This window comes from Globicephala melas, chromosome 10, assembly GCF_963455315.2.
Source record: "Globicephala melas chromosome 10, mGloMel1.2, whole genome shotgun sequence".
Lineage (NCBI taxonomy): Eukaryota > Metazoa > Chordata > Mammalia > Artiodactyla > Delphinidae > Globicephala > Globicephala melas.
The window spans coordinates 40,013,802-41,050,585 of record NC_083323.1 but is presented as its reverse complement, the minus strand read 5'-3'; the positions used below and the strand labels follow the sequence as shown (position 1 = coordinate 41,050,585).

The 1,036,784-nt window shown below is 37.6% G+C and overlaps 1 protein-coding gene and 2 non-coding genes across 9 annotated transcripts; all 3 read left to right on the top strand.

The window, feature by feature from the left end:
- Positions 1-16,377: 16,377 nt before the first annotated feature.
- On the top strand, positions 16,378-16,488 carry LOC115858785 (U6 spliceosomal RNA). The gene has a single exon (XR_004041790.1). It is a non-coding gene; the product is annotated as a U6 spliceosomal RNA (small nuclear RNA).
- Positions 16,489-193,564: 177,076 nt separating this feature from the next.
- Positions 193,565-1,029,359, top strand: NAV3 (neuron navigator 3). Of its 7 annotated transcripts, XM_030866220.2 has the most exons (39): positions 193,565-193,733; positions 438,930-439,336; positions 775,655-775,772; positions 776,402-776,454; positions 803,964-804,036; positions 807,894-808,077; positions 830,492-830,560; positions 833,721-833,860; positions 844,226-845,252; positions 859,398-859,513; positions 875,738-875,846; positions 876,514-876,897; positions 887,193-887,312; positions 937,597-937,729; positions 938,386-938,656; positions 939,571-940,279; positions 942,316-942,804; positions 946,745-946,786; positions 948,187-948,347; positions 953,420-953,608; positions 956,509-956,561; positions 962,207-962,230; positions 964,415-964,492; positions 973,497-973,580; positions 987,819-987,930; positions 993,586-993,707; positions 995,369-995,541; positions 997,105-997,258; positions 998,722-998,896; positions 1,003,780-1,003,877; positions 1,006,381-1,006,476; positions 1,006,754-1,006,922; positions 1,008,073-1,008,308; positions 1,014,593-1,014,747; positions 1,015,793-1,015,864; positions 1,016,448-1,016,644; positions 1,017,584-1,017,702; positions 1,021,742-1,021,945; positions 1,026,524-1,029,359. In XM_030866220.2, exons 2-39 carry the CDS (start codon positions 439,265-439,267, stop codon positions 1,026,641-1,026,643), a joined length of 6,900 nt encoding a protein of 2,299 aa, XP_030722080.1. In that variant the 5' UTR covers positions 193,565-193,733; positions 438,930-439,264; the 3' UTR covers positions 1,026,644-1,029,359. The 7 variants fall into 7 exon arrangements, with proteins under 7 accessions (XP_030722080.1, XP_060161640.1, XP_030722082.1 ...); XM_060305657.1 differs by lacking the exon at positions 830,492-830,560 and having other exon boundaries at positions 193,566-193,733; XM_030866222.2 differs by lacking the exon at positions 946,745-946,786 and having other exon boundaries at positions 193,566-193,733.
- On the top strand, positions 590,722-590,828 carry LOC115858783 (U6 spliceosomal RNA). Its single transcript, XR_004041788.1, has one exon. It is a non-coding gene; the product is annotated as a U6 spliceosomal RNA (small nuclear RNA).
- Positions 1,029,360-1,036,784: the final 7,425 nt, after the last annotated feature.

Genomic DNA, 1,036,784 nt, shown 5'->3' with positions numbered 1-1,036,784 from the left:
CATGCAGTAAAGGGCTGCCAGATTCATCTTCCTGCTCTGACCAGACCGCCCCCCTGTTCAGAAGCCCGTGATGATTCTCCATTGCTTTCTGAGGCGGACCCCTTAGCCTGGCATTCAGCTTAGCTGGCTGCAAATCACCTTTCCAGCCCTGTCTCCTGTTATTCTCTGGCATATGCCCTGTATTTATATCTATGCCTCTAAACACAGTTTGAGCGTTCGTGTCACTTTGACCTGACATCACACTCCTATCCCATACATTCAAGTTGTCCCTGTCATTCAAAAGCAAACTCAAATGCCAGTTCTTGTACAAAGTTCTCCCTGGCCCCTCACAGCTAGAAGTGATCCCTCCTGCTTTTAAAGCACGACAGCTAACACTGACACGCATCTTATTCTGTGTTAGGCACTCTCCTCGAGCTTTTACATATATTAACTAATTTCACCCTTATGCCTCCTATAAGGGAGGCATAGTTATTGTCCCTGTTTTATAGTTAAGAAAACAGAGGCATATCCTTATCTTGCCCAAGGTTACACAGCAAATAACTGGCATAGTTGTGATTTGAACCAAGGTATTCTGACATCAGTATCTGTGCTGTTACCTGCTCTGTTATGTTGCCTCTTGTGCAGTTTCATATTATTTTGCTCCTTCCTAATGGGACTTAGTACTCTTTTTTTTTTACATTTTTATTAGAGTATGATTGCTTTACAATGGTGTGTTAGTTTCTGCTTTATAACAAAGTGAATCGGTTATACATATACATATGTTCCCATATCTCTTCCCTCTTGCGTCTCCCTCCCTCCCACCCTCCCTATCCCACCCCTCCAGACGGTCACAAAGCACCGAGCTGATCTCCCTGTGCTATGCGGCTGCTTCCCACTAGCTATCTACCTTACATTTGGTAGTGTATATATGTCCATGCCTCTCTCTCGCTTTGTCACAGCTTACCCTTCCCCCTCCCCATATCCTCAAGTCCATTCTCTAGTAGGTCTGTGTCTTTATTCCTGTCTTACCTCTAGGTTCTTCATGACATTTCTTTTCTTAAATTCCATATATATGTGTTAGCGTACGGTATTTGTCTTTCTCTTTCTGACTTACTTCACTCTGTATGACAGACTCTAGGTCTATCCACCTCATTACAAATAGCTCAATTTCGTTTCTTATTATGGCTGAGTAATATTCCATTGTATATATGTGCCACGTGTTCTTTATCCATTCATCCGACGATGGACACTTAGGTTGTTTCCGTCTCCGGACTTAGTACTTTTAATTTGATTGCTTGTAGATTTATCCTACTTGCCTGCTCTGCTTTTACCCCTGGTGAATCCACCTATTGTCACTGGAAATGAACCCATTAAGGGAGAATTCAGGGTATCCTGTTTCTGACAATGGCCAACATCCTTTTAAATTTTCTCCTAGTCTAGTCTTGGTTCTTACTTCTTGCTCCATTATTGCATTTACCTTACCTTTGTCTGCATTCCATATATTGGCCTTTGTGCTTGCTTCTTGTACCCCATGACAATTTAACTTCTCACATTGTTTCTTTATTTCTTTTCCTTGCACATATTTTAGCACGTGTTTCTGTCCTCCTTGAGTTGCTACTGTTCTTGACTTTCAGCCCTCAGAACCTAGGCTGACATGGGCCAACCTGGCTGGCCCTCTTCCCCCAGCTTCTTTTGGGAGAAAGAATCAGAAACTGCTAGATTATAAATTCTTAAAAGTAGATATTGTGTCAGACGTGTACCCCACAGAATAAGTATGGTGTCTTAGACGTAGGAGCTCAATAATATTTTACTGAATAAAAGGACGAGCAAATGAAAGGGGCCAAGGTCAGCTTAGTTCTCCTTGACTGCCCGTTGTGCCTTTTCTGATGACTTTTACTTTTAATCTATTTCTCACACTAGCCTTTATGCTGAATTCAGATTCAGCCTCAGCTCTCCAAATCTGGTGGCTCCTCCCGTGACACAGCTGAGTTAAAACAGCAGGTGCTTATTGAATGCCATTATAGGCAGGGCACCAACGGAACATGATGTAAAATGCAGCTACTGGTTTTAAAATAATTTCATTATCATTGTCTAATTAAAACTCAAATAGATAAAAAGTTGTTATGTTAGAATTCTAAGTTAAAAGTTTCAGACAAAGGTAGTTGTTCCAAGAAAGCACATGACTAAGCAACAAGTAAAAGAACAGACAGTAATTTGGGGGAAGAGGGCAGGGTTACTTCAGGCAAGGAAGGCTGATTGCAGAAGAATGTAGAACTTTACAATTTTTATTTAATTATTTATTTGTTTAAATTTTATTGGAGTATAGTTGATTTACAATGTTGTGTTAATTTATTTTTTAATTGTGGAGGAAAAAAAGCATAAAATTTACCATTTTAACTATTTTTAAGTGTACAGTCAGTAGCATTAAGCATATTCACATTATTGTGCAACAGCTCTCTAGGACTGTTCTGCCTTGCCAAACAGAAACTCTGTACCTACTAAAGGACAGCTCCCCCTTTTCCCCTCCTCCAGGCCTCTGGTAACCACCATTCTACTTTCTGTTTCTGTGAATCTGACTATTTTAGATCACTCAGAGAAGTGGGGTCATACAGTATTTACCTTTTAAAGAAGAATGTTGATTTTGAGCTATGTATTTAAAGATGGGAGGACTAAATAAGCAGAGATAAAAGTGGCTACATAAAGTACATGGGTTAGTATCATGTGAAAGCATGTGTTTTCTTTTGTTTACATCTTTATTGCACTATAGTTACTTTCCAATGGTGTGTTAGTTTCTGCTTTATAACAAACTGATTCAGTTATACATATACGTATGTCCCCATATCTCTTCCCTTGTGTGTCTCCCTCCCTCCCACCCTCCCTATGCCACCTCCTAGGTGGTCACAAAGCACCAAGCTGACCTTCCTGTGCTACACAGCTACTTCCCACTAGCTATCTAATTTACATTTGGTAGTGTATATATGTCCATGACACTCTCTCACTTTGTCCCAGCTTACCTTTCCCCCACTCCGTGTCCTCAACTCCATTCTCTAGTAGGTCTGCGTCTTTACTCCCATCTTGCCCCTAGGTTCTTCATGACCATTTTCATTTTTATTTTTTTAATTCCATATATATGTGTTAGCATATGGTATTTGTTTTTCTCTTTCTGACTTACTTCACTCTGTGTGACAGACTCAAGGTCCATCCACCTCACTACAAATAACTCAATTTCGTTCCTTTTCATGGCTGAGTAATATTCCATTGTATATATGTGCCACATCTTCTTTATCCATTCATCTGTTGATGGACACTTAGGTTGCTTCCATGTCCTGGCTGTTGTAAATAGAGCTGCACTGAACATTGTGGTACATGACTCTTTTTGAATTATGGTTTTCTCAGGGTATATGCCCAGTAGTGGGATTGCTGGGTCGTATGGTAGTTCTATTTTTAGTTTTTTAAGGAACCTCCATACTGTTCTCCATAGTGGCTGTATCAATTTACATTCCCACCAACAGTGCAAGAGGGTTCCCTTTTCTCCACACCCTCTCCAGTATTTATTGTTTATAGATTTTTTGATGATAGCCATTCTGACTGGTGTGAGATGATATCTCATTGTAGTTTTGATTTGCATTTCTCTAATGATTAATGATGTTGAGCATTCTTCCATGTATTTGTTGGCACTCTATATATCCTCTTTGGAGAAATGTCTATTTAGATCTTCTGCCCATTTTTGGATTGGGTTGTTTGTTTTTTTGTTATTAAGCTGCATGAGCTGCTTGTAAATTTTGGAGATTAATCCTTTGTCCGTTGATTCATTTGCAAATATTTTCTCCCATTCTGAGGGTTGTCTTTTCGTCTTGTTTATGGTCTCCTTTGCTGTGCAAAAGCTTTGAAGTTTCATTAGGTCCTATTTGTTTATTTTTGTTCTTACTTCCATTTCTAGGAGGTGGGTCAAAGAAGATCTTGCTGTGATTTATGTCATAGAGTGTTCTGCCTATGTTTTCCTCTAAGAGTTTGATAGTGTCTGGCCTTACATTTAGGTCTTTAATCCATTTTGAGTTTATCTTTGTGTATGGTGTTAGGGAGTGTTCTATTTCATTCTTTTACATGTAGCTGTTCAGTTTTCCCAGCAACACTTACTGAAGAGGCTATCTTTTCTCCACTGTATATTCTTGCCTCCTTTATCAAAGATAAGGCGACCATATATGTGTGGGTTTACCTCTGGGCTTTCTATCCTGATCTATTGATCTATGTTTCTGTTTTTGTGCCAGTACCATACTGTCTTGATTACTGTAGTTTTGTAGTATAGTCTGAAGTCAGGGAGCCTGATTCCTCTAGCTCTGTTTTTCTTTCTCAATATTGCTTTGGCTATTCGGGGTCGTTTGCATTTCCATACAAATTGTGAACTTTTTTGTTCTAGTTCTGTGAAAAATGATGATTTTTGCTCGATGCTGTTTGCTAGTATTTTGTTGAGGATTTTTGCATCTATGTTCATCAGTGATATTGGCCTGTAATTTTCTTTCTTTGTGACATATTTGTCTCGTTTTGGTATCAGGGTGATGGTGGCCTCCTAGAATGACTTGGGAGTATTCCTCTCTCTGCTATATTTTGGAAGAGTTTGAGAAGGATAAGTGTTAGCTCTTCTCTAAATGTTTGATAGAATTCGCCTGTGAAGCCATCTGGTCCCGGGCTTTTGTTTGTTGGAAGATCTTAAATCACAGTTTCAATTTCAGTGCTTGTGATTGGTCTGTTCATATTTTCTATTTCTTCCCGGTTCAGTCTCGGAAGGCTGTGCATTTCTAAGAATTTTTCCATTTCTTCCAGGCTGTCCATTTTATTGGCATAGAGTTGCTTGTAGTAATCTCTCATGACCCTTTGTATTTCTGCAGCGTCAGTTGTTATTTCTCCTTTTTCATTTCTAATTCTATTGATTTGAGTCTTCTCCTTTTTTTTTCTTGATGAGTCTGGCTAGTGGTTTATCAGTTTTATATTCTCAAAGAACCAGCTTTTAGTTTTATTGATTTTTGGAATCGTTTCCTTCATTTCTTTTTCATTTATTTCTGATCTGATCTTTATGATTTCTTTCCTTCTGCTAACTTTGGGGTTTTTTGGTTCTTCTTTCTCTAATTGCTTTAGGTGTAAGGTGAGGTTGTTTATTTGAGATGTTTCTGTTTTCTTAAGGTAGGATTGCATTGCTATAAACTTCCCTCTTAGAACTGCTTTTGCTGCATTCCATACGTTTTGGGTCATCGTGTTTTCATTATCATTTGTTTCTAGGTATTTTTTGATTTCCTGTTTGATTTCTTCAGTGATCTGTTGGTTTTTAAGTAGTGTATTGTTTAGCCTCCATGTGTTTGTATTTTTTACAGATTTTTTCCTGTAATTGATATCTAGTCTCATAGTGTTGTGATCAGAAAAGATACTTGATACAATTTCAATTTCCTTAAATTTACCAAAACTTGATCTGTGTCCAAAGATATGATCTATCCTGGAGAATGTTCCATGAGAACTTGAGAAGAATGTATAGTCTGTTGTTTTTGGATGGAATGTCCTATAAATATCAATTAAGTCCATCTTGTTTAATGTATCATTTAAAGCTTGTGTTTCCTTATGTAATTTCATTTTGGATGATCTGTCCATTGGTGAAATCGGGGTGTTAAAGTTCCCTACTATGAATGTGTTACTGTCGATTTCCCCTTTTATGGCTGTTAGTATTTGCCTTATGTATTGATGTCCTCCTATGTTGGGTGCATAAATATTTACAATTGTTATATCTTCATTTTGGATGGATCCCTTGATCATTATGTAGTGTCCTTCTGTGTCTCCTTTAGTAGTCTTTGTTTTAAAGTCCATTTTGTCCGATATGAGAATTGCTTCTCCAGCATTCTTTAGATTTCCATTTGCATGGAATATCCTTTTCCATCCCCTCACTTTCACTCTGTATGTGTCCCTATTTCTGAAGTGGGTCTCTTGTAGACAGTATATATATGGGTCTTGTTTTTGTATCCATTCAGCCAGTCTATGTCTTTTGGTTGGAGCATTTAATCCATTTACATTTAAGGTAGTTATTGATATGTGTGTTCCTATTACCATTTTCTTAATTGTTTTGGGTTTGTTATTGTAGATCTTATCCGTATCTTGTGTTTCCTTCCTAGAGGAGTTCCTTTAGCATTTGCTGTAAAGCTGGTTTGGTGGTGCTGAATTCTCTTAGCTTTTGTTTGTCTGTAAAGGTTTTAATTTCTCTGTCAAATCTGAATGAGATCCTTGCTGGGTAGAGTAATCTTGGTTGTAGGTTTTTCTCCTTCATCACTTTAAATATGTCCTGCCACTCCCTTCTGGCTTGCAGAGTTTCTGCTGAAAGATCAGCTGTTAACCTTATGGGGATTCCCTTGTGTGTTATTTGTTGTTTTTCCCTTGCTGCTTTTAATATTTTTTCTTTGTATTTAATTTTTGATAGTTTGATTAATCTGTGTCTTGGCATGTTTCTCCTTGGATTTATCCTGTATGGGACTCTTGTGTTTCCTGGACTTTATTAACTATTTCCTTTCCCATATTAGGGAAGTTTTCAACTATAATCTCTTCAAATATTTTCTCAGTCCCTTTCTTTTTCTCTTCTTCTTCTGGGATGCCTATAATTCGAATGTTGGTGTGTTTAATGTTGTCCCAGAGGTCTCTGAGACTGTCCTCAGTTCTTTTCATTCTTTTTTCTTTATTCTGCTCTGCAGTAGTTATTTCCAGTATTTTATCTTCCAGGTCACTTATCCATTCTTCTGCCTCAGTTATTCTGCTATTGATTCCTTATAGAGAATTTTTAATTTCATTTATTGTGTTGTTCATCACTGTTTGTTTGCTCTTTAATTCTTCTAGGTCCTTGTTAAACGTTTTTTGTATTTTCTCCATTGTATTTCCAAGATTTTGGATCATCTTTACTATCATTATTCTGATTTCATTTTCAGGTAGACTCCCTATTTCCTCTTCATTTATTAGGTTTGGTGGGTTTTTGACTTGCTTCTTCATCTGCTTTGAGTTTCTCTGCCTTCCCTTTTTCCTTAACTTACTGTGTTTGGGGTCTCCTTTTTGCAGGCTGCAGGTTCGTAGTTCCCGTTGTTTTTGGTGTCTTTCCCGAGTGGCTATGGTTGGTTCAGTGGGTTGTGTAGGCTTCCTGGTGGAGAGGACTAGTGACTGAGTTCTGGTGGATGAGGCTGGATCTTGTCTTTCTGGTGGGCAGGTCCACATCTGGTGGTGTGTTTTGGGGTGTTTGTGGCCTTATGATTTTAGGCAGCCTCTCTGCTAATGGATGGGCTGTGTTCCTGTCTTGCTAGTTGTTTGGCATAGGGTGTCTAGCACTGTAGCTTGCTGATTGTTGAGTGGAGCTTGGTCTTGGCATTGAGATGGAAACCTCTGGGAGCTTTTCGCCATTTGATATTACGTGGAACTGGGAGGTCTCTTGTGGACCAGTGTCCTGAACTTGGCTCTCCCACCGCAGAGGCACAGGCCTGATGCCTGACTGCAGCACCAATAGCCTGTCATCCACATGGCTCAGAATAAAAGGGAGAAAAGAAAGAAAGAAAGAAGAATATAAAATAAAATTATTAACATAAAAAATAGTTATTTTAAAAAAATTTAAGTCATAAAAAAAAGAAAGAAAGAAGAGAGCAACCAAACCAAAGAACAAATTCACCAATAACAAGTGCTAAAAACTATACTAAAGAAACTCCAAAAACACAAACAAAAAAAACGGACAGACAGAACCCTAGGACAAATGGTAGAAGGAAAGCTATACAGACAAAATCACAGACAGAAGCATACACATACACACTCACAAAAAGAGGAAAAAGGGAAAAAATAATAAATCTTGATCTCAAAGTCCACCTCCTCAATTTGGGATGATTCGTTGTCTATTCAGGTATTCCACAGATGCAGGGCACATCAAGTTGATTGTGGAGATTTAATCTGCTGCTCCTGAGGCTGCTGGGAGAGATTTCCCTCTCTCTTCTTTGTTTGCATAGCTGCTGCGGTTTAACTTTTGGATTTGGACCTGCCTCTGCATGTAGGTCACCTGAGGGCGTCTGTTCCCCCCCACCCCCCCGCTCCCCGGACAGGACGGAGTTAAAGCAGTAGCTGATTCGGGGGCTCTGGCTCACTCAGGCCCGGGGGAGGGAGGGGCACGGAGTGCGGGGCGGGCCTGCGGCGGCAGAAGCCAGCGTGACGTTGCAGCAGCCTGAGGCGCGCCATGCGTTCTCCCGGGGAAGTTGTCCCTGGATCCCGGGACCCCAGCAGTGGCGGGCTGCATAGGCTTCCGGGCGGGGAGTTGTGGAGAGTGACCTGTGCTCGCACACAGGCTTCTTGGAGGCTGCAGCAGCAGCCTTAGCATCTCATGCCCGTCTCTGGGGTCCGCACTGATAACCGCGGCTCGCGCCCATCTCTGAAGCTCGTTTAGGTGGTGCTCTTAATCCCCCCTCCTAGCGCACCCCGAAACAATGGTCTCTTGACTCTTAGGCAGTTCCAGACTTTTTCCCGGACTCCCTCCCGTCTAGCTGTGGTGCACTAGCCCCCTTCAGGCTGTGTTCACATAGCCAACCCCAGTCCTCTCCCTGGGATCCGAACTCCAAAGCCGGAGCCTCGGCTCCCAGCCCCCACCTGTCCCAGCGGGTGAGCAGACAAGCCTCTTGGGCTGGTGAGTGCTGGTCGGCACCGATCCTCTGTGCAGGAATCTCTCCGCTTTGCCCTCCGCACCCCGTTGCTGCACTCTCCTCCATGGCTCTGAAGCTCCCCACCTCTGCCACCCACTGTGTCCGCCCACGAAGGGGCTTCCTAGTGTGTGGAAACCTTTCCTCCTTCACAGCTCTCTCCCACTGGTGCAGGTCTCATCCCTATTCTTTTGTCTGGTTTTTCTTTTTCTTTTGCCCTACCCAGGTACGTGGGGAGTTTCTTGCCTTTTGGGAGGTCTGAGGTCTTCTGCCAGCGTTCAGTAGGTGTTCTGTAGGAGTTGTTCCACATGCAGATGTATTTCTGATGTATTTGTGGGGAGGTAGGTGATCTCCACGTCTTACTCTTCCGCCATCTTGAAGCTCCTCCAAAGCATGTGTTTTCTAACATGTACTGAGATAGAAGCCAAGTCATCATCTTTCTTATTTGTTTTCCTTGGGGCAATTTCCTCTTAGGTTATGGATATTTTGATTGCTGTTTACTGTGATTGTCTATATGTGACTTTAGCTGCAGTTCCCAACTCAGGAGGGATCTTTGGGCATCAGTTATATGACTTTTCAGTGTATATTGTGGTCCAGAAGACAAAGAAGTACCTGCCTAGGGCCTAAAAGCCTGGACACTGGGTTCGTTTGTTTTCACTTGAACTGTGATGGAATGGAGTATTTTGATTTGGCATTGAAAGAAGGGTTGTTTTTTTCTTTGAAGAACCAGAGCATTACAATGGGAAATTTATGCATGGGTTTATACGATAATGAGCACAGGCACATGTATAACAAATTTCAACATGTGTTTTACTGTTGTACTATTCTTTTAATCAACAATTCCATGTCATTGGGAAATGGTAAATATTTTTAATCTATGGTTTGCAAGAGACAAGGCTCTGACATAGTTCTGGTTCTTTTAAGCTACAGTCTCTTCTTGAGTTTTGTGCTTAATCTTTCTGGACAGGACACGTGACTCTCCTTCACATTTGGGCAGGAACAGACCTCTTATGAGGCACCACCTTAGTGTGGATTAGGAAAAGTAGCTTCTTCCTCAAGACACATACATACTTTCTCTCTGACAGAATATTGTCTTGACAGAGCAAAATGCTTTGCTGCCACCTGCTAGAACATTGTAACAATAACTCAGTCAACTATATGAAAGATGGCCTCTAGGGTTGTGCAGTATACAGCTTGCACAACTACATGCAAAGGTCCTTCAAAAGCACAAAGGCAGGGAACAGAAATGTAAGGGTCACTCTCTGTAAAGACACAGGCATTGACACACACAAATCTGTGTCCTGTAGATGTGTCAGAGGGCAGAAACAAGAAACCCGGAAGCTGGGTCTCAATATTATGAGATAGGCAGAAAATGAGAGCTAAGTGTGGCACCAATATGGGGCCCTGGGAAGTTGGGGTTGCCAAGAGCTGGGACTTAGGTGGTATTGAAATATGCATGTATGCAGAAACTTCGGACAGGGAATGTAGGTATTTGAAGCAGCTTTTTACGGAATCATAATGCCAGTTTGCATAGCAGTGTATAGTTAATTTAAAGTAACAAGAATAGGGCAGATATCAGTCATGTCCTCAGTAGTAATAATAATAATATTAGCTGACATTTGTGCAGTGCTTCAGAGTTTATAAGGCTTTTTAATGTTTTTAATGCACATCTCATTTTGATATTTTCATGTACCTTTTAAGGCAGGGGAACTGTTATTTATCCCAATTTTATAAATAAGGATTAATAAGTTTACATGACCAGTGTAAGGTCATATGTTTGACAAAGATAGGTTTTTAAATCAAATTCTTCTGAGTCCATGATATTTTTTATTATACTGTGATTTCTTTTTTCTGATAAAGTTCCACCAAAGCATGCTGGTTACACTGTTCCGTAGACTTCCATTGCAAGGAATCAAATTTATTTCCCTTTATTTCTGGGCACAAAATACAGACCCCATTCCCAGCCAAATTACTAAATGGGAGAAACTGATATTGGCCACTTCCAGGCCTGGCCCACAATGCAGTGCTTTTCTCCTCCTCTCTTACCCTCTTCATGTCAACACCCCTGGCAGCTTTAGAAACCACGTATTGCAGATGGGAAAGCCTCCCTCAACTTGAGTCTTTGCATACTTACATGGAAAAGAGCCCTTCCTGTTCTAAGAGATAAACTTCTATTGAATTTATTGAGTAAGAAATAAACTTCTATTAAGCCACTGGGCTTTGGGGTTTTATCTGTTTCTTACAGCAGCTAGTATTATCCTAATAAGGTACTCTCTTTACATTATTTACATTTAGCCTCTACTGTGTAATCATTTCTCTCTTAGTTGCTTATCTGTGACTGAGGTTATTTAGGGTAGGTGCCTACCTTTTCCCTCAAGACTGCTTTTATACCCTTAATTCCGCTTTCTCTCTAGTCCTTTGAAGCACATGGAATTAGGCTGTATCGCTTTGCCCCCCAACCTCCCCGCCTTTTTTTTTTACAGTGATCTACTTTATTCTCCATCACTTGCCCCATGCATTAAGGATTTCAGTCATTAGTTTACTAAATTTCTCACATCACTATTTCTGTCTATTGTTTGACCACCTCTTCTTACTTCTCCAGTTCACTTACTCTAGGGTAAGTGAGTAAGTAGAGAATGATTCTGCTCCAGTAATTCTTGGACACCATTAGGAACCCCAGTCCGTTGACCTTCCTACCATCTCACTGGCGAATATCCATCTTTACCTGGTTAAGATTTCTCAGTCTGTTGTTCAATAGTTTCAGCTCCCTTGCCCCGCTCCTTCTGTTTTTGCCTGGCAAAATTCCAACCCTCAGTAAATTCAGCTTTCTTCCTATTTCACTCCGGCATCAGCACAACTGAACATAACTGGAAAAAATGAAACAGTGCTTACTGGTCTAACTTTAAATTTATGCCTACAAACCTCAACTGAATTTGGTGTCTGACCCTTCTCTACTTTCCACATACTTTTTTCCCTCTAGTGCTGTGGCTTTAAAGATGTCATATGTGATTGACTCCCAAGTGTATATACCCTTGGTCTGTTACAACAACTCACCTCTGCTCTTGTAGTATGAAAGCAGTCACAGGCAATACCTAAATGAACACATATAGCTATGTTCCAATAAAGCTTTATTTACAAAAACGGGTGGTAGGTCACATTTGACTTAACAGGCGCAGACTGCCAACCCCTGATTTAAATCATTATTGTTGTATGGCCTGGATTAAATGAATGACCAAACAAGTGAATGGACCAGTGAATGAATGACAACCTCTTTGACAGCAGCCAGCCTTCTCCTGCTTTGGTCCCCTTAGTTCTGTCATGAATATTCATGAGACTGCTAGAAAATCACATCACTGCATGAGGGAAAAACACCACAATCACTCTTTAGGGCTGAGTGAGGAGCACATGGGGACAAACCTTACGAGTGTAGTGTTTTGCTCCCAAGATGGGTCAGGTGAGCAATGTCCTTAGCTCCTTGAGACTCTACTTGGATGGCTAAGGGATCTAAATTATAACTGTCTGTTTAGGGAAACTGTCCCCTCCCGGATGAAGTCCTAACATTTCTCACCAGGACCTTCACGATCTGTCCGTTTTTACTTGTCCAGTGTGATTATTTTCTCCCCTTTGCCCGCTCACGTAACATGGGAGAGCTTGCAGGTCTGGGGACATGCAGGCTCTCTCTCACTTTTAGGTCCATGTACATCCTATCCTTTCTGCCTGGAAAACTCGTAACCACCTCCCTTCAATGGCCAGGCTCACCATAATTTGTTCTTTAGGACTCTGCTTGGATGCTATTTTTCTTCTGGAAATTGTTCTAAACACTCCATGACAAGTGGTTGTCCTTGCCCTGTGTCCAATAATCTCGTGCTTGTTCCAGTAGTAGCTTTTATCGCTTTGCATAGCAATCGCTCTTTTGCTAGTCTGTCTCCCTAATACTGTGAGTGTATTGAGGGTGGGTGCTATCTTGTGCTCATTAAGTCCAGCACATTATACAGTGCCTGGCATGGAGCAGTCCCTCAGTAAATATTTATTGAATGAATGATTGACTACGTGATAAACCTCAGATTTTTTGTAGGAGTGGCTGATGTTCCGTAAACCTTGATATCTCAGGTGGGAGGAGGGATGCCCTCTCGTCCTAGCTCAGCAGACTGGGTAAATGACTATGTCTACTTCTAGCTGGGAAGTATAAGTATAGCACGTGTCTCTCAAGAGTCTTAACCACCTGGAAAAGCAGGTTTCTTGGAAATAAGGTTGGGTGGCTGGCTGTAGTCCTAGAGGTATATAAAGTCAGTGGCTATGTGTATGTAGGAAAAGCTTGACCATGGAGTCAGACTAATTTAAGTTCATGATCATTTTTTTCCACTTTTTAAGTTTTCTGAGGTTCAATTTCCTGATCTGTAAAACAGGGATAACAATTTATGTCCTGTAAGATTTCAGCAGTATGGGAAAGGGGTTAAAGATAATATACCTATTACAGTGTCATCTGGTAGGTCCTAATCACGATTGGTAGCTTCAGCCATTGAGTCTTATCGTAACCCTTTGATCACCACATTAGGGAACCCCTGTGTCAGGATTGCTTACAAAAAATGAAGAGACTGTCTTGAGTCAATTTCATGACACCACCAGCATTTAATAGCAGCAGCTTCAGATGGGGATCGTCTGCACTGTTGGATTTTCTGTCCCTGGTAAGGTTGAGGCAAACATACAAGGCTCTAAAGTTCTCATAAGTATATTTTATTATTATTTTTTAATTAATTAATTTATTGGGCTGCGTTGGGTCTTCATTGCTGCGCTTTCTCTAGTTGTGGCGAGTGGGGGCTACTCTTCGTTGCAGTGCGTGGGCTTCTCATTGCGGTGGCTTCTCTTGTTGTGGAGCACGGGCTCTAGGCACGTGGGCTCAGCAGTTGTGGCACACGGGCTTAGTTGCTCTGCGGCATGTGGGATCTTCCCAAACCAGGGCTCGAACCCGTGTCCCCTTCATTGGCAGGCGGATTCTTAACCACTGTGCCACCAGGGAAGTCCCCCGTAAGTATATTTTAATATGTAAGTCTTGGCTACTTGAAAACAAAGCATGTGAACCCACGCATGTGCTCATGTGCGTGCACACACACGCACACGCACACACCCGAGAATTTCTCCATTTAATTTGTTTTACCTTCATTTGCCATTGTTTAGGAATGTGTTAGAGACATGAGAGACTGATTACTAAGTCATATAATATTTTTCTTCAAAACAACAGCACTGAGATAAGTGCTGGTGTTACTTCCAGCTTCTCCTTGCTGATATTAAAATTTACCCAGGAGGTGGTCAGTTGGCAGAAGAGCTCACCACTTGCAAGGAGAGTTTTGGAGCAAGAGCATTCCTTTTCTGGTGGATATCTGTGAGGCTGGGGAGGAAAGCTTTTCAGGTGTTTTCCATGGCTGCCAATTCCCCTAATGTCTTGGGTGCCACAAATGGATTTTCCTCTGCCAGCACATTTAGTTTACAGGATGATCCTTGCACAAAACACTGCGGTTACATTTATGAGAACATATGTAAAATTAAACCACTGACCCAGGAGTCAAATAAAACTTCCCATCAGTTAGTGAGCTTGTTCTTAGCTTTCATTAAAGCAAACAAGCCCTTTGTCCCTTAATTTTCCAAATAAATGCTCTTGCAACAAATAGGAGCTTCATGGGTTCAGAAGGGGATGCGAGCAACAGAAGTGTGGCTGCCCAGGGAGATCAAAGACTTCCCTCTGCTTATTGGACACAGCTTAGGGCTCTTGTGTCTCGTTCTACTAACACAGGTCTGGCATCTGTGGCAGCTCCTTGAGACATTCCTTGGTAAATCAGAACCCTAGATAAGTTGGACATAAGGTCTCACGATGACTTGGACTTCACTCAGGCAGGCCTCAGGTAGAACCTGCTCCATGTGGTGACTTATGTTAAGCAGATAAAATGCCATATTTGGTACCAACAGGAGCCTCTGTGTTTCTTCATGGGCAGCGTAAATAAAGAACACATATGTTAGCCTACCCGCTATCATCTGCAATACTGTTGGGAAGAGAGAATGGGAATAGAAAATAAATAGAACGTATTTAATAGGCTATCCTGTCCACCAACCACACTTTTCACAGAACTTCTAACACATGGAAAAATCTTGTGATTTTACCACTCTGGTCATCTTTGGAGAGTTTCTGTGTTTGTTATCATCATTATTATCAATCATCTAATGAGCTACTTGCAGGACACTGTGGCAGGAGCTAAGGGGGATACCAAGCAAGAAGTATGAGACATAATACTTGCTGGGGATGACATATCCACGTGCTAGTGGTCAGAGCTGGCTGGGGGTAGCCTTCTGGGAGGTGGGAGTGGGACAGGGAGCTCACTGGGCCCTTGAACTCAGATAATTTGGGACTTTGAAACATACGTCCAGGAATCCTTTTTCTATAGGACATGCAAATCTTTTTAGAATACTGGCTGGGGAAAATTGTTGGGGGGGTGCTTTGGCCCTGGTAAGTCAGCCCCCCAACCCTTGATTATTTCCAAGGCTGGTGAATGAAAACCAAAGTGAAAATATATCTACAGTATAAGGCAGGATATCACGTGTGCATAGCGGTGCCCACGTGCAGTACCCCGTAGGAACTTAGATTCTTCTATTTGCTTTTGGCTTTTGAAAATTTATGCCTGTTGTCCTATATATGTCCTGTGGCAAGCCATGCTTTGATCTTGAGTCCTTCTCAAGTTGTCTCAGGCCTTCTTTTCCTGTATTTAATTTTCTTTAACATTTCCTGCAGCTCTCACAGGAAGGTGGAGACATTCAGATGCCTTTTATAGCAGGGAACTAATGTGCTCAGGTATGATGGGAGCACTTTTTCCAGGTTTTCTCCCATAGACCTAACTCTGAACCGACAACTTCCTCATTCCTCATGTGTTTTCATTCTTTCTCCCTCAGCACTTCGTATAATACTTTGTTGCACGTATGAGCTTAAACTTCTGTCTACTAGATTGTAAACTTCTTGAGGGCAGGAACCACATCTCTTCACTTCTGTATACCCAATGCCTAGCACAGTATCTAGTAAGGGACCCTCCCCCCACCATTCAATATCCGTGAATGAGAATTTAGGAAGCGTTCCCCGATTATGGGAAAGGACTCATCCGAACCTCACCCTCCCTGATTATTCTTGACAAGTGATTATTTCTACATTACGACAGGCAATTCAATATCAGCATAAACTGAGGGAACAAGGAATGTAGTGACTCTAAAATCATTATTATATGGTCTCAGAGTACATTGGTGGTAGCATTGCTTTACTTTCATAGTAAGCTAGATTATTATTAGTTAATGTCTGTCTCCAGCATGCACTTCAATTAATGGAAGGGGAAGCAACTCTCAGGTGTGTTGGATGAGGGACTAATGACTGTTGTTAACAGTTCAATTGGAGAGTTTACATGTGGTTGAAAATCTATACTATGTACACCTTGATAGAATATATGTTTATTATTTTCAGTATTTTTCGACTGCCTACTGTGTGCTAAATACTCTCTTGGCAGGCTGTTTCCTGAATGAGTTCATAATTTACTTCAGAGATTTGGCTCTGGATGTAATTTAATGTGATTGGACAGAAAAATGACTCCATCAATCAAATTGATATATTTGTAAATTAAAATATATGAACCGGGATTTATGCTCCTACAGTACATTTATTATAATAAATATTAGAAGTCTAGTGCTCGCTTTGGCAGCACATATGCTGAGATTGGAATATATTTTACACTGAAGATTAGCATGGCCCTTGTGCAAGGATGACATGCAAATTTGTGAATCAGTCCGTATTTTTAAAAAATATATTAGAAGTCTACATCTAGGCTACATAAAATTAATGAATATTTTAATAAAAGAAAAGGTCATTTAAAAAATTTACTTTCAAGTCAGAAAGAGAAAAACAAATGCCATATGCTAACACATATATATGGAATCTCAAAAAAAAAAAAAAGGTTCTGAAGAACCTAAGGGCAGGACAGGAATAAAGATGCAGATGTAGAGACTGGACTTGAGGACATGGGGAGGGGGAGGGGTAAGCTGGGACGAAGTGAGAGAGTGGCATGGACATATATACACTACCAAATGTAAAATGGATAGCTAGTGGGGGAAAAAAAATTCACTTTCAAGTTATTTAGCTTATAAGATTTGTCCTAAATCTACTCATAATTTGAGAACATATGTGTAGGCTGTGTTTTCTTTGGAATTTGACTGTTGTGTAAAATGATTATCTAGTAATTGAAATAGTGCAGAACTTCCTTTACTTTGAAGTGCATGTATGTTTGGGCACATTTCTGCTGAGGTAGTGCAGAGTGATCATTTTCTTTGCTTTTCTTGTATTAATACTGCAGAAACTTTTTCAATAAGAAAAGCTGGTTGCAATTTCAGCTGTAAAATAGGAAAAGAAGAACTTTCTGAGCAAAACAAAGTTCTCTTCTATTTAGTTGACCAGAAGGAGGCTCCCTCCCACCTCACTGTATAAAGTTAGACTAAAAACTTCTAAACTTACTTCTTCCTAGGTGGTTCTAATATTTCCCAAGCCGTCTCTATCACTGGTGGTGGCAGCACAGTGCCCTGAAATTTTCCCTGGAGGAACAGAATTTAACTTTGCATCATGGATAAGAAGTGAGTATAAAGTGTCCTTTCCTTCCACCAGCTCAGTCATATATTTCTCTTCTAGTTGAATAACAATTAATAAAAGTGTTAGGCTAAAACTCTCCTCACTAACTTGGGCTATGTCAGCATTCCTTAGCTTAATTCTTATGGCTTTGTTTTTCAAGATTGTCCTTAAATATCCAATACAGTATTTAAAAAATTAATATTTTGAGATGAATCAGTAGGTGTTTGGATTTTTGAAAGTGTAGTTATTGCCTCTACCTACCAATCCCTCTTTGTATGTAAGAGACATTCTATGTATCTATAAGTAAGAGGCATTTCTGATGTTTATAACATAGGATAACCACATTCACCCCAGATGCTCTAATTACATTGCTTTTATCAATAAAGAAGCCATTAGTAGATTCAGAATACTGAGCAAAAGGTCCAAAATCCTTGGAGAATAAAGAAGGGTGTGAAGATGCAACCATCAGTACATAGTCCACCGTATGATGTCGTGAGATCATTTTTAATCAGTTGGTTTTTGAGTTGTCATGGAGGGCAGTTTATGAGGTTACTGCAAAAAATAGGATTGTTGCTCTTCTGAGAAGCCTTGGCCTTTAATGATGGAGCAGAGCTGGTTATGAAATACCCAACTGTGACTAATTTTGGAGGAGTAACATCTCACATAAACTGTCTCCTGGAGATGCTGTCGGAGCCAGCGAACAGAATGATGAGTTTGTCTGTGCTAATTGTGCCTTTGAGGGCTTATTCCTAGACAGCACAGACTAGATCAGTGCTGAATTTCTAACTTCTCCTTGCCGTGAAGATTCTGGTTGCTGAGAACTGTGGTAGGCAGAATAATGACCCTGAAGACGTCTGTGCCCTAATCTCTGGAACCTGTGAATATGTTATGTTACATGGCAAAAAGAGCTTTGCAGAGGTAATTCAGGTTATAGATATTAAGAGAGGGAGATGATCATGGGTGGACCCAGTCTAATCACATGATCCCTTAAAAGCAGAGAACTTTCTCCAGCTAGAGGAAGATGCAGCAGAAGGAAAAGCCAGAGAATGCCAAGTGTGAGAAGGATTCTATATACTGTCAGTCATTCTGAGATCTAAGGGGTCACATGTGAGGACTGAAGAGCTAAGGACCACCCCTGGTTGACAGCCTGTAGGGAAATGGGGACCTTAGTCTTACAACCCCAAGGAACTGAACCTGGCCAACAACAAGAATGAGCTCGGAACTGGATTCTTCTCCAGACCTCTAGGTAAGGAGTGCAGCCCTGCCAACACCTTGATTTTAGCTTGGCAAACCCCATGTGAGACTTACGCCCTACAGAAACTGAGATAATAAAGTTGTATTGCGCAAAGTCACCAAGTTTGTGGTACTTTGTTACAGTAGCAACAGAAAACTAAATCAGAAAATATTTGGAAATTAGCACCTTTTTGTTAATTATCGCTTAGTAAATTTTGTATCCTACATGAACATTGACTTGCAGAATGGGACATTGACTCCCAGTTGTACGGTTGGTCTTGGGCATCTGTGGACCCATCTACACACATTCATTTCAAGAACAAGTTCATGAGGATTCAGAATCATACCAGTTAAAAAAAAAAAAGAAAGAATCATACCAGTTCACTTAGGACGCTATTATATCTGCAGTCCCTGTTGTATGAGATATTCTTGCCTTTAAATAGAGGATTCAAAATAAACAATGAAAGCATAGTGATTGAATGGCTTCGACTGTGTCATTTTATGTGATGACTTGGAGTTTTATCTGTGTTTAAAATTTAAAACAGTAATGCAAGAGGAAAAAGAATAAAAATATTTGGAAGGCAACGGTACTTGTGTTGGATTGTTACTTCGTAGTGGACTGTTACAATGAATCATGCCTCCATGAATTGAGTCCAGTGACTCTGGGCTTTAGCCACGGGATATTAACAAAGGGAATGATAACAGAGGCTTGACAAATGTATTTGTTTCCCATCGATTTTTTAACAAACTACACAAATTTACTGGCTTAAAACAGACTTACTATCTTATAATTTTGTAGGTCAGAAGTCTCACTGGGCCAAAAATCAAGGTGTCAGCAGGACCACATTCCTTCTGGAGGCTCTAGGGGAGAATCGATTTCCTTGCCTTGTCCAGCAGTAGAGGCTCCCTGCATTCCTTGGCTTGTGGCCCCTTCCTCCATTTTCAGAGCCATCAGTATAACATTATCAAATTTCCCTTACTCTTGCCTCCTTCTTATAAGGACTCTCGTGATTACATTAGGACCATATGGATAACCCAGGCTAATCTTCCATCTCACCTTAACTTAATCACATCTGCACAGTCTCTTTTGCCATGTAAGATAACATATTCACAGGTTTTGAGGATTAGAGCATGGGTATCTTTGTAGAGGGCATTATACTACCTACCCCCAAAGTGTTGCATGGTGGGTTTCTATTCTTGGAATGCTCACTCTTTGAATTCCCTTTCCTGAAACACAATTTCTATACTGCGAGGAAGTCTAAGCAAACATGTAGAGAGGCCTCCATAGAGAAGAATCAAGGCCTCTGGCCAACAGTCCTATCTGAGCTCCCAGCAAGCAGCCAGCAGCAACTCCCTGCCATGTGAACAAGGCCACTGTAGACCTTCCAGCTGACCCAGTGCCCCAGCCATCCCCACAGCGGCGGAACTGCCTGGTCAGCACACAGAATGATGAAAGATAATGAACGGTGGTTGCTCTTTTAAGCTCCTAAAGTTTGGGAGTGGTGTGTTATGTAGCAGTGGATAATTGAAATAATGTTGTGGTCTCTTTTGTAAACTACCTAACTACCTGAAATTGAAGGATTCTGATTTGAGGAAGATGTGTTCTTCTATCTCTTCAGATGAAAGAGATGACATAGGTCAAAATACATAAAGTCCGTAGAGCAGTGCCTGGCACATAGCAGGTGCTGTAAAATTATAATTAGCTTTTCCCAAGCAGTCTTTCTGTTGTAGACATTTCTACCTGCCTCCCTATTAAAAGAGAAGATTTCTTTCTGTTCGAGGTGTATTTGATTTAGCATATAACAAAATATAGTGTGTTATCTGATCATTTTGCTTGGTGCTCCGTAATTTAAAGTCATAAAGTCTTAACCTGAACAATGTCTATATTTGTTCCAAAAATATCGTTTCTCAGAAAATACATCTTAACTAAAATTTGTAATATGAAGTAGAGTCTTGCAGTTTATATTGTTTAATTGCACTGTCACATGAGATTTTTAGCATTTTTCTTAGTTTGTTCAATTGCTGTAAATGACTTCTGAAAATAATATAATTATAACTTGTAATGGTAAATGCATTCATAGAATTCATGGAGCAAGCTGAATATGAAACTGTTCATTTGGAGCCAAGTTGATTACCGTTTGAAAACAATTAATGGAGTTGCTGATTAGAATACATTGCAAAGGGCTTCCCTGCTGGCGCAGTGGTTGAGAGTCCACCTGCCGATGCAGGGGACACGAGCTTGTGCCCTGGTCCGGGAAGATCCCACATGCCGCAGAGCGGCTGGGCCTGTGAGCCATGGCCGCTAAGCCTGCACGTCTGGAGCCTGTGCTCCGCAACGGGAGAGGCCACAACAGTGAGAGGCCCGTGTACCACAAAAAAAAAAAAGAAAAAGAATGCATTGCAAAGAGTCATGATTTAATTTTACATCACCTAGAAAAATCTGATGCCATGCGTATTAATGGAAGTTTTGAGGGGCATAAGGACTGACACGTTTCCCTGAGCTAAACGATGTGGCCGTGCTGACTCAGTGAAAAATGCACATTTCAAAATACATGAAGTCGGTAATACAGCGCAACCTCAAGTGATTAAATTCACCACCTGAGTATTAAAAATGTGAGCGAAGTTTATAAGTAGGGATTAAGCTCATTTAAAGCAATGCACTGTGAGATTTAAGCAGAAATCCAGCTCAATGGAGGCTTTCAAGTTTTCATAGCATACTACTTGAATGGGTTATGTTCACTTTGTGTTCAACCTGCTTTTCTTCCTCCCCAGCTTGGAATCTCCACATTGAAGCTAGAGAGATTTTTGTTTTTAAACTCACAAGTCTGTCCTGTCAATCCCCTGCTTAAAGCTCTTTAGTGGTTCCCTCTTGCCTCCACATAAAGCCTTAGCTCAGCATATAGGACTCTGTTTGATCTGCCACTGCTGATCCTACAGTCTTATCTCTTAACAATTTTTCTTACCTTCTATGGCTCCAGACCTGGAGAAGAACTTATAATTCCCTAACCTCTTTTGTTCTCTAGGCACCCGGCCGGGCTATATCCAGGACATCTGTAAAACCTTGTTTAAGTGTCACTTCATCTAGGAAGACTTTCTTGACCCTCTTCCCCAAGTAGCCTAAGAGCAACTCTCTGTGCACCTGTAGTACCTGTTTTACTCATTTGATGGCACTGATCAAGCTATATCACAATTGCTTGTTTAATTGCCAGCTTCCCTCAGTCGAGCGCAAGTGCCCTGTTGGGAGTACTGTGTCAGGTTCACAGTTGAATCAAATGCCATGTACAGTGCCTGGCACACAGAGGACTCGATTCAAATTCGCTGAATGAACGATGGATGTATTTGTTCACAGGGAACAGAGTATAAAACAACCATTATCAGAGTCTGGTATTTAGTAGGCAGTGGGTATGTGTTCACTCATTCATCCCTCATCACAGATCAGCACCACAGGATTCATCGTTAGTTGTCTGCCATTTCCCACGGGTTTACCATGTGTTATTTACAAAGCAGTAAGCTGTTTGATTGTATGGTAACATCTTATAGAGCACTTTTCTTGGAATAAAATAGGCTGGTCTTTGAAACTGTAGCTTCTCATTTCTAGACCTTGGTTTCTTAGGACCTTTAATGTGCTCCCTTTCGGGTCTGGTTGGCTCCTTTCAATTTAGTTCTCAGCCCAAATGGTTTCTCCTTAGAGAGCCTTTCTTGGTTACTTACTCCAAATTCCTCCCCTTATCCTGTCTCCAGTTGATTTCTGCTATTACATCAAGTGGATTTAGTGTTTTGCACTATACTCATCACTACATAAACTTATCTTGCTTATGTATTTCTTTTGCTTATTGACTATAACCACCTTCCAGAATGAAAGGCTGTGAGAACAGGGCCTTGCCTGTTGCTCCAGTGCTTTGAACACTGACTGGCATGTGGCGGGTGAATCCATGCGCAAAGGAACCTTGGAGGAAAGCTTCCTCCAGTGTTTCTATGTAGGCCGGTATTCCTCAGGATCATCTCAGGTGCCATTAAACAAACAAGGGTTCTCACCAGACAAATACTCAGATGCACACCTGAAGTGATATACATGATAAAATTTGCACATCCTATGATGACTTTCTATCAAGTCAATAGAACAGATGGCTCATGCTATCATTATAATTGTTAGTGACTTTCACTGTGGAAGAGAGAAAATGGCCAAATGATCTTGTGTAATCTATTAAGTTTGGAAAGTACTGTGGCAAAACAATAGAATTTCTTTTTCTTTTTAAGAACACAAGTAACATGAAAGCATTATGATAAATTTTCACAAAATCAGCTTTGGGGGGAATACTTAGTCATCTTTTCTTTGATTTTCTTGAGAAGCCTGCACCCTAAACCCTGAAAGGAGGGCAGTATTGAAGGGAAAATGTCCTGATTTTCTCTATGTCACTCGCTGATTTCTTTCTATATGACATATTGATTGGTGAGATGGGGTCAGGAAGTCATTCGTTGGCTCATGGTAACCAGTGGGTGAAGTCACCATGCATCCCTGTCTCTGACTTGCCACAGGGGATATTATAGCCCATGATGCTCCACATGGGTGTTTGGCTAAGAGAGCTCAGTAGTTTCAACCTTTCCCAAGATAGACTTCAAGGTCTAAATTAGGGGAAAGAGTGGGACAAGTATTAGGGAGCTTTACTAGTACTCTAATGTAGCCAATACCAGAGAGTGCTAAATCCATTCAGTAGTTTTTTTATCCTCATTTAGTCTCCCTTAATTGTTTTTCTAGTTCATCAGAACCCATAGGGGAAAGGATGAAAGAGGAGGTTTTCTAGAACCAATAATTCCACTTCCTTCACGATTGGGAATGTTTCTTTGGTTTCTTAGCAGAAGAAAAATTTAGAGAATATGAGAATTACATGTTACTACCATCAAAAAACATTGGAATGATAATAAGTAACTGAAAAGTGTGTAATTTAGAAATGGCTTTTTATTCAGAACCTGAAGTTGTGACATTTAAATGGTACCTGTAGTTCTATGGTGATTCATACCATGTGGAATCTCGAGCCAGGCTCAGTAAGAGGCCGTATATAACAAAAATCAGCAAAGCGTTCATGAACAAACATTTCTGGCTATCAACTATTAAGTAGTGTACTGTTTCTCTTTATTTTTACTAATTCGATACACTTCTGTAATGTGATGGTGGAAAGTGCTTGTGATATTTGCTGGGTTTCTATATTTGTTTTAGGAAATTGACCCTTCAGAAACATCAAAGTGCTGTTTCATAGGTGCTTTGTTTCCAAATATCTAGAAACCTAATAATCATCACTATCATCACTCGATTATAGAGAGACAGGAAGTATAATAGGATTGTCTCATTATTTTCACTTTAATTTGACCCCACTCTAAACTCCTAGGACTCTTACATCTCATTTAACTATAATCCAAATTGAAACAAAGGGCCAAAATACTTTAATATCTAAGAATATAACATAAAAACCTATTTTAAGTTGACATTAAACTCTTCTTTTGTATAAAGATGCTCAAGAAAAAGTACCACTTAACCAGTGAAGGGCTACTCCCCGGAGGAGATGACAAAGGAATAGAAAGTGGCAAATGCTACCTTGTCTTAGCAAAAAGCCCCTCATCTTTTAAATTTCAAAAATGGGATATACCAAAAGTTATCTAAAATTTTGGAAAGTGAAAGATTTTAACCCAAATCGTAGTATTGATTATTTTAGTTCAGCCTGTTACATTTCTTATATAACGTTCAATTCTTATCATCTTCTGACTATAATATGCAAGAAGACTGATAAATAAGGGTGCAGATCGTTGTTTTTCGTTTTCCTAGGCTTACAGAATCAGAAGTTAAACCTGCCTGTTTTGTGATCTAATCGATTTTCTTTGGTTTTAACACCAAGACAGCCCCTTCTTAAGCTCTTCCAGCTTATTTGAACTTAGCATTTTAGTAATTCACATAAAGCCTTTCTTGCCAGTTTTATATTTGAAAATGGGTCCCAGCTGCTCTGGCTTTCTTAATCCCTCCCAGAAAGGCTTATGTGACAGCGTCTCCCCCAGGGAGATAGCAGCTCCAAAGCTTTCTCTCTAGGTAGCGAAAGTGCTAAGCCATACACTGTTATCCTGCTCACTTCCACTGCTGGCTAATTAGATCAATACATGTTTTATATTTTTTATGAACAGATACAGGAACATAAGAACAGTGTGTGTGTGTGTGTGTGTTGTGTGTATACACTTTATGATTATGGAAAACGTCATTCAATTAGTATTTTTTAAACTTCTATCAGGTCCTAGCATTCAGTAAGGGTTCAATAAACATTGAATGAATGAATGAATGTGTGAAGAGATAAAAGTATTAAGTAGCCAACACAGGGAATTCTCTGAATAAGTTTAAATGTTTCACCATAGTTTATTTATTTTTCGGTACGCAGGCCAGTCACTGTTGTGGCCTCTCCCGTTGCGGAGCACAGGCTCCGGATGCGCAGGCTTAGCGGCCATGGCTCACGGGCCCAGCCGCTCCGTGGCATGTGGGATCTTCCCGGACCGGGGCACGAACCCGTGTCCCCTGCATCGGCAGGCGGACTCTCAACCACTGCATCACCAGGGAAACCCCACCATATTTTATTTTTAAAATAAGGTTGAAAGCTCTTAAGTATTTGACTTATATCATATATTTATTAATCCAGAAGACCTTAACAGTTATGGGTTTTTTCTCTATCTTCTTATAATTATATAACCCTGGTTTTGAACCTGCTCCCTAAGAATTTTAAAATTGTTGTCTCTTATCTACATTTAATATCATTAAATCATTCAATTTCACATTTAGAAATTTCTAAACCAAAGAATTCATAGGACAAATTTTTACTTTGAACACTTACATCGCTCCAGAATAAAGTTATGATAATGGACTCCATTCCTATATTCTAGATTACATCAGTAATATATACTTTATTTTTACTCAGAGTAGGTACTTATATTCTTCCAATACACGTAGAAAAGATTAAAATAATCAATTTGGAATAATGGGGTTCAAATTCTATTCTTAAAGCTTAAAAAACATGCAGACTGGCCCAAGATGGTAGAAAATATGACTGTGAAAGGAATTTATCAAAATGTAGATAAAGTAAGCATTCTGAAGCATTAAATCTATGTCTGAGACAATGACAAGCAGGCATTTCACCAGTGCTGATTTGTCTTATTCTATTGATTCAAGCTTTATTGGACATTCTATTGTCTCTTTGAGGGAGGGCATAAGTGGAATACAGAGTAGTGAATGAAGGCTTATTCCAGATAATGTTATGCTCATGAATCACATCACATACTAGCTGCAGTGTTTAGACAATGTAGAAGCTAAAGCATCTTTTCCAAATATCTTAGTAAAAGGTATCTCTCTTTGTATATGGAAGTTGAGACTTGTTTTGTATAATCGCTCCTTGGTATAATAACATTTGAAAACTTTTAAATGCACTCTCTATTTTAAATACATTCTTTCATAGCTGAAAAAAATTTTCAAGTCAACATAATCTTAATACTTAGTCATCTTTTTTTTAACATTTTGAATGAATAAAAGATCATTCTCTCTATTACTACTTATTGCTGCTTGTCTAACTGCACACTGTTTAAGCACATTGTTGAGTGAGGATAAAAAAGAGTGCATTGTATTTGTGCAGTAAAAGCATCAGGGTATTATATGCTCAAGAGAGCAAAAGACATTTTTGAAGACAAATGGAGTGGTGATCTCGTTTTTCATCCTTATTATAGGCTAACCTTAACAGTCACAGTGTTTCCATGACCATCTGAGCAACTGATTTACATTTCTCCTTCCCTACATTTTTTTGCCTTGGTTGACATAAATGACCTGAAGCGTATTTGTCTAACTCATTGCTCTCGGGAGTGCTGGCTTCCTATTTTCTCTGCAATTAGAAACACCAAATCTTGCTTTTTTACATTAGTATCATCTACTAGGTGTCAGTACAAAGCCTTTAAATACAGTGCTTTGCAGAAGAGGCTTTCAGATACATGGTTTCCAGAGTTAGGAAGAGGGTAGCCCTAGGTACCCCTGTACAAAAATTTACAGTTCTGCTTAATATACCTATTGACCATGGCTTCATTTTATTTTAGTAAACCTTAGGTGAGAAGGGAAAATAAGCTGAAATCCTGACGTCTCACCTCTTTGTGTGTCTTTCAAATGGATTAAATGAGGGAGGACTGTTAGTGCAACAGAGTGAATAGAACAGCAGGATGGCACAAGAGCTGGAAAATGCGTTCTTAGAGTATCTCAATGGGATTGAAAATTGGTAATACTCCTTCATCGAAAAAGAAAATAGGGGGTCTTAAATAAAGTTCACAGTATCCAGTTGAGCTATCTATTATTAATCTAATAATAAATATTATTGCATTTATTTTGACTTATAAGTAATTAAATTTTTGTTTTGAATGGATCAACACACAGGTAAAAAAATATATTTTAAAGCTATTTCTCTTTCTTTCAGTATTAAGATGGAGGGACGAGTCTGTTTGTCTTCTTGCCGGTTGAGTCATTTCAGTAGAGAGCATTGTCTGGCTTTTACCCGGTTTATTAGATTTTCACCTTACTAATGGAAGGTGCTCTCTTGTGGTAAACAGGGAAAAATGTAGCTTTATCTTTAACCAAACCATATGGAGGCTGCCTAGAACAATTCTGACTCTTCTATTTTCATCAGGCAGTACATGTAGGCTAAGACTAGGGACAGGCCGTGTTGTGGCTAAATACTCAGGAGAGATGGACAGGAAGGGAAAAACAATCTGATTTTCACTAATTTACTGTATTATTGTAAAAACAGCCTTTTAGATGCACACAGTGTTAGAAAGATCACTTGGTTCAACCCATTGATAGTACAGAAGTAAGCCCTGATCCCAGAGAGATTAAATAAGGGGCACTAACTCAAATGTGAGTGAACTTGGCTATTGGAAATGGGGGATGGTGGGCAGTGCCCTTTTCTCAGCTCTAGTTCATTGATAGGAAAGAAAATGGGACCACTGTTGTCAGATCATCAATTGAAGCCAAACATCCAGATTTTAATGTGAAATCTCCCAATTTTTAAATATTGGTGACTACATAATTCAAACTTTTTGAAACGTTAAGCCACACAATTACATACCTGTTGGTCTCCAATTTGTAGCCTTTGGGTAAAGGCACATGATGTAGTCCACGAAATTATTCTTTATCTAACAACTATAAAAATGCAACAGATGTTTTGAACAATTTTAATTCATTGAACGCTTGTTTAGTACCTGTTGAGTGCCTTGCATTTTATTTGGTGCTGTGGTGGATATGGAATAAATAATTTTAGCAGATTATGATTTAGTTGGGGAGAAGCAACCAAGTATCCATGGAACAACCAGAAGACATAAATAAGTGTATGGCTTCATGACTTTGAGATGAGTAATTATCTTGCCTACACTGTAGGAAAAGGCCAGAATAATTCATCAAAATGCCCAGTGATCTTAGGTTTGCCATCTTTAATGGTATAAACTATGAAGGTCTGGTTTGCTGCACTTTCAATTTTATTTATATATATATATATATATATATATATATATATACACACACACACACACACATATATATGTATGTATATATATATATACACTCATTACATGTAGTCTTCCAGTGTTGATATCAAGGGTAGATCCAGTCCTGCTTATATACTCCAAACCCACATACTGAAAGGTCTGGATTCACATATCCTGCTCTCTCACAAAATGGGACTCAATTTTTTTTGACTGCTAAACCTGTTTCCTTCCTCTGTCATTTAGGATGCTTTCTTACTCAAGTAAAAAAAGACATCCAGCTCAAGCTGACTTAAGCTATAAGGAGATGTATTATCTAACATCATGATTGAGGGTGGGGAACTGGGATTGTTTGATTCAGCAGCTCAGAGAAGTTGCCACGGTCCTATTTCCTTTCACAGTTTGGTTCTTTCATCCTCACTGGCTCTGCCCTCAGATTGGCCTCCCTCTTGTTCATAAGATGTCCGCAGAAGTTCTAGGCATCACATCCAAACAGTGTTCAGAGGGAAAAAAACCGTTTCTTCCTTTGTCTCTCTCCTATGGGGAAGGAACCTTTCATGGCAGGTCTCTAGAACATTTCTCCTCATCTAAAGCTGGTCGGGACAGAGCCCCAGGTCTATTCCTAACCCAATTATTAGTGCATGGAATGGGATTATCATAACAGGCCTAGGCCAGGGTTTCTCAACAGGGTGTATTGGTGCTTCAGGCAGGACAGGACAATTCAAATCTTTGTTTTGTGAGCCTGACCCATGCATCTCACGGTGTTTACCATTCTGGAATGCTGAATGAAAAACACTAGTAAACTTCTCAGTAGGAAAAGCCCAAACTTCCCCAACCTCACATTTTTCTAAGACCCCCGACCCTGGGGCAGTGGGGGGCGAGGGGTCGGAGAAGAGCATGCCTTGTTTAGGACTACTGGCTTAGATTAATCAATTGTAGGAATGAAGGAATGAATTGAAGAGATTCACCATGAAGACTATGACACTCTCCCTTTCATATTTCCCCATTTCAGCGCCACTTCCTTTGATATTCAAGCCAGAAACTCAAGTGAGGTTCTTCAAACATGCCTCTTCCCCACCCACAATATCTAATAATGATTAACCAAGTCCACTAAAGGTTACCTTAACTCTGGCCACTGCTCTTCATCATCTCTGGTTTCATCATAGCCCAGACCATCATTAGCTGTATGGCTTCTAACTGGTCTCCCTGCTTACCTTCCTGCCCCTTGTTCTCACAAGCAAATATCATCCTAAAATATATTCAGTATATTAATTCCATTAAAATTACATAGTGAATTCCCACTGAACTTAATAATTATTTGTTTAAAAATTTTTTCCCTCTTACCTGAGCTCCATGAGCACTCAGTCATGCCTTCATGGTAGATTGGATTATTTTTTCTTAATTCTTTTGTTGCTTCTTGAATAAAAAATTTTATATCCATATCTTTTGCCATGTAACCTTTTAGCCCCTCCCACTAGAGCAGGCAGATTTTATTTCCTTATCACACTGATGTTGGACTTAGCCATATGCTTTTCTTTGGCCAAGGGAAAGTAAGTAGACATAACTGTTTCTAGAATTGTCCTTGAGAGGAATGGTGTGTTTCCACTCGTCCCTCCTGCAGTCCTCTGTGGGAAGCTTATACTATGAGTAGCTCCTGGTCTCAGAATGAAAACACTTGGTGTAAACCAGAACTCAATACAACCTGGATTCAAGCCCAGTTGAACCCTTAATGATGTGCAGATCTATGATCAAGAAAATTACATAAATGCTGTTTAAGCAACTGAGATTTCGAGTTTATTTTTCTTATGCAGAATTATTGCACCAATAGTTGACTAATTAAATTAGCAATAGTTAACAATAGCTGACTAATCTTATTCAGGGTTTCAGGCTAGTTCTTTGGCATATAGCAAGTATTAAATAAATATGTATTGAATAAATAAAGATACACATTATTAAATTAGTTTTATGATAGGTAACTACATTTGAAATTATTCAAACTGTTTCATCCTCATTTTTTGTTAAAGCCATGTCAGATTTCTCTGAAAATGTTATTCCATTCATATTTGGCATAGAAGGAAAATATCTCAACATAATAGAGGTGATATGACATGCCCACAGCTAACATCATACTCAATGGTGAAAGGTTGAAAGCTTTTCCTCTAAGATCAGGAACAAAGACAAGTGCCCACTCTCACCACTCTTGTTCAACATAGTATTGGAAGTCCTAGCTAGAACAATCAGGCAAGGAAAAGAAATAAAAAAGGTATCGAAATTGGAAAAGAAGAATTAAAATTTTCTCTGCAGATGACATGATTTTATGTATAGAAAGTCTTAAAGGCTCAACCAAAAAACTATTAGATCTAATCACTGGATTCAGCAAAATTGTAAGATACAAAGATAACATACAAAAATTGTTAGCATTTCTATACAAAAACAAAAAAATTTCTGAAAAAGAAATACAGAAATTGATCCCATTTACAAAAGCATCAAAAAATAATTAGGAATAAATTTAAGTAAGGAGGTGAAATATCGCATACTGAAAACTACAAGACATTGATGAAAGAAATTGAAGAAGACACAAATGAAAATGGAAAGATATCCTGTATTCATGGATTAGAAGAATTAATATTGTTAAAATGTCAGTACTAGCAAAAGCCATCTATATATTCAATGAAATCCCTGTCAAGATTCCAAAGGCATTTTTCACAGGAGTAGAAAAAACACTCCTACAATTTATATGGAACCACAAAAGATCTGGAATAGCCAAAGAAATTCTGAGAAAGAAGAACAAGGCAGGAGGTATCACACTTCAAGTTATACTATTAAGCTATAGTCATCAGAACAGTATGGGACTGGCATGAAAACAGACAACTAGATGAATGGAACAGAATTGAGAGTCCAGAAATAACCTTAAGCATATACAGTCAACTAATGTTTGACAAGGGAGCCAAGAATACTCAGTGGAGAAAAGACAGTCTCTTTGATTAATGGTACTGGGATAATTGGATATTCACATGTAAAAGAATGAAACTGGACCCATACATTATACCACTCACAAAAATGAACTTGAAATTGATTAAAGACTTAAATGTAAGACATAAAACTCCTAGAAGAAAACATAGGCACAAACCTCCTTGACAGGGGTCTCTGTAATGACTTTTCAGATATGACACCTAAAACACAAGCAACAAAATAAAAAATAAACAAGTGGGATTACATCAAAATTAAAAGCTTCTGCACAGCAAAAGAAACCATCAACAAAGTGAAAAGACAGCCTATGGAATGGGAAAAATATTTGCAAACCATATATCAGATAAGGGGGTAATATCCAGAACATACAAAGCACTCATACAACTTAATAGCAAAAAAACCAAATAACCCAATTGAAAAATGGGCAAAAGATCTGAATAGACATTTTTCCGAAGAAGATATACAAAAGGCCAACAAGTACATGAAAAGATGCTCAGCATCACTAGTTTTTAGGGAAATGCAAATTAAAACCACAAGATAACACCTCATGCCTGTTAGAGGGCAATCATCAAAAAGATGAAGACTTCCCTGGTGGCGCAGTGGTTAAGAATCCACCTGCCAGTGCAGGGGACATGGGTTCGAGCACTGGTCTGGGAATATCCCACATGCCATGGAGCAGCTAAGCCAGTGCACCACAACTACTGAGCCTGCACTCCACAACTACTAAAGCCCACATGCCTAGAGCCCGTGCTCTGCAACAAGAGAAGCCACCGCAATGAGAAGTCCGCACACCGCAACAAAGAGTAGCCCCTGCTCGCCACAACTAGAGAAAGCCCGTGAGCAGCAAAGAAGACCCAGCACAGCCAAAAATTAATTAATTATTTTTTTAAAAAGACGAGATAACAAATGCTGGTATGGATGTGGAGAAAAGGAAATGCTTGTTCACTGTTGGTGCGATTGTAAATTGGCATAGACACTATGGAAAACAATATGGAAGAACCTCAAAAAATTAAAAATAGAACTGACATATGCTTCAGCATTTCCACTTCTGGGATTATATCCAAAGGAAATGAAAAGACTAACCTAAGAAGATAGCTGCAGGGACTTCCCTGGAGGTCCAGTGGTTAAGACTCTGCGCTTCCAATGAAAGGCGTGTGGGTTTGATCCCTGGTTAGGGAACTAAGATCCCACATGCCATGTGGCATGGCCAAGAAAATAAAAATAAATAAATAAATAAAATAAAAAGCTGCACCCCCATATTCATAGCAGCATTATTTACAGTAGCCAAACATGGAAACAACCTAAGTGTCCATTGATGGATGAATGGATAAAGAAGTTGTGGTACACACACACACACACACACACACACACACAGAGGAATATTATTCAACCATAAAAAGCTAGGAGATACTACCATTTGCGACATGGATGAATCTTGAAAGCATTATGCTAAGTGAAATAAGTCATACAGAGAAAGACATATATGATCTCACTTACATGTGGAATCTAAAAAAAAAAAAAAAACAACAGAAAGGGAACAAAAAAGTGGTTACCAGAGGTGGAGGATTGGGGGAGGGCGAATTGGAGGAAGGTGGTCAAAGGGTGCAAAGTTCCAGTTATAATAAATAAGTACTAGGGATGTAATGTACAACACAATGACTACAGCTAACACTGCTGTATGACATATAGGAAAGTTAAGTGAGTAAATCCTAAGAGTTCTCTTCATAAGGAGACATTTTTCCTTTTTCTTTTCTTTCCTTTTTACTGTGTCTGTATGAGAAGATGAATTTTTGCTGAACCTACTGTTATACATCATGTATATAAATTAAACCATCATATTGTATGCCTTAAACTTAAACAGTGATATAGGTCAATTATTTTTTATTAAAACTGGAAAAAATGTTATCCTATTGATTATGTAGATCCTTTTGGAAAACAGGATTCTAAGACTCTTCAATTAAAGTTCATTCACATTTTCAGGTCTATAATTCCAGTGTTGATCAGATACAAGGTATAGTTTCATTAGGGCCATGTGGAAGTATGTGCATTGGGTTGTTCTGCATAAAAGTGAATTTATTCCATCTTGGAGTCCCACCATTCAGCATGCCAGTTTCTCAGCACAAATGTATACCTCAGTGCAGTCTTTGGTAGACACCTCTGTCCTTTGGAATGGAGAAAAAGCATACATTCAATTCACAAACATCTCGTTAAGGCTGTACTAAGTGAAAACTGTGTGTCCACGTCTGGGCAGGATGGTCACAGGGAAGTGATAGGAAATGCTGGCTCTGCCCTCAGAGAGCTTACAGTTTCATGGGCATTAAGATCAGTGCCTAGGGAACCATTTTGAACAATGCCAGACAGTTCACTTGCGAAACAAAATAATCTTTTGTTCACTTGGGAGTAGCTTTTTAATTTGTATAATTCTCATCACTCCAATGACTTTGTTTAACAGGGCCCACTGTGTTGATGGCTGTCTTGTAGACAGTATCCGAGGGATTTCCCTATTTAATGTTTACACTGATGGTTACAGATGGGGTTCCCTGCTTCAGTGAGGCTGCTGGGAATTTTGTTCAAATGGCTCCATTCAGGCATACTTATTTTCTAATTGAAGGATCAAGGGAAACTTAGCCCAGAGGAAAGAAGACAGAGGGGGGCATGGTGGCTGCTATCAAGTATTTTAAAGCCTGTCATCTGGAAGGATTGAATATGATATGGGGAGACCAGACTGAGTGTAAGTTGTGTTTGACATAGGATTCAACACTGCCTGGAATGGCCTGTAGGACTTTATGGAGGTTGGGGGAGGGACTAGTACTTCCCAGTGTCCATTTGTAAGAGTATAGTCATGGTTTTCATTACCCTCTACCCTTGGTGTAGAGTTCGTCAATGTCCTGAGTCTGGTCCCAAGGTCCTGGACTTTCTCACCTTCTGATAAGTGGAGCAGCAGCTCTGATGGAACCTCCCTCCCTTCCTGTTAGGTGTCCAGGAGTGTTGCTGGGGAGTAGCAAAGTCTCCAGGGCTGAAAGATGATGATGGGGTATGCTAGAGGAGGGTGACCAGAGAATCAACGTAAGGGAAGAGTAGCTGCCTCACTGGGTGAGTCACCTCTTCTAAACTAGGGTGCTGGGATTGGGTCCTCTAGGCTGGTCTGAGCTGGCATCACGGCAGCATCATGTTGTTCATGGCAGACCTGCCCATGACGCCTCTTACACCTTAGATGGATCCCAGACCTGGGCTCAGTTATCTGCTCTCTCTCAGACACAGAGCATCACCCCCTTTCCTTTCTATCTTCCTCCCTGGGTACCACTGTGCCACTCCCAATCAATCCTTAACTTACAAGCAATGCTCATCCTATTTCTCTTCCCTAACAATAGATCTGTTTATTAGAAAAAATACAGACATTAGAAACCACACAAAAGCTCATTTACTCTCCCCTTGGAGGAGGGATATCTTATGTGTTTCTCTATGGTTACAAGAGTTTTCTGACATTTCAAAAAAAAAGTACAAGTTAAGTCTTTACCTGGAACCCTTGCTCTCACTACATGAGAAGTTCAGGTGCTTTGGGGGAAAGAACTAATTCCCAAAGAAGATAATTGAGTTTGCAACAAATTGTTAAGGGCAGGAAGATATGTCTGGGAAGAATTACATGGGAGGTTAACAAGAAGACGTCAAAGGTCTGTAATTTAATGAATTAGGCCAGATTCTGTCACATGGATCGTTGTGTGTCTCATCCTCTACAGACTCATATTTAACCCCTTAAAGATGCCAGTCACCATTTAAAACAAAAAAAGCATAAGCAAAAACTTCTAGAGTTGGCCTGTCATCAGCTCTGTAGACCTGTAGGGCTCGTGAGTCTGAGTTGACCAGGGAGCTCTGAAGATCTGGGCTAGCTACTCTCAGCTGACCAGGCTCACAGGGACCGTAACTACCATTCCCAGCCCCCCCCCACCCCCGCCCCGCAGCATCATACTATTGCAGGATCTATTGAGGCCTAGGTCATAACTGTTACAATAGGATTTCTGACACTTCTATTGGTCAGGGCAAGCCAAATGGTCAGTCCAGATTCTAGAGGTGGGAAAATGTACTTCTTGATGGGAGAAGATGCAAGTATACATAGCAAAGAGTAATGGCTACAAGGAAGGAAGAAATTGGAGACATTTTTGCAATTTGCTGCAGTAGGTTACTTTCAAGTGCTTTCATTTATATTATCTTTTTTTTTTTTTTTTTTTTTTGCGGTACGCGGGCCTCTCATTGTTGTGGCCTCTCCCGTTGTGGAGCACAGGCTCCGGACGCGCAGGCTCAGTGGCCATGGCTCACAGGCCTAGCCGCTCCACGGCATGTGGGATCTTCCCGGGCCGGGGCACGAACCCGTGTCCCCTGCATCGGCAGACTCTCAACCACTGCGCCACCAGGGAAGCCCCTATATTATCTTTTATGATCTTCCCAAATAAGTCAGTGAGGTGAGTAGTACAGGTATTACAATTCCCTTTTTACCTAGGAGCAAACTAAGAACAGTGAGATTGAGCGGTTTTAATGGATCACAAATGCTGGAAACGGCAAGAGCTCAAATGTATTTTAAAAAGCATGAAACTGAAGAGAGATGTTACTGTGATCAAAGGGAGGTTTTCAACACTTTGACCCAGGCACACATTGAGCCTTACTTAATTAACTTTTGGGAATTGGGACGATGGAAGGTTGAATCTTTTCTAGATATTGTCTAACTTTAGATGTTAACATAAGGGTGTAAATTCAAGTGAAGGAGCTTCTCGAAGTCCAGTTAGTGTGGGGATATTGTGACTTCTTTCAAGATCCTTTGATCCACTTTATTTCTAACTGCAAGAGATTTATTTTACAATCTCCTCTCTTGAGCTGTATGAGCAAAACACTTGAAAAAACCCACTCACTAGGTTGTTCCTAAACTGTATCATTCTGCTAAAGATTGGTAGAGAAGTTTCAGCAGAGCAGAAGTGAAGAATATCTTTACATCTTTTATTTCCCTTAGGTGCAGCTGAATTCTATCCACAGATAAATATTCTTTGGGGTTTGCTTTCATATATAATAATTACGCTCTTTGGACAGCTCTCAAGACTTCAATTCCATGACACATGATTTTACAAAAAATATAAGTTTCCAAGGAGCTGAATTCTAAATTCTCGTTTCTAGATTCTTGATATCTTCTTAATCATCAAGAGGACACAGAAATGTCATAAACTGGCCCAAGTTTTAGGACTCACTCACAAACTGAAGTTCTACCTTTAGAAATGCATTCCTTTTTGAGTAATTAAATGAAATGATTTAATCCATATGAAATCCCTTAGCACACTTCTTGATATACATCAAAACTCTAGTTGAAAGGCAAATGTCCCAAAGTTAATCTTTCAGAACATTTTCAGTTAACACATTTTCTCATTAATCACCATATTTATGATTGATACTTGGGTATCACTCAATTTTCACAATACCTTTGTGAGGGGTATATTATTTTAATTTTATGAAAGAGAAAATTGGACTCAGAAAAAATACATATATGTTAGGGTAAGCCAGGAAATGACCGGGTCTTGGACTGAAATTCTGATTTCCTTGACTCCCAGCGTCCCATTCTCTTTCCTCTGTACCACAGTCTGCAACCAAGAGAAGGCTAGGTCCTCTGGGAGTGAGATATGAGTTGAGTTTTTTATGAAGTAAAGGCAGGAAAAAGATATTGAAACTGAGATTGAAGAGTCAAAGTTACAGTCTTCGAGGGTCAGCCTCATGAGGGACATGAAAGCCTCCGCTTTACAGTGGAAGAAGCTCGTTTATACTACATGGAAGTGGTAAATAGGAAATCAGCATGATTTTCTGTTTCTCCTATGCAATAGAATTGCCTCTCACATTTTTCTGTATATACCAGCTACTCAATCCTTTTTAGAATCTCTTCAGTAGAGGACTGTAGGTCATTTCCCTTTTTTTGTCACATTTTCTCCACCCGCATATATGTTGTTTCTTGCCTTTTTTTAAAAAAATCTAATTTTTTTGTACTGGTTGTTTTATTTCCTACAGTGATTTGGATTCCTATCCAAATTTCTTCCTGATTTTTGTTAATTTAAGCTGATGTTATAAACCTAGACTCTTGCTTTCTGTCTCCTGTTGTAAATTATCCCTTTTACTTTAAAGCATTGCATTTGGTGATCAGCTCTGTGTGTATACCTAAAACAATTACTGGTATTTAGGTGTATTTTAACTTTAATGTCAGCTTTTTTTTTCTATGACATTTTTCTTAATTAATCCTTGGCCTCATGTTCCCACCCCATTGTTTTGCACTGGGTTAGATTTTTTTCTGGAAGAATATTTAGATGGCTGTTATATTTTCTGAGTCCTTCCATAGCTGAGATTGTCTTTTAGTTGACTTCACACATTAATGACAACTTTGCCAGGTATTGAATTCTGACACCATTACCCTTTAATTTGTAATGGTAAAGATACTGTTACATAGTGTTCTATGATTGAGTGTTACTGAAAGAAGACTGTATGCAACTTGATTTTATTCCATTTTGGGCCATCTGACTCTTCCTTATTTTGTAATTTGAAAATTATACTAAGTATGATTTTGTTGATTAGGTTTTCTTAGGACATGAAGCACATTATGAATTTTCAGACTCAGGCCTTTCTTCCTTTTATTTTTATTTTTATTGGTGCAAAATTTACATAGAGTGAAATACAAAAATCTGTTGCAAAATATTTGGGTTGTTATCAGTTTGGGGGTATTATGAACTAAACTTCTATGAACATTCTTATGCAAGTCTTCTATGTACATACGTTTTTATTTCTCTGGGAAAATATATGGGCAGTGGAGTAGGTGGATTTTTAACACTGTTAGAAACTGCCAAACTGTTTTCAGAAACAGTTGTACCATTTTACACCACTGTCAGAAATGTATGAGAATTCTAGTTGTTTCACATCCTCAGTTTGGGATTGTCAGTATTGTTTTATTTTATCCATTATAATTTGTAGTATGTACTTGTTTGGTTTAATTTTGCGTTTCTCTAATGTCTGATGGTATTGCACAAAATCCTCTTTCTCATTGCTATTTGAGTATCTCAGTTGTGAGTTGTCTAAGTCTTTTGCCCATTTTTATTGTATTGTTTGTCTTTTTATTTTGAATTGTAGGAATTTCTTATATATTCTGGATATACATACCTTGTTATATATTAGTACTGTGAATATTTTCTTCCAGTCTATGGTTTGCCTATTCATTTACATAATGGTCTTTTGATGAGCAGTAGTTTTACATTTCTGATAAAGTCTAATTTTTCAATTTTTTTCTTTTATGGTTATTGCTTTGTAAAAAATAATTTCCTTACCTCAACTATACTTGTGAAAATATTCTTCTGTGTTTTATTCTAGAAGCTTTATAACTTTAGCTTATAAATTTGGTCCTGCACTCTATTCTGAATTGATTCTTTGTATGTTATGGCAGGCAAAGATCAAGATTCTCCACATGAATAGCCAATTATTTTTCTGCTATTTTTTGAAAAGAATTTCCTTCCCCCCATTGAATTGATTTTTCCCTTTGTCAGAAGTCTTTAGAACATATAAGGGGGAGTCCATTCTGTATTCCTCAGTCTGTCCCAATACGTTACAGTATTTGTCTGTTTTTATGGCAATACAGTACTATCTTGAATACTGTAGCTTTATAGGAAGTCTTGTAATCAGATAATGTTAATCCTCAACTTGGTTCTTTTTCAAGTTTGGGGCTTTTTTAGATGCTTAGAATTTTCATATGTAAATATTAGAAATGGCTTGTCAATGTCACAAGTAAAGCCTTATATGAGCAAAGTTTTCTGCTATTATTATTTTGGTTATTTTCTGTCTTTCTGGAATTCTGGAATTCCTATGAACCACAGGTTGAAGCACCAGGATCTCTCTCTCTTCCTCTCTCTCTCTCTCTCTCACCTATTTTCTCTCATAGTTTACATTTTTTAGGGCTTTCATGGGAGTTCTGGGTGAATTTCTCATATTTATCTTACAATGGTTTGATTTTCTGTGTTTAACTGCCTCCATTGTGGCTTTAATTTAGTGACTTCGCTTTCATTTTTCAATGAGTTTTTAGTCTTAGATTTGTCCTCTTACTGCACTATCAACTCACTGGTCCCTTAAAACTTGCTGATGCACGGATTAGACATTTTCTAAAGGCTTATTTGATCCTGGTAGTAAATCAATATTTGAGGTAGCCAGCTACTTCCTCAAAAGAAGGAAGATGTCTGGGCTGGTGTATTTTCTTTTTTCAGCTAGTACAGTGTCTGGCACATGCTAGATACTTAAAAAATACCTGTTGAGTCAATGGATGTGTCATTTTTCTAAGTGCTTCCCTTCACTTATACCCTTAAAAATTTTAGGTCTCATGATTTTTTAGTTTTCTTTTACTCCCAGAAGGTTATCTATGCTTGCCAACCTTTGCAGGAGTTGAGTGGTTACTAATAGAAATTGGTATGCTTCATCTTCTCCCAAAATGTTCTGCAGAGTTCCCTCAAGTCTAAACAGAAGGAGGTAGGGAAGAAGCAAACAACCAAATCAACAAAAATACCACAGTAAATTACCAGTATGACAGGGTCAGAGAGGGAGCTGGGTCTTGGGGACATCATGGCACAGAGCTATGTCTCTGTGCAATATTATGAATTAGTTGTTTCCCATATTTCGTATGCCTACTTCCATGACTGCTTTGGTTCTACCTGTGCTAGAAGCAAACCATGCAACCTTCCATTGTTGGCCCTGTGGTCCTGTGCTGTTAGTCTATAACAGCAGACAGAAGAAATCTACCCATGGTCATGTTTTCTGCCCTTGTCTCTAGATGTTCCCTATAGTTAATAAGCATGGTTGAAACATACCCTTACTTATTACCCAATATTTTGATTGCCACAGGAGCTGTCCATACTTTTTTATTTCTGATATGGAGCGATGGAGATCTCCTCTAGTACATAGTGCTAAGGCAACATTTCCAATTTGAATATTCCATTGGTCAGGCTGCTGCAGGCAGCCTGGTTTTAGGAAGACCAGCTAGGTGGCTGACAGAGTCTTGGTGCTCCAGCCGGGTGGCAGGCCTGAGCCTCAGAGTTGGGAGAGTCAAGTTCAGGACATTGGTCCACCAGAGACCTCCTGGCCCCATGTAATATTAACGGCAAAAGCTCTCTCAGAGATCTCCATCACTGAGGCCCAGCTCCACTCAATGACCAGCAAGCTACAGTGCTGGAAACCCTATGCCAAACAATTAGCAAGACAGGAACACAACCCCACCCATTAGCAGAGAGGCTGCCTAAAATCATAATAAGTTCACAGACAACCGAAAACACACCACCAGATGCAGTCCTGCCCACCAGAAAGACAAGATCCAGCATCATCCAACAGAACACAGGCACCAGTCCCCTCCACCAGGAGGCCTCCACAACCCACTGAATCAGCCTTAGCCACTGGGGGCAGACACCAAAAACAATGGGAACTGTGAAGCTGCAGTGTGCAGAAAGGAGACCCCAAACACAGTAAGTTAAGCAAAATGAGAACACAGAGAAATACACAGCAGATGAAGGAGCAAGGTAAAAACCCACCAGACCAAACAAAAGAAGGGGAAATAGGGAGGCTACCTGAAAAAGAATTCAGAGTAATGATAGTAAAGATGATCCAAAATCTTGGAAATAGAATGGAGAAAATACAAGAAACGTTTAACAAGGACCTAGAAGAACTAAAGAGCAAAAAAAAAATGATGAATAACACAATAAATGAAATTTAAAATTCTCTAGAAGGAATCAATAGCAAAATAACTGAGGCAGAAGAATGGATAAGTGACCTGGAAGATAAAATAGTGGAAATAACTACTGCAGAGCAGAATAAAGGAAAAAGAATGAAAAGAATTGAGGACAGTCTCAGAGACCTCTGGGACAACATTAAATGCACCAACATTCCAATTATAGGGGTCCCAGAAGAAGAAGAGAAAAAAAAAAGGGACTGAGAAAATATTTTAAGAGATTATAGACGAAAACTTCCCTAATTTGGGAAAGGAAATAGTCAGTCAAGTCCAGAAAGTGCAGAGAGTCCCATACAGGATAAATCCAAGGAGAAACATGCCAAGACACAGATTAATCAAACTATCAAAAATTAAATACAAATAAAAATATTAAAAGCAGCAAGGGAAAAGCAACAAATAACACACAAGGGAATCCCCATAAGGTTAACAGCTGATCTTTCAGCAGAAACTCTGCAAGCCAGAAGGGAGTGGCAGGACATATTTAAGGTGATGAAAGAGAAAAACATACAACCAAGATTACTCTACACAGAGGGATCTCATTCACTTTTGATGGAGAAATTAAAACCTTTACAGACAAGCAGAAGCTAAGAGAATTCAGAACGACCAACCAGCTTTACAACAAATGCTAAAAGAACTTCTCTAGGCAGGAAACACAAGATAAGGAAAAGACCTACAATAACAAACCCAAAACAATTAAGAAAATGGTAATAGGAACACACATATCGATAACTACCTTAAATGTAAATGGATTAAATGCTCCAACCAAAAGACATAGACTGGCTGGATGAATACAAAAACAAGACCCATATGTATGTTGTCTACAAGAGACCCACTTCAGACCTAGGGACACATACAGACTGAAAGTGAGGGGATGGAAAAGATATTCCATGCAAATGGAAATCAAAAGAAAGCTGGAGTAGAAATTCTCCTATCAGACAAAATAGACTTTAAAATAAAGACTATTACAAGAGACAAGGACACTACATAACGATCAAGGGATCGATCCAAGAAGAAGATATAACCATTGTACATATTTATGCACCCAGCATAGGAGCACCTCAATACTTAAGGCAAATACTAACAGCCATAAAAGGGGAAGTCAACAGTAACACAATCATAGTAGGGGACTTTAACACCCCACTTTCACCAATGGACAGATTATGCAAAATGAAAATAAATAAGGAAGCACAAGCTTTAAATGATACATTAAACAAGATGAACTTAATTGATATTATTAGGACATTCCATCCAAAAACAACACAATACACTTTCTTCTCAAGTGCTCATGGAACATTCTCCAGAATAGATCATATCTTGGGTCACAAATCAAGCCTTGGTAAATTGAAGAAAATTGAAATCGTATTAAGTACCTTTTCCGACGACAATGCTAAGAGACCAGATATCAATTACAAGAAAAAAATTTGTTAAAAATACAAACACATGAAGGTTAAACAGTACTCTACTAAATAACCAAGAGATCAGATGAAGTAATCAAAGAGGAAATCAAAAAATACCTAGAAACAAATGACAATGAAAACACGATGACCCAAAACATATGGGATGTAGCAAAAGCAGTTCTGAGAGGGAAGTTTATAGCAATATAGTCCTACCTCAAGAAACAAGAAACATCACAAATAAACAACCTAACCTTACACCTAAAGGAATTAGAGAAAGAAGAACAAAAAACCCCCAAAGTTAGCAGAAGGAAAGAAATCATAAAGATCAGATCAGAGGTAAATGGAAAAGAAATGAAGGAAATGTAGCAAAGATCAATAAAACTAAAAGCTGGTTCTTTGAGAAGATAAACAAAATTGATAAACCACTAGCCAGACTCAACAAGAAAAAAAGGGAGAAGACTCAAATCAATAGAATTAGGAATGAAAAAGGAGAAGTAACAACTGACACTGCAGAAATACAAAGGGTCATGAGAGATTACTACAAGCAACTCTATGCCAATAAAATGGACAACCTGGAAGAAATGGACAAGTTCTTAGAAAAACACAACCTTCCTAGACTGAACCAGGAAGAAATAGAGAATATAAACAGACCAATCACAAGCATTGAAATTGAAACTGTGATTAAAAATCTTCCAAGAAACAAAAGCCCAGGACCAGATGGCTTCACAGGCGAATTCTATCAAACATTTAGAGAAGAGCTAACACCTATCCTTCTCAAACTCTTCCAAAATATAGCAGAGGGAGGAACACTCCCAAACTCATTCTATGAGGCCACCATCACCCTGATACCAAAACCAGACAAAGATGTCACAAAGAAAGAAAACTACAGGCCAATATCACTGATGAACATAGATGCAAAAATCCTCAACAAAATACTAGCAAACAGAATCCAACAGCACATTAAAAGGATCATACACCATGATCAAGTGGGGTTTATCCCAGGAAGAATCCCAAGGATTCTTCAATATACGCAAATCAATCAATGTGATACACCATATTAACAAATTGAAGGAGAAAAACCATATGATCATCTCAATAGATGCAGAAAAAGCTTTTGACAAAATTCAACAACCATTTATTATAAAACCCCTCCAGGAAGTAGGCATAGAGGGAACATACCTCAACATAATAAAGGCCATGTATGACAAACCCATAGCCAACATCGTTCTCAATGGTGAAAAACTGAAACCATTTCCACTAAGATCAGGAAAAGACAAGGTTGCCCACTCTCAACACCATTATTCAACATAGTTTTGGAAGTTTTAGCCACAGCAATCAGAGAAGAAAAAGAAATAAAAGGAATCCAAATTGGAAAAGAAGAAGTAAAACTGTCACTGTTTGCAGATGACATGATACTATACATAGAGGATCCCAAAGATGCTACTGGAAAGCTCCTAGAGCTACTCAATGAATTTGGTAAAGTAGCGGGATATAAAATTAATGCACAGAAATCTCTTCCATTCCTGTACACTAATGGCAAAAAATCTGAAAGAGAAATTAAGGAAACACTCCCATTTACCATTGCAACAAAAAGAATAAAATACCAAGGAATAAACCTACCTAAAGAGACAAAACACCCATATACAGAAAACTGTAAGACACTGATGAAAGAAATTAAAGATGTTACAAACACATGGAGAGATATACCATGTTCTTGGATTGGAAGAGTCAACATTGTGAAAATGACTCTACTACCCAAAGCAATCTACAGATTCAGTGCAATTCCTATCAAACTACCAATGGCATTTTTCACAGAACTAGAACAAAAAATTTCACAATTTGTGTGGAAACACAAAAGAGCCCGAGTAGCCAAAGCAGTCTTGAGAAAGAAAAACAGAGCTGGAGGAATCAGGCTCCCTGACTTCAGACTATACTACAAAGCCACAGTAATCAAGACAGTATGGTGCTGGCACAAAAACAGAAACATAGATCAATGGAACAGGATAGAAAGCCCAGAGATAAACCCATGCACATATGGTCACCTTATTTTTGATAAAGGAGGCAAGAATATACAGTGGAAAAAGACAGCCTCTTCAATATGTGGTGCTGCGAAACCTGAACAGCTACATGTAAAGAATGAAATTAGAACACTTCCTAACACCATACACAAAAATAAACTCAAAATGGATTAAAGACCTAAATGTAAGGCCAGACACTATAAAACTCTTAGAGGAAAACATAGGCAGAACACTCTGACATAAATCACAGCTAGATGCTTTTTGCCCCACCTCCTAGAGAAATGGAAATAAAAACAAAAATTAAAAATTGGGACTTAATGAAACTTAAAAGCTTTTGCACAGCAAAGGAAACCATAAACAAGACAAAAAGACAACCCTCAGAATGGGAGAAAATATTTGCAAACGAAACAGCTGACAAAGGATTAATCTCCAAAATATACAGGAAGCTCATGCAGCTCAATATGAAAAAAACAAACAACCCAATCCATAAATGGGCAGAAGACCTAAATAGACATTTCTCCAAAGAAGATATACAGATTGCCAGAAACACATGAAAGGATGCTCAACATCACTAATCATTAGAGAAATGCAAATCAAAAGTACAATGAGGTATCACCTCACACCAGTCAGAATGGCCATCGTAAAAAAATCAACAAACAGTAAATGCTGAAGAGGATGTGGAGAAAAGGGAACCCTCTTGCACTTTTGGTGGGAATGTAAATTGATAGAGCCACTATGGAGAACAGTATGGAGGTTCCTTAAAAAACTAAATATAGAACTACCATACTACCCAGCTATCCCACTACTGGGCATATACCCTGAGAAAACCATAATTCAAAAAGAGTCATGCACCACAATGTTCAATGCAGCTGTATTTACAATAGCCAGGACATGGAAGCAACCTAAGTGTCCATCAGTGGATGAATAAATACAGAAGATATGGCACATATATACAATGGAACATTATTCATCCATAAAAAGAAACGAAATTGAGTTATATGTAGTGAGTTGGATGGACCTAGAGTCTCTTATACAGAGTGAAGTAAGTCAGAAGGAGGAAAACAAATTGTGTATGCTAACATATATATATGGAATCTAAAAAAAAAAAACACAACAAATAAATGGTTCTGAAGAACCTAGGGACAGGACAGGAATAAAGATGCAGACATAGAGAATGGACTTGAGGACGTGGGGAGGGGGAAGGTTAAGCTGAGATGAAGTGAGCGAGTGGCAGAGACATATATACACTACCAAATGAAAAACAGATAGCTAGTGGGAAGCAGCCGCATAGCACAGGGAGATCAGCTCGGTGCTTTCTGTCCACCCAGAGGGGTGGGATAGGGAGGGTGGGAGGGAGATGCAAGAGGGAGGAGATATGGGGATATATGTATATGTATAGCTCATTCACTTTGTTATACAGCAGAAACTAACACACCATTGTAAAGCAATTATACTCCAATAAAGATGTTAAAATAATATATTCCATTGGTCACTTCAGTAGGATTTTAGAAGGAGAGCTACATGCATGTGCTTACGTAGTTATCTTTCCCAGAAGTCACGTAGACTTTGAATGCCCTAGTCTAGCACAGCAGCTTATTTTATAGCTTGAAATAAGAATGCAGTTCTCAACTTTCTTTGGGTCCCCAGCTGTGCCAGAATGACTGAGAGAAGGTTTTTCCTCTGCCCCAGACCTAAAAATATCTTTCACCTAATGATAGGGCCCATGTTTTTAACCAAGTATTTTCCTGAATTCACAGCTTAAAATGTTCCTATTAAATTTTTTTTCTTCCAGAATAAATTATTTTACTTCTGAAAACACAGCTATAGATGAATCAGTGACCTCTGCCACAGAAATGTGCGTTTAGTGGCACTTTTCTTATGTACTGGGACTGGAAATAACATCCTTTGCTGGGTTTCTTTAGTCAAGAAAGGTTGAATGTCAGAACACTTGAGTTCTGTTTTTCTGACTTTTTAGCTTTCTTACTGCATCTGTGCCTGAGGCAGAAGGAACAGAAGCAGAAAAATAAAATGACTGTATTTTGCATAGAAGGAAAATGTCCTGTACCGATTCATCCTGGAGAACAATGGATTGGTCACCGTGTAAATGTTTCTTACTAGGGAAGATTTTATTTTTATGCTGCTATACAACTCCTCTGCCCATCAGAGGTGTTCCTGAGAGTAGATTAACTTCATTATAAATTTCCAACACAACAAATTTAAACAGCTAGAACTTAAGCTGGCAATTCAATCACCTGACAGCTAAAAAAGGCTGCATTGCAGAGAGACCAGTACATCTACTTGATGTGGCAAATGGATGGTCTTATTCACCGTGATTTACCTGCTGTTTTGTGTGAACTTTCTTTTGTCAAATTGATGGGAGACACAAGCTGTTTGACCAACACTGAAGAGAAATTACTGTATTGAACCTCTTACTTTATGTTGAGTGCCTTGCTGGACTCAGTGGAGGATACAAAAGTGCATAAAATATAGTACTTACAAGATAGACAGGAAATCTTACAGTCTGTGTAGCTTTTATCTGTTCTAACACATTTAAAAAAGTTAAATTCGGGCTTCCCTGGTGGCGCAGTGGTTGAGAGTCCGCCTGCCGATGCAGGGGACATGGGTTCGTGCCCCGGTCCGGGAAGATCCCACATGCCGCGGAGCGGCTGGGCCCGTGAGCCATGGCCACTGAGCCTGCGCGTCCGGAGCCTGTGCTCCACAACGGGAGAGGCCACAACAGTGAGAGGCCCGCATACCGCAGAAAAAAAAAAAAAAAGTTAAGTTCAAGTCTAGATTAGAAATCTCTTTACCTAGGCCTTTTAAAAAGTTCATAATCTTTCTCTGGCCAGACTATTTTTTGAAGATGAGGAGAATTGGACATTTGTGTTTAACAATTAAATAGAACTGATTTTACTCATGGGTTAGACTTTCTTGTTTGACTAGTGAATTGAACATGTCAGGCATGGGAGTAGATAAGTAATCCCTGCCCTGAAGTGCATTCTCTTTTAGTGAGTGCAATAACAAGTAAACCAATAATTTCAGCGTGGTAAGTGGTTTAGTAGTGGTCTGCAGACATTTTTCTATGGGTACATCACCTAACTTAGAGTATCAGAAAGGGTTCCTGAGAAGTAGGGATAGTTTTCTATGCTTTGAAAGTTGAGAAAGCTGTGCTCAGGATTCCACATTCGCCACCCATTCATGGATCGCAGGATTTGAACATACTTTAGTCTCTTCTATCTTAAAAAAGTCTTCCTGGGGTCCTCTAAGACCTTGTAGCTGTTGCCCCATCAGGCCTCTCCTCTTCACAGCTAGACCTCCTTATCTCCCCTGGAGTCTTCATTTGAGCATCATTTACTTCCACTCACACCATTTCATTCATTGGTTCTTGTCAAGACCACCAAGGACCTAAAGACTTCAAAGGACAATATTCAGTTCCACCTTCCTTGAACTCTTTTTAGTTTTTGGTATGTTTTATCAACTCCTTGATAAACATGCTTTCCCCCTTATATCTGTGAGACCCTCTGACTTTTTTTATTTTAATCACCTTTGGCTACTTCTCATTTTCTTTTGAAGATTTCACCTTCTCTTCCTAATCTTTAAATGCTGAAGCTCCTTACAGTTGCATCCTAGGACCCTCTTTCTTTTCTTGTCTCCCTGGACAATTTCATTTTACTTCAAAGACCGTGGTTCATAATTATTGAGTATCTACTCTAACCAGGATTTGTTCTGAGTGATTTAATTATATTTTCTCATTTAATCCTCACAACAGCCCTTTAAGGCAGGTACAATTATTATTCCCATTTTGTAGATCAGGAAATTGAGGCATTGCAAATTCAAATAACATATGAGTACATGGTAGAGTTAGAATTTGAACCCAGGCACTTTTACTTGTCTGTGTGCTAATAGCTGTGCTTGTTTCACGTTGAAGTGATCTGTTTCAGGGTCTATAATCACCACAAGCCTGTAAGAATGTAGAGTTTAGGAGCTGTGTCTAATTCACTGCTACATCCTTATCACCTAGCCTAATGCCTGGCACATAGAAAGTAGTCGTAAATATTTGTTGAAATAAACTAAATCAGTTGGCCATCTTGACATTGTATAGACAGGATTTCATTCCTTCTCTTGGCTCAGAGCTCAGTGGGTATTTAGTGGTAAAGGAATTTATAGCCATTATGGAATGTGTGTGGTAGAGGAAGCCCCAGCTTCCAAACATTACACGTTCTTTGTGAAACATTATCCATTTGGCTGTGGTTTGCTTACCTATGTTCACATGTCTGTGATTAATCACTTTGCTCATCTTGTAGGCTGCCTTAGGCTGATATTACAAGGACTTTAAAGCCGTCGTCTTTGGCAGCTGAGCTCTTAGCTGGTCCTCTTCATACTATTAAGAGACACTTGTCCTGATAAGTATCAGAACAGAGGGAAGAAGTTATCAAATCTCTTGGATTTTCTAGTATGTGTGGAAGGAAATTGATAATGGTTCAAGAAGATGACTTTATGATATGTAATGTGTGTGCATATGTCTTTTTTAATGACAATTTCAACTGTATTTTAAAATGTTCTAGAATTTTGGGTGGGTAAAGAAAATTAATAGTGACAGTAATTTTAGTGCTTATAATTACTAATGACTTGATCCGACTTCCTGGAAGCAGTAAACTTTTACATTCTTGCAACGGCACAGAAATAGTTTCTTTTTTTCCCCTTAGCTGTAGAACATGAACCACAGATGGGAAAAGATTCAGGGTTTTTTTCTTTTTTTTCCGCCCCAAAGAAAGCAGAGATTTAGACATAGTAAAACACCCATTATGAAGCATTTTGGGTCAGATCAAGGCTCTAATGTGCGCAGTAATTTATTACAGTAGACGGGTTTCATTTGTGTGTGGACTCTACTGCAGTCCCATAGCATTGGTGCCGGAATGGTTTCTCCACATACCAAAATGTTTAGCAAAGCCACTTGTTTCCCAACCCTCTTATCTTATGCACATGGAAATGGTCAGACTGTAATCTGAGAAAAGAAAGGAAGAGCTTCATAAGTGCTTTGCATTCGACCTTTTAAATTTTAATTTATGGAATAGAGATTATGTTTAATTGGAAAAAGAGAGACTTACTTTTGGAACCTTTGTTCAGTGTGATTAATAAAAAAATAACCTCAACTGCAGTTTTGTCAATAGCAAATGTGAATGTCATAAACCACAACACAGCTGTTTTCTTTTATTTGTTCTTCTATTTAAGTAGTGTGCCATGAACCTCAGAATGAAAACCAGCACGACACAGTTACTTAAGTACTGCTAAAAGGCCTCATACCACTTTTCAAGAAGCATGTAAAACTAAGGCCTGACCTTTCCATGCTCATTAGAATTTGCTACACCTCTTCATGCTACACTGGGGCTTCTGTTTCTGCCGTTGTGGCACAAGTGGCCAAGCAATCCCCCTGTCATTTCTTCCCACTTCGGTTACTGCTGAGTAGCTAACAAAGTAAATGAATTTTAAAAAGTTCAAGTGGGAGGCACATGAAGCAGTGTTTCTATTCTCATGAGAAAGCTTCAACAGAGTCAAGGTAGAGGATAACTGGTGAGAAGTTGTAGAATATGGCTGAAAATGCCAGTGGCCACATTAGTTTGGCTGTGCAATGAAGTCCAAAGTAACAATGACTTAAAAAAAAAATAGAAGTTCATGAGTAATGGCACAAGGGTAAGCAGACCAGGGCTGAAGGCTGCACTTCATCCAGGACCCACACACCTGCATTGTTGTTCTGCCTTCTCAACCTGTGGTATCCGTCTTATGGTCTGAAATAGCTGCTTCAACTTTCACTGCCATGTCTGCCTTCTAGCTACAGTGAGGGAAGAAGGTGAAGTGGAGAGAATGCTTCTTTCCTTTACTGTCATGATGCGGAAGTTGTCCCAATCATTTCCACTCACATCACACCAGCCAGAACTTAGTTACATGAACCAACCTAGCTGTAAGGAAATTTGGGAAATTTAGTCTTCAGTTGAATGGCCATCTGTCTGGCCAATCAGAGTTTTTACAATTGAGCAAAAAAGGGAAGGATGGATTTTAGAGAGGTAATGGATAATGCTATAATCACTGCTGGTAAAACTGGGGGATAGAGAAATAATATGGTATAGGGGTAAGCAGATGATTATCCTTTAGCTCTGCCAACCTGTAAGTATGTAAGATACAGAAACCAGTTATGGTAAACTGAAGTTGAGAAGATACTTGTTGGCTAGACATAGAGAAGTGATGAAAATTTTGGAGAATGAGGCACAGAACTAGGCTCAAGACAATGCACCCACAGACACATGCAAATCACACCATGGAATGATCTGCTTATAATAGTGCCACTGGTGACATCACCCCTAGACTCTTAGATTCTTGATTTTGTTGTGAATATCATCACTGGAAACTAAGTACTGGACGCTGCCAAAGCTAGAAATGAATTTTAAACTTTCTCTCCTTCTTTGAATCTTTGTGCCAGATTCAAAATCCCACGTTGGGACACCAGAATGTTGAACTTAACACAAGTCTGAACGCTAGCTGTCTGGGAGCACAAGTGTCTGGCCTTCTAGGCGTTGGCAATGGGAGGTCGAGCTGTCTCCTGCGAAGACTGACTTGCACAATGTTGGACCCAAAGCATGGACAGGGGGTTCATTTTTCTGAGCAGCCATTTTAAAAAAATGCCAAAAATGTGCACTATAATGACCAACATATTTTTCAGATTGGGCAAAAATAGCATAAGTGCTTAAGTGCATGGTTTTAGAGTTAGAGAAAGAAGGATTCCAGTCATTGCTCCATAAAATGTATTCATACCTCCTGGGGTTTTGTGGGCAACATTTGTAAAGTAGAGGCTTAATAAATAGAGAAAAAAGGGATAGATTTACACATTAACTTCTAAATGTAGTTTAAAGATTTTTAAATATTTTCTTCCTTTCTAGGTGGTCTTAGTAGTATCTGTCCATCCGTATCATTAACTGATTAGCCATTATTTCAGTTCAGCTAGCCAATAAATATATGGGAATACTCTAAAATTAATTTGGAATTCCATAATAAGCAAGGTTGACAATTGGGCCAATTTTGTGCTCACTCTAAACTTACCCAGATTTATAAGTTAGGTGAAGAAAATATCGTACACTACTTTTTCTAGTGGACTAAAGGCAGAAAACTCAATCTAGAAGTATAAAATAACATTTCAAACACGTATTCCAATAATAGTTCTCTATAGTTATTAAGTGAACAGCTTTGTTTCCTTCTCTCAGAAGTGAATTCTCCTTGACAGTACTTTTGCATTGATAATGTAAGCATGCAAAGCTTGATTGTTTCCACCACCTACTTCACACTTTCTCCTCTAAAAAACATCTTAAGCAGCGTTAGGAAGAACGACAAAGGCAGGCTTAAATACCTCTGCAGGCTGCCAAAAATACAGGTTGGATGGTGTTCAGCACCTGGGAAATTCATTAAGACCATATGGATTGTCAAAAGTTCAGTGTACTTGAGAAGAAAACTCCCTGCAGTGACAGCATTTGTATAAAAAATCATCGTAAACAGTGGCTCTAGGGGATTACTGTGGTCATTCAAAAAGTTGCAGGTTCTGCTGTGAACAGAGAAATTACAAACTAAATGAACTCAGTTGTGGAACAGACAGCCAGGCAAAGAGACAGAACCGGAAAGAGTTCTTTGGGCAAGTGAGATCAATGTCGTCTTGTTTGGCCTTAGTTCCTACGGGTCATATATATATAAAATATGCGTGTAAATATAGGGGTGGTCAATGTACTGAAATAAAATTCAGCTCTTTTTTGTTTGTTTGATTTCTGTTATTGGTGAAAAGACAGATCACCATTTGTCAAAACTTCTATCAATATATTAGAAAAATTAACACAAAATAGGAATGAAATAATAAAATTATGAGAATGTTTTAAGGTGCCACAGGTATCTCTTTTAAAATTAGGATTTATGCACTGCCACTTGAGTAATCATTTCTGAGCTTCATGGGAACAAAAGAGTAAGCTCTATTAATATTCCTTTTATATATTTCCAAGGTAAAATTAATTTTATTCCTTTTCTTTAGGTTCATTAGCTGAAACTTGCTAACTAATGTCAGATGTCTATCTACCTACCTACCTACCCGTTTACCTTTCTCTCTTCCCAAGTTCTGCATGATATTATTTAAAGATTGGGAAATATATCTGCTTTTGTAATTTCTGAGACTATAAACATACTGTAATACCATATATTGGCAAAATCAACCTAGGATATTAATTGTAATATTTCTCTGCCATCAAAGAGTAAGCAGAGAAAAAGTGATGAGAAATGTGTAAAATGAAAGAATAGAGGCAAAAATTTTAAAATGAAAAGAGGCAGCATATATAATTTGTTAAAGGGGGCTTTTAAAAAAATACTTGATTTGTAATTGTCCCACAGAGAAACCCTAATTTTAGATTTAAAGAAGAAGTTATTGTGTGTGTGTGTTTCTGTGTGTGTCTGAGTATGTTGTGAAAGCACTAGATGTTCTATTTCTTTTAGTGAAATGACCATCGTCTTTCTCTTTATTCTTACCACAAGGAGTAATAGTAGCTTTGCAGAAACCTCAGTAATCAAAAATATCCAGCATGGGAGGGACACGGTTACCAATAAGAAGCTCAGCCTCATACAGTAAAGGGTGAGAGTATTTTTTGAATTACCTTTATTTTTCCAAGTATAAAAATAGTACATTCTAACTGCTGAAAATTTGTAAAAGATAAAAAACAAAGATGGAAATAAATATCACAGTAAATTTGCCACTGAAAGTTAATCACTGTCAACAATTTGGTTCACTTCATTCCAGTCTTTTTTTCCCCCCAATATGCATATAATGAAGCAGAGCACCCACTAAAATGATGTTTGTGAAGGTATTTGGAAGACGTGGAAATTCCAGGAAAGCTTGGAAAAAAAGTTTAGAGGTGTATGAACACAATTAGAATGATATGAACAATTTAGAACAAGTTGTTCCAAAGTATTTATAGTGTTTAGTGAACATCAAACAGCAGCAGTTCTTTATTTACGCACAATCGGCAGGGTCCTTTTCATTAGGCATTACCATTTTAACAGAACAAGTTACCTATGGTAGCTATTGAGTTCCTGTATTGCCTTCAGCTTTATGATGGGCAGACTATACAGTAATCATGGGACAGGACACTTGTCAATTTGGGGAGTCAAAGTCGCAACTCATGACCCCAAAGTAGGACAGATTAGTATTAAAATGTGGTATTGCTTAGATGTGGGATAGGAGCTCACAAAAGTGAATACTCATTGTAAACCCAAGTATTTGAGGAAAGGCTTTATGGTTGATGTTGAGACTGAGCTAGGCCTGGAAGAAAGGCAAATTTGGAAAAGGCAGAGAGAAGGCCAAAGGAAATTTTACTGGACAGATAAGGAGGTTAGGATGTGTTCAATTATGGAGCCTTAATTTCCAAAGGATTTGGACTTGGTGGTGTAACTCTAGGATGTTAAATAGGTTTCAACTTGCGTGTCAGCTCTGTTTGACTGGTAATGGCTGTCAGGTGGTGGCTGTGCTGAGAAGAATTCTAAGCCTAGTCAAAGGATAAAGGACAAAGATGCTGTGATTAGTGATATCTGCTGTGGGCATGGGAAGGAAAGGTTTGTCATAACTGCTACAGCATAGTCTACAATGCAGTAGGCAACACAGCAGTGGATTTTTTTGAGGCAAGTCACCTTAAATATGATTTTTAAAATGTCCATTCCACAAACATTTTCTTACTATACTATTTCAAATGTAGAAAATGAAGATGAGAACAACATTTATTAATACAAATACTGTTGACCATGAGACAGTAAAGATCAAAATATACTTTATATTTCTTTAGCTGGTAAAAGAAATTGAGTGAAACAAATTTTTTTTTTTGGAAATAGTTTGCTTAATATTTCTAAAATAACACAAATAATCTAGTTTAATTCACAATGCAGGGAGAAAGTAATCTTTTCCAAACTTTAACACTAAGACTTTTTTGATCTGTATATTTAAAATATTAAGTACTATTCTGGCTTCTTACTTTAGTTAGTAGAGTGATCAGTTGGGAAAAGACATTGTTTATTTTTGCAAGCAATTTATTTATTTATTGTAATTTCCAATTGTTCACTGGTATATAGAAATTCAATTGCTTTTGTATATTGAATTTTTATCCTGTGTCCTTGCTAAGCTCACTTATTAGTTCTAGTTGATTGTGTGTGGGTGGGTGGGTGGGTGTGTGGGTGTGTGTAGATCCCTTGGGATATTCTACATAGACAATTATGTTTTCTGCAAATAGAGTTTCTTCTTTTCCAACTCGTATGCCTTTTTTTTCTTTTCTCTTTTATATCTTTTGTCTTACTGCACTGCCTGGGACCTCCAGTGTTATGTTGAATAGGAGTGGTAGAAGTGGATATGCTTGTCTTTTTCCCAGTCTTAGGGGAAAAGCATTCAGTCTTTCACTATTAAGCATGATAGTGATATCTCTGCTCATATATGTTTACTAATTCTATTAATCACTGAGAGAGGATTGAAGTTTTTAAGTATAATTGTGAATTTGTTTATTTCTCCTTGAACTTAAAAAATTTTTTTTGTTAAGACTTCGTTTTTTAGAGCAGTTTAAGGTTCAGAGCAAAATTGAGGGGAAGGTACAGAGATTTCCCATACAGTCCCTGACCCCACTCATGCATAGCCTCCTTCAATATGAATACCCCCTACTAGAGGGTACATTTGTTACAATTGCTGAACTGACAGTGACCTAAATCACCTAAAGCTGATTAGGTCACTTAATCACCTAAAGTCCATAGTTTGTTTTTTCTGCCTCTTTCTCTCTCATCTCCTACGACTCCAATTACATAAATATTAGACTGTTTAATATTGTGCAACTCTTAGATTTTCTCTTCTGTTCTTTCTCTTTTTCTTAAACATTTTTTCTCTTCATGGTTTTTTGTGTGTGTGTGTGTGTGATTTCTATTGACCTATCTTTAATTTCACCAATTCTTTTCTCAGCTGCTTCAAGTATACTGATTAACCCATTAAGGGCATACTTCATCTCTGTTACCTTCTTTTTTTTTTTCATTTGTAGCATTTACATTTGATTTATCTTTTTCATCTTTCTGCTGAAATTCCCCAGTTGTTTATACATATTGTCCATTTTTTCCACTAGAGCCTTCAACATATTAATCATATTTTCAATTCTTTGATAATTACAAATCTAGGTTACATCTGAGTCTGGTTCTGTTGATTGCTTTGTCTTCTGGCATTGTGTTACTTTTCCTTGCTTCTTTGTGTGTTGTATGTTTTATTTGAATGTTGGGCATTTAATGTAGAACGGTAAAGACAAATTAATATTATTTGTGCTTGGAAATGTCCACCTTTTTTGGGCTAGGTTGTAGAGGGGGAGGGGATATTGAATTAATCTAATCAGGAGTTGAGCTGGGTGTGGTTTTATTGCTATTATGATCCTCAGCACATCACAGGTTTAAATTCCATGTCCTTAGGGTGGTAATTGGTTTTTGGAGAATTTTTCCCAATATCTGCTCCATCTTCAGCATTAGGTCTTCCCTTTGTGCCTGTTCCTCAGACAGTGTCTCTTTCCAATCTCTTGTCCTTCTCCCAGCAGTGGACTGCTGTTACTTTTTACTCAATGCTTGCTGGCTTGGTTGTTCAGGATAGTCATGCAGTGTATTCTCTGTTGTACTAGTTCAGCCTCAGTCATAGGTCAGTTCTGTGTTTCTGAGCCTTGGGGGTAGGATTTTCAAATGATTCTTCCCTTTCCCTATTTGTAGGAGACCACTAATCATCTGAGCCCAGATGACTTTCCTGCCCTTCCTGGAGGGACAGAAGAATGTTTTTCTATTCCCTTTCTCCAGGTGCAATAGGTCTTGACCTTTTGCCCGAGGATGACAGGTGTATAATTACATCCTTCATGTGTCATGAATTTATGATTAGAAAGAAGAGTTGTCTTAATTCTTTGCATGGATCTCTTATAGGAAGGGAAAGGGGCAGTAGTTCGGGTCTTTGAAGAGGTAACCATCTGATTCATTCCAATCAAGCACTGTGGATGATGGCTATCATTCTGTGAGATGGCTGGAAGTAGTCCCTAAAGAGATGATAAGTCAAAGCTGTAACCCTATGGAGTCCACGTGTGGGGTCATCCTTTGCCAAGCTTAGCCCTGAGGAAGTAGGATGGTCCTATGCTGGAGAACTGAGATGACATGCATGGTAATAGTTAGTGGTGTACCATCATAGAGTGGCAGCTTCACCTGTCAGACTTTGGAGGACAAGTTTGCAACAATAACACCATGTGGCAGCTAGGAGCCTATTAAGAACTGGCATTCACTGCATACTTACTACATACGATGCACTGTTCTAAGGTCTTTACAAGAATTAATTTATTAAATTCTCACTACATATTTTTTAGGTTAGGTAACTGAAGCTAAGCGAGGTGATAAATTACCCAGAGAGGTGACAGAACCAGAATTCAAAGACTGAGACCCAGGCAGTCTCTCTTTGGAGACCACATTATTAGCTATTGCATATGTTGCAGATATAAACAATGTCTCCAATAGGGAGGAGATGGCAGACAGATCCTCTTTTGTACCATGTAAACCTCTAGGATTTTGAATAATTCAGAGGGAGACTGGGAGCTTCATGAGGGAGATTTCATGCTTTTTCATCACATGGAATGTGACCATACTGATAATACTGTTATTGTAGTTTCTAGATAATTTTCTACATATACTTTATTTTCCCAATTAGATATTAACTTTCTTGGAGAAATGAACTGCTAATTTGTTTTGTACCTTGCCCCTCCATACTTTATAATACTCTGAAAAGTATACTCATTATTGGAGATAATTGGCAAGGGTTTTGTGACAGAAGAATAAGATGGTGCCTAAAACATTAGATTTAGGCAAATAAAACTTGAAATAAAACTTTTAAATTCATGATTTATTTCAGCTTCTGGTAATTGCAGACTTCATTTTCAGTATTGGTAAGAAATCATTTATAAAGGAAATTCTCGAACTGTAGTTAACAAATTACCTTCATGAGAAGCAGTTTAAATGAATGGTTTGGATAGTATACATTCAGTCTCCTTCTGTAGGTAGAGATGACCAAATGGAAGATGACAGTGACTGTCAATATGAATCTATTAAAAATAGACTACAGGTGAAAAATTGGAACATTAATTTCTATGCCCCTAAGAATTTCTAAGCTCTTCTGTCTCTTGGGAACATATCCACTGACATCGAACTTGACCCCAAGACCACCTGAAATAATTCCTTCTAAAATGGCATGAAAAAAGGCTTTTATCCCTGCTGTTTCTGTGTGCTGAAAGGTAATGCCCTTGACTATCAGCATACCCAGAGGAATGTACCGTTTTGTGAGCATTCTCAAAATAAGGACAAAGTTCAGTGGCAGACCAAAAATAAAGCATAATCATTTTTTTTCAAAGAAATGACAGAAATTAAAAATGGGTACTTTTTTTCCAGAATGAAGGAAAAAGTGAAAAAGAATGACAATGTCTTACTACAGATCCTTAGTGAAAATGGCAAATATCACTAAGCTGTAAAAAAGAAATTTGTTTGAACTTTATATTATAGTATTATTTTCTAATTATAAAAATTATACTTTATTTCTTAAAGTATAAATTTTTCTTTTTTGTATATAAGTGAAAAAGTAAAACTACTTGTAATCTCACTATGCATCAGTAACCACTATCAATATATAGTTCCAGATCTTTTCTCTATTTATCTAGGTCTCAAGTACATCAACATCGAGCTCTCTCTATAGATCATAGAAATGACATTATACTGTATATATTTCTTTTTTTTAAAGGTTTTTTGATGTGGACCATTTATAAAGTCTTTATTGAATTTGTTACAATATTGCTTTTGTTTTATGTTTTGGTTTTTTGGCCGCGAGGCATGTGGGCTCTTAGCTCCCCAACCAGGGATCAAACCCATACCTCCTGCATTGGAAGGCAAAGTCTTAACCATTGGACCACCAGGGAAGTCCCTATATAGTATATATTTCTTAACGTGTTTTCTTTTACATAAGGCTGTATAGTGAAACGCTTCTCTATCGTGGCAGAAAAGGCCAGTTGAGTTCTGAAGATTTGAGCTTCCCTTCCACAGTGTAGCGCTGTTGTTGGGAAGCAGCTTCCCAGCCAGGGACTGCACTTCTCAGTCCTTTTGCAGCTCTGTGGTGCCTCATCACTGGTTTGGTAAAGTGGAATGGGAACTGAAGGGATGTGCCACATCTGGGCCAAGGAGGTTAGATGTCTGTGTTCCCATCCCTTCATTCACTTCCAGAGTGCACTTGGAGGCCACGCTTCTCTTCCATTGCCATGAGCAAAACATGACCTCTGGATAGTCTGCTGGACCCAGGAGGAGAATAAAAGACACATGGAGCAGAGCTACACCAGCTTCCCCGTAATGCGAAACTACATGCTGAAGCAGAGCTGCCCCAAATGACCTGCAAACTTGTAATTGAGAAATAATTATTGTTATATTGCACTGTGTGCTTCACAGAAGCTGATGTGCCTGAAGTACTTATAACTGAGTCTAGAAAGAGGGATGTGTCTCAAGAAGAATGGTGGTTGTGGTTTTTGGCAAATGACCTTGGTTAGAATCAAATACATGGAAATATCCCCAAAGTCTTTGAGCATATTGTGTTGGGCTAACCTCAGCCTGGACTAAAAGGGACTAAGACTATATGAGTTATAAAAATGACATCTTAACATTCTGTGGCAGGAAGCAGGCTGAGAAGGCTTCTTAGGATTCTAGAATGGTATATTTTCCAATGTCCTTGTCAGAAGGCCAAGGAAAAGAATGTAAAAGGAAGGATCTCCACCTCACTCATGGAGGGCTCTGTCAACAGTTCTGGAGAATAATGGACTAGGCAGAGACTTCCAGGGATCAGAACTTGGACCAAATAAAAGAACATTTTCTTTCTTCGAAAGAACATGGGGCGAGGGGCTTCCCTGGTGGAGCAGTGGTTGAGAGTCCGCCTGCCGATGCAGGGGACACGGGTTCGTGCCCTGGTCCGGGAAGATCCCACATGCCGCGGAGCGACTGGGCCAGTGAGCCATGGCCGCTGAGCCTGCGCGTCCAGAGCCTGTGCTCCGCAGCGGGAGAGGCCACAACAGTGAGAGGCCACAACAGTGAGAGGGCCGCGTACCAAAAAAAAAAAAAAAATATATATATATATATATATATATATATATATATATATATACATATGCTTAAGGTGTGGCTCTTGCCTTTTTGTGCTCCTGCCATTGTCATGAAAAGAAAAAACATTTGATAGTCTCCTGGTCTCAGAGAAGGATAAGAGACATGCAGAGGAGAACCACTCCAGTGACTGCCACCTGCAACAAAGCTACCCCAGGTCACCAACAAAACTGAGCAAGAAATAAATACTAATTTTGGTTTTCCATGTTAGTTTGAGGTTGTTCTGTGAGATATATGTATGGATTTGTCTCTTGCTCCCTTCAAGGTTTGCTAGAATGTCACCTTCATAGTGACTGACACCCCCTAATTAAAAACGACAACCCTCAGTCCAATACACCCGATCCCTCTTACCCACTATATTTTTCTCCACAGCACTTGCCATCTTCTAATATACTATATAATTTACTCATTTTGGGGGGAGGGTGTTATCATCTGTCTTCACCAACTAGAATATAAGTTCCATCAGGTAGAAGTTTTTGCCCCTTTTCTTTACTTCTGTGTCCTCAACACCTAGAACATTGCCTGGTACATAGTAGCTATTCAATAATTTTTGTTAAATGAATGAATTCATCAACTTATACAGAGAATAAATATCAAAAAGAAGTGCAGAAAATATTAATAGTGGTTATCTCCACTTTCTATGAATATGGGTGGTTTTCATTTTCTTTATATTTTCTCTGTTTTCTAAATTATCCATAATAAGTATATATGATTTATGTAATGAAAACAAAACAGCTTTTTAAAATTGTTTTGACTACACATAGAAGTTTCAGGGTTTTTTCCTTTAATATTACTGAAATTGTCCATTTATCAGTAAGCATAATTTTTGTTCTAGCTTATATTGTGGCGTAAGGATCTGTGGGTAGAAGGAGGCTCAAAACAGAAGGCAAGTGGGCCAAGGAGAGAAAGTTGAGAAGCTGAGAGTTGAGAATCGAGACTGGGTAAGAGAATCACATCCCAGAAATCTGTTCCATAAGTCTCTGTATGAATCTGGACAATCTTCATTTTTTTTTTCAGCCTCCTCTCTTTCACGCTAAAGTGTTGCCGAGTATTCCCATTTCTAATTATTCCTGAAGTTTAAGACAAGTTCAAGTTATGCACTTTTTCATTTATAATAAAGAGAATAAAAGAAAATAAAAGACACATAGAACATTAAGTAACCTAGTAAACAGCCCCCTGGTTAAGAAATGTCATTTGTCTATTCTATAGGGTACTAGTCACCAATATAATCATAGCAGGAACAATACTAGTAGGATGGTTTGGTATTTGGCAGATTACTAAACTCCACTTAGAGGAGCTGGAGTAATTGCATGAAGCTGCTTCTCCTAGGTTGAGGGTTAGCTTCACGACTGAGGTGACCAAGGAAAAGTAAGATGCCAGCCATGCAGGATGAGGGGCGTTGGATGACACATTCTCTCCTTTCATCTACCTCCTCTTTTCCCCCAATCTTCACCTCCACTGGGAGACTGAGCAGTGAATTCTGAGACTCAGTGCCAGGTAAATTTTTCTAAGAAGAAAGTGATTTATCTTGCTTGGTGTAAGTTTCTTGTGAGTCACACGGAGAACCACAACTATAGATGAAAGTTGTATAGCACAGGGGTTAAGAACCTCGGACTTTGGAGAAAGATGGAATTTGATTTAAATTTCACCTCCACCATTTACTGGCAGTATTGCCTTGTCAAGTAACTAACTTTTCTGAACCTCACTTGTGTCATCTGTAAATGGGAGAAACAAGGATTAAACGAGATGCCATTTGTAAAGTGCTCAGTATTGTATATTATCACTATCAAGCATTTAACAAATTCTAGCTGCTATTATGACTACTATTATAATTTTCTTAATTAATACCTGCTTAGTTCGCTAGTAGTCAGGCTGACAAGCTGGTCTTCTGGAAAATGAAGAGAGGGAGAACTTGCAAAAATGATTAAAAAGTGCTACACCTAAGGTTTCCACTTTGTACTAAGTGGTGGCTGTTGATTGCACTGTCATTTCGAAGTTTAACAGCAGAGCATTACTGTTTAGCCACCATGGTGTCATAAAATTTGGTACATCTTGACCTTGAATGATGCTACACTAGCTAAGCTGTTCTTTCGGTGTTTTAGCAATCAATACCTGTCCTGAATCCTAGCCATGGTGATCAAATTTGTATTTTATTTTTTTTACATTAAAAAAAAGAACCTAGAGCAATACCAGACTGGAGGATTCTAGAAATTTCCCCTGATAAGCCTGTGAAACAGAATTCAGTAGATGGACTGCAGAGAGTTATAAAACACCAAAACATAATCGGGGAGAAGCTAAGTTATTCATATTACACATTTGCTTTTTATCAAGATTTTCTCTAATTAAATGTAAGGTGGTGAGTATTGTGAACATCCATGTGATACTGAAATAACTGCTAGCATCCTTAAGGAATCAGCCACCACTCCCTCCAGGGTGGGCCTTTGCTGCGCTACTGCTCTTTTTTTTTGTTTTTAAATCTAGCCTCATTACATTAATAGCTCGAAACCTTCTCAAGCATGTTAAAAATAGATTGCAGGAGAATTGAATGCAGTGATTCCCTCCTTCCTCCCACTCCTTTTCTCGACTGTAATATAATGGCACCACTCAGAAACAGTCCACGGAAATCAGGGTTTTCTCAGCGGCTTGTGTGGGAAGTGCAGACTATTGTGAGCCAGCGTTGCAGCCCACTGCTTGGCAGGAAGTCGTTTTTGGAAAAGTTAACCGAACAAACACCTTCCATTGTCTACAGAGGTTGAAAGCCCAATAAAATCTCTTTATTTCTATCTCTGAACCAACTTGGTGACTGTTAATACATTTAACCCCTTTGATTCTAGAGTCTTAGGTTTACTGAAGGCTTTTTCCCTCAGGGATTCTTAACCTTTTTGGATTCTTGGGCTCCTTTGAGAATCCAGTGGACAATAAACTCATGTGTTCATTTTTCAGGGGGTCTGTGGTTCTTCCCCTGCGCCCACCCGCCATGTGGAGTTGTTCTGTAGTTGGTCTGAGTAATTAATGATTAAGGGGAAAACTAAAGAAGAGAAGGTGAGAATCTCTCTTCTCCCATGACACACGCACCACTGCATACTTCTCATTTCTTTCTTTGCAAGTTTACTAAAAAAAAAAAGAAAGAAAAAAGCCAAGCTCTGCTGACAACTATTTTAAAAGCTGTTAATCACTTTCATAGTCTTATTTATTAAAATGATAAGACATAGCCTGAAATTCTTCCCAATGTCATAAAACTGAGAAATTTACCCTTATAAATGAGTATACAAAAGATTTAGACCAGAAGGAATAGGCTATGTTTAACTGGGCATGACTCTTATTGTACTCTCTAAATATTTGAAGGGCATTTGTGAGGATGTAACAGCCACAGAATCATCATTTTATCTTGCTTCAGAGGGAATTTTCAAAAGAAGGTCTTTGTGTTTTTTTTAACATGTTTTTGTTAAACCTCAGATCCTAAGATTTAATGTTCAAGAATAGAATTGGCTGACTTAGAAGTTAAGGAGTTTATACTCAAGAGGAGGATGCTATGTTATCTGTCAAGAGTAATATTGAAGGCATTTTGGCTCTCTGTGGCTAGATACCCTCTATCACACCTTTGCACTAGAAACTCTACAAGTATACAAAAATTTTAGCTGGTCCACAAGAAGAAAACTTTTAAGATGTCTTTCCTTTTTTTTTCCCCCTGTGCCTACGCCCAAGAGAGTGGTTTTAATTAGTGCTGAGATGGAGTTTCAACTCTCCAATATCATTTATTTTCATTAGGTCCCATTTGTTTATTTTTGTTTTTATTTCCATTACTCTAGGAGGTGGGTCAAAAAAGATCTAGCTGTGATTTATGTCAAAGAGTGTTCCTCCTATGTTTTCCTCTAAGAGTTTTACAGTGTCCAGTCTTACATTTAGGTCTTTAATCCATTTTGAGTTTATTTTTGTGTATGGTGTCAAGGAGTGTTCTAATTTCATTCTTTACATGTAGCTGTCCAGTTTTCCCAGCACCACTTATTGAAGAGACTGTCTTTTCTCCATTGTATATCCTTGCCTCCTTTGTCATGGATTAGTTGACCATAGGTGCATGGGTTTATCTCTGGGCTTTCTATCCTATTCCATTGATTTATATTTCTGTTTTGGTGCCAGTACCATATTGTCTTAATTACTGTAGCTTTGTACTGTAGTCTGAAGTAAGGGAGGCTGATTCCTCCAGCTTCATTTTTTTCCCTCAAGATTGCTTTGGCGGGCTTCCCTGGTGGCACAGTGGTTAAGAATGCATCTGCCAATGCAGGGGACACAGGTTCCAGCCCTGGTCTAGGAAGATCCCACATGCCATGGAGCAACTAAGCCCATGCACCACAAGTACTGAGCCTGTGTTCTAGAGTCCATGTGCCATAACTACTGAAGCCTGTGTGCCTAGAGCCCATGCTCTGCAACAAGAGAAGCCACTACAGTGAGAAGCCTGTGCACCACAATGAAGAGTAGCCCCCGCTTGCCACAACCAGAGAAAGCCTGCGCACACAGAAACGAAGACCCAACGCAGCCAAAAATAAATAAATTAATTAATTTTTAAAATTAAAAAAAAAAAGACTGCTTTGACTATTCGGGGTCTTTTGTGTCTCCATACAAATTTTAAGATTTTTTTGTTCTAGTTGTGTAAAAAATACCATTGGTAGTTTGATAGGGATTGCATTGAATCTGTAGATTGCTTGGGGTAGTATAGTCATTTTCACAATATTGATTCTTCCAATCCAAGAACATGGTACATATCTCCATCTGTCTGTGTCATCTTTTTTTTTTTTTGGTGGGGGGGTACACAGGCCTCTCACTGCTGTGGCCTCTCCCGTTGCAGAGCACAGGCTCCGGATGCTCAGGCTCAGCATCCATGGCTCACGGGGCCAGCTGCTCCGCGGCATGTGGGATCCTCCCGGATCAGGGCACGAACCCACATCCCCTGCATCGGCAGGCAGACTCTCAACCACTGCGCCACCAGGGAAGCCCCTGTCTGTGTAATCTTTGATTTCTTTCATCAGTGTCTTATAGTTTACTGAGTACAGGTCTTTTACCCCCTTAGGTAGGTTTATTCCTAGGTATTTTATTCTTTTTGTTGCAATGGTGAATGGGACTGTTTCCTTAATTTCTCTTTCTGATCTTTCATTGTTAGTGTATAGGGATGCAAGAGATTTCTGTGCATTAATTTTGTATCCTGCAACTTTACCAAATTCATTGATTAGCTCTGGTAGTTTTCTGGTGGCATCTTTAGAATTATCTATGTATAGTATCATGTCACCTGCAAACAGTGACAGTTTTACTTCTTCTTTTCCAATTTGTATTCCTTGTATTTCTTTTTCTTCTCTGATTGCCATGGCTAGGACTTCCAAAACTATGTTGAATAATAGTGGCAAGAGTGGATATCCTTGTCTTGTTACTGATCTTAGAGGAAATGCTTTCAGTTTTTCACCATTGAGAATGATGTTTGCTGTGGGTTTGTCATATATGGCCTTTATTATGTTGAGGTAGGTTCCCTCTATGCCCACTTTCTGGAGAGTTTTTATCATAAATGGTGTTGAATTTTGTCAAAAGCTTTTTCTGCATCTATTGAGATGATCATATGGTTTTTATTCTTCAATTTGTTAATATGATGTATCACATTGATTGATTTGCATATACTGAAGAATCCTTACACTCCTGGGATAAACCCCACTTGATTATGGTATATGATCCTTTTAATGTGTTGTTGGATTCTGTTTGCTAGTATTTTATGGAGGATTTTTGCATCTATATTCATCAGTAATATTGGTCTGTAATTTTCTTTTTTTTTAGTATCTTTGTCTGGTTTTGGTGTCAGGGTGATCAAGGCCTCGTAGAATGAGTTTGGGAGTATTCCTTCCTCTGCAATTTTTTGGAAGAGTTTGAGAAGGATAGGTGTTAGCTCTTCTCCAAATGTTTGTTCATTACTTGTGATTGGTCTGTTTATATTTTGTAAACCTTCCTGGTTCAGTCTTGGAAAATTGTACCTTTCCAAGAATTTGTCCATTTCTTCATGGTTGTCCATTTTAGTGGCATATAGTTGTTTGTAGTAGTCTCTTACAATCCTTCATATTTCTGCAGTATCTGTTGTGATTTCTCCTTTTTCGTTTCTAATTTTATTTATTTGAGTCCGCTCCCTCTTTTTCTTGATGAGTCTGGATAAAGATTTATCAATTTTGTTTATCTTCTCAAAGAACCAGCTTTTAGTTTTATTGATCTTTGCTATTGTTTTCTTTGTTTCTATTTCACTTATTTCTGCTCTGATCTTTATGATTTCTTTCCATCTACTAACTTTGGGTTTTCTTTGTTCTTCCTTCTCTAGTTCCTTTAGGTGTAAGGTTAGATTGTTTGAGATTTTTCTTGTTTCTTGAGGTAGGATTGCCCTCTTAGGACTGCTTTTGCTGCATCCCATAGGTTTTGGATTGTCCTGTTTTCATTGTCATTTGTCTCTGGGTATTTTTTATTTCCTCTTTGATTTCTTCAGTGATTTCTTGGTTGTTTAGTAACGTATTGTTTAGTCTCCATGTGTTTGTGTTTTTTACATGTTTTTCCCTGTAATTGATTTCTAATCTCATAGCGTTGTGGTCGGAAAAGATGCCTGATATGATTTCAATTTTCTTAAATTTACTAAGGCTTGATTTGTGACCCTAGATATGATCTATCCTGGAGAATGTTGCATGTATACTTGAGAAGAAAGTGTAATCTGCTGTTTTCAGATGGAATGTCCTATAAATATCAGTTAAATCTATCTGGTCTATTGTGTCATTTAAAGCTTGTGTTTCCTTTTTAATTTTCTGTCTGGATGATCTGTCCATTGGTGTAAGTGAGGTGTTAAAATCCCCCACTATTACTGTGTTACTGTTTTTTTGTTTTGTTTTGTTTTGTTTAAGAGCGTAGATTTTTTTTTTAATTTTATTTATTTATTTATTTATGGCTGTGTTGGGTCTTCGTTTCTGTGAGAGGGCTTTCTCTAGTTGCGCCAAGTGGGGGCCACTCTTCATCGCAGTGCGCGGGCCTCTGACTATCGCGGCCTCTCTTGTTGCAGAGCACAGGCTCCAGGCACGCAGGCTCAGTAATTGTGGCTCACGGGCCTAGTTACTCCGCAGCATGTGGGATCTTCCTGGACCAGGGCTCGAACCCATGTCCCCTACATTGGCAGGCAGATTCTCAACCACTGCGCCACCAGGGAAGCCCTACTGTGTTACTGTTGATTTCCTCTTTTATAGTTGTTAGCATTTGCCTTATGTATTGAGGAGCTCCTATGTTGGATGCATATATATTTATAATTGTTATATCTTCTTTGATTGATCCCTTGATCATTATGTAGTGTCCTTCCTTGTCTCTTGTAACATTCTTTATTTTAAAGTCTATTTTATCTGATATGAGTATTGCTACTCCAGCTTTCTTTTGATTTCCACTTGCATGGAATATCTTTTTTCCATCCCTTCACTTTTAGTCTGTATGTGTCTGTAGGTCTGAAGTGGGTCCTTGTAGACAGCATATATAAGGGTCTTGTTTTTGTATCCATTCAGCAAGCCTGTGTATTTTGCTTGGAGCATTTAATCCATTCACATTTAAGGTAATTATTGATATGTATATTCCTATTACCATTTTGTTAATTGTTTTGGGTTTGTTTTGTCGGTCCTTATCTCCTCTTGTGTTTCCCACTTAGAGAAGTTCCTTTAGCATTTGTTGTAGAGCTGGTTTTGTAGTGCTGAATTCTTTTAGCTTTTGCTTTTCCATAAAGCTTTTGATTTCTCCGTCGAATCTGGTTGAGATCCTTGCCGGGTACAGTAATCTTGGTTGTAGATTCTTCCCTTTCTTCACTTTAAATGTATTGTACCACTCCCTTCTGGCTTGTAGAGTTTCTGCTGAGAAATCAGCTATTAACTTTATGGGAGTTCCCTTGTATGTTATTTGTCGTTTTTCCCTTGTTGCTTTTTTTTTAAATAGATCTTTATTGGAGTATAATTGCTTCATAATACTGTGTCAGTTTCTGTTGCACAACAAAGTGAATCAGCCATATGCATACACATGTCCCCATATCCCCTCCCTCTTGAGCCTCCCTCCCATCCTCCCTATCCCACTCCTCTAGGTCATTGCAAAGCACCGAGCTGATCTCTCTGTGCTGTGGTGCTGCTTCCCACCAGCCAACTATTTTACGTTCGGTAATGTATATATGTTGATGCTACTCTCACTTTGCCCCAGCTTCGCCCTCCAACCCCATGTCATCAAGTCCATTCTCTATGTCTATCTCTTTATTCCTGCTCTGCAACTAGGTTCATCAGTACCAATTTTTTTTTTTTTTTAGATTCCATATATATGTGTTAGCGTATAGTATTTGTTTCTCTCTTTCTGACTTACTTCACTCTGTATGCAGACTCTAGGTCCATCCACCTCACTACAAATAACTCAATTTCATTTTTATGGCTGAGTAATATTCCATTGTATATATGTGCAACATCTTCTTTATCCATTCTTCTGTCGATGGACATTTAGGTTGATTCCATGTCCTGGCTATTGTAAATAGTTCCACAGTGAACATTGTAGCGCATGTCTCTTTTTGATCCCTTGTTGCTTTTAATAATTTTTGTCTTTAATTTTTGTCAGTTTGATTACTGTGTGTCTTGGCATGTTTCTTCTTGTGTTTATCTTGCCTGGGACTCTCTGTTCTTCGTGGACTTGGTGGCTATTTCCTTTCCCATGTTAGGGAAGTTTTCGACTATAATCTCTTCAAATATTTTATCAGGTCCTTTCTCTCTCTCTTCTCCTTCTGGGACCCCTATAATGCGAATGTTGGTGCATTTATTGTTGTCCCAGAGGTCTCTTAGGTTGTCTTCATTTCTTTTCATTGTTTTTTCTTTATTGTGTTCCGTGGCAGTGAATTCCACCATTCTGTCTTCCAGGTCACTTATCCGTTCTTCTGCCTCAGTTATTCTGCTGTTGATTCCTTCTAATGTATTTTTCATTTCAGTTATTGTATTGTTCATCTCTGTTTGTTTGTTCTTTAATTCTTCTAGGTGTTTGTTCTTTAATTCTTCTAGGTTTTTGTTAAACATTTCTTGTATCTTCTTGATCTTTGCCTCCATTCTTTTTCCGAGGTCTTGGATCATCTTTGCGGTCATTAATCTGAATTCTTTTTCTTGAAGGTTGCCTATCTCTACTTGATTTAGTTGTTTTTCTTGGGTTTTATCTTGTTCCTTCATCTGGTACTAGTACATCTAGTCCTCTGCCTTTTCATTTTGTCTTTCTGTGAATGTGGTTTTTGTTCCACAGGCTGCAAGATTGTAGTTCTTCTGCTTCTGCTATCTGCCCTGTGGTGGATGAGGCTATCTAAGAGGCTTGTGCAAGCTTCCTGATGGGAGGGACTGATGGTAGGTAGAGCTGGGTGTTGCTCTGTTGGGCTGAGCTCAGTAAAGCTTTAATCTGCTTGTCTGCTGATAGGTGGGGCTGAGTTCCCTCCCTGTTGGTTGTTAGGCCTGAGGCAACCCAGCACTGGAGCCTACAGGCTCTTTGGTGGGGCTAATGGTGGACTCCAGGAGGGCTCACGCCAAGGAATACTTCCCAGAACTTCTGCTACCAGTGTCCTTGTCCCCATGGTGAGCCACAGCCCCCCCCCCGCCCCCGCCTCTGCAGGAGACCCTCCCACACTAGCAGGTAGGTCTGGTTCAGTCTCCTATTGGGTCACTGCTCCTTCCCCCTGGGTCCTGATGCACACAGTACTTTGTGTGTGCCCTCCAAGAGTAGAGTCTCTGTTTCTCCTAATCCTGTCAAAATCCTGCAGTCCGCTAGCCTTCAAAGTCTGATTCTCTGGGAATTCCTTCTCCTATTGCCAGACCCCCAGGTTGGGAAGCCTGACGTGGGGCTCAGAACCTTTACTCCAGTGGGTGGACTTCTGTGATATAATTGCTCTCCAGTTTGTGAGTCACCCACCCAGTGGTTATGGGATTTGATTTTAGTTTGATTGCGCCCCTCCTACCATCTCATTGCGGCTTCTCCTTTGTCTTTGGATGTGGGGTTTCTTTTTTGATGAATTCCAGTGTCTTCCTGTCAATGATTGTTCAGCAGTTAGTTGTGATTCTGGTGTTCTCGCAAGAGGGAGTGAGAGCATGTCCTTCTACTCCGCCACCTTGAACCAATCTCATCCCAACATCATTTATTTTCTGCGTGGCCTTAGATATCTGTGATGCTATTACATGAGAACTACAACCTCTTTCCCATAATTTGAAAGTAACAAAGTGCCTATTACCCACTGAGAGTTGATTGCTGTCATTTAGGAAGAGTGAAACAACAGTCTGACCTTCAAGGAAAGGAGACATTTGAATTAACTGTCTTTTCAGGAACTGGTTTTTTTTCTTAAGTATTTTAATTTTCTATTTGAGAATTTATATATAAAATTGTTCTTTTCTCATCTAAGCCTATATTATCTGTTGTTATCTGTGTTGAGTTTATAAGGGTGTGAATTTTCAGGTTGAAAAAGTGTGACGGCATTTAGTATCCAGGATTATATTCCAAACGTATTCCTCATGCCAAAAGCATGCTCAGTCTGGAATCCTTTACCCTGAAGTTTTCCGACAGCCCTGACTTTGGTGTATGTTTTAGTTAACTCAGGATGCCATAACAAAATACCATAGACTGGGTGGTAAACAAGAGAAAATTATTCTCTCACAGTTCTGGAGGCTGGAAAACTGAGATCAGGGTGCTAGGTTCTGGCAAGAGCCTTCTACCTAGCTTGCAGACGTCCACCTTCTCGCTGTGTCCTCACGTGGCCTTTCCTTGGTGTGTACGTGTGTGAGAGTGTGTGTGTGTGTGTGTGTGTGTGTGTGTGTGTAAGGAGAGAGAGAAAGAGCAAGAAAGATTTTTTCTTCTTATATCTTCAGTCCTGTCAGATTAAGACCTCACCTTTATGACCTCATTTAACCTTATTTACCTCCTGAAAGCCCCGCCTCCAAATACAGTCACATTGGAGGTTAGCGCTTCAAGATGTGAAGTTTGGAGAAACACAGTTCAGTCCGCAGCGGTGTAGCATATGTGTGTTGTAAACCTTACGCAGGGTCTTGAACATCTGTCAGTGGAAGAATGGGAAATGGGAAATAAATTCATTGTAACATCATGTTACTTGTAATCTGCTCTTGTGACATGGACGACAAAGACATCAAATATTCAATATAATTTGGAGAGTTAAAAATGTGTTGGAGCAGAAGAGAGAGGGGAGAGGGAGAGAAATAGAAGACAATTAAATCAGTAAGAATTTAAAAACTCATTGCTAAGTACAGTGTATATAGCCAGGTGTGATGAAAGATACATCTTCCCTCCTTTACAATAAACAAACAAAAACCAGAAAGCCATTGACTTTGCTCTCAGGGATTTGGGATTTATGATTTGGGATTTATTTGGGGAGCTAAGAACTAAAAACCATTCAAATGAAAAGTACATTAGAAAGAAAAGCCCATTTGTGTTAAGCATTGGATTAAAAAAGAAGTGCAATTAATGCTCAGAGGATCACTATGGAGTGAGAAGATTCTGATATCAGAGGATGTAGGATGTGCTGGGGCAGAGCTGGAAGTTTGGGTTTGAGGGGATCAGAGAAGGCTTCTTAGAAGAGGTGGTGGCTACATAGGGCCAAGGGAATAGGGAGGGCATGAGCACATCAAGCAGAGAGGCACAGTGGCAAGAAAGAGCACGCGCAGTATGTGGGGAGACCAGCAGCAGCTCCTGTAGCTGGAGGCGGAGGGCCAGGCAGAGTGGAGAGAGAAGAGGGGGAGTAGCTGGGCAGAGGTCACAGGACTGAGGGCTCCGTGGGCCATGTTTTACCCGGAAGATAGAGGTTTTCAAACTGCAGAAACATTTCTTCAAATGAAAAGCTTATGTGGAAGCTTGATGTATATGCCAGAGATGGCAAAGCTGCTCTAGCTTGAGCCAGAGTGGAGCTAGGGTCCTGCTCTTCAGCACTGCCTCTGTCGCTGTCATCCTTTTGCTACCCTCGTGCAGACTGGCCTCCCCTGCACCTGGATCATAGCAACAGTCTCCTCTTACAGGCTTGCTCATCCACCCTCCACACTGCACAGCTTTCTAACGGGCAAGTCTGATTTTGTCCTTCCTCTGTTTAAGTCCCTGCAGTGGTTCCCACCTGGCTGCACGAACAGACCCGCACTCCGAAAGCCCTGCCTACTGCTTCACTTTCCTTTCTTGCCAAGTTCTCCCCCTAACACTTAGCTTTATGTCCTAACGAAGCTGAAAGGCTTGCAGTTGTGTCTTGTCCAGCACTGTGTTGCCTGGCATGGCCTCCGTACGTACCTCCCTTTAAGCCCCAGCTCAAAGGTCACCCTCTCCGTGAGGACATTCCTAACCTCCTTTGAACCCAAGTTGATCTGGCCATACTCTTTTTTACGCCTAGCTGTACCTGTGTGTACAAATCCTATTGCTGTAGCTGTGTATGGGGACAGATACGAGAGATGTTGAGAGTCAGGCCAACAGGTTCAGTCAGAGAATGGCTGTGGGTAGAAGGAAGGATTTGGAGGAGTCTGAGATGACACCCAGGTTTCTGTCAGGATTGACACGTACTGTCATAGAGAATATAGGAGCAGAAGGGCGTGGAACGGGAAGGACGAATTCCATTTTGGTGAAGTTGTTTTGTGTCCAGGTCCAGGCTGAGATGAGTCAGGAAAAAGGTCTGGAGGCACACATTTGGGAATCAGTAGGTAGGCAACAGATAAATCTTTAGGATTGACTGAGATTATTCAAGGTGAGACTACAACAGTGTGAGAAGGGAAGAGAGATGTGGATGAGTTGATTAAGGAAAAAGGTGGAGTGGGAGTAGATGCCCTACATAATCCCGGTTCCATTTTCCCCATCATTTTGGTGCTGGGACCGCAAAGATCACGGTGCAACCTGACAAAAGCTCTGTAAACAGAAAAGCTGTGTTTGCTATTCCGGGTCTTAGGCCACTCCAAGGTCCAACGAAGTGGAGAATCTTATAAACTGCCAGGTGACGCATCCTGACAATTACAATGGAGGATGCTCTCTAAACCCATCATATGTGATTTCATATAATACCAGTGCAGTTATAATTCAATTTTAGAAAAGGAAAAGTTAGTAATATTATAACATGACTTTGAATTTTAGAGTATTTCTGGTTATTAAAGACTCCTTAAATAATTTAGAAACTTTTGCAGCAGGAATGTCTCTGAATGCTGTTTATGTAGAGCAATACTTGCCCACCAGAAATTTTTTTCCGAATTCATATGTAAACAAACACATAATACATTTTACAGCAAGAGAGGAGTAAGTGTGGACATATTATCCAAAAGATTCTGTTTTCTTTTTCTTTTTTTTTTTTTTTTTGCGGTACGTGGGCTTCTCAAGGTTGTGGCCTCTCCCGTTACGGAGCACAGGCTCCGGACGCGCAGGCTCAGCAGTCATGGCTCACGGGCCCAGCCGCTCCGTGGCATGCGGGATCCTACCGGACCGGGGCACGAACCCGTGTCCCCTGCATCGGCAGGCGGACTCTCAACCACTGCGCCACCAGGGAAGCCCAAGATTCTGTTTTCTTTACCTAGAAGAAAGAAATATCTTCTTAGTCATAGGCAGAGAGAGAATAGTGAATGCAGGATCATAATGTATAGATGAAGTGACTTCATCTTGTGATAAACGATGGTGAATCGAGAATCCCCTGGAGTCCAGTGTGTGGTAAGTTAAATCACGCAAGCTCTCTGTGATGCCTGATATGTTATTCCACACTTCTTAACATTTTTCATGCTCCCGCAGACTTTTTCAAACACTGCACCTGAACTTCTTAACATTTTTCATGCTCCCACAGACTTTTTCAAACACTGCACATGAACTTCCTTACCAGAACGAAAGGACCTTCTAGCTTTCTGGAGTACTGTATTTCACTTAGTACTAATCAGTAGAACTGGTACCATTTTCCACATCTGGGATGTGAACGCTGGTCTCAGTGGTCTAAGGCACTGGGTAGGAGCCTCCTTTTTTTGACGATGGGTCAGTGAACAGGCGGGAGAGAGAGAGAGGGCAGCTGCCTCTCAGCTAGAGCAGTTAAATCAATCTTGGCAAATCGAGTAACATGCCTCAACCAGGCTACTCTTATCTTTATGTGGTCAATTAGAGGAAGATCTCATGAAGAAAGGAAAGAAAAAAAAAAAGAATGGTATCATTTCTTTTATAGCCTCCTTGGTATGATTCATATGAATATTTGTTATTATACATGGGATGTATATATATTATCAGACTGGGCTTAAATGTAGAGGCACCTTTGTGAAGAAAGGGTAATTAAATATGAACTATGCATTTGTCTTAAGGAGGTATGAAGTATTCAGAGCTCATATAAATTTGGAACATAGGCATATGCCAAATTGTTTACAAATGTGTTATTTTCTGCTATATACCCATAAATGTCTAATTTTGGCAGTAACTATTTTTGTCTTAAAGTGAAAATATGCTTTCAATTCGAGTAAAAAATTATGTGCAGTAACTTCCAGTTAATTTCATAAGAAATAAGTATTAGCATTAGGTAATTTAAAAAAATAATTTTCTTAATTTTTTTAACTTGAACTCTGTAAAGATTAGAGACTTGTGTTTTCATCTTTATTACACAGTTTACTTGTTAATTTTTATAAAAATAAAGATTTTCCATGTCACATATTCAGATGACTTAGGGAAAGAAGTTTTAATAAGTATTTTAAAGCATTGATAAATATGTAGCAAGTCCTATTTTATATTTTAAAAATATCTATTTTACTGATGAATAAGTTAAATAGGAGAAAGTTAAATGACATTTCAAGGTCAAAATAGAACTAGGAAGAAAACCAGGACATGCTTTTAAGTTCTCTTTAGCCCTGACCTCTCCTACTCTTGGTGTATATGTGAGCTCCACTTAAATGTCTAGTATCTCTATATCAATGTGTTATAAGTAGAACACATCATTATTTTCTTTCAAACCTACTCCTTCACAACTTCACAACTCTTCTTCACCTTAGATTGTGGTATCAACAGCCATCCATCCAACTGCTTTGGCCAAAAACTTGGAGTCGTATTTTATTCTCCTTCCTTCCTTTATCCATCCTTCAACAAATCCTATTGGTTTTATATATATATATATATATATATATATATATATATATAAAAAACATCACTATTCCATTACATACTACCTAGTCTAAGGCACCAGCACCTCTCACTGCGATCACTGCAATAACTTCCAAGTATGTAGTAAGTTAAATCACTTAAGCTATCTCAGTGTTATTTTTGCCCTTCTGCAATCTATTTTCTGCTTGGTGGCCAAGTGACATTTACTGAAACCAGCCAACTCAGAGCCAATCATTGACCCATCTAAAAACCTCTGCTTTGAGAAGAAAACACAAACTTTTGGACCTGGCGCGTACACCCTGCATGATCTGTTCTCTGCTTTTCCTCTCTGACCCCACCTCCTCCCACTCTTTCACTGGTACAAGTACTTTCTGACTTATTTATCACTTTATCCGCAGCAGAATGCTGAGCGCAAGAGTAGGCCCTCAATACATTTGTCAAATGCACAAAAAAATATTTTTATATATTTTCCTGAGCCTAAGAAGAAATCCTCCTTTGGCTTTGGTGCTAAGCAGAGCCCAAACTAAGTCTTAGGTGGGTGTTCATGTGAGATTTTGGAACCGATAATCAATGAATGAAAGTTTAGGGCAGTCACGGCCTGCTTTGCGAACTGTACTGTGTCCCTTCCTTGACCTCTTCTGCAGGATTAGCTCCACCTGAGCTCCGAGGCCCATCCTGAGTTAAGACAGGAGTAATCCAAGGGCCTTTGTTTTACCAGCAGGTGACTCAGCTTGACATTTCCTTAATACCAGCCCAACTATGACCTTGTGAATTTCTGCCTTATTTCTGGGTCCAACTTCATATCTTGATACTTGTTTTGGTAACTTAATTTCTGCCTATTTCTTCCTGCCTCAGCATCTGCTCTGTAATTCCTTCTTCCTGGTCTAGGACCCACCTATACGCTCATGTCCACTTTAGTTGACTTATATCCAATGTTTTACTCTATTGGACATTACCGTAAATATCTTCTAAAACTGATTTAGCATCCTAGTTGAGACCTGAGAGTACCGAAGCCATCCATAAGAGGATGAATGAACAGCCATCATGTTGGAACTAAGCCTTTAGAAAACACCCAAAGTTATTTATGCATGAATCTTGTGAAATCTCTCACAAGCAATTAAAAAACAATTACACCAAAATCCCCATGGTGTTCAGCATTTGCATTGTCCCCAGATACTTCTAGCTCCTTTAAAAAAGGAAAACCAGAATTGGGAAAGAATTTAGAGCAGCTTTTAATGTCCTGGAAGGCCAGTCCTAGTTACTGGCCAAGAGGGCAATGCTAACAGTAATGCCCTTGGAATTTGCAAGGAGAAGAGAGTCTGGCCCATAGTGGGTGCTCCATAAATCAAGGGGGATGAATGAATGAATGGCAGACTAAGTACTATCCCCGAAGATCTCTCTAAGTGGACTGAGGATGGAGACTGACAAAAGAATATACTCTGGGGGGAAATAACTAGGCTTTGACTTTGCTTTGGAACATGGCAATAAAATATGAAAATAGGTACTCAGACATAGTTATTTCTTAAAATAGCATACTCAATTAAAATGACTGAAATATTTGAAGTGAGGTCTTTCACCACTCCAGACTGAGCTGAAATTCTCCAGAAGTTTTTTCAAGTAAGTCCTTGCCCAATTGCCTATGTGGTTTGGGGAGAAGTATTGGCAGGACATTTTCTGATAAAGGTAGAAATCTGGCAGTAACATCTCAAAAGGAATCTGGATGTCATTCATAAAATCACCTCTGGTACTTATAGAGGGTCATTTTACTAGATCGTTTGATTATCAGTTTCCTTAAATATGTGATTTTAATAAGTGTGGGTTTGTTTAGAATCTATCTGAAGTCCAATTTTTTTTTTTTTTTTTTGGCGGTGTGCGGGCCTCTCACTGTTGTGTCCTCTCCCATTGCGGAGCACAGGCTCCGGATGCACAGGCTCAGTGGCCATGGCTCACGGGCCCAGCCGCTCTGCGACATGTGGGATCTCTCCGGACCGGGGCACGAACCTGTGTCCCCTGCATCGGCAGGCAGACTCTCAACCACTGCGCCACCAGGGAAGCCCAATGTGTATACTTTTTATTGTAAGCTGCCTCTTATCCATTGGGGAATAATACAGAAAAAGAATAGTAAATGAACTGATTAATGGAAATAAATAGGAAAAAGTTCAATATACAGATGTATGCTTCACAGCAATGTCTGATGCTGACTCAGGCCACTTCAGACTCAGAAAAGGCAGAGCATCAAGAGGTCAGAATAGTAACAATGGTAACCATAGAAACAACCTTGTCCTACACCCTTCTGAGACCTTCCCCCACCATGCCCTTCCCTTCTCTTGGTAAAGCCCTGAGGTGGCTCATGTGAGCTCACTACTGCAGGTTTGCCTCCTTGTGGGTCCCACTGGACACTGGGAGCCATTGCTGCTCCCCTCCCTGGTTATGGCCTCATACTGGTACCTTGGCTGTCTTCACCCAAGGCTCCCCCTTCATTACAGTTCTTTTCCCAGGTTCCCAAGGATGGCAGCCTCATTCTTTTTTTTTTTTTTAATTTTTTTAAAAAAATTATTTTATTTTTGGCTGTGTTGGGTCTTCATTGCTGCGTGCTGGCTTTCTCTAGTTGCAGCGGGTGGGTACTACTCTTCGTTGCGATGTGCAGGCTCTCATTGTGGTGGCTTCTCTTGTTGCAGAGCACAGGCTCTAGACACATGGGCTTCAGTTGTTGCAGCACGCGGGCTCGGTAGTTGTGGTGCATGGTCTTAGTTGCTCTGCGGGATGTGGGATCTTCCCAGACCAGGGCTTGAACCTGTGTCCCCTGCAGGGGACATTGGCAGGAGGATTGCTAACCACTGTGCCACTAGGGAAGCCCGGCAGCCTCATTCTGACAGTTTTCTTATAGCCCTTCCTTTGCCAGAATGATTTCAGATAAGCAAATCCAGAGACTTTTTGTTGTTTTTAAATCACCCATTGATAAGCATTTCTGAGGACATTTCAATATCCTTATTTAGTAAGGCCAGGAGTTTCCTTTTAGTTGCTTCCATTTCTTAGAATTCCAAGCCTGTTCCACCGCGGGTGACTTTGACTACAGAGGGTGTTCTGCTGGTGTCTTTTGTTCTCCTCCCATCTTGAGCACATTGTTAGTCCTAAGGGATTCTTCCAGGGGACTGTAGATTTGGAGGAGACTGGTAACTGCCATCAAGTGGTGAATGTTTGTGGCAGAATAATAATAAAGCTATTATTGTTCTTATTATAATAACTATAACTGCTAGTGATCAAATGCCTGTCATGTGGCAGGACTTCTTCATATGTTATTTAATTCCTCACAACATTCTATGACACTTATAGTGCAACCCACTTTGCAGATGAGAAAACGGTCTCAGAGGTGAATTCACTGACAGTTAAGCAGCTAATACTACGGCACAGCTGGGAAGCACGCGGTCATCTGTGGGATGTCTAAGAGTGTGTTATTGCCTCTCTATTTTCTTGCCTCCCAATCCAAGGAGTAGTTGTGCAAGATGAGCCTTCTTCTGAAACTCCAGCTACATAGCAATATGTTTATTCCATACATAATAATGAACAGTATTCCACTATGACCGATTTTTTGGTAAGTTGCCAATAAACCAAATTCCTCAAGCTCTCCAGCTTAAGGGGATTAAAAAGAAACTGACTCTAATGAAGGGATATTATTTATAAAAATCTGATGGAGGAAACAAACAAACTTATCTTTCAGAGATAATCCTTTTAAACATGAAGGAAAGCCCACCTCGAATTTCTTAATCAGTACCTTCTGTAGAGCTCCTTGACTAACAGAGATAGGAATTTCGGAAGGGATAAAGTGAGGTGTTCTCTTTCTGATGCTGCAGCTGAGATTTTCATCTTGCTGGGGTCTGCAAAGCACTCTCAAGCTCAGCAGGAAAATATTGAAGTTAAATTTTTCTATCCCTTCTGAGCCTTATCAGATTTTCATGCCACAGAGAACAGTGAACATGCTGGAGGGCAGGGATAAATGAAATGTCCCCTTTGGTGAAGGAAAAGAGTGATCACCACCAGTACTGTAGTTTTTGTTTGTTTGTTTGTTTTCTTTTCTGCTGATAACAAAAAGAAATGGTTTAATAACTGGTAACTATCGTGTCATAAGGGAAACATGCTATTTGATTTGCTTAGTCCAAGGATAAACAAATCTCTTTTTATCACCCATTGACTTCATTATTTAACCTTATCATTTTAAGTTTTCATTCCTCTTTTTCTTGAGGAAAAGAATAGAAACTACAAGAAATAACACTTCGGTGCTTATATTAGTCTGCTCAGACTGTCATAACAATATGCTATAGATTGGGTGGCTTACACAAGAAGAATGTATTTCTCACAGTTCTGGAGACTGCAGGTCCAAGATCAAGGTGCCAACAGGGTTAGTGTCTGGTTAGTGAGAGCTGTCTCCTTGGGTTGCAGACAGCTGCCTTCTTGATGTGTGGCCACGGCCTTTTCTTGGTGAATGCAGGTGGAGAGAGGGAGAGAGAAAGAAAGAGAAAACAAGCCTCTGGTGTCTCTTCTTATAAAGGCACTAATCCTATCCTGAGGACCCCACCCTCATGACCTCATCTAAACCTAGTTACCTTCAAAAGGCCCATCTCCAAATACCACTGCATTGGGGGTTAGGGCTTCAACATACGAATTTAGGGAAGGACACAACTATCCATAGCATTCTACCTCTGCACTCTTTCCCCAAAATTCATGTTCTTCTCACAAGCCAAATACATTCATTCCATATCAACAGCCTTTAAAGTCCTAATTTATTTCAGCATCAACTCTGAAGTCCAAAGTCTCATCTAAATATAATCTAAATCAGATATGAGTGAGTTTTGAGGTATGACTCATCCTAAGGCAAAATTCCTCTTTAGTTGTGAACCTGTGAAACTAGACAAGTTATGTGCTTCTAAAATATAACTGTGAGACAGGCATAGGATAGACATTCCCACTCTAAAAGGGAGAAATAAGAGAGAAGGAAGGGGTGACAGGTTCCAAGTAGTCCACAGCCTAGCAAGACAAATTCCATTGGATCTTAAGGCTTGAGAATAACCCTCTTTGGCTCAAGGTCCTGCCTTCCAGGCCCACTAGATTGGCAATGTCACCCCCAGGGCTCTGCAGAGTGGCCCTGCCCCTTTGGCTTCCTTGTTTCCAATAACATGTTCCTCATTTCCATGTGAGACTTCACCAGATTCAGCCTTACCATCTGTATTTCTAGCATGTACCTCAAAACTCTTCCAACTACTATTTATTACCTAATTCCAAAATTGCTTCCACACATTTAGGTATTTTTTTTTACAGCAGTGCTCTTTTACATAAAATAATTTCATGAGACCTTTTGATAATGACACCTGGGAATTTATAGTAATCAAGATATAGAAATCTTCCCATTTTTCTTTTTGTGCTCAGAATCTAGTGAACATTGCAAAAATAAAATTAATCCAAACCTGAAAAAATATTGTGGGTTTCAAATAAAGTATTTCTCTTCAAATAATAGGGTCTATGCTTTCAGAATGATATAAAATTAGGGCCACTAATTCTTTTTTTTAAATTTCCTTATTGATTAGCATTTAAAAATCAAATTTATATATGCAGATCATTGAATTAGGCAGTTAATCCTATAAGATTTATTAAGATAAAGCAAAGACTTCAGTTTCTCCCCTTACTATGGGGGAAGCTGGTTATATTAATCGATGCTAACAGTTAAAAAAAGAAGGCAGAGCTAATTAACTCCTGTTTTGCTTCTGTTTTCTCTGATATAAACAGTGGTCTTGAAACAGGAAAGCATTTATAACACAACATAAAGAATAAATTATAGTTTACTAAGATGATATTATAGGTTAAGATGTAAAGAGAACACAACCACCTCCTTAGATGAACTCAAATATTAAGGCCTTAACAATTTACATCTAGGGATGCTGAAGAAAGTTTTGAGGTTCATTTTAGTGCACTTTGAAATTCCAAACAACCACTGAAAATGAGAGTGAGAGAAATAGAGAACAAGAAAGGGTATGTGATGGGTAGATGTCCTGATTTTTTTTTTTTTGGCAGAGGGGAATGCCTGGTTAAATTCTCAAGAGGATTCTCCAGAATATAATTTATGAGCCTTTAGAAGCAAATGGAGTCTTTACCAAAAGCCAGTCTGAGTTCCCTCTCTGTGGGTTCACAGGTTATACAGTGTAGAGGTGAGCGCAGTAGGGGGCCTTGCTTCTCTCCTCAGCTCAAAACCCTAGATGCCAACATCCCTTCAGCTTCATTTAAGGGCTTCTTAAGAAACCTCTTCTCAGTAAGTTCGGAGACACATACTATACAAATGAAATAGCTAGGTTTCACTAGACCCTGCGAAAACATCAGAGTACCTTTGTGAATAATGTGGTAGGCTGCACGGTCATGCGCTGTGATGACCTCGTGGTTGTTTGAGCAGTCATACCTCCTTCCTCCCTTTCCAGCCTCACAGGGTTACTGTAGGAAGACGTCAACCATCAGTACCACTGAGGGAGTCACATATGTTGAGATTTCAGGCATCAAGGGGGGACTGGGGAGACTTCTTCTGCAAGGGTAATTTTTGGTACCCCCCGAAATAATATCAGGTTGGCAACTTCTTGGTTATGGTTCCTGAGGATAGTAGCTCTTGAGTAAATATTTTTAAAGCCACAAAACAAGCTTTGTAAAGAATGAGAAAAGCAAAACAAAGGGCTGTTTTATATTTAAGATTTAAATCTGTGTTCTTGGACATGAGCCTACTTCTATCAAAACAGTGATATCCATCCAACAAATCCTGTACAAACTATCCTGTAGTGAATATCTACAGAAATGCTGATTTTCCAATTGAATTATTAATACATAATTGAAAAACTATTCTATTGCTCTTACATTTCTTTTTTTAAAAACCCTTTAAAAAGTTAAATGTGCTTTATAAGTGTAACCTCAGAAAACTTCTCATTTTCACCATGAGATAAATAGAAAGATGGTTTTGTTTTATTGTAATATTTTTATAACTGGCAAATAAAACCCTGCTGAATACATGAGTTTACCAAGATGATTGAGTGAAAAAACTGAGATCAAAATTTCTCTTTTTTTTAAAAATAAATTTCTTTATTTTATTTTATTTTTGGCTGCGTGGGGTCTTCATTGCTGCACACAGGCTCTCCTCTGGTTGCGGCGAGTTGGGGCTACTCTTCGTTGTGGTGCACGGGCTTTTCATTGCGGTGGCTTCTCTTGTTGTGGAGCACGGGCTCCAGGCGCGCGGGCTTCAGTAGTTGTGGCGCACGGGCTTAGCTGCCCCACAGCATGTGGGATCTTTCCAGACCAGGGCTTGAACCCGTGTCTTCTGCATTGGCAGGCAGATTCTTAACCACTGCGCCACCAGGGAAGCCCCTCTCCTTTTTTTGTGTAACTCTCATTACCTTTTTTTTTTAGTGGAAATTTTCCTTAAAAATATGTATCTGTGGGACACTGGTTTACAAAATGCTTTTTCACTGTGATATTTTTCTAGATTTATGGAACTCTTGCCTCTAGGCTCTGACCATTTGAAAGCAAGGGGAAAGGCAGTTTGGCTCACTGTTTAGGGTGTCACTGTTTGGTTGTGTAGATTTAGTAAATCCTACCGTTTTGTGGTTCAGCTTTATTTAGTTTTGTGCTCACCCAAACTCTTCAGAATAAACCAAATCGCTTTTTTTCTCCAGTGCTGTATTCACTGTGCCTTGAATGGAAATTAAATGCAAATGCTTTCATTGCACTATCCCCTTGTTAATTTATCACATGTTTAAACACAGCAACATATTGGAGAACCTTGTTATTTCGTAATCTTCAGATTCTTTGCACAGTGATATTAAGAACAGAATAATGAGTAAAGATAAGCCAATGGGAAGCACATGTCTACAGGGCAACTGGCAGCAGTCCCACAGCCATTAGTCTGTGGTATCTGGTGAAATTGCTGGAGTCAGCTTGCACTCCAATTGCATGACAGAGCAAAAAGAAGGAAGAAAAATATCTCCGGAGGTGAGCGAAGTACCATGTTCAAACCTTAATTATGCTCTCAAATAGTTTGTTCTCTCTTTTAGAATGTATGTTTTGATAAAACTCTTGCTCTGTAGCAGATTTTGAGTTAAAATTAATGATGATGATGATAATAATAATAATATAGCGCGCCAACTTCCAGGAAAGAGTAAAGTTAGAGAGTATTTTGCAGAACATAGTACCAGAAGGTACCCAGTAAATATTTATGGATGTGATTGATAGTGTGTGAGGGCAATTAAGGGAATTAAGTTGTTCCATTGTTGTCTTGATATACCAAGGGTAGAAATGCTAATCATAGCCAAATGTTATGGGGCTAAATTCATGGGCAGGGTTGTGTACTCAGTGATGATCATATACACACGAAGAGAGAGATAAGGAAACAGTGTTGGAGATTCTTCCTTGTCTTTCTTCTTAGCACAATTTACCCATCAGATTTGGTTTTAAAACCTGCCTTAAAATAAGCAAACACCACCCCACATGCGTTTAGACAACATTTCACAAATGGCTGCACCCTAAACCTACTTTACTTAATATTTCACATTGTTCTGGACTTTACTCGGTCTCTATATCTCAATAATCATGTTTCAAAAAATAGCTAGTATTGTTTTCAGGAGAATTTCTTTACTTCAGCAGAGTATTGATAAGCTTGATTGCATGTTAGATCATAAGACATTTTAAATGGACTTTGCTGACCCTATCATTCATTTTTTTAAAAGTGTTGATTCTCTGTGATCCCTGTCTCTCATGCTTAAAATGTAGTTTAAAATCTGGATCAATAAATAAAAGATAAACAATTCCCAAAGTGTTTGGTCCCCCAAAATTCTATTTAAAACTTAGTTTCTGCTTCCATACTTTCCAATACCACATTATACTCCTATTAATTGGTTGTTTTCCCAACCTCATTCTTTTACTCTCTCCCTCCCTCCCTTCCTTCCTTTCTCCCTTTCCTCCTGCCTTCCGTTTTTCCTTCCTTCCACCATTGTGGATGGTGATACATTCACTGAGATGGGCAAGACTAAAGAAAGAGTAGGCTTTGGATGAAGACATGTCATGTTTCAAACATTTACAAATCTCCAAGTGAAGATGTCAAGGTGCAGCATATATAAGATAGGAGTCCAGAGGAGGGGGTGGGCCTATAGACATAAAATTGAAAGTCAGTTGTGAATTAACATGTTTAAGCCACAACATTCAATAAAATCCCTTGAAGTCCAGTTAAAGAAGAGAAATGGCTAAGAACCAAACCCAGGGCATTCTAACATTTAAAGATAGGGAAGAGAAAAAGAAAAATAATATTTAAATGTGTTAATACAATTTTATTTTAAAGAGTCTACTGTCCCTATTGAGCTGTTATTCCCTATTATTTATTTTGGAGGTGCCACGGAACACGGTTTTCTCTTCTCAGCACTTTAAAAAATTGGCTGTCTGAAGTCTAAGGAAAGTGTCTGATTGAAGTTGTTTGGTCCAGTACTGTGAAGTTGTTCCACATTTGTGTCGGTTATGAGGCCAGTTCTTACATAATGGGGCTTCCCAAGACTGAGCCAAGTAAGGTACATTATCAAATACCAGAACTACAAAGGTGTCAGTCCATGTCAGGTGGAAAATGTAAGATGCAATTTAGGACTGAGACAGGAGTGTCTGGAGCTGAGAGTCGCACAAAAGTGGAAAGGTAAAATAGGCAGCAAGTGAGAAAAACAAAGGCAGTAATGGTTGGGTCAGAGTAGGCTGTCTGACTTGAAGCTGGTAAGTTGAATTCAATCTCCTGAATACCTTCTGGCATCAGCCTTTTAAGCTGTGCTTGAAACAGCCAAACCACATCAGACAAAACCTACCATCTGCCTTTTTTTGCATTTCTAATTTTAAAGTGCATAGTCATCTTGTCCCAAATGTTCTCACTTTCAGTTCCGATGGTCAGAATCACCTCCATGGCTTCCTTCTCAGAGTAAGACTCACATTCAGATTTCATTAAGACAACTGAGTGTCACCAACCCACCAGGCACTGGGCCAGTCACTTGCACATACATCAGCTCTTTTAGGGATTAAATTGTCATCTTGGCCAAGGCAGAAGTTCATATAAATAGCTTATGCTGCCACCGTTTAAAAGCCATACGTACATTTCCTAAATTCTCTTGTGTGCAATATTTGCTTAATCGTTTGCCTCATCTGGAATATTTGAAAACTTAGTCCTGTATAATTTAGATGTGGTGTCAGAGCTAAGTCTTCAGAGCTAATTTGCTTCTTCAGTGCAGAGAAGGACACCTCTGACATAATGTAACAAGTCACATTGCCAGGATAAGAATAAATAACAAACTATAAACAAACAAATAAGAAACCAAGTCATAAAATGAAGGAGCACTAGAAATGTGGCCAAATACTGTCATTGTGGAGGGGCCTGAGTCCGATGTTAAATTAGATAAGTGAGTCTTTGGCTGTGTTGTGCAGGTAATTACCTCCTCCGAGACCAGATGTTCCTTCCTGGGTTATCTGTGTCCTTAAGGCTCTTAAATGACTTACCAGCGTCAGAGAATTATGTTCAAAATTTTGAGAACTGAAAGAACATTCTACACTTATTTATCTGGGACATAGCTTTGTATTTTTGCCCTTAGCTTCATTTTCCAACTGTACTTAGCTTCATTTTCTGACTGCCTGTGTGCCCCTGGAACCTCATTATGTTTATCTAGACTCAGTTCTGCATCACCTTTCCAGTGGGATGCTGGTTATTTTATCATGAACTAATACTATGGCTTCAAACGAGAAGACGTAAGTCAGTGGTTACCCACTGCATGATGTGGACTCCCTATCATATTCCCCAGCTAGCGTGAACCTGGTCCTCTGGAGAGATGAGGGCAAGGAGAGCGTCCAGGCTTTCCCTGATGGTGTTCCCCATGCTTGGATGCCAGGAGAGTGAACATGCAGTTTCCCATTCCAGGCTTCTCCAGTCCCCTTCCTGAAGGTGATGCTGTTGCATACATCACATGAATCCTTGTAATAGGCAACTGCGTGATTTATTACTTAACCAAGACCAGTAAGAGAAACAAAAGTTTCGTGGCTTATTTTTGATAAAGGAGGCAAGTATATACAATGGAGAAAAGACAACCTCTTCAATAAGTGGTGCTGGGAAAACTAGACAGCTACTTTTAAAAGAATGAAATTAGAACACTCCCTAACACCATACACAAAAATAAACTCAAAATGGATTAAAGACCTAAATGTAAGGCCAGACACTATAAAACTCTTAGAGGAAAACATAGGCAGAACACTCTATGACATAAATCACAGCAAGATCCTTTTTGACCCACCTCCTAGAGAAATGGAAATAAAAACAAAAATAAACAAATGGGACCTAATGAAACTTAAAAGCTTTTGCACAGCAAAGGAAACCATAAACAAGACGAAAAGACAACCCTCGAGAGCGTGTGGAGAAAAGGGAACCCTCTTACACTGTTGGTGGGAATGTAAATTGATACAGCCACTATGGAGAACAGTATGGAGGTTCCTTAAAAAACTAAAAATAGAACTACCATACGACCGAGCAATCCCACTACTGGGCATATACGCTGAGAAAACCATAATTCAAAAAGAGTCATGTACCACAATGTTCATTGCAGTTCTATTTACAGTAGCCAGGACAAGGAAGCAACCAAAGTGTCCATAGACAGATGAATGGATAAAGAAGATGTGGCACATATATATAATGGAATATTAGCCATAAAAAGAAATGAAATTGAGTTATTTGTAGTGAGGTGGATGGACCTAGAGTCTGTCATACAGAGTGAAGTACGTCAGAAAGAGAAAAACAAATACCGTATGCTAACACATATATATGGAATCTAAAAAAAATAAATGGTTCTGAAGAACCTAGGGGCAGGACAGGAATAAAGACACAGACGTAGAGAATGGACTTGAGGACATGGGGATGGGAAGGGGAAGCTGGGACGAAGTGAGAGAGTGGCATGGACATATATACACTACCAAATGTAAAGTAGCTAGCTAGTGGGAAGCAGCCGCATAGCACAGGGAGATCAGCTCGGTGCTTTGTGACCACCTAGACGAGTGGGATAGGGAGGGTGGGAGGGAGATGCAAGAGGGAGGAGATATGGGGATACATGTATATGTATAGCTGATTCACTATGTTATAAAGCAGAAACTAACACACCATTGTAAAGCAATTATACTCCAATAAAGATGTTAAAAAAAAAAAGAAAAAGGTTTTGTGGGACTCAGAAACTCTGATGTGCATAAGCTTGAGTTAACTCCTTTATATATAAGTGATATTCTTCCCCTTAAGGACAACATTCTTTGTCTCTGGTACAAACTTCCCTCAGATACTCCCAAGACCAGTAGTTTTCAATTTTGGATACTTATTAGCATCACCTGGGGAACTTATAAAACAGCGTTTTTAAGGCTCCCAGGTACAACCAACATGAACACTGCCCTAGTCCTTGTTCCAAGTCCAAGCTGACAAGACCAAGCGGAACCCTACCTCTAATTATCATCTGATTCTTATTTGGTTTCCTTCATGTGACATCATTATGATCGGGTGGAAGCAACCAGGCGTGGAATAAGTCTGAGGAAGACTTTTTGCTTCTCCTTGGTAATACTCTTTCTGTGCTCTTGGCTCCTCTCACTCTTGAGGTTAAAAGAATGCAAACCACTCCACATTTCTGCTAGTTTGCTCTTCTTTTGTTCTTCTCTCTCCACAAGATCTGGCTCGCTCTCTAGAAATTCTGACTGATCTATGAAATTTTCCAGAATGTACTGCATAATGCTTTGAAGTTTTTCCCACTTGTTAAATAATTGACTTCCCGCTCTGGTCAATATTTGATTTTCAGTAATAGATAATATTTTACAAAACTGGTCTGATGGAGAAAGAGAATAAAAGAGACTTTGGGTGGTGAAAGGGTTGGAGATGTAGAAAATGTCCACACTTTGGTCAGTGATGGAGATTGTTACCACCAGATGATGAGAGTTGAAGGTGGCTTGGGCTTGCTGCTCAGGAGAGCGGAGACTGCTCCCTGCCTCACATTTCTACTGAGAAATTTGTATCTGTGCCCAACCAGGACCTACCTTCATTAGAATCAGCCTCAAAAGCCACAGAGCAGGCCTCTATACCTGAGAGGGATTGGCCTGGTTTGACCTTGGTGATGTCAAATTAGGCCAACTATTGCTGGCTTCACAAGGCCTCCAACTCTATCGGGGACCTCAAATAATGTTTGTACTCAAGCCATTTACACCAGAATTCTCTTTGAAAAATCAGAGTTAGCTCACCCCTTATGCCCCAGACATGCTCATTTCTATGGTTATCTCTTGCCTGGTGTCAGTCTGTGCTTCTCATTATGAGAGAGGACCCAAACTCCACTGCTCCACCTATCCAAACTTCATTCCATCACAAACCAGTTCTCCTACATCCTCACTTTCTTTACAGAATGCTCTTGCTGTTCTTTACTAGAATAAAATATGACTTTCCCATGCATCTTCTCAAATGCAGGGAACCATAGAGTTGAAGGATGTTGTCAGTTTTCTGCCTTCTCTAAAAAATGGCATCTCTAATTCCATCATTCTTCCACCTTCACAAAGAAAGATTCTGCCACTCTGACGATTCTGCCATCTCGAATGACGTCCTTTATCCCCATCACCTGCTTTCTGATTGGTTAGCCCCTCATGTTAATTAAAAATGTGGGCAACTCTTTCACTGTCATCCTCTCCAACACAAATTCTACCATTATCCTGGCTGTATTTGCAAGGATGTTTTGTTTGCCAGCACAGAAGGGTAAAAATTTATTCCCTATATTTAACATGGACAAAACTAGAGTTTTTAAAAATTTTTTTATGATTGCTCTCATCTTGCACTCTAACCTCCATTGCCCTCATAGTGGGAAAAATAAAACCAGAAAACAAAACCCTCCAAACCTTAAATTTATCCTTTTGAAGTATGGAGTTGTTTCAAACTGTAAAAATTATTTTTTGTGTTGTTCTAGAGTCATCATTTGGTTATATGGTCATTCAAGTCAAAATTATACTCCTTACTGGGGCAGTGTCTCCCCCTTCTTAACAGGAGTTCTCTCCTCTCCTCTTTCTCAAGATAATCAGTGTTCAGGGTGATGCTAACAGACCCCCTGGCATGGAGGCAGGAGGTCCTGGTCTGAGTTTTCCCAGGGCCACTTCTAGCTTTAGATGCAGTCTTACCCCTGGGCATTGGTGTTGGCTGGGGTACAACTGATCGAGCCTGACTCTCTGGGAAAGGTGTCCTGTATTCACGTAAACCAGCAGCACCCAGCACAGATGCCCTTCCTATGGGACGTGCATTCTGTGGCCTTCTCAACCCTATCCCAAGCTCCTCCTGGTTTACTGGTTCTCTCAGCAACTCTGTGTACCCTTTGGGCGGCAAAACAGAGACCCCTCAGCCACTTACTCTGTGCCATGGTGGAGTGTGTGCTGCTGAACTTCCAGTTACCTTGCTCAGCCCTTTCTAATTCCTTCTCACAAGTCTCCATGCAGACTTCCAGCCAGAAGGCAAAGCACAAGCCTGCCTCTGCTTTTAACATCCCCTTCAAATTCACTGATATCTGGGGGGTTGTTTCTGCCTTTTGTATCTTCCTTTCTTCCTATCTGTACTTCTCAAAAGAGTGGCTTCTGCTCCCGTCATGTTAATGAGTCAGCTCCTCATAAGGCCATGAGTAATCTTCTAACTGCCCAAATTTCTTAGCATTTTCAGTATTTTTTAACTGAAGCTCTCTGCTTCATTTGACACCCCGATTCCTTAATTTGCCAAGCACTGTCCTTTCCTTGTTCCACTCAGTACTTTTTGCCTGTTTCCTATGTTGTATTCCCCTTCAATGCTGGTATTATGAGAATTCTGCCCTTGGATGGTTTCTATTCTTATTATGGTTAAGTCCAGGAAGAGGGGATTTTTCCCTGGGTGATTGCTTTCATTCTCGTGTTAAATTGCATTCTTTATACTGCAGCTTAAAAAAAAAAATCTGTATCTTCTGTTCAGAACATTTCTCCAAGCTTTAGACTTGACTTGTATATTTAACTACCTCCTGGATATTTCCAGGTCTTTTAAGCTCAACAAGTACCAACTGAACTCATTATCCTTCCCAGCTTCTCAGGATATATTTTCATTCTGAATTGACTCCACCTTCTCTTCAGCCACCGGAGCTAGAGAACCTGCAAGTCGTTTTTGGGTCTTTTAATTCTTTTATCTCCCGCATTCCCACAATGGGTCACAAAAGCCTGGCAAGTTTCTTCCTGTTCTATACCAGTTTGTCATGGATCTCTCAGTCATCATTTCTGTATCTATGTATCTATGTATCTATTATCATTTATCAATCATCCACCATTATTTATCTACAATGAAAATCTGTCCCCCAAAGTTTACATATAGTTCAATGGTTAAATGTAAAATTTAGGAATAAGGTAACATTTTCTATAAGGGGAAAAAGACATGACTTGTAAAGACCCACATTGTTCATTATTGTTGCTATAATTAAGCCTCAAATTTGGCACTGAACTTTTGGGTAGCTACGGTGAAAGTGAGGCCAGGTTGGTTACCTAATTCTTTTTATCAGAGAAAATAAAGGAATTTTCACAATTTAAGTTATAAATTCTGATTAGCTGAAGGTTTGTGTTGATAAAGCTTTGGTTATCTTTCCCTTTAACTTACGGATCACCCTGAATTGGCCCTTTGAACCAGTTCTCCCTCTCCTAAGGCAAATCTCCTTTGAGCATTTAAGCATTTTAAGACTTCTCTTTCTAAAAAAGAGATCCTTTTCCATTTTTCCCAGTCTATCCCGAGCTTAGGACCTGAGATCTCTGTTTATGGTAGCCCCCAGTCCTCCTATTTGTCCTGTAAGCTGTGTTTTGTAACCTTGTCTCCCTTTCTTAAAGCTCAAATTTCTTTGCAACTCAGTATTTAAAAACCATCCAACTAGATTTCTAGAAGATTTATATGTGTCAGAGATTTTAGTTCAGGTTTAAGTTGTATTCTCTTTTGGACTCACACGTGCCTAGACAAGTTCATGGGTTCATTGGGTCTGGCTCCCACGGGCTTTATTTCATAAAATGATGGGGGAATCTTTGAAGAGGAACTGTGTTTGCATTGATGTTAGTGATAGGATGTGAAAGTGCCATTTATATTTATTATTTGTGAATGAAGCAAACATAGTAGCCTTTACAGGGGAAGCTTGTTAGCCTACATCTAGACGTAGAAGTTAGTAGTGTCTTCCAACATTAGAGCAAGGAAGCCATGCACATAGTGTTCACAGAAGCTGTGCCATCCCTCCACTGGCAACAAAGTTGGCTGTGGTTTGTCTTCACAGGGGTCATATGTATGGTACAGTGGTGGAGAGGCAGGCTGGGGTTCCAGACAGACCTGCTGGAAATCCTGGCTCTGCTCCTTCCTTATGTATAGCCTTGGGCAAACTCCTTAACCTCTCTGAGCCTGTTCTGAGGATTAAAAATAAGGCACGTGAAGTACTTGGCATATAGTAAGTGCTCAATAAATGGGAATTATTATTATTACTACTATTATCATTATACGACAACACCAGAGCAATGAGGAGCAAGGGAGGAAAAAAAATGATGAGCTGCATGGGAGATGAAAGGATGGCTTTGGGGAGATCAGGTGAGACACACTTTAGGGGCATCGTAAACTAGTAATTGAGGAAAGGAGGTTTGAAGCGGGTTGGAAATCTTGCATGATGTGATGTACAGAGAGCTGAAGAGACCTGTGTGGTCTCATTTCCTCTCCGCAGGAATTGTGGCCAGACTCAGGGGTATGGTAGTTTCTTCATAAATATTAGGATGAAAAAGCCATTCCATAGGGTCTCTCTTCTACCTTGGGTAGTCTTATAATCTGGAGGGTCTGGAGGTTTTTGTTTTTAGGTTTAGAAATGTTTTGGAGGTTGGGTTTTGTCCTATAAAAACTTTATATCTGTCCTATGAAAACTGTTCAATAATACTTGACCTTTCTGTAATATTTTACAGAGTTGACCACTTCTTCTTTCTTGAGTTGTCTCCTCACTGGACTTTTATAAAGCTGGTTTTTCCTGAGTTTCCTCCTAACATTCAGATCTTTCATTCTTGGTTTTCTTCCTGGAAGCTACATTTTTCCCCTGTGGTTTCTCCCTCTTTGAAGCTCTTAACATGCATATTTCCCATGGACTATTTTAGCTCTTTGGTCTTCTCACTTTTTAATGATCTCTGGTACATCAAAACCCATGGCTTAAAGTGCCATTTATAGTTGTATGACTTGCATGTTTGTTTCTAGAGCCCAGACCCTTCTCCTGAGCTACTGGGTCTACATAGCCAAGCACAGCAGCTATTGGCATAGTTGTTGGGCCTGAGCTGAAACAAATAAGGTGATTTCCATTCACAGGGGTGCCCACTTGGCCCCTGACATGTTTCAGCCCCAGGTCTAGGGGTGGGCATCTTGGTGGGAAGCGTACATATACTGGACCTGAGAACTAGGTTAAATGATTTCTACCACCTGCTCATCAGTTGCATAACCTTGGGAAAGTTACTTAACCCCAGAGAGCTTTCATTTAGTTGTCTTTAAGATAGGGAGAATGTATACACTTTTAACTTCTTGCCTCTTAGCCCGATGGATGCTTCCAGAATCTACATATATTCTTTTGTTGTTAGGATTTATAAATTTTCTTTTTGGAGTATTCTATTTTAAAAGGGAGTGGACTGTATATACAATTATGACCATGTCAAGTAATATCTTTCCTTGGCACTGTTTCATTTTAAATTACCTCTTCCCTATTGGTTTAATCCAGTTTTCTAGAGCATGTATTGTGTTGTTACCTTGGAAACCCAGCCTTCACACCATTGGTCAGAATGTCCCTAGGTTGTTCATTATATTCCATGACCTTCTTACCCTCAAGAAAGCAAGTATCCAACATATTAGAATTAGCCTATTACCTCTAGCAATCTGTTACCTACATTTAAAATTTTGGTGTAGGTTTTTATTCCTAAATTGTTTTATTGACTTTTTTGGGTCATAGAAGCAGAAATTTTTCTCCACAGATTTGCTCTGAATGCTAGTCTTTGTGGTCACTAGTTTTTATAAGCAAGAAGTTTATTTTCTGTTGGTAAGAGGAACAATCCAAAGATGTTTCCTTCTTTTCAGCATGCTTGCTTTAGCAATTCAAAGAAGGTGGGGAGACTGTCCCTCTGGAGTTGCCACTATGTTCAAACAATAAAATACATTGAAAAGAGAGAGTTTTAACCTGCCATCTCCAATTGATATAAACCAGTTTTTCCTTTCCTTACCACTCTTCTGTCTTAGGGAGTCTGGATTCCTTGACCTCAGTAAAAAGATGGTGATAGCCTTTCAGACCCTCAATATTAGCCTTCCTGATGCTCATTCACTGTGAAATCTGTTTGTTTCCTCTGGCCCTAAATTTTACAAATGTATGGTGGTCTACGAGTACACACAATGTCTATCTCATTACCCTTGAGAAAATCACTTTCTTCACTCTTAATTATTAGCGGGTGAAAAAGTGGATATTGATAAACAAAATAAAACACCAAATTAAAAATCATGTTCCACTGAGATATGCCATTGAGTCCTGTTAAAATTACAAATATGCCTATTCCTGTTTCCTTGTGAATGTAGTCTCTTCAGTGCTTTTATCTAGCAATCTTTTCTTTTTACAAATATCACAAAGGTTAATTTACATATAGAAGTTTCCACATATGTCCTTTTGTTTTTTTTTATCTTTTACGTTACCTTAAATAGATATACATTTGAGGCATAAAAATGCTACCTGGATGGATGAAGTGAATGTGATATTTATAATACTCTAAGCCAATTCTCTCTTTAGAAAAATAAAGTAGCATATAAAGGAAATGTACTATAGGACATACATATGGCTATTGTACTTGCTTTTGAAGTCCTCTGTATTATCCTGTCCTGTAGTCTCGAAAGTCAACGTGGTGTCAGAGAAAGAGCACTGCTCTGTGAGTTGACAAATCTACCTGATCTCAGTTGGGTCATGCACCAGCTATGGGACTTTGACTCATTTAAATCACCTTCATGGACCTCAGTTTCCTTACTTATAAAATACACACAGGCTAATAACATACTTTTCATTTACTGAAAGGGTTATTATGAAGATTTGATGTAAAAACAATGCAAAAGTACTTTAACCTCAAAACAAATATGGAAAGACACAAGAAATGCTGGGTATAAGCAAGATCATCTAACGAAGAGTTTCCAAGTCCAGGGAAGAATTATCATATTACTCTTACCATTCAAGTATCCTTACTGTTCAAAGAGAAATTGAATGTGTGTTAGATCTAGCATACATGTCTTTCACTCTCAGCATTTCAGATCTTCTCAAACTTTAAGGAGCTTTCTCATATACTTTTAAAACACAAAGTCGTTTTCTGCATTCTTTTTTTTAAAATAGGTTGTCCTATCATTTGGGGGGCAATTGCCCTTTCCAGTTTTGCTTGTTTTCAGCATTAGTCCAAGAGAATTTTTCCATGTTGTTTATTTGCTCTTCCCTTGTCCCTATACCCAGATCCATACTTGGAAGGCAGAATGATAATTGTGAAAAGAGCACTGAACTGGCTGAGATCCAGGAAGTAGGTTTTAGACACAGTTCTAGCAGTAACTAGAATTCGATAACATTCGCCATCATTTAATCTATCTATGCCTCATATCTGTTGAGTTGTAGAATCTTTAAGTTTGAAAGATAAACAACAACAACAGATCATTGACGTTCCTGTCCCAGGGAAAAATAAAAACCTGCTTAAATCTTTTACACAACATCCCCAATGAAAGAAAGTATGATATGATGGACTTGGGAGCCAGAATCAAATTTAAATCCCTGTTTAACTACATACTACCTGTGTGACCTTGTTTATATCCTCCATGCCCCAGGTTCTTTTTTCTAAAATAGAAATAATAATATACAACATAGGGTTATGGTGAGGATTTCATGAGATGATGCATGTAAAGCACTTAGTATGGAGCCTGGCACATGATGAGGAACTCAACAAATAGTTTTGCTGCTTCCTTCTCACCCCCCACTCCTTCTCTTACCCCTCCATCTGAGCATTACCAGTGATAGAAAACTATTATGTTCTAAGATATCCAACTCTAATTTTACAAAGTTATCATGGTTAGAAAGTATTCCTTCTAGTCAATCAAAATTGCTCCGTTTAGCTCTACACAAAATTTTTGTCCACGTGCTGACTTCTGGGGTCATGACTGCCTTTTATATACTTGAAGATGACTATCATGTCCGTTATGTTACCCTACTCTCCTCTTAACTCTTTTATTTTTTTCATCACTTTCCTCCCAAAGTTCTTCAATTAAGCTTCACATACCAACTTTCAACTAACTCTTGACTTTTTGCCATTAACTTGATACCAACCTTTTCAATCAAAATTTATATACTAAGATGTAATAGCCTTTGTTTCTAAGACATGTAGTGATTCTTCAGGCTAATCTTCCTTTCCTGCATCTACAAGGAACCTGAAGTCACTCAGGGCATGGGTCTGTCTTCGTTTGCACTGCCAATTCTGCCCATTTTGATTCTGTACCTGAGATAAACCCTTTTTAACTTAAGGTTATATTGTTCTTTATAGAGTTTATGGAGAATATAAGGCGGAATTTTCGACCCTATGATGATTTTTACATAAAGAAATGTGTGGAAGCACTCATAACATTTTTATGTACTCTAAAACGTTAGATTGACTAATCAGATTTCATTTTTATGGTGTCACCTGAAAGTTGAACCTTTAAAAATATTGTACAATCTATCCACAGAATAAGCCTGTAAGACAGAGAGATTGTAAACATTATTTCCCTCAACTTTTTTTTTTTTTTAGTATTAGTTGTGGGGTTTTTTTCGTTGTTTTTTTATACTGCAGGTTCTTATTAGTCATCAGTTTTATACATATCAGTGTATACATGTCAATCCCAATCACCCAATTCAGCACACCACCATCCCCACCTCACCGCAGGTTTCACCCCTTGGTGTCTGTACGTTTGTTCTCTAAATCTGTGTCTCAACTTCTGCCCTGAAAACTGGTTCATCTGTACCATTTTTCCAGGTTCCACATACATGAGTTAATATACGATATTTGTTTTTCTCTTTCTGACTTACTTCACTCTGTTTGACAGTCTCTAGATCCATCCACATCTCAACAAATGACTCGATTTCGTTCCTTTTTATGGCTGAGTAATATTCCATTGTGTATATGTACCACATCTTCTTTATACATTCGTCTGTCGATGGGCATTTAGGTTGCTTTCATGACCTGACTATTGTAAATAGTGCTGCAGTGAACATTGTGGTACATGACTCTTTTTGAATTATGGTTTTCTCTGGGTATATGCCCAGTAGGGGGATTGCTGGATCATATAGTAATTCTATTCTTAGTTTTTTAAGGAACCTCCATACTGTTCTCCATAGTGGCTATATCAATTTACATTCCCACCAGCAGTGCAAGAGGGTTCCCTTTTCTCCACGCCCTCCCCAGCATTTTTTGTTCGTAGATTTTCTGATTATGCCCATTCTAAACGGTGTGAGGTGATACTTCATTGTAGTCTTGATTTGCATTTCTCTAATAATTAGTGATGTTGAGCAGCTTTTCTTATGCTTCTTGGCATCTGTATGTCTTCTTTGGAGAAATGTCTATTTAGGTCTTCTGCCCATTTTTGGATTGGGTTGTTTGTTTTTTTAATATTGAGCTGCATGAGCTGTTTATATATTTTGGAGATTAATCCTTTCTCTGTTGATTCGTTTGTGAATATTTTCTCCCATTCTGAGGGTTGTCTTTTCGTCTTGTTTATGGTTTCCTTGGCTGTGCAAAAGCTTTGAAGTTTCATTAGGTCCCATTTGTTTATTTTTGTTTTTATTTCCATTACTTTAGGAGGTGGGTCAAAAAAGATTTTGCTGTGATTTATGTCAAAGAGTGTTCTTCCTATGTTTTCCTCTAAGAGTTTTACAGTGTCTGGCCTTACATTTAGGTCTTTAATCCATTTTGAGTTTATTTTTGTGTATGGTGTTAGGGAGTGTTCTAGTTTCATTCTTTTCCATGTAGCTGTCCAGTTTTCCCAGCACCACTTATTGAAGAGACTATCTTTTCTCCATTGTCTATCTTTGCCTCCTTTGTCATAGATTAGTTGACCATAGGTGTGTGGGTTTATCTCTGGGCTCTCTATCTTGTTCTGTTGATCTATGTTTCTGTTTTTGTGCCAGTACCATATTGTCTTGATTACTGTAGCTTTGTAGTATAGTCTGAAGTCAAAGAATCTGATTCCTCCAGCTCCATTTTTTTCCCTCAAGACTGCTTTGGCTATTTGTGGTCGTTTGTGTCTCCATACAAATTTTAAGATGATTTGTTCTAGTTCCGTAAAAAACACCATTGGTAATTTGATAGGGATTGCACTGAATCTGTAGACTGCTTTGGGTAATATAGTCATTTTCACAGTATTGATTCTTCCAATCCAAGAACATGGTATATCTCTCCATCTGTTGGTATCATCTTTAATTTCTTTCATCAGTGTCTTACAGTTTTCTGCATACAGGTCTTTTGTTTCCCTAGGTAGGTTTATTCCTAGACATTTTATTCTTTTTGTTGCAATGGTAAATGGGAGTGTTTCCATAATTTATCTTTCAGATTTCTCATCATTAGTGTATAGGAATGCAAGAGATTTCTGTGCATTAATTTTGTATACTGCAACTTTACCAAATTTATTGATTAGCTCTAGTAGTTTTCTGGTGGCATTTTTAGGATTCTCTATGTATGGTATCATGTTATCTGCAAACAGTGACAGTTTTACTTCTTCTTTCCAATTTGTATTCCTGTTGTTTCTTTTCCTTCTCTGATTGCCATGGCTAGGACTTCCAAAACTATGTTAAATAATAGTGGCGAGAGTGGAGATCCTTGTCTCCTTCCTGATCTAGAGGAAATGCTTTCAGTTTTTCACCATTGAGAATGATGTTTGCTGTGGGTTTGTTGTATATGGCCTTTATTATCTTAAGGTAGGTTCCCTCTATGCCCACTTTCTGGAGAGTTTTTATCATAAATGGTGTTGAATTTTGTCAAAAGCTTTTTCTGCATCTATTGAGGTGATCATATGGTTTTTATTCTTCAATTTGTTAATATGGTGTATCACATTGATTGATTTGCATATATTAAAGAATCCTTGCATCCCTGGGATAAATCCCACTTGATTGTGGGTATGATCCTTTTAACGTGTTGGATTTTGTTTGCTAATATTTTGTTGAGGATTTGTGCATCTATATTCATCAGTGATATTGGTCTGTAATTTTTTTATTTTTGTAGTATCTTTGGTTTTGGTATCAGGGTGATGGTGGCCTCATAGAATGAGTTTGGTAGTGCTCCTTCCCCTGCAATTTTTTGGAAGAGTTTGAGAAGGATGGGTTTTAGCTCTTCTCTAAATATGTGATAGAATTCACTTGTGAAGCCATCTGGTCCTGGACTTTTGTTTATTGGAAGATTTATAATCACAGTTTCAATTTCATTACTTGTGATTGGTCTGTTCATATTTTCTATTTCTTCCTGGTTCAGTCTTGGAAGATTATACCTTTCTAAGAATATGTCCGTTTCTTCCAGGTTGTCTATTTTATTGGCATAGAGTTGCTTGTAGTAGTCTCTTAGGATGCTTTGTATTTCTGCTGTGTCTGTTGTAACTTCTCCTTTTTCAGTTCTAATTTTATTGATTTGAGTCCTCTCCCTCTTTTTCTTGATGAGTCTGGCTATTGGTTTATCACTTTTGTTTATCTTCTCAAAGAACCAGCTTTTAGTTTTATTGATCTTTGCTATTGTTTTCTTTGTTTCTATTTCATTTATTTCTGCTTTGATATTTATGATTTCTTTCCTTCTGCTAACTTTGGGTTTTGTTTGCTCTTCTTTATCTAGTTCCTTTAGGTGTAAGGTTAGATTGTTTAGTTGAAATTTTTCTTGTTTCTTGAGGTAGGCTTGGATAGCTATAATCTTCCCTCTTAGAACTGCTTTTGCTGCATCCCACAGGTTTTGGCTCATCGTGTTTTCATTGTCATTTGTCTCTAGGTATTTTTTGATTTCCTCTTTGATTTCTTCAGTGATCTCTTGATTATTTAGTAACGTATTGTTTAGCCTCCATGTGTTTGTGTTTTTTCCTTTTTTTCCCCTGTAATTCATTTCTCATCTCATAGTGTTGTGGTCAGAAAAGATGCTTGATATGATTTCAATTTTCTTAAATTTACTGAGGCTTGATTTGTGACCCAAGATGTGATCTATCCTGGAGAATGTTCCGTGCACACTGGAGAAGAAAGTGTAGTCTGCTGTTTTTGGATGGAATGTGCTATAAATATCAATTAAATCTATCTGGTCTATTGTGTCATGTAAATCTTCTGTTTCCTTATTTATTTTCATTTTGGATGATCTGTCCATTGGTGTAAGTGAGGTGTTAAAGTCCCCCAATCTCACTGTGTTACTGTCTATTTCCTCTTTTATAGCTGTAAGCAGTTGCCTTATGTATTGAGGTGCTCCTATGTTGGGTGCATATATATTTATAATTGTTATATCTTCTTCTTGGATTGATCCCTTGATCATTATGTAGTGTCCTTCCTTGTCTGTTGTAACATTCTTTATTTTAAGGTCTATTTTATCTGATATGAGTATTGCTACTCCAGCTTTCTTTTGATTTCCATTTGCATGGAATATCTTCTTCCATCCCCTCACTTTCAGTCTGTATGTGTCTGTAGGTCTGCCGTGGGTCTCCTGTAGACAGCATATAGATGGGTGTTGGTTTTGTATCCATTCAGCAAGCCTGTGTCTTTTGATTGGAGCATTTAATACATTCACATTTAAGGTAATTATTGATATGTATGTTCCTATTACCATTTTCTTAATTATTTTGGGTTTGTTTTTGTAGATCCTTTTCTTCTCTTGTGTTTCCCACTTAGAGAAGTTCCCTTAGCACTTGTTGTAGAGGTGGTTTGGTGGTGCTGAATTCTCTTAGCTTTTGATTTCTCCATCGAATCTGAATGAGATCCTTGCTGGGTAGAGTAATCTTGCTTGTAGGTTCTTCACTTTCATCTCTTTAAGTATATCGTGCCACTCCCTTCTGGCTTGTTGAGTTTCTGCTGAGAAATCAGCTGTTAATCTTATGGGAGTTCCCTTGTCTGTTGTTTTTTGTTTTTCCCTTACTGCTTTCAATAATTTTTCTTTGTGTTTAATTTTTGCCAATTTGATTACTATGTGGCTCAGCGTGTTTCTCCTTGGGTTTATCCTGTATGGGACTCACTGCACTTCCTGGACTTGGGTGGCTATTTCCTTTCCCACGTTAGGGAAGTTTTTGACTATAATCTCTTCAAATATTTTCTCTGGTCATTTCTCTCTCTCTTCTCCGTCTGGGACCCTTATAATGCGAATATTGTTGCGTTTAATGTTGTCCCAGAGGTCTGTTAGGCTGTCTTCATTTCTTTTCATTCTTTTTTCTTTATTGTGTTCCGTGGCAGTGAATTCCACCATTCTGTCTTCCAGGTCACTTATCCGTTCTTCTGCTTCAGTTATGTTGCTATTGATTCCTTCTAGTGTAGTTTTCATTTAAGTTATTGTATTGTTCGTCTCTGTTTGTTTGTTCTTTATTTCTTCTAGGTCTTTGTTAAACATTTCTTTCATCTCTCGATCTTTGCCTCCATTGTTTTTCTGAGGTCCTGGATCATCTTCACTATCATTATTCTGAATTCCTTTTCCTGGAAGGTTGCCTATCTCTACTTCATTTAGTTGTTTTTCTGGGGTTTTATCTTGTTCCTTCATCTGGTACATAGCCTTCTGTCTTTTCATCTTGTCTATCTTTCTGTAAATGTGGTTTTCATTCTACAGGCTGCAGGATTATAGTTCTTCTTGCTTTTGCTGTCTGTCCTCTGGTGGATGAGGCTATCTAAGAGGCTTGATGGGAGGACTGGTGGTAGGTAGGTAGAGCTGACTGTTTCTCTGGTGGGCAGAGCTCAGTAAGACTTTAATCCACTTGAATGTTGATGGGTGGGGCTGGGTTCCCTCCCTGTTGTTTGTTTGGCCTGAGGCAACCCAACTCTAGAGCCTACCTGGGCTCTTTGGTGGGGCTAATGAGAGACTCTGGGAGGGCTCACGCCAAGGAGTACTTCCCAGAACTTCTGCTGCCAGTGTCCCTGTCCCCACAGTGAGCCACAGCCACCCCCTGTCTCTGCAGGAGACCCTCCAACACTAGCAGGTAGGTCTGGTTCAGTCTCCCCTGGGGTCACTTCTCCTTCCCCTGGGTCCTGATGCACACACTACTTTGTGTGTGCCCTCCACGAGTAGAGTCTCTGTTTCCCCCAGTCCTGTCAAAGTCCTGCAGTCAATTCCCACTAGGCTTCAAAGTCTGATTCTCTAGGAATTCCTCCTCCCGTTGCCCGACCCCCAGGCTGGGAAGCCTGACGTGGGGCTCAGAACCTTCACTCCAGTGGGTGGACTTCTGTGGTATAAGTGTTCTCCAGTCTGTGAGTCACCCACCCAGCAATTATGGGATTTGATTTTACTGTGATTGAACCCCTCCTACTATCTCATTGTGGCTTCTTCTTTGTCTTTGGATATGGGGTATCTTTTTTGGTGAGTTCCAGTGTCTTCCTGTCGATGATTGTCCAGCAGCTAGTTGTGATTCTGGTGTTCTCGCAATAGGGAGTGAGAGCATGTCCTTCTACTCTGTCATCTTGGTTCCTCCTATTTCCCTCAACTTTACAGAGATTTGGAACCAGAAGTTTCCCAGGGGCCATGATCAAATTATTTTTACAATACAGGTATTTCCCAGGAAGCTGGCCAATGAATGTGTTTATATATGTTGTGACATACTGGGCAATTCTGAAAACATATTCTCTCCTTCTCCACATTATTGTCCTTTATATAGTTGAAGACAGAGCTTTGTACCTCACTTTGACGCTTATTCCTCTGGCTGGTATCACTATACTTGCCTCTTCCACCCTATCAGACCACTGCCTCTTGGCAGATGGGTTATTTCTCTTATTCTTTTTTCTATGTCTTGTTCTGCCTAACATAGCACCCTACTCTAAACTTCACTCAGTAAATCTTGTTGAACTGAATTGCAGCAAGCACTGTAAGAGCTGAGTGACCAGGTGAGTTTAGTTCTGAAGGAGACAGAAGATACAAATATCTGTACGGTGACATTATATCTCTAGAGTCAAAAAGAAAATTGAAATCAGGTTGCCAATTTATATTCTTTATTTTTATCACTTGATTATAGCATACATAGATCAGTTCTGATCATATTTAATGTCAAAATAATTCTCTAAATTGTGTTATAAGTAAACATTTATTATTATTAAAAACACATATTATTATTAAAATACAATAATAATAATTGCATCTTGCACTTTTGTTTTCTTCACCCATCATTAATGGTATTCTGGCATTGTTTAGGATTCAAAGATGCCCAGTATTGATTCTTACTGACAAAATTTCTTTCAACTATTTGTTTCAACTTTTGTAGAAATAGTGATAGGAAAAGGAACGTGAAAGTAGTGCTTACTAATGATTATAATCAGTTTCCATGAGAAAATAAGATATCTTTTATTTAGTGGCTCAACTAGCCACAAAATGAGGAAGGTTTTCTTTATTTAAAACTATTCTTACATAAAAGTTTATATTCCAAAATATATTTGAGTGATTGCCCAGCAAATAATAGAAGGATACCATAGAAATTCTGAAGAGTACATAATCTTCCTTAAATGCTGGATCCGCAAGAGCTTGCTATAAAGTATCTTCATTTTCCCAGTGATAACTCTTTGTTCCAATGAACAGAAAGAAAATAAGATTATTTTTTGAAGGGCACTAAAGAAAATACACTGTAATGGCCAAACAAATTGAATCCCAGTGATGAAGGTTTTGAGCATGTGAACAATTCTTGTCAACTCTTCAGGGCTAATTGTACTATGATCTTTTTAAATCCCTGTGATATTGCAATAGTCTTCAGTAAATAACGCTACGCCTCTGTTCTGCTTTAAGGCAGGTAATAAAAGTAGGATCTGATATGCAGTTAAAGAGAAAGAGAGAAATCAGTTTTGCCTTGATCCTCGTGTTTTCCAGCTTTTCCTTTAATCCACATCTTACCCTGGACCTTCTTGCCTCAGGAATTGGTTTGGCATAGCCTCAGACTAAGGCTCCAGGAAGGATTTATTCTGAACATTAATCATCGTTTGGATACTCTGGCCCGGGACCACCCTCCACCAGGACCTCTGGGAGATGGGGCTATTCCAGTCAGTCAACAAATATTTATTAAGCACCTACCATGTACCAGCACTGTGCAACCTTAGGAAACCACAACTTTATGTAAAAGTGGAAGGGGGCCCCGGTGGAATGTACCTCTATAACTTTGGGCTGCATAGCTCTAACAGCATCATAATTTTATTTTGGGGAATCATCTCTTCTGTGTGTTTAGTTTTGCAGTGCAGGCAAATCCAGATTTATACCTTTTACTCTGGAGCTCGTTGGAACTAGAGGCTCTCTCCTCATCTTGTTTGCCCAGGAGAAGGCGTGTAACCTCTGTTCAGCCCATCAGAGGGTCTCTACTGGTCCTTTGAATCATAACTAATTGAATCAAATAAAAGAGTGCTCCTTGGCACTAACTCATGATGACCTGGGTGTCCCTCATATGAGGCCACTGCTGAGATTTTTCTTTCTTAGTCCCCCAAACTCTCTTTCCTGTCCAGGACAGAGCCTCATTCCTCTGATCTTCTGTGCCTTCCGGGAATATAGCAATCCTACCCTCGTATCCTTCCGATACATTTTTTATGTTTAAGTTCGGCAGAATTTTTTTCAGCCGAAGATCCTCATGGATGCACCCCAGTCCAGAGCTAGTGACCATCCCAAAGCTCCAAGGACAAAGCATCACTTGAGATTGGTTCAGACGATTGAAGATCACCCTGGTTTGTATTCACACCTGAGCACACCCAACTTGTACTAGACCCTGGTGGGTGAGAGCTCAGGGTTTCATTGACATCATAAGACCGTAGGCAAATGCAGGTAATGATGTTGGTTTTGATGAAGAGGATAAAAGAGCAAAGGAGGCTCTGTGTTATAAACAACTACCGCAGAGGGAAGGAGGCAGAGGAGAGGACATACGTTACAGGCCTGTGTGAAAGGAAAGAGCAGCAAGACCTGGCTCAGCCCTGGGATGACAAGGGCCATAGGAAGTGAACACAAACATTGCAATATTTTCCAGATGGGGCAGAGAGAGAAAAAGGGGAAAAGGAATTCCCACAAATCTTCAGAGGGTTGCGAGGGAACGTAAGAGAGATAACTGCCATAATCAGACAGTGACACGCCCAAGGCCTTGTCCCGGGGGAACCAGGAAGCCTATTAGCAACCATGTTTTCTTGGGAACATTCACTGACACAGAGGCTCCCCTTATCTGCCCACACATGGACACTAAAGGCTTTCCTTGTTCCAGACCAAATCCTATAGGGATTGCAGGACAGGGTCCTTCTATGGCCTCTGCGTGTGTGTGTGTGTGTGTGTGTGTGTGTGTGTGTGTGTGTGAGAGAGAGAGAGAGAGAGAGAGAGAGAGAGAGAGAGAGAGAGAGACACACACACACAGACAGAGAGACAGACAGACAGACACAGAGACAGGCATAGAAAGAGAAACACAGAGAGAATAAGACTGTGAATCAGAGAGAGGTGGAGAGAGGAGTAAGTTCTAACTTCTGACTTTAGTCTCTTCCTTAGAGAGGAAATCCTCTCTTGAGTTTCTGGCCCAGTCTCCCCAAATCATCCCCTTTTCCTTGGCCCCCCTTGGTGCCTACCTGTTTATTCTCCGGCTCCTCCAAACCCAATGCACTTGCCTCTTCCTTTACTCTTCATTTTGCTCCTGTCTTCACATCTCTACTTTTGGGGGGACTTGGACATGCTCAATTCTTGCTGATTTATTCTGACAACTAAGTAATTATCCTAATATTTTACGCAGTGAGAAAGCTATTCTGGAAATCAAATTTTCCTACCAAGGATCGCAAAGCCAATTTGGGAGCTTCAAACATCTGTAACCTCAGGAAAACTTTAGGGATTAAAAAAACCTAGATGTATAACATTTTCAAAACTGTAAGGTTTCCAAAGTGAATGCCTTCTCATTCCAGATATTTTTCTCTCTCCCATACAATTTTTTTTTTTTTTTTTTGTGGTACGCCGGCCTCTCACTGTTGTGGCCTCTCCCGTTGCGGAGCACAGTCTCCGGACGCGCAGGCTCAGCGGCCATGGCTCACGGGCCTAGCCGCTCCGCGGCATGTGGGATCTTCCCGGACCGGGGCACGGACTCGCATCCCCTGCATTGGCAGGTGGACTCTCAACCACTGCGCCACCAGGGAAGCCCTCCCATACAGTTTTACAGGAGCTTTTCCTTACTATCTTTTTCAAAGTACTTCTTTGCAGTTACTGCTTTTCAGCCTCGGTGTCTTTTCAAAGTTGCTTTTCTGGGGACTGTTGATTTCAGGCCATTTCAACTGCATGAGTTATGCAAGTGTGAAAACTTTTTTCATTCTAAAAAAAGGTGCTCCAGCCTATTTTTCATACTCATAATAAGGCAAAAGGATAAAGACTGAAGTTGGGCATTGGTGGAGTCTTTGCAAGGAAAGGAAGAGCTAAGAAAATTTATATACCATGTCAATATCACAGTCAAAGTGAGGAATGGAGGACTGATGATAAAACAGAGCTTCAAGTTACGCAGAGAACTACATTTTTATTTTATTTATATTTACATTTTTATTAGCATCACCCTTTTTTTGCTTCCTCAGATATTTAAGGAAACACAAAACATCATACTGAGTATAAGTGTAAGAAGTTATATAAAGAGCTAGATAATACAGTGTGTCTGCAGTATAAAGTGAATATTTATCTGATTTTGGAAGTTTCCTTTCAGTCAATTAATATTAGTTCTCCAGTAAATGCATTAAACTGTGGACACTCACTGCCTTTCAGAAATTTAGAATCTAAGGGGAATTAACTCTTTAAATACAGTCTGTGTCTTGGCGTGTTTGTGTCTACACACACATATCTAAATGAAACCATAAAACATATGTGTGGCTCAATACATATGAACCATCATTTAGGAAATCTCTAGGCATTACTGAATTCCCTGATGTCTCTTAGAAACAAATGTCTGTTTCTAATAAACTTACTTATGGAAATGCCAAGTGAAATAAAATGTCACAGGAGTGACACAGAACTGATTGAAGATTTGTTGACTGTTTTAACAGTGATTTTTCCATCTCTGGTATTGCTTCTGTTAATGAAGAGCATGTATCCCCTCACACTTGATTGCAGAAAACTTCATTATCAGAGGTAGAAATTGCAAAGATGGACCCCAACATGCATTCCCGCTCCTTTGTTTATCAGTAGAACTTTATCTCTTGATCTGCACTCTCTTCTGCATGGTGGCCCTTGCAAAGTGGGAGTTGACTCTCCAGCCTTAGAATCATGAAGTCCTCTTACTTTTACAATCTATGTTTTTCTATCGGTTAGCATCGCTCAGCTGCAAGCTACACAGTTCTCAAGTAACAGAGACTCAAAAATAAAGGACTTTAATTTTCCTACAGAGTGAGAATTCTGGGAGTAGGTGGTGCTAAGATTCGGTAAAGAAGCCCAAAGTTCATATCAAGGAACTAGTTTTCTACCTTTCTTCTCACAGCTTGTTGATGTTTTGGTCCTTAAGCTACAAGATGGCTACTGAGGAAGCATTATAACCTCGTGACATCATGTTTGTTTCGGAGAACAGGCTGAAGGAAAAGGGCTTTTCTTGTGTCACGAAGACAGATCTCTCCCAGGCTCTTCATTAGGCTTTCCTTTGTGCCTCCCTAGAAGAATTGGATCACATGTCCCCCCATTTCCACCCTCAAAGATGCACAGAATATTGGCCTGATGATTAACTAGCAAAGGAGGCTAGGATTGCTATGATTGTATTGAACAAGCCACAGACATCTCCTGGGGCTGAGCACTGTAGACACACTCTCCTCTCCCAACATGATGATCCATTCCTTTGGCAAAGGCGAAGGGGGGAGGGCTGTTGAATAATTAAGTTTTGCTAGTTTCCCAAGCTGTGACTTCCATGACATTTCCCTCCATCTCCTATGATTCAGCAGCGGGAATCTTCTGGATGTTCACCTGGTTTTTAGCTTTCCAATCAGAAAACCTCCTCGTTTTTGATAGGGAGAGAAAAGCAGTTCTAAGTCACTATGCCATAGTTTGTCACATAAATTCACGACTTTACATTTATATACTTTCTCAGCTCATTTTTGTTAAACGTAAGAGATTCCAGCTTCAAAATATGCTTTTATCTTTTTAAAAACATTTTTTCTCCCCTGTGGCTGCTTCTACCTGGATACAAAATAAAAGGAAGGAAAATTCTCTGTATCTGGTAACTTTTGGTTGTCTTCTCCAATTTTAGGACCCATAAGCCAGGATATAGTTTATGACATAGGACATATATGCTCTCTTGTTTCTACTTTTAAACACTCTGCAGGCTGCTCCACCTTTCCCATGAATGTTTAACTAATATGCATAATGATCCTGCCAGAATTGATTCTTCATTATAGAAGTCATTTTCCAAAGAGGTTTGTCACTATTTTAAAAATAGCATTTTAGGGCTTCCCTGGTGGTGCAGTGGTTAAGAATCCACGTGCCAATACAGGGGACACAGGTTCGAGCCCTGGTCTGGGAGGATCCCACAAGCTGTGGAGCAACTAAGCCCGTGCGCCACAACGACTGAGCCTGCTCTCTAGAGCCTGCAAGTCACAACTGCTAAGCCCTGCGCCACAACTACTGAAGCCCACACGCCTAGACCCCGTGCTCCGCAACAAGAGAAGCCACTGTAATAAGAAGCACGCGCACCGTAACGAAGAGTAGCCCCCGCTCGCCGCAACTAAGAAAGCCCCATGTGCAGCAACAAAGACCCAATGCAGCCAAAAATAAATAAATAAGTAAAATTTTAAAATTAAAAAAATACATAGCATTTTAGCATGTTGATAAAAAATAGTCCTAACCTCAATTTTGTGTAACAGTTTTTTTCACGGGTAGAAGAAAGGGATATTTTTTTAGGCATTTCACATTATTCACGTGCTATTGATAAGTTGGAAGGTATGAAACTATCCATTTAGCCTTTATTTTTATTTTAACAATTGATTTCTAAACAATTGAAAATGCAGACAAACATAAGTTTTACGTGTTCAAGGGTGCTATGTGATGTTTACAAATCAGTAATTTGCCACCAACGTAATTATTACATCTAGTGAACAATCCTGAAGAGTCCTGCAATCCAAGATCAAGAAAAATGAGATATAAATGAAAATTAATGTCTTAATTTTGAGATGGGTGCTTCTTTTATATTTTATATTAGAAGTCTTTCTCATTTGGCTTTTAATTGTTCTTTCTTCTCCCATCATTTATTCATTTTCAATTTAACTGTCATTGCTGAATGAATAATTGGTTTTCATATACATTGTCCCATTGTCTTGATCACCTGAAGTCAGGTACAGGAGTCGTAGTTGGTGCTCAATGGGGAGGTTCAGGGAGGAGCTGGTGCTGAAGAGAGAAATATGGCTAGAAAGGGAGATCCCAGACTGCCCTCTATGATAATTTGATATTCAAAAAAGTAAAGCTCTTTCTTCCACAAAAAAAACATTCAAAAGGACTTCCAGAAAGAAATGAAAGATAGTGGTTATGCTTCCTTGGGCGCTAAATTTTGTCTGCAGATCTTCATAATGAAATGAAGGAGGGAAAGAACAAGTAATTATTTCCTTACTTCATGTTCTTGAGAGCCATATATCCTAAGATATCATAGAACTTAGCAAAATAGCTTGGATGCTGATTGAAAGGCAGACTCAGAGTCTAGAAATGCAAAATAACAGCCCATATGCCAAACCACATGCATTGTAAGCCTTGATACTTCTGAAGGAAGATTGAAAAGGTGACAAAGAATTCCAAATTTGGAACCCACAGAGACATCTGGTATCTTAGAACTTTCTGCTTTCTCTTGGCAGATACTTCAGCTAATTTTCTCACCTTGGTCAGAGTGTATAATTCTTTCTTAAGCTTATTCTAATTTTAACATATTCTCTCTATTCCACTGTTACTGTGAAATGGCCCTACTCTCAGGACCAACCATTTAATTTTAACACTTAGATCATTTAGCAATTTCTTAGAACAAAAACAAGGGGGTAGCATTTAATTAACATAATGGGTATACCATCAACCTTTTTTGGTGACATTATGTATATTTCCAACACTTGGTCTTCAAATAGACACATGTGAAAAAGATGACAGATGAATCAAAATGTAGAAAAAGCATTGCATTCCAAATGGTGATTTTCATCATCAGCGTGCATGTGGTGGCTTTTCAGTATGAAATAGATAGTACCAAAACTATCCTGAGGGGTATCCTCATTATGCTTCCTGCTTCTTACAAACCAATTGCTAGGAGCTGGTCTGTGTCTACCCGAAGATTTCATTAGTTTGGATCTACATCTGCCCAATGTGGATGATGGAATGGGAGAGGACTTGAGGAGACTAGTGAGGCTTTGGGATAATTACTATAAATAATATACTCAGGGGTGCATACAATACTTATTGAGTATAAATGAGGGCTCAGTTGAAAATGAATACTATGAATATTTAGTACTATCAACCATCCCTAGTTAATGTCACTCATCAACAGTATCATAGAATTGTGCTCATTTTAGAGATGAAAGGGACCATCTTATTAAACTCTCTCAACTGACAGATTAGGAAACTGAGGAACAAATAAGCTAAATGAGTTGACCAAGTCTACACTGCAAATGGTGGAGGAATTCTAACTTCTAGACTACATCTAAGGATAGTATTTATAGGGATGTCAAAGTATGACTAATTTTTTTTTCAGTAGTAGAATCCCAGTTTTATTCAGGACCATTCAAATACCATATTTTCAGCTTTTCTTATAGGTGTGGTGACCATGTGACTGAGATCTTTCTAATGATACATAAGCAAAAGTTGTTGGGTGAAACATCCAGGAAGAATCCTTAAAAGGGGAACTGTTGGCCAAGACCAATCCTTTTGCCTTAATTACACTCCCTGCTTAGAACACAGGGGTGATGACTGGCGCTTCAGTAGCTGTATAGTATCTTTCAAGACCATGAGTTAACTTCCTGTCTGTATAGGGACTCTCAATTCTTTTGAAACAGCAGAAGTTCCAAGGTCCAGGAATTTCTACTGGTCTTGGAGAGTCTCCTGGAGAGGCGGGGGTGGTGGGGGCTGTGGCTCACCCTGGGGACATAGACGCTGGCTGCAGCCATTCTTGTGCGCTCCTTCCACTGTGTGACACTGGTGCTCGTGGGCACCATTGTCTGTGACTGACTTTTTTTTATTGAAGCATGATAGACTTACAAAATTATATCAGATTCAGGTGTACAACAGTGATTTGATATTTTTATACATTACAAAATGGTTACCGTGATAAATCTAGTTACCAGCTATCACTATACAAAGTTACTACAGTGTTATTGATTATATTCCCTATGATGTACATTATATCCCGGTGACTTATTTATTTTATAACTAGAAGTTTGTACCTCTTAACTTCACAAACCTTTTTCATGCTCTTCTCCTCTGGCAACCACCAGTTTGTTCTGTCTATGAATCTGTTTCTGTTTTGTTATGGTTGATTGTTTATTAGATTCCACATAAAAGTGAAATCCATATCTTATTTATCTTTCTCTGTCTGACTTATTTCACTTAGCATAATGTCTTCTAGGTCTATCCATGCTATCACAAATAGCAAAATTTCATTCTTTTTTTACAGCTGAATAATATTCCATTGTGGGGTGGGTGTGTGTGTGTGTGTGTGTGTGTGTGTGTGTGTGTGTGTGTGTGTGTGTGTATATGTGTACATACCACATCTTCTTTATCCAGTCAACTATGGATACTTAGGTTGGTTCCATATCTTGGATATTGTTAATAATGCTGAAATGAACATGAGCGTGCATATATCTTTGCAAATTAGTGTTTTTAGTTTTCTTTGGAAAAATGACCAGAAGTGGAATTGCTAGATCATATGGTACTTCTATTTTTAATTCTTTGAAAAACCTCCACTATTTTCTATAGTGGCTGTACCGATTTACATTCCTAAGAAAACTGCACAAGGGTTCCCTTTTCTTCACATCCTTGCCAACCCTTGTTATTTGTTGTCTTTTTGATAATAGTCATTCTGATAGGTGTGAGGCAATATCTCATTGTGGTTTTAATTTGCATTTTCCTGATGATATTGAGCATCTTTTCATGTGTCTGTTGATCACCTGTATGTTTCATTTGGAAAAGTGTCTATTCAGGTCCTCTGCTCATTTTTTAGTTGGGTTGTTTGGTTTTTTTTGATGTTGAGCTGTCTGATTTCTTTGTATATTTTGGGTATTAACCCCTTATCAAATATATTGCTTGCAAATATTTTCTCCTGTTCAGTAGGCTGCCTTATCATTTTATTGATAGTTTTTTCTCTGTGCAGAAGCTTTTAAGTTTGATATATTCTCATTTGTTTATTTTTGCTTCTGTTTCCCTTGTCTAAGGAGACATAGCCAAAAAAATATTGCTACGACTAATGTCAAAGAGCATACTGCCTATGTTTTCTTCTAGTTTTATGGTTTCAGGTCTTACATTTAGGTATTAAATCCACTTGGAGTTTATTTTTTGAATATGGTGTGAGAAAGCAGTCCAGTTGATTCTTTTGCATGTTGCTGTCCAATTTTCACAACTTCATTTATTGAAGAGACTTTTTCCCCATTGTATATTCTTGTCTCCTTTGTCATGAATTATTTGACCATGTAAGTGTGGGTTTATTTCTGGGCCTCTATTCTGTTCCATTGATCTATATATGTGTGTTTGTGCCAGTTTTGATTACTGTAACTTTGTAGTTTAGTTTGAAATCAGAGAGAGTGATACTTCCAGCTTTGTTCTTCTTTCTCAAGATTGTTTTGACTATTCATGGTCCTTTGTGTTTCTATACAAATTTTAGAATTATTTATTTTAGTTTTGTGAAAAATGCCATTGATATTTTGATAGGGATTGCATCAAATTTGTAGATTGCCTTGGGTAGTATGGTCATTTTAAAAATATTAATTTTTCTAATCCATGAGCATGGTATATGTTTCTGTTTGTGTCATCATCAATTTCTTTCATCAATGTCTTTCTGTGTATAGGTCTGTTACCTCTTTGGTTAGATTTATTTCTAGGTATTTTATTCTTTTTGATGCAATTGTAAATGGGATTGTTTTCTTAATTTTTCTTTCTTACAGGTTGTTGTGAGTGTATAGAAATGCAACAGATTTCTGTATATTAATTTTTTTATCCTGCAACTTTACTGAATACCTTTATTAGCTTTAATAGTTTTATGGTGACACCTTTAGGATTTTCTACATACAGCATCATGTCTTCTGCAAACAGTGATGGCTTTACTTCTTTTCCAATTTGGATGCCTTTTATCTCTTTTTATTGTCTAATTGATGTGGTTAGGGCTTCCAGTGCTATGTTGAATAAAATTGGTAAGAGTGGTCATTGATGTTGTTTTCATGATCTTACAGGAAATACTTTTAGCTTTTCACCATTGAGTATGACATTGGCTGTGGGTTTGTCATATATGGCTTTTATTATATTCAGGTATGTTCCGTCTATACCCACTTTGTTGAGTTTTTATCATAAATGAATGTTGAATTTTGTCAAATACTTTTTCTACATCTGTTAAGATGATCATATGATTTATATCCTTCATTATGTTAATGTGGTATATCACATTGACTGAATTATAGATATTGAACCATCCTTGCATCCCTGGGATAAATCCCACTGGATCATGGTGTGTGATCCATTTAATGTGTAGTGAAATTCAATTTGCTAGTATTTTGTTGAGAATTTTTGCATCAGTGTTCATCAGTGACATTGGCTTGTAATTTTCTTTCTTTCTTTCTTTCTTTCTTTCTTTCTTTCTTTCTTTCTTTCTTTCTTTCTTTCTTTTTTTGTCTTCATCTGGTTTTTATATCAGGGTGATGCTGGCCTTGTTGAATGAATTGGGAAGTATTTCTTCTTCTTCGATTTTTTGAAATAGTTTGAGAAGGATAGGTGTTAACTCTTCTTTAAATGTTTGGTAGAATTCACCTGTGATGCTCTCTGGTCCTGGACTTTTATTTGTTGGGAGTTTTTTGGTTACTGATTCAATTTCATTACTGGTAATTAGTCTGTTTATATTTTCTATTTCTTCTAACTCAGTTTGGGGAGATTATACATTGCTGGGAAATTATCCATTTCTTCTAGGTTGCCCATTTCATTGGCATATAATTGTTTGTAGTAATGTCTTATGATCCTTTGCATTTCTGTGGTGTCGGTGTAACTTCTCTTTTTTTCATTTCTATTTGGGCTGTCTCTCTTTTCCTCTTGATGGGTCTGATGAAAGATTTATCAATTTGGGGAGGTGGAGTCAAGATGGCGGTGTGGGAAGATGTGGAGTTAGCATCTCCCCACAACTAGGGCGCCTGCCGGCCCCTGGTGGGGAACTCTGACACCCAAGGAGATAGGAGGAACCCCAAGGTGAACCAGTAGAACATAGTGGGGAGGAGAAGTGGAGGCCAGACAGGATCGGTGCCCCTGAAGTGGAGGAGATCAAGAGAAGCAGGTGAGAGGGACTCTCCGGGAAGAGCCAGAGAGGAGAGGAGGGGGTCACCTGGCCCACTTGGGTGGGGAAGCTGCTGAGCTCCCAGGCTGGTATCCCACCTCCAAAACCCCATCCAGGCCACGTGGGTCCTGGGGGCATAGCAGGGAGGCTGGAAGATCAGGAGAGACAGGCGGGAGGGGCCCTCTGGGAGGAGCGAGAGAGGAGCAGAGAGTATTGCACTGCCCACTCGGGCTCAGGGAGCCTGTTGAGCTCTGAGGCCGATACCCTGCCCTATAAAGTCCTCTACAGGCTGCGTGGGTCCTTGGGGGCATAGGAAGGAGGCCGAGGGGAGAGCAAAAGAGGCAGGTGGGAGGGGCCCTCCAGGAGGAGCCAAAGAGGAGCAGAGGGCTATTGCCCCACCCACTTGAGCCCAGGAAGCCTGCTGGGCTCCCAGGTGAGGTCCCCTGCCCTCAAAGACCAGGGGTGGGGGGCACGTCTGGGCCTCTTTTGTTCCTTGAGCCTAAGCCCCACCCCCCACAGCCCTCAGGACCTTTTCCAGCCCTGTGGGTCCTGAGCATAGGCCCCACCCACTGCCCAAACCTCACCCTTGCTTAGGCCCTGCCCTCCACAGCCAAGGCCTACCCCCCTTTTTCTTTTCCCTCCTCTTCTTTTTTAATATTGTGGTAATGTTGTACCTTCCAGTTGTTGATTCATCTATATTTTTATTTTTATATTCTTCCTAACATACCTCTTAGTTTCCTACTCTAATTTTATTTTCTAGTTTGTTTTTTTGTTTTTGTTTTCTGCTGCCCCACACAGCTTGTGGGATCTTGGTTCATGAGCCCAGGGTCGGGCCGAAGCTCCTGCTGTGGGAGCTCTGAGTCCAAACCATTGGACTAACAGAGAACTTCAGACCCCAGGGAATATTCATTGGAGTGAGGCCTCACAGAGTTCCTCATGTCAGCACCAAGACCCAGCTCTAACCAGTAGCCAACAAACCCCAGAGGTGGAAACCTCAGGCCAAAGAACCATTAAGATAGGAACACAATCCCACTCATAAAATATATATATATATATGTCACAGATGAAGGAGCAAGGTAAAAATCTACAAGTCCAAATAAATGAAGAGGAAATAGGCAATCTACCTGAAAAAGAATGCAGAGTAATGAAAGTAAACATGTTCCAGAATCTCGGAAAGTCCAGGACCAGATGGCTTCACAGGTGAATTTTATCAAACATTTAGTGAAGAGCTAACACTGATCCTTCTCAAACTTTTCCAAAAAATTGTGGAGGGAGAAACACTCCTAATTCATTGTATGAAGCCACCAACACACTGATACCAAAAAAGATATCACAAAGAAAAAACAATTGTAGAGCAATATCACTGGTGAACATAGATGCAAAAATCCTGAACAGAATACTATCAAACAGAATCCAACAGCACATTAAAAGGATCATACACCATGATCAAGTGGGATTTATCCCAGTGATGCAAGTTTCTTCAATATATGCAAATCAATCAATGTGATACACCACATTCACAAATTAAGGAATAAAAACCATATGATCATCTCAATAGATGCAGAAAAAGCTTTTGACAATATTCAACACCCATTTCTGATAAAAACTCTCCAGAAAATGGGCATAGAGGGAACCTACCTCAACATAATAAAGGCCATATATGACAAACGCACAGCAAGCATCATGCTCAATGGTGAAAACCTAAAAGCATTTCCACTAAGATCAGGAATAAGACAAGGATGTCCATTCTTGCCACTCTTATTCAACAGAGTTTTGGAAATCCTAGCCACAGCAACCAGAGAAGAAAAAGAATTAAAAGGAATACAAATTGGAAAAGAAGAAGTAAACCTGTCACTGTTTGCAGATGATATGATACTATACATAGAAAATCCTAAAGATGCCACCAGAAAGCTGCTAGAACTAATCAGTGAATTTGGTAAGGTTTCAGGATACAACATTAATGCACAGAAACTTCTGGCATTCCTATACACCAACAACTAAAAACCAGAAAGAGAAACTAAGGAAACACTCTTATTTACCATTACAACAAAAAGAATAAAATACCTAGGAATAAACCTGCCTAAGGAGGTGAAAGACTCGTACTCAGAAAACTATAAAACACTGATGAAAGAAATCAAAGATGACATAAACAGATGGAGAGATATACCATGTTCTTGGATTGGAAGAATCAACATTGTGAAAATGACTATACTACCCAAAGCAATCTACAGATTCAATGCAATCCTTATCAAACTACCAATGGCAGTCTCCACAGAAGTAGAACAAAAAATTTTACAATTCGTATGGAAACACAGAAGACCCCAAATAGCCAAAGCAATCTTGAGAAAGCAAAACGGAGTTGGAGGAATCAGGCTCCCCAGCTACAAACTATACCACAAAGCTACAGTAATCAAGACAGTATGGTACTGCCACAGAAACAGAAATATAACTCAATGGTACAAGATAGAATGTGCAGAGATAAACCCACACACATATAGGCACCTAATTTATGACAAAAGAGGCAAGAACATACAATGGAGAAAAGACAGCCTCTTCAATAAGTGGTGCTGGGCTTCCCTGGTGGCGCAGTGGTTGAGAGTCCACCTGCTGATGCAGGGGACACGGGTTCATGCCCCAGTCCAGGAAGATCTCACATGCTGTGGAGCGGCTGGGCCCGTGAGCCATGGCTGCTGAGCCTGTGCATCCAGAGCCTGTGCTCCGCAACGGGAGAGGCCACAACAGTGAGAGGCCCGTGTACCGCAAAAAAAAAAAAAAAAAAAAAAAAAAAGTGGTGCTGGGGAAACTAGACAGCTATGTGTAAAAGAATAAAATTAGAACACTACCTAACACCATATAGAAAAAGAAACTCCAAATGGATTAAAGACTTAAATGTAAGACCAGACACTATAAAAACCCTTAGAGGAAAACATAGGAAAAACACTCTTTGACATAATCTACAGCCAGATCTTTTTTGACCCACCTCCTAGAGTAATGAAAATAAAGACAAAAATAAACAAATGGGACTTAATTAAACTTAAAAGCTTTTGCACAGTAAAGGAAACCATACACAAGACAAAAAGACAACCCTCAGAATGGGAGAAAATATTTGCAAATGGAACAACAAAGGGATAATCTCCAAAATATACAAACAGCTCATAGAGCTCAATATCAAAAAAAACAATCCAGTTAAAAAATGGGCATAAGATCTAAATAGACATTTCACCAAGGAAGACATACAGATGGCCAAGAGGCACATGAAAAGATGCTGAACACCACTAATTATTTGAGAAATGCAAATCGAAACTACAATGAGGTATCACTTCACGGCAGTCAGAATGGCCATTATCAAAGAATCTAGAAACAATAAATGCTGGAAAGAGTGTGGTGAAAAGGGAACCCTCCTACACTGTTGGTGGGAATGTAAATTTATACAGCCACTATGGAAAACAATATGGAGGTTCCTTAAAAAACTAAAAATAGAACTACCATATGACCCAGCAATCCCACTACTGGGCATATACCCTGAGAAAACCATAATTCAAAGGCAAGCATGTACCACGATGTTTATTGCAACACTATCTATAATAGGCAGGACATGGAAGCAACCTAAGTATCCACTGACAGATGAATGGATAAAGAAGATGTGGCACATATATACAATGGAATATTACTCAGCCAGAAAAAGAAACGAAATTGAGTTATTTGTAGTAAGGTGGATGGACCTAGAGTGTGTCATACAGAGTGAAGTAAGTCAGAAAAAGAAAAACAAATACCGTATGTTAATGCATATATATGGGATCTAAAAAAAAAAAAAAAAAAAAGTTCTGAAGAACCCAGAGGCAGGACAGGAATAAAGATGCACACGTAGAGAATGGACTTGAGGACATGGGGAGGGGGAAGGGTAAGGTGGGACGAAGTGAGAGAGTAGCATTGACATATATACACTACCAAATGTAAAACAGACAGCTAGTGGGAAACAGCAGCATAGCCAGAGAGATTGGCTCTGTGCTTTGTGATGACCTAGAGGGGTAGGATAAGGAGGATGGGAGGGAGGCTCAAGAGGGAGGGGATATGGGGACATGTGTATGCATATGGCTGATTCGCTTTGTTGTGCAACAGAAACTAACACAGTATTGTGAAGTAATTGTACTCCAATAAAGATCTATTAAAAAAATTTAGAAAAAAAGATTTTTCAATTTAGTTTATCTTTTCAGAGGACTAGCTCTCAGTTTCACTGATCTTTTCTGTTGTTTTTTGGTCTCTATTTTATTTATTTATGCTCTGGTCTTTATTATTTATTAATTTCTACTAACCTTGGATTTTGTTTGCTCTTCTTTTGCTAGTTTTTTAAATGTAAGCTTGTATTGTTTCTGTGAAATTTTTCTTATTTTCTGAGGTGGCTTGTATTGCTATAAACTTCCCTTTTAAAACTGCTTTTGCTGTGTTCCATAGATTTTGGATCATTGTGTTTCTGTTTTTATTTGAATCCAAGTATTTTTTGATATCCAATTTGCTATCTTCAGTGATCCATTTAGTTGTTTTGTAGTATGTTGTTTAGTCTCCACGTGTTATGTTTTTTACAGTTTTTTTCTTGTAATTGATTTCTAGTTTCATAACATTGTGGTCAGAAAAGATGCTTGATATGATTTCAGTCTTCTTAAATTTATTGACTTGTTTTGTGACCCAGGAAATGATCTGTCCTGGAGAGTGTTTCATGTGCACTTGAAAAGAACATGTAATCTGCTGCTTTTGGATGGAAAGTTTTACATATACATATATATCTCCATCTGGTCTAATGTGTCATTTAAGGACAATTTTCTTATTCATTTTCTGCCTGCATGATCTATTCATTGATGTAAGTGGGTTGTTAAAGTCCCCTACTATTATTGTGTTATTGTTAATTTCTTCTTTTATTTATTGTATGCATTTATGTGCTCCTATGTTGAGTCTATATATGTTTACAAGTTTATATCTTCTTGTTGGATTGATTCCTTTATCTTTATGTAATATCCTTCATTGTCTGTTGTTATAGTCTTTCTTTTAAAGTCTATTTTGTCTGATATAAGTATTGCCACCCCAGCTTTTTTTTTTTTTTTTTTTTTTACATTTGCATGGAATACCCTTTTTCATCCCCAGACTTTCAGGCTGTGTGTGTCTTTAGATCTGAAGTGAGTCTTTTGTAGGCAGCATGTATATGGGTCCTGTTTTTTATCCATTCAGCCACTAAATGTCTTTTGATTGAAGCATCTAGTCCATTTTCATTGATAGTAATTATTGATATATATATATATACTTGTCACTATTTTGTTAATTGTTTTCTGGTTGATATTGTAGTTTGTTTTTGTTTTTTGCTTCTTCTTTTGCTCTCTTCCCTTGAGATTTGATGACTGTCTTTAGTGTTACATTTGGATTCCTTTTTGTGTTTATCTGTTATAGGTTTTGGTTTGTGTTTACAATGAGGTTTATATAATTTTACGTTGATGATCCCTTAAGTTCAAGCACATTTTAACAACACTGCATTTTTACTGCCCCCCCAACCCCACATTTAATGGTTTGACATCATATTTTGCATCTTTTTGTTTTGTGTATTAACACTTTTTGTTGATATAGATTATTTCACTGCTTTTGTCGTTTAATGTTTCTACTAGCTTTATAGTGGTTGATCTACTAACTTTACTGTGTGTTTGCCTTTACCATTGATATTTTTACTTTTGTAATTTCCATATTTCTAGTGGTGGTCTTTTCTTTTCTGCTTGGAAAAGTCTCTTTAACATTTTATGTAAAGCCAGTTTATTGATGCTGAACTCTTTTAGCTTTTGCTTGTCTGTGAAACTATTTGCCTCTCCTTCAAATTTGAATGCTAGCCTCACCTGGTGAATATTGTTGGTTGTAGTTTTTTTCCTTTCATCACTTAAAATACATCATGCCACTCCCTTTTGGTCTGCCAAGTTTCTGCTGAGGAGTCAGCTGATACTTTTATGGGAGCTCCCTTGTATGTAACTAGTTGCTTTTCTCTTGCTTCTAAGATTGTCTCTTTATCTTTAATTTTTGGAATTGTAATTATAATGTGTCTTGGTGTGGACCTCTTTGGGTTGATCTTGTTTGGGACTCTCTGTGCTTCCTGGACCTGGATGTCTGTTTCCTTTCCCAGGTTAAGGAAGTATTTCATCTATTATTTCTTCAAATAAGATCTCTGCCCCTTTCTCTCTCTCTTCTTTTGAGACCCCTATAATGTGAATGTTAGCGTGCTTGATGTTGTCTCAGAGGTCTCTTAAACTATCCTCATTTTTCATTCGTTTTTTTTTTTTTTTTCTGTTCAGCTTGGGTGATTTCCACTATTCTGTCTTACAGTTCATTCATCTGTTCTTTTGTATCCTCATCTACTGTTGATTCCTTCTAGTATATTTTTAATTTAATTTATTGTATTATTCAGCTCTGTTTGATTCTTATTTACATTTTCCAGCTGTTTGTTAAACTTCTCACTGTGTTCATCCATTCTTCTCCTGAGTTCACTGAGCATCTTTTTTTTTTTTTTTTTTTTTGCGGTATGCGGGCCTCTCACTGTTGTGGCCTCTCCCGTTGCGGAGCACAGGCTCCGGACGCACAGGCTCAGCGGCCATGGCTCACGGGCCCAGCCGCTCCGCGGCATATGGGATCTTCCTGGACTGGGGCACGAACCCGCGTCCCCTGCATCAGCAGGCAGACTCTCAACCACTGCACCACCAGGGAAGCCCTCAACATAAACACAGTATAAGATAGGTATCGTCTTAACCTGGCTGTTCCTAGGAGCCTGCTAAAATTGTCATTAACGGTTTCTGGCTTAAAGTGTAACTAAATTTTGCTGCATTAATGGAATTCTTTCCAATAAAACCCAAGTAGACAAATGTGAGTCGCATTAAAATAATGAAACGTTATACTTCAAAGGCATGGTGGACACATAGCATTCCAGTATGCTTGAAAACTCTAAGCTTACAGAACTTTAGAATTGTTTCACCAGAACCTTCTCTGTCAGCAGATTTTACTGACACTATACTTATGTTTTTTATTCAAAAGGAAGAACAACATAAAGTTACTGGTATTCAGATGCTGTCTCATTTTATCACTAGGTGAAACAAAGGTAATAATAATTTACTTCCTAGGAAAGGTAGATAAATGAATTGTTGATCTCTTTATTCTCACACAATTTTTTATGGGATAAATACCCAGTTAGTAAGGATTATCAGGGTCTTAGATTGGCAGTTTTTGAACAGAAAACTGCTTGGAGACCTGCATTGTTTGGCTTGTTTTTTTTGTCCCTCCTGAATTTTAAAATGGCACTATAATTGGTTAAGTGTAATGGCTAGTCAAAATACAAGCACTTAGTGCCTCTTGTCTTACATCTGGCCCCCTTCATGTTTGTATATCACCTATTGAGCACTGGTGGACATTAGAAACTATCTAATGCAGCTAACCCTTTGATATGAAACCTAGTCCGTTTTCTAAAATGGGATGTGCTCTGGGATAAATAAAGTATAAATAGTGATGGTAATCAATGCTACATTACCATATGACTTAGGAACACCAATGTAGTAACACTTAATAATAGGGAAGGATGTTTTAAGTGTAAAAAAGTTTTTTTTTTTTTAAATAGATATCCCACAAAGTATCTCTGTAATTAAAATGTAAAAAGTTATTAGTTATTATTTCTGGGTATTGAGATCACAAACATTTATATATGTATATTATATATGTAATATTTCAAAGTTTCTATAAGAATGAGTCATAGCTTAAATAAGAAAAATATAAATATTCCTTTCACTAAAAGAAAGTGTTTTTATAGGTAGTATCAGATTTGATACTTATGGTGTTCTTAGACAGGGGAGTTATTTTTAATGCCCATTTAATAATAGAGGAAAAATACTCCAAGGGGGAAAATGACCTGCTCAAGCAGAAAAGATGGGCTGATATCTTTTTATAACTTAATGGTAAAAGCATGTGTTTATTGAATTATGTCTGTGAAAAGATTTTTTTTGCCCTTCCTCATTCACTTCTTATCAACTGAAATATTACCCTTAGTCATATTTCTAAATTTTACATTATTATTCAAGTTCTTTTGATTAAAAGCAAGGGTAATATTTAAAATATTTAGCAATCAGAATGATGTGGGCAGCAAACTAATCAAAATGATTGCTGGAATGGGCACCAATTCATCAGGATGTATGTGCCCCACTCCTCAAAATGGCACAGCTGTATGGGTGTGTTTTTGCTAAATATTAGCCCTATGACAGAAAACCCAACTTAAACTGTTTTAAGGAATTCAGAGTAGTTTTTTGACACACATATCTGGGCTGTCCAAAGGTAGGCTCTTTTTAGACACAACAGGATACAAGGGCTCAAATGTTAAGTCTTTTTCTACCACTTAGTTCTTCTTTTCTCTTTATTGACTCCATTTTCAGAAGGGCCATCCCCTTGTAATGCAAGGTGACTTATAATAGCTCCAGATTTGTATCCTATTTCCTCAGGAAAAATCAGCATCTCTCTATTGGTTGCCTCAGTAAGAGTCTTAGGACTAACTTTGAATTGGCTCTGATTAGTGGCCATCCCTGTGGCCAAGGGGATGTGATGTAATAAGCATTAAAGATGGTAGTTAGCTCTACCCAGACCATTAGATTAAGAGTGGGAAGGAGAGTTCCTGAAGGAAAACCAGGGCTGCACCCAAAAGAAGGGGGAAAAGTAACAGTCACTGACAAACTATAATGTCTACTCCACTCTCTCCTTCTTCTGAATTCTTATATACCTTTATAACGTTAAACATTTTTTTCTAAATTATAAATGAAATATACTCTTATTTAGGAAACTTGAAAGATCGACTAAAATATAAGAACAAATTATAAAATAAAGAAAAATATAAAAATAAGACATGTCACTGAATTAGAAATGAAGAAAAAGTTATAATGTCTATAGCAGCATAATTCACTGCAAATAGTCAGGTGTAGAAGAGTTAGATAATTTATTATGACTTAGAAACAGCCAAATTGATTTTATTCTACTCCCCAGTACCTTTAATATTTTCCTTTATGAACCAAATCAGAGCCATAGGTTTTATTATGGCATTGTAAAATATCACTGATAACTATAAGTAAAAGAATTTTTGTTTCATAGTGTTAGCAGAACTTAGTGAGAATTCTTAAAATATGAAATAAAGTAGGATAAGGTGTATAGTATGTATACTGAAATATTAAGTAACTGTTAAGTTATTTATAGAAATATAAAGTACATATTACCTCCTTTGTATGATGCATATACTGAAAGAAGAAAAGGAACTGTAAGTTGTATACAAAAGAAAACCGGTTTCGGGCTTCTCTGGTGGCGCAGTGGTTGAGAGTCCGCCTGCCGATTCAGGGGACACGGGTTCGTGCCCCGGTATGGGAAGATCCCACATGCCGCGGAGCGGCTGGGCCCGTGAGCCATGGCCGCAGAGCCTGCGCGTCCGGAGCCTGTGCTTCGCAACGGGAGAGGCCACAGCAGTGAGAGGCCCGCGTACCGCAAAAAACAAAAAAAAAACAAAACAAAAAAAACGGTTTCTAAAGTTTAAAGATGCATTACAGTCATTGGAAATTGTATTGTCATAATTATACATGTGTTTGAAAAATCATTTTTTCTAGATAAACCTAATGTTTATCCATCTACTAACTCAGCCTGATACTTAATACATTTTTTTTTTATAATTGTGTTGCTGTTTTTATTTATTTATTTGGCTCTGCTGGGTCTTAGTTGCAGCACACAGGATCTTCATTGCTACGTGTGGGATCTTCGTTGCAGCATGCAGGATCTTTTTGTTTGTTTGTTTGTTTTAGTTGCAGCACGTGGGATCTTCACTGCGGCATGTGGGATCTTTAGTTGCGGCACATGGGATCATTTTAGTTGTGGCATGTGGGATCTTCAGTTGCGGTATGCAAACTCTTAGTTGCAGCATGTGGGGTCTGGTTCCCTGTCCAGGGATCAAACCCAGGCCTCCTGCATTGGGAGTGCAGAGTCTTAGCCACTGGACCACCAGGGAAGTCCACTTAAAACATTTTTAAACAGCAGTTTTGGGCTTTAACCTAAATGAGTGAAACTTTTGATGGAATCTTTAGTCAGAACAGCCACGGATGACCAAGAACTTTATCTTTGAAAATCTGCTGTATACAGCACTGTCCAAAAGAAACATAATGAAAGCCACAACTATGAACTACATATATCATTTAAAAATTTCTAATAAGCACATGGAAAAGAAACATGAAATTAATTGTGATAATGTATTTCATTTAACCCAATGTGTCCAAAGTGTTATCATTTCAAAATGTAATCAATACAAAGCCTTTTAGTGACATATTGCATATCCTTTTTTTTAATATTAATTCTGAAAAATCCAATGTGGATTTTACATTTATATCACATCTTAATACTCACTAACTGCATTTCAGGTGCATGATAGCTTCATGTGGCTGGTGGCCACCTTACTGCACCACACAGATCTACTAGAACAGGCTAAAGTTTTTTATTCAATAAGCCAAGGTTTTTTCCTGTTATCATTATTAAGGCTTGAATTCCTGATGCATTCCTTGACAATTTCAGTTCTCAGCCTGACTACCTGTAGTTGGACTGACTGTATGAAATTTGACAAGATTATTTGTTGAGGTTGTGTAAACAGGCTACAGAGAATTTTGGCATCACCGTAAATTATTCTCATGTATATTTCTTATCCTGAATTTACACATCAACTTACATTTGTAAATTTCAGAGACCAACATAGTTGTAGCTCAAGGTTCTTATTCTTAATCCCAAAGCATGGTGATCTAATGTGAAGAGAGTCATTCATGACACACCCAATAACAGAAAGGGAAAGTTGGTCTTAGAAGTACAGCAAAATACTTCAAAGTGGTTAGCAGGGTGTTGTTTTCCTGGTATAACGGCCCTTCATAAGTGTTATAATCAATGAGGTACGATTGGGGAAAGGCTCCCACATGTTGGCTTATTTATTAAAAGGCTTCTTTTAATTATTGTTTTACTGAAGTCATAAAGAAAGAATTTTAGTATAAACCAATACCCCCTAACTCTTGGCAAGGAATAAGCTTGGTCCTACATCCCAGCAAATCTGGGAAGTATAGAGAAGGTAGGATAGAGATACAACTTGGTTTTATGTTTATTTAAAAACAAATCTAAGGCTAGTTAGGTGGATAAATTACTTAAGCAAATTGCCTGGGTTGCACTTTAAATATATTAAATGGAAAGAGTAAACTGAACAGGCCTGTATTTTAACCTAGTGTATAAAATCAGTAGATACCAAATGATTCTTCAGCTTGAGTATATTTATAATGACCACATGTCCTACATTTACCAAAGTGGTTTCCATTCAAATATTCCTATTCCATTTGTATTTCATTTTTGGCTTAACAAAGATATTCCGTGTCTAACGGGTCTCTCTTTCTCAAAAACAAACAAATACTATAGCTTTAATTGCTGGAAAGATTTCCAAGATACAGCCAGTAGTCTTGAAAATTTCCCACATAAGGTAGAATTTGGAACCAAGAAAATGATGTTTGTGTTCAACATCATTTTCTCTCCAAATAATCATCATGCTTGTGTAACAGAATCTAGTGTAGATTTAAATTATTATACATTAATTACAAGAAAGTCCACTGACATCATTTCTGTAGTGGGAAAAGGCATATCACAAGTGTTGCATGAAGTATGTATGTGAGTATGTTATGAATACCTAGGTTACTTTGAGAAAAACATTTATAATAGAAATTAGGAATGCTGGATATCGTTGTACTGACTCGCCTATATTAAACCTCAATAGAAATAGAGATTATTTATCTTACAATTTGTGGTACTTTCCAAATGTGAGGATGAAAAACAGGAATCCTCACTGATTATGGAACACTATCCTTCAAAATTAAATATTGCCTCTTTCCAATTCTCTTTATTTTTTCCTTCTGAAATTCCAGGGATACATGCTTTCAGTCCATTCCTCTCTGTGACATTCATCCTCTCTTTAATGTGTGTTGGTGCTGCGTTGACGATTTCATCAGATCTGTCTTCCAGTCTACTAATTCTTTATTCTGTAAATTTCAGCTCTGCTTAATCTACTCTGTAATCCATACATATTAAAACAAAGATCTTGTGAAGACCTCTGTGTTCTGGGTCTTTTATATGGTATATTGTTCTTTTGTTTTACTTTAAAAATTAACATGAAATATACATATATATTGTGTGTATAATTTACTAATCATACTAAATGTATTTTTCAGTGAGTTTCTTGTGGATGCTTTTATCTTTTCAATTCTTTATTCTTTTTTGTCTACTCCCTGTGTTGAGAAATTATATGTCCTCTAGTTAATCATTAACACACACACAAATACATACATTTAATTGTGGTAAAACAACATAACATTGAATTTGTCATTGTAATCATTTTAAAGTGTACATTTCAGTGGCATTAACTACATTCACAATGTGCAGACATTGTGCAAATGGAACTGTGTAGTTCTGGAAATGTTTTATTACCCCCAGCAGAAACCATGTGATCACTAAGCAGTCCCTCCCGATTCACCGCTCTCCCAACTCCTGGCAACTTGCTCTCTCTGTGGAGTAGCCTATTCTGGATATTTCCTATAAATGTAATCATACAATATGTGTCCTTTGTGTCTGGCTTCTTTCACTTAGCATGTTTTCAAGGTCTGTCCATGTTGTAGCATGTATCAGTGGCATATGAATAATTCTCTCTATGGCTGAATAATAGTCTATTGAATGGCTGTCCCACATTTTATTTATCCATTTACCTGTTGATGGACATTTGGGTTGTTTCTACCTTCTAGTTATTGTAAATAGAGCTCCTGTGAACATTCTTGTACTGGTTTTTGTTTGAACACCTGTTTTTAATCCCTGTGTATATATACACCTAGGAGGGACATTACTGGGTTATATGGTAATTCCATGTTTAATTTTTTTTTTTTTTTTTTTTGCGGTATGCGGGCCTCTCACTTCTGTGGCTTCTCCTGTTGCGGAGCACAGGCTCCGGACGCGCAGGCTCAGCGGCCATGGCTCACGGGCCTAGCCGCTCTGTGGCATGTGGGATCTTCCCGGACCGGGGCACGAACCCGCATCCCCTGCATCGGCAGGCGGACTCTCAACCACTGCGCCACCAGGGAAGCCCTGGGTATTGTACCTTTTGAATTTTAAATCTTGAATTACATAGCATTTTACCTAAAAAATATTCAACTCACATTTATAGCCAATTACAAATGTCAAAGGTGAAGTATCATGTTGTAAATCTTCCTTACGTAAAATGAGGAAACATAATTTTACTGCTTTCATTCATTCAATTAAAAATACTTCATGAGGAGCTTCCTCATGAGTCCACCTGCCAATGCAGGGGACAGGTTCGAGCCCTGGTCTGGGAAGATCCCACATGCTGTGGAGCAACTATGCCCGTGCACCACAGCTACCGACCCTGTGCTCTAGAGCTGGCGAGCCACAACTACTGAGCCCACACACCACAACTACTGAAGCCTGCACACCTAGAGCCTTGCTCCGCAACAAGAGAAGTCATCACAATGAGAAGTCCGCGCACCACAGTGAAGAGTAGCCCCCACTCGCTGCAACTAGGGAAAGCCTTCACGCAGCAACGAAGACCTGACGCAGCCAAAAATCAATAAAAATTAAAAAAATAAAGTAAAAAAAAAACTTCATGAATACCTATTACGGTTCAGTAGTCACTGTTCAAGTTGTGAAAAATAAGGATAAAAATCTCTCCCTTCTTGGAGCTTAAGGGAGAGAGATAATAAACAAGTAAATGACCATTTTTCATTGATTCAAAGAAGTACATTTTTTTCACAGTTTAACATCTTTGAAATCAGGATGCCTCTTACAACTGGTGATATATTTAATTGGCCATGATTTTTGGAGTAGAATAGTTTTAAAATGGTGAGCCTTATAGTTAATGATGTCTTACATTAAATGAAATATTGTATGTCAAATGGTGATAAATACTGTGGAGAAAAAGAAGGCAGAGAAGGGAGATGGGAATTTCTGGAGAAGTATTGCATTTTTAAGTAGGATGGTCAAAGGATGCTTTCCTGAGAAGGTGACTTTTGAGCAGGGAGCTGAAGGAGATGAGAGAGTGAGTAAGACCACTCATATACACTGCTTCACTTTCAAGATTGTCATTCATATGGATTATGTGAAGAGCCTCACACATATGCTCAGTGCCTACATGGATGTCAAGGGGAAGAATAGTCTAGGAAAGAGTGCAGCGTATGCAAAGATATTGAGGCTGGAGAGCATCTGGCATGTTCAAGGCAAGGAGTGAGCATAGGGAAGAGGAGTAGATGATGTTGCACAAGTCAGTAGCGGGACTTCCCTGGTGGTGCAGTGGTTAAGAATCTGCCTGCCAATGCAGGGGATATGGGTTCGAGCCCTGGTCGGGGAAGATCCCACATGCCGCGGAGCAACTAAGACCATGCGCCACAACTACTGAGCCTGCGCTCTAGAGCCCATGAGCCACAACTACTGAGCCTGCGTGCCACAACTACTGAAGCCTGCACGCCTAGAGCCTGTGCTCTGCAACGAGAAAAGCCACCACAATAAGTCCGCACACCGCAATGAGAAGCCCACACACCACAGCGAAGAGTAGCCCCCGGGCTTCCCTGGTGGCGCAGTGGTTGAGAATCTGCCTGCCAGTGCAGGGGACATGGGTTCGAGCCCTGGTCTGGGAAGATCCCACATGCCGGGGAGCAACTAGGCCCGTGAGCCACAACTACTGAGCCTGCGCGTCTGGAGCCTGTGCTCCGCGACAAGAGAGGCCGCGATAGTGAGAGGCCCGCGCACCGCGATGAAGAATGGCCCCCGGGAAGAGATATGGGAACATATGTATATGTATAACTGATTCATTTTGTTATAAGGCAGAAACTAACACACCATTGTAAAGCAATTATACCCCAATAAAGATGTTAAAACAAAACAAAACAACCTATTTCACATGAAATACAAAAAAAAAAAAAAAGAGTGGCCCCCGCTTGCTACAACTAGAGAAAGCCCTCGCATAGAAACAAAGACCCAACACAGCCAAAAATAAATAAATTAATTAATATTAAAAATATATATAAAAGAGTAGCCCCCGCTTGCTGCAACTGGAGAAAGCCTGCACGCAGCAACGAAGACCCAATGCAGCCAATAAATAAATAACTAAACAAACAAATAAATAAATAATTTTATTAAAAAATAAAAGTCAGTAGGAGCCAGTGTTTATAGGGTCCCATGGCCACTGTAGGACTTTGAATTCTACTTTGATTGAGATGGGCAACAATTTGAAGATGTGGACAAAACAACGATTATACGTGACGTATTTTCAAAAGGAGCACACTGACTGCAGTGTTGATAGGAGAATGCAGAAGGGGGGAAAATAGGATATGGAGAGATGGATTAGCAGGCATACTGCAGTAATCCAGGTGTGTGTTTAAGGTGCCTTGGTGGAGACGGTGAGAAGGGATAAGGTCTGGGTATATTTTGCAGGTGTGAAGGCCAGCGGGATTTGCTTAGGGAGTAAATATGGTACATGAGGGAAAGAGCAGAGCCAAGGATATTTCTAAGTTCTGGGGGCCTAAGCAATTACCCTCACTCCCCTGTTTGTTTCTATAGTCTGGGGTTTAAAGCCCAAATTATACATTTAAAATTATTTTTTAATAACATACTTTTTTTTAAAGTACTATTATTTATCTGTAGACTCAGTTTAGTAACCAAATTTATTACATTCACATGGCATTATGTTAAACTGGTTTTAGTTCTCACCTGCTTTATTACCATTCCTGGGTTCTTGATTTTGAGCTATCTTTTTTAAAAAAGTTAATTAATTAATTTATTTATTTTTGGCTGCATTGGGTCTTCGTTGCTGTGCACAGTCTTTCTCTAGTTGTGGTGAACGGGGGCTACTCTTCGTTGTGGTGCGCAGGCTTCTCATTGCAGTGGCTTCTCTTGTTGCGGAGCATGGGCTCTAAGCGCGTGGCCTTCAGTAGTTGTGGCACGTGGGCTCAGTAGGTGTGGCTCGAGGCTCTAGAGCACAGGCTCAGTAGTTGTGGCACGTGGGCTTAGTTGCTCTACGGCATGTGGGATCTTTCTGGACCAGGGCTCGAACCTGTGTCCGCTGCATTGGCAGGTGGATTCTTAACCACTGTGCCACCAGGGACATCCCTTGAGCTATGTTTTGAACTATCTCCATACCTGACCTCTGTCCATAACATTCTACTCTGCCTTTTGGTATTTACAGTTTCCAGTTGGACATGGGGTAGAATGTGAAGGCAGTGAGAACAAGGACGATGGCATTTTGATTTTCTCTGTCTATCCATATGGTGGAAACATAGCTGCTTAGTTTTCTGCTTGGTACAAACTTTGTGTTTCTGAACCAGAGGAAAGACAGGATGAAAAAGTGTCACCTGCCTACTTATAAGGAGGCAGTCCTGCCCTTTTGTGGTTGTGTAGCAGGGGTAAGTCACTGATGTGATCATTCAGTCTGGTTCCATTGACCTTGCAGTGAATAATTTTCCCTGATTCTGGAAGCAGAGTGATTATCAGCACTTGTTTTTGGTGTTTCTGTTTCTTTTTCGTTTGTTCTATGCCTCTGTATAATCTAGTGGAACGATGGTGCAGTGTGTGTCAAGGTGGTTTGTTAGGCAGTACTTTAAGTGGGAATTCAGAGCCTTTAAAATTAAAAATAATAGAGCAAGATGACTTAGTTGAAAAGGCACCAGCTGAGAATAACTTAACTTGTTCAAGAGACTTTATCTTCTTTGGACTCTGCAGTGTTCTGACTTTTAACAATATTTCAAAATGGCACTATTACCTGCACATACAATTATCACCGGGAGCATTTGTGGGGAATTATGTCTTGTATGACATCATATATAGCACCCTACTCCTTTATCCTAAATAGCTTTCAGTTTGTGTTTTGTTGAGCAGACTTTAAAAGCAAAGTCACCCCCATATATGCAAGACCACAGCATGAAAGCTAATGGAAGTATATTGCTTTCACGTAGACCAGAGAACTAAGATATTTATTCAGAAATTTAGGGGGTAACATGTGAACTGTATGATACTGTGGTTTGTGGGCAATAGCCAGCTCTGCCTCAGGTGTTTTGTGTGTTGTTATGTTGAGGTCTATTTATATACTTATGTACTTATGAGCTCCTTATGCACTTCTGTGGAACAGCAAGAGATACTGGCTCTGTACACTCCCTAGAATAACAGCTCTAAGAATAGTGCTTTTATAGTATATACATAGGAACAGTCCATTTCTATATATTTCTAAATGTATTTTTATTTCTATATTATATACAGGCACACTTCGGAGATATTGTGGGCTGGGTTCCAGACCACTACAATAAAGTAGATATCACAATGAAACGAGTCACGCAAATTTTTTGGTTTCCCAGTGCATATAAAAGTTATGTTTACACTATCCTATAGCCTATTAAGTGTACAGTAGCATTATATCTTGAAAAATCATGTACATACCTTAATTAAAAATACTTTATTGCTAAAAATTGTTAACCATTGTCTGAACCTTCAGACTGTCGTTGTCTTTTTGCTGGTAGAGGGTCTTGCCTCAGGGTGGATGGCTGCTGTCCGATCGAGTTGGTGGTTGCTAAAGCTTGGGGCTTTGGAAATTTCTTAAAATAAGAGAACAATAAAGTTTGCTGCATCGATTGACTATTCCTTTCACGAATGATTTCTCTGTAGCATGCAATGCTATTCTTCAGCATTTTACCCACAGTAGAACTTCTTTCAAAACTAGAGTCAATCCTCAGCAGATCCAGCTCCAGGAGGGAGAGAGGATGCTTCATGGCTCCTTGCCCATCCAGTATCACATCTGGCCCCATCAGGAGCTTGTCTGGCATTAGATGACAGGACTTACTCTACAATACCCATGGAATCCCTACCATGGCCCTGAGCCCCCTCCCCTCATATCTTACAACAAGCCTCTGTCAGATGTCTCTTACAAGAAGCTTCTCCAAATCCCCAGTGGTACATATGATCTCCTGCAAATCCTCCTCACTCCTCTTCCAGTGGGGCTCGATTAATGAGCTCCATAGCATCTAATCCAGTGTTCTGCAAATAGTATTTGCTCAGTGAATGTTCCTTGCATTAAAAAAAATAAACTAGAGTCAGTTTTCTCAAAGCCTGCCACTGCTTTATCACCTGTTTATGTAATATTCTAAATCTTTTGTTATCATTTCAACAATTTTCACAGCATCTTCACCAGGGTTAGATTCCATCTCAAGAAACCATTTTCTTTGCTCATCCATAGGAAACAACTGCTCATCCTTTGAAGTATTATCATGAGGTTACAGCAATTCAATTCCATCTTCAGGCTCCACTTCTAATTCTAGTTCTCTTGCTGTTTTCATTACCTCTATAGTTACTTCCTCCATCGGAATCATCCATGCGGGTTGGAATCAGCTTCTTCCAAACTCCTGTTAGTGTTGATATTTTGGCCTCTTCCCATGAATCACAAATGTTCTTAATGGCATCTAGAATGGTGAATCCTTTCCAGAAGATTTCCAATTGTCTTTGCTCAAATCCATCAGAGGAATCACTATGCATGGCAGCTATAGCCTTACTTAGTGTATTTCTTAAATAATGACTTGAAAGTTGAAATTACTCCTTGCTCCATGGGCTGCAGAATGGATGTTGTGTTAGCAGCATGAAAACAGCATGAATCTTGTATATCTCTGTCAGAGCTCTTTGGTGACCAGATGCATTATCAGTGAGCAGTAATATTTTGGAATGAATCTTTTTTTTCTGAGTAGTATGTTTCAATGGTGGGCTTAAAATATTTGGTAAACCATGTTGTAAACATATGTGCTGTTATCCAGGCTTTGTTGTTCCATTTATAGAGCCCAGGTAGAGTAGATTCAGCATAATTCTTAGGAGACCCAGGATTTTTGAAATGGTAAAAGAGCACTGGCTTCAAGTCACCAGTTACATTAGCTCCTAACAAGAGAGTCAGGCTGTCCTTTGACGCTTTGAAACCAGGCATTGACTTCTCCTCTTTAGCTATGAAAATCCTAGATGTCATCTTCTTCCAATAGAAGGCTGTATTATCTACATTGAAAATCTGTTGTTTAATGTAGCCATCTTCGTGAATTATCTTAGCCAGATCTTCTGGATAACTTGCTGCGGCTTCTACATCAGCACTTGCTGCTTCACCTTGTACTTTTACGTTATTGAGATAGCTTCTTGCCTTCACCCTCAGGAACCAACCTCTTCTAGCTTCAAGCTTTCCTTATGCAGCTTCCTCACCTCTCTCAGCCTTCAGAGAATTAAAGAGAGTTAGGGCCTTGCTCTGGACTAGGCTTTGGCTTAAGGGAGTGTTGTGGCTGGTTTGATCTTCTATCCAGTCCACTAAAACTTTTCCCTATCAGCAATAGGCTGATTCTCTTTCTTATCATTTGTGTGTTCACTGGAGTAGTAGTCTCCTTCAAGAACACTTCCTTTGCATTCACAGCTTGGCTAACTGGCACAAGAGGCCTAGCTTTCAACCTATCTTGACTTTCCACATGCCTTCCTCACTAAGCTTAATCATTTCTAACTTTTGATTTAACCTGAGATATGAGCAACTCTTCCTCTCACTTGAACACTTAGAGGTCATTGTAAGGTTATTAATTGGCCTAATTTCAATGTTGTTGAGCCTCAAAGAATAGGGAAGCCCAAGGAGAGCAGGAGAGAGGGGAATGACTGGTTGGTGGAGCAGTCAGAACCTACAACATTTATCGGTTAAGTTTGCTGTCTTATGTGGCTGTGGTTTGTGGTGCCTCCAAAGCAATTACAATAGTAACATAAAAATCACTGACCACAGATCACCATAACAAATGTAACGATAATGAAAGAGTTTGACATATTGCAAGAATTAGCAAAATCTCACAGACACAGAGTGAGCAAATGCTTTTGGAAAAATGGCACCAATAGACTTGCTCGACGCAGGGTTGCCGCACACCTTCAATTTGTAAAAAACACAGTATCTGTGAAGCTCAATAAAGTGAAGTGCATTAAAACGAGCTATGTCTGTGTAGGAACAGTAAGTATTCTGGTGTGAGTCTTTAGAGGCAAAATAATATCGTCTCTTTTTAAATGCTGTACAGGGCTAGTGCCAGGAAGGCCTTGAAAGCCTAGCCATCTGTCAGCAGAAAGAAAGAACTGGTACCAACAGAAAGCAATTTTGAGTGAAGGGAGCTTTCCTTAGGATATTCTAGTCATCCTTTGTGAATTTTGCTTTATTGAAAAATATAAACAAAATCCGTTTTCTATCCTTCGTCCTGCTTCCTAATGCTGCAGTGAAGATTTTCTTTTATAGGTGGTTGGGAGTTATCTACATTCTACGGGATGATATTTGAATAAAATTTAAACTTAACAGGGTAAGGAAATTTGTAGCTATACACCTAGCATTGTTATTCCCAGGCTAACTTTAAGAAAATATTTTAATATCTGATGGAAATAACAAATAGTCCACGTTAACTTTGCAAATAGCCACTCATCTGAAGGATGTTAACAATAGAAGTAGAAAAAGTGGTAAAGGATAACAATTTATTTTGATTTCTTTGCTCTTCCCCAGGAAGAGACATGTGGTTAAAAAATTGGTTGAGTGGTGAAGGCTTTAGGCCATTCTGTGAAACTGTTCTCTTGATTATGCAGAATTATTATGAATACAAGTGTTATTTCTAAGCACCTTCTATGTTTACTGGCCTTTTCTAGGTATCTCGAGAAATTAAACAGAGAAACAAACCAATCTTAGACTAGTAGGGGAAATGTCATGTTCTGTCCAAACCACAATAGAAAATAATCAGAATTAATTTGCATTGTCATTCCTGTCTGTGGCTAGAAATAATTTTATTTTGTGGAGTATGGGGACTAATATTTTAGAGTCTTTCTGCAAAATATGACTAATTTTCTGAAACAAAAACAAAACCAAAAAACTTAAACATTAGTATTTCAAATTTCTCAATTACTTTTATCTTTATTGCATTCTATAAGCAATATGTATAACCTTCCATAAATGTCTTTTAACCTCTGTAACTTTTAGGATATTAAAAAGCCATTAAATTTCAATATTACGTTTCAGTGTTTAAAGCCCAATGAATAATTCAGTTAATGAGAACACTATGTGCCATTGGATGCTGTGTGGCTTGCTCTCTTTTGTCAATATTAGTTGAAAGCGTTGTGAAAAGGGGGTAAATCAGACTAGATTTTTTAAAACAACAGAATTTATAAGAATAAATTGTATTTACCTTTGGGAAGCATTAAGGTACCTGCTTAGAAAAACAGGCCATTCATTTCTCCTGTTCTTCAACCGGAGTCTCCGTTGGTGTCTGTCCCTGCTGTCATGGCTCCGTAACCTGCTGAGGTCTCAGGTGGAGAAGCCACAGTTGCTCAGCTGTTCTAGATAATCTGCAGAATTCACTATTTTTCTGCAGACAATGTGGAGGCTATCACTATAGGCTTCTTTTAAGAAAACCTTTACTACAAAGACAAACTCGCAAGGCAATATTGTATAGCTCATTCACGTGGTAGAGGATTTTGGGCAGGGAGGGATTTACAAAGGGAATGACCCTGAGATTCCTGCAAAAATCAATCTCCCTTGTGCAATAAAACCCAAACTGACTGCCACAATTTTTTGGATGAAATTTTCAGGAAGACTTACTGAGAAAATAAGTAAATTGAATCCTTTCCAGGCATTTTTAGGAAGGGAATTTTTATTGTAATTGAACAGCTCCTCAAAATTGTTATTCCTTACAGTTTTCTGTCATTCAGATCTTGGGCAGGAGTTTTAATTCCAGATATTAAATATTTATTGATACGCATTCATCTCTTGAATTGCTTTCATTACCACCAAAGGATGGATTTTTGGCCAGGAAACTGTTACAGATTTTTAGTGGAACGATTTACTGGTTTATAATTTGAAAATACGAAGCCTGTAGAATATTAAGTATAGAATATTGGTAGGAGAATTACCTACTCCTATAAGATAATGCCCGCCAAATTGTAACTGCCTTTATTCTTTGTGTTCACGTGCTCCTGTGTGTGCATGTGTGAACATGCATGTACCTATGTGCACACGTGCACACATACACACCCACACACTGTGTGTGGTTAGGACAGTGGGGATGACAATGTTATATTTCCTCAGTTTAAAAAAAAAGTAGGGGATTTTCATAAATAAAACTTTAATATTGGTGTCAGTGAGCTCTAGTCATGGGAATGTGAGGTATAGAACTGGGTCTTTTATTAGCAGTTGCCAGATTGGAACGCTTTCTAAAGCCAGATTGAAATCTCTTCTAAAGCAAAGGAAGATATTTACCTTAAGAAGCTAAGGCACAGGAGCTCGATTGGAGACTGCTGTACAAATAAATGCTAATGCAGTGGAATGTTATTTGCGTCAGTCTCCTCCTAAATACATCAATTTTCTCTTTTGGTATTCCAAATGCTCAATTAAATTCTTCAATTTTTTTTTCCCCCCCTAAGGAGAATGACTTGAACATAGAATTAGTTCCAGCTGAAGCAAGACTATTAACCTGTTATTTCTGGGCTGCATTTGTATATATTATATACTAGTTTGAAAATGATTCAATAATGAGTTTGCAGATCATGACACAATAATACTATTAATACACTGAAATATGTGGTTAAATGAGCACTGATTTTTAAATGAGTATTATCTTTTAATGGTGTATAATTAAGATTTTCCTAACTATGCATTTTTACAGTACAGTTCTTTCTGAATTCATATTTATATATGCTTCTAGAAAGAAACCACACTAAATGAAAAAAGAAGGATTTAACATAAAAACCCAGGAGTAGGGCTATGCAAATTGGAGATAGAAGAAGGTAGCATAAATGTATATCTTTTTAATAAAGCTAATGGCAAGGAGTTAGGATTTTATTGTGCTTTTATTTTATAAATTAAAGGAAATTGTTATCATTTGGACAGCATGTTGGAAGATGCTTACCATTCTTTTTGAAATGTTCATGTTCCACAATATGCTGTATATTAAGAGTTAACAGATTTATTTGGCAATAAAAGAGTAGAAAAATAACATGAAGAAGAGCCATTTATCATTGAAATAAACTCTCCTTTTGAGAGCTCGTATTGCAAAATCTGAGACAAAGTGATGTAAACAATATCTGTGAACACTGAATTTATTATAGAAATGATGAATTATCATTTTTATGGAATCAAAATCAAAAGCCAAGAAGGGAGAGTTTGAAGTAATCACAATCAAGGCCCTGCCTCTTATGCCCACCCCATGTAGACAGCGGGTGAACTTGAGTCCTTTCTTTAGTCTCCGCTGAGGGAAATTCACTACTTTATACAGGAATTTGATGCTCAATGAAAACAAGAAATTCATACTTATATATAAATAAACAAATTAGCTCTTTATAATTTAGCTATGGAAGGTAAGTTGATAACAGTAATGTATAAGATTATATGTATGTTATTATTTATAGCAAAAATACCTATTAAAAGAGTCTTCAGAGACATATTACATATGATATATAGACTTGTTTGCATCCTCATTCAAACACCAGGTCTAAAAGGACGTTTTTGAGATAATTGGGAAAATTAAACATGAATTAGAATATAGACAGTATTAAAAAAATTCAGTAATTTTGTTGAGTTTAATAATAGGACAGTGATTTTGTTTTTTAAAACTCCCTTATCTGTTTGACATAAATACTGACATACTGATAGAAATACTGACATATTTCTAGGAGAAATGATATGATACCTGGACTTTGCTTTAAAATACTCCAGAAAAAATTTGGAAGGAGGTTGATGAAACAAGAAGACGAGAAAGCTGTTGAAGCTGGGCAAAAACATTTAAAATCTTCCATGATAAAATGTTCGAGAAAAAAATAAAGCACTTATGTCTGAATGTACACATTCAAGTATTACTTGAAAAGTAGTCATCTTGGAAGGTGTTATGCTTATTCTATACTTATTCCAGTAGCAGCACCAGTAGTTAAAATAGCTCTGAAAAACATTATTTTTGTTAAAAAGCAGAAATATATTTATTCATATAATTACCCCTTTATCAGTATCATGATTAAAATTTTTTTACCTCTTTATTGGAGTATAATTGCTTTACAATGTTGTGTTAGTTTCTGCTGTATAACAGAGTGAATCAGCTATACGTATACATATATCCCCATATCTCCTCCCTCTTGCTTCTCCCTCCCACCCTCCCTATCCCACTCCTGTAGGTGGTCACAAAGCACCAAGCTGATCTCCCTGTGCTATGCAGCTGCTTCCCACTAACTATCTATTTTACATTTGGTAGTGTATATATGTCCATGCCACTCTCTCACTTCGTCCCAGCTTCCCCTCCCCACCTGCCCCCCCACCCAGTGTCCTCAAGTTTGTTCTTTATGTCTGTGTCTTTATTCCTGTCCTGCCCCTAGGGTCATCAGAACCATTTTTTTTTTCTTAGATTCCATATGTATGTATTAGCCTATGGTATTTGTTTTTCTCTTTCTGACTTACTTCACTCTGTATGACAGACTCTAGGTCCATCCACCTCATTACAAATAACTCAATTTCGTTTCCTTTTATGGCTGAGTAATATTCCATTGTATATATGTGCCACATCTTTTTTATCCATTCGTCTGTCAGTGGACACTTAGGTTGCTTCCATGTTCTGGCTACTGTAAATAATGCTGCAATGAACATAGTGGTACGTGACTCTTTTTGAATTATGGTTTTCTCTGGGTATATGCCCAGTAGTGGGATTGCTGGGTCATACGGTAGTTCTATTTTTAATGAAACACATATTTTGAAACTGTGTTCACAACAGTGGAATTCTAAGCTTCTGGACTACATGGCTCATGTTAGAGTTGGGGTTTCCAGGGGAGCAAGGTAGAGTAGGGAGTCCTTTGTCAGCAAACACACAGCATCCAAAGGCAAGAGAAAAATTTAAGTCAGAGTTTATTTGGAAAATTAGTAGTTTAAGCAGTGGGGAAATCATTGCTAATACCCAGTTAAAAGAGCCAGAAGTAGAATCAAGTTCTGGATTCAAGATCTATAAGTTGGGAATAGGGTAGAGATTGACATAAAGTTGAAAAATACTTGCTGACCTCAAACAAGCTAAGTTGTCTAGTATTACTAGATAATAATGAACACCAGTAGGTTCATAAGGTGTGCTGGGAGTGTGGGCAGGAGAAAAGCAGAGGAGCCAGCGCAGGACAATCAGGAATGCTTGCTCTAGAAATGCACCTCACTTTACAGCCCACATTATATCACCCAGTTTGGACATATACTTTTAATCACTGAACTTGGCTCTGAATGCCTTTTGTTTACTTTCACAATTTAGATACACCCTGAAGAGATGCAGCTTTGCTCCCCTGGACAATATGCAAACGAATATGTCACAGGTTTCAAAGGCCATTCCAAAATAAGAGTTGCAAAAGACTGGCCAATAGAAGCCTTGAAATAAACCTATAGCTTCCTTTCTTCAAAAGGACAAAACCTGTTTAATGTAAAAAGTCTGTTATGTTTGTTAAAAAGTCAGCCATGTTACTTTGTAGTTATAGCTCGTACTTGTTATTGATTTATAATTTCTCATGTAAAGGTGATAAAATTGAATAGCATCACTAAATTCTAATAATGCACAGGAAAAGGAGGGGTGTGTGTGTGTGTATGTGTGTGTGACAGAGAGAAAGAGACAGAGAGAGACAGAGACAGAGATGAGGGGGGTAGAGAGGGAGAGAGAGACCTTTCCTTCTAGCTCTTGGAGCAGCTGGGTAGCTGCTCTACCCACTTGCCTCCTCCTCTCAAAGTCCCTCTTGGTTCTTATAACAATTGACTCTGTCACTGACTCATGTGAGAAGCAGCACCGACTCTTCTAAAAGGTCACCTTATTCATTCATTAAACGCCATCCACCTTGCCATATACCATAGCACGGAAACACCTTACCTGACCACTGGGAACACTGAGAATAAATGCAGTCACTTCCTTTCTTTCCCTGGGGGCTCATGACTACCTAGCCACACAAAGATGAGGATGTAGCTGATAAACACAAAGCTTAGGCTGACACACACCCCCACTCACACATTAAGCTGGTGAACAAGAATCCTTATGACTATAATCTAGACAGAAATCATTGCAAAGGTGCCCTTCATCCTGAAGGTCCCTCCTCTGTCACCACCTGGAGGTTGAACTGGAGGTTGCTCTGCCAGTGACACTACGATGGGGACAGAAGGGAGGAAGACATTAGCAAATGCTGTTTCTTCTTTTCTTCTTTGTAGTTCTCACAGTCCTACTGTATGCCTGACATCTGACACAATGAATACATTATCAAGTCATTAGCCCTCCTGAAAAATGCGATGCTTGGATCTTCTGTCAGTCAGTGTAGTATAGATCCAGAAGAGAAGTAGTTAAGTGTTAATGGATTTGCTTTAGGCATTTTGCAACCTATTGGTCCTAATTAGACTGAAAACGGGTTGCTATAGACAACCTGGAAATTTAAATAATGCATTTATTCTCATATATTCTTCCTAAACATGTCAGCAAGAAGCTAAAAAAAAAGACCAGAGAGATGTCTTAAAGCAGTGTTGGAATTTGCTTTTTCAAAACATAGGGCCAAAACACCACTGCATTTTTATGTGCAATTGATGGTTTGACTTGGCAAATCTTAAAATGGTGTTCTGAGTATAGCACATGCAAGAAGCTTACACCATGTAGTGCCTAAACAATGTGGTTGCAAAAGACATTTGGATTAATCACTAGAAATGCAAAGGCTAAACTGCAGAAAAGCACAGATTCTCCAAACAAGGGGCAGGATGAGATCAGAAACCAGCATGGGTCCCGACGATGTTAAGCATAGAGAAATAAGAGCCAGAGGGGTCATTTATTATACGAGCTTTAATGAGCTGCAAGAGAGCAGTGCAACAGTGGAGGTCCTTTGAAGTACCCAGAACCCTCAGAAGACAACATTTGGAAAGACATACAGGCATTTGCAATAATCAATAGGGGTGGTGGCAAAAGCATTAATTAAAGCTGCTGCAGTTTCTTGCAATCCAGTGAGGTTGAGATTTCAGATAATTGTAGTACAGTAAATGCAGTAAAGAAACGAAAGCTGTTTGTCTCATATGCAGGCCAGTTTTCCATACACAATCTACTTTTACTTCTTATATTCCCTAACTGCTGCTCTAAACCCACTGAGGATTCGGAAGTCGTGATAAAATATTAGTAAGAAAATTAGACTGGTAGCAAATCACAAGTTGCTTTCTGAGCAACACAGTAGGAGGTCAGTTAATATGAAATACCCACAGCCTGTGTGCACACACTCACATTTCCTAGGAGAGTCTAAGCAAAATACAGCCTTCAAGAATACACTCTTAGTAGCTTTTGCATAACAGTAACCAAGATGCTGACAGCAACTAATGAAATTCTGATGCTGAAGAAGGTCCCCTAAGGGTCAGAACAAAGCCCTCTAGGAAAAGAGGGGTAAATACCTTATTTAAAAAGTAAACAGTCAGTCTCATTTATTTATTCATTCAATATGTATTTAGCGCAGACCTTGTTTCTGTCACTTTCATTAGGCCTTGGAGATGTCCTGGTGAGAAAATACAGGCTCTGTTCCTGACCTCATGGAGTTTAGAAGGAGACAAATTTTAATGAAACATTCACATAAATAAATGTATATTTACAAACTGTGAAATTGCTTTGGTAAAGGTAACTGATACTGTGAAAGCATGTAATAGAAGACACTGACCTTGACTGGTGAGGATGATGAGGGAATATGAGGGATGACTAGGAATTCTAGAGAAGAGGAATTCAACAGAACTCTTGTTAGAAGGGAAACAATGGGCAAAGAGCCTGTGGCCTGAAGAAGCATATAGTGCTTTAAGGAATGCAAGAGCCAGGGGCTTCCCTGGTGGCGTGGTGGTTGAGAGTCTGCCTGCTGATGCAGGGGACACAGGTTCGTGCCCTGGTCCGGGAAGATCCCATATGCCGTGGAGCGGCTAGGCCCACGAACCAGGGCTGCTGAGCCTCCAAGAAATGCGAGAGCCAGGATGTTTGATGGGTGAGGTGAGATGGAGACACATAGGCAGGCACCAGAACATGCAGGCCACAAGAATTTTTTATTCCATGACACAAAGGGAAATTTAGGCAGAGGGATGATATAAGCCATTTGAAGTGATGGCTCTGGATAAAATGTGAAGAATGGATTGGAAGAAGTTAAGAAGGTTGCTATGGCCAGTAGCCCAGGAAAGAGAAGGTGGTTTAGACAAGGATGGTAATGAAGTACATGGAGAGCCATGAACAATTCATGGAGAGATATTTAGAAGGTAAAATCCATAGAAGTTAATAAAGTTTTAGATATAGGGGTGGCGAGTGAGAGGGAGGTCTTGAGGATGACTCTTAGATTCTGACTTCCATAATAGGATGACAAGGCATGATTTCCTTGGATAGGAGACCTTGAAAAACTAACTGGTTTATTACAAGTTCATTTTGAGGCATACATGGAGGTTGGGAGTGATTTTGATGGGTGCAAGTGGAGGTTTTTGACTCCAATTGGATATTTGGGTCTGGATCTAAGACAAGAGGTATGTACCTTTGTGTGTCATTGATGTTGGGTTGGCCAAAAAGTTCGCTCTGGTAGTGAATACGTTGTTCAGTAAAGTTCTTGGTGAAAATGAAAAATGTGTCTTTTATTTTTACTTAAAACCGAATGAAGCTTTTGGCCAACCCAGTATAAAGCTGATAATTGAAGCTATGGCTGTGCATGAAATTATCAATAGAAAGAGTAGAAAGTGAAAAGAGGAGATAACTAATATTAAGCCTTGAGGATCTATATTTAATAGAGTGGCTCCCAAAGTATAGTCCCCAGACCAGAAGTATTCGAATCACCTGGGAATCTACTGGAAAAGCAAATAAACCTACTGAATCGAAAACTCTGGAAGTGGGACTCAGCAACATGTCTTCAGATGGTTTTGATGCACTCTCAAGTTTGAGAACCACTGATAAAGGAACGGTGGAGGACGTGTTTGTAAAGATGATGGAGCCTGAGCTGCTTGCCAGGTGGTAGAAGGAAAACCAAGAGAGTCATTAGAGTCCTTAGGGAAAGGGATGGAAAAATTCAAGGAGAAGGTCACGGTCAACAGTCATATGTAGTCAGGAGATCAAGTGAAATGGAGATCACTTTTGACATTAGAGAAAGCTGTTTTGGTAAAGGCTTGGGATGGAAATATACTGGAGAGTATTGGGGTATGAGTGGGAGGGGAAGAAAAGGATAAGGATTTACAACTCTTTTTTGAAGTTTGAATAGGCTCTGAATCTGGAGGAGAAAATCGGGATGTGTTTTAACGCGTCATGAACATATTTAAATGCTGATAGGAAACAGCCGATTGAGAGAGAGTACAGAGGAGACAGATCTAGTATATCAGCACTTGAGCATTCTTGGGAAGGCAAAGAGCATGGGTTCGAGAGCCCAGATAGAAAGACTGCGTTGTAGTTTAAGGGATAAGTAGAGGACCCTGTCTCATACCACCCTCTTCCTTGCTTACTGTGCTCAAGTCATATGGACCTTTTTTGTTGTTGTTCCTTGAACATGTATAAACGCATCTCTTCAGGACCTTGGTTCTTGCTTTCTCTCTTGATCTTCCCATGACTGACTCACTCTAGTCATCTGAGTCATAACTAAAATGCCACCTCCTCACAGAGCACCATATCTTAATGTTGCTGCCTTTTATTGCCATCCGCAATCATGGCCTAAGCCATTATCCTACTCTTATTCCTCACAGCAGCACTTTTCACTCTCTGAAATTATCTTATATAGTTATTCACTGGTAGGTAATTCCATGGGACAGAATGTCTTTGTCCTGTTCCCAGCTTGAGCTCTGGTTTTCAGGACAATACGTGGAGTATGGTAGGCATTCTACAAACATTTGTTGATGGAAAGAATAAAGAGTGAGTGCAGATCTATCTACCTTGTACATTTGACAGAGGGAGGTAGAAAGGTTTCCTTTCACTAGATTTTACTTTCTCTCAAAGGAATAAATCAGAGGTCATCTTTTAAGGCCAAAGGTCAGGGGAAATCGGGGATGTTGGTTTACTGAAGAGTGGAGAAGGTTTCCACTAGTCCTGGAGGTGGGAGAGTGAGTAGACTATAGAATCCAGAATGAATTCCAGGTGGTGTTGAGAATCAATTTGAGGATGATAACCAATAACCTTGAACTTAGAGTGGTGCCAGTTGTTCTGCTGAGTGACTTTCTCCAGTGATGCTCATATCCATGGAGGGAGACATGGAAAAAGCAGGTGGTTGGGTACATCAGGGTTGGTATTTTTCCCATTATCATGGACTGAAGGGCCTGACAAGGCTAAAGGGTCATGGCAGAAATTGTCGAACAGGAAAGTTGTGCCAAAGAGCAGGATGTCTTGTTCTGAGTCACGGCTTCCGTGATCACGGAAGAGTGAATGGTGGCGGTGGAGGTGGAAGAAGTCATTAGAAAAGAAGGTCAGTGAATTGAGTTTCCCTAAAATGTCTTGAGGGCTCGAAATGTTTTATAAACCAACCAGATATTTCAAATCATAAGATACTTAACTAAAAAAATAACAGGTAAAAGTTGCCTTCTGAATCCTAGCCAATGAGTATAATGTGTTACCGTGAGTGTAATGTGTTACCATAATGGTAGGTGTCATTTTTGTGCAGGCCTTAGGGTTGCATCTCTGAATTATGAGTGATAAAGTGAAACCTCATTACCTCATTCCACTAATGAAGAAATAGTGGTAATTTGGTTGCCAGCTGGGCTAATACTTTCATTAGTGAAAGAGCTATAGAGTAAGAAGAAATGGGTTTGTATATTGACTTTGTCACTTCTGTGTATGTGGCCTTGGGCTAGCTTCTTAACTCTACTGAGCCTCTGTGTTTTTGCATCTGTGAAAAGGAGGGAAAATTTAAATGTCTCATAGCATTATCCTAAGGATTAAATGAGAACATGTAGGTAAAAGTGTCTATAAATAATAAATCCCCATACAAAGAGAAGGCCTTTTTACAATCTTCAGAAAATATATTTCTTAAAGAAATTAACATCATAATAAGACCTCAACCAAATGCTTCTTATTCCAAATTTTTCATCATCTTAGAAGAACTGTTTGCAAATAATACATAAAATTATGATCATAGGGGCTTCCCTGGTGGCACAGTGGTTAAGAATCTGCCTGCCAATGCAGGGGACACGGGTTCGAGCCCTGGTCCTAGAAGATTCCCACATGCCATGGGGCAGCTAAGCCCGTGTGCCACAACTACTGAAGCCCGCGCGCCTAGAGCCCGTGCTCCACAACAAGAGAAGCCACCGCAGTGAAAAGCCCGCGCACCACAACGAAGAGTAGCCCGAACTTGCCGCAACCAGAGGAGAGCCTGCGTGCAGCAATGAAGACACAACGCAGCCAAAAATAAAATAAAATGAAGAAATTTTTTTTAAAAAAATTATGATCATAATTATGTAATTAAAGTGGACTGAAAAGAACTGTCCTGTTTTGCCAAACATACCTGAAATTAATGAAAACACATTTATTAAAAATAGTTTATAAAAATGGTTTATAATCCTGATGTCAAAGAGGCTATTTTCTCAGAATGTAAGTTATTTTATTTTAAAATATAGCAATTCTAGCACAGTGACTCTGTGTGCGTTTGTGTGTGTGTGTGTGTGTTTGTGCAGCATACCTGTAACTTCTGTAACTTTTTTCTTTTCAGATCAAAGTTGATACCTATAATTATTATCCTTATCTACACTAGTTTAATTATGGAAGCATGATTTCCTATATCAATGAATAGACTGATCGATGCAACTTTACTAACATCTATAGCCTGACCAGATATTTCAAGTCATAATATAAAATACTTAACTGAAAATAAGAACACGGCATTACTATGTGAAATATACATAAATTATTTTGTTATATCTTTATAGTATTTTTTTTATTTTTAGAGAGACACACATTGACCCAAACCTAGTGTTTGGTGTTGGAAGCAGGAGAGAAATGGAAGAGGTGATTTATTTATATATCAAGTAATGAGGACAAACCTCTCATTTTTACAGTATGATCAATGGTTATAAAATAACTCCACATCTTCTCTTTACTGACTTGACAACACCTACTTCCCCCTACACCCTTTTCAGCTGTTGGCTCAATGGGGGTATAATTGAAAACAGACTAGTTACTCCTTTTTTTGAAAAATTACGGCTGTATGTGCTCTCCAGTGTGTGTTGCCCAGGCACTGTCAAGTGATGAAGCCGCTTGAAAGTTCTATGAATATTTGTTTTGATTACTTACATCTAGGTTGTCTCAAGCTATTAAGAGAAGGAAGCTATGTTTCTTTCCACATCAACTCACTGAAGCCTGAGCTCACTTATCCGTCAAGTGAAAATGGAATTTAATTGGTGGCTGCTGAGAAAGTTCAACGAAAAGTCACCAGTACGATTTCCCATGCTGTGGATGCTTTCTGAGTTAAACTTGCCAGGATGCCAGCCAGTGTGAACCAATTTTCAGTAAACATTTTGTTTTTCTAAAATTTTTGGTAAGGAAATTCTTAATTTATGTTTTTTCCTCCACCTGTTTTGGAAAACATCGCTCAGGAACAATACAAATCATTGTACCATAGACCCGAGGAAGGGAAGTAGAATATTCAAATGTTATAGGGGAAAAACAAGTCAAACACAATAATATTTGTAACAATGATGCATGTTTTTTTTCCTTCAAGTTGGATGTAAATTAGGAAATGTAATTAGGTGAACTAGATTAGTTTCCTATTAATGCTGCCTCCTGATTGAAAAAAGCCATGATTTGAATTGTCTTTCAAATTTTTCCATGTTGTTTTGGAAGAGCCCAGAAGCGAGAGCCCAGCTATGTGGCTCACAAAGAAAGCATTCTACCTAAACTCCCTTCCAAGGAAAAAGTCAAAACTGACAGCACATTAGACGCACACATGGTTACACATCAACCCGAATAGCCCTGGCATGGTGGTCTCTAGTGCCAGTGCCAGTTGGGGACTGTCGACCAAGCAATAAGCAGGAATGGACGCTTCAGGGATTCACCAGTCAAATGGATTGGTGGTAAGGCAGGGCAAGGGATAAGAAACAGAAATCCTGAATAATACTGGGTCCTCTGCATGCCGTCCTTGTCATTGCTTTACTCGGCATACCCTCCTCTTACTTTCATTTTCAGCCAGGTGGAGCTTCTTTCACTTTTACTAAAACAGTGGTGTATCTGGAAGTGGGGGTGGGGAGGGAGCGTCAGGGGCAGGGGGAACACCTGCGGTCCTGAGCGCATCTCCAAAGCAGTGCCTTTTCAGACCACAATGGGGACGAGAAGGTTGATAGCATCACCTCAGAGCAGACTCTGACTGTAACTATGATACAAAGGGGCCATTTGTTTTTTCACACACACTCTCTCTTCCCAGTCTGTCCACATGCTGTTCTTTTTTCCTACTCTTCCTTTTACTCTTGGATAACTCTTACTCACACTCCAGGCCTCAGCTTGGACATCACTTCCAATAGGAAGCCTTCCCCCATCTCCCCCTACCTGAGCTAGGTTGTTTTCTGTGTATCCATTGCCCCATTTACAGCTCAGCATTCACCACAGGGTGTTGCGACAGCCAGTTGGTTGGGTCCTTCACTAATTCATATGCTCTCTAAGGAAAGAAGCCCTATCTGTCTGGTATCCCAGTGTCTGACATCCCTACTGGATCATAATAGGCATGTGATAAAATACTTGTTAAATTGATGAATGAATGAATGATGAATGAACTACAAAAATGTATACATCGTCTCAGGTGGATTTGAAATACAGCCTCTCTCTTATTTCAAATCACATCTGTTGTAAATCAAACATCAGCGCTATATACAATGGCAGGGGAAAGTACATGTGTTTTGTTTTGGTCTACTCACTGATTAGGAGGCCTTAAAATGGGACTTTACAGACTGATGTCAGTTGACTGATTAAAATATCTACGTAATGACTTAGCTATTATTTATAGAATATACATACATTATGGCATGTTAATATTTATGTGGTTCCAGTTTCCCATAAATATCAAGTATTAACGGCAATGAGTATAAATTTTGAAACTGAGAACAACAGTTAATTTAAAGTCAGAAATAAATAGGGTACCGAGAAAGCTGTCTGAAGATGACATGGTATCTGTTTTGGTGACTGTGTGACAGGAGGTAGGAAGACATGTTCTAGACGTCTTGTCACTTAAGACCAGACAGGAGAAACTTCTGCTGAGGGTCAAGTTAGGACTTAAACATGATGAGTGAAAACAAATGTTGGTAAAGCTTAGAGAGGGTAATAGTGATGAATTTGGGCTTCTCTGGCAGATCCCTTGAGGAGGTTTGACAGTTATCAACTTTGAATGGGGCAAAGGTTTTTATTTTAGTAGTTTGTCATATACATAGAAATTTGGGAAAATGACATATTCCACTGTGATCTCAATACCTCTATTAGGATGAAATTTCTTAATTGTGTTGATTTCACTATCTAAATAGATCTTTAATATACCCTTTTGTGTTTATCCCCACTGGAGATAAATAATTTTGTTTAGCCCCTTTATCTCTTTTATGTAGACCACTGGATAACCTTCTGATTGGTTCTTTTTTTTTTTAACTGATTGTGATTACCAGTATTTTTGGATTTATTTCAAATATCTTATTTTGTTGTTTTTATGTTACTTTTTTAAATTTGATATTATTCATTGTTTTATACAGCAGGTTCTTACTAGTTATCTTATTTATTTTTTTGCTGTACGCGGGCCTCTCACTGTTGTGGCCTCTCCCGCTGCGGAGCAGTCTCCGGACGCGCAGGCTCAGCGGCCATGGCTCACGGGCCCAGCCGCTCCGCGGCATGCGGGATCTTCCCGGACCGGGGCACAAACCCGTGTTCCCTGCATCGGCAGGCGGACTCCTAACCACTGTGCCACCAGGGAAGCCCTAGTTATCTATTTTATACATATTAGTGTATATATAGCAATCCTAAACCCCCAATTCATCCCACCCCGTCGCCCCTGCTTACCCCCCTTGGTATCCATATGTTTGTTCTCTACATCTGTGTCTCTATTTCTGCCTTGCAGACTGGTTCATCTGTACCATTTTTCTGGATTCCACATATATGCGTTAATATACGATATTTGTTTTTCGTTTTCTGAATTACTTCACTCTGTATGACAGTCTCTAGGTCCATCGTCATCTCTACAAATGACCTGATTTCATTCCTTTTTATGGCTGAGTAATATTCCATTGCATATATGTACCACATCTTCTTTATCCATTCGTCTGTGATGGGCATTTAGGTTGCTTCCATGACCTAGCTATTGTAAATAGTGCTGCAATGAATGTTGTGGTACATGACTCTTTTTGAATTATGGTTTTCTGAGGGTATATGCCCAGTAGTGGGATTGCTGGGTTGTATGGTAATTCTATTTTTAGTTTTTTAAGGAACCTCCATACTGTTCTTCACAGTGGCTGTATCAGTTTACATTCCCACCAACAGTGCAAGAGGGTTCCCTTTTCTCCACACCCTCTCCAGCATTTGTTTGTAGATTTTTTGATGATGGCCATTCTGACTGGTGTGAGGTGATACCTCACTGTAGTTTTGATTTGCATATCTCTAATATTAATGATGTTGAGCATCTTTTCATGTGCCTCTTCGCCATCTGTATGTCTTTGGAGAAATGTCTATTTAGGTGTTCTGCCCATTTTTGGATTGGGTTGTTTGTTTTTTTAATATTGAGTTGCATGAGCTGTTTATATATTTTGGAGATTAATCCTTCCTCCATTGATTCGTTTGCAAATATTTTCTCTCATTCTGAGGGTTGTCTTTTCATCTTGTTTATAGTTTCCTTTGCTGTGCAAAAGCATTTACGTTTCATTAGGCCCCATTTGTTTATTTTTGTTTTTATTTCCATTTTTCTAGGAGATGGGTCAAAAAAGATCTAGCTGTGATTTATGTCAAAGAGTATTCTTCCTATGTTTTCCTCTAAGAGTTTTATAGTGTCCAGTCTTACATTTAGGCCTCTAATACATTTTGAGTTTATTTTTGTGTATGGTGTTAGGAAGTATTCTGATTTCATTCTTTTACATGTAGCTGTCCAGTTTTCCCAGCACCACTTATCGAAGAGACTGTCTTTTCTCCATTGTGTATCTTTGCCTCCTTTGTCATAGATCAGTTGACCATAGGTATGTGGGTTTATCTCTGAGCTTTGTATCCTGTTCCATTGATCGATATTTCTGCTTTTGTGCCAGAACCATATTTTCTTGGCTACTGTAGCTTTGTAGTGTAGTCTGAAGTCAGGGAGTCTGATTCCTCCAGCTCCATTTTTTTCCCTCAAGACTGCTTTGGCTATTCGGGGTCTTCTGTGTCCCCATACAGGTTTTAAGATTTTTTTTTTTCTAGTTCTGTAAAAAATGCCATTGGTAGTTTGGTAGGGATTGCATTGAATCTGTAGATTGCTTTGGGTAGTATAGTCATTTTCACAATATTGATTCTTCCAATCCAAGAACATGGTACATATCTCCATCTGTTTGTGTCATCTTTGATTTCTTTCATCAGTGTCCTATAGTTTTCTGAGTACAGGTCTTTTACCTCCTTAGGTAGGTTTATTCCTAGGCATTTTATTATTTTTGTTGCAATGGTGAATGGGACTGTTTCCTTAATTTCTATTTCTGATCTTTCTTTGTTAGTGTATAGGAATGCAAGAGATTTCTGTGCATTAATTTTGTATACTGCAACTTTACCAAATTCATTGATTAACTCTAGTAGTTTTCTGGTGGCATCTTTAGGATTCTCTGTGTATAGTATCATGTCATCTGCAAACAGTGACAGTTTTACTTCTTGTTTTTCAATTAGTATTCTTTTTATTTCCTTTTCTTCTCTGATTGCCATGTTTAGGACTTCCAAAACTATGTTGAATAATAGTGGCAAGAGTGGACCTCCTTGTCTTGTTCCTGATCTTAGAGGAAATGCTTTCGGTTGTTCACCATTGAGAATGATGTTTGCTGTGGGTTTGTCGTATATGGCGTTTATTATGTTGAGGTAGGTTCCCTCTGTGCCTACTTTCTGGAGGATTTTTAGCATAAATTGGTGTTGAATTTTGTCAAAAGCTTTTTCTGCGTCTATTGAGATGATCATATGGTTTTTATTCTTCAATTTGTTAATATAGTGTATCACATTGATTGATTTGCATATATTGAAGAATCCTTGCATCCCTGGGATAAATCCCACTTGATCGTGGTGTATGATCCTTTTAACGTGTTGTTGGATTCTGTTTGCTAGTATTTTGTGGAGGATTTTTGCATCTATATTCATGAGTGATACTGGTCTGTCATTTTCTTTTTTTGTAGTATCTTTGTCTGGTTTTCATATCAGGGTGATGGTGGCCTCATAGAATGAGTTTGGGAGTGTTCCTTCCTCTGCAATTTTTTGGAAGAGTTTGAGAAGGATGGGTGTTAGCTCTTCTCTAAATGTTTGATAGAATTCACCTGTGAAGCCATCTGGTCCTGGACTTTTGTTTGTTGGAAGATTTTTAATCACAGTTTCAATTTCACTACTTGTGATTGGTCTGTTCATATTTTCTATTTCTTCCTGGTTCAGTCTTGGAAGGTTATACCTTTCTAAGAATTTTTCCATTTCTTCCAGGTTGTCCATTTTATTGGCATAGAGTTGCTTGTAGTAGTCTCTTACGGTGCTTTGTATTTCTGCAGTGTCCATTGTAAGGTCTCCTTTTTCATTTCTAATTGTATTTTTTAAAAATATTTATTTATTTATTTTTGGCTGCATTGGGTCTTCCTCGCTGCACGTGGGCTTTCTCTGGTTGCGGCGAGCGGGGGCTCCTCTTCGTTGCAGTGCGCAGACTTCTCATTGTGGTGGCTTCTCTTGTTGCAGAGCACGGGCTCTAGGAGTGAGGGCTTCAGGAGTTGTGACACGCAGGCTCAGTAGTTGTGGCTCGCGGGCTCTAGAGTGCAGGCTCAGTAGTTGTGGCTCACAGGCTCTAGTGTGCAGGCTTAGTAGTTGTGCCTCATGGGCTTAGTTAGTAGTTAGTAGGCGTAGTTAGTAGGCTTCCTAGCAGTCCCTGGAGCTGCCAATAAGTGAGGGATGGAGGATGTACCACCCCTGAAAAGACCATCTCCTGCAAAGTAGGAGTGGGCTGGGCCTGGGAGCGTAGCCCATGCTACCCAGTTCAAGCTTCTGTGTGCTTGCGGTTGTGTGGGGGTGGGGTGGTGGCCCTGGGGAGTGGAGCCCTCCCAGATGCCCTGCTGCAACTGGTTCCCAGTCCTTCTCTGGCTGGCCCTGCTCCCAGCCTCCTCCCACTCACTATGGACCCCACCCAACAGGGGTGCACCCCTACCCCTCGCCCAGGTCCCATACCATCCACATTGACACAGGCTCACAGTTCTCCCATCCAGAAAAACTCCCCCTGAACTCGACCTTCAAATTCTCCCTGCATCTCCTGCTCCCTCCTTTCCTTTCAGACCTGCATCAGAAACAGCAGCCACCTCCAGGCCCTTCTCCCTTCTGCCACCAATCTGTTCCTCCTGCAGAAAACATGCCAGGCTCCTTCAAATGCTTTCCTCCCGGTGCCTGTCCGGGCCTAGGCTGCACCAGGATGCACAGAATTATCCAAAAGCAACTTTGTACTTCTCCTGCAGCCCAGGTCTCTTGGTGTGCGGAGATTCCTCCGTGCCTCGAGCTGCTCCAGCCATTCTGAGCACGGCAGAGCCCTGCGGTCACTTACCATCACAAATGAGTTCTTCAAGTCTCCAAACCTGAGTCACAGCCAACATTCAGAACTGATTCACACTGAACTTATTCCTGGCGCCATGGGGTGAGAGTAAGGGATGAGGGCCCTCTTCCCTCTTTCTCTCCTCAGATCCCCTCTTCGAGCTTCCCCACATGGCAGCCCGGTGGAGGCAGGGGACGGGAGGAGTGGGAAGGGGCAGAGAAGTCCTGCCCATCAGGTGTTGAGGACACAGGTCCTGTCTCTGGGTGCTTGAAGGGTGTGAAGTGTCCTCTCTTGGGCACTTTTGTGGCCACTCCGGGGCCCCCATCCGGGGCTCTCCCTTCTGCTACTGAGCCTCAGGAATCCAAGGTCCACCCCCGTCCTCCTCCCTGGGCCGTTTGCCCCTCTTGGTAGCCCATGAATCTAAGAGAATCCCCAGGCTGGCTCACTCGGCCCTGGCCCACCTTGTCCCCTGGGAGACACACTCCCTTTGCTGAGCTAGGGACAAAGTGTGACGCAGCTGATACAGGGCTTGAGGCAGACACCAGCCAGTGTGCCATCGCTGTGGCACTCAGGGGGCACACCTCAAGCTCTGTGAGGGTCCCAAGGAAGCCCCTCTGTATCCAGGGTGAGAAGCAGTCCCCCGCAGGGCAGGTTGGGTGCCCCAGCAGCTCTGTCCAAGCCCCCTCTTCACTCGCACGCTCTGGTCCGTGGTTTCCATGTGATCTTGCTGCCATGCAGCCACCTGTCAGCCTCCAACTGTGAAAAAGTATGCCTCCTACCAGGGGTCTGACAAACCCCTCTCTTAGCATCTGAGGTCTCCTGTGCTTGGTGCCACCACGAACGCTCACAGTCCAGCACCGGTCACACTTGGCTGGGTCTGTCTCTGCTGCCTGGCCTGAGCGCTGGCTTTTCTTCCTTAAGCACAGTCAGAAAAACTTGGGTTCAAATCCCGACTTTACCATTTAGGAACTCTGTGGCTTTGGACCTCTGAGACCCTCTGTTGTCTTCTGCAAAAAGGGGTTGCAATCGTTGCCTCATAGGCTTTTCACCGTGTTTATTTTTATTTTATTTATTTATTTATGGCTTCAGTAGTTGTGGCATGCGGGCTCAGTAGTTGTGGCTCTCAGGCTCTAGAGTGCAGGCTCAGTATTTGTGGCTCATGGGCTTAGTTGCTCAGCAGCATGTGGGATCTTCCCACACCAGGGCTCGAACCTGTGTCCCCTGCACTGTCAGGCAGATTCTCAAGCACTGTGTCACCAGGGTAGTCCCTCATTTCTAATTTTATTGATTTGAGTCCTCTCCCTTTTTTTCTTGATAAGTCTGCCTAAAGGTTTATCAATTTTGTTTATCTTCTCAGAGAACCAGCCTTTAGTTTTATTGATCTTTGCTATTGTTTTCTTTGTTTCTATTTCATTTATTTCTCGTCTGATCTTTATGATTTCTTACCTTCTACTAACTTTGGGTTTTGTTTGTTCTTCTTTCTCTAGTTCCTTTAGGTGTAAGGTTAGATTGTTTATTTGAGATTTTTCTTGTTTCTTCAGGTAGGATTGCCCTCTTAGGACTGCTTTTGCTGCATCCCATAGGCTTTGGATTGTCCTGTTTTCGTTGTCCTTTGTCTCTAGGTATTTGTTGATTTCCTCTTTGATTTCTTCTGTGATGTCTTGGTTATTTAGTAACGTATTCTTTAGCCTCCATGTGTTTGCGTTTTTTACGGTTTTTTCCCGTAACTGATTTCTAATCTCATAGCATTGTGGTTGGAAAAGATGCTTGATATGATTTCAGTTTTCTTAAATTTACTGAGGCTTGATTTGTGACCCAAGATGTGATCTATCCTGGAGAATGTTCCATGTGCACTTGAGAAGAAAGTGTAATCTGCTGTTTTCAGATGGAATGTCCTATAAATATCAGTTAAATCTATCTGGTCTATTGTGTCATTTAAAGCTTGTGTTTCCTTATTAATTTTCTGTCTGGCCGATCTATCCATTGGTGTAAGTGAGGTGTTACAAAGTCCCTCACTATTATTGTGTTACTGTCGATTTCCTCTTTTATACATGTTAGCATTTGCTTTATGTATTGAGGTGCTTCTATGTTGGGTGCATATATATTTATAATTGTTATATCTTCTTCTTGGATTGATCCCTTGATCATTACGTAGTATCCTTCCTTGTCTCTTGTAACATTCTTTATATTAAAGTCTATTTTATCTGATATGAGTATTGCTACTCCAGCTTTCTTTTGATTTCCATTTGCATGGAATATCTTTTTTCCATCCCCTCACTTTCAGTCTGTATGAGTCCCTAAGTCTGAAATGGGTCTCTTGTAGACAGCATATATATGGGTCTTGTTTTTGTATCCATTCAGTGAGCCTTTGTCTTTTGGTTGGAGCATTTAATCCATTCACATTTAAGGTAATTATCGATATGTATGTTCCTATTACCATTTTCTTAATTGTTTTGGGTTTTTTTTGTAGGTTCTTTTCTTCTGTTGTGTTTCCCACTCAGAGAAGTTTCTTTAGCATTTGTTATAGAGCTGGTCTGGTGGTGCTGAATTCTCTTAGCTTTTGCTTGTCCATAAAGCTTTCGATTTCTCTGTTGAATCTGAATGAGATTCTTGCTGAGTAATCTTGGTTGCAGCTTCTTCCCTTTCATGAGTTTAAATATATCATGCCACTGCCTTCTGGCTTGTAGAGTTTCTGCTTAGAAATCCTCTGTTAACCTTATGGGAGTTCCCTTGTATGTTATTTGTCATTTTTCCCTTTTTGCTTTTAATAATTTTTCTTTGTCTTTAATTTTTGTCTGTTTGATTACTATGTGTCTTGGCATGTTTCTCCTTGGGTTTATCCTGCATGGGACTCTCTGCATTTCCTGGGGTTGAGTGGCTATTTCCTTTCCCATGTTAAGGAATTTTTTGACTATAATCTCTTCAAATATTTTCTCAGGTCCTTTCTCTCTCTTCTGGGACCCTTATAATGCAAATGTGGTGCGTTTAATGTTGTCCCAGAGGTCTCGTATGCTGTCTTCATTTCTTTTTGTTCTTTTTTCTTTATTCTGTTCTGAGGCAGTAATTTCTACCATTCTGTCTTCCAGGTCACTTATCTGTTCTTCTGCCTCAGTTATTCTGCTATTGATTCCTTCTAGTGTATTTTTCATTTCAGTTATTGTATTGTTCATCTCTGTTTGTTTGTTCTTTAATTCTTCTAGGTCTTTGTTAAACATTTCTTGCATCTTCTTGATCTTTGCCTCCATTGTTTTTCCGGGGTCCTGGATCATCTTCACTATCATTATTCTGAACTTTTTTTTCTGGAAGGTTGCCTATCTCCAGTTCATTTATTGCTTCTCTGGGGTTTTATCTTGTCCCTTCATCTGGTTTATAGTCCTCTGCGTGTTCATTTTGTCTATAAATGTGGTTTCTGTGAATGTGGTTTTCATTCTACAGGCTGCAGGATTATAGATCTTCTTGCTTCTGCTGTCTGTCCTCTGGTGGATGAGGCTATCTAAGAGGCTTGTGCAAGCTTCCTGATGGGAGGGACTGGTGGTGGGTAGAGCTGGGTGTTGCTCTGTTGGGCTGAGCTCAGTAAAACTTTAATCCACTTGTCTGCTAATGTGTTGGGCTGAGTTCCCTCCCTGTTGGTTGTTTGGCCTGAGGGGACCCAGCATTGGAGCCTACAGGCTCTTTGGTGGGGCTAATGGTGGACTCTTGGAGAGCTCACTCCAAGGAGTACTTCCCAGAACTTCTGCTTCCAGTGTCCTTTTCCCCAAGGTGAACCACAACCACCACCACCCACCCCCTCCCCCGCCTCTGCAGGAGACCCTCCAACACTAGGAGGTAAGTCTGGTTGAGTCTCCTATGGAGTCACTGCCCTTCCCCCTGGGTCCTGGTGGACACACTACTTTGTGTGTGCCCTCCAAGAGTGGAGTCTCTGTTTCCCCTAGTCCTGTCAATGTCCTGCAATCAAATCCTGCTAGCCTTCAAAGTCTGATTTTCTGAGAATTTCCCCTCCTGTTGCCAGACCCCCAGGTTGGGAAGCCTGACATGGGGCTCAGAACCTTCACTCCAGTGGATGGACTTCTGTGGTATAATTGTTCTCCTGTTTGTGAGTCACCCAACCAGCGGTTATGGGATTTGATTTTATTGTGATTGCACCCCTCCTACCATCTCATTGCGGCTTCTCCTTTGTCTTTGGATGTGGGGTGTCTTTTTTGGTGAGTTCCAGTGTCTTCCTGTCGATGATTGTTCATCAGTTAGTTGTGATTCTGGTGCTCTCGCAAGAGGGAGTGAGCACACGTCCTTGTACTCTGCCATCTTGAACCACTCTTCCTTCTGATTTGCTCTTGTTTGATTTTATTCTCTTCATTCTTCAGGAAATTTGGTGCATGCGTTGAGGTGATCATCTAAAGCAGGAATTGACAACTCTTTCTGTAAAGGACCAGGCAGTAAATATTTTAGACTGTGGGCCATGTGATCTCTCTTCCAGTTCTTCAACCAGGTTGGTGTAATGTGAAAGCAGCAACAGTCAATACATAAATGAATGAACATGGCTGTGTTCCCATACAACGTTTATATGGGCCTTAAATTTTATATAATTTTCACGTATCACAAAATCTTCTTCTTTTCGGCAATTTAAAAATGTAAAAAACATCTTGCTCATGTGTCATACAGAAATATGAAATGGGCTGACTTGCTTGCAGGCCATAGTTTGCTAACTCCTGTTCTAAAGCATAAATTTAATTGTTATGTCTTCATTTTCTATCCTTAAGTCCTCTTGTTACAGTTATGTTACTGATTCACCTGCTGTGACAGATGGCCACTGTACATTGGTTAAACTGGGTTAAAGTTGATATTTGTTTCTGTGTAATAGATAAAGTGTAATTATTCCAGGGCATGTGTGGAAGCTCCATGAAGCTGGGGACCCAGGAAACTTCAATCTATTTGCTCCCCATCCTCAAGGTGCTGCTCTCATCAGCATGGTCCAGGTAGCCTCACCATCACTATGTTTACATTCCCAGTAGGGAGGGGAAGTGGGGAAGGAGAGGGCAAGCTCCTTCCTAGAGAGCATGACCCGCATATTGCAGACAGTAATTTGCTCACTTCTCATTGGCCAGAATTTAGTCACGTGTACATATCTAACTATTAAGAGAAGCTGGCAAATGCATTCTTCACTCTATGCATTGATGAGTCCAGTTTAAAACTGAGAGTGCTAACACTGTGAGGAGGGAGGAGAAATAGGGGGAGAGGGCAACTAGTGGTATCTGTACGTTCTTATCTTTCCATTGTATTCTGAGCACATAATCTGGTTTTACTAATCTGACTCTTTTTCCCGTTCTAGTCCAATTTTCCATCACTTTCCAGTTTGAATCTGGGTTCTAGTTTAACACAGTGTTTAGTCGTTTGAGCTCAAAGGCTAGACTCCTTCCTGCTTTTGCCAGATTTTTTGTGTCTGGAGTACATTCCTTCCTTCCCTTCTATTTCATAAAATGTCTAAACTCTTTTCAAGAGTTCAGATGTTGTTTCTTCTGATAATTCTCTCCCTAAATTTTACTCTGTATTGCATTATCACTTGCTAGAGTATAAGCTGCCATCTTTGTATTTCTAGCATGTGTCATTTAGTGAAATCTTAATCTGTGTTTGTTGAATGAATAAATGATGGGATGCTTTTGCCCAGCAATGGTAAACTGGATTTTACTGCCTGTGAAGAGTCAGTTGGACCATATTTAATGAAAGGGAGAGAGACAGGGAGTGATGGATTAGGGGAGGGGAAGATTGGTTAGGGTTCTCTAGTTAAAATGAAACAAAATTCAGTCTCAAACATTTTCATAAAGGGGGATTATTAAAATGTACTAAGGAGCTCACAAAATTTTAAAAAAATGCTCACAAAAACAACTAAGTTTGAGGATGAGAGGCAAGCAGAGGAGCACAGGACATCTTGGAGGGCCTAACAGTGGATGTCTCAGTCCCAGTGTCTTCAGTTCCTGTGGGTCTCTATTCAGTTTTTTTTTGGGGGGGTGGGGGGCGGTACATGGGCCTCTCACTGTTGTGGCCTCTCCCGTTGCGGAGCACAGGGTCCGGATGCGCAGGCTCAGCGGCCATGGCTCACGGGCCCAGCCGCTCCACGGCATGTGGGATCCTCCCAGACCGGGGCACGAACCCGTGTCCCCTGCATCGGCAGGCGGACTCTCAACTACTGCGCCACCAGGGAAGCCCTCTATTCAGTTTTCAACACACCTGGAAGAGAGAGGAGGATTGGCCTAGGTTGAATCAAAAACCACCTTGTAAGTAGCACATGGTGGAATATTGTCAGTGATAGTTACCAGGCAGCATGGAGTGAATAAGAGGCAGTTCCCCAAAGAAACGGATATATTGCCTCACTATGACAAAATGGGTGACTATCACAAAGGTTTCCAGTAGCCATGACATATTTCTATTCCACCACTGCTCCTTGGAGATGCTTCTCTCACTGTTGTAGAGGTGGCATTTAGTCTTGATTTCGTCTGCTTTGTGGTCCCGGCGGCAGCAGAGGCTTTTCTCTCCTATAGTCTGTCAGAAGAGTCTTAGCTCACAGAGTTGACAGGCTCTGTCTCAGTGAGTCTTGCCAGGAGTAGAAGGAAGGATAAAATTTGTAGGAAAATCACCAATGACCTTCCAAGGAGAGAAGAGAAAAGCAGCAAGAAATGCAGACTTAAAAAAAAAATCATCCTGGATCTAATTCTGAATTATTGATTCACCTTTTTGATTGGTTATTTTCTCCCACAAAGGGAATGGAGATCATATTGAATGACTTTGTTTTTGCCACTTTGTTATTGTTATGGCTGTTCTTTTTTCCATAAACCCAAAGCAGAGGGATTTATTGTAAAATTTATATTTACCCAAGATAAAAGAGAAAAACTCAAACCTCGTCAATATTGCAGAAAATATGCATCATTAAATACCTTGAGTGTAAAAGTGGTATCAGGGTTGAGACTGAGAGGGGCTGTAAGTGGGAACGCAGCAAAAAGCGAGAGAGTCTAAACTGAAATTAGAAAGATGTGGGAGAGGAAGTTCTTTGACAAAGATGTCCCTAGAATTCCTTAGACAATGACAGAAAACTGGTTGTAGGGCTTTGGAGGGGACAAATTATCCTGAGGGAAATTGTGAGCAGATTTGTACGGAGTTGCACCAGGTGCAACGGTTATAGCCCAGTGAATTAGAGAACAGTTGAATACACTGAAAAATTGCATAAAATGTCATACAGTTACATCAGTCAGGGTTCAGTGCAAGGAATGGGAAACATTCTATGCCTTTAATTTAATACATGAAATTTTATGCTCATAAATTATGAGAAGGGAGGAAGAAGTGGGTTCTAAGATGGGCCTCCAGGAATGACTTCCAGAAGAATTCATAATTTACTTGGAGCTAGCACCTCTAACACTATAAATGGTGGTATAAGTTCAAGAACACGGCCTATAACTTTGATCCCAAGATTAGTCATCTCTAATAAAGCAGGTCTGTAATGAAGCTGCTGCTGTGGACAACTTCTTCTCATCCCCCAGGAATCTGCGGAATGGACCTACAGCTGTGATCCAGAGATCACAAAGCCAGAAGAAGCTGACCCAACCGTTTCTTAACACCTGGACAGCTTGTGAACAGACCCTGGGTCGTTGCTGCTGAAAGTAACTCCCATTTCCATGCATTGCTTGACAGCAGAAAGAGCCGAAAAGGAACAGACCGATTCTTTCATCCTTCTTTGTCTCCCATATTTCACGAAGGTGCATTCAAGAATCTTGTTTGCATCAAGAATCTTAGATTCGCATTAAGAATCTTAGATTCAAGGAAGTCTAAATATTTAGTTTTAGGTTTTCCAGTCTCTCCAATTAGAAGGAAGATAAAAGGGAGCTTGAGAAAGCTAAAGCTAACTTTCAATATCCAGCATATGTGGGTGGTATTTATTTATGTGTGTGTGTATATATATATGTATTTGTATCATGTATGTGTGTATTTATACCATGTAAAGCATAATTGTGCCTTATATATTTGTACTGTGTGTGTGTATAGTACTTAATTAACTTGTAACTGAAATGATAAAGTAGGCTTAAAGCTCTTAGGAAAATGACACCTATAGGAAGAAGAAATATATTTATAGTTAGCAGTACTTGTAGCTAAAGAGGGTATAGAGAAATGAAGCACTCAAAGCTGACTTTCTGTGTGGCTTAATACTTAATGCATTTATACATAAAACACATGCTAATTTTTAAGGAAAGCTTTCAAAAGTCAATAACCACTACCTTCAGTGGTGCTTTCACTCATTTATTTGTAGATTGTCTTTCTTACTTTCTTAATTTCCCCTTACATCACAGGAACTCTGGCTTCATATAAAGTGCTTGATCTTTGTGAGGTATCAGCTTGCCCTTTTGCTAATCCTCTCCTTTATGCAGCAATATTAAAATGAACATAACCACAGTGAGCTAATTTTTATCTAATTTCCTAATCCTAGGGAGCAAGACAAGGGAATGTAGTTTGACCTCAATAAAACAAAATGTATTTGTATTAATGGCATACTAGAGAAAATCCATTAAAGTTGTTTCAGATGATAAAAAATTGTTGAGATTTTCAGGCCATATTAAGGTTTTTTTAGTATAAAATAACTCTAATTTTCTTATCATTGGAATAAAATTAAAGTGCGGGTGTTTTAAATTTATTTATTTTTGGCTCTGTTGGGTCTTCATTGCTGTGCCTGGGGCTTTGTTGCAGCGAGTGGGAGCTAGTCTTCATTGCAGTGCACGTGCTTCTCATTGTGGTGGCTTCTCTTGTTGCGGAGCATAGGCTCTAGGCGCAGGGGCTTCAGTAGTTGTGGCACACAGGTTCAGTAGTTGTGGCTCACGGGCTCTAGAGCACAGGCTCAGTAGTTGTGGCGCAGGGGCTTAGTTGCTCTGTGGCATGTGGGATCTTCCCGGACCAGGGCTCGAACCCGTGTCCCCTTCATTGGTAGGCAGATTCTTAACCACTGTGCCACCGGGGAAGTCCTAAAGTGCATTTCTTTTCTCATTTCTCTCGTTGGAAAAAAAGTGCAAGAGTTTGGGTTAACCACGCTACTGAACTGAATATATAAGAATGTAAGCGAAGCTTTTTAATTTGCGAGGGCAATTCATCCAGGAGACAGATTCGTTTGAGGCTATTCTTTATCAGTATTTTTTGAGTCTAGGGAAACAGTACATCAGAGAAGGAAGACTCATGTTTGAAGAGTAAAGGTTCCCAGATGTCTCAGATAAAAACAAATGAACAATCATAAATATTAGTAACTTTTTATAAAATGAGGCCATAAAACAGATAGGGAAGGAATGCTTTGTGGTTGTTGCCACTGGGGGGGGGTATTTTTAATGGGCTTTTCTACTCAATAGGAGATAAAGGCCATATTTAGCTCCCTTCTCCTGACTGAGAGAGTGTTTCAAGCACCCTTTCCTCACTGCAGGCCAAGAATATGCATCAGGAAGACCCACAACAGAAGGCTGTCAGAGCTAGACCGAGAAAAGCTATTCTGGGTTAATAAATAATTCGTGGCAAGCATTTTATAGAGCACGAGGAAATATACTTAGGGATAAAAAATGGATACATAATTTTAAGTCCAGTCAACTTTCAGCAAGTCCATAAATGGAGATTGAAAATGATATCCTGATGCAAAGAAGTGACATCCCAGAACAGGGCAACGTGTGGCCAGGAAATGGGGACACGGTGGAAGAAACTGGCTAGCTAGCTGTTTAAAATTCTCTCCCTTGGTATTTCACTTTTCTAAATTTCCCACCCCGCCCTTGCACGTGACCAAGTTCTGGCCAATGGCATGTGGATAAAAGGGATGCGTGCCATTTTCAGGCATAGCTCATACTCCTCGCATGAGAACATGCAGATCCTTCTCAAATTTTGCCTACTGGCTGGTCTGCATCTAGAGATTCCTGTGAAGGCTCTGACGTTCAGCCTCTACATTAGAGCCCCAAAGGGCCACCAGGGGGAAGGAGCCTGGTCCTTCAGTGATTGTGTGGAGTGGACCACCCTGCCATCTCACTGAATCTACATTGATGGTGACCTGAACAAGACAGATACCCTTATTGGTTTAAGGCACTTACAATCTGTTGGTTGTTCATTGCAACAATCAGCCTAACTAACAAATCACACAAGAGGAACAGCAGAACTTGAAAAATGCAAGAAAAGGTGTTCAGACCAAAATACAGAATAGAAACTAGAATAGAATAGAGACGTACCAATAAGGATTTCCTGGCAGAAATCCTTAGATACTGTTTACCATGACAAACTATGAAATTTGGTCAAATTTATTCTAAAATTTTCTTTTTTTTTAGGTTTACTTATTCTTTCTTGACTTTTTGTATTCCCTAGAGTGTTCTAAGTTAAAGACCCTCTCCAGGTTTTGTCAAATTCCCTGAGGTAAGGTTCTGATGCCCCAAGTAGATAATATTTTTTGGATATACTCTGTACAGTACTATGAATGCATGCTATGATGCTGTCAAAATCATTAATTCATTCATTCAGTCACTCAATCAACAAACAAAAAATGAACAACATATCTGCTAGGTGTAGTGGTTGGGTAGGTGGGAGAGAAGGAATTCTCCCTTCCACGGGTGGTGACCCGAGGACTCCACCTGTGTTCCACACCTCTTTATTAGGAATCCTTTTCAATTCAATGCAGCATCTTGAATGGTTGCTTCTGAGTCAGTTACTGTAACTAGAACTTTGCTCACTTTACTCTAAGATACTCACATCTTAGACACTCAGCAGTTTCACACAAAAAACCAAAAACCAAAAAACCCACAAAGAATGTAAAGATGAGATTTCAGTGAAAAGCAAAGTAAAGGTTGGTAACCTCAGTTTTCATCATGATTTTTGGGTTTTCCCATGTTATTAGTCCCTGTAGATTATTATACCTACTTGAGTAAAACAGCTAAGCTGAGTTACCTAGGATTTACAAATAGGATGTTTATTGGTCCTGAGTAAGAAGGCAAGTCAGAAGAAAATATCTTTCATACAGGTTTATAAATAGTTTCTTTCAAGTCCAAATGTTGGAGCAGCAATTGTGCTGCAGACATTTTTGAATGTGAAATTGAGCTTTTGTTGCTTGAAAAGAAGAATGAGTCACTTTTTATACAAATAACCAAGCAAAACACCAAGGATCTTGATATAGAATCAGCAAATCAATTTTTACACAAGCCCTTCTCCTCCCAACAAAATCACATAATTTTTCTTCTTTAAAGCCAATATTAGTTAGATTTCCCTATGACTTCTACTAGTGTTTTCCTCCAATGTCTTTACTAAAAAGAAGCATTTCTTTAGATATTGTAATTATCCTTGGTTACTTTTTTTTTTTTTAATTGGGGTGTGGTTGTTTTACAATGTTGTATTAGTTTCTGCTGTACAGAGAAATGAAGTAGAGTCCCCTGTGCTATAAGACAGGTTCTTATTAGTTATCTATTTTATACATATTAGTGGATATATGTCAATCCCAATCTCCCTTGCTTACGGTTTTTCTCATTAAAATTTGTTTTATGTTCTTTATGTAGATTACATTTAAAAATTCAGTTTCTTGACAAATATATTTATTGAACACCGTGCCGGGAATGTACTAATGACCACAAAAAAGTTATGGTTTTCACCTCATGGAACAGGGATGATGATATTCATCAAAGAATCAAGCAAATAAATTCAAATGACTACTTCGATAAGTATAATGAAGGAGAAACACGTGAAAAAAATGAAACCTGGTGAGTGAGACCTTTCCTGTAGGATGTGATCACAGAGCTGAAATCTGAAGGAAGGGGTAGAGTTTCCCTAACCAGTTGGGAGGTGGGGTACATCTATGGGTAGGAGATGGAGATAGATTTTCAGTGTGTTTGAAGTCTCGGAGATGGAAGGAAGTGAGGACTGTTGGAGAAGTTGCAGGGAGGGGCATATGGTGGATGACAGAGAGGGGAGACGGAAGCAGGGGAGTCCCTGGAAGGAAAAGACTTACGAGATCGTGAGGTACCAGAGGGTGGAGGCACAAGGTTGTTTTTTACCCCAATAATAATTAAAAGCCATTGACAGAATTAAGAAGGAAACTGGGGGTGGAGGGTCCATTTAAAATGATATAATTTGTCTATGGCTTGTTTTTTTCAGTTCAAGCTACTATTCAGTTCAAGAAAATTATAGTATTTCCTATTGTTACATACAGTCAAACACACCAAAGTACCCAGATAGGAGCTACCCCAGACATAAAAATAGAGTTGATTTTACTCTCCACGGGAGCAAGAGTGTATTCTCTTTTCAGAAACAACAGGATTCTGAAATGAAGTATGAAGCTATAATTTGTACATAATGAAACCTTCCCAAAAGCAGAGATAAATCAGTCTATTCTAAAAGTATAAATTGCTTACTTGAAGGACCTTTGAGGTCTTTTCATTATCACCTTGGGTAAGACCCTTCATCTTGAAGGGAGATTGAGTGTTGGGTTTAGGAAAACACTTTGAAGATGGTTATGTTATATTCCCAGTGGACTGAAAGCTACAGTTTCCATTAAATTATGTAAAATAGATCAGAGAAACTTAATGTTCGTGGTGATCTATACCCATAGATTAAAGTTTGTTGGTACATGTGCAATAAAGAGATTGAATAATGAATTATTTCTTGATATTTCACATAAAAAGAAAGGGACTTTTATCAGTTCCCTTAGTGTCTAGACCAAAAATGTAATCATGGATTGGAAGGATAGAATTGGTGTGATTTCTGCTAAGCAGAGGCAGTGGAGGGTTTCATTTCTCTGAGAGTTTCTGCCTTAGAGAAGGACACTTGGCTGATAACAGGGACAGCAATTTGGTGAAAGTGATGTCTTCAATCTAATGCCTGATCTGTTACAAAGCAGGTGGCCTTCAGTGTTTGGGAACACCATGGCAGTGAAGCTGACAAGGAACCAAAGGGAAGAATGTGATGCTGTTAGGGACAGTCTGGAGTTGTATGCACAGCCAAGAGATGATTGTTCTTTCTTATTTTTTGAGCATTGATTTATATGTTTGGTGCATAGTTTCTTCTTGTTCTCTAATTTATATTTCTTGATTCTATTTTTCCTAGAATTCTGTTGTCATATATGCAAATAAGGAGCTTATGTTTTTCATGAAAATGACTTTTCCAGAACTTGTCACCCCACCAGGAGTAGACATCTCCTATTCGTGCTTCTTGAGAAGGGGCGTGTGTGCAACGTCACCTTTGGATGGGCTCTTAGTTTCTTGACAGACTTCATCCTGTGGGATGTTTTACTCATTCATCACAGTAGGTTCCCCTCCTATATTCAAGGGCTCATCTCTCTCTCTCTCTTTGATAATTTTAAGGTGTTATCAGAGAAAAATACTGGTTCCTTTCCTATAAGGTTGGTATTAAGTGCAGACACATGGAATCCTAGCCTTCCTAAATTGAATAAAATCTTGGAGGTCATCTCATTCAACCTCCTGGTTTTAAGAATTTGAGGTAAATAAGGTTTTAGTATATACTGCCTAATGAAAAGACTTCTGAAATTGAAGCCAGAAAAACTTGTTTGTGATCCATTCATTCACACTGTCTACTGTTTGCCTGGCTTTTAGTCTACAAGGTGCTTGGCAGTGAGGATATTAAGGGAAGACAGTAATGATCTCTGTTTTCAAGAAGCCAAAAACTAATGAATAACAAAGACACACTAATCTGTAATTTGTATAGACAAATTATATATACAGAGACTCTGTTTCCTTACCTTTTAATTGGCGATAAAAATAACAATGGTAATCTCTTAGCATTAGACTGGGGAGGAGGGAAAACCAAACAAGGTGGACAGAAGGTCCTTTACAATCCCCTTCGTTTCTAAGACAGGGCAGGGAACTGAAGAACACACCTGGGCAGGGTAGATAAGGAAGAGCGGTGGTCTCTCACCCTCCTTTCTGTGGAAAGTAGAGAAAAGATTGCCACTGAATTTCAAGGCTCTTCTCCCTGAGCCTCTGGGCTCTGGCTAGAGCTAGGGTTTTTTTAGTGCTATGCTTTGGAAGTTTGGGGGAAAGACCATTGGTTTTGCTGTAAAAGGAGCTGAGCTGAGCTTGAATCCTGATTGCACCTATTAGCTGTTTGACTTTGGGCAAGCTTTAATATTTCCTGAACTCTGTTGTTTTCATCAGTAGAATGGAGTGTTAGGGCATGAGTACACTTTGGCTAGAAGAAAGATATATAAATCATTTCTTTCAGGATTAATCTTTTACCTCAATGAAGTTAGTTGAGTGGTGTGATTTGAGAGAAGGCCTAAGATATCATTCAGTATTTCTCAAAATGCCACCAGTGACGGGGTATAAAATAATACAAACAATGGAAAACTCTTTTCTTATAAAGTAAATATACACCTACTTTTTAATTCAGATTGACCCAAATGATGAAGACATTATGTCCACACAAAAATTTCTCCATGAATATTCAGAGCAGTTTTATTCATATCAGCCTCAAATTGTAAACAACACAAATGTCTATTAACAAGTGAATGGATAAACAAACTGTGGTATATCCATGCAATGGAATACTACTCAGCAATAAAAAAGAGGGAATGAACAGCTGAATGCATTTGCAGCAACATGGATAATCTTCAAAAATACTATGCAGGGCTTCCCTGGTGGCGCAGTGGTTGAGAGTCTGCCTGCTGATGCAGGGCACACGGGTTTGTGCCCCGGTCCAGGAAGATCCCACATGCCATGGAGCGGCTAGGCCCGTGAGCCATGGCCACTGAGCCTGCGCGTCCAGAGCCCGCAAGGGGAGAGGCCACAACAGTGAGAGGCCCGCGTACTGCAAAAATATATATATATATACTATGCAAAGTGGAAGAAGCCAGATACTAAAAAAATATATACTGTATGACTCTTTATATGAACTTGAAAAATAGTCCAAACTAATCTCTAGTGATAGAACTTAGAGAAGTGGTTATTTACGTGAAGGTTAGAATCGACTGGAAGGTAACATGAGGAAACTTTCTGTTGTGGTCTAAATCTTCACTAGAGTGGTGGTTACATGAGTGTATATAATATCAAAACTCTTCAAATCTTGCCCTTAAGACCTGTGGGGTTTTTTTGTGGTACGCGGGCCTCTCACTGTTGTGGCCTCTCCCGTTGCGGAGCACAGGCTCCAGACGCGCAGGCTCAGCGGCCATGGCTCACGGGCCCAGCCACTCCGCGGCATGTGGGATCTTCCCAGACCGGGGCACGAACCCGTGTCCCCTGCATCTGCTGGCGGACTCTCAACCACTGTGCCACCAGGGAAGCCCAAGACCTGTGTTTTTTATGTAATGTACTTTATGTATGTAAAGTTTACCTTAATAAAAATATATCTACCAATTAAAGATCCATTCAACTTGGCAAGTTAAATCAACTTGGTGAGTTAAAGAAGAGTTAAGCAAGAAGCATAGTGGTCATTCCCTTCTTAGTGTGGATTAATTTATTGCTAATTGCTTTGTTGACCAAGGGCAAGTTTAGAATTGGAAACATCTCTGTTGAGGATAATCTTGGAGTTAGGGAGTCATGCTGAAACTCTGAAAACAGAACTTGCAATTTAATAAGTGTATGGCTCTAAAGACCAGCCTAAAATATATTTGGAGTGATTGGTCTCATCTGAGATGGTGCATGTCTGCCAGGAGAATGAGCTCCTCGGATCATCAATTACAGGGAGCATAATTGACAGAGGTCCCCAGATGTGGAGCTCTGAAATTCATCACTAAGTTTGTGCTGAGGCCACGCCTCCTACAGGCTGCTCTCAGCCAGTGACTGAGCTCTCCTGGGATACTAAGGCAAGCCTATCCCTGGGAGATGTGGGACTCCTCTGACAGGAAACTTTGGCTTGAGGCCCTTCCTACCCACCTCCTATTCTCCCTGCACCCACCTCCCATGGCCCTGCCAAACTTTCCTTAGAAGATACTGCACAGTAAGACACGTCCCTCCAACCTTCCTCCCTCCCTTCTCTCCCTCCCTCTCCACTCGGGCAGACCTGCATCAAGGTTTTACTGCCTTCCCAGCATCTTCCCATTTTCTCTTACAGGTAGGTCTGTAATAAATTTCTTAAATGTCATTCTGGCTTAATATCTGCTTCTTGAAAGGTCTGACTAAAAACATCCATGTTATGTATGTATATTGGGTGGAGGAAAGCAATCGGAATCATGCAGCATCTTCTAACCATACCCCACCCCGCTGGCCTATCTCTGCTGGATACCCACGGGTTTATAGAATCAGGCTTCAGACACCTTGACAACATTATAAAACATTCGCTAGGCCCTCTCATCCTCCTTTTTACAATAAATCTGTAGCAGAAGGCACGGAAAAGCTGTAGCAAAAGAACAGTTCTTATGCTGTTCATGATACTGAATTAAAGCTAAACTTCCACCTGCTTTAAATCTTGCCTAATTTTTTCAGGCCTTGTGTTAGCTTCTGTAGTTGTAATGTGTGGCTTTATTATGATATAACATAAATCTAACTCTGGCTTATGTGTACCTCTAGATTTCTTCCTTAATAGATAAACCCATTAACAACTTCAACCATTAAAAGAAGAATCAAAGTGAATGTAAGGGTTTAGTGATCTCTGGGAATATATAATAGAGAAACCTGGGGATATTTTATTTTTGAAGCAAGAGATTTGTCACTTGCAATTTGATTTTAAGAAGATACATTATTTCTCTCTGAGAATAAAGTTTAAAAGTCCCCTTATAGGGTAACGTTTGAGTGAGCTGATTTTGGTACACAGAATATTAAGGGTAGCGCTTGCTTAGGATTATTCTTTAACAAGGCATTTTAAAATATACTCTTCTTTTTCCAAGTTGTGAGGTGATGCCTACTGAATCTAATGACTTGATTTAATCCCCTCAGAAGATTTGGGGCAGGTTAGAGTTAATCCTGTCAGAGACCATGGTCTAAAACAATGTGAGAACTCTATCATTAAGTAAGAATGATTTGTGCTTCAGTAGAAAGGGCTCTTTTTTTTTTTTTTTTTTTTTGCGGTACGCGGGCCTCTCACTGTTGTGGCCTCTCCGGTTGCGGAGCACAGGCTCCGGACGCGCAGGCTTAGCGGCCGTGGCTCACGGGCCCAGCCGCTCCGCGGCATGTGGGATCTTCCCAGACTGGGGCACAAACCCGTGTCCCCTGCATCGGCAGGCGGACTCCCAACCACTGTGCCACCAGGGAAGCCCGAAAGGGCTCTCTTTACAAGGAGACTTGAGTGTATGTAAAATATTTCTGGAAAGATACATTCAAAGCTGTCAACACTGATTGCTACAGAGGACTAGGACAGAGACCTGGGCTTGATAGGAAATTTACACTTTGTATACTATAACCCTGTTTGCTGGTTTTTTAAAAAAATTAAACCATGTGAATAACTTGCTTTTTAATAAATAAAAAATGTTCAAATAAAATCTAGGACATGCAACAAACGATATAATAGGGATATAATTTTGGTGAATTTGGCTTACATTTACAAATGGAGATCAGAAAAATGACTGGTTGGACACTTTCCTGCTAACCTTTAGAAGAAAGAGGGTGACTACTGCAAGAGAACCAAGAAGAGGATTGTTCAGTTGTGATATATTTAAAAAGACTTTTTATACAAGTCATGGTTGTAATTCTGTAACTGAGTCATTTGGTGTCTGCTGGTGATTCACAACTTACTGGATACTCTGGTTAAAATGTCAACATCGCTTAGAATGAAAATGCAGAGGTATCAAAGAGAGAAATGCAATATTTTGGGGAAATCAGCAGACCATTACTCTGTGACCAGGCTCTGTTAAGTGAGCATGATCTCATAGTTTTTTGCAGTATATGAGATTGTGATTAATATCATGCATGATGAAAGCTAATGCTCTGTATTTCTATTCATGATTCTATAACCACAGATTTTTTTTTAATTAACATGAAAACACACAGGATGAAGTTTAAAGGACGCTTACACACTGAGAAGCAACTTTATTAAATGGGGTTCCATGTTTGTTTTCTTTCATCAGGTTCCAGAAATCCTATTAATTTTAGAAATCTACAGCTGATCTTTTAAAAAACCAACAAAAGGATCTAAAAATCCAGCTGTGTTCTCTTTTGCTTTTTTATTTCCTATTGGAACTAAACTGCAAAACTGTATGATTCATAGAGCAGGATGCAATTCAACTGGTTCTCTCACCATCCTGGTATAGATCCAGTGGGGAAGGCCTTGAACATGGACGAGGAGATTATCTTAGTAAATATGTAACTCATTGACTTTAGCAAATTTGCCCCTAATCTCTTTGTGCCTCATTTTCTTACCTCTCTCTCCATTTTCTAAAGCATTTGTGAAATTAATGAGATGATAGATTATTGAGAAAGTGTTTTAAATTCTTAGGGAAACATGTAATCTGTGAAGTGAGTAGAATGGTAGCCCCCCGAAAGCTACATCTACCCAGAACCTGTGAGTGAGAGCTTAGTTGCAAAAAAGGTCTTTGCAGATGTATTTAAGTTACAGATCTTGAGATGAGATCATTCTGGATTCCTTTCTGGACTCTAAATGCAACGACAAGTGTACTTATAGAAGACAGAAGAGCACAGGACACACAGAAGAAGACCATGTGAACATAGAGTCAGAGATTGGCGTGATGTAGCCACAAGCCAAGGAACACCTGGAGCCACCAGGAGCTGGGAGAGGCCAGGAAGGATGCTTCCCTAAAGCCTTCAGAGGGAAGGTGGCTCCACCAACACCTTGATTTCTGACTTCTGGCCTCCAAAACTCCAGAATAACTCTCTAATTCGAAGCCATCGAGTTTGTGGTAATTTGTTATGGCAAACACAGGAAACCAATACCCTCTGATTCTAAGTTATCATTGTTATCTACCTTGATAATGTTATTAAGCTTGTGAGAATTATATGAAAATTTATAAAAGTGCTACTATAATGGTGGCATGATGTATGACAGGTTCTCAAGTAGGGTGAGTTTGCTCCCAAGAGACATTTGGCAGCATCTAGAGATGTTTCTGTTGTCATAAGTGGGGGAGGGTGCTATTGGTATCTAGTGGGAAGAGCCAGGGGTGCTGCTAAGCATTCTGCAATGCATGGGACAGCCCCTGTCCCCAAACAAAGAATTATCCTGCCTGCAATGTCAATAGTGTGGAGGCTGAGAAATCCTAATGTGTGAGAAAGCCTAACACTGTGAGATTAAAACCTTAGCTCTGCCACGAATTTGTGAACAAGATGATTTACCCCAGGCAATAAAATGTCTTGGAGCTTTTTAGTTTTTTCATCTTTAAAGCATGATGACACTAATACCTTCCAGAGCTTTATAAAATTCCAATGAGATAGTGTTGGTCAAAGAATTTTATACTTTGAGATCTTTAATAGTAACGTAGAGGCTTTCATAATTATTATCCCTATATTTCTTTAGTGAAAAAAATGCAAACCTTTGATTTTTTTTTATAGATTTATTTATTTTTATTTATTTATTTTTGTCTGCGTTGGGTCTTCGTTTCTGCTTGCAGGCTTTCTTTAGTTGCAGTGAGTGGGGGCCATTCTTCCTTGCGGTGCGTGGGCTTCTCATTGCGGTGGCTTCTTGCGTTGCGGAGCGTCGGCTCTAGGTGCGCCGGCTCAGCAGTTGTGGCTCGCAGGCCGTAGAGCGCAGGCTCAGTTAGCTGTGGCACATGGGCTTAGTTGCTCTGCAGCATGTGGGATCTTCCCGGACCAGGGATTGAACTGATGTCCCTTGCATTGGCAGGCAGATTCTTAGCCACTGTGCCACCAGGGAAGTCCCAAACCTTTGATTTTTAATGAATGTAGTTAGGAAGTCCACAATGAATGGATGCACTGAGCCACAGGAGACTCCCTTTTATATGTTTATGATTATTATCTCAAATGTTTATGATTATTATCTCATGGAAATTTCATGACCATTACTGTTTAATGATGTTTTTCAGTGGCAAGGATACTCTGGAAGTATTCATAAAGTTTCTCTGGGGAGCTTATAGTTTATGTCAGATGAATAACAAAACTAAAGCCAAATAGAGTGTTGCACAGATTTAAAGGTGTATAATAAAAGCAGAGACAGCACTATGTAGCCTTTAGGGTGCTTTTTGCTATATATTTTTTCCAATGATTTTTAAACAGCCCCGTGAAGCTAGTTGGACAAGCGTTATCTTCTTCAGACTTATGAAAAAACTGAAGACTGGAGGAGCATTGTGTTTGGTCAGCAAATGGCAGGGCTATGATTAGAACTCAGATTTTTTCACCCTTATTCGGTGACGAAGTGTCTGCAAACACCAGCCCATCAGAATAGGGTTATAATAATGATCACTGAAGAACATCAGGAAAAGTGGATACAGGTTTACCTCAATTTATTGTGCTTTGCAGATACTGCGTTTTTAAAAATTGAAGGTTTGTTTGAGCAAGTCTATTGGCACCATATTTCCAATAGCATTTGCTTACTTCCTGTCTCTGTGTCACATTTTAGTAATTCTTGCAATGTTTCAATATTTTTCATTATTATTATATTTGTTGTGGTGATCTGTGATCAGTGAGTTTTGATGTCACTATTTTTAAAAGTAAATTTATTTATTTATTTATTTTTTGGCTGTGTTGGGTCTTCGTTGCTGCGTGCAGCCTTTCTCTAGTTGCAGCGAGCGGGGGCTAATTTTCGTTGCGATGCGCGGGCTTCTCATTGCGGTGGCTTCTCTTGTTGTGGAGCACAGGCTCTAGGCACGTGGGCTTCAGTAGTTGTGGCACGCGGATTCAGTAGCTGTGGCTTGCAGGCTCTAGAGCAGAGGCTCAGTAGCTGTGACGCACGGGCTTAATTGCTCCGCGGCATGTGGGATCTTCCTGGACCAGGGCTCCAACCTGTGTCCCCTGCATTGGCAGGCGGATTCTTAACCACTGCACCACCAGGGAAGTCCCTGATGTCACTATTGTAAGTGTTTTGACATTTTTTAGCAATAAAGCATTTTGAATTAAGGTATATACTTTTTTTTAGATACAACGCTTTTGCACACTTAATACACTACAGTATAGTATACATAAGACTTTTATATGCACTTGGAAACCATAAAATTTGTGTGACTCACTTTATTGCAATACTTGCTGTATTGCAGTGGTTTGGAACTGAACGCTCGATATCTCTGAGTTATGCCTGTATTTATTTGTATGAGATTAAAAGGCAAGACATTCTTTGATAGACATTTTAGAGAAAGTTTTAGTCACAAGACAGAATATAAGAAGTAAAATTATTTTGGAAGTGGGCTGGGAAAACTTCCATGATGCTCAGTCCTGGGACTTCATCTAAGAACTTTTATTGACCACCTAAAGTGTAATGAAAGGTGTCCTAGCCACTGAGGGGAGGGCAGAGAGGAGAAGAAATAGGCATAATCTCTTGTTCAGAAGGATTGTATACTAAGAAAAAAATTAATCATTTAAATCAACTTATGCCAAAGGGTAATGTGGTGTGGAGAAGGAATACATTTAAGGGAGTATTTTTCAAAAATAAGATTCAGGAAACACTAGTACCTTGAGATAGTTCTCTAAAAAGTGAGGGATTCTTCTGTCATTAAACAAGTTTAGGAATAATGATATTTCCATTGATGTTAAGATGAAATGTGTGTGTGTTCAATTTTAACATCTCTGAATTCAAGATATATCTTACAAATGCTGTTGGCCAAGTAGCAGTTGTGATATAGCTGTCCTTGCCTACACATGGGTGAACTTAATTATTACTCCTGATACCAAACTGGAAAATGAAAACCTCTGGATATTCAAGTCAATTTACAAAGTATTTGAGTCCTTGACTAATCTCTGAAACTTTATTTGACATCTGGTCAAAAAAGTACCAACACCAAAGCTTCCAATGTAAATGGATTAGAAGAATATTCTAGAGACAATATTGAAGCACTCTTAAGAAATATTGCATCATCAGTGCTCTAGATGTCACAGAGGGAAATATCGTATGGAAAATTATAGTGAAAGTCAGTTGAAAAGTGATTCAGAAGAGCCAGACTGAATGTGAAGACATTTTATTAATACTGTAACCAATGTCCTTTACTTATATTTTCCTTTTTATATATGTATATGGGTGATATGTGATTAAATCCACCTATAAATCTACAAGAGCTCAGTCAGTATCTTAAAATTCAGGTGACTCACAAAACATTGTGTCATATTTAATTGATGTCATTATTTTCTATTTAGTTGTACCTAAATTAATATATCTTAACATTAGATGGCCATTTTAGATCCAGTGAAATATGATATATTTCCCTCTTGGCACATATAGAAGGATATATACTTCTACCTATTAGCATATAGAGACACTAATAATTAACAGATTAAAGACTCTAAGAAGTTTTACAGTAAAGGAAGTGGTTTAATTTTCACATACATGTTATGATAACCCTTCCCTTTTCCTATAAAACTTATAATGTTTAGGATGAATTAATTTTGTATTTTTCATACTATTATAGCTCATAACACAGTTTTGATAAAGACATGCAATATAGGCCAATCTTAACTTTTAAAATTGTATTTTTGAGATAAGTATTGCCATCTTTAAATAAAAAAGATTATTTTTATTACCTCTAAAGGCAGGTAATACAGTCGATCAACACTACTTGTCTCCTTAACTTATTATGGGTCAGGCTGATAATAAACTAGGGGTTTGAAAGAAGTTCTTTGGAATTATTTTAATTAGATTATTAATACTCGATTGAAATAAAGAACATATATTAGAGTAGCAATAGCACTTGAGATGGTTAGTTTTTAATTTTTGAATTTTATTTAATTTATTTTTTTATACAGCAGGTTCTTATTATCATCAATTTTATACACATCAGTGTATACATGTCAATCCCAATCGCCCAATTCATCACACCACCATCCCCATCCCCCCACGGCTTTCCCCCCGTGGTGTCCATACGTTTGTTCTCTACATCTGTCTCAACTTTTGCCCTGCAAACCGGTTCATCTGTACCATTTTTCTAGGTTCCACATACATGCGTTAATATACGATATTTGTTTTTGAGATGGTTAGTTTTATGTGTCAACTTGACTGGGTCATGGGGTGCCCAGATATTTGGTCAGACATTATTCTGGGTGTGTCTGTGAGACTGGTTTTGAATGTCTAACTTTTGGATTGGTAGAATGAGTAAAGCAGATTTCCTTTCCTGATGTGGTTGGCCCTCATCAGTAGTTGAAGGTCTGACTAGAATGAAAAGCCTGACCCTCCTGCAAGTAAGAGGGAGCTCCTCCTGCCTTACTGCTTGAGCTGGTATTGATATATCAGTCTTTTCCTGATTTTGGACTTGAATTGAAACATTGGTTCTTCTTGGGTCTCAAGCGTGCAGGCTTTAGGATGGGACCTACACCACTGGTTCTCCTAGGTCTCCAACTGAAGACCATGGGGCTTCTCAGCCTCTATGATTGCATAAGCCAATTCCTTATAATAAATCAATCTCTCTTCCTCTCTCTCTCATCTACATATAGGATAGGATGGTTCTGTTTCTCTGTGGAACGCTAACTAATACAGCACCCAACCTTGATAATTTTTTTAGACTTAAATATGGCCCTGGACCAGCAACACTGACATCACTTGGGAGTTCATTAGAAATGAAGAATCTGAGGACCTCAGGCCTCAGCCCAGACTTACTGAATCAGAATCTGCATTTTAACAAGATGCCTAGGTGATTTGTATGCACGTTAAATTTGAGAAGCACTTCTTTATTTTGAAGTCTTTGCCTATAATTTGTGTTCCTGAAGAAGAATACAAAAGAACCTTATAATTATTTGACATTAATACTTCAGGAGAGACATAATAGGAAGATTGTAACAAAGGGTTTTCTTTTTTTTGCACTTTGCATAACACTTGGTGAATAATTTTGCAAAGACAAGAAGAAAAAATTTTACCTTTGAAATTTGTATTCCTAGAAAATTTCTAGATTTACCAGTTTCTAAATAGTAATATACCACAATTGACATCTGCTTATCCTTAAGCATTAACCAGATGATTTCTGAAATTAATTTTACAGATAAACCTTATAGATGTCAATGTAAGCAGCTCCAAACATTTTAACATTTATTTAAAGTGGATTTCACAACTGATAAACTATGGCTAGTAGTAACGACCATTTAATAATAATATCTTGGATTTTCTAATACTAAGGCTAACATTTATACAGCACTTTATAATTTTCTAAGTAGCTTCACATACATCAATAACTCATGAGATTCTTTCAACAAGCTTATGAAATAGCTATAGGGTATTTCTTCTGAAATACTTCTACAGTTATTCACTTGTATTTTCACCTTTTTCAAGTCAGAAAAGTCAGCAAGAATTTAAATTTAATGGGTGTGTATTGACACTGCTCAAATAATTTTATTATTTTCAATTATTTTTAGTTTTATTGCCCAACCAAGGCTAGATTGGTTTGTGGTTGTTGATGACTGAATTTTGCTCATCTTTCTCTTTGGTGTGGCAATGAAATCAATAGCTGTTTCTTTTCTTATTTTCAGCCCACTTAGCTCCTTTTGTGTGTAATAGGGAAACACCCATGTGCGATTCATTTGACAGTCTCTGCTTCTTATTTCTGGGGAAGTAACTCTGCTTAGTAATCATCATCCAAAAGTGGCTAGCTGTTGGGCAGGAGATGAAGTTGCTATTGCATCTGCCTGTCTAGGATTTAATTGTAAGAGAAAATGATATCCTATCACACTGAAATTTTATCTTGCCCAAGGGACGTTTAGGCATGGGGCGTTAACCAAGAGATGTCAAGGGAGCAGCTGATGCATCTGAGACTGGTTCTCAATTCTAGAGAACTGGGTGGCGGGTGCTTAGAGGAATGACAAGGGCTAGAAGGTACTTGTCTTTTGGTTTAGATAAGACAGTATTACTCTGAGTACAGGAAATAAACTGGCAGTTTAGAATATTGCATTCTAATACTTGGCATTTGGAAGAGCTTCATAATACAAGAAATGAGGAAATTACTTTTTGGTAGTTATTCTACTTCACAGATACATTTATATAATTTTAGAATACATCAGTGTCTAATGAGGCAAGATGATTTGAGGGAAGCAGGAGAATCACTGCTATGAGATAAAACCTGTTTAAAATTTTTATTATAATAATCTATATGAGCAACATCTGATTGATTTTTAAGGAAGATTTGAAATTCCCTGGTGGATTTTTTTAAAAATATAATTTATAAATGTAAGATTGGGTCACCAATTAGGCTGATTACTCAAAATTTATATTTCTTTGTAAAACTAGTTAACTGTTCACAAGGTTAGAGTGGAATGAAAAAGAATTTGTTTTTAAGAATGTAAAGCCATAAAAGCAAAGGGCAGGGAGACAAGGAGAGCTGATATAGAAACATAGACTCATTCCATGCATAATTAAACAAAATTAACTCTTTGATAGAGAACATGACATTGCTAATTATTGCTAATAATGAGAAATCTTCAACTTTTCAACATTTATCATTGCAATCACTTAGCTTCTGTCATAACCCCTCCAATTTCTCTCCCTATAAGTTTCTTCCTCCCTGCTTTCAAGCAAGTAGAGATTGTTCCATCTTGATTACAAGAGAGTCTAGCTTGATTCCCTGAGTCACCACTTCCTGTTGCTCTGTTCTTTCCCTGCCAAAATTATCTATCTGTCTGGTCTCCACATCCAGGGATACTGTTCAGTGTTTCCTCTTGAAGTATTTCATGTAAGTAAAAAAGTACCTAGGAAATAGTTAGCACTTAAATATTTGTACCTTTTGCTTTGTATAAAATCCAAGGGCTTATTTTTTGACTCTTTGTGTCCTCTTACCTTTCCATGACATTTAATACTGTTGACTTCCAACTGGTTGAATTTCTCTTTAGGTTTTCCATGTTATCTCTCTTTACAGTTCTCTGTTACACTGACATTAATTTCCATTTCCAAGTCAACAGTACACGACTGTTTTTTTGATCATACAGGCATACCTCGTTTCATTGTGATTTGCTCTATTGTGCTTCCCAGGTATTTTGTTTTTGACAAGTTGAAGGTTTGCAGCAACTAAGCATCCAGAAAGTCTGCTGGTGCCATTTTACCAACAACATTTGCTCACTTTGTGTCTCTGGGTCTCACTTTGGTAATTCTCTAAATATTTCAAACTTTTAAAAGTATTATTATATTTATGATGGTGATCTGTGATCTTTGATGTGACTACTGCATAAAGATTACAATTTGCTGAAGGCTCAGGTGATGGCTAGCCTTTATTAGCAATAAAGTGTTCTTTAATTGAGAACACTTTATGCACTACTTTTTAAACATAATGCTATTGCACACTAAGAAGACTACAGTATAGTGTAAACATAACTTTTATATGCACTGGGAAACCAAAAAATTGGTGTAACTTGCTTTATTGCAATATTTGCTTTACTGCGAATCTGCAGTATCTCTGAGGTGCCTGTACTTTCTTTGACTTCTTTTCTTAAACATTTTTTAAAAAATTATTTATTTATTTGTTTACTTTTGGCTGCATTGGGTCTTTGTTGCTGTGCGCGGGCTTTCTCTAGTTGCGGTGAGTGGGGGCTACTCTTCATTGAGGTGCGCGGGCTTCTCACTGCGGTGGCTTCTCTTGTTGCGGAGCATGGGCTCTAGGCGCGTGGGCTTCAGTGATTGTGGCACATGGGCTCAGTAGTTGTGGTGCATGGGCTTAGTTGCTCCACGGCATGTGAGATCTTCCTGGACCAGGAATCGAACCCGTGTCCCCTGCATTGGCAGGCGGATTCTTAACCACTGCGCTACCAGGGAAGTCCCATCTTTGACTCTTTGATGGCACATCTTTTTCACCCCACTCTATTTACCCTTAATGAGCACATCCATGAGGCTACAATCCCCTAAGAAGTAAAAGACTCTCAACTTTGTACAGTAACTTCTGATTTTTAACCATGCTCTATTTTTTAAAATTTCAAACTGTCCAATAAATACTTCCATTTGGATGTTCTACTGTTAAAAAGCTGAAAATCAATGTTTCTTGAAGTGAATTAATCATCTCACTTAAACCAGCTACATTTGCTTAACTTTCACTTGTTCATGGCATTAGTATTATTCTCATCATTCAGATTTAAAACTTGGTTTCACACTTTATTTTTTCTTTCCGTATATTATTTTTGGTCTATTAAGAAGCCTAATCAGTTTCTATGTTCAGTAAAGTGGGTTTTTTGGGGTCAATTATGCCTTTTAAAATTATTTATTTTTTATTGAATTATAGTTGATGTACCATATTATATGTTACAGGTGTACAGTATAGGGATTCACAATTTTTAAAGGTTATACTCCATGTATAGTTATTATAAAATATTGGCTATATTTTCTGTGTTGTACGATATATCCTTGTAGCTTATTTTATACATAGTAGTTTGTACCTCTTAATCATTTACCCCTAACTTGGCCCTCCTTCTTTCCCGATCCCCACTGGTAACCACTAATTTGTTCTCTATATCTGTGAGTATGCTTCTTTTTTGTCATATTCATTAGTTTGTTGTATTTCTTAGATTCCACATATAAGTGATATCATATAGTGTTTATCTTTTTCTATCTTATTTCACTTGCATAATACAGTAAAATTTTTCTTAGGAAATGGCTCTAGTTGACATTCAGTCATTTCCATCCCCAACACCAATGTTAATACCTTTTCTCCCAGGTCTTTGTTAAATCACGATGACACCTACTTGGCAAATAGGAGACACATTCCATTTTTTAAAATCTCTGCATAGCAGAACATACCATCAGAGTTTACCTTTTTAAAAAAATTATTTTGTCCTACTTCTTTTTGCAAGACGTAGTTTTATTAGATAAAAAAGGGAAAAATAAAAATAATAATATTGGTACCGTCTCTCTCTCTGAAATTTTTTAAGCTGTATTTTTTTAGTTCTTTTAAAAATTATTTTCCAGTTTTATTGAGAAATAATTGACATGCATTCCTGTGTAAGTTTAAGGCATACAGCATGATGGATTGCTCTACATATATTTTGAAATGATTACCACAATAGGTTCAGCTAACGTTTATCTTCTTACATAGATATAATAAAAGGAAAAGCAAGAAAAAAAGAAAAAAAAATAATTTTTCTCCTTGTGATAAGAATTCTCAGATTAACTCTCTTAACTTTGCTAAATATATCATACACCAGCTGTAGTCATCATGTTGTATATTGCATCCCTTGTACTTATTATCTTATAATTAAAAAAAATCTCTCTCTAGAGGTGCTAAAATTTAGTTTTGGAATCATAAAAGGTATCATCAACTTTCATCTTCCTGTAAAGGTAGAAGAGTTCTTCAATAGCAGGGTAAACTATCTTTGATTCACAGAGTATTACCTTCCTCAGAAGAGTAACAACTTTGTGCTTGGAGAATAGAAGATGAAAAGCTGTCCTACACCCTGGGGAGGGAAAGTAAAGTGGTTTCTGGTTGGGTGACATTGAACCAATCCAGACCACAGAATGTTGGCAGCTAAGACCTAGGAATGTTGGGGATCAAGAGAGAAGTCCTCTTGCCCTTGTTTAGCACTGAGGAAGTGGGTTCTTGCTTCCTTGCGGAATGACAGTGGCTTGAGCTTGGATCTAGATTACCAAGTCATTATTTCAGTGGTGAATTGGCACCGACTCTGGAATTTTGTAGAACCCAGCTTCAATAGGGCCAACCACATCGTAAGAAGCAATGTGCAAGACTCCATTGTTCTTCCTGATTGAATGTGCAAATTGGACTGTGTGAACATCGGAGGTTTTGGTTGATGAAGGGAGGGTTCTAAAGAAGAAGTTACATGACTTCCTACTAATAAAGAAATTAGGGGCTCAAGATATTACTTGGAGAAGTGAAAGAGATTTCATTTTACTTACATTCTGAGATTTTAGGGCATTTTATACCAGTTTCTTGTGCAATCACACTATAATTTATATGATAACACAGATTTGCTTAGGATAGTCTTAGTTTACCCCTGTTGTCCTGGTGTGGTTTTAAAGAATTTTCTCTTTTCACCCTCAAAGTTATGCTAGTTTGAAAGATATATTGTTAACCTCTCTATAAACCCCCAATTCTGGGGCTTGGGGTTGAGGAGGGCCTTTTACTTTCCATAAGGAATCTAAATCTTGGGACTTTGGTCCTCAGACAAAAATCCTGCATATTTTGAATCTACTTGCCCAAAAAGAATCTACCTGATTAACAAATATCTACTTGACCAACAAGAATCTACTTAAACAAAATGGGCTGCCTCACATGCCCATTTTAATGCAAAACAGAGGAGGACAGGTTTCCAGCTTCATCCACCATGCCCCTTCCTCCCCACCCCTCCCATGGGTGGGATATGCAAACTCTGCTCTGGTATTTTTATTCCACAAAAACAAGAAGTACAGGATAGTTCTCTAGTGAAAGGGCAGCCAGGCTAATTCATTCTTTTGAGGAACAGAATTTAGGGACGCTACAAGACATAGCTCAATGAATCTCAGGCTCTGACCAATTGGATTCACTTCTCTCTCCTTTGGGTGCATGTAAGAATGTTACCTTTAGCTCTTTTTCCTCATAGAAGAAGAGAACTCACACGGACAATCACCAAAATATATGGCGTGTCTTCTTAGGCTATGTTTTCCTAATTGATGTCCTGGTTCCCTTTATACCTGTGTTCTAAATACTTGACCACTGCAAACAGAAGAATGGATTCAGTTGAACTTTCGGGGCCTTCACCTTCTGATTCTGCTTACGACTATAATCTTACCTATTTTGTTCTTTTAGATCAAGGACTACTTCCTCTATAACAGTCTCAAATTTAATGGGCATATGATTGATTTTGAAAAGAAATGATGAAAATGAAGATTGTGATTCCTAGGTCTGGGTTGAGGCCTGAGACTGCATCTGTAACCAGCTTCCAGGTAATGCATTGGAAGCTGGTCCTTTGGATCACATTTTGAGTATCAAGGCTCTGTAAGGCCTTATTAAAAGTCACTAGCTTACTTTAACCCCATTTGTTCAGGACATTCAAATTAAGGGCTGGAAAATTATCTTTGGTTGTTCTTAATGACAGATTACTCATTTGAAGTGTACGTTCTCTTACATCACTAGTTAAATGCTTCATTCTCATAAAATGTAATCCCAGGTAGATAGAAAGCTTTTTTAGTAAAGGGATGATTCCCTACAACTTTTGTAATCTCTTGTAGTGGGGTTACTCTGTCTTACACATAGCGGGTCCACACTAAATTTGCTGATTGATTAATCATTCTTAAGAGATTTCTTCTTACCATTCTATTACATGAGAACTCATGAGATACATTTAAATTTACAGTTTGGCAAGAAACAAATGATTCAGGCAAAATTATAAATATACTGAAGTGAGGAAATCTGAGCAATCTGAATAAAATTCTATATTTGAATTATTAAATTACAGTGCTAAAGCAAGAAGTAAAGGTCTTTGCTATTTTAAAAATAATATAAATCTGAATTAGGCTTTATGAATCAGGTTAGGGAAAAATATGTATTATTGCTTTGATTACTATGCATGTGTTCTGGAAAACTCATAGTCACAAAATAACAGGTTATAATCCTGACAATTACTTCCAAACTTATTCTTTTAAATTGATTTGTTGGATACAAATGTTATCAACTTGTATGGGTAGAATACATCCTTGCAGAGAGTTCCTATTAAAGTTTTGAAGGATTTCAAAAGTTAGGCGGTCTACAGAAATAACATGCTGTAAACTCTCTTCTTCTGAGAACTTTGAAACAGAGTTGGAAACCTCCCACAGACATCAGGATGTAACAGCCTGTAGAAAGGATGTTGAAAATTTTAGAAAAAAAAAAAGTAATAAAATGGTCATAAATACTGACTACAGATTTTGGATCTCAGTTTTCAAATGAATATATTGATTGAGTCATTTCTTAAAACTCTCAAAGGAAGTCAGAGTAAATGCTCCTGAGTAAATTTTATGGATATATATGTTTCAAAATATGTGCTTTGCCAAGGGTTTGCACTTGCCTTCAATGGAACAAATCTATGTCTGCAATCACTTTAACTTTTCCTCGTGCAATTCTCATCACCTCTTAGAGATCTCAGAGTTCAAGAAATAAATTGGAAGGACCATATATTTTCTCATCATATATCCATCATTCTCTATGAGCTTTTTGTTCAATTTACTTCATTTTTACATTAAGGAGATAGTCTTTGGGCATGTGTTCTTATGAGCAGCATTCAATTTATATTTCTCCACTCATACCCTATTTGGTAGCATTAGCAAGAAAGAAATGGTTCTTATCTAGCTGTTTTTAAAGATATTAGTGCAATTTTTATGTAAAGGAAATTACTATTTATCTTCACCAGCACTGGCATCTGGCATTCTAACTGGCTACTGTGTACAGCTAAGAGTGGAAGACTTAAATAAACTTTGATTCTCAGGTAGATTAATGATAACTGGTATTAACACAGAACAAACACTGTAGTTGACAGAAGTAATAAGTGTTGCCCTTTTAGGTAAGACTCCTGGTTAAGCTGGAAATAAAATGCTTCATAAGCGCTCATGACTTCAACAAGTTTATAAATTACCAGGAAAACCTCACTAGTCTGCAAAACATCAAGGAGACAGACATTAGCATTTCACATCTGCTCTCCTATGACAGCTATTATAGGAGGTGAGATACAACTCCACATTACATATCATGTGATTCAGGGCCTATCCGTCTTTTCAGGATCTCGGATTGCAGACTGTGACTTGAATCAAGTGTTTATGCAGAAGAGTTATATAGTGAGTAAAATGTTGGGGGTTTCAGAATGAAGTATCTCGGTTTGTTATAAACAGAGTTGGTGTTCTTATCAAGCTAAATAAGACATTCCTTTTAAGAAGCAGAAGATGTTTGAGAATTTTGTTTGAGAATTTTTGAGAGTAGGAAATCAAATTAAAGCCAATGTGTGCATGCATACTCTCTCTCATACACATGCTTTTGATACTATTTGAGTGCCAATAAGGAAACATTTAAATAGTAGATATTAATGAAACATAAATCAGAAATATGCTAGCTCATTTTCATCAAACATGTAGACTGAACCCTCACATATATGTATGAGGAACTCTGAAGGTTTCCCATGCAATAAATGAGATTTACAGTGTAGGTTCAAATACATTTCTATCTATCTATCTATCTATCTATCTCTTATGTCTGTATCTTTATATATTACATAAAATGTAATGTGTAGCTTGAGTATTTTGGGATTGCATGAAGTGATAAGTAGCTTTGGATTACATGAAGTTATGGAAGAAAAGCTGTCTTCATGCTATTTTTAAATAGTTATTTTGCCTGAGAGCTATATCTGCTATTCGTGTACTATCCACATTATTTGTAATAAGTTAACTTTTCTATGTTTGAATTCCTAACAGCTATGGTTAGGGGGGCATTCTATGAGTGGAATAAGCAAATCAATAAGCTGGTTTATACTGGTGTTTTAGTTCCTAAAGGCACCTTGCTAAAAACATTAGAAGAAACCAATAACCCATTAATGGATGTTAATGAAATTCCTCCCGGAACTGGCCCTCGCCAATCCCTTGGTAGGAGAAAAAGATATACTCCTAATCACTGTGCTTGATGGAATAAAAATGAGTAAACTTCCACTAATACCTACCCGCCCCCAGTTACTACCAGAGTTCAGGACTATTCCCTTGCTCTCCTGTTCCACATAACTTCCAGTTTAGGCTTTGGAACTTTGAATCCATGGAAGTAAACAGGATTCCCTTTAGGTGAGACAAATTTTACAAAGATCTGTAGATTTGAGGAACAAAACTCTTTCCTATTTCTGAACTTTTCACGTATTCAATTTAGACTCTCTACAGGGCTGAATAACCAAGAGGTGATTCTAGCTTTCTAGTTATCACTTATGTTTTGCTTATTGAGTGTTCCGTGGGAGTGTGGTTTTGTATTCACTGATAAGGACAATCGAATGTATAATTCTTCTCCCTATATATGGTGCTATTCAAATAGAAATTCCCTTACCTGATTCTTTATTTCTGAAAGAAATGGAGAACATTCTCTTGATGTTTCTACCTAGCAAGCACATCTTGAATTTTGATTTGTGCTGTCAGTGTGTGGCAAGAAGTGATTAACTTTTCCTAACTTTATCTATTCTCTATATCCTCCCACATGTGGATAAAATCACTCTCTGCTCCATTTTATTTTCATGCTAGCTAATTCTTCCATTTTTGCTTATTTTCCCCCAAAGGTATGAAACCTAGGCAGGTCAGGGTTGACCAAATACTGGAACTCAGAATCTTTTTTTCTCCCCATTCTGTTCTAACAGAAACTGGGCATTTGCCTTGCAGAAATTGAATGCACCTGGCTTGTTTTGATTCCATTTTTTGTCAGTTATTTGTGGGAATTTGTGTCTGCTGGGGAATTCTCATTCATAAAGCTTAAGGTAAGTGCTGACTTCCTCTTATTTCATGATCTGGGTGTGACTCAGGGTTTGAGATTGCTTGTTGCAGGAATTTTTAGAGGAAACCTTAGTGTGGGTCAGTGCCATCGGCATCCATGAAGATTTAGCATAAGGAAGGACATGGATTACAAATTCATGAAAACAACAGGTGAAGATGATTTAATGATAGAAAAATATATGAATAATTTGGATTTACCATGGTTTCAAGGATTACGTGCATCTAGATTGTCGAGAGGTTTATAATTCTACTCTCATAATTTGTAATACAGAAAAGTATAACTGTGCTGATCTTGGTGTTCTACTGAGTGCCTCTGAGAAGCTCATACAACTGCTTGTAGCTCTTAAACCTGAACTTATAGAAGGTTCTCGGGGCTACTGCTCTACAGACCAAGGGTAAGGGTTGTCATGAAGCCTCTGGGAGAGAGAGAAAATGTGATTCTGAGCGCTGATGAGCAGGGAAAGGCAGGCCTCACAGCTAGCCAGTCTTGCTTATTGTCTTCTAAGTAACCAAGGCTATAAACAAGGGGGAGCCGGAATGGCCTGGAAGTCAATTGGCAGAGTATTCAAAAGGTCACCATGGTACAGAGTAGTGTGCTGATTACTTGGAAGAAACGATGCGCTAAAACATGTTCGCCACACCTCTAATGACAGTAATTGTCATACCAGAGGGGAACACGTTGCCAATCTCCTGTTAACGGTTTTTAGAACAGCCTAGAAATCTATTTTCAGGACCCTCATTTTAAACTCTTTTTTGTATTGTTCCTTTGAGTAACTAACTTTGCAGAACTTTTACTAATCTCTTCTTTTTTAATTAAATCTTTTATTTTGAAAAACTGTAAAATCTTCAGAGAAGTTATAAGTCTGTTATAATTCATTTAGATTCACCTACATATAACTTTCATTAACATGTCACATTTGCATTCTCTTTCTCCATGTATGAAACATATTCTTAAAAAAATTTTTTTATAGTAGTTGATTTACAATATCATGTTGGTTTCAGGTATACAGCACAGTGATTCAGTTATACACACACACACACACACACACACACGTATATATATATATATATGTGTGTGTGTACATACACACACACACACACACATATATATATATTACTTTTCAGATTCTTTTCCCTTATAGGCTATTATGAAATCTTGAGTACAGTTCCCTGTGCTATACAGTAGCTTCTTGCTGGTTATCTATTTTATATATAGTAGTGTGTATATGTTAATCCCAAACTCCTGAATTATCATATTCTTATATAAGAATAAGAAACACATTCTTATTCTTTTGTTGTTGTTGTTAAATTTATTTATTCATTTATTTATTTTTGGCTGCACTGGGTCTTCATTGCTGCACACGGGCTTTCTCTAGTTGCAGTGAGCGGGCGCTACTCTTTGTTGCGGTGCACGGGCTTCTCACTGCAGTGGCTACTCTTGTTGCGGAGCACAGGCTCTAGGTGCGCGGGCTTCAGTAGTTGTGGCTCGCGGGCCCTAGAGCGCAGGCTCAGTAGTTGTGGTGCACAGGCTTAATTGCTCCACAGCATGTGGGATCTTCCTGGACCAGGGCTCGAACCAGTGTCCCCTGCATTGGAAGGTGGATTCTTAACCGCTGCGCCACCAGGGAAGTCCCCACATTCTTATTCTTATATAAGCATTTATTATTGTTATTTTTGTAGCTGTTTCAGTGTAAGTTCAGCTGAAATCTCCTAAGAACAGGGATATTCTTTTATGTAACCTCACTGCTACTTTCAAATTCAGGTAGTAATCTATTTTTAAGAGTCCTCTGATTTGAAAATTTAGCTTATTATTTTTTTCCAAAGAGATTCACTCCATACTGAAACAACCCCAGCTGTCTCTCTGTAACTGACACTCTCCAAATGAAGGCCGTCTTGCCACTCACAGCAATTCCCTTCCCAATTATTCTTACATTCCCTTTCTTTTCGTCATCTTTACCTACTTTTTGTTCCCTTTACATTTTCCCCCTCCCAACTGATATTTTAAAAGGCCACTTACTGCTGTTCTCTGTTCACTTAAGCAACTTAATTACATTTCTTGGAGCTGCATTGCTTATTTAAGGGTATATAAAAAATCTGGGTGACATTTTGCTGTAGGGCAGTGACTCTTATTGCCTCCAGCCTTGGTAGAGGGAGACTTCATTCAAACTTTAAGACCTTTGGAGAGTAAGGAGTTCAGTGGCTGAGGTAGTAAATAACATTGTGGCCATTTGAAAAGGCACAGGCAAACAGAGGCTGGTCGATCACTCTTGGAAAGCTTTTTCTCTTGTCAGCACCTCAGCACCTGATGTTTTGGCTGGCAACTCGGAGCTCTTTTAGGATCTTCTCCCTGGAGCTCTCATCTGTTAAAGTAGAGAAATGCCATTGATCCTAAAGTAGTATCAGAAAGAAAATGCAGTTTATTTCAGAATTTGTCAAAAGCAATTGGCAAGTAGAGGTAGGGTCTCTTAATATTAAAAAAAAAAAAGCTTATCCCCAAAAGATCCTCCCTCAAGGATCCAGGCTAGTAGCCTGAAATCAATTCAAGCAGCTAAAAGGATGAAAGGAGATTTCATGGTCTAGGGTGTCTTCTTTTGAGTGCTCTGGTTGAGGGTTTTCTTTGGCTGCCTGACTAGAGGCAAAGATTAGGGATACAGTGCTTGTTTTCAGTCATCTGCACTTCTGTGCTTTTCCCTGGAAAGAAGCTCAGGCTGTGGGAACCAGGGGTTCTTTTAACGTCTGTGGGTTAGGATGGACAGAGTTTATATAGCTATGTTGACACCAAGGCACTAAGAACGGTTTTTGCTTTTTGAGAATGAACAGGTTTTTCCTTCTTCTTAGAGCAATCACAGGAAGAAGAGTAGCCTCTTTGGGAAGGCAGATTGGCTCATTTGTGTAGCCGGAGAGGGCAACATTTTCATCAGCAGCTTTCTTATGCCCTGGATCTGATGCTTTGGTTTGAGGGGAGAGGGATTATCTTTTTTTTTTTTTCCCCTGAGGTTTTTCTGCAATCTAGTATAGTAAAGGAACTTTTTACAATCACATCCATAACTATGGTGCCCATAGCTTTTAGGGCTGAATGCAAAAGGTTTTTCTGACCTGGTAAGTCAAAGTAGGTAAAAAAATATATATATATATTACACAATCCTGTACTTTTTTACTTAGGGAATAAGGTTCAAGACTTTTAATAAGCTCGATGGAGCCACAACACATTGGTTTTATTTTGGGATAGGTTCCTTTTTTTTTTATAAGATGTTGGGGGTAGGAGTTTATTAATTAATTAATTTATTTTTGCTGTGTTGGGTCTTCGTTTCTGTGCGAGGGCTTTCTCTAGTTGTGGCAAGTGGGGGCCACTCTTCATCGCGGTGCGCGGGCCTCTCACTATCGCGGCCTCTCGTTGCGGAGCACAGGCTCCAGACGCGCAGGCTCAGTAGTTGTGGCTCACGGGCCTAGTTGCTCCGTGGCATGTGGGATCCTCCCAGATCAGGGCTCGAACCCGTGTCCCCTGCATTAGCAGGCAGATTCTCAACCACTGCGCCACCAGGGAAGCCGGGATAGGTTCCTTTTGAAAACAAAAAAATAAAACAAATTTCAAGATTATTAATAATTATTACAGGGCCTGGCACATAATAGGACAGTGGTTCTCAAACTGTGACTCCCTGATCCTGCAGCATCACTGTGACCTGGAAACTTGTTAGAACCACCATGGTAGGGATTCAGTAGATGTTTGCTGAAGATAACACTGAGTTCTTAATTCCAAAGGAGAATTATGTCATTAATACCATGTTGTAAGGCAGTGGTTCCCAAACTTAAGACATATCAGAATAATCAGGAGGACTTGTGGAAATACAGAGTTTTGGACCCCAGCACGAGCATTTCTGATTCACTAGATCTGGGATGGGAATGAGAGTCTGTAGTTCTAACAAGTTCCCAGGTGGTGCTCATGGAGCTGTCCTGAGGACGCTGCTCTGAGAACTATTGGTCTAAGACTATAATTCTCAAACCTGGCTCAACATTAGAATCTCCTGGGGTTGCTTTTAGGTGTAGAAAGGACTGGGCCCCACCGAAACCAAATCAGAATCTCTATAGGTGGGCCTGGGCATGGTAGCCTTTAACATTTCCCAGGTGATTCTAAGCAGGAGCCGGGTTTGAATTCCACTCAGATCATCTCAGAAGTGATTCTCAATCCTGCTTGTCCATTAGAATCACCTGGCAGGCTTTAAAAACCCTGATGCCTGGATACCAATCCTAGAGGTTCTGAGACAATTGCTTTGAGGTGCAACCTGGGCATTCAGGTATTTGAATGCTCCCCCAAGTGTTTCTACTATGCAGCTAAAGAAAGAACCACTGCCCTAAAGATACCTTCTGGCTGTAAGAATGTCATGATTTTAGTATAATCCTATGTAAAAGACACACATTCAAGGAAAATGAACATTCCTATAGAGAAATATTTGATACTAATTTATTCTGTCTTTGTATGCTTGCCAAGTTTATACTGAACTGATTTCATGAGCTATGAGAGTTGGTTTATTTATAACAAATTAGCTAAATTTTTGATTGAAGCCTTATCCCTAATGTCTGTAAAATCTACTTTCATACAAACTCACTTCTGTGTGTGTGTGTGTGTGTGTGTGTGTGCATATGTATATGTTTGACAAATATCCAAAAGGGAGCACAAATAATTCTATCTACCATACTTTTAATTTATTCACATATTTTCTTGCCAGTTAATGTTTACCTCCATTATAGTAAAATGTAGTATAGTGGAAAGATAGACAAGTTAAGAACTCTGGCCCTGCCACTATAATGGATGTTTACCTGTCTGGTTTAGTCGATCGGTTACAAATTTATATAACATTAAGGACACCATATGTAGGTTGAGCAAGACCACACAGAAACGGCACTCAGCAGTCAGAGAAGTCCTCACTGGACTGTTGAGGCAGGGAAGCATCAATAAAGCCTTTGAGGTCCCTGCCTTAGCCTGTGAGGCAGGAAGGGAAGTGAGAGGTCAAGTGATATTCATCAAAGTAACAAAAACTCATGAACATTAACAAGATATACATTAAACACATTTATACCTGTGGAAACCTGTCTCTGTGGCACTTGCAGTAAAGCATAACCTCCCTCGCTTCACTCACAACAGCTACTAAATAGCTGTGTGATATTGAGCAAGCTACTTAACTTTTCCTCGCCTTAGATTTCAGGTAATATTGATCTTGCAGGGTTGCTTTGAGGAAGAGATGAGGTAACATTGTCTTAAACTTTTCGGCTGCTCTAACAAGAATACCCAAGACTAGGTGGCTTAAATGACAAACTGTGTTTATTTCTCACAGTTCTGGAGGCTGGCAAGTTCAAGATCAAGAAGCCCGCAGATTCGGTGTCTGGCGAGGACAAGCTTCCTAGTAGATGACCATCTTCTCACTGTGTCTTCATGTGGAGGAAGGAGCGAGGGAACTCTCTGGAATCTCTTTTACAAGAGCACTAAATTCCACTTAAGAGGGCTCTACCCTCATGTCCTAATCCCCTCACCAAAGGTCTCACCTTCAAATACCATCACACTGGGGATTAGGTTTCAACATATGAATTTAGGGGAGACACAAACATTGTTTATAGCAGACATGCAAAGCATTTAACCCAGTATCTGATACATGCTAGAAGTTCAGAAATATTAATTCCTTGTTTTCCCTCTGTCCTTTCTAGTATTATTACAACTTCCATTATGTCACTCTGTCCTTTGTCTTTGATCATCATCACAATCATCGGCAATCAGAAATGTCCCTCTTCTTCTCCCTGTCTCTCCTCACCCTCCTCCACATTTATTGGGCTGCAATATCTCTGCCGAGGTGCTAGGCACTGGGGGATGCTCAGATAAATAAGCTATAGCCCCTGCCCCTAGCACAGCCAGTCTAGCGAGGAAGCAGACAGGTAAACATACAATTATTATACCTTAGGTGTGAAAAGTGGGTACAGCGGCAGCACAAGGTGTGGTGCTAAACTCAGATGTGGGACCTGGGAGTGTCTGGGGAGGCCTCCTGAAGGAGTTTAGTTTTGGGGGTTGAGCAAAAGTGACCAGATGTGGTGAGGGAGGACATGGGAAGGGGGGAAGGGATTCCTGGCAGAGACCAGCATGTGCACAGGTGGGGTGAGTGGGTGCTGTCTGAGAAAGCATGGCATCAGTAAGTTAACTGGCTTGGCAGCTGGGGGCAGGTGTGAAGGATGATGAAACAGGAGGAGTCCGCGGGGGGCTACCTCATCAAAGATGGTTCTCAAAGGGTGGGTCCCAGAGCCACAGCATCAGCATCAGCTGGGGTCTTGTTAGGACTACAAATTCTTCTGCCCCAGCCTAGACCCATTAAAGGGGAAAAGTCGAACAGGAATATGGGGCCTAGAAATCTTTAATAAGCTCTCCAGGTGATTCTGATGCATGATAAACCCTGTCCTATACCATGATGAGAAATTTGTCTGTTTTCCTGAAGGAAATGGGGGAACTCTGGGAGGATTTAGGTAAGACTATTATTTTTTGAAGGCTTACCCGGAAAGAAGGGTAAGAGACGAGCAAGGTGGATGCGTGGAACAGGTATCGGTACTGGAGGTAAGTCTGTAAGGACAGACAGGGAAGAAATTTCAGACACTTGAGTTAGAATGTAGCATCCTTGCTTTGTGCTGGGCTCATAAAAATATAAAGATAGAGAAATATGCATGGCTCCTGCCCACGAGGTGTTGATAATCTAGATGTAGTAGATTCATTCCTTCTGAGAATACATTCTACCAACCCAATAGAGGGCCGTCCCCATTTATGGAGCATTTGCTACTCTTTGGAAGAGTACTCTGTGGACTCAGTTTGATTGATTTGGACAAGACCACAGGGAGAGTCTCCTTATTCTTTACTCCCTGGGGAAAATCTGGGTTGAACTGGTACCACGATGGCTGTTTAGTATATAATGCAGTGAAAGGTGATGGTTAGAATAGCAAAATAAATTGATTGGATCATAATTTCTCTGGTACTCTGAATACATCCGTGGTGGTATTAAACCATGTAAATTTATAAACACATTCTTTCTGGGCTCTATGTTGGGAACAGCACAAATCTGAGCCTTATTTGCAATAGCAGTGAGAGAACTGCCCACTGAAAAACTGGCTTTCCGCTAGGGATTGAAAAGGGCCAGCCAGACTAGATGCTTCTTTCTGCTAGATTCTTGCTTATTCTCGGCAACAGAAGCAGGCTTGCATTCAACGCTGTAGAGAAAAGGTGACGGCGGGAAGGTAATTTGTCAGATGATGCTGGACTAGAGGTTGGAGTCTACCTTCAAGCCTGTTCTCCAGGGCTGGGAGGGAAGGGAAAAGGAGTGCTTCGCTGGCTGAGAGAAGAAGACGAAATAAAAAAAAGATTTTCCAAGATAATTGTCAGCTGTATCTTCCCGCCACCACCTTCCCTCCAAACCCATGCGTCTCTGCTTGGAGTCTGACATAAAACGAGGAGTGAACCCCCATTTGTCTCCCTGTGCTTTCAATGAAAAAAGTCGGTGCACAAGGACGGAAACGAGCGCGGCTGAAAATAGGTGCATGACTTGTTGAGCATACAAATCATTTCCCCCCTAGTCTCCAAGGGAGGGGAAAAAAAAAATCCCTCGTACTCTCCTTGCAGTCTGTGTTCTGCATTCGGGAGAGGAGGCCGAGGCTGGTTTCAAGCACTCCTCCCGCTATCCCCGTAGGAAACTTTTCTCGCAGGGCCGGCTCTGGCCACTCGGCCGGGGCGGAGACGGTGGGCGTCCGGCGTGCTCCTCTCGCGGGCCGGGGCCCTAACCCCACGACGCGCCTGTCTCTTTAAATTCCAGCTGCGCTGCTGGGAAACAGCGCCGCCCGCCGCCCGCCGCCGAGGCTGGCAGGCGGCTGCGAGCTCGCTCGCGCTCTCGCTCCCGGCTGCGCGCCGCGGAGGGCTCGCTCGGCCCGCGGGCTGCTCGGCGGCGGCGGCGCGGGGCGGGGAGGCGCGGCCCGGCCGAGGAGGGAAGAAAGAGCGAGCCGGGCCGGGAGAGGCGCCGCGCCCGGTCCCGCGCCCGCGTTCGGCGGCCCCGGCAATTTCCTTCGGAGGTGACGAGGATATGCCTGGCTGGTGGCTTTTTTTTTTTCCTTCTTCTCCTTAAAACGATTTCCATAGTAACCTGATCAAGTGGCTCAATATCGCAAACCTGAGGATTTCCGCGGCCCGCCGGCTTGTCTTCAGTCAGGTAACGCTGGGATTTCGTTCTTTGCAAAGGCAAACCTCTGCGCTTCTTCCAAACTTCCTTTTGTGGAAAATCGCCCAGCCCAACGCAGCCCGGGGTATTTGCAACAGCGTGTTCCTTCCCAGGTGCCTGCCACGGGTCTCCTCCCCTGCTGTTCCCCCAGGACCCATGACCACATTATTTAAGAAAAAAATTATGTATGTATATAAATATATATATATATATATAAATAATTCTTTTGGTTGCCCCCTCCCTTCCTCTTTTTGATTTTCCCATCTCTGCGCTCTCGTCGGCTTTTTCCTTGAGACTAGTGATGGGGGGCGCGGGGAGAAGTCGGGGCGGGGGTGGGTGGCGAGCGCGGTCCAGGGAGTGGCGGGCTCGGGCGGCTGGGCTCTGGTGGGCTACTTTGGGCATCTCGGCGCTGGGTGCGCCGGCCTGGGTCGCGGGGAGGGCTGTCAGCACCAGGGCGGTGGAACCGGGGACCCCCACGTTTCCAGACGAGCGACGCAGGCTTGGGGGGTGATGGAGCGCTCGGCTGGGTGGCTGGCGAGCGTCCATACATCATAGCTTTTCTTCCTACTCCCCCGCCCCTCTCCGGCTTTCTCTCTTTCTCTTTCTCCTTTCTCATTTCTTTCTTCCTTTCCTCATGACTGGCTCCATTCTGTTCCCTTCCTTGCCTCTTTTTTCCTCCCCTCGTTTCCTTTTCTCCTTTCCCTCTTACAATAAAGGGGAGTCGTTTGTAACCTTTGGTTCTGACAGCATGGGAAGAGCAGTGAAACCTGCAGCGTGGCCACCTCAACTTGGTCGTTTTCAGCCTCGTCCTCGTGAATCAACATATTTGTTTCCTGAATCTATTGATCTCCCTTGATTCTGCAGAACTGCATTCTAAGCTGGGCGTCTATGTCAGTATCAGAGTTCTGCAGCTTGCTTCCGTGCTCCCAGTATGACATGTATTGTAAGGGCTGCATATGTTTCAAATCCACATAAGCCATGGGTATAAAGAAATCTTTTAAAAAATCTAGTTTTACTCTAGAGAAACTTCCCTTTTAAATTATAGATAAACTCTTTCCTCTCTTAGATATTTAATTTTAGGGGAATTGGGAGACAGGTGTGTGTTTTTTTTCCTCCCAGTTGATGAGGAACATGCAACTTCTATTCCCTTAATTATCTCTTTAAACCTCACTCAGTTTTGCACTTCTTAGTCACTGGAATGAGTAGATAGATCATAATTAAGGTTCAGAGGCTTGCTTCCCAAAGTCGAGGATGGCTAAAAGAACCAAGTGGGGGGCCAGGACAATTGAGACCTGCCAAAGAATAGAAAAGGCATAGCAACTCTAGTGTAAAATACATAACTAGATTCAGACTTCAGTACTGAAGATATGAAAATACAATAAAATCAGACTTTTGCCTTTGGTTCTTAGCATGTGTATCACCATACTAGGTAGGTATAAGTTAAAGCTTATTTGAAAACAGAGTCCCTATACTATAGAACCCACTCAGCTTTATTTATGTTGAGGTGCTTTTCACTATGGTTTTATTTTTCTTTGAAACTTAAGATGTCTGTATCATGTGGAAACAAAGGTGAAAAGGGGATGACTTCTATTTAACCAGAAATAGGATTTATACGGATTTCTTTTGTTTCTTAAAACATCTAGTTGTTATGTTCTCAAGTTTTCCTGAGGTCAGAGTTATTTCATGGGTGAAAACAATACTAATCAATGATTTTCCTCCACTCTGTTTCAGTGGTGTTCATAGTTTATATAGAAAAGGTCTCCGTTTTAGAGAGCTCCCATTGCCTCCTTTCCTTTGTCTGCACATTTGTTTTTAAATTCAACTTTTAATATAGAATAAAGAATCTTGGAGCAGAGAATGGGTCAGGAAGAAGAGAAACTACTGATATAATGGAAACTATACTCAAACCAAGAAAAGATAAATATTGCCATGTTACCCCACACTGTCTTTGTTTTTAGCCAATTAAGGAGCTGTGGGTTTTAAATGTATTTTCCTCTTCTTAATTCTACACCTAATACTTTTTGGACCCGAGGTCATATTTATGCATTTCAAATGAATATTTATAAAAGACTTAAATCCCCTTGCCAGTGACATCCAAAAAGCATGTTTTTCCTACAACGTTTTCTTCTAGTGAACGGTGATAGTAGTAATGGTCCCACATTATTGTTTGCACCTGACTTCTGATGTTTTGGTGTTCCTTGGTTGGGTGGGTTGCTCCTGACACGTTTACAAGATACTCCTGGCAGGCTGCATGGAACTTGAATGTACAATTAATTGTAGATGCAATAAAATGTTCATTTTTTCTTCTTGGTTTAGGAGAGGTCATTCCCTCCTGGGCATATAATGTTTTTGGTGTGAATGCTCCTTTTCGTGTGTGTATGTGAAGGATTTAACATAAAGCCTGTTCTGATTAAGCCTTGTGTGATTTGAGGTTAAAAGGTATATTAGTGACAAGACACAAATTACTCTTTTATTTATAGTACATTGATCCTGAAACTGTTTTCTCCCCCTTGTGATTGCAACTGTATATGGATCATTTAATGAAAGGTTGGGAATGATAAGCTATCTGCTTTATAATAGGAAAAAAATCCCTCAAGTTTACTTACCTCAAGTCCCCATTTTCATGCAGAGGGATTAACAGATGTTTTTGATCTGATATTTTAATAGACTGTATTGCTGAGCACTGCTAATTACCAAGAATATATTTTGTTAATTCTGACATTGGTATAAGATAAGACGTCTCTCAAGTTGTCTGGAGGGCTCCAAGTGACTCATCCTTGTAACCCATGGCAACAGGAAATGGTTATCCTGGGTGCAAGCTGAAGTGTGGACCCAGATCCACACTTTGTGATCCTTCAGGGATAATGATCCCTGATAGGAAAAGCGTGCTGCCTTCTTTGTATGGACTGGTGTTAACTTTTTGACTTTAGTCAGAACGATTCCCACCTTTGCGATTCCCCTTAGCTCCTCTTTCACATGAATGTTATAAAATTTTCAGAAAACACAGGTTACTTTTTTTAATTGAAAAGAGTTTATAAAGAAGTGTGTATGTGCAACTGACTTTGTGTGTAGCTAGGATAATTAGGGTGAGAATATCACCAAATCAAACAGAGGCTGTGTCAACTTTAAAATGTTGGGAGTCAGGGAGGTGTGTTTGGAAATAGAACCCAAGAGGCCAAGGTTATATTCTTCCTTCTGACTGCGTCGCAGAGTGATTCTTGCGCTGGCCTCCTTGTTCATACATGTCACTTGGCTTTGTTTTCTCCAGAAGAAAAATGGGCATAGTAATCTTTTTCCTGTCTTTGAATTCTCAAATATATGTGAATATGACATAATCATATATAAACACAGGTGTACATGTGTAGCAATGGTGGATACTAAAACACACACACACACACACACACACACACATACACACACACACACACACACTCTCAGAGGCAACAGACAAGACTTCCAAGACTTCCAAATAGAGAAAGGAAATCTTTCCTTATACCACTGGCTTATGGGTAATGATGCTGAATATTTCCTTCCATTCAGGAAAAGGCAAATGTATTACTCTCTATTCTGTGGATATAGGTAGTCGATGCTTAGTGACTAATCATGTAACGTAATATGCAGAACTGAATAACCCCAGCAGGTATCACCCTTTTACTGACATGAATGCCAGTGAGGAATAAATTTCCTTTTTTTAAACCATTTAAGATCTCCTCTTCCCCCTCCCCCATTTTGTAACGAAAAGTAATTCTCTGTTAGGTTAAGTGGACCTCAGGATAGGAAAAATCCCCAGAGCTATCTTTCTGCTCAGACTTCATTTTTCCTCCCAGGTCTGACTGTCAACAGTAATATGTTACGAGCCTCTGGTGGTGATGTTTCCACAGGTCATCATCCTCCTCTGTCCCAGATGATGTCTCAGGACAAGCATTGCAGTAGCACAGGTTTTGAATTCAATGTATCTCTCAAGTTGGTTATGTAACTTAGTGGTCCCTTTTTTTTCCTAAAGCTCCAGGTCTTCAGAATTATCTGTTTATTATTATCTTATTTTCTTTAAACATTGTAAAGTTGTTTTAGAATTAGCTTGGTCCCTGTAAGGATTTAAAAGCTGCTTGTTCATGTTATTAGATTATACAGTGTTTGTACAATGCTCCTTTTTGTTAATCTATGCAGCATTTTCATACAAAACGTCGCGGTTGGGACGATTGCTGGTTGTGCTTGTTTGGGTAAGTACTTGAGATAATGGGGACCTAGATAGAGATTTGAAGGTCTGGAAACACTACCGGTGACATAGGGCCAACGTTTTCTAGCGAGTCAGCATTTTTGACAAGAAGTGATCTATAACAGTTCGGGTATAGTCAAGAAGATTTGAAAACTTTGTATTTCTTTCATCTTGTTTTGTAGATATTTATATGCAGTCCATTTATATGTATAACTCATATCGAGCTTTCAGTGTTTTTTACTGGGGAACATCATCTAAGTCTCCAGGCCTTACCTGGTGGCTTTTGGTAGGTTTGTAGGCATAGCATTGAGGAAGAAATGGTTCCTTTTACATGCTTATGTTACAATTACAAATATGACCACAGAGTCATACCCTTAGGAGTTTCTTTCCATTCAAAAGAAACATTTATGTTATTGAACTCCATCTTATGCTACCTATTAAGATGGAATCTGACACCATGGCTGCCTGATTGTATTGACCCATTTTTAGGCACTATTGCACAACACTTAAAGATTTAGCTTCTAGAGTAGACTGCTTGAGTTTGAATCCCAGCTCTGGTACTTACCATGTAGGTTATTTTTGGTAATTTTGTTTATCGGAGTCTTAGTTTCCTCATCCGTAAAAGGTGTTGAGAAGGACTTTGTAGACTAAATGGAAGAGAATATTAACATTTAGAACTCCTCCTGACATGTAGAAAATATTCATTGCATATTCACTACTATTATTATTACTGTTCCATTTCAACAACAGAAGCAGTATCAGAAGTCCAGTTATTTTTCTGTTTAGATTTTTCCTTCTAAGTCTGAACGTACATCATAATATTTGTCCACATAAGAGTTGTGCCCTCCCACCCTCCCCCCTTAGCTTTTCCCTACAGTCTCAAGCTGAAAGTAATGACCAGATGCCTGGGAGACAAGAATACATTTATTTGGAGGGGATCCATTCTTCTTGTTTCCAGAAAAGCTTAGTCTATATGCAGTATCAACACTATCCATAGATATTTCTTTTTAAGTCATACTTATTTTATTCCCAGTTTTGCTTTTTTTTTTAAACATCTTTATTGGAGTATAATTGCTTTACAATGGTGTGTTAGTTTCTGCTTTACAACAAAGTGAATCAGTTATACATATACATATGTCCCCATATCCCTTCCCTCTTGCATCTCTCTCCCTCTCACCCTCCCTATCCCACCCCTCTAGATGGTAACAAAGCACCGAGCTGACTCCCTGTGCTATGCGGCTGCTTCCCACTAGCTGGCTATTTTACGTCTGGTAGTGTATATACGTCCATGACACTCTCTCACTTTGTCCCAGCTCACCCTTCCCCTCTCCGTATCCTCAAGTCCATTTTATAGTAGGTCTGCATCTTTATTCCTGTCTTGCCCCTAGGTTCTTCTGACCATTTTTTTTTAGATTCCATATATATGTGTTAGCATACAGTGTTAGTTTTTCTCTTTCTGACTTACTTCACTCTGTATGACAGACTCTAGGTCCATCCACCTCAGTACAAATAACTCAGTTTCATTCCTTTTTATGGTTGAGTAATATTCCATTGTATATATGTGCCACATCTTCTTTATCCATTCATCTGTCGATGGACACTTAGGTTGCTTGCATGTCCTGCCTACTGTAAGTAGAGCTGCAATGAACATTTTGGGACATGACTCTTTTTGAATTATGGTTTTCTCAGGGTATGTGCCCAGTAGTGGGATTGCTGCATTGTATGGTAGTTCTATTTTTATTTTCTTAAGGAACCTCCATATTATTCTCCGTAGTGGCTGTATGAATTTACATTCCCACCAACACTACAAGAGGGTACCCTTTTCTCAATACCCTCTCCAGCATTTATTGTTTCTAGATTTTTTGATGATGGCCATTCTGACCCGTGTGAGATGATATCTCATTGTAGTTTTGATTTGCATTTCTCTAATGATTAATGATGCTGAGCATTCTTTCATGTGTGTGTTGGCAATCTGTATATCTCCTTTGGAGAAATGTCTAATTAGGTCTTCTGCCCATTTTTGGATTGGGTTGTTTGTTTTTTTGATATTGAGCTACCTGAGTTGCTTGTATGTTTTGGAGATTAATCCTTTGTCAGTTGCTTCATTTGCAAATATTTTCCCCCGTTCTGAGGGTTGTCTTTTCGTCTTGTTTATGGTTTCCTTTGCTGTGCAAAAGCTTTGAAGTTTCATGAGGTCCCATTTGTTTATTTTTGTTTTTATTTCCATTTCTCTAGGAGGTGGGTCCAAAAGGATCTTGCTGTGATTTATGTCATAGAGTGTTCTTTGTTTTCCTTTAAGAGTTTGATGGTGTCTGGCCTTACATTTAGGTCTTTAATCCATTTTGAGTTTATTTATGTGTATGGTGTTAGGGAGTGTTCTAATTTCATTCTTTTACATGTAGCTGTCCAGTTTTCCCAGCAACACTTATTGAAGAGACTGTCTTTTCTCCACTGTATATTCTTGCCTCCTTTATCAAAGATAAGGTGACCATATGTGTGTGGGTTTACCTCTGGGTTTTCCTGTTCCATTGATCTATACTTCTGTTTTTGTGCCAGTACCATACTGTCTTGATTACTGTAGCTTTGTAGTATAGTCTGAAGTCAGGGAGCCTGATTCCTCCAGCTCCGTTTTTCTTTCTCAAGATTGCTTTGGCTATTTGGGGTCTTTTGTGTTTCCATACAGATTGTGAAATTTTTTGTTCTAGTTCTGTGAAAAATGCCATTGGTAGTTTGATAGGGATTGCATTGAATCTGTAGATTGCTTTGGGTAGTAGAGTCATTTTCACAATATTGATTCTTCTAATCCAAGAACATGGTATATCTCTCCATCTATTTGTATCATCTTTAATTTCTTTCATCAGTGTCTTATAGTTTTCTGCATACAGGTCTTTTGTCTCCTTTGGTAGGTTTATGCCTAGATATTTTCTTCTTTTTGTTGCAGTGGTAAATGGGAGTGTTTTCTTTCACTTTCAGATTTTTCATCATTAGTGTATAGGAATGCAAGAGACTTGTGTGCATTAATTTTGTATCCTGCTACTTTATCAAATTCATTTATTAGCTCTAGTAGTTTTCTGGTAGCATCTTTAGGATTCTTTATGTATAGTATTATGTCATCTGCAAACAGTGACAGTTTTACTTCTTCTTTTCCAATTTGGATTCCTTTTATTTCTCTTTCTTCTCTGATTGCTGTGGCTGAAACTTCCAAAACTATGTTGAATAATAGCGGTGAGAGTGGGCAACCTTGTCTTATTCCTGATCTTAGTGGAAATGGTTTCAGTTTTTCACCATTGAGAACGATGTTGGCTGTGGGTTTGTCATATATGGCCTATATTATGTTGAGGAAGGTTCCCTCTATGCCTACTTTCTGGAGGGTTTTTGTCATAAATGGGTATTGAATTTTGTCGAAAGCTTTTTCTGCATCTATTGAGATGCTCATATAGTTTTTTCTACTTCAATTTGTTAATATGGTGTATCATGTTGATTGATTTGCGTATATTGAAGAATCCTTGCATTCCTGGGATAAACCCCACTTGATCATGGTGTATGATTCTTTTTAATGTGTTGTTGGATTTTGTTTGCAAGTATTTGGTTAAGGTTTTTGCATCTGTGTTCATCAGTGATATTGGCCTGTAGTTTTCTTTCTTTGTGACATATTTGTCTGGTTTTGGTATCAGAATGATGGTGGCCTCATAGAATGAGTTTGGGAGTGTTCCTCCCTCTGTGATATTTTGGAAGAGTTTGAGAAGGATAGGTGTTAGCTCTTCTCTAAATGTTTGATAGAATTTGCCTGTGAAGCCACCTGGTCCTTGGCTTTTGTTTCTTGGAAGATTTTTAATCACAGTTTCAATTTCAGTGCTTGTGATTTGTCTGTTCATATTTTCTATTTCTTCCTGATTCAGTCTTGGAAGATTGTGCATTTCTAAGAATTTTTCCATTTCTTCCAGGTTGTCCATTTTATTGGCATATAGTTGCTTGTAGTAATCTCTCATGATCCTCTGTATTTCTACCGTGTCAGTTGTTACTTCTCCTTTTTCATTTCTAATTCTATTGATTTGAGTCTTCTCCCTTTTTTTCTTGATTAGTCTGGCTAATGGTTTATCAATTTTGTTTATCTTCTCAAAGAACCAACTTTTAGTGTTATTGATCTTTGCTACCGTTTCCTTCATTTCTTTTTTCATTTATTTCTGATCTGATCTTTATGATTTCTTCCTTCTGCTAACTTTGGGTTTTTTTGGTTCTTCTTTCTCTGATTGCTTTAGGTGTAAGGTTAGGTTGTTTGTTTGAGATGTTTCTTGTGTCTTAAGTAGGATTGTATTGCTCTAAACTTTCCTCTTAGAACTGCTTTTGCTGCATCCTATAGGTTTTGGGTCATCGTGTTTTCATTGTCATTTGTTTCTAGGTATTTTTTGATTTCCTCTTTGATTTCTTCAGTGACCTCTTGGTTATTAAGTAGTGTGTTGTTTAGCCTCCATGTGTTTGTATTTCTTACAGATTTTTTCCTGTAATTGATATCTAGTCTCATAGCGTTGTGGTCAGAAAAGATACTTGATATGATTTCAGTTTTCTTCAATTTACCAAGGCTTGATTTGTAACCCAAGATATGATCTATCCTGGAGAATGTTCCATGAGCACTTGAGAAGAACGTGTATTGTTTTTTTGGATGGAATAAACATCCAAAAATATCAATTAAGTCCATTTTGTTTAATGTATCATTTAAAGCTTGTGTTTCCTTATTTATTTTCATTTTGGATGATCTGTCCATTCGTGAAAGTGGGGTGTTAAAGTCCCCTACTATGATTGTGTTACTGTTGATTTCCCATTTTATGGCTGTTAGTATTTGCCTTATATTGAGGTGCTCCTATGTTGGGTGCATAAATATTTACAATTGTTATATCTTCTTGGATTGATCCCTTGATCATTATGTAGTGTCCTTCTTTGTCTCTTGTAATAGTCTTTGTTTTAAAGTCTATTTTGTCTGATATGAGTATTGCTACTTTAGCTTTCTTTTGATTTCCATTTGCATGGAATATCTTTTTCCATCCCCTCACTTTCAGTCTGTATGTGTGCCTAGGTCTGAAGTGGGTCTCTGGTAGACAGCATATATACAGGTCTTGTTTTTGTATCCATTCAGCCCGTCTATGTCTGTTGGTTGGAGCATTTAATCCATTTACATTTAAGGTAATTATTGATATGTATGTTCCTATTACCATTTTCTTAATTGTTTTGGGTTTATTATTGTAGGTCTTTGCCTTCTCTTGTGTTTCCTGCCGAGAGAAGTTCCTTTAGCATTTGTTGTAAAGCTGGTTTGGTGGTGCTGAATTCTCTTAGCTTTTGCTTGTCTGTAAAGGTTTTAATTTCTCCGTCAAATCTGAATGAGATCCTTGCTGGGTAGAGTAACCTTGGTTGTAGGTTTTTCTCCTTCATCACTTTAAATATGTCCTGCTACTCTCTACTGGCTTGCAGAGTTTCTGCTGAAAGATCAGCTGTTGATCAGCTGTTAACCTTATGGGGATTCCCTTGTGTGTTATTTGTTGTTTTTCCCTTGCTGCTTTTAATATTCTTTGTATTTAATTTTTGATAGTTTGATTAATCTGTGTCTTAGTGTGTTTCTCCTCGGATTTATCCTGTGTGGGACTCTCTGTGCTTTCTGGACTTGATGAACTATTTTCCTTTCCCATATTAGGGAAGTTTTCAACTATAATCTCTTCAAATATTTTCTCAGTCCCTTTCTTTTTCTCTTCTTCTTCTGGGACCCCTATAATTCGAATGTTGTTGCCTTTAATGTTGTCCCAGAGGTCTCTGAGTCTGTCCTCAATTCTTTTCATTCTTTTTTCTTTATTCTGCTCTGCAGTAGTTATTTCCACTATTTTATCTTCCAGGTCACTTACCCGTTCTTCTGCCTCCATTATTCTGCTATTGATCCCTTCTAGAGAATTTTTAATTTCATTTATTGTGTTATCTATCAGTGTTTGCTCTTCAGTTCTTCTAGGTCCTTGTTAAACGTTTCTTGTATTTTCTCCATTCTATTTCCATGACTTTGGATCATCTTTACTATTAATATTCTGAATTCTTTTTCAGGTAGATTGCCTATTTCCTCTTCATTTGTTAGGTCTGGTGGGTTTTTACCTTGCTCCTGCATATGCTGTGTGTTTCTCTGTCTTCTCATTTTGCTTAACTTACTGTGTTTGGGGCCTCCTTTTCGCAGGTTTCAGGTTCGTAGTTTCTATTGTTTTTGGTGTCTGTCCCCAGTGGCTAAGGTTGCTTCAGTGGGTTGTGTAGGCTTCCTGGTGGAGGGGACTGGTGCCTGTGTTCTGGTGGGTGAGGCTGGATCTTGTCTTCCTGGTGGGCAGGTCCACGTCTGGCGGTGTGTTTTGGGGTGTCTGTGGCCTTATTATGATTTTAGGCAGCCTCTCTGCTAATGGATGGGGTTGTGTTCCTGTCTTGCTAGTTGTTTGCATAGGGTGTCCTGCACTGTAGCTTGCTGCTCGTTGAGTGGAGCTGGGTCTCAGTGATGGAGATCTCTGGGAGAGCTTTGCCGTTTGATATTACATGGGGCCGGGAGGTCTCGTGGACGAATGTCCTGAACTTGGCTCTCCCACCTCAGAGGCACAGCCCTGATGCGTGGGTGGAGGACCAAAAGGCCGTCCTCCACATGGCTCAGAACAAAAGGGAGAAAAAAAAGAAGATAAAATAAAATAATTAAAATAAAAAATAATTATTAAGAAAAAAATTTTTAAGTAATAAAAAAATGGACAGACAGAACCCTAGGACAGATGGTAGAAGCAAAGCTATACAGACAAAATCACACACAGAAGCATACACATACACACTCACAAAAAGAGAAAAAGGGGAAAAAAAATCTATATCTGTATCTATCTATCTATCTATATATATATATATAGTTGCTCCCAGAGTCCACCTCCTCAATTTGGGATGATTCGTTGTCGCTTCAGGTATTCCACAGATGCAGGGTACATCAAGTTGATTGTGGAGATTTAATCCGCTGCTTCTGAGGCTGCTGGGAGAGATTTCCCTTTCTCTTGTTTGTTCGCACAGCTGCTGGGGCTCAGCTTTGGATTTGGACCCGCCTCTGCATGTATGTTGCCTGAGGGCGTCTTTTCTTCCCTCACACAGGACGGGGTTAAAGGAGCAGCTGATTCACGGGCTCTGGCTCACTCAGGCTGGGGGGAGGGAGGGGTACGGATGCGGGGCGGGCCTGCGGCGGCAGAGGCCGGCGTGACGTTGCACTGGCGCGCCGTGCGTTCTCCGGCGTGACGTTGCACCAGCCTGAGGCACGTCGTGAGTGCGTTATGCCGGGGAAGTTGTTCCTGTATCATGGGACCCTGGCAGTGGCGGGCTGCACAGGCTCCCCGGAAGGGCGGTGCTCGCACACAGGGTTCTTGGTGGCAGCAGCAGCCGCCTTAACGTCTCATGCCCGTCTCTGGGGTCCGTGCTGATAGCCGCGGCTCGCGCCCATCTCTGGAGCTCCTTTCAGCGGCGCTCTTAATCCCCTCTCCTCGCGCACCAGGAAACAAAGAGGGAAGAAAAAGTCTCTTGCCTCTTCAGCAGCTCCAGACCTTTACCCGGACTCCCTCTCGGCTAGCCGTGGCGCACTAGCCCCCTTCAGGCTGTGTTCACGCCGCCAACCCCAGTCCTCTCCCTGCGCTCCGTCCGAAGCCGGAGCCTCAGCTCCCAGTCCCCACTGGCCCTGGTACGTGAGCAGAGAAGCTTCTCGGGCTGGTGAGTGCTGGTCGGCACCGACCCTCTGTTGGGAATCTCCCCGCTTTGCCCTCCGTACCCCTTTTGCTGTGTTCTCCTCCATGGCTCCGAAACTTCCCCTCTCCGCCACCCGCAGTCTCCGCCCGCGAAGGGCCCTTCTAGAGTGTGGAAACGTTTCCTCCTTCACAGCTCCCTCCCACTGGTGCAGGTCCCGTCCCTATTCTTTTGTCTGTTGTTTTTTTTTTTCCCCCTATCCTGGTATGTGGAGAGTTTCTTGCCTTTTGGGAGGTCTGAGGTCTTCTGCCAGCGTCAGTAGGTGTTCTGTAGGAGTTGTTCCACATGTAGATGTATTTCTGATGTATTTGTGGGGAGGAAGGTGATCTCCGCGTCTTACTCTTCCACCATCTTGAAGCTCCTCCTGTCCATAGATTTTTTAAGTTCAAAACTTGAAACTCGAAATCAGGATTAGTTCCAGTAGTAATATAATACATCAGCTTAAAAAACTGAACAAATGTAAAGCTTCTAGTTTTAGTATTAGAGTGCTGTTTACTCACAAGCTACAGCTGCTTCTTATTACCCTAATGTAATCCTGAAGCTACAAGCTTTTGCTAAAGAAGGTTGCTGAATAATTTTTTTTTGTGAAGTCACTTGAAGTCTCATTGATGAGAAAATATTACTTGTTTAAAGATGTGATGTTTCATCCTTGCTTTTTTTTTCCTTCATGAGTTCTAGTATTAAGAGCTGCATTGAATAGGTAAATTTCTTCACATATTGAGGGTGTGTCCTCATCTGCAAAATGAATGTATTGCGTTAGTATACCTCTTTATTGAAAACTTTGCATAATGAAAAAAAAATTAAAAACAAAAGTAGAAAGGACTGTATAATGGATTCCCTGGGACCCATCGTTCAACTGTAACAAATTAGGTAACCTCTTAAGATCCTTCTTGATTTCTGTGATTCTCTGACCATGCAAATTCTGATTCACTCTGGTTTTGAGGATCTAGAATATCTGCTTTTTAAATAATAATGATACTATCAGAAATATTGATACTAAACTGATAGAGTTATTATAACACTGAGCATTTAGTGGCAAGTCAACAAAATAATATACACAAAATGATACATGAGAAATGTGTTGGAACTGAGCAAATGCAATGTCAGGGTTTAAAACTCTGGGATTAGTTTGGTTCAACAGACATTTATGAAATGTCTCCCTCAATGATGTCATCCAGTAGGATTGATGCCACATTATCATCTTAAAGATTGAATTCCCTGGTAGTCCAGTGGTTAGGACTCTGCTCTCCCACTGCCTAGGGCCCACCTTCAATCCCTGGTTGGGGAGCTAACATCCCACAAGCTGCATGGCCAAAAAAAAAAATAAAATAATTTTCAAGAAATTGGGCTATAATAAACAGTTCTAAAACTATATTGAGCATTACCTTTCTTTCATTTGGAAACTTATTTCAAGATCGTAAAAGCCAGCTTCCAAGATGGTCCCCAGATGATCCTTTCCTTTTGCTATTCTTTCTCTTGTAAATTACTCTCCCACATTTTAAAAGCATGGTTCTATGTGATCAGAGAAATATGGCGGATGTGATGGTGTATGACTTGTGAAGTCATAAAAGATATTGTCACTTTTGCCTTGCTCTCTTGGGTGACTCTGGGAGAAGCCACCTGCCATGTTGTGAGGACACTCAAGCAGGCCATAGAGATTCCAGTGGCAAGGAAGTGAGGCCTTCTGCTGACAGCCAGCACCAGTTTACCAGCCACATGAAGGAACCACCTTGGAAGAGGGTCCTTCAGCCCTGGTGAAGTCTTCAGATGACTGCAGTCCTTGTTAACACACTGACTGTATCCTCTTGAGAGACCATAAGCCAGAAACATAGCTAAGCCGCTTCTGAATTCATAACCCATAGGAACTGCATGAATTACTAAATGTTTGAAACTGCTAAATTTTGGAGTAATTTGTTATGCAGCAGCACTACAAAAACCTTAAACTGCCTCAGGGTTGTTATTATAAATATCAATAACTAGTTATCATTGTTCTGTAGGTAGATAGAAGTGCTAGTTAATAGAATTCTAGCTGACAGGATGCTGTTTAAATCTGAATTTACCACAGTGAATTTCTGGCATCCTAGCTTTCTTTCAAGCTTTTACTCCTCAGAATGAATCTTTTGTGGACATTATCCATAATTAAATGAGGGCAGAAGGTATAATGTCTCTTCTTCCATTGGTTACAAGCCTGGAACTTAATCTCAGCACTTCCATTTGGCAAAGTATCTGTTTAAAAACTCAATGGTTTTGGAATTTTGAGAGAAAGTAGGGGCTAGAGATTGATGATTGGGAAGTGCTCTAGCCATGCTTGGGTAAACTTTGAGCTAGTATCATAGTTTACTTTCAGGTTATTCCCCCAAAGAGCTCCCCCCACCCCCAAACACACAGGCCTTTAAAATTTAGGCTTTCATTACCATAGAAGCTTTTCTTCTGTCATCTTCTGAACTAGGTAAGATAAAAGTTCCCAAAATAGAATGTGCTCCAGATGAGGCCCTGGTAATATTACCTAATGTAGCCATTCTCATGAGTCTGCACTTCCGGTCTTTGGTGTATATTGTTAGGCTTCCCTCCTTAAGCATGGTTCTGGGTTTTATGTATCGATCTGTTTTTCTCATTGTTATATTACAAGTTTAAGGGAATCTAAAAATTGGATATTATTGTAGGTAGAATAGATTCTATATAAGTAAAATTTTGGTACATACAAAATGGTAGGGATTAGAAAACCAAAAAAAGACAATAACCTCACTTTTTTCATGGATGTTTGATTTTATCTACATAAATTATCCCATAAAAATTTAAAGGGTGATTGAATCTTTAATATATATTAAGTAGGTACTAGGCACTTGGAGAACACTAAGAAGTAAGGTTTTTGAGCGTTTAGATTGGTATTCATACCAATTTATTTTCATAAATGAGCTGTTAGTCTTCAGCTTTGGAGCATAAGTTTTTAGTGCTTTTGCTATTTAATTTGTTAGGTAGGGTTACAAATAGGATTCTGTTGCCCCCGAGAATTTTTTCAGATCCAAGGTTATCTTGGTATAAAACAGTGATGGTGTTCACTGACCTGTACCAATATCATGCTCTCTGGGAATTGAAATTGATTTTTTTTTTTTTTTTTTGGGTCCATGGCATGTACATTTGCTATTTGAACAAGCATCACCTGGGAGGACTTAGGAAAACGAATAAGTAGACATTCAGAATTTAGTTTTTAGGACATCACAAATGAGTTGCATCACAAGCCTCAGGAGAAAGATAATGAAGTCACTCGTTCTTCTTGATATTTTTATGTTTGAGCACAGTGTGTAGTAAGAACTACCTTTAGAATTGAGGATAAGCAACACGTCTGGTCTGGTTTTTCTGTTCTTTGTGAAATATGTGGAAATTAAGCTACTCTTAGTTGCTGGTGAAAAGGCTAGATGGCAGATGTGTATAGAGTCTGGGAGTGTTTTTGTAGATGTCTTCTGCTAAGCAGGCTTTTGTTTTTGTTGGATAATGTGTTCATCTTGTATGCTTGTTTTATGTCCTTTGCACATTTGGCATGGCTTTAATTTACCCTGTGAAGTAAACATGATTTTTAACAAAAAGTTTATAGATATATATATTAATTGCCTTCTCTGCTGTGATGAGGATAACAGGGGTACAGAAATGAGTAAGACAAGGTCCTTGCCCTAGAGAAAGTTGGAATGTGCTTAATTATAAAATTTTTTTTTTATTTTTCAGAGTGTTCAGCTGATTATTTATAGCTAGACTTTACAATTTATTATGGTTAGGCTGCATTCAACACAAGATCCAGTTAAATTATGTTGCCATAATTGAGAGTTATCCTGAGTTCTACACTGTTAATGAATGCTAATGCTCTTTTCAAAGTCTCCTATATGTGGCTTCAGTAACCACAAAGGCTTTTCTGCCTACAGCAGATAATCTCTCAGTAATGTCACAGGAAGTTGCATTAGAAATTATGCCATTACCTATAGCTCTTTCCTTTTTAGCTAACTAGGTAGGAATGTCTGTTCAGCGTATTCCCTATAGGGCAAATGTCTGTATCATACTTTGGAAATATATATATATATATATTTCCCTGCCAGAATGGAAATGCATTTTATGAACATTCAAGTAAATTTCCTGATATTTGTGCTTGCTAATTGTATATTTTAAGGATTGAGGTGGAGTTTAAATAGTAGTATGTTAGAGTCCCAGACATACCTGAATCTGTTCTGCCAGTTACCTCTGTCCCTGTGAAGGGACCCCAGGGAAGGTAAATGCAGGCAGTGGCAGCCACGTGGTAATCAGAATACCACTTTATTAATAGCTTGAGCTGGTGCCAATTACCCTTGATGCAGGGCTCTTTGGAAAAAGGTGGTTTGGAGCACGTACTCTAGGCTTGAGTCCAGATATATATTTTTAGTCTTCATATGCTCTGGTCTAGCCATAATTTGGGAATTAAGTCAAGAAGAGAAAGGAATGGTCATGTCCTAAGTTGAAATTAGGACCCCTCTTAACAGCCATATAAAACTAGGAAGTAGAAAGAGAGAGGGAGTAGACCCTGGTTTTGTGCTCTTTAAAGCATGGTGGCCCTGCTCACTAATAATTAAAGTCTGGTCATTGTTTTTGTATCTGACCTATTAGAAGAGCAATTCCTTCTTTAGAAGGGGTGGACAGAAAAGGCCCTGGTGAGGAGGGAAAGATCCAGTAGTACAGATACATCATGGTATAGGTCACAATCTTATCTGAAACCCTTGGGATAAGAAATGTTTCAGAATTTGGACTTCTTCATATTTTAGAAAGACAATAGAGTGTGTGTGTGTGTGTGTGTGTGTATGTATGTATGTATGTATGTATCTGTGTGTGTCATGTAACAATCCCAGTGTGGCCTGGGGCAGCTTCTCTTGGTCAAACATATGACTATTTCTGTAAGAAAATCTATGAATATTCAGAGTAGGTAGGAGTAGTAGACAGAATAATGTCCTCTTCCTAAAATGTCCACATTCCAATCCCCAGAACCCGTGAATATGTCACCTTTCATGGCCAAAGGGGACTTTGCATTTGTGACTGAGGTTTAAAGACTTAGAGATGAGGGCATGAACCTGGATTCTCTGGGTGAGCCCAGTGTAATCACAAGGGTCCTTGAAAGCAGAGAACCTTTCCCAGCTGTGGTGGGAGGAGGAGATGTGGTGGTGGAAACAGAGAGATGCTACCTTGCTGCCTTTGCAGATGGAAGAAGGGGCCATGGGTGAAGAAATGCAGATGGCCTCTAGGAGCTGCAGAAGGCAAGGAAACAGATGGTCATCTAGAGCCTCCAGACAGGAATGTCATCCTGCTGATGGTCTGATTTTAGCTCAGTGAGACCCCTGTCGGACCTCTGAACTCCAGAAATGTAAGACAATAAATTTGTGTTTTAAGCCACTACATTCGTGGCAACTTATTACAGCACTGATAGAAAACTAATACAGTGAGATAAAGACTATAACCTTATTTTACTTCAAGTTCAGTTATGAGAAACCTTTGGATTTTCAGGGCTTTTTGGATTATGAATTGCACTTAGGGATTGTGGGCCTGTAAAAGGAATTGAAAATGTTGATATTTTAACTGGATGACCTTATGGTGTCTGAATTAATCGTAGGAGGAAGAGTTCCTTAGAAGGAAGCTTTGTAGTTGTTACCGTCCTAATACTTGAAACTTTGCTGATTTCTTTGTATGCGTGTCCATTGCCTTTATGGACCTTACACTGGTTGATGACGGCTCTGGCCAGCTTGGCTGACTGTGGACCTCGGTTCACCATGATTCAGATTAAGGTAATATATGTGACGGGACTCAAACTCTAAAGTACTGTGCAAATGTTCATTGGTCCTTGTTGATATTTATTACTGAGCAGCTGCCTCCTGTCCCTCCTTCCTTCTAGCAGGGTTGGTGGGGAGGAAATACCACAGGATGATTCTGTGAATGTGGCAGCAGGATTGCTTCTTCCTTCTGGCTGCCAGGAATCCTTTCCCTATATCCCAAGTCTCTACAGTGTGTATGGCTCTAAGGGAGGTGGCATCTGGAGTGAATGTCTAACCACACAAAGGCTGGGTACCTTTGGGCTCATCCATGTACCTCATTGTCAACCATTAATTACATTAACTTTTTTAAGTGATGAAGAAATATCCATGTTCTGCTTCTCGTGACAGAATCCAGTGCAAAGTCTACATAAGGAAATTTTCCCACAAAATAATCCACAAAGTATATAGCATACTTTAGAATAAAGGGCAGCTGTTCACACTAAAAAGGTAGTATTTGTTTTGTTATGATGCTGGGTCCTTGTAGTAGATTCCATGATTATGAAGTGATCACATTTGAAGGTTATGCTTTCAGTGAAATGTTTCAGCATGATGATACTAGCTCTGATTCAAATTGAAATGCTAACATCGAGCATGCACCTTACACTGTCCTTGATCTGTAGCTGAATCTTCAGGAACATCAATTTTCCTATTGATTCCTTTGAGGCCCACGTGCTGGGAGAGTGAGTCTTACTCTGCCTGGCCCCTATGTGGTTGTGTTATTGTTTTTCCCTCTTCTTCTAGAAAATTGGTAGGTTTTGAGCTGTGGTTTGTGACCTAATGTGTGAATCTAACCTTTTTTACTCACTAAGGGCATAAATGTCCTCTTTATCCCCACAACCACATTGCCCCTACCCATAACACAATGCTTTTCTTCACCAACATTTTCAGTATGATGCATTTGAAACCTTTTCTAAGCTTTTGACGTAAGTGATTGTGAATCAAATACAGCTTTACAACTTACTCTAGGCAGGAGACTGTGTTGAGACCTCATGTCTATGTAATCAATAACAAGATAGCTATTTATGCAAAGTTTTGTGCCCAAGTGAAGATCTAGCATATTGGGAATTCCAGAGAGAAATTTTGTTACTTGACATCTATCCTGTTATTGCTATGATGCGTAATCATAAATTTGTTGTAATGCTTATAGACTCTACTGAATTTTAGTTGAAATATATACATATTAAAAGTAGTTTCAGAACCTAGAGAATGCCTGATTTTTCACACCACAATGTACTGGGCTCTGGGCTATGTTCTAGGAGTAAGTGGCAGGAAGAAGGACAGAGACTTTGCCCTTAATGAGTTTATGTCCAGCAGGTAAGACTTGTGCAGAGGAAAAGGTGGCAAGTTCTGTAGACAAGTGCAAGTATCCATGGAGAGGAGCAGATGAAGGAGGGGAAAGCTTCCTCCAGACGGGGAAACTACAGAGTGCTTGATGGAGGAAGTGGCATTTGAACCGCGAAGGCTAGTAAAGTATTCAAGCAGAATTCAATCTATTCCATGGCATGTGGACCTCTAGGATCTGGCCCTGCCTCTTCTTGCATCTGACCATCTTCACCTCCCATTCCAGCCATGCTGAGCTATTCGTAGGGTCTTACAAGTGTCATGCTCTTTCCACTTTGGACCTATGCTAACAGGTATAGTTTCCGTACAGCGAGATTTCCATGTTGAATATTTTTTATTTTTTATTATTTTTTTGGCTGAGTTGGGTCTTCGTTGCCACGTGCGGGTTTTCTATAGTTGCCGCGAGCGGGGGCTACTCTTTGTTGCGGTGCATGGGCTTCTCATTTTGCAGTGGCTTCTCTTGTTGTGAGCATGGGCCCTAGGTGCGCGGGATTCAGTAGTTGCAGCACGTGGGCTTAGTAGTTGTGGCATGTGGGCCCTAGGGTGTGTGGGCTTCAGTAGTTGTGTCACGTGGGCTCAGTAGTTGTGGCTTGCAGACTTTAGAGCACAGGCTCAGTAGTTGTGGTGCACGGGCTTAGTTGCTCCGTGGCACGTGGGATCTTCCCAGACCAGGGATCGAACCTGTGTCCCTTGCATTGGCAGGCGGATTCTTAACCACTGCGCCACGAGGGAAGTCCCCCATGTTGAGTATTTTTTAAAGAACTCCTCTTAAGACATAGAAATGACTCTCTGTAGTTCACATCTTCCTAGTCGTTCAGTCTTGCCAACCACAAAGTCCTAGAATTCCAGAGCTTGTATGTAGGCGATGTTTGTTGTTCAGCTCCAGTAATGCCACTTATACATTCTTTCCTTTGCTTATTTTTTGAAGCGTGTGTACTGCTGAAAGGATGACAGAGAAAATAGTTGCTGTTAAGGAGGTCACTGCTGGCGAGAGACAGACGAACAGTTTTAGTATGAAACTTCCATAGCTGTACTAGACGTATGAAGAGGGGGCCTGGGAAAGCAGAAGTGGGAGTGACCGTTCTGCCTGCTGGCTGGGCCTCAGGGACAAATGCCCAGAGAGAAGATACTTGAAGTGAGTCATGAAAGATGAGTGGGAACCCGCCAGATGGACACAATGGAGGAGGATGTTTCAGGATGTGAGTCTGCAAGTGTACAAAGACATTAAGGGAACGTGAAAAGTTAGGGAACAGTCAGTCCCCACAAGCAAAATTATGTGTCAGGGACAGGTGCCTCGTGATGAAGATGGAAGGGTAGGCAACCCAGAAAGTGTATAAATTTTAGATCAAGGAGTTAGTACTTTATTCTGCAAGTATCAGTGATCATTGAAGAATGTTAAACAGGGAAGCCATTTGTATAATTCCCTTTGAAAGCAGATATCAGAGTTATACATCTTAATATAACATTGTTTGGTGCAGAAGCAATATGAGGTGTCATCTAAGAGCTGAGTCTTCACAATATGCTAACACTTATAGGTTGTGTGAGCATGGACAAATTACGTACCTTCTCCATGTCTCAGTTTCTTTATCTGCAAAGTGGGCATGATAATAGCACCTGTTGCAGAACTGATGTGAGAATTAGGTGCGCTATTGTTGCTAATGAACCCAGCTGTTATAGTAAGTATACAATAATTAAGTGTACATTTACTATGCATTTTGATTTTATTAAGAATAAAGACTCGATGTCCAGCAAGAACTTGGCAGTGTTGCAATTGAAAGGACCCTTAAAAGTCAGTTGCAGCGTGTATTTATTTTAAGTTCATAATAAAGGCCAAAGCCATGAGCTGAATTTTAAATATGTCTTGAAACCTGAGATTGTCTTGTTTACCGGCCTGAGGAAGGGTCATTAGAAAATGAGATATGGTAGAAAGCAAAAATGAATCGTAGCGTGGCCAATAGTGTGTGGGACCTTGACTGGGATTAGGCAAATTTGGGTGAGGATATTGAAATCCCACTCCACAGTCAGCATTATTGTGTCCTGATACAAGCAAAGGCAGAGTCATTATGTGAGGCCATCTACAGAAAACAGGGAATGTTTGAGATTGAAAGAGCTCCCCCTGCTTTGACTCAGTTGATCCAGAGGAATGTGAGCTGAAGCCTGGGGCACCAAAATGGTGTACGGGTTTGGCATGACTTCTGCTGGCCCTTTAAGGCCGAGTAACTATCAGTGAAATGTGGATAACCACAGAACTGTGTGTTTGAATATTCACTTGAAAATCCCTCACGTATCATACTTAGATATTACGGTTCAGCTGATAGTAACCACTTAAAAGTAATAAATTTTTCTCAGAAAAGAATGAGACACAGATTTATGCTTCAGCTGGTAAACGTGTATGTAGTATTAGTGAGTGAGCCCAAAGCATTTCACAAACAAAAGCATTCTGACAGTAGGAGAACTCCTGTATACCAAGACATGTATATCATTTGTCTCTCTGTTAGTGAAAAAATCAAACAATATTTTTGTAAGATGGAAAGATAGACTGACACTTCATAGGATATCTACCATTTTATTAATTGATAATTATGTTCTCTTTGCTGTTCTGAGGAGTGTTTTGAATTATGTCCCTATTACTGTAGCAAGATTTTCAGGTAATAACCATGATAGTTGTTTTGGTGGGAGGAGTGGTTTTATTTCACTTACTTTACAATGAATATTGAGATGTTCTGTTTTATCAGATTAATCTAAACAGCAGGACTTTTAAATGTTTGTAGCTTCTCATAAAATCTGTCACATGTGATACAAAGGTGAAGTCAGACCTTGGTCCTTTTTGATGAGCAGTTACTAAAGACTGAATGATGAATAATTGTTACTCTCGCAGTCACATGAATCACGAGTCCCAAAGGAAGGCACAGTCTAGAGAAGTTTTTAATGACGAGTTGGTGCCGCTAATGAAGAAGCGGGTGGTAAATTATAGATCCAAGCCCTTGAAAATTAACCTCTAGCACATGTTATTAGTTTAACTTTTTGCTTAGAGTTAGAGTTTAATTTTTTGGATACAGCAGTTTATTGCCCTCTAAAAGATACTTAAAATGGAAAAATGCTTCTTTTGTGGTACTTACCCCCCGCAAAAGCAATTTACCAGTGGCTATGTTATGGTTGCTTTTCTCATTTGCATTCTGAACCCCCTATCAAAGCTCTTGTTAGGAACCTGTATGGATTTATTTGTAGAAGAGGACACATTGAATTGGACCTCAGGATTAAATGAATTCCATGAATTAGAAGGATGACCTTGTAGACAGAAAAAGATTTCATTATATGTCTTGTCTGCTTTCTGTGTAATAGAATTTGTGTTGTATGTTTCATGCTCAGCCTTTTTTTTTTCTTCTTCTTGGTGCGTGCGTGTGTGTGTGTGTGTGTGTGTGTGTGTGTGTGTTACATTGAAAGAACAGATTGAAATTCAGCACCCTGACAGTGGACAATAAATTGACTGAGTTCGAATTGTGAGGACTGTAGCACTACATTTTATTTTTCCTCCTGTCATGCTCAGCAAATAAATAATCCCATTTACATTTCAACCTCCAAACATGTTTGTGTCTTTGGGCGTGATGGGAATACCATGTGGGCAAACGGTTTTATGGTTAGAATCCTAGTTATACGGATTTTTATTTCTTGTATGTGTAGCCAACTAGTGTAGAGTCTGTTTTCACACAGATATTAAAGCTTTGCTGGACCTAGAGAGGATAAAATACAGGGGGATGAAAGCATTGAACTTCCAGGGTCTGTTTCTAGTAGAGACAGAGTTCACAGCTGTATGCCAGAGGGCAAGGCTTTGGAAGCTGCAAAATGATCAGACCAAATGGTAAAGTTCTAACAATTTACTGCTAATTGATTAACTATGTATAAGGAGGTGCAGTTGCATGCTATTCCAGCCAACTGTCTTTTATTTTTTTGTAAGTTTATCTGACTTTTAAACCAGATTCATTCCCTTCCTGTTCAAAGTGGTTTTATTTTGCCCGAGGGCCTGATTGATTTGATTAAGTGCTGGCTCTCCATGATAGCTAGCTGTGTCAATGGGGGGTAAATTAAAATAGCCTATGGCCAGGGTCAGGCCATCTCTGAGAGGTGATAGAAGAGTCCCTAAGGCCTGGTGACAAAGTGCTCAAATTCTATTTTCTACTTGAGTTAAAAACAAGTTAAAAATGGTATCATTTAAAGTACATGAGATACAATAAGTCATTTCCTCTTTCTACAAATGGGTTTATAGAAAATCTCCAGGAGGACTACAGAAGGATATTTTACTCTTCCTATGGTGATTTAATGTTAATAGGAAATACCTATTTGGTATTTGTTGAGTTTTATTTATGTAGTCCTTTTGCTTTATTCTGAAGTACTTTACCATATGATGGTTTTAAATTTGGAAGGTACGTGGTACATGTATTTGCCCCAATTTACATGTAACTAAATTGAGGCTTGGAGTGAAGTTCAGGGGTTTATTTGAATTCAGAACAGTCATTAGTGGTAGAGTGGGATTAGAACCCAGTTCCACTAATGTCTAGAGTTTTGAATTGACATCTATGATTAATCAAGAAAGGCATATAGTTGCCAAGGTAATGGGGCAAGGATTCTATTACTCATTACTTCTGGGGCATTCTCAACCATGGTAGGACTTTAATTATACTTCCGTAACATTGGGGGAAGCCATACATATTTTAAAATTAGTAATGACAGTTGAAGGAAAAAAAAGCATGATCTGCTTGTTTTATTAGGGAGGCATGAATGGAAGGAAAAAAATACATCCTTCTGCAAACCACTTCTTTTCTGCTTGTGTTTGGAGTCAGTGTGTCTCATCTTTGACATAGGCTGCAAAGTCGATAGTGATGGTGAATTTTAGTTACATGATGCAGTCTCTTCCTTCTATACATCATCAGTGGATCAAGTATGATAATTTTTGTTTGCATTCTCACTGTAAATAATCATTGTGGATAATTTACCCATTTTTTCTAAGGAGTGTATGATTGAAAGTATCTCTGTGTTTTTTTTTCATTCTCAAAAGGGACTAATAAAACCCGCCTCTGGAATGAATAAGTACATTATCATAGGTGTTGAAATTGTTCAAATAGGAATGTTAATCCCCTCCTTGAGTAAAGATATATTATCCCCAACACAAACACTGTCAATCGAAGAGTTTGAATGTGTCCTTCAATCAGCTCAAGACCACTTTGTATAGCTAGGGGTCAATCAAATACCACTTTTAATCAGCTAATTACATAAAGCAGATCAGGTTTTCATGCCAAACAAATGACTGGGGAGGCATAATTCTAAAAGTATGAAGCCCTGAATGGTTCCCCTCCCCAACAAAATAGTCCTTTGAGGAAACCATCCTGACAAGGTTAAAGTTGTATATGCCTCCGTTTTTGAAATGGTTGCCCATTACTTTGGGAGGAATATGGGAACACTTGATTGTGTTTAGGCAAGAAAATTGATTTGGCATTTCCTCCCCTACTCATCCCTGCTGTAGAATCCCCTGATCTCCGTGTTTCCTTTCATGCATTAAGCTTTTCTCTCTGAGTCTTCAGGTGTCCTGAGGCTCAGAAGGCCAAGAGCACAACCTGTCTTCTTGGTGACATCATCAGTTTGTCATAGGGACAATTTCCTGGTCCTTAGAAAAGAGGGTGTAGAAAAGAGTGTGCAGTCTATCTACGGTCCTTTAAAGTCAGATAGTTGTATATGGCTTTAGATATTTCTCAAAGCCCTCAACATACGTAATTCTGCAAAGTTAGTAGGATAAAAGTTCACCTCGTTGAGGCCCAGGGAGGATAGAGATTGCACAGCAGGTGAGTGTTGCAGTGGAGACAGGAGTACAGGTCTGTTTGCTTCCCGATCTTTGCATTTAAATTAGGACATTGAAAAGTAATGCAGTTGCCAAGGTGAAATAATCTATTCATTTTTCTACTTACAGTGCAGTCTCAGTTACAATAGGCAGTCATATCTCAGTTAGGCATCTATTACACCGAGCACATGTAATAAATATTTTTTAAGGCTGCAAGATCTGAGAAAACAACATTGTTCTAATCCCAGGTCTACTGGAAGCTATGCCCTAGCTTTTCTCATTGCTGTTCCAGTGCTTGTTGTCTACTTCTACTATTTACTATTTCTTCTGTCACCAGTAAGGTTTCATATGAGCATTAGTCAACTAGTAGAGGTTGACAGGATTTTCTCACATAAACAACTTACATATTGCTCGGAACCCGGAAGCATACAATGTTCGGAGTATGTATACTGATAAGGGGCTTGTCTTAATTCCTGTTCTTTTCTGTCTGCATTTGCATTTTCCAGGCATGCCTCTGGGTATGGAGGCAGCATGGCTATGTGAGGTGACATGGCTGGGTCAGCATATGTAGGGCAATGCATCTCATCTCGAGTGAGTTTCAGAAGTCTCTTTCCCCTAGCTAGCCAGAAGTTCTGTTTGGATGTTAATGGCCCGAATGGGACTTGGTCCTAAGGGTTGGGGGAAAAGGCAACACCTTTTTCAGAGAGACACAAAATAAGGAAGACTCTATAAATGGATGTGATCTCACTCTGAAAAGCAATGATAGTGACCCACATGGCAGGTCAGGGGTGTCAGCCATAAAGAGTTGTTATGGAACACCCCTGGACACGTTTATCAACTCACAGATGGGAAAAGATGGTAAATACAGGCCCTAAGTTTCATGGGGCTGGTTTATGGAAACAAGTAGAAAATTGCTGTGAAACCTCACATTTCATATGAACAAAGAATACAGATTTTGCGTTCAACTTCCTAATTTTTGTGTTGTTATTTGCATTATTCAAAAACAAGTAGAACAGAAAATCTAGAAATAAGGACCCTGTTTATACTGGGAATTCCCTCTAGTACACATCTCTGGTTCATTTCTAGACAGTTTTTATACCTCAGTTTAAGTCAGAAATACTGAAAAAAAAAAATCCCGAAGTCTAAATAACTTTTCAAAAGGGTCATACAAACAGGCTCTCTGGTGTTTGATTAATATCTAAGGCAAAGGATCAGTGTAGAATAAAATAAGAAAAAATACCCAGTGACCATTTAAATTTTTTCCATGCCTGCTATTAGGTTATAATGGAATTCTTCCCCTGTCAGTGAAACAAAAACAAAAAGCAAATAAACAAATTTTCTTTCTGATAAGAGGCTAGGTCTGAGTAGTAGGAATAATCCTACAAGCCATGATCTGGTACTGGCTGAACCACACAGGAATGTGGGACCTGAGGCAGATCTGTAACTTCTCCAGCTTGGGTGAGTATATAATTTATTGTCACTTTATGGAGCTGCTATTCAAAATTACAGTGGGTCATCAGGCATCAACCCTACTGTCCTGGGCTGATTTGTTACCCTGTCTTCATTTCTCCATGTTTGTTGGTGAAATGAGATAGTTGGATTAAATTAGATATTTTTAAGCACTTTTTTTCTTCAAGAAACCCAAAATGTAAAACGAAAGTTCATTCTGCAGCATGGACAGGGGCAGGCAGGGTTCCAGTTCCCCACCCTCCCTTCCACATACACACCCCACCCAAGGATCCTGGGAGATCACTAGAGCACAGTTTGAAAACTCTGACCTTCCATGAGTATATTCCACCCATCACTTGCCCTCAGCTGGAATCCCATGCCACATCTTCATGTCCAGAAGATAATAGGCAAATGCAAATTCTAGCAGAAGAAGGATATAATCTCATCTAAGGTGTTCCTTTGGGGCTTCATCTTCTTGTTGTGACTTTTTTTTTTTAATCTCATATTTTGTCTTTCCATTGGAGTAGGAGCTAGGGATAATTTTCATTTCTTCTAAAATTTATTGTTTTCTTGTTTGAAAGACATGAACCTGCAGAATATAAACGTAAGGGTGGAAATATAGATATAGCCTTGAAAAACAAATATCAAATAAAAAATTGTTCTGTGTGTTCAGGAAAGTGATCAGGTTGTTCCCTGACCCTCCACAATCATCAAGAAGAACGTCCCACTGCCGAGACCCTAGGTCATATATGATAAAAAAAAAATAAGGCTATTTTTAGGGTGGTATTTGAAGGCACATATGACAGTAACAGCCCTGATTTGCCTACGAATTTCCCAAATGGAATAATCAGTTAATTCTATCAGGTGTTCTCTGTCCCCACGTTTCTCTGCTGTATTCTTTTCCCTTTCCTGTCTGTTCATTGCAGATCTTCTGTCCATCTTCCCGCATGTGATTTGGCAGTGTTATTACTAAGATTGCCCTAATCACTCTGTACAGTCCTCTAGATTAAAGCCTCCTCTCCTATAGGTCTGCAACATCCAGCAGCAGGAATTCAAGCCCCTCGCAGAGGAGGTGGAATGAAGTCAACACGCCCCTCCATGTACTGGCATACATGTGCCAAAAGTGATTGCAGCACTCCATCCACACTGGGCATTACTGGAACAGGAGAGAGGAGAAACCTATCTTTTATTGATCCTCCCAATTTTGTGTTTTATTAACTGTGGCGGCAGGCTGTTGAATTTCTGTGTCTCAGCCCTTCTCAGTGATCATCTGGAGGTTCCTCGTCATGGATGCCATCAGATTTGTAGGCTCAGTAGTCTTAGACCTGACCTGAAGCAAGTAGACATGCTTTTTGTTATTTCTTTTCAAAGCACTATGGGTTTTTTCTTCCTTGAGTTACAGGACTGCCCTTGGGCTAATGATATTCCTGTCTAGGTTTGCTCATCTTCAAAGCTCAGAAGCTTCTTTGTTGATGGAACCTCCATTTCTGGTTCATCTAGTTATCTGGACTATTTCAGGTGCAAGTATCTGAGAATGAATGGTTAGAGGATGATATCTATCTGTAACTGTTTGATATGTGGTAGGAGGCATTACAGGTTGCTACAGGTAACAGACATTAGCTGCAATGGAAAACTACATGACTGTGGTTTCTCTGAGAGTCACGGAGTCCCTCTGGTCAATGGCGTCTGTCCAATAGAATTCAACAGCCATCACTTATTCAGAGCTTGTTCTGTGCGATGCATTTCATACATACTGTCCCATTTAATATATTGATAAGGTAGTATATTAATATCCTACTGCTGCTGTAACAAATTACCAGCAATGTAGTAGCTTAAAACAACATAATCAATTTGTTACAGTTATAAATTTAAAAGGTCACAATTTTTTTTTTTTTTTTAACAGTTCTGGAGGTCAAAATTCCTCAAATCAAGGTGCCAGCAGGGTTGTGTTCCTGTTGGAGGCTCTAGGGGAAAATCTGTTTTCTTGCCTTTTCCAGCTTCTGAAGCTTGCGCACATTTCTTGGCTCACGGCCCCCTCCTCCGTTTTCAGAGCCAGCAGCATGTCATCTTCAAATCTCTCTCTCTCTCCCTCTGCTTTTGTCCTCACATCTCCTCTGACCCCGGCTCTCCGGCTTCCCCCTCCTTTACAAGGACCCTTGTGATTACATCAGATCTACCTGGGTAATCCAGGATAATCTCCCCATCTCAAGACCCTTTATATAATCACATCTACAAAGTTCCTATTGACATGTAGGGTAATACAGCCAAAGCTTCTGTAACTGGAAGTGGGGTTGGGCTGCTCGCTGCTCTGAAGCCAATAAAGAGACAAGGTTGGTGGAAAGGAAAGTTGCTTTACTTTGGATGCTGGCAACCGGCAAGGCCAGGAGAGAGGGTGGACTCTTGTCCAAAGGCCGACTCCTACCCCCACCCCAACCCGTGGGGAAGAGCTTTTATTGCTGAAGGGAGGGGGGCTACATGCAGAAACAGCACAGTCAGCTCTGACAGTCATCTTGAAATTGGTCATGCGGTGGTCTGACCAGCGTCACCTTGATTGTTTCAAGTACAGCTAATCTTCAGTTCCAGGGGTTTGTTCCCATTTCCTTGAGGCCCGTTCTCGGAGTTGTGGCAGCTTAAGTCATGGCTACAGTCTGGCCATCATGTAGTTAACTTCTTCCACCTGCTGGGGGTTTCAGTATCTACAAGACAGCTCACAGGATATGGCTCAGAATATTATCTACAGCTCTTGAGGAGGAACTAAAGGTCCTTGACTGTGCTTAATGACTAAACTATTATTATTTTGTCCTGTTTTCCTTTGTTTCTGCATTTTCTCACTTCTCTGATTAAACTTATTCTTTGGCTAAAGTTTTTCCACAGACAGAAGGCAGGTGGAGGACGTGGGGGACAAGGACCATAGCGTCCTGCTCCGTTTCAGTTCCAGGGATTAGGATGTGCCCATCTTCAGGGCACCATTGTACTGCCTACCGTAGGTAGTCATAGCTCCCACCACCAGAATGATAGCAATAGCTAACATGTATTAAGTTCCTACTGTGTTCCAGTCAGGTCGTCTTTAACCTTCATGACCACCGTAAGGGGTAGGTAGTGTTATCCTTATTTTACAGCTGAAGGCACTGAGGCTTGGAGAAGTTAAGTCACTTGTCTGAAGTCACACAGCTAGTTGGCCACAGACAAAGGATAACAGTCCATGCTGTTCGTTCTCACACTTCTAACCATTCTGCAGTTCCACAGTTACCTCATTTGTACAGACAGGCTTAGGTGAAAAGAGGGTGCTTTTTCCAGGTCACGTAGGTAGTCAGTAACAGGGTCAATATTCAGACTGAATCTCTGACTCCAGAGCCTCAGTCTGAAATGCTGTTCCATATGTGCTGATGATATTGGATCCCTGTTCTATCTGAGATTTTTGCTTTCAGCTGTAGTTACTGTGTCCTTTAGTCTGTTGGTTTGTTTTGTATCCCTTTCTGGATGGTTCTTATTTATTGGTGAAGTCCGGTGGGGAAGGTTGTCATTTAGGTTGGAGTGTCACAGGGTTGAGAGTTAACGAGTGAAAGCCTTTGGCCCGGGGCAGCTGAGCTCACCTGGATGGTGGCTGCTACTCTGCTCAAGTGAGGTTTGTTCTTGGAGTGGCTTATTGTAGGTGAAGGTGCCCACTGCTGCCTCATTTGGAGCAGGGACCCTGACTCACGTTGAATTTTAAACACGGTCTCTGCCACGGAAGGCTAATGTTTAATGGAACCAGCCACAATTTAGTTACCATAACAACTTGGTAATACTCATTCCATCTTGGCTTACTGCCTCCGAATGTGAGGTACAGCAGTCATTCTGGCCAACTGAAATGGACTCTCACGTTCTTCCTGTCAGGCATATTGATAGATGGCTCTGTTTCATGACATACATTTCAAAGTCATCGCTTTTTATATGTCACTGACCTTCCCTTAAGCTGCGGGTTGTATAAAGAGAAGCTGTTGGAGTAACACTGTGATTGTGCTGCTTTTCTGTTCCTGAGTTATCATAAAATTGTATGACTGTGTGTGTGTGTGTGTGTGTGTGTGTGTGGAGGTGAGGGGTGGTGAGGAGAGAAATAAGTAGATGGTTGAGTATAATTTTTGGAGCAGAGTATCACAGTATCATAGTAGTATATTTATGTCATCTGCTTCCCCCCGCCCCCCCAAAAAAGCTTGAAATAATGTTAAATTCAATCTCATTCTTAATGCAGTAATTTTGACATGCTCTGGAAAAGGTGTGGGCAATACAGTGAAAGCGAGTTCTTTTTTTTTCATTCAAGCATTACATTGGGGCTGGCCAAAAAGTTCGTTCGGGTTTTTCTGTTACGAACTTCTTGGTCAGCCCCAATATCTGCACTAATGTCCAGTGTTTCCTTGATGATAAGTAACCTGTAGTAGAATTTAAATTTTGCGTATGGGGAAATAGATGGCTGGTGGGAATTTGACAGAAAGTAGACATCAAGATTTTATTTTGTATTCTAGTAGGTGAGAGTGTTCTTCCCTTTTAAGAGGGGTTAATAGGTATTCCTTGAGGGGGCAGGGGGAAGGGAAGGAAAAGGCAGGGTAATGATGCATTCTTTATTCCTCTCTGGGAGATACAGGATCTATATTCACATTCCAGGGCTCTGAAAAGTCCAGTGGCAGAGAAACCTATTTAATTAACCGTTTCACTCAGCCGTGAGGGCCGTGGGAGCTCCTTTTCCAGCAAAGCATCTGTGAATATCTCATAGAGCACTGTTTGGGAAATGGTGCTTTTAGAGCAATAATAATGAAGAGGAGACCAAAGTCAGGATTTCACCTTCTGTTCCTAACTGTCTGTGTAGTGATTCAGATATAGGACAGGTTCAATACTTTGAATCTTCATTGCGAGCTGATGCATTTTCTCTGCTTCCCACCCCAAATGTTAAAATGGCATTTCTTGTGATTTGTGCCATCCAGGGTTCCATCTATGCATTTATTTTGGGCAGTTTATACAACATTCTGTTTAGCTGCTTCTCTTAAGTATGTGAGCTTATTGCTAGGGAAGATGATGGAGTCTCCCGTGGAGAGTTGCCAGGGAAATAGTGGTCGTCATTTTTATGGGATGGCTAGAGTTCAGTCTTCTAGGAAACAGGTAATACATACAAAAAAATCTGTATTTTTATCCAGATTATTTTGTGAAAAAATGTGGAAGTCTAGTGCTTAGTAAATTCTAAGCTCTTTGTATACACTGGAGAGAATCTTAGAATAAGTTAGTTATGCCTCATGCTCTATTGATGAAAAAACTCATGTCTAAAAAAATGAGTTACCCAGTGTTACCGAGTGAGAAAGAATTTGGATCTCTCAACTCCCTAAGAATGCATTTCCATGTTTCGTTATTGGTAATCTTAAGAAATTGAGGGGGCTTCCCTGGTGGCGCAGTGGTTGAGAATCTGCCTGCTAATGCAGGGGACACGGGTTCGAGCCCTGGTCTGGGAGGATTCCACATGCCACGGAGCAACTGGGCCCGTGAGCCACAACTACTGAGCCTGTGCATCTGGAGCCTGTGCTCTGCAGCAAGAGAGGCCGCGATAGTGAGAGGCCTGCGCACCGTGATGAAGAGTGGCCCCCGCTTGCCACAACTAGAGAAAGCCCTCGCACAGAAACGAAGACCCAACATAGCCAAAAATAAATAAATTAATTAATAAACTCCTACCCCCAACATCTAGGAAAAAAAAAGAAATTGAGGTAAGCAGACTACTTAGGGAAGGGATATTAAACCCCTCTTGACCACAACCCTTCTTTAAGAGGCAAGGTGGAAAGATCTGTGTGCTCACCGTTGTTGCCTCTCTAAGGCACTGACTGTTTAAGATATTGAGGGGTAAAATTTTTAAGATGATTCCCTGCTTGTATGCCTATTTAAGATATTATCCAGTGCTATGTTATTTTCTTCCAATGCCAAAGAGTTGGAAGAAAGCATATTTGGGTAACTTTGGTATGCAGGAACCATGTTGTTGCCTACTGTTGACTTCCCAGATGTTCTCAGATCTGTTCCTGGCCCAGCTGGCTTGCTGGATATTTGACCACAATCCGTGGAGTGCTAGTGGTCAGTGTATTGTATGTGAATTAGCAGAGTCAGTAGATTTTAAAATTCAGAACAGCCTTTGTATACTGTGTTGTCTACCCATGGTTAATATTATCCAAGTAACAATGCCATGCCATGATTTTGAGGCAATTGTTAATCTCTATCTGATGAAGCTTTCCCATATCCCATTTGTTAGAATTTAATGTGCCTCTCTCTTCCTTTCGTTCTTTAATTTTTTTCCCTACAACAGCATTGTCTGAAATTTTGAGGTAATTGATGTCTTCATTTACATACTGGTTAGAAAAGTGAATTTATACAGCACTGTCTATATTGTTAGCCAAAAGAATTGTACACTAGGGTAACTTGATAATGGAGCATCTAAATGTATAATTAAAATTTTCAAGGAATTTTTTTTGGTGATAGAAATTAAAGCTTAGTGGCCATAAGCAGATAATAAACCACAGTGTTAACCCAAGATATTTTGAAATATTGGGGTATTATACACAGCTCAGGGGAAAGAAATAGACACTCGTGTATGACTGCTGAAATGCTGACTTTGTTTATTTTCAATAAACATAATAACTAGCTTCATATGAGTACATAGTTTTTGGAAGAAATTAGGAAGAGCTGGAGTAAAGTGGAACGTATATACATATATATATATATATATATTTAGCCACTAAAAATAAACTTCCTGGTACACAGTCACTCAATTTTTATTTTTAGGAGGGAAATCAGATAGAGACAATGTGTTAAAAATCCTTCTTGGCTTCAGAAATGTTAGTACTTTGCATATTTTCTTAGGTGCAGTTAGCATAGTTACTCATTTCCTGGCGTGATGTGACGAAAGTATGTCTTTTGGATGATTAAAATGAGAAGGAAAAGGAATATAAGGATTGGGCTTTTGGAAAACTGTCTCCCAAGGCAGGGAAGACAGAGAAAGACATCATCTATGTTGCTTCAGTGAAGCTATAAAAATAAGACATGGTGTGGGCCTGAATAGGATCAGAACCCAGTGAAGTTCAGTTAGGTGTAATAAAGACAAGAAATTTGTTGACACTGTCATTTCACATGTTATATTTTTATTTTACTTAATTTTGTGTCCTGATTAGCAGCCGGGCTGAAGACTTTCTCTTTATTTCGTTAAGTCTTTGGTTGGTTAGTGAGTGTGATTTAGCTTCTCCAGTCTGAGCAACATTGCCTGTCACTGATGGAATTGAGTTATATAAGGACCACCCTGGATTGTGGTGAAATTCACTGAGTTTAAGGCATGCCCTTCGGGTGGGCATCCAGGCGCTCCTGTTAGACACCCCCCACTCCCAGCAGACTTCCGGAGAATGGGCCATGCACCGTGGGAGCATGAAGCAGAAATGTCCTGTTAGACACCCCCCACTCCCAGCAGACTTCCGGAGAATGGGCCATGCACTGCGGGAGCATGAAGCGGAAATGTGTCCTTTCGGGTTGCCATTCTTGGTGGGTGGCAGTTGCTGCAGGGGGAGGGTTTGTGTCATAGAAGTCTTCAGGGGAGGAGATGAGCCTTGAGTTGAGTCTTGTAGGATTTGTAAGAGTTTTCAGGAGGCATGGAGGGGTGAGCCAGCATGGCACGTGTAGAGTACTGAAGATACACTGGGAGCGTGACATGGCTGCAGCATAGCGTGCATGGTTGGAAGGGGGCAGTAGTCAAGTATCCAAAGGCAGACGGGGACTGTATCACATAGAGCCTCACATGCTGTGCCGGGCTAAGGGTTTAGAACCTGTGGCACTGGAGAGAATGATGAATTTGTGTCTTATAAGGATAAGTGCTCCAGTGGTGTGCTCCAGTGGTGTGGGGAATGAGTCAGGAGAGGGCTGAGACTTGAGAGTAGGAATTTCGTAAGAAAATACATTCAGCAGTTTAAGTTAAAGGTGATGAGGGCCTAAGTTAATGTAGTGGCAGAGGGGATGGAGGGGACAAATGGCTAACCAGAAACGTAGGTGCTGTGATCCTCAAGACTTGGTAACTAGCATATTAGAAATGGGGAGCAAAAGATTGTTGTGAGAATTAAATGAGATACTATATTTTACACGTTCAACACTCGTACGGTACCTGGCATATAGTTAAGCACACGGGAAATGAGAACTTATAGTTCTTTTGTTACCCATGTTGGCAATAAGAAACATCTTGGCCGATTCCTGTTTGCCAATAACTCAGGACTTCACCTCTGTATAACCCCATCTCCAAATACATACGCTAGCAGATTTCATACCCTTAGATTTTGCTTGTTAGAGAGTCTGGGGCCATCTTGTGTTCACTTTATGTGATGGCCTGAGAGTAGTATTGAAGTATTTTCTAGTTGTTAACAGCGTCTTAATTTTTACATGCCCTCATCCAATGACCTGATAGATGTTTTAAATACAATTCAGTAGTGGACCGCATTTGTTTACCTTTATGCTATCATTCAGGGAGGAAGCCCCAACCCACCACTCACATTTGATGATTTGTGTAGGGTTTTGTTCTACAAATATTTCCTTTTCCTCCATGTCTTTGGAGGTACTTGCAGATTCCATTCCTTAGGAGAGTGCTCTTCCTAGCTTGTAGATAGCTGCCTTCTCTCAGTGTCCTCACTTGGCAGAGAGAGATCTGTCTTCTCCTTATAAAGCTACTAATCCCATCATGAAGGCCTCACCCTCATGACCTCATTAAACTCTAGTTACCTCCCGAAGGCCCCATTTCAGTACCATGACATTGGGGGTTTGGGCTTCAACATATGTTTTCGGGGGACTCAATTCAGCCCTAGCAACTGGGGTTGAGAAGTGTGAATTAAGGAATTTGTTGCCTTTATGCCCTGCTTTTACATCCTACTATTTCTAGACCAGTCTTGATGATTGTCTTAAGCTGGTTGTGCTGGTTGTTTCAGGTATCTTGAAGAGTCATTCATTAATTGATTCATCAGACAGGCACAGAGCTAGAATTTAGAAGCCAATAACATAGTTTGGTGCTTAAAAGCTTGTAGAGCACAGCTGTACTTTCTTAACCGGGAGGAAAAACAAACACATGCAGATTGTAACAATGGGAGTAATTGTCTCTTAGGGGATGGAAATCTGGAAGGTACAAAATCCGGGGTCGGGCAAGAAGGCTATTCTCCAAGATCCCTTTCAAGGCCGATATAGTACTTTTTGTGCTGCTGAAATGGACATTGCATCATGATGTAGTTCTGTCCTCTGATTAAGTTGAGTGAGTAATCTTCACTATAAGCATGGATAATTTCCCTTCAGGTATGGTCCTGTATTTAAAGGAAGCTGTTAATTTAGTTACTTTTAGTTAGTATCATTTTTTCTTTAATGCTAAACCACACATTTTTCCACATTAAAAAAATCTCTGAAATCAGGATATATCTTAAAATCAGTGATGCATTATGGTTAATTGACAGTCTTTTTCTTTTCTTTCCTATTACAGTATATTATTTCTTTTAGGTTATTTTCTTCTTATAATAATTTTACAGTTGGTGGCACAGAATATTTAATGAAGTACTGCAGTAAAAGGTATGACAATTGTACCTGAGTGAGCTCTATCCCTTAGTATCTCATTTAGTGCTCATAATGAGCCTATCATCATGTTCAATTTACAGAAGGTTTGGTGATATTAAGTTACTTGCTCAACGTCATTTTTTATTTATTTAATTTCTCCATGAAATAAACACACATATTTTTCTTAGAAGGCCAGGCCACACATCTTTTAGTAACTCTCTTAAGACTGCAATTTTTAGAGGAAGATACTGAGTTTTGCTCTGAATTTCGTATGAATTTAAATCACACAGTTGTTGGAGGAAAATTCTATCTTCTTGTATTTGCTAATGTCCCACATGAAATATATAGTGGTTTTGTCCTTCACTGTATCAGAAGATGAAGCGTTCTTTTGGGACAGCTGAAAGGACACATCTGGATTCCTGGCTTCCTCTAATTCCAGTCTTCGCAGTTCTATAGCTGAGACTCCTTAGCTCTTGCTTGCAGGCTTATTCTCATCTCAGTCTCTGAGGGGAATCTCTTAGTCAGAGGGAATTTCAGAAACCCAGGCAATTATGTTGATTGGTTAAGCATAAAATTAGCCATGATTCTTGTCCTGCTGTTTACAAAGTCTGGGTTCCATTCACTGGGTTCTCTTGTGAACAAATTTTGAACCTAGTGTCAGTAGCTATGTCTGCATTATCTCATCATGTCAGAACCTCTGCCCAGGTCTTCCAGGACCCAGGCTGTGTCTGCCTTCATCCTCCCTGACTAGGGCCTGTGTCTTGTGTATCTAGACCTCTTCTCTGATGCCAGACACTTGGACCCATGTTCTGCCTTTCTTTGGGGAAAACCCATATGAGCTCTGCTATCATTACATGGTCCTGCCTGTTGCACGTGGGGGCTGGGTCCTGTCTGTGGTCTCCGTCCTCTTTACTCTCTGCCCTGGGCTCTGATTCAAACATCAGAGACTGTGCCTTGAACACTACACAGCTTAGCCTTAGCCTAGCATTCATGGTCTCTAGAATCTGCCTCTAACTTTTCCAACAGTTTTGCACCGTCCATTACTATCAAACTTCCTATCTTATGGTATTCTTTTTCATTACTGTATTATGATTTCTGTATTTGTGTATGTATCTAATCTTGGCTAGCATACTTTATGTCCCTTGAACATGGGACCATGTCTTCTATCTTTATTTACTCCCATAGTAACTTGCACATAGTAAGCATAACGAATGAAGGGTAGTAGAGCTAATAACTATTAGGCACCCAGTGTGTACCTGATGACTAAAGACTCATAATAAACAGAAAAGCATTCACAGGAAGTTGTCCCTGATCACATAGTCTGTGCCTGATGGGTCCATGTGTATGGACTTTGGAATAATGCTCTTTAGCTTTTGGGTATTTGGTTATATATCTTTCTAATCCATTTTGTGTATAATCTATTAATTTATTAACATAGAATTTTGCTGTTTTTTTCAACTTCTGGGTTGATATTTTACACATGATTTATGTATGAAGTATATATATATACACACACACATATATACATATATACATTGTGTAGCCTTTCTATATAAATGAAGGTTTATAATGGTTTGAGTTTTTTTTATAGTTCAAGTACTTTATTTATTTCTTACTCAGCCTTCAACAGATTATATGAGGGCCACTGACATTTGGGATGGCAATCTGCTTTACTCAGTCTACTGATTCAAATGTTAATCTTATCCAGAAACATTGTCACAGACACAAATACTTTCGAACTGTTTAAATGTGTCCCTAGAATATAAGCTCATCAGGACAGTGGCTTTCTTTAGTTTGTTCTAGGAACTGGGCATACAGAAATAATGTCTAGCACATAATAGGTGCTCAATAAATATTGAAAAGTGAATAATTATAACACTCTCAGCTTTCCTGGGGAGAGGAAAAAAATAAGTATTTAAAAATTCTTCAGATTGGGTATATTGTTTGCAGTTTGATTCAGCTTTAATTTCCAAGTAGCATGAGCTTATACACTCTTGGGTTTGGAATGGAACTTAAAGCTATGTATAGTCCAGCTTCTCTACCACAGAACAGCTAACAAGTATCATACATGTCAGTAAGTAGAATATTCAGCAATTGTCACAGGAAGCATATAACTGTGAAACACCAGTGAGAAAATACTGATTCCTCAAGCACTTCCTCACTCAGCTCACCACTTAAAGGATTGTTTATATGGGAACTGCAGAAAATTACATTATATTAAAGTGATTTGTGATGTCAGCTGAAGGGGCCCAAAAGTGGCTTGCTGTTGATTGGAGAGATCAGAACCAATTCTTCTGTTGTGTTTATTCAGCCTGTTTCTGTTCCATCTTCTCTGCCAGTGGAAGATGGCGTTGGGATTAGGAGAAGGAAAGAGAAATGAAATATTTGAGCTGTGTTTGGTGCCATATTGAAGGTTTAGAGCATTTTATTGGTTCATTTGCTTAACCCTATTTTTTTTTGCTTTACCCTACTTTGATTGAAACCTTATTTTTAGAAAAAAAGGACATAAACATTAATAATGTAAATGCTGTAGTTGGCCAGTTGGCATTGGCAGCAAGTAACTGGGTAGCTAATTAGTCCTTAGCGTGTTTCAGAGTTGAGTATATCATTTTTCTCTTCTTGGTTAATAACAACATTTCCAGTGATCAAATATCATAGTCTATCTAAAAAGACCTGAAATGTTTTGGAGTCGTTTTTCTTAAGCTTGAATTTTCTCTATAACCTCCTTCTCAGCTTTCTAGATTATCCTTACACAGTAATTTACAAAGCTCTTTCCATCTTTAAATAATGCTGATTTTTCAAAATAGAAAGTTTCCTGATTTTACGTTGTCATTCGTTTGCCTAAACTCCTGCTCACTGCTGCTAGTTGGATACCTGGTGCCATCAAGAGCACATCTAATCCCCCTCACCTAGATGGCTCTTCTCGGGTTGAATCTGCTTCCCCAGGTTAAATAACCACAGGCCTAGAACTGCTTGTCAGTGCTGTGGCTGTTTCCCCTTACTGTCCCATTATCTTTAGATCTGTCTCTCTTGTTATATGCTACTTTCAAAAAAAAAATTTCTGGACAGTACGAGCACAGAGCAAGTTGTATTCTTGGATATAATCATAGAGGCTTTCTCTTTAATTTATTTTTTTATTGAAGTATAGTTGATTTACAACGTTGTGCCAGTCTCTGCTGTACAACAAATGACTCAGTTATACACATATATGTGTTCTTTTTTTTATATTCTTTTCCATTATGGTTTATCATAGGATATTGAATATAGTTCCCTGTGCTGTACATTAGGACCTTGTTTATCCATTCTAAATTTAATAGTTTGCATCTACCAACCCCAAATTCCCTGTCTATCCCTCTCCCTCCCCTCCTCCCCCTGGGCAACCACAAGTCTGATCTCTATGCTATGAGTCTGTTACTGTTTTGTAGATAGGTTCATTTGTGCCATATTTTAGATTCTACATATAAGTAATATCATATGGTATTTGTCTTTCTGACTTACTTCACTTAGTATGATAATCTCTAGTTGCATCCATGTTGCTGCAAATGGCATTATTTGTTCTTTTTTATGGCTGAGTAGTATTCCATTGTATACATAAACCACATCTTCTTTTTCCATTCATCTGTCGATGGACATTTAGGTTACTTCCATTTTTTGGCTATTGTGAACAGTGCTGCTATGAACATGGGGGTGCATGTATCTTTTTGAGTTATAGTTTTGTCCGGGTGTATTCCCAGGAGTGGGATTGCTGGATCATATGGTAATTCTACTTCTGGTTTTCTGAGGAATCTCCATACTGTTTTCCATAGTGGCTGCACCAACTTACATTCCCATCAACAGTGTAGGAGGGTTCCCTTTTCTCCACATCCTCTCCAGCATTTGTTATTTGTAGACTTTTTAATGATGGCCATTCTGACCAGTGTGAGGTGGTACCTCATTGTAGTTTTGACTTCATAGAGGTTTTCTCTGGAGATAAGTGAAGTTTGTGCATTGTGAAGTAAAAGTTTTAACAAATGAGGCAAACATCACTTTTCTTCACTTTATGGTGTGTTTGAAAATGGTCACTAGGCCTCTGTATCTACTATTATGATCTTTACACCAATCTCAATGATCATGGCTTCTCTGTCAGATACGAACAAACACAAACAGAAGGGACATGAACCTGTAATTGCATAGCTGAGACTTAATGCTAGAAAGATTGTTTAATATGTATTTAGCATACATAAATGAGATTAAAAATAAGAAGCTGTATGATGTGCATTTGCTCCAGCCTGATTCTTATTCATTAAAATGAAAGACCGTTCATTCTCTTTTGGAGCATTGCCATTATAAAAATAAATGTCAATATGTTTCGTACTTGCACAATTTTAGCACTTGTCTGCAAAATGCCAAAGGATGACTGCACCAGTCCTTCTGGGTGTGGGCTGTGTATTCACAGTAGAATGACATCAGTTACAAAAATGTAAGCTTGTGCTCTGTCTTAGAGGAGTTTCCCAATTGCAGTGGTTATTTAATTATACCAAATGCTTTCTTGACTTGTGAACTCTTAAGAAGAAAGGTAGGAACAGTCTAGGTGAGAACATATTTGCAGGTCTCCTCTCTACCACTTGCTCCCATCCAGTTCCTACTCTTTTCATTTTCCCTCTGGCTTGTCTCTTTCTCTCTTCAATCATCTTCCCCCTTGACTTGCAGTGAACAGTGTGGGCATTACTTTGTCCCAGTGGTGGCAGAGGGATTTAGTAAGATTGCTGACCTCTGGGCCAGAATGACTCTTGCCTGCCTGACAGTTGTTAACTCCTAGTGGGCTATGTAGGTAAGGGAAGGAAAGTGATGGAATTTGCAAGAGTTGCTGAAGAGGGTTTGAAGACTGGGGACCTCTGTCAACACTTTTTTTTTCTTCCTTTTCTAGCATTGGGTCTGGATGGGTGATGATCTAATTGGTTCAGAATTAGATGACAGGAAAGGATTGGTAGTTTTGCATTCCATTTTGCTTGTAATCACATGTGCTCACTATGCTCGAGGTCTTAGAGAAGTAGAGGGGAAAGAAAACAGGATAAAGAGGTGCTGTAAAAACCAATTGTGTGCCCCTTGTCCTGTTCCTTAGAGAGCAGGTTCTGGCTGTGGGTATGGAGGCCGAGCTGCTGTGTTACTCATGAGGGCTAGGACCTGGAAAATGGTTTTGGACGAGGAGTTTCTGGAAATGTTGGGGTGATTGCCATGGTTTCCAGGACATTAGCAGAGTGGAGACCTATAAGAAAATACTAGTTCAGTGTTCACACAGTTGAGGTCAAACCGGCTTTGCAAAATATGCATTTGCCTAATTTATTGCTGTTCACAGGAGAACTGCTATGATTTTTATATTTACATAAGAATTCCTTTGGGACTTCTTAATACCAAATACATGGATACAGTTTTCTAGAGTAATGAAATATTTCATTCTGGATGCTGGTATCTTGTGACTTCTTAATACCTTATTATATGAATTCTCCCTCTTGTGTATCTGATTTGCAGTAAAAAGATACTAATCCCCAACTGGTCTCATACACAAGGTACCTGTGAATTTCTAGTTGTGGGAACAGACAGGTCAGATTCAATTAAATAGCTTGCTCTGCTCACTGACATGTAACGTTTGCTATAAAGAGCTCGCGGGCAGAGTGGGTGGGTGGAGAGTTTTCTGTAATCTACTGAGTTTTCTTTACCCAGTACAAAATCAAGTAGCTAATCCAAGGCAATCAATTTCTACCCATCCCCCCAAAAAACCCTTAAGCTAGGATATATGATTTGAAATTTGAAGGTAGTTCTTGAAGCTATTCTGTGAATACAGTTATTTGAAAAAGGGAGGTCTTTTGACTTATTTGATCTTCCTCTCTACCCTACCTACCAATAAAACAAAATAAGACTTAGTATTAAGTAATTCTTTGGTTAGGTCAGCCATGATTTATGGGGAGCCCATTAATGTACTGCACAGACAGGAATTGTACAGATTTGATGAATCAACAAAGCAGAAAATGGAAAACACATTTTCAACCCTGGGTTTTGTGAGTCAGGAAGAATACATACTTGGCCACGGGTAGGCTTTTATATCAGTCCTGCAAAAGAGAAAGTAAACTGGTCTCCATTTGTGCTGATCTCTTATGCTGTGAAAATGCTGTGTGTGTTTTCATCCTTATAAAAGATTTCTGCAAACAGAGCTCTAAGAACTGAACATAAATAATTGTGGAAATTGTTTTATTTATCCTAAAAGCAATATCCTTTCTGTCAAAGCAAGGGATTTAGATGGCAGAATCCATAACTTGGTTACCGTGTGGGACTTGCTAATACACAAATTAGTGTATGGTGCTTATGAGCTTGATAAGCTGAAAAGGCCATATTGTCTCAGTATTTTATTACCATGCAGTCAAATGAAAGAATGGACAGAAACAATGTAAGGGAATGAAATGATATATATATATATATATATATAATCTTCCTAGGATGTTAATTCACACGTGTAGTGGCAACAGCTGACATCTCCGTACTACCTCATTGTGTGACAAACTCCTGTGACAAATCACTGGTATTGTGTATGGTGTATTTTCCTAAAGCAAAAATCAGATAAAACCTGGTAGTTTTTATAAGAACTCATCATCCTTTGGCATGTATAACTAGGAAGCATTGGCAAATGGACACCCGGCTGGGAGATTTATTCGCTGAAATGCTCTTTTCAGGGCTCCGTGTGAAAGCGTTAGCTGTGTCAATTAGTTGAGATGAAATGACATAATTTATTGACCGGCGGTGATAACTTTCTAAATACATTGGACATTTGCCGCCACATAACTGAATGCCTCACTAATTGCTTAGACGCATGCCTGCTTTTATAATCAATGTGTGACTTGGGCTAGCCTCAGCAGAATTTATTGCCTCATCTTCTATTTCAGACTGCTTAACTATTCACTGGGTGGTATCCCTGAGAATGACAGTCCCTAAGGCGACGAATTCATGTGTCAGGGGGCAGAGGTCACCCCTTTTCATGGCTTTGGAATCACTCTTTCATAGTCTAAGAGCAAGGCAAAGCTGCAATTTGCATTTAAAGCACTGCTCTCCAAGGTTACTGTCTGCTGAGTATATCTTTCAGATAGTGGACATTTATCATAGTGTAGCTCTCAAATCTGAAATAGCTGCTGAAGGTATAGCCAAGGAGCCATCACAGTCCCCGGGAACAAGGTAATAAATCAGAAGCTGCCACATGATCGCTATGGTAACCACCAGGTCCTGTCACACTGCAAGCATTGTTGAAGGGTGGGTACAATGTTCAGCTCATCAAGTGTTTGTGATCATAAACCTGTTGACATTATAGATTTGATATGATCATATTATTGTCTTTGTGGATTGAAAGGGACTGCTCTCAGACTCTGTACTGGGAGAAAACAGTATCATAATGGAGACTTGAACTTCTTATCAATATCAGTTGGCATAATACAGTAGCATGCAGCTTTTCTTTTTAAAGGTAAAACCTAATTTTTCAACACTGTGAAACTAAACATTTTTTTCTAATGAGACATTTCATGCTGAGCTCTACATGTAGGCATGTAATTTTATACATATTGATTAAAATCACTTGTCTAATATTTTAGCTATTGAAACAGTATTCAATACTTCTGTTTGACACAATTTCTTTATGATTATAGGAATAAATAAAGGATCTTGAGATAATGCTTTCTTTCAACATTGTTTTTAAATACATGCACATAATTATATTTTGAAATTTTATAATATGACATTTAGATTTAGATATAGGTAGCACCTGGGTAAAAAAGTCGATGAATTTGTTGTGAAGCAATTAGAATATAAGGCCAACATTATGAAAGGTAATATTTTTAATTATAAGAACTAACTGTGCGGTCTCAGAATTATAACAACAACTTTTTCCCTAAAAGCGTAATTCGTATATCCGGTACATTTTATATGAATGTCGTGAGTGGTAGTGAGTATTTTCAATTATATTACTCATAATTGTTTAGCATTTTATTAAAGCACGTATATTTAGAACTAATCATCAGGGGAGGAAAACCCCACATTTATTATTATAATAAAATTGTTAGTATTTTCATAATTATTGTTGAATTTTAACCTTTTTCTTTCGACTGACCTAATTTAGTCATTAGGGCATTACCAAACGCTAATGGCAGTAACTATGGTAATCCCCTTGTAAGAGAGATAAAAACTCATTAAGAGGATAATAGGGCCCTCACTTCTACATATTCCTTCCAAGGATTTGAATTTTCTTCCTTTCCTTCTCCCTTCTTTGAAAAGAGTGATCCAACATTAAATTACTAAGAACACGGCCATTGTTACATCTTCAAAACATCCTGTCCCACGACAGGCAGGCGAAATACACTGTAAGGTTTGTACTGAGCAAAGTACTTTTGCTCCCTCAGTGTTAGAAGACAGGAAGGAATGAAGGACCGAGGGAGGGAAGGAGGGAAGCCCTCAAGCGTTTCCTGCCTCCTTTCTTATCCACTGAGTGAGGCTGGAATCAGTATATTTCGTGAGTAGCAGAGGAAGAGGCACAGCACATATGTAGCAGGTTTCGAAAAGCAAGGTTTCTCCCTGCCATCCCTTTTTTTCATGGGAAGGGCAGCCTGCAGCAGGGGCCCATTGCTGCTGAAATGTAGTGGAACTCAGAGGTAGGGCGGGCACAGCGGAGTCTGAACTGGATGGTGAGTGCTCTCATGTGGGAGGCCAAGCAGCTGGCCGATGGGGAACTGCTTTGCACCATTTATGGGCTGGAGTCGAAGTGGCAGGCTGGAGAGGAAAGACTTGGGGCCAACCAGCTAGCTTCTGAGGGCTCTGCCTGAAAGAGTGTTTGTAAAGGCAGCAGTTAGGCGTTACTTGTTATCTTGACTCAGTTCACTTTGCTTAGTCTCAGTTTCCATATTCTTTTTGCATTAGATTCGTATTCAGGGTCACTTGCACTAGCATTTTTGTAAATTATGAAGAAGTTCAGGATAATTATACCCTATAGAGGAAGGATGCTAATACTGCTCACTCCTTGTGTGCCAGGTACTCTGGCAGGTATTTGTGTATAGTATACTTTAATCCTGAGGGCCATCCTGAGAAGTGTTATAATTTCCATTTTACTGAAAAGAGAGCCTAGCCTAAGAAAGATTTAAATGCCTAGAAAGTGGCTGAGCTGGATTTTCAACTCAATTCTCTCTGATACTGAAGTCTATGCTCCTTCTTTTTTTTTTCTGTACTGTTTGCATGAGTGTTCAAGAAGGCATAACTTCTCGTTTCTTTTTTGCTTTTTACTATTGTGGTTAAAAACACTTAACATGAGATCTACCCTCTTAGCAAAATTTTAAGTCTATGGTACAGTATCGTTAACTGTAGGCACAATGTTGTACAGCAGGTCTCTAGAACTGATTTATCTTATGTAACTGACACTTCATACCTATCAAATAGCAGCTCCCCATGTCCCCCTGCCCCAGCCCCTGGCAACCACTGAGTAGAATTGTGCAGTATTTGTCTTTCTATGTGTGGCTTATTTCACTTTGCATAATGTCCTCCAGGTTCATCCATGTTGCTGTATATAGCAGGATTTCCTTCTTTAAGGCTGAATAATAGTCCACTGTGTGTGTGTGTGTGTGTGTGTGTGTGTGTGTGTGTGTGTGTGTGTATCACATTTTCTTTATCCTGTCATCTTTCAATGGGCACTTTGGTTGCTTCTATGTCTTGGTTATTGTGATTGATGTTGCAATTGAGCAAGGGAGGGCAGGTCTCTCTTTGAGATCCTTATTTCAGTTCTTTTGGCTATATACCAAGAAGTGGGATTGCTGGATCATATGGTAGTTCTGCTTAACTTTTTGAGGAAATTCCATATGGTTTTCCATATAGCTGCACCATTTTACATTTCTACCAATATCATACAATAGCATCCGATATCTCTGCATTCTTGCCAACACTTGTTATCTTTTGTTTTTTGATAAGAGCTATCCTAATAGGTAGAAGATATCTCATTATGGTTTTGACTTGCATTTCCATCATGATCCGTGATGCTGAACATCTTTTCATATACCTGTTTGTCATTTGTATGTTGTCTGTAGAGAAATATTTATTCAAGTCCTTTGCCCATTTATTAATTGGATTTTTTTTTTTTTTTTACTATTGAGTTGTAGGAGTTCTTTATATATTTTGGGTATTAACCCCTTATGAGATATATGATTTGCAAATATTTTCTCTCATTCCATTGGTTGGCTTTTTATGCAGCAGCTTTTAAATTTGATGTAGTCCCACTTGTCTGTTTTTGCTTTTATTGCTTGTGTTTTTGGTGTCATATCCAAGAAAGCATTGCCTAGAACAATGTCATAAAGTTTTCCCCTATGTTTTCTTGAAAGAATTTTACAGTTTCAGGTGTTATGTTTAAATCGTTAATCAATTTTTGATTTGATTTTTGTGTATGATATAAGGATCTAATTTCATTCTTTTTGTTTTTCTGACACCATTTGTTGCAGAGACTATCCTTTCCCAACACCATGGGTTGCAGAGACTGTCCTTTCCCCATTCTGTGTTTTTGGCACCCTTGTCTAAGAGCAGTTGACATATATGCCTGGATTTATTTCTGGGCTCTCTATTCTGTTCCATTGGTCTATGTGTCTGTTTTTATGCCAGTACCTTACTGTTTTAATTATTATAGCTTTGTAACATAACCTTGACCCTTGAACAATGCAGGGGTTAGGGGTGCTGACCCTCTGTGCAGTCCAAAATCTTAGTATAACTTATAGTTGGCCCTCTGTATACATATGATTCACATCTGTGGATTCAACCAACCGTGTATCATGTAATACTGTAGTAATTATTATTGAAAAAAATCCTTGTATAAGTGGGCCTGTACAGTTTGAACCCATGTTGTTCAAGAATCACTGTAATTTGTGGAGAAAGGACAGCCTCTTCAATAAGTGGTGCTGGGAAAACTGGACAGCTACATGTAAAAGTATGAGATTAGATCACTCCCTAACACCATACACAAAAATAAGCTCAAAATGGATTAAAGACCTAAATGTAAGGCCAGAAACTATCGAACTCTTAGAGGAAAACATAGGCAGAACACTCTATGACATAAATCACAACAAGATCCTTTTTGACCCACCTCCCAGAGAAATGGAAATAAAAACAAAAATAAACAAATGGGACCTAATGAAACTTCAAAGCTTTTGCACAGCAAAGGAAACCATAAACAAGACGAAAAGACAACCCTTGAGAGCGTGTGGAGAAAAGGGAACCCTCTTACACTGTTGGTGGGAATGTAAATTGATACAGCCACTATGGAGAACAGTATGGAGGTTCCTTAAAAAACGAAAAATAGGACTACCATCTGACCCAGCAATCCCACTACTGGGCATATACCCTGAGAAAACCATAATTCAAAACGAGTCATGTACTAAAATGTTCATTGCAGCTCTATTTACAATAGCCAGGAGATGGAAACAACCTAAGTGTCCATCGAGAGATGAATGGATAAAGAAGATGTAGCACATATATACAATGGAATATTACTCAGCCATAAAAAGAAACGAAATTGAGCTATTTGTAATGAGGTGGATGGACCTAGAGTCTGTCATACAGAGTGAAGTAAGTGAGAAAGAGAAAGACAAATACTGTATGCTAACACATATATATGGAATTTAAGAAAAAAAATGTCATGAAGAACCTAGGGGTAAGACAGGAATAAAGACACAGACCTACTAGAGAATGGACTTGAGGATATGGGGAGGGGGAAGGGTAAGCTGTGACAAAGCGAGAGAGTGACACGGACATATATACACTACCAAACGTAAAATAGATAGCTAGTGGGAAGCAGCCGCATAGCACAGGGAGATCAGCTGGGTGCTTTACGACCACCTAGAGGGGTGGGATAAGGAGGGAGGGAGGGAGACGCAAGAGGAAGAGATATGGGAACATATGTATATGTATAACTGATTCACTTTGTTATAAAACAGAAACTAGCACACCATTGTAAATCAATTATACTCCAATAAAGATGTAAAAAAAAAAAGAATCACTGTAATTTGAGATGGGGCAGTGTGATGCCTTCGGCTTTGTTCTTCTTTCTCAAGATTGTTTTGGCTATCTGGAGTCCTTTGTAAAAAGGTTTCATATGAATTTTAGGATTTTTTCCCCCCATTTCTGTAAAACATGCTGTTTGGATTTTGATAGAGATCATGTTGAATCTGTAGACCACTTTGGGTAGTATGGACATTTTAATAATATTAAATCTTCTAATCCATGAACATGGGAGGAGTAAAAGGCATCCATATTGGAAAGGAAGAAGTAAAATTATCTGTTTAAAGATCACGTGGTCTTATATGTTGAAAACCCTACAGATTCCACAAAAAACTGTTAGAACTAATTAACAAATTCAGTAATGTTGCAAGATACAAAATCAACATACAAAAATCAGCTGCTGTTTTCTTTTTTTAAATTGAGGTATAATCGACATAACATTGTATTAGTTACTTTTCAATATACTAACAATGAACTATCCAAAAAGGAAATTAAGAGAACAATCCCATTTAAAATACATCAAAAAGAATAAAATACTTAGGAATAAATCAAGGAAGTGTAAGACTCATACACTGAAAACTACATAATGTTGATGAAAGAAAGAAGACATGAATAAATGGAAAAACTTCTTTCAGTTTCTTTGGTGTATATTTGGGTCTTTCTACTTGTGCTGTGTAGTTCACATTTCAGACACTGTACCTGGTACTAGAAAAAATGTAACCAAGTTCAGGCCTCTGGAATTCCATTTGGTGTCACTATAAAGATCACTAAGGAAAAGTAAGCAACTTCTTGGAATGGTACACTTCCACTGGTACGCTTAGAAGGTGATGGGGAAGGGAGGAACCTGCACCCTTAGCTCTCATGGAGGCAGATTAGGGTAAGAAAATCATGCTTAAGCAGTCATATTTGGGGTTTGGTTTTAGATCTTATCCTATAGTGCTTAACTCTTTAATTTTGGGCAAACAACTTTACCTCTCTGGACCAGTTCCCTCATCTATAGGGGAGAGATGATAACGTCTACTTCGCCATGTTGTAGTGAGGATCGAATGAGGTAGTGGGTGCTGAGGACCTGGTGTAGAGTGGATACCGCTCATCTCCATTCTTATTTGCTGACACTTCCAATTATAAAACAGCTAAAGGATAGGTTAGAGTAAGCCAAAAAATGTTAGATCAGGGTCAGTATTCGTTTTCCTGAAATTCCATTGTATATCATACATTCACCGAGTATGTGACATTCATAATAATGGTATTGTATTTATACCTTATTTCTTATTAGAGATTAATTTCTTTCTCCGTTTATACATTTGACACTGAGCTATTATCTTGACCACTGCAGGCAAATACGGAAGAGAAAATGAGAAACACTGTTCTCCCCAAACCTAAATCTGCAGCTGAGCCCTGAGGGTCTCCCAGTGTCAGCCCTGGAGCCTGTGCAGAAGAGAATCCTGGTGATTAGAATCAGGAAGGCAAATGCTAATGTGCTAATCCCTACGTTTCTCCAGGGGGTCACACCTCCCTGTCCACTGCTGTTGATTTGCCTGCCTTTGTTTTCCTGTCATCTCATTCTTCAGAGCAACATCTTAGGTTTTATACTTTTTTATCTCCTCTTACATTTTGTTATAAACCTGGCTACACAAGGGTGGGCAGTTGTTTCCTTTCATCTGGACTGTTATTGTTACGTTGGCCTTTTAAATGGTAGGCTTCTGGTTCTGCAGCTCCCACACCTGGACACTCCAAATAGAGTGGAAATAAAGGCCTAGCTCACACCTGGTGTGGAGAGAGGTGAGCACCATGCTACTGAGGGCCACTAGGGTCGCAGGTCCAACTTCATGTCAATGCCAGAGTGATTAACGTTCCTTTGAATAGAGAGCAGTTATTTGATTAACTGAAAGAGCCTTCTCATAGTAAAGGATTAGTTTAAAAAAATATTAAAAAGGTTTCAGTTTTGTAATAACTTTAGTTGTCTAATTGCTGTATTGTCTTTGGAGTTTTTTGTGTACTTTTTTTTTTTATAATCAACCTAACTCACCAGTTTTTGTGTTTTTTAAAAATTAATTAATTAATTATTTTTTAGCTGCATTGGGTCTTTGTTGCTGCGTGTGGGCTTTCTCTAGTTGCGGTGAGCGAGGGCTATTCTTCGTTGTGGTGCGTGGCTTCTCTTGTTGCGGAGCACAGGCTCAAGGCACATGGGCTCAGTAGTTGTGACTCGCGGGCTCTAGAGCGCAGGCTCGGTAGTTGTGGTGCATGGGCTTAGTTGCTCCATGGCATGTGGGATCTTCCTGGACCAGGGCTCGAACCCGTGTCCCCCGCATGGCAGGCTGATTCTTAACCACTGCTCCACCAGGGAAACCCTTGTGTGTGTTTTTATTTCAAAAGCTTATGGATGTGTGTAGAAAGGAGATAAAATTCTGAAGCTTTTGTTATCTTAGGTAATGTTTAAAGCAGAATGGCCACGGTAAGCTATGTTTGGATAGGAATTCTGATGACGTTGACTTTTCCTCTATCATCCCTTTTCAGTTCTGAACAACAGGCAGTAGCTTGAAATTCTTGTTTCTATTAGATGAAACTCACCCTTTTACTGAAATGTTTTATTTATCTTAACTTTGCCTTTCCAATGGTAAACAAATAAGCATTACTGTTTGCAGGGCCAGACTGAGTTTAAAACAGGTCTTTATATTTAGACTTCTTGATCCTAGTCATACTATCACATATATTTTGATGCACTGCTTTCTAAGAAGTTGAAACAGAAATATTTATAATTGATGAACCAGGGAACGCTATGATTGTTTGATGTGTGTGCAGTTGTCTTGTTCCAAAAGTGCTGCATTTTTTTACAAGATTTGGGAGCTGAATAAAAGGCAACAGGAGACTTAATGAAGATATAAAAGTTATTTATTTTTGAAATTTACATATGTTGAAAGTCACTGTTTTGACGAATAGTTCTGTGAATTATGGCAAATTGCATGGGGTAGTATAATCATCAGCACAGTCAAGGTTCAGACTTCTCTTCCTTCTATTTAGAAATTCCTATTCCTTCTCTTAGAAATTTCCTCAAGCTGCCTCTTTGTAGTCAAACCCACACCTTGCCCCCCAACCCCTGACAACCACTGATTTGTTCTCCTTCCTTATAATTTGACTTTTTTCGGAATGTGATATAAATGGAATAATATGTAGCCTTTTAAGTTGGGCTTTTTTTGCTCAGTATAATGCATTTGGGATTCATCTAAGCTGTTGTGTGTATCAGTTTTTCCTTTTCATTGAGTAATGTTCCATTGTATGGATTTACCAGAGTTTGCTTACCCATATACCAGTTGAGACATCTGGGCTGTTTCCAGTTTTTGGTAGTTATGAATAAACCTGCTATAAATGTTCACATACAAGTTTTTATTTGAATTTAAGTATTTATCTTTCTTGGATAAACATCTAGGAGTGGGATTGTTGAACTGTATGGTAAGTGTATAATTAACTTTATAAGAAATCGCCAAACTTTTTTTCGAAGTGACTGTAACATTTTGAACTCTTCCCACCAGCAAAGTATGAATGTCTTTGTTGCTCTCCTTTGTCAGCGCTTGGTATTTTCTTTTTCTGTTCTAATAGGTATGTAATAATACCTCACTGTAGTTCTCTTTTGCATTTTTCTAATGACTAATGTTGAGCGCCTTTTCATGTGCTTATGTGTATGTCTTCCACAGTGAATTGCTTGTTCAAACCTCTTGCACATTGAAAAAAGGTTTGTTTTCTTATTGTTAAGTATTCCTCATATACTCTGGATACAAGTCCTTTGTCAGTTTTGTGACTTGAAAATTTTTTTTCCCCCACTCTGTGGCTTGTCTTTGAATTCTCTTAACAGAGGCTTTTGCCGAGCAAAAAGTTTTAAATTTTAAGTCCAGTTTATCTGTATTTCTTTTTTGGGTCATACTTTTAATGCTGTATTTAAGAACTATTTGCTTCACCCAAGGTCAGAAAAAAATTCCATGTTTTCCCATAAAAGTTTTACAGTTTTAGGAATTAGATTTATAATCCATTATCAGTTAATTTTTGTATAAGGTGTAGAATATATGGCAAGAGTTTTTTTTGTTTGTTTTTTGTATTTTTTTTGGCATATGTATGTTCAATTATTCTAGTAACAGTTGAAAAAAATCTTCATTGAATCACCTTTGCATGCTTCTCAAAATTGATTGTATTTGTGTGCTTTTACTTCTGGTCTCTCCATTCTGTTCCACTGATACATGTGTCAATCCTTTGATAACACTACACTTTCTTGATTACCATAACTTTACAGAAAGCCTTAGAATCAAGTACTGGAAATACTCCAACTTTGTTTTTTCAAACTTGTTTTGGCTATTCTGGTTCCTTTGCCTTTCCGTATGAATTTTAAAATCAGCTTGTTTGATTGGAAAAAAAATTTTTTTCTCCTGGCATTTTTATAGAAGTTGTATTGACTCTATAATGCAGTTTCTGTATATCAATTTGGGATAATGGACATCTTAATGATATTAAATCTTTCTATCTATGAGCATGTTTTATCTCTCCCTTTATTTTTTATTTCTCTTACATCAGTGTTTTGTAAATTTTCAGCATACAGATACTGCCTATTGTTAAAGTTTTAATCATCTAAATATTTTAGAGAGTACTATTATAAATGGTAGTTTAAAACCCTTTTTATTTCTAATTGCTTATTGTTACTTATAGAAATACTGATTTTTGCATTTCTACTTGTTTCCTATGGTCTTAGCAAAATTTACTTACTAGTTATAGAAGCTGCTTATGAGGATTTCTTGTTTTTTTTTTTAAATACAGGCAAACATGTTGTCTACAAATAGGAATAGTTTTATTGCTTCTTTTCAGTCTGTATGCCTTTTGTTTTTTCATCTTACTGCACCTGTTAGAACTTTGAAATGTTGAAAACAAATGGTGAGAGCAGATAGCTTTACATTTTCCCCAGTTTTAGGGGAAAGCATCCAGTCTGTTATCAAGTTTGATGTTAGCTGTAGGGTTTTTTTTTTTCTTGTAGATGCCCTTTATTAGGTTAAGAGGATTCCCTTTCATGCTGCTAACATAATTTTTTAGAAATTATGAATGGGTGTTATATTTTGTCATATGCTTTTTTCTGTATCTACTGATGTAATCAGATTTTTTTTCACTAGTCTGTTAATATGGTGAATTACATTTATTTTTAGAATGTTAAAGTAGACCTGTAAAACTGGAATGAACCCCAATTAATTATGAAATACTGTATGTACATATATGTTGTGTGTTTGTGTATATGTACATACATGTGATATGCTCATATTTTGAGGATTTTTGAATCTATGTTCATAAAGAATATTTGTAGTTTTCTTGTAATGTCTTTGTCTGGTTTTAGTCTCAGTCTAATGCTAGACTCATAAAATGAGTTGGGAAGTGTTCTTTCCTCTTCCATTTTCTGAAAGAGGTATTGTGACACTGATACGATTTTTTCCTTGACTATTTGGTAGGATTTCTCAGTGAAACCATCTGGGCCTGGAGTTGTCTTTGTTGGAAGGATTTTAATTGTGAGTTGAATTTTTCAAAATAGCTGTAGGCCTGTTCACTTATCTGTTTCAGTTTGATGGTTTGTGTCCTTCAAGGAATTGTCCGTTTCATCTAAGTTGTCAAATACGCTGTTTATAGTGTTCCATTATTATCCTCTTAATGTTTGTAGGGTCTGTAGTGGTACTATCTCTTTCATTCCTGTTATTGGTAATTGTATTTTTCTTTTATTCTTTGTAAATCTTCATTGAATCACCTTTGATGGAGTTTTATCAGTTTTACTGGTCTTTTCAGAGAATTGGATTTTGGTTTCATTTATTTTTTCTTTTTCTGCTATTGTTTTTTGTTATCAATTTCATTAATTTTTGCTCTTGCTTTTATTATTTCACTTTCTTCTCCTTGTTTTAGGTGTAATGTGCTCATTTTCTAGTTTCTTAAGGTGAAAGCTTATGTTAATGATTTGGAACTTTCTTTTCTTATATAAGCATTTAATGATGTCATTTACCCTCAATGCACTTCTTTTTACCAGAATCCCACAAATTTTGATGTGTTGTAATTTCATTTCATTTTTTTTTTTTTTTTGGGTTACGCGGGCCTCTTCACTGTTGTGGCCTCTCCCCTTGCGGAGCACAGGCTCCGGATGCGCAGGCTCAGCGGCCATGGGTCACGGGCCCAGCCGCTCTGCGGCACGTGGGATCTTCCCGGACCGGGGCACGAACCTGTGTCCCCTGCATCGGCAGGCGGACTCCCAACCACTGCGCCAGCAGGGAAGCCCTTTCATTTTGTTTTTATTTAGTTGCAAGTATATTCTAATTTCCCTGGAGACTTTCTTTTTTGACCTGTGGATTATTTAGAAATGTGTTGTTTAATTTCCAAATATTTGGGCATTTTACAGTTATCTTTCTGTCACTGATTTTTAGTTTAATTCTGTTGTGGTCAGAAAATATACTTTGTAGCATTTAATTTCTTTTTAATTTGTTTGTTTTGTGGCCCAGGATGAATGTTTCCTCTTCTCTGGCTGTTGTTGGTGTAGTGAATTAAAAATGTTAGGTCAAGTTGGTTGGTAGTATTGTTAACTTCTCCTACATTTTTTTTTTTTTTTTTTTTTTTGCGGTACGCAGACCTCTCACTGCTGTGGCCTCTCCCGTTGCGGAGCACAGGCTCTGGACGCGCAGGCTCAGCGGCCATGGCTCACGGGCCCAGCTGCTCCGCGGCATGTGGGATCTTCCTGGACCGGGACACGAACCCGTGTCCCCTGTGTCGGCAGGAGGACTCTCAACCACTGCGCCACCAGGGAAGCCCTTCTCCTACATTTTTATCGATTTTTCTGTCTACTTTTTCCATGAGTTTCTGAGAAGTGTTGAAGTCTCCAAGTATAATTATGGATATATCTATTCCTCTTTTTTGTTCCATCAGCTTTTGCTTTATGTATTTTGGTATTCTGTCATTAGCTGCATAAAAAACAATACGTTTTCTTTTTTAAAATGTCTCCTTGTTGGATTGATGCTTTTGTCATCATGCAATGTTCCTTTTAATTCTTATTTTTTGGTTCTGATACCTTCTTTGCCTCATATTAATATAGCTACTCTAGCTTTCTTGTGATTGGAATTTGCATGATACGTTTTTATTTCTTTTGACTTTTAACTCACATATATCCTTGTATTTAATGTGGGGTTTTGTAGACAAAATATAGTTGGGTCTTTGTTACTATTGTTGCTTAGTCTCACACTTAATCTTTTCATTTGTGTGTTTAGACCATTTGCATTTAACATAATTACTGATATAGTTGGATTTAGGTCTACATTGTATTATTTTCTGTTTTTATCTTCTGTTTTTTTCCCTTCTCTGGTACTTCTTCTTGCCTTCTTTTGTATTATTTGAAATTTTAGTATGTTATTAATTGCCTTTCTGGCTATATCACTTTATTTTATTCACAGGGTTTTAAAAACATTAGAGTACGTAGCTGACTTTTGCAGTCTACTATATACGTCTTTCTCCTTCCTACCCTCACTGTGCTAGAATTTTTGCTTTCATGTGTTGTACATATTTTTAAAACCTTTGAGAAGAAAAGTAATCTATTTACCCTGTTATTATTTCTCTTGGTCTTCCTTCATTCCTTGTGTTTCCCTTCAACGTGAAGACCTTCCTTAAGCATTTCCTTTATTATTAGTCTGCTGGTGACAAATTCTATTTGCTTTCCTTTGTCTGAGAATGCTTTAATTTTGATTTCATTCCTAAAGTGTATTTTCACTGAATCTATAATCCCAGCCTGATAATTCTTTTCCTTTAGTACTTTAACAATGTCGTTCCATTATCTTCTGTTCGTCATGGTTTCTCATGAGAAATCCACAGTCATTTGGACCCTCCCCTGTATTTAATGGTCTTTTTTCCTCTGGCTGCTTTCAGCCATTTGATTACAATGTGTCTGGATATGGTTCTGAGTTTACCTTTTTTGAGGTTCACTTGGCTTAATGAATCTGTAAATTAATGTTTCACCAAATTTAGGATTCTGTCAGCCATTATTTCTTCATATTTTTTTTTCTGCACCCTTATCATTCTCCTCTCCTTCCAGGAATCCATTGACACAAATGTTTACCTTTTTGATAATTGTCCCACAAGTCCTTGAGATTCTGTTCATTAAAAAAAATCATTGTCTTTTCTTCAGATTGGTTAATTTCTGTTGATTTATCGTTAAGTTCACTGACACTTTCCCTTTTCATCTCTATTTTGTCATTGAGACAATCCACTGAATTTTTAAATTTCAAAGTTTTAAATTTCACATTTTTTTTTAGTGTGTGTGCTTCAAAAATTTTTAACTGTTTGCACTTACTTCAAAATAAGAAAGAAGAGGAAAAAAACTAGTAAACTTGCCCTTTCTTCTTTATGGTTTCTTTTCGTTTTTAAAAAAACTTATTTCTTTTCGGCTGTGTTGGGTCTCCATTGCTGCACGCGGGCTTTCTCTAGCTGCGATGACAGGGGGCTACTCTTCATTGCAGTGCACGTGCTTCTTATTGCAGTGGTTTCTTTTGTGTGGAGCACGGGCTCTAGGCGCACGGGCTCAGTTGCTCCGCGGCATGTGGGATCTTCCAGGACCAGGGATCGAACCCGTGACCCCTGCATTGGCAGGCGGATTCTTAACTGCTACGCCACCAGGGAAGTCCTCTTTATGGTTTCTTGATCTCTGTGGAGACCTTTACCTTTCAATTCATTTCAAAAGTGTGTTCATATTTACCACAGTTATAATTGCTTTTTAAAAATTCTTTATTAATTTTAAGATCATCTTGGGCTGGTACCTATTGTTTGTTTTCCTTGTGAATTGGTCAGAATTTCCTGGTGTTTTGGATGTTGAATGAGTTTGGATTATATCCTGGACTCTTTGAATATTATTTCTGACACTCTGAGTCTTGTTAAAGTCCCCTTGAGAATGTTGATTTCTTTTGTTTCTTTGTTTCAGCAGGCAGTCAACCCATTTAGGTTTGTACCACTTCAGTAGGTGGTTTTCCCAGTGTCAGTCCTGTTTTCCAACCCTTGCTGTGCTGCTTTGGGTCCACTTCATGCATTCCTCACACTGGGTTTCATTTCAGACTCGGTTGGTGGTTTGGATCATAGCTTAATTCTCAAAACCTTTGTTGGGTTTCTTTGTGTCTGTGTCACAAAGTGCACAGTCGGGATGGACTGGGACTTGTGTTGGTTTATATACAGCATTAGCTGATTCCCTTCTCCAGATCTTTCCTAATTGGATTTTCCTTAATACTCTCTGACTCATAGGGGTCTGTTTTTCTATTTCTCTGGTGAAAAAAGCTAGTGTTTCAATTTAGTTCCCTGTGCTATTGTGCAGTTCTGCCCATCTGGGCTGCCCTAGGGATAGAGCAACAGGGGTGGAGTGGGGTGGGAGGTTTGGTGGAAGAGAGAGGCAGAAGGAGAAACGCTGATACCCTCACATTCTTCAGACCACTTGGGTTCATTTGCCCAGTTCCTTTGAGTCAAGAGATGGGTTTTCTCTCTAGATCTTAATGTTTGAGTCATAGCTGTGGCAGAAGTGCAATGCTGGGACTGCAAGTGGTGTCAGGCCAGACTGGAAGAGGAAAAAAAGGAAGGATTCCCTCCATACCCTCCTGTTTGCAGGGGTCTCTTTCCCAAGTCCTCTGGAGAGAAGGAGTGGGCTTTCTTTTGGAGGTTTTTTTTTTTGCCATTTGTACCCACTGTATAGTTCTGGGATTCAGGCCCAGCCTTGGGTCAAAGCAGGAATGTAAAAAAGGCGGGTAAAATCTAGAAATCATCATTGTACTCTCTTTAAGTTTTGACTTCCCTCCCTAAATCACCTGCTCTTGTTTATTTCTTAGAGTTTTCAAGTAGTTGCATTTTGTGTCTTGTCCAGAACTTTCAGTTATAATCAACCATGGGGAGAGAGAGAGGGTATAGGGGGCTTACACCATCCTGGGTGGTATCAAGAAACCAAAATAGTGTTTTTTAAAATTAAATATTATTTTATTTGCCAGTAACGAAATACACACTATAGAAAACCTGGGAGACACAAAATTATAATTAAGGAAAAACTACCCATATTCTTATAACTTAAAATTAAGTAGTCCTAGCATTTTTATGTATGTATACCAATTCTCACTTTTTAATATACAGGTAGCTGTGTTCTTAGAGGTGATCATATTATATACAATTTTGTATCTTGCTTTTTTAACTTATTACAAAGGAAACTTGTTTGGTATTATTAAAACTATACTTGGAATGATTTTATAATGAGTTCATTGAATAAATCCGCTATTGTTTATTTGATCATTTCCCTATTGTTGGACGTTTTTTCCCCCAAATATTTGCTACTGTAAAATTGCTGTGATTAACATCTCTGGGTATAAACATTTCCCTAAATTTAGATTATTCTATAGGTTATCTTTCCAGATGCATAATTACTAAGTCAAAGGGTATGAATGTTTTTAAGGGATTTGCTGCGTAATTCTAAATTGTATAATACCATCATCTTACCAACATACTGTCCCACTGGCAGTGTGTCAGAGTGCCCAATTCCTGGCAATGGAGGTTGCTCCACACATATTTTAGGAACCCTTATGTCAATCAGGGCTCTTTCCATTCCCCTGAAGCCCATGGACCTCATCAGGAATCTGCTCACCACTCAGAACATTCACATTCTGAACACTGTCTTGCTGCACCTTAAAGCTTTATTATATGTTGACCTGATGCTATAACGACTCGTGCAAGAGTTGCATTATTTGAGGCAGTCACTTGAGAATCACAACTATGACCACCTCACTTTCCTGTTTAAAACCTCTTATGAGCCCTCCATTGCCTATGAGAAAATGTCCAAGTTTCTTAACATGGCATGAAAGACCCTTCACCATCAGCCTTGTCCATTTGTGATGCTCTATTTCTAAGCACTCGTGCCTCACAAGTTCAGTTTTACTGTACCGTTTTATGTAACCTGCTTTCTCTTGCCTTCATATCTTTATTCATGCCCTTCCTCCCCTTGTGCTCCCATTTCCTTCCTTCCCTTACCCCTGCCACATAACTCTCATCCCACACAAACAAAAGCAGACACACACACTTGCTGGTTCTTATGCCTTTTCTGATTTAGTTGACGTGTCACTTCTTCCAGCTTTCCTGAAAAAACCTCTGTTCAACTCCACTCACCACAGTTATATATATGTGTGTGTGCATATATATATATACACACACACATATGTAATATGTGTGTGTATATACATATATTTGTTTTAGCTGTATTCAAATTATTTTCCATAGACTTTCCCCCCTTCAGTAGATTATGAACCATGCAACTAGCAGTGTTTTATTTTATATCCCCAGAACCCAACACAGTGCCTGATGCATGCTAGCACTTTAAGACACATTGGTTAATTGAACTAATGCATATCTGCATGAACGAATGCATACCTCTGAAACATACTTGCTTCTACTCGTTTTTAATGTGCTAGTGACTCAGAGGAACATCTTATTTTTTTATTGTTTGTTTCCCACGTGTGAGTATCTGTTACTGGTGATGGTGACCAGTGATGGACAGACAGCTCTCTTAGCACTGCTATATTATGAACGATAGTTCTCGATTCATAGGGTTAAAATATGACAGCAAAACACAAGTCTTTGTATATTTATGTTAACTGATGTTGTGTGTCGTGGAGTAAATGCTTTTTTGTCTTTTTTCTTCATTTTTCCCTGTCCTTTGAAGTTCTACATTTTGTGCCTATAAAAACTTCAATATGTATGATTGAAATTATTTTGCAAATGGTCAGTTAAAGAATTCTGAGAACCATTTGGCTTCACTCTTGCAAAGTAAAAACAGATTAAAAATGATAAAATACAATAAGTGGTTACTCGGGGAAGGGCATATAGATGAAATTGTTCATCTATAAAAATATTGCCTAGACTTTCTGCTTTTTTCTCTCCCCTCATTTTCTAGAACACACCCAAACTCGGTTAAATCCAGATTTTAATGATTTCCAAATAGGTACTCAGTTTAAAGTACACAAGCCATGAAATAAAATGTAGGCAAATAGGTAAAGCAGACTATAAAGCAGAAGTAAAGTGAGGCAAAAATCTCACCTGATTGTCAGGTATAGGTATTCTCTTTAGATCTTAACCCATTAATGTGGACTGAAAGTTTCGTCAGAGTTGTCATTGTCATGTTCACCTTTTTTTCTGGCAGTGTTTTCCATTTTTCCCTATTACTAAGCATCCTATCACATCCTTCCACAAGCACCACCATGGGGCAAACATCCACCTTTTTCTTCTCCCATATAAAAAAAGACTGTGCTAGCTTTGAACTGCCTTTAGGTGATCCAGAATTCTTTAGGAGCTGACTCCAGCTCATGCTATCTTTGGACCTCAAGATGAGTTTGGGTTTAGAATATGCCAGCTGGTTTGGCCTGTATCGTTCATTCATTCAAAAACATTATTGGGTGTCTGTTATGTGCCAGGTCCAGTACAGTCATGGAGTATACATGGTGACAAGACACAGTGTCTGCTGTCCCGGGGCTCACGTGGGGACCAAGTCAACAGGCACTTGCCGATCACGCTGTGATGTGAAATGCACCAGGATAAGAGTGAATGCATGGTTCTTTGAGGGCATCTAGAGTAACCTTGGTGATCAGGAATAATTTCTTGGAGGCGATGAGAACTTCAGCTGTTGATGTTATTGAGTTATCATCTGGGATATAAAAAAATCCTTCTGTGCTTTTGGATATGGGTATTTGGCTCTTACCCATGGGTTTCCAAGTCTGTCCTCACGACTCTATACCTCACTACTCTAGCAATCTGTCCTTTCTCTTTCTGGCATTACATCTTTAACACTGTGAAGCATCCAAAGAACTCTTCTTGGAATCTGTGAAGAAATCCATAAGGCATGTTTATTCAGGGCCCCTAGCTTTATCCCCCCCTCCCCGCCCCCCATATCCTTAGGCCAGCTGGGAACAGTACTGCCATCAATGTTTGCCAACTGCAGTTGCCAGAGGGAGTGTTGGAGGAGGCAGGTGGTTAAGGTGAGGTTGTGTGTGGCTCAGCTAGCTCTCTGGCTATTGACAAATTGTTGTTTAAATTACTCAGGGGCAAAAGAGGGAACTTTCGTTAGCAGTTTTGAATAGAGAAGAAGTGTTGTCTCTAGAGAAATGATAATTTAAAACATACTGTTTTCCATTTTGGAGCTGGTCCTAGTAGCTGTGTATATTTTCTCTTCCCAGCTGGGTGAATGACACTGTCTTGCACTCCAGCAAATTGGGGTGCGTCTCTTGGCTCCAGTCCTAGGGTTATAGCAGAGTAACTGCAAGTGCCATGTTGGCTACACATTCTCCCCGTGAACCATACATGGACAATAGGAATTCACATAAAAAAACACATGAGTCTGTTGGTCTTATATATCACTTCTCAAATAGATCTTTTTTTTTGATACGCGGGCCTCCCACTGCTGCGGCCTCTCCCGTTGTGGAGCACAGGCTCTGTACGCACAGGCTCAGCGGCCATGGCTCACGGGCCCAGCCGCTCCACGGCATGTGGGATCTTCCCGGACCGGGGCACGAACCCGTGTCCCCTGCATCGTCAGGTGGACTCTCAACCACTGCGCCACCAGGGAAGCCCTCAAATAGATTCTTAAGTATACTTTTTTTGAAGGGTGGATACATTTATACAGAATATGTTTATTGTTTGGTATAGTCAGTGGTGGTGTAGACTTTCTTTTAAAGGTTTTTTTTTTTATTGAAGTATAGTTGATTTACAATGTTGTATTAGTTTCAAGTGTACAGCAAAGTGATTCAGCTATGTATATATATATTCTTTATCAGATTCTTTTCCATTATAGGTTATTACAAGATGTTAAGTATAGTTCCCTGTGTTATTCAGTAGGTCCTTTTTGTTTACCTATTTTATATACAGTAGTGTGTATATGTTAATCCCAAGCCCTTTAGATCTAGATGGTTTGGGTTCAAATTCTGGCTCTGCATATCTCTCTCTGGGTCTCAGTTTCCTCATGTGTAAAATGGGAACAGTAATAATCACTTTCTTTAAGAATTAAATAAGTTTATATACATAAAGTACTTAAAATAGTACCTGGCATGGGAAAAGTACTCGAGTGCTATTAGAAATCATTAAAAATCAACAACACTGAATTATATGGCATCAGAGTATAACAGATAGAAGTAGGAATTGATTAGGGTTTTTGTTAAAGATCTGCATAGCCATTGAAGATTGCTTTGTACAGTATATATAAGTTTAAAGAAATCTGATTCTGATAGTAATTTCTTTATTCACTGTATCATTAAATTTCTCATCTATTATACCCTCCCTCTTCCATATCCACGGGAGCATTTTGGTCCCTTCTGACATATCTCATTCCTTTATCACAGATAGTAATCATATAAGTTAATTTAAATCGCCCTTGAAGTTTCCTAGTCCAATGGTAGCCTCTAGCAGCCTTTTAAAAAGCATCTCATCTTAAACAGGTTTTATAAATAAAGCTTGTTTATCAGAATCTGGGTTTGTTTGCACTCTCCTTCATGTTATTTATTTATTCACCCTGTTATTTCTTTGGAGTGCTTTTTTTTCCTTTTCCTTGAACTTACTCTTGTGAATGGAGTTTCTCCCTTTGTTTATAAACATTGCTTTGTGATGCTTTTTGTCCTTCTGCTTTTTCCTGTTTCATTTCTTACCAACTGGAGGAAAATTTTTCTTTCACTAAGTAGTAAAATGAAAGGCTTGAAGTGCATTTAATTCAGCTTCTACATTGTCTTATTCCTGTTTGCATTCAAGCAGTGAATGCATGTCAGCTTCAAGGACAATTGTGGCATTGCATGCAGCGTGCAGCTTTAAAAGCAATATAAGGAGTAATCTTCCTTTGGTGAAATTTGATTGTAGTTTTCATCTTTACAAAATTTCTTTCTTTTTTTTTTTTTTTTTGGGTACGCAGGCCTCTCACTGTTGTGGCCTCTCCCGTTGCGGAGCACAGGCTCTGGTCGCGCAAGCTCAGCGGCCGTGGCCCACAGGCCCAGCCGCTCCGCGGCACGTGGGATCTTCCCGAACCGGGGCACAAACCCATGTCCCTTGCATCGGCAGGCGGACTCTCAACCACTGCACCACCAGGGAAGCCCTACAAAAGTTCTTTACAGTAACTAGGTTAGGCTCTTTTCTGCGTACTTTATCAGAGTCTATGGTAAAGCTTTTAACATCAGTCTGTCTCATTATATACATTGCCTAGCTAAAGTGAAATTGTTATTATGTCTCATCTCAGTCTCCATTCAGGGAAGACCAGGAAATAGACCCTTTCGTTGGCTTAAACATAGCTAATGTCAAAGTTAGTAAGCCTTCCCTGAAATGCCCTTCCCATAACATATATGGAAAATCTTACTTAAAAGGATGCTTAGTAAGGGGAAAACATGATATAGCAGCTATTCTGAAATTTCTGGCAAAAGGTCACTGTGTAGGTGCAAAACAGTCTCATTCTTTCTCCATATATGAAGCTCACAAGTTATTTATAAACACATTATCCCAATGTTTTCAGATACTTTATCCCAGCATATAAATATAATATTCATCAGTGTCTCCTTTGGTGTGGACTTTTCCTATCAATTCCTCTTAATTTTACATCCTTTTTATTGATTTGGCAACTTTGAACATACTCAGCTTGTTTTGAATGATCCTTGTTTCCTCTAGTTTTTCTTTCCTTCCTGAGATTCTGTATAGATATTGTTGCTGAGTTGTGAGATATCAAATGGGTTGTTAAACACAAAGGTGCTTTGTGTTGTTCTATTTATCTCAGCAAACATTTCTTACATGCCTATGCTATGACATGTTGAAGAGGCCCAAATACATAAAATGGGTGCATGCTTTTGAGATTGAAAACGGTGGTGGAGTTACCTGGAAAGGTGTAATTTCTGTACCTCGTGGTATGTGTAATGATAGAAGCGTGCATGGAAAGTGCCGTGAGAGCTCAGAGAAAGAGCACATAAGTAGGTGGGCTGGCCAGCCTTTTCTGGAAGAGCTAAATTTTAAGGGAAAGTAGGATTTAACTAGAAAAGAAAGAGTGAGCATAAGTCTAAGATGCAGGGTGGCACTCTAGCCAATGGGAACAATTTTACACGGTCATGTAAAGCATCAGAGTATATGTGGTAACTCCAAGATACAGTCAGGTCTGCTATAATGTGACCTACGCATTCCTAGAAGTCACTATTGCAGAATTGCACAATGAAAAACCACATGGCTCATGGGAAAGCTCAAAAGCTTCCTAAGTGACTTATAAGGAAAAAGATAGAAACCTAATAAACATGGTAGCACAGTTTTACATAAGTTAAAAGGTTAAGAAATATAGAACTACCATAGCAAATGTGGCACATTTCCTTGAAAAGAATCTGAAGTTTACCTGTGGAAGTTGCTGTCGGAAGGGTTGTAGCTTGTAAATTTTTGCAGAGTGTTGCCTGGAGGGTTATCTGAAGTGGGAGTGAAAACTGTAACAGCAGATGTGGATGGTGAGACTAATAATACAGGAGCTACGGGAGCTGGTAGATGCTAAAGTGTGTGCATAGTTTTTTGTATTTCTACCTGGCTTGGTTCAGCCAGCTGCTGTTTTCTTTGCTCACCTAGTCTTTCCCAAAGATGATGTGGCACATAATCAAATGCAAGATTTGCTTATGCTTAAATTGTTTCTTGATATAATCAACTACTTTGGAACAAATTCGTGTTTTCACAGCAAGAGCTGTAGCAGAACTGGCTGGCTTGTGCCTCTGGAGGGTGACAAGGGATGTCTGGAGGGGGGCCGTAGATATGGGCTGGGGTTCCAGCCTATGGCTTCCATTTCCATCTCCAGCATCTTTTTAATACTTTGCCATTAAATAAGGTCATTATGATTTCTTTCAACCTCTAGCAAGTCTGTTTGATCTTTCATGACCTTCCTGGTTTTCTTGTCAGTTCTGTTCTCTTCAGTATTCCCCCTTGAACCTCAGAGGGAATTTCCCCCGTGGTAGTATTGTCTGTCTCTGACCCTGGGCACTCCTGAGTGGCTGCTTCGTTGTCATCGGCCCAGGCTTGTCATCGGCCCAGGCTTTTCCTCGGCCTTCCGTCCTGTCCTCTCCTTTTGGGCCTTTTCTGCACTAAATGCGAGGGCTGCTAGGAACTCAGTCCTGTGCTCCCTGCTTTATGTTGAGTGCCTGCCTTGCTGTGGTTTGGTTTCTCTGTGGACTGGTCACTCTTATACCTAACATGTTGTTGCTGTTATCTTTAGATGTCATGCTTTTTGAAAATTTACCCTCAGGTGCTCACTGTTTGGAATCTTTGCTTAGCAATTAAAGTGGACTTGGGAATCAGGAGTTTTTTTAGATCATTTACCTATCTGGAAATTAGTAAGACCTTGCATATGTCTCAGCTGACGATCATTCAGTCATAATAAGTAGCTGTTAACGTTTCCTGAATGTATAGTGTAATGTCAGGCAATGTTACATAGTTGACCTGGATTACCTCATTTCATCCTCACAATGGCCATAGGAAGTAGGTACTATTATTATCTTCATTTTACACAGAAAGCAACTGAGAGTGAGAAAGTTAAGTGACTTGTCCAAGGTCACATATGTATGTGTTCAAGGTCACATGGTCTAATGTGCATAGGAACCTGAATAGTTTGATCCAGAGCCTGCACTATTAAACACTGCTGCATAACTGAAATAGTTTCTTTCGGACACTATTATAGGCATCTTGAACTTACACTGGGAAGAGGGCAAACCTCACTGTGAAGGACCATGAAATTTGGATAGTTTTGAAATCAGATATACTGGCAGCCAAGTGTCTGCCCTTAGCTACATAAATGTATCATTCATTACATTATATGTGTGGCATTCACTCAGAATATTTCAGTGCTACTTGAATAGATGTCAGCTAACTTTTCCACCTATGCTTTTGTCAGTCTTTCTTTCTTGTTTTTTTTCTAAAGTTGGCTTGTTGTGGTGGCACAAATGGGGAGAGGAGAAACGACCCCTTCCCTGTTTCAGGTTATTGAGTCCTTCCTACGTACTGGGGTGGGGGAGGGGAGATGTTGTGCAATATACCTATGAGAAATGGGCTCAAATATGAAACCTGAGAGATCATGACTATCAATAAATCAACTGGTTCAGTGTCTCTAAGCAAAGCACTGAAGATGGAAACTGAAAATGAGGAAGCTCTAGTGCCATCTTGTGGAGAGACCATCGCAGTCAGGTTCTGACCCTGCAGTGACCATGCTTCTGCTGGTGGTACTTGGTGATAGTGGCGCTTGGATGGGGGTGTTGTGTTGTGTTTACTATCCTAGCATTTCTAACCAAGTATTTCGCCTCTAATAATTGGAGATGGATGAAATTCGATGCCCCGTGTAATGGGTAACGTTGACAGTTTACAGTGCCCTTCCATACGTATTGTTTTATTTATTGCGTTTCTGTAAGGTAGGCAGGGAAGCTCTTATTCTCATTTAATAGGAGAGGAAATGTAGGAGAGGAAATGGGCATTCTCGGAGGGTTAATTTACTTGACCAGGGTCACAACCAGAAAGTGATAAAGCTGTGATTTGAAATACAGTTTTTTGTGTTCTAATCAAGGGGATTTTCTTGCTCTCCCATGTTCTTCATAATGTATGAGACTGTTTCATGTGCAGGCAGCAGCTGTTTCATCAGACAACTGCTTCTGCAGCTTCTTTTGTTTATTGTAGTACTTTGTTGCCTCTCATCATTTTCTATGTGACTGGCAGTTTGGGATCTGAGGACTTCATATTCTTAACCAAGCCTTAAACCTATTTTTTCCCTAGAGCTGGATGGCTAGAGAGTGGCAAGTCCTTACATAGAATCTTTGTTTGGAATTTGCCATCAAATGGTCTTTAGTGGGGAGAGAGCTCTTTCTGTCTGTATGGGGAAGCAAGGGTTAGTTTTGGCTTTTAAGAGAGGAGCAGACTCCGCACATGATTAAGCTGTGCTTTGCACTGGGTCTAGTTAAAGGGAATCAAAATTTCTTGAACAAGTAGAAAGCTCTTGTTTCTGCTTTGTCCTTATGGACTTTATCATCAAAGCTTCCAGCTAACCCCTAGAGTCTCATTCTGGAGTTTTCTATCCCCGCTGGTTTGTTAGCTGTCGGAGATGAAGGTATCTTGTCTGTCTTCTTCTTAGCTCTCAGGAGGCACTCAGATAATTGAGGGATAAATGGAGGAATGTTGTTTTTTCCTCTTTCTTTTGGATCTCTGATTCATTAGGAGGTTGGTATGGCACAGTGGTTAAACCTAGACTGGAGTCAGATATACCTAGGTTTGATTCCTAAAGTGGCTCTTTGTAATTATTACCTTATATCTCTGAGCCTAAGTTTTCCTAACTGTAAAATGAATAGTTTATAATAACCACACAGTATTGTGCCTGTAAAGAATTGAGCATGTATTGGGCACACAGGAAGTTTTGAATCAATGCTGGTTGCTGTTGTCATCATTATTATTATCTGGATTCATTTGAACTTTCATACTTTTCATAGGATAGACTGAAAATCCCAAGGGTATAATGTCTACTTCTGTTTCATCTCTAAATATGGATGCAGTTCTTAAGATTTTGGTACCTCTCCAACCCACAACTCTTCATCTCACCAAATCACTTTGCATATTTGGGTGCCATTGCAGTGACTCACGCTCATATTCTTTGGTCAGTGGCGGGTGAAGCTTTGGATAGCAACTAGACTCTTTTACACTACTATCAGCTTTTGTCCTAACAAAGTTTTGGAGAAAACATTGGCCTGCTTCTGGGCTATGCAGATCAGCACAAGCAAAGCGAGATCTTCCCTGGAGAAACTTTTTGTACCTGGTAAAAGACCCTTGTTTCATTGTTCCTGCAATCATTTTTCATGTTTTATAGAAGTCAAGACCAGAGTTTCTCAGTCTGTGCTGGGCTGGATAATTCTTTTTTTTTTTAATTTTTAAATTTTTTTATTGAAGTATAGTTGATTTACAACGTAGTGTTTGTTTCTGGTACATAGCAAAGTGATTCTGTTTATATATATATATACACACACACACGTATTTTTTTCAGATTCTTTTCCTTTATAAGTTATTATAAGGTATTGATTGTAGTTACCTGTGCTATACAGTAGGACCTTGTTGTTTATTTTATGTGTAGTAGTGTGTATTTGTTAATTCTGAACTCCTAATTTATCCCTCCCCCTCCCCTTTCCCCTTTGGTAACCATAAGTTTGTTTTCTATGTCTGTTCCTGTTTTGTAAATAAGTACATTTGTATCACTTTTAAGGTTCCACATATAAGTGATAGCAAGCATATGATATTTGTTTTTCTCTGTCTGACTTCTTCACCTAGTATGATAACCTCCAGGTCCACCCATGGGCTGGATAATTCTTTACTGTGGGTAGCTGTCCTGTGTATTGTAGGATGTTTAGCAGCATCCCTGACCCCATCCACTAGATGCCAGAGCATTCCTTCCCTCCTAGTTGTGACAATTAAAAATGTCTCCAGATTGCCCTAATGTCTCCTGGGGGACAGAATCACTGCTGGTTGAGAACCCCTGCTGTAGGTTTATGTGCTGGATACTGCCTCCCTTTAACTAATGACTGACTTTTCTCGTTTATTTCTTCCTTTCTCAGTGTCATTCATTGTCTCAGCTCCCTCCTTTTCCCTCTGAGCACACCCATTTGCTTAGGTTGAAGGAATTACTAAAGCGCTGTTTTGCTATGTCAAAAGTGTTCAATGATTATAAAAGTCTCAAGGGCCACAACAATCTGCAGAAAGTAAAAGTAGTGTTTTTTGCCCTTTTTTAATCAAAGGAAATTCAACCTTTTAAAGGAAGGATAGGGTTTTGTCAACGTTCTGAGGCAAGTGACATTTGTCTTGCTTTCTACTTTCTTTTCTCTCCTAATACTCCCTTTCCTAAACTTCAAACTTACTCCTTAATTACCCTCTATAATGCAAAACATTTTACTGTCAATCCTCACTTTATAAGGACTTCCATAGGTATTGGATCTCAGCTAATTATTAGAGGAGCCAGGTAATCAATCTAATTTATGTGGAATTAGAAATACAGTTGACCCATGACCAACACAGGTTTGAACTCTGTGGGTCCACTTTTATGCAGATTTAAAAAAAATACATAGTACTACATGTGGTTGGTTGAATCCACGAATGCAGAACCTCAGATATGAAGGGCCGGTTGTAAAGTTATATATGGATTTTCAGTGATCCGTGCCCCTAACCCCTGCGTAGTTCAAGGGTCAACTGTAATTCATAGGAGACACTGTATTGCTCCTCTTAGCATTTGCATTTTGTTAAGAGTAAAACTTTCTAACTTAAATAAGTTTCATGGGTTATGCTACAGTGAAATGAAGAATTTTCAGCAGATGGGTGAGATAGTTTTAGATATGAGTCTTCCTTGCACTTCATAAGTTATGTTTCCCAGCCAGCCACTTTTTCTATATAGTGACAACCAACATCCATTTCAAAAGTATTAAAATAGAGGTTGTCTCACTTTCTTGCCGTCTTGTAGCTTCTTGGAGTCTTCCCCTATTGGGTATAATCATTTCTTCTAATTATACTAATTTTGTTGTTATTGGTATTGGTGAGACTTTCCCATATTCGTGGTCTGCAAGTGGATAAGGGTGTTGAGCAGTGGTACAAGTTGTGCATGTTTGAAAGCTGCTGGAGGCCGGAAATGCAGTTTAAAAGTTGCATGAGTTATGTGGGAGGCTTTGGAGAGGGTGGTGGTGTGGTTCTGGTTATGGGAAAGAGTTAATTTATTCTGAAGATTTAAATAACTTTAGAGGAGAAAAGACAGCTGGAAAAAAAATTTCTGTGAGGACATTCTAAAGAAGATTGAGGGAAGATTAGAGAGACTGTAGTAAAACATTTAAAAGCTCGCATATAAGAGTGCTGTGAGGATTTATTTATTATCTGTAAAATGAGAGTATTGGCTTGCTCCCCTCCGAGTCTAATACTCTGTTATTACAGGATGACATTCTTGAGAAGCTGGGAAAGCGGGAATGTTTGCTATTTAATACCAAAAATGCAATAGGAGGACCCTCTTTGTACTTCATTATAGTGAACACCATGTAACAGAGAGAAACAACTGCTGGCTATGACTGTTGTTTAGACAAAAACTTGGGCATATTTCCTCCTGTCCTTTCATGCTTGAATGTATTCTATGTTCATAGACTTAGGAATCACAGGTATCTGATTTCGATTCAAAATGAATTTGTCATTTAAAATATTTTCATAGGGAAGGATGAATTAGGAGGTTGGGATTAACGTATACACACTACTATAATATAAAATAGGTAACCAACAAGGACCCATTTGTGTGTGTGTGTGTGTGTGTGTGTGTGTGTGTGTGTGTAAAACTGAATTGCTGTGCTGTGTACCTGAAACTAACATGATACTGTAAATCAACTATACTTTAATAAAAACAAACAAAAAATACAGTATTTTCATGGGATTAATTAGCTTTCATAGGTCTTGTTTTCTTTCTGGATGTTAACCAAGTATCATGGGGTAATATTTTAGGAGGATCACTGTCCTCTTTCATTATTTCCAAAATTCTTATGGGATAATCTTTAAAACATGTCAACAGAGCCAGTACAGATGCAGTCGAAACAGGGCCTACAGGGACTTCCCTGGTGGTCCGGTGGTTAAGACTTCTCCTTCCAATGCAGGGGGTTGTGGGTTCGATCCCTAGTCAGGGAGCTAAGATCCCAGGTGCCTTGTGGCCAAAAAACCAAAAACAGAAGCAATATTGTAACAAATTCAATAAAGACTTTAAAAAGTGGTCCACATCAGAAAAACTTAAAGAAAAATAAAAAAACAGGGCCTACAATTACCAATAGAACATTACATTAAAAAGAAATACTTAAGGGCTTCCCTCATGGCGCAGTGGTTGAGAGTCCGCCTGCCGATGCAGGGGACGTGGGTTCGTGGCCCAGTCCGGGAAGATCCCACATGCCACGGAGCGGCTGGGCCCGTGAGCCATGGCCGCTGAGCCTGCGCGTCCGGAGCCTGTGCTCTGCAACGGGAGAGGCCACAGCAGTGAGAAGCCCGCGTACCGCAAGGAAAAAAAAAAAAGAAGTACTTCAACAAGCCTTTATTAAGGGCCTGCAATATGCGAGGCATTTTGCTGTGTGCTATGGCTATCAAAGAGGAAACAAACAAACAACAGCAGCCGTTTCCAAATTATAGTTTGCCTTTCCTAGTTTGCAAAAGCGTGGTGATTAGAATGGAGCCAATACACAATATTAGGGACCCACAGGCTTGGCATACAAATGGCACGTGAGGACCCTTTGCTCTGGACACCTCTCCACATGGGGTCGGCTGCAGAGAAAGTTACCGAAGGCAGGAGGAGGAGCAGAAAATTACCTCCTAGTGTGGGAATAGCCCATAGTGCCTCTGCATTCATTTTCTGTTCTGGGTGGATTCTTGGAACACCCTGCCCCATTTAAACTTTTCTGAAAGATCGATTCTGAGTTTAAGTTCCATCTAGAGGTCGTGCGGTTCTTGGCTCTTTTCCAGACTACGGAAAAGACCAAAAAAGAAAAAAACAGGTTAAAATTCTAGGGTAGGCTCTACTTTCATGGAGGGTCCTCCTACCTACAAGTGGGCCTTCATGCTTTTGCTTTTGTGGGGTCTTCAGGCTAAACTCTACCCACCTCTGTCCTCTTCAGAGGACGTCTGGGATGCTAAATGGCCCAAGTTTGAGAGAGAGGCTCTGGCTCCGGACAGGAGGATTAGAGGTGGGTTGTTAATGATGGTTTAATGTAATCAGCTGTATGCCTGGTGGTAAAATGTCTAAGCGGTAAAGAGACTGAGTTCCGTCTCTGGCTTGCGGCTCCCTCTGTGACTTTGGGCAAGTCATGTTTATTCTTTGGGACTCTGGTTTCATATCTATCACATGAGGGAACGAGACTACATAATTTCTAAAGTGGATCAAAGCAGACGTTTTCTCTAATCGTGTGTCTTCTTGCTATTTCTAGTTTTTTTTTTTTAAGAATAGGATTTGTTCTGAAGCCATTTCTGCAATCCTAGTTAACTGAATTTTTCTTGTAAAATTCTTATTTCTTTGCATTAAAGAGGGAGCCTTTTTAGGGTGAGAGTGAGCACCCATCCTCCCTCTTTCAAATAAGATGCCCCAGTTAGTCCTACTGCCAAGACCAAGACGGATTCTTCAGTTTACCTCTAGCATCGGAGGGGAACAGCAGCGATGAAATGGGAGAGAATGAGTTAATTAACAATTATTGCTGCTCGAGCAGACACAGGAGTGAGGCCTCAGAGTTCCTGGCTGCCAGTTATTACTATCTTGTCAGTCTTGCCACAACTCTAGAGAGAATGCAACCAAGATAAGGGGTACACTTCCCAGTTAGAGATTCAGTGGGCAACTCACAACAGATAGGACTTCTGTGTAGAAGTGAAAGGGTAACATAACAGCGGGGGATGGTAGCCAACTTCAGAAAATGCAGGACTGGTTTGAGATTAAAACATCATGATGTCCAGAAAAGTGATCATGTATCAGTGGCACATTCTGACCGAATTTCTCATCAGCCAGTGTTTGATTCATACCGACCTCTTTTACAGGAAAAATAAAATAAGTGCACATTGCTGTTACCATAAAAGAAGCGATCTAAATCCAAAGGAAGAGCTAGACTCTTTCTCTTGCATTATATCCAAAGCTGTCAGTGATGGAAAGTGATTGCAGAACTCCTATTATCGTGGCAGTAGTATAAGCAGGAAGAGATCCCAGGTGGAATGTGTCTGACTGGCACTTAATATCCTCGATTTTGATTTATAAAAACAAGAACAGAATCACGAAGGGAATATAAGCATTGCCACACCTAATCTGTCATTTTGTTGCATTACGTCCAATTTTATAACTTCTTTCAGTACAGTTTTTTTCCTCTTCCCTCTTATTAGAAAAATAAATGCAGTGCTATCGTTTTTAGGAAGAAAATTCCAGAGTTTATTGTATTTAGAGGGACTCATGAATGATTTATTTACATTAAGTATGAGAGTTTCCAGAACAGTGATTAAAAATGCTTGCAAATTCTAGATTAGAAGTGTGGGAATTTCCTTTTGTGCTAATCACTCTCTAAAAGTTACACTTCTAACATGACTCACAGGAACCAATTAAAATTAGGTCATTTGCATTTATTCTCTTCTCTTCATGGCAGTGTGAACTTTACATGTTATGACTTTTGATTTTTATTAAAAATTTTTTAACTTGCAATCAAAATTTTAAACATTTATTGGTATTTAGAAGTGGTAGTTCTCCATGATTTAATGTAGTTGGATCCATTCCTGAGAGACACATCTCTTATCTCCTGACTAAACGCAGTTTTACTTCTACTAAATTGGAAATAGGGATGTTTAAACAGAAATGTAGCATACAGTAATCACAAGTAATCCTTCTCCAATATTCTTTGTTGGAAACATCTGGAGCATGACTAATGGTTTGGGAAATAGGACCTATGAGTAAAAGTGAACGGGAATTGAGAATTATTTCATATGTAGATAAATAAATGGTGATTTAAATAACAAATTGTAAGTTCACGAGGAGCAGTTGGAAGGAGGACAGTAAATGTCATCCATTCTTCTCAATACTAAAGAAAATCCTATAAAACAGCAGGAGAAATTTGTGTTGGGAATAAAGTTGAAGATTTGTAGTAATGGCCCAGAGAGACTGCAGATTCTATGGTGCATTGGAAAAAAGGACAAATAGTTAACTATCTATGAAGTCCCAGGATATGGGGCCCTGGACCCAATTATTTCCGAGGTCTGTTGTAATTTTTTTCACTTACCAGTGAAGTGGTAAATACACACCCATGTTCTTAAAGTTTGTATCACTTGTATCCATTTTTCTGCAGAGGTGTGATGAGAGGATCAGGTCCTCCTAGAAGCAAACCTGAGGTCCATGGTATTGGTTGTTTCGGAAAACAAAGTCCAGGAGTCAGAGACTCTGCTGGATTCTCTCCTGAGTATATTAGAGATACTCTAGCAAGAGGCAAACCACAATAAGCTGTTTTTAACCGGAAGGAGTCACTAATATCCCAAGACATGAAAGAATATGACTAAGGAGTCATAATGTAATGGAGAGGAGTTGTGGGCAAAGAGAACGCATTGATTTAAAAATCACCGCTGAAAAATGTGCATTTTTTGTGATCAGACTTCCAATGCTGAAACTATGGCCCGAATGAGGGGCTCCAATTAAAATGTAGCGAGAGCAATGTGTTAGATACAATTTTTGTATATTTTTGAGAAAGTGCTAAATACGTTGAAGGCATTTCTTGATTCACTGTCATTCTTTTTTCTCTGTTTCTTTATTTCTTAGAATGATATTTTATGATGCATTCTTTTAGGCCACAGGCACCTCTTTTCTTCCTCTATGCTTTTTCCTGGGATTGCAATCAAATAAAAAATGTAGAGCTATACAATGTTGTCAGACCCATAATGAAATCTTGCTTTATTTATGTGTGCTTAGAGGGTTTAGGGCAGTTAAGCTGCTAACTGTGGTGTTAAACATTGTTTGACACTCCTCTCCCTTAAATCCTTTGAAAAGAGCTGATTTTTTATGTTCATGCAAAAGAGCCCTTAGAGGATCGTGAGGGAGGCATGCGGTTTGCTCATACACAGATTATCTTATTACGATATAACCTGTGCAATTGTTAGAAAAAGCAGCAGCCGTGGTGTAAAGTAATACTGAGCTGTTTCCTATAGAGTGACGTCCAAGCGCTCTACAGCTTAGAAACTTACAGGAAATCTTGATTATGCCTATAGATTTCAGTGATATAATTGTGTGACCACTGTATTTAGGGCATGCACGTGATCACAGTATGAGAATGAGACCTGGATCATATCTCTTAGTTTGTATATTTAACACAAATCAATTTAAATGGCTGGGCAACTTAGTATTTTCTAATAGCCTGAATATAGATGATGATTATGAGGATGATTTTTTGATTGGGCTTCACGACCTGAAATATCTGAAATGATTTTTTCCATGAATAGCTGCCTAGGTATTGCAGAATCACGGCCTTATGTTTGTATCGGGATGTCGTTGATGAATTTGTGGGAAGGGACCAGGGTACCTCATATTTAGCAAGAGGAATATGCATACTGGAAGAACAAGTGATAACTAACCATTAGGAACGTTAAGGTCCAGGAAACTAAGAGGGATGTTGAGAAATGTGTTATTCAAATTAGCAGGACCTGCAGCCTAGCCATGATCTGAGAGCTTGTTTAAAATGCAGAATCTGAGGGACTTTCCTGGTGGTCCAGTGGTTAAGACACCGTGCTTCAACTGCAGGGGGCACAGGTTCAGTCCTTGGTCAGGGAACTAAGATTTCCACATGCTGCACGGCATGGCCAAAAAAAAAAAAAAAAAAAAAAAATGCAGAACCTGTCATCACCCCAGATCTACTGATTCAAAATCTGCATTTTTCACAAGCCTCTGAGGTGGTTGTTATGTTCTATAGACTGATGTTGGTGTGTTCCTCTCAAAATTCATATGGTGAAACCTAACCCCCAACGTGATGGTATTTGGAGGTGGAGTCTTTGAGCAGTGATTGGGTCATGAGGACAGAGCCTTCATGATGAGGATTAATGCCCTTATAAAGAGACCCCCAGAGAGCTCCCTCACCCCATCTGCCATGTGAGGACATGCCTAGAAGACTGCCTTCTAGGAACCAGGAAGCAGGTCCTCACCAGACACTGAATCTGCAGCTACCTTAAAGGGCTACCTGGACATCCCAGCCTCCAGAGCTGTGAGAAATAAATTTCTGTTGTTTATAAGCCATTTCGTGTATGGCATTTTGTTATAGCAGCCTGAACTAAATAGTGTGCTTATTGAAGTTGGAGGAATACTGATCTACAGATCAGAAACTTGGATATCTGGCGAGAATGGAAGACCCCTGCTGAATGAAGTCTGGGGAAATGAATGTTGTTGGCTGAAGGTGGTTCAGCCTTCTGGAAGTGAACAACCAATCAAATCTTGCTCCCAAGAGAAAATGCATTTTATTGGTGGGATGTTTGCTGAGTCTGGCTTAGCTGTGTCTGTCTTCCAGGTCATCTGAGTAACTATTGCATGCATACATTTTCTCCAGATGCCAGTGAGCTGGGTCTTTGAGGGCAGGCCCAAAGATGGAAACATTAGTTAGCAAAACCTCATGCTTTTTTTTTTTTTAAGTCAAGATAAGAGAAGCAGTAAGACATACATTCTCTACTGGAAATAACAGGAAGATGCCCATCTCATAATTGGAGAAATGTCAATAATTATTTTTTGTTAATTTTAAATTTAGCTTAAATTAAAATATTTTAATTTTTTTTCTTAATTTTACTTTAAAAAATGCACACATGGTAATATAAAAGTTTAAAGAGTAAAAATTTAAATCAATCTATACTATAGTATAAAAATATGTGTATCTCTTTATATAAACTCCCTCCTAATTTCATTTCCTCTTCCTTCCCGTTGGTAACCGTACTTACGGCTTGGTATGCAGTTTTCCGTATCTTAGGAGGAAAAACTAATCTTACTCATGATACCATTTGGAATTTTTAGAAGAGAACAAAGCATATTTTAGTAACAAATTTTCTGAATAAAAATTGAATAGGGCTTTTTAAGACTATAGTAAAGACCAAAGGACAAGATTTTTCTTTTAACTACTAGCACTGTAGGCAGGAAATGATGAGGTGGGTTGCAGTGTATTTTGGTCTCTACCAATTATGTCATTGAGATCAGAGGTATATATAAAATATATTTTTAGTGGTTGCATAGCACTTAAGCTGTGGCGGTCCTCATCCTACACTCTTGTGGTTTAGCTTGGCAGATCTGAGATGAGAAGTAAGCCACAAAGTGCTACGGGTCTTAAGACATAATGAAGTCATGCATGCATTACGGTAAAGGGTAAGGAGAAGAAAATTAGCGTTTTTCAGTAGCCAGGCTCTGCACATAGATGCTTCAGATACAGTTTGCTCTTTCTGTATTTATAGCCTATTAAAACTCTGTAAAGATTGCCTTAATTTCTCCACCTATAAATTTACAGGACTAAGTGACTTGCCTTTGTCGTGTTTGTGGGGCTACTCAGTGCAATATGGAGCCCTTTAAAGCAATACCTTTGGCTCTTCTTGGTACACAGTGAGTGTTACATGGCCCGTTTTTTTGGTTGATTGGTATTTCGTTGTCTACCCATGGTGGAACTTCTAGACGTTGTAGCTAGTGAGGAACTGCTGAGGTTATTCACTTGACTGCAGTGGTGAGTCTGAGTGAGAGGTAAATATGGTGGAGTGAGCAGACAGTGTAGACTCCAGCCAGACATGGGAGGATGACACACCATTTGTGATCAGACAGCTAATGACTCGATCTCCCTGGTCCTCATGGTCCTGATGCCACAAGCAGAATATGGCAGCAGGAGCTGCTGGACTGTGAATGACTAGGATGACTTGGAGGCTTTTGGTCTAAGTCAATATTTCAAACTGGAAATTCCCACCAGAGCATAATCGTCCTTGGTAAAAGGATGCTTTATCCAAATAAGTTAATCTTGTTTGGGTTCTACTTACCTGTAAATGTTGGAATGAGAATACATGCTGTAATATAGAAATGAATGGAAATGTTCATCTTTTAGTTGCTTCTGTTGTGTTTTGCATTCAGAATCATAACTATGCCTTATTTCTAGCATAGCCTTATGCATAAGGCCTTATTTCTAGCACCTGTAATAGAAAAGGTCTTAGTACGAATCCCTTGTAGAAAGATGACTACTTTTAGCCATTTTTTAATGTGAAGGCATATAGGTCTTTTTCAAGAGGTAGCTTGTTGGTAGTTCATTTGAGATATTTTCCCTTTGCATGTTTCTTGTTATTTTAGCTTCATTTAACCCAGTAATCTGTGCTCTGCATTTATGTATTATTCCTTATGAGTTGGGGGATGTACTTCTAGGCTTAAATCAATTTCAACTGTACATGTTTATTATGGGTTCAGAAGGGGGAGCTGAAAACTATCCTTCGAGTAATCCTGATAGTTTTCTGTTGCTTTTTTTTTTTTGCGGTACGCGGGCCTCTCACTGCGGTGGCTTCTCCCATTGCGGAGCACAAGCTCCGGACACGCAGGCTCAGCGGCCGTGGCTCACGGGCCCAGCCGCTCGACGGCATGTGGGATCTTCCCGAACCAGGGCACGAACCCGCGTCCCCTGCATCGGCAGCTGGACTCTCAACCACTGCGCCACCAGGGAAGCCCTCTATTGCTTCTTTTTAAAAGACACTAAAGCATTTCCTGAATTATCTCCACTGAGATTGATTTTGTTTCTGAATGGTCATAGTTAATTGAAAAGTAACCCAATTATTATTTAAACGGGGTTGTTAAAATTCACCTGGAGAAGATGTTTTTCTAGGAGAAAAAAATGTCAGCTTACAATTTACTGTTCAATTAACTATCATAAGATTATACTGCATATCAAGCACTGAATGTGTATGTTGTGTGTTAAAATTTATAGACTAAATCTGAATAAGTGCATAGTAGATGTACTATTGTTTTATATCCATACTTTGATTATTTTTGATATTCATGTCAAGCCCGTTTTCGAATCAGTTAGTTAAATGTATACTCGTTTTTTAGAGGCAGAAGATTTTTCAAGGGAGATGCAGCCTTTGTCTTTCATAAGTGAATTCATGGAGTGCATTTTAGAAATGGATTTTCTGTGGCAAGACTTGATCCCACACATTGCTGAAACTTTTATTAGTCAGGCCTTATCAAATTTCCATTTAGCATGTTTCCCCCTCCATTTAGACACCAGGACATGAAGAGAATTTAAATAGCCTAGAAAATTTACACGTAACTATTCATGGACTCAAAATACTTCCTTTTAATTTTTAAATTTTGACTTTGTAGTGAAAATTATGTCATATAGGGTGATCATCGTTAGTAAGACAGTGTGGAGAAAATGGACAAGAAGGCACTGGTGCCTGGTAAAAAGTAATAATTTTAATGGGAATTAATTTTTTTGGAGGGATTGTATTTAAGGTCCCACTTTAAAAAATCCCCTTGACACTAGCTCTTATATTTCTGCCTAAAAGCCCTCCACGTAATAAGCAATGAGCAAGCCAAGCTGGAGGAAACTTCACTGTGTGTAAATACAAAGACCTCGTGCCTGTGTGTGTGCTGGATTTGTAAGTAGAGCTGAGGAGCTTATAGTGTTTGCCGGTGGTGTGTGTGTGTGCGTATTTGTGTGTGTGTGTGTGTTGGGGGTGAGGGTAGGATCTTTGCTCCTGAAGATGCTTTGTAAATGTCTTTTGTTTTCATGTATTTCTCTCTCCCTTTGTCTGCAGTCAGTTGGATTCTCCTCTGCACCAGTGCCCTAAGTGACAGCCACTGGCAGTAATGAGGCTGCACACTCCACTATAATTGAACCCTGTCAGCGCTGCCCATTAAGGCCGCCGTGTGTATGCCAGCTCATTAATCCAAAGCCCATTTCTTCTCCTCCGTCATTTTCCTTTTATATCATGGCACTATTTCAAGTCCTGATCCCCTCATTGTGCATGTGGAGGTTCAGGAATGGAGAGTAATTGGTGTTATTGCACTGTCTTGAGAAGTAACCCTTTTAATAAAAGACATGTTCACATCTGCAAACTAAGTTCATTGTGTCATGATTGCGTATTGTTTGGGCTTCTTGGATAGTCTGTTTGCAGTGAGAATTTTTTATATGGGTTTAGATTCAGCATCTCTAACTCTCACAGTTCCATGATCTAAAGATAGGTCTTTATGATTAAAACGTACACATATGAGTACGTGTATATTTGTGTATATATGTATATATGTGTGCCTGTATATATATTTTCTTTTATAACTGATTAGCTATTATGAAATCCCCATGGAACATAAAACTGCAACTGAGTGTTAATTCTTCTTCTTCATTATTACACTCTCGGTTAGTCAAAATTTCAGAGAAATTTTCCCTTCCCTTCTTTCTTCAGTTATTTTTAAGCGTTAGGATATTAACATCAAAATAATAGCTGGCTAATAGTAGCAGGCTTTCATCTTTACAGTTTCTCATACAATGCATTCAGATTTTGTAATTGATTTCATTTTTGTGCTTTGCATACATGATCCTTTTGTATGTTCAAATTCTGTGATAGTACAGCAGAGACCACTTAATTATCACTTGCATAGCAAAATGTTTCTAATATTGTTATGTGAAACTCTGCTTAGAGCCCTCCTTTCATCCCATCATGCTGAATACGCCCCCTTTTTTTTACACTCAAAAAACGTAATTAAATTCCTTTTTGAATCATTTTGAATCTGTAATCTAATTGAGGCTTATCTTTTAATGTGCTTTCTAAGTAGGAATCAAAGAAAATATACTTTGGGCCTTAGTGTAAGGAAGGCAGTTCAACTCAAGGTATCACTTAATTGAAATGCAGAAATGAGAGAATGGTCTGGCCTGTAGATCCTGGATGAGGGGAGGAGGGGTGTGAAAAGGTAAAAAGGAGGTACTGACAAAAATGGTTTAAAAATTCACGTGAGTCTCCAGAAATCAACAGCTCTAAATGAGTCAAATTTGTCAACATTAACACTTGCTTCTAGATAACTTTGAAGTTTAGTTTATTGTTATGAGGTTAGGAACACTTTTTATAAAACCAAATGAGTGGAAATTCTTGGTATTTGGTAAATTATTATCTAATAAGATATTTTGTTAGTCAGGCTAACTTGGGCCTAAGTATCCTAGGATTCACTTTCTATAAAAGTAAAATATAGGAGAAAAAGAACCCAAAATAAAGTTAGCAGGAAAAAACAAGTAAATTGCAACTTCTTGAGGGTGAGATTGTGTTTTCTTCATTGTTAATGTATTTGCTGTTTAGTTCAATGTCTGAACACAGTGAGTTTTCAGTCAAAATTTAGTCCAAAAAATGAAAGTTCTCTGTGGGCAGAGATATTTGCCTCTTACTGTCTGTATTTCCTCTAATTTCCAGAATGGTGCCTGGCATAGAAGAATGTGCTCAATAAATATTTACTGAATTCATTAATTAATTCATTTTATAATATGGAGAAAAAGATTGCTGTTGAAACAAGGATTTTCAGTCTAGCTAGCTTTTTGATGGTATTTAGGTAGATGATGGAAAACAAAGAGGAGGGTGTAGCAGAGTAACCAAGGAAAATATCCTTTTATAATCAAGAAAAAGAGTATACAAGATGAAACTCAGTCTCCAAAGTAAGGCTTTAAACTTTCCTCAACCAGCCGGCTTTGTTCCTATTCCTGTAATCAGGTGTCAAAAGTGTATATTTTAAACTCTACATTTTCCTGATAATTCTTTTCTGTTTCGCTGTCAGGTAAAAAGTGATACTGATGTAGATTCAAAATTGAGTTATTTAATCTCTACTAAAGGCAATGAAACATATATTTTGATTTCTTTATTTTTAGAAAAGAAAGTTCAGAAAAGGCTCTTTAAGGTGATGCAGTTGGTTTAAGCTAAATGAAATTGGCATGTTTTTAGATCAGACCTACTAATTTATATCTTATTTCCGGATCATGACATCAGGAAATACTTGAGTTTTTGAGGGTTTTTTTCTGTTTGTTTGTTTTTTTGTTTTGTTTTTTTTTTGGTGTGTGTGTGTAAGGGAGTGGAGGTGAAGGAAAATTCGAACATGGAATAGGGAGCGCTGTCATGTAGTTCTAGATAAATCTACCAAGAAGCCAGAGTGCTTAAAGCCTCTCTTTATCCTAAAAAGAAAGCGTTAATATGGGTGTAGCAGTCAAGGGGGCCCCACCCTCTAATTTCAGGGCTCTCATTGATTTTGGTGTCATTAGCAATTTGACCCTTGATTATAACCATATGACTGGGAATTTTCACCAAGGTAGAGAAGTGATCCAATGGTTTTTCTTTAATAACAGCCCAATTATAGTGAAAGGAAAATAAACATACGTTACATGTCTTTAAAAATGCTTGAAGAATTTGTCATCATGGAAGTTTTATACACTGTTTAAATGAAAGCTCAGTATTCAAATTAATCTGTGGTATTGTGAATATTTATGTGAAAGAAGAAATCAGCAGATATTTTCCTGACATTCTTTTTCCTGACCTTCGTTTTCCTCCACAGTTTTTCCCCAGTTTTTGAAATCAGCCACTATTGTACCTTCTGCAGATGTCACATTATACAAGAGTCCTCAGAGACTGAGCCTCTGGAAGCCCTAGACAGTATAGGCATAGGGGTGAGTGTATTCTCTCCTGTGCAGGAGCCATGCCTCTTGCAGAAAAGATAATTAGGCTTAGAAAACAACAATAACAACAACAACAACAAAACATATCCATCTCCCCCCTTTCCCGGCCTTTCATTGAGGTTCAAGCAAACTAATACTCCAAAGTTTCATTGAATCCCGGTTCCTAAATTCATCACCTTCCTCTTAGACCCTCCCTTTAGACCTTGGTGGCCTCCAGATCAGCTAATGGTTGTATTTTCAGTAAGAGCGTGACCTAGTCTTGGGTCTGATACAAAGATCTTATAAGTCAGATCGTAAGAGCTCACCAGTAACTTAGCTGGGGTTGTTGGGTGTGTAGGTTGGGTGGGATGGGGTGCAGCTAATGTTGACGAGAGAAGAATCTGCGAGAAGGTGACTGACATTAGGTGCTTGGAGACCAATACACAGACTTGTGAATAGATCGAAATCTGTGTGTCATGCCCCAAAGAACTGTCATGTCCATCAACATGAATCAGTCAACATCAATTGGATCAATTTATGCCTTAAATTTTTGATCTTTCTACTGAACTTTCTAGAGGCTTTTATTTACTGTGCTAGGATTGATATTGGCCATTAAATTAATATGACTATTTCTGATCTGCCCATGTTCTAATTTACAGTTTTTTTCTTGGGAATATCCTCTAGTGTTCTTTGTTAAGAGCATTAACCATGTCTGCTTACTTGGGCTCCTCCACCTTAGAAAATATGGAACATACTACCTCTTCCCCCCAAGCGCGTCAGCTTTACTCCTTGAAACGTTCCATAGAAGTTGACTTCCCCTGAGTGAGATAAATGCGTAATGTTTCACTGTTTTATTATCTTAATACTCTCATTGGCACGGAATTACAAAACTGAAATTTTACCTGATAAAACTCATTCCTCTATTCTCGTACTTTTTCACACTGTGTTATTTCTTCTGTACTGAGCGCTGGGATTTTTTGCCTCCTGTGTACCTAAAGGGCCAGGTCCTTGTCTTATAGTATTGTTATATGGTTGCTTTCCTAAAGGAGAGGTTAGATTTTTAAAATCTCTTATAGTGGCCATCACAGCCATTATTTAATGCACGCCATTTGTTGATGTTGAGGTAGGAGGTTATGAAAAGTGGAGTTTTTGAGTCATAGCTTCTGACTTCTATTTACAATTCTGAAGATGAGTCTTCTGTACTGCTTGTTGTGCTGTGAGAAGTTACAGCCTTTCTGAAGGATAGTTTGGAAATGCATTAACAAGGGCTTTACAGTGCACATGTCCTTTCAGGAATAGTTCCTAAAGAAACTGTTAGGGAGTGCACAGTTTTGACCAAAAGAGTACCTCTTTCCAGACAAAGGGGAAAATGATAAGGGAGGAGGAATAGTTTGTCCTCAACAGTAGAGCCATTTCTTAAACTTCATTTATTCATAAAATGATTCCATGTTTATTGACAAAGTGTCTTGAAGTATATGCACTAGGGTACAAATGGATGTTAAAGGTAAACTGTGAGGATTATAAGCATGTTTTGCTTTTGTTTCCGTATTTTTTCTGATCTTTCTACAACAAATGCATACTCAGTTGGTATTAAAATGTTGTTTTTCATAGAAGAGCCCTACATATTTATCGAAACATATTTGTTGAATGCTTAGTATCTATCAAATATTGTTCTTGGTGCCAAGGGTGTATTCATGAAATAACAGCCAATATTCTTCTTGACATCATATAACTAAAGTGAGCTTGCTGCAGCTATTAGCAGTCATTCATGAACAAACAAACAAAAAAGCTATTACTTGCATTGTCTTAGCAAAATGAACATGGATATTTTACAAACTTGTGTTTTTATGGCCAAAGGTATTCCTGCTACCAGTGGTGGTTAAAAGAAAAGATGTTGAGGACCGTCTTTCGTAATCAGTGTTTTTGTAGACTTCAGCCTCATTCTGTTTGCCCTGAAATTCCTTCAGGTGTGGAGGTGAAGTCTGTCAAGAAATTGAACATACAGGTCATCCCCTCTAACTTAGGGGCAGTTTATACTTAAAAGTCTCTAATTGCTTACAAAGTAAGGAAGTGTGATTTTTGTAAAAAGAGAGCTCAGCCTAATTAGTAACTTTGAATACCAAGTGGAGCGGTGGTATTTCATTATGGATTTCATTAGTGGTGAGAGGATAGACTCTGTAATCATAAATCTGTTATCTAAATTAAATTCCAAATTAGCCTTATAATAAAATTGTTGACGGTAATGCTGTAAGACCCTAAAATACTGTGGTATCGTGTGATTGTGGTATTTAACTTAAATTATGTTTTGTAGGATGTATTTAAGTGCCACAATAGCCATTCTGCTGTGAAGAGACCAAGTCTCATCTTAGAGAAACATAAATAACTTTTTGGAAATTAAAATGGCTTGAACTGTTCGGGATCATGGTAATGAATATACCCCAGGTGAATTTTAATTAGTACTTAATCAATATTTTTCAAATGGCTGAAGAAGCAAGATACCTCAGTTAAATCATTTAGGAGAGTGATTTCATACACTGGTATTCCACACAGCATTATTTCTTGAGATGTGGTAATGATGCTGGTATAGGGTGAGGGGTTTTGATAACAAAAATAGTTGGGCAACATTATGTGCTCTGTTCTCTTGGAGATAACAAAAGCACATAAGCATATTGAAGACTATGAGAAATCCTGCAGTGAAGAGGCCAACTCAACTTTGTTTAACCTAAATTTAAAAAAAAATTTTAATTTAATTTTTATATTGGAGTGCAGTTGATTTACAATGTTGTGTTAGTGTGTTGTGTACAGCAGAGTGATTCAGTTATACATATACGTATATCCATTCTTTTTCAGATTCTTTTCCCATATAGGTGATTACAGAATATTGAGTAGACTTCCCTGTGCTGTACAGTAGGTCTTTGTTGATGATCTATTTTATATATAGTAGTGTGTATATGTTAATCCCAAACTCCTAATTTATCTCTCCCCTCTACCTTTCCCCTTCGGTAACCGTAGGTTTGTTTTCGAAGTCTGTGAGTCTGTTTCTGTTTTGTAAATAAGTTCATTTCTATCATTTTTAACCTTAAGTTTAAAAAATTTATTTAACTGGGAATTTTTTACATTTCCTAATACACCACACAGTGGTATCCTTTGAACCCTCTTTGGCCAGAATGGTTTAAGCTCTAGAGCAGTGCTTCTGAAACTACTATGGTGAAATACCAACTTGAAAAATTCTTCTGTCATAATAGGCCACCAGTGATGACAAATACACAGCTTGTAGCACATGAGTCTGACCACATTCCAGCTGACCTGTATCTTGTTCAGTAGGATGAGTCCAGTGATCTTGTAGTTGGATCTTGTGACAGTGTCAAATTACAATAATAGTTTCTAAACCTTCATTCTCATTTTCTTCCATTTATGTTCCTGCCTCCTTTTGGACTGATTCTTGCAGACCAGCACTGCTCAGTATGGCACATTTGGGTAGCACATATCCAGAGCCTGGATGCTCAAAGAGAGGCCTGCAGACCAGACCTTGGGATCACCTGGGAGTTTGTTAGAATGCAGCACCTTAGGCCTCACCCCAGACGTGATGAATCATGAGGCTGCATTTTATCAAGATCCCAGGTGAGTTTGATGCACATTAAAATTTGGGAAGCATGAATCTAGAACTGTCCAATAGAAATAGAATGTAAGCCACATGTGTAATTTTAAATTTTTTGGTAGACTCATTAAAAAAGCAAGGTGAAATTAACTTAATATATCTTATTTAACTCAGTATATCCCAGACAATGATCGTTTCAACATATCTCTATAAAATGTTTATAAGATGTTCTGTATTTTTCTAACATCTTGGAAATTTGGTGTGTATTTACACTTACAGCACGTCTCCGTTCATACTGGCCACATTTCAAGTGTTCAACGGCTACATGTGGGCAGTGGCTATAGTATTGGGCAGCTGAGAGTGTAGCATGATAACTGGCACGTAGTAGGTGCTTAGAAAGTATTTATAAAATGAAAGTAGTTGAGGGCAAATGTTTATGGAAGGCCAGATATGTACTAGCTACATTGCCTCCTCATAATTTGTAGGGTAGGTAGTTTTGTTGGAACAGCACTTAAACCTAGGTCTGACTCCTTGTCCTACCATGTTCTTTTTACCTCTTGATTACTTTGTATTTTTACTTCTGGTGATTCTCTTTAAATGCTTTAAGTAGAATTAAAAAAAAATTAACTCCGAAAAAACCCACTTTCCCAAATATGCGTATGTCTATTCTAAGACCTTCCTGGAAGAAGTTCAACTCTAAAGATCAAGACTGAGTTTTTATTGTTTCTTTGTTCCTCTGATATTACCCTGACCATTTTTCTTTTTTACCTGTTGGAATTTGTAACTTAAATCCACTTTAAGAAAACTGGTCAGATATGTCCTCCATTCCAGAAATTCTGTTTCCAGATTTGATGAGAGAAGTCTTAGGAAATTGAAAGCCATTGGTCAGATAAACAGATTATAAATCATGGCACTTTTCTGTGTAATGTGGGACCAATTTGATTAAAAATACTATTGATTCCTGGTATCCTTGGACCACAAAGTAAAACAAAATACCCACAAGATGCTGAGATAATGCTGTACCTACAGATTTTATTATCACAGGCTGGGAGAGGGTGGTAATTGAGAATTTCTCATCGCTCAGGAGGGCAAATGGCAAGTACTTACAAGTCATTTTCTCCTAAGTGTCGTGATTAGATTTTTGATAGAATCAAGACAGAAAGTGAAAATATTTCTTGTCCTGTCTCCTAACTTCTACTCCCATTTTTGAGGCAAATAAAATGAGAATATTGACTCTGGACACTTTCTAAATAGCTATTCCGAAGTTACTATTGCATCTCAGTCATCTGCTGCTTGACTTGGTTGGTGAAACCTCCCAAGACAGCTGGTGGGAAAAAGTTAATTATGAACCCACAGTTTGTTGACTGACATAGGAACTTAGCAGATTGGAAAAAGCTTGTCTCTAGGAACTAGGCACCCCAGGTTTTAATCTTGGTTTTGCCTCAGCTCACCTTTTCTAAATCTGAGTTTCGTCATCTGTTAAAATGAGGATAATACAAAACTTAGAGGATTGTACTGAGAGGAATAAATGAAACAACAGGTTTTAAGATGCTTATGTGAAGTTGGGCCAACAGAACTTAGTTATTCATCTTTTCCCCTGAGTGAGGGCGTGGAGAAATGGGAATTTTCACATACCAGGGCTTGGTAGAGCATTAATCAGGACAAGCTTTATGGAAGGCAGTTTGGCAGTCTTTTTGACGCAGCAGTACCGTTCATGTGCTTAGGCAGCCAAAGGATAAGTTCTTAGGTATATGGGCAGGGTGCTCCTGATAGCATTGTTTTGTAAAATTTAAAACTGCAGACAACTGGACTGCTCATAAATTAGGAACTGATTAAATTACAGCAAATCCATACAGTGAGATGAATAGACATTACAAAGAACGACATAGATATCCTTGGGAAGATACCCAAGACGTATTAAGTGGAAAAAAATTGCAGGATGCTCTTCTTTGTACAGAAAATGTATCAAAGAATATGCAGTAAATTATTAAGTGGTTCACTCCTGAGAAGTAGAAATGGGGTCTGGAAGAGAGGAGCCCTTTGATTTTTCACCCTTCTGTGCTGTCTGAAATTTTTGTTATGAGCAGCCATTACTTTTTCAAAGTATTTCTATCAATATTTGTAAATAGGGAATGTATTGCCTTCTAGCTAACTCTTCTAAATTTTGGATGCAAAAAATGATTTTGGGGGAGGGGCTCAACATCTTAGAGTGTAGTCATTTGAAGTTTTGCCAGACACGTACTACAAAATCAATTCAAAAGCCTGCATACTCTGTTGAATTTGATTCAGTGTGTGAAGTTTGGTCTAGAAGTGATTGTTCTGGTGCTTTTATTTTAAACAATCTAGTGTTCTACACTGGGATTCAAGCATTTTGGAAACAACTTAATTTGATATCTTACGAGGTTTCAAATGCTTAAAGTGAATACGAAAAGTGCAGCCTTAAAATCACATTGATTCAGGTTCTTCTCAATTTAGTATAAAGTAATTAGGTCTGACTTAATCTTTCCAGGGGAGGTCAGTTTCTAACTCATTTTATTGGCACTGCATAAAGAAACATGAAAGACAAAATAAATGCAAATTGACTTATTATAGGCGGGGCATATTGTGAATGAGCTTAGCTAAGTAGATATTAAAACAAATGCGGCTTATAAAAAATGTGATAATGTAAGGATTTTTTCCTAATCCTGATTAGATTTCAAATTGTCCCTTCAGTAGTTTGCATAATTATAAGGCACTGCCATAGAATGAGTAACAATAGAAAATAACTCATTAATGCTTGTTTCTCTCTGGCATTGTTCCAGGGCATGTAGCTTGATGTTTGTGCAGGAGACAGTCTGTAGCGTTTCCCTGTCTGACATGGAACATCAAAGATTGCTGGGATTTTTCTGTGCTCAGACAGTCCTGATTTTGTCTGAAGTGGTAATATCCTGAGGAGCCAATAGCAGCATGAAATTTCAAGTATTTTGGTGCTTCCTATTTCTTGTATTATTTTCAAATGTAGTGATATTAGAGAAGTAGGTTGAGATTTCTTCGCTTTTAAACAAAGCAAACCATTACAAAGTCTGGGTTTTGAGCCCAAGGTTAGAAGGCCATTATCATGCTGGTGACTGAGCTGAATTGCTTTCCAGAGCTAGGTTTTAAATATCCACCACTTTTAAGCCATCGTTTCATTAGCATTAGGACATTTTCAGTGCCGTGCCGAGACATTAGATATACATCCCTAATGAATAAATAATGAGATGTTGAATCTGGAGTATCGGAATTTTATCCTTCACTATGTAACATTTTTGAATACAGGTTGGGACCAGCCATAGTGGATCAGGAAATAGCTCTATATGCAGCTGATGACTTGCAAATACTTACAAGTGGGAAGTTCCTATCTTAAAATGGTTAAATCATTGACAGTCTCTGTGGGTTTAAACTGATCAGCCGCCCTTAGATGGAGGAGAAACCTTTGATCTACAGACATGAAACCAAATGTGGACTCTAAGTATATATATTCTTCTTGGGACAGACACTGCGGAACCAATAAATACACTCTCTAATGGTTCAGTACAAAGATATGGAGTAAATATTAAGACAGTCTTAATTAGGCATTTGACGTATAATTCTTTACTGTTGTTTCTTACTGATAAATGCTAAATTTAAGTTTGAACCACTCAGTTAGGAACAATTATACCTTAGATCTTTGCTTTTTTTAAAAAATTATTCTTTGGCTGTTTGTCTACTTAAAAATTTTTTTTGTTACTACCACGCAAGGAAGTTTGGACATTCAACAAGGATTACATAGTTTTTTGTTAGAGTTTTATGAGATTAAATACATCACAATAAGATATATGTATGTGTATATATATGTGTATATAGTACCTTCACACACTAATAAATATAATAATGTATTAACAATTTCAATTTGAAGGTATTAGGGTACAGATATTGAAAATTGGTTTTATTGAAATAGTGGAAGAAAAAAATTCATCTTCTAACTTTTGACAGTGAACTTTTGTACAGTTTAGCCTTGACAGTGTAAGAGAAAATAGCCCTCTTTGTTCCTCAACCAAATGTGGGCTTTACCAGTGGCCTCTGCCTACTTTCTGACCACCATGGTTATCGGCCCTAAGTAGCCACAACTAGCAGGACCTTAGTTACTGATGTCTGCCCTAGGATTGGAGGTCACCACTTCTGAGAAAAGACTAATAAAAACAAATGCTGCCTAGTTGACTGTACCTGAGTACATGGAAAGGAAACCAAATTCAGGTAGCACTTTTTTTTATGGAGCACTTTATTTCTGAATTGTAGACCCAGTTTTCCTGCCTGAATGTGTGGATCCCTGCATCCATCAGCTATTATGTACCTTTAGTGGCTCCTGAACAGCTCTTGCTCAGTTCCTCCTGTGAGGAATTTCATGGTGTGCATTAAGAAAGTGAAAAGAACTCAGTCAACATGAAGTAATAGCTCTTTAGAAACATTGACAATAATACATAACTGTGTTACTCTCATGATAATATCTGTTTGCTTCAAAACAGGCTGATCATGACCTAGAAGTGTCTAAAAAAAAAAAGACAATTCTGCCAGCATTCTACACAGCTATATTTTCTGAAATGTCCACTGCAATATCTGGAAAGACATAATTCTTTTTTTTAAATTGAAGTATAGTTGATTTACAATGTTATGTTAATTTCTGCTGTATAGCAAAATGATTCAGTTATACATCTATACACACACACACACACACACACACACACACACATATATACACACACACATACATTATTTTTTATATTTTCCATTATGGTATATCACAGGATATTGAATATAGTTCCCTGTGGTATACAGTAGGACCTTGTTGTTTATCCATTCTTTATACAATAATTTGCATCCGCTGACCCCAAACTCCCACTCCATCCCTTCCCCACCCCACTTGGCAACCACAAGGCTGTTCTCTATGTCTGTGAGTCTGCTTCTGTTTCATAGATAACTTCATTTGTGTCATATTTTAGATTCCACATATAAGTGGTATCATATGGTATTTGTCTTTCTCTTTTTGACTTACTTCACTTAGTATGATAATCTGTAGGTCCATCCATGTGCTGCAAATGACATCATTTCATTCTTTTTTTATGGCTGAGTAATATTCCATTGTATATATGTATCACATCTTTATCCGTTCATCTGTCGATGGACATTTAGGTTGTTTCCAGGTCTTGGCTATTGTGAATAGTGCTGCTGTGAACATAGGGGAGCATGTATCATTTTGAATTATAGTTTCGTCCAGATATATTGCCGGATCATATGGCAACTCTCTTTTTAGTTTTCTGAGGAGCATCCATATTGTTTTCCATAGTGGCTGCACCATCTTACATCCCCACCAACAGTGTAGGAAGGTTCCCTTTTCTCCACATCCTCTCCAGCTTTTGTTATTTGTAGACTTTTTAATGATGGCCGTTCTGACTGGTGTGAGGTGGTATCTCGTTTTGATTTGCATTTTTCTAATAATTAGTGATATTGAGCATCTTTTCATGTGCCTGTTGGCACATGTATGGAACGATGTAATTCTTATACATAAATTTTCCAGATGTGGAGCGTATCAAGCATCATATATTCAATGAGAATGTTGTGAAATGAGATCCTCTCTGTAGAGTTCTTCTGTTACAGAGTGATACTCATATGATGTTGATTTATTTTTTGTTTATTACTTTCCTTTTTTTCCCTTCATTTTCCTTGACTTTTAGATTTTCTCCAATGGATATGGATTTGCTGATTGAAATCTAAATTTCAACTTGTAAATACATTATATAAATGAATCTATTATGAAAGAGTCTGTTAAGACAGTTTATTACTGACCTAGTTCATTATATCAAGCCAATATATAAAAAGATATAAAGTATCTGTAGTTATGCCATCTGTATTAGTTTCCTAGGACTCTGACATAACCCAGTACCAAAAATTGGATGGTTTAAGACAAAATAAATTTATTATCTCAGAATTCTGGAGGCTAGAAGTCTGAGATAAAGGTGCTGTAGGGGAGACTCCTTCCTTGATTCTTTTAGCTTCTGGTGTTTGCCACAAGACTTGGCATTACTTGCCTTCTAGATGCATCATTCCAGTCATGTGGCCATCTTTTCTGTGTGTATCTTTACATCATCTTCTCTCTGTGCATGTCTTTCTCTTTGTCTAAACTTCTCTTTTTTTATAAGCACAACAGTCATATTGAATTATGGTGTACCCTAGAGACCTCATTTAACTTGATTTCCTAATAAGGTCACATTCTGAGGTACTGGGGGTTAAGACTTAAGCATAACTTCTTTGGAGGATACAATTCAACTCGTAACACTGTCTCATGCTGGAAATGTGGAGGATGTTTATTCATTTGTTTAGAACATGTTCACTGAAGTCAAGTGATGAGGTACAGACAAATAAGCCAGGTAGTAGCAACCAAACCTCTGAATAATCTCTATCATTATTTATTCAATTATTTAAATAGTTTAGAGAATCTCTAAACTCTTAAAGCAGCAGCACAGTTAGTGAAGGGTGTGTTTTAGGGACACTGATGCCGGAGGCTGTAATCATGTGAGAAAAGGTTTCTGGGGCTACAAAAATGGACAAAATGCTGGGTTAAATAGTTTAAAAAGTTCTTTTCTGCAAAACTTCTCAGAGCCTTGAATATGCTATTGTGCTTTGAGAACAACCAGCAGGAGGCCACAGTGTTTCCCAAAATTACTTGACCACAGAATTCTGTTTTATAATCATCTCCAAGAATTATGTTCCCTAGGAAAACACTGGAAACTAATTTAGTGTCAAACCATATGATCTTATTTAAAATGTCATTATAGAGTTAAGGTAATCTAATGGTTACAAAAATAATTTACGGGCCGTGGGAGTAGACCAAAGGTTTTCAGAATTTATAAAACTCTCTTGTAGATAGCCCTTCTCAAGAGAGTACAAATTTCTTTCATGACAAATGTAAGAAAATTCTGATTAGAAGACTGAATTCTATGTTTTACCCAGCAAATTTGATTTACTTTGAAATTAATAGAAAGCAAGTGACCTTCTCTTGAAACAAAGCAAAGTAGCATGTTTGCTTCACTTTTTACACACATTATTTATTGCCATATTTGAGACCTAGGAAACGTGCTAAACAACCAATGATAAACTCTGCCTGATATCCCCTGGGGAATTTTTATACCCCCCCCCCCCCATATGGCTGTGGTTAGAAAAATATGACACATAGCTGTTATTCTGGACCTTGAAAACATGCACATCCTGTTTATTTTTGAGACAATGCCACATTACTGATTATATATCAACTTGAGGAAATGTGAAGCCATGTACCAAATTATATGAAGAAAAATCCTAGTGACTCCACTTGTATTAGCAGGTTAGAGGTGGAACAGTATCTAAACCCATCTTCACTATAAGAAGTCTGGAAAATGAGGTCATTGAATGGGGCTCTTAATTGAGAAGCACAGATCAGCTGAGAGATGCTTAAATGAGTAGCCTGGCCCCACTTTTCAATGGGATATGGAATTGGGATGATTCTAGCTCTTGCAGAGAAGAGTCGCAAGAGCAACTCTTATTATTTATATATTAAATATATATATATTATATTAATATTATTTAATATTATGATTATTTGTCCTACCTATTGGAAACCCATTTGGAGTCATGAAGTTATGGCCAGTCTGAGGAATTGTGGAGACTTTTAGACATATTTACTTTCCCCAAATATGGAAACGGCAGTCAAATTTTCCTATAGCTTTCCACTGACGGAATCTCCCAATGTTACTGAACCAAACTTGGGTCCACTCTCCTGAGTGCAGTAAGGCCAAGCTGCTGACCCCGGGTTGTGATGAAGGAAAGTGAAGCATTAATTATAAAACCATACAAGTAGTTGGGGAGAGCCTGTGCTGAAAAAGCCCAAACTCCCCATGGGTTTCAGGAAAGCATTTTTAAAGGCAAGAGGAGGGAGGGTGGGAGTTGCAGGGTATGTGATCAGCTTGTGTGCAGTTCTCCGATCGATCGGTTGATGGTGAGGTAACAGGGCAGTGACACAGGGGTTAACATTTTCAATCTTTAGGCTCCAGTAGGCCTGGGGGCTATGTGCTCATGGCCATCAAGTAGTTAACATCCTCCATTTGATGGGGTTTTTCACATCTGTAAAACAACTTAGGAAATGTGCATCAGATAATATTATCTGGGTACTTCAGAGAGGAGCTAAAGCAGAGGGTATGGGCGAGGGGATCTGTCCTGGAAAGACCCTATAGGGTCCTGCTCAGTTACACCGAGAATCACTAAATGGTCCTGCGTGTGGGTTCTTAATCTTAATTCTATGGCCCTTCTCCTAATTTTTTATCTTCAGTATTCTATACCTACAGATAGAACTAGCTTAGCGATGCCCTTTCGCCTCTGTGGTCCCAAAAGAGGAAGATGGCCTGCTTTCTCTCTAACCGTGGGTCAAATAACTGTGCAGGACTAAACGTGAATTCTTTGACTTCTAGGTCCCAGACTGATGATTTTCCAAACTACCAGGCTCAAATATCTCATTAAATGTGTCTGTTTTGAGTTTTGTGGATGTTATTGCTATTAAATTAAACAAAAAAATAGGATCAGCTGTCACTGATATTTGTTTTATATTTAACATCATAGTGCCCAAAAGATTCTGTGTGTCTGGCACAGTGTTTGTTGAATTGAATGAAAATGTTCCTGATGTATAGATTCATAGGGAAACTAAGTGGGCACTCTGTAGAGCCAGACAGCGGTTTGAAAGGTTACATGTTCTCCAGAAATGGAAAGCCACAGCACTAGACAGTGGTTCTCATTGCCTCCTGGGGGCCTCTATTGAGTCATCCAGCCTGTGGTATTCTTTGGTTGCAGAGTAAATCTGGAGGGCTTGATGGTTTCTTCTCTTCTGCCTCAGTAATGGGTCAGTTTCAAAAATGGATGTTGAAACTTCTGTATATCTTAAAAAAATTTCAGTCTCTTCAGATTAATAGCAAAATAGAAATGTAACACATTGTATTATGATTAATGATTATCATCGTACTCGAGGCTACTCCCTGTAAAGAGAAAAAGCCAAGAACTTTCTACTCATTTAAGTTTATTAGGGAAAAGCAGAACATTGGGCAGCAGGGAAATCTCTGGGTTGGATAGAAACTTGCCTTTGCAGTGGCCAACCAATGTTTCCCCTCCATTGAGCTCAACCAAGGAGATGTTCTTAATATCTGGCTGATAAATGGAAATGCAGCTCATCATCTCAAAAATGCACACCATTGACCAGTGTTCAAACGATAATGTCTGGGTGGAACATTTTTACCAATCACAGGAATTTCCTAATATTATGGAAGTGGAAAAGAAGACAGATTTGAGGGTATATTAGAGACTACCACTGTGGTGTGTGTTTAACTTCTGGGAGGAATGACCATGTAGTTGATTCAGTCCTAAGCATGGATCAACAAGACGTGGTTGTTTTTATTGAGATCATATGCAGAAGTTTGTGTTTATTTAAGTTTTCCTTGTTTAATTGGAGCAGCTGTGCAAATGTATTTGGGTTACTCATCTAAGCTTAGAGCAAACTTTTCATTAGAAATCCCATTGAGGACTGGAACTGCCCCTTTTCCCTTGAATTGGGGCTTCCAATTTTATTTTATTATTATTTTTTATAAATTAAAAAATATTTATTTTTATTTTTGGCTGCGTGTGGGCTTTCTCTAGTTGCAAGCCCCTTCGAGTGGGGGCTACTCTTTGCTGCCATGTGCGGTCTTCTCATCGCCGTGGCTTCTTGTTGCGGAGCACGGGCTCTAGGTGTGCAGGCTTCAGTAGTTGTGGCACGCAGGCTCAGCAGTTATGGCTCGCGGGCTCTAGAGCGCAGGCTTAGTAGTTGCGGCACACGGGCTTAGTTGCTCCGCGGCATGTGGGATCTTCCCAGACCAGGGCTTGAACCCGTGTCCCCTGCATTGGCAGGTGGATTCTTAACCACTGCGCCACCAGGGAAGGCCGGGACTTCCAATTTTACATATAAATAATGAAACTGTTTTCAGAACGTTAGGTCTTCCATTTTGTATGTGTAACTCATTGTTACCCGAGGTAGTTGTCATCAGGCAACAGCATATTGTTTCTCTGGTCATCCAATTAAGATCCTTATTGTAGGCAGCTTGATATGTCTTCCACCCAATCCAGAATGTCTTGAAGCATTCCGCAGTTACTTTCATGGGGAGGTAGCCATCTAAGTCATATCACATTGTGATGTAGCACTTTTGCCTGGCAGGACTGAAACCGTTTACGCATATAGAAACTTTTACCAGAAAAAAGATATATTCAAGTGTAATCTATAAATGTATTAGGTGGACAGAAAAAAGGAGCTGACCATATGGCATGGAAATGATTTGTTTTCACCTCTGGGCCATGAGTTCCTTGAGGACAGAGATGCCTCTTATTAACTGGTGTCTCTGATCTTAGCCATCACCTGACTCATGTAGTTCAGCTTGAACAACATTCTCAGTAATTTTGAGGGGCTTTTTCAATAACCAGTGAAGGGAAGTTTTACATCTGATTTATTACAGCTTTCAAATCTTTGTTGCAGATTTACAGGATATGAATATAATTTGGCTGTGATGCCTCTCATAACCCCATGAAGGAGAAAAGACATATTTTTCCATTTTTCATAGAAGGAAAGAGACAGGAACAAAGGGGGTACATAATATTGTCAAATCTGCAACTAGGATTTCCCTATAAGAAGGAGGAATCCAACATTCTGACTGACATCATATACCTTGTCAAAAAGAATAAACTTTCTAACAGCCTTTAATTCTTTGGAATTATCTGTGTATTATAGAAAGAAATGAGTTCTGGTTGGCTTGTCAATTTTAAATGCACTAAAACTTGGAAAAGTGGAAAGACTCCAAATTAGAATTTTATTAAAATTGTTTTCATTTTGATTAGTTGACCTAATTATATATGGATTTAGTTAATTGTCTATTTCTGCCTGCTCTTACTTATGAAGTTTTTGGATGATAACAGTTCTACTTTATTTATTTTTTAGAGGAGCATTTATTATTTTTTGGCTGCATTGGGTCTTCGTTGCTCCGTGTGGGCTTTCTCTAGTTGCGGTGAGTGAGGGGCTTCTCTTCGTTGCAGTGTGCGGGGGCTTCTCTTGTTGCGGAGCACAGGCTCTAGGTGCACGGGCTTCAGTAGTTGTGGCTCGCGGGCTCTAGAGTGCAGCCTCAGTAGTTGTGGCGCATGGGCTTAGTTGCTCCGCGATATGTGGGATCTTCCCGGACCAGGGCTCGAACCCGTGTCCCCTGCATTGGCAGGCGGATCCTTAGCCACTGCGCCACCAGGGAAGTCCCTGGATTTCAACTTTATTTTCCACTGGGAAAATAAAAGATGTGGTATAGTCATGAAAGGCATTATTATTTTTAAAATGTTTTTAGGTATATTATACAGTTTTACCTATATTGAAAAATTCACCCACTGCAATGTACAATGCAATAATTATTAATAAATTTATGAAGTTGTGCCACAATACGCCACAATTCTGTTTTGTAAAATTTCCATCAACCTCCAAGTCCCTGTGTGCATTTTTGCAGTCACAGTCCAGGTAATCATTGATATGTTTTTCCATAGATTTACACTTTCTGGATATTTCATATAAATGTTATCACAGAATATGTAGTTTTTTGTGTGTCTGCCTTATTTCACTTGGCATAAACATTTGAGGTTTATCCATGTTGTAGCACTTACCAGTAGTTCATTCCTATTTTATTGCTAAATACTGATCAGTTGTATGGATATGTCATTCACATTCTCTTATGTATGGACATTTGGATTGTTTCCATTCTTTTGGCTATTATGAATAATAATACTGCTGTGAGCATTTGTGTACAAGTCTTTGTGTGAACATATGTTTTCATCCCTCTTACTTAGATTCCTAGGATGGAATTGCTAGGTTGTTTATGTTTAATATTTAAGCAACTGCCAATACCTTTTCCAGAGTGTCTGAACCAGTTCTCTCCAGAAATGTACAAGTGACCCAGTTTCTCCATGTCCTAACCAACATTTGGTATTGTCTGTCTTTGATAACAGCCATCTAGCTGACGTATAGTGGTATTTCACTGTGGATTTGGTTTGCATCCCCTAATGAATAATGATGTTGATCACCTTTTCATATGCTTATTAGCCATTCTTCTTCTTTGGTAAAATATCCATTGAATTGTTTTGCCAATTTTTAAATTAGTTTGTCTACTTACTGTTGAGTTGTAAGAGCACATACAAGTCCTTTATCAGATATATGATTTACAGATAATTTCTGATCGTCTCTGGTTCATCTTATAATTTCCTTATTGGTGTCTTTTGAAGTGGAAAAGTTTTAGCTTTAAGTCCAGTTCATCAATTTTTGAATTTTATTGGTTTGTGATTTCGGTGTCAAGGTGTTAAGTGGTAGTATTACTATAGTTTTTTGTTTTGTTTTGTTTTGTTTTTGCGTTACGCGGGCCTCTCACTGTTGTGGCCTCTCCCGCTGCGGAGCACAGGCTCCAGACGCACAGGCTCAGTGGCCATGGCTCATGGGCCCAGCCGCTCCGCGGCATGTGGGATCTTCCCGGACCGGGACACGAACCCGTGTCCCCTGCATCGGCAGGTGGACTCTCAACCACTGTGCCACCAGGGAAGCCCTACTATAGTTTTTGAGTTCAGCATCCCTACTAATTTCTGTTTAAACAGTTGAAAAATGAGACTTAATAAAACAGAGTATGAAAGATATTCTGGGAGAAATTTTCTTTCTAGGAAATATTAAGGGAAAGGAATCTGCACTAAGAGTTAAAATGCATGCCTGTGAACTCTATGTTGGCACCTGGGATTAGTGGGCACCTGTGAACAGTGGTGGTGCCCAAGGACTGCTTGCAATGCTTGGGTCCTTGTATTAATGTTGGTTTGCGTGAGAAAAATGATAAAACCTCTGTGGGAGGAAAATCCACTATATGCAGTCACTTATATTGTTAATACTCTTATGTTTTAGCTGTAATACGTATAAGCTTATTTTTATAAAGAGTAAAAATACTGAGTTTAACACATCACATAGATTGTTCTGGTAAAAATGTGTTTCCAAGAATTCTGTGTTGTAAAAGTCTTTGGGTTTTTTATTGTTTGTGTAGTTATATATTAAAAAAAAAGAAGGTAAGAGATGTTAATGATCATTGAAGCTCCTTTTCAAAAGCAGAGTCTCAAGATTTAACTTCACTTCTTGCATTTCCTACACAAAGTGACACCATACTGTAGGATTTTTTTTTTCTTTTGCTGTCAACAAGCACCCTGGTCTTAATACCACGATTGACTGATGCCTGTAGCAGTCATGTTAGATATGTGTGCTGTTACAGCATGCTGTAGAGAGTGCTGCTGTGGAAGAGGAATTAGCATCAGGACAGAGATGGTGCCGGGAAGAGAAAATAACTGTTGTCTTGTTGCATCATCCCCTTATTCCTTCCATTATGCCCATATCACAGCTTGTCTAGTCTTTGGGTAAGGGCTTTTTGCCAACTTTGATTTCTAGCTCTCCTGGTTACTAGCCGAATGACCTTGGATAAGCTATTCAACCTTGTCAAGGCTGTGATTTCATTGTCTGTAAAATGGAGTAGCTATACCTACCTGTACTGGATTTTTTTTTTTTTTTTTTTTTTTTTGCGATACGCAGGCCTCTCACTGTTGCGGCCTCTGCCGTTGTGGAGCACAGGCTCCGGACGCGCAGGCTCAGCGGCCATGGCTCATGGGCCTAGCTGCTCCGTGGCATGTGGGATCTTCCTGGACCGGGGCACGAACCTGTGTCCCCTGCAGCGGCAAGTGGACTCTCAACCACTGCGCCACCAGGGAAGCCCTGGATTGTTTTAAGGAGAGAAAATATACATAGATCACCTAACATCACGCTTAGCATATGGTAGGTGCTTTATTGGAGGTGGTTGTTATTATTATTGTTAATGTTGTCTTATCTTCTAGATTCTTTATTATTCAAAGAACTCTTATATACAGAAATTTTTTTTTGGAATTTTATTTTTTTATACAGCAGGTTCTTATTAGTTATCCATTTTATACATGTTAGTGTATACATGTCAATTCCAATCTCCCAATTCATCCCAACACCACCCCCTGCCGCTTACCCCCCTTGGTGTCCATACGGTTGTTCACATCTGTGTCTCAATTTCTGCCCTGCAAACCGGTTCATCTGTACCGTTTTTCTAGGTTCCACATATACAGAAATATGAAGAAGCAAAAATGATGATAATGAAGGTGGAGCAAATAGACTGAGCGCTATAATGAAACTTCAGCTTGAAAAAAAGTGTTGTTTACTTTTCCCTAATGTTTCAGAAACAAATTCATGCCTTCCTCTTCTCAATATATACATATATATACGTATATTCTGCTTAATATCAGTGGCATTTTTTTCTTCTTCTTTTTACATTCTCAGAAATAGTATCTCTAAGAAGTTTAGTTGGAGACAAAAAGACCCTAGCATGAATGTAGCCTATACCTTGAAGACATTAGAGCCTTCTATAAAAATTGTGCGGTGCTCTGAGGTCTATGGGATTCCCATATTTGAGTCTTTTTTTTTTTAACCTAAGGAGCCTCAAAACTTTCAAGGTCCAAAGAGCCATGACTCCACTTTGGCTTTCTTTGAAATATCACTTTATTTCTGATGGTGAGTAATGTAACATTTTTCAGCCTAAACATGAAGCTCTCTTTCTCAATTCATTATTAAAAAGTGCTAAGATCTTGCAGCTTTAACATAAAATCAAGTTAAAATTCTATTTTTGTAACAAAGTTTAAACATCATGAGATACCCTAGGCATGAAGTGAATAATTTGTCTCTTGATATGTGTATAATGCATTATTAAAGTGAGTGATTTATTTAATTATTAGCAGCTGCTCTAAAGATTGTTTTTTCTGTGTCTTTCAGATTAATTTTACTAGAAGTATAGACAATGAAAAGATAAAATGACTCTCTTCTGTGTGTTCTCATGGTTAAAGTTTTTCATTTCCCTACAACATATATTTTTCCCTCATAATTACACATCTCAATCTAAGCTCAGTTACAGATTTATCCATACCAGTAGAAATAAGAATTTCTTCTTTTGAATTATTGACTCATGAAATATTATAAAGTATTTAATTAGTTCCTATATCTACCATTAAAAATACTGCTAAGATATCTTGACAACTAAGCCATATCATGTGTTAAAAATATTCCCAGTTTGTATGAATTTAATGTATGTGCAAGTCTTAAGTATGAAAATTAGTTATTGCAGCATGTGATCCACAGAAACAGGAACACACCTTGTACAGGTTAGGAGTGTTACTTACCTGGTGTGCACGCTTGAGGCACAGAATCCCAATTGTAATTTTCAGTTGGCTCCATCTGGCTCAGGTAGCTTTCCTTACCAATATCTAAAAGAGTTACTCTAATATTGAAAAAGAAGGAGTCAACATTTATCAAGTACTTAAAATATACAGTAGATGTGCTACATGCTGTATTCTGTCTTATTTTATTCATACATGTGGCTGAAATATTTAAACCCACATTTGGTATGGAATGGTAAAGGAGTAGGCTAAACAGCTCAAATATGAAAACATACTTAGCAAATTAAAATGAAAATATTAATGTGATTTTGACATAGTCAGCTCCTTCCTCTGCCTAAGAAACTGGTGCCCTCCTTCTCACCCCTTAGCCTCATTTGGGTTCCTCTGGTCTTGATGCTTTTCTTCCCTTATTTACCTGCTTTGTGTTTCTCACTCATTCTCTGTACCATGTTATCCTACGTTCCATGATAAAGTTCCCTAGACTTGCACTGTCTGATGTGGTAGCCATTAGCCCCATGTGGCTATTTGAATTAGATACAATTAAATAAAAATTTTAAAATTTAGTTTCACTAGCCACATTTCAAGTTCTCAATAGGCGCATGGACGAGTGGCTACATATTGTATAGGGCAGAATGGAACTTTTCCATTGTTGCAGAAAGTTCTGTTGGACAGCACTGCCTTAAGCTAGTCGTGTCTTTGTTAGAACTAATAGACTAATTGCAGAATGTCTTTAGTTTCTCTTCCTGAAATTGATGAAGCTTAGACACTGGTCTTCATTAACTCTTGTTTTATTGTCTTACCTGCTGTTCCATATATTTTACTACTGCTCTGCTCTGTGGAATGCTGGAAGTTAAGGTTCTTCATTCTTCTCTGTGGAATATAATTGCTGCCCTGTAACTTGCTATGGCTCCTTCAGCAGAACAAGTCTTCCCCATTGGCCAGAAGGATCAAATCTTTGCTTATTCCATATGACCTAAGTCAGACTCTTTTTCCATTGAAGAATGCTTTTTTTTTTGAAGTACACTTTGATATTTGATTTTTTAAAATGTTTGCAATATTTCAGTACTCCAGACAAAAGAACTGGGCTGGGGGGCGGTGCGGGGGGGCGGTCACGTCATATATTGGATAGGCTAAAAAGTTCGTTCGGGTTTTTCTGTAACATGGAAAAACCCAAATGAACTTTTTGGCCAACCCAATATTTCTGCTTGTAATTGAGATAACACAAAGACTGGAGAGATGTTTACTACTACAAGTGGGGTGATGGACATTGTTCTTTCTTAATGCCTCATCAGTAGCAATTATAATAAGTTAATTAATGCACTCATTAATATACTCAAAACACGAATAGTTTAGTATGTCTTTTTAAACACCACCTGGTGGATATCAATAGACCAACAATGATTCATTGACCTTATTATGATAATCACTGCTTTGGAACTTTAAATGCCTCGGAAATAACACAGTTTTATTTTGATTTAAAAATATTCTAATGAGCTATATAACTGCCTGCCATATTTGCGAGGAGAATAACTTTCTGGGGTGTTTAAAGAAAATAGGAAGCCATTTATATTGCATATTTAATGCAGAATTTTGTCTTTATGATATATTTTTGGACTCTGAGTCCAAGATTTTTGTTTTTTCTGAATGATCCCATATACTTTGTTCCATTTGATCAGTACTGTGTTGGTTAAATTCTCTTAAGTTGACTCCTGGGAAAATTCCAGTGACCTAAGCATTTTAATGTGAAAAGGGAACTGAGAAAACTATGCGGTAAATAACATTTAAGACATAACAAATGTTACCAAGAATGGCTGTAAATGCTTTCTGTGTATTTGTCCCTATGTAGCTGAGATTTAAATAGATCAAGCTCAGGCTGGAATCGCCACTACTTTAGTCATTAAACTTCACCATGCTGATGCTGCTATATTAATGTCCTTTTAGGAGGAGACATCCAAGCAATTTTCACATTCTCAAGCAATTTTCAGGCGCACAAAAGAAGGAGATAACTTGAAAGCATTTGTAAGATTAAAGTATTTTATTAAAAATGGCCTTCATGGAGCCAACCATAACTCTACAGATTTGGATCTACAAAAAGGTGATACAAGACAGTAAAATAATGTCCTGTGTTGAAAACACAGGACAAGGCAATTCAAAACATGGTGGACAGTTGGGTACAACCTTTGGGGTCCTGAAAAAAAGAGTATTAAAGAACAAGATGGTATATAAAGTGAGGTTCATGTTTAGTGCGCAGTTAATATTCCTGTCTTACTTTTGGAAGCAGAGCCATAAATCACTTAGAGTTTATCTAGTGTATTAAAGTAGACTTTCTGGAAATACTTCCTAAACTTCTTCACGTCATTTTGGCGGGAAATGTCAATGTTTTCCTTCAAAGAAAACACCACCTGCCTAGAGATGGTACATATTAAACAAGATGTTCGAGAGGTTAAGTAGGTAACCAGAATGACGGTTCATCCAGGAAATGTTGTTTTCTAGGTTGTGTATAGGAAGAGAAAATAAAAATCCCCCAGTCACCTAAAACGTATGCTTAAGCCCAGTGTACTCCTTTCTCTTTCCCCAAATGTGGGTTCCTTTCAATTCTAGATTTTTGCTATAAGCGATTCCAGGAAACTTAAAGCTCCTTATACTTTTCCAAAGAAACATTGCTTTCAAACGTTGTTGAGTTTCTTAACAAGGGCCAGATAGTTTTAACAAACAAGGGTAATAATATTAAGAGTTTCAGCTAAAATTCACTGTTGTCTAAAATACTAAAAACATATATACTGAATTTTAAAATACTACTGTTAATTATATAGGGAGTTTTAATACATTTTAAGTTAAATACTCAAAATTTTAAGTTAAATACTCAAAATACTTCAAATATATATGGCAGGTATAGTTGTTACAATGAATATTTGATTGCCAGTAATTTCCTTGCCTGAGAATTGAGAAAAATGTTTACTTTAGGAATGATTTGAACTACTCCTCTCAAATTTCTTTTCAAGTTGATCATGCCCATATAGTTGCTTATATTCACATTATTTGAATCTCCCAACAGCCAAGCAAGGATGTTTCAGTCAATTCTACAGCTCAGTAGACCCAGGCTCAGAAAGTAATTCACTTAAAGCACACGTTTAATCAAGACTTTTTATTGCAATTTTCTTTTAAAAGGCCTCTGAGTCTATCATAAGAGATATGTTATGATGCAATCTCATAGACATTGAAACCTTGGAAATGAAGTCCATTTGGATCTGGCTTCGCAGACTGGGAGCTGGTTGTCTGAAGTCAACTTGGTATAAAGATAAATCATCCACCTTCACAAACATGACTGCACCTTCACAGGGTGGTACGTTTGGGTCATTTCCAAATAAAGGATGTAGGTAGGCTTGGTGTCTCAAAATGTAGTTGCTATAGAGCAGGACCAAAATCCATACCCAGGTCTTCTGATTCCACATCAAAGCCTCCTTCTAGTGTACATGTGGTAAAAGTTAAGTGATTACTTATCCTTAGAATAATTTCTTGGATCCTATACTTGTCCTTAGAATACTTGTCCTTAGAATAATTTCATGGATCCTGTAATTTTAAGTTTTGATCATCCTTTTAAATAAAACACAGGACCTAAATGTTTGGAAGCTTTCACGATTTTAGGTGTGAAAGTTTGAATGTGGTTTGTCATTTCTTTGACTTTCCTTCTCCCTGTAAATAACATTAATAAAACCTAGGAAGGTTAAGTAAAAGAAAAATCCTAAGGGCAGAAAAAAAAAGTCAGGGACCATACTTCTTCGCTACAGTATTCTGGCTGTGGAGCATGTATGCAAGTTGGGAAAAAGACAACAGGGCTATGAGAAAAATATATATTTATTAACCTCCAAACTTTAAGCTCTAATGGCACGCCACTGTCAGCATAGGCCCGGGTATGCTGCACTAACAAGCCCCAAATCTTAGCACTTTAACAAAAATAAAAGTTTATTTTTCACTCATAGAACATTTCTACTGTGATTCAGCTGCAACACTATTCCACAGTTTCTACAATCGATTCCCTGCCTGAAAGGCAGTAGAATATTGCTGGTCTTGTGGCAGAGAGAGAGTTAATGCACTGGTTCTCAAAGCCAGCGCTGGCATATATCACTTCTGCCTACATTTCATTGGCCAAGACAAGTCATGTAGCTATGGCTGAGCTAAATTGGCAAGTCTTCCTGCAGGGAGGGGCATCACAGAAGTTGCCACAGAGTAAACCTGTGGGTGAACAGAAATCCAATCTACCACAACCCCCTTCTAACATCTTAAGTTGTTTCCCAGAATCACCAGAGGCAAGGGGACCTTCATTAATCAATTTTGTTATGTTAGTCAAAAAGAATATATATGAATATAGAAAAGGTATGTATACATATGCGTGCATGTATATGTGTGTGTATTCACATACACATGCATGCACGCATGTATGTGAATATAACAGCTACCTTTTTTGTTTTGAGATTTACATTTCTCACTCTTATCATCAAGACTCTCTGCCTTTTATCACCAGTATTTATTGAGTGTTTACAGTGGAGTAGGCACAGTGGAACATACAGCAAATATATCCCTGCTCTTGAGGAGCGTACATTCCTAAAAAATATATATATGTACCTCTTCGTTTTAAAAATAGACTTTATTTTTTAGAGAGTTTGAGGTTCACAGCAAAATTGAGGGGAAGGTACAGAGCTTTCCTGTACATCTCCTGAGCCCATACACACATAGCCTCCCCCATTAACAACATCCCCCACCAGAGTGGGAAATATATTACAACTGATGAACCTACACTGACACATCATTATCACCTAAAGTCCATACTTTACATCAGGATTCACTCTTGGTGTTGTACATTGTGCGGGTTTGGGCAGATTTATAATGACATGTATTCATTGTTATGGTATCATAAAGAGTAGTTTCAGTGCCCTGAAAATCTTTTGTGCTCCACTTATTCATCCCTCCCTCTGACCCCCTAGTCCCTTGCAACCACTGATCTTTTTACTGTCTTTATAGTTTTGCCTTTTCCAGAATGTCATGTAGTTAGAATCATACAATATGTAGCTTACTCATACTGGATTCTTTCACGTAGTAGTATGATTTTTGTTTCCTTCATGTCTTTTCATGGCTTGATAGTTTGTTTCTTTTCAGCACTGTCGAAAAAGCACTGTCTGGATGTACCACAGTTTGTTTATCCATTCACTTACTGAAGGACATCTTAGTTGCTTCCAATTTGGGGCAGTTATGAATGAAGCTGCTGTAAACATTTGTGTGCAGGTTTTTGTGTGGAAATAAATTTTCAACTCATTTTGGTAAATACCAAGGAGCATAATTGCTAGATCATATGGTTAGGGCATGTTTAGTTTTGTAAGAAACCATGAAACCGTCTTCCAAAGTAGCTGTACCATTTTACATTCCCACCAACAGTGGATGAGAGTTCCTGTTGCTCTACACCCTCATCAGCATTTGGTATTGTCAGTGTTCTGGATTTTGGCCATTCTGATATGTGTGTCATGGTATCTCACGGTTGTTTTTAATTTGCATTACCCTGATGACATACGATGTGGAGAATTTTTTCATATGCTTATTTGCTATTTTTATATCTTCTTTGGTGAGGTGTCTTTTAAGATCTTTGGTCAGTTTTAAAATTTTAGGTTATTTTATTATTGAAATTTAATAGTTAGTCCTTTACTAGATACATCTTTGGAAAATGTTTTTCTCCCTGTCTCTGGCTTGTCTTTTCATTTTCTCGACAGTGTCTTTTGCTGAAAAAATTTTTTAAATTTTAGTGAAGTCTAGCTTGTCAGTTCTTTCTTTCATGGATCATGCCTGTGGTGTTGTATCTAAAAAGTCATTTGCCAAACCCTAAATCATCTAGATTTTCTTTTAGGTTTTTCTCTAGGAGTTTTATAGTTTTGTGTTTTACATTAGGTCTGTGGTCTACTTTAATGAATTTTTGTGATGGGTGTAAGTTAATGTCTAGATTCTTTTTTTTTTTTTGCCTGTGAATGTCCAGTTGTTCCAGCATCAATTTTGAAAAATATAAGCATTTTTTAATTGAATCATTCTTTAAATTTTTTTTATCTTTATGTAATTTTAAAGGTTACAGTCCATTTACAGTTATTACAAAATATTGGCTATATTCCTTGTGTTGTATAATGCATCCTTGTGGCCTGTCTTATACCCAGTGATTTGTACCTTCCACTCCCCCACCCCTATATTGCCTCTCCCTGCTTCTCCCCACTGGTAATCACTAGTTTGTTCTCTATATCTGTGAGTCTGCTGCTTTTTTGTTATATTTACTAGTTTGTTGTATGTTTTAGATTCCACATACAAGTGATATCATACAGTATTTGTCTTTCTCTGTCTGACTTATTTCATTTAGCATAATGCCTTCCAGGTCTGTCTGTGTTGCTGCAAATGGCAAAATTTCATTCTTTTCTATGACTGAGCAGTATTCCATTGTATGTTTGTGCCACATCGTCTTTATCCTTTCCTCTGTGGATGGACACTTAAGTTGCCTCCATATCTTGGCAATTGTAAATAATGCAATAAGCACATCTTTTAAAAAGGCATTTTAAAATCGCAGTATAGTTGATTTACAATATTGTGTTATTTTCAATTGTACAGCAAAGTGATTTAGTTATATATGTAATAAATATAATATATAATAATAATCTAAAAAAATATATACTTAGATTATCTTCCATTATATGTTATTATAAGATACTGAATAGAGTTTCTGGTGCTATACGGTAAATCTTTGTTGCTTACCTGCCTTGTATATAGTAGTTTGTATCTGTTAATCCTATACTCCTAATTTGTCCCTGCCCCTTCACTTTCCCTTTTGGTAACCATAAGTTTTCTAGGTCTGTGAGTCTGTTTCTGTTTTGCATGTAGATTCAATTGTATTATTTTTTAGATTCCACATGTAAGTGATACCATATAATATTTATCTTTCTCTGTCTGACTTCACTTAGTCTGATAATCTCTAGGTCTATCCACGTGGCTGCAAATGGCAATATTTCATTCTTCTTTTATGGTTGAGTAATATTTCATTGCATACATGTACCACTCTTTATCCATTCACCTGTCGATGAACATTTAGGTTGCTTCCATGTCTTGGCTATTGTAAATAGTGCTGCTATGAACATTGGGGTACATGTATCTTTTCACATTAGTCCATTTACAGTTACTACAAAACATTGGCTATATTCCAGATATATGCCCAGGAGTGGGATTGCTGGATCATATGGCAACTCTATTTTTAGTTTTTTAAGGAAACTCCATACTGTTCTCCATAGTGGCTGCACCAGTTTACATTCCCACCAACAGTGGAGGAGGGTTCCCTTTTCTCCACACCTTCTCCAGCATAAAATGGCATTTTTATTGAATGGTTTCTGCACAGTACCTAGGAAATATTCTGTAGGGGGAGCTTTGTGTATAACCTAGCCCCATCTTTAGAGAATAGAGGAAGAGAACGATTTTAAAGATTATTTAATGGCAGCTCTGTATTAGCCATTATACCACACAGTTGACTGTGAGTTAGGTATTGATATATTTGAACAAGATAAGAAATTTCAGACCTAGAGCTTAGATATTGCTTCCAGCCAGATTCACATAGTGCAGATAGGAAGTAGCATATATACTAGGGAAGAGCACAGGCTCTGGAACAAGTTGCCTGTATTTGAATCTAAGCCTTGCCACTTTCTAGCTGTGTGGACTTTGTCAGGTTATGTAACTCTGTTGCAGTTTCTCACTCAGTATAATGTGAGTGATAATCACATCTACCTTAGAGAAGTTTTGTAAGAATTAGTGCATGTGAAGTGTTTCCTGCCAGGCCTGGTGCGTGGTGATTTATCAACAAACTAGATGATAGCTAGCATTCAAACCCAAATGCATCCATTCTTTCCACCTGATAGATCATACTAGTTTTGAGAAGGGAAATAGCAGCTGCGGTTTGGGCCTGGTTGTATGGATACAGCAGTGAAATTTAAGAGAAGCTGCCCATGTTACCTCACAGGAGATGATACTCAAGGCTCTTCCACATGGAGGCATAAGGTAATAAAAATGGTATAAGATATAGTATAACACTTTGAAACCATGTTGCCATAATGAAATAATAAAGAAGAAGCAGTGAAAACTTCAAATGGGGGATTAAAGCTTAGTGTCAAAGTAAGACACATCTGTCAAGATTGCATCAAAACACTGATTAGCCTATTTATCATAAATTAAAATGAACCCTTATCTGCAAGGGATTGCCAGTTGTTCATACACTATTCCACTGAAGCACTTTGTTTCCTAATGAACTAATAAGAAGATGTCTTAATCCAATTTGTTGTTTGGGAACTTTTTCTTTTTGAAAGAAGACATCAAGGTAGTGGTTTTATCTGTGGTCAGTCTAGAGACTTTTAGGAATCAATTGTGTTCAAATGGTAGTTGTGGTCGCTCATGTTTGTGGAAGACTCACTAGGTGCTGGGTTTATTAAGTACTTACTCATTTAATCCTCCAGAAGTCTTGTGAGGTAGGTGCTGCTATCACTTTCTTTTCCCCTTTTTACAAGTAAAGAAATTGAGATACATAGAAGTCATGAAACCAGTCCTAAATTGTCTGTCTAACTAGTATGTGATTGTGGCTGAAATGAGATTTGTACCAATATTGTTCTGGTCCCAGAGCCTGCATTTAACCACTCTCTAATGGAGCATGTAAATTATTTGTAATCTTTCAAAAACTCTACGAGAAACAACATAATTATCATTGTTGTTGCATAAACTATTTAAGTTGTTCTTTAGTTTGGGCTGAAGTTGGAACAAATTCTTTCGAAATAAAGGGTCTGGCAGGGGCAAAGTAATAAATGTGAGGTCCTTGGTGGGGAACTATGAGATGAAACTAATATTTGAAGCAGGAGTTAGGAATTGACACACACACAATCTGAACTCAGTCTGTAGAGGTGTTGGTTTCCAGCAAAACACGGTTTAAAAAAAACTTCAAGTTTGGATACATTGGGTCAAGAGGTTCACTTACCAGCCCACCTCAGTTCCTTTCCATCCTCAAATCACCAAGCGTAAGGTCCGAGGTCTAAAGAGAGGCTCCCAATTAGTTTCCTGAAGTCTTTGTTGCTGTTGGTATATCATTTAAAATACAGCATTGCTTTTGTCCTATTTTGCATTTACTAAACATTCTTGAGACAATATAGCTTTAAATACTATGTATAGTATTTGGTCCTTTAGATTAGGAAGTTGTGTTCATGGTAACTTTTTTGCGTATAAGGGGTTGAGCCAGTTATCATGACCAGTTTATCCATTCAGTAATGGTTGGTCATGGGTTCTGTAAAAAAGATAGCTGATAAAAAGGTGCTAGAGTTCTAATAGTTGAAATTGGATAATTAATTCTTAAATTCCATTGAGGAGATGTTCCTGCTGGACCTTGACTTTATTGTAGAAATGTTACAAAGTAACCTTATGGAAGATATATTTTCAGGAAAGATGTTGAGAAGTAAATAGTGAACAATTGCAGTTAAAAAGACATTTAAAAATTCAGTTCTATAGTATGTTCTCATGTGATTCTTCAGCTGACTAAAATTAGGTGGTGTAGGGATGGCATTTAGGGTGCAGTTGAGAAGCATGTGGGAGGAAGGGCACAGACTCTGGACTCACATTGCCTGAGATTGAATCCTCGCTCCGCCACTTCCTTACTGTTAGTTTCTGTGCCTCAGATTCTTCAACTATATAATAAAGATAATTGTAGCACCTCTACAGTACTCATATAGTTGTGGTGAAGTTAACCTGAGTTAATGTGTGGAATTTGCTTAGAACAATGCCAGGCACTCACAGATTAAAAAGGTGTGATTGTTAGCCTTTATCATTAACATTATTCTCATTGAGAACGTCCTTGATTCTTCAATACCAGGAAAAAATATAAACACCACCACGTGTATCCATGAAATAGAAAATAGTTTATTTTGGAACTCCTCAGACTGGAGAGTCTTTAGGGAAGTAATCTCTGCTGTCCTTGAGAAGGAGCTTGCATTTAGCAAACCCCAGTTATTCATGATGAAGGTCAAGTATCTCCACATAGAGGTCAAGGTTTTTGACTGAGAAAGTGTTCCCATCCATCATGCTCAAGGAGTTCTCACCTATACAAGGACTCTGAATACTAACTATAGAAATGGATTGAGTCTATATTTTCCTCCCATAACTAGCTTTTCAGAAGTAACATTCAATGGCAAAATATTCTTCAGTTGTTTTGGTAAATAAATGAAGAATGAATGTAAAGGTTTCCACACAGTACACATTCTGGAGCACTGTTACATTAGTCATTCCACGCTGGCACAGAGAGTTGGTGTCATCATTAAGAGCTGAGAGTAGGTCTAAAAAGAGTTAAACCATCATAAAATTTTGTGGGTGCTCACTTTTTAATTGTATTCATTGCCTGAAGTTTACAGTAGGTCTGCAACTTCACTTGGTACATCTGCAGTTGGTGACTGCATTTTCTTACAAAATTTTGCATTTTGGATGTTAAGACCCTGACAAGGTTTTTTTTTTTTGCGGTACGCGGGCCTCTCGCGGGCCACTCACTGTTGTGGCCTCTCCCGTTGCGGAGCACAGGCTCTGGACACGCAGGCTCAGCGGCCATGGCTCACGGCCTAGCTGCTCCACGGCATGTGGGATCTTCCCAGACCGGGGCACGAACCTGTGTCCCCTGCATCGGCAGGAGGACTCTCAACTACTGCGCCACCAGGGAAGCCCTGAGAAGGTTTATAATGAGCTCTACCCCCTGAGGACTGACAGTAGTCATTACACATTTATACAACTCCCTAGCCTCCTGTATCACCACCATTGCTCCTGGGCCACAACAATGTACCGTAGTTTGCTCTGCTTAGGAACTCTAAATTTGACATTTGATTTTGGGTGGGAAGAATCCATGAGTCTGTTTTTTTTCCTGGGCCCAGGAGGACAGGGGATGGGGTGCTGTTAATTAAGATAGAAATAGAGATTAAGTGGGAGTTTTCTGGCTTGTGTGTTCAATGGGGGAAGTAAAACGTTTCAGGCAGAAGATACTTTTTCTCTGGTTCTTGTATAGCAAAAATCTCAGCCGTCTGCATAATAGAAAAAAAAAAAGAAAATAGAAGCTCTGTTTTCACCACCTCCTTCAGCTCCTTGTAGACAGACCCCTTATAGAAACAAGGAGCTCATTAAAATTACACTTAACTATCCTTTGCACTCCGCACCTGCACTCTTTGGGTGAAGGAGGTGGGAAAAGCCAGGAAAGCCGTGAAAATAACTGCTATTAAATTAGCTCAAATCTTGCATTAATACACTTTTAAAATAAACTTAGAATGTTCTTTTCCTTATTTTTACAGTTGTAATTTGCTATGATGGACTATAAATATTTGTTCTAGTAGATGTTTTGATGTCTTAGTGCAGCTGTGTGAGAGCTGGTTAATTGCAGATAGGTCAAGGTAAACATTGACAACTTTGCAGTGCTCCCCCAAAGTAGAAATTAGATTTTTTAGGGTAGTTCCTGTTTGTGCTGCAATTATTTGCACGTCATTACCTGTGAGCTTATTCCTTAATTGTTTCTGGCCCTGTTTCTTCTTGCATCTAGTAAGATATTTGGAATAAAGCTTGTTAACGTCCCATGGGGCCCATAACATGCCTTTGACTTCTTTTTCATTTCCTATAATACTTTTTCATTTCCTATAATACCTAGCGGTACTGGGCACTTAGTAGGTATTCACTAAATACTTGATTAACCAATTATACTTTCCAACTATTCCATAGGGGGATAGGGATAACTGTTACCTTAGATTTAGTCCCCAGAGAACTAATTATTTCTTAAATCCCTGTGGTAAATCGGGTTCCCATCTGCATCTGTTGTTTGGATGTAAACCTCTTGCTTGTAATTGCTTATCTTTTCTAATTTAGAAAGGATTGGACTCTGTTCTTTCCTTATGGTTGTGTAGTTGCTTGTTCTAGCAGAGGCAGTATCAATAGTGGCTGAGAGCATGGGCTAGTCCTGTTTCTGCCATTTGTGAGCTGTGTGACCTTAGAGGTTGTAATCATACTACCTGTTGTTGAGACAGTTAAATAGATGTAAATTACAAGTTAGAGAAGGGTCTGATACAGGTAACAGCCATATTAGTGGCAGCTTTTATTTGTAACTTTTTTTTTTTTTTTTTTTTTTTTTGCGGTACGCGGGCCTCTCACTGTTGTGGCCTCTTCCTTTGCAGAGCACAGGCTCCGGACGCGCAGGCTCAGTGGCCATGGCTCACGGGCCCAGCCCCTCCACGGCATGTGGGATCTTCCCAGACCGGGGCACGAACCCGCGTCCCCTGCATCGGCAGGCGGACTCTCAACCACTGCGCCACCAGGGAAGCCCTATTTGTAGTTTTTTAAAGTCACAGTCCTTTTTTCTATGAACTATGAGAATACTTGGAATTTGACAAGCTCTAAGGAAATTGACTGCTTATTTTATTTAGACTAATTCGAGCCTTTTGCATTAGGTTTATTTCCCTTGACCTCGGACTCCTTTCTTCAACAGAAACCTTTTTCCATAGAGTTGCCTCCCAGAAAAGACAATAATCTTTATGTCTAGAGGAGACAGGCTGAATTATAGACACAATGTTCCTTATTTTCACCAAGTTTCCTCAGCATATTGAATATAGGTAATCTCTAATGGGTTGATATGACCCTTGATAATACTAATATGTGGCCAATTTATACTTTATATATTTTGGGGTACAAAGGGAGTTTGGGGTATTTCTTTTTAGCTAAAACAATTTTATATAAGAAGAGCACTGTAACTTGCTCTTTTCCTTGCTAAGTGCTTTTAGACTATTAGATTTTTCTTAATTTTTGATATTGAGGTATTATAAAAGCATTCTTCTGGCTTTAGTAAATGTGATAACATTGGACCAAGCACTACAGAAAGCCAGTAAATATTACCTTCTAAGAGTCCATAGATCATTAGTTGAATATTTAAGAAAATGATTTCATAGGCTGTAAAAATACCTTTTTTCCCCCATTAGATCTACATAGACTTAAATGATTTGGTTCTCATACCCTGATATTTTTGAAATGTATTTATGCAGATCCATTATAGGACTGGGGTTTGTAAGGGCCTCTCTCTTTAACTCCAGGGAAATTGGCCTAACTTTACAACTCATCTACAATTCCAGGTTATCAATTAGCTGTTAAGTTTGCTGCGTTAGAAATCGAATAGCCTCTAAAATCCAAGTCTAAATCTCAGTAGACTTCTTTCTAACCACATCTGAATCATGGTCCACTGTTGTGAAGTGGTGAATAAAATGAACCAGATACTATTTATGACTCTACTCATCACCATCGAAATGAAACTTCTAGTGGATCAATTAGGAAACGTATTGATTTTTTAATAAAGGCTCTTATCCTAGATAAAACTTATAAACCATAAGAGTATCTCTGTATAATTATGTACAGATTTGATCAGTAACTTAGATGATTCCTCATCCTTTGCCAATATGATACTGGAGTACAATTTGCAGTGAACTATTGTCTGTTTTTTAAGTGGGTCATCCATGAGGATTCATTGTTAAATGCCAGCAGGAAATATAGGCACCATTTTTAGAGTGTGCGTTTCATTTTTTTTTTATAATGTTTTTATTTTTTTAGCTGTGTCGAGTCTTAGTTGTGGCACACGGGATCTTTGTTGAGGCATGCAGGATCTTTTCATCACGGCACATGGTCTGCTCGAGTTTCTCTCTAGTTGTGGCTCGCGGGCTCTAGGGCGTGTGCGCTCTGTAGTTTGTGGCACGTGAGCTCAACAGTTGGGGCACGTGGGTTTAGTTGCCCCGCGGCATGTGGGATCCCAGTTCCCCGACCAGGGATTGAACCTGCGTCCCCTGTGTTGGAAGGCGGACTCTCCACCACTGGACCACCAGGGAAGTCCTCTGTGTGTTTCATTCTAGAAAGATGCATTTCAACATTAGAGATGGTAAAGATTTAAAAATAAATCTGCTTTACTTATTTACAATAATCTGTATTGGTTATTGTCTATTTTGAGTGAATTAACTCAATGGGAATTTTAGGTTATTCATGGTCAAAATTAGAAAAAAAGATTCTGTGTTCTGTCACAGTATTTACTAAAAAATCTTTCAAAAACATTAATAATCAGATTTATAAACATTTAAACTAAAGTATAACTTATTCAGGAACAAACTTATAATGCAGAATACAATTGGATTGATTCCATGGCATCTTCTCTTTCAAAGATGATGCATATAACCTGTTGCTTTTTCCCATGCGAGCTCTGGCTTTCTGTAATATGACTATTTTTATAATGAACTATCAAAAATAAAACATATGGATGCATATTGCTTTACAATTATCATCACTTAATAAATATTGCTACTGCCCTAATCATTTTTGTCACTTGTGGTTAGAGAGCTTGAGTCTTGCAGGTTAACTTTATAGAATTAAGTTTTCATTAAGCACAGTGTTACCCAAAATGATCACCAACCTCATTCATAAACTTTTGTCTGAGTGACTTGGCTATAACCAAAAATTGAAACCCTCTTCAAATAATGAATATATTCATGGGACAGTGATGCAGATTCTACAGACAGTGCAGCTTTGGAGCCATACTTATGGATGACTTTCGGGGGTGTTATAAATATAAACAGCTTTGCCACTGCCAAAGGAGGCAAACATTTACAAAGAAGAGTGGAGGTTTGCTGTTTGCTGAATAGGGGAGACGAGGGGGAGATTGAACCAGCATTTACTACCTAACCCCAGTCCTGATTATTTTCCCTTTTCTTCCTTCAATTATGTCTTAATGCTATTTCCTAAATTCTCAGAATGGGTCTCAAGTTTCCTAATGAAGTACCAGATGGGTTATTTTGGGCAGTGGCAAGCAGGATTGGTGGGGTAGTCCAAACAGTCTTGTGTACTCTATGGAACTGTTTTAGGTGTGAAGAATTGATAACTATAGGAAGATAGGGAATCTAAAGTTAAATTACCTTTTCCTGAAATAGCTGTGATTCAAGAGTTAAACTAATGAAGCAGTTGAAACATATTTATTAAATGTGACATTGTCCCGGTCATTGTTGAAAGCACTTATAATCTGGGAATCTTCTTTGCCTTCGTATAATGAAGACTTGATGGGGCTGTGAATATATAAACCACAGGGCAAGAGCTAAATAACAGCTTCGAAGGGAGAAAGAGAAGAACGCATTTCATGGTTTATTGATAGTACTTTACATTTGTTTTGTGTTTTACAGTTGTCAAAACACTTCCACGTACCTCATCTTATTTGCTTCTCACGATAACCGGGTACACAGGCTAGCTATTATTATCCTTATTAAGTAATGATAAAGAGACTAGGAGGCTTACATGAGGTCATAATTACTAAGTGTGGTACCAGGGGTAAAATCAAGATCTTTAAAAAATAAACTCTAGCATTCAAACTAGAGAAAAAAGTTTTAGAAATTGGAATTGAAGGTGGATCTTAAAGAAGATACACGTACCATATTTTGGAAAAATATGAAAATGAGAAAGTCTAACAATTTTCTAAACTATAATTGAGATTTTGTTTTGCTAGATTAGAAGCTTTATGTGGAGGCCTGTTGGTAAAAATTCCCAGCAAGGTGGTTTGTGTTAGATCAGTGATTTTGGCAACAGCGGGTAATGTTTGACCATGTCTGTAGGTGTTTTTGGTGTCACAGCTGGAGGGTTGAGGGGGTGCTGCTGGCATCTAGTTGGTAGGGACAGGGATGCTCCTAAATACTGAACAATCCACAGGAAAGTCCTACATAAATAATTTTCTGGCACAGAATGTCATTAGTGCTGAGGTGGTGAAATCCTGAACTAGATCGTGGAGGGCTGAAAATGTTGATTCAAGGAGTTAGACCTTAACCCTGTATGCATTAGGGAGTCATAGAATTTTTTTTTTTTCTTTTGATTTCAGGAGGGAGAGGCTATACCTAGTGGAAGTAGGTCCGAGATGACAATCCATAAAATAGATGTTATTTTTCAAGTTCTTTGACAGAAATAAAACTCCAAATTGCTACCTTATGCACACAGGAAATTACAAAATCACGTTGTGATAAGTTTTTTAGGCACTCCTTGCAGAGAAGAGGGAGGTCTTGAAAGGCACTTAAACCTTACAGGCAAATCCTTGCTAGCTGGCTTCCCTGGTGGCGCAGTGGTTGGGAATCTGCCTGCCAATGCAGGGGACACGGGTGCAAGCCCTGGTCTGGGAAGATCCCACATGCCGCGGAGCAGCTATACCCGGGCGCCACAACTACTGAGCCTGCGCTCTAGAGCCCGCGAGCCACAACTACTGAAGCCCGTGCGCCTAGAGCCCGTGCTCCACAACAAGAGAAGCCACCGCAATGAGAAGCCTGCGCACCGCAACGAAGAGTAGCCCCCGCTCGCCGCAACTGAAAGCCCGAGTGCAGCAACGAAGTCCCAACGCAGCCAAGTATAAAAACAAATAAATAAATAAAGTTATTTAAAAAAAAAGTCCTTGCTAGGTGTGTGCGATAATGAGAATTCAGCTCACAAGCTAGAATTTGAGCAGCCAATGCAAATTTCTTTCACCAAAATGACTCCTGACTCCAGACGTTCCCTCTGTGACCAGCAGAGCTGAAAGGGCACAGTCCCTCTGCCGATGCCGGTAAATCACAGACATGGTTTACAGCAAGGGCGGACTGTGCTGATGAGATGGATGCTCTCCAGACCATTGATGGGATGTTCCTCACGGTGAAGAGATGTGAATACTGCCAGGGGTCATGAGAATCTTGGATTTATCCGACTCGACTGTACTCCGAGTAGCTTTACCAAGAGAGAATCACAGCCCCAGCCCTTATTTTTAACCTTCAGCTGCAGGAGATTTCAAATCTATGAGCTACACATGATGAAATTTAGAGGCTAGCCTCTGCTCCGTTCGAATTCATCTTCTGATTGCTTTCCCAGCTTTTTACTTTTCATTTATGTAATGCTAGTTTTCATTCTGTCATTGAGCTGTATGTGCTAAAAAGCTGGTTCCTCTCTTTTCTGCTGTTACGTGTATCTCTCTGTAAGACATTCTCATGTGAGAAAAATGACCCACTAACAATGTAAGGTGCCTTTTGCTTTAATGAGGTAGTGAGAAATGAAAGATAAATATCAGGTTATCATCTGATAGTGGGCTTGATACCAGGATTAATGAATACAATGCTGTACCTAAGCAACTCTTCTTTGGGCCAACTACCTGGGCAGAATATGATTAACGTGATGCAGACTTCTACTCAAAAACCTGGATAGGCTACTGCTTGCTTTAAGCGAAAGTGCACATTTGATACAGCTGTAAACTACCTTGAGGTCCAAGAAGATATTTAATCTTATAGATTGCTTCAGAATGATTTAATCCTGGTAGAAGGTCAGTCTGCAAAAATGTTATTTTGTATTTTTCAAAATCATCGGCGGAGAATGTCTACATCCTGAGGCATATGCTTTAGCTCTTGGGCTTGGGGGTGGGTGGTCATCATCTTTTATTCATATTCTTGGTTTTCTATTGCTGTCTTTCAAGTCTGGCCAGGTTCATACTCTGGACCAATGCTTATTTGTAGGGGAATATAAACCTATTTTAAATTAGTTGCATTTACGCAGTCTTTAAGGGAAAGAATGTGACTCTTACTCAGGAAGATATTTTAAACATTTTAGGTTGGAACTTTACTCAAGAAAACCACAAATGCAGTTGGAAAATGACTTAGGAAAGCATGGAATGTGGTGGGTGACCCATTTTGTTGGCTTATTGCATCAATTCAGAAGAAATATATTGTAAATACCAAACGTTAACATGAGATAATGCAGGGCTAAACCTAAATTTAGCTGTTAGAATGAGGCTGCTTCCTGAATTTTATCAATTACGCTTGTTTCTTACCGAATACATAGCGGTAGTTACTAAATATCCTTTGAATGTCAATATATATTGCTGGTTGAATGTTTTTCTTAATATTTTGGCCATGACATTTCCTTCATATTCTGAATCTATACTAATACATTTTAATACACACACCCAGCATTTTATGGTTAGGTTTAAATTTTATTTTGTTTGCTGTCTATTTTTATTTTCTAGTTCAATAAATTTGAGTTAATGGGTTAGATAAAAAGCAAATGTAACTAGTTAGAAATTTATAGGCACATACTACTTGGCAAACTCAAGAAGGGAGTTTGTACTTTGCGTAGCCAGTTTTGAGAAGGCTATTCCGACTTTGAATATGCTTGAGAAAGACTACAGCTTGGGGAATTCCCTGGCAGTCCAGTGGTTGAGACTCGGCGCTTTCACTGTTTGGCCTGGGTTCAATCCCTGGTTGGGGAACTAATATCCCGCAAGCCGCATGGTGCGGCTGGAAAAAAAACAAAAGACTACAGCTTGATTTGGAAAGTGTAGGCTTGCTATAAGGGAATCTATAACTAAAAGAAAGTAAAATATGCCTAGGAAAAGGCTTAAAAATTCTCAAGATGCCTGAAATAAGTTTGAGGATATTTGTCAAAATGTTGCTGAAGAGTCTTTTTTGAATTTTATAGTACTAGGTTTGATGAGAAAACAACAGAACTCAGGTTATGTAGTACTCAGTTCATGTTAAATAATGTATAACAAAATTGGTTACTGGATTCCTTGACTTCTGTGAACTTTGGAAATTTTTATGCTGTGTAGTACTGAAAATGGCTAAATACAATATGGTCATTCTATGAAAAGTTAGGCAATTGAATGTGGAATTTGAGTGCAGTCTCCAATTATAAAATATTCAACTTGCTTAATTTATGCTTACAGACCTTTCCTTAGAAAAGCAATTAGCCAAAGGAGGATATACAATGGATTTTTCCTTTTGACTTTGGTTTTGGGTTCTAAGATCTAGAATCATAGGAGAGATCAATATACTCATAATAGGTTAGCTGGTATGGTTTAAACTATGGTAAGATGATCCAGGGCTATTGGATAATGGGTTATATCTACATGATCCTCTGCAGGTTTTGTAAGATTCATTAAATGAAGGTGTCTGGATCAAGATGGCAGAGTAGGAAGATCCTGAGCTCACCTCTTCCCAAAGACACACCCAAACTACAACTGCGTATAGAACGACTCTCTCTGAGAACACCAGAAGACTAGCATAACAGATCTTCTACAACTAAGGATATAAAGAATAGGCCACATTGAGATGGGTTGGAGGGGCAGAGACACAGTCTAGTCAGAATCCATATCCCCAGTGGAAGGGATATCAACCCACAAGTGGGAGGGATAATCACAACCAGAGAGATCCCCTCAGAGGAGGGAGGGGTCCAAGCATCCAAGCACCTTGTTGGCCTCTCTAGCCATGGGGACCTGCACTGGGAAGAAGAGAACCCCATAACACCAGGCTTTCAAAACCAGCAAGGCTTACATCTGGAAGAGTCGGAGGGCTGTGAGAAACTGAAACTCTATTCTTGAAGAGCTTGTGCATAAACTCACTTGTGTCGAATCCCTGCGCAGGGTAGCAGCTTGAAAAACATCTGGATCGTACAATAAGGAGATTGATTGATTTTAGGCCATGTGCTGAGAGTGGCAGGGATCTGGTGGAACTTCCTCTGGGGGTGGATGTACTGGTGGGCACTACTGTTTTTTCATTCTGCTTCCACTTGGCTCACCCAGTGCTGGCAGGAGCCATTTCTGTCACTCTTTAGCATGCTAGCTAACACTGTATAACTTGCCTGGGAATTCCCTTGAGGACTAGTCACACTCAGCCCACCTGCCCTGGCCAGCCCCTTCAAAGTAGCTCCCACCCTGCCCCACCTGGAGGGCAGCCCAGGCCAGCATCAGCACCCTCCAAAGTGGCTTCTGCTCTGGGGTCCATCCCCACATATCAGCATGCCTACAGTAGTCACAGCCAGACCTCTCAGCCAGCAAGGCTGGGGGCCAACTCCACGCATCAGCATACCTGCAACAATAGTGGCCCAACCACAAAAGGAGGGTGCACACAGCCCACACAGGGGATAACCCTGGAGCACTTGGTTCTAGTGACCAAGGGATTTTGCACCACTGGGCCCCACAGGACACCTTCTACTTAAGACCTCTCTTTCAAGACTGGGAGATGTAGCTGATGTGTGTAATATATAGAAACAAACACGGATAGTTAGGCAAAATGAGGAGACAAAGGAATACCTTCAAATGAAAGAACAAGACAAAACCTCAGAAAAAGAACTAAATGAATTGGAAATAAGCAATTTACTGCATAAATAATTCAAAGAAATAGTCATAAAGATGCTCACAGAACTCAAGAGAAGAATGAATGAACTCAGAACTTTAACAAGAGATAGAAAATATAAAAAAGAACTAATCAGAACTTAAGAATACAATAATGGAAATGAAAAATACAATAGAGGGAATCAACAGCGGATTAAAGGATTCAGAAGAATGGATCAGCAATCTGGGACAGAGTGGAAATCACCCAATTAGAGCAGCAAAAAGAAAAAAAGTAAGGATAGTTTAAAGGATGGCTGAGATAACATCAAACATACTAAAATTCACATTATATAGGGATCCTGGAAGAAGAAGAGAGAGAGAAAGGGAGAGAAAACGTATTTGAAGAAATAATGCCTGAAGACTTCTCTAACCTGGTGAAGGAAGTAGGCATCCAAGTTAAAGCACAGATAGTCCCAAACAAGATGAACACACAGAGACCCACATCAAGACCCATTATAATTAAAATGTCAAAAGTTAGAGAATTTTAAAAGTAGCAAGAGAAAAACTACTAGTTATGTAAAAGGAAACCCACATTAGACTATCAGTTGATTTTTCAGCAGAAACTTTACAGTCCAGAAGTGACTGGCAAGGTATATTTAGTGTATAGGAGGACAAAACTTATGACCAAGAATACTCTACCTAGTAGGTTAGCAATCAGAATTGAAGGAGAGAGAAAGGTTTTCCCAGACAAGCAAAAACTAAAGGAATTTATCACCACTAAATTGGCCTTACAAGAAATGTTAAGGGGATTTCTTTAAACATAAAAGGCCATAACCAGAAACAAGAAAATTATGAAAGAAAAAAATCTCACTGGCAATGACAAACATACAGTAAAGGTAGTGGGTCAACCAAAAAGATAACAAGTGTGAAGGTCAAAAGACGAAGGTAGTAAAATCATCCATATCTACCATAATTAGTTAAGAGATATGCAAAATAAAAGGATGTTAAATGGCAGCAAAAACAACATGGGGAGGCAGTAAAATGGTAGTGCTCTTAGAATGCAGTCAAACTTAAGTGACTATCAACTTAAAATAGACTGCTGAATACCCAGGTTGTTATATAAGAACCTCATGGTAAATACAAACCAAAAACCAATAATGGATACACAAAAGTAAAGAGAAAGGAAAACAAACATAACATGAAAGAAAGTCATCAAATCACAAGAGCAAAAGAAGAAGAAAGGAACAGAGAACAACAACAAAACAACCAGAAAACAATCAACAAAGTGGCATTAAGTACATATCTATCAATGATTACTTTAAATATAAATGGAATAAATGCTGCAATCAAAAGACATAAGGTTGTGGAATGGAAACAAAAACCAGACCCAGATATATGCTGCCTACAAGAGACTCACTTGAGATCTAAAGACAAATACGACAAAAAGTGAAGGTGTAGAAAAAGATATTCCATGCAAATGCAAATGAAAAGAAAGCTGGGGTAGCAATACTTATATTAGTCAAAAGAGACTTTAAGACAAAAACTATAACAAGAGACAAGGGCATTACATAATGATAAAACAGTCAGTCCAACAAGAAGATATAACACTTGTAAATAAATATGCAACCAACATAGAAGCACCTGAACACATACAGCAGATATTAACAGACACAAAGGGAGAAATTGATAGTAATAATAGTAGGGGACTTTAACACCCCACTTAACTTCAGTGGATGGATCATCCAGACAGAAGATCAACAAGGAAACATTGACCTTAGATGACACATTAGACCAGATGAACTTATACAGAAGATTCCATCCCCAAACAGCGGAATACACATTCGTTTAAATTTCACATTCTCTGGGATCATGTTAGGCTTTGAAACAAGTGTCAATAAAATAGAGATTAAAAAAAAATAGAAAAAATCAATAAACCCAAAAGCTGGCTCTTTGAAAGGGTAAGCAAAATTGACAAACCTCCGGCCAGGCTCACCGAGAAGAAAAATGAGAGGACCCAAATAAACAAAATAAGAAACGAAAGAGGAGAGGTAACAACTGATACCACAGAAATACAAAAAAACGTAAGAGAATGCTATGAACAATTATATGCCAACAGACTGGACAACCTAGAAGAAATGGACAAGTTTCTAGAAACATACAGCCCACCAAAACTGAATCAAGAAGAAATAGATAATTTGAATAGACTGATCACTAAAAGTGAAATAAAATCTGTAATTAAAAATACTCTCTGCAAACAAAAGTTCAGGACCAGATGACTTCACTAGGGAATTCTATCAAACGTAAAAAGAACTTATACTGATCCTTCTCAGACTCTTCCAAAAGACTGAAGAGGAACACTCCCAAAGTCATTCTATTGAAGCCACCATCACCCTGATACCCAAACCAGACAAAGATAATACCAAAAAAGAAAATTACACGCCAATATCTTTGATGAATATAGATACAAAAATTTTCAACAAAATATTATCAAACTGAATCCAACAGCATATAAAAAGGATCATACACTACAATCAAGTTGGATTCATCCCAGTGTCCCAAGGATGGTTCAACATACAGAAATTGGTGTGATACACCACATCAACAAAAGAAAAGACAAAAACCACATGATCATCTCAATAGATGGAGAAAAAGCATTTGATAAAATTCAACATCCGTTCATGATAACGCTTATGAAAGTGGGTACAGAGAGAACATATCTCAACATAATAAAAGCTATTTATGACAGTCTCACAGTCAACATAATACTCAATGGTGAAAAGCTGAAAGCCTTCCTGCTAAAATCTGGAACGAGACAAGGATGCCTACTCTCACTTCTTCTATTCAACATAGTACTGGAAGCCTTAACCACAGCAATCAGACAAGAAAAAGAAATCAAAGTATCCAAACTGGAAGAGAAGAGGGAAAATTGTCATTATATGCAGATGACTTGATACTATATACAGAAAAGCCCTAAAGAATCTATCAAAAAATTACTAGAACTAATAGATGAATTCAGTAAAGTCACAGGATACAAAGTCAATATACAGAAGTACGTTGTATTTCTATACACTAATAACAAACTATCAGAAAGAGAATTTAAGAAAACAATCCCATTTATAATCGCATCAAAAAGAATAAAATACTTGGAATAAATTTAACCAAGGAGGTGAAAAACCTATACTGAGAAAACTATAAGACATTGGTGAAAGAAACTTAAGATACCACAAATAAATGGAAAGATGCATTCATGAATTGAAAGAATTAATATTGTTAAAATGTCCATACTAGCCAAAGCAGTCTACAGATTCAATGCAATCCTATCAAAGAACAAGGGAATTTATCACAGAACTGGAAAAATCCTAAAATTTGTGTGGAACCAACAAAGACCCTGAATAGCCAAAACAATCTTAAGAACGAAGAACAAAGCTAGAAGTGTCATGTTCCCTGATTTCAGATTATATTACAAAGCTATAATAATCAAAATTATATGGTACTGGCACAAAAACAAAAGAGATAAGTGGAACAGAATAGAGAGCCCAGAAATAAACCCATGCTTATATGGTCAATTAATTTATGAGCCAAGGAGCCAAGAATATACAGTGGAGAAAAGATAATCTCTTCAATAAATGGTGTTGGCAAAACAATCACTTTCTCACACCACATACAAAAATAAACTCAAAATCAATTAAAGACTTAAATGTAAGACCTGAAACCATAAAACTCCTAGAAGAAAATATAGACAGTATGCTCTTTGACATTGGTCTTACTATTTGTTTTTTTGATCTGTATCCTCAGGCAAGGGTAACAGAAGCAAAAATAAACAAATGCGACTGCATCAAACTAAAAAGCTTTTTGCACAGTGAAGGAAACCATCAGGAAGATGGAAGGACACCCTACTGAATGGGGAAAGATATTTGCAAATGATACGTCTTATAAGAGGTTAATATTCAAAATATATAAAGAGCACACACAACTTAATATCAAAAAAACAATCTAATTAAAAAATGGACAAAGGACCTGAATAAACATTTTTCCAAGAAGACATGCAGATGGCCAACAGATACATGAAAAGATGCTTAACACCACTAATCATCAGGGAAATGCAAATCAAATTCATGAGATATCACCACACATCTGTTAGAATGGCTATTATTGAAAAGACAAATAAGTGTTGGTGAGGATATGGCGAAAAGGGAACCCTCCTGCACTGTTGGTGGGGATGCAAATTAGTACAGCCACTATGGCAAACAGTATGGAGGTTCCTCAAAAAATTAAAAATAGAACTACCATATGATCCAGGAATTCCACTGGTGGGTATTTATCCAATGAAAATGAAAATACTCATTCAAAAAGATATATGCGTCCCTATGTTCATTGTAGCATTATTTACAATAGCCAAGATATGGAAGCAACCTGTATTTACTGATAGATGAATGGATAAAGAAGATGTGGTGTGTACATACACACACCACAGGAATATTACTTAGCTATAAAAAAGAATGCAGTTTTTTCCACTTGCAACAATGTGCATGGACCTATAGTGTATTACGCTTAGTGAAATAAGTCAGAGAAAAACAAATACCATATGATTTCACTTATATGTGGAATCAAAAAACAAGACAGAAACAGTAACAGAAACAAAGCATGAACTAGTGGTATTGGGGGGGGTGTTGGGTGAAATAGGTGAAGTAGATTAAGAGGTGCAAGCTGCCAGTTATAAAATAAATCACGGGGATGTAATGTACAGCATAGGCAATATGGTCAATAATATTGCAGTAACTTTGTATGGTGACAGGTGGTTACTAGGCCTATTGTAGTGATCGAAATTATATAACTGTTGAATCACTTTGTTGTATACCTGAAACTAATTTGATATTGTATGTCAACTCTGGTTCAGTTAAATGAAAACAAAAATTTTAGGTACTTCATACCCGTTGACAAGATAACTTATTTATATATTAAAGTCCAAATTATTGTCATATCTGAGTTAAATAACATTCCATCTTCCATAAATAATAGTCTTTCATATGTAATCACTTGATAAATCAATATTTGAATGTTTGCTAAAATGTCAGTTTGAATGATAGTCTTTGCCCTTAGACTAGCTTGGTTTATCTGTGACACATACTCAATACTTTCCACTGAGATTTATTTCTTCCCTGTGTATTCAGTTTTGTAAACCAGTTTGTGTAAAAGAATCGTGATGTTAAAATTCCTGCTGATGGTGATACCACAAATAATAGAAAAGTAGAACTTTGACCATGAGGAATACAAATAATTGTTTATATAAATTTCAGTGTACTCTCTGCCAGCATGTAGTAGATACTAAATTTAAAAAATATTTTGGTATATTTAAATTTCACTTTACTACAGCCAGGTTTAGTCATCCCTGTTGCCTTTTTCTGTTTTTAACTTCACTAGCCCATACTTAATAATGCTTCTCTCTCTGTAGCCAACCACCAACTGAATTTGGCCAACATCACTTTTTCAAAGTGATGGCTGTATTAGTTTTCTATTGCTGCCATAAAAAATTACAAGAGATTTAGTAATTAAAACAATATCCTTTTATTATCTTACAGTTTTGTGGATCAGAAATCCAGGGTACAGTGTGACCCAGCTGGGTTATTTGCTTAGAATCTCACAAGGCTGATATCAGGATGTTAGTTGGGCTGTGTTTCTTCCTGGGGATGGATCCATTTCCAAGCTCATTCTTGCTCATAGGTGAGTCCAGTTTCTTGCAGCTGTAGGACAGAGGCCACCCTTTCTTTGCTGGCTGTTGGCCAGGGGCCAGTGCTTGCTGCCAGAATCTGTCTGTATTCCTTCACATACTTTCCGCTTTCTGCTTTCCTAGTGTCTCCTCCTCTCCACCCTCAGCAGCAATGGATCATGTCCCTCTCACACTTCACGTTTCTCTGACACCAGGGAGAGAAAGTTCTCTGCTTTTAAGAACTTGTATGAGTAGTTTTGGTTAACCTGGAAAATTCACACTAAAGCCCCTGTTTTAAAGTTTGCAACCTTAATCACATCTGCAAAATCACCCTTGCCATGTAATGTATTCACAGGTTCCAGGGATAGGATGTGGACATCTTTTGAGTGCCATTCTGCCTAGTAAAATGGCAGTAAAAACAACGAGCTCTCCCACATCCTCTTTAGTCTCCCCAACTAGCCAGTTGGTGACCTTGATCTTTCTGTTTGCTCGTTGGATATGTTTGGACCATGAAATCTTAAAAAAAAAAGTCCCATCTGGATGTTTACACAGTGAGCACTTGAACCTTTCTCACTTTCCTTCTTGTTCTCTTTAATCTTTTCTCCTTCATGTCATTTAATTTTTGCTCAAATATTTTCTTTTTTTCTATTTGTTTTCACTTTTTTTTTCTCTTTTTGCTGCCATGTTTGTATGCAACTCAAGTGGCATGATTGGAAACTTTTTTTTCACATCTCATTTAATTGTAATACCTAGCCTGAACTGATGTGAGGCTATTATTTATGGTTAATGTATGTTGTATGTTTCACTACAGGATATTAATGTTCGACGATAGCGTGATACTCTAACCCCCCCAGAAAGAGTTGTGTAACATATGGAATATCACCATATTACTTTCCTAAAATCTGAAAAATTTTGAGTTCCGTATCAGTCTGACCTCAGTTGTTTGGAAAAGACAGCTTCCTGAATGCTGCAGTCTTTCATTCCTATGGTAGGCCGGATGATTTTATGACCTTTTTTTTTTCTCTCTTTATGGTGATAGGTGTCAAATATTTGTTGAAAATTAAAATGAATCATATTTAACTGTGATTTGTTTAAAGTACTTTTGAAAATTGCCCACCCATTGTGCTAATAACACACATCGCTTTTGAGAATTGATGTCACAGAGCTAGGCCAGAAAAATATAGTCTCCAAGAATGTGTTGCCCAAACTATTGAGAAGCAAAATGTGCATGAACCACGGAGAGAGGAGATGTCTTTCTTTCAGGGATATGCTTGGTTTTCAGTTAACAAAAAAATTCCGGGCATTGTTCCAGAATTTAAATTTACAGTGTTGATAGCAGCACATGAATTTGAAAGTTGGGAGACTATGCTAATTGTAGTGGATTCCCATTAAGATGCACTGGACATCAGCTATGCTAGATACAAATTATGATGGGAAAATTTACTGTATATATCTAGAAGCCTTGCTAATTTACTAATTTGTTTAATTTGTGATGCTAAAAATAATGCATTTCTTGAGCTTTTTCTTTTATCTCGGATATAACTCCTGTTAACACTTCATCTGGTTAATTTCTTCACTTGATTTTTAAAAGGCGAAAGAAAGCTTATTCAAAAACAAACCTATGGCAGACTTTTTTTTTTAATGTTGCCTTCTTTTAATTTGTTTATTTTTATTTTTGTCTGTGTTGGGTCTTCGTTTCTGTGCAAGGGCTTTCTCTAGTTGTGGCAAGCGGGGGCCAGTCTTCATCGCGGTGCGCGGGCCTCTCACTGTTGTAGCCTCTCTTGTTGCGGAGCACAGGCTCCAGACATGCAGGCTCAGTAGTTGTGGCTCACGGGCCTAGTTGCTCCACAGCATGTGGGGTCCTCCCAGACCAGGGCTCGAACCCGTGTCCCGTGCATTAGCAGGCAGATTCTCAACCACTGCGCCACCAGGGAAGCCCTATGGCTGACTTTTAAATTGTTAATTTGCAGAAATGTAACAGTTTATTTTCTGGCAGTGTTACACAATTAATATTTAAACTAAGAATCTCATGTATTGGAGCTGTGCATGTGTTGACATAGAGTTAAATACCTCCAGAATAAGGGACAACCTATATATAAGCAGTCCCTGTCCCCACCCCATCCCTTCTGGAGTTTTACCAAATAAACTCCAGGTTAGTTATGTTAGCAATAAGCCCCAGGCTCTTATATTTCTATCAGGAGTTACTAGGATCTGGCCCAGATTATGTTGCTTGGGTACCCTGAGGTGTATGCTAAGAGGATGAAAGTGGACTATGAACTTGTTAGCTGTTTTTTATTTATGGTTCTCCATGATTGCAGTTTTTTGCCTGTGGTACTCCCCAAAGTACCAAAGCGGGGTGGGAGTGGTGTGGTTGCTGCCATTGTTGCTGTTTTCACTGCTTTTTTCCCATAACTCCCATTGTCTGAATTCTGAACTGAAATAACCTTATTTAGATATCCAAGTACTCGTTTAAATTGAAATATATCTATGTGGCAAATTATTATTGCTTAAAATATGGCTAATTCAGACGTAGAGAACAGACTTCAGGACATGGGGAGGGGGAAGGGGAAGCTGGGACGAAGTGAGAGAGTGGCATGGATATATATACACTACCAAATGTAAAACAGATAGCTAGTGGGAAGAAGCCACATAGCACAGGGAGATCAGCTTGGTGATTTGTGTCCGCCTAGAGGGGTGGGATAGGGAGGGTGGGAGGGAGACGCAAGAAGGAGGGGATATGGGATATAAGTATATGTATAGCTGATTTACTTTTGTTATAAAGCAGAAACTAACACACCATTGTAAAGCAATTATACTCCAATAAAGACGTTAAAAAAAAAAGTATGTGGTGTGGGCATCAAAAATATTACAATAAAATATAGGACAGAAGTAAAATATACTTATTTGAACACACACATGCAAAAATATGGCTAATTCAATTTTATCATAAAGTTCTATAATAGCATTGCAAATAATTTGGTATTCTGACTTTCCTTTTCTTGGCTGATTTTTCTCTTTTTTAAGTAAATAGAACATAAAATGAAGAAATATTTCTTTCTACTTGTTCAGCACATATTCACTTCTGGGTGTGGAGCACTTATGGGAATGGAAATTATACTGTTTTCTTAGCCATTATGAATTTATTACCGATGAGTATTTCAAAGTCATTTGAATCAAAATTATTTAATTCTCTTAAAACCATTTATCTTTTTTACATTCTGCTGTTTGTTAAAGCTTAAGTTGATCACCTAATGATAAAAGAAGCACTTCCTTGTTTTTGTCCAAAAAACGTTATCTTTTAAGCCTCAAAATGTGTGTGTGGGGCTGGCAGAAATTATAGTTCTGGAGTTCTGTAATTTTATTAGTATTAAGCTGACCAGATAATTTAAAACATGTTTTCATGTAACACTGTTACACTTTGGTCATATTCTTCTTTAGCCTTTGGGAATAAGGAATACTCCCTTTACCAGTGGTTCTCAAAGTTTGGTCTGAGGAACGCTGGGGGTTCCCCAAAGTTTTCAAGGGCCCACAGAGTGGACCAACTCTTTTTCAACTACAGGTCTGTGTGAAGTCAGATTATCTTTATATACTTCAGCCAAAACAATATGGCTCAGTAGAATCCAGTGGGCTTTTATTTAAGCCAGAGAGTAAAGAGTTTTACAAAAAAGTAGAATAATGCCACTCTTCTCACTAATTATTTTTGTTTTAGAAAATAGTTATTTTTCACAAAAGATACATAAGTATGTTTTAACATGCAGTTGGCACAATATTGTTATTTAAGATGCATTAACAAATATTTAAATGTTTCTCAATTTTGATTCTTAATAGGTAAGTGTTATTAGATCCAACCCATATAAATAAAAGATCACTATGGTCCTCAGTAATTTTTAAGGGTTTTCAGGGGTTCTGAAACCCCCAACTTTGAGAAGATCTGCCTTATACACATTTCATAAGGCTTTCTAAACTTGTATTCCCTTGAAATCTCTTCTTTGAGTTCTAGCATCTGGGTATGCGAGGTTTATCACTATTTTCTGATACTTCTATTTAGTTTTCTGATCTAAAAAAAGATCAGAAGAGCAACACTCTTGTTTTCTTATACCTTTCCAGGGATATTTGACTGGTTTAGGGAGTGGTGGTCTGGAGTGGGGAGGTTGCAGCAGATTACTGGGCCTGCAACTCTTGAAGTCATCAACGAGTAAAGGAAGGAGAATGACGAACAGCTACATAGTCACTGCTCACCTTTACCAAAATTCAACATTTTGCTATATTTGTTCTCTTCGACCTTCCTACCTCCTCCTTTTTATAAGAACTCTTATGATTATATTGGGCCCACCTGGGTAGTCCCCTCAGCTCTGCAAAATCCCTCATGCCATGTAATGTAACATGCAGGTTTCAGGGATTAAAAGGTAGACATCTTTGGAGAGGCCATTATTTTGCCTTACTATGGGTATACATATCTTTAACTTTACTAGGTGTTAACACATCATTCTCCAAAGCTGTTTTACCAAGTCTTTCTTCCGCTAGCCATGCAAGAATTGGTCAGCTTCCTTGTCAACACCCGATGTTATCAGACTTTTATATCCAGAGTAGTAAAAATATTAAAGGTTTTGTGCTTTTCCCTACTGTTAGTAAAGTTGATCATCTTTTCATTTGTATATTGTCCTTTTGCATAATCATCCTCTGATTACATTGTAAGAACCATTGTACAAGTTAAACTTGGATTATTTTGGCTAAGAATATTTGCTCACATTTCTTCCCACTCCCATAGCTTTGTGCAGTCTTCTTGCAGTTTACTTCTGTGATTAACATTTTGCTAGCCAGAAATGCTTAGTATTGTCCGCAAACTGAAAGACATTTATCAAGATGTAAAATAAAACCATTCTCAGACTTACTGATAACTGAAATTAATCCAGAGACTTACCAGAAAACTACTTGTATATAATGCTCTTCTTTGTAAGTGTATCCTTGGAGATTTAAAATGTATATGTACTCATTATGGTACACATGATTATAGCAAGGATATTGTTGCCTGTCGATTGTTCTCAACAGAAACTCTGAGCTGCCTGGTTTCAGTGCTGTCTGTATCTTTTCTAGCCTGGGCACTTCTTACAGTCTCTGACCTGATTTCCCCTCCTTCAGTGTCTGCTCAGTCTATATTCAGTCCTTGATCCAGACTCATCTCTCCGATGCATAACTTGAGGAAAATTTCCCTGCAGATTTCATGACCGGTCTTCGTTCACGGACCCCTTTTAGAATTTAAAAACAGTTATAGATCCTTTTCCAGTGGGTATTTGTAAACATGCATGTGCGCGCGCACGCACGCGCGCGCACACACACACACACATACACACACACACAGTAATTATAGTCCCAGAGTGTTCATTGACCACATCTATGGTCTATGTCTTCCAAATTAAAACATCTGACTTTCAGGATAAAGATGAAACCGATTAGCCCACACATCAAATCATGATGCCCTTTATGATCTGATCCCTACGTACCTGCTTCTCCAGATTAATTTCCTACTACTGTATCCTGTATAAACATTCCACTACTTGAAATTCTTCAAACATTCTGTGCTCTTATCAGTTGAAGCCAAATCTGAAAATCTGGCTATAGCATCCTGATATCTATTTCTGGATGTCTGATAATCATATTAATAGGTAGAAGACTGCTCATGCCTTCCTTTGCCAAATGCTTTAGATGGCTTTCAGTGATTGTTTTTTAGTGTTTTCTCCTTCTTTGCTCTTAGTAGTTATTTATCAGTGTATCAGCTTTGAATAACTTTCATGCCAGCAGCCCTGGACAAGGAAAACCCCGTTTCTTCCATACCATGTAAAAACTTCGGGATAATTATTTGCTGATTATTGTTGTTGTTTTTTTTTTTTAATCTCGTTTCTTGATTCTGTGCAGTGTTCCACAAGTAATAGCTTTTTGGGTGTCTGACAGTGGGAAAAGTGAGAGCCAGTATAGTGTAGTGGTTATGAAGATGGGTACTTAAGCCAGATGGATTGTATCAATCAGCAACCCTAGAGTTGCAAGTTTTGGAAAATACATTGGAGAGTGACTTAATTAAGGGTGTTTTTCTCACTCATGTAATCAAAAGTCCAGCAATATGTTTTCTTCAGTTGTGGTTTGATCTCAGCTCCAGCATCATTTATCTGTGATTATCTTGGCTGTGTCATTCTTTTCGAGTTGTCTTTTCTTCAGAATACTGTCTCTCATAGGAAAATAGCTGCCCTAATTCTAGGCCTCATACCCTATGTCAAACCATCCAAAAGTGCAGAGTATACTCTTTCTAAGCCCTAGAACAGGAGCTTTAGAATTTACTTTATTTGGAACAATTTAGTCTACATGCCAACCCCTGTGGCTAAGGAAAACTCATGTACTAATTGGCATATAGCAGGGCTAGTGCTCATCAGTAAAAACACTTGTCTTTGAATAAATAAATAAATTTAGCACATTAAAAAATGAGTATCTGGGCTTCCCTGGTGGCGCAGTGGTTGAGAGTTCGCCTGCCGATGCAGGGGACACGGGTTCGTGCCCCGGTCCGGGAGGATCCCACATGCCGTGGAGCGGCTGGGCCCGTGAGCCATGGCCGCTGACCCTGCACGTCCGGAGCCTGTGCTCCGCAACGGGAGAGGTCGCGGCAGTGAGAGGCCCGTGTATCACAAAAAAAAAAAAAAAAAAAAGAGTATCTGGAGGACAAGAATATTTGAGATCAATCCCAGGGGCATAGATTCCCCTTACATACATCATGCCTGGATTCATACTACTTAGATACAGCTTGATTGATTAAAAAAGAACTAACTGAATGGTTTAAGATACCACACTTAACTAGGCAGAACCTCATCTGAGAAATGTCTGCCTCTGAGGTTATGAATGTCGAGAAATGAGGAGAGTCTGAGATTTTACTCTACTTGCAAGCTAATACAGTTTATGTTTGCTGGCAGACCCAAGACTTCTGATTCAGATATAAAGGATTTTGTTACTCATAGCAATAGCAGTAGCTGGAGTATTAGCATTCGCACAAATTCCCTGAGCCCCTATCCCCGTGGACAATTTGAAGAGGGCCTGACAATGCCTGCACATGCAGTGGGTTGCATTACAGAAAAGGAACACATCAACCACGATTAGGGGAACTGAATTTTTTCAGTGTCCTCTAAGCAAATCTGCCTGACCTTTGCCTTGGACAGAGTCATTGTCCAATATTATTATTTATTATACTGTACTTTGCTTCAGAGAGAGATACAGTTTCTGTCTTCCAAAATTATTTTCTACACAAACATCCTTGAAAAGATAGTCCAGAACAAAGGCTGTTTGTGCTTCTGCTTGTCAGATACGTGTGAATGTGAGACCCCATAGAAAATTGTCTTCAGTAATAGCCTTCTTTTCTTTCTATTCCATCTTGGCTTCCGGAGGATTTTGCCATGAGTATGTCACTCCACTGGCCATTCTAATTAATCTGACCAACAGAAGCTGCATCAAATCTGTTTAATTTATCTCATACAGTATTTAATTAAGACTACTATCGGACTTCACTGGTGGCACAGTGGTTAAGAATCCGCCTGCCAATGCAGGGGACACGGGTTCGAGCCCTGGTCCGGGAAGATCATACGTGCTGCGGAGCAACTAAGCCCGTGCGCCACAGCTACTGAGCTTGCACTCTAGAGCCCGTGTGCCACAACTACTGAGCCCATGTGCCCCAACTGCTGAAGCCCGCATGCCTAGAGCCCATGCTCTGCAACAAGAGAGGTCACCGCAGTGAGGAGCCCGCGCACCGCAACGGAGAGTAGCCCCCGCTCGCTGCAACTAGAGAAAGCCGGCGTGCAGCAACGAAGACCCAATGCAGCCAAAAATAAATAAATAAGTAAATTTATTAAAAAAAATAAAAAAGACTACTATCGACAGTATTCCAAGCAGCATGATGAGGCCAAACTCATCCTCCAGGGCTCCAGCCGTGCAACCAGGGTCCCAAACTAGCTAACTGAACAAATCCCATATAATATCAGGGCCAATCTTAGAAAACCTGGTGCTTTCTCCTTAAATTTGTGTATTGATCTTTCCACTTGGACTAAGGCATTAATCCAGGCATAACAGGATATATTAGTGATTGTATATACTCTGCCTTGGCCCCAAATTAGTTAAGTCTAGTGTATTTCTGTCATCCATAATAGCCTTGGCCAGTGAGGTGAGGCTGACCTGAATGCCTTCCAGGGCGTAGGTGGTATCACTGATCACTTCAGCTAAAGTCACCTTTTCTAATTAGATGTCTCCTGTTGTAGGGAAAACTGCACACAGGGTGTGTATAAATAACAAGTCAGTTATGCCTCTGGGAAGCTTTCTGCAGTTTTCTGAGAGCTACGTGATCTAGTGGTAGTACTTCTAGAAGCAGTGGTAGGGTTCCTTAAAACCTTCTGTGACTTCTCATTCTTAACAGAACCTATGAGTTTGTATGTGATCTGGCCTTTGCCCACCTTACAGCTTTATCTTGTCCTAGCCTTCCCCTCACTCTTTGCATTCTTTAATCCCCTTCTGTTTACCACGCTCTCTCTTCCCACATAGTCCTTGCACAAGCTGGGCCCTCAATATAAAATGTGTTTCCCGCCAATCTCAGCCTAATTAATTTCCGTTTACCCTTTGTTGTCTCTATCCTCTCCTATCCTAATTATCCTATTATACCATATCTTGTACTTTTGACGCGTTAGGTACTGCTTCATAGCACTTGTCATAATTGTAGTTTACACTTATTAGAGTTTCATTAGTGTCTAGTCATTGCTAAACTATGCTCTGTGATGGCTGGGAATGCATGTGTTTTTTACTTATCTTTATATTCCTGCCTCTTCCTAGCACAGTCTGTGGGGTTGTCAGAGATTCAGTAAATATTTACGAAATGAATGAATTTTGTAGTGTATTTAAAATTAAGAGTTTAGAAAGGATATTAGTGTCAAGCCCTTGGGCAGTCATCCCTTAATCATCAGAGACCTCTCACTGTAGTTGTCTGTAGCTTGATTGACCAGGAAAGGAGACTGAGTACAGGATGGTGTAATCAGCAAAGGAAGCAGCCAGTAGGATAGACCAAAGAGACTTTTGAAGCATTCAAGAAGACACACCTGGAGGCTAAAGAAAGTGGCATTTGCTTCCATGAAATCAGCAGCAGTCCACCAAATGGGCAGGCAACAATTAATCAAGAGGTGACTTAATCTGTAACTAGACCCCAGGCTGCTTAGAAGGCTTAATAGAGAAGTCCTTCGAAGAACCAGGGTATAAGAAATGATGTCAGGTGATTCTGTTCCTCAGCTGGTTCCTCCAGGGGTTCAGGGTTGGGAAGGCCTCGGGGTAAGGCCTTGGAATTGGGGATGTACAGTCAAATGAAGAATAGTGACAGTGTTCACATGAAGCTGCCATTCCAAATTTACCTGGAAGTTTTAAAATTTCATTTGCGCTTTTATTATTATTTTTTTTTATTAAGGTGGTTCCTTATTATTTATTAGGGTAGTGAAAACACTCAGTGTTTACTTTCAATCATTTCCCCACTTGACTGTAAGCTGCTCAGTCAGGAGCCCTACTTATTCTCTGTGTCCCAGTTCCCTAGCACAGTGCCTGGGAGGTACTGAGCAGTGACTCCGTGAAGTTTTGTTCTGTGAGCTCTGGAGAGAGGCTGCTAGTTTCAACCAAGCTCTGCCTCCTCTTGCTGTATAACTTTGGGCATTGACTGAATCTCCCCTACCTTCAGCGTCCTCCTGGGGATAATAAGGTTCATCCATTCTCTTGAGAACTATGCCATAATGGATAGGAAACACTTAGGAAGTCCCTGGCACGTATTTAGTCCTCAGTGAATACTAGCTTTTATTTTTAGATATATAACTTCACATCCTCCCTACATTTTGATAGAGTTTGGGAATCTCAGAATCAGTTGGAACGTTAACGGCAGTGTTAGTGCAGATAATTAGTGGTAATTGCAAGTCAAGAGGCTCACCTGGGTTGTTCTTTTTCAAGTGGTGACTTAAGGATCCAGAATCCTTCTCTTGTGGTTCTGTCTGTGCTCTAGAGCATCCTTAGAATTCTAACTGGAATTCCAGCCCTCCCCCCACCCCCATCCAGCTGGGCAGTGAGTGGAGAGGGTATATAGGATCATGTTGGCAGATTTAAGGGCCTAATTCTAGCAGTGATAGAATTCCCTTCTGCTACTGTTTTCTTGGCCAGAATTCAGTCACATAGCCCCACCTAGATTGCTAGAGGACTGGAAAATATCTTCCTAGGAAATGGTATGAAGGACTCATTATATTTCTCTTGCCACAGATTTCATTAATAATTACCAAATATCCATGAGCAGCTTGAAATAATATCATTGTCATTGCATTTAATCCAGTTTTCTTAATGTTGTTGTTATTTTCATTATGCTTGTTTTCACAGATTGCCTTGTATGGCCATGTCCTGCCTGTGGGTAAATTCATTTTGACGGCTGGAAGAACAGTAGGAAGGATGGCAAAAACAAGGGACCTGCCTCCAGACAGGCACCATGAAACTGTTGAAGCTGTTTTATGTCTTAGAAACCATAAGAACTGCAGAGATATTTCTTTATGAAATCCATTGACTTCTCATTAAACTCTCCTTTGATTTAATTGTAGGTTTAAACAGTTCCCAGTTTAGGCATTACCAAGCTCCAACAGCTTCATATTTGACTTTGAGATTCTAGTTATCTAAAGCTTTGTCTAGTAGGTTACATATGGTACGTCTTACCTGTTTGTTGTATGATGAGCTTTTAGCAGTTATTTCTCAAGAGGCTTGTGCTCCAGAGGTCAGATATTATCTCTATTCTTACACTAAGGCAGTTGACCATGTCGGTTTGACATCCACTGGTTCTTTGGCATGATTTTAAGTCATTCTTTATTCTCTATATTCTTAATTCATTTGATGAAGAGGGTTTTGGATTCCCCAGGCTAAGAAACAAAAGTGGCTGAGTGTCCTCCTTATTGCTTTTAGACCTGAGGGATTATCAGATGCATTACAACTCCATTAGGCTCAAGGCAATTTAATGACTTGCACATTCCAAATCATAAGAACATATAAAACAACTAGGACAGTAACAGTGTAAGTAGGACATTTCCTTGCTAAACACTGAGGAGTAGCAGCGTTAGACTGAGCCGTAATGGAGCTAAACTCTACTCCTACACCTTGACCTTGGCAATCACTTAAGACTCTGAAAACATTTGTAGTGATTGGCCAGTTTACCTTTGAGTCTTACCAAGTGCTTTTCTTGTATCTCATCAAAAGTATATGTGAAACGTTGATGGTTAGTTACATGTGCAGAAACAGATGTGGGTCATGAGGTTATGTTAACACTGCCACCTCTTGGGGACGTGTGCTGTTGTTAATACTAGCCCCTGTTGCAGGGCGTCTGGTCTGGGAGCCAGAGGCACAAGACTTGGGTGCAGGCCTTAAGGTTTCTCCTCCTTACTTTTGGAGAGCTGTAAATCTAGATCATAAAACTGCAGTATGCCTGCTGGGTGATCTTGTATAAGGATTCATGATATTAGGATTAAAAGCTCATGTGATGGAATACATTTCCCTTTAAGCCATATTCTTTCATATTATCTGTGTCAAGAACTCCTGAAAAAGGGCTAAAGTTGGGGCTTCCCTGGTGGCACAGTGGTCGAGAGTCCACCTGCCGATGCAGGGGACACGGGTTCGTGCCCCGGTCCGGGAAGATCCCACATGCCGCGGAGTGGCTGGGCCCGTGAGCCATGGCCGCTGAGCCTGCACGTCCGGAGCCTGTGCCCCGCAGCGGGAGAGGCCACAACAGTGAGAGGCCGCGTACCACAAAAAAAAAAAGGCTAAAGTTCAAGTCCAAGTATTGTAACTTTTTTATCCGTGGTTTCCAAGTGGCTCTTTATTCGGCTGTATTTAATGACCACATCTAGGAGCTGTTTCAACAGACTCTGTGTAACTAATATTGTCTTAAAGGGATTTGTTGATCAGCATGAAACTTTTACCCTCCAGTAAGATATCAAGGGCATATTTTTGTCAGTGGGACCTTTATAGACCTTGGCTGGAACCCGAGGATTCAGAAGGAAGGGTAATGTTGTTTTTCTTTGATTTATTTATTTTTTCTCTACGGTTGTATTTTCATGTTTTACGTGTGCTTAGCAGCTCTGTGCACAGTTTTATTGACTTCTAAACTAAGCAAATAAAACAAACTCTGGTGGTATAAAGTGCTAAGTGAGCGAGCCGCGGGGAGCACATTATACTGAGGCTCTTCACTCACTCAGCTCTGGCTGCCAGTTTGCTTTCAAGTGCAGTTCAGGAAGCTGGTTATGGTCGATCGAGCCCTAAGTAATCTAGGCCTTTTTCACCTTAGAAATTAGCTCCTTCTTTTTACACCATCCCCACAATTAATCATGGCCCATCATTCTCATGTCTTATGGAGGAAGTTCTGCAAATACATTATTCGATGGACTCTTCCTACAACATTGTCCCCCTTGTTATAACGAGCGGCAGTGTAGACGAGTGGTTAGGAGCTGGACTTTTTTGAGAAGTGGGGTTTAAAATTCAGTTTTACTACATAATAGCTGTGGGATGTTAGTCAACATACTGCAACCAGTGGTATTGTTAATAAGCACAAACACAGAACACAAGTATATGTCAGGTAGCCTTGTAAGTTTTAACAAATATTAATTCTTTCACTTATCATTCCCAACCCTGCCCTGCAGGTGTAACTGTTTCCCACATTTTGAAGGTGAGGAAACTGAGAAAAAATACTGAATATTAAAGTCTTCCCATTTAAATGTTAATCTTACCTAAGAACACCCTCATAGAAACACCCAGAATAATATTGGACCAAATACCTGGATACCAGGTGGCCCAGTCAAGTTGACACTTGAAATTAACCATCACAATATCATAATTCATATGATAAATATATTTTCCCATGAAGTACAAGCTTCTTAGGAGAGTGATCATGTCTAATTTGTTTATTTTTTTTTAAATAGGTCTTTACTGGAGTATAATTGCTTCACAATACCGTGTTAGTTTCTGTTGTACAACAAAGCGAATCAGCCATACGCATACACATGTCCCCATATCCCCTCCCTCTTGAGCCTCCCTCCCACCCTCCCTATCCCACTCCTCCAGGTCATCGCAAGCACCAAGCCCATCTCCGTGTGCTATGCTGCTGCTTCCCACCGGCCAACTATTTTACATTCGGTAGTGTATATATGTCGATGCTACTCTCACTTTGCCCCAGCTTCGCCCTCCTACCCCATGTCATCAAATCCATTATCTATATCTACCTCTTTATTCCCGCCCTGCAGCTAGGTTCATCAGTACCATTTTTTTTTTTTTTTTTTTTTTAGATTCCATATAACCCAGCAATCCCACTACTGGACATATACCCTGAGAAAACCAGAATTCAGAAAGAGACATGCACCACAGTGTTCATTGCAGCACTATTTACAATAGCCAGGACATGGAACCAACTTAAATGTCCATTGACAGATGAATGGATAAAGAAGATGTGGCACATATATACAATGGAATATTACTCAGCCATAAAAATAAGGGAAATTGAGTTATTTGTAGTGAGGTGGATGGACCTAGAGTCTGTCATGCAGAGTGAAGTAAGTCCGAAAGAGAAAAGCAAATACTGTATGCTGACGCATATATATGGAATCTAATTTATTTTTGATAGTTCAGGGGTTTATTTTCACCTGAGATAATATTGTTAAAGTCTACGTGTGGATGTATATATGTATATGTGTGTGTATGTATATTGTTTTCATTTTAAAATCATCCATTTCCTCCATGCAGAAAAGTACATTGCTTTTTTTTGCTTATTTTGGGGAAGGAGTATCTTTAACTCCTAGATTCCTGGGAATGTGGGCATCCATGAGGGATTTTGATCAGTAACTCTAGTTTGTTCCAGATGTGACGGATGTCAGGTGGGGATGTGCCTAAAAGTCATCTACATGAGTGTTTGTTCTAAGTCTGAGACCCAACAGAACACTCTTCTGTCAAATGTATATTTGACAAGAAGGTGATTTTTTTTAAGTTCACTTTTATAATTGGAAGAATTCAGTCAAAATCCACACTTTGACTACTCTACTGTCAATTTCAATTTCTCTATTTTTGTTGTTAAAAAAGGAGAGGAAATGATACTTTCTGTTTGTAAAACTCTTCATGTTTTATGATGCTCTTATCCCTGCAGCACCATCTAGTTATTCTGCACTTAATGAGTCATGACACTTGGAGGAAATGGCATCTAAAACAGAAATTTTCTAGCATCTCAGCAAGAAACCCTGACCCTGAAAACCATGGAGCATGCGCGTGAAAGCGCACAGGTTGCTGATGACCCTCTGCACGTGGCACTTGACCAGTAGGGGAAAATTTAAGGGAAAACAGCTCTTAGAGTGCATGTACGGTGGCTTCAGGTGACAAATGCACAGGACCGGGATTTGATGCAACCTGGTGTAATCCAGGCCACACCTCAACCCTTGCCTCAGTGAATATTCCACCCCTAATCAAAAAGACCCCCACCCACTCAAAGGCCTAAAAATAAGATAAAAAGGGGGATCAACAACCCTGCAGGGGGCCCCTCACTCGTGAGGAGGCCCACACTCTTCTAGTGCGTGACTTTCGCTTCTGCCCTAAACTGCTTCTTTGTTCTCTTTGCTCCTCAGCCTTAGTGTGTGTGTGTGTGTTTCTTCCTTTGTGTTTTGTGTTTCTTCTTTTGTGTTCCTCACGCAAATTCTTTTGGATGAGTCGAACAAGAGCCTGGACTTCTGATAAAACTTTTCCTGTATCACCAGTTCATGAATTTTCCAAACTTAAATATGGTAGGTTTATACCCGTGGTGAGAAGAAACAGCATATCAGCTCTTGGCGAGGTGCGATTGTTGCAAAGGTTTGAGATGAAATAAATACTGTGGCCCATTATGTACACTCTACTGTGGTAAAGAATGCTTGTGCTAATTTATGGAGATTCTTGATCTAGACTTCTGGCCCTGTACATAGCACCAAGAAGCAGACACCGCTCCCTGAAGCCTCACGCTGCATGTCAACAAAACAGTTTCTACTGATACCTCCTCTCTTGTTAGGATCATTCTGTGAGAGAAACTCTTCCAAAGGCCCCTGAGGCTCCTTTCTGCCTTAGGGCCTCTGAACTTAATATTCTCTTCCCCAGAAGCTCTTGACCCAGATCTTCTTGAGGCAGGTACTCTTTTGTTGTTTAGAAATCAGCTCAAATATTTACTTTTCAGAGACTCCTTTTCAGGCCACAAACTAAAACAGCACTTGCTGTCACTTCAGCTGTTTTAGCAGAACACTCTCACGCTCTTTGTGTATCTGTTGTCTGTCTGTCTCCATCTCACCATTGGAATGGAAGATCCAGAAGGAGGGAACTTGTCTTTGTATTTGGTGCCACTATTTCTCTATATCTATAGCCACATGTACCCCATATATATGTATATAGATATAGTAGGTGCTTTAAAAATGTTTGTTGAATGAATTGGCACTCAGAAAACAGAGCCACCTCGTGGTTTCCATTTACAGCTATTTACAAGTAATAAGAGCAGCAACAACATACCCTGTAACATGTTTTGGGGGCAGTGTGCCAGGAACCATATATGCCTCAGCACGGTGCTTTACCTACATTTTGAGTTCTCATGTCGACCTAAGAAATAATCTTAAAATTTAGACTGTATCATTATCCCCATTTTATAGATGGAGAAACTAAGGTACAGAAAGGTTCCTACCACTTGGCAAAGCTCACATAGCTGGTAAGTGGCAAAGCTGGGATTGAGATGCATGCAGTCTGATTCTTAAGTCTTCACAGCAAACTATGTATTTCAGGTCCAGAGGTGTTTTTCTCTGGATCATGACACAGTTTCTGAGTTTTGCTTTTATATGAATAATTAGGAATACTTGATGCTTGGCAGTTTGATGTGCTATGATAGTTTTAGAATTCCATTCTGAGTTTTACTGAATGACAGAGTCTCTGAAGGTGGCTCTTTTTTCCCATTTAGACTCTGTATTCCATGTTCTTAAGCTTTTGTGGGCGGTGCAAATGGTAATTGTTATTGTTCAAGGCATACGAGGAGGCAAATGCTTCCTATATTCTGTTGTCTATTGGCAAAATTTTTCTGTTTATATATATCAGTTATTTATACAAGACTTTTTTTTGAGGTTTGTAGTAGTGTTGTCTCATTGGCTAAAAGCTTCTTTTCAGTTGTTATAACTGTCAAATTTGGTTCAGTCAGGGGCTTTAGGAAGAATTTACCTGTGATCTTCACATACATAAACCAAAGGTAACATATTCTGTTAAAAATCCCTCAAATGTTGAGGCATTTGCCGTTTTTGTGTTGTATGTAAGTAGCAGGGTCCTGGAGTGGTGACTCCATTTGAATGATAATGTGAAATGAAAAATGTCCTACAGTTGACTCATAAAATCATCGAATGCCCTAATCTTTTTTGGAGCTAGGATGGTGAGAGGGCTTAGCATAGCAAGTATTTGATTTTGACAGACTTTAAGAAAAATATCTAAGTAGGTAGCTAGTCTGAATCACCTTCCATAAATTTAACTCTACTGAAAGTGCTTCATTCCTTCATATTCTGTAACAGAATTCCATTTTTGCAGAACCTGGTGGCATGATGGGAAATCCAAGCTCATTTAAACATTTTATGTTCTCTCCTTCCTCCTCAGTTGTTCAGAGGTCCCAGGGTTATGCAACCCAGTAAGACAATGCTGTTGGCCCTCCTGTCGCTGGTCATCACTGCAGTGGTGGTGACTATGCGGGACAGCCCCATTTCCAGACCAGAGGTTTCCTTGGGGTCCTCACTCCATTAACTCCATGCTAGAACTGGGGTTCAGGAGCCTTAAGAAAAGTTGAGAATCCAGGAGCCATGGAAGCTAGGAGCTCCTCTCCCTTTGTGTCCCACACAGCAGTTCCCCTCCTTGGCCCGACTACGTCCCTAACACAGAGCAAGGTACCAGGCCCTGGACCCTTGTCCCTTTCCTAGTCTCAGCAAATCTTTCTCCTCCGTCCCTTAGTTCTTCTTAAAATAACCTTCAGTGGGCCAGTCCAAATCTCCAAAATAAGAAATTACAAGGGAAGACAATTTAGTATTTCAGCAGATTATTTTGTCACAATAAATTTGAATGCCTTTTAGAAAATGTCCTAGGGTGCAGCATGACTTGAATATCCATTTATTTCATACGACAAAATAGTCATTTTGAAGGTAAGGTCTAGGTCCAGATGATGTCTAGGTTGGAGATCGTATTAAATGTTAACCCCAAATTGTTTAGAGCAGGGTTCAAGATACTGCCTTGAAAAATGCTGTTGCCATCAGGGCCCTATTCTCTTCCTGAGAAAATTTATTTTATTGGGTAGCACTAAACAGGTCTTTTACCAGGGAGGCCTTCATAGCTTCCATACTTTTCTGGCCAGTCCTTTTTTCCGTGATTGAACAAACAACTAAAGAACTCCAGGTGGTTAGCGCTTCTCACTAATAGGGATCATAGAGCTCCCTGGCCTGTACTGTAGAGCCGCTGAGTGGTGAGACAGGAGGGAGAGCCCCACGGCACACCTTCTGGCCTCTTCTGCAATAGCGTTCCTTGGAGGAGCTATTTCTTCCATTTGGAGGATTAAGAAAAGGCAAGGCTTACAAATATTTGACCATTATAACACAATAAACAGAGGCTGGCCATAGACAAGTATCAGAGAGACCTAGAAAGAGGGCTTTCTACTGATGTTCATGAACAGTTCACTAGAGAAATGTCTTTTTTCCCCCTTCTTTTTTATTACTATCATTCTAAATGTTCGCAGATGTGTTTGTCTTTTGGATAAGAATAAGTATCATTCACATCATTTACTTGTGGCAATTCTCTTGCCTTTGCTTCAACTGTTATTTAAGCCTTATTTCTAATTTCACTTTGAAAAGCCCATGATGCTGGAATTAATTTTGCTTTGATGTGGGACCTTCTCTGATGACTGAATACTATAATTTACCCAGTGCACTGACTTTGATACGTTTTTCTTGGTTAAGCTTACATAGGTATTGCGTGTCACAACTGGTGGGGCTATAATAATTTCACTGTTCACTGAATGTCAGATTAAACATGTATATGAGATAGTTAAGGATCCTATCCCCTTAATTATTCTCTTGGGATTTATGAAATTTTTTTGTTAATGAGCTGAAACATTCTGAAGACTGAATGCCTGAATGTTTTAAAAGGGAGAGTGAGTGAGGAAACCTGCAAACTGGAAGATGCACATGAAGGAGAATGAGATAATAAATAAATGTGATGCAGTCATTTAACTTATTATTATTTTTTTTTTTAGTGGGGCAATTGCCTTCTTTTGGGGTGAAGAACACTCTTGCTGTTAATCAGTACCAGTTTAATGTGTCTGTGGCTGAAAAGCTGCATGCATTGATACAGGCTTCCTGCAAAAACAGATCTAGCCTCTTCACTGGAATTCAGTACGTGGTACCTGGCAGGTGAATGGATGGATGAGCCAGTAAATTCCTTTTTATTCTGTAGCTCTGACTCAATTTTTGACTAATTGAAATCTGTGATTGTAAGGAAGATCATGAGCTGTGTTGTCAAGAAATCTCAAATTCTTCTTGTTCCCAAACTGAGACAAGTCACTTACTTCTTTGATCCACCATTTCCTATGGAAAATGATTCTTACCTCCTAGTGGTTGTTTGAGGTCTGAATAGGTTCATTTACGTATAATTGCTTTACACTCTTGGTTTTTTTAACCTTTCCATTTGAGTTCTTTGACTACTTCTGAAGCTCCTCAGCAATCCACGGCCATTTTGATTCCACTGAGGGAGCTTTGTAGAATGTGTTCTGTGTGTTGGTTACTCTTTTAGTTCACTGAAGGACAGTCTGATCATTGCTTTTTCTGCTTCGGTATAGGAATGGTTTGGTACGAAATATAGCTTTAACAAGCTACACTTACTTGGGGGAGTAAAAAAAATAAGCTGGAGGAAGGGGTGTATCATAAGAATCCCAAAGACATTATGGAAAGTTTGAGCTCAGTAGTCATGGTGATAGGATTTTGCTCTAAGCAGCCAGGTGGTCCCATATGGCAGAGGACCACTCTAAATGAAAGCTTTAATTTTGAAACGGCAAAGAATCTTCATTTTTAGCCTTTCATTCATTTTGTCATGCGAGTCCCCAAAAGCTTTACTCAGAAATTTGTGGATGCCTGTGCTTGGCTGGATTTCTAAATTATTCAGAATCATGATATGTAGCTTTATTCTAAGAATAAATATCACAAAGGAGTTACATGATGTAAGCCTGTGTTTACTGTTTCAGGGCAATCAAGATTTTCTTTCATTTTATTTTTGTGAACTCCGAAAATTAAAAGTAAAAGGATGGTAGAAAAGTTCTGTGGGCTGTAAGTGGTTAGGAGAAGCATGGGGTAAAGGCCGACGGAATCTTAAGATTTCTGGTTTCTTTAATGAGTCTTTAAATGAGACATTAAAGAATTAGACATTAAAGAAATTTAAAGAAACTTGAAGACCCTTTTTGCATAATCTGAATTATTTGGAAAGAGGAGCTAGCACTTCTTAGAGTTCTTTTTACGTTTTGCATATCTAAGAGGGAGTACAGTCTGCAGGTGTTCTAGCATGGATTGCCTTTCCATGTCATTAAGCTACATCGCTAGCTCCATTTTTGCCTCTGTGGCATCCCCTACCCTCTGACCTGTCAACTCATGCTAAATTTTATGTAGCTTGGTTACTCTGTCTGAACCTTCACGTTAATCCTATGGGTACCATGCAGTTTCTTTGCTTCCAGTTTTTTCAAACATGTCTGAAAATGTTTCTATATTCTTACCTTCCATTGAAATTGTGCACCCATTAACAGCAGATTTTCCATGAAGCTACTGAGGCTTAAACTTCAGGGCCCCTCATTTACATGAATCCTTTGCTAGGCCTTCATAGGGGCCTACACAATTTTGTATTCATAATTTTGTCCTTTTAAAGGGGATTCTAAAATTGGTTAACTTTTCAGTCCCCCCAAATCTGAATCTGCCCAAACTTCTATTGCCGTGCACTGTTGATAGGTTGATGCTAAAATTATCAGTGACTATAGGATTTTAAGTTTTGCCTAACTGGTCTTCTTGTACCTAACTCTATTTATTAATATCTTTTCTGTGAAAATCTCTTTCCTTTGGTTTCATTTTTCCTGGTTTTTGTGTTTGTGGGGTTTTTTTAAGTTTATCCTTATCTCAGATGCAGGCTGTTTTTCCATCAGCTTTGTTGGTGTTATCCAGAGTTCTATTTTTAGTCCTTCCTTCTTATTTTACTTACACTTTCTATGAAACACACCCATTCTCAAGTCTTCAACTTCTCCCAAGTCTGCGGTGTACAATGCAGTAGCCACTAAGTGTATTTGTCTACTTAGCACTTGAAATGTAGCTAGTACCACATGCTGAAAAAGTATTTTGCATACATTTAATAAAATAAAACTTCATTTATTCGTTTTTACTTTAAAAAATGGAGCTACTAGAAGATTTTAAATTTCATAGGTGAATTGAATTATATTTCTATTTGAGAACACTTTTGACTTCCCTGGTGGTCCAGTGGTTAAGACTTCGCTTTCTAATGCAGGGGGTGCAGTTTCGATCCCTGATCGGGGAGCTACGATCCCATGTGCCTCGTGGCCAAAATACCAAAACACAAAACAGAAGCAATATTGTAAAAAATTCAATAGAGACTTTAAAAACAGTCCACATCAAAAAAATCTTAAAAAAAAAAAAAAGATGCTGATGGTTGCCCGTTCTCTGTCTCCAGTCTAGAACAACCCCTCACTGGGATTTCAAGTGTGAAAATCCTGCTGGATATTCACCTGGGCATCTTATGAGGTCCTGGACTGAATCCATCACCTCCTTAGCCAATTACTTCTTCTGTTTTCTTTTTCTCAGTTGGAGGAATTCACTATCTATTTATTTATTTATTTTTTTTACATCTTTATTGGAGTATAATTGCTTTACAATGGTGTGTTAGTTTCTGCTTTATAACAAAGTGAATCAGTTATACATATACATATGTCCCCATATCTCCTCCCTCTTGCGTCTCCCTCCCTCCCACCCTCCCTATCCCACCCATCCAGGTGGTCACAAAGCACCGAGCTGATCTCCCTGTGCTTAGCGGCTGCTTCCCACTAGCTGTCTATTTTACGTTTGGTAGTGTATATATGTCCATGCCACTCTCTCACTTTGTCTTTACTATCTATTAATTTGCCCAAAGTACAGACCTGGTTTCAAACTTAATTTCACGTTCTTGCTCATGCACATATGTAGTCAATCACAAATCCTAGTCAATTTGATCTCATAACTATATTTCAGGTATTTCCTTTTTGTCCTCACTGCATCTAACCTGGTTTGAGCTCTCATAATTTATCTGAACTACTGTAACAAGTAACCTTCAAGTATTTTTTCCATTTGGTACCCCTCAAATATGTTCTCTGGTGACTGATGGTTTGTATAGGAGAGGAAATATAGGCAGACTGTTGAAAAAAACTAAACCATGAGACTTACCAGGAGACATTGCCATAACTTTGAGTGGAGAAGTGCACCATTCTAGTATAAAGCAAGTGCCTTATATACGTGGAGTGAATTGCTGTATCAGATCATTAATCCCTAGCTCCAAACTGTCAACCCCATCAGAAGACAGGCAGGTTTCTCAAATTCCATGACCCAGCAAAGTGCCTCTGAATTCTCTTGGAGAATTTGGGTGATGTCATATGACCTCATAGCCTTTTTTTTCCCTTATAGCAGAACTTAAAGAAGTTCTTCCCCTGGCTTTGGTACTTACTTTGATATGCTCAGACTAAGTAGGCATCTGCTATGTATGTGACAACCATTGTTTTAATACCCCTCTGTTGCTGCTCTTCTATGGTGTCTATTTTGGTTGACTGTTTTAGATTATAGGCACCTAGAGTATAGAAAGTAAATTTGCTTAAACAACATGTTCATGTTGGAAATCAATAAATTTATTTCAATTATGAGGAGCATGTTCTCATTAATATTTATTAAGGCAAATGCTAAGGAAAATAAATATTAATCTTCAAATAGTAGGAGGTTCTTGGTGAAAAAAATTAAATAACAAATCAACCAAATGTCTTTTTAAATTTTTAATTCTGTTATATTAAAATTCCCCTCTTCTTTGACAATGCATGAGTTCATCAAGTTCTTCACTAATTTTTCTTCTGAGGGTCTTTATACTTACCTAAGCGGTACCTGGCATCTAGTGATGCTACATCATCTTTACCTGACTTGGGGAAGGAGGATTGTTTTATTCATAGAAAATGCCAAGCATAGTAAAGACGTAAAAAAGGGAGCAGTCATCTTCAGATGTAGAAATAAGTTATCTTGCTTATATGTCATGAATGCAATGGTACATGGTTAGAATCATGTTTTGTCTTTTAAAAGTGTAAAGGATCTCTGTTCTCCACTGACAGCCCTCTACTTTGGTGTGATCCATTTCAATTTAAAATTTGTATCAAATATGCATTCAATTATTTAGATTTCAATACAATTTAATAAGCATTCTTATTAACATTCTCTGTTGTGAACCCTTCAATTTTACTTCTGCGCTGAACCAGGCTTGCTGGGATGATTACATTAATAATACATCACTATCCAAAATTAAAGTGCCGAGTAGAGAACATGCTAATAGGTTTCATTGATTTCAACTTGGAAATGGGTGCAGGCAATCAGAAAGCAGGTGCAAACCTGACTAGCAATGAACTACTGTGAAAATATTGAGTCAGGATCAGTGGCAAGATTCATAGCTGTGATCTGAGTTAGAAAAATGTTAAACTTAATGAAGCTGGAGCAATTAAAGCCTTCTGGGCGGAATGTGAATGCTTCATTATGCTTTTCAGATGGTGGCTTTGAGTGATAAGAGTTCTAAACTCTGTCTTAGGGATTTCATTGGTTTTCTTATATTTTCCATGGTGTTATCTACACATAGATTGACTCTCATTTTAGTTTTCTAAAAATAAAAGATGAGGTTAAGAACACAGCTCAAAACATTCAAACATCATACTACCCATGCACTTTTCTTTAAAATTAATTTGGATTTAATTTCAACATTTGTAAAATTGCTGTGTCATTATTTATTTATTTTTAAAATTTATTTATTTATTTATTTATTTTTGGCTGCGTCAGGTCTTCGTTGCTGCCTGTGGGCTTTATCTAGTTGCGGTGAGCGGGGGCTACTCTTCGTTGTGGTGCACGGGCTTCTCATTGCGGTGGCTTCTCTTGTTGTGGAGCGCGGGCTCTAAGAGTGTGGGCTTCAGTAGTTGTGGCATGTGGGCTCAGTAGTTGTGGCTCGTGGGCTCCAGAGCGCAGGCTCAGTAGTTGCGGCGCATGGGCTTAGTTGCTCCACAGCATGTGGGATCTTCCTGGACCAGGGCTTGAACCTGTGTCCTCTGCATTGGCAGGCGGATCCTTAACCACTGTGCCACCAGGGAAGTCCCTGCTGTGTCATTTTGGCTAATTCTTTAGTTGAGTGTATACTTCTTTATATTTAATCCTTTATTTTTGGCCTTAACAATTTGAAAGGGTAGATGGTGATGTACATAAGAAGTGATTTTAGAGTTAATTGAAGGGAAAGGTCTTTTTAAATGCTAAGCAAAAGCAGTAGTAATATTTCTAATTTCTTTTTCTATTTCTTTTGCTTGAAATGCACACTTTCAGGCACTGTACTTCTTGGCACAGGTAATAATTCAAATGATCATCATCAGAAACCTTCAATAACACATAGAAATTGATTTACTCACTAGAAACAAAGAGGTTCATTTGGTTTTGTCATACAGTTTACAGTATGTGATGGATTAAAGATGAGACCTCTGTGCTATACCAATACCCATGCTGTAACACCTAAATACCTAATATCTAAAAATATTATATATGGCTGAGGGGTTGCTGTATGGGCATTGTCTCTGGAATTTGAGCACACACTTAGAATCCAGGTGGCCTGAGTTTTAATCCCTGTTCCAACCACTTGCTAGCTAAATGACTTTGTGTCTCAGTTTTCCCATTTAAGAAACGGGGTTAATATTGATGTCTGCCTATAGAGTTGTTATGAAGATTAAATGAGTTAATTCACTTAAATCCCTTGGAGCAATGCCTGGCACAAGGTAAGCACCCTGTAAAATGCTAACATGTCTAATGGTTGTTGCTGTTGTTGTTATTGTGAAGTCCCTGTACCTACTTTCCCAAGAGTGGCCTTACAGCCCGTGTTGCTCTGTACTGACACAGCTCCCATGACCATTCGTTCTAGATAAGTCTCTTTCTTGGACATTCCTGCTGAAATACCATACTACATTTAGTTTCTCTTCATTCCTGAGAAATTTGAATTTGACTTTCTGACCCTTTCTACCAAATCCTTAAGAGTGGGTGTGGATAATGCCAGAGAATGCATCATATTCATTTTATTGAATGGGAAGACTGTTCTTGCTGGAGTCGGATCTACCACAGTGGCTGATTCTTATACTGGAACTGTTGGAAGGATATAAAAACAATAACTTGGTCACGTGCAGGGCTCTCCCTCCTGAGGCTGTTTTCCTAAATCTTCTCAGCTACTATTTTACTAGCATAATTTTGGGTTTTGATGGTCTTTCATGCATCTAGAGAATAGGAGATATCTTTTTTGCTCTCACCACTTCCAGTTGCGTGGTTTCAATCAAGTTGCTTAATCACTCTGAGGCTGTTTGTTAATTTATAAAGTAAGGATGAAAATAGTATCTACGTGATAGGATTGTAGCTAGGACTTACTGCTTGAATGAATATGATACACCTAGTATATTGTGTGATCCTAATAAAATGTCACTATTATTATTAACCACGAAATATTCTTTATAGTTAGATTCCTGGCAAGATCCTGCTAAGTCCTTCAGGCCACAGCTCTAATTCTGACTATGGCGCTTGGTGAAGTGGCCTTTGAGCCACACGTAGGAAATTCACTTAGACCAGCCCCAGGCTGAATTGGGTACAAAGCCCATTCTGTGGGCCACACCTCCTTCTAGCCTGCCTTCTCCCCATAGCTAAGAATGGTCCTTATTCCTTCTGCTTTCTTTACACTTGATTATGAATATTAATTTGTTCATCTCTGCAACTGTAAGCATTGGTCTTGGTGAGCCAGTGATTAAATATTTGCTTTCTTCAGAAAAAGGAAATAATATTTAATATGAAATAACTGAGGGAAGAACAATGTAAAGAATAATCATAAATGAAGAGGTAAAAGACAAGCATGATACATGGTTGCCAGTAGTCTCATGTGTTCCACAGCAAAAAGAAAGTGTAGAAAAGCAGACTCTCAGATTCATATTCTTCATTAATGTCCAATTAAGGGCTACATCCACCACCATGTGAACTGTTTTACCTGCTGATAACTAAATTAAAAGTAAAGAAATTGAGGCTGCATACAGTTTTCTCTATAGCAAGGGCAAAACCAGAAATTCAGCCATCGATTCATTGTAATCCAATTATTCCCATGTGAATTTTGTCTTCTATACTGGGAAGTGCTTAATGCTGTTGTTGAGTATCTTAGGAAGCCCTGTGTCATTGTTTCTTAATTCATTGGATGGTAATGTTCACTAGAGCAGCAGTCCCCAACCTTTTTGGCACCAGGGACTGGTTTTGTGGAAGACAATTTTTCCACGGATGTGGGGAGGGGTGACAGTTCAGGCTGTAATGCAGAGTGATAGGGAGCCATGGGGAGCAGCAGATGAAGCTTCGCTTGCTTGCCTGCCGCTCATCTCCTGCTGTGTGGCCCGGTCCCTAAGGGGCCACAGACTGGTACCGGTCCACTGCCCGGGGGTTGGGGACCCTTGCATTCGAGAATTTGTGAGGGGTACATGAAAGGTAAAATTAGATGTTGTTAAGCTGCCAATATACATGCTGTGGCTTTCAATTATATACTAATTTCTCCAGTTATTCATTTTAACTTTCTAAAGCAAGGGTCACAAGAACACATTTTCCTTGAATGAATAAGTGCTAGGGAAATCATTTGAGACCACTGTCTTACGTAATAGTCCATTTTTCTTCTAGTGCAGAGAATTCAAGAAGCTTTGGGAAATAACTGTTGGATTTTGTTTTGGATATCTAAAGAAAAAAAGAAGCTTGCAGAGGATTGTTGTGTATTTCCTTAGCTACGTTTGGGAAAGAAATTCAACTTGGTTAATTATGGATATGTATATGCTTCAGAAATATTGTTCCTTTCTTATCAATTTTAGATACTTGTAGACATATCCTTAAGTTTGTAATACCACAGTGGATTAAATGAAATTGTGGAGAATACCTCAATGAGCCATACCCACTATTAGGCATAAGGTTTATTACATGACTACACACTTACTTATTTCTAATTTGACTCTTCCTATCATGAGTGTGTACGTGTGTGTGCGTGTGTGTGTGTTTGTCTTGGATTCTCCTCGACCACAGTTCAGTTGAGGGAGGATCTCTGTTTCCTATTGATATTTGACTATATTCTTTCCGTTTTGGTGACTTCACGGGGGGGTTTTCAGTATATCTAGAAAGTGTCATATGCTAAATTTGTTTTCCTTCCAAATCATTAAATTAAAATATAAAAAAAACAGACTCAATCTGATATGCTGGTGAGCTCATTGCTACGGAAAGCAGATGTTATAAAACTGACTTGCTGAATTGTCCACCCTCCCAGCCTCTACCCCTCTTCACACCCATTGATTTTCAATGAAGTGTGTGTATTGGAAAATTTCTCCACCTCATTGTCTAGGGGGAAAGGAACCAGTGGGGAGCTACATTGTGTCTGTACAGCCCAATTAATTAGTAGTTTTCAATAAATAGTATTTAAGGAAAAATCCTGGATTCTGTACTTAGGTATTTATTTACTCATTCATTCATTCAACCAACAGTTATTGATACCTGTGTGTTATAGGTGTCATATAGGTAAAATCATGTTTATGGAGCATGGCCATTGGAAATTCATTGCAGTATGTCCATTCTAGATTTAATGTGCATACGGCACAGTAAACATAATTCCAGGTATTTTCTAATGTAGAAAAAGATACAGGAATTAGAATACAGAAATACAAATATAGAAAAATAAAGAATTCATGTGTATAGTAACAAACAATACAGGACGCTCACATTTTCTTATCCAACAAGTTTCTAATACATACATATAGAATATTGTTGTGATTGCTGTAAAATCTCACATTTATAGATTTCAAAAACTGGAAATAATTTTTCCTGTACTTTTATTTTCCTCTGTCATGTTTTTATTTCTTTATCTTGGAGTGTTTAGAGTTTTTTGTTGTTGCTTTTGTTGCAATTTTTTTTTGTATGAGTATCTGTCTCTTGACAGCTACTGTTTGACTCCTGAGTACATAGATACAGACCCTCTGCAGACTCTTGCAGATACTCCAACATGGAAATAGTGAAGATAGCAGGTGATGTGTGAAATGCTGCCACAGTATTGATTGTCCTGGCACACGAACAATAATAAACTGAATTACTGCCATCATCCAGGCCTTTTAATAATTATGGGCAAAGGCCAAGGTTAAGCTGGAAGGCGAATTGCATTTGGAATATTATATGACATACGGATTTTTTGGAAAGGATGGAGATTGAAGATGGAGGGATTGTGAACTTTGCCCTGTTACATAGTACACATTTGTTTGACCAAGATTAAAAATATGTTGTAACAGGCAGGCATACCCCCTTGTTAAATACATATTGTTTGAACTGTAAACAAAGTGGTTGAAAAAAATCATTACCTAAAAAAAAAATCTCATAGTTGGTGATTAATACACATCACTGACAAAAGTTTGTGAACTGACTTAAATTGACCAATTTTAAGATACCACATACAACAGTGAGAAAATAATATTTCATCCATTTAGGTCAAAACAAAAACACACAAACAAGCAAACAAAGAAACACATATAAAAAGAGATTGTATTTGTGGTTACTAGAGGCAGGGGTGGGGAGGGGAAATTGTATGAAGATGGTTAAAAGGTACAAACTTTCAGTTATCAGATAAATAAGTACTAGGGATGTCATGTACAACATAATAAATATAATTGACACTGCCCTATGTTATATATGAAAAATTTTAAGACAGTAAATCCTAAGAGTTCTCATCAAAAAAAAAAAAATAGTAATTGGAACTCTGGCTTGTACACTTCTAAGTTTCAAATGAAACTTTTCCAGTTTCCTGCTTTGAAGTTTCCTCAGAATTGTTTTCTTTCAGTTCTCAGGAACCTGAATTCTTCATATGTAGACATTCCATTTGCTTGCAGGCAATTTAAAAAAATCTTGAGTTTATATGTGATTATGTGACTTCTGAGATAATACTCAAATCATTGCTTCTAATCAAGATATTGAACTTAATCAAATATTTTTTGTTTTCCTATAAATAAACATTTTCCCATTTTTTCACATTTCAGTCAATTGCTTTGGAACAATAGAAATATAATCTTGTAGACTCTGGTCTTATCAGTGACATTTAAGATGGAAAACTTGTTAGGCAATAATTTATACTTTTTTAAAAAAGAAATCTTTATGAGCTGCAGTTATGGTCCATCTCACACATTTCAACCCTTGATTACATTCCTCTAAAAACTTTTAATTATCTTCTAGTTTTATATTTGAATGCCTTATCTCATATATAATGGTAAACTTCTTCAGGACAAGGAATGTAGAAAATCCCCAGAATTAACACCTTTTCTGAGGCTAATGTGCCATAATACAAATGGTATCATGCTATGAAAAATGGAGAAGGAAAATGAAAGAATTCTAAGTCCAACAATATTAAAAGTCCACATGGCCTTGATGGTAGGGATGGTCCAGTCTTCTAGTGCTAGACATTAGTGGCCAGGACCAATGAGAAACATGGCCAGGAGCAGACAGTTATGGAAGAAGAGAAGGGGACAGAGAGAAAAGCAGCAGAAGGGTTATTGGTAGTAATGGAGGAGGGGGGAGAAGGGCAGTGAACGATAGTAGTTTTTCACATGAATAAATCAGAAATGTGCTATATAAGTCAGGTATGGAATTATTGCCTCTAGGTGGAAGATTATAACCACCTAATACTCTTGCAGGATTAGGTATATAATGAAGAACTATTGATTTATATTTCTAGACCAGCCCTGTCCAGTAGAAATATAACACAAGCCACATATGCAATTTAAAATTTTCTAGTAGCTGCATCTCAACAGTAAAAAGCAGAGGAAATTAATTATAGTCATATAATTGACTTTACCCAAGATTTCAAACATTTCATCATATAATAAACTGAAAATTGTTAGTGAGCTACTTTATATATGTACACACACACACACATACACGTATATATATACACATATATATGTGTGTGTATATATACACACACACACACACACACTTATGTATGTATATATATATGGTCCTAAATTTTAGAGATCATTTAATGTACATCTCAGTTTAGACTCGTAATCACATTTCCAGTGCTTGGTATCTAGTAGTGACTGTATAAGACAGTGAAGTTAGGGATTTTTAAATAAAAAAGTATTCTTTCCTATCTTCTAGAAGGGGAAGCACACACAGTTTCTGGGCATTTCTCACGTTTGTATGTTGCCATTTATCATCTTAGAAGGATTCTTTCATATATAGTGTGAAAGACTGTTTAGAAAATTTAACAAGATATTCCCAGTGTTCTTAAGGTTGCACTGTGTCCTTGGGATCTTACTCTGCCTATGAATAATTAGGAACTCCAGGTAATCCCCAAAAGTATAGATACAATTCTGTGTTGGTGCAAATGTATGATATGTACATGCACAGGTTCTCATATGCTTCTCAGGGAGGAGAGTCTGTGCCTTTTATTTAATTCTCTAAGGGATCATGACATCTCTACCTCCCTTACCCCAAAATAGATTAAACTTTTGCCAGTGTTTATTTCCTTTATGTGAAGAGCCCAAAAATCAAAATAAAGTTGGTGAAATGAAAATCAGGACAGTTGGCTAGAAAGCCTGCCATGTTGGTTCAAATACACATTATAGCAAATGCCTAATTAGGAATCTGTGTGTCTGATGCACAGAATAAATTGAATTATGAGAGTCTACAATATTCATTATTAAAATATGACAAGTTATTATTTAATCCTTTACACTTTTTAATGAAGTATTTACATAACTTGCAAATGACACATTAATTAACATAACTTGTCTGGAGGCTGCACAGTCTTGTTCTTTGATGACATATTTCTGGCAAGGTCACCTATTCAAAGAGTGTGGTGAAATTAACTTCAGTTTATCCAGGAAGCTTCATTTCTGGTGTAGCTTATACCACAGGATTTTCAATCTCACTTTTCCATGGGAGAAAAAATAATGAAATTCTCTAGTTCAATGATCTGCACCCTAAAATCTATGTTATTTTGTTCCAAGGGATATTTTCCTTGTTTAAAGAGATCAAAATTGTAATATAGTCCCACCTTGATGTATTTTGGGATGATAAGAAGTATATGCTCCATTATGTGTTTACAAGAGGTATCAGGTGGTGAAGCCTTATTTCCTTTTTCCTTTTCTAAATAATTCTCCATTTAAAAATGCATTTGAAATGCAGAGACTGGAAAACATTTTTTAGCAATTTGTAATTATTAATTGATTACCTTTATATTACACAGACTCTCTAGTGATTTGGCTGGAGACAACTGTAATATATCCCAGCCTTAACATAAATTAATCATGGAAGAAAGTAGGAGATATTTGAAGAGCTGAAAATAAGATTAGAGGTGACATTTCCTCTAGAAAATAACAAAATGAGAACAAAGGCTTTACGGAGAATAGAAGTAGATAATCTCACATGCAAGGGAAGATGAAAAGCAAAGCACAAAGGATTGGTAACGTGTGAAGAAAGGGTGGAGTGGGGAGAGGGAGGTCCAGGTTTGTGAACAGGCTGCAAAGGAGGTAGAGGATAGTGAAAAGCTAGTTAGTGGATCAAAAGGCGAGAAGTCAAGTCTAATACAAAGTCATTTGGAAAGGATTAAAATGTAGTTAGTAAAGATAATTGTCATAGAGAAGAAAGGAGGAAATTATATGGGATAAAAAAGAGAAAATCCAAGAAATAGGAGGTAAGAACCACAGCCTGGCAAAGCTGGCCCTCCCAAAGCCAAGCTCCTGCAAGAGGTTGTGATGGGGCTCTTGTCATGTGGCGTGGGTCCCCAAACCTTATCGGAGGAACAGAGGCTGAAGTCATGGTTGTGATTATAAGAAATGGATTTGGAGTCGTATTTGTATCTTAGTCTGTTTGGGCTGCTATAATAGAATACCACAGACTGTGGTTTGTAAACAATAGAACTTTATTTCACATGGTTTTGGAGGCTGGGAAGTCTAAGATCAAGGTGCCAGCAGATTCGGTGGCTGGTCAGGGCCTGCTTCCTGGTTCTTAGATGGCCATCACCTTGCTGTGTCCCCAGATGGCAGAGGTGAGAGAGCTCTCTCGGGTCTCTTTTATAAGGACACTAGTCTCACGCATGACGACTTTCCCTCATGACCTAATCACCTCCCAAAGGCGCTGCCTTCTAATATCACATTGGGAATAAGGTTTCAACATATGAGTTGGTGGGGGACACAAACATTCAGTTTATAGCCATTTGCTACTTTTCTCCCCTGTAATTCTACTCAACGGGTTGACTTTGAAAATCACATTGAACACAAGGACACACACACTGTTTTGTGCTGGTCTCATCCTATCAATAACCAGTGTTATAGTTGGACCAGCCCTTGTGGTTCTTACTGATTACAAGATGCCCTCCTGATGGGTAAATCAGGAAACTCTGATAAAAATAGAGGTTTATTACTTAAAAGACCTGGAAACTACAATGCACACAATGAGGTTTGGGGTTTGAGGGGGAGAGCAAGCAGCAGGGACTGTGGTTTTGCTTTTACTGGCATGGAGGGTGGGCGCCTAGGGTTTCCTAGGCTCATTCTTTGTAGGTGAATTTAAAGCATAAAAGCTGGCATGTAAAGAGTAGGAAGAGAAAAAAAGCAAGTAGCCTAGTCAGTTTTTGAAATCAACCAAGATCTCTAAAACAAAGGAGCCTCACTGTGGGGAGGTCGCCTGGCTCTTTATCCAGTCTAGTGGCTGGCAGTGAGTTTATATGAGATAGCAGACTTGGGGGTGGATGCCTCCTTGAAATGAAAGCCCAGGCAATCAAAGCTTAAGTCAGGCACTTGCATTACAAAACCTCACATCTGTCAGGTCTTATACTAGACACACACACACACACACACACACACACACACACACACACACACACACACACACACACACACACACACACACACACACACACACACACACACACACACACACACACACACACACACACACAGAGAGGGAAGTGTACAAACACTAAGATCTTCTGGGGTTGAATGGATTTGAAGTACATATCACCATGGCGGTGCTACCACAATGGAATCTGCAGATTTCAAAGGAGTTCAGAAGCTGATGTGGCAGGGCCTTTCCTATAACTCATGTGAGTTGGTTTGTGGAATGTGAGCTATGAACAGGAATTTAGTTTTAAGGTGGGCAGAATTATTAAGGGGATGGGGTTAGTTGATAATTTAAACATCATCCCATCACAGTGTCTCCCCTGCTGACCCTTCCTGTGTGTGTGTAGTAAATAATGGCTTGGAAAGGCAAATGGGTAGCTACATATGAAATAGGGCAATGCTTAGACAGATGGACAGTCTGCCTGGGTATTGAGTTAGTAGGAGTTTAGTAGGTTGGATACTCATTTTTATAGCAAATATTGATGTATTAGATTTACAACCAGAGAAGTCTGAATCCAGACAGTTCCTGTAGGAAAGGAAAGTGGTGCTTTCCTCTCTGGGGCAGGCAGAAGGGAAGGCTGCTGTCAAAAGCTCTAGCAGTATTGTACTTGCCTTTCCCCTGCCCCTCAAACACTGGTTTGCTGTCTTTTGAAAAAAGAATCCTTCAGGGATCTGGCACATTCTTCTGAAATTCTGTCCTGAAGATTCTCAGCAAAACCTTGGTTAACTTTTCCTTCCACACTGTGAGCATATGTTTCTTCTCTAGCTCTTGGCACCTCTGAGACCCCAACAAGAATGTTCTGATTTATAACCTGTTATAACTCTCTTTAGCATTAATTGACCCAGCTTCTTATATCCAGAAGCTCCTAGAGACATTTATAGCCACTAAGTTTCATAGTAGTACATCATTAACTTTGGGGTTCTTGCTTTTTCTTTCTTTCCAATTTATTGCAACATAATTGACATATAACATTGTATGAGTTTAAGGTATACTATAAGATGATTTGATTTGGCTTATTTCTTTGATTATTTGTTCACGTATTTCTTCTAACTGCAAGTCTGTTTTGGACTAGAGACTCAGTGTTTTCTGGAAGATGAAGGTTTGTTGAATTGCCTAATATAACATGGATACATCAATCATCCTACTCGCTATTTATATATTTGACTGATGATACCCAGGGATGGATGGTAAAGCTGTGTTTTATTTTCAGTACTAGTATTTCAAGAAAGAAAATGTGTGCCAATGAAGTCTATAAATTTTAAGGACATTATGACAAAGTACATTTCTGTTAATAATAACAAAGGTAAATAAGTTCAGATTTTCTGGTACATGGAAATAACTGAGCTGTGATGTAGCAGTAGAAAAGCCTGATGTTACCAGGTAATGTGCATAATCTTTAAATGATGATCTAAGCTGCAAAATGCAAAACCTGTCCATGCAATCTTTAATGTCTAGGACACTGAGTTAGTCAACGCAATGGGAATTTATTTCCTTGCATTTTACTTGGTAAACAGACTCTGAGTAGAATATAAAGTAGCCTTAATAAATAAGCTTAATGGAAGTTTGTAATCAGTGTATCCTACTCTGGATAATAAAGTTTCCCAATAGGAAATCTTCTCTCCAGTAACCTTCTCAAAGTAATATTTATTAATCTTCCTCATACATGTGGTTATGTGCTATGGGAAAAGATTTTCTGTTCAGTACTTGAACAGATTACATATTTTCTACTCAGCATGTGGTGTATTTTAAGAGAATATTGGTTTTGCTATTTTAGCGTATCTTGTGTCTATAAACAATATAATCTTTCAACTTGAGCCAAAATATTTGCATTTGAGAAATAGCTCATTTGTTTTATTTATTGTCTCCTTTTTCTTCCTGACTGTGTCTGGTTACTCACAAGCTCAGAAAAAATATCATAGTGATGCTAAGGTTTTGGTTGTGGTCTACTCAAACCAGTTGGATTTGTGTCCATTTTGCAGTGCCTTAGGCATATTGTCTTTGCCTGTCCCATCGTAAAGAAAGGACTGAAAAAAATTTTGAATTTAGATAGCATCATTTTCCTTCTAAATGAGATAAAAATGTATATGATCACTTGAATAATCTTTTTTTTTCTTCGCTGAATGAGGGTAAAATATTGATTGTACTCAGGGTCTGAATAATTATTCATCAGAAAAAAGAAAATCACATTTCTCTCTGTGTTTACACATATTTTGGACACTCCGTAGTATATTAACAGTTGTACCCATTGCTTTAAATTTAGGGACACTTTACCCAAAATGTTTTCTAGGAGTTGAAGTAAAATGCCTTGAGGATAGCATATTTAGAAATGTAACTAAAAAACTGTTTAAAAATAAGTGTTTCCTGACTTTTCAGACACTCTGTACATATATATTGATTGCAAATATGTTGGTTGACAAATATTACCAAATTCTACCATCTAGGTAGCAAGTGAATGGTAAATATAAATTTAAAAAATTAGCCCCAAAGTTGTTGTGGACTGACAGACAGAATGTGTTGAAGAGCATTCAGATTTATATTAAACTAAGTTTTATAAGGTTGGCATAGAATCTGGAGAGATGTTTCATCTACATCCGACTGCTCGTGCAGTTGCATCCATATTTCCTATGTGTTCTACTCAGCACCATGCAGCTCCCTACCGAGGGAGGATCCAAATTCCCTCAGCTGTGCTTACTGATGAAACTCCACTGATCTAGGTGTGTATATGGAATACCTAACAGCAAGACATCCCTCCAGCTGACTTTTGTGGAACCAGAGAGGATTCAGAAAAAGAATATAATCAGAAATTAAAGGAAAAGCCTGCCCATTGGGCATGAATGTAAATTCTAGGGTTAGAGTCATTGCTTTGTGCCTCTTCTGAATATATACCCAAAGGAAACGAAATCAGTATCTTCAAGCGATACCTGCACTCTCATGTTTATTGAGGTACTATTCACAATAGCCAATATATGAAAACCTGCGTCCATCAATTGATGAATGGATAGAGAAATGGTGATATATATATATCTCACTATATATGTGTGTGTATGTATATATACACATATATATGTATATAAAGATGTATAATTATAATATATTGGAATATTATTTAGCCTTGAAGGAGATCCTGCCATTTGTGATAACATGGATGAACCTGGAGGACATTTTGTGAGGTGAAATAAGCCAGACATAGAATGAAAAATACTGCATGTTCTCACTTAGATGTGGAATCTAAAAAAGTTGCTTTGAAAACATAGAAGCAGAGAGTAGAATGATGGTTGCCAGGGATGGGGAGGTGGAAGAAATGGGGAGATAATGGTCAAAGGGTACAAAATTGCAGTTAAGTAGGATGAATAAATCTAGAGATGTAATATACAACATGATAACAATAGTGTACAGAATACTGGAAATTTGCTTGATTGTAGACTTCAGGTGCTCTTACCACCCACCCACACACCAAGGTATATGAGGAGATGCATATGTTAACTAGCTTGCTGTAGTAATCTTTTCATTATGCATATCAAAACATCATATGGGGGCTTCCCTGGTGGCACAGTGGTTGAGAGTCTGCCTGCCAATGCCGGGGACATGGGTTCGTGCCCCGGTCCAGGAAGATCCCACATGCCGCGCAGCGGCTGGGCCCGTGAGCCATGGCCGCTGAGCCTGCACGTCCGGAGCCAGTGCTCTGCAACGGGAGAGGCCACAACAGTGAGAGGCCTGCGTGTTGCAAAAAAACCAAACCAAAAAAAAAAAAACATCATATGGTACACCTTAAATGTATGCAATGTTTTTTAATTTTTAAAATTTTTATTTTTTTAACATCTTTATTAGAGTATAATTGCTTTACAATGGGGTGTTAGTTTCTGCTTTATAACAAAGTGAATCAGCTATACATATACATATATTCCCCATATCTCCTCCCTCTTGTGTCTCCCTCCTACCCTCCCTATCCCACCCCTCTAAGTGGTCACAAAGCACCAAGATGATCTCCCTGTGCTATGCGGCTGCTTTCCACTAGCTATCTATTTTACATTTGGTAGTATTTATAAGTCCATGCCACTCTCTCACTTCATCCCAGCTTACCCTTCCCCCTCCCCGTGTCCTCAAGTCCATTCTCTACGTATGCATCTTTATTCTTGTCCTGCCCCTAGATTCTTCAGAACCATTTTTTTTTAAGATTTCATATATATGTGTCAGCATACGATATTTCTTTTTCTCTTTCTGACTTACTTCACTCTGTATGACAGACTCTAGGTCCATCCACCTCATTACAAATAGCTCAATTTCGTTTCTTTTTATGGCTGAGTAGTATTCCATTGTATATATGTGCCACGTCTCCTTTATCCATTCATCTGTCAGTGGACACTTAGGTTGCTTCCATGTCCTGGCTGTTGTAAATAGTGCTGCAATGAATATTGTGGTACATGACTCTTTTTGAATTATGGTTTCCTTGGGGTATATGCCCAGTAGTGGGATTGCTGGGTCATATGGTAGTTCTGTTTTTAGTTTTTTAAGGAACCTCCATACTGGTCTCCATAGTGGCTGTATCAATTTACATTCCCACCAAGAGTGCAAGAGGGTTCCCTTTTCTCCACACCCTCTCCAGTATTTATTGTTTGTAGATTTTTTGATGATGGCCATTCTGACTGGGGTGAGGTGATACCTCACTGTAGTTTTGATTTGCATTTCTCTAATGATTAATGATTTTGAGCATTCTTTCATGTGTTTGTTGGCAATCTGTATATTTTCTTTGGGGAAATGTCTATTTAGGTCTTCTGTCCATTTTTGGATTGAGTTGTTTGTTTTTCTGATATTGAGCTGCATGAGCTGCTTATAAATTTTGGAGGTTAATCCTTTGTCAGTTGCTTCGTTTGCAAATATTTTCTCCCATTCTGAGGGTTGTCTTTTCATCTTGTTCATGGTTTCCTTTGCTGTGCAAAAGCTTTTAAGTTTCATTAGGTCCCATTTGTTTATTTTTGTTTTTATTTCCATTTCTCTAGGAGGTGGGTCAAAAAGGATCTTGCTGTGATTTATGTCACAGAGTGTTCTGCCTATGTTTTCCACTAAGAGTTTTAGAGTGTCTGGCTTTTTATTTAGGTCTTTAATCCATTTTGAGTTTATTTTTGTATATGGTGGTAGGGAGTGTTGTAATTTCATTCTTTTACATGTATCTGTCCAGTTTTCCCAGCACCACTTATTGAAGAGGTTGTCTTTTCTCCATTGTATATTCTTGCCTCCTTTATCAAAAATAAAGTGACCATATGTGCGTGGGTTTATCTCTGGGCTTTATATCCTGTTGCATTGATCTATATATCTGTTTTTGTGCCAGTACCATACTGTCTTGATTACTGTAGCTTTGTAGTATAGTCCGAAGTCAGGGAGCCCGATTCCTCAGCTCTGTTTTTCTTTCTCAAGATTGATTTGGCTCTTCGGGGTCTTTTGTGTTTCCATACGAGTTGTGAAATATTTTGCTCTAGTTCAGTGAAAAATGCCATTGGTAGTTTGATAGGGGTTGCATTGAATCTGTAGATTGCTTTGCGTAGTATAGTCATTTTCACAATGTTGATTCTTCCAATCCAAGAATATGGTATATCTCTCCATGTATTTGTATCATCTTTAATTTCTTGCATCAGTGTCTTATAGTTTTCTGCATATTGATCTTTTGTCTCCTTAGGTAGGTTTATTCCTAGGTATTTTATTCTTTTTGTTGCAGTGGTAAATAGGAGTGTTTCCTTAATTTCTCTTTCAGATTTTTCATCATTCATGTATAGGAATGCAAGAGATTTCTGTGCATTAATTTTGTATGCTGCTACTTTACCAAATTTGTTGATTAGCTCTAGTAGTTTTCTGGTAGCATCTTCAGGATTCTCTATGTATAGTATCATGTCAATGTATGCAATTAAAAAAAATTTTTATTTTATATTGAAGTATAGTTGATTTACAATGTTGTGTTAGTTTCAGGTGTACAGCAAAGTGATTCATTTATACGTATACATATATCCTTTTTCAGATTTTTTTCCCATATAGGTTATTACAGAATATTAAATAGAGTTCCCTGTGCTATACAGTAGGTCTTTGTTGGTTATTTATTTTATATATAGTAGTGTGTATATTTTAATCCCAAACTCCTAACTTATCCCTGCCCCCCACCTTTCCCCTTTGGTAACCATAAGTTTGTTTTCTATGTCTGTGCATCTGTTTCTGTTGTGTAAATAAGTTCACTTGTATCATTTTTTCAGATTCCACATATAAGTGAGACCATATATTTGTCTTTGACTTACTTCACTTAGTATGATAATCTTTAGGTCCATCCATGTTGCTACAAATGGCATTATTTCATTCTTTTTTATTTCTGAGTAATATTCCAATGTATATATGTGTACCACATCTTCTTTATCTGTCGATGGGCATTTAGGCTGCTTCCATGTCTTTTTTATTTTTTAAAACAGTACAGTCTTTCATTCTTGTCAAATTAAAAAGAAAAAAAGCTCAAGTTCACCAGGAATCTGTGAAGCTAAGTTGCAGACAGTGGCAAACTAGGCTCACTGCAGCTCCATGGACAAGGCAAGGAGCCACTGTCCTGCACCTATCCTGTAGATGTATCTGTGGATCGTACAAGAGATTCCTGGATGTCACTACATCCTTGCAAGCAATGGCATTTCCAGTAGAACAAAACTTAGAATTTGGAAACCAGATTTTTTCCCTGTGTTTTCCATCTATTGTCATTTTTGGATAATAAAGATAGTTCAAGCAGGATTAAAAAAAAATAGTTTCATGTGTTGCCAATTATCCCACTGGGAGCCTGCTCAAGTAAAGGCTAATATTAAAATCAGCAGCCTGCAAGTCATCTGGAACTTTGTAAAGTAATATGGATGAAGTTTGCCCAAGAAAGGAATTTGGAAGAGGGAGCGTAAGATTTTAGTCCCACAGCACTCCTAGTTAGGTCAGTGCATTTCTGGCAGCCAGATAAATATCAAATGATGCTGCTGCTACATTAAATAAAGGGATAGTTAATATGGGATAAGTCCTTGGAGTATCTTTTGCTATTTTTCTCAGAAAAGAAAAATTCAAACCAAATCTTCCATGTTGGTGTTTTTTTAGTTGAAGGTGTTTAGCATGCTACCCTCTGGGGTCACACTTGGTTTAAACTGGAATTTGCAAACTTGAGGCCAGGAGTCCCAGTTTGTCTCAGGGAGATGTTTAGGGGGAAAAATTAGCTGACATTTAAAAATTAGAGGTTTTAATTTAAATCCTTGGGTTTCTCACTTCCTGGAAGACTTGCAAGGTCGAGCCTACATTCTTGTGTGGCAATATTTTTCTAAGACTCAGTCAGTCTCACTGTCATCTTTAAAGGGAGTGTGTTCCCTAGTCTACAGGCCCCATAACTTTTATTGTCTAAAAGTGAGGCTGTGTGCAGTGTTATGCTGGTCAGTGTTTACTTGGCTCTGCAGAAAGTAAGAACCCAGGTTTGTAGCATTTGATGATTTTCCGCCATGGCCGATTTCAGGTTACCGCTGTGATTGAAACCAGCATGGCCTCGAGGAACTTGGCCTTTGAGTGACAAGGAGGGAGAGGACTGGAGGTGGTTGGTGAATGTGTGGTCCAGCCTGTTACTTTGCACTCGACATCAGTCAAATGGGTTCAAGTAGGGAGATTATCAGACAACAGCATCTATCCTGAGGATCAGAAGGAAAAAGAAAATTGCAATCAAAACTAGAAACTGCAGTTCTGCTTGTCAGCTTGTCAGCTGAATCCAAAAAAATAAATAAGAGTTTAGTAAACAGCGTCCAGGAATGTAAGACAAGATTAGATGTGACAGCTTTGCCAGGAGGTCTTTGTGGGGCTATGGGAAAAGTAGAAGCGGGAAAGCACATTTTGGTTTCTATTTCTCTTATAGGCATAGCCTAGGGAAAGTCTGTGTGTTGGAAACATCACCTTGAATACTGTTTTCTGTTTCTTCCAGGCAATTTACTAATTGATATATTCATTTTGATATATTGAATATTTCATTTGAAAATATATCCAAAATTCTAAGAGGAGGAAAGATGAGAGGAAAAACATACTTCACCATGAATTCATTTTTCTGGCTAGCTGATGTCAGTTAAAAGAATCTCGTGTTTGTGAAAAATTACCTATTAACTATATTTTGTAAGATTATTAAGTGTCATGAAATTGGAGTTGTGTGACAAAACAAAATATGTTTGAAGTTAAAAATGTCTTTCAGAATATATATTTAATCCATGCTATGTAAATTTTTTCAAACCACCTTCCGTTTTGTAGTATTTTCATTTTATGAAGAAGGAAATTGAGGCTATGTTGATATTTATTGGTTCACAGTACTAGAATGTGGATGTTATTGAGTTCTTAATTATGACCCTCAGAATCCATTTGGCAGAAAGGAGTTAATTATGGGATATTAGGTGGCCCAAAGAACATCTGAGCAGCTAGAGCGGAGACTCAGGTATCAACTTCCTGGGACAGTGACTGAAGTCAGGCTGCTTAACTGGCCTGTTGAGGAAGCTGATGCACCAAGCAGTTAATGCTAGAAACTTGACCTTGTTACACTGATGCCTTTTGAACATCAGGAACTTGACCTGGCAGCCACTGAGGCCTCAGGAAACTGGATGCCTACCAGTGCCTACCATTCCCAGTGTCAGCAGTATGGAAGCTGCCCAGAGAGCTTGTTTCCACACATTGCTCACTTGTGAATTGATGGCTCAGTGGGTACATCTGATGAGTGAAGCTCAGGTCACATGTCTAGGATGTGGCTGCAGTTTGAGTTTAACTTCAGCACTGGGGACGTGGGACATGGGAATACTTCCAAATATGGAAAAGTTATTCAAAGGAAGATAGGCTACCGCTAATCTGCCACATTTAATACAGTTCGGAAACTCTAACGCTCACCTATGTGTCTGGTCCAAAGCTGGTGCTCTCAACCCTGAGGCTCTGCAGCCTGAGTACTACCTCTGCCTTATGCCAGTGCTTTACAAAGTATAATTCCGGGGCCCGCAGCATCAGCATTCCTTAAAAGCTTATAGAAATGCAAATATGTGGGTGCTACCCCAGATCTACAGGATGAGAAACTCAGGTTGGAGCCCATTGCTGTATGTTTAATCAGTCCTCTGGGTGATTCTGAAGTGACTGAAGTTTGAGAGCACAGCCCCATGCGGTACTTTACTATTTTACCAAGGCTTCCTTTTGAGAGACTTTCTACTTTTTGAAAGCTGAGGAAAAAGAAATAGAAAACCAAGAGAATTAGAAACCATTATCATACTTTTACATAGTTCCTTTGTGATTCTTATCCGTGTATGTATATCTTCATTTATTAGGACTTTATAAACTCATAGTAATTTACTAGAGTTGAAATATATCAAATGGACCCAAGATTTGTTCAGCTGAGCTTTTAATGAAATGATGGAGTGCCAGAGATTTTTAATTCCATATTGCAGACTAGAAGTTCCCCTTATAATTGCGCCTTAGAAGCTAAATCTTTTAATTTTGCATAAGCCCTGGAGGAATTCTCTTGGCTTGGTTACTCTGAGGTTTCTTGCAAAACAAATGGCACTTGCCTGCAAGGGTGGGAATGTGCATAAGAGCAGGAGTTACGGTGCCACTCCTACAGGTCTGTGTGGCTTGGTCTTTCTGCATTTAGAGTTGCTGGTTTGTTATAAATTCTTAGCCACATCTGCAATGAATGGGAGAGGAGATGATAAAACAGATTGCAAAGTCCTTAATCATTTACTCACTCCATCAACTATTTATCAAGCAACCAGTACAGGCATAGCTCATTTTATTGCGCTTTGCTCTATTGTGCTTCACAGATATGCAGATACTGCGTTTTTGATAAAGTAAAGGTTTGCGGCAACTCTGCATCAAGCAAGTCTACTGACACCATTTTCCCAACAGCATTTGCTTACTTTGTGTCTCTGTCACATTTTGCTGATTCTCACAGTATTCCAACTTTTACATTATTATTATATTTGTTTCGGTGATCTATGATCAGTGATTTTTTTTTTTTTTTTTTTTGGTGGTACGTGGCCTCTCACTGTTGTGGCCTCTCCCGTTGCGGAGCACAGGCTCCGGACGCACAGGCTCCGGACGCGCAGGCTCAGCGGCCATGGCTCACGGGCCCAGCCGCTCCGCGGCACGTGGGATCTTCACGGACCGGGCCATGAACCCGTGGACTCTCAACCACTGTGCCACCAGGGAAGCCCTATGATCAGTGATCTTTGATGTTACTATTGTAATTGTTTTGGGGCACCATGAACCACACCTGTATAAGACAGCAAACTTGATCAGCGTTGTGCGTGTTCTGACTGCTCCACTGCTCCTCCTCTCTCTACTTCTCCTCAGACCACCCTATTCCCCGACACACAACAGTTTTGAAATGAGACCAATTAATAACCCTACATTGGCCTCTAAGTGTTCAAGTGAAAGGAAGAGTCAATTGATGTAGCAAACTTCATGGTTGTCTCATTTTAAGAAATTGCCACTGCCACCCCAGCCTTCGGCAGCCACCACCCTGCTCAGTGCCATCAGCAATGAGGCAAGACCCTCCAGCAGCAAAAGATTACAACTTGCTGAAGGCTCAGAGGATGGTTAGTTTTTTAAAAATTAATTTATTTTTGGCTACATTGGGTCTTTGTTGCTGCGTGTGGGCTTTCTCTAGTTGTGGCGAGCAGGGGCTACTCTTCGTTGCGGTGCACAGGCTTCTCACTGCAGTGGCTTCTCTTGTCGTGGAGCACAGGCTTCTAGGTGCAAGGGCTCAGTAGTTGTGGCTCGCGGGCTTAGTTGCTCCGTGGCATATGGGATCTTCCTGGACCAGGGCTCGAACCCGTGTCCCCTGCATTGGCAGGTGGATTCGTAACCACTGCACCACCAGGGAAGTCCCTGATGGCTAGTTTGTAACAAAAAAGGATTTTAAAGTTCAGGTATGTACATTGTTTTTTTTTAGACATAATGCTATTGTACGCTTAATAGACTATAGTATAGTGTAGGCATTGACTTTTCTGTGCACTGGGAAACCAAAAAGTTCGTGTGGCTCACTTTCTTGTGATGTTCACTTTATTGCAGTGGTCTGGAACCAAACCTGCATTGTCTCCAAGGTATGCCCGTATTTGGAAAGCATTGTTCTGGTGGCAACCTTTAGGCTAGAATTGAAAAAGCAATTATTGTAGAACTGAATTATCCCCTTGTATAACATACATGATTTAATGATACTCAAAGAGTTAAGCATCAAGTAAAATACTTCAACACAAAAATAAATGACCAAAAGCTTAGCCCAGCCTTACTTTGTGGAAAAGAAAAGGAAGGTATAATTTGAGGGGTACTGATAGTTATTGAGAGTCTACTTTGCATTGAGTACTTTACTAGTTCCTTTTTAGACATTTAATCTACAGTCCGTGTGAGGTAAGTGTGCTGTATGATGAGCACTGGTGGAACAAAGCTGATGAAAGAGACACTGCCCTGTCCTCAAGGAATTAAACTCTAGCAGGAGGCAGGCATGGATAATTTCAAGATAACATGACCTAAATCTCAGGAGAATAGTAATCCATACCTATAGATGTATGAACTGAAGGTCATCACATGCTAGACACACCTGACTCTCAGCCTGGGCCCAGTAAGGAGCATCCTATTTCATCAGAATGGATGCGTGTGGGGCTAACTGATTTGTGCAAAGTCAATGTCTCAATATATATTCTGCTATTTGGATGTTGGAGAATGAGAAACTGGGGGGGAACAGGCACGGGTATGTTGTTTGACATCTGTAAAAGGTCTGACAGTTCAAGGTGTGGGTCAGCCACGGGGGTCTCCCGATAGCCTTGGAACAAAGGTGATATTGGGTGTACATTCCCAGTACAGAGAGTTAGTAAGAGTTATAGTGGGGCACACAACTAACAGGTCTTTCTGGATTCAAAACTAATAAGTAGGCACTCCTACGACAGAGATAAAGTGACTTGACAAAGACTATACAATCAGTAAGTGGCAGGGCCAGGATTATTCTAGAGTGTCTGCTCTTAGCCATTAGATTAAAATGTTGATTTAGTCACCACCCTCATCCATACCCATTTTACAAGTAGAGGAAACTAAGGTTTAGGGAGATAAAGGAAGATCCCTTGTTTGGGGTGGTACAGCGCTTTTAAGTGTCAGAGCCAGCTGGGCTTAATTCCATATTGATTTTGCTCCAAAGCCATATCACACTTAGGCTAATTACTGTCAGGAGGAACATTTGTACTTCAGCTTTGCCAAATCTTAGGGATAGTTTTGGGCATAAATTGTCCAAGTCTGTGTGGACAAGATTAAATATTTCTTCTTAGCGGCACAGCTGGGAAGACAACTTAAGTGTCCCTTTTGGGGCTCATTCATTCTGGCAGGCCCTTCAAGAGGTGGTGGTGTGTGCTAGAGAGTCATAATAAAGGATGTTCACATTTTCCTGGCCCAACTCAACATTTTTTTGCGTGTTTCCCGATACAGACCTATGCAGTCTCAGCTTATTACTGGTCTTATCACTTGAGCAATTCAAGCTGTTATTCCTTTAGAAAAATGTTAGCCTTTTCTCCCAAGGCATTCGGCAACCTGTTGAGAGCTGAAATAACCTGTGATCTGGGTGGCATTAGACGCCACAGTTTTCACTGTAAAATGTCTGCTTGCCACTTCCTACTCTTACCTCTGAAGGCTTTCGCTGTCCTTTCAATGGACAGTGTTGTACTTTGGGCACTCACTCGAAACAAAATCCTGAATTGATTGCTAGGCAGGTTACTTTAAAACGTACATGATGCCCGCAATATTTTAGGCAGGACTGGCTACATAATTTGGGGATGTCCAAGGCAAAATGGAAACAGTAGGCATTTTGCATTTTTAGGTGCTGAAGATGATGAACACAGAGCCTTAAACCCCCAAGTGAGAGACCCTTCTGAGTAAAGGGCCCTGTGAGACTGCATGGACCACTCACCTGTGAAGTCGACTCTTTATTTTAGGAAAATCATCTGAGGGGGGTAATTCCCAGATGTCTGTGTTCTGGTGCTATTCTGTGGTAAACGTTTCACTGGTAGTGGCACATAGGGAAAACAAAAGAGGATGTTAGAAGTATGAGGTGATCTTATCAGACATTTTATAAAATTTACTAAAGGACTAACCTTTTAACTTAATATAATAATGCCATCTTTTTTTTGCCATTTAAAGTAGCCTTTCTATGACTATACTACCCAAAGCAATCCACAGATTCAGTGCAATCCCTATCAAACTACCAATGGCATTTTTCACAGAACTAGAACAAAAAATTTCACAATTTGTATGGAAGCACAAAAGACCCTGAATAGCCAAAGCAATCTTGAGAAAGAAAAACAGAGCTGGAGGAATCAGGTTCCCTGACTTCAGACTATACTGCAAAGCGACAGTAATCAAGACAGTATGGTCCTGGCACAAAAATAGAAATATAGATCAATGGAACAAGATAGAAAGCCCAGAGATAAACCCATGCACATATGGTCACCTTATCTTGGACAAAGGAGGCAAGAATACACAATGGAGAAAAGACAGCCTCCTCAATAAGTGGTGCTGGGAAAACTGGACAGCTACATGTAAAAGAATGAAATTAGAACACTTCCTAACAGCATACACAAAAATAAACTCAAAATGGATTAAAGACCTAAATGTAAGGCCACAGACTATAAAACTCTTAGTGGAAAACATAGGCAGAACACTGTGATATAAGTCACAGCAAGATCCTTTTCGCCCCACCTCCTAGAGAAATGGAAGTAAAACCAAAAGTCAACAAATGGGACCTAATGTAACTTAAAAGCTTTTGCACAGCAAAGGAAACCATAAACAAGATGAAAAGACAACTCTCAGAATGGGAGAAAATATTTGCAAACGAAGCAACTGACAAAGGATTAACCTCCAAAATATACAAGCAGCTCATGCATCTCAATATCAAAAAACCAAACAACCCAATCCAAAAGTGGCCGAAGACCTAAATAGACATTTCTCCAAGGAAGATATACAGATTGCCAACAAACACATGAAAGGATGCTTAACATCACTAATCATTAGAGAAATGCAAATCAAAACTACAGTGAGGTATCACCTCATACTGGTCAGGATGGCCATCATCAAAAAGTCTACAAACAATAAATGCTGGAGAGGGTATGGAGAAAAGGGAACTCTCTTGCAGTGTTGGTGGGAATGTAAATTGATACAGCCACTATGGAGAACAATATGGAGGTTCCTTAAAAGCCTAAAAATAGAACTACCATATGACCCAGCAATCCCACTACTGGGCATATACCCCAAGGAAACCATAATTCAAAAAGAGACATGTACCACAGTGTTCATTGCAGCACTATTTAAAATAGCCAGGTCATGGAAGCAACCTAAGTGTCCATTGACAGATGAATGGATAAGGGAGATGTGGCACAAATATACCATGGAATATTACTCAGCCATAAAAAGAAACAAAGTTGAGTTATTCGTAGTGAGGTAGATGGATTTAGAGTTTGTCATACAGAGTGAAGTCAGAAAGAGAAAAACAAATACTGTATGCTAGCACATATATATGGAATCTAAAAAAAAAATGGTTCTGATGAACCTAGGGGCAGGACTGGAATAAAGACGTAGACGTAGAGAATGGACTTGAGGACACGGGTTGGTGGGGGAAGGGTAAGCTGGGACGAAGTGAGAGAGTAGCGTTGACATACATACACCACCAAATGTAAAATAGCTAGCTAGTGGGAAGCAGCCGCATAGCACAGGGAGATCAGCTCGGTGCTTTGTGACCACCTAGACGAGTGGGATAAGGAGGGTGGGAGGGAGACACAATAGGGAGGGGATATGGGGATATATGTATATGTATAGCTGATTCACTTCGTTATACAGCAGAAACTAACACAACATAGTAAAGCAATTATACTCCAATAAAGATTAAAAAAAATAAAATAGCCTTTCTTTTTGAGGTGATTACAATGATAGAACTAAAATTATCTTTATCTGACAAAAATAACACGTGGCAGCCCCCTGTCCTGGTGTTCTTTTCTCCCCTCACCCCTGATTTTACTCATTAGAAATTCCTGCTATCTTGGAACCACAGGTCTAAAGTAACTAATGAGAATATATCATTGCTCTCCCTAAATTTTTCATTAGGATGTACCTTCAGGAAGCAACATATTATTTAAGCTGCATGAAATTATTTATTTTTATGTCCTAAGTGTTCATCAAAGGTTGTTATAGGGGCTTCCCTGGTGGCGCAGTGGTTGAGAGTCCGCCTGCCGATGCAGGGGACACGGGTTCGTGTTCCGGTCTGGGAGGATCCCGCATGCCGCGGAGCGGCTGGGCCCCTGAGCCATGGCCGCTGAGCCTGCACGTCTGGAGTCTGTGCTGCGCAGCGGGGGACGCCGCAGCGGTGAGAGGCCCGCGTACCGCAAAAAAAAAAAAAAAAAAAAAAAAGGTTGGATAGTTTTGCTATTCCATGTTCAAAAGATAGTTTCCATCCCTTTTCTAACATCTCTCTTTGCATGTAAGGATCCACAAAATACATTCTTCCCAGGATTTAATGCCAGCAAAATCTGCCTCTGAAATGAGCTTGCTTGCAGACGGAGAACTATAAAATCCATCACAAAATTTAGCTGAGTGCTAGATTCGCTCTTCAATTGCAGGACTGTTTAATGCCACTTTCCTAGGATCTCTCTTCCTTTTCTCTAAATGGTTTCTGATCTCTCTTTGAGAAATTGTATGTTAACTGGTCTTACTCTGTTTTAAATGGTCTTATTGAAAAACTCTTCAAATCTATTCTTTCTTTAAACACTAGGTTGACTACGCATTGTTAGTAGTCAAAAATACTGGATACTGAGTGACAAGAGCTGTGACTGTAGAGAAACATTTTGATGAGCCTAGAGAGCTTTATCATCTGGAAGGAGTAATACTCCAATCAAAGTTATATACTTTCTTCCCCTGACACTTTCTGTGTCTGCCTCATTTGCATTTTTCTCATATGTTCATGCCAATTGGTAGTAAGAGAAGGAAGATGAGGATAACTTAGCTTCTTGGCATACGTGTCAATTCCAGGTTCTGTAACATTGACAGTGAAGCTGTCATTCTTTTTCCTCAGATGTGTAGTCAGTGTGAAGTATTATCTGTTTCTTCTCTGGAATATACTTCTCCAAATTGCAATTTCGAACATGAAGCCTAATCCCAGGTTCAGTCTGAAAGTGCATAGGCAAAAGTTGGTGTGTCTTGAAAATATTGCAGAAGGGAACCTCCAGCTAGCCTGGTACTACTTCACCTAACCTGCATCTTAAACATAGGGCTTTACGGTTGTTTCCTTTCATTTTTAAATGAATGACTTACAGTTGATAGATCCGAATTCAGTCAGCAGTGCTCTGTATTCTTACACTGATGCATGTTTTAACTTTTATTTTCATGGTGGATTGCAGTGTGCTCTCCATTAGGAAATGCTGCAGAATGGCGGTTACAAATTCCAGAAGAGGGGGAACTATCTTCATTCAGTAACCTAGAGTCACTGAATGTCAAGAGTTGTCCATACATTACTATTTCATTTTCATAGTAACTTCATGAAAATATATTATCTCTGTTTTTCACATATTATGAAATTGAGACTCAGGGAAGAAAATTGCCCAGTTATGACACAACTAGTAATTTGCAGAACTAGTATGTGACTGTATATCTGACTGTATATCTGTCTGAGTTCATCTGATTCCAAAGATTGTGCAGTTATCCCCTTGAGTAATGTTGCCAAGCTGGATATTTGAGGTCTTAAGGCAGCTTGCAAGGTGGTCACTTGGAAGTTGATGATGTTGGCTGTTTGTCTTCCTGATGCGTTGTCACCCAGCCACATTTTATTGCCCAAAGGCTTACCTACCAGAGCCAGCCCTGTCATCTTGCTAGAACTTTCAGAGCTCCTTGGAAACTACAGTCGTCATCTTTGATAAAAACAAAATTAGGAAGCCTCAGATTTGAGGGATGGCCTCTTTCTCCCACCCAACGGCCTATAACTGTGACATCTCATGTATTCATTAATTGGACACACAACATTTTTTTTTTGACTATGTACAGAGTACTGTGCCATGCATGTTACAGTATCTTAGGAATGTGGTGATAAACAAGCACATGGTCTCATTTCTCATGGAGTGCATCGTTTTTGGGGATACATGGTAAGCTAATAATGACACGAATAATTCATTAATTAGAATTGTGAACAGTACTGCAACGGAGAAGTACAGGGTGTTATGAGTGTGTTAAAAAGGAGAACTAGTAAGTCTGAGACTGACTAGTGATCAGCTAAATGAAGAAGGTGTGATGGGCTGAGCATTCCAGGCAGAGCATCCAGATAGGTTATAGAATAATCACATGGAAGTAAGCAACATGTGTGTTAAGTTGCAAGAGGACGGAATAAGAGGATGTGATTACCTAGGGCTGTTGGACCCTTTCAGTTAATACTTGCACTAACTGTGAATTCCATTCTTACCCCATACAGTCTTGTAACACACAGTACAAGCTAGCACAGTACCTACATATATATATATAGTAGGGATCACGTGTTTTTCCTGAATTTTCAAGTTATGTATTGCTGTGTAATAAACCATTCTCAAACTTAGTAACACATTATTAATAGTTTATTAATGACCTCTTGTGGTCTGATGAGTTGTCTGGGCCCAGCTAGGTGGTTCCAAGAAGCCCAAATAGAAGCTGTAGTGTTTCTTCTCTAGCCTTCTTTGTCTCAGAATTTCACTTCTGCCATATTCTATTGGTCAAAAAAAAAATCACTAAGGAAAGCCTAGCATCAAGGGAAGGGGGATTAGACTTGACCCTTTAGGGGTGATTTTAGGACTTTAGGAGTAAGTAGGTCCCATTGGAGATAAACATGTGGGAAGAAAGATACTGTTGCCACCAACTTTGAAAAACACAGTCTGCCATGCTGAATAAAGGAGTTGAATGCTAGTCAGGACTGAGATACACTCAGGGGGGCTGGCTTATCTGCTTCCTATGGTCTGAAGTTTCTGATTAGATTCATATTTTAGGAACTGCCAAGATATGTCTCCCTTCTTTTAATCAGACCTTAGTCTGATTCATTTAATTTCTATGCTATGGCATTGCAAGATACATCCTTGCCAAGTGTTTTTGGTCAACTTATGTTATTTCTCTAAGTTAAAAAAAAAATCTGGTAAAAATATAGACTGTGAAAGCTTCCTTATCTGCTACATCAGGTTGTGATAAGGTTGTCAGTGATTCATTTGTTGATTCAAAACCAGCAATGACAGTAAACACTTAGCGTGCTTGCTATAGGCCTGAGTCTTCCATTATTCTAAGGACTGTATATAAAATCTCGTGACAGGATAAGGGCCAACTGTGTGCCAGGCAGCATGCTCTGTTCTGGGTGTATAATTACTAATAGAAAAAGGTACAGTGCTGCCCTTATGAGTTGCTAGTATACAGGAGGGGTTAGATTAGTTAAATGTTCACACAAATGTGAATTTACATCTCATACACAAAAACATATAATGAGGAGATTAGCGACTTAGCTTAACAAAGATACATCTACTTCGTGCCAGGCTTGAAATAATTTAAATCAGTAGACGATGGTTCCTACTATGACTGATGTGTAAAGGTCATTACTTACGTGAGTGTTTTGGGGTCTGGGGAGTTAATTGAATAATCGTAAGCTTCTGGCTAAGTAAACTTTAGAAAGGAGCTGAAATACAGATTTGATGATGAAGGAGATACTTTGAGTGCTTTTGTAGAATTTGCTCCTTGTGTATTAATTTGAATGGACAGACGTGACTGAAGGGTGATGGGAATTGCTTAAAAACAGGGTTTCTTGGTAAATTCTGTCATTTTTATGACATATCTGCCCACTTTTCCCTCCTAGAAAATAAAATAAAGTAAAAATAAAGTTGTCTTTCTGGCCCCATACGTTAGAAAGAAATGTTCCCATTCCATAGAAATAATAAAGAAAGGTACTTCTCTGGCCTTTTTGCTAAAAATACTTATAAATATTCTTAAAAGTCACAGAAGTACCATTTAGAAAACCAAAACCTTTATATCTGGAGCCAAGATTTGGCTTTGAATTTCATATCTACCTCTTGTAACCCAACATCCTTGGGTGCATTTCTTAGCACTTCTGAGCCTCAGTTTTCACATCTATAAAGTGGGGTAATAATATCTTCATATTATATAAACAATAAAACATTATGTAAAGCATTAGAGTATCACATTATAATTATTGTTTAATACTATTTGTCAGCAACTGGGATAGACTATTGTTTCTAGCGTAGACAAAAAGCCTTTGTATCTCATATATATTCTACTTTAAGATCAATAGTTGATTTCAGAATATTATTGAACCTTGATATCAATTGTTGTTAGGGCTGATGGCTATTTTGTATGTAAAGATCACATTTTATGTGATTCTTTGAGTATTTTACTAATCTGATCACCTATGGTTTTAGTGACTAATCAGCTCATTCTGCTCTATGATAATAATTTTAGAATAATGCACAGAGTCCTTATTATCCATATATAAAGTTGAGTAGGGAGAAAAAGTTTCTATAACATGAAGCTGTTTATTGATATTTACCTCAAAAATTAGTCTCCATTCAAATATCTCCTGTGCTTAGGATGCCATCTTTTCTTGCATTTGATATCAAATTTCACAATGAACAGTTGCTTGGTGAAATATAAAGCAAATGATGCGAAACATTGGAAAATGAAATGATCCTTTTTTTGAGTGAATCAGAAATGAAGTGAACAATGTCTTGTAACATTTTCATGCAATTTTGTCAGAAAAATAGTGCCTCTGAAATTATATTTATTTTTGGTTCATTTAAAATATAACTTATTTTTTAATTTTTGTTTTCAATGAATGCTATCAATCCAAATTTCTGTCATTTATTATAAGATTACAGTATCCTCTTAATTGGCTGCTTTTGGGTACAGTTGTCCTCCAATACAGAGCACCTGTTTTATATTAAATTGGAACCTGGCATCCAGTTTAACAAAGTGTGAAAGAAAGATGATAGAGATCAAGATAAGAAATTAAATTTTGAGGGCTAAAGTTATTTTTAGGAATTTTAAAAAATGGATTTATATTTTTTCTCTGTGTTAGTTTATTTAAACCATATATCAAAAAAATGCAGCTTCTTAAAAATAGTTACTAGGTTAATATGAATTATTGTTAATGAATTAGATTATTAGTTCAATATTAATCACTATTCTTCTGTTGAGACTTGGGATTAAAAGAAGTAATGATAATTTGAGGATGACCCAGGGAGGAGTGGATAAAATAACTTATAGTTTTTCTTCTAATTAATTTGACAACTTCGTACCTTCTCCTTTTTGAAAACATTTCAGTTGAAGTCATACACTGATTATTATTTGCTGTGATCGATGGTCCACAGAAGAAGTTATAAACTTTAGAATCATCTGGGGAACTTTATAAAAATACCAACATCCAGGCCCCACCCAGTCTAATTAAATGAGAATGTCTGAGGGGGAAGGCCCAGGTCTGCCTATTTTTAAGATATGTCCAAGTGACAGTCACGTCTGACCAAGGTTGAGACCCACTGACCCAGATCGTGACCCAGTAATCACTCAGAAGCTGATATAGGACGGCAATGAGCAACCCTCCAGCTCCCGGAATCCATCAGTTCAAGAATGTCTGCAGCATTAATCTGTTCTCTATTCTCAGTTGTTCTTCCTATTGCTCCCACTTAGGAGATGTAAATATCATTATTTAGAGCACAACTGGCCCTAGGATGCAATTTTAGCAAGATTTCAGCTTGGCTACCATCGTTGACTGGAATTGCTTTCTATAGAGCCAAGCCATTTTTCTCTCAAACAACTTTCAACCTAATATCATCGAAGATTGGCAAGGGGGAAACAGGTGTCTAATCTTCTAAATACCTTCAGACTCTGGTGAAGCTTTTTAGCTGTTATATATTGCCCTTGAAATGGATCAATACGAAGTCATGATGGGAATTTTGCTGATTGTACATCAAAGATGTGCCCAGACAGCCTGTGAAGTGGAAAGACCCAGCTGCTGAGAAGGATGAAGCTGCCAGGAACAGCTTTGGTGCTGAAGCCTGGAACCTTGTCTGTCTGGTTCACTGCTGGGTCCCTGGCTCTTAGAACAGTATCAGCTACAGAGTATGCACACGATGAAAACTTGTTGAATGAAGGCATAAAGCATGAAAAACCTAAGTGCTGAATGGCTTTGAGAAAAGCTGTTAAGCCCTAGCCCTCTCCCTCCCCACACGCAACTGAATGATTATATGATAATAGTTATTATTGAGTTCTTATATGTGCCAGACATTGTGGTAAGATTCTACACACATACATGGCCATATAGACATGTACACCCACAACTATGTTCTTTCCTGTTTAAAACTCATAACAGCCCTATTAAATAAGTACTCTTATTATCCTCATGTCACAATTGGGGGAAACTGAGACTTACACAGGCCAAGCAACATTTCCAAGTAACACAACCAATTAATAGCAGAATTGGAATGAAAGATCATGTCTTCCAATTCCAAGCCTGCACGATGAAACAACTATACGATACTAATATCTCTTTCTATGTGTCCAGCTTCAGATTTTAAACATTTTCACAGGCATCATCTCTTTATAGCAATTATCATTCTCAGAAGTTAGGTTATTCCTGTGTTTGTTGACTTGCGTACATCTATTAGAAAATCAGTTCCAGAAGAAGAAGGGTATTGGTATTTTTTGTTGTTGTTCACCATATTACCCGCTAGTTGTTGAATAAATGAATAAATGAGCCCCCTCTCATCTTTAGTCGATGTTTGAATGATTAGCCCTCCCATCCAGTTGCTCAGTCAATGTAGCTGGGCATTGTCTTTGACCATTGTTAAGCCTCAGTCACTACCCATAATTGGTTGCTATGTTTGCCTCTCTGCTGTCACTCAAATCTGTTTTTCTCCATTCCCCACACTACCACGTTAGTTTAGGTACTTACTCTCTTTGTGCAGTAGCCTTCTGATCTGTTTCCCTGCCTTGAGTTTCACCTTCTGATTCACAAAAGTTATAGTGCCATGATTCTCAGCTGGAGGAAATTTTGCTTCTTGCCCCCAGGTAAAATTTGGCAGTGTCTGGAGATACTTAATTGGTTGTCACAACTGGGTTGTACTGGCATCTAGATGGCAGAGGCTAGGGATGTTGGTAAACATTCTGCAGTGCGCAAGACAACAAAGAATTACCCGGCCAAAATGTCAACAGTGCAGGTATTGAAAAACTCTGTTCTAAGGAAAGCTTTTTAAAACCTCATTCAAGTTTATGTATAGTGCAACCCTTTCCATGACTGCCCTCTACCAAAAGGGTAAAACACAAAGTTCATAGCATAACATATGGAGTGTAATTATGATTTGATTCCTCCTTGCTACTGCAGCGCCCTCTCTCATTTTTCTTCCAAATGTGCACGAAACTCTAGCCACTTTAAACAGTTTGAATGTTCTCAAGAGCTTTCTGTTATTTGCTGTATTTCACTTGTTGAAGTTCCCAGGCAAGCTTCTGAGATGTGCTCTTAGACTATCCTAGATACAGTCATTTCGTAATCACTGAGTGGCCCATTGTCTCACAGTGTGGGTGCTGTGTTAGGCTCGGAGGGCACAGCAGAGAGAAAAGTAAACGTGGTCCCTCCCTTGGAGCTTCCTGTCTTCATCTGTTGTAATTAGCTTTCAGCTGTATAGCACTTAAAGCTATTACTTCGTCATTAGTAGAGCACTAAATACAGTTTAATTATAACCTCAAATAAAATGAGCTTAAGGTTATCCTCAGTTCATATCAAATTCACATTTACTTGTTTGTCTAAGAAATGTGTGTTTGTTTTAAACAGTTGGTTTCTTCAAATCAGGTTCCAGGCAAGATCCATACCTTGGATCTGGTTGTGTTCTTTAAGTCTCTTGGGTTCTTTGGATCTAAGAGCTAACTTCTTTCATCTCTCGCTCCCTCCCTCCCTCCCTCCCTCCCTCCCTCCCTCCTATCCTTCTGTTTACCTCTGTCCTTCCCTTCTCCTTACCTCCCCCCTTCCCTTCCTCCCTCCGTTTCTCACTATCCCTCCATCTTTCCTTTTTCCACTCAACCCTTCTTCATTTCCCCCATCCCTCTCTTCATCCCATCTTCCCTCCCTCCCATTTGTTCATTTTGTAGAAGCAATCAGTTAGTTGTCCTGTAAAAAGTCCCATGTTTTGGAGCTTAGATTTTTCTCACTACTCCTTTGTCCAGATATTTAACGCATTCCCCTATTCTACATGTTCCCCATAGACTGGAAGTTAGATTGAAAGACTTATTTAGATTTACATATATTTTTTGCAAGAATAATTCGTAAGTGGTGCTGTGTATTTCACATTTCATCACATCAGATGGGGTTCAGATGGTGACGGGTGGCAGCCTGAACTTTGGGTTCAGATGGTGACGGGTGGCAGCCTGAACTTTGCCATCAACTTTGCTCCCAGTGGTTTTACCATTCATTGATGGCTATTGATTGCACAAATCAGTTATTTTATTAGATACTGAAAAATGGTGGCAGTCTAATTCTTTCCTTCTGTTTGCATTTATTAGGTAGGATTTCCCTACATAAACCTGTCTCATTTACTGTGAGATACATTTTAAACAGGAGTAGTATCATAAGTTTTATATTTTTCTCTTTATTCATTAATTTTTGGAAAAATAAGGTGGTACCTTAACATTCTCTGGTGGTATCCAATTAACTTAGTTTTGTTTTTCTCTTTATCCCTTCTCTTCCTTTTTGCTCCTGTTATTAGGAGCGAATGGCCCTTTTATCTGTTACCTCTTTTAAATAGGTTAAATCTTCAATATTTAATACACACCTTTGTCCACAGCAATGAATGTTTGTAGTTTTTTCTAATAATTGAAGAAATAATCTTTTAGAATTTGGGGAAAATTCTGTTAGAGAATGAAATGAAATAGGTGTTGTTACTTAAGACAATAGATCTTACTGTTCCCGATCTCTTGCCTCCCTCTAATAATCACTTGTTGAGGACCTACTATGTGTCAGACACCAGACTAGACATGATTTTTGTTGCAGATTTACTTTTGGTCATGATATTGATGAATTATTTAGAATAGATACCAGTGGATTGTGCAATTTACTAGATAATGTGGAGGTGTCTCAGAAACCTCACACTTTGTAGGCAGCCTGGGGAGGATTATGGGTCACAGAGGAACCTCTCTGACATGTGTGTAATTCCCTTGTATGAGCAAATGTTAGAGGTTCTCAGAAGTGACATTTTGTGAGTGAACTAACTGGTTGCAAAGGACTTCAACCAGATTACAACAGGAGCATGAGTTTAAAGTAGTTATTCCAATATTTTAATTTGCAGTTGATTTCCTAGACTTTCTTGATCAGCTCTTTCCATCTCCATTTTCCCAGGTTGCTTCACATTTAACAAATGGTGTTTATGCCAGCCTGCTTGTCTTTCCAGAGGTATGGTGTAGTTTAATCAAGGTTATATAAAATGCATGTTATAATTGTTTACAGTATCCTATTCCTGTATATGTCTTGATGCCTTATAATTGATGCACACAGATTTCCTGTGCTCTCAGGGAACAGTTATAGAGCTGATTTCAGCTATAATTCCCTTTTATTATTGGAAATTGGAACACAAGGAATAATCTGGTTTTTTTTCTTTTTCTTTTTTTTCTTTTGCTTGTCACATGTCAGTTTTAAAAACTGTAATGAATGCGGTAGTCACATGAACTGGCAGTCGATAGAATCACTGCATGGTGCTGGTCCTTGTCTGATTGCTTACGCACCAGCAGCGTTTCTAATGTATCCGCTCACTTTCTCTCGATTAAAATGGACTATATCTTTGGATTATCTGCTTTAAAATACTTCTAAGACTTATAAAATAATTTGAATAAAAATAGCTTCCATTTACTGATACTGTGTGCTGGGTTGTAGGATATTGCACTAAGTTTGTTTTAATGTGACTTATATGATTTGATTTTTAAGGCAACCTAATGGGTTTTCTGAAGAAAATTGAGTCTTATATAGGTTGAGTCATTTTCCCAGTGTACCATATATAATTGGAAGTAAAGTTGGGATAAGCTGGAGTCTGCCTGACTCCAAAGTTTATGCTCTTACCTATAAGCTACTGTCATCTCTAAAAAAGACAAATTCCCTTTCCATAGAGGGTTGTTAAGTCATCTTTTCCAATCATAATAAATGCCTGTTTACATAAATGAACATATATTTGTAAGTATGAATATATTATGTAGCTTTTAATAACCTAGAAACTCATTACTTAGTATCAGAGCAGAATGGCATGCAAGAGGCAAAGTTTATAGTACAAAATGATTAAAAATGTATCCTATTCTTCACTTGCTCTGACCTTCAACAGACATATAAATAAGCTAAATATGTAGCTCACCATCAGCGTTTATTAAAATTTCCTTTTCTAACTCACAGCTCTTTTCTCTTCAGATTAATTCTCCAAATTCCTTTTTCACAATCTGTCTTTTAAAAATACTTCCCTTTCTACCTTTTTCAGTTCTTTCAATTTAGGAAAGAATTACTCTTGTTTAAGAGGTAAGGGAAAATCAAATTTGTGATTTCAGCAGTGGCTTTCAAACTTTCTTGAACATATAAAACGAGTGAAAAGTATCAGAAAATAATGCAGTGGACTCTAACATTTCTATTTTATTCCATTCCATTTTGGTCCACTCCACCGTTCCCCTCTATTCTCCTCTGTCCTCTATTTAAAAATCTCAGCTATGACCCATCCAATTGATTTTATGATTCATTAATGGGTCCTGGGCAGCAATAAGAAACTGAATCACACAATTATCTTTGACTGGAGAAAGAGAGAAGTCTATGAACATGGCTAAATTAATAATTTTGCTCCTGTCACCCATATAAATGCATGTCACATTAATTGCTTTGCTAAGAATTACTTTACTGGGAATTTATATTTTGAAAAGTCATATTAAAGTCATTATTAATGGAAGAAAGAAGGATAATGATTAGGTCAGAGGAGAATGAAATAAAACACTTTGAAAATAGTAGAATTAAGATGGATTATGGATTTAGTATATTTCGTATCATTTAAAACTTGTTTTGTAGAGTTGTTTGGCAACATAGGAGTTTCCTTGGAAAGGAGATCAGAAGACAACAAACAATTTTAATAGGGAGTAACATGACCAAGAGAAGTGATGAGTATTGAAAATACATGTTTTAAGACAGACAATGACAAGTGTTGGTGAGAATGTGGAGAAATTGGAAACCTCATTTATTACTGAAGGGACTTTAAAATAGTGCAGCCACTTTGGAAAACAGTTGGGCAGTTCTTCGAAATGTTCAACAGAGTTACCATTGATGAAGCAATTCAATTCTACCTCGAAGTATATATTTGAGAGCAATGAAAATATATATGTCCACACAAAAACTTGTATACAAATGACTATTCATGGCGGCTCTATTCATAATAGCCCCAAATTGGAAATAACCCTAATGTCCATCAGCTGATAAATGGATAAACAAAATGTGGTATACTCACTCGATGGAATATTATTTGGCCATAAAAAGAAAGGACATGCTGATATATGCTACAACATGGATGAATCTTGAAAGCATTATGTTAACTGAAGCCAGTCATAAAGGACCACATGTTTGATTTCATTAATATGACATGTCCAGAATAGGCAAACTTACAGAGCTGTAAAGTAGATTAACAGTTGCCTGGGTTGAGGGTGGGATGGGGAATGAGGAGTGGCTGCTAATGGGTATGGGGTTTCTGTTTTGGATGATGAGATGTTCTAAAATTAGATCGTGGTGATGGTTGTACAACTCTGGTAATATGATAAAACCCACTGAATTGTACCCTTTAAGTGGGTGAATTTTAGACTGTACAAATTATATCTCAATAAGGCTGTTTAAAAAAGGAAATACATATTTAAGGATCATATGGAAGTATTAAATAAATGCTATCATTTGATGAACCAAGTGACAGTCTTTGTGTTTTGGATCTCGTTTACATGTTTACTTTTCATATTAGGGTCGTAGCCCATGGTGCCTTCACATTCTGAAGAGCACAACTAGCATAGCAGTTTGGTTCAAGTTCGTGTAAAATCTGTGTCCATAAGAATATAGCCAATTAATATAAAAATGATATTTTCAAAATATCAGAAAGACATCTAAAACTAAGTCCAATAAAATGGCAAAAATAGTTTCAGAACAGAAGGAAAGAAACTATAAACAGAATGGCTCTTACAATGTAGGCAGTAGATTTCATGTTGCTAATTTTAATTCAAGATTTTTTTAACTACACTTCAAAATTAACCTTTTATTCTGTTCTCATGCTTTAACTGGGGACATGAGTGCTTCTGTTGCAGCAGTTTAATTACAATTTGAGGTAATTCAGAAATAGATACTGGGTTTTAATTTAATTTCTTTTTTTAAAGTAAGTTGATTTTTAAATAAACTTTGCATTTTGGAGGTTATTTTATATTTGTAGAAAAATTGTGAAGATAGTAGTGAGTTTTCTTACTACTCTTACTCATTTCCCCTAAGGTTAGCCATGGTATATTTGTGAAAACTAGGAAACCAGTACTAGTGCATTAATACATTTTTTGTGTTTTTGACTGTGTTGGGTCTTCGTTGCTGCGCGCGGGCTTTCTCTAGTTGCGGCAAGCGGAGGCTACTCTTTGTTGCGGTGCGTGGGCTTCTCATTGCGGTGGCTTCTCTTGTTGCGGAGCACAGGCTCTAGGCGAGCAGGCTTCAGTAGTTGTGGCTTGCTGGCTCAGTAGTTGTGGCTCGTGGGCTCTAGAGCACAGGCTCAGTAGTTGTGATGCGTGGCAGCATGTGGGATCTTCCCGGACCAAGGCTTGAACCTGTGTCCCCTGATTTGGCAGGCAGATTCTTAACCACTGCGCCACCAGGGAAACCCCCAGTACATTAATATTTACTAAGTTCTGGAATTTATTTGGATTTCACAAATTTTTCCACTAATGTCCCTTTTTCTGTTCAGTGGTCCAGTCCAAGTCATCACATTGCATTTACCCATCATGACTTAGTGTCCTTGACCTGTGACAGTATTTTAGCCTTTTCTTTTGCATGACCATGACGTTTTTTCAGGGTTACTGGTGGGTGATTTATAAAGTATTCCTCAATTTAGTTTCGAATAATATTAGACTTGAGTTGTGAGGCTCGGTGAAGAATACCACAGTAGCCAAGTTCCTTCCTTCTCACCTCCTATCAGGAGGTACATAGTATCAACATCACTTACTCCTGGTGATAGTAACTTTGATCACTTGGCCAAGGTAGTGTTTGCTAGACTGCTTGACTGGAAAGTTCTTGTTTGCCCCATCTGTATCCTATTCTTTGGAAGCAAGAGCATAATTTTGTATTATAAAAAGAGAGCTACATTTTGATTTTTCTCTTTTATTTAGACCCAAATACACCTTTTAAATCTGTGCAGTAGGAAGGTTCTTTTTTAACTTTCATTAAAACATTCAAATGATACATTATTATGATTTGTAAGTGTAGTTTAATTTTCATAACAGACCAAAGATTCCACTGTAAATTAGATAGCTTTTAACTGGTGACAGGGAAGATGTTACTATAAGATGAAAATTCTCATACCAAAGGGAACATATAGTTAGGGCAATCCAATAAAAAAAAAGCTCTTTCATGAGTGTTGCTTCATATAAACAATAAAGGGAAAATACTGTAAGTGGCATTTTGTGTTGTATCTGGGAAAATATGTGGCTGTACTTTTCATGTTTGTCTTTCCATTTATGGAGTTCTATTTATTCTTGGAAATAAGAGTATTTTAGTTTCCTTCACTCCATCATACACTTTATAAATTCTACATCAAGAATTATATTTTTCCCCTAAAGACCTTTGCTTTAAGATTATCTACAAGACTTCTCCTCTCCAAGGCTAATTCCTCTTGGTCCAGTTACCTCCTTTCCTCTCTGAGAATTGATTCCTTCAGTTAGTTCCTCTTTTTGTTAAATTTTCAACGTCTCCTTTAATACAGGCTTCTTCACTAAGGCTAGAAACAAGCTGTCTGGCTCAGCTTTAAAACGAACATGTGTGCAGGGCCCCCCTTACGTGTGTGTGCACGTCCACACACCCATGCATGCATATCCTCTCACTTTCAGGCAAACACAGACAAGTAGCTTGAGGCTTAAGGACTGAGTCTATCTGTGTCTCTGAGTCTTTCATTCTTCTCCTAAATCTCTTAAAAGAAGAGGTTACATTTACCTCTTTTATATCCTCATTTGCCAAATTGAAACCAATTTCCTTCTGACTTCTACTAGTAGCTCTCTATCAGTAGAAGAGATTGTCCTTGAAATTGTTTTGTCCTTGTTACCCATTATCTCTAATTTTCAAGTCAAATGGACTTTATCCCACTGGAGTTTGATAGTCACTGACACGTAGTGTTTATTTAATAAATATCAGTTGATTGGATGTTGCAGGAACTTTGAATATTCAGTGAAATTTTGACATAGATAAAAATACCTTTCACAGTATCCTGCTTTTTAAATTTTCTTCATTTATTTAACTGATGACTCTTCCCCTTCCATTAATGTGTGGTACATATCCATGAATCTGAATGGAACAGGAATGTGTGCTATAGTGAGACAGTGTAATAGCCTTGGCACTGTTCATATGGATGATTGCTGTGTATTTTTAGTTAGTTCTCCATTGACAATTTTAGTAACTGGTTTGGGGCCTGTTTGGTCAGTCCATGACCTTCTTTTCTCCAACCACACTATCCTTTGTGTCCCCAAAGGGAAATCTGTACTTGTTCTGGACAATAGAAAATTGGAACAAGAGGAGTATACCTCTCCCAGAGTAGGTTACTTGTTCTTTTTCCCGAGAAAGACCACCTGGTCATCTGAACTAAATAAATATTTAAAAATGAAGGCGTAGTCCTGCTCTCTGGTCACAGAAGGAGGAAGAGTATCCAGCCATAGTGGAGAAAGGCTTTTACCCTTACCTTGAGAAATATTTTCCCAGGCTCAAATAAAGACCCATAAGAGGAGGCTTCTACATCTTATATAAAGCCAAGATGCTTTTCACAATGGAATTTTATCTATGCTTGTGGGGTCCCAGTGGGTCTGCTCAGTGGTTTTATCTCCCTTTCTTCTCTCATAAATATACCCTCATTTAAACTTCCTTTATTTCAAGACACAGTGTAGAGAGTAAAGGAATAGATGTTCCTAGTGGAGAGAGAGGCCTAGCTCTCATCTCAGTATTGTCAGCATTTTGCTGGACCAGAATAATGCTAATAAATACTAATAACAGTGACAGTATCAGTAACCATTTATTGGGTACCTACCGTGTGCTTGGAAAAGCCATCCAGGCATTTTGCAAATATTCTGAAGTCAGGGACCATGGCTCTCTTATTCACTGCTGTATCGCCACCTTTGGCAGAGCCAGTGGGACATAGAAGGCAGTTAATAAATGTTTACATGCACACCTCAAGACATTGTGGGTTTGGTTCCAGCCCAGTGCAATAAAGGGAATCACATGAATTTTTTGGTTTCCTAGTGCACACGGAAGTTTATATTTACACTATAGTCTATCAAGTGTGCAATACCATTATGTCTAAAAAATGTGCATACCTTAATTTAGAAGTACCTTATTGTTAAAAAAAAATCCTAACCATCTCTGAGTCTTCAGCAAGGTGTAATCTTTCTGCTGGTGGCGGGTCTTGCCTAAGTGTTGATGCTGCTGACCCATCAGCGTGGTTGAAGGCTGGGATGGCTGTGAGAATTTCTTAAAAGAAGACCACAGTGAGGTTGGCTGCATTGATTGACTCTTCTGTTCACGAATGATTTCTCTGTAGCATCAATGCTGTTTGATATCATTTTACCCACAGTAGAACTTCTTTCAAAATTGGAGTCTATTCTATCAAACCCTGCCATTGTTATATAAACTAGGTTTATGTAATTTTTAAATCCTTTGTCATCATTTCAACAATCTTCATAGCATCTTCACTCAGGGTAGGTTTCATCTCAAGAGAACGCTTTCTTTGCTTATCCATAAGAAGTAGCTCCTTATCCTTTCAAGTTTTATTATGAGATTGCAGCAATTCAGTCCCATCTTCAGGTTCCACTTCCAATTCTGGTTTTCTTGTTATTTTCACCACATCGGCAGTTATTTCCTCTTCTGAAGTCTTGAACCCCTCTTTGAATTGACTTATTTCAAACTTCTGTTAATGTTGATATTCTGACCTCTTCCCATGAATCACAAATGTTCTTAACGGCATTTAGAATAATGAATCCTTTCCAGAGGTTTTCAATTGACTTTGCCCACATCCTTCAGAGGAATCACTATCTATGACAATTGTAGCCTTAGAAAATGTGTTTCTTAAATAATGACTGGAAAGTCGTAATGACTCCTTGATCCATGGGCTGCAGAATGGATGTTGTGTTAGCAGGCATGAAAACGACATGAATCTTGTACATCTCCATCAGAGCATGTTGTCAACAGATGTGCTGTCATCCAGGCTTTGTTGTTCCGTTTACAGAGCCCAGGCAGAGTAGATTGAGCATAATTCTTAAGGACCCTAGGATTTTGGGAATGGTAAAATGAGCATTGGCTTCAACTTTAAGTCATCAGCTGCATTAGCCCCCTCACAAAAGAGTCAGCCTGTCCTTAGATGCTTTGAAGCCAGGCATTGACTTTTCCTCTCTAGCTATGAAAATCCTAGATGGCATTTTCTAGGATAGACAGAAGGCTGTTTTGTCTACATTGAAAATTTACATCTCTGATGCATGCCTTTTGACTCTGCTGATTCTAAAACACTGGTTATAACTCTGTGTTATATTGTTAATTTATACAGTAGCACACTCTTTATAGACTACTGGCTTCTGGGATTTGAGGCAGTTTGAAGAAGAGCATACTGCTATTCTTCTATAACCTTTTGTTTAAAACAGTAAAATATTTTGAGGTCACTGAATTAGAATGTTTTGAAGATCATTGAATGCATCTTATTTTGTATTAAATCATTGGCACTTTGCTTTTCTTCACATATAAAACAAACACTTGAGGAAAAAAGCATTCTCCAAAATTTTGTTTTATATCACTTTTATATGTATTCCATATAACAACTTTCTAAAAATGAAATATAGCTATGTCTTTTATGTGCATAGTTAAAGACCTCACTGATAGTGTTTTGGTATGGTTAAAAGTATGTTCTGAAGGTGGCCTTTCAGGAATCTTATCCAACTTCATCATTTACTAGCTGTGCAATTTTAAAGCAACATATAAACCTTTCTGTGCCTTAGGTTTTCCAGCTTTAACTGGGGATTATAATAGTACTTACTTGCTAGCTTTGTTCTAAGGATTAGATGAGATCCTTCTGATAATATGCTTACTTAGAACAATATCTGGTACATAGTAAACATAATTTCTATTATAATTTTTGTCTGTGCAGTTTTATAATCTATTTAATTTTGATTGGTAATTAAATTTCTAGTAATCAGTGTTTGAATTAGTCTACATGATTATTATTATTATTTTTGCAGTACGCAGGCCTCTTACTGTTGTGGCCTCACGCGTTGCAGAGCACAGGCTCCGGAGGCGCAGGCTCAGCGGCCATGGCTCACAGGCCCAGCCGCTCCGCGGCATGTGGGATCTTCCCAGACCGGGGCACAAACCCGTGTCTCCATCATCGGCAGGCAGACTCTCAATCACTGCGCCACCGGGGAAGCCCCTCTACGTGATTCTTGATCAAGCAGGTTTCCATTTACTGTATTTACTTTGGGCTCCTATTTTAGCAGTTTGTGAAGAATATGCTTTGGGAGAATCCAAAGATAATGTACAGTGGGAATCAAATATAAATGCATAAGTACGTATAATATGTAATCATTTTGTATTACTATTTTGGAAACGTTAGACTTTCAACCTAGTTCATCTGTTTGGAAGACTGTTAGGTTAAAGTGCGTTACTACTTTGGAAAGTCTTATTAAAACTTTATGCTGCACTATTTTCTTATGTTCCTTATTAATCTAAGTCTTATTCTCAAAAGATGGGCACTTCACAATTATAAAATCACTGAAGCAGAATGATTAATCTTTTATTTTGGTAGTTTATGTTATGCCCCCTCTTTAGAGGAATATTAGGAAAGTTTTTTTTCTTTTTTTCTTTTTTTTTTTTTTGCGGTACGTGGGCCTCTCACTGTCGTGGCCTCTCCCGTTGCGGAGCACAGGCTCCGGACGTGCAGGCTCAGCGGCCATGGCTCACGGGCCCAGCTGCTCCGCGGCATGTGGGATCCTCCCAGACCGGGGCACAAACCCGTATCCCCTGCATCGGCAGGCGGACTCTCAACCACTGCACCACCAGGGAAGCCCCAGGAAAGTTTTATGTTTGAAACTTTTTGGAGCCTATTTTTATTTTATTTTAATAAGGCATGGAATGTAAAACTCTAAGGTAGCGTAATACCTTGATTTTGTGACATGTTGTCAGGAAATGACGTATTCCAGATAAATACATGTTTTTCAGGTGATTTCCCCCCTGTGATGTAATACTCTCTTCCTTGTCTTTTGAAGCAGTACACAGTGAAAATAATATAAATTTTCTTCATAATATAAGGTCATCATTAGGCATTTTTATTATTACACTGCCCACTGACATGACACTGTCCTCAGGATATATTAAAATATGTAGCCCTGCTTGACCATGTACTAAATGGATCCAGACAGCTGTCTTTTTGTGACTTCTCATGTCTACTGTTATTTCTCACCACTGGCAATGTGCCTACTTCTAGAAAGCCAATCCTCTTTATTTGCTAATTCTGACTGCAAGCTATGCTTGCTGGGATTGTGTCTAAAATAACACTAGAGCTTGCGTGAAGACTTGATGTTTTCTTCTCAAGTGCGGTTCATGGAAGAAGGGAGATGTTAGTGTATGTAGATGGGCTACTGGCTGCCTTAGGAACTATTTTGATCTCTGTAACAGTATTCTACTATACAATCAAATGACCTATATATTTAATATTTTTAATATCTGCCTAAGTTAAGAAAGTGAATACAAATTCTAATGTTACATAGATATTATTTGGTAGATTTACTAGATCAGTGATAAAGAGGAATACAATTCTGAGTTCATGAATTAGACATCTCAAATATAATGATGGTTAAAATAGAAACAGAATATAATGTAGGTGGTGGAGGAGTCTCATACCTGGAGATATTTCACAGCATCACTGGAGAGTGACCATCACCCTTTTTTTTTTTTTTTTTTGCGGTACGTGGGCCTCTCACCACCGCGGCCCCTCCCGTCGCGGAGCAGAGGCTCCGGACGCGCAGGCCCAGCGGCCACGGCCCACGGGCCCAGCCGCTCCGGCACGCGGGACCCTCCCGGACCGGGGCACGAACCCGCGCCCCCTGCATTGGCAGGCGGACTCCCAACCACTGCGCCACCAGGGAAACCCCGTCACCCATTTTTAGGAAACCCTTTGGTAGTGGACGTTTTATGGCCACTTGAAAACTTTTTGGCATTGCCTCTGTTCTCTGCTTCAGATATGAACATTGATGGATTGATTCATTGAATAATTATTTGTGAGTTTATCTTCTAGATTAAAGGTACTGTGGGAGGTATGGTGGAGGTGAATGAAATACATATGGCTCTTACCCCCTGAAAGACGGGAGTAAAATAATCACAAATAAATACATACTTTTCAGTTGTCCTATCTTATGAAAGAAAATTATTGAGTGCTAATGAGTTTAAATATTAGCAAGAAGAGGTAATTAAATTGGAATTCCAAGACAAGTTGATGCTCAAGTTGAGGTCTGAAGGATGAAGAGAAACTAAAAAAGAGAATCGTTTTAACAGAGTAAACAGCATGGAAAAATCCTTAGAAATGGGAAAGATCTTGGCACATTGTGAAAACTAAAAGAAGGCCAAGGTAACTGGAATGCAGTGAACAAGGAAGCATGGGTTAGGAGAGAAAGAGGGAGAAATATATAAGTGCCAGGTCAAGAAGAACCTTGTAAGGATTTTGAATATTTTTCCAAATGTAATGACATTGAAAAGCTTTAAGTAGGGGATGGCATAAGTAGGGTTGAATTAAAAAATACTTTCTGCTATTCATTGATTCATGAAAGTTGGTGAAGGAGTGAGAGTGGAAGTGTAGAGACTGGCTAAGAGGCTACTGAAGGAATATAAGGGTGGTCAAAGTGATGGGCAGAGTCAGGATATACAGATATAGCTCTCAGTTCCATTATCTGTAAAATGAGGATAGTTGTGTTTGGTGCAGGGTTCATATCAGTAAATATTAGCTACTATTATTATTTGTATTATCCAATGGAATTTGCACTAGTTAGTTAGTTGAAAAATCTGGTTAAAGAGAAGTACTAAAAAATATATATGCAGGTCCTGTATTTTATTTTAACTTAAAGAATATAAATACTCATTGCCAATCTTTTGATACAGCTTGGGACCATTCGTTGAATGTGAATCTGTGAATTGGAGTTCTGAACTGATTTTGTTTGGTTGGCTTTTGTGTGAACCATACCCATAGTTACATCTTCCATTATTTCCGGTTTTGGCTCCCTTACCTGAAGCAAGAATTGAAAGATACCTGTAAATGTCTTTATGAAGCAGGGATGAGAATGACAGCACAGAACTTTCTAGCTTTTTTTTTTTTTTCCCAGTTTTGTCCATTATGGGATTTAAAAATTCATATAGCAATTTTTCTTGGAAATCTTCCCAAACATTCTACCTTGTTTTTGTAGAGCCAAACTTTTAAAAATTCAACATTAACCAGTTTATATAGTATATAATTGAAATATATAATTTCAGTAATAAGTGCATATTGGTATCAGCAAGTTTGGAGAAAAATACAGCTGACTTCTGGCACAGATGCCATTTGATTGGAGGGAGTAAAAATGTAGGGTGATGCTAGAAGTAAACCTTGTATTAGTTGCAAGCATTCCGTGTGCCATGGTCACCAGTCAGTGTCTTTTTATAGAAGAAATGGAAAATAGCAGTTAATCTAAGAGTCAGGTAACTGGAGAGTAGTTAAGAGTGTTTCTACTGGGTTTTGGAGGCAGAATTGACAAGACAGGCTTTGGTGTGTGGTGAGGGAAAGGAGAGTCCCAAGAATGTCTCCCTTATTTCTGGTGTAAGCAACCATTTGGAAGAAGGAATTGATCGATGGGTGGGGAGATGGGAGATAGGGTCCAAATGTGGTTTTCAGTTTAAGATTCCTGGAAGACATTCAAGTGGCAGTATTATATAGGCCATTGGCAATTCATCTCTAAAGTTTAGAAGGAGATCTTGGCTGGCTTTCCTTGAGAACTTTAAGGGAAAGTGTGGTGAGGGCTTGAACCAAGATAGAGTGGCCCATCTGCTAGGCTGCATTATACAGAATATGGAGTCATAGTGGCTGGAGGCCAAGGGGTGAGAGACTCTGAATCCTGCCCTGAGTAAGGAGGCAGAGCGATGTAGCTGCAGAAATAGCGCTCATTGTCAGGTACTAGGGCCAAGGTAGAACTCTAAATGCAAAAACGAATCAGAAAATCACAAACGTACAGAATTAGGAGATAATAATGAAGTATGGCAGGAAACATAGTAAGGTAAAAGCTTCAATATTAAGACTGTGAAAAATGTCAAGGTGTTAGAACACTATTTTTGTGTGGTGCTGACTGAACAGCGTGTGGGACAAACTGAGAGCTCCTGATACACAGTCACCGAGGCATAAACATTAATTTGATTTTCTGGAAGTGTCCATGGGTTTTTCATAATACAGCCTTGATACGAGGATACCCTTGGAATCAGTTGTATGCCTTTACGAACACATTAGCTTGTGTTAGGGGTGCTAGGTTAAAGAAAGCAATTTCGAATTCCCCAAAAAAGGACTAAGCTTTTGACCTTGGCCTTATTCACATTATTCTGTGAACAAAATAAACAAACTCTAATCCTACCAATTTATCATCTGCATGTGCAACAGTACAGATGTTTGTCATCACCAGAGCCCTCGATTCATATTGATGTGTGAATCATCCAGTTGTGTTGGAATTCATATTGAAAACAAAACATGTTCAGAAACTGGTGGAAATTATAATTAGATCTGAAAGTATTCTGTCAATCACAATGAATATTGTGTTGTTTTGCCCAGCTGAGTTAAGAGGCAAATTGTGGTAGGGAAGGAAGTGTTTATTTTTAGTTGATGAGTATAGCTAATCTGGTCTCTCAGTGTAGGGGTGCTGGGCTGTGATATGAGACAGAATTTGGTTCAGTGGCCACGTGATGGCTTGTTAAGTAATTCCAAACACACAAGCATGAAGATTCTCATTGATTTCCCATTTTCTGAAAGACTAGATTGCTGAATCTGGGTATCTTTTCTTTTTGGAGAGGCAGTTTCTTAAAGGATAGTTTCTTCCTTTTGATGCGAATATTTATGTATTGAATATTAAAAATGAAAATAGCAACCATTGATTCTGGGGAGGGGGGGCTTGATCCCTTTCCCACATAGTGAAAAACATTTCTTAAATGTTTTAATATTTAATGTACAAATATTTGATGCTTATTACATTTTTTCTTTAAGCATCTATTTTTAAAAACATCCTTGAAGAAATATTCATATATTTGAGAAATCTGTCAATTTCTCATGTTTATAAGTTTTGTCATTTTATATTTAGAAGGAGCCAAACACTTCATAATGATTTACCATATTCTCCCACCAGCTGTTCTTCTTTTTTGGTTCCCTTTCTCAGTCTCTGGTTCTACCATTCAATCCCTTGCTAAAGTCAAAAACCTGGTCTTCATCCTTGACTCCTAGTTTTCTCTATCTTACTGTTTAACTCGTTCTAGAATCTGTTCAGGATTCTCCATCTCTGTAGCAACTACTTAATTCAGCCCACTATCTCCCTAGATTGTTGTGGTGGCTTCCTGCATTCTCTCTGCCACTACTTTTCAATGCGTTCTCCCCACGTTACTCAAAATGATGTGTAATCATGCTGTCTCCGTGCTTAAAACATCGGTGGTCTTGCCCTTAGGGTAAGAAAAAACTACTTAGAATGTTGTATAAAGTATTTCAGGGCTTGACCTCCTCCCCTTTCTTCAGTTTAGATTCACCTCTTACTTCCTCACATTCTGAGCTCTGGTCACACAGAAACTTAATGTATGTTCTCAAATGTTGCATGGCTATATGGCCCCCGAGCCTTCACACATGATCTTGCTTTGGTTTTGAACATTGTCTTCCTACTTTTCTGTCCTCACTTTAGATGCCACTACACAGAGGAAATCTTCCCTGAGAACCACAGACAAGGAGAGGCGTTCATGCTCACATTCCGGTGCAGTCATTTCATCTTATCGTGGTGCTTTTTAGTTCTTTATTGCTGTTGCTTATTTACTTGTCTGTACCTCCCAATAGATTGGAAGGGACAAGACCATATCTGTTGTTCTGGGTATCTATTGGCACATGTTTTAGGTTTTTTATGGTGGTACCCCACTTACAGGAATCAAAATCTGTTCCTGTTGCTATTAAAAAAAAAACCTCAAAACTTAGTGATATAAAACAGTCATCATTTTGTATGCTCATGGAATACATGGGTCAGAAATTTAGATAGGGCATAGTCCAGATGTGGGGATGTTTGTCTCTGCTCCATGGTGTCTGAGGACTTAATTGGAAAGATTAGAAAGTCAGGGGCTATTTTAATGGCTAGAGGATGGAATCCTCTAAAGCCTTCTTACTTCTTTACTTTTGATAAAGCCCAATTGATCTTTTTTTTTTTTCTATTGTTGCTATTACTTTGATGTCATACCTAAGAAGTCATTGCCTAGCCCAAGATCATGGAAATTTACTCCATCAGGTTGAGTGGTAGTTCCCACATACTGAGTCTTTATTCCACAATATTTTGGCAGGAAAAAAAAATCTTGTAACTTATCACTTTCTTCTTATCTTTAAATTAAAAACACATGCCAAAATTCAGTTCTTTCCCTGTTTTTTGGTGTCTGCCATTAATTAATATTCCCTTGAAAAGTACTTGGAAAGCAGTTTGGCTAACTTAAGTCAAAAGCATCTAAGGAATATACACATGTACAAAGCTGTATGCAAGTTAGTGGGATGGTGTTTCCCAGACAAGGAGACAAGTTATGATGACATTAATGATGCTAGAAACCACCTGCTTAAACAAGCTCATTAAATCAAGCAATTGTGTAATTTGTGTTGACCCAGCTATTCAACAGGCTCTCTGAGAAAGCTTATCAGTTTTCATTTATGGAAAAAATCATATTAGAAAACAAGATTAAAATCTCTAGTGATATCTTTGGAATTGACTATATAAGTTAAGGTTCTTTTTTTTCAATCAGTGAATTATTATGATTAGCTTAAGCAAACAAATGAATTTATTTGAAGTTTATGGTGTAGTTTCCATTATTGAAAGGAGTAACATAAACCAGGCTTCAGATAGACCAGAACCAGGCATATTAATATGGCTTTTGGGAGTAGGAACATTTTAATCATCTTTCTCTGGCAGCTCCATGGGATGTATGAACTCAGATTGCTTATTCTGTCCTTGCATTACCTTGCTTGAATTTCTAAGAGCTTGTATTTCAGGTTGTTGCCACAACTTATCCTTATATGGATGGAAAAAGGAAAAGACCCATGATAAGACCTTCAGGCACTCCTTGGGGGGTCTGTAGTGGGAGCGCATAGCACCTTGATTTACTGCTCCAGCAAGATATCGTGTAGGGAAGGAAAGTTGTTTCCTAAAATGAAACCTGGGTACTGTTAGCAAAGCAAAGATCTATCAGGAAGCTCTAAGGCAAGAGCTATCTTCTACACTGGCTGTTTTAGTAAATTTAAGGGCGTTCTGGCTTTGCATAATGAGTCCTGCTTCTGCTCATAGTTTTTCCTTAAAAGAGTGAACAACCATAGTAGAGCTTATAACTAAATTAATGTTTTAGAACTTTCTTCATAATGTTGTCCCAAAGAGTCAATGTGATATTATGCTTAGCACAATACACCTAGAAAATAAAGTTTAGATTTTAAAACAGTATTGTCTTTGAAATGAAAAAAAAAAATTCAGGGTTGCTACCAGTTTAAACAGAGGATTTGAGAATAGAACCACAAGAAAATCTTATAAAAATGAACTACAACCTTAAATCTAATGTTAGAGCAATTAGAAAATTCTGTTACTATCTAAACAGATAAACATTTGCCTTTAAGAAGCTATAGAGTGTTCTGCAAGGTTGCCAAGGTAATTCAGTGGGGAAGGAAGAGTTTTTCAACAAATGGTGCTAGAATAATTGGATATGCACATGCAAAAGAATGACTTTTGTATATGGTGTGAAGTATACCAAAATTAACTCAAAATGGATTACAGACCTAAATGTACAGCTACCACTACAAAACTTTTAAAAGAAAATGTAGGAGTAAATTTTCATGATCTTGGATTAGGCAATGGTTTCTTAGATATGCCACCAAAAGTATAAGCAACAAAAGGAAAAATAGATTGGACTTTATCAAAATTAAAATTTGTCGTACTACAAAGGACAACATCAAGAAAGTGAATCAGTAACCCATAGAATGGGAGAAAATACTTGAAATTCATTTATCTGTTAAGAGACTAGTATCCATGCTATATTAAGCAGCGGTCCCCAACGTTATTGGCACCAGGAACCGGTTTCATTGAACACAATTTTTCTACAGATGAGGGCAGAGCGGGGAGTTGGGTGGCAGGGGGATGGTTCAGGCAGTAATGCGAGTGATAAGGGGCATGATTCAGGCGCTAATGGGGAGCGATGGGGAGCTGCAGATGAAGCTTCGCTTGTTTGCCTGCTGCTCACCTCCTACTGTGCAGCCTGGTTCCTAACAGGCTGCGGACTGGTTCCTCGGCGGGGTTGGGGACCCCTGATATAAAAAACTTTTACAATCCAATGGTAAGACAACCCAATTAAAAGTAGGTAAAATATTTGAGTGTATATTTCTCTAAAGAAGATATAGAAATTGTCAGTAAGCACCTGAAAACAGTATTAGAGAAATGCAAATTAAAACAACAATGAGATGCCATTTCATACCCACTAGGATGGCTAAAGTCAGAAAGACAATAACGAGTGTTGTTAGGAGGTGGAGACATTAAAATCTTAAACATTGCTGCTGGGATTGTAAAATGGTACAGTCACTCTGGAAAACAGGTTAGCAGTTCCTCGAAATGTTTAGAATCGAGTTAAGCAGTTGCACTCCTAGGCATACACCCAAGAGAAATGAAAACCTATGTCACATGAAGACTTGTACACAGAAGTTTGTAGCAGCAGTATTTATAGTAGCCAAAAAGTGAAAACAACCCTAATATGAATCAACTGATGAATGGGTAAATAAAATGTAATAATTTATATAATAGGTTATGTGGCAATAAAAAGGAATGAAGTAGAGATATATACTACAATACAGATGAACCTTGAAAACATGCTAAGTGAAAAGTCAGTCACAAATGGCCACATATTGTATGATTATTTATATGAAATGTTCAGACTAGGCAAATCCCCAGAAACAGAAAGTAGATTAGTGGTTGCCAGAGACTGGAGGGCTGAGGGAATGGGGAATGGCTGTTAATGGCTACAAGGTTTCTTTCTGAGGTGAAAAAATGTTCTGAAATGATGTCCTGTTGATCGTTGCGCAGCTCCATGAATATTCTAAAAAATGCTGAATTATATCCTTTAAAAGGGTGGATTTTATGGTATGTGAATTATATATCAATATATATTTCATTCTTTATATCAATAAAAAAAACAAGAAAGAGTGAAGTCAGGATCTAGGCTCATGTACCCGCTTGTATGTGAGAGGAGTGCATCTTTGGCCTCGATTTTCCATAGTGATGTGGTTTCCTGGTATATAGAGTGATTTTAACCCTTTGCTGCCTCTGGGTGCAGTGTGTGGAAGATCTGGGCCTTCCTTCTCTTTCTGGAGCCATGACCAAAAGAAGGGAGTACAAATTATCATTTAGTAAAAATTGCAGTCATTCAAGTCAATAAGCATTTATTGGGCACCTAGTGTATGACAGCCCACGTGCTAGACAAAAGTTGCAAAGATAACTTGATGCAATTTTGTTATTCACGAAACTCACTTGCTTAGAGCCTCAGTTTCCACCTCTGCTGACAAAATTGTTAGAGGTCAGAGGAGACGAGAAAGTTCTGAATTGAAATTGGATGGCATTTCAACAGAGGTACTAAACTGCGTAAAGCACGGCCATTAATTTCCGTATAAGAATACATTTATTCGCTTAATTTGGTGATTTAATGCTATAGTTTTTGAGGCTCTAATAGTAATAGCTTATTTGCTATTTAGAGTAATGCAACAATAGTAAAGAATAGTAAAGAACAATACTAAAGAGTAGTACAAGGCCTGTTGTATTCTGTATATTTGTTAATAATAGAAATTAGTTCTAGATATTTAAATAATATTAAAAGTTATAGTCTATTTTTAATCTCTATGTTTAAAATAGTTCAAAGATAATTGTATGTTTGGAATAAAATCGTAACATTCTGTTGAGTTTTACTTCGGAGAAATTAACATCATTGTACATTGTAATTTAATTCAGCTAAAAGCAGAAAATCTATTTTCTCCATATAGGTGGTTGCTTCCTCTTCTTATATTTTCCTTTTTTGGGAAAAATACACATACTATTCTCAACATACAAAAAAGATATAAAGAATGAGATATGAGTAAATTATTTTGACAAATATATTCATTAAATAATATACAGTTGTCAAGGAAAGGAGTTAAAGCAAGCAATGCAAATGAGTTTAGTGACAAAGTAGGTAGAATGAGTTAAGATAAATGTAGAAGAACAGGTTTGGGGGGCACTTTGGTATGTTTTCATGGCCTTAGTTGCTTTCTGTCACCATTTCTGCTAGTGGGACTTGGTAGTTTTGAATTTTATGTATCTGTATTATTCAGTAACTTTTTGGTAAAGGTAAAAATTTCAGTATATTCTTTAATGTGTAGTCACAAAAGCCACTATATGTTTGTATGCATATAGTTACTAAATAATGGCTAATGTTGTATATCAGTAGTTTTATTTGAGAATATACGAAACCCTAGAGTAATTTCATTGTTTAATATAATCACATGTCTGATTCTATTGGCAAAAACAAAAAGATTTTGCAAATAATCTGTTTAAGATGACTAGAGTCTATTTTATTTATCTTAATAATTTCATTGACCAAGAATATAAATGTGCCCAAAGATGAAAAATTTGCCTCTTTTCTATGGCTATACCAATAATATGGCCTATACTAATATAAGAAAATTGTTATGCTTTCATCTTTATTATGAGGCATAGGATCATTTAGAGGTTATCTGGCAAGAATGATAGAAGGAAGACCTCAATGTTAGTTCACCATCCGTGCTGTGTTATATTTTGTTATATACGTTGAGTGTCCACAACTCCATAATTTATAGCAAATGTTATGAAATGCATACATAACAGATTCTCACTTCTAGATTTGGCAGACCACATTTTTCTACATAGACAAAAACATTATCAAGTTTTTTCTAAATTCTGTTTTTGACATCACAGCTTTTAACACTTGTTAATGAAAGTATATGTAAGGTGAGTTTAGCCAATAATAGAGTTTCCATGCTTGATATTCTGTTCAGAGAGGGTTTGAATGAAGATATATCTGAACATTTTGAGAAGGATGCAGGTGTCACTCTAAGTAGTTTTTAATTCATGTGTTATAAAATTTCTTGGATTCTGGTCATAGCTTTAAAGTATCACAAGATGTTTTTATAGTGGGTAGTTAGGCTCAAAAGTATATTTGGTATTTTTCAACATCATTGTATATACATATGAGTGAAATGAAGGAGAAGCAGAGACAGACAGAAGGAGAAGGAGGAGAATAAAAAGGATGGGGAGGAAGTGGAGAAGGAGGAGAGAGATTGATATTGAAAATAAATCTGTGTTTCAGAGTTTAATATATTTTTATTTAACGTAAGGCTATAAGATTACCATACGACCCAGCAATCCACTACTGGGCATTTACTCTGAGAAAACCATAATTCAAAAAGAGTTATGTACCACAATGTTCATTGCAGCTTTATTTACAATAGCCAGGACATGGAAGCAACCTAAGTGTCCATCAACAGATGAATGGATAAAGAAGATGTGGCACATATATACAATGGAATATTACTCAGCCATAAAAAGAAACGAAATTGAGTTATTTGTAGTGAGGTGGATGGACTTAGAGTCTGTCATACAGAGTGAAGTAAGTCAGAAAGAGAAAAATAAATACTGTATGCTAACACATACATATGGAATCTAAAAAAAAAAAATAGTTCTGAAGAACCTAGGGGCAGGACAGGAATAAAGACGCAGACATAGAGAATGGACTTGAGGACACGGGGAGGGGGAAGGGTAAGCTGGGACTATGTGAGAGAGTGGCATGGACATATATACACTACCAAATGTAAAATAGATAGCTAGTGGGAAGCAGCCACATAGCACAGGGAGATCAGCTCGGTGCTTTGTGACCAACTAGAGGGGTGGGATAGGGAAGGTGGAAGGGAGATGCAAGAGGGAAGAGATATGGGGATATATGTATATGTATAGCTGATTCACTGTTATAAAGCAGAACACACCATTGTAAAGCAATTATACCCCAATAAAGATGTTAAAAAATAATTTTATCTTTTAATTTGTATTCTTTTAAATTTCAGTATAGTTGATTTACAACATTGTATAATTTCAGGTGTACGACATGATTCACCATTTTTGAAGGTTATACTCCATTTATGGTTATTATAAAATATTGGCTATATTTCCTGTGCTGTACAATATATCCTTGTGGCTTGTTTATTTTGTACATAGTAACTTATATCTCTTAATCCCTTACCCCCTTACCCCCTTTCCTCTCCTTACTAGTAACCACTAGTTTGTTCTCTGTATCTGTGAGTTTGTTTCTTTTTTTTTTATATTCACTAGTTTTTTTTCCTTCTTAGGCTCCATAAATAAGTGATATCATATAGTATTTGTCTTTCTCTGACTTACTTTGCTAGGTGTAACACCCTGCAGGTCCATCCATGTTGCTGCAAATGGAGTTATTTCATTCATTTTTGTCGCTGAGTAGTATTCTAGTGTGTGTGTGTCCATACCACATCTTCTTTATCCATTTATCTGTTGATGGATACATAGGTTGCTTCCATATCTTGGCTATTGTAAATAATACTGCTATGAACATTGGGCATATGTCTTTTCAAATTAGTGTTTTCTTTTCTTTGGATATATACCCAGGTGTGGAATTGCTGGGTCATATGGTAGTTCTAGTTTTAGTTTTTTGAGAAACTTCCATACTGTTTTCCACAGTGGCTGCACCAATTTACATTCCCACCAACAGTGTATAAGGGTTCCCTTTTCTCCACATCCTCGCCAACATTTGTTATTTGTATTCTTTTTGATTATAGCCATTCTGGCAGGTGTGATGTGATATTTCATTGTGGTTCTGATTTTGCATTTCTCTCATGATTAACAGTGTTGAGCATCTTTTCATGTGCCTGTTGGCCATCTGTATGACTTCTTTGGAAAAATGTCTATTCTGGTCTTTTGCCCATTTTTCGATCAGGTTTTTTTTTTTTTTTTCTTTTGATGTTGAGTTGTATGAGCTGTTTGTATATTTTGGCTATTAACCCCTCATATAATTTTCAAATGTTTTCTCCTATTTAGTAGGTTGTCATTTCACTTTGTTGATGGTTTCCTTTAACCTGCAAAAGATTTTCAGCTTAATTAGGTCCCATTTGTTTATTTTTGCTTTTATTTCTTTTGCTTTAAGAAACATCCAAAAAAATATTGCTCTGATTTATGTCAAAGACTGTTCTATGTTTTCTTCTAAAAGTTTTATGGTTTCTGGTCTTATATTTAGGTCTTTAATCCATTTTGAGATTATTTTTTATATGGTGCTAGAAAATGTTTTAATTTCATTTTAAAACATGTAGCTCTCTAGTTTTCCCAGCACCGCTTATTGAAAAGACTGTCTTTTCTCCATTATACTTTCTTGCCTCTTTTGTTGTAGATTAATTCACCATAAGTGTGTGGGTTTATTTCTGGGCTCTCTATTCTGTTCCATTTATCTGTATGTCTGTTTTTGTGCCAGCACCATACTGTTTTGATTACTGCAGCTTTGTAGTATAGTCTGAAGTCAGGGAGCATGAAACTTCAAGCTCTTTTCTTTTTACAGATTGTTTTGACTATCTGGAGTCTTTTGTGTTTCCTTACAATTTTTTGTTCTAGTTCTTTGAAAAATGTCATTGGTATTTTGATAGGGATTGCATTGAATCTGTATATTGCCTTGTGATTTTCTGATTTGGTTTTGCATTTGGAGCTCCACCTTGACCCTGATACCTGACAATGAACACTGTTTCTGTAGTTACATCACTCTGCCTCCTTACTCAGGCAAGATTCAGACCCTCTCACCCCTTGGCCTTCAGCCACCATGACTCCATATTGTATATAATCCAGCCTAGAAGATGGGCCACTCTATCTTGATTCAGGCCATCACCACACTTACATCTCCTATAGCATGGGAGACAGTTGCCTAAGTAAATAATGATGATTACAGTCAGTGTAAGGAGAGCTTAGATAGAGCTGTGGGGCTGGAGCCCAGAGGATGGAGTGACTGCCTGCCAAAGGCAGACAAAGGAGGACCTGGGTCAAGGATGAGCAGTCATTTCCATGGCAGAGAAGGATAAATGCCTCTAAGTAATAGAAGGAGCACAAGTAAAGCCCTGGAGTTGGGAAAGAAGAGCATGCCTTGTGGATGATGAGAGATACAGCATGTCTGGAGTTTGAGTTGCAGAAGTGAGAACATTTGGAGCCAGATTATGTTGTTCTCCAACAGGAATTTTTATGTGGTTCATACTTTATTCTCAAGGTGGTGAAGAGCTGTGCTAACAGTGATTATAGTAACCGCCATTTATTGAGGGTTAACCATGGGCAATGGGTTGCTTAAGTTATTTGCATGTATTGTCTTATTCCTATGTAGGAGACAAGGAAACTAAGAGGTTAAGTAACTTAACCAAAGTCACATAGCAAATGACTTGCACAGCTGGGTTTGGAGCCACCCAGTCTCAGATTCCAAAACTTCTGCTTTTAATGTGGTACTTCACTGCCTTTTGTTACAATTTTTAAAGGGGGGAGATATAGATTGATGTGATATGTGTTTAAGAACGATATTGCAAAAATAATGTGGAGGAAGCCTCTGGAGGAAAAGATAGGCTACAGCAATAGTGCAGGTAAAAAATCATGAGTCTGACTAAAAAACATTGGTGGGAAGATGTTGAATCTGATACTGAAGGGTCTTTCTCTCTGCTGGTGATTCCTCTTCCTGCTCCTAGAATCCACCTCGCCTCCCCTTGGAGTCAGAAGGGCTATCATCAAAAGGAACACAAATAACAAAAGGTGGTGAGGATGTGGAGAGAAGGGAACCCTTGTGCACTGTTGGTGGGAATGTAAATTGGTGCAGCCACTGTGGAAAACAGTATGGAAGTTTCTCAAAACACTAAAAATAGAACTACCATATGACCCAGCAATTCCACGCCTGGGTATATATCCAAAGAAAATGAAAACACTGATTTGAAAAGATACATGCACCCCAATGTTCATAGCAGCATCATTTGCAATAACCAAGATATGGAAGCAACCTAAGTGTCCATCAATAGATGAACTGAAAAAGAAGATGCTGTATATATGTATGTGTGTGTGTATATATATATATACACACAATGGAATGCTACTCAGTCAGAAGTCATAAAAAGGAAGGGAATCCTACCATTTGCAACAACATGGATGGTACTATGATAAGTGAAATAATTCAGGCAGAGAAAGACAAATACTGTATGATATCTCTTATATGTAGAATCTAAAAAATACAACAAACTAGTGAATGTAAGAAGAAAGAAGATGACTCACAGAAAACACACTAGTGGTTACCAGCAGAGAGAGGGAAGTAGGGAGGGGAAATATAGAGGTAGGGGGTTAAGAAGTACAAATTATTAGGTATAAAGTAAGCTATAAGGATATATTGTACAACACAGGGAATATAGCCAATATTTTATAATAACTATAAATGGAGTATAACGTTTAAAAATTGTGAATCATTATTTTCTGTACCTGTAACATATAATATTGAATATCAACTAAAGTTAAAAAATTTTGAAAAGAGAGGAAGCTTCTTGTAAGCTAAAAGCTCACCTGCCATTGTAGTGTGCCTGTATAAACACATAAAAACAGGAGACCTCTTGATCAGAGAACAGAGCATTCACTCACATCTTAGAGCGCTAATTCCCCTGTGTTCCAGTTCCCCATGGGGCAGTGCAGTGTGGGCTAGACACATCTGTGCATGCAGGGACTTGCCAAAGGACAGGAACTCCTAAATTATGAAACTCAGAGGTTGTATAAGGCAGCAAGCATATTTTCCCTTTTCCCCCATGGAGAGAGACAAATCCTGTCTGGGGAGGGAAAGGAAAGGTCCCGAGATTTTTTTTTTTTTTTTTTTTTTTGCGGTACGCGGGCCTCTCACTGTTGTGGCCTCTCCCGTTGCGGAGCACAGGCTCCGGCCGCGCAGGCTCAGCGGCCATGGCTCACAGGCCTAGCCGCTCTGCGGCATGTGGGATCCTCCCGGACCGGGGCACGAACCCGTGTCCCCTGCATCGGCAGGCGGACTCTCAACCACTCCGCCACCAGGGAAACCCGGTCCTGAGATTTTTATCACCCTTAAAATGTAAGTAAATATCTCTGAGGCAGATAAGCCCTTAAATCTCTATGGAATCATTCACTGTCTCTAACTTCCATTCAATCATCCTTTCACCCAGGTTGCCAGTAATTTTTACCCAGAAGGTCCTGAGTGTGCAGAAATGTGAAAATAGTCATGGAACATAGTCTCCCAATAGCGGTGTGAACAACCTATTGAAATTGGACAGAATTTCCACAGCTTTTATAAGATACTGGAATCAGTCCATCACAGGCTTAGAATGTCTGCAATACTGATTGAAGTGGACAGTTGTTCAGGCCAAATTATCTATAAAATTTAATTTGAAAGGTGTTTCTTAAACAAATTTCTGGGTTACTCAAGTGATTGTCTTGGTATGTATGTTCTTACTTTGAGTGCCAATAAATTATGTTTGAAGAGAAGAGAATCCTATTTCTTCTGTGCTTTGAAAATTTCTGAAGAAATACTGGTAAATGGTCAACAGAAGGACCAAGAAACCCTACTTTTATTCAGAAACCTGGGCATTATCACAATTTTAAGAATACAGAAACGTATCTCATGCATATATTCCATGTAATAAAAGATTGCATCCGGTGTGAAATTTTTAAAAATAGTTTATTTTAGCTGATAATGTATATCATAAGCTTTTCCCTGGAACATATAGTGGAACTCAGTTCTGTTTTTCTCAAAAAATGTGAAGATGAATTATTTTCTTGTGTTTTGTACGGATCATCTAGGCAGGTACCAAAAAGAGGAGGTTCAGTAGCAGTGTTAAATCAAAAAGCACATGACACCAAGTTGAGTCTGACATTCTGAGAGTTAAAAAAAAAAAAGTGGTTGTTAGTTTCTAGTATAATACAATGAGCTTTCATTTACAACTTTTTTCTTCTATTTTGTGTGTTTGATTTTGTATACGGGTTTTGGTCAAGGGATAAGTAAGAGGGAGATAAGGAAATAAAGGTAGAATTTCCATGGATCTTCAAATGCTGGTAGCAAGTAACTTTTCCGACATGTGATGTACAAAATTAAACTGTTAGGGTTTTTGGATTTCTCTTCATGTTTCTCTGTCCTTCTCTCATTGCCGGAGATGACATCAGCCTTGATTCTTTTAATTAATATGCTAGAGAGAAGAAGATTATCAATACCAAAATTAAGAACTGCAGCTTAGTTGAAGACCAGTCTTCAGTGTGTAGGTCTTTTTATTTTTCATATATAGTTTTTGAAATGATGGAAGCAATAAAAAGTCGTGTTGAAATAAAAAGTTCCACTATTCTGCCACCACCAATTTGCTTTTTCTATATTACCTTATACTTCAGACACAGCAAAATTCCAGTACATATTAAGCACTTAATACATCTTTCCTATTAGCACTGTGTTATGTTTGTTTGTTTATTTAAGGAGATGTGAAAAGCACAAAATATTAGAAAACTAATAGTATAAGTTAGGTGTAGTGAGTCTTTCTATTTTGCTTTACGTCTTCCAGAGTAACGCTAGGCTAGTGTTAATCCTGATAGTGACAAGTTAAAATAGTGACAGGGGTAAAGTGATCTCTTGTCATAGTTGTTAGCCAAGACAAGGGTGCCAGTTTCACTTTTTTATGTTGATAACCTCATAATAGTAATTTCACAGGGCTCTTTTGTGAGCTTATTGAACCTGATGTTCAGTGTTTCATTGTGTTTGGGGCAGAGCTGGCTGGGTGGGGTGCAGAGTACCCAGGGATGTGGGTGGAGAGATACCCAGTGCCAGATTCTTAAGGGCCTTTGTAAGTTATACTATAGAGTTGGGACTTCATCTTGGAGCAAGTAGGGAGTCAGTGAATGCCATTTAAAGAAGGAATTGCCATTCTGGAATCTGTACTTTCAAGGGGTGACTCTTTCTTTGTGTGAATAGTGGATTTCAAAAGGGTAGGGTAAACAATTTGAAAAGTTCTTAGGGATCCAAGTGAGAAATGAAGGAGGCTGAAGGTCGGCTTGAGGCAGCAGAGGAGTTTAAGAGGTTGAATGAGTGTGGCTTTATGTTTAAGTGAATGCAGTAGATTAGGAAGAGGGGACTTCGAGGATTAATGCGCAGGTGTCTGACCTGGAAACTGTCCAGCTGGTGGTGCCAGCCACTGTGATGGCCATAAATTGAATGATGCTTATGCACCATTTTCAACCCCCGTGTTATCTCTAGGACATGAAAATAAACATGCTTGAGCCTGGCAAAGTGATACGTATGATGTTATCAACTCTTTTGTTCTTAAGTTTTACATTTTAAATTTTATGTCAATACTATTAATATACTTAAACATAAAAAATGCATTTATACATATCCTTTCAACTATTCCTTGAAGCCTTCCTGATTTCTGTCATTTAAAAATTACTAATTTTCGTTTGGCGTTTAAACATACATTATCACACATGAATTTTGAATTATGTAGAGGTTTTGCTTATATTTTCATGTATCTTGTGTTTGGCTTACCCTCATTACTTTTATTATTAAGCACTAGGGCGTTCCTTAGCTTCGATTCCTTCTGTGTCTTATTAAGATACTTATACTGACCACATAAAATGTCTGTAACATAAAATTTAAATGTGGATCCTGGCAAGGATAAATATTATGTAAAGTTAAAACAACAAACACATACTCCAGGCCTAGAAGGTTAGATATGGGGGAAATTAATCCTACTCTCAACATTAATGTGTAAAAAAGCTAACAAGAAATTACTACATTTGTAATTATTGTTATATATCAACTATATGCACAGCACCAATAGATGAAGTATCTGTTGATAAAAGTTTTTGCACAGTAATTATTTTCTCATTACTACAGCAGATAGAGCTTTCTGAAATAAATATAATCAAGTCTCTATCAATAAATCCAAACCAATCAGATCTGTCTCACACCAAGTGTTTCTTATTGCCCATGGTGAGCTTGAAATTCCCTGCCAGCTGCAAAAAAGATGTTACTGTAGCATCAAGAAAACTATATGAAGAAAATGGAAATGCACGATACTTTCTTACATTTTTCTTAGGTGAGCGTAAATGTTGACAGAGCTGATAGTCTTACATATACAAGCTCTTACATGCAAAACATTTCTGATTTAATAGTCAAACACTCAGAATCTTTTTATGCTCTCTTACAATCTTTTTTTCCTTAAAGCATCTCTTTTTTTGTACCTGGGATTCCACTGTAGGGTCTTTAAAGATTTTGACAAGATAAGAGGAAACAAACCAAACTCTGCGTTCCTACATATCCTGTACATATTTTCATTTTTAGACAAACTTGCATTATGGATACAGGTTGACTCAGTGTTTAAAAGTTTGAGCTCCAGGGTCATACTTGGTATCCTTTTTATTTATTTCTTATCTTGTGTAATGTATTATTTCAGAGCAAATGACTGTGACCTGATTTCTCTCTCTCTCTCTTTTTTCTTTGTATATGTCCCTATAGGAATGTTTCTTTAACCCAATTCAGCCCTATTATTCTTTTATTAATTTTGACTTGTATGTGTTGAGTGTTTTCGACTGATCATGCAGGTCATTATTTAGCTCTAATGTTTTAGTATGTTGGATTATTATATTTGTTCTATTTGTCTTAGTCTCTTCATCAAGAAAATACCTACTATCCACTTGTTGAAAATCAGTTATCTTGAATTATATTATTAATTCTCTTTGTTGGAGTCAACTTTTGTATTTTTCTTTTCCATTTTTGGAAAGTCTGTCAAATTTGACCGATAATTCATGATTTGATTTTTACATTGTTTATTACTTAATGTTCTTTTGAATTCCACCATGGCTTTACAAATGACCTATCATTCTTTATAAGGCCCCTTAGTGTACTGCTTTATTCTGTTAGCATTTGTACTGAACAGGATGGAATAGTCTATGTTGAAGGAATAAGTGCAGGTGTATTTCTTCTCATGCTACATGGTGAACTTAAGGTGATCATGTGCTCTGCTGCACACAGCCACTCAGTCATCAAAGCTGATGGAGCCCCACTGTTACCAGCACCATCTAGGACAGGCCACATTTTCAGTCACAGCATTGTGATTTAATTTTTCTGGCTTGTTGGTCAGAAGCAGTCACTTAGCCCACCAAACTCTGTGTGCGTAGAAGAGGAGACCCATATATGAATGAGCACTAGAAATCTCAATCAGTTTATGAAATCAGCGGTTATTTTTCAGAATTGTTTTGAATGTATAAAGCAGATACTATTTAATCTTTACCTGTGTTTTGGTGGCAAAATGTGTGATTGTTCTCTTCCTTTGGTTTGGCAGAATCCGAAATGCAGTGTCAGAATATCATGCTTTAACTGTAGTTAATGTATTTTAATATACCAAAACAAAATTTATACTATATGAAATATTTACAGACATCTTAAATTGCTTTCCCAGGTTGAATACTAGCTAGTTGCCCCTATATACCACTTATTGGATGTTTCTTTTCATCGCTGATTTGAGTTGAACCTTTGTACATTAAATTCTTCTATCTTTTAAGCAACTGGTAGGGAAAAGCATTACTTCTTTCCTGAAATTTCTTTACTATTCATATATATTTAACCTTCAAGTGAATTTTAGTCATTTTATCACTCTAAATTAAGATTTCTGAAAAAATATATAAAGTGGCTTCACCTCATCAATATTATGCGTGAGTAGTAGAAAGTCTTAGAATTTTTTTTATGGCATTAGATTCCTGGGTTGTAATTTCTCCTGTGCCACTTAATAGCCATATGACCTTGGGAAAATACCAGGCTCTGCGTCTCAATTTCCTCATCTGTAAAAAGGGGATAGTAATATCGTCTATCTTACAGGGTTGTTATGAAGATGAGATAAGTTAGCATTTGTAAAGCTCTTAGTACAGTGTCTCACGTGTATTAAGTTTTGTATTTTTTTCTAAAATACAACTGAAGTCAATTAAAAGCATAATGTTGCAATACAGTAGAAATGTGTGAGCTTTTTAAGGAGATCGTGTAAGAGAAATGTAGCTGATTACCACAGGAGGCAAAAGGCACCACGTTCGAGTGCAGAGGCAGCATCATTCTCTTGGGTGTTGGTTTAGGAGGGCAGATGAACCGTTGATGTGCCTGGTGTGATGTGTGAGAGCGTATAAGATTGAAATGTTTGATATTCCTAAAGAAACAGTAAAAATCCTGTCAAGGGACCCATACATTCTTGGCGAAAGGCTGTCTAACCCCTGCCCCGAAAGCGCTGTCTTCATGGGAAATCTCACCTCTAAAAGTCTGCATCTTTAGCGAAAATAAACTGGTAGGTTATGAATTTTTTTTAACCAAAGATAGCGGTTTACTAAAAGAAAATTAGTGTGTGCAGGCAATCTGACATACTATTCTGAATCTTTTATGTCTGTTTGTTAGGGCATGCTAAAAATTTTATGTGATGATAATGCTCTGTAGATGTAGGTTTTTTAAAATTGGACTTCATATTTGAAGAATCATGAGATCCACAAAGAAACAGCATAATCTGATGAATGTCCATTATAAATTAATATTAAAATATGGAGCTGTATGAACTGAAATAGGAGTATACTATTTACATGGCCAACCGAAACATCACATGAATCATCTCATTTTAAAATGTTAAGAATCCCTTGCCTGTCCGTGAGATAGGAAGAAGTATAGGAGACGAATTGTTATTGTAGTACTAGCACATAGCAATATACCTTTTTTATTACAGAATCAGGGAACAATCCTCTGAGATTCTCATTTGAAGTAGAAGGGAGTGAATTTTTATTGATTTGTTATTTCATTTAACACATCATTTTGCCCTCTTGCTCTCTTGTAGTATGTGTGTTCAATAAATAATACATTCTCTCTTCTCCACGTTGCTGCCTAAGAATCTGTGTGGCTCAGAATAAGCCAGGTGTTCCCACAACTTATTGTTCTGGCTTCTCTGTTGTTTTGCCTAACAGCTGTCAGGACTGGTCTTCTTAATTGTTTTATGTGAGTGATGTGAAATTCAGGTTGTGATACCAAAGGTGGTCTGGGGTGAATGCTGCTTACCCAATTGCCATGTGATGGACATGTGTGTCTCGTATTGTCTCTGGTTGATTGTGACAACGGCTGCTGACTCCTGACTATTGTTAAGTGCCTGGTAACAGATCAGTCGAATCCACCTCAGAATGATGATCAGTAGTGGGGCCTGTGAGGCTGACAACAACCAGAAGTAAAAGCAACCTTGCAAGTAAGACACGCACTTCATGGTCTGCTTCAGCAGGGAGCTTGCTTGTGACACAAGCTACATTTTCATAATCAGGAAAACAAATGACCAGACAGGTCTTTCCAGAGAGGGTTATTTATATATTTCATCAATGGTTTCTTTTGGTTTTAATTAGGAAGACTAGGGATATCACATTTAGATTGTTCTAGTAGGCTTAAAAAAGAAGGCAGAGGGTACAATTTTAAAATGGCACCTAGTAGGATTTCTGTGAGTGTTTAGTTGAACTCGGGATTAAAGTAGAAAGCATCTTTGGTTATGTTCTGAAGTTCATTCCTCTGTGAAACTGCTGTGCTGTCCAGTGGAACTACCTAGGTAGAAATCAGTTTCAATGGGAAGAAGCATACCTTTCCCCTGTCAGGTCTTACTGTCCCCACCCCACCTCCCCCGCCCCTTCAAGCTTTTCTTCTAGTAAGGAGCATATGGATTATGAAGAAGGGTATGTAATTGCATTACATTGACTACATCAGGCTAGAGGTTAGATTTTTGCTGTCAGCTGACAACATTTTGGAGAGAGTGTGTTCATTTTTATTCTTAGTATCCCACTTGGTCCTTCCCTATCACTCTTATAAGAACTCAGTTTACTATATTCTGTACTTGACCCCTAAAACACCTTGACCCAAGCTGGAAGAGTAGGACTGAGTACAGTGAATTCATATCTCTTCAAAGATGTGTTTGTAATGAAGGGCCTCTCTGGGAGCCTACTTAATATAAATCACCTTTCATTTTACAACAGGTAGTCAATGTTGGATTCAGGTAGTAGTTTTAGAAAAGTTCATTTACTTCCAACTTCAGATCTCAAATTTAACATGATTGTTAAAGGGGCATGACTTCAGACCTTTAAAAAATATGTGTTTCAATTCCCAAATAGTGCTTTTGAACAAAATATGTATTTTGAAGCTACACAGTGAATTGTGCCTAATTCCCACTAGGTTTTAAAATCATAAATACCTTAGGTCATGGCTCCTTCAATATTTGAATTCTTTTTGGATTGTACAAAGGCCATGCAGATAGATGTTAAAACATGCGTGGTAACACAAAGCAGGGAGGGCAGAAGGAAAATATACATCCAGGTATTGAGGAGGAAGTCAGTATCTTTGCTGTGAATATTCATCTTAATTTCAAGTGTTGTTTATCAACAGTTTAAAGGCCTATATGTCCTCCCAAACTGCAAAACATTAAAGAGGTAAAAAGGTAATTGAGATAGGAAATGGTAGTAAGAAGTCTTCAGTGACAAGCCAATAAGTGTTATAATCCTGAGCTGTATTCTTTATTAATATTGGTTTACAGTTTCTATTTAGCACTTAATGGTCTCTTTGTCCTGCTTGGATTCCATATTTGTATTTGATAACATTTATTGGGTTTTTTCCCCAATATAAAAGAAATAGTCACATTAAAATCTTTGGGACATATATACAATAAAAAATAATGATATGAATTTGTGAGTAAATGATACATGATGATATTTGCTTCAAAATAATGTTGGGTGGGCAAAGAGGTGAGGGCCTAGATGAAACTGTATTGGCCCTTGTAAGTTTTGGGTGCATAGAGGTTCATTGTGCTGTTCACTTTATTTTTATATCCTTTGAAAAAGTTCTGTAATTAAAATAAAAAGACCTCTAGTTCCACTTCTCAGAGATAATTATTTCTTCTTCTGCACACAGACATATTCACAGAAATACACTTAACACATACTCATACTTTTTTTATTTAGACAAAATTGGACCACCCCAAAGTAGAGAGTCTGAGTTCAATGGAGACTCAGGTTGTTCTCTCAAATGCCCTTGGCAGACTCCTGTGCAGAGTGACCATTTGAATTTTGTTGACTTGTCACTGGATGGTCAGGTTTGGTGAGTAAGTGAAGCCAGGTGTGTACTCGTTCGGCGGGGGAGAGGAGGGGGGTTCAGGCCCAAAACACAATTAATTGCTGTATACACTGACACTAAACCATGACTAAAACTTAGAATTAGCCTGTGTTTGGTGTGATGTTTAGACTTAGCTTAAATATCTTCTGTGGGCTGAGATGTGGGAAAAAATAGCAAAGCAAGGGAAGCTACCTTATTCTCATCCTCTTTTTCTTTGTAATGTTATTCCCTCTTCCTCTGAAAGAAGAAATGGAGGGAAAACAGAGCAGAACCTCAGAAGTGTTTAACTCAGAGAATGAGAAATGAAAGAGTTGAACTGCCACCTACTTCCACTTGCTATACCCTCTCCATATCATCTTCCCCAAGCCCAAGTGTGTCAGTTTCAGATGTACAAGTTCTTTTTCCATACCCCAAGCAATAAAAAAAAAATTTCTTAAAAATAGAATTTCCAGGACAGATCCCTAGTTACCATGATTCAAGGGATCCTACAGGTGTTAGGTAAGTCTTCTAGAAAGATAATTCCTTTAAAGAGATTTAATTACAGTTCTCTTATTTACTTTAAAAGTATCTTTTAACTTAGGTACTTAGAAGAAATTCAAATGATTTTTTTTTTTTTTTGCGGTACGCGGCCCTCTCACTGTTGTGGCCTCTCCCGTTGCGGAGCACAGGCTCCGGACGCGCAGGCTCAGCGGACATGGCTCACGGGCCCAGCCGCCCCGCGGCATGTGGGATCTTCGCGGACCGGGGCACGAACCCGTGTCCCCTGCATCGGCAGGCGGACTCTCAACCACTGTGCCACCAGGGAAGCCCTCACATAATTTTAACTTTGCATGAATGGTGTTATCCCTTAAAAGTATGTGAGAAGCATTCTTGGTACAGTTGGCCCTTGTCTACGTTGATTTTCAGAACACCAGAGGAAAGTTTAGGCCCTGGTATGGAAAATAATCTCATTGATTATGGGAAATTCATTTCGATTCATGAAGCAAATGGCTACTTATTTCTAAAAGCCTTTCCTCAGTACAACCCAGGTCCCTAGGACTAACCTTCCTTTGCTTGGGTAGTCATTCTTGAAAATTTTTTCAGTATACTAGGCAAATACAAAGGCCTTAGCACTGAAAGTATACCATTTCAGATAACATGCATTCTCTTCATGACTATTTATGTTAAACCTTCATTCCTTATATATTCCTTATTAACATTTGAGTGTTATTTTATCCTTCCTACATTGCAGTGGTAACAAATTTTGATGTAGTGCTTGTGAAGCAGTTCTGGGCACTGAGCTCTGGGGGCAAGACACAAAGAAAAGGGAAATATGATGCTGAGCAAACAGTCTACACTGCAAAAGCACGAGTGACTTGTATTGTAGGATTTTGGGGCAAACAAATTTGTGTATATTTTTTACAAGGTCAGTAACCAAAGTCTGTTCACAGTTTAAGGCAGGAACATAAAATATTTTACATATGAGCAAAATATTTTAAAGCCTAACCTGAGTTTTAAAAAGCTTTATATTTTAAAATTTAGATTTATTATGAATCATACTCTCAGGTAGTTGCTGGCTTGGTTTTATAGATGGAGGAATTAAATGATATCACTGTACAAACATAATTTATGATTCATGATTTTTTCATTAATGGCTATTTTAAAAACCTGTGCTTGGTTGACTACAACGAAGGAGTAAGTGATTTTTAGTTTTAGTATTTTTATATTCTATCATTTTATATTGACTTTTGCTGTAATTCCACAAGTGTTTTTCTAATATTAGAAGATACCTAAACATTTAGTAAAAGTTTTAATGTTTCCTCCAAATATCACTTCATAGTGTAAATGTTCTGTCTACTTGTATTTTAATTCTCCAACTCAAACTCTGTAAGAAATTGGTAACATTATTATGTGCTTTGAATTTTCAGTTGTTGTATAATAAATTTCTGTTGAAAATTTCCACTGATTCCTGGACCCATGTAAAAGTAACAACAATTTTTTTTGAAAAATATTGCCAAGCCAAAGCAAGGCAGTCTTGGAGCCAGCTCTCATGGTCAACAGACCTAGAGCACTCCCCACATTAAGCTGGTAGCTTGCTTAAAGTAAATGTCTGATTGAATTACTCCTTGGTGATAAGGAATCCGGTTATTTCAGAGGGATTGATTTTTAATCAAAGTCAAATTCTGAAACATCTTTTCTGGATTCTCTATTTGATTTTTATGAGTTTGATTTCTCAGACCCAGTTCCCTCTTAATATTCTTCCTTTCTGAATTTGATTTTCCTTCAACAAGGGGAAAAGTATTTCTTTCTAAATTAAAGGTTAGTTTGCAAGCCAGAATGATAAAGGTATAAAGGCCTCTATTCCTCCAACTTGGCAAGAGAACTCCTTTATTTTCTGATATCTGGATCAATAAAACATTGCTTTTATAGATATAGAAAGCATTGCTTTTATAGGAAATTGGGCACTCTTACTGAGGAATTTGCTTGGAGTCACTTCTTTTTAATTTGCTCAGACCGGGTACTGGGAGAAGGTCTTTTCTGAGATGAGGAAGGCATACAACTTGTTTCTTAAAATTGCTTTGAGTTTCTTTGGAAAGGTCGGGATTTGTGGAGTATTTGAGTTAATTCCCTCTTCTGGCTATGACAGCAGAAGTGCAGATTTATTTCACAGTTAACCTAGCCTCTTAACACATCTTCTATGTCTTGTGAGATTTATTTTCTAGACCTCAAAGCTACAAAGAGCCTTGAACTGAGAGCTCTCATCCGTCTCCTTCTCTGTCTTCTCTGTCTCATCACCCTTTCTCCCCTCCTTGCTCTCTTTTCTCTTCTCCCTTTATTTTTCTTCCCTCTTCTTTCTCTTCCTTTCATCCCTTCTGCTTTAAGCACCCCCCCCCCACCCTCTTTACCTCCTTCTACCTCTCACTATCCCCTCTGTCCTAGAACGTGCAGTTCTAAAACAATGATGACTAAGTTAACGTAAAAATGAACAGATCACTAAACGCCATGGCCCCATAAGTTGCTGGAAAGAGTTGAAAATCAAGTGATGGAACTACAAATATTAAACATGAGACTGCCAAGAGTCCATCTCATTTCTCTTAGTGTAGCGATTCTCTTCTGTGGTTGTAATTTGAATGTGTTCTCAGGAAAGAGCTTCAGTGAAAGGAGAACTAGGGCAAATATGTGTGATCATAAGAACCTAGAAAATGAGACAGACTTCTTTCTTTGATGAAATATGTAAGAGCTTCACAGCCATATTCAGGCTGGGACATTGCTGAGTGCTTCCAGGACACAGCCAGTCCGTGTGGTCCATGCGTGATCTGGAATAATAAGACAGAGTGTAAGACCAAATCAGGACTCTAAGCTAAGTCATGCCAACACATTTATCTAAGCAAAACTGGGGAAGAGGAGTATGGTTCAACTTTCTGGAAGCAGAGACTGGGGGGAGTAGTGTAGACCCAAATCCTGAAGAGGACAGTCACAGGGATACTCTTAGAGAGATGTCCCATGGAGTAAGGACGGGAATCAGTTAAGGTATAGCCCAAGTTGCTGTTACAAGTAATTCTCACCACCCATCATAATGTAGCTTTACTAAGAGAAGTTTTTGGAGTGTGTGTGTGTGTGTATGTTCACATGTATGTTTTATTCTTACATGGCACTCCAAGGGTAGACTAGGGCTAGTGTGTTACTTCTCAGACAGCCATCCAGGGACTCAGACTCATTCAGTCTTACTGTTATGTTCTTCTCAATATGCAGCTTGCATGTCATGGTCCAAGATGGCTGCTCTGGCTCTTGCCAGAGTATGTATACTTCAGGTCATGGGAAGAGGAGAGGTCAGGTGAGCATATATCCATTTCTTCTAAGAGCAGTAGCACACATCAGTTCTGCCTAGGTTCCATTAGCCAGAAATGAATCGTATGATCACACTAGTCTCTCTAGCTAGGCAGTTGTTTAGCTATTTAATTTGAAAACTTTAATTTGGTATTTCTGCTATTAAAAGAAGAGGATGATGCACTGGTGTTTGTGGAACACGAGTGGTCTCTTGCAGAGGCATCAACCAATGCCTTAGATGAGTCCAAGCTACTGATTCTGATAGTCATTGGGCCTGAGGAATATCATTTATCACCTGCTATAATTGGCAGGGGGAGAAGGACCACATTCCTGAAAGTGACTGGGTAACATCTTAAAAAGTTGACATGGGTGCTACATGAGGAATAACAACAAGGACAGTTACCTCACTAGGTCATGAGTTTCTTGAGAGTAGAAGCTGAATATTATTCATCTTTATATTCCCAAAGTTTAACACGACTCTTAGACTATGTTTTATCACTAATAGATAAATACTGAATGAACAGATGTAAACATATCCTTTAAGAGGATAAGAAAGAAGGGAAACCATATAAGGTAAAAGTGATAAGGGCCTAAATTATTTAAATCATTATGTTCTTTAAAAAAATTGTTTTGTTTTCATTTTTGCAGTAGAATTTCCCTTAATATTTCAAACTGGTATTCCAAGACACATACTTTCTCTCTGAACCTTGTGTGAGGCTGAAATAGATAATGAGTTATGGAAAGTACATCATTTTCAATGCAAATATAAATGTAACCTAAGTTGTACATCTCAGTATAGCCTAAATTTGAACCCTGACATTGATAACTTTGAAAACATTCCTCAAAAACAGAGGTACTCTGCCTTTTAATTTTAACACCGTATGTAACTTCAGAGTTCACTGTTGTACATTGAAAGTAAATTTCAGGATTTGCCAAGCTTTCACAGTGCAGGGATATGATTCTTAAGTTATATTGCATGAGTTCATTTTTGTTTTCAGTCATATCTTCTAGTAGTACTTCAGGAAACAACATTACATTAAAAAGTTTGTGTAGTTTACATAACAAATTGCCCTTTGTGATATCCAGGTATTTTCCATCCTCAAACATATGTGAAAGCATGCTTAAATAAATAAATATATAAAATATACTGTAATTATATTTATTAACATATTAATTGTACATATATAATTCAGATTCCATGTGTGTACATGTGTGCATGTGTGTGTATTTACATACATATGTACATTGTGATGTTACACTAGACGGAAGTATTTCCTGTTAGGGAAATACAAGCTACATTGCTTTACTGGGAAATATATCTTTTATACCTTTAAATGTAAAGGATTTATTAGTTTAGTTTGCTCTGGTATGCAAATAAATGTTCTGGTATGCTCCAATAAAAAGCACATAAATAGGGAAGATAATTTATAGAGAAAGTTTAAACATACTCAATTCGCTGTAATTATAGTGAGAGCAGGAAAATATTCCGTACTGTATTTGGTACAAATAACTGTGCATTTTTGCAGATATGCTATTTATGGCATATTTTTTATAGTCTTTTTTTCTCTGACCTGAATAGCAAATGTTGTCTGTATCTGATTCATTTAAATAATATATTTTGAGCTTTTCCCATATTTCTGACAATTCCTGAGGGTAGGTGCTTTCATATACATTATACTGTTTAATCTTCTGGATATGAAGGGTGTTTTTATTTTCCCTTTTTTACTGATGAGGCCACTGAGTCTGATGTCACAGGAGGGTAGGAAACAAACGTAGCTCTGATCATAGTCTCCTGCTTATTGCAATTTACTCTCCATCCTTTTATTCTGACAGTTACCAATTATTACGTTGTATTTGTCTATATTTTAGCTTATTTACTCAATTGTGAGCTCCTTGTAGACAAGAACTGAATTATACAAAACAAAAATTTTGTTTCTTATATGTCAGCTATGAGAGCAAGTAACATTTGTATACCCAGAACAGTAAAAGATGCTCTGATTAGGAAAACCTACGAATGCTGTTTATTTTCCTTTAGGATCTGGAGACTAGGTTGCAGAGCATATGAAGGATCTGGGGAAACTTCCCTGAAATTTCTTCTATGCTTTCATCTCAAGTATTCCTGCAAGTCCTGGCTTATTTAATGATGACTTCCAAACAAAATAGAAAATACAGGTTGAAACTATTAAAGATTAAGCAGTAATTAAAATAGATACTTTTGATTTTCCTTTTTAACATAAACAGACTGTTTCTATTTAAAGAAACGAAAAATTTCCTCTTTTGTTGTTTTTAATTTAATATCATTTGACTAATTTAATTAGTAGAAATATATTTGTGTAAAAAAAAAAAGAATTGTAGGGCTTCCCTGGTGGCGCAGTTGTTGAGAGTCCGCCTACCTATGCAGGGGACATGGGTTTGTGTCCCGGTCCGGGAAGATCCCACATGCCACGGAGCGACTGGGCCCGTGAGCCATGGCCCCTGAGCCTGCGCGTCCGGACCCTGTGCTCTGCAACGGGAGAGGCCACAACAGTGAGAGGCCCGCGTACCCCCCGCCCAAAAAAAAAAAAAAAGAATTGTCACTATATACACACTAAAAGAAAACATGGGTGACTTCCTCTTTTACCCTGGTGTAAGGGAAGTCATACCTACGTATGACTCAAAATCTAAAGTCAATAAAGGAAAAAAGTTGGTAATTTTGACCACACATACACGTGCACACACACACACATCTCATGGGATAAAACCCCATAAGCAAAGCAAAGACAACTTATGAACTGGCAGTAAATATTTGCAACATATTCCACAAACAAAGGCCTTAGTACATCCTTCATATACAAAGAATTCTGAGAGTCTGAGAAATAAGACTAAAACACCAAAAAAATCGGAAAAGTTATGAACTAACAATTCAAACTTGCAAGTAAAGATACAAAAATGTCACTTGAACATCAGAAAAAAAAGTTCAGATTCACCCATAATTAGATAAATGCCAGTAAAAATAATACTGCGATGCCATTTTTCAACTCTCAGGTTAGTGAAAATTAAAAATATGATGACACATCCCATTGATGAGACTGTGAGGAAACAGGTGCTCTCCAACATTGTAGTAGGAATGCAAGCTGGTACAATCCTTCTGAATGGGAATTGGATAGTACTACTACCTTTTGACCAGCACCTGCACTTTTAGGAATCTCCCCTGTAACTACAGTACTCTGGAAATATCTATACAAGTTTATTAATTGCAGCTTCAATTAGAATTGCAGAATACTGGAAACAACCCAAATGCCCCCCCCCACAAGAATGGCTGAATAAGGTATTGTATACTTGTTGAGTGGAATACTATGCAACAGTAAAAAAGTAAAAGAGCAAAGTGCAAAAGGCTGTCTGTATTGTGCTACACTTTATATCACAAATAGTAAATATAAGAAAATACAGTGTGTCTGCTCATTTTCCCAAAAGAAACGTAGTAAGGGTAAGCCAGAAACTACTGAGATTGTTACCTACAGGGGGTGAGTGAGAAGATGGTTGACATGAGAGTGACACTTTTCTTAATACCCATTTTGTGTAGCTTTGATCCTTATAAGCATGGTTATCTTTCACATACTCCCCCTCTCCAACTAAACAATTTGAATCAACCAGGATGTGGGGAGAACCCAAAATGGAATTTAGAAAGTGGCTAATGAACATAACTCTATTATGGATGAGTGCCATAACCACAATGCAGGAGATGGGGAAAGAGATTTAACTAAGTAAATTTGGAAAACAGTATTTGTCTGTGTACTGTAAGGTTAGAGACAAAGAATGTTATACAAATACTGTGCTCCAGTTAATAAAGACATTTCTCAGAGGGGTTTGGGTTAGCAATTCTGAACTACTTGATGTGTATATTAGAACTGAAATATATATATATATTGTGGATAATGAGAGTCAGATTTCTCACTGTCAGAGAAAGAAGTTAGAAAAGAGAGAAGAGAAGGCTGGAATGAACTAATGGTTTTGGTTAGAATCAGAGCTATGAAGAATTGTATATCAACAAATTGGATAACATAGATGAAATGGACAAATAAGTAGAAACACAAAATTTACCAAGACTAATTCATAAAGAAATAGCAAATATGAATAGACCTATAGCTAGAAAGCAGATTGGATAAGTAATCAAAAATCTCCTGACACACAAAAAAGCCATGAACCTGACCTGATGGCTTCACTGGAGAATTCTACTAAACATTTAAAGAAGAGTTAATCCTTCTCAAACTTTTCCAAAAAATTGAATAGGAGTTTATACTTCTGGACTCATTCAAAGAGGCCGCATTACCCTGATACCAAAGCCAGACAAAGACAATACAAGAAAACTGTAGACCAGTATCCCTTATGAGCATTAATACAAAGAATCCTCAAACCTAGCAAACAGAATTCGGTAACATGTTAGATGGATTATACACCATAACATGGGATTTATTCCTGGAGTGTAAGGATGCTTCAGCATAGGAAAATCCATCAATATAATACACCACATCAACGGAATGAAGGAAAAAATTCACATGATCATCTCAATTGATGCATAGAAAGCATTTGAAAAATTCAAAACCCTTTCATGATATAAGTATGCAACAAACTAGGAATAGAAGGAAACTACATAAGTGTAATAAAAGTCATATATTAACAACCCACAATAAACATCATACTCAATGGTGAAAAACTACTGAAAGCTTTTCCTCTAAGATCAGGAATGAACTAGGATGCCCACTTTAGCAACCTCTATTCAGTATAGTACTGGAAGATTGAGCCAGAGCAATTAGGCAGGAAGAAGAAAGAGGAGGTATCCAAACTGGAAAAGAAGTGAAATTATCTGTTTGCAGATGATATGATCTTATATGTAAAAAGCCCCAAGGATTCCACAAAAACCACCTGTTAGAACTAATAAAAGAATTCAGCAAAGTAGCAGGATACAACATCAACACAAAAAAATTATTTGTACTTATATTTATGTACAATGAGCAATCTGAAAAGGAAATCATGTAACAATTACATTTGCAACAGTATCAAAAAGGATAAAATACTTAGGAATTAAGAGTAAAATACTTAGGGATTAACCATGCTGATGAAAATCTTGTACAATGAAAACTACAAATTATTGTGAAAAATTAAAGAGGACATAAATAAATGAAAACATATACCATGTTCATGGATTGTAAGACTCAATATTGTTAAAATGTCTATACTACTACCAAAAGCAATCTATAGGTTCAATGCAATCCCTATCAAAATCCCAGTGATATTTTTGCATAAATAGAAAAACCCATCCTAAATTTCATATGCAATCTCAAGGGACTCCAAATAGCCAAAACAATCTTTAAAAAGAACAAAACTGTAGGATTCTCACTTCCTGATTTCAAAACATACTATAAAGCTACAGTAATCAAAATAGTGTGGTATTGGCATAAAGACAGATATATGGACCAATGGACTAGCAATAGAGAGCCTAGAAATAAATCCTCATATATATGGTCAAATGATTTGTGAAAAGGTGGCAAGACCATTCAATGGGGAAAGGACAGTCTTTTGCAGAAATAGTGCTGGGAAAGCTGGATATCCACATGCAAAAGAATGAAATTGGACCTATACTTAACACCATATACAAAAATTAACTCAAAATAGAAAAGAATCTAAATGTAAGACCCAAAACAGTAAAACCCTTAGAAGAAAACATAGGACACAACTTCATGACATTGGATTTGGCAGTGATTTTTTGGATATGACATCAAAGGCAAAGGTAACTAAAGTAAAAAATAGACAAATTGGACTTCATGAAAAATTTTGTAAAATTTTTCATCAAAAGACATTATAAACAGGGTAAAAATTAAACCAACTAAATGAGAGAAAATATTTGCAAATCATATATCCTGTAAAGGATTAATATCTAGGATATATAAATAATTTCTAAAACTTAACAAAACAACCAGATTTTGGGCTTCCCTGGTGGCGCAGTGGTTGAGAGTCCGCCTGCCGATGCAGGGGACACGGGATCGTGCCCCGGTCTGGGAGGACTCCACATGCTGCGGAGCGGCTGGGCCCGTGAGCCATGGCCGCTGGGCTTGCGCGTCCGGAGCCTGTGCTCCGCGGCGGGAGAAGCCACAGCAGTGAGAGGCCCGCGTACCGCAAAAAACAAACAAACAAAAAACAGATTTTAAAAATGGGCGAAGGGTTTAAATAGATATTACTTCAGAGAAAATATATGAGTGGCCCGTAAGCACGTGAAAAGAAGCTCAAACCATTGATCATTAGGGAAATGCAAATAAAAACCACAGTGAGATACCACTTCACACTCATTATAATGGTTACTATTAAAAAACAAACAAACCAGAAAAGAATGTTGGCAAGGATGTTGAAAAATTTGAACTCTTGTGCATTCTTGTTGGGAATATAAACTGTTACAGCTTCTGTGAAAAACATTTTGAATGTTTCTCAAAAAATTAAAAATGGAATTACCATATGATCCTGCAATTTTACTTCTGGGTATAGGACCAAAATAACTGAAAGCAGGGTCTCAAAGAGATATCTGTACACTCATGTTCATAGCAGCATTATTCACAATTGCTAAAACGTGAAACCAACCCAAGTGTCCATTGACAGATGAATGGATAAACAAAATGTGGTATATACTTGTAATGAAATACTATTCAGCCTTTGAAAGGAAGAAAAGTCTGCAATATGCTAAAACACGAATGAACCTTGAGGACATTATACTAAGTGAAATAAACCAGTCACAAAAAGGCAAACGCTATATGATTCCACTTATATGAGGTACTTAGAGTAATTAGAGTCATAAAGACAGGAAGTAAGATGGTGGTTGTCAGGGGCTGGGGGCAGGGGAGTTTGGGGAGTTATTGTTTAATACATATAGAGTTTCAGTTTTACAAGGTGAAAAGAGTTGTAGGAATGGGTGGTTATGGTGTTGCACAGAAAAGTCAGTGTATTTAATACCACTGAATGGTACACTTAAAAATAGTTTGGATGGTAAATTTTATGTTATTTATATTTTATCATGATAAAAAGCGATGAGGGGTGTTGAAAGGATGTAAGTCCGAAACAAATTGAACAAGAAAATAATTGATGAGAGTAATGAATTATAACTCATAGAATAAAGCAACTATCCACACTGATGTAAATAACTGAATACATAAATTGTGGAGAAGAGACAGCTTTTCCTTATGAAATAATTCCACTAAGCCCTTCCCTCTAAGACCATTTTTAAGGGGCCCATATATGTTTAGTGACATTTTGAAAAATTTTTATGAAAGAGAAGGGCAGCTTGTTCCTTGGGAGTCATGTCTTCTGAGTTTATCTGATTAATCTGCCACTAAAGAAATGTAATATTAAAGAAATGTTGGCATGGGAAATTAAGTGTTTAAGAAAAAGAGGTGAGTCTCTGGGTACGTAGACGGGAGGAAAAGGATAGAGAACAAAAGAGCATTAGCTGGGGTGGAACAGCTCAGGACTTTAAGGAAGCAAGTGTTGAGGAGATGTGTGGCAAAGAGATTTACATAGGAAAATTTGGGTTTGCAGTTAAAAACGTGCCTTTTTTCTGGGTAGCCATGAACAAACCATTTCGAGTTAGAGCTTCGTAGAAATTTAGATGGCCTTTAGATTTCTTATTTTACTGAGGAGGAATCTGAAGACCAGATGGATACAACTGACTTAAATCGTAACTATTTGCTGCTATTATGTTGTTTGTTATTGTACAGTGATTTGTTGTTTAAAAGGGTTTTCTAATGAGATAAGAGATAGGAAGATACCTTGAAAATTATAATATACAAAAGTGGTTAATTCATTTCAAAAATCAGTTATTCACTATATTTATGATGTAGGTATTATTACTGCATTCCTTTCACTCATCCAACAAATATTTCCTGAAAACCCACTGTTCCAGGAATGAGAGTAAAATGGTTCAAGGCACACTTTTAACTCTGAATCAAGCTGCCTCCTTCCACCATTTACTACCTATATGACCTCTGGTAGGTTGTTTCACCTTCGTATGTCTCAGTTTCCTTGTCTGTAATGTGGAGAGAATGGAAGTCCCAAATTCACAGATTTTTGGTGAGGAGGTAATGAGATGGTACTTAGCGCAGAGCATGGCTTATAGAAAATGCTACATGTGTAAGCTATTGTTATAATCTGTAGTTCCTTTGAAAGAAGAGTATCAGGATGAATAACACTATCTATAAAAAGTGTTCATCTGTTCTCTTTGTATGAATTGTGAATAAATGTCCATCATATTAATGTAAGCAAAAAATGAAAAGAAACATTAAAGCTGATTCTTTAATGTTCATCAAAGAAATTGTGGGTTCTGTACATCTTATTCCATTTATGGAATGACATGCCATACTCAAAAGGAAAAAATAATTTTCTTGTTCGAAAGTATGTATTTGAATCAAGTTGTACATTCATTTGTACAGTATTTTAACTAGAGATTTGGGGGCTTTAGGATTTAGTGTGATTGTCAATAATTGATTTCATCCACATATTTCAGAAGTTAAGTAATGTACTTTTTTCATATGAAAATATTCCTCTATTTCATTTGTTTTGAAAGGTATCTGATGGATGCTGTGTGTAGAGAAATATTTGGCAAACCTTGAATCATTTCAAAGACCCAAACTTAATTGCTAAATATGTTTAAAGATTATTCCTTCCCCTTCAAAAACAAAACAAAACAAAACAAAAATAACACATCTCCCACCTCAACAATACACATTCTTCTATAGGATTACCATTCAAACAGAGTTTAAATCAGATAGAATTCATGTTCCTTTATTTGGGCTCACTATATGTTTTCAGGTCCTAGAAGAATAATAACTAGTCCTTGTAAGCATACAAGGAATTATCTTTATTGAGATGCTAAAACGTTTTTCTGTACTATTGCTGAACAAATTGAGTAAGAAATTGCCTTTATGTAAGGACATCAAAAGAAAATGTAAGTAGTATCTTAGCCATTTTTTTGGTTAAACTAAAATAGTAGTCTATCATGTGACTTAATGTTGCTGAATTCATTTATGTAAATAGGATACATATTCATATTTTAAACAGAAGTAGGCAGATATTTATATAGTGTTTCCTGTTTGCAGTTTAAGGCCATGCTATCCATTGGAACCAGTACCTTCCTCCAGAGAATAGCACCAAGGTCACCTGTTTTTTGGTTGTTCTTTATTTACTTTTTTTTGATTTAAAAATTGTATTATGCTAGCTGCTCTCTGTAAGTTGACTGTCAAGATTAAAGCTGTACCACTTAACAAGGAAAGTGATGCCTTCATTCTTCATGAATGGCTCTAGATCTAATCAAAAATCAGTATGGTCCACTCTTGCTCCCCAAACATTCCTAAACTGTTTCCTCTGCCCTGCCCCAGTCCCTCTGTTTGGAAACTTTTTCCTCTTCTCTACCTTTCTCAGTTACAGCATCGATATCAAATGCATTCATTATATTTAGGGATTAGGTCATTATTATTAATGTGTGAAGTGACTAGTTTTAAGATAATAGCAGGTGTCCAGACAGGTTGGAAATTGAGAATGCATATTTTGCCTAATAACAATTAAAACAGACAAAAGAAAGAAAATAAAACTATAACACCCCTCCTGATAGCCCACATGCCTAACATACACTCTCTGATGCTCAAATTTCTGGTCAGGTAGGCTGTCATAAGCCCTGATCTAAGTTGAAGATCTATCATTCTTCATGAACCCCTTCCCATGGTCCTTTTTCATTTGAAGTTATGCTACAAAAATTTAAATACAATAATTTTGCCAAAATTTTACTGATGTAGATAATTGGGATCAGGATTAGCTTGCCATTTTCAAAAGTCTGTTTTCTAGAATACATTTGAGAAAATGTCACTTTATTGTGCTCTTATAAAGTGCTCAGGGCATATTCACTGAATGAAGGAATACCTGAGTTCATTTAGGAATAGTAAGAGCTGTTTTAAGACATTTATCACTTGTAAACAAATTACATGGAGCTGAAGTGCTTTGAAGCATCTAGTACTTGTTGAAGTACTATTTATACTATTGATTTGCTCTGAGATTCCTTTCAAAACTAATATTAAAAAGAAATTAAGTCTAATGTAATTCTGATATCTGAATGTAAATTATTAGTGTGGATGGATTACTAGTGATTCAGATATTTTAAGTACTGTATTTCCCCATTATTAAACAGTCTTTTTTTGTTAAATATCTTTACATTATGTACAGAGCTAGATTTTCAGAAAGACAAATGTAGAATAATCCTTCACAAAATAATTGACTATTAAATGTCTTTGGTTGGCTAATACAGGCTTCCTTCCTCCCTTCCTTTCTTCCTTTCTGTTTCCTATCATATTTTCACAATCATTTGTTAAACTGCATGCTAAGATAACTTACTCCTGAAGAGTAAAAATAAGATAGGCTCAACTGTCCCTAAGTAACATTGTCCTAGAGGGGTACTGGACTGGATATATCTCACTTGACTATATTTCCTGTTTCTCAAGATATTTATACTCATTGTGAATGTTTAAACAGAAAAGAGTGTATCTGTGCGTTTACTTTTATTTCTTGATACCTAACATGTATGAGCCTATTAAAACAACTTATTAGTAACTATCGAAAACTTTCCCATAATGAGATTAAGAGTCTGTAAAACTCTAGTCCATTTGGAAATTGAATAACTGCATAAAGCGTACCTTACATCTTCCTGAGTACTCTTCTTGAGCACTCCAAGAGTACGCTTGTGCAGTGGCAAGTTGTATGTTCTAGCAGAACTAGAAACTTAAAAAAAAATTGGGGCTGTTTGTGGCAAGGCCTCACCATTTCACGATGCTTCAAAATACATCACTAGTCCCTCTAGTAGAAACTTCCCACAGTTTTATATGCTGGCCAGACTTCTGATTCTCTAATTCATACAGAGTTCATATTATTAACTATCATAAACTCTATTACTGCTGTCCAAAGGTGGGATATAATACAAAGTAAAGTGTAGACCACTGGGCTATAAAATGGTGACAAATCATGACTTAGGATGATCTGAAATCAAGGAGGGCCAAGAACATCTCTTAAGGGAAATGTTCTTCTACTCAGAGTATCTGTAGGTTGCAATCCACTGAACAAATGAGTAAAGGGCCTTGGTTAAGAAAGTGGCAGAAATTGGGAGACAGTGTACAAAATCTTAGAATATTAAAGTTGTAAGCATCCTCAGAGATTGTGTATTTAACCCTTCTGTTTTGAAGATCAAGAAATTGAGTTGAAACCATGAACAGTTGCACATAAAAGTTTTTAAAACTTCTAATTCCAAATTCATGAAGTTCAAATTGTTTTCTTTAATATAGCATCCTGTCTTCTTTCTTTTCAGTATTCTATATTGGTTCAATAATGTTACCTAACCTCTCCTGTGTTCTTCCCCCCAAATTCAGTAGCTTAGAACAGCAAGCATTTATTTTCTTGTTAATGGGTCAAGCTGGGCTTGACCGAGTTGGCCATCATGCTATGGGTTGGATTTAGCTTTTCTCCATATTTTTCCTCTTTCTTCACGGACCAGTAGCACCCGAGGTTCCCAGGTTCCTTCCGTCTCATTGCTCTGACATTCCATAGTGTGGTGTCCTTGTTAAATGGTATTCTGACCAGCACAACACTACATTCCAGCCCATGGGAATTGGGGAAGAGAGAAAATTGCCACACAAGCAATTTCCTTTTGAAGTTATTTGAAAGTGGCACTGTTGTTTCTGCTTGTATTCCATTGGCCATAGCATCATGAAATGGTGAGACCTTGCCACCAGGGAAACTGGTTAATGTAGTCTCTCATTTGGGGGACCTATATACAGGTAAAACCTTGAGGATAAACAGAGAACAGATATTGGGTGACAATCAGCAGTGTCTGCTTTCAGGAAAGTTTGAACTAATTGTATATATGGGGGAATGAGCATGGGTAGAAAAGAAGAAAAATGCTCCCTTACGCTTGGGAGGCTCTATGTAGATGACAATCTTTCCACAGCAAGAAAACGAAAAAGATTTTTGAAACTTTTCTTAGCTCACCAATTTGCAGTATAACTTTTATGATTACCTTGATTAAATGATTGTCTATTTGCTTTTGTAACAAGGAACAGCCATGTGTTTCAAATCTCCCTTATGGGAGCCTGTATATTCGAAATAACCAAGTCCATGTGCAGACTAAATGTGAGAACCTGATCAAATGAAAAATGTGATTAAAATGACATAATAAGGCCTTGGATGTTTATAAGCACACATCATAATTTTATCCACATAACGTGTGCTATAGCATCTGGGTTGTGACCTGAGTTATTGAAAATATTGTGTATGTGTGTGTTTTTCTTCTCTCTTCAGAACTTAGAAACTCCATTTCAGAACTATTACTGAAGATTGAATTGATGTCAGCCAGGAAACTGTAATTTCCTGTCACTTGGACTTGAATTACTACATTGAGTTTTCAGGCAATAAACAAATTTAGCTAAAAGATGCAAGCTTTTTTCCGACTTATCATTAGTACCTAAGAATATGAATGCTTTATACTGTTCCATCTCCATTACAGATATGGTTATTGGCTCAGAATCATATTCAACCCTCTTTGCATCCTTTTATCTTGAACTAATCAAGTCCAAACTTCCTCCTGAAAACCTATGTATGTTCTTTTAAATGTGGGCTGCAGAGCCAATTTATCTGATAAAGCAAATAACGTACCATTTCCATTCTACAGAAATGAAGCAGAGCAGCCATGTTGCAAGGAACATAATGTTTTCCCTGCTGTTATTATTTCTCTCGTGTATCACCAGTGGGAAAGATGGAATTTTACAAGAACGTAGTTTGCGAAGCATGATGCAAGGAGGTTTTTGTTTGTTTTTTTTTTCAGTAATTTTCCTGCATACATGGTATACAAGAGAAAAATTTGTTTTGTTTTACAAAACTGGGTTGCAGTTTTCTGAAAACCCACAAAATCTGTGTTGACTTTCTGGTTGCCAGGTTCTCTGTGATACCTAAAAAGAGATACATTTATGTGTGTGTGTTGGGGGGGGGAGTGGCATTTATGGGGCAACCAGTAGCACCGAGGCTCTGTTTCATTGTGTACAGCAGAGTAAGGTGGAGCATAATGATGTCCTGGGGTTAACTTGATGGAGCTGAGAGGATGAGCTGGGAACTAAGCTTAGGGGGAGGGGGCAGGACAGAGCCTTAAGCATCTATTCTCTTCCTGGTCCTCGAACAATCTCCAACACATGAGAGGCTCTGGGGAAAAAAAAAAAAAAACATTACTAAAGGAAGAGTCCCAAGGGAGAGGTCATCTTCTCATGGTGGGGATCTTGAACTCACACAGTGGTCAAGTCAGGCATGTTCCAGGGCTGCTTGGTATAGTGACTGTGTCTGTCAGTGGGAGATGTAGGGACAGTTTTTCCTTGTGCTGGATTGTACCAGTCACATTGCAAGACATTTATCATGCTCCCCCTCCCGCCCAGTAAATGCCAGCAGTGTCACCCGTTAAATGGAACAACTAAGAAGAGCTCTCTCCTCCTGGCACATTGTCAAGTGCCACCTATGGGGAGGTTCTAGCCCTGCAGAAAACCATTTGCTATAGTTCCAAAGTTGGTTGTTTGGTTGGTTGATTTATCTATTATAAATACTTCTGCGTTCTGTAAATTCTCACTTTTCTTGTTGTTTTTTAACATTTCTTGTTTTTACTGTGAACTCTTGTAAGTATTAAGAAAAGCACAGTGAATAAGCATAGAGAATACACGGAATTAACGCTTCTCTATACTCAACATCTAGCTTTGCCGCATTTTAACATTGGTCTTTAGAAAGTTTTTGAAGACATGGGATACTGCACCATTATTAAAGCTTCCTTTGCAATCCTCCCCAATCTCATTTCTATATCCTCACCCCAGGAAAAAAACCTGCTATCTCGATTTCAAATTTCTCATTTCTTACATGTTTTTATGCTTTTACCATATTTCTGTGTATTTCTAAATGGTATTTGGTGTTTCTTTACATGTTTTTAAACTTATAAGTGATATTAAACTCTATTTTGTTCAACTTCCTTACTTGATGCATGGCTATGTTATCAAGACTTGTCTGTGAGACATGTGGAGCTTTAGATTATTCATTTTAAAAACTATAAACCATGTAATACAAATATATGCCACAATTCACTTATTTAAAATTTCTGATACTTGGATATTTAGAATATTTCTAATTTTTTAAAAATCAGTGCCAAGGATGCTATAATGAACATTCTCATACACATCCTTTAGTGTATACATGTGTCCCTAGGAATTCAGCTGAAGATCTGCTGACATTTAACTATACTAAGTTTTGCCAGATTACTCACTATAGTGCTTGCCCTATACCAACACAGCAGTTACACACCCACTGGCAGTTCATGAAAATTTTTGTATTATCTTTTTCAACATTTACTGTTGGTAACATTTAAAAATTTTTAACAATCCATTGTGTGGGGCATAATTTGTTTTTAAAAACTTTGTATTTCCCCAGTTACTACTTTTCATGTGTTTATCGGCCATCCATGGTTCCTATTGTGGGCATTGCCTGTCCGTATGATTTGCTCCTTTTTTCTACTGGGTCTTGTGTCTTCTTTGTTTGTAGTTTTTTGGTAAGAGTTCTTTTTTTAGTATGTACACATGCACATATGTATATGTATACTGTAAATAGATTTTCCCAGTCTCTGGCTTTTCTATGTTACATGCATACTTTTTGTTGTACAAATGGCTTTGGTCAATTTTTTCCATCTCTTTTATTAGATTAGTGTTTTTTCTGTATTATGTAAAAATTTTTTTGCTATTAGTCTTATGTTTTTCTATGTAGATAACCACTTATCCCAGAATCAGTTTTTAAAATTGTCATTTCTTTCCTCATTGTATTACTTATTAAATAGTCTTTACGTGGGTATGTGTATTTCTATTTCTGAGCTATATATTTTATTCCAGTATTTATTGATCTTTTACTTTGTCCAATACCTTTATGTCTTAAATATCTTTGTTTTATGTAAATCTTGATGTTTATGCAAGCATGCATTTTTCAAAATTGTCTTGGCTAGCCTTATCCCTTTGTTCTTATATATGAATTTAATAATCCTTTTGAGTTACATAAAAGTTATACATTGAAATTTTGATTGGAACTGAATTGAACTTACAGAATAATTAGAATACAACTGTCATCTTTAAGCTATTCAGTCCTGTTACCCATGAACATGTTATATCTCTCCATTTATATAGATAATTTTTATGCCTTTCAGTTTAAAATTAGACCGTTCTATATAAAGATCTTAATTTTTTTCTAGTTTTATCTATAAGGATATTATATTCTATCTATATCTTACTAATGGAATTGGTTTTAAAATTATATTTTCTTTCACTATTTTTATTGTTGTTGCTGTAAAGGTGTATATTTTGTTGGTGTATTGTAAATGATAGACTTGTTTATTTCTTCTAAATAATTTAAAAATAAATTTTCTCAAACTCTCCATATAATCAATAATATTATATGCAAATACTTTTTCTACCTTTTCTATTCTTACTATTTTATTTTTTGTCTTACCATGGTGATAAGTGCATGTGGTATAAAGGTTTATTAAATGGGTGACAGACATCTTTATCTTATTCCTGACTTTTAAGAGACTTATTTCATTCATGGTTTTATACTTTAACTATATCTTTATTTATAAATATTGCTTAACAATGATTTACATTGTTTTAAATTTTATATAAATGGTATCATTCTGTGTATTCTGTTCACCATTAATATGATATTCTCTGCTGTACTTATTTGGCTTCTTTCTATTCCTATTTCTATTATTTAAAACTTTCTTTTTACATTTAAATCATGAATGGGTATTGATGTTTATCAAAAACTTTTTAAAACATTTTTTGCAATAGTCATATTATTCCAGTAGTTTTCTAATAGTTGTATAGTGGTAGAGTTCTTTATTACATGGAACACTGGAGTCACGGGTCTGGGACCCTTTGGTAGGAGGGCAAGCAGAACTTCTGGCACCAACGCCGTTTTCTACTGGAGCAACTTCTTATCTTAACCCTTTCCATTTGGGCCCGGATCCTTTTCTTTGCGTTTTAGAAAGACTGACTTAGCTACATAGAGATTACAGTTGACACTTGAACAACATGTGTTTGAACTGTGTGTGTCCACTTACTTGTGGATTTTTTTCACTAAATGCACACTACGTTACTACACTATCCAAGGCTGGTTGAATCTGGATGTGGAACTATAGCTATGGAGGGCTGACTGTGAAGTTATGCTGGGATTTTCTACTGCACGGAGGGGTTGGCTCCCTTAACCCCCACTTTGTTCAGAGGTCAACTGTATTTAACAATTCATTATCAGAATTCAAAGCATAAACAATGGCCATTTCACCTCTGATTAGTGGTTAAAATTCCAAAAGAAATTTCCAGTCATTTTTCAATGGTTTCTGGATCTGGTTTTATTACTCACTCAGCAGTACGGACACAGGGACAGTTGATTCTTTTGCATTCTCTTTGACTTAAATAGAGGTCATAGAGCCTGGGAAAAATATGTGAAATAAAGCGAACCTCTTTATTTTCTTCATTTGTAAACACAAAGAGTCCAGAAAGCCTGAATTAGGATATGGAGTTCCGGATGATTAAAAATCCCAGTGTTGAGCTGGGCTTTATTTCGGGCAAGTACATGAATTGGGACACATAAGCACAGACACCCCTCCATAGAGCAAAAGAAAGTAATGAAGTACTGCTACGCAAAACTGCACAGATGAATCCTCCAGATTTAATGTTGAACAAAAGAAAAGCAAATTGAGTACACACTGTATGATTCCTCTTAATATGAAGTTTCAAGAACAGAGAAAATGGATCTGTGGTGATAAAACAGATCAGTGGTTACCTTTAGGACTATTAAGGGAGAGGGCGAATTAGGGAGTCTCCTGGAGTTTTGGAAATGTTTTGTATCTTGATGTGGGTGATGGTTAACTGAGTGAATCATAGGCTATATACACTTAAGATTTTTGTACTTTGAGTGTGATGCCTTAAATAAAAAGAGAATGGCTAAAATAATTTCAGAAAGGGCTTATTGCCGTTTCTAAACTTATATATATGTTTTTGATGAAAAGAGACAGTTTTGGTACAGCCTTATTTTGGGTTTATAGGAAATTACAGTTGACCCTTGAACAACAAAGGTTTGAACTCTGCAGGTCCACTTATATGTGATGTTTTTCAACAAATATGTACTACACTATTACACGATCCACGGTAGGTTGAATCCACGGATGTGGAGGGCAGACTGCAAAGTGGATTATCAACAGTGTGAGGGTCGGTACTCCTAGAACCCACATTGGTCAGGGTCAGCTGTATTGGTTGGAGTATATATTTATACAGTCACGTATGTACATATGCATATTTCATATGTATTTCATATGTTTTCTTCAGAATCATAAGAATCACTTTATGAATGGCTACCAGCTTCTAGGTGTTGTGTCAGACCTTGGGGGTTCTGAGAAAGTCTATAGGGGTTGACAGTCCAGTGGGTGACGAGTAACTAGGTAAGTGTGATAGTATGGGGGAAGTCTATAAATACCAGTAGAACATTGGGGAAGAAGGGGCCAACAACTTGTCTGGAGTAGAGTTGGGGGCATAAAGAAAGTGGAGCCTTTGGAGAGGAAATGGATTTGAGGAGACTTTTTAACGACAAGTAGGAGTTTGCAAAGTGGATGTGTGGCACTTATGGCCAAGTTGTAGAATGCTCAAGTTGTAGAATGAGATATTGTACTCAGGAACTTAAGGTTTTTGGTGTAACTATAAAAAAAATAAGCTCAGAAGTGGTAATATATGAAACAGGAAAGTTAAGAAGGGATCATGATAGGGTAGAGTGTTGAATGACACGCTAAGGAATTTTGGGTTTCTTTTTGGCTTTAGGGGTTAGGGAACTGTTGAAGAATTTGAATTGTGTCATGATCATGTTTGCATTTTTTGAGATAATTTTGGCAGTAGTACCTAAGACAATTTCAGTCTTTCCTGGAGGTATGCCTTTGGTGCTTTTCTCAATTTATGTAACTTCTATGAGTGATCTCTTTAGACTGATGACTCCTAAATCCAAATCTCTATTCCAAACTTCTCTTCTTTTTCTTCAGATTTCTGATTAGAATTGTTTGTTCCTGGAGGGAAATTTGGCTTAGTTTCTGTTTTTGTTCACCTTTAGATAATAATAAACTTTATGATCACTTTAGGTCACAAAACAAGTTTCAATTCAAAATTTAGAATATTTATTTCAATATGTTTATAAACACATCATTATTCAAAAGCTCTTGCTCTTCAACCAAACCAAGACTGGGTACCAGTGCCCCTCCTTGCCCCACTTTAGCCAGTTGGAAAGAACCTTCTTTGTTCACCTCCACACCCACTCATTAGGGTCTTTGTAGGGGAGATGAGGAAGAGACGAGAGGTATAGAGGCAGAAATTTCTTATTGGCTGATACTGGCTTTATGGCCAGTATTGGCTTAATGGCTTCATTGTCTATAGGCCTGGGGGATATTTAAAACTAACTCTTTTGGTTATTTGCCTGAGATGTTTGAAGATTTCACTGTCGGGTCCCTCTGATCTCACTTCCCGTGATCTGAGTAATGATCTGTCCTTGAGAATGAACATTTCGGATCTCTCCTTTGCTTCTCTTCCCAGCAGTACCTACAACCTCCTCCTGCAGGAGTCCCTTACCTACCCTGGCAAATTACTCTTTTGAGCAGGATCCCTTTCCTTTCATAAGTGAATTCAGGCAAACGTTCCTACCACAATTCCTATCCTAAGATGCATATACATCTTTGATCTACAATCAGACAGGACTACAGTTTACTTCTTAGATGCATTGCCCTACCTTGCTGCCACAGGCCACCTTACCTCACTCAGGTACTGGGCTTCTGTGTTTTCTCAGTTGCAGGGAACATACAAATGCAGGGAAGCTCTCTGAGTGGTCCCCTTAAAATCCTCGTGAGAAGGATATCTTAGGAAGTAGCACATACCCCAGTCACTCAAAAATCCTTTCAAAAATCTTACATTCATGATCTTTTTCATCCTGAATCTAAGTGAGGGACTTCTAGATGAGTTTGAGCAAGATGGAAACCTTCTCTTAAGCTATACAAAAATGAAAGTGTTTATACTTACGCATAAAGTAAATGGATTTCACTACCGAACCCAACCACTGAATTCTATTGAGTAAGAGTAGCAGAGAATTAATATGACATATTGACAGTTACCTCCATATGAGAGAATAACCTGTGAGAATCTTTTCAGTATACATAATCTGGGTTTTTTTGGCCAGTTAGTTTAGTTTTATTATGAATGGTTTTTGGGCTTCCCTGGTGGCGCAGTGGTTGAGAGTCCGCCTGCCAATTCAGGGAACACGGGTTCGTGCCCCGGTTCGGGAAGATCCCACATGCCACGGAGCGGCTAGGCCCGTGAGCCATGGCCGCTGAGCCTGTGCGCCCGGAGCCTGTGCTCCGCAACGGGAGAGGCCACAACAGTGAGAGGCCCGCGTACTGCAAAAAAAAATTAAATTTAATTTAAAAAAATGGTTTTTATTCCATGAAAGTAAGCATAAGTTATATTAGATTCTTTATGCATTTAAAATGAACTGAAGTCATATTCAAATTAATTTTTATATGCATAATATTCAATAAATTCTGTCCACGTGAAATTGCCTTTTATCATTGGTGTAAACTCATCCGTATGCTTAGGTTTTGATGTTGGACAAAGTTGAAAAGTACACTGATACTCCATGGTTTTAGTTAAATCTGACTCCCCACTGGACTGTAAACTCTGTAAAGACAAGGACTAGATTTGAAATTTCACTATTTTGGGCCTGCACCATGTTGAGTACATATTAGGCACTCAGTGCTGTGTGTCTTTTAGATGTCTTTTAACACTGTAATTAAAGGTATTAGGTAAGGTGGGTAAATTTAAATAACTTAGAGCATTAATGGTACTTTGGAAATTATATTTTATACTGATATAAATATATATGTATAAAAAATATGGTTGATAGACTACAATAACTCATCACTCTAAAGAAAGTAGGAGAGATGTTTGAAGTCAAGAGATGAATACATTTTTTGACAGTTAATAGACCATGTCTTGGTAAGGCTGACATTGTTCTCAGAGAAAACTCTGTGCCATAATCAGACAGCTGGTCCATAACCTTAAAAAAGAAGAACAATGCCCACTAGTAACAAGTTTAATTAGTCTAACTTGAATTTGTGTTGTTGTTGTGGCTTGCTGGGGAGACTAAAGACATGGGAATACTAAAGACGTAGATGTATCTGTGTTTTTTTCTTAGCTAAACTTTTTATTATGAATATGTTAGACATCAGGAAAACTGCACAGAATGTAAATTTACAGCTCAGTGAGTTGTTATAAAGCTAACATCCATGTAATGCCCACTCAAGTCAAAAAATGGAATATTGATAGTGCTCTAAACTCCAATCAAAACCACTTCCTTCCCTCTCACCAAAGGTAACCACTCTCCTGACTTCTAACACTATAGTGGAGTTTTACAAGATTTTGAACTTTATAAAAATGGAATCATACAGTATACACTTCTTTTGTTTGGACTTTAAATTCTTAGTGTTTTTGAGGCTCATCCATGTTGATATATATATCTATAGTTTATTCATTTTATTTAATGTATAGTTATCCTTTGTATAAATATACCACAAATTATTTACCTATTCTAATGTTGTTGTGTTGTTTCCAGTTGTGGGTTTTTTTTGCCATTCTGAAGAAACTTTCTTATACTTATCTCTTGATGCACCTATGCATATGTTTTTTAACAGTACGTGCCTAGGAGTATTATTGTTGAGTTGTATAGTGTAAGTATCTTCAAATGTAGTAGGAAATAGTAATTTTTTTTTCAAGATAGTTGTACCCATTTATACTCTGACCAGCAGTGTTCTTCTTCCTCCATGTCTTTGCCAACAGTTGGTTTTGTCATTTTTTGTTATTTTGATCCATTTAGGTAAATGATAGGTCATATCTCATTATGGTTTACATTAGCGTTTTTCTGATTGCTAAGGAGGGTGTTCATTTCTCATGTGCTTATTGGCCATTTGTACATCCTCTTTTTTCTCAATTTTATTTTTAAATAATTGCAGGTTTATAGGAAGTGGTAGAAGCAGTTACCACCTGGTTTCCTCCAATGGTGACATCGTGCATAGAGCAATGTCAAAGCCTGGAGATTGGTGTCAGTATGATCCACTGAGTTGATTCCTATTTCAACAGTGTTATATACACTCATCTGTGTGTGTATGTGTATTGTTCCATGCAATTTTATCACACTTGTAGGTTCATACAACCACTTCTGCAATCAAGATTCAACATTGTTCTCTTACTACAAGGGCTTCCTTGTGTCATGCCTTTTAGGCAACCTTACCTTCTCTCTCCATCCCTGACCCGTAGCAACCACTAATCTGTTCTCCGTCTCTATTTTTATTATTACTTTTGGAGTGCTTATTCAAATATTTTTCACTGTTGCCTGTCTTTGCTCGATTTTTGGGTGTTTTTACATGTAGTTATATGTATAACAAGTACATTTTCCTACTCTTTGTTGCATTTATATTTTCTTACTGGTACAATCTGATGAATAAAAGTTCTTGATTTTAATCTAATCTTAGTTATATATTTTTCCTTATGTTTAGTGACTTTTGTCTCTTGTTTAAGAAATCTTTCCCTTCCCTTAGATCATGAAAATATTTTCCCAGAAGCCTTATTGTTTTGTCTACAATCCACCTGGAATTGATTATTGGTGTGAAGTAGAGGTCAAGTTTTATTTTTTTCCATATGAATAGCCAATTGACCCAGAACTCTTTATTGAAAAGACTTTTTCCCCACAGCTTTGCAATTTCAGCTTTGTAATTAATCATGTGACCATATGTGTTAAGAGTCCTTCTCTGGGCTCTTGCATTCCATTGGTGAACTTGTCTACCCTTGTACCAGTTACATGCCTTTTTATTTACTGTTGGTTGATAATAGGTCTTCACATCTGGTAAAGCAAATAGTTGCAACTTGTTCTTCACGAGTGTCTTGGATTTTCTTGGTCATTTACATTTCCATATATATTTTAGGAGCATCTTCTAGAGTTGTAAAAAGAAAACTGGGGATTTTGATTAGTAATGCACTGAATCTATAAATCCTTTAGGTATGAGTTGGCATTTCTACAGTACTGAATCTTAGTTTATTAATAAGCCCTCTATTCATCTAGATATTTATTTTTTGATGGTGTTTTATTGCCTTATCATAAAGTTTTTACCGTCTTTTATGAGATTCATTCCAAGATATTTGTTATTCTAAGTGACAGCGTAAAAGAGTATCTTTTTAGAGTTTCATTTTCTGAGTATTTGTTGCTGTTATAAAGAAATATAAAGGAATATTGTATATTTGTATCCAGGAAAATTGCTGAACACATTAATTCTAGTAATGTATCTCTTGATTTTTTTAGTAGTTTCTATATATATCATTCAGGACATTTGCAAATACTGTTTTTTTTTTTTTCTTCCTTTCTAATGCTTATACTGCTTGCCTGCATCCTTCTCCATCCCTCCCCCTCCTTCCCTCTGTCTCTGTCTCTGTTTCTCTCCCTCTCTCATATTTTCTTGTCTCACTGCATGGCTAGGACTTTAAGTACAATATTGAATAGACATCATATTAGCAGGTATTTATGTGTTATTCCTGAGCAAATGGAAAGTCTTTAACTTTTCACCCATAAGTATGTGTTTGCTATAGATATTTTATGAATATACTTTATCAGATAAAGGACGATTATGAAAGTCTCTTTCTAGTCCTCATTTGCCAAGAGGTTTTTGTTTTGATCATGAATCAATGTTTAATTTGTCAGATTATATTTCTGTACCAATAGAGATGAACATATGATTGTTCTTCCTTGTTTTGTTAATGTGGTGAATTACACTGATTGATTTTCAAATCTTAAACCCGTCTTTTATTCCTGGGGTGATACCATCCTGGAACTGATGTATGATTCATTTTATATTTTACTGGATTCAGTTTGCTAGTATTCCTTTAGGACAGTTACTTCTATGTCCATCAGTGAGATTGGCTTGGAAATTTTTGGATTTTAGTAAGCATCTTTTGTTTGCTTTACAAATTCTTTTATCTTCCCCATGTCTAAAGTGCTTCTCTTGTGGGATTTGCCATCTTAGATAATGATATCATTGTCCCTATGCTTGTGCACCCTTAAACTACACACATGTCCAATCAATTACCAATTCCGTCAACTCCTCCTTTTATGTACTGTATCACTCAGTTTTGTCATTCTTTCCCACCGGTCAGCTCCTACACTAGTTCAGAATGCTGTTGTCTCTTTAATGGTTCTAACAATCCCTAGAAGGTTTCTCTTGCCACCGGTTTTGTTCTCTCCCTTCTATTTTCCATATTTTAGTTAAGACAAACTTTTAAAATAAAAAATTATTTTATGTTACATTCTTTCTTAAACGTTTACAGTGGCTTCTCATTGAATTTCTTTGAATTCCTCGGATGGACTATGTTTTCTCCTATGACCAAGCCTTTGCCCGTGCAGTCTCCTTTGCTGGTAACATTCACAGAGTACACAAACTATGTACTACATAGTATGTAGTAAAAATACCTACGCAGCAGAGCAGAGGAGTTGTAGAAGGAGCAAGGCTTGGCAAAAGAATGACTAGTCAGGAAACAGTTCAGGAGCTGATCTTCAAGCATTATCTGTCTACTTTATCATTTATTGTATGCTTGGCCCGGCATGTTTTGTGGTACCTGGAGGTGAGTTATTAAAGAGAGCATGCCATGCTTGACCCTTGTGCTCATTTCTGGATAGCACATTTTATGGGTCATGTCAAAAGTAAAGCCTTTTAAGTAATAACCAGGGTAGTGAGGAATTGTTGATGGCACTAGGGATGGTTAACCCACTACGGTGATACTTGAAGGACTGTCAGATGAAAAGGGAAATTTAAAAGATTTTGTGTACATTGAAGACTACAAGGATGTAAATAATTGCAAATGTACAGACACATTCAGGAAGGCAGACTCATCTCCAAATTAGGAAGAACAATCTAAAGACTGGAACTGCTCCAGTATGGAAAGAGCTGCCTTCTGAGACACTAAGTTTCCTCTTTGATGTATTCATGCAGTGGTTGGTCAGTTACGTAAAGGGAATATATATGTATTAGGTCAGTGGTTCCAAGACTCAGGCCATATCTCAGACTAATTAAATCATAGTCTCTGGGGATGAGACATAAGAGTCAGTAGTTTTTGAAGCTTCCCAGATGATTCCAAAATGCAGACAAGTTTGGGAAGTGCCCTGTATTAGCGGGAGGTTTCAACTCTTCCGTGGTTTTCTTGCATCAGAATTGTTTAGAAGAGACGGAAAAACAACAACAAAACCCAGAACAGCACTGCCCTGTAGCTTCTGAATTAGCAGGGTTGCGTGGATCCCAGGAATCTATGTGATTAAGATATTACCAGTAGATTCAGGTGTCTGGCTGGGTTTGGAAACCACTGGATTATAAGGAGAGTGCCCTGTGCATTCATAATCTAGCAAGGCACTTAATAAACTCATTTTTGGTATCCTTGTGGACAATAAAATATGTAATATGAATTGACACAACTATGTCTAGGACAAAGAATGTGTTTTGGAGCCAAAGGTATCTGAATTCAAATTGTAGTCCTGTTACACTTGTTTGACTAGACTTACAAAATTTACTTACCCTCTCAGTCTCCTTATCTTAAAATAGAGTAATAAGAACCATTTTATAGATTCATTTTGAAGTTTAAATAAAGCTGTTTATGAAAAGTGTCAGTCTAGCATAGTGTCTAGTTATTTTGGGCTCTTTTCTGAATTCTGTAGTTCTATGAACGCTGAAATTAATGAGCGGGACCATGGAGCGTATACATGTTTGGTGAATGTATGTGTATTCCCTGTTGATTTTTTGCTTGATGTGCTATGAATCCCTGGTTTTAATATTCTCTTTTGGTTCAGGCATTATAATTGGTATTTTAAAGGCCGTAGGGTTAGAGAATAATGCCTTTCACTTGCTCTTACTTTTATGTGAAATATAACCCATGCCTACAATCTTTTTCCAAATTGGACATTTCAGATAAGAAGTTTTCATTAATTGTACTATAAGTGGTGGGGGAGAATTAACTGTGTGCTTATTTTTTCTTATCACAGGTTTACAGGAACTGTGTAATTATTTGTTAAAATGGAAAACTGTGAAGAAAGAAAAAGATAGCAGTTGGAGTTAAAATTCCTGGATGAATATTTTGCTTTTGAGAAGCCCGCATTTAAAACCATATGCTGATTTGGAAAGTCCCAGGAGTAAATTACACAATTCATGTTTTCCATTCAATCAATGGATTTTTTAATCATTCCTTGGAGTTGATGAAGTTCAGAGACGGTGCGTGATGGGAAATGTGGCATTCCAGTGTTTTCCTAGTGATTGCATCTTGGATTAGTTTGCTGCTTTTTTGAAGAGATTCCATTGTGAAGGGTAAGAACCTAATGTGATGGATTTATCTTCAGAGATGAACAGACATGGAAAGAATCCAGTGAGTCACAAGCTAGAAGATCAGAAGAAGGTAATACAAATTCATTTCCTTTTGCTTGGTCATTTTTGTTTTTGCTTACATAGAATTTTATAAATTGAAAATGAATGTGCTTTGAGAGATAAAATAACATAGTATTTCATGGAAATTAATCCTGTAGCCAAGTGTTGCTACGGGTCTGGATTTCATTATCAGTTAGTGGTTTCGTTTCTAAAGTCTTCTGAATTCATCCATCCAGTGGGTTTGTAAAGGATTCTGCTGTGTTTGCCCACCCTTGACTTGATTCTAGTGACATGCTGGCCTGGCCTCATGTGGACAGTTTTCTGAGATTCAGGATGAGGTATGAGTCCTGGGGCATCTCTGGAGTAATGGAGCAAGTTAGAGCTCTCCTAAAAGAGAACACCTGCCTTGCTGTTATTAGGAGGCATAGTTGGCATTTGAAATTCTCTGATTTCATGTCCTTGGGGCACACATCAGCTTCTCATTTTTCCAGCCAGCCTAGAAAGAGAGTCGTGAGGCAACTGTGAGCTTTGGTTTGTGTCTTCATGTGTGATGTCTAAGGAACTAATGGAAAATATCAAGAAAGGACTGCGCTAATATATATTTTTAAATGGTCTTAGAGAGCTTCTGAGTAGGAAGCTGGGAATTGAATACTGAGGGTTGCATTTCAACCTCATTTTTCTACCTTTTTAGAAACTCTTACCTGCTAAACTGTTGCACTGTTGTGAGAGCACTTATCAGAAGGGTCAGTGGTGGTGCCCAGAAAAGAAAGCCTGCTCATAATGAAATATATTCTCTTTTGTGGTGCGTTTCATTGAATCCATTAGTACAGGAGATGTGTGTGGGGACCCACTGGCTAAGGCACGAAAGCAAGGAATAGTGAGATAATAGAAAGAAGATTTTTAGCTAGAACTGGATCTAAGGGGCATGATTAAGGTTTGTTTTTACATCTTTCTCAGAAATTATTTACTACTCACTTTGTACTCCCAGAAGACACCTAGCTCTTTCACAGTTTTAGAGGTAAGAAATTTAGAAGAGGCCATAAAGAGTCAACAGCTTATTAATTTGTTCTGATCTTATGACCAGTGCCACTGGATTGGGGGCTACATGGATCCCTTTGCATCAATCCAGGTAGAAATGGATGGATTATTTGTGCCAGTTTGGTTCCTTCATTGAGTTTACCTTCAATATAAGTAAATCTCAGAAAACACTAAGTACTATAAAATCCAAGATGCCTGGTCAGTTTTCAGTTCATTGTGGGTATAAATTTCTGCACAAATAAGTGTGTTACCAAGAACGCTGTTGGTGTTTTAAACGGTCGGCATTTTTTTTTTTTTTTTTTTTTGCTGTTTTGCTGTTGTTGTCACTAAGGGTGTTAATCTGAAAGAGTTGGCAAGCTAAATTTCCGTCTAAAGGAAGCCCTTCAATTTCTTAACTACTGAGGAGCCTTTAATCCTTTTTCTCTATTCACATTTTAAAAATGTCCTTCACACTGATGGTAATTTGCGTACTGTATTAGGCTAGTGAAGAGTGTGAATGAAAAATATTGTCTGCCATATCATTAAAGATGGATGTTGCAGCCATCAAGCCATCACATTGTAGCTGCCCCAGCAGTGAGCCCTGAGGGAACTCAGGATAGAAACAGGATGCCCACCATCAGCCACTGCAGCTACCCCTGAAGGTGCACCCTGAGGAGACTCAGGTTGAGAAAGCACAGGATGCTGGCCCCAGATAGCTGAGGTGCATATCAAAGGAATGATTTCAGTGAGCCCTGACTCTTGCATCTTCCCATACATAGAAGAGCACTAAATTCCTTAACTTGAGGTATCTGGTTTTCTTTAATTAACAATAACCTTTTGATGTTTTGACTGCCTGGTCTTTGTTGCAAAAAAGTCTTCAGTTTTGTCCGCCCGAATAAAACATAATTCTCAACTTTTAGGTTGTTCATTATTTTTCAGTTGACAGGAGGGAAGTGGGTTAGGGAAGCAATTAATACTACAGTTCTGAGTTTTGATAGAAGCCCTGCTTTTCTGGCAAGAAAGCAAAGTACCTCTACAAGTGCTATCCTTTCATTTCCCAAATAAGAGATATTTTTGCAAACACAGAATGGATTGCAAACTGAAGAATGGAATGAAATGGAATGGAATGAATTTTAAAAGTCATTTTGAAAATTTCTTGAATGGAACTTTAAATAATGGTCTGTAATGATGCTTAGTTGCCCAGGCCAATTCACAAAGGACTGTTTAGCATAAAGAATATATGAATATAAACAAAGAATATAAAAATTTAGACAAACTATGAGGATCCATGATTCTGTGGAAAAAATATAAAAAACCAGCTTGGTGTTGTGGTACAAGAGAATCCCTACTTCCCTGTAGTTTTACCTTCTAGTTGGTAGGGAGATGGGGGAGGAATGAACATTTTCATTGAGCAGTATCAAGATGGAAAATGGGGTTCTAATGATCTCCTGGCCACCCAATTGGTGTAGGCATTTGCAGTGAATAAGTCAGAAACTCAGATGTTGATTGATCAGTTGATCAATACTTAAGATTTCAATTTGTTAAGTGTCAGCAAGAATACCTAGTCTAATGACAGATTTGTGAGTTTGTATTAAGGAGAAAAATGAAATGTAGCATCATAAATCTTTATAGACTAAGCTTTGGGCACAGCCCTGACTCCACACAATTGCCAGTAGAGATTATAAGATCATTCATGTAATTACTTTAAGTGTTTGTAGTCCTTTGTGATGAATTAATTTAACAGGCACAGTGTTTTACCTCAGTGAAATAAAATGCATCAATTCTAACTCACAACTTGAAAATACAGAGGTGAAACATTTTTCTGGTATTACTGAAAAATGTGTCCTTTTCACAGTTTGACATATGTATGGTAGACATTCAAAGCAAGGTGTGTTGAACTGGCTTGAATATAGGCTCCTGTTTTGTACTCTGCACAACCGATTTCTTGTTCAGTATATAAATAGTTCACTAGCTTTTGTTGTTAATTTAAAATATGTGGATTTGTACTTATTTTGCTCTGCTTCTAAGTCGAAACTTTTAGGATGCTGAGCATGAGAGTTTGTGAATATGTGTTTTACTGTAATGAGTAGGTAAATGTCAGGGAAGAGATCATTTGTGGAGTACTTGCTATATACCACGCACATGCTTGGTCCCTTCTGATTTATTAAGAAAGTACCTTCTTACAAAGATTAAAACTGCTTTTACCTCTTTAAGATATTCGGTTCTGTAAACGTTAATGATCAGTTCCTCAAGAATATATGTACTAAAAGATACATACACACACTATTATTCAAAATTAAAGGGTTCAAAATTGTGTGTGAAGTCTCTTGGACTTATTTTTTGCGGTACGCGGGCCTCTCACTGTTGTGGCCTCCCCTGCTGCGGAGCACAGGCTCCGGACGCGCAGGCTCAGCGGCCATGGCTTACGGGCCCAGCCGCTCTGCGGCACGTGGGATCCTCCCGTACCGGGGCACGAACCCGTGTCCCCTGCATCGGCAGGCGGACTCTCAACCACTGCGCCACCAGGGAAGCTCTGCCCCTAACTTGTGTGTGTTCAAGGGACAACTGTACATTGAGCAGCCATTTTACACTGTTATTATATAAATCTGGAATACTGGTATAGACACAAATATGAATATCAGGTTCACTAACAAACTAGTACTGGCATTGTGGCACATTGTGATGCCGATTAAGACTGCCCGTAATTTCTTCCTCTGACCCTTCGTCTTTTATAAAGGATGCTATAAACAGCCATCTCTAAGCCACTTGACCTGGAGTTCTCTAAGGATGAATTAGATAAGGTGAGCTCTTTTTCTGCTCAGAAGTGATTCTAGAAGCTTCTCTTTCAAATCTGAACTTGGATAGAACCTCCTTTAAAACTTCCTCTAGTTTCATTCATGTTCCTCAAATAGACTTCTGAAAGTTTGTATGGCCACTGGCCTTTTTGCTTCTGACTACATATATTTTCAGTGTAAACAGACTTGGGATAACAGAAAAAGCTGGAAATAGATAAAAGTAAACACTGTATTCCATGCTTCATGGTTCTTCTCATTTGTTGTAAATTAGACCGTGTTCTTTTTCCTGATTGGTGGATTTAAAGCATCAACAGATATAATGACCACATAATATGCATATAAATAAAGAGACAAAATAGACAAGTCTGAAATATATGATACTTGAGTTGTATATGTTTTGAACATTTTGAAGGCAGAATTACATATAAAGTGTTATTATGGTTATTAGTTGTCATAAATTATGATCTCAGTATTAATACAAACATACAAGGTTTAGTAAATTTTAATTCCTGTTTTTTCATAAATACCTTCCTCTGTCTTGATATTAGCACCTGAGTTATTCAGGCTTTTATTATTTCATGACGGAATGACTGAGACTAATCTTTTTCTAAAATATATTGAAAAAAATGTACATATACAATGTAGAAAACTTGTACTATGCTAATGCACTGATTTGTTCTCACCTTTTTATACGTATATCATTATATTTTAAACATATATTTGTACCTATTATATATAAATACGTAACTTTTAAAAGAAAATATTATAATATTTGCTGCCCTGCCTTGAATGGCCAATCGTATCATTGTTAGTTTCTCTTTAAAATTCTGTTTCTAAAGGGGCTGGGACTGTTCTCGATTTGACTGTAGGAATACGTACATTTGAACATAGCACAGTACTTTTAAAACAATAGTTCAACCATGTCCATTTGCCTCTCTTGAGGTTCCAGATGAGTATAAACATGAGGACTGAGATTCCAGAAAGCTTACCCTGAGGTAGCCACGTGGGTAAGAACCTGTGAATGCATGAATATATACCACTAAAGAGGGCTGAGTGTCAAAATCAGGAAAACAGATTTATTCCTCATTTCCAAAGACCATACATTTGAGGCTTATCACAAAATCAGAATGCAAGTTGGCACTCGAATGGAGTGGGGAGCAACAACAAATGTGTTAGCAGAGAAGAGTCAGAGGGGTTGGGAGTGCCCTGAGCAGCTTGATTCGTTTCTGTGGATAGCACGCTACCTGCTCATGAGCAGGGCCACCTGATTTAATAGCACTAGGACCAGGTGGACAGAACTTTTCGTGTTTTCCTTCCATGAAGACTGACCAAATGTTTCCAAGACTGCTGATATTCAGTGAGGATGCAATGCCCGGGATAAGAGTTACACGAAACAAAGCAGATTTAATAGTAGGTGGTGAAATCAGTGGACATAAGAAATTCTGTTATTTATATGCAAATGTGGAAAAATCGAATGAGAAATAAGCAAGAAATCAACATCTTTCCTCTTCATAGTGTTCTGAGGGGTAGCAGCAGTAGCTTTCTCATCTGGGAGCATGTAAGGAATGCAGTCTCAGACCCCACGCTAAACCTGCGGAATCAGAACGTTCATTTGTAACAAGACCTACAGGTGATTCTGATGCACAGCAGTATTTGAGAAGCACTGCCCTAGAGACCGTGTCTGAGAGGTCCTCAGTGGGATTAAGGACCTACTGTTGTCGTAAGATGCCCTTTATCTTCTGTCTTCTGGTTCTAATCTCCCATCCTGACTTCCCTCCCATATTTCCTGGAATCGTCAGCCAAATCAACTCCTTGCATTTGAATCATTGTTTCTGGTCTGCTCTGTGGAAACCTAAACTAAGACATTCTATATCGAGAGTTCTGGGCTAGCGTTTGGCTCTGTGTTAACACAGCTGCTTCAATTTAAATTTTTCCAGAATTCTTTTATCCTTTTTATTCATTCCCATTGTACTCTTAGACATCCCCAGTGCACACCCAGATAGATGATAGCATCAACACTTGCACAGTATGGCTGGCCCTGACTTACACACCCTCAGTTGACAGGTGACCCATTCGCAGGACAGCTGCTGCCTCCTCCCACTGTCACCCCATTGTTGATGGTCTCTGCAGCTGAAATTGTCCCAAGCAGTTGCTGAGGAAGCTGCTAGCACCTTTCCCCATCTCCTGCCATTACCTGATTTACTAAAAAGAAAACCAGACACAATTATGAATCATTCATTGAATCTGGTGCTTGGGATTTGAGGTGAGATTTTATGTGAAGTCTTCCTATTCACTCCTCTCTACCTCTAAGTTTCCCTGCTGAGGAAGCTAAATTTACCAGTTTTGTGGTAAATGGGAACAAAGGAATAGCATTATAAAAAGAGTGTATATATATATAAATGCTTCTAAACTGTCCTAAAAGTAGATCATCTCTGAGAAGATGTGGTACCTTAGGTCCAGTAGCCAAATCTGGGTTTTCTAGTCCTGCAAAGGTAGAATCACTGCTCCACTGAGAAGACCTGAATATACTAACCAAGTTAGTGGTGTGGATGACAGTGGACAGAGAGAGACTTCCCAAAGAGGAGGACCCTGTTAGGTGAGCTTACCACAAATGAGCAGTACAACAGGAAAAACGTTGAGGCTCCTGACCCTACCTTGAGCAGAAAAAAACACTGCCCAGTAGTAAAACATGGCCCACTGTTTCACTCATGACTTGACCAGTAGGCTAGCAGCACCTTCGGTAAGGTCTAATAAAAAGTAGTGTAAGGAATAGTTAGGAGCAAAGGATCTAGAATGACTGCCTGAGTTTGATTCTTGGCTTTGGCATGTTGTCAAATTACTCAGCTCCTGTCTTCTCGTAGTCTTCTCTTTTGTGTTATTTCTTAAAATGGCAGTAGTGAAAATAATCATATACAAAGCATCTGGAACAGTGCCTCCCATGCAGAAACTCTCAATAACTGGTGGCTGTTGGGGGTGAACTAAGGAGTTGAACATGGTCCCTCCTCTGGGGACAGAGGCAGAATGTGAGCCGAAGGGTAGGAATGTTACTACCCTCTCATCGTTTGACCTCCTCTGAAGCCTTGGAAGAGCTGATGTCGAATGACTTCCGGGTTAGCTGCAATCACGGCAGCCCATCTTAGATTTCTCTCTCCCATCTGCATTTAACAAACAGTTTAGACACTCTTCACGCCAGAGTCCCCAAAAGGTGAAGGGCTTCTTTATTTGGGAGTGGGAACAAAACGCACGTGTGCGCGCCATGCACGCGGAAGTGGAGCTTATCAGTCAGTCTTCAATTCTCCACACTAGCCCTAGGGTAGAATTACCCTGTGGGTCCCAGTGTTCTTTCCTGATTTCTATTAGACTTGGTATTAGTAGCTCATCTGAGGCTAGGGCTCAGTTTGCCTGTTTCTTGAAGAGGGAGAGAGAATAGTTGGTGCTCAGGATATTTCATTCAAAAATATGGATCAGGGTCAGCCATATGTGACTAGAGCTCAACCCTAGAGCCAGTCAGAAGAAAGTCTGTGAGTTCAAAGGCTTTATTTCCCTTAGGATGACGAATTATTAAACCAAAATACTTTCTGGCCATGGCATGTTGACAAGTACAAAGTTACCCTTAATTCATGGTACATTTTAAATAAAAATTTACCTTGTAAATTCTAAACATTAGTATGGATTTTATTTCAGTTTCAAAGAGTAAAAGAACATTGAACATAGGGAAAATTCTCAGTACATCAGCTAACTCAGAATTTGTCTCTCTCATTTCCAAAGTGAGATTGAGAACACAAAAATTGTATACCACAAAGATATGTGATGAAGCAAACGTAGTAAAATGTTAATTGTAGAGTCTAGTGGTAGGTATATAGGTGTTCACTGTAAAATTATTTCAGCTTTTCTGTATGTTTGAAAATACATACAAAACAACATGGGGGGATATGTTTATAAGATGTAATGCTTATTTTCAATGTATTTACAGTCTAGTGGCATATTTATAATTTTTCTGCCTTACTTCCCCAAGTTTGATCCTTCTCTTCGGTGTAACTTGGGAATCAAGAGAGCTTAGAGGATTTTAGAGGAGTTAAGGGAGACTGCTGTTATTAGTCTTTTTAGTGGCACTAGGTAGTTTTTAACATTCTCCTGGGATTCTAAGCAGCATTTGTTACATGATGTGTATGGGAAATACACAATTTTCAACAAGGGACTTAAAAATCAGATTTAGGACTCCATCCCATATGTATGGAGTTTTCCTTGACTTAGAGATAAATTTTGTATATTCAATCATTTGTATGTTTCATAGAGGGGCACGATTATTGTGCTCCAATTTGAGTCTGGAAATGTCAGTTCCAAGCATTAATGCAATAAAAATAAATACCTTTTTATGATTTTTGGAATCATCCTCTATGATCAGTTTTTCATATTTTGTAGAATAAACTCCATTATAAATGCTTCTCAACACATATTTCACTGGACAGTGTAGTTGGTTAAAGTACATTAAAATGTGCAGTATTATATTGCCTGTTTAGAAGCTATTTCTTATAAGTGTTTTTGCGTAATGGTAAAATAGTTCACTAGTGCCCAATGGGTACAATTCTTGGCTAAGAATTTTCTACAGTGTATTCAGAAGACTCTACATATTGCTTGATACCTTCCAGTTAACTAACTAGGTTTTGACAAGTGATTGTGTCAGAGAGAGAGATGGAGGTTAGTAGATTCAGGTTAGTGATGCTGCCCTTAGTTGTATTATGTATTTTATTTTAGCATAATATTTTGTTTGAAGGTGGAAATTATCAATTTATGAATTGTACACAGATTTGAATGATACAGTATTTTGGTTGAATTCAGTGTGCATTTGTGTATTTATGGAGTGCCGACTAGTGCCCTGTGGTAGGTAACAGTAATACACTTTACTGTGTTAACTGCATTACTAATGAGTTTATCCATTTATATCCATCATATTCCTTTTGCATAACAAAGTGGGTTAGGCTCCAAGCTAATACTTGAATAGCAACCTCTTTTACAAAACACTTTTCCTTGCATTTCTATCCACCCACCCTTGCAGCTTAGTGGAGCTGTAGGTCAGATATTCTTTATGTCCATTCTTGTGAAGGACTTGCCCAAGGTCAGAGAACTCACCAGCTTGCATCTTTCTTTTTTGCTTAGTGGTCTATGATTTTATTTAAAATTTGTATCTACCTATGTATAGCATGTTTTCTATGTGCATGGAAATTACATATCAAATACTTTCTCTTCTTTCTTAAAAACATTTCTTAATGCTTTATTAAAAATCTGAAGGATATAAATCTACGAAAGCCTTTCAAGTTTTCTATTCAGCTTTTCTGATATATGAGTCTGAGTATGATATACTTTCTTTGAGCAAATAGTTTTCAAAAGCTACCTCCAAAACGACTTGGAAAAGGTGTCAAAAATGAGAATCCAGATTTGGGAAACTGCAGTTCTTTGTTGGCATTCAACCTGGCTTGGTCACATTGGACTTGTCACATTTGGGAACTTAGATTCAAGGTTCTCTACCTTATTAAAGGTGACAGCTTGCATTAAATCACATTAGGAAGCTTCATTTAGTTGTTGGAAAATATGTTGTAAGGAACACAGGTCATGTTTAAATTTGATGGGCTACACAGAGAAAAATCACCAGTCCACGCATGTAGGGCCACACTCCATCTCAGCTTCTCAGTTTTGCTATCCTCATCAGCCACCGGATAAGGCACAAAGCTTGGCTACCTGGTCTGCTGGCTGTGCCAGTGACACATGTGAGGACACGCAGGTATAAGAGCCGCCTTGCTCTCCTGTAGTGAAGCAGGATGTTCTTTTGGACCCCATTCACATTCAGAATGAATGCTCACCCTGGTGGAAATGAACGGGAAGTAGGGCCCACCCCAGAGGTAAGATTGCTGGCCATTTCCAGGCATAGTCACATCATTTTTGAGGGGATATTAAAAAATAAAATAAAATGGATTTGTGCCCATCTTTAGACCTAATTTACTGTATGTTAGATTTGTTTGATGCAAAATGAAGATGAGATAGTGTTCTATATAAATGGCCCTTTTGATTTTCTACTTTGGCAATATTCTTTTTTTTCAGGGTTTTTCTTTTAATTATTTTTTTGCTATATTTTTCAATGGTTCTCTGGCTACAGGTGTCACATTTTTCTAATGTTTGTGTTTTCAACAAATGCTAATAATAGCTATAGTGTACTAATCAAAATGTGGCTATTCAGTTCTGAGGCAAGGCTGCCTCTTCTTAAGAAGGTGATGGAAACTACATGAATTTTCCTGCTTGCTTTTCACATTTTGCTGCCGGTAGTTAATTTTATACTTTATATTTTTCATTAAAATTAGATGTTCTCCTTTGAAACCCTTACCAGCTCCTTGATTAAACAACCGTGTTAGGTACAATGTAGAAGTTTTACCTTATGCTGTCTCAGTAAGAAGGACCTCTGTCTTTTAACAGTTGTTGGTATTGGCAAATCGAAATGTTTGCAAATAACAGATAACACCTTGTGTATACATGTATCCTCTAATTAACACTGGGAAAAGATTCAGAGTTACACTTTAAAAACAATGTGAATTTTGTAATTAATGTCTTAGTCTGCTTCACTCTGTAAAATATTTTTATATAATTATGAACTGATGCAGTGATTTTCACATTCGGGAGAAAAGTACAAAATAATGTTAAATAAAAACTGTGCCTTAATATTTCTGTAGCACTTGCCATTTATAAAATGTCTTTCATAGCCATCATCAGGTACTAAATTAGCGGTCCAGCCTAATATATGACACTAAGAGTATTCATGAGTGTAACCGTGATTTTTTTAAAATGCACAGTGCCTCCAGGTTTATCATTTGCCTTCCTAAAACCCTTCAGTGACTTTCCAGTGCATGCAGAGTACGATCCGAACTCCTTAACATGGCCTACGGAGCCCTGTGTGATCTTATTTTCATTCCCCCCCTCCAGTCTTGTCTCCAAGCTGCACTGTTCCGTGTTCCTCCTTTTCAGGTCACATACATATACTCACTTCCCAAGTATTAGCTAGTGTCAGGGACTCTGCATCACACCTGTTTGCAAGGTCTCTCCTCTCCAGGCACTTACCCTTAGACATCAGGCACCATTTTTCTTCTACTGTCAAATGCAGTGTGCTTGATTATACTCTCTTTACCTGGATAGTGGGCTTCTAGTAAAACTTCCTTGGACCTTAGAATCAATTTCAATGACTTCAGGATAATTTCCAACAACTCTTTTGCTGGGGAAGAGAAAACACAGAAATGAAAAATAATTATTCTCTGATGAGCCATACTACTGTATAAAATACATGATGTCATTAGGTTTGTCGATTTCTTTACCTCTGAAATATTATGCATGTCCATTCTCAAAAACTTGCTATAATGTTATTTTGTAATTTACACTGACCATCAGTTTCTTTTACATGAATTCTATTCTGTAAGGTCTTATAATATCGATTGGCCAAAAGTATTAAGATTTTTTTCCTGGAAGAAAGACTTTATCGCTAGTGCTTAGGAGAGCACTTTCCCAGGTAAGAAAATGTAATCGGCCCTTTTTGTGCTAGTTTTATATGACTAGATTCTTTCCGATATTCAGAAAGACTAGGGGTCCATTAGAGCGCACTGCTGTTTTATTTTTTTCTCAGAGATAATGGGCTTTCATACTCTTGTTTACAAACATAATTAAAAATAGGCTTTTGTAGAGAGGAACTTAATTTTAACAGAATGTTGATTAACTGAAGTGTTATTTAGTTTTTTCTAAAAGTCTTAGAGAGCACCTGACAAAAATTTAAGATTATTTCCAAGAGCAAGTAAAGCTAGAACAACTATTGCAAAATAGAAACCAGAGCTTAGAAAAGCTTTGAATACTTTGTGCTTACTGATACAGTATTCATTAGCCACTGTAGATATTACAATTTAAGTTAATTAAAATTAAATAATTCGGTTCTTCAGTTGTACTAGCCATATTTTAAGTGCTTAATCATTACCTGTGGCTAGTGGCCACCATACTGGACAGCACACATATACAACAGTTTCATCATTGCAGAAAATTCTTTTGGACATCACTGCTGAAATGTTGTCCTGGTTAAAATGCAATTGATAATGGGATATTAGAGGAGTCAGAGTCAGAGATAGACCAATGCAAGTCAAAGGAAAAAGCAGTCATGGAAGATATTTTGTCATCTTTTAGTGCACAAAATTGGAATGGGAGGCCATCATTGTTCTGTGATAAAGAGGACAGTAACCTCTTCTCCTGCCATAAATTTAGAGCAAAGTGAGAGGATCTTAAATGTCAGTTAGACCAATTACCAAATTAATATTTGAACTCTTTATATTGCTTATTCTTGCTTACATGGAAAAACCCAAAGCTCCCTATCTTAACAAGCAACATACAATGAGTGAGATAATTAGTTTTGCATTATATATAAAGAAAACATTGAATTACCATAAATGATTATCCATAATAAATTATTTGATAATAAATTTTCACTGCTGCATTAAAATGAAGACTTTCCAAAATTGCTTTCCACGATCTCACGGGAAACTAAATGCTGTTTCAAATCTTAGAACATAATAAGGTCAGCCAACAAATTAGTTAGTGTCAGGGCAAAGGTATTGAGGTCAAAAAAAGAACTGTAAAATACTTACAAAAATGCATGCATAATATTTTCCATCATTTTAGCAAGTGATTTAAAATCATAATTGTACCCATTTGTATTGTAGTTCAACTCATCTGTTATATATATATTTATTGTTTTCTTGCCAAAAGTTAAGATCAATAGTGCCAATATGTTTCCTAAGCTTCTCTTAGACAGAAATTTTACCAAAGCTAGAACACATAAAATGTTAGCCAGTCAGCAAAGGCATCATTAGGTAAATTTGTGTTCCAAGCAGCATTGGTCCAAAATATGTATTACAGAAGCCCATTTTCAGTGAGGTAATATCAGACCAGTTTAGGTACAAAATGGAAAGCTTGGCAAAACCATTATATTCATTAAAAATGAAAGAATAGCATGGAGTTTGACTAATAATACAAATATGTTACATGAATACTTAATTTACCAGGAATGTTAAGTCTTAATAGACTGAAGTATGTGTTCCATGTAATAGTTACAGAATTTTAAAGCCCCCCGCCCCAAAATCTTAGAGATTACACAGCTCACTCTGAGGCCCAGAGTGGCCATGTAACTTTCTCAAGGTCATAGTATCAGAGCTGTGATCAAAGACACATATAGACTAATAGCTGCAGTTCCAGCAAGGAGATTTTTTAAAAATTAGACTGTCCATTACAATGTTTAACAGCTTATAATCTTCACATGTTTTTTAAACATACATTTATGTATACCAGTCATTCCCAAATTTAATACAGAGAAGCTTGTCTTAATGTTATAAGCCAATACATGTTTACTGCTACATGTGACCGGTGATAGGATAGAAACAACCCACTAGGACACTTAAATTGAGCATCCTTCATTGTCTCCTTGGCAGTTTCAGACAGTGGTGTCCACATCCCAACTTGTGATGTAGTTCTTAATGGACACCTTTGCTTATAACCACAGGGGTTCAGGAACTTTAAGTCCTAGGTCTTAAGTACCCCCGTATCCCCAGTGCCTAGCATCAGGCTTAGTGCAGACTACCTATGGTGTTTGCCGAATAAACGAATGAATGATCATAACCTCCTCTCCAATAAAGATCTTACTTTGGTGCGTACTTACAAAGAAAGAAATTCACATGAAAAGTATAGCGCTGATTTGCAAAAATACCTTTTTTTTTCTATTCTTCTAAAAGCAAAATTGTAATTTTAACACAATATTGCTTTTTGTTTGATGAGAAAACCAAAATTAGGTAACTTTGATTCTCTTTTTCAAATGTTAAATCCCTTTTGGAATGGAGTTTGAGCTGGGTCTCTGGATACTGAGCAGTAGGAGGTGAAGGCAGTGGGTTACAAGTTAGGAGTGGGCACAGCAAATTAAAACCTAGGAAGGAGTGAAGAGATTATCCAGATGGGTGATATACTAGAGCTTTCAGTAAAGACAGCTCAGCATCCCAGAACCTAAGCTTCTATAGGTGATATAGGAGCCTCAAGCCCCATCAAAGCCAAAGCAGCCTGGATTAACTGAGGCTGGAAATAAAGGATGTGAATCCTGAGACAAAGATTGTTTTAGGAAGGAAACATTTTATAATTTTTCCCCTGTAGGAAGAGCATGGTAGTATGAAAGAGTAGGAAAAACACAGGCCTTGAAGAGAGGGAGACAGTCATTTAAATCCTGGCTCCTTTACTTAATAGCTCTGTGAATTTGGTTCAGTGACTTAACCACACTGAGCTTCAGCTTACCTCATTCGTAAAATGGGTTTGTAGTGTTAATTACCCTTTTCAGAACATGACCTGCTCAGAGACTCCTAGTTAGTGAGCATTCTCTGACATAAGGAAAATGTGAATGCTATTTTTAAGTCACGTTTATCATCTCTATTTTGTAGATGATGATAGTCAAACTAGGGGTTCCAAAAAATATATTGGACATTATCTTAGTAAAAAGGGAACTGCAACAGTACATTTTCTTAAAACAAAAGAATTTATAAATAATATTTGTCCATGCTTGGATTAATAGAGTGTGAGTATACACATATACACTGCATGTATCCAAATGTATCTGAAAATGACAGCTAAATTTATAATCAGATATCATATATAAGAAAAATCAGCCTACTGAATTAAGATATGAAAGCCTTAACTTATATTTGGGTCATAGTTCAAAAGAAAATTAAGCCATTATTTTGTAATAAGTTTAAATGGAGAATAATCTATAAAAATAATGAGTCACTATGTTGTACACCTGAAACTAATATATAATATTGTAAATCAACTAGACTTCAATAAAATAAATAAATAAACTGAAAAAAAAGAAAATTAAAATTACACTCTTCTTAGAAATGATTTCCCGATGCTCTTATGGAGAGAACTTCTTCCTATTCCTGGACTCTTGTGACACTTAGTTGAGTCCTATGATTATGGAAGAGGATAATTGTCCACAGGCCACTGAAAAGGGCCACAACATTCTCATCCATGACAAAGATGTCAGTGGACTCTGGAAAGGATAGTTTTAACTCATATTTGATCTCCTTGAATTTTATCATCAAAAGTATAGAGTCTTTTGCTGAAGCCTGATTTTTTGCATACAAACTATATGAAGAACCATGATATGGAACATCTTAAATTGAAGTTGAATTTAGTTGTCCACCATGTATGTTTTACAGAAATTCATGTTAAGAGCCTGGGCTCTGGAGTCAGGCAGGCTGGGTGTGAACACCAGTTCTGCTCTTTCCTCGCTGAATCACCTTGATCAAGTTGCTTAATCTTTGTGTTTGAGTCTCCTTGTCTGTAAAGTAGGGACAGTAATAGCCTTTCCTTACAGGATTTTTGAGAACAGGAAGGAAGACAATTCATATAAACTTGGAACAGAGTGAGCAGGTAGTATAGATTAGGGTTTAGTGGTTACTGTAATTCATGAGTGATACACGACCAAAACAGTCTCAAAGCTCTGTGGGGAACAAAAAGCTGTCTAGGTATAGAATCATCATTCCATTGGACAAATAACAATTCCGGGAAGAGGTGGTGTACCTGTATCTGCATTGGGCACGTTAGGTCAGGTGATGGCAGAACATGGACAACTGGGAGATGGGATTGTGGATGCCTCATCAGTGATGGGTTAAGCTCCTAGCCTGCATTTTGCTGAGGCCTTCCCTCCATGACTAAGATGAGAAGACTCAATGGCAGATGGAGGAATGAAGTTAAGATCCCACCTTGTGGTTTTAATTATTCACGTCAATGTGCTCATTCATGGAGATGGATCATCAGAGTTTATACGTAGAAGCTTACGTGGAATTTGTGAATAGACATAGAATTTTATAGTGATTAACAGAGAAGCTTGCAGAGTCCTACAGATCTGAGTATGAGTGCCAAGAGTACTCCTTCTCTTCTATGTGATTATAGCTCTTTTAGCTATAGTTTATTTATCTGAAAGAAGGGAGTCATAATAATACCCACCTCCTTAGGTGGTTATTATAATAAGGGTGATAAGCCATGGAAGTCCCATTGTATAGTGCTTTCTGTGTAAGAATGGCTCAAGGAGAAGAGGAAGAGGAGGAAATGATACCAGGCAGGCAGTGGTGACTCATCACATCGCTTCCCTTGAATGCTGCTTGTAGTCATTTAACTGGCAAGTTGGAGGAGAAAGCAGAAAGTGTATGAGATAAATACAGTTCTCCTCATGTATATTAGTTATTTTTTCTAAATTCCTTGCTCATTAAAGTGACTATCTTCTTAATCTCTGTCATTTTTGAAACCTTATTTTTTAAAAAGAAAGTTGTAATTTAAAAATGTTACTTCAGTTCATCTCAAATACATTGAAAGATATTTGTCTATTTAATTTACTTTTATGAACAATGAAATATATCTTACCTGCCAGATTTCCTTTGTAAGTTTTTAGGATTATTTGCTGTGGGAAACTTTACAGCATGGGGGAAATGCTTGTGATGTTCCTTATTTAATTATTTTGTATAAACTTTGAAGTTGGAGATATTTCTGGAAAATTTCTAAAATATACATGGCAACTCTATACCGGTGGAAGAAGCAGAGGAAGCTGGTGCTGCTAATTTCTTGAATCAGCCAATAGAGATAAATTGAGTGGTCAGGAAACCTTATGAATAACAATTTGATCAGCCTTATTTAGATGTGTCATTTGATTTCTAAACCACTTAAACATAAAGCAAATTATCCTAGATATGCCTATCTAAAAATGAGTGCACCAGGAGGCAATCCTATGTAAATATAAAAATATATGCACATATATATTTACATAAGCTTGGATGTATGTGTCTGTATTATATGTGTGTTTCTATATATGTGTATATGTACATGTTCCTATATATCCCTATGTATACATATCTGTCTAAGTACAATACCATGTTTACTTTATTACTGATGGATCAGAAAGTCTACCCAAATTTTAGTAAAATGTAAAGAGTATTACTGAATTTCTGAGATGGTCTGTGAATTGTAAAATACACTTTCCTGTTGAAGCAAGCCTTCTGAAACAGGAGTCAATGGTAGGTGGCTGCACAGTTGTTAGAAGCTAGAAATTCTGGGCTTCTTAATGGGCAGACACTGCAGGTGCTTTGCACAGTGTCTGGCTCCAAAACCAGCTTTGGATCCTGCCTGGCTCATTATGCTTTCCTCCCAGGCTTCCTCCTCAGAAAATTGAAGGCCAGCTGCTGCCTGACATTAGGAAGCTTATTGAAAGTCAACGTGGAGTTGGAAGCTGGCTGGGGGCTGATGGGGCACTGTCCACACTCTGACGAAAGGGTCACCTAGGGAGGGCCTCTGCTAATGCTGCTTAGGACTTGCTGCATAATGCTCCTGCTCTACAAGCAGCCCCAGGGAGGTAATAGATCAGTTCTAGAATGTTCTATTGTTGTAGATATATGTCACATGCCATATGTCATTCTTTGGTCTCATGTAAACATTATTATGGTTGTATAAAGAGATTCCCTTTGTGTTACTCTGAAGCTTTAATTGAAGTAGCTCCCTGTCCTTTCCCTTTACAACAATCATGCCCACCCAATCCTTTTTGTGATAGAGTAAAGCCTCAAGGGGTGATTTATCTTCTGACCTTCCTTAATGAAGATAATCAGATTACGCCCTGTAGCCTAACAGTTGTTCCTAGTCTTTGGTCTGCTATCTTGATTGGTGCTGCTACGTATGTTGTATTTGTTCACGTATGCTAAATTGCAAAACTCTTCTAAATTCCTCTAAATATTTTGGCTGAATGATCTCCTCTGGCAGGTGATTACCCAGCTTACCCATATACTGGGTATTCTGAATTCACCCTACATGTATCAAAACCATTTCACACAGTGTCATATTTTTGTTTAGCAAAGCCTATTGAATGAAAAGAAAATGCTGACATTTGAATGGAAAAGCCAGAGGCCTTAGGAAATGCCAGAGGAATTCTATAAATATCCTTTCTCAGTGGCCGAGACAATTGGGATCTAATTCTTCTTGGGCAGCAGATGGAGGTGGTAAAAAACTGAGCTAAGTGGCACAAGTCTCTGAGTTAAAGGGTTTGGTGCTGTGCCATGCAAACAGTCCTCCTTTTTTGTAGCCTACAGCAAGGATGGAAGCCAGCTTTCAGAGAAGACTGGGCTTGGCAGAGAAAAGAGAAACCCAAATCACTCTTGGGTGTCTAGAAATGATCATAGTTGAAAAAGTAATGGATCTGTTGAAAAGGAATGCCACTATTACACCAACACTATTAATGCTCATTAACTCTGTGCAGCGTATGTGTGTGTGTATGCATGCATGTATGTACCCCCATGTGTGTGCATGTATGTATTTTTATCCTTTAGGTTTAAATAATATAAAGCTGATTATGTCTTATTCTAACATATTTAACTTCTCTCTCGCTCTCAATTTCTCTCCCTCTCTTCCTCTTTTCTCTTCCCCCCCACCCCCTGTTTCTCTCCCAAATAACCTAAGTGTTATATTTTTTTGTGATATTTTTGGGGGGAGGGGGCAGTATTTTGGATAGAAGAAAGAGAAAGTAGGTGTTTATAGCTCGTTAAATTGTCAAATGCCTTTAATGTTTTTTTTTGTCAAATGTCTTAATGCTCCTTTCTCAATATTTCCTCTCCTCTCTAATATCCATGATTCTTCTACCTTTGCAATCTTCAGCATATGAAACTACATATATACTGGCACAATTTATGTCACATAATATTCACTTACTAATTTTTGAACAAATTTCACATAATTTATATCTCTTCCCATTTTCAGCCAGGAGGTCTACTTAATGCCAGTGACTAACAAAATCCTAAAAGGAAAACCTTACTAAGACCTTTTGCTGTTGGAACAACAAAAAAGATGCTAATTTATGTCTTTTAGCAGAGGAATTATGGGTATTTTCTCACACATTTATAATTACAGACATTTTATTTAATCATTCCTACTGCCCATTGGGGAGGTGGGGATAGGAGGAAGTAGCTGGTCTGCTGTCCTGAAAATACTGTCACAGAGAAGAGAACAGCCACTCAAGATTCTATAAACATCAATCTATAATCATCTGTCTGTTCTAAGGAAAAAAAAAAAAAACAGCTTAGCCCTTCTTCCAGTGTTTAAATAAATGCACCCAGTTATTTTAACCAGTTTCCACTGACTTGTCAAAAATCCTTGTGTATAATAATGGTCTGCCGACGGCAAGACTGAACAGAAATACTGTACAGTAATTGATTTTGTTAGTTGAACATCTGGCAGAACAGCCTGGATATTTACTTGGAAGGAATGTTCTCCAACCAGAGTAAGTTCGCTGTTGGGTTTTAGGGCACTAAAGTGCCAGATCAGGCTGCTCTGGGCCTAAAACACATAGGTTGGCAACAAGCAAGTGCATCAATAAAAGAAAAAGAGGAAGAGATGAGACGCTCTTCACACATGATTTGAAGGTTAGAGGACATTTTTCCAGGACCGCCTTACTGGAGTTCAAAATGGAATCCAGGTGATATACAAAAGGATAATTGTTTTTCCATCATATGATTTGTAATCATCTATTCTTTTCCTTAAATGCAGTTTTGTTTAATCAATGCCAAGTAAGGAAAACCCAATTATGAGAAAAAAAGGAATTCAGTATCAATATAATGCTTGAGAAAGTGCATCTATGATGTAAGATCCTACTGACTGGAATGCAGTATGGATTATGATAAATAGTCATTGAGCTTGTTTCTTTTTTTTTTTTTTTAGCATCTTTATTGGGGTATAATTGCTTTACAATGGTGTGCTAGTTTCTGCTTTATAACAAAGTGAATCAGTTATACATATACATATGTTCCCATATCTCTTCCCTCTTGTGTCTCCCTCCCTCCCACCCTCCCTATCCCACCCCTCCAGACGGTCACAAAGCACCGAGCCGATATCCCTGTGCTATGCGGCTGCTTCCCACTAGCTATCTACCTTACGTTTGGTAGTGTATATATGTCCATGCCTCTCTCTCGCTTTGTCACACCTTACCCTTCCCCCTCCCCATATCCTGAAGTCCATTCTCTAGTAGGTCTAGTAGGACACAGTCTTTATTCCTGTCTTACCCCTAGGTTCTTCATGATAGTTTTTTTTTTTCTTAAATTCCATATATATGTGTTAGCATACGGTATTTATCTCTCTCTTTCTGACTTACTTCACTCTGTATGACAGACTCTAGGTCTATCCACCTCATTACAAATAGCTCAATTTCGTTTCTTTTTATGGCTGAGTAATATTCCATTGTATATATGTGCCACATCTTCTTTATCCATTCATCCGATGATGGACACTTAGGTTGTTTCCATCTCCGGGCTATTGTAAATAGAACTGCAATGAACATTGTGGTACATGACTCTTTTTGAATTATGGTTTTCTCAGGGTATATGCCCAGTAGTGGGATTGCTGGGTCATATGGTAGTTCTATTTGTAGTTTTTTAAGGAACCTCCATACTGTTCTCCATAGTGGCTGTATCAATTTACATTCCCACCAACAATGCAAGGGCTTGTTTCTTATCTAACAGGTCTCCGTGTGTATCTCCATGTTGAGTGGTTTAATTGTTTTTCTCATAAATGTGTGATTTTGACAACAATGAAAAGTACACAGCGTGTTCTGTCTCACAGGGCTATAAGCTACAAATTGTGCTCGAGACCGTAAAATGTTATGGATATTTTTGTTGTTTATTTAATTCTAAGGATCTTGTGGTAGCATATTATTTTCTTGTGGGACATTAACAAAAAACGTTTTCCAAGGAAATGGTCAATTGTACTAAGCATGAATGGTAGGATATGTTGGCATGACCTCCTTATTTGTATCCCTCCAATTGTGGTAGTTAATTCATTGTACCTTCTAAGGTGGATTTCCCAAGAGACTGAGATTACCTTGAGGGTAAGACTATATCGTACCAATTTTTATATTCTATCCAGTTACATATAGTAGATTATTAAGTGAATACTTATTGAACAAATCCCTCCATAATGTATTTTCAGCACATCCTTTTATCATGTCAAAAAAGAAGTTTATGGAAGAAGTAAACCATCCTATACAAATGTGAAGTGTTGCTTATCTCTATATGTTTAACTTGAATATTTGTCATATTCACGTAGTTCTAATTAGCTCTGTGACAGATACATTTGTCTGGCAGATAAATAATAAGCAGGAAAGTAATGCACTGAATTGTGAAATTGTTTATCTCAGGTAGGGAGAAACTTGCCTTAAGAATGCTGGAGAGTTAGTGGATTTATAGTTTTTATTCAACTGTCTGGCCCATTCTGGCCATCTCTGAGCAGCTTGTCGTTTTAGTCACATAACTAGTGACTAAAAGTTTGGACTCTGAGGCCAGGCAAATCTGAGTGCAAATCCCAGCTCTACCACTTTCATGTATGTTTGACACTGGACAAGAGGCTTGATCTCTGTGAATCTCGTGTACTCAAGGAGAATAATAATAGTTCTCATGGGATGGTTGCAGTGTATCATAAAGCCTTTACAAGTGCAAGATATATGACAAGAACTCAGAAAATGGTAGTTTTTGATTATTTGAGCATATCAAAATAACAGGTTTTGTTTGTACATACCCTGGATTTGATCAAAGTTTAGCCTTTTTTATTGAAGCATAGTTGATTTACAATGTTTCAGGTGTACAGCGAAGTGATTCAGCTATATATATATATATATATATATATATATATATATAGCAGGTACTGAATAATTATCCAACATCATATTTATATATATATGAATGTTCTTTTTCAGATTCTTTTCCATGATAGGTTATTATAGTAAAAGAATCTGAAAAAATTTAGACTTTTATCAAATCCATTTTAATATTTATTGATTAGTACATTGCAGCATAAATATTTTACTCTTTAAATACCAGTAAAATAAAAATTTACATGTAGTGCTACCAGGGTCTATAATTGACAGTTCAGATTTCTTAGCTATCAAGTAAAATTGCTTAAATTTTTTTTCTCAGAGTTATTTCAGATGATCACATGTTCAGCCAGTTTCATAGCTTACAGCTAGAGTAAGTCAGAATATTTTAGCAAATCTTTATACTTTCAAATTAAAGATTTGTTAAACAATCTATTCTTTAAGCAATCATTTCCAGATGCTGCACTAGGTGCTGAGAATAGACGATGTAAATGACAGTTTCTCAGAGACTAAGAGAGAAAAAGAGTGTAATAGATTAATCAATGAGACAAGAGAAGCTTGTGTAATGTACAGAGGTAATACAGAGGAAGTAGTGATTAACTATTGGAGGGGTGGACTTAAGTAGCTTTTGGCAGGGGGCATTGTGTTTGAAGGTGCAGAGACCTGAACTAGGCTGGTGTATTTGGGCATCCATATGCAATTTGACTTTGCCAGGAAGTAAAGTTGCTAGGTGGGATGGAGAGAAGTAAAATAAAGTTGTTAAAAATGAGATCATGGCATGGCTTATAGTCAAGGCACGGCTACTTCCCTGTGTATCCATTGATTGGATTCTCTGCCAATTCAGGAGCATGGAATCACGATCACTTTCTTTAACTCAAAGAGCAATATGCTGATAGCGATCCGTGTATATCATCATTCTAAAATTGGGCAACATTGGCCAGCTCAAGACGCAAAATGATATCTAATTTCTAATGTGGAAACCCTGAAGAACTCTTTAGAAGGCAACAGTTGTTGGTAAGAGTTAAATGATCGTTAGGGTCCAAAGTAGTGATAATAACTCCTTTCTTCAGCCTGTTCTCTCTTTGTTGGGATAAGTATGACATCACCAATAAGATATGTCATTACTCACTTCTCTGTATTCCCACATCAAATTTTACTGGCCTCTATTTGGAGTCATATGCTATGAAATGACTTGTTTCTATGCCCGTCTCCTTCACTAAGCCGTGAAGTCTTGATATCCCCAGTGTACAGAGCATGTACTATATAATTATCCAACATCTTTATCTTCTAGGCTTAGTCATTTTCAGTGACATTAAGGAAACATCATGTTTTACCAATTGAATAAAATTTTGGCTAGCATAGTGATTAGGTATGTGATTAAATTTTAGAGGATCTTGAGTTACTTAACTGTATTTTCAAGGAGGGATTTTAATAGACTTTTATTTGAAATTCATGGAACAAATATTGGGTATTGGGCACTGTCCTGAATGGTGGGAGTATAAACATGAAAATACATGCTTTCTTGTCTCAGATAGCTTCCAGTTTCTGCCCTGTGATACATGCAAACAATTGAAATACGTTAAGAAAACAGAGGTGTGTACAAAATACAGTAAGATGAAGCTGTACCCGAATCAGCTTGAGATAATCAGAAAACTTTGATGGAGTCATGGAACATTTGACATGGTAGCAAGATATAAGTTTTCAGGTTAATACGCAGGGGGTGGACTAGGAGGTTTATTGTGGAGTTAGTCTTGGAAAGGAGGATGGAAACCATCTTACATCTCTGACGAGGGGGAAGAAGGAAACAGAGAAAAGGTGGGAACAAGATGGGTATAAATAAATTCATGAGGAAGTCTCTGAGCACTGAACAACTGCATGCCTGGCATCCATTGTATTTCAATTGTGTAAAAATCCATGCCACCTTCCTACAAATAGCTTAAAATTAAAAAAAAATTATATAACCATGTATACTTATTGTGGAAGGTTAGACCATTCTTTTCAGAATATTTCTTTGAATATATTTATATGTAGATTTTCAGCAAATCTGTGATTTTATTATACCGGCTGTTTTATTATTGGAAATTTTTATCTCATAATAAAGTAGCCCTTTAAAAAATACATAAGAATTATTCTACAACCTCATTTTAAATGGTTGAATTTTCTTTATGAATGTATCCCAATCAAGTATCCATTTCAGTGTTGTTGAGACTTTATTTCCATTTTTATTTGAGATATATCACACCATTGAAATTATTCACAACTAAAGTTTGCTAAATCTTTCAACATATCTTTCATTTTTAGGATAAATTTGTAGAAGTGGAATTGTTAGATAATAGTTATGCATATGTTTGAAGATTTTATAATAGTGCCTAATTGTCCTCCAGAAATCTTGGAATAGTTTTAAGCATAACTTTAATTAATTAATTATAAACAGCTTAACTGAGGTATCATTGGTATATTACAAAACTGCACATATTTAATGTATACAGTTGGATGAGGTTGCACATATGCGCACACCCATGAGGCTATCACCACAATCAAGGTAATAGACATACCACCACATGTTTCCTTAGGCTCTTTTGTTTTTTGATTTTTGTTTTTGTGTTAAGGACATTTCATATGAGATCTACCCTGTTAACACATTTTTAAATTGCACAATACACTATTGTTATCTAGAGACACAGTCTTGTACAGAAGATCTCTAGAACTTATTCATCTTGTACAATTGAAACTTTATACCCATTGAATAACTTCCACCCCTGAGCCCCAGGCGATCATTACTCTGCTTTCTGCTTCTGAGTTTAATTATTTTAGATGCCTCATACAAGTGAAATTAGGCAGTATTTGTCTTTCTGTGAATGCTCAAATTTTATCCATGTTGTTGCATATGGCAGGATTTCCCTTTTTAAAAAAAGAGCTGAACAGTATTCTTTACCATATTGTCTTTATCCATTCATCCATCAATGGACATTTAGGTTGTTTCCATATCTTGCCTGTTGTGAATGATGCGACAGTGAACATGGAGTGCAGATATCTCTTCCAGATCCTAATTTCAGTTTTCTTGGAGGTATACCCAGAAGTAGGATTTAAGCATGACTTTTGAATGTTCTATTCTATGATTATTTATCTGGTGTACTTACCAATAATGTGACTTATAAGGATAATGCTGAGTCCATTTGTTAAAATATAATTTGCATACCATAAATTTCTCACTAGTCAAAGATAAAATTCTGTAGAAAACCATTTCAAGATAGAATATTTAACTTTTTGCTAATAGTGATAAATATTTATTCAAGTATTTTCAAACCCTTGTTTTTTATCATCAGTTATCATAGTCTTCTTGACGATTGTAATTTACGAAGTCCTAGTATTTCCTCAGGTTTTCTGATTTCTTTAAACATATTAGTGTTATTAAAAGAAGATTCACATCAAGTTTCCTTCTCTAATAAAATGCTGTGATTTACAGTTGAGAGATTGTAAAATTTTAATCTGGTTAGTTTCCAGTTTATAAGCTAAACACAAACAAACCCAAGAAATATAGAGCAGGAAGACACATTAACGATTATCCAGTTTTTAGTCCAATCTTCTCACACTATGAATGGAAAGTCAATTTGCAGAAATATTTTGCCATTAGGCCAGTATAGCAGCTTTTTAATTATTAAAGAAGACTGTCAGATCTTTGAAAAACTACACAACATCACAGATTTTCTTCCGCTTTGTAGCTGTACTTGCTGTCAGAATATATTTAGAAACACTGATGCTTAAGCAAATGTGTAATGCATGCGGTCAAAGTAATGCAACATTAAGTGTAAGTTTACCCCAGGGAAAGCAAAACTAGAGTTTTGATGTTTGTACTTAAATATTTAGTACCTAGGCCAGCTCTAGGCAGAATTGGTGAAGCAGACCTTTGGTGTTCACTTCTTTCATCTTTTTTCTATATATTATTACTGATATACTGGGTTTACGTCTGTGATCTAGTACTGACCACTGCCCAGTACATCTTAGCTCTCTCTTTTACTGAAGTTTCCAACACAGATCCATCTACCCTCCTGACTGTTCTCTCCAACCCATCTTTCCACTTTCAGGTCTTTCCCAAGCTTCATACTCAGCCTCTGATGTAGGAATCGGGAAGACAGTAGGGTATGGACTCTTTGCACTACAGGATAAAGCCACAATGTAGATATGGTCTACATATCAGAGACGAGAACTTAGCAGAAACCTAACTGGCAAGTGCATTATCTCAGAAGGGGATAAAAACACATCATAAATCAGGGCATGAGTATATGAATTGGGTGCTAAAGGAAAAGCATCCACTGGATGGCAGAGCTGGAAAGGCAAGTACAGAAATTTGGTCAGAGAGACGAGTCAGGTTCATCCCAGGACAACTGGTGACGGATGATCCTTAGATAGGAGTAAAGGTCCAGTTCAGGACCAATCTAGCAGACATTGGGCTCTGGCTTCCAGTATTTTTACAGATATCTCTACAGGTATCTTTACATGTTCTGGGCCTTAAAGCGGCAGGCTTCTTCCAGGCATCCTGTAACCTTGGAAATGTAATTATTTATGTAATAATTAGCCAGTTTTAGAAATGTATCCCTACCTGGTAATAATGAGAAAAGATAGCAAATGATTAGTCATCCCTACTGTTCACTCACATCTCTCAGGACCCTCTTTAGCCTTCCTTGTAACATTTTGTTTTTGAGATTGTGAGAACAGCTAGCCCTAATATAGTGCTTAGTGTGGCAGTTCCTGTTTTAAGTGCTGTATATGGAAACTCATCTCATACCCAGTGCATTTACATTTTTTATATATTTACAGCTCATTACATATTCAAACTTATAATCTCCTCACAAATACCATATTAGGTGGGAATGATTCTTCATTTCAGATGAGGAATCTGAAGCACAGAGGGTAAGTGACATGCCCAGGGTCATACAGCTGGTAAGTGTCAGAGTTAGGATTTGAAACCAGGCACTGTGACTTCAAAGCTCATGCACTTTATGATTCCTCAGCTACCATGTCAGCTATTGCTTTTCCTTTTGTAACCAAAAAGAGGGATTTGATGGGGAGAGTCCTGGCTGAATATAAGGGAGAACTATCACCATTATTTATTTTAATACTGGTAGGATGCTTCCTTACATTCATAAATCAATCTCTGTAGACGAGCTGCTTAAACTTTTGAAGGACTTATGCAGTTATTAAAAAAATATTTACTACTGTTCAATACATGCCAGGGTGATAGAGATACAAAGATAAATAATAAAATGATTTCTATCCTTCAGAAATCTAGAGTGAGTCAGACATACAAATAGGTAAATTAAAATACAATTTATGACTGCGTTACAGAAGTCTAAGCTAACTCATATAATAGGTAGAACACAGTTAATAGATTAATAATTAACACAATATTATTATTAACACAATATAATAATTAACACAATAATTTCTATGGAAAGATTTCGAAGAGTCTTCATTGATGATGTGACATTTATACTGGGACTTAAGGGTTTAAGTAGGTGTTTTCATGACCAAGAAGAGGAAAGGGGGTATTTCAATTAGACTTCAAGAGCAAAGGCATAGTGTCATAAGAAGGCTGAGATCATTTTGAAAATAAGGGGAACTTCTGTGTGACAGGAGCATGTGGTGCATAGTGAGGGATGATAAGAAGTGAGAAGGATTCCGAAGATAGATGTATACCAAGCTAAGAGATTGGGATTGTATTTGGTAGATACTGGGAAACCTTCAGAAAATTTGATGCTGAAGACTGATAGCAAAGGATATATTTGATAGGAAGGTTTTGCTATAGGCTGTTGGAGAATAGACCATAGTGTAAGGAGCATCAAATATGAGACTTAGAAAATTCTAAGCCAAAGGCTTTGGTAACTAGAGCTCAAACAGTGTCCCTGCACTTGGAGAAGAGGAATTGAATTTGAGATTTTTAAAACTTTTTTTTTTAGATTTTTTTAAATTGATGTATAATATTATGTAAGTTACAGGTGTGCAATATAGTGATGCACAATTTTTAAAGGTTATGCTCCATTTACAGTTATTATAAAATATTGGCTATATTCCTGGTATTGTACAATACATCCTTGTAGCTTATTTTTTACATAATAATTTGTATCTAGTATTCTCCTACCCCTATATTTCCCCTCCCCCCTTCCTTCTCCCCACTGGTAACCACTAGTTTGTTCTCTATGTCTGTGAGTCTGTTTCTTTTTTGTTATATTCACTAGCTTGTTGTGTTTTTTAGATTCCACCTTAAGTGATATCATACAGTATTTGTCTATTTCTGTCTGACTTATTTCACTTAGCATAACGCCCTCCAAGTCCATCCATGTTGCTGCAAATGGCAAAATTTCATTCTTTTTTATGGCTGAGTAGTATTCCATTGTACACATGTACACACCATGTCTTCTTTATCCATTTGTGTGTTGATGGACACTTAGGTTGCTTCCATATCTTGGCAATTTTAAATAATGCTGCTATGATAATTGGGGTGCATGTATGTTTTTGAATGAGCGTTTTTGTTTTTTTTGGATATATACCCAGGAGTGGAATTGCTGGGTCATATGGTAGTTCTATTTTTAGTTTTTTGAGAAACTGCCATACTGTTTCCACAGTGGCTGCACCAATTTACATTCCCACCAACAGTGCACAAGGGTTCCCTTTTCTCCACATCCTCACCAACGTTTTTTATTTGTATTCTTTTTGCTGACAGCCATTGTGGCTGGTGTGAGGTGATATCTCATTGTGGTTTTGATTTGGGTTTCCCTGATGATTAATGATGTTGAGCATCTTTTCATATGCCTGTTGGCCATCTGCGTTTCCTCTTTGGAAAAATGTCTATTCAGTTCTTCTGCCCATTTTTTAATTGAGTTGTTTGTTTGTTTGACGTTGAGTTGTATAAGCTGTTTGTATATGTTGGACATTAACCCCTTATTGGTCATATCATTTGCAAATATTTTCTCCTGTTCAGTAGGTTGTCTTTTTGTTTTGTCAGTGGTTTTCTTTGCTCTGCAAAAGCTTTTCAGTTTAATTAGGTCCCATTTGTTTATTTTTGCTTTTATTTCCTTTGCTTTAGGAAACAGATCCAAAAAGTATTGCTTCAATTTATGTCAAAGAGTGTTCTATGTTTTCCTCTAGGAGTTTTATGGTTTCTGGTGTTGTATTCAGGTCTTTAATCCATTTTGAGTTTATTTTTGTATATGATCTTAGAGAGTGTTCTAATCTCATTGTTATATATGTAGCTGCCCAGTTTTCCCAGAACCACTTATTGAAGAGACTGTCTTTTCTTCATTGTATATTCTTGCCTCCTTTGTTGTAGATTAATTGACTATAAGTGTGTGGGTTTATTTCTGGGCTCTTTATTCTGTTCCATTGATCTGTGTGTTTTTGTGCCAGTACTGTTTTGAATTTAAGATTTTTTTCTCAGATAGAATGAATAAGATTTGATAAATGATTGAAGGTAGGGGATGAAATATATTGATGAGAAGTGCCTTTGAAATTTCTATCTTGAGATGGGGTGTGTATTATTTAGAATTCTGGTTGGCTTCTGTACCAAAAATCCAATTTAACAATACTTTTTTAAAAAATTGGGGTATAGTTGTTTTACAATGTTTTGTTAGTTTTAAACAAGGCAGAAGTTGGTGGGTGAATGGATCAAGGAAATGTGATATGTATATATACACAATGGAATATTATTAAACCTTAAGAAAGAAGGAAATCCTGCCATTTGTGACAACATGGATGAACCTAGAAGACATTATACTAAGTGAAATAAACCAGTTACAGAAAACAAATACTGTATGATCTCAGCTATATATGGAATCTAAAATGGACAAACAAATAGAATCAGAGAGTAGAATGGGAAGATGCTGGTCAAAGAGTACAAAGTTTCAGTTATGCAGGATGAACTTCTGTATAGCAATGTGACTATAGTTAACAATACTGTATTGTGTTTATGCTTGAAATTTGCTAAGAGAGTATATATCTTAAGCATTACTACATTAAGAAAAAAGAAAGAAGAAAAAGGTACTTGTGAGGTGGTAGATATGATAATTAGCTTGATTGTGGTGATCATTTCACAATGTATACATATATCAAATCATCAAGTAGTACGTCTTAAATGTGTATAATTTAAAATTGTCAATTATTAAAAAAAATAGGCAAAAGTTAATTTCTCTTTCAGGGAAACAATCCAGGTTTAGCAGTCTAGAGATAATTTGGGGTTCTGTGGTATTGCAGACTCAGATATATTTTCTTGGTTCTCTACCTTCCCTTAGGGTGATACCCTCATTCATATGGTTGAATAGGTCTCTTTACCAGTCCATCAAATAGGAAGAAGCATGATCAGGAAGTCTGTTCACATTCTATTGCCACAACTTAGTCACGTAGCCATTTTTAGGAGTAAGGAAGGCTGGGAATTATAGTCTTTATTCTGGATGGCCATGTACTCAGCTAAAACTTGGGGGTTCTGTTGTTAAAGGAAAAGAGGGAGAATGAATTCTGAGGTATAATTAGTAGTTCAGCTACAGAGTGTCTGATTACCACATTAATAGAGATCTGAGATGGAGGAGGTAGGACAGATTTAGGAAGACATGGGGAGATAATGCGTTCCATTTTGGATATTTAAAGTTTTAAGTGTCTATGAGACTATCTGATAGCTATGTCCAATAGGTAGTTTGGAGTAAGGATTTTGATAGTGACAGAGATAAATTTGACGGTCATCAGCAATTTATTGCTCTTTCAAATGAACTGGGGAGGGCATTAGTAAGTGAAGATTAAAGGCTAACAGCAGGATCTAAAGGACAGCAACCTTGGAAGGAGTAGATAGGAGATAAGAGCCGAAGCCAGTCAGAAAGGTTAATAGAGTAGAGGGGGAGATGGGGAAGATTGACATTAGGCTTCTTTTTCAAAGTTGTGGAACCCATTCCACTACTCCTGTAGCAGCAGTCTATAACATCCTTGCATAGATTACCATCTGTCAGAAGACAGCTTCCAGATTCCCTAAGAGTCCAGTCACAATGGCCTTGAAACATGGCCTCAGTCTACTGCTCACTTTATTCATGAGAAGCAAAGACCAGTGCCACAGGGAACTGTAAGTAATATTGAAGCACTTAGCCCTTAATTCAGAGAATTGAATAATATAATGTCCCTCAATTCCTTGCAATAATTCAGCAGTTATCTCCTTCCTTATTATCATTAAGGAAATAGCTTTTAAGGTGATAGGCTTTAGAACTGACTCATAGGCGGTGGCCCTTAGGTTCACCTGTAAGCGCAACAATCCATGCTCATTGGTATGTGGGAACCAAGAAGGAGTGAGTATTGAGAAGTCACAAGTGCTGAATAGAGATCAGTTGAAGTGAGAACTAAAACTAGGTGTGGGGTATGACATTAATGAACTCTTCGGTGATTTCAGCAAAAGGCATTTTAGTACACTGGTATTAGTAGAAACTGGAGGATCGTAACTTGTGGAGTAATGCCCACTGAGCTGTAGATTAACAAAAACTGAGCAAATGAAGACGAAATATAGACTATGATGCTTTCAAAGACTTTTTGCTGATGAACAGAAGCTGGATGGATGATTATGATGAAGGGAAAGAGAGGCCGGATAGGACCTTGAATTGAAGACAAATCTCTAATGAGTTATATTCTTCCTTCTTCCCGCCTTCCTCCTTATTTCCTTCTTCTCTTACTCCCTTCTATGTGGAAGTTTTAAATGTGTTTACAGTCTCAGAGAAGAAGCCAGTGCGAAGGGAGTTGCTTAAAGCATAGTAGGGAGATGTCTAGTACGTGGAGGAAGTCCTTCATAAGAAAGATAGGAGCGAAGGGTATAAGAAAATAGTCCATACTGGATAAGTTTAGAGATGATGTTTGAGGAGACAAGTTGGGAGAGTTCCTGTTTGATATGTTCTCTGTGAACTAGAAAGCTGGTTTATCAACTGTGTATAATGGGATGGTTAGAGCAGAGAACATAGGAAGAGTAAAAGGCTGCAATAAGAATTATGAAAAGGAACTCACTAAGGACAAATGTGGTGAGGGCAGAACCGTGCCAGTGGCCCGGATGGAGTCAGAAACCATCAATCGTACTTCAGTTGGCATAGATGACATTTTTAGCAACACTTTTGATTGCAAACATTTAGGGCAGAGTGGATACTTTTTTATCCAGGGCAGAAGGGTGGGTGCAACAGAAGAATAAGAGTGAAAGTGAGTCAAGAATGCTGGAAAGTTTGAGGTTCCAGACTGGCTAGGAAAGTTAGTTTGGAATGAAAATGCAAAACTAATGAGAAAAGGATTAGCATTCTCAGAAAGATGAATACTTAAAACCATACATACTGAAATCTTAATAAAACTATGAACAGAGATGTTGATAAAGAACCTACAACAATGCCCAGTACAGAGTAGCCCCAAATAAATACTCTTTAAATGACTTTTTTTCCCCTCTAAAAACCATACATTATTCTTAAGTAGTTTTGGGGAGTGGGGTCCCATTTTGGAAAAATAGCTCTATAGAATGCAATTGAGATGCAAATTGACGATTGGATTGTGTTGCTGTTTCTTTGATGACATTTCCTTCCTTTTGAGTGTCTCCTAGGCTGTTTAGTTTGTGCTGATATAGTCCATAGTTCATTTCTGTTTGTTTTGACCTTATTTAGATAGGTTTAAGCTTTGTACGTAGGTGTAAACTTTGTACATAGTTGGTAAAATTCTGACTATCTTGGGGATGTTTAGGTAGCTTATTAAGAGGATTTATTCACTGTTTCTCACAAAACTGGACTCGAATTAACACTGCACTATGTACAGAAATAAACCTTGTTCCTTTAAACTCTAAATTTAAATAAAGACTTACTTAACTATTTTAGATGGTGCATTTAAAAAAAACAAGGCAAATGGAATACTGTGAAATGGTTGTTTGCTTTAGGAGTTGACCTTATGTTGCCTCAGTATTTGTTGAGAGACTAGTATCTAAATTAAGCTATAGCTTCAGTTATGAAAGATGGACTGAGGACTCAATACTTAAGGAAAAAGAGAGAAGGGGCTGCATCATCACTAATGATAAATCATTTCAAAAGCAGTTCAGTTTTCTGTGCTGTAGAAATGCCTCTTAGCTATAGCAATTCTAAATAATACGGTTATGAGATACATTAAAATCATGCCTAGCAAAATGCCTTACAGTCATTCATTCGGTCAGGTCATTTAAGCTCTCAGAGTCTCACTTTCCTTGTCTGTAAAATGGGAATAATCATCCAAACAAGGTAGTTATAAAAATAAAATTGACAGCACTTACACCTTTAAATATTAGTTTTCTTGCCCACTTTGCTGTTAAACTAGAAGATTCAGTTAATCAATTGACTCTCATTATATTTCTTTCTGAATGACAAAAAGTCAAGGAAACAAATCTCCAAACCATACCATCTGGTTTTATTTGTACAAACCCACATAAAAAGAGTAGGATATCAGTTCTTTATTTCTGCAATTAATTTATATTGGGCCTTCTTTAACACGTTCATTTTGTCCTCTAAGATTAAAGATATAATAAGAGGTAAATGCATGAAATAATCATACTTCCTGAGTCTGATTCTAGTAACAGTGTACACTCTAGAAGAATGTCAATACGAGCATTTGTCTTGAGTTCTTTATACTCTTTAACTTGCTTTCATATCCTTTATTGCCTATGATTCCACAGGGAACATTTCGCTTGTAAAGGAATATATTTTAACATCCAGCTACTATTTTACCACCGTGGTCTTTTAAAAATTGCAGTTAATTTTTGCCTCACTGAGTTTGTTGACTTTCAAGTCCCCAGAGATTCCTTCTGAAAAACCCCTCAGGTAAAATGAGTTACCTGGTAGTGGCCTAGGAGTTAATACTCTGCATTTTGTTCACTGGAATGTCTTCATCACGCTACACAGTAAATGACAGTTTGTTTCAGAATGAGTTGGTGACTTCAAGGGGCTCAATGTTGGGTGAAAGTATTAGTATTTGGCATTTAAATTTAGGCAATTCATATTGAATGCAAAGGGACTAGCTGTTAACTGGTGGATGGTTATACTGTATATAAGATAATGATGTGGTTTATTCTGACTTTTTGTTAATTTTTTAAAGTAGGTTTTATTAAACCAGTGCTGGATTAGGTCCCCTTCTTTCATAACATTCTGTCATCCTGTTTACCTCCTTAATTCATTATCACACTATATTAGTTTAGTTGTGTTTTTGTATTTTTTTTTTAACTTTTCTGCTACAATGTAAGCAACTTCAGGGAAGAATTTATGTCTTTTTCTTTGCTGCACTCCTAGAACCTAACACATAGCATGTGCTCAATGTATATTTGCTGAATTCAAGAGTCAGTATGTATTTAGTTGCAGGAAAAGGGAAAACCTGCTAAAAATACCTTAAACAATAAAGGAACCTGACTTAATTTAGGCGTAATTCAGTCAAGACTCCCACCACAAACTTCACCCTCATGCTTGCTTCCCTCAGGCTGTAATAGGTACCCTCACAGATTTAGGACAGAAGACAGGGTTTGTGTCCCAAACTGCTGGAAACAGTCCTGAAACTCACTCCAATTGGATTCTTTTAGGTCACATGCCATTCTTAAACCCATGACTGTGGTCAGGCCTAGAATCTGCAGATTGACTTTGCTGGGATTATGTTCTGCCCCTAAAAGATGATTGGAGTCAGGAGATAAATGAATGCAAGGATGTTATAAAAAATATTCACTACAGCTAATGAATGGAATTCCAGATCTTCTGTGCATTTTATTTAATAAAGTGTAGTGAAATGAGAACATTTAAAAGTTTTTTTTAATCTGAAATATCTGTCATGGTTCAAAAATAGTTGCCCACATGTTTACACAAATAGTTTTAAATCTGTTAATAATAATTCTGGCTGTACACAATTAACTAAAACCCAAGATTTAGCTTAGCAAAAGTTATACTGTATACTTATTTTCATGATGCAATTTAGGAAAAATCTTCTACCACCCCCATCTCCACCAACCTATCCTCTTAACTCTATGAGGAATTTTAGCCTTCAACAAGGAATGGATTTTTCTTTTGATAATGAGGAAAATGACTGAATAACTGGATAAGGGAAAATGGAAGGAAACAAACTTTGCAGATGCAATTTTGCCTAGAGCCGTCCCAGATATTTTAGGCTTCTAAAAAACTTGATTTTGTGTGAGCATTTACACTTTGCAAGAATATAGATGAGTGAATGAAGTATCTGAGGATGGGGGAGGGACGGTAGCCAGGAAGCCAAAACCAGTATTGCCTGGAGGCGGGGTGAGGGGTGAGGGGAGGGGGAGGGGCGGTGCCACGCATGAAACGTAAGTCATCAACTTGTAGAATATGTGTTTATCAAGTATTCACCTCCGTGGCAATTCCACTTTCTTCCGTTTCAACCCCAAATAAATCCTACTGTCTGATCCATTCTTCTCTTACTGCCATACAGCTTTGCATTATCATTTAACTGTTTTCATCTGCATATATTGTCTCGCTAAACAGAGTGTAAACCTTCTGAGAGCAAGAACTTTGTCCTGTCCTCTGGAATTAACCCCAGCATTTTGTAGAGGTGTATTGTAAATAATTGGAGCTGAATAAATGCTTGTGAAAATTGGTTCAAATGTTCTCTTTCACAGTGATTTGGGCAAAGGTGATTGGATCACAATGATGTGAAAGTGTTTCCTTAACTTTTTTTTTTTTTCCCTGAGAAACTCAGATTAAAATTTAAATATTGCCGTGCAAAGAAAAAGATCCGGTAAGAAAGGAGACTGTTAAAAGATTTGCAAAGGGAATGGAACCATTTGAAATTATTTTCCCTGCTTTTCTGATGCCAGGTTTCTAATGACTTTCAAACAACTAGATAATAAAGGAAGAAGTTTTATGGGTGTGTCACTGCATTTATATTACTTCCATAAAATTCATAAAAATGTCAAGATATGGACATACTATATCATGGTATTCAAACATTCTTCTCAGTTAGATGCAGGGAAACGAGGAGAGATAGTACAGTATCATTATTGTTTCCATATTTGTTGTTGTAAACAGTGAAGTCCTTGTCTTGTGAACTGTCAGCTTCAAACATTCTGCCAAAAACCTTCTAAAGCAAGTCCTTATTAGAATTAATCACAAGTGTCAGTTGAGACAGTATTGTGCTTTCTGTGTAATTGAAACAGACTGTTATATCCTATGTGAAAAATATTTGCTTTGTTTTAGATGTGCAGTTGGATAACAAGATGCTAATAAGAGAAAGAATCTTTTGGCTTGCTGAGGCTCAACGTGCTAAGCAGCTGAGGTCTTACCCTCTTGTACATAGTAAAGCTATTTTCTAGGTCTCTACCTTGATTTTTCCAGGCTGGTAGCAGATTTCCCCAGTCACATTCCAGAGAAAACTGGGAATTCTCCATTTCATTCTCCTCATCTAATCATTGTCAAGTCCCATCAGTCCTCTCTTTGAAAATTCTGGCTATGTTCTTCTTTGGCATGCAATGTGATATGGGAGGAGTACCTGTGGACTGGAGACAGGTACGATGAAAGAGTTGTGCTGGTCACGGAAGGAGCTGGTGATGGATCAGTAGCTCTGTAGTTGAGATCTCATCCTAAAAGTCTGTCTGGAATCAGTTGGACTCCATTTATTGAGATTCAGAAGAAAATTTCAAAGACCATCTTATTTGTGCTTGGAACTATAGGGCTTCCTACCTCCAGACAGCACTAAAAGAGTCAAGTTCTGCTGAAAGGCCTGAGAATGGGAACCCAGTCTCCATGGACTCAGAAGTAAAGTGCCTCTTTTTGCCTATTTCTTTGGAAAGTGGGATATTTTAAGAGACTAAGTATATTTGACCCAAGATGTGTGTGATCTGTACACTTTTAGAAATAAAATAGACAAGAAACTAGAATAAGAGAAAAGTAAAAACTAAACCCTTGAGAATGGAGGATGTCTAGTTTTCAGGTAATTTTGAAAAGCCCTATTTAAAAAAATTTTTTTAGTTCTGCTTAATAGTAATATTCATGTTTGTGAATTTTGACTACTTTAATAATACTTTTTCATTTTATATGTCAGTGTGAGAAGAGTTTATTCTCTTGTACCTAATAACCCACATCAGAAGGTGGAAATAAAAGTACTTTAACCAGGGCACCCTGCAGGGCAACGCTTCCCAGTGAAATCTCCCTCCTGACAAAGCAATTTTGTTTTCTAATTTTCCATTTATTTTAATGTTCCATTTTGTTCATCTTTTCCTGTCAGAAAGCTTTTTCCTTGAGTTGGAGAAAATCAGTTGCAATGCCTAGAATGCCTCTCCTTTCTGGGGAAAAAGAATTATAATTTCAGTTGAGTTTGATGAGACTGGCAAAAGGATGAAATGATAAATATAAATACTAGCTATTTATTCTCCTATAAAATATTACATTCTTACTTTGAAAAAGTTGAAACAATTTTAAGAGAAATATGTGCACATAGTAGAAAGTTCAAATGCTTAAAAATATATGAAATGAAAATTCTTTAGGAAATTTTTCATCAGTCGCCAGTTCTACTCCCCAGAGGCAATCGCCATTAACAAGTTTTTGTGTATCCTTTCAGTTTATATAAAATACACATACACACGCCAGAAACTGAATCATGCTCTATATATGTTACAAAGCTTTGATATTTTTCCTGAAGTGTTTTGAAAGTGCATGCTTAAAAATGATGAGCAAAGTTGCTGTAATAAAAGCAGAAGAAATAAATAACTGAGGATCGCTTATCAAATGTAATTTTTTTTTTAACCTGAAATGGATTAACAGTACTCTATCCCTTGGGAGAAAAGGGCACAAACGTCTCTTCATGTTTTAAATTGTTGATTCAGGAAGTTACTCAAGGATGTTTGCTACTACTCATTGCTTTTTTTAATTCTATAAATGCTGTTAAGGAGCTAAGGAGATAATGACCCCAGAAACATCACCTCAGGCATTTTGGATGGTATTTATTGTTATGATTTCATTGTACATTTCTAGTTTCAATTTATTTTTTATATAAATTTATTTATTTATGGCTGCCTTGGGTCTTTGTTGCTGCGTGCGGGCTTTCTCTAGTTGCGGTGAGCGGGGACTCCTCTTCGTTGTGGCGCACAGGCTTCTTATTGCGGTGGCTTCTCTTGTTGCGGAGCACGGGCTAGAGAGCACAGGCTTCAGTAGTTGTGGCACACGGGCTCAGTAGTTGTGGCTTGCGGGCTCTAGAGCGCAGGCTCAGTAGTTGTGACACATGGGCTTAGTTGCTCCATGGCATGGGGGATCTTCCAGGACCAGGGCTCGAACCTGTGTCCCCTGCACTGGCAGGTGGATTCTCAACCACTGCGCCCCCAGGGAAGCCCCTATAGTTTCAATTCTTAATGAACTATTAGCAAAACTAATTTTTAGATTATTTGCCAGAAAAGACTAGACCTTATAAGTTCATAATCCCATAGTAAATAGTGCAAACAGACTTGTAGAAGCGTAATTGCTGGCAAAATTATTTTATATTACAATATTATTTGAAATATGTGAATTTGGTGAAAATACAGCTATTATTTGGCCTTGGCTGTGGAAGAATCACTCTTCAGTTATTCATGTGGAGGGTACCTCCCAATGATGATCTACATTGTAGAAAATACGCAATTTTGAGTTTTTATAAAGCGAAACTTAAGTATCTGATTCACTGTTGGATGATAAATCTGTAATTTCTGTAATTATGTCTTTCTTCCTGGCAGAGGCAGTTATGTGAAAGCAAATGGTATGTTCTCACAGGTAGATCTTGTCAAATTGCTCTCGCTCTTTGCATCCTCTAGTCTTCAGAATTAGCACTTCCTTCCCCACCTGGAGGTGGGAGTCAGCAGGGGAGAACAGGTGCACCTTGGTGGTATCAGTGTTGCTTTTCCAGGGTAATTTGGCTTGATGAGGGCATGCATTTATCTAAGCCGATCACTACTTCTTGTGGGTTTAGAAGGCATCCTGACAGATTTTGGAGCAAGGAGATATTTTTCTCTAATGTTGCTTCATTATTTTACAGAATTACAGTTTTCAGAAATATTTTTGAACTATATTCTTTCTTCTCATTTTTAAAATGTCACCCCCTGCAATTTGAAAGGAGTCTCCTTTAGTGGCAATTACCAATCTCATTGAGCTCTAGACTCATCTTGCCTTGGAAGCAGAATAAACGAGATTTTATTTATTTGTTTATTGGCCAGTTATTTGCATACTTTGCTCAGAATTCTAAATACTACAGTGAGTGGATTTTTATGCACGTATGAGTCCTCTACATGCATAAAATTTGTTCTTTGTTTAAAAAGGAACACAACAACTTTCATTTCTCTTTATCAGTGTTTTCAGTGTCTAAGGCAGTTGATTATATTGGTGCGTCGTTTGGGAGGGTTTGGGAACATGGCAGTAAAGGGAAGTCTGGGAGGTGAAGTTAGCAACCTTTAGCCTCAAGGAAGAGTAAACAGCCTTTTTACATGAAAATTGTGCTCCTTCGACTCAGGTGTCCTCTGTCCTTGAAGTGTGCTGTCTCATTTCCCATCATGTTGTCTTTTGCCCTTATTTGGTGTTCACTCTGTAGAGAATAGCAGAGGGAAATTCTTGGTATTCAAGGCAGCCTGTGTTCTTCCAACACTTGTGCCCATGACTTTCAAAAGGGCCTTGTTCTCAGCATTTGTGGGTGAGGCTGGAAGGAGTATGTGGGGAATAAATGGCCTTTTCACAGTATAAACCCACGTATGATGTCATTTGTTTCTATGCTTTGTATGACAGTTCACTGAAATTTTGTCACTTCTCTGTGGGATCGTCTTTTTGTCTATTAGGGACTCAGGGGTTTTTCTCCAAGAAACCGTTTATAATATTTAACTACAAACCAAGTTGACCGGGCAGCTGTTGGTTGATTTGGTACCAGGGGCCCTGGTCTTCTTCTGGCTGGGTTTTCCCCATATAACGTTGTTTGTGATCATGAAAAGGGGGAGCTTGGGCCTTTAGACCAGGCATCTATGTGTCTAGGCCTTGCCACTTCATTGAACCTGTGATCCCAGCAAAGCCACTTTGTCTTTCTAAAACTCAATCCCTTCTTGTGTGAAACATTGTAGGGTATTGTAATGTTTCTAGATGCCTAGCCCATGGTCTGAATACCAAGTAGGTGTATTCAGTGAGTAACTCTCCTTCCCACCAACCTTTGCTTTTTTTTTCTGCTACCTATATATTCCTTTTCAAAAAAAAAATTTTGTTCCCATGTTAAATTTCTTATTTAATATAACTCTTTTATTGAAGTATAGTTAATTTACAGTGTTAACTTCAAGTGTACAGCAAAGTGATTCAGTTATACATATGTGTGTGTGTGTGTGTGTGTATATATATTTTTTTCAGATTCTTTTCCATTATAGTTTATTACAAGATATTGAGTATAGTTCCCTGTACTGTACAGTAGGTCCTTGTTGTTTATTTGTATTATATATAGTACTGTGTATATGTTAATCCCAACCTCCTAATTTATCCCTTCCTCCTTTTCCCTTTTGGTAACCATAAGTTTGTTTTCTCTGTCTGTGGGTCTGTTCGTGTTTTGTAAGTTCATTTGTACCTTTTTTTTTTTTTTAGATTCCACATATAAGTGATATCATATGATATTTGTCTTTGATTTACTTCACTTAGTGTGATAATCTCTAGGTCCATCTATGTTGCTGCAAATGGCATTATTTCATTCTTTTTTATGGCTGAGTAATATTCCATTGTATACCACATCTTCTTTATCCATTCATTTGTCAGTGGACATTTAGCTTGGTTTCATGTCTTGGCTTTTGTAAATTGTGCTGCAGTGAACATTGTGGTGCATATATCTTTTCAAATTATGTTTTTCTCCATATATTATATGCCCAGGAGTGGGATTGCTGGATTAAATGGTAGTTTTATTTTTAATTTTTTAAGGAACCTACATACTGTTTTCCATAGTAGCTGTACCAATTTACATTCCCATCAACAGTGTAGGAGGGTTCTTTTTTCTCCACACCCTCACCAGCATTTATTATTTGTAGACTTTTAATGATGGGCATTCTGACTGGTGTGAGGTGGTACCTCATTGTAGTTTTGATTTGCACCAACCTTTACTTTCGATGTTCTAGTGTCCTCCGAGGTCAGTGTTCATCTTCCCAGAAGTCATTTTCCAAAGCATTGGTATCTCTCTCTTTTACTCTTTGATATTGTGTGTGTGTTTTTTTTTTTAACTGCTATTTAAGATATAAAACATTATGGAATTTGGAGGCTAGTGGAGATTCCTTAAATATTAATCAGCATATTAAAGTTTAGGAGGGAATATATATTCAAGACTAGCTTGGTCTATAACGCCTACTGACATTTTAGGTTAGGCAAGTCTTTGTTGTGGGTGGCTATTTTCCACAGAGTGGATTGCTTCCCAGCATCCCTGGCATCTATCCACTAGATGTCAGTAGCACTACCCTCTCAGTCATGACAACCAAAAATGTCTCTAGCCATTGCCAAAGGTCCTTTGGGGGCAAAATCACCCCTGGCTGAGAACTTCTGATCTGTAAGGAAAGGAAATCTGTGCATGGATATCTCTTAAACACATAGCCTTTATAATGCAAGTGTCTTCCTTTATTGTGGCATTAGGAATCCTGTATTTTCTAGAAACCTTTTGTTCTCAGTCTGACTGTAATAGTGAGAAGAAACTTTTAATTATTAATAATATTTAAAATTTAATCACTCTAATATTTTAAATCATTTATTTTTTAAAAAATTCAGCTGGGCACCTATGTGGACCAGGCACTGTCCTACGTAATGAGTATTTTAAGATAAATAAGGCAGCATTCATTCAGCAGTTAAGAGTGTGCGTCCTAGGGTCAGACTGCCTGAGTTCAAGGACTGGTTCCAGCATTTCTGGCTGTGTGATCTTCAACAGTGAGTATCTCAGTTTCATCATATGTAAAATGATAGTTATAGTACTGCTTACTTTCATATACTTTTTGATAAGGTTAAACAAAATCATATGTAAAGCACTTAACACAGTGCTTGGTGCACAGTAAGTTCTTAAAGAATGTTAGTTGTGGTGGATATTATCATCTCCATCAACAACATTATCATTATGGGTGCTGCTCTCATTCAGGAGAGCAGCACCTAATCTTGATTTGGGGGGGTGAGAGCAACATCAAAAGTCTTTCTAAAAAAGATGAGCCCTGATCTGAGCCCTGTAGGACTAGGTCACCCAAAAGGTAGTGAGGTGAGGAAGAAGGGGGGAAGAGCATTCTAGCAGAAGTATTACCTTTTTTAAAAATGTCTAATCTGTGATATAGAAACAAATAAGTATCATTTAAATATTTTAAAAAGTAATATTTATTTTTCACCCTGTATTTCTCAGGCCACAACTCTTTATACTTTATAAAAGTTTATTTTGCTATTAGAAGTTTCACAAAGTATTTTTATACCATTTTAATGAAGTATTGACTTTAAATGAGAACCTTATTTTTCCTTGAAAACTATGTGATAAAAACTATATGATAGTCTTGTCTAATTTTAGAATTCCTTCTGACCGCAGACTCAGGAAAGCCTGGCTATTTTCAACTTCCTTTTGCTTCTTTACAAATAATGTCAAAGCATAAGTTTTATTTAATGGATTTTTTTTTCTGTCTTTCATTTCCATGTTAGCTATCTTATTTATATGAGAATAGGGATCTAATCATCCTTGGGCAATTCTTGATGAATGCTCAGCTGCCCTGGTGATTCAAGTATAATATTCAAAAATAAACCATCCCGTTCCTAACATATATAAGGCCTCGTGCAATCTCCAACACATCCATAGGCTTCTGTGACCCATATAATAACCCACGGGGTAGGTAGGACAATTTTAGATGTAGGGAAACTGTTCTCAGAAATATCGTTACTTGCCTAAGTCGACCCAGATATCAGAACTGGGCAGGGAAACCAGGTCTTCCTGGCTTCAAAGCCTGTTATTTCTACTACATACACAATCATATATTAAAGTGGATCCTGTGCAGTCATACCTCTCCTTTTCAGAGACCTCTTATTAACTGTGAAGGTAGGATGGTGTTCTGCAGAAAAGCTCAGTAGCTCTTCTTTATTTCTTTTATATTTTATGATCCTAAGCTACTGCCAGTGGACTTTAAACTCTTTACTAGTTTAATCCTTTTTTAATTATTCAAGAAGAATGTATTAGAATCCATTTTAGCATTAACATGATTCTGAATAATCATTTATCTTGCTCATTCTTATGAGCTTCCTGAGGACGTCTTCTGTGACTTTATCTTCGACACATTTCACAGTTTTGCTCATTGAGTTCCACACCTACTGGAAGCTCTTTGGACAAATGACTATTGAATTTTCTAGGGTAGATCGACAGTTCTTAAGTTTTGACCATTTTACAGGATAGGTGATTGTAGTAGACAGCTTCCAAATGTTCCCCAGTGATCCTGTAATCCCCTGTATTCATGCCCTTAAGTTCCATCCTACATGGAGTAGGGCTGATTTGTGTAACCAAGGATGTTGCTATCAGACAGGGACTGACATCCAAACCTAGGTCATAAAACCTCCATCCTGCTCTTTTGGATCACTTGTGCTGTGGGAAAGCTAGCTGCCATCTTATGAGGAAGCTCTATGGAGAGACACATAGTAAGGGACTGAGGCCTGTCTAGACCATGTGAGTAAGCCATTTAGGAAGTGAATCCTCCAGCCACAGTCAAGCCTTCAGATGATGGCAAACCCTGGCCACTGTCTTGACTGCAGCATCATGAGAGATACTGAGCTGGAACCATCCAACTAAACTGCTGCCAAAGTCATGACCCACAGAAACCAAAAAATAGTACATGTTTACTATTTTAAGCCACTAGTTTTGAGGATAACTTGTTATACTGAGAAATAATTAACTAGTATAGTGTTTACCTGAAATGATTTTAAACCTGTTGATAGTCAGGTGCTGTTAAAACACAAGTGAAATATTAAGTGCGCTACATTTTTTTGTCTATTCAAAATGGCATACACCTTTTATTTGTTCATCTATGCCAATATTATAATTAAACAATGATTCTTTTAATTGATTTTGCTGGTGGTCATTTAGTTTTTTTTTTGCGATACGCGGGCTGCTGTGGCCTCTCCCGTCGCGGAGCACAGGCTCCGGAAGCGCAGGCTCAGCGGCCATGGCTCACGGGCCCAGCTGCCCCGTGGCATGTGGGATCTTCCCGGACCGGGGCACGAACCCGTGTCCCCTGCATCGGCAGGCGGACCCCCAACCACTGCGCCACCAGGGAAGCCCATCATTTAGTATTTGTAATTTAAAATAAAGGAGATAAATGGAAAACATTCATAAGACTGAAGTGTTAGGCAGTTATAATATATTGAATTAAAATCACTTCTAAACTGTTACAATGTGTTTTAACATATTTATATGATATCTCATAATATTAACAAAATAGCTTGAAGAGATTCCCCCTTAATAAGAAAAAATGGTTGTAATCCTTGAATATTACTTTTATCTTAGTATTTCATAAGATTTAGTCATTGATCTTATAATACCTCAGAGAAATAAGGACAGAAGGAAGAAGAAAGGAGGGGCAATAAATAATAAGGCAATAAATATTATTAGCCCTCATCTACAAATAAACAATTGAAAGCACACAAAGTCTAAATTGATTGTCAATAGCCTGGTAGAGGTTCCTTCTCGTATCCAAGGAGCTTATGTTTCTTTTAGTTGCATTGTTAGGATAAGCTTTGTATTGTGTAACCAAAAAGTGTAGCTTTGAAACCTAAGGACATAAAGGATGACTCAGGAGATTTGCTCACAAAATGATAATCTTGTTGTAATAATCATTGAAAATATGTTTTTATAAGCCAAGTTAGTAGTATATCGAATGCTTTTAGTATTCAGTTTAGTATTGAGCGCATGTTATTGTGCTTTTAGCACAATACATCTCCTTCATAAAACAATTTTACTTTGCCATCTTTTGAAAAAGTGGTTTATTCTATTGGCATAACATAATGATCACTGCCAACCATGATTCTCCATGCTTCCTCAGAAAATAAAGCTGTCTCTTCAGCCCTACTTAAGTTTATGAGTACTGTCAAAAGCCACAAAGCTTCCTGAAATATTTAAAAGGAATGTGTATTCATCAATAATATTTTTTAGATTCCGTAAGCTTCTGCTGATTAAGACCATAAACCACATCAGACAGATCCAGAAATCAGAGTCTAAGTCTTTTCTACTGGTCCTTTGTTCTGACCAGAGCAATTGCCTTTCATGATTCCCTCTTACTTTGACAATTTTCTTTATTGGTAAAGTAAATAAAATGTATGTATTAAAAACGTAGCTGCGAATCTTAGCATATTTTCTTGTCTTGAGCTTTGATGGCAGGTGTGCTTGGCCTTCTAAGCAGGCATTTCACGGTTGCTGCAGATGGTGTGTCCTGTCAGTTGGATTCACACGTGATGTATGGTATTAATTGTTTCTGGACTATTGAAGGAATGAGTGCTTTTTCTATCACAGGGAACACGGGGGAGAGAAAATGAGTAAGTAGAGTTGTCATGTGTGAATTACTTTCTTTAAGTCACCATTTTTCTTCATGTGTATTTCTTAAAAAAAAAAAAAAAGGAACACAGGGGGGCACTCCATTCTCAAAATGACTTTGGAGTGAAAGCAATTTTTAAGAGAGGAGAGGAATTGCAAATTTGGAATGTCTGTTTCTTTTTTTCTGTCTGTCTCTCTTACACACACATGCACACAGACGCGCGCACACACACACACACACACACACACACACACACACACACAGTTTGGAAGATTTCAAATGTTTATACACGCTTCTGGTAAAGGGTTTATTAAAAGGATGTGAAAGACAGATGATTCTGAACTTACTTCCATTGCCAAAATAGAAACAAACAAATTTCCTTCATTGTAAGATTAAGGATGCTTTCCATTTGGAGAGTACCTTTTAGACCAAATCATAAAAATAAGTGTCATTTTGGAAAACTAGAGATGTGCTAGTCTCATACCTGAAATTCAGCCTTTCCCTCCTCCTGTGCCCGACTTTGCTACCTATGAAACCTTCTGAGCCTCATCTTTCTAATCTTTATAATGGGGTTTTTTGAAGATAATCGATGATGAAAACTTCTTTATCACATGCTACTTCATATAGTAGTTGCTCAGTAAATGTTATTTTTTCTATTTTCTATTCACAATGATGTTGGCAGTTGTTACTGAGACAAAAATGTAGATACCCCAGTGAAATCCATTCACACAAAGATTTACTTGTGCTTGTGCCCAATCTTCAAAATAACACTTCTGATTTTGAACATCCATTTTATGAAAAAGAGACCAAAATAGCTGGTTGCTGAAAGAGTACAGAAGGAAAATATTTTGGCATTTATATTAATGAATTGAATGAACAGTTAAAAACCTAGACGTTATGAAAACGAAAAGTCATAAAATACTTGAATCAAAAAAAGAGTTGAGAAACTTAGGTGACATCATAGTAAAAGTTTGAAGCAGGCGTAGACATGGCAGCATGAGTATAGAGAAGTTGGAGAAACTGATGGAGGGGTGAAACAAGTGGCTCAAGTTTTTAAAAAGCTATTCTTGAAGAAGAATTGGATTTTTGATGTATTTGAGTTCATTGTGAAACTCAGTTTGTGAGACGTACTAGAAGTGATAAGCAAACAATTATGTTTGCCATTTACAAGTTTATCGTTTATAAAATTATTTCCCCTATATTTTCTGGGTCAATCACTATGAAACCCCAGGGGATGGTAGTTAAGAAGCCTTCCTACAACTTTTGGGCCCTATTTTGATAATGGAGCTATAGAGACTGGCGCATACAAGCAATGTCCTACCCAACAAAGCACCCAGCAGCCCAACAGATGTGAGAAATGAACCACTGTAGCCTCTGGATAAAACCATCATTTTGTTTAAACCCTAAATAAGTAAGCAGAAGCTAATACAGCTGTCATTGAGCTCTCCCTTTCAACCACAAAGCTGCGTTGCATGCCACCTGTGAGCTCAGGAAGTCTCATCAAAAGAAGATGATCCCCCACCCCAAATGACTGTCACACACGTTCCATTTTACTGCCTGCCACTACATCATTCTGTATCTTAGAACCTGAGGAATAATATTTGGGTGAAATGTATAGGCTTCAGTGATGCTGGTGGGGAATGGTGGACAAATTCAAATTTAATGTTCTTATTCTTTCGACAAGAATGTTTTGGTTCCCTTATCTTTCTAGCATAGCACTTGCCCCAGTCATTATTATTATTATTTAATTATACAAAGGAGGAAAAAGAGTAGAGGAGGCAGGAGACTCACAGCATTGAATTTCAAGTCTTCAGTGTTTTTCCACCACACCACACTAATCAAGGTCCATTGTGCTCTACATGAGGCTCATCCTTATGAATTGTTCATTGGAGGTTGGAGGAGAAATGATTAGCCAAGCACCAAGAAAACATGGTGCATAAGCTAGTTGTACTTGTTCCAGAATATTTAGAAAGGCAATAAAGTCCTCACATTTTAGTTCCTGGCTTCCACAGATTGTGTTCTATCAATCACATTAATTTTGTTCCATTTACTAAATGAATTTTGATGTGGAGAATTTATGAAACATAAAGTTGGATGAAATATGTATGTGTGTATCTATAATTTATATACTTTAAAAAATGTATTTGGTGTCTGAAACAGTACTGAGAGTTAGATGCAGACATAGCAATTCTTTTGTCATCTAGGTAGGTGTGAAAGTGCATATCTGTATGTACCCGGAGAATGTGCTATAAACACATAGTGATTTTCAGTCGATGATATTTGTAAGACCATTTTACGTTAGACAGTCTCATAATAGAAAGTAATGGATGCCAAACTGTATTGACAGAAGTGTGACTTGGCAAATATCAGGGTGGGAAGAGGAATGACTCATCAGTGTCTGCTTTAGATGTCTTGGTATACTATGGTTTTGAGGCCAGAACACATTTGTATCAGCATGAGTGTGTTTTCTTCAGATTAAAATATAGTATTTTTCTGTTACTGAAAATGGATTGATTCTTTTATTAAAATACTTTAAGACTAAAAATAGAATAATACATTAAACTAAAATTAAAGATAACAAAGGCCTGTTTTTACCCATTGTCTCTTAAGCACCAGAGAGCCATGGGCAGGGCATCGCGATTAGAGCTGTGCTTCAGGAGGTTAATCTGAGGATAATATAGTCAGTGGATTATAAGCAAACAGAATTAAGTCAGACTGGGAGGAGAATATTACAGAATAAAAATGAACCTCAAGTGTTTACAGACTATCACAGGTTCTTAACTGGGGGTGTGGAAATGTCTGGAAATGTTTTCAGTTGTTACAATCCCTGGGGGATACCTCTGGTATTGAGTTGGTGGGAATCTGGAAAATGAAACATCCTACATTATGAGAGATCTCCTGGACAACAGAGAGTTTCTGATCCCAAGTGCAGGCACAGCCCTTGAGTGAACTGTGTAACTCAGTCTGTGGGAGTTTGGGGGGATATTATCTAAGAGGCAACGTAATAAGGGCTGAGAAACTTCAGGGGAGTCTGCTTTACTTCTGCGCACCATTCTTAAAGTCTACCACGTTCTCTGAGATGGAGGTATCTTTGTGTTCTTGTTCTTGTCTTAAAAAATACTAAAATGCCAGGATTTTCCCTGAGTTTTCTCTTAGAAGAGAATTGAGGAAGATAATTCTTAGCAATAACATAAAGACAAACATTTCAATGTTTACATTATTGACAGCATTTTACAGGGGAGAATTATAGATAAAAATATCTGTTAAAAACTCAGGGCAAGAGCTTAGGATTCAATCTCCTTAAAGAAAATAAGATGATGAAGAATTAGATTCATTTATTACTGTACTAGTGAAATGGTTATAAGAAGAAATTTTGTTTCTGAATTCATCCATTCTTTCAGCAAATGTTTTTTCAGCATTCATTGTGTGTCAGACACTGCTCTAGGAATTAAGCATACAACAATGTCTTAAGGGAACTTGCATGATAATAATGAAGACAATATAAATAATGTCAGGTAGTGTAGTTAAGCACTAGGAAAACGGGTTAAGTGGATAGAAAAATGACAAAGGGTTATTTTAAAGGGGCAGCCCAAGAAAAGACCATTGTGAGAAGGTGGCATTTTGAGTAGAAACTGAATAAAGGGTGGATGTCAGCATATGAATATGTGTGGGGTAAGATATTAAGCAGAGAGATCAACAAAAGCTCTAGGATAATGGTCATGTTGAAGACCAGTGAGGAGACCAGAGAGCAAGAGGAAAGTTATAGAAACAAAGTTGGAGAGGCAGCCAAGTGCCCAGAGAGATGGAAACTCCGTGCGAGCCCAAAGAACAGCTTATATTCAGAGGCACCTTAAACACCCCTGCAAGATCCTGAGTATAGAAGGGATACAATCTGACAAAAGTTTCCAAAGGATCACTCTACACTCTCTGTAGTTTTCTTGGTCTGGCAAGAGTGGAAGCAGAGGTTGACTTAGGTGAAAGGGCAGAATTGTGAAGTGGCTCTTGAAGATAGAGTTTGCAGGATATGCTGAGGGAGGGATGGAATGTAGGGTGGGAGAGAAAGAGAAGAATCAAGTATGACTCCAAGGTTTATGAATTACTCTCAATTTATGGGATGTTCATTTGAGAAACATGTTATTGCAAAGTTAAAATCGACGTTATCTACCATTTAACCTCTTTAAGCCCTTTCAAACATTGCATTGTAATTAAAGGCAGACATTTCTAATTCTCAGGGATGTTTTAGTGGCTTATTCTATTTCTTCTTCTTTTTTTTTAAATTGAAGTATAGTTGATTTACAGTGTTGTACCAATCTCTGCTGTACAGCAAAGTGACTCAGTTATACACATATAGACATTCTTTTTTAAATACTCTTTTCCATTATGGCTTATCCCAGGAGACTAGATATAGTTCCCTGTGCTATGCAGTGGTACCTTGTTGTTTATCCATTCTAAATGTAATAGTTTGCATCTACCAACCCCAAATTACCAGTCCATCCCTCTCCCTCCCCCCTTCCCCTGGGCAACCACAAGTCTGATCTCTGTGCTGTGAGTCTGTTACTGTTTTGTAGATAGGTTCATTTGGGCCATATTTTAGATTCCACATGTAAGTGATATCATATGGTATTTGTCTTTCTCTTTTTGACTTCACTTAGTATGATAATCTCTAGTTGCATCCATGCTGCTGCAAATGACATTATTTTGTTCTTTTTATGGCTGAGTAGTATTCCACTGTGTGTATGTACCACATCTTTATTATCCATTCATCTGTCGATGGACATTTAGGTTGTTTCCATGTTTGGGCTATTGTGAATAGTGATGCTATGAACATAGGGATGTATGTATCATTTTAAAAAAAATGTATTGGAGTGTAGTTGCTTTACAGTGTTGTGTTAGTTTCTACTGTACGGCAAAGTGAATCAGCTATATGTGTATATATATCCCCTCTTTTTTGGCTTTCCTTCCCATTTAGGTCACCACAGAGCATTGAGTAGAGTTCCCTGTGCTATACAGTAGGTGTTCATTAGTTATCTATTTTATACGTAGTATCAGTAGTGTATATATGTCAACCCCAATCTCCCAATTCATTCCACCCCCCCTTTCCCCCTTTGTATCCATATGTTTGTTCTCTACGTCTGTGTCTCTTAAAGACCTAAATGTAAGGCCAGACACTATAAAACTCTTAGAGGAAAACATAGGCAGAACATTCTTTTTTTTTTACCACTATCAATATTTTATTAATATAAATATTATTAGGCATATTTTAAATATGTTTATAATAAATATAACTTTAAAAATAACACAGCATACTCATTAAATAGTTTGATGATAAGTACAGTGAATATTACTGTTAGAAAATTTCTATTTTAACAAAATTTACTATAAATAATAAGATAAGGTCACTACTATGGGCAGTCTTCTGGGGAGATGGAAATAATTTTTAGAGCTGGTATCTGTTAAAAATAGGAGTCTGCTTAGTGTGGTGGTTAAAAACAGACTCTGGAATCCAGACATGGGGGCAGAACATTCTTTTTTTTTTTTCCTGTACGTGGGCCTCTAACTGTTGTGGCCTCTCCCGTTGCGGAGCAACGCTCTGGATGCGCAGGCTCAGCGGCCGTGGCTCACGGGCCTAGCCGCTCCGCAGCATGTGGGATCTTCCCGGACCGGGCAAGAACCCGTGTCCCCTGCATCAGCAGGCGGACTCTCAACCACTGCGCCACCAGGGAAGCCCCGGGGGCAGAACATTCTTTGACATAAATCACAGCAAGATCATTTTTGACCCACCTCCTAGAGTAATGAGAATAAAAATAAACAAATGGGACCTAATTAAACTTAAAAGCACTTCTGCACGGCAAAGGAAACCATAAACAAGACAAAAAGACAACCCTCAGAATGGGAGAAAATATTTGCAAATGAAGCAACTAACAAAGGATTAATCTCCAAAATATACAAACAGCTTATGCAGCTCAAAACAAAAAACAAAAAACAAAACAAAACAAAACCCAATCAGAAAGTGGGTGGAAGACCTAAACAGACATTTCTCCAAAGAAGCCATACAGATGGCCATCAAACACATGAAAAGATGCATCTTTTGAATTATACTTTTGTCTGGGTATATGCCCAGGAGTGGGATTGCAGGATCATATGGTAATTCTATTTTTAGTTTTCTGAGGAACCTCCATACTGTTCTCCATAGTGACTGCACCAACTTGCATTCCCACCAACGGTGTAGGAGGGTTCCCTTTTCTCCACACCCTCTCCAGCATTTGTTATTTGTAGACTTTTTAATAATGGCTGTTCTGACTGGTGTGAGGTGATACCTCATTGTAGTTTTGATTTGCATTTCTCTAATAATTAGGGGTGTTGAGCAGCTTTTCATGTGTTAGTGGCTTATTCTGGATTGGAGATTTTTCCAGCCTTTGGCTTTGGTTTTCTGTAGTTTTGTAAACAGTCAGTATATAGGATGAGGTTTAAAAATACATGTAAGAAATACTTTTGAAGGAATGAAGTATAAATAATAGGGAAGTTGTTAAGAGTGTGAATTCTAGAAGCAGACTGCCTGGGTTTTAATGCTGACATCACCACTCATGAGCTTTGCAACCTTAAGGAAATTAGTTACCCTCTTTTTCCTCACCTGTAAATTAGAAATAATAATATTGCCTACTTTAGAGGATCACTGTGAGGATTTAGTGGTTTACTACATATAAAATGCTCTGAGCAATGCTTGGCACATAGTAAGTTCTTAATACGCATTAATGATTTTTATTATCTATTAATACTATTGCTAATAAGAACAGATATGTAGTGATTTGAATTTAAAAAGAGGCAGTTTCAGAAACAAAAGACCTGAATAATCCATAAACTGAACAAGCCAAAATGAATAATTGAAAGTGAGTTCTGCATAAAATTAATGGAAAGAAACAAAACTCAATAGATAAATTCATATGTAAAAAGTTAAAAATTATATCAGACTATTCTTGCCTAACAACATGCTTAAATTTGTAACCTGAGAGAAGAAACATAATATCAGCAAGAGAGACAATTTTTTCAATTTTTATCATTAAAGTATAATTGTCACACATTTGCTGTTTTTTTTTTCTTTTTGCAAGTTGCTTTTGAGGAATCCCAAATCTAAATATATTTTCTGCATTTCCCAGAATTTAAAAAAATTTAATAGCATTCTCAAGTACATTGAGGGTATTAAATTGAATGTACACAGTAAGTAAACCTTAATTGCTTATATAGTTGAAAATAATTCTATCATATTGAAAAAAGTTCTCAAGAATGCCTAAAACCCAGTTTTATAAGATGTTGATTAGTACCTATACTACTTAATAACAGTTTTATCCTAGCACAGAAATAATAAAGCTGTAAAAAATGATAGCTGACTTATTTACAAACCCATAAATACTGTCTTTCTTTAGAATCTAGTAATAGGATTCCAACAGGCTTGGATGTAAGTATTCAATAAATATTTGCAGTTGGATTAATGTTTAATTATAAATTTCATGTGCTAAGTGAAGTGACAGAAATTCTGAGACTGCTCTGTGAATCACGCAAATAGAGCAGAAAATAGTGGCTTTTAAATTGTGATTGTGATAAGTGGCCTTTAGTTTGACATTTTGAAGCTGATCTGACAGCATTGGGATCATCTACAAATATTTATCCAGTACCCATTATTTAATGTGCATTGTGGTTGGAGCTTGGGCATTTCACTTGCAAAGCTGTGGGTAAATATGGTTCTTTTTTTGGTTCCTTTTATCTCTTGCTTAGACTATTGAAATACCATTTATTCTTATTTTTCCCTGGAATAAAATCTAAAACATTAAATATTCTCTACAGTGTGGTACCAACAGACCTTTCCAAGCTATTTATGTAGTAATATCCTATTTTACTGTCTTAATATACTTAACTGCTTAAATGTATGTAAGCCATATTCATTTTTGTACATTAAAAACTCTCCTCTCTGTCTAAAATGACATTCTGCTTGTTACCCTGCTTTTTTGGGTGTGCTGGGAATGGCTAGCATGCTGAAAGTAGGAACAAAGCAGGCTTGGGAGAAGATGGGAGGAACTAACCTACACAACAGATGAGTCCTTGCCAGGTTGTACTAGTCTCAAAATTTCCATTCTTACATAATCCAGGTGTTTTTAAGGGAATCTGTATTGGGGCCAACTCATGGCAAGAGTGGTTACCGAAGTAGTTGTAGGAGGAGGTCCCATAGATTTAGCACCAGAGGTGATGGAAGCAGGGTGAGAGAAGAACCTCAGTCAGGAATTGGACAGTGAACTCCAGGACTCAAATGACCAGGGTCAAAGTTAGTTAGGAAAGCTGCAGCCAGATTCTCATTCACATACTCTGGGACGCAGGAGTGTGAAGAGCAGACCATCCAGTTGCAGATTCCTCTCCCTCATGGTGAAGGAGCCTCCTAATTCAGTGTCCATACCATCTTCCTAGCGGAATTCAAGGCTATGCCTGAAGATGAGCAAGTTATTTCTTCTGGCAGCTCTGAGCACCTCAGTGGGCCAGGAGTTTCACCATCTTTCAAGGATATTGGCTGAAAACTGTTTTCTTCAGTCTCCTGGGCTGGATTTAATCTGCTTATCTTCTGTGTTCCCAATAGCATGATGTTTGTAACTCTTTTATGGAAGCTAATAGAGTTGGCTTTGTAACAGAGTGAAATCATGTACCTTAAGACCAGGCCTCCATTCCACCCCGGTACCTGGCCCATACTAAGCATTCAGTACATGCCTTTTTGAGTGCGTTGGTTATGTGAAATACTTCAATGAAGTGAGGGAAGAACCAGATTTCTTTTTTTCTTGGCACTATTTTCTTGTTGTCTTAACTGCTTATATTTAAGGCTTTAGGCTCCAATAAGCCTCCCATTCTTGTTTTGATATGTGGGAGAAAAACAAGTCTTTTATTGCTTTATTTCAGTAGAATTGGCAGATTCACACCTGATGATTTAATCATCTATTTTTAGGCCTCATTCACCCTGTGCACGCTGGGTGAACAACTTGCTGTTCATTAAACAGATTGTACATTAAGAACTATAGAGTACAAAAGCAGAAATATCATACATTTGGTGATAATTAGTAGTGTTCATTTCTTCACTAAGTACTAGGGCATACCATACTGTTTCCATAGCAACCTCTATTCTGTTCAATTAACTGCCTAATGTGAATATATGAATAAGTTTCTGTGTTTAAGGAAAAAGCCCTCAAACAATGAGGTGATTTAAGAGTTTACAGTTACAGGTGTAAGCATGTTGGTTTTACCTTATTTTCTACTTTATTTCTGGAAACACATTTTTGATGTTTTTAGGCACTAGTCATAACCAGGAAAAGCATAAAGAGTGAATAAATTTTAATGAATTTCTAAATGGCCTACTGAACCAGATTCTCCTAGTCCCCAGCTACTCCCTGGTTGTAAATTATGCAAATGTACAAGCTGCCTTAACTCTTTCAGGACACGAGGGTACCATTTGGCAAGTAGCTACTCCAGGAACTAATCCATCATGAGGGAAAAAAAAATAAAGGCCATTTCATAGCAATTAAATCAGTGTTGCTTTGATTTATAAAATGTCCCTGGAAAGAGGACTGGCGTTATGCCAGTTTTTCTGGAGAGAAAAGCTTATATATATTTTCAGCAGAGTCTCCGACACTGTGACCAACAGCATGCTATAGAAGAAGCAGCAATGACTCTGGATTCAGAGATCCAAGTTCAAATCCTGGAGTCACCATATACTAAGGCTGAGACTGGAAATACCAGCTTCCCCCATTGTGAGGATGATACTCTTGATATTGAGTTGGTTCTTATTCTCTATCACCCCCTTATGTGATTATGTCAAGGCACAATGGTTATCAGTTAAGTGTGATCAGTTTCCCTCTTTTCTTTGGTGGAACCTTATTAAATTGTTAACATTGACCACTTCTGACCTTAAAGAAAGTATAGTTCACTGGGGCCTAGTCCATTTTCCTAAACCACTAAAATGTATTGTTTGGCTAAATAACCTGTGTAGCCTGACGCATTGCAGGCACCCAGGAATCATTAGTACCTTTTCCATTTCTAATCATCAGTTGGGTAATGGGTGTAATGTCAACTGGAACAGAGTAGTGATCTGCCTGGTGTTTGCCTAAGTGATTTGGAGCTTGGTGGAAGGATTAAGATCAGGTGGCGAATCAAGAAAATTGTTTTATATCCTACTCATTCCACTAAGAGACACACCTGGGGAGCTTTACTATTCCTCTGTTTTTCTAACTAAAATGAGAATGGTGATGTTGATGCATTTTTTCAAAGGGGTTGCAATCTTTTGATGTTCTTTGTAAAAAAAAAAAAAAAACTACTAAGTTTATACCATCCCTACATTTATATATCACTGTTAAATGTTTATTATTACCTCTGTTATCTTTACTGGCTATTTTAAAGAAAAAAATCTAAAGTCCATCCTTTATAGTACCGGGAATGAAGAATCTTTTTTTTTTTTTGTGGTACGCGGGCCTCTCCCGTTGCGGAGCACAGGCTCCGGACGCGCAGGCTCAGCGACTGTGGCTCACGGGCCCAGCCACTCCGCGGCACGTAGGATCCTCCCAGATCGGGGCATGAACCCGTGTCCCCTGCATCGTCAGGCGGACTCCCAACCACTGCGCCACCAGGGAAGCCCATGAAGAATCTTTTGAAAGCAATATATCAAGTTTCGGGTTTTCTTTTTTCTATTCTATAAATATCTATGAATATTCTATATCTATATGTATCTGTATATATAAAAAGATATACACATACATATATTGATTTTTGAATAAAGTATGTATAAATGTTTTTGTATAATTGTATGTTGAATATATCTTAGGAGATACACACATGCATATCCCATAATTTAAAATCTTTACTAATGTTTAGCATTGTGCCTAGTAAGCACTCAGAAATGTTAACTGTCATTGCGGCTGGTCTCCTCTTATCTTTCATACAATGACACTAATTTGAACAAAATTATTTTTCTAGGTATTTCTAATTTTGACTTAGAGGTTCATATTCAGAGAGAAATGAAAAAATGTTTCTATCAGAATAAATTTAGTTAATGAATTTTATTAATTTAAAAAAATAATATGCTCGGCAACACGTTAAACACTTTATGTGTATTATCTCATTGTATTCTCACTGTATCCCTAGGAGATATGTTCTGTTGTTATGTCCATTTAGTATCCTAACTATACATCATCACTGTAATACTCTTATGAATCTGTAATTATTTCATTATATTTTTTACATAAGCAGAATGAAGGGTTCTAAAGATGAGTCATCATTACAGTCCTTAGACTTTTTTTTTAATTTTTATTGAGGTATAGTTGATTTACAGTGTTAATTTCAGGTGTACAGTAAAGTGAATCTGTTATACATATACATATATCCACTCTATTTTAGATTCTTTTCCCATATAGGCCATCACAGAGTATTGAGTAGAGTTCCCTGTGCTATACCGTAGGTCCTTTTTAGTTATCTATTTTATATAGAGTAGTGTTTCTATGTCAGTCCCAATCTTCCAATTTATCCCTCCCCCCACACAGTCCTTAGACTCCTAAAAACTTTTTTTCTCAATACTTACTGTTATAGTCAATGTATACCTAATATAAAATAACATTTCTTTTGCTAAAGTTAATCTACAATTGTTGCATATCACATATTGTTCACAGTGAGGAAATTAAAATAGTCATTTTTCTTCAAAATTGACAATTCTGATGAGTTCATAAAGATGTTTATCAAAGAAAACTAGATATTGTTCTTGACCATGCCAGAAAAAAATCTAAAAGATTCAAAACAAAATTCTTTCCAAAATTAAAGAATTCACTTAAAACTTTTAAAGGAGAAACTAAACCAATTTACATCCCCAAATAACATTTTATGTTAGTATTGAGGTTGGAAATAGTAAAAAATTGTTAGCATGTTAGCATTGAGCTGTCCTTTTTAAAATGCTAGATAGTTCTTGTAAATGTGAAATTCAAAAATATTTCCTTTATATACTATTATTTCAATGAAGGAGTTAGCACGATAATTATTTCCATTTGCCACTTCTTTCTTTGGGGTAAGGACGTAGTGTGGTAAGGTAAAATATGCTCATTTTATTCTATTTGAAAAACAATATTATCGGAATGCTAATTGGAATTGAATCAAATGTATATATTTGTTTTGGAAGATCTAACATTTTCATGATAAATTTTCCCATCCCAGAATATAAAATGAGTTTTTAATTGTTCAGATCTTGTTCTATATCTTGTTCTAAGCATCAAAGATATATTGATGTTTTCTTCATATAATCCTGGTCTGTTTTGTTAAATTCATCTCTAGGTATTTAATAGATTTGTTGTTAATGTAAATGGAATACTTCTTCCTGCTTCTATTTCTCACTTCTTTATGTGTACTTTAATTTTGTTTCCAGCCACCTTGGCAAATCTCATTAAGTCAGGTTTTACAAGAATCCTTTGAGGTATTGAGAGGATTAAAATGAAATATGCTGTTTTCAAACTCAAATGATACTTTACACAGAGCAAGTCCTCAGTAAACAGCGGCTGTTTTCATAACATAAGGTTCCACTTTCAGGCTGCATGGTCTTTATCTATAGAACATTCTCTTCATCATTGGATTGCATGCACTGCTATTTTGATGGTTTGATAAATTAGCTTTACTTTTAAATAACGTTTATTGGGCTTCTGCCATTACATGCTAGTTGCATTTACATAGATGATTTTTGATCATTTTGCGAAGCAGCGTGAGCAATAATTTCTTTGTTCTAAAGGCTGTCAATACCGTAAACAGTACTATAAGGGACCAATCGCAATGTAATCTAGATTGGGGATGACAACTAATGTTAATTAATTAAAGATGGTTATTAAACATGTTGAAAAGAGATTCTCTTTTCCTCGCAACTTCTTCACCTTTAATAGATGACAGTTTTTGTATCCTTAAGCACAGAAATATATATTATTTAACATGTAAAACATGGCATTCAGTGTGTGAAACTTTGGAGTAGGTGTCACCTTTCTTCCATTTTTGGAATTTCCTTAAAAATATTCTGTGTGTATGTTAATGATGAGAATCCAATAATCCATTCTTACACATTCTTAGATTTTAGTAGTAATTAAAACAACACATTATCTATATGACTCATAAAATTTACTGAGACAATAAAAGTCTGAAAGAAAACAATGAGAAAATAAAGCATTCATATTTAAAGATTTATAAGTGGTGATTATATCATAACCCTAGCAAAGATTATTTTAAAGTTTTGCCTTCTAAGTGAGGGGGATGGTTATGTAAGATGAGAAAAGTAATTTAAGTTGGGAAAATATATTAGGTCATGTTTTCTCTTGAGGTGTTTCTGTCATAGTTTTGTGTTAATAGCAATAGTTGATTAAAAAATAATATACAGAGGATATTTTCAGATGCCCTCAGCCTTCATAATGTGACTTTACCTGAGACCTTCTAATAAGTTGGGACTGATTAATTTCTCTACCTTACTGAAGAGGCATGTAAAAACTGATATAACAGCATTTGACTATAAAAACTAATAATATCTATAATATTGATGTTATTGAACACTACTTTGTTCCAGGTTCTGAGATTAAACAGTATCCTTGAATTACATAATCTTTTCAACAAAAATACCCTGAAGTAGGAGCAATTATTATTCCTGTTTTGAAGATGAGAAAATTAAAGCTCTGAGAATTAAGTAAACTTCCCAAAGTTACAGAATTAATGTAAGGCTGATACAGTACTCACATCTTAGTTTCATTCCAAAGTCATCCTCTTCTCTACATTCTACTACTTCATTACATCAGAAATAGTGATTTTATAGAAATTATTTTATAGAAATAAATGTTTTTCTTTAAAAATATTCAACTAGTTTATAAACATCTAGGGGTACATAATAGATTTAATATGTAAAATAAATCATGTTTGACTTTAGGTGATTACTAATGCTTGTGAAAAAAATTGACCATAGAATTTGTAATGTTTAAAGCATCACAGAGATTTAAAATTTATTTATGACGCTTGGAATTGTAAAGAGGTATTCCTTAGAATTTTAGGGGGAAGATATCCTCATGATCAGGAAAATTGCAGCCTTTTTACAGTTTTTGTTCCTCAAGGCTAGAGTTGAAGCAATTTCCAATATTGACAAAAACATACATTTTTTCCAAAGATGTATGTATTTTAAAAGTAATTTTTATCATACAGATGCATAGTAACTGCTATCTTCTAGAGATTATCCTAAGTATTTTATAAATATTAACTTATTTAATCCCCATATTCACATGAGGTAGGCACTATTATTATTCCCATCTTATAGAAAAGGAAATGAGGCATGCACACTTGCTCTTGTTTACATAGCTGGTAAATATGGCCATCAGATTTAAATCTAGGCTGTCTAATTCCAAATGCTCAATGCTGCCTTTCATACATATCATCTAAATGCTTACTTTAGTAGTTCAGTCAGTGCTTTATTTTAAATGTATTGCATATATTTTACAATGTTCTGTGTTCTATTAAGTAGCTCATGTATGCCTGCAGTAGTTTCAAAGAATGTAATTATTTTTTAACATTGTGCTGTGATATTGCAGAATCATGTTTTTCAGGAGTATTTTTTTATTTCCTTATTTTACTGTCATAGAAATTTTTTAAATTAATTGACATTTTAATTAACAAGTCAAAGGTTCTCAACAGACACTATTTGATGCATCATGAAGTAACCTCTGTGGTGTGCTCTGCTGCCATTTGTCATCTTATTTGTGCACTAGAGCATAGAACATAATGTTTCTTGTCTATAGGGATTTCTTTAGCAATTGATAATTAATTGAAAAACATAGCATAGCTAAGTCTTAGGAGAGAAATTAATGTCTCGTCCCAATTAAATACATTAATTAAAAAATTGGACCTTTGAATGATTTTTATGAATTAACAAACTTCACTTTACACTGCAGTCTCGAGTATAATGGGGAATTGTTTCTGCTGCTTTGTTTGAAAACAAAGGATAAAATCTTGGAATTTCTCTTAATGTATCTCAACAGCCCCTAGAAAGGATAACTCTTTGCTCTTCTACACCATTATCCTCTTTAAAGACCGGGAATCCATGTCGTGTACTTCTTGTCAGCTTACTACCACCTCGTGATACTTCTGTACTTTATACCTTTGCCTTGCTGCCACATCCAGAGTGGGTCTCTCCTTTCTCTGAGAAGTCACGGTCTTATGTGTGTATTGAGTGTGCACAGTCTTTCAAAGGAATCTACAGGCCATACTACATGAGCAGCAATTCTCTTATTTGCTAAGTACCTTCTCGATATTCTGAAAATACTGATTGGAGAATAGAGCAACTTAAGAGAGGATTCTTACACTATTTTTTGAACTTGTGAAATTTTTATACGAATAGTTTGGCCATCGTACTTGAATAGATTAAAACTCTCCAAACAACGATAGAATCAGTACTATTTGTAGTGACATCACCAGAGCAATGTCTGCAGTGGCCAGATCATAGATATCAGGTGAACTTGTTTATTCTTTGCCTTGTTACTCTATTTGAGAAGGACCGTTGAATATCTTGAACCTGCTCTCTAATGTACTTAGGTGACAATGTTTAAACATACTCTAGGAAGGATGAATATTTATTTGGACCCATGCTTTCTTTTAACCTCCAGTATACTCCACATAGCATGTTCTAAGGACATACCATTCTATTTAAAGGACATTGGAGTAACTGTATCTATATTCAGCGAAAGTTTTTCACATTGAAAAATAATTGGTGATAGGCACATAGTATCCTGGTTTAGAACCACTGAGGTAGATGCAGGGAAAATACCCATCGAGATGAAATTTGGGGTAGCTAGACGATCTCCATCTGGATTGGCAATAGATCAAGGATCTATAAGGAAGTTTTTATTTACCCTCATCTTCTATGTATAAAGGACTATTTGAGATTCCTTCATTCATTAATTTAGTCAGTCAGCCATCTAGTCTAGGTGCCAGGAACTTGTCTAGGTATTTATGGCTCAGAAATGAACAAGATAGACCCACTCTTTGCTCTTGTGCAATTTATAGTCTTTAGAGGAACACTGAAGCAGAAACTGAACGGTTCATTCATTCATTTATTCAACACACTTTGTTTTTATCTGTAGCACTCTTTATGATCTGACACGTTATGGATTTACCAGTTTGTTTGTTGGCTGTCTCCACCAACCAGGCTGTAAATTCTATGAGGGCAAGGATTTGTCTACCTTGTCCGTTGCTGGAGCTCCACTGCTAGAACACTGGCTGGCTCATGGTATGAAGTCAGTGTCGAAGGAGAAAAATTAAGTGACACATATTTCCTATTCATCTGTTAAGTATGATGGTGCTCAGTGCCAGGTGTAAAAAGATGAATGGGAACCATAGTGGGTAGGAAAGCCTCTTTGGGAACAGGCAGTCCACTGATAGCTGGCTACATGCAACGGCAGACAGAAATCAGGTACTAGGAGAAGCACAAAGAAGAATACCAGGTTCGGGCTTCCCTGGTGGCGCAGTGGTTGAGAGTCCGCCTGCCGATGCAGGGAACACGGGTTCGTGCCCCGGTCTGAGAAGATCCCACATGCCGCGGAGCGGCTGGGCCCGAGAGCCATGGCCGCTAGGAGAGGCCACAACAGTGAGAGGCCCGCGTACCGCAAAAGAAAAAAAAAAAAAAAAAAGGATACCAGGTTCAGATTTCAGAGGTGAGGAACAGCTTCCTAAAGGAAGGGATGTCTGACTGCACAAAGTAATCATCAGCCTTAAAGCCCAAGACTGTAGGATCTTAGCCCCCTCCTTCCCTGCACACGCCCCACATACAGACACAGTTGCCCACACAGAAATTATAGCACATGCATTGTTGCTCCACGGGAACAGAGGTAGCAGAGATCAAAGTCTGACTGGAGACCTAAAAAAGACATGACAAGGAGCAACATTCGACCTGAGCTTTCAAAAGGGGGACACTGGTTATGGAAAAGAGTTGAGAAGAAGCCCCATGGCCGAAGGAACGGCCCAGGCATAGGTACTTGTATAGAATCTTCCTGACCATCATCTGATTCTTGGATCCAGTTCTTAGAGATTAAGGCTGGTTGATGAGTCTTGTTTCATGCACCTTCACCCTTGTTTAGATATGCTGCTGTCTGTTTCCTTTGACTAAGTTTTATGGTATTAAAATGTACCAGGGAAGTAGAAGATTTTAATTGCCAAGCGTACTGTACAAAGGAAATGATGAATTTGGAAAGCTAATCAAGAGACGCGGAGCAGAGAGAAAGAGATTTGTCTTGCAACACACAGGAAAAAGCAGTTCTTCAGTGGGGGATGAGTCATCATTTTGCAGAAAAGCCTGGAGAAAAGCAAAACTTTCTTTAAAATACTCCTGATAAAGAAAATATAAATTGCAAAACCACTTTGGAGAGCAATTCGGTAAAACCTAGTAATCCTGAAGTGACCCGGCAATTCTACTCCTATTAAGTGGAACTGTCTGAAATTGCTGACACTTAGCTGTTTTTGACCTACAAAAACATCAGTTTCAGATGGTCTTTTATATATGTGTATATACACACACACATATATATATATATTTCTTAGATACATTTGTCCATGTGTGCAAGAAATAAAATTGTAGTAGCAAAAATTGGAAATAATCTAAATAACGCCATCAAGAAGAGAATGGATAAATTATTGCATATTCATACAATGAAGAGTTTAAAAGCCAAGCATTTAACTTCTTTATAGTTAAAAAAAAAAGGATTAGGGGGGTGACATTTCTTGGTAAAGGGAGAGCGGCTCCCCTGTGCATTAAAAAGGTTTTACATGTCTTAGTTTGTACACCAAATTATATTTTCCTGTTTCTGCATCAGCTAAAATAACAATAAGCTTAAGTCATTAGTCTTCTGAAACAGCTCTGTGTTGCAGCCAGCTGTAGACTTGACTTGTAGCACGTTTTTCTTTGCTGAAACCGAATAGACATTTTTCTTTAATCTCAGAAATTTGAGAAAGTTTGGGACTTGAGATTTTTTTTCCCTCCGTTTTGCCCTCCTTCCATCCTTCCAGAAACACTTGAAAAGACAAGTGATCAGAATCAATTCACTGCTTGTTTAGTGCTGATTCTTTTTGATATAAAATGAAGTGATTTATTAACATTTTACAAACAGTACTATTGTTATACTGTGCCAACCCTCTCTAAGGGATGGAATGAAGTAATATAGATGCACCACTCTTTCTAGTGATATTACTACTGTATTGTGTTTTACTACTGCAGAAAAATAGAGCCTGCCTGTCAGGACATTGCTTGATTTCAAAGCACAGTTCTACCATTCCTGTACCATATAAAAGAAAAATGTGGTTTTCTGTACCTTAATTTACAGTGTACATCTCAACTTCTCCTAAAACAGGTGGGGAAATGCAATAATATTACATTTTGGGCCCTCAAGACCAAGGGGAAACCTGGCAGCTGTTCAAAAGTAATGACATAACAAAGAGAAGAAAACAGATCCTGATTTTTCCCTGATGTTAGACTCTCTGTCATTGCCCAAACAGAGATTTTGGCCTATTTGAAAAATCATGCCTATTTGGAAAGACATACAAAGTATAACTGAGTATTGCAGATTTGTCCGGTAAAAGTCCTGGTTTCAAAGGAATTTCTTTGGAGGAGTATAAAAGCTAAGAAGCTGCTGGAATTTTTCATCAAACATGGTCTGATCCTGAATTATGTTATAATTCAGCTGTAGTTAGAGACCTGATCTTTATTATCTTTTCAGTAACACATACACATGTACACGCAGACAGCCAGACACCCTTAATTTTACTTAATTAATTGGGCTCTTGGTTGGAGACTTTAAGTCATGTATGGTGTTTTAAGTCAAAAACATCAAAGGGTGGTGAACATTGCAGACAAGCAATTTAATAACAGTATTTATATCTCACAAATTACAGAGTCTTAGACTTCATTACTGACTGGTTATTTATTTATTTATTTTTTTTGCGGTATGCGGGCCTGTCACTGTTGTGGCCTCTCCTGTTGCAAAGCACAGGCTCCGGACGCGCAGGCTCAGCGGCCATGGCTCACGGGCCCAGCCGCTCCGCAGCATGTGGGATCTTCCCGGACCGGGGCACGAACCCGTGGCCCCTGTATCGGCAGGCGGACTCTCAACCAGTGCGCCACCAGGGAAGCCCCCTGACTGGTAATTAAATGGTAATAGTTGGATTAGAGCCAAACTGATTATTCAAGTATTTCTGCTTCTTGATGATGAGCTTGGCAGTCAGTGGAAGAGCTCTCCTCTGAATGGTATTGTTCATCCGACTGTGGAGAAACCTACAACCAGCAAGTCCCCTAATATATGACATAAAAATTTTGATGACTGTTTGCTCTAATAATGATCTCAGGTTTGCTTCGTGTGTGAAGGGTAGAGCTGACGAGGCCTGGTAAAGTTTCTTTCAACTCTACTTTCTGTGAACCTTCCTGAACTTTTCGCTAGTAGATATTATTGGTTAGGGTGTCTAGTGAGGAATTTTTTTTTTTTCTTTCAGAGTCAATTAGAAATTCTCTGATTGTACCACATATTGTTTCTGATGTTATTAATTCTTTCAGCACGTCATAGAGTAAGCTATTTGGGAAGTAGGAAAGTACCAGGGAGGTGGTTCAGATAGAATCAGGCTCAAAGGAGAAGCTGTGATCATAGCTTTTCCCCAGTAGCTGGCCTTCTGCAGTGCTGTTCCTTCCTCAATTTCTTAAATAAATTCCAGAATATATTTAGTTTGGATTAGACCTTGTTCAAGCCAGTGGCTCTGCAGAGAGACCACTGCCACATAGATGGACCTAGACTGGAAGTGAAAACGTCTTTCATTCTTTCAATCAACATTTATTGAACATCTCTTATATGGGAGGCATTCTACTGGGCACTGAGGATAACTTAGTGAATAAAACATAGGTTGTTATTGACCTTAGATTGTTCAAGTCTGATGGTATTTGTGTATTTCAAGTTCTATACTGAGTATTAGTAATAAGAGATAGAGAAAATACGGTAAATGTAACCCCTGGATAGTAATACACTATATGCTATATTAATTTTTGTTCAGTTGGTACTTATTTCAAGTTTTACTTTATCTTATTTAATTAAAAGGCATAAATTAGCACATCATGTTGTTTGCATCAGTTGTGCCGCTGAATGCTTGGATTATATTTGATTCACAAAGTGACTTCAGCATACAAACAAGGGAGAGTAAATCAGAAATATAAAGAAACTTTCAATTTGAATTTTAAAATAAGAGTGAAATTCATGTGCACTGTAACTATACATCATCATGACCTTTCTATTGTAATCTTATTTAAAACTGACTTTGTTATAATAGACTAAATTCGAGCAATCTTCTGTAATATGACACATACAAAATCATTTTGCCAGTATCATTTGTCCTCTTCTATCTTTGGTATGACTGAAGATTTTTACATATGCCTTTGAAAATGAATGATTTAATAGCTCTTTCTTTTCAAAATGACAGTCTACACTTTTTGCTTCCCTTTGCAGTAGTTTTATTTTCTTTACCAAGATCATTTGGAGCTCCTCTTTCATTTTAGTTTGGGTCCCTTCATGAATCATTTAGCCAGAATATGCTGAAACAAAGATCTTTCTATTCAGATATATTGAGATATGTTGTTTAATTTCAGCGGTCTGGCCCTGGTGTCCCTCCACCCTGTCTTCTCTTTGTCTTTTAAGCTTGTCTCCTCCAGGTTTGGCCCATGGCAAACCTTCTGTCTCTCCCTCCCTTTTTAGATATTTCCTAAGTGCCAGGCTCTGTGCTGGCTTCTCGGGGTGCAGTGGTGAAGCAGTTAATCACATCCCCCTTCGATCTGATAATCAAAAAATGTTCCTTAAACAATCACATACAGCAATTTGATTTTGTCTTTTTAATATCTTGAAAGGAGAAATATGAAGTATATTGAGAGGTGTAATTGGGGAAGTTACCCTAGGCTGTGGAGGAGGGGGTGGAATAAAAAAATCTTCCCTGTAGTTCGACATTTAAGCTAAACCTTGAGCGTTCAAGAGAACAACAAAGAACTTGAGAAGAAGTTCTAGTTGCCACTTCTTTGATGTCAGGAGATATTTCACGTGATGCTGAGTTTCAAGGAGATACAGCTGGAAGCCTTGTTATTAGGTATGCTGAATTAATCTAATCATGATTTGAAGAGAGAGGATTTGTCTTAAGTGCAAAAATCTGGTAAGAGAACATTTTTACCATATGTTATGAACCATTATAATACTTCTACATGTCCTTGACTTGAGTTAGTGTGGTTTATTATTTCAATTGAAAAATTATATAAATTGTAATTCACTTGTAGAGGATGTTTTGTTTCATGGGGGCAATAAATCTGCAAATGTTCTTGGAGCCTGGTATCAGTGGCAGGTAAACATTAGTTAACGTTAATGACTTAAATTTCCCATTTATGGTATTGCTTAATAACAGGCTAATAAAGATCACAGAGGTGATCTTTATAGTACCTATTATTAGGTTAATGATAAGATTAATAATCAAACTAAAGGTACCGCTAATGACAGAAACAGTTTCCAAACTTTCCACGTGTTTTCAAGTGATTTGATCCAATTGAATGAGTACTGAGGATCGAAAATCCTATTTCTCATAAATTTTTAGCAGCTATACTAAATCTGGAAGAAATTCCTCCAAATAACTCAGATTGTTATTGAAACTAGCTGCTTGGCCTTTTAGACTCATCAAAGCACAAATATGTTGCCCATTGCTGATGTATTTTAATGAAGAATGCCTGAGACAACACAGTCCCTTTGAGTCAAATTAATTGTAAAACTTTTCTGCTTTTCAGCCAAGCTGCTTGCATAATTACCTGTTGGCAAACCTAGCTTTATCAACTCCTTAGAAAATTTTGGTCATTAAAACTTAAGGGAATTCCCCACCATATTTATATTGATTTTAAAAAATATTGAAGTAAAATTTCAACTGCTTTTTCTCTGCTTTTTCTCTTAATCCTTTCAAATTTACACTGACTGATCCATTCTTGTGTTTTCTCTGCTTTGTTGGGTGACTGTTACTACCAAAATCTTCCCCATGCTTTTTTTTTATGGTGTTCTTATATAGCTGATTATATGAATGATGATTGGAGTAGATTATTTAACAGCCACGAGGATTTTTAAATACCTTAAAAAAAAACTCTGAAATTTGGTCCGTAATTAGGGCAGACTTTTCCTTTGCACTTAACTTCCTGAACCCTTGTCCACAGGTGGTGCATAAGGATATATGACTAGGTGAGTATGCATCAGGTGGCCAGTGCGCCTTCCATTTTTTAAGGCTGCAGGGGCTAGAATCAGAATTTTAGCTGAGCTAGTGTTTATTATTTTTAGGCTACTTCAGTTACATATGACAGAGTAAAATGTGATCATTTGAACGCCAATTGAATTTACTAAAAGGATGTCTGGCAGCTCATGTAGTAGAGGCACAGCTGAAGATCCAGATTTCGAATAAGAAAGGGTCAGAGGTGCTTTGGGATGTGTGTAGCCGCAACTTGTGTCCTATGCTTGGGGATCTAATTTTAGGGGGGATCTAGTTAGCTTGTTTTTGGTCAGTTCTTCAACTGCAGCTAGTGAAAGGCAGGTACTAGTATGGAAAGAGTAGTTTCCAAAGTAGTAGTGGGTGTATGATGACCAGAAGAAAGTGGGATGATACAGGAAGGGAAAAACAGTAGCTTTCTGCTCTGCTTTTGGGATTTAACTTCTCTCTAGTATCCTAGTCTATAAAATAGGATACTACTACTACCTCTCTTAGGTTGGAACAATAGTGAAACTAGAAGCACTAAGAACAGTGTTTAACAAATAGTAAGTACTGTGTGAATACAAAATAAATTATTTATCTCTGTATATCCATATATAGATATATATGTGTTATACATAAATGCATTTCAACACTGTATACATGTATGTGTATATCTTTATTTTCATGTTTGCAAACATATGTATCTATGTGAGAAGGGTATTGGGAAAAATTCTGGTTTTTCTGAATAAAGAAAAAGCATACAGATATTCCCCTGAAGTGAAGAATACCAGATAGCCATCTTTTTTTATGGTGTGTGTGTGTGTGTATGTGTGTGTATATATATATATGCCATATGTATATATAATGCATCAGAAATTACTTATGGTGGGTGGAGCAAAGTCTAATGAAGTTCTTTTATTCAACTACCATCATCGGTTTAAATATATGGTTTATTAAATAGGATAGAAAAATTTTAGCAAGTAGGTGTTAGTCCCATTTTTCCATTTGAATGGAATTTGTTTTATCTCAGCATTTAAGTCAAACATTGCGATGTCAGTGTCATTGCGATTTAAAAAAGTATGTTTTTTAAATTTATTTAATTTATTTATTTTTGGCTGCATTGGGTCTTCGTTGCTGCACTCGGGCTTTCTCTAGTTGCAGTGAGCGGGGGCTACTCTTCCTTGTCGTGCACGGGCTTCTCATTGCGGTGGCATCTCTTGCTGTGGAGCACGGGGTCTAGACGCATGGGCTTCAGTAGTTGTGGCTCATGGGCTCTAGAGCACAGGCTCAGCAGTTGTGGCTCACGGGCTTAGTTGCTTCACAGCATGTGGGATCTTCCTGGACCAGGGCTCGAACCCGTGTCCCCTGCATTGGCAAGCGGATTCTTAACTACTGCGCCACCAGGGAAGCTCATGATGTCATAAGCTATTGAAGCTGGGAATTTGGGGAAAGTCAGAAAGATTCACTTCCGTGAACCAATTCTGTGCCTTCAAAGGGATTAGACAGTTTTTCATGTTTATACCACAAGGTGTCTACATGAATTATCTAAAGGTACTCCTTTTGTTTTTAACAGTTTTATTGAAGTATAATGTACCTAAGTTCAGCCTTGTAAGTTTACAATTTGATACCTTTGAAGAAGTATGTGCAATTGTGTAACCATGGCCTCAGTCCAATTTTAGACCATGTCTGTCTTCACCAAAACTTCCTCTATGCCCCCTTGCAGTCCATCCTTCTCCCCATCCCTGGCCAACTGTTATCCAATATGGACGTGCTGTTTTACATTCCCACCAGCAATTATTAAGAGTTCCAGTTTTCCACATCCTCAACAAACGGGTTTTTCAGACTTTTTGATTTTAGCCATTCTAGTGTAAGTAGTAGTATCTTATTGTGGTTTTAATTTACATATCATAATTGTAGACAGAACAACACCTTTTTTAGATATGTGAGTTGCAAGTGTTTTCTCATGGTCTGTAGTTTCTTTTCACTTACTTAATGGTGTTTTTTGAAGGGAAAGGTTTTTAATTTTGCTGAATTTAAATTTAACAGTTTGTTTCTTGATGGGTCATGCCTTTGGAATAACATGTAAGAAAATTTCATCTAACTCCAAAGTCAGGGGTTTTCTCCGGTTTCTCCTATTCTCCTATTTTTTCTAGGTGGTTTGTAGTTTTAATTCGAATATATGTTAAATTTTGAGTTTATTTTTGTAAATGGTGGAGGCTAGATTTTAAATTTATTTTCTCATATATATATCCAATCATCCCAATGTCATTTAGTGAAAAGGCTTTTCCTTTTGCTCCTCAAGTTGCCTTGGCATATTTATCAAAAATCAGTTGACATAATTAGACGGGTATGTTTCTGGATTTTCTATTCTGTTCCATTGGTATTTATGTCTATCTATATGGAAATAGCATACTGTCTTGATTACTGCAGCTTTATATTAACCTCTAAAATCAAGGAGTATACATCCTTCAACTTTGACTTTCTTTTTTGAAATTGTTTTAACTATTCTAGGTCTTTTGCCTTTTTATATAAAATTTAGGATTAGCTTGTCAATTTCTACAATAATGATTGCTGGGATTTTGATTGAGATTCTGTTGAATTCGTAGATCAGCTTGGAGAATTGCCATCTTAATCATATGGAGTCTTCCAATCCACGAACGTGGCATATCTCACCTTTTTTTAGGTCTTTTAAAGTTTTTCTCAGCAATATATTATCGTTTTTAGTTTACAGATCTTGCACTTATGTTAAATTTATTCCTAAATATTTTATTCTTTTAATGCTACTGTTAAAAATTTGTTTTCTTAATTATATTTTTAGATAGTTTGTTCATATATCAAATACAATTGATGTTTATATTTATCTTTTATCCTATAAAATTGCTACATATTTATTAGTTGTAGTAGTTTTTCATAGAACCCTCAGGACTTCTAAAAGATACCTATTCTGGATGTCTCTCAGAAATAGTCTGTGTGCTATTTGAGAGTAGATACCCATGCCTAACATGTAATGAATACTTCATACATGCTTACTGAGTTATGGAATGGAGTTTTGCATGTATTTCTCCAGAGTATTATACTTTTTCTAACTATAGTTAACAGGTACTTTAGATTTATAAAAATGAGACTTTACATAGGTTTGATTATATATTTACATTTCATTACAATTACATTGAAAATGTTTCATACCTTAGACTCCATACCTAAGCGGTACAGACAATATGAAAACAAAACAAAACAAAACAAAAGTTGGCAATAAAATAAGAGTTGTTTTTTTTGTTTGTTTGTTTTTGTGGTACGCGGGCTTCTCACTGTTGTGGCCTCTCCCATTGCGGAGCTCAGGCTCCGGACGTGCAGGCTCAGCGGCCATGGCTCACGGGCCCAGCCGCTCCGCGGCATGTGGAATCTTCCCAGACCGGGGCACGAACCTGTGTCCCCTGCATCGGCAGGCGGACTCCCAACCACTGTGCCACGAGGAAAGCCCAAGAGTTGTTTTATTCAAGATCATTTTGGTGAAAAGATTAACTTTTTTCCAAAAGGATGTGTATTTTAAGGTGAATATGTGATCAACACTCAATGCATTAAGAATGCAGTCCTTACAGTCAAGTTTTTATTTCATGAAAGAAAAATGCTTGTGCCATATCATGTTTATTGCATAATTTGCAATTTACAGCAACAGTGCATCTATTTAATTTTCACTTAAATGTTGTAAATTACACTCTTTGAGAATACATTGGATACAAATCTTTTTTATTCCTTCAGCTTTTTTTCTTTTAACCAACAATCTGAGTCATTTTAAACATCTCATGTTTTCCTAGGAAGATCTTATTTCCTTAAATAATTTCTGAGTGAAGATTTTTAACTGCATAGAACACAAACACCTGTTTTCCCCACAGTATTAATTGATATAATGCCAAACATACATCATCATCTGACTACTATGTGAGTTGTGTCAAAACATACCTTATTTTTCAAGCTGAAGACAGGTTTATGGAGTTTTCAATTTGTCAGCTCTGAAACTGCATCAGTTTGGAAATTAAGGACACAGAGAAAAAAGTAAACAAACATAAACAAAAAGGTACAACATACAAAGTTAACCTTTTCCAGTACAAGTAAGGATTATCCTGCATGTGAAGCAACATTTCTTTCAAGTGTGTGTGGGCGAGCCTGCACCATGCCTGGATGTATATCAGTAACTGCGCTCAGTTGCATGTATGTTTTAATATCACACCTAAAGTATCAATATAATCAGCATTAGCTCAAGAGCTTTTACCAAATTGGCATCTCTTCGTGTTGCCACCACTTCCCAAACAACCCGTCTCTCCTCACCAACTGTCTTACCTGTTTGTTACCATTACTCCCAGAGGCAGCTGTAAGCAATGGGTAAGAGAGCCAGGACTCTGGACTGTATTATCTAAGTTCACATTTTTGGCTCAGTCACTTATTAGCTATGTAATCATGGGCAATTTATTTATGCTCTCTGAGGCCATGTTTCCAATCTGCAAAATGGAGAAAATAGTAGCATCTGCCTTCTTGGGTTGTTATGAAATAGATATGTACTTATCATTTTAACTTGATGTATACATATGGGTAGGTATGTGCATGTGTGTTGGAGGTGCTATATCTGTTATCTATCTATCTACATATACACATATGCATACACAGACACAAATATTTGTGCTTGTGTTATCTATGTAAATGTATATACATCACATATATATAAAACAATATATACATATTTTTTGCATAACAGTGACTGGTATATGGAAAGTGATCAATATGTTTTAGCTATCCTTATAAAATTTGGTTGAAATGCCCTGGTGTAATATTTCTCGGAGCTGATGATATGTAAACCATTTCTTATTATTAACCCTTTAGCTTGTTACAAAGTTTGATGAAGGTAAACATGATGGGAAACAAAATCAGCCAAACTGATAAACCATGAAATTATTCAGGTCTTGGTGTGTGCCAATGGTATAGTACATGTATGAATAGTTAATAACATGTTTAATATTTATTTTAGATTCTGGATCCAAATTATTTTAGCAACATGAGAACTGCACATTCTTTTAAATACCCGTAGTCATCCTGCTTAACATTATATCAGAATAATTTTCCATCCTGTACCAAATAATTGTCATATTCAATGAAGAATTAAGTTCTATTTAACATATTCTTGTTTTTATTTCCTAGAAGAGTTGGCTTAATATTCAATAGATCTGTGTCCATTGCTTCCTCACAATGATATTTTAAAATACTTTTTGACATTTTAAAATGTACACTTGTAATTATATTAAAATAATAGGTAATTTGACAGTATCATGATTAATGACAAATATGATCTAGTGAAAATATTTTAATACCACTCTGCTAAAGTCATAGATGATAATCTTCTCACTTATAGTACCATTATAATTCCTAAGTCATATATTTCACTGTACTTCAAAAGTAAAGTACTTATTACTCTATAAATCTCTGTTCAGACTTCTTTATCAGTTAAGATGGGATACCTTAACTGCCTCTCCATTTATTTATATTTATTTAAATTAAAAACAAGAAAACAAAAAGCATACTAAAATCTTTTTAATCCATGTAGAGTCTTCTCTGATAACATGTTATCCTTGTACACTAAAAATAAACATTGAGTGACAGTTCCTGTAAATAAGTTTGCAATGCTTTGCTGTTCCTAAGAGCTGTGATTTATGTCAGCACTTTTGGAGCAGGGATATCTAACCTTTTGTGGTTGGTTTATGGACCCTTTTGAGAACCTATAAAGTAATCTATGAAAGCCCTTTCCATCTGAAAAAAGCATTTAGGCTCTTACGCAAATACAATTTTGTATATAGTTCCTTTAGATCACTGGATCCCCTAAAGCTAAATCAAGGACATATCCATGGTTTAATTCTTCCTACTAAGAAATCCAACTCTAATATTTGTGTGTAAATCAGAGACAATTCATAATTCATAATTTCTTGTATTTAGTCAGCATCACAGAAATCGTACTGCCTTTTCTGTTTTTCATTTTTAGTTCTAAGGATCAAATTATTATGGGCCTTGTGGCACTATTTCATATTATGGTTTTTATGTAAAGATTACAAATTTTTTTAAAGTTACTCTGGAAGAAAAAAGAGAGCAGTATCTCTTCATCATGTTTTTCTTATCATGACAGTATTCTTTTCTGTCAGGAAGTTGTGCGGAAGTCTCCATTATTGTTCAAATATCCCAGTATCTTGGGAAGATAAAAACTGTGTAGAGCTTATATATCTTCAGAAGATTTTATGTTCTGAAATTCAGTTATAAAAATAAATATTGACAAACATTTGCTGCATGCTAGACTTTATATTTAGCACATTATTGACATCATCTCATTCATCCTCATAAAAACCCTAGAAGTTGTCATAGTCTTTTCGGGCTGCTCTAACAAAAACACCATAGACTAGGTGGCTGAAACACAAAAATTTATTTCTCACAGTTCTGGAGGCTGGGGAGTCTAAGATCAAAGCACTGGGCAGATTTGGTATTTGGTGAAGACAAACTTCCTGGTTCATACACAGCCATCTTCTTGCTGTGTCCTACAAGGAAGAAGGGACAGGATTGCTCTCTGAGGTCTCTTTGGTAAGGGCACTAATCCCATTCATGAGGGCTCCACCCTCATGACCTAACAAACTTTCTAGGGTCTTGCCTCCTAATACCATCACTTTGGGGGTAGGTTTCAACCTACTAATTGGCTGGAGGAGTGGGGGCAGGGCGGATACACAAACATTAAACCTATAACAGGTATACACATTTATTCCTATTTTATAGTTGAAGTAACTGAGGCCAGAGAGTTGATGTAACTTTCCCAGGATTACTCAATCAGTAATTACTCAGTTACTAGAGAACAGATGGGGATTCCCTGGCAGTTTTTCTGACTTCAGCCTCTAATTGTAACCATTCCACTGAAAGCTAAAATGGTTTGCCTAGAATTACCAAGGGAATGTTACTTTGATAGTTTCTCAAATTAGAAAAGAAATACACATCATATGACCTCTCAGAATCTTTACACATTTCATTTAAATTCCTTTATTCAATATTTACCTAGTATTTAGGATCTTATCTGCCTTACTTGGCAGATAAGAAAACTTGAGGAGCCTATGAAGTTATGAATATAATTAGTTTATTGTCCATTAAACATAATTTAAGTACAATTTTATTCCCAATCTCCTTTGTTTTTACAAAATATATTAAATTCTTTCAGGTGTATCCATGCAGACAAATCCAGCCCCAGGTGGTTCCAATCAATTGCTTGTTTTGTTTGTTATCCAGAGACTTCTCTCTTGAGTCTTTCAAACCATCCATAAACAATTCCTTTTCAAATTACTGGCACAACCGTGGTCCTTGGTTTGTGATTTTAATAACTACTCCTGTTAAACCAAACACGTTGTACATAGCAGACAGGGAACAAATACTTGTAGAATGAATAGGTGAATGAATGAATTTTATACTGGCTAGACTACAAAAAAGTCAGATTACTTAAATGAAGGGACAGAGTCGTTTAATCTGATGTATGTTAAATAAGAAGCTGAATTCCTGAATATTGTCTCTTAGGGAAAAAATACTCCACAAGAAAATGATAGTTTTAATTTAATACATCCTGAGAATGAATTCAAAGACTGTAGAGCAATTGACTTGTGCTAAGTAAGTCCAAATATTCTGCTAAAGTTATTAAATTGAATGATGAAGTAAATCCTCTTATTTAAAGGTATGTATTGTGCTTCTTTGAAGTTTATTCTATCTGGATTAAGTATTTTTATTTGATTTAGAGTTTTGCTTTGAAACATTAGATAGGAGGATAAAATTTGAAAGAAATTCTTGTAAGTTTGATTTGATTTGTTATACTTCTATTGAACATTTTCTATGTGTTGCTTATCGTGGTGAGTAACAATGGGTTTCTTTTGGAAGCAGATTTGTTTTCTGGGTGTTTCATATTTAATTCTTAAAGAAGCCAAAAAATTTCAATTAATGGTATCCTGTATTGAAGAGTTTATTAAGCACAGATTATATGGACTAAAATGGGGTTTGTGAGTATTATTACTCAGAAATGATAACTTAAAAACTAATTTTCAGAGTGCAAAGGGTTTTTTTTTCTTTTAGATTCATCAGTCCCATGTCCAAATCCTAAAGATAAATTCCCAATCACAGAGAATGTAAATGGGGAATGCAAGGAATTCTGTGGGAAAGGAGTAGTTTTAGTCAGTATGAAATTGGATTTAAAAATTTTTGACTATTTTGAAGGGTAGTAAGAGAAAAGAAAAAACTAATGGCTTCCTAGTAAAATATGCTTGCCCTTTGTTCTTCCTATTCTTTTTCTTTTCCCCAGTTTTTAAAAACTGTTGTATATTTGCACATTGATGATGTTTGTTGAAATTAGTAGTTATTACTTGTGTTTGCTCATATTTAGCAGTAATCAAGTATAGTTTGGTACACGAATTCAAATTTTTTTCAGTGTTTACACCTAATCATTAAATCAGAGATATTAATGTATGGGAATAGCGATGTTTTTACTCATCTTTTTTTTTTGTTGAATGATGTTTCCTTTATTTTGATTAAAAAAACTCCATTGACAATTTTATTTTCACTGTACATACTTATTGGAATTTAAAATTTAGTCTTTTATAATCAAATTGCATTGCAAGACCTTCATACTCTGAGTACTGTATGAATGATTAAACAGAGCTTAATAGCTATAATAGTAATTTCTTGTGATTCATTGAAAGGGGTAGCACTAGTAAATACTAGCTATAACAGTTAAGAAGATTTTCTCTTAACATTATACCCAAAGCATAACATACATTTTAAAGTTCCTATGTCTCCTTTCAAGCATGAAGCGTTCCTTAAGCCAGTGAAGTTATCTATCTTAGTGAATGTGAAAGATGCACTAATTTGTTGAACACACATCCAAGTAATACTGTGATTCACCAGTGGCATCAAATTCATTTGAAAGTAAATATTTATTCCCGAGTTTTTGTATGGAGTGTTTGATTTCAGCCTTTTCTCAGATTTATGTACTTAAAAAAGAAATAAGTGAGAAGATAGTTGAAGGTCCTTTTCTCATTGAAAGGTTTTCAACACGAAAGATTTCATTTCTTAAATTGTGGAATACATAGAATTATAAGGAGGTTCTATTTCATATCTACTTTTCTTGCTAGTATATTATGATCAATGCCTAATATTTAGATTGTGCCAAAATAACAAGAATTTGGTTTGCCTTTAGAGTGTGAACATAGGTTTTTATTAAAAATATTTACAAAAAAAAATTTACAACTCCCTAAATTCTCATTACCTAATTTTAACTTCCAAATTAATATCCCAAGGTATGAGGTGAATCATTATTTCCAAAGGGATCTTAAAATACTATTAAGAATGTCATAAAGTGTGGTGCCATTTAGCTGCCTCGGAGAACTACAAAATCTCTGTTTCTGCATAAATGTAGAATTGGCAAACTGACTTACGAGCTCTTCTTCATGCAGCTCTGGCTTTGGGCCATTTTTAGCTCATGTGATTTGGGTCATATTAACTAAAAAGGAGTTCATGATTGCTGTGTGTCCCCCCAAATTCATATGTTGGGTCTGAATGTGTTTGGGTCTGAATGTATCCCCCCAAATTCATATGTTGAAACTTAACCCCCAAGATGATAGAATTGAGAGAGGAGCCTTGGGAGATGGTTAGGTAATGAGGGTGGAGTCCTCAGGAATGGGATTAGCAATCTTATAAAAGAAGACCCTAGAAAGATCCCTTACCCCTTCCATCAGGTGAGGATACCAGAAGTCTGCAACCCACAAGAAGATCCTTGCTTGACCATCGGGCACACTGATCTTGGTCTTCAGCCTCTAGAACTATGAGAAATAAATTTCTGTTGTTTATAAACTACGCAGTCTGTGGTATTTTGTTATAACAGCCCAACTGACTAACAGTGGTATTCAGTGGGCCATCTACACAGGCAACAGTAATTAACACCTGCATTTCTTACCTCTAAATTCCACATTCTGAATCCTACACAAGTGTTCTTTGAAAGATATCACTAAGGATCAACTGCTAAAAGCAGATATTTTCAAATTATAATCAAATGTGGAATGCAGGGTGTTTTTTTTAAACTTTATCTCCATGTACTCACTCATTTAATATTTATTGAGCATGCACTATATGTCCTTGGCAGTGTGCTCGATAGTGAGGATATATTGTTGACCAAGTCAAACCTGGCTCTGTCTTCATAAAGCTTAAACTTGAGAGGGGAAGACAAATGAAGGTCAAATAATGAAACATTCATTTCAATTGTAATAAGTGCTACAGGAGAAGAACAGGTGTCATGAGCATATTTAACAGCAGGATCTGAATTTGATGGGTAGTCAAAGAAAGCATTCCTGAAGGAAGCAGATCTTTAGATTGGGACCAGAAGGATAGAGAATAGGAGGAGTGCATTTCAGGCAGAGAGGGGGAATACACACAAAATCCTCACGGTATGCAGGTCTTATTTACTTATATTAACTCACTCATGCCGCAAGCTAAGATGTGAGGAAAAATGTAATATTTACATATTTTATCATTATTTTGGTTTTCTTTGTGGTTATTTGATTATGTCAGTCCGAGTTCAGCCAGAGTAACAGAAATAGGAGGAAATATATATTAAGAGATTTATTACAAGCAATCGGCTCACACAGTTGTGTGGGCAAGCTAGACAAGTCCATTGGCACACCCATAGGGCAGGCTAGTGCTCTTGGCAGAACTGAAGCTGCCATCTGAGGGCAGAATTTCCTTTGGCTCTGCTTTGAAGACCTATCAACTGAAAGGCTCACCCAGAATATCTAGGATAGCCCCCTTACTTAAAGTTTACTGATTATGGATTTTAATCACATTCACAAAATACCATCACAGCAACACCTAGGTTAGTGTTTGAATAACTGGGAACTCTGGCCTAGCCAAGTTGAGGCATAAAACTGACCATCACACCAATACAATTTAAGTTTGTCCAATATGGACATTTAAATAGTCCTTTTAGGTCAACCTCAGGCTCTTATTTAGAGAAAAATGCGTTCCTTGAAGTACCTCCCTTTTAACCCACTTCCCTGTCTACGATGGCATCCAGGTGTCTGTGAGGGTGAGTGTTTTGGGAAGGTTATGCCTTATGAGACCTGGGGTCATGGGAGGGGTGTGGTGCGCCCTCCCATGCTGGTCCTTGTGTGTGTGTGCACACCAGCTGGTGTTTGTACCCTCCAGGTTTCTGTTCTTGGTCTACCTGGTTGATGCATGCTCTTCTGTTTGTACTTGGTCTCGTCCAGTGTTTCTAGACACTCCCCTCAGTGGCTAGTCATGTAGACCTCCTGACCTCTCTTTTATCCTTCATTTGGCTCCTGGCTTGGGAGATTCCATAGGCCCTCACTCACCAAGAGGGCTCAGTGGTAAACCCATTGGTTCTCAACATGTCATCAACCTGACACGGGAAGGTTAGCGTTCTGAATGCTAGCGTTAATGTTATCCTCTGCCTGATAGGATTCTACCACCTTGATATCTTGGCTCCCTGGCTCATCAAAGCAGAGCCCACAAAGTGGCATCCTCCTGTGACCTCTTTCAGGAAGATGATACACTGTTTTCCGTGCTCCCCCTGCAGAGCCAACAAGCATGTCTTATGTTGGTTTTTGTTTTTATATTTTCCTTCCTATAAACCCCCAGGATTAGAAGGAGGTAGGCTTTCTTTTCTTTTTGCAGAACTCTTCTTGTGTAGCTTGCAAACTGGACCCTTTAATGTCTTTTGAAAGGCAGAGCTTAAGTATCAATCACGTTGTCCTTCACCAGGCACAGACTGAGGAGAAAGAACTTTTTTTGCTTCTGCTGGTAAACTATTTATTAGGGAAAGTTAAGGGCTTAGGGGTGGGATGAGGGTGGTGTGTTCTGGGGGTGGAGGTGGGGAGGTGAGGAGTATATTCTTTAAGCTTCACTTAGAGCCCCAGAATTTAAATGTCAACTCTAGATAGAAATGATAATTAGATCGTAAAATAGCTTCATTACAGTCATAAAAACTCCCAAGCCAGCACAAATGGAACATGAAGTGTTTCTACCAGTGGTGTGGATGGATTCCTTATGATCCGTTTATCTTTTCTTAACCCATCCCTGCGTTTAACCAGAGGCATTTTCAATGTGAGTTATTGAAGAGAGGGGTTCAGTTTGAGGCCAAGAAGTAAGTTTATTTATTCAACAAATATTATTGAGTGTATCTAGGCACAGCCCATAATATGAATTCTGAGTCTTAGTTTATGATTGGCTAATTAGCCATTACAACAACTTATTCTTTGAAGAACATAATTTAGATTAAAAAAAAGAGAGAGTTTCATGCATTTTGTGATCTGATGGAGCAGAGACAGGGCTGACTCTTGGTGCACTTAGAAGAGCCCACGCTTGGTTTAATGCTCTGCTGTGTCCATCTTAACATTCTTAATCATTTTTGAACAAAAGTCCTCACATTTTTATTTTGTGCTGCATCCAGCAAATTGTGTAGCCAGACAGGAACAGAGGGATTTGCCTTCTAATCCTGATTTCACTTAGCTAGCTCTCAGGCAAGTTACTTAAGTACTGTAAACCTCACTGTCTCATCTGTAAAATGAGGCTATACCAGTGCCTACATAGGCTTGCTGTGTAGATAAATGAGATGTGTGCATAGAGTGATTAGCGCATCACTCAGCAAGCCTGCTGCTGCTGCTGTTACTAATATGTAAATGAATGTGTTTTGGAGCCAAACTATTTTTTAGGCCTTAACAATCTACTAAAGTAGCAAATAAATTCACTGTTCTAAAGCAATAATGATACAAAATCATTTTTTAAAATTCTAGGATATTACCCTAACACTGCCAACCTCTATTTTCTAGGCACTGGTTAGTTTTCTTACATCAAGTAAACAGGTGGTTGTTGTTATTTTCTCACAAATTTAAATTTGGAATATTTTGTTTCTTATAACTTTAAGATTGCTAAATTGCATGATTTTCTAAAGGAGAAGTAGCAGTCTCTGATATTATGCCTTATTGGCTTTGGTTTGCTGTTAGGAATGTGACAATTTAGTTTCTATTTTAAGTACTTAATATTTGATAGGGATTTATAAATAAAGTACATATAAACTCCAGTAAATAGAAAAGGATGAAGCTGGTGGGCAAATGGGAGTGGTAGATTAGGAGGAAGCAGTAGACATTATACAGTTACGTTGTATTTTTAAAATGTGTAATCAACCTTATTTGAGAAAGGATTGGAAGCAGAATACCTCAACCATTCAGCATACCAGGGGAATGGATAAGTGAACTTTTCTCATAACTGACGTTTAAGCGCTTAACCTTGTAATGTTTGCTTTAAGGTACTTTAATGGAAATTATCATTTCTATGGAAATCTTAAGTATTGCAGGCATTTGATTCAGAAAACAGAATGTACTAAGCATAGTTTTTTATTAATAACTCAAGGTTATCACTGTATGAATACCATGCCTTAACTGTTTTCTCTTTGGGGACAAAAAAGGGACATAGGAATTCCTTATTTCTTCAAGGAAGCTCCCCAGGCTTCTGCAGAATGCTAGCTGGTACTTGTTTCATTTGTTGGCATAACCTCTGTTTTCTAACAACCCTTCAATTGATGTGAGTAGGTGTGTTTCTGTGGCTTCCACCTTTCTCAGGATTTTTTAAAATAATTTGATTCTGGTCAGTCTCTTTATGTGGGTCGAATTAAGAGATCTGTAAAAATGCAGGGGCAGTACCTCAGCCATCTTATACCATATGGTACCCTAAGAAGGAGAGAAATCTAGTCCCAGAGAGATCAGAAATAAACAGAAGGACAGAGAGGAAAGAGAGAAAAGATGAAGAGTGTGTGCCCAGATTCCTGAAGGCTTTCTGGCTTCTGTTTCAAGAGCCTCGTGAGGTCCTGCTTCCTTTGAGATTCTTTAAGTATCTCATTATCTTTTAAGTAATTCCAAAACTTAAAAAAAAAAAAACAGTTGGCATTTGCATTCTTTTACTTGTGAACAAAGTCATCTTAAATATGATTGTGTCTATATTAGACTTCTGAGCAGTTACTGTTCAATGTTAACTCATTTGAATTTGCAGTTCACTAAGCTCTGGCTCTTTCTCTTTGTTTCTAACCCCAATTCAGGACTTTACATTTAGCTCTTTTTAATTTCAGTATGACTGAGGGTGGTGCACTTGAATATCATAAATGTCCAGGTAAGAGTTGATGAAGGCCTCTGTTAATGTTAGGGACCTAATGGAGATTCTAGGGAAACTATGAAGGGTAGGATGATATTAGGACTCCATTGATAAGTCTTGAATGGAGATGATGAGATGAATGAGAGGTTGAGTCTTGAGGAGCACTTACAAATGAATGAGCAGAGTTTGATGCCATTCACTGAGGGAGAGCACATACAAGGTGGTGAACTGGACAATGCATTCCTTTCAGGCCCTGCTGAGTCTGCTTCACTTGTAGGAGGGAAGTATTTGAGTCTTGGTCTCAGGAGAGGAACTTAAAGGACAGCTTAAAAAGTACAAGAGTTACCCATTTTTAAGTGATAGTTGACTCCAGGGGGGTGAAAGAGACCACTCAGCAAAGGGGTACAGTATGAGAAGAGAAAGCTAGAGATGAGACACTGAGGAACACCAACCCTTGGAGGAAGAGGAGGAACTGCTGGGAAAATAGAGAAGCAGCAGCCTGAGAAGTATGAAGGAAGCCCGGAGAAGACAGTGTCAGAAAAGACAAAAACGAGGTATCTTTGAGAAGGAAAGAATGGTCAACAGTATTAACTGACATTGAAAAGTCCAGTGGGATAAGGAGTGTTATACACGCAGTAGCTTTGATCACTCAGAGACAGTTGCTGACTTGAGGTACCAAACTATCAGTGGGTCGGTGAGAAGAAGGCCAGATTACAGCGGATGGAGAAGTAATGGGCAGTGTGGAGGCGAACATCATATATCGGTCCTTCAGAAACTGAGCTGAGAATGCAAAGAGACGGTTTATAGACACAAGGTGGTGTGTGGGTGAGGAGAAAGGTTTTTAACAATAGAAATTGCATCCTATCACACTGAAGGAGGAAAGAAGCCAGGAGTTACAGGGAAAAGGGAGGATTAACTGATGGAGGGAGAGAGAAAATAACAGGTTCTAGAGCTACAGTGTCTGGATTCAATTCTGATAAAAGTTTAGGACAGATATTTTTATGTCAATGGGGAGGGATGCAGCAGGGATGAGGGTGAGAAATAGAGATGAACTTCTTTCCCACCCAGTGGTGGTATTTCCCGCCACGAGGAAAGAATACTTAACTAGGGTAACACTGCTTTCCACCTTCTACCCACTACTCCCCTAACGGAAGAAGGAGGCATAATTTGCTTAATTTGTGAATTTGGACAAGCTGGGTGTTCGTAGCCCACTCTTCCTCTTTACTTTCTGTTGTGAATTCTCCTTTACTTCTTATTGCTATGACTGGGTTGGTAAGACTGCTTAGTTCTGGTTTTCGATATTAGAAGCTTTATTCAACTCTCACACTTCAGTCATTGTCTCCAATGTTAACTTCAACAATAAGAAAGATGATATTTTGGACTTCATTGATTTTTGTCTTCTTTCTCAACTGGGTCAGAATTCAGCTAGGGAAGAGGCATCCTTTCTTCTTGGTGCCCCTTATTGTCAGCAAACTTTTCTGCTAAGGTACGTGGAAAATGGTTGACTATAAAAGATAAAATATCTCCACATGTATGCAAATGGGAAGTCAAGAGCATCTTGACGTTTTGCCTTCAGGTAGGAGGTAAGAGCAAATGCTAGGAGAAGGGGTCTGGAATAGAGTAGAATCTGAAGAGTGAAATGTGGACACAAAGAAAAAGTACTGACTGGCATTTTGGATCTAGTGGAGGCAAGAATTTATTAGAATAGTTTTCCTTTTAATTTTTTTATCAGGGTTAACTAAGATTCTAAGAAAATTTTTTGTCACATTCTTAGACTTCTGGAACTGGGATTTTATCTATGTTTAAATTTTTCTGAAGTTGTTGTTACGTATCTAAATATATGCAGTATTCCTGTCTTCATTGTTATCACCTCCAAGATGGCTCGATCACTTCTCTCTGGCAAGCACTTTATTCTATCTTTTAATTTTGAAAATATTTCAGTCCAAAACAGTGGTTCCCCAACTTACTTCATCTCCCTTCAGAGCAGTGATATTGAAAGCCTAGGTAAAATAACGTTCAATTCAGAAAAACACACTTTAGGTATCTTTTTGGTGAAAGGCAGGTAAGAGTTATTTATGTTGGTGATGTCAAATCTATCAAACCTTTAGCGAATAGGAATTCTGGCCCAATAAGTCTTTGGCATTCCTTTTGTGTCCTGTGAGTGCAAGGAAAAAGAGCACCAAAGCAACAGGACAGTAGCCAGTGGGTATTTTCAGTAACATGAAGGCCTCTTTTACTACAGAAATGTCTCTTTTAAAATTTTAATTCAAAAGAGAATCTCACCTGAGTGTAACATGTTAAATAGTCAACCTTTTTTCCTCAGTAAGTTCTGACACAAGGTGTTCTGTTCAATTGAATATTTTCTCCTTTTTTGCTGGTATAATTTCAAACAGTAAGATGCACAGATCTCAAGTGTAGTTTGATGAGTTTTGATAAGTGTATGCACCCATGTAACCAAAGCCTCAATCAGGATACGTAGCATTGCCATCTTTCCAGTTTATCCCACTCTCTCCTAGAGGCAATGGCTCTTCTGATTTCTTGCTTCATAGAATGATTTTGTTTGTTCTTGAACATTGCAACAATGGGTTATACAGTAGGTATGTCCTTATGTCTGGCTTCTCCTAAGCATAAAGTTTTTGAGATTTATCCATTTACCTTCATCAGAAGCTTATTCTTTATTATTGCTGAATAGTGTTTCATTGTATGAATATGTTACAGTTGAATATTCTTTTTCCTGTTGATGGATGACTGGGTTGTTTACAGTTTTAGGTTATTATGAGTAAGATTACCATGAATATTTGTATGTAATATTTTGGGAGACATTTTTATTTATTTTGGGTAAATGCACAGGGGTGGAATTAATGGATCATAAGGTAGCTATATTTATAATTTTATAAAAAACTGTCTCATGATTTTCCACAGATGTGGAGCAGTTTTATACTTCCACCAGTAATATCTGAGCAGTGCCATTGCTCCGAATTCTCTCCCACATTAAATGCTATTACACTTTAACTTTAGCCCTTCTAATGAGTGTGAAGTCATATCTTCGTATGGTTTTATTGTGCATTTCCCTGATGGTTATGATGCACGTTTTTCATGTGTTTGTTGGCATTCCAATATACACTTTTCTGAAGTGTCAAGTCTTTTGCCCTTTTTAACTGACTTGTTTGATCATCATATTAGTATTTATTTGTAGGTATTATTTAGATGATCTGGATACAAATATATGAGTTATGTACTGCAAATATTTTCTCATTTTGTGGTTTGCCTTCTTTTTTTTTTAACATCTTTATTGGAGTATAATTGCTTTACAATGATGTGTTAGTTTCTGCTTTATAACAAAGTGAATCAGTTTTATATATATACATATATATATATATACATATATCCCCATATCTCTTCCCTCTTGCGTCTCCCTCCCTCTCATTTTCTTAATGGTGTTTCTCAATGAGCAGAAATTTTAAGTCTGATGAAATCAGATTTATTATAATTTCTTAAAAATTATAAGAACGGTTCGTTCTTTTTTTGTTCTATTAAAAATTTTTTTTCTAATTGATCACAAAGATAATTTGCTATGTTTTCTTCAATGAACTTGATAGTATGTTTTTTTACATTTAGGTTTGTAATCCAGACCTGATTAAGTTAATTTTTGAGTGTAGCCTGAGGTATGAAACAAGGTCCAGTTTCTTCTATACAGATATCTATTTACTCTAGCAAAATATGTTGGAAGACCTTCCTTTCCCCACTGAATCCCTTTGACACCTTTGTCAAAATCATTTGGGTCATGTATGGACTGTCTCTTCCATTGATCTTTTTGTCTTTATGTCAGTACCAGACTGTTATGATTATCTTAGCATTATATTACGTCTTAAAATCAGATCATGTTAATCCTCTAACATCATTATTCCTTTTCAAGATTCTGAAGCTGGAATTCTTAATTAGAATTACTTTGTACTTATGTGGGGCCTCCTATTCTTCCTCTGCTCTAATAGAAAAATGACTGTTCTGTGAATGGGTTATTGAAGAATTCAAGTATGTAAATATGCGTGCATCTTTTCCCTGCGCTTCCTAGAAGCAGTGTGTGACATGCCATGAAGCTTGTCAAGTGTCTGAGCAATTCTTTAGTGCAGTGAAACAGGTTTCCTGACAAGTGTGCCATCTGCTGATCAATGTTTCCAACTGCATTATAAAATGATAAACTCTTAACTTCCTTTCTTTGTTCATTCTGTGCCTTCAATGACAGGTTATCTAGCCCAATCATTAACATACTTCTAACACACACACACACACACACACACACACACACACACAAACAAATAAACACACCATTATTTCTATATCTCATTTGTATCTTGGCTTCCTATCCACTTTCATCCTTTCTACCCAACTGCCAAATTTAACGTTTTTTTCCCTTCCCAAGAGCCTTTTGGGCTGGCCCTGAAGATTCAGATCTTTACTCTGAGTACGCCTCAGAGAACTCTTAAAAATGGCTTTTTTGTCAGGTCATTGCCAGTGTGTTTCAAACCTCCTTAAAGATAATTAGTTTCAGTGTGTTTTAAGCTACTGTATGTAGTCTCTAAGCCTACTAGGGAGTAGCATCCATTAACAGCTTTAAAAGTTGTTTATATACATAATAATTTTTTTATAAGCAGATATTCATTTTTAATTATTATATTATTTATTTATTTATTTTTGGCTGTGTTGGGTCTTTGTTTCCGTGCAAGGGCTTTCTCCAGTTGCGGCAAGCGGGGACCACTCTTCATCACGGTGCGCGGGCCTCTCACTATCGTGGCCTCTCTTGTTGCGGATCACAGGCTCCAGACGTGCAGGCTCAGTAGTTGTGGCTCACGGGCCTAGTTCCTCCACGGCATGTGGGATCCTCCCAGACCAGGGCTCGAACCCGTGTCCCCTGCATTAGCAGGCAGATTCTCAACCACTGCGCCACAAGGGAAGGCCCATGATAATTTTTAAATAGAAAAGTTTAGACACATTGAATTTATTTTGCTCCTGTGGACTCTTGGCATTTAGAGTGCTTAAGAAACTTGAGAAAACTTAGATAATGTTTACTATAGGCATGCAGCTATTACTTGCTAGTAGGGTCTTTTTACCATTGCTAACTAAACACAAATGTCTAGTTTTTGAAAGTCAATACTTAATTGGAGAGAGATTGATTGATTAAGCCACCTACATGTGGGATCTCCCTTCCTCCTCTTTGAGTCCTGATATATGACTATACAGAGCCTACCATAGTGAATAAGCTTAGCCATAATGATCATTAAGTTTTTTGTTTGTTTTTTCTTTTGCATTAAAATCAGATACTTCGTTCTAAAGTGGGTTTTGTAGTTTGGCTCTTTTAAGTAAAATGAGTTTTATACCATATATGTGTGTGTGTGTGTGTGTGTGTGTGTGTGTGTGTGTGTGTGTGTGTATAATATTTGAATAACTAGACTTTAATTTCTAAGGCCATTTTAAGCCTCAAAGTCATTGATGAGCCCACACATAGCATCCATGAGTGCTGAATACTTTGCATGTATTATTTCCTTTTATTATTATCCCCATGTATAGATGATGACACTGTGCTTAGATGGCTGAGATAACATATCCCAGATCATAAGTACACGGTGGAGTGAAGCCAGTATTTTAACCAGGTCCATCTGACATCATAACAAGCTCTTAATACACATTAATGCCAGTTTCTCTATTTCAGACACTTACTCTGTTAAAATAGCTCTCCATAAAAACCCTGATGAAGTTTTCAAATCTAAGATCTTTTCTAATTAGGGTTTATGTTGTAATATACAAACATAGAGTTATAGGAGAATTTTAAAAAAAGAAACAAAATTAATAATGTGTACATGTCTAAAACGCAATACTGCCTCTTAGTGGGGTCTCTTTTCCATAGCAACCTTTGCATCTTCACTGTCAGCCATTCTGCATCTTGTACTAACTAAATCCATAATTTCCATCATATGCACATTTCAGTCTGGTTACAAAATTTTCTTTTTTTTTCTTTTCAGTTTTATTGAGATATAATTGGCATACAACATTGTGTAAGTTTAACATATACAACGTGATTTTTTTTTTTTTTTGCGTCCTCAGCACTGGTACTTTTAAATTTATTTTTATATATTTTTTATTTTTTTTACATCTTTCTTGGAATATAACTGCTTTACAATGGTGTGTTAGTTTCTGCTTTATAACAAAGTGAATCAGTTATACATATACATCTGTTCCCATATCTCCTCCCTCTTGCGTCTCCCTCCCACCCTCCCTATCCCACTCCTGTAGGTGGTCACAAAGCACCAAGCTGATCTCCCTGTGCTATGCAGCTTCTTCCCACTAGCTATCTATTTTACGTTTGGTAGTGTATATATGTCCATGCCACTCTCTCGCTTTGTCACAGCTTACCCTTCCCCCTCCCCATATCCTCAAGTCCATTCTCTAGTAGGTCTGTGTCTTTATTCCTGTCTTACCCCTAGGTTCTTCATGACATCTGTTTTTTCTTAAATTCCATATATATGTCTTAGCATACAGTATTTGTCTTTCTCTTTCTTACTTCACTCTGTATGACAGACTCTAGGTCCATCCACCTCATTACAAATAGCTCAATTTCGTTTCTTTTTATAGCTGAGTAATATTCCATTGTATATATGTGCCACATCTTCTTTACCCATTCATCCGATGATGGACACTTAGGTTGTTTCCATCTCCTGGCTATTGTAAATAGAGCTGCAATGAACATTTTGGTACATGACTTTTTTTTTTTTTTTTTTTTTTTTGCGGTACGTGGGCCTCTCACTGTTGTGGACTCTCCCGTTGCGGAGCACAGGCTCCGGACACACAGGCTCAGTGGCCATGGTTCACGGGCCCAGCCGCCCCGCGGCATGTGGGATCTTCCTGGACCGGGGCACGAACCCATGTCCCCTGCATCAGCAGGCAGACTCTCAACCGCTGCGCCACCAGGGAAGCCCTGACTCTTTTTGATTTATGGTTTTCTCAGGGTATGTGCCCAGTAGTGGGATTGCTGGGTTGTATGGTAGTTCTATTTTTAGTTTTTTAAGGAACCTCCATACTGTTCTCCATAGTGGCTGTATCAATTTACATTCCCACCAACAGTGCAAGAGGGTTCCCTTTTCTCCATACCCTCTCCAGCATTTATTGTTTCTACATTTTTTGATGATGGCCATTCTGACTGCTGTGAGATGATATCTCATTATAGTTTTGAATTGCATTTCTCTAATGATTAATGATGTTGAGCATTCTTTCATGTGTTTGTTGGCAGTCTGTATATCTTCTTTGGAGAAATGTCTGTTTAGGTCTTCTGCCCATTTTTGGATTGGGTTGTTTGTTTTTTTGTTATTGAGCTGCATGAGCTGCTTATAAATTTTGGAGATTAATCCTTTGTCAGTTGCTTCATTTGCAAATATTTTCTCCCATTCTGAGGGTTGTCTTTTCATCTTGTTCATGGTTTCCTTTGCTGTGCAAAAGCTTTTAAGTTTCATTAGGTCCCATGTGTTTATTTTTGTTTTTATTTCCATTTCTCTAGGAGGTGGGTCAAAAAGGATCTTGCTGTGATTTATGTCATAGAGTGTTCTGCCTATGTTTTATTCTAAGAGTTTGATTGTTTCTGGCCTTACATTTAGATCTTTAATCCATTTTGAGCTTATTTTTGTGTATGGTGTTAGGGAGTGATCTAATCTAATACTTTTACATGTACCTGTCCAGTTTTCCCAGCACCACTTATTGAAGAGGCTGTCCTTTCTCCACTGTTACATTCCTGCCTCCTTTATCAAAGATAAGGTGACCATATGTGTGTGGGTTTATCTCTGGGCTTTCTATCCTGTTCCATTGATCTATCTTTCTGTTTTTGTGCCAGTACCATACTGTCTTGATTACTGTAGCTTTGTAGTGTAGTCTGAAGTCAGAGAAACTGATTCTTCCAGCTCCGTTTTTTGTTCTCAAGATTGCTTTGGCTATTCGGGGTCTTTTGTGTTTCCATGCAAATTGTGAGATTTTTTTTGTTCTAGTTCTGTGAAAAATTCCAGTGGTAGTTTGATAGGGATTGCATTGAATCTGTAGATTGCTTTGGGTAGTATAGTCATTTTCACAATGTTGATTCTTCCAATCCAAGAACATGGTATATCTCTCCATCTATTTGTATCCTCTTTAATTTCTTTCATCAGTTTCTTATAATTTTCTGCATACATGTCTTTTGTCTTCTTAGGTAGGTTTATTTCTAGATATTTTATTCCTTTTGTTGCTATGGTAAATTTTTGCAATGGTGTTTTCTTGATTTCACTTTCAGATTTTTCATCATTAGTATATAGGAATGCCAGAGATTTCTGTGCATTAATTTTGTATCCTGCTACTTTACCAAATTCATTGATTAGCTCTGGTAGTTTTCTGGTAGAGTCTTTAGGATTCTCTATGTATAGTGTCATGTCATCTGCAAACAGTGACAGCTTTACTTCTTTTCCAATTTAGATTCCTTTTATTTCCTTTTCTTCTCTGATTGCTGTGCCTGAAACTTCCAAAACTATGTTGAATAAGAGTGGTGAGAGTGGGAAACCTGGTCTTGTTCCTGATCTCAGTGGAAATGCTTTCAGTTTTTCACCACTGAGGATGATGTTGGCTGTGGGTTTGTGATATATGGCCTTTATTATGTTGAGGAAAGTTCCCTCTGTGCCTACTTTCTGCAGGGTTTTTATCATAAATGGGTGTTGAATTTTGTTGAAAGCTTTATCTGCATCTACTGAGATGATCATATGATTTTTCTCCTTCAGTTTGTTAATATGGTGTATCACGTTGATTGATTTGCGTATATTGAAGAATCCTTGCATTCCTGGAATAAACCCCACTTGATCATGGTGTATGATCCTTTTAATGTGCTGTTGGATTCTGTTTGCTAGTATTTTGTTGAGGATTTTTGCATCTATGTTCATCAGTGATATTGGACTGTAGTTTTCTTTCTTCGTGACATCCTTGTCTGGTTTTGGTATCAAGGTGATGGTGGCCTCATAGAATGAGTTTGGGAGTGTTCCTCCCTCTGCTATATTTTGGAAGAGTTTGAGAAGGATAGGTTTTAGCTCTTCTCTAAATGTTTGATAGAATTCGTCTGTGAAGCCTTCTGGTCCTGGGCTTTTGTTTTTTGGAACATTTTTGTTTGGTTTTTTTTTTTTTTTTTGTCAGTACGTGGGCCTCTCACTGTTGAGAGCGGGCCCAGCCGCTCTGCGGCATGTGGGATCTTCCCAGACCGGGGCACGAGCCCATGTCCCCTGCATCGGCAGGCGGACTCTCAACCACTGCGCCTCTGGGGAAGCCCTGTTGGAAGATTTTTAATCACAGTTTCAATTTCAGTGCCTGTGATTGGTCTGTTCATATTTTCTATTTCTTCCTGGTTCAGTCTTGGCAGTTTGTGCATTTCTAAGAATGTGTCCATTTCTTCCAGGTTGTCCATTTTATTGGCATAGAGTTGCTTGTAGTAATCTCTCATGATCTTTTGTATTTCTGCAGTGTCAGTTGTTACTTCTCCTTTTTCATTTCTAATTCTATTGATTTGAGTCTTCTCCCTTTTTTTCTTGATGAGTCTGGCTAATGGTTTATCAATTTTTTTTATCTTCTCAAAGAACCAGCTTTTAGTTTTACTGATCTTTGCTATCATTTCCTTCATTTCTTTTTCATTTATTTCTGATCTGATCTTTATGATTTCTTTCCTTCTGCTAACTTTGGGGGTTTTTTTGTTCTTCTTTCTCTAATTGCTTTAGGTACAAGGTTAGGTTCTTTATTCGAGATGTTTCCTGTTTCTTAAGGTAGGATTTTATTGCTATAAACTTCCGTCTTAGAACTGCTTTTGCTGCATCCCATAGGATTTGAGTCTTCGTGTCTCCATTGTCATTTGTTTCTAGGTATTTTTTTTATTTCCTCTTTGATTTCTTCAGTGATCACTTCTTTATTAAGTAGTGTATTGTTTAGCCTCCATGTGTTTGTATGTTTTACAGATCTTTTCCTGTAATTGATATTTAGTCTCATAGCGTTGTGGTCAGAAAAGCTACTTGATACAATTTCAATTTTCTTAAATTTACCAAGGCTTGATTTTTGACCCAAGATATGATCTATCCTGGAGAATGTTCCATGAGCACTTGAGAAAAATGTGTATTCTGTTGTTTTGGATGGAATGTCCTATAAATATCAATTAAATCCATCTTGTTTAATGTATCATTTAAAGCTTATGTTTCCTTATTTATTTTCATTTTGGATGATCTGTCCATTGGTGATAGTGGGGTGTTAAAGTCCCCTACTATGAATGTGTTACTGTTGATTTCCCCTTTTATGGCTGTTAGTAATTGCCTTTTGTATTGAGGTGCTCCTGTGTTCAGTGCATAAATATTTACAATTGTTATATCTTTTTCTTGGATCAATCTCTTGATCATTATGTAGTGTCCTTCTTTGTCTCTTCTAATAGTCTTTATTTTAAAGTCTATTTTGTTAGATATGAGAATTGCTACTCCAGCTCTTTTGGTTTCCATTTGCATGGAATATCTTTTTCCATCCCCTTACTTTCAGTCTGTATGTGTCTCTAGGTCTGAAGTGGGTCTCTTGTAGACAACATATATATGGGTCTTGTTTTTGTATCCATTCAGGCAATCTGTGTCTTTTGGTGGGAGCATTTAGTCCATTTACATTTAAGGTAATTATTGATACGTATGTTCCTATTCCCATTTTCTTAATTGTTTTGGGTTTGTTATTGTAGGTCTTTTCCTTCTCTTGTGTTTCTTGCCTAGAGAAGTTCCTGTAGCATTTGTTGTAAAGCTGGTTTGGTGGTGCTGAACTCTCTCAGCTTTTGCTTGTCTGTAAAGGTTTTAATTTCTCCATCAAATCTGAATGAGATCCTTGCTGGGTAGAGTAATCTTGGTTGCAGGTTTTTCTCCTTCATCACTTTAAATATGTCCTGCCACTCCCTTCTGGCTTGCAGAGTTTCTGCTGAAAGATCAGCTGTTAACCTTATGGGGATTCCCTTGTGTGTCATTTGTTGTTTTTTCCTTGCTGCTTTTAATATGTTTTCTTTGTATTTAATTTTTGACAGTTTGATTAATATGTGTCTTGGCGTATTTCTCCTTGGATTTATCCTGTATGGGACTCTGTGCTTCCTGGACTTGATTAACTATTTCCTTTCCCATATTAGGGAAGTTTTCAACTATAATCTCTTCAAATATTTTCTCATTCCCTTTCCTTTTCTCTTCTTCTTCTGGAACCCCTGTAATTCGAATGTTGGTGCGTTTACTGTTGTCCCAGAGGTCTCTGAGACTGTCCTCAATTCTTTTCATTCTTTTTTCTTTATTCTGCTCTGCAGTAGTTATTTCCACTATTTTATCTTCCAGATCACTTATCCGTTCTTCTGCCTCAGTTATTCTGCTATTGATCCCATCTAGAGTATTTTTAATATCATTTATTGTGTTGTTCATCATTGCTTGTTTCATCTTTAGTTCTTCTAGGTCCTTGCTAAATGTTTCTTGCATTTTCTCTATTCTGTTTCCAAGATTATATATCATCTTTACTGTCATTATTCTGAATTCTTTTTCAGGTAGACTGCCTATTTCCTCTTCATTTGTTAGGTCTGGTGGGTTTTTATCTTGCTCCTTCATCTGCTGTGTGTTTTTCTGTCTTCTCATTTTGCTTATCTTACTGTGTTTGGGGTCTCCGTTTTGCAGGCTGCAGGTTCGTAGTTCCCGTTGTTTTTGGTGTCTGTCCCCAGTGGCTAAAGTTGGTTCTGTAGGTTCTGTAGGCTTCTTGGTGGAGTGGACTAGTGCCTGTGTTCTGGTGGATGAGGCTGGATCTTTTCTTTTTGCTGGGCAGGTCCATGTGTGGTGGTGTGTTTCGGGGTGTCTGTGGCCTTATTATGATTTTAGGCAGCCTCTCTGCTAATGGGTGGGGTTGTGTTCCTGTCTTGCTAGTTTGGCATAGCATGTCCAGCACTGTAGCTTGCTGGTCGTTGAGTGAAGCTGGGTGCTGGTGTTGAGATGGACATGTCTGGGAGATTTTTGCCGTTTGATATTATGTGGAGCTAGGAGGTCTCTTGTGGACCAGTGTCGTGAAGTTGGCTCTCCCACCTCAGAGGCACAGCACTGACTCCTGGCTACAGCACCAAGAGCCTTTCATCCACACGGCTCAGAATAAAAGGGAGAAAAAGAAGAAAGAAAGAAAGGAAGGAAGGAAGAAAGGAAGAAAGAAAGAAATGAGGGAGGGAGGGAGGAGGGAAGGAAGGAAAGAAAGAAAGAAAAAGAAAGAAGATAAAGTAAAGTAAAATAAAGTAAGATAAAATAAAATAAAGTTATTAAAATAAAACATAATTACTAAGAACAAAAAACCAGACGGATAGAACCGTAGGACAAATGGTGGAAGCAAAGCTATACAGACAAAATCTCACACAGAAGCATACACATACACACTCACAAAAAGAGCAAAAGGGGAAAAAAATCATAAATCTTGCTCTCAAAGTTCACCTCCTCAATTTGGGATGATTCGTTGTGTATTCATGTATTCCACAGATGCAGGGCATATCAAGTTGATTGTGGAGCTTTAATCCGCTGCTTCTGAGGCTGCTGGGAGAGATTTCCCTTTCTCTTCTTTATTCTCACAGCTCCCTGGGCTCAGCTTTGGATTTGGCCCCGCCTCTGCGTGTAGGTCGCCTGAGGGCGTCTGTTCTTCGCTCAGACAGGACGGGGTTAAAGGAGCCGCTGATTCGGGGGCTCTGGCTCACTCAGGCCGGGGGGAGGGAGGGGCACGGTGTGTGCGGCGAGCCTGCGGTGGCAGAGGCCGTCGTGACGTTGCAGCAGCCTGAGGCGCGCCGTGCGTTCTCCCGGGGAAGTTGTCACTGGATCCCGGCACCCTGGCAGTGGCGGGCTGCACAGGCTCCCCGGAAGGGAGGTGTGGATAGTGACCTGTGCTCGCACACAGGCTTCTTGGTGGCGGCAGCAGCGTCCTTAGCGACTAATGCCCGTCTCTGGTGTCTGTGCTTTTAGCCGCAGCTCACGCCTGTCTCTGGAGCTCCTTTAAGCAGCGCTCTTAATCCCCTCTCCTCGCGCACCAAGAAACAAAGAGGGAAGAAAAAGTCTCTTGCCTCTTCGGCAGGTCCAAACTTTTCCCCGGACTCCGTCCCGGCTAGCCAGCTGTGGCGCACTAACCCCTTGCAGGCTGTGTTCATGCCGCCAACCACAGTCCTCTCCCTGCGCTCCGACCGAAGCCTCAGTTCCCAGCCCCGCCCACCCCGGCGGGTGAGCAGACAAGCCTCTCGGGCTGGTGAGTGCTGGTCGGCACCGATCCTCTGTGCGGGAATCTCTCCCCGCTTTGTCCTCTGCACCCCTGTTGCTGTGCTCTCCTCCGCGGCTCCGAAGATTTCCCCCTCTGCCACCCGTAGTCTCCGCCTGGGAAGGGGCTTCCTAGTGTGTGGAAACCTTTCCTCCTTCACAGCTCCCTCCCACTGGTGCCTGTCCCGTCCCTATTCTTTTGTCTCTGTTTATTCTTTTTTCTTTTGCCCTACCCAGGTACGTGGGGGGTTTCTTGCCTTTTGGGAGGTCTGAGGTCTTCTGCCAGCATTCAGTAGGTGTTGTTCCACGTGTAGATGTTATTTCTGGTGTATCTGTGGGGAGGGAGGCGATCTCCGCGTCTTACTCTTCCGTCATCTTCCCCTCCAGCCTATACAACGTGATTTGATATGTGTACAAAATACGGTTTTTCTTACTAACATTTTCTGAGTCTTATCTCAGGTCAACCCAGTCCTGTAATTTTATGCCTCCAGGCTGGAGGAACATGAGCAGTTGATGTGCAGTGTTCTCTCTCTCTCTCTCTCTTTTTTTTTTTCTGTGACAGATAATCAGTTACAAAAACAGAAGGAATTAGCCTGGTGCATTTTATTATCTTAGGTCTGCTGTTTGATTTTTATTAGGGATGTTGTTCATCATTTGGATACACTATGTGTTCATATATGAGAAAGGTGTATGTGTGTGTGTGTGGGGTGTGTGTGTGTGTGTGTGTGTGTGTGTGTGTGTGTGTGTACATACGGAAGAAAGCTCTGTGGAGTCCATATTTATCAGCGAGTCCTTAAGTGTACACTTTATCCTTCTACTTCTGGGTCCATCCCAGACTCATTTCTCAGAATCCAAGATCTAAGAATACCTCAGATATCTGATTCTGTAGACAATCCAGAGTTGGAAAATAGACCCAGGAAATGCCTAGAGATAATGAAAGACACTTAATTAATCAAGCTTATATCTGCCAGAGTTTAAATTGACTATTTATTTGCCCAGTAACAGGCCAAGTATGAGCAAAGAAGAACAGCATATGGAAGCATTCTAGCACAGTAAAAAGGAAAAATCATGAGAAAAACTGGATTCTCGGGCTCTACCACTGAATGGTAATGTGAATTTAGGTAGGTTCCATAAGCTTTCTCTATTAAAGAGATGGTAATACCTTTCTTGATTATAAGCTACTTGAGGATTAGGACAGAGTCTTATACATCACCTTATTGCATAATAACAACTTCTAAAAAACATCAGTACGTCATATAGGGTTTTTAACCTTTTGGACCAAGTATTCCCTCAAAATTATTTTTATAAAAAATGTACTCTAGTGCACATCTTAATTTTTCATTGCATCTTCATAAGGGTAAATGTTTCAGCATATCATAAATATTGATTTTACATAGAACTGTTATATCACAGTTTTAATTATATCCAATGGGATGTAAATATCATAGCAAATTGAAACCCCCTGATACCTACTTAAATAGTATATATACAAACTCAATTTTAAGAGATGGAAATTTTAAGTTGTTATATTTTCTTCTTGAAATTTTCCTTCCAGTTCACTTCTCCCACATAATTATTGTTGGTCCACAAAGTCCAAAACAACATTAATATATTTAAAGTTTTTATGATTGCTAAAAACTTTATGTGAAACATCTTAATTAGGTTAAGATATGGTGCAAATGGTGTTTGATTAAGGAGGATTCAGTCTCTTCCTCATGAAGACCATTCCTGACCCCCCTGGCTTAGGTTGGATCTGCTTACTGTATGTGCTCACTGTACCCTGTGCTATTTCTTTCTTAATACTGTTTTTACTGTCTCCTTTCCTCACCTTACCCTGAGGATAAGGACCTTGTTATCTCATTCAGTGTTTGATCTCTAAGGACTAGTCTAGCAACAGGATAATAGTACATACATAATGAATATTTGTTCAGTTGAATTTTATTGAGGAATCAGTAAGTGAAGGAGACAGCGTAAGGTCCGACAGAAACATAACTAGGAGAGTGAAGTATTACGAAAAGCAGTGTTCAAGTAAAGCACAGTTATTACAAGAAGTGATTTATTGCAAATGCAAGATTTTGGATGGTGAAGTTTCAGTAGAAGGAAGTTAATGGAAGTTAGATTGTAGAGAATACTAAAGACTTATGGGTAATGAAGAAGGAGAGGCAGTAAAAGAAAAGAGAAACTCAGTGAAATTGGGGTGTATGGGCGTGGGGAGCAAGGAAGTATATGGCCGACTGCTCTGAGCAGTGTGTTCCATAATCAGTAAGGGGTGAGTGAAAGGGTTTGTAAGATGGTATAAGAAGCCAGCTGAAATTTGAAAATCTGAATTATCAGTGGGCCAAATTTACATAGTTCCATAAGTTTCTCTGGAAGTGCTCATCTGAAACCAAGATAATAGGAAGTGTAAACTGGGGGAAGTTCAGGATTTGACTGGAATAGCAGAAGGGTTAAGGAGGCAGTTGGGTTGAGAGCATTATTAAAGACCTTATCAGTAGGAATATGGAAGATCTCAACACACTGAGCATACTATTTCCAAGTATTTAACAAGTCTAAAAAATATAACATTTCCTGCTGAAACTCCTGCTGCTTTTTCCAAGCAAAAAATGTTATTCTCATGTCTTGAACATCTGCTGCCAGGAAAAAAAATCTCAGAAAGCTCAACATTTATATACCAGTGTTCAAGCCACAGCAATGTAAAGTCACTGAATGAATCAAGATGAGCTCATCCAAGATTCCATTTTAGAACATAGCTAGCCTTCTACCAACGGTTGAAGTGCACTGCAAATTGTAAACTAAAAATATCAACCTCTTCTGATGCCGTAGACTGTCTAGTCTGAGATGTATAACCAATACACAGGAGCCCAAATTTCTCTAGGCAGTGGCTTTTATATTGGATGTTTCAGGAAGGTGGGTTAAGATGTCTGTGAACTCAAAACTTTTAAGGGACTAGCAGATGGTGGTTACCTTAGCAACTATAGCAGTGTACTATACTTAGATGTTTTTCACTGAGAGCTGATTGTAGAAACACTGTCCTCGTGTTTAGATGCAGTAAAAAAGAAAAATGAATAGGAACCTAAACTGAGGTAATGGTTTATTAAAAAGGTAACATTTCCAAATGACCATTGCTAAGGGAGAGCTTCATATTTAGCTGTTTTTATTTGAGGTAATAATTAAAATGGGGAGTCAACATTTTAAGTAACGCATCTGTTTTTCTACTACTTGAATTTTATGATACAATGGAATATTTCAGTATTTTCAGAAATCATAATAGGACTAGTTATCACCAAGTCAGCTGTTAGATTTGGGAGTGCTAAATATTAGTTGCAGTCTCCGTCTCCAAGAGTGATGATCATATCAAGAGTAAATATGATCAGAAGTAGGTGTTTTTTTTCCATTTGCCATTCTGAAATGAAACTGAGTAATCACCGACATGGAGCTGTTTTCTCCCTCTTGGATAAGTGGTTCTCATACTTCAGGGTATGTTAACATGCAACATTCAAGGTTCTTCAGGAGCCACCTGTATCAGAATAATTTACGGTGCTTGATAAAATACAGATTTTCAGGTCCCTTTCTCAAGCATTCCAAATCAGTGGGGCTGAATATTTTTTCGTTTCACAAGTTACTCTGATACAGATGGTTCCTAGACACCACTTGAGAAACAAACTTTCTCAGTTTGATGCCCCAGGGAAGTCTTGGGTCACTTTGACAAATGAGAGACTCCCAAGGAGGCGGGCAAATTTAGTGTTGATTGTATGAGGCTGGGAACATAAAAGCACTGCTAAAATGTCTAGAAAATCCATTCTTATAAAGGATAATGTTTAGTTACCATTTCTAACAAGGTAATTAAAATCCAATAAATCCTTTAAAATGTTTTATACTTTGTAAACATCATTCTAATATAAATACATTTTAATTTCCTGAAACTTACATTTTTATTTCTTTCTGTTGTCAAAGGCATTCTTAGCTCATCTCTGCTGTATATGGGGCAATATAGTGGAATGGAAAGAGCGTGGGTTACGCAGCCAGATGGCTGTGCATTCCATTCTCAACTCTGTCAGATAGCAGAAGGGTATTAGGCAAGTTATTTACCTTCCTAGAGCCTTAGTTTTCTCCTTTGTTAAAGTGGGTGTTATCTTATTTACAGTCCTGGATAGTTGTGAATAATAAATAATAAAATATATGTGTGATGCCTAGAATAATACTAACTCACAAATTGCCCCCTTTTCCTCCCTTCCTCATATAAAAAGGAGCACTTATTCAGTGTGAATGCTTTTCTGAGTTTATGTTTCAGTAGTTCAGATTGCTAAAATTAAAACCAACCTCTTAAACTACACCTACATGCTAGCAATATATTATGTTCTAAATTCATATAGCTTTTCAATGATATCCATCATTTTCCTTACGTTAATTTTCCAGTTCTGAGCCAAACTAAATAACATTATTTTTATATTAATAATACAGTTATTAAAAAATAAAGATGCTAGATGAAATAACACCAGAAAAATATTGTTGAATCACAGTTATATTACAGACAAGAAATAGACTATTTCAGGACGCTAAGGTAGAATCAATACATTAATCTTTGTTTTCCTAGCACCTGCAAAATTGCTTAGTACATGGAGTGAATAGTCAATCAAACCTTGATAAATGAAAAATGAAATCAGATTAAATGGAAACCTTAATTTAATAGAGGAGAAAGTTGGCTACTGTCATGCATCTACTAAAAGGAAGCAAGTAATATTATTCTGATAAGGATTACATGAGTGAACATCTTCCATCTCATGTCTGTTTTAAAATCAAGAACATTTAAAATAGCACTTAAAAATACAAAACTACAGTTTTGAAGTAAAAATAAAATAGTAGAGAAAACCAAATGATCAGATATTATAAGAGGGGCAGCAGGTGGCAAGTTGGTCAGAAGGGATTTGACCATTCTAGAGCAAGTTCTTTTAGGGCCATTAACAACTCAATTACTGTCATGAATTATGGCTTTAGAATTCAATTACTGTGTGACATTCCCATGTAAATGGCATCCTTTATTTCTGCTTGGTTTAGTTGAACCTGAGCCTTTAATAGTTTAGGTCTCACAATGGCAACTCAGGTGGTGGGTTTTGGCATCACCTCTATAGAAAGTAGTACAGTGTGATTTCCTGAGAGGAAGTACCCACAAAACGTATAAGATTTAGGGTACCATTGTGAAACTAAAAGTGATTCTTCGAAAAAATAAACAATTCATCTCATACTTTTAATTAAAAATCTTGTGATGTCTATGTTTTGTTTGTTTTATTTTGTTTTTAATTTGTTAATACAGCTTCATATGAATGGCTGGGCATTAATGATAATGACCCTTTCTGACAAATGTAATTTTTCCTTCTTTGAATTTTCATGTAATGTTGTGCCTTTATTAAGGTGTATCTTACTACTGTTGTTTTCATTTTTGAGTGATTGCTTTATACTAGATAAAATGCTGTGAGGTTGATTATTTATAGACGAGATCATTGAAGCTTAGAAAGTAACTTCCCCCACATCATACACCTAGTAATTGGAGGATCTTGGATTTGAACTCAGATCTGTCAGAAGTCAAAGCACTTAAGGTCTTACCCACATCACTTTCCTATGTCAAGTTTTAATAAACACACACACACACACACACACACACACATATATTTAAGTTGTTAAACTCTAAGCGCATTTAATATAGGGACTATACCTTCTACATCACGGTATCACCTTTAGCAATGATGCCAAATGTTTATCCATGGGTGCCACGTGTTCCTCTGTATTTGTATAAAGCTCCCTCCAGGGATTCTAGTACACGACCTAGTTGGGAAATTTCTATGCCTAAGATTGTGTCTCAAATAAACATTACATTGGAATATATAAATGAAGGACAAGAGTGCCAAGAGTATTAAGTATGAAATATATCTGTTTATGCAATGAGTCTATTATTTCACATAGGGATACAATGATTAAATTTTAAAGTTACATGAGAAATCCTAATGACATATTTTACATATACAGTTTTACAATATAAGAACTCATTTTGTAAATATTGCTATTTTTGAATGAGAAATAGACTAAGACTAACAACTTGTGTCAAAGGCACTGCTCCACCATTTAATAGGTCCATGGCATTTAGTAAATCATTTCCTCTCTAGCCCATAGTGTGCCAAATTTGTAACAAGGAAATGGTATTAGTAACCAATCCTTATAGGATTGTGGTGAGGATCAAATGAATTTGTTGAAGCACTTTATCGCTCATGGTGTACAGTATACTTTGCGTCTGGCACTGTGTACTTCTCATGGGGGGTCCAGAAGCTCCTTCCCGTCACCGGCAATCACCATTATGAGTGATAGTTCTGAGCTATAGTGAATGCTTAGAACAAAGAAGCATGTTTAGCTATATATATAAAGGTATAGTAATTATATTTCATTAGTTCATTCAGCCATTTATTTTTTGGTTGTTTTTGAGTGCTGTTATATACAAGAGAGATAATGTGCAAAAAGATATAATTTTTAAAAGAGAAGTTTATATTTATGCCTTTATAAAGCTTATTATCTATTGGGAGAGACAGATGCTAATCAAGGAATCAGAGAAATTATAATATGATAAGACTGCAAAGGAAAAGCACATAATTTTAAGAACATAATAAAAAGCGAGAACTGACCTAATCTGGGAGATCAACGAAAGATTCTCTGATCAAGTTATGTCTGGGTTAAGATCTGAAGAATAGAAGTTAACCAAGCAGATGTGGTGGGGAAAAATGTGCTGGGGACATTCTTGTTAGAGGGGTAGCATGTACAAAGGCCCTTCAAATGACAAAGAAAACCAGAGTGTCCAGAGTGAAGAGAAGAAGGGAGAGAGTAAGGAGAGGTTGTCAGGGACCAAGCCATGCAGAATGCTGGGGTGTGACTTCTAGATCCCTGTATCCCATGAGCAAGGACCACTACAACAACGTTTCAACCTAGGAGCCCAAAGAATGAGAAGATCATTATTTGGCCATGAGAAAATCTTGTCATCCTTTCCATCTACAATCCTCTGTACCTGGTAATCCAGCCTGTAATCTAGAAATTACTTGGACCGGCACCATTATCTAGAATCAGCTGAATGACTACTTTGTGAAGACGCCATTCATGCTAAGCATGGAACCACTCATAGGTGGTGGATCCTTTACTGACAACCTGTTATTTATTATGGCTTCTAGTTACTTAACTGGGGACTCTGGGAACTCCTATTAGAATTAGCCCTTCATACTGTATGGATCTTGGATCCATAACATTCTAACATAACATTCTAACATTCTAACATTCTAACATAACATTCTTATGTTACTGGACAATACCTGTTACTATCTTCCATGCCTCATTAGCCTTGAAAACGCCAGGGTCATAGTATTATTGTCCTGGTAGCTATGCTCACAGAAATTATCCACTTTATCTCCTGCTCTGGACTGTCACTCTTCTCCCAAAAAGATATCGTGCCCTATGACTTTCTGGACCACAGAAGTTAGTTCATTTTATTTCTCTGGGTGACCTTTTTAGTGTCCTTCAAATGAAAGAGCATCTGCCTCTGCTTACAATCTTTAATCCCAACTGACACAATGTTCTAATAGGATACATGAGAAATACTTAGGCTGCTATGTCTCTTACCAGCAGAATCACTGGGACCCTGTGCAGGTCCCTGGGGTTTTGCTCTAGCAGTACAATTCCCCACTGTATCCTTATTATCAAGCTATATAGTGCCTGTGATCTCAATTCTTATGTATCTCAGTTTTCTCTTCTATAGTCCTAGTACCTGCAGTAGAATTTAGTGATTGAATGTCATCATGGTTAATATTTTCTACCCCAAGGGTGGTTATAAAAAGGGTCCCTCCTTCCTCTGAAGCTATAATCTGTCATGCACACAAATCACAACCAATTTCAGTGTCCAGACCATGTGTTTACAGATGAAAGCCAACTACCAGACTACCGTTAATATGGATGGTCTCTCCTTGGGCTATCTCTGGTTTGTGTAGCCCTCCTAGATACTTGATATTTTTTAAAGAAAAAATTGCTTGGATGCTTGTTAAAATGATGAGGAAGACTTTATTCAGGATTATTGCCACAATGAGGGGGGGAGATAGGGTTCAACTCTGAGGACAGCAAGGACAAGGGGGAGTTATAGCCAAAGAGCAGGAGGAAGTGTCAGTGGATAGAAAAGATTAAGAGGAGGCATGAAGGGGCGGGGGAGGGATTCTTGCTGACATCAGGCCAGAGTGGTCAGATGTCACGGGTGGGGGGATTCTCACTGAACTGACTTAGTAGGATTGTTGCTATACCTGAACTAGGCAGACTCATGACAGGGCCCAAGGACAAGTCTTGGTCAAAAAGAGGCCTGTCTATGGCTTCCCTGGTGGCGCAGTGGTTGAGAGTCCGCCTGCTGATGCAGGGGACACGGATTCGTGCCCCGGTCCGGGAAGATCCCACATGCCGCGGAGCAGCTGGGCCTGTGAGCTATGGCCGCTGAGCCTGTGAGAGGCCTGTCTAAAGTTTGATCAGAGTCTTTGTCAATGTCTAATACTTTGGTCTTTTTCATGGTCCTGTTCATGTGTTTTCCAAACTGATGGCTCTCTGAACTAAGTGTGGTATATACAGTAGTTAAAGTTAGGGACTTTGGAATCAAAAAAGACCAGGGATCAAAACATATACCCACAGCTTATTATGCCACCACAGATAGGTTACTCTAAACTGGATGTAGAATAGTGTCTAATATATAAGGAAATTAAATTATATAATGTATTCAGTAGAAGAGATATTTAAAGATAAAATGCATATAAAAACACTTAACCCGTCGACTGGAACCCAGTAAGCACACAGTAAGTATAATCTTTTATCAAACCTCCAAATCATCATAGAAGCTCTCCCCTTACTTGAATGTAAGCTTTTTAAAGACAGGGCTTTGTCCATTTTAATGCCAATGTGCTTCCTAAAATTAAAACAGTGCTCTTAAAACAATAAATATTTGTCAATTGAATGACTATAAAACTCACATTTCATCAGAATAGATATTAAAAGGAAGAAAACCTATGGACACTACTTGCTAAAAATATCTGCTACCACTTTAAATAATCTAGGTCTATAGCCTAAAAAGGCATCCTTTGTCCATGTACCACAATTATTGGTATTGTTTTGAGTTAAGGTTTTTAGGAAACAAGTTGCTATGTTAGAGAGATTCATGTGGTGAGGAACTAAATGGGGGCCTCTGGTCAACAGCTAGTAAGAACTGAGGCCCTTAGTCCAACAGCCTGCAAGGAACTTAATTTTGCCAACAACCATGTGAGTTTGGAAGCAGATTTCTCCCCAGTTGAGTCATCAGATGAGACCCCAGCCCTGGCCAACACCTTCAGTGCAGCCTTGGGATAGACCCTGATGCAGAGGCCCCAGTTAATTAATTCTGCCTGGTCTCTTGACCCACAGGAATTGTGAAATAATGAACGTGTTATTTTGAGCTGCTAAGCTTGTGGTAATCTGTTGAACAGCAATAGATGATTAATACATCAGGCTAGCCTTTGGCAAAATTGGGAGATTAAATAAGTAGAACCAATTTGTCTGTACTCACATGCTGTCTCCCATCTTCCCCTGGGACTGTTTTACCTCAGGCACTGTTCTCCATGGCTGGTGTGCTCTCAGTAACGAATGCTGTGACAGCCGCCTCATCCCTGCAGTGAATTTTGTTCTAGAATAGCCACATCCTGGACTTGGAACTGTAGGTGTTTGGTAGAAAGTAGGTGATGCTCATGGACCTCTTGTACCTTTCACAGAATGAGAACCACTAAAGAGGATTTTCAGATGATTCCATGTCTACTCTTGGGCATAAGACATTATCCCATCTATCAAAGGGCTCAATATTTGATGGAGTAAATGAGGGCTTGAGCACCATCCATGCTTTCTGAATTTTCTGTAGGAACTGTGGCCAGCACAGAAAGACCCTTAACTGAGTGCTTCCTGGTTTTAGAGACTTTCGCTGGCTTCCTAACAAGTGGCACTGGCTCCATCCTAAGTAGGGATTTCTAGTAAGTCACAGCCCTTTCCCTGAAGATATTTTTTAAATTCCCAAACGTACCTAAAGTAGCCTTTCTCTGTTGTTGCTGAGTAAGAATCTTCTGGTTCTCCAGTATGTACATGATGTGATGCTCTTGTTCTTTTTCCTTTGTGACATGTGGCAAGAGACTCTGAGCTCTTTGAGTGCAGGGGCCATTCCTCTTTCTTCCTGTTGGAGTCACAAGGTGACTATCCTTGTGCCTGAGACATGATAGGTGCAAATACATTTGCTGAGTGAGTAAATAACGACATGGAGTGATGTATGCATAGGCTTCGTACACTCATCTGTTCGCCTGTTTATAATCTAATGATGCTTGAACACAAACATACTGGAAGCAGTTGTGCTTTATCACTAACTCATGTACATTGTGTAATTATTTCCAACTACTGCCAATTCAAAATCAGGATATATTTAGCTCACTAGCTTCATGTTTGGCGATACAATCGAAAGCCTCTTGCTGGTATCCTCCGTCAGCTGAGCTCTTCGCCTTATTACAGAGCGGCATTTCCCTGCTTCTGACCCAGTTTCCTTCTCGCAGGGGAGTCAGCACATCTTGGTATCCTATGTAATTCTCCTGGAAGAGCCTGGGTTGTGTAATTAGCTCCCACAACCCTCTTACCTTCCAGTCACCTCTCTCTCCAGGCTTCCTTGAGCCCATTACTCTCCCAGCCCTCTTTGTGCCTCTAGATGCACCATTACTGTGTCATCATCCGTATCTTCTTCCTTCTCCCTACAACTGCCCTCAGGCTTGTCTTGGGGCATCTCCCGACAGCGATGAGCAGGTTGAAATGGCTTCAACTAACTGACCAAACATGGTAGCTAAAATCAGGGACATTGGAGTCAGACTGTCCTAGATATAAATCCAGATTCCTTGTGAGTTATAACCATGACCAAGTTGCTTAATCTTACTTTCTCAGTCTACTTGTCTGTAAAAGGAAGATGATGATTCTTTGTTTTTTGGCCCCAAGTTCCGCTTCTCACTTCAAGCTGGCAGAAATGCCCTTTTAATTTCATATTTTCATTGTTTCAGAATTGTGTACACTCATGGGTTTGCATTTCACTTTGACTCGTTCCCTTAATCACTCATGCATTAAATAAAATTTTAGTAAGTGCCTACATATAGCAGATCTTATGACAAACACCATGGATAAAAGGAGTAATGAGATGTTATTCCTGCCCTCAAAGTACTTACACACTAGAATGAAAGGAAAAAAATCATATACAGTGCCATAAGTTAAGAAATAAAATATGTGTCAAGAGCTTGAGAAGAAAGAGATGGGAACAGTAAGCTATGGATTAAGGGCTTCCCAAAAGAGATGATAGATAGTTGAACTGGACCTTGAAAGATGAGACGGAATTTATAAGTTAAAAAGCAGTAGAGATGAGAGTATAGTTACAGAAAACAGAATTTGCTTTAAGTTACTAATTTTTCTAGCTTCTTAAATTAGGAGCCTGAGAAATCATTTTTTCTAATATAAGCATTTGAATGTATAAATTTCCCTCTATCACTATTTGGGGTGCATCTCACAAATTTTTCTATCTTGTATTTTCATTATTCTTGAGTTCAAATTATTTTCTATTTCCAATCATGATTTCTTCTTTGTCTCATATTTTTTCTTTTGTTGTTTGTTTTTTTTAGTAGAGTGTTGTTTAATTTACAAATTTGAGTGGCTTTGCTTTGTATTTTATTGTTATTAATTCCTTAAATTCAAGTATTTTAGTGGCCAGAGAACATATTTTGTAAGATTTAAATTTTGTTATGACCCAGCATATGGTTTACCCTGGTGAATGTTCCATGTATACATGGAACAGAATATTTAGTTATTGGGCATAATGTTACATAAACTTCATGTAAGTCAAGTTAGTTGATAATACTTATTCTTCTTATATCCTGTTGATTTTTCTAGTTCTATCCATTGCCATAAAGAGGGCTATTAATATCTCCAACTGTGATTGTGAATTTATTAATTTTTCCCTTTATTTTTCAATTGCTTTATGAATTTTGAAGTTCTGTTGTTAGGTGCATTCACATTTAGGATTTTTCTGTCTTTTCGATGAATTGACCCATTCATTAGTACAAAACGTTCTCCTTTAACTCCAGTAATATGTCTTGAAACTTTATGTCTTGAAGATTACTTTGTCTGACATCAGATAGTCATACCTGCTTTCTGTTTGCATAGTATATGCCTACTATTTGCATAGTATAATTTTTTCATTTCTTTTCCTTTTTTTTTTAACTTTATACCTCTGTGTTTTTCTATTTAAAGTGCATCTCTTGCAGAGAATATAATTAAATCTTGCCTTTTAATCCTGTCTGGTATTTTCTGCCTTTTATTGGAGTATTAATATATTTATACTTATTATATTTATTCTTATGCTTGGCTACCGGTAAGTTTACTATCTCTATTCATTTTCTAGTTGTCACATGTATTTTCCCCCTCTGTTATCTTCCTGTTTTCATTCAGATTAATCAAATTTAAAATTTTTCTACCATTATAATTTGTTTACTGGCTTTTTGATTATAGCATTCTGGGTTGTTTTCTAGTGGTTGCCCTGGGGATTGCAAATATTCATCCTTAACTGTCGCAGTCTACTTGTGGTTAATATTATATCACTTCACATAAAATATAAAAACCATAAAGAAGTACATTTATATTTACTGTTGTTCTTTGTGCTATTGTTGTCATATATTTTAGTTTTATAAACATAAAAAAATTTCACTATAAATATTAGTTTTGCTTTAAAATAAACATATGCCTTTCAAATAAATTAACAGGAATAAAATAGATAGTATTTTATATATTCCTGTATATCAGAAATTTTCATTTCTTTTTATTCCTACCTGGTATTACTTCCCTTCAGCCTGAAGAAGTTTCTTTAAAATTTTTTTGCAATGGAATGGTCTGCTGGTGACCAGTTTCCTCCAGTTTTGTTTATGTGAAAAAAAAAACCCTTTATTTTTCCTTTTTTAAAATAATTTTTTTATTTTACAGGTTTATTCATACATACCTAAAAGTCATTCTTTAAGCTGTAGAGTTTGATAAGTTTTGATCAATATGTATAGTCCTGTATCCACCATAGTAATCTAGATATTCCTTATAATCTAGAACATTCCCTATTCCCTCAGAGTTTTCTCATGCATCTTTGATCCCCTTCTCCCTTCCTAGCCTCTGGCAACACTGATCTGTTTTCTGTCTCTGAAATTTTTCTTATTCCACAATATTATATAAATGGAATTATATAGTATTTAAGATTGTGTCTCCCTTTACTTAACATATTTTTAAGGTTCATCCATGTATTGCATATATCAATAATTTATTTACTTTTATTGTGGAAGAGTATTCTATTTTATGGATTTACCACAATTTATCCATTCATCAGCTGTGGGTGTATGAGTCCTCTCTGATTTTTAGCTATTCTGGATAAAGCTGCCTTGAACATTTGCATACAGGTTGTTTTGTAGAGGAGTATTTACATTTATCTTGGTAAACATTTAGGAGTAAGTTCACTGGGTCATATGGCAAGTTATGTTTAACTTTATAAGAAACTATGAAAATTTTGCAAAATATTTGTAACATTTTCCATTTCCATGAGCAAACTATGAGGGATCAGATTCCTTAGGGAACAAGTCTAGTTGGCCTGGTTTCAGCCATATGTGCACACCTTGGTCAGGAGAGAGTAGAATTCCCTTTTTAACAATTCCACAAAGTTAAAAATCATTGAGAAAGCAGTAATTTCTAAATGAAATAAGATCCTGACAATAGAAAAATGGTTGCTGAATGGATGAAAATAGTGATATTTTCTGCAGTGTAAATCACTTAAAAATGCTGCAGAAGCAGAAAGACAGTTGGACCACAGGATTTGATTTTAATACTACTAGTCTTGCCAGTGATCATTTGCATGACCTTCTATACAACACTGGACTTCTCTGTGTGACATTTCTCTCACTTGCAATGCTAGAGGAATGGAATGGATGATCTTGGTGAGATCCCTGCCATTTTGAGTTTAATCTAAGCCATAGTAGATCAATTAAACATGTATTGAATGAACACATTTAAAAGAATGTTCAGAGGATCTTCTCTATTCTGTTTTCATGCTTCTTTTTCATTGTTCCTGTTAAGTTGGATAAAGACTTTTCTTCTCTGTTAATTTTAATAATATTTAAAGCTATTAAAAAGCTTTAAGATTAGAGACTTGCTTCTCTGTGTGTGTGTGTGTCTATATATGTGTATGCGTGTGTAGCACTTAAAAATAATTGGGAAGTGATTCACATAGATTGGATTAGTAGCAGTAGTGCCAATCTGAGTTTTCAGATATTTACAATATCCATCTTATTTCTGATTTTAAGTTGCATATTTTCACATGTATTTCTTTCTTCAATTGGAATAAGTTTTTGATATGTTTATCCATTTTGATTGTATTTTCCCCATCAAAGCTATTAGCATAAAGGTTCTCACAGTCCATGATATCTATAACTGAGAAAGTACAATTCTTTTATAAAGGACAGGAAAATTATTATTGAACAACCTCTAGCTTTTATGATTCATACTTCAAATCAAAGAAGATTACACTGTTGTGTAGCTGAGATATGATTTAATAAAAAGCTAATGAAATTTCAGGTAGACTTATTACTGTGCAGACTCCAGAAAGCCTGGTTAATCATTTTGGTGAACTCAATTAACATGAACAGATCTCCATTATGAATGGTGAAAAAATAATATTAAAACTTTAATGAGTAAATTAAACTTCTAGAAGTACATACTATATTTCCGATAGTTGTTCATAGACTTTGAGATCGTTCTTTCATTTCCATGTAAAAAGACTTTCTTCAAATTAGGGACAAACTCAACCTGTTGATCTGTGTCCTCCATCCCTTACTGAGACCTCTTCGAAGCTTGACTTTTAATGTGCATAGTCTAATACCTGCCAAGTGGTAAGTTATTGTGATTGTCTTCCCTGGCCCTGATCACTCTTCTCACACTGGAAATCAAAAGATAAAACAGACCAGGATTAGAATATCTGGGGAAAAAGGTGTGCTTTTTTTGCGTGCTGATAGTATGCAGGTCTATGCATGTTTTGCCTGCTTTCATTTATCTACTAAATTCCTACTCTTTTTCAAGGGACCAGCTTGAATTCTACCTTTTTTCTTTTTTTTTTTTTAACATCTTTATTGGAGTAAAATTGCTTTACAATGTTGTGTTAGTTTCCACTCTATAACAAAGTGAATCAGCCATATGCATACCTATATCCCCATATCCCCTCCCTCTTGTGCCTCCCTCTCACCCTCCCTATCCCACCCCTCTAGGTAGTCACAGAGCACCGAGTTGATCTCCCTATGCTATGTGGCTGCTTCCCACTAGCTATTTCACATTTGGTAGTGCACATATGTCAATACGACTCTGTCACTTCGTCCCTGCTTACCCTTCCCCCCGCATCGTGTCCTGTACCTTTTTTCTTTCACTACTAAGCAGTTTTAACTTTCTTTTCTTCTATGTTTCAAAGCATTTTCAGTTACAATGACTGGGTGCCTACTGTGTGTCTGCTCTGTAAGGTATTGTGTTTGTAAACATCCAGTGCCTTTAAGAGACATGCAATAGAATGGAAGGGAAACAGTATAAATATAAATTCAGTAAAGTATTTTAGGTGCCATAAGATAGTTGCTAGGTACAGCAAGGGATTATATCAAACACAGTGTTTTAAAAAGTCCTTTATGTATGAAAAGGACTTTCTGCTGAATTACAATAAAATTGTGAGTTAGGTATATCCACACTTGATCATTTAAAACCTGAGATACTGAGAATTTGGAACATGCCCATTGTCATGGTCTGGAACGGACAAGGTGGTGGCTCAGCCATTCACAGTGGTCAACCAAGTAGGCCTGTCAGCAAGGAATACTGTGAGGAGATTACATACCCATTTCTTAGCTCCCTGGAATCATAAGTTTAAACACATCTTAGTATACTTCCCTCATGCCCTTCTGCTGTATAAAACTTAATGCTGTTAGTTGCCCATTCTTGATGTTTTATTTCAGGGTTTTATTTACTTAAAATACATTATTTATCTGACGTACAAAAAAGAAGTATATATGTGTATCACTGAATCACTTTGCTGTACAGCAGAAATTAACACAACACTGTAAATCAACTATACTTCAATAAAATAAATATTTTTAAAAAGTGGAAAAAAAGGATTTTGAATATAAGCACTCTTTCTACTGCACTTGTTTCCTACTCTCCTGTTAAATTGCAACCTTCTCAATACTGATTTTGTATTTCCATCAATTAGCATTGTGCCTGACATGGAGTAAACAATAAATGCTTGTTTAATTAAAAGGTGTGTGTTTTCCTTCCATATATATTTTCCAGCTATCTTTTAATCTGTCTCTGTTCAATTTGTTAATGTTAAAGACTGAGCCAAACTCAATATACCCAGTTATACAACATGACCCCAGAAGAACTATCTGGAATCTTGAGCTCTTCTAATGTGGACCTCATATGAGCATCAGCAGAGACAAATCTCAGCTTGCATTACTTTTTTAAATTTTTATTAGAGTATAGTTGATTTATATTGTGTTAGTTTCAGGTGTACAGCAAAGTGAATCAGTTATACATATACATATATCCACTCTTTTTTTAGATTGTTTTCCCATATAGGCCATTACAGAGTACTGAGTAGAGTTCCCTATGATATACAGTAGGTTCTTATTAGTTATCTATTTTTTTATTTTTTATTATTTTAAAATTTTTATTGGAGTATAGTTGCTTTACAACACTGTGTTAGTTTCTGCTGCACAGTGAAGTGAATTAGCTATATGTATACATATATCCTCTCTTTTTTGGATTTCCTTCCCATTTGGGTCACCAGAGAGCACTGAGTAGAGTTCCCTGTGCTATACTGCAGGTTCTCATTAGTGATCTGTTTTATACATAGTATTCTATATATGTCAATCCCAGTCTGCCAATTCATCCCACCCCCCGTTTTCCCCCCTTGGTGTCCATATGTTTGTTCTCTACGTCTGTGTCTCTATTTCTGCTTTGCAAATAGATTCATCTGCAACATTTTTCTAGATTCCACGTATATGCGTTAATTATCTATTTTATATGTAGTAGTGTGTATATGTCAATCCCAATTTATCCCTACCCCCCATCCCCTGGTAACCATAAGTTTGTTTTCTACTGTTTTCTACAGCCAGGACTCACTTCTGTTTTGTAAATAAGTTAATTTGTACCCTTTTTTTTTTTTTTTTTTTTGCGGTTCGCGGGCCTCTCACTATTGTGGCCTCTCCCGTTGCGGAGCACAGGCTCCGGACGCGCAGGCTCAGCAGCTATGGCTCACAGGCCTAGCCGCTCCGTGGCATGTGGGATCTTCCCAGACCGGGGCATGAACCTGTGTCCCCTGCATCGGCAGGTGGACTCTCAACCACTGCGCCAACAGGGAAGCCCGTACCCTTTTTTTAAAGATTCCACATAAAAGCTATATCATATGATATTTGTATTTCTGTGTCTGACTTAACTTCACTAAGTATGACAATCTTTAGGTCCATCCATGTTGCTGCAAGTGGCATTATTTTGTTCTTTTTTATGGCTGAGTAATATTCCATTGTATATATGTACCACATCTTCTTTATCCATTCCTCTGTTGATGGACATTTAGGTTACTTCCATGTCCTGGCTATTGTAAATAGTGCTGTAGTGAACCCTCCTGCACTGTTGGTGGGAATGTAAATTGATACAGCCACTATGGAGAACATTATGGAGGTTCCTTAAAAAACTAAAAATAGAAGTACAGTATGACCCAGCAATCCTACTCCTGGGCATATACGAGAGAAAACCATAATTTGAAAAGATACATGCACCCCAACATTACTTTTTAAAGTAATTGCTTTTCATAGTAGTATATATCTTAGAAAGCTGCATTTTGAAAGCCAATAGTTATTAAATGGATCCTAACCGAAAAAAAAATCAGTAGATGATTATTCTTGTTAGGGTGTACACCTTCTTCTTTTAAATATCCTAATGTATTTCAAATATAAACTCTCTCCAGAACACTGAAAAATCACTTCAGAAACAAAATGCTTTTGCATGGACTCTCTTGATTATGAAGCAAAAATTGTAAGTCTGAACATAGACTTAGTTCGTAAATCTAAAACTTTTGAGTTTTCCTGGACTTGATTCTGGGCAACTGTTACCTATTTGGAACTCTTGTCAAATAATTAACAATTTGGATGCCCTACAGTTTATTGAGTCTCACGGATTAAAAGCAGAAGTAGAAGACTGTGTTCAAGTTTGAATCTGCCAGTGTTCTACGTGAGGTTGAAACTCACTTGTCTTCTTTGTACCAATTTTTACTTCTGGTAAATGGATGTTAATGTGATTTATCTTGCTTTCCTCACATAGGTACCAGTAGAAATTACTTACAAGTGCTTAGAAATATATTACACAACCAAAGTTTAATGAACAAATTAATAGAGATGTTATTCTGTAACTGTTCATGAACAAAGTCCTGGAAGAATATCTCTGACATGCACATAGACAAGAACTTGTATTCTTTGTTCCAGCTCTCTTGAATCTTCATAGAATTCCACTAACATATTAGAAAGACAGCACTTCAAGTTACTTCTATTTCTAGAAACAATTCGAGTGTTTTCCTTGTTCTAGCTCTTGGCAGTGGATTAAATGAACTAATCTAATATACTTGGCAAAATGTCTTTGAGTCGGGTTTTCTTTTTTTGGCAGCTACCTTTAAACATAGTTTAAAAAATTGTTTCTAAGAATTTTTAAGTTATTCAATTTTTGTTGGTCAGAACTTTTGTACCATATTTCTTGATTCCATTTCAAACCAATGACCTTATAAAACAACGAACCCTCTTCAAATACTGTGTCACTTTGCACTTCTCAAAGAAATAAAGTAACTAGACATTGTGCATTTTGGAAATAATTGCTAATTGAACTGTCTCAATATACAACAAAACTCTCTGAGTGCTTTGCATTTTGTGAAACATCAAACCCACTTAGAATCCCCCAGTCATCTGCAGACCCTCTGTGACTTTGCATTAGAATTACTAGTGGGAGCCTCAGAGACTCATGTGGTCTTCACTCTTTTTAATGTGACCTAACCCCATGCTGTGGACTGGAGTAGGCTTTTTTTGTTTGCTTGTTTTTTTGTTTGCTTTTTTTTAATTTTTATTTTTCTATTTTTTGCTGTGACCTCTGCCTGCCTTTTGCTGTCTGTGCATCACTAGTCACGTGGGGGCACTTCCAGTCTTTGCTGTTAGTGTTAACATGTTACGATTTTCTTTCCCTGACTGTAAGGGAATCAGTGAAAGCAGAAAGCGTATCGTGATAATTTTCTCTTCTCGTCTCTTTACTTTTAAAATCTGGGAGAAGGGGCAAGAACTTTGAACTGATCTTGAAATTATAGCTTAAAAACTGGGGGAAATTACAAATAGGATCTGATCTCTGGCTGTGGCGTGGAGTGTGGTATCAAGGGTAGCTAAAGGGCAGGCACTCCTGATGTCCTGTCAGTCTTGTTTAAGCTGCCTGTAGAAAGTTGTCCAGGATGTCAGTGGAACAGGGGATCTCTGAGGGAGGGAGGTGTCCACAGACTGGAAGCTTTTAGCTGGAATCCTCATAGCTGTGAATCTAGAGGTAATTTTTTATCACCATCCCCTGGGAGACAAAAGACGGCAGCTGTCCTTTCAAGCCCTTGATGCCTGTCTGTTGCTTCTCTCTCTCTTTCCCTCCCAGGGGTCCAAAGCTGTCCTGTAAGTCCTTGAACCTTCTCACAGAGGGAGGAAACTGCAGAGTGAAAACTATATTTGCTTGTAGTAAATCAGATGTAGTTACTTGGTTATACCCAGTGAGATGCAGGCATGCAATGTTTGACAATCTGCTTGGGGATGCTACTGTCATTCCTTTTTACCAGTTCTAGGCTCTCATCTTGAACACTACTCGTGGACCAAGCTCTTTTTGAGCTATAGGTTTTGGGAAAAGATGTCTTCATTTCCAGTCTTAGATATCCTCTTGTAGCTTGAGATAAAAGCCACTATCCCAATAGCCACTAATCAGCCACTAAATCAGCTCTCAGGAAATTTTCTGATTAGTCTTCTGGTACTCAGCCTCTATGCCAATAAATAGAGCAGAGGTTCTTTCCCCCTTCAACATGATCTTCCTGTTTTCTTATTCATTGCCTCCTGTGTTTGATTTTATCCTTTCTCTGGTGGGCTGTTTGTAGAGCTCTCTATTTCCAGTGAACCCATTCTGCCTCCTCTCTCTCTCTTTTTATTTTATTTTTTTCAAACCCCACAACTCCATATAAAAGCTTTTAGTTCTTCTGACTTAGGGCTGTCTGCATCTATCCTTCCACCCCCCTGTCATTTAAACCACCTGTAACTTGAGCATGTTAGAGGCAAACAATGGTTTTAGCTGTCTTGTATTATTTTCTATTATTGCATTTTATCATGTCTAGCTTTGGTACACCCCTTAATCCACAGTCTCCTTTTCAGAGAGATAGAGATATGTTTTTATGAAAATAAGCAGCAGAGACTAAGGGGAAGCCAAGAAGAAAAAAGTGCTGGACCAATGAAAGATACTGCAGCTTAAGTAGAAGGGAGATATCATTGTATGTTTATTATATAATATTTTCCCCTTTTGAATTTGCTCCACTTGTAAGAATACTCACTGTTTCCAGAAAGTACCAGTTTAAATGTACACAGGCTCCCTCCAAAGTGAAATATATTTAAAGCCCTATCTTTACATCAAAGCTTAGGAAACAGGAAGATGCCAGTCTCTGATAAGTACAGGGACAACAAATGTTGGGGTCCAAAACGTGTCCCCAGTGAAAGGCCACTTCTAATTAGAATTGAGACTTCAGTAAGATAAGTATTAATCTGATGTCCTAGCCAGAATATGTTTACAGTGGACCAAAGGTGCTTACAATCTTAGTTTTGCTTGTTGGGTTCTTATTAACTCTTGGTTGTAGTAAGTCCACAACTATGGACATTTCTTTTCAAATGGGGCTTAATTAACTCATATAAAGTGCCAAGCAATTCAATAGCTGTTTTTTTCAACACAGTGAACAAGTGACTCAGTCCTGTGGGACTGTTTCTGTGATGGTTCTTCCAGAGTTCATGGCCACTTGGGGCTGTGGGCCCAGATCCCTTTAGTTCAGATATTGACCGTCCTACCACCCTCTGGAGTCAGGTCACCATGGACTCTAGGTCAGGCCCAGTGTTCTTCCACTGAGGCAGCACTGAGACTAAGAAATGGCCCTTTTGGTTGGTTACAGTTGACTTAAGCGCCATACCTATGCATGCCAGCTCTGTGTGTTCACTCATTCATTTAGGTGGAAGAAAACAACAAGCAATTGATTTCATCTTAAAGAGGGAGATTGATGTTTGTATGCATTGGTTTCTGATTTTTTTTTGGAGCATTTGTTTTTCTATCCAGTTATAAAATTATCTTTACTGACAAAAATATGGTGTGTTCAGAAATTATCTATGCTATGTATACCCTGAGAAAACCATAATTCAAAAAGAGTCATGTACCACAATGTTCATTGCAGCTCTATTTTCAGTAGTCAGGACATGGAAGCAACCTAAGTGTTCATCTACAGGTGAATGGATAAAGAAGATGTGGCACATATATACAATGGAATATTTACTCAGCCATAAAAAGAAACAAAATTGAGTTATTTGTAGTGAGGTGGATGGACCTAGAGTCTGTCATACAGAGTGAAGTAAGTCAGAAAGAGAAAAACAAATACTGTATGCTAACACGTATATATGGAATCTAAAAAAAAAAAAAAAGTTTCTGAAGGACCTAGGGGCAGGACAGGAATAAAGACGCAGACATAGAGAATGGACTTGAGGACACGGGGAGGGGGAAGGGTAAGCTGGGACGAAGTGAGAGAGTGGCATGGACATATATACACTACCAAATGTAAAATAGATAGCTAGTGGGAAGCAGCCACATAGCACAGGGAGATCAGCTTGGTGCTTTGTGACCACCTAGAGGGGTGGGATAGGGAGGGTGGGAGGGAGATGCAAGAGGGAGGGGATATAGGGATATATGTATATGTATAGCTGATTCACTGTTTTAAAGCAGAAACTAACACACCATTGTAAAGCAATTATACTCCAATAAAGATGTTAAAAAAAAGAAATTATCTATGCTATATATCTGTACCTATCTACTCCTGTAGTGATACAGTTTTAAAATTTGACTTATAATGAATATTCAGTTTTATATACTGTTTAAAACTTACAGAGTGAACAGTTTTTGCATTGTGAAATAGTATTCCAAAGCTTGATTTTAATAATACATCTATTCTTAATTACACATTTAAGTGAAAGTCAGTGAACTGAGAAGTAAAAATGGTGTTGAGTAACCTATAGAGTACATGAAGCTCATGAACTGTTGAGTGGAAGCATTCATGCTTATTCTATTTTATACTCTTTATCAAGTTTTAAAGTTTCCTTTAATGAACTTCCTTCCTGATCTTTTTCTTTATGACCTTTTGATGTCTTTATTTCCCCTGTTGTATCCTTGCTTTTTATCTCTCTCTAATCTAAGGTTAATTATGGAAATGTACAAGCCAGAAATGGGAATAAAACAAATGTATATCCTATCTTGTGGTGGGTAACAGCATGGGCTTTATAGTCAGAAAATCTGGATCTGAATCCTATCTCTAACATTTATCAGTTCAGTGGATGTTGTGGACTAAGTAATTAATCATTTAGATTCATTTTCATCATTTCTAAAGTGGGGAAAATAATATTTCCTAGCAAAATTAAGTGTCCAGTAAGCATTAGTTGCTGTTATTGTTATATATATTTTTTAAAAAAATAAATTTATTTATTTATTTTTGGCTGCGTTGGGTCTTCGTTGCTGAGTGTGGGCTTTCTCTAGATGCAGTGGTCAGGGGCTACTCTTCGTTGTGGTGCGCAGGCTTCTCGTTGCGGTGGCTTCTCTTGTTGTGGAGCCCAGGCTCTAGGCGCGCAGCCTTCAGTAGTTGCAGCACGCAGGCTCCGTAGTTGTGGCTCGCAGGCTCTAGAGCGCAGGCTCAGTAGCTGTGGCGCACGGGCTTACTTACTCTGTAGCATGTGGGATCTTCCCAGACCAGGGCTCGAACCCGTGTCCCCTGCATTGGCAGGAGGATTCTTAACCACTGCACCATCAGGGAAGTCCCAGTATATTTTTATAATATTATTACATTGAGGAAATACTTTATCTTTTTCTGCATGGTAAAAAATATTCTATTTTATGGAGATAAGAAAGATAACATTTTCTCAGTTTTCTTCTGGGAATATAGTTTATTATATGTATAATGCATGGCTTGTGACAGGCATTTGGAGAAATTCCAAAGAAATTGATGTTACAGACTCTGCTTCTCAAAATCTTTCTCAGAGATTGAGGGTATAAGGCATAGAGATGTCAAGTGTGTATAATGTAGAAACTTGAGAAATGAAGCTATGAAGTAATATCCAAAATAATACCACACGAATGGATAGAGAAGCAGATCCAGTGCAACTCTACCCTATACTCAGGTTTATCCTGGGAAATTCATTAGCTGAGGCTGTTATTTTGTTGTTTTTTCAGTTTGCTAGCTACATGCTTAACTGTAATGAGCCCTGTGCACAATCTCTGATTAACAGATCTAGTTCCTGATCTTCTTGACTTTATTCAGCTTTTTGTCCTACAGCCTAACAGATCTCTTTAGAATTGAAGGCACAGCCCCGACCTATGGGTGAGATTATGTTCTTATTTTATTTCTCCAATATAGATTTGACTAAGGCCACCTTAGAACATTGGTTGCTTTAGGGATTTCTGTAATAGGATCTAGTAAAAGACATCTGCCCATTAGACATCGAAAAATTAAAGTATGTTAGATTCAATAGCATTTGTCTATGGTTTTGTTTATAATAAAATTTCTAAACATCCATGAATTCCATTTTTAATTTTTTAATTAAAATTTTTGCTTTCAAATCTCATGTGCTAGCTGGAAGGAAATTTGCAAAGACACTCCTTTTATAAAGTATCCCTTACAATTTGGGAATGTTTGCCTTTTAAATTGACTGTAGAAAGTAAGTTTATATAAAAGTTATTAAAAGTTCCACTTGGCATAAAGAGTTAAATATGTTTAATGTGTATAACATATTTTTCAGATTCACAAAGTATCTTAAGAATATATTTACTTTTCATAATTTTTTAACCCACGAGAATTTAATTTAGATTAATACTAGGGTATTAAGTGCCATATAAGTATAGATAAATGGCAGGTCACGTTTGGCTCTCCCACTGAAATTATAACAGTGAGAATTATAAAACGTTAGTTATAATCCTATCTGTCAACAGGATTGTTTTGGTATTCCAGCAATTGTGATGTTAAATTCATAGGACAAAAGGGAGTATTTCATAAGAAGTATGATTTGACAATTAAACTTGAATAAAACACTTCTTTTTTGAGGAATAATTGACATATAACATTATATTAGTTTCAGGTGTACAACACTAATGTGTGAATATTTGTATATATTCTGAAATGATACCTACAGTAAATCTAGTTAACATGCGTCACCATACATTGTTATAAATTTTTTTCTTGTGATGAGAACTTTTAAGACTTACTTTCTTAGAAACTTTCAAATGTGCAGTACAATACTTCAACTATAGTCACCATGCTAAAAATGTATCCTGTCTATCATACCATAGAAAATGACCTCTTCAGTCGGTTAACATTCATTAATATATAGTTGGTGTATAGTGGAATCAAATCTTAAGTAAAAAAATACATATTTCAGGTATTAGACTTTGAAACTTTGATTTCTATGTTTGTTTTATATCTACATCTATTTTTATTGCTTTTTTAATATGAATGTCCAATATTTTAAAAAAGGCCAAAACAACAAATGTTTATGTATATATACACACTTATGTATGTATGTAATAGATTATTAAAATAACATTTTCAAAATCTGTAGCTGATAAAATATTTTTACCCCAAAAGAAATAGGATTATTAAATTACTCTGCTATAGATGTTATTGAAATGAACTCTACCATTACTGAGGACACTAGTTTTAGATATTTTAAACCATTGATAAGTTTTGAAGTCAAATCTGTTTTTCAATGCCTTTTGTTACTGTATGCAGGGTATCTCATTAAGTAGGTGCATATGGGCTGAGTAGCAAAGCTTTGCTGACTCGGCCATTTTTTTACTTCTTGTGTATTTTTTCTGTGTAGTGTGCCATTTTGTTGAATGGTGAAAAAGTTATGGTAGCCTTCAGTCATTTTTGTAGGATGCCATTTATTTACATCATGAGAAAATGAGGTCTTTATAAAATTATACCTTAGGTTTATTTATAGGTACCATTTCATACCTACAGTGCAAATTCTCAGAGCTGTGTAGAGCTGAGGCCATTATCAAGATTTAGAGGCAAAAGAAAAATCATTGTACTTTACAAGTACAGTATATTTATATTTACAATGTACAAAACCTGTAACTGTAACTCTGAACCTCTTAGAATTTGTCAAATTCTTAAAATGAAATTTAGTCTCATTTTTCCAAGTTGCTTTCTAATCTATATACATCTTGAGGTCATCAGTATTTTTTTCTAAATAAGAGGTTAAATTAAATATTATAATATCTCTTCTTAAAGATAAGTTTTGGAGTTCAAGAAATCTAATTGCATTTCTCAAAAGGAAATAATGAGATTTTCTTTTCTTTACACATCTGGGCAATTGCATCTAGAGGAATAGCGGAAATTATGACCTTTAGTTTTCCTGCACATTTTTCAGTCATGACATAGAAATTTATAAGCACCTTATCAAAGAAACTGAAATCATTTCTCATTCAGGGTCATATAGTAACAAAGCAAGTTACCAATGAATAAGTCTAAATTCTCAATTTTTCTTTTGGACAAAAATCGTGGATAGAATCCTAGACTAGAGTTCCGCGTATCTAATTTCAATCTAAACTATGCTATTTATTCCCTCTTAACATTTATAAGCCTCAACTTTCTTATCTGTCAAAAGGGAGGTACAATTCCCAACACACCAGATTTTGATGAATATTAAATGGGATATGCATGAAGCACATTCCATCTGGGAAGCAAATTATACACCTCATATTGACAGCAGAAATCCTATAGAATATGGCTTTCGGGAAACTGCCTGTAATGTTTATTATAAGGGAGCACTGTGGTAAAGAGAGTAAAACAACTGTGTTTCGCAGCTTGCTGAAAATTAAACATATGTCTGTGCGTGAGTGTGTGCATATGTGTATATGAAGGGAATTATTGAATATCTCTGATTTTTTTTTACGCTTCTTTTTCGTTGTAGTAAAAACACATAACATGGAATCTACTCTCTTAAATTTTTAAGTGTGTAGTACAGTATTAACTATATGCACATTGTTGTACAGCAGATCTCTAGAACGTTCTCATCTTAAATGACTGAAACTCTATGCTTATTGAACAGTGACTTCCCATTTCCCTCCCCACCAGCCTCTGTCAAGCACCATCCCATTTCCTGCTTCTATGAGTTTGACTACCTTAGGTACCTCATATAAGGGGAATCATACAGTGTTTGTCCTTCTGTGACTGGTTTATTTCATTTAGCATAATGTCCTCAAGTTTAATACATGTTATAGCATATGACAAGATTTCCTTCCTTTTTAAGGATGAATGATATTCCATTACCTGTATATATAATATTGTCTTTATTCATTCATCCATCAGTGAACATCTAGATTGTTTCAACCTCTTGGCTATTGTGAGTAATACTGTAATAAACATGGCAGTGTAAATATCTCTTTGAGAGCTGTTTTCAGTTATCTTTTAAAATAAATACCCAGAAGTGGGATTAATGGGTCATGTGGTAGTTCTATTTTTAATTTTTTAAAGAACCTCCATGCTGATTTCCATACTGATTGTACCATTTTGTATTACCACAAAGAGTACACAAAGGTTCCAATTTCTGCATGTCCTTATCAACATTAATTAGTTTCTGTTTTTATTCCCCACAGTGGCCATCCTAACAGATATGAGATGATAACTCATTGTGGTTTTGATTTGTATTTTCCTGATGATTAGTGATGTTGAGCATCTTTTCATTTACATGTTGGCCATTTGTATGTCTTCTTTGGAGAAATACCTATTCAAGTTCTTTGCCACTTTTTAATAGGGTCATTTATTTGCTATTGATTTGTAGGTATTCCTTACATGCTTTGGATATTAAAGCCCTTAGCAGATACAGGGTTTACAAATATTTTGTCGCATTTCATAGGTTTCTTTTATACTCTGTTGATTGTTTCCATTGCCGTGCAGAAGCTTTTTAGTTTAACATAGTCCCAGTTGTCTAGTTTTGCTTTAATTGCTTGTGCTTTTGGTATCTAGCCAATAAATCATTGCAGTGTTATGTTCAGACTAATCTTATGAAGCTTTTCTTTTATGTTTTATTCTAGGAGTTTTATAGTTTTAGGTTTAAATCATTTATCCATTGTGAGTTGATTTTTGTGTATGGTATAAGATAAGGGTTCACTTTCATTCTCATGCATGTGAATATCCAGTTTTCCCATTACCATATGTTGAAGAGACTGTCCTTTCCGCACTGTGTAGTCTTGGCACCCTCGTCAAAGGTCATTTGACCAAATATACATAGGTATATTTCTGGGCTTTCTACTCTGTTTCACCAGTTTATATGCCAGTACCACACTCTTTTGATTACTACAGCTTTGTAATATGTTTTGATGTCAGAGGGTATGAGGCTTCCAGCTTTGTTCTTTTGTCTAAAGGATGTTTTGACTATTCAGGGTCCTATGTGGTTCTGTATTAATTTTAGACTTTTTTTTCTATTTCTCCAAAAATGCCATTGAGATTTTGATAGGGATTACGTTGACTCTGTAGATCACCTTGGAAATTTTAACAATATTAAGTCTTCCAATACCTGAACATGGAATGTCTTTCCATTTATGTGTCATCTTTAATTTCTTTCATCAGTGTTTTGTAGTTTTCAAAAGTGTATGTTCTTTTGCCTCCTTGGTTAAGTTTATTCCCAAGTATTTTATTCTTTTTGGTAGTCTGTTCCTAAGTATTTTATTCTTTTTAGTGCTGTTGTGTATGGGATTGTTTCCTTAATTTGATTTTCATAATATTTGTTATTAGCATATAAATGTGCAACTGATTACTATATGTTGATTATGCATCCTACAGCTTTACAGAATTTGTTTTTTCATTAAAAGAGTCTGTGTGTATGTGAATCTTTTTTTCTACATTTGAGATCATGTCATTTGCAAACAGAGATAATTTGACTTCTTCATTTCTAATTTGGATACCAATTTTTTCTTTTTCTTACCTAATTGCTCTGGCTGGGACATCCAGACTATGTTGAATAGAGATGAGAGTGGGTATCTGTGACTTGTTCCCGATGTTAGAGGAAAAGCTCTGTTTTTCACCACCGAGCATAAGCTGTGGGTTTTCATATATGGCCTTTATTATGTTGAGGCAATTTCTTTCTAGTCCTAGTTTGTTGAGTTTTTTTAATCATGAAAGGTGTTGAATTTTGTCAAACACTTTTTCTGCTTCTCATGAGATGATCATGTGATTTTTATTATTTGTTCTGTTAATATGGTATATTACATTGATTGATTTCCATTGTTGAACCATCTTTGCCTCCTAGGGGTAATTCCACTTGTTCAGGGTGTCTGATTCTTACAATGTGCTGTTGAATTTGGTTTGCTAGTATTTTTTTGGAGGATTTTTGCAAGTATATTCATCAGGTATATTGGCCTGTAGCTTTCTTTTCTTATAGTATCTTTGCTTGGCTTTGGTATCAGGTTAATTCTGTCCTCATAAAATGAATCTGGAACTGTTCCCTTCTCTTCAATTTTTGGAAAGAGTTTGAGAAGAATTCGTATTAATTCTTCCTTAAATGTTTGGTAAAATTGACCAGTGAAGCCATTTGGTCTTGGATTTTTCTTTGATGAAAGGTTTTTGATTACTGACTCAGTCTTACTAGTTGTAAGTCTGTTCAGATTTTCCATTTCTTCTAGGTTATTCAGTTTTTTTAGCGTGTAGTTCAGAGTATTCTTGTATAATTCTTTTTATTTCTGTGGCATCAGATATATATAATATCTCCTTGTTCATTTATGATTTTGTTTACTTGTATCTTCCCTTTTTGTCCAGTTAGTCAGGGTAAAGATTTGTTAATTATATTATCTTAAAAAAAATCAACTCCTAGTTTTGTTGGTTTTTCTATTTGCTGTTTTGTTTATTTCTGCTGTAATATTATTATTTCCTTTCTTCTGCTAACTTTGGACTTAACGTGTTCTTCTTTTTCTGTTTCCTTGAGGTGAAAAATTAGGTTGTTTATTTGAGATCTCTCCTCTTAAATGTAGGCATTTACCACTCTAAACTATCCAATTTGTGGATTTTTTTTTTGCTGCATATCATAAATTATGGTATTTTGTGTTTTCATTTGTCTCAATATATTTTCTAATTTCCCTTTTGGTTTCTTTTTTGGTCCATTGGTTGTTCAAGAGTGTGCTATTTCATTTCAACAAATTTGTGAATTTTCCAGTTTTCCTTCTATAATTGATTTCTAGTTTCACTCCAATGTAGTCAGAAAAGATATTTGGTATAATTTTAATCTTCTTAAATCTGTAAGACTGGTTTGTGATCTAACACATCATTTATCCTGGAGAATATTTCCTGTGCACTTTAGAAGAATTTGTATTTATAATTTTTGTATCTTCCTTACAAATTGACTCTTTTAAAAAATATTTATTTATTTATGGCTGCATTGGGTCTTTGTTGCTGTGCATGGGCTTTCTCTAGTTGTGATAAGCGGGGGCTACCCTTTGTTGCGGTGCACGGGCTTCTCATTGTGGTGGCTTCTCTTTGTTGTGGAGCATGGGCTCTAGGCACACAGGCTTCAGTAGTTGTGGCACGCAGGCTCAGTAGTTGTGGCTTGCAGGCTCTAGAGCGCAGGCTCAGTAGTTTTGGCGCATGGGCTTAGTTGCTCTGCAGAATGTGGGATCTTCCTGGCCCAGGGCTCTAACCCATGTCCCCTGCCTTGGCAGGAGGATTCTTAACCACTGTGCCAGCAGGGAAGTCCCTAACTTGACTCTTTTATTATTTTATAATGTTCTTCTTTGTTTTGTGACAGTTTTTAAATTTAAAGTTTATTTTGCCTTATATAAGTGGACTACCCCTGCTTTCTTTTGATTACCATTTGCATAGATTATGTTTTTCCTTCTTTCCCTTTTAGCCTATGTGTGTTCTTAAATCTGCAGTGGGTCTCTTGTAGAGAGCAAATAATTAGATTTAAAAAAATCAGTTTAGTCATTCTATGTCTTTTGACTGGAAAGTTTATACATTTAAAGTAATTAATGATAGTTACGGATTTGCTATTGCCATTTTTGAATAGATTTCTGCCCAGTAGTTGTTTTGTCCATTTCATCTTCTCCTGCTGTCTTCTTCCTTTTCGGTTTGTTAATTTTCTTTTAAAGTGATAGGCTTTGATTCTATTCTCTTTTTCTTTTGTGTATCTCCTATAAATATTTTCTTTGCAGTTTCCATGGGGCTTACGTAAAACATAGTTATGACAATCTTTTTTAAACTTATAACAACTTAACTTCAATCACATACTAAACTCTGTTGTTTTACTTCTTACCCCACCTATCCTGGTTATTGATGTCACAAATTATATCTTTATGTATTGTTTATTTATTAACATAATTTTATTATTGTAGTTACCTTTTATACTTTTGTCTTTTAACTTCTATATGAGAGTTAAAAGTTATTTATGCACCACTGTTATAGTGTTACAGAATTCTGTATTTGTGAGCCCAGAAATGTGGTTTGAATCTGATTTAGAGATAAATTTGATTTTTTGTTTTTGGTAATAGGATCATGGTCCACATCCAGATCCAGTGGATCCACTCTAACTTGGGGAACAAGGGACAGTCATTTAATGTCTCTAAAACCCTAATCTCCCATTTGCAAAATTTGGATACTAGTTGAATATTCATCAATTACTTTTGTAAGTCCATTGTAAGGGTGTAAAACATGAAACTAATCTTATTGTATGTCATGACTATAGGATATATTCTGAACACATGGATTTTTACCCCAGCCTATTTGATCCAATTGGCTCATTTTGACAGTAGCTACTTTGCCCTGTGTTAGCATAATAAAGAAATTTGAGTTTACTGCAAATTCTGAGTAATTAAAAATTTAAAATTTCCTTTTTATATTTGTCTTAATTCCCTCACATATGTGAATGTGTCCATATCCATTTCAGATATTAGAAATCCTATAATTCAATAATTTAGGTAGATATTTTACGCTTAAATTAGTGCTAGTTGTAAGTAAGAAACACGGGTGTAAGAACATGAAGCATTGAATGGAGAGTAAAGAGAGTAGCTTTAGTTGTTGATCTTTTTAAAATCAGTAATCCTTATTATGCATCCTTTATATTGAAATTAAGATGTTACATTAAAGGGCTTCCCTGGTGGCACAGTGGTTGAGAGTCCGCCTGCCGATGCAGGGGACGCGGGTTTGTGCCCCAGTCCGGGAAAGATCTCACATGCCGCGGAGCGGCTGGGCCCGCGAGCCATGGCCGCTGAGCCTGAGCATCCGGAGCCTGTGCTCCGCAACAGGAGAGTGCACAACAGTGAGAGGCCCGCGTACCGCAAAAAAAAAAAAAAAAAGATGTTACATTAAAGATCTGAAATGCTGAAAGTCATGTCAGCCCATGAACAGCCATTTTTGGAAAGTGCTCTGTAAGAATGTAGCAATTTACATAGCACATTTTTAAGCCACGCAGAGCAGTTCATGACCATTATCTGATTCATGGGAGGTAAAATCTCAAAGTCTATTGATTAAAGGAAAAGAGACTTTTCTGATTCAGGAGAGCCAACCCTAACCAGATATGGAAACCACTGCACTGCTCAGGCTTTCTGTGGGCAAGAAATTCAAGAATAAAACACTTGGAAGAACTGTGATTTTCACTCTGTGCCAACAGTTGCCATAAACCATGTGCTCTGTGTGTTTAAATGGAACTGAAACTCAATTTTCTGCTGGACAAATGTTTGCACTGAAAAAAGCACTGGTGGAGCTCACAAACAACCCTTTCAACATGATGCACATTTTTGTTTATTCTCTTGTTTTATTGTGAAAGTGAGATTTCTATACAAAATGAAAGACATGAAAATGACTCCAGTTGTGTATGTTACTATTTTTCTACACTGCGAACTGGGCTGTGACTGACATACTTCATTTGATAGGAATGATAAACACCCTTTGTTGAGGAAAAAGAGGGTTTAAGACTTCCTGTAATTAATATACTTGTATCCTTTCAAGCAAAGTACATGCTGTGTATTTCTATGTTAAAGTACCAGGTAGTGTAAAAACTGTTGTTGATGTGGTATGTGGTAGCTGAAGCCTTTTGTTTAAACCTTTGCTTCTATAAAGCATTATACTGGTAATGCTGTTTAGCAATAACTTTTGATTACTAAAGGGCGATGAGACTTTTTTTCATGGGCAGTATTCATATTACACATAAATTGCACAAATGGAAAAAATGAAAAATATTCTGCTATAGTCTGGGAGAAATTTTGTTAAATAATGTTATTATATGGGTCGTTGAGTTCTTTTAGAGTCTTTTGAAGAGCGTCCAGGCTGTTTCCATGCTTTGTTTATATGGGGAAATGATTTAAATAAAAAAATCTGAACTATTCTTGAATTAAGCCAAATATTTATCTTATGGCATTATTGATAGAAATTTTGTCATGTTCCTTGGAAATCATGCAATGTTTACGGGGATAGCAATTTTCTAGCCAAAACCTTACTCATGAAGTTCAGCTCTCCGACTTCGCAAACGATTGCTCTTTTTCTCCTTCTTTGCCATGCATATTTGGCATAAGCCTCAATGAATCTAAGTCCAGATGAATGTGTGCAGAGTTTCTTTCTGTTTCTAACTCTGTATAGGGGTACGGCTGTAGCTTTTGTGTGACAAGCTTTAGTGATTTTAAATAGTTCTTCTGCGTTTCAGAATCTTAGTGTTTTTCTAGTTTGTGATTAACTTTCTGTAAAAAACATAAGCTGTTTCATATATTTATTGTTCTTCATTCTTCAACAAATATTTGATTGTCTGTCTACTACGTGCCAAACACTGAGTGGGTTACTAGGATGTGACAATGGCATGGTCTCTGCCCTCTTGGGAGATTGCGTGATCTACCAAAACATTTCCTCTCAGTCCCCTTTCCTTTCAAATCCAGCCCTGCCTCTAACTGAAGTGCCTATCAATACAGTAAACACTGTATGCATTAACCTTTCACTTTTGCAGAATCACACCACTTAATTGTTACACTTAATGCTACTGAAAAGTATTGAACATATTTGGCTGCATAGGATGGTAATGTGTGAGGGGTTATGAGATGTTCCTTGAGGAGGCCAGCAGGCTTCAGAGGCCCTGTGGAGTCGTTGAGCAGATATTGAGCAAGTCGCACTGTGTGCCCAGCAATCTGTCCGCTGTTGGGAGGTCAGTGATAAACCAAATAGAGATCATCTTTTTCCACTTAATGTACATACATTTCAAAACTTAAATTACGACAGATACTGTGAAGGTTTTGAATCTTCTGGCTTATGTATCTTCTCCCTGCAGGAAATCCAGGTGCAAAGCCAAATTTTAATTCCTTGAATGCTTAATGATCATAGAAATGGAGGATTAATGGGCAGATCCTGATCACTAGCCAGCTGATGCCCTTTCTGTGTCTTCATGCAGATTTAGGGGCTTATCTTCTTGGCAATTCTGACATTTGGTACATTTGTATCTATTACGACAGTTCCTATGATATTTTTTCATATCTACCTTCTGCAGCTTATACAGTAAATGCTTTCAATATAGTGAAATTTATCATGTTAAATTCCCAATGTTTGGTCCCTCATATGTACATGATTTGAAGTAGTGAATACATTTATCCATTCATTTATTCTTTGAATATGAGAGTACATTTGAGTCTCTGTCTCTTAAGTTTTTCTATTCATTATTTTTAAATATGCCAAATAAATTATTACTTTTCTGTATCCATCAAATGTAGATAATAAACACACACACATATATGTATATTTATGTATCTCATTAGCTTATTGTGTAACCAAATGAGATTGTGTATAACATATTTTAAATTATTCCAGGCATTCATGTAAGATCTCAAGAAATGTTAGATATTATTGACACTAAATAATACCACATTCTAAATCTAATAAAGAAAAATAAAAGCACATTTATCTTAAAATTGCTTCTTTCATCTATAATCCAGGCTGAGACCACATACGTGGGTACTTATGTATTTGTCTACAGTCCTGTTATTTGGTTCTACCTTATCCAATTTTATTTTTGAGTGCAGACATTCAAAAAATTCATGGTACCTGCAAATAAATTAACTCAAAGTTCTGGCAGGAATTTTAAAATTATCTTTTCTGATATGATCATATTATGAACATATAACAGTAACTACAGAAAAAATTAAAAATATATTTAGACTGCTTTGGGGGAGAATCAAGATACTGAGCATTAAATAATGTTTGCAGTAAATTCTTTCTGTCCATACTAGAGGATTCAGCAATACACCGCGTTTACCACCAGAAGGTGCTAGAGGGAAATGAAACCAGCTCTCTGGATGCTTTGCACTGGTTTTTTTCCCATTTGCTTGGTGGTGTTCTTTCTCTCTAAATAATTTCCTCCGTTCAGTGACAGGTTTTCATATGGTTTCAATATTATATCTACAGAGTTTCAGGGATTTGTCCATGTGCAAAAACAAAAGCAGATTTTTAATCTGTTTATTCACCAATAAATGACTAGAAAAGGTTTTAGAAAAAAATTTGCATGAATTGTTTGAGAACATAACAGTCATGTAATTGAAGATAAATATTTTATGCTTCTGTGTAAAAATTCATCTTTTCAATCAAGTTTATAAGTAAACCATATGTTCTAATTTCAGATCTTTCAAAGGTCAATTTACACTCACTTCAAAATAAGATAGAATTGAAAATGGTATTTTTAAAATAAATTTATTATTTATTTATGGCTGTGTTGGGTTTTCGTTGCTGAGTGTGGGCTTTCTCTAGTTGCGGCGAGCAGAGGCTACTCTTCATTGAAGTGTGCGGGATTCTTGTTGCGGTGGCTTCTCTTGTTGTGGAGCACGGGCTCTAGGCACACGGGCTTCAGTAGTTGTGGCACGTGGGCTCAGTAGTTGTGGCTCGCGGGCTCTAGAGTACAGGCTCAGGAGTTGTGGCACACGGGCTCAGTTGCTCCGTGGCATGTGGGATCTTTCTGGACCCGTGTCCCATGCATTGGCAGGAGGATTCTTAACCACTGTGCCACCAGGGAAGCCCAAGAATGGTATTGTTGAATGCATAATTCTAAAGTACATTTTCTAATCTTGTAAGTAAATTGATTGACTGTAAAGACTTCACTGACTTCCAAGTTTCCTAGATATAAAGTAGTACCAGGTATCCACGTGTATTTTATTCAAATAGCTTATTTCAAGATAGTTTAAGCATCTAGGAGATGCTGGCATTAAGAAAAAATTCCATCGAGGATTTCCCTTTTCTTTCCCATTAGGAACTAAAACATGCTCCTCAGATTCCTAAATCCAGTGCTTATTTTCATTACTTCTGTAAAGGCATAGAAAGAGGATAAAATAGTAAAAGGACAATAATATTATCCTAGGAACTGTTTCTGTCTTTCAGTGCTAAAAGTCTTCCAGCTATATAGATACTTTCTAAAGTCCTTTTGTAATATTAATGTAACTGATGAAAATTTATTCATTCATCATTTTAGCAAGAAAAACTATGCAATTTCCCTGAATATTCTTAGGATATTTGCCATCTACATTTTCATTTAACATGTGTTTAGAAAAAACAAACAAAAAAAAAAACTTGCATCTGTAAGCCAGATAATTTCTCCAGGTTTTTAAAAAAATTTCGTGGGTTCAGTAGAAATATGGCGGTCTTAAGCACAATGCTGCCAACTGGTAAAATGGGGCTAAAATCAGAGAAAGGAGAAGCTGCAGAGAGCTTGCCTACAAAAACGTACAAAATAATGAAAACAAAAACATGTCAACTCTCCTATCCTCATATACCCTATTGTATTAGTTTCCTATTGCTGCTCTAACAAATTACCACAGACTGATGGCTTAAAACCCTAAAGTATTTTATCTTACAGTTCTGAAGGTCAGAAGTCCAAAATGGGTCTCACTGGGATAAAATTAAGAATGCAAGGCTGCATTCTTTCTGGAGGCTCTGGAGAGAATTTTCCTGGCCTTTTACACCTTCTAGAAGCTGTCCCCCTTCCTTGGTTTGTGTTTTCCTTCTATCTTCAAAGCCAGCAATGGCTGATGGAGTCTTTCCTTTCCTACTTTGCTCTGACTATGACTCTTGTGCTGCATCTTCCACATTTAAAAGACCCTGTGCTTACACTGGGCCCTGCCAAATAATCCAGAATAATTTCTTTATTTCAGGGTCAACTGATTAGCAGTCTTAATTACCCCTTCCCTTGTAATATAACATATTCAGAGTTTCCAGGGATTAGAATGTGAACATCTTTGGGGGGGGGTCATTTTTCTGCCTACCACATCTATCTTCTGTGCATTTTTTACTGAATTGAAATACTATGTGTATAATTTAGCATTTTCTCGCATCAGCAGTTTTTAGCATACGTCCTTTCACAGCCACACAATACTACGATGGAAGAATTTACTGTACTCACCTAATGTCGGCAGTTTCACTTACTCAAAAAATATTTATTGTGTTCCAGTTATGTTAGAGGTATTCTGCGAAGAAGTGAGGCTTTAGTCATAAGTAAGACAAAGCTTCTGCCTTTCAGGAACTTATGGGAAGATGGAAAAGAAAGGAAAGAAAGGGATTAACCAGAGAATTAGTTCATTAAAATTGTGACCTGGGCATGAAAATGAAAAACAGGGTGCCATAAAAATGGGAAGAATATTCTTGGGCGCACTTTCCCTGATAAGTGACATTTAAGTTGACTGGAACGCTGGAAGGGTTTATACGTGTTAGGAAGTGAGGAGGAGGGTTTGAGGCAAAAGGAGGAGCACGGGTAAAGACCCCACGTCAGGAAGCTACTTAGCAAATTGGAGGAATCTGAAGAAGTCAGAGAAATCTCCTCCTTGGTGAGGTGAGCAGGAGAATGGCTTAAGATAAAAGTGGAGAGGTGGGCAGGGTCCAGATCATGCAAGACGTCACACTGCCGGGGTGAGCATATTGGGCTTTGTGTTAAAGACAGAGGAAAGGTATGGAACCCTTTTAATCAAAGGAGAAATACAATAAGATTGCATTCAAAATGATCCCCCTGGCTGCAGCCATTCATGAATGAAGGGAACAGAGATGGAACTGGAGAAGGGAGGCTGTGTTGAGAAATGTCCACAAGTTGATGATGAAGTGAATAGTGAGGGTGGCAGGAGCCATGGGGAGGTTGTCTCTGTTCATAAGAGCAAGTATAGGCAGAGAAAGAGCAGTTGTAGTAGGAAGATTGAGTTCAGCCTTGGGTATATTGAGTTTGAGAGACCTTTGAGTCATCAACGTGGGGTTTCAAGGGGGGAGTTTAATAATTTTTTCAAGGTCTGAGAGTTCACTCTGGGCTGGAGCTGTATCTGTGGGCATCTTTAGTCTGTATAAAGCAACAGTAAACATGGGACTGAAGTAAAGAGGAGGGAAAAAGGGAGCCATTTCCTATTTCAGCTCTTAAGAGGAACAGTTAAAATATTGCATAAATCTTTGACCTTTTTTTTTTTTTTTTTCTGGTATCATTTAGAAGTACCATTACCAAGTTTAGGTATAAATATTTTAATACTGAAATGAAACTTACATGGCACATAGACAAAACTAGGGAAGGGCTTTCCAGGGAGAGAGAACAGCGTGAGCAAGGGCCAGGAGGCAGGAAGATATGTGCTGTTCAGCATAGTCTGGAAGTGTCAGTATGAGGAACGGGGTAAGAAATAATGCTGAAATATTAAGCAAGGGCCAGGTCGTAATGGGTTTTCTTTGTCATGGCAAGAAGAATTTGATTTATTTATACATGACTCATGTTTGTTTATTACTTACAACGAAGCTGAGACTGTTGTAAGAATTTTACCCTTATTAAATCAACAAGTCTATGAAGTAATCACTGTCCTTAGTCTCGCTTTTTATTTTGGACAAGTAGGGCACTGAGACAGTAAGTAACTTGCCCTAGTTATACAGCTAGGGAGATGTGCTGGAACTCGAGTCCAGACAGTCTATATTACACAGCGGGATAAATGCTGTTGCTCGGCGTCCTTCTAATTATTCCTTTTGTGGGAAGCCACTCCCCTATTCATTCCATCAATCGTCTGCGTTCCCACTGGCTATCAGAGTAGGCAAGAAACCCAAACTGGCCTCATCAGTATCTTTCCTTAGGATTAAAAGTGGGAATAAAAGGGTACAAATCCTTATTCCTCTGGGAGCATAGCTGGTGGAATGTACGCTCCAGATTGCAGGTGACTATGATTCCAGCCTCGTGGGCATCGTCAGTGAAGTTCATAAACCTAACACGCCAAGAGAAGCAGAGAAGAGATCTAGTGAGTCTTTTGGAGGTATTCCAATACCTGATTCATTCCAGTCTGTCGGGGGCAAGCATCCCATTTTGGCAGTTTGGTCACAGGAACCAAGGAATGCCTAAGGTTGTCTGAGTTGGTTACTCTAGCTTGTGATCAAAAGCGTTCTATTGCATTTTAGCACACAGTGGCGTGGTTAGATTTGTGTATAGGAAAACACTCACTTGCAACAGTATGGAAAATGCAAGACTAGAGACAGAAAGAATATAGCTTGATTATTTCTGTAACCCAGATACACATTGCTTAAAAATGGACTAAACCATTACCACTGAGGATAGAGGGGAGACAATGATATAAAGCACAGTAATTTAGTCACACCTATTGAATTGTTTTATTAGTTGGGGAAGGATGAGGGAGAGGGAGAAAATATCCAGGTCTCCAGCTTGAGTAGTAAGTTGAATACTGCAGTGGTATCGTTTAAGGCAGTAATAGCTTGAGGGCGGAGGAAAAAGTGAGTCCAGTTTTGTAAATGATGTCCAGAGCACATCTGTATATGTTTACTTGAAGAGAGGTTTTGGCTTCATATATATATATATATAGGTTTGGAAATCATCAGTATGTTGGTTTTAGAATGTAAGATGTCATTATTGATCCTTGCTAAAACAGTTTTAGCAGCAAGAAAGGCATAGAAGCCTGATTTCATAATTGGAAAGGGAAGGGAAGTCTTCTGCTTAAACATGGAAGATTGAGTTCGCATGTTTATTTTCTCAAATCTCACTAAAATGTTAGCAAAGAATAAAAACCTAACAGGAAAGAGATGGGAGAGGATATGAATAAGCTCTATGGCATGTTGAAGAGTGAAGTGCAAAGGAAACATGGTTAGTAGAGTACAGAAAGCTGAAATATAACTACCTGAAGAAGGAAGAGCCAACGAGAAATAGAGTTTTGCCTCCAGACCCTGGAGGAATCGGAGATGACAAGAATCACTGAAATGGGGGATGAATGATAGCTGAAATTCCTAATGAGCTATTTAGTCTCCCAGATTCCCTCTGCAGCCATGTGACAATTCCTCCTCAATCCTGAAATAAGGCAGGAGGTTTACTCCCTGGTGAAACTGAACAGAAATAGTATCAGACACACTGTTGTATCTGATACAATAATTTCAGACACAACAGAAAGCCTGAAAACGAGATAAGTAATTGGCAATGTAGGTTCTAAATAGAGAAACCATGAAATCCTTCCTTTTACAGAATGCTGCATCCAAGCTTTTAGCTCCCTTAGTGGGAGAATGATAGATTTCTTTCTCAAGAAATGAGAGTGGGGGGAAAAAAAATCAGGAAAAATAGCTCAGAAAAAAATGAAAACATTTATAATACATATAGCAAAAGAAAACTTAAAGAGCAATCATTGATAAGCTCAGAGGGGAAAAAAGATACATGAAATAAGAATAGGATGAGATATTTAAAACAGAACATTTAGTGAACAAACAAGATTTTTAGAAATGAAAAAGTATAACTCCAAGAAATTTTTAAAAAAATAATGTAAGGTTTGGCAGTTAAAAGTGAGGAAGACAGTAACAGCTAAAAAAGACACAAGAGAACCATAATAGGAAAGGAAAGTAAACCAAGAAGTCTAGTATCCTAATTAATATACTCAGTCAATGTTTATTGAGCATCATTATGTACCATCTATTGTTCTAGACGCTGGGCTATTGCCGTGAATAAAATAAAATTCTATGATCGTGAGTTCCAATGAGACAGAATTGAGAAGATATAAGTAAAAAAAATTAGGAGTGAAATAATACATAGATAATCTGGCTTGAGTTATTGAGGTTCCAGATTGAAAGTGCCCATTGAATTATCTAGTATAATGAATTTTTTAAAAAAAAGAAAGGCACATCATGATGAGATTTTGAACAGTCATGATAAAGAGAAAAATGTAAAAGCTTTCAGAAAAGAAGGTAACTTTCAAAAAAGAATAAAGAATTGTGTCCATCTAGAGGGCTGGGAAGGTGGGAGAGAGGGAGACGCAAGAGGGAGGAGATATGGGGATATATGTATATGTATAGCTGATTCATTTTGTTGTAAAGCAGAAACTAACACACCATTGTAAAGCAATTATACTCCAATAAAGATGTTAAAAAAAAATGAATAAAGAAGACCTTTCTTGAAAGGGGTGCTAGAAGCCAGAAAAAAGTGGAACAATTCCTGCGGTACTTGAAGGAAAATGTTTGCCAACCTAGATTTTGATATTTAGCTAATCTCTGAATAATGTGAGGATTAAAACAAAAGAAAAAGAAAGGTATTTGAGCAAATACATGGCATTGAAATTTTTACCACTCACCTCATTTATGGTCCGTCAAATCAAGGGAATAAATCAAGAATGGTGATTACGTGAGATTCAGGAACGAAGAGATCTAACCCAGAAGAGAGGTGAACGTAATTCCTAGAAAAATGAAGTTGCAGGCAAGGGTGACACCTGTATACCAGACCTACAGAGCAACCAGTGATGACTGTTGGAGTATAGGGGAGGGCTCCAGGGGAAGGTCTTTCAGAGGAAATGAAAAGTTAAAATGATGGATTAGCCTACGTGCTCCTCCATAAAGATTCACAGAAGAATTTAGTGGCAGGAACATAGAAAACTATGCAGATATTTTAAAAGAGGCAATTAATTCCAAGGAAAAAAATTATAATAAAGTAAATGATTTTATGATGCAGTGCATGACCCAGCAGTAAACAAAGTTACTTAGTTACTGTAATGTAAACACCAAACAGTGATTTCTATCCAAATTGCGATGAGAGAAAGCTCATTAGGGAGTAAACTCATAGGAGGAAGAAAAATCCTCATCTTCCGTGTAAGAATTCAAGGGATTCTTGAACTTTGAAATAATAGGAAATAGCACAGCTATTGTTTGTATCTTTGAGATAAATTACAGAAAAATTAACTAAGAGTTAAAATGATCGCCTTTCAAGGAGTTGAACTCCATGTTGACACAGAGGACTGCTGTTCTTATTAAAATCTTCCCAGCATTATTTAACTTTAAAAAAAGTTTGCATATAACATTTTGAATATAAAATTATATTTGGATTCTATTAATTAAAAAAGAGGAGGAATGTTTGAGGAAGAGTCTGAAATGTGCAGTTGTCGCTAGAATTAATCCATAAGGGGCAGAATAAAGAGAAGTGAGGATCTATTGCTGCCTTTAGCAGCTTTAGCGTGGGAGAGGTTTGAATCGGTTTATAGGATACAGAGAATGAAATAGTAGAGAGGAAGAGTTTGAAAACCAGGCAAAAAAAGATGAGAACCCACAAATGAAATCCCCCAAATAGTAAAGTTTGCATTGGGACCACTGCAGTGGACTGGAGTCCCTGCAAGTTAATATTCTTCTCCCTCATTAGGGATCCCTGGTGCCTTTCCCACCCAAAATTCAATAGCCTACTTTGCAGCTCTCGTGCAGGGGTGATGAAGTAGGGTTGTATCAGTTGATGAGCGTTTACCAAAAAAGGTTATGGCGTTGAAATGGAATGAAGACAGATGAAGAGGAATTTAGGAAAGGAGCTGGACATTAACTGAACCTGAGAAGAATTTGACTGAAAGAGAACATTCATCTATGCAGGGAGATTTGAAGGAAGGCTCTTCTCATTGTTTCTGAAGTTGCCTCCGTGGGTGAGTGGAACCAAGCTACAGGACCTCAACATTGTGTCTCCGTTGCTTGATTATTTTGGTGACATACTCCTCAAACTGGATAGAATTCAGTCCTTCCTACAGATAATCATTACAAATATGTTTGGCGATTACTGCTGACATTAATGAGAGGTTATTGCTGCCATATTTTCATTGCTTCATATGGAATGTATCATCTAATCCTTGTCACAGCTCTACGAGGTAAAAGTTGTTTTCATCCTGTTTTACAAAAAAGCAAAACAAGGGACACAGAGTTCAATTAGCAAACTGTCACCAAGCCAGTGAATGGAGGAGCTGATATTTAAATCTAAGTAGCCTGACTCCTGATCACGTGTGGTTAGTTATTATCCTATGTTAGCTCTAACTACATTGTGGACAGAGGAATAGCAAGTGCACAGGTTGAATAAAGGGAGGGTATTTGGGGAATTGAAAGTAATTAAGCAGAGCCAGAGCATAGGATCTAGGATGCACATATAAAGGGGGCATGTGGGAAACTGGTAGAAAAAAAAATCTGTAGACATCGGAGAAACTAGTTCATGAAGAACCTTTTTGTCATATTGAAGACCTCTGGGCTTTAGCCTGATAGCTAGAAGGAGCCATTGAAGGATTTTAAGTAAGAAAATGATGTGATTAGATTTATTTTAGAAAGGGCCCTCTGACATTATAGACGATTGTTGGAAAAGTCTGAAGAGGGGATGTAGGGATGAGAGCATTTAAGAAACTGATGTTGATAGAGGTAAAAAGTAGGCACAGAGAAGAGGGGACAAATAGGACAGGCATTAAGGAAGTACATTTAATCAGTCTTAGTGAAAGATTGGAAGAGGGGATGAAGGGTATGATTCCTTTGTTTTTGCCTTGAGTAACTAGGTAGATGAAGCACCATTCACCTATATAAGAAAACCAGGAAGAAGAGCATGGGGGAGAGAAGGAAAATATGTCTTCAGTTTGAGATATAGCAATTCTGTGTGACCTGGGAAGCTTCTAGATGGAAATGTGCAGTGGTTGGTTGCTTGAGTGTGTGTGTGTGTGTGTGTGTGTGTGTGTGTGTGTGTGTGTGTGAGAGAGAGAGAGAGAGAGAGAGAGAGAGAGAGAGAGAGAGAAATGAATATGAATGAATGGATGTGTAACCTGTGTATTTGAGCCTGGGTTTAACCTGTATAAATCACCTGCACATATTGGACATGGTTGTAACTGTCTCAGGGACATAAGCAAAGTTACAAAACATCATATAGGGGACTTCCCTGGTGACACAGTGGTTAAGAATCCGCCTGCCAATGCAGGGGACATGGGTTCGAGCCCTGGTCCGGGAAGAACCCACATGCTGCAGAGCAACTAAGCCCATGAGCCACAACTACCGAGCCTACACTCTAGAGCCCGCGAGCCACAACTACGGAGCCTGCGTGCCACAGTTACTGAAGCTCACGCGCCCTAGAGCCCATGCTCCACGACAAGAGAAGCCACCGCAGTGAGAAGCCTGTGCAGCACAACGAAGAGTAGCCCCTGCTCGCCACAACTAGAGAAAAGCCCACGCACAGCAAGAAAGGCCCAACTCAGCCAAAACAAACAAACAAAAAAACATCATCTGGGATCATTTGACAGATATAAACTAAATAGTAAAGAGGAAATGTAGTTATAATTGGGGGAAAATCACATTTAAATGATAGCTAGAAACAAAGACCACAGAGGAGATAGAAGGGGAGCCAAGTTCTGAGGGAAACCAACAAATAATGGTTTCATGAAAGCTTGAGAATAGTGAGTAGAATTTCAAGGAGAGAGTGATCAAATTTTACTGAAAGGCCACTAGACCTTTTGGCACTTAGCAAGCCATTACTGACTTGGTTTAGATTAGATTCATTGAGGAAGTTGGGTTAAGAGCTTGTTTTCAGTTTATAGATAAAAGAGAGGTGAGGAAATAAATCCAACTTGTGTAGACTAGACATTTCCCAAAGCTAGGAGATAACGTGAGGAAAAATAGGGTCAAAAGATTTTTTTTAAGATGAGAGAGACTCAAGGGAAAGAGTCAGAAAAGAGAGGTGAATTTGAAGATTCTGAGCAAAAAAGGAATCGTGGAGGAACATTTCAGTGGGAAAAGATAGCGTCCAGTGTACAAAAGGGGCCATTTGACTTAGAAAACAGTTGAGATATCTTCGTTCACTAATGCTGTAAGGATGAAAGTAGGAACGTGATGGAGAAGGTCTAGCAATCTGTCAACTTGATAGACTCTACTTTTTTACATCCTATCCTGTCTTCCATGAACCAGTCGTTTTTCCTTTCTTGGATTCCCGTTGTATTTGTGGTCTTTTCATTTGCATACTTAAATTGGTTCTGATATTTAATAACTTAATTGCATACTTAAATTTCCAATGCATGTGGGGAGATTCTCCTCAACTCCAACAAGCAGTTCTTCGACACCAGCAGGGTGTCCATGAATTCAACTCAATTCTGACGGTTTACCCAGAGATAGCATCGATTCCACAGGTTTAAGGGTCCAGTTCTACAAGACTGCACCCCCATTTCAGACGTTGCAAGCCCAGGTTGTTATCTTTCCTTCTGAGCTACTGGCTATAAATCAGAGGTTCTCATAACATCCTTCTTGGGTTTAATTAATTTGCTAAAGCAGCTAATAGAACTCAGAGAAATATTTTGCTTACTAGATTACCACCTTATTATAAAAGGATATAACTCAGGAACAGCTAGGTGGAAGAGAGGCATAGGGCATAGTATGGGGAAAGGGCACAGAGCTTCCGTGCCTTCTCTAGGTGGGCACTCTCCCGCATCTCCACAGTGTTCACCAGCCCAGAAACTCTCCGAACCTCATCCTTTTGGTTTTATGGAGGCTTCATTATATAAGGCATGATTGGTTAAATCGTTGGCCACCGGTGATTAATTCAATCCCCAGGTCCTCTCCAGAGGTCAGGGAGTGGGACTGAAAATTCCAACATTCTAATCACGTGGTTAGCTCCATTGGCAGCCAGCCTCATCCTTAGGTCACCCAAATGACCAAATACATATTCCTTATAAATCACAATATCACAATACTTTTTTATCTTGGAACCAGAGACCATGTCCCTTTGTCCTTCTGATTCCTCAGATTCAATATGTATGCTAGCCATGTGATAATCTTTCATCTTTGGCTGATACCTTGATCTATACATGAGAAATACCTGGCATAAAAAACCCCTGAGTTTTGAAGCATTGGCTGCTGACCTTTATAGAAGTCAGAGTCACAGCAACTAAATTTGAGGTTTTTGATTTGCGTATTTGGATATAATTTTGCAGTCTGAGCAGATGATCTACAACCTGGCCTCAGAGATCTGCCTGCAGTAAATTGTAAGATGTGCCTTCTTTTTTTTTAACCTCCAAAAGTGGAAGGGATGAGTCAGCCCATCTGGGATTTTAAACAGCCAGTTCCAGGGACACTGCACAGCCCAAAGCCATGCCTCCAGCAAATCACTATTAAAAATATTCTCTGCTAGGCAAGACAGCCTAATGTGTCAACCTTGACTGCTTCCTGTAAGTAAAAGGAAATATTTAGAAGTAAAAACAACAGAATTACTATTGAAGGCAATCATAAGGTTACTTCCTTCATTTGCCTTTGAAAATATGGTGTGTGTTTTATTCCCTGATAGCCTTGATGTTTTACATGAACAGTCAGATGTAACTCATTTTACCAAGGACGGATTCAACGGAAGTTGAATCAGTTTTCTCTCTGAAAAAGCTAATAATGTGTAAATTGATATATAAATGTTGGTGATACATACTGTATGTGCACTGGAATGATAGTATAAGCTTTTTTCTGCACAGATATCAAGAATGTGATATTATTCACATAATTGCAAAGATTTAGACACAACAGGACAAAGAAGATATTTTAAAGAAAAAAAATGAAGAATCATACAAATTTTGACAGGGTCTTTTAATGTCTGATAAGATATGTATTGAAAATTAGTATACTGAACATTGTTTATAATATTAATAATAGGGCACTAGAAAATGAGAGTTACCTTTGAATATAAACCCTTTGTTCAGTTATTCTGAAATAGGATTTTAATGTCAGTACCAGTATGTGCAAAATATTAATAATAAATGAATTAACATAAAGGAAAGTGCAGGTCACTGTTCACAGTAGGAGCTCAACAATGGTTAGCTGAATTTGAATGATATAAAGATAAGAGGGAAAACATGTTAAACCCTCCTGTAAACAGCAGATGACCCCTGGCAGGAGTCCCTTCTTTTTCTTAGCTTGATTGAAGACATTCTTACTATTTAGGGTGATTATTTTTCTTCTTTAAATTTTCCAATATTCCTTTAAATTTTCTGCCCTGTTAGATATTTTATTATTATCATCAGAAATATATATATATTTTAATCTTGGAAAGACAAATTACTTCCTTATATGCAGTTTTACTTTAAAGTAATGGTGCATGAAATACCTGTCATTTGAATCTGCTGTTATAACTCCAGACACAGCCTTTCATAAAATGAAGCGCCATGTGCAATAAATGAGCGCATATACCACTACATAAGCTTAAAAATAAAACAAAATCTTTAAAAAGAGTTACCAAAGTCACAACAACATTTTTTAACACCCTCATTCGTACGTTTAATTGGTATGCCTGTATCCTTCCGACGTCTACACTTCCCATCTGCTACTCAAGGACAGATTCACGGGGAGAGGACTACAACAAGGCATGAATACTGGAACCTTTGGGTCCTGGGGGGCCACCAATGTCATTACTGTTCTAAAGAAATTAAATTCAAGATGTACTGTGTATTCTCATGGCTCTCAGAGACATTGTCGGTCACCATAAGAATTTTGATGTTTGCCCACGATGGGTGAACCCATTGCATGGATTTAGGTAAATGAGTGAAATTGTCAGGCGGGTCTCTTGGGCAGCACTGTGGAGGAGGGATTTCGGAAGAACAAGATTAGTGTTAATGAGGCCAGTTCAAAAGTAGTGCAGTAATATTGAGGTAAGAAGCGATTTGAGCCTAAAATTATGCTACTTTTATTTTTTTCCCTAAAATTTCGTTTGGCCTCCATTGAACTCTGGGAGTGGGTGAAGAAATAAAGATATGGGGAAAAAGAGAAATTCAGTATGATTCTGTGCATGGTTACACCATTCATTCAGATGAGGAAGGCAGAGGAAAAAAGATGTGTTGAGGTTGATGTTTCTTTGGAGGTACAGGGAGAAATATGTACTGGTCACATGGTATCCGGAATGGAGATGAAGATTTAGGAGTCATTAGGGTGCACCTGGTTTTTGAAGCCTTAGGAGAGATTGAGCTCATCCAAGGAATGCGCAGAACAGTGTTTCTTAAAGAGGAGGGAAGAATAGCAGAATCCACTAAGGGTCGTTTGCAAACTCTACGTTCTGCTTCCCAACATCACAGGGGTGGAGAAGGAAGCATGTATACTTTGAAAAAACTCCCAGGTACTTCTTTGATATGCCGTCCTCTCCCAGGGGATGTGGACACTGATACTGTTTTAAAAGTTCTCCAGGAGATTCTGATGTACACCCAGGACTAAGAACCACTAAAGGCAAGTGAAAGGGGAAGAAGGGTGAGCATTCCATCTAGGAGAAACAGAACTCAAATGAACAAGGCCAGACCTGATAATGTTCTCTAAAGGTGACAAGAACAACTACAGAATATTAGCAGCTGTCACAAATTAAAGGATAACTTTATATATGTAATTTCTGTGAAGGACTCATAGCCATTTATCGGGCTCTTCAACTACTAGTATGCCGTCTGCCTTGTAAGAATTCAACAGCCACTGCTTTTCTAGAGATAACCAGTATTTCCAAGTGTTTCGCATTCATTTGGTGACTGAATCTGACCACATTCTAGAAACTTTCAAACATGCTTTCATGTGTTTTTCTAGTTACCTTTTGAGTGACAGTGAATTTCACTAGCTTTTCCCTTGCCCCCTCTTCTCTCTTTACTCCCCTTGATGTCCCACCCCATCCATCTTAATTTTGGCATCCTTTAAGAATATACGTCCTGTCTCCAACTTATTCTTCCTCATTGGGTTCCTGGATGTTTAACTTTAGCTTCTTTCTGTTTGTTCCATAGTGAATCTCTCAAGATATACAGTCTAGTCCATATCCAGTTGGATTCTGATGGCAAATCAAATATAAATGTGAATTATGGAATTTTTTCTTGGTATTTTAAAATCTCTCCTAATGTCCATCTTGTCATCTCTTTTTACCTCTTTATCTTTTTAATTGATCAGTTGTTAGAGTGAAAATGCCAAGTCTTACTGCTTCCTCCTTAATTTTTCTGCACTTCAGTTCCTATTCTGTAAAATGGAGACAATTGCAGTAGCTTCCTCATGGGGCAATTACGAGGCATATAGAAGGCTTTAGTTGTTATCATTACTTCCTAATGACACCTCCTTTTCTCCCCAAAGTTTATAAATGAGTTTACCAAGATATAATTAATGGAAGCCAGACCCAAAAGTGCACAAGTGCACACACATCCACAGAAGCACACAGGCACATGTACATATATCTTGATTTGGATGGTGGTTACACAGGCATATACATTTGCCAAAGTTTTTCAAGCTGTATACTTAAGATGTATACATTTTCTAGATGTAAATCATACCTCAATAAAATTACTGGGCGGAAAAGGTGTAATGAGAAGCAGAGCAGTAGAGCAGTTAAGATTGTGGGTTCTGGAACTGGATTTTGGTTTAAACCCTGGCTCCAGTACTAACTGTTGGTGTGATCTGAGGCAAGAGATTGGCCTCTATTTCAGTTTCCTCATTAGTTAGATCTGGATAAAAGGACCTATCTCATAGAGTTGTTATGAGGACTAAAGGAAGTAATCTAAAATAGTACTTGGCACATCTTAAATAGCATATAAATGTTAGCTACTGTTTTCTCATATGTTTTCTTAAAATAATGGCGTTACATATTTCTAGGGTATGTGTCTTCTTTGTATATCCCATATCTTTACTTAGGTAGTGTCTTTTTCATGCAGAGAAAAGGTTTTATACTTTTTTATTACCTCTGTGTATGTCCAGCATTTAGCCTGATGCTACATTTAATAGGAGCAAAATCAACATTCATTGAACATTCACCAAGAAGGTCATACCAGATCAAAAGACAGTTTTTATTGTAAAAACTGATTAAATTGGGTATTCCTAACTAGTAGTGAAAATTGTGTCTGACTGATTTAAACCAAATCTACCCAAAGAATAATTATTCCTTTAGCAGCAAATTTTAAAATGGTACGAAAATAAGTTTGTGAGAAGTAAACGGATTTTCTTTTAACCTCAACTATTCTACTCAACCTTTCAGATCCCAGAAAATTACAGTAATAATAAATTGGAATAATGTCAGATGATGGAAAATTCAAATCCACATGGATAATTGTCTCTTCTAAGTAGAGAGTGGCTATGGTTCTGGAGCTTTAAACATTTAAATCTAAAAGACAAATGTCCTAGTGTTTTAAAATGATTCACACAGTGACCTTTTTCATTATGCATTTGAATTGTTTAAATCAAATTTTAATATGAAGTACAAAATCTGTTTGATTTAACAGTCATTTGTATGAATTAAAAGAATGTCATCAGTGCCTTAAAAGAAAATTACAAAGTTTATTTTTTTAATTAAATTGACGGTAACCGTATTATTAACTAACAACATTTTCTATTTGTTCAGTTATACAGTAAAGAGAAAAAAAGATCCCACTTGATTCCCAGTTCTTGGATTAGAACTGATAATTACTATTTATTGCATACCAATTAGTTTTCAATTCCTATACTTGGTGGATTTTACAGGTTTTATTAAAACTGTTGGGCTTCCCTGGTGGCGCAGTGGTTGAGGGTCTGCCTGCCAATGCAGGGGACACGGGTTCGAGCCCTGGTCTGGGAGGATCCCACATGCCGCGGAGTGGCTGGGCCCGTGAGCCACAACTACTGAGCCTGCGCGTCTGGAGCCAGTGCTCCGCAACGGGAGAGGCCGCGATAGTGAGAGGCCCACGCACCGCGATGAAGAGTGGCCCCCGCTTGCCGCAACTAGAGAAAGCCCTCGCACAAAAACGAAGACCCAACACAGCCATAAATAAATAAATAAATAATTTAAAAAAAAACTGTTGCAATGTAATTATTATCCCCCTGTAGACATGAGAAAACTAACAATATAGCACTCAATTTAAAGCTTAAACATGCTTCACTGAATGTGTGGATATTTTTCTCTTTAATGTGAAGTTTCTAATATGTGGAAAACTGGTACGTAGAACCGGAATGCTTTAAAAAATGTGAAAATAACCGTCTAGAAAATGATAAGGTGATATGTAATCAAAAAATGGGCCATTACAGAAGTCAAAAACATATATTATTGGTTGGATGAAATCTGATTTTGCAAAAATAAAAAAGGGGGGGGGGGCTTCCCTGGTGGTGCAGTGGTTGAGAGTCCGCCTGCCGATGCAGAGGACGCGGGTTCGTGTCCCGGTCCGGGAGGATCCCACGTGCCGCGGAGCGGCTGGGCCCGTGAGCCATGGCCACTGAGCCTGCGCGTCCGGAGCCTGTGCTCCTCAATGGGAGAGGCCACAAGGGTGAGAGGCCCGCGTATAGCAAAAAAAAAAAAGGGGGGGGGAATGTTTATGACATATATGGGGTGAAGGGGAGAGTTATTCTTTTACAAATTAATTTTGAAATAGTATGTTAAATAGTTCAGTTTGAAAAAATAACAATGAAATTAGGACTCATCATACATTAATAAAGGTATATTTCCAGTTAAAGGGAGTGTTTTACCCATGGTACTGTGCTGATGAATCCCATTCTGTGGTCAAGACCACATCTGAAGTACCGAATCCATTTCTTGGGGTCATTTTCTAAGAGGATAACTGGAAGGGTAAGAGGTTTTTCATGGTTTCCAGTGAGGATAAGCTGCTCTGATTACCCTGGAAAGGAGAAGCTTGCCAGTAGACTACATGACGGCAGAAGAGGAACAAATGGGTGAATAATACTGCGAGGTGGAAGAGAAGCATCATTTTCTGTTAGCGCTATGCAACCATGGTGTAAGGTGGTTTGCAAGGAAGTTAACTTGCAAATACTGTGACTACTTCAGCAGAAGCCAGGTGACCCCGTTTCAGGGACTGTGATGACCGAGGATTCCTCCTTGGGAGAAAGGGAGTGGAGGACTCCTAAGCAACTTTCTGACCCTTAGCCTTTCAGACCAACAGAAGTGCACAGAAGTTTGCCAGGTAGATTGTATGTTATCAGTTCAGGAGAATCCGATATTAAAAAAAAAAAAAAATCATTTATGGGGAAAGTAGTTTTTGAAATGTTATTTTTTTCCTGGGTATAAAGAATTGGAACTAATATTTCTTGATTTTAGAAATACCAGCAACAAAATTTAATTGGCAAAGATAGTAAGAGAAAGAAAAAAATGAGAATAAAAAGGAGAGACAGAGAAAAACAAAATCCTTATAAAGTGTGATACATTTAGCACTTTTTCTTTACCTGCCCCCATCAATTTAGTCATTATTTTCCATTGTTTTACATATACATACAATAATCTGAGGTTTAGGAATTATGTTGTTGTTACAAGCTATTAATTTTTACATTATATATTTGTATTCTATAAACACATATTTAAAATTTTTGTGTTGTCAGTTTTTGTTTTTGTTTTTACTATATTTACTACAATTAAGCAACTTTTATTTAACTGGTTTTTATTCTCCCTGCCAGTATTACATGCCATCACTTCCTTATTTAAGATCTCTTAAATTTGACTTACTACTCAGTCACCTAGAGTATGTATTCAAATAGCTTGTGTAATAAATAGGAAGTTTGAATTACTGAAGAAGTCTTTCTCTTGCCTTTATATATGACTAAAAATGTGGCTAAATATAAAATTATTGGTTGGTCATTAAAACTGTAGGCAGTGCTCAGTATTTTTTTAGGAATTCAGTTTTGCAGATGGGTATGATAACAAATTGATGTCTTTCTTTTTTCATTAATAACATTATTTTCCCGACTTCATGATTTTTTGACATTAGTTTATCATTGTACCAAAAAAGAAAAAATTAACAAGTGTATGGCTCTTCTTAGGCAGAAGGGTTAAAAAGCCTCTTATTTAGTTAATTTGAATTTAAGAACACAGTGAACTTATTTTGATCTTCATATAGTTTCACCAAGTTTTCTTTCATAATTACCACTCGTTCTTCAGTAAATATTGAGACTTTTATTGCTTATTTTTCTGGTTTCCACATTCAGTATACCTAAAATCTTTTATTAATGATCTGTTCTGCTCCCTCTATAAAAATTTTCTTCTGAGGTAAGTTTAGCTCTTTGTTCTTTTTCACTCTGCTTATGAGTTTTTCAAGTTTGACCTCTATGTTACAGTTTTAACCATCATATCAGTTGTGTCCTTAATCCCGCTGGTACAATGTTAATATATATGTAGCCTGCCCTGATTGAACTAATTTGTCTCAGCATATTGCTTTTGCTGGTGGCAGTGTAAATGATACACCATCATTATAAAATTAAGCGTATACCTCTCAAATGACACAGCACTTCACTCCTAGGTATTTATCCTAGGAATCAGAAACACAAGACTTTGAGTTTTGAGTTGAGACAGAAAGCTATAGGAGTAAGTGAGAAGCCTCGTGTATTGTGAAAGGACTTCTCTGTTTAACAAGTGGAAGCATATATAAGACACATTATTTTTCCTCAGCCTAATTTCAGGGAGCTTGTAGAATATAGCACTTCTTAAAATTTTATATAGGCTCTTTGCCATACTTAGTTTTTGATTCTGGTGGGGGTTTTTTTTCAGTGTTTTTCATAGTATATTAATTAAAAAAGAAAGAAGTCAGGGGAAGGTGTGTCAGGAAACTAATAATATTTATTTTATGTAAAATTAAAAAATCATAATGGGCTTTTTTGGAAGATATGAACTTAAGAATGTAGTGGTTCTAAAATAGGTCATGAGAATATCCTTGGATACTAAGTAGCTCCATCTTTCTGTGTAAGAGTTGCATTTCAAGGGGTGAACAATAACTGTATTTCTGTACAGTGAGGTGTTAAATAAGTGGGATGAGGAACTCCCTATTTTATTTTTAAAAATTTATAATCTGGGACTAAGGTGTTGCTTTTGGTTAAAAGCTAGTGTTACAGTAATTTTTGCTGATTTTAATATTAATCATTAGACTTTGTCAAATGAGTTAGTAACTAAAACCAACACATTGTTCGTGATATTACATCATTCATTCTGCATGAAACTGAGGCTGTCTCTTGTCCTCTTATTATCCCAGTAAGAATTTACACCACTTAACCAGGTATTAATCATTGGCTCTTGTGAAAGCTGGGAATGTTTGAGTCAGTTGGATGATTGTGAGAAACAAAAACAGTGATAAAGGAGCAAAAAGCCTTTGATGGAACAAATTGCCTATGAAAAGAATGGGGATAAGCTCAGGAGCCTTGGAAGGTAGAGCTCAGTGAAAGGATACATGCAGAAGAAGCCAGCCACATCTTCAGGTGGAGAGGAAGGAGACTGCAAGGTGTTGTTTCTAGGGGCTATCATCTTCTCTGTAAATTTAGAAGCAAGGCCATCTTCTCAGTAAATATTCCTGGAATGACTTGAGGGTACTGAGAGAAGGAAGAAAGACTGAGAAGTTTTGATGGTAACGTTTGGGGTCAACTATGGAGGAGAATGCAATAAGGAGTCATTTGGGAGAGAATTAAAGGCTTGCTGAGCAATAGAGAGGTCTTGGTGTGGTTACCTGTGTATTCTGAGTCAATTACAATGGCTTTGCAACCTTTCTGGTAGTCCTTGACAGAGGGGGACAAAGGAAAATAAAATAACTGGGACAACAGTGAACTCTCAAGTGGATAGGAGACCAAGGAATTATATGGGAAAATGGAACAGGGGTCAGGAAGGCCTGATACTGAAAACAGACTAGAAATCCGTGTAGCTCCACAAGATTAGCTAAATACTTAAGGTCAAAATATAAGAACATAATCTAGGAGGTATTAGTAAAGAGTGGTAACCTGTTGCCCAGTTGGCAAGCTGATAATGACAGCAGTAGAAGAGCAGTCAAGAGAAAAATCTATCAGGCTAGCCTGTCCCATTACTCCTGTCAGTTGAGGGCTACTCTGTGTTGTGTGTTTTGCTTAAATCCAGGTTGGCAAACATTTTCTACAGGGCTAGATAGTATATATGCCTTAGACAATATGAAAATGCATTTACCTGAAAACCACAGGTGGTTGCCCAGGGACACTTGTGTGAAATCCCCATTAGAAGTCAAGGTAAAAAAAGTATCAGTATAAACAGTGTTGCAGTCCTTGTAAAAATGAACTTCCTAGCCTCCTGGATGTTGAAGAGCTTGTTTTCAATCTACCTACAGGTATCTATGTCTGTATATATGTATGTGTGTGTGTATATAGGTATATGATACTATATACCTAATACTGTTTTAGTCCCTATGAGAAACATATAGAAATTACAGAAATAATCTGTCTTCCAAGAAATGCCAATCTATTTGGAGAAGGAAATGGGAAAAGGAAGACTGGAGGAATGAAAATACTTATAAAATATCATATAGTTGGACAGTGAGTTACTGCTACAAAGGTGACTTAATGACTTTGAGTACAGAATTGCTTGTATACCAAGCAGGAAGATTTCTCTGCCTTTGGACTTGAGGTTTGAGACAGTAGCCAACTGGGAACTCTTTTCTCACATATAGCATTTCAGCTACTCTCGTGCTTTGGAAAGATGAAATGACTCATTTTTCCAAGATGATTATTTCTATTGCTTAGTTCTGCTAAATGTCATAGTCTGAATAGTTATTAAAAGTTGGAAAAATAATTAAATGGACACTTTTCAGACTCAATCACATTGTGACTGGTATGATAATGGTCTCCCAAAATATTTGATGCCTTGAAAGTAGTGTCCTGCTGTATTTGATATAGACTCCTTTTTCTTCTTTTTAAATATTTTCTTGAATTATAAAATAAATTTATGTGGCAATAGATTAAGTCTGTTAATTCTATTTTGGGCAGTTATACCTAAGAAAAATAAAGACCAGTGGATAAATCCTATTTAGTGTTTGACACATTAAAGTGGTCATTTAAAATTGTTAAACCATATTTGGAAAGTAATCAGAAAGCAGCATGTAAAAAAAACCAGGATTATAAATTTGTTTCACTTTGATATCATAGAACAGTATGTTGGAAGGGCCTAGTGCTATCGCTTCCTACTGGTAATTTTACAGTAAAATACAATCTGGGATTCTAGATGGAAAATTACATCATCAGTTGTTCAGTGGCATGGTGGTGTCTTTGTAAATCTGCCCGAGCAATTTGGTTACTGCAGTCAGTTTGTGTTTTACTTTGCTCATTGTCAAATTCAAGATTTCTGTTGTTCTAGTTGAGCAAAAATTTTTGTATATCACGATTTCAAGATGGTGGGTAAGATTCAACTTGGCCTTTTAAGTTAAGATACATGTGATGTTAAGCCATCCCACAGTGTTGACAATAAACTTTCAATGACATAAAGTGAAGTGGGAAATATTCTCCCACCCTAATCTTACCCAGGGCTATTGAAAAGAGATGTTCTTCTTTAATGATGACAGGCACGATGAAGGAAAACTTGGTATGAACTACAGTTCTAAAGAGAGTGATTCTAACCAGACTGTACTGATGGGCATCAGATGAACAGAGAAGGAAATATAATTGTAAACGGAAAAGGCGGGACTTTTTGTTTCTAACGATTCTGTTACGTTGAGGGATATTTGAGGATCTGACCACGAAGGATTCAGTAAAACCTGAGACTGGGTTTAACATTTTAAAACATTTTTAAATATTAAAACTTAGATGAAGTCATAAAAGGTATGTAATTAACTTTTGCAGATGATAGCAATATGGGAGGGAGCATTAATATGATGGATGAGAACATCAGTGTACAAGGTTAATAGCTTCAACTGATGGATTGCATCAAATTATGGGATTAAATTTGAATGTAAATATTTATTGTAAAAACCAGTTTGGACAGTTTTAAGGTAGTGGAAGCACAGCTTGATAGCAAATGATGCTTTTTAAAAAAGTGAATCTGGGTATTTTTATATGACTATAAGATTAATATGAGCCAGTAGTATGAAGCAGCTGCTAAAAAATAAAAACCTTAGGCATGATAGAAGCATAGTAAAGATCAAGAGAAGTCCTAGACAGTGCTCGCTTCTGCAGCACGTAAACTAAAAATTGGAATGATACAGAGAAGATTGGCATGGCCCTGAGCAAGGATGACATGCACATTCGTGTAGTGTTCCATATTTTTACCTCACACCAGTCAGAATGGCTATCGTTAAAATGTCTACAAATAATAAATTCTGGAGAGGGTGTGGAGAAAAAGGAACCCTCCTACACTGTTGGTGGGGATATATTTTGGTGCAGCCGCTATGAGAAACAGTATGGAGGTTCCTCAAAAAACTAAAAATAGACTTGCCATATGATCTAGCAATCCCACTCCTGGACATATATCTGGAGAAAACTCTAATTCAAAAAGACACATGCACCCCAATGTTCATAGCAGCGCTATTTACAATAGCCAAGACGTGGAAGCAACCTAAGTATCCATTGACAGATGAATGGATAAAGAAGGTGTGGTATACATGTACAATGGGATACTACTAAAAAAAGAACTAATTCCATTAAAAAGAATGAACTACCCATCTGCAGCAATGTAGATGGACCTAGAGATTATCACACTGAGTGAAATAAGTCAGAAAGAGACAAATATTGTATGATATCACTAATATGCGGAATCTAAAATACGACACAAATGAACTTGTTTACAAAACAAACAGACTCACAGACACAGAAGACAGACTTATGATTACCAAAAAGGAAAGGGGGTGAGGGAGGGATAAATTAGGAGTTTGTGATTAACAGATATCACTACTATATATAAAGTAGATAAACAATAAGGACCTACTGTATAGCACAGGAAACTATATTCAATGTCCTGTAATAAACCATAATGGAAGAGAATATGAAAAAGAATATATATCTATATCTATCTTCCTATCTATTAATCTATTTATCTACCTACCTACCTATAGTATAACTGAATCACTTTGCTCTACACCAAAAACTAACACAACATTGTAAATGAATTATACTTCAAAAAAATAAACAGATTAAAAAAAATTCCTAGACACTTTGCACACTGTGATGTGCAGGCCGCATCCAGAGGGTTGTGCTGCTGTCTGTGAGCTATGATTTAAGAAGAGTGCTTAATATGTCAGAGTGGGTCCAAACGAGGCTGGAGGCTGACCAGTTTTCTTCAGATATTCAAATTGCCGATGGAACAGATGCTGGAATTATTTTCTTTCAAGTAAAAGCTTCAGGAAGCAGACTTGATTCTCCTGGAAAGGCATGGGCAGCCACTGCCAGAGAGATATAATAAAGAGGAATCTTTGGTTCGATAGAGACTAAAAGGAGTAACTTCTATTTTCCTTTTAAAAGTCGAAGATGCCATGATTATGGCATTATTGATGCCATAATAAATAATGCCGTGATTATTGAATATAAATCTAAGATTTGAGAAAGCAAAAAGAGAGACAATCCTGGGTAAGAACTGAGATAGGCTGTGACTGGAGGGTCTCACTCTTGATTAGCTTCTGGGCCTATTTTAAAGCATGTTGTTTGGACCTCGGCTCTCCATTTAAAGCCTGAATTGGACTTAATTGTGATACAGTGTCAAGTGATAAAGGAGCATATCACAAGGCATATACTGTTAGCGTTAAAAAGGGAAAGTCAGAAATAGCTTCACGTGGATTTTTTTCCCAAATCAAGCAACGCAATGAAGTACAACAAAAAAGGCAGAACGCCGAACTCACAAGAAATGATGGTCCATCCCTTTTGAAGGTTTTCATGAACTATATATAACAGGATTATAGTTTTTTACACTGTAGTTCACTTAGAATTGAAAATGAAGGTGCCTTCGGCTACCTGACTGCCTTTATAATTCTTAGTGATTCCTACAGTCTCATGGCAAATTGTAAGAATTTTCTTTTTCTCCTTCTTGTTTATTTTCAGGGAGATGGGTTCTGTTCTTTAAAGTTTCACGAAGATGTAGTAGATCTTAGTTTGAACAAATTGATCCTCTTATTTCTTCAGAATCTGTTATGTGTATGAAAGTCTAATTTGGTGTGGGTCAGGGCAAAGGAAATATAAGGACCCTGGGTAACAAAAGAGACAAAAAAGGATGACTGATGTGTTAACACCCTTATAAGCCTCTCTACTTCAAAAATACCAGTCTTGGATAAAGCTATTGTTGAAAGAATGCTTTTTTCTCCCTCAAGTCCAATATCCAGACACACACAAGTATACACATACTGTTTTTATAATCTAGAAATGTTATAGGAATCTGAGAATACATTTTGTATTATTAAATGACACATTGTTCAAGTCAAGGTTTTGTTTTGTTTTTTTCTTTCACAACCGAGTTTATAGTCAATTGTCCTGTGACATTAACACATTGTAGGTATTCTTAGTTTGTTATTAAAGAAAATATTGGGAATATTAGACATCTTCAGGGAAATTTTTAAAAAATATTACTAGATGGGTGAACATTTATCCTTTCCAAGAATATAAAATTTGTGACTCATTTTTATCTTTGGTTTTCCACTGTAAAGAATGGGTGTCAGCTTCCTATGTAATTTTGATTTGTTTATCCAGCAGTTTTGTTTGTCTGTGCAGTTTTCTATGTGCCAATTGTGGTCAATATTTGGTTTCCATAAAAGGTATGAGTTTTCTTTGAGGCTATCTTTCTTGCCATTGCCAAACCCACAACTGATGCACCATTACTTTGACTTTTGTTCTTAATTTAAACTTGGCACAGGTCATGTCTTTGGTGTAAAACATGAAGCAAACTCCATTTTGACCTGGAATCTGGGGAGGAAACTATTTGCTTGACATTCTCTAAAGAGACATATAGACAGGATGTTTGTGTTGCTCTTATAGGGATAGAACTGCTACCTGAATGTGCCAGTACCCACAAGTTCAGGGTTGGCACTGCTATTAAAAAAAAAAAAATCTAGCCAAGTCCGTTTTTCTCAGTTTATAGGTAAAAGCAGGTAAAGACACATCAAAATGTCTCTGTTTAATGGAATGCAAAGCAATCCATTTAAAAAGACTGGAACAGGATTTAAATCCAGACTGCCTGAGTTTGAATTCTGACTCTACCACTTATATGCCCAGGCAAGTTATTTAACCTGAGTCTGTTGTCTCAACTGTAAAAATGAGACATCAGAAGTTTCAACCTCATGGAGCTCTTGGAAGGATTAAGGTAAGTGACTTAGAACAGGGATTGACACAGAGTAGCCTCTTCCTTCTTCTCCTCATCTCTCAGAATTGAATATGCAAGTTACATTCCTTTTTGGCAAGAGTATGGGGTTTAGGGTCTTCAGAGAGTTACCTTTTGACATTCTGGCCTCATTGTCACCCTGCTCTAACTTACCTAGTCAATGACTTAGTCTTTACTTGTTATCTAGCAAACTGAATGGTAACCCTGTGACCTGAAGGTGCTAATACATCTCTAAGATGTGAACCATTCAGTCATATTTTATGAATAATTTAGGTCTCGTAAGCTCAGTTCATCCATACTTTGGAAATTTTTCAATCTTCTGTAAGAGCTACGTGGGGCTAGAAATTGAAACCACATAAAACAGTAAAAAAGAATTCTGACCAACTTTTACCTGTCAAATAAAGCCATTTATTCATATTTATTGAGTGTCTAGGACCTTCGCAGTGGAGAAAACTACTTAATCATTCTCATGAGCTCCCTGCCTTGCACATTGTAGACACCTAATAAAATGGTTTTTTCAATTGAAGTTTATGACCAAGCTTTTCACAGTGAAGATTCCTTTTCAAATATTCTCTAAATCTCTTCTTTTAAAAGTAGATACCCAGTCAGAAGTGGAGAAGTAGCAATTGCTGAGCTTAGCAGTAGCCAAAAGCGAACTTCATCCCTAAGTCTAATGACAGCTTCTTGGATGCAGCTCATGTGTGTTTCTCTTCTCTCTCTTTTTAAAGACAATCCCTAGGTTTGGATCTACTGCTGATTTTGCAGTTTTTACTGGTTAGGTCATATTGAGAATGATGATAGCGTTAAAAATGAAATGTTGTATTCTTTTTTAATCCTTTGCCCCAGATTAGTTGAAAAGGGAGAGAGAAGAGGGGGAGATCCATTACTATTGTTCTGCAACACTGAACTAATTGCTTCTTAAGAAATAGCATGAAAGTTGTACACATTATATAAAAAATTATTGTCTAAAGTGAAATTATTTTACAGATGAAGATAATGAGTGCTTATTGAGGTAATAATGCATCGAATTATATTCAAAGAAGAATTAAATAAAAGATGCTCCGTCATTCTACACATGGTTCACTAACAGAAATTCAAGATTTTTCACATTGGTAAGACAGCCACTTTTAGTGCCACTAAATTTTGTGCCACTTTTAGCGCCACATAATTAACTGTGATTTTGAGTCTTCACATATGGAAAAAAATTAGGCTAGTACACTTGTTTGTTTCAGAAACAGTTAATAGTTTTTAGTTTATCACTGAAATGATATATATTTCTGAATGAGCTTCTCCAGAGGCATGTCACAGGCATCTCATCATTCAGTATCACCCTGCCTTTCTGTCAGTTTTAGCCATTTAGAGCCGCTATTTTGGCCATTAACTCTCAGGTCCTTCACTCTCCTCAAGCTGATCTTGACACAGGATTAGGAATACCAAAGCTTCCAGTCACAAGGAACCAGTGTCAAAGAGATTAACTGAATTATCTGTTGGCTTAATTCCCCATTCATGCTCACATGGGAAGGGAATAACTATATGTGAGAGTTCTTTTACAGCTATACTCCAATACAGGCAATGGCTGTTACCACTTCCCTATATTGGATCATTATGGTGACCTTCATTGCTCCTAAAGAACTCCTTTACCTAGTCTTTCTCTTCCATGGTCTCAATTCGTAGCATACAAATGTAGTTCTCTGTTTCTGTACAGCCCAGACTTTGAGGTTAATTGAATATCTAATTCTTACCTACTAAAATTGGGTAGCTGCAGAAAGCAAGCTTCTTAATCAAAATTTCGTGTTTCTTGCTGCTACTAAAATAGGCAGGAAGGCAGGCCTGTTAACCGGTATTAGTGAGACTTCATGAGAATCTCAGGAAAATGTTAATTTCCTTTTGGCTGTGCTTCCAATGAATTAGCTGTTTATGTGAAACTTTGCCTGTATTGCTCATGAGACCAATGATGCTCTGAGGTTTTTTCCCTCTGCCTTGGAAAAAAGTGTGGCCAGAGTCGTGTTCCTTATGATATTGTTACTTTGCTCCCGATTTTGCACTAAACTCAAAGACGTAATCAGGTAGTGTTGGGTGAAAATTGTTGGCATGAATAGAGAATCTTTTATCAAAAGATTTAAATATGATATCCTAAACGATAAGTTTCTTTCCTGAATTAAAAAACAAAACCCCAATAACTTAATTTTCCTTTATTTCTCAGTTAGCTGTGAAGGTAAGCTGCAGGTAAACCTTTTCATACAGATGTGTACCTCACCATCTTGGTATTTCTAAGCCTCTTTTTCCTGAAATCTGTTTTACTCAGACTTTTTTTTTTTTTTCCTGATAGACTATTTCTGAAATTGATACAGATCTCTTATATCACAATTAATAATTTCCAGTTTATTTTTTTCTAATAAGGCTCTTCTTTTATTATTATTTTTTTATTGGAGTATAGTTGCTTTACAATGTTGTGTTAGTTTCTGTTGTACAACAAAGTGAATCAGCTATATGTTACATACATCCCCTCCCTCTTGGACCTCCATCCCACCCCTCTAGGTCACCACAGAGCACCTAGCTGAGCTCCCTGTGCTATACAGCAGGTTCCCACTAGCTATCTATTTTACACATGGTAGTGTATACATGTCAATCCTAATCTCCCAATTCATCCCCCCTCCCCCTCCCCTGTGTCCACACGTCCGTTCTCTATGTCTGCGTCTCTATTCCTGCCTTGCAAATAGGAAATACATGACTTTAATTTAACATAGGCTACATATATTTTGGCCTGTTTGCTCATCCATATCTACCATCTACCAACTATGTGCTGGGCATGTGAAGGGTACAAAGCCCTCTGCCTTTATTTGGTGGGAGTTACAGTCTCCTTTTAGAGAAGCTATTGGAGAGTAACATTAATGGGTTAAAATTATGTCAAATTAAAAATCCTTTTAAGACATATTTAAGGATAAAAATTACTTTAAAGATCTTAATACACTATAGGAAAGCACAGGAAAAATCCTAAAATACTAACTTAGAATGGGCTTGGGAATAGAAATATCAACTTTGGAATCCTAGCACTGTTACTTAACAGGCACAAATTACACTTGCCTTTTTGCATTCTCATTTTGTTTTCCCTAAAAAATAGAGGTGTGTGAGAACTATGTGATATAATATGCACAACTACTGCCACCCAGTAGGTTCTTAATGCATTTTGCCTTTATTTTTATTACCAATGTTATTGAAAACAAGAGTTTATGGAAATTAAGTAGACTTATAAAAATTAGAACATTATAGGATAGAATAATCTTTCAGAATGTTGGCTTATATGGCTTTTTAAGTTTATGTATGTCATACTTATTTGACTGTCAAATTTATTTTTAAAATTTCAATTCCCTCTTATCTCCAGGAAGCATGTATTTTTATTTTTCCACGCAGTATGTTGTCCTCCTTATTATTCTGGACATGGAAATAAAGGAGTGCTTGGAAATGTCTAGATTGTCTTGGCCATTCTCTTGTTACATTCAGTGATGTCAGTAAGACAGGCTCCTTCAGGAGCTGTGTACTTTATGAGTCTGGAGTGTCATATAAAAAAGAAATATCCATAACTGTATATTTTATGGCTGGAGGTTATATAAAGATTCTTGGTCGACTTTCTTTTGAGATTGAGTATCTCAGTAATGGTTTAAAATTGACATTCTGAATTATTATGTAATTATTTTGCATTATTCTTATTTGAAAGTAAAGAGCTCCTAATAACCAAAATATAGATGTACTTTGGACGTCTTTGACATATACAGTGTCCACCAAATCTTTCCACCTATCGTTAATAGGTACATTTCAGCTACACTATTTTTTTTAAGGCTAATTCTTTTTTACTTTATCTTATTTTTTTATCATCTTTATTGGAGTATAATTGCTTTACAATGGTGTGTTAGTTTCTGCTTAATAACAAAGTGAATCAGCTATACATATACATATATCCCCATATCTCCTCCCTCTTGCGTCTCCCTCCCACCCTCCCTATCACACTCCTCTAGGTGTTCACAAAGCACCCTCCCTGTGCTATGTGGCTGCTTCCCACTTGCTATCCGTTTTACATTTGCTAGTGTATATATGTCCATGCCCTCTCACTTTATCCCAGCTTACCCTTCCCCCTCCCTGTGTCCTCAAGTCCATTCTCTACGTCTGCATCTTTATTCCTGCCTTGCCCCTAGGTTTTTCAGAACCTTTTTTTTTTTTTTTGATTCCATATGTATGTCTTAGCACATGGTATTTGTTTTCTCTTTCTGACTTACTTCACTCTTTATGACACTCTAAGTCCATCCACCTCACTACAAATAACTCAATTTCGTTTCTTTTTATGGCTGAGTAATAAGGCAAGAATATACAGTGGAGAAAAGACAGCCTCTTCAATAAGTGGTGCGGGGAAAACAGGACAGCTACATGTAAAAGAAAGAAATTAGAACACTCCACAACACCATACACAAAAATAAACTCAAAATGGATTAAAGACCTAAATGTAAGGCCAGACACTATAAAACCCTTAGAGGAAAACATAGGCAGAACACTCTATGACATAAATCACAGCAAGATTCTTTTTGACCCACCTCCTAGAGAAATGGAAATAAAACTAAAATAAACAAATGGGACCTAATGAAACTTAAAAGCTTTTGCACAGCAAAGGAAACCATAAACAAGATGAAAAGACACCCCTCAGAATGGGAGAAAATATTTGCAAATGAAGCAGCTGACAAAGGATTAATCTCCAAAATTTACAAGCAGCTCATGCAGCTCAATATCAAAAAAACAAAACAACCCAATCCAAAAATGGGCAGAAGACCTAAATAGACATTTCCCCAAAGAAGATACACAAATTGCCAACAAACACATGAAAAGATGCTCAACATCACTAATCATTAGAGAAATGCAAATCAAAACTACCATGAGGTATCACCTCATACCGGTCAGAATGGCCATCATCAAAAAATGTAGAAACAATAAATGCTGGAGAGGGTGTGGAGAAAAGGGAACACTCTTGCACTGTTGGTGGGAATGTAAATTGATACAGCCACTATGGAGAACAGTATGGAGGTTCCTTAAAAAACTACAAATAGAACTACCTACCATATGACCCAGCAATCCCACTACTGGGCATATACCCTGAGAAAACCATAATTCAAAAAGAGTCATGTACCACAGTGTTCATTGCAGCTCTATTTACAATAGTCAGAACATGGAAGCAACCTAAGTGTCCATCAACAGATGAATGGATAAAGAAGATGTGGCACATATATACAGCTACACTATTTATTTAACTGTTCCCTGCCATTTAAGAAAAAATGACATTTAGTAGTTTTATGTCATTCCTGAAAAGATTCTTCTTTGTTATTTAACTTGCTAGAAACTCCTAACTTCACTCTTAGCTTAAGATTTCAGTTACTACTTCCTTAAGACTAAAACCTCCCAGTTTGCAATGTATTGGACACACCGTTTACGTCTATTAGGTGGCCTTTCCTAGTTTATACTAAGTAGCAAAGTTAGAGCTTTATTTCTTGCTCATGTTCAGTATTGTATGAGGCTCCCCTTCATGTACCTTCATGGTGGGACACAAGCTGAGGGGCAACCCTTTCCTGGGCCATGCCAAGATGGTGACAGATTGGAAAAAGAGATTGTAAGACTACATGCTGGCTCTTAACAGCTTCTGCTCGTATGAGGCCTGTGTCTCATACCTTTTCCACTCATATTTCATGAGCCAAAGTCAGTCACATGGCCAAGCCTGATGATAATGTGATGGAAAATATTGTTTCCTGCAGCAGTGGGCCTGGTTTGTAGGGGAGGGGAGCAGCAAAAATGTTTAGACAAAATTATAGTCCACCACACTACCTCAGTATTGCTCTCTTGACATGTTGAAATGTGCCTTCCTCGCTATAATTCGAAAATACCATGTATTCACTTTTTAAACATATATTGAGCATTAACTATTATATATTCCCCATAGTCAGTGATTGTACAGACTTTAATATTAAGGACCATAAGCTGAAAGAAGAGTCTACTGATGTGCTTAGCTCTTGTCCTCCTGATATTTCTATACATATTCAATAATTTTCATAATGTTTTCCATGATACTCTTTTCACTCACCTTTTGTGATGCCAAAAGGTGACTTGGACTTTTTAAAGAGAGATGGGATTGGAATTCTACCTCTGTGATTCATTAGCAATGTGATCTTAGTTATTAATTCTCCTTGATCTCCCTTTTCCTGAATACTCTGGGATCATACAAAACATGTGAATCACCTGGTCAATCACCTTGATGCATTATAAATTTTCAGGCAAGTCATACCTTGTATCACTTCCACCATAACCCTCTAGGAACTCTCATTTCACTCAGAATTAAAACAGAAGCCCTTTTTGTGTTCTACAAACTTCACGATGATCTGTCCCCATGGTTCTCACCCTTGCTTACTTTGCTCCAACTATGTTGGGCTTCTTGATAATCCAAAACACAGAAAGCACAGTCCAGGCTTGGCACTTCTGCTACTGATGTTCCCACTGGAATGTTATTTCTTTAAATATCTACAAGGCTTGTGTCATCATTTATTTCTGCTTAAATGTCATCTCATTAGAAAGGCCTCTGGCCACTGTGTTTAAGATATCACCTCTTCTATCACTCTATAACTTCTTATCTTGACATATGTTTTCTATTTTGATTTATCATCACTAGACATATATATATGTGTGTGTTTGTTTACTGGTTTATGATTTTTTCCTCCCTCTAGAATTTAAACTTCATAAGAACAGAGACTATTTTGTATACTGTACATTCTACCACCTACAATGCTTCCTGGCCCATAGTAGGTGATTAGTAATTGATGAGTAAATAAATTTAACTTATATCATTCAGGAGAATAAATAATAAGGTTAAACAGAGAACAAAAGACAGGTTCCTTGTATCTTCTATTTATTACTCAATACCAGAAAAGGTGACTGAGACATAATTACGGAGTATCTATATTTATCTTCCAAGTCGCTACCCAATTTTTTTTTTGAATTTTATTTTATTTTTTTATACAGCAGGGTCTTATTAGTCATATATTTTATACACATCAGTGTATACATGTCAATCCGATTCTCCCAATTCATCACACCACCACCCCCACCTGGCACTGCTTTCCCCCCCTTGGTGTCCATACATTTGTTCTCTACATCTGTCTCAGTTTCTGCCCTGCAAACCAGTTCATCTGTACCATTTTTCTAGGTTGCACGTATATGCGTTAATATGCGATATTTGTTTTTCTCCTTCTGACTTCACTCTGTATGACAGTCTCTAGATCCACCCATGTCTCTACAAATGTCCCAATTTCTTTCCTTTTTATGGCTGTGTAATATTCCATTGTATATATGTACCACATCTTCTTTATCTATTCGTCTGCTGATGGGTATTTAGGTTGCTGCCATGACCTGGCTATTGTAAATAGTGCTGCAATGAACATTGGGGTCCATGTGTCTTTTTGAATTATGCTTTTCTCTGGGTATATGCCCAGTAGTGGGATTGCTGGGTCATATGGTAATTCTATTTTTAGTTTTTTAAGGAACCTCCATACTGTTCTCCATAGTGGCTGTATCAATTTACATTCCCACAATCAGTGCAAGAGTGTTCCCTTTTCTCCACACCCTTTGCAGCATTTATTGTTTGTAGATTTTTTTGATGATGGCCATTCTGACTGGTGTGAGGTGATACCTCATTGTAGTTTTGATTTGCGTTTCTCTAATAATTAATGATGTTGAGCAGCTTTTCATGTGTGTCTTGGCCATCTGTATGTCCTCTTTGGAGAAATGTCTATTTAGGTCTTCTGCCTATTTTTTGATTGGGTTGTTTGTTTTTTTAATATTGAGCTGCATGAGCTGTTTATGTATTTTGGAGATTAATCCTTTGTCTGTTGGTTCGTTTGCGGATATTTTCTCCCATTCTGAGGGTTGTCTTTTCGTCTTCTTTGTAGCTTCCTTGGCTGTGCAAAAGCTTTTAAGTTTCATTAGGTCCAATTTGTTTATTTTTGTTTTTATTTCCATTACTCTAGGAGGTGGATCAAAAAAAATCTTGCTATGATTTATATCAAAGAGTGCTCTTCCTATGTTTTCCTCTAAGAGTTTTATAGTGTCCGGTCTTACATTTAGTTCTCTAATCCATTTTGAGTTTACTTTTGTGTATGATGTCAGGGAGTGTTCTAATCTCATACTTTTAAATGTACCTGTCCAGTTTTCCCAGCACCACTTATTGAAGAGGCTGTCTTTTCTCCATTGTATATCCTTGCCTCTTTTGTCATAGATTAGTTGACCATAGGTGTGTGGGTTTATCTCTGGGCTTTCTATCCTGTTCCATTGAGCTATATTTCTGTTTTTGTGCCAGGACCATATTGTCTTGATTATTGTAGCTTTGCAGTATAGTCTGAAGTCAGGGAGTCTGATTCCTCCAGCCCTGTTTTTTTCCCTCCAGACTGATTTGGCTCTTCGGGGTCTTTTGTGTCTCCATACAAATTTTCTGTTCTAGTTCTGTAAAAAATGCCATTGGTGATAGGGATTGCATTGAATCTGTAGATTGCTTTGAGTAGTATAGTCATTTTCACAATATTGATTCTTCCAATCCAAGAACATCGTATATCTCTCCATCTGTTGGTATCATCTTTAATTTCTTTCAACAGTGTCTTATAGTTTTCTGCATACAGGTCTTTTTGTCTCCCTAGGTAGGTTTATTCCTAGGTATTTTATTCTTTTTGTTGAAATGGTAAATGGGAGTGTTTCCTTAATTTCTCTTTCAGATTTTTCATCATTAATGTATAGGAATGCAAGAGATTTCTGTGCATTAATTTTGTATCCTGCAACTTTACCAAATTCATTGATTAGCTCTAGTAGTTTTCTGGTGGCATCTTTAGGATTCTCTATGTATAGTATCATGTCACCTGCAAACAGTGACAATTTTACTTCTTCTTTTCCAATTTGTATTCCTTTTATTTCTTTTTCTTCTCTGATTGCCGTGGCTGGGACTTCCAAAATTGTGTTGAATAATAGTGGCAAGAGTGGACAACCTTGTCTTGTTCCTCATCTTAGAGGAAATGCTTTCAAATTTTTCACTATTGAGAATGATGTTTGCTGTCGGTCTGTCGTATATGGCATTTACTGTTTACTGAACCTACCTACTGTTGAGGTAGGTACCCTTTATGCCCACTTTCTGGAGAGTGTTTATCGTAAATCGGTGTTGAATTTTATCAAAAGCTTTCTCTGCATCTATTGAGATGATCATATGGTTTTTATTCTTCAATTTGTTAATATGGTGTATCACATTGACTGATTTGCATATATTGAAGAATCCTTGCATCCCTGGGATAAATCCCACTTTATCATGGTGTATGATCCTTTTAATGTGTTGTTGGATTCTGTTTGCTAGTATTTTGTTGAGGATTTTTGCATCTATATTCATCAGTGACAATAATCTTTAATTTTCTTTTTTTTATAGTATCTTTGTCTGGTTTTGGTATCAGGGTGATGGTGGCCTCATAGAATGAGTTTGGGAGTGTTCCTTCCTCTGCAATTTTTTGGAAGAGTTTGAGACGGATGGATGTTAGCTCTTCTCTAAATGTTTGATAGAATTCACCTGTGAAGCCATCTGGCCCTGGACTTTTGTTTATTGGAAGATTTTTAATCACAGTTTCAATTTCAGTGCTTGTGATTGGTCTGTTCATGTTTTCTATTTCTTCCTGGTTCAGTCTTGGAAGGTTATACCTCTCTAAGAATTTGTCCATTTCTTCCAGGTTGTCCATTTTATTGGCATAGAGTTACTTGTAGTAGTCTCTTAGGATGCTTTGTATTTCTGCTGTGTCTGTTGTAACTTCTCCTTTTTCCTTTCTTATTTTATTGATTTGAGTCCTCTCCCTCTTTTTCTTGATGAGTCTGGCTAATGGTTTATCAATTCTGTTTATGTTCTCAAAGAACCAGTTTTTAGTTTTTTGAACTTTGCTATTGTTTCCTTTGTTTCTATTTCATTTACTTCTGCTCTGATCTTTATGATTTCTTTCCTTCTACGAACTTTGGGTTTTGTTTGTTATTCTTTCTCTAGTTCCTTTAGGTGTAACGTTAGATTGTTTATTTGAGATTTTTCTTGTTTCTTGAGGTAGGCTTGTATAGCTATATACTTCCCTCTTAGAACTGCTTTTGCTGCATCCCATATGTTTTGGATTGTCGTGTTTTCATTGTCATTTGTCTCTAGGTATTTTTTGATTTCCTCTTTGATTTCTTCAGTGATCTTTTGGTTATTTAGTAACGTATTGTTTAGCCTCCATGTGTTTGTGTTTTTTACGTTTTTTTCCCTGTAATTGATTTCTTGTCTCATAGAGTTGTGGTGAGAAAAGATGCTTTATATGATTTCAATTTTCCTAATTTTATTGAGGCTTGATTTGTAACCCAGGATGTGATCTATTCTGGAAAATGTTCCGTGTGCACTTGAGAAGAAAGTGTAATCTGCTGTTTTTGGATGGAATTTCCTTTAAGTATCAATTAAATCTCTCTGGTCTGTTGTGTCATTTAAAGCTTATTTTTCCTTATTAATTTTCTGTTTGGATGATCTGTCCATTGGTGTAAGTGAGGTGTTAAAGTTCCCCACTATTATTGTGTTACTGTCGATTTCCTCTTTTACAACTGTTAGCAGTTGCCTTATGCATTGAGGTGCTCCTATGTTGGGTACATATATATTTATAATTGTTATATCTTCTTCTTGGATTGATCCCTTAATCATTATGTAGTGTCCTTCCTTGTCTCTTGTGACATTCTTTATTTTAAAGTCTATTTTATCTGATATGAGTATTGGTACTCCAACTTTCTTTTGATTTACATTTGCATGGAATATCTTTTTCCATCCCCTCACTTTCTGTCAGAATGTGTCACTAGGTCTGAAGTGCGCCTCTTGTAGACAGCATATATATGGGTCTTGTTTTTGTATTCATTCAGTGAGCCTATGTCTTTTGGTTGGAGCATTTAATCTATTCATGTTTAAGGTAATTATCAATATGTATGTTCCTATTACTATTTTCTTAAGTGTTTTGGGTTACTTTTTGTAGGTCCTTTTCTTCTCTTGTTTTTCCCACTTAGAGAAGTTCCTTTAGCATTTGTTGTAGAGCTGGTTTGGTGGTGCTGAATTCTCTTAGCTTTTGCTTGTCTGTAAAGCTTTTTGATTTCTCTGTGGAATCTGAATGAGGTCCTTGCTGGGTAGAGTAATCTTGGTTGTAGGTTCTTCCCTTTCATCACTTTAAGTATATCATGCCACTCCCTTCTGGCTTGTAGAATTTCTGCTGAGAAATCAGCTGTGAACCTTAAGGGAGTTCCCTTGTATGTTATTTGTCATTTTTCCTTTGTTACTTTCAGTAATTTTTCTTTGTCTTTAATTTTTGCCAATTTGATTACTATGTGTCTTGGCATGATTCTCCTTGGGCTTATCCTGTATGGGACTCTGCACTTCCTAGACTTGGGTGGCTGTTTCCTTTCCCACGTTAGGGAAGTTTTTGACTATAATTTCTTCAAATATTTCCTCTGGTCCTTTCTCTCTCTCTTCTGCTTCTGGGACCCCTATAATTCAAATGTTGTTGCATTTAATCTTGTCCCAGAGATCTCTTAGGCTCTGTTCATTTCTTTTCCTTCTTTTTTCTTTATTCTGTTCCGCAGCAGTGACTCCCACCATTCTGTCTTCCAGGTCACTTATCCGTTCTTCTGCCTCAGTTACTCTGCTATTGATTCCTTCTAGTGTATTTTTCATTTCAGTTATTGTATTGTTCATCTCTGTTTGCTTGTTCTTTAATTCTTCTAGATCTTTGTTAAACATTTCTTTCATCTTCTCGATCTTTGCCTCCATTCTTTTTCCAAGGTGCTGGGTCATCTTCACTGTCATTATTCTGAATTCTTTTTCTGGAAGGTTGCCTATCTCCACTTCATTTAGTTGTTTTTCTGGGGTTTTATCTTGTTCCTTCATCTGGTACATAGCCATCTGCCTTTTCATCTTGTCTGTCTTTCGGTGAATGTGGTTTTTGTTCCACAGGCTGTAGGACAGTAGTTCTTCTTGCTTCTGCTGTCTGCCCTCTGGTGGATGAGGCTGTCTGAGAGGCTTGTGCAAGTTTCCTGATGGGAGGGACTGGTGGTGGGTAGAGCTGGCTGTTGCTGTGGTGGGCAGAGCTCAGTAAAACTTTAATCTGCTTGACTGCTGATGGGTGGGGCTGGGTTCCCTCCCTGTTAGTTGTTTGGCCTTAGGCAACCCAACACTGGAGCCTACTCGGGCTCTTTGCTGGGGTAATGGCAGACTCTGGGAGGGCTCACGCCAAGGAGTACTTCTCAGAACTTCTGCTGCCAGTGTCCTTGCCCTTGAGGTGAGACAGAGCCACCCCCCGCCTCTGCAGGAGACCCTCCAACACCAGCAGGTAGGTCTGGTTCAGTCTCCTGTGGTGTCACTGTTCCTTCCCCTGGGTCCTGATGCGCACAGTACTTTGTGTGTGCCCTCCAAGAGTGGAGTCTCTGTTTCCCCCAGTCCTGTCGAAGTCCTGCAATCAAATCCTGCTAGCCTTCAAAGTCTGATTCTCTAGGAATTCCTCCTCCCATTGCTGGACCCCCAGATTAGGAAACCTGATGTGGGGCTCAGGACCTTCACTCCAGTGGGTGCACTTCTGTGGTATAAGTGTTCTGCAGTTTGTGAGTCACCCACCCATCAGTTATGGGATTTGATTTTATTGTGATTGCACCCCTCCTGCCGTCTCACTGTGGTTTCTCCTTTATCTTTGGATGTGGGGTATCTTTTTTGGTAAGTTCCAGTATCTTCCTGTCGATGATTGTTCAGCAGTCAGTTGTGATTCTGGTGTTCTTGCAAGAGGGAATGAGAGCATGTCCTTCTACTCCACCATCTTGAACCAATCCTCACTACCCAATTGAATGCAGTCTTAATATCTATAAACTGCTAACTATAAAATATACATGATTATATTACTTTTTAAGATAATTTTTTAAAATGTTATTTCTTATAGGTGGAAACTGGTTCATTTGAAATGTAAACTGCACTTAAGCGGTTGGGCTAAAGACGGTAGTAAAATTGCTTCCTTTCTTGGAAAATAGGTAAAAGAAAAAAAATCAAGCAGTACTTTGAATTTAGAGCAGTGAATTTAATAATGAAGTTAAATTTCACAATATCTGAAAAATTTAAGAACCTAAGCCATTTTACTTAAGGAGCTAAGACTTTTCATTTAAGCCAAGGTGTAATTTCAATATATCATCAGTATAAAATTGTTAATAAGATAATTTATATTTTTAATATTAATTCTTTGAAATCTGATGTGTATTTAGACTTACCACATTTCTCAGCTTGGATTGGCCACATTTCTGGTGGTTAGTTGCCATTTGTGGTTGATAGCTACCATATTGGACCTTACAGTTCCAATCTAACTGGTCATACCAATACAGGAGGATTCTAGCGAGGGCTACTCTTCGTTGCCGTGCGTGGGCATCTCATTGCGGTGGGTTATCTTGTTGTGGAGCACAGGCTCTAGGTGCACGGGCTTCAGTAGTTGTGCCACGTGGGCTCAATAGTTGTGGCTCGCGGGCTCTAGAGCGCAGGCTCAGTAGTTGTGACGCACAGGCCTAGTTGCTCCACGGCATATGGGACCTTCCTGGACCAGGGCTTGAACCCGTGTCCCCTGCATTGGCAGGCAGATTCTTAACCACTGCGCCACCAGGGAAGCCCCTCATTGCATCTGTATTTCACTGCTATCATGTTATTTTTTTTTCAAGTTTAATAGACAAAAAACAGCATTTCATCATTTTTAATTTGTTTTTGATTAGCAGGAATATTTATCATAACTAATAGTTATTGAGAACCACCTGTGTGCTAGGATTGTAGTAGTTGCTTTATTAATGTTATCTAGCTCTTCACAAAGATATGAAGATGTGTTAAAGGGTAAAGGGGTCCCAGAAGGTTTCCAAAATTTGCCAGACTCACACAACTTTAAGTGGCGGAGCTGGGATCTCAGATCTTTGTTTTTGACTGACTTAGGAATTTATGTAGGGCCAGTGGTCTTGAGATTCCAGGGAGCTATAAATTGAACTTTATTTCATAGGCAGTGAAACTATGTTAATTGAAATGAGTGTGAAACTCTAAATATAGTCCTCTGATTCTTAGGTAACTCCTCAAATAAAATCATCTCTGGTGCCCAATATAGCTGAAGTTACCTGAGAAATGGGCTCTAAATGGATCAAATGTCATTATTTTGGTTATCTGCTATGTTTGTTCAAATGAACAAGTAGTAATTAACTCTGTTGTAGATATTCACCACTCTACTAACAAATATGCAGGAGTTAAATAAGGTTGCTTATTGATGAAGACCGTCTGATTTTAAAAATATTTCCAGATTATATTTCATTTTGATTCTAGAGGAATCGAGGACTTTTTCCTAGTAGTCCGTCTGCCCTGTACGGCTGTTTTTCTGGATTCTAAAGCGCTGTCACATAACTTCTGCTTGAAGTTATGCCTCAGTATGCAGTGGGTTCCTGTTTGCAGCAGAAGCCCAAAGAATGAATTGAAAGTGTCCTCTTTGTTTGTATATATTAATGTATAAGTGCTTCTTTCCCAGGATCAGTTTTACATCCAAGGGAGCTGGAACCTTTTTAGTGGTGATTTGAACCTCCTAGACTGTTGAACATTGTGAACATCAGAAGATCTCTGGTATAGAATATGTTTAATATTTTGAATCTCCATTAGCACCAATATGAAATCCATATATGGCAGGAAATATCCATGTGTATGAGGAAAGCAGCATCTTTTGAATCACTGAGTAGCCATGTAAAAGAAGTTTTGAATCTTACTCTAAAATAATTTTCCTTTTGTCAGGATTTTAGTTACACATTCAGGTGGAGATCATTTTTATGCTGAGGAAATACCTTGGCCTTGGTCCCACTGTCCTGAACGGAATAGGAAGGGGCAGATGGATTTCTGGGAACCACAGAGCAGCATGCAAGTTTGCTTTGGAGACAGGGTTTCTTGCCATGCGTGTGAATTTCAAAGTGAAATGTTAACCTGCCTTAGCATCTCTAAGCCTTCATTGTTGGTTTTGGCTATTGTTTAGTGACACTTGTACTACCAGCAGTTGGAGAGTTTGCAAAGGCGTCTGTAGCCTTGTTTTTAATATTACTCTAGCTGTCAGTAAGTAGAACTTCAAAGCCATCATTTTGAAGAAGTTGCATTGAAAATGAACTCCATTTTAGATGAAATTCTTGGTCAAAGCAAGAGAAACATTATCATAAAAGTTTTATGACTTTTTCAGTGTTGACTTACAGGGTAGGATTCAGTATGAACCCAGGACAACATGGAGCATACAGAGACTGGAAAGAAGGTAGAAGGTCACAGCCCTGGGCCACTAGGATGCCAGAACTTCTACCAAGCTCAAATGTGATTCAAGAAACTGTGTGTACTAGGAGTTAGGACCATAGTTAGTTCTTAGTGATAAGGTTTTTCCAGGCAAATGGATTTCTAGGAAACAAAGTTAAGTAATGTTAAGCTCTGACCACTTTAAAAGCAAAAGAAAACTCACCCTCCTACTGCTATCTTTCTGACTGAGGCCTAAAGCTTACCCCAGGTTTCAGGTCAGGCTACTTAGCATTAGCAAAGATGCGAGAAACTAGAGCATTCTGGAAGAGGCCATATCCTCCACAAAGATTCTGTGGGCTTCCCCAGGAAGCGAGAATTTCTAGTTACATCTCTGCAAGGGGTCCGTTTTTTTGTTTTGTTTTTTTGATTGAGCATATCAGCAGGAAGTAAAGGTATAGAGCAAGTAGCAGGTATTTGACAGTGTAGGCTGGAGATGGGGGACATATTAAAAGCAAGGTACTAATCCACAAAGAGTGCTTCACATACATTAGAGGAGTTTCTGAGTGCCCATCACTAAATGCATTTCAAAGTGGGGTTCTTGTCCCAGAAAAGTCCAAAATCTCAGGCATGGTCATGAATCAGGGAAACTTCAGGGGAAATGTGGCAGTAGCCCAAGTCTTTTTACAACTATAATAGGGAATATCAGGAAGACTATCTCCCTATGCACGGATACTGGTTGATACAAGAAAAGAGAGGGGCGATCCAGGACCCTATATGTTATGAGGAGCACCGTATCCTGGCAGCTGACCATAGGACTGACTGTAGGAGAGTACTGATAATCTAAACCAAGGTTGATCCAGGCACTCAACCTGAAAGTCAGTGGTCGCAGTGACCCCTGCTGTGATTGGTTGGCATGGACATAAAGAATACACTGGCTCTCTACTAGACCTAGTAGGAAGAGACCAGGCGTATCTATAGATCACCCCCTAAGGTAGATCCTAAAAACAATATAAATAAGAAAAACAGTTTACCATTAAAAAAAAAAAAGCCAATCAGAGATTATATTAGTACAGTGCCTAACACGTTCACTAGCTCAACTTTCCCTCCTTTCACTCTACTGGTCTCTGCTAGGTTGTTACATGTTAAGAGAACAATATATAGTGGCACTGTTAATAATTCCATTTGAATTCAAATTTACTTCAAAATCAAATATATATCTTTAAAAATAAAGAGATGGCATATTTGAGAACATCTTAGGCTGATGATGATAATGATGTTTTTGTCCAGAATACTTAGACTTTTACCTGCATAACGGTGGAATTACATGAAGGTAGTGATGGAACTGGATGATTCAGAGGAGAGAAGAGTGAAGGAAACAGAATAAACCACAGATTCTAGAAACTACAGTGCACAGTTTCCCCTGTTACTGTAGTAGGAGTGCTCACGGTCATTGCACAAAGCAATGTGGCTTAGTTAGCTTAACAGAATAATGGAAGAACAACAATCTTAGAAGGTTTTTAAAATTCTGTTTCAATGGGATTTTTTCCCAAAATTGGCAGCTTATGTGCATATTAATATTTTTAACTCATAAATCTCCATCAGCTTCATACTTTTATTTTGAGAAACCCTAAGCAATGCCTTGCTGAAACCTGGAGTTACCTAGAGAACTACTTTGAAACCACTTTGGGGGTTCCACTGTCCCTCCCCAAGGAAGGAGAGATGGAAGACTGTTATAATTCTGTAGCATCCTGAAGATCATCTGTTTCACTGTGCTACGCTGTGCAACTATCAAATCCCAGCCTCCCTGATGTTTGTGTTCTTTGAACTCTCTTATCATGGAAATGTTCAAAAGATGACTATTCCACATATGAACAGGGATAACTGCTACAAAGTTCGTAGTTGACAGAGCTCTTCCTCCTTAAAATTCCACCCATCTCTTCAAGTTCTTTATTGTTAAATGGACAATTTTATGCTAATTGATTATTCCCCACTGTGACACGACCGTTCTTCCTTTCAGTGCCATAAATCTTCAGAACCTATTTATATTGAAACAACATACATACTGCCTCTACGGTTCCATGATGCCATTTATTAAATGCTCATTGGATTAGTCACGACACTGTATTATCCATTGTTTCTCCCATGAATACTGGCCTCTGGTGGCTCCCTCAGAGGTTGTTCCTATAAACACTAATAACCATGAATGGACCTCTTACTCAGAATGTGGAGGGAAATGCAAACCATAATTTGTTTCCTAGTCATGTTAAATTTAGAATTTAGAGTGTGAACTGAGAATAACACATCCATCTTTCAATTATATCTTTTCATGAACTCTTTTGGCCATAATAAGTGCATTCTTAGATTGTAATCATTTTTTTTTTTTTTTTTTTTTTTTTTTGCGGTACGCGGGCCTCTCACTGCTGTGGCCTCTCCCGTTGCGGAGCACAGGCTCCGGACGCGCAGGCTCAGTGGCCATGGCTCACGGGCCCAGCCGCTCCGCGGCATGTGGGATCCTCCCGGACCGGGGCACGAACCCGTGTCCCCTGCATCGGCAGGCGGACTCTCAACCACTGCGCCACCAGGGAAGCCCCGATTGTGATCATTTTGAACGTTAACCGTGCCCCTGTGTTCTACACAAGTCCACCCACAGGTCAGGGGTGAGGGGACCTTGGGTAGAGAGAGAGAAGTTGCCTCTTCATACAAGGAATATCTCTCCCTTGGCCATACAGCTGGCGACTGACCTGGGGAAGCACATCAGTAGGAAGTAAGAGAGGATATTGATCACAAGGACTCATTAGCATTAGGGAAAAACAGTCTTGAAAGGCCTTTGAGAAGATAGATATGGCCACTACTAGAGGACTGTCTGACAATTAGCAAATGGGGAGGGATGGCAGCTCTGCATGCAGTGGGCAATGAGTCCACAGGATAAAGAGTGCCTGCTGCTACCCCCTGCTGCCCTTAAGTGCTATAGACTAGCAGCATCACCACAGTTGGAACATGGGCAAACTGATGCATGGGGCCACGAAGCTCAAGGCTGGTGGTAGACCTTTGGTTGCCCAGAACCTGAACTCACCCTCTGTCCAACATGAATAAACGTTGTTCAGGATCATTTATGTTTGCACCATTTTTGCAACCTAACCTTGTACAACCTTATGGAAGAAATAGTACACTGACCAGTGGGAGGGATCCTTTTCCAGGCTGCTCTCCTGGAACTAGAACAAGGTCACTAAGCCCTGAAATAGGTGTGAATCCCTAAACTAATCGGAACAACTGGTTCACCCCATACTTGGGATAAAGCATTGGAGAAGACCTCAAATAGAGGAAAACAGGAATAGGTCCAATACAGTTCTGGTCTGAATTCGAGGTACCACACCCAGATAGCACTGCAGACCCTGGTACACTCCAGGCACCAGAGAAGGGCTTCTTTAGAAAATTTCAGTGAAGTGGTATAATGTTTTAGTTATGCAAGAGGAATAAGTTCTAGAAATTTGCTGTACAACATAGCACCTATAGTTAATAATACTGTATTGCACACTTAAAAATTTGTCAAGGGCTTCCCTGGTGGCGCAGTGGTTGAGAGTCCGCCTGCCGATGCAGGGGACGCGGGTTCGTGCCCCGGTCCGGGAAGATCCCACATGCCGCGGAGCGGCTGGGCCCGTGAGCCATGGCCGCTGAGCCTGCGCGTCCGGAGACTGTGCTCCGCAACGGGAGAGGCCGCAGCAGTGAGAGGCCCGCGTAACGCAAAAACAAAAAAACAAAACAAAATTTGTCAAGAGGATAGACCTCATGTTAAGTGTTCTTACCACGCACACACAAAACAGGAAGGAAACTTTCAGAAGTGATGGATATATCTGTTACTTTGTGTTGATGGCTTTCTGGCTTTATGCATATGTCCAAACTCATGAAACTGTAAATCAGATATGCGTAGTTTTTTGTATATCAGTTATACGTCAATAAAGTTATTTTAAGAAGAAAGGAAACTTTCAAAGAAGGCACTTCAAGTGTGGGAGCCCCTGAAGACTGGGGCCCAGGACAGGGGCCTCACTTACCTGGTTGTAAAAGGTGGCACTGCCCATTAGAGCTGTTTAATTGTGTAAAAAGTTTTCTTCTTGGTTCTAAGTCATCTTTTCTTGTCCTTCTCAATTTCTTCCAGTCTTCCCACAAGTGGATGAATGCCTTCTGAAGTATAACAACATTGTAGATGCCATTCCTTTATGTGTGTGACCGTCTGTGCATGGGGACTGTCCTTTCTAATTAAGCTGTACATAACTGTCGTCTGCATTGTTTATATGTTTGTTTGGCATTCATATCCTTAGTAATACAGTCTGTTCAAAATCAATAAAATCACCCCAATTGTCACTCATCAAATGCTAATATTACCACATAGGCAATCATAGTTATTTTGGTACATGTTTTAAGGCCCACACAGAGGACTCTGGGCATTTTGTAATTGGGGCCAGTCATTGGTTATTTTGAAAGGAAGATAGAAATGAGCTATTATATATTTAGGAGTTTATAAAGACAAATTTAATCCTGAAGTGTTTTAAGATCACTTTACTCAAGTTGCAAAGGAGAGTTTAACCTCATTTAAGTTGATATTTAGTTGATTTGAACATGAAATTAATGTTCTTTGTTACTTCATGAGATTTAAAAAAGGAGACTTTTATTAAATTGGTTTTATACTGTTTTTAAACCCAATAAAACATTGCATTGTTGTTAGCTGTTGGGAAGGAAGAAATTTTTTTCTACTCTTCTAGGTTCTTCTGGCTGGTCTAAGAATTAAATGGACATGAGACAGATTAATAAGAGAACATCAATGAAAAGTTTAATAACATGTACACATGGGAGAGACACAGGAAAACTAACTTGGCAAAATGGCCAAAGCCCTCACCTTAAATACCATCTTCAGCTAAAGCCAAAAGAGAAAGTTGGCGGTAGTGGTTTGGGACTTCAAACGACAGGAAGGCAATTCACATGGAGATGGAAAAGCAAATATTTGGTAAACAAACGTTGACTGGTCCGTGCAGAGACAACGGGACACAGAGGGAAATTTTAACAAACAGACTATGCTAGATTCCTCCTGGTATACCACACCTAGTTCATACTATAGTTATCTACGGTGTTAGTTCCTTTCTGGGAATAAGTCCTCTATCGACATTCTTTTAGGCAGTTAGGGAGAAGGCCAAAGGTTCTTCCTGAGTCTCTTGGGCCTTGATGATTTTCAGCTCGAAATAATCCACATGCCAAAGAGACCCATTTTGGGGTGGTAAATTCTGCTCTCCTACATGGCTTTATTGCATTTTGTTCTGCTTTAACTATTTCACCATCTTATAGGAGGTCTGTAGCTCTGAATTAGCTAACAGACCTCTCCTTTATAAATGGAGTGAGTAGGTACATAAATTTCTGCATATTCATGTCAATATATAAGTGACATTTGTGAAAGCAAGTCTGGGTCATTGTTTTGGAAGCTATCCCCGTTCACATAACATATATACCTCATCCAGGAAGTATCTGCGTATGCATCAGCAAGCCAGTCTTCCCCATGCCCTCTTGTAAAATCTCTTAATGGTATGTTGTCAATTATGCTAGGTTAAGAAACCTGCTTAAAAGTTTTCATGAACATAAAACGTTATGAAGGCTATTAAATTAAAAAATGTGTTTGGAAGGTGGAAATCCCCAGAAATCCTAATCTTTCAAACTTTCTTCTTTATTCACATCTTGTTGGAAGAGGCTAGTATGTTCATACCCGGAGCTGAAGGAAGACTTTTGACAACAGTCTTGCTGCCAGACCTGAATTCTTCAGTCTCCAAAGTTCTTTGACCTTTCTGAGACCCTCAGCCACAAATCTCTTTTCCAGCCACTTTGGCCTCAGCTCTGTGCTCTTGTGCCTCTCTAAATGTCAGTGTCAGCTGCTTACCCCATGACTCCAATTGTTCACTGATCAGACTACCAAGAACAGATTGTAGACGGGTCTATGGTATCTAGGAATCATGCCAATTGCTTAGACTATGAAGGTAAATTATCTATTTCAAGGAGGTGCCTTTGAAGATCACATTCCACTGGAGGAGAGGTCCCATTACAAAAGAAGGTGATAGGTGCTGCAGACTTTTGAAAATATAGAAGCAGCAGCAGCTGACTGTGTTTCAGGCATTCAGTTAAGATGATTCTTAAGCTAAGTCAGGAAGCCAGAGAAGAAAAGGGCCATGCAAATACAAGGAGTAACATGACCAAAGGCGTGCAGTTCTGAAAGAACATGGGGTACGGGAGGAAGAGTATGGCTGGAGTCTAGAGTTCACGTGAGAGATGGTCAAAGCTGATGCTGAAAAGGTAGAGCCGGTACCGTGGAAGAAAAGGAAATTCAAGATAGGCACACAGACTGAGAATAGAAGGAAGGCCAACAATGAAACCTGAAGAAACTGACTAGATAAGAAGAGGACACCAACATCAAAGAATGACAGAAGAAGAAGAACCAAGAGAAGATTATAACACAGAAATAAGAAGAGAAAACTGTAATGAAGGAGGAAAGAATCATTGGTGAACTCTGAAGGAGGGACATGAAACCAAATGAGAAGTGTGCAATGATTATTGAATGTCAGAGCTAGATCTGTTTCAGCTGACTGGTTGGGAGAGAGAAATGGCCATAGTTTGAGAAATTTAAGGGACATGAGAAAGAGGAGATGTTGAGTGGTCAAATTTGTTGAAGGAGAAAAGAGAGCAGGGAATTGGGAACTGGAGTCTCATCCAGACAGGCTACTTTTTTGCTCCCAGATCGAAAAACTTAGATCACATTTATCCCACAAGGGAGAAGAGCTAGAGGAAAGGAAGATGGTGAAGATATAGGAAATAGAAGAGATTGTAATTACTTTTAAAGGAGGTGTGGAAAATCTGTCAATTCCTTTTGCACATCAACACCACCTTTTTCTCTCCATTTCCTTTCCAAGTGAAACTTAACTCCCCTTTGGCATGACTGTAATCCACCAACAAAGGTATTCTTTTTATCTCAGTCTCGGAACCTGGCTCAGCACTTTCCTTAGTGGCTGGCCCTTTCATTCCCCAGTTATCATGGCCTCATACATATTCATCGAATCGCTGTTTAATATGGATAATGGCCAAGAGAATGTTTTTAACATTGAAAGAGGATGGTTTTCGTATAAAAAACATATTGATATAGCTGAAGAAAGTAAAAAATAGGATAGCCACATGGCCTCAGGACAAGTCCCTTAACCCTCTGAGCTTCAGTCTCCTCCTGCTTTTTGAAAAAATATATACTTTTAGAGAAGTTTCAGGTTTATAATAAAATTGAGGGAGGCACAGAGATTGCCCATATACCCCCTGACCCATAGTCTCTCTCATTATCAGCATCACTCTTCAGAATGGTACATTTTTTACTAAGGATGAACCTACATTAGCACATCAGAATCACCCAAAGTCCTTAGTTTACCAAAGGGTTGCCTCTTGGTGTTGTACATCCAGTGGGTCTGGAAAAATGTGTAATGACATATATCCATCACTATACTATCATACAGAGTGTTTTCATTGCCCTAAAATTCCTCTGTGCTTTGCCTGTTCATCTCCCCTCCCTTCAACCCCCTGAAACCACTTATCTTTTTATTGTCTTCATAATTTTTCCTTTTCTGAACTGTCATATAGTTGGAATCATACAATATACAGCATTCTTAGATGGCCTTCTTTCACTTAGTAATATGCGCATAAGTTTCCTTCATGTCTTTCATGGCTTGATAGCTCATTTTCTCTTCTTTTTTTTTTTTGGAATATAGTTGCTTTACAATGTTGTGTTAGTTTCTGCTCTACAGCAACGTGAATCAGTTATATGTATACATATATCCACTCTTTTTTAGATTTCCTTCCCATTTAGGTCACCACAGAGGATAGCTAATTTTCTTAAAATGCTGAATAATATTCCATTGTCTGAATGTACCACAGTTTGTTTATCCATTCATCCACTGAAGTACATCTTGGTTGCTTCCAACTTTTGGCAATTGTGAATTAAACTGTTGCAAAAATTCCACGCACAGGTTTTTGCGTGGACATAAGTTTTCAATTCCTTTGGGTAAATACCAAGGAGAGTGATTGGTGATAGTATGGTAATAGTATGTTTAGTTTTATAAGAAACTACCAAACTGTCTTCCACAGTGGCTGTACCATTTTGTATTTGAATCACTGGTGCATGAGAGTTCCTGTTGTGGCATATCCTCACCAACATTTGGTGGTGTTAGTGTTTCAGATTTTGGTCATTCTAATAGATATGTAGTAGTATCTCATTTTAATTTGCATTTTCCTGATGACATATGATGTGGAGCATCTTTTCGTATACTTACTTGCCCTCCATATATTTTCTTTGATGAGGTATCTATTAAGGTCTTTGGCCCTTTTTTTTTTCCTTTATGGCATTTGTTTTAAAGTCTGTTTTGTCCGGTATGAGTATTTCCATTTGTATGAAATATCTTTTTCTATCCCCTCACTTTGAGGTTGTGTGTGTCTTTCATCCTGAAGTGAGCCTCTTGTAAGCAGCATATTGTAGGTTCTTGGTTTTTTTTGTTTTTTTTTTTTGTCCAATCTGTGTATTTTGACCCATTTTTAAAAAATTGGATGGTTTGTTTTCTTATTGTTGAGTTTTGAGGGTTCTTTGTATATTTCGGATAGCAGTCCTTTATCAGGTGTGTCTTTTGCAGTAATTTTCCCCTGTCTGTGGCTTGTCTTCTTCATGGAGTAGCCTGTAATTTTAATGAAGTCCAGCTTATCAATGATTTCTTTTATGAGCCATGTCTTTGGCGTTGTATCTAAAAAATGCATCACCATACTCAAGGTCATGTAGGTTTTCTCCTATGTTATCTTCTAGGAATTTTATAGTTTTGTATTTCACATCTATGACTGTGACCCATTTTGAGTTAATTTTAGTGACGGGCATAAGGTCTGTCTCCTCTTATGTTTAAAAATGATAATTTTGTATATCTTCTATCTAAGATGTATTCTAGCTAAAAATTCAAGGATACTAAAATTAAGCAATTAAGAATTTTATGAAAAGGGATGAAATGACTAGTAGGAAGTATGGTGGAAAGTCAAGGGGTCACAGGGGTAGGTTCCAATCTTGGCTTCTGGTATGGTAGTTTTGTATCTCTACCTGAGTTACTTGAACTAAGTCTCAATTTTGACATCTTCATAATGGGTAGGTATAATTTCCTACAGGACTGTTGTGAGAACCACATGAGATGATCTGGATAAAATAACCAGCACAGATGTGGCACATGGTGTGTGCCTAGTGAATATTTGTGATTCTCTTCTTCCTAAAGTTAATTTTGCTCGATGGTAATGCCTTTTCTCAAGAACATATTAATAGCAGACATTGAATGAAAATTTACTATGAACAAGGCATTGTTTTAAGTCTTTTACACGAATTAATGTATCTAATCTTCTTTAAAAACCTTTTGAGGTAGGTAGGTATTATTTTCATTGCCATCTTAGAGTTGAGGAAACAGGCGTAGAGAGGTTAAATAATTTGCTAGGGTCACTCATAAAGTAAAGAACTAAGCCCAAATTGAAATCCAGGCAGGTCAGCTCCAGAACGTGGTTTTAAACTACTACATATAGTTGCTGTTTATTTATGAAATAATTCTTAGTCAAATATGTGTTTGATATAAATTACATTTGATATAAGGCTCAGTTATATATGGCTTCCATGCTTTCAAATATAATTTCTAATATAACTTCAGACATATGTAAAATGCCCAGTTTGTCAGTAATAACTAACAGAAGAGCACAGATCCCAGAGCAGTCATGCCATCTGTCAGAAGCATTTTCTGATAGTGCAGTAGTTACTGTATTTGAAAAGAGGAATGTTGATCTGTTTTGTATGGTTAGCCAGATAACTACTTTGACATCTGAGACTTTTTCTGTACATTTCCTTGCTCTAAAAGAGTAAACAGTAAATTCATCAAAGAAAAGTCACAGGAATGTTTGAAGAGACAATTCTGATCATGGGTTAGTAAACAGGAATTACTACACTTTTGTAAATTAGTAAAGTAAAGCTTGAATCATTAGAGTAATTTAGTAATGATCTCAACTTAAATGGTTTACTTTTGTAATTAAGTTAATGTCTTTGATGCTAGTGTTTGAAATATACTGCCATTATAGAAAGTCAGATGTCTCAATAAGGAATTGATTTTAAAAAGTTATAATGATGACTATTAGACATTAATTGAGCATATCCTATACTGATATTTTTTCAGTTAACCTGGCAGTGAATGTTATTAATTTTTAAAAAACTGTCAGTTCCTGTTTTGAGATGGTAACTTCTCATCAGTATATCTAGTGAAATGAATGTTTGACCAATAACTGGGATATTCAGGTTAATTTTTTTTTAAATGGAGTTAAGGAAATAAGAAGGAGAAATTTGTTTTTAAAGAAGGTGATGGGTTTGAATTTGGGTATGTTTTATTGGATGCCAGTAGGGATATGAAAACACAAGACACAAGAAACTTGTTCATGCTAGAGTTCTAGATTTTATTTTTTAATTTAAAAACGTTTTTTTGTCATTGGAAGTATTAAGAGGCTGGTGGCGAGGGTCTTTCTTTAGTTTATAAGAAAGAATATTGGCACTGAGGACAACATTCACAGGAGTGGAAAAATCAGAAATGAGAAAGCTAAATCCCTGTAGGAGGAGCGTAGATTGTCAGTTTGCAATCTCAGAGATGGAGCAATTCTAAATGAAAAGAGGTTCTCTCCTGAAGTAGCCTTGGACTTGGATGTCACTGGGATTGAGCATGTCAAGGAACTGAGCCAGTCAATAAATTGTCCTCCCAAGTAACCAGGTGAGTGTTGTTTAGTGAGGACTTTTGCCTGAACTACTTAAGAGCTCTTGAAAAATAGACCTAGAAAGTTGAATTTGACTTAGAAGTGGCTTGTCTCAACAGTTGCCAAGAGCTTCAGGTCTGAGTAGTTAATGAGAGTCTAGCAATCACACCTATACCACAGCTTCTGGAGCCTGCCCACCCTTCCTTGCTTTTATGTGAAGTCTAAGACTTTACCATTTGGATTTAGGTTAGTCCAGGATATGATCAAGTATGAAAAATTAATACTATATATTCAACATTGGTACCTACTAATAATACTGAATATGTATCATTCTTTTATGATGGACCAGACACTGTGCTAAGGGCTTTGCATAATGATCTCCTTTAGACCTTACCTCAACCCTGAACTGGATATCATTAACTCCATTTACAGATGAGAATACTGGGACTTGGAGAGGTTGTGTGATTTGCTCCAGGTGACAGCACTAACAAGGGGCAAAACCAGTATTCAAACTTGGGTCTGTCTGATCTCTAAGTTATACTGATTCTGTGAAGGCTTTTCAAAAACTTTGTATGCTTTGTACTCTGAGCGACAGACAATAAAACACAAAGATGATTTCAAAATAAAAGAAGAGATTAATTTTGAAATCTTTTAATTAGGAAAAAGCAATGACTTATCACCAAACTAAGTATTTTTATTCATAAATTTTTGACTGTACTTGTCAATCCTTTTATGAATAGTATATGTCTTTCTGTAAGGAAATCTCAGAATCAAATCCTTGCTGAAGCTAATGATAAATAGTGTTAACGCTGAAATTGACTTCACTGAGTAAAATTAGTAAGGAGATGCTAGCAATTGTCATATTAAAAGCTGCACTGAGTTTTTTTTTTTTGGCTATCCTTTTATCTTAAATATAAGTTCTTCTTGGTTTGATAGGTTCTATTTCAGTGGGTAAACTCATAGTCACATGAGAAGCTGTTTTAAAAGGAAAATCCTTGATGGTTCAAGCAGTTGGAATCTGTGTTGAATTCTTAACTGAGGTTTAGGATGACTGTTGATGGGCAAAATGTGCTTGTGGGACACACATGTTACATGATAGCACCCAGACCTGACTTAATGAACTAAACAGATTGCTGGTCTTTCCTACCAGCTGTTCCAGCATTCTTTAGTTGTTTGCATTATGACTTTTCATGAACAACAGATAAATCTGGGCATTTCAATAGCATATATATTATGTGAAGAAACTGTAATGGTAAAAAAATAGGCTAGTTTCTGACACTGTATCATTCCAATATTTAATCATCCTAAATGGCAGAAACAGATGAGTTCTTCTATTGGCTACAAAGCCATCCAATGTCATAGACATGACATCATTATGGGATATATAGCTGGTTGGCATGCACTTCAGTAATAAATAATCAGAGATTGTTTTCCCCCAAAGTGTTGATTATTTACTGTATCACGTTATCAGAACTCCTTTTGCCCAAAACCATCAGCTTTTTATTGTTTTCTCTAGTGATGATCCTCAGGGATAAGAATGTACTGAAATTATTGTAGACAAAAGCAGAAAGACTGTGATTGTTACCACCAAGATTGCAAAAGAAAAGCAATATAAACAATAACATCTTCCATTGGAATATTCTACTTGATGTCCCTATTAGTTGACTTTGGATTTTGCAAGGTGTTCTATGTATTTTAAAGAAAATTGACTGCAGGTCATTCTGTTTATTCTGTTTATTCACAGATATTTATTGAATACTTACTAAGTTCTAGTAAGTAATACTTACTTACACATGTTGGAAATATATAATCTCTGGCTTGGTGAAGTGGAAAAATAATTATTGTCTCAATGGAGTTTAAAATCTAGTAGGGAAGTCAGACAATAAGTATGTTAGATGGTGATATCTAACATAATATGTTAGATGGTGATAAGAATTATGGGGAAATATAAGGCGGAAAAAGCAAATAGAGAACGCTGTTGGGGAGTCTGAGGAGGTGCAATTTTAATATATTATCAAAGATTAACTCTCAAATATGTCTTTTGACAACTTAATATGCTGTTTTTCCCAGTGTACATAATATGTAACTTTGATATGTTTACTTACTTATGTCATCACACTATATGCTATTTTTATATTTACGTCAACCGACCCCTGCTGTTTTGTTAATGAACAAAAAATAAGTAGGATTTGGCAGATTCACAAGCTGCTGTTCTATCTTAGGAACTGGTAGGCATTAGATATGGTTATTTTGCAGTACTTTGTATTATGTTGCCAAAAACTCTGTTAGGTTTTTGTTGTCCTTACCTTGCCTGTTAAGCTCACGATCAGTATTGGTCATGGGTTAAAAATGCTTGAGTTCACACGACATTTTTACATTAATATTACTGAATTAATGTGAATGAAATAATTTTCTTGCGAATTACGTAGCTGTTTCTAGTTGTGATTTTCATGCTCAAGTGAACAGTGATGCATAGCTGCCTGCCCAGCTATAGAGACTAGAAAGAATGAACATATCATCTTCTACTCAGATGCTCGGATGGTTATATTCTCACACACTGGGAAAGGCATAACAGGAAGTGTCTGCAGTTATCCAATCACCGCCCTCCTTTGCTCCACTTCTGTGAAGAGGGAGGGTAGATTTTGTTAGCTTTCATAAGTAGATGCTGGTCATAGTCTTATTTTTCTGTATAATCACTGCTCAATCAGCAATGTATAACAGTGTATTCAATGGACTTCTCAGAGCATATTATTTTGATGTCACTGCTCCAAATGTTTAGCAAAAGCTGGAATGAGAAAAAGAGTACTTATGGAGGATTCCTTGAAGGAGGCGCAGATCATCCACCCCTCTAGACTAGTAATTACAAACTTAAAGGACTAGAGAAGCCAAGAAAGTAACAAGATTGAATGAAGGCAAATATGTGACCTGTGGCCTCTTGGAGGGTCACGTGCCCATCTAGGGACAGTTATTCCTCACTCCACAAAACACTTTTTGAAGGTTGATTTCTGCAAGTAGATGACCACCTTAAAACCGTGCCTTTAAATGACCAAAATCTTCCTCTGATTACAATAGGCTGGTATCTGATTAAGATACCTAAACCACATTTTTTCCAATCTCTGTTAAAATATAATTCTGAATTCTAATGTGTTGTGAATATAACAGTCTACATTGAGGAAGTTAAAAAATAAAGATTAATGAAGCCTGCCATTCTATTTACTATATTTATATATCACAGAGTACTCCTATGGGGATCCCTGGGAGAAATTTCTGTCTGATCTTAGTACCAGGATTAGTTGAGCTTATACTGTGAACAAATGAATGATTTTATGTTATGAATAAAATAAGTAAATTTGTACCATTATATAGAAGGAGCTGGTGGCTTTAGACATGGATATTCCACTTGAGTCTATTTGTCAATTTCAGCTGTCTCTTGCAAAATGTAAATTCCTCACCAAGCTCTAGCCAGTGGATCTCATCTTGCAAGGTGTACTTGTCTGTCACCTTCACTCCTGACTTTATCTTACCTTTCTTATTCTCATTTTCCCTCTGATCTATTTCCTCATCTATTTATTTAAAAATTTATATTTTTTTATTGTATATAACTATATAGACCACCTTCGAACTTTGGGAACAGGTAAGATTAAAAATAAATGAATAATCAACTTCCAAAATCTATATTGGTTGACATTTTTCTTATCACAATAGCATTGCATACTAGTATATCATCAGGTCAGTCACAAATGCCAATATTTTTGTTACCAAACATAATTAAATAATAATAGCAAAATATTTACATTTTGACATGAATTGATAATTACTAGATGGTCCTTATAATGATATCTTAAAGAAGACCATCGTTCAGTTTCTTAAGTTTGATAAAAGAGGTAAATTTACATCTAATGCTGGGAGTAGCATGTCAACGGAAGTTTGTCCTTGTGTGTATACATGACTGCCACTAGCCCATGTGGTACCTTTCTATGGTTTAAAAAAGGACATTATGGGCTTCCCTGGTGGCGCAGTGGTTGAGAGTCCGCCTGCCGATGCAGGGGACGCGGGTTCGTGCCCCGGTCCGGGAAGATCCCACATGCCGCGGAGCGGCTGGGCCCGTGAGCCATGGCCGCTGAGCCTGCGCGTCTGGAGCCTGTGCTCCGCAATGGCAGAGGCCACAACAGTGAGAGGCCCGCGTACCGCAAAAAATAAAAAAAATAAAAAGGACATTATGTCCTCTTAGAGGATACAATCTAAGGTCAGGTCTCATACTTTTGTCCTCAAGGTGTGGCAAGGATTTTGGTCCCCACCTCTCTCAGACCAGGAGTTATTTGGGAAAGGCATAACCTACCAGGCCATTCATGGAAACCTTACTAGTGTGTTACATGTGAGTTTCATCTGCCACATGTGTCTGGCCAAGGAAAACTAGATTGAGATCTGATGGGGTAAATTCTAGGTTGGTGACATTTTATAAACATGTGAACAAAAATAAGCACTTCTAATCTCACAGAAAAGAAAGATATGACAACAGGGTGCATATGTGTCATATAACAGATTAGTAATTTTTTGATATGTATTGAACTCTTCCTGCATTTAATAGCTAAATACTTTTTGGTAGGTCATAGACCTCTTGAGAATCTGATGAAAGCTATGATGCCTCTACAGAAAAACGCACAAAGGCATAGGTGTGTGTATATATATATATATATATATATATATATATATATATATATATATATATATATTTTAATTGAATTTATACAGGTTACCAGATGTTCAGAAACAAACCCCAACTATTGATTTTGGAGAGCTCATTCATTCTCAGTCCTTTGTTCAGAAGGATGATGATAACCTCCTTATGAAGGTACTGCACCTCTCTGACATGATGTCTCAAAATCATCAATCCCTAAGCTCATCAAAGCCATGCTCTGGGATTGCACCACTGATAAATATGGCCTCTGAACAAGTCTAAACAGGAGCAGTTTTATGCTACTCACACAGTGATTAATAGAAATGAATGTGAAGATTTCCTTATCCATGTAATCCAGTAGTTCAGATTCCACTTAGCTTATTCTGATGCTTAAGCGTATGTTTAGGAAAACAAGGATTAAGTAAATCACTGTAGATTTATTCAGTGAACTATTATATAGTCACTTAAAAGAATGAAAAGAATTAGTAACCATCTAGGGAAAAATGCTTGGTGTATACTGTTAAGATAATAAAGTGACTATGTAAGTGCTTAATCAGTATGATCGCAACATTTTTTTCTTAAAAAATGTATTAAAAAAACTAGAAGATACTACACCAAAAATATTAGCGATTCTTTGATAAAATTATAGATCATTATTTTTTTGTTACACCATTTTATTTTCCACATTATTATAATGAACATGTATTATTTTATATGAAATGGGAAAAAATTTGAAAATTATAAAAGCAGTTTGCTGGAGAAAGCAAATTGTATATATTAGTAAAGTATAAAATTGTCATCTTCAAGCAAAAAGAGTTCTCAATCCTCACTAACAAATGTGTATATAATTACATAGCATCAACTGTTGTCTTTGGGACAAAGAAAGATCAGTTTAGTGATTATTGAGATTGAATGTCTCAAATGACTAAGTTAAGCTGTGATGTATATTGGAATTTGTAATTTTCTCAAATTATTAATAAAAACACACATTAATAGGCTTTGAAAATGTAAATTAAAAAAGAGGTCTCTTTGATACTAGCCTGCGCCACTTTGCATATGTGAGAATAAATTATTGGAGTCTATACTTATACATTGCTTTGTAATGACACTTTTGTGGCAGTTGGTCACATTACTTATTTCTGCTACAAGTGTCAATTTTGGATAAATGTTATAAAGCAACTGAGATTTGTGGTTTTGAGTTGCAATTTTGTCACGACACTGAAAAATCTCACCCAGAGGGTATGAATTAAACTTTTGGCTTCTACCCATGAGTAGGGCGAAACTAAAACTAAAATAATATCTCAAGGGGTATAAAACCAACCATTCCAGTAAAATGGACACACAGGCAATGCCTTGTTTTATTGTGCTTCGTTTATTGCTCTGCGCAGATACTGCATTTTTTTGCAAATTGTACGTTTGTGGCACCCTTGTGTTGAGCAAGTCTACAGGCACCATTTTTCCAATAGCATTTCCTCACTTCATGTCTCCATGTCACATTTTGGTAATTCTCACAGTATTTCAAGCTCTTTCATTATTATTATGTTTGTTACCGTGATCTGTGATCAGTGATTTTTGATGTTATGATTGCAAAAGTATTATAACTCACTGAAGGCTCAGATGATAGCAATTTTTAGCAATAAAGTATTTTTCTATTAAAGTATGTACATTGTTATTTTAGCCATAATGCTATTGAACACTTAATAGACTATAGTACAGTGTAAACATGACTTCTCTACGCACTGGGAAACCAAAAAATTTGTGTGATTCACTATACTGTGATATTCAGTTTATCATGGTGGTCTGGAATTGAACCCATGATATATCTCCAAGGTGCCTGTATTCTGAAATTGAAGTTCTGTGTAGCTTGTATATACTCAGACCATCCAGGACTGCTGAAAAAGAGAAGTTACAACAATCTTAAACTGCTTGTTGGCAAGAACTAATATATACAGCTGGGCCACCATGTTGCACAACTCAGTGAAGTTCAATGTGAATAAAGTATGAAAAGTAGCTTCCAGAATTGGGCAAACACTGGGTGGACTTAAACAGTCAGGGAAGACTTTACTATTCGTGACTATTAGAGGTCAAGACTATTGCAGTAAGATTCAAGGTTATACAGTAGAGGAGAGAGATTGTTTTAGTTCTGATGAACCAAAAGGCAGTAGATTTTTTTTTTTTTTAAACCCCACATTTGTTTATTTATTTATTTTTTTGGCTGTGTTGGGTCTTCGTTCCTGTGTGAGGGCTTTCTCTAGTTGTGGCAAGCGGGGGCCACTCTTCATCGCGGTGCGCGGGCCGCTCACTATCACGGCCTCTCTTGTTGCAGAGCACAGGCTCCAGACGCGCAGGCTCAGTAGTTGTGGCTCACGGGCCCAGTTGCTCCGCGGCATGTGGGACCCTCCCAGACCAGGTCTTGAACCCGTGTCCCCTGCATTAGCAGGCAGATTCTCAACCACTGAGCCACCAGGGAAGCCCTGCAGTAGAAATTTTAAATGCTGGGATGAGCTAGTGGAATGTGGGACATTTGTGGGGAGGTTGGTCAATGTGTTTGCAATATGGCAGTTTACCTAATCTAGGCTTCTACCCTCCCACTGAGACTGGAAGATTGAGGCTCAATCTTTCTTGATGATAAAATTTCAAAGGGATGTTTCCCAGGTCCTTGAGAGAGACTTTCCTAGGTAGTAGTATGAGCTAGAGGCTGGGAAAAGATTTATATCTCAAAGGGGCAGAGAAAGAATTTACAAATTCAATTTTTTTAAAAGCAAATCCTCTAAGAAAAGAGAAGGCAGAGGCCAAAAGTCAGGAAAAAACCTGTCTAAAGTTTAGTGATGCTGAGGGGATTCTTAAGGCCATCTTTGTTACATTCATTTTCCTTGGAGGCAGCATGGAGATAGAGAATCCTAACCATACGAGGTAGGTTTTGTCCTTGGCTCTGCTTAGGTGTATTTTGGGGTTGTTAGTTTTTCCTCTATGAGTTTTCTATACTGTGTAACAATTACCACACTTAGTGGCTTAAAACAACACACATTTATCTCACAGTTTCTGTGGGTCAGAGATTTGCTTAGGCTCTGTTGCAATCAGTGTGTTGACCACAACTGTGTTTTCTTATAGAAGCTCAACTATGGAAACATCTGCTTCCTCCACTGGCATGGTTCTTGGCAGCATTCCTTTCTCTTTGGCTGTAGAATTCATGGCATTTTGCTTCTTCAAAGTGAAAAAGGGGAGACAGAGATCCTAGAGCAAGTTGGCTAGCAAGGGAAGTTTTGCATAACATAGTGTAATCCTGGGAATGACATCTCATCACCTTTGCTGTAGTCTATTGGTTAGAATCCTCACATTTTCCATGCACACTCAATGGAAGGCTTTTACACAGAGATGTAAATACCAGGAGGCTTCTGTAACAATCTATGCGCCACATCTTTCATTTGCAAAATTAAAGCAATTTCACTAATAATAGTTTCCTTTGATGTGTAGGAGTCCTCAAGTTGCTTCTAGAGAGGTTTGGTGATGGAGGTGGTGTCTTCATGTTACAGAGCTCTGGTTCCCTATATCTACTTTAACCTAAACAAACGTGTTGAGGTTCCTTATGAAATTTGTCTGTTTCTTTCTTCTCTCTTTTCTTTCCTTTTTTTTTTTTGATGAAGTTTTTCTGTTTCCTTCAAAATATAATAAAAAATGCACCACACCAGATAATGATTTTGATCACACTAGCTGGAAAAGCTATGATTCAAATAAAATTTAAAATGAAAACTTATCTCATGAATTAAAGCTTAGCTTTATGAATTTGACCAGTCATATAGTTATGATGTGACTTGTCCTAGAGAGAATTTAAAGATCCCCTAGCTTGAGCAAACAGCCTATAAGCTGGCAGCTTATTTTGCACAGAGTTTTTATCCTCTGCGTATCCTCGCATCTTTCATAGCTGTACCTTCTCAAAGAAATTACCCCACTCGAAATAGGAAAGTAAGAAAGTTCTAGCAGAGCTGAAAGTAGTATCCAGATGAAAAAGGACCAAGTCACATGTTGCTCTCATTCTAGACTGTTTATTGCTTAGTTGAGCTTTCCACATTTGAGAACATACTTTAATTTTCCCCCACTTTTTATTTGCAAAGTTCTCTTTTCCATCTTAGTGTGAAAATGGAGCATATGCTGATACAATATCCCAGGCTGTGTTTACAGACTCTCTGGAGGTGAGGTGGAGGTGGGAGGGAGCATGGGAAGAAGCAGTTCCTTAGCAGTTGTTTTTCTCATTATGTTGTTAAGCAACCCATCACAAGTTATCCTTGGAACATATTTTTTACATTCACTTATACCACTGACTCTATATATGATTATTTATTTTTCAATTTATAATATTAAGGTGCCATTTTAAAAGGTGCTGTATTAACTCCAGTTTGGACTGTAGATTCCAGCTGCTTCTTCATGTTTTACTTATTAAGACAGTTGGAACCAATCCTTGCCTTTGTACTTATAAAGTGTAAGCACATGACCTTTCCGGGCCTGGTGGGAGAACCTCCCCAGACCGAGCACATGGAGCCTGCAGTTGTGAAGAAAAAGGAGCTAGTGCAGGTCTGGTGGCCTTGTTCTCAGGTGGCCTGGGCCTGCAGCGGCTTGAAGCAGGATTGCGGTTCCCAGCCAGAGATTGAAGTCAGGCTGCAGCAGGGAGAGCGCTGAATCCTAGCCACGAGTGGCCAGTGACAAGGCCCTGGCCCGTACGGCTTTGCAGAAAATGAATTTCCACAAAGAAATGGGAAGTAGTGAAACAAGTAAAGTGTTTATTAGGAGGAAAAGGGGTACGTGTAGATAGGCACACGGGTGGACTCAGAGAAAGAGTTGCATTGTGGTGGTAGTTTGAATCACGTATATGGGGCATTTCTTCCGGGTTTCCTTTGGCCAGTCATCTTGCTTTGCCTGGTTCTGTTTCCGTATTTGGTTTACCTCAGGGTCCTCTCATGTGTGTGTGTGCATCTCTTAGCTAAGATGCATTCTAATGAAGAGGCCTGTGGGTAGGTTGACATTATATCACTCCCTTTTTTGACCTCCAAGAAGCCTTTCTGCACATGTAGAGTGGGGAAGGTCTCCTTAACCTTGAGAATGAGAAATCTATGGTCTCTTACCTGGGCAGGGCTGAGCTTCACTCTCGCTCCTGCTATTTAGGAGTATCTGTCCTCAGGGGACAACTCCAGCTGCTCAGCCTGGGGCCTATCTATCTCCTGCCTCAGCCTCTGATTGCTAGTGTCTGTCAACCACATTGCCTTCTCTCAAGAAGTGCTGGGAATGTGATCAGGCAGAAGCACACTTAAGTGAATGCAACAGTGGAAGCTACCAAGGAAGAGTATGGTACACAGAGAAGAATATGGAGAAGAGTAGACCACAATGTGAGCTTCCAAGGAACTCAGCATCTTGTTGATATGGAGGGACGTGGATTATGTAGAGAGTAAATAAAGTGTTATGGGAATTAAAATAAGAGGCAAATTTTTTTTTTTAAGTGGGGGAATGGGGCAGGATTCATGGAAAGGATACGTTTGATCTGGATCATATGGAATAAATAGGACTGAAAATGGAGCTTATAAGGGTGAGAATGTTTTACATTAGAGGAAACTGCATTAATAAAAGGATGGCCACCTATGGCTTGAGGTGTATAGCTTAGTTGTAGATACATGCATTTCAATTTGCCTGGAGTTCAGGTTCCATGTGGCTGAGCTAGAGAAGTAGGGGCAAAGGGAGAGGTGACTCTGGAAAGGCAAATAGAAGCAAATCATAGGGGGCGCGGGGGTGGGCTCAGTGACCAGGTTAAGACTTGTTGATTTTTTTCATGGGTGTGTGTGTTGGGAGCAGACTAGAGTTACAGTATAGTGATTCAAACCACAGACTTTGGGATCAGAGTAACTTGGGTTTCCATCCTGACTCTGCCATCCACAAGCTATGTGAACTTGTATAATACATAATGTTTCTGACCTTCAGTTTTCTCATCAATAAATGAGGAGCAATAATGCAAATTTATTTGAAGCATTCTGAGGATCAAATAAGATTATGTACCTAAAGTGCTTAGGCTGGTACCTGCCACTCAGCAACATTCTGTGAGCGGCAGCTATGATCATGCTAAAGAGAAGGATGGAAATACCACTAACTTCAACACAATTATTCTCTTCAGTTGTTGGTGGAGATGTAACATTCCCTCTCTCCCAGATAAGTAGAAGCTGTCCCTGCTGTATTGAGCTTATTGCCAAATGGATTAGAACACTGGACTGAGCAGGGAGTCCAGTGATCTCGTGGAGAGAAACGTAAACCAAAGTCATATAGAAGAGTGTACAACAGAATTATCAATGAAGACAGGAAGGATCTAGAGATGAGGCAACAGAAAGCACAGGGAAACTAAAGGAGATGGAAATCCTGTGAATTCAGAATGAATTCCCTGAGGTATCAAGGCTGGGAGAGATTTTTTAGGAGCCTGCAACTACGAGTTGTTCAAAGAGGAATCTATTATGGTACTTCCTTGGTCTGGATAGAAGGGAGTGATGGTTCTGTATCCTTTCTATTAACCTTTGATTATCATTCTGAATAACACTAGGAACTGAAAACTGATAGACTTACTAAGGTACACATCATGAATGGAGGTTCAAACTACATACTGATTAAAGTCAGAATCTGAAAGTATTGGTAGTTGAGCAGATACAGCTGTCAGAAGTTAGGCTACGCAGGGACCACAAAACTAGGACAATGTTACCTAAAGGAAGGATGATATAACTAATATCCCATCATCAAAAGCAGGAAGTTACCTGCTAAAGGCATGTCAAGGTTAGAGGTGCAGTGAGAGTCAGTAGTAGAACTCAGCCTATGGCCGGAATCAGTTTGGTCAATGAAGCAGTTCCTTGAACTAGTATCTTGTATTTTCCATTTCTTGTATGGCTGGAGGAGCAATATGTTGGAAGGATCAATTTGGGTACATTTGACATTGGGAGATGTGTCTGTCAATGATCTTAGTACCAAGCTTCAGAAGCTAACTCACAAAAGTAAAATGGAAATTAATAAGGATAATGTAAGTTCAGTGAATTAGTGAGAAGGATACTGCAAGTTCAGTGGATCAGTAGGAACCTGGAGGTCCAGACTTGGAAAATGGACAGGAGCTATAGGCACAGTACAGGTTGAAGAGCAGGAACCACAGTGAAGGTCACGTGGCCTTCATGCCTCCACTCTGAACTCCAGTTTTTCCCATGTTAATTGTTGTATCACTTACTCAACACTGAAAAACCTCAGAGAGCCTCAGACTGACCTGGAGTCTGCCCATGCCTGGCCTCTTTCTGTCCTGAACAGGGTCGTGAAGATATTTACTACTTTGACGTCCTTAGTGAGAAGTAGTCACTATTTCCTAAGGCAACGTGCAATGGGGGAGGATGGAGATCCCCTAAACAGAGATGGATGCTAATCAGAAAAGGGTTTGCATGTTACACAGATGCCTTCCTAGGAGGCACTGAGGTAAAGAAGTAGGAAGGAGGGAAGGGAGCTAAAGAGGGTAAAGGGAGACAGACAGAGGAGGGTCAGAGTGTTCTTCTTGTACTGGCTGTTTCTTAAGTAACTAATTCAAAATCATCAGTATGCCAAAGTGGCATTTTGGGGGCAGCCTACCCTGAACGCCATCAGCAATAATGGTAGGCTCCTATGGTAGCTTCAAGATGCCTTTTATCAGGGGGCAATTTTCTCAGTACATACTTTGGAAACCCAAAAAACCTGTGGCCATTCCTCCTTCCAAATCCTTTAGTAACAGAGCTTACGTATACTGAGTTGAGGAGAAGTTTGTCATGTTAAACCTTTAAGTCAAGGCTTAGCAGGAGCTGAATGATCTCTTTTGATGAGTGCAGATTTATAAGAATTTTAGCTTGGGGTTTGAGATCAAATTCTCTCACCTAAGCTGTGGGAACCCATGAAATCTTTCCAATAAAAATGATCGCAGTTGAGAGTTTTGCCAAATAGGGCCTCTTAAAAAGAGTCCCTATTTAAGTCATTTCTCAGACATAATTGAAAGTGGCTATTTTGTTTTGCTACTAACTGCTATGTGGTACCACTTACTTCTTTTCGAGAAGTATGATAGAGAATAAGATAATTCTGATTATGGTGAAATACGAGACCACTGATATTATTTTATTGGGTTTTTTTTCCCTGAGTTAAAACTTTATATTTTTGGATTGTTCATCATATACCCCTTTGCCTGCTATCATTTCCAAATGGTGACTATTATCCATGTGTTTTAATATTCTTCATATGTCATTTTAATGTTGTTCATATGTTAAAACTGAAGGGACTGCTTTTTTTTTTTTTGGTCTTTGTAATACTAGGATAATTTAAAGAGAATGTTTTTGAAACATCATTCTATTTTTTTGTGAAGTGGGCCAAATAAAATATTTTTGTTCATTTGGGCAGCATGTCAACAGCCACGTAGTTCAAATAATAAGTATAATTTCTTTGAACATTTTGAAGCAGTTCAGATGGAGGCAGCATACAAGGTGGATCCTTGGAAAAGCTCCTGTTAAAAGATCCTATTTAAAAAAAAAAAAAAGATCCTATTAAAGCTGATGTTGAGAGTTGGGGTTACAGATGGAAGGACTATATAGAAGAAATCCCTGAATCTCTAACTCTTCCCTTTTTCCTATCCCCACATCACCAGCTTTTATCATTTCTGACTGCTCAGGGTCTCTCTTTCTGAATGCTACGAACAATGGTATTAAGGTCTTAGCATCACATTGTTCTTCTATAGGATGTCTTGGCCTTCTGTCTCTTAGCACATATTATCCTCAGTTCCATCATGCCATTTCTCTGCTCAAACTGTTATTCCCCATTATATCAGAATACCCGAGAAGAGCTTTGATGTTGAAGAACTATTTATTACTTTAAGTTGATGGAAAAGTACTCCCTTTATCCTCTCGTCTTATTGGACAATGTCATCCTGAGGTTGAAGAGCTGGTGAACACCAGGCACAACTGTGGAGAAACAGAGTTCTTGTTTGTGCGGCTCACCCGTCCGACCTGTCCTTTAAACCGGCAGCACTTGCTTAGATGCCCAGAAGGTAGCTTCGGTACAAACACTGATGTGACCTGCGAATTTTACTGGCATTGTTTCTTTTAGGATGTATTCATTGTCTAATGGATTAGAATTCATAAGCCTCCACCTCGTAGCGATTCTTTGAACTAAGTTAAGCAGTTTTTAAAAATAATCTTCTTTGTTATTTAGCAATTTTTTGGGAAACTGTTCATTTTATGTAAATGTGATTTACCAAGATGGTTGGGTAGATCATCATACAGTTAATACGGAGTGTGCAGTTTGATAGGTCTACAGATATACACATTTTAAAATTGTTCATGGACTTTTCTTGATAATGATTAGATCTAGATTTAAATGGCAACGTGTTTGAAAATATTTTCAGTATTATTAAAATATTTCATTAGCCCTGTTAGCTTGAGAACAAAAAAAAGGAGAGAGAGAGAGAGATGACTGAGAGATGGTATATTATACAGTTCAAGATGCTAGAGCTAGATTCCTAGTGTTCTAGTCCTAACTTCACGAATTATTAACTCCGTGATCTTGGGCAAGACATTTCACATTGCTGTGCCTTGCTGTTTTCATCAAGTATGCATAATCCTCATGGGATTGTAGTGAGTATCAATAGACCCAAATAACGTCTTTACTGTGGATTTTATGGAAGTGTATCACGTGCATATATGCAACTTTCTTACTGTTAAGAGTTATTCAGAATGATGTTGAGACGTTTGTAGTAAAATTAGAAATCCTGGATGTTAAAAAGAAATGCAGCAGGTAAAAATGTGCTGCGTTCATTTCTCAGTCTGTGAAGGTTTGGGCCTTAAGTTATGCCGAGTGTGGTCAGTAGAGGCAGAAAGCCTGGCAGGCGCGGAAGGATAGTCCTGAGATGGGCTCCCATGTGTGAGCTTGGCCAGGTTTCTTAACCCCTTTGTACCCCTGTTGTCCCATCTATAAAAATGCCAACTTGGATTACCTGATCTCTAAGGTGTCTTTCGGCTGTAAAAGTCTATGAATCTTTCAATATACTTTGACTTAATGCATTTTACACATGGAATGTTCTTGAAAGCATTTAGCCTTTTTCTAAAAAAAAACAAACAAACAAAGGCTTTTTCAGGTGTTTCCTCTTCCTCCTCCTCCTTCCTGCCCGCCTCTCCTTCTTCTTCCTTCTATTATGTAGAAGAGATACCAGGCCTGACTACTGCTTTCAGGATGGTTAAATGATAGGATTTCCATTTCTAAGACATAGTAATTGAGATTACATGAGATTAACTTCTTCTAGTAGATTGAAACAGTAACAAAATAAAAAAATAAAACTAAACTTGATTTTGTCTCCAAACCGAACTTCTCTTCTCTGTTTCCTGGCTCCCCAAACTCAATCCCTCCCCTGCTTTCCCTCACCTTGTGCATGGTATCCCTTTCTACTCCGTCTTCCCCAGCCAGAGAAATGGAAGCCACAGTAGAAGTGTCCCTCTAACCTCCTACCCCATCCACAGTAATCCAGTAGCCAAGTCATGACTCTTCTATTTAACATACGTACTAGTCATCCTCTGCTTTCCATTTCCTTTTGCCACTGCCTCACTTCAGACTCTAATCATTTCTTGCTTGGATTATGCTAACGAACCTATTTTCCTTATTCTGATCTCAAATCCTTCCAATAAATTTTCCCCTTCTCTCCCAGAGTGGGATTTCCTGGAAATTATGTCTGATTGTCAAATCCCTCCCCTAATAAATATCTCCATTTTCTTACCAGCTCTCCATCAACTGCCTCCTGCCTACATTGCCACTTAGTTTATTAGTCATTAATTCCTCTGTCCCCTGACTCTCTACCCTCTAGCTGTTATTGAACTACTTTCTTTTCCTTAGTACTTTTCTTCTGGTACCCACTGCCTAGCTTTATCCTCCTGTTCCCACTGTCTGGAATACCTTACTGTTCTTCATCTGCCCACTAACTCGCATCAGCAGTAACAAGCCTCTTTGGTGCCCCTACTGTCATTTGCAATATAAATAACCATAAAAGAAATGATAGCAAATTTTCTCGTACTACAAACTACAACTGTGATGCACAGTGGACACGTGCTTTCTTTTTTTTTTTTTTTTGCGGTATGCGGGCCTCTCACTGTTGTGGCCTCTCCCGTTGCGGAGCACAGGCTCCGGACGCGCAGGCTCAGTGGCCATGGCTCACGGGCCCAGCCGCTCCGCGGCATGTGGGATCTTCCCGGACCGGGGCACGAACCCGTGTCCCGTGCATCGGCAGGCGGACTCTCAACCAGGGAAGCCCGACACGTGCTTTCTTAAACTGAGCTGGTGTCCTTCACAAAGGCCTACATCTTCTGACTTATCAGAAAAAAATAGGTAAGATATATGCAACTGGCTCTTTAGGTGGTGCTCAGCATCTCTAGGAGAAAACATTCAATCTTGGATTCAGGCCTCTGCCCCATTTTAGGCTTTTTTCCTAGATTGGTCTGGGTATAAGGTGTTGAGGAATAAATGACTTGCATAGTCTTATGGGTAAAGAGTTGAGGTTCTTGGGTTCTGAAACTTCTGTTTCCTCTGACCCCTGGGTTGATTACCCTTATCCACCTGGTGGCTGGTCTTGGCAGGTGGGGACAGCTATTAGTGTAGTTTCCAGTCTGGCTTCGTGGCTCGGGCAGGGCCGACCTTTGCTCCCCAGTTGACCAGGCTTTGCTTGTTTCAGAGATTTTCTGGCCTTTGAGGCTCTGCACCATCCTCTGTATGGTTTGAGATCATGGACATTTATCTCAGCCTATAAGATTCACTACCCAGGGGGCCCCTCAGCAGGCCCAGTGACTCTCAACTCACTGTCTAACGATGTAAGAACATTTCAGGAGTGAAAACTAGAGCCTCTCTGCTGGACCACTCCACTCAGGCAACCTCTGCAGACTAGGTCCTCCTTACCTTACTGCTTTCCTCCACTTACCTCATGTTTTTAAAGGCATTTCTCTCCACCACCCCCTTCTCCCCTTATACCCTTTTAGGGTATAATTTCAAAAGAGGAGGAAAAGGAAGGAAGAGAAAAAGGCAAGAACCTTGACCTCAGTTTGGTGTTTTCTTAGTTCCTGTAAGACAGTAAGAATGGTTTCCTTTTGTTATTCTTTCCTTCTGACTCATTCTTATGGGTGGGTCCTAATGATAAAAGAGTATTTTCCTGACATGTGGAACAGGTTCTCTGATGAGATTGAATCCACTTAGCTCTTAGAAACTTATGATGGGTGCTTTAAACATACTGTCTCATTTAGTCTTCATAAGTCCCTTATGACATAGGTGCTGTTATCATTTCTATTTTCAGAAGAGTTGCTGAGGCTCACAAAGGGTAGTGAGTAGCCCATGGCTTACCACAGGCATGTGGCAGAACCTAACATCTGGTATGTACTGCTGTAAAAGCCACCTAAGCACAAAGCATCTTAGGTTTTTTTCATCAACATCATCTAACATTAGTATCATTCTCACTTTGTATGCTACTGCCAGACTTATTTTCTTCCAATTCCTCCAATTTTTTTTTTTTTCTTTTCCATCTGCTTTTCCCTCTGCTTGGAATTCCTTATCCTCCTACAAGCAGCAAATATAAAGCTCAGTTCACAAATGCAGGTGCCAAGCAATAAAAGTCTTGGTTTCATAATTCAATTTGTTACTTTAACCAATTAAACCTCCTGTTAGGCTGGCAAAATATTTAATCTTCAGCCTTTTTTAGGGCCCCCTCATACACCCACCTACATGGTACCCAAATATCATGTAGGGCTAAGGCTTTGGACATGGATTGTGGTGGCCATGACAATACACCTCTCAGACCATAAGCTACAGGGAGCATCACTGAACCAAGTCCCCTGCTGCCCTGAACTCCATCAGCACGTTGACACAGGCTTCTCGGGGGACTGCTCACAACCAGTTACTAAGCACAGCAGGGATCTTAAGGCAGGCCTGTTCCATGGGATTCCTTTGATGGGCAACTCTGGTTCAAGGACTCTCCACAACCTTGGTGAACTGTCCTTCGATTGCCCAGCAGCCTGAGGCACTTTCACTCCCAAATGTCCTTCCCTCTCTCCTCCATTGGGATCAGACTGGTACAATCTGAAGGCAGGCACAACCTTTTAAGTCTCCCTCCCTATTTTCTTTCATAGATGTTTCCCATAGTAAAATCTTAGCACATTTAATCCTGTCTCGGTGTCTGTTTCTAAAAACTCCCTCACTAATATATAGGGGATTTGGACATCACCAAATCATCACTTCCCACCAGTTACTACCAAGAGGCATTTCTCTCAGTGGACAGGTTACTGTGGCCCTTCAAATCTGCTGTCTCTTAGCTGGTTCATTCCATGATTCCAGTGCAAGGGTCTTCAGAGAGGCAACCTATGGCCCTATGTGCCTAGTTACCCTAAGAAGCTAAAACCTTTCTTGGGCCTTGCAGATGTCAATTGCAATTGTATGGTCCACCCATACACCAAATGAGGCTGACCTCTATGAACTTAATTTCTACTGAGAAAGCACAGACAATAATGAAATGAAATGAATAAATGAGTGAATAAGTAAAATAATTATAGCTGATAGTTAATCTTGTGAAGGAAAACAACAAAAGAGGTATAATAAAAAGAATCAGGCAACATTATATTGAAATCAGGAAGGTTTCATTGAGAAGGTGGTATTTTGTCTAAGACTGAAAGAGAAGTGATAATTTCTTAATGTCTTCTGTTTAAGGTGTTAAGGTAGTTAAGTTGTAGCTTCCAATTTATAATATAGAAGAAAAGCACTGAACTTAAGGTCAGGAATCTGTTTATAGCCAAGTTTTCCTCTCAAACTATCAAGTAAAATCTTGAGCAAATAAGTAAATGTCTTAGGGACTCCATTTTCTTATTGTTATTTAAATTAGGTGGTTTTTAAGATCACTTTACTTCTAATGGTCCCCAAATTGAAATCAAGCTACCACCTAGCTATCGATCGAGAAGGCTGATCTTGCCAGCTATCTATCTAAAACCATGTCATTTTAACATCAACCTTTATATTTTTCAGAGCACAGTGCAGCAAAGTCAGAGATATTTGGGTTTCAGTACTGGTTTGCTTTCACGTAAGATGTGTGACCTGGGTACAAGTTTTCAACTTCTTATTATAAAATGAAAATAATAGTGCTTTTCCACATTGTGTGTCAGAATGGAGATTATGTGTGTACAATGCCTAGCACAGATAAACAGTGTCTCTTGTTTTTTATTTCATTTACAAAATATTCATGGAATATACATTATTGTCCTATTTTTACAAATTAGAAAACTGAGGCACAGAGAACACAACTTACCCAGGTCATATCAGAGCTAATAAGAGTATTAATCAAGGTCTTAGGAACCCGATTTGTTTTTTCTATAACCTATTATTTACATGTGGTGTTCTTTAAAAGCATCTTTTGTGGGTTCTCAATATATATGTGTTTGTGCATGTTAAACTGATTTAAAAATTATGATGTGACTATTTCATTATATACTTAGAGTAAGAAAATCTGCAACTAACACGTTTGCTGATTTAATTTTCTGTACCTAAGGATTAAACAGAATTTTTACAAAGTAGAAAGTTGTTTAAAGATAACGTATTCAAATACCTTCATTTGATAAATGAGGAAGAAACTAAGTTCAGGATAGGTAACACACACTGCATGTTTAACAAATTTGCTTTAGTAAAGGCAATTTGAAGTTAAGCATTTCCATTGATCTCTCTCTTTTAAAACTCATTGTTACTGTGATATATAAATACATTTAGTCTTACATAACTTTTATATATGTATATAGTTAGTTATATAACTGTATGTAGAAATTATGGAAAATCAGTGCATTTAATAGCTGTGTGACAAATTATTTAACATCTTGAACCTCATTTTCCTCACCCGAGGAATAAGAATACAAGTAAAACCTTGTTTATAAGGCTTCGTGAGGATTAAATGAGATAATGTATGGTGCTTGAATATGTAAATTTTATTTTATAATTTTTAATGATAAATGATAATAAAATATCATAACTGTTATGAATACTGTTGGGGGGGACTTCCTTTCCTCTGACCTCATGTTGCTATGAGGAAATTCTTGAGGGCAAGATTCATATAGGATTTGACTTTGTTTTTCAATGTTTATATACTATAAATAGGTATCAGTGAACGAATTAATGAAATGGAACTTCTCTTTGATCCAAATAAGTAACTTAGAATTACTTCATTGGAGGAGAAATTCCTTATCAATTAGCTTTTAGTACATAACAAAACACCCCCAGACCACCATTCATTAGCAAATTGTTCTGTGGCTCAAATGGAATGTTTTTTGTCTGCTCCGTGTGTTTTGGCTGTGTTCAAGCATCTGCAGTGAGTTGGCTGGTCCCTCATGGCCTCGCTCACATGTCTGTTGGTTGGTACTGGCTCTCAGCAGGACCACATGTCTATACAAGGCTAGCTTGGGCCAGAGCAACGAGAGATGGGGCACACCCCAGTGTGTAAGTACTGTTCAGGCATCTGTTTGTATAGTGTTTGCTCTTCTTCCATTGGCCAAAGCACATGTGGGAGGAGTCAGTGTGAGAGGAGATAACACAAGGGTTTGGATACCAGGAAATATGATTATTGGGGCTCTTTCTTGTAACAGGCTACTACAAGTATAACTTTTGAGCCTCCCTTGCTTTATTGGATTTTTAATTTATGTTTAATGCTTTGATTAGCTTTCCTGTTAATGAAGTAAAATGGATAAATCATTGAACGTGATTTTAAAGTCAACATGATCCTTTATTAAGAATTATTGTCTCATTATAATTTTTGTTGTTGTGGTGGTGGTGGTGGTACGCGGGCCTCTCACTGTTGTGGCCTCTCCCGTTGCGGAGCACAGGCTCCGGCTGCCTAGGCTCAGCGGCCATGGCTCACGGGCCCAGCCGCTCCGCGGCATGTGGGATCTTCCCGGACCGGGGCACGAACCCTTGTCCCCTGCATCGGCAGGCGGACTCCCAACCACTGCGCCACCAGGGAAGCCCCTCATTATAATTTTTAAGTCAGAATGTGACTGAGCCAAAGTTTAGTTGCTATGACTGGCGATAAATACTAAGAAAATTTATTCCTCCCCCAGTGATGATGATGCTAATGATGGTGACAGCACCTAACAATAAATGAGCTCTTAATATATGTCACACACAATGTTAAATTCTTCACATACATTCTCCTATTTTAGCCTTATCATAGACTATTATTTTTCATTAAAAAAATCAAACAGGAAAGTGAAATACTAGGAGGCTAATAAGTTCTCCCAGAGTTATATACTAGTAAGTGGTAGAGGTGACAATTGACATTTGTTGGTCTGACATTAGAACACAGACTTCTGATTTATACTATACAGTGTCACAAATTTTATATGTGTATACATGTATACATGGGTTTGTATACATATATATTTTAAATATGAAATGAATGTATGTAATTACAGTGCTTTACGTTATCTGTACTTAGTTATAATGCTGTTATATTATTTGATTCTTCCAGAATCTCAACAGTAATCTCAGTGAGTCAGTGTCCCAAAAAATTAATGACACAAGTAGAATACTGTGTTAAAAGGCATCATTCTCACCATCATATGTACTTGCTTTCTGAGAGGTGTAACAGTTAAAACATGTCAAACCATGGGTTTGGATAATAGTTTAATAGTAGGAGACTTGGACTTTCATGGAACATCAACAGTAGTGTCATGAGATGGCTTTTGAGGCCTTGAACTTGGCAGCCACTGCAAAGATTCAATTTGGCCAGCAAAACATAGGTAAAGGCCAAAAGGGAAGAGGGTAAGCAGGAAGGGACTGGCTGTATTTATGGGTGGGCTTTAGAAATGAAACTCTCCCAAAGCAGAAATGGAACATGGAAGTCAACTGCCATAGCTAATAAACCGAGGTATTTAAATCTACAAATCACACGTGTTTGCTATCGTGGTGTAAAGTAAATGGGTTCTAGTGAGTGTATAATGGAATGTTCTTGGGGCTCATATTTTTCTTGAGAGAATGTGAAAATTTTGATGGTTACTATTTATAAAATGGAGCATTTGACCCCCGAAAGTCATTGGTTTGATATTAGCCTTAGTTTTCTAATATTTCCTAACAAAGAAAATAGGCATTTTTCTTGTCATTTTTAAGTATAGTAGGTACTACTATGGTCTACAAACAATTTATGATTTTATTTAGAAGTGATTATGTAACTCTGCTTTTAAAATTAGAATTAACAGCAGACTTTGGCATCTGTGGAGGTGGCCTACGTGTCTGAGTTTATATCAGAATGAGTTGTCAAGCATTAATTGGGGGAATATTTTTAAGACCTGCTTTTTAGGGCTTCCCTGGTGCCACAGTGCTTGAGAGTCCGCCTGTCGATGCAGGGGACACGGGTTTGTGCCCCGGTCCGGGAAGATCCCACATGCCGCGGAGCGGCTGGTCCCGTGAGCCATGGCCGCTGAGCCTGCGCAGCCGGAGCCTGTGCTCCGCAACGGGAGAGGCCACAACAGTGAGAGGCCCGCGTACCGCAAAAAAAAAAAAAAAGACCTGCTTTTTAATGGACACAGATGTGTGAGATAAAACACATAATAGAAAATTCCTCGTTTATTTCTATACTTATTCACCCAGGATACTCCTCATGATTTTTTAAAACATTGCAATTATTCACAGCGGATTCTATGATTTTATTAAAGAGGCAATTAGGGCAAAACATGACAACAGTCTTTTCTTACCAAAAATGATATGTTTCTTTGCTTTGCCTACCTGAGCATTAGAATCTGAAAAAAATTAGTTTTGAATTCAGATTCTAATTCATCTAGATTTACCTTGGGTACAATATTGAATCTCACAGAGTTTTAGTTCCCTACAACAAAAAACTGCTGTTATAACCTAGCTCAAAGTATGGCAGTCAGGATTCAATGAGCTAAGTATATGACAGCAACGTGGCAGAGTGGCTGCTGCATAGACATTACTCAGTAACTATTAGTTCCTTTCCTCCATTTACATGACTACGTACTGTACTGTGTGTATGTGTGTGTGTGTGTGTGTGTGTGTATATTTACATATATATATTTACATATATATGTAATACTGTATATGTAATTTATATCATTACATAGCATGCATTAAAAATACTGTCATTGTGAACAAAAACTAAACCTTACCTCAAAGTGATTTTAGAGATGTAATGGATTTTAAAAATTAATTATACATGAATTTTAATTTCTTCTCCTATTTTTAAAATTCACATCCTCAACATTTATTTGCAGCTCTCTCACACAAACATACATGCTGAGGAAGAGAAGGATATTTGTTTTTCCCGTGATTTTAGAATTTCTGTTTTGACACTGTGTACTTACGGTATTGATTTTCAGAGCCTCAGAACGCATTAATATGTTTTTTTGCATTCTTTCTTCCTTTGATGAATAAAAATGGAACTTGGGGGATATTTTATTTCACTAAAACTCTGAAAAAGTAGTGTGCTCCATCCAAATTGGAAAACTTAGTATATAAAACTTAAATTTTTATTTCTTGGGTTTTTTGCTTAATGATAAGTCAACCTGGAATGCTTGCTGTGACTTGCTTCCCAAGACTTCAGTTTAATGCCTGGAAAAACTAAGAGCTGCCCCTCATGTCCAAAATTCTTCATTCTTCAGCCCTTTGGGGGTAACTCCCTTAGCCCATCAGAGATGTTCATCTTCACTCTTTCATGATTTCTAAGTGAAAAGGTCTTGTCTTAGCTTCCTTTTCAGTTAGTAAGCTACTGAGGGAGAGACGACATTCCTTACATCTCTCTCTGCTCTTTATAGCACTTTCGCTCATAGCTGCTGCTGACTCAATATTTGATAAATGAATGAATGGTCATGTAGTCTCTCACGGGCTCCATGTTGAACATCCTAGAATTGTACATATAAATATAAAAGTGGGCTAAACCACTCTTTAAAAGAATACATCATTTAAAAGAAGCCTTTGGCGTTAAAGTGTTTCCATGAATATAAGAATATGAGAAACACAGTAACGGACTCTAGGAAAACCATACCTAAGAGATTTGAGAAGTTGGGTATGTCATGAATTTCGTATTAGATTAACTGTGTGGTTTACATTTATAGCTCAGTCAAGCTTATCTCTGATTTTTAGGAAGGAAAGATGGAAAAAGAAGAAATGCTTTTGCTATTATTCCCAGGGATTCAAAAGGAAAACAGTTTCTCCTGAGAGAGTCAAATAATTGTTTTCTGTAAGTGGATACTAGGGTAATATAAATGTGTTTCAAGTGAATTGTGTTAATGAAGCCCCAAAAAAGCTTTAAAAATTACATTCTTCTTGTGTGCCTAGTACTTTGAAAACTCCTTCAGACAATTTAAAGGGTACATTTATTATGCAACATCCTATATTCGATGATATTTTAATGACAATGTCACATTGTCTAGCTTTCTTCCTTGGTATATTGTTTACATTTTAGCCAGTGAACTGAGGAATGAGTTACTATCTTTCTTGTTTTTTTGTTTTCTTTAGTTATGAAAAAAATGCAGAATAAAAAAGTACTTTGCTGATGTGGGTTGTTTATTCTTTATGTTTGAACTCTGTCCTTTAAATTGGGTTAAGTTGCTAATTTCAAATTCATAGCAAAACCACCCTTGTGTGGCTTTTTCCGTGGTGAATTACAAATCATTTTGGCTTTAATGTTTGGCAGATATGTACTTGGTCTGTGTATCAGATCTGCCTTTGGTTGGGTTCCTGGTTGCTCCAGTGCAGCAAAAATTGAATTGCAAAATATTTTTATTGGCTTGTCACCTTTGTTGTTGTAAAAATACTAAATCAAGTATCTATTAAAACCAGATTCTCAAATGCCTGACTATTCAAACTGTTCTGCTCAGGATTGATCCGGGTTTTGCCTTCTTTTTCAGTTTAATTCCAAATTCTGTTGGTCAGTTTTCTGAACTTAGTCATTTTACACATTTTTTTTGGTACAAGATCCATTATATGTTTTTATGTTTTAGTGAATAATTGATTGTTATTACTTGTGAGTAACTGATTGTTTTAAAGTGATATTATATGATTCCATTTATAGACTGATAACTGTTTTAGAAAAAGAAAATACTTTAAAACTTAGCGTAATGTTGCAGACCAACAAGGCTAAGCAGATTTTTCTTTCCAGGGTTAAATACTTTAGGGCAATTATTTAAAATAGAGCTAAGACATTTGACATTCGTCAACAAATATGTTTCTTAAAATTTTTTTTAATTCTTTTTATTCCTTAACAAATATTTCTGCCAAGCCATTATGAATAAAAGTAGGCCAATATTCAAATTGTCTTTTTTTTTAAATTGCCACTTAAAAGATTTATGTTAAATCAGCTTTATTAAGCTTTCTTATTTTAATACAAAAATACTTGCTCATTTTAAAATATGCAGTGAATGATAAAAATAAACAAATAGCTTTATATCAGATTCCCCTGCTATGACTACTGATAATAAATATTGAAGGCAGTTAGATTTCTTAAAGGGAAAAATTGAACCTTTTCAATTAAAAAGATTTCTCTCACATGGGATGTAAATGTGCATAGTAGATAAATTTTTAAAACTTAAAGAATAAAAGTGTTAATTAGTATTGTAGTTATTAGGTGGTAGTGTCTCTGTCCAGTTCTTCAGCATCTACTCCTATAGTCCATGAATATCTACTGATCCTCCACCCATTCTTCCATTCTTTCAGTATCATTTAAGAGCATGATAATCTGCATAGTATTTGGCCTTGTTTTCTAATATATGGGAAAGCTAATTATAGTAATTCATAATTAAGAGAATATATGATAAAACAGGTATTAAGAGAACCCTTTCCTGACAACCTCCATCCCCAAGTCTCAGTCAGATTATTTAGTTATATGTTCTCAAGGAATGTTTCTTTTTTTCAAAGTACTTTTATTGATTTGATGCTAAGCCTTCTTTAGTTTGATAATATAATTCTTCTCATTTGTTGTAAGGGGCTCACCAAATTTTTCCAGAACTTAACACAGTGCCCTGCACATAGTGGGTGCTTAACAAATATTTGTTGACCGAATGACTGAATATGAAATACAGCATAAACACTCAGAGAAGTGAAAGTTAACTTGGGGTTGGAATTAACAAGGAAGGTCTAAATCAGTAAATGACATGTGAATTGCCTTTCTAAGAAGAGAAGGACATGGATAGGTGGAAAGAAGAAAGAAAGGCGTTCACTGGAAATGCTGTAAAATAAGAGAAGATAACATAGCACAAAATTAACCATTTTGAAGTGGCATCAGTGGCATTTAGTACACTCACAATGTTGTGCAACCACCAACTCAATCTAGTTCCTTAAAACTTTTATCACCTCAAAAGGAAACCCTGTACTCATTAAGCAGTTGCTCATTTCCTCTCCTCTTCTTAGCCCCTGGCAACCACCAGTTTGATTTCTGTCTCTATGTATTTACCTATTCCGGATATTTCGTAGAAATTGGAGTCGTATGACATATAACCTTTGTATCTGGCTTCTTTCACTTATACAGTGTTTTCAAGGTTCATTCCCGTTGTAGCATATATCAGTACTTCATTCTTTTTACAGGCTACATCTTTCATTATATGTATATCTACAATTTGTTTATCCATTCATCCATCTATGGGCCTTTGGCCTGTTTCCACCTCTTGGCTATTATGAGTAATGCTGCTATGAACATGAATGCACCTGTAATTTTTAGTATTTTTTTTTCATGCTTTGAATTTTCTTTTTTATTTATTTTTACTGAAGTATAATTGACTTACTATATTATATTAGTTTCAGGTGTACAGCATAGTGCTTTGTACACTATGCTGTACAAAAATGTGTTTTTATACATTATGAAATGATTACCCTAAGTTTTGTTACCATCTGTCACCATATGAAGTTCTTTATAATGTTATTGAGTATATTCCCTATGCTGTACATTACATCTCTGTGACTTATTTATTTTGTAACTGGAAATTTGAACCTCTTAATCTCCCTCACCTACTTCTCTTCTCTTCCCACCCCTCTCCCCTCTGGCAACCACCTGTTTTCTTTGAATCTATGATTCTGTGTCTGTTTTCTTAAATTTGCTCATTTGTTTTGTTTTCTAGGTTCCAAGTATAAGTGAAATCATACAGTATTTGTCTTTCTCTGTCTGACTTATATCACTTAGCATAATGTCCTCCAAGTCCATCCATATTGTTGCAAATGGCAAAATTTCATTATTTTTTATGCCTGAGTAGTATTCCTCTGTGTGTGTGTGTTGTGTGTATGTGCACCACATCTTCTTTATACATTCATCTGTTAATGGATACTTAGGTTAATTTCGTATCTTGGCTCTTGTAAGTAATGCTGCAGTGAACATAGGGCTGCATATATCTTTTCTAATTAGTGGTTTTGTCTTCTTCAGATAAATACCCAAAGTGGAATTGCTGGGTCGTATAGTGGTTCTATTTCTAATTCTTTGAGGAATATCCAGACTGTTTTCTACAGTGGTTGTACCAATTTATATTCCCACCAACAATGCACAAGAGTTCCCTTTATTCTACATCCTTACCAAAACTTGTTATTTGTATACTTTTTGATAATAGCCTTTTTGAAAGGTGTGAGGTGATATCGCATTGTTGTTTTGATTTGCATTTCCCTGATGATTAGTGATGTTCTGCATATTTTCATGTGCCTATTAGCCATTGGTATGTCTTCTCTGGAAAAATGTCTATTTAGGTTCTCTGCCAATTTTTTAAATCAGATTGTTCATTTTTTTGATATTGAGTTGTAGGAGTTCTTTGTATATTTTGGATATTAACCCATTATCAGATATATTATTTGTCAGTATCTTCTCTCATTCAGTGGGTTGCCTGAGGAGACAGATCCAAAAAATATTGCCAAGACTCTACTAGGAATCTCACGGCTTCTGGTGTTACATTTGTCCTTGAGCCATTTTGAGTTTATTTTTTCATATGGTGTAAGGTCCAGTTAACTTCTATTGTACGTAGCTCTCCAGCTCTATTTATTTAAGAAACTTTTTCCCCATTGTATATTCTTTTTCTTTTTTTTAAAATTTATTTATTTTATTTTTGGCTGCGTTGGGTCTTTGTTGCTGTGTGTGGGCTTTTCTCTAGTTGTGGTGAGTGGGGGCTACTCTTTGTTGCAGTGCGCGGGCTTCTCATTGAGGTGGCTTCTCTTGTTGCGGAGCTCGGGCTTGACTCTAGGCATGTGGGCTTCAGTAGTTATGGCTCACGGGCTCTAGAAGCGCAGGCTCAGTAGTTGTGGTGCATGGGCTTAGTTGTTCTGCGGCATGTGGGATCTTCCCGGACCAGGGCTCGAACCCGTGTCCCACGCACTGGCAGGCAGATTCTTAACCACTGCGCCACCAGGGAAGTCCCCATTGTATATTCTTGCCTCCTTTATCATAGATTAATTGCCCCTATAAGTGTGGGTTTATCTCTGGGCTCTCTATTTAGTTCCACTGACCTATGTATCTGTTTATGTTCCAGTACCATATTGTTTTGATTACTGTTGCTTTGTAGCATAATTTGAAATCAGGGAGAGTGATACCTCCAGCTTTGTCCTTCTTTCTCAGGATTGCTTTGGCTATTTGGAGTCTTTTGTGTTTCCATACAAATTTTAGAATTATTTGTTTTTAATTCTTTAGGTTATCTATTCAGGAATAAGATTGCTGGATCATATTTTTATGACATTATGCTGATTTTAGGGCATATTATGACCAAATATTTGATATCCTAAGATAAGATCATTTTTTGAATATTATGACTATTCATTTTGCTAATTTTTGCATTAATGGAAAAATTATTTTCAAGTTTATGATTATTTTATTCACAAACATATCTTATTAAAATTATTTTCTACTGTATGTGAGTTTACTTTTTGGTTTGTTTTAACCCTTAAGCCTTTTATCTTCTTACTACTCAGATGAATAACCTGGTAAGGTGATTCTTGACTTTGGAGATGCTGATTAATTTCAGAGCCTTGATTCCATCATCACATTTTTATTTACACTTAACCTTGACATTTCTTTGTAATATTCTGCAAATTAGTAAGCATAAGCATAGAAAATTTTATTCCATTCTTCTAGGATTTCTTCATTCAGTGAGACATGTATTTTCCTCTGTTTTCTTTTACTGCCCTAGCCTGAAATAACAGCCCCACATCCTGTTGCCAAACTCCATGCCATTCAAATTCTTTAATTGTAACAAACTTCAGCTTCAGTTCTATTCCTTTAACTTACCTTGTACTCTCCTTGGACTGGAGATACCTGGATAGCCTATTCTGATGGGAATTTAAGTGATTGGCTAAATATGAAGATAAATAACTTAAATAATGAAATGCTATTTAATAAATGATTCTTTTCTACCCACCCTGACTTCCATGATTATTTCAGAGATCAGAGCTTAGTCCCTATGAAGTATAGAGAAACTTTTTTTTTTCCTAATGTAACAAAAATCACATTTGCTCATTGAGCAAAACTCAGGGATTGACATAGACAGTCTTCATAAATAAAAAGTCACCAAACTCTTAAGGGTCCTGGAATTCTCTCAGCCATTGGTGCCTGGGCAGAGTTTACATACAAGCAAGGAGCCTGTGTGCAATGGACATCTTTTGTTTTCACCTGCCAACATTCATTACTCATTCTTTTGCTGACAGCACACTCATTTTACTTTGGGGAACCAGCCATCAAAGACATTGGATACTGTCTTGATAGGACGATATATCAAGGTACTCTACTTTTGCTGGCCAAGGACTAGGGATGTGACCCAAGTTTTGCGAATCAAGTCTTTTTTTCCCCGGAATGCAGTCCTTGAACAGAGTAACAAAAAGTCTGAACTTGATCTTAGGAAGCCCTGAAGAAAGTACCCATCAGTTCCTGCCACTCAGATCACCAGACCTGATTGATTTGTTTTGTTTTGTTTTTTCCTCAGTTCTGTTTGTATCTCCTCTGCATCCTCCTTCCAATGGTTATATTCATACATGGAGAGGCTATCCCAAATCCTAAAGCTATCCTACAGAAAACAGCCTGGAAGAAAGATGAACCCATCGAAATAAAAGGGCTTAGGGAAGACAGAATTAAATGTGTATCTAAGAGATTGTTCATAGGGAATTATGAAGGATAGGGCTAGTCACCAGCCACAAGGCCAGTACTAGATTGGTTCACAGGACTGACAGCAATTACTCAAAAAATTGGAGTCTGGCACTAATCCAAACTATTTCAGGAAAGGTGGCAAATTCTAGAACTTCAGTGTCTTCATTTCCTTCAGTTATTTTTTTTTTTTCTGGCATCTAGTATAAATACATCTAAGTTATTCTCAAAAGTAAACCCTCTTTCTTGCTCTTGTCTGTGTTGCACACTACAAAACAGTGGTTCACAGAGTGCGGTCTCCAGATCAGCAGCATTTAGGAACTTGTTAGAGAAACAAATTCTCAGGCCCCACCCCCAGATTTATCATTTCAGAGACTCTAGGGGTGGGGCCCGGCCAGCTGTGTTTTAGCAAGCCCTACTGGTTCCGAAGCCCACTACCATTAAAGGACCACTGACCTAATACCATGCCAGAGTTTGGTGGACACTCACAAGTCCAATATCCCGGGGGAATTAATGTGTCATTGTTCAGGGAAACTCATGGCCCTTCATAGGTTGAGGAAAAACTGATTGGGGGAGAACATTTCCTGCCCTGTGATAAATTTCTCAAGAATCCTTTGGGATGATGTGGTCTCCAAATCAGGCATTCTGCTTTCTCTGCCATGGCCTGGCATTGAACTCTACTTCCACCAAACTCTACACCATGCAAATCGGAAGAGAAATAAATAAAGCAACACCAAAGCGATGGAGATCTTTATTTGAAATGTTATACCAAGAAAACAACAGGGAGAAAAGGTTGAATTCAAAGGGAATGAGTGGGTTAGAGCCAATAAAAACAACTGATTGTGGTAAGCAGAGGCAGTTACTGAAACAGGGAAAACACTGGATCCTGTGGAAAGTACTAAAGAAGTGCGGAGAAGCAGTTTGTAAACTGAGAAAGTGAGTCCTCATGGGCACAGGCCTACTTTCCTCCTTAATTAGACTGGAATTACCCATTAGTGGGACTCACCTGTGATTAAACCCAACAAAACACAGTCCGCTACTGGATGTGCAAGCTTGAAAACAAGTTAAGACTGTTTTAAGATGGTTCATGGTTTTAAAATGTTGATTAGAAAGTTGCTTCTGCTGGGGCTATTAATCAGTGCGGTTGGAACGTGAGTCCCCAACTTAGGGAGAGGAAGAGATGTTTTGTTTTGTTTTTTTAATTTTCCCAAAGTATTTAGATGTATGCAGCAAGATGTGCTGATTTTGCTATCATTTAAGTTGGCACTGTTAATGGAGGGGATCCTTGAAGCCTGCAGGGGTGGAAACTGACATGAACATCAGAGCATGGCAATGTAATTGACAAGGTGGTGAGTGCTGATGGTGGAACGGGGGATACACGTTTCTTGAATTTTAGTTCTGGCTCTATTCACTACCAGTCAGATGTTCTTCGTTATTTCAAAGTAAAGTTTGAGGCTGAATAAATAAATAATACAAAAAGCAAATAATTTGTAGACAGTAATTTTAGTAATAACTTACTATTTAGTTCAGTGCAGTTTTTTATTTATGGCATGACAGTTACTTATATTGTTTATATTGAAGCAATTAAGGATCTCCCTTGATCTGGAGGATACTAGAGTGGGCAGAGATACAATTACTTTAAAAATCCAAGTGGTGAAACTTGAACATCTTGTTCTGTGAAGATGCTGCTATGTTATTATGTTACTATTTTCTCATTACTAGAATTACAGCATATGCATTTTCAGGAGCACATAGTAAATACTGACCTTTCATTTTAAATATTTGGGTAGGCTAACGATCTCTACTATGAGTAGATAGGTTAAATATGGTGCATTAAAGCAATCCTGATACACCCCTTGATGTATGGCTTTTTAAATTATCATGTATATCATCTCCAGTAAGTTGTAGCTTTTAAAATTACATTGTAGTCTCATAAAATTATCGCTTTATATTAGAACATCTTAGTTCTAATATAAAGTGTGGTCATGGCTTCCTGAGATGTCATAATTCATCAAATCTTTTTTCCCCTACATCTCATCTCCACATCCTTTCTGAACTGTACACTGTAATTTTTAGATTGCCAAGTATGACCTATCAAAACTAGAACTTGGGTGTGGTACTTAGTAATTTTTGGATATTCCAATAAAATAATAATCTGATGTCTAAGGAGAACTGGATACTTTTCTATCGATATTTTATGGTATTTTGGAACCTCTTAATATATGAGTATGCACTAGCAGAGGTGGGGAATTGAAATACATTATATTATGTGTCAAGCTAGTCTCATATGTCAAATGATTTGAGAGGACAGGGAATAAGAGCCAGGAGTACTGAGGAAATATAAGATAGAATTTCAAAGGCAGGAAGAAACTTGATGGGAGAGTAATTAAGAATGAATTGGTGGAGGTTTGTGTATAATTACAAGGCATGTTTGGGGGAAATGAACACAGTATTCTTTGGAAGGGGTTAAGAATGAAGACTGTTAAAAAATGCTAGAAGCAGGAAGTCTGGAAACATAGGCTGTTTTTAATGATGTTTTGTACTGTAATATCCATGTACCATCTAATGTATTCATCTATATTTTCAGACTTGATGACCACCCTCCACTATGATCAATATGTAAATAAGTGGTTTTAGCTCAGTCAGAGAAGAAGGTGCATTTGTACAGAGAGAAGGAATTTGTCAGCCTTCTGAAAAGTAAACACACTGGAAAACCACTGTTTTCACTTTCTGGGTAGAATTGGTACTAGGTCAGTATTTTCAGATCAGCTCTAAGATAATGGCATTTATATCCCTTTGCTCCCTTTCCTGTGAGTTTATCATCCAGGACTACCTAGAAGTTCTTTATCCAATGTGAGCACAAATGACTAGAAAAAATGAAAGATGAAGCCACCAGGTAGCCTGTGACATGCAGTGTTACTGCCTCTCTCTTGAATGGTGCCCAGCTATGGACCCTACAGTCTTTGTGCCTAGTCAGCTTTGAATTTTACTTACAAACACGATATCTTTTTCCATTTAGCTTTATGTTTACTTCGTTTTATTATTTGCCACTCCTCTCCCCACTTCCCTAAGCCAGAATTGGAGGAGAAAAATTTATATCAGTAGGCAAATAGTTTAAGTTATTTGAAGTAAATAATGTGGGTTTGGGGCTTTATGTTTCAGCTCACTTCTAAACATCTTTATGATCTCTAACCTATGGAGGGAATTTTCACTGTTTTCCAGTGAACGTTTAATGCTAAAAGTTCAGAGAGAATAATAAAGTGCCGTCTATATGGTAACAACTCTATGAATTCTTGCTGATTGACAAACTGAATTTTGTGACTCTGTGTCTGCACGGCTGGTATCTTACATGCTTCCGTCAAATTGTGGTTGCTCCTGTTGATTTCAATTTTTTCATTCTCTTTTCCAATTTATTATACTCTTTCCATCTTCTGGTTGGCTAGTTATTGATGCTTAAACCTAGTTTACTGTGTACACGTTGGTGATCAATTTTTGGAAGGATGCTTGTAGGAGCTCAGATACTGAGAAAGAAAATATACCAATAAAATGTAAACTGGAGAGAAAGAAAGTGGGCAACCAAACTTTAAAGCTTATCTAAATGGAGCTCACTGTTTTAAGATTGTGAGCCTGGAATGGCGGTACCTACTTTAAGGTTTACTAATAATTTTACCCTTTTAGTGAATATTCTGTGAAGGAATAATAAGCCCTGTTCTTTGCCATAGATGCGTTGTTTAAGTCAGATCTTTTGGAGAAAAACTCAAGAGGAGAAGCTGCTGAGTTTACCTGAGTTTTGTTTTTTTTTTACTTTAAAGTTTCCTTGACGGCACTGCTTGTTGATTAAAATGCTTTGAAAAGTTCTTCCAGTGATTCTGTCAAGAACATACTCTACTTTTGTACTGCAGAGGCAAATGTTAACCTCTCTTCAGGATTTTCTCCTTTTCAGCTCTTAACATTGCCAGATGTGCAATTAAATGGTCACTTCACCTTTATTATAGTTTTCGTGGCATGTTATTGTCATTATTTTTCTTGTTTATGTACACTATAGCAGTTATGGTCTCCATATGCTTGTTTTGTAAGATAGCTTTTAAAACCCAGCTGAGAGATGCAAGCTGGTGGGGAAAAAATCACCACTGGTCTCTCATTTATCTCCTTTTAACCCTCAGAGGTAAATTCATCTGGGTAAATGTGTGTCTAAGCATCTTTCAGGATCAGGCAATGTTGTTGTATAGTTCCTCTCTAGAAAGAAGAAAGAGGGCTACAATATAGAACCTGATCTTATCACTTAATAGCTTTGGGCTATTGAGGTAGCACTTTTTAGATAAGATACAATAAGCAGATGAATTAGAAGCTGAGGTGTGGTGAAATAAATATATGTAGAAACTGGGCTTTTTGTGTTCGGGGAAGAGGGCATGTAAGGATTTCTTCCTGATGAGTATAAAGAAAAACAACTTCAAAGAACATGGGAGTTTAATAATTTAACTAACTTAGAGCAAGCCATACAATTGAATTGAATTGATTTCTCATAATGCTCTTCTTAGAGAAATCCCAAATATCTTGTTTCATGAGAGTCTGGGATATGTACAATGCAAGATGCAAATATGCCGTTATTGCTGAAAGAATTACAGAAATAAAACTTCTAGAATGCACATCCTTTGGGGCATGGTTTTTAAAACTGTCCTATGAAAATGATATATTTCTAATGAGTAATTTTAATGCTTAATAGGAAACAGGGAAATTGGCTTTATGGGAGAAGAATCTATCCCATCCAATTTGAATTATGAAACTTTCCATTTACATTTGTTCAAAGTGTTTTGTCTTGTTTTGTTTGCCTGTTTTTTGTCAGAAAGCGTGGAAAGTTGGAAAGTGTGGAAAGTTGGCAGTGTTGTCCCCAAGACTAAGAGTATGTGAACCCTTTGTTTTCAGTGACCTCATCCAGGTTAGCATCCGATGGTCTCCATCAGACAGGGTTTAGAGGAGAGGAGACAAATAACACATTACCTTTCATCGTTAACATTTCCTCTTTCATCCTGCCTGCATCTAAGAGGAGACAGTTCTTTTCTGTTAATTCCAGAAAATATGTGAGAGATTTTGTTTTACTTATGATAAAGAATATGAAAATACATTTATTATAAGCCAAGTTTAAGTAATGAAAAGTGAGATTATTTTAAAACTTAGCAAACTTTTCATTCCCCTGTTTCTGTATTCCAAGTTCACATGTAGGATGTATCATGCCAGTTGATAGATTTCAGCCCATCCCATTTTCAGCAAATCTAATAGTATTTTATTCTATTTTATTTTGACTGTGCAAATTTTCTCCATATTCTTAAAATCCATTGAAGGCATTTTCAGTGACTAAGGAGATCTCTGTCAGTGATAGTGGAATTGATTGATTTCAAACCTTCTTGGTACTGTTATAGAACTTGGCAAAGAGAAGACTCGTGGCAGCGATAGATGTTTCTGTGAACTTTTTATGAGACCAGTGGGAAACTTATAAATTTTTTTGGTGATTCCCTCTCCCCTCACCCTCTTTTTCCTTTTTGTCTGGACTGACTGTTAACATCACCATGGTATAAATATGCTACTCATGCTGAAAGTACAAGAATTGACTAATAGTGAGGATTTTAAGCTGACGTTACTAAGTCAAACTTCCTCTTCTATTAGATGAAAATCTACCTTATCACCAGCTACTTAGTAGCATGTTATTAGCAAATTTTAAAATTCTCATTTCTTCTAAGTTTGAGGAATCTAATTCTTAAAAATATAGCTATTGAAAAATGAAAACTAGGCTGACGTTTTAGATACCAAATTTAGTTATCCTTTTTTTCCCCCCTATTCTCATCCTTGCCTAGCCCCTAACGCTTATAAAAATTTTGTGGAAGCATTGTGGGGGGGATGAGAAACAAAATGTTTTTGTGAAAATATTTAGCAAGAGAATATGGGTACAAGGAATAAAATGAGGAAAATAAAACAAAACATCTTAACCTTAGCCTAAATTTTCAACTTTGTAAAAAATTAGAAGCTCCTCATGTATATCTTATGTTGATAACGATAAAGAATTTCCTAAACTAAATTAATTAAAATTAATTAATTAAAAGTCATCTTTACAGAAATCTGTCATACTTTATCAACAGTATACTTTTCTACTCAGCCATGTTCAAGGTTCAAGCAATTAAAACAGAAAAGAGGAAGATATTTAGGGTAACATATGTGTTGTTCATAAAAACAGTGACCAAAAATATGTAAGAAAGATTTAGGCAACTCTTTCTGCTGCTGTCAGAAATCATTCTTCCTTTGTGAAATTTCAAGAAAAGGAACCCTTGAGATTCAGATAATGTGGAAGTGAAGGGAATGTATATTTGGACATCAATATTTTAGTAAGAAAACAGATTGGGAAAGAAAACAGATGTCAAGGTCAGGGTGAATACAATGTCTAAAAGGAAATACATAAAGGAAAACTATTTTGGTGAAGGCAGATAAGAAAGAAAAAGAAAACTGTGAAATGTTCCCTCACACTTTTTTAAGAATATATTTGAAGCTTGCATCTTTTATGGTGTATTTTCTATATATTCTGAATCCAATGGATTAGATGTCCCTGATACAAAAACATGGTTTTCCAGTTATTAGTCTTATTTTATTTCTGGGCTATTGAGAATAGGACCATTGCATACAGCTGGGAAGATTGTGCACTGCAACAATCCAGGTGTGAAAGGCTCTATAACTACAAGTGGTGGCCCTGGATCATTGCTTTTGTTCAGTGGAATAAACAGATGATCTTAATGTATATGTAATATTATGTTGCTGACCAAGCACCTGAATAAAATACTCAGGATAGTAGAACAATCCTTAGACCTCATGTTTTCATCCTCACTCTTCCTAATTCCCCATTTCTTTCTTTCTTTCTTTTTAGGATGTTGGGGGTAAGAGTTTATTAATTTATTTTTTAATTTATTTATGCTGTGTTTGTTGGGTCTTCGTTTCTGCGTGAGGGCTTTCTCTAGTTGTGGCAAGCGGGGGCCACTCTTCATCGCGGTGCGTGGGCCTCTCACTATCGCGGCCTCTCTTGTTGCAGAGCACAGGCTCCAGACGCGCAGGCTCAGTAGTTGTGTCTCACGGGCCCAGTTGCTCCATGGCATGTGGGATCCTCCCAGACCAGGGCTCGAACCCGTGTCCCCTGCATTAGCAGGCAGATTCTCAACCACTGCGCCACCAGGGAAGCCCTCCCATTTCTTATTTTCATGCCTTCAGGTAGGATGAATAATAGGGAAACTTGCTGACTCTCTCAGTACTTCTCCTCTCCTCCCCGCCTCCCTCCTTCCCTCCCTCCCTCCCTCCCTCCCTCCCTCTCTCTCTCTCTCTCTCTCTCTCTCTCTCTCTCTCTCTCTCTCTCACACACACACACACACACACACACACACACACACACACACAGCTGTTTTGAAATATCCCCAGGGTTCCTAGTAAAATATTGTATGACGTGATAAAGACCACCTTTGCAAAGCTATTGATTTGGGTGGGTTTTCTGGGTGGTCTCCTAGAATGGAGATGAAAGTTAGTTATATCTGAAACTCCCTTTGCTAAAACTAAGGGACATATCTCCTGATCACAGGCAACAATTAATTTAACTCACTTTTTGGGTTAAAATTAAAAAATTAAATTAAAAAGAGAACTTTAGAAAATATTTTTTCTGAATTCCTGAAAGAATCCTGGTGCACCCTCAATATATCTGAAATAAAGTAGGGGATAGTTAACATTTTTATTCTGAAAGAGTAAGAGCAATGGTTATATATCATGCCCTAGGATGCTCAGGATATGAAAATGTGTAATGTTCCAAGTGATATTCCTACAAATTCTTCACAACTAGTAAGTACAGCCTTTGCAAACAACATTATTACTGATACCTTTTAAGCAGTCATCTCTTTGTATTTTAACCAATTCATATTTATATATAATATTCAAAAATAGCTGAAAATAATGAAAAGTGGCAAAAAAAACAGTAGTAAAAAAAATATATACTTTTATAAAAAAGTGTTTTTACATATTGTTATGCCTAAAATTATTTGGCTGCATTTTCCAGGACCAAACTGTCAGGACGTGGCTTAAGTTCCCTTTCTTTACCTTCATAACACAGTGTGTTTGTGTACTTATATGCCAATAGGAGTAGTCCTTTCAAGTGTAACTATTTTTAAAGTTATTAATGTCCTTTTTCAGTAAGGTCTGCTGTCTTGCTGGAGCACTGAAATTTATCTGGCAAGACTATCAAAGAGATTTTTGTCTTAATAAAATAACTATCCTTTCTCCAGATGTGTATATTTTTGACTCTGGGAGATGATATTCTGAAAGGGAGAATATCAGTGTGAAGTGCCATTTCAAAGCTCACTGTATTTGCTTTTCATTGTACTTTGTGGTTAAGAGGCCTTCTGAATTTGGTGAATTTTATTTGCTCAATTAACTATATCAGTAGTATATTGTAAGGAAGCCTGTAAGATGCCAAATATTTGCCATAGAGCAAATACAATTAGTTTTCACCTCTCCTGAATTGTTCCTCATTTTAGTGGTTATGATGTGCATTTCCAAATGTCCATTAACTTTTATTATTGGTTCCTTTGTACTCCTCACCTACCTTTATATTTGAACCAGCTGGTTTACCTTCTTTTCCCCTTCTTAATACCACAATAAAGGCATATCTTGGCTTATTGCTCCCTCATGTATACTACATGGCTAATACTTCTCTCTGCATCAAATTTTTCTCAGATATCTGGAAAAAAAATGGTGCCAATGGGGATTCTGGAAAGACATTCTAAAACAGATCTTAGTGTTTTAAGTGCTTCAAGCCAAGTTTGGAGAAGAGTTTTAACTCCATGCTCGTTGTATCCTGTATTAGTTTTTATTATTTGAATTTTCTCATTAGAGCTGGCAGACAGTCTAACCCAATCAATCAAACATTTTGCAAGTTGTCAGTACAAAATATTTCTTCTCTAAGGTTTAAGGGAAGTTCTGGGCTAAATGAAGGAGGCTAACAAACCAATAAAGGTTTTGAGGTATATTGTGAAAAACTAATAACAGTAAACAGTTTTCAGGATGGATTGGAGAAAAAAATTAAGATCTGACTCTTTACTTTTGCTTCTAACCATTATAGATTAATAGGGATCTGATTTAATCTTCTGTCTTAAACAACTAGAAACTGGACAAAAGTATAAAAAAAAATATTATTCAGCCATTAGATAAAAGGCAGCACAGGTCTGTGATACCCAAGGGAAGGGTAGTTAAAAACCAGTCCTATTATTGTGCCAGCTTACTGCCTGGAGGCAATATCCAGATCCCAGAGAAGGTCTGGAGAACCCACGTAGAGTCCAGCCATTGTGCTGAGTTGTAGAGACTGAAATCAAAGTTCAGGAAAGCCTAGAGGTCTAAAATTTTCAGACAGAGTACCAGGAAGGAAGGAAAAAATGACAGAGAGAATGAGAATGAACACTGGAAACTTACAGAGGCGTTTCCTCCAGTGTTTGGTAAAGGTACTTGTATGAGAAGAAACAAGCAAAGGTCAAGGAAAGAAGTACCAGAAAAGAGTATGATAAACAATTCCCAGAACTTGCAGAAGTCTGGGGACACTGGGTATTTCCCCCAGCTGGAGTAGAGAGGCCACTTAATAGGCATTTGTTTGAGTTCAAAAACTTGTATTTCTTTAGGAGTGGTGTTAAACTAGCCCTAGACAACAAGCTGCTCTGTACCTTTTTAAAAATAGCTTGTAATAAAGTCTCAAAAGGAACTTAATTGTGCCATTACAAAGTCATACACCACATGAAATCCAGCACACAACAATGTATAACTCAAAATGTCTCCCATCCAGGAAAAAATTACCAGACATGTAAAAAGCAGTATAACATGAGTCATATTCAGGAGGAAAAAAAAAGTCCATTAATAAAAACATACTCTGAAATGACAGAGATGATAAAATTCATGTATAAGAATATTAAACAACTAATATTAATATTCCTCATAAATGCAAGAAGGTAGAAGAGAACATAAATACGGTGAGAAAAGAAATGGTGGATACAAAAAACACTCAATGGAACTTCTAGAGAAGAAAAATGCATTATCTGAAATAAAATACACTAGATAAGGTATAGCAGATTAAATATTATTGAAATAAGTAATGGTTGGTGAACTTGATAATATAGCAATAGAGGTTAATTGATTGCAAAATGAAAAACAGAGTTAAAAAGACCTAAAGAATAAATGAAAGCATTAGTATCCTGTGGTACAAAAGAAGATGGTCCAACACATATGTAATTGGAGCCCCAGAAGGAAAGGGGGAGGCAACAAATATTTTTAGAAATAACTGTTCTACATTTTCCAAATTTGACAAAACTCTGAAGACTGCCAATGAACACAAAACCAAAGAAGCATAACAAAAGTCAAATTGCTAAAAATGACTAAAATGAGGAAATCATAACAAAAGCTGGATAAAATAGCCACAGTACACAGGGAGGAGCAAAGATCAGAATTACAACAGACTTCTCCTTAGGAACTATGCAAATGAAAAAAAAAATAGAGCAACATCTTTAAAGTATCAAAGAAGGAAAATTTTTAACTCAGAATTCTATACTCAGAAAAAAATTTCTTTTAAAAACGGAGGTGAAGCAAACTCTTTTTCAGCCAAATGGAAGCTGAGACAGTTAATCACTAGCAAATCTGTAATAAAATAAATTTTACGGAGGTTGTTCAAGGAGAAGGAAAATGATACCAGATGGAAATTTGCATCTACACAAAGTAATAAAGACCACCAGAAACAGAAATTATGTGGATAAACATAAAATGCATTTTTATTCATTTTTGTTTTTCTTTAAAAGGAAATTGACAGTTTAGAACAATGTAATAATGTGCTATTTTAATGAATGTAAAGAAAATGTATGACAATAATAACAAAAAATGTGAGGGGAACATGAAAATAAAATACTGTGAGGCCTGTACATTATACATAAAGTGGTTTAATATTTGAAGGTATATTGTAATAAGTTAATGGTTTAAATTGTAAACCCTAGAGCAACCATTAAAAAATGTTGACATAGAACTATATGTTATTAAATCAATAGCAGAGATAAAAGGGAATCATAAAAAAATGAATCGATCCAAAGAAGACAGCAAAAAAGCGGAAGAAGAATAAAGAAAAAATAGAAAACTAATGGAAAGATGGTAGACTTAAACCAGTCATATCAATAATTACATTTATCTGAAGTGGTCTAAATACTCCAATTAAAAGGCACAGATTGTCAGAAATAATAAAAGAACAAGATTAAAAATGTATACCCTAACAGAAATCCACTTTAGCTTTAAAGACACAAAGAATGGAAAAGTTATACCAAACACTAATCAAAAAAAAAAACCACAAAATATTGCCAAAGTAGACTTTAGAATAAGAAATACTAACAAATATAAAGAAGGTATTTTCATTATGAATGTTAAAGGAGACAGCTAGCTCATCAAGAAGAAATAATAATCCTAAATGTGTATGAAGCCAGTGATAAAGCTTTAAATACATAAAGCAAAAACTGATGATATTGTTAAAAGACAATATTAAGATAACTAAAGGGTGTCAAGAAGTATAAGGCGTCTGAGACTTTACTCTGTTTGAAAGCTAATAAGTTAACCTGGCATATATTCATGGGTGTTGGCAGAAGACATTAGACTTCTCTGTTAGAGACCAGAGATGGTTTATTACTTAGAGCAATAGCAGTAGCCAGAATATCGTATTTTCTTCTGTAGGTTTCTCTAGCCTCAGTTCCTACAGGACAGTGTGACAAGGGCCAGGTGATGTCTGCATATGCAGTAGGTTGGGTTACAGGAGAAGAACTTTGAGCCTAGGAAACACAAGTCTTTTATAATTAGTTGTAAGCAAACCTGTGTCACCTTTTTTTCATGGAGGGAGACATGATTTTTATTAGAATATACAGCAAATAAATCTACTCTTTGCTTCAGGGGAAACACCATTCCTATCTTCCAAGGCTGTTTGCTTCTAGATAGAAGTCTTCCGAGGCTGTTTACAACTCAGAATCCTAGAAAAGATAATTTAGCATAAAAGGACATTTTCTCTCACGACTGCAAAATTGTGAAAAATATATAGAGAATTTTCTCCTAATGAAAGGCAATCTGTATACTAGGAGAATATGTTTTTAAAAATGTTTCTAAGAAAGGACCTGTATCCAAAATATATAAAGAGCTATTAAAACTCAATAATAAGACAAAAATATTGGTAGACATTTTGAACAGATATGTCACCAAAGATGATATATGGGTGGTATGGCATATAAACATATGAAAAGATACTAAATAAATTATTAGAAAAATTCAAATTAAAACTGCAGTGATGCACTATGCACCTCACTAAAATGGCTAAAAGATTGACAGTGTGAAGTATTGCCACTGGTATGTTTTGGAAAACAGTTTGGTAGTTTCATATATAGTTAAATATATGCTGATCCCCTCCTAGTTATTAATCCATGAGAAAATAAAATCAACACAAAACATATACACATATTTATAGAGGTTTGTTCATAATATCCTCAATCTGGAGACAAGTCCGTATGTCCTTCAGCTGAAGAATGCATAAACAAATTGTGCCATACCATGCAATGGACTACATCTCAGCTATACAAAAGAAAGAACTGTTGATATACATAACATGGACAGATTTCAAAAGTATTATGCTAAGTGAACAAAGTCAGACAAAAATACTGCATGATTTCGTTTAAACGTGTACTTGAAAAGGCAAAACCAGTGTCAGAAAGCACTTCATGGGTTGCCGGAGTTGGGTGTGGGATGTTGACTACAAAGGGGCATGAAAGAAGCTTTTAGGATGAAGGAGATACTCCACATTTTGATTATGGTGCTGGTGACATGAAGTATTTCCTTAGAATTTTATTATGTGTAAATTTTACTTCAGTCAAGCTGTTAAATATAGGAGTGTGACTCTATCTTAGAAAATATCAGAGTTGACTAACCAATCATATTTTTTCTTTTCACAAGCGTGTTTTTAGTGTTCATAGTAGTTCTTTTTTTCTCTCTCTTTCTTATAAATGAATAATAGCAAATTGTTATGTCATGAGGTTTTATTATATATTTTCAAAATCACTGATATTAAAATCTAGCCTGGTTAGGATTCTCTTACTGCCTTCGACTTAAGCTAGGCTTTAAAAGGCAGTATGTTTTAGGAGTCATTGCTGCTTTTCCTGTTAGGTTTGATGGGAAAAAATGACTATAAATTTATCTCATTTTTATTTTCAGGATTTTACCGAGTTCGGTTATGTTAACTCTATGATCCTGGCCAATCTCTTCAATTACGCCTCTTGACCTTACCTCAATAATTCTCAAGGCTATTATATTTCTAATAACATTAATACCTAACATTCATTGAGCACTTACTGTATAGTAGACTCTGTTCTAATGACTTCATCCATTTATTTTCTTTAATTCTCACAACTACCTTGTGAAAGAAGCACCGATTTTTTCCCATTTTACAGAAGATGAAACTGAGTCATAGCAACTGCCAAATTCATACAGCTAGTAGGTGAGGAAGCAAAGATTGGACTACAGGCAGTCAAGCCTTTTAGAGTCCATTCCCTGAACTGTAAAACTACAAATTAAGTAAAATACAGATCATAAATTTTAGTGTCTAGGAGAATCAATCAATTTATTTAAATTCAGTTCTCAAACTTCTCCCTCTCCCTCCTGATTCTTATTTGGTAGATTTGGGATGAATTCAGGAATCTATGTTTTTAGCAAGCACTCCAGGTGGTGGTTTGTTGAACCCAGTTTGAGAAACCCCATTTTCTGTGACCTTAAGCTAATTACTTCTAAGGGCCTTTGTCTCCTATTCAAAGGTAGATTCTTTTAGGAAGAAGTGCTTGCCCGGTAACTGCTATGTAGTACATTTCCCATATGTATTAGCTGTAAATATTTTTATTATCACCATTATTAAATTTTAAATGATTACTATATATCTGGTGCCCTGTTCTCTGTATTTACTATATTTCCATAACCTAGGCAGGCATAATCTGCTGGATGAGTTAGCAACTTTAGCTGCTATTGCATGAATTTAACCTGATTTCATGGGATGAAACAGAATGAACACCGTGGTTCATGGCTGTCAGTAGTGAAAAATAGCTGGAAATCAGACAAACAGCTTCATTGCTGGGATTGTTTCCGGGCTAAAAGTTCTTCCAACAGCTGTTTGTTTTGGCCATTTATCGTGTCCATTCTTTTTTTTTTTTAAGCTGGGGGAAATACAATTTTCTTTAAAAGGAGAATGCAGGCTGGTTATTTCTGAAGTTAGGAAGAATGCCTGTCCTTCCACTATTGTGGTCTTTTGGCTGCTTTGACAGTTGGACTGAAGGGCTTTCCTTTTGTTCTTTTTCACTCTCAGTGCTCAGACTCAGACTGTGTAGTGAGAAGAAAAGGTAAAACTAGGAGCTCTTTAATCCTAGAGAAGGAGCTTTGTAGCAGTTACCTTCAAGAAAAGTTTCCTCCCCAAAGGAATATTTAATATTACATGGACACTGAACAGAGAGAGAGAGAGAATGGATATATGAGAGAATGAGAATATGAGAATTCAAGCCAGCAAGAAAGAAACTTAACTAAAGATGAAGGGGAGTTTTGCCTCTTCCTGAAAGTTATATTATTAGTTGTGTTTTTTTCGTTTTTTTTTTTTAAATCATGTTGACTGCTAGTTTTGTTTAAAGTATTTGTTCTGGAAGTACTAAAGTTGGAGTCTACCAGACTGAGGTTAGAAGCATTTTCTTTGGCAGCAAGAAGATACTTTTATAGAAGCCATGCCTGTACTTGGGGTTGCCTCAAAACTGAGGCAGCCAGCTGTTGGGTCAAAGCCTATTCATACTGCTCTTCCGATACCAAATTTTGGCACTACTGGGTCACAGCACTATTCTTCGAGACCTCTGGAACTTACTGAATCAGAGAGCTCAATGCTTTCTTGTCAGGTCACATTACAATCAGCCTGTGAATTTGAAGAGAAGAAACCCCTCCAAGGAAAAGCTAAGGAGACAGAAGACAGCAAGGTTAGTGGCTGAAGGTTACCTACAGACTTATAAAGCTGAAATGCAAATTTCCTTTTAGGTAGAATATAAAACATGCTGTGAAGTGGGGAGTAGTAGAGGAATACCGGTGTAAGAAAGTAAGTAGTTTGAAAAGCTGAATATTTAGCCTGTGCAGAACTGTATTTATAATTTATGGTTGTAAAAGTTGTGAACGAAATTCTCTGAATATGCCTGTGTTATCAGTACTACTTACTGATGAAGTGCCTAGTTAAATCCTAGCTAACTCTCTTACTGCTAACTGTAATTGATCACAAATAGGAGGAAAAGGGGAGCTATTTTTCAGATATAAAGCAAAAAAAAGATTTATTTGTGAAAACTAGTACAGACACCTTCACTTTTCTCTAAATGTCGTTTGCATTTTAAACACTTTCTGATTGAATATGTGAATCCTAGCCTGCTTAATTCATGAAGCAAAATGAAGTATGATTTTCCTTGATACTGCACATTTGTCTGGGTTTTCACTTATAAATTGAAACCCTGCTCTTTTACTTATTACTGACATCTTTTTCAATCATTTAATTTATGACATTTGTGAGCAGTAGCTCACAGCTTTGGGGTTTTAAGCCATACTACACTCATTTTCTCCAGATGCTGAGGGGTAGCATGGCCCTTCAGTTGGTGAACTTAACGGGGACTCCTTTGTACCTTGATGAGCATCACTTTTTAATGCAGCATTAACTATGACATCAAGCTTTACAAAGTCACCATTCTCACCTCTGGCTCCTTAGGGAATGATTTGATTTTACTCTCCCGCCCAAATGTAATTTAAAATAATTTAAGAAAAGGCTTCATATGGAAATCAACTCTACAAGTGAAAAAGGAAGTCACGCTTTTTGTCTGAAATGTCCATTCAGTCTTCACCTGTTCAAATCCTCTCAGGTGCAGCCCAAATGCAGCTTTCTTCATAAAGTCTTTGCTAGTTACCCTTTCCTTTCCTGTGGTTATTCATCTGTAGTAATGCTTATGACACCTTAATTTATATTGCGTTTTAATTATTTGGATAATTTATTTCTATCCCCACTAAATTGAAAATATATAGAACCTAAGACCTTATTCTGTGCTACAGCTCCCTCTCCTCAATGCTTTAGGCATAACAATTAGTAATTGAATGGATTGATACATGAATGAATGAATCAATGAATGAACAATTATACTGAGAAAGATTTAGTTATGTTCATTAGTCTCTTTGGATCATTCAATCTATAAAACGTAAGGTTTAGAATGAATGATTTTTAAAGTACTTCTAGTTCTAAAATTATTCCTTTTGTGTTTTAGGACAACACTATCTACCCAAGAAAAAATCAATTAAAATAAAATAGTTAATTTTAGGCTTAGAGTTCTCAGTCCAACATAAGCAATTCAGGGTAAAAGTAGGGAAGTGTAAATTATCAATAAAAGACTAACAATATTTAACTTTATGCAAATAATGAAAACAAATGCATGCTGTTCTCTTCTAATATTCTGTGTACCCACAATGACTTGTCTGGATTAGATGGAAGAGAAACCACTTTTCTCTCCTGACCATGGCTATCATCTCTGCAGGTTTACTCAACCTTGTACTTTGATAAATGGCCTTGGCCTAAGACTTGACCACTGTAAGTACTATTTGCAATAGAATTTTGGTTGGTCTCTTTGGTTAGCAAACATAATCAATCATACATCTGATATTCCAATAAGACTCTGTGGTAAGCAATGTTGTATTTATAGAGATGTTTTTACCATGCTGCTTATCAGATGGAAAACTTTTTCAAACAAATGTAAAGAATACCTGGTCAGCATTTCAGAATATTTCTAAATGTTAGAAAAAAATTAAGAGTTATATAAACTTCTGAAAAAAAATAGAACTAAAGAAAACAGCAAAAATGATCAAGGTCGTTGTGTTAGAGAAAATTAGATTTGGCTGCAAATAGTAAAAAAAAAAAAAAAAAAAAAAACATAACAGCATAAATAAGATAGGAGTTTATTTCTTTTTCATTTAGAGGATATCTGGAAGTAAGCCATCCATGACTGGTATGGTGACTTCATGCAATTGTCAGGGAACCAGGCTCTCTCTTTTTGTCCACCGACGTCATTTTGGCATCCATCTCTCAGTCTTGAGTGGATAATTGAGTTACACTCAATTAAAAAGACACATCCTGGGCTTCCCTGGTGGCGCAGTGGTTGAGAGTCGGCCTGCCGATGCAGGGGACACGGGTTTGTGCCCCGGTCTGGGAAGATCCCACATGCAGCGGAGCGGCAGGGCCCGTGAGCCATGGCCGCTGAGCCTGCGCGTCCGGAGCATGTGCTCCGCAACGGGAGAGGCCACAACAGTGAGAGGCCCGCGTACCGCAAAAAAAAAAAAAAAAAAGACACATCCTGTTTCATTAAGGATTCTTCCATATCCATTTGGCCTGTTGATAGTTCCAAGGCTTTATCTAGTTGCAGTGGAGACTGGAAAATGTAGAGTTTATTCTAGGCCCAACTAAAAATTATGGGTTCTATTTCTCAGGAAAAGAGACCATTGATAGTACCCACAATAGATGACTGTCATTAAGAAACACTTATGTGGAGTATTCTGCTGGTCCTTGCACCAAACAGCCTCAGTCTGGTGAGAGAGAACAAACCTGTATACGACAGTGTCAGAAATGTATCTTCAGTCCACTCCCTCCTCCTACCCTTGTTTTTGGTTAGTGTACATGCCATCATTCCAGGCATCTAATCTTGAATTGCTAGTCTGATTTCTGGTGATATACATCGCTATTCCACATTCCATAATTTGCTAGAAATTGGAGATTTTGCTTCTGTACTACAGCTTGGATTTATCCCCTTATGCACATCCTCATGCTTTGGCCCTTGTTAAATTTTCTGTCAATTACTGTAATCATTCCAAATTGGTCTCTTCTCCAGTGGCTCTCCATCACATCCATCCAAAACATTTACCCTTCTGATTAAAGAAAAAACTTTAGTTTCTTCTCCTGTCTCACAATTTTTTTTTGGAGCACAGGCTCCGGACGCGCAGGCTCAGCGGCCATGGCTCACGGGCCCAGCCGCTCCACGGCATGTGGGATCCTCCCGGACCGGGGCACGAACCCATGTCCCCTGCATCGGCAGGCGGACTCTCAACCACTGCGCCACCAGGGAAGCCCTGTCGTACAATTTTTTAATTCAGGCATTTCAGTCTCCTAATTGTTGTCACTTCTTCGATCATAGCTCTGTCTAGCTACTCTATATCTCATTCTTGGGTGTCCCAAATTTTTCAGATTGCTTAATCTCAATGTTCTTTTTTTAAATTGAAGTACAGTTGCTGTACAATATTATATGAGTTACAGGTGTACAATATAGTTATTCACAATTTTTAAAGGCTATACTCCATTTATAATTATTATAAATTATTGGCTGTATTTCCCATGATGTACAATATATCCTTGTAGTTTATTTTATACCTAATAGTTTGTACTTCTTAGTCTCCTACACCTATATTGCCCCTCTCCCCTTTCCTCTCCCCACTGGTAACCACTAGTTTGTTCTCTGTATCTGTGAGTTGGTTTCTTTTTTGTTATATTCACTAGTTTGTTGTATTGTTTAGATTCCACATATAAGTGATATCATACAGTATTTGTCTTTCTCTGTGTGACTTATTTCACTTAGCGTAATGCCCTCCAAGTCCATCTATGTGGCTGCAAATGGCAAAATTCCATTCTTTTTTTTTTAAATTCCATTCTTTTTAATAGCTGAGTAGTATTCCATTGTATATATATACCACATCTTCTTTATCCATTTATCTGTTGGTGGACACTTAGGTTGCTTCTCTATCTTGGCTATTGTAAATAATGCTGCTATGAATATTGGAGTGCATGTATCTTTTCAAATTAGTGTTTTTTAGGGGGGCTATATACCCGGGAGTGGAATTGCTGGGTCATATGATAGTTCTCTTTTTACATTTTTGAGAAATCTCCATACTGTTTTCCATAGTGGCTGCACCAATTTACATTCCCACAAGAGTGCACGTGGGTTCCCTTTTTTCCACATCCTTGTCAACGTTTGTTATTTGTGTTCTTTTTGTTGATAGCCATTCTGACAGATGTGAGGTGGTATCTTGTTGTGGTCTTAATAAATAACTTTATAAATAAAGTGGTCTCAATAAATAACTTTAATTACAGATTCCATGGCCTATTTTCAAATTCCACCATGATATCTAAAAGGCATATTTTTTCTATTTACCTCTTGTTCTGATTTCTCGCTTTCCTTGAATTTTCTAGAGTCTCTCCTCATATGGATTTGTTTTTCCTTTCTTCCTGGGCGTTCACCCAAATGAGAAAGAGAGTAACTTTGCTTTGGAAACGTTACTTAAGAATCTGGAGATTAAGGTTAAGAAGAGTGTTTTACATTGTCATGGTTCACCAAATAACATACAGTTGAGCATTAGACATCCTTGTTCATGAAAGTTCCTCAGCCATACCTACCACTGAAAACTGGCCTTCACTGTTTAATCCCCATCCTCATTTCGGCTTGATCTGTCACCTAAATTTTGCCCCTGTTCTCATTTCTAACTTTTTTCAAACTTGGGCTTGCTCACCCCTTCTTTCTTGAAGTACCTATGCAAACTCAAGATTCTTTTTACAGTATTATAGAAAAGAATTAATTTTTTGAGCACCTATCTTGTACTTTATAGGAAATTTCTCATTTTATTCTCACAATGTTTCAAAGAAGGCACTGTATCCACATTTACAGAGAAGTAATCTGAGGCCTAGATAGAGTGGGAGACACTCGTGAGATCAGACAGTTAACTACCAGTTAATTTTGATACTACTAGTATCAAAATCCAGAATTTGAATCTAGATTTGTCTCTACAAAGCCTTTATTGTCTTTTACATTACACTCTCTCGTCATGATATACTTGCAATATTTTTTCTAGTTATAACCTTTTCTCCAAGTTCCACCTATTTTTTTTAAGGCTCACTTCAAAAGTCAAAGAAAATAATCAATAAGTTGTTGTGGAGGTTAAAAGGAAGGAAAGTTTATATCCAGTTGGGGAGATATAAAGGAAATTCTTGAATGAATAGTGGAATTTATATACATAGTAGAATGGATACTTGCTTAATGTTCTTACCCTATTAGTTGTAAGGACAATCAAGATAGAGATTATTGCTTACTATTTTGTTCATATAGTGCTAACACTGATGCTTTGAAAACAGAAGATACTCAAAAGCATTAAATTGAATATTTTTTAAAACATAAATTGTGATATAGACAAGCAAATATATGGATAATATTGCTAATGAGGGCAATTATTTCATAATTTACATTTGAGAGAAATCCTGTTTGGTTGGAACATTCAGAAAATACTTCATCAAGTAGTTGTAATTTAATGGGCAGATAGGGCTCATATAGAGAGAGGAAAAAGCATTCTTTTGAGGAGAGGGTTTCATAGAGGAGTACCCAGAGAGTAAGCCATCATGGTTTGAGCAGACGATTAGTGAAAACGAACAGTTTGGGGTCAGATGATAGATGTAGGCAGACTTCATTAGGAAGACAATGAGGAAGGCTCTTCAGTAAAAATGAGACAAAATTACACTGTCAAAGACATTTGGGAGAAGTAATAGCAGAAAGGGACTTACATTAACTAATGTCTATAGAGGCTTGCTATATGCCATTTACTGGACCAAGCATTTCACGGAGTATTGCATTCAGTCCTCACAATAGTCTTATAATATAAGCACTGTTATCATCCCCATTTTACAGTTGAAGAAACTGAGGCTGAGGTTAAATTACTTGCCAGTATCCCAGTGTGGTAGAAAATGGATTCAAACTAAAACTGTGTGATCTCAAAAGATGCTACTCTTAACCGATAAACAACATTGCAACAATGGGGACTTCTGGTGCCAGGGGGAGAGAAGAAGTGCTATTGGTTGACTTGATTTCCATATATATATATAAAAGTAAGGTTTGCTGTAAGTATTTAATTAGCATTGCTCCTGAGTTGCAAATAAAGCATTGGTATGCCCAAGTGCCTAGAATTATCAGAAGACAATTAAGTGGACACAGGGTCTCCACCGAATTGTTTGAAAAACAGAAATAAATAAAAGAAACCCAGAAGAGAAATATATAGCAGCAGATGTCAGTAGAGTAGATGACAGGCTCTGGGCTCCAGCTGTTTCCTTCATGGTGAAGATGCCTGATTGCTGAGGACTGTGGACACCCCTGTTGGCTTGCTCACATGGTAGCACTTCCAGAGCTGGCCAGGCCCACAGCTGCATAGGTCAGCCCTCAGGTCTCTAGATGATTCCGCCTGCTTTGCCTGTTTCTGCTGTGCTTGCACATTTAGTTATTTGTATTTAAAGAAACATGATGATTTCTTTTTCTGGTTATACTTCATGCTCCAAGTTTTATAGTGAAGCTGTTAATGGTTGTTTTAATTGTTTTTGCCTTTGTGGTAGCAGTAGTGTAAAGAATGCTGTAATGACCCTTGAATTTTAACTTTTTCTCTGCTGGAAGAAGGCTCAGATTTTCAGTATCATACATTTATTTCCCTTAAGTAACAATTTATAGAAATGTGACAGTCTAATACTATTGTCTATTATTTTTGTTTGTGCTTTACAATGTCTTTAAAGAATTATATGTAATGCTTTAAACTATGAAATTACCAGAATTTCTGGTGTAAATTACATGTGATTAAATGTTATTCAGAACCTCATACAACTTTTAAATTGTTCTTCTGCAAGTGTCAATATTGAGTGTATATTTGATGCTGATTTGCCAAATGTATTCTTCTTAGTTTCTTCCTTTCCAGTGTTATAGACATTTTTCTTTCCTTTAATAAAAAGGAAGACACTAAGTATATTGTTTATGGAGACATAAAATCATTAGGTATGTCATAATTTTTAAACAAAATAATTGTTTCATGGTTGATATTTATGCTGTCATATCTCCAGCAATTACCCTCAGTCAATCTTGAACTTAAAATACTAGGTGTCATAGTTAAAAGAACATCAAATTAGGAGCTCAAAAGATCTGAATTAAACTTCTGCTAGATTTTGAAATGATAAGTCACTTAAACTGTCTCAACTTCAATCTCTGTTATCTGTTAAAAATGAAAGAGAACTGAGGACAATAGTTCTTGGTAAAGCTTTTCTAAGGAGAATATTTTTATTATCTCTTCCCCTTCTTCTTCTTCCTGATTTTTGTCTTATCAGTTATCACATTTCTCTTATTTTTTCAATCTCTTCCAATCCAATGGATTCTTTGGACCCAGATTTTTCAAACTTGTCACATTTGGGAGCTGATAATTCTGTGTTTTAGGGGAATAGTCTTACTATTGTGGGATACTTAGCATCATCCCTTCCATTATCTACTAAATGCTAGTAGCGTTCTCCAGTGTGACAGCCAAAAATGCCTCCAGACTATGAAATGCATCTGTGGGGAAGGTGAAGTCAAACTCCGTAGAGAATCACTGCTTTAGAATCAGCTTCCAAAAATGCTCAGATCTTTACTATTTTTAATAATTATTATTATTATATCCTTCAACATGCTTCAGATGATCACTCTTTCTAACTTCGCACATACATTTCTTTAAAGAGTACTTTGTGTCCATTGCCACTATTCCAAGGTTTACATTTGCTTTACTTTTCCTGATTTCAGACTTCTGTTTTCTGAGAGGTTACCAGTGGCTTTTAAAAAGACATCTTTTCTTTTTTTGCCTTATACACTTCTAAATTGCAGGGATTTTTTTTAACATCTTTATTGGAGTATAATTGCTTTACAATGGTGTGTTCGTTTCTGCTTCATAACAAAGTGAATCAGTTATACATATATCCCCATATCTCTTCCCTCTTGCGTCTCCCTCCCTCCCTATCCCACCCCTCTAGGTGGTCACAAAGCACCGAGCTGATCTCCCTGTGCTATGCGGCTGCTTCCCACTAGCTATCTATTTTACATTTGCTAGTGTATATATGTCCATGCCACTCTGTCACTTTGTCCCAACTTACCCTTCCCCTTGCCCACATCCTCAAGTCCATCCTCCAGTAGGTCTGTGTCTTTATTCCTGTCTTGTGCCTAGGTTCTTCATGACCATGTTTCTTTTTTCTTAGATTCCATATATATGTGTTAGCATACGGTATTAGTTTTTCTCTTTCTGACTTACTTCATTCTTTATGACAGACTCTACGTCCATCCACCTCACTGCAGATAACTCAATTTCGTTTCTTCTTATGGCTGAGTAATATTCCATTGTATATATGTGCCACATCTTTATCCATTCATCTGTTAATGGACACTTAGCTTGCTTCTATGTCCTGGCTATTGTAAATAGAGCTGCAATGAACATTTTGGTACATGACTCTTTTTGAATTATGGTTTTCTCAGGGTATATGTCCACTAGTGGGACTGCTGGGTCGTATGGTAGTTCTGTTTTTAGTTTCTTAAAGAACCTCCATACTGTTCTCCATAGTGGCTGTATCAATTTACATTCCCACCAACAGTGCAAGACAGTTCCCTTTTCTCCACACCCTCTCCAGCATTTATTGTTTATAGATTTTTTGATGATGGCCATTCTGACTGGTGTGAGATGATATCTCATTGTAGTTTTGATTTGCGTTTCTCTAATGATTAATGATGTTGAGCATTCTTTCATATGTTTGTTGGCAATCTATATATCTTCTTTGGGGAAATGTCTATTTAGATCTTCTGCCCATTTTTGGATTGGGTTGTTTGTTTTTTTCATATTGAGCTGCTTGTAAATTTTGAAGATTAATCCTTTGTCAGTTGCTTCATTTGCAAATATTTTCTCCCATTCTGAGGGTTGTCTTTTGGTTTTGTTTATAGTTTCCTTTGCTGTACAGAAGGTTTTAAGTCTCATTAGGTCCCATTTGTTTATTTTTGTTTTTATTTCCATTTCTCTAGGAGGTGGGTCAAAAAGGATCTTGCTGTGATTCATGTCATGGAGTGTTCTGCCTATGTTTTCCTCTAAGAGTTTAATAGTGTCTGGCCTTACATTTAGTTCTTTAATCCATTTTGAGTTTATTTTTGTGTATGGTGTTAGGCAGTGTTCTAATTTCATTCTTTTACATGCACCTGTCCAGTTTTCCCAGCACCACTTATTGAAGAGGCTGTCTTTTCTCCATTGTATATTCTTGTCTCCTTTATCAATGATAAGGTGACCATATGTGTGTGGGTTTATCTCTGGGCTTTCTATCCTGTTCCATTGACCTATCTTTCTGTTTTTGTGCCAGTACGATACTGTCTTGATTACTGTAGCTTTGTAGTATAGTCTGAAGTCAGGGAGCCTGATTCCTCCCACTCCGTTTTTCCTTAAAAAGATTGCTTTGGCTATTCGAGGTCTTTTGTGTTTCCATGCAAATTGTGAGATTTTTTTGTTCTAGTTCTGTGAAAAATGCCAGTGGTAGTTTGATAGGGATTGCATTGAATCTGTAGATTGCTTTGGGTAGTATAGTCATTTTCACAATGTTGATTCTTCCAATCCAAGAACATGGTATATCTCTCCATCTATTTGTATCATCTTTAATTTCTTTCATCGGTGTCTTATAATTTTCTGCATACAGGTCTTTTGTCTCCTTAGGTAGGTTTGTTCCTAGATATTTTATTCTTTTTGTTGCAGTGGTAAATGGGAGTGTTTTCTTAATTTCACTTTCAGATATTTTCATCATTAGTGTATAGGAATGCCAGAGATTTCTGTGCATGAATTTTGTATCCTGCTACTTTATCAAATTCATTGATTGGCTCCAGTAGTTTTCAGGTAGCATCTTTAGGATTCTCTATGTATAATATCATGTCATCTGCAAACAGTGACAGCTTTACTTCTTCTTTTCCGATTTGGATTCCTTTTAGTTCTTTTTCTTCTTTTCTGATTTCGATTCCTTTTAGTTCTTTTTCTTCTCTGATTGCTGTGGCTAAAACTTCTAAAACTATTTTGAATAATAGTGGTGAGAGTGGGCAACCTTGTCTTTTTCCTGATCTTAGTGGAAATGGTTTCAGTTTTTCACCATTGAGGACGATGTTGGCTCTGGGTTTGTCATATATGTCCTTTATTATGTTGAGGAAAGTTCCCTCTGTGCCTACTTTCTGGAGGGTTTTTATCATAAATGGGTGTTGAATTTTGTCGAAAGCTTTCTCTGCATCTGTTGAGATGATCGTATGGTTTTTCTCCTTCAGTTTGTTAATATGGTGTATCACATTGATTGATTTGTGTATATTGAAGAATCCTTGCATTCCTGGGATAAACCCCACTTGATCATGGTGTATGATCCTTTAATGTGCTGTTGGATTCTGTTTGCTTGTATTTTGTTGAGGATTTTTGCATCTATGTTCATCAGTGATATTGGCCTGTAGTTTTCTTTCTTTGTGACATCTTTGTCTGGTTTTGGTATCAAGGTGATGGTGGCCTCGTAGAATGAGCTTGGGAGTGTTCCTCCCTCTGCTATATTTTGGAAGAGTTTGAGAAGGATAGGTGTTAGCTCTTCTCTAAATTTTGATAGAATCCGCCTGTGAAGCCATGTGGTCCAGGGCTTTTGTTTGTTGGAAGATTTTAAATCACAGTTTCAATTTCAGTGCTTGTGATTGGTCTGTTCATATTTTCTATTTCTTCCTGGTTCAGTCTTGGAAGGTTGTGCATTTTTAAGAATTTGTCCATTTCTTCCAGGTTGTCCAGTTTATTGGCATAGAGTTGCTTGTAGTAATCTCTCATGACCCTTTGTATTTCTGCAGTGTGAGTTGTTACTTTTCCTTTTTCTTTTTTAATTCTATTGATTTGAGTCTTCTCCCTTTTTGTCTTGATGAGTCTGGCTAATGATTTATCAACTTTGTTTATCTTCTCAAAGAATCAGCTTTTAGTGTTATTGATCTTTGCTACTGTTTCCCTCATTTCCTCTTTCATTTATTTCTGATCTGATCTTTATGTTTCTTTCCTTCTGCTAACTTTGGGGGTTTTTTGTTCTTCTTTCTCTAACTGCTTTAGGTTTAAGGTTAGGTTGTTTATTTGAGGTGTTTCTTGTTTCTTAAGGTAGGATTGTACTGCTATAAACTTCCCTCATAGAAGTTTTTGCTTTTGCTGCATGCCAAAGGTTGTGGGTCGTCGTGTTTTCATTGTCATTTGTTTCTAGGTATTTTTTGATTTCCTCTTTGATTTCCTCAGTCATCTCTTGGTTATTAAGTAGTGTATTATTTAGTGTCCATGTGTTTGTATTTTTTACAGATTTTTTCCTGTAATTGATGTCTAGTCTCATAGAGTTGTGGTCGGAAAGGATACTTGATACAATTTCAATTTTCTTAAATTTACCAAAGCTTGATTTGTGAAAACCAAGATATGATCTATCCTGGAGAATGTTCAATAAGCACTTGAGAAGAAAGTATATTCTGTTGTTTTTGGATGGAATGTCCTATAAATATCAATTAAGTCCATCTTGTTTAATGTATCATTTAAAGCTTGTGTTTCCTTATTTATTTTCATTTTGGATCATCTGTCCTTTGGTGAAAGTGGGGTGTTAAAGTCCCCTACTATGATTGTGTTACTGCCGATTTCCCCTTTTATGGCTGTTAGCATTTGCCTTATGTATTGAGGTGCTCCTGTGTTGGGTGCATAAATATTTACAATTGTTATATCTTCTTGGATTGTCCCTTGATCATTATGTAGTGTCCTTCTCTGTCTCTTCTAATAGTTTTTATTTTAAAGTCTATTTTGTCTGATATGAGAATTGCTACTCCAGCTTTCTTTTGATTTCTATTTGCATGCAATATCTTTTTCCATCCCCTCACTTTCAGTATGTATGTGTCTCTAGGTCTGAAGTGGGTCTCTTGTAGACAGCATATATATGGGTCTTGTTTTTGTATTCATTCAGCCAGTCTATGTCTTTTGGTTGGAGCATTTAATCCATTTACCTTTAGGTAATTATCAGTATGTTTGCTCCTATTACCATTTTCTTAATTGTTTTGGGTTTGTTTTTGTACGTCTTTTCCTTGTCTTGTGTTTCCTGCCTAGAGAAGTTCTTTTAGCCCTTTTTGTAAAGCTGATTTGGTGGTGCTGAATTCTCTTAGCTTTGCCTGTCTGTAAAAGTATTAATTTCTCCGTAAAATCTGAATGAGATCCTTGCTGGGTAGAGTAATCTTGGTTGTAGGTTTTTCCCCTTTATCACTTTAAATATGTCCTGCCACTCCCTTCTGGCTTGGAGAGTTTCTGCTGAAAGATCAGCTGTTAACCTTATGGGGATTCCCTTGTATATTATTTGTGTTTTTCTCTTGCTGCTTTTAATATTTGTTCTTTGTATTTAATTTTTGATAGTTTGATTAATATGTGTCTTGGCATGTTTCTCCTTGGATTTATCCTGTATGGGACTCTCTGTGCTTCCTGGACTTGATTTACTATTTCCTTTGCCATATTAGGGAAGTTTTCAACTATAATCTCTTCAAATATTTCTCAGTCCCTTTCTTTTTCTTTTTCTGGGACCCCTATAATTCGAATGTTGGTGCTTTTTTTTTTTTTGCCGTACGCGGGCCTCTCACTGTTGTGGACTCTCCCGTTGCGGAGCACAGGCTCCGGACGCGTAGGCTCAGCGGCCATGGCTCTCGGGCCTAGCCGCTCAGTGGCATGTGGGATCTTCCTGGACCGGGGCACGAACACGCGCCCCCTGCATCGGCAGGCGGACTTTCAACCACTGCACCACCAGGGAAGCCCGAATGTTGGTGCATTTAATGTTGTCCCAGATGTGTCTGAGACTGTCCTCAATTATTTTCATTTTTTTTCTTTATTCTGCTCTGCAGTAGTTATTTCCACTATTTTATCTTCCAGGTCACTTATCCGTTCTTCTGCCTCAGTTATTCTGCTATTGATTCCTTCTAGAGAATTTTAAATTTCATTTATTGTGTTGTTCATCATTGTTTGTTTGCTCTTTAGTTCTTCTAGGTCCTGGTTAAACATTTCTTTTTTTTCGCCATTCTATTTCCAAGATTTTGGATCATCTTTACTATCATTATTCTGAATTCTTTTTCAGGTAGACTGCCTATTTCCTGTTCATTTGTTAGGTCTGGTGGGTTTTTACCTTGCTCCTTCATCTGCTGTGTGTTTCTCTGTCTTCTCATTTTGCTTAATTTACTCTGTTTGGGGCCTCCTTTTCACAGGCTGCAGGTTGGTAGTTCCCATTGTTTTTGGTGTCTTCCCCTAGTGGCTAAGGTTGGTTCAGTGGGTTGTGTAGGCTTCCTGGTGGAGGGGACTGGTGCCTGTGGTCTGGTGGATGAGGCTGGATCTTTTCTTTCTGGTGGGCAGGTCCACGTCTGGTGGTGTGTTTTGGGGTGGAAAAGACATCGTTTCTTGACTCATATTTACCTCTTGTTTTCATCCTGTTTACAGCACTTGACGTCTGCTGACCACAATTCTCATTTTAGAATGCTCCAATATTCACTATCTAAGTGACCGTGGCAAGTCAATTAATACTTAAGTCTCAGCTTCTTCATCTATAAAATGAGGACAATAATGTAAACTAACCACATAACATTCGCATATAAACTGTATGCCGACAGAGTGCTGTGCATAGTTGGTGGTCAACTTATTACCTATTATAATACTATAAAAGTATCTAATAGTTTAATACCGAAAGTAGTAATATTAAGCATTGTTAGTAGAACAAAGGAGACAGTGACTAATTTCCACCTACGAGTAAAGTAACATTTCAGCCATGTTTTGAAGAATGAATTTTTTTAACTAAATAAATATGGAAGAAAGAACATCTTAGGTAGAATAGCATCTATCAAGGTATGAAATACTGTGCTATGTTTAGAAAACTACAGATTATTCTCCAATCCTAGGTTTTAGATAAGAGAGATGCCGTTGAGATGAGGCTATGGGAAGATGATATTAAATGCCCAGTAAGGAGGTTGGACTTAGTCTATAGAGGATGGGGGGAAGGATGTCAAAGAGATATGATCAAGTCTGTATTTTAGAAGGGTGAGGATGAAATGAAATGTGGAAATATCCAGTAAAAGGAGAGTTCAAAAATCAGAACATTTAGGAGTGTGTGATGGAGCAAACTTTTGTCTAAGATATCCCTCTCAAGAGCAATGGAAGAGGGACACATCTAGTGAAATAAGCTGTAGCTGTTTGAAATAACTTATTAATTATCAGCAAAACACAGAATTCTGCGTCTTGAAGAACACGTACATGTTTCTTCAAACAAAACTTAGTTTATTTGGAAATGATAATTTGTGAACTTGGCAGCAAGTAGCAATCAACCAATGATAATTATTAATACTTTCTGAGTATCTACCACATGCTGGATGCTATACCCAATTTATTTTTTTTACAATTAAATATATGTAGAAACTGAGCTCAGAGAGGTACTAGGATAAAGCGGGAATGCCACCCTAGGTCTGTTTGACTCTTAAGTCCTTGCTTTTCAATCTCCCTCTCTGTCTCTCTCTCAGAACAATTTATGAACCACAGTCAAAATCAATGTTATTATTTCTTCTTTTTGTGGATTCTGAGTCACATAATGGGAAAACAAAACTGTGGATTCTTACAGGGGGGCTGAATTAATCTTTGACAGATTTCACTTTGCACTCTTCTTCCTCCCACTGTTACTCCATTTTTGCTTTAAGAAGTGCTTTTCTTTGGACTCCTAGTCACTAGAGCCAACAGAGAAATTCAATATCTGTGGGAGAGATCATTAATTGGACACATAGCAGGATTTCTCCACTGTTCCCAGGAAATGGAATGATTTGTTAAGAAGTGTTACAAGTCTGCCTGGAGATAAAGGCACCAGATGAAAAGGCAGTGGCAAAAATTTACCTAATTTTTCCCAATAACATAACATGATCTGATCTCCATCAAAGAAAAAAAACCCAAACAAACAAAAACAGCAGGCCATCTCTTTTTGCTGTATTTGCATGTTGTCAAATTGATGTTCACTCTTGAAGTTATTCTCTGATGTTTACTCTTTTGTAAAACTGAAAACCTGAGGTGGGCATTTCCCATCAGGACATGAGTTAGAGTAAACTTCGTAAACAGTGGAGATGGCATTTTATTAGTCAAGGTAATGCTAACTTCTCTAGCAGACAGATTCAAGATCTCAGTGGCTTCACACAGTAGGAGTTTATTTTTCGTTCTCTTGGCTGTTTGTATCATCAGGGGTAGACAAACGGTGGTCCATAGGTCAAGTCTGGGTTGGCACCCAGTTTTAGTGAGTAAAGTTTTATTGGGACACAACCAGGACATTTGCTTCTGTGTTGTCTACGGCTGCTTTTGTGCTGTGACAGCAGAGTGGAGTGGTTATAATAGAGTCAGTATGGCCTGCAAAGTCCGAAATATTTACTATCTGATCCTTTATAGAAAGTTTGCTGACACAGGTTTATGGTAACTCAGGAAATCAGATTTTTTTTTTTTTTTTAGCTTGTGGTTGTACCATCCCACCTTTAACTAACCATCAGTGAAAGAGAGAAAATAGAGGATGTGTAAGAGACTTAGAAATTCCACATATCACTTCTACTCAGTTCTATGGGCCAGAACCAGTCATATGATACCTAATTGCTAGAAAGGCTAGGAAGTATAGTTTAGCTGTGTGCCCAGAAATGGTTTGGTGAGCTATTAGCCAGAATTTAGTTATCCCATGACTGTCTAATTAGTCAGATGTTCAACATTAGGCAAAAAAATTGCCATATGAAAAATATTCTAAGGGCCCAGAAGTGGCTTCCAGGTTGTCAAAATGTTGCCTTGAATGATAAGAACATGTCTTTAACAGCAAAACATTGAATGTGTGGAGGACCATAATTGTATTCAAGTTTCTCAATGTATAGAAAGAAAATATCTTGTAGTTAACTCTGCTTTTAAAAAATGGACCAGGCCCATCTACACAAGTGTATCATACAGAAAGCTCACTGTGGTATCGTGACTCCTCAGGCTGCTTCCCACTTGATGATTTTGCTAACCACCTTCAGTTTCTCCTGTTCCAACCTGGTGATCCAAACTCACATCCTGAAAGCAACTCTCTCTTGGTCCTGTGCCCTTGTTTCTACTCGCTTTACTACTCAGCTTGTAGCATTCGTCTCTTGTGGGACCTGGAAACTCTCCATCAAACTGGGAGCCAGAAGGGCCAAGACAGTGTCAGATCGGAATTCTAGAAGTGAAATTTAAAGAGTCAGGCTGGAGTCAGGCGTCACAGCAGGAAGGAGGCATTTCCTGGCTTCTAGATGTCAAATGGGTGGCTGTGTAGTTGTGTGAGGGAGTATCTGCTCCCTTGGCCTGGAGACACCATGTAGCTTCTGTCACTACATTGCAGATTGGTTCCAAAAAGGACCTAGTGGGAAAGTATGAATGGGTCATTGACAAACCCACCACTGGTATTGAAAGAAGCAACTCATATTACAATCCTTTCAGACCTTGGTGAGCAAATATAAAGCAGAGTGCATAAAGCAACCTCTTTTCAAATGCAAGGTAAATTTCTAAATGACTTAATTGGTCTTTAGATTCAGTTGTGCATCTGGGATTATCTACTCAGGTTTCTACTTCTCTTTCACAGTGTTTACTATTTAGCTTTAGCATGGATCAATTTAAGTTGTTCAGTTTTTAGACTCTGAAACGTATGCAGGTAACAGACATTTCTCTTTACTGCCTCCGAATGCTTACATTTTTAATCTTGCTGTGCCTTTCTTTTTTTTTGGCAATTTGTTGGATTTCTACAGAGTGATATTTTTGCCAGAACCATTTATGTTATTATTTTGACCCATATATTTTTTTGGATTCTGTTTTACATTTCCTTTCTCTTCAAACCATCTGCTTTTTATAGCTGTTTCTTCCTTCCTTTGGCTGACTTTTTGATATCCACATTTGTGTGTTGCCTTCTTCCATTGAACACAAGGTTTATCATCTGCAACAATATGTTCTCTCTGCTCTTTTCCTCTCATTCAGGCTAGATCTATTGTATTCTAAAACAAGGTGGCTATTGCACAAATGTAAATCCTTCCAATTTCTACTTCTGCCTCTTATCATGGATCCTAGTTGACTTTTCTTATCTTTATTTTGTTTTAAAGAATCATCTTTTTTAAAAAATTTATTTATTTTTGGCTGCATTGGGTCTTTGTTGCTGCACGCGGACTTCCTCTAGTTGCGGGGAGCGGGGGCTACTCTTCGTTACGGTGGGCGGGCTTCTCATTGTGGTGGCTTCTCTTGTTGCGGAGCACGGGCTCTAGGGCACGTGGGCTTCAGTAGTTGTGGCACATGGGCTCAGTAGTTGTGGGTCGCGGGCTCTAGAGCGCAGGCTCAGGAGTTGTGGCGCACAGGCTTAGTTGCTCCGCGGCATGTGGGATCTTCCCGGTCCAGGGCCCGAACCCGTGTCCCCTCATTTGCAGGCGGATTCTTAACCACTGCGCCACCAGGGAAGTCCCTCTTATCTTTATTAATCAATTAGTTCATTATCAACTATTCATTGTTTACTTACTATGTACAAGGGGAAGTGTGTGTGTCTATGTGTCTGTGTCTGTGTGTGTGTATGTTTGAAAGCTCATTTTGACATGATAGGCTTTATGGGAAATATACTAGCAACAACTGGGACTCTTTTTAGGAATTTATATTTATTATATGGGGCAACATTAAATTCCTGTTTGATATTACCTAGAAATATCAGAAACAATTATTCAGATTTCCAGTAATCATAACTGTGATTATACATTCGAGGAATGTTTGTTTTATTTTGAACAGATTTATTCTCTCCAGTTGTGACAATCAAAAATGTCTCCAGACGTTGCCTCCCCTTGGTGGGGGAGAAATTGCCCTCAGTTTAGTATCACTGATTTAAATACTGTCTCTTTTGAACAAAAGATTTAGTAGAATTTTTTTAAATGCAACATATAAGATTTCAAAACATGTGCAAATAAAATAGGATTATAAGAAGAAAAGAATAATAGAATAGGATAAAGCCAGAGGAAAGAGCTGGTGTATAAAATTTGTGCTGCAATGTTTTGTATAGTTACTAGGGCTCATCTGCACATTTGGATACGAGCTTTTGAGTTGGTGATATGTAAAGGTTAAGCAAGTGATGTTTTAATCAATGCCCAATGCATGAGCTAATATTTGCTTAGGAGGTTCACATCTTTGTCTGCTTTTGGGTGTGCAAGAAATATTTCCTAGGGGCATACAGAGACATTACTGTGTAATTTAAATAAAAATTTTCTTGATAACTTTTTTATTCCAGATTTTACTTACTGTTTTCTCCCCTGACCCCCATTTTCTATAAGCAACCATTAAAATAAAAGAAATTATTGAGTCTACATAGAGTGACCAGCTATAGTGGCTTTCCCAGAACTGTCCTGATTTTAGCACTGAAAGCTCTTGTTTTGGGAATCTCTCAGTCCAGGGCACACTGGGATGGTGGGTCCCACTAATTCTCAATCAGATTTTCATGTGTTCCTCTTTAATCTTATTGCATTTTTGTCTAATTATTAATTCTAATTTTGTAGTAGTAGAAAATGTATTTCATATTTATTGATTTTAAAACATTGCCTCGTTTGATTAAAAAATTCATTGCCAGACTGTCTGGTGAGATTTAATAGAACATGTCCTTTCTTGAATGGCAGTTATTCAAATTAGAAGTAGTTTCTGTGGAGGTTTTAGTCATTCAAAGAAGAAATTTTTTTTTGAGTTTCAGATACTTACATCTGCTCCTTCCTTATCTGTGTCATTTTAACTAGTGTTGGCAATAATGAATGTCCTGTTGTTTCCTTTTGTGTGAAAGACTTAGAGTTGTCAATAAAACAAACATACTTAGTTCCCAGAGTTCATCAGGTAATTTCCACCATAAGTCCTATAGGTCCTGAGTTGAATTTAGAGCTACCTTGAGGTTGATTTGTTTTCTCTCCACCTTAGAGACTACACAGAAAAACAGGACTTTGATTTTACTCCAGCAGCATCCTTCTCCATAAGACAGACAGGATGTGGTCTGGGAGAAAGTCCACACTTGAACAATAGACCATTGACAAAATGTTGGGGAAGTTCAGAGAGCATCTGTGTACACCCAAAATTATCAGAGGCATTTGTGTATGTGTGAGAATCTTAGGTTTCAGAAAAATGTTTTTTAAGGTCACCCTTTTTCTGTCTCTGTTTTTATTGGATGAGGAAGATTGCCTTCAAGATAACACAGCATTTTAAATTCAGGGGAGGACTTGCATCACACTTTGTCTAGTTATCCTAGGCAGAAAATTAATTCCCTCAGGCACTAAACACATTTTGTTTAGCTCTTATGTCTGGTCTGTGTGAAGCAAGCTGAGAGAATTGAAAGAGCGAGAAGATAAAATCCAATTGAAAGATAAGGCTGCAGAGGTTTCAGCAGGAAAGAAGTCCTTTTAGGCCAATAGTGGACCAGGTGCTGACATTATCTACAGCTCACTCTGCATGAAATATGAGAAAAGATGCTACATGGAGTAAGGGTATCACAAGCCCTGGTATGTCCCTTTCTCTTCTGCAGCATTGATCAAGGAATAAGTAAACTTTTAATTAAATTTAATATTTTAAGGAGTTGCAAGAAAATCTTGGACATCATATCCCTGTGTTCGTTCTGCTGCATCTGTAGCTCATTTCACCTTCCAGAGGAAAGTTCCTGTCTATACCACCCTATCACAATGGTGACTCAGGAACATATCCAGTTGGTGCAGCTGCCTTTAAGTTGAAAGGAGAGTTAGAACAAGTCCCAATGGCTGCCTTGTCTTTTGCTTTCTTCTTCTCTAGTGCGGTTGTGTAGAACTTTTGTTCACATGTCTTACCACCTGGATCCTCTTGTAGATGTGTCGCTACTCTCCAAAGGACTTGGCCACGGTTAGTTCCTGTTGTACAACAGGCTTTCCTTTACAGGACATCTGTAAAACCACAACATGAATAGTCATAATAGCAAAAACGGCCTTCTAATAAACATAGTAAAATTTCAGAGCACATTCTTGAGCCAGGGGAAAGTGCCCCAAAGAACAGATGTGATTTAGGATGAGTAAGGCATAAGTCAAGGTGCGGGTCTTATACTCTCTACCAGAAAACAACACTAGGATTTCCTGGCAATACAATTATGTAATGACTGTGGTTTCTTTCTGTAAACTGTGTTTCAGACAGGGAGGAAGAAGGAACCAACTGGATTGTGTAACTTTATAAATAGAAAGAGCCATGTTAAAATAACAGGACTGCTCTGAGTTAAGCCTATGAATTTTGCTACTAGTGGCAAAGCTGGGCCGCTGAATGAATATAAGATCCATTCTGTGGAGTAATTTCTCAGGTTTGCCCAAGAATGCTTAATGGGAAAAATCAGTGAGAAGTTCTTACCCTCCTTCCATTGTATGCCAAGTATTTTAGTCCAAGTAAATCAAAACTTTTCTCTGCTGGAAACAGTCAAGCTGGAGACATACAGGAACTTTGTCCTCCACTACAAAAAATAAATAATGAGCTCACACCATTTTTAATACAACACATAATTTACTAAATACTTGGAACAGTTTATTCTGGCAGTGGCATAAAGGATAAAGAGGTACCTGCCTTTTTATCTGTTGAACAAAATGAGTGCTACTTTTGCCATATGTTCTGGAACACTAGATGATTTAAATTTCATTGCTGTTCTTTATTTTAGAGGGCAGAACCCAGGTAAATAGAGATAAATTTCTTTAATAAAGACTGAAGCCGTCAGTCTTCTCAGCGTGATGCCATTCGATTTGATATATATTCCAAAAAAGAGATTGTGCTATGTTGCCAGTTCACTGAGGGTTATAGATCATAAGTTTAGAATCTCTCAGGAATGACTGTATAATAGCAATGTTTTCTTTGATTTTTGTGGCTATAAAAGTGATACTAGTCCTTCCTAGACGCTGTTGACAAATTAATATTCCCTAGCACAGCGGGGAATCTTGGCATTCATTCAAAGTTCTCCCTAATCTAATTGAAATGAATTTTCTCATTTAAACTCTTACCTTAAGGAGAAGCCTATTTGTTTCATGTTTATATCCCCTGAGATCCCTAACACAATGCATTGGGTACAGTAAGAATTTAAACATATTCATTGAATTAAAAACATCAATAATGACTTTTGTAATCTTATTTTTTTCAACTCATGATTTGCCTCCTGAAGACTTTGTTTCAAAAAGAGCTCTCCTAGAGGCCGTTCATGATTGCTAGGATATAAATATTGGCTCTACTGTTTTGGTATATTTCTGCTATTGGAGTAATTCAAGGTCAAAATCTTCCTAATTTTAGCTTTAGTATAATATACTAGTCCATCTTGAGTGAATCTATCCCGGTTCAATGGTCGTTTCATATATCTCTAAATCTATATCATGAAATGTGTCGTATTAATAGTGGAAGGGATAGTGGAGGGTATTCTAATACAAGTATCTCTTTTTTGTACATTGATAAAATCAAGACCCAGCAAAGTGAAATGGACCATCTTAAAGCCATATAATCTTAAAAAGTGAATATAGAAGTCTTTGACCTAAGGGTCCCAGTTGTTGTTAACTATTACTTAGGTTACCCTAAGAATCCGGCTTGAGAAAAATGATTATGACTTTAACATCAAATCCAAGACTCATCGTTTCACAGCCAGCCAGCCATTGCTTTGTGCTGGAGGACCAGTAAGGAGATGGGAGGTGTTCCAGGCATGCTCCAACACGTCAGATTATCTTGGCATTCTTTGATTTCCTTGTCAGTTAGAACATAATTGATGAGATCAGTCTATTCATCAACAGTGTCCATGCTCTATCGCCAGAGTAGGTTTATGGATGTTAATACAGTTTTCCTTGTTTAGGGTGATGTATGATCTGGATCTTCCTGTAAGTAATCACAGGTCCATTGCAGTGTAGTAAATTCAGCCAAGTGCCTTGTAATTTGTATGTTTGACTTAAAGGGCTTTAAGATACACTACTTCTCCAAGGTATAAAAAAATATAATTCAGTATCTTCTATAACATATCTCTTCTTGCTCTCCAACCTCCATTCCTGCTGATAGTGGTAGTAAAGGTTGGTGAGGATGGGAGAAACCTAAATTAGACTCCTTTTTCTGTTTGTTTGCTTAGGAAAGCCTCATTAGAGTAAATATTTAGTAATTTGAAGGTGAAACTTCTTGTCAGTGCTGTTTTCCTTTCTCTATGAGGTTTCTCTCTTCTTTTCTCATTTCTGAAATGGCATCATCTGACAGATGGACACAGTATGTTTAGGGAACTTTGTGTATCCTCAAGGTAGTAGCAGATGGAGTGGGAAAGGCTCTCGGGTTTGCTTGCAACCATCTATATCCTTACTGGTCTGTGCTGGGATGGCCCCATACAGCTTGGTCACTGGGCGTGCTGTGTCATTTTCTGCTGCGAGTTGGGCTTTAGGTACTGTGGACACCCACTGCTGGTTGCCGTTGCCTAAATTCTGCATCTGCCGTGCCGTAACGCTCTCTTTGGGTACATGGTCCTGTCAGCACTGTCGCACATCCCCACTGGCATACAGAGAAACTCTGGATTTGGTGCATATCAGGAATGCTGTTTCAAGCTCTGTCTGGCTAAATGTGTCCTGTTGCCATTTTCCCTGTACCTTGGCTATTGATATTGGCGAGGGGCACCCTGCGTTTTCGCCCTCCCAGCTACCAGATGGGAAGTGGAATGCAAGTCCTCTTAGCTTTCACCCTGATCCTCAACGTATCTGGGAAGTCTTCTTAACCAACAGTCAATCCTGGGACTACTCCCCAGGGTATGGAGTCATGGTCTTCCATCTCGGATCCTAATGGTATCGTATTTTAGACATAGCCCTTCTGAATCTCCTTGCTTCCTACCTGCTATTGGAATTTTTTAAAATTCTCACCATCACAGTTAGTCTCTCTGAAAATATCTCCTGCATCCTCTGCATTGTGTTTTATATGAACTCTATGTTCAGGTTTTCAATGTGGTAGGTAAAAGGTAGCTTTTGCAATCTGGGAAATGGTCTCATTCAATGAATCCTAACTTTCAGAACTATTTTGTCACTATGGACTTAAAAAAATATTTGAAATACAGTTGAGCAATGACTTCCTTGTCATATGCTGAATTCTGTCTTCTTGAAGTAATAAATATCATTGTTTTAATGAATCGAGGAACCATATGTCAACTAAGAAACAGAAATAAATAAGGACAAAAATATGCTGTTTTGAAATCTCAAAAATACTCTCCCTCCTACCTAACTACAATGAATATATGTTATGATTAGGTAAAATTCACAACTCACTCTTAAATATTTGTTTCCTAGAATGTTGAAAACATTTTCTAGCTCTGGCCTCAGGGTCTATTATATACCTCGTGAAGAATACTAATAATAATTAGCTATTAATGAAAAACATTATTTGAGATATAAAATTGAATAGGTATATTTCACAGCTGCTTTGTAATACACACACACATTTATAAATTACCAAACTGTTCTATTGTATAGCCTGAATTTCAGTATATTTTTTGCGAAAAAAAATTAATGAAATCATTATCCAAAAAATCTGCTAAAATTGAAATATCTATGACTGTTATTCCCTTGACTACCAACTTAGTAACACTGTCGCAAAATTAAAGAAAGTTAGTTTGATAGAATCTATTCTTAGTGAACCTATGCTATCCCTAAAGGGCACTACATATTTTCCTATTTTCTCATAAGGTCTTTGTTTAATGACTTTGTGATATAGTATAAAAATCCTGCATGACATCGTAGCTCCTCTCATCAAAGTGGGGTGCAGGATGCTACCCCCATTTTGAATCTGGGCTGACCTTGAAATTTACTTCTAGCAGTAGGATGTAGTTGAAGAGACACTCTAAGAATTCTAAGCCTAGTGGGTTTCCCACTTGCTGCTCTTGGGAACCCTGGGTGACTAAGCCTGGACTAGCCCACTGGATAATGAATGGCAAATGATTCAGGTACCCAGCCAACAGCTATCTAATGCCAAACTCACTCAATGAGTGAGACATCGACTACCAGCACAATGCAGATACTTGAGTGAGACCAGCCAAGATCAAGTGAAGAACTGCTCAGCTGAGCTTAGCCCACGTTGTCAACACACAGTGTCATGAGCTAAAAACTGGTGGCTGTTTCAATTTACTAAATTTTTGGTAATGTATAATATTTTATAATAAATGCTAACTGATACTGATATGTACTGGATTTTCATAATAATGTTATATAGTTTATCTCCATGTAGGTTTTATTATTAAAATTTCTTTTTCCTGTACATTTTGGAATATTACAGTTTTCACGTCAATATAATTTTTCTGAAATTCATTTTTTCTGGCACATATGCCATGGATTACAAAGGAATCCTTTATAGTTCTTTTTACCAATGGATGTACATTAAGATCTTTTAAGTCCCTGCTGTTTGTTCTCTTTTAGGAAAAACGTAGGGCTTGTAGATCTTGGGCTTCTATTGACTAGAGTATTCTTATTATTGTTCATGTTACCTTTAGCTGTTTAAGTCTGAACATAAATACCAGTTTATGAAATGATAATGACAGGGTGAAATTAGGAGAAAATACTGATAAATTGCTCATAAATTATGAAAGCTGGCTGTTGGCATCTTCTGAGCCCCAAGGGCTATGTTCTCACACAGAAGTTCCACCCGAAATTTGTTATCTTTATTCTAAAGTGTAAAGATACACACTGGAAATCTAGATTTGTTTCAATTAAGACTATATTGGCTTAACTTAATGTTTAAAGTTCTTAAATCCAAAAATAATTGAAAAACTTTCCCTTGGAAAATTTTGTAGTGGAAAGAATGTCAACACAGAGTTTTAAATTGATGTAATAAAAAGTAAAATAGTAAAAATAAAATTCTTACTATTATATTATTTTACAATTTGGGGAAATAAAGAGACATTAAAATGTAAAGTTGGAAAGAGGAAAAATAAAGTTAATTATCTACTTTCTTTTCTAAAATAACATTAAATATTTGAATATTAGGGAATGGCTTTTTAAAAAAAATTTTCCCAGACACTGTGAAAGTAAACATTTGAACTGTTTGAGTTGAAAATAAGCAATGATAGTTTCTGAGAACTTACCTGGCAGTCCAGTGGTTAAGACACCCTTCCACTGCAGGGGGTGTGGGTTTGATCCCTGGTTGGGGAACTAAGATCCTGCATGACGCATGGCCAAAAAAAAAAAGAAATGATAGTTTCTGAAAATAAGATTTTTACAGATCTTAAAATGGTTTAAAATTTTTACACTTACTTTGGACAGTGAAGAGATAGAATGGTTAAGTTCTAATTGTTTAGACTTCATTTAGCATTATCAAGTATTTAAAACTATTTTTCTAGTTTTGCATAGAATACATCTTTAACTTTTTTTAAACAAATGCATTCATTTTGATAATCTGTAAAATGAGATACCAATTAAGGGAAATTCAAACCTACATGTTTCTGATAAATTTGCAGAGGAATTCAAGCATGAAAGTTGGAACCAGCCTATTTTACACATAAATTCCAGCCCTGCCACTTATTAAAGGAGTAACCTTGAATATATCATTCAACCTCTCTGTGTTCCATGTCCTTTCTCTCTAAAATGGAGATCATAATATGACCTTCATGAAGTGTTTTTAAGTGTTAGATATCTTTTTATAGTGATTGGAATAAATTGAGCCTTTAATAATAATAATAATAATAGCTATTGTTATATACTCTTAGATTTTAGTTTCAGTTTTCTTTGAACTTATATGATAATTGTGGAATTTCTGTTTTATTTTTAGTGGTGATGGTTGCATGGACTAGAAAGGTTGCGACAAAAATTTTTTTAAAAAATTAAAAGTCTCATTAATTCAGCAACTAAAATCAAAATGTAATCAATTCTGTTATCTTCAAATATTCAGCCATACTTGTAATAGTGAATTTAAAATATCATTATTTTGATTACTAACAGTTCCTTTTTTCTGAATTTTAAACCATTATCTTTAGTTATATATGACATTTCTTGGATTTTTTTAAGGACATGAAAAAAACAAGGTTTTGGAAAAAGTCTTCCCTGGATAATCTTTTCCTCAAAGGAATTAATCATACTTAAATGTTCTTGCAAAATATTTAATTAAATGCTCAGATATAAAGCCATGTCTTAAAACTGAGGATAATAAAAATCTGTATCATGTAGATGTATTATATAGCTGGAAAATGATCCACCCCATAAACTCTTATATTAGCAATGCTATGGAGTTGGTTACATTTTTGTGACACAAAGTTGATGAGTTTTGTTGTTGTTTTATTTGCCTTACTTTTTTTTTTTTTTAAACTATCTTTGTAAGGACATGAGTGTAAAATTCACGTTAGGTAACAAACGTTATCTATGCATTTTGCCAAGACTAAAAGCACATTTTACATTTGAGACAAAATACAATCCATATTTACTTCGCGGGTTTAGGAATTTCAAGAGGTCGCTTCTATAGGAGAGTTCTAAGGGAGTTAGGAATCTGGCCTGTGATTTTTACTTTTGGCAGTGGCTACTGAAATAAAACACAATAGCTTATAATATTTCACAAAGTTATCCATCATTCACACTGTAAAGTACATTGCAGTATTTTAAGCTCTGGAGTATGGCTTGAAAAATTTGCTATTCATGGGGGGTGGAAAACATGAAAAGAAAATGAAAATGGGAGACAGGGGGTTTAGGGGGATTGGGTTCCATGTGCATGAAGAATTTGACTCAAAATACATATGTTCCAGGAAATGTTTCGGGAGGACTGTGTTGTTAATTAAGATTTACAAAGGTTCAGCAATACCTCAGGTACTCAGGAAGTATGATGCATACAACCACCATGTTAAAGTTAATATCTAAGACTCCAGCTGTTTATATACACAGTTGATTTACCAGGAGAATTGGTGAGAAAGCAGCTCTGTTGAAGACAGATTGGGAACTCACAGCCATATTTTATTACCACTATCTCATTGCGGTTTTTCACACTGTGGGAATTCTGCTTCCAGGACTAGGGGAGCCTCTCTACTCTCATTTCAGTCTGACCACTTTTCTTCAGGGAAAGCAAAAGCTCACAAATCAAAAGTTTTTTCCTGTTGAACCCCAGGAAAATATTTAAAAGGAAAATCCTGCTGTATAAGCATGCTTATCCACATAACAATAGCTGCTTTACCCAAACCCAAACCAATCCAAATAAAATCTTACAAAATCTCATTAAGTATACAACTGCATGTGCAGTGCTTAGCAGAGGAGTTGCCCTGGATAATTCTGTTATGGTTTCCTACTGAGAGAGATGCAAGCTTCTTTACCCCAACCTAAGATCATAAGCCTTTTGTGTTTATTGACTGGCATTACATATCGACAGGTATTTCTTCCAGTTTATTTTCATTACAGCTGTAGAAAGGGTAGCTCCTTACTTTGTTTTTAAATGAGTAAGGGTATATCATTCACAGTAAAATAGTTTTGGTCATCCTATCCAAGAATGAGAAGTAGAAGTTGTAAAAAACTGGTTGAGATCTCTTTTCAAGAGATCTCTTTTCAAACTGGTTGAGATCTTTTAGAGAAGGCAATAAAATTTCAGTTTAGCTGTGATTTTTCTTTAACTCATGAAACTTCTAGCATATCTTATTATACTCGTAAGCTTTCCTTGGGATACAGTTACATTCCAAGATTGCAACCTTAGAGATTATATTGTAAGACCCTGGAAACTATTATTGCAAATGTGTCTTAGAAACAATTTAAAATATAACTCCAGTCTTCAAATTTTTCAGTTTTGTCTAAGAGAAGTATATAGTCCCTAGAGATATGTCTTTTGGCCCTCAGGGCAAAGGTTCTATGACAGAGTTAGTACTTTTTCAGGCTTAAGGAAAATCAGATGTGGCTCTCTTGGGAGAAGAGTTTTTTGATAGCAAAGACTAAGTTGATAACCTTTCTTGCAGTATCTTTCTGATATTCAAGAAAATATTTAAAATGGTAACTTAGCCTTGAATTTGAACTCTGACATGCCTTGTCATTCTTGTATTTTTTTCCTTCTCTTGCTTACACTGTCACCATTTTATTTTTATGCTTAATTGTATTTCCTCATAAGTGGAATCAATTCCTGCTAACAGGTGAAACACATTGAAAATACTTCCCTGTTCATTAAAAAATGTGGTTGATCTACATGCACTGATAATGAGTTAGACTCAAGATATGTTAACTGGAAAGAGTAGAATACATAACATGGTGGATAGGATGCTTCCATTTTTGTAATCAAATACACACAAAATATATTTGCATGTATATGTACATATGTATTTATTTATGCATATACCAGCTCTGGAATGATACATAGGAAAATAGTAACAGTGATTGCCTCCAAGGAAGGAAGGGAAACTGAGCAGCTTAGTGCTCAAGGGTAGAGGTGGTCTTACTTTACTATAATATATAATAATATAATATACTGTTACACTGTTATATATTTATATGCTATATATATAATTTATATATATAAAAGTAAAGTGCACACATAATTATACACATATATACATATAACACACATATATCTACAAGTATATATATACACTTATTACATATATAAAGCTATACATGTAAACACACACACACCCACACACATATATATATGCACTTTGTACTGCTTAAAATTTTATTATGCACATTATTTAAAATCAAAGAATATTAAAATGTTGCTGAGGTTTAAAAACTAATTGTTAAATCTTTTTTCATACTTGAATTAGAAATAGCCATTTCCAAAGTAGTACTGCACAGCAGCAATCATGAGTATTCAAACAAACAAAAAATATTTATTTTTCTAGTTACTAGAAAATATTTCTCTCTCTTTTTTTCTTTTTACATCTTTATTGTAGTATAATTGCTTTACAATGGTGTGTTAGTTTCTGCTTTATAACAAAGTGAATCAGCTATACATATACATATATCCCCATATCTCTTCCCTCTTGGGTGGGATAGGAAGGGTAGGAGGGAGGGAGGAAAATTTTTCTCTTTTGTTAAATGTTTTCTGGGTGTAGGGCACAAATTGCGAGTATTCAATAAAGCATTATTACTTTGGGCTTGGAATAAATTGCCATTATTTTATTTGAATAAAATACAATACTCCCAAGTCTGTATTTGACATTTAAACAGAATGAGGTTAGTTTTTACTGTCAAAATATTAGGTGCAGATGTGAATGCCTAAAGTCAGGTTTAAAATATTAAATAGAGCTCCACATGGGTTTCAAATTGAATGGGAAGGGATGCTGGCAGTGTCTCATACAATTTCGAATGGCAGTGAGCTTAGCATTTCAGTAATTCTTGGTCAAACTGCTTTAATTGGCCTATAAAAGGGATATAAAGGGCTTGAGGATCAAAACTGCCCTTCATAGAATGGGTAAGCATGATCATTTTAGTCTGAATTACTTAACTATATGATACAACATTCATTTGATATGTGTTTGTGAAGAAATGACAAAGAGTCATTTAAAAGCAGAGCATCGGTAAATCCCATTAATTCCTTTCTTGATCACAGAGACATTTGTTCGGGGCATTCGTATGCTTCATCTTGATGCCATAACCATGATTGTCTCTTATGTAGTAGAGATAAAGTTAGCACGTGATTGCAATATCATATAGCCCTGTGGTGTTTACAGGGTCATAATTGTTTAAAATGTTTCCTGGCTTAAAAAGAGAAACTCAAATTTTCTTTCTCTTTTTTTTCTTCTGTTTTATGCAGATGATTATATACATTCATCTGCATGAAATTCTCTTAATTAACCTCAACCAACAAGAAGTTTTGTGACTTTTTGTCCAGTTTTCTATTATCATATGGCATCAGTCATGATCAGAGATGACAATATTTAATGGGTTAAATTAATAACATTTACATTCTGGTCAAATGCTAAGAAATTTGGAATGATGTTCTAATGAAACCAGTTTGTATGTCTCTCTTAAAAGCACACTAAGAAAATGCTTCAGCGTTGCAAGTGGAGTTTCATATTGTATCCTGATAAAATAAATCAGACAGTTAAATAACATGAAATATGGCCCCCTGAATCCCCTGGACTTTTGCAACCTGCTATATAAGCAATAAGATGTCTAAGTTAAGAGTTTCTGTTACCTTTTGGCTGGATATCATGGAAGCCAATTTGGCTTTAAGCTGTTGGGATTGGGGAGGGGGTAGATTATGGGAAAAAGCTCCTGAAATCTTAGAGGAGACTATAAAATGTCCTGAGATCTTAAATAATTTTTCTGAAGGATGTTTACTAGTTTATATTCTATTACATATTATATTTAAACTCCATAATTCTACAAATGAAGTTCATTTTTTGAGCCATTAGAAAAATAGTCACTCCCTTCCCAAGCTAATATCAATGTGAATAAACATTAGGTAGGATTTCAATCATTTTTATCAATTGATATCAGTTGTGTTTGTCTAAAAGTACTTTTAAAATATACAGTGAAAAGTCAAGAAAGAATTCAACACACACAGAAAGATACTTTTCTGCTGCCTCATTTCTGACATGTTTTCTAATTTTTCCAATGGATAATATTGTGATGATTGTTATTTTAAATAACAGGCAAATACAGCTCTTCAGAGGTTTCTGCAGATGTGGGATACACATTAAAATGAATTATGTTTCTCTTCATGGGTCTTTGGAGGAGTACTGAATAAAGTAACAGTCTATTAATTTTATTTTTTATATCATTAAAATAATGTTTTTTAAATGTTTTCAAGTTAAGTGTATAGAGAAGAGCAGTTCATCAGTTATCCCTGAAGAGCCTTTTGAACAAAGGAAAATTTGGTGTGACATTTTAATTACCTAAAGTTTAATGACAAAGATTATAAAGTATCTCGCCTTCCTTGAGTCAGTTCTGCTTGTCAACAAGGTGAATTTGTTTCCAGTTTTGTAATGCCAAAGGAGTTTGGGGGGAGGTGAACAGAAAGTTGGACTATCAACTGAAACTGATGCAGAATCCGCTATGGCCAGCCTGTAGAATCTGTTGAATAATTTGAGACTGTTTCCTTTGGCTTGATGTTCTATTTTGAAATGGAACCAAAAGTAAAAACATGTATTAAATTCATAATCCTTCCTGTAATCCTTCGTAGCAAGGTCCAATGAGTGTACCAAGCAAATGATAACAAAAAATTATTAAAAAGACAGCATCATTATTCTCCTTTTGTTGGAATTCATCAAACAAATGAAAGCCCAAAGGGAAAGTATTGTTTCATTGGTGGTGATATGTGACCTTTTTTTAAAACATTATTTTGATTAAACGATAGCTTATCTAATGTTTCCATATTAATCAGGCAGAAGTTTCTTGGATGAAGCAACTATTTATTTTAGGACTTGAATGGGGACAGGATGAAGGAGGATACTGTCACACTCAATTTTAGAAGGTCATGAAACCTTTGCCTTCCTTTTTTTCTCATCTTTAAAAAAAGAAAAGAGGCTAAAGCATTCCCTTTCTTTACTTGTATCATAAACACTGCATGTTACCATTCTGAATTCCCTTTCTTCTTTGCTAATGAAAACGTTTTGCCAGTGACTTGATGAATTGTATTCATAGTCTTAAGAAATGGACATCTTGAAAAATCTGTGTTAAATTATCTGCATCTGCTCATACCAAATACAACAGGTTTATATTTAAAATGTAAGGGCTGGGAGTGCCAACTAGAGAAATGAAGTGCAAAGTGTAAACAAATAATTCCGCTAAAGATAGGTATATCAGAATACATACTTGCTTGACAGAGTTAGTTTTTAACTAATTTATCTAAGGCTTGTTAAAATGAATCATCTATATTTAAAGTCCTAGAAGCTCAATTCTCTTCAGATGTCAGGGGATATGTTGAGAAGATACTCTGACTACTGGTTAAACTTGTACAAATCACCCAAGTATTTTTTAATCACTTCATATTTCCTTATTTATAGTCACTATTTGGTAGACAACTTTTTGAAGGTCTCCTAATTAAGTATTTTAACTACTTTTTTTCTAAAATAAATAATAGCATAAGTTACTCTACTGATCATTTTAGCAAGATATTTTTATCTGGTTTGGGTCGTGATATGTCTAACTCTTCAGTTTTCTTTTTATTATGATCCTTTGCGTTCCCCATTGGCATAAGTGTGTATGGGATTCATTCAGTTTGCATTATTCTTATAGTCTTAAATTATCCTTTTGAATGAAAAAGTTTGAATTGACTACATAGGGAAAAAAAGTTTTTCTATAATCGGAGAGAGTCATATTTTAAGGCTACAGTGAATATTTGACTGACCTTTGAAAGTAGGAAAATTGAGAACTAAGACATTTACTTAAAGACAGTTTTCTCACAATTTAATTTTATGTGTTTTTTGTTTGTTGGTTTTTAATAATAGGGCTATTACACCAGAAGACAGGAACAAAAATCATTTAAGGGAGTCACTCAGGGCAATCAAGTTAATAGTAACAGATCCCCAAATTCTCCAACATATATATTAATATTTCAGTTCATCTGTCTCTGTAAAAATATGCCTCTTATGGCAGATATTATAATATAAATGGGGGCAGGACTAATGGGTGTCTTTGGTACATCTTAGAAGATACCTAAATACAAAGATTTGTTTAAACACTGTGATTAGGGCATCTCAAATTTGATTTGTACTTTCATCCTGCTATAGCTTCTTCATGCACCCCTTGTTTATATCTTCTTTTTCTATTTTCAGTCCTTTACTGAGTTCTACCAAGTTATACTTCCCCTTTCCTTATCACTCCCTCATCTTCTCAGAAGTAGGGCGCAGTGGTTTGCCAATGTATGTAAGTGTAATAGTGAAATTTGTTCAAACATACGTCATTATGAAATAGCTTTGAGTCCTTTTCATAACAAGTAATCCTTATTTTAACTACCTTACAAATATCACATGTCCACTAGCATATGTTCACTGCAAGAATTTCCCTGGTGCAGCAGAGTGGAGGAACTTGCTAAACAAATGCTACTCTCTATAGTAAGCATTTATAAAGCTTTGATGCAGTTGGTTATAATTTCTGAGATGGCTGAGAGAGCAAAGATTATAGAAATTCTTAAGGCTAGTCTGAATAGAAGTAGACATCCCTCAGAACTATATATACCAGTAGAGTCTCTGCTCACCTCTTAAGCAACCCTTTTCCTATCTAAAATTCCCTCTGCCCACCCACTATGTGTCATGTTACCTTTTTTTATTTCTTTCTTGGTATGTACCTCAATCTGTAATTCTCTTACTCATTGTTTTGTTTGTTTTAGAATTATGCACCATGAGGGGAGAGGCCTTGCCCATCTTATTCTTTTTCATCCCAGACCCTCTGTGTCTTGAGTGGTGTCTTGCACAAAGTCGGTGCTCAATAAATATCTATTCAAATAATAAATGGAGGAATGCATGAGTGAGCTAAGCCGGGAGTAACCCTAAAAGGGTTCAGAATGTTTACTCTTCTCCAGGATTAGCCTGCTGGCATCAGGCACGTTTTATGATTGATTTTGATTCTTTATGGCCATTACATGCATCATGATAAAATCTATGAGAAAGGCATTTTTATGTTGTCAATAAATGATGACTTTGATGAAATGTGAATAGTTGGTGAGGAAATATGTAAGGTATGTTTATTTACATTAGCTCCTTTTTAAAACTACATGGTTGAACTAAAACATACTCTACAGTTCAAAACTCTTTCATAGTTCATGTAGATGAGTCTGTATGTTTTCATCCTGTTTTTATTTTATTTTACTTTGAAATGGGAGGAAAAACTGATACGTGAGACATTTCTATTGAACAAGAAAGAATAGATGCTTCCTTTTACTCTCATAATGTCCATAAGGACACTGAATATTTCAAATCCTTTTACCAACAAACATAATAGAACTTGTTTTTGTTTTCCAATCTTCTTTTATTACAAACACATTTTCCAAGGGAGATTTTGAGGTTCTTTGGAACTATAGCTATCTCTGAGATACAGGAAAAATATTCATTAGTTAATGTTTGAACCCTTAAAATGTATTTAGTCACTGCCGTTGATAGTAGTTAAATAGTTTAAAAAATTAGCTCTGTTAAATAGTCTATGTATTATAATTTAAGGGAATGATATTAAGAGTAATATTTAGGGATGTTTATAACTTTTAAGATAATGTATTTAACAACAAACAAATGAATGTACAAAACCTCTACTATGTAACTTTCTACAATATAAAACAACCTATTGCTTTTATTATCCTACATGCATATTTTTGTCATCCTAATATGTTTGCTTAGTGACTACTGTGAAACAAATGTTCCCATTTCCCCCTTTTTCCCTAAGCTTTGAGATCCTTTACTTTGTGCCTAGTAAGTAATCAGTATGCACTTCTTTTTAAAAATGCATGAAAAGACAATCCACTGCTCTTAGGGATGTTCCCATTGGCCTCACATGATAGGAGTTTGTCAGTTTGCCACCAAAATAATATGTGATAACATTTTTCCAGTATTTGTTTACCAAATACATTTTATGAAGAGTAATTAATAAAATTTTAAGCATATGGTTTGAAACCACATTTTAACTTTAAAAAAGTAAAAATCCAAACACAAAAGAAAAACATAATTCTTGAGCACAGTTATATTGATGTTGAATGATTTGTCAACTTGGATAAAATATGAATAGTGGTAGAGAAATTATGGGGATATTAGAATATTATCTTTCTACATTCTATTGGAGAATTGAGATTGAATACATAAGGCTTAAGGTTTAATTAGAATGGTTTTGAGGTTTACGCAGTGCTGCTGGATAGAAGAAGGGAGTTTTTATTTATTGGGTTTTTCTATTTTTCTTTTTTATTGAAGTATATTTGACATACAATATAATATTTCATATGAACAACCTAGTGATTTGACATTTGTATACATTGTGAAATGATCACTACAATAAGTTTAGTTACCATTTGTCACCATACAAACTTGAAACAATATTGATTATATTCCCCATGCTGTACATTACATGCCCATTACTTATTTATTCTATAAATGGAAGTTTGTAGGGAAGGGAGTTTTTTAAAAGACTTTGGTACCACAGGAACAAGTTAGCCTAAGTGGCTGCTGGCTCATGCAAATTGTACAGGCCTCCTGGTCTATGGGGCCATAAGGGCACTTTGATTTGACTCAGAGAAGCCGGAGGATCCAGCAACCACAGGATACAGAACCAAACATTTTCTTCATTTAACATCAAGACCAATAACTAAGGTTAATTACAATCACAGAAAAATTTTGAGAAAGGCCTAGTGACAGATTTACTCTGTTGGTTATTTATAAGAAGTTTGCCATTTGATTAAGATTTAAAATCTCTTAAGTTTGTGGCATAGAAGGTATATATTTGCTCTATATTCTTCTTGAATAACTCAGCGAGTAACTTGAATAGCTCATTTAATATTTATAAAAGGAAAGAAATCCTCTTAATATCCAATCAAAGCTTTGGTCTATAGCTAAATTTGCCCATCAAATAACAAGAAACATAGATTCCCAATGAAGATAAATTCTTGAAAATGTCTCATTTATACTTAGCCTCCTCTTCAATGTAACCAAATAAAATTATTAACAGCTACATTTATTCTTTAGAACATGCCAATGACATGGCAAGGATTAAATTTAGTAATGTGACAGTCAAAACAAGCAATAAATTTAACAGTTTAAAAGGAAGTCAGTGTTTAGACATGATAAATGCAATTGTTCAAGTTGAAAGTGGATGAGGTCCAAGATACATAATTATTCTTTTTTCCTCTTGACTGTTGTATTTCTTAATACATATTGATTTCCTCTAAACTTTTCTCTAAAAGAATATTTGGCATTTCTAAGCTGAAATGCATATGCAGGGCTAAAGTACATTTAAAAAATATGTGAGTTATTAAAATATAGGTTAGTATATAAAATCCTAAGGGTAATTGTTTAAAGTAAGTGAAATTAAAATTTAGCTGAGCTTGATGGTTACAGGGAGATGAGTGTTGAATGATCCTTGAAAAATAATGAATAGATGGGTGTGAGGAGCGGAGTGGAACACACGATGTGCTTTCAAACAGAATCAAAGCTGTAGAATATTCTACAGTATGAGAATAAAATGTGAACATTCCCAAGCATGGCAGGCAGGCCGTTCCTAGAGCTGTGACACTCAACCCTTGAGTAGACCCAAAGGTATAATAAAAACTAAAACACTAATTAGTTTGAGTAATTGTAGTACAGCAAAATCTTTCTTCATGATGATAGAGTAAACCCTAGGGTGCTGTTGTGACCCCACCCCCTCAGGCCCCAAATAGTATAAAAAGCAGGCAGCCTACAGTTCTGGGCTGCACTGACCCAGTAGATTGCAGGGTGCCGAGGCCCCTCAAGAGTGGATGTGTTTAGGTAAATCACTGAGGAAAACCAGGGAGTGGAGTCTGCTCGCCCCAGATACTGTCCTTCATCTCAGGCACAGGCTCTGCATTGTGGATGTGCTGGTTCTATTGTAAACCAAAGTTTGTCATTTTCTTCTAGTCTTCAAACTTTTTAGTTGGCTCTAACCCAAAGAACTATTAATATTTGGAAGAACTTGAGAAGAAAAAGCAGCATGCTGGGATCTCTGGATTATAATGTGGAGAGAAACAGAGCCAGGGGAATATGTTCCTATGGACTAAAAATAGGTACTCCTAAAAAACTCAACTCTTGCATGAAATCTGGTTAATTTAAATAATTGTTATGAGAGCCTTAAATGTCACTATGCAGAAACGACACTTACAGATCTGGGCAAGCCATTTAAAATGATTATTTAAGAAGAGTGAGAATGCTCTGCTCTACTACTGAGAATGCATGTTTTAATTGATATGGTGGAAATGAGGTCAAGTGGAAAGAAGCTGGGCTCTGGGCAGGGCTGATTCTATTCTTAGGTTTGCCCCTTACCAGCCTTATGACCTTGGGCAAATTGCCTAACCATTCTAAGCATCAATTTCCCAGCTGTACTAGGATTCCATTAAATAACAATATAAAGTTCTTGACATATAGTAAGTAAATACCCTATTTGGGGAAATAAATGTCAAGTCAAAATAATTTTGCATTGAAAATATGTTTTGGTAGTGATAATTTTTTCTGAAACACATCAGCTAATGTACTGACATATTATGCCTATGATCATTTGTTGAGAAAATGAAAATTTGTCTTAATGGATGTGAACCTGACCATGTCAGCCATTTTGAACATGGCATTCCCCTCCCTCTTCAGGATTTTTGGAAGTGCTGTTTGTGTTTGGAGTTTTCTTCCCTTGCTCTTAACCTGGTTAACTCTTACTCGTTTTCAGATTTTAGTTCAAACTTTACTTCTTCAGGGCCAACTTCCTGGACCACCTGCCTCCACCATCCAAATTTAGATTAGTTTCCTTTGCTTTATGCTCTCCTGATATCATGTTCCTTTCATTGAAAGCCCTTATCTCTATTTTTCATAATACATTTATTAGTATAATTATTTATTAAATATATTTTTCCCACTAGGCCACAAACTTTATGAGGGAAAAACCTGTGATTTTTTTGCCAACCAATATATTTCTAGTGTTTAACATATACAAGGTGTATACTGTTTGATGAATGAATGAATGATGTGTGTTCAATTCTGTTTTGTGTATCATTTTTGTGTTGGATAGGAAATAAGTAAATACATAAATAGTCTTTTGTTGTTACCTAACTCAAATTTTATATCTATGACAGTTTACCAAGAAAAATATCTGAATATGTTATTGCAACATACTATATAAAGATAGGCTATATAAAAATTTCTAATAATCATCACATCTCTATATAATTTTGGGCAAGAATGTATAGGGATCAAATTACTATATTTTAGGTGATTGAGTAAGTCAGAATAAAGCCTAGATAATTGGAACATTTTCTTTCTATTAGTGAGACATTTAGGAATAGAAATCAGGGAGAAATATTGGGTCTGGAAATGAAATTTTATCAAGTTGATGAGTCAGTTAGTCATGGTGCTTCTGTTACAGGTGCTGGAGAATGTTCGGATGGGGAATCTGCCACACACTGGGGAAAGGAAAGGAAGTGAGCAGAGTGGGAAAAACAACCAGTATTTAAGGATAATTCTGTAGAGGAAAATAGTGGGAGACCTGGCAAGAAAATGTTAATCCACGAGGATCTTAAAAACCAAACCGAGAGAGGCAAAGAATTTAAACTGAATTCTGAAAATCACCATTTTTCACGAAATTCAAGGATATACATCATCCTCAACTTAAAAGCAAGGTGAAAGCCTGTGTGAATATGGTAGAAAGTCCATTTATGATAGCTTTAGCTCTTGAATCCAATCATTTACAAGGGTATTGAAAAATGTGTATGCCCAGCTTCACTTGTTAGGAGCTTGTAGTCAATTTAAATACGTAAAATGCATTTTAATACAGAACTAAGTAGATAGAATCTTATGCATTATATCTCTTATATGAGAAAGAACTTCTATATATTAGCATATAAGTAGAAAATAAACTTTAGTAAAAATTGTCTTTGAGATTTTCTTATATTGAAGACTAGCACACATGATACTTTTGTGTACTATACTAGCTTACAATTTATTGTTTTCTTTTTCCTGAAACATGAGTGCAGATTGCCTTTTCTTTAATCATTTCATTGAACATGAAATAAGGTAAGCTTATATTTGAGACCAGCTAATACGAAAAATTAAAAAATAAATGGCATAGGGATTTCCCTGCAGACCAGTGGTTAAGACTCCATGCTTCCAATGCAGGGGGCACGGGTTCAATCCCTGTTCAGGGAACTAAGATCCCACATGCTGCACAGTGTGCCCAAAAATTAAATAAATAAATAAATGACATACATGATGCTGCCTGAGTGGTATTTGTGTTCATTTTACATATACTGTAACTTCACTTTAAGTTCTAAATTTCTGAGAAACAAAAGCATTCAGAGAATAACCTGATGTGGGTATTAGTGGAAATGCATACACTAGAGCTGAGGGTACACCCTGAAATGTTGGTACTTAGTGAAAGACCGTGGTCTTGGGAAAGAGACCTCAGACTCGGGAAAGCTCTGGTTGGAGATTCTAGGACACAAGGCCAAGTTCTAGGACAGAGCCACTAGTTAATGACAATCCTGGGGAACCAAGAAAACATATAATAGAGGCACAACTACTGAGAAAAGTCAATTGAAGCATTTTATTTTCTTCAAGCTGAGGTCTTGGCCACTGCAACTTAAATCATCTTTGCCAAGATATTAATATTACTCTTTTGTAGACTTTTAAAAATTTGGAACCCTCTAAATATGTGATTATGGCTCTGGCTTTAACCAATGTGGATCTGTTTTTTTATATCATTTTTCTATTGTGTTGAATAAATATAATGTATGCTCATTTCAGAGAACTTGAAAAATATAGCTGAAAGTTAAAAAAAACCTCTAACCCCATTTTTCATATGTTACTTTTAAAATTTATTAGAGTAATTACCTTTAGTTTTAACATATGAGAAGATATACATTTTGTACATATTTTATCCTTTTAAACTAATATTTAAAAAATATTTCTCCATATCCATACATATTTTGAGGAAGTTGATTTTTTTTAATTGAAGTATAGTTGATTTACAAGGCATGTTAGTTGTTTCTGGTGTATAGCAAAGTGATTGAGTTATAAGTGTGTGTGCGTGCTTGTGTTTGTGTGTGTATATATTCTTTCCCAGATTTTTTTCCATTATATAGGTTTTCCCGAGATACTGAATATAGTTCCTTGTGCTGTACAGTAGGACCTTGTTGGTTATCTATTTTATATAAAGTAGTGTGTATCTGTTAATCCAAAACTCCTAAGTTATCTCTCCCCTGCTTTCCACTTTGGTAACCAAAAGTTTGTTTTCTGTGTTGTGAGTCTGCTTCTGTTTTGTAAATAAGTTCATTTGTATCATTTTTTTTAAGATTCCACATATAAGTGATATCATCTGATATTTGTCTTTCTCTGTCTGACTTACTTCACTTATTTCACTTAGTATGATAATCTCTAGGTCCATCCATATTGCTGCAAATGGCATTATTTCCTTTTTTGCGGTTAATATTCCACTGTGTATGTATATACACACACAATGGCATATATATGTATGTGTATATGTATACATACCACATCTTATTTATCCATATGTCTGTTGATGGACATTAGGTTTCTTCCATGTTTTGGATCTTGTAAGTAGTGCTGTTGTGAACACTGGAGTGCATGCATCTTCTGAACGGGGAAGTTGATTTTTAATGACTGAAAGAATTCCTACCATAGGTCTGTTAAAATTTCTCTCAGTACGTGCCTAGTGTTCAACGTCTGTTACATGTAATTTTTGTTTGCAAATTTTTATAATGTCATAAAGAACCATGACTATTTTTTTTATTTAGGGTAAATATCTAGAAGACCAAATGTTGTTAACATTTTAAAAGCTATATATTGTATCATATTATAGCATGTTAAATCATATTATATTATATGAAATTTCTCTTTCTAAATATTGTTTGAATTTGTTCTTTCAATAACAATGTTGTAAGAGTGTCTGTTTCTCTATAACTTAGAGAATACTAGGTGCTAACATTCTTTTTAATCTTTTCAAATGGGTTGGGTAGATTTTTAAAACACCCAAATTTATTTGCATTTTATTAATTATTGGTGAATGCTTTCATGTGTGTAGGTTTTAAGCTTTGGAATCTCTCAGAATGGGTTTATATACTATAATTACCTTTTGGGAGTCCCTCTGGAACAAGTTACAAAAGGCTGTGATGCTTTAGGTTTTTGATCTCTAAAATGAGGTTAATAATACCTACCTTATTATGTTATTATGAGTAAATGAATTAAGCATACAGGGGTATCTGGCTTAATAAATGATTATTTCACTCTCCTTACTTGCTACAAATTTGGTTACTCAATTTGACGTTAACAGCTTCCATGATAAATATATAAAAATATACATTAGAGGAAACTCACAAAAGTCGCACAGCAGATTTATATTTTCTTATAGGAAGAATGCATTTATTTTAACTTTACAAATAACAAGCCATTGGGCAAGAGTAAAGTTTTTCACGGCAAGACGTTAGCTGCCACCAGTAGAGGTGAAAGGAAGGTCTTTTTGGTCATTTGTTGGTTTTTATACAGAAGAAACATTTTGAAAGTATATTTTCTCCAGAAGTGTTTTTTGGAAAGCCCCTTTTTCTTCAAACTGCCAACAAACTACAGTGTAAACATTTAAATTACTATTTTACACTATTAAACACTCCATGCATGGTTGCCTCAGGAATTCTGTAATGATTGTTACCCTTAGGTTACCCAAGGCTCATCTCTATATTTTATACAACTTTCTGCTCCAGTGGCACCTCATCAAAAAGATCTTCTCTGACTACACTTCTCGAGAAAACACCTTGTTGCTCCTTATTATCCTGTTTGATTGTTGTGCTTGATAAGTGACAGTACTTATCAATACATTATAATTATCAATTAACTTCCCCATTGGAATGTGAGCTGTATGAGAACAAGGAGTGTTCACTATTGTGTTCTCACTTCCTAAAACGTCACCTGGCATATAGAACAGCCACAATACATATTTATTAAATGAATGAATTTATGAATGAATGAATGAATACGTTGAATCTAGTAATAATGAGAAAAGAATTCTTATTTGGTTATGGAATTTGATTAAATCGACAGCATTTTGATTGTATCCCTGCTCATATGAGTGATGTATTTTATTGACTACACGTATTTAAGCTGTATGTAAATTACATGGTAGATAATACATTGCAAACACGTTATTAATGAGTAGCCTATAATATTCTTTGTCTCCATTTGCATGTTCCTCTATCAATAGGTAATACTTAGAGAGACCCACAATAATTTCCTCTTTGCCCTTGTATCTTTTGAGAAAAATAGGACATACTGGAGAAACACTTAGCATTTCAGGTTAGTCCTTTTGCAAGGCATAGGGTAGCATGACAATGGCGCTGTGAGCTGTTATTGTTTTTATTTCCATCAAAATTCTAAAATAGTATAGATATGAAAGTAAATGTGGAAATGCAATTGGTTTATGTTTCTATCACTATTTTGTAGCCATGGTCTGAGAAACGTGCAGAGCCAAGAGGACCTAAGCAGACATACCAACTAAAAGTATTATGGTAGCCTGAATGAAAGCCTGGAACAGGAAAAAAAAAGACGTTAGTCAAAAACTAAAGAAATAAGAATGAAACATGGATTTTAGTTAATAATAACGTATTAATATTGATTGGTTGATTGTAACAAATATACATAGTAATGTAAGATGTTAATAAAAGAGGAAATTGGGTGCTGGGTATGTGGGAACTCTCTGTACTGTCTTCTCAATTTTCTGTAAACCTAAAACTATTCTAAAAAACTGTCTATTAAAAAAAAAAGGTAATGTGATCTGATTAAGAGGTCTCTGGCAAGTGGAGCTTAGACATTCTGGTTACATTTGTTTTATTTTAATTGTATAATGGTTGTTAGAGTTCCCACGGTACGTACTCTTTGCTCTCGAAGTAGCTTTTGGCCATCAAATTCTGACCTGAATTGCTTTCTGAGAATGGCTGAGAAAAACTAACCCTCACCTCTGTCTCATAAAGTTCAATAAGATGTTTACGGGGAGAGACGTGAATTTGTAGATTTTCAGTCCCCATTGAGCATATTTGTGACTATGTCTGCACATGCTTTGTCTCAGACAGCCATTTCTTAGTTTTCAATGACTAGTAGCAGGAGGCAGCTCTCAGTGGGCAGAATGTGGCAGTGCCTGGAGGTCGGTAGCTCTTTACCACCAAATATAGCTGATGCAGAGGAACTATTTATGAGTTAGTAAGGGAGAGTTACAACACAGTCTAGATTAAGCAAGTAACCCTGGAAAGTCCCCAGGCTCAAAAATTTCTCCTCCATACCTTCAGAGAACCATAGCGTTTTAAAACAGCAAGTTGTTTTAGTAGCAAGTTGTTTAGTAGTCTAAATCAAGTCTCTACATAATGTAAGATTCATGTTCACAGAATTCATATTAAATGGGGATTAAAATAATATTTGATCCACAGGGCTATGTGAGCTGAATGAAATCATGTATGTGAAAATTATTTTACCACTGTAAAGTACTCCATATGGATGTACATAATTATTATGTGTAATCATCAGAGTTCACTGCCTCACAAACCAGTTTGTTTCACTGTTAGTGAGCTATAACTTTTTAAAAAGCACTTTCTCTTGTTAAGTCAAAGTCATCTTTTCCAATAATGATGAAGTCCCACAGATGTGGGTTCAAATGCTGGCCCTCTTACTTACTAGTCAGGACCTTGGATAAATGATTTAAGCTCTCTACTCTCATTTTCCTCATTGATACATAATGGCGATAATCTCTGCCTTACAGCAATATTGTAAATGTGATAATATTTGTAAAAATGTGCCTATCCTAAGTGCCTAATAAATGGTAGTAGTTACTATTATATGAGTTTTCCTTTTACGATTCTACAATAGGTAAGAGAGAGTGAATAGGAGCCCCAAGCCTTTCCGGCCTCCCAATGGCACTTCATAAGAATATGCCTGAACTTCCATTTCTAAGTAATTAAGACACAGTGAGTGGCATAATTCTGTTCCTCTTATTGTATTTCTCATTCTAGGAAGAGAAGGCCTGAGGGAGGAAATCCTTCTTTGGCACATAGCTTGTCTCATAGCGGAGTCACATCTTGTAAAATGTGGTTTCCCCTAATTGTCAGGAAAATGGACAATTCCGTTAGTATGCAGTACTTTTTCCTTTAGAGAGGTTCCGTATTTGTTAGAAGTGGGATAAACCCTGCAGGCAAGTAGTACTTCTTCAAACTTCTCCATCCAGGGCCTCAGTGTTGTGTTGCTCCAACTTTGGTAGATACTATCTATTGATACATAGACAGCATGTAAATGGCATCCTCTGGAGTTGTGCATGGCATTGTTGCTGTCTCCACCTACCCTGCCAATTAATGACCAGCTATTTTGTAGTTGTTTTGAGGCAGAATGCCTGGATAGCTGTGCTTTCCTTTAGGCTACCTTTGTGGATCTCAAACGTAAGCGTGAATAAATATGAGTTTATTATCAGCATAACATTTTTTAAAGGGATTTTTTTGACATGGTGATTTTGACCTTAGGAGCTGGCTTTAACATGGTCTCTCTCTCTCTCCTTGCCCCATTCTAACACTTGGCTCCACTGTGCTGCCAGGTGAAATCTCAAGTCATTACAGTGTTTGCAAATGGTTAGTAGCTCAGTTGGAATCTTCCATAAACTGCGTATCAGGATCAGATTTCATCATCCGTCAGCATTCATGGAAAATGGCAGTTAGTCTTTTGCAGCTTTATCCACTGCTCAGCAAAATCGTTTGATATACTGTTTGGGTAAACAGCTATTTTCTTCTAACATGTTTACTGAGAGAGAGAGTGCGAGAGAGAGGATGTGCACCGACTAACATTTCACAGTAAAGAGACTTATTTTCTCTTTTCTTCTCCTCCAAGATGGTCTCTGCTGCATTACGTTTTTGCTGCAGTTACTTGGTTTTTCCCTTTCTCTTAACTTTCGGTATACCACAGGGAAATTGGAAATCACAGGTCCAGCTGGAAATCTTTCCTAGAAAAGATTGATTATACTTTCATGCCATATTTTTTAAAAGAGGTACAAAAATTACATTTGGCCACCTGAAATATTTTTTCCATGTGATCTTGTAGTAATTTGAAATAAAGCCAAAAGTAACCTCTCTGGGAGGCCCAGCACCTACTATAGCTTTAAAACTTTATCGCTCATTCAGCTAAAAGGCAGAGCTGGCTTCTAAAACCAGTTGGTTCATTTAATAACCGGGTGCCATTTAGCATGGTGCCTAGAAGCAGCTCCAAATGATAGCTCTGATTATTTCTTTATTTCTGGAATTCTCAGATTCCCCATCAATTCAGTAAAACTTTAGAAGAAGGAAATAAATGTTGACAATGCCAAATTATTATGAGATGCACCCCATTTTCAGAAATGCTAAGTATGGTTTATCGTAAGTATAGTAATAAGGATGATGATGAAAGGATGGAACATTTCTGGAATCTTTATTGTTAGAAAAGTCTATATTCATGGACTCTAAATCTACCATGGAGAGTATATCCTGTCAAATTTTGTGTCATTTACTTTAAAGTGAAGGAGGCTAACCATTTAATTGTCTCATGGTCGTTCCTGGAAACATGAGATTATCCTTATAGAGAGTAAGGGGGAAAAATTAAAATATTTAAGCTTTTTTTCTAGGAGTTAGTGTTTTGTTACAGTGAAGTGTGTCGATTTATGTCAGAGTCACGGAGTCAGAGTTTGAAAGGCCCTTAGAATTCAGTGGCCTAATTGTACAAATGATCAATCTGAAGTCTAAAGAGACTACATAGTCACAGCTTTTACCATTACTTGTTTTTTTTGTAGCTATATATGCATATGTGCCTCTTATTTTCAGAAAAAAATGTAGCCATGCACAACAATACCTTGTACAGAGCAGTGCTCAATAAAGGCATATGTTTGTTGTATAATAAATATCTACATAGAAATAAAAGTTATGTTGGTCATATATGAAGGTTCCCTTGCTTCTTACAGGTTGTATCTGCCCCAGAGGAGTATTTTTGTGAATCAAAATTTTCAAGACTATGCTCTGATCTTTAATTGGAAGTGATGTCTAATATTCATTCTAAATTTCTCTGCCGAGGCCCATCTCCTTCCATTAGTTTCTCAGTTGAGTAGTTATCGATCATTAACATGCACTTAAATACATTGGAGTTGTCACATTCTTGAAAGAACATTGCTGAAGCAAGGAACCAACTTGCAATTTGAGTCATTCTCCAACTGTCCTGTTGCTTAAGACTAATTTTAATCCAAAGCGAGATATAACTCTAGTTCCATGAGCCTTCTCACCATTTTTGACAATGGGAGCAACTAAATCTTTCCGTTTAAGAATATTTCTGTTTAAACAAGCAATAAATTATTTTTGGCATTTCCTTCTCCCAGTTAAAAGTGGCATCATTTATCTATTTAAGCCAAATATCTATTCTTCATTCCTGGTATCAAATTAGTCACCAGATCCTGCTTATTTTATGTCTTAAATATTTCTTCAACCCGTCCCTCTCCCATTTCTCTTTTTATCACTGTCCTGCTTCCCATCATCGTAATCGCTCATCTGTACTCTCTGAAGTCACCCTGTTGATAGTCCCAATCCCGTCTTACAGCCTCCCAACCAATCTTTCAACTGTTGCCTGAGAAATGTCAATTTTACCACGCCACATCCAGGTGAATGCTCCCTATTGCCACAGGGTGAATTCCCATCTACACAGCATGGTATACAAAAAAGCCATGATCTGGTCCCTGCATTCATTTATGGCATCATTTCTCTGCTCTAGTAACACTGAATGGCTTCTGCTCACACAACCTGCTGTTCAGTGGTTCAGTTTTTTTTCCCTCTAGCTCCTTTGAACTTCTGTATCTTCCCACTATCACTACAGTGTGTCTATATCTTAGACTTAACATATTATGTTTATTTACATTAGCTTTGTCTTAGTCTAACACAGACTATAAGTCCCTCAAGTAACCATGCTTTGTTCATATTTCTTCAATGAGGGTGTAATTTCTTTTCGTTTGAAAATATCTCAAATTGGTCTTAGATGTCATTTAAGCATTTTGTTGCTTCCACCCCTGGATAACTTGTTGCTGAATTCTTCTTTCTCAAAGCTGTAGTTACATTCCACAGTTTTTCTGATATTCTTGTTTTTAACTGTTGTAGCTTGCTGAATAAAAGCTGCTAAATTTGTTACATGTTTAATGTCATTTCCTTCATCTTTCTGGAATTGGAGGTACTTTTTATTTTTTTTTAATTTAACATCTTTATTGGAGTATAATTGCTTTACAATGTTGTATTAGTTTCTGCTGTATAACAAAGTGAATCAGTTATACATATACATATATCCCCATATCCCCTCCCTCTTGCGTCTCCCTCCCACCCTCCCTATCTCACCCCTCTAGGTGGTCACAAAGCACCGATCTGACCTCCCTGTGCTATGCAGCTGCTTCCCACTAGCTATCTATTTTACGTTTGGTAGTGTATATATGTCCATGCCACTCTCTCACTTCATCCCAGCCTAACCTTCCCCCTCCCCATGTCCTCAAGTCCATTCTCTACATCTGCATCTTTATTCCTTGGAGGTACTTTTTAAAAAATCTGATCTTCTTAAATAAATATCTAGCACAGTGCCTACCACATAGCCAGCTCTCCATAAATAATTACTAGGCTGAAATGAGGTATGTAATTGTGGTTCTAGTCTGGTGTTGCCTTTTGACATGATTTATATACAACTTACCCCTTGATTTCAGTCACCATAGTCAATTTAAAATGTCTTCGGGTGAGATTTTTCAATTGTTTTCATTTAGTATGGATTCCAAGCTTTTTGAGAAAGAAAAGTTCTCTTCTAGACTCGTGGAGTTTTGACAACAGTTTTCCATGCTAATTAAATGAACAATTATTAAGTTCCAGCTACGATGTTAGACGCTAAGAATATAAATTTGACCTTGCTTTAAAGAAGATCCTGTTCTCAAGAAACAGATGCACCCCTCACAGTGGTGTCCCATCATAGGTGCATTTAATTTAGAATACTTTATTTATAGGCACTGGTGAAAGAGAGAAATTGGGAGTAGATGATGAAAGAAATTAATTTAAATGCTGTGGAAAATTCAGCTCATCATTCCGTCATGAGATGGAAGAGTTGAATCCCTTCTTGGTTTCAGTTTCTACATGACTAATAGAATAGACTTGTATACTTAAAACTATGCATCTTCTACTTTAGCGGAAACTTCAGTATTTTTCAAGGGAAAAGTTGAGTATGAGTAATGTGTGCCTTATGTGGTAGCTTGAGAACCAGTATCCAGGGAAAGACAGTGACTCCTTGTGTTTAGGGTTGTAGTAAAGTTCTATCAAAATTTGTATTTATTTGTGCGATTATGTGATGCCTATTTTCCCCACTAGATTATGTTCCATGATAACAGAGACCATATCTACTTTGTTTACTCTTACATCATTAGCCTTTAGTAAAATTCCCCAAACTTAAGGATTACAGGAGTTATTACATGTTAATGTGATTTTCCCCTTCAGTAGATTTATTTAGATATTTATACTGCTTTTGTGATCTTTAATTCTGAGTTCATGTTTTCTGTAACTTGTGACTTATCTTTTTTAGATACTAGATATCAATATATAGGATTTAATTTATTTTAAAATAAATAGTAAACTTTAAGAAAAATACAACACCTCATTTTATCTTAAAAATTGATGTAGTTTAGAAAGAACATCCACCTTTTGTGTAGCGTGATAGTTAATTTTAGATGTCAACTTGATTGGGCCACAGGGTCCCCAAACATTTGGTCAGATGTTACTCTGGGTGTGACTGTGAGAGTGTCTATAGGTGCGATGACATTTGAATTGGTAGACTGAGTAGAGATACTCTCCCTAATGTGGATGAGCCTCATCCAATCAATTAAAGACCTAAATACAACAAAGGCTGAGTGCTTGAGCTGGGACATAGTATTTTCCTGCCCTTGGACTAGAACTTACCCCTTTGGTTCTCCTGGTTCTCAGGCCTTTGGACTCAGACTGGAACTACACAACCCACTCTCCTGTGTCTCCAGCTTGCTGACTGTACACCTTGGGATTCTCAGCCTTCATAATCACATGAGCCAATTCCTTATAATAAATCTCATTATATGTGTACCTTCTGTTTCTATGGAGAACCCTGACTTATACAGGTGGATTTAGCTAGGATTAAAATTTAAATGCTGGACAATCCATGGTAAATGCAACTATTTCAACTACCATAAATTATTTCAATGATAACTCAGTAAATATTCTTTTACTCTGTAATAAATAATGTTATACTGAACTCAACAAATCATGTTATACCGAACTTAAAGAATCTTGTCATTAATCTTGATCATCATTAATTATAGTTTAGGGTTATTGGCTGTTGAGCTGTTGAAACCCAGTTGTTATTAGAGATATACATGAACCAATAACTTTGGGCTCTTCTTAATATCATTCCTAAGTACAGTTCATATCTTTAGGGTGAAAGAAAATTCTAGTCCTCACATAAGCATACAAAAATATGTCCAATAGTTATACCATTTATCTGCATTTGGTAACTTCTCCAGGATATATGAAGAACAGCTATTATAAATTTGGATTCTATAAATACATGCAGTAGTTACCACTCTTATCCTGTAGCTGTCTTAAGCCTACTTATTCATAACTGAAACCAAACCCAGTGGGTAGGTAGAATAAGAGAAAAACCTAAGAATTAGAACTTAATCTTTGAATTTTATGTTATGTTAGTCTCATAAGCCTTCATTTTATAAATTCTTGTTCTAACAAATTATAATTCATGTTCAATCAAATCTTAGCTCTTGGTTAAATTGTTTTGGTGAATGACCTTCCTGAGAACTTTGCTATTTATAGCCTATTTTGATTTCTTTAATTTTAAGGAAATTATGAAGTAAAGAAATATAATAAATATAATTTTTATGCCCTAGCTCATCTCTAATTCATATGTGGTTATCCATGGCTGGAATTAGAAAAACATGTCTATTTTTTACCTTTCCTTTTTAATTTAGAGAACATCTGTTATACTTCGATATTTATAAAAAACCTCAGAGGGTAAATAGCCTGTTCTATTTTGACTTAGAAAGATATCCCTAAATCTCAATATACCAGCTATAATATTAGAATTTAAAGTATTGGATATGAAGATGACTTTTTGCCCAAAGTAGGTACTCCACAATGTGAATATATCCCAAAGTGTCTTAAACAGCTATCTGTAAGCTCTGTAGAAAAGCTTCAAGTTCTTTTGAAAGTAGCGTCAAGTCACATCAACATCTGAAATGCCTATATAATGTTTCAGAAACTAGTTCAAAGGGAGGGAATCATGCCCAGTATTCTAATATGATAAATGATTTAATAACTGAGACACAAGATAGTTCTCCAAAGTAGCCTGTGCTTAGTCAAATATTTTCTGCCCTTTCTTCTCTTAAGCAAGATTGTCCTGTTTTATAAGTAAGACTCCTTGTTAATTTAGCATTCCTGATGAAATATTAGCACTTTTCCATGGTATTTCTGCTTTAAAAATTGGTAAGTGAAACAAAATGAAATGACAAGATAACTTAGATCAAATATATTTTCTCAGTGATCTGGATAGGGTATTCTGTACCTATGCTGTGATTCAGTATAAGTGTACTACCAAAGATTATTTTGATAATAACTTAGTAAATGTTTATGTGGTGAGCATTGTTTTCATATTATGTTGAATTCAAAATATTCCATAAGGCACTTTTGCCTCTCACCTTCTTGTTTATATTCTTGGCAGACAAATATACGTATGTTGTCTGTTTGGGGTAAATGCAATCTTGTTTCTCGTACACTCAAATCTAGATGCAGACATACCTTGGAAATATCGCAGGTTCAGCTCCAGGCCACCACAATAAAGCAAATATTGCAACAATGCAAGTCACAAATTTTTTGGTTTCCCAGCAAATATAAAAGTTATGTTTATACTATACTGTATTCTATTAAGTATGGAAAGCATTATGTCAAATAAAAATACCTACCTCAATTAAAAAATACTTTTTTGCTAAAAAATTCTAACCATCATCTGAGCTTTCATTGAGTCATAATCTTTTTGCAATCGTAACATCAGAGATCACTGATCATAGATCACTGTAACAGATATAATAATAGCAAAAACGTTTGAAAATTACCAAAATGTGACACAGAGACACAAAGTGAGCAGATGCTACTGGAAAAATGGTACCAATAGGCTTGCTTATTAACACAGGATTGCCACAAACCTTCATATTGTAAAAATTGCAGGGTCTGCGAAGCGCCATAAAACAAAGCACAGTAAGATGAGGTATGCCTATATATTTTTCAAGAGCTCTTTAACAAATTTCCACTCCTATTATTTGTGGCCCTTTACATTTTTTGAAACAGTAACAACCGAAGTTCAGTGATATAATGCACTTTATCGTGTATATCACAAACAGCTAGCAATTTTTTTTTTTTTTTTTTGGCGGTACGCGGGCCTCTCCCTGTTGTGGCCCCTCCCGTTGCAGAGCACAGGCCCTGGACGCGCAGGCTCGGCGGCCATGGCTCACGGACCCAGCCGCTCCGCGGCATGTGGCATCTTCCCGGACCGGGGCACGAACCCGCGTCCCCTGCATCGGCAGGCGGACTCTCAACCACTGCGCCACCAGGGAAGCCCACAGCTAGCAATTTAACAAACACTTGTTCATTGAAACAATTGGAGTTGAAGGACTTATGCACAACTCCAAAAGCCAGCAGCCATAGAAACGGCATTGGACCCTGCTTTTCAGTCTAATAGGCTTGTTTAACACTATACTGCCTTCCAGAGACAAGACATTCATCCTAAGTGCCACTGTTCCCTTGTCCATTGATTTTCCTTCACAGGAAAGGTGTCATTGATTCCATCAGTTTCTCCCCTTTGCTGCTCTGTGACCAACAGCCTTGCAGGTGTAATTCCTCATCTACTAGTCTAGCAGAAGCCTCTGGGAGGCTAGTCATCCACTCTGCAACTTTCATGGGTTTAGAGACATTGACCTACACCAACATTTTTCAGGTGTATTTGACCATGGAACACTTTTATAATTATAATTTTTTGTTAGATTACTGTATTAACAAGATACAATAATAGAAGGGAATAATTCAAACTAACAGAGGGTAAAAATGGTCTCATAAATTAATTGCTTAATAAATTATCAAAATGTGACACATTTTATATATCAATACAATAAAGATACTAAAGTTGTAAGCCTATGTCATAGCCTGTAATCACTGAGAAGCGTTTAATGCAAAGGTGAGTTGATGAATGCTTCATATATCTTCTTGCTGATGGAAAATTATTTCTTTATATGTCAGAGGATCACCAAAGGTTTCCCTAAGTTCGTAAGGGAGGCAAGCAATTGAATCAGAGTCTCTTGTTTTAATTTCAGCTTTACCATTTATCAACTGTTTGATTTCGAGAAAATTATTTAAACCTGATAAGCCTCATTTTCTTTATTTCAAAATGAGAATAATGAGAAAATAGGAATGAAGTGCTGATACAGTACCTGGTACAAAGTAATAAATATATGTAGCTATTATAAAGGAAAGGAGAGCAGGGTAATGAATATTTGGTAGGTAACTAACTTTGATATTAATTATGTAAGTAAGGAAACAATATCATAAGTGATGAGTTTCATGATAATCATTCAGTGCCATTGAGTAACAAATATTAATATCTCAGTGGATGTTAGTCTTCTGATCAATGCTTAGAAATACTGACAGAGTTATAAGAACTTTATATCTAACTATAGCATTTTTCTTACATGGTGTGGAAAATGTCTTTATAAATATAGGATTCAAAGGAACTAAGGAAAGAAATTTGTTATCTTTAAGAACCTCAGAAATGAGCTAAATAACCAACTACAACTTACATCATGCTGCAAATCTTCTAACGTCAAAGTTTATGGAGGTCCCCTTCTACGAAATTAAACTTTTTCTTAGGAGTTTACTGTTAAGTCAGACTTCCTCTGCTGCTCAACATGAACTTTTTCCTCAAGCATAAAACTCAGAAGAGTAATTAAGATTGTTTGTTTAAATTGTTCTTACTTATTTATTTACATATTTATTTTTATTGACGTATAGTTGATGGACATATTTTATTGATGTATAGTTGTGTTAGTTTCTCTCGTACAGCACAGTGATTCAGTTTTTTATATATATATATATTCTTGTTCAGATTCTTTTCCCTTATAGGTTATTTCAAAATATTGAGTATAGTTCCCTGTGCTATACAGTAGGTCCTTTTTGGTTATCTATTTTATATATAGTAGTGTGTATAAGTTAATACCAAACTTTTCATTTATCCCTACCCCTCCTTTCCTCTTTGGTAACCATCAGTTTGCTTTCTGTGTCTGTGGGTCTATTTCTGTTTTGTAAATGAATTCATTTATATCATTTTTCTTTTAGATTTCATGTGTAAGTGATATCATATGGTATTTGTCTTGTTTCTCTTAGTATGATAATCTCTAGGTCCATCCATGTTGCTTCAAATGGCATTATTTCATTCTTCTTATGGCTCAGTAATATTCCATTGTGTGTGTGTGTGTGCGTGCATGTGTGCGTGTGTGTATGTGTGTGTGTATGCCACATCTTCTTTATCCATTCAGCTGTTGATGAACATTTAGGTTGCTTCCATAAGATTGCTTTAAAATAAGAAAAAAGGAAAGATCTAGTAGAAGTCCATAATGCCAATATATTCATATTAGAGTTGAACTGCATAGAGTACTTATATTGGCATGATCATATGCACATATTAATAAACAAAGCATCTTATTATAAGTGAATTGATAAAAACAAAGACTATTATTGTAAGAAAAATCAGATACCCAATCTAAGAAAAAGTGAAGGGGGATTGAAAATTTGAAATTGTGTAGGCAAGCTTAATCTGACTTTTAAAGGATGAGCCTTGCTCAAAGACAAAATCAGGGGGTCAGGATCGTAGAGTTAGGAGGCAAGAATGGTACCTTGCTCCAGTAAGGCTTTGGAATAGTGACTTCAGCAACTTAAATCAGAGTTTTGTTTGTTTGTTTGTTTGTTTGCAGTACGTGGGCCTCTCACTGTTGTGGCCTCTCCCGTTGCGGAGCACAGGCTCCGATACGCAGGCTCAGCGGTCATGGCTCACAGGCCCAGCCGCTCCGCGGCATGTGGGATCTTCCCGGACTGGGGCACGAACCCGCATCCCCTGCATCGGCAGGCGGACTCTCAGCCACTGCGCCACCAGGGAAGCCCTAAATCAGAGTTTTTGCAGTGGTGTTTAGAGCAGAGTGAGTTTGTCAGAGCTGGAGAAGCATCTTCAGGATGCTCAAAGAACTTCCTTTTAGCTCTTGAATGAAAACTTCAACTGTAATTATAACATTGCTCTCCTAATTGACATCTAGTTACACTAACATATTCTAAAGAGTAGACAAACAGCTACCTGTTTTCTGCAGAAAACACCAAGGATGTCAAAGGCAACTTGTTTTTGCCCATCTGTTGCCTTTCTCTAACTCTTGGCACTTACCTGTCCCCTTTCAAATGCGTGATTTGATCTCATGGGTCCCAGAACTTCAGCTCCCCTCTCACCTCCTGACTTCCTGAAACTATAGCAGTTTTACTTTGGTTTGTTGACTTTGGAAATTTGCCCAGCACTTTCCTAGATATTTTTCCAGTTGACTAACACTGTGGTGTTGTCACTGCCCTCTCAGCATGACAATTATGAACGTAACCTAGAAAGGTTTCTATTTCTAAAATAAGATTCAAAATAGTTTATAAGCCAAGATAAAAGTTAGAGAAAATATACATCTGTTATAGATCTTTAAATCTTGCTCTAAGTGGTATTTCATGTTAATATAAAATTTCAGTAATTTGGGTCTGGAAAACAATAATCTACAGAAAGTGAAGCAGGATTGATTATTAGAAAAAAACCAAATCCTTGGCATTGCATTATTTTAACCAACCCTACCAACTGTAGCTAGCTGAATTAGAAAGCATTAGCCAATACCTAGTACGGGAATTGTAAAGTCAAAGAAATGTCTCTAGGGACCAGACAAGAAGAGGTAAATATGTGAAAAGGGCTGATGATATGAAACTACAGGTAATGGTGAAGAAGATTGGTTAACTGAAAAGTGGTCCTTATTGACATGCAAGAATGTGGATCTAATGCTGCTACATCTTCCCATTCTCAAAAGAAGCCAGAAATCTGAAATAATCTGAGTTTTAAAAACTAGCTAAAATCTTTTTAAAACACTGTGTTTGCGAAACAAAGCATCTTTGGAGGGCTTGATCCAGTTGACTGCCTACCTCTGCGCTCACAGATATTTCTCGCACATTCTTATTTTCTTGACACCAAATGCCTCACTTGTACAGGAGTAACTCATTAAAATATTAGCAAATTAGGGCACATTTGAAAGAGACGTGAGATCTTGGGGTCTGATCAAAGAAAGAGGGATAAGAAAAGGACAGCGATGTTTCTTGAAGAATATGTCATTTTCCTGGATTCCTCCAATGACTGCCTTGCATGGCTGGGACCCCTGTGATGGGGTACGATGAAAGGAATTGGGGATATGAAATACGAACAAACAGAGTAATAGAAACAAAGAGTGAGAAGTCAGCAGAGACTTGCTGGTTTGTCTGGGACTGACCTGATTTTAAAAACACATTTTAAAAAGAAGGGGAGGGCTTCCCTGGTGGCGCAGTGGTTGAGAGTCCGCCTGCTGATGCAGGGGACACGGGTTCGTGCCCCGGTCCGGGAAGAAGATGCCGCGGAGCAGCTGGGCCCGTGAGCCATGGCTGCTGAGCCTGCGCGTCCGGAGCCTGTGCTCCGCAACGGGAGAGGCGACAACAGTGAGAGGCCCGTGTACCGCTAAAAAAAAAAAAAAGAAGGGGAAGTGTGTGTGTGTGTGTGTGTGCGCGCGCGCGCGCGTGCGTGCATTTTGTGGGAAGGAGGAAAGAAGGGAATCGTAGACTGTGGATGGTAGAATGTTCAAAACTTTCTGGTCCGTGCTTTCATGATAAACAGTAAAGGGAACGGTTTTTGAGTCTTGGACATGCTCCTGAATATAAAACTTATACTCTCCAAATACAAGATAAGTATTTTGATTAGAACCTGCCTTTCTATTATTTGGCTTTGACTTTATGTCGTTAATGTTCTCAGCGGTTCTCAGTGCAAAATTTTACTCCGGAGCTTTGTATAAAATATTTTAAGTTTTATGTTTTCTTTTGTAAAAAAAAAATATTTTAAAGTATCTGCTTTAAGTAGGCATCATGATTCTGTTTCAGATCTGCCTTCCTTCCATATGCCACTCCACCCTATACCAACATATATATATATGCACACACACACATTAAAAAAAATTCTGTCTGGAAACATTTACACAAATGTTCCTTTTTAAACAAAATACACAGATCTGATAAGGGGAGTTATGTTTCCCACTCTTTTGCAAAGAGCTCATATAAAAGTATACATTATGATTTATAACCACTGAAAGTGGGATTTGATTTTATTCTGAACTTTTGTGGTCATTTAGTTTGTCTTTTGATCTCAATTTCCAGTTAAAAAAAAAGATTCTGTTAATGCTATTCTTAGGACAATGGAAATCTGTCACAAAACAGAGAAAGTGGTGCTAATGTTAGAAAATTAATGAAGTAAGCAATTTATAGTAAAGTTGTGTGTTTAATTTTACCATCATTTCTGATAACAGTAAGTAAGATCTTTTTCAGGATAGATATAGCCCTATTCTCTAGTTTGTCAGGCCACAAAATTCATCTAAAAGATTGACTGTGAATCTATAGATTCACTGTAGGCAGATGTAAGTATAGCTCATGGATCTGCCTGCACATTAAAACCAGTGGAAATACTAATGTAACAAAACAGGGTACTGCTAAAGGAGTCCAAAAGAAGGCTCTTGATTCCAAGTCTCTGTTTTCTATTAGCAGTTCATTTCATATTACTGTTTGCCAGGCTCTGTCTTAGGTACTAGAAACAGATAGATGAATAAAACCATGTATTTCAAAGTCAAAAATGTGAAGGGAATTGGCAGATAATATAAATGATTGATACGGAAAAAGTATACAATGTGATACAACTAGGTTTACATTTGTTTCCTCAGTTTTGACAGACATGGGGATGGAAAAATATCTCTCTTCTAAAAAAAATCAACATAAAAATTGCATGATGAATAGAAAAATAGTCTCTGCCTCTGTCAGGGATGTACTTGGTAGTGAAGGAGGCTGCTGGCAATTGGATCGGACATGCCTCCTCTGAAGGGGTAACTTTCCCACCCCTCCAGTGTCAACTGATGGTTGACAGGTGCAGTGATGCCAGCTGTCTTAAGATTCTAAGAGAACCAGGAAACCCAATCTTTACATATAGTCTCGTGCTTTCTCATTGTAGACTTTAAATTGTGTGGGCCAAACAGAGCAAAGCTGTAGGTCTTGGGCTGCAGGAGGCCAATGACCAGCCACAGAAGACCCACGTCAGGCTTTGCAGTTGCTGACACACCAGTACCTCAATGGTTAAAGTGTGGACCAGTGGTAGAAGCATAACCTGTCGCTTGTGAGCTTTTTAAAAATGCAAAATCTCAGGCTCTGCTCTAGATCTCCTGAAGAGGGATCTTCATTTAAATAAGTCCCAAGTGATTTGTAGGTTCATAAGCATTTGACAAGGTCTGGCCTAGGAAGCATCAAAAAGAAAAAAATTGACTTTTCTCTAAAAGTCGTGACTTTGAACTTTGGGCCCTTTCCTTTTATTTCTTCTGGTGCTTTTTCTATGCCCACTGACCATTTTCATTGATTCTTGGTCTCTCCTAGAGAACAGCTCATCTTAACTTGCATGGAAATAAATCTTCTGAAACCATTACAGGGTGTTTCAGTAAATGACTAGTACATGTTGTCACATCACATCATTCTTTAACTTGATAGGATATTCGAGTATTTACTGGCATTCTCCATGTCATCCTGGAGCTCTGACCTCGTTCTTTGTTGCCCTTTCTTGCCAGTTTGCCTCATATCTACTCTCTCATATTTATTTGACTCAGAAACAAAGTGGTCTTTCCCTAGCTGGGCCTTGGGTACACCTCTGTGGACTTCAATTTCCAGTTACTTTGTCACAGCAATTTGAATGGCAAGCCTGTAGGCTGCCCTGGGCTTAGTACTGCTCTGGCTTCTGTGGTTCTTTCTTCTGCTTTCTTTCATCGTGAACTGTACTGGTAGTCTCCATCAGCCCATTCTAAGCTCCTGTTTTGTCCTGTTTTTCTTTTATATTGGCATATTTTTTGTTCCGGGGGCTGGTTGGCAGGTGTGTAGGGTGTATGTTTATATAATATGTCTGTGTTCTTTGGTATTCATGGTGTTCAAAGTGCTGTGGGAATTGTACAATTCCAATGAGGTCTCAAGAGAGAAAATCTATGTACATATTTTATTATGGATCCTACACTCATTGAGCTCAACGTCCAATTTCACAACCCTGTTTCTTTATAGCTCTGTGTCCAAGTGGTCCACATCTCAGCTGACCTAATACTGGGACATCTCATCAATAATTTCTATTATAAGTACATATTCTTATGTGGCTTTTCATTGCTTTTGAAATTTATACTCCGTTTGTTTCTTATAATAACCATTACAGGTTAGGTGTCCCTATATTCCCATTTCATAGAAGAGAATATGATGATTATGGAAATTAGCTAAGTGACTAAGATCACACACACTTGAACCAACGCTAAATTTCTGGCATTTGGTACTTTTTTGGAATCATGTTATATCACATATTCTCTGGCAAGCATATACAGAAATATCCTTATAATCCATTTGCATTTCATCTCATTTCAATTATCATTAAACTAGTCAAACTGAATGAATATGTTTTTGTCCTGTTAAATACATAGTTAAATATTACAAAGTAAAGTTATCAGAATTTGCTGACAAATGGTGCACAGGATATAAAAGGAAGAGGGGAGTCAAGGATGACACCAGGGTTTTAGAATGGCCAGTTGGAAAGATAAAATGAGATGGGACATGAGATGGGGGAGAATGCAGGAGGAGCCAGTTTCGGTAAGGTAGGGATCAGCGGCTCAATTTTGGAAATGCTGGGTTTGAGATGTGTATTAGGATTCTTCAGAGAAATAGAGTTCTTTTCTGTTGTTGTTGTTGTTTTGCAGTACGCAGGCCCCTCACTGTCGTGGCCTCTCCCATTGTGGAGCACAGGCTCCGGACGCGCAGGCTCAGTGGCCATGGCTCACGGGCCCAGCCGCTCCGCGGCATGTGGGATCTTCCCGGACCGGGGCACGAACCCACGTCCCCTGCATCGGCAGGCGGACTCTCAACCATTGCACCACCAGGGAAGCCCCAATAGAGTATTTTATATGCATTATATTTATATCACATATATAATATATGATGAGATTGCTCATAGAGATTTATTATTTATTAAAAGGTATTGGCTCACAATAGTATGGAGGCTGAAAAATCCCATTATCTGCTCTCTGAAAGCTGGAGACCCAGGAAATCTGGTGGTGTAGTTCAAAGGCATGAGAGCCAGAGAGCCGATGGGGTAGATTCCAGTGCAGGTCCGAAGACCTGAGAGCCAGGAGTGCTAAGAGCAGAGGACTGATGTCCCAGCTTATTCAGTCAGGCCGGGAGCAAATCAGCCTTCCTCTGCCTTTTGGTTCTATTCAGGCCCTCGGTGGATTGGTTGATGCCAGCCCTGCTTCCCCCCCACACACACACATTTTGGGGAGGGCCATCCGGTTTACTCAGTGCACCAATTCAAATGCTAATCTCTTCGGAAACACCCTCAGACACACCCAAAAATAATGTTTTACCAGATATCTGGGCATCCTGTGGCCATGTCAGGTTGGCACATAAAATTAACCATCACAAGATGCTTTCTGGATATCCATGTAGAGACAGTGGGTTGGAAGTTGGATCTGTGAATCTGGAATATAGATGAATATATCATCTCCCTAGAGATGATAATTATAGTTAATAATTTTGGAGTCAGTAATGTACAGGTAGTATTTAAAGTCATGAAACTTGATGAATTCTCCAAAGAAGAAAGTGTAAATTGAGAAGAGGTTTGACTACTGATACTGGAGAACCATCAGTGTTGAAGGGTCAGGGAGATGCAGAAAAAAAAAACCAAACATGTGGAGACCAAGAAGGAGCAGTCAGGGAGGCAGGAGGAAAACCTAGAGAATGTGGTACCCTGGAAGCCATGTGAGGAAAGGGTTCAAGGAGGAGAGAATGATCAACTACATCAAAAGCTGCTGATATGTCAAGTGTATCAGAATGAAAAAATGACCCATGAATTTAACACTTGGAAGTCATTATTGACCTTGAAAAAGACAGTGTACAGGGAGAATGGAAGATGGGTCATAAAATGCAATGGACTGAGTTTTATGAGGATTAGATGCTAGAGGATGCAGAATGATCTGTCCAAGCCTTCTTGAGGAGACAGATACAAACTGATCGTTTCTGAAGATGTAAACGTGAATTTTGGAGCAGGGAAGGGTGCAAAGTCTAAAATTTTAATGGTATCTGGATCATAAAATGAAGCATATTTTATGGTTCAAATTTTTTAAATTTGTATATCTTTTTCAAAATAAACTGTTCATTCACTAGCTACAAAAGTCCCGTAATATAGTCAACTTAATTTCTGTTCCTTATATCTCTTTTTCTTCTGTTTGTTGGCATGTTTTCTTTGTCATGTACTAACTGTCCTTCTTTTCTTCGGCTGCCTTCTTGAAATCTTGACCCTTTTGCTCCTTTCACTTCCAAATATGCTAAATAGACTTCTTGTTCTCGAAGTCTATTTAGCATATTAAATATTGTCTATTAAAAATAGACAATTTTGTTCTCGAATTTCTTTTACATTAGAATCGCATTAAAGCTTCCGCAGGTTGGACCTGGTGTCTGCCTCTTTGCTTCTTTATAGAGGGAGAACTTGGCCATTTTATTGTTTGATTTATTTGATCTTTTCAATATGCTGCCCTTAACTCTGCTCTCACAGCACTGTCCTCTTGAGGGCAAGAGAAGGCACAGATTCTGAACATGAAGGGAATTTAACACAGGTAATGTCAGCAGTTATAAAGTCCACCCGAGCTGAATGTGGAAAATGAAGCTCACCTGGAGATTGCTCACTCTGTACAGCTCCCCATACCTGGACTATTCTTGCCATAGATCCTTCCTTCTCTGGTTCTCTGAATCAACCATCAGTCTTTCCTGTAGCTCTATCCTTCTTCTCTGCTTCATATTCAGACTGAGCCGTTGCTACCGTTTCTACTAGTCTCAGCTGAGCTACCCTGGCTCTTTAAAGAGGAAGATTCTCTTCTTTCCTTTCTGTTTGGGGTCTCTGGGTTTGCTTGAGTATGCAGCTCTGAAATTATCCAGTGGTGTCTTTCTGAGTGGCACGTAGAAGTACCCTCTGGATTTAGCAATAGTTGTCTACCATATGATTGTATGTAGGGTGCTTGTGGAAGAAGAGATGGTCCTATAGTAAATGATTTCATTATAATTATCTTTACTCTTATTTCTCTCTCTGAAACAAGTGATTTATATTCTTATTTTTTTTTTCTGGCATTACATTTTAGTTGTTATATGTTGTTTTCAAAAATCGTCTCCCGACACTTTGACTAGATATTTTATTGGTGGTGGAATTTCTCTGAATTATCTCCCTTACTTAATTATCTTTAATTAGGATGTACCTGAAATTGGTTTCTGGGAAGATCATGCCCACTCTATGAAGTGGTCAGTCCCACTGAACCAGTAGTTTGGCTGGTGCCCAGCCATTTGATTGAATGAACCATTGTGTTGTTTTTACGTGTGTAGACAGCCCCGTAATACTGGGCCTGTGAAAAATGCACTAAAGATTATCCCAAAAGGTAGTGGTCATGAAAACCAAGCCAACAGGGAATAGAAGGGCACAGCACTACTTATTAAATTTACTTTAGAACTACTGCCAGTTTCTCTGAATTCTATCCTAACTTATTTTGGGTTTAGGACCAAAAGTTGTTTTCATGATTATTTCATTATACGTCTATCTACTCTAATTTTCCTTCTATGCTTTGTTTGCACAAGTGTTGGTGTTTTGTTTTCCGGCTGTGCTGGTCATGCCATATGGTTGCTTTAATTTGATCAGGTACTTTATTTTTTAAAAAAAAATACTAAGAAAGAGATCTGAAATAAGTATGTATAAATGGTGCCAATGCATAAATCAAGGAATGAAAAGTTATTCTCATACTAACTGCTACAGTGATAGCAAAGTCAATATGCTATCCCCCTGGTCTGTAAACGCCTTTGAATATATCTGAAATTATTTCATTAAAAACTCACCTTTTGGCATAGCGAAATGTTATCTATGTCTTCAGGGATTTGGTGATTTTTAATACCAACTGAGATCTCAATATTCAGATTCAGAATGGACTGATATAAGCTATAAAAATTACTTTGGGGGGGCTTCCCTGGTGACGCAGTGGTTGAGAGTCCGCCTGCCGATGCAGGGGACATGGGTTCGTGCCCCGGTCCGGGAAAATCCCACATGCCGCGGAGCGGCTGGGACTGTGAGCCATGGCCGCTGAGCCTGCGCGTCCGGAGCCTGTTGCTCCGCAACAGGAGAGGCCACAACAGTGAGAGGCCCACGTACCACAAAAAAAAAAAAATTGGGGGGAAAAAACAAATATATCTACTTGCATTCATTACTGGCTGTATGCAAGTGGGAAAAAGTGTTTTCTTTGCCATGCATTTATTTCTTTATATCATCAGTGAGTCATTTTGTTTGAAAGAAATTCTCTAGATTTTGTATCATTATCTCAAATATTATATGTGTATGGGGGAAAAGTGTCATAGTTTTTAAAGTAGGGAGACCTACAAATTGCATCTGTCAAATTATAGGTTGGCGAGGACCTAGAGAAGTTGATTGATTTGTCCAAGGTTATAGAAGTTTGGTGCCATAACTGTGTGTATTCTTTTTCCTTTTTCACATTTACTTTCAAATATATTAAGTTTATATTTTCAGTTTACATTTATGTTTTCAGTTTTCAATTATATATTTACCTCCCACTGGATTTTATCTCCAAATTTAATGCATTTCTCATTCTTGGAAGCTTTTTGAATTAATAATAATGTAACTCAGTATAGAAATAATATGTTTATCTTTTATAGCAATAGTAATTATATTATTGTTTAATAAAAGCTATATTAACTGTGGCTGACCAGACCCAAAACAATATTAGCACAAAAATTACCACAGTAATTAACTTTTGTGTGTTGATCACAGTAGAAACTTTCTGAGCTAACTAGAACATTTTGCATTGGTATTGAATACTGAAGTAGACAGGTCATGGGTACCTGGGGCTTCCTTCACTTCACTGAGTACTTTTTCCACAATCTACTGAGTAGGCAGCATGCCTTGGGACATTGCTTCCTCTGGTTACTTCTGTTTAGATAAAGGGTGGATTTTTGATCCAAGCTCTGCCAATTCTGTTTCTTCTCCCTGAAAATTGTAGACCATGAGTGTAAGTAGTTAGCTTTAGACACTGGATTCATTAGTTCAAAAACATCAAACCTGTATTTGCCATAGACCTGCAGAGCTGAGAAAGTCAATCGACACTCATGAAAGAAGGAAGAAAGACATTAAGGGGAGAGGAGGGGAGGGAGGGGAGTCCCTCAGATTAGGCATCCTGTTCCCAGGATCCCTTTGATAGCTTATCTATAGACATGCCAATAAACTCTAGTGTCCATGCTTTCTCTACCACTCTAGAGCTCCATGATATGAGAAGAGGATGACTGAAAATCAGATTGCAAAGGATTGCAGAGAACTTTAGATTTGAATTCAGATTTTAGATTCTTTGGTGGATGAGTAACAATCAAGATAACTGATTAGAGAGGAGAGGAAAGGGAGGGGTAGAGAAGATGGGCTCAGTAGATATGAAAATCTTCCCTGAGAAGATATGACTCAAAGAATGTATCGAGGGCTTCCCTGGTGGCGCAGTGGTTTAGAGTCCGCCTGCCGATGCAGGGTTCGTGTGCTGGTCCGGGAAGATCCCATATGCCGCGGAGCGGCTGCGCTGGTGAGCCATGGCCACTGGGCCTGCGCGTCCGGAGCCTGTGCTCCGCAACGGGAGAGGCCACAACAGTGACAGGCCCGCGGACCACAAAACAAACAAACAAACAAACAAACAAAACAAAGAATGTATCGAAAAGCAAAAAAGGGCCTTCAAGTCAGAAGGAACAGAATGCAGAAAAGCCTGAGTTCAGGAGAGATGAGAGTTCATTCAGATAGCATGTAATTATTCCCAGTCTGAGTCTTTGAGAGTTTTATTCATTTCTGTGGAAAGCCATTCCTCCCTGTCTTTCTACAGGCTGAGCTTTGGTTGGTGTGGTTTCTAGTAGCCCCCAGATGGGAGCTGCTGGTAGCTCTTTCATCTCATAAGATTTTGCTCAGTCCCATCTCTTCTATGCAGCTTTTCTCACATGCTCCAGACTTCTCCTGGTTCTGTCTTTGTGATGAATAGTAATGCAAGTCACTGGTTATCTCTCTCTTACACTTTTATGTGGTATTCATTTGTTTTATATATACATAGTGATAGGGAAACATATGTGTGTGTGGGGGTGTATGTGTGTGTGTGTATATATATACACACACACACACATACACCCCCACACACACACGTGAGTCCTCACAACTCTGTATAATAGGTTTTATTACACCTGATTTTTCAGTTAAGAAAGCTAAGACTTCAGCACCATCTCTTAAGACTGTAAACACCTAAGAGGCAGCTAATATATCCAGTATATTGGACATAGGCATGTTGCTGGGCACGTGAGCGAGCTCAATAAACATTAACTGACAGCAGTATTTCATATCTGAATGACATTACATGTGTGCCACATACTTGTAAGTAGGTGTGGATTATATGAACTTTTCTTTCACTGTGTGAGTGGCTGAATAAAGTTACTGGCCTGTGTACTAAACACAGTGATCCTCACATATTTTCTTCCATAATATTCTGGAAAGCTAGAAATAAACCAGTCTCACATAGAAACTATAGAATTATGGTTAGCAGTGGTTTTTAGCTTGTTCTGTTATATTTTATTCATTATTTTAAAACATAATGAGGCCTTGGTTGTAAGTAGCAATCACAAATTATATATTTATTTGTCAGCAGGCTATTCCAAATAACTTGTATTCAGAATTGCTTATTTCCACATAGACTACTAATTACATATTGGAAAATATACATAAATATTAAAATCACCATATTGTAAATATGGTATAAAACCAACAACATATGCTTCTAGAAAGTATTGGAGCTGACATATTGTTTATGACTTCGTATGGGCTAAATATATTATGCTTCACTGGAAAGTTTGGAAGTCTTTTATTTATTTATTTTAGAACTATAAGATAGTTTCCAAATGGGCATCACTCAGCAAAATGTACACAAATGTATTTGTTAGAAGAAAAAGAAACAATGATACAAATATTTTTAAAAGGGAGAAAACACAGTTTAAAAAGAATATATCCTTGTTAATCTCTAGCTTCTGGTGTCTAAACAGTTTTTGGTGATCATATGAATTCTATTTCATAATAATGTTTAGACTTTCTACTATTTTTTCTGAAAATAATATTCATCATAAAAATGCATACTTTGCTTTGATAAGTGGCTTAGATATAGTTAAAAGACCTTGATTAATAGTTGGATTTTTCCATTGCTTTACTATTTACAATATTTCAGAGAAGCATTCAGCATACCATTCTCAGATTTTTTTCTCCTTTGCATAATTTATAGATCAGATTGCTCCTTCTGTATAATGACGGCACTTTATCCTTGCCTGTAAAAATAGCTTGAATAGTTTGTGTTTAAAGAATCTGAAAGTCAAAACAAACCATACATAGTTCAGGGAAAAGAACATAGACTATAGATGTGGAAATAGGCAGACTGGATTCAAATCATGACCCATCCATTTGATGTTTTTTTATCAATTTATTTATTTATTTATTTATTTATTTATTTCTGGCTGTGTTGGGTCTTCGTTTCTGCGGGAGGGCCCTCTCCAGCTGCGGCGAGCGGGGGCCACTCTTCATCGCGGTGCGCCGGCCTCCCACCGTCGCGGCCTCTCTCGTTGCGGAGCACAGGCTCCAGACGCGCAGGCTCAGTAGTTGTGACTCACTGGCCTAGTTGCTCCGCGGCATGTGGGATCCTCCCAGACCAGGGCTCGAACCCGTGTCCCCTGCATTAGCAGGCAGATTCTCAACCACTGTGGCACCAGCGAAGCCCCCCATCCGTTTGATGTTTGACGCTGCTCAAGCTACTTAATTTCTCTCAGCCTCAGTTTCCTTATCTCTAAAACAGGACTAATACTATTTGCCTTATAGTTTTGTTGTGAGGATCAAACTAGATTCTCGATATAAAGCCCCTAATATAGTTCCTAGCCTGTAGCTGGTGCTCAAAATGTGGCTACTGTTATTATCAGAATTACATTTGTAGGTATAAGATTTTATAACTATCTGATCATTAAAGATGACATAAACTTTAAAACAGGAAATACAAATCAGTAAATGTATCTGAACATATATAGTTGAGAAATTTTCGGGGACCTTTTTCTGCTTTGATCTTGCTAAAACAGTGGTGCAACTTAGGCGTGTTTCCAGCCAGATAATGACTGCATTCCCCCCCGGGTCTAGGCTGATTCACAGATAAGAGGAAGGAGCACAAGAGATGCCAACTCAAAGTCTATAAAGAGAGAAGAAATGTTATGAGGATATTGTGGTACTACATGCTAGTGATTGTCGTCACAGAAGAAAAGGCAGACCAACTTGTTTATTCTCCTTTAAGTAGAACTAGTTCTTCAATGGAACATAAGCAGTTCCTTAAATGAACACAAGTGTTTTGCCTTTTAAAATCAGCTACTGGCATGAAGTTGTCACCTTTTGAATGTGTCACCCATTATCTAATGTGACTCAATGGAAATGGAGAATTTATTTTATGGTTCTCTTATACAGATAATTTTCATGAATGCTTATATATTGTGGAATAATCTCTTCAGTCTTTATAACTATCAGATGCTATTGAAATGATTGGATTAATGTCAAAGTCTACAGTTACTAGGTACATTTTTAAAGGTATAGCGATTTACTTTAAACAAAGAATTGAATATCTAAAAATGTGTTTAGGGGACTTCCCTGGCGGTCCAGTGGTTACGACTCCATGCTTCCAATGCAGGGGGTGTGGGTTCGATCCTTGGTCAGGGAAGTAAAATCCCACATGCTGTGTGGCACGGCCAAAATAATAATAATAAAAAACAAACAAAAAAGTGTTTACATTTGCCCTGGTGGTGTGGATACCTTTAGGGACTAAAATACCTTATGATATTTAAGCTATCATTTAAATGTTTTCGCTGTTGTCATTTTTGAGACATCTTTACAGTGTTCCTACTTTTTTTATTTTAAAGTTCTTTTCAGAATAGCACTATTTTACTATTAAGGCATTCTTAAACTATGCCCCAGAAGGAGTTCAATTAGAGAGGATGAATAATATTTGGCTATTCTAATGTTTAATAGAATTGGAGTAGTCTTAAGTTTAACAGATTGCTAATAAGGGTATCATAATCTAAAAACTCTCTCTTGCCTTTGTCTAAGTATGTTTGCTTTGAACTTCAGCAACTTGCTAGGACCTGGTCACAAGAAGCATTAAACCCTCATATCTGGTTCCAGCAAGTCATTCTGCACCCGAAATTGGTGACATGGAAAGCCCTGGGCACCCCAAACAGATGACCTCTGTGGAAGAATAGAACTGAAAGGCTCTAACAGTTTACGTCGTATTATCTATATTCACGAGGTTCCCCTAGAGCTCACAGAGAAAATGGGCACCCAATAGGCTGATGATGTGTCTCTGAAGCCATTTTTGCTTGAAAGCTGAGGGATGAAAGAAACATGAGAAACAATAAACCATGGGGTGCGGGGATTGGGGAGAGAGAGAGAGAGTGCAAGCAAGCTAGCTAGATACTGAGGTAGTATAGATACTAATTAGTAGAGAGAAACAACAGAAGAGCAGAGGGGAAAATTCCCAAAACTTCTGTATTTGGGATAGAATTGAATGGCCACCTCTTTTATACTTCTATCAGCCTGTAGCATAGTGCCTAGAAGATAGTATGGGCATAATAAAGAGATGCCAAATGAAAGAAATAAAGAAAGGGAAAGGAAGGGCAGGGAAGGGAAGGGAAGGGAGGAGAGGGGAAGGGAGAGGAAAGGAAAAGTAGGGAGGGGAAGGGAAGGCATAAAAAGGGGAGTGGGGAGAGGGAGAGGGAGAAGGAGAGGGAGAGAAGGAGGGAGAAAGAAAGAAAGAAAGAATGAATCTGTTAGGGCAGTACTGTGTTATTTCAACCAAACACTAGCTGTTGAATAACTTAGTACCCACGTGTCCAAAGAAAGAGAGAAGAGCCATCTTGATGAGATAACTGATCAAATACCTCGAGACTTCATGATAAATGAAGGTTAGAAATGGGATTTATACTAACCTTTAGCTGTTCTAGAATTTCCTTGAGGAAATGGGATTAGAATCTGGCATTTTCATAAAATTTATCCAACTTGTTGACTAGTGAGAGCATGAAACTTCGCCGTGAAAAATTTGTCTCTTGATTTATCATACCAGAATTGTTTTAAGATTTTCACTCAATCTTGTGTCTTTGTTTTTGTTAAAATATTAACTAATAAGAAGAGAAAAAAGATATTTTGGTTTATTATCAATTTAGATTCAAAGAATGGAATCCTATCCAGGACTTTCTGCAACATCCTGGCAAATGATGATCCATCCTATATATTAAAACAAAAAAGAACAAAAAACAAAACTATCATTCTGGCAATGTTTCTCTAATTATTTTTAATTAATTTCAAAAAAATAAAATATCTACAGACTGATGGAATGAATATTTACTTATAAGAGTTTGCCAGAAATCAGTTCTCCAGACTTGTTTTGAAGCTAAAATTATTTATGATACCCTATGTGAATTTAACATTCCATTACAAAATGTGTTGATTTTAAAATAAAATTAATGTTTTAACTCACTTATCATTCGATAAAGTTAATTTACATGAAAGATACAGCATGTTAATTAGAAAGGTTTTTATACCACCAATCACACATTTCATTATCTCCAGGATGTTCGTATCCCAGTTTCAGAAACAAAGGCTTTGTAATCAGGTACTTCCACGTTTAAATGAGACTCAGCCTCTTACTTGCTGTGTCCTTCCAAAAAAGTAAATTAATCTTAACAAGCTTTCTTTTCATCAGTTAAGAGGGAGTGATGCCTACTCCACAGAGTTTATGGCAACCATTAATTGAGGCAACATAGTGTCAATTACCTGGAATAAAGTACTATTGGGGATTGAACTGTGACCCCCCCCAAAATATATGTTGAAGCCCTAGCCTACTGTACCTTATTTGGAAATGGGATCTTTGCTGATATAATCCAGTTAGGTTGGGATCATACTAGGTTAGGGTGGGCTGTAATCCAATGACTAGTGTTCTTATGAGAAGAGGGAACTTTGGACACAGACACATAGGGAAAGCACCATGTGACCATGGAGAAAGAATAGAGTGATGGGTCTACAAGCCAAGGAATGCCTAGTAAACCTATTACAATGATATGGTGTTAATTTGATTTGTTCCTAGTAAACAGTCTGACTGCTAGAAACATCTTTTACTATGTAAATACTCATAAATCAATTACTTAGTACTTCATGCTAGAATTTTTCCATAAATCTGCATCAAGCTAGTGATCTGCAAATACACATTTTCCCCCATTTTGAAAAATTGGATCAATCTCTGTTTCTGAAAAGATGATGATAATGATTATCATGGTCTAAAAACATGCTTTTTTTCCCAAGAACTTTGGGAAATAGCAATGTGTACTTTAAGACTTTACTATAAAGTGTCTAGATAATTTTTTTTTTTTACTGTTATTTTCTATTATCTTCTGTTATTTCGGTGACCCTCAATCATGTTTTTCCATTTCCAGGTTACCAGTTACATTTGAATCACTCTTTTGTTTAATGTAATTTCAAAGTCCATTTAAGATAAGAAAAAAATGTGCCTAGTGAAAAAAAATCCTTAAAATAGTTTAATTGGCCCCAATATATAATGTGTACATGGTATGTGTCATATGTACACATATACTTTCACTTTGTATATTATGTACACAGCAATTCTTATACTCAGAGGAGAGCCACTTAGCTACACTAAAGGAAAGAACAGAAGGAAAGTCCACATGCCTATGACCAATGGCACTCAAGTCACTATTGGTGATTGGGTTGCGGGTAGAAAACTCTCAACAGTCCCTGAAACATGTGCTCCATCCAGTAAACCACTAGAAGGTTAATGTATTTGAATAAGAAGAGGTAAGATTATGATGATCATCACAGATAACACTTATCTAGTATTTAACCATGTTCTAGGCATTATTCTAAGAGTTTTGTAGGTACCGTATTAACTCTATTCAATTGATTTTTTTTTAGTTAGGATCATTTGACTTAGGTTGTAGTTTATTGGCAGATTAGATTCTGAATTCAAGGAATATGTTTGTGAATGAGGCTTTAAGAGGCTAGAAGCAAAATAGGATTTGCATGTTTTTATCTTTTCTCACTTAAGTTCTATCTTTAAATATAACTAATTAAAATGTTTACACAATTTTTATGCTGGGCTTCAGACATTTTTACAGCTGACTTTTAAAGTGTTTTCTTAGTTCTGTGCCTCTTCTTTCTGTCTGTTATACATATCCTTTTTCAGTCTGATGTGGATCTTGGATTTCTCAGGCAGCTTTTTTTAGCACTGTGCCTAGAATATAATACAGATTCATTGAATGTTAACTTTTTTTTTTCCTTAATTCTTTGTGGGCCTTAATCATATCCAGTGCAGAAGTCCCTCTTTACCTCTGAGCCATGACATTTTAAGGAAGCCAAGTCGAGGTTTTAAGATGCTCTGCTTTTAATTGAATGAAAATTTCAGCAGATGTTTAGCTGGTTAATGTGTCCCACAATTTTTACATTTTGTATCTATGCCAACTTTTTAAGCTGCTTCAGGGGAGAACCATCCAACAATCTCTTCTGCAGATGAATGCTTATTGGTCTTATTGGCATGTGAAGAGAGTATGCCTTTGATTCACTATTAGAAGCTTCAGTCGTTTATTCACTCATCAAGCAGCCCATCAGTCAATCATGAGAAAAGGTGTAAGATGTTTTGGGGGGTAAATTTCTACTGCGTGTACTGCAGCTGGCCTCTGAGTTTAGCAGCTACTTTGATATCTTAGTGAGGGGTGCTCTCTAGTGTTTTGCTACAGATGTTTCTGTGTCATGAAATTGCAAGATAAATGATTTTGCTTTTATCTAAAAGTCATACTTGAAGGATGACTTCTTGTTTGGGGGATACCATTAAAATAAATTATGGTCACAGGCACAGATTAAATTCCCTCAAAGGGTTAGCTAGTGCCCTATGGGATAACCTGTATATCTTGCTTTTATTTTCCTTGCACAAATATGGAGTGACAATGCATGGGATCTTGCCTAGTCTGTTCTGCACTAAAATGAATGTTGAATAGTTTGTAGAAAGCAATTTTCAGATATCTGTTCTCATTCATAAAACAGACACTTAAAACTCAAAACAGTAAACTTAAACCCGTTACCAGGTTAAGAAATGTGTAGGTGCTTTGTCTCTGTTTCAGGATCTGGTGTTTTTCCATTTTATGCCTAATGCGTGTGTTGCACATGCGTATTATTTTACAATATAAGTCATTTAAATGGCTTTTAAAAATCCAAGCTAAATGCAGCTCATTAATTTCTGAAGATCATTTAGTTTAGTTATGCAGTGTATGTTTAAGAGATATTTTGCATCTTTTTGATTCCAGCTGTCAGAATCTTGAAAACACCATAACAAAACCTAAATGTCTTCCTTCATGCCTTACAATCCTCCTCTCTTCCTGAGCTCTGCAGAAATTTCTCCACCCTGGATTTACTTCCTGACCAGCTGCAAATTTTGACTTTTGCCTCCTCCCAGAGTCAAGTGGCTTAATTTCAATATGTAATTAATTTTTTTAAAATACCATAGTGGACACATCACAGAATTTCACATTTCATGCTTTATGCAGAAGAATGCATCAGTAAGTAGCCATTTGTGTGTACATTAAATAAAACCTAACATTTATATAATGGCTAAAAATTCTTCCTGGCATTGCATAGCGCTGTGGAGTTTGTTTAGGGCTTTTCTGAAATTTCCACTTGTATGGCCCTCTGGAGATCTGTCAAATAAATAACAGATGTAGAGATTATCAGTTACTGTTGAATGTTTGACAAAAACAGACATGCAAGCCAGGGATTTCCCACTGGGTCTCTTCATGTTAAAAGAAAGAAAAGATCTTCCAGCCAGAATCAAGTAATTCAACTGAATAGTGTATTCTTTGCATCTTTTTATGTAATTTTTATCATTTTACATCTGCAAAATTTGATCAGGACCAGGAGGGTAAATTTTTTCTGATCTTTGAAGATAATCACTTTATCTCTGAGAAATAGTTAAATTGACTGCATCATTGTCTTCTCCAGTAGAACTATAAAGACAAGGAAGTTGTGAAATTGGTAAGATGTTTGCTACGTGTACTCTGTGGCCACATGCGTTCCTAATTCATTCATTTTATCCCATCAATATTTACTGAGCACTTCCTATGGGCAAGACCTAGTCCAAGAGACTAGAGATACAGCAGTGAGCAAGACCATGCTTGATGACATGAAACTTAAATTCTAATGAGGATGTGGAGGTAATTGGGAGACAAATCTTTAGGGTATCAGGTGACATTAAGCACTTGAAGAAAATAAAGTAATATATAGAGTTAGGCAGTGACAGAATTGGGATGGCGAGAGAGTATTTTATCAAGAAATTTAAGGAAGGCCTCTCTGAGATGGTGATTTGAGCAGAGACATGAATGAAATGCTTAAGGGAACAAATGAATGGTTAAGTGAATGATTTATTGATGGAAAAGCGTTAGGAACCGAAGGAGCAGTGAATACAATGCCCTGAAGCTGGATAGGACTTATATGATACCTAAATTGCAGCAATTTTTATTTAATGCTGCAACTAAAAGACTATTTATTATTTGAAAATCATTGGAAAATATGTACTACCGGTCCAATGTTTCGTTCCAGGAAGAAGAAAGAATAAATCCAGAAAACTGTTTTGAAGGGAAAGACTAAGGCTCCTTTCTGGTTGTACCTTGTGGGAGTCCAGTTCCTTCACCTAAAAGGTACCAAAGCAAAGAGGAAGGAATGGTTAATCCTACCAGGAAAGGGACAGATGTTGTAAAGATTGTATTAGAAACAGAGTAAAGGCTATATTAGGCATTAGTTGAAATAGGAGGGAGGCAGGTTTTCACTAGATTTTAGTGAACATTTCAACAAAAGTCTAAAGTACAAAATCTACCTAATATATTTTTTCCTGTTGTATTCAGTATATTTTAATCTTTGAACACTTGTGGATGGTAGGTTGGCATTTTATGCAGTGAGTGTGTCTTCTCTTCTGTGGTCTCATATCTCGTCAGTTGTAGCTTCCATCAGTGAAGTCTAGCTTCTAGGATTCAGCAATACCACACTTCTTTTCCCCTTTGCTGTAGAGGTGATAATGGTTTCCTGCTCTTGCTAAAATCTGGATTAAACATTCTTTATTTGTCTTCATGGCTGTTCAGTGGCCACAGATTAGATTCTTAAAGTCTTACTTCTCTAGAGTGATTTCTATTTTCCTGACTGTACGGACCCTGATTCGTACTGTGATTTTGCATCTAAAGGCAGTGACCAAATGGATCCTTTTAATCTGTAGTTTCTCTTCTGAAACGTGGAAAGCATGGGATGGCATTTAGAAAAACTTTAATTTACCTGCACATTGTCAGCAGCATTGTTTTCTAGCAGAAGAGCTAACAAACGATGTGAAGTCCGGATTGAACTAATCAAAATTAAGCATTAACTTATACCTAAAGAACAATATTCTGTCTTTCAGTATGGAATGGTCAATTGTGATATTTTTCTCTTCTTCCTCGATCCTAGGGATTCCCCTTGCGTTAATTATTAGAGCTCTTCTTAAATGAGATATATTAAGCACCACTTTGTGATCCTTCTTTTGGACAAGTTTTCATGGTCAAGGCTGTTTTCTTTTAGGGACTCTGTTATCTTGCATATGACATCTACATTCTGTTGGCCAGTGATCCATAAATAGAAACTATTTGGCTGAGTAGGATTACAGTCTATATTATGGGGACTTTTTTTTTTTTTTTTTTTTGCAGTACGCGGGCCTCTCACTGTTGTGGCCTCTCCCGTTGCGGAGCAACAGGCTCCGGACGCGCAGGCTCAGCGGCCATGGCTCACGGGCCCAGCCGCTACGCGGAATGTGGGATCTTCCCGGACTAGGGAAGAACCAGGGACGAACCCATGTCCCCTGCATCGGCAGGCGGACTCTCAACCACTGTGCCACCTGGGAAGCCCTATTATGGGGACCTTTTACATCAGCTAGTCCAGAGCTGTTAGCTACTGATTCTGTTAGCACATCCATACCTATTTCGAGTTATTGGAAGATGTATCGGGTAGCTTTTGCTGCAAAACCAACCCACACTCCATATCTTAAGACAACAACCATTTATATAGTTTACCACTTTGTGGTCGACAATTTGACTTGGGCTCATCAAGGCAATTTAACTGTGTTCCATGGGTCACTCATGTTCGTGGTCAGCTGCCAGACAGCTAAGTGATCGTTTTTGAGAGTTGGGTGGCTTTTTGTCAAGCTGGCTCACAGTGGCCTTATCTGATAAAACTGGGATGACTGGGACTTCATTCCACATGGTCTTTCCTTATCCAGCAGAATAGTCCAGGCTTGTTCACATGGCAGCTCAGAGTTCCAAGAGCAGCAAGCAGCAGTGTCTATTGCACAAGTGCTTTTCTAGGCTCTGCTTGTGTCATGTTTGCTAAGTAATGTTGGGCAAAGCAAGTCAAATGCCCAACCCCAATTCAAAGTTAAAGAGCGACTCCATATCAATATGGGAAGAGTGGACAACATTACTACACTCTACCACAGAAAATGTGTACAAATGGCCAAGTGATTCATTCAAGGAAGGGGAAAGAATGAACCCAAGAGCTGGTTTGAAGGGAACATAGGAGAAAGAATACTTTCAAAGACAACAAGATAGAGGAAGAATTGGAATCCTTAGTGAATGAACAAGGGAGAGAAACTTAGGTTTGGAATGAGTATATATATCACAGAAGGAGAATAAACAGAACAAACATTTGTCGTCTATGGGCAAAACGAAACGGATGCTTGGCATGCAGGCTCTTAATCATGGATTAAGGTGAGGGGGGGTTAAAGTGTGATCAAAGATTTCTTTGCTCTGTTAAATCTTGACCAGGTGTCCACATGAATTAAGACATGGGCCAACAAATGAAGTAAATACATGTGAATTAGGTCATTTAGACCTCCTTATCAGAAGACCCACATGAGTGTTGTTAATTTAGACTTCAACTACTGGGGTGGAAGTGGAGGAGGAGAATTCAAATATTGCAGTATAGACTTTAACTATTGGGGTCCAGCTTAACTTCTAAAAATACTCAGGCAGAACTGTTGCAGCTTTGCACAAGTAGAACTCGGGATAGCAAGGATACATCATGTCTAAGTAAGCCATTGCCATGCGCCTTACTTTTTGATGCCCTGTTTTACCAAAATACATAATTTTTTAAAATTCAAAAGTCTGTAATTTGGCTTATTTCTTTTTTAAAATTTTTTTAACATCTTTATTGGAGTATAATTGTTTTAAAATGGTGTGTTGTTTCTCCTTTATAACAAAGTGAATCAGTTATACATATACATATGTTCCCATATCTCTTCCCTCTTGCGTCTCCCTCCCTCCCACCCTCCTTATCCCACCCCTCCAGGCAGTCACAAAGCACCGAGCTGATCTCCCTGTGCTATGCGGCTGCTTCCCACTAGCTATCTATTTTACGTTTGATAGTGTATATATATCCATGCCACTCTCTCACTTTATCACAACTTACCCTTACCCTTCCGCATATCCGCAAGTCCATTCTCTACTAGGTCTGTGTCTTTATACCCGTCTTACCCCTAGGTTCTTCATCACATTTTTTTTTCTTATTCCATATATATGTGTTAGCATACGGTATTTGTCTTTCTCTTTCTGAATTACTTCACTCTGTATGACAGTCTCTAGGTACATCCACCTCACTACAAATAACTCAATTTTGTTTCTTTTTATGGCTGAGTAATATTCCATTGTATATATGTGCCACATCTTCTTTATCCATTCATCTGATGATGGACACTTAGGTTGCTTCCATCTCCTGGCTGTTGTAAATAGAGCTACAAAGAACATTCTGGTACATCACTCTTTTTGAATTACGGTTTTCTCAGGGTATATGCCCACTAGTGGGATTGCTGGGTCATATGGTAGTTCTATTTGTAGTGTTTTAAGGAACCTCCATACTGTTCTCCGTAGTGGCTGTACCAATTCACATTCCCACCAGCAGTGCAAGAGTGTCCCTTTTCTCCACACCCTCTCCAGCATTTGTTGTTTCTAGATTTTTTGATGATGGCCATTCTGACCGGTGTGAGATAATATCTCATTGTAGTTTTCATTTTCATTTCTCTAATGATTAATGATGTTGAGCATTCTTTCATGTGTTTGTTGGAAATTTGTATATCTTCTTTGGAGAAATGTCTATTTAGGTCTTCTGCCCATTTTTGGATTGGGTTGTTTGTTTTTTGATATTGAGCTGCATGACCTGCTTCTAAATTTTGGAGATTAATCCTTTGTCAGTTGCTTCATTTGCAAATATCTTCTCCCATTCTGAGGGTTGTCTTTTGGTTTTGTTTATACTTTCCTTTGCTGTGCAAAAGCTTTTAAGTTTCTAGGTCCCATTTGTTTATTTTTGTTTTTATTTCCATTTCTCTAGGAGATGGGGCAAAAAGAATCTTGCTGTGATTTATGTCATAGAGTGTTCTGCCTATGTTTTCCTCTAAGAGTTTGATAGTTTCTGGCCTTACCTTTAGGGCTTGAATCCATTTTGAGTTTATTTTTGTGTATGGTGTCAGGGAGTGTCCTAATCTCATACTTTTAAATGTACCTGTCCAGTTTTCCCAGCACCACTTATTGAAGAGGCTGTCCTTTCTCCACTGTACATTCCTGCCTCCTTTATCAAAGATAAGGTGACCATATGTGCGTGGGTTTATCTCTGGGCTTTCTATCCTGTTCCATTGATCTGTGTTTCTGTTTTTGTGCCAGTACTATACTGTCTTGATTACTGTAGCTTTGTAGTATAGTCTGAAGTCAGGGAGCCTGATTCCTCCATCTCTGTTTTTCGTTCTCAAGATTGCTTTGGCTATTCGGGGTCTTTTGTGTTTCCATACAAATTGTAAATGTTTTTTGTTCTAGTTCTGTGAAAAATGCCAGTGGTTGTTTGACAGGGATTGCATTGAATCTGTAGATTGCTTTGGGTAGTACAGTCATTTTCACAATGTTGATTCTTCCAATCCAAGAACATGGTATATCTCTCCATCTATTTGTATCATCTTTCATTTCTTCCATCAGTGTCTTACAATTTTCTGCATACAGGTCTTTTGTCTCCTTAGGTAGGTTTGTTCCTAGATATTTTATTCTTTTTGTTGCAATGGTAAATGGGAGTGTTTTCTTAATTTCACTTTCAGATTTTTCATCATTAGTGTATAGGAATGCCAGAGATTTCTGTGCATTAATTTTGTATCCTGCTACTTCACCAAATTCATTGATTAGCTCTAGTAGTTTTCTGGTAGCATCTCTAGGATTCTCTATGTATAGTGTCATGTCATCTGCAAACAGTGACAGCTTTACTTCTTCTTTTCCAATTTGGATTCCTTTTATTTCCTTTTCTTCTCTGATTGCTGTGTCTAAGACCTCCAAAACTATGTTGAATAATAGTGGTGAGAGTGGGCAACCTTGTCTTGTTCCTGATCTTAGTGGAAATGTTTTCAGTTTTTCACCATTGAGGATGATGTTGGCTGTGGGTTTGTCGTATATGGCCTTTATTATGTTGAGGAAAGTCCCCTCTATGCCTACTTTCTGGAGGGTTTTTAATCATAAATTGGTGTTGAATTTTGTCGAAAGCTTTCTCTGCATCTATTGAGATGATCATATGGTTTTTCTCCTTCAATTTGTTAATGTGGTGTATCACGTTGATTGATTTGCGTATATTGAAGAATCCTTGCATTCCTGGAATAAACCCCACTTGATCATGGTGTATGATCCTTTTAATGTGCTGTTACATTCTGTTTGCTAGTATTTTGTTGAGGATTTTTGCATCTATGTTCATCAGTGATATTGGCCTGTAGTTTTCTTTCTTTGTGACATCTTTGTCTGGTTTTGGTATCAGGGTGATGCTGGCCTCGTACGATGAGTAAGGGAGTGTTCCTCCCTCTGCTATATTTTGGAAGAATTTGAGAAGGATAAGTGTTAGCTCTTCTCTAAATTTTGATAGAATTCGCCTGTGAAGCCATCTGGTCCTGGACTTTTTTTGTTGGAAGATTTTTTTTTTTTTTTTTTTTTTTTGCGGTACTCGGGCCTCTCACTGTTGTGGCTTCTCCAGTTGTGGAGCACAGGCTTTGGATGTGCAGACTCAGCGGCCATGGCTCACGGGCCCAGCAGATCCATGGCATATGGGATCTTCCCCGACCGGGGCACGAACCCGTGTCCCCTGCATCTGCAGGTGGACTCTTAACCACTGCGCCACCAGGGAAGCGCTGTTGGAAGATTTTTAATCACAGTTTCAATTTCAGTGCTTGTGATTGGTCTGTTCATATTTTCTATTTCTTCCTGGTACAGTCTTGGCTGGTTGTGCATTTCTAAGAATTTGTCCATTTCTTCCAGGTTGTCCATTTAATTGGCATAGAGTTGCTTGTAGTAATCTCTCATGATCTTTTGTATTTCTGCAGTGTCAGTTGTTAGTTCTCCTTTTTCATTTCTAATTCTATTGATTTGAGTCTTCTCCCTTTTTTTCTTGATGAATCTGGCTAATGCTTTATCAATTTTGTTTATCTTCTCAAAGAAACAGCTTTTAGTTTTATTGATCTTTGCTATTGTTTCCTTCATTTCCTTTTTCATTTATTTCTGATCTGACCTTTATGATTTCTTTCCTTCTGCTAACTTTGGGGTTCTTTTCTTCTTCTTTCTCTAATTGCTTTAGGTGCAAGGTTAGGTTCTTTATTCAAGATGTTTCCTGTTTCTTAAGGTAGGATTGTATTGCTATAAACTTCCCTCTTAGAACTGCTTTGGCTGTATTCCATAGGTTTTGGGTCATCCTGTCTCCATTGTCATTTGTTTCTAGGTATTTTTTGATTTCCTCTTTGATTTCTTCAGTGATCACTTGGTTATTAAGTAGTGTATGGTTTAGCCTCCATGTGTTTGTATTTTTTAGAGATCTTTTCCTGTAATTGATACCTAGTCTCATAGCGTTGTGAGCAGAAAAGATACTTGATACAATTTCAGTTTTCTTAAATTTACCAAGACTTGATTTGTGACCCAAGATATGATCTATCCTGTAGAAAGTTCCATGAGCACTTGAGAAAAATGTGTATTCTGTTGTTTTTGGATGGAATGTCCTATAAATAACAATTAAGTCCATCTTCTTTAATGTATCATTTAAAGCTTGTGTTTCCTTATTTATTTTCATTTTGGATGATCTGTCCATTGGTGAAAGTGGGGTGTTAAAGTCCCCTACTGTGAATGTGTTACTGTCGATTTCCCCTTTTATGGCTGTTAGCATTTGCCTTATGTATTGAGGTGCTCCTATGCTGGGTGCATAAATATTTACAATTTTTTTATCATCTTCTTGGATCGATCCCTTGATCATTATGTAGTGTCCTTCTTTATCTCTTGTAATAGTCTTTATTTTAAAGTCTATTTTGTCTGATATGAGAATTGCTACTCCAACTTTCTTCTGATTTCCATTTGCATGGAATATCTTTTTCCATCCCCTCACTTTCAGTCTGTATGTGTCCCTAGGTCTGAAGTGGGTCTCTTGTAGACAGCATATTTATGGGTCTTGTTTTTGTATCCATTTTTTCTTTTGGTGGGAGCATTTAATCCATTTACATTTAAGGTAATTATCAATATGTATGTTCCTATTACCATTTTCTTAATTGTTTTGGTTTGTTTTTGTAGGTCTTTTTCTTCTCTTGTGTTTCTTGCCTAGAGAAGCTCCTTAGCATTTGTTGTAGAGCTGGTTTGGTGGTGCTGAACTGTCTCAGCTTTTCCTTGCCTGTAAAGGTTTTAATTTCTCCATCAAATCTGAATCAGATCCTTGCTGGGTAGAATAATCTTGGTTTTAGGTTTTTCCCCTTCATCACGTTAAATATGTCCTGCCACTCCCTTGTGGCTTGCAGAGTTTCTGCTGAAAGATCAGCTGTTAACCTTATGGGGATTCCCTTGTGTGTTACTTGTTTTTCCCTTCCTGCTTTTAATATGTTTTCTTTGTATTTAGTTTTTGATAGTTTGATTAATATGTGTCTTGGCGTGTTTCTCCTTGGATTTATCCTGTATGGGACTCTCTGTGCTTCCTGGACTTGATTAACTATTTCCTTTCCCATATTAAGGAATTTTCAACTATAATCTCTTCAAATATTTTCTCGGTCCCTTTCTTTTTCTCTTCTTCTTCTGGGACCCCTATAATTGGAATGTTGGTGCATTTAATGTTGTCCCAGAGGTCTCTGAGACTGTCCTCAGTTCTTTGCATTCTTTTTTCTTTATTCTGCTCTGAAGTAGTTATTTCCACTATTTTATCTTCCAGGTCACTTATCAGTTCTTCTGCCTCAGTTATTCTGCTATTCATCCCTTCTAGAGTATTTTTAATTTCATTTATTGTGTTGTTCATTGTTGCTTGTTTCCTCTTTAGTTCTTCTAGGTCCTTGTTAAATGTTTCTTGCATTTTCTCTATTCTATTTCCAAGATTTTGGATCATCTTTACTATCATTATTCTGAATTCTTTTTCAGGTAGACTGCCTATTTCCTCTTCATTTGTTAGGTCTGGTGGGTTTTTATCTTGCTCCTTCATCTGCTGTGTGTTTTTCTGTCTTCTTGTTTTGCTTAACTTACTGTGTTTGGGGTCTCCTTTTTGCAGGCTGCAGGTTCTTAGTTCCCGTTGTTTTTGGTGTTTACCTCCAGTGGCTAAAGTTTGTTCAGTGCGTTTTGTAGGCTTCCTGGTGGAGGGGACTAGTGCCTGTGTTCTGGTGGATGAGGCTGGATCTTGTCTTTCTGGTGGGCAGGTCCATGTCTGGTGGTGTGTTTGGGGTGTCTGTGGCCTTATGATTTTAGGCAGCCTCTCTGCTAATGGGTGGCGTTGTGTTCCTGTCTTGCTAGTTGTTTGGCATAGGGTGTCCAGCACTGTAGCTTGCTGGTCGTTGAGTGAAGCTGGGTCTTGGTGTTGAGATGGAGATCTCTGGGAGATTTTTGCTGTTTGATATTACGTGGAGCTGGGAGGTCTCTTGTGGACGAGTGTCCTGAACTTGGCTCTCCCACCTCAGTGGCACAGCCCTGACTACTGGCTGAAGCACCAAGAGCTTTGCATCCACACGGCTCAGAATAAAAGGGAGAAAAAGTAGAAAGAAAGAGGATAAAATAGAATAAAATAAAGTTAGATAAATTAAAGTTATTTAAAAAAAGTAATTATTAAGAAAAAAAATTTTTACAGTAAAAAAAAAACAAAAAAACAACAACAAAAAAACGGACGGACAGAACCCTAGGACAAATGGTGAAAGCAAAGCTATACAGACAAAATCTCACATAGAAGCATACACATACGCACAAAAAGAGGAAAACAGGAAAAAATAATATATCTTGCTCACAAAGTACACCTCCTCAAGTGGGCTGATTCGTTGTCTGTTCAGGTATTCCACAGTTGCAGGGTCCATCAAGTTGATTGTGGAGATTTAATCCGGTGCTCCTGAGGCTGTTGGGAGAGATTTCCCTTTCTCTTTGTTTGCACAGCTCCCAGGGTTCAGCTTTGGATTTGGCCCCACCTCTGCGTGTAGGTTACCTGAGGGCATCTGTTTTTCGCTCAGACAGGACGGGGTTAAAGGAGCAACTGATTTGGGGGCTCTGGCTCACTCAGGCAGGAGGGAGGGAGGGGCTCGGAGTGCGGGGCGAGCCTGCAGTGGCAGCGTCCTGCATGACGTTGCACCAGCCTGAGGCGCACTGTGCGTTCTCCTGGGAAAGTTGTCCCTGGGTCCCGGGACCCTGGCAGTGGCGGGCTGCACAGGGTCCCGGGAGGGGAGGTGTGGATTGTGACCTGTGCTCACACATAGGCTCCTTGGTGGCGGTAGCAGCGGCCTTAGCATCTCATGCCCTTCTCTGGGGTCCGTGCTGATAGCGGCAGCTCGCCCCCATCTCTGGAGCTCCTTTAAACAGCGCTCTTAATCCCCTCTCCTCGCGCACCAAGAAAGAAAGAGGGAAGAAAAAGTCTCTTGCCTATTCTGCAGCTCCAGACTTTTTCCCGAACTCCCTCCCGGCTAGCCGTGGTGCACTAACCCCTTCGGGCTGTGTTCACGCAGCCAGTCCTCTCCCGGCGCTCCGACCAAAGCCCGAGCTTCAGCTCCCACCCCCGCCCGCCCCGGCGGGGGAGCAGACAAGCCTCTCGGGCTGATGAGTGCTGGTCAGCACCGATCCTCTGTGCGGGAATCTCTCCGCTTTGGCCTCCGCACCACTGTGGCTGCGCTCTCCTCCGCGGCTCCGAAACTTCCCCCACTCCGCCACCTGCAGTCTCTGTCCGCGAAGGGGCTTCCTAGTGTGTGGAATCCTTTCCTCCTTCACAGCTCCCTCCCACTTGTGCAGGTCCCGTCCCTATTCTTTTGTCTGCTTTTTCTTTTTTCTTTTGCCCTACCCAGGTACGTGGGGAATTTCTTGCCTTTTGGCAGTTCTGAGATCTTCTGCCAGCGTTCAGTGGGTGTTCTGTAGGAGTTGTTCCACGTGTAGATGTATTTCTGATGTATCTGTGGGGAGGAAGGTGATCTCCGCGTCTTACTCTTCCGCCATCTTCCCCCTCTACCTAGCTTATTTCTTAAACTGAAATATGTTACATAGCAACCACTGAAGGACATCTTTATATCTTTCAAGGCAGAATTCATATTATTTTATCAAACATCTATTTTCGTAGGAGAATCAATGTGTTTCCATCGAGACAATCTGCCTGGACAGTGTTCTCAATGGCAATTATACTCTCTTTGCTTTTTATTTGATCAGATCAACAGAATTCTGGCTCTCAGAAGGCCACTGTTTATTCAACTTTATGAAAACCTAATTGAGCTTTGATTGTCTGGTGACCTTTTATCACTGTTGGGCTGTGTGGTTAGAATTTTTTTTTTTTTTTTTTTTTTTGCGGTACGCGGGCCTCTCACTGTCGTGGCCTCTCCCGTTGCGGAGCACAGGCTCCGGATGCGCAGGCTTAGCGGCCATGGCTCACGGGCCTAGCCGCTCCACGGCATGCGGGATCTTCCCGGACCGGGGCACAAACCCATGTCCCCTGCATCGGCAGGCGGACTCTCAACCACTGCTTGTGTGGTTAGAATTTGAAGGGAAGGAGCGATGATTTCTATAGACGGCTGAACAATCATTTGTATTTCGTTTTGGCAATGACACTATACATACAGCAAGTTTAGAACTTACCACCGTTTTAGACATTATTTATCAGATGCATTTAAAATATAACATAGTAGTAAATTTGAATAGAGAGTACTTTGCTCTATATTGTACTTAATTTTCTCAGTTACTTTATCCAATTCAAGCTATTTTCTCTTGTTTGAAAAAAATTGGAGTTTGTTTTGGGAATGAATGGTCTAACATTGGACATGAAGAAAATGGAAAAGATAAAATTAAAAAACACAATAAAAAGCTCCCAAACTATAAAATGAAGTAAGTCCTAAGTGACCTTTTTACTTAGAAAGTTCATAGAACAAATGAATACTATATAGCATTTTTCTGGAAACATAATTAATTTGGTATTGTGGAAAATTAAAGTTTTAGAGAAATATATATTGTGAAAATTAGAACTATCGGAAAGACAAGTACAAATATGTACTTGTACATATTTGGTACATTGGCAAATGTACCAGTGCTCAAACACCTTCTTGCTCAGGCAGCCAAATATTTGCCATTTTTTCTACTTGATTTGAAAGTATAAATCCAAATATTAACAGCAATATTTGTCACAAAAAGTTATATTAAAAAATTACACAAGGGCTTCCCTGGTGGCGCGGTGGTTGAGAGTCCGCCTGCAGCTGCAGGGGACACGGGTTCGTTCTCCGGTCCGGGAGGATCCCACATGCCGCGGAGCGGCTGGGCCCATGAGCCATGGCCGCTGAGCCTGCGCGTCCGGAGCCTGTGCTCCGCAACGGTAGAGGCCACAACAGTGAGAGGCCCGTGTAACGCAAAAAAAAAAAAAAAAAGAAAGAAAGAAAATTACATGAGATGCTTCTTGTCTTGAGAAAGACAAGATTATCAAAGAATAAGGTGACACTGACAATTGTTTTACCTTGTGAATGTGGAGAGTATTAGACTTTTGAAGGTCACTGTTCAGGTTCTTTTGGGTTATCTGCCCATGTCCTTGTCAAAAAAGAGAATGGAAGACTGTAGGTATTTCTGAATAGAGAATTTTGGTTAGGAAAGTGGGCTTCTAATTATTCCATCTTAAGAACATGAAAAGGACACCCATTCCCAAGACTCAACTGCCAGCGAAGAAGTTGAAATTTAAGAGTAGAGGTATGTGAAGTATTCAGCAGACTTTTTGACAAAGGCTTAACCTTAAATTTAGGCTAGTTTGAGAAAAGATGTGAATTTTTTTTTTGTCATCATAAATCTAGTAACTGAGGACATGTATCTTCAAGATATGGAGTTCTGTAAATGTTAATTTTTATTCAAATTTTAATTTGAAAGTTTAGAGACTAATAAATGTTCTGCCAAGTCCATACCAACTGCATATAGTTGATGGAGTCATAGAGATGAAACTCAAATTTCATTTTTACTATTGATAGAACTGTTGAAGAATTATAGCCATGTGGCAACAATATACTTTATAATCCTGCACCCCAGAATTAGCCATATATACCCTGTCAGAGACACTAGCAGTCTGGAATAATCAACAAATTGTGATCATTATTAATCCAAATATATTAGAGCAAAAACAAATGCTATTAATAACTGCAGCTTGGAACTGATTTAGGAAAGACTGTCCAACAGTAAGTTCTTTCTCTTAGCTAAGTTCTTTTACCATGGAGTTAACATGAGCCTTCTAATGTGAAAAGATGAAAAATTTATTGGAAAACATAGGGTTAAAGTGACATATTCTTAAAAGACCCAGCTATTTTATGGGCATATAAAGGCAATACCAGGGCAAACATTTTGAACATTTTTATATTACGCTTTTTTTGTTTGTTTATACCAACAGAGAAGATGGTATGGAGTCATTGAAAACATATGGGTATAGGAGAGAGAGAAGCAGTTTCAAACCTGGCTCTGTGACTTACTATTTATAGACTTTGGCAAGTTGGTAAAGTGGTCTGAGCCTCACTTGTCTCCTGTGTAAAATAAATCCAGTGGCCTCTCGGTGTCCATGAGGAATTGGTTCCAGGACTCTCGACAAACACCAAGCCCTCGTATAAAATGCATAGCACAGTCAGCCTCCATGTCTACGGATGCAACATCTGCGAATGCTGAGGGCCAACTATATAACAATGCCCATCTCATAGGATCCTTTGGAAGATGTAGGAAATAATACCCGTAAAGTGCCCATCTCGTGGGAATAAATGCTGTACTGGGGCGGGTGTTCTTCATGTCTTAGTGGGAACTGTGGCAGTTTCTTTTTTCTTTTTCTTTTTCTTTTTTTTTGCAATACGCGGGCCTCACTGTTGTGGCCTCTCCCGTTGCGGAGCACAGGCTCCGGACGCGCAGGCTCAGCGGCCATGGCCCACGGGCCCAGCCGCTCCGCGGCATGCGGGATCCTCCCGGACCGGGGCACGAATCCATGTCCCCTGTATCGGCAGGCGGACTCCCAACCACTGCGCCACCAGGGAAGCCCGGAACTGTGGCAGTTTGATCAGAGCTTGTTCTGAATATTTGCGTCAGTGAACTTTGAGTACAAGAGCTTCTAGTCATTTGCCTAAAGAAAGCTACTGGCTCTGTCAGCCCTGAAGACACTCCTTAAATGAGCCATCAGTTCCAATTACCTCCTCTTCCTGAAAGTGCCAGAATAGCCACCCTGGCATGGTTCCCTGCCTCAGTGTTTTAAAATCTCTGAGCTGTGAACCAGAGAGATTTCTGTTTTTAAGATTTCTGCCATTTTGGAGGCTAGTGCTTTGTATTCAGTCTCCTAATTGCTTTTCTGGTCACCGTGCTCTTATGAACATCCTGGTTCTTGTCTGATCCCTTGATCTTCTAGTTCTTCAGTTGCCTCCACGCCTTTATTTCTGGGAAATTCCCTCATCAGTATTTCTTCCAACTTTTGCAGCTCCCTTGTGCCCGCCTTCTGCTGTTATCCTGCAAAAGTGTTGGTCATAGATGGGCCACCCCGAAGTGCTTTCAGACTACTTGCCAACTTTGGCGCCTACCTTTGTCCAGAACTGACTTCAGTCTTGTGCCCTTGGTATGTGTCCCTCAACTTTATGTGGTCCCAAACCCCTCTTGTTACCTGTAGTTCTCTCTATGGGAATGATAAGTAGTAATGAGTATTCATATTACTGCTTTGAATTCAAAGTCTCACTGCATCTTCTTTTTTCAAGAAGACCAAGAAATGCTCTTAAAGTATTTTTACTAATCTTATATACCTGTGCAGTAATGATTTCAAATCAATTTTAATTATATGAGAAATGTAATCTTACAGAATTTTGTTAAATATAGACAAAAATCTGTAAATCTAATCACCCTAATTACAAATACTGTTATTCCCTGCATTTGCTTCTAGTATTTTTTACATGCACATCTAAAGATTATCTTATAGTCTACTTTTTTGCATCATATTAATACTTTTGCATTTTGATATATAAGCATCATAATTTCTATTTTTCATGGCTACTTAATATTTCCTAGGGTGAATAAACTTTATTTAGTAATAATAATTTACCTATTGGGTTTTATTTTAATTCTTATTTTTAAATACTATAATTCATATTACAAATGACATTTACTTGGCACATAAATACACATTAAAAAGAGAATAAAGAAGATCATAGGGGTGTATGGCAAGCCTAAAGACAATTTGAGAAAAAAAAAAACGCAAAAACATTTTATTACTCCAGAATTCTACCACCTAAATTATGATAGTGAAGAATTCTGAATTTTAAAAACCAGTGCTTATTTTTTACATAATTTATAAGCCACTGAATTTAATTTCACACACACACACATCAGAACTAAAATAGATGAGAGGCTGTGATGGAATTGATAGAAATTGATCATCTTCCAAATTTTTAAAAATGAATTTTTAAAAAAATGTATTTTACTGAAATTTGGAACCACCATTGCCATAGAAACAATGTTATAAATGATGGTTAATTTTCCCAAACAGTGCATCTAAACCCATATTACCCCTTCTGTAGGTCTGTAACGTAGGACTATAATTATAACACCTTCTCTATTCAATTCCAAAGAGTATTGTGAGGGGACTTCCCTGGTGGCACAGTGGATAAGACTCCACACTCCCAATGCAGGGGTCCTGGGTTTGATCCCTGGTCAGGGACCTAGATCCCACATGCATGCCACAACTAAGAGTTCATATGCCACAACTAAGGAGCCCATGTGCTGCAACTAAGGAGCTGGCGAGCTGCAACTAAGGAGCCGGCGAACTGCAACTAAGACCTGGTGCAACCAAATAAATAAATATTTAAAAAAAAAAAAAGTATTGTGAGGAGCAAGTGAGATGACTCACTTGTAAATTATAAAGCAAAATTGGGATATTAAATATATTTAGGACTGGGGAGCTTCAAGATGGCTCAAGAGTAAGATGCAGAAATCACCTTCCTCTCCACAAATACATCAGAAATACATCTACATGTGGAACAGCTCCTACAGAACACCTACTGAACGCTGGCAGAAGACTTCAGACCTCCCAAAAGGCAAGAAACTCCCCACGTACCTGGGTAGGGCAAAAGAAAAAACAGAGACAAAACAATAGGGACAGGACCTACACCAGTGGGAAGGAGCTGTGAAGGAGGAAAGGTTTCCACACACTAGGAAGCGCCTTCGCGGGCGGAGACTGCAGGTGGCGGAGTGGGGAAGCTTCGGAACTGCGGAGGAGAGCACAGCAACAGGGATGCGGAGGGCAAAGCGGAGAGATTCCCGCACAGAGGATCGGTGCCAACCAGCACTCACCAGCCCGAGAGGCTTGTCTGCTCCCCCGCCGGGGAGGGCTGGGGCTGGGAGCTGAGGCTCGGGTTCAGTCGGATCGCAGGGAGAGGACTGGGGTTGGCTGCATGAACACAGCCTGCAGGGGGTTAGTGCACCGCGGCTAACCGGGAGAGAGTCCGGGGAAAAGTCTGGAGCTGCCGAAGAGGCAAGAGACATTTTCTTGCCTCTTGTTTCCTGGTGCGCGAGGAGAGGGCATTAAGAGCGCTGCTTAAAGGACTTCCAGAGAGCTCCTTAGCCGGGCGCGAGCCACGGCTATCAGCGCCGACCCCAGAGACGGGCATGGGACGCTAAGGGTGCTGCTGCCGCCACCAAGAAGCCTGTGTGCACGCACAGGTCACTATCCACACCTCCCCTCCCAGGAGCCTGTGCAGCCCGCCACTGCAAGGGTCCCATGATCCAGGGACGACTTCCGTGGGAGAACACACAGTGAGCCTCAGGCTGGTGTAACGTCATGTTGGCCTCTGCCGCCGCAGGCTCGCCCCACATCCGTATCCCTCCCTCCGCTCGGCCTGAGTGAGCCAGAGCCCCCAAAGCAGCTGCTCCTTTAACCCCGTCCTGTATGAGCGAAGAACAGAGACGCCCTCAGGCAACCTTCACACAGAGGCGGGGCCAAATCCAAAGCTGAACCCCGGGAGCTGTGCGCACAAAGAAGAGAAAGGGAAATCTCTCCCAGCAGCTTCAGGAGCAGTGGATTAAATCTCCACAATCAACTTGATGTACCCTGCATCGGTGGAACACCTGAATAGACAACGAATCATCCCAAATTGAGGAGGTGGACTTTGAGAGCAAGATATATTATTTTTTCGCCTTTTCCTCTTTCTGTGAGTGTGTATGTGTATGCTTCTGTTTGTGATTTTGTCTGTATAGCTTTGCTTTTACCATTTGTCCTAGGGTTCCATCTGTCTGGCTTTATTTTGTTTTTTACTTTTTAAAAGTTTTTTCTTAATAAGTATTTTTTATTTTCATCACTTTATTTTATTTTACTTTATTTCATTTTATCTTCCTTCTTGCTTGCTTGCTTTTTTTTTTAATTTTTTTTGTGGTACGCGGGCCTCTCACTGTTGTGGCCTCTCCCCTTCCGGAGGACAGGCTCCGGATGTGCAGGCTCAGCGGCCATGGCTCACGGGCCTAGCCGCTCCACGGCATGCGGGATCTTCCTGGACCAGGGCACGAACCCGTGTCCCCTGCATCGGCAGGCGGACTCAACCACTGCACCACCAGGGAAACCCCTTCTTTCTTTCTGTCTTTTCTCCCTTTTATTCTGAGCTGAGTGGATGAAAGGCTCTTGGTGCTCCAGCCAGGCGTCAGGGCTGTGCCTCTGATGTGGGAGAGCCAAGTTCAGGACACTGGTCCACAAGAGACCTCCCAGCTCCACGTAATATCAAATGGTGAAAATCTCTCAGAGATCTCCAACTCAACGCCAAGACCCAGCTCCACTCAATGACCAGCAAGCTACAGTGCTGGACACCCTATGCCAAACAACTAACAAGACAGGAACAAAACCCCATCCATTAGCAAAGACCTTGCCTAAAATCATAATAAGGCCACAGACACCCCAAAGCACACCACCAGACGTGGACCTGCCCACCAGAAAGACACGATCCAACCTCATCCACCAGAACACAGGCATTAGTCCCCTCCATCAGGAAGCCTACACAACCCACTGAACCAACCTTAGCCACTGGGGACAGACACCAAAAACAACGGGAACTATGAACCTGGAGCCTGGGAAAAGCAGACCCCAAGCACAGTAAGTTAAGCAAAATGAGAAAGAAGAAAAACACAGCAGATGAAGGAGCAAGGCAAAAACCCACCAAACCTAACAAATGAAGAGGAAATAGGCAGTCTACCTAAAAAGAATTCAGAATGATAGTAAATATGATCCAAAATCTTGGAAATAGAATGGAGAAAATACAAGAAACGTTTAGCAAGGAGCTAGAAGAACTAAAGTGCAAACAAACAGTGATGAACAACACAATAAATGAAATTAAAAATACTCTAGAAGGGATGAATAACTGAAGGCAGAAGAACGGATAAGTGACCTGGAAGATAAAATAGTGGAAATAACTACTGCAGAGCACAATAAAGAAAAAAGAATGAAAAGAATTGAGGACAGTCTCAGAGACCTCTGGGACAACATTAAATGCACCAACTTTCGAATTATAGGGGTCCCAGAAGAAGAAGAGAAAAAGAAGGGACTGAGAAAATATTTGAAGAGATTATACTTGAAAATTCCCTAATATGGGAAAGGAAATAGTTAATCAAGTCCAGGAAGCATAGAGAGTCCCATACAGGATAAATCCAAGGAGAAACATGCCAAGACACATATTAATCAAACTATCAAAAACTAAATACAAAGAAAACATATTAAAAGCAGCAAGGGAAAAACAACAAATAGCACACAAGGGAATCCCCATAAGGTTAACAGCTGATCTTTCAGCAGAAACTCTGCAAGCCAGAAGGGAGTGGCAGGACATATTTAAAATGATGAAGGAGAAAAACCTAAAACCAAGATTATTCTACCCAGCAAGGATCTGATTCAGATTTGATGGAGAAATTAAAACTTTTACAGACAAAAGCTAAGCGAATTCAGCACCAACAAACCAGCTTTACAATAAATGCTAAAGGAACTTCTCTAGGCATGAAACACGAGAAGGAAAAGACCTACAAAAACAAACCCAAAACAATTAAGGAAATGGTAATAGGAACATACCTATCGATAATTACCTTAAATGTAAATGGATTAAATGCTCCCACCAAAAGACACAGACTGGCTGAATGGATACAAAAACAAGAACCGCATATATGCTGTCCAGAAGAGACCAACTTCAGACCTAGAGACACATACAGACTGAAAGTGAGGGGATGGAAAAAGATATTCCATGCAAATGGAAATCAAAAGAAAGCTGGAGTAGCACTTCTCATATCAGACAAAATAGATTTTAAAATAAAGACTATTACAAGAGATAAAGAAGGACACTACATTAATGATCAAGGGACCAATCCAAGAGGAAGATATAACAACTGTAAATATTTATGCCCCCAACTTAGGAGCACCTCAATACATAAGGCAAATACTAACAGCCATTAAAAGGGGATATCGACAGTAACACAATCATAGTAGGGGACTTTAACACCCCACTTTCACCAATAGACAAATCATCCAAAATGGAAATAAATAAGGAAACACAAGCTTTAAATGATACATTAAACAAGATGAACTTAATTGATATTTAAAGGACATTCCATCGAAAAACAACAGAACACACATTTTTCTCAAGTGCTCATGGAACTTTCTACAGGATAGATCATATCTTGGGTCTAAAATCAAATCTTGGTAAATTTAAGAAAATTGAAATTGTATCAAGTGTCTTCTCCGACCACAATGCTATAAGAGTAGATATCAATTACAGGAAAAAATCTGTAAAAAATAAAAACACATGGAGGCTAAACCATACACTACTTAATAACGAAGAGATCACTTAATAACCAAGAAATCAAAGAGGAAATCAAAAAATACCTAGAAACAAATGACAATGAAAACATGACGACCCAAAACCTATGGGATACAGCAAAAGCAGTTCTAAGAGGGAAGTTTATAGCAATACAATCCTACCTTAAGAAACAAGAAACATCTCAAATAAACAATCTAACCTTACACCTAAAGCAATTAGAGAAAGAAGAACAAAAAAACCCCAAAGTTAGCAGAAGGAAAGAAATCATAAAGATCAGAACAGAAATAAATGAAAAAGGAAATGAGGGAAACAATAGCAAAGATCAATAAAACTAAAAGCTGGTTCTTTGAGAAGATAAACAAAGTTGATAAACCATTAGCCAGACTCATCAAGAAAAAAAGGGAGAAGACTCAAATCAATAGAATTAGAAATGAGAAAGAAGTAACAAGTGACACTGCAGAAATACAAAGGGTCATGAGAGATTACTACAAGCAACTCTATGCCAATAAAATGGACAACCTGGAAGAAATGGACAAATTCTTAGAAATGCACAACCTGCCAAGACTGAACCAGGAAGAAATAGAAAATATGAACAGACCAATCACAAGCACTGAAATTGAAACTGTGATTAAAAATCTTCCAACAAACAAAAGCCCAGGACCAGATGGCTTCACAGACGAATTCTGTCAAACATTTAGAGAACAGCTAACACCTATCCTTCTCAAATTCTTCCAAAATATAGCAGAGGGAGGAACACTCCCAAACTCATAGTGCGAGGCCACCATCACCCTGATACCAAAACCAGACAAAGATGTCACAAAGAAAGAAAACTACAGGCCAATATCACTGATGAACATAGATGCAAAAATCCTCAACAAAATACTAGCCAACAGAATCCAACAGCATATTAAAAGGATCATACACCATGATCAAGTGGGGTTTATTCCAGGAATACAAGGATTCTTCAATATACGCAAATCAAGCAATGTGATATACCATATTATCAAATTGAAGGAGAAAAACCTTTTGATCATCTCAATAGATGCCGAGAAAGCTTTTGCCAAAATCCAACAGCAATTTACGATAAAAACCCTCCAGAAAGTAGGCATAGAGGGGACTTTCCTCAACATAATAAAGGTCATGTATGACAAACCCACAGCCAACATCATCCTCAATGGTGAAAAACTGAAACTGTTTCCACTAAGATCAGGAACAACACAAGGTTGCCCTCTCTCACCACTATTATTCAACATAGTTTTGGAAGTTTTAGCCACAGCAATCAGAGAAGAAAAAGTAATAAAAGGAATCCAAATCAGAAAAGAAGAACAAGAACTAAAGGGAATCCAAATCAGAAGTAAAGCTGTCACTGTTTACAGACGACATGATACTATACATAGAGAATCCTAAAGATGCTACCAAAAACTACTAGAGCTAATCAATGAATTTGGTAAAGTTACAGGATGCAAAATTAATGCACAGAAATCTCTAGCATTCCTGTACACTAATGATGAAGAATCTGAAAGTGAAATTAAGAAAACACTCCCTTTTACCATTGCAACAAAAAGAATAAAATATCTAGGAATAAACCTGCCTAAGGAGACAAGAGACCTGTATGTAGAAAATTATAAGACACTGATGGAAGAAATGAAAGATGATACAGATAGATGGAGAGATATACCACATTCTTGGATTGGAAGAATCAACATTGTGAAAATGACTGTACTACCCAAAGCATTCTACAGATTCAATGCAATCCCTATCAAATTACAACTGGCATTTTTCACAGAACTAGAACAAAAATTTTCATAATTTGTATGGAAACACAAAAGACCTTGAATAGCCGAAGCAATTTTGAGAACGAAAAATGCAGCTGGAGGAATCAGGCTCCCTGACTTCAGACTATACTACAAAGCTACAGTAATCAACACAGTATGGTACTGGCACAAAAACAGAAAATATAGATCAATGGAACAGGATAGTAAACCCATGCACATATGGTCACCTTATCTTTGATAAAGGAGGCAGCAATGTACAATGCAGAAAGGACAGTCTCTTCAATTAATGGTGATGGGAAAATGGGACAGGTACATGTAAAAGTATGAAATTAGAACACTCCGTAAAGCCATACACAACAATAAAGTCAAAATGGATTAAAGACCTAAAAGTAAGGCTAGACACTATTAAACTCTTAGGGGAAAACACAGGCAGAGCACTCTATGACATAAATCACAGCAAGATCCTTTTTGCCCCACCTCCTAGAGAAATGGAAATAAAAATAGAAATAAACAAATGGGACCTAGAAACTTAAAAGCTTTTGCACAGCAAAGGAAACCATAAACAAGATGAAAGGACAACCCTCAGAATGGGAGAAAATATTTGCAAATGAAGCAACTGACAAAGGATTAATCTCCAAAATTTAGAAGTAGGTCATGCAGCTCAATATCAAAAAAAGAAACAACCCAATCCAAAAATGGGCAGAAGACATAAATAGACATTTCTCCAAGAAAATATACAGATTGCCAACAAACACATGAAAGGGTGCCCAACATCATTAAAGAAATGCAAATGAAAACTACAATGAGATATCATCTCACACTGGTCAGAATGGCCATCATCAAAAATCTATGAACAATAAATGCTGGAGAGGGTGTGGAGAAAAGGGAACCCTCTTGCAATGTTGGTGGGAATGTGAATTGGTACAGCCACTATGGAGAACAGTATGGAGGTTCCTTAAGAAAGTAAAAATTGAGCTACCATATGACCCAGCAATCCCACTACTGGGCATATACCCTGAGAAAATCATAATTCCAAGAGTCATGTACCAAAATGTTCATTGCAGCTCTGTTTACAATAGCCAGGACATAGAAGCAACCTATGTGTCCATTGACAGATGAATGGATAAAGAAGATGTGGCACATATATGCAACGGAATATTACTCAGCCATAAAAAGAAACGAAATTGAGTTATTTGTAGTGAGGTGGATGGACCTAGAGTCTGTCATACAGAGTGAAGTAAGTCAGAAACAGAAATACCGTGTGCTAACACATATATATGGAATCTAAGAAAAAAAATAAACAAAGGTCATGAAGAACCTAGGGGCAGGAAGGGAATAAAGACGCAGACCTACTAGAGAATGGACTTGAGGATATGGGGAGGGGGAAGGGTAAGCTGTGATAAAGTGAGAGAGTGGCATGGACATATATACACTACCAAACGTAAAATAGATAGCTAGTGGGAAGCAGCCACATAGCACAAGGTCAGCTCAGTGCTTTGTGACCACCTAGAGGGGTGGGATAAGGAGGGTGGGAGGGAGGGAGACGCAAGAGGGAAGAGATATGGGGATACATGTATAACTGATTCACTTTGTTAAAAAGCAGAAACTAACACACCACTGTAAAGCAATTATACTCCAATAAAGATGTTTAAAAAAAAAAATGACCAACAGAAACATAATACCAAGTATGTCTAGACTTCATTTTATGTGACATTGAGGAGTTAAATAAATTTGATGATATAAAGAAAAATAAATAAATTTAATTCTTAGTTCTCTTTTTAATCATCATTAAGAAAAAAAAGTTATACCAAGTTCTAAGGATTCCAGTTGTGGAAATTTCACCAACGTATGCCCACATTCCCATCCCAGGGACTGTAGCAACAGGTTGAATGGAATGCTCAGGACCCACGGTCAGAGCTTCACAAGGAAGAGAGAGGCATTCCTAATGATGAAGAGCTCATAATAAGTGCTCAAAAGGTACACATGAAATGAATTAATGAAAAGGTTATCAGGAATGAAGAGAAAGTCCTTGGTAAGGACTGTGGGTACAGGGCAATGGTCTCTGGAAGGGAAATAGGAATATTTCCTATTTTTCTCCATTGGCATCATCATCAAATTCTTGGACACAGGAGATTTGTTCTGTGAAGAGTCTTCGGCTGCAAGGAGAATGTCTCTGTAATTTAAATTAACATCAGTCTGTAACAAACACCTGGATTCCAGCAGCTTAGCACAGTAGCTGTTTATTTCTCACTCCCACAGTGAAAGGTGTTTCCTGCTTGTTGGTTGTAGAATTAGGGATGCTTTGTTTTGGACAGTCACTCAGAACTTATACTAATTATAGCTCTGCCATTTTCATCATGTGGCTTCCATATTCCACCTAGATATGAACTTCCAGCTGCACCGAGGGCAAAAAGGATGGAGAATACGGTGTGGGGTATTTTTATGGGCCAGGCTGGGAAGAGATGAATATCACTTCAGTTCACATCCCATTGGTGAGAAGAAGTCTACATTTTCCTACCTAAATGCAAGAAGAGGAGAGCTGGAAATGAAGTTCCTGTGTGAGAAGCTGCTTGCTAGAGGATACTCTATGCTGTGGAAGCTGGAACACCAGTTTTGGTGAACAGTAGCTAAAATGTAATAGGTTTTCTGACAAGGGATGGGAGTGGGGTCACTTACAGTCATGAAGCGGCTGGAAAGGCATTGCTAGTTAGGTCAGCTCTTCATAAAAATCATCCATTGTCATAATACATAGCTGATGTATGACCTTTCTTGGAATAGACTAGGAAATACATCAGATATGGGCAGAGAAGAAATTCGAGATAAGGGCATTTTGTGGAGATAAATTCGTTTCTGTGTCTCATTAATGCAATTAAAAAACAAAACATAATTGATCTCAGTATGCATGTGCAATAGTTCTTTGAAATGATTCTATGTTTGTTTTGGGGGAATATGTTTTTAAATGTAATTCATGGGTAACATGTTTCATGGATTATAATAATGATGCCTTATTTTGTATAATATATTTTGCTTTTGCAAATGTTTTCTATTACAGTTAATCCTCACAATAATCCTCTGAGATAGGCAGGGTAGATAAGGATATGATCCCTGCATTAAAGAGGAGGAAACTCAAGATCCAGTAGTAAGTGGTAGAACTGGGAAAGGAGCCCAGAATCTCTGACTCCAGGCTCTACTTCTGAAACCCTTCAAAAATTTAACTTTATTTTTTTTTCTCAGAGGGATTGGGAGTTAGAGAACAACATCAGCTGAGATTGGCTTACCTGCTTAGTGAGAAGTTTTACTTCCTGAGTTGTCCATGTTGGGTGAATGTTCTAGACCATGTTTCACATCCTCTTGGGAAACAACTTCAATCACTGGAATAGGTTTATAAGAAAATAGATTGTAAAATTTGGTTTGGGGGCTTGAACTTGAAATATTGGCCCAATTAGAATCTTTGATTTCTATTTGCTACCTTGCATTTGTGTATAAATACAGTATGAAATCATATAGTGAGCAGTCTGCCTTTTTTTTTTCATTTTTATTTTCCATTTTACTTAATGAAGTGTAATAACTTATAAGGGATTTAAATTGAATCCTTAGCAGTCCACCTGTTGTGGTACATTTAAAATGAAAGGATTTCAGAATGAAATTTGGAGATTTTTATGGTGATTGTCAATGTGATGACTTCTAAAATCTTGGTGCTCTCGTCGGGGTCAAGAGACCACTAGTGTGGTTGTCCAATTAGGTGAGCAGGTTTACTCTGCAGCAGGACAGAGCTGTACAGTAGATGCACTCCAGCTGATGGTCTTGGAGTTATGTGGCTCTAGCCCCTACCTGTGGTGATTTGGAGCTACAGCATGTCACTGTAGAGAAACCACCTGCAGGAAGCCGATAAATAATTGTGTCTGATTGGAATATAAATTGGATCCATCAGTGTCCTCAGCAAACAGCAGACTACATGGCACATATCACCATGTGTCGTGTATACTACAATGCATGATAGTTTCAAAAATTTCAAATATTTATGAAAATAGGATATGGCCCCATGGGGATCAACAAAATCTTCCAAAATGTATTGTGTTTGCTTAGAATTCATGTAACAACGACAAAAAGAAGATGGCAAGAAAACAAATATTTTTAAAAGTCTCTCTTTGTCCCCAGAAATTTCACTCCTGCAGACTAGCAGTGGCTGGATGGATGTATCAGTGCCCCTGGGGTGATGCATTTCTATTTCCATTGCTCTTCATTGCAGCTTTTTAGCACAGCAGGAAGTGTGTTCTCTCTCAGCTTCCAAGTTTTATGTTTTTAGCCTAAGTAAATAGAAACCACCTGTTGTTCACCTCCTTGTAAATAGATTTTTTTAACCTTGATAAAACTTTGAAATGGATACCTACCTTTATTACTAAAAATTTAAATATTTTAACATAAGAATGAATGGTTTGCAAAGAGCACTTACAGTCAGTATTTTCTGGGCTCACTGCGAGGTGCTTTTTGGTTTTGGGGGGTTTTTTTGGTAGCAGGAGAATTTTAGGGGGTAAAGGAAAATACTATATAAGCTGTGAGTCTTTTGTTACTTTTAATTTACATTGAAATAACATTCTCTTTACAGTGAAACACAGTTTAAAGTGCTAGAAATAAACCCATTTTTATGTGTGAACATCATTGTCTATGCCAGTGGTCCTCAAATATTAGCTAGCATACATCAAAATCACCTGGAGAATTTTAAAAACTCAGATTACTGTTCCCACCTTTAGAGTTTCTGAGTCAGTGGTTCTAGGGTGAGGGCTGATAATTTGCATTTCTAACAAGTTCCTAGATGACTCTGATGATGTTGGTCCAGGGGCCATACTTTGAAAATTGCTGGTCTATGCTTCATGTTTCTAACAGTCAATTCCTCACTGTTAATTATGGGTACGTGAGTGGAAATACCCAGGTCAGAAGCCTAGAAACTGAATTGCTAAGACTAATCAAGGTTTATTCTCTCTTACCTTTGTGTTTCATTAATATTATTTTCTTACGCATATTTTTCTGCCATATTATTTCTTCTTTGAAGGACGGTTGCTGATATTTACCTTGAACTTAACTTACATCAATTATCAGACTGAGATAAAAAGAAGGTAAAAGAATTTCATGTATCATGCTTTTTTTTTCCCCCTAGAAAAGTATGAGAAGTAACTAAGTTCTCTTAACTGGTTTTCTAAAATACTCTTTGGTACAGTTTAATATGCAGGTTTTAACACATGTTGTCACCTGGGTTATTAGAATTTTGCAAGCAGTTAGGATGGATTCCCCATAGAGCATTCTATAAACACAGTGGCAATGCGATTGAAGTTAAGTGAAAAAAATTTAAATTAGTACCAGAATTGTACTGTATGGTTATAATATCCAACACCTTTTTCAGAAATTTACAAAGTGTCATTTTCTCTGTAGAAGAAAAGATCATTAAAAAGCGCTGAGAATTTAAGACAGGGTAGATGGTTCTTTATATATTTCATTTCTGGCAGAGTGTTTATCGGATTGTCCACTGATGAGGAAATTGCCCAGGATGATGGTGACACTTATGGTTAGAGGAGAAAATATGACTCAAAAACCAAAACAGTCAGTACATTTGGAGTGGTCAGAAGGATCAGAGAGTGACATATGTGACCGCAAATAAATGCCAGGGAGTCTTCACAAGCGTGTGGGGAGTGATGATTTGGAAAAAAGATCGAGGTAGCTGGAATGTCACCAGATAGGCAAGGTGGAGAGAGACGAGGCAATCATCATTGCAAGGAACACCTGGTGGGTTCTCAAAATTGGCTAACCTGCTCCCTGCCCAGTCCTTCCTTCCCTCCTCGGGGACAAACTATGTGTCTTATCCTTTTTAATGTGGCCACAGTACCCAGCACAGCGCTGTGCAATCAGTGTTGGCTGATTTGATTTGATTATGCATGCCCCAGTTTGTATTCTGGTTTCATTATTTTCCCTACAAATAAACTGCAGGTTAAGAAAAAAAAAATCAGGAATACTGTAGTTAGCATAGTAAACTCTATCTCTTGTTTTCCTTTTAGATTACATTTAGGTCTGTTTCTGCTCATCTAAAAATTTCTTATTCCTATATGAAAATACAGGCTTACCTCATTTTATTGTTTCACCTTATTGCACTTCACAGGTAACTGCGTTTTTTGTTTTTTGGGTTTTTTTTAATGAATTGAAGGTTTGTGGCAACCCTGCATTGAGCTTCCCGAGCAGCATTTGCTTGCTTCGTGTCTCTGTGTCACATTTTGGTAATTCATGCAATATTTCAGCCTTTTTCATCATTATTACATTTGTTATGATGATCTGTGATCAGTGATTTTTGCTGTTACTATTGCAAAAAGATTACGACTTGCTGAAGGCTCAGATGATGGTTAGAATTTTTTAGCAATGAAGTATGTTTTAATTAAGGTATGTACATTGTTTTTTTAGACATAATGCTATTGCACACTTAATAGACTACAGCATAGTTTAAACATAGCTTTTGTATGCACTGGGAAACCAAAAACTTCTTGTGACTTGCTTTATTGAGATACTTGTTTTATTTAGATGGTCTAGAATGGAACCTATAATATCTCCGAGGTATGCCTAAAAGGAGATGTCATTACATTCCAAGCTAATCACTTGGGCTATAAATTTAAACAGATAAATGCAGTTGTAAATGAAAATATCAATATAATTTCAGTTTCAATAAAATCTGAAACTTGAATCAAGTGGTACATTTGACAGCTGTGTGCCAAGGAAGTGTCACTGGGATGGGTAGGGTTGCAAGCGTGAAAGTTGAGAATATTGATGTTGATTATTTGCTCCATCTGGCTTACGGTCAAAATAAGTACAGTAGGCAGCCAAGGTATATTCTTTTCTCAGGTAGGAAATAACTCTCAGAGAACTTGAAAGGTTAAATGCAGTAATAATGGAAAGTGATATTTTTGCATGTATATGAATTTTAACATTTATTTAAGACTGGTGATCCCTTCACATGGAATATATTATTAGTAATATATGTGACATGGACCAGAATTTTGATACACTAATCATCATTAAGAAGTTTTCTTTTTTGTAACCAAAAATCAAATATTTTTTAAGAATTAAGAAATATTTATATTTTCTTAAAATCTAAAAATGAAAGCATCATGTATATCATGTATATATTATGTGTATGGACTGTGTATAGATGGACCAAAAGGCTGTGAGCCAGGCTTTTTTGGGTGTCTATTAAGTGGTAGACACCAACATTATAACGAAGTCTTATTCTACTCCTGCCTTTGACACTGTTTTATTCTTTTTTATCTACCCATCTGGTGTCTGTATTTTATTTTAGAGGATTTCATCAAATGTATGGTAACCTTCAACTCTGCATGTATCAAGTGTGAGACACTAAAAAGCTATGTTCACACATCCACACATTTCTTAGTGTCCTCTGGGATTCACTCTAGGTCATCCACTGGCCAGCTGGTTGATCCACTGGGTACCTTGAATGATGATGTCTGTTGGTCTTAGGGATGGTAATTGTTGTCCGAGAAGGACTTTCCATTTCTGGCTGGAATGCGGATGGGGCAGATATAATCTTGCATTTCTGAAGGAGAAAGAACCTAGGACAGGAAGACAGTTGCTGGAGTCTCAGTATCAGGATGCATAATTTCATTTAATCCCTCATTTTCATTCCTATACCTCCACCCTCCTGTCTGACTGATATCTCTAGTCTGGATTTTCCCTGGTCTGTAGTTCCTGCCTCTTGATGGTATGAGGGAGAGGTAAAGTAGCTCTTGTCTCTGGTTTCCCCCACCCCAACTTTCCACTTGGTCTGTTGCCCACACTTCCTGAGCTGTTCTGGGATTCTATGGGAAAATCTCTTTGCATTGCTCTGATGTCTCCCTCCGCAGGCTCCTGTGGGCTTGATGTTCCTTTACTCCTCTTTGCTAAATCATGTATCACTCTTTCAGCTGCTTTCCATATTCATATACTGTAGTCATAGGAGATTGAGTTTGAGCCTTCAGTTTTTGTTCTTGCTGTCTTAAGGGAGAATTCCTAGAAAATACAGGGTGGAAAAGTTTTCATTTTACCATCCAGAAAGTGGGAGTCTTACATCTTAAGCCTTAGCCTCTTAAGCAGTCTCCGTTTACTGTTTTTCTCTGTCCCTCATAGCTACACCAGAGCTAGAGTTTAGAAATACAGCCATATCTGTCATTTTTATGCCTCCTACATAAAAATAAGCTTTTACCTAAAATATTGATACAGCCCTCTTTACTTTATATAGGACCCCTGCCTCATTCCTGTCCTCTTCTCTCTAGCTTTTCCATGTGCCTCTTCCCCGTGCTCTGACCAAATGGAATTATTAAGACCAAATGGATTCAGAATTCAGAATATGAAATACACCTCTGCCCCTTAATAAGTTTCACTATCCCTCTTCATATATATATATATATATATATATATATATATATATATATATATATGGAATATGCTTTCCCCTTCTCTCTGCTTGTCAAAGCTCATCCTTTTGGATGGCATTCCTCATTCTTTCATCATTCTTCTAGGACCTTCATAGTTGTGGCTTTCTTTTTTCTCTTTTTTTTTTTTTTTTGGCCATTTTTCTTTAAACAAATTCACTTTTTTTTTTTCGGTACGCGGGCCTCTCACTGTTGTGGCCTCTCCCGTTGCGGAGCACAGGCTCCGGACGCGCAGGCTCAGCGGCCATGACTCACGGGCCCAGCCGCTCCGCGGCATGTGGGGTCTTCCCAGACCGGGGCACGAACCCGTGTCCCCTGCATCGGCAGGCGAACTCTCAACCACTGCGCCACCAGGGAAGCCCTAAACAAATTCACTTTTAAGAACTGGAGTAAATTGGCTTCATAAGGAAACTTTTATTCTGAAGTCAAGTGGGAGCTATCCTGTGATTTTTAGGTAGGAAGGTAAATTACTTTATCAGATTTGCATTTTAAAGCAGTCCCTATCTATAGTGTATAGAATAGTTTAGTGCATACCCTGCCTAATTTAGAGACAGTTTCTAGGACTTTTAAAGCAATTTGGGTGAGAGATGATGAAAAGCTGAACCAGAATAATTACAGCAGTAATGGAGCCGAAGGGTCAAAAGATATTAAGGAGATAGAATTAACAGAACTGGGTCAGAGATTGGGTGTGAGAAATAAAGAAAAAAAGCAAAAGGAAATTATTAGAGTTTATTTTATGTTTACTTTAGAATCTACCTGCTTTCATAGACCTTCTTCTGATTTTCTGGGGTTGCTGACTCATCAATATTCACTTTTAATCAACCTTCAAACTTGAAATTTTTTAAAAAATTTCATTAACGGTATTTTCCTTGATGTAAAAACTGAGAAGTAAACTAGCTGAGTTGAACCATTTACTTGGTGAATCTATTACTTATGTTGTGATGATGTTTATATTATCAAAAGCTTTTAATGGGTTCATTTTATACTAGTCCCTCATAGCCCTCAGTATGGAGATTTCTAGAAGGTCTGCAAGAGTCATGACATTGAGCTCCATGGATCTTTTGGTCATATCAGTTCTGTGATAGCAACTGAAGATCCAGTCTGTGATCAAATTTCAAACTGAGTAAAAATAGCATGTTTCAGGTCTTAATTCCATACTGTAATTTTTCTAATCTCCTTCGCCCAACATTGCCTATCACTCATGGATTTTTGAATCATACACTGAGGTGTACAAAATTATAGCTTTTAAAAAGAATATATAGGGAATTCCCTGGTGGTCCAGTGGTTAGGACTCTTCTCTTGCACTGCAGGGAGCCCGGGTTTGATCCCTGGTCGGGGAACTAAGACCCCATAAGCTGCGCAGTGTGACCAAAATAATAATAATAATAATAGGCAAAGAGATAGATTCTATTTCTTTTTTTAAAGAATATATATATAAGTTCACCTCTCAAATTTCTATTTCTGTACAGCAGGAGAAAATTTATTTTTCCCAGTTCAAAGTATTCAGTTACTTCTGGTTTAAAGTTCAGTCCTATCAGAAAAGGCCCAGTCAACTTCAGATCCTTCTCCTTCCCTTGTACATCTTTCTCCCTGAAGTGATAGTCTGGGGAGGGTTGGTGAACAAGGGTACTTACTTCCAAGGCACCATGATGCCACATCTTATGGGCCGTTAGTGCCCATCAGTGCCACTGTCTGGTAAGTGGTGAAATTTATGATGTCTGTCAGACTGGAGTTATCATAACCTGTGCTCACATATTTCTTGCTTTTTGTCCTTTCCCATATTAGGTCTAAGCATCCTTCCTGTCCTGATTTCAAATACTCTCTGGGCTCACTTGCTTTCCCTTAGAAAATCCCATATGATTCTCAGGAATTGGAAGAAAAAAATGGTTGCTCTCCCATAAGCTTTTGGTAGATGTTATGCTTTGTGAGTCCTTCTCGGGTCCAGATGCTATGAAACTCCACCCAGAGAGGTAGCCTGTTAGGTCGAATCTTAGCACCTTCCCTTCCTTCCAATTCTCTTCCCAGGATTAATTCTTCTCTTTGTGGGAAAAAACACTTTCATCACTGGTCACTCTTCCCTAATCTACCATTTATGGCTTATCTTTTATGTGCTTAGTCCTTTGCTGATTTATGTAATGTGAAAACCCAATTATTACTGTTGAAATTGTTGGTTTTCAAAACAGTTTCTTCCTGCTGTGGATTAGAAGAGCCTATTTGACTTCTCAAAACCTATAATTTGAATAAACCAGAGAGCAGTGCTTACGGGAATATATCACTACTCCTTGAATGTTGGGGATAAACTAATGTGTATAAATAAATGCAGGTTTGAAACCAGCTCAAGTGATATTTAAAATCATCTGACTTCATTTATAATATTTTCTAAGTAGGTTATAGGTTAGTGTCTTTCTGTTAAAATAGGCTCTTGACTGAAGAGTCTGTCTTTCCCCACCTACTTCTCTACATTTCTTTGATCATTTAGCACTCATTAAAAATAAATTTGTATCTCATTGAAACATTTGTATACCTCAGTGTGTAGTGTATGCAGTAACAAAAACAGTCATAATAATTTTTATATAACTGTCAGGTTACTTATAATACACTCATCAAATACTGAATTATGGTTAAAAAATTCAGGAGCAGTTTGCTGTGATACACAAAGGCAGTGCATTATATTGTCAGTAGTGAAAAAAAAATTCATCATAAACAAAAGTTTAAGACTCCATGGAGAACCAAAGTAGATCTTCTGATGTTGTTTTACTGTAACAGGATAAAAGCAATATGATGTCTATATTTTGTCTTCTATTTTTGTTTGTTTGTTTTACAGCATATTTATTATTTATTCATTTGCCGTTTTATTGAGAAATAATTGATATACATCACTGTATACGTTTAACGCATACAGCCTGATGGTTTGGTTTACATATACTGTGAAATTATTACCACGGTACGTTCAGTTAACATCCAACTTGTCATATAGATAGATACAGTAAAAAGAAAAAAATGGAAGGGGGAGTCTTCTTGTGATGAGAATTCACAGGATTAACTCACTTAACAAATTTCCTGTGTATCATACAGCAGTATTAACTGTAGTCATCATGCCACGCATTACATCCTTAGTGCTTATTTATCTTGTAACTGGAAGTTTGTACCTTTTGCCACCTCTCTCCAATTCCCCCTCGCCCTCCACCCTCCACCTCTGGTAACCCCAAGTCTGATCTTTTTTCAATGAGGTTTTTTCATTTGTTTTTAGATTCCACATGTAAGTGAGATGATACAATATTTGTATTTCTCTGTATGACTTATTCCACTTAGCATAATGCCTTCAAGTTGCATTCATATTGTGGCAAATAGTAGGATTTCCTCATTTTCTATGAGTGAATAACATTCCATCGTGTGTGTGTGTATAAACATATATCTATATTTTATATATCTATATATGTACCACAACTTATTTTTCCATTCATCCATCGATGGACACTTAGGTTTTTTTCTATGTCTTAGCTATTGTAAATAATGCTCCTATGAACACGGGGTTGCAGATATCTTTTTGAGTTAGTGTTTCTATTTCCTTTGCATATATTTCCAGAAGTAGAAATGCTAGATCATATGGTAGTTCTATTTTTAACTACTTGAGGATCCTCCATACTAATTTCCCTAGTGGCTATACCAATTTAAAATTCCACCAGTAGTACACAGGGGTTCCCTTTTCTCCATATCCATGTCAGCATTTGTTATCTCTTGTCTTTTTGATAACAGCCATTCTAACAGGCGTGAGGTGCTATCACATTGTGGTTTTAATTTGCATTTCCCTAATGACTAGTGATATTGAACATCTTTTCTTATACCTGTTGGAATTTTGTGTATTTTCTTTGGACAAATGTCTATTCAGATCCTTTGCCTATTTTTAATTGGGTTATTTGTATTTTTGGTATTGAATTGTACAATTTCTTTATATATTTTAGGTATTAATTCCTTTATCAGATTATACTGTTTGCAAATATTTTTTTCCCATTCCATGGGTTGTCTTTTCACTTTGTTGATTCCTTTTGCTGTGCAGAAGCTTTTTAGTTTGGTGTAGTCCCACTTGTTTTTTGTTTTGTTTTGTTTCTTGTGCTTTAGATGTCATATCCAAAACTTCATTCCCAAGACCCATGTCAGGGAATTTATTCCTGTGTTTGTTTCTAGGGGTTTCATGTTTTCAGGTCTTAATCCATTTTGAGTTAATTTTTTTTAAGTGGCATAAGATATGGGTCCAGTTTCATTCTTTCACATGTGACTATCTTAATTATCTCAGCAGCATTTATCGAAGTGACTGTCTTTTCTCCATTGAGTGCTCTTAGCTCTTTTGTCAAATATTAGTTGATTATATATGCATGGTTTTATTTCTAGGCTCTCAATTCTGTTCCATTGGTCTATTTATCTGTTGTTATGCTAGTACCATACTGTTTTGATGACCATAGCTTTATAGTATAGCTTGAAATCAGGAATATTGCCTTCTATTTGACCCTATTATTTTATAATTTACAAATTAGCACTGTAAAAGAAATATTATAGGATCAAATAATTAAGAGATCATTACAATTTGCAGCAGTTTTCCTTAATTAGTTAGGTGAACTACCTTTGGGTGGACAGCTAAGATTTAAGGATTTGACAAAGATACTGTTTTATAATGCTAATAAACCAATTATGATTAATGTAAATATGAAAATGTGAACTAATAATACTATTTGACATTTAACAAATATTTAGTAAGTGAAAGGCCATGTTCCAAAAGTATAAATTTATTAACTCCTCACAATAATCCCATTAATAAGTAATACTATTATTGCCATTTTACAGATGAGAAAAATCTTACACTGAGAGGAAATAAATGTTCAGTCGGTATCCACATGGATATTGAGTGGCAGAGCAGAAATTCCAACCGTATAGACTGTTCCTTAAAGAATACCTGCTGTTGCATAATAGGCCCTAAAACCCATGCTGATAAATATGAAATATAAAGTATGCCATAGTGCCTTAAATTTCTATTATTTTAAATTACTGTAAATGCATTATTAAACATACAACTGTGCTAGAGTTTCTAAGTAGCACTTTGGTAAATGTAATCTCATTAATTCTTCTGAATTAACTGAAATATAATTATTACATGAGATGACATTTATATTCATAATATTGCAGTTTAAACATCTGAAGCCAGCTTTCCTCAGATGTTTTAAGGTAAATGACATTTAAAGCTTTGGTCACAACCTTGATGACTTAAACACTCAATGGCCCTGTAGAAAATACCAAATATTGATTTACGATTGATATGATATTATTTTCAATTATATCAGTTTCTTCACTAAAAAAAACAACAACTATAATTCATACCATAATCCTACAAAATAAGTACCACACATTTCACTCATTCAACTGAGGCTAAGAGGTTAAATGCTGTGATTATTTTTATGGGAATGAATCAAGGGCAACTTTGGAGCTCAGATCCAAAATCCGGACATGATTTCACCATTCTGTTGTGTTTATTTGAACAACAGAGTCTAATGATGATTGACAAGGTTGTTTGTATCTTCTCTCATCAGGTTATTACAGAAAGTTTATCGATGAGTTTTAAATATATATATTTATATACCATGTGTCCTTTGCTTGAAAACTGTCTCCTTAAAGACACAGTTCATATGTCCACTTTTTTAAATTTAATTTTTTATTTTTTAAAAGACAGGAAAATATAAGTTTATATATACTTAATTTTAAATATATGTATAAGTTGCTTTGTAATTGTTTTATATTTCCTAATCTAGATTATAATCCTTTGAAAATCACTGATTTAACTTGAATCAGGTATCTTCTATACATGTCTGTTAGAAAGAGTAAGTAAATAAAGTGCATGGGACTAGTTTTTAAATTCATTTATTTAGTCTGAATAGATTTTTCTTATTGCAGCTAAGTCAGAGCTACTATCTGAGCAAAGTTTCATGTGTTAGAGATGCTGGACGAGTCAAAGCACTCAGGCTTGGGATTCCTCTAGAAGGAATCCTGGTTCAAGTGAAAACGTGTTTCATGAGCTCAGCCAGAGGCTATCCCAACAAGGTCTTGAAGCCAACCAGCTGGTTTCCCATCTGTTTTCCCACCTGAGTCCCAGGAGGGGTTTGGATAGAGACTAAGGCACTGTTGACATGCATTTTGAAAATAAAAGTATTATTGTTTTTATTTTTAATACATTCCATTCTGTGTATATTTAAATAAGTTAAATGAATATATTTTCCATAATTTAATGCCTTCATCAAAAAAGAGGAATCCATGCAACGTGGAGTTTGTTGGAGGCTGTGTCATGATGGAGGCATTGCAGGCCTGGATGAGAACATCACAGCCTTAAAATTGGATGCATTCCTCTGAGTTTGGATGGCAGACAGATCTGTGGCCCCAGTGAATTAGATAGCAGGAGTCAGAGATGTGAGTAGTGTAAGAAAGCAGAGTACAGTTTCTCCAGTCTTCAACCACCAATACTTTCAAATTTTTTAACCTTTGCAAAATGATAACATCAACACATTTGTTGGAAATCCATCATAGCAAATAACACTTAGATGCCATAAAATGATAATAACAGCAGACCTTTTTTAAGGGCTAACTCTGTGACAGGCACTTTACAAGTGCTGTTTTATTTATTCCTGACACAATTTTATAATGTAAGTATTATTATTACCCTTATTTTTCAGATGTGGAATCAGGTTTAGAAAGGATAAGCAACTTGTTCAGTGTCCCAGGGGTGGCAAGCAGTCTGCTGGGCCTCAAAGCCAGGTCTGCTTGACTACAGAACTCATGTTCTTCATCTTTGTGGATCCTTTAAAGTCAATTAACTGGTGCTTATAACTCACTGCCTAGGGGACAGGCACAAATCAAGCCTGGCTTGCCCTGAAATTTCTACTAGAAACCAAACAATTAATGCTATCATTGGTTGATGTGTAGATGAAGGGAAAGTGCTCAATTTTTTATATTCTAAACAGTATAAATCCTTATAAAATTAAAATTTTACAATAACACAAGCAGACTAAAATCTTGAGGAAAATGATCACCAAATAAAAGTGTCTATCTAGAAATCAAGTGTTTGTTTTCTAATTCAGGAGACAGTTGTGCAAGTGATTTTTCTCACTTAATATCACTTAATATCTCACTTTAATATCTTCAGTATAAAGAAGATCATGAACATGGAGAAAGATGTAGTGTTGCTGTCATATATGTTTTTCTTATGCAACAGGATGCTTCAAATTATTTATGTCTTTCAGGACACTTAATACCACTACATATGCATTAAGATATCACTTTGTATTTTCTAAAATAAAGAAACACCCTCTTTTTCTTCTATGTTGTATTTTGGAATGTTTGTACCTAGGATACATTAAAAAAACTTAGTGGTCCCACTTTTAGGTTTTGGTCCTGTAAAAAATACTAGTATATGAATGTGCCAAGATACATATATAAGATGTATCTTACAAATTTAGATGCAGTGGAAACATTTTTTAAAAAATTAAATATCCTTCAACAGGGGATTGATATTATGTATAATATTACATCAAAAATAATGAGAAAATATATGCAAAATGGTTTTAGAAGTGTTATTAAAATACTGTTACATAAAAAACTGAAAAATGTAGTGATAAGTAAAATTGAGCTAGATTTGGTTACACGTTCTATCATGAGTATGTGTATGTGTGTGTAATATTGTGTCATGTGGTGAAGTGGGTAGGCGTAGAAAAAATTCTAGAACTATTTATACCAAGTTATTCAAAAGTGGGTGGGGTTGCAAGTTGTGGGGAAACCTCCATTTCTCAGTTTCTACACTTCTATTTTATTTTATTTTTACAAAAACATGTATTAGTTTTGTTAGAAATAAAAAAAGCATTTTTTTACATTTTGCTTGGCACTCAGTGCTCATGACTACAAGGCTCAATTTACCTTTCCAATCTAATTTGTCACAATTTCAGGCATCCTGCCTTAATTATATAATTTACAACTGTGCCCTTGATTCCTTTTTTCCTCTGCCTTTCTGTATCTTGTCCCCTCTGTGGGGAAAGCCCTTTCCTTCACTTCCTATCTTTACGTTCTATTATGTTTACAGTTCTAATTCCAGTGCTTCTATAACACATTTTTATGTGTATGTTTCTCAGTTAATTGTCCTCCTCTATTCTCATTTCAAATTTTGCATTCTTCTATCATATCACATATTATAGTCTGCCTTGTAATAAATGTATTAATATGTCCATATGAGCCATTCATGAAATTAAAGTCTTAACTTATTTATTTCCTTACATTTAGATTACATTACATCAGTAAGTGCCTATAACATTTGAAAAATTAGTAACATTTTATTTTTGTGAAGTTTTTGAACAGTTTCATTTTTTCTTCTATCATAATCTGTTATTGGAGAGACACCTCTACTCTATGTAGATTGCCAACCTTATGGCTCATAATCTGCTCCTCGATTCTGTATTATAATTTCTATGTAATAACTGCATTTGCTTCCTCTATTCTCTTATATAAATGCATTTCAAGAGGCTGAAATGGGATATGACAGTTCAAATAAAATAGCTTAGGCATTTGCAATTATTTCATAAAATGATGCCAAAATATTGTCACATACAGTATCTCACATGACAAATTTAATAAAGTCTTCTCAGAGAAACACACATTTTTATAGTAAGATTCTGGTATAAATCAATCCAGGTGGCTTCCTTTTACAAGAACAGGCAGATTATTTTCAATATGATAGAACCAGGGGCGAGAGAGTAAAAACTCAAACTGATTTGCAAACAGGAGCTTCCTCAGTAGTCATCCAGGAAGGGAGTTTTGCTGTGTCACAAGTGACTAGTCCCGGGTTTTGAAAAAAGAGTGAGTCATCCCCCTTTGAAACAAGAGATAAGTGGGGGAAAGAGCTGTTTAAAAATTATTTTACAACTATTTCCTTTGGAGCTATGACTCCTTAAGCTGGAATGTGATCCAGAATAACTTCCCTTTGAATCCAACATTTGTCTTAAGCATTTTTATTGCCTCTCTTTTCCCTCGTCCCATCTCACTTCTTCCCTCCCTCTGTTCAACAGATTTACACGGACTGGGCCAACCACTACCTGGCAAAATCGGGCCACAAGCGGCTGATCAAGGATTTGCAGCAAGACATTGCAGATGGAGTGCTGCTAGCAGAAATCATCCAGATCATTGGTAAGATCTGCCCTCTGAGAAAAGCCATGAAAGTTTCTGCGCCCACGCACTTTGGTAAAATACAATTTAATTTGGATGCTTAGGAACTTGGTCCATGTGTCTCTGAGATTAATGCAGCCCTCCCCGTGATTTAATTAAAATGTTTATGTGAGAATGTTTGAAAAAGGCAGTTTGGCCATACTTTTAAATGGCTAGAACTGTATCTTTACATACACTGAATTGTCAGAAATGAACGCTTCATTAAACCATATGTCTCCCATGTGTGCATTTCGTTAGCTGGAGCAACTCATATACTCTGAGATTCCTTGAAACTATATCCTGATCCAGCAGGGACAATTGTGAAAGGTTTCATGCCAGCAGTCATTTGGCACAGGCTAAGGAATTAGCAGCAACTTCCTTCTCACTCACTTTTTTTTTTATTTGCCTGATTTGTGCATATGGACCTGGCGGCTGCTAACAAGAGTGTCTTCTTGTACACGGCTTAGGAGGCAGAGTGAATGTAGCACCAGCATTTTGCTTGGTGTTTTTTTTTTTTTCTTTTTTTCTTAGTCTCCTTTTTTTGTGTTTCACTTCATGGCTTAAGCATGTCGTTCTTTTTTTCTCTCTTTTATTTTATTTCTTGGCTTTAGCAAATGAAAAAGTTGAAGATATCAATGGATGTCCTAGGAGTCAATCTCAGATGGTAAGAATCATGTTTATTCTGAATATATTGCTTGTCTTCACTTCCAGAGTTAACTGCATTTATAAATGGACTAGAAGTTTCTTTTGCATGTCTCTCTCCTTGTTCAAGAAACCATTTGATCATATTCTATCATATATATTTCTTTGGGTGCAATTTAGGAAGAAGTGATAACAACAATACAGTTGAATATGTATGACTCCTGAAGAACCAATCTCCAGGTGTTTTATCAGATTCTTGACCTTTTTTTTTTGTTCTGATGTCTGAATAATTTAACACTGGTCTTGGTGGCAATAAATCCCATTTCCAGTTTTAAGTGGAGCCTTTTTGTCTGAACAACTGGTTTGAAGAAAACCAAACCAAAAGAAAACCAAAGTTGCCATGTGCATTTTAAAAATATATGAATAGTATTTTCTTCGCTCATAACAAAGTCCAATGTAAACACATTGACTCTTCAACACTTTTGGAAATAACTCTAAGGGCAGGCTGCTGGAATTTTGCTGAGCAGGGACTGACTAGGAGATATGATTCATAGCCTTTTCCAGAAAGTTGTCGATCTAGAGGTCTGTCTGTCCCCCAGCCCTCTCTTATTTTTACCACTTGGTAAAGCCTAGAGTTTTATAATAAAATAATAGATTAATAAGCTGCTGAGATAAAAACCCACCCCTTTCTTAATTAAATAGCCACAACTTTATTTTATAGGACAATATGAAACCAAAATGCCTTAACTGAAGTTATGTCAGCAGATATAATCAGGAATGACAGCCAAAATCCACAAGATGAGGTTTCCTCCAAAACTCTTTTTAGCATAGAATAGGCATTTAAAATAAAAATAATGAGTACTTAATTGACAGAAACTGGAAGAATGAAAAAAATGATGAACTGTTTTGACCTACTGACCTGCTTTATTTAATGTCAGAAAACTGAAATCCAAAATAATAAAAAGAATTTATTTTTAAAGAGTGATTAACTAGCATGTCTGGGTGTGTGTGTGTGTGTGTGTGTGTGTGTGTGTGTGTGTGTGTGTGTGTGTGTGTGTGTGTGTGTGTGTTTAAGCACTCCTCTAAGGACCTACTACAATGTCATGAACTCTGTGTCACTCTTGTGAAAAAAATCACTATAAAGAAAGATTCTCTGTAAAACATTTCAGTTTTAAGGAAACTTCCTGATCTAATTACTCTGGGCACAAAGACGACTCTATTAAAATTAATTATAGTTATTTCCTGAAGTTTTACTGGAAGTAGTTATAATACCTTTAGGCCCTGCTATAATAAAAGCTGCACGATGATGGGAAAGACATGTAACTTCTCTGAGCCTCAGCTTTCTCATCTGTAAAATGAATCTGTAAAATGATCCCTAATTATGATATGATAATAACATATAATTATGGACATTCTTTACTACCTAAACTGATATGGAAATGCAGAATAGTATTGCTACAAACTTTATAAAGAGCACATTCATGAATTAATACCTGTTAAAAGATTTTTAAGGCTTTATATTAAAAAGCTCTATAGTCCCTGAATATCATATGTTATTTCTCAAACCCAACACTGTTGGTTTTACTTTCATTATTTCAACCATAAAGAGATGTTGGATACTAAAACTCTTATGTTCTCTGCTGGCATTCCAATTTGATTCTGATTACAGTTCAATAAATAGCCAAGCTATTACTTCATGACAGATAATAAACAAATAAACCTTCAAAACTCATAACTGTAGATAGAGATGCGGTCCTTAGATATTTATCTGAAACATCTGTGCCTAAAATTCTACAAATCTGAAAATATTCTCATGGGTATAAGACTCTCTTAATTTTATTACTTCCTGTTCCTTATTAGCCCCCAAATGTCATGCAACATCTAGCATACATGTTATGTTGATATTTCTGCTTCTGATTTAAAGCAAACAAACAAACAGAAAAACCAAAACCTGAGAAATGCAAATGTTATAAAATAGGTGATTTTTTTTTTCCAGCCAAAAAGTTTTAGTCAGAATTACACTGAATTTTGAGTCACAATGTGTTGTAACCTCATTTTTTTTGATGTGGTTGAATTTCTAACCTGAAATTGGCATGCCTTCAATAAGGTGATTCAGAAGAATACATATGACACAAATGTAACTTTTTTGGCTGAATTATTTTTGCCTCTGTTCTTAAGAATTGGCATCGGTACTATGTTATTAATGAATAAAAGTTCCAGATTTTAACTGAGACAAGAAAGTAGAAGAAAGAGAATTATGATAGCATGACTAGGCTTATAAATTTCATACATCTTTTCCAAACAGGATGTTGCCTGTTTCTTTATTGTGTAACAACCGAGCAGTGCTGTGTTAGTAACAGTGAGCACTGTCCTTACTTATAGAACTACTTGTCCAATGCTTTTTATATATCTGATTTTTCATGGCCTTTGGTTGGCGTTCATGTTTAATAACAAAAGGTAAGGTAAAACTAGGTCTGCTACTGTTTCTAGTTACAAATTGTCTTTTTTTCTTTTTTAAATTTTAAACTTGGTAACCTTTATTGGATTATTTTCAGCCTTGAGTAATAGAAGTTCTCTCATGGTACGAATGTATGGTATATTGATGAATAACAGCCAGCTATTCATATTTAGGCAATATTAACTGAGCACATAAGGTACCAGGTGTAGGGACAATTGAGGATCAGAGGAGCAAATATTCAAATAAATAATAGCAACAGTGTTAATTGGGAAGAACAAAAGGAATGTGAAGGAAGTGAGCTTGGTGTGTTCTAGAAGCAGAAGATGACTGTGGTTTGAGCACAGTAAGAGGTGACTGGAGGGGATGACGGAAGCCTGATTATGTAGGACCAAAGGAAGGGGTTTGTATGTTACTCTAAGTTGATTGAGGAGCCTTTGGAGGACTTTTAAAGCTGGGCTGTGTTGTGATTTGATGTAAATATTAAAAATGATCACCCCAGGTGCTTTCTGGGCATTGTAGAATACTTAAGTGTTGGCCTTCAGTTGGGTATGGGAGATGAAAAATACAGGGACTATGCAGTGGTCCCCGATTTTTTGGCCTGAATGAGTAAGTAGTTACCATTAAACCAGATGATTATTATGGAGGGAGAAAACAGGCTAAAAGATGAAGAAGGGAAGAGGACAAATTCAGATTTTGACAAGTAGAATTTGATGTACCCATTGGAACGTGAAGTAGGAGGTTATTGGAGGCAATTAGGCATGTGATTCTAAAGGCCAGAAGTAAGATATTGGTTAGAATATACGTACTGCGTAGATAACGGTTAAAGCCATGGCCAAGGATGAGATCTCTAGGAGATCTGTGTAAAGTCAGAAAGGAAGAAAGCTGAGGTTCTCACACTGAGGAATACCAACATGTATGTGATAAGCAGAGGTGAAGGAGTCAGAAAAGGGTGAAAAGAATGGTGAGAAAGTGAGCCCATCACTGAGAGAGTGGATCAACAGATATGGATTGTTAATCCTTAGGATAGCTATGGTAGCTTAAGCTGTAGTACATACTCGGACTAACCCAGTGGGGCAGGGCAATGTAAGATGACGAAAATGTGGCAGATGCTGTCAAATGCTACCTAGTCAATGGGTTGGTATACCAGAAGGCAGGAGAGTTAGTTTTGGTAATTAGACAGGCGTTAATGACCTTCATGTAAACATCTTCTGTAGAGTGATCATGTGTTCAAGAATAGCTGAGAGGTGCAGATATCCACTGAGTCTTGAATGATCTTTCCAGGACTTTCCTGTTGAAGGATGAATAAAAAATATATAGTTTGAGAGGAAGTCAAGGTGAGGGGAGTTTTTGCAAGTGCGGAAGTAGGCAGAGAAGGAGGAAGCAATAGGGAAAGGGGAGGATCCAGGGGGATGGGGAGACAAGTGACCATGCCAGATCCTCAGGGATGTGGCAGAGGAGGAAATTTGAAGTCTGTGTGGAAAATTTAATGTTGGAAAACAGTGGGGATACACTTTCCTTTCATAAGGGGATATGATTGCTTGAAGAGGTGGTATTTGTTAGTGGATTACGTAGAAATGGAAGGAATTCAAATAAATATGATAATGACTTCAGACTATTAGATAATATTACTGTGCTCTTTTTCATGTCATTCTCTAATGGTTACCTTATAATATAAAGAAAAAACATTGATTATAGTATTTTATAGCAGATAAAGAAAATTCAACAAAAATTCTTTCAAATATCATTGGCTAAAGGGCACATATTTAACAAAAATATGAACTTGTCTTTATTAGCAGGATTATTGAGAGGTTGATTCATATTTATTCCAAGTTTCAACTGCTATCTATTGCTATCTTTCCTTAATAAGTTTGAGACCAAACTCATCCTGAAAAACACAGAACTAAGTTTGTAGGAGCTTATTCAACACTATATTTAACCTCATCCAAAGATGAAGTTACTAATGTGGATGACACCTGTTAAGTAATTTCTAGGTGGATGGTATCAGGATTCAAAATATATGCTGCATGCCACAACTCTGGTGAGATTACATGAGGAAATAAATTAGCCAACTATAAATACCAGGAACATCCAGAATGCCCAGCAGATTAAAAATAGCAGAAAAAAAATGCCCAACATGTATTTGAAATGCAGAGGCACAAGTGCAAGGTTCTTAGACAAAAATGTAAGACACGTAGAGGAAAAGTTGTTTTGAAAACAAAATTTTCTTTATTTTAAAATAGACCATTAGAGCACTTGGCCAGTTAGCTCAGTTGGTTAGAGTGGGGTGCTAATAAACTAGGCCATGATATTTAATAATCTTCATAAATGCATGGAGGGGTTAGGAAATTTGATCATGTGAAATAGTTGCAAACCAAGAATTAGATGGTGGGGCAGAGGTGAGGGTGTGGTTCCCAGCCTGTCCTTCCTCTTCGCTGCTTCCTCCCTTCACCTCACTCTAATAGCTCGACTGGTTTTTTCAGCCACAACATTCTCCCTTCTTTTCTATCATATCATATTGTTTAAAATTTGGTGAGATGCGGATTTTGGGAAAACTTGTGCCTCTTACCCTTTTCTATTCCTAGGAGATGAAAAATTAGGTTTTAGTCTTCCCTTAATTCTCTGATTTCATGTCCCACGGGGTTATGGCTGCCACAATAATTACCATCATGGATTTCACAGGCATCTTTATTCCATTTCTATAGTTTACAGCAATCCAGACAGTGAAACTATTCTTGACAGAAAAAGTATCCTGTTCTTTTATCACCATGCTGTCCTTTTAAGTTTTAATTCTTTCAGCCACTGCTTGTTATTGCTGCCCTTTTAAAGGATCTATTTAGGTAAGATAAGAAGATGAGGCTCCTAACCAAATAGGGAAGAGATAAAATATTGGAATGCTCTAAAGGTTTAGTAAAATCTTATAAATGGCACGCTGCAGGATTCTAGCACTATGACTCAGAGGAGTGGAATATTGCTAAGTTAGTCCATTCACATGATCCCCTGCCATTTTGAAACTGTTCATCTTCTGGAATGTCTAGAAAAAGATAGCTTAATGAAGACAAATGCTTTCCTACAAATAGAGCTCTGATCTCTAAAGAAATACTAACTGAAAATCTCTACTTTGTAGTTTCCTTAATGATCATTATTTTTATTTAGGCTTATACTTCAGGAGAATAAGCATAAACTACAAGTATTAGGAAATTTATATTAAATGATTAGAGTATCACCCTGATGATTTTTAAAACTGAGTTTGTCTCTAGAAGTTGCTCTGTGTACTTGTAAAGTTTGAATGAAGTAATTGAAATAACATGGGGGTGCTGAGAGTAAGTGTGTCATGTTGAAAGGACAGTGGTCACTGGAATTCTAATTCTGATTAGATGATCCAGGAAAAAGAATTCAGTAAATGCCCAGAGTTTTCACTCATTTCTGCAATGAGGAAATTAGACTGATTAAAGTCTGTTAGAACTCCGACTTGCTAGACTGATTTAATGAAACACCAAAGACCACGGTTTCTGTTCAATATTTCATCTTATAGATATACCTGGGTTTTCAATCTTTATAGCTTTTAAAACCACATTCATAGTAAAGTAAGAAAGACATTTCTTAGAATATATTACGTCTAATTTACAACGAAAAACAATATTTTTATGAAAGTTATCTGGTCTGCCATTCAGAAATTAAATAAATGCTGAAGATACAAGAATGCTTTTCTACATTAATTTTATATTATAGAATAAATAGTGTAAATGTTTTTCTTATGAGTATCAATATTTAAATTGGTTTGTGCTGTTAGTAGAAATTGAAGTTAAGTAACTCCCTTTGGGTTGGACACCAGATTCCACATACAAATTTTTTCCTTCTTTCTGGAGACAAGATATAAAATATTTCTGGTTTTGCAGGTAGTTATTAAGCTTTATTCTGTACATAAAAAATTGCAAAGGTACTTAATATTTCTACTATATATTTAAATACCAACCACTTTCTTAAACATTTAGAATGTTCTTTATCCTGATAGTTTTGACTTAAAATGCTGTAAGTTGTTTCCCACTGATAAGCCACTATCTGAGTAAGCACAAAATACCATCATACCTTGTATTAGAAAACATATTTTGTAGCAATCCTTTTGTAATTTTAGTTTTATTACCCTCACTCATCTAGTTTTTTTTTTAAAGAACTTACTGCTCCATCTTTTTCAACCCTTCTTGAAATTAGTAGAAAATTAACTGAGAAATTTAATACTCAGTACTAAAAAATATGAAATAAGAGCAGTTTTTAAAACCCTAGTTCAGAAAACCATATACTAAGATATGAAGCCATTTTAAATATGACCTATGATATTCTTAGCTTAAAAACCTATGGTGATTAAACAATGTTTTTAAAAAATACTTCCATAGGACAGAAAAAGGAAATGAAATGGGGGAATCTTATTCACTTGATCTCAGTATAATCATTTGGCAAGTATATCTTTGATAAAATAAATTATTTGAAAATCAGTAGATGTACCCAATCTACTTGTTTTATGATATTATATTTAAATGATTTTAATATGAATTAAATTAAACTGACCTGTGTGGATAGCCACAGACAAAATTCATGACATGTCTGGTTACACTTTGAAAAATTCTATTGCCCGTTTGATTTGTATTAGCCATGTTTCAAACATTAAAAAAATATTATGAAATCATATCATAGAAGCATCAAATTTTAGAGATGGACCTGAGAGTTCAGCCGTATCAGTATCGCTTATTGATTCATCTGCAGGTTGAATGTCAGCCATCTTGATCCAGTGCTGTACTAGATGCTTTGCTTGCATTTTTCATTGAGTCATCATAGCAAACCTACAAAAGAACTTGTCTCACTGAGGCTGCCTGTGTCCCTATTTAGTAAGTGGAAGAATCAGTGTTTGGTCTCATGTCTATTTGAGTCTAGGCCAAATTGCTTTAAAACTTATTAACAAATGCATTTAAGAAAATACGTCCTGACTCAGGTCTTGAGATTTTGATCTCTTCCTCTTCTTCCCCCTCCCCCTCCTTCTCTTTCATCCCCGCCTCCCCTTCTTCTTTAAAGTTTGGATCCCTCTCCCCCCGCTCCAAACTTGCAATATAAATGAGGATTTTTCTTTAATATTATGCTTGTTTCTTCCATCTATGACAGGAATAAAAGCTTTGGTTAGGTTGGGAGAGGGTGTGGGCATATGAGATAAATAATGATTTATAAATTTTGTGGTGAAATTATGCATTGGGAAAATAATTAATTGTTATATGTAACTTTAGCCCTATATCTAAACAGATATTATTTTAGAATGGTTTTGTAATTTCATAATAAAAGAGTAAGTATCCTTGTTTTGTTTTGTTTTCTGAAACAAACCGAGAAGCAGGAATTATTAAAAACCTACAGAGTATATTTTCAGGTCAATGAGTACTGACATAGTATTTTATAATTTTATATTTATAATACTTTATATTGGCAATTATAGCCTATAATGAAGATTTAATGTCATCTATAATTGGCAACTAATATTAAATGATGTTCATTATTCTCTAATCACCAAGTCAGTTAAAGCAGAATATAGAATTTTAAACAAAAAATAATTTTTATCTGATAAAATTCTAATAAATTTTCCATATCTGTACCCTTATCTATCTATCTATCTATCTAGTCACATACACACTTCTGTTATATATGTGTTTATATAAAGCATTCCTAGTATGAAAATTTATACATACACACATGTACACACAGACATAGATACACATATGCCTAGTATGGAGCTAAGCTCTTCATAAACATCTGCAATCCTCACATAATATATTGTGTGGAAACTGCTTTCATTCTCATTTCACAGATAAGGAAGCTGAGGCTTCAGCAGAGTAAAAACTTTATTTCTAACAGTGTGTAAATTGCATAACTATGATTCATATAAGACTGCAAAACTTTAAACTATTATACTATAGTGCTTAATTAATGAACTGACTCCTTGTAGCTAACCCCAGACCAGCTAAACACAAAAACAAACTGAAGAGCTAAACAAAATTTCTATCTCCTACCTTTCCCTATCCCACAACACAAACTAACGAGATAGGAGAGGAAAACATGGGACATAGCATTCAATGACATGAAATACCTAAACTGTACCTTTCACCTCCCCTCCCCACAGACTTAACAAATCAAACCTCAGAAGGCAAGGCCTAGAGCTCTGCATGCTTACAGATCCCAGCTGACCCTTAGGCTTGCTAAAGTTTGGGGATCTACTGCTCTGCTGCACTAGTTTCCTGTGACTGCTATAACAAATTATCACAGATGTGGTGGCTTCAAACAGTAGAACTTTAATCTCTCACTGTTTGGATGCCAGAAGTCTGCAATCAGTATCACAGGGCCAAAATCAAGGCTTCAGCAGTCCTGTGCTTCCTCCAGAGGCTGTAGGGGGAATCCATTCCTTGCCCATTCCAGCTTCTGATGGCTGCCAGCGTTCCTTGGCTTGTGGCCACATCAGTCATTCTGTATGTTCATCTACCGGGAGATAAAAATGCATTGGTTAGTTGTGAAATAATTTGGAATCATTTAAACCTTATGAACTTAGAATATGGATGGAACAAATAGATTTTGCATACTCTTTCTGTCCTTCCTTTCACATGACACAATTTCATCCTTACATTCAACCACATATTTATGGAGCACCTATCTTGTGCCAGGCCTGTATCCTAACTGCCTGTCAATCATGTAGAGAGCTTGAGTCAGAAGCTGGAAATGGCTCAGTCAGAATGTCTAAATTATAGTGGTAGAAAGCATAATGTAGCAGAAATGGTGATTTCATTGGAGACTGACAGGGTTGAGTTTGAATTCTGGCTCTGCTATTTATTAATTGCATAAACTTGTACAAAGTATGTCATTTCTAAGCCTCTACTGAATGGCCAAAATAATATCAAATTTACCAGAGTCTATGGTAAAGATGAAAAAAGCGTTTTGCATTTGCAGTAAATAACACCCATGCTTAAAGCTGTGTATGGGGCTTCCCTGGTGGCGCAGTGGTTGAGAGTCCGCCTGCCGATGCAGGGGACACGGGTTCGTGCCCTGGTCCGGGAGGATCCCACGTGCCTCAGAGCGGCTGGGCCCGTGAGCCGTGGCCACTGAACCTGCGCATCTGGAGCATGTTCTCTGCAACGGGAGAGGCCACAACAGTGAGAGGCCCGCGTACCGCAAAACAACAACAACAACAACAAAAAAAACTGTGTATGAACTCCCTTCCTGTGCTGGGTTAAGTGGTGAAGGAAAAAGTGGCTTTCAAACCATTTCCCGTGCTTCTCTTCTTGACATGTAGTGTCCAGTTCCTCACAGTGAAGCCTGTTCACCTAGTGTGTTATGAAGTTAATATTTTACAAATGACATATTAAAATTAAATACACTAAAATAGACTTTTTAAAAATCAGAGTGCATTGCAGATAGAATGGGTAGAAATTGACTTGTGAAACTTTTATTAATTTCTATCTATAAGCCTATGTATATACTGTGTGGTTATATAAAATAGATATCTTCAGTGCAACGCTGACCATTTCTTTCGCATCAGACACACCATTAGTCCCCTGAGCTCTACTATCAAGCTCAGGCCCTTAGCAAGACGTGGAAGATGTTCCACATCTAGCCCCTGTTTATCTCTATGCCCTCGTCTTCTGCTGCTAGATTTTCCAGATCTCAAGATACTTTTTCCTGGAGTCTTTCTGGCTGTTCTCTCCTCCAGCATAGTTTCTTGAAACCTACTGAAGGCCACCAGCCTTTGGAGGGGCCTGTTTTCGCATTGATAAACAAAGATGTTGTGGAGAAAGATTTAAGTGGGGTTCAACTCTTAATATTCCTGGCTATTCTGAATTCCCCAGTCCCTTAACTAATGGCGTTTCTCAACCCTGAGCAGTTCACATATTGCTCCTTCTTTGGGTTCACTTCACCCCAAATCCTGTTATTTGGTTAGCCCTTCCTAACCTTTCAGGGACTAGCTCAGGCTTCCCTTGAAGCAGAAAAAAAAAAATGTGGGAGTTAATGATACAGGCTCTGTTTTTCACATATTCTCTCTGTGTATCCTTGAACATCTCAGTTTAATTCTCTGATCAACACTTTTATCATTGGAAAAATGCTATAATTATGGCAACTTCAGAAGAAGGTATCTTTGTAATCATGATAGAGAAGTCTTAGTTACTAATAACTTTCTCCTTTCCTGGTCCCTTTACCTCTGATCATGAATAGACTGTTCTGCATGCTTCTTTAGGAGTCTGTGTTTCTCTGATTATAACATTCATCACATTACATTGGAATTATCTCTCCTGTGAGACTATATATATTTTTAAGGGCTTGGACATGTCTCAATGAATAAATAATCATTATGGAGTGAATGAAAGCAAACATCTTAAGAATATTTAACCAATGCAAAAACACTGTTGCATTTTACTTTAATTCTTCAAACATTTATATTTGAAAGAATTATATTAAAATCTTTGGCTAAAATCTATATAATTATTTGAATTTTATGATAGGATGGGGTTTTGCTCGAACTGAGCCATCGTATCTATTTATTTTTGGTTGAAATCAAATGTAATTAATGTATATAATGATACTAGCAGTGTATGTTTATCATGAAAAATAGGAAGAATCGTTAATTAAAAATAGCACAGGTCCCAAAAGAACTTACCATTGGAGAGAATGAAAGTTATGTTTGCTTTATATTCTTCTACACATTCTCTGTGTATGATTCACACAGCAGTACCTCAAACATGCCCTAACCAGGCTGCATTGTGTCTATAGAGAGAACTCAGTCTTTGAAATATTATGCCTACTACCTGTTTTACAATTATTTAACTTTTTATATTGCAGTGGTTTTAGGATCCCAGGGGGCATCAGAGCCTTTTCAGTTCCAGGCCGAATTCAGCTCTGTAAACATAATTGCAGAAAGGAAAGGCTGGCATGGTCTGTTTTCAGGCATCCTCTTGAGCAGTTGTGTGTTGCTCTAAGCTGCTCTGCTGGGCATGGCTGCTCCCCCTTCTGAAGCTTGTCTAACCTTCTCAGAATCAGACTTCTCCTGGCCATCCAAATGACACTTCTTCTTTGAAGCTTTCACCAGATCCATAGTGAAAACTGATAAATCCATTCTCTTCACTGCCTTATAGTGTTCTCTATAATTCTTTTTTGGACTGTTACGCCTTGTGTAATGGTGATTTATGAATCTTTTTTCATCTCTTCAGCTATTTTACAGCTCACAAAGCTCATAAAGGCAAAGACCTTATAGTCATTTTTACATCCTTTAACCATCTAGTAGAGCTGTTTGCCCATAATAAACAGTCAATAGTGGCTGAATGAATTGATTACTTGTTGTTAAGTGTTGGTGCCATGGTTAAAATTTAATCACAACTGATCTCAATTGATACTAATCACACTCAGAATGTAATTTCCATTAAATATCCGTAAGTAAAAATGAAAGAAACCTATGAATAGGCAAGGCATAATTTTGTTAATATTGTGAAAGATGCCTCCAATTACATCTTCCAAAACAGATTATCCTAGTTTTGTAGTAAAAATACTAAAAGGATGGGTGGCATCAAATGTGCCACTTAAAGTTCATGAGTTCAATAATTGGGAGATTGGGATTGACATATATACACTATACACTAATATGTATACAACAGATAACTAATGAGAACCTGCTGTATAGCACAGGGAATTCTACTGTACAGTAGAAACTAACGCAACATTGTAAAACAACTATACACCAATAAAAAATAAATAAATAAAGTGAGTCTCTTGTAGACAGTGGAAAAAAGAAAAGAGTTGTGCTAATTAAAAACACTACTCTTTTTTGGACTACTTCATTGAACACTGAAATGAATAAGTCCAAATATATGCAATACACAGTCTGTGTTTAATATGTTGAGAACACATATTGACCCTCAGGTTTAAAAAATATTTGAAAGCATGCATACAATGATGACTGTTTAGAGTTTTCATAAGTGAAGATAATGAAAACTCTTGTTTTCCTCATTTGAAATCCAATTTGTGATTTAACAATTAGCCATGTTCATACTGAGCAAGTTCATAAGGGTCAAGATAAATGTACAATTATGAAGTCAGACAATCAAATCTCTGAAAAATGACTCCCATTCTTTGTGGGAATAGTGGAAAATACTGGAAAGAAATCAATGCTCTTTAGAATATACGAGAATAGTGGCTATATCTTGAAATTTATATCTGTAGCACCAAGTACAATTCCAGGCATAAAGTAAGTTTAATAAATGATGAATTGGAGACCTTCAAGATGGCAGAGGAGTAAGACATAGAGATCACTTTCTTCCCCACAAATACATCAAAAATACATCTACATGTGGAACAGCTCCTACAGAACACCTACTGAACGCTGGAAGAAGACCTCAGACCTCACTAAAAGGTAAGAAACTCCCCACGTACCTGGGTAGGGCAAAAGAAAAAACAGAGACAAAAAATAGGGACAGGACCTGCGCCTCTGGGAGGGAGCTGTGAAGGAGGAAAGGTTTCCACACACTAGGAAGCCCCTTCACTGGTGAAGACGGGGTGGGCGGGAGGGAAGCTTCAGAGCCATGGAGGAGAGCGCAGCAACAGGGGTGCAGAGGGCAAAGTGGAGAGATTTCTGCACAGAGGATCGGTGCTGACCAGCACTCACCAGCCCGAGAGGCTTGTCTGCTCACCTGCCGGGGCGGGCGGGGGCTGGGAGCTGAGGCTTGGGCTTCGGAGGTCAGACCCCAGGGAGAGGACTGGGGTTGGCTGCATGAACACAGCCTGAAGGGGGCTAGTGCGCCACAGCTACCCGGGAGGGAGTCCGGGAAAAAGTCTGGACCTGCCTAAGAAGCAAGAGACCATTGTTTCGGGGTGCGCGAGGAGAGGGGATTCCTTCCCTGTCTGCCCACAGAAGGCAGAGCACTGCCTAAATGCGCTCCAGAGACTGGTGCGAGCCGAGGCTATCAGCGTGGACACCAGAGACGGGCATGAGATGATAAGGCTGCTGCTGCCACCACCAAGAAACCTGTGTGCAAGCACATGTCATTATCCAAACACCCCCGAGACACTGTGCAGCCCACCACTGCCAGGGTGCCATGATCCAGGGACAACTTACCCGGGAGAACACACGGCGCACCTCAGGCTATTGCAACGTCATGCTGGCCTCTGCAGCCGCAGGCTTGCCCTGCATTCCGTAGCCCTCCCTACCCCCCGGCCTAAGTGAGCCAGAGCCCCCTAATCAGCCGCTGCTTTAACCCCCTTCTATCTGGGTGGGAACAGATGCCTGAGGGCAAACTACATGCAGAGGTGGGGTCAAAACCAAAGCTGAACTCCAGGAGCTGTGTGAACAAAGAAGAGAAAGGGAAATCTCACAGCAGCCTCAGGGGCAGCGGATTAAATCTCCACAAGCAACTTGAGGTACCCTGCATCTGTGGAATACCTGAATAGACAACAAATCATCCCAAAATTGAGGAGGTGGACTTTGGGAGCAACTGTAGACTTGGGGTTTGCTGTCTGTGACTGATTTGTTTTTGATTCTTACGTTTACCTTAGTATAGTTTTTAGCGCTTGTTATCATTGGTGAATTTGTTTATTGGTTTGGTTGCTCTCTTCTTATTTTATTTATGAATGTATTTATTTATTTAAATATTTTTTATTTTAACTTATTTTGTTTATTTTTTTATTTTTTTTCTTTCTTCCTTCCTCCCTTTTCTTCTGAGCTGTGTGCCTGACAGGGTTTTGGTGCTCCAGCCTGATGCCAGGCCTGAGCCTCTGAGGTGGGAGAGCCGAGTCCAGGACACTGGACCACCAGACACCTCACGTAATATCAGTCGATGAGAGCTCCCCCAAAGATCTCCATCTCAACGCTAAGACCCAGCTCCACCCAACGGCCAGCAAGCTCCAGTGCTGGACCCCCCCATGTTAACAACTAGCAAGACAGGAACACAACTCCACCCATTAGCAGAGATGCTACCTAAAATCATACCAAGTTCACAGACACCCCAAAACACTCCATCAGACGTGGCCCTGCCCACCAGAAAGACAAGATCCAACCTCATCCACCACAACACGGGCACCAGTCCCCTCCACCAGGAAGCCTACACAAGCCGTTGAACCAACCTTACCCACAGGGGGCAGACACCAAAAAAAACAGTAACTAAGAACCTTCAGCCTGTGAAAAGGAGACCCCAAACACAGTAATTTAAGAAAAATGGGAAGACAGAGAAATATGCAGCAGATGAGGGGGAGCAAGGTAAAAACCCACCAGACAAAACAAATGAGAGGAAATAGGCAGTCTACCTGAAAAAGAATTCAGAGTAATGATAGTAAAGATGATCCAAAATCTTGGAAATAGAATGGAGAAGATACAAGAAATGTTTAACAAGGACCTAGAAGAACTAAAGAGCAAACAAACAATGATGAACAACACAATAAATGAAATTTAAAATTCTCTAGAAGGAATGAATAGCAGGATAACTGATGCAGGAGAATGGATAAGTGACCTGGAAGATAAAATATTGGAAGTAACTACCACAGAGCAGAATGAAGAAAAAGAATTGAGGACAGTCTCAGAGACCTCTGGGACAACATTAAACACACCAACATTTGAATTTTAGGGATCCCAGAAGAAGAAGAGAAAAAGAAAGGGTCTGGAAAATATTTGAAGAGATTATAGTTGAAAACTTCCATAATGTGGGAAAGGAAATAGTCAAGTCCAGGAAGCACAGAGAGTTCCATACAGGATAAATCCAAGGAGAAACACACCAAGACACATATTAATCAAACTATCAAAAATTAAAAAGAAAAAATGTTAAAAGCAGCAAGGGAAAGGCAACAAATAACATACAAGGGACTCTCCATAAGGTTCACAGCTGAACTTTCAGCAGAAACTCTGCAAGCCAGAAGGGAGTGGCAGAATATATTTAAAGTGATGAAAGGGAAAAACCTACAACCAAGATTATTCTACCCAGCAAGGATCTCATTCAGATTCAATGGAGAAATTAAAAGCTTTACAGGCAAGCAAAAGTTAAGAGAATTCAGGTCCACAAATCCAGCTTTCAAAAAGTGCTAAAGGAACTTCTCTAGGCAGGAAACACAAGAGAAGGAAAAGACCTACAAAAACAAACCCAAAACAATTAATAAAATGGTAATAGGAACATACATATTGATAACTACCTTAAATGTAAATGGATTAAATGCTCCAACCAAAAGACATAGACTGGCTGAATGGATACAAAAAGAAGACCCGTATATATGCTGTCTACAAGAGACCCACTTCAGACCTAGAGACACATACAGACTGAAAGTGAGGGGATGGAAAAAGATATTCCCTGCAAATGGAAATCAGAAGAAAGCTGGAGTAGCAATTCTCATATCAGACAAAATAGACTTTAAAATAAAAACTATTTCAAGAGACAGAGAAGGACACTACATAATGATCAAGGGATCAATCCAAGAAGATACAACAATTTGTAAATATTTATGCACCCAGCATAGGAGCACCTCAATACATAAGGCAAATGCTAATAGCCATAAAAGGGGAAATCGACAGTAACACAGTCATAGTAGGGGACTTTAACACCCCACTTTCACCAATGGACACATAATCCAAAATGAAAATAAATAAGGAAACACCAGCTTTAAATGACATATTAAACAAGACGGATTTAATTGATATTTACAGGACACTCCATCCAAAAACAACAGAATACCCTTTCTTCTCAAGTGCTTATGGAACATTCTCCAGGATAGATCATAACTTGGGTCACATATGAAGCCTTGTTAAATTTAAGAAAATTGAAATCATATCAAGTATCTTTTTCTGACCCCAATGCTATGAGACTGGATATCAATTCCAGGAAGAAAAAAACTAAAAATACAAACACATGTAGGCTAAACAATATGCTACTAAATAACCAAGAGATCACTGAAGAAGTCAAAGAGGAAATCAAAAAATACCTAGAAACAAATGGCAGTGAAAGAAGATGACCCAAAACCTATGGGATGCAGCAAAAGCAGTTCTAAGAGGGAAGTTTATAGTAGTAGAATCCTAGCTCAAGAAACACGAAACATCTCAGATAACCTAACCTTACACCTAAAGCAATTAGAGAAAGAAGAACAAAAAAAAATCCAAAGTTAGCAGAAGGAAAGAAATCATAAAGATCAGATCAGAAATAAGTGAAAAAGAAATGAAGGAAACAATAGCAAAGATCAATAAAACTAAAAGCTGGTTCTTTGAGAAGGTAAACAACATTGATAAAACATTAGCCAGACGCATCAAAAAAGAAAGGGAGAAGACTCAAATCAATTGAATTAGAAATGAAAAGGGAGAAGTAACAACTGACACTGTAGAAATACAAAGGGTCATGAGAGATTACTACAAACAACTCTATGCCAATAAAATGAACAACCTGGAAGAAATGGACAAATTCTTAGAAAAGCACAACCTTCCGAGACTGAACCAGGAAGAAATAGAAAATATAAAGAGACCAGTCACAGGCACTGAAATTGAAACTGTGAATAAAAATCTTCCAATAAACAAAAGCCCTGGACCACATGGCTTCACAGGCGAATTCTGTCAAACTTTTAGAGAAGAGCTATCACCTATCCTTCTCAAACTCTTCCAAAATATAGCAGAGGGAGGAACACTCCCAAACTCATTGTACGAGGCCACCATCACCCTGATGCCAAAACCAAAGATGTCACCTAAAAGGAAAACTACAGGCCAATATCACTGATGAACATAGATGCAAAAATTCTCAATAAAATACTAGCAAACAGAATTCAACAGCACATCAAAAGGATCATACACGATGATCAAGTGGGGTTTATCCCAGGAAGGCAAGGATTCTTCAGTATACACAAATCAATCAATGTGATACATCATATTAACAAACTGATGGATTAAAAACCATATGATAATCTCAGTAGATGCAGAGAAAGCTTTTGCTAAAATTCAACACCGATTTATGATAAAAACTCTCCAGAAAGTAGGCATAGAGGGAACTTACCTCAACATAATAAAGGCCATATACAACAAACCCACAGCCAACATCATTCTCAGTGGTGAAAAACTGAAACCATTTCTTCTAAAACCAGGAACAAGACAAGGATGCCCACTCTCACCACTGTTATTCAACTCAGTTTTGGAAATTTTAGCCATAGCAATCAGAGAAGAAAAAGTAATAAAAGGAATCCAAATCGGAAAAGAAGAAGTAAAGCTGTCATTGTTTGCAAGTGACATGATACTATACATAGAGAATCCTAAAGACTCTACCAGAAAACTACCAGAGCTAATCAGTGAACTTGGTGAAGCAGCAGGATACAAAATTAATGCACAGAAATCTCATGCTTTCCTATACAGTAATGATGAAAAATCTGAAAGAGAAATTAAGGAAACGCTCCCATTTACCATTGCAACGAAAAGCATAAAATACCTAGGAATAAACCTACCTAAGGAGACAAAAGACCTGTATGCAGAAAACTATAAGACACTGATGAAAGAAATTAAAGACGATACAGACAGATGGAGAGATATACCATGTTCTTGGATTGGAAGAATCAACATTGTGAAAATGACTATACTACCCAAAGCAATCTGCATATTCAGTGCAATCCCTATCAAACTACCAATGACATTTTTCACAGAACTAGAAAAAAAAATTTCACAATTTGTATGGAAACAGAAAAGACCCTGAACAGCCAAAGCAATCTTGAGAAAGATAAATGGAGCTGGAGGAATCGGCCTCCCTAACTTCAGACTATACTACAAAACTACAGTAATCAAGACAATATGGTACTGGCAGAAAAACAGAAATAAAGATCAATGGAACAGGAGAGAAAGCCCAGATATAAACCCATGCACAAATGATCATCTTATCTTTGACAAAGGAGGCAAGAATATACAATGGAGAAAAAACAGCCTCTTCAATAAGTGGTGCTCGGAAAACTGGACAGATACATGTAAAAGAATGAAATTAGAGCACTTCATAGCACCATCCACAATAATAAAATCACAATGGGTTAATGACCTAAATGTAAGGCCAGACACTATAAAACTCTTAGAGGAAAACATAGGAAAAACACTTTTTTTTTTTTTTTTTTTTTGCAGTACACGGGCCTCTCACTGTTGTGGCCTCTCCTGTTGTGGAGCACAGGCTCCGGACACACAGGCTCAGCGGCCATGGCTCATGGGCCTAGCCGCTCCGCGGCATGCCGGATCTTCCCAGACCAAGGCACGAACCCGTGTCCCCTGCATCAGCAGGCGGGCTCTCAATCACTCCGCCACCAGGGAAGCCCAAGAATACTCTTTGACATAAATCACAGCAAGATCCTTTTTGACCCATCTCCTAGAGAAATGGAAATAAAAACAAAAATAAGCAAATGGGACCTAATGAAATTTAAAAACTTTTGCACAGCCAAGGTAACCATAAACAAGACAAAAAGACAGCCCTCAGAATGGGAGAAAATATTTGCAAATGAAGCAACTGACAAAGGATTAATCTCCAAAATATACAAGCAGCTCATGCAGCTCAATATCAAAAAAACAAACAACCCAATCCAAAAATGGGCAGAATATCTAAATAGACATTTCTCCAAAGAACATATACAGATTGCCAGCAAACGCATGAAAGGGTGCTCAACATCACTAATCATTAGAGAAATGCAAATCAAAACTACAATGTGGTATCACCTCACACTGGTCAGAACGGCCATCATCAAAAAATCTACAAACAATAAATGCTGGAGAGGGTTTGGAGAAAAGGGAACCCTCTTTCACTGTTGGTGGGAATGTGGATTGATAACGCCACTATTGAAAACAGTATGGACGTTCCTTAAAAAGCTAAAAGCAGGGCCTTCCCTGGTGGCGCAGTGGTTGAGAGTCTGCCTGCCGATGCAGGGGAAACGGGTTCGTGCTCCGGTCCAGGAAGATCCCACATGCCGTGGAGCGGCTGGGCCCGTGAGCCATGGCCGCTGAGCCTGCGCATCCAGAGCCTGTACTCCGCAACGGGAGAGACCACAGCAGTGAGAGGCCCGCGTACCGCAAAAAAAAAAAAAAAAAAAAAAAAAAAGCTAAAAACAGAACTACCATATGACCCAGCAATCCTACTACTGGGCATATACCGTGAGAAAAACATAATTCAAAAAGAGTCATGTACCAAAATGTTCATTGAAGCCCTATTTACAATAGCCAGGAGGACATGGCAGCAGCCTACGTGTCCATCGACAGATGAATGGATAAAGAAGACATGGTATATATATACAATGGAATATTACTCAGCCATAAAATGAAATGAAATTGATATATTTGTAGTGAGGTGGATGGACCTAGAGTCTGTCATACAGAGTGAAGTAAGTCAGAAAGAGAAAAACAAATACTGTGTGCCAACACATAAATATGGAATCTAAAAAATACCCCCCTGGGTTTGCGGGGAAAGGGTAAACTGTGATGAAGTGAGAGAGTGGCACTGACATATACACACTACCAAATGTAAAATAGAAAGCTAGTGGGAAGCAGCTGCATAGGACAGGAAGATCAGCTCAGTGCTTCGTGACCACCTAGTGGGGTGGGATAGAGAGGGTGGGAGGGAGAGGCAAGAGGGAGGGGATATGGGGATATATGTGTACATAGAGCTGATTCACTTTATTATACAGCAGAAGCTAACACAACATGGTAAAGTAATTATACTCCAATAAAGATGGTAAAAAAAATTTGAAAACCAAAACTAAAAAATAAAAATAATTTAAAAAATGATGAATCAGTGAATGGTTTGATTTATTGAACATAAAATTAAATGGTATTGCTTAAGATACTAATATTGGTTATAGAAATTATTCATGTCTAAAAATATGAATCAACTTCTGTTGAATTTATTTAGTATCTTCAATAAAAAAAAAACACGCAGTGATCAATTTACTTATTTACTCTAGAAAAACTGTGTTTTGGTTTAGGCCATTGTGATAACATTATTTTCATACAATCCAAAAGCCTGAAGGCTCAGTGTGCCCAAACATTTTTTTTTTTAACTCCCAAACATTTTAAAACTTCTGAAAGTATTGATTGTATCTAGAATTTAGAAACTGTTGGTTTTATTTTCAGTATACAGTCAATATTTTTATAGTTATTTAGCCATCCTCAAGTTTAGCAGGAAAAAGAGAGGCAACGTAGGTGTTCCATGCCAATAAAATGTAAGCCACAGACAGAAGGACCCAAGAAATAGTGCAAGACATAAAATAGGCAAGTAAAAGTCCTGGGAGTTGTCCATGAGCTGCAGATATGAGTGTTACCTGAGCCAAATGAGAAATGGGGTGTCCAAAGAACAGAACGGATTTCTTTGTATTACTACTACAAAGGCAAATATATATTTTAATACCAAAGGAATAAGTATAAAACACATGAATTATATAGTATAATGGTTCAAATACACAAAAGACAATATAGTGCTGCAGTGTGAACAGTGCAATTCTTGCATGCACGTGGGGTAAATTGAAATTATATTCAGTTACTTTCTTTGAAGAGCATAGGTGGAAGCTTTGTTTTCCAGGCATTGCTGCAAACTGGAATCACCTGGGGACTTTGAACAGTTTTTGATAACTGCTCTCCACAGACATTCTTATTTAACTGATGATGGTGTAAATTGGGCATGTATACATTTAAAGTTCATCAGGCGATTCTAATGTGTAGCAAAGTGTGCAAACTGTTGAATTAAAAGTTTGGAAAGCAGGTTTTGTGCAGTGTGGATAATTCTCAGAAAAATTGCTGTAATACCAAAAGCAAAAGGTGCTATGATGCTATTTTATACCACTACCACCTGCTATTAATTTTTTTTAATTTATTTTATTTACTTATTATTTTTGGCTGTGTTGGGTCTTCATTGCTGTGCGCGGGCCCCCTCCAGTTGCAGCGAACGGGGGCCACTCCTCGCTGCGGTGCGCGGGCCTCTCATTGCGGTGGCTTATCCCATTGAGGAGCACGGGCTCTAGGCGCGCAGGCCTCAGCAGATGTGGCCCGCGGGCTTCAGTAGCTGTGGCTCGCAGGGCTCTAGAGCGCAGGCTCAGCAGCTGTGACACATGGGCTCATCTGCTCCGTGGCAGGCGGGATCCTCCCGGACCAGGGTTCAAACCTGTGTCCCCTGCATTGGCAGGCAGACTCCCAACCACTGTGCCACCAGGGAAGCCCACCTGCTATTAATATTAAAGACTGTTACAGTAATCACAGCTACTTTTTTATTCTTGAGTTTATTAGAGTTCTTACTATGTGCAGTGCATTGTACTATGTACATAGTTATGTGCAGTTTCATTGGGTCCTCTGAGTAATGATGTATATTATCTGTTTCTCATCTCATTATTTAATTTAAAAGGGTCAGATAAGATGATCTTTATGGGCTCCTCAATTTTGGAAATTCTTTTAAATTATTTATTTCTATCAATCCTAAAATATAATGTCAACAAGTTCCCATAGAAGGGTAAATGGGAGAGGGGAGATGCTGGATCCCTCCAGTGTAGATGAGTGTGATGAGCATTAGAGAGGAGAAGCTTAGGATGCTGCAGAAGTCTAAGTTGCCTGGGCAGATAACGCTAAATTTGATTATTAATAGTATTATAAAGTATTGTTTATGTCTTTTTTTATTTGAATAATCTAGGCATAAAACATCATTTTATCCCTGTGTAGTTAATTCATTCCCTCAACAATTGTTGATAGCGTGCCTAAGGTACTCTTACTCTCTCTATGTGTGTATACATATACAGAGAGGGAGAGAGAAAGAGAAAGAGAGAGCCCAAGTGCCAGCAAGCATGAGAGGCCGGGAATAGTAGGATTGAGGCTTTTGTCAGTTGATTTATTTAATCCTAAATCTAAGAGTCAGTTCTTAGTTCTCATCTTACTTACCAGCTGCTTTAGCTAGAGCTCATGTCTCCGTTGGAGTTAATGTACTTTCTTCAGGTGCTTTTCTGTGTCCCATACTCTCCTAATTTGCGTGACATGTCACTGGTTGCTTTTCCTCCATTTCCTCTGTTGGTTCCTCCTCTTCTTTCCAGTGAGTCTCCTCAGGCCCACTGTTTGTTCCTCTTCTCTTTTATAGCTACACGCCCTTCGTGATTTAATCTAGCCCCATGGCTTTAATTACCTTCTGTATGAGGATAACCCTGAAATTTAGATCTCTGTTCCAAAACCTCTCAGTTGAACTCCAGATTGTGTGTCTAAAGGCCTGTACATCCATTTGGGTGTCTAAGAGACTAGATAACAGGTCCAGAAATTAACCCCTTGTATCTGTCTGTGGCTTTTCCCATCTTATGGCTGGAGATGTCATCCACCTGGCTACCGAGGCCAGAAACCTTGGCGTCATCCTTGACTGCTCTCTCTTATGTGCCACACCTTCCCATTAGATTCCTTCAAAGTATATCCAGAATCTGATCCTTTCGGATCCAGGTGATCCTTTCTCATCACCTCGCTGCTGCCACCATTGTCTGAAACACTATCATCTTTCACTTGAATTACTTGCATGAGCTACCTGATGCGTTTCCGTACTTCTATCTTTATATGCCTGGAGTCTATTCTCAACAAAGCGAGGGACCAATCATTTTATTTTTATTTTTAATTTAAGTAAAACATACATAGAAGAGTATAAATACTCTAATAGAATTTGAGGTAAAGCAAACATAAAAAGTGTATAAAATACTCTAGTCTTAAATATATAGCTGATAGATTTTAAATATCTCTACACCTGTGTACTCACCACTCAGATCAAAACAAAGGATACTTCTAGAATGTCTGTTCCCCTTGTGCCACTTTCCAGACTGTACCCCTCTAAAGTTCATCACTATTCTAATGTCTGTTTTCATTGTTTAGTCTTGATCTTGAATTTCATAAATTGAGCATCATATAGTATATACTCTTTTGTTAGCTTCCTTTGCTCATCTTTTTTTTTTTTTTTTTTTTCCGTACGCGGGTCTCTCACTGTTGTGGCCTCTCCCGTTGCGGAGCACAGGCTCCGGACGCGCAGGCTCAGCGGCCATGGCTCACGGGCCCAGCCGCTCCGTGGCATGTGGGATCTTCCCAGACCGGGGCACGAACCCGTGTCCCCTGCATCGGCAGGCGGACTCTCAGCCACTGCGCCACCAGGGAAGCCCTGCTCATCTTTATGTGAGACTTTCTCTGGAGGTCAGTTGCTTAATCTGTAAAGATGAGGGTAGACTAAAGATGAGATTAGGAGCTAAAATTTGAAAACAAACTGATGTCCAATCCCAACTCACAGAATTTCTGATTCTTATTGTCTGGGGTCAGACACAGGGAAGTAGTATATTTTAAAAGATCCCAAAGAGAATATAACATGTAGCCGCTGGATCAAATGACTCTCTGTCTTCCTCTGTCTCTATCTCTGTCTCTCTTTTTTTTTTCTTGGATTCATTTTTTCCAAAAATACAAGGACCAATTGGCCAACACTCCTTTCCTCCCTTCTTCCTCAAGTATGTACTGTGCATCTATCAGACACCAAACACCATGCTAGGCTGCCAAAGGTGCACGAGTCAACAAAATTCAGTTCTTGTCTCTCAGAGGCTTAGAGCTTCGCTAAACCCATGTCTTCATAAAAAAAAAAAAAAACAAACAAACAAAAAGAAACTGAATGAACAAATAAATAAATAAAACTATGAAAACTCAACAAACATCTCTATTTACCCGCAAACCAAATAGAGGGAGTGAGGAGAGAGAGATCAAGAAATGATTGACTTTGTTAAATAACCTAGTAATTTTGAAATAGTTGTTTAAATTTGGTCAGATAACTGATTGCTTATGAAAGATTGACTCAAATTTCAACTCAGTTGCTTTCCTTTTCAAAATGATTTGGTATCTAGACAAAAGGGATTGAAAAGAGTTAAAATTCTTTTTCAGATTTTGAACAGAAGGGCGCCATTTTTAAACACATCCTAAAAATTAACTATGTGATTATATAACCAGTATTTTGAATATTTTGTTTTTGTTTTGCGCCAGTTAACTGATGTAATTAAATCCATGCAGAGACTTCGCTTGTGAGGATAATTTTCCACTTTCTGATTAGTCATTGAGTATAATGCCCACCCCCACCCCCCAAAAGAAAAGGTACGGTAGATGTGTCAATACTCTGGTCTTTTCAGGGCAGTGTTTTTCAAATTGTGGATTACTGTCCATCAATGGATCCTGAAATTCATCTAGTGGATTTTAACCAATATTTAAATACAGATTAAAAAGCATTAATTAATTAATGAAAAGAGAAGACAATGTTATTAGCAGAAAGCATCACAAGCAATTTCATGTAGCAAGTGTAAGTACTGATCTATGAAACTTTTGTTTCCATTATATTTAGGTAACTGTGCATTGGGTTGTTTATTAGTTTATTCAGTACATGAAATTATTCTAATTAAAAATTGACCCAAATTATTAGCTGTTAAAATTACAGTTTGAATTTTGATAGCTTATTTGATATATGATTCAAATAATACTGAGAAAAAATAAAACTCACTTCAGTTAATTGGATAAATTTGATGGCAAAATCACTTTTATCTGTTTAGGATTTCAAAAATGTTTGGAGGTTTTTAGTTCAAACAACAGTTGAGGTTTGACATGACAGAAAAATTAGGAACTAAAACAGTATTTATAGATATTTAACTGGGAAATGTGAGGGGACAATCTATTATTTTAAAGCAGGAATTTTGAGAAACAAATGTCTCAAATTTATTAAAATAAAAATAATCATTAACCAAAATATATTATTATGTAGGTAGAAAGTATTCTCAAATTATTTTAGAGTATGCCTCTGACAAGGAAACTAAACATATAAATGACATTTAACAACATTTCTCATAGCCATTTTCTTTTATTATAACATCGCTGGGTAAAAAATGTAAGTAGTACCAACAAGCATGATTGAATTTATAGATGACTTTGGAGTTAGGTAGGGAGAGGATATTATTTTCTTAAGTTATGTTTGTTATGTTGTTACATTGTTGGAAAATTAATTATGACCAAACAAAAATTGGTGAATAAATAAAGTGTAATGAACTATCCTTTAATAGTCATACTGGAGATTTTGTATTCAAGTACTTATTCTGTTGCTGTTACTTACCTGCTATAGTAAGATGGGAAACAGAATTAACTACCTCAAATTGTTGGTGCTCATAGTGAATGACTGTAAAGGACTATTACAAAAGGTTGAATGCTTCTGATAAATAGATATGAAAGGAATGTAAGGTATATTTTGAGTATTTTTTTCTTTCCTCTACTAGGACCCTTTTAATTTCCCTTTCTAATTTATGGTGCATATTGAGAGAGAGTTGTTTGTCTCTAATACCCAATCTAGATAGCAGTTTTATTTTTTATTCTGTTTTATTCTGTATGGCCAAAAAAGCCATTTTACACTTAATTACAGACACAGTTCATGAATATTTTCTTGGTCTTCCAATGAACTAATCTGTTTATGTATAATAAAAATACATTTTGCAGTAAATTATATATATTTGGGCCAGAAATCTTACTTTCTATAAAATTCATATAATTGGTGTAAAATTAATAATATCAATAATAATTGTTGCAGCAAACATTCAAAAATACTCAGCTCAATTCTCTGTCTTAATATTAGGCCACAATAATTATTTGGCATCTTTTATTTTTAATCAATCTGAAAAAAATTTTTTTAAAGAACACACTGGGTAGACACAGTAGTATCTTCTGTTTGTTACACTTTTCTTTTTCTTTCCTTTATGTTATCTTATTTTCTAATAGCAAAGTGAAATGTGAAAGAAAGAATTTGAAGTGGATTCCAGAACCATAGGTTTTTTGGGTATTCAGACGTTGACAAGTAGAACGAGAAGGTCCACTTGGTCATGTAACATTCAGCGTCTTCAACTCTATCATTCTTTCAATAAAACTTATTTTGAAACGAATCAAGAAGTTATTTTTTTCTCAAAGCAAATGTGTATACCTTGGCTGCAATCATTTTGAAGTAAAGAACCTCTCATTGGATATTATTACTTTAATTTTGCACAAAATTACATTTAAAAAGGAACGTAAACAGTTGTCCATTTTATAAAGACAGATTCTGGAATATATTTTTTTCTTTTTATTTTCTTTAACAGACATTTTGACCTTCCTATGAAGCTCAGCTAAAGAGGACATTGGCAAAACTTTGTATGTCCTCCTGCATAGCTTTTGATGAGAATTTAATAAGACAGAAAACAGTACCTTGCCAAGTATTAACTTTAAATCTCTTATTTACTTTAGAATTTCAAGATTTATGGAATACCACAAAACCCAGGGAGATGACTCACAAAGAATTGGAACTTTCTAGTTTCCTACATTCTTTTAAAAAGTCTTAGCTATTTAACTTTGCTACATAATGCCATAACTAATACTGAAATCAACCCATGAATTAACATAAATTAGTCTTTTTTTTTTTTTTTTTTTTTGCTTCTCACCCTAAATGGTTAATCACTGGCTATCATGTTGCAAGGAACTGTTCAAAAGCAGTGGCATCACTCTTTTAAATTACAAAGGCAATACCTATATTTAAGCAGAGAATTAGCAACTGTAGAAGTACAAATACAGTTTTTAAAATAAAGAATTTCTATGATTTAGGATGAAAATATGCTTCATTTCTTTCATGTATATCAACCCTTATCTTTTGGCATACTTACCAAATATTACTGTTCGAATCTCAGTTACCCACATCCTAGTATTCTAACTCACAGAAACAGGAGTCTCCTCCTATTTGGATACTTTAGTTGAGACTTGTTTGTGAAGCACAAAATCAGTCTGGTTTTATGTTAAGTAGGTGGGTTGCTAATCTGTAAGAATGCCATTCTTGGTCAGGCCTTTATGAATTGTTTGTAAGTACTGAATCGGACAATGCAATCTTTATATTCATTCTGCAGTTAGCCAAAATAATTCTAGTTAAACTCTGGTTAAAGATCTCTAGTATGAAATGAATGTAAAATATTCATTCTTTCTTTATCTTTCTCTCTGGCTTCATTCTAGCTCATTTATTTATTTAAAAATAACCTTCTAAGTTACTTTTTCACTGCTTTTCATGTTGCAGATTGAAAATGTTGATGTCTGCCTTAATTTTCTAGCAGCCAGAGGAGTAAATGTTCAAGGTCTATCTGCTGAAGGTAAGAAAAAGCACAGTTGTCACAAATGGATCCATGTTTGTAAAAGACTTTTTATAATGCTAGAAATGTAAAGTGGGAGTACATAGCCCCTAATACAAGAAAGGAAATCAGTAAAGTTTCCAAAATAATAGAAACATAAATTCAATGGTTATTAATGTACGCCTTATGTAGGTATGTTCCAGATTTTGCCAAAATTGTTCTTTACATTACCGAGTATATGGGAGGGGGACATACTAACAAAATATCTTTATGTTATTACCAGTTGGTAGTGTTTGTAGAGTCTTAAGTAGATGGATGGATAGATAGATAATGCTGGATAATAAATACAGTAGATGGACATAAATACAGTTAAAATAGTGTAATTAATGCTCAAATATTTTATCAATAACAATTCTATAATTTGATCAAGTTGGTAGTCCAAGTCTAAATATTTGTTAATTTTAAATAAGTCATTAGGAGTTCTTACTTAATTAGCACTAACAGTATTAATAACTGTTCTTTGTAAAGTCCTTAAAATTATTAAATGTTTAAAAGATCATCACTGACATTGAAATATAGAAAAGTGGAAAAAGAAAACTAGATCTGTTATTTTTTTTTCTGCATTTCTTTTTCTTCCACATATATTTTTAGGAAGCCTTTGCAAAATTTTCAATTTAGTACTATTAACAAAAAACAATTGCTAAAGTTATGAAATACCAAGTCCTTTGAGATCTGTATCAGCAACAACCATTTTTAATTAGAATTTTATGATTAAACACTTTTGACAATTTATGTTGCTTCTTGTTTCTGCTACAGTCAGTTTACTCTGAAAAGCCTTTTTCCCCCACAGATAGTAGAAATATTAGACAATTCTAAGCTGTTCAAAGTTTGCTGCCATTGGAAAAAGAGGAATTGTGTGACTTCTGAAATATTATGGACATGTACTAGAATTATTTACGTTTGTCAATTTTTCTTCACTATTTAAATTTTAAATTTCTTTAATTCTTTATCTGTATATGTCATCATGATGTTTAATCTTAAATTACATATTTAATGGCAAAAAACTTATGTTCAAATCTAACTCATGGTTCTGTTAACTTAGAATAAAATTTGATAAAATCCTCCAGGGTAATACTTTACTTTCTAAGTGGTTAAAGTTGGTGAGAAATGTTACCATTTATTCGTTTTATGTCTCTTCCGTATAACATGACATCTTTTTGTTTGGCTTTGTTTTATTTTTTCATATTCTTTTTTTTTTAAAACATCTTTGTTGGAGTATAACTGCTTTACAGTGTTGTGTTACTTTCTACTGTATAACCAAGTGAATCAGCTATACGTATACATATATCCCCATATCCCCTCCCTTTTGCCTCTCCCTCCCACCCTCTCTATCCCACCCCTCTATGTAGTCACAAAACACCAAGCTGATCTCCCTGTGCTATGCAGCTGCTTCCCACTAGCTATTTTACATTTAGTAGTGTATATATGTCAATTCCACTCTCTCACTTTATCCCAGCTTACCCTTCTCTCCCAAACCCGTGTCCTCAAGTCCATTCTCTACGTCTGCGTCTTTATTCCTGTCCTGCCCCTGAGTTCCTCAGAACCTTTTTTTTTTTTTTTAGATTACATATATATGTGTTAGCACACGGTATTTGTTTTTCTCTTTCTGACTTACTTCACTCTGTATGACAGACTCTATCTAGGTCCATCCTTTTCACTACAAATACATCAATTTCATTTCTTTTTATGGCTGAGTAATATTCCATTGTATACATGTGCCACATCTTCTTTATCCATTCATCTGTCGATGGACACTTAGGCTGTTCCATGTCCTGGCTATTGTAAATAGGGCTTCAATGAACATTGTGGTACATGACTCTTTTTGAATTATGGTTTTCTCAGGGTATATGCCCAGTAGTAGGATTGCTGGTTCATATGGTAGTTCTGTTTTTAGTTTTTTAAGGAACCTCCATACTGTTCTCCATAGTGGCTGTATCAATTTACATTCCCACCAACAGTGCGAGAGGGTTCCTTTTCTCCACACCATCTCCAGCATTTATTGTTTGTAGATTTTTTGATGATGGCCGTTCTGACTGGTGTGAGGTGATACCTCATTGTAGTTTTGATTTGCATTTCTCTAATGATTAGTGATGTTGAGCATCCTTTCATGTGTTTGCTGGCAATCTGTATGTCTTCTTTGGAGAAATGTCTATTTAGATCTTCTGCCCATTTTGGGATTGGGTTGTTTGTTTTTTTGATATTGAGCTGCATGAGCTACTTGTATATTTTGGAGATTAATCCTTTGTCCGTTGATTCATTTGCAAATATTTTCTCCCATTCTGAGGGTTGTCTTTTCGTCTTGTTTATGGTTTCCTTGGCTGTGCAAAAGCTTTTAAGTTTCATTAGGTCCCACTTGTTTATTTTTATTTCCATTTATCTATGAGGTGGGTCCAAAAGGATCTTGCTGTGATTTATGTCATAGAGTGTTCTGCCTGTGTTTTCCTCTAAGAGTTTTATAGTGTCCAGTCTTATATTTAGGTCTTTAATCCATTTTGAGTTTATTTTTGTGTATGGTGTTAGGGAGTGTAACATGATATCTTTTATTAACATAAACCTCTTGCTTTTTATTTATCTCCTAAAAATATATGAATGCCCAAAATGATTTTCTAAATTGATTAAACATGCATAGTAATAAAATAAGAAGTTAAAAAAACCTCTTTCAATAAGATCATTCAGGTTTACAGGAGAAAATTAATACTTTCTCACTGTAGCTTTATATTGAACAAGCCAACACTTATATGTTATGACCCCTGTGAGGAAGATTGGGGGCTTATAACAATTCAGCCTCATTTTATATGAATAATTCCACGGCATAGTGTGTGTGGCATTATAAACCATCAGAGAGCAAGAAATCTAAGTAGTTTATTAATGTTTCTAAATTCCAAAAAGGAGCCATAAAACCTTGACCTCAAAGGAGGATATATTTTATTGCCAATAGCAAGTTTCAGTTAAATTATGATTATAGGTTGTGTAGCATTATATCAAGCTTTACTTGCATCTCGTTTTCTAATTTTAAAATTATAACTGCAGGAGGAAAATGTAGGCTCATGTTGTAGCCTACTTTGTGCATTGAATTTTTTATTCAATATTAGAAAAACTTACACAGGAGCCCCATGTGTTAGAACTAGGAATTCCACTTACATTTATTCAATTATGTTATCTAAAGTCACGAGTAAGGTGATCTTTAATATTTATTAATATGTAACATAAATTAAAAATAAAAGAATTGGAGCATTAAAAATGGATACCTATGATGTAGTCTGCGTTTTGGAGGACATATACATATATTTTTGAAAATAACTTGGTTGGTGGGTGATTTAGAATTGTGCTAACAGTTATAAATCTAGTTGCTATTATGAGGTGCACCCGTAGCATCAGTATTTATAATGTAGGACAACCAGCATTTAAGTGGCTTTCTTTCTCTAGCTCATAGCCACCACCGTGTTGGTAACAGCTGTGTGTGTCTGTGAGGGAAGCAGAGTGCTAAACCAAATGATTAGCACAAGACTGACAGCCCATCCATTTTCATGAAGAAACTAACTCTAGAAAAACTGTCATTCAGGGTCAGCAAAGAACATCACTTGAGTAAGCTTTGTTCTCTCTACGCTTCATCCCTTCCCTCTCTCCCTGAAATTTCCAAGCTATTTGGAAATGCTAGCGTGTTTCAGAAAATCAGATTTGCTTAAATCTGTGACTGAGAAAATCAAGTTGTATTTCTGTCTCCGTAGATTTAGCCTAAGAGAATTGCTTCTAGAATTTCATTTGTAAAAAATAATCATTTTCTATGATACTGTTTTTATATTTTCCGCTTGATACAGAAATAAGAAATGGAAACTTAAAAGCCATTCTAGGGCTGTTTTTCAGTTTGTCTCGCTACAAGCAGCAGCAGCATCATCAGCAGCAGTATTACCAGTCCTTGGTGGAGCTTCAGCAGCGGGTCACCCACGCCTCCCCTCAGGCAGAAGCCAGTCAGGCCAAAACCCAGCAAGATATGCAGTCCAGGTAAGGAAGGGAAGCGGGGAATGTGTTTAGAATGAATTTCTCTTGATACAGCTTGTTTTTAATAAGTTTTTGTTTGCGAGTTTGGAAAACATCTTTATATAGTTGTATCAAAGTGATGGGATTCTTTGATTAGCGTTATAGAATTTAAAACCACTTTTCTATTGGTTGGACGACCAACACTTATCACTTTTTAGGTGAAATATTTGTGTTCGTTTTCTGAAGGTGATTGTGGTTTGTATGAAAATGTGTGAAATGTCTTTCTTGTCAGTAGTATATCAGAGTTCCTTCCTTCTACACGTTACTGTTTAGAATGTGCTTTTTGAATCCTAGTCTCCAGTTGTGTAGTTTTCTTTGGTTGATGCTTTTGATCGATTAAATCGTTACGTCTGTCAAAAATTTCAGGTCTGTTAAACACAGGAGTTTGAGTGTTTGGGAACATACCATTTTGATGTGAGATTATCTGTGCGTGCACGTGCGTGTATACGTGTGTGTGAGTTTCTATACACACATTGTTTGTCTGACTTGAGTCTGTGGGTGCATGTAGACACAGCGGGTGTGGGGTGCTGGCAAACCACTGCAGCTTCCTTTACTCTTTCGTTCCTGCCTTTTTTCCAGTTTGGAACTATATCAGTCATGATTCAGCTAGAGAAGCAGAATCAGTAAGAAACAGTGCAAACAGATTTATTTTAAAGAATTGATTCACATGATAATGGGGTCTGGCTAGGCAAGTCTGAAATCCTGAGGGCAGCCCAGCAGGAAGACAGGCTGACACTCTTAGCAAGAGCTGAAACCGCTATAAACTGGTGGAATTTCGTCTCTCAAGGAGGCCACACTCCCACTTTTAAGACCTTTCAAGGAGTGAGTCAGGCCTACTATCCTAGTGATAATCTAGGATTATCTCCCTTACTTGAAGTCAACTGCTATGGACTTTAACCACATCCACAAAATGCTTTCACAGCGACACCCAGATTGGTGTTGAGTGGAACTAAATAAACCTAGCTAAGTTGGCACATCAAAAAATGATCACAGAACGTAATTAAGTTAACAGGTTTCATGCAAATTACTCATATGTTTCTGATCAATTTTCGGGTTATCAGATCATTAGCTCTATGGCATACATAGCTATGATCATTTTTCTTAAGGAGGGAGAATGTCCAATATGAAAATACTCTTTTATCGTCTACTAAAATATACACACTGTATCACACATATGTAAATATTTAACTTTTTCCATCTTAGAAGCCAAGCCTAAAACCTAATAATACAGTTTGCCTTGAGTTTGTTTTTGGCAATTAGTATTGACTCAGAAAGCTAACATAAAATTCCAAGATACATTCACAAACCACTTCCCACTTATTGTCAATATTCAGCAGCTCAGAAATCCCCTTCTCTTTCATCTGTCAACCATCCCTCACTTCACATTAAGCAATGTTTCTGTCTCTGTACAGCCATGTAAACTCATTTCCTTTGGCAAATTTTACTCATTAGTGAATTATTAATAAAGAAAAATCACAGTTTCACCAAAAAATATGGAGTGTACTACAAAGGCCATGGAATGATAAGGGATATTTGTTTTTACTAAGTAATGCAGATGTGCTTCTGTTCTTTAAGCTTGTCTTGGTATTTTGTGATGTCATGTGAAATTGTGCAAGAATCAAAGTGAAAAAAACATTCTCTACAGTATAAGTTCTTTAGATTTCCTTAAGAATAGAGAAGGAGAAAAAATAAAATATATTTTTTATTATTAATCTTTTTGGGGAAGTGGTGGTTGGTAGAAAGAGATCTAGATTTTGAGAACTGCCAGAAATAACATTTCCTAGAGTTTGGTTTAAGTCATTTGAATGGACAAGAAACAAGAATGGTAGCTGGAAAAATATAGGAAGTAAAGTGGTATTGTGCAAAGGATGTTGACTCTGGAAGTGAGATGAGATATCGTTTGTCATTGCTTTCCCTCACTCTATTTCTGTATGTGCCATGTGGAGTTTCTTGCCCCACATTTCTCAGTGGTTATGACCCGTTGGGGGAAATTTTTTTCTCTTCTTGCTGGATATGCATGGATATTATGAAACTGTATTATATTTTAAAATATAGACCTATGTATAATAGGCATGGTCATTTTATACCATCTTGGGGAGAGCTATCTTATTTTTTTTAAGCTATCTTATTTTTTTTAGCTTACGAAAAGCATTCTTTTCACCAGTGTCCTTTAATTCTGAGATAGACTCTTAAATAATTTTTTCTTTTGATAAATTGGATTTGATTACTTTTGGGATTGTTAATTTAATAAATGCAGAGTAGTGTAGTACTTAGCTAGCACCATGATAAAGAGGAGCTCCAAGTCTTCATTTTAACAGAATTTATTCTATGTTTTGGAGAATGGTATATTTCAGACATTAATACTTATTTCCATTTGTATAGATTTGACATAGTAAAATAGTGTATGAATTATAATCTATGTGAACTTAAATATAACAATGTACCTAAGCATTTTTCAAAGCCTGTATTGATAGTGTACATAGGAAAGGAATAAGTGTCTATACAATAGAACCAAGATAATTAACATGGAAAAGAATCTCAGTGACACATTATCTTCATTTACATGAGATGAGAGTCATAAATCATGATTTGTGAAGCCTTTCTGTGATTCCAAAGCTCTTCCCAAGTGGATAGCTTGAATGACTGGTGGCTATATTATTCTGGATATTTAGCCAGAAAAATGTTCTTGTATTTTTCTTTGTAGACCTAAAATAATTTTAGTGCACATTGTTTCATGAGAGTATTTTTGTTTTGTTCTCTTTGTTTATTTAAAGTAAATTGACATAACTCCACAATAATTTCCACAATATTTATTTTATACATTAAGAATTGCTAATTTGTTTTACTCTTTTGAGAATAATCCCAAATGTTTTCAGTCAATTTGAACATCTTTCATTTAAACAGACATTTTGATCTAAAGGTTAACAAGTAAAATATACAAGAGAGAAAATAAAATGTGGACCAAGAGACATAGAACGTGGATAACAAACTCTCCTCTTCTGGCTTCTCAGCTTCCTCTCCACTCTTGAGTGTGTGTGGGGGGGTTTGTGCACATGTGAGCGAGCATGCGTGCCTGTGTGTGTCCTGTTCAAGGACTGAATATCTCCTTGTTAAGAGCTTACCTCTAGGGCTTCCCTGGTGGCGCAGTGGTTGTGAGCCCGCCTGCCAATGCAGGGGACACGGGTTCGTGCCCTGGTCCGGGAGGATCCCACATGCCGCGGAGCGGCTGGGTCCGTGAGCCATGGCCGCTGGGCCTGCGCGTCCGGAGCCTGTGCTCCGCAACGGGAGAGGCCACAACAGTGAGAGGCCCATGTACTGCAAAAAAAAAAAAAAAAAAAAAAAAGAGCTCACCTCTAGAATCAGACTGCCTGCATTTTGGATCCCAGTTCCACCACTTCCTAATTGTGTGACCTTGGGCAACTTACCTAACCTCTCTATGCTTCAGGTTCTCATCTGCTAAAAGGGTATAAAAAATGGCATCGATTTCATGAAATCGTTCTGGGAGTTCAGTGGGTCAGTATCTACAAAACTCTTTGAACATACCTGTCAGATGTCACTCTTTTGCTCAGAGCCCTGCCATGGTGTCAAATAGACTAGGCTTGCTCCCCGCTTAGGAAATATGCTGTAGCTGATTCCTTTGCCTGGAATGCTCTTCCTCTGATAGCCACTTGGCCGAATCTCTCATCTCCTGCAAGTCAACTGCTCCAGTGTTGGCTTCTCACTGATGCTGACCTTAACTTCTCTTTTAACACTGCAGTGTGCCCATCTGCACTCCACATCATGGTTGCTGTAGTTTTCCTTCTTTTCTGTAGCTCTAACCCCTCTCTAACCTACAACTTATTTATTATATTCATTGTTTATTATTGCCACTTCCTCCCCTCTGGAATGTAAGCACTGTGAGGACAGCAGTATTTTTACATTTTAACCACTTCTGTATTTCAAGGGATTAGCCCAAAACCTTATACACAGTACGTCCTTAGTAATGATTTCTGAAATGAGTTAAGTAAGAATGAATGAACCTTTATTATAGCTGCTTCTAATTTCAGGTAGGAAAACTTTCTAACATTCACAATTGCAATGGTACGTCATTTAAAATGAGAATTGTGTGTATTACAAAACTGCTATAATAAAGATAAAATGTTCTTGATTCTTGGGTGGTCATGATATTGAACTACAGTTAGTTTCAGAATGATATGTAGTGGAACCATCAGACCTTATCCAAGTCTGATGGAACTATTTGCTTCCATCCTTGTTGATGCCTGACTATATACCTCTTTGGTCTTTTACCTATTTATTATAAATATTTTGTTCCCTTTGTTTTCTGGCTATCATTCATTAATTCACTGCTATCAGTGTTGCTGCCTCTGTGGAGTACCATTCCTTTACCAATATGTGGTTTCTGTTTTGCGGGATAAGAAAGCAGATTACCAAGATCATTAGCATTTTGGTACCACAAAAAGTAATAGGTAACATGAGTGAAGGGTTTGGGCTATGAAATATCATTGATAGCTTAAAGCCTTGCATGTTTATAACTCCTGTCTTCTCTGTCATGTTTGGTTTAGACAACGAAAGAAGATATCTGATCTAGGATTAAGAAATGATGCCTCTAATTTGCAGCTAGTGCAGAGTTTACAATTTTTAATTAAAGGCTGGTTAAAAAAATGAATGCCACAACTAATCCGACACAAATGTATTATCTTTAAAATGTCCAAATTACTAATTTGTTTTGTTAATAAATAATATTAATACAGAAGTCCTTACCTCGTCAACATAAACTAATATTACAAAGGGAAAAATACTGTTGAAAGACCTGTGTTCTGAATTAACCCTAAAATGACATATGGTTGGTGTAAGTTTAGTGATGACATGTGAGGGCAGTCTTGTTTCTTGATCACTGATCTGTTTATCATTTGACTTGAATTATCTACTTGTAGTATGTGTATTAAAATAAAGCTGTGACTCATTCTAAATTTCCTCAGTCCTGCAACAATCTCAAAAATTCGAACATATTTCATATAAAAATTAATTTTTCTCTATTTCAGTGATCTTTGGAAGGACTTAACATAGGTAAAGTTGAAACATTTTGCTATATTAAAGAATGTTAAGTATCCTGTTTGCATTTATTTAATATAAAATATAAAATCAATTTCTTTTATTTTTCTGGCGCTTCATTTTATTTTGAAAAGAGTATATTAAAGGCCCTTTGTCTAACCAACTGGAAAGAGTATGAGAACTGTTTTAATATAAAGTACTAAAAATCTTATGTAAGAGTTGTGATCATAGTTATCTTCTATAGGCATTAACCAGGAGATGGGGAAAATAGTACTTCTTATTCAAAAAACAAGGTAGACATGAATCCTATAATTTTCAAACTCAGAAAATTTATTTCCATCAGTAAATATGTCATAGACATTCAGGATATTTCTGCTAATCATATTTTTACATATGTGAGTTTTGGCAGAATTCTAGTTGACATGAAAAGTAACAGAAAGTTCAATTTCACCAAAACTGTACACAGTGCCTGGCACATGAGACCAGCCAGCACTGAGCAGAAATCATGTCATGAATGTCTAATTTTCCTGAGAATATCTAATAAAACATTATAGTGAAGGAAAATTATAAAATGAAAATTCATTTTTCTTATGTACTGGTCTGGTTATACATGAGATGTTAGGGTAATAGTATACATAAAAAATGTTTTCTATTTGCTAAAAGTTTAAAAAATGGAGGTGATTTTCCTTAGAATACAGGCCTTTTAGCTTAATTTTTGTCTACATCATTAAATGATTTCCCATCCCGTTATTAAATAGTTGGTGAATTGTACCAATCCCAAAACAGTGATTTTTGAATCACATGAACACGTATTTTTATATTATAGAGAATTAAAACATGTAAAAAAGAAACACAATGCATGTGAAAGTGTAGGTAAGAAATTAGATAGGTGATAGAGTGTTAAAGGCAGTGGTAATAAGTCTTTCTCAACTAAAATAAGAGCTATTTGGGGATTTGGGGAGATTATGGTCTCCACAGAAAATCATTTGCCCTTCTGCTTTACATTTGGTAGGAGAAAGTCAAGAATGTGTCCACTTGCTGTTTAGATAAATTTGCTCCTTCCTATAGGACTCACAAGTCAAACTGCAAAATCTCTGGGCACGTGCTATTTGAGTGACTTGTCTATTCCCTTTGCAGCCCCTTCTCGAGGCTCCCATGACCCCTGCCACACACATTGCTTTTGGAGCCTTCTTCCATGGAGGACATTTGCCTTCCTCTTTTCCAGGAAACATCATTTCCTTCTGGGAGATTCACTCTGAAACTGGGATGGTTTACAGCTTTTCAGCCTGGGGTTATAAATCTTGAGAAGTATATAAGGAAGTTTAATTTAAGATGACAGGAAGGCTCTGGTAATTTAAGCCCTCATGAACCTGGCTTCAATTAGTTGCTTAATTGAGCTCTGTGTTGTGGCCTATAGTGTGCTCTTCATAAAAGACAGTGAATCAATTAAACTTTAAAGAAAATGAAACAAACAAAAATGACATTTATGAATCTCCTTTTAAATAACAGAATTTTTTATTTCTAGAGAGAAATAAATTATTTTATTTATAAAATTTATATTTATAAAGAAATTATTCTTTAATTGACTGATCAAGGAAACCAAGAGAGGGTGTAATACTAAGAGTATGCACACACACACATACACACACTGCTTATGTTCTGTGCTTCTAGTCCATTATTTTCAAAGCTTGACAACCACTCATGGTTCTGTTGTTATGATGAAGCAGCATATGTATAGTGTTGGTTATTTTAGAGTCAGGCAAACATGGTTTTCAATTCTGCCAACCAATTCCCAGTGATGTGGCATGAGGCAAGTAATTTTAACCTGCTCAAATACGAGGTTTCTTACCTCATATTAGAATAGTGGTAACCTTCTCAAAAGGGTATCGAGAAGACCACCTGACATAATTTGTGTTTAAAGTTCCTCCTTAGCACAGCACTTAGCATGTAACAGGCACTCAAACCAGCCACTTTCATCTTTCCTCCTCCCACTTCTAGTTCATATCACATATATAATGAAATATATTGACCCACATTAAAAACCTCAAGTCAACTTCATCACTGTTCCTTCCTCTCTCACTTTCTCTGATCAATTCTGTCCATTACACTTCTAACTTCTATTAAATACATAAATGTAATTCAAAGTAATAATATCCTTATGATTTAAAAATGACGGCCCAATGCTCAGACCTTCCCAAGCCTGGTCTAGCTACAGAGAGGTAACCCCATTAATTATTTTAGGTATTTCCTTTAGTGAGTATTCCCTTATAGCTAAATAAAATACTACTACCACTAATTTTTATTCATTAATTTGATCATTATCTTTTGATGTACACACTCTCCCATCTCTCCCATCCCCCATTAATATATTCAACAAATGTTTATTAAGCACTTAGTGTGTTCCAGGCACTCTTCTAAGCGTTGGAGATACAACAGAGGACAAAAGAAATCGAAGAATCCTTGCCCTTTTGAAGCTTACATTTAGTGATAGACAAACAATTAAAAATTTAAATATGTACTAGTAATTGGACAGCTGATGATAGAGAGGCATAAATCAGAAAAGGAGAAATAAGATGTGTAGGAGCCATATTTCTGCACATTTCAACAGGCTTCTGGGAAGGTCCTCACTCAGATGATACTGAGCAAAAAGGGTCATAGAACCAGCAGTTCCATTCCTGGGTATCTATCCAAAAAAACCCCAAAACACTTATTCGAAAAGATACATGCACCCCAGTGTTCATGGCAGCATTGTTTATAATTGCCAAGATATGGAGGTAACCTAAGTGTCCATCAACAGATGAAAGGGTAAAGAAGATATTGTGTGTGTATATATGTGTATACACACACACACACACACACACACACACACACACACACACAGTGGAATATTACTCAGCCATAAAAAAGAATGAAATAATGCCATTTCCAACAACATGCATGGACTTGGAGGGTATTATGCTAAGTGAAGTAAGTAAGGCAGAGAAACACAAATACTGCATAATATCACTTACATGTGGAATCTAAAAAAACAAAACAAACTAGTGAATATAAAGAAAAAGAAACAGATCCACAAATGCAGAGAACAAACTAGTGGCTACCAGTGGGCAGAGTGAAGGGGGAAGGGGCAAGATAAGGGTAGGGGATTAAGAGGTACAAGCTACCATGTATAAAATAAATAAGCTACAAGGATATATTGTACAACACAGGGACTATAGCCAGTATTTTATAATAACTATAATTGGAATATAACCTTTAAAAATTATGAATCACTGTGTTGTACACTTGAAACTTATTGTGTATCAACTACACACTTCAATTTATTTATTTATTTATTTATTTTAGAAAGTAATTCTAATTTATTGGTTATCTGTTTTAAATAAATATAGCAGTGTGTACATATCAATCCCAAACTCCCAATCAATCCTCCCCCTCCCACCCTTACCCCCTGGGGGAAGTTTGTTCTCCAAGTCTGTGAGTCTGTTTATATTTTGTTAAAAAGTTCATTTGTATCAATTTTTTTAGATTCTACATATAAGTGCTATCATATGACATTTGTCTTTCCCTGTGTGATTTACTTCACTTAGTATGATAATCTCCAGGTCCATCCGTGTTGCTGCACATGGCACTATTTTATTCTTTTTAATGGCTGAGCAATACACTTCGGTTTGAAAAAAAAGAATAGGCCATAGCTCCTTTAATGATGCTCTAGAGGGATGTCAGTCCAGGTATATTGAGAGACCCCTCTTTGCTGGCATTTTTTTTCTTTGATTATTCAGTTATTATAGTTAAAATCGCTTCTTGTTTGTTTGGATGGTTAATTGGTTTGTTTGTGTCTGGCCATGGAGTGGTCATCAATAGTAATTGACATGGATGTTCGATTATTCTCCCTCTTTTTATATCCCCTTCATCTTATCTGAAATTTCCTAGTCCAGCCTCCCTCGTTCTTACAGACTGAATCCTCCCTCCATGCGTATAGTAGGATGAGGCTTCTGTGTTCATTTTGATGGAGAACACATGGAGGCTATGTGTTCCACATCAAAAATACTTCATTTATTTTCAGTTCTCCAAAAGCTGCTGAAGTCTCTTGGTCATTGATGGCCCCTTTTATCTATCATGTTATCCTTTGATGTTTTGAACTTAAACCTTAATATTGTTTATCAACATGTTAATGGCATCACATTCATTGACAGAACCATTCTTCATTCTGATAACTTTTTTTTTCTTTAACTAAGTAAAAATCAATTAACTGAGATTGATTTCTCCAGGTAGAAAATGCAAACATCACAGTTATACTCCATCTTTCCAAGGGAATGGTGAGAATATAATATATATTATAAAGTATTAGACTCACTCCTAATTTAGAGAATTTGACTTGTGCTCTCTGACATAAATGTCTCGATAAAAACAATGGTAAGCCAATGTTTCATAATTTTCTCTTGTAATTACCAAATATATGATCCATGTATCATCACAGAGCCGTTACTCAGAATAGCTAATTTGTGATTTATTTCTTTAACATTTTACTCCAGGACATTTTGATATCCTGTTTATATATTGCATGAACATTGTCTCCCAAACACTAGACATTGTTTGGTTCTATTTGATCTTTACTATTTCTGGGGCACTCTCTTCTCAAATAGAGCACTGATAATGTAGAGTTGATTATTATATCTGCAATTTTATACCATATGAAATTATTATGTATTAATCTGTTTTCCACTAAAATCTGTCTCAAAGGTTCAACTTATTGTCTTACAATGGAAAAATGCATCTGTCACAAAAACTATAATAATTGTGTCAGTATGACCATTGAATGTTTTCCTGTCACCAGGTCTACAGAGAAAGACAAATTGTAATCAGGGGATGACTGGGTGAGCATAGAATTGAATTTGGGGGACTTGCATGTTTCTGCAGCTGAGATAGTCTTGCCATTGGTTAAAAGTCCTTCTTCATTACAAAGCGCACTGTCAACATTTGCCTCTTCACACTCCCATTTCCTGTGCTTCTGCTGCTGACCACTCATAGCACCCACCCCTTTCTAATTGACTTCTCAGTCTCAAAAGATGTGTAAATAAAACCAGCTTTCTCTCCTCACAAGTGGGGGCAGACTCTAGACCAGATTCCACCATCAGAGATGTTTTGAGACCCCAGTTATCCCTAATGATATGAAACTGACTGTATTAGTGATTACATTTGCTTTGCAGTAAATTGAGAGGAGCCCAATTATAAGGACTCTCTAAAATAGACTTTCTTCTAGATCTTCAAACATTTATATAATTATTTTATAAGCATAATAATTAAGTTCATTTTCATGAACATGGGTACTAGGAAATAGTTTAACATAGTCTGTGCTTCCTACAATACTTTTATTTATTTATTTTATTTTTGGCCACATTGGGTCTTCATTGCTGCTGCACACGGGCTTTCTCTAGTTGCAGCGAGTGGGAGCTACTCTTCGTTGTGGTGCGCGGGCTTCTCAATGCGGTGGCTTCTCTTGTTGCGGAGCACGGGCTCTAGGTGCCCAGGCTTCAGTAGTTGGGGCACACGGGCTCAGTGGTTGTGGCTCGCGGGCTCTAGAGCGCAGGCTCAGTAGTTGTGGTGCACGCGGTTGTGGTGCATGCCGTTGCTCACGGCATGTGGGATCTTCCCGGACCGGGGCTTGAACCCGTGTCCCCTTACTTTTTAAATCTTCAGAAGTATTAAATAATCCATATTTTTTCACTCATCAGGGTAGTCTTTGCCAAAGTTTGTTTACATTTTTAGCTTAAAAAATAGTAATAACCTATATGGGAAAATAATCTGAGAGAGAATGGATATATATATGTATATCTAAATCACTTTGCTGTACACCTGAAACTAACACAACATTGAAGTCAATTATATCCCAATATAAAATAAAAGTTAAATTAAAAAAATAGTTTTGTCTAGCGGTATTCAGGGTCCAGTTTTTTTAAGGTGGTTGCATTAAATTGGGCTTTTAGAATGGAGCACTGAATGCATTGAGATATAATTTTACTCCACACTGAAAGCTGTAAATGGAAAAGATCCATGCAGCAGCATAGTGTTTTGAGCTACATGTAAGTAAAAGCAGTGTGAAAATCTGATTTATGGTAACAGTGTGAGAGAAATGTGAGCCTGGTTTCCTGAGTTCTTTATCTTGAAGTTCTCCATTCCTAAAAGAACATGAGACTTTGATGCAGTAATATCCTAGCCAGGCATCTCCCTCTTTAGTTACTGTTTTGAGATCCCTCAAAAGCAGACCATGCAGGTGGCCTTATTAACTGTCAGTTGAAATTTAAGATAAGACAGAGGTTATAATAGATTTACATGCCATCTTTCACTAATGGGATAAGTTATCACAGTAACCTGTCTCACATGTAATCAGGATGATATTTCAGCCACCCAGCTGCTAAAAAGAAACACATGTGGATGAAGGCTAAGCTTCTGACTCATTTATGGATTAGGCAATAACTGTTTTTAGTGATGTCTCTGCAAAATTTATGTATAGGGACAACATTTTTATCACATACTCTGATGTGAGTATAGTTGTTACAAAATGTCTTAAATATTTTTGAAGGAGCGTATATGGTTTTAAGGTACAAAAGATAGTTTGCAGAAGTGGCTGAACACTTTCCTCTTTTTTAGAGCTATTAGCTTGTCAGTTATCATTTTATAACATTGCACAAGGACCCTACAGAAGGGAAACTGTATATACTAAAGGAAGAATTTGGTTTAAAGAATTCTTTAAATATTAATTCTGAAGATACGGTTTCATTTTTAGCAATCATAGGATATATAAGGAAATGTATTTCAATCTATCTCAGCCTTAAAAATTTTAGTGAATGTGTTCTACTATCTTCAATGTTTGTTATTTCATATAAAATCCTTAGTTTAAGACTTTCTTCCAATGTGCTTAATTATAATACACCTTGGATAATTTATCCCTAATTTTCTCTCAAGCCATTTTTAGTAAATTTGAAAGGAAATAATTCCTGTCTTCTTCACATGATACCATCTTACAAAAGAAAAGTAAAATTGGGAGGTTAAAAAACTTCCACCAAAATTTATGCCCAAGAAATTTCTTACCTCATATTGTGTAATTTGCTTCTTTGTATTCCTCCTTGGTTCCTTGGGAATAGTGTTGTTAGTAGAACAAATGTGATTTTATGGTTAAGCATTTTTTCTCTTTCTTTGGGAATCAAGAGTACTAAAGGTGTGACTGTAGAGGGATTCTGTATAGGGATTTCCACTCCTGTTTGTGTGACTCCAAGGCTGAAGTCAAGTAGACTGAAGGGAGGAAAGATGGTTGATTCTAAAACAATTTTCTGTAAAATCTCTTAATATAGATGAGGAGTTATAAAAACCTACATAATATGAAAGATTGCTCTGATAAACATAGTGTATTATCATATTTATATGAAATACATCCATTTTAAAAATTACTGTTTTGTGCTTATTGTTATGTTTTGATGAACCAGTCACTGTGCGTAGTCCATGAATACCACATGGCTTAATGAAAAACAACATTGTTCTAGTGATCTTTCACATATTACCTTAGAGCACAGGGTTCTTTCTTACTGGTGGTTTGAAAGTTCAAATGTGACCTTTCAACAAATAAAGATTCAGCCCCCACTGTGTGCCAGGAATTATGCTAGATGTGCAGCTGAGATCAGGTGATGCTTTAACCTTTTATTTCACCCATCATCTAATAGAGGACCTAGATGTTTAAACAGGTGGTTCAGTGAGGTGTGCTAACTACTCCAACAGAGTACCAAAGCCCATACAAAGGCACTGATGAGGAAAATGCCATTTCACTTTCAGGAAGCTGCCACTTTTGGGCTGAGCAGAAAGTGAAAGTGGAAATGCGTTCTGGGTATCTCTTGCTGTTTAAAATATATTGGCACAAAACAATAACGATTTTATCATCCTCATGGATTTTGTGAGCTTAGGAGTCAGACAGGGCACATCAGGAATGGCTCGTCTCTACTCCACTATTTCTGGAACCTTCACAGGGAAGGGTGGAATGGCTGGAGTGTCACAGGCTGCCCCGAGGCAAAACACCTGTGGTTGGAGAATCCACTTTTGAGGTGACTTCTTCACTCACATGTCTGGAACAGTGACTACATATGGCCTCACCAGCATGGCTGTCTCAGGGACATTGTACTGTGACCCAACTGTATTGTGACCCAACAGATGAAGGACTGACAATTCCACCCAGCTTCAAAGGGAGGGTGGGTAGGATAGAGATCTCACCTTTTAATGGCAGGAGCATCTAATAATTGATTGTAGCTCTGGGTTTAAATTGCCACAGGGCATGATGAGAGGGAGGCTATAGGCAGAGGCCAATTCATGGGGGCTCTGGATGCTCCTTCTAGGAGCTGGGAGTTCTTTCTTGAAGGTAAAGGAAGTTGCTTCAGGAATTTTCTTAGCAGAAGGAAAATGAGGCTGCTTATAACTTAGGAACATGACCTTGGTGACAGGGTGGAGAAAAATGTGCTTTGGGGAGAAATGTGAGAGGGTCCAGGTTTGTCATACATTATAGCCATAGAGACAAGAGTTTGAGCAATTTAATGTTAATAGGCATGAGGGTGGGACTGAGGAAGATGGATTTGGGGACTGTTTGGAGGTAAGGGCCAAAGAAATCATCACATTTCTAGTTTTGTTGACTCACTGGTGGTGATGTATTTCAACAAGGGAAAAAATAGTAATGCTGTGGTGGAAACAGATGAGAAGGAGATGAAGAGAGGAAGTTCAGCTTTGGCCTTCATGGATTTGACATTTCAGTGGGACTTCTAGATGGTGATATCTAATATGAGGCTCTGGAGCCCAGAAGAGTGGTCAGGGCCAGATATATGGACCTGGGAACATTGGCTTAGCAATGTTTTGTTGATTGAAACTATAGAGATGGAAGAGATTACTCAGGAAGAGAGTATAAAGCTAGGGAAGAAAAGGAGGGCTCAGAACAAAACTCTGGAGACTACAAACATGTATGGGTCAAGTGAGCAAACAAGAGAATTCCTTTTGTTGTTTTGCAATATATTCAGAATTATGGAGGCCTGTTTGCTACCTTCTTAAAGGCAAATTATTTTTGTTGTTGTTATCGAGGACTGCCTCAATTTCTGACACATTTTACCCCTGTCTTTCAAATTAGTTATGACATTTAGAGTGCAAATCTAACACAAAACTGTGGTTGAAATATTAAAGCAAATATACTATAGCATTAAGCATATCAAAACTATATTTTCATCTAATGACTGTATCACAAAACAGAACATTTATGAAATTCTGTATTTGAGATACTTTGGGGATTATGTACAGTTTTGAGAATTGCAGGTTCTGGAAGGCTCATCCTGTGCGTGCTGTTTTGGGAATGGTGGTTCTTGGATGTCCTATTGGGGCAATTTTCTGATGATTCTTTATAAGATTAGGACCTATAGGGCTTGATATTGTTGAGTTTAGAAAACAAGAAGAGTGAGTAGTATCCAGAGAGGTTTGAGGGAGAATAAGACAATTGTATTTGCTTGCACGAAATCGGGTCTCAAAGTAATTATAAACCAGGAGATTGAGAGCCAGAGTTAAAAGCTCAGGCACTGTCCTGAGATGTCCGTGCTTGTGGGTCTTAGAGTAAGAATGTAGTAGCATCAGAAGTGATAGGTGAGGGCTTCCCTGGTGGCACAGTGGTTGAGAGTCCGTCTGCCGATGCAGGGGACACGGGTTCGTGTCCCGGTCCGGGAAGATCCCACATGCTGCGGAGTGGCTGGGCCCGTGAGCCATGGCCGCTGAGCCTGCGCGTCCGGAGCCTGTGCTCCGCAACGGGAGAGGCCAAAACAGTGAGAGGCCCGCGTACCACAATCAATCAATCAATAAAAAATAAATGTATGTATGTAAGTAAGTAAGTAAGTGATAGGTGGGGCCAAAGAATGTGGTGTGGTGTTGAGAAGACAACCAAGCACAGGAGGGCAGGGTAGTTGTAGGAACATAGGAAGTTATGTTTTAATGAATTCACCAGACTATTTATAGAGCCTCACATGGGGGCTTAGTAAACCCAGGGACTCCCAAACGTACATCTGAATCCCACTGAATTTTCTTTTTAACTGTTCCAGCACTTATTTCTACCAGACACCCTTGTAAGTGATCTACAGTTTAATCCTTATAAGAACCTTGAGATAGATAATATTGTCATCCTTATTTAACCCCTGAGGACACAGGCACAGAGAACAGCTGAGCTGGGATTCAGGTAGAGTATTCAGGCTTTAGAGTCTGTGCTACTAACCAATATATTAGATCTTTACTACTGGCATTTCAATTGAATAATTCACAGAAGGTAGATATTTGAATGTACCACTTTTTGCACACTTGCCTGATATTGTTTCGTTTCTTCTTCCAAGATTGAAGTCAGTTCAGTTTCCATTAAATATCAAATTGTATTTTTTAGGAAGGGTTTTGAGTTGGAATACATGGTCTGAAGGGTTATACTTCTCAGAGTGAAACAGTCATCCCTGCATTCTTAAACCTAATTTTCCCAAATTAAATCGTTCTAGCACATTGCTGATACATGCCGGTGGTCAATAAAATCCTTTTTAATGATTTATTAATTGGTGGATAACGTCAATCAATATACGCTTATTAGAATAAGTAGAACACAAAACTAAATCAAATTTCTCAATATCTATGTCTGTCTGCCACTTTAAATACCTTAGGGGTGTGAAGTCAATTTCTTATTTATTAATTTATTCAATATCCAAAACTATTATGTGCTTTAAAAAAGAGCTATTATAATATGACCATAAAGTGATCTTTACTTTTTCTCTGCTGTGAAAATGGATTTATTCATCTGTGAATATCCATCTTCCTAGTATTTCCTGTTACTTTATTCACCCTTTGACTAATGACATAACTTAAAAGTGGAGTCTTGATTTTTTTTTCTCATTTTACACTCTATCAGGGGTGTTAAATCTCTTTTTCCTGCCCTCTGTTCCCATGTAACTGTACTGCGCAACCCAAGCCAGAGGCCCCAGAGCCATCTTAGATTTTTCCCTTCAAGTCCTGTGTCCATGATTATAACTTCTCTCATTAATCATTTACTCTTATTTCCTGTGCCTCTGCCTCCATTCAGGCCCTCATCAAATCTTTCCTGAATTGTAGCAGTGATTTCCTATGTGGTCTCCTGGTTCCAGGCTTGCTAAATATCCCAACCTCTTTCGTCCCCCCAATTTCTTCTTTACATATCAAAGAAAATGATCTCATTAATCTGGGAATTTATTATTTATTCTGCAATTTAAACCTTTTGGTATTCTCTGCTGGGGTCATGACAAAGGCTCAATTTCTTAGGAAGTTACTGTGGCTCTCCAACTTTTTACTTGGGCAATGAGTAGTTGTTAAAAGAATATTTTAACTATCATGGGAATTAAATAGCAATTAAGGCAATTCAAATATTAACTGTCTCAACTGAGATTTTTTTTTTTGAAAGAACCTTGATAGTAGCCATTGGAGGTAAAGAATGATAGACGTGTGAGGCTCAGATATTATGTTTTGGTGACTTTTAATGACGCACATGTCTTTGTATCTGGGTCCAATTTGATTTTTGAAAATGAAAGCTAAGGAATAAGATTACATAATTTTTACTTCTGCATGGAAGTCCACTGGTAGAATAACTACAACAGAAATAGAACCTTCCACAAAAATCTTGCACTGAGCCACTCAAAATCTTCTTAACAATATCTGAGGAAAGCATAAGGAAGAGATCGAGTAAGTTTTACTCTCATTCTAAGTGTTCTGATTAGTAAGGGTTGCTGGAGTCCTAGCCAAGAATTTTGAGGCTACCACAGGACTCAGCAGAAAAAAGTTCTGTGATTGATTAATTAGTCATGTGTGCAATGAACATGGGAGTGGCAAGTTATAAATAGTATGCCATAATTTTCTAGCTCTTACTAAAATGTGGCTTAAACATTTAAAAAATAGTGTTTACTTGGAAGATTTTTGAGAATTGCTTGGACACTAAAAGCATCAGACCATTTAAAATTTGTTTTACTGTTTATTTCCTATTTCTACATAAAGTCATCTGTTGAATGAAATTATTTAAAATTCCCTATCTAAATGCTGAAGAGTATCTATTGAAAGTAAATTTATTTGACACCGGAAGAGATGATACCCTGAAGGCAATATAAAGTTATTATCATGGTGTCTTGGAGATACAAATCCAAAAGGCAATGAATTAATAGCAAAAGAAACATTAAAGTATCACAAGTTGTACTTTGCAAGAAAATGATATGGTATAGTAGAACATAGCACAGCTTATAGAATCCAACAGAAGAAAGTTTAAATTTCAGTACTATTATATATAAGATGTATAACTCGTACAAGTTACTTAATGTTTAAAGGCGGTTTCATATTTTTCAGTCAGAAATGGAATATCGCTTTTGCAGGACTATTGTGAGGAATAAATGAGAAAATAAATGTAAACTGTCACTTAATAAGGACACAGTGAAGACAAGTGTCTTCCTTTAATATACTTCTGATAATTCCATTCTTAAAAAGATTTCCCTTGGTTAAAAGATGGTGGTATAACATATCATTTTTTGATAATACTACCCAATTAATAGCAATCAATAGTTAATTACTGAACACATACCAACCCATGATAGGAACTGAGAATGAAGAAATGAACATACCGTAATTCCTGTCCTGGTGAACAATGCAATCTGTTCAGGAGATAAGCATTTACCCTGATAAATTTCCATGTTAACCTAATCCTTAGAGATGAATAAGGACCTGGGGACTAATGGAGGACAAAACTAACTCTGCAAGACTTGAGAAATGCCTCAAGAAGGAGGTGACACTTGAGCAGGATCCTAAAGCAGAAGTAAGATTTCATGATGTGGGGAAGAGAAGCCATGGTGTTGCAGATGAAGGAAACCTCATGAGAAAAGCCATGGAGCCGGGGGAGAAGAGGCCTCAGGCCAGAAGAAGAGGTGTGATAACAGTGGAGAACATGGGATGCAGGATGTGCAGAGGAGATGAAGCTGTAAGAGAGTCTGAGGAGACACACGGAAACACTCAGTAAACCAGATCACAGAGCTTGGACTATATCCTACAGACAATGGGGAGTCAACAGCAATTTCAGAGGAAGAGATTGACATCTATTCTCTCTTGGGAAGTTAGCTGACTGTGAGAAGAATGATTGGATTTGGTTGGCAATAAAAAAGGGATGATAACAAAGAGACTAGTGGAGGGGCATTATCAGAGTCCATGAGAGAACTGACACAGAGGTAGAAATGGAGTGGGTCATGTCAAAGAAGACAACTCTTCTTTGTTCAATGGAAAAATAAAAAGTTGGTGACACTAAATTTAAATAACAAAGTCAAAGAGAGAGAGATGATTTGAAAGAATAATGAGTTAAGGTTTGAACATTTGGGGGATATCTGGGAGAAATATAGCTGATAGATCCAGGTAGAATATGTAGGAGATAATGAGATACTTGGAAAAGAGGCTCTGAGTTTAGAATTGAGATTGGAGTATAAAATACAGATTTGATATAAAAAGAATGGAGGGATATACCAGCTGAGACCTAGGATTATGGTTTTGAAAATATTCGTGGGCATAGTACAAAATTTAGAAGGGGTGATGGTGAGTGGACCTGTGTCTTGGAAGGAGGAGGAGTAGCTCAAGAGACAGCTGTCGTGTTAAGAAAGCTAAGTGAGTTGAGGATTTCTAGAGGAAGGAGGGTGTCAGCGCTATCTAAAGCAGCAGCAGCAGAATAGAAAATGAGGCATGGCTTGAGATGTTTAGATTATGCTCTTTGACTTTGGAAACAGGTGTTTTTCCTCCAAACTTGGACATCTGTGGATGTTCTGTAGAACACAGCTTTTATTATGTGTAGGAATCCTGTTAAAATGCAGATTCTGATTCAGTAGATTTGGGATGAGACCTAATAATCAGTATTTCTAACAAGGCCCAGGTGATGCCATTTTGTTCGTCTGTGGACAACACCTTGAGTAGTGAGGCTCTGGTGGTCAATGATTGCAATTATGATCCTGATTGCAATTCAGGATCGGTTTACTTTGAGAAGTTTTCTTTCCTTATAATAAATGGATATTACAGTTCTACATGGGGGTTTGCACTGAAGCTGTATTGGATAGTTCTGGCAGTTTGGATCCTTCTGTGTATTGAACACCAGATGAGTTTCATCCTTTTTTTTAATTGACTGTCTCTAATCTCCTCCTCTTCCCTTCCATGTTAGGGGAAATAAAAAGCTTTCCCTTGATATTCTACTTTACAGGATAGATGAGAAGATACTTCCTTTAGTAGAACCCACAGTGTGTCTCAAAATATTTATTTTTTTATGCTTTTGTTTCTGATACTTTTTGCCACCCATTAGCTAGAAAGACTTTCATTTGACAACATTTCAGGAAAAGAATACATAATCTTCTAACCAGATGTCTGCAAATCCTTAGTTTAGTGGTGTTCTGACTCTATTTATCTGCCCCCACTTGCCTCAGAGCTGTGTCTACATGTCCCTTGTGTCTGTTTCACTAATAAACTGCTTTGGCTGTACCTACTCACTTGCTTTGTTACTAGCCCATTTGTAAACCTGAAATTAGGGACATGGTATCACAAGCACTGTGGGGAAAGAAATTCATTTCTGCTGCATAGAGAGCCAGGGCCAGATAAAAAAGGAAGGAAGAAAGAAAGAAAGAGAGAGAGAGAGAAAGAGAGAAAGAAAAAGGAAGGAAGGAAGGAAAGAAGGAAGAAAGAGAAAGAAAGAAAAAGAGAGAAATAAAGGGAGCTAGAGGCATTGTGAGAAGTGTTGGGGCTTGAGTTAGATGGTAAACATGAAAATTGAAGGAGAACATAGATAAATTTGTAGAGGTCAAATCAGCATGGCAGGGTATTGATTGCACATCTACAATAATTAAAAGGAAGGAAAAAGGGAAGAGTTGACAATTGAGGTTTCAAGCCCAAACACCTAAAGAAAATGGTGATCCTGTGTACAGAAATCATGAAATGAAAGGAAGGATCTGATTAGAACTTGGGGGATTAAAAAAAGGAAAATGGTGAGTTTGATGTGGTAATTGATTTTGAAGGTCATGGAAATGGATGTCTTTTATTCAGTTGATCTTGATGACTGGGAGTATGATGCAGCTATTAACTCTAGTTTCTAGTAGAGTTCACCTGAAATCTTAGGTAAGAATCAAATGAAAGAATGCATACAAGTGTTTGAGGAAAGATGACATATGAAAAAGCATGCTTTTAAGAGATGGGTAAGGGGAGAGGGCCTGGTGAAAGAAAGAGAAAATGGACAAGAATGATGGTGGGCAGATCAATTGAGTTTATTAGTATGACAGTCTGTGAAAGAGAGAAATTTAAAAAGGCAGAGAGAAAAATAGGGTCAAATACAAAAATATTAGAATATGGTGAGAGTTGAATCAAACTCTTCTTCAAATAACAGTTTCACATTTGTAAGGATAGTATAGGGCAGAAGCCCAGTTTCAAAGAATTAAAGGAGGATGGCTTGGTACAAAAATATAGGCAACTAGTAGAGTATTCTCATAATAATTAGAAAACACAAGTGGGCAATAAAATCAGACTGATTTTGACCAAGTCGATTAACCTCTAGATTTTGTTGTTGGTTTTCTACTTCTATACTAGAAATTATGATACATCTTTAAAATCATGGAAGAAAAAATCCATGAGGTGGCTTTAGTTCCCCGAGGGAAAGTACATTGTTTTATTGGCATCTCTCCTGCTAATATTTGTGTTCAATTTGGAGGGTACAGGATAGAAGACATCATGGTGAACCTGTAGGTAGTTCTCTTATTCTTGGGTTGACAAAGCAGACTGACATGTTCACAGAAGATTCTTTTTTTTCACTTTGGGTACTTTTAGTTTTAATTTTTGAATTAATATTTCATTGGAGTGCTTTGGTTTTTACTTTTAAATTGTCCTCTGATATTATTGTTGCTGAGGTAGTTTGGCCAGTTGTAGCCAGTTGTCTCAGTGTCCAGTACAGTTAGAATACAGAATGCACTCTCTGCAAATAAGAATATATCACATATCCACTTGAAAAACAAGTGCTCTGAAAAGCTGTCTAGATATGAGGAATTCTTTATTCCTCTCTAGCCAGGCAGTTCAAAGGCCTGCATACTCCCACCACAGACTGGCTGCATGGAGTAAGAGTTTACTCAGGAAACATGTCACCATCTTAAGGGATCCTTCCCTTGGTTAAATACCCTCTACTTAGCAGCAAAGCAACTGGATTAACAGCAGGGCTCCACATGACCCTTCCACCCTGACTCCAACAACCCCATGTTGTTCCTGTTTCCTTGGAGGCCTTGGAAACTGTGCATGTACAACAAATGTGTTCATGTAGAGTCATAACAATTCACCAGCAGAGTGATTCTCCACTCACACATCAACCCACGACAATCACAGCACGTGTGAACATGTTTAGGCCCACTGAGTCTTACTATAGCCTTCAGAACACTAATTTCAGAACCATTAGGTAATTCAGAAATCAGTTCAAGTTAAAGCACACATGTTCATTTCATTTATAAAGTATCCACTGCTCTTCAAAACTTGGTTTCCATAATGCTTTTTGGTGTGTTTTCGACCAAAGATTGTGATTTAAAAAATCATTAAGAATTGTAATTCAAGAATGCCCAGAAATTGTCATCAGCAGTTGTTCAGTCCGTTTTTGAAGAATTTGACTCCATTTTAATCTCAATTTTTTGCATAGATCTTTCTCTAGAAAAACTTCTTGTATTAATCACTTCCATAAAATATTCTATCTAGGACTAGAGATCAACAGTAACTTACTACACAGAAACCAGATATTTTAATCTTTTGGCTTTCAAAATAGTATTTAGGTTAAAACAGCAGACTAGAAGAGTTTATAAAAGAAAATAATGACTCTCATTTCATACTCTTTTTTCCATTTGAATCTTTTTGAGAAAGAGATCTTGCTATGGTGTTAAGTCAAACTTTAGCTTTCCTGAAGTTTTCACTGTCATTTACAAAGGTTGAATTTTTTTCTAAGATGGAATAATATTACTTTAAAAATATTAATATTGTCACACAACCATTTTTTAAAATTCATTGATGACACACTTATTAAGGGGTCCACAGCATTATTTATTTCATAATATGTTCATAATCAAAGGTCATGGTATATGTGTTACATTATCATAATTTTCTAATTTATTCTTTATACATGTTTGTACATGTTCTAATTGCATTTCATTAACTCATAGTTTTCTTGTAAGTTTGTACTTTCTTTCCATGTTCAAAGAATCTCTTTAATTCAATTTCTCTGTTTCTCCTCATACAGTCTGGCAGCCAGATATGCAACTCAGTCTAATCACAGTGGAATTGCAACCAGTCAAAAAAAGCCTACTAGGTCAGTTAATATCTCTAATTTATTGCTTGTTAGTGATAATAAAGTAAATGCCCAGTGATATTTTGTCCTATCATTCTAACTTTTTTCAAAAACTGACATACTTCTGGATGAAAAGCTTAGAGTACCGAATTCTTCCAAGTAGATTTCCATACGCCTTCTTGGGGGTGAGCATGTTTGTGTTAGATTATGAAATGGGTCTTGGGTTCTTCTAATTCAGTTTAGTTATACATAGTGCTATGACTGGGCTGAAGTCTAGGTTCTAGGCTTAGAGAAAGTCAAGGGGAAAAATTGCTTTGAAGACCCCATTCTTTCCAGGCCACAAATCTGGAAGTAAAACAAGATTGTAATTGCTTTTTGAAATGGGTATGCATTAATTATTGCACATTTGGAAGCAGAAGTGAGAAACATTGGCAGATTTTTGTGGGGAAGTTAGCACCAGCTCAGCCTGAACCATTCTTTTATCTTTAATCATTTAAATTTTTGCTTCTTTATATCATATGTATTTTAAAGGCAGTCTATTATAATAAATGACAGTGCATTCTATACTGTTTGGAAAATACTGGTACAGAAAAATGTGTGGAAAGTGACTTTTTTTAATGTTAGGTTACTGGAGGCATGATGGTACAGCTAAGTGAAGCCACAGCAAATGTGTTTTGCCCCCCTGATTATTATGTGATTATATGTGCCATCTCACTCACTGGGGAAGTATCTCAGTGGTGGTTTACTAGTCACTACTCTAATAATTAATCATATTGTGCAGTATTTGACCACAAGAACTACTTATGATGCCTTGACTTGAGGTTATGTGCTTTTCCCCTTGCCTTGGTTTCCTAAGTTATGTTCATTTCCATAGTAATTAAACTGATTCTGGAAAGGCAAATTAAAAGGGTATTTAATTAAAAATCAAAAGAAATGATATAAACTAGGATGCGCAAAGAACAGTGACCTGCCATGTTCAGTAAGCATTTTTTATTATTACTTCTAAGACTTAATGAACATAAAATATATTTTAAGTACTTCTTTGATTTAATAGAACATCTCTTTTTTTGGCTTCATTCTCATTTCTCTTTTTATTACTTTGATGAATGATCTTGAGCTCTGGCTGACTGTCAAATTAGGGTAATGAGAAGAGCAAATGGATTTTTAAATTTGTTTTAATTTGTTCTTCTGAGAACTAAATGTCACTTGGCTTCATGGGTCACAGTCAAGATCAAAATGCATTTTAATTGCTTTCTAGAAACAGGTCAAGTTTCATTGCAAGCAGGGCAAATTTTGTGACAAAATTTGTTTATAAATGTGAGTTTGGAATGAACTTTCTAAGCCTATGGCTGTGTCTACAGGACTAGTCTCAGATTTATTACGATGGGACATTTGGCCAAATTAATTAGTTGAGTTCCTTCTACATAGTGCAATCACTGGTACTCAAAATTCCTGGTGTCTGTGGTTATTGTGCTAGACTTACAAACCCTGTAGATCCATTTGAGTAAAAGTTAAATGCTGGAGTCATTTGGAAAAGATTCTAATCTTGTGCATGACACAACCTCTAATTAGCAAAATAGCTGAAGGAACTATTTATTAGCCATATGTATTTAAACTCCAAAATACAGTCAACATTTTGAAACTATTAACTATTCCAAGATATCAACATTTCTGGTCTTAAGCTGGCGTGTGTGTTTTCCTGATGTTCATTCCATTTCGCAATACCTGTTACTATTATAAAATATTTATAGTATACATTTAAGAGTTTGATTTCCTGGTAATCTATGGAAATAATGTGTCAAGTAGTATAATAAGGTGAGTTAAAATTTGAATATTGTAGCAACTGATTGTGAAATGTTGGGTACCAATATACTAGATATAAACATTCTTTTATTTTAAACATTTTGTATAACAAAAAATTATTTGCTACATTTACAAGTTATGGATTGTTTTTGTTATTTTTCTTTTAAAATAGAACTTATTAGAGCAGTACACAGTGACATTCACATGGTGGCAGCAAACACTAGCAAAGATGCTGGCAACCCTTAATATCATGTTTTTAAATATGTCTTAAGATGCCAATATTAATTCTTGATTTCTAGTTTTTCATTTATGCGGACTGAGTTTACTATACATACACAATATACATTAGTATTAGTATAAAATAAAATATAGTAATTGCGTATTTTACGCACAGTTCTTGAAATAATTTATACCTGAAATTTTAATATGGAAACTGTTTAAACAGTGAAATAAATGATCCAAACTGATGTTTAATTATAGTTCAAATAAAATAACTGCAGATGATTACCTCCTATCAAACTTCCCCTAATTCTAATACAGTCTACCTACATTTCCTCATGTCTTGTCCTTCATACACAACGAGTAGCTAAAGCTACTATCACTGTAGGTGTGTTTTAAATTGTCATTCTACTAGCATAGATTTTCTTCTAGATTTTCTTCTTCTGAGACCTGCATCCTTGTCGCATGGCCTGTGTGATCAGTTGGCCACACTTGTGAGATAACCAGCTAGAGTCTAGGTGCTTACTTTTGGCAAGAGAGTGAAAGTTTTTATGTGAGACAGATCAGTCAAATATGAACAAACTCATGACCTTGGTCTCCACACCATGTTTTTGAGTAATTAACTAGCTTAGATATTCAGTAAGCATTTGCTATTTGCAATTTGTATGTAACTTTATTCTTCTTTTTATTAATGTACAAGTTCATCTAAGATACAGCCACCTAAGATAAAAACAAATGTCCCGTATATTGAAAAGAACAACTTAACAACAACTGCAGGCAGCTGGTTAATACCCTGAGAATATAATAGATTCTAGTTAAGTATTATTATTTCTGTTGCTTTTCATGTAATTGTTAGAGTACCTTTAAATCAAAGTTTTATTCATCAGGTACATATAGGCATGACTTTTTAGTTAAAATTACTTTATTTCTAATTGTCCTGCATTATTAGTATACTTTGGAGGCAAATTATATCATATGAACCAAGATTTTTCTGAAGATTTTCAAACCTTGTGTTTAGCTATTTGTCGCTTAAACCAACATTTTCTGCTGAATGTCATAAATTATGATTTTCCCATTAACTCTTCCCTGCTCAGAACCTCCTGTTCCCTATGTTTTTATAATGTACAATAATGATGTAATTTTTCTTGTACTATTTCAGACTTCCAGGTCCCTCTAGGGTACCAGCTGCAGGCAGCAGCAGCAAGGTCCAGGGAGCCTCCAATTTAAATAGGAGAAGTCAGAGCTTTAACAGCATTGATAAAAACAAGCCTCCAAATTATGCAAATGGCAATGAAAAAGGTAAGTGTTCGCCCATTACATCATTAAGGCACAAGTGTAACATATGGGCCTAATAAATTACATGCTAAATCTAGTATTTAAGCAGTGTTACAGCATTTGGAATGGAAATGTTATCAGTGGACTTTCTTACATTGTCTAAGTGCCTCCTCCTGAATTCCAGCTTTTTTCAGGACCTTTCCAATCTGAAGAACACTTTAAGGAAATATAGTCATTTATATTAAAGTGGTTAGTGATTATCCCCAAGTATAAAATCTGTTTCTCAAAAAAAGTTCCTGCTGGATGCATGTAAATAGCATTTTCTTTTGTTTTCTCATGTTTTATGAGCACTTATCTTGAAATCATAAACCTATATGAAGTGTTTTCAAATCCTTGGTTTTAGTTAACATTAAATGCCATACATGTTTGAGGAAGTTAAGGTTGGAGCATCAAAATTTAAGACATAATTATGAAGGGTACTTAGTCTTTGAGAGCAGCAGGACAGATAAATATTATGACCTTAGTTTTTCCTATAAGAGACAAATTATTCATGTTTGTTTTATTTTCTTGAACGAGTGTATGATAGAAATATCCAATCACACGATCAGGAAGAAAGGACACAGTGGAAGTGTGTGTTAAAGGCAGATTATATATTAACTACTGTATGATACACAGTTCTCTCCAATGTGCACAGTGCATATTTAAAGAGGTGCTGGCTTGATGCATATCCCTGTGGAGCTTGCATCCGAACGGTAGGATGTGTAATTTACATCTAAACCATGAGAAAATCAAGAACCTCTGCTGTTGGGAGCAGTGTGACCCTGTGAGGGACTAGGGCATGTTGCGGGATTTTGAGGTAGTATTTTCTAATCAATAAAACTTTAACTTCTCTGTGTAGTATTTAACTCTTCATGCAACAAGACATGAAATTCCAAAGTGACAAATACACTTAGTAGAACAGCTGGCAAATTTGGTTTGACTAATTGAACCAGGTAGAAACCTTTTGGCTCAGATTAGATCATTTCCAATTGTTTAATATGGATTATCTGATTAGACTTCTCTTACTCAGACATGAATTGACAGGAGTGATCTATGAATTATACACTTTCATGAAAATTTCCTACCCATTAAAACAAAATTGGACAGCCTGTAAATCCCTGTAAGCAAAGCAGTGTATCTTGATCCCTGTAATATCCCCAGTTCTTGAGTTGAATGGAAAAAGAAGAAAATAGTATGTGTTTGGAAGTTAGGATTTTCTCTTTAAAATAAAGAATAAAACCTTTGATTGGAGAACCTAAGAAATGTTACTGAAGACTTACGCTTCTCCTGGAGAGAAAGGGGACAAGAATTTCTTATCAGAAAAACATCTCCCTCATTTTGTGACTTTCCTAGAAAGCATCATACAAAGGCCTATATATGCTATGAAATACTAAGGGAAAATAAACATGTTTAGACATTAAGATATGCTGAGTGGACTGCTCAAGTGTCTGATTTTAGCTACATGAGACTACAGTTGTATAAGAGTTTTGCAAAAAATGACTAATAACATTGGCAAAGAAACCTAGAAATGCTTTAGATGACCCAACGTTTTGATATCATAATGTATTTTTTGATCATGTGAAATAATTTTTGTATTTCTGGTGTCTAAAAGTAAAAATCCAGAGGTAGCCAAGTATTCATATCTTTCCATAGCCATTCAGCCTCTCTTATGTATGTCTAAGAAGTAGTGCAAAATTAGAAAGTAGCAATATTTATAATAACCACAAGGTGGAGACAGATAACACACATTACGAGGTTTTTGACCATAAGCAGATTTCCTTAGGTCGGTATCAAGAGCAAAAGTTTTCATGGTGAGTTAGCCATTACTTTTAATTCCAACAAAGTAAAATTCCAAAACATTTAAAGTGTATGATCTCACATTCACAAATATTTATAATATTATATATCAAATGTAGGCATTAAATGTCTGTAAACTGTCAATCATAATTAAAGCATAAATTGCATTATATAATACAGCCTTCTAGAATTTGTTTTGCATGCTATATGGCATTTTCTATTAATGTGGAATCACAGCTTCATATCAGTATATCCAGTATCATCTCTAAATTAATCATTGTGTCATGCTATTTTATATCTCCAAAATATTAGCTTAAATTATAGAGCAAACAAAACAAATATAAACATCACATATGAAACAGTTTATAATTTATTCTTTAGACTATTCGAATGGTACATCTTTTTGGATAAGAATGTTTTATTTAACCTTTGACATGGAGATTTTTCATGTTAACATAGCATATAAAAAAATAAGATTCCATCTGATGACAGGTTGATCTCTGTGACAATATAGTTCATACATATCCTAGGCATGGCTAAATAAGGTGAAAATTAAACAAGACTTTTCAAAGGTTACAGTATTATAATAACAGAATTCAGAAATTACTAACTTGAGTATTCTAATTGCCATTCCTTTTTAGTTATTAGAAAGTATAACAGTTAAATTTAATAAATTAAGATATGGGCTCCCCTGGTGGCGCAGTGGTTGAGAGTCCACCTGCCGATGCAGGGGACACGGGTTCGTGCCCCGGTCTGGGAAGATCCCACATGCCGCGGAGCGGCTGGGCCCCTGAGCCATGGCCGCTGAGCCTGCGCGTCCGGAGCCTGTGCTTTGCAACGGGAGAGGCCACAACAGTGAGAGGCCCGCGTACCGCAAAAAAAATAATAAATAAATTAAGATATTTTTACTCAAAAGAAATAATCACACTATCTGTAATGTGCTCCCTGAATGCTTCTAAGTGAAAATGTACTTTCTGCTTTCTTTAAGAAGTCTTAAATGTTGAGTTATGTGAATCAATTGGGGAATCTCTAGAATTTGTAATAGATAGTAAAGGTTTATTCACAATTAAAACAATTTCACTTCCTTATTAAAAAACATACTGTTGAAAGCACAGTAGCTTCTCACATGTATGGAATGGTAAAAATAGCTTATTTATGAATTGTGTGGCTTATCTAATAAAGGAAAATCAGAAGAGAATCACAAACTGCACTTCAAAAGATACCTCTAATACCATTTTAATAGTAATCCAAAAAATAGTGTGCTCATTTCACCAAATGGATTAAAATATCGGTGAACATGGCCATAGATTATCACTTGCAGAGAAGGCTGAAATAGAAATGTTAAAATAGAAAGCAATGCCACCCCACCATTCTGTTGAAATGGAATGTAGGAACAAATTTCTCAGAACAAATGGTGAAATGAAGATAGTATATTGTTTGTAGAAAAGCATTTCTTTGGGGAGTCCAAGTTTCTTCCCTTGGTGACCTGACATGCAGAGACTGACAATGAATAATATGTTCTGACACTAGCATTTATCAGTTTGCCCATGCACCCTATGAGATTACTCTAGACAGATGTATGCTTTAAAGAAAAATCAAATATCTTTTCAGTGGAAATCAGGGATCTTGTGAAAAAAAAAATGCCCTGGTTCATTTGGGCACACATTTTATATGCCTGAAGCAAATTATCTTCAGAAATAATTCTTGTTTTGTAAAATCGACATGATAAATATGAAAAAGGCTTAACAGTTCAGTACTATTAGGAATGTAAATGTCCCTAGCTCTATTTGGAATTCACTTTCTGAATTATGATCTGTAACCACTTATTACTTGGCAGAGTTCTTTAGCAGAGAGATGTTTTTCTCTGTTGCTAAGAAACATGCCACAGTACCAGAGGGCATGCTCCCATCTCTTTATTGTTTCTCCCGTGTGATTCTTACATGGTACCTGTACATCTGTGGAAGAGGAGATTTCCTTTCTGTTCTCCTGGGTTCTAATGAAGTAGCTTCTGGTGTGAAAGTGTTTTCTTTCATTTACACTCAACATAGATTTAGTATGATTGATATGGAGAATTTAGCAAAATTGAAATTGAACTTTTTAAAACTATAGGTTTAATGTGAATGTTGCATTAGTCGTGGAGTTTTGACAGCTAAAACATAATTATCTAGCTCTTAAGTACTTTTTTAATTACTCTGAAATTACTCTTAAGACCACAGAACTGAACTGTTTTATTTCCTTTTCAATGCAATGCAAATACGTTTTACTCATTATATCTCTTTACGGGTGATTTCATTATGTGTTCCACCATGACTTTTTGCTTTATTTCCTTAATAATTATATAAACCTATAATGACATAATTTCAAGTTAATCTTGAGGATGTTTATGAGGTAACAATTAAGTACATAGGTCAAGTGATATGACTAAATAGACTTGGGCATATATGTTGTTTACTTACGTATACATGCTTACATATTGAGGTGTACATGTATTTTATATGCCCGTACATAAATTACATACTTTAAAAAAATCTGGCTGGTGAGTTAAAGCTTCCCTAAATTTTTCAATAGTCCACAAAGTGGCACTCTCACGTTACTAATGGTACAATATATGCATGTGCAGAATGGACAGTGCCCCTACAATCCCTGTAATAGCATTCCATGTTTCTGTTCAGCATAAAATTGATGATTGAGGCATTTCGCAAGCCATTATTTATGGGAGACAGTGTGGTGAGGTAAACAAGGGGCCAGTTGGTAACAAAACAACTGAAAACAAATTTGAATGCTATTTTTTTTAACTTTCGAAACGTTCACTGCATTTTGGTATATTATTGTAAAATGAGAGTCTTAAGTTAGTTATTTACCAAGCTAATTGCCGTCACCACATCGATCAGTCATTTCCTTCCTTCCGTAATGATCTATGATGCTGAAGTCGTTCTGTAATTAGCAGGGACCATACATATCACTGAGCACAATGCCTGCTGTACAGTGAATACTTTCAAAAGAGTGGTGCCATTGTCATTTTTATTGTTGTTGCTCCTTTCTGTGTTGTTACTTTGTGAACTGAAAGCTGGTTTGCTTCCATCCAAACAGTATACTACTCAGTGAGGAAGAAGAAATAAACAACTGAGGATGTTCCCTGGTCCTTTCTCAGGCTAGTAGCACCATTGGCAACGTAGCAGTGAGCTCGGAAGCGAACCTGCCAAATTTCCATGGAGAATCGTCTTTATCTAAACTTCCCATATGCCTGTTGTGACTGCCACATTTACCTCCGTGTATTAATTTTAGAACTAGATTGGCATTTTTCCCAGGTCATCAAAGTTATTTTTTTGTGTGTATGAAATAACTAAAAATTAACTCTCTGAATTAAGATGTTTTCTAAGCAGGAATTAAAATCTATTCTTACATCAACTCAAAAGGATGGTGCCAGTAGGAGATAGTATATAGGTAACTGAATAGTGAGTATCTTGTATCATGTTCTCCCCATTTATATTCTCATTGAGGAAGAAGGAACCCAAATTTCGGGGAGTTACCCAGTTGCCTTCACTGTTGTGACAAACATGTGACTTTCTGGAGAACCGAACCGGCAGAATTTTTGGGTGGGCAAGCAAACATATGGAAAGAAGGGAGAGTCAAAAGCCTCCAAATTTTGTAGTCACATAAACCTGGGTTCCAATTTTGGGTTTGTCTTTTCTAAATTTTACTCTATGCCTGATTTGGAGCAAGTTACTTTCTCTAAGCTTCAGTTTTCTCATTCATAACAAGAGAAATAATATGTATATTATAGATTATTATGAGTTTAAATAAGAGGCATATGGGTAGAAGCTCTAAATGTGATACCATGTATCAAAGTACTTTGGAAAAGTAAGCAGTTGATAAATAATATTATTTGGTTGCAATGGAATTGGTGGTGGTGGATGTGAGGTGGAAGAAGAAGGGGAGGAAAAGGAGAGGGAGTGGAAGAAACTTTCTCTTTGGAGGCTAGAGACAAGGAACCAGCTATAGGCAGAGAGGCCCTGCAAACGCAAGATACAAGTTTGTTGCAGGAATGCCCTTAAATACGTGCATTAGATACCTGTGCTTTTCCGCCATACCCAGCTAACAGTTCATTTATAGTCAGAAGCTGAGTTAACAACACTCAGCAATGCATCAGTTGAGACCAGGCTACTTACTATTGAATATGTAAATCGCACAGATTGTGCCGACCCCCGCTCTGTCAGAGCTGCAGAGGCTGCCATTTCAGCAGCTGTTGTTCTGCACCCTTTCTTGTGAGGTGTCCAGAGAGACACTCATTATTCTAATGCTCTCCTGATGCACAGTGACTTATGATTTTCACTCTTCATGCAACGTGAAGCACCTCATTGCTGATTATAGAGAGGAGCTGGGCACAGATTAAGAGTTGAGTTCAGAGAAGTGTCTTCTATGTGTGTACTTATCTGAGAACGATTTTATAGCTTTTGCTGTGACCGTTACTGTAGGCTGGATGTCGATGTCATAATTTGGAGTCCCTCCTGTCTCATTTTTGGGTGTGATGATGTTGAATTTCCTCTGTACTTGAACTGCGGTAGCAGTCTATCTAGCTAATGTCAGCACACTTACAGAGCATCCTGACTGGTCCTTTTCTGCCCTCTTCTCTCATCCTCACCAAAGCTCCCAGGCATACAGGGGTAGGAGTCCCCTGGCTTCTTAACCTAGTTGCAGAAACACAGAAGATATACACTAAGTATGTGGTGAAAATGATAAAATAAAGGACATTAGGAAAACCTCTTTTGTTTTTAGTGATCTCTCACCACAGATTGCCAAGCATCCGGGGGGAATGCAGAACTGACAGAGCTTCCAGAATCCCACAGAACGAAGAATATTAATGCTGCACAGCTATGGAACATTTAATGAATTTAGCCGATTTGAACACTGTCATAAGAAATAACTCTTTAAAGCCAAACATGGTCTGTGACCAGCAGCGTTGGTATCATGTGGAAGGTTGTTAGAAATGCAGAATCTTGGGGCCTCCTGCAGATCTGCTGAAGCACAATGTGATGTACATTCAGTAGGATCCCCAGTGACTTAAGCACACATTAAAGTCTGAGACCGTTATGTTAAACACTTAAAATGTCAGACATTCTACGATAATTATAGAGCTTGGGCTCTAGAATCACACATGTGGGATCAAATCCTAGCCACACCACACATTCCTCACTAGCTGTGCACCACTGAATGAGTTGTTTAGACCCTCAAAGCTTGGGTTTCCACAAGTGTGAATTAGAAATAGGAGCCCTTCCAAAAAAAGATAGGCAAAGTGATTATGAAATTGTCACACACACAAAAAAATAGGAGCCCTTCCCATCTCATCAGGCTGTTGTGAACACTAATGTGAGATAATATAGTTAAAGAATCTTCAGCAAAATGCCAGTAGGCATTATTATATTTGTAATAATTATTAATATTATTTTCATTATAGAATAAGAAATATTGCAAATAACTTTTGAGATCAGTGTAAGAAAGTGAAGATAAATTCAATATGAGGCCATTATGTTCCTCTTAACAATACTACAGCAGACTATGATTTCATTTTGGGGGTACTTTATTTCTAGCTCTGTGTCCCAATATACGTATGTACTTTTTTTTTTTATAATTTATTTTATTTATTTTTGCTGTGTTGGGTCTTCGTTTCTGTGCGAGGGCTTTCCCTAGTTGTGGCAAGCGGGGGCGACTCTTCATTGCGGTGCGCGGGCCTCTCATTATCGCGGCCTCTCTTGTTGCGGAGCACAGGCTCCAGACGCGCAGGCTCAGTAGTTGTGGCTCACGAGCCTAGTTGCTCCGCAGCATGTGGGATCCTCCCAGACCAGGGCTCGAACCCGTGTCCCCTGCATTAGCAGGCAGATTCTCAACCACTGCGCCACCAGGGAAGCCCCGTATGTACATATTTTTAAAATGTAAATAAATAGAATAAATTTTCACATAGTTTCATATAAAAATTCTATATTACTCCTGCCTTGAATGCCTGCATATCTCCCTTAGCTCATCTGTCTTGATCTTATTTAATGTTGTACAGCCCTTTGTGCACTTCTGATCTCTACCATTTTCTTTCCCACCTCCTACTCGTTTAACGTTTAATATATGCCATTCATCTTCTGTGAGTCTGATTTCTTTCCTCTGACTATATTGCAAGGTGTCTTGGGGAGTCTTACACAGAATAGCCACTCAGTAAATATTAACAGATGTTATGCCTAGATTCAAGTCCTAGAGATTGTAGGAACTGAGTAGCATTGATTAATATTTCTGGAAATAGTAGAAAAATGGAGGCATATATGTTGGACAGAAATCTGCAAAACAGTAAGGTCACTGTGTGAAATGCACGGGCACATACACAATTCACTGAACTTGAGAAAATGCATCTTGTTTGGAGATGTTCTTAGTTTCCAGTTGAATCTAGGTAATCGAGAAATAAAGTTTACTTGACAATTCTATTAAAGGCATGAATTTGACATTCACTATTTTTTGTGTTTCTAGAGTCAAGGAATAATGTTATAACTGATAAGCCATTGAACTTCTTGTACATTTGAAAAATCATAGTGATTGACAGAATTAACTTAGAATCCCAAGCTAAGTTCAGTTCTCAGACTTGTCACTTACAAGTTGTGTAACTTTGGCCAAGTTCTTTTACCTCTTTGTGCTTCAGTTTCTTCATGTGCAAATTGAGGGTAATAATGAAAATTTTATGCAGTTGTTGGAAGGACTGAGTTAATGTATTTCAAAAACTTAGTTTAGTGCCTGTCACACAGAAGGTGCTTTGTGTGTAATGTAGAACTATGCATTACTGGTGTGGTCTTTGCTTTCATGGACTGTATCAACGGTGCAGTAGAGGAAACAGGCAATCACAGTGAAGTTATCTACGTTTGTCTATACTATTGGCATTGTTAATATAAACTTCACAAATCTATTATATTGTTTTAGGCACACTTATTTTCTTTTAAAAAAACCTAACTCACACAAATATTTAATGAAGAATTTAACCTCTTTTCCTATCTCTTTCTTTATTAACTTTTTAATGTAAACAACTTCTTCTGAAAAATGGGTAAGACAAGTATTCTATACCAATTGGCTTAATTACCTACTGTTTATCATGCATTTTTGATACTGTTGGAAAAAACATTTAAAAGTGAAAGCATTGTAGTTTTAGATCTATGGATATTTAATGGAATTTAATGGTCTCCAATTCCTGAATATTATGAAAGGATTTATTAATAAAATATTTCCTTTGGACATTTCATTTATTTGACAATATCTAGTATGTTAACAGTATCAACGTTGCCTCTTTTACATAAATATCTAATTTAATCATTTATCCATTTTTTTCTCCATTTCTCAGAAGAAAAAGAAAAAGAGTAGGGAAGAGGGAGGTATTTATGGTAGATGAAATTTAAGGTAAATGACATGACCAGAATTATATAGTTCTCCAGTGTCAACATTTATACTGAGATCTCTTAACTCCAAGCTCAATTTTTTTTTTATTCTATGCATTGTTATAAAATCTCTTTTTGGTTTAGTCTTTCATGCTTAAAAATAAGACTTGTAATCAAGCATTCATCAGTGCTATAACAGTCGTATAGAAATTCATATCATAATGAGATTTCTACGTGGAAAGTAAGTAAACACTAGTGCATTATAAGTACTTATATGATAATTGGCCTTATTTTCTTATAGCCCCCAAAAAGTAGCTTGATTTTTTTATTAGAATTTAAAGTTTGTTCAGATCCCTACAGGAACCTGCAGGTGTGCTAGTTAAGAGCACAGGCTTTGAAATCCGTTCAGGTCCAGGCTGGATGATTTCGGACAAGTTATGTAGAATTTTTTAAAATTATTTATAAAATTATTATTTGTAAGAATTATTTGTAAAATATCAATACATACCTTGTAGGGCTGTTATAAGGATTATACATATTATGTATTACACATTTTTTAGTATTAAATATTTGTATTACATATTTTATATATTTCTTAGTAGATTATCTGACCCATGTAAACATCCCTTTCAATATTTATTTTGTACAAATAAAAAGAATATTAACAAAAAGCTAAATTATGATTCAAAAGCATATTTAATCAGATAAGAATAAGCTAGGCTCCCTGTAGGTTAAAGCAATCTGTCAGTATTCATTATTCTTATAAGGCAAGGTGGAATATCCATTCACTGCTATGAGCTACAGTAGTAGCTGGAAGAATACAGAGAATTGCTTAGGGGAGGGATAGTGTTTTATTCATCTATAGACCTCTGTGACCAGCAAAATTCGTTTGGCTATGAATAATTTTAGAAGGGGAAAAAAGTGTTGTGGTTTTTTTTTTCCCCAACATCACTGTCCTTCAGACACTGAATGTTTGATATCTGGTACAAAAACTACCACATTACAGAAGTGATTGATGCCACATAGCATGTCCGTTTCCAGTTCAGAGGAAAGAAACTTCCTTGTGCCTACAGTTAGAAATACTCAGTGGTGTGACATAAGTGATCAAAAACTAACCAGCCTTTTTAAAATGTTTCTTCTTAACCACGTCCAGATTCCTCCAAAGGACCTCAACCATCTTCAGGTGTGAGTGGCAGCACGCAGCCCCCCGGCGCCGCTGGGCAGCCCCCGGCCTCGGCCATCCCGTCCCCGAGCGCTAGCAAGCCGTGGCGCAGCAAGTCCATGAATGCCAAGCACAGCGCCACCTCCACCATGCTGACCGTGAAGCAGTCGAGCCCAGGCACCTCTCCCACACCATCTGCAGACAGACTGAAGCCCCCTGCCTCGGACGGGGGCAGAGCAGCTCCCTCGGGACAGAAATCCATGCTTGAGAAGTTCAAGCTGGTCAATGCCCGGACTGCTTTACGCCCCCTGCAGCCTCCCAGTTCAGGACCCAGTGATGGTGGGAAGGAGGACGATGCCTTTTCTGAATCTGGTGAAATGGAAGCCTTTAACAGCGGTCTGAATAGTGGCGGCTCAACAAGTAGCAGCCCCAAAGTGTCACCGAAATTAGCCCCTCCAAAAGCTGGAAGCAAAAATCTCAGCAATAAAAAGTCTTTGCTACAGCCAAAGGAAAAAGAGGAAAAGAACAGGGACAGAAATAAAGTTTGCACTGAAAAACCAGTCAAGGACGAGAAAGATCAGGTGGCGGAGACGGCTCCAAAAAAGACCTCTAAAATTGCAAGCTTCATCCCAAAGGGCAGCAAGACGACAGCAGCCAAGAAGGAAAGCTTAATCCCCTCTTCCAGTGGGATTCCAAAACCGGGCTCAAAGGTGCCAACAGCAAAGCAAACTGTTTCACCGGGAAGCTCAACAAGCAAAGAGTCTGAAAAGTTCAGGACTACCAAGGGAAGCCCTTCCCAGTCCTTCCCTAAGCCCGTAACGACTGAGAAAGCAAGCACATCCAACTGCCCTGCTCCTTTGGAAGGAAGGGAAGCTAGCCACGCCTCTCTGGCGGGTTCCTGTGCGGGGTCAGCGGCGCAAGGCAGTGGGCAGAGCGTGGGAAATGGTGCTGTCCAGCTCCCTCAGCAGCAGCAACACAGCCACCCAAATACTGCCACCGTGGCTCCATTCATTTATAGGTAAGGCGAGCTCCGTTGGTCCACAGCTGTAAACACTGACAGGTCTGCATACTCAGAGTATACATAATAAGGAAGGTTGGGGAGTCCTATTTCACATAGTCATTTTGGAACAGTATTTCATTCTGGAGAGAGAGGCCTAGAATTAAAATTTTTAAAAGAAAGCCTCCCATATCCTCCAATCTATTAGTCCTCATCTCCTTCCCCTCCCCCCTCCCCTCCCCCCCCACTCAAGAACCGAGGCCTTTGAAAGTTAACCTACTTGCCATCAAAGGCAAAATAGAACCCAGATGTCATGACTTTTCCCCGTGTCTATTACTTTTACTACTATTATTTCTATTATTAGTCTTTTAAAATAATTCTCATTTTTATAGAGTTTAGAGATATTTTTGTTTTCACCCATGAGAAAACGTAAACCATAATGGTTAAGGGGGCATGCTCTGGGTTCAGGCAGATATAGACTTAATGCCCAGCTCTGCCACTTACCAGCTATATGCCTTTGGACAAAGAATTTAACATCTCTTAGTCTCATTTTCAGCTGTCAAATAGAAATAACAGTATCTACCTTGTAGAGTTGGGAAGAATAACAGGCAAAATGCATATAAGATGCTTATTGTATACTGTGGCACATTGTACATGTTTGTTAACTGTTGTTTATAAGGCGTTGCTTTCCCAGCATAAAATTTATATTAATTTCCACAGCTAGGCCTGTTGTTTCCAGGCAAAAATACTAATCTATATAATTATTATATTTAACTTTATTAACTTTTTTGTTACATATTTATATTATTTTTCATTTATTAAAATACATAGCACATGCTATATTTTAAAATATATATCCTACTAAACAGTTGTAGTGTAAACACATTTTGCCTATTGTCTTGTGGTAAGTTTTACTCGATTAGGACTATGTCAGTGCTGCTGTGTCTCCGTTTTTATCCACTGTCCTTTCAGTGAAGAGGTGGCTAGGGAGGAATAATGCCTGCGACTTTGGCAGGTGTACAGTTCATCAACAGGAAAAACAGGATGTAGGATCTGCTGCAAATAGGAAAAGGTCAAGATTATATAGTTTCAAATTTTATTAAATTTTATTAAATATGTGAGTTTTTAAGTAAAGAAAATAATTGTAATGATTTGTTTTCCCTCAGTGAAAAACCTAAGTGCTTTAAGTGATTTTTTTCTGGGGCTTTATATACTCATCCACACAAATGTATAATTATTGAATTTCAGGTCTACCTCAAATAGCTACCTCATTTAAGGCTGCTATTCTGACTTTAATACCAAAAATTCATTTAAAACCTTTGTATCTGCATCACGTGGTGTTACCGAGCCCAAGCTTGCTCTGCTTGCCACATGGCAGGCCAATAAATCGGGAGATGAGTTGTTGGGGCAAGGAGTAACGACTTTAATCAGAAAGCCAGCAGACCGAGAAGGTGGCACCCTAGTCGCAAAAAAACATTTTCCCTCAGTCCGCATTCTCTGGGCTCTTTTTCTACAGAGAAGGGGGAGGGGGAGGGGCCCACTGCAGTGCCAGCCAATGGCTGAGTGTGACCACTAACAGTCAGTTGCTCATTGACAGTTGCTCACTAACCGGTCGCTCGCTTGGGGGAGGGGCCCACTGCGGTGCCAGACAATGGCTGAGAGGGACCACTAACAGTCAGTTGCTCATTGACAGTTGCTCACTAACGGTCGCTCGCTTGGGGGAGGGGCCCAGTGCGAGGCTGACCAATGGCTGCGGGAGACTGCTCTAGGTCGTGCCTGTCCCACCTGTATTACAATGGGAGTCTGCAGATCCTTCTAGCTCCAGAGACCCTATCTGACAAAGGAGAATTTCACATGTCAAAATCATAATCCACGTTTCAAAAATATAAGAAAAAATTATAAACTTTAAAATATGTCATACTCAGCACACTTGTCACTCTCAAATGTATTCTGTAAGAACATCTGTCATTTCAAATCACCATGGATGAATTTCACAGGAAAGTATAAATCTAAGCAAAAAGAATATATCCACCAGTTTAGCAAGCTTCTTTCTATAAGTAGCAGCAGACTTCTTTGGTTGTTTGCAATAACATATCCAGTGGGTACAGATTTAGTGATTTTCATTTGGCAGTGTAACCTTTGCTATCTGAAAGAGGAAGCAGCACAGTTTAGAGGTTAAAGTGTGAATCAACCATGCGACTGCCAAATTCTCCAGCCTCTTTGAGTTTCTTTTTGCCCTGTTTAAAACGGAGATTATAAAAGTGAGGTAATATAGCCGAGTAGCTAGGACTACAGGCTGTAGAGTCCGTTTGCTCTACCATGGTTCCGAAACTGCACCTTGTATTATTGAGACAATGGCCCCAAGAGCCAGGTTGCCTGGGTTGGAATCATGATGACACCATTTATTAGTCATGTGACTTTGTGTAAGGCATTTAAAGACTTGAGACTCAATTTTTATAATCTGTAAAATGGAGATGATAATAATAGAAGCTTCCTCATAAGGCTGTTTTGAAGATTAAATGAGTTGATATTTATACAGGGTTCAGAACAGTACCTGCCACACAGTAAATGACCTTCCCCAGACTTCAGTTTCTAATTCTGTAAAGTGTGGTAGAAGAATATCTACCTAATTTGGTTGTTTTAAAGATTAAATAAGGCAATCAAGATTGTAAAGTCTTTAGCACAGAGCCAGATTCAGAATAAATTGCTTATAAATGTCAGTAATTATTTGTTTTATTATCAATAATATAAAGTAGTTGAAAATAAATAAAACCATCTAATAAGAAATGTCACATCATAGTCTACATATGAGGAAAAGGCTGCTTGGAGTCTTTTATAAATTCAGAATAATTTTATAAATGATAATATAAATGCTCTTAAGGTTGAGTAGTCAATATTCAAGTTTCTTAACTGTCAGTGAAAGAGGTCTCGTAGAGTCATGTCATTTGGCTTATGTGACCCCTGATGTCCTTTCCACTCTGACTACTCCAACACCATTTAAGAATTTCTCTTGCAAAATCCCTGGCAGACTTTTCTGGAGGTGCTAATCATTTGATACAATAATAGTAATAATTTACTATTTTATAATGGTTTTTGTTGAGTGCTTACTTAGTACAAGTCTGTATTACAAAATTTATGTTAATTTTTTCATTTAAACTGTGTCATCAACCCATGACAAGGGAATGTTACCCCATTTTACAGAGATGAAGAAGCAGCGATTTCAAGGCAGAATAATGATAATCTTTTACAGTCACAGGCCTGGCAGGAGTTTGCCTTTGAATCCGTATATGCCTGAGTCTGTAGTGTGCCCTCCTTTGCTTAGCAGTTCTTGCTGTATGTGTAGAAATAAGAGGTATTGTTACTAGGAAAATGCTGGCTGGGAAAATGTCAATAGCAGATTTGCAGATATCATTTATATTGGGAAATAATTGCTTTTAAGTAGAACAACTTTAAAATACATATATATGTATGTATATGTATAAACATACATACGTTTGATATTTAAAGAAAATTAAATAACCTCTATATAATGGGAAGATCCATGGGTGATGGTGATATTTTTCCCCAGTTCTCAGCCCACTTCTAGGTCATGCTGGTTATTAATTATTCCTTCTGGGACCTTATTATATGCTTCATAATACTCCTTCGTGCAAATTGAATGTTCAAAGTCCTATAAATGTAATGTTGAGTTCTGGAAGTTAATGAATTTCATTTTAGTCCTACTTCCTGCACAGTGCAAGGATATTCTATATTAAGTTTTTATAACTCATTTATCACTACTATGTGATAAAAGTAGTTTTGAATTGGGCATATCTTTATCCATTTAATGAGTGGATATAACTAAAATCAAAGGTGAAAACTTTAAGAAAAGTTTAACTCGCTATAAGAAGTTCCCAATAAGCAGATGTGTGAATGGATTAGCCTGCCTTTTTTAAGTGCTGCAGGTGGCTACCGGAGATTGTTAAGAAGCGATACAGTGACCAGTTGCCATAGTTTAAGTTAAGGGAATTCACCAAATATCTTTTTTCTTTTATGTACTCATCACTCATTCTGCAAATACTATGTAATAAGAATTACAAAGAGTAAAAAAAAAATTATCTGCTCTCTGGGAACTCAGTTTTATTGGTGATAATGAAAAGAATTTAATCAAGAACTTAAAACATCACTGTTGTCATGGAAGTGTATGCAACAAATAAGGTAGAAGAGTTTTCCTGAATCTTACATGAGGGTGGAGTCAGTGTATGCATTACAGAAGAGGTAAGAGAAGAGATGAGACTTAAAGGATGAGTTAGAATTTGTCAGGTGGAAGGAGGAATGTTATGGCATCATCCAAATTTGACATTCTACAATTTTACAATCCAAGCATGTTGGAAAAACTAACAGGCAAGTTACGAAGTGCTATGTAAAATGCTAGTAACTAAAACTGCTAAAGACTAGAGGTTAGAATTCATGATTACTTGAATGGGAGGCTAGGAAGAAAATTTGGAATGAATCCATACTTTGTTCTTCTCTTCGCTCACTCCCTCCCAACACATCTTATTTTCAGCTAGTCCTGTTGGCTCTTGCTGCAAAACATACCCTCAGTTGGGCATTTCTTTCCATTTCCACCCTGCCTTCCCGTGATCAGGGCACCACCAATTTTCACCTAGTTTCCAACGAGTCTTCCAGCATTCACTTGTGGTCCTTTCCGGTCGCATCCTTCACACAGCAGGGGCTCTAATCTTTTAAAAGTATAAATTGTATGTCATTTAAATTCATGAGACCATCTCCTGGCTTTACATTACACTTGAAAAGTAAAACCTAAGCATCTTACCAAGCCCTACAAGTTCCTACATAATCCGGCCCTCTCTCTAGCCCTTAAACTACGCTCACTGCCTCCCTGCCTTCATTCTGTTTCTTAACAAACTAACCTGTCCTGCTTTGGGGACTTTGTCATAGATATTCTCTCTGCGTATAAGGACTCTCTTCTGGATCAAAGCAGCCTCCTGGGACTTCCCAGGTGGCGCAGTGGTTGAGAGTCCGCCTGCCGATGCAGGGGACATGGGTTCGTGCCCCGGTCCAGGAAGATCCCACATGCCGCGGAGCAGCTGGGCCCGTGAGCCATGGCTGCTGAGCCTGCGCGTCCAGAGCCTGTGCTCCGCAGCGGGAGAGGCCACAACAGTGAGAGGCCCACGTACCACAAAAAAAAAAAAAAAAAGCAGCCTCCTTCTTCTCATCAGAACTCTGCTTACATGCTACTTCTTCACACAAGCCATTTCCAACCATCTAGTCTGAAGGAACACTCACAATGCCTTTTGCCAGAATTATACGCCATTGTCCCCTTGTATTTTATTCATAGAGGTTATCACCATCCACTGGGTTTTTGTTTACTTATTAACAAGTGTGATTTCAGCCACCTCCGACTATAACATAAGCTCATTGAAAAATAAGCATCTTGTCTTTTTTTATTTGGTAGCGTAATTGCCCAGGACAGAGCCTACCTACAATAGGAACCAACTAAAAATTGTTGAATGAAACACCATCATCATGGGTTAGACTCATCTGCTATAGAAGAATAGAAACACTACCAAAAATGTACAGTGGAATAAGAAAAATTCAGAAGTCTTTTATTCCTATAAATGGTAGGGTTTAGTTGAAATATAAACGGCTTTAAAATGTTTATAGAATGAAACCATATCTTCTCTTCGGGACCTTCATTCACTTATTCTTTTCCTCTTTCGACTACCTACTAAATACATTTACCGTGTAAGGCATCAGGGTTAGAGTGAAACATCACACATCCCATATGTTATTTCCCTTCCATGGTCCACAATGTAGTAGGCAAGAGATTGACTGAAACATGACTACAGAATGAAGCAGGAAGTGTAAACCCCCCAAGCAGTGAACCAGATTTGGTATACTGAGACTTCAAAACATGGAAAATGACGGCTAGTTGTTGGAATCAGAGACAGTGGCTTCTTGTGCTTCAGAGATATGTGAAGTAAAGTTATGAAGTGATTCCTTAGTCACGGAGGAAAGAAAGACGTGCACATTTTCTCTAAACCTCAGTATTTTTAACAGCCCCCAATAAATTTCAAAATAGCTACTAACCAGATTCATAACTTGCTAGTTTGAGGTCTACATGCTCTTTGTTATTTTCTGACCATTTGTAGTAAATGTCAAGAAATCAGTGCATTGGACATAACGCAAACATCTAAAGGCAAAGGGTGAGAATCAGGGTGAGGACAGTTCACAGAAGAAAAAAAAGGAACCCAACCTTTAGATAAGGCAAAACATTGTTAAACAGAGAAGAAAATCATTGTGCTTCTTAAACCCATTAATTAAATATAAGCAGAAACCCTCTGTACACACTTGATTTGTAAAATTAGGTCAAGAAAGTCTGAATTTAGAGGTTTCCTTTTTTTACTCATATGTATATGTATATATATAATTGGTATAATATGATGTGTCTTATATAACAGCATCAAGGGTTCTCAGGAAAGATTGTTGTAACAGTTTTTGTGAGATTTCAGATTTACCTAGAAAGTGACATGGAAAATTGGCCCTTGAATATATTATATTCTGAAAGGCAAAGAATACAAAACATTAGTTTTGAAAATGCTTACTCACATGGTTTTAAGTTTGGCTTATTTGTTGAACCAGTAGATTCAGTAGGCGGATCTGTGAGTCTATGAGTTTTGAAACGTGGAGCATAGAACCGTCTTGCAGATAAAGCTTTTGTAAGCCCTGCAGCTATTATTACAGATTATACTGCAATTGTGGTTTTATGTGAACTGGGCATAATTGGTTATCAGCACAAACTAAAGCTTACTGAATGCTTGTCTTGCAAACTTGTCTTTTGCTGGGTTGGATGTATATCTGTGCATTGGGTAGCAGTTTAAGCTCCCTCACACAGCAGTATTTTTAAGCTGGAATGCAGAGCCAATGCTGGAAGAGGGTCTGTTGTGTAGAAGACTGCTATGAGTTGGCATTCTCCCCACAGAGAAGCTTGATAAACTGCCCTTTCTGTATTTAGCTTACGAGGTTCAGCGCCAGGTTGCCCAACCAAACCACAACTGTTTCTTTTTTCTGTATTTTATCTTCTCTTGGAAAAGCTGTTAACGTTACAGAAAATTTGCAAGAATCGTACAAAGAACTCCCATATACATTTAACTCAGAGCACCCAGAGACCTTTTTCAAGTTTCACAAATTGTCCCAGAGATAGCACTTTTAGCGATTCAGGATGAACGTTGTACCCAGTCGTCATGTCTTCCTAACATCCCTCGATCTGGAACAGTGCTTTAATCTTTCCTTGACTTCCGTGACATTGATATGTTGAAGGCAAGCATTTTATAGACTGTTTCTTAATGTGGGTTTGTCTGATATTTTCTCGTGATTGCAGATATATGTATATAAGTGTATATATATTTATATATATATAATGTCACAGAAATGATACTGTGCTTTTCCATCGCCTTTCTACCAGGTATCAACATTATTGATATTCCCCTTTCTGGTGGTGTTGAATTTGATTGCTTGTTTGGGATGATGTTTGCCACAGTGGGTCTGCTTTCACCCATAGGTTTTAGCATCCATTGATGTTTCTTGCCTAAATTAATAGTTTACTCCAATGGATGTCACGTGATTTCTAATTCCATTATTCCTTCTGCATTTATGCCTTGCCATTCAACTTTAAGAAAATGATGTCCCTTTCTTATTTTTCTCCTCCTCCCCCCTCCCTCCTTCTTCTTCCCCCTCCCCCCTCCTCCTTTTCCTTCTCCTGTGCTCTTTCCCTCTCCCCCTCTTTGAATTTTGTGGACTAATGGATTCCTACTGTCTTCAGTGGATTATAATCCATCAATATGACTATTTATTTTGATGTTTAGAATTTCCCAGATTTGGTTGCTGGGATGCCCTTCAAGCTGGCTTCTGCCCCATTATTCTTTGAGAACTTTGTTTCTTTTTGGCTCAAGGTAATCTAGGCTCACCTTGTTCTCTCACTGCCTTGGCTTCAGCTTTTATCTAAGGTGCCCTGATTTCTTTTGTGAAGAGTAATATTTAGGAACCAGATCTCACTGCTCCTAGCTTTCCTAAATAGTAAAATATATGTAGGTACACACACACACACACACACACACACACACACACACACACTCATACAGACACACACATATTTTTGCAAACCTATTTCCTTTTTTAAAAATTAATTTATTAATTTATTTTTGACTGCGTTGGGTCATCATTGCTGCGCGCAGGCTTTCTCTAGTTGCGTAGAGTGGGGACTACTCTTCATTGCAGTGCGCGGGCTTCTCATTGCGGTGGCTTCTCTTGTTGTGGAGCACGGGCTGTAGGCACACGGGCTTCAGTAGTTGCAGCATGCGGGCTCAGTAGCTGTGGCTCGCGGACTCTAGAGCGCAGGCTCAGTAGTTGTGGCGCACGGGCTTAGTTGCTCCGTGGCATGTGGGATCTTCCCGGATCAGGGCTTGATCCCATCTAGCCTGCATTGGCAGGCGGATTCTTAACCACTGCGCCACCAGGGAAGTCCCTACACACATATTTATCTCAATATCAACGAGCTATCTATGAGAGAGAGAGAGAGAGAGAGATGGGTATATAACCGTAAATTCACAGTGCCTCCAATTCCAAATCAACACACAGAGTTTATTCTTGCTTTCTCCTTTCCATACTTGCACCTTCCTTTGTCAACTGAGAAACCTGGCTCCCATTATACTCAATATGTTTTCTTATTTGCTCAGCCCCCCAACCCCCAGCATACAAATCTAACAAATCTCTCATCCACACTGGGCTACTCTTCACTCTGACAGATTCCTGGCCTTGGCCCTGGCTGTCACCTGTCTTCCTTCCCACCAAGAAAGAGAGAGCTGGTTTGGGAAAGATACTTGTTTGTCTTTCTTTTAGGTTGGGTTTATAAAGCAGGAACTATAAGACCATTAGTTATTGTTGCTGACTCAAACCAGTTTTGTTTGTGTCCACATTTGTGACTAGTATAGCCATATCAAGATGAATTCACATGGCTATATTTTTAATATAAACCAATATGCAACACCCCTATTTATGAAATTGGAAATCTGAAGATTGCTAGTATCTAGGTGTATTGCTGAATTCCTTTAAATGGCATGTATAATAGCTTCCTTTTCTTAGGAGTAAAAATTTAAGGTAGTAAAGAGTAAAATTAAGGTTAGGCCATTGGGTATTGTCACATTCAAATACTGTCTGTTAATAACTTAGTGACTAAGCTATCTGTCAGCTAAGGAGACATCACATACATTAACATGCTCAGTGTCCAGAGACATTTGGAATTAAATGGAATTAAATTGTAGGGTAGTGGTTAATAAAACAATATTTAGAAGCTTCCAGATTTAAGTACAGGTTAAGTATCTCCCAGCTTGTTACACAGGGCAAATTATTACATCTCTAGAAGCCTCAGTTAATCCACAGCACCTAAATTACAGGTGTCTTAGTCTGTTCCAGCTGCTCTAACAGGAATACCATAGACTAGGTGGCTGACGCAACAAACATTTATTTCTCATAATCCTGGAGGCTGGAAAGTCTAAGATCGAAGTGCCAGTAGATTTGGTATCTGGTGAGCTCCTGCTTCCCGGTTCATAGATGACCATCTTTTCACTGTGCCCTCACATGGCAGGAGGGGCAAGGGAGCTCTCCAGGGTCTGTTTTGTAATGGCACTAATCCCATGCATGAGGGCTCTATCCTCATGACCTAATCACCTCCCAAAGGCGCCACCTCCTAGCATCATCACATTGGGGGTTAGGTTTCAACACATGAATTTTGGGAGGAAACAGATATTCAGTCCATAGCAACACAATTGTTGTGAAGTTTGAGTGATATGCCCTAGATAAAACACTAGGCATAGTACTTGGCATATAGTAAGTGCACATAAACAGGAACTAGCTTTTATGTTAATTATTGGTGAAACCTAGACCTCTGGCTACTAGGACTCTTAGTAACAGACACTAGCACTAGCTTATTAGAACGCTAAATAAATTAAATGGTGTTTTTGCAATGCCCTATCTTACAGTTTCAGTAAGTGCTTATAACATGTTGACCATGTTGTGAATGCACAGTAAAATAGTCTGCACAGGATGATGTCTTCTAAATATTTTGAATCATTTTTTCCTTTTCCCAGTCAATATGAGAGGAATGCAGTATTGGTTTACATGGGAACAGTGAATGATGCCACTGCAATATCTACCTTTTGGTTAGAAAACACTATTGATTCTGAAGTCTTCGTAAATTGTTTTATGAATCAACCCCCAAACCTGTTATTTTTCTGGAATGAAGCATGCACAAAAGTAGAGGACATGCTTAGAGCCTTCAGAGATTAAACTGAACTTCTTTGATCATTTATATAAAAGTTAAATCTTTACCAGTTACCTTTGATTGTCCCTCTAGAGACTGGAGTTAAACTCTTATTCCACTTTAAAAAATAATGAGGTAGAAATCCTGGGGAAATCGATGTCTTGTAACATATATAGAGCAGGGGATCTGGACCCATTTACATGTGAATACAATCCAAAGATAATTTCTGAGATCTTTTTATAATTATTTGAAGTTTAACTTCACCATGTTCCTTCCCTTGATCAATCTGTTGCCCTATCATTTCTAATGTAGGTAACTCAGATAGGGAACACTGTGAAACATATACCAAAGAACTTGAAAATACGGTATAAATAAGATTTTCTCTTGTGACCTAAACTAAAAAAAGAAGTTAAAGAACAAATCAGCCAGAAATGTTCACTGCCACATTAAAAAACAAAGTAAAAGAAAGGTTTCCAAGACCAAAGTTTGAATACTTTTTTATCAGAGGGTGGGGACTTAGACAATGGAATTGAGTACTAGGTTTCATACACTGAGAAAGATAGCCGCACACTGAGAAATATTTTTTAAGATCTGTATATTTGCAGCAAAGAAAAAAGTCTACTCCCAAAACACATTCTGAATATTCTTTTGCTCCATAGAGATTTTCCTAGAGGGAGATGCTCTGCATCTTTATAACTAACATAGCTACAAGTATTCTGGTTCCTGTAATTGCTCTGGTCTTGTTCTAGTAAAAATCAGTTGGCATTGGGCTTTAGACAGCCATCCCAGTGAACTACTTTATGTGACTCAGCATCTGAGAAACCAGTCTGTGAATTCTGAGCCTGTATGACTGTAGGCCAACCCTGGCTCCCAGCCAGTTCACCCAGGCACCATGCCTCTCTGAGGCTTCTTGGCAAGCAGCCAGTAAGCTTTCCCTGGGGTGTCCTATCTTACTACATACTCTCCATTTAAATGGCTTCAGCAAGTAACAATCCTTAGAAATCTTCAGAGGAATTTTTTCCCCTCGTTCATGGACATTAGGCTAAGGAATAAGCCAGGGAGGTGCAGTGGCTCACAAGAAAAGAGCCCAAGTGGAAGAATAGATGATAATGAACTTTAGAAGTGAGTGGGGAGGGGCAATAGACAGGGGACATAGGAGACCCTGGGGGCCAGAGAAGAAAAGAAACAGCCCAGAGAGCCGGATATATTCCCCACATTATAACGTTGACCAGAATCCCACATGCCTCAGGAGAATGCCTTTCCAGGCCTTTGGTAATAATAACACTTGAGCTCACAATTATTTTGTGAGGAGCATATTTTTCTTTGCCTTTTACACATAAGCAAATTGAGGTTCAGAGAGGCTAAGTCACTTAGCAAGGTCACATGAGTTAATAACTGTTTAGCGAGAGAGCTAAGTTTTACAACCAAATGCAGAGCATGTACCATTATACCGTGCTTCCTTCTGTATGTTTTACCCAACAATGACACTGTTTTATGATCACTACTGATAAGATTTATACATTCAGTTATCAAATATTTGCAGAGTGCAGCATATCTGCTAGACATGTGGCTAGGCATTGGGGTGCAATGATGAGCTTAAACATCAAGAATGGACTCTAGTTTGGAAGATGAACATTTATCAAATAATTACACAAATGTCATGTTACGAGAGTATGAAGTGCTCAAGATAGGTACAGGGAGAAATAAGTATTTGTAACTTGGGACTTCACCTGAAAATTTGGAATTGTTCTTTAAGAAAGAGTCACTTGAGCTGAGACTTGAAGGGAGAAATTTAATTGGATGTCGTGGGAAGGAAAATATTCAAGTAGAAAGGACCTGTTGAGGCCAGGAGCTATAGGATGTGGGTAGAAGATTCTTGTGACCACAAGGGAGAGAGATAAGGGGAGTCCAGTGCAAGATGACACTGGAGAGGCAGACAGAGATCAGACCATGCAAAGCCTCTTAGGCTCCCTAAAGGTTTCACCCAGGGGCACTATGAACAAGGACCAGGTTTGTTGGGAAAATATCACAAGTTCAGTTCTGTACAAGATGGGTTTGAGTTATCTCTGCGATAATCAAGAGGTAATGTCTATTAGACAGTTATGATTCACATCTGGAATTCAGAGAAAAGTTCTGGGTTAGAGTTTGAATTTGGACTTCATATGTGGATAGGCAATCACTAATACAATGGGTATGTTTGAGATGGTCTGGAGAGACTGTACAATGCAAACTGGAAGAAGCTTAGGATATTGCTTTGAGGAACCCCCAACTTTTGCCCTTCTTTTTTACTACCGACAACCATGACATTTAATGATTGGGTAAAAGAGAACAAAGAGAAAAAAAGTAGCATCCAGAGAGAATGGGGAACAAACTGGAAAATTTTTATTGTAGAAGCCAAGGAAGGAGAGTTTCATGAAGGGAGGAATGGTCTGCTATTTTAATGCTACCAAGATATCAAGGAAGGTGACGACTAAAAACGTCTGTTGATGTTCACAACATTAAAATTTTTACTGGCCTTAATGGTATATCCTGTCATTCGAACGGCATGTCCTCTTCTGAATCTTGCTGTGTTCCTTATATTTAGTTTTAAGTTACAATAAGCTAGGAATGTCTGGAGGTCAAGGCACAGCTTTGTATGAATTCTTGCATTAATATGTCAATTCCTATATACATACATACATACATACAGCATATAGTTTTCCATGATTTATTAAAATCCTAATGAGCGTTTCAGAGTTTTTAGATCCATCAGATAAATAGAAAATATTTCTGGCATCAATGATTACACTTTATTTTCTCTCAAACAAAACCAGGATTTAGAATAAAAGTAACATAGTAAGCGAAAATTGATTTAAAGATTAACTGAATTTTTCTTTCACGTATAAATATTCTCTTTAGATTTTTTTAAAGTAAGAAATATTTAGTGATCACTTGCCATGGTCCAAACTCAGTACTAGGAATGGGACTCCAAGCAAATGAGATAACTATAAAGAACAAAGTCCAGTGTACAATGCTGTATTGTCTTGTCTCCTTCTTTCTCTTGTAGTTCACGCTGTGGACTTTCTAAAGATGTGGTGTTTTTGACCAAATATATGTAGATTTTGAAGCTGCATAAGGAAAGATAGTGCCTCTTAAAACGTTTGCCTGTGCATAAAAGGAAGAAGCAATGCATGAAGATTGGAATATCAAAACGTATGCAGTCCCTCTGTGGAGTGCTTTTTATTTGATTAGACCTACTCTTTACATGTTAATCACACACACAAATATATACCCATGAACATATATACACAACTATAAAACGTATTATAAAAGGGGGTTGTCAGAATGAGAATTTGTTTTTGATTGACTTTAATTTTTCTGAAATCAGGACATCATAGTGACATTTACAGCCCATAGCAAAGTCAATATTTATTTTACTTATACTTTGTTTTTTAGGATATATTTTATAGAATGTGCATGGAAAAAATAATTTTAGGGGTGTTTTCAGTGCTTTTATCATTCTCAGAAGAACACAGTTTAGCCAGACTTCCTCTAAGACAGCAAAAAAAAAAGGAATCTTTTCTAGTCTTTTGCCCACAAAAAGTGCAGTCAATTATTGGTAATTACAAGCTTTCAAACTTAGAAAAGTCTAAGAAAACTGATTTAATACCTCACTACAACTTGGGTTGTATATGAAAAGTAAGGAAATTCTCCTGTAGATAGACAGCTTTGGAATGTCCCAGACATAAAGAAATGCTCACTTACCTTCATAGAAAACTTTCAATACATTGATTTCTTCTTGTACTAGAGAACTTTGATGAGTCGCTGGTGACAGCAATTGGTATTTCTGTCTTCTTGGTTAATTTCAGAGCACATTCAGAAAATGAAGGTACCTCTTTACCATCTGCCGATTCCTGTACCAGTCCTACTAAGATGGATTTATCATACAGTAAGACAGCTAAGCAGTGCCTAGAGGAGATATCCGGTAAGTGACCTGATTGGTGGGTAGGTCAAACTCAGAATTTTTATGATCTCTCCATAAGTCTTTTTATTAAATCATATTTATGCTATACTGTTTTCCCTTAGGCATAAATGGACTGTGTACATTTCATGCTTCAGAGATGCTTAGGTATTTGACTGTTCAGCTTAGAATGGTCTCTTTGTTGCTCTGTAATGAATTCTGTAAAGAATGGTAGTGCTCTCAGAGGCTGAGATTTTAAGTCATGGTTGCCCTCAGTCTAATTGAATACTATCAGAGAAGACCTGGAGAATCTTCTATTGTTAATAAGGCAGTTCTTGAATATATCTAGAGATTTAAAAAAATACTAATGATCAGATGGCAATGTAAAATTTCCAAGGCCTCCAACCCTGCTCTGTCTACAATTCTGTGTTATTTTGAACATTTCTACATAGTGGCTCCGAATGTGTGTTCTGGGAAAAATCTAATTATGGAAATATTTCATTATATATAAATAATGTAAGAAAAATGACATGTACATACTCCAGACCCAATTTGTCAGATTCTCAGCTTTAGTCCACTATTTTTCCTAGGATCCGGATAAGCCTAGGCACATATGGAAGCCCTCTGGTATAATTTTATTATATATAGGTCCATATGGACCTATATAATGTATAATATAGGAACTAAGTAGGCTCTTAACGTGATATACTGCTTCCAAGGGGAAAGACAGTTTAAGAACATTTTATGTGTTTCCAAGTATAAGAATGCATGGCAGTAGAGGTATGTCTTTTGGTCCAATAAGTCTCTGACTCAGCCCTTGTATATTCCTAAGGAAAAAACGAAAAGAACTATTTAAATTTTAAAAATTACTATAGTACTCCTAGAACTCAAAGTATTGCTCTGAAGCTCATGAGCATAGCCATATCACAAATTTGGAGGTTAAGAAACTTCCTCACTTAAGCAGACTTGAAACACTTCGGCGAGCATTAGCAGTTACCGCAGTATCCATCAATGGATATTGACAGCAATGACAGCACCACATCCCAAGGGTTCCTTCTGGAATTAACATCAGTGGTATCATAGGCTTCAGAGTTTTCATGTGGAGATGACAGTGGGCCAGTTCAGGGTAAGGGCGGAAATGGTAATGCAAGGCATAACTATAGGGATACTTGTAGATTTTTCAAGCACTTGGAGGAAGTGTTGGTTTTCCCTGGCTCCCGAGAGCCCCTTGGTGAATGATGATATGTATCTGTATTGTGACTAGATATTATTTAAACATAGTGTGGAACGTTTCACACATTTCTTTACTCATGCATGTCTTCAATTAGTATCACTATGCCTACAAAATACTAGAGCTCAAATCTGTAGGAGAAAATGCATTTAAGTACACTTTGAATTCTAATTATGTGATTTTCACAAAGAAACCTTGTTTTTCTGGAATTAGTATATCGCTTAGTATCTCTGATTGAATCAGCAACCCATGTTTGATCTTTTTTCCTCCAGTTTCTTATTCTTTTGACCATTTAATCATTTTTTATACATCCAATTAATATTTCCATTTATGTAAGTCACATCATTATGTTATACACCTTAAACTAATACACTGCTACATGCCAATTATATCTCAGTAAAACTGGAAAAAACATTCTTAATTTCCATTTAATGTTCTGATTTTTAATAGAATATTTGAAAGTGAAAAATAAACTAGACTTTAACATAATACAATAGTCTGATGGATTTATTAGAAGGTATAATATTAATTTATGTCAATAAGTATTGATATAGAATCATAGATTTGAATCTATGATTTAGATAGAAATAAAAGAAAGAAAACAGCACATAAGTGCTGAAATGAGGCTTATCTGATTATGTCATTCCTACGATCATTTGTTTAAAATGAGTCTATAGTGGAGTACCGAAAATTTCTCTCAATGCAAACTTGAGATTTCATGAAAGAAAGATATTTATGATTAGAAAGCTATAAATTGAGTACCATAATTGGAGAAATGTAGATGAGAGTATACTGGTGGACCAGTGATGAGAGGATGACAGTCATAGGGAAGCAGGCCAGTGACAAGAGCAGAGCTGGCATACCCTGGCCTTTCTTCTAATGATCTTGCCTTCTAATCCCTCCTTGAGCTACTTATTCTCCTGTTCATACCCTATATCTGGGCACCGTCGGAATCTGCAGCTTCTCTATAATCTCACTTCCATGCATCCCACTCTTGTTGATGACATCCTCCTATCCTTTCAATGCCCTTCCTTTCATTCTCTGACTCTGACACTGGTCCTACTAAGATTTGCAATTTATTGATGCCACCACCATTACTTACCCTCACCAACCTCTACATATCCTTTCTTCCTTCCTTAATCAGATGAATTCCTGTAGTGACTGAATGTGATTTTACTTTTACATATACCCTTTACTCCCTTACACCTCTTGCACTTCATTGTTCTCATTGGATGAAACCACAGACCTAGTAACATTCAGGTCTCCACCTAGTCCATACCAGCAATGAATGAACCTGGAGAAAAACACATCACGTGTTGATGTGATTCGCTTTACATTCTTGGCCACCAACTTCAAGTGAGTAGTTAATGCTGCCCGGCAATCATTCTGTATTTCTCTGGCGCATTTACTCATTTTTTGTCATCTAAGAACTTGAGATTGTTCTTAGATGACAATTTTATACCTTATCTCTTCTTTACAAAGCTACAGTGCCATTTCTCCCATCCTTTCTCTTAACTGATGACCTTGATGTCACTAAAAAAATTTAAGCAGAGAGAAAAGAATTTCACAAACCCCTGCCACCATATCTACCCATGTACGGCATTTTATACCTATTTACTTCACTTTTCCTTGGATTACTTTCTTTTCTACCTTATCTCCCTCTATACCAAACCACTCTCTTTAGCCCCACAGGATGCTGCCATCTCTGCAATCTTAATTTAAAATAAAACAAAACAACTTTCCTTGACCCCTTCCACAGCTTTCTTTCTCTATCTAATTTCTCTTGTTGCTACTATATTCTGGCTGCTAGGGAAACCACAAACCACATGCACACTTGAATTTAATGCCACGTCTTAGACTAGCCCTTAGAATATTTCTTCAAAGACAGCATGAGATATGAGCAGGTAAGTGTTCTAGGAAGTAGAAAAAATTAATCCTGGCCTCTGCACTGCCATTATTTTGTTGTTTGCATTGTCCCTTAGTTCCCTTTTTTGTGAGGTGACTGTAGTGATGCTTAATAAACTCAGGATTATTGTGAGATACGGTTTTGTTCTTCCATCCATCTTTTCAGTAATCATTGCCAGGTACGTTATAAATGCCAAGCATGCCAAGGATTGGGAAAACAAACATGACTAAGACATGAGTTCTCCTATGGAGGAATAAGAGACAAATAAACTTTAACACCACAAATAATTGAATTACTAGATTTATGGGAACAACTAACTTAACTGTAAAGATTTATACAGGGCCTAAAAGAAGATCACACGTGTGTATAGTAGAATTCTAATGGGTAAAGAAATCAGGAAATAATATTTCAGGAAGAAACAACTTCAATGGAAGTAATTTGAAAAAAAGATTTACTTGTTATTTTTGTCTGTTTCTTATTGTAAAAATGGGTACTTTTGGGATTTTGGTAGCTCAATGATTTTCAATGCCAGTTTCAATGCCAGTGCTACTGTTGAAGCCTTATTGCTAAAGGTTGCTGTGGGGACCTCAGTGGGGAGTAAATCTGTCCTGTTCCCCAAGTGAAGTAGCCTAAATAATAGAGAACTCTGATGGAGTTAGTCTTGGCTGGATAAGATCCAGGTTTTGTGAATTTTTGAAGCCTATACAATTTGGAGGAGCCTGGAAATAATTTAAAAAATACAAAGTTACATTGGCTCAACTAAGTTAGAAGCTCTGTATATTAAACACCACTGGCTTCACAGTAGACGTACCTTGATGTCCTGGTATCGTTTTGCCTGACCAGAATCCATTGCTGCGTCTGCTCATAACAGCCCCTTGATTTTCTTTTGGGGAACCATAGCCCCAACAATCTCTGTTCACGTAGTTCAAATGAAATTGACCCAAGCAGATCCAATCAGAACAACCCATCCCGTTGACCACAGTGACTCTTTCAGGAGTGGACAACTGACCCAATTCAGTTCAATCAGAACCAATGAGAGTCAGTCTCAGAACTTTTCCTGGCTGTTAGGAAAGAGACACTCCGTTTTTCCACTAGACCTGAAGCTAATCAGAAGAAAGCTTGGAGCTGCTGGCAGTTACCTTCACCCTCGAGTGAAACAAACGTAGAGAAAACAGAACCTAAAGCAGAAGAATATTAGCTCAAGGTCTTTGTAGAAAATGTCTGAGCCCCTGAACAAGCCACGTCAGAGACTCTGTCTCCCTCCTTCCCTGCACTTTTCTGTTGTGTTACCCAGGGAAATCCCTTTTTGTACTTAAACAAATGTGAAAAGCATCCCTATTGCATGACCTGTGAGATGCATGGCATGTAAAGATCTATGATACTGTTAAGGAGAAAACTTGAATAGTTCACATTGAAAAGCAGATTTGTTAGGAGGCTTATTAGCTCTTTACATTTCCTCTATGCAGTAACTCATTTGAATTTATAAGAACAGTGTCTTCACGATTAAATGGTAGCAGAAGTTAAAAACGTAGTTAAATTGTGGTGTGAAGATAAGTATCAGAAATGAGTTACACAATAAAATGGCATATGCTGGAGAAAACTCAAGACTTTTACAATTTGGAGACCTTTTATCCCTCCAAAGTCTTTATGTATCTCTCTCAAGTTTCCCATTATTTGTCATGTTCTTACAGGAAACTGTGATATTTACCCAATCTGATGATGGTGGGTCTATTAATTATTACAGTCAGGTGATATGCATTATATAATTTGTGACAAAGACCGAGTGAGCTTCTTGCTTCCAGCCTATCCTTAAGATTCATGCCATGACCTCAATATTACAAGTCCAGCTGAACTGATGGTTTAGATTTTACTGCTTTGGCTTGGGTTTTATTCTCTCATTCATTGACAAAAAGAATCTGGCTTCAGAAACCATCCCTTTCATCAAGTGCCAAGAGATCCTGCCAAATGCAAAGTGAGCTTTGTTTTTCATTCCACTGGAATCATTCAGAAAGTTTTTAGATTTTTTTTAATACATAGGTTCACACATGCCCCTTGTTTTGCATAAGACCGTCTACCAACGTGTATAACATTTATTTAATCCACTTTTTAACCTTTATCTAGAATTTATATTCCACTGAAAAATGGTGATAGATGCCAGACTGAATCAGAATCAGTGAAGCCAATATGTCATTTGTAAAAAAGTAATTAAATAATTGGATGAATTCAGGAAATCATTTTAGAAGTAAGAATTTAAATTGAACAGAGAGATAAACTAATGGTTACATGTGTTTTTTTCTGACTTCCCAGACTTTGTATTGAATAATGGGAAGTATTTGGTATTTAAGACCTGTGTAAATGATCCCTTATTTTGCCTTTATCTTGGGTGTTTATAAGATTAAGATGATCAAGCTCAGGTCATTTTAAATCAGTTTAGATCTTTTACTTAAATAGCTACTTTGTAATTATGTTTACTAAAGAGCTCAAAAGCATTCCTTTTCAGAACATTATAGTAGCTCTACTTTATGTGAGGTCTTGGCTAAATTAGAGCGATTCACATTTTCAGTGTTGATTGGGCATATTTGTCTCATACACCGAGGCTTCCTCCTCCACCTTGTGTAACATACATTTCTGATCATGCTCTCTGGAGCCCGCGAGCCACAACTGCTGAAGCCCACGCGCCTAGAGCCTGTGCTCCGCAGCAAGAGAAGCCACTGCAATGAGAAGCCTGCGCACCGCAATGAAGAGTAGCCCCCGTTCGCCGCAACTAGATAAAGCATGTGCGCAGCAACAAAGACCCAACACGGCCAAAAATAAATAAATAAATAAATAAATCTATTAAAAATAAATAAATAAATAAATCTATTAAAAATAAGTAAATAAATAAACGATTGAATACAAGTAAGTATAAATACACCCATGTATGAATGTACACCCAAAGCAAGCAGAGATAACTGCCTCTAGAGAAGCAATAACTGGGTTCCCTGCTGTTGTTCAAGGTAAACTTAAGGACCCATGTAGTTGTTCCCAGGGGAAAACTACAAGTTGACAATATCTCTAAACAAAGAAACAAGCAAAAATGCCCTTTTGGTGCTTTTCTCTGTTCGGGTTATATCTTCAAAATAGCCAGCCTCTCGCTGCTGTCTCCACTGGACTTAGTCCCTTCCTAAATTCACCCCTACAGCTGTGTTATACTTTTTACCCAGTGAATCAGAATGGACCATGTGATTTCATTTGACCAATGACATGTGAGTGGAAAAATGACATGGGCCATTCTTGAGCAGAAGCTTAGGTTTCTTATCTCTTTTTCCCTCTGTCATGATATCAACCTATCCTAGACTGAAGTTGCTCTTTCAATATGGGTCTTTGTATAAAGGGTACCTGGATCAGAGCCACAGCCAACATAGAGTGGACATTAATGTGAGCCAAGTGCATCTTTGTTTCTGTAAGCTGCTGAAATTTCTAAATCATTTGTAAATACAATATAACGTAGTCCAAGCCAGAATTTCTCAACCTTGGAACTATCAACATGTAGTCTGCATAATTCTTTGTTTGGGGAGTGGGGTTCCTGTCATTATAGGGTGTATAGCAGTATCATTGGCTTCTACCTCTCAGATGTCAGAAGCACCACACCCACCTTTGTGACAATCAAAACTATCTTCTGATACTGCTGAATGTCCCCTCGGGAGGACCCAGTTGAAAACCACTAGTCTCTAGTCTCACTCTAGAAGTTCTCAAAGTGGGGTTCGTTCGAGAGCTAGCAGTATCTATATCACCTGGAAATGTGTTAGAGATGCAGCGTCTCAAGCCCCTTTCAGACTAACTGAATGAGTAGAGATGGGGCTGGGGCCCAGCAGGCTACGTTGTATTAAACCCTCGGAGAGATTCTGAACATTCAAGTTTGAGAACCACTGGTCTAAGCTGACTGGTACACAAGTATCCTTGTATAAGGAGAGGGCATCTTTATTGCTTTCACTTATAATGCTCAAGTTTAACTTTTGATGCCTAAAGCGTAAGAATTCCATTTTTTGTGAATCTGTAAGACTTTAGAGGATGCTGCTTGTGTCCTTTAGTGTAATACATATCAAACACATTAAAGTTTCATAACCTTAACAAATTTACTCTAGTCTTATAATCTGCTGATTTACTGGATCACAATAACTCCAAATGAAGAAAAAATCCAAAGTGAGGTAGCATCTTGATCTTTTGAAAAACACTTTATAAAATGATGTTTTTAGAAGGATAATTGTCAGTTTCTATGATTCAGCCTTTGTACCCTCATTTTATTTAAGCACATTTTGTATAAACATAGATTATTTTTGAAGAATGAAGAATTGAGAATCAGTATTCATAATTCACAGGTTTGTTTAATTGCAAAAATTTTTATCACGAATGATTGCCCTTCCTTCCATCTAATACCCTTTTACATATACCCTTGAGCTTGAGCATAAGGAATAATTAACTTTGCAAAGTAAGTTGTTATCATATGTAAAGGTATAGGCAGTGTACATTATAATGCTAATTTACATAGTTAAAAGACTGAGCATTCCCCCTAGCTGAAGTTAGCAACAGGAGGTTAAAAATCAGAATTAATTTGATGATATTAGCTCAGAAAATGCTACGGAATTATATCAATTTGAATGACACGAATATTTCAATCTATTTCTCCTTGCTGCCCCCTTTTAGTGAGGAATGTTTATGGGCAGAAAAATCTGAAAAGCTTTTCCTTGATGCTCTTCTCATTAGCTCTCAGTGGTACATGGTCTCTACTATACCTGATAAGTGTTTTAAAAGTTTTCCTAAAATCAGAATTTCAGGATGGTAATTATAACCAGTACAAGATAAATATAAGAAATTTACCCTTTAGGTTTTCTGCTTTTTATCAAAATATTAAAGAGCTGATTGTACAGTAATAGGTTTATGGAATAGACTAAGAAAAATGCTCTATGTCAGAAAACATAATATACATTTTATGGGTTTTGTCACATCATTATCTTCAATGTACTTGGCCATCAACTTTCAATTATACGCTTTGAGTGAAAATATTCATTCTCAAAAAGAAAAAAGAAAAAAAACCGTTTGAGGTTTTTTTTGCGCTATTTTTGTATAGGAATAAATCTTGATTTTTATTGTCAGATTAGGATTGTACTAAATACCTTCAGAATAAAAAGCCCTTGGGTTTGTTCTTTAAAAGAGGAGGTGAAGTCTTTCCCTTTAAAGCATTATCTGTCTGCCGGCGGAGAGTGTCACGCTCCGTTTTTTAGGTCCTTTACACTCTTGAATTTGATTTGTGCTTTTACAGCACAAATCCCAACATTCAGAAGACAGATCTGCCTGCTTCAGCTGCCTGCAGCTACAGAGAATTAGTCTGTCGTTCTCTGTCGTGGAGTGTGTGTTATGTATGTGAGTGAGTGTGTATGTAGTGTGTGTGTGTTTCTCTCCGTATCTGAGGCGGGGTAGCCGAGAGTGATTTAAACATGCATAGGGTTAATCGTGGAGCATCTCATTCAGGCTTGGCTTTGAAACCTGTGGCATGCTAGGCTGGACAGCCGCTTCTGTGCCTCTGTTTTAATTTAGCAGGATGTTTGCTGCCATGGCAGCCAGCAGCATCCACTGCAGCAAGGAAGAGCCATAGATCTGAGAATGCAGGTGGAATACTAAAACATGAGAGGCGCGTGCAGGGCTGGCTTCAGTGCTTAGTCTGCTCTTACGGGGCTCTGATGTGGAGGCTCTACATGCTGCACCCTGTCAGTTCCTCTAGAGTAAAGGGCTGCAGACCCAGATAGATCAGTGAAGGGCTGGTGAGAGACAGGGGAAAAAAGCAAAGCCAGAGACATCGCTGGTGCTTCACTACCTCGCGTTTGGGAATACAGAAGCGATAGAGGGAAATGTGGACCCATCGCCCTGCTGAGACATGTGATTGGATAAAGACTGGAAAACGTAGTTGGCTTCCTGTGCTACTTTTCAGCTGGAGCAGTGTCTTTGATGAACTCTTTTCTGCTTCTGATATATACAAGCAAAACGTTTGTAAGTACTGCTGATGAGGGGCATGACATGGCAAGCTGAATTGTGGGCAACTCATTGATTGTACTATAGCTCTAGAATCTAACGTGAATGTTTGAGCCTTGCCTGAGCTTTTATTGAAGTGCAAGTGTTAATTAAAACCAAAAGGGCCAGTTGGCATCTCAGTGCAGAAAGACAATATGAAGTCCAATTGAAAAAGAAGAAGCCAGTAAGGAGAGCCATGCAGCGGCCAGCTGAACTCTCTGTGTTTCAGAGCAAAGTAAGGCCAAAGGGAGCTTGCCTTCAGAAGCAAAAGTCTCTGACCAATCTGTCCCTCACCAGTGAGGGGGAGAGGCGACCCACTGTGCGCATTTCCAACTGGTTTGGAAATGCCGCCAAGGCCAGCCAGAGAGAATCCAGCTATGCAGAGAGGCGCTCTCTGTCCAGATTCCTGTCAAGGTCCATGCAGTCCCTGTACCACACCAGGGGCCCAGGGGCCTGGAACCTGCTGCCCACCAGCCATGCAGGCAGTGAGAGCTTAGAAGAGTGGTCTTCCGGAAAAGGCTTGGAAGGTGAGAGTGATGAAGACAGCCGGTCCGAAGATGAAAATGTGTCCTCCAGGCCTGGCAGCATCGGCAGGAGCTGGGCCGAAGAGGAGGGAGAAAGCTGCCTACGGGAAGGCACAGCTCATCTGGACGAGGATGTGATCCTAACAATGCTGGGCGACCTGGAACAGGCCCTTTACACTGACTTGTTAGGTAAGTCGGGTCTGCTCCTAAAAGGAGGATGGAATTTTCAGAAGCTGCCTCTTTGCATAAGCCAATAGCTTCTGTTCTTCTGACTGATGGTTTCGAAACCGTAGTTACTCAAAACAATTTTAAATTCCTTGTTTCTTGAAATGATTGTCTTCAGAAAACTGAACTGTGAGAACTAGTTGTAAAGTGTATATGGAGAAAGTAAATAGCAACCACCTGCCCTGGGCATTATTGGCCTAGAGTCTAGTACACTCTAGACATCCATAAATAAGTGTTAACATTTTAAAACTCCAAATTTGTTTTTTACTTAGTCATTAACGGGGCCTATTTATTCAACTTCCCTCAAGGCGACCTCACCACAGATTTGGAATGAAGAATGAAGGACCTCGTGGGTAAATTTTTTGTAGAGTCAGGTTTCTTCTGCTGCCTCAGTGGTGTCTGAATAGATGGCCTTGTTTGTACCTCAGTGACAAGTACCATACATTCTAGTTATACTTGAAATGCAGAGGCCTCTTCTGACAGCTTTACTCACTTACTTTTTTTTGAAGTGTTGGGCAAAAAATACTTCTGAGTGTGTACATTATAACTATTTAAATTACTATGTAGATGCATGTGAACTGTTCTGATACTTTACAAAGTAGGCCTGTTTGATGACATGATTCTTAGGAGTAACTTCTGATAATAATCTTTAATCAGATATGACAATGTCTGAAGTAATTCTTCAGTCTTGCCACCTGCCTGAATAGCTAAACTGTATACGTTTTCATTGTTATGTCTAAGTTCAGCGCTCTACTGTAGCATATTTATATCATGCGGTGCCTTCTTCAAAAAGTCATAAGCATTAAACCATTGACCACATCCTCTTTTATGTCAGTGTGTATTTCCACAAAGAACTTCATATAGGACTCTTTAAATTTGAAAGAATTAAACCAGACCAGTGATCCCTTTGTTTCTGATTCATACAACTGAAGCCAAATATAGGTTTGTTTTTATTCTCTGTGTAGACCCTCCTGTTACAAGAGGTTTTATGAGATTTTCTGGAATCTTAGTGAAACAGCTTTAGAAGAAGAAAGCTTAGAGAGACAGCAGAGGTGAATATCGCTCAATTTTTCTTGTTAGTTTAGCTTTAAAAGAGTAATGTTTCCACAGTTGCGGGAATAGTGATTTCTGAATCTGAATACACCAGGTGCTCAGACACTGAATATTTACTTCTTCACCATTGTGTGCTTTCCGTGATGAACTGCTTCTCATAAAAAAAAAAAAAAAAAAAAAACTCTGCATGCAGTACAAAGGCAAGAGGGGGAGTCTTAATCCTTAAGAATTTTTTTCGTTTCTTGATCCTCTGCAACGGTAGAATCAAATAATATTTGTCCTTTGCCTTGAAAATGGTAGCATTTATCTTGTTCTAAGTACCTCTTATGTAAGTATTTTCAAAGATATGACCAGAGTAAAGTCCCCTGAAAGCATGTGTTGGTCGTTCTGTTAAATGATAGCATGCTGTGGCTGGGTGTGTATATGACATACGCCTGTTTGTACATAAATAACTTGGAGCATTACTGTCAGAGGGTCATCTCTCAGTAGGTGTCTGTGTATTCCGTGGTTTTTAAACTGAGCATCTGCTAATTTATTTATGGGATTATTCTCCTTAAGGCTTTTTTCTCCCCCAGCATATGCCAGTATTCAAAGATGCAAATGAGAAAGTAAGAGGAAGAGTTTATTCAAATAGCTCTGATATGAATAATCATATCAGGATAATGAAGCATTGCAATGCAATTCCCTAAATAATGATGCATGTTAAGTTGGTAAATATATCCAAGCCCACAGCACACAAGAATTGCAGGATTTCTGCTACGTGCTTGACTAGGTTCTGCTTCTGACTCAAAATGGCTTCTTCCAAGTTAGTTTTTAGGCAGAGTTCCCTGAGTTCAACTCTTTATTCTTGGATATCCTAATAAATCAGACAGAGTAGGGTCTGTGCTATAACTATATAGGAGAATATTTGAAAGGTAGTGGTAAAGCTGTTAGCCATATTTTGCTATTTTTCCCCCAAAGTGTCTGGTTTAACCTGATGAGTTGAAAAATTTTCTATCCAACTCACCTTTGGGGTCATCCACAAAACTAGGGTGATTTCTCCAAATAAATCAGGCAGCTGTACTCTAAAAAATAACATTTGTAATATAGCTGGTGTAGAGGACATAATTCTCTGTGAATCAGGTTCATTCATATGTAATTTGATTTCCTCCTAAAAGATGACAAAGGCTGGCAGTGTTATTAATTACAGTGTGTGTAATTGAAGCTTGAAAAGTAAGGGCAGGACTGCACAGATTAAATGGTCTGTCTGCCATTAAGTAAAAACGCAAAAGCACCAAACTGAGCCTGTTACTCTGTCCTAATAGAAGAGATGTTACAAGCAAAGAGAAAGTAGTTTGCACTAATGTGAAAAACTCAAAGCAAATTGCAGAATATGCCGTTCTGGAAAATGTGTGTAAGCCCTTACTATTTTGTCTGACAGGAGGCTTCTTCCAGGAATAATAGCTGGCTTTGAGATTATAAAAGTGAAAGGGGACACATTTTTGTGACTAAATTTCTCATGTGCATTTTTCTGCTAACTTTTATTTGTTACTAAGTGTTTAATGGTATTTGCGCTTCTACATTTGGCCTTTTCACAGTTGTGATTCCCTCCCTGCCCCCATTTCTCTATTTTTTTATGGGATTTGGATACAAATTTACAGGATATTTCAGGCTTGTGCAATCCTTAGGGGGGGTTGTAAGTGCATTTAACTTTATCTTGCCTTTCGTGGGTCATTGAGAACATTTGCTGCAAGAAATTTTGATTTGGTTATTATCTTTCCTGACATGAATGAGGCAGCAATTATGTTTTGCTCAGTAAGTGTTGGGAGGAAAAGGTCCATTTGTCTGATTGTCATGAGTGGTGCAGTGTCATGAGTAGATGTCATGAGGAGAAAAAACAATGGAGAGAGAGAGAGTGATGGTTCTGAAACATGAGGGAAGCTGTATAAAGAAACACTGGATTCAATTGGAAGAATCCAAGGATCTAAGATGCCTGTTGGATTGGAAGAAGGAAGTTTAGAAGGAGATAAAGAAGGTGTTAAAAAATACTGAGTGAAATGGAATGTCGGAAAATACACTGTTCTTAAAGTTTATGTAAAAAAGATATTGAAAGTAATTCAAATATCAGTGTTACTAATATTATGCAATTGGCAAGTAGTTGAGATGCAGCTTGATTACAAAGTCAAAGTTCTCCCCAAAGGAAGGGGCTAGGAGATAGGAGATAGGGAGCTTGTAATGGTGTATTTTTGGAACTTGTGTAAGGGCAATGACTTGCCTTCCTTACTCCCTCCAATAAAAGTCATCTCAGCACTTTCTCCTTTAAGACTTTTCTCTTACCATCACTTAGAATCTTAGGCTTCTCTACTGTGTGAAATCTTAGATAAACTACTGTATATTAGCTTTAATGTGTCTCTAGTTTGGTCTCATCCTTCACTGTTACTTTTGCCATTTTAAGTAAAATCTCTTCTTCACCTCTGCCTTTCCTTTGACTGTAATGATATTTTTTTCTGCCCTTCAAGATTTTCCTTACAAAGCCTTCTTTTTCTTTCAGCCTACTGCCAGATTGTTTGGAAATAAGAGGTAGACTTCTTTCTAGCCATTTCTCAAATATGCTGTGTTATATTTATGAGGAGAAGGATGGGAAGAATTTCCAGAGAAAATATAATTAGAGTCTTAAGGGTTATTAACAGTTCTGAATTTTAAAATAATGTTAATCTATGAGGTTAGAAATTGTATGACTTGAATTAGGGTTAGAAAAGTTGTGCCATGTACAACATATTCTTATTTCTTTTTTTTAATTTCTTTTTTTATTGAAGTATAGTTGATTTACAATGTTGTGTTAATTTCAGGTGTACAGCAAAGTGATTCAGTTATACACACACACACACACACATATATATTCTTTTCAGATCATTTTTCCATATAGGTTATTACTAAATATTGAGTATAGTTCCCTGTGCTATACAGTAAGTCCTTGTTGTTTATCTATTTTATATATAATAATGTGTATATATTACTCCCTCCCCTGCCACCTTTCCCCTTTGGTGACCATAAGTTTGTTTTCTCTGTCTGTGAGTCTGTTTCTGTTATGTAAATAAGTTCATTTGTATTATTTTTTTAGATTCCACCTATAAGTGATATCATATGATATTTGTCTTTCTCTGTCTGACCTACTTCACTTAGCATGATAATCTCTAGGTCCATCCATGTTGCTACAGATGGCATTATTTCATTCTTTTTTATGGCTGAGTAATATTCCATTTGTGTGTGTGTGTGTGTGTGTGTGTGTGTATGTGTGTGTGTACACACACACACAGGGAAGTTAGGGAAGTTTTTCAGTACTTTCTAAATCTGAAATAATAATACAGTTATTAAGCATTTCAATCATTCAAATAATTGGTAAATTAAAAGGAAGAGATTTGCAGACTGGCAGCAGAGTGGTGGTTGTTTTGGCAACCATTCAAGATGAAAGATAATGAACAGTATAGTAGTGTTTGGCTGAAGAAGAAATTAGCATTTGTCTTTCTGAGGGGCTGCCATGGTAAAGTGATATAAAATTATTCATTTGGTTTCAGAGCCATTGCGACCCCTGGGTGGAAGTTAAATGGGGGCAAATCATTATTCGTCCTCAGAATTGTTTTTATAATGAGACCTAATTGGCCTAATATTGGAAAGGGTCACCTCTTACTGGAGAGGAGGAAGCCTTTCCAATCTTGGAGGTTTTAGGCAGAGACCCATGGCCACCTCGCTAGTGACACAAAGAGTTTTCCCTCATTGGCTGAGAGGTGAGGCAAGACAATCTCTGAAGTCCCCATCAACTCTAAGACTCTACTATAGATGTTAAATGTGTGCATCTGTTGTGTGTGGGTTTTTTTTTAACCTGGCGTGAATATTGTGGAAGAAAAATGAACAGGTTGAATATCTCCCTGTATTCTTAAAACTGATGGTAGATATGCATCTTGACTTGTCTATGTGACAGTTTTCATACTGGAATTTAATACATGCCATTTTCTACCTTCACTTTTCCTTCTTTTTTTCTTTTCCTTCCATCCCTTCTGCATTCCTTTCCCTTCCCTACCATCCCCTCCTTTGCCATCCTCTTCCTTTTCTTTCTTTCCTATACCTTCTCACCCCTTAATCCATTCATTCCCCTTCCTTCCTTCCCTTTTTTTATTCCTTCTTTCTTTTTATTTAAAATTCCTCGGGCTTCCCTGGTGGCGCAGTGGTTGAGAGTCCACCTGCTGATGCAGGGGACGCGGGTTCATGCCCCGGTCCGGGAGGATCCCACATGTCGCGGAGCGGCTGGGCCCGTGAGCCATGGCCGCTGAGCCTGCGCGTCCGAGCCTGTGCTCCGCAACGGGAGAGTCCACAACAGTGAGAGGCCCGCGTACCGCAAAAAAAAAAATTCCTCATCACTGGACATCCTGCTGAGTCCAAATTGAACAGAATTAAGACTATGTTTCCTCTCCTTCCTTTCCATGTTGTTCTTACTATCCAGATTCACCAATCTCAATGGCCACTGGCCTGGGAATTATTACATGGCCATAAACAAAATGGTTTAATGGCACCTCTGTCCCCAAATGACAGATGGAGGTTGAACAAGGCCAACAGTTGTCACCCTGGCAGAGCTGTTTATTTTATGTGTAGACTTATTACTGGATTAGATGCCTAAGACTTTACTGGCGCTCTGGTGTCACATGTGGATATTTTGGTTCCCTGTAGAAAGTGGAGAAATAGTTTAAAATAAAGCTATCCAATTCTTGGATCTTGGTTCATGAGTCTAATAAAATAAAAGACTTAAAAAGATATTGCGTCTATGAGAAAAGGCCTCTGTCTGATCCCCCAGAGTATAAATGTATACTTGCTACATAAGTCAAGTTTGTCTCAGCTATTCTGAGCACACTTTGAAATAGGTGATTATGAAAGCAATTAGGATCCAGATAGTTTCAGATATTTAAATTAAGCTTAGAAACATGGAGCACTGTACAGTATATTTCCAAATGACTCTCTCATTTTGCAATGATTAGGGTCATAGACCTACGAAATACTGTTGTATAATCACCACTTCAGATTATTACTTGTAACATTACATTTGTTTCTATTCACATTTTATTTGTAGAAAAAAATTATAATTTCAGATAATAATAGTCATTTGGAATTTTCTACCTATTATTTTACTTTTGCGAAAAGGAACTCATATCTATATCTATATTATAATTATTCAGATTATTCACAGGACAGTAAATGGCATGAATAAAAAACTTATTATTATGTTACTTTTCTAGGTGAAGACCCTGAAACAAGAAGAATGAGAACAGTTAAAAATATAGCAGATTTGAGGCAGAATTTAGAAGAGACTATGTCCAGTCTTCGTGGGACCCAGATAAGTCACAGGTCTTCTTCAATTCTGCCTATTTGGGGGCCAATAAAGAAAAAATTACAATTTAGCATTTAACTTCTTGTAATGATAAAGAAGGAATTTTAGTTTTCCTTTACTATTTTCTCACTTAAATTTTATATGACAGTGAACTGGTGACTTCTCAGCCCTACCCAGTGATTTTTTTCTCCTATCCATCTCCTCTTCAGTATAATTTCCCATTTAAACTGAATTAGCTACTGAAACTAACACCATCACTGCTAAATGGATTTTCACGCCTGCCTCAAATAACAACTGTGGAAGTTGTAATTAAAGTGCATCTGAGGAGAGGTGGTAGAGAGTCTTTCAAACATAATTGTAGTTAACTTCCAGAAAAGTTCTGGGAAGGCTACAATGGGTTAAATTAAGGGTTGGTTGAGAATGTGAAACAATATTTTGTTTTATCCAAAATGTAATGATGGCGTTTCTTTTGAAAGCAAAAAATCTGTGATGAATGCCCCTTCCTACATTTTGATACCTGCAGAGGTGTTTAGAATCTCAAAATGAATGTATAATTTGACTTTCATGAAAATGGACATACTTCTAAGAAATGACTCTCAACTGTAGGCGTTCCTGTCTTCGTGCATTCTGGGTCTATGGCCCCAGGTGAACAGAATATAGTGATTTCTCTATTTTATTTGACAGCACCCTGGAGACAACATTTGACAGCACTGTGACGACGGAAGTGAATGGCAGGACTATACCCAACTTGACAGGTCGACCTACTCCCATGACCTGGAGGCTGGGCCAGGCATGTCCTAGACTTCAGGCTGGAGATGCTCCTTCCCTGGGTGCTGGCTACCCTCGCAGCAGTACCAGTCGTTTCATCCACACAGACCCCTCCAGGTTCATGTACACTACGCCTCTCCGTCGAGCTGCTGTCTCTCGGCTGGGAAACGTGTCACAGATTGACATGAGTGAGAAAGCAAGCAGTGACCTGGACATGTCTTCTGAAGTCGATGTTGGTGGATATATGAGTGATGGTGATATCCTTGGGAAAAGTCTCAGAGCTGATGACATCAACAGTGGGTAAGTGGCCCTGGGCCCCGGTCTCTAACAGAATTGCATAAAGAGAGGTGGTCTACTACAATGCAGTAGCTGTAGGAAGGGGATATAGGTTAGTTAATAAAGTCATTAGAAAATGTGAGAAATCTAAGGTTATTTGGGGGTATTTCCGCCTTCTCTTCTAATCATTCATGAACAGTAAAATGTCCAAAATTTCTCTAAAGTCTTTTCATTATAATCCATTAACTTTTTCTATTGTTAGTTCAGAGAAACACATGTGCCCTGTGTTTTTCAGAGCGATTTTCACATGCTTCTTAAATAACAGATTTTGTAGTGAAGGACGTGGGAAGGAGATAGGAGGAGTTTTGCTGAGCTGCTTGATTTTTTTTTGGCTTGTCAAAGCTGCCTGTAACTGCTTTGAGGAACACAGATTTTCTAGCATTCTTCAATTATATACCTCCAATCTGACTTGAGAGAAAATCATTTTAGATCTGAAAATTTCAATCTATTTATTCTCTTTTGATGGCATCAGATTTTTTATGTTAACCCCTGCTTTCCTTCTGTTTTCTATTACATTCCAAAAAGAGTTGTGATTATAAAACTCTCAAAAGCATTTTGGCAACTTGGAATATTTAGTTCAATCTGAGGATGAGCCCCACTGGAGGAAATAGGATATTCAATTAAAACTACTTCTATTAATAACTGTAGTTGACACGTTGAAAATTTATTACCTACTTCACTCTTTTTAAGCGCTTTAAGGACATTAATTCATTTAACCCCCTCCCCACCACCAACCCTTATGAGGTAAGTATTTTTATACCTGTTTTACAGATAAGGAAACTGATCCCACTTGGCCCCAACTGTATTAAAGCTAAGCAAAGACTAGACTTGCATTAGGACTCAGATACATCTGACTTCAAAACCTAGGCTCTATAATAAAAGGAAAAGCTTCCCAACTAACTTTATCTATATTTTTCATGTGAGTCCAGGTTTTTACCTCTTCTTTGTCCTTATGCATCTGAGAGGACTGGTCTCTGAAATCATTCTTCTGTACAAGTAACCTTTCCTGACTTCAGTCATGAAAAGCTTGTTTGAATGGGAACAAGACCTTAAAAAGTACAAAAAAACTTTTGATCAGACTTAACAGCTCTGCTTTGATATCCTGATACCCACCAGTTCATTCCTGGTGGCCACCTTCTCTGAGTTTCTAAAGGTCTAGAATTAGGGAGACAGGTTATTGTTAATTAGGGTAGGAAGCAGTTGAGTTGCCCCTGGAGTTGGAGTGTCTAAATTAAGTTTCTTTCTACCATTTTCTATCTGCCAACTCCTTGAGAGCTTAATGTATCCAAATTCCTTTCCATAATAAGGATAAAATTGCAAAATCTTCATGAAATTGTTAAGAATGAAGAAAATAACCCACAAAATTGCACTTAGCACAAAGCCTGTCACAATATGTGTTCAGTAAATTATCATCATCATCACAATTACATTTTTATCAGTAATAATTATTAACCTAATAATCATAGGATATGATCTTATATAGGAGATAGTAGAAATTATGAGAGGTGTGAAGAATCCTGGGAAAAGAATACAGAAGAGAGATCATGAGCTGAATTATGTATGTGTGTATGTATGTATGTGTTCAAAAATATTTGTTGCATTCTTCCTATGTGCCAAGCAACATTCTAGGCACTGTGTGTTCAGTGGTGAACAATATAGACACAGTACTGGCCCACATATACTCACGTTAGTGTTTTTATATTTTTATAGTTGCTCATTTATTCAATAAATGAATAGTAATATGTGTACATATGTATGTACGTGTGTATGTATATACATTCTTAGATAAGGAGTTTTTGAAAGTCATTTTTTAAAAAACTGAGTTCTGCTTATAGTAGTATATTTTACCAGCATACCTATAGTCAGGAGCATTTTGTATTTTCCAGGACTCTAGCGGTATTAGGCAACTAACTTCTGTAACACAGAAATCTCAAAATCTCAGTAACTTAACACAAAGAAGTTAATTCCTCCTTCACATAAAACCCCTCCTAGTGTTTCTGATCATCAGTTGGGAACTAAGATGGATGGTAGGTAACTCTGCTATTATCCAACCAGACTGCCGACGTCACCCTGGGTGTTGATTTCAACAGACCGATGACAAAAGAGAGAAAGAACCATGGTGTAAGAATAGTTCATATGTACCAGGTCTGGAAGTGGGGGTTATGACTTCTACCCACATTTCCTTACCCAGAACTGCTGCAGCCCCATCTCACTGACAGCAAGGCCAGGAACCAATGTTCATCTTTGTGCCCAGGAGGAAGAGGAAATTGTTTTGATGAGAGCTGGCTAGTCTCTGCAGAACTAATGAGAGATTTTTAAGATACAGGTATATTCTTTGTACTTCCTACTTGTTTCCTGCCTCACTGGAAACCTGATTCTCACGTCTGTTCTCCAGTTTTGTTCTCTGTTGGCCTTTCAGAGGAGGTCTTGAATAGTCCCACAAATGAGTCCATGTAAGAACGCATTAGTGGTCTGCATGCTTTGTGTTGAGTCTTTCATACTCAGTGTCTAAAGCAGAAGAAGAAGAAAAAAGAAAAACTAAGTAAAAATAACACAAATCCTATTTGAAAACTTCCTCTGATGATGTTTACCTGCTTGGCCTTATACATGTTCTCTTTCCCATGATAGAGTACAGGACACTGAAATTTAAAGAATGACTCAGAGTTCTGTCCCCTGGATGGAGCATGACTAGACGTGGTCAGCAGGCAGTGTCGCCGGTCTCAGCTCAAGGGTGACTGGGGTGTTATGGGGAGGACACCCAGGATATGCTGTACTTCCTCATTGCTCACCAGCAGATGTAGTGTACCATTGTCAACATCAGTGGGATGCAGCCCGATTTGTCAGCCTAAAGTTAAAAGATAGGAAGATATCCCAGAGGAATTTTAATTTGATGTTTTCTTTAAGAAAAAAGGGCATAGAAAAGTCTGTGCTACAATTCACGAAAAAAATTGAATCACAAAGTTAACTGTCTGTTCCCAATTTTTTAAAGTATGTTTTAGTGATTAAAGGGACAAAAAAGGCTCAAAAGACAAAGCAATGAATGAAGATGTTTAATCTTGGGTATTCTTCTCATGCAAGAAGGAATGTCATGAAGTAAATGGGAAAGGAGTTTCATTTTTTTTGTTGTTGTTGTGGTACGCGGGCCTCTCACTGTTGTGTTCTCTCCCATTGCGGAGCACAGGCCCCGGACGCGCAGGCTCAGCGGCCATGGCTCACGGGCCCAGCCGCTCCGCGGCATGTGGGATCTTCCCGGACCAGGGCACGAACCCGTGTCCCCTGCATCGGCAGGTGGACTCTCAACCACTGCGCCACCAGGGAAGCCCGAGTTTCATTTTTTTCACATACTTCAGGTAGAACTCAGAAAATTAGTTAATCGGCATTCTGAGAATTCGAGATTTCTTGAAGCATGCAAAGGCTTATCTCTTTCTTCTCTTCCAAAAATTACTTTAAGCACTTGGGAATGTGAATCTGCCAGTAATTAGGAATTAGTCAGAGGAAGGCTTCTTACTTATAATGAATCTCTTTGAAAAAGTCTCCATGTGTAAAGCAAAAAAAAGGAACATCCTGGAAAACTGGGGGAAAAGTTACATATTTTAATTGGGTGGAAATTGAAGTTATCTGCAGGTGTCACAGTGATAAATAGTTGGGCCAAGAATATAACCTAAAATCCTGCTTTAAATGGCCCAAACGCAAAGTGATTTAATTCTGGAGAATGACACTTTTTAAAAGGGAAGTGGATACTTTAATGCTGCTTTAATCCCCTGATGCTCCCACAATTCTGCTTTAGGAAACTTTGTGATAACTGAAGCGTTCAAGACATTGGGAAGGGCAGGGTTACTTGAGTTGGGTTAAAAGGATGTACATGGGAAACCACATATTCCTAATCACAATGCTTCTATTCATTTCATATTCAAGATATGAGAGTTATTTTTAGTGAATGTAGAAATGCTAATGGAAAAAATAGCCAGTAACGTTAGTCGACACTTATATAGCACTTATTATGTGCTAGGTCACCATAACTGCAAGAGATAAGCATATCATTACTATCTCCATTTTACAGATGAAACAACTGAGGCATGGGTAGGTTAAGTAACTTTAGGTAGAACTCAGAAAGTTAGTTCATTGGCATTCTGAGAATTCAGACTTTCTTGATGCATGCAGTGCTGGACTTGAACTTAAAAGCAGTCTGGCTCCAGTCTGCACTCTTAACCATCTTGACATACTGACCCTGTGAAGTTGTCTACATGTCTACTTGCCCACATTTCTCTCCTAGGAGTTGATTTTTACAAACAAACATAACAGAGCTTCACAGCAATCATTCATTATTAGTATAGTTTTCTTAGCTAGCTAGCACCCTTGATCAAGGGGACAATCCTTAATATTATCTGTGTTCATGATCTGTGTTCTAAGCGCTGAACTAAAGTTCCTTAGAGGTTGAAAACACACACACACATTTTAGATGCCCTGTGTTTTCATGTCATAACGAATAGCTAATTGTTATATACAGTTTCTGATATAAGATATTGAATGTAAAAACGGAATTCTAGGAAGCTATGGTAGGGGCATAGGTGAATCTTTCCAAATACCCACAAAAATAGACAAAACAACTAGATAGCAAAACCACGGGGAAAAACCATGATCGTTGTTGAAAAAAGATGACGACAAGGTATCACCTCAAACCCCAGGTATAAGCAGTGAAGGACAAACAGTCAAGAGCCAAAGGAGCAGAATGATATCAGCATCTGTGTACGAAGAAACAGAAGGTAGTAGTGGGGTGTCTGATGACACTGAGAGCAGAAGAACCACAAAATAGCCAAGAGAAACTGACTAGAAAACACACAGGGCTTATCTGAAGATAGCAGCTGAAGCTGGGAAGGTTTTGACCACTTGACCAGCCAGAGACAGTAAGGGCTGAAGGTCACATCTGAAGGGAGTGGAGCAATCTTGTCCCCATGTATCCATTAAACTCTCCAGCCACAGCTACCTTCCAGGACAGGACCCCACACTGAGGGAAAACTTCCAGGAGTAGAAGCAGACTGAACAGGATGTAGCAATAAAAGTGAAGATAGAGAAGGTCCAGATAAAAGTGGGAGATGGGAACAGAGTCCAAAAATCTCAAAAAAGCTAATTATCACATTCTAAAACACTACACAAAAATAACAGAAGCATTTACCGTGTGTGGTTAGAAAGGTATCTAGATCAAGTTTCTTTTTATTCTGAAGAATTAATTTCACATAAAAATAATTAAGAGAAAAATGTCAGGATAAAACCCCACATAAGCCACAAACATATACAAGACGTACAACTAATAAAGGTATACTATCAATGGGGAAAGAAAAAAATAAAACTAAATATAGAATCCAATAGAAAATGAGCAAAAGTCATAAACAGACATTTCACAGACAAAACATAAATGGCCTATAACAAAGTAAAAATTTGATCAACCTGCTTGGTAATCTGGAACTTGTAAATTAAAGCCAACACGAGAATTCTTATTCATAGACAAGTAGAAGTTTATTCTGAAAATGTTTTGAAAACTCTTTGGCATTGACTAGTAGGGTTTGAATATGTGCATGTATCCCTTTTGACCCAATGATTCCTCTCCTAGATAGAGACCTTTGACAAGCTCTTGCCTGTGAGCATAAAGAAATGTGCATATACAGATGTTCATGGCAGAGTTGTTTGTAACAGCAAAAAATCTAAAAACAGCTCAAATGTCTGTAATAGTCAAACAGATAAATAGACTAGTGTGCTTGTAAAACAAAGCTGTATAACACTAACATTAAAAATGCAATAATACATATCGAGATAGATGATTTGCAAAAATGTAACTTAGAGTGAAGGAAATAAGTCACAAAAGAATATATACAGTGTGATTCAATTTATATGAAGTTCACATGCATGAGATGCTAAACAGTGTATTTTTAGGAATATATGCCCATGTGGTTAAACCGTAAAGGAATGCTTAACACAAAATCCAGGGCAATAGATATCTCTAGAAGGGAGGTTTAGAAATGTAGGACTGGAATGAGCCTATATGGTCACTGAAGAAACTGGAAATGTTCTCTTTCTGAAGCCAGGTTATGGGTACATGAAAACTGATATTATTTTTTAATTATTTAATGTGTACTGTTACATTTTATACTCTTGCAAAAATATGATGTATTTAAATATGAAGCTTTTTTTGAAAAAGCATGGAGTTGCTGTGGAGGTGGAATTGTATGTATTTATGTTGATTGAGAAAATGAGATTGAATAGCATACAAAAAGAAGATGTTTATAGTTTCTTCCTATTTCAGTGAATTCCAGACATAATGAGAACAGTGATGTTGATTCACAGGTCTGAACAGACTCCATCCTGTAGTAATTGAGGGTGGTGAGTGACATGAAGAAAGTCACTTACCTAGATTGTTAACTAGGCGGATGGTGTGTTTCCCTATAACTGTATTAGTATATACAAAAGGAGCATGAGCTTTAGTGGTAAAGGCAATATATGGTCTGTTTATGCTGTATTTGAGGTGGTTATGGGAAATCCACGCATCTGTGCACAGGAAGCAGTATAATATCTCATTCTAGCGCAGGGTGGAGCACTATGGCCTGGAAATATTAATATGGAAAACACACACCTAAAGAAAATGTGCCAAAGTATGCAGTTTTTCTACAACAGAAGGAAGACGAGAGATGGCAGTGGAAGGGAGGAAGAGTTAGAAATGCTCTGGGAGACTGTTGCGTTTTTTATGTGAATCATCTTATAGCTTATGGAATTTGAACATGGCTAAAATTATCCTAAGACTTCCATAGTTTGAGAGATTTTACTTTCTGTCAGTAACCTTCACAAATTTCCTTTGCAACTTTTTGTTTGTACCAATCATCCTGTGACTATTACGTCTTAAACTCATCTTAGCTTATGGTTTAGAAGTTCAGGTATAACATTATTAGGAAATCTTTTTTTTTAATTTTACATTATTCCTTCAAAATGATCTCCTAACATTTATATTTCCTGGATTGTAGCAATTTTTTCTAGAGGAACTATGAAATGCATGTTATTTTAGATTTTTAAATGCTTCAGAAAAACTGAAAAGAAGGAAGAATTTTCAAGAAAAAAATTTAAATGAGAAATTTGCTTGTGTGATGCCCATATATATTTTTCAAATAACAAACTTTTCTGTTATGAAAATGCCCTACCAACATTCCAATGCGACAGTGTCTGTAAACAGAGGAAATAGACACTGATGACTATTTTTGGTTCAATTAATACCTGTTGTAAACTTATTTGATATTACCTGGAAAATCCCAGGGTCAAAGGAAAATGAGTATCCTTTGAAATGCTTCCTAAAAAAGTTGGGTTTTTTTCTTAATTCATTGAAATTTTAAAGTTGTTTTTTTCTTTGGAAAATTAGTTTTCAAAGCATTTAACCTTTGTCTGTAGAACTTACTCTTCTGTAAGCACTGAATAATTGAAAGCTTATGTTTCTAATAGAAGTCATCTTCCATCTTATTTCTTGTTTACATGCATCACCATTATGGCTAAAGTGCTGAGATCTGCTGTCATGGTTTCTTCCTGCAGTGGGGAGGCCTTTTAAATTCAGCTGAACAAATGTTTAATATATTTGTTGGTACCAAACTATATACAAAACACTTCACTAAACACGTTTAGAGATACACCAATGAATAAGACAGACCAATAAGATGTAAAACTTAACATGTATACATTGTTTTAACTTCCTCCTGAGGTTAAGTTTAGGATCAAGCATATTGACAGTTTTTTTAAAAAGGAGTCTCTCACTTATCTGGAGAGAACATTTCTGCCATCCCCAAACTTTTAAAACACAGTTTCAGGGCTTCCCTAGTGGCGCAGTGGTTAAGAATCTGCCTGCCAATGCAGGGAACACGGGTCCGAGCCCTGGTCCAGAAAGATCCCACATGCCGCGGAGCAACTAAGCCCGTGCGCCACAACTACTGAGCCTGCGCTCTAGAGCCCATGAGCCACAACTACTGAAGCCCACGCGCCTAGAGCCCGTGCTCTGCAACAAGAGAAGGCACCGCAATGAGAAGCCTGCACACCGCAACAAATAGCAGCTCCCGCTCACAGCAGCTAGAGAAAGCCCGTGCACAGCAACGAAGACCCAACACAGCCAAAAATAAAATAAAATAGAAAAATTTTTTAAAAAAATTCAAAAGGAGAGTGAATGAGAAAAATGTTTTTCACTAAACACTTTATCAGGAATTTCATATACTTCACCTTAAGAAAAGAAGCAATAAAAATATTTAGAAGTGGGCTTCCCTGGTGGCGCAGTGGTTTGAGAGTCCGCCTGCCGATGTAGGGGACACGGGTTCGTGCCCCAGTCCGGGAAGATCCCACATGCCGCGGAGCGGCTGGGCCCGTGAGCCATGGCCGCTGAGCCTGCGCGTCCGGAGCCTGTGCTCCGCAATAGGAGAGGCCACAGCAGTGCGAGGCTCGCGTACCGCAAAAAAAAAAAAAAAAAGATAAGAAATTGGAAGTAAGAGTAAACAATAGAACACTGACAGCATCAATATGGCAGCTGACAAATTAAAAAGTACGAAGGACAAATATCCTTTAATCTTTAATTGTCTCATTTAGTATCACTGTATATGATACAGGAAATTGATGCTCATAATCATGAATTAGTTATCAAAAAAAGTTGTCATATCTAGTATTCCATTTAAAAGAGTATGTCAGTCTTCAGCACATTTTGGAATCAAAGTACTCTTTTTTTCTAATTTTGGTGGGATTAAATTCTTTGGTTATCAGGAAAATTAACCATGTAGAGTACCTTATGAGGATAATACAGCATGACTTTTTGTTTTGTGTATAAAATTCATATATTTCCTTTTAAACATATGTTGGGAGAGACTTTGTGAATAACAAGTCACTATTATTTATAGGGTTCTCATATTAAGAGCTTTATGTATTTCTCCTTTAATTACCATAATATCTATCTTCAGTAAATTTTATTCTTAGCATTTTGAGGCAGAAATTGAGGCACAGTTTAAGAAATTTGTTTAAGGTCCTTCAACTAATAAGGACAGAATTTACTAATCATGTAAGCAATTAGCCAACTTCATAATCGTAGTTTTAACTATTTGGTCGATCTTTAATATGGTCATGATTAAATTTTTTATTCCAAATAGTGAAATTAACTCGAATTTGTTTAAGCAAATTGGGGATCTTATTACAAGGAAGCAAGGATATCTCCTAGAACCCCAGGAGAAGTTGTGAAGCTGAAACCACATGGCCAAGTGTGCTTTTTGTGCACCTGTGTCATTCTTCCTACTTTGCTGATCAGCTTTCTCTGTGCCTCTGCATCTGGTGAAGATAAATACCCAAAGCTCCTGGGTTTTCATTATCATAAACTCTTTGCACATAGAAAGACTGATGAGCTATCTGTTAATCCCATTTCTCAAGAAAGAAACATTTGATTAGCCCCACATGGGGTAGGAGATTAACACCTGTTCTAATCCCCGATTGCCAAGAAAGGATTATCAAATAGTCACATGACTATGGGAGTCTACCAGCCCTGTGTGAAGATGGTGGTCCTGTGATAGCAAGGAAGTAGTTCTCAGAGACAGGAAACGGGCAGGCCGTGTGGTCCTTCAGTTCAGACAGCAGTGCATGGTGGTTAAGGTCATGGTTTCTGAAGCTGACTTTCTAGATTTATTCTCAATTCTGCTGGGACTGGTTGAGCGACCTTGTGTAAGTCCTTAACCATTTCGTGCTTACTTATTTTCTTTATCACTAATGTGGGGATAGTAATGTTATTACACGTAAACTATATAGAACGGTTCCTTACAACATCTTAAACATTTAATACATCTTAGTAATTATTTTATGATAGTGGTCAATTGCTGTATATATTTTATTTATCAAATAAATTAATCTAATTTTAAGATTACTCCTGTGACCTTCAATGCTTCAAAGATAGTGTTTACAAAATGAAATAATCATGCTCTTATTTTGCTAAGAGTTACATTATCTCTAAGTCTGTTCAAAATATTGATAACAAAGCGGAGAAAAAGGAAGATCTTATAATTGGCTAGTTACTTGTTGCAGTAAGGAAGATTAATTTCCTAATAAGATTTTCTAATACTTCCTGGTGAGTAGAATATTCATATAGAAAAACTATAATAGAGCATATTTGCATAATTATTAAAAATTTTGCACACCGTTTGTTTATTAAGTTAAATTATACAGCTGAGGTCAATTAATTTTCTGTTGATTAATTAGGCATTTATTTTCAGGTACATGACAGATGGAGGGCTCAACCTGTATACTAGGAGTCTGAACCGAATACCAGACACAGCGACTTCCAGGGATGTCATCCAGAGAGGGGTTCATGATGTGACAGTGGATGCAGACAGGTAATGTCATCAGCATATTTGATGGTGAGGAATGCATAAAGCAATTTTATAAATGAGATCCTAGGAGTTTTACAGTATTAAACCAAAGGACTTTTTATTTTGATATAATAATTATTTTGGAACATTTTGAAAACTAAGGTGTTTTTGCTTACAAGACTTTTAGCTCTGTACACTGAAAGAAATTGCATTGCTGTTGAGAACATTTAACAAATTTCAGGTTACATGGTGGCAAATTTTAATATCTGCCAAAGCAAAATTATAAACATAGACTTCTGTTCCTTACTTGAAAAGAACCCTGGCTGATAAATTCCTTTCAATTCAGATGCTCTCAGATCTACCTGGGGGCTAATGACATAAAGATGAAAACATAATTGTAATTATCAGGTAAAATAAGTTTGATGCTTTTCTTGAGGGGTTTCTTGAAAGCATACAACTCTTGCTTTAAGCTAATCTCTTTCATATTTCAAATTGCTTACAGGTTTGTGTGTTTCATATACTTGTTATTATTTTGCTGGGAATTGTTTTGCAAATTTTATCAGAATCACTGCTGTTTGACAACATTGTCTTTGTGAAATAATGTTGTAAGACATATTTCTGACCTGATTTTGCCCCCTCTTCACTCAGAATTTTTAATTTCTTAAGCAGGAAGGGATTGCCTATTTCCAGAGCTACTGTATATCAATACCTAGAGTAGTTCTTTAGTTCAACATTTATGAAGGGGACGAAAGGGTAAGACCTAATGTGTCCACATTCTGAAATAAGAAAGGTGTACAATTCATAGTGCATTTTAGTATAGCCAACTCCAAAGGCTAGGCAGTGAATTCTGATATTCGTCGTCAATTCCTCCTTACTCAAATGCTGTTGATGTTTTAACTCCTGTCGGCCAGCTCTCATCCTGTATATACGCTAGTCTCCTAGGCTGTACACAAGGTGTCTGTGTGAAGCATGTGGTTACAAAAGGCTTATGAAAAATTTTGCTCACTCCACCCCCCACCTGAACTATTCTTCAACTGTTTTCCCTCACTGACTCTCACTAACTTCAAACACGATGGACTTCTGCTTTCACATTGATGCCTCCTCTGCCTAGAATGCCCTTTTCTACATTCCTTGCATTATTGCCTCCATCATATTTCTGTTTCAGCTTAATGTTACCTTCTTAGCGAAGTGTTTCCAGAGTAGCTAAGGTACATTTCATTTCCAGTCACTTTCTTTCCCATTATCTTATATTATTTTCTTCAATGTACACATCACTCCTAATTATTGTTTACATGTTTATTTTGTATCTCCCCCATTACAGTGTAAGCTCAGGAATGCAAACTTTTCATCATATTTACGATACATTGAGCTTTTAACAAATGCTTGTGGAGTGAATGAACAAAGGAATGAGTATAGGCTATATATTCATATAGGCTAGCGATAGCATCCAGTTGACTAAAGAGACAAATAAGACTGGGAAAAGAGACGAGATACTGCAAGGATATTATGTAAGAGAGGGAACGAGTTATGTGGGAAAACAGGAAGGAGTGATTAGAGGGAAAGAAATCCAAAGTGTGGGCCACATTTTGAAACTAATGACCAACTCATTGTTGGCTGACAGTGGAAAACATTAAAGGAGAGGAAAAATCTGTTGGTCTTTGGGAAATGAGATTTACGACAGCAGAAGCTAGGAATCAGTACAAAGGTGACTGACTCTGGAGGCATTTGGGATAACCAGCTCTCCAGGCTCCAGATTGGAGCTAGGCTGAGGAACCTCAGACCAACGGAAAAACCCAGGTATTCAACTAATAAATTGGGACCCGCAAAAGCCATAGTTCTTGAAGTGTGGTACCGGGATCAGCAGCAGCAGCATCACTGGGGAACTTGTCAGGCATGCAAATTATCAGCTCCATCTAAGACTCGCCGAACCCAGTGTCCAGCCATCTGAGCTTTAACCAGGCGATTCATGTATACACCAAAACTACTGAAACACTATCTTAAAATGAACAAATAGATGCCAGGCCTATGAAAACGTAAACATTTAACATAAACATGTAAACATAAAAAATAACATTTGGAAAATTTTACTTCATTAGCTGTGCTTTGTCAAGTGAAAGAGACTATCAAAATAACAATGGCATTAATCTTTAAATTAGATCAAATAATGATGTGTTGCACCTGAAATAAATTGTCTCAAATTCAGATTTTGAGAAGTATGTAGAAGGTTTTTGAAAGAATTATGTAATTTGAGGAATACAAAAACGCTTTGGTCACTTTTATGTATTAAACAGCAATAGGGTTATAGTGAAAATCCTACTATAGGAGTTTTAGGATTTTCTCTTTTATTATAGCTAAATCTCAAGCTCTTTTAAAATTGTATATTCAGAAAGTGATTCAAGATGTTATTGTTTTAAAATGCATAATCTTAGATATTAAAGTTGTGAAAGTCCTGTTAATTTATAAAAGATAACGTTTCATAAAATTTTCTTAATTCTGATAGCCATTCCAAGTAGGATTGACAAGAATAGCTAAAGGTACTGAGAAGTCCTGCAGTTTAAAATAAAACCTGCTTAACTTTATTTAATTCATTGCTCCTTAAGTTTTTTTCATCGATTCCCCCACCTTTTCTCTATAATGATAATTTGTTCCTATAATGTTTTAAGAAATGCTCATTTAGCCTAATGCTCTCATTTAGTGGATATAAAAGAGTGAGGAGTTAGGTCTTTTACTCCTGTACTTCTAGTTTCCCAGCTACCTTAGTCAAGGTTTTTAAAAAATAATAATATAAAATGTATTAGTGATTGGTTCATTTTAGCAAATCGGTAAATAATAGGGCTTACAATAGTTCACTGATAAGAAAGCTTAAATGCAAAAAAAAATCAGCAGTGTTTTCATATTTCTTAGATATTCTTTCTAAAAGGTATATCAGGGAAAAATGCACTTATATAATGGCAAAGTACCCAGCTGGCTAGTATGGCAATGGATTTGAATTGTTCGTGTTGCTGTAGTGAAGGTTATATGCTCCCCTTTGATCAACTTCTGGAGAAAATGTGATGGGCAATAGAGAATAGCTGAATTCATCTTCTCAGCAGATTGAAATGGCCCCAAAGAAAAGAGGAGGGCTTCCAGCAGCCAACTGTATTACTCAAAGACATTGCAGAACAAAAGCGGGGCATCATTTCGAGAGGAACTTGGGTTTGGTCCGTATGTAGTACTCTGCTCGGACTGCCATAACAAAGTACCATGGACTGGGTGGCTTAAACAACAGACATTTGTATTCTCACAGTTCTGGAGGCTACACGTCCATGATTACAGGGCTGGAAAATTCATTTTCTTATGAGGGCATTTTTCTGGCTTGCAGACAGCCACCTTCTCACTGTGTCCTCACCTGGCCTTTTCTCTGTGCTCTCTTGCAGTGAAAGACAGAGATCTTTAGTGCCTGTTTCTCTTCTGATAAAGACCCCAGTTGTATTGGACTAGCCTCCTCCCACCATTATGACCTTATTTAACCTTAATTACCTCTGTAAAGGCACAATCTCCAATATGGACACATTGGAGATTAGGACCGCACCATATGAATTTGGTGGTGATGGGGGATGAAGGGACGGGCATAATTCAGTCCATAAAACTGTGTAACTCCCGGGTGGTTTTATCCTTGGAGATATAGGTTCAGTGTCTCTATAAGTGCTGGATTAAAGTAGTGAATGTATGTATTATGCATATCATAAGCCCAGACCCTACAGGGATCAGGAACATCACATGAAATGAGTGAAGCAGAAGAGACACATGGTAAACATGGCCAGTCCAAGTGGGCATCTACCCTCCACTGTAGAGGTCGCTGCCTGTGGAAATGCACAAATGTAGAAAGGAGGGCTGAGGATTGCAAACCATTTGATTTTTTTAATTTAATTTTTATTTTATATTGGGGTATAGTTGATTTACAATGTTGTGTTAGTTTCAGGTGTACAGCTAAGTGATTCAGTTATACATATATACATTATTTTTCAGATTCTTTTCCCATATAGATTATTATAGAATATTGAGTAGAGTTCCCTGTGCTATGCAGTAGGTCCTTGTTGATGATCTATTTTACATATAGTGGTGTGTATATGTTAATCCCAGACTCCTCATTTATCCCTCCCCCACCCCCACATTTCCCCTTTGATAACCATAAAGTTTAGCCAAGAGTCTAGACTCTTTTGAGAACTCTCCGAGTTTTTAAGTATTGGTAACTGTCTTAGCACATCTGTGAGATCAGTAGATAAAGATACACGTTTTTTTCAAGTTAAAGATACACATTTTTTTCAGTCAGATAATCTAGGAAATCACAGAGAAGCTTATATAAAGCAAGAAACCATGAACATTCTCACATATGGTCATGTAAACTTCCTAGGTCCATTAAATTTTCCCAAAGAAATACGCTGGTGGTGATACCTGCTATACAGAATGAGAATGCTGCCACTCATGAGAAGCCTGCCCGGCAGGTGCGAGGAATTGTGGCAAAACTAGCTAAGCATGTTTCTAAGTTTTTAATACAAGATAAGACCAATCTAAGGTCTGTATCCCAGCCATAGCATCACTCTGGAGGCTGTGAGGCCTGTTATGGCAGCAACTATAGTTAATTTTGTTGAAAACACTCTGAGGATTAACACTGTGCAGGCCAAAAGCTCATTTGGATCGGTGATGCAGAGAGAGAAAACAAGCCTTGAGAATGAACCCTTGACATTTAACAAGGGAATAAGGGAAGAGCAGTCATTGAAGAAGGTAGAGAAATCAGCTCTAACACAAAGGTGAGGACAAATAGGGTTAACTGGTACTTTGAAAATGGAGAGAAGAGGGAATAGGCACCAGTGTCAAATTCCATGGAGAGGTTAAGTTAGGTGAAGAGAGTTTATGCCAAAAAATAAAGTAAAATAATATGAAGTTTCACATTTGAGAGGTAAAGTTTCCTGGATGATTTAAGCAAGCTGTAAGTCATTGCCTGAGTGACTAGAATAGAATGGTCATAGAAGTCAAAGTTCGGTTATGCAGATGATTTATCCAGGTGGCCATTAACTCATGATGACAGAATGAGTCTCAAAAGAGAGGAAGACAGGGCTTCCCTGGTGGCGCAGTGGTTGAGAGTCCGCCTGCCGATGCAGGGGACACGGGTTCGTTCCCCGGTCTGGGAAGATCCCACATGCCGTGGAGCGTCTGGGCCCGTGAGCCATGGCCGCTGAGGCTGTGCGTCCGGAGCCTGTGCTCCGCAACAGAAAAAAAAGAGATGAAGACAAAGCTCCAGGTACCAGTCTTTATTGAATACTGACAAATTCCTCAAATTGCAATAATAGATTTCACCAGGTCTATTCTGGATTGTCTATTACATTGTTATCTAAAGTATATTCTTAAATATAGTGATTGCTTATTTCAATTATAAATGAATCAATTTAACTATTCATATTTTTACTTATTTTTTGCATGTTTAGTCATGACTTTTTGAAAATATAAAAACAATATATCATAGAAATTATTATTGTATTGTATTAAATGACAGATTGATTTCATTTATGATACTATAATCGAGAAACTAAGATCACAGCTGATGAACGAGTTTACAAAAGACATTAAGGATATCATATTACATGCCTCTAGATTGTCAGTCATTATAACTTACTATATTGAGGGAGGTCTAGTTCCAAGCATCTAGTCATAATGAATCCCCTACTGGAAGAGGAAATCTTTTCTCTTAGGTTTAGTGGTTGGTGGCCTGCAAATTACTCTGACAGAAAAACAAGAGGCAAATTTTTATACACATATGTATGCAGGAAATCACAGAAAGATGTGATTTAAGGGGAGATGGTTAGAAATTGGGACATCTTCATAGGGAAAAGAGGGCAGGGAGAAGGACACTTTTGGGAAAACAAATGACTTTCAGGAAAGATAAATGGGACCATAGAAGAAGAGATGGGAGATATGATCGTTTTGTGACAGTGTCTATTTGGGCAGTTTCTTACTTGGTGCCCTTTGTCTCTGGTGATAGAAGTCAGTCCTGTCTGGTGTGAAGCTCCCAGGGAGGAGATTTATGACAGTTGAATTCTTTGGGGAGACACTTTCAGGCAGACAGGGGGAGTTTAGGAAGAAAGAAAAAGCTCTTTGCAGTGGTATATTTTGGATCCCTTCACCCTAAATCCACAGTTTTCATCAATGTGTAGAAAATTGCACTGCCTCTACAAAAAGGCTCAAGGAAAATTCTCATAAAATCAGGTGGGGAGTCATTTCTAAGGGTAGGAGGCCTTTGGTATTTTCACGACTTCTCCAAACAAGAGAAGTGAAGGCAACTGAGATTCCTCCCAAGCCACCAAGCAGATATCTCCAGAGTCTGAATTCATGATGCTTGTCACTAGTTTATGTACACTCTAATACTTCCTTCTATTCTGTGTTGATTTATTCCCGCATAATCACAGAAACAGTATATTCCCATATCTGAAGTATTTTCTTCATTAGCTTACTGGCTTTCCATAGTAATGAAAAGCAAACACAAAACAGATTAATAGGCTGAGATTAAAGTAGTTAAGTAAATATAATTATTCCATTTTATAATTAAATGGCCTGCCATTTTGGCCCTCCTTTCTTTAAGTAGGGAGAGATGACTGCAAAACACTGGAGAAGTGGAAAAAGTTTTATTTGCCCCCCTCAACTTCCCTTTGGTACCCTGCTCATCTTTGCAGGCTTATGCACTGGTGCTAAACTTCTCTCCTGTGTCCTGATTCTCAGCATTACCTGACCTCATTGTGAATAATCTTACAAACTTCCAATACTTTTAAGTAACACCCCTCGTAGAATTAATTCACACTGTACACATGTGAACACATTGTGTGCACGTGTACACAACGTGTGCACGTGTATTGAGACCCTGCTCTCTGCCAAGTTCTGTGCTCAATCCTGGGGGACCCTGTACTCAAAGGTCTTAAATTAGAAGGGCTTTTTAGGCTTGATTAATTTAAAATAGGGATTAATGAAGCCTAAAAAGCCATTGAGATTCAAAGGATACTTAGTCAGTACAACTAGCCCAAGTTGTAGATATTTTTGATTGGGATACCTTTTAGTATTTTTTTTTTTTTTTTTTGGCGGTACGCGGGCCTCTCAGTGTTGTGGTCCCTCCCATTGCGGAGCACAGGCTCCGGACGCGCAGGCTCAGAGGCCATGGCTCACGGGCCCAGCAGCTCCGCGGCATGTGGGATCTTCCCGGACCGGGGCACGAACCCGTGTGCCCTGCATCGGCAGGCGGACTCTCAACCACTGCGCCACCAGGGAAGCCCTTTAGTATCTTTTAAAACATACATACAGGTGGCTGTAAGTTTTACCACCCTTTGTAAGACTGCCCCTGATATTAAACTTGGCCATGGCTAAACTTTACCATCACAGAATACATCTCCCAATAGAGGAGTTGGTCCCCAGTACTCTTATTTATGAAGTAGTTTTACATTATCTCCTTCCAAAACAATTTGCTTATGAATCTTATGAAGATGGTGATGATGATGTTGAAGACAAGGAGGAGTCATGGCTGTTACAGTAAAAATAGCCAGAGTATGTCTCTGTATTGAGGATCGAGTAGTGCAACCAACATACCATACTAGTTAAGTACGTTGTTCTATTTTACCTTTATGGCAGCCCTGTGAAGTGCACTTTATTACTGCCGTTTTATAAGTGAGGCAGACAGTCCTTTGATCAAGTAACTTGCCTATAGACACTTTGTTGATAAATGGTAATGGTTGGATTTGAATCCAGTTCCTGTACTCTTACTGTTATTCATAAAATTATTAATATGGATACAGGTTTTATCATGCCTGGATAACATACTCTGATTTTTAAAATTATTTCAGTTGTCCCTTTCTGGCTAAACATACCTGTAAAATATGAATAGATCTTTCTTATTCAGCTTCGTAAATGTTGGTAATTTCCTTCAGCATGTAATCATTTTCTATTTCTACTGCAGATTGTCAATAAATGTAAAAACACGATTGACAGAACAATATTTTCACATGCATTAGAGCTTCTAAAAGGCTGGCTAGTTTGTTAATCAGTAACGCAATTTAGCAGTGTTTTGTTCTTTTATGCATGTAAATCTATCCTAATCTTGAAATCTAATGTCTTTTGAAATATCTATTTCTAACAGGCTCAAGGAAATAATAGAAAAATGGAAAGGGGAGAAATATGATTCATCCTATATACAGAAAAATACTAATAAAAGTGTACTTATATGAAGGGAAAAACAATGCGGACCTTTTATATTACATGATTTTTTTGTCCTACAAAGAGCAATAAAATGGGAGAGGTTTTTGTCAATGAACTTAATTGTTTAATTTGATTTAAGAGTTGCATCTATACATGAAACAGTTTTTTTCCCCCTTCAAAAGCTACGGATGAATTCTTTTTTTATAGGCTAACTAATGGGGTGAGACATTCAACTTGGGATCATTAAACTGAGGTCTTCCGGCTGGCAGCTGATAAATTCTGCACCTTCCTCATTTCAGCTGTTTGAGTGGGTGGCATGGACATATTTATTAGAGTCATATGTGCTCCGTTTATATTCTTTTTTCTTGCTTGACTTAATTTGTGTTTGAAACGGTTAAAGTTATCTGCAGTGAGCTGTATTTTTTCTTTTTTTAAGCATCAACAGAGCTTCCATATGTTTTTTTAGATAAGTTGCAAATGAAAGTGTTTTCATTACAAATGAGTACTTATTCTCTGAATTACTTATTTTGCTATTATAAAGCTTTTCTGTGGTTATTGAGAAAAGTTCACAGAATAAGTAAAAGTATAAAGAAGAATCTAAAAATAATTCATAATCCTCCCATCCCCAGAACAACCAAGAATATTGCTTCGATGTATTTCCTCTCAGGCTTGCTCATCCGCTCTGTTTGCACAGTTTGGGTTATACCATCTATACAATAGATTATCCTGCTTTCTTTACCTACTTATGTAATGAACACTACCCCATAATATTAAACATTTTTTTAAAATATGACTTTTAATGATTGCATGCTCTTCTACCACATGGGATAAATTTTATCTAAGGAGTTTGTGTAATCAACCATAAAATTTTTAAGACATACATCAAATTTCGGATATTATTGGCAAGGCCATTAGGAGAAACTTATCTGATTGTCTGTCTATGTGTATTTTTTCTTAAAAGGTAAACACCTCACATATGCACATGTGCATATTTGTATATATATGTGTGTATGTATATACGCAGGTGCATTTGAAATTTAGTTTTATTTCTCCAAGTAAATCTCATTCCTTAAGATTTATAATTTACTTTTACTTTAGGTTTTTAAAATTTCAAGTGTATATTTAGGGCTTTGTAAACTCTTAGAATTCATGAGTTTGATATAATTTTAAAATACTTTGTCAGCCAGGTTTTCTTACAAAATAGGTGGTAAACAATATTGACTGAAACTGTGTTGCTTCTTCTTCAAACATAAGCACATATCCAAAGGGGCTTTATTTCTTAACAGAACAAAACCCTATCACTTGTTTCTCTGACAATATAATCTGTTCTGATCCCAGACAGTTTGTACAAGGCACATCCACTTGATAACCCAAATATTTACTAGATAAAAATAAAAATAATTATGATAATAGTGCCTTTATTGAGTGTCTCATTAGTGCTAGACATATTTCTTTTTTTCATCTTTGGAGATATTAATATACTTCTTTCAGTCACTAATAGAACAAGAAGACACCCCCCCAAAAAAATCAATATATAGAAGATTTGACCCATACAATAAGAAAGTTGACCTTATGTACATGTATAGAACACCAGAACCAAGAATAGTAGAATTCATTCTTTTCAAGTACACATTGGATATTTACAAAAAGATGTGTTGGGCCATGAAGTAAGTCCCCACAGATTTCAAAGCACTGAAATACTATAGAGTATGTTCTTTGACCACAGTGCTTTAAGCTAGAAATCATTAACAAAAAAGATAGACAATCTCTGTATGTTTGAAAATTAGAAAATGTACTTCTTAATAACATTTGGGTAAAAGAAGAAATCACAATGGAAATTAGAAAATATTTTGTTCTGAATGATAAAGAGAACACTACATATTAGAATTTGTGGGATATAGCTTAAAATCATGTTTAGAGGGAAATTTATAGCCTTAAATACTTATATTTATAAAACAAACAAGAAAGGCTGAAAATCAATGAGCTAAGCTTACAAGAAGTTAGGAATTCTCCAGTTCAAGGAGTTAGGAAAAGAAAAGCAAATTAAACCCAAAGAAATAAGAAAATATACATAAACGCAGAAACCAAGGAAATAGTTTTTAATACTTCACATGCATTAACTAATTTAATCCTCATAACAACCTTCTGTATTTGGAACTGTAATTGTCATCTCTTTGCAAATGAAGCATCCATGGCACAGAGAGATTAATCATTTTCTTCAGTTCACACCGTTAGTAAATAGCAGAGCTAGACTTAAACCCAGGTGAAGCAAAACAAGTGGATTGTAAAAACAACATTCATAAGTATATAATTTTTAATTTTTAAATCTTTTCGAGCTTTAGTTTTGACTAAGTAATTTGATTGTCCTCTGTCCTTCTTGTCTAAGCCGGTGTGATGGGCTGTTGGCTAGAACAGGTTGATCATAGTAAAAACCAATAGAAATTCTGCCCAAATTCCATTTAACTACTACCTTTTGAGAATATGTTGGTGTAGTTGATTTTTAAGATTCAGATATCATACCAGCTCTGCTGCTACTGAAACTCTCCAAATATTTTAGTGAAAAGATTTTTAAAACACATAAAGCCACAATGGTCAGAGTACAGTTGGCCCTCTGAATCCACAGGTTCCCCATCTGGGACCATTTTATGTAACAGAGTTGAGCATCCTTGGATTTTAGGAGGGTGGGTGGAACCAATCCCCCTGCAGATACCAAGGGACAACTATACGGAAGGCAGCAATAGCAGGAAAGCTGGGAAAATGGCAAGACAGAGGGAGAATGGTGATTGATTTAACGGCCCCGTGAAAGCACGGAGCATGCCAAGGGTGAAGGCAAGAAGCAATGCAATTTACACCATGGGAACCCCCAAAGGCTTGGGAATTTTAGGATTAATTACCTTGGGATTTAGGGCTGAGTATGAGGTTAAAATAGGAGGAACTGGGTTAAAAGGTTTTTAAGAAGCAGTCCGATCCCCAAAGCCCCAACCCAAATGTGAATAACTGGGCACCTGCCCCTTTTCTATCTTAGCGAAAGACCGGAGATTATTTTCTGGGGAGGAGAAAAGAAATAGAATTTGTGTGGGACACAGAGGAGGACTGACCACAGGGTAATTAAATGAAGTTTTCATAATAAACATGGAGATTCCCAGCTTTTCCTCCAGTTTAGACCCTAAGTCTAAATTTAGGCAACCAGGTATGAGTCCATCTAACGAGGACCATCGTTTACCTTCTACTTTCCCCATGTGCCTGCCGTGTGCTTACTGGTTACAAATTCTTAAATCACCATAGGCAGTATACATTTGGAAAAAATATGATATTGTGATCTAGAATTTAGCATAATTAGTTATTAAAAAGGGTTTTGAAGTTTGGATTCCTGGCTTCAGATCGCAGCTAAACAATGGCTTTTTGTATGACTTTAGAAAGTTACATAGCTCTCTTAGCCTCATTTTTATACTTATAAAAATGAATGATCGGGCTTCCCTGCTGGCGCAGTGGTTGAGAGTCCACCTGCCGATGTAGGGGACACGGGTTCGTGCCCCAGTCTGGGAAGATCCCACATGCCGCGGAGCGGCTGGGCCCGTGAGCCATGGCCGCTGAGCCTGCGCGTCCGGAGCCTGTGCTTCGCAACGGGAGAGGCCACAGCAGTGAGAGGCCCGCGTATCGCAAAAAAAAAAAAAAAAAGAATGATCTATTAGTAATAACTAGTTACACTCTTAGGCCTCTTTTAATTGTAAATGACAGACAGTCATATTAAAACTGAATTAAGAAAAAAAGCATGCTCTGTTCCAATAACTGAGAGGTCCCTAAGTATCTCAGAGTTCGAATGCGGCTGCATGTAACAGTATCCGGTTCCCTTTATCTGAGTCCTACATAATTCAAGGTTCAAGTTCAGTGCAGAAGCAAGCTTCTGCGACATTCCTAAGACTCACTAAAATTGGACAGGTTATGGTATGCACATTCCTGAACTAGTCACCATGGCCAAAGAAGCATTTTCACTGCCTAAGTTCTTACTTGTATCTTAACGTGCTTAATCTATACAATTACCATCGCACCCTTTTTTTGACTCCTTCCCTTCTTCTGTTCCAAAGCTGGGCATCCTGGCGTCTTGCCCACAGCTTTACCTCATATGTGACCTTGCCTGACCTCACAGTTTATGCTTTGGAAATACTGAATTATTTATTGCTTCCCCCTCCACACACATATACACATATCGACATACTAAAATCAGCTGTTCCATGTCTTTGCTTAGGCCTGGAATTCCATACTCAACCCTTCTGTCTTCCTTCATAATGCTTACTCATTCGCTGAGAGTTACTTCAGGTGTTGTTTTTCTCTGTGAACTTTCCTCAAAACCTTAATAGGCTCCGTGTTCCTTCTCCATGTACTGGGTGTACTTCAATCTTAAAATTCATCATATTGTTTTGAAGACTCTCGTTATGTGTCTGTCTCTCCCACAAACCTATGATATATCCAAAGACAGGGATCGTGTCCTATTCATCCTCTTACCCCAGTTTCAAATACAGTTCTTGTCAATATACATCTGTTGTCCCGAAACCCCATTTAATCTTGTGCATTCTTGTATTATACAATACTCTCCACATGGTATCAAAAATATTTTTTCCATGTCTTATCCAACGTTATATTTTCAACATCTAACACAGAGCCTGATACACTGTTAGTACTCAATTAATGTTTACTTGAATGAGTGAATAAATGAAATGCTTTATTTTGTGGAGAGCTTGTTTTAAAACTAGGTAGAAAAAGAAGCATGTAAATAAGAATGTTAACATTGAAGGCATTATGGAAGAGTTTATTATGTGTGGATGTCTTTGAATATCATTATCATCCAGAATATTGCTATTTGCTTCTTTTTGTAAATTGAGATATAATTGACATATAACATTGTGTAAGTTTAAGGTGTAAAATGTGTGGATTTGATTCTAGCTGGTGATCACTTAAAAATATTTTGGTCAAGACACTCAAACCAGAAATTTGGTCCACAGTCATAATTTGGTGATTCCTGTTCTAGACCATTCTTAGGCCTGACATTTATTCTCTGTATTAGTTTGCTAGGGCTGCTGTGACAAACTCCCACAAATTGGGCACCTTAAACAATAGAAATGTAATGCCACGGTTCTGGAGGCTAGAAGTAGGAAGTGCAGGTGTCTGCAAGTTTGACTTCTTCTGAGACCTGTGAGGGAAGGACCTGTTCTAGTCCTCTCTCCTGGCCTTGTAGATGGCTGTCTTCTCTTCATGTCTTCACATTGTCTTGCTCTGTGTGTGGGTATCCAAATTTCCCCTTTTTATAAAGACATCAGTCATATTGGGTTAGTGCCCACCCTAATCACCTCACTTTAACTTAATTTCTTCTGTAAAGACCCTATCTCCAAGAAGGTCCCATTCTGAACATGCTGGAGGAATAGGACTCTGCCATGTGAATTGTGGCTGGGTGAGGAGAGTGGCATACAGTTCAACCACAGCATTCTCATTCTCTTTGTACTACGTCAAACTTGATTGCCACCGGGAGGTAGAGTAACACGTACTCTTTCTGTCCTTCTAAATGTCAAGCCATAGCTTCTCTCTCAGTAACACTGCACGGTAATAATAAACAAATGGAACTGAACCAAGAAACTGGAAAGATGACCCTATAAGGCTTGCCATTTCAATCCTACAAAACACCCAGAAGAAAATATGGCATCGTGTCAGTCATCTGAATATTTAACCACTTTAGAAAATGGGCAGCAATATGTAGAAAAATAAAATTATAAAGGAAATTATCGTCATCGTACTTCTAACGGATATTCTGCTGGTTAAGATCCTTAACTCTGTGATTCCCTAAAAATAGCAAGAATAAGACCCACACAGATCACACCCTCCTGTGTCCAAGCAGCAGACAGAATTGACTCTAAAATAAAACTGTCATTTGAAATCCCCAGCTGTGAATGTGCCTTGTTGTTAGGAAGTGTCGTACCTTTTGTAACTAGAGCTGTCACAGCATGCAGAGCCGAGATGCCATTGAGTCGCACAGCTGGGGCAAGGATAGGTTAGCACAGGAATTCTAAAGAGGTTTTTTAAAAAATTTTAAATGAAAAGACCATTTGAGGTTCTTTGATATAAAAGCTTAGATTTGTAGCTTATATACCTGAAACTGTCTTTGGAAAAATTGGTCCGTAGTCATCAATTTTGAAAGAAATGTGCTTTAAAATAGAGCATCGTATTCTATCTCTTTGAAGTCTTATTAGGCTGCCATTGTTCCATGTGTTATTTTCATGACTGATGACAGTCATGAAAAGGAAGCTGCAAAAGGAAGCATACTGCAAAAGGAAGCAGTATATTTTGGTATTTGTTGTTTGATATTCAGCATTTGATACCTGCTCCATCATCCCAAACCTACTTTAATAGGACAGTTGTAATCTTATATAGTGCCAAGCACAATTTTTTTTCTTTCTCATCACAGAAGTGTTAATTTTTAAAAACTCTCCCATCTTTAAAAATAAGGAAACAAACATGAGACCTCTTTAATTAGCTAGAGAATGACTAGATACCCTGGTGCACTGACCATACCTCTAGAATAGAAGCATCTTCAAAGAGAACGCTGGAGAAGTGATTAGGCCTGTCTACCAAATGGAGTTTCCGTCACTCCATGCAAGGTAAGTGATGGTTACTCCCTTTCCTGCACATGGCAGTAGAGAAATGGAAGGGGGCTTACATTGTTTAACTACAGGCCAGATGCCATGCCAAGTGTCCTGTATTCATAACCAAAGTAATGTATTCTGCATTTTGCAAATGAGGGAACCGAAGCATGGAGAATGGACACATTGACCACGCCAAATGCGTTTTGTTTATATCTTAATACCTTATGAACATGATCCTGCCCTCTCCCACACACACACATTCTGTTGACAGCAGAATCTCAAACTATATCCACATACCTGGGCTTTCTTGACTGCTGTTTCAGACTAGAATAGTTTAGGGATTGGATATAGTTAAGAGTTTTCTAACTTACAAGTATCCCTTCCATAGTAGGTCCTCACGTGGTATAGGTTGAGGTATAACAGTACAAAGAACCAGTGGGAAGAGGAAAAGGAGAGTATCACATCCCCTTAGCAAGCAGGCAGCAGAAGTAGAGCTGGCCTCCTTCTCCTGTTTTCTAAAGACAACTTAATTTTTGTAAAATTAAGTTGTCTGTGTGATATATGGAATGAGCCTTAAATTAACTTTAAATGTTTTCTATCTTGAAACATGCTTTTAAAATAAATTTTCACCTGAGTAAATGTTCTCTTTGGATTAAAGGCTTAATCACCACACTTTGAAGAGATAGTTTTGCGGTACGCGGGCCTCCTACTGCAGTGGCCTCTCCTGCTGCGGAGCACAGGCTCCAGACGCGCAGGCCCAGCGGCCTGGCTCACGGGCCCAGCTGCTCCATGGCATGTGGGATCCCCTGGACCGGGGCACGAACCCGTGTCCCCCGCATCGGCAGGTGGACTCTGAACCACTGCGCCACCAGGGAAGCCCATGACTTTTATTTTTATTTTTTAACTTGAGATATCTGGTTTTTCTTTTTTTTTTAATTTTACTTTATTTACTTTTTTATACAGTAGGTTCTTATTAGTCATCAATTTTATACACATCAGTGTATACATGTCAATCCCAATCGCCCAATTCATCACACCACCACTTTTACCTATTATGGTTTAATTTCTATCTAAAATAGATCATAACTCTTGATTGGCTGCTACCTTGGAGTTTTTCCAAGATATTGGACTCATGGTAAGATAATAGTGTTCAAATGGATACTGATGGTCATTAGGGACTCAGGACTGTTTTCTCCTACTGTGATGCTCTGTTTTGCAGAATGCAATGGTACGGGTAGTCTTCACTGCAGAAATAATCATGAGAGTCAAGTGCATGCCGCAGGTACAATCACCACCATCTAATTGTCTCAAAGTTGTTTGTCTTATGACTTTATTTAGCTGAGCACATGCACACAATAATAACAAACAGGCTAATTCAAAGTCCTGTCAACCGCAGGCAACTTAGTCATCATAAACGTGGTCTGGTGCATTTTAGAGATTGTATCTACTTGACAAGCTAGCAGATATGAAGAGGAAAGGCAATAAGGCAGGAAATAGAGAAGTCAGAATTTGATTTTTCTCCCCCTTAGGAGAAAAGCCTATCAAGATCTATAAGTCTTCCTTCAATGTGTACTTGAAACATTCAGTTACTTACACTGTTACAACATCTCTAATATCTTATAAACTGTATAACATTATAAGATGTTAAGAGAAAGTGAGGTTGATTTTTCAGACTCAAAGGAATGTTCTTTTCTTTAAAGAATCTCTCTTGGTCAGAGTCAGCAGACACTATGATGCCTTTTATAGGTGCAGCTAATGAGCCTGTTACTTCAGCTCTGCAAGGCTCGTAGCAGCCCTGGTACAGACGCAGAGCTTGGGGCTCGGCACACCCAAGGGCCCCAAGGTGGTGATTGCAAACCTTAACAGGATGTGAGTGGCAGGAGATGCATGGGGGAAGTGCTGTCTGTCCTTCACGCTCCTCTAAGCGTATGTCAGCTGTCTGTCTTGCTGACAATCTCTTGTTCACTGTCCACAGTCATTTCTTCTCCTTGCCTCTTACTTCTTTCTCTCTTAAAACCCTGGCCTAGGCCTTTTTATATACCTGGGAAATCTGAGAGGGTCCAGGCTGGAAGTGGGAGAGAGGTTTGTCTGAGGCACTGTGCTGTTCATCCTTTGTGGAAATGATGATGTTTCTCCCAGTCCCAAGAGAGGGGCTACCTGGGACGCTCCCCAGGGTCCCCAGGGTCAGGCATCTTGAGTGCTGAGCCCTCCACATTCAACAGCCCCGTGTTTTTGTAACCTGTGCTGTGTGTTTCTGCCTCTGACCACCTGTAAAGATAATGTTTCATTTTAAAATGCAAAACTTCCTGAAGACAAGCACGTTGACGTGTCATTTCCCTGGGTGCTCTTTAATTTATCTCATTCCCTGGCATATGCGCGTTTTCAAATATAAATGTAGGGGCCGATGAATTATTTTACCTCCATTGTTTTGCCAAATGAATGACCCGTTTTGAAAATACCTGTGCACGAGTTTTAAGGAAAACATGTTATTTTGAGTTAGTTAACTTTTTTTCTGCTAAGTTTTAACATGAGGGTAACTAGTTATACCTTGACTACTTTGGTATTTTGTTCTAGACACGCTCCATGTGGTCTCTGTTCCTCGATTATTAAACAAAAGCAGTGTGTGAAGTAGTCCTCCTACTGTTAACATTTTTTTTTTTTTTTTTTTTTTTGCGGTACGCAGGCCTCTCACTGCTGTGGCCTCTCCTGTTGCGGAGCACAGGCTCCAGACGCGCAGGCTCAGCGGCCGTGGCTCACGGGCCCAGCCGCTCTGTGGCATGTGGGATCTTCCCGGACCGGGGCACGAACCCGTGTCCCCTGCATCGGCAGGCGGACTCTCAACCACTGCGCCACCAGGGAAGCCCTACTGTTAACATTTTAACAAAAGATGTTTGATTTACAAACTGTGTTGTTACATACATCAAACTTTTCAAGACATACATTTAGTGTGACAATTAAAAGTTTCTCCCTCATACCTATACCCCACGGCTATATAGTCCTGTAAATCCTTTTTCAAACTCAAGTTTTCCACACCTTCCGGATACCGGAAATCCTTTCACCACACTTCTTAGAATTTAAAACCACTGTCAGCTAAATTGCCTCTGTCAGTAATCTCTTCTTGAATCACACCCTTCACCGTCTTTTCACTCTAAACTGCCTCTCCCTCCAGGCTTCTAATTCCGTACAGTTCTTCACCCACAGACCTCCTGCGACTGGGCCTGGATGTAGGTTCCACGTCCTCCTTGTCTACCCACTCCCCTCTCTTTCCAACAGACATCCAGTTTTGAAGCCCCTACTATCAGTCTAGACCCCCTGCTGCCCCTTCTTAGTGTTATCATTCCAAGAACCTTAAGCCACTCTCCCTCAGGTATGCAAGATGTTAAGTCAGTTTTTGTCGCTTTCTCTTACACTACTCCTGTCATAATCCATTACGTTATCAGTGTCTGCACACCCTTTCCAACAGCCTAGCTTCTCAGGACCTTGATACCTTACCTTGCAGGGATCTTGCCTTCCATTCTCTCTTAGCACTCTTTTAGTGCTCCCAGTATCCCCTCCTAGAACTTGCTGTTGATAAAAGTTTCACCCTCTGCATTGGAACCGTTTTGAGTATCATGATAACAATCGCTCTGACTCCTCAAGTTTCCTCCTTTTATTATTCCAGCCCCAAGAGTAATATAATTCTACCAGGACCTTTAATCCCTTAATTCCAAACTTGTCAGAATCCCACACCTTCGCTGTGTCCTCATACTCTTCGTTAGACTATGGCAAGTTAGATTCCATGATTCATCAAAAAAAAAAAAAAATCCCTTTATTGGCTATAGATGTCCCCCCTACTCCACTGCCCCCTTCTCCCTTTGCTTATTTGACTAGCAAAACTTCAACCTGTAGTTGAATCCAACATTTCCTCTACTCTGCGTCTGCCCAGCTGAATGTGGCCAGAAAATTTCAAAAATCATGCAGACTGATTTCATGGCAAATTCATGACTCAGTGATCTCAAGTGACTCAGTGATCTCAAGTGGACTCCTAGTATGCCCAGAAACCCTAGTTCCCTTATTCCCTCATCCTTCCATTCTCTTAACAGATAATTCACCCCTCTTCTTTCTCCTCATACTCCTATCTCCCCTTCCCATTTCGACTCCCAGTTAGCAGGCCTGCCATTCCCCTGAGAAAATGGAAGCAATTCAAATAGAACTCCCACCACCTTAGGTCTCTACTTACTTACCACTCACTTATATTATCTTCTGTTAGTCTGTCTCAGCTATTATACAAGGCCAAACACTCCAGTTAAGTCCTGGATCCCATCCCCTATCTTCTGTTCAGACTTTTAGCTCCATTACTTCTAAGCTGCCTGGATCTTCAGATTTTTGTTTGTTTCCCCTAGGTTATTCTTATCAGCACACAGACATGTTGACATTTATCTCTCACCATGAACAAATAAGGCAAAGCCCCCTCTGCAAAGTCCATATTGCCCTTGAGCCACTACCCTCTTTGCTCTTCTTTACACCAAAACTCTTGAAACATTTTTTAAAATTCTCTTGCTATCTCCAGTTTCTCTCATCCTGTTGACTCTTGACTCCACTCTTGCAAATCTTTTCTTCCTGAGGTAATAAATGACTTTCTTATTAGGGTTAGCAATGACTTTCATTGAGGTCAAATACATGTTGCTAAATCCAGTGTTCATTTCTCATTCCTCTTCTGACTGGACCTATCAACACTATTTGATAAGTGGGTTACTTAGTCTTCTGTGAGATCTTTCCTTCCTCTGCCCCTTAGAAAATCATATATGATGTTTGTGAGATGCTCAAAGTTCACTTGAGGAAGAGTCATCTTGATAGAAACTAGAGTAAAAGACAGGCATAAGGAATTGCATATCATCAAAAGGGATGGTAATGATCAACATAATTAGGATAGTGGTGGTGAAAATGTAAAAAAAAAAAGGATAGAAGATACATTACAAATGTAGAACTAATGGAAATTGCAATCGATTTGATGTCAAGGTGAGAGCAAAATGAAAATGTATAGCTGCAGTTACAAGAAATAACCTACTGATATCAGTGTCTTACAATAACAAGCATTTATTCCTTGCTTACAAAACATGCCACAGTTGTGGCTTGACTGCCATGGCTTGGCTTTCCTTTGTTTTCTCATTCCTAGATCCAGGCTGAAGGGGCAGCCCCTGTTTGAGTATCTTTTCTTAAGACAGAGAGGAAGAACAAGAAAGCCAGCAGAAATGTGCACTGCTACTTAAAGGACGTGTCATACGTCATGTCTGCTGACACGCAGTTGGCCAAAGACCATCACATGGCCAAGGTCAAAGTCAATGGGATAAACGTGGATAAGCCACAAAAAGAGAAGGGGGATAGAATATTTGTGAACAAGTATACCGTTTACTATAGGGGTAATTCAAACTACTAGTTTCTATCCTCCTAAGTGAATGTGAAAAGAGTGGGCAGAAACAGAAAATCTAGTAGAAAGGATGGATTTGGGAAAGAAGAAGATGAATTCAGTAAGAAACATATTTTGTGTAGGCTGAACATCCAGGAGCAGATGTCAGACAGGCAGTTTGAAATGGAAAACTAGCACTTAGGGAAAAGGTCAGGTCTAGAGATTCTGAACAAAGCCAAGAACAGATCATTTGGAAACACCTACATTTTGGCAAAAGGAGATAAAGGATTTAACTCTAAGAAATAGAGTAGGTGGTTCCCAAATTACAAAAATCCAAGCTCCGAGTAAAATGTATTCTGATACAAGTGTGGATGGGTGATGCACTATCAAGTTGCCTAGACTTACTCAGCAAGTAGGTTCTGAGTTTTGTGAATTTATCAGAAAGACAATATGGCATAAAAATTAAAAACATAAGCTCAGGAGTCCAAGATACAGTTTTACCTTACCGCTCAGCCATTTTGTAACTCTTTCAGTTTGGGCAAATTATTTCACTTCCCTAAACCTGTTTCCCTCTTTGCAAAATAGTGACAATAACACTTACCTTATAGGATTGTTGAGAAGCTTAAATGAGATTTTGCTTGCAAAATGCTCAGACAGCTCCTGGCTTGTTTTAAATATTGAACTGGTGATAGTAATGCTGTTAACAAAATTACAAAAAGAAAACTTTAACTCTGGCATTATTTACCTTTGCTTTTCTCAAAGTCTTTTCTTGAAGCATATGTTTTTTTATTTACTTGTGTTAATATTTCTTTTGACAACTTAACAAGAATGGCTGGAATTATTATCCAATTATGTGAAAAATGCAAATAAGGTTAAATTCAATTATAATATGTGTGCAGCACTTTGAGTAATAACATTTATTTTTAAATTAATTGCACCCAAATGCTCACTTCTTGCTCCTTGTCGGAGTATGGCTGTACAGCATGCATATTTACTGCTACCAATATTTTTATTACATTGACACTCTGAAAGGCTATTTGGATGGTGTTGGTACTATTTATGTTCAGCTTCTTAAGTTTTTATGCTTCATAAGAAGTCATGGTAATGAAAGAATTTTGAAGGGATGAAATATTGCTGAAGGACTATTCCATTTAGCTCAAAGAAATAAATGAAACAACTCTTGAAAGTTGGCTAGAATTAAAAACTTGAAAAGATATATCTGTTTTACTGTCAGTATTTCTACAGCCCACTTGTGGCCCAGATTCACTTTACATTTTGTTCTGCATTATCATTTCTTTCCATTGAGATGTGATTTCCACTGAGATATATCTGTGTGTTGGGGTTATCATGGCTTCACTGGCCATCTTTCATACTAGTAAAAAAAATTAAATACTCTTTAGTGAAGAAGATTCTCTTTATGACACCAACACTTTTTCCCAATTTTTGAATTAACTGACTATGAAGTGTTAACAGTTGTCAGTGAAACAAGATGTATTCTAGAGTCTGTAGCCCATATTGCTCTTTTATACTATCTTGCGGTTTTCCTGTGAAATGGTTTTTGGTGTTTTTTTTTTTAAGCATCACTAGCCATTTTTTAGACTGCAGGGCTAATTAAAACCCAGACTCCCATATGAGGCTTACAGATGTTGCAGAATTAAAGGAAATTAGCTTCAGGTCTGGCAGTGATTTTCTAAAAATGGTTCTGTTGATCTCACTGATATCGAGGATTTCTTTGCTAAGTTGCCAAGATACATGAATCTACGAGAGCTGGTTCTGTAACAGACCTTGCCGTGTATGATCTAATTCTAGAAATCAAACTTTTAACTGAAAATCAACAGCCTCAGGGAGGATTAAAAGTTCTCTTGCTATCCACGTGTGTATTCTGTCCTGTATTGGGCAGATGCATTTGGAGGTTGTACATTCAGAAGGAATCCAAAAGTATCTGTACATTATCACTATAACCTCCCTGACCTCCCCTTCCCAGCTGCAATGCACAGCCAAGGAATGAGTGTTTAGAAGGTGGGGTTGTGACCTGGGTGGGATTTAACATGCAGTTTTATGTTGTTTGACTTTTTTTTTTTTTTAATTTAATGACAGCCACGTTAGTGGGTGGTTAAGTAATCTAGCAATGGTCAAGTAGACTTATCATGAAGTATAAGGCCTCACCTTCCTGTCTGCTTCTAGAAATAATAGTTTATAAAATGCAGCCTCTAAAATGAATTGTCCTCTTTTGACTGTTTTCCCTGTATGTTATGCAATGAGTATTTTAGAATCAAAATGTTCAACTAATTAATTTTTATAGTCTTACAGAGACTTTATATTTAATTAAGGATATATTTATTTTCCTTACTTTTGCAGATGAAATCCTAATAGAAAATTAATTTGAATATTCACTTATTGATCAACGTGATTAATATGAACTATTATCTTTTATTGCAAAAGCAGTGTAACATCATAGAGAACTTTTGCTAAATAGAAAAAATTCCCACCTCTTGTTTAAGCACAACTGATGTTATCATTTTTCTTTTCTAATCTTTTTTCATATGCATATTTCTATTTACCTACATCATAATGTATAAGTTTCATTCAATTTTATATGCTGCTTATTCACTTAACATGTAAGGCTTCTTATGATAGTTAGAATTGATCTTTATTGTCACAGCTATCTAGTTCATGTAATACATAAAATACATTAAAATCAAATAGTGATTCTGAAGTGCATGTGAAGAAAAATAAATCTACAGGTAGCATATTATCAACAAAATATAACAGGATAAAATATAAAATTCATTCAAGCATTGTCTTTTCTTTCCAAACACCTTTCCAACAAATCGTAAAATTCTATTATTATAGAATGTGTGAATGGATTATCACTGCAAACAATATTATCTCAACTAGGCAAACAAAGGGGGAAGACCCAATGATCAAATTAGCTTGGCAACTTTTACTTTTGAAGTTCAGTGCTTTATTGAAATTCACTGTCACATAAACTTACAGGCAATGCTAATAATGTCCTCTCTAGAAGAGAAGATCAAAAGTTCTTCATCCCACTTCTTTCTCCTTTTGTTTTCCTCTCAAGAGAGAAACTCAGGAAGCAACTAAAATAAATCCTTTTATCCAGAACTCTACGTAAATGCTACTGCTCTTTCAACCACTGCAACTTTCTAGGTCTTACTTCTCTTAGGCAGCAACTACTTGCTTTTACAGGGGTCCCCAGAGAATTTGAAGATGGGATGGCTCACCCAGAATCTGAGAGCATGAGTGGGAAGATGGCTATGTGTCCCAAATCACTGCAGAGTGGATCCGAGACAGACATGTTGTACTAGCAAAGATGGGATCCAAAAAAAAATTTATATTACAACCCCCAAAATCTCTTACTGGCATTTAGATTAGGAGTTCTAACTTCTGACCTTTCATGAGAAACCATGCAGTTCATCGTCAGTAACTGCACGTTGATCTCTTAGAATTTGAGATTATTAATGGATTCTACTCTTCATATATTTTGAAATTGGCATGAGAGGCATGTTTGTGCATTGCACTCTCTTTGCAAACATGGCAGGTCTGATCATCTAAATTTATGATTTAGTCAACCAGCTGATTCTCTGCCCCCCATACCCCTCAAAACAAAACAAAACAAACCTTATAGAATTCACCTATTTATAAGCTCAGATTTCTTCCCTCTGAGATTTAATTCAAGTGGAGAGAGAAAGCTAATACAGGGGAAACAAATGAGAAAGAGATAAATGCTAAACCATATGGAGAAGGCCATAATTATTAATAAAATATTCAGATAAACATGTTAACACACCTAAGAAACTCCATTTTATTTAACATATGAAAAGAACCAAGGCACTTTGCCTTGGTTGAATAGGCATAACTGTTGTTTCTGATTTGTCAAAAAATAAGCTATAAATCTCCAGGGTACTTAGCCTTTTCATAGATACACTACATTTGGTTTTCCAGAGGTTTCCTTTCTCTAATTTCCTTCCCTTATTTTTAAGATGAAGTAAACTTCATTTCAGTTGTTTTATTAGCTTGGATAATGGCTTTTAGGTTTAGCATTCTGAATGACTTTTGAGATATTAATCCTATTTGAATGCACTAATTAGTGGCAGGGTCAACAGTGGAAATTAGGACTCTGGGGTTATGATGAGAGATGCTCGGTGTTTTATGGGAAGTTGGTTCCCTTCTGCCTCCTCACCACATGTAGATTGATGCTTGTGGTCACCAGTCTACATATATACTACCTGGCAATACTTCCGTAGCTACTATACCTAACTCACCTAATCAAAAATAATTTCAGATCCCTAATGTTTCAGTGTATCATCACCTTCTCAAACTCTGACTTAAGCTTTCTTCTGCTCTGCACTGCTTGACTTTTATATGATTTTGTTTACTTATTTTATGAATTGAACTCTATCACCATTTTGCAAAATTAGAATCATACATAGGTTTCTCCTTCTCTTGTATCTCCATCATCCCCCGCATCAAGCGATAACTAACATACTCTGTATTCAGGCCCCTCCAAAAAATATTTTGAAAGTTGAATTAAATTGCAAGTGTTCCTATATCCATACTTCTTTGGTTCCACTACTGCAAATAAATGTGGATGTTATAATACTAAGCTATGGAAAATTCAAAGGTGTTAAAAAATTTTATCCAAGATTCTAGTTTAAGCTTGTCTGAATTTAAAGCCTCTGCTACTAACATTAACCATATTGCCTGATGATGCCTGTTAGAATTCACTGTAGGAATTGCACCTTAAATGATTCCAAACTGTTAGATAATATAAAGTATATGGTGAGTGAGCTTCTTGGAATATTTTCCCACTGATCATGGTACCATTGACATTAAATAGACCTTTGTCGTCAGTATATTGTGGACTTTATTACAGAGTAACCCTAGGCACTGCTTTTATAGGTTCTTCTTAAAATTACCTCCACATGTTTTTAAATTTTCTCTAAAACAGAAATTGCAATGGTTGACGCCCCATACAAGTCTTTATGACCTATCTTTAAAGTGATAAAGACAGTTCTACAGTAGTTGCTTTCATATTTCTAAAATCCATTGATTTCAAAGATAAAAGTTAAAAACATGTGAAAATCCCTCTGCATGGAGTCCATGCTTTCACTTCCAAACTCTAACAATAAAAGTGAAAGATGAATGGCATCTTGCAGAGAGTTGGAGCTATTTCTGAGCTTTGTGTGGGCATGTGTGTGTGTGTAAGTGTGAACATATCCAAAGAGATACAAATTTAGCTTTTTACTCAAGTAACTATTATATTGTAAAATGGCATAATATAATTGAAAAGAGTGCAGTTTATATCTTAAAATGCCTTTTTGAAATACAATGGATTACTAACCTAGCGAATTCAGGAGACCCTACTTAGGTTATGTGCTTGAAGTGTTAAAGATCATATAAACAATACCTATTGATTCTTACTGATGTTTTGACTTTTTTTAAACATCTTTATTGGAGTATAATTTCTTTACAATGGTGTGTTAGTTTCTGCTTTATAACAAAGTGAATCAGCTATACATATACATATGTCCCCATATCTCCTCCCTCCTGCGTCTCCCTCCCCCCCCCCATCCCACCCCTCTAGGTGGTCACAAAGCACTGAGCTGATCTTCCTGTGCTAAGCAGCTGCTTTCCACTAGCTGTCTATTTTACATTTGGTAGTGTATATAAGTCCATGCCAGTCTCTCACTTTGTCCCAGCTTACCCTTCCCCCTCTCCATTTTGTAACCTGCTACTTTACCAAATTCGTTGATTAGCTCTAGTAGTTTTCTGGTAGCATCTTTAGGATTCTCTATGTATAATATCATGTCATCTGCAAACAGTGACAGCTTTACTACTTCTTATCTGATTTGGGTTCCTTTTATTTCTTTTTCTTCTCTGACTGCTGTGGCTAAAACTTCCAAAATTATGTTGAATAATAGTGGTGAGAGTGGGCAACCTTGTCTTGTTCCTGATCTTAGTGGAAATGCTTTCAGTTTTTCACCATTGAGAATAATGTTGGCTGTGGGTTTGTCATATATGGCCTTTATTATGTTGAGGTAAGTTCCCTCTATGCCTACTTTCTGGAGGGTTTTTATCATAAATGGGTGTTGAATTTTGTCGAAAGCTTTTTCTTCATCTATTAGATGATCATATGCTTTTTCTCCTTCAATTTGTTAATATGGTGTATCACATTGATTGATTTGCGTATATTGAAGAATCCTTGCATTCCTGGGATAAACCCCACTTGATCATGGTGTATGATCCTTTCAATGTGCTGTTGGATTCTGTTTGCTAGTATTTTGTTGAGGATTTTTGCATCTATGTTCATTAGTGATATTGCCCTATAGTTTTCTTTCTTTGTGACATCTTTGTCTGGTTTTGGTATAAGGGTGATGGTGGCCTCGGAGAATGAGTCTGGGAGTGTTCCTCCCTCTGCTATATTTTGGAAGAGTTTGAGAAGGATAGGTGTTAGCTCTTCTCTAAATGTTTGATAGAATTCGCCTGTGAAGCCATCTGGTCCTGGACTTTTGTTTATTGGAAGATTTTTAATCACAGTCTCAATTTCAGTGCTTCTGATTGGTTGGTTTATATTTTCTATTTCTTCCTGGTTCAGTCTCGGAAGGTTGTGCGTTTCTAAGAATTTGTCCATTTCTTCCAGGTTGTCCATTTTAGCGGCATACAGTGGCTTGTAGTAATTTCTCATGATCCTTTGTATTTCTGCAGTGTCAGTTGTTACTTCTCCTTCTTCATTTCTAATTCTATTGATTTGAGTCTTCTCCCTTTTCTTCTTGATGAGTCTGGCTAATGGTTTATCAATTTTGTTTATCTTCTCAAAGAACCAGCTTTTAGTTTTATTGATCTTTGCTATTGTTTCCTTCATTTCTTTTTCATTTATTTCTGTTATCTTTATGATTTCTTTCCTTCTGCTAACTTTGGGGTTTTTTTGTTCTTCTTTCTCTAATTGCTTTAGGTGTAAGTATTAGGTTGTTTATTTGAAATGTTTCTTGTTTCTTGAGGTAGGATTATATTGCTATAAACTTCCCTCTTAGAACTGCTTTTGCTGCATCCCATAGGTTTTGGGTCATCTTTTTTTCATTGCAATTTGTTTCTAGGTATTTTTTGATTTCCTCTTCGACTTCAGTGATCTCTTGTTTATTTAGTAGCATATTGTTTAGCCTCCATGTGTTTGTATTTTTACAGTTTTTTTTCCTGGAATTGATATCCAGTCTCATAGCATAGGGGTCAGAAAAAGATACTTGATACGATTTCAATTTTCTTAAATCTACCAAGGCTTGATTTGTGACCCAAGTAATGATCTATCCTGGAGAATGTTCCATAAGCACTTGAGAAGAAAGGGTATTCTGTTATTTTTGGATGGAATGTCCTGTAAATATCAATTAAGTCCATCTTGTTTAATGTGTCATTGAAAGCTTGTGTTTCCTTATTTATTTTCATTTTGGATGATGTGTCTACTGGTGAAAGTGGGGTGTCAAAGTCTCCTACAATGATTGTGTTACTGTCAATTTCCCCTTTTATGGCTGTTATCATTTGCCTTATGTATTAGGTGCTCCTATGTTGTGTGAATAAATATTTACAATTGTTATATCTTCTTCTTGGATTTATCGCTTGATCATTATGTAGTGTCCTTCTCTGTCTCTTGTAATAGTTTTCATTTTAAAGTCTGTTTTGCATGATATGAGAATTGCTACTCCAGCTTTCTTTGATTTCCATGTGCATGGAATATCTTTTTCCATCCCCTCACCTTCACTCTGTATGTGTCTCTAGGTCTGAAGTGGGTCTCTTGTAGACAGCGTATATGCAGTTCTTGTTTTTGTATCCATTCAGCCAGTCTGTGTCTTTTGGTTGTAGCATTTAATCCATTTACATTTAAGGTAATTATCGATATGTATGGTCCTATTACCATTTTCTTAATTGATTTGGGTTTGTTATTGTAGGTCTTTTCCTTCTCTTGTGTTTCCTGCCTAGAGAAGTTCCTTTAGCATTTGCTATAAAGCTGGTTTGGTGGTGCTGAATTCTCTTACCTTTTGCTTGTCTGTAAAGGTTTTAATTTCTCCATCGAATCTGAATGAGATCCTTCCTGGGTAGAGTAATCTTGGTTGTAGGTTTTTCCCTTTCATCACTTTAAATATGTCTGCCACTCCCTTCTGGCTTGCAGAGTTTCTGCTGAAAGATCAGCTGTTAACCTTTTGCAGATTCCCTTTTATGTGATTTGTTGTTTTTCCCTTGCTGCTTTTAATATTTGTTCTGTGTATTTAATTTTTGATAGTTTGATTAATATGTGTCTTGGCATGTTTCTCCTTGGATTTATCCTGTATGGGACTCTCTGTGCTTCCTGGAGTTGATTCACCAATTCCTTTCCCATATTAGGGAAGTTTTCAACTATAATCTCTTCAAATATTTTCTCAGTCCCTTTTTGTCATCTTCTTCTGGGACCCCCTATAATTTGAATGTTGGTGCATTTGATGTTGTCCCAGAGGTCTCTGAGACTGCCCTCATTTCTTTTCATTCTTTTTTCTTTATTGTGCTCTGCAGTAGTTATTTCCAATATTTTATCTTCCAAGTCACTTATCCGTTCTTCTGCATCAATTATTCTGCTACTCATTCCTTCTAGAAAATTTTAAATTTCATTTATTGTGTTGTTCATCATTGTTTGTTTGCTCTTTAGTTCTTCTAGGTCCTTGTTAAACATTTCTTGTATTTTCTCCATTCTATTTCCAAGATTTTGGATCATCTTTACTATCATTACTCTGAATTCTTTTTCAGGTAGACTGCCTATTTCCTCTTCATTTGTTTGGTCTGGTGGGTTTTTACCTTGCTCCTTCATCTGCTGCATATTTCTCTGTCTTCCCATTTTGCTCAACGTACTGTGTTTGGGGGTCTCCTTTTCGCTGGCTGCTGGTTCTTAGTTCCCATTTTTTTTTGGTGTCTGCCAGAGTGGGTAAGGTTGGTTCAGTGGGTTATGTAGGCTTCCTCATGGAGGGTGCTAGTGCCCGTGTTCTGGTGGATGAGGCTGAATCTTCTGTTTATGGTGGGCTGGACCACGTCTGGTGGTGTTTTTTGGTGTGTCTGACTTTATTATGATTTTAGCCAGCCTCTCTGCCAATGGGTGGGGTTGTGTTCCTGTCTTGCTAGTTGTTTGGCATAGGGTGTCCAGCACTGTAGCTTGCTGGTCATTGAGTGGAGCTGGGTCTTAGCATTGAGATGGAGATCTCTGGGAGAGCTTTCGCCATTTGGTATTAAGTGGAGCTGGGAGGTCTCTGGTGGACCAATGTCCTGAACTTGGCTCTTCCACCTCAGAGGCACAGGACTGACACCTGGCCAGAGTACCAAGACCATGTCAGCCACATGGCTCAGAAGAAAAGGGAGAAAAAGAGAAAGAAAGAAAGGAAGGAAGGACAGAAGGAAGGAAGGAGGGAGGGAGGGAAGGAAGGAAGGAAGAAATAAAATTAAGTTATTAAAATCAAAAATCAAAAATAATTATTAAAAATAAAAAAATTTTAAAGTAATGAAAAAAGAAAAAAAAGAGAGAGCAACCAAACTAAAAATAAATCCACCAGTGACACCAAGCGCTAAAAACTATACTAAAACAAACAAACAAAAAAACGGACGGACATAACCCTAGGACAAATGGTAAAAGCAAAGCTATACAGACAGAATCACACAAAGTAGCATACACTTACACATTCACAAAAAGAGAAAAAGGAAAATTTCATATATATATATATATATATATATATATATATATATATATATATATCACTGCTCCCAGCGTCCATCGCCTCAATTTTGGGATGATTCGTTGTCTATTCAGGTATTCCACAGATGCAGGGTACATCAAGTTGATTGTGGAGGTTTAATCTGCTGTTCCTGAGGCTGCTGGGAGAGATTTCCCTTTGTCTTCTTTGTTGGCACAGCTCCTGGGGTTCAGCTTTGGACTTGGCTCTGCCTCTGCGTGTAGGTTGCCTTAGGGCGTCTGTTCCCGCTCAGACAGGACGAGGTTGAAGGAGCAGCTGCTTCGGGGGCTCTGGCTCACTCAGGCCGTGGAGGGGGGTGTACGGAATGCGGGGCGAGCCTGGGGCAGCAGAGGCCGGCGTGACGTTGCACCAGCCTGAGGCGCGCCGTGTGTTCTCCCAGGGTAGTTGTCACTGGATCACGGGACCCTGGCAGTGGCGGGCTGCACAGGCTCCCGGGAGGGGAGGTGTGGAGAGTGTCCTATGCTTACTCTCAGGCTTCTTGGTGGCTGCAGTAGCAGCCTTAGCATCTCATGCCTGTCTCTGTTGTCCACGCTGATAGCCATGGCTCACACTTGTCTCTGGAGCTCATTTAGGCGGTGCTCTGAATCTCCTCTCCTTGCGCACCCCGAAACAATGGTCTCTTGCCTCTTAGGCAGGTCCAGACTTTTTCCCGGACTCCCTCCTGGCTAGCCGTGGTGCACTAACCCCTGCAGGCTGTGTTCACGCAGCCAACCCCAGTCCTCTCCCTGAGATCCGACCGAAGCCCGAGCCTCAGCTCCCAGACCCCGCCCGCCCTGGCGGGTGAGCAGACAAGCCTCTCGGGCTGGTGAGTGACGGTCGGCACCGATCCTCTGTGCGGGAATCTCTCCGCTTTGCCCTCCGCACCCCTGTTGCTGCGCTCTCCTCCGTGGCTCCAAAGCTCTCCCCACCCCACCCCACCCCCCCACCCCCCGTCTCCTCCAGTGAAGAGGCTTCCTAGTGTTTGGAAACCTTTCCTCCTTCACAGCTCCCTCCCAGAAGTGCAGGTCCCATCCCTATTCTTTTGTCTCTGTTTTTTCTTTTATCTTTTGCCCTACCCAGGTATGTGGGGAGTTTCTTGCCTTTGGGGAAGTCTGAGGTCTTCTGCCACCGTTCAGTAGGTGTTCTGTAAGAGTTGTTCCACATGTAGATGTAGTTCTGATGTATTTGTGGAGAGGAAGGTGATCTCCACGTCTTACTCTTCCGCCATCTTGAAGGTCTCTCCAATGTTTTGACATTTGAAAGCTCATTTGAAGATGTAACATTTAATAATAATCTTAGCTTTGTAAACAAAGTTGGTTTTAGGAGAGGATTATAATCAGTTCTTTGGAGGTGCACTATTGGCCCTTTCTTGCTAAAATGCATTGTTCTTTGATTAATGTTGACAGTTTTAAAATTGTTGAAAATTAGTGATTCAGGAAATAATCCTATGATAAATCCTCATTACTCAGCACGTTCAACGGATCAAAAACTTAACTCGAGGTAAATGTTATGTGAAAACAGTGTTTTAATCAGGGTCTAGCAAGTAATTCATCTGTTCTTTGGCTACATTTCTTATTGTTCCTCCTTTTCTTCCTTTTTGAGTTTTCATTTTAAAGTCTGGACAAAATACAAAGAATCACTATCATGCTCAGTTCATTATCAAAATAGCACTCACTCACTCTAAGTTAAAGAGCAATCATAAGGGTAAGAAGGAAAATGCTTATTTAATTTTCCTGATATTTTTCAGCCTGTGACATTCATTCATTATTATTCCAGCAAATATCCAAACCTAATATATACAAAGTGCTGGGGAGCTGGGGATATAGTAATGCAGGGCACAGGTTCCATATAGCCCAGATTCTTGCAGAATTTCTTGAATTCATGCGAAGTTCACATTCAAGTTCAAGGATATTTTAAGTAACATTTCACATTGGTACCTGTGAAAATTGGGAGACAAGGGAGCAGGGAGTGGTCAGCCCCATCTGAAATACTTGGCTTATATAGAGGGAGTGTTACAGTGTATAAGATAAATGCATCTTTAAAGATGTGCTCATGCTTGGTATGGTAATATTTTTCTAATGCCAGGAAAAAGGACTCATTTTAACCTTTGAAAGTATTATTTTCTCAACTGTTTCATCCATATTCACTTGGGCCTTAAACCAAGTTCTAAGGCTATTCCATAGTAAGGAGACGCAGACATTTTATGTCTCCCTGTTGCATAGTGCAGAGTAAGGTATGTATTTGGCTTTCATGTATTGATTAAGTATTATCTGGTTGGTGGGTCAAATCCCCCAGAGAAACTTGCCAAGTCATGTTTACTTCCCACAATAATTTCCAATTGGTCAAATCCTAGGGGGCTGGATTTTGTTCCTTTCATCTTCATAGACTGAATAAGCACCTAGCAAATCCTTGGAGCATGAAGGAATAAATGAAAGTAGAAATTATTTTATAAACAATGAATATGATTCATTAAGTAACATTTTCAAGTTTCTGTGGCTACATCTGTGACTGCCTGTTTTGGGAACAAATTCAGGGGTAGATTTTCCATAACGCATTCTTAATTTTCTGTCATTGACTAAAAATAAGCTAAAATTCAGGTTCTCAGTTATAGATATTTACCCATCTATATTTTTCTGCATCCTGTTTGCTTATTGAGGACACAATCTCATTTTTGTTTATTATTTTATAACAGCAATTAGTATGGAGCCTGGAACTTAGAAGGCGCTCATAAATCAAGAATGGAATAAAAGAACAGAGGAGGCATTTTAAGCTTTGATTAGGAAATCGAAAGTACCATTAAATCTCATGGTATATGAAGTTGTGATGGAAGTAACACAACAAATCCAAATATTAAATGTTTGGAAATAAAACACACATCACTGTAGTATAAAGATTTGCAGAGCACTGGAAAAGCAAGCTGTAGGGGCCAGAGGCCATATGCTCTCTGTGTCAGTTTGACAAAACACAGGGACTCTAGGGACTAACACAAACAAACAAACAAAAACAGTGGCGCATTAAGCAGGAAAATAGACAAGTTTCTTCTTTCCCAGTAAACATTATTTCCTATCCCAAATCATCTTTCCTTTTACATTAGAAGATATACTTATTCTAGGGCATATTCAGAAGACTGTCGTTTACCAAGATGTCTTAATAATCGTTTTCTTACTATTCGTATTTTTGAAGAGAAATTTTAAAGCAACAATTTTGAATACAACTGGAGGAGGAGACATTCATACCACATCCATTCATTTGAGTTTATCTAAAAACACTGTGAAACTGATTGTTTGCGAAGACTTGGGCCAGACTGGAATTTCCTTCCAACATAGCTATGAAGTCTGCTCGTCCTTTATCCCAAAAGCAATCTAAAAAATACGAATTTCAAATGCCCAAGGTATAACATTATGTCTAGTTTGTTAAGTTATGGGCTGTTTATTTTTAATTAAAATGACTCAATGGATATAATGATATCAATACAACATTTTAATGAGAAGAAAATAATTCTCCAAATAAAAAAACTATACCTGATAAAGTAGCAACAATTACTGAGATGATTGCAAATTACATATTTAAACTTGGAGGATGACATTAACCCTGTCGTATCATTATGAACATTCTAAATCATTTGATCTTTTAAGGTCATAATTATAATACTTTGTAACTACACAATTATAAATGTGTACTATTTTAGTTATTATTAGAGAAAACCCTCAAGAATATGAGGAAGAGTAAAGAAAAAGTGTTTTTTTATTGATAATTACCATATTATAAATCAGAAGCACATAACACCTAGTTTTAGTGTCTTGCACATGAAAGATATTTTTAAATATTTCTTGATATGATAGATAGCATATTGCTGTATTTCATACTATGCATTACCTCTGTCAATACCAAAGTTCCAGAGAGCCTTGCAAGTTAGGTAGGCTCCACAGGAAGGTATTCCAGTTGCTGAAAGTGACTTCTGTAAACTTCCTCAATCAATTCAAACTCAAGGATTAAAGAAAGTGTAAGGGTAAAAGAGAGAAAGAATATGAACATATATGTTTATAAACACAATTGAAGTGTTCCTGGTGTTTTTATTTCACCAGTCCACTCAAAGAGCCCAGACCTCAGAGTGAGCACAAATGGGAGAGTTCTGTCTGTAGAGTGAGACAAGCAATGATTCTAGGATTGAAGATAGGTTTCTTTCATATATTTTGGCCCCTCAGTAAAACCTAGCTGCTTCCTATGAGGCTGAAGTGAATAAATTGCAATATGTTGTAATGAGACTGAGTGAGACCACCTTGGGATAAAGAAAGGAAGATCAGTAGAAAGCCTTCGGCTTAGGAATGCCAAAATCTGCATCTTTTGCCTTATTTGAATTCTTACTGGACTCGACCTAGTCTTTTATGTGTTAACATTTGAAGAGTAAAAAATTACCAAATTGCTGCATTTCATTTTTCATTTTGTCTGAAGGACAGGCAAAGATTGGGAGATTGTCATATTTTAGCTTTTTGAGAATGAAATTTCCCTATCTTATATAAATGTATTGTTAATGTAACCCATGATATTTGTACAAGCTTACAAAATTTATTATACATGTAATCAGAAATTACCTTCAAGCAGATCACATCCCAAGGAAAAAGATAGATTAAAAAAATAAGTAATATCAATTTGGTGAGAGAAGTGCTATAATGAGGAGTATAAAAATTTGAATTGGATACTCACAGAATACACAGGAGGGTTATGTAAGAGCCTCAGGTGTTTGAGAAGGTTTTTGAGAAGGAACTAAAGACATGTAACAGTCTGGGAGAAATGTACATACAGAAAAATACATTAAGGGATGCATGAATTTATGAAATTGAGAGAACACTTGAAAAAGTGCAAGGTAGCTCCACATGACTATAGGTAGAAAAGCAATGGGAAACTAGGCTAAAACACAAAGAGCAGACTTCGAAGAGTCTTTGTACCATGCTAAGTTCTTGGTAATTTATTCTGGCTTTTTGGAGGATGCACTGGACCAGACTAGAGGCCGAGATGGCAATTAGGAGGTAGTAGTACTAGTCTACTGGGAGGTAGTGGGATCATTAATTAAGACAGTGGCATTGGGGATGAAGAGATGCAAATGGAGGGAATAGAGATCAGATTGAGCTTGGTGACCAATTGGATTTAGGTCATACAAGATGGAGAAATCTAGGTTTTTGTCTTGGGCATGTGCTTCCATGATCATATAGGATAATACAAGTTGTATACTTGTACACACAGCTGAATGACTGTGCAGCTGAAATCCAGACCACACTGCTTTCAAAGCCATGCTTCTGTGGAACTATATAAATACACTTGCTACATAGGCTATTTTATTTATTTATTAGCTGCTTTGTGTCTTCGTTGCTGCACACAGGCTTTCTCTAGTTGCGGCAAGCGGGTGCTGCTCTTTGTTGCGGTGAGCAGGCTTCTCATTGTGGTGGCTTCTCTTGTTGTGGAGCACGGGCTCTAGAAGCATGGGCTTCAGCAGTTGCAGCACGCAGGCTCAGTAGTTGTGGCGCACGGGCTTCCTTGCTCCGCGGCATGCGGGATCTTCCCAGGCCAGGGCTCAAACCCATGTCCCCTGCCATTGCAAGGCAGATTCTTAACCACTTTGCCACCAGGGAAGTCCTACATAGGCTATTGACAGCCCTAGATGTAACCCAGATGGAATATAGGAAATGCAGTAGATTTGGTTTAAACACTACTGAAAAAATTCATTTTCTGACCCTAACATTTTAACTCATGCAAGCCTGGGAAGAGTCTTCCATATATCTATCTTATGCCTGAAGCTAAGACAAGACAGTATTAAATTCACTATGTGGAAAAGAGAAATACAATTCTCAAAATCAATCCCATGAATCAGTACCACATAGGACATTCCCCAAGCAATTACCTGACTTCCTCCAAGCTTATAGAATAAAACCTAGTTCTCCTCTCTTGAGAGGACTAAGGAATAACATCATAACCTGCATCCCAAACTACCTGAAAAGGAGATGCTTTTCTCCACGGCTTTACATCATTCCCTCAGGCTCTTCTGTTTGCCCTCACTAAATCCTGGGAAATTGATTTCTGCTCAACTGATAAAAATGCTCTCTGTTTCAGACGGAAGACTGACCCATTTGTCAAAATCTTCTTTTGTTACTGAGTATCACATTTGTTTTTCCTCCTGTTTATGTTCTGAGCCTTTTCAACTCCTATAAATCCACTCCCCAGTGTGCGAGGACTCAGTGACCTCTCTTGCTTGCTTCTGTTCTGCCCTCTTTCTTTTTTGGTGTGCCCTGACTCCACTTTACCTGCCTAAGGTGAGAGATGGTCTGTTTACCAACCACTGCCTCGTCTTGAAGTGTCACCTTTTCTGAATCCTCAGTTCCTCCTGGGTGGGACACAAGATGAATCTGGTCAGAGATTATGATCCAGGGTTAGCAACAAAAATCTGTGGATGAAATCTTCATCTGGAAGAAGACAGAAACCAAATAGAAGTTACTAAGCCGGGCTCGGGGACAGAGACTGATGTGGAAAGTGAGAGAGTAGATTGGGAGCAGCTGGCAACGTTTCAGAGCCGGAGATAGTTTAGGCAAAGCATCAGCAATAAGTTAGGTGCCTGGGAAATCTCAGGAGACTCAGACACCTAGCCAGGGTCACATCATCACTTCACTCTTGCTTTTAACGTTTAATCCTTTCCCTGTCAAGGCAATTTAACTGTCATTCTTGCATTTTTTTCTCCTTTATATCCATGCATACGATACAAGGAGACAGCAGTTAGCTGTTTGTGGTGGGAAATATAAATGGCTATTTTGAAAGTGTGCCAGCCAGGATCTGCTGCAAGTTTTCATTGTTACTGCTGCCATCTGTTGTTCTTCACTGCTGGGATGTGAATTTCCTGGCAAACATCTCTCTGACTCTGAACTATCTTTCACCCCCTCCTAGAGATATTCACTTGCTGGAGTGGCTTGTAAAACAATGTTCTTTACCAAGGCAGCTTTCTGAAAGTTGAATGGAAGAATCTGGAATGTTTTTATATAACATATTTTATGTATCTCAGAGCAAAAATATTTCTTCATTGTTAATAATATTTCTCTTAAAAATAAAAATATCTTATTGAGTTCTTGTTACTTTAACGTATGCTCTCTCAAGCAAGATAACATGGAACAGATTTCCATTTTCAACCTTGTTTGCCGTTAGGTCTGTAGCTAAGTTGTTGGGTTTTATCTAAGTTCTTTTATCTCTACATAACGTTTCTGTTCACTCAACCATGAGATTATAGTAATTTGGGGACTTCTCTTCTTCTGAAAGATGGCTAATGCCAAAAATATTTCAAGTGATAAAGGAGGTTTTAGAGAGGGGAGACAATTTAACTGAGGATTAGTAGCTGTGATTGCTACTTATTAAGTAAAATGTCGATAACTAAATGTTCAGATATCAAAAAAAAGTCCGAGTTCTCAAAAGTGAGAATTACACATTTTCTACATTAAAGGAAAAGTTATGTCTCTATAATATCTTTTTGATTTCTGTATTCTCAGTATTTTCCATAATGATACCATTCAATAAATGTTTCATGCACTAATTAGTGAATAAAGCTATGCATGATAATAATTTTTTTAGAAGAATAGCTAATTACTATAATTTTGAGAAAGTTTTTTAAAAGGCTTGAATTCTTAGTTAATATATATTTTTAAGTTGCAGTCTTTAGTCTTTAAAAAAAATATAAAAAACCTCTGGACCTCACTATACTAGAACAGCATGGTATTACATGTATGTATGGTATTACATACATAATCATTTAAAAATAGCATATATTGAGACTTGATAAGTGAACTATAATAAATAGAAAGGAATAGTTATAAATAAATGATCTCTTTGAAATTCACTGTTTGTTTAAAAAAATAGTTTCTTACTTTACCATAACAATGGAATATAAAAAGGAGGAGGAGAAATCAGATTATATATGCAAATTTTTCTGGGAGAAATTGTAGAAGAAAAGATCAAAGATTGATTTTTTTGAACCCTATATATTAAAATATAATAAATAAAACTAAAAACCAAGAAATAGATTGAGAAATATTTGAAGTACTTTAAATACATAAAAATCTAATACCTATATGTTGTTTAAACTCTATTAGAAAAATACACGAAGGACATAGACAATTTATAGATATAAAAGTAACAAATAAACCTATAGAAAATTTAATCTCACAATTGCTCTATTTAATTAAAACTACATTAAACAACTATTTCACATTTCAAAATTTTTGAATTACTGAAGGAAATCACATACCTGAAAGCATCCAGGTTTTGTAAGATTGGCACTCACATGGCTGGCAGGAGTGTAAAATGATGTGTTCTTCATTTATTATGCTACATCTGCAGTGTTTCAAATGTTTGTATTCTGTGAATCACTAATTCTCTTTCTAGGAATTTATCCTAAGAAAATAATCATAAATGTAACCTGAATACTTTCATTGCAGTATTACTAACAACAGTAAAAAAAAAACTATAAAGTATTTCATATATCCTAAAATAGAAATGGTAAAATATATAATAATTCATATAATATACTTGTGTCAAAAACAATTTAAGGATATTAAAAATCACTATAAGGTGATATGAAATAAATGAAGAAGGTACAATCAGATATATAATCAGGTATAATCAGCAAGGTCTCAACCAGGTATGTTACATATGTATATATTATACATCCAGAAAATGACTGGACAGAAATTATAAAATGTTACTGGTGGGTACTTCTAGGTGGGATTACAGATTAATTACTTTATCTCTTTTATACATTTCTGGACTTCTGAGTTTTCAACAATGAACACATATTGGTCTTTTACTTAATACAAAAAGATACCAAATGGACCTTAATGAATCCTGAGTTAGCTTTCATATGAGTTATATGTTATATTCTCAACTTGTCACTAATAGAAAACCTTTAAATAAACTTGTACACATTTCAACCATATAACAGCATCGTGAAAATGGGCTTTGAAATAAACTAGCGAAACCATAATAAAAGCATCGTTCCAGTGATGTGGTTCAGCAAAGTAATTTTTAATAAGATTATTTTATCTCGTGATTTCGGCCCATATAGTAATAAACACAAAAGTAGATGTTTCTTATCTGCCTCAGATAACATTAAACAAAAAATCTGCCTGATTACATAAATTCATTTCACGCTAACACCATTCATCACATTTAATCAAATCTATGTAGGGCTTTCTCTTATAAAGAACAAGAGCTTTTTCTCTTTTGTTTATCTTACCCTATCTGATGCCATAATAGAATAGTTGTAAATATTCATTATTTGTTTTCTAGAGAAAAGAAAAGGGAATGAAAGGTCAATGCATAGAGTTTATTGATGCTCTCCTTACCCAAAATCCCCACAGTATTTATGGTGGTCTCTCTAAATATTTCATGGATAAATATATAGCATTTTGTGCACACTAAAAATAATGAAAATAGACTTTAACCCCGTGTTGACGTGAATTGCCAGTTTTGTAAAGAGTTATACACTTAAACTATGATATTGTAAACTCATATAAGCTTCCCTTGATATATGAAAATAATGGTACTAAGTGCAAACAAAATTTAAGATTAAAACTATGCAAGAGATCTAGAGTCTTTTTGTTTTCTCTTTTACCACATTCCAATTAAAGAAAAATGGTTTTCTATACAACCTACTCACTAAATACTTCTGACACCAAATGTTTGGGGTTTTTTTCCCCCACACCAACTAATTCTTCAACACCACCTGCGTACCCTACAATTCAGTTCAGCTCAGTGCTGGCACTATTTACCCAGAGTTTACATCTGATCCCACAAAGTTAAGGGCTCAGTCCCATAAGACAGCCCCACTTCAGAAGCCAATTGTAAGCCCAGACCTCCCATATTTCTGACTGGCCAGCTGTAAATTGGGGGCTCCCATGATCCCCTCCACAGGTTCAAAAATTTGCTAGAACGGCTCACAAAACTCAGGGAAACATTTACTTATATTTACTGGTTTATTATGAAGGATATGACAAAGGATATAGATGACCAGCCAATTGAAGTGTTTCATAGAGCAAGGTATAGAGAGGGGCATGGAACATCTAAGCCCTCTCTTGGCATGCTACCCTCCCAGCACCTCCCTGTGTTCACTTGGAAGCTCTATGAACCCCATAAATTATGGATTTTTATGGAAGCTTCATTATTCAGGCATAATACATTAACTCAATCTTCAGCTTCTCTCCCTCCCAGAGGATGGAGGTGTGAGATAAATCAATAAATGATGTAGTCTTACAAAGTCACAAACTAAGGCCTTAATCTGTGATACATTCACTCATTCTAATATGTAAGTGTGCAAATAGTTATGAATTGTGGTTTTAAACTAAAGACCAATGGGCTATCCAGGAGCCAGCCAAGAGTTGTCTTATTAGAACAAAAGATGTTCCTGTCACCCAGGAAGTTCCAAGGGATTTAGGAGCTCTGTGTTAGGCACCGGAGTCCAAGACCAAATATTAGAACAAAGGTCTCTAATATTAGAACAAAAGGTTCTAGCACATCTATCACTAAGAAAATTACAAAATTTTTAGTAGCTCTGAATCAGCAACTGGGGACAGAAAGCAAATATATATATCTTATTATGTCACACCATCCAACAGCAAATCTGTCCTCTCTACCTCCAAATATATCTTGAAACTGCCTTCTTTTAATTTACTTGTAAACCCCTCATCAAAAACTGAAGGACGTTGCAATAGCCTCTTCATTGAGCTTCGCACTTCTACGCCTCTTTACCTCTAATATATTCATAACATTAAAGTAGTATGTTTAAACCCTATATCTGCTCATGTCGTTTCGCTGCTTAGAACTATTTGATGAATTTCTGTCATATTTCTAAGGAACTCTCATGTCTTCGCATTGTCTAGAAGATTCCTTGAAGGGCTGCCCCTGCCTCCCTTCCCAGTCTCAGAACTGACACTCTCCCCTTGCCTGCTGCTGCACAGTCCTGCTGCCCTCTGACCTTTGTGGCTTCTGAGTCTTTACACTGGCTGTCTCCTCTCCCTGTACTGCTGTCTTCTCCACCCTTTTCACAGATGGCTCTCCTTCACCCTTCAGTTGTCTACTTAATGACTGTTTACAACGACCTCCTCACAGGCCGTTCTTTATTCACCCAGAAGTAGTAGGTCTTTCTGATTGGTTTTTCTCTCACATAATCACATTGATTTTTAACCACAGTCCATAATTATGTGCACATTTGAGTGTTAGAATGAGTGAATGAATCACAGATTAAGACTGTAGTTTGTGACTGTAAGATAGATAATTTATTGTGTCAGTTGAAAAAAATGCACAACCTAAGCATGGAAATTGTGTTTTATTTGGTAGACAAAACTGAGGACTTAAGCCTGGACACAGACTCCTAGATAGCTTTGAGGGACTGCTCCAAAGAGATAAGGACAGAGCCAGGATATATAGGAGTTTTTGCAACAAAGACCAGGTAGTCAGAACATCAAAAGATGACCGTTAATTAAAGAAAAGCAGACATCTCAGGTTAATGAATTTAGTGCTTTTCTACGTATAAGAAGATGCAAAAGGCTGGGCTCATTGAAATCATTCCTTTGATATGTACCTCAGCTATCTGGGGCTAGTATCCTGTGTTTTCCCATCCTGAGTCTCCTCAGCGTGCACCCTTGGGAGGTGGCTGCAGGGCTGATGGCTTGATGGCGGGCATGCTGTTTCTATCCTGAGGGGCAGCTCTAATGTGATGGCTTGATGGCTGCAACATCCTTTGTTTACTGATATGGCAGGCAACATTTTTTCACTCACAATTGATTTATTCCCCAAACACTAGGGCCTATCATGGGCCAGATGCCAACCTGAGCACTGAAACTGCAAAAGAGAAGTCGCTCTATTTGCCCTCAGCCGCAGTCCTGTAGCTGAACCCACTTTGCAAGCAGATAATTTACAGAACAGTGGGAGCACACTTGTAGTAAATACAGACATGGAAGAGTTAATGTTTCCTTGGAAACCATGGAAGGATTCATAGAGGAAATGACGTTTCAACTGGATTATAAACCAGTTGCTTATGCTCCACTGCACAGTTAAACAGTGGAAGGACGAAACACTTTAAAAGTAGAAGGAACTTTTTTTAAAACTGCAATGAAGACCATGTTCATTGTGTAGGTTGAAAGGACTATTTTTAACATAAAATCATGTTTAGTATATTGATGTTGTTATATACTTAGGTTTCTACAATTCTGAAGTCTTTTTTAATGATATTCTTTTTTTCTTGGTAATAAAATATTTTTCCAGGGAAATGCTGAATAAATCGTTGTTGAAATACACTCCATTGCTTTCTATCAATGACCCTGAAGTAATATAGAATTTACACTTCAGCAGTTGCAGTGCTCAAATGTGGCAGGTAGTGTATTGTGTTTGCTGATTAAAAAAAAAAAAAATGTATGGCATAGGTCTAAGTGGTTTTGTGCTCATTTAGTCTCGAGGAAAATATCATTGACGTAACATATTAGTACCAAAGTGCAAAGCCTAGACAGTTGACTCTCAGTATTTTAAAAATTATTATTGCAAAGCTCATTATGTCTTAATAGTTTTAAGATACCTGTATCTCCTTATGTGTATTTTTCAAATTGGCATAAACAATGGGAATGGAAAACAAAGCTATCCTGGAATGTGATAGAGTTTTGTTTTAAGTGGTGACCTTATTTTCTTAGGCAAATGTTATTTACTTTTCCCTCAGAAACAGGAAGCATATCCAGAAGTTTTTACGCAGTGATCTTATGGATAGCTACGGAGACTTCGTTTTTCTTTTCATGAAATAATTATTTGTCTTAAGAAATGTTTAGTAAAATCCTTAGAACTTATGCTTTATCATATCTTATTATGTTTTCCAATATTTAGGTTGGAAGAGAGCAATTTTTCTCAGTATGATTATCTTATGAGATTTGTAACACTGAACCTCTAATATACCAATGAAATGTTAGGAGTTTGTATCCCCTTTTCTTCTAGCCTCTAGATTTTTTTCTGTTTCTGCTACCTCACTTACATCTTTAAAAATCCCCATTTTATAGTAGACACTTGTGGAATAAATGGGAATCTCCACATTCATCTCAAGTGTCAGCAGTGCTCAGATACTTCTAGTGTATCAAACTATATGTTTGTGGAGTGTCCACAGGTCTCAGACACTGGAATGAACACTTTATTTACATTATCTGCATTATCTACCAATGGCAAACTTCACTCCAGAATTTTCGTTTAAATCATATATAAAAAATGTTGAATTTGCTTAACATTTTAAAACTTTTTATGTTCTTAAAGTACTTGAAAATGGAACCAAGGATATATGAGTTTTAATTTAGAGTTCAGAATGAGGATGTTGTGAGGAAAGATTTAGGACTTGTTTCGAGACCTGTACTATATATCTAAGTGATATTCAGAGGACTGAGATGTAAGTGAGAGTGACATCCACAAATCTAAAGCAGTGTACAGTAACCTATGGTTGGTGATACATGTAGAGTCCGACCAGGTGATTACTGTCAGCATTAAGAATCAGGTACATATTGCAAGAATCATCGTGAATGAGGGAGTAAGACATGCTGGTACCCTGGAGGAAGAACCTTACGTTGATGGTAAACCTCAGGCACTTGGTTCCATAGTGTTCCAACAGCATTGGCCTAAGAACACTCAAGATACTGACAAATATTAAACATCCATATTTTCTAAAAAACATGCAATGTATAATCAAATAATTTTAAAAGATACACAAACATTGTTTATATGGCTATTTCTTATTTTAACTTTTAATAAAATAAGCTAACAAAATAGTATATTGTTAAAAGTTTAGGTATAAGAAGGTGTTTTTATAGCAATCAGAGATAACATCACCTTAGTGGGCAGCATTTCCATGATTGTAGTTGAATTAGGGTTGGAACTGAGTACATCTAAAGGAAGCATGTTTGTTTATTTCATTAATGCAATATTTAATGAGCTGGCAAATTGAGACTGAGGTTACTGTTGAATGCCTGAAGTATAGAAATTAGTTTTTATTGAAAGAAAATCTCTATGTTTTATATGTATATGTATAAGTAGTACAGTTGACCTGCCAATATAAGCTATCAAAGAGCCTGATTGAATACCTGCTAAATGAAGTGCTACCACACCAGAAAACAGGAGTGTGTTGAAAAATTACTTATAAACAGGACTAGCATTTTCCTCTGGAATTAGATTTAAATCTGCAAAATTATTTTAATATTTATTTACTTTATATTTCAGAATTCTTCAACATAAAAAGCAAAAAAAAAAAAAAAAAAAAACACTCTCAATATATAACACATTTGTTTTCAAGCAGGTCTGCTTCTAAATGTAACTCCAGGGGTGAACGTAGGGGTCAGAGCCACAAATGCACAACCAGATAAATAAAATAGATCCCTGGCCCCACTGAGTTATTAAGCATTAAAAATATAAATAGTAAAAGGCATACCAAAACAATCCTTTTCTTCTTAGATTAATGAGTAATCTAGTGTATATCCAAATTGTAATTTATTAACAGGTTAATTGGCTACATTTGTTTCTACTTTACATACAGTGTTTTTTTCTACAGTTCTAAGTTTTGACATATGCATCGTCATGTAACAGCCACCACAAATCTTCCCACACTCCCATCCACTGGCAGTCACTGATCGGTCCTACATATCTATAGTTTTGCCTTTTCTAGAATGCCACATAAATGGAATGTATGTGAATGTTAACAGCTTTATTCATAATATTTTAAAACTGGCAATAACTCAGTGTGTAAATGCAAACTATGTGGATAAGATACTCAGATTTGTAATTTTTTAGCCGTCCTAGATTATTGAGAAGAATTTAGCAGATCAATAGATCTGTAACTTGGAGACAATAAAGACTTGCCCTTTTATAAAGAATATAGTCAAGAATTCTTAGCGCTTAAGGAATTTAAAAATGAAAGGATGAAGAAAATATATTGATGGGTTTGAGACATACTGCTCAGGGCTAATTATGTGAGTAAATTAACATTTTTGTCAGTTAGAAAAACTATATTTCTACGACGTTTTTAACTTAATTAAGTGTTCCATAATAAGCAAGATTAATTATATCCTACCTAGGGAGAATTCTGGCTCTACAAAACCAAAGATGAAAGTCAAAACACAGAACCTTAAGATAAGGAAAATGATGTTGTCATCAATAAAAATTTGTTCCTTTAAGATTGTTTAGCAGAGAAATATGTTGAACACATTCTTCTCAAATTCTACATTTATTATTGCATTCAATCCGACTTAACTGTATTGGATAGAAGCAGTATTCTAAGTAAAACTGCTTCATTTATTTAACAAACATCTACTAGTCATCTATTCAATAGTTGACACCATGTTGCATGCTAGAATTATAAAGATAAGTGTCACACAGTCTCTGGCTTCAGGTAATTCAGATTATGGCCAAGAAGATAGAAAAACACCAAAATAGTGGTTATATTGTAACAAGTGATATATGCTGTAATACAGTGGTTAACATTTATTTCCTCTGATCACGCTGCAGTATCTCTGTCATGAAGAAATGCTTGAATTCTTCAAATGAGTGGTAGTGGCTCTGTCCTGCCACACACTTAACATTCATCTCTATTACAACACTTGCCATTTTGTATTATAACAATTTGTTTAAACTTCTGACCTCCACAATAAGCAGTGAGTTCTTCAAAGGAGAGGAGCTGTAATTTATTCATCACTTAATGAATAAGAGCAGATTCTTACTAATAGCTTTTATGGAACGAGGGACAGGCATGCACAGTGGCGATGTGGAACAAACCCAAGGAGGGCCATGTCACCTATAGCTGAGATGGATTTTCAAGGATTAGAGACAACTTGATTAACAGTGGATCCAGGTGAGAGAAGAGAGGTAATAACACTAATATTTTATGGCAGAAGGATAAACAGGCAGTCAGTAACTGAAAGGGAGAAGAATTGTTAACGAGAAACGATGGAATCTAGGTAGAGGGAATTTGAGATGTTGACAGGACATCCTTGAGAAAGTGTTCAGTAGAAGGCTGGAAATGCTGATCGATTAATCAGGAAAGAAGTCTGGATTAGAGCTGTGAATTTGAGCGTCATAATCATGGAGGTGATATTGAAGTTGTGAAAGACTAAGAAATTTCCAAGAAAGAATGTCTAAGGTGAGTTAAGATTAAGTACTGAATTTTGAGGAATTCAAAGGAATCCCAAAGAAGAGGAGAAAAGTAAAGGGTTCTGTGGACTGGTGACGTTTGCAGAGAGCCTGTAAAGGCACATCATTGGTGTATTTCAAGGTAAAAGGGGTGAGAAGATGGGAGGCAAGGGAGTGGAATACTGACCAAGCTTTGGGACATAATTCCTGGGTTCAAATCCCAGCTCCATCATGGGCCTTGGGCACATCATTCAAACTACCCGAACCCCTTTATCTTTACAATGCCTGTCTCATGGTTTTGTTTGGGATTAGATTATATAAAATATTTAAAAGAGTAGGACACGTAGTAAGCACTCAGTCCATGGGTTTATTGACCTCAGTGAAAGCAGTTTCACTAAAGTATTAGGAGGAAGATCTTGGAATCCAGAGGAAGAAGAGAGAAACAAAGCTATATCTTTGGAATTTGAAGAAAACCACTTTTGGAGTAGGCAGAATTTCTTAGTAGCACTGAGAAATCACCTGAGGTTAGATAACTTGAATCTATATGCCTTCAGTCATTATAATTATTATGTATTATGAAATATACAATAATATTGTTATATTAGTCATTCTGATTAGTTGAAGTTGCTGTCATTTTCCAAAATAATAATGGAGAAAACATGTTTAATTAACATAGAGACAGGACCGGTATGGAAGACCATTATGGTGGCAAGAACTAGAACACAGTACTGGTTAGATTATGACTTTAGCAATCCTTTTGTTCCAGCATCTTTGGATCCTGCATCATTCGGTAAAGAGTTCAGTGGAGTAAAAAACCCAAGAAGGCTATTAAAAGTAGATAATAGGAAGTAGCTATAAACTAGACGTAAAAATTGGGAAATCAGTAGATTTTAGAGCACTGGAAGTGTAGAAGACTGTGATCAAAAAATGAGATTGCAGAATTTGAGATCTTAGAGGTAAAGCAGTTTGAGGAGATGGAAAAATGTAAAGTATTATCAAATGGTTCATATAAATGATTCATTTGCTTCCCACACTAATCTGTGAGGTAGGGAGATCAGAATAGCAAGTTTAAGTGAACATACTAGCTACGCCCCTCTAAAAAAGGCTCAAGTGAAAGGCTTTAACTTTAGGAATCCATTGTGCTTTACATTACACCAGGATAAATTTGGAAATTTGTTCTTCATGTCTATGATGTTTGTTAGTTTGATATATTTTTATTTTTCTCTCAAGAGATTGAAACTTTCTATCTTATTTTGGGTTCTTTCACTTATATCATTTTAACTACAAAGTCATTGTGTTCATTTGAGTCTTTAAATGGTTTTAAAACAACTGATTTTTTAAAATTCTAGTAAGAGTTGATGCATTTACTTTTAGTCGCTAATGCTGGGATTTACATTGGTAAACGCTATTATTAGAAATATTGATTCTATCTTCCTTGCCAGAGAAATAGTTACTTTAAAAATATTCATTTTTAAAAAACGGTAAAATTTCCTCTTTGTTTAATTTTGCTCTTTGAGTACTGAATGTATTGTGGTAAGTATCTCTTAAAAATTCATTTCATGTGACTATGAAAGATGACCTCTGTAACTGCCTTTCTTTTAATCTCAATAAACCATGAGAATTTATTCAACATTTATGTCAGCCATTGCCATAAATAGTAGAAATTAAAAGAAAAATACTCCACAGTTCTGTGCTTAGAAAACTCACAGGCTAATGGTCCATTTTGACACATATTTATAGATTTATAAAACAATGTGCTAAATCCAGTCCTATAAGTCTGCATAGTATTATGGCAGTGCAGCGGGGAAGCTACCTAATTCATCCCGACAGCGGCAAGTAAAAGGGGCTTCCCAGAAGATGGATGCTAGAACTGCATTGTAAGATAAGTATGGGTTAGTCAGGTATGCGCAGGGGTGCCTTGATTGAAGACACAGGTTGGAAATAATGTGATGGTGATGGGAATTGAATACACAGAGTGCACAAAGTGAGGCAGGTGATGTAAAGAGTTTAAGCTCAAGAGGTAAGCTAGGGCCACATAATGGAAAGCCTCGTATGTCTTTTAAAGGAGCCTGGACTTTGCTTTAGACTAGTGATTGCCCAAGTGTGTATATTTATAATTTTATGATTATATGCATGCATTCCTATGAGAAGATAATATATGTATTACACTGCATATATAAACATGAAAAATTTAAAGATAGATTAAAGAAGAAATAGTATTTTTAAAATTATGAATGTATTGATAGAGGTTCTTGGTTGCAAACTACAGAATCTACTATCTAATTTAAGGAATGAAGTGATATAAGAAGGCTCTCTGAATAATTGGGGTGATTGGAGAACCAGGCTCTTTGTAGGTGCTTAGCTAACCATAGCTCTAGGGCATCACTGCTTCCTCTGCTTGGCACCTCTGACCCTTGGAATTAGAGACCAGATGTCTGCCAGTGTTTACAAGAGAAAACTTGAATGATTGCTGCTGTGTTTGCCAGAAGATTTTCTCATTTGTGACTCTGTAGGCCCTTTGTTATATGTCATATCTGTCTATAAGGGAGTCTGGAAATGTGAGTTTTTTGCAGTCTACCTTCAGAAGGTAAGACTCATAATGTGGGAAATTATCAAAATAAGATGTAGGGAAGATATTAAAAAGATTTGAGCAGCCGCAAATGGCAGGTATTTGCTACGGTGGTACAAAATACTCTTTCGCTGTCATTAAAAATACAATTATTATTGGTAATAATATGATTTATAAATGTGTTTGGTCATCATGTTTTAAGCTCTCAGTAGCTAATATCTCAAGCAAAATACTAACCTGGGGGGAGATCATCATTAATATTTTCTATAAGTTCAAATTTCACATTTTCTTCTTGATAATTACTTTTCTAGTTGGTTTGCTATATGATCTCAATACGTCACTTTCATTTGGAACGTATGGTGAGACTCATAAAGTACACATAGCAGAGTAGGAGAAGTTACCGGTTTACCTTTCCTTTATGGTTAGCTTGTGCTTTCGTTACAAATATTCTCTTCAATGTGTCGATTATTTGCAGGCGGTTTTTTTAAAGCCACTTGTCTATTTTATGAGACTTAACTTTTGTCTGTATCTAATATCTGTATCCAGTTTACCTGATTCAATTAATAGAGTGCAGGTGAGCAGCAGTGTATCATAGGAGACTGAGAACCAGCCAGTAAGTGAGAGAACCATGGTTCAACCCTTCACCCTGTGGAGCTCCCATTCTCATTCAGGTGACCCTGCTCACCCTACATTACTTCTGCATCTTCTGACACACTGACTAAGTGAGGGTGCCTATGTTAGCTTGCACATGAATATTAATATAGCCTATTTTACTTCTTCTTTAGACTAAGAACAGATATATTCAGAATTTCAGATATTTTTCTTATGCCCCAAGGGATTACTTTGTGCACCTCGCAGGGCAGGTGCATTACATTTTGGAATCTACTACCTTGGTAAAGCGAAGTCTTTGAAGAGTGGTACATAAGGAAATGACATGACCAGATGTGAGCATTCGAGCACTGACCCAAATTTATCAGATGAAGTTTACTGAGAAAGACTGAAGGCAGGAAGTCCAGATAAAAGAATATTGTATGTTGCCCAGGCCAGAAATGGCAGGAGGGATGATATGCTTGAATAAGTCTCAATCTTCAAGATTTGGTAAATGATTGGGAGTAGTTATTGGTAGGGGAAAGAATGAGGAACGATTTTCTGGTTCCTGACCAAAGCACAGTTGTTTTGTTTTGTTTTGTTTTTAATTTTTAACACAACAGGTGAATTCTTATATGCTGTGTGAATCCTGATTTCCTTCTCAGGGGAAAAAAAAGGTTGTGGATAATGTTCTTCTTTCCTGATGCCATGCGGTATTTGTAGCAGTATTTTCATTCATTCTATAAACATTCCCCTGGATCTGCTCTAGACACTGATTCTTAGCAAACCTCCGATAAGATTACTCTCAGGTTTGCGCTCAGTTCTTAGCAGTATGATTTTCCAAAAATGGAAAGTGCACATTTTTCATCATAAGATTAAAAAAATAAGAATTCTCTTCCCAACGCGTGACACACGTTAAATGAGAGTGTGGGTGACTTTTGCATCTTGCCTCGTGTGCTTAGCTCATTACTGCTGCCTGTTTTGCCTTTAGCTGGGATGACAGCAGCTCGGTAAGCAGTGGCCTCAGTGACACCCTGGATAACATCAGCACTGATGACCTGAACACCACATCTTCCGTCAGCTCTTACTCCAACGCCACTGCCCCGTCCCGAAAGAACATGCAGGTGAGAATTGCCCTCTCTGTTTCCCCAGGGCTTCTGCCACATTTTCCCCCAAATTATGTTGCATTGCATTAAAACATAGCACAACCTCTTAATCTGAAGGAATTGCATAAACTGAAGCAGCTTATGTATATATATTTTTTCAGTTGATTACAGTCTAACCCAGAAAGCCTTATGTTGCCATATCGGTCTTTATAATAATATGTGTGTCTAGAACTCCAAAAATGATTTTAATAGTTTAATTTTAGATAGTTCCTGATTAATTTTATACTGGTCTCTGAGACACATTGCTGGATCTCTTGTGAATGGTGAATCGAGAATGAATATTGGGTAATTAAGTTTTATTTTGTCTTACTTTTCCTTTTTAGCTTTGACGTAGAAAGTGCCTTCCTCTCTGGAGTGTTCAGTTGGGGTTTTCTGCATACATTTCTTCTGACGTTCTCTAATATGTGCAATTGAGAATTATAGGGCTAAAATTAAGGAAACTTAAATGAAGACAGAGATAAAAAAAAATAGAGGAATCTTCAGAACTCTTTTGAAATACAAATCACTGCTTCTTTTTTTTTTTTTAACCAGTTATCTGAAAGGACATTCCAGGGCCCAATTCACACTTGATAAACTTTTCTGCACAAAGTTTTTCTGTCCTATTTTCTTCATAGCTGAAGACAGATTCAGAGAAACGATCTGCAACCGATGAGCCCTGGGATAGTACCGAGGAGGTGAAAAAAACAGAGGAGGACTTTGATAGCCATGGGGATGGAGGTGGCAAGTGGAAGGGCATTTCCTCCGGACTTCCTGAAGACCCTGAGAAGGCAGGGCAGAAAGCCTCCCTGTCTGTTTCACAGACAGGCTCCTGGAGAAGAGGCATGTCAGCCCAGGGAGGAGCACCACCTAGGCAAAAAGCTGGAACCAGCGCACTCAAGACCCCTGGTAGGCTTGTCATCTGGCAGCTGTTATGCCAAATTGTTTTATTGTCTCCATTCGATCTTTTTGTCTTTCATAGTAGCTTTTCTTAATTAAATCAGATTTTCCTTCATGCTAAATTTCTGAATTTCACATGCTTTGTCACGTGCATCCACATGACTGTAACATACCAGGCATCCTCTAGAGGGCATCCTCGTAATTTGGTGAGTGTCTATTTTGCCACAGTCATTTCTGATCATGTGGAAATAAAATAAGCCTACTTATTAATAAACATAAGATTGCCTTCATTCTGACTTTCTTATGAAAGTTTGGGATATTTATGTTAACTCTGCCCCTACGTTTCACTTCCAACTCTAGGAGAGAGCAGTCACTCTAACCTACTTGGAAGGCTGGAGATTTGAAACATCATTTCTGAATTAGACTTGATGCAAAAAGGGAGTGAAAGAATTGTGCAAATTGTACTATCCTTTTTTTAAAAAAGACCCTCTCCCTATTTTAAAAATGGTTCCTCATTTTAAATAGTGCCACCTGAAGTACTGATGTAACAGGGTACTCCAAATACAATCATCTCAGAGATATTCAAATGAATTCCTTTCTGAGCACTTAGTTTGATGAGATTAAGTGCTATCTTTATAAAGGAAGAGAGTTGCAAGATATAAGGCAATAATAAATAGCAAAAATAGGTGTTTTCATTTTATCTCCTTGATCTCTCGTTGCGTTCCTCTAACAGCCATATTTTTATAGCTTTGTAGTTAATCCTCTGAATGTATTAAGAGGACATGCCTATTTAAATCTAAAACAGTGAATATTTAGGAATTGAGGTAATAGAAAGATGTATTCACATTTTACACTTTGTTTAAAGAAATATTGTGAAATCAAAATGTGCAGACACATAAATTTGTGTATTTTTCACTCATTAGGGAAAACTGATGATGCCAAAGCTTCTGAGAAAGGGAAAACTCCCCTGAAAGGGTCGACTCTACAGAGGTCTCCTTCAGATGCAGGAAAAAGCAGTGGAGATGAGGGGAAAAAGCCCCCCTCGGGCATTGGAAGATCAACGGCCACTGGCTCTTTTGGATTTAAGAAGCCAAGTGGAGTGGGGTCATCTGCCATGATCACAAGCAGTGGAGCCACCATAACAAGTGGCTCAGCAACACTGGGTAAAATCCCCAAATCTGCTGCCATTGGTGGGAAGTCAAATGCCGGGAGAAAAACCAGTTTGGACGGTTCACAGAATCAGGATGATGTTGTGCTGCATGTCAGCTCGAAGACCTCCCTGCAATACCGCAGTTTGCCCCGCCCATCCAAATCCAGCACCAGTGGCATTCCCGGCCGAGGTGGCCACAGATCCAGCACCAGCAGTATAGATTCCAATGTCAGCAGTAAGTCAGCTGGGGCCACTACCTCGAAACTGAGAGAGCCCACGAAGATCGCCTCAGGGCGCTCGAGTCCCGTCACTGTCAACCAGACAGACAAGGAAAAGGAAAAAGTAGCAGTCTCAGATTCAGAGAGTGTTTCTTTGTCTGGTTCCCCCAAATCCAGCCCCACGTCTGCTAGTGCCTGTGGGACACAAGGGCTCAGGCAGCCAGGGTCCAAGTATCCTGACATTGCCTCACCTACATTTCGAAGGTAAGAAAGCATAAAATGATGCTGAGAAAATATAAAATGCTATATCTTAGGATATATGTGTGTCCTATATCCTATCGTAGAAAAGATGTATATCCTAAACATATATGTCCTAAGTATATATATTCTATGACACATATATCTTAGAATGTTTTATTCAGTTTCTGAGTAAAATGCATTTTATGAAGCTGATGATATAAATAGCTAGTGAAAGAAATATCGCTCATTTTGAGAAATGCTTCAACTTTGTACTTTCACTATCATTGTCGTATTAGCAACACAAATAGCATTTATGAGAGACTTAAAAGCAAATGGCAATACCTAGGGGGAGTGATAAAACAGGAGCTTGCAAAATTTCCATAAATTTTCATGTTTCCACAGTTAAAAATAAAATAGAACGTTAATAGGTCTTTCTGACTATTGGTATTCATTTCTAGTGTCTGTATTATCTTGCTGGCTCTTAATGAGCTGGTGATCATGAGTGTGGATGAAGTTGTGTTCCTTGTACAGTACTGGATCACAATGGACAGATGTATATAGTACCATATCTTGACATATGAATGAAAATCAAGGTATGATATGATTGACAGAATTTGAAAAACTTTGGATGTTTGATACAGGATTATAACTAAGAAATGGGCTAGGTTTTCTAACTCTTCATCAGCTTTCTTTGATATGACTCTGATAAGCAGCAGGACTTGGTTTCTGCACCGGGACTGTCTTTGGTATTGAATATGCAGAGTTCTCCTTCGAGATATCACTGTTTTAAATACTGATGTGTTTTAAGTGGCAGGAAAATACATACAGTGAAAGACTTGGGACAAACAGTGAAACCTCTCTGGGTCTGTTTCCTCATCTATGAAGTGATAGAGTATGATTTGTCTTTCATGACATGTTAAGTATTTTTAATGTTTTTATTATACTGACTAACCCAAGAACCTTGATATCTGGGAGATACCAAGGGTCTTGAACCATTTACTTTTATATTTCAGGCAATCTCAGATACATGGCTGTTTGCAAAACCTAGAGGTTTTATATCTCTCAGTAGCAATATTAGTCCTGAAGAGCTGGTTTTTTGAAATGTTGCCTCGCGTTGCAAAGAATAGTCGCTAGTAGTGGGAGTAAATATCTATGTTGCTTAAGTAGAAGCCAGTGGTGCCCTCCAGTGGCCTTTACCTATGAAACAATTTCTCATATTCGTCACAAAATGTTTCACTATAGGAAATACGGATTCCACTGCAACTTAATTAGTCATCGTTATGCCATTACTTCATGTCACTTTATTTCCATATTTACATAAATTCGATTATATCATCTGCTTCATTTACAAAACTAAAATGTTTTCTGAACTAAACTCCAGCGTCTAACTTAGCACCAACTGTGTTTCAAATCACTCTTACAGATATGTATTTGAATAGCACTGGCAACTGACGTAAAACCCTTTGGTCTTTCTTGGGGAAAATACAGGCAAACCCACATGTTGCTGTCAGTGTCCAATATCGTTTCTAACCAAATGCTCTCTGAAAGTCAATCAGGCCACCAGCTATACAACATAACCCCTAAACCTTGCCTTAAGCATTCCTTTTAGATTTTGAATAAACTTTAAAATGAAAAGAAAAAAAGAAAAGAAAAATAATTTACATGTTATATACCGAATGCGTAGAAGTTGTTTCATTATAATGGTTCTGTAAATAGGTAGCAGCAAGTACGTGCAAACTATTTAAGTTTTGCAAAAGATTCTCATGATCGCTTAATTGTGAAAACCAGGGACTTTCATGTTTGATTTACAGTTCCTTTTGTTTGGCCCATGTCCCCCCACCACTGGGGTGGCAGCCCAGGACCGACTTACCCTTTTGGCGATATGAGAGATTTTTGGCACTAGAAGTTCAAGCTTATCAAGTTCACTAACATAGAGACAGGAAGTGCTCGGTAGCTCGGTCCACCAAAGCACACTTGGCTCTATGTACTGTAACCCTAAATATTAAATGTGGATATTAGTTTCTCGGAACAACTGAAGTTGTTATTTGTTTTTCTTTTAGGTTGTTTGGTGCCAAGGCAGGTGGCAAATCTGCCTCTGCACCTAATACTGAGGGTGTGAAATCCTCCTCTGTAATGCCCAGTCCTAGTACCACATTAGCGCGGCAAGGCAGTCTGGAATCACCGTCGTCTGGTACGGGCAGCATGGGCAGTGCTGGTGGGCTAAGTGGCAGCAGCAGCCCTCTCTTCAATAAACCCTCAGACTTAACTACAGATGTTATAAGCTTAAGTCACTCGTTGGCTTCCAGCCCAGCATCGGTTCACTCTTTCACATCAGGTGGTCTCGTGTGGGCTGCCAATCTCAGCAGTTCCTCTGCTGGCAGCAAGGACACTCCAAGTTACCAGTCCATGACTAGCCTCCATACGAGCTCTGAGTCCATTGACCTCCCCCTCAGCCACCACGGCTCCCTGTCTGGACTGACCACAGGCACTCACGAGGTGCAGAGCCTGCTCATGAGAACGGGTAGTGTGAGATCTACTCTCTCAGAAAGGTGAGCTCTCCTGGAGGCGTCGATGAAGTCCTCACCCCCTCCTCCCTGCACTGTACCTCCCTCTCCCCACACCCCGCTCAATTCCCTTGATTTCAGTGGCAGTGCCACTTTGCAGAGGGACATCAGATTGATGAGTCTGGCTGGGCCTTTTCTTTGGTCTCATTGCCAAGTTTGTAGAAGGAAAAAACCATTAAGGATCCATAAAAAATTGAATAATTAGTTTCTTAATATGAATGCATACATATATACCCAATAGGCAATTCAAATAAAATTCATAGCATGTATTTATGTATTGAATGATGTTTTCTCAAGACATGTCAGTGATTTGGCTTGAGCTCTAGGACAGCACAGCTCCTTAGGATAATTTAAGCATTTTTAAAGACCAAATTTAAATGGATTCTACAATTATGCTCAGAGTAAAATGTTCAATTGGCTTTATTAGTATTTCCATGGAAAAATAGCAAATGGATCACTGGGAATCCTAGTTGAAGTGGAAGAAAGATCAGTTGTCAGATATGAATTCTTAGAGAAAATTACAACACTGGTGACATTTTTAGTAGGCCCTTTAAAAATAAACCACATTACAAGGTGTTTCTCATTGATTTAATGAATTACTGTTTTCTTCTAAACTTAAAATGAATACCTTAATGAAGCATGCCTTACCTAATATACTTACCAGAAAGCATCTCTGTTGACCAAAATGGCTCTAGATTCTCTTCCCTAAAAAATCCTTTCTCAGATATTTTGGTACTGACTGTTTCCCTCAGGCACATGTCTTAAAACTGCCCCTTTTTTCCTGATGAACTTAATGCTATTTGTTTCTTGGCACACCTAAAGCTTTCAGATATGGTCTTGTATGTATATCTTTTTTTTTTTTTTTTTTTTTTGCGGTACGCGGGCCTCTCACTGTTGTGGCCTCTCCCGTTGCGGAGCACAGGCTCCGGACGCGCAGGCTCAGCGGCCATGGTTCACGGGCCCAGCCGCTCTGCGGCATGTGGGATGTTCCCGGACCGGGGCACGAACCCGTGTCCCCTGCATCGGCAGGCGGACTCTCAACCACTGCGCCACCAGGGAAGCCCTGTATATCTTAACTGAGTTATTTGTGAAAGCACCACTGGTCACTGAAAATGCCTGATACCTTTCCCAAACTTTTGTTCAGTCTATTATTGATGCTGACATATCACCTCAAAATAATTACACGGCAAATAGGTTATTGTTTGTTAACCAGAATCAACCTCCAAGATACTGATTAGTTTTTAATCATGAATATGACTGCAACAAGTTGACCGTTTAACCATCAACCTACTTCTTTGGCATTGATGATACATTAAAAATACAGAAAAGTGGTCAAGTAATTATCTGTAACCAAGTAACCCTCAAATAAAACCAGATGTTAAGATTGATGAGTTTTATGCAACATAAATGCAATGTTAATATTTTACTTTGATCTATATTTTAGCAGAAGTCAGTATATATATATATATATATATATAGTCTCACTATAGAAATATACTGGCAAATATAGTTACATATTCTCTTTAAGCAAATCTTTTCTTTTTTTCAGTCTTTGAAATAGACCAGTTTTACAGATGGATGTATTATAAATAGATAAATAATTTTTCTAAAATAAATTATAAATAAATTAATTTTGAATAAATGAATGTTCTACCCTTGATTCTTAGTAAAATATATTGATGAATATTAAACTGTGAAAAGAAAATTATCTTCATAGGTATATTATATAATATAAACATTTAATTAGTTTCTTCCAATAGATTACTAGATTGAAATAATTTTTGATATAAGAAATTGTGCCTTTTCTTTCTTGCGAACAAATTTGCAAGCAATAGCAATTTATTCTAATCCTTGAAAGTACACCCAAGAACTTTACGATCCCTTGAAGAGAAAATTAGATCCTATCAGAGAGCCTGGCTTAATCATAATTAAGTCCGCAGAATGTTGGGAACATCAGGGAAACCAAAGAGCCATGCCTAAGAGAAAATGTGCCGAAGTGTAATATTTAAGACAGAGTAATTAGAAAGACGTAATAGAGATGTATGTAAGTTCATGACTTACCTGTTTATCTACGATTTCAGAAGACTTTATTGATACTCATTATCCTAGTACTGTTAAGTAGTTTTTCATTCAGATTTTAGTCTAAATTTCTCCTCATTAAAAGATCATAAACAAACAAACAAATTCTTTAACAGTTTTTCCTCTAACTGCTCTAGATCATTGGTGGCCTTTGGTTATAACTATTAATAGTTCACATTTGTTTTGTTCATTTTGTTTTTTGTGACCAAACCAAACCTTAAAAATAATTTAAAATTGTAGCCAAATTTTAAATTTTCTGGCTTGTTTTTAACTATCAGACCTGGCTCCCCTGCCTTTATAACCGTGCACTGAAACAGTGCCTGTCTTCTTCAGACTGTTGGTTAAAATTCCTCCTTCACTTGTGCAGGCGTAAGAGTTTTCGACTTTTCAGGGTTTGAGAAAACTGTCTATATTATAAAATCATTAATATCCAGATTCAAACAGATATTTCTGCTTAAAGTTTTAACTTATATTGGTAAACTTAAATTTTTTTCTGATCTTTCTTTCATTAAATTCTCTGCATCATAGAAACACATAATGTTTATACAATTAATAACATGGGCAAAACAATGCCTATTTTCAATGTACTCTGAAATGTTAAAATTGAGTAAATTTGCACACATGAAAGAGACAATCTTTAAAATGGCTTATGACTGTATTAATGTTTCAGCATTGTGTAGTTTATACTTAGAGGTCTCTTATATTTGTTCAGTATGATACCTTTTTGTTTGTTGGTTTATCTACACTATTAAAAACACATCTATAGTCACGATGTATGCTAGAACTGGCCTCTACATAATATAGTAATTACCCTATGTGGACATTCCCAAAACATAAGGTAAAAGTTGTATGATGCTTTTGGATGCTTTCTATTGCAGTGCTAAATAATGGAGTACACATAGAAGAAAACATTTTAGCTTTGATTTTGAGTGATTAAATTTCAAGTCAATGTGTTTGCATTCATGTTGTATCATCCCCATTATGCATATCATGTGTATTTAATTTTGATCACTTGAGGTTCTAATGGAAGAGATGTATCATTCTGCAAATTCAAATTAATTTTATTATTTGCTTAGCCACATCAAAGATTATAACAGAAATTCCTAGACTTATCCCACCTAGTTGTTGACACTCTCTTCCTTTATTTTTAGGAAGGCCACTTCTCATTTTCTCCAGACACATTCTTTCTTCCCCTTCTAAGACCAAATGGGAATTTTTAAAAATAGAAACTGAAAACTTATAGCCTTTTAAACATCTAATTTATAATTTCTAAAAGGTGGCGTCATTTAATTTCCTTAAAATATTTAAATGATGCCAGAAACATTACATTTCAAGCAGATATTATGTATTATTTTTCCTCTCTGATGTGTAAGTGGGATTACATCTGCCTTTATTTTTATTAAAGATCGTTTAAATACAAAAAATAAGTATTAAAAGGTGTTTTATATCTTCTCTGTCCATTGGAAATTGTCACTTTAACTTAGGCAGAGAAGATCTTTCTTATTTCCTCCTCTATGATTCTCCTGCATGTGAAATCATAGCAGAAGTCTAGTTATTTGCATGGGGAAGGAAAAACTACCACAGGACTAGGTAAATAGAATCTAGAGAAGAATTATGGTAACATATAATCTATCTTCTCATAGTCCTGTCACTAAATTATCATCGAAGGTGTCACAACAATGGACATCTGGTCTCCTTTGGTTGGCCTTTTCCAATGAGTTAAGCATTAAATATGTGTTACAAAAAGACTTATTTTGTGTAATTCAAACAGAACCATTTATGTTGGATGTGTAATTTCGAAGTTTTGTTTACATTATGTCCTTAGGGGTTTTCTTTGTTTTAACAGCATGCAGCTTGACAGAAATACACTACCCAAAAAGGGACTAAGGTATATATTTCTCTCAGCACAATTGCTGCCTTTCTCTGTTGTTACGTAAACTTTTTGTACTGTCTCCTTACCTCTTTCTTTTCTTGTTTGCGAAGAAGCACCTGACATTGAGGATGAAATCACTTTTAATCCTGATGTTTTCTCTGGCCTGAGGAGTTGGTGAGATGGCCCTCAGGTAGAGATTTTGTTAGAGGCCAAAACTCAGTAAATTAAATCTAATGTAAAAGCCATTATTTGGGGGGCAGCAACTTTTAGTTGAATTCAGAACTCACTTCTGAAAATTAAAACAAAATTTTAATTTTCCTAACATTTGCATCTTGGAGGCATATGCTTGCAAAACCTCGCCCCATATAGTCTACAGATGTGGCCAGTGAATGTTGAAAAGTTGAAGGATGCTCTAATTTGAATCAAAGAAAACATATTTTCATCGTCAGATGACAAATACTGTAATTAAAGTATAATTTTTAAAGAATCCTTTTGGTAAAAACTCAGAAGAACTTTATTTTCTATTTTTCAGGAGTGCTGGTATTTATCAGATCAATATAGGCATGAATTAGTCTAGTATTACATCATAATATCAAAATAATTATTCAGTTCCTCATAAAAAATAAAATGAAAATTTAATGCATGGCCATCCTTTACTGTACACTTTTATCTGATGAGAAGATATGGAAGGAACTATGAATAGAGATATAACACTATATGAACATAAGTCAACTGCTCTTTGGTACTAAGAATTGACTTACTCTGGTAAAAGTGAATTCTGGCCAAATAGGTCTCTCTCTGTTATCCTCCTCCTCTCCACTTTCTTAGCAAGAGCAAACAGCTTGCAATTATTCCATTCTAAGATTTCATTCCAGAAATTTATTTTCCAATAAAGGAAGCCCATTTCTCTCTCCATTTTTTAAAAATAGATCCAGACATGGTGTCAAGTGGCATTTTAACCAAAAAAGTGTTTTTCCTTTTTTTTTTTTTAAATGATCTGTCAATTTGTGTTCTATTTCCTATGTCTTCCTGTGAGCATCACTGCAATTCCCTTGGCTTCTGGCCTACTACTGTCCACCATATTTAGTCTGTTTTTCACCCTCTTCATATTCTTCTAAACACTGTGCTTTTGAGCCCTTCTCAGTTAACCTGGCTGTCTGCTCACTGCTTATGATTTTCAACTACATATCTCACAGAAGCATAATTTTCTTTTCAAAATCCTTTATTTTTTTTCCTGTGAGATTCAAACAGATGGTGTCAAATCATCTGGAAGAACTAAGCAATTATAATTAGATTCAATCTGTTTGAGAATGTTGCTCAGTCTGACTAGTAAGCTCCTCTCAATTGTTTTCTCGCCTCAATATTGCCTTGCCCTTGCAGATGTGCTGAAGTGTCTTAGCTGTGCTGTTTTGCAGATATACTCCGTCATGTCGGCAGGCCAACCAAGAAGAGGGCAAAGAGTGGTTACGCTCCCATTCTACTGGAGGGCTGCAGGACACTGGCAATCAGTCGCCCCTGGTCTCCCCTTCTGCCATGTCATCTTCTGCAACGGGAAAATACCACTTTTCCAACTTGGGTAAAATATTCTAAAACATCAGTTTCATCTTGTTCCTTTCACCACATACTCTCCCAGGAGCCCTGGCATCTCTCCATAAGAATGGTTCATTTAAAGAGGAGTTAAAGACACCTTCACAGTACCTTTTATTTGTATGCTTACTGTCCACAAAATAATTTCCAAACATTATGCAGTTTATTGCTCATGACAACAAGTTGACATAGGTAATACTGTTGTTATTTTATAGTCTAAGATCCAGAGGCAAAAAGAGATTATTTGACTTAAAAAAAAAAAAAAAAGGCTCACCCCTTGTAAGAGGCAGAGGCAGTAATTGATGCCAGAACACCTGACTTTAAGTCTAGGGGTTTTCTCAGAGTCCTCTTAAAAACCAGTGAAACACCTCCTTATTTTCTGTTTAATTTTTTTTAATCCTTATAAGAAAATGAATTATCTTTTTGTAGAAAATAGAAATAATTAGGAAGAAGAAAAATATGTGATTCCATGACTCCACGATCACTTCTTTGATCATTTTAAAGTTAAAACTCTCCTTAAAATGCATATGAGAATTCCTATTAAGATAATACCCTGTGAACATTTTTGGATAAATGCACTGAAAAGAAATGACTATTTGAGCCATTGGATTACTTTGTGTTTAGCATAATTTGTATGAAATATAAAATCATTTGTGTAAATGTCATAGAAAACACAGGGAAAGTGACGAAATAAAGTCTAAACATGACAGTTATCATTTAATAGATCCAATGCTTTTAAAAATAGATTTCTTTTCTATAAAGTCACATATAAAATAGTGTCATTTTTTTTCTCTTTTCACTTGAGAAGTTTTTTTGTAATGATAGACCAACAGATTGTCCAAATTCTTTAATAATTTGGGCTTTTCAACTTTCCGCCCTGTAGGGATAGTCAAAGCTATTTCTCTTCTATTGTAACTATTCCTGCTATACAGAATAGAGCTTTTGGCAATGAAAAACACAATTATTTTGGTCATGGTTCCACATGCACTAATGAATGTCTATCAAACACCAAGTTTTTGTTGCTAAACCTGCACAATGATGAGACTTCTTTGCCTCATAATGGCAAAGAATGGTATAACTTTTACTTTGAGTTGTAGTTGTAAAACACAGCAGGAAGCTTAAAACTTTGACTTCAAAAAATGAAATAAAAATGTTTTTATAGAGTCATAGGTATATGAAACAAAATCTAATTTTATACAACATTGGAATCAAACCCATGTCACCTAGTTTGCTAAGTTTGCTGGGTATCTCATGTCTCCTGTCAGTCTTTTCATTACTTGACATTAATTTGAGTATTTGAATCCCCACTCCATTGTTTTCCCATTGTTGTTATTCTGACTCTATCTAGTCCATCTTTCTTTGAGAAGAAAAAAAACTCACTACTTACTATGTCTGATCTTAGCAAGTCATTTAGCCTCAACTTTCTCATCTGTTGAATGGGTTCATAATACCTAGGTTATATTGTGAGGCATGACTAATGTGTGCAAAGACACAGGAGATTATCAGACTTGGTGGACTCTGCTACATCATCATGTTTATTGGAAAGAGATGTCTTACACTGTCAGAGACAATTGCAGTAGATTTCAAATTGATTTTACTGCCTCTACTCAAATCTCTCAACATTTTCACCCAGTGGGACTTATGAAGAAAGATCTTCCCATACATGTCAACACACTCTCATGTGCCTAGCCATATTTTATAAGCATATGTGGATTCAAATCAGGCTTCTGTTGTGTTTTTTTTACAAGAGAAAATGATGACTAATTTTAAAATCATGAAAATAACTTTTAGAGAATTTGGGTTGTATTTCCAGATCACTGGAACTTATAATTATTAGGCAAGAAAGTAGATACTATTAAAATGCAGTCATAAATAAGAGTTACTTTATTATTAAATTTTAAAAATATATCAAATATAGCTCTTTAATTTGAATATGGATAGCATTGTCCTACATTTTACTTTGGTCATCACTTGTTTTCAATTTGATCATTATTTTTTCTGAATGATCAATAAGATAAGTGATTATTACTAACATTCAAGAGTTGCAGTATCCATGTTTTTTTTATCCTTACCCATTAAACATATGTTAATACATAAAATTTTTAGAAATACTACTGTAAAAATCCATATATATAACAAACATTTAAAATTTAAGATCACTACTATTATGTCATTATTAGTAGACTACTGTGAGCTACTGCCAAAGTAAACTCTGATTTGTATATAGTTTCTGGCATGATAGCTATGTTAGAAACCATTCCTACCCAAGAAAGCATAACAGAATATATTTATATAAAAAATAATAAATTATTGGGTGCAGTTTCATTTACTATTGGTCACAGCCCTTGTGAGGCATCCCATAACCTAGTGAGACTCATTGTCATAGTCCCACAAGTGATGATAATTGCTCAGATTCATTTTTCACCTTGCCTCAAGGGTTACCATGTAGAAGCATTATTATCAACCTGCCACTTTCAAATTCTGTATATTTGATGGACCCTTCTGCATACAGAGTGATGTTTAAACCCCTTTGTATAGGAAGTTTCTTTGCTTTACTCCCAAAGGTCCCTCTACCTCGAATGTCCTTCTACTCCCCTCTCCGTATTCACCCTTCAAGCCATTCAGAATTAAGCCCTTTCTTCTATACTTATGGAAGAATAGAATCTCAGAGTTGGAAGAGACCTACATCTGGTTCAATCGTGCATCTATTATGTAAATTCTAACGACAGCTCTAGCTTCTCCTCTAAACCCACCAATGACAGAAACTACCTAAATCTAGATATATCACACTTTTGAAGTTCTTTAAATGATCAAATAAACATTTCTTGAATCTCCACCTAGTTCCCAGTTATATTCCCAAATTCCACAAAATAAATTAAAATTAAGTTACATATGACAACTCTTATTAAAACAACATCATAAACTCACTAACTGATGTGTCTAGATGTGGCAGCAAAGTCAGGGGGCAACCTGGAGGTATTTAAAAACCCACTCCATATTTCTGTCAGTTCCTATTCTCCTCAAATCATTACAAATAAACATATAATTTAATAAAAACAGTGGCTTTGGTATGATATATAGCTTAAAACAAAGTCAGTAGTCCTCTTTTCCCTAATACATAGTCACACCTATATCTGTCCTATTAGAAATGTTTACATGTCTTCTCCTGGCTTTGAATGGGTCTTAGAGGCCATTTATTCTGCCATTTTTATTTTTTAATTCATGAAGAAACTGAAGGGTAGAAATGGAGGTGTTTGCCTAAAGCAAATGGAAAGCAAAGCCACCACTAGAAGCCCTGTACTAATTTGTGTCCCATTACAAAAATTCTCTGTCTGTCATACTTTTGTCTTCTATTGCATAACTTTTCTCAGTCTGTTCTATGTTATTAATTTCTCTACCTTTCAGGCACCTCCCCTAGAGGTCACTCTTGAAGCCAGGGATCTTGCCATATTTATCTCTCTATTCAACCACAATAACAAAAAAGCAAACCCGTCATAGATTTTAACTTAATTGAACATTCTTAAATAAAATGAATATAGTTCCAATGGAGAAGCTATCAGAAGTGCTTATAAATACAAACTATTCCTTTTAAAATCTACCCTAATCCTCATTACTATTTCACTTTGAATGAGCTAAGTGTTATGTTTTAAAATTATAGAAGGATACTTACTTGGATATCTCTGCAACCATTCTGTAAGAATTATGCAAAGCCAAACAATGAATGAAATGTCTTTCTAACCTCTATATACATGTATTAAAATGATGTACTTCTTTGCGTTGAATACTTCATTTATTTAGCAAAAAGTCAATTCATACTGTGGACCTAGAAGAGTCTGATTTACCCCAATCCAGGTACCTTAAACATAAACATTCAAGTCTAGAATGTCCTTTGGAGTATCTTTTGGCTGTCCTCAGCAATCAGATTGATTGTCACTGCTGACTGAAGGAATGTGCCTGAAAGATCTCTCTCTCTTACTCTCTCGCTCTCTCTTCTTTTCTTTCTTTCCTTCTTTCCATCCTTTCTTCCCTCCTTCCAATGGATTGGGGACTTTGCAAATCCCCCGTTTCTTTCTTTCTTTATTATGTGTCACATATGCACACATAGGTACAGTTCTTAGGCTTTTTATTTCTTTTCTTGGTCTTTTTTTACTGTAATTCATAGCTAGCTGTATCAGAGTTGTTCTGTGTATTGATTCATTAATACCTGTAAAATATCCAGCATAGTGCCTGGCAAATAGGAGATAATCTCCTTAAGTTATCTCATAGTATGTACTCCTCCTATTTTAGTTTGTTCTGAGATCCAGTAATTACATTAAGAAATGTAGTCTCTGTGTCACAGAAAAAAATAGCATATTCAGTCAACCACATCTTTCTTTAAATTGATGATTATCAGTTGGCCTAAAAAGTTGAGTGTCATTAGAACTATTTGGCAATAAGCACTAGGTAATAAATTCATATTCCAAATTACAGACTTAAGGTACTGCTTTCGAAAAACAAGTTTATGACTTTTGACAGTCTCACGTGACATTCTCATCTTAGGCACAGTAGAAAGTAGCTTTATGTGATAAACCTCACGATGAGCTATGGATACCACGTACATTAGATTATATTTCATTTTTATTTGCCGCTATCATAACCTAACTTTGATAATAATGATGATGGTACTGATCATGAACTGACAAAAATTTAGAACTCAAAATGACTGAAAGTCTTTGGTTGGAAGCTTCAAACGTTTCTTCCTGGGAAATTTAAATTTCTTGTATTTTATATTCTTTTCTATTTTTGCTTTCCCCATTAAAGTGATCTATTTTTCTCTAAAAAGAAATGTGCAGCTTCTAGGAACACAATCTTTTCTTCATAATGGGCAGCAGGAAATACCATGTTATTTCTAGCAAAAAACAGTAGAGGTGACTCGATGGTTTTGTTTAATACTGCTTTAAAAAGTGACATACTGCTTGCCATGAAAGTGCTAGAAAAAAAGAGGACTCCACTGTAACTGCTATTGAAAATTTCAGAGGCAGACATCCCAGAATAATAGGCTGTGTGTGCTTTGTTTTTCAGTGAGCCCGACAAATCTGTCTCAATTTAACCTTCCTGGGCCCAGCATGATGCGCTCAAACAGCATCCCAGCCCAAGACTCATCCTTCGATCTCTACGACGACTCCCAGCTTTGTGGGAGTGCCACATCTCTGGAGGAGAGGCCACGGGCCATCAGCCATTCAGGCTCATTCAGGGACAGCATGGAAGAAGGTAGGCATGGGGGGAAATAAAGATGAAGTTACTTTAGTTAACTCAGATATGAAACCTATCACATCACTCACATGACAAAGATTCCCTCAACAAAGTAAATACGTATAACTCTCACTTGGCAGCCCTGAAGCTTGAAGAAATTTTAGTCTGCATTAGCTTCTGTTTCTTTCTGTATTTGAAAATATGCCAGAAATTGTTTCGATTAATACTTGGCTATAGAGCAGTTCAGAGTAAGTCTGGTGTTCTCATACAGAAATCTGTGTAATTTTAGAGACTATTTACCCTGGTGTGCCAAATATCCAAGTGACTGTTTTGTTTGACACCTCAGTTTAAAAACCATAAAAGATACATAAACCAGAAAAAATTCTCTTATGAAACAACCACATGCTGCCGACTTTTATTCTCAGAAACTCCCCCTGGTGTTAGTTTTTATTATCATATTATTTTAGAATTCATATTGTGCCTGCTTTTTGCTTTATAAGTTACATTTCCTTATCCATTACATTAAGATTCTCACCGGACCTAATAAATGTCTTTGTAGTTGTAAAGTTCTACATGAATACTTTATAACAAAAACTCTTTGAAAAACTCAGGAGGCTTAATTGATTTTCAAATGTGTGTAATTTTCTAAACTGTATAACCTCAAATGTCAAACTTGATGATAACATTTGAGAGATTTTCTTCTTTGATTTAATGAATGATTTTTAAGTACCCACACAGGAAAATTGTGGCACACATATTATAAAGCATATCAGCTAAGGATAAAATAAAGGTAAACACAGAAGTTCAAATAGATTAGAATAAAATCAGACGTGTAATCAGCCCTACTCTCCTAGTCCTTAGTAAGTCTGTATAAAAAAGGGACTCTAGATCTTGAAGCATACCAAGGGTTTAAACCTCTGGTCATCCATTTATCTGTGGTATGAACATGAGCTAGTTTTGTAACTTTATTAGTCCTGATTTCTGTATGCGTAATTTCTAAGGATGAAAACAGAGTCAAGAATAGTTCTGTTCCCTTCTCTTTCCCCTTCCTAGCTTCCTATTTAAAGTATCTTCTGACTGTAATTGAGGTAGCTGTGAAATTGACTCCTGGTCTTCAGGTCACCGCTGTACATTTACTTAATACGTTGGTACTAAATCAGTTGACCCTAGTTGCCACTGCCTTTTGGGATATTAACCAAACCACTGAATTCACCATGACAGGTAGTGAATTCTACCCTGAGGGTCTGCTGATTGCTTCAAGTGTAGACAAAATGTAATTAATCTGAAATGTAAAGTCATCACCTTTCTGAAATGGTTCTATCACTCTCTTCACAGACAGGCCTCTTATATACTGGAAAAATGATTTGCTAAGCATACTGATGGCTTTCTAGGGTGCCTCACTGACAGCGCAAATGCTCTTTATATGCTGGGAAATTCTGGCCTTCCATGTATGAGAATTAAATAATCTGAACTGTTGAAAGCCAGCCCCAGTGGGCGAGATGGCTTTTTGATGTCTATACATTGAATACTGAATTATTATAATTCTTAAATTATGCTCTAAAATCAAGGACTTGTTGGACAGGAATTGTAAGGGACTTTATTGATTCCCTGCCCGGTGCTCACGGTGAAAGATGAGGAAACTGAGCCACAAACTTTAAGGTTATAGACCTAAGCAGCAGAAAAAGGCTAAAAATGGGATCTCCTGATTCATCGTCCACCTTCCTACTGGTGTACCATGCTAACAGTCTAAGTCCACACCAGTGTTATTAGAAGTTGAAAGAATGTGCTTTTGTTTAAAGATGACTAGCATTTTTCACACCTCACAGAGTGATTTGCTCAATCTAGGACTCTGGGAGTCGTCCTTTATTCCGCTTTTGACCCACATCAGTTTTAAAGAGGTTCTTCCTGGTGTCTCTCAAATTCATCCCTTTATTTTCATCCCAACTGCCTCTATCCTACACAGTTTTCCTGGTCCTCTCCAGACCAGGTTGTGAGCACCCCCAGGTGCTTTTGTAGTACCCAGAACATTGCTCTTAATAGTATTTATATGACCCTGTTGTGATTATCTTTTTAGTTACGTATCTTTCTACTTCTTTTTGGGCTCCTAGGATTGTGGCATTCAATTTTACAGTCCCAGCATCTAGCAAGGGCCTGTCACATTGTGTGCATTTGACTAATGAATAAGCAGAAATAACCTTATATTATCCCACAATGAAAAGAAGAAGAACTTTTCTACAAATATAATTAAGCACAATTTTATCCACCTTTTGGGCTTAATATTGTACATTGAACTTGCAGAAATATAAATCATTCTGTTAATTGTTTAAGATTGGTATTTTGATGTACCTACCTAAAAGACAGTATGCAATTTCCATCCGTAATTTCAATGAGACACCACCTTGAAATAAGAAGTACTTTCTGTTACTAAAATTATGAAGGAAACCATACTTCTCCATTAGAATGGGTATAGTCAGCTCATCACAGATAATGTTGGAAGAGCTTGTTTCCCTGAAAGTTTATGGAGAAAAAAATTGAAAATGGATCTTTGTTGTATAAAAATGAAATTAAATAAAATACATAAAGTTTTTTTAAAGTTTAAACTTTCATGGCAACTTTAGGTGTCCATGATTTTCGGATTATTTATTATGTGGGAGTTTACTCTAGTTTTCAATACGTGCAAAGCATGCTAGAAGGGCTTGCACTTGTCAGTTCTTCTCTGTAATGTGGTGGAGGAGGTACTTTAGGGACCTTTCCATGGCTCAACATTTTCGATCTCTAAAAAATGACAGCAGACTTGTTCTCAGATTCTTATGTTATTTTTATTTCCTTAATCACCTATTCTTCACTTTTCAGTAAAGGTCTGGTGGTTCTGAGCAGACTTCATTACTTCACCTCTTGTTCTTTTTTGCTTTCTTCAGTTCATGGCTCTTCATTATCACTGGTCTCCAGCACTTCTTCTCTTTACTCTACGGTAAGTGTTGACTGTTAAGAAAACGCTTTTGCCTTTGCCAAGCACACAAATGGTTAAATAGGTTGGCATTTACACAAAAGCCGCGCAATTAAGTAAGGGTGTACTCTAAGCTCCTGCATACTGATAAGGTGGTGGGTGCTCTCCCAGCCCTTCTATGGCTCGTTTGTATGTGCTTCCACTTGACTTTTATGTATTCATTGTAATCAACGAGTGGATAGAAAACTGAATCTCATAAAACCCGATGGGCTGTGACTCGGAATCCCGGAAACCATGTATGGTGATCCACCATAATCTTATAACACTGACCCCTTTTCCTTGTTCAGTTCCCTGAGCCATGACTGGTAATTGTTCTATGGTATCTTCTCCATTTTCTTTCATAAGTTCATTTTTTGAGAAGATCTCACCAAAGGGTAAAAGCGTAAAAGCCTTGGTGACTTTTTAAACTGTATCTTCTGAAAGAGTGTGATTTTAAGAACTTCATTTCTTAAGAGAGAAATGCCAGTGTATCAGCGTATTTTCCCAATGTGTGAAATTATATTTTGTTTTTGCCAAGATGAGTTTTCTGTCCACTTATTAAAATTTCATCATTTTCAAAAAGTCTACAGGCAGTTACGTTTTACGAAAAGTTTCCTTCATCCTAGGTTAGAGCGGGGTATATTTTAGTTTATGAATCTCACTGAGTCTTGAGCACTATGAATAATCCCTAATCCTGTATCGAAAGGTTCATGAAAAGTTCAAAGCCTCAGCTGTCACTGAATAATTAAGCATTAAGGGCAATACTAATTTTTTCATTCGTTTTCATTAAGTTCAAATGTTATGGCCCTCTTTTTATATTTATTGCTTTAAAGTGTTACTCAAGAGCAGACTCTCATTGGCAGAGGCAATATTTTTCTTATCATTTCTCCTTTTAATGATTAACATTGCCAATCGATTCTATGAGTAATGAAATCACTGTTAGCATTTAGATAAATCTGCTGTTTTAGGCAAACGGATAAAGAAGTGAGAAATGTAAAAATGTATCGGAAAAAACACAAAGAAATATGTCGTGTTCCTCCCATTGGGCCAATGCCACTGCTTGACGGGAGATATATTCTGACTTAAACCCTTGCAATTGAAGTCTCTATATAACATTAAAAGATGCAGCATCATTACAGTCATATTTTAAATATATAAAAAACAATATTTGGATAAGACAGTACCTTCATGAAGCCTGAGAAAAACTCAAGAAGAAAAAGAGCATGGGTTGAGGAAAAACAGATGGCTAATTAGTATACAAGAGTCTAACAGACCTTTCTGTGATAATAAAATTATTCTATACCTGTACTAGATTATACAGTAACCACTAGTCACATGTGGCTATTGAGTATTTGAATTGTGTGTGGTATGACAAAGGAAGTGCATCTTTTATTTTAAGTAATTTGAATTTATATAGACACGTGCCTTGTGGCTGCTATACTAGATATTACAGGTTTACAGGGAACAAAGGAGGTACATTTAAAAGATTATAGATTTATAGGAGCTGATGTCAAAATAATAAGGATAAATTAGAAAGTATAAATGAGAAGTATTAAGAGTAAAATATGAAATAGGCACAGAGATGAAAATAAAGAAACTATACACACATATTTATGTGATGAAATAGACCCTCATGTTAAGTGTGAAAAGAATGGATTAGGTGATCAAATCACATGAGAAGGTGATATTATTAGGAAATTAAGAAATTTAAATAGTTCTATTGGAAATGATGGAAATTATATAATTGAACTGACAGCCTGTAGTAAGACAATTAAAATAAATGCATATGTGGAGGAGTAATAAAGAGAAAAATCGCAGGTGATAGAGGAGTCATTTCTGTCTCCAGTCCCCCATTATCATGCACTGATAGTTAATTGGCAATGAAAAGATATCTGTGAAAGTGCTTTTCAAACTATGAAGTGAAAAGTCAATTTATCATTTTTCTTCATGCCTCCTTAAGGACTCAGGATGAAGGATCAGTTGATTTACATTTTTGCCTGACTCTATCAGGAGTTATTGTGTGACATCAGGCAAGTTGCTAAATTTCTTTGGACTGTACCTGCAACGTAAAGTTGGCAAACAGCAGCCAGATCGAGCCCATCTGTCCCAAGGGATTTCTGCAATAGTTAGAGAAGATAAGGTTCATTACATACCATAAATTACAGAAAACTATAAACTGCATGGGAGCACCATTTATATCATAGTCTTTGTGATTTGCGCCTTTTGAAGTTATGCCATGTGCAAGTAACACAGTTGTGCATGATATCCCTTCATAAAATAATTAGGGAACTTGCCGGCGGTCCAGTGGTTAGGACTCCGCCCTTCCACCGCCAGAGGCCTGGGTTCAATCCCTGGTTGGGGAACTAAAATCCCGCAAGCCACGCGGTGTGGAAAAAAAAAAGAAAATTAAAGTGTTTAGGGGAAAAAGATTATTATTTTTTTAAAAGACTACTAGACACTATTTGCTATTATGAGGCAATATACTGCTCTTCCTAACCATGAATATAAACAGTCTTTAACACCATCATTTATGCAACTAATAGAAGTATATGTTTTGATTAAAAATATTAAACTAGGGCTTCCCTGGTGGCGCAGTGGTTGGGAGTCCGCCTGCCGATGCAGGGCACACGGGTTCGTGCCCCGGTCCGGGAAGATCCCACATGCCGCGGAGCGGCTGGGCCCGTGAGCCATGGCCGCTGAGCCTGCGCGTCCAGAGCCTGTGTTCTGCGACGGGAGAGGCCACAACAGTGAGAGACTTGCGTACCGCAAAAAAATAAAAATAAAAAAAAAAACTAACAAAGATGACTTGTTGTAAAGAACATTTACCTGTCAAATTACAATATAATAAATCCAATTGAAAGGATTGTTTCTTCACATATAACTCTTGAAGTCTCTACCAATTATAATTCGGTAAAATTTTCCAAAGTACCTTGTTATAAAGCTGAGTAAATCATCTTACAGAATTTTTGAGCAGAAAGATCCAGGGAGATTACACACTGGTTGGAAATCACAGAGCCAATCTGACCTGCCAAGCTGTTACCTTTGGCAAACTTTGAGTTTGTGTGTTTGTTCTTAAATCTAAGCCAACGCTGAAAAAATATGGAGTTTTACCTAAAAATTCAAATTTCTCAGTTCCTTTTGAAAGTAATCGGAATATCTAGCAACACGGAAATGAAATTCCTCCAGGTTTACAGCATCGCCCCTTTTCGATGTTGGCATGTGAATTCAGGCAAGACCCAGCCTCCACCAATTCTCTTCCTGACACTGAAGCTGAGTTTGCACTGTTAGTTATTATTGTGCTGTTGCGTTTATTGCAGGAAAGAAATACTCCTCAGTATCCATACCTGTATGAAAAGTGGGGAAAACAGCTAACCTAGGAAGGCTGTGTGATTTTGTTTTAATACCCAGGGCTCTTTTTATTCTTTGTATGTCTAGTCCTGTTAAACATTTAAAATTTTGATCCTTGCAATAGATGTTTTCTGAGTGGCTGTATATTAAAAATTGTATTGAACCCGTTTTGTACTTGGAATCTAATTTGTATTGATTTAATAAGAGCGAACGAGGGCTATGTTAGTTTATTGTGGAGCCCTTCAGCATATTTCCTAACACATAGCTAATACTAAAGTAAACATTTTTTGATTCGTAAGTTTGAAAGGATGAATGAATGGCCAAGTAATGGCTTACAGAATAAAGAATCATCTAATATATTTTTATTTAGGCAAGGTGTTTTATATTGTTTACCACCCTTGAGGACATTGGGCCAGCTTCAAAACCATCATTTAAAAATGGCAAGTAATCATATTCCATCATAATGTCATCAATCCATGCCTAACCCACTGAAAGAAATATTAATATTCTGGCTCATTGCTTCAACTTTATGGTAACACCTACCCAGTATTGCTAACCACAGGATATGAAAGAAGGCAAAGATTAAAGAAAAAGTTAGTTCTGAAAAGTTAGCAAAGAGAAAGTCATTCTGTACAGTATATATAGAATTAATATGTGATGGTTATGCACGTAACTAGTGTAACTTATTCAGGGCTTTTTTAATGAAAAAATGTGATGACTGTCTTTCTTGACTATTTTTTTTAAATAGCATACAATGCTCTTTTCAATATGCAAGTTACTTACTGAGTATCAGTTCTGTATAATCCTAGCAAGCCTAGAAGCAGGATTTGGACAGAATAAACTGGCAGTAAATATGCAAAATACCAGGGAAACCAAATAGTCAAAGTTAATCGTACCGTATGTCTCAAGGCAAACAACCTCCAGCTTTTGATCCATGAAATTTTTATCTTAAAATTCCTTCATTCTGTCTGATTCAAAAATCAAACTTTATATGAAACATTGAAATTATTATAACTTAAAAATATTGAATCTTCACTTTAAAAAGTTGAGATATAAAACATTAAAGCTTTATGTCAGAATTTGTTTTTAAAACAGTTTTCTTATAAAGGCTATTAGGATTCTACTAGTTAACCACTCTTCATTTAACCACTATATTAATAACTACATATTTTTTAAGAATAAAAATATAAGATAGAAAAAAATCCAGTTTAAAAGAGATGCTTATGTATAAAAAATATCCTGAGAGTTATTTTACTTTGTTTTAGTTTATGTTTTCTGGAGGAAAAGAAGAGATAAAAAATGGTTTAGGTACTTCTGTGTCAGTTAATCAGGAAATGTCTCAAAAGGAGAGATAGGAGATAGGAGATTGTTTTTCAGCTTTGGATCTGCTCAAGGCAATGAACAGACTTGTAATGTTCAGCAATATTATGCATTCTCCAGCTTTTTCCAGAATGAGGGAGCTTCCCAAATACAATGGCGCACATAATTCATTTTCTGGCATTTTGCAGCCCAACGTGAAGAAGAAAAACAGAGCTAGGAGTTTTCTACAGCTGAGGCCAAAACACCCCTCAAGGTCCTACAGCAGTGCTCATTTCCATTATCTGTGGAGCCGATGTTTGTCAGCCACTTTTATCACTGCCTTACCACTGGGGGTTTTAATGTTTTGCTGACTTGGAGCCCAATAAACTTATTTAATGATCATTAAGAAAAGCAAATAAAATAGAAACTAATCAGCAGATTTTCTGTGGTTGTCAGTATAGGTCAATATTTTTCCTCTAGTCTTATTTGGCATTCTTTATTATCTATATATCACAGAATAAAACTCCGACTCCTAGGTCTTGGCTAAAAATCTCTGTAATTTCATAGAGTATAAATTTCCTAAAATCTGTATGAAAAAAAGATCTACTCTATTATTTTTTTCTGCACTCATATTTTTTAAAGTTTAATTTTATACCTTTTTGTTGTTTATGGTCTGGATCTTAGGGTAACACCATTTTTTAATTCTATCCTTTGCTTTCAAGACATAGTACATATCCATAAATCAAATAACTGATATTTTTAAAATACCGTTAGGTTTATATATAACGAAATATTCATTTGCAATCCTACAGGTTCCTGTTTTTACTGTTTTAATTTAATAATATATATTTTACCATGTTCTTATGTTAGACCAAAATAACATTTTAAATACACAGTATAATTATTTTATTCTTTTATACTTGTAGAATGAATTGACACTAATTATTTATAGTTAAATTCTTTTTCCTTTTTTTCTTTTACAGGCTGAAGAAAAGGCTCATTCAGAGGTAAAAACCTTGTAGCATTTTTACATTTGACTGTTTTCGTTTACATTTATGATGAAATGAGTATTTCGACCACTAGAGGGCTCTATGATACAACCCATAACTCTCCAACACTGCTAATAGAAGTGACCCAGCTAGTGATAAATGGTCTTGGATATTTCCTCTTAAAAGAAAATGAAATGAAGTTTTTAGAAGCAAACTCTTTTCTCATGTTCTAGCTTGGAGTCTTAACTCAACATCTAATAAGTTGTCTCTAGTAGTAAGCACTTACAAATCTTTGATGGATGAATGAATGAATGTGTGGTCTATTATATTATAGTCCCTTCCCCCACTGCCTGTTAGACTAAGTGCATAGGATTAAGGCAAGTATTGAATTTGAGGCACTAGACCGCCACAACACAATTTACCAGTATCCCAACCCATCTATTATTTGGTGCCAGGACTTTGCTGCTTCTAATCACTTGATGTATACTGTAGTATATTGTTCTAATCACGTACATTTCACAAATATTTCATTGCAATCATGTACAAATCAGATTGCAGCCTGGAGAGAACATTATTTTTCTTTCCCTTTGTATAAGAGTTGTCCTGGCCAAGGAGAGCAGGGAGACTTTAATTAGGCCTTTATTCAAGGTGTGCTAATGACTATTTGATTGGTTTTACCATGAGCAAAGAAAAATGCATTGGTAACAGCCTCTGCAAAGGAACTCTTCCCTTTGAAGTTTTATTTTATTAGCCTTTTAAAGTAAAATTTGTGCTGTATTTTTAAAAATTGAAAAAGTATAAATTATATCAGTTTTATCTTTATAATTGCTAGACCAAAGAGTAAATACGGTTTTGAAAAACCTAAACTATTTACATCTCACGGACATGGCAAAATTCTACCATCGACCGCAATACGTATAGCTACTAAGGCATAGAAATACCACATCTGTTTGCCGTATTAGTAGTTATCCACCTCTCCTTTAATTATTTATGCCCCATAGTAGGTTATGGTTCTTTTTTAATGATTTATATTACTTTAAGGTTTCCTAGATTCTATTTTAAAGGAAATCTGATCATGTAATAGAGACTCTTAATTTGAGAAAGCCTCTTTGAATTTGTATTGTTTTAAGAATAAAATAGATGTTCTCTGCTTTCTGGAACCATTTGCAGTCGTCATCATTTGAATGCAGCTCAAATGCTCTTTGGGTCTGGGTGTATCTCTTTTTTTAAAGGACAGGAGCCAAATGGAATCACATTTACTAAAATTATGTAAATGTCCCGTCTCTAATTCCAGTTTAAAGTTTAGTTCTTCTTTAGAGTTTTTTCAGTATTTACCACCATTTCTTCTCCACAAAAATTTAATGGGTAGGAAAAAAAAAGACAGTTAATGAACTGTGTCAAGAATGCTCTTTCAAACTAAGGTAGTGTTTTGAAAGTCTAACTACAACAATAGAAGACTTGTTTTTGAATAAATGAGAATCATCAGTGTAGAATGTTTGGCACCTAAGTAACTAAAATCCCTTGAGACCAGAAGTATACTTGTAGACTTAGTCTCAGTTGCTTATAAATATCTTAACCTTACTAATCACTGTCTATATTTCATGGAAACATGAAACATGAAGATTAAACTGTGGAAAGTGCTTAAATTAAAATTTTAAGTATGATATATATACTCTCATCTTTTTCTGGTTCACTTTTATTTGAGTGTGGACCTAACCAAACAGGAAAACATTTTAGCATATTTATGTTGGTGGTTTATCTAGCCATTTTTACAGTATTACTGATTTTTCCCCTTTGAAACTATGGATAATCTATAACAGCATTTCTGCCCAGAGCTCATAGTAACTCACTGAATAAAGGACATTATAACAAAGACTTGGGAAGGCTTCTCTAAGTGTTAGGAATTAAAACTCCAGCCAATAAAATTATTTTCAAATATGGAATCATTAAATGTTGAATTGGAGCCAACTTTCAGTGACTGCAGGATATTCTACAGCTTCTGAGAAGTTGCCAAAGTATAGGAAATAAAAATAAACATATCAAAAAATGGATAGAAAAATAAAAAGACCCAGAAAATATATATATGTATATTTACTGGGGGTAGGATGAGCTAATTATAGTATTGGCTTTTTTGGATTGAATTCTTAGTTTTAAGTTAAAATCTACTAGCATATTGATTTGATTTATTTTAATTACATTCAGCAAATCCATAAACTACGGAGAGAGCTTGTTGCATCACAAGAAAAAGTTGCCACTCTCACATCTCAACTTTCAGCAAATGTAAGTCACTTTTGATTTTTTTTGATATATTAAAACAGATGTTTATATAGTAAATGGGATAATTTTAGTAACAGACTCACAAACTTTAAATGTCCAAAATTATACAGACTTTAGGTCACTAAATAGTGGGACTTTCCTGCACGCTGGGTAATCAAACGTAAATCCACGTTGATGAGGAATCACAATGTCGTTAAAGTGGCTTTTTGTTTCATGTAAAGTTGGAAACATTAGTAAAAGCTACAAGTCTTAGTTCTTTTCTTATTTCTCATTGTTACCAATGCCCAGCCCCACATACGTAAGACTTTCTTCAGCTCCAAGACAATGAGGGGTTGACAGTGATTAACTGTGGAGTATAAAAAATTCTTGTGCCCTGTCTCCTTCAGCACAATTTATTGGACAATTAGTTAAGCAGCCAGTTAATTCTCTAAATTTGGGTTTCTTAGCTATATTATAAATGAGCTAGAGTTCTCTCAAAAACCTTGGTAGCCTCCTTATAGCAGTTAAAGCAGCTGAGGATCGCAAAAAATGATGATGGCAAAAACCATCAGTTATATTAACATTTACTGAAGATCCTTCAGTGTGCCCCGGAGTATACTCAGAGTAGGAGCAGAAGTAAAGGCGAACATGTGGCATTGTGCCTGGCCCTAGGGAACAACAGTGTTAGAAGCAGCAGTGAGGGGTGAGGAAGCTCCCGCTATTTTGCCATATGTCCTGACACCTTCACTCAACATCAGTCTGCTCACTTCCACCGGGTGGCTTTGAGCCTGTTCCTGCCTCACCACTCTGCTCTTCGTGGAGTTCTTCCATCTGCTCAGCAAAGCTTAACACAGCAAGAGTGAGCAAATGTGGGCTCACTGGGTATGATTTAAATAAGAGATTTTTTTTTTTTCGGTACGCGGGCCTCTCACTGTTGTGGCCTCTCCCGTTGCGGAGCACAGGCTCCGGACGCGCAGGCTCAGCGGCCATGGCTCACAGGCCCAGCCGCTCCGCGGCATGTGGGATCTTCCCGGACCGGGGCCCGAACCCGCGTTCCCTGCATCGGCAGGCGGACCCCCAACCACTGCGCCACCAGGGAAGCCCTAAATAAGAGATATTTTAAGAATAAAAGTTATTGTGCAATATATTGGGTTGGCAAAAAGTTTGTTTGGGTTTTTCCATACCATCAATAACCCAAACGAATTTTTTGGCCAATCCAGTACCTTCCACAGTATATAAGTAAGTCATTTCACTCACAATGCATTCATTTTAGCACTGTTTTTGAATTGACTTTATCTTTTTAACTTTGGGAGAATCAAATGAATTTGGGATTGGCTGTATTTATTTTTTATAGATGTTGTCAGGGGATTCTTAAAATAATAGCCGGTTTTAGAGAACTGTTTAGACAATACTGGAAGAGAACAGTATTATTTAACCCATATTTTTTGTCTAAGAATAATTCTTAAATAGTTCAGAAGCCACTGTAAATTTTATACTATAGGCTATATGTATAGTAGTATAAAGCACTCCTGTCTAGATCCCTGAATTTGCGCCCAGAGGACATATTGCAGTGTAAAAGCCGGAACACACTGGGTTGTGTTTGTCTGCAATGAGGAAGGCTCAATGACAGACCTTATGCACTGGATAGTAAAGGCATAAATGTCTTGAACGATTACTCAGAGTTTTGTTTTATTTTGTAAATGTCTCTTGCATGGACTTACATATCAGTTGTTGGATTAATAAACGGCTGCTATACATAATAGAATTTGGGCTTTTACCCAATAATGTTTATACTGTCTCCATTTAAAAAGTAATATGGTTGACCCTTGAACAACACGTGTTTGAACTGTGCAGGTCCACTTATGCATGGGTATTTTAAAAATCTGCATGTAAGTGGATCCACACATTTCTAAATATCTGCATATAACTGGACCCACGTAGTTCAAACCCGTGTTGTTTAAGGGTCAACCATACGCAATCCATGGTTGGTTGAACCCCTGGGTGTGGAACTCACAGATGCAGAGGGCCAGCTGTGGGACTTGAGCATCCACGGATTTGGGTCCTGGAACCAATCTCCCACAGACACCAAATGACAAATGTACATGTATATTGTATTAAAAAGAAAAACTGAAATTAAAGGAAGTGTTTAATAAAAGATATATATTCGTTTTTCCCTCTGAGATTCCCATTCCCATTCTTGGTTATTGATTTCTTATGTTTCCTTTCAACATTGTTCTTCTGTATACCCCTGAATACATATATACAGTACACATTTGCAAAGGCTTATACACATACACACACACACACACACACACACACACATACACACAGAAGGAGCCAAGTTCTAACATAGGAGGACAGTCCTGGGGGACAACTCGATGCCATTGTTTGGAAAGGTACCAAACATTTTACAAAGATGTCAGCCATTGGCTATCTGCCACTTCTCTCAAGTCATGCATGCCACACTATTTTCACTCTTGTGTTTTCACGACTATGGACTATGTATTCTCAGCTGGGCATTGATATGATCGTCAAAGCATGAATAGTGTTTCTTATGGTGGGAAAAAAAAAAGTACTCTTTTTTTTTTAAAGTACTCTTTTTATGCATAAAGCACAGATATATACAGAGTACATAAACAGGTATCCAGCATATCTGTGATATTAAAATGGCCATGGAGGAAGGGGACAATTAGGAAAAAAAAAATCTATAATGTCTCCCTAGGGGATGATAAAGAAAAAAAAGTAAGAAACATAAAATTAGAAAAATCGGTGCCAAACTGATAAATTTGTTTAAAAAGTGCTAGTCTTGGAAAAACTATCCAAATATCTCCAGCCTTCCCTGTCCACGTCTGTGTTATCATTAGTAGTACACTTTGCGCGTGGATGGGAGCTTAATATATATCCTATTTGGTATGTTCTTTTTTTTTTTTTTTTTACTTCATAATGCATTTTAGAAATATTCTCAAATCACCTCAGACCCACACAGAAACCTGTACATAGCAGCTTTATTTTTTAATAGTGCAAAAATTGGAAACAACCAAAATGTCTCTTAATAGGTCCATGGATAAACAAACTCCGATAGATACATCCATACCATGGACTGCCACTCAGCAGTAAAATTAAATAATTATTAATACACACAGCAACTTGGATGGATCTCAAGTGCATTAAGCTTAGTGAAAAAAAGACCAATTTTAAAAGGTCGCATACTATATAATTCCATTTATCCAACATTCTCAAATGACAAAATTATAGAAATGAAGAACAACTTAGTGGTTGCCAGGGTTTAAGGAAGGTGGTCACCTCTCTCCTGAGAGTGGGTGTAACTATAAAGGGTAGCAATAGGAAGAGCTTTGTGGTGATGAAAGGTGGTTATTTACATGTGTGAATCTTCATATGTGTACCAATAATGAATTTCTGGTTTTGATATTATACTATAATTTTATAAAATGTAACCATCGAGGCAAACTGAATAAAGGGGTACAAGAGTCCTCTCTGTACTCTCTTTGAAACTTCTTGCGAATCTATAATTATTTCAAGTTTAAAAATTAAACACCTCAAGATCTATCACAATTTTTTAAAGTGATGTCTAATTTTTAATTTCTTGGGAACTTAAATCTTATTTCACCATTTAGTGCTTTTTTTATTCGGTGGTGATATGGATTGTTACAGCTTTTTACCATCAGATAAATGTATTGCTGAAACCGTCAAAAGATAAAAGTCAGAAGATTCAGGTAATGAAGATATATATTATCTTCTATTCTTTTACAAAGCAGTTTATCAAAATTTACTTTAAAACTATTGCAGTAACTAAGAACTTGTGTAAGTAGATGCCTGTATAAATGTTTATAAAATAATTTTAAGGTCAGTCCTATTTTAAACATTTAATAGTATCATTATGATTACTAGGGATGGAGTCTTGTATATTTATGTTCCTTTGTATCTTTAAGGATATAATCTCCTTTACACATTCAGAAATTTGAATTATTTATAAGGCGCAAACCATCTTGAACTCATTCTCTTTAGCACTTCGTTTAAAATGTCACTTTAGATTCCGTGCACCATTATAAGTCATCAAAGGATTTACTTGAGAAAACACTTGGTTTCTCAGTTCTAAGAAATACTGCATTTAAATTTCATTCAGAGTGTGTTTCACGTCATTGCCTCTGAGTTAACATTTGTTGATGTATGTAATATATGCATATATTTTAATATACTTGTACAGAAATGAAATTAATTATAAGACTGAAAAGTTTTTCTGTCGAGTTTCTTCAATGTAAGTGAAAATTTTTTTTAATCTTGTACATTTCCTGTTTGGAGGTAAAGATATGCCTTTTATTTATTATTTTATACAGACCACGAGTAAACTTTTTACTTTTTGGTGAAATGGGATCACCACAATGACCATTGTTGTATAGAAGTGTAATAGCCATGATTTATAAAGACAAATTACAATGTTTGGTTCTGTAGAAAATATCATTAACTGTTATTATTATCGTTTATTTAGTAATCATTTTAAGATCCAGCTATTCAGTTTTACTCAATATATGAATAATTCTATCAAGACTTAATTGGTTTTCCTTAATTTGGGCTTTTGGGGTTTTTTTTCTTTTTGTAATTGATGTGTCACATGTTTGGACCTGGCAGCATGATTATATTTATATGGAGTCCAGACAATAATCTGTGTTTTAATATTTAAATTTGAAACATCTGTTTCTCTGCTTTTTCTCCCCCTTTGTTAAAAGGGGCAGTGGTAAGTCAGAAAGTTATTCAGTCAGCTCACCTCTCATTTGCCTGACAGAATATGACCTCCATTCAGTAGAAGGTACGCTGAGCCTTTCCCTCCCCTTGCGAAGTTCTCTGAGCAGAGCTGCAGAAAGCCTGGGAAGCCTCTTTATAGAGCTGTGTCCACTAGGATGTCTGGAGAAAGGAGAGAGGGTATGCTGGCCAGCGCTATTGCCTGGCCTTCTTTGAATCAATACCCCACCAACAAACAGGAAGAGAACAGGAGCCCCACAGTCCAAGGCCCCCGGGAATGTATGGTCACATCAGACAGTCAGCCAGGTGCCCCCTGGCCTCTCACCCATACCTTCATGCTGCCAAGCCAGGTGGGATGCATTTAATGTATTTCTTACAAATCTCAGCCCTTAGGTGATCTGGAAATGGGCACTAAGGCTAGTTATTACTACCGGTTTTCAAAAATATCGCTGAATGAATGTGTAACCAAAAAAAGTTTTTTTTGTTTTTTGTGTGTTTTGTTTTCTTGCCTTTCAGTGCATAAGTCTTTTAACCACAGATCTCTCAGGTGTTATTTTCCTTGGGATTGTGTCCTATATCTTTGCGCTATTTAATATTTTTATATAATCTGGCAGTTACTTTTGTTTTTCTACATCTCCTTTAAGGGAAAACTATTTTGCACATAATTAACAATGACAGACACTGAAGGGACAATTTTATACAGCAAAAGAAATATGAAATCTTATTTATGATAGTTTCAGAGTCATTTTCAGTTCATCTAACTATTGAATTTCAAACGTAAAGTCATCTATTTCTGTCTATCTAATCTGTCTATCTATCCCCATATACATCTATGTAAAGCGTATGTTTTATTCGGCTGATGGGCTGTCACTGAATTCTGAATGAACAAATGCAATGCAGGCATTTTTCATAATGATATTCCATCTTATTGTTTAGTACCACAGTTTTTTACATGTCTATTCAGATTATGTGATTTCAAAACTAAAGACAATATGTATTAAAAATATTTTCCCTTAACTAGTATTCAGTCTTGTCTATTTTATTACCTTCACAGACTTCACCTATCACAAGTAGGAAATATTCATCAACATATTGATACAACTTTACTGTGGCTTGAAAATTACGCAGCTGCTAAGAGAAAAGTCAGAACCATGTAAACTATGATTAACAGTCCCCCTAAAAATCCACAGTTCTTTTAAAGTTATCATTTTATAAAGTTTTTAGACAAGATATATTTTCCTATAGTTTAATCAGTCTTACATTCCATTTTTTTCTCCAGTAAGGTGACAAACATTATCACTGGTATAAATGCCTTCCTTTATTTTACCTATTGTAGTGCCTTTCCATGAATCCAATTGGTGCGAAAGTTGCCCTTTTATTAACTTCAAAGTAACAAAGCTATTATGATAAACTAAGTTAAGGGGGCATAAACTTAAAGCAGCATTTCACAAACATACTTTTAACAAACTTTTCACGGAGAACAATGTGACTCAAATTAAAATGTTCTTTTGTAACTAGTTTTATATGTTCTTGTAAATAATTAATGAAGAGCAATTTTCCAAAGATTGAAAACTGACCTTCTAATGGTGAACATTTTATATTTACTCATAGATACCAAATATAAGCAATATATTTGTGCAGCGTATTCTTCACAGTCCTGCTTTCTTTGTCATATTTTTAATTCCTATTAAACTGATAAAATACGCACAGCTGGTAAAATGAAGCAATTTTCTATAAGTATATACATTCAAGGACTCATTGTCCAACAATTAAACCTTACAGTTGTTTGGGAGAATTGAAACTTTTCAATGTTACGTAGAGTCTTGCACTTCTTGTAGTGAATATTAACAAAGTTCTTCTATTTTAGAGGAAAACAAGCAATTTTAGCTTTAGAATTTAGTAACCCATTTTATCTTCATAGCAGGATTATTTTTAACAGTCTAAACTGGAATCAGCACTAATGGTCGTCACGGACAAATAAATTATAAATCACACAGAGCAGTGCTTTACAGCAAATTCTAACTCCTGCTGCACACCACATGGATGAATCTCAAAATACAATGTTAAGCAAAAGAAAACTGTCACCAAGAAAATCATGCCATGTGATTCCACTCGGATAGTTTTAAAAATAGGCCAAGCTAAAACATAGTGGCCAAACTATATAGGGAAGCAAGAAAATAATTACAACACAGGTCACTCTAGTGGTTATCTTTTCGGAAGGGAGAGGGCACAGAGATGAGGAAGGGGCAAGGGAGGACTTCCAGGGTCTTCAAATCCTCTTTCTGAGCGCATGAATATTCGCGACGATGAACCAGTGAGCTGTACATTTTCATTTTGTTCACCTTTAACATAGTGTGAAGGTTAAGTATAAGAGAAAGTGGGACATAACCTTATGCTAATTTCTGAGGGTACTAATTCTGATGTAATGTCATTCCTTGTCATTGGAAACGTTTTGAACTATTAGATACGATTTGTTTTTTAAAAAGAGTGTTATTTATCTGATTAAACCTGCTAACAAACCTTGGAGTACAGTTCTCAAGGTCGTGAGTATGTGTGTGTCTGAGAGAGAGGGAAAGGAGGAAAGAGGGAGAAAGGAGTGGAAAAGAATAGAGGCTTTTTTTGGTTATTTAAAAAAATTTTTTTATTGAAGTAGAGTTGGTTTACAATGCTGTGCCAATCTCTGCTGTACAGCAAAGTGACTCATTTATATAGAAATTCTTTTTTTATATTCTTTCCCATTATGGTTGATCACAGGATATTGAATAGTTCCCTGTGCTATACAATAGGACCTTGTTTTTTATCCATCCTATATATAGTAGTTTGCATCTGCTAACCCCAAACTCCCAGTCCTGCCCTCCCCCACCCCCCTCCGCCTTGGCACCCACAAGTCTGTTCTCTATGTCTGTGAGTCTGTTTCTGTTTTGTAGCTAGGTGGGAAAGAATAGAGTTTTACTTACTGATGGACTGGAGATTAATAGCATCTTCTATAAATCATCTTTCTCTATATTATAGTGTCAGGAAAACAAAGGCATCCCAGGATGAGCTCAGAGCTAGGAACAAAGACACCTTTGTATCATGATGCTAATGCAAGGGACTTGTACATTCTAGCTGTTACCAATAATGGAATAAACTTCTGGCTGTTACTAATAATGAAATAAACTTCTAGCACCCTAATTCTTAGGACTCCTGTGATCCATTTGATAATAGGTACCTTAGCCTTTCAGCTCTGCTAGAGTTACAAGGCGATTTATTTTAATTGCATCCTCTCACTCCCTTCTCTCAAAAAAATAACCTTTTGGCAAATTTTCCCCCACACATAGTTTATTATAGATGTAGGTTGTAAAACATTCTGTACTTGTATCTTTTTATGGATGCGATAAAATTGGAGAACATACCTGTGGTTCTACATCAAGCCACAGTGAGAGGTTGACGTGTCTCTTCATGCATAATATTCTGTGGGTCAAGCTGTTGCATGATAGCATGTCAATAGGAACTGGCCTCTTTTAGAACTAGAATAAGATTTTCAAATACTTCTTAATCGTAAGAGTTACGGTTATGTACTGCAATATGTATAATTCTCTGAGATTTAAAATAAAACCCCAGAGCCACAAAAACTTAAATAAAATATAACTGAATATTATTTCTAGCTGGCCTACCTACATTTCCTTAGTGGAAGGGAAAAAAGTAGGAATAAAAGCCCTTTTTATTGAAAAGAGTTTGGAAAGTGAAGACAACTCTTTTCGATTCAATTCTTTGTTAGTAGAAAAAGAGGAAAGATAATGCTATAGCTGTCAGCAGATTTCCGGCACTTGGAAGAGAGCATCATTTCAATAGAGGAGCTAACAATATCTTCAAAGGTCATCATGCAGGTATAAGAATGAGGAACATTCGTCCATTGAGTATTGCCGCAACCTCCTCTTGGGCTTTGAGTCTAAAAACTTGGCAACTCAGAACTTTATCCAGTATTTTGGGTATCAAATCCTCCATGATGTGCAAGTTAGAAGGTGTTTTTATTTGCAAAATAGCATTCCCTTTCAGAAGTTGAACTCATTAAATGTCAAGATTGAAACACTGATTTTTAAGCTGAAGTTTAGAAATAATAGATGAAGATGTGTGTTAATGGAGAGTCAGCACTGAAAGCCAGACATGGCAGTCATAGTATTTAAAGAGTAAGAATACCTGAAATTAAGCATTTTGTGAAGAGAAGGGTTTTCATCCATCCACATAAGGTTCTGACATTTAAGATATGTTCCTTCTGTTTTGTTCACAGGCTCACCTCGTAGCAGCTTTTGAAAAGAGTTTAGGGAATATGACTGGCCGACTGCAAAGTCTAACCATGACAGCGGAACAGAAGGTATGTTCAGGAATTGCCACTGGGGCTTGAAATAAGATAGGAAGTTGCATAGTGTGTTAAACAATACCTGAGATGCAGCTCCTTAGAAATAATACTGAGAGGATCCATTCTAAAGTAAATTGGAACAATGGCAAGATAATACCTTTTCTTTTCGGATTTTAATTTAAAGACTTATGATTCCGATTAACCTATATCGGAACACACACACACACACACACACACACACACACACACACACACACACACACATGTTCTTTTCAAGCAGTCTATTATTTTACTTCTGACTGGAACTATTGAAAGCATGCCAAATGTTAAGAAAAAGAAACAGGAGAAGAGTTAGAATATTCTAGGAATAATTTAACGCAGTTGATGAGAATTGCACTCTGACAAGAATTTTCACAAATTCATGGTCTATAAGCCCAGTTATAGACCATGGCTGTGATCTGAGATACTCATGAAGAAGGCCTGAAATAGAGGTTAGGGCTCTGTAAAGTAAGGGGCCTTACGTTACAGTATCCACGAGACAAGGAACAGTCCTGCATAATTTTGGAGTAACAAGACTAGCTGGCATCTGGGGACGCTGTCTTTGAAGTAAAGCTAAGCTACATCAAAAGCTTTAAAACAAACCTGAAGGATTTTATGGAGTAGAAGAAGGAATGGTTTAAAAAAAAAAAGCAACAGAGAACTTGGTTCACAAAGGCAGAAATATCAAAAGGTCCACACTGGATAGAAAGAATCTGGACACTTTCCATATGATGACCAGTAACTTACCTCCCTGCCATTAATTTGGTGGCCCTAACCTGAGTCCTTGGATGAGTGTCTAAAAAGTCTTTAAAATTGTGTGGAAACATTTGTAAAAATGGCATATGTGCATAATATGAGCAGATTTCCATGGTTTTCATCTAATTTTCAAAGAGATCCATATCTAAATAGTTTTGGATAATTTCAACTGATGTAGAATCAGTTCCTATATCTTTCCATAGGGATGGCTTCGATTTTGGCTTCAGTTCTGTAAAGTATGGCTTTGGCTTTAAAGGACTAGCATGTGTTATTGAGTTTTGTCAGTTTACTACTTTTTTTAAAGTTAAAAAAACAAAACAAAACAAAACTGAACAGTCCAATTAAACCAAAAGAGAAAATCAAATATTCCTATAGTTGCCTGGTATAATTATAGAACTGTATTCTGTTTGCCCTTATCTTTCATTCTCCCATTTCGTAGCTCTCCCCTGCCCATGAAAGAGAACACTGTCCATCCCTGTCAAGCCTGTTCTGAAAGAGAAGATAACAAACTCCTTTGACCACATAAATTTTGTCTTAATCTTTTTGGGGGTGATACAATTTACCATTTCACTATGTAACATAAGAATTCAGCAAATAGGATTACAAGGCCTTTTTAAGGGCATTCAGGTGGGAAAGATTATAAATGTTGGAGTCCAGTAGCCTCAAGTTTGAATCTCGGCGAGGTCTCTCAAGAGCTGGAGAATCTCCCTTTCGTAACCCTCAATTTTGTCATTATAGAAGTGGGAGTTATAATAACTACCTTGTAGAATCATTCTGAGGAGTGAGATACTGTAATATGTCACAGGTAGTGGATAGTCAACAAATGTTACCTTTCTTTATATTTCTCTCCTTTTTTTCCTTAAAAAATGTAAGATAAACCAAATTCATCATTGGTCATATGCCAGGCATATTGCTAGAAATCATGGTTAGTATTTAAGTCTCAATATCTTTAAGAAGTCAAAATTTATATATTTTGCCTCTCCATATTTCCTTCAGCTCTTTTTTATTTGTAGGCAAATTTCTCGTAGAAATTGGAAATATATACATGTTTGTTAATTTATAATGTGTATGAAAAATTCCTGAATATTTTAGAATACATCTCCATAATACAAAGAATTGTATAATTGTTGCACATTATCCTTGAAGTAACATTGCCAAAATTGTAAAGTTTTCTCGGAAGATATCATGATGTCTGCAATTGCCCTTGCCATTTTTTTAACTGTAAGTAGAATGGTTGCTCTTTTAATTGAAATATGTATACACACAAAACGATGCTTATTTTATTTTATCAACATTAGGTTTTTTAACATTCACATTAGCATTGTATTTTATTAACAATGTTTATTTCATTATATTATTTATTTAACAATGTTTATTTTAGTAATCTGAGATTTATAACTTGCTTTTTTCCAGAGTGGTTTTGAGAATCTTATAAAGTTTATTGGATTATGATATAACACAATTCAATGACAGAATCTAGTGAAAACCAGTAGAGGAATGTATATAACAAGATACTTGAGCCTAGGTAATTACCACCCCAAAGTAGAAATTCACTGAACTGAATTGATTCTCAAGGAAGCTAAGGCACAAAGGGAGATTGCTTGGCATGTTTAGTTTCCATTTTCTGACCAGAAGAGCATAATTTAGATTGAAGAGACAAACTTTCAGACACTGAATTCAAGGACAAATTTATTGTAAAATTTCTTCAATTGGGGTCATGAAATAACAAAAGACAAAATCTCTGTTCAAATAGACATTTCTCTAAAAGCTGAGGGCATAACATTTAATCATATTTCAGGAAAGCCATTTTCTTCAGGGAGCTGAGATAAAAGGGCATATTGTTCTCTGGTGATCCAACAATCCTGGGAAAAAAGAGCAGAGAATATAAAGCAGAGGTTTTGAAATTCTGTTCTAGACTTCCAAGGTTCCTTTGTCCATTAGTCATGCACCAAAGTTATAATGAATTTCTATTGTGTATGAGATACTGTTCTAGCTACTGAGGATTCAGCAGTGAAATACACACACACACACACACACACACATACTTATATCCTAGTTTATAACCGGTTATAATATAAAATAGAGTTTATATTCTAGTAGGTGACAGAATATGATAAAAATATAATTCAACTATATGGGAATTTCAGGTGAAGGTAAGGACTACTGAAAAATTTAAAGCTAAGAATGAGTATATTGGGAAGCAAGGTAGGATGCTAACACATGAAGAACCGAAGGCCAAGGTGGTTGCATGTGCTTGGGTATCTACTTAAGAAATAGATAAACTAGGGAAAAAAAGAAAGAAAGAAAGAGATAAACTAAACTAGGACTCAGATCCAAGACTCCTGCTTCAGTGTGTGATTTTCAACAATCATATGGCATTAATAGCCTGAAAACTGTATCAAAATTTTAGTGAGGTTCATAGACCAAAATCACTCCCTTGAATAATGTTCTAAATTTTTTCCTTGCTTCCAGATGCCAAGTCACACTGATTCTCTTGCTAAATATATGTGTCAAAACACTGCTTTTATATACTTGTAGCCTGGTAAAAATAAATAAACAAATAAAAATAGAAGAAAGAAAAGACATGTATGAATAACTCAGGAGGCAGAAAATATGAGGTGCAATTAGAAGTATAACAGGACAGTGTCCTGAGTGTTCTCACAGAGAACCATTGCATTTTCACACTAGTTTTGGTGTGTGTGGGGGAGGGGTTGGGTTTTTTGGTGTGGTTTTTTGTTTTGTTCTGTTTTTTATTGAAGTGTAGTTGATTTACAATGTTGTGTTAATTTCAGGTATACAGCAGAATGATTCAGTTATATATATAGTTATGGAATAGTTATATCTATTCTTTTTCAAATTCTTTTCTCTTCCAGGCTATTACAAAATATCGAGTATAATTCCCTATGCTATACAGCAGGTCCTTGTTTGTTATCTCTTTTTTATATGGTAATGTGTATATATTAATCCCAAACTCCTATTTTTTCCCTCCTCCCCTTTCCCCTTTAGTAACCATAAGTTTGTTTTCTATGTCTGTGGGTCTATTTACATTAGTTTTAGAGGAGAGGTGGCCAAGAGGAGCCTTGTCAGGCTCTGGGAGGATGAAAAAAATTAATTCAGGAGAGATGGAGGGCCGCTTGTCATAGAGGAAGGAACACCATGAGTGTGAACTGCAAGGAGGGAAATTATGGGAGACATTAAGGGAAAAAGAAGGAATGTGGAGGGAAATGTGGAACCAAGGCTTGAAGGATATCTAAGGAATCCGGTCCTTGGAAACAGGGAGCCATTCAAAGATTTTTGACACTAGGCTCACATGATAAAAGTTAGTTAATGAAGATCAGTCTAGCAGCATTTCCCAGTAGTTTAACAGCATTCCCTGTAGCTGCCAGAAGACCATGTGTTATGGAACAGTAAATCTATAAATAAGAGTAATTAAGATAATTGTCAGTAATGCTGCCCAGAGGGTGACACTGTCTCTAGGTATCCCCTATACCTAAGGCTCAACAGATTGTGATGGTGACATAGTTTGATCAAGAATTTTACCTGGATTTCAGGTCCTTGTCCCTTAATTAGTACTTTTCCACCAAGATTCTTTAAAAGAATTAAGACCGAATGCCCTGAAGCATCTATTATATGTGATGAAACGGCTTCTTTTCAGTGCATCTAGAGTGGTACTAGCTACATACCATCCGTATCAGAAATGAAAAAATTGTCACTCAACTTATAGTTCAGGGTTTTATTTTCTTATGCTGCAATAAAGGTCATCAAAATGATAAGAATTCTGCAAATCTGTATTTTTATGAATGAAATTTTTACACAACTACTGCTAAATCCTTGCAAATTTACTAAGACTATATACTCATTGACAATTAGAAGGCTTTCAAATCACTTCCTTATATCTGTAGTGCCAGAGGCAATTAGAACATATGTTAAGGTGTGGTAGGTTAGTCTTGTTAGAAGGTCAGAGCATGACAGAGGAATATATTTTTGTTTGAGTAGTGAAGCTCAGATGTTGATTCTATGCTAACTATAAAGTCTAGGGTTTGCTCATTCTTACCTCTGTGAAACTACTTTTTTGGATGACTAGATGAATAGACACTTAAATGTTAAAACTTAGAAAATTCAAAACCAACTCTCTGGAAATAGATAATGTAGAAGCTAAAATTTTAGTTGAATTGTATCTTTACATTAACTCCTAGTTCAGGTTAAATATTTATCATCTAGAAGTGTTTTTAAAAATTTATCACTAGACTCAGAAAATACATTCATTAGCCTTTTACGGCATAGGATAATTTGAATCTGTAAGTTACTTATGGATTCAAGTTACTTGTGGTACTGGGGTTTGATGAATTCAGTTCATTTAGTTAGAACCAGGGCTGGCCAGGTTCTTTCAGCAGAAAACTTCACAAAATTTTAAGACACATATGAAGGGGTGGAGAGTGGGGTGTGTTCAAAGCAACTATAGCTAGATAATGTGAGATTAACTGTGTCAGTGTGAGGAAACAAAAGACTGGTTTAGTGGAAAAATTTTAAGAGCCTTGCCTAGAAGGTCAAGTAGAAGGTCAGGCTGGTTGATGAGATTTGTTGCCAAGCTGTGAGATTCTCAATAAGGCCTGTGTCCAGGAGAAATTTGGAAAGAGGTCAGATGTTGTTAGGAAGTTAGGTTGGAAAAACACGGAGCAACGCCAGTATTATGACACAGTATTTGATCATTTGATCACTTTACTTTGAAGCATTTCAAGTCTGACCTTGATAGCTTGTTTAGCCTCAGAGACATGTAGAAAACTGTTAGAAGAGATACTGACTCCATCCAGCCTCTTTTACACAAGAAACTCACATGGACTACATTACTGGAATCTCACGTGGTCAGCCTATGTTTGGGGCATCGTTATCTTGAATGGCTCATTGTAGGTAAATGAAATTTGAGTTCGGTTCTCATGTTTTAAAGTATCATTTTTGAAAAGTGGAAAATATCAATAAAATATTATCTGATCATCTTATTCCCAAGACCCTCTGAAGAGTTACTCCAGCCCCAATCTTCTCTTTGGGAGAAGAGTAGGAAACTGAAAACTACTAAATTAGAGGAACAAACTTCAAATTCATCTCTTGATGGTATCTACATTTTCCAGGTTCTTTCTGAAGGTTTAATAGGGATTCTCAAAACTTAAGTTATCTTCTATTAGGTCACCTTTAAAATGAAAAGACTATGTGAAAATGTTTCAGATTATCAAAAGATTTTATAGTTGGTTATCTCTGGAACTCACTTCTAATTATTTTTCTAATTCACACTCCCTGCCACGGCCAAAACTAAAGCAGGGAGACCATAGTTGTCCTTGGCGGCAGCACTGCAAGCTCCATGATTATAGACATCTTAGAGAATACGTACCTTAAAAATAAATGTGAGCAATCAGCTATAACTACAAAGGGGAAAAAAGGAAGGCTAGAAATAAACTATTTAGAAATTTCTTTCTTAGTCCAGTTTTCATTCTAAAATTCTTTATATTCATAGCTATACACTTTTGGAAAAGAGAGAAAGGAAAACCCACTTTGTTGCCATCCAAAGGAAGTGATTCCACTGATTTAGCCACATTGAGACTTTCAGTTTATAATGAATAATAAAGTTATTGACGTTTTTAGTATATAGCATCCTAAGTGATCAGACACCCTCTTGTTAAAATATGCAGTAGAGTTGAAGTTTTACATCATTTTTTGAAGGGAAGAAACACCTGTTTAACATAGACCAGACATTTGAACAAAATCGTCCCAACATTTACTGAGATTAGATCATAAATCAGGTGAAAAGATAAACTCTCCGACAGATAAATAAGCTGAATGCATTAAATGGTCTGGATGCATAGAGAAGGAACCTGTTCATTTTTCCTCAAAGGAAAACTAAGAGGTGTCATGTGGATGGAGACGTGTCACCATGGCCCTTAAGGATGAAGGATATTCAAAGCACAGGAGGAAATCACATGGAAAGACTCAGAGAAAGAGATAGTGCTAGTTTGAATGATGGTGAGGGTGGATCTCATTAACTGAAGTAAGAAAAAAGGAAGGGACTTTTGCAGATATGGAGAGATAACTAGTTCAGGTTTAACACACTATCAGTGTAGAATTTAACTATCTTTGTTTTTTTTAATTTTTTAATTTAATTTTTTTATACAGCAGGTTCTTATTAGTCATCAGTTTTATACACATCAGTGTATACATGTCAATCCCAATTCATCCCATCATGACCCCCAACCCCCGCTGCTTCACCCCCTTGGTGTCCATACATATGTTCTCTACATCTGTGTCTCAACTTCATCCTAGAACACCGGTTCATCTGTACCATTTTTCTAGGTTCCACATATATGCGTTGATATATGATATTTGTTTTTCTCTTTCTGAATTACTTCACTCTGTATGACAGATGTTAGATGCATCCATGTCTCAACAAATGACCTAATTTCATTCCTTTTTATGGCTGAGTAACATTCCATTGTATATATGTACCACATCTTCTTTATCTACTCATCTGTCGATAGGCATTTAGGTTGCTTCCATGACCTGGCTATTGTAAATAGTGCTGCAGTGAACACTGGGGCTCATGTGTCTTTTTGAATTATGGTCTTCTCTGGGTATATGCACAGTAGTGGGATTGCTGGATCATATGGTAGTTCTAGTTTTTTAAGGAACCTCCATACTGTTCTCCGTAGCGGCTGTATCAATTTACATTCCCAACAACAGTGCAAGAGGGTTCCCTTTTCTCCACACCCTCTCCAGCATTTGTTGTTTGTAGATTTTCTGATGATGTCCATTCTAATTGGTGTGAGGTGATACCTCATTGTAGTTTTGATTTGCATTTCCCTATAATTAGGGATGTTGAGCAGCTTTTCATGTACGTACGTCTTCTTTGGAGAAATGTCTCTTTAGGTCTTCTGCCCATTTTTGGATTGGGTTGTTTGTTTCTTTCATATTGAGCTGCATGAGCTGTTTATATATTTTGGAGATTAATCCTGTGTCCGTTGATTCATTTGCAAATACTTTCTCCCATTCTGAAGGTTGTCTTTTCGTCTTGTTTATGGTTTCCTTTGCTGTGCAGAAGCTTTTAAGTTTCTTTAGGTCCCACTTGTTTATTTTTGTTTTTATTTCCATTACTCTAGGAGGTGGATCAAAAAAGATCTTGCTGTGATTTATGTCAAAGAGTGTTCTTCCTATGTTTTCCTCTAAGAGTTTTATAGTGTCCAGTCTTACATGTAGGTTTCTAATCCATTTTCAGTTTATTTTTGTGTATGGTGTTAGAGAGTGTTCTAATTTCATTCTTTTAAATGTAGATGTCCAGTTTTCCCAGCACCACTTATTGAAGAGACTGTCTTTTCTCCATTGTGTATCCTTGCCTCCTTTGTCATAGATTAGTTGACCATAGGTGCGTGGGTTTATCTCTGGGCTTTCTATCTTGTTCCATTGATCTGTGTTTCTGTTTTTGTGCCAGTACCATATTTTCTTGATTACTGTAGCTTTGTAGTATAGTCTGAAGTCAGGGAGTCTGATTCCTCCAGCTCCATTTTTTTCCCTCAGGACTGCTTTGGCTATTCGGGGTCTTTTGTGTTTCCATACAAATTTTAAGATTTTTTGTTCTAGTTCCATAAAAAATGCCATTGGTGATTTCATAGGGATTGCATTGAATCTGTAGATTGCTTTGGGTAGTATAGTCATTTTCACAATATTGATTCTTCCAATCCAAGAACATGGTATATCTCTCCATCTCTTGGTATCATCTTTAATTTCTTTCATCAGTGTCTTATAGTTTTCTGCATACAGGTCTTTTGTCTCCCTAAGTAGATTTGTTCCTAGGTATTTTATTCTTTTTGTTGCAACGGTAAATGGGAGTGTTTCCTTAATTTCTCTTTCAGATTTTTCATCATTAGTGTGTAGGAATGCAAGAGATTTCTGTGCATTAATTTTGTATCCTGCAACTTTACCAAATTCATTGATTAGCTCTAGTAGTTTTCTGGTGGCATCTTTAGGATTCTCTATGTATAGTATCATGTCATCTGCAAACAGTGACAGTTTTACTTCTTCTTTTCCAATTTGTATTCCTTTTATTTCTTTTTCTTCTCTGATTGCCATGGCTAGGACTTCCAAAACTATGTTGAATAATAGTGGTGAGAGTGGACATCATTGTGTTATTCCTGATCTTAGAGGAAATGCTTTCAGTTTTTCACCATTGAGAATGATGTTTGCTGTGGGTTTGTCGAATATGGCCTTTACTATGTTGAGGTAGGTTCCCTCTATGCCCACTTTCTGGAGAGTTTTTATCATAAATGGGTGTTGAATTTTGTCAAAAGCCTTTTCTGCATCTATTGAGATGATCATATGGTTTTTATTTTTCAATTTGTTAACATGGTGTATCACATTGATTGGTTTGCATATATTGAAGAATCCTTGCATCCCTGGGATAAATCCCACTTGATCATGGTGTATGAGCCTTTTAATGTGTTGTGATTCTGTTTGCTAGTATTTTGTTGAGGATTTTTGCATCTATATTCATGAGTGATATTGGTATATAATTTTCTTTTTTTGTAGTATCTTTGTCTGGTTTTCATATCAGGGTGATGGTGGCCTCATAGAATGAATTTGGGATTGTTCCTTCCTCCACAGTATTTTGGAAGAGTTTGAGAAGGATGGGTGTTAGCTCTTTTCTAAATGTTTGATAGAATTCACCTGTGAAGCCATCTGGTCCTGGACTTTTGTTTGTTGGAAGATTTTTAATCACAGTTTCAATTTCATTATTTGTGATTGGGCTGTTCATAGTTTCTATTTCTTCCTGGTTCAGTCTTGGAAGGTTATACCTCTCTAAGAATTTGTCCATTTCTTCCAGATTCTCCATTTTATTGACATAGAGTTGTTGTAGTGTTCTCTTAGGATGCTTTGTGTTTCTGCGGTGTGTTGTAACTTCTTTTTCACTTGTAATTTTATTGATTTGAGTCCACTCCCTCTTATTCTTGATGAGTCTGGCTAATGGATTATTAGTATTGTTTATCTTCTCAAAGAACCAGCTTTGAGTTTTATTGATCTTTGCTATTGTTTTCTCTGCTTCTATTTCATTTATTTCTGCTCTGATCTTTATGATTTCGTTCCTTCTGCTAACTTTGGGTTTTGTTTGCTCTTCTTTCTCTAGGTGTAAGGTTAGATTGTTTACTTGAGATTTTTCTTGTTTCTTGAGGTAGGCTTGTATAGCTATAAACTTCCCTCTTAGAACTGCTTTTGTCACATCCCATAGGTTTTGGATCATCGTGTCTTCATTGTCATTTGTCTCTAGGTATTTTTTGATTTCGATTTCTTCAGTGATCTCTTGGTTATTAATAGTAACATATTGTTTAGCCTCCATGTGTTTGTGTTTTTTTACGCTCTTTTCCCTGTAATTCATTTCTAATCTCATAGTGTTGTGGTCAGAAAAGATGCTTGATATAATTTCAATTTTCTTAAATTTACTGAGGCTTGATTTTTGACCCAAGATGTGATCTATCCGGGAGAATGTTCCATGCGCACTTGAGAAGAAAGTGTAATCTGCTGTTCTTGGGTGGAATGTCCTATAAATATCAATTAAATCTATCTGGTCTGTTCCATCATTTTAAGCTTCTGTTTCCTTATTTATTTTCATTTTGGATGATCTGTCCATTGGTGTAAGTGAGTTGTTAAAGTCCCCCAGTCTCACTGTGTTACTGTTGATTTCCTCTTTAACTGCTGTTAGCAGTTGCCTTATATATTGAGGTGCTCCTATGTTGGGTGCATATATATTTATAATTGTTACATCTTCTTCTTGGATTGATCCCTTGATCATTATGTAGTGTCCTTCCTTGTCTCTTGTAACATTCTTTGTTTTAAAGTCTATTTTATCTGATGGGAGTATTGCTACTCCAGCTTTCTTTTGATTTCCATTTGCATGGAATATCTTTTTCCATCCCCTCACTTTCAGTCTGTATGTGTCCCTAGGTCTGAAGTGGGTCTCTTGTAGACAGCACATATATGGGTCTTATTTTTGTATCCATTCAGCAAGCCTGTATCTTTTGGTTGGAGCATTTAATCCATTCACATCTAAGATAATTATCTATATGTATGTTCCTATTACCATTTTCTTAATCGTTTTGGGTTTAGTTTTGTAGATCCTTTTTTTCTCTTGTGTTTCCTACTTAGAGAAGTTCCTTCAGCATTTGTTATAGGGCTGCTTGGGTGGTGCTGAATTCTCTTAGCTTTTGCTTGTCTGTAAACCTTTTGATTCCTCCACCGAATCTGAATGAGATCCTTGCCGGCTAGAGTAATCTTGGTTGTAGTTTCTTCCCTTTCATCACTTTAAGTGTATCATGCCACTCCCTTCTGGCTTGTAGAGTTTCTGCTGAGAAATCAGCTGTAACCTTATGGGAGTTCCCTTGTATGTTATTTGTCGTTTTTCCCTTGCTGCTTTCAATAATTTTCTTTGTCTTTAATTTTTGCCAATTTGATTACTATGTGTCTCGGCATGTTTCTCCTAGGGTTTATCCTGTATGGGACTCGCTGTGCTTCCTGGACTTGGGTGGCTATTTCCTTTACCCTGTTAGGGAAGTTTTCAACTAGAAACTCTTCAGAAATTTTCTCGGGTCCTTTCTCTCTCTCTTCTCCTTCTGGGACCTCTATAATGCGAATATAATGTGAATATTGTTGCATTTAATGTTGTCCCAGAGGTCTCTTAGGCTGTCTTCAGTTCTTTTCATTCTTTTTTCTTTATTTTGTTTCGCGGCAGTGAATTCCACCATTCTGTCTTCCAGGTCACTTATCCGTTCTTCTGCCTCAGTTATTCTGCTATTGATTACTTCTAGTGTATTTTTCATTTCAGTTATTGTATTATTCAGCTCTGTTTGTTCTTTAATTCTTCTAGGTCTTTGTTAAACATTTCTTGCATCTTCTCAGTCTTTGCTTCCATTCTTTCTCCGAGGTCCTGGATCATCTTCACTATCATTATTCTGAATTCTTTTTCTGGAAGGTTGCCTATCTCCACTTCATTTAGTTGTTTTTCTATGGTTTTATCTTGTTCCTTCAACTGGTACATAGCCCTCTGCCTTTTCATCTTGTCTATCTTCTTGTGAATGTGGTTTTTGTTTCACAGGCTACAGGATTTTAGTTCTTCTTGCTTCTCTTAACTATCTTTTTAATGAAAGACAATTTATACTTACAAAGTTCTCTAAAAGAACTGCTAATCTGAATTTGGCTAAACTAATTATTTCATTTATTTTTTTCCCCACATTATATAACAAATATATTTCTTACTTAGTTATTCTTCTTTTGGGCTTATTGTGCCACACTGAGTAACAACTACCCTGCTAATATCTGTTGTTGTTAAAAATATACTTAAAATTTTAGAAAGTGATCATTCTTCTATTTCATTAAACACAGTTTTCTGAAAAATCAATATTACCTGAACATTTTACTTCTAATTAAAAAATAATAGTTTTTAGAAGAGATTTCTCTAGAAAAGGGTAGAATTTTGACAGTAAAATAAATCAGCCAACCCATAAAATTAAGCTAAGTTTTTAGACATTTGTATGAGATTTCAATATCATTTTTCCTCTTTAAACCTAAAGCCAAATGTTTTAGCAGATTTTTAATCCAAAGTACAAGCACTGTTAATTTTAAATTCAAGGATGAAAATCTGACTTTATTTAAAATTTAACATTCATCTTAGTCTATATGTTATAAAATTAACTTTAAATTATGTGATTCACTAAGTATGCACTATAGGTATTCTTTTGTGAATAAATTCCTGGTAAAAGCAGAATGGATTTCCAATAAATATTTCATCACTTTGGAGATTTATTTTAAGTGGGAAATAGATTCAATTTTGGTACAATTATCTATTACTAGTTGGACAAGTGACAGAATATAGATAAAACTCAGAGGGACTGAGAAATTATGATGGATTGAATTTGTCATGGTATTGGCAGTTTTCACAAACCTGTTCTTTTTCCTTTATGATAAATAAATGCAAATGAAATTGTACTCAAGTATCTGAAGATCCATCTATGAATCCAGGAGGTCGCTATTGATTTTCTATTATGAGATTCTTTGACTTATAAGCTCTTAAAAGTCTGTAAGAGGGTTTGTTTTTTAAAAATACCTAACTGTCTTCTATCAGGAATATGCCAGATACTCAGAGAAGATAGATATGTGAGATGCCAAGGAGCTATTCCAAACTTGGATATCGTTTCAGTTAGCACCACCTATCTTTTTTTTAAAAAAGTGTCTAAGGCTGGAATAGTCATTGGACATTCTCATGTATGAAGCAGTTTCCCGCAGAGGTAGTTGTCATGGTCCTGCCTTTTTTCATATATACTGGGAGACATTAAGTAGGGATAAACTGCTTACCATGGAGTGAAGAACCCAAGCCTGATTCTTTGGCTTTCTGACGAAGAAAGAAAATGGAGAAAATGATGAATGACAAACACATTATGGAGGAATTCTCCCCCCCGCTAGAGGCTGACAAAAATTCTAATTTTTAGGCTTGCTATCACTGCCAAGAAGGATACTCCTTTTATTTGTGCTCCTGATGGAAATATTGCTTCTGCTGAAACAGCACTCCAGTTCCTTGTTGTTGTGTTGGTGCTGTTATCTTATCTTCCTAATAGTGAGTCCTTTATTTCTGATAAAGATATTCATTTAAATGACTATGGGAGATCAAATTTATACACGGATTTTCGTTGAGACATAGCTTAAAATTACCCTTAATTCAATAAGAAAATAGGTGTTTTATAAAAATTTGATTTGTAAACTTTTTAAATAATTTAACTATTTTAAGGACTATACATTACATATATTTCTATTCACTTTTTTAAAATTCCTGTATTGCTTTGGCTTGGTGAAACTAGATCTTCATAGTAGGAATTTTGTTGGATGAACAGTGCCAGAATCTAAGATGACATATGGCATTTAATAGCAGTGGGTTAGGAATTAATTCTAGGTTTTGTTCTTGAATGTAAAGAATCTATTTCCTAAGGGCAAAATAAATGAGAAAATCTAAAATCACTCATTTGACAAAAACTCAGGGTTTCCAGTTAACTAAATGCAATATGATGTACCAATGCAATAATAGTATTTATCTATGTAATATAATCATGGGTAGTATTAATAAGTTTGGTATCTGAAATAAGCAGTGTGATATCTTGCTTTTTATGGTACTGGTCAGCTCTGGGTACCACCCTTTTAAAGAAATAAAGACTGTTCAGACCACATGTATAAGAGAATAACTAAGACATTATTTTTTAATTCTCTATTGCATTTACCTTCTTACATTTACAAGTAAGAGGTTGTAAGACACAACTTGAAAGGTCAGCCACGCATCTAAATCTACCAGGACATTAGCACTACATAAAATCAAACTCATTTGATAGTGAGCTATGAATAAGAATCTTTTACTTTTAAAGCTCCTAAATTCTGTTTGTTTCACAGGAGTCTGAACTGATCGAACTAAGAGAAACCATTGAAATGCTGAAGGCCCAGAACTCTGCTGCCCAGGCAGCCATTCAGGGAGCGCTCAACGGTCCAGACCACCCTCCCAAAGGTATGTTTAGAAATCTTGCCATTTTTCATCCAATCTGCTAGGAATCTATTTTTATTCATTAATTAGAGCAAAGCTGCTTTTACTCAGTCGCACTGCCTTTTATAATATATCAGCATAAGTTGCTACTAATGCAGTCAGAATCTCAGAATTTAAGAACAGGAGGCTTCAGTATCAAACTGACCTTAAGGAAATTGCTTCTATAGTCCAACACTTTTCTCTGAGGAGGTTGGTTAATGTATTCATATCTGCCTTCAAGCAAAACAAACCTGGGAAGGAGTATGGAAATCTAGATCTGTATGTAAAAATACAATAATCAATATGGTGAAGTAGTGGATACTGGGAGCAACTTGTCCTGGGTGGGGGCAATAAAAAGGTACATTTTCTGTAGAGAACTTAAAAAACAGTAAGAAAATGGACTAAACATTGGTGTATTTTTAATTATTACTGTGCTTCAGTAATTGGAAGCAATGATAAAATAATCTTCTCTGCCACCACCCTACTCCTTAAATTGTCACTGAAGAAATACTCTGTGATAATGTCATGTCATTATTTTCTTTGCATAGGTTGTACTTATTCCTATTCTGACTCTTTTCAGTAGCATTCAATATGCTCAACTCTTGACCAGCTGAAAAATGTTTTCCTAAATCCTGAGTGCTCTGTCATCTCTCTTTGCCTTTCCAGATGAATTTTGGGAAAGCTTGATGGAATCATTCAATGTCTTCAACAGCCAGTTACACTTCAGACCATGGGAGTGTGGTTTCTCTTTCCACTACTCCAGCAAAACTGTTCTCTCCAGCATCAATAATGACTTAGATGACTCTAAATCCAGTACAAAGTTTAAAATTCTTATTGTATTTGTTGTGCAAATAGCATTTGATGCTGATGTCCACTGCATCCTACTTGAAATATTCACTTCTTCTAATGCTCATGACATCCACATTCTTAGTTTTTCTTCTGCTCCTTTGAAATTTCTTTCAGTTTCTCTTGTAGATTCACTCGTTTGTATGCATTTGTTAAATGTTGATGTTTCTTAGAATGCAGTCCTAAACTGTCTTCCATTATGATTTTATACATTATGATTCTCTTCATCCTATCTAAAATTTTGTACGAGCTCATCTAGTACTCTACCTATAATTATTATTTGTGTTGATAACTGTCAAATATATCTCTCCAGGGCAGGCTCATCTCTTGAGTTACAGATCTGTATATCCAGCTGCCAAAGAGAAAACTCCATTAGGTTATCTTCGGATGTCTGTTCGTCACCTGAAAGTCAACATCCCCAAATTTGAACTTGTCTTCTTCCTTCTCAGACCTGCTTTGCCTTCAGTGTTCCTTTCTCAGTAAACAGCATCACCATCCTTCCACGTGGCCAGAAATCCTCCTCTTCGTACACAGTAAATCACTAAGTTCTACTGATTCCATCCATTAAATATATCTTGTTCCCTTTTCTCTGATCCTGCTATCACCATGCCTCATATCTCCCCTGAACTATGACCACAAACTCCTAAGTCTCAAGGAGCCTTCCTGCTCTTCATCTTTCACCTCCTTATGCCATTCTTCACACTGAGACCAGAGCAGTTGTGTAACAATATATATTTAAAAGGTATCCCATTGCCTTTGGTTGAAATACTAACTCCTTAACATGACATAATCTCTCTTGGCCAGCTTCGTTCATTCAACAAGTACTTATTGATATTACCATTTATGTGCTAGACACTGTTCTAGACCTTGTGTCTTGCTATTTTGTCGTGTTGTGTATTTCATATTTCAGCTATCCAGAACTTCTTTCAGTTCTTCAAAAGTTCTTTATATATTCTCTTTATTCTACTTGGAACTTTCTACCCTGTTTGTTCAGCATAAAAACTTTTTGAGATCTTGCAAGAGTTAGCCTAAACATGCCTGCTTGTGCCTAAGCTATATGAGGTCCCTCTATGATGTGTTTCTGGAAATAACTGTACTTCCCTCATCAAAATTTGCATTAAGTCACTTTGGTGCCTTAATTTGTTTATGGTCTGCCTTTCCTGGTCGATGGCAGGGTGGTCTGTTTTCTTAATCCTTAATCCTGGCCGTAATGATGGCTTGCACATAAAAGGGGTTTATTCAAATTTTATAGAAAGGACTAATACAATTTTTTAAAACTTGAAATTTAACTTATAGGAAAACAGTTATATAAAGTGAGATATACTTAAATTGAAGGACAAACTAGTTCTCTAGGGGCTACTTCTGTTAAGAATTTAGCAACTTTCCATGTGGGGGAGTTAATGTATATGCTGCATGGAAAATTACTGCATATTTAAAGCTTATCTTAGAGCTATAATAAAGCAGCTTATGTTCTAAATCTTCATGTCAGTAAATAGGTCCAGAAGGGATTTAAAAAGGCTTAATCCTTTCTTTACCACAGTACAAGTCACTGAAGTAAAACTTTCTGGAAAGATTCCTTTTATCTCAGGCAACAGGTAGCTTGATATATCTACTGGAATTGAAAAATAGGAATTCCTTTGCTCAGAAATGTGGGAGGGATACCTAAAATGAACAAAACGATAACAGTTAATATTCAACTTGGCTAAGAAAGATTAAAAAATAATTTTATAAGATTTAAAGCTAACAAAAACAAATAGTTATAAAGGGTTGAATGTATATAGAATATCCAGATTGTGTTTCTGTAGTAGTAAAACTCATATCAAGGCATATTGTAAATATTTAGAGAAGAGCATTCCAGGAGGGTCTTGAGACAGAAAAGAGATTAGTGCCTTTATGGAACTGATACAAGGAAGATAATGACCAAAGGTAAAGTAAGTAGAACCAGGTTGGAGAGATAAGTACTGACCAGATTACTGAGGAACATTTGGGCCATATTTAAGAGTTGAGGGCTTCCCTGGTGGCACAGTGGTTGAGAGTCCGCCTGCCGATGCAGGGGACATGGGTTCGTGCCCCGGTCCGGGAAGATCCCACATGCCGTGGAGCGGCTAGGCCCGTGAGCCATGGCCCCTGAGTCTGCGCAAGAGTTGAAATGTTTTCTATTCTTATTAAAATGGAAATCATTGGGAAGTCTCAGGTAAGGGAGTGATGGTGAGGTTTTTCTTTAAAAAGATTTCTCTAACTCTGGTTTGTAGAATGGTTTGAAGGTGAGTTGGACAGCTGTTCTTTCTTAGAGCAGGTAGGTGATGTTGGTGGCTTGAACTAGAACAGTGACGGTACAGAAGGTGGGAAGTGGAAAATGAATGAATGAATAAACATATAACTGAAATAGATATTTTTAAAATAAGCTTCTCCATTCATTCAGATTGTTGATATTCATTTGGTCACCCATTCTTTACTGAGCTCTGCAATGCCACATGTACTCAGTCAAATACTTACAAACACTAGAAAAGAATTGCCAGAGAAAAGTAAAGTGCATTCCCTTCATTCCATGGTATTATGGAAATTATGCTCTTGCCAATCTTTATTGGAAATGCGGTCATAATTGAACATAACGAATACCTCCAAGGACTACTTTTGACCTACGGTTAACAAGAATTTACCTATCTTTTTAAAATTTGGGATTACTTGAAGTCAAATATAATTTATTAATTCTGGATATAATAAAAACTCTGGAATACTTTAATGCTTAATACATCTGTTTTATTTGTAAAAGTCAGTTATGAAGGGAAAAATAGAAAATACTAATCTTGTTCAGAAAAGCTTATAGCCAACTGTAGCAGAAATTTAAAACACAGATACCTACACATGTTCTTTTATTGCTTATTCATATTATTTCCATATTAGTTGATTAAGGGATACTGTGCTCCTTTATTGTTAAATCAAAACAACACACATAAATACCTTGATTTAGGTTTTGGTACTGGTAATGTTTTGGACATGCAAAAACAGTAAATGTTCTCATCATTAAAAAAAAAATACTTTTGGACCAAACTCTAGGGATTCTTAAAAACAGCTCTGTTTTTACCCTCCTGTAAAATTTTTCAACATGGTTATTCTCTTAATGGAAAAATTAAAGTACTTATTGTTATGTATGTACATGAGATTAAGGATGGAGATATGTATATGCATATTATACACCCACACATATACTTACTCATTGTATGTTTTGAAAGTAACCAGTTACAGTTCCATTGCCATCAGCCATTTTACTGTTAAATTAGTCAACTGCAAAGCTTTGATTATATACTATTATTTCTATGGGAACTTTTTGAAAGCTATATAATAATTTCTGACATCTTTTAAGTTCCACTGAGATTTTTTTTTGCTTAGATAATATGCATTGATACCAATTATATATGACAATAGAAATGGCCTAAAAGCATATTTGACCTTAAAATAATTTTATGAATTATTAGTGTCTCCACTAACACTTAAGTTCACTGTGAGTAGAAATCATTTCAATTTTAATTTTAATGACTATAAATAAATCTTATAAGCTGATTGTATGGAGTAAGTGAGTATGTTCAAAAAGTGATTTAGGGGGCTTCCCTGGTGGCGCAGTGGTTGAGAGTCCGCCTGCCGATGCAGGGGACACGGGTTCGTGCCCCGGTCCGGGAAGATCCCACATGCCGCAGAGCGGCTGGGCCCGTGAGCCATGGCCGCTGAGCCTGCGCGTCCGGAACCTGTGCTCCGCAACAGGAGAGGCCACAACAGTGAGAAGCCCGCGTACCGAAAAAAAAAAAAAAAAAAAGTGATTTAGTATCAAATGGTATCCTCTTCAAAATATCGTATTATCTAGAGAAGCACTCCATGCTTTTTAGGAGTATATAGAGGTGATATCACCTGGCAATTAGTACAATAGACAGTAGGATACTTCTAAGTCTCAAGTTGGCTCCACTGTTTTTCAGCTACGTGACCACAGGGAAAATTTAATAATTACACTCATTTCAGTGGTTTGCTTTAAAATTACGTACTCCCAGAGCAGAGTAGTAAAAGCTAGCTTTATTATTACCTGTTATTATTGTTACTACTATTACTCTTCCAAGTCATGGCCAGGGGTTAGGGGTATGATGGAAGAATTACACTGTCTTAAGTATGATTTCTGTTTAATTCACAAATGCAGTCTACCCACATTCTCTCTTGAGGACCTTCGCCCCATTCGCTCTTTGACCTTGGTCAAGTTACCTAACTTCTTTGCGCTTCAGTTGCTCCATCTGTGGTATGAAGTGCTTAGATGACTTGCAGGGTTTGTTTTGGCTCTAACAAGGTATGATTCCATGAAATGGAAAGTTAATATATTTGGCTTCGGTAGCTTTATTCAAAGGACAAATATTAAAAACACACAATTAATTATCATGCTATTAAGAGTTTCCTTTTACTCCATGGAACAAATCATTTGGAATAAATCATTTTGGAAGTGCTGTTTGATCCAGGTATTCAGTAAAAATCACTAGCATAGCATTTCATTTTGGGACAAAACTCAGAATTCATTAAAACACCAGTGCTACAGACTTACTTGAGATTCCCATTGAATCTTAATACGGATAACCCAGTTAATTAAAGCAAATATGGTTGTACTTTATTAAGCTTATAAAACCAAAACTGCATTGAAATAATCTGTACAAAGCCATGTTGACATTTATTAGAGGACTTCCTCTCAGAAAGCCTAAAAGTCTTGTTTGTTCAGATTGCAAGTTTTTATGAGTAAACATGATACTGTCTATCTGTGGCTAGATCTCCGCATCAGAAGACAGCATTCCTCCGAAAGCGTTTCTAGTATCAACAGTGCCACGAGCCATTCCAGCATTGGCAGTGGTAACGATGCTGACTCCAAGAAGAAGAAAAAGAAAAACTGGGTAAGCCATTAGCATTCATCTAATTCAGAAGCTTATTACTACGCAGTGAGTCAGGCTTTTTCCTTTTGGGCTTTAGAGATCCACAGCAGTTTACAGTGTCTCATTCAAGTGACTGACACCTCAAAGGCTACACTCATCACCAAGATTAGGGCAGCATGATGCTGAAGAGCAAATGTTTTGGAGTTGGCACTAACTTAACTTGGATTTGAATCCCAACTTTGACACTTACTATTTGGATCTTAGGCAAGTGACCTCACCTTTTTGGGGAGCCTAAATTTTCTCATCTGGAAAAATTGGATAATTAATACTGACTTTATAGAGATACTGTAAAGAAAAATAGGGTAACGTGTAAATAAATGGCTCCGAGCAGGGGCTTACTGTGGAGGTAGAGATGAAGAAGAAGAAAAAGATGATGGTGATGCTGGTGGTGGTGGTGCTGGTGGATGGTGGAAGTGGAGAAAAAATGGAATAAAAAAAGTAAAAGGGAAAGAAGAGACCTTGAAAGCCTCTCCACCCCTTGCATCAACAGGGTTTATAGCGTGAATGAAGTGTCACTGTATAAGAAATCAACTATATGTATTTCTACCAAAAGAACATAGGATAAATATAAAAATGTACTTTAACAGAACTGTCCCTTAAGTTTGCTAGAGATAGAATTTATGATATTAAGTAATTGCTGAAAAAACTGAGGGGAAGATGCTATCACTGCAAAATGTTTAAAAACAATGAAGTAAAGGATTTCTTTTAATGCCATGCAAGAAAAGTAGATGTTAAATAAGTAGAACTCTTAATGAAATCCAAAATATAACTAGCAGAGGATTTTACTGGAGTGCTTTCTGTAAAGAATGAGAGAAATATCTTTTCTGTTTTAAAAAAATGTTTATGTAGGTAATATTTTAAAGTACTGATCAGCCTTCATTCCCTTGATTTGTAATTCCACACTCTTTCATGTTTCTGCAAGGTGAACTCTAGAGGAAGTGAGGTGAATATAAACCATGGACAATTTGGCATGCATCTATAAAAATACCCACCCTTGGCATGAATGCTATTCATTTTGGCAGGAGGCTTTTATACCTTTTAAAAACAGGTTACCTTGTATGTCTTTTCTTTGTGTCTTTTCATTTTAATCTCCAGTTTTAAAGAGAAGTAAAACTACTTTCTGAATAGCGCTGTAGGCCATACCAACTCTGGTTTCTCATAGGCCGGGAACTGAAAATTTGAATAGAAACTCACAATTAATGAAGTGTTAGGTGAATTTGATTTCATTTTGCTTTTTAAGTTTATATTGTCAGCAGGCCCTGACTTGATTGTAGCGCTAAAGCAGCCATTTAAAACAAATTGCCTTGAAGAGAGGAGCCTTCTGAACGGAGATCCCTTCAAGGTACTTCGTTTTAAATGAGTGCTCTGACAGCCATGCCCTTGACCCTGCACTGTTTAAAAGCCTTCCATGTTTGCGCTGCGCTGGATTAATACAAGAATAAAACAAAAACACAAAACACGGTATCTTTTTTTTTTAGAGATACTGTGCTGCAGCTGTTAATCCTTTGCTTATACATACTGACCCCAGGCAGTGGCTAGGATGGCACCTGCAAACTAACGGCCCAAAGCAAGATGCCCCCAGTGCAAATAGACAAGGAAGGTAATTTCTGTCCTTCTTGCAGCTGAGAAGCTCATTCAAACAAGCCTTTGGGAAGAAAAAGTCCACCAAGCCTCCATCCTCACATTCGGACATTGAAGAGCTTACTGATTCGTCCCTTCCAGCGTCCCCCAAGTTGCCCCACAATGCGGGTGACTGTGGGTCAGCCTCCATGAAGCCCTCGCAGTCTGCCTCAGCGTAAGTCGCTCCCTCTGCCGGCTGCGGAAGTATTTGTTAAAGACAACTTCAGGCCAAGCCTAGATCTGTGTTCTAAATGGAACTGCAGCACCACCTCTATACCAATTATTTTCAGATCTTCCTTAGAATAGCAGACAGCATTTGTTTCTCTTCTGCTTTCCATACATTAGAAATTGAGTGTTCTTGATCTCATTCTCCCCTTTTCTAAGTTATTATTTTCACTTCTTTTCACTTGCATTTGTCCATGTATCTGTCTAACTGTGCATTAAATGCAGGTTACCCCTTGTCTGGCCACCAAAGAAACGGCAAAATGGCCCTGTGATCTACAAGCATAGATCCCGGTAAAATGGAGTGTGATGCATGAAAACTGCAAAGATCCTGGTTCTAACCTAAGCAGTGTTCACTCTTGCTTTTTCTAAAATCACTCGCATGCATTTCAACAATGACTACCTTCTCTGTCCTCCTGTTTTGGAAGTAAAATTTGGTTTCCTCAAGCCAAACTTCAATCCTTTGTTCTTTAATTGTGTTAGATAATCTAGCATAATTTTTTATAGTATCCCACTAGTTGATGTTACAAGAAAGAATGAAACATTTAGAATGTAAAACATGTGCTCTGATAATTCTCTTTGTTCTATATACTATTTAAATGAGATTTCCTTGTGTGCCCAAGACAGTGGCTCACCCAGAACTCATATAAAGCAGGGCCACTATTAGAACCATTTAAGACCCTTGTACACCCTGTATAATTTCCTGACTTAGAGGAAAGAACATAGCACTATCATTTTGTGACCAGCAATGAGTCCTCACATTTTAAGTGGAAAAGATTTTCATTAACATAAAACATTCTTTTGACATACTTCCTACAAAGCTGTCTATAGAACCACAATAGGATATAATGTATATTACCTTCAGGCAGCCCCCAAGTCGCCTGCTCATTTGGGTTGAAACCTGTGATTCAGTTTCATTAGCTGATCTCCTAAATCAGCTGAGCCTACCAGGAGGATTATATAACACTCATCCATTATTTAAATACCCAAAACTAATCTCCCTGATTTATTTTCTACAATATTTATATTGAATTTGATCGTAACCTGAAGATAGTATTGTGGCAAATAAGGTTATTCTTTGCAAAATTTTACAAAACAAGAAATCAACATTTTAAGGACATAATAACTTTGCTTTAAACAAATTTCATGTTGCAAATAGAGGCTCAAGTCCCTTGAAAAATGGTAGAATGAGATGTAGTAATATTATGACTTTTCAGCTCCATAAACATCAGCAACAAGGGAATTTTGAGGATCACTTTATATACAGTAAAGATAGTTTTTAAACTTCAGAAAATAGGAAGAAAAGATTAAAAGAGATGGCTACCATTTACAGTTTTGAACCTGTGAATGTATTACTGTCTGTAAAACTCTTTTTCCTTTTCTCTAGGTATTGCCAGCAGCAAATAATCTATGTACCTGCTGGATAATATTGCAGTTCAGCTTTTAAAAGAAGCATTGCCTTTCATAATCCTCTGGCTTCCCCAACCACTGATTTTGTGCTTGTTTCTTTCTTCAGGATCTGTGAATGCACAGAGGCTGAGGCAGAGATAATTCTGCAGCTGAAGAGTGAGCTCAGAGAAAAGGAATTAAAATTAACGGATATTCGGCTGGAGGCCCTCAGCTCTGCTCATCATCTCGATCAGATCCGAGAAGCCATGAACCGGATGCAGGTCGGTCCGAAAGCACCTTCAGGGAACAAACAGGAGAGATTTAAAATGCTGCTTATTCTCTTCTCTTAGTTATTATAAAAACAAATCTCATGTTTAAATCCTTTTTGGAAATGCACTCTGTTTATTCAGTCTCTGCACCTCATTTCTCAATACTGGATGGAGAATTTTGTCAAATCCAGGTTTGGAAGTGGAAGTGCCAACTGGCCAGTTGCACTCAAGGACCATTGAAGGCACTGTACTAGAGCTAAGGTTTTAGAGAAACTACTACAGCCCTTGCTTCTTCACTTTTCCATGATTTACCCTTATGGTAACTTTTTCCTATTCTTTTGAAATCTGACTTTACCTGTTTTCTATTGAAAAACAAACGTAATGAGGAATCAACAGAAATATAACACAAGCTTTCTAAATATGAAAGTAAGTGTGATATAGAATGCCATCTGTAGAAGTAAAGCTTTTCTATTTTTTGGAAGCATCTGAAGGCTAAATTCAGAATCAGTCTGTGCTCAGACTAAGTTTTCGTTTTATTATGGTCAACCAGTAATCACTTGGTACCACAAGCTGACTGAAATAGGAAAAGCTCATTGCTGAGCAGATTCGTCTGCCAATGGATATATTCATCAATAGGCTTGTGTGGTTTTTATGAGCTTAGTGCCCCATTTTGAAGGAACAAAAACTTTTTCAGACGTTAGTTAGGATCCTGAGGTGGTAATTTTAAATCACCTTATTTATATTATTTTTGTTTTACTGTGGTTTTCAACTCTCCCTGAATTCAGAGTATTACAAACAGTATTATTTTCTATGAGATTTTAACATTACTTTCATTTAAAAAATTTTTTTTAAGTTTTTTTAAATTTTTTATTTTATTGAAGCATAGCTGATTTACAATGTCATGTTAGTTTCAGGTGTACAGCACAGTGATTCAGTTATATGTATATAACTGAATATATATATACATATATAGATTGATATAGATATAAAAGGATATTCTTTTTCAGACTCTTTTCCCATATAGGTTCTTACAAAATATTGAGTATAGTTCCCTGTGCTATACAGTAGGTCCCTGTTGGTTATCTATTTTTATATATGTAGTAGTGTGTATGTTTACTTTTAAAATGAGAAATGGTATGAACTCTTCAATTATGTTATTCTTGATTCACATAAGACCATGTCATATTTGGAAAACTCCTCAAGTATATGATAGATTTTTTAAAAATTATAAAAAATTCTACTGGTTAGTGTGTGTATTTGTGAATAGCTGAATATGTGTATGTGAGAGACAGAGAAAGGGATTCCTTTTCCTTCTTTGGAAGGAAATCCTGTTTTCATAATTTATGTTTGTTTATTTAGTATGTCACCACATGGTTTATTTAATACATGAACCGATTGACCCTGTTAAAAGAGTTGGTACCCTTTTCTCAATCAGGCTAGCTCTATGTTTTTCATGTTTTCCATCTTCACAACAGAATGAGATTGAAATACTGAAGGCTGAAAACGACCGGCTGAAGGCAGAAACGGGGAACGCTGCGAAGCCAGCTCGGCCCCCGTCTGAGTCCGCAAGTAGCACTTCCTCCTCATCCTCACGCCAGTCCTTAGGACTCTCTCTGAACAATTTGAACATCACGGAGTCTGTTACCTCAGGTGATTTTGTGCACACACCTGCCTGAATCAAAGCATGCCTCTGACTTCACAAGCCCGGAGACCTCGAATTTGGAGACCCTTACCCAAGCTGCAGCTCTCACCCATACCCTCTTAAAAATGTTAACGTCCTAGCTCTCAGAAATAGTCCTTTTTCCTCTTATAAATTTATTTTACTTCATTATCATTTTAATTTCTTTTATTTATTTATTTTTGGCTGCGTTGGGTCTTCGTTGCTGCACATGGGTTTTCTCTAGTTGTGGAGAGCGGGGCTACTCTTCGTTGCGGTGCGCGGGCTTCTCATTGCGGTGACTTCTCTTGTTGCAGAGCACGGGCTCTAGAGTGCAGGCTCAGTAGTTGTGGCACACGGGCTCAGTAGCTGTGGTGCACGGGCTCAGCTGGTTCACAGCACGTGGGATCCTCCCGGACCAGGGCTCGAACTGGTGTCCCCGGCATTGGCAGGCGGACTCTCAACCACTGTGCCACCAGGGAAACCCCTTCATTATCATTTTAAAAGAACATTCTGTGTGAAAGAGTAAAAAGACATTCAGATATGGTTTTCATATTATTTTTTAAGACAGTTACTTGTGTTTGAGAAGTACTTCCTCCAGGGTTACAAATAGGATGAGAAAGTAATATTCTCAGTGATGATTGTTAGTACTAATGAATATAATACTCAGAACCCCATGCAATTTGATAGTGTTTTAAGTGTACGAAGCCCGTATACAAGTGTATCAGGACCTATTCCTAAATTTGACTAGATGATCCTGCATGATGTGGCCCAGGGAGAACATAATGCTACTACATCACCCAGACTGCAGCTCTATTAGATTTTCAACAAACAAAAAGAACACACTGGATTCTATTATTGTATTCAATGGTACTAATGATGGAACAAGGGTACAGTTTTATTCAATTGCAAATAGAATCATATGACATAATGTTGTCTTAATAGCTGATGAACTATTCAGTTATAAAGTATAAGTGCTCCTATGGCATCGAATCATTCTATGTATATAAGACTTAGCTGAGGAAAGATTTACATGAGGATCTGCAGTGATTGCAAAGCACAGCCACTAGATGACGCTTGGAAACCAATAATATGTATACATGTTCCTGGGCAATTTTAGATCCCATGATAGAATTGAGAAACTTCATGGCTTGCCTTAAATTACACCAAAATATAGAAAAAGAAGATAAAGATGAAAACGAAAAAGAAAAAAAAAGAAATACAGCAAGCTGATATTGATGATATTTTAATGAATCATATCTCTTGCTTCTAAAAGGTCAGAATTTTAAAAATTCTACTAATTACATCTGCCCTTCATGGTGTAAAATGAATGGCCCAAATGCATACTTGCTTTCTTCTTATAAAAGGTAACTAGAAACTAAAAGGCAAGTAGGAATTTCCTGAAGTTCATGAAAACAACGTTTATACCATTTGGCAGTGACTGGGGAAGGAAAATGAATTTTGAGAATACTCATCAAGTAAAAGAAATATTGGTAGCTAAGAAAAAACAGATGTCATAATTAAATGAGCTTATAAATCATTAGGTAAAATAAAACTACAGAAATATGGTAATAACTTGAGTGTGTAAGTTGTCTATGAAGTGTTATCATCCACATTCTTCAAAAGGCGGGAAAAAAGAAAGAACAAAAGTTTTAAATGTATAGAATCTGAGAGTCCTGAGTCACATCCTATACACTGGCTTGCCGATGATGAACCTGAGAGAGGTGAGGTAGGAGCCACACCTAGTGGCAGTCAGTGCCTGCCTACGTCCTGGAGCTTCACTTCTAAGGAGGGAAAAGGACTGGTACCTTATAGGATAGCTTAATGGTGGGATTTTACTGCCTGTTACATGATTTTGGTTTAGCCTATGGAAATATGATAAGGCCTGAAGGAGGCAAATTTAGTGCTGAAGGTAGTTTAGGAAGAACAGCTGTATAAAAATGAAACCAAAATGAATGTCTAGGAAAGACTAGGACTCATAAAGATAAATATAAAATCAAAGAAATTAAATTTACATTTTCTGTGTCCATCTAACTGATGGCCGTGATTCAGAATTTGGGGCAATTTGGTGAGGAGAGGTGTTTTTTTTTCAAAAATGTGCTTTATAATTACCCGTTTCATGGTTTATTTTTAGTCCTATATTATTTTATTTCCTCAACTATTTTTCAGTAGCGATACTTGTGTCTGAACTAGCAAGAAAAATGTAAATCACTTGACATCACTTGACTAGGATACTTTTCAAGTCAAGTTTTCATTGCCTTCACTCTTGTTTAGTGGGTTCAAAATTGGAAATCAAAAGTGCCTTTATGCTGAGGCTTTTTAATAGAAAAAGTTTCTAGAGTTCATGGTTTTTTTTAAAACAAAGAAGTAGGCAGGAGAGAGGCTAATTGACAAATGTCCAGTTCCTGAAATAATAGTGCATGTTCCATACATCCAGTGAAGACAGAAGTTTGAAACACCTTCAGTTTTTGTCAGAATTTCACTTGACTGTAACCAGAATGGCAAATCTTTTTTCAAAATGTTGACAGAGGACTCTAACTTATTTTCCATGAAACAACACAGAGAACACTTATCTCAAACTGGCTGTTATTTGTATTTACTCAGAGTTGTTTGTTCAGGCGATCATCCCGTCAATGTACTGTGGGTGGGGGGGTGTGCATTGACTCACTCACCCAGAGTGAGTCATGATGTGCTCCTTCCACTGTGAACACAAGGAGTTAGAATAAACACACAGGGAAAAGGAGTAATGGTTAGAACAGATAAACTTACTAAACACGGAGGATAAAGTGCTTTAAAAGTGTTTTCTATTATGTTCTCAATAACCCTACGAAGCTGGTGCTTTTGTGCCCCAAGAATTAGGAAAGTGATCATGATAATTTTTCAAGATTATGCATCCAATAAGTGATAGAGCTAATATTTGAGCCCAGATCTGGATGATTCCAGTGCCTGACTCTTAACTACTGTATTCATTTTGCTAAAGCACTTAAAACATTAAAGATTACCTTGTTGAGAATGTATACTCCAAAAGAGCAGGGAATTCATCTTCCTTCTCACCATGGTATTCACTCCCAGTGCCCAACACAGTTCCTGATTTCTTTTTTTTTAATACATTTATTTATTTATTTTTGGCTGTGTTGGGTCTTGGTTGCTGTGTGTGGGCTTTCTCTAGTTGTGGCGAGTGGGCGCTACCCTTTGTTGTGGTGTGTGGGCTTCTCGTTGCGGTGGCTTCTCCTGTTGCGGGGCACGGGCTCTAGGCACACGGGCTTCAGTAGTACCAGCATGCGGGCTCAGTAGTTGTGGCTGGTGGGCTCTAGAGCGCAGACTCAGTAGTTATGGCGCACGGGCTTAGCTGCTCCGCAGCATGTGGGATCTTCCCAGACCAGAGCTCGAACCCACGGCCCTGCATTGGAAGGCAGATTCTTAACCACAGCCAGCAGGGAAATCCACAGCTCCTGATTTCTGTGATGCTTAATAAACTGTCAGCTAAAAATAAATATTTTTGAATATTTATGAAGTTATGAATAATTGAGCAAAGTACTAAAGAGGTAATTTGGTCATGAATTACAAGATATTTAGATGTGAACGATAAGCCACTTTAAACTTTTGAGAAAAGGAGCAAGAAGAGAATTAAACTGACACTTAAGGAAGAGGTTTGAGTTGGATAGGAAGAATGGTGAGCGACTGGGAGGATGTTAGTCTAGTAAAAAAAATAAATAAATTTCAGTAAGAGAGATTGTCTGACAATTTAAAAATTTCTAGCAAAAAAACTCCATATTCCTTAAACTCTAAATGTGCTTTTGATTGTTATGGTGTTATGGCATTTTTTAAACTCCTTCCTTTGCAAAATTACATATTCCTAATTATTATATATATTATTATTATAATAGAAGCATTTTATTTTCAGAAGGCACTTGATGAAATTGTTGCTTCTGTAATGGTACAGTCACAGTCCTTGGCTCTCTAAATTTACACTTTGAGCAGTTGAGTCCTCTTGTCACCTGGCACATGTACTCTTCAACACGTAACCAAGTTTTCTTTGTCCCCAGAAAACTATCTTCATATTAAACATAATAGCATCCTTGTCAAATGAAAACATATATGTGGGATAGTTTGCCTTAATCATTCTCCAAACTGGACATTAATCTCATATATTTTGAAAATTAATCTTTAATCACATTTTAAGGTTGGTGGGTTAAAGGTTAGCTAGCTTTATCATGCTTCTGTAACTCTTAGCTGATTACTAGAAGTATTATTTTGGTTTTGAAGCTATAAGCATAAAGAGAACAGGAAAGCAATAATTAATATATTTCTGAGGGGAAGTATAATGCCGTGGTTGAAATTCAAAACATTACCTAAAATTATCGATACGAGGTGAGTAGTCATATAGCAGGGAATGTGCCAAATGCTTGAAAAGCGTTTCAGTTGCCAGTCAGTCTCACCACCTTTGCATTCATAACTACATGGGTGATGAGCTTGGATGTTTTCGCTTGGATAGAAAACTCAGATTGCTTTTCAGTTTGTCACAGTTATAATGGTAACTATTACTCAGGTATTACTCAGACCTGTGCATAATAGAAAAAAGGAAACCCCTTATTTCCTCATCTAAATGCAATGGGTGCCCAACACTTGGGTGAAGATCTTTGGAAGCAGAAATAAATTCTTAGATGGAAACTTTAACCCAACACAGTCACTCATCTTCTTGGAAGCTGAGGTTTTTCAAACCAGTTAGGTTAGAATGGGTGGCAGAAAATCTGAATATTCCCATCGAAAGATGTAAAGCTATGAGGGAGAAAACGATGACAGTAAAGACATCCAAGCTAATGTGACTCTATTGTATGTGTGTGTGTTTGTGTGTGTTTCTTTGAAAATTTGGTAGATATTTTGCTCGATGATGCTGGTGATGCAACCGGACATAAAGATGGCCGCAGCGTGAAAATTATAGTCTCCATAAGCAAGGGCTACGGTCGAGCCAAGGTATTTCTTTAACCTTAAGTTCTTTATTACTAAAAGATGAGAATGACCATGAATCAAATAAGTATTTGTCATAGATATACTATCAGCAGTGATTGTCTTGGCATTGGCCTAATCTATTATAAAAGCATGAAAGTTAGGGACTCAAAAGAAATGACATCATCCCATAGGTAAAAATGTGTCTCAGTATGTCATGTTCATTCACTGAAAACAATATTGGTTGTCAGCCACCCTCATTTCTAAAACCAAAAAAGCACATTGCTTTCTTTGACATTAACATTTTGTCTAACTAAATACAGGTGATATTTATGATGTATAGAAACATGTTGCTAGAGCTGCCAAGATGGTCTTTGTACAAAGAAGAGACTATAAGTTATATGGCTCTTCTAGACACTGGAAAGATATATTTTATTGAACTCAGTATGACAAATTCCATTGATGCTACTTGTGTGTATCATTTTAAAGCAAGGTCTTAGATGATAAGGCAAATATTCTAATTTTTCTGGAATCAAATATTGCCTTCAAATTGGCAATACCATTCTGACCCTAGCCTCTTCTTGAAACTAAAACTATTATTTCAAGTTGAAATTGTAGTTCAGTGGCCAAAACTACAAATTTATAAGTATCCAAAAATGTTTTATCAGACAGAAAAACAAAAAAACTTTAGAATTTTAAGATAATTGAAGTTTGAAAACTGAGCTAGCAATTGTGAATTTTTACACTGAGCATATATTCCAAGAATTCTAATGCCATAAACTTTCTGCTTGAGCTGCAGATCTGTGCCTGAATTTCCCAAGTGGGTCTTTATGTAAAAGACTGTAATAGTCTCAGTGAAGCTTAGATAGTCTAATGATCTCTGATTTGAAAGCAGCTGCTTAAAAGCACTGTATGCATGTCCATTTTGACTCAGTTACAATAACGCTGTAAAACAAGTTTTCTTTTTCAAAATAATTCTGAAAGATAATATTTTTGAACATTGGAAAGTAGTTGTCTTAGTCTTCTTGGGTTACCATAACAAAATACTATGGATTGGGTGGCTTAAACAACAGAAATTTATTTTCTCACAGTTATTAAGTCCAAGATCAAGGTGCTGGCTGATTTGGTTCCTGGTGAGGGCTCTCTCCTTGGGTTGCAGATGACTGCCTTCTTCCTGTGTCCTCACTTGGACTTTCCTCAGTGTTTGTACTTGGGGAGAGAGAAAGAGATCTGTCTCCTACTTCCCCTACTTAGAAGGCCACTAATCCCATGATGAGAGACCCACTCTCATGGCCTAATCTAGCTCTTATTGCCTCCTTCTGGCTCCATTTCCAAATACCATCAATTGGGGGTTGAGGCTTTAATATATGAATTTGGGGGGAGGAACACAAACATTCAGTCTATAACAGTTGTTACAAAATAAGAATGGTTTGCTGTGAATTTCTCAACTTTTTCTGTAACAGATATTGGCTTCAGGTTATATCTAAATAGTGCTGATAATCATTTACCCTTATAAAGTTAAATGTTGCAGATGAAGAAATTGAGGCTCTGAGCCAGCTAAGTGACTTGAACTAACATCACATTTCTTAATTACATGGTAGATGTTGTGTGTTGTGGAATCCATGTCTTCTAACACCTGACTCAGTTATTTTTCCACCTCTTAAGGACTATGCAAGTTGGTGACTAGAATCAGGATTGTGATATATCAACTGTCTAATTATATATACTGGTGTCATGATCACTATCTCATGTAACCATTCCAGTCAACATAAAAACGGCTTCAGTTAGACTATAAATTGAATTGCTTACTTTTCTAATATATGTAGAAATTCCTCAAAATCCCATCCTACAAAAACGATAAATTTGGGACATTTGTTTGTATTATAAAGGAGTTCTTTGCTTGACAAAATGAGTCCTGTAGGATTCCCTGGCAAGTTCTTCTAAATGTTGAATTTTCTGATACATTCACAATGGGACCTGTGTTGTGAATATGTGAATGCCATACTACCATGACTAACTTATTTTTCAAAACTGGACTGGATATTAGAGATAACGTAAATAAAAAAATACACTGAGTTTTGGACTTAACAAAGATAAGATCACAAAAACATTAAGATGAGGCTCTAGGACTCATGATACAGTTCTGTTCCATCTCTATCACTATTTCCCTCCTACCAAGTTGCTTCTCTTCAGGAATGCACCCACTGCGTTAAAACGGAAGACTTGTTCTCTCCTGGCCCTTTCCCTTCTACTGAACAGGTCATGAATCAGTTTTCCTTGACCATACCACTTCATCTAATCTCTTTCTCTCTTGTTTTTGTTGCTATCCTGTTACTTTGTTAGCTAGTTTGTTTGTTTGTTGGGGTATTTTGTATAATCCACTGTGTATGTCTGTTATTATAAAACCCATAGGTTTAATATATATTTTAGTGTTAATCACCACTAATATTAATATTTTTTAGTAGAAGATATCATAATAAAAAAAGACACACAGTTGGATTTTATCTTGTTTTATTTTGTTCATACTTAGGATCAGAAGTCTCAGGCATATTTGATAGGATCCATTGGTGTCAGTGGAAAAACCAAGTGGGATGTCTTAGATGGTGTAATTAGACGTCTCTTTAAGGTAAGTTGTGCAAGATATCCTGATATTAATTTTCAAATGTGTTTCATTTTGGATGCTTCCCTTAGCTTTAATGGCATAGAGATATCTGCTTTTCCTCTCTTCCATTTCAAATATTAAGGAAAGTTTTCTCTCTTTATGCTGTTTGATATTAATTGTTCTTATATTACCCATTTCTAAAATTCTTGATAGCTATCTTCACATCCCCATGAGTTTTGTATTTGTTGTAGAGGAGTTGGACCTCTGTTTTGACTTTCCTTTTTTGTGTATACCATTTCAGGAATATGTGTTCCGAATTGATACATCCACTAGCCTTGGTCTGAGCTCTGACTGCATTGCCAGCTACTGTATAGGAGATTTAATTAGATCCCATAACCTAGAAGTGCCTGAACTGCTGCCTTGTGGATACCTTGTCGGCGATAATAACATCATCACTGTGAACCTGAAAGGTAAGAATAAAAATGAAAAGCACAGTTATATATTTTTTACCAACATTTATTTTCTTTTCTTTTTTGCAGTTTCCCTTCAAATTTTCATATTTGAAAACTATGTTAACCACTTTGATAATTTTGATATGATATGAGCTGTATTTGTATTTAAAACACTAAAATCCTACTAAAAACACAAAAATCCAAGTAAATGAAATTCTTTGAGTTTTTGAGATGTAATTTCGAAGTTTCTTCAAGACTCAGAAAAACAAATGTGATGTAGCGAATTTCCATTTTCTAGATTTTCTCCATTATCATCTTAGATTTAGGGGAGATTCAAAAAGTTTATTGCATATTCCAAGGTAATATATTCATTCTTTTACCTTTAATTTTAAAATATGTATACCCGATAAGTACCCACTGGGGATAGAGAATGGAAGTTAAGAATCAGGGATGAGAAATTCTCTTTGCTTTGAATAATGTGACTAATTCTAGGCAAATGGAATATCTAAAGTATGCTTGTATCCATAATTCCTTGTTCATATATGTTAAAGAGTAAGAACACATCTATATAAACTATGGATTAATAGAGGGATTTGTCAATATTTGATTTTATGATTAAGGTAATTGGGTGAGTAAAAGGAGAAACTGTTGCTCTCCTTCTTAATTCCTTACCAAATACCTATTATATTTATATTCTTCAAAAGCTTAAGGGGTGGTACAGCTGGGATGTATAATGAGAGCTAGAGGGAAATAAAGAGAAGGAGGAAAGAGGAAGAAAAAGAGAAGAACATACACACTTTTATACTTTTAATTTTTACATTTATTCTTAACAAAACTACCACCTTCAAAGAGAAGGAGGATTTTATGATAGAATTCATAGTGATGCTTCCATCTCTTTGTGGAAACGTAAGTGAGAAGCATGAAATAGACGAGGGAAGTCTAAGCAAAGAGGAAAAACCTGCTTTCATTTGGATGTTCACTCTGCCTTATTACTGATGTTTTCTGTCTTAAAATAGCAACACACATGGGATCAAAATGTCAAGGAAAGTATCTTGCAAGGACTGCATTCCAATGGCTAACAAAGCCCACTTGCCAGTTGACACTATATTTTAATTTCAAGCTTATGTAGAACAATAAACCACACTCTTCCCTTTGTTTCTCCCTTCAGGGGTAGAAGAAAACAGTTTGGACAGTTTTGTTTTTGATACGCTGATTCCTAAACCAATTACCCAAAGGTACTTTAACTTGTTGATGGAGCATCACAGAATTATACTCTCAGGACCTAGTGGTACTGGAAAGACCTATTTAGCAAACAAACTTGCTGAATATGTAATAACCAAATCTGGGAGGAAAAAAACAGAGGATGCGATTGCCACTTTTAATGTGGACCACAAGTCTAGTAAGGTAAGTCAAGGCTCCTAAGACAACTGCTGCTATTTATCCGTGTCTTAAGCAGCTAAGCTTTAAGATTATATGAAACTTCCATATTGTACATGGAAACATAGCCGGCTCTTCGGCTGAAACTAGAATCTGGTGAATGACTAAACCCTATTTCATGAATTTGAACAAGACTGCTCAGTGACATTCAGGTATCAGGTATTCACAAGCATTGAGAATGGACAGAAGAAAAGGACAGAGTCTCTGTTGTCTGATTTCTCGTAGACATCATTTAGGAAGTATTAGAGCAGAAAGAGATCCATGCAAATACCACAGAAACAAGAGGCCATGACTCTTCCTGCAGGAATCAGAGCTTTATAAAAGCCAATACTTGGTCTAGGTCATAAGTAAGTAGGAATTAACTGGGATGTTGCAGCAATGGGGATTTGGGTGTAATTAATATATTCTAAGCAGAAATTCTGGGAGCAGCAATTTGTTTACATCATATTTCTATAGGATTTCTGCTTAGGAACCTTAGGAAATTGAACAATATTCCATTTCACCATCTGCTAAGGTTTAATGTACCATAATCATCCTGAGTGCTCTCAGCTCTTAAATAGGCATGAGGGACTATAAAACCCAGCCAGTACTTTCGTACATTCACAGTGAAATAAAGAATCCTAAGAAGGAAATAGTTGATGCCTAACATATTCCTAACACTGGACTATTTTTGCCTATAGTTATTTACATTCTCAATCGGTGCAACCTAAGTTTCTCTTAGGAAACTACATCTGGTATAAGCAATACCTTGAAGATATCCAGATGATACTGGGTTCTGTTGTTTTTCTAGAGATAACCTGGTTAGGTGATCTAAACTGACCCAGTCTTGCAGAAACCTCTGGCCTGCAAATTTTTAGAAAAGAAACATGACGCCCCAGAGCAACCCAAACCCACTGGATTCTTGACATAAACAAGACATTTAATTTAGTGAACAAAAATTTCTTAAAGGAGTAGTTCATTAAGTCCATATCACTGACCAACTGTGGGACCCAGGGCTGATTGTTAAATTTCTTTGTGCCTTACTTTTCCCAGCTGTAAAATGGGAAAAAATAGTGGGGTTGTGGTAAGGACTAAATGGGTGTGTATCTGTGTGTGTGTGTGTGTGTGTGAGAGAGAGAGAGAGAGAGACGGACAGACAGACAGACAGATAGAAGCAGGGAGAGGGAGAGAATAGTACAAGTAGCAAGCACCACCTAAGGCTTGCCTGCAGTTATTAATTATAGCTCTTGGTTCCCAATACTGTAACGGTTTCTTATACAAATACACACAGACACATACAGACCACCCACCCCCATCACATACACGGATCTTTGTTCAAAATTGGCTTATATGTATTTTTCAAGGAGAACAAAGGTGTGTATAAAGCATGATGGGATCTCTTAATGTGGACTCAATACAGCACATGAATTCCGAATGTTTCTTTGGAACTCAACACTATTTGGATTGTGGTTGAACCACCCATTCTCATTTCAAGTAGAGAGAGACATGGCACCTGATGCAGAATATTGAACTCTTCTTTTTTTTTTTGCGGTACACGGGCCTCTCACTGTTGTGGCCTCTCCCGTTGCGGAGCACAGGCTCCGGACGCGCAGGCTCAGCGGCCATGGCTCACGGGCCTAGCTGCTCCGCGGCATGTGGGATCTTCCCGGACCGGGGCACGAACCCGTGTCCCCTGCATCGGCAGGCGGACTCTCAACCACTGCGCCACCAGGGAAGCCTTGAACTCTTCTTTAAGCAGAAGCAGGAAGAGCACAGTTGTTTGCTTCAGCCTACACCTTTAATGCCTCCAGTGAATTCTGGGTCTCCTCATAGCTTTATTTAAAAGCTTTTAGCACATTTTGTTTTCTTTTCAGCCAAAATGATGAAAGAATTGACATCTCTTAATTACCCTCAGTGCTCTCTTTGGTGTTTCCTTAATGTTGATGTGACAGAACTCTTTAGAAGTTATTTCTGTTATGAAAAAAACAAGTGGTTGGAAGATGAGAGAAGAATAGACTTATTAGAGGAAACAGGCATTTTGATAAAGTTGGAGAATCACTTAAAATCAAGTTTCGAATCAGATAGATTGACTTGGATATAATTCGACATGCTAAAATAAAGTAGGGGTAACTTAACATTAGTTCTAAAATTTGCCTCACTCCAAAATATACTGTTATATATAAGTTCTTTTTATTTCAGTTAAAAAAAATGTTTAGTACTTAGAGATATTCTTAATAATAATTTATATGTCCTTTAAAATTTGATCAAATATATCCAGCACTCTTATTTTCTACTTTTTCTGAATAAAATCACTTGTGCCATTATGAGGTCAGTTTAATCTTTGTTATTACAAACTGATGAAAAATGAAGCTTGCCAAGAGCCTTTGAACAGAACAAATGATGCTAGTAAACAGTAATAGGAAGAAATCCATGGACAAATCACATGGCATTCATCACCAAGAAAGCACAAACTACAACTAACAAATGCTTATTGTTTCTTTAGGTTTGTAAGATTTGAATGAGCTGTCAGTAACGTTGCATACCAAGTCATGGCCAGAGAATTTGGCCAATTCTTGCCAAATTGTCAGAGAATCCACACTTTATTTTCGGGGGGTTGATGGTATGTGAGAGTGGTATAGAGAAATGGGGATGACAGGTTGGGATTGTAGGAAGGATGCTGCCAAGTGTAGATTTACTTAAGTAAAGGGTGAATGAGTACGAAATAAATTCTTTTCCTGAGAAATGGAACTGTGTAACTGCTGACATGCTTTCTGCTATGCCTTCGATAGCTCTGAAGAGACAAAGCCACAAATCACTCACTGATTCCAAAAAAAGCCAATAATAAACCATCAAATGAAAAAAATCTTTTCATGTTTTTGTTCCCTCTGCATTTTAGATTGTTTTCCTCTTCCCACTCTTCAAGCCCTCTCTCGAGTTGCCAGCTGGAATATTTTGATTGAAAGCAGGACACATAACCAGTTACACTTTGTGACATTTGATATGGTGGGCCCAGAGGCTAGAGATGGATTAAGCAAAGAATATGTGGCCAACTGAAGCCACTTGGAAGGTTAGGTGGGAAAAGATCAGAAAGCTGGACTTGGCAGATTCATTCTGAGTGTGTCTGGAGTCAAAATCAGAGATAGCAATGATCAATAGTTTTTGTATAACTGCTGTGTTCTGTGTATATTTTCAAAGCATGGGATTCATCTCATTATCAATGTCCATCTAGTAGATATACCTGTTTTTTTCTGCCTGATTAGATCTTGGACATGAAACTTCTAATGCTAATGTATCAGTACTTCAATCTAAGATTTTACCCTGATTAAGCTAGAGTGGGGATCATGAAGTGATTTCAGAGAGGTTTGAGAAAACTCAAGTTGTATGACCAAATTATTTGTGTATGCCTGTTTCTACTTGTGACTGGTCCGTAGCTTTCATTAGATTCCCAAAGGGATCTACTACCCTTCTCAAGATGAGAGAGGACCACAATAGAATCTAATGGCCCTATTTTTCCAAAATCACCCGGTGATTCTTCTTTACCAAATTCAATTCAAACTTCTCCCCCTCCCCTGCCCCCTTCAGCTCCACCACCTCCTCCTCTCCCCCCACCTCTCTCTCCCTCTTTTGATCTGTATATACTAAATTGCTATAATTGATCCCCCCTTTCTAGAAATTGTTCTGATTTTCATGATTATCATTCTCTCCTTGTCTCCTTCCTACCCTCTAGTAAGCTGCTGCTCAGTGCCTTTCACTGACTGTTTTTCCTTCACCTTCCAGTAAATGAAAATATTCCCCAACATTCTGTTCTCTCCCACCTCTGTTCTCATCTGGATAACTCCCTTGTTTCAACTTGTATTGGCTCCAATTGGACACTATTGGCCATGCCCACTCTTCCATATGGTAGGCATTTCTATTAGCTTACAAGTATGTTTTCATTAGCATACTAAATATACATGTTTAGGAACGCCAGTTTCAATTCTTGTGTATTTGTGATGTATCTGTGAAAATATATCACAAATCCATCTTCTTTCATCCATCTCTACTACCATTACCCTCCCACCCAAATAAACACTCTGTCACTTACTTGGACTATTGCAATTGTTTACTAACTGCTTGATTTACAACTTGCATTAAATCCCCCTCCTCTCTCTGCCTCTTTATCCTTGCACTTCATGGAAATAGAATGTCTTCTATTCATTCATAATTCTTCTTTCATAATTAAAAGCTGACCACATTAAAATCCTGCAGTGTTTCCCCACTGCTTTCTGCTCTAGGTCAAAAATCTTCCCATACTTCTACTATTTCTCTTGAGTCCCACAGTGTCTCTTGGCTTCAGCAATTTCAGTATCTCTTGACTGGTTTCTCTTCCTCCTTTGCAATATACTTACCACACTTTGAAATCATGATTCTGACTACATCACTCAGATCCCCAGAATAGTCAATGTTTCTTCACTGTCAGTAGGAAAAGTCCAGTAGTCTTACCAACCATTCAAGGTTGCAAACTTTCCTTTCCAATTTATTTACCACTCTTTCACAAAACATATACTACTGGGTTTTTCCTACATGGATATCATATTTTTATGTTTCTGCCTTTGTTCTTCTCCATCTATGAAGAAAGCTCTTCTTCCATTTTTAAGCATCACAGTATTACCTAATCTTTAAAATAAAGGGTTAATAGCAAATAATACACCACCACAAAGTCTTTCCCAGAAGCTACAAGTAATCTTTACATGCTCTGAACAAAGTCTTTAGTGTATATTCTTTTGAGGTAACGTATTAGTTTTCACTGTGAATTTTAGTTATCTATATACTGCCTAACCTATTCTGGGCAGTAAGCATCTTGAATGTGTTTTCCATTTCTAATTAATCATCCTATCCTTCACATGTATGTCTCCTTCGATAAATAAATTTCTCTACCCTGGGGAAAACAACAACATATGAATGGTGCACATGTTTATATAGTAAAATCCAAATTCCTCTGCATGGATTCAGAGTCTTTTCGATTTCCCCTTTCATTGAGATCACTACTGCCATGGACCATTTCTCTTGCAAAAGCAGAACACCAGTATTTCTCCCAACACATCACACACTCGTATCTTCCACCTCTTACGCTTTACTCTTTATTCTTCAATTATAGCTCCTGCCCTCATACGCTATAGTTCCATGAACCTTAAATCTGGATTAGATGCCTCTCTTTAGTTTTTCTATAGTGTTTTATGCATTTCAGTTATCACATTGCCTTGAGACTTCTTGTTGGCCTGCCTTTCTATCAGCTCTAATGCCTGAATATAAAAGTAATATAAAAGTACCTGGCACATAGTAGGCGCTTGCTAAAGCTGTGTTGAAAGAGTAAAAAACTACGTACTTATCATTTGGAATTCTATTCATTATTCAAGATCCATCATGAAATTGTTTTTTAACCCTGCTCAAGATGTACAAATGGAAAATGTCATTGTAAATATGCAAATATTATGGAAATGCTCTTACTGATTAGGATAATTCTAAGAAATCTAATTATATTTCTGGCCTACCCATCTGTGAGAGCAATCAGTGAACTGGTTATCATATTTAGATTAAAAGCTATTAGAAAGGAATAATATCTGTAAAGAACCAAGAAGCTTAATAAATGCTAAATGCTAATGTCAAGTGACCTAATGAACTATAACACATTTTGTCTGTTGTTATAAATTACAACAATTGCAAGCAGATAATAAATAAATAACAAATCAACCAACCAACCAACCAACCACAGTTTTATTTGAGTCCCAGGCCTGTATTTTCAGATGCACCTCATCAAAATGAATTGGAATTAAAATATTTAAAGTCTTATTGGAAACTTAGGGGGTACCATTTTGGATTTAGTGTATACTTGAAATTATAAGGTTTGCTAAAATCCATCTTTATCATTGTAATACCAAAAACAAGAATGAATCTCAGTATTTGTGGTTTATCCTAAGAGCTCATATCCAGAATTCTTTTTTTTTTCACTTTTCTTCCAGGGAGAAAACAACTGAGGAGTGTGTCCTTGTGTTTACAGCTTTATATTTACTTTAGGTGTCCTGTACTGGCTTTTCTCTTTCCTTTAAAAGTGTATCCTCTCAACATTGGATGTTTTTTTGCTTTGTAGAGTAAGGTTTTATATCAATGGAATGATCTGTGAGTTTTAATCAAAGAACCTGGATGGACGACAAAATGTATCATTCCTAAACTATGAATTGCTTTCCATTGGTATAAATTTCTCATTAACATATTTGTTTTCTTTTTTTTTAAAGGAATTGCAACAATATCTAGCTAGCCTGGCTGAACAATGCAGTGCGGATAATAACGGTGTAGAGCTTCCAGTTGTAATAATTCTTGATAATCTTCATCATGTGGGCTCTTTGAGTGATATCTTCAATGGTTTTCTCAACTGTAAATACAATAAATGGTATGCTTGTGAAATATTTTGAGTGATAAGATATGAAAAAATGGTGATCAAATATGCATTCTTGTGCCTTTATACCTTTTAAGACGTATAGTGGATGCTATTAATTTGAGAAGCCTTCATTACTATTATACCATATTTCCAAAGAACCTCTATGTGTTCATTAGAATATCTATTTATTCATTCAACAACTGCGTCCCAGGCACTTTTATGGCAACATTACTTACTTGATGATGTTAACTTCTACAGGTATGCTGGAAGTCTGGGAGACCATTATCAATGATGGAATGTTTGAATCAGGGAAATTAAGAACTAGAACGAAGCTATAGAGCTCTTGTTTCACTCTTAGTCCATTTAAAGTTTAAATTCAGCCTTCCTATAGAAATAATTTTAATACATTCAGATATACCTCTCTCCACTAGTGATTCTAATTTTTAACTATTTACATGAAAGAAAAGGTTAAAGTAGGGTATAAAAAAAATCTGAAAACCCACTTAAGATTCACTATAGTATGGCCTCTAAAAAAAGACATATAAGAACAACAACATAAATGTTAGTTTTAATGGTGCAAGTAACCCAGTTATCTCTGCTAGAGATTTTTTAAATGTTAAAAATTAATCAGCATAAAATAAATATTGAAACAAGAATACAAATTCTTTCATGTTATTAAGAACCTTTGAAATAATTATGAAACAAAAGAAAAAAATTAATGAATTAGATTATAAGCACAAGAATCATAAGATGTTGGAGTAGAGTGAGATCACTGCGATTATTCTGTCTAATCTTTTCATTTCATAGATGAGAAAACATGGGATTAGAGAGGGAAAATGATTTGCTTAGGATGCCAGATCTGAAATTAGAACCCCAAATCTTAATTTCCAGTTCAGTGATCTTTGTCATTTTCCAACCAAACACTACAAAATTACCCTTTTACAGCCTAATGTTAAAATGGAAAAATCCATATTTATCTAAATTGTTTTCGCAGACAATTTTAATGTATTAATCTCTTTTACCTTTAGTACATATAAATTTTCTTTTTTTTCCCCAGTCCATATATTATTGGAACAATGAATCAGGGAGTTTCTTCATCACCAAATCTAGAGCTGCATCACAATTTCAGGTGAAGATAAATTGAATTTTTTTAATATTGTCTCTTTTCTGTTTGCTTTTGGTTATTGTTTTTTCCATTTGTACGTTGAGAAATCCTGCCATTGGTGACCTGGGGTGTGAAAATAATTCTCACTTCTTCTGACACTCTTTCTCAAGCAGACATTTTGTGTTCCTCAATCTGTAATCAGAAGTGTTTCTTTCAAAAAGAAGAAAAAAGAAATGTTTTTTCTGCTCACTATGTCCTGGCTAAAGTAGAGCACTTTTTTTCTAAGTGTGAGAAATGTGAAGACAGTTCCTATTTCAGGATTTGTGATTCTCCTACAGAAGAGTGCTCAGCCTGTACATGCCCACTCACTGCTGTGACGCACATAAGCTTCTCTTTAGCTCAAGATGAAAAGTTAGTTACAGTATAGCTCTAATGCTAATAGACCTTCTCATCCCTTTGATCATTAACATATGGCCACCAATTAAATTAGGAACATTATTACTTTATATTGGAAAGAGAATCACTGTAGACTTAAAGTTTAATTTATATAAAAGTTTAATTTATATAAAGATTTCTGAGTTTTTGGTTTTTTTCTCTCTTTTTGTAGGTGGGTACTATGTGCAAACCACACAGAACCAGTAAAAGGCTTTTTAGGCAGATATCTTCGAAGGAAACTGATAGAGATGGAAATTGAAAGGAACATACGCAATAATGACCTAGTCAAAATTATAGATTGGATTCCTAAGACATGGCATCATCTCAACAGTTTTTTGGAAACACACAGTTCTTCTGATGTTACCATTGGTGAGTTCCAAAATTGCAATATGCCATTTTCCAGGAACTACGAGTACGTGGTAAAGATGGCCAGATTGGAGGGCAGAAAATAACAAGTGAAGCTAATGTTTTTCAAACTTCCAGAGATTTAAGTTTTCATTTTTTTTTCCTTCTGAAAGTTTGCCTTCTTCCAAGCTTTGCGTAGATATTTCTAATTAGATTCATTTTGTCTGACTATTATGGTTTACTAAGATTTTACTGACATCGAATAAGTTTAATATAGACAAATATCTAAAAATCAGATAACCATTTGAAATAAATTGTGTCTGTTTAGAGTACCTTTCTTTATGCTAATAACAAATATTAGCTTATGGCTCATATCAAATATAGTTGTGAGAGAAGATTTTAGTTAGAGATAATTTAAGTGTTTTACATTTTTCATGAAGACAAAATTGTTTGAATTATTTTCTTGAGTTGGCATAAAGATGTTTGTTTTTGTATTCCTTCTTAAATTGCATGAAAAAAATGTCCCTTTCCCATTGCGGTGGATCATAAAGACATACTCACTAAAGACACAGGGTAAATTAGAAAGAACAATTCTATATTTGTGATCAGAAGACCAAGGCAGAGACCCACTTCTGCAAATAATGACATATTTTGTATTTGACAATTCATTCCAGCATAGTTTTGTCATTTGTAAAATGGGGCAGATTGACTGGATTATGACCTTTAAGGTTTCTCCTAATGCTAAAATGTTACATTTTAGATGAAGGTTTTAGTGTAAAAAGAAAGGAGGGTCCTGGAGATTGGGTCTTCAGTGAAACACACTTTAATATAATCAAACTGGCCAAGATTATAATTTTCTAAGAATCCTATAAGAAACATTCCCCCCAAATGGTGTCTAAATATGGGTTTAGATTGCTACATATAATGGTTCTTAAAAATGTTTTGTTATTTGTTTCTTCTCAGGTCCTCGACTTTTCCTTCCTTGCCCCATGGATGTAGAAGGTTCTAGAGTATGGTTCATGGATCTCTGGAACTATTCTTTGGTACCTTATATTCTGGAGGCAGTGAGAGAAGGTCTGCAGGTATAGTACTCAATTTTCTTTACTGTTTTAAAAAACTAAGTGAAAAAAATCATCCTTTAAAAGCAAAAATAATTCATTTCTCTGAGTATTTGTGCAGAAAAATAAGGCATGAACTATATAAATATAGTGGTAAAGTTTGAAAGAACAAATAGTATACACTACTTTTTTTCTGTTCTGAGAATAAATATGTAGGAGAAAGAGAAAGCACAGTTATTCTAACAAGTACACATTAAAGGCCAAATTTATTGCCATAGGTGTTTACAGACCTGTTTTTTTAAAAATATTTATTTATTTATTTATTGGCTGCACTGGGTCTTAGTTGCAGCACCCGGGATTTTCGTTGCGGCACGTGGGCTCTTTGTTGCAGTGCGCAGGCTTCTCTCTAGTTGTGGCACGCAGGGTCATTAGTTTCGACGCGAGGACTCTCTAGTTGTGGCACATGGGCTTAGTTGCCCTGCAGCATGGGGGATCTTAGTTCCCTGACCAGGGATCGAACCAGCGTCCCCTGCATTGTAAGATGGATTCTCAACCACTGGACCACCAGGGAAGTCCCCAGACCTGTGCTTATTAGATAGCTAGTTAATTGCACAGTTCTGCATCTTATAAGAAAGGCATGTTTATATGGACCTTGATCATTTATTCCCTTCTTATCTAATCTGCAACAAGTAGTTTTTGCTTATAGTTTCCTTGCTTTAGGATATTTCTTTGTTTGAAGCCCTTTAACGTCACTTGTACGATCCTTTACTATTTATGAGGGTGCTCTAAATCTAAGGCATTTGACTTTTTAAAATCTATGGCAGGCGGGTTTAGGAGCGCCCCTGCTGTCCCTGTCATCCACCTGTCATCCACCCCTTCTATTTACTCTTCACTAAGAAGTCAAAATATATCACTAATAGGAAAACCCTTTTTCTTCAATAAAATGTATCATCCCTTTTCCATCACTCTTGATTTTTTCCTTATATTGAAGTTGAAATTTCACGAAATTGTAGAATTATAAAACTTACGTGTGAATATTTTAAGATTGATATTGTATAATTACCAAACTTGTGGCAGAAAAATCCAGGCATCTTTACAATAACTTAGCTAAGGTTTAGGTAGTATTTTGCTTAGGCATCTCTATTTCTGGTTATCACAACGGCTGCTAGAATCAAGACATACTTCATGCTTTTCACATTTTGTCATCTGCATTACTGTGTTAAGTCTTTATTTTACTGTCTAAAAAAACTGGTTTTCTATTTTACTTCATTTTGCTTCCTTTTACCATCATGCTTTCCTCACCTAGTAGAAGGCATGGCAGTGATTTAGAACTATCATATTATGAGGGTGTTCTGAAAATTCAGAGGTAATGATCCTAGAGAATGCTATCAATTGGTTCTAATCCATATTTAAGTAACTCAATTTCATATTTTTAAGGGTATAAGCCAAACTCGCCCCAGAAAGTGTCTCCAACAAAATTAAAGACTGTACCAAAGGTTTTTATTTTTCAGGTATAACATAGCACATGTGAGGATTCCTCTAAAACTATTATGCTATCTCAGATGTGAGTTGGGTCTCTTGATTTCAACCATTTTTACCAAAAATATATATATATATTTTTTATGAAAATGTATTTAAAGTATTCACGGTCATAATTTTAGAATAAATATTTAAATGAATTATTTGTTCTCTAGATACTATTTCAGTATTAATAAACTATGATCCAAATCTTTATATGTGAAATTCTCCTTATTTCATATTCATTTGCTAATATCTAGAAAGAATTAGAAGCGTTTTAAAAACTCAAAAACCATAATACCTAAAAATCCTTAGATCTCATTTTTTTAACTGCATAGTGTTTTTAATATTTAAGTCAATATTATTTATAAAACACTGTCCTGAGAATTATCATACTATAAAGCTTCCATTTAAACAAAGGCATGATCACTAAGGTAATACCAGTTTCCCAAACTGAGAGATACTTCAAAAAAATTTTTGAGGCGGGATTAAAAGATCTCAAGTTTTTTGCTGTGGTTCTAGATGTTTAGTAGTAGGTTAGTGTGAAAGCTGGTTCAACCATGATGTAGGGAGTAGCTGGATGTTGGTGGGGGTTGGTGGCAGGAGGCAGGAGGAATTCAGCACTTGGAGAGAAAAAGGAAAACCCTTTGGTGAGTAGAGAGTTCTCATTGCTACTGAAGGATATGCTGGACCAGAAGTCTGTTGGCAGATGATGTTCTTGGGATGGTCCATATGTGACTTCTGGAGGAACAGGAAAAAAAGGAACCACACATGTCATGAACCATTTCCTTGGCTATCCTGGCAACAAAGAACCATGCATTGGAACAAGAGGTGGAAAAACAAAGCATGGTTACAAAGATGAAAATCTGAGTTGAGAGGAACAGAAAAAGCTCTCTTCAGATGAAGGCTGATACTTTGATGGAGAACCGTATGGGGAATACACTTTACCAGATGTTCTAGTTGAAAAAAACACTGGTGATGCACTGGATTTCAATTTTTATTCTGATGATTCTGTCTTTATTGAAACATCAACCATCAGATTATCTCCTGAATGTTTAAATTTCATTTCTTTCAATTCTTCTTCTATAGCATCTATTTTACTCTGAAATATAGAATTGAGCCTGTTTAGCTTTCTATTGGTCACCCCCAATTTTGCTGTCCTTGATGATTCTTTAAAAGGCTGGCATCATTTCCTTTCCAAGAATTATATGCTTTCCTTCAATTAGTTTAAGTTGTATAGCAAGCTATGTTTTACATCCTCTATAAAGCAGATTTTTAACTGAGAGAAATTTTCTGCTCTAAAAGAAGAGAACTATTAAAAAAAAAAAAGAAAAAAGAAAACTAACCATTGCCACCCCTACCATCATCCCCTAAAGAAATGCACAGCTATCAAGACCTGAACTTTTTTTTTTTCTTAAGACAAGCTGCCACAATGTCATACAACTTCTCCAGGAAAAACTCAAAAGACAGTTCCAAGGCAGCCATGGGCTTTCATGGCCTCAATGTCCGCCATTTTGCTTTTGTCTCACTGAACCACCAGAAGCCACATAGAACACTTAACACGGTGTTCTGTGCCATCCACGACCAAGATGTGTATACACCTAGTAACCAGGATTGCCCTCAGTGGAGTAGGAGAGTCCATTAAAGAACTAGCGTACCCATGTTACTGTCCTCTTCTCTTAATTTTAACTTTTCTTTCTGTGCCCCTGTGGCTTATACTTTTTTTTTTTTTACCAAGTCCCATCAACCTCTTTCTCCTCAGTGTGCCCTTCCCAGTTTGGTTTTGGCTTTGCGTTCAGCTTAAAAATTCTTTAACATCGCTTGGATTCATCTGCCCTCTACTCCACTGCCAGTACTTTAACCAGGCTTTATAATCCCTTTCTATTAATTTTCTCCCTCCATATGAGTTTTGACAAATCTTTCATTTCCCATGATTCTCCTCTTTTACTAGTGGCCTTATAAAAAAATATCTAAAAAGAGTTTTAATGGGAAGCAGTGAGATTATAGAGGAAGTTAATCCGAGGGAAATGGTTGTCGGAGAAAGGATTCTTATTTTCAAGGAAAAATTTGAGTAGAATGAAGTGGACAGAGAAAAGAAGTCTCTTTTATTCACCATCTTTCCAAAGTGCACTTTAGTAAAGAAAGCTATTTAGTGTCTAGCTTTTTAATTTCTCCATTACTGGAACTTTCCTTTCTCAGTGATGAGCTTTCTTTTAGTTTGTAAAAGTACTAACAAAGATAAATGGGGCAGCCATTTCTTCATGTATTTAAAATAAAGCTCCCTCATGCTCTCCTCCAAATGTTGATAACCTATCCCAAATGTTCAGCTTTATTTTGTCTCAAGCTTTATTTTGTCTAGCCTTCAAGTTTTAAGTGAACTATATAGAGAGATATATGTTTAAAATCTGGAAAATTGTGTATGGACACTTCATTCCCCTGAGTCCCATAGGAACTCAGTGTGCAAAGGAATCAATCAATTAGTAGTCACCTTTTGTACTGAATAGAAATGCATTTTATATGTGCTAAATTTGTGATCACTTTTTAGATGTATGGGAAACGAGCACCCTGGGAAGATCCCTCAAAGTGGGTGCTTGATACATACCCATGGAGCTCAGCATCTTTGCCTCAGGAGGGCCCAGCATTACTTCAGCTGAGACCAGAAGATGTTGGGTATGAGGGCTGCATATCCACAAAGGAAGCTACAACCTCAAAGCACATTCCACAAACTGACACAGAGGGAGATCCCCTGGTAAGAAGCTGATGTTTGGTTCTTCCTATATAATCTTGACTATAGTGTGCGGTCATTAGTATTTATGCATCAGAGACATTAGTTATCCTAGGTAGTATTTGAAACTGTCCTGATATTGGTACTCAGTTTTAAAATTTTTACCTTTGGCCTACTTTCATTTGGTGAAACTCTTAAAATGAAAGACCAAACTCATATGCTTAAAAATAATCAAAAAACACTGAAACCAGGCTGAACACTGCAGCCATAATTTTTCTTTTATTATGCAGAAAATTGTGTAAATAAATCAATAAATTTTAAACATTCAGTACTCAATTCATTAGGTATGTAAGAGAAAACTGAATTTTGTTCTAAAATGAAAAAAAACCAAAAGAATATAATCTAATGTATGCTTGAAGAACTAAAGAATGTTTTACACGTATCTGACTAAATTTAGAATTAGTCCTCTGTTGGCAACAGTAGGGAAGAATAAACTGACTTGAAATCAAAGGGACGTTATTCTCTGCCTTACTCAGTTTGCAATCATGAAAGGCTTAATATAAGTCAGTAAAACTCCAAAGTATGAATACTCTGAAAATATTAAGTACATGATAGGAAAATGACTTTATTTTTGTATGTATATTTTATTTTTAGAGATGACTTTCCATAGATTGGTATCAAACGTAATGTGTTTGTTAGCTTACTATTCTCTGACTAAAGGGATCACTGGGAAACCAATACAGAAAGAAGACATGCTGAGATAAAGGTCATTATGTTACTTAAAACAAACAAAAAAGGAAATGATTAAAATCATAATCTATAACTATACCTAAAGACAGAAAATGACTTGCTATCTTGTGGAATACCCTTATACCAACAACCCCGACATGTATATGTCGTCATCACTTCAGCTGATCATTCTGAATATTTGGGGGTTTATATGTGAACCATCTGATAAAGTTTCATGATTTTTTTCCCAACAAAATGGACACACACAGAAGATTTTGCATACTATTTCAAGAAGTTCCATAAAGTCACAGAGATATAAACATTGACCTACTTAGAGCCCAGGGATCTCTTATTTTGGACTTTTGATCTAGGCTATAAACTTCTTAAGGGCCTGGAGTTGTATTTTTATAACAAGTATCTGGCCCTTTAGCTCATACGTAGCTAGAAATCAACAGTGGTGGTGGAATTGGTTTGAATTCTGCATAATTGTGAGCAGACACTAAGTAATTCCTGACAGGATGATTAAAATGTAATAGAGTAAAATTAAGCCTTAGAGGACAAATATGGGTTATTTCCTCTGAATTTTTTATGAATTCCAGTTGTCCTTTTGCAGATTTTAATACAGTTCCTGATAAAGGTGAGGTGTTTATAAGGTTTGTTTTCAGGGTTACTCTACAGAGTATGGGACATTTAAGGGATGTCTTAAATTTTCCCAATTCCCATAGTCCTGGTCAGCTAAACCCATTAATCACTCCTTTCCCTGGCTCAGAATGCTCTTGTCTTCTAGTATGGAAAAGAGATCAGGATCTCCACATTTTGAATGAGAATTTCGGTAAAAAATATCTCTGATTCCTAACCTGCTGCTCACCTAAACATCTTAAGGAACAAGGGGTTATGATATCTGACATGTTAAACGACAAAAACCTTATCATCTAAAAATCTTTGAATTAGGCACATTCTGATAGAGAAGTAAGTACCTCTCCGCATTTATTGCTCTATATTTTTATAATTATTGACATAGGTAAAAACATATTTGCAGTCCAATCTAAATCAGAAAAAAATCTACTATTTAATGTCAGTAATATATTTTTGAATCTGAACACGGATGCAAGTGTTTGGCACATCTCACAGTGTTTAAAAATATAATGTGTATTCATCATCAACAAACTCATTAATTTCATTCATTCAGTAAATATTAGTAAATAATAAGTATGTACTCAAGGCTAAGACCTGGTGATCAGAAAATAAATTAGATCTCATTTCTGATCTTAAGAAGCTCACAGTCCAGCCGTGGAGAGAGACATGTATATATATAAATTATAGTAAAATAATGATAGAAGTATATCCTAGATAGATATATCCTAGATAGAGTTGTGAGTCTGTTGAGGAAGTGATTAGGAGAAAGCTCCAGAGGAGGAAAGGCTTGAGCTAGGTCTGGAAGGATGAATAGAAACTCATCATGGGGTTGGGTGGGGAAGATCCAAAATTAAGAAAATAGCACGTGAAACGTGATGGAACAGTACAGTAAAAATAATGAGTTTAGGGAGCTGTATACAAATTGTTGGGATTAGAACAAAAGGGACGGGAGGAATTACAGCTACAGAAGTCTGCAATTGTAAAATCATGTGAAGCCTTGTTTATCTTGTAGGAAGTTAAAATTTTATCACGCAGACGATGGGGAGCCACCAAAGGTTTTTGAGCAAGGGACTTACCTCATTAGATTTGCAGTTTATAAAGGTCACCTTGATAATAGAATAGAGGGCAGATTAAAGGAGAGAGGATGGAGGCTGGGAGACTAGCAGATGTGTAAATACCAGGGATGATAAGGACCTGACGGAGGTGTTACAACTGTAAGACGTTACATTTCTGACCCTGGGTATGGGAAAGAAGGAGGGAGGAAGAGAGCAAGGAAATACTTTTGTAGAGAATAATGATCTATCCGAGTGACTGCTGAATGGTATGGAACCTTACCTCCCTCTTGTGATCTCCTTTGACTTGAATGTACAAAGCAACCCTATGAGAAGGCAGAGTAAAGCCTTCATATGTATTTATTATGAATCTGAGATTCTGAACTTATTCTAATAGAACATATTTACTATATGGCACCATTTTCAAAAATTAAGACCTTAATAATACTGTTATTACACGGTGAAACTTCTACAACAGTCAGCATTCAAGTGATTTCAAACATTTGTGACTGAGATAGAAGCACAACCCTTGAAACCATTTCTGCTCTTGGAAGGTGCTCAAAACACAAATCTCTTTTACAAATCATCTTCACCCAGATGCTTGAATATACAGCCGGCTACTAATAAGGGAGGGGCTGACAAAAGAAAGGAAAAAGAGAATATGAAGGTAGGGGTGTGTGTGTGTGTGTGTGTGTGTGTGTGTGTGTGTGTGTGTGTGTGTGTGTGTGTGTGTGTGTGTGCACTCACACGCTCGAGAGAGACAGAGAAACAAAGAAGAGAGGAGAGAGAGGGCAAGAGAGAAACAGTATATTGATGGAGACATTTAGCTTTTTGACTCACTGGGTTTAAGAGGTTATCACCAACTACTTTAATTTCATATCTTTATGTAGCTAGTTTAATAAATTCAGGGAATTAGACAAAAAATTATATTGAAAAATATTGTCCTGAAGAATATTAAAATGACTTTAAAATATGCTGTAACTGTAGCTTCTTCGTCAGAAAGGCATCCTTGCTGGAATTGGTAATTACCAGTTTGTCATTTTATTTCACAGGTCTTTTTTGAACACACATTTTACACTGAGCATACAAGCATGCAGAGCCTAACATATGACTAAGGAATCCTTTTTAGATTTCTCCTTTCTTTGGGATCAGATTCCCTGTATTTCTAATTTGGAAACAAAACCCAAAAAACTTTGATTACATTATGAAATAGCAAAGTTAGCATGCATTAAACAATACAAACATTATTACAATTTACAGAAACCCTTGATAAGAAAACAACCCTCCCGAAGGCATGTGCCATTTTTTCTGTGCTTTCTAAAACTGTTGAACCATTTATTCATGATTCACTTTTAAACAGTCTTTCTTTTTCCATCCCTACCGGTGGATCTGCAGATCTATTAAAATCCAAGCAAGGTGCCTGCCTTTTATTTTCTAATACATGGAAATGCTAGCTGTCTTTCTTCCCAGCTGCTTTCACGCCTACGTCCCTTTTATGAGAACAAACATTGCCATTGTCCTATAAGGCTGGGAAACTTGAGACAGCCGCTCTTGTTCCAGAAGGTGGTTGTAGTTTTCAGTGAGTTATCCATCATATTTTAGCCAGACATTCAACAACCACAGAAACTTGACAGTGATTCTTCCCTTCTCCCTCTTCCAACGTTCATGGTCGGCTTCATTTGGTCACCTCTCAAGGTCAGCTCCTAAGCAGCAGATGGGGGGCTCCATTCCACTCCATCCCCACCTCCTCTCCAGGGACTGTGTCCAGGAGCCCATGTGTGCATCCGCCTGTAGGAACATTCAGGACTTTCAGTTGTCATTCAGTGCTTTCTGCTTCTCGCAGCCAAAGAGCTGGGCAGCTTGGTGTACTCTCCAGCCACGAGCCCAGATGTCCAGCTGTGATACAGTTTCCTTTCCCCTCTCCCTGCTGGAGCTGTATTCATTTACAACTGCAAATAAAAGACTTATGCGGAGGCCCTATTTTGTCCTTATGGTTTGCTGTTGTAGTCACGTTTGGGAGAAACCGTGTAGGAGCCAGGGGCAGCTAGTAAAAATCTACAATTTTTTTCCGTTTCCCTTGGAGGGGATGAGATGGGTCGTCGTGTGGCTCGGGGCCGTGTGTTTTCTGGGACTGGCTTCCTCCGTGCATCATTGCCTCCATCGATGTCTCCTTTTCTTTCTTCAGATGAACATGCTAATGAAACTCCAAGAAGCAGCCAATTACTCGGGCACACAAAGCTGCGACAGTGATAGCACCAGCCACCATGAAGACGTTCTGGATTCGTCTCTTGAATCTACCCTCTAGAGGGTGAAAAAAGTTAGTGGAAAAGACTATGCTTTAGAAAAAGAAAAAAAGGTTAAAAAGTAAGGTATTTTCACTAAACCACTGACAATATGAAAGCACCCTGTCCAGGGCCCTGATCCAGGGCCGTGGTCTCCGAGGAGGCAGTAGAACTAAGTTTGAACCGCCAAGATGCTAAATTGACACAGAAGTGTAACTTGCTTTCCTTTCTAGGCATTTTTATATCCGTGGAGTGATGTAAGGCTCCATTACTCAACTGGAAAGGACCCTAATGACAGGGCAACTGAATAGATTGCACATGGGATAGCCAAACTGGACTTTCTGTTTTTCCTCTTTAAAAGTTTACAATGCAGACCTTTTTTTGTTGTTGTTCCTTCCTTTGGTTTCCTCTGAGGGGCTGTTCTCCCCAAGCAGGGTCCATTCTTCTGATCCGTCCAAGCTCCTTTGTGCCACATGGTGCTGGTCACGGAGCCCCAGTAGTGTTTGTGTTGTGCGCTCACCCCATTCCTAAATGAAGAGGCCAGGCCTCCGCAAGCACAAATGGAATTGTGCAACCGCCAGGGGAAACACTGCTGTGACAAGCTGGAGAAGTGCCAGTGTCATTCAACTGCCATGATCACAGGATGTGCTCCACCCACTTTTTAGTGTCTGAGTCACGGGTTTGATAAGGTTGTTTTTACCACCGTGGTCTTTTTAAACCACCTGCCCACTCCCTTAAAAAGAGTTTTATACCAATTATTAGTCAACACTGATAAAAGGCTTTTTTAGGGCTTTATTTGTTTGAGCCTTGTCAGTGAAAAGAAGCAACATTTCCTATGGTGCTGTCTCACTGCCTTAAAACCAATTTCTACAACAGTTTAACAGTTGGTTTAAATCCTAAACCATGGGTGATTTCCACTGTCTTTTCATTTACACCACCGGTTAACGCAGTAGCCTCATCTCTCTCTATTTTTGTGTTTGTTTTTGAAGAAATGGATAGGAGAAAGATCCCTATTTTTACCTTGTGAATAGATTGCTTTGCCTATCCTCCAAAATATTCAAGTAAACCCAGAAACCCTCTTTGACTGTCACTTAAAAGCGAAGCCATGTGGCTAAATTTCATCCAGCTCTAGGGGAAAGAGTTTCAGAAGGCGGGAGATTGTGATTTCTTATCCAGCAGAGCTGGAAGCACTAGATGCAGCACGAGCACAACGATTCCGCTTTTCTCCCCTATTGTTTTTTTTTTTTTTTAATTATTATGAGTTTTGAACATGTTGTTTTGATGGATATTGTTGTACATGAGAAATTCAGCATTCGAGAACACTGATGCAGTGAAGTCACTGTGGATGAGGAAGCGTTTATACTGTAAAAGGACGTTAGATTTGCACAGTCTACTGGGTAGGTATTGTAAATAATCATTTTAAAAACTTGCACAAATCGAAATAAACACACAAAAAAAATTGTATTTTATCCTGTGGGTGTTAAGAGATGTTTCACTTGCTGAGATTTCCTGTACTTTGCAAATACAGAATGCAAACCCTCAACACTGTTATTATCTGGTGTGTTTGTCCTGTATTTACAGTTGTGATGACCATGCAGGAGCTATCAGTGCTAGAGTGAGCATGCTTCAAAACTGTCCATGAAGCCAATCCATTTTCGGAAAAGTAAAAATGTCTGAAAGTGCATCTGTCGTGACAGGCTTTCAAGAGAGTGCATGAAAACTGATGGGAGTGATTGGAGGAGTTCCCACCACACACAGGGGACAGGTTTGAAATTTATCAACCCAAGGGCTAGGCCATGGTGTAGACTTGTCCCATGCATGTGAAAATGTGCTACTTTCAGGACGTGCAATTGGTGCTACTCTCTGTGACCACCCACGGGTCAGTTGCTATAGAACAATAACAACACGACACATCTGCGCAGTTGTCAGAATGTCACTCAGTCCATAGGTCCTCCACGGTGCTATTGCCCTAAGGGAAATCGGAACTGAATTTATGCACATAGAATGGTCACCCTGACTTTGAAGCCTCTAACGTGGATCACATCTGTGGTGAAGCATCAATATATGTAGCTGGATGAGTGACTAGTGGCCCTTGTATAATATGTGATCTAAGAAAATTGCTAATCTTTCCCTGCCGTTTTGAGAAACACAGTCCAAACACGGTCATAAACAAATTCCTGCAATACATCCCAGTAGGTCCGCCTAGTTTACAACTTAAACTAGTTTGTGAAACATTTGTCTGTATACATTTTATATTTTGTACATTTTTGATGTAACATATCATGTAAATAGAAACAGTGAAATAAATCATCTGAAAAGTTTTGTAGTCTTTGTAAAGCCCCGACAACAAGTACTTGGTGTCAGTGGACATAACTGGGTGATGTATTTTCTATTGGTTGATTGTTCCTCTAGCTTGTAAACCAGCTTGCATATATTTTTTTGCAAATGTGCACCCTGTATCTGTCTAAATTATTACTTTGCCATTAAAGTGGAATTATTTATTGACAACAAGGTGTGGCGTCTATATATGGAGAAAATTGAATAATTATGCACCGGAAGTATCAAGCTTTAAAATGTTGCTTGTACTATTAATATGCCATAAGTAGGGATGTATGTGAATTTTTATTTTTCATTCCTTGTAGAAAGGACCTCATAGCTTTTAAGTAAGGAAATAAATTGAAGGCACTAGGTATATCTTTTTAAATGAAAAGTATTTATTCAGTGACTATTTTTAGAAAACTCTGACTAAATGGTTATAAAATAAGCATTAATATAAAATAAAATGTTGATATTCACTTAATTATTTGTTTTTATTCCATTAAGTCTTTTTTTTTAAGCTTTTAGCTCTAAAGATGCTTTTAACATAAAATAATTTTTCTGGTGGTGCTTTATTTTTAATAGAGATTATAAAAAGAAACAGAACCCCCTTTAAAATGAGAATTTTTTCAAAGCACCTCAGTCTCCAACCCCAGTAATTGGAATGTTTATTTGGGTACTCTAAGTAGGGTTTTAATTCTAAAAACAGGATATTTAGAATAGTTATTGAGCAAAAAAATATATATTAGTTAAAATGGGTCTAGTATCCATAATGGATTAAAATTTAGGAGATTGGGAAATTTCCACAATTCATCTTATCCAGATAAACACTGAATTAATGCAAAACTGGAACATAATTCTGACACATGCAACATCAGGCTGCATAAGTGTGAATCCCAACACTGTCATTCTTCTCTGTGTGACCTTGGCCAATTTACTCACCCTCTTTATGCCTAGTTTCCTCACTTATCAAATGATCAGAATAATACCCATTTCTCACAGATTACTGTGTTGTTCAGGGGTCAACAGTATTTAAAAAAAAATTTTTTAAGAGTGCATCTTTTAACCAAGTTTTCTCATTTATAACATAGGGGTAGTAATATTACCTACCTCATAGGGCTGTTGGTAGCAGTGAGTTTAGATCTGTAAGGCACTTAAAACAATGCCTGGCACTCAGGAAACTGAATAAATGCCAGCTGCTCTATTAACGCTGCCATTATAATCAATTAATAATGTCAGTAGTGTAACAAATACTCTCAAGATTCAATCTGTAAATGTATTCATGGTAATATTAAAGTCTTATGAAAAGTACATCTTTCATCCAGTTTCCTAATCTGTAAAATGGGATAGTTACAGTATCTACTCATAAGATTGCTTTGAAGATGAAATATTTTATTTATTTATTTTAGATATTTTCTATTTTTTTATTTTTACTTTTTAATTTTGTTAGAATATAGTTGAGTTACAATGTTGTATTAGTTTCATGTATACAGCAAAGTGATTCTGTTATACATATATTCATTCTTTTACAGATTCTTTACCCATATAGGTTATTACAGAATACTGAGTAGAGTTCCCTGTGCTATACAGTAAGTCCTTGTTGGTTATCTATTTTATATATAGTAGTGTGAGTATGTTAATCCCAAGCCCCTAATTTATCCCCCCCCCCCACATTTCCCCATTGGCAACTATAAGTTTGTTCTGAAATCTGTGAGTCTTTTTCTGTTTTGTAAATAAGTTCATTTATATCTTTTTAAATTAGATTCCACATATGAGTGATGTCATATGATATTTGTCTTTCTCTGACTTACTTCACTTAATATGATAATCTCTAGGTCTATCCATGTTGCTGCAAATGGCATTATTTCATTCTTTGTTATGGCTGAGTAATATTCCATTGTATATATGTACCACATCTTCTTTATCCATTCCACTGTCAATGGACATTTAGGTTGCTTCCATGCCTTGGCTACTGTAAATAGTGCTGCAATGAACGTTGGAGTGCATGATGGGTCTTCTCCAGATGTATACCCAGGAGTGGGATTGCTGGATCATACGGTAGTTCTATTTTTAATTTTTAAGGAACCTCTACTGTCCTCCATAGTGATTGTACCAATCTACATTCCCACCAGCACTGGAGGAGGGTTCTGTTTTCTCCACACCCTCTACAGCATTTATTCTGTGTAGACTTTTTGATGATGGCCATTCTGACTGGTGTGAGGTGATACCACATTGTACTTTTGATTTACATTTCTCTGATAATTAGTGATGTTGATCATCTTTTCATGTGGTTTTTAGGAAGATGGAATATTTTAAAATACATAAAGCACTCAGAAAAGTCCGTCACATCTTAAGTGCTATATGTTGGCTATTATTATTACTCAACAAATGTTTATATTATACACCTAATATGTGCCAAGCAACTTTCTTAGGCCTCAGAATCACTGAGACTCAGGCCACAAACCTAAGTGACTTACAGTTAGTACAATTGGGTTTCTGCTTCTTATTTTGATGAGTACCTAAGCTCTCTACTAGAGAATGACCAATGAGAAATCCAATGAATAGTGGCCAAAAGATATTCAGACACTAGTAGAATCAACAATACCAATGGATTGTGTTTAAATTTGGAGAAATTCAAATACCTTTATTTCAGACGTTTGGACTTTAATGTTAAAAAAAAACAAATCACAGTATTTTTATAAGAAATAGGCCACCTTAAAAATTGTCTAAATCTATATCTTTGATCAGCTAAGACGTTTAAAAAGCTTCAACAGTGTTTTGCTTGGCGGGCGGGGGTGGGGGAACCGACTGATAGGTAAAATATTGCATTACTGAATTCAATATTAATTTTTAGTTCAGTGGAGATGATTTGGATAAGTAATCATTGGAGGCTGTCTTCTCCACATGAAATATACATTATCTCTTAGTTACTCAGGAGTTCATCAGCAAGAAAACAATTTATAGAAATTAAACATAGCACTTTCTGAACTAGAATCTTATTAGAGAAAAATGAAAGTTCTCAAGTTGTTTTCCATAAAATTGTAAAAAAACTTGTAAACATTTTATTTATCACTGGAATTTTTAAAGTTTGCCTGAATATTCTAGACTAGCATGGTACAGTTGAAGCTGATGAACAACTGAGTAAATAATTTTTACAGTGATTACATGTTAACATGAAAATACTTTCAGTATATTGGATTATATTAACTGCAGTATTAAAATTAATTCACCTGATTATTTTTCCTTTTTTAATGTGGCTACTACAAATTCTACAATTAAATATGACGTTCATATTTGTGTCTCACTTTATATTTCTATTCCTATTGGATAACACTACTATAGAAAGATTGATCTTTATAAAACGTAAATGTGATCACCTACCTCCCTCACCTCTTTTGCATTTTGTTTTTAGGAATAAGGTTCAAACTTCAAAGGACAATTCTTTGCTCAGTCTGGATTTTGCTTATCCCTTGACTTCCTTTTTCACCATGTCCCCTGCCACCATTTTGGTCTGTTCTCTACATTAGCCTAATTGTAGAACCTAGAAGTAATTGTTGAAACATTAACAGCAACTTTCCAGACAATTTAGCTATGAGCATGCCTCAACATTTTCGTATAATCTTGATGTATGGAAAAAACTTCTGGCATGCCAATTTAAAGGTTTCTCTCTTAGTAGAGAGACATTTATAGAAAATGTAGATTAGACCAAAAAAAAAACCTATTTAAAGATTCCCAGCCTTTTTTTTTTTTTTTTTTTCTTTACGCGGGCATCTCACTGTTGTGGCCTCTCCCATTGCGGAGCACAGGCTCCAGACGCGCTGGCTCAGCGGCCATGGCTCACGGGCCCAGCCACTCCATGGCATGTGGGATCTTCCCGGACCGGGGCACGAACCCGTGCCCCCTGCGTCGGAAGGCAGACTCTCAACCACTGCACCACCAGGGAAGCCCCAGATTCCCAGCCTTTTGACTGTCAGGTGGATGGGTGAGTAGATGGTTTCCAAAATCAAATATTAATCCTATAAGTAATTAGGCAATTATTGAAAATTACTAAACATTTATCAATGTTCTAATTTATTCAAAGAAGATTACTAGTTTTATCAAGCAATAACATTTTGTCCCAGACCAGGTTTAGAACAATATTTCTTTTAGTGTGATTTACTTCCCTTTACCCCAAGGCCCTTAAACATTCTCAAATACCATTACCTTAGACAAACCCTCTGATCCCACAGACTAGGTCAAAAATCTGAGTTATTTGCTTTTCTAGATCCACATATATATACTGTGAGTCACTTATCATGTTCGATTTCAGGGTCTAGAATATAGTGCACTCTCAATAAACACGTATTGAATAAAAATATTTCTGAACATGGAGACAGCAACTGAACTTTATGGTAAACAAAAGCAGTAAATTTGAGAAGAACCACTTTACAGGTAGAACTCCCTGGAAAGCCAGATCAATAATTAGAATACTGTTTAATGACCACAGAAGGAGGAGGATACCTGAGGATTTGTGTCATCCAGTACAAAATACTGCCTCACGCTTGGGATTTTTTTTTCCCCTTTAGATGTAATGTACTACATACCATCCACCAAGTTTTCTTTTTTCTTTCTGCTTTTCAAGTCCTTTGAAGACGTCTTATTGTATATAGCACAATTTAAATGTGTGGGCTTTTTAGGGGAAGAGATAAAATACATCAAGAGGTTGGAAATGTAATGCTAGAGCCCAGAAGACAGGTGGGGACTGGGAAGATCAAAATAAGAATCCTTAGCATAAAAATGAGAAGTGATGTGAATTTCACTTTGGGATGTTTCCCCACAAGAAAGATCTTGACTGAGAGGGCAGACAACAGAAGCAAGAAGAGATACAGTCCTGCAGCATGTGGAACAAAAACCACATTCACATAAAGATAGGCAAGATGAAAAGGCACAGAGCTCTGTACCAGATGAAGGAACAAGATAAAACCCCAAAAAAACAACTAAATGAAGTGGAGATAGGCAACCTTCCAGAAAAATAATTCAGAATAATGATAGTGAAGATGATCCAGGACCTTGGAGAAAGAATGGAGGCAAAGATCGAGAAGATGCAAGAAATGTTTAACAAAGACCTAGAAGAATTAAAGAACAAACAAACAGAGATGAACAATATAATAACTGAAATGAAAAATACACTAGAAGGAATGAATAGCAGAATAACTGAGGCAGAAGAACCGATAAGTGACCTGGGAGACAGAATGGTGCAATTCACTGCTGCAGAACAGAATAAAGAAAAAAGAATGAAAAGAAATGAAGACAGCCTAAGAGACCTCTGGGACAACATTAACTGCAACAACATTTGCATTATAGGGGTCCCAGAAGGAGAAGAGAGAGAGAAATGACCCAAAAAAATATTTGAAGAGATTATAGTGGAAAATTTCCCTAACATGGGAAATGAAATAGCCACCCAAGTCCAGGAAGCGCAGTGAGTCCCATACAGGATAAACCCAAGGAGAAACACGCCGAGACACATATGTGTCACATGGCAAAAATTAAAGACAAAGAAAAATTATTGAGAGCAGCAAGGGGAAAATGACAAATAACATACAAGGGAATTCCCATAAGGTTAACAGCTGATTTCTCAGCAGAAACTCTACAAGCCAGAAGGGAGTGGCATGATATACTTAAAGTGATGAAAGGGAAGAACTTACAACCAAGATTACTCTACCTGTCAAGGATCTCATTCAGATTCAATGGAGGAATCAAAAGCTTTACAGACAAGCAAAAGCTAAGAGAATTCAGCACCACCAAACCAGCTCTACAACAAATGCTAAAGGAACTTCTCTAAGTGGGAAACACAAGAGAAAAAAAGGACCTACAAAACGCAAAACAATTAAGAAAGTGGTCATAGGAACATACATATCGATAATTACCTTAAACATGAATGGATTAAATGCTCCAACCAAAAGACACAGGATTCCTGAATGGATACAAAAACAAGACCCATATATGTGCTGTCTACAAGAGACCCACTTCAGACCTACGGACACATACAGACTGAAAATGAGGGGATGGAAAAAGATTTTCCGTGCAAATGGAAACCAAAAGAAAGCTGGAGTAGCAATACTCATATCAGGTAAAATAGAATTTAAAATAAAGAATGTCACAAGAGACAAGGAAGGACACTACATAATGATCAACAGATCAATCCAAGGAGAAGATATAACAATTATATATGCACCCAGATAGGAGCACCTCAATACATAAGGCAACTGCTAACAGCTCTAAAAGAGGAAATTGACAGTAACACAATAATAGTGGGGGACTTTAACGCCTCACTTACACCAATGGACAGATCATCCAAAGTGAAAATAAATAGGGAAACAGAAGCTTTAAATGATACAATAGACCAGATAGATTTAATTGATATTTATAGGATATTCCACCCAAAAACAGCAGATTACACTTTCCTCTCAAGTGCGCACAGAACATTCTCCAGGATAGATCACATCTTGGGTCAAAAATCAAGGCTCAGTAAATTTAAGAAAATTGAAATCATATCAAGCATCTTTTCTGACCACAATGCTATGAGATTAGAAATCAATTACACGGAAAAAAAAAACACACATTCAGGCTAAACAATACATTACTAAATAATGAAGAGATCACTGAAGAAATCAAAGAGGAAATCAAAAAATACCTAGAGACAAATGACAATGAAAACACGACAATCCAAAACCTATGGGATGCAGCAAAAGCAGTTCTAAGAGGGAAGTTTATAGCTATACAAGCCTCACTCAAGAAACAAGAAAAACCTCAAATAAACAATCTAACCCTACACCTAAAGGAACTGGAGAAAGAAGAACAAACAAAACCCAAAGTTAACAGAAGGAAAGAAATCATAAAGATCACAGCAGAAATAAATGAAATAGAAACAAAGAAAACAATAGCAAAGATCAATAAAACTCAAAGCTGGTTCTTTGAGAAAATAAACAAAATTGATAAACCACTAACCAGACTCATCAAGAAAAAGAGGGGGAGGACTCAAATCAATGAAATTAGAAATGAAAAAGGAGAAGTTACAACAGACACAGTAGAAATACAAAGCATCCTAAGAGACTACTACAAGCAACTCTATGCCAATAAACTAGACAACCTGGAAGAAATGGACAAATTCTTAGAGAGGTATAACCTTCCAAGACTGAACCAGGAAGAAATAGAAACTATGAACAGCCCAATCACAAGTAATGAAATTGAAACTGTGATTAAAAATCTTCCAACAAACAAAAAGTCCAGGACCAGATGTCTTCACAGGTGAATTCTATCAAACATTTAGGGAAGAACTAACACCCATCCTTCTCAAACTCTTCCAAAAAATTGCAGAGGAAGGAACACTCCCAAACTCATTCTATGAAGCCACCATCACCCTGATACCAAAACCAGACAAAGATACTACCAAAAAAGAAGATTACATACCAATATCACTGATGAATATAGATGCAAAAATCCTCAACAAAATACTAGCAAACAGAATCCAACAACACATTAAATGGATCATACACCATGATCAAGTGGGATTTATCCCAGGGATGCAAGGATTCTTCAATATACGCAAATCAAACAATGTGATACACCATATTAACAAATTGAAGAATAAAAACCATATGATCATCTCAATAGATGCAGAAAAAGCTTTTGACAAAATTCAACACCCATTTATGATAAAAACTCTCCAGAAAGTGGGGATAGGGGAAACCTACCTCAACATAATAAAAGCCATATACGACAAACCCACAGCAAACATCATTCTCAATGGTGAAAACCAGAAAGCATTTACTCTAAGATCAGGAACGAGACAAGGATGTTCACTCTCAC

Excerpts from the sequence above, each read along its gene's own strand:
- NAV3 (XM_030866220.2), top strand. The coding sequence starts at position 439,265 with ATGGATTTATCTTCAGAGATGAACAGACATGGAAAGAATCCAGTGAGT. Across the intron at positions 830,561-833,720 it reads AGTCAAAAAAAGCCTACTAG|ACTTCCAGGTCCCTCTAGGG; the intron begins GTCAGTTAATAT and ends GTACTATTTCAG. Across the intron at positions 1,014,748-1,015,792 it reads AACTGTAAATACAATAAATG|TCCATATATTATTGGAACAA; the intron begins GTATGCTTGTGA and ends TTTTTTCCCCAG.